Genomic DNA, 891,601 nt, shown 5'->3' on the forward strand with positions numbered 1-891,601 from the left:
GATTTGGAAGCAATACTTATTGTATTCATAGGAATGGAGCGAAACATGGTGGTTTATGTTTGTTGTTTAAACCCATAAAAATGAATAAACGTACAGGTATGCTTCTGAACACTTGAATCTGTCCCTCAGTTTGCCTCAGCTACTATGACCAGTTCAGGGACTGTGAAAGTTTTAACTGAAAGCTGCTAGAACATACTGTATTACATTTTAATGTTCTAACCTGCACAGATATTGACAAAAATATGGAAATAAACCAAATTTATAAACTATGAAAAATTACAATTACAGAAAGCCAGTTATTAGAAACTGAGTTAAAGAATTGATCTCACTGACTAAATAGAAAATAAAATTCAGCAAAAGCCAGTAGAGAATTATATCACTTGCATGCTGATGGAACCTGAGACTACTTAAGATACGTTCAATAAACAAATCCATATCACACTAAGCAAAGAAGGTACAAATGTAGATTTGAATTCAGTGGACCATTAACCATTCTTAGTAGAAATCATGGTATAATTTTATTTAGTTGATCTTAGAAATAACATTCGGCTGATTGTGAAAACATTTACTTTTTTGGTTATTCGAAAATATTGGGCGATTCAATAATCTATCACGATAGGGTGAGATTAACTCACTCTTCAGAATGGCTCATCGTCCTTTATGTACTGCTACTTAACCAAGCAAGATATAACAGTGTCTCCTGTACAAATCAAAATTAATGTTATCTATTTTTTAGATTTAGAACCTAGCATTGAAATTTATCTTAAAATATAATGTTTAGTTCAATTCATACATGCCAGTTTTATTTGTTTAATTTACACAATTTAAAGTTTATTGACCCATAAATAATTCTTCAATATTGTGAACCATTGCTGAAACATTATTTACATAGCTCCACCATGCAAACAGAGCTTTAGTATCAAAAATTAAACATTTCACTATAAATGTATGAATATTTAACAAACTCCTGCCTAAACCAAACTGATGTTAAACAATGATGTTCTAACAAAGTTATTTGTCTATTCTAAACAAATGCCTTCCAATTCAGGAATATAAAAATAGTCAAAATCTTAATTTTACAATATATACATTAATTGCACTGTTAAATTATGAACACAGGAAACTGTAAAATACATTATCAATCTGTTATTATCTTAATTACTGCTCATATTATATTTGAAACTTGAGATACTGTTTCGAATATCGAGGATTCTTACGTTTTCATAATTTTTTTAGTTTAAGCAAATTCAGTGACATTTTATTAATTTCGAAAGCAGGATTAGCTCATATCACTTTAGTTTTTACAAACTGTAGATTAAGATTTTATTAAGTAAAATTTGCCTGAGATTCACTCCCATGAAGATAAACTAGTCAATCTGATAAGCAGTGTAATGTCCAGCACAGAATCAGATAATTGTTGCTTGGTATCAAAATGCTTAGGTTACATTAAACATATAAATTAAAGAAAATGCAAAAATCATATTATTTGCACGTAACATTAAATGGGCAATTGTTACCATCTATGGTCATATTCCCTCAGAGAGTAATAGTCTCTATGAAGTTTCATGCCATTAATAGGATTTTTCTTTTTGAAGAGACACATTAAATTGGACAGCTTGTTTTTGCCAGAAGCTTGAATTGATTGGAAAATTTTTGGAAAATTTATTCCTTTTATAAAATATTGCATTTCTCTCTTCAAAACAGAAACTTTTGAAATTAGGCCAGGATCTATATAAAATCCTAACTCTTCATACTGCCCATCTCTGTGTGGAAAGCTGTGTGGAAAGTTTCCATCATCCCTATAGCCATGTTAACAGAGTTGATGAGAATAAGAATCCAATAAAATCCAAAGTACAGATTTGTATAGATGAGAAGAGAAGAGAAGAGAATTTTTTTAGTCGCCAAGTGCAATTGGACACACAAGGAATTTGTCTTGGTGCATATGCCTGGTGTACATAAAAGAAAAGATACATTCATCAAGAATCATAAGGTACAATACAATGATAGTCATAGGGTACAAATAAGCAATCAGGAAACAATATAAATCGAAGAATACAAGCAACAAAGTTACAATCATAAGTGGAAGGAGATGGGTGATGGGAACAATGAAAAGATTAATAGTAGTGCAGACTTAGTAAATAGTTTGACAATGCTGAGGGAATTATTTGTTTAGCAGAGTGATGGTGTTCCGGAAAAAACTCATCTCTGATTTAGTATCCTTATGGATATTTATACAAGGAAGACTGTCCTGAGCCTGGCATTCATATACTCTTCAAATAATCAGAGGGACAATTTATAATGTTTATTTCCCTGATACTCAAGTTCTATGCAAACCAGATAGTTCTAAACAAGCTAATTAATATCAAAGGTGTTTTTTTAATGTAGTCTTAAACTGCTTTCAAAGCCTTGACAAAGAACACGAACAATTTTTTCCATGTTACAGACTTTGCTGACATTCTTTAGATACAAAAGATTTGAAACACAGTGTAGGCATAAAGTTTATAGACAGTACATTTTAGGAAATTATACAGTTTTTGCCTTTGTGCACTTTCCTTTTTTCAGATTTTGTTATCTGTCTAAATTGAGTAGTTGGAAGTTCAGCACTTGGACTAGAAACAAAATCTGCAGAGCAGCGATATCTCACAGATCTCGGCTGTGGAATGGGTTGTCCTAAGAAATATCCTTCCTCTTCAGAATCTGAAGATGATGAAGATGAGCACCAAGCTTCTTCGTCCTCACCCAAAAATCCAAAAAACTGATTTCTTGGTTTCCCCATTGCATAGTCAGGTGCAATATGATTATATTGGCTGAAAAAAGTGGGAGTAAATGCCTGAACTGCCTGAGGATTTTTATTCTGAATAAATGCATCATAATCCTGAGGGGAATAAAAATTAAGCCTTTCTTTTTGAAAAGGTTTTCTTTCTGCAACCAGATGAAGTGCATTGTCAGATCGAGACTTTCTGCTCTTTCGATGATGTTTTTTTCCAGGGTCTTCAAACTGATAAACACGTCTGTGAGTCCTTTCACTCATAGGAGGTTGATGAATATCAAGAGTGCCATAGTTTCCATTATCAATGACATCATCTGAAAATTTTACTTGCTGAGGCCTAGTCTGTGATTTGGATTTTCTCAGTAATGGCGCATGCATTGACTTTTCTTTTGGCAGTGTCTCAGCCTGACATAATTCAGAATTTACACTTTTCAAAGACTCAGTGCTTCTGTGAAGCATTGATGAATTCAAAGTTCCCATGTTGCTCATTTTCTCACAATCATCCACCTCTAGCTCCTGGTAGGTTTCAAAGGAGTACAGAGAAGGTTTTGGTTTGATTTCATCAATTGAAGCACCTAAAAATGAAAAGAAAAAAGTAATTTTGGTTGGAAAATTTATTTCATCCAGTTAAATTCTAAAAATGTAATTTACAGTAAGTTTATATTTAAAAGCTACACTTGGATTTTGAATGTGGAATGTGTGAATTGTCTATTCAAATTTTCCTTCATTAAACACAGTGCAAGGAGAACAAAACAACAGTATAATTTCTGAATTATTTCAGTCACAACTAACTTGGTGATACAATCAACTGCATGCATATTTCAGAATAAAATGAGTTGCCTTTCCTAGTATCTATAGCTATATTGTCAGCAAAATTGACAATAAAATTTGAAAAACCTTGATTATTAGTGATATTTGAAATTGTTGGTTTCAAAGCAGGTCTCTAAAGGAAACTGCACCTCTTTCAACATAGGCATGATTTCTTTTTCCTCTATCTGGTATTGACTATCACTGGGATTCAGTTGCTTATCCCCTCCCTGACAGCCTGAACCAACAATGAAGACCAAGAGCCTCCAAGTAGCAGAACTGATATAACAAAGGACACTGTCCACTTTCTTGACAGTATAGGTCAGGGGTGTCAAACTCAAGGCCTGGGGGCCAGATCTGGCCCACGGGGCCACCCTGGAAACAGTGAAGGACTGGCCCACTGTGCCTCTTGTCAGTAAAAACGGAGGCGGCCCTCCCAAGTTCCACTTTCACTGGCAGAGGGTTGCAGGAGGCCGTTGCAGCCGAAAAAGGAGCTCAGGAGCCCATTTTCATTGGCAGAGCGCTTAAGTGCCCTGACACAAGTGATGCCAAGCTGGCCATGCTCACCATGGCCACCTCTACCCCAGCCCCTTGAGGTCAAAAAAAACCCCCCTGATGTGGCCTTCAATGAAATCGAGTTTGATAGCCCTGATATAGGTTTAAAAAAAATCTTCCAGATAACTGCACAAAATGTTACTCTTGGATTCTGACCATCTGAGTTCCAGTTCAAAGCAATTATATCCATAAATTGTCAAGCTAAAAATGTTCATTGATCTAATCATACATAAGGGGTTCAAGAGGGAAGCTTCTACTCCATTACCATCTTACTCTGACCCCTGTTGGAGAACATTAACAAATTTTGTTAATTTATGTAATTATTTATCAAATTTCTATACTGCCCAAGTGACAGGTAGTTCTTACTGACAACCACAATTGGGACAACCACATCATTAAGTGATGCAAATAATCAGATTTCCTCCATTGATTTTGTCATAAGCCGGAGAAGGCTGCAAATGATCACATGACCCCAGGATGCTGCAACCATAGTAAATACATGCTGGTTGCCAAGTGCTCAAATTTTAATCAAAAATGCCAGGACACTGCAATGGTTGTTAAATGCAAGGACTGGGTGTAAGTTACTTTTTTTTTTACCAAGAACTTGTACAAGTTGATAAATAAGCAAAAGATAAATTCATAAGCACTTAAATTCCATTATAAAATACTTGAGACCCTGAACAGGCTTTCAAAAGCAAGTAAAAGTTAATATGTAAACCCAGAACACTAGTAAGATTCAAGCTTTATGGTATGAAAATTAATTATATATATTAATTATATATGTATCAGAAATGCTTAGTGAATGAACCATAAATCATAGTTTTTAGCTGCTTTACCTGTGATGTTAGATAAAGCAAGGAAATCCATTGAGTCTCGAACACACTGCTCTTGTTTCAGATTTGATAAACATTCCAATGAATCATTATACCTTTGCTTTTGGTTATGTTTGTATCTTGTGTCATGTTCCATGTCTAATTCTTTGATTTTCCTACTACTAACAGGTCCTGGGTGGCTACCATATGCAGAATCACCCAGGCCATTTTGGGATTGTGCCCAATACATATTTGCCTGGTATTTTTTACTTGCTAGGCTTTGATTATTTTTCTTCAATTCTGATCTCCCTTTAGTCACATTTTCACAAATCCACTGATCATTTGATCTAGCATTGGCTTCCACTGGCTGTTGAAATAGATTTTTATCAACAAATTTGAGGAGCAGCTGAGTCATATAATCTTCATGCTCAGCCCATTCTTCTGGATTATCAGCCATTTCATATCCCCTTACTTTCCAGAGTTCTTTGTCAACAAAGTTTACATCTTGTCTTGAAAGACTTAAGTCATCCAGCTTCCACGGAAGAGTATCATCCGCTGTGCTTGAAAGACCAGGAAATTTGTAATTCATTGCTGGAGACAACAGGAGAGATTGTCTGCACTGATCTGCTGATCGACTGCTTTTTCCCATACGAATGCTTCTTCTGGAGTCTCTCAAGCGGGCAGACTGGAAAGCAGAATCAGAAGAATCTGAAGCATGAACATCCTCTCTCAGACTGCATGATTTAGAACAAAAAATCTGTCCTTGCTTGGGAAGAAAAGGGCAACCAAGTAGTGAAACTTTGCAATGAGCACAAGAAAAGCAAGCTTCTGTAGCATGCCAGTGTTGTCCATCATAAGTCATTTGAGCATGATCAACCCCTGTTAACACACATTAATATGTTATTTAATTTTATTTATTTATTTATTTATTCAAATTTGTATACCGCCCTATCTCCCGAAGGACTCATTTAGTTAATATGTTATTTACTGAGACTTGAGAGTGAGTTTATTTACATTATACTGGTGCAAAAAAATTGTAAACTAAACTGCATGCCATGGCATAAAGCTCTATTTCCATTATGAATAAGTAAAGCAGTCTAGATAGATATTCATCTATCGTTTTGTTTTTAAAATACAGTAAAATAAATAAAGGATTAATGTTTAGCCTTAGGTAACTAATATCCAGAAAGAACTAGATAAAAGACACTTTAATAAATAGTTCTGAGCATAGACATGAACCAGAATAGTATATTAGTCAAATTACATTAACATAGCATGGCTAAAAAAAGACTCCAATTAGAATGGAATTAATTAATTTTGATTTATTCATTCATTCAATTTGTATAGCTAACCATCTATCTTGACTATACTATCCACAATAATTAAAAACAACAGCAAGAATAATAAAAAATATAAGAAACTATACCACCATACTAAAATGTCTATTAAAACAATTTGCTGATAGTCTGCATTTACAGAATTAGTGTTATTTTCCTTGAAGTTTTTGTTGAAGTATGATAATGTTGGCATCAACAGGAAACAACTCAGTGAGCCTGAAATGATGTTCTCATCTGGATAATATTTTTAAAATAATAGGCATAATCCTAAGGACCTCAGGTTCTACAAATAAGCTAAAAGCCAATTATCAATTGAGTCAAGACAGCCATTCAAAAGGAGGTAATTTAACTAGTTCATCAGGTTGAAAACATGATTTTGTAACTTACTAATAAAAAAAATTGCCAGTCAAGATGTAAACTTACCTATATGTTCCCCACAAGTCTCACAATATTCTGCATAAAGAGACTCAAAGCAGCTACAGCAGAATGGGTGTCCATCCTTCATAATATACCTCTGTCCTCCAAGGACGGTTTCACACTCAAGGCAACAGAAGTGTTTCATGTGCCAATGACGACCTTCTGCTTCTGTACATTCATCTGCAAAAATGATCTAGGGTAGGTGGGGAGGAAATAATTTAGGTTTTAGGAGTTTCTCTTATTTCTCACTCTTGGGGGGGATAATGACTTATCCTTAAACAATAAAACAGTGGAGATAAAAGAGATTACTAGTCCTCAATTTACGGCCAGTTGCTTAGTGACCAATCAACATTACAACCTATCTGAAAAGGGGTTTTGCAACCTGTCTCCAAAGTTCCAACGGTCAGAATTCCTCCATGGTCACATTACTGCACTTTAGGTACTCCTACTGTATGCAACATCTTATGGTCATGTGACTATTTTACAAATGGTTTTGCCAAAAATGGCATTTAATTCCGGGTTTTGGTCATAATGTGTCATACTGAATAATGGGTTTACTTAATGACCACAGTGTTTGCTTAATGACCATGGCATTTGTTTTATGGCCGCTGTATTCACATATTCACTTAACCACTTCAAACAATTTGCAAAACCAGGTTGGTCACATGATGACCCATTTTACAACTGTTATGACTTACAATAATTACAGTCATAATTCAAGGATTATCTGTGTAAATAAGGTATTTAGTTCAGAGATTCCAAAGGATGTTTAAAATATTTCCTTTGTTGAAAATAACTTAATGAAAATTAATAAGTAGAATATATTAACAATACAGTTGATCACTAGGGTACCACGTCTACATCTTCGTCTACTTACTGATATTCTACCATTTTTAACTCTTTCCTCTTTATTTTCTTTTTTTTTTAAATAAAAATAAAGGGGAAAGGGGCAAAACTCACACATAAGACTATCTGCCATATACAACCCAACAGTATTCTTGCAAGTAACATTTCTTCAATTTATTACTTTTACTAGAAAGCAATGCATAACAAAGTATGTGAAGTTTAGTTTTTAAGTGATATGGGGAATCATTTTGTCCCAAAGAATATGTGTGATGATATCAGATGATAAGTTATATCCAAATGCACCCACATTTGTTCCTTCTAAACTACTTAGTAATTGAAGCAGCATTGGGAACCTGTGGACAAGACTTCCCTTTGAGCAGCAGCAATTTTTGGTGCAGGTAGCAATTAGGAAACAAATGCTGACAAGGTATGTTAAAAGAGAGAAATAATTATGTCACATTCCTTCAATAGTATAAATGGTTTTCCAATCACCCAATAGTAAAGATAATGGCCAATGAATGAATATCAAGAACTATGGTCAATTAAAAAAAAATACTCCCTTTTTACAACTCTGTAGTCCCTAATCAGGGTAGAATATGGGTGACTGAATGGAGCTCAGTGTTTACTGGCTGGATGCCCTTTCTGCCACCCATGTGGAGTTCGCAGCAGATATTTTTCCTTTGTGCTCTAAGAGAGAAACATCTGTCACTACCTAGAATTGAATTCTCAACCTTCTGAGTGGGAGGTGAGAGTCTTCACCACTGGCCACCAGGCCAGTCATAGTCAGTACAATATAAATTATATGTTATATTAGGTTCAGTGCATATTGCTAAGAATTATTAGAATTGGGTTTCATAAGAGAAGAATTAGAAAGACAGTTTGGTCTAGTAATTAAGACACAGAGTTAGAAAGCAGGAGACCGTGAATTCAAGTCTCGCCTTGGCTATTAAAGCCAGCTGAGTAACCTTGGGCCTGTCACTCACTCTCAGCCAAAGTCGTTGTTATTGTGCAGAAAAAGGAGGAGGATGTGTTGGATGTGTTCACCATATTGAGTTATTTGTAATAATAATAAAACCGGGATATAAAATAAGTAAAAATACATTATTTTGATTATTTAAATATCTTGAAGCATAACTTCTATGCAGAGATAAATCCAAATATTGGATATGCTCCTAATCCACGTATTTTACTTGAAAAACAGTTTCCTGTTTGAGCTAAAACTTGTGTTTGGTTTACTTTTAATGTACCAACTTATTTTAGTATCAAAGTATACTCCCACAACTTGGTTAACCATTTTCCATTGAAGGGTTCAGACATTTCCAATAAGAAACAGATAATATCCTTGCAGCAATTATCATAAAAATCTACATATAGTTTGAGGAGATAAATAGTTTGGTAGTTTAATAAGAATAGTTTAGGCTAAAATAAATCTTAAGGTTTTAAGAATTGTTTCATTCTGAATCCTTTTACAGAATTGTTGAGTTGTACAGCATTAAAGCGTAATGCCAAATATAAGAAACAAATGACCATTAGATCTGCTCATTAGATTTCCACTAATTTTTTGAAGATAAACTATCCTTTTTAGCATCAAAACTAAAATAAAGGATCAAACATATTATTTTCTCTGAGTATAATGTTCTGAGTAAATTTAATGATGATCTATTACAATTCCTATTATTGCATTGTGTATGCAATATTATGTATGCAATATTGTGTATTCTAATTTTGCATCCATTTCATTATACAATCTTTGACTTGTTAAGGGCATGAGTCTTCAAGAAAATTCTGTAAATAAAACCCAACAAATGTTCCAACTATTATAAAATTTGCAAATTCAGTCAAATCTCCCACTATTCCCACATTTCTGCAATTAGATGCCAATATTTCTGAAGGCCATAGAAGAAAAAATTGAAGATCACACTCAGAAGTGCCTGGGTAAATAAATGCTATAACTTCAATTCCATCTTAAGGTTCAAGAGAATGTAAGATTTACCTCATCGCATGCTGAACATCGTGGCTTCAGCAGTTCAGCATGGTGTCTACCACAATGAATTTTTCCATCTTGGAAGAAATAGATTAGGTCAACAAGAAGTTCATTGCATGTAAAACATACAAAACAGAATGGGTGCCAGCATGCTCCAGGCCCAGCTCTTGAAGCAAATACTGCAACTTCACCTCCATTTATTTTTGTACCACACTGGAAATAAAAACAGGGGTTTATGTATTTTTTTTCCATGTATCCATCTCGATAAACCTACACACATGCATTTTAATTTTCATACATATATAACTTATCAGAACAGTGGGACCTCACTTCTGTGAGGAAAGGACAAACCAGGACACTAAAGGAGCACATGCCACTACTATTATATGATCTTCCTTGATACAAAGTTACTGACTCATATTAACTGTCAGTAACATAATTTCTTAGACACTTCCTTTGAGCATTCTATTGTGTTAAGTATGCATACACACTTATACTGATTCATCAACATCCTCTAATCAAATCTTTATTATCCCCATGATTTACCTTGCTATTTATCAGATTTATCTTGATCAATATTTTATACATATTGTTATATCGGAAAGCACAAAATAGGTATTATAAGCCAACAAATGCCGTTTGATCAGTTTTCAACCTAAAAGGCTTGAACTCATGTTTTATTTAAATGTGTTTTATTCCATGTTCACCAGTACCTGAATTTCACAGAATTACAGAATTCTAATAGCAATGTTACCTGTTCACAAAGTGCATATATTATTGCTCTAGGGAGTAATTTGACTGCGCCTCGCCCCAGTGCTTCTTTCTTACGTTGTGCACTAAATATTTGAAGTTCTTTCTTCTCTTCTTCACTTAAAGACTGGCAGTATCGCATCTTCAACAAAAGCCAATAACATATTTAGAATCTATACAAGTTCTATTTGGAATTCACATGCATAAATACATATACCTGTTTGGAAACTAAAAGATTTGTGTCAGATTTAGAATTGCATACACAGCTAATTTTCTTATACTTTCACCACTATGTAATAATCTGTCTCAACAATTGGAGCTGCTACAATGAAATGAAGTGTTATTGCTATCTATGCATTTCTACCCTGGATACTATTTTGAAGATTAAGGTTTTTCCGCATTTACTAATTTATGGATATAAGATAAATTTCTATAGCATACAAGTATAGAGTTTTTTGTTGCCAAAAAAAGGGTAATATGTCCCTCTGTCTCATCCTAGCAGAGCAAATATGATTAACTATACCTACCTCATTGTCATGGGGTGGTAACTGATAGAGAAGCTGCTTAATTCGATATTTTTCTCCAGGACTGTTAACATATGGGACCTTCTCCTCTGACAGGCAAGCAAAGTAAAGCTGAACCTAAATTAGAAGCCAGACACATGTCTCATTCATGCACTTTCTTGTAAGAATTCTTCATTTGCTATTTTATTTTTTTATTTGTAGGGTATGCTAGGTCTGTTTTACTTTTTTCTTTGCATCTTTAGAAGAATTCCTTTTTTTTAGAAATAAGAAATAAGCTAACTTACCAGAACTAAATTACCCAAGATTACTAGCATTCAGCTGTTGAATTGCTTCCCTGGAATGCAATTTTCAGTGGCAATTACAGCTGCCATAAATTATGCACAATTCACTTCCACTTCCTTCAAATTAGTTAGCAGGTCTGTTAAAATTCCACACACACTGCATTTTATCACACAACATTATAAAGCTATCCAGAAAACAACTGATACATCAACAAGTCTGACTTGTTCTCTAAACTCTATAGGATCTCCTGTACTTTCTTTCTTTTAAATTCATTCATTCCATTTAAACTTCAGAGTTACTAAATAAAACCATATTTGCCACAAAATACAAGCAGAAAAGCTATTGCTACTTGTGGTTAAAATAAACTCTTATTCTCTATTCCATGCCCAAAAAGTATTGAAAAAGAAAATGTTTCAAAGAAAATGTTGTTTTCCATTTGCCTTATTGTTCTTTAAATTATGAAAGGAATAATAGGAAAGTTATTTTTAAAGTTATACAAATAAAATGTTTTTAATAAATATTGTTTGGCTCCAAGTATTATTTTACTTGGAGGACTACACTAAGTTATCTGTGTCAGTACTGCTCTAACTTTAATGCACAAAGTAAACTGGTAAGTAGGCAGATAATTACATTTAAATGAAAGAAAAATGTGACATTATTCACAGCATTTCAAACAAATAGGGCATTCATAAAATGCACAGTACAAAACAAACATACATTCCAAAGAAAAAATACTTCAGGTGTCTCAAGTAAATAATTCTATATGCATGCTGCATCTTACATGTGATACTAAGAAATTGACTTCTTCTGTTAAGCCATATTAATGCTAGCTTGAATATTATTTTTTATTTTAATGTTTAGGGCAAAGTTCTAACAGAAAAGAGTAAGTGGAACCCTTGTGTCAGCTGTCCAGCTAGAAAATCCAAAAAGAGAACCCTGGGACATTGTGCTTCCCAAAAGTAAAACTTTATTGAATACACATTGGCACAGAAGAAGCGAAACTTAGCTCTAATTTTCCCACGCAGAATCCCACATAATTAAACTTGCTTTTCCCTTTGGCCATCCCCCCTCAGTTCATTGTGTTGTCCAATTAAATCCTTCTTTTATTATGGGAAAAGTCCAGATAGTTCAAGCCCTCTTCACATGCTGACATCTGCAAAAGAAAAATGCATCTGGAATACATAAGCATGAAAATCACTGTACAAGATTTTCTCTCACATTGGTTGTTTTGGGTATTTGGAATGAAATCACTTTACTAATTGCTCTGACATTCCTAGCCACTACCCACTTGGCATCCAATGCTGGGAAGCCTTTCTACAGCTCAAGTTACTGTAACTTTCCTTGGTGGTGTCTAGGTACAGTATGTCTTTAATTTCATAGTGCTCTTCTCCCTTTATGAGGAATGGAGCTGGAAGGGATCCTGACTTGTCTTAGCCCAGAGATACAGAAGGGCTTCAATAGGCTAGAATGAAATACTGGATGCACCTGCCTAAGAGTGTTTGGCATCCGTAGCTTACTGTTACCAGATTGATAATCTGCACAATGGGGAAGAGAGCCTCTGGTGGCTCAGACTGCTAAGACAGTCTGTTATTAACACAGCTGCTTGCAATTACTGCAGGTTCAAGTCCCACCAGGCCCAAGGTTGACTCAGCCTTCCATCCTTTCTAAGGTAGGTAAAATGAGGACCCAGATTGTTGGGGGCAACAAGTTGACTTTGTATATAATATACAAATGGATGAAGACTATTGCTTAACATAGTGTAAGCCACCCTGAGTCTTCAGAGAAGGGTGGGATATAAATGCAAATAAAAAAATATATATATTTAGGACCCAGCTTCTTACAGGGATGTCTGAGATTTAAATACTTTGTGGAACTGGTACACTGTATCTCCCACCTTAAACTTTTTTTGAAAGACTCTCTTTAGATCTGCTTATATTTTCTGGGCCTCCCTTGCTTTTTCTAGTGCCTTACGCACTATAGCCCATGTGCCTCTGAAAGAGTCCATCCATTCCACTAGTGTCACGGAGAATAGGGTCCCTTGGGAAAACTTTCATAGCCACCATTTGACCCCCGTAGCCACCTTAAAAGGAGTAAACCCAGTGCTGCTATGCACCGAGTTGTTGTAAGCCATTTTGGCAAATGGCAGCAGTTCCACCCAATTAGTCTGCTGATAGTTTACATAGCATCTCAGGTATTGTACTACCATTGAGTTATCTCGTTCTGCTGCCCCATTAGTACTAGAATGAAAGGCGGAGCTAAGCCCTTGGGATGAACCTATTAGCTTTAAAAACTCCCATCAGAACTTAGCAGTGAAACGTATCCCTCGGTCTGAGATAACTTTTTTTTTTAATTTATTTTTATAAATTTTTAACGTTACAAACAAAAAAAGAAAATACATTTTCCACCCTTGTGCTATACATAAAAAAAAAAAGAAGGAAGATTTGGGTCTTCGGATATATCCTCATGATTGCCAAAATCCACGTTCTCGAGGTACAGGTACCAAAGCGTCCAATGTTCCAAGCGCATAGTCCACAAATGGTTTCCAAGTCTTCCAGAAAATATCTTCTTTATACACACCACTTCTAATTTTAATATCACATGTCATTTTATCATTTAAAGCTAATTTCCACATTTCAGAATTCCACTCTTCTATTCTAAAAATCACATCTAGTTTCCAATATCTAGCTATTATAATTCTACCTATTATAATCATAATTCTAATCAATTCTTCATATTTTGTTAATTCTATTTCCTTAATTACCAACAATAATATAGTTTCCACTCTCAATGTTATTACTTTCCCCATCATTTCAAATATCATTTTCTCAATTGTTGCCAAAACTTTTAACCTTATCACATTTATACCACATATGTTCATAAGTCCCCAATTCCATCTCACATCTCCAACATTTTTACTAATTTTTTATCCATTTGTGACAATCTTACTGGAGTCAAATACCATTTCAAACAACTTTATAATTATGCTCTTTAATCCTTATAGATAAGGTTCTCATAATTCTACTATTCCAATTCACATTCCAATCTGACTCTGGTATTTCAATATTAAGATCTTTTTCCCAATTTGTCCTCATCACTCTTTGTAATTTTTCATCAGAGTTTATAATCTTATAAACCCTGCTAACGAGTCCCTTTAGCCCAATTTCATCTTTCATAATCCGAGATACTAAATATTCAAATTCAGTTTCACATCTATTTATCGAATAGTTTTCCCTTAATTTTTTTGTCCATTTTTCTATCTGTATTTTTTCAAACCATCTTAACCCTATTTTTTCAATAATTTCTTTATTCCTCCTTTCATTTTCTAAAACTTTTAACCAATCTCTAATAGTTTCTATATTTTCATCTTTAATCACTTCATTACGTCTTATATTATTTTTAATCGGCCAATTTCCAATTGTCTTCCCCAAAAAGATTATATCCGGAATTAAAATTTTAACAAATTTATTCCACATTTTACTTAATCCCTTTAACCAATCACTTCTAATTACACATTTTGAGTTTGCTTTATCTAAAAACCACCTTGATCCAAATTTCTCTATATCCCTTAACTCTAAGTCTCTCCAATTATTATCTTCACCTTTAAGTATTTTTACCACTATCCGGATACCATATGCACAGTAATAATTAAATAATTTGCGGATTCCTAATCCACCTTCCTTTTGATTTTGATACCACATTTTCTTCACTAATCTAGGTCTTTTCCCACCATTGCAAAATTTGTCCATTTTTTTCTGATATCCTTCAATATCTTTCTCTGTCAAATTTAACGGTAGCATCTCGAATAAAAAGTTAAACTTGGGCAGCAACATCATCTTACACATTGCAATTCTACCAAACCAAGACAACTTTAACATTTTATATTTATGATGACTTCCGGTTTGGCACCGTAGGTGATGGCGGTGATCTTTATGATCACCAACCTCTGGATTATGTGGAATCGCTAGGACAGCTTAAATCTGCTGTCCAGCGGTTCGGAAAACCCCCTCTTCGGGAGAAGGAGAAGGTGGTGAGCTGAGGGCAGAGGTTGAATTTCCCTAAAGCCCCTGAGAAAAAAGGGGTTTGAAGGGTTAAGTTCCCTCCAGTAACCCGAAGTGCTCCAGATCCGAGGATTCTTCTGCTTTGGCGGAACCAATCACCACGACCAAATGCCGAGATTTATTTTGGACAATAAAGAATTATACCGGACAGAACGAAAGTGGGAGAACTTTATGCAAGTAGCCAAGCTGATTCCCCGTTACTTTGTAACAAGCTTGAAAACAGCAAGAAAATTGTTAACAAGCTAACGAGTGGAAAGCGAAAGTGATACTTTCAGCGTTTGCCGTCTGCAGTTGGTAATTTGCATGTTACTTGCTGCTTTAACTCTTTAACTCTTTGCTGCCTGCTGATAGAATCTAGGGGAGATTTTTAAATACTGCTTTAAAAGACTGTGTTTCTCAGAGATTAAGAAGATTTAAAGTGAATATTAAGTTGGAAATAAATAAATATATAATTTTATAGAAGATGGCAGCCAAACAATTAAAGTCTACTGTAACAAAGAGCTCTGGAACTTTATCAGCTGGTGCCTCTCCAGCTCATACAGCAGAGACTAGAACATTGAATTTAGAGGCTTTACAAGAGAACTTAAAAGGCTTTATAGAAGAAAAATTTAAAGTAATAACTGATGAGATGTCTGAAATGAAAGAGCAGATATCAGAAATTCAAGTGGGAAATAAAGAAGTTAAAGAAGGATTTGTAATGGCAGTACAAAGTTTGGCAACGAATGTGATTTTATTAGAAGAGGAGGTTGAAGAAATTAAGCAACATAATTTAAAATTAGAAAATAAAATGGATGAATTTCAAAGTAAAATGGAAAAAACAGAGGATGAAATAGTTTTGATACAATATAGAAATATGGAATTTGCTCTTAGAATCCGAGGTTTGAAAGAAAATAAGGAAGAGAATTTAAGGGAAATTTTTTCTGAAGTATTTGCTGAGATATTAGCAGCTCGTCCAGCAGATGTGGCTTATCAAATTGATAAAATATATCGTGTGAATTCTTGGATAGCAAGGCAAAAAAAGTTGCCAAGGGATGTTGTTATTGTGGGAGTAAAATGGCTTTTGCTAGTACGTGCAGGAATGCATGTAAAGTCGGTTAGACCTTCTGCCTACATGGCAGAAAAGATAGCTTTGTGCAAAACAACTTCTTGATAAAGCCTGCGGTTTAGGTTAAGACACGTAGCATATAATGAATGTTTCAAAATAGAATGTACTGTTCCGTGACTTCCTTGTTCTGTATCATGAGCTGCCACCTGGCAGGAAATGTTGCGATGCCATTGTTCCTTGTATTTCCTTGTGCTATACTGTCTCAATAAAAGAGTGACTGGAGCTTCGGCTCGGGGCACTCATCCCGAGGAAACCATGAGTGTCGGGTCTTAATGAACACCTACATCCCACATTTGGTGACCCCGACGTGATATCTTCTAAAGGAATCCTTTGGTAAGTATACGTCCGTCTACTCCCAGGGTTTTGCCAGGCATTGGACTAGCGCTTCAGTAGTTTATTGCAGGTCAATTCTACTTCTACAGAACCATGGGAGGGGATTTCTCTAAAGCTCAGTTAGAGCACGTAAAAGAAATAAGGGAAATCGTCAGACGAAACTATTTTCAATTCAATGCACAAGGGAAAGTTTTGCAAGTTTCAAAATCAGAAATAAGGGAACTCTTGAAATACATCTGGGAACATATGCCAAGTTATCCTGAAGGAGGTAGTGTAAGGGTCGATACATGGAAAAAGGTTGGCGATTATCTCCATCGTCATCCTAGGGCACCAGCACCAATTTTAGGGACGTGGCGCTCGGTCATGGAAGCTATTCAGACGCATTCACATCCGTTGCTGTCTGTTCTTACCCATCCTCCAGATAAGCCACCACCATATATCTATCCTCCGTTACCACTAGAAAACGAGACATCTGCATCGGCCTCCGTAAATTTAATTAATCATGGGTCTGTCCCTACCATTACTCCATCGGCTCCGACGACTATCACCCCAACTCCGTTGGTTGCCTGTCCTACTAAAAGTGCGGTGGAGGAGGCAGTTTTAGCAGGCTTATCCGCTGGACAAATTTCAACGGATGATCTGGTGGAGACTCCTGTCTCTGCCTATCCAGTTACTATAGAGCATGACCCGCAATTAAATCCTATTCAGGTCTGGAAACCCTTGCCTTTGGTAGCTTTAAAGGAAATTACTAGAGCTGCTAAGGAATATGGGGTTCGAAGCAAGTACACTATTGCTCTTTTAGAAGCTTTAGGCTATGGTCAGCGCCTCATCCCCTAAGATTGGAAAGCTTTAATGCAGATGATTATGACTCCTGGACAATACATGGTCTTTGATTATCAGTATAGACAGTATGCTATTGCTAGAGCAACACCACAAGTAATCCCTGATCAACTTTATGGATCAGGAAATTTTAGCACAGTTGAACAACAGCGAGATAACTTACCGGATGCCGCTTTTCAGATTTTGGTAGGGATTATTCTGTCAGCATTGCAGAAAGTTGAAGATAAAGGGTCTCAAGGCAAGAGCTTTACATCTATTCGCCAAGGAAATGGAGAATCTTACCGACAGTTTATCGATAAATTGAAAGTGGCCGTAGATCGCCAAATTGAGAATGAGTTGGCAGCTGAGGAAGTCCTAAAGAAATTGGCAGTCGAAAATGCAAACACTGATTGCAAAAAGGTACTTCAAAGTTTGTTGAGTACAGGACCGAAAGAGTTGGCGCAAATGATTGAGGCTTGTGAGGCAGTAGGTAGTACAGCCTTTCAAATGGATGCTTTGGCAGTGGCAGTGAGTGGAGGACGACCGAAGGTTGGCAATTGTTACAATTGTGGCAAACCAGGTCATTTTAAGGCAGAATGTCGTGCTCCAGGAGGAGGTCAACATAAAGGAAGAAACGGGGGTGTTAACAAGCCAAAGTCTTTGTGTCCTAAATGCAAGAAGGGATATCACTGGGCAAATCAGTGCCGGCAACAAGCAACTAGCCAAGGAAAAAACTAATTGAAGGGGAGGGAAGGCCCCCATTTAATCCCAATAGGGAACCTTCACTAATGGAACAACATATTTGGGATCGAAAAGTTGCCACAAAAGGCTCAGCGGGGTTAGATTTGCCTCGTCTATTAATTTGCAATTTCCTGGCATGGTTGAATTAGCGGATACAGAATTAAAGAATTAAAAGGTCCTCTACCACCAAACACTGTAGGTTTTGTTTTACCATGCTCATCAGCAGGCAAAAGAGGGATTTTTGTTATTCCGGGAGTTATTGACAGTGATTACCTAGGTACCATCAAACTTCAGTTATATTCTAATTCACCAGTCAATCTGCAGAAAGGGGAAAAGGTTGCGCAATTAGTATTGCTTCCATATGTTCAGCAGGAAGCCGAAGACAAGGTCCGAGGAGAAGGGGGTTTTGGCTCTACGGATATCTGTATGGAGCCACCCACTGGTTTTGTTACATCGGTGCTTGCTTTAGCTAAACGATTGGAACTAGGAAAGCCTTTGATTACTTTCCAGGTTAATGGTCGTCCCATATCAGGTTTGATCGATACAGGGGCGGATGTCTCGGTTATCAGAACTGGTGAATGGCCTAGGGAATGGCCGTTAGAAGATACTCCAGCAGTTAGAGGGGTTGGAGGTCTGCAAGTCACGAAGGTTAGTAAAAATTGGTTAGTTGTTCGGGCTTCTGACTCTTCCCCTCCGGCTCATATTAAACCGGTGGTAATGCCCTTACATGTTAATTTGTGGGGACGAGATTTGATCACACAGTTAGGAGGGAAGATCGTGTTTTCTGAAATAAACAAGGATGATTAATTTACTGAAATTACAGCTTACCACTACTGAGCCAGTTTGGACGGATCAATGGCCATTACCAAAGTTTAAGTTAGAACAATTACACCTATTAGTTCAAGAACAGCTGCAGGCAGGGCATTTGGAACCTAGTAATAGTCCTTATAATAGTCCAGTTTTTGTAATCAAGAAGAAATCGGGGAAATTTAGATTTTTACATGACTTACGTAACATTAATGCAATTATTTTGCCTATGGGGCCGCTTCAATGCGGTCTTCCCAATCCAAATTTGATTCCGCAAGACTGGGATCTTATGGTAATTGATTTGAAGGATGCCTTTTTTACCATTCCGCTTCATCCGGATGATTGTAAACTTTTTGCTTTCACAATTCCAGCTATTAATAATGAGGAGCCTAGTGTTAGATATCAGTGGAAAGTGTTGCCCCAGGGTATGTTGAACAGTCCGACAATGTGTCAGATGGTGGTGCAATGGGCTTTACAGCCATATCGAGATTTGCACCCAGCTTGGAAAATATATCATTATATGGATGACATCTTGATTGCCGCTCCCGGGGCGGCGGGGACAGTGCAACAGACACTTGGTGAACTACAATCCATTCTTGCTAAAAAAGGTCTTCTGATTAGTCCAGAGAAAATCCAAATACAATTACCTATCAATTATCTAGGTACCAAAATGAGTGCTGCATTTATCACTCCGCAGCCGGTATATTTTACCTTACCCAAACAATTCACTTATGTGGACTTGCAAAAGTGGTTAGGAAATATAAATTGGGTCCGGCCTTACTTGGGTTTAACCACCACTGAGTTAGGGCCTTTATTTTCTGCTTTAAAGCAAGGGAAGGCACCTAGTGACATCATTACATTGTCGCCAGATCAATTAGCAGTGGTTGCTTTAGTGGAACAGCGTTTAACGCAACGCTGGACGGATAGATGTTCAGCGAACATTCCTTTTGCCTATCTTATCCTTCCTGGTCGTTTAGGAACAGGAGTCATAATTCAGGAGAATAGTAAAGCTAAACTTATAGAGTGGATTCATTTACGTCATACTCCAGCAAAATCTATAACCACCCCAGCTCAAAATTACTTTGCCTTAATACAAAAAGGCCGTCATCGGTGTCTCTCTCTGACAGGCACCGAACCAATCAAAATTTATGTTCCTATGAATTTGCAACTTTGGCAGCAGATCAGTATGGAAAATGAACCTCTACAATTAGTTTTGGGGGACTGGCCAGGGGAATTTTCTTGCCACCCCCCGGCTGACCCTCGTTTGGCCATATTTCAAAATGTGGAAATTACAATTAAGCCTTCCATGTCGCGGTCTCCTTTGCCTGCCTTAACAATATTTGCGGATGGTGGGAAGACCTATGGTGCCTGTGCCTGGCAAACGGCGCAGGGCCAATGGACAACACATATTACCCCGCCTCAAACGTCACCCCAGCGAGCAGAATTAGCTGCTGCCATTTTAGCCTTTCAATTGCACCCTCACGTACCTTTCAATTTGATTGTGGATAGTTTGTATGTATATAATTTGCTTATTTCTTTACCCTGGGCTTACCTGTCTCTGGGTATAGACACTGTTCTTTACGGGTTGTTTTTGACCCTACAGCAATTGCTGGAAAAGCGAGCACACAGTTATTATGTGGCTCATATCCGCAGTCATCAGCCTTTCCCTGGTTTGCTGACCGAGGGAAACAATAGGACTGACTCTGCTACACAGGTAATGACTGTCCTTACCCCTTGGGAGAGTCATGATTATTTTCATCAGAATGCCAAGGCGCTCAGCAAACAATTTAACATCACTCTTCCAGAGGCCACGGCTATTGTACAACAGTGCACCTCGTGTGCGCAGCTTGGCCCTAGTCCTCAATTGGGAGAGGGGGTCAACCCGCGTGGTCTTCATCGCAATGAGCTATGGCAAATGGATGTTACCTTTTATCCTCCTTTTGCCCCATGGAAATATCTTCATGTGTCTATTGATACCTTTTCTGGTTTTCTTTTTGCTTCCCCGCAGCGGGGAGAAGCAACGAAACATGTCATCAATCATTGCATGCGATCTTTTTCTGTGGCGGGTGCTCCGTCGCAATTAAAAACTGATAATGGCCCGGCTTACACCAGTCAGGCTTTTGCTCAATTTTGCTCTAAATGGGGTATTCGGCATGTTTTTGGCATTCCTTACAATTCGACTGGCCAAGCCATTGTTGAACGGGCCAATGGCACCTTAAAACGTATGCTCGATAAAATTGGGAAAACAGAAAGGGGAAGTGGGGGTTTACCCGCACTGCAAAATCAGCTTAATTTGGCCCTCTACACTTTAAATTTTTTAAATCTTGGAATTTCCCCTTCTGCTTCAGTGTAGTGTCACGGCAGAGAGATTTTTTTCTTCTTCCCCTACAGCTATAAAAGAAGAAGTCTTGGTTCGAGTGAGACGATTGCCCGATCGACAGTGGTCCGGTCCCTATCGTTTGATTACTTGGGGTCGCGGATACGCTGCTGTCCAAACTCCAGATGGCGTGGCATGGGTCCCTGCTCGTTGTGTTCGTCCTTATCATCCCAGCTTACAGCAAAAGGGTCGATCGAGCGGGGGACCTGGGGTGGAGCCAGAACAACTTCTTAAAGGATCTCCACCTCACAGTAAAGAGTCTTAAGTTGGATAATTGCTGGATTTGTATGATGATTCCGCCACAATCTAAAGCGGGTATGCCTGTCTACTCTTTACCTGTAAATGCATCTGGGTGGTCGGATTTATGAGACTCCGAAACTCAACCGCCGTATCTGAATCCCATGGTGTGGTCCGATTGGAATGGTACTGGTTTACTTCTTCCCGCCCTTGAGCTTCATTTGAGTCATTCGGCGTCTCTCTGTATTCAGCGCCTTACGAATGGTACATACTTGGGAGACATGGCTGCCTGCGACAAAGCCGTGCATGCGGACGTCCCAGCAATGACTTGCAACGCCGGTCGCAATGTTTCTGCTACCATAACTTCTGGAGTGAACGCAGGACAATCCTGCAAGAACTTGAACATCATAGGGGACAACGCGGAATGCTGTAATGGCCGTACAAAATGGGCTAATCCTGTGTTAAAACACCATGAATTTGTAGGTAAAATTTGGTTTGAGATGATGTTCAAATGGGAAAAAGAAGGACACAAAATTTTGCCATTGCCTAAAGGGTTGTGGTTAATATGTGGTGACAATGGCTACCAGATGTGGCCATCTCAGTGGTCTGGTACTTGCACAATAGGATACATCATACCGGCAATATCTACGGTAAAAACTTTGCCAAAAACCAGACTCAGAAATCGCCGTAACATCGAAGATTCGCCTTTAACTCTTGGAGGAAGTTTGGCGACACAAATAGCGCGAGGGGCACTTCCACCATTAGGAGTGGCTATGAACTATCGAGACCTACATGCGCTCAACAATTGGACTGTAGCAATGTTTAATCAAACTGTATTAGCTTTAAAGTTGGTAAATCAAGAGCTTGCTGAAGTGCGAAAAGTTGCTTTGCAGAATAGATATGCATTAGATATTATGTTAGCAGCAAAAGGAGGTGTTTGTGCTTTGATTCATTCGCATTGCTGTGTATATGTACATGATAATGAATTGAATATCACTAAGACAATAACTGTTATGGAACAAATGATTAAGGATAATCCCTTGGTAGGGACTGGTTCGGGTGCCGTAGACATATGGGGAGCCATGTGGTCCTGGCTGCCTGATGTGTCCTGGATCCGAGGTTTAATTATGACAGTGATCATGGGTATTATTGCTTTGACCGCATTATGTTGTTGTGTACAATGTTTGCCTTCATTGCTTGCTACTTTTAGACAATGCTTTAAGCCAAACAGACAAGTTGACATTCATATAATAGGAACTGAGGTTTTTGTTGATTCTTCATATCAAACAAAAAAGGAGGAGATGTGGGAGTAAAATGGCTTTTGCTAGTACGTGCAGGAATGCATGTAAAGTCGGTTAGACCTTCTGCCTACATGGCAGAAAAGATAGCTTTGTGCAAAACAACTTCTTGATAAAGCCTGCGGTTTAGGTTAAGACACGTAGCATATAATGAATGTTTCAAAATAGAATGTACTGTTCCGTGACTTCCTTGTTCTGTATCATGAGCTGCCACCTGGCAGGAAATGTTGCGATGCCATTGTTCCTTGTATTTCCTTGTGCTATACTGTCTCAATAAAAGAGTGACTGGAGCTTCGGCTCGGGGCACTCATCCCGAGGAAACCTTGAGTGTCGGGTCTTAATGAACACCTACATCCCACAGTTATTTATTTTACAAACAGAACAGTGAGAAATCAGATTTTGCAAGCTTCATATAAGGGGGAGAAAATTCAGATTGCTGGTCAAGATATTTTGATATTAAAGGAAATTCCACCAAAAATGTTAAGGGCTAGGAAGGAATTTGCCTTCCTGGTGAATGAACTTAAAAAACATCAGATTGAATATAGATGGGATATTCCAACTGGTATAATAGTATATTATGCAGGGAAAGTACATCGTCTCAATACAGTTGGAAAAGCAAGAGAATTTTATGTTGAGGTATTAAAAGTTGGAAGTCTTCCCCCATTGGAAGCTAGAAGAAGGGAGGCTGAAGTGAAGAAAAGAGAAGTGAAGCAGGTACAAGAACAGATTGTGATGGAAGAAGATTTATTACAAGTGTTGGAAATACCTACGACAGGTTTAGATTCAAAAGAACAAAGGCTGACAAGAGCTGCTGTTAAACGCAAGGAACAAGAGATGAAGGCACACCAACAACTGGCAACTACTACAACGGAAACAGTGGGAGGAGCAAGGCCTAAAGTAAAATGTGATCTGCGGCTGGTGTTCCAAAAGTTTCCTTCGGCCGATAATGGCAATTAAATTATTATCTTAGAATGTTAATGGCCTGAATTCACCGCAGAAGAGAAGGAAAGTATTTCATTATTTGAAACAATTTAAAAATGACATTACTTGTTTACAAGAAACACATATTAGATCTTTAGACCAGAAATATTTGATAAACTCAAAACTGGGGGTACATTTTGTTGCCTCCTCTTTGGAAAAAAAAAACGGTTTAGTTATATATATAAAAAAGGATATATCAGCAAAATTAATTTAAGTGGATAAGCAAGGAAGATACATTGCTATTGAACTTTTGTTGGAGGGAAAGAAGGTATTATTAATAGGAGTTTATGCTCCGAATCAACAGCAAGAAAAATTTTTCAAGTTCTTACATAAAAGAATAGTGTTTTGGGATTATAAATCATATATATTAATGGGTGATTGGAATGGTGTGTTGGATACTCAAAAAGATAAAAAAAGTTTAAGGAAGATGTCAAGCAGGGCGAAATTACCAAAGGTTTTTTTTGAAATGATGGAGGACTTGGAATTAAGAGATATTTGGAGAGAACATAATACAGAAGAGAGGGATTTTACCTTCTTTTCTGACAGGCATCAATCATTTTCGAGGATTGATTTTATTTTGATTTCTAATGATTTGTATTCTAGAGTGAAGAAGACTAAGATTTGTTCAAGAACTCTATCTGACCATAGTCCGGTTTGGATTGAAATTGATCGGGAAAAGGAGGCTAGGAGATCATGGAGGTTGAATGAGAATTTGTTTAAATATGAACAAAACGTAAATGAATGTAAAAAGCAAATGAAGGAATTTTTTATTATGAATATGAAAAAAGAAACATCTATAGAGATGATTTGGGACGCTAGCAAGGCCTATATGAGAGGAAATCTTATACAAATGAATATTAAATACAAAAATAAATTGCAGAAAAAGAAAAAGGAATTGGAAGAGGAAATTAAAAAGAAAGAACAGTTATTGATAAATAGCCCAGGAAATAGTAAAATAAAAGAATCAATAAATATACTAAGAGGTCAGTTTAACATGTTGATGGCAGATCAAGTAGCAATTAATTTACAATATGTAAAACATGATACGTTTAATAATGCCAATAAGCCAGGAAGATGGCTTGCCTATTTAATAAGGAAAAAACAGAAATCACGAATGATTGATAAAATAGAATATAGGGGTAAGGAAGTTTATCAAAAGAATTTGATTAAAAAAGCATTTCTAGAGTATTATAGTAAGTTATATACTAGGGATACGATTGATGATACAGAGATAGAAAGATATTTACAACAACAAAATATTTGTGAGCTTACAGAAAATCAAAGAGAAGAACTGAATCAATTAATTACTTCAGAGGAAATTTTGTTAGCAATTAAGCAACTTAAAATTGGTAAAGCACCAGGTACAGATGGCTTAACAGCTATTTATTATAAAAATTTACAAAATGAGATGGTTGAACCACTTAAAGAGTTATTTAATAAAATTCAAATGGGAGGAGATGTTCCTCCTTCATGGAGGACAGCCTTTATTTCGTTAATACCGAAGGAAGAACGAGATGGTATTAAAGCAGAGAATTATAGGCCTATATCACTTTTAAATACTGATTATAAGATATTTGCCAAGATACTTGCTAATAGATTAATGCCAGTGATGAATCAAATAATTCATAATGATCAGTCAGGATTTATTAAGGGTAGGCAGATGAGATATAATGTGAGGCAAATTGTAAATTTACTTGAATATTTGGAACGAAACAACCAAATCTCAGCGGCATTTTTTTTTTGGATGCTGAAAAAGCTTTTGATAGATTGGACTGGCAGTTTCTGTTTAAAGTAATAGAAAAAATGCAATTTGGGGATTATTTTATCCACGCAATTAAGGCAATATATCAGAAGCAAACAGCACAAATAATAGTAAATGGTGGGTTAACAGAAACTTTTAAAATTGGGAAAGGGATGAGACAGGGATGTCCCCTGTCTCATTACTTTTTATTTTAACTTTAGAAATTCTTTTGAATAAAATACGTAGCTCCGATCAAATAAAGGGAATTAGAGTTAAACATCAAGATTACAGATTAAGAGCTTTCGCAGATGATTTGGTTGTTACTGTATCTCAACCAACATACTCAGCTACTGGTTTAAAAGATATAATTGGTCAGTATGGTAAAGTATCTGGATTTAAGGTGAATCAGCAAAAGACAAAGATGATAACTAAAAATATGAATATACAACAAAAAGAAGAGTTAGAAAGAACTACAGGTTTTGAAATCGTTAAAAAGGTTAAATATTTAGAAATATATTACAGCTTCAAACGTCAAATTATATAAAAATAATTATGAGGTATTGTGGCAGAAGGTATGGAAAGAAATGGAGAGTTGGAAGAAGTTACAACTATCCTTGTTGGGAAGAATAGCGGCTATAAAAATGAATGTTTTGCCCAGGTTTCTATTTTATTTCAAATGATACCGTGCTTAAGAATGATATTAAATTACAGGAATGGCAAAAGGGGATTAATAAATTGTATGGATGGGCAAAAAACCAAGAATAAAATTAAAAATAATGCAGGATACAAGGGAAAGGGGGGGTCTTAAAATGCCTAACTTGAAATTGTATTATGAAGCAGTTGTTTTATCATTAATTACTGATTGGATTAATTTAACTGAGGAAAGAGTTTTGAATATAGAAGGTATGGTTTGTTATATGGGTGGCATGCCTATTTATTATATGATAAGAAAGTAGATAAAATATTTAAAAATAATATAATTAGAAATGCATTATTGAGGGTTTGGAGGAAATATCAATATAAATTAGATGGAAAGATTCCAATATGGGCAATCCGAGACACATGATAGAAAATATAAATATATATCAAAAGATGGAGGTAGTTACCTATAAAGAACTTCTTTGTATGGAAAAGGGAATTACAATTAAAATCCAGAGAAAAGATGGGGGAAGAAGGGAAAAATTATACATGGTTCCAATATGGACAATTACAAGCTAGATGGAAATTAGATCAAAAAATAGGTGTTAAGCAAACTGAGGATAATTTGTTAAAACAAATGAGAGATCAAGGCCAACAGCATATTAAGAGGTTGTATAATGTATTAGTAGAAATAGACTCAGAGTCCGAACTAGTTAAGGATTGTATGATTAAGTGGGCACAAAATTTTCAGCAACCAATAATGTTGGAAACTTGGGAAAGAATTTGGGTGAGGAATGTTAAATTTACACAAGCGCAAAATATGAGAGAAAATTTTTATAAGATGTTTTATAGATGGCATTTAGACCCCAAAAAGTTGTCTTGTATGTATCCTAATGTACAGGCTAAATGTTGGAGATGCGATTGTGAAGATGCTACTTATTACCATATATGGTGGACTTGTAAAAAAGTTAAAGCATTTTGGATTAAAGTATGGTGGATTATGCAGAATATTTTGAAAAAGAAGATTAAGTTTACACCGCAGTTCTTTCTACTAGGAATAATTATGGACTGTACAGCTATAGAGACTAAATTGATTTTGAACTTAATAACAGCCGCAAGACTTTTGATTGCTCAGTATTGGAAGAAAGAAGAATTACCTACAATTGAAGAATGGACACTCAAAGTATCAAATCTGGCAGAGATGGCAAAAATCTCCGCTTATTTGAAAGACTATACACTAGAAAAATATATTTTAGAATGGAAAATGTGGATTGATTATATTCAAAATAAGTATCAGATAAAAAAATATCGAATAGCATATGAGTAAATTTAGGAAATATTTTGTATTAGATATATTTCTGAAGGAGAGGGGAATTGAGAGTGTGACTAAGTGTGGTGTGACTAGGGCGTGGCCATGACCGTGGTGGGGTAAGGACCTTTCCTTCACTTCACAGGGCTTATTAATGAAGATTTATGAGAATTTATGCCGTTTGGAATGCACTGTTATGGATGAAAGTTAATAAATCACAAAGTGAAAGTGTTAACAGCCCAGCAGATTGAATTTAAAACTGGTAGGTCATCTGAAACGGCTTGAATTAAGGAGTTTATACAGTGTGGGATGACCGAGCCGGCCGGCAGACATGATAAGTTGGAATAAATTGCTGTGTTTTGTTTTTCCAAAATTAACTATCGTGTTCTGTGTTAAAAAAAAAATTTTTTTTTTCTATTGCTGAGGCTAAGGAGTGAATATTAAGGACTGAATCTGATAATGAGAAGAATTTAATTGAAGAGAAGAGAAACTGACCTTTTGTTGGATTGTTTGGCAGCAAGAGGATTTTACTGGGCGGATAATTTTTTCTTTATTTTTTTTTCTCTTGAGAGCAAATTAATAGCTTGTTTATATTACAGGAAAAAAAGGATTCTGTTTCGAAGTTTAAGTTGGTTTGTCTTCCTTTCTGCTTTGCTGACGTGGAGGAAAAATGGCGCTGATTAATGTTAGCTGTGAGGTTCTGTGTTTCTTTGTGGAGTATCCTTGAACTTGAGAGATAACAGTGCAAATAAGCCGCTTCGTTTCAATTAAAAGACTGCCGTCCTTTGATCTTCACTAAGACCCTCTGTAAAATTGCTTTGGAATCCTAGTTTGGGAAATTTTTTGGTTTTTTTCAAAATGACTCAACAACTTTCAGAAACGCAGCAACTTGCTGCAGCTTTAAATAAAATTGGGGAAAAAATAGCAGGAATATCAGAGCGTATAGATAATATGACATTGAAACTGACATCCGAAATGCAAAATTTGAAGCAAAAGATGAATGAAAACTTTGCAAAACAAAGAGAGGAAATGATAATGATTAAAGATGAAATGGAGCAGATGCATGTACATGAGGCAAAAGTAGATCGGCAAATTGGCAAAATATTTTATAAAAATGAGCAGCAAGATAAGAGAATTTGTCTTTTGGAAGAAGAGATGAGGAAATATAATTTGGTTATCAGAGGAATCTCGGAAGAAAAGGAGGATAAATTGAAACAGCGGGTTCTGAAATGGATTAATGATTTGGATACGCAACTTACGTTCACAATAGCAGACCTGGCAAGTGTTTTTAGAATTGGATATAGAAGGCAAAATGGCTCTAACAGGAATGTGCTTGTCAGGTTCGCAAATCTTGGTGATAAGTTGGAAGTTATGGCCAAGGTGAGAGAGTTGGGAGATGCTTTGAAGTTTGAAGGGAAGACTATTCAAGTCTTCCCGGATATATCAAGAGAAGAAAGGGCATGGAGATTTTTTTTAAAACCAATCACAAAAGTTTTGAGAGATAATGGAATTAAATACAATTGGAGGCCACCACAACAATTGAATTTTTTTTATAAAGGAAGGATGCGTACAATCACCCAAGATATAGATGCATTATTATATTTACGGGAGCTTGGACTGATTGAGATGGAGGATTTAATGGAGATAAAAGATCAAATGCTTAAGATGGGTGGAACATACGCGGAAACATCAATCCCAGAAGAAGAAAAAGGGGCTATTGGAGGGCAAGACTCTAAAGGGTTAAAGAGGAAAGAAATATCACCTGTGTTGGTTGAACAGAAGAAGAGTCGTGAGGATACAGCAGGAGAAGAAGCAGATAAGAGTCTTGGAAAATGCGAAGCTGAATGCGGGAGAGAATCATCGCTATCTTTTTTTTTGAGTGATGAATTTAAATAGACAGCCCAAAAGAAGTGGCCCGGGCATTGGCACGTCCCCTCTCCCCCATTCTCTTTATAGAGGCGAAACCGATGAGGATGTGGGGGAAGAAGATTGTTTGTACTTTATTGTTTGTCTTGGTTTTTTTTTTCTGTTTTCTTATTGTTGTTTATATGTTAAATATAGGTTATATGGTAATTTAATGTCGGGTGGTGGGCACAGAAAGGAAGATGCGGGGATAGGATTAAAAAATTTATATTTTAAATGGGAGTTATAAAAATAATGTCATGGAATGTGAAGGGTACAGGGAATCAGATTAAAAGAAGAAGATTGGAATTTAAGATTAAAAGGGATTTACCAGACATTTTATTTTTACAAGAAACCCATCAGAAATCTGAAGATTCAAATAGAATGTATATAAAAGGTATGCAAATATATGAAAAAGCATTTGGAACTTCAAAAGCTAGAGGAGTTGCAACACTGATATCAGATAGGGTGTACTTTGAAAAACATAAGGTAATTTTGGATGAAGATGGAAGATATGTAATAATTGTTGGAAATCTTAATGAGGAAAAAGTGACACTTGTTAATTTATATTTACCGAATGAAAAACAAAGAGAATTTCTTGAAAAAATAACAAAAATTTTGGAGAATGAAAGTGTAGGGAAAGTAATTGTGGCTGGGGATTTTAATTTAATCAGAGATAAAATAGACAGTACTAATCCCACCCGCTGTGGAGAAGCAAATAAAATGGGGATTTTAAATATGTGGATGCTTCGAAATGGCGTGGTCGATGTGTGGAGAGAGGTTAAAGGAATTGAGAGAGTATACACTTTTTTCTCTAAGATATATAATACATATTCTAGAATTGATTATATTTTTCTTTCTAAAGATTTGTTGAATAATGTGGATAAGGTAGATGTGGGAATTTTTAAAGATTCTGATCATGCAGAAGTTATGGTGGACTTAGATTTTAATTTTGAGAAAAAAAGAAGCTATTGGAGATATGACGAGAAATTGTATAAAAATGAAAAGGATAAAAAATGGATACTTAAAAAACTGGAGGAAAGTTGGAGATTAAATGATAACGGGGAGGTTAAATTTGAAATTGTTTGGGATGCGATGAAAGCGGTGTTTAGAGGGGAGAGTATTAAATTATCAAGTAGGAAATATAAAAATTATAAAATTAAAATGGAAAGAGATAAAAATCAGATTAAAGAATTGGAAAATCAATTTTTGCTTACTAAAGAAAAAAAATTCTTCAGGAGCTTAATATGTTAAGAAATAAAATGATAGAAGAAGATACAGAGTTAGTAAAAAGAAATTTGAGATTTTTAAATAGGAATTTTTTTGAATTTAGTAATAGAAATTCTAAATTATTGGCAAAGATGGCGAAAGATAAAAGAGAGAAGAGAGAAATTGGAGTTTTGATAGATGATAGAGGTATAAGATGTTATAAAAAATTAGAGAAATGTGAAGTGGTTAGAAATTTTTTTCAGAATCTATATTCAAAGAAACCAATTAATCGGGGAAAATTGCAAAGCTATTTAGAAAAGTATGTGGTGAAAATTGATCAAACATATAAGGAATTGATGGAAGAAGATATAACACAAGATGAGATTAATGGAATAATACAAAAATTAAAATTAGGGAAAGCTCCAGGTGAGGATGGATTACCTGTTGAGTTTTATAAAGAATTTAAAGAATTAATAATACCAAGATTGCAAAAATTATTCAATGGAATATTACATGGTGGGAAGTACCTTCGTCATGGAATAGAACGGTGATATCCCTAATTCCTAAACCAGATAAAGATTTAGAAAGGATTGAGTCCTATCGCCCATTTCTTTAATTAATCAGGATGCAAAGATATTTACTGCTATTATAAGTAATAGATTAAATAGATTTATAGATAGATATATAAGTTATAATCAAGTAGGTTTTGTGAAGGGTAGATACATGAGTGATATTGTTAGAAGAGTATTAAATATTATAGATGTAGCTGAATATAATGGTGATAAAATTGGTATAGTATCATTGGATATTTTAAAGCTTTTGATTCTGTACAATGGGAAACTATTAAAGTAATTGTGGAGGCTTTAGGCTTTGGTAATAAGTTTATACTTGTTATTTCAAAATTGTACCAAAAGAGCAGTGCAAGAGTGAAGGTGAATGGGATATTAACTGAAGAGATAAAATTAGAAGCTGGTACGGGACAAGGATGTCCCCTGTCCCCAACATTATTTTTATTGGCTATGGAAATATTGACAAAATGATAGAAAAGATGAAGAATTAGAAGGATATAAGGGTATAAGATAAATTTGTATGGATGATACTTTAATTATTTTGAAAAATGTAGAGAAAGATCTGAAAAAGATATATAAGCATTTGATAGAATTTGAGGAAATGACAGGATTGAAAGTAAATTGGTCAAAGTCAGAATTATTGATGGATAGTAATGGTAATGAGTCTGAGAGTATGCAAGAGCAATTTGGGATAAGGATTAAAAACACATTGAAATATTTGGGTATAGTGTTTTCACTTAAGGTTAAAGAATTGAAAAAACTTAATTATGATGTGGTGATTAATGAAATTGAGAAGAAGATAGATAAATATAAAATTTTAAAGTTGTCTTGGTTTGGTAGAATTGCAATGTGTAAGATGATGTTGCTGCCCAAGTTCAACTTTTTATTCGAGATGCTACCACTAAATTTGACAGAGAAAGATATTGAAGGATATCAGAAAAAACTGGATAAATTTTGTAATGGTGGCAAAAGACCTAGATTAGTGAAGAAAATGTGGTATCAAAATCAAAAGGAAGGTGGATTAGGAATCCCCAAATTATTTAATTATTACTGTGCGTATGGTATCCGGATAGTGGTAAAAATATTTAAAGGTGAAGATAACTATTGGAGAGACTTAGAGTTAAGGGATATAGAAATTTGGATCAAGGTGGTTTTTAGATAAAGCATATTTAAAATGTGTAAGTAGAAGTTATTGGTTAAAGGGATTAAGTAAAATGTGGAATAAATTTGTTAAAATTTTAATTCCGGATATAATCTTTTTGGGGGAGACAATTGGAATTTGGGCGATTAAAAATAATATAAAACGTAATGAAGTGATTAAAGAGGAAAATATAGAAATTATTAGAGATTGGATAAAAGTTATGGAAATGAAAGGAGGAATAAAGAAATTATTGAAAAATTAGGGTTAAGTTGGTTTGAAAAATACAGATAGAAAATGGACAAAAAACTAAGGAAATTTATTCGATAAATAGATGTGAAACTGAATTTGAATATTTAGTATCTCGGATTATGAAAGATGAAATTGGGCTAAAGGGACTCGTTAGTAGGGTTTATAAGATTATAAATTCTGATGAAAAATTACAAAGAGTGATGAGGACAAATTGGGAAAAAGATCTTAATATTGAAATACCAGAGTCAGATTGGAATGTGAATTGGAAGAGTAGAATTATGAGAACTTTATCTATAAGGATTAAAGAGCACAATTATAAAGTTGTTTGGAAATGGTATTTGACTCCAGTAAGATTGTCACAAATGGATAAAAAATTAGTAAAAATGTTGGAGATGTGAGATGGAATTGGGGACTTATGAACATATGTGGTATAATTGTGATAAGGTTAAAAGTTTTGGCAACAATTGGAAAATGATATTTGAAATGATGGGGAAAGTAATAACATTGAGAGTGGAAACTATATTATTGTTGGTAATTAAGGAAATAGAATTAACAAAATATGAAAAAGAATTGATTAGAATTATGATTATAATAGGTAGAATTATAATAGCTAGATATTGGAAACTAGATGTGATTTTTAGAATAGAAGAGTGGAATTCTGAAATGTGGAAATTAGCTTTAAATGATAAAATGACATGTGATATTAAAATTAGAAGTGGTGTGTATAAAGAAGATATTTTCTGGAAGACTTGGAAACCATTTGTGGACTTTGCACTTGCAACATTGGACACTTCGGTACCTGTACCTCGAGAACGTGGATTTTGGCGATCGTGAGGATATATCCGAAGACCCAAATCTTCCTTTTTTTTTTATGTATAGCACAAGGGTGTAATAATGTATTTTCTTTTGTTTGTTTGTTGCAAAAAAAGTAATAATAATAAAAAAAAAAGAAGTGTCTTTACACAACTAATGAAATCCAGCAGCCAATTGTTGTACAGATTTGGCAATCAGAAGTTGAAAATTATCAGGTAACACCAATTCCTGATGCTGTGTAGGTACAGGAACAGGGCGCTCTTCTTGCTGTGCAGGAACTTCTTCTGTAACCAGAATCTGCTCAGAAGATTCAGCACCGGCCGAAGGAGGAGTTGGAGAACCAGCGGGTCCCCACTTGGCAGTTATAGAAATAGCAATAGGACAATCTCGCAAGGAAACCTGGTCCAGAGTAACCCCAGGATCAGGTTCTTCAGGAGGGGGCCTGATTGGAGTAGTAGGCTCTCCTGAGGCACGTGCCTCAGTAGCAAAAGGGTTGCTGGCTTTGTCACAAAGCCTTTGTAATGTTTGATGTCTACACTGTTCATCACATTATAAACATTATGAGATTTGTGCTGAGAATGAGATGCCTTACTATTTGAAGTTTCATGTCGAGGAGTCAAATTTGGAACAGTTCCAGAACTGCCTTCCACCACTGCCTTGCTAGCCACCCTTGCTGTTGACACGTCTGTATCTTTACGGCCATGTTTGACTTGCTCTGAGCCTTAGGCATGGTGCTGCAGACTATTAAAATAAAATACAGTTCCAATAAGGAATATTATACTAAAATCAGGAGGAGAAAACTTTACTGACTGTTTAGCCAGGCAGTAAAATCTATAGATACCTATCAATCTATCGATCTATCGATCAATCGATCTATCGATCTATCTATAATATACATGATTATCTGAGATAGATTAATATCCATTGCTCTATCCTTATTACCACATCATTTCCTCCTCTTTGTCTTTTTATAATTATTATTATCGATAATTAATTAAAGAAATGGATAGAAGAGGGAGAAGGAAGGTGTAGGGTGGAGGGAGGAGTGGATGTAGATAAGAGAAGGAGAGGAAGGTTTGGAAAGTAAAAGAAGGTAGAAGAGGGAAGAGTGTTAAAAAGGGTGGTGGTGACTGGGCGAGCCCGACTAATTGTATATAACTGTACATTGGATGAATTATTTGATATGATTGTAAAAATAAAACTTTTTATAAAAAAAAAAAAACACATTTTATATTTATCTATCTTCTTCTCAATTTCGTTCATCACCACATCATAATTAAGTTTTTTCAATTCTTTAACCTTGAGTGAGAGCACTATACCCAAATATTTCAATGTATTTTTAATCCTTATCCCAAATTGCTCTTGCATATTCTCGCGCTCATTACCATTATTATCCATCAATAATTCTGATTTTGACCAATTTACTTTCAGACCTGTCATTTCCTCAAATTCTTTCAAATGCTTATATATCTTTTTCAGGTCTTTCTCTATATTTTTCAAAATAATTAAAGTATCATCCGCATACAAATTTATCTTATATCCCTTATATCCTTCTAATTCTTCATCTTTTTCTATCATTCCTGTCAGGATTTCCATAGCCAATAAAAATAATGTTGGGGACAAGGGACATCCTTGTCTCGTACCTGCTTCTAATTTTATCTCTTCCGTTAATATTCCATTCACCTTCACTCTTGCACTACTTTTTTGATACAATTTTGAAATAACATGTATAAACTTGTTACCAAAGCCTAAAGCCTCCACAATTACTTTAATAGCTTCCCATTGTAATGGAATCAAAAGCTTTAAAAATGTCCAATGATACTATACCAATTTTATCACCATTATGTTCAGCTACATCTATAATATTTAATACTCTTCTAACAATATCACTCATATATCTGCCCTTCACGAAACCTACTTGGTTGTAACTTATATATCTATCTATAAATCTACTTAATCTATTACTTATAATAGCGGTAAATATCTTTGCATCCTAATTAATTAAAGAAATGGGCCGATAGGACTCAATCCTTTCTAAATCTTTATCTGGCTTAGGAATTAGGGATATCACCGTTCTATTCCATGACGAAGGTACTTCTCCACCATGTAATATTCCATTAAATAATTTTTGCAATCTTGGTATTAATTCTTTAAATTCTTTATAAAACTCAGCAGGTAATCCATCCTCACCTGGAGCTTTCCCTAACTTTATTTTTTGTATAACTCCATTAATCTCATCTTGTGTTATATCTTCTTCCATCAATTCTTTATGTGTTTGATCAATTTTCACCACATATTTTTCTAAATAACTTTGCAATTTTCCCCGATTAACTGGTTTCTTTGAATATAAATTCTGAAAAAAATTTCTAACCACTTCACATTTCTCTAATTTTTTGTAACATCTTATACCTTTATCATCTATCAAAGCTCCAATTTCTCTCTTCTCTCTTTTATTTTTCACCATCTTTGCCAATAACTTAGAGTTTCTGTTACTAAATTCAAAAAAATTCCTATTTAAATATCTCAAATTTCTTTTTACCAACTCTGTATCCTCTTCTATCATTTTATTTCTTAACATATTAAGCTCCTCAAGGATTTTTTTTCTTTAGTAAGCAAAATTGATTTTCCAATTCTTTAATCTGATTTTATCCTTTCCATTTTAATTTTATAATTTTTATATTTCCTACTTGATAATTTAATACTCTCCCCTCTAAACACAGCTTTCATCGCATCCCAAACAATTTCAAATTTAACCTCCCCATTATCATTTAGTCTCCAACTTTCCTCCAATTTTTTAAGTATCCATTTTTTATCCTTTTCATTTTTATACAGTTTCTCCTCATATCTCCAATAACTTCTTTTTTTCTCAAAATTAAAATCTAAATCCACCATAACTTCTGCATGATCAGAATCTTTAAAAATTCCCACATCTACCTTATCCACGTTATTCAGTAAATCTTTAGAAAGAAAAATATAATCAATTCTGGAATATGTATTATATATCTTAGAGAAAAAAGTATATACTCTTTCCATTCCTTTGACCTCTCTCCACACATCCACTACGCCGTTTCGGAGCATCCACATATTTAACATCCCCATTTTATTTGCTCCTCCACAACGAGTGGGGTTAGTACTATCTATTTTATCTCTGATTAAATTAAAATCCCCAGCCACAATTACTTTCCCTACACTTTCATTCTCCAAAATTTTTGTTATTTTTTCAAGAAATTCTCTTTGTTTCTCATTCGGTAAATATAAATTAACAAGTGTCACTTTTTCCTCATTAAGATTACCCACAATTATTACATATCTTCCATCTTCATCCAAAATTACCTGATGTTTTTCAAAATACACCCTATCTGATATCAATGTTGCAACTCCTCTGGCTTTTGAAGTTCCAAATGCTTTTTCATATATTTACATACCTTTTATATACATTCTATTTGAATCTTCAGATTTCTGATGGGTTTCTTGTAAAAATAAAATATCTGGTAAATCTCTTTTAATCTTAAATTCCAATCTTCTTCTTTTAATCTGATTCCCTGTACCCTTCACATTCCATGACATTATTTTTATGACTCCCATTTAAACTGTAAATTTTTCAATCCTATCCCCGCCTCTTCCTTTCTGTGCCCAAAACCCAACATTAAACTCCCAAATAACCAACATTTAGCATAAAGAAAACAATAAAAAAAACAGAAAAAGACAGAAAACAAAACAAACAATAAAAAACAAACAATCTTCTTCCCCCAAATCCTCGTCGGTTTCGCCTCCATAAAGAGAATGGGGGAGAGGGGACGTGCCAATGTCCGGGTCACTTCTTTCGGGCTATCTATTTAAATTCGTCACTCAAGAAAAAAGAAAGTGATGGCTCTCTCCCGCATTCGGCTTCGCATTTTCCAAGACTCTTATCTGCTTCTTCTCCTGCTGTATCCTCACGACTTTTCTTCTGTTCAACCAACACAGGTGATATTTCTTTCCTCTTTAACCCTTTAGGGTCTTGCCCCCCAATAGCCCCTTTTTCTTCTTCTGGGGTTGATGTTTCCACGTGTATTCCACCCATCTGAAGCATTTGATCTTTTATCTCCATTAAATCCTCCTCCTTGATCAGTCCAAGCTCCCGTAAATATAATATTGCATCTATGTCTGGGGTAATTGTACGCATCCTTCCTTTATTAAAAAATTTCAATTGTTGTGGTGGCCTCCAGTTGTGTCTAATTCCATTATCTCTCAAAACCTTTGTAATTGGTTTTTAAAAAAATCTCCATGCCCTTTCTTCTCTTGATATATCCGGGAAGACTTGAATAGTCTTCCCTTCAAACTTCAAAGCATCTCCCATCTCTCTCACCTTGGCCATAACTTCCAGCTTATCACCAAGATTTGCAAACTGACAAGCACATTCCTGTTGGAGCCATTTTGCCTTCTATAGCCAATTCTAAAAACACTTGCCAGATCTGCTATTGTAAACGTAATTTGCGTGTCAAGATCATTAATCCATTTTAAAACCCGCTGTTTCAAATTATCTACCTTTTCTTCTGAATCACGGATAACCAAATTATATTTCCTCATCTCTTCTTCCAAGAGACAAATTCTCTTGTCTTGCTGCTCATTTTTGTAAAATATTTCACCAATTTGCCGATCCACTTTTGCCTCATGTACATGAATCTGCTCAAGTTCATCTTTAATAATTGTCATTTCCACTGTTTGCTTTGCAAAATTTTCATTCATTTCTTGTTTCATTTTTTTCATTTCCAATGTCATTTCCAATGTCATATTATCCATACGCTCCGATAATCCTGCTATTTTTTCCCCAATTTTGTTTAAAGCTGCAACAACTTGCTGCATTTCTGAAGGTTGTTGAGTCATTTTAAAAAGTTTTTTAAAAAGTTTTCAAACTAGTATTTCAAACCACTTTTGCAGAGGGTCTTAATGAAGATCAAGGGACAGCAATTTTTTAATTAGAGCCGAAGCGGCTTATTTTGCACTCGAAAGCTTATCTCCCAACAGCTTGTGACTCATAGTCACTCCACAGAAAGCACAGATAACTTCACAGCTTTTAAACAATAATCAGCGCCATTTTTTCTCCACGTCAGCAAAGGAAAAGAAAGAAAAATGTACTGCTTCATTCCAACTTAAACTTCGGAGAAAAATCCTCTCCTTTATTGTCTGTGATCATAAAAGCACATAAACAAGCTGTTACTTTCCTCTCAGAAAAAATTATCCATCAGAAGACAACGCCCAGTAAAATCCTGCTGCTCCGGTCAAGTTTCCCACACAAAAAATCAATTTAATCTTCAATTAAATTCTTCTCCTTGACAAATTCAGTCTTTAATATTCACACCTTGACCTCAGCAGTAAAGCACAGAACACGATATTTATAATAGGAAAAGCGAAAGACAGCACTCGTGTCTGCCGTGTCTGCCGGCCGGCTGGTCACCCCCACACTGTAAAAACTCCATAATTCAAGCAGTTTCAGATGACCTACCGGTTTTAAATTCAGTCTGCTGGGCTGTTAACACTTTCACTTCACAATTTATTAACTTTCATCCGTATCGGTGCATTCCAAACACATAAATCCTCATAAATCTTCATTAATAAGCCCTATGAAGTGAAGGAAAGGTCCTTACCCCACCACGGTCATGGCCATGCCCCCCTGGTCTGAGATAACTTACTTTGGGCTGAAGGATATGGTATGAAATGTTTTGAGGTCTACAACAGTTCAGATTACAGTGTTCTACCACTCTTGGGAAGCTCCACTATGAAATCCATGGCTATCTCCTCCCACAGCATTGTTGGGCTGTAATAATCCTTCATAGATGCACATACAGGGTAACTCACCACATAAGTTTCTATGTCCTTCATCTTGAGTCTCCAAAACAACCACTTTATGAAATGCAGGGTTTTTATAAACCCAAAATGTCCCACTGGCTTCAAGTCGTGGCTTCTTTGTAGGACCATAATTCTCTGGTTGGCTGGGACATATATTTTGCTCCTCTTCCATGCTAAATCTTGCTTTATCATTAAGTGGTTTTGGAACCACTCATCTCCCACCCAGGGCTTTTTTCAGCTGCTGGGTCAGTGGGTTTTCTCCTAACCAAGGGGGGGTGTTCTTCTGTGGTTGCCTCACAGGAACTGGCACTGCATGTTGGTTGAATGGGATGATAGAGTTAATTATCTCTTCTCTCATGCTCTTATATTGCAGCAGGTGCCAAGAGTGTCGGCTAGAAATGCCTCCCCCCACACCGTAAATAACACAGGATAAAATTGAACCAGCTAAAGTACTGAGCCCACCGGACCTGCTTAGGGGACAGTTTCCCAGGGGTCTTTAGTACTTCTAGATTTTTGTGGCAGGTCCAAACTTCAATGGGATTTTCCTGCCTTTTAAGAACTGCCTCCAGATAAGGAGAGCCTAGCAGACTGCACAAGCCTCCTTCTCCCAGACTGTCCATTGTCTCTAAGTGTTGGACAGTTTCTAAGAAGTATAGGCACAAGGCTGCAGTTTTCCCCTTTTATTCCTCTGCAATAACACTGCTCCCATGGCATCATCACTAGCGTCTGCCTGGATCACCGATGGCTCATCTGGGTTTGGGTGTTTCAAGACTGGCTCAGAGACAAAAAGTCTCTTTAGCTTTTCAAAAGCTGCTTGGCACTCGACAGTCCAGTTCAAGGGCTGACTTGGTCTAGATTTCACCACCTTCCCTATTTTTAATAGGTTTGTGATGGGCAGTGCTATTTGTGCAAAGGTGGGAATGAATTGTCTATAGATGTTCATAAATCCTAGGAAACTCTGCAGCTGTGTTCTGGTCCATGGGGCCTCCCAGGATTGTTTTCACCTTTTCTGGGTCCATCTCTACCCCCCTCTTTGGAGATATGGTATCTTAGGTAGTCTAAGCTGGTCTTGTGAAAGTCACATTTGGACAGTTTTGAGTGTAGCAGGGCTTTTAGCAACTCTTTAGCACAGCTCTTACTGGTTTTACATGTTCTTCCATGGTCTCAGTATAAATTAAAATATCATCAGATCAGATCATCTTGAGATACACCAATATGCCTTTGTATAAGTGTTCATGTAGGACTTTATCAGCTGCATGAACACAGTTGGGTCCCCCTGTAATCCAAATGGCATCACCTGGAATTGGTAGCATCCTAAGAGGCAGTTGAACATGGTCTTCCACTCATCTCCCTCCCTAATCTTCACTCTGTAGTATGCTTCCCTCAAGTCCAGTTTGGTAAATATCTTATGAGGGGTAAATAATCCCTCAAGCCCAGCTTGGTAAATATCTTCCCCTTTGACAAGTAACCCAAGATCAGGGGAAAGGGGTACATTTGCCTCCATGCAAATGGTGTTTATCCCTCTATAATCCACACACATTCTCACACACACATTCTCAGGGACCCGACTTTTTTTTTAAGAGAACAGGAGCTGCCACCCTTGATTTGGCCAACTGGATGAAGCCCCTGGTTAGGTTCTTATTTATAAAGCTCTTCCATTTTCCTGGGCATCATGGAATACATCTCTGGCTTTGGTAGTTTTGCCCCCTGCAGAATTTCAATAGGACAGTCTGTGGGGCGGTAACACATCCAACCTTTTCTCACTAAACACTTCAGCGAGATTACAGTACTCCTTTTGAATAAGCAGCTGTAATGCTTTGCCCTCTGTCAGCCCCTAGCCAGCTTCGCTTTCACTTTCCCAACTGCCAGCTCATCACTGGAACATGATGCTTTCCCTATTTCCTGTTGCTTAACCATTTTCTTTCTCATGCGCCACTTGTTCTCCCAGTCCACTGCTGGGTTCCATTTCTTTAGCCAGGCTAGCCCTAGAATCATGGCCTCAGTCATTCTGGGGCCCACGATAAAAGTGGATAGTCTCCATGTGGTTCTCAAGCATTAAGCTCACTGGCTTTGTCAGGAAGGTCACTGGCACCCCTCCCCCAAAAGGGAACCATTCAGCTGTTCAAATCCCAAAGGTCACTTCAGTTTCCCGAGTCTTAGCCCAACTTCTCCATTCTCAGCAAGCTGATTAGGCACTGGATGCACCCTGAATCTAATAGGCCATGATGGTGCCCTTCATTCCTGAGTAGGGCACTAGTATCTCCACCCTGGCAGTCATTGGAGTGATGGTGTCACTTACCATTAGGTTGTCTTCCTCTTCACTATCACTCTCGTAGAAGACTATGTCTGGTTTGTTGGGGCTCAGTTTCCTCTCCTTCACTGGACCGCAGAGAGACCACAGCAAAACTGCTGTGTTGCCTGCATCTTCTCCTTTGGCTTTGCCGGTGGCTTCTTTGGCTGGGCCAAGGCTCACAATGCAGATGTTGGATGTGGGGTGGGGCAGTCAATCTCTCGGTGGCCTTTCTTCCTGCAGCAGAAACAGACTCTCAAGATTCGGCAGGGCTTCTTCTTGGGGATCTGGGGAGCACCTCCTTTTCCCCCAAGGGTTGCAAGGCACCTCTTGGTTGTCCAGTGGGGGCAATCCTCATGCACAGCATGCTGCTGGTTCTCCATCAGGTCTAGCTCCATGTTGGTGGCCAGTTGGTACAATGCCCAAAGGCCATTAGGTACCCCTCAGGGCAAGCAGTTGTGGTACAGTTCTTGCTCCAGACCAACCTGGAATTGGTAGACCAGTAGAGGCTAAGGCCATCCCCTCAGGCAGACCACCAAGCTGGAAAATTCTTGAATGTATTCTTTGACCAGTCGCTTCCTTTGCCAAATCAAGCAGATCCTGGCCTCTGCTCAGTGGGTTTCCATGGGGTCCTCAAATCTGTATCACATCTCTTGCATAAGGGTGTTCACGTTCATCAGCTCTGGAGTGTCCTAATTGTGAAATGACACCAGCCACTCTGTGTCCTCTCCTTCTAGGGTTAATGTGACAATATTTACATGGGAGGACTTGTGATGGTGTATTGCTCCGTACCACTCCAAATAATTCCACACCTGTGTCAGCCATCAAATTCCTGGGCTGGCCATCAAACTTTGCCTTTAAGGGAGGAGGCTCTCAGTTCTATTGTACCAACACAAAGCCTGATGGTACCTGTGCAGGACCTCCCGTCACCATGACAGGTGGCTGGGCTTGTGCCAGACCTGCCAAAGAGGGGACTGCCTCTACCTCATGCTGTGTGGTACCCACTGCTCCAGATAGGTTCAACATACTGACTGCAATAGAGGAGGGGATGAGGTAACTAGCAGCTTGGCCAAGCCCACTCCAGCCCCCAGCCCCATCGACTTTAGTGAGGTGGAGCTCCAGATCTCCAGCCCACCTAACTTCTCTCTGAGCTGTTCCATTGATCAGTTGCGGGTCGTGATCAGGAACCTCCATCCCATCGGCTCTTCCCACTTGGCGGCTCTCCTGCTTTTCCACTTGCTTCCTTGGATCAACATAACTCTGGGAGGGATCAGTGGATACTTGGTCTCTGCTGCCTTTCCCACGCTGCCTGCCCATGGCTCCTTTTTCTTAGGGCAGAAAGCTTCTGAAACCACCTCTTCACCGTGTATGGGTGGCTGCTCCAACTTTTTGGGTCCCAGTTTAGAATGTGCCCCAATTGGCAGGCTTCCAATCTGCTGTTGGTGCCTCCCAGAGGGGGGCTTCTCTCAACTTCGCCCTGCCATCTGTCTTCTTGTTGGCTGCTGACATCTCATTATCTCAGTTCTTCTGGAAGATTCCAGGTAAGCAGTAGTTTAAAGAGCTGGTTTAATGTCAGCTGTCCAACTAGAGAATCCAAAAAGAGTTTCCCAAAAGTAAAAATTTATTGAATACACTTCATTGGCATACAAGAAGTGAAACCAGCTCTGGTTTTCCTGCGCAGAACCCCACGTACTTAACTTGTTTTTCCCTTTGGCCATCCCTACTCAATTCATTGTGTTGTCCAATTAAATCCACTTCTTTTATTATGGGAACAGTCTGGATAGTTCAAGCACCTGCATTGTATGACCTTGGGCTGATAGCAGGGTCTCACGATCTGCAGAGGCTTGGCATTCCATTCCATTCCCAACATTCCAACCACCCCTTTCCAAACGGTTGTCAAGCTGAGAGCAAAGAAACAACTAGATGAAAGAGCAAATCACTCGACACCTTGGTTTGCCCTGAGTTTGGTCTCATTACCCAACTAAGTATGGGGTTTACTCTCTGTTTATATATACAATAACGTGCCCTGCCAGTTTTGGTAGGAGTGTGGTTTTTCTCTTTGATAAGTATATGCTTTGGTTTGATTGTTTGCCTGGTGTTAATCCCTACTTATTTGGGTGTTCGCTGCTGAAAAGTATGTGTCCTGATCTTTTTCTTTCCTTCTCAGCCTTTTTATTGTCTCTTGAATTGTGTGGAAATATGGTTTATTTATATATATCTACTGATAGTTCATTTGTCTGAATGCCTAGCTTCTAGGAATTCCTTGGATTTAGCTTGGTCTAGGATGCTCATAGTTTCTCAATTGATAAGAAGAGAATATATGTAGCTCAGAGCTGAAAGGTAGAGTTCTTTGATGCTGAGCTTGGTTGTTTGCTTGCTGGCTTTCATTACCCAACCAGGAAACATGATCAGTGTGAGTGAATATGTGGTTTATTCCCTACTTACAATTCAGTACAATAGTTTGCCCACTTTTGATGGGGGTGTGGTTTCCTCCATGATAATTCCTTGATTAGGGTACTGTTTCCTGCTTTACTGTTTGCATGGTGTTAATCTCTACTTATCTGGCTATTAGTTGTTGGGGGAAATTGTGTTATTGTCTTTTGGTTTTCTTCTTAGCTTACTTCAAAGTTTACTTATATTTTTTAATCATGACAATGCTGTCATATAAAACCTAAATAATAAAAACAGATTTTAAGGATATTGCTTTTTTTGTCCACTATTTATATGAAAAAAATGAAGATCAGAAAGGACAAAATTACTTTCTGAATATGCAGTTGAAACATAAGCTGATTAATATTTGCCCATACCTGTTCTGGTCTAAGACCTGGAGGAACCCAGGCGTATTCTTCTAAGGCGCATCCAGAATCATCATCTGATGTTGAACTTAGTTGGAAGCCAGATGTACAATTGCCAACTTTCGGCTCCATTTCTAAAAGACACCAGTCAGTGGGACAGTATCAAGATGTTCAGTTATAGATCATTGATTAAGAGCTTTAAAAAAATACAGTTCAAAAGTTAAATATTGCAATAAAAATATAGCTATTACTTCAAAACACACAGATGTCATACTGTCTCTGCTCGTATACTCGTATTCTACGTTATTTTTTCAAAGTGATAAAATGTTTTTGCAATAATGTGGAGTGTTTTAGTTCTGAAACAGAAGAAAACAGAAGTGAAGTTCTGCATGCTAACCATGCTGTAATGGGTGAAGAAAAAATAAAAATATTTTTGTCATAAAGTGACTATATGCAGATTATACTTTATCACGTAGTATAATTTAGGAAAAATGCTTAATCATTTTTATGTTAATCACGTGAAAATATGAACCAGAACTGCACGCTTCCCATTTGATTTTTTTCCCCTTTACTCTCAATTGTTGATTACAATTTTAATTTAAACCATGGTTTAAGATCCTGGATATCTACTACAAAAACATTTTTTCATACAACAGCAATAATGTGAATATATTAGAGATTAAATTGGTTATATTGAACACCTGAGTATTGGAAACAAAGACTAGAAGAGTGAACACAGGCTACCCTAACAAAGATTTGACAAATTTGGTCACTGATTCAGAAGATGCTTCACCAAGATATGGTATATAAATATTAAGAAATTACAGACCGTGTTGTGACCCAGGTTCCTGGACCCAGACTCCTGGACTCGGATGATTCAGAAAGTGAGGGAGAAGACCTGGCAAGGCCTGCTTCTCTTGGGCCCTCTTCCTCCCTGGCACCCACCCAAAGGGAGGAGGGAGTGGCTGGCAAGGTCTGATTCTCCCGAGCCTTCTGATTTGGCAACGCCCCAAGAACAGTTTTGGAGTGATGCAAGATTGCGCAGACGTGACCAGCGCGCGCAGCAGAGGAAGCGTTGGGACAAAGCCAAAGAATGATGGTCATGCAGTGACATCTGTAGAGACTATAAATAGGAGGCGGGACTTCCTGGTTTTTTGTTTTGGACAAAGCAATGAATTTGCGCGGGCAAACTGTATCAAAGGAGGGAAGAATATATTCGTGAGTAATTCTGGCCTTATCTATAATTTCCTCGTTATCTCCAGAGACTTGGCAGGCCCTTGGGTAGACGTGGCCAGGACATTTATCTATGTAAATAAATTAGAAGAGAAGGCCTTTGACTGACTCTTTGTTGGGAGAATTGGGGGAGGGAAACAGAACATTTTGTCCAAGACCTCGACTAAACCATCTTCCACCAAAGATGGACCAGCAGCAGGTACAGCAGCAGTTACAGCAGCTACAAGTGGCTAATCAACAGCTCCAGCAGGAAGTGGCTCACTTGGCAGGCCAACTTGCTGCCGGGAATGTGCCTGCAGCCCCCCCCCCATCCTCCCACTCCTCCTCCTCATCGCAAGTGCCCGATAACCGTGCCGGATAAGTTTTCTGGGCAGCCTGAGATGTTCCCGACCTTCTTGGGACAGTGCCAGCTCTACATGGCTATGCGGCCAGAGGATTTCCCAGACGACGGGGCTAAGGTGGCCTTCGTGATTAACCTTCTTTCCGGCTCGGCTGCCCGATGGGCCATGCCCCTCTTGCTCCAGGACAGCCCTCTGCTGGCGGACCAACAGCGTTTTTGGCAGCACCTGCGCATCAGGTACGAGGACCCCGTTCAGACGCTGACGGCAACCAGGTGCCTCAAGGGAAACGCCCCCTGCAGGAGTACATCGCCGAATTTCATCTTTTGTGCCAGGACTCTGACTGGAATGATGCAGCGCTGGTGGACGCGTTCCAGGAGGGACTCTCAGAGGAACTGCAAGACGAGCTGGCCCGCGTGGAGGCGCCGCGGACCCTCGACAACTTGGTGCTCCTTTGTCTCCGCCTCGACGCCCGTCTGCAACGGCGACCATCCCGTCGCGCCCCCCGGGACCCGCCGTCGACATCTGCACCCCCGCTTCCTGAGCCACCAGTACCCCGGGTCACCCCATGTTTTGTAACCGCTGCGGAAGAGCCCATGGAATTGGGAGCGGCCAGACCTCGACTGACAGCCCAGGAGCGGAACCAGAGGCGCCAAGGGGGATTGTGCCTGTACTGTGGGGAGCCCGGCCACTTCGCCGCTTCTTGCCCCAGAAAGCGAAGTGGGGCATGCACGCCGGTCCCCGAATCACAGCGTGATCAATCGGGAAACGGAGCAGGCCCGACCTCGGGGAAACCCTAGGTCGGGCACGTACTAAGCCCCCACTGGACGTTGCGGAAGTAGACTCTGGGCCCCCTCGGCATCTGATTCTGGACACACGGATATGGTTGGGGAACCAGTCGGACGGGCTCCAGGCGTATGCGCTGGTGGACTCAGGGGCCACAATAAACTTTATGGACCAGGCCTTTGTGACCCAGGTTGCGGTCCCCGTGGTTCCGGTGGACCCTCCGATGCGGGTAGAGACAATTGATAGACGAGAACTGGTGTTCGGCCCCATTAAATTCGCCACCCAGCCTTTGCGCCTGGCTATTGGGGACCATGAGGAGGCGATCCAGTTTTATGTCACAGTGGACCTTCATTTTCCCTTGGTCCTTGGGTTGGCCTGGCTTCGGACCCATGATCCTCAGGTGGCCTGGTCGTGGAACGCCATCTCTTTCCCGAGTCTGCAGTGCGTCGACCACATCCGCCACACCTGTGCCGGCCAGAACGTCCCCACCGCTGCCATCTCCTTACCTCCTGAGCTGACGGACTTCGCTGACGTGTTCAGCGAGAAGGAGGCGGACCAACTACCCCCGCATCGGCCCTACGATTGCCCCGTGGACCTTCTGCCCAACGCACCACTGCCTGTGGGATGCCTGTATTCCATGTCGGAGCCCGAGTTGGCCGCCCTCAGGGACTTCCTGGACAAAAATCTGGCCCGGTCTTCCGGTCTTCAAAGTCCCCTCTCTCGGCCCCGGTCCTCTTCGTGAAGAAGACAGGGGACTTGCGCCTGTGCTGTGATTACCGCCAGCTAAACGCCATTACAGTGCGGAATCGCTACCCCCTGCCGCTCATTCCGGAGCTGCTGGAGAGGTTGCGGGAGGCCACGATCTTCACCAAGCTCGATCTCCAGGGGGCCTACAACCTGGTGCGGATGTGAGAAGGAGACGAATGGAAGACGGCATTCGGCACCCGATACGGACACTACAAATACACTGTCATGCCATTTGGGTTGACCAACGCTCCTGCTGTTTTCCAGCACTTCCATGAACGACATGTTCCGAGACATGTTGGATCGGTTCGTGGTGATCTACCTGAGCGACATCCTGATTTACTCCCGGTCCAGGGAAAGCCACCTTCGACGCGTCGGTCTGGTTCTGCAACGCCTGCGGGAGCAACAACTCAATGCGAAGCTGGAGAAATGCGTCTTCTTCCGGACTTCCATAGAATTCCTCGGGCATATCATCTCGCCCGAGGGCATAGCCATGGACCCACGCAAAGTAGAAGCTTTGTGTAGCTGGGAAGCCCCTCGTCGGGTGAAGGATGTTCAGCGCCTGCTGGGCTTTGCCAACTACTACCGGACCTTCATCCCGGGCTTCGCCACACTGACGGCTCCACTTACCCAGCTCCTCAGGAAGGAGGTCGTGTTCCGGTGGGGTCCCCCGCAGCAAGAAGCATTCACAGCCCTCAAGAAAGCCTTTGTCATGGAACCCGTCCTGAGGCATCCCGACCCGCTCCGGCCTTTTTGTGGTGGAGACGGACGCGTCCAATGTGGCTCTGGGAGCAGTGCTGCTACAGGCTCCGACAAATGGCGGCACACTTTTTCCCTGCGCTTACTACTCCCGGAAACTCAATCCTTCCGAGCGCAACTACACCAACTGGGAAAAAGAGTTGCTGGCTATCAAGGCTGCATTCGAGGCTTGGCGACACCATCTGGAGGGGGCCCGACATCAGGTGGAGGTCCGAACGGACCATCGGAATCTCGAGCACCTCACCACAGCTCGGAAGCTGAACCAGCAGCAGATCTGCTGGTCGCTGTTTTTCGCCCGGTTCAACTTCCGCGTGACCTACATTCCCAGCGGTCACAACCGGAGGGCGGATGCCCTGTCCCGCAAGCCGGAGTACCTTTGCACCAAGGACCCCCTTCCTCCACGGATGGTGCTGCCGGCAGAAGCCTTGGCCGCAGCACGGGAACCAGTGGACTTGCGGGCCCAGGTGCGAGAGGTGCAGCACCAGGACGCCTTGTCGCAGCAAAGGAGAGCGGAGGTGGGCCCTGCGTCTCCTTGGACCTTGGAGGAGGACTTACTCAAGTTTCAGGGGTGATTATACGTGCCCACAGGACCACTCCGAGCCCTCGTCATGACCCAGTGCCACGACAACCCTGCAGCAGGACATTTTGGGTTCTTCAAGACCCTCCACCTGGTGACACAGATCTTTTGGTGGCCCCGAGTGCGGTATGATGTACATGCCTACGTGACATCCTGCGTACTGTGCCGGCAAGCCAAGGCCGCCACGGGGGCCCCTCCCAGGCTCCTCCAGCCCTTGCCGACACCCGACAGACCCTGGGGGGCGATCTCCATGGACTTCCTGATGGACCTGCCGCCGTCCTCTGAGTTCACCACGGTGCTGGTGGTGGTGGACATGCTCACCAAGATGGCACACTTCATCCCATGCCGCGGACTGCCCACAGCCGCCAAAACGGCCCGTCTCTTTCTGCAGCACATTTTCTGGAACACGGTCTACCGGACAGGGTGGTTTCGGACCGTGGAGTTCAGTTAACAGCTCGCTTCTGGAAGAGCCTGATGGCCGCGTTGGAGGTGCAGGTGTGTCTGTCGTCATTGCACCATCCGGAGACCGACGGGGGTACAGAGAAGGTCATTGGTATCCTGGAACGGTATCTCCGTTGCTTCATCAACCAGCAGCAGGACAACTGGGCCGATTACCTGTCCCTGGCGGAGTTTGCTTTTTAACAACTCTCAGCACACCTCTACTCAGATGACCCCGTTCTTTGCCAATGTGGGGTACCATCCGCGGCTCTTCCCTCTGGCACTACCGGACTCTCCTGTTCCCAAAACGCAGACCTTCCTGACGGAATTGCATGCGTCCAACAGTTGGTACGTCAGCAGCTGGATCGGGCAAAGGAGGACTACAAACGATCCGGCAACCGCTCCCGACGGGCAATGCCCCCGCTGGCGGTCGGAGACTGGGTGTGGCTCTCCACCAAACATCTCCCGTCCGACCGCCCGGTAAGAAGTTGGACCACCGATTCATCGGCCCGTTCCCTGTCGAGGCAGTCATCAACCCGGTAGCCTACCGACTGACCCTGCCACGATCCATGCGGATCCACCCCATCTTTCACCGGTCCCTTCTGGTTCCTGAGGCCACACCAAGTCCCCTTCGGTGCCCAACAGCACCCGTCACTGTCGCCGAGGACGGGTCGGAGGAATACGAAGTCCACAGCGTACGAGACTCCCGCTGGCTGAAGGGTCATTTCCAATATTTGATCGCGTGGAAGGGATATGGGACTGATTTCTCCTGGGTAGATGCCTCCGACGTTCATGCCCCTGACCTGGTGCAGGCCTTCCATGAGCAGAACCCAGCCCGACTGCATCTTGATTGTCAGCCCCGGGGGAAGGGCCCTGCGGTGAGGGATAGTGTTGTGACCCAGGTTCCTGGACTCGGGCTCCTGGACTTGAATGATTCAGAGAGTGAGGAGGAAGAGCTGGCAAGGCCTGATTCCCCTGGGCCCTCTCCCTCCCTGGCACCGAACCAGGAGGAGGAGGAGGGGCTGGCAAGGCCTGATTCCCCCGGGCCTTCTTCTGATTTGGCAACGCCCCAAGAACAATCTTGGCTTGATGCGAGACTGCGCAGACGTGACCGGCGCGCGCAGCAGAGGAGGCGTTAGGACAGGGTCAGAGAATGATTAGTCACGGAGCGACACCCACAGAGACTATAAATAGGAGGCGGAGTTTCCTGGCTTTTTGTCTTGGACAAAGCAATGAATTTGCGCGGGCAAACTGTTTCATGGATAGAAGAATCTGTTTGTGAGTGACTCATGCTTTATCTATAATTTTCTGGTTATCTCCAGGGATTTTGGCAGGCGTGTGGGGAGACGTGTCCAGAACATCTCTGTGCCAGAAGAAATCCAGCCAAGTGTAAATAAACTTGGAGTAGGCCTTTGACTGACTTTTTGTTGGGAGTGGTGGTGGTGGGAAACAGAACAGGTACCGAGCTGCTGATTTTTTCCCCAAACCTGGCTCCAAGCCAACCTCAACTGGAGGAAAGATCTAAGAAGCTGTCAGCAAGGAACCGTGAAACAACCCTGAAAGGTGTGGAAGTTGTTGTTCACTCCCCCAGGCCTGGAGGAGTTGGGAGCTCTGACCACCCCATTCTTTCCTCGGCCCCCATGGTAAAGTTTTCTCTGGGATGGCTGTTAAAGCAGATCTTGCTTAATGTTGGATGTGCGTCTGTTCAAAACTCAAGAAAAAAACACCCCAACTCCATGTTTGTAGAGAAATGTACTTTTACTGAGCATGAACTGATAGCAGCGAAAAGAATGCAAGATCTGAGGCAAAAGGTGGGAAAATTACATATTGAATGTATTCCCAAATCTCCCCCACAAGTATCCTGCCTGAATGTCCAATCCCCAGCTCCCCAAGGTGTCATGTGAGGTGCATCTTCAGATGGCCCCATCTATCTGATATGCCAGAACGGTTGACCTATCAACAAGTCCCTTCAGCTGCGCAGAAGACAATGAGAGTATTCCTTCCTTTTCCTCCTTTTTTGGTCACATCACAAGATATCTCCACCAGCTAGCTTCCCCCACCCAAATACCTAAACAAACACGTTGTAAAAAAAAACCTCACGAGTTTAATCAAACTCCTTGAAGTCATGAGAAGTTTTCTTTTACAACGTGTTTCCCTGGACACAACGACGAGGAACATGATAGTGCTGGAAAGCTAAGATGTGCGTCCCGCTTCTCGCCCACCTGACCTGCCACACCCAAATTGCATCTCTAAAGGGGGTGGGTGGCTAAGTGATAGGCAGGAGCCCTGTCATGCCCTGCGAGGGTGAGGGGAGAAGAAATGGCAAGGAATGCCACATCTTGCGTCTCGCTTCTCCCCCATCCTACCACCCCTCTCAATATAGAGATGGCAGGGAAGGGAAGCAGCAAGGCTGCTATTGCCATTGGGGTGGGGTGGGACGTGTTGGGCCACGAGACACGCTTCTTACCTTTTCAGCACCGTCGTGTTGTTGTTGTGTTCAGGAAAACATGTTGTAAAAGAAAACTTCTTGTGAGTTCAAGGAGTTTGATTGAACTCACGAGGTTTTTTTTTTACGTTTCCCTGGACACAATAGTGAGGAACATGATGGTGCTGGAAAGGTCCACATCCCGCTTCTCACCCACCCAACCTACCACCCCCAAATTTCATCCCTAAAGGGGGGCAGGTGGCTAAGCGAGGGGCACATGGCTCAGTTTGTGTCTGGGTGTTTTATCCTTGAGATGGACAAGCTTCTGCCCTAGTGTATTCTTGGGTTTGAAGTGTGCACATATGTTATGTTGGCTGAAGATCCTCCTGAGCTTTTCCGATATGCCTGCAATGTTCGGAATGACAAGGTTGCTTCGATTATTGTTCTCATCGTCTGTTACAGAGGAGCTCCTGTAGGGTCTTTTTGATTTGATGAAGGCCCACTTGGGATAGCCACACATTCTGAGGCCTTTCTTGATGTATTTATGTTCTTTTTCTTCCCCATCTTTGCTGATAGGCAGTGGTATAAGGTTCTGATGACTCCCATTTTGTGCTCCAGTGGGTGGTGGGAATCAAAATGTAAATACTGATCTGTGTGAGTGGGTTTTAGTAAACTTCAGGGTTAAGGTTTCTGTCTTCCTTAATGTGTACTGCACAGTCCAGGAAGGCTAGGCTATTTTCCTTAACATCTTCCCATGTGAATTTGATGTATCTGTCCAGAGAGTTGATATGTTTGGTCCATGCTTCCAATTCCTGTGTTTTGATCTTGACCTATACCAGTGAGTGGATGGAATTCCTGTGAAAGAATTTAGGGCTTTGGTTTCTACTTCTTCCATGTAGAAATTGGCTATAATGGGGGACACCAGTGAACCCATGATGCAGCCATGTTTTTATATGTAGAAACCTTCATTGTATTTAAAATACATAGTGGTCAAGCAGAGGTTCAGCATGGCACATATGTGGTCTGGGTTGAGGTGGGTTCTGTCACCTAAGGTTTTGTAGCAGTCGTTTTGTAGCAGTCGTTTTTTCACTACCATGACCACTTCAGTAGTTGGAATGCGGGTGAAGAAAGAAGCCACATCGTAAGAAACCATGGTTTCATCCAGGCCCAGTTTTATTTTCTAAACCTTGCTGGTGAAGTCCTGTGAATTGCTGATGTGATGGGTGGTGTTCAGTGGTGGGATTCAAAAATTTCAGCAACCGGTTCGCTGCCTGGTTGCTGGATGGGTGTGGCCATACGGCGTGGCCTATTCAGCCTCCTGCACCATGGCAGGTGGGTCGCTTTTGCCCTCCCCAGGCTCTGGAGGCTTTTCTCAAGCTTCCAGGAGGGTAAAAATGGCCTTCCCTGGGCAGGCCCATTTCCAGACTTCTGATAGGCCTGTTTTTTGCCCTCCCAGAGCATCTGCACATGCCCTGCACTTACCTGGCATCCAAAATGGGACATGTTGTTGTGGCTCGCCAGCAGCCTATGGAGCTGGCAATGGAGTTGGACAGTGAGGAGGCTGGGGAGGAACATGGGCCAGTCCTGGAGTCTGGGGAAGGCCCGGACGAGGGCTCTGCATCGGAGGCAGAGATGGGGCCAGGGCCATCAGGGAGTAATGTGTGGACTCTGGAGCCCCCACAGCAGAGAGGCAGAGGAACAGGAGGAGCCTGTTCCTAATGCACACATGTGCAGAGTTGCCAGAAGGCAAGAGCAGCTAAAGCAAAAGGGATGACTTGGGAACAAGGCCAGGAGATGATTGGCCCCTCCCATAAGGCTTAAAAGAGAAACAAAGGCACTTGGGACTTTTGCAGGAAAGCAACGTTGCTAACTCGGTTTCCAGTCAGCATCTCTTGTTTGTTTCTGACCTCCATGGGGCTTTGCCAAGTAAAGCCTTTGGAAGGGTGTCAAAGAAGATAAAGTTTGGTGATTACCCAGAAGGATTTCTTCGAAGGACTTGTTTTGCAACTAATTGGGACTCAGCTGTTATTCTCAGCTGTTACAATAAAATAGTTTTGGGGGGGACTAATTGTGTATTGGAATGACTCAGTAAGCAATGGAGACTCCTGGGAGGGGTGGAGTGGGGAGGGTCAGTCAGTCTTTGGAACAACTGATTCAGTGACCCAGATTGAAATTAAGTTCCGGTTCACCCGAACCAGTCCAAACCGACTGAATCCCACCCCTGGTGGTGTTGCCAACTAGAGATGCTAATAAGGTGATTAGATGTTTTGCAATGTTGTAGGTGACAAAATTGATGCTGCTGACAATTAGTCTTAGTGGAGTTCCCACTTTGTGGATTTTGGGGAGTCCAACTATGAATGGGGGAGTGGTGCAGTGGCCTAGAGGTGGAGCTCTTACCTCACAATCAGCAGGCTGTGAGTTTGATCCTAGGTAGTGGCAGATATTTCTGGAACAATGAGTAATTATCTGCTGCAAACTGCATTGGCAACAGGAAGGGCATCCGGCCAATAAACATTTAGCTCCATTCAATTCCCCTGACTCCACTCTGATATAAGGGATTATGGGGTGATTAAAAGACCAAAAAAATATGCATAGGGTGACTTCCCCAGGGTAAAGATGGTAATATTGTGGCTTGTTGATGACATTGTCCTTCAGTAGGTGTTGCAAAAAAATCAGTGACCTTTTTCTTGTGACTTTTGCGGGGGTCTCTCTTCAGAGTCTCATATGTAGCAGTGTCCTTCAGAAGATTATTTGCCTTGGCCTTGACCTTGATGGTTATCCTGTGTCCTAAGAAGACTATGCATCTTCCTTTATCAGCTGGTAGGACGGTGATGTTTGGGTCTCTTCCTAGAGATGTCACTTCTCTCCTTTCTTGAATTGTGAGATTAGAAGAAGGTGTTTTGGCAATGGCGAGGGCTACAGATACCTTCATCCTTAATTCTTCTACTTCTGGTTCTGCCAGTTTATTGTTCTCCTATTGTTCATAGGAGAATAAACACATCCTAGATTCAGCAGTCCATCTGCATTTAAAAGACACAGGCCACTGTTTTGAAGACAATGAATTCCATATTTTGGACAGAGAGGATTGCTGGTTTGAAAGGAGGCGCTTCTGGCAGTGATGTCATGCTGTAGCGGGGCAAACGAGTGGGACTCCACTTGTCTAAGCCCGATTTTCTGTTTTGGAGGCTTTTTTTGGCAGGTCTGATCTTGGAGGGATCAGCAAGGTGGTGGGGTTTCTTCAAAGCACAAATGGGAAGCAGTGTGAGCTCCCATTCAGTGAGAAGAATCCTGTGGATATACACGGAAGAAATCTGCTAGAGAATGGCGGATCCAGAGGTGTGACGGCCCGATGATTTGCACAGAGAGAGAACAGTGGAAAGCAGCTTGAAGAAGGAGAGAGAGGAGAATAAAAGTGACAGAAAGGAAAAACTCTCAGGGATAATAAAATGACTTGAGACAAAAGCGGCAGAGTGAGACTCCAAGAGGGAACTTAAGCAGCAAGGCAGCGATGGGAGCAGAGATCGAGAGTTGTTAAAAAGGAAAATAATTTAGTGTGTGACTGGAGCAAACAAGTGGTTTGTGGCTGGATTTCTATACTCCTGGTACTAAAAAGAAACTTTTAACTTTTGAGATTGTTTCCTGGGGGGAAAAAAAAGAAAGTGCTGGTTATGTTGGATGTGTTGGAGGTGACGGATTAGAACGGAGGTGACTGTGCAGTTTTGAATAGAGAAGACATCTTGTAGGACTGAGAGAGAGAGAGAGAGAGAGAGAGGAAGAGAGATAGAAAGTAAAACAGAAAATACTATGAACTCAGATATGGACATATGATATTTGACTACATGAAATTTTCAAGAAATTTTGGTTTCAGTAAAAAAAATAATTGAAGAAAAGATTAAAAAGTCATAAGACTTATATATTAATATATTTATAACTATATCTTACCGAAGTAGTTATAAAGTATTTATAATTATATATTTATACATAGTTACTGAAATATTTGTAATTTATAATTTATAGTTATTTACATTAGCTGATGTTTACTTTTGTATTTCAATACTGATATATATATTTAGTCTTATACACTAACATAATTGCATTTAATTGTAAGATAAATATTGGAGAGTATTGGGACACTAAGTTAGAAATATAATAATTGAATATAAATATAGGTTCCTTTTACATAATACTTATATAACAGGGTAATATATATACAGAATTTTAGTTAAGGCTGAAAATTGTAACTGAATCGTAGAAAAGAAGGAGTATATTTAAGAATTATTTATCATTATCTATTTATCTATTTAATTATTAATAACCATTAATTAAATAATAATTATCTATTAAATAATTAACTGTTAGAAATTGGCATTGAATAAATCAAGGATTATATTAAGAAATTAGTGGGAGAGATTATAACAATTGCATGGAAAGAACTTAGAGTAATTGAAGAGGGATAGAGATTGAAAGAGAGGAATAGAATAGGAAATACGGTTGATTATATGGTACTGTAGAAAAACTTTTTAAAAAGTATTAAAATGACAAGCACAACTACCAGTCATTAAAATAGGAGGGAAAATAACTTCAATAACAGCCTCCCCCTCAGGATCAAAATCTGTGGAAGCCATGTTGGGAGGTGAAAAATTTCATGCTAATGTTAATTTACAAAATATGCAGTCAACCCTACTGGCAATACAGGAAACAATGATAAAAATGCAAGAGGTCATGACAAACAACCATGAAGAGATTAAGAATGATATGGGAGAAGTAAAGAAAGCTAGACAATAAAATTGTTACAATGCAATTTTAAAAATGAAACAAAAATTAAAAGATAAAGTCGGTAGAAGTTAAAACGGAACATATGAAAAAAAATTAAAACATGGCAACAAATAAAATGGTGGCAGAACATAGGGAACTAGAAGAAGCTATAACAAATCTGGAAATGGAAAAATCAATGTCCTACTTCCGTTTTCAAAACGGCTTGGAAAGCAAAGAAGACCTCCCCAAATTAATGGCTGAATTCCTAGCGGACATACTGCAAAAAAGCAAAACAAGAACTGGAAAACAAAATTGACGAAGAATACAGGATTCATATGAACTATGCATGGAGAAGTCCACGTTAAATTTGTGAGGAAAAAAAATAAGAGATGAAGTATACAGTAAAACAAGAGAAGACCCTCTGACATATAAAGGAAAAGAAATTATAGTGTTAAAACAGATTCTGAAACGAATAAGAGAGCAAAGACAAAGCTACCACTTTCTTTCCACACAGTTGCTGAAATACAGAGTGATGTTCCGATGACTCATTCCAGAGGGAATGTTGATAACATGGCAGGAGAAGAAATTCCAGATCGATTCCTTGAAAAAGGCTACGGAATTTTACGATCACTACATAAGCGGGAAAGATGAACAGGATAATAGGGAAAAAGGAGAAAGTAAAAGCCAGGAAGATCAGTTATCAGAGGAAAAAATTACAGAACAAAAAACAAGACAACAGAAGGAAGTAGAGTGTGAGGTGAGAGAAGGAGCCAGAACTAGAGCACAGACCGAGAACAGAGCAAAGAGACCAATGGAAATTAAGATGCTATCATTAAATATAAATGGCATCAACTCATCGAGTAAACAAATATTATCAAGATTACAAAAAGAAAAGATGGATATCATTTGCCTCCAGGAGGTACACATTAGAGAAAAGCACAGTGATCTCATAAAATGTTTGTCCTTCTATATGACTGAGAACAGCAGCTATAATGACAGTGGCTAACATAAACTTAATGATGATAGGGATAATAGTGATGACACTAATAGATAATGAGGGCTGAGCTACATATTTTGGAAAGATTTTGAGTTAGAATATTTTATAATAAATAATAGAAGCAGCTAATGTAATGTGTGTGTTTTTCAGTGCAAACTTAGCACAAAAAAAGGAGAATGTGTGACATACTTTTCAGAACAACTGATTAATAAGGTACTTTTTCATTGGTTTCAAAACCATCCTCTTTTGGCTCCACCCGTCTTTTCATTGTAAGACACACCCTCTTTTGATAGTGCAGACACAGTTCAGAATATTAAATGCTGTCAGTGATCCCAAACAGTTTGCCAAGTCGTGCGCTAGTCATGTTTGAAATTCTTCTTTGGGAGACCCACTTAAGTAAAATAAATACTAATTATATACTCATTTGCATTGTTTTCCTTTGAAATGCAGAACTCAAAAAGTTTAAGCAAAGAATCTTATTTTCTCGAGCCTTCTAAAAATGTTACATTAATTTAAGCTGTAATGCAATTGCATTATTTTAATGTCCTATTTCTGGCTGAACACTTTTGGGATTATCTATTTACATGATTATTTGTTTCCTTAAAAATGACATTTAAAAAAAGTTTTTTTGATCCTCTGAGCAGTAAACTGATATCACTTAATTGCAAGTCAGTATTTCTTAAAGTAAAAAAGTCAGGTCATTTTTTAGGTTGAGCTTGATTTAACTGAATGTGTCTATATATGTGTTTTGAAAACAATATAGATGTTATTTTCTATTACCCCTTTCCAATAGGTATTGCTGAGAATTAAATCTCATTCAGTAAGACTGAAATAAGACTCTGCTTATTTTCAAATAAATACATACTGTAATACAGGGGTGTACTATTTATCAAATGGGGATGTATTCCAATACTATTTCTGCATAAGTAGCTATAAAATTTTGTTTTGTTTTAAAATCTGCTTTTATAAATTTGTACTTTTTATGAATATTCACACACACAGAGAGAGAAACCTTACAATATTGTGCTTTTTTTATTTGAATGACAAGCAAAATGGCAATATTGGAATTCATATCTTGGCTCCTGGTAAAAAATTTGTTGGAGCTATTTACTGATTTTACACTTGGAATATTTAAATGTTTTAATATAATGAAATTAATCATACCTAGTTACATTAATGAGTTTTTCTAGGCACCATTATGTTTGCATCCAATTGTTTATTACTAATTACTAAATTATTAATTGAAAGAAAATATAACCATATTTTACTTTTCTGTTCTTTAGAATAGCAGTAACACTAATTTGTGCCTAATTTTAGGTTATATAACCTAAAGGAGCTTACAAAGAAGCTTATATAGTATATAAGTATATACTCGAGTATAAGCCGACCCGAATATAAGCCGAGGTACCTAATTTTACCACAAAAAACTGGGAAAAACTATTGACTCGAGTATAAGCCTAGGGTGGAAAATGAGGCAGCTACTGGTCAATGTAAAAAATAAAGATAGAGCCAAGTAAAATAACATGAATATTTATTTGAACGAAAAACAATAAAAGTGCAAAAGTGCAAAATGTTCGGCGCTCATTTTTATTATGCAGCGCCCCCTGCTGGACATCTATCAAAAATACAGTATCTTTTAAAAGTACATCGAGACGTAGACTTGAGTATAAGCCGAGGGGGCCGCTTTTCAGCACAAAAAAACGTGCTGAAAAACTCGGCTTATACTCGAGTATATACGGTACATCCTTTCACTGATGAATGAACACTTATTAGGCTTGTAATTGGATTAAAAAGTAATTTGATTTAAGGCATTTAGATATGTAACAGGGTAAATGTCACCTATATTCATTCAACATAAACTATGCAGAAGAAAGCACTCTTGCACAAAAATTAAAGAATAATTCAGTTGTAAAGGAAAGATGTGCCCTTGTTCTCTATTCAACTGCCAAAGTCATAGGTGAAATTAGCTTTCCTTTTGCGATTTCCAGCACTGGGTATGCTGCTCTACAGTCACCTCTGATCAGAATAAAGAGGTCACAATTCATAAGGCCAGTTACATAAACATACTTTCCTATCTCCTGCTGTTTGATTCTATCCTTTCAGAATAAATGGTTTAACAACTTTTTGTTAAAGCATATGTTAACAACAGTGGTGAGTTGCCCCCAATTCGGACCGGTTCACATGAACTGGTAGTAAAACCGGTGGGAGGCTCCGCCCACTTCCATCATCAGGAAGTTTCTGTGCATGCGCACAAGAGTGCACACAAGTGAGCAAAGCAAGCGAAGCGAGCACACGGTCCCATTGCGAACCGGTAGTAAAGGTAAGAAGAACTTACCCCTGGTTAACAAACCTGTGGGGAATATACAATATAAATCACATCTCATTCACTGCAACTATGTCCAAAAAGGTCAGGATTGTAGATTTAAAAAACAGGTGTCTGTGCCATTATTTTAATAGGAATAATTCAAGCCTTTTAAATCTCAAGCAGCATGATTCAACCAAAGTATTACTTATTTGTGGAAGACATGCCTTGCTTATTTAATACAGTTCTATTTGCAAAATAAGTTTCAACTTGGTTTATCCCTAACAAATGTATTCAGGATAGCAGATGAAGAACTCTATTCAAAATTTCACATTTAAAATTAAGAAACTTTTAAATGAATTTCAGCTATATATTCTTATGTTAAAACACTATTAACTAGGACCATTTGACTGCACACTGGGATGGAAATGCACAAAAAACATTATGGCTCAGTAAAAATGAAGCCTGTGAGCTGATTTAGAATAAGAAGCAATAAGTTATTGTCTTTTATTTTGCTTGAAGAAAGCAAAACTTTTAAAAGATTACTTTTGAAATACATGTTTAGAATACATTATTCTAAATATCGATCCTAAACATCAATAACCATATTTTACTCTAATATAAACGTAATTGTGCTTCAGTTATCACCTGTTGATTGTTGGCATGGCTTTGTTGAATGTAGAACATTCAGTTTGCAAAGACTTTGCACAGAAACTATTTCAAAGAAATAGACATCCAAGTATTTTCTATACAAAAACAGTACAACACAAAAATGTTTCATTTACTATACATTAATTCTGGAGAGTTTAACTTCAGATTACTTGGATCTTCAATCCATGGGTAGTATATGATCTTAGTTACTATAAATTTTAGAACACTCAGTCCTGAAAAAACAAAACAATGCACATGTCCTTTGGTTACATTCTAAAATAAATCACTTAAATATAGTATTTCCTAACTCAAGGACTCTCCTTCCTAATTTTTTTCTTAAAAATATTTTTTAGAAGATATTTAAATGATTTAAGACAGGGAGTTGTTTACAGCATGTTTTGTTCAAAGCCCCAGAGCCTGATAAGTGGCACTCACCACTAGACAGGTTTGCTGAATTAAATATTTCCATCTGCCATGTCTACAAGAACAAGGGAAATGCACCTCAATCCAACATAGCAGCAGCAGCAACAATGAAGCCCAGAGTTCACAGCATTCAGAGGAAGGGAACATCAGGAAATTGTCTGCCTGCCCCCACCCACTTCCACAAGGTGGGAAGCAATACCCTACCAAACAGTGGTGGGTTTCAATTTTTTTTACTACTGGTTCTGTGGGCATGGCTTGGTGGGCGTGGCATGGCTTGGTGGGCGTGGCTTGGTGGGCGTGGCAGGGGAAGGATACTGTAAAATCTCCATTCCCTCCCAATCCAGGGGAAGGTTACTGCAAAAGCCCCATTTCCTCCCGATCAACTGGGACTTGGGAGGTAGAGAGAATAGATGGGGGTGGGTTCAGTCAGAATTTTTTCTACTGGTTCTCCGAACTACTGAAAATTTCCGCTATCGGTTCTCCAGAACTGGTCAGAACCTGCTGAAACCCACCACCGCTATAAAACAACATGACCCATCTCTTATCAGATGGTTGCCCACTCTGATAAGTATACACAGGGCAAATTTGATGCTATCACTTGAACTCAGAATGATTTGGTATTGAGAAGCAAAAATGAATGGCTTCCACATTCCATAATGTTCCATACCTACATTACCATTCCATACATTACTTACATTTGGTTAGTCCCCTGAAAGCCTTCCCCTGCCTTTTAATCAACGTTTAACATTGATTTTCAATCACCTTTGCCTCTTTCTTAAAATTTTAAACACTGTTTTTAGGTTTTAATATTTTATTTGTATACTGCCCAGAGCCTGTGAGAGAGATGGACAGTTTCAAAATTTGATAAATTTATCTTTTATCCAAAAGTTGTTCCTAGCTCTAGTTTTCTTAGGACAACTGGCCCTTTCGAGGCTGAAGTCTTCCCCTCAAGCTCCAGTCCGGACTTGTACACTAGACAGAAGCATCCGCATTTTAACTCCAGGGAAGATGGTCAGACTTCCTTGGGAGTGGTAAAGCAGCTCTCTCAGGCCTCCAGGGTTATTCCAGCTCAGCCAGGAAAAAATTGAAACATATTACCCCACCCCCGCCTTGTTGCTTCACCTGGTTTCTGCAAAGGCTCTAGCCCACGGAAGCCACGACTCCGCCTTCCCATGACAGAGCACTTGCTCCTGGGCTCAATCAGCCTCGCGCAAGACTCCTTCCCGAGGGCTCACCTCCCGCTCCTGCGCACTGGCAGCCTCAGAGAGCTGAGCTCTCCTCAGCCCGCGGGGACGCTAGAGAGGCGCGCGCCTGTGAGAAAGAAGACGCAACTCAATCCTTTTACAAGCACAACGGCCACCCGTTCTGCTCCTCCCCGACATGGACCTTTACTAAAAAGAAATCCGCCACCTTCCATATTAACTTCTCTCTGCCTCTTCAGTGCTGATGAAAATGAAGGGTACGGCTGGAAAGCGCCACATCCATCACACGCCTCTCGGGCATTCGCTTTAGGAAGGGACTGCAAGGAAAGGTCAAGAGAAAACTTCGCGCCTTCCTTACAGCCATTGCGGCCCTTGAAAGAATAGGCGCCGAGCCGAACTCTCCCCCCCCCGCCCCCTCGGCCTTTCTGACACTTCCTCGGTGTCTGCCAGCTTCTTGAGGGCCTTTCTTAGTCGGCTACCTTTAACTATGCAGTTCCTCTCCTGTGGAATGGGGCGGGGAACCACTTTTAGTCAAATTTAGAACGAAAGAAAGTATCTCTTATTTTCGGCTCCAGACATAAAAAACAGGCAATCTCCCAAGGACCAAGTCTTAAGAGAGGAGAACCGAGGTTTCTTTCCTCCAAAGTCTAGCAAGTATTTTCTGGAACTGAGGGCAGTTAAAAGAGCAAAAAGGAGATAACGTTTGCACATTGCTATTACCATGTGCACATTAGTTCCCATCACCATTAGTTCCCATCACCACATTAGTGCACATTAGTTCCCATGTGCACATTAGTTCCCATGTGCACATCCCATGTGCACATTAGTTCCCATCACCAATCTCTTTCCACTTATGACTGTATGACTATAACTTGTTGCTGGCAATCCTTATGATTTATATTGATATATTGATCATCAATTGTGTTGTAAATGTTGTACCTTGATGAACGTATCTTTTCTTTTATGTACACTGAGAGCATATGCACCAAGACAAATTCCTTGTGTGTCCAATCACACTTGGCCAATAAAATTCTATTCTATTCTATTCTATTCTATTCTATTCTATTCTATTCTATTCTATTCTATTCTATTCTATTCTATGTGCACATTAATGAATATAATTTCATGAACGTGAACCTACCCCCTAACTCCAGATAGATAGAGAAACCCTCCAGGCTACAAATTAAAGGCTTTGCTACTTACCCTCTAGGCAGTTTCTAATTCCTTAAGCAGTAGGCAACACTACAGACTAATCACAGATGATGCTAATGCCCCATGTTTCAAAGAAATATTAAGTTCAGAAAGATGCAATCATTGGAAATTTTTGGATTCTGGAGAAGAGCAGCCAAAGAATGTGCCAGGAAGTAAGCCAAATAAAGTTAAGCACTACTGCAGAAAAGGCACTGTTCTAAAAACAAGAATTGAAATAACCATAAAGGCATCAATGGAAAAAGGTGCTACAGATTCCGAAAAAGGTGCGTCAGATATACTTGGCTGATACAGTGCTGGAAGCCTCTATCCTCTGCAGTCATACCGTTTTCAATGAAACAGTCAGTACAGTCTGGTACACAGTACTTAATAACATAAGTACTGATTTTGGTGCTATAAATGAATTACAAATTATGAGTATCAATGTATGAATTAAAAAAGATATCTAAGGTATTGTACTGAGGCTTTAAAAGCACTTAAAACATTTCCTAAAAGTTGGATATAAAAATTACCTGAATAAACATTTCCATCTAGCTGAACAACAGACCTCATTGTAAGATTCATGTAGCACACATTTAGCTGTATAAACTCAGTAGAAATAGGTTTCTATGTACTAACAAGAACAAGAAAATAATTCAGACATGCTTGTGTTAAATCAACTTGATGAACTTTCAAAATGGGAAGAAACATGCTTGTTAAGTTCCGGCAATGAAGAGGCAGGAGACGATACAAGTGACAACAGCTCTTTGGTTTATTGTGATCCCAGCAAAAGCCAACAGGCAAAACCCCTGTAAATACTATTTTGGCTGAGGCATCAGCCAATCAGCAACATGCTTGTTCCCGCCCAAAGTTCCCTCCTAAGTTCAAATACATTACACTCCTCCCCTCCCAGAACACATTGTACCACTTTTTTGCATAGAATTTGCATGTTATTTTTCCACGTAGTCATGCAGGTAGACAGGGCATCTCCTAACTCTTTCTGACCTGCGCAATTCATTCTCTGGGAGTGAGTCGAGCTGGTCGGAGGGACTGTTTGTTCCTCCCAGCTCCTCCTCTGGGCCCTCCGGCCCTGGATTATTGGCAGAGTCGTCCCTGCAGTCTTCTGGAGGAGCCGGTTAGCGTCGCTGGACTTCTTCAAACTCAGATAAGTCCTCCGAACGCCTCGGGATTGAGTTAGCTGTTGGTTCAAATATTGGGTAGTCAGGGTCTGGCTGTTTGGTTTCTGGATTGTTTTGTACTCTTTTTCGTAATTGATCTATGTGGCGTCTCCACACTCGGCCGTCCCCCATGTCCACTACATATGATTTTGGTCCTGTTACTCCTGTAATTGTTCCTTTAAGCCACGCTGGGTCTTCACTATAGTTATGTGCCCATACTAGGTCACCTGTTGTCATCGTTCTGGTTTTTTCCTTTATACTTTGGTACCCATCAGGGGAGTATGTTGGGTTTAACCGATCTAATGGGCACCTGAGTTTCCTTCCCATCAATAATTCAGATGGGCTGCGGCCTGTGGTCACACAGGGGGTTCTATGTTGTACCGCCGGAAGGTATCGATTTTGGCTTGCCAATCACCGGGGCTTATTCTAGATAGCGCTTCCTTGGCACTGCAAACGAATCGTTCTGCAAGTCCGTTCATCGCTGGGTGGAACGGCGCCGAGAGGACATGTCGGATGCCCTCTTCTGCTAAGTACCCCTCAAATTGGGTAGCCGTGAATTGCGGGCCATTGTCAGACACTAGAGTATCGGGCAACCCGTGGGTTACAAAGAGATGCCGCAATACTGTGATTACGGCTTCTGCTGTTGTGGTTTTCATGAGCAGAATTTCTAGCCACTTCGAGTAGGCGTCTACCACGATTAAAAAGGTCTGCCCATGGAATGGCCCAGCAAAATCTATATGGATTCTGGACCAAGGACCCTGGGGTTTCTCCCACTCCCTTATGGGGGCTGTTGGGGGTAGTGGCCTAGACTCTTGGCAGGCTTGGCATTTCCCTACCCTGTCGCTAATGTCTCTATCCATTTGTGGCCACCACACATAACTCCTCACTAGGCTTTTCATCCTCACAATTCCCGGGTGGCCCACATGCAACAGTTCCAACACATGCTCTTGTAATTTCTCCGGAATAACCACTCTATCCCCCCATAACAGACAACCCCCTTGAACCGACAGTTCTGAACGTTTTTTTGTAAAGTCCTTGAACCGATCCCCCGGTGCAGTGGGCCATCCCCTCTGCACCCAACTGATTACAGTCCTTATGACAACGTCTTTGTAAGATGCCCTAGTTACTTCCGTAGACGTGACTGGGCCAGAGTCCAGAGAGTCAATTAGTAAGACGGGCATCCCTGGGGTCGGGTCTTCGATAGTCTCTGGTAGGGGGCATCTACTTAGGGCGTCTGCATGTCCTAGAACTTTGCCCGGGCAGTGGGACAATTTGTACGAGTATGCTGCCAGGAAAATGGTCCAACGGGTCAACCTGGGTGATAGTGCAACCGGTGTTGGACGGTCTCCCGCCAGGAGTCTCAATAATGGTCTGTGGTCCGTTACTATTTCGAATTGCCGCCCAAATAAGTATTCGTGGAATTTTTTAACTCCCGAAACTATGGCCAGGGCCTCTCTGTCTAGTTGGCTGCGGACATCATGCGGGAAAAATATGCTATAGGGGCTTCCGACCCGTTCGGTAACCTATGGCTGAGGACAGCCCCTACCCCGTAGGGTGATGCATCACAAACTAATACTAGTGGTAATGTCCCATTGTACTGGATGAGTAGGCTATCGCTGGACAAGAGATTCTTAACGCCCTCGAATGCCCTAGCCTCAACCTTGCCCCACGTCCAAACAGCTTTTTTCGCTAGCAGTTTATGAAACGGTTCGGCTACTGTTGTCTTATTTCGCAAGAAAACAGCATAGAAGTTTACAAGCCCTAAAAATGCCTGTAGCTCAGTCTTATTTTTTTGGGGCGGAGCCTTTCTAATAGCTCGCACTTTGCTCTCAGTGGGGTGGATGACTTCTCTGTCTATCCGGTACCCTAGGAATTCTACAGATTCGACTCCAATCTGGCATTTGTTAAGTTTAACCTTAAGTCCCGCAGACCTGAAAATGCCCAAAACCTTCTGTAGTTTGACCCCTAACTCATCTAAGTTCTCTGCTGATACTAGTACGTCATCAAAATATGGCATGACCCCCGGTAGACCCTGTAGCAGACGTTCCATTAGGTTTTGGAATAACCCGGGGGCTGCACTGACTCCAAACTGGAGTCGAGTGCATTTAAAGGCGCCTCGATGTGTTACGATCGTCTGCGCCTCGGCTGTGCCATTGTCTATTGGTAATTGTTGGTAGGCTTGAGCCAGATCGAGTTTGGCGAAAACCTGTCCTTGTTCTAATGAGTGCAACAGATGTTGCACTACGGGAACGGGGTATGCACTCTTTTGCAAGGCTTTGTTAAGCGTTGCCTTGTAATCAGCGCAAATCCGGACTGATCCGTCCGGTTTGACTGGGGTCACTATTGGTGTCTCCCATTTTGTGTGGTCGACGGGGACTAGTATTCCCTGGTTTACTAGTTTGTCTAGTTCCCTGTCAATCTTGGGCTTAAGGGCGAATGGGACCCTCCTAGCCTTTAACCTAATGGGGGCCACCTGGGGATCCAAATTAAACGAGATGGGGGTCCCCACGTACTTGCCCAGGCAGTCTTGGAAGACGTCCTCGAACTCTTTCAGCAGTTCATCCTTTAGGTTGACTCCGTTACTGTGAACCCCGTTTACTTCCATGCCCAAAGCTCTGAACCAGTCCAGGCCTAGCAAGCTGGGTAGGTTTCCATCTACGATGGTGATCTTGAAATGTCCGTATTTCACTCTGACGGATGTGACTCCTCGGACCGGGATTCGGTTTCCCTGGTAGTCTTACAAAAGCTCCTGGGGTTGCAGCTGGCGTTTCGCGATGTCTGGCAGGTCCCTCGCGAAGGTGTCCCAGGACATAATCGTGATTGATGAGCTGATATCCACCTCCATTTTACACGGCACTCCTTCGATGTGTGTCCTGGTGAATATCTTCTTTTCTAGTCGCGTCGATGCGTGGCCCACTCTTACAGTGGTCTGATTCAACTTTGCGCCTCTTTTGAATGGACCAATCCCTGGCCGTTTCGTTGCTCCAGCGCTCTGCTGATTTGCCGGTTTGAATTTAGGGCGGGAAGGTTGTGGGGCTCGGCAGGCCTGAGCTATGTGCCCTTTCTTTTCACACCGCCGGCAAATTGCGTCCTTGAACCTGCAATTTTGTCATTGGTGTTGGCCTCCGCAGCTCACGCACTCGTCCCGGTCGCCTCTCTCCGGCCTCCCGGTATGGAAAACCTCTTCCTCTTCTTCGCCCTCCGATTTGGCCTGGATTTCCTCGCTGTGGACTGGCGTTGTTTTCGCCCCGGTATTTGGTGTGATCGGCTTTTGTAAGGTTTCCGCCGCTTTGGTGGACAACTCGTGTGCCCTGGCCTCGTCCAGGGCTATTGCTAGGGTCAGGTTGCTTTTGGACAGCAGCCGCCTCTGTAGTCGGATATCCCTGACCCCACAAATGAGTTGTTCTAGTAAAGAGTCCTCCAAGTCTCTGTACTCACAGTAGTTCGCAGCTTTCCTTAACGCGGCCATGTACACACTTATCAATTCACCCTCTCGCTGAACTCTCTGCCTCAGCTCGAAACGCTGAACAAACTTAGATGGCAACGGAGCGTAGTGTGCTCGTAGTGTCGTCTGTAGCGTTTGCCATGGCACCGACTGTACCGGCGTTGGTTCCGACAGCAATTCGGCGGTATCGAAAACTTCTGGTCTGCAGTGGCTCAGGAAGTAAGCGCGCTTCCGATTATCCGAGACTCCTTGCAGTTCATTCGCTTTGAGGAAACACTCAAAACGAGCCATATACAACCTCCATTTCTCCTTGGCTGGGTCAAATGGCGCTGGCGGTGTATAGCTAGACATCGCTATGTATCCGCTCTCGACACTGGCTGGGTTTGAGAGTCTGTTACTCCTTCAGCTCTTTTCCTATTCTTACTGCCTCAACATCCCACCTTCGTCGCCAATGTTAAGTTCGGGCAATGAAGAGGCAGGAGACGATACAAGTGACAACAGCTCTTTGGTTTATTGTGATCCCAGCAAAAGCCAACAGGCAAAACCCCTCTTTAAATACTATTTTGGCTGAGGCATCAGCCAATCAGCAATGTGCTTGTTCCCGCCCAAAGTTCCCTCCTAAGTTCAAATACATTACAATGCTGTTCTCAGTTAAGGAAAGCCCTTTTCCCCAGTGTTTCTTTTTTAGAGTTTTTTTTAAAGCAACAGTGCCTATGTGTCTCCAATAATCAGCATATGATTTCAGTATACTTAGCATGAAACTCTAGGAGAAATGCTAAGATATATTTGTGAATTGCATTATGTTTTGTCTAAATGTTGCAATGTAAATATTCTCTGCTTAAAAAGGAATTAAAAACATTTCAAAGAATATACTTTACAGACTACATACATTCTAATGTATTTAAAAAAACCTTATACTTTGTATTTAAACATCACTAATATTATGGAATATATAAAAATATTTTTTAAAACCTTTTATTTTGTTATTTGGATGGAGATCTCTTTTGTGAGTCAAGGATGTGTGTGAGCTCTAATGCTGTTCTCTTCTATAGAATAAAAGAATATATTTGTAATTTCAAGCCAAGCATTTTTCTTTTAACCCAATTTACCCTACTTTATATTTAAAGTACCACACCTTAAAATCCTAGAATATGATCTGCAAATCTTAATCTGGAGAATATATTCAGAGTAAACATACATTTGTTTACTCATTTCTAAAAATTAGTGAAGTTTGTTCTTGAAATTGTTTTATTTATCAAAATTATTTCCCACCCATCTTGCTGTTCAAGGCAACTCTTGTTTACAGAATAAGTATTACTAGAACAATGATTATATACTGACCTCAAAAAAACTATTACTTCAGATTTCTAGGGAGGGAGTACTGCAGAGAAATCAATGATTATAATTTTGTCACATACCAAAATAAAAAGGGAGGGAACTAACTATAAGCTAACTATATCACATATTTTCTCGATATAGGATAATGAAACTTTGTACTGTATAGGCATGCCAAGACTGAATTTGGCAAAATGTTCAAATGACAGTTTCCAAAGAGGGCATTATTTTGTTTCTTCCAATTTCTAATTCACTATCATTTATTTTAAAAGAAAAGGGATGGACAGAAATATTTTAGTTTAATGAAAAGAAGGACTGGGGAGACATGATAGCAGTGTTCCAATATCTCGGGTTGTCACAAAGAAGAGGGAGTCAAACTATTCTCCAAAGCACCTGATGGTAGAACAAGAAGCAATGGGTGGAAACTAATCAAGGAGAGATGCAACTTAGAACTAAGGAGAAATTTCCTGAAAGTTAGAACAATTAAGCAGTGGAACAACTTGCCTGCAGAAGCTGTAAATGCTCCAACACTGGAAATTTTTAAGAAAATGTTGGATAGCCGTTTGTCTGAAATGGTGTAGGGTTTCCTGCCTGGGCAGGGGGTTGGACTAGAAGACCTCCAAGGTCCCTTCCAACTCTGTTGTTGTTGTTGTTGTTTAGTTATACAAATTACTGAAAAGTACAGCAACAGATATACTGAGAACTGGAAACTAATACATTTTTCCCTATGTTGCAATCTTTTTTCTTGGGTGCATTGGCATCCTTCAGTCTCAGAAGACTATGGTATCATGCCTCTTTTTTTTTTTTTCAAGGTGTTGGACAAAATTTATTTATTTATTTATTTATCTATCTGTCACAACATTATATACAGGAACATATATTGAAAGGAAACAATAGGACAGGAACGGTAGGCACTTTTGTGCACTTATGCATGCCCCTTATAGTTCTCTTAGGAATGGGGTGAGGTCAATGGTAGACAGTTTTTGGTTAAAGCTTTTAGGAGTTGGAGAGGAGACCACTGAGTCAGGTAGTGTATTCCAAGCATTAACAACTCTGTTACTGAAGTCATATTTTCTGCAATCAAGATTGAAGCGGTTGACATTAAGTTTGAATCTGTTGTTTGCTCTTGTATTATTGCTATTGAAGCTGAAGAAGTCTTTAACAGGAAGACCATTGCAATAGATGATTCTGTGTGTTAAACACAGGTCTTGTCGGAGTCGGCGGAGTTCTAAATTCTCTAATCCCAGGATTTCAAGTCTGGTGGAATATGGTATTTTGTTGTTTACAGAGGAGCGGAGAACTCTTCTTGTAAAATATTTTTGGACTCGTTCAATTGTATTAATGTGAGAGATGTGGTATGGGTTCCAGATGATGAGCTATATTCAAGAATGGGTCTGGCAAATGTTTTGAATGCTCTGGTTAGTAGTGTAGAGTTTTTGGAAAAGAAGCTACACAGAATTAGGTTTACAACTCTTAGAGCCTTTTTTGCTATATAGTTGCAGTGGGCTTTGGCACTTAGATCATTTGATATGAAAACTCCAAGGTCCTTGACAGGGTGGGGGTCATCTGTAAGATAATGTCCATTAAGCTTGTACTTAGTGTTTGGGTTCTTTTTTCCAATATGTAAGACAGAGCATTTGCTGGTTGAGATTTGTAGTTGCCAAATTTTAGACCAATTGGATACAAAATCAAGGTCTTTTTGAAGGGTATTACTATTGTTGGTGGTGTTAAATAGTTTGACATCCTCAGCAAAGAGGACACAATAACTTGAAATATGGTCACAGATATCATTTATGTATAGTATGAAGAGCATTGGTCCAAGAACGCTACCTTGAGGAACGCCACTTTTGACAGGGACAGGATTTGATAGAGCATTGCCAATTTTGACCACTTGTTGTCTGACAGGAAAGCAGTTATCCAATTGTGAAGGGGTCCTGGAATGCCGTAGGATTTTAGCTTTAGGAGAAGTTTATCGTGTACTACTGAGTCAAAAGCTTTGCAGAAGTCTATGTAGATTGCATCTACTGCTTTGCCTTGATCAAGATTAGTAGTCCATATGTTTTTGCAGTGGAGAAGTTGTAAGTTACATTATAATTTTTTTCTGAAACCAAATTGTTTATTAGAGAATAGGTTGTTTGTTTCTAGGTGGAGGGTAATGGATTGGTTGATGATAGATTCCATTACTTTGCAGGTGATGCAGCATAGAGAGATTGGTCTATAATTTTCAACTAGGCTGGGATCTCCTTTTTTGAAGATAGGGATGACTGTGGCTAGAGACTAAAGTTTGGGAAGGGAACCAGTCTTTGCCTCAGCCTGCCAAACAAATGTCTCTTCGAATTGGAGCATGGCCTTATCTTTAGCCTCCAAGCTGAATGATCGGAGGTCAAGGTTTCCCAGTTGTTAATGTCCATTTCCAGGGCCTTTAGGTCCCTCTTGCAGATATCCTTATATCGCAGGTGTGATCTCCCTCTGAGGTGCTTTCCCTGCACTAATTCTCCATACAGGAGATCTTTTGGAATCCAACCATCAGCCATTCTCACAACATGCCCAAGCCAGTGTAGTCATTGCTGTTTCAGTAGTGTATACATGCTAGAAATTCCAGCATGTTCCAAGACTGCACTATTTGGAACTCTGTCCTGCCAAGTGATGCCATAAATACATCGGAGACAGCACATATGAAAGGTGTTCAACTTTCTCTCCTGCCGTGCATAAAGGGTCCAAGACTCACTGCAGTACAAGAGTATGCGCAGGACGCAGGCTCTATAGATCGGGATCTTTGTCTGTTCCGTCAGCTTCTTATTAAGCCATACTTTTTTTGTAAGTCTGGAAAATGTGGTAACCGCTTTATCAATACATTTATTCAGCTCAGTATCTAAAGAGAGAGTCTCAGAGATAGTTGAGCCGAGGTACACAAAGTCATGTACTACCTCCAATTTTTTTTTTATTAAAAAAGTTTTACAAACATTTTTACCCAAGTTTTCTCCCTCCACCCCTCACCCTACTCTCCCCCTCCCTCCCTCACCCAAAGCCCCCTCTCCCACCCACCCCAGACTTCCCAGAGCAAAATACAAGATATAAAGCTTAACAATCATAAACTAACATAATCAAACAACCCTAAAAACTTTTATCCCTCCCCTCTTACTTTAACTTCCCCTTTTCCATTAACAAATAGAAAAAAGGAAAAACAAGCTAATACAATTAAACCCTATCCAATCATAAGCTATCTTCAGTCTTTCTTCTCCAGTATATATCTTTCATGGATAGTCTTTCATGTACGTTGAAACTTCCACTGCTTCTCATAAGTTAATTTAATTAATTAATTTAATGTCCAATCTTCAATAAACAATAGTCCATCTTCCAGTATTGTTATAATGAAAGCCCTTCATCCAATAATATATTTGTCTTTCATACATAATAATAAGTTTTATCTATTATTTTATCTATTAAGATTTATCTTATTCTTACCTACTTAACAAATTTTTATCCAAAATATTTTAATTTTTTAATAAATCCCCCATATAAAATCAAATAAAGTTACCACTATCATATCTCTTACATTTAAATTTTCTAGTTCTTCTCATAAATTTTAATTTAGTATCCAATCTTCAATGATAACCAATAATCCATCTTCTAATTTTGCTATTACAAAAGTCCTTCACCCAATAATATATTTATCTGTCATACCTAGTATTAAGTAATCAATATTTCTATTAATATTTATCTAGTTCTTACCTACTTTAACAATTTTTATCCTAAATAGTTTAATTTTTAGCAAATTCACCATTGGATTGAGGAAAGTTTGGGGGTGGGAAACTGCTCCATTCCTTTCTCATTTGCTCCACAAAAGCACATGAGTAGAGTTGCTGGATTGAGGAAAGTTTGGGGGTGGGAAACTGCTCCATTCCTTTCTCATTTGCTCCACAAAAGCACGTGAGTAGAGTTGCTGGATTGAGGAAAGTTTGGGGGTGGGAAACTGCTCCATTCCTTTCTCATTTGCTCCACAAAAGCACGTGAGTAGAGTTGCTGGATTGAGGAAAGTTTGGGGGGTGGGAAACTGCTCCATTCCTTTCTCATTTGCTCCACAAAAGCACGTGAGTAGAGTTGCTGGATTGAGGAAAGTTTGGGGGTGGGAAACTGCTCCATTCCTTTCTCATTTGCTCCTAACGACGCGCGAATCTAATCTAATCACTATAAATCAAAAATAGCAATAATATATGCAGGGTTAGTCCACTTGAGACTGTGGTTTAATTCTATTTCAAAATGACTGGCTTAGTTCAGTGCAATACTTGTTTTGCAGCTATCTTTCGCAGTACTCTTTTAAAATTTGGGTACTGTCCTCTTTGTAAACAAATTAACAGTCTACGTGGACAGATTACCTATCTAGAATCTCTAATCTATGCTCTCCAAGCAGAAATTAGGTTCCCAATTCAGCCATTCCAGCTGCTGTGCCATCAGCCCCCTCTACCACAAAGATCCTGCAGGAGAAGGGCAGCATGGATAACTGTGGGATCTGGCAGGGTGAGAGCTGTGAACCATAAACACAAAGCTTTTACAGTGTCCCAGTATAACAGATATAGTGCCCTTGCTTATCTTAATAGGAACACTAAAGTGACAGATCAAGGTAGTTGTGATACTGATAATTCAAAAAATCAAGGGATTATAGTCCGAGATGAAGAACTTACTTTGGAAAAGTGTGTATCAAGTATTACAGATTGGTCACACAAGAAGAGCACGGTATCCAAAAAGAGAAGCCACCTTCTGACTGGTGATTCAATTGTAAGGGATGTAAATTTAGGAAAGGATATGGAGGTCTTGAAAGAGGTCAGGTGTCTACCTGGTGCTACTGCCAGCAGAGACAAGAGGCGTATTCTTAAGATAGTCAAGAATGCCAGTAAGGATTCTGATGTTGATGCTATTATACATCTTGGCACAAATGATCTGTCCCAAAAGGATGTACTTTCTGTGCAGAATGATTTCCAGAGCTTGGGGTATGAACTTAATAGCATAGGTTGTAGACTTATCTTTTCAGAGGTTTTACCAGTACATAAGGAACAAAAAGGTAAAGGCCAGCGTGTAGTGGAGTTTAATGTGTGGCTAAAGGAGTGGTGTAAAAGGGAAGGCTTTGGTTTTATTAGTCACGATGTCTGCAACTGGTCCAATGAAAAACTGTACAAAAGAGATGGATTGCATCCATCAAAGAAAGGGACTGAGTTATTTAGCAATAAATTCACAGATTTTCTGGATAAACATTTAAACTGAACAGTGGGGACAGAGAATTAATTGATACAGAAAATTTCTGTCCAAAGCAATCCAAAATTAAAAGGGTTATCAGTGCACGTAACATAGATGTCTGTGTGGGTAAGACTATCAGCCCTCCTATCAAGCAAAACCAAGCATTTAATAGTGAGTGCCATACCATGTGCAGTAAACCAACAGGTGGCAAGAAAGTAGGGGCAGTCAGGCACAACACAGGTTATGTAGACAGTAAACACAGGGTCAATCCAAATGGACTCAAATGTCTATACACCAATGCACAGAGTATGAGGAATAAACAGGGTGAATTAGAAATTCGAGTAAATGAGGGCAGATATGATATTGTTGCCATTACGGAAACTTGGTGGGATGAAACTGACAAATGGAACATACAACTAGAGGGATATAAATTATTTAAAAGAAATAGACCAAATAAAAGAGGAGGAGGAGTTGCACTATATATAAGAAATAACTACATCTCTACAGAAATAGAGCACAACAATGATGAAAATCATCTTGAATGTATTTGGGTCAATATAAAAGGGGTGAAAAACGATATTGCCATAGGTCTATACTATAGGCCACCCAACCAAACAGAGGAAGTAGATGAACTTTTTGCTAGTCAGCTAACTAAGGTATGTAGGAAACACATCACAGTAGTAATGGGGGATTTTAACTACCCTGACATCAACTGGGAGACAAACTCTGCACCAAACGGAAGATCCAACAGGTTCCTAACAAACCTAGCAGACAACTTTGTTTCCCAAAAAGTAGAGAAGGCAACAAGGGGATCAGCCTTACTGGACTTAATTCTCACTAACAGAGATGAAATGATAGAAGGTGTAGAAGCTACAGGAACCTTAGGGGCAAATGACCACGCAATATTGGAATTCAACATTAAGCAAACACAAGTAGTAGAACAAAGTCAAACTAGAGTCTTGGACTTTAAGAGAGCTAATTTCAATAAACTTAGAGAGAGCTTGAGAAGGATTCCATGGATAAGAATCCTCAAGGGGAAAACAAGAAGCTTGGGAAATTTTGAAAAGTGAGATTATAAAAGCCCAGTCTAGCACAATACCAATGAAGAAGAAAAATAATAGATCTCAAAAGAAACCAGCATGGATGCATAAAGAACTATCTGACAAATTGAAAGACAAAAAGGACAAATATAAAAAGTGGAAAGAGGGGCAAATAACTAAGGCAGAATATCAGCAAATAGCCCGAGCCTGTAAAGATGAAGTGAGGAAAGCTAAGGCTCACAATGAACAAAGGCTAGCGACAAAAGTAAAAAATAACAAAAAAAAGCTTCTTCCAACATGTTAAAAACAAGAAAAAAGTCAAGGAAACAATTGGACCATTGCTGGCAGAAAGTGGCAAGAAGATGACAAGCAACAGGGAGAAAGCAGATCTACTTAACTCATTTTTTGCATCTGTCTTTACACAAAAGGAAAAAACAATCCAACCTATCAAAAACAGCACCACAAAAAACAGATTAGAAACACAAGTTAAAATAGGGAAGAAAATGGTAAGTGAACACTTGTCTACACTAGACGAGTTCAAATCACCAGGACCGGATGGATTACACCCCAGGGTTCTGAAGGAACTGGCAGACGTGATCTCAGAACCACTGAACTATATCTTTCAAAGATCCTGGAGCACAGGGGAGCTGCCAGAGGACTGGAAAAGAGCTGATGTAGTTCCCATCTTCAAAAAAGGGGAAAAAACAGATCCAGGAAACTACAGACCTATCAGCCTGGCCTCAATACCGGGGAAGATTCTGGAAAAGATAATCAAGCAACGAATCATCGAACACCTAAAAGCAAACAAAGTAATGACCAAAAGCCAACATGGGTTTGTCAAAAACAGATCATGCCAGACTAATCTTATTGCATTCTTTGACAAAGTGACAAAATTAGTAGACGAGAGGAATGCTGTCGATATAATTTACTTGGACTTCAGTAAAGCATTTGATAAAGTAGACCATAACCTACTACTAGATAAAGTAGAAAAATGTGGGTTAGACAGCACCACCACCAGATGGATCCGTAACTGGCTGACCAACCGCACTCAACATGTAGTCCTCAACGGAACTACATCCACATGGAGGGAAGTATGCAGCGGAGTACCCCAAGGCTCTGTTTTAGGCCCAGTACTCTTCAACATCTTCATCAATGACTTGGACGAGGGGATAGATGGGGAACTCATCAAATTTGCAGATGACACCAAGCTGGCAGGAATAGCCAACACTGCAGAAGATAGGCTCAAATTACAGAAAGATCTTGATAGATTTGAACATTGGGCGCTATCTAACAAAATGAAATTCAACAGTGAAAAAAGTAAGGTTCTACATTTAGGCAAAAAAAACAAAATGCACAGGTACCGTATATGTCTATTGCTCAATAGTAGTACCTGTGAGAGGGATCTTGGAGTCCTAGTGGACAACCATTTAGATATGAGCCAGCAGTGTGCAGCAGCTGCTAAAAAAGCCAACACAGTTCTGGGCTGCATAAACAGAAGGATAGAATCAAGATCACGTGAAGTGTTAGTGCCACTTTATAATGCCTTGGTAAGGCCACACTTGGAATACTGCATTCAGTTTTGGTCGCCACGATGTAAAAAAGATGCTGAGACTCTAGAAAGAGTGCAGAGAAGAGCAACAAAGATGATTAGGGGACTGGAGGCTAAAACGTATGAAGAACGATTGCAGGAACTGGGTATGTCTAGTTTAATGAAAAGAAGGACTAGGGGAGACATGATAGCAGTGTTCCAATATCTCAGGGGCTGCCACAGAGAAGTGGGAGTCAGGCTGTTCTCCAAAGCACCTGAGGGTAGACCAAGAAGCAATGGGTGGAAACTGATCAAGGAAAGAAGCAACTTAGAACTAAGGAGAAATTTCCTGACAGTTAGAACAATTAATAAGTGGAACGACTTGCCTGCAGAAGTTGTGAATGCTCCAACACTGGAAATTTTTAAGAAAATGTTGGATAGCCATCTGTCTGAGATGGTGTAGGGTTTCCTGCCTGGGCAGGGGGTTGGACTAGAAGGCCTCCAAGGTCCCTTCCAACTCTGTTGTTGTTGTTATATAAAATCAAATAAAATTACCACAATCATATCTCAAAACTATGCCATCTACTTTTGCTCCATATCTTCCCACTCTTTCCCTTATTTTTTTTATAATCCTTTTTTAATACATATATAAACTAATAACCTCAAATGCCATCTACTTTTAATATAAATAACCCTTTTTTAATACATATATAAACTAATAACCTCAAATACCATCTACTTTTAATATAAACTCTTCTCCATTTAACCCCACAGACACATTTCCCACAGTTAAATTATAAATTTCTTAAAAATACATGAACAAATTAAACTCCCTTTTTATATTAAAAAATTTCCATAATTAACCCTTTCACTTAAAGAAAAAGAGAAAAAAAAAGATCTCTTTCCTTAAATTTAATAGTTAAACAAATTAATCTTTAATCCTTTAACTCCTCTAATTTTATCAATATTTCTCCATATTTACAGGCCCAGCTTTATCTCGTGATTGTTTTACTTCCATCCCCCATTTTTCCCCCTCTACCCCTGCACTCATCTTAGCTTTTAACAACCCAAAATTTCCAGCCTTTAATACCTTAGTGTAGAAATCTCTTGCTTTGGAAACTGTATTAAAACTATACTTTCTTCCTTTATAATTCACTGTTAAACTAGCTGGAACATTCCATCTAAACAATACCTGGTGTTTCTTAAGCTCCTCCACTAAAAAGGCAAATTGCTTTCTACTTCTTAACATTTTAGGAGGGATTTCCTTCATCACTAATACATCTTGATCTAGTATTTGAATTTTGTTTTTATAAAATGCTTGTAAAATTCCATTCCTAACTTTCTTAGTTGTAAAATATACCACAATATCTCTTGGTAGCTGCTTCCGTCTTGCAATCCAGGAATTAACACGATAGATTTTTTCAATGTGAACTTCAAAATCTTCTGCTTTCTCTCCAATTATTTGTGCAAAGGCCTGTGTAAAAATCTTTTTTAAATTCTCCTGTTTATATTCTTTCAGTCCTCTAACCCTCAAGGCATACTCCATTGTTCTATATTGTAATATAACCATCTATTCTTCTGCCTGATCCACCTTGGACTGTACTTCCTCTATTTTGTATTTCAAATTCAAATTGTTTTGTTCCCTCTGGGCCTCTTCTATTTTCTTTTGCAAATCCAAATTAATTTGATTAGTTTCTTCCATCATCTCTTTCATTTGAACTGCATGTTCTGCCAATTTTTGAAGTGTTGCCCACACTTTCTCTTCCAATTCATTATTCCGAGCTTCCACCATATTTTTAAATTCAATTATTTCTTTTTCAATTTCACTAAATTTTTGATCTATTACCGAAGTCTTTCCTCAAAAACTTCTTTTAGAAGAGCTTTTAAATATTCGTTCATGTCTTCTTTCAATTTGTGTATTTGAGCTAAAGAAACTTCAATGTTCTTAGCAACACTTAACTCTGTTTGCTTAGAAGCCATTTCTCCTTAATTTTATTCTACAAAGTCCAAAGGAAAGAAAAACAAAATAAAAAAGGAAAAAATTCAGTAAATCTTCCAATCCCCTCTTTAACAATGTAATTGGATTAAATAACTCCTCTTTGCATTTTCTTGCTGTAAAATCAATGCCAGCGCCATTAGTGAAAGTGTCAGGCTGCCTCTGATTATATTTAGGAAAGAATACACCTTGACTTCATTTGCAAATAAAGAAAAGTACTTTTACTAGATACATCATGACTGCAGCAGTATAAAGTTGGATCTGAGACAAAATATGGCTAACATTCCATATCCCATCGTTAGTCCCTCTTCCCCCCAAGAGGTCAGCAGGTCTGGTCCAATGCCAGCTCCTTCTCGGCCCCTCGTGGTAATCTTCTTCCGCAGGTCTCTGGCTGTAAATCATCTCAGGAATGCAATGTCCGTTGAAAGCCCACGCTCTAACATTCCTGTTGAATTCAAACTATCAATCTCCCCTCCCCTTTATCTCATGTCAGACGACACTCTTAAAGGGCCCTCTCTACTTAAACTGAATCCATGAGCTATTTACATTACACATAAAAACCCCATGAAAACTAACTACTGAATATAAAGAGTACAAAAGGATGTGAGGATTGGAGTGGAGGCTGACAGAAAGCTTCCTTAACTTTCACTTTCATGCCTTGTTACAAAGACACCATTTCCTTTCTTCTTCTCCAATCATACGTTATATCCACAAACTGGGGAGTTAAAATTTGAACTTGCAACTGCCAATATTTCTGGTTTTGCTCCGTCTGCATAGAAATCCATTTATAATCCAAAATTGAACGCAGATGTGGACGCGACGTTTGGCTCTGCACAAGGCAGAGGCACCTCCGGATCCGGAGCTTTTTTCCAGGCTAATGAGGAGTTCCCTCCCTTAAGCCTCCAGGATTATTTCTGGGGCTTTCCGGGGGGCTCAACTTCAGCCCGAAAGCCAGCCCAAGGGGAAGGCATCCAAGCCGCCAGACAGCTGATTTTCGGTGTGTGAGTGGCTTTACGAGATCACGGGGCTAGCAGTCTTCAAAAGACCACCATCAATGATCTGCGGAGCCACCGGAAGTCCGACTACCTCCAATTCTTGTGCAGAGATTGTAATACAGGGAGGTGAATCCATGTCCTGACCCATGACGTGTTTTTTTCAGGCTGATTGTTAGTCCAAAGTCTTGGCAGGCCTTGCTAAAACTGTCCATAAGTTGTTGAAGGTCTTCAGCAGAGTGAGCAGAGATGGCAGCATCATCAGCAAAGAGGAAATCCCATAAGCATTTCAACTGGATTTAGACTTTGCTCTCAATGTAGAGAGATTAAAGAGTTTTTCGTCTGATCTGGTTTCTTGGGTAAACTGAAGAAATCTAGAAACTGTTAAATGCTTCCTATAAGATTAAATTAAAGTGAGACAGACATCTCCACAGGATACTAAGAAGAGTCAATCATGTCTGAAAACCATTGTTATTCTGTGTTGAATCCATTCTGTAAAGGAAAAGAACTGACTCACAAGTCATGGAGAAGGAAGATTAAGTGGCTCCCAAAAGTGATTAGCAGGAAGTATTTGTTTTATCAAGATTCACCTATTTCCTTTTGGCTGTAGTAGTTAAGAATTATATTCATGCCTTATAGAAGAGATATCAAGAAAACAAAAATTTGATGATTTTTATTATATATTTGTGTTGTTTATTTGGGTATGATACTTAGTGAAATTTAATACAATTTAGCAAATCAAAATATTTTTCTAAAGTAATTAATTTTCTTTATTTTAGAAAATTTACATTGCTGCTTACAATGGTACATGACCACTCAAGGCAGCTTACATGTGTATAAAAACACCATATAAAAGAAATAAACATAATAAAAAGAAAAATAATAAAATAACCCCCATCCCCCCACCCCGGTGACAACACACATTCATACTGGGCTTTACTGGGCTTCATCCCACTCTAGGTTCCCCAGACCCTCTGGAAGAACCATGTTTTCAGTGCCTTCCGATAGAGTTTTTAGAGAGGAGGCCAGTCTAATCTCTGGGGGAATGACGTTCCAGAGAGAAAGAGAGCCACCATGGAGAAACCCCTTCTTCTGGATTTATCTAAGGGATGGGACCCACAACATTCCTTGCCTTCCTGGGAGGGTAGATGTGGGTTAGGTAGATGTGACCAGCAAGAGACAGATGTCACCAGCAGATGTCACTTGGTCCCAAGCCATGAAGGGCTTTAAAGGTGACAACCAGCACCCTGAATTGCCAGAAGCAAATCGGCAACCAATGCAGTTCCCGCATACAACCATTTGGGCCGCTGCATTTTGTACCCACTGGAGCTTCTGGATGCTCATCAGAGGCAGCCCCATGTAGAATGTGTTGCAATAGTCAAGACAGGAGTAAGGATTAATTGATCCAGGAAAGGGCATAACTGGGCATAACCCACAGTTACGATCAGGAGTTCCAGAAGAACCCCCAGGTTATGCACAGGGTCTGTTTGCGGCTGTACCACCCCATCCAAAACCAAAGATGGCAATTCTCCATGGGCCAAAGAACACCAAACCCAAAGCCACAGTTCAGTTTCACCAAATTGCTCCCCATCCAGCCACCAACAGCCTCCTAGCACTGCAAGTGGGAGGTCATGGCATCCCTTAACTTACCAGGGACTGTGACATACGGATGAGTATCACCAGCATAGTCCATGGTGATGGATGATCTCACCCAATGGCTTCATGTAGATGTTGAATAGGAACGGAGAGAGTACTGAGCCCTGTGTGACCCCACAAAGCAGTGGGCAAGGGCTGGATCTCTCACCTCCTATTAACACTGATTGAGACCGGCCATAGAGGAAGGAAGTGAACTAGGATAGCACGGGGGGGGGCACTCCCAACCCCCGAAGCTGTTGCAGTGTCAGCCCTGGAGGCCATCTTTTTCTTTGGATCTTCAGGGCTGTCACATTTAATGCTGTGGGAAACTGGGATGCGGGTTGCATTAGTGATGAAGATATCTAGCCATAATAATATTCCTTTCTCTGAGAGTCAAGGACATTCGGCCTGCACCTGGAATGGTGTGACTGGGAGGCATCTCCAGTTGGGACGGTGCATTGATTGGACCATGTGATTGATATGTGGGTGCAGGGGAAGGGACTTGGACTTTCTTTTGGGTGGGGAAAATCTGGAAGCTTTCAGATTCGAGTTTTCCCAGATGTATCAATATGATATCTCTAATAAAATGGACCTTTGAGGAACTTCTAGCCTCAGAGTCTTCTTTCATTGGAGGTGTTACTTGGAACACTAACATTAACCCAAATCTATTTTAAAACTTCAACGATCTCCAGGGTGCTGTTTGGGGTCCTGAGCACTGAGCACCGACCTGACACCAGGCAGCAAGAAGACTCAGGGAAGATAGAGGAGAGCATGGTGATCAAAGAGAGAACCACTGAGACTGGTTTGATGGTCCACAGTGATACCCTCTACTCCTCTTCTAAATCTGTGGTGAAAGCGGCAAAGGCCGCCGAAGCGAAATGCTTCATTGGAATTTTTTTCCAATTTTTTGGGGAAAAATGGCCTGAAAAAAGCCTCAAAAACAGGCTGAAAAAAGCCCTGAAAACCAGCCGAAAAAAGCCTCAAAATGGGCTGAAAAAAGCCTAGAAAACAGGCAGAAAAAAAGCCTTGAAAATGGGGCACGCGGAGGCCAAAAAGTTTTTTTTGTTGATTTCCTCGTCTAAATTTAGGTGTATTTTATATTCAGGTGTATCTTATAGTCTGAAAAATATGGTTTTTAGGACCTTTCCCAATAGTGAAAGTAATTAACCCAGTAACAGTTCAGTTTAACCTTCCACACATACTAGGAAAAGTGCACCCTGTCTTTCACTGCAGTTTGCTAAAGCTGGCGGTCTGGTCGAGATTAAGACCACAGATCTGACCGGCACCTAAACCTATAATGATGCAAGGGGAGACCCATTATGAAGTTAAGAAAGTCCTAGATTCTAGATTGTATAGAGGTTGATTACATTGGAAAGGGTACCCTTTGTCTGAAGCTACTTGGGTTAAAAGCTGGGACGTAAAAGCAGACAGATTAGTGAAACAATTCCATGATAAATTCTCTGATAAACCAAAGTGTCTCCTTTTGGGGGGGAAGAGGTGGTTAGGGAATATTGAATTAACCCCCTATGTTCCTCTCATTGTAGGACACAGTCATCGGTTGAGGTGGGCGGGTTGTCAGCCTTGGAGGCCATCTTTTTCTTTGGATCTTCAGGGCTGCCACACTTAGTGCTGTGGGAAACTAGGAGGGGGGATTGCATGGAGTGGTGGAGATATCTAGCCATAATAACATTCTTTTCTCTGAGAGTCATTCTGCCCTGCACCTGGAGTGGTATGACTGGGAGGCATCTCCAGTTGTAATGGTGCATTGATTGGACCATGTGATAGACATGTGAGTGCAGGGGAAGGGACGTGGACTTTCTTTTTGGTGAGGAAAACCTGGAAGTTTTCAGATTCAGGTTTCCCCATATGTGCCAATATGACATCTCTAATAAAATGGAACTTTGAGGAACTTCTAGCCTCGGAGTCTTCTTTCTTTGGGGGTGTTACTTGGATCCCTGACATCCAGAAGGATATCATGGTATTGAAAGCTACTGATGGTTGATGGTATTGAAAGCTACTGAGAGGTCAAGTAGAGCAAGGATGGATGCACCACCCCAATCCCACTCCTGCCAGAGATCATAAAAAAGCATGACCATTTCTGTCCCATATCCAGGCCTGAATCCTGACTGGTAGAGATCTAGATAATCTGTTTCATCCAGAAACTTCTGAAGCTGCTGTGCAACCACCTTCTCAACAATCTTCCCCAAAAAGGGAAGATTGGAGGCAGGTCAGAAATTATCCAACACGGTGGAATCCAGCGATGGTTCTTGAGAAGAGGGTGGACCACAGCCTCCTTAAAGTGCTGAGGCACTTCCCCATTCCTGTAGGGAAGCATTAATCACCGCCAGAGTCCACCTACCTGTCACCTCCCAGGAAGCTTTCATAAGCCAGGAGGGGTGTGGGTCTCAAACATAGGTGCTTGCATGCATACTCTATAGGATCCTGTCTATTTCCTCAAGAACCACAGGGTGAATCCATTCCCAGATAAAAGGGCAAGAACCTGCAGATGCAACAATGCCAGCTAGGAACGAAGTCGAGTGATTTTGTCTTCCAGAAAATCCTTAAATTCCTCAGCATGCCCCTTCAGGTGGACCTCAATTTCCTCCTTCCCCAGGAGGAGATGGCTCACCTTAAAGAGGGTCGCTGGTTCATTATCTGCAGATGCAATTAGTATAGAGAAGTATTTACACTTTGTCGCACGAATCGCCACAAGGCAGGCCTTAATAGCAGCTTGTTGTGGCTCCAACCGCTGAACCTGGCCTCATGCCCGAAAGTGACTCTTAGAGTGAGGGGGAAGGGCCAGTAAGGCTTACCTCAGGAGCACCGATTCCTTTGGCCCGGCTCCAGGAGCCAGAATTAGGCCAGTCGGAGGACATAATGAGGCCAACATCCCCTGATTCCTCCCTTCCTCAGGCTATGCCTATAGATGCAGCTGATAATCATACCAATCAAGCCTGGACCGATCAGCGCTTCAGAAGATTAGAGAGGCGGCGTCATCAAAGGGAAGGGTGGGGCAGGAGCCCCACCCCACAGGATATATAAGGAGTTTTGGGACAGCTTTCAGTTCTATGGGAAGCAAATTAGCTGAATCGTGTCGAAGTGAGCTGAAGTCTTAATCTGTTTGAACTTTTTGGCAGGGAGCTGCGTTTTCTCGGCCAGGACTGATAAGAGCCGTGTATCCACTGGCTGAAGGCCAGCTCGTTACTCCAGAGTGAGGACGGAGGACATCTTGCTTCCTGTCGCAACTAAAACCATCTTTATACCAAGATGGACCAACGGCAGCTGGAGCTGCTCCTCCAGCAACTCCAAGCTGACAACCAGAGGCTGCAGCAGCAAGTCATGCAACTGACTGCTCAAATGGCTGCCAGGGATGCTGCAGCAGTCCTCCCTTCTCCCTCTCCTCCTACTCCTCGTCACAGGTGCCTGGTGCCTGTGCCTGACAAGTTTTCTGGGCGGACGGAGATGTTCCCAGCCTTCATGGCCCAGTGCCAGATTGTCAGCCTCCGCTTTAATTTAGTGTATTTCTCCTACTAGATTATCTGACTGTTTTATTACCTTGTTAAAAATTTGCTCTACTGAATGTCTTACATGCTTTATGGAGGAGGGGGGAGGTTTTCACTGTTCCCAGTGTCAGCTGACATTGCATGTGTGGGAGAAGCCTTTTTTAAAATAGATGTTTGAATTGTTTTGGCGCGTGAATGTAACGGCAGCTGCTGACTCCACATTCCATCCAGAAGATTGACAGAGGGAGAATATCGGAGGTGAAACTACACGTGCCTGAGGAGGAAGACATTGGACTATTGCTGTATTGACCTCTAGTAGGGGGAGGGTTCAGGAGAGAATATGACTCTGGGGTTTTGATTCACTTCCAGTTCCAGCTTTGCTTTTACTGCATCCAGACTTGTATGATATAAATTACCAATTTCTTCAACATGATGGAGTTGGGTTTTTATTTTCTCAAACACTGATCTGGGGCAGGCTGACATTAAGCTGGAACTCACCCAAAATCAGTCATCCCGGATCACAGCTGAGGGGACTGAATTTTTTTTTTTCCCTTAATGATGTCGGAACACGAATGCGAACCTGATGAGGAGCAGCTGGCAGACATCTTATCCCAGGACTATCACAGAGGAGTTGATAAGGAATCTTTTCTGGGGAGAAAGCCAACCTCAGAAGATGACCTGGAGGAGACAGGAGCAGCCTTGGCAGCCACATCGGACCCTCCCAAATACTCAGGAATTTCTGCAGAGTGGCTGGAGAAACTACAAATAGAGGAAAGATGGGAGAAGGCCAAACTGGATTTTAAAACCTTTCCAGACCTGGGGGAACTACAATCCGGAGTTACTAGATGTAAGCAAAAAAAGAAACTCTCTGCTTGGCAACAGGAGCAGCAAATAAAGGATCAATTACAAATTGCAGAAGCCATCAGACTGTATCGTGAGGCGAGAGAGCGACAGAGAGATCGTGAAAGGTATGAAGACCCCACCCAAAGGCCCTGGGGGGAGAGGGAAGAGGTGGAACCAGAAATTTTGATGGCTACCGGGGGAGCAGCATACAGCAGAGAGTTTCAGGAGGAACGAGAGCCTGAGCTCTGTTCTCCAGGGGCTGCAGATCTGGGTAAGGGTCAAAGGATCCCCCCTGCACAAAAGTTACCTCGCAGAAGGAAAAAACCTAAAATCCCCCCAATTCCCAGGAAGTTTGATGGAGACCCTAAGGAATTAGGCTTATTCCAGGCTATGGTGGACAGCCATATGCAAGAATGGGGTGAAGATTATTTGTCAGAAGCCTCTAGAGTGAGAAGCGTGACTCAAGTCTTGAGTGGTAGGGCGGCTTCCTGGTACGTGACCTTGTACCAAGAGGATTCCCCTCTCCTGAGGAACTACCACCATTTTATGGCAGCCCTGAGAATGAGATTTGAGGACCCCTTGGCAGAGCAAAAGGCCAAGATTCGCATGAGGTCCATCAGACAAGGGAGGAGACCAGTGACTGACTACAACCAAGAGTTCAGTGATCTGGTACCTCTCATGAGAGGGTGGTCGGAAGTGGCTCTTTTGGACTTATACAAAGACGGCCTAAACGGAGATCTATATAAATTGTGTAGAGCCTGAGCATCCCCCACTACCCTGCATGGCTGGTACACCCTGGCAGCAGAAATGGAGATAGACCTAGCCAAGGACCGCCTGCGAAGTGATCGGAGTTGGAGGCAAAACCAAACTCAGTTCCAGAGGGAACCGACCAAAGATTCTGTTGCAGTGGAGAGTGGGAAGAAGAAACCCACGGGCTGTTTCAGATGTGGAAAAGAAGGCCTCCGAGCCGCTGATTGTCATGCGAAGCTACCGCCAAAGGCGACCCCTAGTGGCAAAAAACCAATGGCGCAGGTGGAACCAAAATCGTGAGAGGTCGCAAAGAGGGGAGCGGATGACCTCAAGAACGCTCCTCCCTAAACACAGGAGATCAGTCATTTAAATTGCAAGTATTAAATCTGACTTCTATTTTTTTTTTTTTTAATTTCTCTCATCTACAATCAACACAATGAAATAAAATGGCGTTTACTTGTTGAGAAAGTGAAACTGAATGGAGATTTTATCTTTTTTTTTTTTTTATTCAAAAAGTTTTACAAAAAATTTTTTCCCCCCCCTTTCCCCCCAACCCCTCTCCCTTCACAAACCCCCTACCCCCTCCCCCCCTGGCTTCCCGGAACAAACACAAGGTATAGTTAAAAATAAAACAAACATATGCTAAAAAAATTTTTTCCCAAAACTATTATACCAATTCTCCCTCTCTAACTCTGACTTCCTCCTTACATAACCAAATCCTTCAAAAAATTAACAATAAACAGTAATAAAATATATAAATCAGTAGAACAAATTAATCCTAAAATATTTAAAACCAGCTAAAGCATAAAAATCCAATCCAGTTCAGAGAATATCTCCCTTATAGCTTCTATAACCATATAACCATATAATTTCCCCCCCAAGTCCTTCTTACATAAGATCTTTCAAGAATATTCTATTTAAAATTCAATACAACAGATTATTAAATTTATAAAATTTCAATAGAGAAAATTACAATATTATTTAATTAATTACAATATCTATTCAACTTTAGTCCTTCCTCATCAAAGTCCAGTATATCCAAATATCTAGTCTCTTATAATCACAAATTGCCTTTCGGGGACACTATTTTGTCTATTAATATTTAAAAAAAAACCTTGTTTCAAAAATAATACTTTTGTCTCTTGCCATTTTTTTTGGTGCATTAATCTCTGTCTTTCCTTCATTGCTCCTTTTAAAAAGTCAATCACAATATTTCCTAGTAATTCCTTATGTCCAGAAATCCAAAAATTACTGCCGTATATTCCATCAGTCCAAAAAGAGAACTCTTGGGAAACATTAAGCTTGTGAGTCTTTTCCATTTGAGGAACAATCTCCTGTAGCACAAATTCAGGCAGCTCATCCAAACTATTTAAAGAAAACTTCTTTAAATCACCTTGTTTCTTCACGATCAAATCTTCATATTTATCCACTTTTATTTGTATGTCCTCCATTCCATTTTCCAAATAATTGCACTGGTTAATTTGCTCCAAACTCTCATCCAAAACGTCCCCATTTTTTATCAATTCGTATTTTTGAATAATTAAATACATACTTTCTGTGTAGTCCTGTATAAAGTCACAAATCCATTCTTCTGAAAGAATCTCCATAACAAAATTCCTACTGAGAATCCCCTTGTAAAGTACTTAAACAGCGTAATATAATCCAACAGTCCACAGTCAAACACAATAAGATAAAATCTCCATTCAGTTTCGATTCAACAGCAAAGCTCCCTTTGATGTATCGCTCTGCTTTCAGTTTCTCTAAAACGAAACTGAAGGGGGGGGCGGAAGTCAGAAAATCAAAAATACTTGCAAACCAATAATTGTTCCTCACACTCGTTCCGCCTGCTTTTCGTATCCACAAAAAGAAATCAATTGTTAGCAGAAGTGGACACCTTCCTCTTTTCCTGCTTTTTCAGGAGCATACTGGAGGTGGGGGAGGGGTAAATAAGGGGATTCAACCGTTCAGGGCTTTGTATTACAAAAACAAAGCCCCTAGGAGAATCTACCCAAATCCTCCCCCTTGCTCTGTCTCTCTCTTTCAACCAGAGAGAGAAATGAAGCCGGGATCAGTTGTTAAATCCGGCTTTTACCATATTCAATGCGGAGTGCCATAAATTAGCACCCAACGAGAAAGGTGGCGCCACCCAGAAGCCAATGGAGATTTTATCTTATTGTACTGGACTGTGGATTGTTGGATTATTTTAGTTTGTTTAAGTATTTTATAAGGGGATTTTCAGCAAGAACTTTGCCATGAACTTTTCAGAAGAATGGATTCGTGACTTTATACAGGATTATACAGAAAGAATGTATTTAATTACTCAAAAATACGAATTGGGAAAAAATGGAGGCGTTTTGGATGAGAGTTTGGAGGAAATTAACCAATGTAATCAGGACTTGGAATATGGAATGGAGGAGATAACAAAAGTGGATAAATATGAAGATAGGATCCTGAATAAACAAGTTGATGTAAAGAATCCTTTTTTAAAAAGTTTGGATGAAATGCCTGAATTTGTGCTACAGGAGGCTGTCTCCCGAAATGGAAAAATTCACAGGGTTAATGCTTTCCAAGAGTTCTCTTTTCGGATTGAGGGAATATACGGCAGTAACTCGTGGATTCTTGGACATAAGGAACTATTAGGAAATATTGTGACTGACTTTTCAGAAGGAGTAATGAAGGAAAGACAGAGACTAATGCATCAAAAAAATGGCAAGAGACAAAAGTATCATCCTTGAAAGAATATTGTTTTTTGAAATATTAACAGAAAAAGATATTAGCGTTCCTGAAAGACAATACATGAGGAAGATCTGGAAGAAATGGGTTGATTATATGTTTTATAACTATCATAAAAGACTAGATATTTGGATTTATACTGGATTTTGACGAGGAAGGACTAAAGTTGAATAGATATTGTAATTTCCCTGTATTGAAATTTTATAATCTGTTGTATTGAATTTTAAATAGAATATTCTCGAAAGATCTTATGTAAGAAAGACTTGGGGGGAAAATTATATGGTTATAGAAGCTATAAGGGAGATATTCTCTGAATTGGATTGGATTTTTATGCTTTAGCTGGTTTTAAATACTTTAGGATTAATTTGTTCTATTGATCTATATATTTTATTAATGTTTATTGTTAATTTTTTGAAGGATTTTGGTTATGTAAGGAGGAAGTCAGAGCTAGAGAGGGAAAATTGGTATAATAGTTTTGGGGAAATTTTTTTTTTTTAGCATATGTTTGTTTTATTTTTAACTATACCTTGTGCTTGTTCCGGGAAGTCAGGGGGGGAGGGGGGAGGGGGTTTGTGAAGGGAGAGGGGTTGGGGGGAAAGGGGGGGGAAATTTTTTGTAAAACTTTTTGAATAAAAATAAAAAAAAAGAACGCTCCTCCCATCGAGGAGGAATTTGGGACTCCTACCGGGTCAGATGACAGCGAGCCATCTTCGGAATTGGACGAGGATCTCCTGGTGAGTTGGAAAGGGGGCCCCCTTACCGTTCCAGTGCAATTGCACGTCCCATCCTCAGGAATGCAAGGGGAAATGCTAGCCCTCTTAGACTCTGGGTGTACCCGATGTATCTTAAGCCCCGAGGTGGTGGAGAAAATGGAACTAAGACTAAAAACATTGAGCAGGCCCATAGCCTTCTGCCAGCTAGATGGATCGGTAGCGGGGGGAGGCCCAGCCCACTTTGTGACAGAACCCATAGAGATGACCATAGAAGACCATAAAGAAATCATAAATTTCATAGTGGCCCCAGGGATGGACCAGCCTCTCGTATTGGGTCTCTCGTGGCTCCAAATGGAACCCGAAAATAAACTGGAGAATAGGGGTGGTGCGACTCCGCACAAAGGCACAAAAGAAGGAGAAGATAATTTTAAAAACCCCTGATTCCGATGGCCCTGAGAAACTGGGGGCGATGGTTGAACGGCTAGAGGGGGAGGAAAAAATTCCTAAAGAGTACTGGGACCTACGAGAGGTTTTTAGTGAAAAGGCCTCTGACGTGCTGCCTCCCCATAGGCCCACAAACTGTGCAATAGACATTCTACCAGGGGTGAAACTTCCAAAACCAAAATCTTACCCCATGACCCAGAAAGAATTGAGGGAATTACAGAACTTTATAGATAAAAATTTAGAACGAGGATTCATTCAACTGGCTAGGCCTCGGGTTGCAGCCCCAGTCATGTTCCGGGAAAAGAAGGATGGCACCTTCCGCTTGATAGTTGACTATAGAAACCTGAACTATGTGTGCGTGGAAAATGTATACCCCATGCCTCTTATGAAAGACATGCTCGCCCACTTGGCCAAAGGAAAGTTCTTTACTAAACTGGACTTACGAGAAGCGTATTACAGAGTACACATAAAGGAAGGGGATGAATGGAAAACGGCGTTCAATTGTCCCCTTGGTTGCTTTCAATTCCGAGTCTTACCATTTGGGTTGCAAGGGGCCCCAGCAGTTTTCATGCAGCTAATAAATGAAGTTCTCCATGAACATTTGTTTAAAGGGGTTCTTGTTTATCTTGATGACATACTTATCTACACTGAAACCATGGAAGAGCATGTGAAGCTAGTAAGAGCAGTACTTAAAAAATTACTGGCCGCTGAACTTTATGCAAAATTGTCAAAATGTGAATTCCATCAATCAAAAATCGACTATCTGGGATACCGTATTTCATCTGATGGATTGGAGATGGACCCTGCTAAAGTCCAAGCAGTACTAGAGTGGGCACCTCCTCGCACCTGCAAACAGTTACAGAGCTTTCTGGGTTTTGCTAATTTTTATTGTCAATTCATTCCCTCTTTTGCTGACATTGCCCTGCCAATCACCAATCTCCTCAAAACAAAAGGAAATATTAAACCCAAACCATCCTTACCACTGGAGTGGTCAATGGAGTGTCAGGCCGCTTTTGAGAAGTTGAAGGGATTGTTTGCCGCCGAGCCAGTCCTCAAGCACTCTGACATGGAATCCCCATTCGTGGTTCAAGCAGATGCTAGCGACGTAGCAGTCGGAGCAGTTTTACTCCAAAACAATGCTAAAGATGAGCTACAACCATGTGCTTACACATCTCGTAAACTCACTGAAACAGAGCAGAGATGGGCCATCTGGGAAAAGGAAGCTTTTGCAGTACACTGGGCTCTCCAAACATGGAGACAATTCTTGGAGGGGGCCAAACACCCTTTTGAGGTATGGACTGATCATAAAAACTTAGAAGCCCTAAAAACTCCCAGGAAGCTTTCACCAAAACAAGCTCGATGGGCCCAATACTTTAACCGGTTTAATTTTTCCTTGCGATACATTCCTGGGGGAAAGAACTTCCTCGCGGACGCCCTTTCCCATTTACCTCAATACAACAGTACTCGCAAGGAAGTAGCACGACCTATACTCCCAGTGCAACAGTTAGCAGCCCCGGCAATTACTCGTACCCAAGCTCATACCAATCCAACGTTACCAGACAATCTCACCAATTTGTTCAAGGAAGTCTTAAACAAGGATGACTGGTTCTTAGCCCATTCGGACGAGTGCACTCTTCGTGATGGACTAGCTTGGGTAGGAGCAAAATTGTACGTCCCTGCATCTCTGAGGGAGGTCATACTTCTACGTTGTCATGATGCTAAAATGGCTGGCCATTTTGGATTCGTCAAAACCTTACACCTCCTGAAAAGACAGTTTTGGTGGCCAGGTCTTAAGAAAGACATTGAATCCTATATAGGGAGCTGCCCTGTTTGTGCATCAGCTAAAAGACCACCAGGGAAGCCTCCTGGTTTGCTACAAACAGTAGCCCGGCCAGAAGCCCCATGGAAAGAAATTTCCATGGATTTCATAGTGGAATTACCTGAAAGTGGAGGCAATACAGTAATCTGGGTAGTTACTGACCTGTTCTCCAAACAAGTGCACTTCATCCCATGTTCCAAAATTCCTTCTTCAAAAACTTTGGCAAAACTGTTTGTCCAACACATCTACAGACTCCAAGGGGTTCCTAAATGAATAATCTCAGACCGAGGGGTGCAATTCACTTCTAAGTTTTGGAAAGAATTTCTGCAGCTGATAGGCTCCACCCAAGGCTTAAGCTCCTCCCATCATCCTCAAACTAATGGCGGCTGTGAGCGCTCAAACTCAGTACTAGAACAATACCTACGATGTTAGATTAATTATCAACAAGATAATTGGGCAGACTTACTACCATTTGCGGAAGTAGCTTACAATAATTCTGTTCATAGCAGCACTGGATTCACCCCATTTAAAATTGCCTCAGGTGAAGAATTTGTCCCCATTCCCGAACTCCCTGAACAAAAACCATTGATTCCGTCATTGGCTGAATGGATAGAACAATTGCAAAGTACATGGAAAATTACACGAAAAGCGATTGACGATGCTCATCACACACACAAAAAACAAGCAGAGAACTCCTGAGAAAAAATTCCAAGTAGGAGATAAAGTTTTCTTGTCTACTAAATATTTACAAACAACTCAAAAATCGAAAAAACTTGGACCCAAATATGTGGGCCCATTCCCCATCGTGAAAATCATAAATCCGGTAACGGTCCAACTAGAACTACCTAAGTCTCTCAGAAGAATTCACCCAGTTTTCCACGTTAGTTTGCTCAAGTTTGCTCAACACGGACCAAGTTAGCTTGCTCAACACGGGCCAAGGTGGCTTTCGTTATGAACTTACTGTCCAGCTCAGCTGCCCAATGGGCCATGCCCCTGGTGCTGCAGAACAGCCTCTAGCTGGTGGACTACCAGGGGTTTTGGCAGCAGCTGCGCCTCATGTATGAGGACCCCGTGCGGACCCTAACGGCCATCAGGTGCTTATGGGACCTCCGGCAAGGGAAGCGCCCCCTACCGGACTACATCGCCGAGTTCCACCTGATCTGTCAGGACGCAGATTGGAACGAAGCGGTGCTGGTGGACGCGTTCCAGAGGGGCCTGTCAGAGGAACTCCAGGATGAGCTGGCCCGGGTGGAGGCAATGCGGACCCTCGACGATCTGGTGCCTCTCTGCTTACGTCTTGACGCCCTTCTCCAATGACGCCCATCCCGTCGCCCCCCTCAGGAACCACCGATGACGGCTGTGCTCCCGTGTTTCGTGCCAACCCTGTCTCGGGCCGCCCTGCGCCCTGCGGCCATTGCAGAGGAGCCTATGGAGTTAGGAGCGGCCAGACCTCACCTGAAAGCCCAGGAGCGGAGCCGACAGAGCCAAGTGGGGCTGTGTTTGTACTGTGGGGAGCCCGGCCATTTTGCTGCCGTGTGCCCAGGAAGCGCGATGGGACACGCACACCCATCCCCGAATCCCAACGTGACCAGTCGGGAAATGGGGGCAGGCCCAACCTTGCGGAAACCCTAGGTCAGGCACGTACCAAGCCCCCATCAGTTGTGGTGGAAGTGGACCCTGGGCCCCCTCGGCACCTGATTTTGGACATCGGGGTATGGTTGGGCAGCCGGTCAGAGGGGATCCTGGCACATGCATTGGTGGACTTGGGGGCCACGACAAACTTTATGGACTGGACCTTTGTGGACCTTTTGAGGTCCCCTTGGTACCAGTGGACTCTCCGATGAGCGTCAAAATGATCGACGGAAGGGAACTGGTGGCCGGACCCATCAAATTTGCCATGCAGCCTTTGCGCCTCGTCATTGGGGACCACGAGGAGGCGATCCAGTTTTATGTGGCGACGGACTCCCATTTCCCCTTGATCCTGGGTCTGGCATAGCTGTGGGCTCACGACCTTCAGGTGGCCTGGCCGCGGAACGCCATCTCATTCCCGAGCCTGAAGTGCATCGACCACATCCGCCACACCTGTGCCAGCCAGGATGTCTTCACCCCGGCCGTCTCCGTGCCTCCAGAGCTGACAGACTTCGCCGACGTGTTCAGCGAGAAGGAGAAGGACCGATTACCCCCGCATCGGCCCTACAACTGCCCGGTGGACCTTCTGCCCAACGTCCCCGCAGTCTTCCAACATTTCATGAACGATGTGGTCCGGGACATGTTGGATCGATTCGTGGTGGTTTACCTGTACGACACCCTGATCTACTCCCGGTCCAGGGAAAGCCACCTCCAGCACGTCCGTCGGGTTCTGCAATGCCTGCGGGAGCACCAGCTCTATGCAAAGCTGGAGAAGTGCTTCTTCTTCTGGACTTCCATAGAGTTCCTCGGTCACATCATCTCGCCCGGGGGGATCGCCATGGACCCACGCAAAGTGGAGGCCTTGTGCAGCTGGGAAGCCCCGCATCGGGTGAAGGATGTCCAGCTGCTGCTGGCTTTGCCAATTACTACTGGACCTTCATCCCGGGCTTCGCCACGCTGGTGGCTCCGCTCACCCAGCTCCTCCAGAAGAAAGTCCCGTTCTGGTGGGGTCCCCCGCAGGAGGAGGCGTTCGAGGCCCTCAAGAAGGCCTTCGTCACGGAACCCGTCCTGAGGCACCCCGACCCACACCGGCCATTGGTGGTGGAGACAGATGCGTCCAACATGGCCCTTGGAGCAGTGCTGCTGCAGGACCCGGCGGATGGTGGCACTCTTTTTCCCTGCGCTTACTACTCCCAGAAACTCAATCCTTCCGAGCACAACTACACCATCTGGGAGAAAGAGTTGCTGGCTATCAAGGCCACGTTTGAGGCTTGGCGGCACCACCTGGAGGGGGCCCGACATCAGATGGAGGTCCAAACGGACCATCGGAACCTCGAGCACCTTACCACGGCTCGGAAGTTGAACCAGCAGCAGATCTGGTGGTCGCTGTTTTTCGCCCGGTTCAACTTCCGCGTGAGCTACATCCCCAGCGGTCACAACCGGAGGACGGATGCCCTGTCCCGCAAGCCGGAGTACCTCAGCCCCAAGGACCCTCTTTGTCCACGGATGGTGCTGCCTGCTAAAGCCTTAGCCGATGCATGGGAGCCGGTGGACTTACAGGTCCAGGTGCGACAGGCGCAGTGCCAAGACTCCTGGTCTCAGCAGCGGTGGGCGGAGGTGGGCCCCACATCCCCTCAGACTCTGGAGGAGGACTTGCTTAAGTTCTGGGGGTGAGTGTATGTGCCCACGGGACCGCTCCGAGCCCTCGTCCTTACCCAGTGCCATGACAACCCTGCAGCGGGCCATTTCGGGTTTTTCAAGACCCTCAACCTGGTAACGTGGACCTTCTGGTGGCCCCACGTGTGGCATGACATGCACATGTACGTGACATCCTACGGGACATGCCAGCAAGCCAAGGCTGCCACGGGGGCCCCTCCCAGTCTCCTCCAGCCTCTGCCGACACCCGACAGACCCTGGGGGGCGATCTCCATGTACTTCCTGACAGACCTGCCACCATCTCGGGATTCACCATGGTGCTGGTGGTGGTGCTCACCAAGATGGCACACTTCATCCCATGCTGTGGGCTGCCCACAGCCACCAAGATGGCCCGTCTCTTCCTGCAGCACCTCTTCTACCTCCACAGTCTGCCGGACAGGGTGGTTTTGGACCGCGGAGTTCAGTTCATGGCTCGCTTTTGGAAGAGCCTGATGGCCGCGTTGGAGGTACAGGTGTGCCTGTCATCGTCGTACCATCTGGAGACCGACGGTAGGATGGATAAGGTCATCGGCATCCTGGAACAGTACCTCCGCTGTTTTGTCAACCAGCAGCAGGACAACTGGCAGAGTTACCTGTCCCTGGCAGAGTTCGCCTTTAACAACTCCCAGTACACCTCCACCCAGATGACCCCGTTCTTCGCCAACGTGGGGTAACATCCACGGCTCTTCCCTCTGGCACCACCAGACTTCCCTATTCCCAAGATGCAGGCCTTACTGAAGGAACTGCACGTGGTCCAGCAGTTGGTGCATCGGCAGCTGAATCAGACGAAGGAGGACTACAAACGCTAACCGCTCCCGATGGGCGATACCTCCACTGGCAGTTGGAGACCAGGTGTGGCTCTCCACAATACACCTCCCATCCGACCGCCCGGTGAGAAAGTTGGACCACCGGTTCATCGGCCCGTTCCCCATTGAGGCGGTCATTAACCCGGTGGCCTACCAGCTCACCCTGCCACGATCCATGCGGATCCACCCAGTCTTCCATCAGTCCCTCCTGGTCCCTGAGGCCCTGCTGAGTCCTCTCCTGTGCCCGGCACCACCCATCACCGTCGCCGAGGACGGGACCGAGGAATATAATGTGCATAGTGTTCGAGACTCCTGCTGGCTAAAGGGGCATTTCCAGTACCTGATTGTGTGAAAGGGGTACGGGACTGACTTCTCCTGGGTGGATGCCTCTGACGTCCATGCCCCAGACCTGGTGCGGGCCTTCCACAAGCAGAACCCGGCCCGACTGCATCCCGACTGCATCCCGACTGTTAGCCCCGGGTGAAGGGCCCTGCGGTGAGGGATAGTGTAGTAGCTCCAGCCTCCGAACCTGGCCTCATGCCCGAAAGTGACACTGAGAGTGAGGGGGAAGGGTCGGTAAGGCTTACCTCAGGAGTACCGATTCCTTTGGCCCGGCTCTAGGAGCCAGAACCAGGCCAGTCGGAGGACATAATGAGGCCAACATCCCGATTCCTCCCTTCCTCAGGCTACGCCTACAGATGCAGCTGATAACCATACAAATCAAGCCTGGACCGATCCGTGCTTCAGAAGATTAGAGAGGGAAAGGGCAGGAGGGAAGGGAAGGGTGGGGCAGGAACCCCACCCCACAGGATATATAAAGAGTTTTGGGACTGCTTTCAGTTTTACGGGAAGCAAATTAGCTGAACCGTGTTGAAGTGAGCTGAAGTCTTAATCTGTTAGAACTTTTTGGCAGGCAGCTGCGTTTTCTTGGCCAGGATTGATAAGAGCCATGTATCCACTGGTTGAAGGCCAGCTCGTTACTCCAGAGTGAGGACGGAGACAGAACACAGCTCTTACCAGGACTGAAATCTACTTACCTTCTCTACTGGTTTGGAAGTGCATGCACCTCATACACGCGGGGGTCACATGTGCGCACCGACCCTCTGCTCATGTGCAGAGGGTTAAAAACAGGTTACTTCCTGGTTTTAACCAGGCGGAGCCTTGAATGACAACCGGATGGGTGGGCGGAGCCTTGAGCTGACATCGCTACCAGTTCTCTGAACCACCGGCCGTCATTGCTATCAGCTCATCCAAACTGATCCAAACCGGGAGCATTTCACCCCTGCCTCTTATCCATTTGATTGTTCATTCTGTGTCTTCTGCCAGCTGTGCTCTAGATGTCTCTTCACTTGTTTCCTCTGTATATCACGAAGGGCAGAGAGGCCTACAGATGAGGAGAGGTTGCATGGGTGCAATTCCATCAGACCCTCAGTTACCTTCCTATTCCAAACAATAACTAAGAGCTCTGCTGGACTGCATAGCAGATCTACAGTTATAACCCCCAGTTTCTTCTGGAACCCATCTGGGTCCAGTAGTTGATGGAGGCAGACCAATCTAATAGGTCTTGTCTCCCAGTGTGGGGTACAGCTCTTGAGAAACTCATTGCCACCAGATTGTGAACTGACCATGACAGGGGGGCCAAAAATAAGTCCACCAATTCCAGGTTATATAGGCCCTGCTCTGACAAGAACACAAATCGGGTGTGTGACCACTATTCCTAGTTGGGCCTTGGATAACCCAGGACAGGTCCATGGAAGTCATGGTTTCCATAAAATCTTGGGCTGCCTCTGATTCCAACCCCAGGGATGGTAGTTGAAGTCCCCCAGAATTATAAGCCTGGGGAACTCCACTGCAAGCCCAACAGTGAGGTCCAGGAGCCCAGGCAAAAAAGCTTCCACATAGCAGGGAGGCTGGTACAGCAACAGCAGTCCCACCTGATCTCTTGAGCCCAACCTAAGAAAAAGAGTCTCACAGCCGGGCATTTGTGAAGCCATGCCCCTGGAGGCTGCCAAAGATTGTCTGACAAAAACAGCCACACCTCCCTGGCCCTGAGGACTAGACTGGTGCCATGCTCAATAACCTACTGAGCACATTACTAAGAAGGGAACATCTCCCAATGGGCCTCGCCAGGTCTTGGTTATAGAAGCCAGATCAGCCTTCTCTTCAAGAATCAAATCAGCAATAAGACTAGCCTTATTGCAGGCTGATCTGACATTTAAAAGCAGCACCAGGGACACCACAGATCTGCTGCCCAGGTAAATGAGGTGAGTACAATGAAGCAGAACATGAAACTGGTACTAAACATCAGGGTTGCATTCCCCGTGAATGCCCCCCCGCCTCCCGTATCTCCAATTACCCAACACCACTGAAATAGACCACCCTCCTTTGTCTTCCCTACAAATCATTCCATCTCCTATTGCTCACACTCTTCCTTAAAAAGGGGGTAACTCCTCTAACTGACAAATGGTCAGGGGCAAGGTGAGTGCCCTAGGCACTATAGCACTTGCTCTCAGTGCCCTCAAACTCACACCACCCTTTTCTCACTGCCAGAGGGTCCTCATCCAGCACCCCCTAATCCCCCAACACACTCATAATACATTCACTCAATGAACAAACAACATCATGTCAAGTCGCTCTCACCCACCAAGCAGGGAGCCACTCCTCCTTCCCCAGTTCTTACTCAGGGGACAGGGACCAACACACTCACCTCTCACCCAACTTTCCCCTTCAGCCCCAGAGTTCCCCAAACAGCCTTCCCAGGCCAGATTACAAAACATTCCAAAGAGTACACAAAGTAGTCAGGAGCAGCCAATTTATACTTCAATAAGATGTTACACTTGAATACCATGTTTAATAATTATACATGGAGCTCATATCTATATAGAAACCCTCTTCCCAAATCCCAATTATATATCATTGATTCTCTGTACCAACAGTATGCTCCGGCCCATAGTTGGGTAGACCAGGTTGCCCTGATAGACTGATTTCACTGGAAAAAACACTTTATCTCTCCCCTGATAAGGCCAACAAAGCAAGGAGAGCCCATGGCTTAGAGATTAATACATTTACCTAATATGCAAGTAGCCTCGGGTTGAATCCCAGTAAGGGCATGGCTAGCTGATGAGAGCTAAATAAATTAAAACAGATCTATACTATCCTTTATTTCTTTGTCGATAAAATATAAATTCAACTCTGTACCAACAATTAACAAAAAATTCCGGGAGTATGCATTCGAGAAGGATCTCTCTACAAATATGCATTTTACTTGCCTCTATCAATACTTCTGGATAGGTAGATCAACTGAGGTTTATGTCATAGTGCCACATGATAGTTTAGCATTAAAGCATATATAAGGTACTGGATTTCAAAAAGGATTGGGAAAGCCATGCTAATAAATCCTCTCAGGTTTTTTTTTTTATTTGTCCAATTTATTTAAAGTTCTTTTCCTTTTTATTGCCGAATTTACTCCATTTATATTTATCGATAATGCTTTTATTCTTCCATAATTTATTTGTTAATAGCCTTTGCTGATCTTGTTGTTCTTATCTCCCTTTGATCTTTAACATCTTTTAACCATCTTTTATGATTACAAGAAGCTCATATTAGAAAACAACATAAAAACTTTTGGAATACCCAAAATTGGGAGAAGTATTCACTGCACTGGCAAATCAAAGCAAAAGAGGTATAGTACTATACATTAAAAAGACATTAGAGCCTAAACAAACACTTGTTGACGAAGAAGGGAGGGTTCTTATGGTGGAAGTAACAATGAACTATAAACAAACACTTTCAGTGGCGATATACGCCCCAAATGATAGCCAAGAAGATTTTTATGGGAAATTACACAGGAAAATAATAGAATTTGAATATGAAAATATCTGCATGATGAGTGATTTTAATGCAATAACAGTTGCATTTGATTTGGATTACAAAACTACAAAAATAAATAAGAAGTCCAGGAAAACTCTTCCAAAAGCCTTTTTTACAATGGTGGAGGAATTAAGCATTCAAGACACTTGGAGAGGAAGATATCCGGGGAAAAAAATGCACTTTCTATTCAAAGAGACATATGTCATGGTCTAGAATAGACATGATGTGGATATCAACCAATTTATTTGCTAATATACAAGATATAAATATTGAAGCAAGCACATGGGCAGATCATAATCCGATCACAATTATATGGAAGGGACAAAAGAGAAGATCAAGATGGACATTAAATCAAACAATATTAAATGAAAAAGAGTTTCAACAATTTATGGAGAAAGAATTGGTTTTCTTTTTCAGAGAAAAAGGAAGATACTTCACTACAAAAAGTGTGTGACACAGCGAGACATCCATTCGAGGAGTGGCAATGACTTATTTGGGAAAAAGGAACAAAAAGAAAAGACGAACTCAAAAAAAATTGGAAGAGGAGTATAAGAAATTAGAGATGGAACTGCAGAAAGATACACAAAATAAGAAAATTAAAAAACATGAATTTAATTTAATTAAAAAAAAGAGGATTTGGCACTTAAAACAAAGACTTCTAAGCAAAAAAATTGAAAATGCAAACAAGCCAGGAAGATGGTTGGCATACAAAATGAAAAAGGAGAGAGAAAAAAAGTTATTTAATCAACTAACAGATGAGGAGGGAACTGTATGTTATTGAAATGAAGAAAAGAAAAAATAGTACAGAAATATTATGAGAAACTCTATATACAAGAGACAATATCAGAAGAAAGGATGAAACAATATTTAGAAAAATCTTAACTACCCAAAATACCAGAAGATTATAAAAAGGCATTAGAGAAAAGAATAAAGATGATAGAGCTAACAGAGGGGATTAAAAAACAAAATAATGGGAAAACGCTGGGCCCAGATGGATTGCCAGTAGAGTTATATAAAACACTACAAGATGTAATAAGGAACACAAAGCTGGAAGTATAGGGGCCGTGGTGGCTCAGGCTGTAAGATAGCTTGTTATTAAAACACAGCAGCCTGCAATTACTGCAGGCTCGAATCCCACCAGGCCCAAGGTTGACTCAGCCTTCCATCCTTTATAAGGTAGGTAAAATGAGGATCCAGATTGTTGGGGGGGGGCAATAAGTTGACTTTGTAAATATACAAATAGAATGAGACTATTGCCTTACACACTGTAAGCCGCCCTGAGTCTTCGGAGAAGGGTGGGACATAAATGTAAATAAATAAAATAATGAACTCCTGGTAGAAGCAAAGATACCCAATTCGTGGATGGAGGCATATATTACTCTAATACCAAAAGAAGACACAGACTTGCAACAAATAAAGAACTATAGACCGATCTCCCTCTTAAATGCGGATTATAAGATATTTGCATTAATAATGACTGATAGACTAAAGAGATTGTTAAATGAATTTATACACACAGACCAAAATGGTTTCTTACCTAAGCAACAGATTAGGGACAATATGAGAATAATTTTGGATACTTTGGAATATTATGAAGCACATCCAGAAAAACAAATGGCACTGATGCACAGAAGGCGTTCGATAGTGTGAATTGACAATTTATAGAATAGAATAGAATAGAATTTTTTATTGGCCAAGTGTGATTGGACACACAAGGAATTTGTCTTGGTGCATACGCTCTCAGTGTACATAAAAGAAAAGATACTTTCATCAAGGTACAACATTTACAACACAATTGATGGTCAATATATCAATATAAATCATAAGGATTGCCAGCAACAAGTTATAAGTTATATGATAACAGACTATGGATTTTGGGTGGAGTTTTATAAACATGATTAAAACAATTTATTATAAGCAATCAGCTAAGATGATGGTAAATGAAAATATGATAGAGAAGGTTAATATCATGAAAGGCACAATAAAAACAGTAACAGAGTTGGAAGGGACCTTGAAGGTCATCTAGTCCCAAGGTCACCAACCTTTCGGATTTCAGGGACCACTAAATGTATTTATTTTAAATAATAATTTTTTAAAAATAAATAGTATTAGTGCTATATAAAAAATGCAAATAGTTTTTCTACGGACCACCAAAATTTTCTTACGGACCACCAGTGGTCCATGGACCACCAGTTGGTGACCGCTGATCTAGTCCAATCCCCTGCTGACGCAGGAGACCTGTACTAAAGATTCAAACCACTGAATTGCCGACCTTTCTGATTGACAAGCTCAGTGTCTTAGCCACTGGGCCACCTAGTACAAGGTAGGGTTGCCCTTTTTCCCTGTTATTATTTGTGTTGACATTGGAGGTATTAAACAGAAATATAAGACAAAATGAAGAGATAAGAGGTATCAGAATCAAGAAAGAAGAATATAAACTACAGGCATTTGCAGATGATCTAGTATTTATTTTAAAGGAGCTGCAAGTAGTTGGGCCAAAATTAATAGAACAAATAGAAGAACATGGAGAAGTGGCAGGATTGAAATCAGTAAAGATAAAATTGGTGAAAAATATCACAGAGAAGCAGAAAAGGGAGTTAATGGAAAAACTAGATATTCAGATTTCTAAAAAAGTAAGATATCTAGGAATTCAGTTAACAGCAAGATGCATCATGATTAAGGAAGATAATTATTACAAATTGAAAAGACAAATTGAGATGTATTTGGAGAGATGGAAGAATTTATAATTATCATTAATGGGAAGAATAGCAACAATTAAGATGAATATATTACCAACATAGTTGTTTCTATTTCAAACGATACCGATAAAATTAGAAAAAATATTTTGAGAATCTTAATAAAATAATAATGAAATTTATATGGCAAGGGAAAAAAGCAAGAATTAATATAGAAATATTACAAGATGCAAGACTTAGAGGAGAGTTTGGACTACAAAACTGGAAATTATATTATCAGGCAGCAACATTATCATGGATGAAAGAATGGATTGTATTAAGAAATACAAGGTTATTGACATTGGAGGGTCATGATCTACAACTGGGTTGGCATGCTTTCTTATGGTATAGGAAGAATAAGATACATAGCTATTTTCAAAGACATTATGTAAGAAAATTATCAGTATGGGAGAAAGTTAAAAAAAAAATTATTTAAAAATACCAACATGGCTTTCAATAATGGAATCATTAATACATCCAAATATTATCAATATGGGAAATATTATTAGTTATAAAGCAGTGGTGAAATCCAATTTTTTTTACTACCGGTTCTGTGGGCGTGGTTTGGTAGGTGTGGTGTGGCTTGGTGGGTATGTCAGGGGAAGGATACTGCAATATCTCCATTCCCACCCGACTCCAAGGAAAGGATACTGCAAAATCCCCATTCCCTCCCCACTCCTGGGGGAAGGATACTGCAAAATCTTATTCCCACCCCACTCTGGGGCCAGCCAGAGGTGGTATTTGCTGGTTCTCCAAACTATTCAAAATTTCCGCTACCAGTTCTCTGAACTGCTCAAAATTTCCACTACCGGTTCTCCAGAACCTGTCAGAACCTGCTGGATTTCACCCTGATATAAAGATATTTTATCAGAAAAGGGGGAATTGAAAATGAAGCAAGAATTAGAAGAACAAGGGATTGATATCGTGTGGTATACACAATTGCAAATACAATCGAGATATGAAAAAGAAGCAAAGTTATATGGTTTTAACTTGGAGATGACAGAATTGGATGAGATACTCACAGGAACTGATGAGAGAATGATTAAAAAATTGTATAGTTACTTTCTATTAAATTAGAAGAACAAGTAAAAGAAGCAATAATAGCATGGGCAAAATTTTTTGGATATACAATAGAGCTAGATAAATGGCAGCAACTATGGGAAAGAAATTATAAATTAACAATGGCAACAGCATATAAAGAGAATTTGTATAAAATGTGTTATAGATGGCATATGTCACCAGAAAGTTTGGCAAAAATGTTTAAAGATAAATCAACTAAATGTTGGAAATGTCACCAGACATCGGGATCGTATTATCATATGTGGTGGACATGTGCAGAAGCAACAAACTATTGGACAAGAATTTGGACATGGTTAGAGAAAATGACCTGGCAACATATTGATTTAAACCGGAGCTGTTTTTGTTGGGTATCTTATATGAGAAATATAGTAAAGAAAATGTATATTTGATTATACATTGTATTGTAAATACAAGAATTGTATTTACACAAAATTGGAAAGCGGAAAAAATCTCTACAGAGGACAGGTAATTAAGAAAATATTAGAATGTGCAGAACTGAATAGATTAACACTGAGAATTAAAGGGAAGGAAGAATCAGAGTATTATAACATATGGGGGCAATTTTATCATTGGATAGAAAATGAATATGAACAAAAGTGGTATAAAATTAAATAAATCCAGAAGAAAAATGTTTTAACAGGAGATATATTAAATTGAAATGTAAAAGCAAAGAAATATATATATTAAGAAAATGATAGTGTTAAATATGATGACACAAAAATTTGTGCCCAGATGACACACTAATTGATTAATGATGTAATGTTTGTTTTAAAAGAAAAAATAAAAAACTTTGTATATATAAAAAAGAAATTCTCTCAGTATCCTTCATCATTGTCTGTGAAGTTCATGAACATCCAAAGAACCACTGGTTCCTTACTATTGGGATAAACAATAATGAATTAGATGGTCTTAGTATAAGGCACTTCCTATGTTCAGTTATATATTACAGTACACCCATATTAGTCTAGTTCTAAATACAGAGTTCTTTCATCAACTGATTCTAAATAACTGGTGGACTTTTAAAGGCATGATAATCAGCTAATAGAACCTGCATAACTTTGGTTAAACAAAACTAAATCAGCACCAGCAAATTTTTCTGATTCCATATTATTTAGCAACAATTTTATCCTTTCCTAAATCAAAATCTTATTAGTCAATGATTACTAGCTCAGTTCAGTTATTAAAAATATGTGAGTTAATAAGCATTCTGATCCAGGTATGTGTTTGCCTATCTTTCTGAGCCAGTATCTATAAATGGTGGATGTCCCAGAGATTAGGATTGGGGCTAAATAGTGTACCCACATTCATAGTAATGTATTATGACCAAATGGTTGGGGACAGAGCAATTACAATTTCATTCATAAAATAAAGAACAAATTAATAACAGAATAACAGAGTTGGAAGGGACCTAATAGGTCATCTAGTCCAATCCTCTGCTCAAGCAGGAGACCCTATACAATTTCTGACAAATTGCAGTCCAATCTTTTCTGGAAAGTCTCAAGTGATGAACTTCTCACAACTTCCAAAGACAAACTGTTCCATTGGTTGATTGTTCTCACTGTCAGAAAGTTCATCCTCATTTCTAGGTTGAATCTCTCCTTGATCAGTTTCCATCCATTATTCCTTGTCTGGCCTTCAGGTCAGAGGTGAAATCTACTTACCTTCTTTACCAGTTCGGAAGTGTGTGTGCGAGCGCAGACCTTCTGAGCATGCACAGAAGGTAAAAAACACATTACTTCCTGGTTAAAACCATGAAGTAATGATGCCCGGGTGGGTGAGTGGAGCTTTGCTCTGCCATCGCTACCGGATCGCCTAACTACTGGCCATGACCGCTACTGGATCGCATGATCCGGTCCGATCCAGGAACATTTCATCCGATTCAGGTGCTTTGGAAAACAGCTTGACCCCTTCCTCTCTGTAGCAGCCCCTCAAGTATTGGAAGATGGCTATCAGGTCTCCCCTGGTCCTTCTCTTCACTAGACTAGTCATGTCTAGTTCATGTAACTGTTCTTCAGTTTTAGTCTCCAGTCCCCTAATCATCCTGGTTCCTCTCCTCTGCACTTTTTCTAGAGTCTCAACATCTTTTTTATAGTGTGGTGACCTGCATGCAGTACTCTAGGTGTGGTCTTACTAGGGCTTTATAGAGTGGTATTAGTACCTCATTTGATCTTGATTGTATCCCTCTGTTAATGCAATTTAGGATTGCATTGGCTTTTTTAGCTGCCGCTCCACACTGCTGGCTCATATTTAGCTGATTGTCCACTAAGACTCCAAGATCCCTCTCACATTCACTGCTATTAAGCCTGGTTTCCCACAGTTTATATGTGTGCTTTTGGTTGTTCTTACCTAAGTGTAGGACTTTACTTTTTTCTACATTGAATTTTATTTTGCTAGATAGGGCCCAGTGTTCAAGTCTGTCAAGATCCAGCTGGATCTTGAGCCTATTTTCTAGGGTGTTAGCTATTCCTGCCATGTTAGTATTATCTGCAAATTTGGTGAGTTCCCCTTCTATTCCCTCATCTAAGTCATTTATGAAGATATTGAAGAGTACTGGGCCTAAGACGGAACCTTGTGGCACCCCACTGCTTACTTCTCTCCATGTAGACTTAGACCCGTTAAGAACTTCTCGTTGAGTACGGTTTGTAGCCAGTTGCGAATCCATCTGGTGGTAAAGCTATCTATCCCACTTTTTCTAGAGTCTCAACATCTTTTTTATAGTGTGGTGATGCAGTACTCTAGGTGGGTCCTACTAGGGCTTTATAAAGTGGTATTAGTACCTCATTTGATCTTGATTGTATCCCTCTGTTTAATGCAGTTTAGGATTGCATTGGCTTTTTTAGCTGCCGCTCCACACTGCTGGCTCATATTTAGCTGATTGTCCACTAAGACTCCAAGATCCCTCTCACATTCACTGCTATTAAGCCTGGTTTCCCACAGTTTATATGTGTGCTTTTGGTTGTTCTTACCTAAGTGTAGGACTTTACTTTTTTCTACATTGAATTTTATTTTGCTAGATAGGGCCCAGTGTTCAAGTCTGTCAAGATCCAGCTGGATCTTGAGCCTATTTTCTAGGGTGTTAGCTATTCCTGCCATGTTAGTATTATCTGCAAATTTGGTGAGTTCCCCTTCTATTCCCTCATCTAAGTCATTTATGAAGATATTGAAGAGTACTGGGCCTAAGACGGAACCTTGTGGCACCCCACTGCTTACTTCTCTCCATGTAGACTTAGACCCGTTAAGAACTTCTCGTTGAGTACGGTTTGTAGCCAGTTGCGAATCCATCTGGTGGTAAAGCTATCTATCCCACTTTTTTCTAGCTTACCAAGAAGTAGGTTGTGGTCTACTTTGTTGTATGCCTTGCTGAAGTCTAAGTATATTATTATTCACCCTGTTTGTTCCCCAGACTTTGTGCATTTGTATATAGGCAGTTGAGATCTTTATGCCTGACTCTCGGTATGCTTCCTATGTCTCCTGTTTGGTATTTGAGTTTGTCTTCCTTCCCATCCCTCCTTATTTCATTATTTGCCTTGCTTTCTAGGGGTTTTTGTCTGGAATTAGGTCCTGAAGATCCTATGGACTGGTTACCCTCCCCCCTCAATTTTAGTTTAAAGCCCTCCTGATAAATTGAGCCATTGGTTTTCAAAAACATTCTTCCCAGTCTTTGTGAGGTGCAACCCATCCATTAGTTTTCCAAAAACATTCTTCCCAGTCTTTGCGAGGTGCAACCCATCCCTTGCCCATCTTGGAGGTAGTACAGACCATGGTCCAGGAATCCAAAGGTTTTTTGGTGACACTAATCCTTTAGCCAGTGGTTCACTTCTAGAATTCTTTGTTCTCTTGCCGGATGTTGTGCTTTTATTGGCAGTACAGATGAAAAAACTAAGTCCTTGACTTTCTTGCCTAGTTGATCATAATCATTCAATATTGTTTTTCAAGTCCTTTTTTGTGTCATTTGTACCAACATGTAGTAATAGAAAGGGGTAATAGTCTGTTTGCTTTATTATTTTGGCTAGGTTCTCAGCCACATCTTTGATTTTAGCTCCAGGGAGACAACATACCTCTCTGGATTGACTGTCTGGTCTACAGACAGCAGGTTCTGTTCCCTTGAGAATTGAATCTCCTATCACCAATACTCTCCTTTTTTTTCCCTAAGGAGGTTTGTGGTGTATTTCTATCACATTTGGTGGGGCTACTTTTTTGGGGACATTTGATGATGGGTTCTTCTCTATGTGTCTGCATGTTTTCTTCTAGTGAGAGTCCATGATATCGATTGCTTAGCACCAGTGGGGCTGCTTCAGAGTGTGTTGGTTTGGACAGGGGATTTGTATTAGGTTTGTGTTTTTTTCTATGAGTGACATGTTTCTATATGTCTTTTTCCTCTAAGGGGTCAACTCTTTTAGAAGTTGTTTGGTCAATATTATGTTCAGTTTGGGCATATTCGTTTTGCAAGGTTTGGGGTTTCTCATTTTGCAGGTCGAGTTTCAGAGTGGTTAGATGTGGAAACCTTTAGACCCTTTACTTTTTCTTCTAATAACTTCATTAATTTACATTTGGTACATATGTAATTTGGGTATTCTATGGGCATAAGTAAATACATGGAACATGTTCTGCAGATCACAATAGTATCAGTTTCTTCGTCCATGAGTGGGTTTACAAAAAATTGAGAGTGAAAGTGTAGAGGGTTTTACTATAGATTTTTAAAAGGGAAAAACATCCAATTTGGGATACAGATGTTCTAACAAATTGTTTAAAATTTAAAATTTGGGGGACTCAAGTCTAACAAAAGTTTAAGGTTCTAACATTTAAAGAATGCCTAGTTTAAGGATTTAAAGTTCTACAGTTCAAATTGTCTAGTTTAAAATTTTAAGGGTCTAGCAGATAATTTAGATTGTCCAATTTAAGATTTTTTTAGTGTTGAGTGGGCTTAAGTGTGAAGTTCGTTCTTAGCCTGTACTGCAATGTTCTTTGATTGTCCCTTACTTCTTGTGATCCTTTCCCTCCCTGCTTTCTTGTGGGCTTGATTTATCTCTTACTTCTCTGCCTTTATATGTTCTGTACTTGCTATTGTCTACTTGCCTTTGATTTTCTTTTGCCTTGTATCCTGTGTTATCTTTCTATGCTCCCTTCCTGCTTGCTTTTCTCCTGCCACTATCGGGTATTCAGCTCTCCCTGCTTTTCTCAGTTCCCCCCCCTCGCCTGTTGGTCTCCCATGCTGTTTTGTTCCTGCTCTCAGTCACTGATCCCCTGATCCACTGTGCTGAAATGCTCCAACACCAGCAGCCTCCGGTTGCACCAATGCTCTCCCATTGTTTTCCATGTCCCTCTCAGGATTTGCTTCGTTGTGCTGCCTCTCGCTGCCGGCTCTCCCATCTGCTACATTGCTGCTGCTCATGGTTCCTCAGCCACATGGCTCCTGATTGCTCTGCTTCTCCTAGCAACAGGTCTTGCTCATGGCAAGCTCACCTCTCATCTCCTCTCCACAGCTGGTTCTCCTCCTCCTCCCTCCTCCTCTCTCTCTCTCTCTCTCTCTCCCCGGCTCACCTTTTCTTTCTCTGCCCGTCATTGCTTTGCCCTCAGTGGGCTCGCCTCTCTGCCCCATGGATGGTTTTCCTCTCTGCCCCATGGATGGTTTTCCTCCTGCTCCACAGCTGGGACCCACTCGCTCACTGGCTCGCCTCGTTGTTCTCCGCTGGTATATTTTGCCTCTCTGCTCACCTTGCTTCAATGGGCCTCCGTGCTCTTGAGGAGGCCTCTTGGGTGCAGCTGGGTTTCTCTCAGCAGGCCAAGTTCAATGTGGATCGTTTTCCTCCTATTTCTCCAGTCTTTCCTCTCTTTTTCCTTTCTCCTCTTATTTTTCTTTCTCTATGATTTATTCTATGATTTGTATTTCCCTTTCCACCTCTCCTCCTATCATTTATCTTACTTTAATAGCAACTTTTCTCTTTTAACTCCCTGCGATGTTATGCTTCCTCCGTTGCCATCTTGAATCTTATTAATTAATAATATTAATACTATTTGGCTCTGAGAAATATTGCTATGCATTAGAAAGTGGATTATGATTAACTAGCCTTTCAATATATTTGGTGATGTACAAGTGTTTTCATAGACAAATAATAAGTTCAGTTGACTTGAAGACCCATTCTCTAAGAGAACGTGTAAATATCTGAATGTGGGGATAATCAGCACCTTTGAGACAATATTTCTAATATGTCTTTCCTTTACATTTAAATTAATATTTTCTCCTTCTTTTTAAGAAAATCCTTTTAACTTTGTACATTGCAATGTAAACTGAATGGTATTACATAGAATCAAAATATGCATTATCACTGACAATCAACAGACACCCATTAAGAAATTTTATCCTTTCCCAGTTGTGTGTGGCAGGCCAAGTAAATATTTTTAAGGGTCTTTATTCTATATTCTTTACAGAGGAATAGTTCTATTTTTAATTCAAAAATTAAATTATACAATTATTATATTTATAATAATAATTATTTTATAATAATTATAATTATATAAAATTATACAAAATTTATCTTAATGCTCCCCGCCACTAAAGTATATCCAAGTCATAAGAGCCTCTTTAACAGCTCAAAGATGACAGAACCTTGAAGTACACCTTGTTAAGGTATCTTTATCTAGACTAATCACTTTGCTATCAGACATGAAGCTCCAGGCTAGATGGATCACCAACTATTTCTAGATATTAATCAACTTATATCTTTGTTGACTCGTTTAATCTGCGTGCACGCATAGTCCAGGTGCAATGCATTTATAACAAGATACTTCATAAGAGAATAACAGAATAACAAAGTTGGAAGGGATCTTGGAGGTCTTCTATTCAAACTCCTTCTCAGGCAGGAAACCCTATATCATTTCAGACAAATGATTCTCTAATCTCTTCTTAGAAATTTCCAGAGTAGGCTTACGGTAGTGCCACCTTCTTCGCTGGGCGCCTAATTAAGGCGCTCCACACTGAATTTCGTAAAAGCCGGTGTAACAGCGAAAAACAGCTGTTCGCTGGCTTCAATTTCTCTCCCTGGGAGAAAGGGAGAGGATAGAGCGGCGGGAGAGTGGTAGATCTCCCCAGGGGCTTTGTTTTGTTAAGCAGAGCCCTGGAGGGTTGAGTCCCACTGAAACCCTGCTGAGCTTCCATCTTCAGCGCGCTCCTGCAAAAGCAGGAAAAGAAGAAAATATCCATCTCTGCTTAATCGTTTTTTGTGTGTGGATTTCTACATGCAGACGGAACAAGCACGAGCGAACAACTATTGGATTGCAAGTATTTTTGATTTCCTGACTTCTATCTTTTAAAAAGAGAAACTTTTTTCTTTTTTTTTATTTGAAAAGTTTTACAAAAAGAAATAAGTTTTTCTCCCCCCCTCCTCCCTCCCCCTCCCTCAAAAACCCCCTCCCCCCCAGACTTCCAAGAGCAAACACAAGGTATAGTTCAAAAAACTAACATTCATACATTACATTTTTAAAGTCTAAGACAATTATAATCCTTCTCTTTCACATATCCTGACTTCCTCCTTTAAAGTCAAAAATTACGTCCTTGATTCAAAGGCAGTCTGATATCTCTTAGTCTGATATCTATTTTGAATATAGTCAATCCATTTCTTCCATTCGTTTAAATATTTTTCTTGAGTATTGTCTTTCAAAAAGGCTGAGATTTTGGCCATCTCCGCCAAATTAGAAACTTTCAATATCCATTCTTCTATTGTGGGTAGTTCTTTTTTCTTCCAGTACTGTCCAATCAGTGATCTTGCTGCTGTTATCAAGTTCAATATCAATTTAGTATCAGTTACTGTATAGTCCATCGTAATCCCTAAAAGGAAAAATTGTGGTTGAAACTTAATCTTCTTCTTCAAAATATTCTGCATAATCCACCAAATTTTTATCCAGAAAGACTTAATTTTCTTACAACTCCACCATACATGAAAATATGTAGCATCGTCACAATTGCATTCCAACATTTCGCTTGCATATCTGGATACATACATGATAGTTTCTTAGGATCTAAATGCCATCTATAAAACATCTTATAAAAGTTTTCCCTTAAATTCTGCGCTTGCGTAAATTTAACATTTCTAACCCAAATTCTCTCCCAAGTTTCCAACATTATTGGTTCCAGAATATTCTGCGCCCACTTTATCATACAATCCTTTATGAAGTCCCTTTCAGAATCTATTTCTACCAACACTTTATATGCCCCTGGGTTTGATTTCTAATTTGTTTTACCAAATTTTCTTCATTTTGAATAATACCAATTTTCTGATCTTCTTTCCATCTAGCCTTTAACTGCCCATATTGAAACCACATGTAATTCCTCCCTTCTTCTTTTAATGGATGCAAAGATTTTAATTATAAATTTCCCCTCTCATTATATAAAAGTTCTTTGTAAGTAATCATTTCTTGTTCCTGTTCTATACTAATATTCTCTACTGCGTGCCGGGGACTCGCCCATATAGGAATTTTATAATTTAACTTATAATAATACTTCTTCCAAACATGCAAAAGAGCAATTCTCAACACATGATTCTTAAAAGCTTTGTCTACCTTCTTATCGTATAATAAACATGCATGCCAACCATATAATAAATCATAACCTTCTATATTCAAAATCCTTTCCTCCATTAAGTTAAACCAATCACTTATTACAGAGAGAACAACTGCTTCATAATACAATTTTAAGTTAGGCATTTTTAATCCTCCTCTTTCCCGTGTATCTTGCATTATTTTCATTTTAACTCTTGCTTTTTTGCCTTCCCATATAAATTTATTAATTCCAATCTGTCATTCTTCCAAATTTTTATCTTTCTTAATTATCGGTATCATCTGAAACAAAAACAAGAATTTAGGCAAAACATTCATTTTTATAGCTGCTATTCTCCCCAACAAATATAATTGTAGTTTTTTCCAAGTATTCATTTCTTTCTGAATTTTGTGCCATAACACTTCATAATTATTCTTATACAATTTCACATTTGATGAAGTAAGAAAAACTCCTAAATATTTAACCTTTTTTACAATTTCAAATCCTGTTATTTCCTCTAACTTTTCTTTCTGATTCTTAGTCATGTTTTTTATAATTAGTTTTGTTTTATTTTGATTCACTTTAAACCCTGAGACCTTTCCGTATTGATTAATTAATTCCAACAAATATACACTTGAATTTATAGGATGAGTCAACATGATCACCAAATCATCTGCAAATGCTCTCACTTTATATTCATGTCTTCTAATTCTAATACCCTCTATCTCCCTAAATTCTCTTATCTTATCCAATAAGGGCTCCAAGGACATAACAAACAATAAAGGTGATAAGGGACACCCCTGCCTCATTCCTTTCGCAATTTTAAAACTATCTGTCAAATTACCATTAATTATTATCTGAGCTGTTTGCTCTCCATAAATTGCCCTAAGTATTCTTGTAAAACTATTTCCAAATTGCATTTTATCTGCTAATTTAAATAAAAACTCCCAATGCAATCAATCAAAAGCTTTCTCTGCATCCAAAAAAATAAACGCTGCTGGAATTTGATTTTTCTTTTCCAAATATTCTAATAAATTCACTATCTGCCTGACATTATTCCTAATTTGTTTCCCCTTTATAAATCCTGACTGATAAGTATGAATCCTTTGTTGTACAATTTCCATTAACCTATTTGCCATTATTTTCACAAAAATCTTATAGTCATTATTCAAGAGTGAAATCGGTCTATAATTCCCAGGCTTGGTACAATCCTGATCCTCCTTTGGTATCAATGAAATAAAAGTAGTTCTCCATGATGGGGGCACTCCTCCCCCCATCTGTATCTGATTAAATAACTCCTTAAGTGGACCTACTATCTCATTCTGTAAATTTTTATAGTATATTGCTGTAAGTCCATCTGTACCCGGAGATTTACCTAATTTTAATTGCTTTATTCCCAAAATAATTTCTTCAGACGTTATAGGCCGATTCAACTCTTTCCTTTGTTCATTAGTTAAACCTTTAACCTTATATTCTCTCAAGTAATTATCAATATACATATTCAATATTGTATCTCTAGCATATAAATTTGTATAATATTCCAAGAAAGCTTTTTTAATTTTATCCTGTTGAAATCTCTCTTTACCTTTGTATTCTATTCTTTCTATATTACGTGCTTTCTGTCTTTTCCTTAACATATAAGCCAACCACCTCCCTGATTTATTAGCATTACAAAAAGTATTATGTTTAGCATATTGTATATTTGTTACCACCTGATCTGCCATTAACATATTAAATTGACTCTGTAATATCTTTATCGCATCATTAATTTTTGAATCATGTGGATTATATACCAGTAATTGTTGTTTCCTCTGAATTTCCTCTTTTAAATCCCTACGCTGTTTTTGTAGTTTTCTCCTCTGTCTATTATTAATATATATCAAAATACCTCTCATATAGGCCTTATTAGCGTCCCACACCATTTCTATCGAAGTTTCCTTATTCAAATTATAATCAAAAAATTCTTTCATTTGTTTTTTACATTGATTTACATTATCCTCATATCTAAACAAATTTTCATTTATTCTCCATGATCTTCCTCCTCCTTCATATTGCAACTCCATCCATACCAGACTATGATCAGTTAAACACCTTGGAAATATCTTTGTTTTCTTAACCCTAGAAAGCAAGTCATTGGTAATTAATATAAAATCAATACGTGAAAAAGATTGATGCCTATCCAAAAAATAAGTATAGTCTCTGTCATCAAAATTCTGCATTCTCCAAATATCTCTCAACTCAAAATCTTCCATCAGATCAAAAAAAGATTTAGGCAATTTTGCGTGCGTAGGACTTTTCTTAGAAAGGGTTCTTTTATTTTTTTTAACATCCATTACACCATTCCAATCTCCTAATATAATAAATGTTTTATAGTCCCAAAGAGTCAATTTTTCATGTAACAATTTATAAAAATTTTCTTGTTGTTGATTAGGTGCATATATGCCAATCACAAGTGTCTTTTTTCCTTCTAATATCAATTCAATAGCAATATATCTTCCTTGAGTGTCCGCTTCAATTAATTTAGCTGATATATTTTTCTTCAAATATATAACTATACCATTTTTCTTATTCAAAGCAGAAGAAACAAAACATTTACCTAATTTCGAATTAATCAAATATTTCTGATCTGATAATTTTATATGTGTCTCTTGCAAACATATCACATCATTTTTAAATTGTTTCAAATAATGGAATATTTTTCTTCTTTTCTGTGCTGAATTCAAACCATTAACATTCCATGTCAAAAATTTATTTGCCATCACTGGCCTCTTGAAACTTCTGAGCAATTAGCTGAAGACTCTCACTCTTTGGCTTGGCTCCTCCCACAGCTTCAGTAGTAGAATCCCGTTCCTGTCTTTGAAGTCGTTCCTCTATCTCCTTACGCCTAAATAGCTCCCCTTGTCACTCTTTGTTCTTGAGGTTGTTCTTGAGGTACTGACATCACAGGTGCAGTTTCAGCTTCCCCTCTCTGTTTCTCTTGAAGACTTTTATTCACTGTTTCTACATCCACTTTCAATACATTAAAAAGAAAATCTTTTGCTTTCAACTCAGTATAAATTTGATATCTCCTGCCTTGAAAAAATATTGTTAAACCAATTGGAACCTCCCATCTATATTGAATCTGATGCTTCTTGTGTAAAAAATCTAAAGTCCCTTCTATCCTTTAACATTTTTGCAGGGATCTCTTTCAAAACCAACACCTCCTGTTCTCCTATTTGCAATTTATTTTGGTATGTAGCTTGCAAAATCTGATTTCTTATTGTAGAAGTCAAAAAATAAATTATAGTGTCTTTTTCTGCCTCGCTACCCAAGAATTAACCCTGTATGACCTATCAATTTGAAAATCAACTTTTCGAGGGTCCATTCCTAACATTTCAGCTAGGGCTTCTGATATAACTTTTTAAAGATCTTCTTCCTTCTGATCCTGGAGACCCCTAATTCTCAAAGCCTTCTCCAACGCTCTATATTGCAATACCACCACATGGTCCTCATTTTTGTCCACTTTATTTTGGAGCTCTCCGACTTTATTATCCAAATACTGATTTGTTTGACTAATTACTTCCACTTTATCCTCCATTACTTCCAAATTTTTTGCCAAACCTTGAAAAGCCATCAATAGATCTTCTCTAATTTTTTATTAGTCTCTTTAATTTCCTCCCTAAGTTGATCCTTCACACCATGAATATTATTCATAAGTTCTTTAAATCACTCCTCAGAAATTCTGTTCTGTTCCTTTAACATATCTTCCAAATTTGCTTCAGACCCCTTCTCGTCATGGGAGCTTTAGGTGGTTTAAAAGCCATTTTAATTTAAGTAAAGTCTCTATTTAGAATTGTAAAATGGAAACTTTCACCTTGTTTCCTATGGAGAGCTTCAATTCTGCTTGAAACCACAAAAACGCAATTCACTTTCACTCACAAGCAGTTTCCAATCCACTTTCTCTCAGACGCCATCTTATTCTTCACTGAGTTAAAGTAAAAAAAAGTTATTTCCCTTTAAAAAGGGAGTAGAAGTCAGCTTTCTTCTTACCACCCCAATAATCAATCACTTGTATTTGTCCCCGTCTGCATCCAGTATTCAAAACGGAATCAATCGAGCAGAGGTGGACATCTTCCTCTCGTCCTGCCTAAAGCAGGGTCGAGCCGAGTCTGGAGCAAGGCTGGATTATGCAGGCTCCCCTCCAAGGCTCCACTAAACAAAGCAGAGCCCCTGGGGAGATCTTCTGCTCTCCAACAACTCTTGGCAATTCCCTTTCATCCAAGGAATGCTTTGAAGTTGGCTAACAGCTGGTAAACGCTGTTTCGCCGGCGTTTAATGGAATCTCAGTTCGGGGCGCCCTTAAGGCATCCTCCGAGGAAGACAGAAGCCAACCGGAAGCCTCAAACTTTTTTTCCTTGCTTTAACTGACTGCTTAAAATGGCGTCTGAGAGGAAGCGAAAGTGAAGTGAAGTGAAAGTGAGCAGTATAACTAAGAAGCTTAGAAACGTTACTTGTGGATTGTAACGAATTGCACTCTCCTATGTTTAAAGGGGAAAAGAGAAGTTTTTAAACTTAAATTTTGTGACTTTTAAAAATTGAAATGGCTACTAAACCACCTAAGACTGCTGGCAGAAAGAGATCTGAAGTAGCTTTGGAAGATTTGATTAAAGAGCAAGGGAAAGTGTTTGAAGAGAGGTTTAAGGAGATGTTGTTCCTACCACCTTGAAAGAGGCGGTGGTGAGGCCCCTCTTCAAGAAGCCTTCCCTGGACCCAGCTGTTTTGGGAAACTACTGTCCCGTCTCCAACCTTCACTTCGTGGCAAAGGTTGTTGAGAGTGTGGTGGCACATACCTGGATGAAACGGTCTATCTGGACCCGTTCCAGTCCGGCTTTCGACCTGAGTATAGCACAGAGATGGCTTTGGTCGCATTGGTTGATGATCTCTGGAGGGCTCGGGACAAGGTTATTCCTCTGCCCTGGTCCTTTTAGATCTTTCAGCGGCTTTTGATACCATCAACTATGGTATCCTGCTGCACCGGCTGGGGAGTTTGGGAGTGGGAGGCACCGTTTTTCGGTGGTTCTCCTCTTATCTTTTTTTTTTCTTCTGCGCATGCATGAAAATGGTGGCGTTTTGATCTCCGAGGAATGGTGGGCTAGATGATCCTGAGCCGATGCGGCGCCTGGACCCGCCGCCAGGCAGGCTATGCCCCCCAATTCGATGTGGGAACATCTTGGCGACCGTGTGAGACCTTCGGGCCTTGTGAAAAATCCTTGGTCGCCGAGAACTGAGTCGGGGAGGCAAGCGGCGTGTGGCGCCGTCCATTTTGGGCGTGTGGGGCGGCGTCCCGGCCTGTCCTGTCCCAGCCGTTCCGGCTTGGGGGCCTGAGGGCCGCAACAAAAGGATTTTTGTTTGCTGTCTGGCGGCTTCCTGGCGGTGGCTGTCCATCGGCTTCTTCGGATGACATCTTCCCAGCTGGGCATTTACCTATCGGTGAAGGGGATTTTCCCATAGCCGATAAGGACTTCCATTGCCAGCTGGGACTCTCCAATGGCTGTGGCTGTGACTTCCCAGTGACAGCGATTCCATCTGCGGCATCTTTTGCCGCCCTGTCTATTTTTGGAGTTTTTGGCTTCCCGGACAATTCCTGCCTTGCCTGAGGACATTGGTGGGGAAGATAGAGGTTGGAGCGATCCTCGGGGATGTAATCTGGCTGGACTGTTTCGGAATGCCTATGATGGGGCTGAGTCATATGGAGGGACGGAGTGATAGAGGTGACAGTGGAAATGGAGGGACGAGGGAGATATACTCTGCTGGCTGCGTCAACCCCTATTATGGTCCGTGTCATCCTGGTCCTGTGTGCTTTGAAGTGGTCTGTGACTGTCATCCATCAGACTATTTATTATTTATTTTTATTCGACTATTGCCAGGGCTTTTGCCTTGGAAGACTGACTGTCGAACTTTTTTTCCATCTTGCACCAGGCCCTAAATGGACCTAATGAAACTGAAATAGATTTTATTTATTATCTATATCGATCAGGGTCACCTTTTTCCTTTTTCCTTATGAGATATTCACTTATTGAACTTCTTCGCTTGCGAGATTCCCCCGCCTCGCAAGAGTGGCCCTCCACGTTATCGAGGGCCTGCCTTAATGAAGGGTCTTGGGACCCAGAGAGGTGGCATGCGTCCAAGAAGAATCTTTGGGGGTTTTTAAATAAGTTTTCAATCAAGGGTTTTTTAAAGGAAGGGAGGGTAAGGACGGGTTGGGAGGAAACCCGTCGGGGAGGGTGCCAAGTCCAACGTGTGTTCGTGGCGATAAGGTAACAGGTCCAGGGGTGACAGGGGAGGGTTCCGTTCCAGTTTATCAGGACTGTCTTATTGACATGGTAAGGGGGAGGGGCAGATATGGTGAAAGTGGGGGGCCATATCATGTTTTGGGGTGCGCCCTCGCTATTTAAGAGCGATCGCATGCTCCGGCCCCTCAGACTTTTCCCGTTCCCCGAGTGGCCAGAGTACTCAGGACTTGGGCCTCCGGCTGATGTTATGCAATACAAGGTCCGTGGTGAACAAAGCCTCCTGATTTTAGATCTAATTCAGGAGGGGACCACGGACGTTATGGACATTACGGAGACCTGGTTGGGCACGGAAGAGGGGGTCCCCCTAGTTGAGATGTGCCCACCAGGTTTCTGAGCATTCCATCAGCCGAGGGCCCAAGGTAGGTGTGGGGGGGTGGCGGCCATTATCAAGGAAAGCCTGGAACCGAGGGAGACCACTGTGCCTCAGATAGCTGGTTGTGAATCCCTCTATGTGAAGTGGGGTCGTAGGACTTAGGTGGGCTTGTTGATCACGTACCTGGCTCCTTGCTGCGTGACAACAGCCCTGCCCGAACTGTTGGAGATGCTTGCCGGGTTGGCAGTTGAGACCCCTAGACTGTTGGTCATGGGGGATTTCAATTTGCCATCAGCTGGCGTGGCATCCTCGACGGCTAGGGAGTTCATGGCTTCCATGACGGCCATGGACCTGACTCAATTAGTGGACGGCCCTACTCACATCGGGGGAGGCACACTAGATCTGATTTTTTCTCAGGCCAGTGGTTGAATGATCTGGTATTAAATGATTTAGTCGTTGAGCCTTTGTCATGGTCAGATCATTCTCTTCTTCGTCTGGACTTTTGGACCGCTACTCAACACCGCAGGGAGATGGAACCAATGCGTTGGTTCCGTCCCAGGCGCCTGATGGACCCGGAAAGGTTCCTGATGGAGTTTGGGCCATTTCCTGAGAATCTGGCCTGCGGCACCGCTGAAGAACTAGTCGCGGCCTGGGAACGGGCCACGGCTGGGGCTTTGGACCATGTCGTGCTTTTGCGGCCTCTGACCCGGCACAGGTCTCAACCAGCCCCTTGGTTCTCTGAGGAGCTGAGGGAGATGAAGCGCCGGAAAAGACGCCTAGAGAGTGCCTGGAGGTCCACCCATTCAGAAGCTGACCGATCACGAGTTATGTCATTTATTCAGACCTATCTGGTGGCATTGAGGGAGGCTAAACGTACCTACGTTTCCTCCATTATTGCATCGGCAGATAATCGCCCGGCTGCCCTGTTTCGGGTGACCCGCTCTCTCCTTCAGGTGGAGACGTGGGATGACCCCCTACAGGGTCGTGCCGAGGATTTTAGTGCGTATCTGCACGATAAAATCGCTCAGCTTCGGGACGGGTTGGACCAAAATTGGATAGATCCGGGTGAGACTCCTGAGCCTCGTCTTGTTGAGACTGTTTGGGAGGAGTTTGACCCTGTGACTCCAAAGGAGATGGACAGGTTACTGGGACGGCTGGTTGCCACTACATGTTTACTGGACCCGTGTTCCTCCTGGTTGGTGCTGGCCACACAGGAGGTGACACGGGGCTGGCTCCAGGGGATTATTAATGATTCTTTGTTGGAGGGCACTGTCCCCTCTGCCTTGAAAGAGGCGGTGGTGAGGCCTCTCCTCAAGAAGCCTTCCCTGGACCCGGCCATTTTAGGTAATTATCGTCCTGTCTCCAACCTTCGCTTTGTGGTGAAGGTTGTAGAGAGTGTGGTGGCACGTCAGCTACCCCAGTTCCTGGATGAAACGGTCTATCTAGACCCGTTCCAGTCTGGCTTTCGGCCTGGATACAGCACCGAGACAGCTTTAGTCGTGTTGGTTGATGATCTCTGGTTGGCCTGGGACAGTGGTTATTCCTCTGCCCTGGTCCTGTTAGATCTCTGAGTGGCTTTTGATACCATCGACCATGGAATCTTGCTGCACCGGTTGGAGGGTTTAGGAGTGGGAGACACCGTTCTGCGGTGGTTCTCCTCCTATCTCTGACTGGTCGCAGACGGTGTTGGCAGGGGGGCAGAGATCGACCACGAGGCGCCTCATGTATGGGGTGCCCCAGGGGTCGATTCTCTCACCTCTCCTGTTCAACACCTATATGAAGCCGCTGGGTGAGATCATCAGTGGCTTTGGGATGAGTTACCAACTGTACGCTGACGATACACAGCTGTACTTCTCCACCCCAGGCCACCCCAACGAAGCTGTCGAATTGCTGTCCCAGTGTTTGGAAGCCATACGGGTCTGGATGGGGAGTAACAGGCTCAAGCTCAACCCCTCCAAGACGGAGTGGCTGTGGATGCCGGCATCCCGGTACAGTCAGTTGCAATTGCGGCTGACTGTTGGGGGCGAGTCATTGGCCCCGATGGAGAGGGTGCGCAACCTTGGCGTTCTCCTGGATGATCGGTTGTCTTTTGAAGAACATTTGGCGACCGTCTCCAGGAGAGCTTTTCATCAGGTTCGCCTGATTCGCCAGTTGCGCCCCTTTCTAGACCGGGATTCCTTATGCACAGTCACTCATGCTCTGGTTACTTCTCGCCTGGACTATTGCAATGCTCTCTACATGGGGCTCCCCTTGAAGAGCACCCGGAGGCTTCAGTTAGTCCAGAATGCAGCTGCGCAGGTGATAGAGGGAGCGGTTCGGAGCTCCCATATAACACCTATCCTGCGCAGACTGCACTGGCTGCCTGTTGTCTTTTGGGTGCGCTTCAAGGTGTTGATTACCACCTTCAAAGCGCTCCATGGCTTAGGATCAGGTTATTTATGGGACCGCCTGCTGCCATCTTGTACATCGACCCATGTGCTCTCACAGAGAGGGACTCCTTAGGGTGCCGTCAGCCAAGCAATGTCGGCTGGTAGCCCCCAGGGGAAGGGCCTTCTCTGTCGGGGCTCCCACCCTGTGGAACGAACTTCCCCCTGGACTTCGACAGCTACCTGACCTTTGGACCTTTCACCGCGAACTTAAGACATACTATTCTCTCAAGCTGGACTGGCTTGAATTTTAATTTTTTAGATGATTTTATGGGTTTTAAATTTTAATTAGTTTTATAGGGTTTGAAAGTATTTTAAAATTTGGGCCAAATTTAATAAGTTTTTTAATTATTGTTTTTAGTAATATTGTATGTGTCTTGACTGTTATTTTATTTGGCTGTTAACCGCCCTGAGTCCTTCGGGAGAAAGGCAGTATACAAATTAAATTATTATTATTATTATTATTATTATTATTATTATTATTATTATTATTATTATTATTATTATTATTATTATTATTATTATTATTATTATCTCTCCGACCGGTCGCAGACAGTGTTGGCAGGAGGCCAGAGATTGACCATGAGGCGCCTCATGTGTGGGGTGCCGCAGGGGTCAGTTCTCTCGCCTCTCCTGTTCAACATCTATATGAAGCCGCTGGGTGAGATCATCAGTGGTTTTGGGGTGAGTTACCAACTGTACGCTGATGACACTCAGCTGTACATTTCCACCCCAGGCCACCCCAACGAAGCTGTCGAAGTGCTGTCCCGGTGTCTGTAGGCCGTGCGGGTCTGGATGGGGAGTAACAGGCTCAAGCTCAACCCCTCCAAGACGGAGTGGCTGTGGATGCCGGCATTCTGGTACATCCAGCTGCAGCCACGGCTAACTGTTGGGGGCGAGTCACTGGCCCCGATGGAGAGGGTGTGCAACTTGGGCGTTCTCCTGGATGGGCGGTTGTCCTTTGAAGAACATCTGACGACCATCTCCAGGAGAGCTTTTTATCAGGTACGCCTGATTCGCCAGTTGCGCCCCTTTCTAGACCAGGATTCCCTATGCACAGTCACTCATGCTCTCGTCACTTCTCGCCTGGACTACTGCAATGCTCTCTACATGGGGCTCTCCTTGAAGAGCACCTGGAAGCTTCAGTTGGTCCAGAATGCGGCTGTGCGGGTGATAGAGGGAGCCACTCGTGGCTCCCATATAACACCTCTCCTGCGCAAGCTGCACTGGCTGCCTGTGGTCTTCCGGGTGCACTTCAAGGTGTTGGTTACCATCTTTAAAGCGCTCCATGGCTTGGGACCGAGTTATCTATGGGATCGCCTTCTGCCACTGTTTGCCTCCCACCGACCCATGCGCTCCCATAGGGAGGGCCTCCTCAGGGTGCCGTCAGCCAAACAATGTCAGCTGGCGGCCCCCAGTGGGAGGGCCTTCTCTGTGGGGGCCCCTATCCTCTGGAACGAGCTTCCCCCAGGACTTTGTCAACTTCCTGATCTCCGGACCTTCCATTGCGAGCTGAAGACGTATTTATTCTTCCACGCAGGACTGGCATAGAATTAGTATTATTATTTGTCATTTTAAATGGGGTTTTATGGTTTTATGTATTTTAATTTAGGGGCCAAATTTAAAAAGTTTTTTTTATCAGTGTTTTTATTTGTATTTGTATTGTATCTATTTATTGTTGGTTTTTATCTGGCTGTGTCCTTTGGGAGAAGGGCAGTATAAAAATTAAATAATAATAATAATAATTATAATTATTATTATTGTTGTTGTTATTATTATTATTATTATTATTATTATTATTATTATTATTATTATTATTATTATTATTATTATTATTATTATTATTATTATTATTATTGACAATAATGAGAAAATAAGAGAAGAAATAAAAGAAAATAATAAACAGATAAGAGAAGATATTTTGATGGCTTTTCAAGGTTTGGCAAATAAATTGGAGAGTTTGGAGGAGGAAGTGCAAGAAATAGTCCAATCAAACCAGCAATTAGAAAACAAAATGGGAGGAATGCAAATAAAATTGGATAAAAATGAAGATCACATGGTGGTGATGCAGTACAGAATGATGGAAGGAACTCTGAGAATTAGGGGATTAACAGGAAGAAAAAGGTGAAGATTTAAAAAAAATTCTATCAGAAGCCCTGGCTGAATAAGGTGAAGATTAAAAAAAAATCTATCAGAAGCCCTGGCTGAATTTATTGAACTTGACCCACAAGAGATTGCTTATCAAATTGATAAAATTTATAGAGTTAATTCCTGGATTGCTAGGCAGAAGAAACTTCCTAGAGACATTGTGGTTTACTTTTTGAAAAGGACAGTGAGAAATCAGATTTTGCAAGTTGCATATCAGAAAAAGTTGAGAATAGCAGACCAGGAGCTGAAGATTTTGAAAGAGATTCCTCCCAAGATGCTAAGGGATAGGAAAGACTTTATATTTTTTACACATGAACTTAAAAAATATCAGATTCAATTTAGATGGGAAGTTCCAGTTGTTTTGACAGTGTTTTATCAAGGAAGAAGATATCGTATTGATACTGTACTTAATGCCAAAGATTTTCTTTCTACTGTGCTGAAACTTGAAATAGAAGTAATAGAAAAAACAATTCAAGAGACCCAAATGAGTGTGGAAGCTGAGGTGACCCCAGTGATGTTATCATCTGAGGAACAACCACAAGAACAAAGAGTGACGAGGGGAGCCTTCAAGCGTAAAGAAAAGGAGCTACAAACTCAAAGTAAAGGTCAGGATACTGTCACAGAAGCTGTGGGAGGAGCAAGGCCGTAGATACGGGAGGAGGATCTTCAGCTGATTGTTCAAAAGCTTCAGGAGGCCAGAAATGGCAAATAAAATTCTGACTTGGAATGTTAATGGTTTGAATTCAGCTCAGAAGAGAAGAAAAATATTTCATTATTTGAAACAATTTAGAAATGATGTGATTTGCTTACAAGAAACTCATATTAAATCATCAGATCAGAAATACTTAATAAACTCAAAACTAGGTAAACACTTTGTTGCCTCGGCTGTGGACAAGAAAAATGGTATAGTGGTATATTTGAGAAAAGATATGCCAGCCAAGTTAATAGAGGCAGATACTTATGGAAGATATATTGCCATTGAACTTATATTAGAAACAAAAAAGATTCTTTTGCTTGATATATATATGCACCCAATCAGTAACAAGAAAAATACTACAGAATGTTGCATGATAAGTTGATTCTATGGGATTATAAATCATATATCATATTAGGAGATTGGAATGGAGTAATTGATACACAAAAGGACAAGAGAATTTCCTCTAAAAAGATATCTGCACATGCAAAGCTTCCTAAGTCTTTTTTTGAGATGATAGAAGATTTTGAGTTGAGAGATGTATGGAGATTACGGAACCTGGAGAAAAGAGATTATACTTTTTTTCTGATAGGCATTGATCTTTTTCACATATTGATTTTATATTAATTTCTAATGATTTGCTTTTTAGGGTTAAGAAAATTAAGATATTTTCAAGATGTTTATCTGATCATAGTCCTGTTTGGATGGGATTGCAATATGGAAAAGAAGGCAGAAGAACATGGAGATTAAATGAAAATTTGTTTAGATACCAGGATAATGTAAATCAATATAAAAAGCAGATGAAAGAATTTTTTGATTACAATTTGAATAAGGGAACCTCTATAGAAATGCTTTGGGATGCCAGTAAGGCCTTTATGAGAGGTATATTAATATATATTAATAATAGACAGAGAAATGTTTATGTTCGATGTTTAAAAGCGATCACGTGCTCCGGCCCCCCAGTCCTCACTCGTTCCCCGGATGGTCAAGACCCTCAGAGCTTGGGTCTTAGGCTGATGCTTTGCAATGCCCGGTCCGTGGTTAACAAGGCTCCCCTGATTTGTGATCTTATTCAGAGGGAGTCCGCGGACCTTATGGGCATTACGGAGACCTGGTTGGGCACAGAAGGTGTACCCTGGTCGAACTGTGTCCGGTTTCCGTGCATTCCATCAGCCGAGGACCCAAGGTAGGGGTGGGGGGGTGGCGGTTGTGATTAAAGAAAGTCTGGAGCCGAGGGAGTCCACTGTTCCTCAGATAGCTGGCTGTGAATCCCTCCTTGTAAAGTGGGGCCACCGGAATCAGATGGGGCTGTTGATCACGTACCTGGCTCTTTGCTGCGTGACTACAGCCCTACCTGAACTGCTAGAGGTGCTTGCTGGCGTGGCAGTGGAGATCCCCAGACTACTGGTCTTGGGGGATTTCAACCTGCCATCTGCCGGCTTGTCGATGGTTCAGGAGTTCCAGGCCTCCATGACGGCCTTGGACCTGATTCAAGTAACTGATGGCCCTACACACATTGGGGAGGCTAGACTTGATTTTTATCTCTGGTCAGTGGGTAAATGATCTGGATTTAGGAGATTTAGTGAAAGAACCGGTGTCATGGTCAGATCATTTTCTTCTTCGCCTAGACTTTCAGACCGCCGCTCACCACCGCAGGGAGACGGAGCCAATGCGTTGGTTCCGTCCCAGGCGCCTGATGGACCCGGAGAGGTTCCTGACGGAGCTTGGGCCGCTTCCTGAGGATCTTACCCACGGCACGACTGAAGAACTGGTTGCGGCCTGGGAACGGGCCACGGCTGGGGCTTTGGACCGTGTCGCGCCTTTGTGGCCTCTGACCCGGCGTAGATCTCAATTGGCTCCCTGGTTTTCCGAGGAGCTGAGAGAGATGAAATGCCGGAGAAGACGCCTGGAGAGTGTTTGGAGGTCTAGCCGTTCCGAGGCTGATCGGACACTAGTGAGGTCCTTTACTAGGACCTACCTAGTGGCAATGAGGGAGGCGAAGCGTCTCTACGTTTCCACCCTCATTGCATCGGCAGATAACCGCCCGCCCCTGTCGGTGACCCGTTCCCTCCTCCATCAAGAGTGACGGGATGACCCCTTACAGGGACGAGCTGAGGAGTTTAACGGTTATCTATACAATAAAATCGTTCAGCTTCGGGATAGTTTGGACCAAGATTGCGATGATCCAGCCGGGACGACAGAGACACGTCTTGTTGAGGTTATTTGGGATGAGTTTGATTCTGTGGCTCCCGGGGACATGGACAGGTTGCTGGGGAGGTTACATGCAACTACATGTTTACTGGACCCGTGCCCTTCCTGGTTAGTGCTGGCTGCTCAGGAAGTGACACGAGGCTGGCTCCAGGGGATTATAAATGCTTCTTTGATGGAAGGGTTTTCCCGCGCCTTGAAGGAGGCGGTGGTGAGACCTCTCCTCAAGAAGCCTTCCTGGACCCAGCTATTTTGAGTAATTATCGTCAGTCTCCAACCTTCGCTTTGTGGCGAAGGTTGTTGAGAGGTTGCATGGCAGCTCCCCGGCACCTGGAGGAAACTGTCTATCTGGACCCGTTCCAGTCCGCTTCCGACCGGTTATAGCACGGAGACGGCTTTGGTCGCGTTGGTGGATGACCTCTGGAGGGCCAGGGACAGGTTGCTCCTCTGCCTTGGTCCTATTAGATCTCTCAGCGGCTTTCGATACCATCGACCATGGTATCCTGCTGCGCCGGTTGGAGGATTGGGAGTGGGGGCACCGTTTATCGGTGGTTCTCCTCCTATCTCTCTGACCGGTCGCAGATGGTGTTGACAGGGGGCAGAGGTCGCTCGAGGCGCCTCACTTGTGGGGTGCCTCAGGGTCGATTCTCTCGCCCACCCTGTTCAACATCTATATGAACCGCTGGGTGAGGTCATCAGTGGTTTCGGGTGAGTTATCATCTGTACGCTGATGATACTCAGCTGTACTTTTCCACCCGGACCACCCCAACGAAGCGGTCGAAGTGCTGTCCCGGTGCCTGGAAGCTGTACGGGTCTGGATGGGGAGAAACAGACTCAAGCTCAATCCCTCCAAGACGGAGTGGCTGTGGATGCCGGCATCCCGGTACAGTCAGCTGCATCCGCAGCTGACTGTTGGGGGGGAGGTAGTGGCCCCAAAGGAGGGGGGTCGCAACTTGGGGGTCCTCCTGGGTGGGCGGCTGTCTTTTGATGAACACCTGGCGGCCGTCGCCAGGAGGGCCTTTTACCAGGTTCGCCTGGTTCGCCAGTTGCGTCCCTTCCTTGATCGGGATGCCTTATGCACGGTCACTCACGCTCTGGTTACGTCTAGGCTGGATTATTGCAATGCTCTCTACATGGGGCTGCCCTTGAGGTGCACCCGGAGGCTGCAGCTAGTCCAGAATGCGGCTGCGCGAGTAGTAACGGGAGCCGTTCGTGGCTCCCACGTGACATCGCTGCTCCGTAGCTTGCACTGGCTTCCTGTGGTCTTTCGGGTGCGCTTCAAGATTTTGGTAACTATCTTTAAAGCGCTCCATGGCTTAGGACCCGGGTACTTACGAGACCGCCTGCTGTTACCTTTTGCCTCCCACCGACCGTCACGCCGACAGAGAGGGTCTCTCAGGTGCCGTCCGCCAAACAGTGTCGGCTGGCGGCCCCAGGAGTAGGGCCTTCTCTGTGGGGGCAGTGACGCCTGGAACGAACTTCCCCGGTCTCGTCAAGTGCCCGATCTTGGACCTTCCGTCGTGAGCTCAAAACATATTTATTCATTAAAGCGGGACTGGCATAATTAGTGATGTATTTTAATTGGGTTTTAATATTTTTAACTTTTTAATTTAAATTTTAATAATCGGCCTAGAGCGGGTTTATCCAACCAGCTAGGCCTCGTGGCGCGCCAGTGATGTTCCGGGAAAAAGAAAGATGGCTCTTTCGCCTTATAGTTGACTATAGAAATTTAACGCAGTGAAATATATACCCATGCCACTCATGAAAGATATGTTAGCACATTAGAAGGAAGTTCTTCACCAAATTGGACCTGCGAAGCTACTACAGAGTTCGTATAAAGAGGGGATGAATGGAAAACCGCTTTCAACTGTCCACTAGGATGTTTCCAGTTTCAGTACTGCCTTTTGGAGGGGCGCCTGTAGTTTTATGCAACTGATAAATGAAATACTCCATCAGCATTTGTTCAAAGGGTTCTTGTCTACCTTGACGACATACTTATCTATACAGAAACTATGGAAGAACATATTAAACTAGTAAGAGCAGTTCTCAAAAGTTATTATCTGCAGAACTGTATTGCAAGCTATCCAAATGTGATTTCCATCAAACTAAAATAGACTACTTAGGGTATCGATTTCAGCTGATGGGTTAGAAATGGATCCAGAAAAAGTGAAAGCTGTTTTGGAATGGGCCCCCACGCACACAAACAGCTCAAAGTTTTTAGGATTCGAAATTTCTATCAATTCATCCTCCTTTGCTCAAATTGCTTTACCAATCACCAACCTCTAAAACTAAAGGAGACACTAAACCCAAACCATCATTTCGAATGGACAATGGAATGTCAAGCAGCATTTGAAAAATTGAAACGACTCTTTGCTGGAACCTATTTTAAACACCCTGACATGGATGTTCCTTTGTAATACAAGCAGATGCCAGTGATGTAGCAGTCGGAGCCGTTTTGCTCCAAAACAATCCTGATGGTAAACTACAACCCTGTGCTCACTTCTAAAATTGACTGAAACTGAAAGGCGATGGGCTATTTGGGAAAAGGAAGCATTTGCAGTTCATTGGGCTCTAACATGGAGACATTTCTTAGAAGGTTCAAATCATCCTTTGAAGTTTGGACTGACCACAAAAATCTAGAGGCCCTAAAACTCCTAGAAAACTTTCCTAAACAAGGCTGGGCTCAATATTTTTAACCGCTTTAATTTCACTTACATTACATTCCGGGAGGAAAAACTTAGCAGATGCTCTCTCAGTTGCCCCAATACAATTGCACTCGCCCTGGTTCACCAATACTCTGCAACAGTTGGCAGCTCCAGCATAACTAGAAGCCACCCAAGCTGACCTCACTCCCAGATGAACTAACCAAGTCATTTAAAGAAGCTTTAAACACCGATGACTTACATTCCCATGAATGCACACGTGATGGACTAGCTTGGATTGGAACAAAACTATATGTTCCTCTATCACTCAGAGAAACCATCCTACAACGATGCCATGATGCCAAAATGGCAGGACATTTGGATTTGTAAAACACATCTTCTTAAAAGACAATTTTGGTGGCCAAGTCTTAAAAGACATTCAAGCATATGGCAAGTTGCTATTTTTGCATCAAAAAAAGGCCTCGGAAAACCTCCTGGACTACAAACGGTAGGGCCAGGAACCCCATGGAAAGAAATATCCATGGATTTCATAGTGGAATACCTGAAAGCGCATACTGTTATATGGGTTGTAACTGACCTTTTCTCCAAACAAGTCCATTTTATTCCATGTTCAAAATACCTCCTCAAAGACTCTAGCAAAGTTGTTTGTACAACACATTTATAGACTCACGGAGTTCCTGATCGCATCATTTCAGATCGAGGAGTTCAATTCACTTCTCAATTTTGGAAAGAATTTTACGACTTTGGCTCAAGGATTAAGCTCCCCATCATCCCCAAACTAATGGAAGTTGTGAACGTTCAACTCTGTACTAGAACAATATCATTGTTATTTAACTACCAGCAAGACAATTGGGCAGACCTTACTTTGCTGAAGTTGCCTACAACAACTCAATTCATAGTAGCACGGATTTACTCCTTTAAAATAGCTTCAGGTCAAGATTTTGTTCCTATCTGAACTCCAAAGAAGAAACCACAGTTTCCTCTGTCAGAATGGATAGATCAAATACAAAGCACATGGAAAATGACTCGAAGGCGACGATGCTCACGTGCACATAAAAACAAGCAGATAAAAAAATCCTGAGAACAAATATCAAGTGGGTGATAAAGTTTATCTTCCACAAATATCTTCAAACCACTCAAAAAATCTAAAAAACTTGGACCCAAATATGTGGGACCTTTCCCATAGTAAAATCATCAACCCGTGACTGTACAACTAGATTCCAAAAACACTTAGGAGAATTCACCTGTTTCCATGTGAGCTTGTTAAAACCAGACATATCACTCCGTCACCATACACCCCTCCTATACCAATTCTCATAGAGGAGAACAACATTTTGAAATAAAGAAATAGATTCAAGAAAACATAGAAATAAAATTCAATATCTTAGCTTGGAAACACTTCCTTATCCCAAGCTGAATGGGTGAACAAAGAAGATGTTCTGCTTCAAAAGATAGCACAATTCTATAAAAATATCCTGACAAACCCTAACTTCTTTTTCTTTCTAGGACTGACGTCCTTGTTGCAGGAGGGCAATGTCAGCCTCCACTCCAATCTTCAGATACTTTTGAATGATTATATCAGTAGATAGAATGTGAAATGTTTATGCTGTATTATAAAACTATTATAGGAATCAGATGTATCATACCACCGTACAGGGTAAGGGAAGGAGCCTATTATGAGTGTCCTGACATAACTGTATTAACGGCTGAGGATGAATATTTTTTCTAACTGACACTGCATTCCTAAGATGACTGACAACTAGAGACCTGTGGAAGAAGATTACCACGAGGGGCCGAGAAGGAGTTGGCATTGGACCAGACCAGCCTGACCTCCTGAAGGAGGAGGGACAATTGGGGGATATGATGTGTTAGCCATTTGTTTCTCAGATCCAACTTTATGCTGCTATCAAGACTGTAAATAGTAAAAGTACTTTCTTTAATTCAAATGAAGTCAAGGTGTTTTCTTTCTTAATAATCAGAGTAGCCTGACAGATGGAGATTACGGAACCTGGAGTTATACTTTTTTCTGATAGATCCATATTGATTTTATTAATTTCTAATGATTTGCTTTTTAGGGTTAAGAAAATTAAGATATTTTCAAGATGTTTATCTGATCATAGTCCTGTTTGGATGGGATTGCAATATGGAAAAGAAGGCAGAAGAACATGGAGATTAAATGAAAATTTGTTTAGATACCAGGATAATGTAAATCAATATAAAAAGCAGATGAAAGAATTTTTTGATTACAATTTGAATAAGGGAACCTCTATAGAAATGCTTTGGGATGCCAGTAAGGCCTTTATGAGAGGTATATTAATATATATTAATAATAGACAGAGAAATGTTTATGTTCGATGTTTAAAAGCGATCACGTGCTCCGGCCCCCCAGTCCTCACTCGTTCCCCGGATGGTCAAGACCCTCAGAGCTTGGGTCTTAGGCTGATGCTTTGCAATGCCGGTCCGTGGTTAACAAGGCTCCCTGATTTGTGATCTTATTCAGAGGGAGTCCATGACCATGGGCATTATGGAGACCTGGTTGGGCACAGAAGTGTACCCTGTGAACTGTGCCCTAGGTTTGCATTCCATCAGCCGAGACCCAAGGTAGTGGGGTGGCTTGTGATTAAAGAAAGTCTGGAGCCGAGGGAGTCCACTGTTCCTCAGATAGCTGGCTGTGAATCCTCCTTGTAAAAGTGGGCCACCGGAATCAGATGGGGCTGTTGATCACGCACCTGGCTCCTTGCTGCGTGACTACAGCCCTACCTGAACTGCTAGAGGTGCTTGCTGGCGTAGTGGAGATCCCCAGACTACTGGTCTTGGGGATTTCAACCTGCCATCTGCCGCTTGTCGCCGACGGTGGTTCAGGAGTTCCAGGCCTCCATGACGGCCTTGGACCTGATTCAAGTAACTGATGGCCCTACACACATTGGGGAGGCGCGCTAGACTTGATTTTTATCTCTGGTCAGTGGGTAAATGATCTGGATTTAGGAGATTTAGTGAAAGAACCGTGTCATGGTCAGATCATTTTCTTCTGCCTAGACTTTCAGACCGCTCACCACCGCAGGGAGACGGAGCTAATGCGTTGGTTCCGTCCCAGGCGCCTGATGGACCCGGAGAGGTTCCTGACGGAGCTTGGGCCGCTTCCTGAGGATCTTACCCACGCACGACTGAAGAACTGGTTGCGGCCTGGAACGGCCACGCTGGGGCTTTGGACCGTGTCAGCGCTTTGTGGCCTCTGACCAGCGTGTCTCATTGGCTCCCTGGTTTTCCGAGGCTGAGAGATGAAATGCCGGAGAAGACGCCTGGAGAGTGTTTGGAGGTCAGCCGCCCGAGGCTGATCGGACACTAGTGAGGTCCTTTACTAGGACCTACCTAGTGGCAATGAGGGAGGTTACGTTCCACCCTCATTGCATCGGCAGATAACCGCCGCCTGTTTGTGACCCGCTCCTCCATCAAGAGGACGGGATGACCCTTACAGGACGAGCTGAGGAGTTTAACGGTTATCTATACAATAAAATCGTTCAGCTGGGGATAGTTTGGACCAAGATTGCGATGATCCAGCCGGGACGACAGAGACACGCCTTGTTGAGGTTATTTGGGATGAGTTTGATTCTGTGGCTCCGGGGACATGGACAGGTTGCTGGGAGGTTACATGCAACTACATGTTTACTGGACCCGTGCCCTTCCTGGTTAGTGCTGGCTGCTCAGGAAGTGACACGAGGCTGGCTCAGGGATTATAAATGCTTCTTTGATGGAAGGGTTTTCCGCCGCCTTGAAGGAGGCGGTGGTGAGACCTCTCCTCAAGCCTTCCTGGACCCAGCTATTTTGAGTAATTATCGTCCAGTCTCCAACCTTCGCTGTGGCGAAGGTTGTTGAGAGTGTGGTTGCATGGCAGCTCCCCGGCACCTGGAGGAAACTGTCTATCTGGACCCGTTCAGTCCGGCTTCCGACCGGTTATAGCACGGAGACGGCTTTGGTCGCGTTGGTGGATGACCTCTGGAGGCCAGGACAGGGGTTGCTCCTCTGCCTTGGTCCTATTAGATCTCTCAGCGGCTTTGATACCATCGACCATGGTATCCTGCTGCGCCGGTTGGAGGATTGGGAGTGGGGCACCGTTTATCGGTGGTTCTCCTCCTATCTCTCTGACCGGGTCGCAGATGGTGTTGACAGGGGGCAGAGGTCAGGCGCTCACTTGTGGGTGCCTCAGGGTCGATTCTCGACCCTGTTCAACATCTATATGAAGCCGCTGGGTGAGGTCATCAGTGGTTTCGGGTGAGTTATCATCTGTACGCTGATGATACTCAGCTGTACTTTCCACCCGGACCACCCCAACGAAGCGGTCAAGTGCTGTCCCGGTGCCTGGAAGCTGTAATGGTCTGGATGGGGAGAAACAGACTCAAGCTCAATCCTCCAAGACGGAGTGGCTGTGGATGCCGGCATCCGTATAGTCAGCTGCATCCGCAGCTGACTGTTGGGGCGCAGTTAGTGGCCCCAAAGGAGGCGGTTCGCAATTTGGGTGTCCTCCTGGACGGACGGCTGTCTTTGATGAACACCTGGCGGCCGTCGCCAGGAGGGCCTTTACCAGGTTCGCCTGGTTCGCCAGTTGCGCCCCTTCCTTGATCGGGATGCCTTATGCACGGTCACTCACGCTCTGGTTACGTCTAGGCTGGATTATTGCAATGCTCTCTACATGGGGCTGCCTCTTGAGGTGCACCCGGAGGCTGCAGCTAGTCCAGAATGCAGCTATAGTAGTAAGGGAGCTCAGGGCTCATGTATCCTGCTAGCTTGCACTGGCTTCCTGTGGTCTTTTCGGGTGCGCTTCAAGATTTTGTAACTATCTTTAAAGCTCCATGGCTTAGGACCCGGTACTTACGAGACCGCCTGCTGTTACCTTTTGCCTCCCATGAGCCGCACACAGAGAGGGTCTCTCAGTGCCGTCGCCAAACAGTGTCGGCTGGCGGCCCCAGGAGTAGGGCCTTCTCTGTGGGGCAGTGACGCCTGGAACGAACTTCCCCCGGTCTGCGTCAAGTGCCCGATCTTGGACCTTCCGTCGAGCTCAAAACATATTTATTCATTAAAGCGGGACTGGCATAATTAGTGATGTATTTTAATTGGGTTTTTAATATTTTTTAACTTTTTAATTTAAATTTTAATAATCGGCCTTTAAAATTTGCTCTTTTTAATTGTTGTTTTAAACTGTATATATCTTTGTTTTTACTTTGGCTGTACACCGCCCTGAGTCCTTCGGGAGAAGGGCGGTATAAAAATTTAATAAAATAAAATAAATAAATAAATAAATAAATAAACAACAAAGACAGCGTAGGTATCTAGAAGAGGAAATCTATAAGAAACAACAATTATTAATACATAATCCACATGATAAAAAACTTAAGGATTCAATAAAGATATTACAGAGTCAATTTAATATGATAATGGCTGACCAAGTGGCAACAAATATACAATATGCCAAACACAATACCTTTTGTAATGCAAATAGACCTGGTAGGTGGTTAGCATATACTTTAAGGAAAAAACAAAAACAACATACTATAGAAAAAAATAGAATATAAAGGTAAAGAGAGATATCAACAGGATATAATTAAGAAAGCTTTCTTAGAATATTATACAAATTTATATGCTAAAGATAAAATATTGAATATGGATATTGATAATTATTTGAAAGAATATAAGGTAAAAAATTTAACTCTAGAACAAAGGGAAGAAATGAATCGGCCTATAACTTCTGAAGAAATTATTTTGATAATTAAACAATTAAAAATGGGAAAGACTCCTGGTACAGATGGGCTTACAGTAAGTTATTATAGGAATTTACAGGATGAGATGTTAGGTCCACTTAAGGAATTATTTAATCAGATACAATTAGGAGGGGGAATTCCCCCTTCATGGAGAACCACTTTTATCTCATTGATACCAAAAGAAGAACAGGATTGTTCCAAACCTGGGAATTATAAGCCGATTTCACTTTTAAATAATAATTATAAGTTTTTTGTTAAAATAACAGCTAACAGATTAATGTTAGTTTTACAATGAAGAATTCATACTGATCAATCTGGATTCATAAAAGGGAGACAGATGAGGAATAATGAAAATTGTTAATTTATTGGAATATTTAGAAAAGAAAAAATTTATTCCAGCAGTATTTATCTTTCTCGATGCAGAGAAAGCTTTTGATCGATTGCACTGGGATTTTTTATTTAAATTAATAGAAAAAATGCAATTTGGAGATGGTTTTGTAAGAATAATTAGTGCAATTTATGGAGAGCAAGCAGCCCAGATAATAATTAATGGTAGTTTAACAGAACCTTTTAAGATTGCGAAAGGAACAAGACAGGGATGTCCTTTATCACCATTATTGTTTATTTTGACTCTGGTGCCATTATTGGATAAAATACAAGAAGCAAAGGAGATAGAGGGAATCAAAGTTAGACAACATGAATATAAAGTGAGAGCCTTTGCAGATGACTTGGTGATTACTTTAACAAACCCTATAAATTCAAGTATATCTCTGTTGGAAATAATTGATCGATATGGAAAGGTTTCAGGGTTTAAGGTAAATCAGAATAAAGCAAAAGTGATAATAAAAAATATGACCAGACAACAGAAAGAAAAATTAGAGGAAATAACAGGATTTGAAATTGTAAAAAAAGTTAAATATTTAGGGGTTTATATTACATCATCAAATGTGAAATTGTATAAGAATAATTATGCGGTTTTATGGCAAAAAGTTCAAAAGGAGTTGATTGTTTGGAAAAAATTGCAATTATCGTTGCTGGGGAGAATAGCTGCTATCAAAATGAATGTTTTACTTAGATTTTTATTCCTCTTTCAGATGATACCAATAATTAAGAAAGATAAGAATTTGAAGGAATGGCAGACTGGAATTAATAAATTTATATGGGAAGGTAAAAAAGCAAAGGTTAAAATGAAAATAATTCAAGATTCCCGGGAAAGGGGAGGTTTAAAAATGCCTAATTTTAAATTATACTATGAAACAGCTGCTTTCTCTGTAATAAGTGATTGGTTTAATTTAATGGAGGAAAGAATCCTCCATTATATATAGAATATAGAAGGTTATTACTTGCTATATGGATGGCATGCATATTTAATTTATGATAAAAAGGTGGATAAGGCTTTTAAGAATCATGTGTTAAGAATTTCTCTCTTGCGTGTCTGGAAGAAATATTTTTATAAATTAAATTACAAGGTTCCTATGTGGGCAAGTCCTAGACATACAATAGAGAATATAAATTTAAAACAGAATCAGGAAATGATTACATATAAAGATCTTTTATATACTGAAAGAGGTAGTTTGCAATTAAAATCTTTGCACGTATTAAAAGAAGAAGGGAAAAATTATACTTGGTTTCAATACGTGCTATGTGCTAGATGGAAGGAAGATCAGAAAATTGGTATAGTCCAGAATGAGGAAAATTTGGTAAAGCAAATTAGAAATCAATCTCAGGAGCTTATAAAGAGTTTGTATAATGTGTTACTTGAAATTGATTCTGAAAGGGTCTTGGTAAAAGACTGTATGATAAAGTGGGCACAAAATTTTCAGGAGCCAATATTATTGGATACTTGGGAAAATATTTGGGTTAGAAATGTTAAATTTACGCAGGCACAGAATTTAAGGGAAAATTTTTATAAAATGTTTTATAGATGGCATTTAGATCCTAAGAAACTATCGTGTATGTATCCAGATATGCAAGCAAAATGTTGGAGATGTAATTGTGATGACGCTACATATTTCCATATTTGGTGGACTTGTAAGAATATTAAGGCTTTTTGGATAAAAATTTGGTGGATTTTACAAAATGTTCTGAAAAAGAAGATAAAGTTCCTGCTGCAATTTTTTCTGCTGGGAATTATTACAGACTCTACAGTAATTGAGACTAAACTGATTTTAAATCTAATAACAGCAGCAAGATTACTGATAGGACAGTATTGGAAGAAAAAAGAAGTACCCACAATAGAAGAATGGATATTGAAAGTTGCCAATTTGGCTGAGGTGGCAAAAATCTCAGTCTTTTTAAAAGACAATACACAAGAAAGATATTTAAACGAATGGAAAAAATGGACTGACTATATTCAAAGCAGATATCAGACTGCCTTTGAATGATTAGGATGTATTATTTCTGATTGTTTTGGGGGAGGTTAGGATTTGATGAGAATTGTAGGAGTATAATTGAGTTAGGAGGGAAATGTTTTTAGCATATGTTTGTTTTATTTTTAACTATAACTTGTGTTTGTTCTGGGAAGTTGGGGGAGGGGGGTTTGTGAAGAGAGGGGGGAGGGGGGAGAGGGGAAAAAAAACTTTGTAAAACTTTTTCAATTAAAAAAAAAAGAAATTTCCAGAGTTGGAGCACCCATAACTTCAGGCAAGCCATTGCACAAATTAATTGTTCTCAGGTGTGTCAAACTCACATCATCACAGTATCACCACGTGATGTATCATGAATTTTTCCCCTTTGCTAAACTGGGTGTGGATGTGGCCATCACATGACACATCCATTCCACGGCCTATGAGTTTGACACCCCTGTTCTAACTGTCAGAAAGTTTCTTCTTATTTCTAGGTTGCTTCTCTCCTTGATTAGGTTCCATCCATTGCTTCTTGTCCTGCCTTCAGGTGCTTTAAGTTGACTCTCTTTTCTTTGTGGCAACTCCTTAGATATTGGAATACTGCTACCATGTCACCCCTAGTTCTTCTTTTCATTAAACTAGACATACCCAATTACAGCAACTGTTCTTTAAATGTTTTAGCTTTCAGTCTAAAGCTAATCATGCTTTGTTGCTCTGTACTCTTTCTAGAGTCTCAACATCTTTTTTATATTGTGGTGACCAAAACTGTATGCAGAAGTATTAGTTGAGTTACTAATGTAATGGAGCCTGCCCATTCCATTCGTAACCTGAGGATTCATGGGACTGAATCTCATACCTTGGAAGAGATCACTCCCTTCTTTTGCCCATGCATTTGCTAATCGTATGTGAAGCTCATGAGGTATTTCAGGGTGGGGAAGGCCATGGTGGGGGCTACTGATGGAACAGGCTATCTCTAAGACACCCAAACCTCAAAATTTTTTTTTTTTTTGTCTTGTGAAGATCTAGCAAGCAGTCTCCTCTCCAGTCTGTTGCGGGCTGAAATGGAGCCTCCGGGGGCAGATCCAGCCTTCCAAGATTCCGTTCAGCCCATTGCAGCTCCATGGTCCTCAGAAGCTCCATTTTGGCCTGCAATGGGCCAGGCAAGGCCTCTGGATAGATGAACAGGGCTTCTGAGGGGTGATTTCAGCCAGCAACATGCAGGACAAATGTTGCCGAGCCTCTGCGGTTGTTCGTAAGGGCGAACAACTGCTGTGAAACTGAAAGCTGCATAGTTTTGGGCCTTATTCAGAAATGCTAGGGGGCGCTGATTACATAACTTTGAACATTCACTAAGGGAGTGCTCGTAATCCAGGAATTTCCTGTATTCCAAATGTGGTCTTACCAAGGCATTATAGAGTAGTATTACCACTTCATGTGATCATGATTCTATCCCTCTGTTAATGCAGTCTAAAAGTCTTGACTTTTTTTGGCAGCTGCAGCACACTGCTGGCTCAAATTTAAATGATTGTCCACCAGGTCAAGTTAATGTCCTAGGGATATTATCACTAGGGGATCCAAAAAAGTAGTTATCCCTACTTGTGATCAGAGGTCAGCCATACTAATGTTTTCAGTAATATCTTAAATGCTTTGATTAGGAGAAATACCATAATGTTCTTTGGAAAAGATGGTGAAAACATGGCCAGCAAAAAAACCGAAACAAAACAAAATCAAATTCACACAAATGTTAATAATGGAAACTATATTTCAGATTAACATCTCAAAAAGCAGTATTGTAGAACAAAACTTTATAAGCAGGGAATACGATAAGTTTCTTAATCTCATGCACTAGAATTTCTCAACTCAAAGGACTAACTGAGATGATCAGATTGGTGAAGGCTAGAGTACAAAGTTATTTTATTAAGCCTCATGTCTCAGTAGGTAGCAACACCAGTGAAACTTGTGTGTGCATAAAAGCTATGCAACGGCAGGCCTGGTTTCTATGCAACAGAAAAAACTATAATAGCAATATGAAGAAAGCAACCAGCCATAAGGCATGGGTTATTACTACACTAGGGGCTGCAGTGGCTCATGTGGCTGGAATGCTGTCAGAAAACCATTGATAAGCCAACGGCTCAGCAGTTCAAAATCTAAGAGTGTGAGCCACGTGATGGAATGAGCTCTCATAAATTTGTCCAGGTCCTGCCAACCTAGCAGTTCGAAAGCATGCTAATACAAGTAGATAAATAGGTACCTCTTCAGTTGGAAAATAACAGGGACATGAAAGAAGCCTTCTCAGGTGTCCCCTGGGCAACAGTGACGTCCTTTGCTAATCCTTTCAACCTGGAAGTGCCTTGGTAGGTGCTTCCAACACAAATGTAGTATTACTACACTGTTAGGAAGAAAATGGCATGACTGTATACCCATTGTCACTATGAGTCTAGCTTCTGTTTCTCACAGTTTTTCTTTTCTTATGGTTTTTTTCAAGGGTGGCTTCCAAATTTTTTTACTACCGGTTCTGTGGGCATGGCTTGTTTGGTGGGCGTGGCTTGGTGATCAAGTGACTGTGGGTGTGGCTTGGTCATGTGACTGGGTGGGTGTGGCTTGGTGGTCATGTGACTGGGTGGCCGTGGCTTAGTCATGTGACTGTTCAAAAACTTAGACTCACATCAAGAGTTAGAGTTAAATTTTGTCTCCTTGCCTCAAAGGCCTTAACGAGATACAGTTTCCCTGTCTATTTACTTACTACTACTGAACATCCAAAATATACTATTTAATCCTATGTATATATATGCCATATGTGTACATACATATTACATAGTATAGAGGGTATATAGGTACACAAAAAGATATATTATCTACTATATATACTGTATGTGTATGTACACACAAACATACATACAGCTCTTTTAAAACTATACACATTCAACCTCACTTACTACATTTGAAAAAACACACCCAGAGGCTTCCAGTGACGTCACCCTCCTGTTGGGTGCTCTAACAGAGCACTCCGTGTTAGAAGATTGTAAAAGTCAGTGAAACAGAAAATAAATCACTGTTCACTGAGCTTAGCATAATCTCTGGGTGAAAGAGGTTATCAGAATTGTGGAAGAGTGGCAGGTCTGACAGGGGGTTTGCTCTCAAGAGCTATTTATGACCCCACCATTCCACTCCTTCCAACTTCAGCACGCCCTGTTTTTATCAGGAAAAGGAGAATCTCTGCTCTAGAGGACTTATTAAATTGATTGATATTCCAAGCAGGCGGAATTTCTGCGTTGATCTTTGATGCAGAATCAACAGTACCGACTCCCTTTTGAAACTTGAAACCTTTCTTTGTCTTTGATTAATTGACTTTTAAAATGGCGTCTAAGTGAAAGTAAAAATTTTAAACGATGAAGCAGCGTTATTTGTGGATTGTTACAAACGGAGTTTTTTATACTGAAAGGAGGGAAGGAGAGTTATTAAGTTTGAATTCCTGATTCTTTTGAAGACAGAATGGCAGCTAAACCTTTAAAGCCTTCTGGAAGAAGGAGCTGAACCAAGTCTTGAGGAAATATTGAAAGAACAATTAAAACTTTCTGAAGATAGGCAGAAAGAGATGATGGAGAATTTTAATGCAAAAATAAGAGAAGATATTCTTATGGCAGTTCAAGGACTGAGTAAAAAAATTGAAGGATTGGAAGTGGAAATGCAACAGATCTCTCAATCAAATAAGCATTTAGAAGACGAAATGAAAGGTGTTCAGAAAAAAGTGGATCAAAATGAAGATCAGGTTGTGATATTACAATATAAACTTATGGAAGGAGCTCTTAGAATTCGTGGTATGCGAGAAGAGCGTGGAGAAGATTTAAGAAAATTATATCAGAAGCATTGGCTGAATTTATTGAAGTGGACCCCAAGAGGTAGCTTACCAAATTGATAAAATATATAGAGTTAATTCTTGGATTGCAAGACAGAGAAAGCTTCCTCGGACATTGTGGTTTATTTTGTGAAAAGGACTATGAGAAATCAAATTTGCAAGTTTCATATCAGACAACTTTAAAAATTGGAGAACAGGAGTTGAAGGTGTTGAAAGAGATTCCTTCAAAGATGTTAAGAGACAGGAAGGAATTTGCTTTTTTTACACAAGAACTTAAAAAACATCAGATTCAATTCAGATGGGAGGTGCCAGTTGGACTGACACTATTCTATCAAGGAAGGAGATATAGAATTGACACTGTTTTAAAGGCAAAGGATTTTCTTTCTACAGTTTTGAAAGTCGAAATAGAAGTGATAGAAAAACTTCAAGAGACTCAAGAAGGCGTGGTGACCCAAGAGCCTTTATTGCTGCCAGTATTAGAGGAATCACAAGAGCAAAGGGTGACAAGAGGAGCCCTTAAGCGTAAAGAAGAGCAACAGTCTCAAAGTAAAAGTCAGGATCCCATTATGGAAGCTGTGGGAGGAGCTAGACGGAAGATACCGGAGGAGGAGCTTTCGTTGTCTGCTTCAAAGCTTCAGGAGGCCAGTAATGGCAAATAGAATCTTGTCATGGAATGTTAATGGCTTGAATTCAGCTCAGAAAAGAAGGAAAATATTTCACTACTTGAAACAATTTAAAAATGATGTGATTTGTTTGCAAGAGACACATATAAAATTATCAGACCAAAAATATTTAATTAATTCAAAATTGGGTAACCATTTTGTTGCATCAGCTTTGGAAAAGAAGCATGGAATTGTTGTATATATCAGGAAGGATATACCAGCTAAGTTAATTGAGGCAGATATTCAAGGAAGATTTATTGCTATTGAACTGGTGATAGATGCAAAAGACTTTGTTGATAGGTATTTATGCACCTAATCAGCAACAAGAAAAGTTTTACAAAATGTTACATGAGAGGTTGACCCTCTGGGATTATAGTTCGTTTATTTTATTAGGAGACTGGAATGGAGTAATTGATACAAGAAGGATAAGAGAACCTCCTCCAAGAAGATACCTATACATGCAAAATTACCAAAATCCTTTTTGAAATGATGGAAGACTTTGAGTTTAGAGATATATGGAGGTTACGGAATCCAGATGAGAGAGATTTTACTTTTTTCTGATAGGCATCAATCTTTTCACGCATTGATTTTATTTTAATTTCTAATGACTTGCTTTCTAGGGTGAAGAAAACGAAGATATTTCCGAGGTGTTTAACTGACCATAGCCCAGTATGGATGGAATTATTACAAGGGAAAAAAGGTGGTAGAACATGGAGGTTGAATGAAAATCTGTTTAGATATGAGGATAATGTAACTTATTGTAAGAAACAGTTAAAAGAATTTTTTGATTTTAATATGTACAAAGGGACACCTATAGGAACTGTGTGGGAGGCGAGCAAAGCGTTTATTAGAGGGATATTGATTTACTTGGACAACAGGCAAAGGAATAATAAACAAAGGCAGCGTAGATATTTGGAAGAAGAAATTCAAGGAAGCAACAGTTATTAATTCAAAACCCACAAGATCATAAACTTAAAGAGGCTATAAAAATATTACAGAGTCAATTTAATATGTTAATGGCAGACCAGGTGGCAACGAATATACAATATGCTAAACATAATACCTTTTGTAATGCAAATAAACCTGGGAGATGGTTGGCATATAATTTAAGGAAGAAACAGAAAGCACGTGTCATACAAAAAATAGAATATAAAGGTAAAGAGATATACCAACAGGATAAAATTAAAAAGGCATTCTCAGAATTTTATACTGCACTATATGCAAAAGACAAAATATTGAATAGGGACATTTATGATTATTTGAAAGATTATAAGGTTAATATTCTAACATTAGAACAGAGGAGGAGCTGAACCGGCCGATAGCTACTGGAGAAATAGTGGAGGCAATTAAACAATTAAAATGGGAAAACCCTGGTACAGATGGTCTTACAGCAACTTATTATAAAAACACAGGATGAAATATTAGGCCCACTTAAAGAATTATTTAATCAGATACAATTAGGAGTGGAATACCCCGTCATGGAAAACATCTTTTATTTCACTGATACCAAAGAGGAGCAAGATTGCTCTAAACCTGGTAACTATAGGCCGATTTCACTTTTAAATAATGATTATAAGATTTTGTAAAATAATAGCAAATAGATTAATGTTAGTTTTACAACAAAGAATTCATACTGATCAATCTGGTTTTATAAAAGGGAGGCAGATGAGGAATAATGTTAGACAGATTATTAATATATTGGAATATTTGGAAAAGAAGAATACTTCAGCAGCACTTATTTTTTGGATGCAGAGAAAGCCTTTGATCGATTGCATTGGGATTTTTATTTAAATTAATAGAGAAATGCAATTTGGAGACTGTTTTATTAGAATAATTAAAGCGATTTATGGAGAGCAAACAGCACAGATTATAGTAAATGGTAGTTTGACAGAAGTTATTAAGATTATGAAGGAACAAGACAGGGATGTCCCTTATCACCATTATTGTTTGTTTTGACTCTGGAACCATTATTAGATAAAATACAGAATTAATGAAAATAGAGGGAATTAAGATTAGACAATATGAGTACAAAGTTAGAGCTTTTGCAGATGATGTAGTGGTTACGTTAACAATCCTATAAATTCAAGTAGATTTTGTTGGAAGTAATTGATAAATATGGAAAGGTATCAGGATTTAAAATAAATCAGAATAAAACAAAAGTGATAATTAAAAATATGTCTATACAACAGAAACAAAACTAGAGGAAATGACAGGATTTGAGGTAGTAAAAAGGTTAAATATTTAGGGTCTATATTAGCTCATCGAACAAGAAACTTTATAAGAATAATTATGACTTGCTATGGCAAAAAGTTCAGAATGATATGAGTGGCTGGAAGAAATTGCAGTTATCCCTATTGGGAAGGATTGCGGCTATTAAAATGAATGTGTTACCTAGATTTTTGTTTCTGTTCCAGATGATACCAATAATTAAAAAGGATAAAAATTTGGCAGATTGGCAGATTGGGATTAATAAATTTATATGGCAGGGTAAAAGGCGAGGTTAAAATGAAAATAATACAGGACTCACGGGAAAGAGGTGGTTTAAGAATGCCTAACTTTAAACTATATTATGAAGCAGTAACCCTTTCAGTAATAAGTGACTGGTTTAACTTAACAGAGGAAAGAATTTTGAATATAGAAGGTTATGACTTGTTATATGGAAGGCATGCGTACTTATTTTATGAAAAAAGTGGATAGGGCTTTTAAGAATCATGTGTTGAGAAGTGCTCTTTTGTGGTCTGGAAAAATATTCCTATAAATTAGATACAAGATTCCTATATGGGCGAGCCCTAGACATGCAATAGAGAATATAAATATAGAACAGAAACAGGAAATGATTACATATAAAGAACTTTTGTATGCTGAAGGAGGTAGATTGCAATTAAAATCATTACAGGTATTAAATGAAGAAGGGAGGAATTATACTTGGTTTCAATATGGGCAAATAAGTGCTAGATGGAAAGAAGATCAAAAAATTGGTATAATGCAAAGGGAGGAAAATTTAATAAAGCAAATTAGAAATCAGACCCAGGAGCATATAAAGAGATTGTATAATGTGTTGCTTGAGATAGATTCGAAAAGGATTTGGTAAAGGATTGTATGATAAAATGGGCACAGAATATTCAGGAACCAATAATGTTGGAAACATGGGAGAAAATCTGGGTTAGAAATGTTAAGTTTACACAAGCACAGAATTTAAGGAAAATTTTTATAAGATGTTTTATAGATGGCACTTAGATCCCAAAAAATTATCATGTATGTATCCTAATATCCAAGCGAAATGTTGGAGATGTGATTGTGATGATGCTACATATTTTCATATTTGGTGGACTTGCAAGAAAATTAAGGTCTTTTGGATAAGAATTTGGTGGATTATTCAAAATGTACTGAAGAAGAAGATAAAGTTCCTGCCACAATTTTTCCTTTTGGGAATTATAACGGATTGTACAGGGATTGAGACTAAATTGATTTTGAACTTAATAACAGCAGCAAGACTATTGATTGGACAATACTGGAAGAAGAAGAGATACCTACAATAGAAGAATGGATATTGAAAGTTATTAATTTGGCTGAGATGGCTAAAATCTCAGCGTTTTAAAAGACAATACGCAGGAAAGATATTTAATTGAATGGAAAAATGGATTGATTATTTACAAAACAGATATCAGATTAAGAAATATCAGATTGCCTTTGAATAATTAGAAAGTTATTTTATGTAATGGGGAGGGGTTGGGAGGCAAAAGCTTTGGATGTGGTTGTTTGGATTGGAAGGAAAATTTTATTCTATGTTTGGTTTATGTATAACTTTACCTTGTGATTGACCCGGGAAGCCGGGGGGTGGGGGAGGGAGGGGGGTGTTTTGTTTTTGTTTTTTGTTTTTTTGGGAGGGAGGGGGAAAAAAGGGGGGAAAATGTTTTTGTTTTTTTATAAAACTCTTTCAATTAAAAAAAAAAAAAAAAAAAAAGAAAAAACACACCCAGAGTCCACTTTCTGCCACACATTTAATTGTAACTTCTGTAAATTTAGAACATTACACATGCCTTCAGATATTCTTCCCTAGCTTGCACATGACTGTTAGAGCTAGGAGAGGTCATGGATTGAATAAAATGTGGTGAAACTCACTTAACAATGCTCTTGCTTAGCAACCAAAATTTTGGGCTCAATTGTGGTCATAAGTCAAGGACTATCTCTGCTTTCCTCTGAATGACAGCCTTGTCCTAGTAAACTCCTTTTCCTTTCTGGCAATTTTCCTGTCTGTTAGAGGCACCAAAACAATCCAGATGATATAAAGTTTCCTGCTGGAGCAGGGTGTTGGACTAGATGGCCTCCAAGGTCTCTTCCAGCCCTAGATTGCTGTCCTGTTTCAAAGCGTCTTCTGAAACCATGTCTAGTGCCAGGGTTTTTGGTTCTTCCTTCCTTCCTCTTCTTTCTCTCTCTCTCTCCCTTCCTTCCAGCAAAACCCACCACTTTGCTCCCAAAGTGGTCTAGGGCAGATGTCTCCAACCTTGGCAACTTTTAGACTTGTGGACTTCAACTCCCAGAGTTCCTCAGCCAGCAAAGCTCCCAGAGTTCCTCAGCCAGCAAAGCAAAGCTGGCTAAGGAACTCTGGGAGTTGAAGTCCACAAGTTTCCAAAGTTGGAGAGCCCTGCTCTAGGGGAACAATCCATGTTGCTAAAACAACCAACCAACCCACGTTGCATCTGTTTTAGGGGAGAAGGTTCAATTCATCGCTCAGTTTGAAATGAAATGAAATGCTCCAGGCTTTTTTTTTGCATGAAGGAGGAACACGGAGCAAATGAAAATAAAGAGCCTGGAGCCTCTGACAGATGTTGAAGCGGCCATCTCCAGTGCTGGGTATGCCTCTTATTTTCTTTTCTTTTTTTTTAAAGTTTTATTTCCATTTTCCAACAACATATTCAATGTACAGTCTCTTATTCAACATTAATCATTAACTTTCATTTGTTACTTATTCGGGCCTGCTCAGCTACCACTTCCTTCCTTAACACAACCTTTCCTCTTCCCTTCTCTACCTTCTTCTACTTTCTCCATCCTTCCTCTCCTTCACTTTTCTACTTCCTCTCCTCCTTCCCCACTCCTCTCTTCCACCCTTTCTAACCCTCTCTCTTTCCCCTTTCTTCTTCCTCTCCTTTCCCCCTCTTCTACCTCTCTCTTTTCCTACCTTTCTTCCTTCACTCTCTCTACTCCTCTCTCCCTTTTCATTCCCTTCTGAAATGGCAGCTGAGCAGCCCCGATTTCATTTCAAATTGTTCAAATTATTTAAATTATAAATGATTTTTCTTCTGCGCATGCGCGAGTATGGCGGCGTCTTGATTCTCGTGGAGACAGCAGGCTGGGTTTCCTAGGCTGTGAAGCCGCGTGGGGCTGACCGCTGAGCTGCCTGAGCCTTCCGCAGCAAGGAGCCTCGTACCTGGCTCCTTGCTGCGTGACTACAGCCCTACCTGAGCTACTGGAGGTGCTTGCTGGCGTGGCGGTTGAGATTCCCAGACTTTTGGTCTTCGGAGATTTCAACTTGCCATCGGCCGGCTTGTCATCAACAGTGGTTCTGGAGTTCCAGGCCTCCATGACGGCCTTGGACCTGATTCAAGTAACTGATGGCCCTACACACATTTATTTATTATTTATTTATTTATTTGATTTTTATATCGCCCTTCTCCCGAAGGACTCAGGGCGGTGTACAGGCAGAATAAAATGAACAATACAAAATACAATTAAAACGGAATTTAAAAAACTTATTCAAATTGGCCTGAAAATTTAAAAAATTTACCAAACGCTAAAACCCCATTTAAAATTAATATAAATTTAAACATTTAAAATTCAATTTAAGCCAGCCCCGCGCGAATGAAAAGATGTGTCTTCAGTTCGCGGCGGAAAGTCCGAAGGTCAGGTATTTGGCGTAAACCTGGGGGAAGCTCGTTCCAGAGTGTGGGAGCCCCCATAGAGAAGGCCCTTCCCCTGGGGGCCGCCAGCCGACATTGTTTGGCGGACGGCACCCTGAGAAGTCCCTCTCTGTGAGAGCGTACGGGTCGGTGGGAGGCATGTGGTAACAGCAGGCGGTCCCGTAAGTACCCAGGCCCTAAGCCATGGAGCGCTTTAAAGGTCGTAACCAACACCTTACGGGGGAGGCGCGCTAGACTTGATTTTTATCTCTGGTCAGTGGGTAAATGATCTGGAATTAGGAGATATAGTGAAAGAACCATTGTCATGGTCAGATCATTTTCTCCTTCGCCTAGACTTTCGAACCGCTGCTCACCACCGCAGGGAGACGGAGCCGATGCGTTGGTTCCGTCCCAGGCGCCTGATGGACCTGGAGAGGTTTCTGACGGAGCTTGGGCCGTTTCCTGAGGATCTTACCCACGGCACGACTGAAGAACTGGTTGCGGCTTGGGAACGGGCCGCGGCTGGGGCTTTGGACTGTGTCGTGCCTTTGCGGCCTCTGACCCGGCGTAGATCTCAATTGGCTCCCTGGTTTTCCGGGGAGCTGAGAGAGATGAAACGCCGGAGAAGACGCCTAGAGAGTGTTTGGAGGTCCAGCCGTTCCGAGGCTGATCGGACACTAGTGAGGTCCTTTACTAGGACCTACCTAGTGGCAATGAGGAGGCGGCGCTCACGTTTCCACCCTCATTGCGTCGGCAGATAACCGCCCGGCCGCCCTGTTTCGGGTGACCCGTTCCCTCCTTCAACAGGAGGGACGGGATGACCCCCTGCATTGACGAGCCGAGGAGTTTAACGGTTATCTATACGATAAAATCGTTCAGCTTCGTGATGGCTTGGACCATGATTGTGATGATTCAGCCGAGGTGGCAGAGACTCGTCTTGTTGAGGTTATTTGGGATGAGTTTGATTCTGTGGCTCTCGAGGACGTGGACAGGTTGCTGGGGAGGTTGCATGCGAATACGTGTTTACTGGACCCGTGTCCTTCCTGGTTACTACTGGCTGCTCAGGAAGTGACACGAGGCTGGTTCCAGGGGATTATAAATGCTTCTTTGGTTGAAGGGGTTTCCCCCACTCCCTTGAAGGAGGCGGTGGTGAGACCTCTCCTGAAGAAGCCTTCCCTGGACCCAGCTATTTTGGGAAATTATCGTCCAGTCTCCAACCTTCGCTTTTTAGCGAAGGTTGTAGAGAGTGTGGTTGCATGGCAGCTTCCCCGGCACCTGGAAGAAGCTGTATATCTAGACCCGTTCCAGTCCGGCTTCCGACCCGGTTACAGCACGGAGATGGCTTTGGTCGCGTTGGTGGATGACCTCTGGAGGGCCAGGGACAGGGGTTGTTCCTCTGCCTTGGTCCTATTAGATCTCTCAGCGGCTTTCGATACCATCGACCATGGTATCCTGCTGCGCCGGTTGGAGGGATTGGGAGTGGGAGGCACCGTTTATCGGTGGTTCTCCTCCTATCTCTCTGACCGGTCGCAGACGGTGTTGACAGGGGGGCAGAGGTCGTCCTTGAGGGGCCTCACTTGTGGGGTACCTCAGGGGTCGATTCTCTCGCCTACCCGGTTCAACATCTATATGAAGCCGCTGGGCAAGGTCATCAGTGGTTTCGGGGTGAGTTATCATCTGTATGCTGATGACACTCAGCTGTACTTTTCCACCCCAGACCACCCCAACGAAGCGGTCGAAGTGCTGTCCCGGTGCCTGGAAGCCGTACGGGTCTGGATGGGGAGAAACAGACTCAAGCTCAATCCCTCCAAGATGGAGTGGCTGTGGATTCCGGCACCCCGGTACAGTCAGCTGCACCCGCAGCTGACTGTTGGGGGCAAGTTAGTTAAATTGGAGTTTTAGTGATTTTAAATTTTTAAATTTTTTAAATTATCGGCCGTTTATTAATAGTTTCTTTTAATTTCTTTTAACTGTATATATTCTGTATTTTATTCCGGCTGTACACCGCCCTGAGTCCTTCGGGAGAAGGGCGGTATAAAAATCTAATAAAATAAATAAAATAAAATAAATAAATAAATAAATATTCTATCATTCCGGCGGCCGATGGTGAGGTTTTGGACCTTGTCGGATCCTCGGCCGCCGAGAACAAGGCTGGAGTCCTGATTGTGCAGCGGACGGCGACGGCCATTTTGGGGGGTGCATAACGGCGCTCTCTGAAGACGGCCTGCCCGATTGCTGCTTCTTGCTGCGAATGACACCGGCGGCTGGAACTTTTAGCCGCATTTGACATCAGCGGCTTGGACATCGGCCCGGACATTGGCTTGGACATCGGTGGCTCTGGCGGCCCTGGCACGTGGTAAATCACTATGACTGGACTACTCACCGCGAATGACATCGGCGGGACTACCAACTACTATTTGTGAACGACATCGGTGGCCTTTCTTCTGCCACGTCTGGCATTAAGGCCTTGGATCCTGGCGGACTCTGGCTGACGGAATTTTCCCGCTATATTTGGCATCGGCGGCATTGTGGACAGAATTTTCATCAGTCCGAGGTATTTGAATTCCAAATCCCGGTCGTTCCATTGGCCTGGTTCTTATTATGATCAGGCTCGCTCTAGATGGTGATTTCCCTGCAGCGGCGCACCGGACCCTAATCTCATCAGCGGTCTACGGACAGCCCGATCCCCGATGAATATAACTGGTCTGTGGATTCCCCTTCGTTTGTTTCGGACTTGTCGGTTTCGGCTGATCCTTTTGATCTCCCAGCCTTTATGGGTCTTGTGGCCATTTTGTGGTATGGGTCAGCAGTACCGGCCTGGTCTGGCCTGTTCCCCAGGCCGCAATTATCATCAGCGGCTGAAATGGTGGGGCCTGACTTTGGCTGTGTTAGTCACCTGCTGTTTCCCTATCTGGACTTTCAGCTATGGCTCGACCCTGGTCGCAACTTTTATCTGCGACGCAATAACATCAACGACAAGCTCAAGTAATAATAACATCCAGAACAACGATGTGTTAGGGATTAAGCAGACAGTGGGGTCGGTTTTATTACAACTGAAATTCTTATGCCGGCTAGGGATGCCCCTTTCTTCTGCTGTTATTCCAATCTCCCATGAGTTACTCGTCTCTCGAACTCTTACGACTGCGAGGTTCCCCCGCCTCGCAGTAATGGCCCTCCGTACTATCGAGGGCCTACCTTAATGAAGGGTCTTGGGACCCAGAGAGGTGGCATGCATCGAAGAAGAATCTTTGGGGTTTTTTTAATAGGTTTTTAAATAGGGTTTTTTTTAAGGGAGGGAGGGAAGAGACGGGTAGGGGGAGAAACCCGTCTGGGAGGGTATGTCCAGTCCTAGCGCCTGCTCACGGCATTACTCTACCTGGTCCGAAGGCGGGGGGAGGGGGGTGTTTATAGCATAGAGTGTCATTCCATCTGTACAGTAAGTGGGAGGGGCACATATGGCGGAGGCGAGGGGCCGCATCATTCCCTGGGAGCACGTGTTCGCTGTTTAAAAGCGATCACATGCTCCGGCCCCTCAGTCCTTACTCGTTCCCCGGATGGCCAAGACCCTCAGAGCCCTCCTTGTGAAGTGGGGCCATAGGAATCAGATGGGTTTGTTGATCGCGTACCTGGCTCCTTGCTGCGTGACTACAGCCCTACCTGAGCTGCTGGAGGTGCTTGCCAGAGTGGCGGTTCAGATTCCCAGACTTTTGGTCATGGGTGATTTCAACTTTCCATCGGCCGGCTTGTCATCAACGGCAGTCCAGGAGTTCCAGGCTTCCATGACGGCTTTGGACGGATCAAGTCCAGTGCACCTCCCCCAATGTGTTTAGGGCCATCAGTTACTTGAATCAGTTCAAGTAACTGATGGCCCTAAACACATTGGGGGAGGTGCACTGGACTTGATTTATATCTCTGGAGAGTGGGTAAATGATCTGGAATTAGGAGATTTAGTGTCGGAACCTGTGTCATGGTCAGATCATTTTCTCCTTCGCCTGGACTTTCGCACCACCGCTCACCACCGCAGGGAGACGGAACCAATGCGTTGGTTCCGTCCCAGGTGCCTGATGGACCCTGAGAGGTTCCTGATGGAGCTTGGGCCGTTTCCTGAGGATCTTGCCCACGGCAAGGGTGAAGAACTAGTTGCGGCCTGGGAACAGGCCGCGGCTCAGGCTTTGGACTGTGTCGTGCCTTTGCGGCCTCTGACCCGGCGTAGATCTCAATTGGCTCCTTGGTTTTCTGAGGAGCTGAGAGAGATGAAACGCCGGAGAAGATGCCTAGAGAGTACCTGGAGGTCTAGCCGTTCCGAGGCTGATCGGACACTAGTTAGGTCCTTTTCTAAGACCTACCTAGTGGCACTAAGGGAGGCGAAACGTTCTTACGTTTCCACCCTCATTGCGTCGGCAGATAACCGCCCAGCCGCCCTGTTTCGGGTGACCAGCTCTCTCCTCCATCACGAGGGGCGGTGTCGTGTCCCACTCCTCCTCTGACGGCCGGGTCAGGGAAATCCGAATCAGGCGTGCCTCTGCAGCTCTGCCAAAGTCCTAGCAAAGTTCTCAAGGCCGGCAGGAGACCAGAAAGTGATTTCAGCAAGGTAAGGTAGACTTTGCCTGACTCAGAGAATGCCAGAAAGCAGATCCTTTATGTAGGCCATGGGGTGTGGCTCCATGACTCAGCACTTATCCAGGCCTGCCCCTCCCTTCCTTCTGTTGACGCCACCTATCAATTCTCCTGAAGCGAGGGTCACTCCAGTCTGCAGCTGTTGGTAATTGACCTTCCTCAGGCTCACATGCTGTGGGGAAGGGGGAGGGGTCTAGTTGCTCCGTTTGCCTGGGAATGGAGCCAGGGCTGTGGGCTGGAGGCGCTTCTTCTTCCTCAGCCTGTCTGGGCATGGAGCCAGGGCTGGGGCCGGGAGGCATGCTAGGACATTCCTCAGCGTTCGGAAGCAGATAAGAAGGCCCCGGCTGCGGGGAAAGCGGACGAGGCACAACATTATCCCTCACCGCAGGGCCCTTCCCCCGGGGCTGATGATCGGGATGCGGTCGTGCCGGGTTCCGCTCGTGGAAGGCCCGCACCAGGTCCGGGGCGTGGACGTCGGAGGCGTCGACCCAGGTGAACTCGGTCCCGTACCCCTGCCACGCAACCAGGTATTGGAAGCGCCCCTTCAGCCAGCGGGAGTCGCGTATGCTGTGCACCTCATGCTCCTCCGCCCCGTCCTTGTCGATGGTGCCGGGCAGCGCTGGGCGCCGGAGGGGACATGGCGGGGCCCCAGGGACCAGCAAGGACTGGTGGAAGACGGGATGTTTCCGCATGGAACGCGGCAGGGTCAGCCGGTAGGCCACCGGATTGATGACCACCTCGACGGGGAACGGACCAATGAACCGGTGGTCCAGTTTCCTCATCGGCCGGTCGGATGGGAGATGCTTTGTGGAGAGCCACACGCGGTCTCTGACCGCCAGCGGGGGTGTTGCCCGTCGGGAACAATCGGCGACCCGCTTGTAGTCCTCCTTCGCCCAATTCAGCTGCCGACGCACCATCTGCTGGACTGCGTGCAACTCGAAGAGAAAGGACTGCGTCTCGGGAACCATGGAGTCCGGGGGTGCCAGAGGGAAGAGCCACGGATGGTACCCCAAGTTGGCCAGGAACGGAGTGGTCTGGGTGGAGGTGTGTTGGAAGTTGTTGAAGGCGAACTCCGCCAGGGACAGGTACTCAGCCCAGTTGTCCTGCTGCTGGTTCACGAAGCACCGGAGGTACTGCTCTAGGACGCCGATGACCTTCTCCGTCCCACCGTCGGTCTCCGGATGGTGCGCTGACGACAGGCACACCTGCACCTCTAATGCAGCCATCAGGCTCTTCCAAAAGCGAGCTGTGAACTGCGCCCCACGGTCCGACACCACCCTGTCCGGCAGACCGTGGAGGCGGAAGACGTGCTGCAACAAGAGACGGGCCGTTTTGGTGGCGGTGGGCAGCCCACAGCACGGGATGAAGTGTGCCATCTTGGTGAGCATGTCCACCACCAGCAGCACCGTGGTGAACCCCGAGGACGGCGGCAGGTCCATTAGGAAGTCCATAGAAATTGTCCCCCAGGGTCTGTCAGGAGTCGGCAAGGGCTGGAGGAGACCGGGAGGGGCCCCCATGGCGGCCTTGGCTTGCTGGCATGGCACGCAGGACATCACGTAGGCATGGACGTCATGCCACACCCGGGGCCACCAGAAGGTCCACGTCACCAGGTTGAGAGTCTTAAAAAATCCAAAATGGCCTGTGGCAGGGTTGTCGTGGCACTGGGCCAGGACGAGGGACCGGAGTGGTCCCGTGGGCACATACAACCGCCCCTGGAACTTGAGCACGCTGTCTTCCAATGTCCACGGAGACATGGGGCCCGCCTCTGCTTGCCGCTGCTGAGACCAGGCGTCTTGGTGCTGCGCCTCTCGCACCCGGGCCCGTAAGTCCACTGGTTCCCGGACGGCGGCCAAAGCTTCCGCCGGCAGTACTGTCCATAGAGGAAGAGGGTCTTGGGCGCTCAGGTACTCCGGCTTACAGGATAGGGTGTCCGCCCTCCGGTTGTGGCCACTGGGGATATAGGTTACGCGGAAGTTGAACCGGGCAAAGAACAACCACCGGATCTGCTGCTGGTTCAACTTCCGAGCCGTGGTGAGGTGTTCGAGGTTCCGATGGTCCGTTCGGACCTCCACCTGATGCCGGGCCCCCTCCAGGTGGTGCCGCCACGCCTCAAACATGGCCTTGATAGCCAGCAACTCCTTTTCCCAGATGGTATAGTTGCGCTCGGAAGGGTTGAGCTTCCGCGAGTAGTACGCACAGGGAAAAAGAGTGCCGCCATCCGCCGGGGCCTGTAGCAGCATTGCTCCGAGGGTGACGTTGGAGGCGTCCATCTCCACCACGAAAGGCCGGTGCGGGTCGGGATGTCGCAGGATGGGCTCCGTAACGAAAGCCTTCTTGAGAGCTGTGAAGGCTTCCTCCTGCGGGGGACCCCATCAGAACGGGACCTTCTTCTGGGGGAGCTGGGGGAGCGGAGTCGTCAGTGTGGCGAAGCCCGGGATGAAGGTCCGATAGTAATTGGCAAAGCCCAGCAGCCGCTGGACATCCTTCACCCGACGCGGGGCTTGCCAGCTGCTCAGGGCCTCCACCTTGCGCGGGTCCATGGCGATCCCCTCGGGTGAGATGATGTGCCCGAGGAACTCGATGGACGTCCGGAGGAAAAAGCACTTCTCCAGCTTGGCGTAGAGCTGGTGCTCCCGCAGGCGCTGCAGGACCAGGCGGAGGTGCTGGAGGTGACTTTCCCTGGACCGGGAGTAGACCAGGATGTCGTTCAGGTAGATCACCACGAACCGATCCAACATGTCCTGGAACACATCGTTCATAAAATGTTGGAAGACAGCGGGGGCGTTGGTCAGCCCGAACGGCATGACCGTGTACTCATAGTGTCCGTACCGGGTGCCGAACGCCGTCTTCCACTCGTCCCCTTCACGCATCCGCACCAGGTTGTAGGCCCCCCAGAGATCGAGCTTGGTAAAGATGGAGGCCTCCCGCAGCCGGTCCATCAGCTCCGGGATGAGCGGCAAGGGGTAGCGATTCCGCACCGTGATGGTGTTCAGCCAGCGGTAGTCGCAACACAGGCGCAAGTCCCCCGTCTTCTTTTTCACGAAGAGGACCGGGGCCGACAGAGGGGACTTGGAAGGCCGGATGAACCCTCGGGCCAGATTTTTGTCCAGAAAGTCCCTGAGGGCGGCCAACTCAGGCTCGGACATGGAATAAAAGCATCCCGTTGGCAACGGGGCGCCAGGCTGCAGGTCCACGGGGCAGTCGTAGGGCCGGTGCGGGGGCAAGCGGTCCGCCTCCTTTTCGCTGAAGACGTCAGCGAAGTCCTGCAGCTCAGGGGGCACGGCGACGGCCGGGGTGAAGACGTCCTGGCCGGCGCAGGTGTGGCGGATGTGGTCGACGCACTGCAGGCTGGGGAACGAGATGGCGTTCCGCAACCAGGACACCTGAGGGTCGTGAGTCTGCAGCCAGGCCAGTCTGAGGATCACCGGGAAGTGGAGGTCCGACGTCACGTAGAAGGGAATCGTCTCCTCGTGGTCCCCAATGGTGAGGCGCAAGGGCTGCGTGGCGAAGTTAATGGGTCCGGCCACCAGCTCCCTCCCATCGATGGTCTCGACGCTCATCGGAGGGTCCACCGGTACCAAGGGGACCCCAAAATGGTCCACGAAGGCCCGGTCCATAAAGTTCGTGGTGGCCCCAGAGTCCACCAGCACGTGTGCCGGGATCCCCTCCGGCCGGTCACACACCCACACCCGGGTGTCCAAAATCAGGTGCCAAGAGGGCCCGGGGTCCACGTCGGCCGTGTCTGGTGGGGGCTTGGTCTATGCCCGGCCTAAGGTTTTCCCTAGGCCGGGCCTGCCCCGTTTCCCGACTGGGAAACTGGGACGGGCGCACGTGCTCCGCCGCGCTTCCTGGGGCATGCGCCGGCAAAATGGCCAGGCTCCCCACAGTACAAACACAGCCCCCCTTGGTGCCTCCGGCTCCGCTCCTGGGCTGTCAGACGAGGCCTGGCCGCTCCTAACTCCATGGGCTCCTCGGTGGCGGTCACGAAGTACGGGGCAGCCCGGGACGGGGTTGGCACAGGTCGAGGGAGTGCGATGGTCTTTGACGATTGCTGGCGGCGATGGGACGGGCGTTGCTGGAGACGGGTGTCGAGGCGCAGGCAGAGGGGCACCAGGTCAACGAGGGTCCGTGGCGCCTCCACCTGAGCCAGCTTGTCCTGGAGCTCTTCTGAAAGGCCCCTCTGGAACGCGTCCGCCAGTGCTGTGTCGTCCCAGTCCGAATCGTGGCACAGCAACCGGAATTCCGTGATGTACTCCCGGAGGGGGCACGGTGCTTGTTGGATCTCTCCTAGGCGCTGGGCGGCCGTCTGGGCCCGCACGGGGTCCTCGTACATTAGGCGCAGTTGCCCCCAGAACCTGATAGTCCGCCAGCAAGGGGCTGTCCCTGAGCACCAAAGGCGTGGCCCACTGAGCAGCCTGGCCAGACAACAGTTTCATCACGAAGGCCACCCTGGCCCGGTCATCTGGAAAGTCCCCCGGCCGCATTACCATGTAGGTCTGGCACTGGGCCATGAAGGCCGGGAACATCTCCATCCGTCCTGAGAACTTCTCCGGCACCGGTACCGGGCTGTGGCGCTGAGGAAGAGGAGGAGGAGGTTGGACTGCTGGGGCATTCCCAGCAGCCAGCTGAGCAGTCAGCTGGGTGACTTGCTGTTGCAGTTGCTGGTTATCTGCTTGTAGCTGCTGCACAATCTGCGCCAGCTGTTGCTGATCCATCTTGTGGTGTAGATGTGTGGGAGTCAGGCAACATGTCATGTCCCACTCCTCCGCTGACAGCCGGGTCAGGGAAATCCGAATCAGGCGTGCCTCTGCAGCTCTGCCAAAGTCCTAGCAAAGTTCTCAAGGCCGGCAGGAGACCAGAAAGTGATTTCAGCAAGAGAAGGTAGACTTTGCCTGACTCAGAGAATGCCAGAAAGCAGATCCTTTATATAGGCCATGGGGTGTGGCTCCATGACTCAGCACTTATCCAGGCCTGCCCCTCCCTTCCTTCTGTTGACACCGCCTATCAATTCTCCTGAAGCGAGGATCACTTCAGTCTGCAGCTGTTGGTAATTGACCTTCCTCAGGCTAAACATGCTGTGGGGGAGGGGGAGGGGTCTAGTTGCTCCGTTTGCCTGGGCATGGAGCCAGGGCTGGGGGCTGGAGGCGCTTCTTCTTCCTCAGCCTGTCTGGGCATGGAGCCAGGGCTGGGGCCGGGAGGCATGCTAGGACATTCCTCAGCGTTCGGAAGCAGATAAGAAGGCCCCGGCTGCGGGGAAAGCGGACGAGGCACAACAGGCGGGATGACCCCTTGCAGAGACATGCTGAGGAGTTTAACGGTTATCTATACAATAAAATCGTTCAGCTTCGGGATAGTTTAGACCAAAATTGCGATGATCCAAGTGAGATGACAGAGACGCGTCTTGTTGAGGTTGTTTGGGATGATTTTGATTCTGTGGCTCTTGAGGACGTGGACAGGTTACTGGGGAGGTTACATGCAACTACATGTTTACTGGACCCGTGCCCCTCCTGGTTGGTGCTGGCCACACAGGAGGTGACACGAGGCTGGCTCCGGGGAATTATAAATGCTTCATTGTTGGAAGGGGTTTTCCCCGCTGCCTTATTTATTTATTTATTTATTTATTTGATTTTTATTGAAAGAGGCGGTGGTGAGACCCCTCCTCAAGAAGCCTTCCCTGGACCCAGCTATTTTGGGAAATTATCATCCAGTCTCTAACCTTCGCTTTGTGACGAAGGTTGTAGAGAGTGTGGTGGCATGGCAGCTTCCCCGGTACCTGGATGAAGCTGTCTATCTAGACCCGTTCCAGTCCGGCTTCCGGTCCGGACATAGTACGGAGACAGCTTTGGTCATGTTGGTGGATGACCTGTGGAGGGCCAGGGATAGGGGTTGTTCCTCTCCCCTGGTCCTATTAGATCTCTCAGTGGCTTTTGATACCATCGACCATGGTATCTTGCTGTACCGGTTGGAGAGTTTGGGAGTGGGAGGCACTGTTTATCAGTGGTTCTCCTCCTATCTCTCTGACCGGTCGCAGATGGTGTTGACAGGGGGGGCAGAGATCAACCGCGAGGCACCTTACTTGTGGGGTGCCTCAGGGGTCGATTCTCTCGCCTCTCCTGTTCAACATCTATATGAAGCCGCTGGGCGAGGTCATCAGGGGCTTTGGGGTGAGTTACCATCTATATGCTGATGACACGCAGCTGTACTTTTCCACCCCGGGCCACCCCAATGAAGCTGTCGAAGTGCTGTCCCGGTGCCTGGAAGCCGTACGGGTCTGGATGGGGAGAAACAGGCTCAAGCTCAATCCCTCCAAGACGGAGTGCCTGGGGATGCCGGCACCCCGGTACAGTCAGCTGCAACCGCGGCTGACTGTTGGGGGCGAGTCATTGGCCCCAATGGAAAGGGTGCACAACTTGGGTGTTCTCCTGGATGGACGGCTGTCGTTTGAAGATCATCTGGCGGCCGTCTCCAGGAGAGCTTTTTACCAGGTGCGCTTGGTCCACCAGTTGCGCCCCTTCCTTGACCGGGATGCCTTATGCACGGTCACTCATGCTCTTGTCACCTCGTTTGGATTATTGCAATGCTCTCTACATGGGGCTTCCCTTGAAGTGCACCCAGAGGCTTCAGCTAGTTCAGAATGCAGCTGCGCGGGTGATTGAGGGAGCCACATGTTGCTCCCATGTCTGCACTGCGCAGTCTGCACTGGCTCCCTGTGGTCTTTCGGGTGCGCTTTAAGGTTTTGGTTACCACCTTTAAAGCGCTCCATGGCTTAGGGCCAGGGTACTTATGGGACTGCCTGCTGTTACCTTACGCCTCCCACCGACCCGTACGCTCACACAGAGAGGGTCTTCTCAGGGTGCCGTCCGCCAAGCAATGTCGGCTGGCGGCCCCCAGGGGAAGGGCCTTCTCTGTCGGAGCTCCTACCCTTTGGAACGAACTTCCCCCTGGCTTGCGCCAATTACCTGACCTTCGGACCTTTCACCGTGAGCTGAAAACGCATTTATTTATTCAAGCGGGACTGGCTTAAATTTTTAATTCCTAAATAATTTTAATCCGGGCTACTATTTATGAATTTTAAGGGTTTTAAATTTGTTTTAATTTTCAGCCATTTATAGAATATGCTTGTTTTAAGTTTTTGTTTTAATTGTATATTGTATTGTTTTATAATTTGGCTGTACACCGCCCCGAGTCCTTCAGGAGAAGGGCAGTATAAAAATCTAAATAATAAATAAATTCTGGCGGCAATTGCGGTACTGGTGGCACTAGAACGTGCGGCATTCCATCAGACTACGGAGCGGCAGGAGTCCCTCCCCCAGGATGGAGAAATGCCGAGTTTCCGAGGGCCACTATTCCACCTTAGTGGCCGGCAACTGAGGAAGATATTATGGTACCAGCTGCCGGGGGGGAGACCACTAGATTTGGTCAGACCCCTGGACCCCTTGTTTGTTTCCTGGATCATCTGGACTTGGCCGGTTTTAGGTTCATTTGGACTTGAGCGGAACAGTCAACTCGGTTGGACTAGAAGCTGGTTAACATCTATGCCGGCTTGGGTTTTACATTTTCGCTGTCGTAAACTATTATTCTTTCATGAGATACTCATCCACCGAACTATTACGGCTGCGAGGTTCCCCCGCCTCGCAGGAATGGCCCTCTAGGTTATCAAGAGCTTACCTCAACGAAGGGTCTTGGGACCCAGAGAGGTGGCATGCAGCTAAGAAGAGTTTCTGGGGATTTTTAAATAGGTTTTTAAATAGATCTTCTCTACGCATGCGCGGAAATGGCGGCGACCTGAGAATCATGCAGACGGTGGGGCGGCATTTTTTCTAGCCGCGATGCCACGGGGCGGTTTTCCAAGCTATCTGGGCCCGCCGCCCCACAGATCATCTTTCCGGCAGTCGAAACGAGATCTTTGGGTCTTGTTAGACCCTCGGCTGCCGGGAATGGGGCTGGAGAGGCGGATGAGCGGCGGACGGTTGCCGGCGGCCATTTTGGCTGGGCGCCCGCGGAAACGAGCCGGCTTGCAGTTCCGTGGTCGCTCGGACATCAGCGACCAGTTGGGGGGTGCGATATGCTGGCCAGCGGCGGTATCTTACAGCGGCAGTGATACCATCAGCGGCTGGGATACCAGTAGCGGCACTGATACCATTGGCGGCAACGGTAGATGGCGCCGGCCATTTTGGAGGGGCGCGGAGCGGCGCTCGTTAGGAATGGCTGGGCTGGATCGTGGTTTGCTGCTGCCGGCCGCACTTGTCATCGGCGGCTGGATGTTCTGCCGCTTTATCCTTCAGTGGCATGACTCAGCAGCATGGTTTCTACGATTCCACCCATCTATTGGTAGAGGGCGGCGTCCATTCCGGTGGGGTATGGAATGGTATGGATTGTCGCCTGGTACCATTGGAAACATCTGGGATCATTTGTCTGCGTTATGGCCGCACTTATCATCAGCGGCTGGCGGCTGGATTGTTTGCCGGACTATTTTCAGCGGCACCAGAGACATTGGACACAGGTAGCTTGGACATTTTGGAATTTAGAATTTTAGCTGACTCTTATATATACCATCTTTTGACATCTGCGGCTGAAAACTGTTTTCCTGTCCCCGGTATTTATTTATTTATTTATGGCATCAATCTTGGATGGCCTTGGACCTGATCATGGGCGGCACCAGTGGGCAAAAACTTTTGCTGTATCCATTATGGGCAGTTCTGAATGGCGGAATCCATCAGCCAAACCTCCATCTTATTTATTGCCCTTACCGGGCATTTGGCCCTGGTTTGTGACTGTCCTGACTTTGTCCACAGGCTACGATAACATCAAGTGGCTAGGGAACACCTTTTTTCCCCACTGTTATTTAATCTTTTAGCATGAAATATTCGTCCGCTGACCTTCTCCGACTGCGAGGTTCCCCCGCCTCGCAGGAATGGCCCTCTGGGTTATCGAGGGCCGGCCTTAACGAGGGGTCTTGGGACCCGGAGAGGTGGCATGCAAGGAAGAAGAATCTGTGGGGTTTTTTAAACAAGGGTTTTTTAAGGGGGGGGAGGGATTCGACGGGTGGGGGTGAGAACCCGTCGGGGAGGGATCCAGCCCCTGTGCTAGTTCGCGACACCATTCCATCTTGTCTGAAGGCAGGGGGGGAGGACGTTCCAGGTTTAGAGGATGTTCGATCTGTACGGTAAGTGGGAGAGGCAGATATGGCGGGGGAGGGCGTGCGAGTTGTGGGAGCACGCGTTCGATGTCTGAAAGCGATCGCGTGCTCCGGCCTCAGTCCCTACCGTTCCTCGGTGGCCATGATCCTCAGAGCTTGGATCTTGGCTGATGTTATGTAATGCCCGGTCCGTGGCTAATAAAGCTCCCTGATCTGCGATCTTATTCAGGGGAGTCCATGACCTTATGGGTATTACGGAGACCTGGTTGGGCCGGAGGGGTGCCTGTCGAGTTGTGCCCTCCAGGTTTCCGAGCATTTCATCAGCCGAGGCCCAAGGTAGGGTGGGGGTGGCGGTTGTTATTAAGGAAGATCTAGAGCCGAGGCCACTGTTCCTCAGATTGCCGGCTGTGAATCCCTCTATGTGAGGTGGGGCCATAGGAATCAGTTGGGCTTGTTGATCGCGTACCTGGCTCCTTGCTGCGTGACCACAGCCCTGCCCGAGCTGTTGGAGGTACTGGCTGCTGTGGCGGTTGAGACCCCCAGACTTATAGTCATGAGGGATTTCAACTTGCCATCAGTTGGCTTGTCATCGATGGCAGCTCGGGAGTTCCAGGCTTCCATGATGGCCTTGGACCTGATTCGAGTAAATGATGGCCCTACGCACATGGGGGGAGGCATGCTGGATCTGATTTATATCTCTGGACAGTGGTTAAATGATCTGGTATTAGACGATTTAGTAACAGAACCAATGTCATGGTCGGATCATTTTCTCCTTCGCCTAGACTTCCGAACCGCCATTCACCACCGCAGGGAGACGGAACCTATACGGTGGTTCCGTCCCAGGCGCCTGATGGACCCTGAGAGGTTCCAGACGGAGCTTGGGCCATTCCCTGAGGATCTGGCCCACGGCACGACTGAGGAACTGGTCGTGGCCTGGGAGCAGGCCGCGCCGGGCCCTGGACCGTCGCGCCTTTGCGGCCTCTGACCCGCGAGATCTCGTCCGGCCCTTGGTTCTCCGAGGCTGAGGGAGATGAAACGCCGGAGAAGACGCCTAGAGAGCACCTGGAGGTCCAGTCGCTCCGAGCTGATCGGACACTAGTTAGGACCTATTCTAGGACCTACCTAGTGGCAATGAGGGAAGCGAGGCTCCTCGCCCACCCTCATTGCGTCGGCAGATAACCGCCCGGCCGCCCTGTTTCGGGTGACCCGCTCTCTCCTACATCAGGAGGTGCGGGATGACCCTTTGCAGGGACGAGCCGAGGAGTTTAGTGGTTATCTATACGATAAAATCGCTCAGCTGAGGGACGGTCTGGACCGAATTTGGGATGATCCAAGCGAGGGAGAGGAGGCACGTCTTGTTGAGCACATTTGGGATGAGTTTGACCCTGTAGCTCCCGAGGACGTGGACAGGTTGTTGGGGAGGCTTCACGGCACGACATGTTTACTGGACCCGTGTCCTTCCTGGCTGGTACTGGCCACTCAGGAGGTGACACGAGGCTGGCTCCAGAGGATTATCAACGCTTCTTTGTTGGATGGGGTTTTCCCTGCCGCCTTGAAAGAGGCGGTGGTGAGACCCCTCCTTAAGAAGCCCTCTTTGGACCCAGCTATTTTGGGTAATTATCGTCCGGTCTCCAACCTTCGCTTTGTTGCGAAGGTTGTAGAGAGTGCCGTGGCGCGACAGCTCCCCCAGCACCTGGATGAAGATGTCTATCTAGACCCGTTCCAGTCCGGCTTCCGACCCGGATACAGCACGGAGACAGCTTTGGTCGCATTGGTGGATGATCTCTGGAGGGCCAGGGACAGGGGACATTCCTCTGCCCTGGTCCTATTAGACCTCTCAGCGGCGTTCGATACCATCGATCATGGTATCTTGCTGCGCCCGGTTGGGGGATTGGGAGTGGGAGGCACCGTATATCGGTGGTTCTCCTCCTATCTCTCTGACCGTCGCAGACGGTGTTGACAGGGGGCAGAGGTCGACCGCGAGGGGCCTCACTTGTGGGGTCCCACAGGGTCGATTCTCTCGCCTGCTGTTCAACATCTACATGAAGCCGTTGGGTGAGATCATCAGTGGTTTCGGTGAGATACCAGCAGTACGCTGATGACACCCAGCTGTATTTTCCACCCGGACCACCCCAATGAAGTTGTCAAGTGCTGTCCCGGTGTTTGGAAGCTGTACGGGTCTGGATGGGGAGAAACAGTCTCAAGCTTAATCCTCCAAGACGGAGTGGCTGTGGATGCCGGCACCCGATTCAGTCAGCTGCAGCCGCAGCTGGCTGTTGGAGGCGAGTTACTGGCCCCAAAGGATAGGGTGCGCAACTTGGGTGTCCTCCTGGATGATCGGCTGTCGCTTGAAGACCATTTGACGGCCGTCTCCAGGAGGGCCTTCCACCAGGTTCGCCTGGTTCGCAGTTGCGCCTTCCTTGATCGGGATGCCTTATGCACAGTCACTCATGCGCTCGTTACCTCTCGCTTGGATTACTGTAATGCTCTCTACATGGGGCTTCCCTTGAAGTGCACCCAGAGGCTTCAGCTAGTTCAGAATGCAGCTGCGCGGGTGATTGAGGGAGCCACACGTTGCTCCCATGTCTGCACTGCGCAGTCTGCACTGGCTCCCTGTGGTCTTTCGGGTGCGCTTTAAGGTTTTGGTTACCACCTTTAAAGCGCTCCATGGCTTAGGGCCAGGGTACTTATGGGACTGCCTGCTGTTACCTTACGCCTCCCACCGACCCGTACGCTCACACAGAGAGGGTCTTCTCAGGGTGCCGTCCGCCAAGCAATGTCGGCTGGCGGCCCCCAGGGGAAGGGCCTTCTCTGTCGGAGCTCCTACCCTTTGGAACGAACTTCCCCCTGGCTTGCGCCAATTACCTGACCTTCGGACCTTTCACCGTGAGCTGAAAACGCATTTATTTATTCAAGCGGGACTGGCTTAAATTTTTAATTCCTAAATAATTTTAATCCGGGCTACTATTTATGAATTTTAAGGGTTTTAAATTTGTTTTCCCATCTGCCATTCCACAAGATTCTTATCTTTCTTAATTATTGGTATCATCTGAAAGAGGAATAAAAATCTAGGTAAAACATTCATTTTAATAGCAGCTATTCTCCCCAGCAATGATAATTGCATTTTTTTCCAAACAATCAATTCCTTCTGAACTTTTTGCCATAAAACTTCATAGTTATTGTTATATAATTTCACATTTGATGATGTAATATAAACCCCTAAATATTTAACCTTCTTTACAATTTCAAATCCTGTTATTTCCTCTAATTTTTCTTTCTGTTGTCTGGCCATATTTTTTATTATCACTTTTGTCTTTTCTGATTTACCTTAAACCCTGAAACCTTCCATATCGATCAATTATTTCCAACAAAGATATACTAGAATTTATAGATCTTCTACGCATGCGCCGGAAATGGCGGCGACCTGAGAATCATGCAGACGGTGGGGCGGCGTTTTTTCTAGCCGCGATGCCACGGGGCGGTTTTCCAAGCTATCTGGGCCCGCCGCCCCACAGATCATCTTTCCGGCAGTCGAAACGAGATCTTTGGGTCTTGTTAGACCCTCGGCTGCCGGGAATGGGGCTGGAGAGGCGGATGAGCGGCGGACGGTTGCCGGCGGCCATTTTGGCTGGGCGCCCGCGGAAACGAGCCGGCTTGCAGTTCCGTGGTCGCTCGGACATCAGCGACCAGTTGGGGGGTGCGATATGCTGGCCAGCGGCGGTATCTTACAGCGGCAGTGATACCATCAGCGGCTGGGATACCAGTAGCGGCACTGATACCATTGGTGGCAACGGTAGATGGCGCCGGCCATTTTGGAGGGGCGCGGAGCGGCGCTCGTTAGGAATGGCCGGGCTGGATCGTGGTTTGCTGCTGCCGGCCGCACTTGTCATCGGCGGCTGGATGTTCTGCCGCTTTATCCTTCAGTGGCATGACTCAGCAGCATGGTTTCCACGATTCCACCCATCTATTGGTAGAGGGCGGCGTCCATTCCGGTGGGGTATGGAATGGTATGGATTGTCGCCTGGTACCATTGGAAACATCTGGGATCATTTGTCTGTGTTATGGCCGCACTTATCATCAGCGGCTGGCGGCTGGATTGTTTGCCGGACTATTTTCAGCGGCACCAGAGACATTGGACACAGGTAGCTTGGACATTTTGGAATTTAGAATTTTAGCTGACTCTTATATATACCATCTTTTGACATCTGCGGCTGAAAACTGTTTTCCTGTCCCCGGTATTTATTTATGGCATCAATCTTGGACGGCCTTGGACCTGATCATGGGCGGCACCAGCGGGCAAAAACTTTTGCTGTATCCATTATGGGCAGTTCTGAATGGCGGAATCCATCAGCCAAACCTCCATCTTATTTATTGCCCTTACCGGGCATTTGGCCCTGGTTTGTGACTGCCCTGACTTTGTCCACAGGCTACGATAACATCAAGTGGCTAGGGAACACCTTTTTTTCCCCACTGTTATTTAATCTTTTAGCATGAAATATTCGTCCGCTGACCTTCTCCGACTGCGAGGTTCCCCCGCCTCGCAGGAATGGCCCTCTGGGTTATCGAGGGCCGGCCTTAACGAGGGGTCTTGGGACCCGGAGAGGTGGCATGCGAGGAAGAAGAATCTGTGGGGTTTTTTAAATCGTTTTTTAAACAAGGGTTTTTTAAGGGGGGGGAGGGATTCGACGGGTGGGGGTGAGAACCCGTCGGGGAGGGATCCAGCCCCTGTGCTAGTTCGCGACACCATTCCATCTTGTCTGAAGGCAGGGGGGGAGGACGTTCCAGGTTTAGAGGGATGTTCGATCTGTACGGTAAGTGGGAGAGGCAGATATGGCGGGGGGGAGGGGCCGTACCGAGTTGTGGGAGCACGCGTTCGATGTCTGAAAGCGATCGCGTGCTCCGGCCCCTCAGTCCCTACCCGTTCCTCGGGTGGCCATGATCCTCAGAGCTTGGATCTTCGGCTGATGTTATGTAATGCCCGGTCCGTGGCTAATAAAGCTCCCCTGATCTGCGATCTTATTCAGGGGGAGTCCGCGGACCTTATGGGTATTACGGAGACCTGGTTGGGCCCGGAGGGGGGGGTGCCCCTTGTTGAGTTGTGCCCTCCAGGTTTCCGAGCATTTCATCAGCCGAGGGCCCAAGGTAGGGGTGGGGGGGTGGCGGTTGTTATTAAGGAAGATCTAGAGCCGAGGGAGGCCACTGTTCCTCAGATTGCCGGCTGTGAATCCCTCTATGTGAGGTGGGGCCATAGGAATCAGTTGGGCTTGTTGATCGCGTACCTGGCTCCTTGCTGCGTGACCACAGCCCTGCCCGAGCTGTTGGAGGTACTGGCTGCTGTGGCGGTTGAGACCCCCAGACTTATAGTCATGAGGGATTTCAACTTGCCATCAGTTGGCTTGTCATCGATGGCAGCTCGGGAGTTCCAGGCTTCCATGATGGCCTTGGACCTGATTCGAGTAAATGATGGCCCTACGCACATGGGGAGGCATGCTGGATCTGATTTATATCTCTGGACAGTGGTTAAATGATCTGGTATTAGATGATTTAGTAACAGAACCAATGTCATGGTCGGATCATTTCTCCTTCGCCTAGACTTCCGAACCGCCATTCACCACCGCGGGAGGCGGAACCTATCGGTGGTTCCGTCCCAGGCGCCTGATGGACCCTGAGAGGTTCCAGACGGAGCTTGGGCCATTCCTGAGGATCTGGCCCACGGCACGACTGAGGAACTGGTCGTGGCCTGGGAGCAGGCGGCGGCTGGGGCTGGACCGTGTCGCGCCTTTGCGGCCTCTGACCCGGCGTAGATCTCGTCCGGCCCCTTGGTTCTCCGAGGGGCTGAGGGAGATGAAACGCCGGAGAAGGCGCCTAGAGCACCTGGAGGTCCAGTCGCTCCGAGCTGATCGGACACTAGTTAGGACCTATTCTAGGACCTACCTAGTGGCAATGAGGAAGCGAGGCGTTCCTCGCCTCCACCCTCATTGCGTCGGCAGATAACCGCCCGGCCGCCCTGTTTGGTGACCCGCTCTCTCCTACATCAGGAGGTGCGGGATGACCCTTGCAGGGACGAGCCGAGGAGTTTAGTGGTTATCTATCGATAAAATCGCTCAGCTGAGGGACGGTCTGGACCGAATTTGGGATGATCAAGCGAGGGAGAGGAGGCACGTCTTGTTGAGTCCATTTGGGATGAGTTTGACCCTGTGGCTCCGAGGGGCGTGGACAGGTTGTTGGGGAGGCTTCACGGCACGACATGTTTACTGGACCCGTGCCCTTCCTGGCTGGTACTGGCCACTCAGGAGGTGACACGAGGCTGGCTCAGAGGATTATCAACGCTTCTTTGTTGGAAGGGTTTTCCTGCCGCCTTGAAAGAGGCGGTGGTGAGACCCTCCTTAAGAAGCCCTCTTTGGACCCAGCTATTTTGGGTAATTATCGTCCGGTCTCCAACCTTCGCTTTGTTGCGAAGGTTGTAGAGAGTGCCGTGGCGCGACAGCTCCCCCAGCACCTGGATGAAGATGTCTATCTAGACCCGTTCCAGTCCGGCTTCCGACCCGGATACAGCACGGAGACAGCTTTGGTCGCATTGGTGGATGATCTCTGGAGGGCCAGGGACAGGGGACATTCCTCTGCCCTGGTCCTATTAGACCTCTCAGCGGCGTTCGATACCATCGATCATGGTATCTTGCTGCGCCGGTTGGGGGGATTGGGAGTGGGAGGCACCGTATATCGGTGGTTCTCCTCCTATCTCTCTGACCGATGCAGACGGTGTTGACAGGGGGCAGAGGTCGACCGCGAGGGGCCTCACTTGTGGGGTCCCACAGGGTCGATTCTCTCGCCCTGCTGTTCAACATCTACATGAAGCCGTTGGGTGAGATCATCAGTGGTTTGGGGTGAGATACCAGCAGTACGCTGATGACACCCAGCTGTACTTTTCCACCCGGACCACCCCAATGAAGTTGTTGAAGTGCTGTCCCGGTGTTTGGAAGCTGTACGGGTCTGGATGGGGAGAAACAGGCTCAAGCTTAATCCTCCAAGGCGGAGTGGCTGTGGATGCCGGCACCCGATTCAGTCAGCTGCAGCCGCAGCTGGCTGTTGAGGCAGTTACTGGCCCCAAAGGATAGGGTGCGCAACTTGGGTGTCCTCCTGGATGATCGGCTGTCGTTTGAAGACCATTTGACGGCCGTCTCCAGGAGGGCCTTCCACCAGGTTCGCCTGGTTCGGCAGTTGCGCCCCTTCCTTGATCGGGATGCCTTATGCACAGTCACTCATGCGCTCGTTACCTCTCGCTTGGATTACTGTAATGCTCTCTACATGGGGCTCCCCTTGAAGTGCACTCGGAGGCTTCAGTTAGTCCAGAATGCAGCTGCGCGGGTTATAGAGGGAGCTACGCGTAGCTCCCATGTAACACCGCTCCTGCGCAGTCTGCACTGGCTGCCTGTGGCCTTCCGCGTGCACTTTAAGGTGTTGGTTATGACCTTTAAATCGCTCCATGGCTTAGGACCTGGGTACTTACGGGACCGCCTGCTGTTACCACATGCCTCCCACCGACCCGTACGCTCCCATAGAGAGGGACTTCTCCGGGTGCCGTCCGCCAAACAATGTCGGAGGGATTTAGCCCCTGTGCTTGTTCGCGGCATTTTACCATCTGGTCCGAAGGCAGAGGGGGATGGGTTCGTTCCAGGAGTGGAGAATCGTTCCATCTGTACGGTAAGTGGGAGAGGCAGATATGGCGGAAGCGGGGGGCCATATCAAGTGTTGGGAGCACGTGCTCGGTGTCTCAAAACGATCACGTGCTCCGGTCCCTCAGTCTTCACCCGTTCCCCGGGGGGCCATGGTCCTCAGAGCCTTGGTCTCCGGTTGATGTTATGTAATGCCCGGTCCGTGGTCAATAAGGCCCCCCTGATTGGTGATCTTATTCAGGGGGAAGCCGCGGACCTTATGGGCATTACGGAGACCTGGTTGGGCCGGAGGGGTTCCCCTTGTGGAGCTATGCCCACCAGGTTTCCGAGCATTTCATCAGCCGAGCCCAAGGTAGGGGTGGGGGGTAGCGGTTGTCATTAGAGAAAGTCTAGAGCCGAGGCCACTGTTCCTCAGATTGCGGTTGTGAATCCCTCTTTGTGAGGTGGGGCCATCGTGATCAGATGGGCTTGTTGATCACGTACCTGGCTCCTTGCTGCGTGACCACAGCCCTACCCGAGCTGTTGGAGGTACTCGCCGGGTGGCGGTGGAGACCCCAGACTGATAGTCATGGGGACTTTAACCTGCCATCGACGGGCTTGTCATCGACAGCGGCTCGGGAGTTCAGGCTTCCATGACGGCCTTGGACCTGATCCAGGTAATTGATGGCCCCACGCACACAGGGGTGGCACACTGGACCTGATTTATATCTCTGGTCAGTGGCGAAATGATCTGGTATTAGACAACTTAGAAACAGAACCGGTGTCATGGTCAGATCATTTCTCCTTCGCCTAGACTTTCGGACCGCTATCCACCACTGCAGGAGGCGGAGCCAATCGTTGGTTCCGTCCCAGGCGCCTGATGGACCGGAGAGGTTCCTGGCGGAGCTTGGGCCATTTCCTGAGGACCTGGCCCACGGCACGGCTGAAGAGCTAGTTGCGGCCTGGGAACGGGCCGCGGCTGAGCTTTGGACCGTGTCGTGCCCTTGCGACCTCTGACCCGGTGAGGCCTCGCCCGGCCCCTTGGTTCTCCGAGGCTGAGAGAGATGAAACGCTGGAGAAGACGCCAGAGAGTGTCTGGAGGTCCAGCCGCTCAGAAGCTGACCGAACACTAGTTAGATCCTATTCTAGGACCTACCTAGTGGCAATGAGGAGGCGGGCGCCCTATGCTTCCACCCTCATTGCGTCGGCAGATAACGCCCGGCCGCCCTGTTTGGTGACCGCTCCCTCCTTCATCAGGAGGTGCGGGATGACCCGTTGCAGGGCCGTGCCGAGGAGTTTAGTGGTTATCTATCGACAAAATCGTTCAGCCCGGACGGCTTGGACCGAAATTGGGATGATCCAGGTGGGAGGCGGAGTCGCGTCTTGTGGAGGTTATTTGGGATGAGTTTGACCCTGTGACTCTCGAGGGCGTGGACAGGTTGCTGGGGAGGCTGCATACTACGACATGTTTACTGGACCCGTGCCCTTCCTGGCTGGTGCTGGCCTCCCGGGAAGTGACACGAGGCTGGCTCAGGGGATTACCAGCTTCTTTGTTGGAGGAGTTTTCCTGCTGCCTTGAAGGAGGCAGTGGTGAGACCCTCCTCAAGAAGCCTTCCTGGACCCAGCTATTTTAGGTAATTACCGTCGGTCTCCAACCTTCGCTTCACTGCGAAGGTTGTAGAGAGTGCTGTGGCACGGCAGCTACCCCAGTACCTGGATGAAGCTGTCTATCTAGACCCGTTCCAGTCCGGTTTCCAACCCGGATACAGCACGGAGACAGCTTTGGTCGCGTTGGTGGATGATCTCTGGGGGCCAGAGACAAGGGTTATTCCTCTGCCCTGGTCCTATTAGACCTCTCAGCGGCTTTCGATACCATTGACCATGGTATCCTGCTGCGCTGGTTGGAGGGGTTGGGAGTGGGAGGCACCGTTTATCGGTGGTTCTCCTCCTATCTCTCCGACGTCGCAGACGGTGTTGACAGGGGGCAGAGGTGCCGCGAGACACCTCACTTGTGGGGTGCCGCGGGATTCTCTCACCCTCCTGTTCAACATCTATATGAAACCGTTGGGTGAGATCATCAGTGGCTTTGGGGTGAGATATCAACTGTACGCTGATGATACTTAGCTGTACTTTTCACCCCGGCCACCCCAACGGGTTGTCAAGTGCTGTCCCGGTGTTTGGAGGCCGTCTGGTCTGGATGGGGAGGAACAGGCTCAAGCTCAATCCCTCCAAGGCGGAGTGGCTGTGGATGCGGCACCCGATACAGTCAGCTGCAGCCGCAGCTGACTGTTGGGGGGTGTTATTACCCCAAAGGAGGAGTGCAGCTTGGGTGTTCTCCTGGATGCACGGCTGTCGTTTGAAGATCATTTGGCGGCCGTCTCCAGGAGAGCCATCCACCAGGTTCGCCTGGTGCGCCAGTTGCGCCTTCCTTGATCGGGATGCCCTATGCACAGTCACTCACGCTCTGGTTACCTCCGCCTGGATTATTGCAATGCTCTCTACATGGGGCTCCCTTGAGATGCACTCGGAGGCTTCAGTTGGTCCAGAATGCAGCTGCGGGTGATAGAGAGTCACGCGTAGCTCACATGTGACACCTCTCCTGCGCAGACTGCACTGGCTTCCTGTTGCCTTCGGGTGCATTTCAAGGTCTTGGTAACCACCTTTAAAGCGCTCCATGGCTTGGGACCTGGGTACTTACGGGACCGCCTTCTGTTACCTCATGCCTCCCACCGACCCGCACGCTCCCACAGAGGGCCTTCTCAGGGTGCCGTCCGCCAGACAATGTCGGCTGGCGGCCCCAGGAAGATCCTTCTCTGTGGGGGCTACTCTTTGGAACGAACTCCCCTGGTTTACGTCAAATTTCTGACCTTGGACTTTTAGCATGAACTGAAAACATATTTGTTTGTTCGCCTTTCTTAAATTGTTTAATTGTAAATTTTAAATTTTCTCTCTAGTTTTAATTGGGGTTTTTAGATTCATAATTCTTAATTATTTCAGCCATACTGTATAATAAGTTTTTTAATTGTATTTTAACTGTATATTGTTCTTTTTTATCCTGGCTGTACACCGCCCTGAGTCCTTCGGGAGAAGGGCGGTTTATAAATCCAATAAATAATAATAATAATAATAATAATAATAATAATAATAATAATAATAAATAAATAAATAAATAAATAAATAAAATTTCTATTTTTTAATTACATATCTTAAGCCTTATGGGAGGGGCCAATCAACTCTTGGCCCTACGCCCGAGTCGTCCTCTTTGCTTTAGCTGCTCTTGCCTTCTGGCAGCTCTTTTCATGCATGCATTAGGAACAGGCTCCTCCTGTTCCTTTGCCTCACTACTGTCAGCCTCGGGAGGCTCACTCCCCGATGGCACTGGCCCCACCTCTGCTTCCGATGCAGAGCCTTCCCCAGCCTCCAGGACTGGCCCATGTTCTTCCTCAGCCTCATTGCTCTCTGACTCCGTTGCCAGCTTCACAGGCTGCTGGCAGACCACAACAGTTTCCATCCCAAGTCAGCTGCAACTGCTACCTCCCATCTGCCACAAGCATCACCTTCCCAACAGGTCCAGGCAGTGGCAGGCGGGGTGGGGGTGGGGGGCTCAGGGCCCTAGGAAAGTGCAGGCTTTCTGTATGGGACTTAAAGGAGTCTGACTAAAATGCAGTGCTCTGAAAGACTTTCTCTCCCAGGCAAGAATCAGCAGGGGACAGAAGCAGCAGCTGCTGACCCAGAGAGCACATGATGGAGCCCTCCACGTGTTCTCCGGCAACCTATTTGCTCTACCCTGCTCTTGCTGGGAGAGAGAGAGAGTTTTTTGCAGCACTGCGCTTTGGGGACCCATCCGGAAAGCCTGGCACAGAGAAACAGCTAGGTTGAAAGCCGGTACTTTCATCTCCCATGAAGAACCGCTCCTTGGCCCCAGCCATGTGTTTTCAAGCTCAGGCTGCTTGGAATGAAAAGCTATTGCATGAAAACGCATGGCTGGGGCTGAGGTGCAGTTCCTCATGGGTGCTGACTTGCCTTCCCTTCTACCACCAGCCATGGGAGGAAGAAGATAAGGTCACGAGCCCGGTGGGGATGCGGGGAGCCGGGGCAAGCTAGGCCACAGGCAGCATGGCCTGGAATGGAGCCGGGCTGGGCCATGGCAGCTTAGCCAGCCACGCAAGCCCAGCAGAGATGGTGGGAAGGGCTACAGCAAGTGATGGGGCTAGCGCAACTTGCATGCTTACCTGTAGACAGGAAGAGGCAGCTCAGTTGGGGCACAGGGCAGGCACCACATGGGAAGGCAGCTTAGGCAGGCAAGCCGCAGAGAAGACTGTGCGCATGCGCAAGTGCCACACAGTGTGCTCTGCCATCCAGGAGGTGAGGAGTGACTGGGTGAGGCAAGCGGGTGGGGTGAATGAGCAGCGAGCGGGTGACCAGTTTGGGGGTGTGGCCAGTCAGCCATCTTTACTGGTTCGGCGACCAATGGCAAATTATCGCTATCAGATTGCCCAAACCGGTGCGAACCGATAGGAACTCACCACTGGTTTTTTTACCCAGACACTCATGACATTAATATATTTACCATAGATGTTGTTTTTACCTATTTATTTACAATTTCAGCAGAATCTCAGTTTGGTTGCATGAATGGAAGCTTTTCTTTTGTAGAGATTCACTCTGAATGGTTCTATGCTGACTATACAAAGAGGTCAGGATCTTCCTCTCTTATGTAGAAATTATGATGAATACAACAAAGATGTGAGAGAAGCTACATGACTTTGAGATTGTGGGGGTGGGAGGGATAAGATCAGTGGTGGGATTCTGCCGGTTCTAGGCGGTTCGGCCGAACCGTTTGTTAAATTGCTGGTTCGCCCCGCCCCTTGCCCCTCCCCTCCCCACCATTACTTACCGCCGTCTGTCGGCTGCGTGGCGCTTGGATCGGCTGGGCAGCGAGGCCACCGATAGAAGCAGCCCTCCATCCAAGCGTCTCTCTAGCCAGCGATTAAAGCGCCTCGCTGGCCACGTGGCCAGCGAGGCGCTTTAATCGCTGGCTAGAGAGCTGCTTGAATGCAGGCAGGCTTCGGTCGGTGGGGGCTTTAATCGCGTGGCACTTGGATTAGGCGGGGACTGGGGTGCATGGATCCGATCCGTGGCGCTCGCGTGTGGGCAGCCTGCTTGGCCAAAGCGCTTTTGCCAAAAAAGGACCAGAGATTGTCTCTCTTATAAGGGATGGCCAAAGCTCTGCTTACGGTCTCTCCCTCCCCCCCACCTCTTGTTTTCACACTTCACTCTCTCTCCCCCCCCACCTCCTCCTACGCTCGCGCCTCCCCCTCCCACTTCGGCTGCCTCCGTCTCCTCACACCCACCCTGCACCTTGCACCTTCCACACACTCCTGGCTTTGCAGTGAAGGGCAGCGAGCGGAAGAGAACCGCCATTTTTTCATTGCGGGGAGGGTGGGGGAAGGACTTTCATTGCGGATGGGGTGAGGATGGATGGATGGATGTCGAGGAAAGCTTGAGATGGCGGGAAGCGGGCGGGGGGAGGGGGCGGGCACGTGCACGGGTGGAGACCCGGCGAAAACCCTGTACATGCGTTTGGGCCGGTGCTCCACCCCTTCTTCTCCCCTCCACCTCTCCCCTTCCTAGGTTTGTTGTTGAAAGTGCATGCGCCCTGCGTGTGCCGTTGGCCCAGCCGCTGAATAAACAATTGGGCTGGACCGCAGCTTGGGATGAAGGAAGGATAGGGGCCCACATGGAACAGCGAGCGCCGATTGGCTGAACGTTACAAGTGGGCGGGGGGGGGGCAAGGAGGAGGGGGAGGAAAAGAGCGAGGAAGGATGCGGGACGCTGGGCACTCGAGACTCCACAGGGAAGACGGCAGGCTGTCCAAAGAGACGGGGAGTTTTTCCTGAGGGGTCCGGACCCTCTCTCGGGCTTCTAGGGCTGAGGGGAGATGGCAAAGCCTCTTTAGAAGCATCTACGCGCTTGAATGTAATGTGGGGGGAAAGCCAGCTGGGTGGCCCAAAGCGGCGGATAGGCTGCCGCGGACTTGGAAGGGACCATCTTTTCTGCAAAGCGCAGAGGACGCTCAGATGAAAAAGAGGAGGTGGAGCGCCCACTTGAAAAGCGCTGGGAAGCTGCGGAGATCGAGAGGGACGACCGCTTTTCAGGGCAGAACCTGGCGGTGTCCACGAACCTGGAGGCTTCCCCCTCCCCACAAAGGATGCTTAAATCTCCCGTTTCTTTCTCTCTTAGCGCTCTATATGAATCCGCAAGGAAATCCAAGATACTTTCAAAATGATTGATTAAATTGCCCGATCATTTAGTTAGTGATATTTCCTAAAGGAAGGAGGAGGGGGTGAACGTATTGAAATTGCATAAGCTGATGCGTCTTTACTTGGAAACGAATTCAGGGAGGACTGGTCCTAATATAGCCTCCATATTTACTCCCATAGTCATCAGAATTGTTAGCGGAAGGTACTCAGAACACCTGAATAAGGGTTGTCCAATCAGGTATACTTAAGGCCCTTAAATTAAGGAGGTAATACTTTACAGAGAATTGCCTTGGGCCACTCTGGACAAACTAGAATGATTCAATATGTGAAATAATCAGGTAGAGTAATACTGATTCAAGTCATTATTTATTCCATTATTTTGCTTTATCACCACCTTCCATTTACAAACAATTAAGAAAAAAAATACATTATAGAGAGAAATTGGTGGGTGCAGAAATGGATATTACCCAGTGGTGGGATTCAGCCAGTTCGCACCACTTCGGGAGAACTGGTTCTTAGTAGTTTGGTGAACTGGTTGTTGGAAGAAATCATTAGGGCAGAGAACCGGTTGTTAAATTATTTGAATCCCATCACTGATATTATCCCAAAGCTTACCAGTGTGCACAAAAACCTCTGAGTCCCAAAACATGTGCAGGCCATAAGGTGGAAGAAAATTGCTGCACAGGAGCCATGTTTTTGTGCCTTTTTGACCCGAATATTGCTGGATTGGACTGCATTTCCTGGTCTGAATCCAGTAGGAAATTGAGTATTGCAAGAGAAATTAGCTTGGGAGAAAGAAATTCAAATTTGAAAATACTGATTTGCAAAAGATTCTTCACCCTCACTGGATTTATGTCTGAGTAAAAATGATTGTCAAACTGACAGAAACACAAATGTACATAGGAAAGGAGGGGAAAGAGAGATTAAAGAGAGAAAGAGAGAAAGGGGGAGAAAGAGATGGAGAGAAAGAGGGAGGGAGAATGGATTTGTTCTGGTAATTGGTTTAACAAGCATGGCACTGAAAAAGTGACTTATGACCGTTTTTCACACTTACGAACATTGTAGCAAACTGTCATTAGGGCAAAGAAGCTATGTTACATGACCACCTGGCCTCGCCCACCCGGTCACATGAAGCACTGCAATTGTGACATGAGTGACATGGTTATTAAAAATGCTGCAACAGGCATAAATGATGACCAGTTGTAAGTGTGAGGACTGGTCAAAAGTGTGAGAACCTGTCAGAAATCACTTTTTTAAGTCCTCTGGGTAGTCCCTATGTGCATCTGCCCAGTACACTCTCCTAACCTCCTCTCCCCCCTCCAGGAGGACCCTTAGGTTTCTCAGGGAATTTATCATGAAATTGCTTGACTAGAGCATTCACATCCCATCTTTTCACTCAAATAGCTTCAGACAACGGGTACCCCTTCCAGTGGACTAAATATTGTAAGCGACCCCTGTATAGTCTAGAGTCAAGGATTTTTTAAATTTCGTAATGGGTCTCCCCCTGGGTTACCAAAGGAGTGGGGGATCAGCTGGTAAGGGTCTCAAGCTAGATCCCCTAGCTGGTTTCAATAAGCTACTGTGAAACACTGGGTGCACTTTCCCTAATATTCGAGGGAGGCTTGTCTAACTTGATATGTTCCTCCATACTTTCGCTGTATATAAGAATATTGTTCAAGTAGACAACAACCCCGTTAGATAGGTGGCTATGCAGGGTTTCATTGATTAGCTGCATGAAGACTGCCGGGGGCCTCTGGAGTCCAAAGGGCATGACCCAGAACTGGAAACTGCCCAGGGGGCAGTTGAAAGCAGTTTTCCTTTTTTTTTTAAATTGAAAAAGTTTTTACAAAAATTTTTGCCCCCCTTTTTCCCCTCCCCCCTCCATCCCCTCCCCCTCCCTCCAAAACCCCCCCTCCCCCCGACTTCCCAGAACAAACACAAGGTATAGTTCCAAAAAAAAAAAAAAATCATTCGCTAAATTTTTCCTAACACAAATTATAATCCTCCCCTTCTTCTCAAATCCTAACTTCCCCCATACAAATCAGAGATAAATACATCCTAATCATTCAAAGGCAAACTGATATCTCTTAATCTGATATCTATTTTGCATATATTCAGTCCATTTTTTCCATTCAATTAGAAATTTTTCTTGTGTCTTTCAAAAAGGCTAAGATTTTAGCCATCTCAGCCAAATTAGCAACTTTCAATATCCATTCCTCTATTGTAGGTAACTCTTTTTTCTTCCAGTATTGTCCTATCAATAGTCTTGCCGCTGTTATTAAGTTTAAAATCAGCTTAGTCTCAATTACTGTACAGTCCGTAATAATTCCCAATAAGAAAAATTGTGGTAGGAACTTTATCTTCTTTTTCAGAACATTTTGTATAATCCACCAGATCCTTATCCAAAAAGCCTTAATCTTCTTACAAGTCCACCCAATATGAAAATATGTAGCATCATCACAATTGCATCTCCAACATTTCACTTGCATATCTGGATACATACATGATAATTTCTTAGGGTCTAAGTGCCACCTATAAAACATTTTGTAAAAATTTTTCCTTAAGTTCTGTGCTTGCGTAAATTTAACATTTCTAACCCAAATTTTTTCCCAAGTTTCCAAAAATATTGGTTCTTGAATATTTTGTGCCCATTTTATCATACAATCCTTTATTAAATCCCTTTCAGAATCTATTTCTATCAACATATTATACAATCTCTTTATATGCGCCTGGGTTTGATTTCTAATTTGTTTTACCAAGTTTTCTTCATTCTGCATGATACCAATTTTCTGATCTTCTTTCCACCTAGCTCGTAATTGCCCGTATTGAAACCAACTATAATTTATCCCTTCTTCTTTTAGTGTATGCAAGGATTTTAATTGTAAATTACCTCTCTCAAAATATAAAAGATCTTTATAAGTAATCATTTCCTGTTTATGTTCTATATTTATATTCTCTACTGCATGCCTGGGGTTTGCCCAAATAGGAATTTTATAATTTAACTTGTAATAATATTTCTTCAGACATGCAAAAGAGCACATCTTAACACGTGGTTCTTAAAGGCTCTATCCACTTTTTTATCATACAATAAATATGCATGCCATCCATATAATAAATCATAACCTTCTATATTCAAAATCCTTTTCTCCGTTAAATTAAACCAATCACTTATTACAGAAAGAACAGCTGGTTCATAATATAATTTAAAGTTAGGCATTTTTAAACCTCCTCTTTCCCTTATGTCTTGAATTAGTTTCATTTTAACTCTCGCTTTTTTACCTTCCCATATAAATTTATTAATTCCAATCTGCCATTCTTCCAAATTTTTATCTTTCTTAATTATTGGTATCATCTGAAACAAAAATAAAAATCTAGGTAAAACATTCATTTTAATGGCTGCTATTCTCCCCAGTAGTGATAATTGTAATTTTTTCCAACTGAGCATTTCCTTCTGGACTTTTTGCCATAATACCTCAAAGTTATTCTTATACAATTTCACATTTGATGAAGTAATATAAACCCCTAGGTATTTAACCTTTTTTACAATTTCAAATCCTGTTGTTTCCTCTAATTTTTCTTTCTGTTGTCTAGTCATATTTTTTGTTATCACTTTTGTTTTATTCTAATTTACTTTAAACCCTGAGACTTTTCTATATTGATCAATTATTTCCAACAAACATACACTTGAATTTATAGGATTTGACAAAATAATCACCAAATCATCTGCAATTGCTCTCACTTTATACTCATGTTGTCTAATTTTAATTCCCTCTATCTCCTTTACCTCTCTTATTTTATCCAGTAGTGGCTCTAAAGTTAAAATAAACAATAATGGTGATAAAGGACACCCCTGTCTTGTTCCTTTCGCAATCTTAAAAACTTCTGTCAAACTACCATTAACTATTATCTGGGCTGTTTGCTCTCCATAAATCGTTTTAATTATTCTCATAAAACAATCTCCAAAGTACATTTTGTCTATTAATTTAAATAAAAATTCCCAATGCAATCGATCAAAGGCTTTCTCTGCATCCAAAAAAATAAATGCTGCTGAAGTCTGATTTTTCTTTTCTAAGTATTCCAATAAATTTACAATCTGTCTAACATTATTCCTCATCTGCCTCCCCTTTATAAATCCCGACTGATCAGTATGAATTCTTTGTTGCAGAACTAGCATTAATCTATTAGCTATTATTTTAGCAAAAATCTTGCTAAGACTATTGATTGCACAATATTGGAAGAAAGAAGACTTACCTACAATTGGAGAATGGATTAGTAAAGTATCAAATTTAGCAGAAATGACAAAAATTTCTGCTTACTTGAAAGACTGTACACAAGAAAAATATATTTTGGAATGGAGAAAGTGGATCGATTATATTCAAAATAAGTATCAGATTAAAAAATATCAATTAGTTTTTGAGTGAAATTAGGAATTGCTATGTATTAGAGTTTAAGAAAGAAGGGAATTGATAGTGTGATGGTGTGAAATGGAATATGTTTTATGTTATATTTTAGATTATGTTTGTTAGTTACAATACCCTGTATTCTGTTCTGGGAAGTCTCGGGGGGGGAGGGGGAAATGGGGGGGAAGGGGAAGATTATAAATTGATTGATTGCCATTGTACAGGAATAACGGTAGAATTAAATAAGTTGGAATGGTGTAAAGTCGGGACTGCTCGGTAACCACTCCCGAAGGGAAAGGGTAAGGAAAGAGGAGTAAAGAAGGAAGAAAGTAGGTAGGCAGGTAGGTAGGTAGGAAAGAAGGGAGGGAGAAGAAAGGATAGGAGGAGAAGGAGGAGAAGATAGAGGGTTAGAAAGGATGGTAGTGAGAAGTGGGAAAGAGGAGGGGAAGTAGGAAAGTGAGGAGAAGGATGGTGGGGAAAGTAGAAGAAGGATGAGAAGGGTAGAAATGTTTAAGTGAGGGAGTGGCGGTTGAGCAGGCCTGATTGAGCATAATTTGAGTATAGGATCGATTGTGGATAAGTGATTGTATTGTACACTGGTCAAATTGTGGGAATTATTATGGAAAATAAAAAAATTTGCCCGGAAAAAAAAATCTTATAATCATTATTCAAAAGTGAAATCGGCTTATAATTCCCAGGTTTGGAACAATCCTGTTCTTCTTTTGGTATCAATGAGATAAAAGTAGTTCTCCATGATGGGGGTATTCCCCCTCCTAATTGTATCTGATTAAATAATTCCTTAAGTGGACCTACTATCTCATTCTGTAAATTTTTATAATAAATTGCTGTAAGTCCATCCGTTTTTTCCCATTATTAATTGCTTTATTGTTAAAATAATTTCCTCAGAAGTTATAGGCCGATTTAATTCTTCCCTTTGTTCTAAGGTTAAACCTTTAACCTTATACTCTTTCAAATATTTATCAATATCCATGTTCAAGATTGTGTCTTTAGCATATAAATTTGTATAATTTTCTAAGACAGCTTTTTAAATTTTATCCTGTTGGTATCTCTCTTTACCTTTATATTCTATTTTTTTCTATAATACGTGCTTTTTGTTTTTTCCTTAACATATATGCTAACCACCTACCAGGTCTATTTGCATTACAAAAAGTATTATGTTAGCATACTGTATATTTGTTGCTACCTGGTCTGCCATTTTCATATTAAATTGACTCTGTAATATCTTTATTGCATCTTTAAGTTTTTGATCATGTGGACTATGTATTAATAATTGTTGTTTCTTTTGAATTTCCTCTTCTAAATACCTACACTGTTTTTATTGTTTACTCCTCTGTTTATTATTTATATATATTAAAACACCTCTCATAAAGGCCTTACTCGCGTCCCAAACCATTTCTATCGGTGTTCCCCCATTCAAATTATCGTCAAAAAATTCTTTCATTTGTTTTTTACATTGATTTACATTATCTTCATATCTAAACAAATTTTCATTTATTCTCCATGTTTTTCTGCCACCTTTTTCTTGTTGCAATTCCAACCATACTGGACTATGGTCAGATAAGCACCTTGGGAATATCTTTGTTTTCTTCACCCTAGAAAGCAAATCATTAGTAGTTAATATAAAGTCAATACGCGAAAAAGATTGATGCCTATCAGAAAAAAAAGTATAATCTCTATCTTCAAGATTCTGCATTCTCCATACATCTCTCAGCTCAAAATCTTCCATCATTTCAAAAAAAGATTTGGGCAGCTTTGCATGTGTAGGAATCTTTTTAGAGAGAATTCTCTTATCTTTTCGGGTGTCTATTACACCATTCCAATCCCCTAATATAATAAACGATTTATAATCCCCAAGAGTCAGTTTATCATGCAACGTTCTATAGAATTTTTCTTGTTGTTGGTTAGGTGCATATATACCAATCAAGAGTGTCTTTTTTCCTTCTAATACAAGTTAAATAGCAATATATCTCCCTTGGGTATCTGCTTCAATTAATTTAGCTGGTGTATCTTTTCTCAAATATTATTATTATTATTATTATTATTATTATTATTATTATTATTATTATTATTATTATTATTATTATTATTATTATTATTATTATTATTATTATTATTTATTATATTTGTATACCGCCCATCTCCCGAAAGACTCAGGGCGGTTCACAGCCAAAAAACAACAGAAAACATATAATACATATAAACAGCTAAAAGAATAGACAGTTAAATTCAATTGATGCCCTAAAACTTTTAAATACAAATTTAAAACCTCAATTAAACCCCTTTTTTAAAAATCCCAATTTAAAAACTACGTTCAAGCTAGTCCTGCTCTTCGAAACAGCAACGTCTTCAGCTCGCGGCGGAAGGACCTGAGATCGGGGAGTTGACGAAGCCCCAGAGGGAGCTCGTTCCAGAGGGTAGGGGCCCCCACAGAGAAGGCCCTCCCCCTAGAGGTCGCCAGCCGACATTGTTTAGCTGACGGTATCCGGAGGAGGCCCTCTCTGTGAGAGCACACTGGTCGGTGAGAGGTTAATGGTGGCAGTAGGCGGTCCCGTAAATATCCCGGCCCTAGGCCATGGAGCGTTTTAAAGGTGATAACAAGTACCTTGAAGTGAACCCGGAAGACCACCGGGAGCCAGTGCAGACTACGCAGGAGGGGTGTTACATGGGAGCCACAAGGTGCTCCTTCTATCACCCACGCAGCCGCATTCTGGACCAGTTGGAGTCTCCGGGTACCCTTCAAGGGGAGCCCCATGTAGAGAGCATTACAGTAGTCCAGGCGGGATGTAACAAGGGCATGAGCGACCGTGCATAAGGAAGCCCGATCCAGAAAGGGGCGTAACTGGCGTATCAGGCAAACCTGATGAAAAGCTCCCCTGATGACAGCTATCATATGATCTTCTAAAGACAGCCGTGCATCCAGGAGGACGCCCAGATTATGAGCCCTTTCCGTGGGGGCCAATAGTTCGCCCCCAATGGTCAGTGATGGAATTAGCTGACTGTACCGGGCCGCCGGCATCCACAGCCACTCGGTCTTGGTGGGATTTAGTCTGAGTCTGTTCCTCCCCATCCAAACCCGTACGGCCCCCAGGCACTGGGACATCACTTCAACAGCCTCGTTGGGGTGGTTAGGGGTGGAAATATAGAGCTGGGTATCATCAGCGTATAGATGACAACTCACCCCAAAACCACGGATGATCTCACCCAGCGGCTTCATATAGATGTTGAACAGAAGAGGCGAGAGAACCAACCCTTGCGGCACCCCACATAAGAGGCGCCTTGGGGTCGATCTCTGTCCCCCCGTCAACACCGTCTGCGACCGGTCGGAGAGGTAGGAGGAGAACCACCGATGAACAGTGCCCCTCACTCCAAGTCCCTCGAGTCGGCGCAGCAGGATACCATGATCGATGGTATCAAAAGCCGCTGAGAGATCTAATAGGACCAAGACAGAGGAACAACCTCTGTCCCGAGCCCTCAAGAGATCATCAACTAGTGCGACCAAGGCTGTTTCCGTGCTGTGACCAGGCCGGAAACCGGACTGGAATGGATCAAGATAGACAGTTTCATCCAGGTACTGGGGCAACTGTCGTGCAACCACACTCTCAACAACCTTTGCCACAAAGGACGATAATTTGCTAAACTAGCTGGGTCAAGGGAAGGCTTCTTGAGGAGGGGCCTCACCACCGCCTCTTTCAAGGCGGCAGGGAAAACACCCTCCATCAAAGAAGCGTTCACAATTTTCTGGAGCCAGCCTCGTGTCACCTCCCGGGTGGCCAAAACCAACCAGGAGGGACACGGGTCCAATAAACATGTGGTCGCATTCAATCTCCCCATTAACCTGTCCATGTCTTCAGGAGCCACAGGATCAAACTCATCCCAGATAATAACATCAAGACTTGCCTCCTCCACCCCGTCTGGATCCACCCAGTCTGTGTCCAACCCTTCCCGAATTTGAGCGATTTTATCAAACAGATATTGTCCAAATTCCTCAGCTCGACCCTTTAAGGGATCCTCTACCGCTCCCTGATGGAGGAGCGAGCGGGTCACCCTAAACAGGGCGGCTGGGCGGTTATCTGCTGATGCAATGAGGTTGGAAAAATACTCCCGTTTTGCCAGCCTCATCACCACTAGATAGGTCTGAATTTGAGACCTAACTAGTGTCCGGTCAGATTCGGAGCGGCTGGCCCTCCAGATACTATATATACCACTATATAGTATATACCACTATATAGTGGTATATATACCACTATACCATTTTTCTTATGCAAAGCTGATACAATTAGGTAAACAAAATATTTACCTAATTTTGAGTTTATTAGATATTTTTCATCTGATAGTTTAATATGTGTCTCTTGTAAGCAGATCACATCATTTTTAAATTGTCTCAAATAATGAAATACTTTTCTTCTTTTCTGCACTGAATTCAAACTATTGACATTCCAAGTCAGGAATTTATTTGCCATCACTGGCCTCACTAAGCTTTTGAGCAATCAGCTGAAGATCCTCACTCCCCCTTGTTTTCGGCCTCGCTCCTCCCACTGCTTCTGTAGTAGAATCCTGACTTTTACTTTGAAGTTGGTCTTCCTTTTCTTTACGCTTAATAGCCGCCCTTGTCATCTTTGTTCCTGTGGCTGTTCTTGAGACAATAACATCAAAGAGGCCAAATCGGCTTCCACACTCATTTGCCCCTCTTGTGGGCTTTTATCTGTTCCCTCTGAGTCAACTTTCAGCACATTGAAAAGAAAATCTTTCGCTTTCAACACAGTTTCGATATGATATCTCCTTCCTTGAAAAAACACTGTGAGACCAACTGGAATCTCCCATCTAAATTGAATCTGACGTTTCTTGAGCTCTTGTGGAAAAAATATAAACTCTTTCCTATCTTTTAACATCTTAGGGGGAATCTCTTTCAGAACCATCACCTCTTGTTCTCCTATTTGCAACTTTTTCTGATACGTGGCTTGCAGAATTTGATTTCTCATTGTTCTTGTCAAGAAATAAACCACAATGTCTCTTGGCAAATTTTTTTGTCTATCAATCCATGAATTAACCCTATATACTTTGTCAATTTGAAAAGTAACCTCTTGTGGGTCACATCCTAGCATTTCAGCCAAAGCTTCTGATAGAATTTTCTTAAGGTCCTCATCCTTTACTTCCTGCAAGCCTCTAATTCTCAAAGCCCCCTCCATCGCCCTATATTGTAACTCCACCTGATCTTCATTTTTATCCACTTTTATTTGCAATTGTCCCATTTCCTTTTCCAAATGCTGATTAGATTTCTTCTACTTTCTCTTCCAAAACCTCCAAATTCTTTTCCAAGCCTTGAAAAGCCATCAAAATATCATCTCTTATTTTTTATTATTCTCTTTCATTTCCTCTCTAGTCAGTTCAATATGGTTCATAACTTCTTTAAACCTTTCTTCAAATATTTTTGTCTGTTCTTTAAACATATCTTCCATACCCACTTCAGATCCCCTTCTTGTTGTATGTTTAGGTGGCTTAGAGGCCATTTCAAGTTCCAAGTTAAAATTTAGTTATAAAGTCAGAATCAAAGATATAAATTAAAAGAAAGAAAAACTTTTTCTATCTTCTATCTTCCTTTCAATATAGGAGAGCCTCTGCTTTGTTGTAATCCACAAATACATTCTCCACTTGATTACACAAACAACTTCCGACTTTCACTTCCTCTCAGATGCCATTTTCAGCAATCTTAATTAAGACGATAGAAAGTTTCTTTTTTTAAAGGGTAGAAGTCAGGTTCAATACTTGCAATCCCAATGATAGATCACTTGTGTTTGTTCCGTCTGCATCCAGAAATCCAAGAAAAAAATCACTTGAGCAGAGATGGTCACTTTCTTCTTTTCCTGCTGCTGCAGGAGAGCGCTGGGTTTGGAGCTCAGCAGAATTATGCGGGTGTCAGGCTGCCTCTGATTATATCTAGGAAAGAAATACACCTTGACTTCATTTGCAAATAAAGAAAAGTACTTTTACTAGATACATTGGGATAGCAGCTGCATTTAGTGGTGGAAAGTTGAATCTGAGACAAAATATGGCTAACAATCTGTATCACTCTATTCCTCCCTCTCCTTTCCCAAAAGGTCATCAGGTCTGGTCCAATGCCAGCTCCTTCCCGGGGTCCCGGGGTAATCTTCTACCGCAGGCCTCTGGTTGTCAATCATATCAGGAATGCAATGTCCATTAGAGTCCGCGCCAAACATTCCTGTTGAATTCAAAATAGCAATCTCCCCTCCCACCTTTAATCATGTCAGACCGACACTCTTAAAGGGCTCTCTCTACTTAACTTGAATCCAATAGCTATGTACATTAGAAATACAATCCCATGCTATCTATAACTAGATATAAGGAGCACAAAGAGATACGAAAGTTGGAGTGGAGGCTGACATTCGGCCCTCCTGCAACAAGGACGTCAGTCCTAGAAAGAAAAAGAAAAGTTAGGGTTTGTCAGGATATTTTTTATAGAATTGAGCTATTTTTCCTGAAGCACGAACATCTTCCTTGTTCACCCATTCGGCCTGGGATAAAGGGAAGTGCTTCCAAGCAATAAGATATTGAATCTTATTTCTATGTTTTCTGGAATCCAAAATTTCTTTTACTTCAAAATGTTGTTCGCCCTCAATGAGAATTGGTATAGGAGGGGGTACATGATCAGCACGGAAAGTGGATGTGTGTTCTGGTTTCAACAAACTGACATGGAACACAGGATGAATTCTTCTAAGAGTTTTTGGCAATTCTAGTTGTACAGTCACGGGGTTGATGATTTTCACTATGGGGAAAAGTCCCACATACTTAGGTCCTAGTTTTTAGATTTTTGAGTGGTTTGTAAATATTTGGTGGAGAGATAAACCTTATCACCAACTTGGTATTTGTTCTCAGAGGATCTTTTTTTATCTGCTTGTTTCTTGTGTGCATGGTGAGAGTCATCGATCGCCTTGCGAGTCATTTTCCATGTGCTTTGTATTTGATCTATCCATTCTGATAAGGAGGAAACCGTGGTTTTCTCCTTGGGAAGTTCTGAAATGGGGACAAAATCTTGGCCTGAAGCTATTTTAAAAGGAGTAAATCCTGTGCTACTATGAATAGAGTTATTGTAAGCGACTTCAGCAAAAGGTAGTAGGTCTGCCCAATTCTCTTGTTGATAGTTAATGTAGCAACGTAAATATTGTTCCAGTACCGAGTTCGAGCGTTCGCAACTTCCATTAGTCTGAGGATGATGGGAGGAGCTTAATCCTTGGGTGGAGCCAATCAATCATAAAAACTCTTTCCAAAATTGAGAAGTGAATTGAACTCCGCGATCTGAGATGATGCGGTCAGGCATGCCGTGTAGTCTATAAATGTGTTGCACAAACAACTTCGCCAGAGTCTTTGAGGAGGATATCTTTGAACATGGAATAAAATGAACTTGTTTGGAGAATAGGTCTGTCACTACCCAAATCACAGTATTGCCAGCACTTTCGGGTAGCTCTACTATGAAATCCATGGATATTTCTTTCCATGGAGCTCCTGGTCGGGCTACTGTTTGAAGTAGTCCAGGAGGTTTTCCTGGAGGCCTTTTAGATGATGCGCAAATAGGGCAACTTGAGATATATGATTGAACATCTTTTTTCAGACTTGGCCACCAAAATTGTCTTTTAAGAAGATGTAGGGTTTTTACAAATCCAAAATGTCCTGCCATTTTGGCATCATGGCACCGTTGTAGGATGGTTTCTCTAAGTGACAAAGGAACATACAGTTTCAGTCCTATCCAAGCTAGGCCATCACGGAGTGTGCATTCATGCGAATGCGTCAAGAACCAGTCATCAGTTTTCAAAGCTTCCTTAAACAAGTTAGTTAGTTCATCTGGTGGGGATGACTCGGTCTTGGTATGGCTTCGGGTTATAGCTGGAGCTGCTAATTGTCGAATGGGAAGTATTGGCTGAACCACCTCGGAGCGAGTACCATTGTATTGGGGCAAACGTGAAAGAGCATCTGCCAAAAAATTTTTTCCTCCCGGAATGTAATGTAAAGAGAAGTTAAAACGATTAAAATATTGCGCCCACCGGGCTTGTTTGGGAGAAAGTCTTCTAGGCGTTTTTAGCGCTTCTAAATTTTTGTGATCAGTCCAAACTTCAAAAGGATGATTAGAACCCTCTAGGAATTGTCTCCATGTGCGAAGAGCCCAGTGGACAGCGAATGCTTCCTTTTCCCAAATAGCCCATCGTCTTTCCGTTTCAGTTAATTTTCGAGAAGTGAAAGCACAAGGTTGTAGTTTACCATCGGAATTGTTTTGGAGTAAAACGGCGCCGACTGCTACATCACTTGCATCAGCTTGTATCACAAAAGGAACATCCATGTCTGGGTGTTTTAAGATAGGTTCAGCGGCAAACAATCTTTTTAATTTCTCAAACGCTGCTTGACATTCCATTGTCCATTCAAGAGGTAATGATGGTTTGGGTTTTGTATCTCCTTTAGTTTTTAAGAGGTTGGTGATAGGCAAAGCAATTTGAGCAAAGGAAGGGATGAATTGGCGATAAAAGTTTGCAAATCCCAGGAAACTTTGCAACTGTTTGCGTGTGCGTGGGGGGCCCCATTCTAAGACAGCTTTCACTTTCTCTGGGTCCATTTCTAGTCCATCAGCCGATATGCGATACCCTAAGTAGTCTATTTTAGTTTGATGGAAATCACATTTGGATAGTTTGCAATAAAGTTCTGCAGATAATAACTTTTTAAGAACTGCTCTTACTAGTTTAATACGTTCTTCCATTGTTTCTGTATAGATAAGTATTTTTTTTTGTTTACATTTATACCCCGCCCTTCTCCGAAGACTCAGGGCGGCTTACAATGTATAAGGCAATAGTCTCATTCTATTTGTATATTTTTTTACAAAGTCAACTTATTGCCCCCCCAACAATCTGGGTCCTCATTTTACCTACCTTATAAAGGGTGGAAGGCTGAGTCAACCTTGGGCCGGGCTCGAACCTGCAGTAATTGCAGGCTCTGTGTTCTAATAACAGGCTTCTCTACTGCCTGAGCTATCCCGGCTCATCATCAAGGTAGACTAGAACTCCTTTAAACAAATGTTTAAACAAATGTTTAAACAAACAAACAAATGTTGATGGAGTATTTCATTTATCAGTTGCATGAAAACTGCGGGCACTCCCTGCAGTCCAAATGGTAAAACTCGAAACTGGAAACACCCTAGGAGGCAATTGAAAGCGGTTTTCCATTCATCCCCCTCCTTTATATGAACTCTGTAGTAAGCCTCTCGTAGGTCTAATTTGGTGAAAAATTTTCCTTTTGCTAGATGTGTTAACATATCTTTCATGAGCGGCATGGGGTATACGTTTTCGGTGCACACTGCGTTAAGATTTCTATAGTCAACTATAAGACGAAAAGAGCCATCTTTCTTTTCTCGGAACATCACTGGTGCAGCCACACGAGGCCTAGCCGGTTGGATAAACCCCCGCTCTAGGTTTTTGTCTATGAATTTACGTAGCTCCCCCAATTCCTTTTGGGTCATGGGGTAAGCTTTTGGTTTTGGAAGCTTTACCCCTGGAAGGATGTCTATTGCACAGTCAATAGGCCTATGGGGAGGTAGAACATCTGATGCTTTCTCACTAAAGACTTCTCGCAAGTCCCAATATTCCTTAGGTATCCTCTCCTCCCCTTCTATCCGTTCGATCATTGCCCCCATTGTATCTTGGAACATGGCCACGGTAGATCCCTCCTTGGTTTCCCGTTTCTCCCCTCTTAGTGTCCTAGAACGGAAACGTAAAACTCCCGTCCTCCAGTTGATATGGCTGTTCCACTTCCGTAGCCACGACAAACCTAGCAACAGGGGTTGGTCCATCCCGGGGGCTACTGTAAAGTTTAGGATCTCTCGATGGTCTCCCATTATCATTTCTATGGGTTCTGTTACGAAATGGGCGGGTCCTCCCCCTGCAACAGAGCCATCCAATTGAGCAAAGGCTATGGGCCTACTTAGGGTTCTCAGTTTTAGTTCCATTTTCTCTACTAGTTCGGGACTGATCATGCACCTGGTACACCCCGAGTCTAGTAGTGCTAACATTTCCCCCTTATTACCCGAAGAGGGTACATGCAGTTTGACTGGAATGTCCAAAGGCCCCCGTGTCCAACTCACCAGAAGATCTTCGTCGGATTCTGATGTGGTTTTGCTGTCATCAGTTTCGGTCGAAGCTTCGCACTCCTCCCTGATGAGCGTGGCCTTCTTCCACTTTTGCCGGCTTTCGCGCCTTCGCAGCTGGTTTCACTGGTTCCTTTTCACCACCAGAGGTCGCCCTAGGTACCAGCTTCACCCGACAGTCGGCTGCTCGGTGTCCTTCCTTTCCACATCTGTAGCATGCAGTCGATCGTTGTCTCCCACCCTCCGATCTAGGGACGTCCTTGGAAGTGCCTCCAGGAGAATGGGCAGGGTACGGTCTTCCAGTGCGCTGTCTTCTGCCACGGTCTTTTACTAGTTCGATTTCCATCTCCGCTGCCAGGGTGTACCAGCCATACAATGTGGTTGGAGAGGCTCGTGCCCGGCACAGTTCATAGAGATCTCCATTCAGACCATCTTTGTAAATGTCCACAAGTGTCACTTCCGACCATCCTCTCATCAAGGGAACTAAATCACTGAACTCCTGACTATAATCAGCCACCGGTCTCCTCCCTTGCCTGATAGTTTTCATTCGGCCTTTGGCCTTCTGCTCTGCCAAAGGGTCCTCGAACCTCCTCCTCAGTGCAGTGATAAAATGCTCGTAGTTTTGCAATAGGGGGGAGTGGTTGGTATATAGCGACACAAACCATGCAGCTGCTCTTCCTGTCAAGTTGTGAGCCACAGCTCTAACTTGTGCCGCCTGTGACCAATAATCTTCCCCCCAGTCTATCATGTGGTCATTCACTATCACCAGGAACAGTTCCAGCTCCTTAGCATTTCCATCAAATTTCTCTGATATGGGGGGAATTTTTGGCTTTTTCCTTCCCCTGCGCAGCCTTGCTTGATCAGCAGGTGGCGTGCGACCCCCATCCAATTCAGCTGCCTCTGGGAAGAGGGTTTCCGGCTCTGGGCCTTCAGAAATCTCTCCACCCTGGGAATCTCCTCCAGCTGGCCCCTTTGTATTATCTTCCTCCTCTTCTCCCTCCCACCTGGAGGACTGAATAGGGGATTCATACCTTTGGCGAGCTGCTTGCCTTACTTTCACTTCACGGAAAAGGCGCAATGCCTCCTCCAACTGGAGCTTGTCCCTTATGTCTTGTTCTGATTCCGAAAGTCTTTCTTTCTCCTTTTTTTTTCTTTTTGTTACTCCAGACGGAAGCTCTTCGGTGTTTGGTTTCCACCCTTTCTCTTCCAGCTTTAATTGCTCTATCCACCGAGCTCTGCAGTCTTCCAGCTCAGGGTTAAAAGTGTCAGCAAAATTGTCAGCAAAATTGTCAGCAAAATTGCAAAAATGCAATTTTAATTCTCAATCTTAATATGATATTGCTATTTGTGTTATACTGTGTTTTAAAGTGCTCCCAAAAAATTTATGTTGTCAAATTTTTCAACTTTCAATTTCCAAACATTAGGGGTGTACAAAAGTTGTGACATGCCTTGAGGTTTGTAAATATATTTTGGTTACTTTAATATAATTTAGATGTGCTTGGTAAATAACTACATAAATATAATTGTCAGGCTGCCTCTGATTATATCTAGGAAAGAAATACACCTTGACTTCATTTGCAAATAAAGAAAAGTACTTTTACTAGATACATCGGGATAGCAGCTGCGTTTAGCGGTGGAAAGTTGAATCTGAGACAAAATATGGCTAACAATCTGTATCACTCTATTCCTCCCTCCCCTTTCCCAAAAGGTCATCAGGTCTGGTCCAATGCCAGCTCCTTCCCGGGGTCCCGGGGTAATCTTCCGCAGGCCTCTGGTTGTCAATCATATCAGGAATGCAATGTCCGTTAGAGTCCGCGCCAAACATTCCTGTTGAATTCAAAATAGCAATCTCACCTCCCACCTTTAATTATGTCAGACCGACACTCTTAAAGGGCTCTCTCTACTTAACTTGAATCCAATAGCTATGTACATTAGAAATACAATCCCATGCTATCTATAACTAGATATAAGGAGCACAAAGAGATATGAAGGTTGGAGTGGAGGCTGACGGCGGGACTCAACCCTCCGAGGCTTCATTTTCAAAAAGCAAAGCCTCTGGGGAGTTCTACCGCTTTTCCGCTGCTCTTTCCTTTCCCTTTCACCCAGGGAACGTACTTCAAGCCGGTGAACAGCTGATTTTCACTGTTTTCGCCGGCTTTTACGAAGCCTCAGTACGAGGCGCCTTTTCAGGCATCCAGCGAAGAGAGCGGCGCCACCGGAACGAAAGCAGTTTTCCATTCGTCCCCTTCATGTATGCGGACCCGGTAATAGGCTTCTCTTAAATCCAACTTGGTGAAAACTTTGCCTCTCGCCAGGTGGTTTAGTAAGTCCTTCATTAGCGGTAATGGGTAGGTGTTTTGTATGCAAACTGAGTTGATATTTCAAAAATCAACACATAATCTCAAAGACCCATCTTGCTTCTCTTTAAACAAAACAGGTGGCCACTGTTGATTTTGCAGGCTCGATGAAACCTCTGGCTAGGTTGGCGTCAATGTACCTCCTTAACTCAGTAATTTCAGCAGGTATCATTGAGTACATTCTGGGTTTTGGTAGTTTAGCTCCAGGCATTAACTCGATGGCACAGTCAGTGGGCCGATGGGGGCGGGAAGGAGGTTACATTCTTCTTCACTAAAGGCTTCTGCTAAATCCACATATGCCTTAGGAATGGAGGTGAGTCTGATCCAGTGGCTGCTGGCTCCCCTGGTGGTTTTCATGGATCGGTTGTTCCTTTGGAGGGGGGACATGGGCCAAGGGGCTGACATCCAATATGACTTTTCGGAACCCATCTTCCCACTTGATTGTGGGGCCCCATTTGTCCAGCCAGGCCAGGCCTAGTATAATGAATTCTGACATCTTTGGAATTACTATGAATCTTATAAGTTCATGATGCTTTCCAATTTCTAGGCCAATCAGTTCTGTAATTTGGGTGGCTTGGACTCCGCCAATTAACGTTCCATCCACTTGATGGAATTTAATCGGGTGTTTTAAGGTTAGTGTTTTGATACCTAGTTGGTTCACAATTGACATCCCAATTAGAAATGTGGTAGATATGTGGTACAGCCGGTATCTATAATGCCTGGCAACTCCCTCCACTCCCCTCTCAGTGGAATTACTAAGTTCACTTTGATAGAAAAGGGGGGAATGGGTGCATTCACCATCGGGTCATCTTCTCTGCTAGGGTTGTCGGGAAGGGCTTCAGCAGATGGAGGTCCTTCACTCTCTTTAGTGGGGAGGGGAATGTCCACAGCTTGTTTTGCAAATTGGCTGGTGTCTGGGTTCCTTCTTGGAGGCTTTTTTCCTCAGGCAGTGGTTGCTGGACACTGTTGTGGGATGGGCGCTGGAGCCAGGCAGTCAGAAGCTCGGTGTCCCATTTGGCAGCACCGGTAGCATTTCATAACTCTTGTTGGTTGAGGGGGGGGAGATTACTGCAGGCTGTGAGAGGGGCCGTCTGGCCAATGGTCCTCGGGCTTCTTGATTAATTGCCCCTTTGAAATAGTGGAGGAGTATGCAATCTGGCCAATGCCCGAGGCTTCCTGCTACTCGTCTAAAGTTCCATACAAAGTCTTTTAAGGGTTTGTTACTTTGTTTCATTGTTTTAATGGTGGCTTCACTGTCTGTGATACGATCCTGGTCTTCAAATCTGGCCCTGAGCAGTGCAATATATCCTGCAATGTCATTCAATTCTGCAACATGTTCATTGTGGAGCTGGGCAATCCACTCAGAGGCCTCTCCTTCATTCATTCCATCAGAGATAGCTGTTATTAAGTCTTGTTCCGATTGGTATTGATCTCCAAATTGATCTACGTGAGCCCAGACTCTGCTAAGGAAGTAAGCTAGTTTGTGCAGTGTGCAATTAAAAGTTGCTCTGAAGTGAGGGGGGGATTGGTCGGGGGGGTGAGGGGGTCGCTGCTTGGCTGCAGGCAGTTGGGAAGGAATTTGTGGCACAGCTGCTGCAGGTTGTTGGACAGGCCCCTGCTGAGGGGGAGGAGCTGGCAATGCCAGAGTTGTTTGCTGGGCTGCAGAGGGGGGGGGTAGAATCCCAGCCGGCTGCTGGATCAAACCCCCTTGTGCTGCTGGGATCGATGGGCCATACAGAAGCCAGGGAGATCCCTGGAATATGTGAGCAGAGGAAGCTGACTGCCATGGCACTGGACCCATCCTTGTCCGGGGTAGAATCCCCAGCCTGGGGGGATGGAATTAGCAGGGGGGGAGCACAATGGGCGGCAGGCAGAAGGGCTCCGTAAGGGGCAGTTGCATTCCCCAAGACAGCTGCGTTGGATGCATCCCAGCTGTGTAACTTCCCTGCTGCGCTTGGGTGCTGATCAGATCGTTTATGGGCTTGTCAGAAAGGGCTTGAGCCCCCCTAATTTCCCCCTCGGTACGAGGGAGAAAGGTGAATATCAGCTGGGCTAAATTCCACTTTTTTTGAGGGGGGTGGGATGGAGGTACCACTTCCCACTCCCAAATGTTCAAAACTCTCTGGGAGCCCTGTTAGGCACTGGGATCTCATGGGGGGTGGGAGACTCCATTCCCTTGAATCCCCAGATCCCACAGCTTGTCCTGCTCTCCACTGGGCTTGGAAAGTAGGGGGTGGTGACTTCGCTAGGCAGGGATTGGCACGCTCCTCCAGAGATCTCATCTCTTGTCCCCTTTCAGGCATCGGGTCAGACTGGCAACTTTTCCAGGAATCCGATTCCTTGGGCCATGCTCCAAAATCTTGAGCCAGTCCTGCAGCCTCGAGGCCATGTACCACTTCTTCTGACAGAGAGAATCTGGTGTTGATAAGTCCCTGAACGTTCGTGCCCACTGCCCTGTCCGGGACTTCTCCCTTCCATCTTCGCTGAGTCTTTGCACCACCCAAGGCTTTTTGTGGATGCTGGGGCCCCACTTGGGGTGCCGCCATGTTCTAAAGGAGATTCAGATTAATGTCAGCATTCCAGAAAACCCTTCTTGCAGAAAAGACTCCGAAGCAAAACATCTTTCAAAGTTCTTTTACTAACATAGGTAATCTGGCACAGTTGGTTGAAATCCAAATCTGGGGATCCAGGTTCCTCCATTGAATTGCATGAAATCTTCTGTCTTTGTTGGTGGGAAGGTGGAGTACCATAGGACATGAAGGATGCAAATATTGTCAAACTGTACAAGAACAAAGATAACAAGAGTTACTGTAACAACTACCGTGGCATCTCTCTTCTTAGTGTCATAGGGAAGCTGCTCGCCCATGTCATACTGAAGAGGCTCCAGGTGCTTGCAGAGAGAGCCTATCCAGAATCACAGTGTGGATTTCAAGCCAACAGGTCCACTACTAACATGGTATTTTCCCCTAGATAGCTGCAGGAGAAATGCAGGGAACAAAGGCAGTCACTTTTCGTAGCCTTCATGGATCTTACGAAGGCTTTTGACTTAGTAGGGACGGCTTTTATAAAATTCTCTCCAGGATTGGATGTCTACCTCAGTTCCTTAACTTCATTAGGTCTTTTCATGAGGAAATGAAAGGCACTGTAGGTTTTGACAGCTTAACATCAAGTTTCCTTTGACATTCAAAGTGGAGCGAAGCAGGGCTATGTCTTTGCACCAACTTTATTTGGGATCTTTTTTGCTGTCATGCTGAAACATGCTTTTGGAACTGCAACAGAGGGTATCTATCTCCAGACTAGATCAGATGGAAAACTCTTTAATCTTCCTTCCCTCATGCTGGCCACTCACTGTCCGTTTCTCCATTGCAGTGCAGTGCCATGGAGCTTGCCCCAGCCCACCCACCAACACCTAAATGCCCTCGCTTCCCCCAAGCATTTATTTGCCTGATTTCCAGCTCTGTCATGTTTCTCAGTTGCATTTCTCTGTTGCATTTCTTCATTGGGTTTCTCACCATTGTGTGCAGGGAAATAAAAGTTTGTGGGACTAAAAAAAGTTCAATCAATCAATTCCAACTTCTCGCAAAAAAAAAGATGATCTCGTGAAGTTGGAATTGATTGATTGAACTTTTTTTTTAGTCCCTGCACATGACGGAGAGGAACCCAGCAGAGAAATGCAATGGACCTGGAAATCAGGTAGGCAAAGAAATGCTCGGGGGAAGTAAGTAAGAGATTAAAGAATGTCTTGTTATTTGTAGAATTCACAGTTATCATTACACACACAAGTATCCTGAATGACATTTAATGCTTTTACCAATTATGGCACTACTAGATGAAAGATAGCCTACTTTCATTGATTCATGTTTGAGTACTCTCTCCTTTAAATTACCTTTCCAATTAATTACCTATCGAATTGCCCTTGAAAACACAAAATGTGACTACTGGAATATTGTATGGAAGAACATGTCAATATTGCATCCACTTCCCTGAATTTCAACTCACTTCCAGCTCAAAATTATCCATATAAATCACATTAGCATTTCATGAATTGAGATCACAGAACCTGTATGTGCTCTTACTCTACGTTCTAAACTGAGTCCTAGCATCAATATTTAAGACCTGTCTCTCAGTATGATCATAGGATGAATTACAGGTAAATGCTGATCAGCGCTCAGCATTTCCAGAGGCAGCTTTAAATTATGAATACCTTTCCAGAAAAATATAACAGAAACTTACAGTATGTTGCTATTATTCTGGCTTTAATCAAGGATTGTTATATTATCCTTACTGTCAGGGTTCCAAATAACACCCCCAACAAAATAAAACTCCAAGGCAGGCATTTCCTCAAAGTTCCATTTTATTAGAGATGTCATATTGGCACATCTGGGAAAACCCAAATCTGAAAGTCTCCCAGGTTTTCCCCACCCAAAGGAAAGTCAGAGTACCTTCCCTTGCACCCACATGTCCATCACATGGTCCAATCAGCTCATCATCCTAACTGGAGTTGTTTCCCAGTCACGCCTCTCCAGATGCAGGCTGAACATTTTTGATTCCCAGTGAAAGAATGTTGTTATGGCTAGTCAACTCACCCCGTCACCAATCAACCCCCCCTCCCAGTTCCCATAGCATGGCCATCCACCAAGTGTGGCAGCCCTGAAGATCCAAAGAAAAAGATGGCCTCCAGGGCTGACAGGCTGCCTCCCCTTAGTCAATGAGTGTGTCCTGAAATGAGATGAATGTAGGAGGTTAGTCCAGGCAATCTCTAGCTACCTCTCTACATTCCTCAGGAGGACCCTTTGGCCTATTAGGGAATTGTTTCACTAGGCTATCTGCCTTCACATCCCAGCTTTTAACCCAGGTACTGTCAGACAAAAGGTATAATTTCCAATAGACCAAATACTGCAACCGAACCCTATGCAATTTAGAGTCCAAAATTTTCTTAATTTCATAATGGGTTTCTCCTTGCACTACCATTGGTTTAGGTGCTGGGCGATGTTGTGCTCTGTCTTGAACTAACAGCAGGCTTCAGTTGGAAGACTGGATGCACTTTCCCTAATAGGTGTGGGAGGCTAAATTGAACAGTTACTGGGTTAATCACTTTCACTATTGGAAATGGCCCTAAGAACTTAGGTCCTAGCTTTTTGCTGGGCAATTTCAACCTAATGTATTTTGTGGACAGGTAAACTCGATCTCCCATGTGAAAGGTTGAAGAGCGGCATTTATCTACTTGTTTTTTGTATGCTTCTGCTGCCTCTACTACAAGAAAACACTTTCTTGGTGTTTTCCCAACCCTTCTTGAGTGACTCCATCCATTTGGCTAGAGTCATGGAGTAGGGTGGTTCTCTTGGCAGCTTAGTAATGGGAACAAATTCCATGCCACTTGTGACTTGAAAGGAAGTTAGTCTGGTGCTGCTATTCACTGCGTTGTCGTAAGCCACTTCTGAGAAAGGCAGATCTACCCAATTTTCTTGTTGGTAATCCACATAACATCTTATGTACTGCTCTACCACGGTGTTCGTATGTTCCGCAGCTCCATTTGTGCTTGGATGAAAAGTCGAGCTGAGTCCCTGAATTGACCTGATGAACAGAAATTCTCTCCAGAATTTAGCAGTGATTTGAATGCCTCTGTCTGAGATTACCCGGTGGGGCACTCCGTGCAGCCGGTAGATCTGCTTGATAAACATCTTAGCCAGTTTCCTGGCCAAGGGCAATCCGGAGCAGGCAGTAAAGTGGGCTTGTTTAGAGAATAAGTCAATCGCAGTCCAGATGACTTGTGTTCCCCCCACTCTCTGGGAGCTTGACTATAAAGTCCATAGTGATCTCCTCCCAGGGCCAGCAGGGGTTGGCTACTTGTTGGAGAAAACCAGGTTTTTTTCCTGGCCTCATCTTCATGGTGGTGTAGGTAGCACAAGTTTTTACATAGTCCTCCACATCAGCTTTCATTTTCAGCCACCAGAACTGCCTCCAGGCTAAGTGGAGGGTTTTTAGGAAGCTGAAGTGATTGGCCAGTCAGGAGTTGTGGCTGCACTGTAAGACCTGCAGCCTCAAGCGGGTGGGGACATTTAGTTGGATCCCTTCCAAGCCTCTCTCATGGTTAAAACCATTGATCAGCTGGGAGCGCAGCCTTTAGAGCAGCTGTCAGTTGTCCCATTTGGGGGTCATTTTGGTATTTGGTTTGGCCCCTGGTGATGACTTGCACCACTTGTTGAGAAGGGGGGATGATCGCATGGATGATTTCCTCCCTCCTACTATCGAATTGTGGCTTTCTGGATAGTGCATCTGCTAGCAGGTTTTCCCCACCAGACGTATTTTAGCTCAAAGTTAAACCATTTGAAGTACTGTGCCCAGCGGACTTGCTTAGGAGAGAGCTTTGGGGGGGGGTGTCTTTAGGGCCTCAAGGTTTTTGTGATCAGTCCAAACCTTGAAAGGCATGTTGCTCCCTTCTAAGAAGTGCCTCCAGAAGAGCAGAGCCCAGCACACTGAGTACACCTCCTTTTCCCATATTGCCCACAGTCTTTCTGTGTTGCTGAATTTTTTGGACACATACATGCAGGACAAAAGCCAACCCTGGGGGTCCTTTTGCAGAGCTAAGTAGCTGGCATTGGCTTGGATGATGAATTGTCGCTCAGGATCAGGGTGTTGTGTCTTGCCCGCTCTCACCGCAGCCGGAGTCTGCTTATCTGCTTCTGAACGCTGAAGAATGTCCTCCCGGCCCCAGCCCTGGCTCTATGCCCAGACAGGCTGAGGAGGGGGCATCTCCCGGCCCCAGCCCTGGCTCCATGCCCAAGCAGGCTGCAGAGGAGGGAGCAACCCCCGGCCCCAGCCCTGGCTCCATGCCCAGGCAAACGGAGCAACTAGACCCCTCCCCCTCCTCCACAGCATGTGAGCCTGAGGAAAGTTTATTTCCAACAGCTGCTGATTGGAGTGACCCTCGCATCAGAAGACTGGATAGGCGGAGGCAACAGAAGGAAGGGAGGGGCAGGCCTTAATGAGTGCTGAGTCATGGAGCCACACCCCATGGCCTATATAAAGGATCTGCTTTCTGGCAGTCTCTGAGTCAGGCAAAGTCGAACTTATCTTGCTGAAGTCACTTTCTGGTCTCCTGCCTGCTCTGAGGACTTTGCTAGGACTTTGGGCAGAGCTGCAGAGGCAAGCCTGATTCGGATTTCCCTGACCCGGCCGTCAGCGGAGGAGTGGGACACGACACAGGGTGCTGGAGAATTGGCTCCTCAGTGAAGAGTCTTTTTAATTTTAATTTCTCGAATGATTTTTGGCACTTTAGTGACCAGACCAGCAGTTGGATTGGACTCGGTTTCATGGGGGGGAGGTTTTTTCAGTAGCTCCATTAGGGCTAGGGCTACTTCTGCAAATGCTGGAATAAATTGCTTATAAACATTTGCGAACCCTAGGAAACTCTGGAGTTGCTTGTGGTTGCATAGGGGTTGCCAGTACAGCACTGCTTTCACTTTCCCTGGATCCATCTTGATCCCCTCACTTGACACTCAGTAACCCAGGTAGTCTAGGGAAGTCTTATGGAACTCACATTTAGAAAGCTTTGAATAAAGCTTCATGGCAAGGAATTTTTCCATTACTTGCCACATTAATTTAACATGTTCTTCCAGTGTCTCATTGAATATTATAATATTCTATTCTATTCTATTCTATTCTATTCTATATTATAATAAATATAATATAATATTATACATAATATATTATATATTGAAATATATATATTATATTATATTATATTATATTATATTATATTATATTATATTATATTATATTATATTATATTATATTATATTATATTATATTATATTACAATAGAAAAAATGTCTACTATTGACCTCACCCCATTCCTAAGAGGACTATAAGGGGTGTGCATAAGAGCACAAAAGTGCCTACCGTTCCTGTCCTAATGTTTCCTTTCATTGTATCAGTTGTATCATTGTATCATGATTGTATCATGATTGTATCATGATATAGTTGTTGCATACTTTTGCTCATATATATGTTTGTGTGATGTGTTGTTGTTTTATGTTGAGGTTTGTGTATACTGTTGTGACAAAATAAAAAAAATGAGAATGTAATTCAGGTAAACTAGAACACCCTTGTACAGATGTTCATGCAGCACCTCATTGATTAGCTGCATGAATACGGCAGGGGCTCCCTGGAGCCCAAATGGCATGACTTTAAAGTGGAACTGCCCAGTGGGCAGTTGACTGTGGTCTTCCATTCATACTCTTCCATAATCCGTATCCAGTAGTAGGCTTCTCTTAGGTCCAGCTTGATGAACCCCTTGCTCTTCACTAAGTGACTTAACATATCTTCCATTAAAGGAAAGGAGTAGGTGTTCTCCATGCACATAGCATTAATTCCATGAAAATCCATGCAAAGCATCATCCCCTCTGTCCTTTCTCTCTGAACAGCATGGGGGCCACCACTTTGGATTTGGTGGGTTGAATGAAGCCCCTAGTTAAATTGATGTATTTTCTCAATGCAGTCATTTCTTTGGAATACATTTTGGGCTTTGGCAACTTGGCTCCTGGTACAAACTCAATCGCGCAATCAGTAGTGTGGTGGTGGTGGGAGCAAGTTGCAGTCCTGTTCACTAAAGGTGGCTGTCAAATCCCGATATTCCTTGGGCACCTGGGGACAGCCGGGGAGCCCATCTGTGGTGGCTGCAGTATTTTTCAGCCAGCTGGCACTGCCAGGGGTTGATGTCGGTATTTTTTCAGCAGAACTGGCGGCAGTGAGCCAATGCTTATTCTTAGCTTTTGGTAGCCATCTTCCCATGTTATGACTGGGCCCCACTTGTCTAACCAAACGAGATCTAGTATGATCGATTCAGTCATTTTGGAGGCTACTACGAAATGTATGAGCTCCTGGTGGCATCCCAACTCCAGTCTAATGAGCTCCATGACTAAAGGGGCTAGGGCTCTGGTTATTAGTGTCCCATTGACCTGTTTGAACTGTATGCGGTGCATCAGAGGCTTCTTGCTTATCCCTAGCTGTTGGACAACTAGGAGGCTAATTAGACACCTGGTGTAGTCAGTGTCTATTACGACCTCTATGTCCCCCTGGGCCCCAGTTCTTGGCACTATTATTTGGAACTTATGGTGAAGGAGCAGATGGCTGCACTTACCATCGGATCCGCTTCCCCACTGCTCTCACTGGCAGAGCCAGAGGGGGTTCAGAAGCTGGAGTTTCCTCCCCTCCAGCAGAAAGGGGAGAAATCTCAGTGGGTTGTCTGGTGATCCTTCCCTTGTCTGGTGGCTTCCTTGGGGATTTCCTTCCCCACGGTGTGGATGGAGTTCAGAGTTGATGGACTGGGGCTGGAGCTGGAGCCAGGCACTCAGATGCTCGGTGGCCTTGCTGGCCATATCAGAAGCACTTGATCGTTCTGGTGGTGCCCGTTGCGGTGCTTCAGCCAGCTTCGCAGGAGCTTGGCAACCTCTTTGCAGGTTTCCCTAGGGTAAGTTTCTGGTGTAGGTGGATCTCATGGCTACAGCCATCTGGTACCATCTGTGTGGTCTGGAACCCCACTGCAACCACAAGCTTGCCTGAGGTCCTGGTCTACTGCCTCTTTAAAGTAGTAGACAAAAAGGTGTTCAAGCCAGTTTCTCAATTTCCTGGCCAGCTTTCAGAATTCCCAGGTGAGTTCTTTTGGTGGGGTCGCCCACTTGCTTCAGGGCTTTGATTTGAGCTTCGGCTTCTTTTCTGTGGGCCATATCTTCAAATTGGACTCAGAGCAGTGGCACGAACTTGGGGCTCCTTCACTGTGTAATTGGAGTATCCACTCCACCACTTCTCCATCATGTTGTCAGTAATTGCCAACACTGTCCTGATCAGTTTGGTATTGGTCCCCAATACAATGGTCAATGTAGGACCAAATCTGGTTCAGGAAATAGGCCAGCTTCCCTGGGGTTCCATCAAATGTCACTCTGAACCGTGGGGGGAGGGGTGGTGGCAGTGTAGCCTGTGGGGCCAGTATAGGTTGTGGAACCAAGGCTGGCATCCACTGGTACTGCACCAACCCTTGGCCAGGATAGAAGGGAGGCAGTCTGATGGTCAACTGGCTGGGGGGCAGGATCTTGGGTCTTGGCAGCCCCAATGGTTCTCCCTACAATCCTGGGCTGGATTGGTCTAGCGGCACTTGCAGCTGCGTGGCACCAACTCCTGCAGAAACTGTCATCCCAGTGGATCGGGTCTGACGAGGGAGGCTAAGGCACGATCTGCTTTGTACCAAGTGAAACAAAGCTGACACTCCATTCTGGATGGTAGCGGCTCCCAGGCCTGGGAAGGTGAACTTGGGCTGAACCAGATCCCAGTTGGGTTAGCAACTTGGAGGAGACTGGGCGATGGTGCCCATGCTGAGTTGGTCAAACCGCTCTAGAAGACCTGCTAGCAGCTGGCCCATAATGGCGGCAGGAGACCCCATTCCCTGGAATCACTGGGCTCAGGAGGTCTTGCCACTCTCCATTCGAAGACCTGTACATGCTCCACTCTTCCTGTTGCAATCTGAGATTCCTGAAGCATCGCCATGATTGCCAACACTTAAGGAAGTGTGGCTCCTGTGGCTTCACCTCATAGGGAAGGATCCAGCTGAGCGATCTGCCAGGGTGCCCGCTCTTTGGCCTGGGCGCCTTGCTGGCGCTCAGCCTCCATGGCCTCCACTTCTGCTACCATGCTCTCCAAAAGGGAGTAGATGGTCTCGAGGATGATCTCTGAATTAGTCCCCGTAGCTCCTCCCATAGTTGGTTTCTTTTCCTCCATCTTCCCTGAGTCTTTGTCTCCCGGCAATTGGGCCAGCACCTGGGGCTCAGGACCCTGGACAGCACCCCATGGGGCAGGGAGCTTGGTTGAGTTTTTAATGTCAGGGTTCCAAGTAATACCTCCAACGAAGTAAGACTCCAAGGCAGGCATTTCTTCAAAGTTCCATTTTATTAGAGACATCATATTAGCACATCTGAAAGTCTCCTGGGTTTTTCCCACCCAAAGGAAAGTCAGAATCCTTTGCCATGCACCCACATGGTCCAATCAGGTCACCATCCTAACCTGAGTTTTTTCCCAGTCACACCTCTCCAGGTGCAGGCTGAACATCCTTGATTCCTAGTGAAAGAATGTTGATATGGCTATACAACAAACCCCGTCACCATCCAACCCCCTCCCAGTTCCCACAGCAGGCTCAACCACCAAGTGTGGCAGCCCTGAAGATCCAAAGAAAAAGATGGCCTCCAGGGCTGGCACTTAGTAATCTTTTGCTATGCTATGTTTCAATAGTTTTATTTTTGCTATACTTTCTAATTTTATTGTAATACTGTACTTGTTTTATAGTCTGCTGATTAGAAATTATTGCTATTTTAACTGGTCACCTTCCCTCCCCGTGTTTTATTTACTTTATTTGAATAACATATAAAAATAAAATTTCAACCAAAGTGATAAGAGCGGTGGGAACTTTTGAGGAGGATTGTTTGCTTGCAAGCTGTTTGATCTTGACAACCAAAGAAGGTGGATTATAATAAAACTTAAAATTGGAATAATGACAACCCAGAAAATACAAAATGGTGCAGGAAATAATTGAAATGATTATCATTAAAAATGAAAACAAATGAAATGATTAAAATGCTGCATGGAAAACCCAAATCTGATTAACTAGAAACTCTGTTGGAACACACCCAAGAAACTATGAATAAGAAGCAAGAGAGTGATATTGAAGATAAAGACAAAGAAATTGACTATGAAAAATTAAATGATCTTTCACCTTTTTTCCCTTGTAATAATTCCATCCATACTGGGCTATGGTCAGTTAAACACCTCGGAAATATCTTTGTTTTCTTCACCCTAGAAAGCAAGTCATTAGAAATTAAAATAAAATCAATACGTGAAAAAGATTGATGCCTATCAGAAAAAAAAGGTGGTAGAACATGGAGGTTGAATGAAAATCTGTTTAGATATGAGGATAATGTAACTTATTGTAAGAAACAGTTGAAAGAATTTTTTGATTTTAATATGAATAAAGGGACACCTATAGGAACTGTGTGGGAGGCGAGCAAAGCGTTTATTAGAGGGATATTGATTTACTTGGACAATAGGTAAAGGAATAATAAACAAAGGCAGCGTAGGTACTTGGAAGAAGAAATTCAAAGGAAGCAACAGTTATTAATTCAAAACCCACAAGATCACAAACTTAAAGAGGCTATAAAAATATTACAGAGTCAATTTAATATGTTAATGGCAGACCAGGTGGCAACGAATATACAATATGCTAAACATAATACCTTTTGTAATGCAAATAAACCTGGGAGATGGTTGGCATATAACTTAAGGAAGAAACAGAAAGCACGTGTCATACAAAAAATAGAATATAAAGGTAAAGAGATATATCAACAGGATAAAATTAAAAAGGCATTCTCAGAATTTTATACTGCACTATATGCAAAAGACAAAATATTGAATAGGGACATTTATGATTATTTGAAAGATTATAAGGTTAATATTCTAACATTAGAACAGAGGAGGAGCTGAATCGGCCGATAGCTACTGGAGAAATAGTGGAGGCAATTAAACAATTAAAATGGGAAAACCCTGGTACAGATGGTCTTACAGCAACTTATTATAAAAAACACAGGATGAAATATTAGGCCCACTTAAAGAATTATTTAATCAGATACAATTAGGGTGGGAATACCCCGTCATGGAAAACATCTTTTATTTCACTGATACCAAAGAGGAGCAAGATTGCTCTAAACCTGGTAACTACAGGCCGATTTCACTTTTAAATAATGATTATAAGATTTTGTAAAATAATAGCAAATAGATTAATGTTAGTTTTACAACAAAGAATTCATACTGATCAATCTGGTTTTATAAAAGGGAGGCAGATGAGGAATAATGTTAGACAGATTATTAATATATTGGAATATTTGGAAAGAAGAATACTTCAGCGCACTTATTTTTTGGATGCAGAGAAAGCCTTTGATCGATTGCATTGGGATTTTTATTTAAATTAATAGAAAATGCAATTTGGAGACTGTTTTATTAGAATAATTAAAGCGATTTATGGAGAGCAAACAGCACAGATTATAATAAATGGTAGTTTGACAGAAGTTATTAAGATTGCGAAAGGAACAAGACAGGGATGTCCCTTATCACCATTATTGTTTGTTTTGACTCTGGAACCATTATTAGATAAAATACGAGAATTAATGAAAATAGAGGGAATTAAGATTAGACAATATGAGTATAAAGTTAGAGCTTTTGCAGATGATGTAGTGGTTACGTTAACGAATCCTATAAATTCAAGTAGATTTTTGTTGGAAGTAATTGATAAATATGGAAAGGTATCAGGATTTAAAATAAATCAGAATAAAACAAAAGTGATAATTAAAAATATGTCTATACAACAGAAACAAAAACTAGAGGAAATGACAGGATTTGAGGTAGTAAAAAAGGTTAAATATTTAGGGTCTATATTAGCTCATCGAACAAGAAACTTTATAAGAATAATTATGACTTGCTATGGCAAAAAGTTCAGAATGATATGAGTGTCTGGAAGAAATTGCAGTTATCCCTATTGGGAAGGATTGCGGCTATTAAAATGAATGTGTTACCTAGATTTTTGTTTCTGTTCCAGATGATACCAATAATTAAAAAGGATAAAAATTTGGAAGATTGGCAGATTGGGATTAATAAATTTATATGGCAGGGTAAAAGGCGAGGTTAAAATGAAAATAATACAGGACTCACGGGAAAGAGGTGGTTTAAGAATGCCTAACTTTAAATTATATTATGAAGCAGTAGCCCTTTCAGTAATAAGTGACTGGTTTAACTTAACAGAGGAAAGAATTTTGAATATAGAAGGTTATGACTTGTTATATGGATGGCATGCGTACTTATTTTATGAAAAAGTGGATAGGGCTTTTAAGAATCATGTGTTGAGAAGTGCTCTTTTGTGGGTCTGGAAAAAATATTCCTATAAATTATAATACAAGATTCCTATATGGGCGAGCCCTAGACATGCAATAGAGAATATAAATATAGAACAGAAACAGGAAATGATTACTTATAAAGAACTTTTGTATGCTGAAGGAGGTAGATTGCAATTAAAATCATTACAGGTATTAAATGAAGAAGGGAGGAATTATACTTGGTTTCAATATGGGCAAATAAGTGCTAGATGGAAAGAAGATCAAAAAATTGGTATAATGCAAAGGGAGGAAAATTTAATGAAGCAAATTAGAAATCAGACCCAGGAGCATATAAAGAGATTGTATAATGTGTTGCTTGAAATAGATTCAGAAAAGGATTTGGTAAAGGATTGTATGATAAAATGGGCACAGAATATTCAGGAACCAATAATGTTCTTTTATAAAAAGTTTTATTTTTACAATCATATCAAATAATTCATCCAATGTACAGTTATATACAATTAGTCGGGCTTGCCCAGTCACCCCCCCCCCTTTTTAACACTCTTCCCTCTTCTACCTTCTTCTACTTTCCAGACCTTCCTCTCCTTCTCTTATCTACATCCTCTCCTCCCTCCACCCTACACCTTCCTTCTCCCTCTTCTACCCCTCTTCCTTCCTCTTCTCCTCTTTCCTACCTCCTACTCTCTCTTTTCTCCCTCCCCACCGTTCTAAAATGGTAACTGGGCAGACCCGACCCTGCATTAATTATATTTATACATCTTCAATAATCCCTGTACATTAACCATCACTCCATCTCTACCAACCCCCAATTCCCTCCCCTTACCCCCACCCCCACCCGACTTCCCAGAACAAAATGCAGGGTATCAAAACTAACAATCATAATCCAAAATAATTCCTAAATTATAATCTCTAGTCACACCACACTTAGTCACACTCTCAATTCCTCTCCTTCAAAATATATCTAATACAAAATATTTCCTAAATTTACTCGTATGCTATTCGATATTTTTTATCTGATACTTATTTTGAATATAATCAATCCACATTTTCCATTCTAAAATATATTTTCTAGTGTATAGTCTTTCAAGTAAGCGGAGATTTTGCCATCTCTGCCAGATTTGATACTTTGAGTGTCCATTCTTCAATTGTAGGTAATTCTTCTTTCTTCCAATACTGAGCAATCAAAAGTCTTATGCTGTTATTAAGTTCAAAATCAATTTAGTCTCTATAGCTGTACAGTCCATAATTATTCCTAGTAGAAAGAACTATGGAGTAAACTTAATCTTCTTTTTCAAAATATTCTGCATGATCCACCATACTTTAATCCAAAATGCTTTAACTTTTTTACAAGTCCACCATATATGGTAATAAGTGGCATCTTCACAATCGCATCTCCAACATTTAGCCTGTACATTAGGATACATACATGACAACTTTTGGGGTCTAAATGCCATCTATAAAACATCTTATAAAATTTTCTCTCATATTTTGCGCTTGTGTAAATTTAACATTCCTCACCCAAATTCTTTCCCAAGTTTCCAACATTATTGGTTGCTGAAAATTTTGTGCCCACTTAATCATACAATCCTTAACTAGTTCGGACTCTGAGTCTATTTCTACTAATACATTATACAACCTCTTAATATGCTGTTGGCCTTGATCTCTCATTTGTTTTAACAAATTATCCTCAGTTTGCTTAACACCTATTTTTTGATCTAATTTCCATCTAGCTTGTAATTGTCCATATTGGAACCATGTATAATTTTTCCCTTCTTCCCCCATCTTTTCTCTGGATTTTAATTGTAATTCCCCCTTTTCCATACAAAGAAGTTCTTTATAGGTAACTACCTCCATCTTTTGATATATATTTATATTTTCTATCATGTGTCTCGGATTGCCCATATTGGAATCTTTCCATCTAATTTATATTGATATTTCCTCCAAACCCTCAATAATGCATTTCTAATTATATTATTTTTAAATATTTTATCTACTTTCTTATCATATAATAAATAGGCGTGCCACCCATATAACAAACCATAACCTTCTATATTCAAAACTCTTTCCTCAGTTAAATTAATCCAATCAGTAATTAATGATAAAACAACTGCTTCATAATACAATTTCAAGTTAGGCATTTTAAGACCCCCCCTTTCCCTTGTATCCTGCATTATTTTTAATTTTATTCTTGGTTTTTTGCCCATCCATACAAAATTATTAACCCCCTTTTGCCATTCCTGTAATTTGATATCATTCTTAAGCACCGGTATCATTTGAAATAAAAATAGAAACCTGGGCAAAACATTCATTTTTATAGCCGCTATTCTTCCCAACAAGGATAGTTGTAACTTCTTCCAACTCTCCATTTCTTTCCATACCTTCTGCCACAATACCTCATAATTATTTTTATATAATTTGACGTTTGAGGCTGTAATATATATTCCTAAATATTTAACCTTTTTAACGATTTCAAAACCTGTAGTTCTTTCTAACTCTTCTTTTTGTTGTATATTCATATTTTTAGTTATCATCTTTGTCTTTTGCTGATTCACCTTAAATCCAGATACTTTACCATACTGACCAATTATATCTTTTAAACCAGTAGCTGAGTATGTTGGTTGAGATACAGTAACAACCAAATCATCTGCGAAAGCTCTTAATCTGTAATCTTGATGTTTAACTCTAATTCCCTTTATTTGATCGGAGCTACGTATTTTATTCAAAAGAATTTCTAAAGTTAAAATAAAAAGTAATGGAGACAGGGGACATCCCTGTCTCGTCCCTTTCCCAATTTTAAAAGTTTCTGTTAACCCACCATTTACTATTATTTGTGCTGTTTGCTTCTGATATATTGCCTTAATTGCGTGGATAAAATAATCCCCAAATTGCATTTTTTCTATTACTTTAAACAGAAACTGCCAGTCCAATCTATCAAAAGCTTTTTCAAAAGCCGCTGAGATTTGGTTGTTTCGTTCCAAATATTCAAGTAAATTTACAATTTGCCTCACATTATATCTCATCTGCCTACCCTTAATAAATCCTGACTGATCATTATGAATTATTTGATTCATCACTGGCATTAATCTATTAGCAAGTATCTTGGCAAATATCTTATAATCAGTATTTAAAAGTGATATAGGCCTATAATTCTCTGCTTTAATACCATCTCGATCTTCCTTCGGTATTAACGAAATAAAGGCTGTCCTCCATGAAGGGGGAACATCTCCTCCCATTTGAATTTTATTAAATAACTCTTTAAGTGGTTCAACCATCTCATTTTGTAAATTTTTATAATAAATAGCTGTTAAGCCATCTGTACCTGGTGCTTTACCAATTTTAAGTTGCTTAATTGCTAACAAAATTTCCTCTGAAGTAATTAATTGATTCAGTTATTCTCTTTGATTTTCTGTAAGCTCACAAAGACTTCCGGTTTGGCACCGTAGGTGATGGCGGTGATCTTTATGATCACCAACCTCTGGATTATGTGGAATCGCTAGGACAGCTTAAATCTGCTGTCCAGCGGTTCGGAAAACCCCCTCTTCGGGAGAAGGAGAAGGTGGTGAGCTGAGGGCAGAGGTTGAATTTCCCTAAAGCCCCTGAGAAAAAAGGGGTTTGAAGGGTTAAGTTCCCTCCAGTAACCCGAAGTGCTCCAGATCCGAGGATTCTTCTGCTTTGGCGGAACCAATCACCACGACCAAACGCCGAGATTTATTTTGGACAATAAAGGATTATACCGGACAGAACGAAAGTGGGAGAACTTTATGCAAGTAGCCAAGCCGATTCCCCGTTACTTTGTAACAAGCTTGAAAACAGCAAGAAAATGGAGGCGAATTGTTAACAAGCTAACGAGTGGAAAGCGAAAGTGATACTTTCAGCGTTTGCCGTCTGCAGTTGGTAATTTGCATGTTACTTGCTGCTTTAACTCTTTAACTCTTTGCTGCCTGCTGATAGAATCTAGGGGAGATTTTTTTTTTTTTTTATTAAAAAAGTTTTACAACAATTAAATTTTTCCCCCTCCCCCCCTCCCTCCTAAACCCCCCTCCCCCCCCCGGACTTCCCGGAGCAAACACAAGGTATAGTTCCTTAAACAAAACAGTCATACATTAAACTTTTTAAAATCTAACACAATTATAATCTTTCTCTCTCACATAACCTGACTTCTTCCATTAAAATCAAAAATAACATCCTTCATTCAAAAGCAATCCGAAATTTCTTAATCCGATATCTATTTTGAATATAATCAATCCAGTTCTTCCATTCATTTAAATATTTTTCTTGAGTACTGTCTTTCAAGAAGGCTGAGATTTTAATATCTCAGCCAAATTGGAAACTTTCAATATCCATTCTTCTATTGTGGGTAATTCTTTTTTCTTCCAATATTTTTAAATACTGCTTTAAAAGACTGTGTTTCTCAGAGATTAAGAAGATTTAAAGTGAATATTAAGTTGGAAATAAATAAATAAATAATTTTATAGAAGATGGCAGCCAAACAATTAAAGTCTACTGTAACAAAGAGCTCTGGAACTTTATCAGCTGGTGCCTCTCCAGCTCATACAGCAGAGACTAGAACATTGAATTTAGAGGCTTTACAAGAGAACTTAAAAGGCTTTATAGAAGAAAAATTTAAAGTAATAACTGATGAGATGACTGAAATGAAAGAGCAGATATCAGAAATTCAAGTGGAAATAAAGTTAAAGAAGGATTTGTAATGGCAGTACTAAGTTTGGCAACGAATGTGATTTTATTAGAAGAGGAGGTTGAAGAAATTAAGCAACATAATTTAAAATTAGAAAATAAAATGGATGAATTTCAAAGTAAAATGGAAAAACAGAGGATGAAATAGTTTTGATACAATATAGAAATATGGAATTTGCTCTTAGAATTCGAGGTTTGAAAGAAAATAAGGAAGAGAATTTAAGGAAATTTTTCTGAAGTATTTGCTGAGATATTAGCAGCTCGTCCAGCAGATGTGGCTTATCAAATTGATAAAATATATCGTGTGAATTCTTGGATAGCAAGGCAAAAAGTTGCCAAGGGATGTTGTTATTTATTTTACAAACAGAACAGTGAGAAATCAGATTTTGCAAGCTTCATATAAGGGGGAGAAGATTCAGATTGCTGGTCAAGATATTTTGATATTAAAGGAAATTCCACCAAAAATGTTAAGGGCTAGGAAGGAATTTGCCTTCCTGGTGAATGAACTTAAAAAACATCAGATTGAATATAGATGGGATATTCCAACTGGTATAATAGTATATTATGCAGGGAAAGTACATCGTCTCAATACAGTTGGAAAAGCAAGAGAATTTTATGTTGAGGTATTAAAAGTTGGAAGTCTTCCCCCATTGGAAGCTAGAAGAAGGGAGGCTGAAGTGAAGGAAGAGAAGTGAAGCAGGTACAAGAACAGATTGTGATGGAAGAAGATTTATTACAAGTGTTGGAAATACCTACGACGGGTTTAGATTCAAAAGAACAAAGGCTGACAAGAGCTGCTGCTAAACGCAAGGAACAAGAGATGAAGGCACAACAACAACTGGCAACTACTACAACGGAAACAGTGGAGGAGCAAGGCCTAAAGTAAAATGTGATCTGCTTGGTGTTCCAAAAGTTTCCTTTGGCCGATAATGGCAATTAAACTATTATCTTGGAATGTTAATGGCCTGAATTCACCGCAGAAGAGAAGGAAAGTATTTCATTATTTGAAACAATTTAAAAATGACATTACCTGTTTACAAGAAACACATATTAGATCTTTAGACCAGAAATATTTGATAAACTCAAAACTGGGAGTACATTTTGTTGCCTCCTCTTTGGAAAAAAAAAATGGTTTAGTTATATATATAAAAAAGGATATATCAGCAAAATTAATTGAGGTGGATAAGCAAGGAAGATACATTGCTATTGAACTTTTGTTGGAGGGAAAGAAGGTATTATTAATAGGAGTTTATGCTCCGAATCAACAACAAGAAATTTTTTTCAAGTTTTTACATAAAAGAATAGTGTTTTGGGATTATAAATCATATATATTAATGGGTGATTGGAATGGTGTGTTGGATACTCAAAAAGATAAAAAAGTTTAAGGAAGACGTCAAGCGAAATTACCAAAGGTTTTTTGAAATGATGGAGGACTTGGAATTAAGAGATATTTGGAGAGAACATACAGAAGAGAGGATTTTACCTTCTTTTCTGACAGGCATCAATCATTTTCGAGGATTGATTTTATTTTGATTTGTGATTTGTATTCTAGAGTGAAGAAGACTAAGATTTGTTCAAGAACTCTATCTGATCATAGTCCGTTTGGATTGAAATTGATCGGGAAAAGGAGGCTAGGAGATCATGGAGGTTGAATGAGAATTTGTTTAAATATGAACAAAACGTAAATGAATGTAAAAAGCAAATGAAGAAATTTTTTATTATGAATATCAAAAAAGAAACATCTATAGAGATGATTTGGGACTAGCAAGGCCTATATGAGAGGAAATCTTATACAAATGAATATTAAATACAAAATAAATTGCAGAAAAGAAAAGGAATTGGAAGAGGAAATTAAAAGAAAGAACAGTTATTGATAAATAGTCCAGGAAATAGTAAAATAAAAGAATCAATAAATATATTAAGAGGTCAGTTTAACATGTTGATGGCAGATCAAGTAGCAATTAATTTACAATATGTAAAACATGATACGTTTAATAATGCCAATAAGCCAGGAAGATGGCTTGCCTATTTAATAAGGAAAACAGAAATCACGAATGATTGATAAAATAGAATATAGGGTAAGGAAGTTTATCAAAGAATTTGATTAAAAAGCATTTCTAGAGTATTATAGTAAGTTATATACTAGGGATACGATTGATGATACAGAGATAGAAAGATATTTAATTGAATGGAAAAATGGATTGATTATCTACAAAATAGATATCAGATTAAGAAATATCAGATTGCCTTTGAATAATTAGAAAGTTATTTTATGTAACAGGGCAAATCAGGAGAATAAAGGATTTTAAGATGAAAAAAGAAAGAGAAAAGAAAATGGCATAAAAGAAGATGGGAGTAGTGGATGAAAGAAGAAACATGTTCTGTAGATTTAGAATTATAATTGAATTGAAATAAGATTTATAAGTATAAATTAATTTTAGCAAGTTCAATATATGAGATTGTAATACTTTGAATATTTTTAATGGTAATAACAGAATTTAGCTAAAGCATCTGAAATTATAGAATGTTTTTAATGGTAATTATGGAACTCACATAAAGCATTTGAAATTATATTATGAAGATTAATTTAGTTTTTTGAGTATGGCTTACTATGAAGAGATATAAACAAAGATATACATTTGAAAAAGCAACAGAAAATTGGGTTTATTTAAAAAAATGGGAAATGAGAAATAGAAATGAATGATTTTAATGTTATGTTTATGTTTATGTTTATTCAATTTCTATACCGCCCTTCTCCCAAAGGACTCAGGGCAGTTTACAGCCAAGTAAGAACAGCAAATACAAAAATTAAAACAGATTTAAAAGAATAAATTTAAATGGGATGAATATACTAAAAACTGTTAAAATCCCCATTAAAACTATTAGGCCAGTCCTGCACGATGGAATAAAAGAGTTTTCAACTCACGCCAGAAGGCCCGAAGGTCAGGGAATTGGCGTATCCCTGGGGGTAGCTCGTTCCAGACAGCTGGAGCCCCCACAGAGAAGGTCCTCCCCCTGGGGGTCGCCAGTCGACATTGTCTGGCCGACGGCACCCTGAGGAGACCCTCTCTATGGGAGCGCACTGGTCGATGGGAGGCCACCGGTAGCAGAAGGACATAAGTAACCTGGTCCTAAGCCATGGAGCACTTTAAAGGTGAGAACCAACACCTTGAATTGCACCTGGAAGGCAACCGGAAGCCAGTGCAGCCTGCGCAGGTTAGGTGTTATATGGGAGCTTCAAGTCACTCCCTCAATCACCCACACGGCTGCATTCTGGACCAGCTGGAGCCTCTGGGTACTCTTCAAGGGGAGCCCCATATAGAGAGTGTTGCAGTAATCCAGACGGGAAGTGACGAGGGCGTGAGTGACTGTGCATAGGGAATCCCGGTCCAAGAAGGGACGTAACTGGCGTATCAGGCGTACCTGATAAAAAGGTCCTCTGGCGACGGCTGTCATATGTTTTTCTAATGACAGCCGTGCATCCAGAAGGACGCCTAGATTACGAACCTTCTCCATGGGGGCCAAAGATTCACCCCCCACAGTCAGCGATGGCCTCAGCTGATTTAACTGGGATGCCGGCATCCACAGCCACTCGGTCTTGGCTGGATTGAGCTGGAGCCTGTTTTTCCCCATCCAGACCCGTACGGCCTCCAGGCACCTGGACATCACTTCGACGGCTTCACTGGGGTGGAAATGTACAGCTGCGTATCATCAGTGTACAGATGACACCTCACCCCAAAACCACGGATGATCTCACCCAGCGGCTTCATATAGATGTTGAACAAGAGGGGCGAGAGAACTGTCCCCTGTGGCACCCCACATAAGAGGCGCCTCGCGGCCGATCTCTGCCCCCCCTGCCAACACCGTCTGCGATCGGTCAGAGAGGAAGGAGGAGAACCACCGAAAAACGGTGCTCCCCCACTCCTAACCCCTCCAGCCGTCGCAGCAGGATACCATGGTCGATGGTATCATAAGCTGCTGAGAGATCTAACAGGACCAGGGCAGAGGTACAACACATCCTGGGCCCTCCGGAGATCATCAACCAGCGCGACCAACACCGTCTCTGTGCTGTACCCAGGCCGGAAACCGGACTGGCACAGGCCTAGATAGACAGTTTCATCCAGGTATCGAGGGAGCTGATCCGCCACCACACTCTCAACAACCTTCGCCACAAAGTGAAGGTTGGAGACTGGACGATAATTTGCTAAAACAGTTGGGTCCAGGGAAGGCTTCTTGAGGAGGGGCCTCACCACCGCCTCTTTCAGGACGGTAGGGAAGACACCCTCCATCAAAGAAGCATTCACAATTCTCTGGAGCCAACCTCGTGTAACCTCCTGTGTGGCCAGCACCAACCAGGAGGGACACGGGTCCAATAAACATGTGGTTGCGTTCAGCCTCCTCAGTATCCTGTCCATGTCCTCAGGAACCACAGTGTCAAACCCATCCCAGACAACATCTCCAAGATCTGCCTCCATCATCCCGTCTGGATCCACCAAAACTGCATCCAGCCCATCCCGGATCTGAGCGACTTTATTATGCAGATATTTTCCAAAGTCCTCAGCCCGTCCCTGCAAGGGATCCTTCCTAGATCCCTGAACAAGAAGGGAGCGGGTCACCTTGAACAGGGCGGCTGGGCAATTATCTGCCGATGCAATGAGAGTGGCGAAATACTCACGTTTTGCCGTTCTTATCGCCACATTAGATAGGTCTGAATATAGGACCTAATTAGTGTTTGATCAGATTCAGAGCGGCTGGTCCTCCAGGTGCTCTCTAGGCGTCTTTTCCGGCGTTTCATCTCTCTCAGCCCCTCGGAATACCAAGGGGCTGGTCGAGGTCGATGGTGGGTCAGAGGCCGCAAAGGCATGACATGGTCTAAGGCCCCCGCCGCCACCTGTTCCCAGGCGGCAACAAGTTCCTCAGCCGAGCTGTGAGCTAGGTCTCAGGAAATGGCCCAAGCTCCGTCAGAAACCTCTCTGGGTCCATCAGGCGCCTGGGACGGAACCAACGAGTCGGTTCCATCTCCCTGCGGTGTGGGTTGGCGGTTCGAAAATCCAGCTGAAGGAGAGAATGATCCAACCATGACAAAGGTTGAATCACTAAATCCCCTAATTCAAGATCATTTAGCCACTGTCCAGAGACAAAAATCAAGTCCAGCGTGTTTCCCCCTGTGTGCGTGGGACCATCAACTACTTGGGTCAGGTCCAAGTCCATCATGGAAGCCATGAACTCCCGGGCTGCAACAGATGCTTCACCGGTCAATGGCAGGTTGAAATCCCCCATGACCATAAGTCTGGGGGTATCAATCGCCACCCCGGCTATCACCTCCAACAGCTCGGGCAGGGCAGCTGTCACACCGCAAGGAGCCAGGTACGTGAGCAGAAAACCCACCTGTATCCCATGACCCCACTTCACACAGAGGGATTCATAGCCAGCTATCTGTGGTACAGTGACCTCCCTCAGTCTCAGAACCACATTAATAACAATTGCCACCCCTCCACCCCTACCCTGAGCCCTCAGCTGATGAAATGCACGGAAGCCTGGTGGGCACATTTCGACAAGGGGTGCCCCCCCTTCAGTGCCCAACCAGGTTTCCGAAATGCCCATCAAGTCCGTACCCTCCTCTTGGATAAGGTTGAAAATGAGGGGGGCTTTATTCACAATGGCATTGCCCAACATCAGCCAAAGGTCCAGACTCTGAGGATCCCGGCCACTCGGGGAACGGGCGAAGTAAGAGGGATTGGAGTGCAGGATCGTTCGCAGATAACGCTCCCGCACTCCCCAAACATGATATGGTCCCCCACTTCCGCCATATCTGCCCCTCCCACCTACAGTGCTGATAGCAAAGCCCTCCTGTAACTGAGCACTCACCTTAATCATCACCCCCGGACCTGCAGTATCTAACCTGCAAGCCTTAGCAGGATCTGGCCCTATCCCTCCCCTAATCCCTGGTGGGTCTCCCCCTAAACCCATCTTCACCCTCCCTTCCCTTAAAAACCCCTTAAAAAACGAATTAAAAAACCCCCAAAGTTGCTTCTTCGCCGCATGCCACCTCTCGAGATTCCAAAATCAGTCATCGAGGTAGGCCCTCGATAGCGTGGAGGGCCACATCTGCGAGAGGGGGGAATCTCGCAGACTAAGAAGATCAGCTGCCGAGTACATGAGTCTTGTGAAGAGTGGTAGGTAGTCCCTTCCCAGCCAGTTCAACTAGTACATAATTAAATAACCCACAGATCTCCAGCTGGGTTGTAAGCGAATAGATGGGAGCCGCTAAACCCCCCCATATCCTCAGAAATCGGTGCCGCACAGAGCAACGCCGCCAATAGTACCTCATGAGGCTCTGTAGGATTATATAGATGGTCCCAAACCCTCCAACCGGCGCAGCAGGATACCATGGTCGATGGTATCAAAAGCCGCTGAGAGGTCTAATAGGACCAAGACAAAGGAATAACCCTTATCCCTGGCCCTCCAGATATCATCCACCAACGCGACCAAAGCCGTCTCCGTACTGTATCCGGGTCGGAAGCCGGACTGGAACGGGTTTAGATAGACGGTTTCATCCAGGTACTGGGGTATTTGACGTGCCACCACACTCTCTACAACCTTCGCCGTAAAATGAAGGTTGGAGACTGGACGGTAATTTCCTAAAACAGCTGGGACAAGGGAAGGCTTCTTGAGGAGAGGTCTCACCACCGCCTCTTTCAAGGCAGCGGGAAAGACTCCCTCCCGCAAAGAAGCATTTGTAATCCCCCGGAGCCAGCCTCGTGTCACCTCCTGCGTGGCCAGCACCAACCAGGAGGGGCACGGGTCCAGTAAACATGTGGTGGCATTCAACCTTCCCAGCAACCTGTCCATGTCCTCGGGAGTCACAAGGTCAAAACTATCCCAAACAGTCTCAACAAGACAAGTCTCGAAACTCTCGCCCGGATCTACCCAATTTTGATCCAATCCATCCCGAAGCTGAACGATTTTATCGTATAGATAACCGTTAAACTCCTCGGCATGACCTTGTAATGGGTCCTCCTGCCCCTCCTGTTGAAGGAGAGAACGGGTAACCCAAAACAGGGCGGCCGGGCGGTTATCTGCCGACGCAATGAGGGAGGAAACATAAGAACGCTTCGCATCCCTCAATGCCACTAGGTAGGTCCTACTATAGGACCTAACTAGTGTCCGGTCAGCCTCAGAACGGCTGGATCTCCAACCACTCTCTAGGCGTCTTCTCCGGCGTTTCATCTCCCTCAGCTCCTTGGAGAACCAAGGAGCTGGTTGAGATCTGCGCCGGGTCAGAGGCCGCAAAGGCATGACACGGTCCAAAGCTCCAGCCACAGCCTGTTCCTAGGCCGCGACTAGTTCTTCAGTCATTCTTGGGAAACGGCCCAAGCTCCGTCAGGAACCTCTCTGGGTCCATCAGGCACCTGGGACGGAACCAATGCCACCTAATTGCCACCTATGTCTCTGATGCTGTTTTCCAAACATCATTATTTACGATTTAGATTTACTAATGATTATGGAGTTATCCTGGCAATAGGAGCTGAATCTTCTTAATAGCCTACATAATCCTACTAGTGAATATAACAATAAAATCATATCATCAGCATAAAGAAGGTTAAAGGCAGGTTAAGATGTAAAAGGGAACAAAATTGAAATGTTAGTAAATAATGTACACTATTGGAAGAAAATAATAAGTATTGAATTGTGAACAAAAACTCTAAGAAAATAACAGGTGGAAGGTTGCATTAATTGATTGTAAGATATAAATGGAATAAGATGAAGACAATATCCCTCGCATCCTGGACATAAAACTGTTTCAATTCCTACCCTCAAAATGACACTATAGAGCTATGCACACCAGAACAACTAGACACAAGAACAGTTTTTTCCCAAAGGCCATCACTCTGCTAAACAAATAATTCCATCAACACTGTCAAACTATTTACTGAATCTGCACTACTATTAATCTTCTCATAGTTCCCATCACCAATCTCTTTCCACTTATGACTGTATGACTGTAACTTTGTTGCTGGCAATCCTTATGTTTTATATTGATATACTGACCATCAATTGTGTTGTAAATGTTGTACCTTGATGAATGTATCTTTTCTTTTATGTACACTGAGAGCATATGCACCAAGACAAATTCCTTGTGTGTCCAATCACACTTGGCCAATAAAAAATTCTATTCTATTCTATTCTATTCTATTCTATTCTATTCTATTCTATTCTATTCTATTCTATTCTATTCTATTCTATATCCAAAATATAGGAGGGGAGGTTTGAGAAATATGCATAATAAATGAGGAAATTGGGGTTGTCTGGACACCAGAATGGAGAGAGATAAGAAGAAGGAGAGAGATGAAAAGGGAGAAGGAGGGAGAGAGAAAGAAGAAAGGGAGGAGGAGAGGAAGAAAGGTAGGGGAAATGAGAGTAGGAGAGAAGGTTAGATAGGGAGGAAGTAGGGAGAAGGGAGAGAAAGGAAGTAGAGAAAGAGTAGGAGAGGAGATAAGAAAGTAGGTAAGATGAAAGGAGGGAGGGAAAGGAGTGAGAAGGAGAAGAAAGGATTGCTGTGAAAAGGAAAAGAGGAAATGGAAGAAAGGCAACCCCAAATATATTTGAATATATTAGAATAAAAATTGAAATAATCAAAAGAAAAAAAAGAATGAAAGAGAATGAACACTAATAAAAATGGAGAAATTAGAACTTGAGGACGAAAGAAGATGTGATTTAATGAAATGAGCAAGGAAATATTAGGAAATGAATAAAAATTAAGAAAAAAGAACGTATTGGCAAAAATTGTAACTAAATAAAATATATTTGAATATATTGAATTGTATACGATATGGCCAATACTCCGTTCATAAATCATGTGTGTTTATGTGTGTGTGGGGAAACTAAAAAATCAATAAAAACTTTTCTAAAAAAAAGAAACACAGAAGCCAATCTGAACAGCAACAACTTGGCTGGCAACTGAGCCCCTGCCAAGCGGAAGAGCAGCTGAGGGGGACCTCAATGATTAAATGCTTCTGATGTGGCCAACAAGGACACCAAGCAGTATAGAGCCTGGCTCCAGCTTCTGTCTCACAAGCAAAATCCTCAGAGTCAACCAAGCTGAAAAAAAACTCAAAAAGCTATGGAGAGGGAAAAATTTGCCCTCTAAGTCATTGAGGTCCCTCCTCCCTTCAGTGGGGAAGAGGGAATGATCTGATGGTCAGTGAAACCATATGTCCATTTGCCATCCAGTTGAAGCTAGTGGTACCTAAGACAGGGTCACAGGGGGAAGTAGAAGCAATCATAGACACAGGCTGTATCAATAGTCTGATCAGTCTGCCCACAGTCCTGAAGCTAGGAATCAAGATGAAGCCCCTAGCCATCCCCATATGCTTTGAACAAGTTGATGGGGGACCACTTGCCACGCTCCTCACCGAACCCATAAAATTAGAGATGGCTCCGCACTGGGAGTTGATCTGCTTCATAGCGGTGCCAAAAATGACAGAAGCAGCGATTCTAAGCCTGGCATGGCTGGACAAGTGGGACCCCACCATCTCGGAAGGCAGCTACAGGAAGCTGACGCTAGGAATCGGTCCTGTCCTCCCTCCCAATATGGCTGGGGAAGGAGCTATCCACAGACTGAACAGCACTAAGTGAAGCAAAAGAGCTGCAGCTGCTTCACAACTGTACCAGACACTCCCCAGATCCCCAAGGAATACTGGGACTTGGCTGGGGCATTTAGTGAGGAGGATTGCAACATGCTAACCCCCCACTGCCCCACAGACTGTGCCATAGAAATTGTACAAGGAGCCAAAGTACCCTAGCCAAAGATGTACTCCCTGACCCCCATTGGCATGAGAAAACTGTCAACCCCAACCTAGCCCAGGGATTCATATAGCCAGCTAAGTCCAAAGTGGCCACCCTCTTTAAAGAGAAAAAAGATGGGTTGATGAGGCTCTGTGTTGATTTTAGAGGAATTAACGCCATATGTGTGGAGAATACGTACCCACTTCCACTCACGAAAGACATGCTTTCATGGAGGAGATGGGATTATAGATTTACAATTACAGACAAAAAATCAGGAAAAGGCATACAGTTGGAAATGGATAAGGCTGATTGTCTAAGATTCTATGAAAAAGGAGAGAATCTATCAGAAAAAAAATTGCTGAAATACTAGCGGAAGTCATGAAAGAGAGTGCAGAAAAGATAATAAAAGGGATAGATGAAATCTACAGAGTGCATATAAGATATGCAATGAGAAATAATTTACCCAGAGAACTACATGTCAGATTCACCAAAAAAACGTTGAGAACAGAGATTTAGCAACTTATGAGGAACATGACGATAAAATATAAAGGTAGAGAGATAGCGGTGTTGAAACAAGTTCCAAGAAGGGTGAGAGACTTAAGAAAAGAATACCAATTCTTGACAAAACATTTGATTAAAAAAGGAGTGGGTTTCAGATGGTTGGTACCAGAAAGAATTTTGGTGAATCTACAAGAACAAAGACACAGATTGGATACAGTACAAAAGGCAGAACTATTTTATCAGCAATACATAGAACCCTTGCAGTCTTCATGCAACTGATAAAGGACATGAGCACCTGTATAAAGGAATCCTCATCTACCTAGATGACATTCTTATTTTCACTGAGACCCTAGAGGAGCTCATCGTATTGGTGCGCCAAGTGTTGAAAAAACTCCTCGCTGCCAAACTATATGTGAAGCTGTCAAAATGCGAATTCCACAAGACTAGCTTAGACTACCTGGGCTACTGAGTGTCAAGCAAGGGCATAGAAATGGACCTGGCTAAAGCAGTCCTAGACTGGCAACCCCCTCACACATGAAAACAGCTTCTTGGGATTTACTAACTTCTATAGCCAATTCATTCCCTCCTTCACTGAAATTGCCCTACTCATCACAGAGGTTTTAAAGACTGGGGGCGGAGGCTCAACAACCACAGCTGAGCCAACCCCCCAAATTGGATTCTGGAATGCCAGTGGCCATTCAAGGTGCTGAAAAGGCTAATTGCCAAAGAGCCAATCCTCAGTCACCCTAATACAGAACAGACCTTCATAGTCCAAGCCAACGCTAGCGATGTGGCCATTGCAGCAGCTCTCCTTCAAAGGAGAGTAACATTAATGGTAACTTGCAACCCTAAACATACACCTCTAAAAAACTGACAGAGACAGAAAGAAGATGGGTGGTGTGAGAGAAGGAGGTTTATGCGGTCCAATGGGCCCTACTGACATGGAGACACTTTCTTGAGGGCAGCCACATGCTGCTCAAAGTGTGGACTGACCACAAGAACCCAGAGGTACTCAAAACCCCACGAAAACTCTCACCAAAACAAGTTTGGTGAATACAGTATTTAAAAGAGTTCAATTTCAAGCTGAAGTACATCCCGTGTGGAAAAAAACCCTCCTGGTAGATACTCTGTCATGCAAGCCACAGTACAATAGTAAATGCAAAGTGGTGGTCCATGCTATGATTCCCCCCACCCAACTTGCCTTGCAAACCATAACCAGGGAACAGGCTAAATGATGAAGGACTGCAGATGGGGTGAGGGAAGATGACCCAAAAATTAAGGGAAGAACTGCCAGCCACCCCATGAGTGTAGAGACAACAAAGAAGCACTGATCCTGAAAGATGGACTAGCCTGAAAAGGCTCCAAATTGTATTTGCCCAATAGCCTGCGACTTCAAGTACTCCAGAAGAGTCATAATTCCAAGCGGCTGCAGAAGAAGTTGTGCAGCGGCATGACAGGTGTAGGGGCATGGGAGGCTTGGCTGTGGCGCTCCTAAGGTAGTGGATGCAGGGAGTGTGGGGCAGCTCCTCCCTCATCCCCACCCTAGCTTGATTTTCAAGCCTATGCTTCACCCCATCTCGTAAACTAGGCGGTGGGTGGGGCTTAACAAGAGCTTATTTTTGGAGTAGGGCTTATTTTAGGCGCAGGTGTGAAAATCAGGCTAAGGCTTGTTTTTGGGGTAGGTAGTATTTTCAGGGAATATATATAGTACTGAGTCTATTTTCCCAACCTCATAAATTTATTAAAGAACACAGAAAACCTCTCTCCCACATTTTACAGTAGTAGAATTTCCATTATTAGGTTTTTAGCAGCTTACATGACGGAAGGTCCAAGACAGTCCTAACTGATCATTATAATAATAGTTGGGCATTACATCTTAAGTAGTTGTAACTTTATCACTTTAATAAATTTAATTGTTAATTAATTGTTAATTACTCACAACTAGCTGAAGCTAAAAGGATGTAGTAAGTACAGTAAAGCAGAAACTAATCATTCTGTAAACTGTAGTTACAAATAACAATACTTGCTATTTATACTGAAGGAGCTAAATTTTAATTAAAATATTCACCAAATTCCAGGCCTTAACTTTTCAACCAGCACTTTAGCATCCAGCTGATTCTGCCTGACTCCTCCGTCCAGGAAGATTAATTTCAATAACAAAGTCAGACAGAACTAATTGTTATTCCCAAAGAAGCCAAGATCCATAAACCAATCTCAAACTCAGGCTTCAGATTTCTGCTGAGAATCTTAGCATTTGAGCCAGGCTTTTGAGTTCTTAGACTGTTTCTTCCAACAAATGATCATTAGCAATAAGCGAATGGTCTGAAATATTTTAATTTTTTTTTTCATCTCTCTCCTTCTTCTTATCTCTCTCCATTCTGGTGTCCAGACAACCCCAATTTCCTCATTTATTATGCATATTTGCTCGGTATGCAAATTGCAAGGGGTCTAACAGCGGATCCGTGATGGTTTTCAGGTAGGAAAGCACTAGCCTTTCAAAGGTTTTCATGACTACAGATGTTAAAGCAACTGGTTTGTAGTCATTCAGTTCCTTGATGGTGGGCTTCTTCGGCACTGGGATGATGGTAGAGCGTTTGAAGCAAGAAGGAACATAACACATCTCTAGTGATTTATTGAAAATATGGGTGAAGATGGGGGCCAATTGGTCAGCACAGACTTTTAAGCAAGAAGGAGTTATCTTGTCTGGGCCTGGAGCTTTTCCTGGCTTTTGTCTGTGAAATAGGTCCTGCACTTCCTTTTCTGTGATCACTAGGGGTTGTGAACCCAATGAAATGGGGTCAGTTGTAGGAGGCTTGGCTGTTGTTGGTGTGTCTGAGATGGGGGTTGTGGAGATAGGTGGCTGTAGTTTCCTTTCAAACCTGCAGTAAAACTCATTCAGGTCATCTGCCAGTTGTTGATTACCTTCAGCCTGGGAAGGAGGTTTGCCATAGCTGGTGATATTTTTAAGAGTTTTCCACATGTTTGCTGGTTCATTTGCTGAAAACTGATTCTTTAGCTTTTCAGAGTAGCTTCTTTTTGCTGCTCTTATCTCCCTTGTTAGTGCATTTCTGGCCTGATTGTACAGCATTTTATCACCTTTTCTGTAGGCTTCCTCTTTGGAATGTCGTAGCTGCTTAAGTTTAGGTGTAAACCAAGGTTTGTTGTTACTGTGTATTCGCAAGTTCCTTGTAGGTACACATAGGTCTTCACAGAAGCTGACATATGATGTTACAGTATCTGTGAGTTCATCCAGGTCTGCAGAGGTATCTTTAAAAATATTCCAATCAGTGCAGTCAAAACATGCCTGTAGCTTTAATTCTGATTCCTCCATCCAGGTTTTCACTGATTTAATTACTGGTTTTATGGCTTTAAGTCTTTGCCTGTAAGCAGGTACAAGGTGAATCATGCAATGATCAGAGTGTCCTACAGCTGCAAGTGGTAAAGACCGATAGGCATATTTTAGTGTTGTGTAGCAGTGGTCTAGAGTATTCTTGCCTCTGGTGGGACAATTGACATGCTGAAAGTATTTTGGTAGTTCTTTCCTTAAGTTTGCCTTGTTTAGATCTCCCAAAACAATGGCCAGTGAATCAGGGTGTTTGGCTTCAGCCTCCATGATTTGGTCAGCTAGAGTTCGTAATGCCTTGTTTACACAGGCTTGTGGTGGGACATAAACAGCAATTAGAAGAAATGAGGAAAATTCACGAGGCGAATAGTAAGGTTTGCAGTTGATAATTAGAGTCTCTAAATTGTTGTCACAGAATTTGTAAATTATGTTAAAATCTTGACATCAGGTTGAATTAATATATATGCATAAGCCTCCTCCTTTCTTTTTACCAGATGTTTCTGGAATCCTGTCTGATGGTTCAATTTGAAATCCTGGAATGTTCAGGCTGCTATTTTCAATTGATTCATTTAACCAGGTTTCAGAGAAGCATAGGACTGCTGAATTGCGAAAATCAGAATAGTATTTGTTTAAGAGGAGTATTTCATCCATCTTATTTGCAAGTGAGCGTATATTTGTTAGGAAAATTGAAGGCAGAGGAGTTTTAATGCGACTTCTTAATCTGTTTAAGATCCCAGATCGTTTATCTCTTTTCCTTCGTTTCCGTCGTTTGGTTTTTTTAGTAATCCATGGCTCCGTGGGAATTGCCTCCTCCTGTGTTAGAATCTCCTCCGTGTTTGTAAAGACAGGCGGGGGTGAGATTAAAGAAAGCTGCTCCTTAAAGAAATGTTCCTTAATTTTTAGCAGATGGTCTCGTGAGTAGGAAATCCGTAGTGAGTCACAGAGAACAATTAGAAATAAAGAAACAATTAGAGAGCATTTCACCGAGGCAGCCTTCGTCGGCGCCATCTCTTTGGTAGCCTCCCCACTCCAAGCGACCATTTGGGTTTCTCCGTCTTTTCTTCAAGCTGTAATTTAGCCAACCATTCCAAAGCGTCCCAGCTGGTTTGTGTCTTAGGGAGAGTGGAACCAGCAGCTCCTATATCTTCCTGTTGCTGCCTTTGTCAGACATCCTTTTCTCAGCCCCCACAGTGTATTTCTGGGATGGCTGTAGTTTGTGAGAGCTTGCTTAATGTCAGGTGTGCCTCCTTTCAATACTCAAGAAACAAAAACCCCAACTCCGTTGTTTGTGGAGATAGGTACTTTTATTGAGTATGAACTGAAAGCAAACAAAATGAAAGCAAGCTCTGAGGTATTTGGCGTGAAAATTACATATAAGAAATATCCCCGAAGCCCTCCTCCCTTTGGTCTGGTCAGCCTTGTCCAATCCCCATTCCCTTAGAGGGGCACGTGGTGTGCATCTTCAGATGGTCCCATCTCTCTGGTATGTTCAGGCCGTTAACCTTGACTGTTATCAGCCCGCCTTCCAACTGCTGAGCAAGTTTGAAGAAAGCCCTCTAATTCACTCCTTTACACAGTATCTTCTCCAGCAATCTCCCACCCCCATTACCCTGACAGTCTTAGCAAGCAGAGCAGTAATGCATAAATCAGGTGGCAGACTACCCAGAATAACAAAGTAATAAAGTTGTAGGGAGCGGAGGCTGACAGATGGAGTGTTTCCTGAAGGCAAAGGAGCTCTGGGATATTGTTGTTAATCCACCCCAGGCTTTTGCAGCTGCAGAGCAGAGGCAGCATGATAAAGCAATGGCTTATATCATCTTAAATTTAGAAGATTAACAGTTTCTCAATGTAGCTGATTTAAAGACTGCAGGAGGTCTGGCTGAAGTTGAGAAGTGTGCATGTGAGTGTGTCAGCATGCAATATTGTACAATTATCCAGAAAATTACACAGAGCCCATTTGCAACCAGGAGGATCTGTGGAACAGCATTAAAACTTTATTTGTGAAGTTAGAACTGCATGGAATGAATAGTCCTGAATCTCAGAAAGTGCTATTGGTTTAAACAGTCTGGATGAAATATGAGACATTGTTTCTGCAGTATTTGAAAGTAAACCAGAACAGGAGTTGCGTTTGGAAAACCTTAAAGCTTGTTTGATTACCGAGGAGAACAAGTGCCATTTTAGAAAAAGCCATGGGGAGAAATTCCTGAGGTAGGGCCCAAGGGGCAGAGGGAAGAGCAACGGAAAATTCCACAGACTGTATGTCTGCAAAGAGAAATGTAGAGCAGAAGAGATCAGATTACAGCCCAGCAAAGACTTTCTAAGCAGAAAGCTCAGCAACAGAGGCAGTGCTTCATTTGTCGTGAACAAACACATCTAAAGAAGAACTGTTTGCAAAGGAAAAACTATTTGCAAGGAAGAAATTATTTGCAAAACAGAACCTATTTATAAGGAAGAAAATTAGCTGATGAACAAGTTGCTGTGGCAAAAGTCAGCTATTGCAATAGCAGAGACAAATGGTTGATAGACAGTGGGGCAAGTCAAACAATTGATAATAATTCTAAATTGTTTTACAGGATGGATCCAGCTGCTGGAGATGCAGTAGCCTTGGCAACTGGCCAGAAGGCTAAAGTCATTGGAAGAGGTAGTGTGCAAATTCCATATCTGGAAAAAAGGTTTAATGATATATTATGTGTGCCTGAAATGGACCATAATTTGCTGAGTGTCTCTAGTTTAGACAAGCAAGGATTTGAGGTCACATTTGCAAATGGGAGGTGTCTCATAAAGCAAAATGGGAATGTATGTGTGCAAGGCATAAAAGAGGATAATCTTCAAAGGAAAGCTATTTAAGAGCTGAAGTTAAGATTTATTACTTGCAAATTCTTGCTAGACCTCCTACTTTGTTCTGTCTGTGTTGAGTTCTCTTTAGAAATAAATCTTGGCACAGAGATGGTCGCGGCTTCTCGTTCTGTATAAACAGAAGCACCCTGGGCACGGAGCTTCATCAGGCTAAAGGGGAGCTCTCACCCTTCGATCCCCTGGTTAAATTCCAGGGGCTCCCGGGGAGCTCTACCCAAAACCTGACCACTCTTCCCTCCCCCTTCACCCGGGGGAGAGAATTCCAAACCGTTTGACAGCCCATTTACGCTGTCAGGGACGGTTTGACGAAACCCAGGGCAGACGATCCCAAAGGAACGTCCACGAAGTCTGCGTTGCCAAACCGGAAGCCCGGTTTTAACTTTTAACTTGAGTGGATTTAAAATGGCGTTTGCAATATACAAAGGAAAGTGAAACTATAAAAGGACAAAGGAAGAACATAACAAGCTACTTTTTTAAATGGAATGAACAAGAATTGTTAATGATTTTTTTCTCTTTTTACCTTTTTCTTTATCACAATGTTTAAGAAGAAAAGTTTATTGATTTTTTTTCTCTTTTTGGTAGATTTTACAGTTTATGAATGGCTCTTAAGCAAACAGAACTAACTATTAAAATCTTGCAAACTTCTTCATTTCAAATATGGAATTTTTTTAAAAAAAATTTTTATAGGAACTTTTGGAGGCTTATCTTTTTTTAATAAGTTTTTAAACAAGAGATTTTTACACTAATATATTAAAGATTGGAAATTCTTTATTGTTAGATGTTAAGCTGATTGGTGAGCAGATGGTGGAAAATGTGTAAGAAAATGTGTAAGGAAATGTGTAAGATAGAAGACAAGGGGAAGGAGAATGCTTAAGATGTGATTTTGATGGTATTTTCTTTTTTAAATATATATATATATAGGGTTTAATTTTTACAAATGATTTGATATATGTGAGGTATAAAGGAATGGGAAGATGGAATATTGTTTAACCTTTGGAGGACAGATAGAAAAATTTATGGATGTAATGTTGGTATTTGGTTAAATAGAATTTAATTGTTATGATTGATATATTTTGGATATAAGTTATAATTTTAATAATGTTATTTGATAGATGTAAGGTAAATTGAAGAAATATTAATATTTGCAATGTTATTTGATTTATGTAAGTGATATTTTTGGAGATTGAAAATGTGTAAGGAAATGTGTAAGATAGAAGACAAGGGGGGAGAATGCTTAAGATGTGATTTTGATGGTTTGTTTTTTTTAATATATATATATATAGGGTTTAATTTTTACAACTGACTTATTTTGGGTATAAGGTGTTACTATTTGATATATGTGAGGTATAAAGGAATGGGAAGATGGAATATTGTTTAACCTTTGGAGGACAGATAGAAAAATTTATGGATGTAATGTTGGTATTTGGTTAAATAGAATTTAATTGTTATAATTGATATATTTTGGATATAAGTTATAATTTTAATAATGTTATTTGACAAATGTAAGGTAAATTGAAGAAATATTAATATTAGCAATGTTATTTGATTTATGTAAGTGATATTTTTGGAGATTGAAAATGTGTAAGGAAATGTGTAAGATAGAAGACAAGGGGGGAGAATGCTTAAGATGTGATTTTGATGGTTTGTTTTTTTTAATATATATATATATAGGGTTTAATTTTTACAACTGACTTATTTTGGGTATAAGGTGTTACTATTTGATATATGTGAGGTATAAAGGAATGGGAAGATGGAATATTGTTTAACCTTTGGAGGACAGATAGAAAAATTTATGGATGTAATGTTGGTATTTGGTTAAATAGAATTTAATTGTTATAATTGATATATTTTGGATATAAGTTATAATTTTAATAATGTTATTTGACAAATGTAAGGTAAATTGAAGAAATATTAATATTAGCAATGTTATTTGATTTATGTAATTAAAGATATGAGAAGATAGAATATTGTTTATTTTTGGAGATTGAAAATGTATAGAAATGTAAGATAGAAGACAAGGGGGGAGAATGCTTAAGATGTGATTTTGATGGTTTGTTTTTTTTAATATATATATATATAGGGTTTAATTTTTACAACTGACTTATTTTGGGTATAAGGTGTTACTATTTGATATATGTGAGGTATAAAGGAATGGGAAGATGGAATATTGTATAACCTTTGGAGGATAGATAGAAAAATTTATGGATGTAATGTTGGTATTTGGTTAAATAGAATTTAATTGTTATAATTGATATATTTTGGATATAAGTTATAATTTTAATAATGTTATTTGACAAATGTAAGGTAAATTGAAGAAATATTAATATTAGCAATGTTATTTGATTTATGTAATTAAAGATATGAGAAGATAGAATATTGTTTATTTTTGGAGATTGGATAAAAATTTAAGCTGGAAATATGAATTATATTTGGGACACTGTTTAAGGAAGAAAGGTATATTATAGAAGAATTTCTGATGAATACTGGAAGATGGAATATCGTTTTGATCTTGATCGATGAAGATTGGATATTAAAAACTATAAGATTCTGAAGACTTCAGGAGTGGAATGGATTGATATATATTTGGTGTTAATTGATGAAGATTGGATATTAAAAACTATGTATTTTATTGATGAACTGGAAATACTAATTTAATTGGAAGATTCTGAAGATTTTAGGAGTGGAATGGACTGATATATAATGGACTGGAAGAAGAATGTAATTTTTTGTTTCTGGAAGGGGAGTTAAGGTCTTAGAGAGAGGAGTGACTATGGATTTGACTTATGTTGTATTTTAATTTATGATTGTTAATTTTATACCCTGTACTTTGTTCTGGGAAATCTCTGGGAGGGAGGGAGGGAAGGGGGGGGAGATGAAGGATCAATGTAAAGGAATGATTGAAGATATGTAATTAAGAAATAGAAATAATTTGAAATGAAAGCGGAGCTGCTCAGCTGCCATTTCAGAAGGGAATGGAAAGGGAGAGGAGTGAGTGAAGGAAGAAAGTAGGTAGGAAAGAGAGAGGTAGAAAAGGGGAAAAGGAGAGGAAGAAGAAAGGGGAAAGAGAGAGGGTTAGAAAGGGTGGAAGAGAAGAGTAGGGAAGGAGGAGAGGATGTAGAAAAGCAAAGGAGAGGAAGGATGAAGAAAGTAAAAGAAAGTAGAGAAGGGAGGAGGAAAGGTTTGTTAAGGAAGGAAGTGGTAGCTGGGCAGGTCCGAATAAGTAACAAATGAAAGTTAATGACTAATGTTGAATAAGAGACTGTATATTGAATAGGTTGTTGGAAAATGAAAATAAAATTTTTTACAAAAAAAAAAAAAGAGGATAATCTTTATGTGTTGCAGGGACAAAAGTTCAATGTGCACAAACATTTGGAAATGTGCAACGCCATTGTAAGGTTCAGTTATTAATATGTCTAAGCTCATAACTGCCAATCAAGAGACTTAAACAGAGGCTTGAGTAAAATAGAATTTAATTCTGATCAGATTCAAATGGTTAGTCGTTCCAAACACATAGATACATGCTAGGAAGGAATACGAATACATGAGAGAAAGCAATGTCCTCTTATACCCAAAAAGTCATAAATCCTCAACTCTGGCATCTGCGTATTCTGGAATCTGGTTTGTGTATCTTCCATAGTAAAAGTCAGTGAATGTAATCTAACTCTAGATTTACATACTTCTGCAGTGTTGTCTTTTCCCCCTTTTGTCTTCTTAAATTACCACTTGATTTCCTGGAGGATGACATACACGTTCTCAGCCAGAGTGGGGTGGGGAGAGATCAAATGATGGACTCTGACAATTGCCAGAGACTGTCATTGGGATGAGGTTTCAATAACAATTCAGGAATTTAGTCAGTGTGACCTCAATAACCATCCATGATGGCATATTTATGTTCTAACCACAAAAGGGCACAATATATATGTCAGTGTTATACAAACAAGAGACCATGCAGGTATACAAGACATCAAATATCATTAGCAAGTTTTCTACTAATCCTAATTCTAGTTTTTCAGTATATATGCTCCCTTCACCATGATTCATGTGATCATCTCTTGCACAGAAAGCTTGGCCATGCCAGCTTCAAAGTTTTGTAAAGGATGGACCAGTTTACAGAAGGATTAAATTTAAAGGGATGTAAGGTATATTTGGATTGTGCAGTATGCACATCCTCAAAGTCCAAGGCATTCCCAGTAAGCACAAGGCAAATAACAAGAGCTCTAGAGCTGGTACATGCAGATTTGGTGGGGCCAATGCAAGCCAGTTTGGGAGGAGTAAAGTATGCCCTGATTATTGTAGATGACTACAGCAAGTTTGGATTCTGCTATTTACTAAAGAGTAAAATAGAGGTGCTACAGAAATTTAAGCAATGGGTAAACTTTGTAGAAAGGAGATATAAACAATTGGTATGTCAGCTGCAGACTGACAGAGGTTCAGAATTCATGTCAGCAAGTTTTCAACAATGGTTGGGACAGTTAGATATAAAACACAGACACACAAATCCATATACAACAGCTGAGAATGGTGTTGCTGAGAGGTGGAGTGGAGACTTACAAACCATGAAGGACTCACTGTTGGAGGACTCTGGTCTGAGTAGGTCACATTGGGATGAAGCCATATTGACTGCTAATTATTTAATTAACAGGCTGTGGAGTTTATCAATTAATGATTCTCCTTATGCAGTATTATATGGGAGAAAACCATCTCTGGCATATTTAAGGGTTTTTGGAAGTAATGTGTGGGTGCATATTCCAAAAGCAATTAGAAGAAAGGGACAACCAAGGGCTAAGAAAGCTCAGGTTTATGAGCCTGGTTCAAAAGGCCATCGCTTTAGCTATGGGAGCAAAAAAATAGTGATTTCCAGGTCTGCTAGCTTTGTAGAGCAAAACTGGAACAGAATTGATGTAAATTTATGGAATGATCCACTTAGTGACAATGATTCACTTAGTGGCAGTAACTCACTTAGTGATGGTAACTCACAGTGACATTTCAGCGTTCAGGGAGAAGCTGAAAAAGATATGAAGCAAGAGAGGGTTGAAGCAAAGTAGCAGTCAATGCCACACAGGTCATAGTGATGGAACAAGGGGATTCCACCTGACAGGTATTCTGCTAGTAAAGTTAAGGTGTGTAATGTATGGTATGAGCCAAAGAACTATAAGGAAGTATTGGCATTACCTAAAATTGAACAAATAAAATGGAATGAAGCTGTGGACAAGGAATTAAAATCCATAGGTGAACATAGCGTGAACCCATCTATGACAGGGTAGCAAAGCCATAGGATGCAAATGGGTGTACAAGAAGAAAACATTACCCAATAATGCTGGGTATAATATAAAGCAAAGTTAGTGGCACAAGGTTTTTCACAGATGAAAAATGTGCACTATGATGAAGTATTCGCACCAACTGTAAAGAGTGAAAGCATAAGGCTGGCACTAGCGTTTGCAGCGGCACATGGCCATAAAATCTGGCATTTTGACATAACCACTGCATTTCTCAATACAGAATTAGAGGAAGAAATTTATTTATTTATTTATTTATTTATTTATTTATCAAATTTTTATACCGCCCTTCTCCCGAAGGACTCAGGGCGGTGTACAGCCTAAATAAAACACAATATATATACAATTAAAATCCCAATTTAAAATAAAGCGTATTACAAAAAGGCCAATGTATAAAAATTTAAATTTAAAATTTAAAAAATTTAAAACCCCACCACAATAAAACCCAATTTAAAATGTTAAAAAACCATTATGCCAGTCCAGCTTGAATAAATAAGTATGTTTTTAGCTCACGGCGAAAGGTCCAAAGATCAGGCACTTGGCGTAGGCCAGGGGGAAGTTCATTCCAGAGCGTCGCTGCTCCAACAGAGAAGGCCCTACTCCTGGGGGCCGCCAGCCGACATTGTTTGGCGGACGGCACCCTGAGGAGACCTTCTCTGTGAGAGCGTACCGGTCGGTGGGAGGCATAAGGTAACAGCAGGCGGTCCCGTAAGTACCCGGGTCCTAAGCCATGGAGCGCTTTAAAGGTGGTAACCAAAATCTTGAAGCGCACCCGAAAGACCACAGGAAGCCAGTGCAGACTGCGGAGCAGTGATGTTACATGGGAGCCACGAGCGGCTCCCGTTACTACTCGCGCAGCCGCATTCTGGACTAACTGTAGCCTCCGGGTGCACCTCAAGGGCAGCCCCATGTAGAGAGCATTGCAATAATCCAACCGAGACGTAACCAGAGCGTGAGTGACTGTGCATAAGGCATCCCGGTCAAGGAAGGGCCGCAACTGGCGAACCAAGCGAACTTGGTAAAAGGCCCTCCTGGAGACGGCTGCCAGATGTTCATCAAAGGACAGCCGTCCATCCAAGAGGACGCCCAAGTTGCGAACCACCTCCTTTGGGGCCGCTAACTCGCCCCCAACAGTGTACCGGGGTGCCGGCATCCACAGCCACTCCGTCTTGGAGGGATTGAGCCTGAGTCTGTTTCTCCCCATCCAGACCCGTACGGCTTCCAGACACCGGGACAGCACTTCGATAGCTTCATTGGGGTGGTCCGGGGTGGAAAAGTACAGCTGAGTGTCGTCAGCGTACAGATGATAACTCACCCCGAAACCACTGATGACCTCGCCCAGCGGCTTCATATAGATGTTGAACAGGGTAGGCGAGAGAATCGACCCCTGAGGCACCCCACAAGTGAGGCGCCTCGCGGACGACCTCTGCCCCCGTCAACACCGTCTGCGACTGGTCAGAGAGATAGGAGGAGAACCACCGATAGATGGTGCCTCCCACTCCCAATCCCTCCAACCGGCACAGCAGGATACCATGGTCGATGGTATCAAAAGCCGCTGAGAGATCTAATAGGACCAAGGCAGAGGAACAACCCCTGTCCCTGGCCGTCCAGAGGTCATCCACCAACGCGACCAAAGCCATCTCCGTGCTGTAACCGGGTCGGAAGCCGGACTGGAACGGGTCTAGATAGACAGCTTCATCCAGGTGCCGAGGGAGCTGCCATGCAACCACACTCTCTATAACCTTCACCACAAAGCGAAGGTTGGAGACTGGCCGGTAATTCCCCAAAATAGCTGGGTCCAGGGAAGGCTTCTTAAGGAGGGGTCTCACCACCGCCTCTTTCAAGGCGGCGGGGAAAACCCCTTCCACCAAAGAAGCATTTATAATCCCCTGGAGCCAGCCTCGCGTCACTTCCTGAGCAGCCAGCACTAACCAGGAAGGGCACGGATCCAGTAAACATGTAGTTGCATGTAACCTCCCCAGCAACCTGTCCACGTCCTCGGGAGCCACAGAATCAAACTCATCCCAAATAACCTCAACAAGACGCGTCTCCGTCATCTCGGTTGGATCATCGCAATCTTGGTCCAAACTATCCCGAAGCTGAACGATTTTATCGTATAGATAACCGTTAAACTCCTCAGCACGTCCTTGCAAAGGGTCATCCCGAACCTCCTGATGAAGGAGGGAACGGGTCACCCGAAACAAGGCGGCTGGGCGGTTATCTGCCGATGCAATGAGGGTGGAAACGTAAGAATGTTTCGCCTCCCCCATTGCGACTAGGTAGGTCTTAGTAAAAGACCTCACTAGTGTCCGATCAGCCTCGGAACGGCTAGACCTCCAAGTGTTCTCTAGGCGTCTTCTCCGGCGTTTCATCTCTCTCAGCTCCTCGGAAAACCAGGGAGCCAATTGAGATCTACGCCGGGTCAGAGGCCGCAAAGGCCCGTTCCAGGCCGCAACTAGTTCTTCAGTCGTGCCGTGGGCCAGATCCTCAGGGAACGGCCCAAGCTCCGTCCGGAACCTCTCCGGGTCCATCAGGCACCTGGGACGGAACCAACACATTGGCTCCGTCTCCCTGCGGTGGTGGGCAGCGGTTCGAAAGTCTAGGCGAAGGAGAAAATGATCTGACCATGACACCGGTTCCGTCACTATATCTCCTAATTCCAGATCATTAACCCACTGACCTGAGATAAAAATCAAGTCTAGTGCGCCTCCCCCAATGTGTGTAGGGCCATCAGTTACTTGAATCAGGTCCAAGGCCGTCATGGAGGCCTGGAACTCCTGAACCACCGTTGATGACAAGCCGCCTGATGGCAAGTTGAAATCCCCCAAGACCAAAAGTCTGGGAGTCTCAACCGCCACCCCAGCAAGCACCCAGCAAGCTCAGGTAGGGCTGTAGTCACGCAGCAAGGAGCCAGGTACGTGATCAACAGACCCATCTGATTCCGATGGCCCCACTTCACAAGGAGGGATTCACAACCAGCTATCTGAGGTACAGTGGACTCCCTCGCCTCCAGACTCTCTTTAATCACAGCCGCCACCCCCTCACCCCTACCTTGGCCCTTGGCTGATGGAATGCGCGGAAACCCAGAGGGCACAGTTCAACCAGGGGTACACCCCCCTCTGTGCCCAACCAGGTCTCCGTAATGCCCATAAAGTCCGCAGACTCCCTCTGAATAAGATCACAAATCAGGGGAGCCTTATTAACCACGGACCGGGCATTGCAAAGCATCAGCCTCAGACCCAAGCTCTGGGGATCCAGACCATCCGGGGAACGAGTAAGGACTGAGGGGCCGGAGCACGTGATCGCCTTTAAACATCGAACACGTGTTCCCGAAGAACGATACGGCCCCTTGCCTCTGCCATATCTGCCTCTCCCACTTACCGTACAGATGGCATGACACTCTCTACTCTGAACACTCCTCTCCCTCCCTGTCTTCGGACCAACTAAAGTAATGCCATGAACGCGCTCTGGGACTGGACATACCCTCCCCGACGGGTTTCCCCAAGCACCCGCCCTTACCCTCCCTACCCTTAAAAGTTCCCTATTTAAAAATCCCCAAAGGCTCTTTTTAGCCGCATGCCACCGCATTCCAAAATCCGTCGTCAAGGTAGGCCTTCGATAACGTAGAGGGCCATGTCCGCGAGAGGGGGGAATCTCACAGACTGAGAAGTTGCCTCCTTAGATACATCTCGGAAATATATGGAGATGGACAAATCCATCCAAATATATGGAGATGGACAAATATATGGAGATGGACAAATCCAGTCCCAAACCAGTCTTTACGATGGTAATGCAGATATAATATTTACATGTTTCAAGCACTAGAGTATGAAAGTAAAAAGCCTAACTCGGTGTATAAATTGTAAAAGGCCATTTATGGGCTGAAGCTGTCAGCCAGGAATTGGAATGTATGTTTAGAAGGGTCTTGTATTGAAGGGTCTTGGGTTCAAGAGTTGCAAGGCTGATGGTTGCATATATACTGGAAAGTTAAAAGGTGGGGATTGTCAACTATTAGCATTTGTGGATGATCTTTGCTTCATTGCAAAGGATGTAGCACAGATTTCTTTTTTGAGAACATTTTTTATTTTTTACACACAAGCAACAACATACAATGTATCTTTCCTGAACAAAATATCAGCCAGGTACATATTTACATCCAGTTCAGTTTTTTCCAACACCTCTTATATGCTTTTATCAATATATTTTCCTTCCCCTTTTTTTCCCTATTTGCATTTCTCTTAAAAAAATCTAATCTAACCCTCCATCCCCAATTTTAATCTTTAGCCACACTTTCCCCCCCTTTTTCTTTTCCCATTTATGTTAAAACCCTATATTCCCATTTACTAATTTCTTTCTTTTCAATTTCCATAGCTTCAGCATCATTCATCTCTTTACATTTCAATGACAATTTTAAAATTGTTATTCATAATCTTATTAAGAAAATAAGAAAAACCAGCAGGCATTTCCATCATTTCAAGGCCTTTATTTCAATTCCCTTCTTTTTTTCTTAAAATTCCTTGCTCTCTTTGCTTGTCCTATTTTCCTTTCCCCCCATTTTTTTGTTTCTCTCTATTAGTCCCTATGTAGTCCTTTGACTTTGTATTTTTTCCCTTCTCTTCTTTCTTCCCTTGTTCCTTCCTTCCCATCTTGTTCTTCCCCCCCACTTCTTGTTTTCAGTACTTTTTCATTTACTTTCATCAGCTTCTTTGTGCTATTTCTCTTTTTATTTTTCCCCTTTCTGGAGGTTCTTCCGCCTCTCTCCCCTTAAACTCTTTCAAAATTACATAATCACTTAATAGTTCATCATCAGTATTTTTTTCTTCCTCTTCCAACGCCCTTTCTTGCTTCATGGATTCTTTGTTTGCTGTCAGTTCTGGAGCAGCTCGTGTCTTCTGGATCCTGTTTTCCATACGGTCTTGTGATTATTTCTTTTATTTCTTGCTTAAAAGTCATATGCATTTTTTTCATCATTTCAATTATTCCCTGTGCCATTATTTGGAGTTGTAGTTCTTATTATCAGTCAAACAGTTTATTGACAAAATTCTCCCTTTCGGTTCTCACCAGCCTTATCACTGCCGTAGAAAAGTTTTCCACAATAAATGTTAGTCCACGTAATTTTCTCTTCTGCCTGAGGATGTCACTTTCCAATCCACAGTTCTAATCCACAATTAGCGAAGGTATCCATTTTGTTTCCTTTACTTAGAGCCATGCCTTGTTTTGCTTTAACTTTTTATTTTTCCAATTATTCCCATTTAAAATCTGTATCCCAATTTACTTAGTTCAAATTCATTGAGGAAAAAGAAAATCAGAGATATTCCACCACATTGCGGTTTTAAATCCTCCATTTTTTCCTTTTTGTAGTCTGTAACTAATTTTAAAAGTTTCCCAATTTTTCAAATTTTCCAGCTTTGATTAGGGGGCTCCCTTATTTTTTCTCTTTTGTTTGAGGGGTCTCTACTTCAATTTTAAAAGTCAAATTTCTCTTGAGTCTTTGGGTACTGCTTCCGTTTCTTTTGTTTTAGTATGTTTACAGTCCTTCTTAATTTAGCCGCTGTTCCACCGCCAATTTTTTTTTTGCAAATGTCAAGTTTAGAGTGTTTTTTTGTGAGTTGGTATTCACAAAAATATTCACAAAAATATTTCATCCAATTCACCACTCCTTCTCAGTAACTTGGTCTGGTTGCCCCAGCTTAGTGATGGCTGCCATAGCCATGTCCCCGCCATTGAGTTGAAGAGATTTCCTCCAAACCTTTGAGGAACTTGCCAGTTCCTCTCAGTTGGCCGGGGTGCCTCCTCTTCTTCACCGTCCCTACAGGACAGCTCTGGTCCGAAGACCCCTCAAACGGCGGTTCGTCAGCCCGAGGATTTGCAAAGCTTGGCGGAGCTCACTTTTCCCCATCTGTCTCGCTGCGACGCTTCTAGTGATTTTCATAATAGTTTGGGTGAGGAGGAAAGTGAAGCCTGTTATAACTGTCACAGTGGTCCAGGCCAGAAATAGCTTGTGCAGTAAGCATCCTGAGTCACTTTACTGCTGCACCAACACAATTGCATTAGATGGGTGTAAAAAGGATTCTCAGGTATTTGAAGGGAACTGTGAATTTGGGTCTTCAAATACAGGTCTCTGAAGAATTAAAATTGAAATGTTGGCTTCCGATGGTGATGTCATACCGTGGCGGTTCAGAAGGACAGAGCTCTGTCCTCTGTGCCAGATCGGGGGCCGTAAGAGGCAAAGTTTTGTCCTGGAAGAACATACAATAGAAGGAGGAAGTCTCAGAGGCAGCAAGGAAAGGTGCGGTTTCCAGCTGCGCTAGGAAGAGAACCTCCAACCCGACGTGAAAGAAGTTTGCCTTAATGGCAGACCTGGAGGTGTGACACAGCGGCCAAAGAGAAAAGGGAAGCGAGGAGAGAAGACAGTATAGCAGGCATAACGTGAGCAGTGGATTTAGTCGAGCTTGGAAGACCGGCGAAAAAGCAACTGGAGGATCGATTAAAGATTACTGAGTGAGTCTTCAATAGAGAAAGACTATTCTGAACAATTGACAGCATTCTGACATTGGGAGCAGTCGAGTGAGCAGAAGAGAACAGTAAACAGTTAAAAAGTGAAAGGAGTGGAGTTTCACTCCTTGTGATAAATAAGGAACTGTAAATAAAGAACTGTATTTCAAAATTCAGAAACTTGTGCTCCAACGGAGAAACGAAAAGCTTACAGTTGAGAAGGAAAGATTGAGAGAGTGACTGTCCAGACAGAGAGAGACTGACATTGTAAGATGGAAGCTGATGCAACAGCGAAAATAACGGGATTAAAAATATTCAAACATTCACATACCCCCTTCCTTTTTTTTCTCTTTCCAATTTTTATAGCTAAACATTCTCCCACTTTATACGTTTATAATATTATTTAGTACTCTTAGATTTGGCTATAGATTATAAATTTAGTTTTTAGAAATATATATATTTAACCACTCTGACAAAAATATATCTATTTAAGAAACTTAGCTAATAGACAATATAGAGTTGTGGTGATAGCTATATAAATACTTAATCACATTTTTTTGGTACCCAATACCAACTGTATGGATTGTATTTATTAACTTTATTAACTATCAACTAGATTAATAACTTGATTTTCTCAATTAAGATTAATGAGTATTTATTGTATTTATTCTATCTATTGTATTTATTGTACCTAATATCCAATATTTAACATTTATTATTTTTATTATCTTTACTATTTTTATTATCAAATACTACTTATTGATACATAATAGTAAAATTGATATTGATTTATAGAGCTAGAACTATATTGATTAAAAGGGAATTAGTTTAATTCATAGGAAAGTATAATCAATACAAGTATCAATACAAACTAGATTAATACAATTGGATGGTAATTTGGGAGACTATATCTAAAATCCTAGGTAAACAGCATAAAATTATAAGACAAATGACCACTATTACAATCCTGAAAACTGGAAAGAAGGCCACTCCCAATACCGACTGCTTCTCCATTGAACCAAAGATTAATTGAAGGAATGTTAACCATTGAAAAATCGAACGCCATTCCAAATATGCAGGCAATGCAAGCTACCCTGATGACAATACAAGAAACAATGGTAAAACTCCAGGAAAATATGACAAAAAATTATGGAGAAATTAAGATTTAAAATTAGAAATGGGAGAGATGAAGACAGAGTTATACAAATTGGACGATAGAATGGGCGCAATTCAAGAAGTGATCCAGAAAAATGAGGAGAGAATAAAAACTATTGAAAATAGAACAGAGCAAACTGAGAAAAATCTAGAAATGGTAGATCGGAAAATGTCAGGGATGAATAAGGAATTAGGAGAATCATTGATACATTTGGAGATGGATTGGGCTTCCTTTTTTCTGAGGTTCCAAAATGTCATGGAGACAAAAGAAGAGGATCTAGGGATACTGATGGCAGGCTTAATTGCAGATGCACTGCAAAGGGACAAGCGAGAGATTATAAATGAATTGGATGATGTATACAGGGTCTATACGAGTTATGCTAGACGCCACAAACTCCCTAGGAAAGTTCACTTAAGATTCGCCCGCAAGAAAGTGAGAGATATGGTATACAAGATCACAAGAGAGGAACCGATGACGTACAAAGGAAAAGAAATTATTACACTGAAACAAATCCCTAGGAAGGTCCACGAACAATGCAAAGATTACCATTTTTTAGCGACCCAATTAAATAAAAGGAATATACGGTTCTGATGGATTACCCCGGAGGGAATGTAAGTCTCCTGGAATGATAAAAAAAAATTAAAGTTGATAGTATGGAGAAAGCTCAAGAACTGTATGACCAGCTAGCTGGTTCAGAGGTAGAATATAATAGTAGGGAGGAATTGGAATTGGCCAGCCAAGATGAACAGTGGCAGGAGATACAAAAGAAAGACCAAGAGGATAAAAGTAAGGAGGAGAAAGATAATCGAGGAGAAGAGGGAGTAAGAACAAGAATCCAAAGAAAGCAACAAGTGACACAAAATTAAGAGTGGAAGAGGAACTGAAATTTATATCATTAAATGTGAATGGTTTAAATTCACCATCCAAAAGAAGACATGCATGTTCTAAATTAGTTAAACAACAAGTAGATATTGTGTACCTCCAGGAGATGCACATCCAAAAACAAGATGAAAAATATTTACAATATAACAAATTGGGGAAACTATCCAACATTGGCAGAAGAAAAAAAAAAGAGGGGTGGCGGTATATATCAAAGGGGATAATAGCTAAACAAATATATAAATAGTAATGGGTCAAAAAATATTTTGCTAGTTGTGATATATGCGCCCAATAAGAATCAGGTGGACTTTTATAAAAATGTGTATGATAAGATAATAGAGATAGGGAATGACAATGTTTGTTTGTTTGGTGATTATAATGCAATAGTGGACATTAAAAAGATTATGTAAATAACCAAAAAACAAAAATAAAAAGGAATACCTTACTCAAAGTTTTTTTTGAAATGGCAGAAGAATTAAATCTATTAGACACCTGGAGATTTCATAACCCAGAAGAGACAAAATTTACTTTCTATTCTAACCCCCATAGATCCTGGCCGAGAATTGATGTGGCCTGGATTTATGGAGATTTAATTAAAGATGTTGAAACTGTAGAGATTATGCCAAATACCTGGGCCGATCATAATCCTCTCAAAATAATATGGAAAGGGCAAAAAAGAAAGGCAGATGGACATTGAATCCACACATTTAAAAAAAAAAAGAATATATTCAAAAGATTCTAGGCTTCCAGTGACGTCACCACTCCTGTTGGGCGCTCGAACAGGGCGCTCCGCATTAGAAGATCGTAAAAGTCAGTGAAAAAGCAGAAATCAACTGTTCACTGGCCTTAGCATACCCCTTGGGCAAAAAGGGGGGGTGCAGAGCTGCGGGGGAGTGGTAGATCTCCCCAGGGGCTTTGCTCTTAAGAGCAAAATTCCTTGGTTTGAGATACCACCGAGCCTCGCTGTACTCCGGCTTCAAACGCGCTCCTGTTTTTTCTGCTCAAAAGGACTTGTCAAATGGATTGATTTTTTTAAGCAGACGGGGAAAATCACAAGTGCTCGATCTTTGAAGTAGAAACAGCACGCAAGTATCCTGACTTCCCCTTTTGAAATTGGAAACCCTTCTTTGTCTCTGCTTAATTGACTCTTTAAAATAGCATCTGAAAGCGAAAGTGTGAATTTCTCAGTCTAACAAAGTAGCACTATTTTGTGGATTGTTATAAACAGAGCTCTCCTATATTGAAGGGAGCAAACAAAAGTTTTTAAGTTTAAATTCTTTATTTGAATAAAGAATTTATTGAAGAGTGAAATGGCTGCTAAGCCATCAAAACCCTCTGGGAGGAGAGGATCTGAAGCAAATCTTGAGGATATACTTAAAGAACAATTAAAACTCTCTGAAGAGAGGCAAAAGGAGATTATGAAAAACTTAATGGTGAAATAAGGGAACAAATGAAGGATAATAATGAAAAAATAAGAGAAAATATTATGTTGGCTTTTCAATGTTTGTCTAAAAAAGTGGAGGGAATGGAAGAAGAGATGCAACAGATCTCTCAGTCAAATAAGCACTTAGAAGATAAAATGGAAGGTATTCAGACAAAAGTGGATGAAAATAAAGATCAGGTTGTGATATTGCAGTATAAGCTTATGGAAGGAGCTCTAAGAATTCGCGGTTTGCAGGAACAGAGAAGAGAGGACCTAAGAAAAATCGTATCAGAAGCACTGGTTGAATTTATTGAAGTGGAACCGCAAGAGGTAGCTTATCATTTTTTTAAAAAAAATTTATTTGCATTTATATCCCGCCCTTCTCCGAAGACTCAGGGCGGTTTACACTATGTTAAGCAATAGTCTTCATCCATTTGTATATTATATACAAAGTCAACTTATTGCCCCCAACAATCTGGGTCCTCATTTTACCTACTTTATAAAGGATGGAAGGCTGAGTCAACCTTGGGCCTGGTGGAACTTGAACCTGCAGTAATTGCAAGCAGCTGTGTTAATAACAGACTGTCTTAGCAGTCTGAGCCACCAGAGGCCTTTTGATAAATTGATAAAATATATAGAGTTAATTCTTGGATCGCAAGACAGAGAAAGCTACTTCAGGACATTGTGGTTTATTTTGTGAAAAGAACTGTGAGAAATCAGATTTTGCAAGTTGTATACAGAAAATTTTGAAAATTGGAGAACAGGAGTTGAAGGTCCTGAAAGAGATTCCTTCCAAGATGTTAAGAGACAGGAAGGAGTTTGTCTTTTTTACACAAGAACTTAAAAAACACCAGACTCAATTTAGATGGGAGGTGCCAGTTGGTCTGACAGTATTTTATCAAGGAAGGAGATACCGAATTAACACTGTGTTAAAGGCAAAGGATTTTCTCTCTAGTCTTGAAAGTTGAAATAGAAGTGGTAGAAAAACTTCAAGAGATTCAAGAGGGCATGGTGAGCCACAAGAGCAAAGGGTGACAAGAGGAGCCCTTAAGTGTAAAGAAGAGCAACAGCTTCAAAGTAAAAGGCAGGACCCCAGAATAGAAGCTGTGGGAGGAGCTAGATGGAAGATACTGGAGGAGGATCTTCTGCTGTCTGCTTCAAAGCTTCAGGAGGCCAGTAATGGCAAATAGAATTTTGTCATGGAATGTTAATAGCTTGAATTCAGCTCAGAAAAGGAGGAAAATATTTCACTATTTGAAAAAATTTAAAAATGATGTGATTTGCCTGCAAGAGACACATATCAAATTATTAGACCAAAAATACTTAATAAACTCAAAATTAGGCAAACATTTTGTTGCATCAGCTTTGGATAAAAAGAAAAATGGTATTGTTGTATAAATCAGGAAGGATATACCAGCTAAGCTAATTGAGGCAGATACTCAAGAAGATTTATTGCTATTGAACTGGTGATAGATGCAAAAAAGATATTACTGATAGGTATTTATGCACCTAATCAGTAACAAGAAAAGTTTTATAAAATGCTACACGAGAGGTTGACCCTCTGGGATTACAGTTCGTTTATTTTATTAGGCGATTGGAATGGAGTAATTGATACAAGAAATGATAAGAGAACCTATTCTAAGAAGATACTTATACATGCAAAACCACCAAAACCCTTTTTTGAAATGATGGAAGACTTTGAGTTTAGAGATATATGGAGGTTACGGAATCCAGATGAGAGAGATTTTACTTTTTTCCCCGATAGGCATCAATCTTTTTCACGTATTGACTTTATCTTAATTTCTAATGACTTGCTTTCTAGAGTGAAGAAAATGAAGATATTTCCGAGGTGTTTAACTGACCATAGCCCAGTTTGGATGGAATTACTACAAGGAAAAAAAGATGGTAGAACATGGAGGCTAAATGAAAATTTGTTTAGATATGGGATAATGTAAATCAATGTAAGAAACAGATGAAGGAATTTTTTGATTTTAATATGGACAAGGGGACACTAATAGGAACTGTGTGGGAGGCAAGTAAAGCCTTTATGAGAGGTATATTGATATATTTGGACAATAGGCAGAGGAATAATAAACAAAGGCAGCGTAGGTACTTGGAAGAAGAAATTCAAAAGAAACAACAATTATTAATACAAAACCCACAGGACCAGAAACTTAAGGAGACTATAAGGATATTACAGAGTCAATTTAATATTTTAATGGCAGACCAGGTGGCAACAAATATACAATATGCTAAACATAATACCTTTTGTAATGCAAATAAACCTGGGAGGTGGCTGGCATATAACTTAAGGAAAAAAACGAAAGCACGTGTCATAGAAAAAAATAGAATATAAAGGTAAAGAGATATATCAACAGGACAAAATTAAAAAGCCTCAGAATTTTATACTACTTTATATGCGAAAGATAAAATATTGAATAGAGACATTTATGATCACAGGGTTAATACTCTAACATTAGAACAAAGGGAAGAGTTGAATCGGCTGATAGCTACTGGAGAAATAGTGGAGGCAATTAAACAATTAAAAATGGGAAAAAAACCCGGTACAGATGGACTTACAGCAAGTTATTATAAAAAATTACAGGGTGAAATACTATACCCACTTAAAGAATTATTATTATTTTTTTTATTCAAAAAGTTTTACAGAAAATTTTTTTCCCCCCTTTCCCCCCAACCCCCCTCCCTTCACTAATACCCTCCCCCCTCCCCCCTGGCTTCCCGGAACAAGCACAAGGTATAGTTAAAAATAAAACAAACATATGCTAAGAAAATTTTCTCCCAAAACTATTATACCAATTTTCCTTCTCTAGCTCTGACTTCCTCCTAACATAACCAAAATCCTTCAAAAAAAATAAAAAATAAAAATAAAAATTAAGAATTAACAATAGTAAAATATATAAATCAATAGAACAAATTAATCCTAAAGTATTTAAAACCAACTAAAGCATAAAAATCCAATCCAATTCAAAAAATATGTCCCTTATAACTTCTATAACCATATAATTTTTCCCCCCATGTCTTTCTTACATAAGATCTTTTGAAAATATTCTATTTAAAATTTAGTGAAACACCTTATAAAATTTCAATACAGAAAATTACAATATCTATTCAACTTTAGTCCTTCCTCATCAAAATCCAGTATAGATCCAAATATCTAGTCTTTTATGATAGATATAAAACATATAATCAACCCATTTCTTCCAGATTCCTCACAAATTGTCTTTCCGGGACACTAATATTTTTGTCTATTAATATTTTAAAAAAACCTTGTTTCAAGAATAATACTTTTGTCTCTTGCCATTTTTTTTGGTGCATTAATCTCTGTCTTTCCTTCGTTACTCCTTTTAAAAAGTCAATCACAATATTTCCTAGTAATTCCTTATGTCCAAGAATCCAAAAATTACTGCCGTATATTCCATCAGTCCAAAAAAAGAACTCTTGGGAAACATTAAGCTTGTGAGTCTTTTCCATTTGAGAGACAATCTTCTGTAGCACAAATTCAGGCAGTTCATCCAAACTATTTAAAGAAAACTTCTTTACATCACCTTGTTTCTTCACGATCAAATCTTCATATTTATCCACTTTTATTTGTATCTCCTGCATTCCATTTTCCGAATGATTGCACTGGTTAATTTGCTCCAAGCTCTCATCCAAAACGTCCCCATTTTTTATCAATTCGTATTTTTGAATAATTAAATACATACTTTCTGTGTAGTCCTGTATAAAGTCACAAATCCATTCTTCTGAAAGAACCTCCATGACAAAGTTCCTGCTGAGAATCCCCTTGTAAAGTACTTAAACAACGTAATATAATCCAACAGTCCACAGTCAAACACAATAAGATAAAATCTCCATTCAGTTTCGATTCAACAGCAAAGCTCCCTTTGATGTATCGCTCTGCTTTCAGTTTCTCTAAAACGAAACTGAAGGGGGGGCGGAAATTTCTCTTTTTTTTTTAAAAAAAGGTAGAAGTCAGAAAATCAAAAATACTTGCAAACCAATAATTGTTCACTCACGCTTTTTCCGCCTGCTTTTAGTAACCACAAAAAGAAATCAATTGCTAGCAGAAGTGGACACCTTCCTCTTTTCCTGCTTTTTCAGGAGCGCAGTGAATACTGGAGGTTGGGGGAGGGGTTCAAGGGGATTCGACCTTTCAGGACTTTGCATTACAAAAACAAAGCCCCTAGGGGAATCTACCACAATTCCCCCCCCTTGCTCTTTCTTTCTCTTTCAACCAGAAATTTACCATATTCAATGCGGAGTGCCATAAATTAGCACCCAGCGAGAAAGGTGGCGCCACCCAGAAGCCCCACTTAAAGAATTATTTAATCAGATACAAGTAGGAGGGGGAATACCCCCATCGTGGAAAACATCTTTTATTTCATTGATACCGAAAGAGGAACAAGATTGCTCTAAACCCGGGAATTATAGGCTGATCTCACTTTTAAACAATGATTATAAGATTTTTGTTAAAATAATAGCAAATAGATTAATATTAGTTTTACAACAAAGAATTCATACTGATCAATCTGGTTTTATAAAAGGGAGGCAGATGAGGAATAATGTTATACAGATTGTTAATATATTGGAATATTTGGAAAAGAAGAATACTTCAGCAGCACTTATTTTTTTGGATGCGGAGAAAGCCTTTGATCGAATGCATTGGGATTTTTTATTTAAATTAATAGAGAAAATGCAATTTGGAGATTGCTTTGTTAGAATAATTAAGGCGATTTATGGAGAGCAAACAGCTCAGATTATAATAAATGGTAGTTTGACGGAAGTTATTAAGATTGCGAAAGGAACAAGACAGGGATGTCCTTTATCACCACTATTGTTTGTTTTAACTCTGGAACCATTATTGGATAAAATACGAGAGTTAAAAAAGATAGAGGGAATTAAAATTAGACAATATGAGTATAAAGTTAGAGCTTTTGCAGACGACTTAGTGGTTACTTTAGCAAATCCTACAAATTCAAGTATATCTTTGTTGGAAACAATTGATAAATACAGAAAGGTATCAGGATTTAAAATAAATCAGAATAAAACAAAAGTATGTCTAAACAACAGAAACAAAAATTAGAGGAGATAACAGGATTTGAGGTGGTAAAAAAGTTAAATATTTAGGGGTTTATATTAGCTCATCGAACAGGAAACTTTGTAAGAATAATTATGAGTTGCTATGGCAAAAAGTTCAGAAAGACATGAATGCCTGGAAAAAACTGCAGCTATCGCTATTGGGGAGGATAGCGGCTATTAAAATGAATGTGTTACCTAGATTTTTGTTTCTGTTCCAGATGATACCAATAATCAAGAAAGATAAAAATTTGGAGGAATGGCAGATCGGGATTAATAAATTTATATGGCAAGGTAAAAAGGTGAGGGTTAAAATGAAAATAATTCAGGACTCACGGGAAAGAGGAGGCCTAAAAATGCCTAATTTTAAACTATATTATGAAGCAGTAGCCCTTTCAGTAATAAGTGACTGGTTTAATTTAACGGAGGAAAGAATTTTGAATATAGGAGGTTATGACTTACTATATGGATGGCATGCGTATTTATTTTATGGGAAAAAAGTGGATAGGGCTTTTAAGAATCATGTGTTGAAAAGTGCTCTTTTGCATGTCTGGAAAAAATATTCCTATAAACTAGACTATAAGATTCCTCTATTGCAGACATGCAATAGAGAATATAAATATGGAACAGAATCAGGAAATGATTACATATAAAGATCTTTTGTATACTGAAAGAGGTAATTTTCAATTAAAATCGCTGCACGTACTAAAAGAAGAAGGGAAAAATTATACTTGGTTTCAATATGAGCAACTACGTGCTAGATGGAAGGAAGATCAGAAAATTGGTATAGAGCAGAACGAGGGAAATTTGGTAAAGTAAATTAGAAATCAGTCTTAGGAGCATATAAAGAGATTGTATAATGTGTTACTTGAAATAGATTCTGAAAGGGACTTGGTAAAGGACTGTATGATAAAGTGGGCACAAAATTTTCAGGAGCCAATATTATTGGAAACTTGGGAAAAAATTTGGGTTAGAAATGTTAAATTTATGCAGGCACAGAATTTGAGGGAAAATTTTTATAAAATGTTTTATAGATGGCATTTAGATCCTAAGAAATTATCGCGTATGTATCCAGATATGCAAGCAAAATGTTGGAGATGTAATTGTGATGATGCTACATATTTTCATATTTGGTGGACTTGTAAGGATATAAAGGCCTTTTGGATAAAAATTTGGTGGATTTTACAAAATGTTTTGAAAAAGAAGATAAAGTTCTTGCCGCAATTTTTTTTGTTGAGAATTATTACGGACTGTACAGTAATTGAGACTAAATTGATTTTAAATCTAATAACAGCAGCAAGATTACTAATAGGACAGTACTGGAAGAAAAAAGAAGTACCTACAATAGAAGAATGGATATTGAAAGTTGCTGAGATGGCAAAAATATCAGCCTTTTTGAAAGACAATACGCAAGAAAGATACTAAAAGGAATGAAAAAAATGGATTGACTATATTTATTTATTTATTTATTTAATTAAACTTTTATACCGCCCTTCTCCCGAAGGACTCAGGGCGGTGTACAGCCTACATTAAAACAATTTATATACACACTAAAATAACAATTAAAAAAACTTATTCCATAAAGGCCAAAATTAAAACCGTCCAATTGACCATAAAATACCCAATAAAATACAATTAAAATTTAAAATTTAAGAATTTAAAAAATTTAGCATTTAAAAATCAGGCCAGTCCCGCTTGGATAAATAAATAAGTTTTCAGTTCCCGGCGAAAGGTCCGAAGGTCAGGCAATTGGCGTAAACTGGGGGGAAGTTCATTCCAGAAAGTAGGTGCTCCCACAGAGAAGACCCTTCCCCTGGGGGCTGCCAGCCGACACTGCTTGGCGGACGGCACCCTGAGAAGACCCTCTCTGTGAGAGCGCACGGGTCAGTGGGAGGCATGTGGTAACAGCAGGCGGTCCCGTAAGTACCCGGGCCCTAAGCCATGGAGCGCTTTGAAGGTGATAACCAAAACCTTGAAGCGCACCCGGAAGACCACAGGTAGCCAGTGCAGACTGCGCAGGAGTGGTGTTACCCAGGAGCAACGTGGTGCTCCCTCAATCACCCGCGCAGCTGCATTCTGGACTAGCTGAAGTCTCCGAGTGCACTTCAGGGGTAGCCCCATGTAGAGAGCATTGCAATAATCCAGGCGAGAAGTGACGAGAGCATGAGTGACCGTGCATAAGACATCCCGGTCAAGAAAGGGGCGCAACTGGCGGACCAGGCGAACCTGGTAAAAAGCTGTCCTGGAGACGGCCGCCAAATGATCTTCAAACGACAGCCATCCATCCAGGAGAACGCCCAAGTTGCGCACCCTATTCAAAGCATCTATTCAAAGTAGATATCAGATTAAGAGTTATCAGACTGCCTTTGAATGATTATGATGTATTATTTTTGATTGTTTTCGGGGGAAGTTAGGAATTGATGATTGTAGGGGTATAATTAAGTTGGGACGAAAATTTTTTAGCATATGTTTGTTTTATTTTTAGCTATACCATGTGCTCGTTCCGGGAAGTTGGGGGGGAGAGGGGTTGTGAAGGGAGGGGGGAGGGGAGGGGGGGAAGGGAAAAAAATTCTGTAACACTTTTTGAATAAAAAAATATTTTTTTGGATTAAAATACAGATTCTAAAATAATTGGATTCTAAAATACAGATTCTAAAATAATTGGAGTTATGTTTTAGAGACAACAAAAAACACCACATCTCATTACAAAATCTCTGGGACACTACGAAAGCATATTTAAGGGGGATTACAATAGCATATATTGCAAAAAAAAAATAAAGATAAGTGGAGAGAACATAACATTTTGTTGGAGGAAATTAAAAAAATTAGAAAATCAAGTACAAACAGATCCCAGGGATGAACAAATTAAAAACAAAATGGCCTTAGTCAAGCATAAATTGAGTATTTTGGACCAAAAAGAATTGGCAAGAAACATAAAATTTTCAAAACAAAATTACTTTGAACAGGCAAATAAGCCTGGGAGGTGGCTGGCTTATCAATTAAAAAAGGAGAGAGAGAAAAGAATAATACACCAACTACAAAATGAAAATGGAATTGTGGAAAGTAATATGGAGAAGAAAAAAGAAATCACACAAGAATTCTTTGAGAGGCTTTATAGACAGGAAGAGACAGATCAATGGAAAATAAGTGATTATTTGAAGGAAGGAACTGGGTTTTCATTGAGGGAAGAAGCAAGGGAAATATTGAATAACGAAATAACATTATTAGAAATTAAAGAAGCAATTCGGAAACAAAAAAGTAATAAGGCCCCAGGGTTGCCAGGGGAAATTTATAAACACTTAGGAGACACGATAGAATTATTATTATTGGAAGTATGTAATGAAGCCCTGAGGGAAGCAAAGTCACCAGAATCATGGAAGGAGGCATATATTACCTTGATCCCCAAAGAAAGCACAGATAACAAACAAATCAAGAATTATAGACCAATCTCACTCTTAAATTTGGATTACAAAATATTTATGAACATTATGGCGGAACGGATAAAAAAATACTAAATGATAAGATACACACAGACCAAAATGGATTCCTTCCTATGAGACAAATTAGAAACAATACCAGAACAGTAATTAATATATTGGAATATTATGAGGCGCATTCAGAAAGACAAGTAACCCTTGTCTTCCTGAATGCACAAAAAACCTTGGGAAATTGGGAATTTATGATTCAACAAATTAAAGCTATGAAATTCTGAGATAAATTTGAAAAGATGATTGAATCGATCTATTCCATGCAAAAAGCAAGGGTAATAATAAATGGGGAGACTACAAATTTATTTAAGATAATGAAAGGAGTTAGGCAGGGCTGTCCTCTCTCACTTCTGCTCTTTATCCTGACCTTTGAGATATTATTACAGAGAATTAGACAGAAAATGGAATTAAAAGGAACCAAAATTAAACAGGAAGAATTTAAAGTGCAGGTATTGGCAGATGATATGGTATTTGCTATAGGAGACCCACTGGAATCTGGACCGATACTACTGCAAGAGATAGAGAAATATGGGGGGATCGCAGGCCTTAAAATTAACAAAGAAAAAACTAAAATGTTACTTAAGAATTTAACAGAAAAACAGAAAGGAGAACTTGAGGAAAGAATGGGAAATATTTAGGTATTTGGTTAAGAGCAAGATGTTCAGCATTAAAAAAGGATAATTATACAAAATTAACACAACAAATAGGGAAAGATTTGGAAAGATGGGGAAAATTACAGTTGTCACTATTAGGGAAAATTTGCTGCAATTAAAATGAATATTTTGCCAAAATCACTTTATTCCAAACGATTCATATAAAGCTAGGGAAGAATTTCTTTAAAGAGTTAAACAAAATGATTATGAAGTTCGTATGGGCAGGAAAAAAGGCAAGGATAAAATTAACTTCACTTCCAAGATAGAAGAAGCAGAGGTAGCTTTGGGCTACCTGCGTGGGAAACCTATTACAAAGCAGCAAGTTTGGTTTGGGTTAGGGAATGGATTAATTTAAAGAACAGGAGAATTTTAACACTGGAAGGACACAATTTTCAGATGGGGTGGCATGCCTTCATATGGAATACCAGGAATAAGAATCTTCATATTTTCATAGACATACACTGCGAGATTCACCGATACAGACTTGAGAGGGAATTAGGAAGAAGCATTATTTCAAAATACCAGGCTGGTTATCCACTATGGAGGCAATGACCTACTGCAACACGTTAGATATTGGTAAAATGGTAAAATACAATGAAATTTTGGACAATGGAGGAAGATTAAAATCAAACCAAGAATTAAAGGAACAGAGAATAATCATAGATTGGTGGTTGTATCTTCAATTGTAATCTAGATACAAAAAAGATATAGAGGAATTTGGAATTGAACCGAAATTAAAACAATTAGATAAATTATTAACAAGCCTGGAAGAGAAATTATTATCTAAAATATATAATTTTATATATTTATAATTTTATATATTATATACTTAGATAATTTTATTATCTAAAATATATAATTATCTATTAAATTTTTATTTAGAAGAAGAAATTGTAAAGGGATCAATGATAGCATGGGCTAAAAATATTGGGCACAACATTGAGTTAGAAGATTGGGAAAAAACTTGGGAAAAAAACTATACTTAGGACCGGGATACCTACGGGACCGGGATACCTACGGGACTGTCTACTGCCATCGTTTATCTCCCAACGACCGGTGCGTTCTCACAGAGAGGGACTCCTTAGGGTGCCGTCAGCCAAGCAATGTCGACTGGCGGCCCCCAGGGGGAGGGCCTTCTCTGTGGGAGCTCCTACCCTTTGGAACGAACTTTCCCCTGGACTTCGACAATTACCTGACCTCAGGACCTTTTGCCGCGAACTTAAAACTTATTTATTCCGTCTTGCTGGACTGGCTTGAATTTTTAAAATTTTAAATTGATTTTATGGGTTTTTAAATTTCTGTTAATTTTATAGGGAGATATTTTATTTAAATGTGGCCAATTTAATAAGTTTTTTAAGGGTTGTTCTTAGTATTGTATGTGTAGTTTTTGTATTTTATTTTGGCTGTGCACCGCCCTGAGTCCTTCGGGAGAAGGGCGGTATACAAATTAAAATATTCATTCATTATTCATTCATATTCATACATTAACAAAATCTGCCGCATTTAAAGAAAACCAATATAAAATGTTCTATCGGTGCCATTTAGCCTCAACAAGACTCGCAAAAATGTACCCTAACCTAAAACCTAATTGCTGGAAATGCAAATAAATACAAGGTACCTACTTCCATATATGGTGGCTTTGCCCAGAAGTAAAAATTTTTGGATTAAAATACAAAAATGGCTAAAAGAAATCACACACAGTAATATAGAATTGAAACCTAAACTATTTCTTCTGGAGATTATAAAAGGAAATTACCCTAAAAGGATTAAATATTTGATTATTCACATAACCATAGCAGCAAGAATCGTACTCGCACAAGCCTGGAAAATGTCCACTATACCAACAGACTGTGCAATAATTCGGAAAATTTTCAAATGTGCAGAAATGGACAAGCTTACTTTAGAATTTAGAATAAGGAAGACTCGGAATACTATTTAACTTGGGAAAATTGGTATCAATAGATACAAGTTAAAAATAAGGAATGTTTAGAATAAAATAAGATACAAAATGTGTTTAAATATGTTGATTAAGTAGGAATATGTAGGAATAGATGTACAAAGTTAAAAATTATATACTGTCAGAATGACATTGAATTGTATAATTATTACGGATGTACTTTTGTTATAGATATATTTTAACTTGTATTTTAGGATTTTAAATACTAATAAAGGTTTTTTTAAAAATTGAAATGTTATGTTGATAGTGATTATGCAAAAACCAGAAAGTCCAATTCTGGGATTGTGGTATTGTTTGGAGGAGCTTTAATTGGTTGGCAGTTCTGAAAGCAAACAACTGTCGCCATTTCTACTGCAGAGGCAGAATTTATTGCTTTGTCTGAACTCTGTTCAGAGGTAACCTGGTATGTACAGCTGTTACAGGATTTAAATGTAAAGGTAAATGAAGCTGTAAGGGAGTATGAAGATAATGCTGCCTGCATTAAAATGGCAGCAGGTGATAAGAGTAAAGAATAAAAGCAAGCATGTGGATATTAAACATTGTAATGTCAGGGAAGCCATCAAATGTAAATTGATTAGCTTGCTTCACTGTTCTTCAAAGGACAATTTGGCAGACATAATGACCAAGCCATTAGGTGGAATGCACTCTGGGAAAAATATTAAGTTAATTGGATTTATGTCTCTTCCAGTCATAAAGGGAAGAGTGTCAGATTATCCATGAACCAGCAGAGACATGGTAACAAGGTCAGCCAATGAATAGGCATAGCAACTAAATCAGCCAATGAGCGCTGAAACAGTTTGGAGGCTGGACGTGGCTCAGCTCTGTGCTGTGCTGAGAAACGAAACTGAAACCAGTCTGGACTTGCATCTCTGCTATACTGCTGCCTGTGTGTTTTGCTTGTAACTGCTACTACGTTGAAGAAGAATCTACATTGGTAAAGTACATTCATCTTCATGTATTATTATGTATATAAAGAAGTTAATGAAAACTGCTGAATCAGTTTACCTATGTGTTTTCGGATTTGATTTCTACTGCAAACTCTGACAGACCCTTAAACTGGGAAGACGTGGTAATGGGAAGGCTGGAAAATTTTTACTTAAAAAACTTATCCTGCTTTTATAATTGAATAACAATTGAAATTACAATCAAAATAATTAAAATTAGACTGACTAGTGACAACATTGAAATTTAAGTTGAGAGCACTACCTGCTGATGAAAGGAAAATATGCAAGTCTGGGAATACTTATATGAAGGATTGTATCTACTGGGTTATATCTAACTACCCCACAACTACTGAAGACTCAAATATGAGAACAAGGAATTTATTTAATTAAAGTGCCCCTGAATCAGGGGTGAAATTTGATTGGATTGGACTGGCTCAGGTGAACCGGTAGGGACGATTTGAATCAGTTTGCCAAACCACTAAAAATCACCCCTGGTTGGCCCCACCCCACCAGCCCGCCTGGTTGCTGCTCACCTCTTCTGGCCGCTCGCTCGGACCTTCTGGCCACTCGATATTCCACAGAATTCAGTGTTAAATGCAGCAGAGAGAATCCAAACTTTTCTTCCTCCATTCACAGTGGAGCTAATGAAGCCTATCCCTTTTAAGGTACTTCGACTCCTGGGAGGGAGGGGGCCAGGATGGGGACCATAAAGGGAGCAGCAACTCCACTGTGAATCGAGGGAGAAAAATTCAGCTTCTCTCTGCCACAGCATTCAGTATGAGCCCTTCTCGGGCTCATACAGATATTTTTTCCTACCAGGTTCTATGGGTGTGGCTTTGTGGGGGGGTGTCATGTGACTGAGTGGGCATGGCTGTGACATCGAGTCACAGGACCTCCCCACCAAGCCACACCCACAGAACCAGTAAGGAAAAAAATTGAATGTCACCACTGCCCTGAATGCTATTGTCAGACATGCCTCCTTTCGAAACTCAAGAAAGAAAAACCCCAACTCCATCGTTTGTAGAGAAAGGTATCTTTTACTGAGAATGAACTGAATGCAACAAAGTAAAGCAAGTTCTGAATAATAGGCGTGTCTTACACATACATGTCCCCACATACATCCCACCTCCCTCCAAAGGTCAGACAGTTTGAGTCCAATCCACTTCTCCCTAAAGCGTCACGTGGAGGTCATCTTCAGATGATGTCATTTCTCTGCTATGCACGAATCATTGGCTGCGAGGGTTATCAGCCCGCTTCTTAGATTTTGAATTCATCAGTTTTGATTCTGGATTAGCCTCCCCACCACCTATGGCAGCTGAAGCAGCTGACCCATAATTAAAGATACAGTACCCCTTTCCATTTCCTAGCATTAAAGACAGCAATAAAACAATTAACTGAGCAATAAAACAATAAAAGCAGCATGCGGAGGCTGACAGTTCTACTAAAAGAATGAACCTGTAAAGGGGACGTAAAGAGGCTTTTGATAACTCCTGGGACTATTTAAACAGAACTGATTGATTTCCTATGGGATACAAAGAACTGTGATCAGTGTATTTCTTCTTTTTTTTGAAATTTTTTTTCCACATGGACAACACACAATATATCTTTTTTGAACAAAATATCAGCCAGGTACATAGTCACATCCAATTCAATTTCCCCCAACTTCTTTTTTATGTTTTTATCAATATATTTTCCTTCCCCTTTTTTAATTTCCCTTTTTGCAGTTTTCATCAATAATTCTAATCTAACCCTCCATCCCAAATTTAAATTTTTAGTCAAATCTATCCCTTCCCCCGCCTTGTCTTTTCCTATTTATGTTAAACCTATATATTCCCATTTACTAATTTCCTTTTTTTCAATCTCCATAACATCAGCATCAATCATCTCTTTATTTTTCAATAAATATTTTAAAGTTATTATTCTTAATCTTATAGAAAAAAAGAAAAAACACTCATTTCCATTATTTCAACTAAAAAACCCTAGTATTTCTATCTCATTAATGTTTGAATCTTAATCTTAAAGTTCCTTGCTTTCTACTAGTTTCTTTCCTTTCACTCTCCATAACATCAGCATCAATCATTTTAAATTTCAATAAAACATTTAGAATAGAATAGAATAGAATTTTATTGGCCAAGTGTGATTGGACACACAAGGAATTTGTCTCGGTGCATATGCTCTCAGTGTACATAAAAGAAAAGATACGTTCATCAAGGTACAACATTTACCACACAATTGATGATCAATATATCAATATAAATCATAAGGCTTGCCAGCAACAAGTTATAGTCATACAGTCATAAGTGGAAAGAGATTGGTGATGGGAACTATGAAACGATTAATAGTAGTGCAGATTCAGTAAATAGTCTGACAGTGTTGAGGGAATTATTTGTTTAGCAGAGTGATGGCCTTCGGGAAAAAACTGTTCTTGTGTCTAGTTGTTCTGGTGTGCAGTGCTCTATAGCGTCGTTTTGAGGGTAGGAGTTGAAACAGTTTATGTCCAGGATGCGAGGGATCTGCAAATATTTTCACGGCCCTCTTCTTGATTCGTGCAGTATACAGGTCCTCAATGGAAGGCAAGTTGGTAGCAATTATTTTTTCTGCAGTTCTAATTATCCTCTGAAGTCTGTGTTTTTCTTGTTGGGTTGCAGAACCGAACCAGACAGTTATAGAGGTGCAAATGACAGACAGAATTTTAAAATTGTTACTCTTAATCTTATAAAGAAGGTAAAGAAACAAGCGAACATTTCCATTATTTTAAAAAATCAATTATATATATATTCCCATCTCATTAATATTTTAGTTTTAATCTTAAAATTCCTTGTTTTCTTTGCTTGTCTTATATTTCTATCCATTCTCCTTTTTCCCTCTTCCCCCATTTTTATTTCTCTCTTTTGATTCTTGTATAATCCTTTAACTTTGTGTTTTTGCATCCTAGATTCTTTATTTGCTGTCAGTTCTGGAGTAGCTCCTGTTTTTTCTCGATCTAGTTTTCAGTCCAGTCTTGTGGTTGTTTCTTTTAATTCCTACTTAAAAATCATATGCATATCTTGAAATCATAATCATTTCAATTATTCTCTGTATCCTTTTTAGAGTTGCAATTCTTGTTCTTATCACAGTCAAACAATCTATTGACCAAATCCTCCCTTTCAGTTCTCACTAGTCTTATCACCGTTCTAGGAAGATTTTCAACAATGGCTATTGATCCTTGTAATTTTCTGTTCCGCTTTTAGATATCACTTTAAAATCCACAGTTCTAATCCACAATTTACAAAAGCATCCATTTTGTTTCCTTAGAGCCACACCTTGTTTTGTTTTAACTTTTTATTTTTTCCAATTAGTTCCGTTTAAAATCTGTGTTCAAATTTACTTAATTCCAGTATACAGAGGAAAAAGAAAATCAGAGATATTCCACCGCGTTGCAGTTTTAAATTCTCCACTTTTTCCTTTTTGTAATCTATAACCAGTTTTAAAAGTTCCAATTGTCCAAATTTCCAACTTTAATTAGTTTTCTCTTTTTTGTTTGAGGGGTCTCTAGTTCAATTTTAAAAGTCAAATTTCTCTCAAATCTTTGGGTCTTTGGGTATTGCTTCTGTTCCTTTTATTTTGTTGTGTTTACAATCCTTTTCAATTTAGCCACTATTCAATCGCCGAAATTATTTTTTTGCAGATATCAAATTTAAAGTGCTTTTTTTGTAGTTGGTATTCACTCACCCGGTTCCAATAGTTCATCCAATTCACTATTCCTTCTTCACTCCTGCACAAACTTGTGTGGTCGTCCCGACTTTTTGGCAGCTTGTAATGGCAACGACTAGCACGTAAATGCGAAAGGAACCTTTACCTTTACCTTTAATGGCTGCCTCTCCTCATCACTGGGTCGAAGGCGAAATGCTGGTGCTGCAGGGAATTTGCAACTTCCCTGTTCACTCCAGCCAGTGCATTCTTTCTTCGCTGTCCCTGCAGAACAGCTATGGTCTGTTGCAGACCTCCATTTTGATGGGAATTTCGACACTCACCCCAGAGTTCCCGGGGTTTGCGTCATCTCATTGCGATGTTCAGCTTAGGGACGGTCTGGACCAAAATTGTGGCGATTCAGACGGGGTATCTGAGGGCGGTCTTGGTGATGTTGTTTGGGATGAGTTTGACCCTGTGACTCCCGAGGACATGGACAGGTTGCTGGGTAGATTGAATGCCACCACGTGTTTACTGGACCCGTGCCCCTCCTGGCTGGTGCTGGCCACTCAGGAGGTGACACGAGGCTGGCTCCAGGGGATTACGAGTGCTTCCTTGTTGGAGGGAGTCTTTCCGGCCGCCTTGAAAGAGGCGGTGGTGAGGCCCCTCCTCAAGAAGCCTTCCTGACCCGCTGTTTAAGGTAATTATCGTCGGTCTCCAACCCGCCGCGGCGAAGGTTGTAGAGAGTATGGTGGCATATCAGTTTCTGCACCTGGAGGAAACTGTCTATCTGGACCCGTTCCAGTCCGGCTTCCGACCGGTTACAGCACTGAGACAGCTTTGGTCGCGTTGGTGGATGATCTCTGGAGGGCCAGGGATAGGGGTTATTCTCTGCCCTGGTCCTATTAGACCTCTCAGCGGCTTTTGATACCATCGACCATGGTATCCTGCTGCGCCGGTTGGAGGATTGGGAGTGGGAGGCACCGTTTATCGGTGGTTCTCCTCCTATCTCTCCAACCGTCGCAGACGGTGTTGACGGGGCAGAGGTGACCCCGCGGGCGCCTCACTTGTGGTGCCGCAGGGTCGATTCTCGCCTTCTGTTCAACATCTATATGAAGCCGCTGGGTGAGATCATCAGTGGCTTCGGTGTGAGGTACCAGCTGTACGCTGATGACACCCAGCTGTACTTTTCCACACCGGACCACCCCAATGAAGCTATCGAAGTGCTGTCCCGGTGTTTGGAAGCCGTATGGGTCTGGATGGGGAGAAACAGGCTCAAGCTCAATCCCTCCAAGACGGAGTGGCTGTGGATGCCGGCATCCCGGTACAGTCAGCCGAGTCCGCGGCTGACTGTCGGGAGCGAGTCATTGGCCCCGATGGAGAGGGTGCGCAATTTGGGCGTTCTCCTGGATGCACGGCTGTCTTTTGAAGACCATTTGACGGCCGTCTCCAGGAGAGCTTTCCACCAGGTTTGCCTGGTGCGCCAGTTGCGCCCCTTTCTAGACCGAGATGCCTTGTGTACAGTCACTCACGCCCTTGTGACGTCTCGTCTGGACTACTGCAATGCTCTCTACATGGGGCTCCCCTTGAGGGGCATCCGGAGGCTACAGTTAGTCCAGAATGCAGCTGCGTGGGTGATAGAGGGAGCCCCTTGTGGCTCCCGAGTGACACCTATCCTGCGCAGGCTGCACTGGCTACCTGTGGCCTTCCGGGTGCGCTTCAAGGTTTTGGTGAACGTCTTTAAAGCGCTCCATGGCATAGGGCCGGGTTACTTACGGGACCGCCTGCTGCTACCGAATACCTCTCACCGACCCGTGCGCTCTCACAGAGAGGGACTCCTCAGGGTGCCGTCGGCGACAGTGTCGCCTGGCGACACCAGGGAAGGGCCTTCTCTGTGGGGGCTCCGCCTCTGGAACGAACTCCCCAGGACTTCGTCAACTTCCGGACCTCAACCTTTCGCGAGCTCAAAACTTACTTATTTATCTGCGCTGGACTGGGTTAGTTTTTTAAGTTATGGGTTTTTAATGGGTTTTATCTCCAAATTTTAATTGTGGCCAATTTAAATAAGTTTTTTACTAGTATTTTAATTGTATTTATAATGTATTGTGCATTTTTTACTTGGCTGTGAACCGCCCTGAGTCCTTCGGGAGAAGGGCGGTATACAAATTTAAATAATAAATAAATAAATAAATAAATAAATAAATAAATAAATGTTGGCCACGCCTCCCTGATCAGTGTACTTCTTGAAGGGCACTTTTAGGTCTGAATAAATGGTTTTTGGACTACTGGCAAAAGTGGGATTTTCTTTTAAAAACAAAATAAGATGCTTCATAAGGAAGAAATGAATAGAACTTTGAAGGAGATGGCGTTAATTTTCCAAAGCACAAAGAACATCATGGAGAAATGATCCAAGAAGACTATGGAAAAATTGAAAAATGCTATACAAGGGATGAGTAAAGATCTAGATGCTCAGAAAAAGAAGGAGCTAACAGAAGTAATGGAGGAAAAGATAGAACTGAAGAATCAGCAAATAAAAGAAGACAAGGACGAGATAATAATAAAAATAACAGTGATTGATGAATTAAAACAGGGGGAAAATATTTTAAGAGAGTTGAAATGAGAATTGGAAATACAGGAAGATGCTCTTGAACAGGAGATAGGGGTTTGGGCAAATACTTTAGAAGCTAGGCAGTGGAAGAGGGTAAAAATGGGAGTAATACTTAGATCATATAGTCAAAAAGTAGATAAAGACAGAGATAAAGATTCAAGAGGCAAGTCAAAAAAAGCACTGCAACTAAAGTATTGAAGCGGGGAAGAGATGATGGTTAGAAAGGAAAGAGTTTCTCTTTTTTTTTGATGTTTTGATTTGCTTTTCTTTTTCTCTTTCTTTCCCTTCTTTTTTAGAATGGTAGCATGACTAGAAGTTAGGTAGAAATAAGAATCTGTATTACTATCAGATTTATATAGATTTGTGATTGTAAAGAATATGATTAAAATAATTTTGTATGTCTAATATTGGAATTAGTATTAGAATTGTGTATTGAATCATTGAATAATGAAATAATGAATGATTGTTGTTGTTAGTTGTGAATTGTGTCTGACCCATTGCGATGCCATGGACAATGTTCCTCCAGGCCTTCCTGTTCTCTACCATCCTCTGGAGTCCATTTAAGCTCATGCCTACTGCTTCAGTGACTCTATCCAGCCACCTCATTCGCGGTCGTCCCCTACTTCTTTTGCCCTCAGTCTTTCCCAGCATTAGGTTCTTCTCCAGTGAGTCCTTCCTTTTCATTAGATGGCCAAAGTATTTGAGTTTTATCTTCAGGATCTGGCCTTCTAAAGAGCAGTCAGGGTTGATCTCCTCTAGGACTGATCGCAATTGCAGTCCAAGGGATTCGCAGGAGCCTTCTCCAGCACCAGAGTTCAAAGGCCTCAATTCTTTGGCACTCAGCCTTTCTTATGGCCCAACTTTCACAGCCATACATTGCAACTGGGAAAACCATAGCCTTGACTATATGCACTTTTGTTGGCAGGGTGATGTCTCTTATTTTTAGAATGCTGTCTAGAGTTGCCATAGCTTTCCAGGAGCAAGCGCCTTTTAATTTCTTGGCTGCAGTCCCCATCTTGGCTGCAGTCCCCATCTGTGGTAATCTTGGAGCCCAGAAAATAAAATCTGTCACTACCTCCATTTCTTCCCCATCTGTTTGCCACAAATTGAGAGGACCGGATACCATGATCTTAGTTTTCTTAATATTGAGTTTCAAGCCAACTTTTGCACTCTCCTTCTTGACCCACATCAAGAGGCTCTTTAGTTCCTCTTCACTTTCTGCCATTAGAGTGGTATCGTCTGCATATCTGAGGTTGCTGATACTTCTGGCAATCTTAATTCCAACTTTTGATTCGTCTAGCCCCGCCTTTCTCATGATGTGCTCTGCATTTAAGTTAAATAGGCAGGGTGACAGTATACAGTATACAGCCTTGCTGGAGTCATTTCCCAATTTTGAACCAATCAGTGGTTCCGTAACAAGTTCTCACTGTTGCTTCTTGACCCATATATAGGTTTCTCAAGAGACAAATGAGATGGTCTGGTACACCCATCTCTTTAAGAACTTGCCACAATTTGTTGTGATTCACACAATCAAAGGCTTTAGCATAGTGTCAGCCTCTGCTCACCAATTTTCACTGCTAATTGTGTATTTATATTTTGGTAGATTGTTTAGATTGTTACCTTGTCTAGTGTTAAGTAATTCAATGTTTTATGCTGTAACATTGCCTTACATGATAATGGGGTGAGGGCCCTTTAAGATCGTCAGCTGACAATTACTGGAAAGGAGAAGGAAGGGATTCAAAATCAGCATGATGACCAGAGGCGCGGAATTATCAACGTACACTGCATTCCAGGCATTCCAAGCAGAAGTAGATCATCGGAAGGGGTTTACCATGTGGCCCATGAGGGAATTGGCATTGGCCCAGAACTGTCTGACCTTTGGGGGGAGGAGGGACTAATGAAGGGATATGTGCTGTCCACCATATTTTGCTTCAGTTTCAGCTTTTCTATGTTTGCATTCAGATGTATTTAGTAAAAGTACTTTTCAAATGAAGTCAAGGTGTTTCTTTCCTAAGTATTAATCGGAGGCAGTCTGACATTAAGCTGAAATTGCACAACATGTCAGTCAATCCGGACTCTATCCAGCCACCTCATTCTCGGTCATCCCCTTCTTCCCAGAAAACTATAGCCAAAACAAGCTCGGTGGGCCCAATACTTTAACTGTTTTAATTTTTCCTTGCAATACATTCCTGGAGGGAAGAACTGCTCAAGGAAGCCTTAAACAAGGACGACTGGTTCTTGGCCCATTCGCATGAGTGCACTCTTCGCGATGGACTGGCTTGGGTGGGGGCAAAAATATATGTCCCTGCATCTCTGAGAGAGGCCATACTTCAACGTTGCCACGATGCTAACATGGCGGGGCATTTTGGGTTCGTGAAAACATTACATCTCTTGAAAAGACAATTCTGGTGGCCAGTACTTAAAAAGGACATTGAATCTTATATAAAAAGTTGCACTGTCTGTGCAGCAGCAAAGAGACCACCAGGGAAGCCTCCTGGGTTGCTTCAAATGGTAGCCCAGCCATTAGCCCATCTTTCCTCAGCTACTTGCAAAGCTTCCTCAGACAGCCATTTTGCTTTCTTGCGTTTTTCTTTGGGATGGTTTTAGTTGCTACCTCTTGTACAATGTTGTGAACCTCCGTCCATAGTTCTTCAGGCACTCTATCAGACCTAATTCCTTAAATCTATTTGTCATCTCTACTGTATATTCATCAGGGATATGATTCAGATCATATCTCAGTGGCCTAGTGCTTTTCTCTACTTTCTTTAGGACTAAATATTGCAATGAGCTCATGACCTGAGCCACAGTCAGCTCCTGGTCTTATTTTTACTTACTGTATAGAGCAGTGATGGTTAACCTTTTTGCCATTGCGGGGGGGGGGGAGTATTGCGCACCCACATGCCCACATCCATAATTCTATGCACCCCATCCTGTGCATGCGTGACCTCCCCTTCCCCCCGGCACTGGATGGCCCTGTAGGCCCATTTTTCTTTCTCACCTGGCTCCAGAGCCTCTCTATGAGTCTGGGGAGGGCAAAAACTGCCTCCCACCCCCCAGGCCCTACGGAGGCGCAAAACTTCCGGTTGGACAGGAAGTGACTTTTTTGCAGTCCCTAGCCTCCAGAGACTCCTAGAGAGGCCATTCCAACTCTTATTCTGAATTCTATTCTACAAACCAGCATACAATGTGGAATACACATTGAAAAGTATGCACTAGGGCCTGCAGGTGCAAGTGCACAGCAAACAATTGGGTGTATTTCCCAATTGTTCCATTAATTTGCGCTCTCTTTCCCTCCCACTTTTGGGAACGTGACTTTAAGGTACAAATCCCTTGTACATTTATTTGCAGAATCGGGTAGCAACCGCCTATCCATACAAGCAAGCAGTTGGTCCTCACGCTATCCACGTGGAGACTATTCTAACCTTAGTGAACTGAGAGGACAGCGACTAGCATCAAAGGAAGGTTTTCTATAACTCTCAAGAGCGATCCGTGCAGCTGCCAGAATCTTACCCGGTGCCTTTGGGCTCCGTACTCGGTGCACGCAATCCTATGGCCTCTATTGCTGCATCATATAAATAAAAAGCAATGAAGTTTCTTCATGGACGAGAGCCGCATCGAGCTTTTCCACCCGCCACCGAAAAGAGAAAATAAGGAGGAGTCAGGCAGAAAGGACCGTACCACAATCAAAAACTATAGCAAATTAGACGATTGGAGCGGCCGATTAAGTTGCAGGAGACAAGTCATTACAGATTCACTGTGGCCAATAACCGGGGTAGAAAAAGAGAAGAGCGTAGCGTCTCTCCTTCGCGTTTCACTAGTGGTACCAAGCAATTATTTCCCCGACACCCGTCCCAATGGGCCGAGCCTGCTGAGAGAAAGCGTAAACGTATGCGCAGACTCTTGTTTCGAGAGAAAGTGTGCGAAACCCGGATTAAGGGGAAGAAACAGCAAGGAAGTTCCCGTCTTGGGCAACCGGATGATGTGGCTGGGAGGTGGGGCTGTTTTTTTCTACTTCGCTGGATCGGAGCGCGAAACACGCAAAGACCTGCGCCGCTTCCTTAAGTAAGTATTTATTTACTAGATTTGGCTTCTACCTTTTCATCCGGAGTTCAAGGCGGCAGATTTAGGACTCATTTTTCTTTACAACAACCATCCTACGGGGTAGACTGTGCTTTGAGAGAGTCCCGGTGTATTGCGTCGCCTGCCAGAAAAAGACTTTCGGCAGCAGTTCTGTGATTGGGCGGGCAGCCAGATATATAATTCTTGCTAGTGGATGGCAATTTAATTAAACATCATACTGAGATTTTTTTAAAAAAAACTGCATTTTCTTTACAGTTTGGCATAACGTGAAAAATAGCATAAAATTAAGTAAATAATATTGAGAATGGACGTAAACCCTGGGAAGTGATCTCTTTTGTTTTTGTTTATTTATTTATATTTATTTTATTTTGTCACAACAATATATGTAGGTATCATACAAAAAGATTATATAGTAAATAAACACATATATGGGAAATATAAGGAGGTATAAGCATATATATAGGAAGAAGAAAAGAAAAACAATAGGACAGGAACGGTAGGCACGTTTGTGCGCTTATGCACGCCCCTTATGATCCTCTTAGGAATGGAGAAAGTTTTTGGATAAAACTTTTAGGATTATGGGAAGAGACCACAGAATCAGGTAAAGTATTCCAAGCACTGATGATTCTGTTACAGAAGTCATATTTTCTGCAATCTAGATTAAAGCGGTTGACATTAAGTTTAAATCTATTAGTTGCTCTAGTATTATTGCAATTAAAACTGAAGTAGTCTTTAACAGGAAGGACATTACAATAGATGATTCTGTGAGTTAAGCTTAGGTCTTGTCGAAGGCGACGGAGTTCCAAGTTTTCTAAGCCTAGGATTTCAAGTCTGGTGGGATAGGGTATTTTATTGTTTTCAGAGGAATGGAGAACTCTTCTTGTAAAATATTTCTGGACACGTTCAATTGTATTGATGTCAGAGATGTGGTGAGGATTCCAAACTGGCGAGCTGTATTCTAGAATTGGTCTAGCAAATGTTTTATATGCTCTGGTTAGTAGTGTGGTGTTTTTGGAAAAGAAGCTACGCAAAATTAGGTTTACAACTCTTAGAGCTTTTTTTGCTATGTAGTTGCAGTGGGCTTTGGCACTTAGATCATTTGACATGAAAACTCCAAGGTCTTTGACGGGATGGGGGTCGTTTGTAAGGTAATGTCCATCTAGTATGTATTTAGTTTTTGGGTTCTTTTTTCCTATATGTACTGAGCATTTACTGGTTGAAATTTGGAGCTGCCAATTTTTAGACCAAGCGGATAGATGATCAAGGTCGTTTTGAATGTCTTTCCACCTTCTCTCCGCCCAGTGCCTACTTGTTGCATTAAGACTGGCTTTTAAGAAGTTTCCTAAAGCCCCTGTTTCTCTTTAAAATAATTTCTCGGCTTTGTCCCCCACACAAACATGCACAAGAAGTTGGTGGGGTTATATTCTAGAGATGTGATTAGTGATAAAGATATAGATAGATATTTACAGGACCACGGTATTTTAGAAATTACAGTAGATCAAAGGGAAGAGTTGAATCAATTAATTTCTTCAGAGGAAATAGTGTTTGCAATTAAGCAGCTTAAAGCGAATAAAGCACCAGGTACAGATGGCTTGACAACTACTTATTATAAAAATTTACAAAATGAGATGATTGTACCACTTAAGGAGTTATTTAACAGAATACAAAGGGGAGGAGAAGCTCCTCCTTCATGGAGGACAGCTTTTATCTCATTAATACCTAAAGAAGATCGAGATGGTGTTAAACCAGAGAATTATAGGCCAATATCGCTTTTAAATACTGATTATAAGATATTTGCTAAGATACTAGCGAATAGATTGATGCCACTGATGAATCAATTAATTCATAATGACCAATCAGGATTTATTAAGGGGAGACAGATGAGATATAATATGAGACAAATTGTAAATTTACTTGAATATTTGGAAGGAAACAGCCAGGTTTCAGCAGCATTCCTCTTTTTGGATGCCGAAAAAGCTTTTGATAGATTGGATTGGCAGTTTTTGTTTAAAGTAATAGAAAAAATGCAATTTGGGGGCTTCTGGGTGGCGCCACCCTTCTCGTTGGGTGCTAATTTATGGCACTCCGCATTGAATATGGTAAAAGCCGGATTTAACAACTGATCCCGGCTTCATTTCTCTCTCTGGTTGAAAGAGAGAGACAGAGCAAGGGGGAGGATTTGGGTAGATTCTCCTAGGGGCTTTGTTTTTGTAATACAAAGCCCTGAACGGTTGAATCCCCTTATTTACCCCTCCCCCACCTCCAGTATTCTCTGCGCTCCTGAAAAAGCAGGAAAAGAGGAAGGTGTCCACTTCTGCTAACAATTGATTTCTTTTTGTGGATACGAAAAGCAGGCGGAACGAGTGTGAGGAACAATTATTGGTTTGCAAGTATTTTTGATTTTCTGACTTCCGCCCCCCCCTTCAGTTTCGTTTTAGAGAAACTGAAAGCAGAGCGATACATCAAAGGGAGCTTTGCTGTTGAATCGAAACTGAATGGAGATTTTATCTTATTGTGTTTGACTGTGGACTGTTGGATTATATTACGCTGTTTAAGTACTTTACAAGGGGATTCTCAGCAGGAATTTTGTTATGGAGGTTCTTTCAGAAGAATGGATTCGTGACTTTATACAGGACTACACAGAAAGTATGTATTTAATTATTCAAAAATACGAACTGATAAAAAATGGGGACGTTTTGGATGAGAGTTTGGAGCAAATTAACCAGTGCAATTATTCGGAAAATGGAATGGAGGACATACAAATAAAAGTGGATAAATATGAAGATTTGATCGTGAAGAAACAAGGTGATTTAAAGAAGTTTTCTTTAAATAGTTTGGATGAGCTGCCTGAATTTGTGCTACAGGAGATTGTTCCTCAAATGGAAAAGACTCACAAGCTTAATGTTTCCCAAGAGTTCTCTTTTTGGACTGATGGAATATACGGCAGTAATTTTTGGATTTCTGGACATAAGGAATTACTAGGAAATATTGTGATTGACTTTTTAAAAGGAGCAACGAAGGAAAGACAGAGATTAATGCACCAAAAAAAATGGCAAGAGACAAAAGTATTATTTTTGAAACAAGGTTTTTTTAAAATATTAATAGACAAAAATATTAGTGTCCCCGAAAGGCAATTCGTGATTATAAGAGACTAGATATTTGGATATACTGGACTTTGATGAGGAAGGACTAAAGTTGAATAGATATTGTAATTAATTAAATAATATTGTAATTTTCTCTATTGAAATTTTATAAATTTTATAATCTGTTGTATTGAATTTTAAATAGAATATTCTTGAAAGATCTTATGTAAGAAGGACTTGGGGGGGAAATTATATGGTTATATGGTTATAGAACCTATAAGGGAGATATTCTCTGAACTGGATTGGATTTTTATGCTTTAGCTGGTTTTAAATATTTTAGGATTAATTTGTTCTACTGATTTACATATTTTATTACTGTTTATTGTTAATTTTTTGAAGAATTTGGTTATGTAAGGAGGAAGTCAGAGTTAGAGAGGGAGAATTGGTATAATAGTTTTTGGAAAAAAAAATTTTTTAGCATATGTTTGTTTTATTTTTAACTATACCTTGTGTTTGTTCCGGGAAGCCAGGGGGGGAGGGGGGAGGGGGTTTGTGAAGGGAGAGGGGTTGGGGGGAAAGGGGGAAAAAATTTTTTTTGTAAAACTTTTTGAATAAAAAAAAAATGCAATTTGGGGATTATTTTATTCAAGCAATTAAGGCTATATATCAAAAGCAAACAGCTCAAATAATAGTAAATGGTGGATTAACAGAATCTTTCAAGATTGAGAAAGGGACTAGACAAGGATGTCCCTTGTCACCATTATTATTCATTCTAACTTTGGAAATATTATTGAGTAAGATACGTGGTTTAGATCGAATAAAAGGAATTAGAATTAAAAATCAAGATTATAAATTAAGAGCGTTTGCAGATGATTTGGTTGTTTCTTTATCTCAACCAATACATTCAGCTGTATATTTGATGGAGACAATTGATCAGTATAGTAAGGTATCTGGGTTTAAAGTGAATCAACAGAAGACAAAATGATAATTAAAAATATGAATACACATCAGAGGAAGAATTAGAAAGAATAACTGGATATGAAGTAGTTAAAAAGGTTAAATACTTAGGAGTATACATTACAGCATCGAATGTAAAATTATATAAAAACAATTATGAGGTATTGTGGGGAAAAGTAATTAAAGAAATGGAGAAATGGAAGAAGTTACAATTATCATTGTTGGGAAGAGTGGCAGCTATAAAATGAATGTTTTGCCTAGATTTTTATTTTTGTTTCAAATGATTCCAATTTTGAAGAAAGATGCAAATTTACAAGAATGGCAAAAGGATTAATAAATTTGTATGGAAGGGTAAAACCGAGGATAAAGTTAAAAATAATGCAAGACGTTAGGAAAGAGGGGTTTAAAATCCCTAACTTGAAATTGTACTATGATGCAGTTGTTTTAACTTTAATTTCTGATTGGATTAATTTAACAGAGGAAAGGATTTTGAATATAGAAGGTTATGGTTTGTTATATGGATGGCACGCATATGTAATATATGACAAGAAAATTGATAAGACATTTAAGAATAATATGGTCAGAAGTGCGTTGTTGAGGATTTGGAAAAAATATCAATATAAGTTAGATGGAAAGATACCAATATGGGCCATCCCCAGACATATGATAGAGAATATAAATATATTACAAAAAATGGAAGTTATCACAAAGAGCTTTTGACTATGGAAAAAGGGGAATTACAGTTGAAATCTAGGGAGAAATTGAGGGATGAAGGAAGAAATTATACATGGTTCCAGTATGGACAATTGCAATCTAGATGGAAAATAGATCAGAAAATTGGTATAAGGCAAAGTGATGATAATCTGGTAAAACAAATAAAAGATCAAGGTCAACAGCATATAAAGAGATTATATAATGTATTGGTTGAAATTGATTCAGAAATGGAGTTGGTTAAAGATTGTATGGTAAAATGGGCACAAAATTTTCAACAACCTATAATGTTAGAAACATGGGAAAAATTTGGGTGAGGAATGTTAAATTCACAAGCACAAAATTTAAGAGAAAATTTTATAAAATGTTTTATAGATGGCATTTAGATCCTAAAAAACTGTCATGTATGTATCCAAATGTGAAAGCAAAATGTTGGAGATGTGATTGTGAGGATGCTACCTATTATCATATATGGTGGACTTGCAAAAAAGTTAAAGCCTTTTGGATTAAAATATGGTGGATTATGCAGAACATTTTGAAAAAGAAGATCAAGTTTGTTCCACAGTTCTTTTATTAGGAATAATCTCAGATTGCACTGTTATAGAGACAAAACTGATTCTGAATTTAATAACTGCTGCAAGATTATTGATTGCACAATATTGGAAGAAAGAAGACTTACCTACAATTGGAGAATGGATTAGTAAAGTATCAAATTTAGCAGAAATGGCAAAAATTTCTGCCTACTTGAAAGACTGTACACAAGAAAAATATATTTTGGAATGGAGGAAGTGGATTGATTATATTCAAAATAAGTATCAGATTAAAAAATATCAATTAGTTTTTGAGTGAAGTTAGGAATTATTATGTATTAGTTTAAGTGATAGTGTGATGGTGTGAAATGGAATATGTTTTATGTTATATTTTAGATTATGTTTGTTAGTTACAATACCCTGTATTCTGTTCTGGGAAGTCTCGGGGGGGGGGGAAGGAGGCGGGGAAGGGGAAGACTATAAATTGATTGGTTGCCATTGTACAGGAATAATGGTAGAATTAAACAAGTTGGAATGGTGTAATGTCGGGACTGCTCGGCAAACACTCCCGAAGGGAAAGGGTAAGGAAAGAGGAGTAAAGAAGGAAGAAAGTAGGTAGGTAGGTGGGTAGGGAGGAAAGAAGGGAGGGAGAAGAAAGGATAGGAGGAGGAGAAGAAGGAGAAGATAGAGGGTTAGAAAGGATGGTAGTGAGAAGTGGGAAAGAGGAGGGGAAGTAGGAAAGCGAGGAGAAGGTGGTGGGGGAAGTTTAAGAGGGATGAGAAGGGAAGAAAGGATTAAAGGGGGGAGTGGCAGTCGAGCAGCCCTGATTGAGTATAATTTGAGTATAGGACTGATTGTTGGATAAGTGATTGTATTGTACACTGGTCAAATTGTGGGAATTATTATGGAAAAAAAAAAGTTGGTGGGGTTTTTTTTTGGGAGGGGGTATTGTAGATTAATAGGTTATATGCATTTAACTTTTTATGATAGCAGCTCTGCCCACTAAACAGTTTTGCTATAGTGTATCCTGCTATGTTTGGAAAGTAAATGCTATTGGATGAATATAAATTGTAGTTGAGGCTTAACTACAAGTTAAGTAACAGGGTCACTTAAAGTAACAGGGTAATAAGTATTACCTTGTAATATGATTACCTTGTGCAGGTAATCATCCATTTACAACAGTTCATATCGTGACTTCAAAGTTACAACGGGACTAAAAAAAAGTGACTTATGACCATTTTTCACACTTAGACTGTTGCAGTGTCCACATGGTTATGTGATCAGCTTTTGCAAACTTCTGACAAGCAAAAGTCAATGGGGAAGCCAGATTCACTTAACAACTGTGTTACTAACTTAACAACTACAATGATTCATTTAACAAGTGTGGAAGAAAGGTTGTAAAATGGGGCGAAACTCACTTAACAAATGTCTCACTTAGCAATATAAATTTTGGGCTCAATTTTGTTGTAAATAGAGGACTACCTGTATTTGTTATCATTTATTTGGCAGGAGAATATGTGTGATGGATGATTGAATGTTTTGAAAAGAAGCTGCTAAAATAATTCAAAACTTGTAAGGACATAGTAATCAAATACTGCATTATAACCAGTACTATGGAAAAACTTGTAAAAACAAAGTACAAATGAAACATGCATTACAGCCTTGGGATTAGTGTATAATCTTGGATTATTAAAAAAGAGTGCTTAAAAGCAACTTCATTTGCATTTGTCAGGAATCAAAAATGACCAATTCCATAACACCTTCTACCTATGTACGTTCCCTTGGCTACGGAATGATGAGACAACTGGCAGATTTCATTGATCCACAAGAAGGATGGAAGAAATTAGCTGCTGATATAACTGATTTATCTGGTGCAAAACGATACAACCAAATGCAAATAAGGTAAGATATGGAAACCAAAGGGGAAGCATTGTTACAGATTTATTTATGTTTTTAATAAATTTATATAGCCACCTAACCCCTTGATTCTAGCAAGAGTTAGCTTGCAACTTGCTAAATAATGTGGTCATTGAAAACGAAGGCGGTAGAACTAGTGGATGCTCAAACATGCTCACTGTGAGTGATTGGTAGTTGGAGTGAGGGACGAAAAAAATTGTCAGAACAGCTGCTGTTGGGACATAGCTAAGGTGAGGGAGTAAAAATCAACCTTTGAGATAGACCCTGTCTGAGTTTTCTCCTGCTTGTATATCTAGACTAGAGATGTGAGAAGCTGTATTGGATCACATTGATATTATATTCCCTGTAGGTTTTTATTGAAAGATTGACTGTCCAAAATAAGACTTAGTTATCTACAGTTTGGGGTTGTCGTAACAGGGATTGCAACTTTATTTTAAGAATGGCACTTTGATGCTGAATCTTTCTTTAATATCTGATTTTTGCTATATTTGTTACATATATCACTCTGTTTCTGAAAACAATCTTGGAAATTAACTTTATAGTTTGATTCATTTTATTTTGTTTTATACCATTCATTTCTGTGCTAGGTATAATCCTGTTCTCATTGTTACTGGACTCAGCTGTTATATAAATTATTTAAGACAGTATGTATCCTAGTACTTTATAGCTGGCAAAATAGTTAATGTTTAGCTCAGGCTTGGACTAAAAACTTAATAGCAAAAGTGCAACTAAAATGGTTATAACATGTCACATTTTTTTATAAATAATAGCTAATTCTTTAACATATGTATATACCTTAAAGGCGATTTGAAGCATTAAAACAAGTAGGAAAAAGTCCCACCTGTGAATTACTTTATGATTGGGGAACATTAAATTGTACAGTAAGTGATTTGATGGACCTCCTCATCAGAAATCAGTTCTTGACACCAGCAAGTCTTTTGATTCCAGGTAATTTTGATCTACACTTTATCTTTCAAACGAGCATTTTGTTTTCTTGAAAATGTTGATTTCATACAATTAAAATATAATGGAACATGTTTTGTTCTGGCTTATTGCTAATATAAAACTTAGCCATTGTCATTTTTAAACCATGGTTAAACTGTAGTGAACCAAACATTATTAGCAATCCTTTCCTGAAATGTCTATAGAGAGTACACCTAAATCACTATCCTCTTACAAGATGACCTAGAACAGTGATGGCGAATCTTTTAGACACCGAGTGCCCAAACTGCAACTCAAAACCCACTTCTTTATCATAAAGTGCCAACACGGTAATTTAACCTGAATACTGAGGTTTTACTACCTAAAATAAACAAGACAGAATTCACCTAATTGTTCTAAGAAAAATGTGATAAATGCAATTTTAAGCCCCTTCATTTTTGTTCTGCTTTTGAAATATTACGTTTAGCAACAATAAAAAAGAACTTTTGTAATATCATTTCTCTCTTACCCTCCTGCTCTTCCGCCTCCCTCCCTTTCTCTTTCTCTCTTTCCCTCCCTTTCTCCCTTTCTCTCTCTCTCTTTCCTCCTCTCTTCCTCCCACTCCCTCTCCCTCCCTCCCTCCCTCCCCCCCCCTCTCTCTTTCCCTCTCCACTCTCCCCCCAGGGGGGAAGGAATCCCTGAACTGGTGCTGGGTGGTGGGAATCTGACGCTCAGGAGCAGTGTGCTGATGATCAGTTGATCGGCAGAGAGCTGAACACCAGCTGGCTAGCGGGGAGGCATAACACCAGCAGCTTTGCAAGAAAACCAACTGACATCCAGGAGGCGAGAGTGAGCTGACAACAAGGCAGGGTTGCACTGTGGCTCTGCGTTGTAATGGGCTCCAGGAGGAGGGGACCCTGTCTCCCCCATTATGAAGCACATTCAGTTTTACTGTGCTGCGCAAGGCACTGTGAGAGCAGCGGACAGGCCATGGAGGCAGCAACAGCAAATATACCGCTATAAAGGTGGAATCCTGTTTTGTGCAAAGGCAAGTGCAGGGGTGCTTTGCTCCCGCACTAAGGCCATCGCCACAACAGGGCAACAGCTCTTTCAACCACTGCTGTGACAGGGAGCTGCAGCAGAAGGATGAAAGAGCAGCATGTGACTCTGGAGCTACCGGTTGCTGACACCTGCCCCAAGCATTTCTTTTCCTACCTGATTTCCAACTCTGTCGGGGTTCTCTGTTACATTTCTCGCCATCGTGTTCAGGAAAAAAAAAGTTTGTGTGACTAAAAAAAAGTTCACTCAATTCCAACTTCCTGAGATCTTTTTCTTTCACGAGAAGTTGGAATTGATTGAGTGAATTTTTTTTTAGTCCCACAAACTTGTTTCCCTGCAAATGACAGAGAAACGCAATGGGATGATGGCCCTTGTGCCCACAGAGGGCTCTGAGTGCCACCTCTGGCACGAGTGCCATAGGTTCACCACCACTGACCTAGAACATGATTTGACAGTGGAAGATAAACCCTGATTAGCCTTCTTCGTGTGAACCACAAGGTCTCACAGATTTTATCAATTACGCATATTTGTAGTCAAAAATTCTTGGCTAGCATAATTGAATGCTTTTGACTACAAAGTGAGGCTACTTTATACTAAGTATACTAAATTTACTAAGAATACAATTAAAATTTACATTTTTAAAAAAATAATTGTTTATTAAGTTTACTGATAGGTTATGCTGCTGAATTAATAGATGATTTTTAAATGGAATGGATAGAATTTTCCGGACTTTAATTTTTTTCCATCTGGATTTAAAGACACTCACATAGTTAGGAAAATAAAATAGTTTTTTATGTATGTGAAAAGGCTAGTATTTTTCTGTTTTATACTATATATTAAAAATCCCTTTTATTCAGTGGGGTAGAACTGATGGCAAAATTTGCAAGTTTACATTTGAGGAATCTTTCAGATTATGAGAGACATATGAAAAATTGTGGTTGTGAAGGGCATCATTCACAATTTAACTAGCCCCAAGTTTTCATACCATTCTAGGTGACTCACATTATAACTTTATGTTAGCCCCATAGTATGCTTAAGAGAGTGATTAGTCAAGCATAATTAATTCCTTACACCTTTTTTAAAATGTTCTAGGATGAATGCATTTCCTGACATCTATAATTTTATTTAATGGCAGATTCTGTAATCATGCTGAAAATATGAGCCTGTCTCTATCTTTACCAGAAACTGTACTTCTACCTAAAAAAGGACCTTTTGTAGAAGGCAAGAAAATACCACCTGAATGTTTACCCTTGGATCCAAATGAAAGTCACCTAACATCAAATAGTTGTGATCTGAGTTCAGAGAACAGCAGTCACCTTAATGATACAGGTAGACAGTTATCCTTTCCAAATTTTAACTCATCTCTTACTCTACCCTTGCTAGCCCATTCCAGTATAGGGGTTGGTTTCAGATGATGACAAGCTGGTAGATATATACAAACTTACAGCTCTTGACAACATGAAACAAGGGTGTTTCTTTCTAGGAGGATTCTGGATATTATGCCTTCACACTGTAATATTATCAATCAGCAGTCAGGGCACCTGGCTATGAAGACAGATCTGCTCAATTGCCTGTGGTCTGCATAACAAACCATCTTGCCCCTGAAAATGCTTTTGGCCAAAAGGCTGGCTAGGTACAAGAACCTGGTGTGAAGAATCCAATGTCCACATAGGAATTGAGGAGAGGCAAAACTCTTTTATTTCTGTACAGAAGCAGACGAGGATGCCTCTGGAGTTTACATTCAAGGAGCACCCCAGTAATCGGGCACAGTTATTTTTATACAATTTGCTATAGGAAACAAAAGTAAGAGAATTGCTTATTGGTTACAAAGTTGTATGACAGTCATACATGTGTACAAAGCAAAACTATCCCACAATACTCCATTAATTATTTAATTCTATATCGTTATCATACAAGCTGACTACCTCTGGGTGTGATTATTTTTTTTACTAAACTATGAATTATTTATCTCCAGGCCCTTATCTAAACACCCCTAACCACTGTTAAGCTAAATACTAGGTACCCTTTTTTAAATCCAGTAACAGGTTTGCTTGCAAGTGTCAAAGACACAACCTGTTAGACTATATAGGAAACATTTGGAGTACATAGGAGATATTTGGACTATAGGAGCTTATGGACTGTTTGTGGTGGACATCCTACCCCCACCCCCGCTCTTGCTATCAGATGTTATGAAATGTTACTTCTAGCAGTCAAAGGCACAAATGAAGTAATGGCTCTGGCTAAAGTTAATTTAAAAGTTTACAAAAGCCTCTAATTATTTATTAGTAACCTAATAAACAACAAAATCTTTAAGCTGGAAAGATATCATACCTAAGAACAAAGGAAATTTTCACTAATCCTACAATGTCAGCCTTAGTTGCTTGCAAAACGTCAAGAAATCTATTGTCTAGACCACACTAACTAAACCTTGAAGTCCAACAGATACCATCCTTGAAAATCTATATCAGTATATTAAATTGTGTATGCCGAACCTCATTCAGGTATTTGATTCCAATCATTGTCTAGAAACTTTAATTTGATTCACTTTGTTGTACATTGATCACTGCTTGGTTGGATTATTGTAATGCACTATATGATAGGCTTCCTTTGGAGATGAGGTCACTATAATAGTTATTGGAAATAACTATTCTGAGCCCTATTAATAATGTTATTATATTTAGATTGCTATATGGCACAGCACTGGGATATGTGATTTACAATATGTAAATAAATTAATGTAGAGTTTGGATTATAAGATTTCCATGCTTAAAATGGTTTTGTAATTTGCATTCAACCTTGTTCTTCCTGACCCCCGGCTTCTGCCCAGGATTGAAAAACTTCTTGTTTTATGAGCTGAAAAGTATCACAAATAACTTTGATGACCAAACTGTGTCAGCCGGTGGCAACAAGATTGGCGAAGGAGGCTTTGGAGTGGTTTTCAAAGGGTGCATCAATGGCCAAACAGTGGCAGTGAAAAAACTTACAGCTGTAAGTTTTCAATTATTTTGCTATATACTTTGTTGCCTATTTAATTTAAAGAATTATGTAATAAAAGGAGACCAGAAAATCATGCACTAATAACAATGTTATGCTACCTTTCACACTACATTTATAGTATCTAATAGAAGAATTAGAGCAAGAGCAAACTTCTTTAACAAGTCAAGCAGGAAAATTATTTCAAATAATTATGCTTCAGAAATTTTTGTGTTACTAACAGATTTTAATAATTCTGTGTAGAAAATATTACTTATGACAAAATTCTTCAATTTACTGTTCTACAAACATTTTGAGCTTAACAAAATAAAGCTGGCACAAATAGAAATTCAGGAATTTACTGGTTCTGAGAGCATAATTAATTTGTTTTGTTCACACCATGTTGAAATATAACAATGGATATTTAAATCAGCCACAATTAACAGAACTCACATAAGATGCTGAATCATAAAACATTTTTAGAAGTCCCTCATTTGCTAGAGTGGTTCCCTTTGATTTCCTATTTAAACCAGATATCATGGATAATAGGTCACGTTTCTGGCCAATATAGGATATGAATCCAGATAATTGCAGTTTATTTATTTTCTCTTAGGTAATGAAATCAAGGCATAGCATGTGTGAACCAACCATAATAGGGCTCTGCAAAAATAAGTATGTATCTTTTCTATCAACCACATGTACATTTATTTTTATTTTATTGTAGTTGGCTGATATAAGTATCGAAGAGCTGAAAAAACAATTTGAGCAAGAATTAAAGATTATGGCAAAGTAAGTAAGTGTTGTTAAAATATTGTTGCAATATATATCTGCAATAAATTGCTAGTTTTTTAAAAAATTGGTTAGTACTAAACTTGAAATCTTAGAAAATATGTAGAAATATTAGATATTTCTTCTAGTTGCAAATTGTAAAAATTAAGGTGCATTAGAAACTAGGGAAATAATTATTGATAATATTATTGCATACAAGTAGCTTAGGAAAATGTTGATATAGCACTCAAAATAATTAAGTTGTAATTTTAAAATTCCTTTTTAATTTCCATGTACTTTAATATCACTATGTGTATAACTATACACATAGAATGACCATCTCTTTTGGGAAAAGGACTAGGATTGTGCAGGGCCATAGCTTTTAAAATTTTTAGAATTTTTTAAAAATTAAACATAAGGTAGCTGAAGGAAACTTCAGTTTCAATTCTAACGTGAGAAGAAATTTCTATAGAAATGAACATGATTTGTGCTCATGACTTCTTCGGAAGTCATCTATTTTGCTGATGTTCCTTTGCAAAAATATATTTACCAATTATTTTTACATACAAATTTTTGATGTTTAGGTAGCTTTCTTTGAATAATTACTAGGATCTATTCTGAATATATAAACTAAAAAGTAGTTTCCACTAATTGCAATAAAATGTACTCTTTTTAAACCTTTGAAGTTTCATGGAATTTTTTAGGTCATTCATGTGTTAAAATAAATATTTGTTTTTTATTTTATATATACAAATATCCTTGAGATTCTAATTTTTAGGTTTTTAAAAAAATACCATATTACTTTGTATCTAGTTAGATCAGTTATTGCCCTAACTCAGGCCACATAGGACAGGTGGCATTCATATCTTTACAATTTTCATACAAGATTTTAAAATAAATTGCTCTCAAAATTGGGAGGCCCTACGTAGAAGCAGGATTATTCAGCTTTTATTTCTCCCCTACAAATCTGATAAACTAATATTGGTGGGTACCGGTAGATTTGAAAACTTAAGTTTCATGTCTAATTTGGTATTCATTAATCAAAATATTGACTATCAGATTATTGGAAAAGAATATTTTCAGGTTATCCATAGAAATTAACACACAATATTTTGTGTAGAAAATATGAGATGGGTCACTGTAGACATAGAATCAGTTTCTATGCTATATAGTCAATTTACAGTCAAAGCTAGAAGTAGCTTAAATCCCTTATGTTTTTCAGAATGGTACATATTGAAAAACAGAAAAGCCCCAACAATATAAAACTATACTTTTGTCTACAGGTGCCAACATGAGAACTTAGTAGAATTGCTTGGTTTCTCAAATGACTTTGATCAGCCTTGCTTAGTATATGATTATATGCCTAAAGGCTCCTTGCTTGATAGATTAGCTTGCCTGGTAAGTGCTTTCTTTAATATTCAGGTCTAAAGGTATGAAACTTGACCATTCATGCAGAATCATGCTTTTTAAATATTTAACTTTTTAAAACTTAACAATGAAAAGCAGAAATCATATGGCTTATTAAGATTGCTTTTCTAGTACATTGTCAGCTATTTCTCGATTAATTATTTTGAAGAAAAACTTGTTTAATATTATGACATTTCTCTACATAAGATTAATTCCTGTTTGAATTCCTAATAAATGTTTTATGAATCAGTTCAAGATTTCAGAAAAATCTGTAGTCTTTGCAGATATAATGTTAAACTATTACTCTTCATTTAGTACAGCTAGAAGGAATATATCAGATATTTTACTATCTTTAAAAATAATTAGAGGTTGCTATGCTTGAATAGGAGCAAAATGTTCTCAGCTTAAAGTATAGTATCTGCTGGTAAAAAATGGTTCATAATCCACGGTGAATTTAGCTTTTATTTTTCAAATTAAAAAATGCTTATTTATGTTAAGGCATAAACTTTTTTTTTTAATTCAAAAAGTGTTACAGAAAATTTTTCCCCCCTTTCTCCCACCTCCCCTCCTCCATCCCTTAACAACCCCCCTCTCCCCCCCGACTTCCCGGAACGAGCACAAGGTATAGTTAAAAATAAAACAAACATATGCTAAAAAAATTTTCGTCCCAACTTAATTATACCCCTACAATCATCAATTCCTAACTTCCCCCGAAAACAATAAAAAATAATACATCATAATCATTCAAAAACAGTCTGATAACTCTTAGTCTGATATCTACTTTGAATATAGTCAATCCATTTTTTCCATTCCTTTAAGTATCTTTCTTGCGTATTATCTTTCAAAAAGGCTGATATCTTCGCCATCTCAGCCAAATTGGCAACTTTCAATATCCATTCTTCTATTGTAGGTACTTCTTTTTTCTTCCAGTATTGTCCTATTAGTAATCTTGCTGCTGTTATTAAATTTAAAATCAATTTAGTCTCAATTACTGTACAGTCCGTAATAATTCCCAACAAAAAAAATTGCGGCAGGAACTTTATCTTCTTTTTCAAAACCTTTTGTAAAATCCACCAAATTTTTATCCAAAAGGCCTTTATATCCTTACAAGTCCACCAAATATGAAAATATGTAGCATCATCACAATTACATCTCCAACATTTTGCTTGCATATCTGGGTACATACACGATAATTTCTTAGAATCTAAGTGCCATCTATAAAACATTTTATAAAAATTTTCCCTCAGATTCTGCGCCTGCGTGAATTTAACATTTCTAACCCAAATTTTTTCCCAAGTTTCCAATAATATTGGCTCCTGAAAATTTTGTGCCCACTTTATCATACAGTCCTTTACCAAGTCCCTTTCAGAATCTATTTCAAGTAACACATTATACAATCTCTTTATATGCTCCTGAGACTGATTTCTAATTTGCTTTACCAAATTTCCCTCGTTCTGCTCTATACCAATTTTCTGATCTTCCTTCCATCTAGCACGTAGTTGCTCATATTGAAACCAAGTATAATTTTTCCCTTCTTCTTTTAGTATGTGCAGCGATTTTAATTGCAAATTATCTCTTTCAATATACAAAAGATCTTTATACGTAATCATTTCCTGATTCTGTTCTATATTTATATTCTCTATTGTATGTCTAGGACTTGCCCATATAGGAACCTTATAATTTAGTTTGTAAAAGTATTTTTTCCAAACACGCAGAAGAGCAATTCTTAACACATGATTTTTAAAGGCCTTATCCACTTTTTTGTCATAAATTAAATATGCATGCCATCCATATAGCAAGTCATAACCTTCTCTATTCAAAATTCTTTCCTCCGTTAAATTAAACCAATCACTTATTGCAGAGAGAGCAGCTGCTTCATAGTATAATTTAAAATTGGGCATTTTTAAACCTCCCCTTTCCCGGGAATCTTGAATTATTTTCATTTTAACCCTAGCTTTTTTACCTTCCCATATAAATTTATTAATTCCCTTCTGCCATTCCTCAAGATTCTTATCTTTCTTAATTATTGGTATCATCTGAAAGAAGAATAAAAATCTAGGTAAAACATTCAGTTTAATAGCAGCTATTCTCCCCAACAGGGATAATTGCAATTTTTTCCAAACAATCAACTCCTTCTGAACTTTTTGCCATAAAACTTCATAGTTATTCTTATACAGTTTCACATTTGAAGATGTAATATAGACCCCTAAGTATTTAACCTTCTTTACAATTTCAAATCCAGTTATTTCCTCTAGTTTTTCTTTCTGTTGTCTGGCCATATTTTTTATTATCACTTTTGTCTTTTTCTGATTTACCTTAAACCCTGAAACCTTCCCATATTGATCAATTATTTCCAACAAAGATTTACTAGAGTTTATAGGGTTTGTTAAGGTAATCACCAGGTCATCTGCAAAAGCTCTCAGCTTATATTCATGTTGTCTAACTCTAATTCCCTCTATCTCCTTTACTTCTCGTATTTTATCCAATAATGGTTCTAGAGTTAAAATAAACAATAATGGTGATAAAGGACATCCCTGTCTTGTCCCTTTCGCAATCTTAAAAGGTTCTGTTAAGCTACCATTAATTATAATCTGTGCTGTTTGCTCTCCATAAATTGCCCTAATTATTCTTAAAACCATCTCCAAATTGCATCTTTTCTATTAGTTTAAATAAAAAATCCCAATGCAATCGATCAAAAGCTTTCTCTGCATCAAGAAAAATAAATGCTGCTGGAATAAAATTTTCTTTTCTAAATACTCCAGTAAATTAACAATCTGCCTAACATTATTCCTCATCTGTCTCCCTTTTATAAATCCAGATTGATCATTATGAATTCTTCGCTGCAAAATCAACATTAATCTATTAGCTATTATTTTAACAAAAATCTTATAATCATTATTTAAAAGCGAGATTGGCCTATAGTTCCCAGGTTTGGAACAAACCTGTTCCTCTTTTGGTATCAATGAAATAAAAGAGGTTCTCCATGAGGGGGGAATTCCCCCTCCTAATTGTATCTGATTAAATAATTCCTTAAGTGGACCTAACATCTCATCCTGTAAATTCCTATAATAACTAACTGTAAGCCCATCCGTACCAGGAGTTTTCCCCATTTTTAATTGTTTAATTACCAAAATAATTTCTTCAGAAGTTATAGGCCGATTCAGTTCATCCAATTTTTAACCTTATATTCCTTCAAATAATTATCAATATCCCTGTTCAATATATTATCTTTAAGATATAAATTTGTATAATATTCTAAAAAAGCTTTTTTAATTTTATCCTGTTGGTATCTCTCTTTACCTTTATATTCTATTTTTTCTATAGTACGTTGTTTTTGTCTTTTCCTTAAGGTATATGCTAACTACCTACCAGGTCTATTTGCATTACAAAAAGTATTATGTTTGGCATATTGTATATTTGTTGCCACCTGATCAGCTATTATCATATTAAATTGATTCTGTAATAACTTTATTGCATCTTTAAGTTTTTGATCATGTGGGTTATGTATTAATAATTGTTGCTTCTTATAAATTTCCTCTTCTAGATACCTACACTGTCTTTGTTGCTTATTTCTCTGTCTATTATTAATATATATTAATACACCTCTCATAAAAGCTTTACTGGCGTCCCAAACCATTTCTATCGATGTTTCGTTATTCAAATTATGATCAAAAAATTCTTTCATCTGCTTTTTACATTGATTTACATTATCCTGATATCTAAACAAATTTTCATTTAATCTCCAAGTTCTTCTACCTTCTTTTCCATATTGCAATTCCATCCAAACAGGACTATGATCAGACAAACATCTTGGAAATATCTTAGTTTTCTTCACCTTAAAAAGCAAATCATTAGAAATTAAAATAAAATCAATACGTGAGAAGGATTGATGCCTATCAGAGAAAAAAGTATAGTCTCTTTCCTCCAAATTCCGCAGTCTCCATACATCTCTCAACTCAAAATCTTCTATCATGTCAAAAAAGGATTTAGGCAGCTTTGCATGTGCAGGTATCTTCTTAGAAAAAGTTCTCTTGTCCTTTCGTGTATCTATTACTCCATTCCAATCTCCCAATATAATACACGATTTATAATCCCATAGAATCAATTTATCATACAACAGTCTATAAAATTTTTCTTGTTGCTGATTAGGTGCATATATAGCAAACAAAAGGGTCTTTTTTATTTCTATTGTAAGTTCAATAGCAATATATCTTCCGTGAATATCTGCCTCTATTAACTTGGCTGGTATATCTTTTCTCAAATAAACCACTATGCCATGTTTTTTGTCCAAAGCAGAGGCAATAAAATGTTTACCTAACTTTGAGTTTATTAAGTACTTTTGATCTGATAGTTTAATATGCGTTTCTTGTAAGCAAATTACATCATTTCTAAATTGTTTCAAATAATGAAATATTTTTCTTCTCTTCTGAGCTGAATTCAAACCATTGACATTCCAAGTCAAGATTTTATTTGCCATTACTGGCCTGCTGAAGCTTTTGAGCGATCAGCTGAAGATCGTCCTCCCGTATCTTCGGCCGTGCTCCTCCCACCGCTTCTGTAGCAGAATCCTGAATTTTACTTTGAGTTTGTTGCTCCTTTTCTTTACGCTTAAGAGCTCCCCTCGTCAGTCTTTGTTCTTGTGGTTGTTCCTCAGATGGTAACATCACTGGAATCACCTCAGCTTCCACACCCATTTGAGTCTCTTGAATTCTTTTCTCTATTATTTCTACTTCAAGTTTCAGCGCGGTGGAAAGAAAATCTTTGGCCTTAAGCACTGTATCAATACGATATCTCCTTCCTTGATAATACACTGTCAAACCAACTGGAACCTCCCATCTAAATTGAATCTGGTATTTCTTAAGTTCTTGTGTAAAAAATGTAAAGTCCTTTCTATCCCTTAACATCTTGGGAGGAATCTCTTTCAAAACCTTCAGCTCCTGTTCTCCTATTTTCATGTTTTTCTGAAATGCAACTTGCAAAATTTGATTTCTCACTGTTCTTTTCAAAAAATAAACCACAATGTCTCTTTAATACTTTAACAATTTAACTTTAATAAAGAGTTCTGCTCTTTATTTAGTGTTATTGAAATTAGTGAGAAAGGTACATATCTTAGCCATATTATTCCTGTAATACTAAAGTATATTTTATTGTTTTTCATAAAGTAGACTTTTTAATGTATTTCCAAATTTTCTTTTACTGGATATAAAATACAGGTAGTCCTCGACTTACAACAGTTTGTTTAGCAACTGTTCAAAATTACAGTGGCACTGAAAAAAATGACATGACCATTTTCCACAGTTATGACCATTCCAGCAACACCATGGTCATGTTATCAAAATTCAGATGGTTGGCAACTGGTTCATATTTATGATCGTAGCTGTGTCCCAAGATCATGTGATCAATTTTTGTGACCTTCTGACAAGCAAAGTCAATGGGAAAACCAAATTCATTTACAACTGAGGCAAGAAAGGTTGTAAAATGGGGAAAATTAACTTAACAAATATCTCACTTATCAACATAAACTTTGGGCTTAGTTGTAGTTGTAACTTGAGGACTACCTGTATTGTAATTCATAAATTCTGTAGTCAAAAAGTTCATTATAACATAACCAGTTTTCTTTGACTAGTGACTACTAATCCTGCTAATACTAATTGAACAAATTAAGGATAAACTTTAAAGATTGGAAGTTTATAATATATAATTATATTATCTATTATAAGAATTAATTATATAATTTATATAATATATAAAAATGAGATAGAAATATACTTCTTTTCCAAATTGTCAAATATGATCTTTCAATTCATAGAATCACTGACATAAAAAAATAAGATTCAAATTTATAAGCTGCAGCTCATCTTAAAAACAAATAGCAGAAGTTATTGTAGCTTTAATCGGTCAGCGCTGCTTGTTCTTGGGAATGGAATGCTCTCAACTTTGTTTTTCTTCTTTTGTTAGTCTAATTTTATTGAATAAACTACTGTAAATGATCCCAATAAAGTGCTGAGATTTTTCTACTCTCCCTGTTTATAAAGGACAACTCTTCACCAATACCATGGGAAACAAGATGCAACATTGCGTACGGAACATCAAATGGAATCTCCTTCTTGCATGAAAATAACCACATTCATCGAGATATTAAAAGGTAGAACCTGTAAAATTAATTTCTGTGAAAAGCATTCTAAAGGGTGGCAATAGAATAAAAAGGCTGTAAGATTTACCCCTTTCCTTTGAGTTCCTTGTGAAATGAATTCCAGAAAGGTTCTCACCATTTGGATTTAACCAGTTGTTATTTCTGTTTGATATATTGCCTCTCTTTCAGGGAGAGGGCAAAAAATAACTTTTAGTTTACTATTTTTTTCCCCAGTGCAAATATCTTACTAACAGAAACATTTGTACCAAAACTTTCTGACTTTGGGCTTGCAAGGGCATCGGTAAGATTTACACACACTATTCTAACAGATAGAATAGTTGGGACAGCAGCTTATATGGCTCCAGAGGCATTAAGAGGGGAGATTACTCCTAAATCGGATATTTTCAGTTTTGGCGTGGTAAGTTGCTATTTTTTAAAATAAGTCAGTAAATGAGGGTTGTTTTCCCTTTCTGTTCCCTAAGCTATCTTGCCTAATGAAAAATTATTGTTAGCTTACAAACTGTATCTTGTTTTCCAACTTTGGGATGGTCAGTTTAGCACAACTAAATTTAACTCCAGGTTTCCTGTAATGCCAGTGTCTCAGTTGTTGTTGAATTGCTCTGCTTTTGAAGACAGACTTCATTTTTCTTCACTAAGAAAGTCATGAATGGGATTTAGTGGGAATTGCCCATTATTATATCTCAAGACAGAGTTTTTTCTAAGAAGCTGACTTCTAGTAGTCAGAGGGGATGCAGTAGTCCAATAATATCTATTTCTTTTTCAGGCAGGTATCAAATATTTACTTATTTAAATATTTGTTCATTGTGAGAAGGCTTCAAATCCCCTTCCATGAAATGTAGAATTTGAAAAAGTTTCTGATGTAATCCTGGGTCTATTGATAGCCATACAGAGATTTTGAAAATGCAGTTTATTCATATATTCAGTAGTACACTTTTGATCAGTAGTTATAAACTAAGTCTTTATAGAATTGTATCAAAGCTCACTCACTTTGTTGTTAAGGTAATTGAGTGTCCCTCAATGAAATAAAATAGTAACTTTTTTACATTGATTGTTGTACAGTGATATTTGATGAAAACCTGTGACATCTATTTCACTTAATTATTTTCACCTATTTCCAGGTATTACTCGAAATAATAACTGGGCTTAGTCCTATGGATGAAAATCGGGATCCCCAGTTACTGGTATGTTTATATATGTAGTTTCATGTGTCAATTTCAGTGCTATGCCAGCTTTAAGTTCAGCATCTTTGGAGGGCACAAGGCTAAGAAAAGCTGGTCTACTATTTCAGTGGGTTCAGCAGATTCTGGTAGAAGGTAACATTTGCCAAATTCACATATTGCCCTAAGTTGTATTATGATTTGTTTGTGGCTTATCTAACAAGGTGTTTTTTTTTGCATTTATATCCCGCCCTTCTCCGAAGACTCAGGGCGGCTTACACTATGTTAGCAATAGTCTTCATTCATTTGCATATTATATACAATGTCATATTGCCCCCAACAATCTGGGTCCTCCTTATAAAGGATGGAAGGCTGAGTCAACCTTGGGCCTGGTGGGACTCGAGCCTGCAGTAATTGCAAGCAGCTGTGTTTAATAACAGACTGTCTTATCAGCCTGAGCCACCAGCGGCCCAAAGTTGTAGTTAAAACAGGGATTCAGAGTGATCATTGAAGTGAACATCAAATATTTGTAATGTCAATATTGGGAAATTAAAAAAAACACCTTTGCCCTTATGGTGATTTATTTTAAAGTTAGATCCATGAAGGTATAAGAACCAGTGTGATAGTGTGTTTCTGTTGATTCTTTGATTCTTCGGCAATGCCAAAAGACTTGTCATAGAATAAAGCAGTTTCTTGATTCCTTTTGGAAACTGAAGAAAGAATTACCTGAATACGAATCAAGGAAACTGTAGGCATTATCTTAATTGGAGATAATAATTTCTTATCAATAAAAATTATGAAGATATTAAGTAGTTGGAAACTAATCAAAGAGAGAAGCAATTTGGAATTAAGGAGAAACTTCCTAACAGTGAGGACAATTAACCAGTGGAACAGCTTGCCTTCAGAAATTGTGGGCACTTTATCTCTAAAGGTTTTTAAGAAGAGTCTAGACAGTCACTTATCTAAATTGGTATAGGTTCTCTTGCTTGAGCAGGGGGCTGGAATAGAAGACCTCCAAGGTCCCTTCCAGCTTATTCTATTCTAAGTAAGATAAAAATATGCAAGTTCAGATAAGCAAATGCTTAATGTGATTGAAATATAATTGTCCATTTAACTTAAAAATATTCCTTCAGAAGATGGGATCCTGTAATATTGTAAAAAATAGGATAGAAAAAGTTTTATCAGGATCTAAGCAAAACGTAACATGGAAATCTGAAAACTTTGTTAATTATTTATTTATTTGTATTCTATAATATAGGGGTTCCTACTCCTTTAGCCTCATAGGGTAGGGGCACTCAACAGCCCTTCTTGGAATGAATGTACAAGATGACCTACAGATAGAATGATACAAACATATGACCTCTCCCATTGTCCCATCCTACCACATAATCCCAGCTTGCTTTATTCCGTTTAATCATAAAAACAATCTGTTTTTCTTCCTTCCTTATGGAATTCTTACATTATTAAGTAATATTATTTTAATACTTTACTGCTCCATTCAGCTGTCCATCAAAGAGGAAATTGAAGATGAAGAAAAAACTATTGAAGATTATGTTGATAAAAACATCAGCAATTGGAACATCACCTCAATTGAACATATGTATTCAATTGCTTCCCCATGTCTGCATGAGAAGAAGAACCGGAGGCCAGATATTGAAAGGGTACCAATTTTAAATATGGTGATCACACACACGCACACGTATGCCATGTTTTCCCCAAAATAAGACCCTGTCTTATATATTTTTTGGGGGGGCAGGGTGTCGTCCACTGACTCACCTCACTTGTGTGCATTCCTGGCCTGAAAACTGTCAGAGTGAAAACTGTCAGAGGCCTTCATGAACTTCTTCTGTGGCTCACAAAGCTTTCCTGAAGGCCTCTGCAGCCGATAATAGAGCTCTGGATCAAGGTAGAGGCCTTCAGGAAAGCCTTGCCAGCTGCAGAAGAAATGGGCCGCTGACAAGACAGGTGTTGGTTGTGCGAGGCCTGGCTGCAGTGGTCCGAAGGTAAGTAGTAGGGCACTCCATCCCACCCATCCCCACCCAAACTTAATTTTTACCTGTGTACCCTGGAGTGTGTGGGATCTTAATTAGGGCTTATTTTGGGGGTAGGGCTCATATTGGGCGCACGTGTAAAAATCAAGCTAGGACTTTCAGAGGTCATATTTATGGGGAAACATGCTATCGGGGTGATATTCACTTACCTTTGCTACTTGTTCACAAATGTGAGCGTGCGTGCCACCTCCATGCATTCACAGGACCTTCCACACATGCACAGAGCATCAAAAATGGGATGTGATGACGTTTGGGCGGGTGGCTGGAGCCTTCCACCACTGCTACCAGTTCGCCTGAACCGGATAGAACTGGCTAAATACGAGGCGTGGCCAGCATCGCAGCCGAGACGGTCGCAAACTCCGATGTCTTCAGGGTTTGCGCCGATATCCCCCCTGCCCAGGGGGTCTGTCCGAACTTTGAATTGGACCATAGCTGCCTCGAAGGGGCAGCGAAGAGTGGGGGAGCTGCCGGAATGAACAGGGAGATGGCAAACTCCCCATAGCTCTGGACCTTTTTCCCCAACCTAGCGGGGAGGAATGCAGCGCCATAGTCCATCATGGCAGCTGCACCAAAGCCGCGGCGGCTACAAGAGCAGGCAGGAGGAAGAAGCATCAAGAAACAAATTGTTGAAGTCGGGTGAGTGATGATCTCATGAAGAAAAAATAAGAATTTAAAATAGGCACAAGCCTTGCACCAATATTCCCCTGCCCAGGGGAGAACTTGTAGATTGGAGGCTAATTGAATAACAAGTGAAAGTGAAAGTCAATTTGGAGAATACACATTCGGGAAGTGAAAGAGAGAAGATAGCGCTTGGAATGGAAGCAGAGCCCCATTTAAATAAAGAAAAGGAAAATAAATTTTTTCCAGCTAAACAATGCTTTGGAGATTATTGGAAGTCTTAACGGCTTATATTGGAAACTAAAGAAATAGGAGAAAAAAGTAAAAGAAGCTATTGAACTGTTTTTTATGCGAATATCTCAAATCCCTCTGTGTCAGCCTCCACTCCAATCTTCATATCTCTTTGTATTCCTTATATTCAGTTGTTAGATAGCATGGGATTTTATTTCTAATGTAAATAGCTCTTGGATTCAATTTAAGTAGAGAGGGCCCTTTAAGAGTGTCGGTCTGACATAATTAAGGGGGGGAGGGGAGATTAATGTTTTGAATTCAACAGGAATGTTTGAGCCCGAACTCTAACAGACATTGCATTCCTGATATGATTGACAGCTTGCGGAAGAAGATTACCACGGGACCCCGGGAAGGAGCTGGCATTGGACCAGACCTGATGACCTCTTGGGGAAGAGGAGGGAGAAATAGGAGGGTTATAGATTGTTAGCCATATTTTGTCTCAGATTCAACTTAATACTGCTGCAATCCAGATGTACCTAGTAAAAGTACTTTTCTTTATTTTCAAATGAAGTCAAGTGTATTGTTTCCTAGATATAATCAGAGGCAGCCTGACATTAAGTTGAATCTCACAGCATGTCGACCAACCAGGATTTTAACCAAAATACCGAGGGGGTTGACAGGAAAAATTTGATGGGAAGCCAGCCAGCTGCTGAACTGGGGGAGGCGACCGGAGGTATTTCTTCTGTCAGTTTTAACCCTGAGCTGGAGAAATTGCAACTGGAAGAAGAGAGGAGGCTACCAGACTTCAAAGAACCTCCCTCTGGAGTAACTACAAGGAGAAAGGGGAAACCACGCAGTTTTTCCGAGTGAATGGAGGAGCAGAAAATCAGAGACAGCCTCCAGTTGGAAGAGGCATTGCGTCTTTTTCGTGAAGTGAAAGTAAGGCAAGCTGCTCACCAAAGGTATGAATCCCCTATTCAGTCCTCCAGGTGGGAGGGAGAAGAGGAGGAAGAAATTACAAAGGGGCCTGCTGGAGGAGTTTCCCAGGGCATGGAGATTTCGGAAGGCCCAGAGCCAGAAAACCCCTTCCCAGAGGCAGCTGAATTGGATGGAGGGCGCATGCCACCTGCTGACCAAGTGAGGCTGCGCAGGAGAAGGAAAAAGCCAAAAATCCCCCCCATATCAGAGAAATTCGATGGAAATGCCAAGGAGCTAGGACTGTTCCTGGCGATAGTGAATAACCACATGATAGACTGGGGGGAAGATTATTGGTCACAGGCAGCACAAGTTAGAGCTGTGACCCAAAACCTAACAGGAAGAGCAGCTGCATGGTTTGTGTCACTATATACCAACCACTCCCCCTTACTGCAAAACTATGAGCATTTTATGACTGCACTGAGGAGGAGGTTCGAGGACCCCCTGGCGGAGCAGAAGGCCAAAGGCCGGATGAAAACCATCAGGCAAGGGAGGAGACCGGTGGCGGATTACAACCAGGAGTTCAGTGATCTGGTTCCCCTGATGAGAGGATGGTCGGAGGTGACCCTTGTGGACATTTACAAAGATGGTCTGAATGGAAATCTCTATGAATTGTGCCGGGCACGGGCCTCTCCAACTACGTTGTACGGCTGGTACACCCTGGCAGCGGAGATGGAAATCGAGCTAGTGAAGGATCGTGGCAGAAGAGAGCACAATGGAAGGCCATACCCTGCCCATGCCCCTAGAGGCCTCCCTAAGGACGCTCTTACGTCAGAGAGTGGGAGGCAACACTTGACTGCGTGCTACAGATGTGGAAAAGAAGGCCACCGAGCAGCCGACTGTTGGGTGAAGCTGGTGCCTAAGTCGACCCCTGGTGGTGAAAAGGAATCAGTGAAACCAGCTACTAAGGTGCGAAAGCCAGCAAAGGTGGGAGAAGGCGCCGCCAAGAAGGCCACTCCCATCAGGGAGGAGCGTGAAACACTGACCGAATCCGATGACAGCAAAACCACGTCAGAGTCCGTTGAAGATCTTCTGGTGAGTTGGACACGGGGTCCCTTGATCATCCCGGTCAACCTGCACGTCCCCTCTTCGGGTAATAAGGGGGAAATGCTAGCGCTTCTAGACTCTGGGTGTACTAGGTGCATGATCAGTCCCGAAGTAGTAGAGAAAATGGAACTAAAACTGAGAACACTACGTAGGCCCATAGCCTTTGCCCAGTTGGATGGTTCTGTGGCAGGGGGAGGACCCGCCCATTTTGTAACAGAACCCATAGAAATGATAATGGGAGACCATCGAGAGATCCTAAACTTCATAGTAGCCCCAGGGATGGACCAACCCCTGTTGCTAGGGTTGTCATGGCTGCGGAAGTGGAACCCCCATATTAACTGGAAGACAGGAGTCTTACGTTTTCGCTCTAGGACACAAAAGGGGGAGAAAAGAGAAACCAAGGAGGGATCTACCGTGTCCATGTCCCATGACGTGATGGGGGCAATGATCGAGCGGATAGAAGGGGAGGAGAGGATACCTAAGGAATACTGGGACTTGTGAGAAGTCTTTAGTGAGAAAGCATCAGATGTTCTACCTCCCCATAGGCCTACTGACTGTGCAATAGACATACTTCCAGGGGTAAAGCTTCCAAAACCAAAAGCTTATCCCATGACCCAAAAAGAATTGGGGGAGTTACCTAAATTCATAGACAAAAACTTAGAGCGGGGGTTTATCCAACCGGCTAGGCCTCGTGTGGCCGCACCAGTGATGTTCCGAGAAAAGAAAGATGGCTCTTTTCGTCTTATTGTTGACTATAGAAACCTTAACGCGGTGTGCGCTGAAAACGTATACCCCATGCTGCTCATGAAAGATATGTTAGCGCATCTAGCGAAAGGAAAGTTTTTCACCAAATTGGACCTACGAGAGGCTTACTACAGAGTTCGTATAAAGGAGGGGGATGAATGGAAAACCGCTTTCAACTGTCCGCTAGGGTGTTTCCAGTTTCGAGTACTGCTGTTTGGACTGCAGGGGGCGCCCGGAGTTTTCATGCAACTGATAAATGAAATACTCCATCACATTTGTTTAAAGGGGTTCTTGTCTACCTTGACGACATACTTATCTATACAGAAACAATGGAAGAACATATTAAACTAGTAAGAGCTGTTCTCAAAAAGTTATTGTCTGCAGAACTGTATTGCAAGCTATCCAAATGTGATTTCCATCAAACAAAAATAGACTACTTAGGGTACCGCATATCAGCAGATGGATTAGAAATGGACCCAGAGAAAGTGAAAGCTGTCTTGGAATGGGCCCCCCCACGCACACGCAAACAGCTACAAAGTTTTTTGGGGTTTGCAAACTTTTATCGTCAATTCATCCCCTCTTTTGCTCAAATTGCTTTGCCAATCACCAACCTCTTAAAAACTAAAGGAAATACAAAACCCAAACCATCATTACCTCTCGAATGGACAATGGAATGTCAAGCAGCGTTTGAAAAATTAAAACGACTATTTGCCGCTGAACCTATTTTAAAACACCCCGACATGGATGTTCCTTTTGTGATACAAGCAGATGCTAGTGATGTGGCAGTCGGAGCCGTTTTACTCCAAAACAATTCTGATGGTAAACTACAACCCTGTGCTTTCACTTCTCGAAAATTGACTGAAACTGAAAGACGGTGGGCTATTTGGGAAAAAGAAGCATTTGCAGTTCATTGGGCTCTTCACACATGGAGACAATTCTTAGAATGTTCTAATCATCCTTTTGAAGTTTGGACTGATCACAAAAATTTAGAAGCGCTTAAAACTCCTAGAAAACTTTCACCTAAACAAGTCCGTTGGGCTCAATATTTTAACCGCTTTAATTTCAGCTTACATTACATTCCTGAAGGGAAAAACTTTTTGGCAGATGCTTTTCACGTTTGCCCCAATACAATGGTACACGTTCCGAGGTGGTTCGCCCAATACTTCCCATTCAACAGTTAGCAGCTCCAGCTATAACTCGAAGCCATACCAAAATCGAGTCATCATTGCCACATGAACTAACTAAATTGTTTAAGGAAGCTTTGAACTCCGATGCCTGGTTCTTGACGCATTCGCATGAATGCACGCTCCGGAATGGACTAGCTTGGATTGGAACGAAACTATATGTTCCTCTATCACTCAGAGAAACCATCCTACAACGATGCCATGATACCAAAATGGCAGGACATTTTGGATTTGTGAAAACCTTGCATCTTCTTAAAAGACAATTTTGGTGGCCAAGTCTTAAAAAGGACATTCAATCGTATATCTCAATTTGCTCTGTTTGCGCATCATCTAAAAGGCCTCCAGGAAAACCTCCTGGACTACTTCAAACAGTAGCCCGGCCAGGAGCTCCATGGAAAGAAATATCCATGGATTTCATAGTGGAGCTACCCGAAAGTGCAGGCAATACTGTAATCTGGGTAGTCACAGACCTTTTCTCCAAACAAGTCCATTTTATTCCATGTTCAAAAATACCCTCCTCAAAGACTCTGGCAAAGTTATTTGTACAACACATTTATAGACTCCACGGAGTTCCTGAATGCATCATCTCAGATCGAGGAGTTCAATTCACTTCTCAAATTTTGGAAAGAATTTTTGTGACTGATTGGCTCCGCCCAAGGATTAAGCTCCTCCCATCATCCCCAGACTAATGGAAGCTGTAAACGCTCGAACTCCGTACTAGAGCAATATTTACGTTGTTACATTAACTATGAACAAGACAATTGGGCAGACCTACTACCTTTTGCTGAAGTCGCCTACAATAACTCAATTCATAGTAGCACGGGATTTACTCCTTTTAAAATAACTTCAGGCCAAGATTTTGTTCCCATTTCGGAACTTCCAAAGGAAAAAACCACGGTTTCCTCCTTGTCAGAATGGATAGATCAAATACAGAGCACATGGAAAATTACTCGCAAGGCGATCGATGACGCTCACCGTGCACATAAAAAACAAGCAGATAAAAAAAGATCCCCTGAAAACAAATACCAAGTTGGAAATAGAGTTTATCTCTCCACCAAATATTTACAAACCACTCAAAAATCTAAAAAACTGGGACCTAAATATGTGGGGCCTTTCCCCATAGTGAAAATCATCAACCCCGTGACTGTACAGCTAGAATTACCAAAAACACTTAGAAGAATTCACCCCGTTTTCCATGTAAGCTTGCTGAAACCAGAACACACGTCTAGTTTCCGTGCGAACCATACACCCCCTCCTATACCAATTCTCATAGAGGGCGAACAACATTTTGAAGTAAAAGAAATCTTGGATTCAAGAAAATATAGAAATAAAATTCAATATCTCATTGCTTGGAAGCACTTCCCTTTGTCCCAAGCTGAATGGGTGAACAAAGAAGATGTTCGTGCTTCAGAAAAGATAGCTCAATTCTATAAAAAATATCCTGACAAACCCTAACTTTTCTCTTTTTCTTTCTAGGACTGACGTCCTTGTTGCAGGAGGGCCGAATGTCAGCCTCCACTCCAATCTTCATATCTCTTTGTATTCCTTATATTCAGTTGTTAGATAGCATGGGATTTTATTTCTAATGTAAATAGCTCTTGGATTCAATTTAAGTAGAGAGGGCCCTTTAAGAGTGTCGGTCTGACATAATTAAGGGGGGGAGGGGAGATTAATGTTTTGAATTCAACAGGAATGTTTGAGCCCGAACTCTAACGGACATTGTATTCCTGATATGATTGACAGCCAGAGACCTGCGGAAGAAGATTACCATGGGACCCCAAGAAGGAGCTGGCATTGGACCAGACCTGATGACCTCTTGGGGAAGAGGAGGGAGAAATAGGAGGGTTATAGATTGTTAGCCATATTTTGTCTCAGATTCAACTTAATACTGCTGCAATCCAGATGTACCTAGTAAAAGTACTTTTCTTTATTTTCAAATGAAGTCAAGGTGTATTCCTTCCTTGATAGGCAGCCTGACACTCTGTTTCAAGGCAGCCTGACACTCTGTTTCAAATTTATGGAATATTAAAGATATCAACAGGACATAAGAATCTGGAAGATAAATAAATACAATTAAGGAAAAATCTTGGAAAATTGACCTCCATGAGAACATGGAGATCAAAGGAACTTTGTCACCAAAATGGCTACTTATTGTTTGTGAGTAATAACTGTTTCAAAAGGAGACACCTAGAGGCAGAGGAAGACAGCTAGAGGATTGGTGTTGCTGGGACTACACAACAGCTTTAGAAGGGAGTTTCAGATGGCGTGTCTTTGAACTATAGAAATTGAATTCCCTATTTAAACAAGAACCCAGAGGCAAAGAAAGTATGCAAGAATGGAATAGCAGATTATTCCCCATGGAGAAAGTTCTCTGGTGTGGGCATACGACATTTTTTTGAAAGGAACTTATGGCTGCCTTTATAATTAGAGGCAGAGGAAAATAGCAAGAGTCAAATAGCTTTCTTGTGACTATTCCCATGAGGATTGATGTCGTTGGGACCACACAAGAGTTTTAGAAGAGATTTCTAGATGGTTTGTCTTTGGATTATTGATTTAAGTGGAGAATTCCTTACTTAAGAAGAACTCAGAGGCAAAGAAAGAAAGTAAGAATGGAATAGTGGACTATTCCCACAGAGAAGGCACTGCTGATGTAGACACAACATTTTTTTTGAAAGGAACTAATGGCTGCTTTTAGAGTTATGTTAAGAAATTTATTTTAGAAAATGTTAATATCTATATTAAAATATGAGTGACAACTATGATAAAAATAATTGAGGTTTTGGGAAATGGAGGGAAAAATACTAAATTGGGATAAGAGAGAAATGAGTATTATTATACTGAGGAAAAAATTCTCTTTTTTTATTCTTACAAATAAGTAAGGTAATGATTGGATTTGATAAAACTTCTAAGGAAACAGTTAATATTTTGAGGGAATAACAAGGGGAAATAATTAGTGACTACCCTTGCAAATGTTAAATTTTTTGTTTGATATTAAAATGGATTAGATGGAAAACTTTAAATATATGTTATTGATTTAGAGGCAGAGGAAGACAAAGGGAAGAATGAAATTGTCTATGTGATTTCTGGACAGTTTTAAGAAAAAGATTTTAGATAGGATGACCTCTGATTAGTAATGTAGATATAAATAATAATAATAATAATAATAATAATAATAATAATAATAATAATAATAATAATAATAATAATAATAATAATAATAATATTTTAATTTGTATACCGCCCTTCTCCCGAAGGACTCAGGGCGGTGAACAGGCAGATAAAATATAAATACACAAAGTAATTAAAAACATCCCTTAAAAAACTAATTCAAATGCCCAAAAATGTTAAAAAACGTACTCCCCCGTAAAATAACAAAATTTTAAAAACCCATCCAATAAAAATAAAAATCAGGCTAGTCCAGCCATACGAAATAAATAAGTTTTAAGTTCATGAAAGGTCCTAAGGTCAGGTAATTGTCAAGTCCGAGGGAAGTTCGTCCCACAGGGTCGGAGCTCCCACAGAGAAGGCCCTCCCCCTGGGGGCCGCCAGTCGACACTGTTTGGCTGACGGCACCCTGAGGAGTCCCTCTCTGTGGGAGCGTACCGGACGATGGGAGATAGAAGCCGGCAGTAGGCGGTCCCGTAGATAGCCCGGTCCTAAGCCATGGAGCGCTTTAAAGGTGGTAACCAATACCTTGAAGCGCACCCGGAAAACAACAGGTAGCCAGTGCAGTCTGCGCAGGATAGGTGTTATGTGGGAGCTCCGAGACGCTCCCTCGATAACTCGCGCAGCCGCGTTCTGAACTAGCTGAAGTCTCCGGGTGCTCTTCAAGGGGAGCCCCATGTAGAGAGCATTGCAGTAGTCCAGGCGAGCGGTAACGAGAGCATGAGTGACTGTGCATAAGGCATCCCGGTCCAGAAAGGGCGGATCAGGCGAACCTGATAAAATGCTCTCCTGGAGACGGTTGCCAAATGGTCTTCAAAGGACAACCGACCATCCAGGAGCACGCCCAAGTTGCGTACCTTCTCCATCGGGGCCAATGATTCACCCCCGACAGACAGCCGCATCTGCAGCTGACTGTACCGAGGTGCCGGCATCCACAGCCACTCCGTCTTGGAGGGATTAAGTTTGAGCCTGTTCCTCCCCATCCAGACCCGTACGGCTTCCAGACACCGGGACAGCACTTCGACAGCTTCACTGGGGTGGCCCGGGGTGGAAAAGTACAGCTGGGTGTCATCAGCGTACAGTTGGTATCTCACCCCAAAGCCACTGATGATCTCACCCAGCGGCTTCATATTGATGTTGAACAGGAGGGGTGAGAGAATCGACCCCTGCGGCACCCCACACATGAGGCACCTTGGAGTCGATCTCTGCCCCCCTGTCAACACCGTCTGCGTCCGATCAGAGAGGTAGGAGGATAAACGGTGCTTCCCACTCCCAACCCCTCCAACCGGCGCAGCAGGATACCATGGTCGATGGTATCAAAAGCCGCTGAGAGGTCTAATAGGACCAGGGCAGAGGAGTAACCCCTATCCCTGGCCCTCCAGAGATCATCCACCAGTGCGACCAAAGCTGTCTCCATACTGTATCCGGGCCGGAAGCCGGACTGGAACGGGTCTAGATAGACATTTATAGATATAAAGCTGAGAGTGGTAAAATTTTAAAACGTAAATAGAATTTATTAATGAAGTTGAAGGGAATTAAGCACGGGGACTAGACTTCATTTAAATATTTTCCTTAATGGGTTGAATTTGATTTATTTCTATAATCAGATTGTGTGCAAACAACTGAATTTAAAGGAGGAGGAGAAAAATACATTGTATTAGACTATAACTTAGGTGAAACTTGATATGTTTAAAGTTGTACCTGACCAATAATTTGTTCACAATGATTCTTTTTTATTATGCTTGTAAAAAAAATAAAAAAAAATAGGCAAAAAAAAAAAGAACTGGCTAAATACCACCACTGCACCGTATATGTATGTGTGTATGTGTGTGTGTGTGTGTGTGTGTGTGTATGTATGTATGTATGTATGTATGTATGTATGTATGTGTAGGTCTTGGTGTATTCGGGTCTTTTCCCGTGTAATGTTGAGAGTATCTTGGCGACGTTTTGATGAAGTCTCACTCGTCATCTTCAGGGTGGTGTTTACGGCTTCGTGCTTGTGCGAGCAAAGTGTGGTTGCGGCTGCCATCTCTCTATAAATACTAGTGGGGAGGTGGGGAGTGTTGGCTTTGTTGCTGTAAGTGGGTAGGTTGGCTGTGTGGTTGCATCTTGATTGGTAGGTGGAGTGGATATTTGCAGATTAGTCAGCTGTTTTGTAGTATCCTGTGGGTGTGGTCCTAGTTGTGTGTCCATTAGTCTTCTGTGTTGTAATGACCTGGGTAATCGGCTGTGTGGAAACGTCCTGAGTTCTGGGAATGTGACCTCCTGTAATGGTAATGGGCTGCGTGGAAACGTCCTGAGTTCTGGGAATGTGACCTCCTGAGTCTTGTGCTGTAACATCCTGGGTGGTTAGTTGTGTTGTAACGTCCTGAGCTTTGGTGTTGTGGCCTCTTGAGTTCTGTGATGTAATGTCCTGAGCAGATGGCTGTGATGCAGCATCCCGGGTTTTGGTTTGGCTCCGAGTTTGAGGTCTTGTCATGTGTTCATGGCGTGTGTCAGTTTGCTTTGTGTGGGGATCGGAGGGGGGCGCAGCAGCCAGTTGTGCCAGCGTGGTCTGGCTTCTGGTTGGTGGTTGTATTTTGTCTGTGGGCTGGGTTTGGGTTTGAATCTGGTGAGGATGATTGGTGGTGGTGTCGTGTGTTTTCCTGGGTCTGATGTCAATTTTCGTGGCTGGGACTCGTTTGTTGTCTAGGGGTAGTTTCCAGATGTCTGGTAGGCGGGAGGTATCGTCACGTTTGTTCATGTTGTGGGGGTGTTTCTCTATTTCGATGGCTTCCATAATTATTCTCTTGTTGTAGTGTTCAGTTTTGGAGATTAATTTGGTTCCTTCAAAATCAATTTCATGTCCTGTGGTTTTAAGGTGCTGGAAAAGGGAGGAGGTTTTTTCTTCTTTTCTGACTGCGTTCTTGTGTTCTGCGATGCATGCATTTATTATCCTATTAGTTTGGCCAATTTATGTGGCCAAATTTTGCATGGTATTTCATAGACTCCTTGGTTTTCTACCTGGATCTTGTCTTTGGGGTTTCTTAAGATGTGTCAGACGTGCCTCCTTTCAAAACTTAAGAAAGAAAACCCCAACTCCATTGTTTGTAGAGAAAGGTATCTTTTAACTAAGAATGAACTGAATGCAACGAAGTAAAGCAAGTTCTGAATAGTAGGCATATCTTACATATACATGTCTCCACATAAATCCCATCTCCCTCTAGAGGTCAGACAGTTGGGTCCAATCCATTTCTCCCTCAAGCGTCACGTGGAGGTCATCTTCAGATGATGTCATTTCTCTGCTATGCACGAACTGTTGGCTGCAAGGGTTATCAGCCCACTCCTGAGGTTTTGAATTCATCAGTTTTGATTCTGGATTCGTCTCCTCCCCCCTCCACCTATGGCAGCCAAAGCAGCGGGGCCATAATTAAAGATACAGTACCCCTTTCCAATGCCTAGCACTAAAGTCAGCAATAAACCAATTAACTGAGCAATAAAACAATAAAAGCAGCATGCGAAGGCTGACATGATGTTGGCTGTTTTTTGGTCTGTGCAGAAGGCTGTCTTGATATTGTGTTTGTGGAGAATTTTGCTGATTTTATCTGTGGTGTAAGGGAGGAGGGTGATGCCGTTGTCTTGTTCTGTGTCTTGGTTCTTGGGCGGTGTCTCCCTTTGGATTAGGTTGGTAATTGTGTTTCTTTGGAATCCGCTTGAGATTAATATGTTTGTGAGAGTGTGTAATTCAGTTTTCAGGTACTCTTTGTCGGCTAGGCGTTTGGTTCTGGAGATGAGAATCTTGGCTATGGAGTTGATCTGTGCAGGGTGGTGATGTGATTGTGCGTTTAAGTAGCAGCTGGTGTGTGTTTTTTTCTGGTAGATGGTATGTCCTAGGGAGCCGTTGGTTTTTTTGTAAATTAGGACGTCCAGAAAGGGGAGTTGGTTGTTAGCTTCTATTTCCATAATCAATTGTATTTTGGGGTGTAGACTGTTGAGATGTGTGAGGAAGTTGTCCAGTTTTTTCTTTCCATGTGGCCAAATTACGAAAGTGTCATCTACGTATCTAAGCCAGAGTTTGGGCTTGTGTTCAGATTTATCTAAAGCGTTGGTTTCAAAGTATTCCATATATAGGTTTGCGATGATGGGTGAGAGGGGTGATCCCATGGGTGCTTCTTCTGTTTGTATCTTTGTCCATTATGGATGAAGTATGTGTTGGTTAGGCAGTGGTTGGTCAAATCTAGGATGTGTTTGGGTGGCTTGTATTTGTTTTGGATAGCTGTCAAGGCTTCTTTAATAGGCACTTGTATGAAGAGGGTTATGACTTCGAAGAAGTTCCTGAAGGCCTCCAATAATGAAAAAGAAGCCGGGGGCGACAATGGGATCACCCCTCTCACCCATCATCGCAAACTTTTCCAGCACCTTAAAACCACAGGACATGAAATTGATTTTGAAGGAATCAAATTAATCTCCAAAACTGAACACTACAACAAGAGAATAATTATGGAAGCCATCGAAATAGAGAAACACCCCCACAACATGAACAGACGTGACGATACCTCCCGCCTACCAGACATCTGGAAATTAGCCCTAGTCAATAAACAAGTCCCAGCCACGAAAATTGACATCGGACCCAGGATAACACACGACACCACCACCAATCATCCTCACCAGATTCAAACCCAAACCCAGCCCACAGACAAAATACAACCACCAACCAGAAGCCAGACCACGCTGGCACAACCAGCTGCTACGCCCCCCTCCGATCCCCACACAAAGCAAACTGACACACGCCATGAACACATGACAAGACCTCAAATTCGGAGCCAAACCAAAACCTGGGATGCTGCATCACAGCCATCTGCTCAGGACATTACATCACAGAACTCAAGAGGCCACAACACCAAAGCTCAGGACGTTACAACACAACCAACCACCCAGGATGTTACAGCACAAGACTCAGAAGGTTACATTCCCAGAACTCAGGACGTTTCCACGCAGCCCATTACCATTACAGGAGGTCACATTCCCAGAACTCAGGACATTTCCACACAGCCGATTACCCAGGTCGTTACAACACAGAAGACTAATGGGCACACAACTAGGACCACACCCACACAGGATGCTACGAAACAGGTGACTAATCTGCAAAGATCCATTCCACCTACCAATCAAGCTGCAACCACACAGCCAACCTACCCGCTTACAGCAACAAAACCAACACTCCCCACCTCCCCACCAGTATTTATAGAGAGATGGCAGCTCCGATCACGCTTTGCTCGCACAAGCATGAAGCCGAAAGCATCAGCCTGATGATGATGAGTGAGACCTCATTGAAACGTCGCCAAGATACTCTCAACCTTACACGGGAAAAGACCCGAATATGCCAAGACCTACATATCTATACCTGTGAAAACCTACGAACATACACACACACACACACACATATTCTGCTCAAAAACACTTAAACAACATAATGTAACTGTCGTGTCCCACTCCCACTCACTCCGATGAATGAGTCAAGGAAGTCTGTAACAAACTTGGCAACGAAGCCTCTGCAGCTTGCCAAGTTCCTTCGAGGTTTATCAGGGCAGGCAGGAGTCCAAGTTGTGACTTCAGCGATAGGGTCCGGTATCAGCAAACTAGAGAAGACTTTGCTTGACTCAAGGTTGGAATGCCAAAAGCAGGTCCTTTATATAGGCTGTGGGGTGTGGCTCCATGACTCAGCATTTATCCAGGCCTGCCCCACCCTTCCTTCTGCTGGCGTCGCCTCTCAGATCTCCGGAAGCGAGGGTCTACCCACCCTGAATTGTCTTCAGCTGGATCTGCTGTCACCATCTGGGAAAGGGAGGAGTCAGAGGGAGTAGGCCCGGGTAATTCCACCACCTGGCTGGCTTCCTGCTCTGAAGGCTGAGCCAAAGGAACACACGCTGTATGAGTGAGGTTTATTGGGCTTCTCCTTTTATTCCTTGAATCCTCTCCAGGCATGGGGCCAGAGCCGGGGGCTGGAGTCATGACAGGCTGTTCATCTTCATTATCAGACTCGGAGTCTGATAAAAGGCCCAGTTGGAGACGGGAGAGGCCTGGCTGAGGAGAGGAGGGAGGACGAGTCACAACAGTAACTCCAAGTCAATCACACTTCCGTGAAATCAAACTATCCACTTAGGTAGCAACACTGATTGACAATCAATTCCACTTGCTGTTGTGCACATGGAATAGACAACAGGTGGAAAGCATAGGCAGTTAGCAAGACGTCCCCAATAAAGGAGTGGTTCTCCAGGTGGTGACCACAGACCACTTCTCAGTTCCTATGCTTTCTGGCTCATGGTTTGGCCACTTTTGAATGCTGGCAGTGCTGTCACTCTAGTGGTTTGGCATTTGCCAGAGAACACCAAGATTGGCAACGCCTCTGCAGCTTGCCAAGTTCCTTCGAGGTTTATCAGGGCAGGCAGGAGTCCAAGTTGTGACTTCAGCGATAGGGTCCGTATCAGCAAACTAGAGAAGACTTTGCTTGACTCAAGGTTGGAATGCCAAAAGCAGGTCCTTTATATAGGCTGTGGGGTGTGGCTCCATGACTCAGCATTTATCCAGGCCTGCCCCACCCTTCCTTCTGCTGGCGTCGCCTCTCAGATCTCCGGAAGCGAGGGTCTACCCACCCTGAATTGTCTTCAGCTGGATCTGCTGTCACCATCTGGGAAAGGGAGGAGTCAGAGGGAGTAGGCCCGGGTAATTCCACCACCTGGCTGGCTTCCTGCTCTGAAGGCTGAGCCAAAGGAACACACGCTGTATGAGTGAGGTTTATTGGGCTTCTCCTTTTATTCCTTGAATCCTCTCCAGGCATGGGGCCAGAGCCGGGGGCTGGAGTCATGACAGGCTGTTCATCTTCATTATCAGACTCGGAGTCTGATAAAAGGCCCAGTTGGAGACGGGAGAGGCCTGGCTGAGGAGAGGAGGGAGGACGAGTCACAACAGTAACTCCAAGTCAATCACACTTCCGTGAAATCAAACTATCCACTTAGGTAGCAACACTGATTGACAATCAATTCCACTTGCTGTTGTGCACATGGAATAGACAACAGGTGGAAAGCATAGGCAGTTAGCAAGACGTCCCCAATAAAGGAGTGGTTCTCCAGGTGGTGACCACAGACCACTTCTCAGTTCCTATGCTTTCTGGCTCATGGTTTGGCCACTTTTGAATGCTGGCAGTGCTGTCACTCTAGTGGTTTGGCATTTGCCAGAGAACACCAAGATTGGCAACTTCGCCACTGGCGCCCTGTGCTCTTCACAGATGAAAGCAGGTTCACACTGAGCACATGTGACAGACGTGACAGGGTCTGGAGACGCCGTGGAGAACGTTCTGGTACCTGCAACATACTCCAGCATGACCGGTTTGGCAGTGGGTCAGTAATGATAGAGGGAGCCCCTCGTGGCTCCCATGTGACACCTCTCCTGCGCAGACTGCACTGGCTGCCTGTGGCCTTCCGGGTGCGCTTCAAGGTTTTGGTAACCACCTTTAAAGCTCTCCATGGCATAGGGCCGGGTTACTTACGGGACCGCCTGCTGCGACCGAATACCTCTCACCGACCCGTGCGCTCTCACAGAGAGGGACTCCTCAGGGTGCCGTCAGCTAGGCAGTGCCGTCTGGCGACACCCAGGGGAAGGGCCTTCTCTGTGGGGGCTCCCACCCTCTGGAATGAACTCCCCCCAGGACTTCATCAACTCCCGGACCTCCGAACCTTCCGCCGCGAGCTTAAAACACATCTATTTACTTGTGCAGGACTGGAGTAGATTTTAAATTTTATATTGGTTTTTTATTGGTTTTAATGGGTTTTATTATGGATATGGTTTTTTAATATAATCGGGCTATGTAGAATAAGTTTTTTAATTGTTATTTTATCCTGTATTTATATGTATTTTTATTTGCCTGTGAACCGCCCTGAGTCCCTAGGGAGATAGGGCGGTATATAAATATGATAAATAAATAAATAAATAAATAAATATATGGTGTGGGGTGGCATTTCTTTAGGGGGCCGCACAGCCCTCCATGTGCTCGCCAGAAGTAGCCTGACTGCTATTAGGTACCGGGATGAGATCCTCAGACCCCTTGTGAGACCATATGCTGGTGCGGTTGGCCCTGGGTTCCTCCTAATGCAAGACAATGCTAGACTTCATGTGGCTGAAGTGTGTCAGCAGTTCCTGCAAGACAAAGGCATTGATGCTATGGACTGGCCCGCCCGTTCCCCAGACCTGAATCCAATTGAGCACATCTGGGGCATCATGTCTTGCTCAATCCATCAATGCCACGTTGCACCACAGACTGTCCAGGAGTTGGGGGATGCTTTAGTCCAGGTATGGGAGGAGATCCCTCAGGAGACCATCCGCCACCTCATCAGGAGCATGCCCAGGCGTTGTAGGGAGGTCATACAGGCACGTGGAGGCCACACGCACTACTGAGCCTCATTTTGACTTGTTTTAAGGACATTACATCAAAGTTGGATCAGCCTGTAGTGTTGTTTTTCCACTTTAATTTTGAGTGTAACTCCAAATCCAGACCTCCATGGGTTGTTCAATTTGATTTCCATTGATAATTTTTGTGTGATTGTGTTGTCAGCACATTCAACTACTGTACATTGTGTTGTTTAAGTGTTCCCTTTATTTTTTGAGCAGTGTACATTGTGTTGTTTAAGTGTTCCCTTTATTTTTTTTGAACAGCTTATATATGTATGGTATGTATATATGTATGTAGGTATGTCTATGTATATATGTATACACACACAAATTTGCCAGCTTGAATTTTATATTTTATATTTCTTCTGTTTCAGGTCAAAGAACATTTAAAAGAAATGTTGATTAAATAAGGTCAGTTCTGTATCTTAACTTGGTGTTTAAAGAAACCTGTTTTTATATCCTGACTTGAATATTTGTGTTTCTTTATGAGGAATGCTATTCAGTGTTTTTTAAATCAACAAAATAAGGTTTGTGCCCTTCATAAATTCTTTTATTCATCTGTTCATAAATTAGGGTCTATTCTAACCCTAACCCTATTCATAAATATAGTGATAAAAATGTATTCAGTAATACCAGAATAAAATCTGCAATAAAGATCATATAATCTTTTTAAAATCATATATGCTTCTATCTTCTAAACATAATTTATTTTCAAAAACAGTCTCTCTTCTAGTATGCTTGTTTTCCCTTAGCAAATTTCTTAAACTGAGGATATCCTAAATTAATGTCACCTTTAGAGTTTTATTCTTGTTAAGAGAATAATACTATAATCTTATGTAACTTTGTTTCTGATTGCTAAGAATGAAAAAAATGATGAGGCTAGAGAAGCTATCAATATTGGAAGATTTCCTATGAATGGATAGCTGGGAGGAAACTCTCTTTATTTGCTTCATTTTAACCTAGCAAAAGTTTCATTATAAATTGGATTCTAAAGTAGGAGAGAACTTCGTTATTTATGGATTATCTCAAACTTTATTAAAAGGATTTATTAAACCTTTATTAAAGGTTTATTATAAGGATAACTCAAGGATTATTATCCTCACCATTTGAAATAAGTAAAGGTTAAGAAAACATGGCTCTGAAGTGAGAAAATTGGGAAAGGAAAGTTCCAAGTATTTGATGCTGGGGTCTATTTTGAAGAAAAAGCTCTAGTTCTGAGAAGTCTCAAATTGTACAGGTCTTAGAAGAATTTAATTTTTCTTATGAATTAAGAATTTGGGCAGAAAGGATATCTTCTTCCAATATCTATAAGCGTACCACATCAAAAAATCTTGTATTTATAGATTTCACATGATTAATATTGAATATATTAATGCAGCGATCAGGTATTTTTTTCCTCATTCACATCCTTAAGTACTCATCTATTTAATTATTTAACAGTATTTATAATGATCACACAATTCAGCTTATCTTCCTTCCTATACCACATTATGCATTTTTAAAGTATACAATTGAAAGCACCTTTTCAGTCACTAATTCATCAGTTTATTGGTGAAGTCGCATGCACTGTTATTAGGAAATAAACTGAATGTCAACTCGCAAAGAATCCCTGACCTGCTCTCAAGTAGCCATAGGCAAGGGGGATGGGGAGGCTCCTATTTATTTAGGGCATTAGTCGGAACCCTGACACTGTAATGAATTCAAAACTGCTTATTTTCAGGTAGACGAGTATTTTTGCTTTACAAGGCAATCTTTATTTGCTTTGGATCAGTTACTACACTTCCCTTTGTTCCAGTTGATGCTGTTTTTGAATAATTATTATGGGCAAAAATCCCTAAAATATTAGGTATGTTATTAGAAAAATAAACAACCCTGTCACTATTATGAAGTAACAATTGACTTTACTGTCATTGAAACTGTAGTGTTGCATTCCACAGCATATACTGTGAAAAACTGCAGAAATAATGGCAGTTTGGTTTCTACAGAAATATGTAGTTTTATAAATTAACTGAAAATCTATTTTATCACCAAACATGTTTAAAATTAAGGATAGCATCAGTGCTAATTCACAAATAATTGTTCATTCAAATTAAACCTTATTTATTACTCAGATTACTGAATTTATTGATATACATTTTCTATAAGGACAAGGAGAGAAAAGAAATTGAAATTTAAAATTAACAATTTCTAGAAACATATAATTTACACATTTCTCACATTCATTGCATATAAAATGCTTATTTAATAAATATAAAACCTGCATATTTACAGGGAAGCAAAAGCCAATGGATGTAAGTTTCAGCGTTCCAGAAAACCCCTCCTGCAGAAAAGACTCCAAAGCCAACATCTTTCAAAGTTCTTTTACTAGCATAGGTAAACTGGCACAGTTGGATGAGCCGAAACTGGGGATTTGGGTTCCTCCGTCAGTGATACAAACTCCAAAATCTCCACCCTAATGACCCCTCTGCCGGTCACATGCTCCAACTCTCAATCGTCGAAGCATCACTCTGGCCACTCCTTCTCCAGATGCGAGCCCAGCCTGACCTTGACCGGCAGGAAAAATGTTGTTATGTCTAATAGCCCCTTGTACCCTCACCCCCCTCTCCTACTTTCCCACACCAGAGAAAGTGGCAGCGTGTGGAAGCCTTCGGCCTAGTATGGCTTCCAAAGCTGACAGGCGTCCCCCCCTGCAGAAGAAAACACATCCTAGGAAACAAAACAGACAAAAAACAAAAGATGGGGTTAACGCCCAGTATATACCCTTCTAATCCCCTTGTCCCCCACCCCCAGGAGGACCTTTAGGTTTCTCAGGGAATTTATCATGAAATTGCTTGATCAGAGCATCAGCATTTACATCCCAGCTTTTTACCCAAGTAGCTTCAGACAATGGGTACCCTTTCCAGTGGACCAAATATTGTAAGCGACCTCTGTATAGTCTAGAGTCAAGGATCTTCTTAATTTTGTAGTGGGTCTCCCCCTGGATTATCAAAGGAGGGGGGGAGCAGCTGGTAAGGGTCTCAGGCTAGAACCCCTAGCTGGAGACCACTTAGAAACCTAGCTGGTTTCAATAAGCTACGGTGAAACACTGGGTGTACTTTCCCTAATATTCGAGGTACGCTAAATTGGACAGTCACCGGGTTAATTACCTTTACTATGGGGAAAGGACCTATAAATTTGGGACCAAATTTTTTGCTAGGCAATCTTAGTCTTAAGTATTTAGTAGACAAATACACTTTATCCCACACCTGGAAAGGGGGTTGAAGGGATCGGTGTTTGTTGGCTTGGGCTTTATATTTTTCTGCCGCTTCAGCCAAAGCTTTTTTAGTTTCCTCCCACCCCTGGTTTAATGAATTTATCCAATCCGTCAGGGACACGGAAGTGGGAGGTTCTATGGGAAGCTCGGACATCGGCACAAAATCCATGCCTGTGGTTAGCCGAAAAGGAGTTAATCCCGTGCTACTGTGTACTGCATTATTATATGCCACTTCTGCAAATGGTAACAGCTCTGCCCAGTTCTCTTGCTGGTAGTTTACATAACACCTAATATACTGTTCTACCATCGCATTCAATTTTTCTGCAGCTCCATTAGTGGCCGGATGAAAGGTGGTGCTAAGTCCCTGGGATGACCCAATGGACCGCAGGAACTCCCTCCAGAACTTAGCAGTAAACTGGACTCCGCGGTCTGATATTATCCTCTTTGGAACTCCATGTAGTCTGTAAATATGCTTCATGAATAGTTTCGCCAATTTCCTCGCCGAAGGTAACCCGTTGCAGGCGGTGAAGTGGGCTTGTTTGGAAAACAAATCAACGACCAACCAAATCACTCTAGTCCCTCCGCTGATAGGGAGCTCCACAATGAAATCCATAGCAATCTCTTCCAAGGCCTCGTGGGTTTGGCCATGGTTTGGAGAAGTCCAGGGGCTTTCCCTGGTCTGGATTTCCTGGTGGCGCAGCTCCTTACATAGTCCTCTATATCTGATTTCATTTTTGGTCACCAGAATTGTCTCCTAGTAACATGGAGGGTTTTCAAAAACCCAAGTGACCTCCAAGCTGAGAGTCATGATCCTTTGCAGTACCGTGAGTCACATATTGGCTGGTACATAAATCTTAGTGCACTTCCAAGCCAGGCCTTCTCTTAGGTTTAAGTTAGTTAGGTTCTCTTTGAACTGGGCATCTGTTGTGAGGGCTGATTTCAGGTCTGTCAACAACTTGCCCTCTGGGTTGTTGGAACCACGGCATGGTTGCAGTTGAGTATGAGCTTTGCTTGCTGGTTGGGTTTTGAAGATCATAGCATGAACTATTTCCTCTCGCCAGCTGTCAAATTGGGGCTTTCTCGATAGGGCGTTAGCTAGTAGGTTCTGTCCCCCTGGGATGTATTTGAGGTTGAAGTTAAACCGCTTGAAGTACTGAGCTCATCGAATCTCTTTAGGGAAAGCTTTCGAGGAGTCTTTAGGGCCTCAAGGTTCTTGTGGTCTGTCCACACTTCGAATGGTTCTTTTGCCCCCTCCAGGAAATGTCTCCAGGACAGGAGAGCCCATCGTACTGCAAAAGCTTATTTTTCCCCAAACTGCCCACCTGCATTCTGTGTCCGTCAATTTTTTCGAGACGTAAGCGCAGGGCATTAGTTCGTTTTGGGCATTCATTTGCATTAGAACGGCAGCTACCGCCACATCACTTGTGTCTGCCTGGACTACAAATGGTTTATTTGGGTCTGGGTGCTGGAGAATCGGTTCCATTGCAAATAGGCATTTTAGCTGTTCAAAGGATTTTTGACAGTCCACTGTCCAAGGGAGGGGTTGGCTAGGTTTCGGCTTGGCAGGAGGCGGACCAGTCTTTAGCAATTCTGTCAAAGGGAAAGCAACCTCTGTGAAGGAAGGGATGAATTGCCTGTAAAAGTTTGCAAATCCCAGGAAACTTTGAAGCTGTTTATGTGTGCGTGGGGGTTGCCAGTCTAGTACTGCCTTCACTTTTCCTGGGTCCATTTTGATCCCCTGGTTTGACACCCGGTAGCCCAGGTAGTCTAAAGACTCTTTATGGAATTTGGATTTTGATAGCTTCACGTTTAGTTTAGCGGCTAGGAGTTTTTTCAGTACTTGTCTAACAAACTTGATATGCTTTTCTATACTTTCACGGTATATAAGAATATCGTTCAAGTAGACAAGAACCCCGTTATATAGGTGGCTATGCAGGGTTTCATTGATTAGCTGCATGAAAACTGCCGAGGCCCCCTGGAGTCCAAAGGGCATTACCTGGAACTGGAAACTGCCCAGGGGGCAGTTGAAAGCCGTTTTCCACTCGTCTCTTTCACATATGCGGACCTGGTAATAGGCCTCCCTTAAATCCAACTTGGTGAAAATCTTGCCTTTCGCTAGGTGGTTCAGTAAGTTGTTCATTAGTGGTAATGGGTAGGTGTTTCGTATGCAAACAGTGTTAATATTATGACGATCCACACACGATCTTAAAGATCCGTCTTTCTTTTGTTTAAACAAAACGGGGGCGGCCACTGGGGATTTTGCAGGCTCGATGAACCGTCTGGCTAGGTTTGTGTCGATGTACTTCCTTAAGTCAGTCATTTCAGCAGGTGTCGTTGAGTACATTCTGGGTTTCTGTAGTTTAGCTCCAGGTTGTAACTCAATAGCACAATCAGTAGCCCGGTGGGGGGGAAGGAGATTACATTCCTTTTTGCTGAAGCTTCTGCTAAATCCGCATATGGCTTAGGAATGCGGGGTTCACCTGGAAGTGAGTCTGATCCAGAGGCTGCTGGCTCCCCCTGGTGGTTTTCATGGATCATTTTTTTCCCAGGAGGGGGAGCAGGTGGCAAGGCCTCACCATCTAAGATGATTTTCCGGAACCCATCTTCCCATTTAATTGTAGGAGTTCATTTGTCCAGCCAGAACAAACTAGTATAATAGATTCTGACATCTTTGGAATTCCTATGAATCTTATAAGTTCATGATGCTTTCCAATTTCTAGGCCAATTTGTTCTGTAATTTGGGTGGCTGGGACTCCGCCAATTAGTGTTCCATCCACTTGGTAGAATTTAATAGGGTGTTTTAAGGTTAGTGTTTGATTCCTAAGTTGTTCACAATACATTCCAATGAGACATCTGGTACATTCCAATGAGACATCTGGTACAGACAGTATCTATAATGGCTGGCAATTCCCTCCGCTCCCCCAGCAGTGGAATTACTAAGTTCACTTTGATAGAAAAGCAGGGAATGGATGCACTCGCCATCGGGTCATCCTCTCCTCTAGGGTCGTTGGGAGGGGATTCCACAGACAGAGGTCCTTTGCCGTCTTCAGTGGGTAGGGGAACATCCATGGCTTGTCTGGCAAATTGACTGGTGTCTGGGTTTTTCCTTGGGGTTTTTTTCCCTTGGGTGGCGGTGTCTGGACGCTGTTGTGGGACAGGCGCTGGAGCCAGGCATTCTGAAGCACAATGACCATTTGGCCGCAACAGTAGCATGTATTAATCTAGTTCGTTGTGGCAGTGGGGAGATTATTGCAGGTCTTGAGAGGGGCCGTCTGGCAAATGCTCCTTAGGGAGGCTTCTCGGCTGGTATTGGGGGCTGGGGGTGGATTTCTCTGTCCAGAGCTAGGGGCATGTTGTACCAGTCTTGCAGCTATTCAGGCACGCCCCGAATTCCACAGGCTTTTCTGACTTCTTGATTGATAGCCTCTTTGAAATAGTGGAGGAGTATGCGGTCTGGCCAATGTCTGAGGTTTCCTGCTACTCGTCTAAAGTCCCATACAAAGTCTTTTAAGGGTTTGTTACCTTGTTTCATTGTTTTAATGGTGGCTTCACTGTCTGCAATACGGTCTGCGTCTTCAAATCTGGCTCCGAGTAGAGCAACAAACCCTGCGATGTCATTTAATTCAAGTACGCGTTCATTGTGGAACTGGGCAATCCCTTCAGAAGCGTCTCCTTCATTCATTCCATCAGACATAGCAGTTATTAAGTCCTGTTCTGATTCGTATTGATCACCAAATTGATTCACATGAGCCCAGTCTCTGCTGAGGAAGTAAGCTAGTTTGTGTGATGTGCCATCAAAAGTTGCTCTGAAGCAAGGGGGGGTTGGTCAGGAGAGGTGCGGGGGGTGGCGGCTCAGCTCCCAGCAGTTGGGGAAGAATTAGAGGCATAGCTGCTGCGGGTTGCTGGAAAGGCCCCTGTTGATGGGGAAGGGCTGTCGACGCCGGAGTTGCTTGCTGGGCTGCAGAGGGGGGGTGGAATTCCGGCCGGCTGCTGGATCAAACCCCCTTGTGCTGCTTGGATCGATAAGCCATACAGGGGCCAGGGAGATCCATGGAAGATAGGAGCAGAAGAAGCTGGCTGCCACTGGCATTGGATCAGTGGTGGGATTCATTTTTTTTAACAACTGGTTCTGTGGGCGTGGCTTATTTTGGAGTGTGGCTACCTGGTCATGTGAGCGGGTGGGCGTGGCTGGCTGGTCATGTGACCAGGTGGCCATGGCTATGGGTATAGAAACTACTCAGAGGGCTAAAAAAAGTCATTTCTGACCTATCCTCGCACTTTTGACCGATCCTCACACTTATGACCATCCTCAAATTAATGCCCATTGCAGCATTTTTAGCAACCATTTCACAACTGCTTCTCTTCACCACGGTTTCAAGATAGGGCGCAAAATGTAAAATGTGAGGACAGTCGTAGCTGTGAAGACCGGTCAAAAGTGAGAGGACAGGTAAAAAATAACTTTTTCAGCCCTCTGAGTAGTCCCTATGCACAAAATGCTGCAAAGAGGCATAAACGATGACCGGTCATAAGTGTGAGGACTGGTCAAGTGTGAGAACCTGTCAGAAATCACTTTTTTCAGCCCTCTGGATAGTCCCTATGTGCAAGGGACTACTTAGAGGACTGAAAAAGTTATTTTTGACCTGTCCTTGCACTTTTGACCAATCCTCGCACTTACAACTGTCCTCACATTTTATGTTTTGCACCCTATCTTGTAACCGTAGTGAAGAGAAGCAGTTGTGAAATGAGTGACACGGTTAAGAATGCTGCAACAGGCATAAATGTGAAGATGGTCATAAATGCGAGGTCTGTTCAAGTGTCAGAACACTTTTTAATTAATTGTTTTAAACGATTTTTTTTTATTCAAAAAGTTTTACAGAAAATTTCCCCCCCTTTCCCCCCCTCCCCCTCCTTTACAACCCCTCCCCGACTTCCCGGAACGAGCACATGGTATAGCTAAAAATAAAACAAACATATGCTAAAAAATTTTCGTCCCAACTTAATTATACCCCTACAATCATCAATTCCTAACTTCCCCCGAAAACAATCAAAAATAATACATCATAATCATTCAAAAACAGTCTGATAACTTAGTCTGATATCTACTTTGAATATAGTCAATCCATTTTTCCCATTCCTTTAAGTATCTTTCTTGTGTATTGTCTTTCAAAAAGGCTGATATCTTCGCCATCTCAGCCAAATTGGCAACTTTCAATATCCATTCTTCTATTGTAGGTACTTCTTTTTTCTTCCAATATTGTCCTATTAGTAATCTTGCTGCTGTTATTAGATTTAAAATCAATTTAGTCTCAATTACTGTACAGTCCATAATAATTCCCAACAAAAAAAATTGCGGCAGGAACTTTATCTTCTTTTTCAAAACATTTTGTAAAATCCACCAAATTTTTATCCAAAAGGCCTTTATATCCTTACAAGTCCACCAAATATGAAAATATGTAAAATATGTTTTTAATTGTTTAATTACCAAAATAATTTCTTCAGAAGTTATAAGCCGATTCAGTTCATCCGTTTGTTCTAAAGTTAAATTTTTAACCTTATATTCCTTCGAATAATTATCAATATCTCTGTTCAATATATTATCTTTTTTAAGATATAAATTTGTATAATATTCTAAAAAAGCTTTTTTAATTTTATCCTGTTGGTATCTCTCTTTACCTTTATATTCTATTTTTTCTATAGTACGTTATTTTTGTCTTTTCCTTAAGGTATATGCTAATCACCTACCAGGTCTATTTGCATTACAAAAAGTATTATGTTTGGCATATTGTATATTTGTTGCCACCTGATCAGCTATTATCATATTAAATTGATTCTGTAATAACTTTATTGCATCTTTAAGTTTTTGATCATGCGGGTTATGTATTAATAATTGTTGCTTCTTATAAATTTCCTCTTCTAGATACCTATGCTGTCTTTGTTGCTTATTTCTCTGTCTATTATTAATATATATTAATACACCTCTCATAAAAGCTTTACTGGCATCCCAAACCATTTCTATCGCTGTTTCGTTATTCAAATTATGATCAAAAAATTCTTTCATCTGCTTTTTACATTGATTTACATTATCCTGATATCTAAACAAATTTTCATTTAATCTCCAAGTTCTTCTACCTTCTTTTCCATATTGCAATTCCATCCAAACAGGACTATGATCAGACAAACATCTTAGAAATATCTTAGTTTTCTTCACCTTAAAAAGCAAATCATTAGAAATTAAAATAAAATCAATACGTGAGAAGGATTGATGCCTATCAGAGAAAAAAGTATAGTCTCTTTCCTCCAAATTCCGCAGTCTCCATACATCTCTCAACTCAAAATCTTCTATCATGTCAAAAAAGGATTTAGGCAGCTTTGCATGTGCAGGTATATTCTTAGAAAAAGTTATCTTGTCTTTTCATGTATCTATTACTCCATTCCATTCTCCCAATATAATACACGATTTACAATCCCATAGAATCAACTTATCATACAACATTCTATAAAAATTTTCTTGTTGCTGAAGGGTCTTTTTTGTTTCTATTGTAAGTTCAATAGCAATATATCTTCCGTGAATATCTGCCTCTATTAACTTGGCTGGAATATCTTTTCTCAAATAAACCACTATGCCATGTTTTTTGTCCAAAGCAGAGGCAATAAAATGTTTACCTAACTTTGAGTTTATTAAGTACTTTTGATCTGATAGTTTAATATGCGTTTCTTGTAAGCAAATTACATCATTTCTAAATTGTTTCAAATAATGAAATATTTTTCTTCTCTTCTGAGCTGAATTCAAACCATTGACATTCCAGGTCAAGATTTTATTTGCCATTACTGGCCTGCTGAAGCTTTTGAGCGATCAGCTGAAGATCGTCCTCCCGTATCTTCGGCCGTGCTCCTCCCACCGCTTCTGTAGCAGAATCCTGAATTTTACTTTGAGTTTGTTGCTCCTTTTCTTTACGCTTAAGGGCTCCCCTCGTCAGTCTTTGTTCTTGTGGTTGTTCCTCAGATGGTAACATCACTGGAATCACCTCAGTTTCCACACCCATTTGAGTCTCTTGAATTCTTTTTTCTATTATTTCTACTTCAAAATTTAAATTTTTTTTTAAATCTTCCCCTTTCTCCTCATTCAAGCCCCTAATTCTCAGAGCTCCTTCCATCATTCTATACTGCATCACCACCACTTGATCTTCATTTTTGTCCAATTTAATTTGCATTCCCCCCATTCTATTTTCTATTTGCTGATTTGACTGAGCAATTTCTTGCACCTCCTCCTCCACCACCTCCAGTCGTTTTGCGAAACCTTGGAAAGCCATCAAAATATCTTCTCTTATTTTTTTATTATTCTCTTTTATTTCTTCTCTTATTTTCTCATTATTATCCATCATCTCCTTAAACTTTTCTTCAAAAACTTTCCCTTGTTCTTTAATCAAATCTTCTAAAGCTGGTTCAGAACCCCTTCTACCCCCAGTCTTAGGTGGTTTAGTAGCTATTTCAGTTTTTAAGATTCACAAAATATAAGTCTAGAAACTTCTCTTTTTCCCTTTAAGTATAGGAGAGCTCACTTCACTTCATTAGAATCCATAACATTTCTTAGCTTCTTAGTTACACAGGCTGTTTAGAATTCCATTCTTCACTTTCACTCCCTTTCAGGCGCCATCTTAAAGAGTCAGTTGAAACAAAGAAATTTTTTTTTCTCTTTTTAAAAGGGTAGAAGTCAGGAAATCAAAAATACTTGCAATCCAGTAGTTGTTCACTCGTGCTCATTCCGTGTGCTTATAGAAATCCATAAAGATAAGACAATTAGCAGAGATGGACACTTTCTTCTTTTCCTGCTTTTGCAGGCGCGCACTGAAAGTCGGAGCTTGGCAGGATTATTTATGGGACTCGACCCTCAGGGCTCTGCTTAATAAAAAACAAAGCCCCTGGGGAGGTCTACCACACCCCCGCAGCTCTTATCTTTCCCTTTCATCCAGGGAAAAAGATTAAAGCCAGCGTTTTCCTGGCTTTTATGAAGTTCAGTACGGAGCTCCTTAATTAGGAACTCAGCGAAGAAGGTGGCGCCACCGGAAGCCCTGTTTTAAATGATTTTTTAAGGGGAGTTTTAAGGGGAATTTTAAGGGGAGGGTGGGAAATGATGGGTTTGGGTTGGGGGGTGGGAGGGGAAACCCGTCGGGGAGGGAGCCAGTCCTTGCGATACTTTATTAGGTTCGGAGGTGAAGGGGGAGCCTCATTTTCCAATTCTAGAGGGTTGTTCCACCAGCACGGTAAGTGGGAGGGGCGGATATGGCGGAAGCGGGGGGCCGTAACATGTTCAGGGGGTGCGCACTCGCTGTTTAAGAGCGATAGCGTGCTCCGGCCCCTCAGACTTTTCCCTTGTTTCAAGTGGTCAGTATCCCCAGGGCTTGGACCTTCGGCTGATGTTATGCAATGCAAGGTCCGTAGTGAACAAAGCTCCCCTGATTTATGATCTTATACGGGGGGGGCTGCGGACCTTATGGGCATTTTGGAGACTTGGTTGGGCACTGAAGGAGGGGTTCCCCTTGTAGATATGTGCCCACCGGGTTTCCGAGCATTTCATCAGCCAAGGGCCCAAGGTAGGGGTGGAGGGGTGGCGGTTGTTATTAAGGAGAGTCTAGAGCCAAGGGAGGCCACTGTACCTCAGATAGCCGGTTGTAAATCCCTTTACGTGAAGTGGAGGCGTAGGATGCAGGTGGGCTTGTTGATCACGTACCTGGCTCCTTGCTGCGTGACAACAGCCCTGCCTGAGCTGCTTGAGGTGATAGCCGGGATGGCGGTTGATACCCCTAGGCTCATGGTCATGGGGGACTTCAACTTGCCATCGGCCGGCGTGTCGTCAACGGCAGCCTGGGAGTTCATGGCCTCCATGACGGCCATGGACCTGACCCAACTAGTTGACGGCCCCACCCACGTTGGGGGAAGCACACTGGATCTGATTTTTGTCTCTGGACAGTGGCTGAATGATCTTGAAGTAGGAGAATTAGTCATCAAACCTTTGTCATGGTCAGATCATTCTCTCCTTCATCTGGACTTTCGGACCGCCACTCAACACCGCGGGGAGACGGGGCCAATGCGTTGGTTCCGTCCCAGGCGACTGATGGACCCGGATAGGTTCCTGATGGAGCTTGGGCCGCTCCCTGGTGATCTGGCCCATGGCTTGGCCGAGGAGCTTGTCGCAACCTGGGAACGGGCCGCAGCAGGTGCTTTGGACCATGTCGTGCCTTTGCGGCCTCTGACCTGGCATAGGTCTCAACCGGCTCCCTGGTTTTCCGAGGAGCTGAGGGAGATGAAACGCCGGAAAAGACGCCTAGAGAGTGTTTGGAGGGCCAGCCATTCTGAAGCTGACCGAACACTAGTTAGGTCTTATATTCAGACCTACCTAGTGGCATTGAGGGAGGCCAAGCGGGCCTATGTTTCTACCCTCATTGCGTCGGCAGATAACCGCCCGGCCTCCCTGTTTAGGGTGACTCGCTTTCTCCTTCATCAGGAGGTGCGCGATGATCCCTTACAGGGTTGTGCTGAGGATTTTAGTAAGTATCTGTACAATAAAATTGCTCAGCTCCGGGATGGTTTGGACCAAAATTGGGTAGTTTCAGGCAAGGTGACGGAGGCTAGTCTTGTTGAGACCATCTGGGAGGAGTTTGATCCTGTGGCTCCTGAGGACATGGACAGGTTGCTGGGGCGGCTGAATGCCACCACATTTATTGGATCCTTGTCCCTCCTGGTTGGTGCTGGCCACTCAGGAGGTTACACGAGGCTGGCTCCAGGAAATTGTTAACGCTTCCTTGAGGGAGGGTGTTGTTCCCACCGCCTTGAAAGAGGCGGTGGTGAGGCCCCTCCTCAAGAAGCCCTCCCTGGACCCAGCTGTTTTGGGAAATTACTGTCCAGTCTCCAACCTTTGCTTTGTGGCGAAGGTTGTTGAGAGTGTGGTGGCACATCAGTTACCCCAGTACCTGGATGAATCTGTCTATCTAGACCCGTTCCAGTCCGGTTTCTGACCCAGGTACAGCACGGAGACGGCTTTGGTCGCGTTGGTGGATGACCTCTGGAGGGCTCGGGACGGGTTATTCCTCTGCCCTGGTCTAGACCGACCTATTGCGACTGCGAGGTTCCCCCGCCTCACAGGAATGGCCCTCTAGGTTATCGAGAGCCTACCTTAACGAAGGGCCTTGGGACCCAGAGAGCTGGCATGCGACCAAGAAGAATTTCTGGGGATTTTTAAATAGGTTTTTAAAGAGGGGTCTTTTAAGGGGAAGGAGGGATACGACGGGTGGGGGGATTAACCCGTCGGGGAGGGGTTTAGCCCCTGTGCTTGTTCGCGGGACTACGCCATCTGGTCCGAAGGCAGAGGGGGATGGGTTCATTCCAGGAGTAGAGAGTTGTTTAATCTGTACGGTAAGTGGGAGAGGCAGATATGGCGGAAGCAGGGGACCATATCAAGTTTTGGGAGCACGTGTTCGCTGTCTCAAAGCGATCACGTGCTCCGGCCCCTCAGTCTTCACCCGTTCCCCGGGCGGTCATGGTCCTCAGAGCCTGGGTCTCCGGTTGATGTTATGTAATGCTCGGTCCGTGGTCAATAAGGCTCCCCTGATGTGCGATCTTATTCAGGGGGAAGCCGCGGACCTTATGGGCATTACGAAGACCTGGTTGGGTCCGGAGGGGGGGGTTCCCCTTGTGGAGTTATGCCCGCCAGGTTTCCGTGCATTTCATCATCTGAGAGCCCAAGGTAGGGGTGGGGGGGTAGCGGTTGTTATAAGGGAAAGTCTAGAACTGAGGGAGGCCACTGTACCTCAGATTGCCGGTTGTGAATCCCTCTTTGTGAAGTGGGGCCATCCGAATCAGCTGGGCTTGTTGATCACGTACCTGGCTCCTTGCTGCGTGACTACAGCCCTACCCGAGTTGTTGGAGGTGCTCGCCGGGGTGGCGGTTGAGACCCCCAGGCTTATAGTCATGGGGGACTTTAACCTGCCATCGACGGGCCTGTCATCGACGGCGGCTCGGGAGTTCCAGGCTTCCATGATGGCCATGGACCTGATTCAAGTAATTGATGGCCATACGCACACAGGGGGAGGCACACTGGACTTAATTTATATCTCTGGACAGTGGTTAAATGAACTGAAATTAGATAAGTTAGAAACAGAACCGGTGTCATGGTCAGATCATTTTCTCCTTCGCCTAGATTTTCGGACCGCTATCCACCACTGCAGGGAGATGGAACCAATGCGTTGGTTCCGTCCCAGGCACCTGATGGACCCGGAGAGGTTCCTGATGGAGCTTGGGCCGTTTCCTGAGGACCTGGCCCACGGCACGGCTGAAGAACTAGTTGCGGCCTGGGAAAAGGCTGTGGCTGGAGCTTTGGACTGTGTCGTGCCCTTGCGGCTTCTGACCCAGCGCAGATCTCGGCCGGCCCCTTGGTTCTCCGAGGGGCTGAGGGAGATGAAACGCCGGAGAAGACGCCTAGAGAGTGTTTGGAGGTCCAGCCGTCCCGAAGCTGACCGAACACTAGTTAGGTCTTACTCTAGGACCTACCTAGTGGCAATGAGGGAGGCGAAGCGTTTCTACGCTTCCACCCACATTGCGTCGGCAGATAACCGCCTGGCCGCCCTGTTTCGGGTGACCTGCTCCCTCCTGCATCAGGAGGTGCGGGATGACCCGTTGCAGGGACGTGCCGAGGAGTTTAGTGGTTATCTATACGACAAAATCGTTCAGCTCCGGGATGGCTTGGACCGAAATTGGGATGATCCAGGTGAGAGGGCGGAGATGTGTCTTGCGGAGATTGTTTGGGATGAGTTTGACCCTGTGGCTCCCGAGGACGTGGACAGGTTGCTGGGGAGGCTGCATACCACGACATGTTTACTGGACCTGTGCCCTTCCTGGCTGGTGCTGGCCTCCCGGGAAGTGACACGAGGCTGGCTCCAGGGGATTATCAACGCTTTTTTGTTGGAGGGGGTTTTCCCTGCCGCCTTGAAGGAGGCGGTGGTGAGACCCCTTGTTCTGTTTCCCTTCCCCCAATACTCCCAGCAAAGAGTCAGTCAGAGGCCTCTTTTCTGATTTATTTACATATATATAAATGTCCTGGCTACGTCTACCCACGGGCCTGCCAAGTTTCTGGAGATAACAAGGAAATTACAGATAAGGCCAGAATTACTCACGAATATATTCTTCCCTCCGTTGATACAGATTGCCCGCGCAAATTCATTACTTTGTCTGAGACAAAAAACCAGGAAGTCCCGCCTCCTATTTATAGTCTCTGCAGACGTCACTGCATGACAATTATGACTTGGCTTTGTCCCAACTCTTCCGCTGCTGCGCACGCCGGTCACGGCTTCGTAATCTTGCATCACTCCAAAACTGTTCTTGGGGCGTTGCCAAATCAGAAGGAGGCTCCAGAGAATCAGGCTTTGCCGGCCCCTCCTCCTCCCTTTGAGTGGGTGCCAGGGAGGGAAAGGGCTCATGAGAAGCAGGGCTGGCCAGGTCTTCTCCCTCACTTTCTGAATCATCCGAGTCCAGGAGTCCGGGTCCAGGAACTTGGGTCACAACACTATCCCTCACCGCAGGGCCCTTCCCCCGGGGCTGACGATCGGGATGTGGTCGGGCTGGGTTCTGCTCATGGAAGGCCTGCACCAGGTCAAGGGCATGAACGTCGGAGGCATCTACCCAGGAGAAATCAGTCCCATATCCCTTCCACGCGATCAAATATTGGAAACGACCCTTCAGCCAGCGGGAGTCTCATACGCTGTGGACTTCGTATTCCTCCGATCCGTCCTCGGCGACAGTGACGGGTGCTGTTGGGCACCGAAGGGGACTCGGTGTGGCCTCAGGAACCAGAAGGGACCGGTGAAAAACGGGGTGGATCCGCATGGATCGTGGCAGGGTCAGTCGGTAGGCTACCGGGTTGATGACTGCCTCGACAGGGAACGGGCCGATGAATCGGTGGTCCAACTTCTTTACCGGGCGGTCGGACGGGAGGTGTTTGGTGGAGAGCCACACCCGGTCTCCAACTGCCAGCGGGGGCGTTGCCCGGCGGGAGCGGTCGGCGGACCGTTTGTAGTCCTCCTTTGCCCGATTCAGCTGCTGACGTACCAACTGTTGGACCGCATGCAATTCTGTCAGGAAGGTCTGCGTTTCGGGAACAGGTGAGTCCGGTGGTGCCAGAGGGAAGAGCCGCAGATGGTACCCCACATTGGCAAAGAACGGGGTCATCTGAGTAGAGGTGTGCTGAGAGTTGTTAAAAGCAAACTCCGCCAGGGACAGGTAGTCGGCCCAGTTGTCCTGTTGCTGGCTGATGAAGCAACGAAGATACTGTTCCAGTATACCAATGACCTTCTCTGTACCCCCGTCGGTCTCCGGATGGTGCGATGACGAAAGACACACCTGCACCTCCAACGCGGCCATCAGGCTCTTCCAGAAGCTGGCTGTGAACTGAACTCCGCGGTCCGAAACCACCCTGTCCGGTAGACCATGGAGGCGGAAGATGTGCTGCAGAAAGAGACGGGCCGTTTTTGGGCAGTCCGCGGCATGGGATGAAGTGTGCCATCTTGGTGAGCATGTCCACCACCACCAGCACCGTGGTGAACCCAGAGGACGGCGGCAGGTCTGTCAGGAAGTCCATAGAGATCGTCCCCCAGGGTCTGTCGGGTGTCGGCAAGGGTTGGAGGAGCCCGGGAGGGGCCCCCGTGGCGGTCTTGGCTTGCCGGCACAGTACGCAGGATGTCACGTAGGCATGTATATCATGCCGCACTCGGGGCCACCAAAAGGTCCGTGTCACCAGGTGGAGGGTCTTGAAGAACCCAAAATGTCCTGCTGCAGGGTTGTCGTGGCACTGGGTCATGACGAGGGCTCGGAGTGGTCCTGTGGGCACATATAATCGCCCCCGAAAGTTGAGTAAGTCCTCCAAGGTCCAAGGAGACGTGGGGCCCACCTCCGCTCTCCTTTGCTGCGACCAGGCGTCCTGGCGCTGCGCCTCTCGCACCTGGGCCCGCAAATCCACTGGCTCCCGTGCTGCGGCCAAGGCTTCTGCCGGCAGCACTATCCGTGGAGGAAGGGGGTCCTTGGCGCAGAGGTACTCTGGCTTGCGGGACAGGGCATCCGCCCTCTGGTTGTGACCGCTGGGAATGTAGGTCACGCGGAAGTTGAACCGGGCAAAAAACAACGACCACCGGATCTGCCGCTGGTTCAACTTCCGAGCTGTGGTGAGGTGCTTGAGATTCCGATGGTCCGTTCGGACCTCCAACTGATGTCGGGCCCCCTCCAGATGGTGTCACCAAGCCTCGAATGCAGCCTTGATAGCCAGCAACTCTTTTTCCCAGATAGTGTAGTTGCGCTCGGAAGGATTGAGTTTCCGGGAGTAGTAAGCGCAGGGAAAAAGTGTGCCGCCATTCGTCGGAGCCTGTAGCAGCACCGCTCCCAGAGCCACATTGGACGCGTCCGTTTCCACCACAAAAGGCCGGAGCGGGTCGGGATGCCTCAGGACGGGTTCCGTGACGAAGGCTTTCTTGAGGGCTGTGAATGCTTCTTGCTGCGGGGGACCCCACCGGAACGCAACCTTCTTCCTGAGGAGCTGGGTAAGTGGAGCCGTCAGTGTGGCGAAGCCCGGGATGAAGGTCCGGTAGTAGTTGGCGAAGCCCAGCAGGCGCTGAACATCCTTCACCCGACGAGGGGCTTCCCAGCTACACAAAGCTTCTACTTTACATGGGTCCATGGCTATGCCCTCAGGCAAGATGATATGCCCGAGGAATTCTATGGAAGTCCGGAAGAAGACGCATTTCTCCAGCTTCGCATTGAGTTGTTGCTCCCGCAAGCGTTGCAGCACCAGACCGACGTGTCGAAGGTGGCTTTCCCTGGACCGGGAGTAAATCAGGATGTCGTTCAGATAGATAACCACGAACCGATCCAACATGTCTCGGAACACGTCGTTCATGAAGTGCTGGAAAACGGCGGGGGCGTTGGTCAACCCAAATGGCATGACAGTGTATTCGTAGTGTCCGTATCGGGTGCCGAATGCCGTCTTCCATTCGTCTCCTTCTCGCATCCGCACCAGGTTGTAGGCCCCCCGGAGATCGAGCTTGGTGAAGATCGTGGCCTCCCGCAACCTCTCCAGTAGCTCCGGGATGGCGGCAGGTCTGTCAGGAAGTCCATAGAGATCGCCCCAGGGTCTGTCGGGTGTCGGCAAGGGTTGGAGGAGCCGGGAGGGGCCCCGTGGCGGTCTTGGCTTGCCGGCACAGTACGCAGGATGTCACGTAGGCATGTATATCATGCCGCACTGGGCCACCAAAAGGTCCGTGTCACCAGGTGGAGGGTCTTGAAGAACCCAAAATGTCCTGCTGCAGGGTTGTCGTGGCACTGGGTCATGACGAGGGCTCGGAGTGGTCCTGTGGGCACATATAATCGCCCCCGAAAGTTGAGTAAGTCCTCCAAGGTCCAAGGAGACGTGGGGCCCACCTCCGCTCTCCTTTGCTGCGACCAGGCGTCCTGGCGCTGCGCCTCTCGCACCTGGGCCCGCAAATCCACTGGCTCCCGTGCTGCGGCCAAGGCTTCTGCCGGCAGCACTATCCGTGGAGGAAGGGGGTCCTTGGCGCAGAGGTACTCTGGCTTGCGGGACAGGGCATCCGCCCTCTGGTTGTGACCGCTGGGAATGTAGGTCACGCGGAAGTTGAACCGGGCAAAAAACAACGACCACCGGATCTGCCGCTGGTTCAACTTCCGAGCTGTGGTGAGGTGCTTGAGATTCCGATGGTCCGTTCGGACCTCCAACTGATGTCGGGCCCCCTCCAGATGGTGTCACCAAGCCTCGAATGCAGCCTTGATAGCCAGCAACTCTTTTTCCCAGATAGTGTAGTTGCGCTCGGAAGGATTGAGTTTCCGGGAGTAGTAAGCGCAGGGAAAAAGTGTGCCGCCATTCGTCGGAGCCTGTAGCAGCACCGCTCCCAGAGCCACATTGGACGCGTCCGTTTCCACCACAAAAGGCCGGAGCGGGTCGGGATGCCTCAGGACGGGTTCCGTGACGAAGGCTTTCTTGAGGGCTGTGAATGCTTCTTGCTGCGGGGGACCCCACCGGAACGCAACCTTCTTCCTGAGGAGCTGGGTAAGTGGAGCCGTCAGTGTGGCGAAGCCCGGGATGAAGGTCCGGTAGTAGTTGGCGAAGCCCAGCAGGCGCTGAACATCCTTCACCCGACGAGGGGCTTCCCAGCTACACAAAGCTTCTACTTTACATGGGTCCATGGCTATGCCCTCAGGCAAGATGATATGCCCGAGGAATTCTATGGAAGTCCGGAAAAAGACGCATTTCTCAGCCGCATTGAGTTGTTGCTCCAAGCGTTGCAGCACCAGACCGACGTGTCGAAGGTGGCTTTCCTGGACCGGAGTAAATCAGGATGTCGTTCAGATAGATAACCACGAACCGATCCAACATGTCTCGGAACACGTCGTTCATGAAGTGCTGGAAAAGCGGCGGGGCGTTGGTCAACCCAAATGGCATGACAGTGTATTCGTAGTGTCCGTATCGGTGCGAATGCCGTCTTCCATTCGTCTCCTTCTCGCATCCGCACCAGGTTGTAGGCCCCGGAGATCGAGCTTGGTGAAGATCGTGGCCTCCGCAACCTCTCCAGTAGCTCCGGGATGAGCGGCGGGGGTAGCGATTCCGCACCGTAATGGCGTTTAGCCAGCGGTAATCACAGCATAGGCGCAAGTCCCTGTCTTCTTCTTCATGAAGAGGACTGGGGCCGAGAGGGACTTTGAAGGCGGATGAACCCTCGGGCCAGGTTTTTGTCCAGGAAGTCCCTGAGGCGGCCAACTCGGGCTCCGACATGGAATACAGGCGTCCCACAGGCAGTGGTGCGTTGGGCAGAAGGTCCACGGGCAATCGTGGGGCCGATGCGGGGTAGTCGGTCCGCCTCCTTCTCGCTGAACACGCCGGGCGAAGTCCGTCAGCTCAGGAGGCAAGGTGATGGCAGCGGTGGGGACGTTCTGGCCGGCACAGGTGTGGCGGATGTGATCAACGCACTGCAGACTCGGGAAAGAGATGGCGTTCCGCGACCAGGCCACCTGAGGATCGTGGGTCCGAACCAGGCCAACCCAAGGACCAAGGGAAAATGAAGGTCCGCCGTGACATAAAACTGGATCGCCTCCTCATGGTCCCCAATAGCCAGGCGCAAAGGCTGGGTGGCAAATTTAATGGGGCCGGACACCAGTTCTCGTCCATCAATTGTCTCTACCCGCATCGGAGGGTCCACCGGAACCACGGGGACCGCAAACTGGGTCACAAAGGCCTGGTCCATAAAGTTTGTTGTGGCCCCTAAGTCCACCAGCTCATGCGCCTGGAGCCCGTCCGACTGGTTCCCCAACCATATCCGTGTGTCCAGGATCAGATGCCGAGGGGGCCCAGAGTCTACTTCCGCAATGTCCAGTGGGGGCTTAGTACGTGCCCGACCTAGGGTTTCCCCGAGGTCGGGCCTGCTCCTTTTCCCGATTGGTCACGCTGTGATTCGGGGACCGGCGTGCGTGCCCCACTTCGCTTTCTGGGGCAAGAAGCAGCGAAGTGGCCGGGCTCCCCACAGTACAGGCACAATCCCCCTTGGCGCCTCCGGTTCCGCTCCTGGGCTGTCAGGCGAGGTCTGGCCACTCCCAACTCCATGGGCTCTTCCGCAGCGGTTATAAAACGTGGGGCGACCCTGGGTGCTGGTGGTGCAGGAAGTGGGGGTGCAGATGTTGACGGCGGGTCCCGGGGGGTGCGACGGGACGGTCGCCGTTGCAGATGGGCATCGAGGCCGAGACAAAGGGGCACCAAGTTGTCGAGGGTCCGCGGCGCCTCCACGCGGGCCAGCTCGCCTTGCAATTCCTCTGAGAGTCCCTCCTGGAACGCGTCCACCAGCGCTGCATCATTCCAGTCAGAGTCCTGGCACAAAAGACGAAATTCGGCGATGTACTCCTGCAGGGGGCGTTTCCCTTGACGGAGTTCCTTAAGGCGCCTGGTTGCTGTCAGCATTCGAACGGGGTCCTCATACATGGTGCGCAGGTGGTGCCAAAAACGCTGTTGGTCCTCCAGCAGGGGGCTGTCCTGGAGCAAGAGGGGCGTGGCCCATCGAGCAGCCGAGCCGGAAAGAAGGTTAATCACGAAGGCCACCTTAGCCCGGTCGTCTGGGAAATCCTCTGGCCTTATAGCCATGTAGAGCTGGCACTGTCCCAAGAAGGTCGGGAACATCTCAGGCTGCCCAGAAAACTTATCCGGCACAGTTATTGGGCACTTGCGACGAGGAGGAGGAGTGGGAGGATGGGGGGGGGCTGCAGGCACATTCCTGGCAGCAAGTTGGCCTGCCAAGTGAGCCACTTGCTGCTGGAGCTGTTGATTAGCCGCTTGTAGCTGCTCTAACTGCTGCTGTACCTGCTGCTGGTCCATCTTTGGTGGAAGATGTTTTAGTCAGGTCTTGGACAAAATGTTCTGTTTCCCTTCCCCCAATACTCCCAGCAAAGAGTCAGTCAGAGGCCTCTTTTCTGATTTATTTACATATATAAATGTCCTGGCTACGTCTACCCACGGGCCTGCCAAGTTTCTGGAGATAACAAGGAAATTACAGATAAGGCCAGAATTACTCACGAATATATTCTTCCCTCCGTTGATACAGATTGCCCTCGCAAATTCATTGCTTTGTCCAAGACAAAAAACCAGGAAGTCCCGCCTCCTATTTATAGTCTCTGCAGATGTCACTGCATGACAATTATGACTTGGCTTTGTCCCAACTCTTCCGCTGCTGCGCACGCCGGTCACGTCTTCGTAATCTTGCATCACTCCAAAACTGTTCTTGGGGCGTTGCCAAATCAGAAGGAGGCTCCAGGGAATCAGGCTTTGCCGGCCCCTCCTCCTCCCTTTGAGTGGGTGCCAGGGAGGGAAAGGGCTCACGAGAAGCAGGGCTGGCCAGGTCTTCTCCCTCACTTTCTGAATCATCCGAGTCCAGGAGTCCGGGTCCAGGAACTTGGGTCACAACACCACTCCTCAAGAAGCCTTCCTTGGATCCAGCTATTTTAGGTAATTACCATCCGGTCTCCAACCTTCGCTTTATTGCAAAGGTTGTAGAGAGTGCCGTGGCACGGCAGCTACCCCAGTACCTGGATGAAGCTGTCTATCTAGACCCGTTCCAGTCTGGCTTCCGACCCGGATACAGCACGGAGACAGCTTTGGTCGCGTTGGTGGATGATCTCTGGAGGGCCAGAGACAGGGGTTATTCCTCTGCCCTGGTCCTGTTAGATCTCTCAGCGGCTTTTGATACCATCAACCATGGTATCCTGCTGCGCCGGTTGGGGGGGTTGGGAGTGGGAGGCACCGTTTATCGGTGGCTCTCCTCCTATCTCTCCGACCGGTCGCAGACGGTGTTGACAGGGGAGCAGAGGTCGACCGCGAGGCACCTTACTTGTGGGGTGCCACAGGGGTTGATTCTTTCGCCCCTCCTGTTCAACATTTATATGAAGCCGTTGGGTGAGATCATCAGTGGCTTCGGGGTGAGATACCAACTGTAGGCTGTTGATACTCAGCTGTACTTTTCCACCCCAACGAAGCTGTTGAGGTGCTGTCCCGGTGTTTGGAGGCCGTACGGGTCTGGATGGGGAGAAACAGGCTCAAGCTCAATCCCTCCAAAAGCGAGTGGCTGTGGATGCCGGCACCCCGATACAGTCAGCTGCAGCTGCAGCTGACTGTTGGGGGCGAGTTATTGGCCCCAAAGGAGGGAGTGCGCAACTTGGGTGTTCTCCTGGATGCACGGCTGTCGCTGGAAGATCATTTGGCGGCCGTCTCCAGGAGAGCCTTTCACCAGGTTCGCCTGGTTCGCCAGTTGCGCCCTTTCCTTGATCGGGATGCCCTATGCACAGTCACTCATGCTCTCGTTACCTCTCGCCTGGATTATTGCAATGCTCTCTACATGGGGCTCCCCTTGAGATGCACTCGGAGGCTTCAGTTGGTCCAGAATGCAGCTGCGCGGGTGATAGAGGGAGCTCCACGTAGCTCCCATGTAACACCTCTCCTGCGCAGACTGCACTGGCTACCTGTTGCCTTTCGGGTGCATTTCAAGGTTCTGGTTACCACCTTTAAAGCGCTCCATGGCTTGGGGCCTGGGTACTTATGGGACCGCCTGCTGTTACCTCATGCCTCCCACCGACCCGTATGCTCACACAGAGAGGGACTTCTCAGGGTGCCGTCCGCCAAACAATGTTGGCTGGCGGCCCCCAGGGGAAGATCCTTCTCTGTGGGGGCTCCTACTCTCTGGAATGAACTTCCCCCCGGTTTACGCCAAATATCTGACCTTCGGACCTTTCGCCGCGAACTGAAAACATATTTGTTTGTTCGCGTGGGGCTTTCTTAAATTGGGTAGATTTTAAATTTAACTGTTTTTAGTTTTAAATTGGGGTCTTTTAGATTATATATTTTAATTTATCGGCCTAACTGTATAATAAGTTTTTTAATCTATTTTTAATTGTACATTGTTTATTTTTATCTTGGCTGTACACCGCCCTGAGTCCTTCGGGAGAAGGGCGGTCTAGAAATCTAATAAAATAATAAATAATAATAATAATGGTTTGGACCAAAATTGGGTAGTTTCAGGCAAGGTGACGGAGGTTAGTCTTGTTGAGACCATCTGGGAGGAGTTTGATCCTGTGGCTCCTGAGGACATGGACAGATTGCTGGGGCGGCTGAATGCCACCACATTTATTGGACCCTTGTCCCTCCTGGTTGGTGCTGGCCACTCAGGAGGTTACACGAGGCTGGCTCCAGGAAATTGTTAACGCTTCCTTGAGGGAGGGTGTTGTTCCCACCGCCTTGAAAGAGGCGGTGGTGAGGCCCCTCCTCAAGAAGCCCTCCCTGGACCCAGCTGTTTTGGGAAATTACTGTCCAGTCTCCAACCTTTGCTTTGTGGCGAAGGTTGTTGAGAGTGTGGTGGCACATCAGTTACCCCAGTACCTGGATGAATCTGTCTATCTAGACCCGTTCCAGTCCGGTTTCCGACCCAGGTACAGCACGGAAACAGCTTTGGTCGCGTTGGTGGATGACCTCTGGAGGGCTCGGGACGGGTTATTCTTCTGCCCTGGTCCTCCTAGATCTCTCAGCGGCTTTTGATACCATCGACCATGGTATCCTGCTGTGACGGTTGGGAGTTTAAGAGTGGGAGGCACCGTTTTTCGGTGGTTCTCGTCCTACCTCTCTGACCGATCACAGACGGTGTTGGCAGGGGGGCAGAGATTGACCGCAAGGCGCCTCCTGTGTGGGGTGCCACAGGGGTCGGTTCTCTCGCCTCTCCTGTTCAACATCTATATGAAGCCGCTGGGTGAGGTCATCAGTGGTTTTGGGGTGAGTTATCAACTGTACGCTGATGACACCCAGCTGTACATTTCCACCCCTGACCACCCCAATGAAGCTGTCGAAGTGTTGTCTCGGTGTCTGGAGGCCGTGCAGGTCTGGAGGGGAGAAAGAGGCTCAAGCTCAACCCCTCCAAGACTGAGTGGCTGTGGATGCCGGCATCCCGATACAGTCAGCTGCAACCGCTGCTGACTGTTGGGGGCGAATCATTGGCTCCAATGGAGAGGGTGCGCAACTAGGCGTTCTCCTGGATGGACGGTTGTCTTTCGAAGATCATTTGGCGACCGTCTCCAGGAGAGCTTTTTACCAGGTACGCCTGGTTCGCCAGTTGCGCCCCTTTCTAGACCGGGATTCCCTATGCACGGTCACTCATGCCCTCGTCACTTCTCGCCTGGACTACTGCAATGCTCTCTACATGGGGCTTCCCTTGAGGAGCACCCAGAGGCTCCAGTTGGTCCAGAATGCAGCTGCGCGGGTGATAGAGGGAACCACTCATGGCTCTCACCTCTCCTGCGCAAGCTGCACTGGCTGCCTGTGGTCTTCTGGGTGCACTTCAAGGTGCTGGTTATCACCTTTAAAGCGCTCCATGGCATAGGACCCGGATATCTTCGGGACCGCCTTCTGTTACCATATGCCTCCCACCGACCGGTGCGCTCCCATAGAGAGGGTCTCCTCAGGGTGCCGTCAGCCAAACAATGTAGGCTGGCGACCTCCAGGGGGAGAGCCTTCTCTTTGGGGGCACCTACCCTCTGGAATGAGCTTCCCCCTGGACTCCGTCAACTTCCTGACTTCCAGACCTTTCGCCGCGAGCTGAAGACCTATTTATTCTTCCGAGCAGGACTGGCATAAAATGGGTTTTTAAATTGGATTTTAAATGGGGTTTTATACTATGTGTTTTATAATTTTAAATTATTAGCCACATCGAATAAGTTTTTTAATTGGGTTTTATTGTATTGTACTGTATTATATTTTATCTGGCTGTTAACCGCCCTGAGTCCTTCGGGAGAAGGGCGGTATAAAAATTAAAATATTATTATTATTATTATTATTATAACATTTTTTCACATGAGATCAAGGTCGGACTGCTGGCACCTGGAGGGGAGTGTACGAAGTTTGGTGAGAGCTGAGACGGGATTGATTGGGCCATGTGATGTGAATGTCATTCGACAGGGCAGGGTGTGAGTTTTAGTGTGGGTGGGGGAAACGCAGGATTTCAGATTCAGGTTTTCCCCAGACGTGCCAATATGACTTCTCTAATAAAATCTTATTTTGATGGACTTTGTCTCAGAGTTCTGAATTGCAATGAGGAATTAATTGGAACTAGCGTATTTTTTGGAGTGTAAGATGCATTCTCCCCCCCCCCAAAAAAAGTGGGTGGAAGTGTCTGCGTATTATAAAGTGAATATTTCTGAAGCCCCGCCCACCTGCTGGCCCCCACCCTTCGGCCGTTTTCGACCTCCACGCATCGTGTTTTCGGCCCCCGCACACCCTGACAGCTGACTGTTGGGCTTGCCGCCCAAGCTCCTCCATACTTGATCCAGCCAGGTTGGATCCTAGCCCAGCCTACATTCCATTTTCCAGGGCAAGGGAGCATGTCGATTCAAAGTGGGACCACAGCTTCATTTCACTCAACCCTGAGTGGACCAAGATTCAGCCTTCCCCCTCGAATCAGATCCGTCGGCACAGCAGCCCAGCAGGGTACAGTGCCTGGCCAACACCCTTGACCCCTGGGGCACTCAAGCCTGGGCAACTGGGTAGGAACAATGGGGTTACAGATGCCCCTTTCACCAGCACATACACCCCGGACTGCTGCCAGTCAACCACATCTCTCCGGGATGGGCCTTCTACCCAGGCCAGGGGTCAATTCAATGCCAGCAGTTGCTGGCTCCAACCCAACCACTGGTTCTGCCACCCACAGTGGCATTGCCCACAGCTGTCCCACCACCGTTCCTGGCTACCTTCAACAGCACCCCTAGGAACCTAGCTTACTTTCTAAACCGCATCTGGGCCCACATCGATCGTTATGGAGCTCAATACTGATGAGACCAGGAGATGATCTTGGCCATTGCATAGTCATATTGGCACATCTGGGGAAAACCCGAATCTGAAATTCCGCATTTCCCCCCACCCGTATAAAAATCTGATGTCATCCATGTTCATGTAATTTAGGGCTGAACAAAGTTTTGTGATTAGGAGCTATAGGTTTTCTTCAAATTATTTTTTGGGGGTATTGGGGATAGAGTATATTACACAAGTTTATGGGATTCAAATGGAGAAGTCAAAGGTAGCTTACTTAAAAGTTTTGTACACCTTTGTTTTTTTCACAACAAACAAATCAGAAATAGCATTATGGGCTGTGATTTATCAATACATTTTGAAAATGTGGAGGTGAGGATCCTCTAATACAGAAAAAGATTGGAGACCATGAGTTGCCCACCCAATATAAGTCAAGATATGTAAATCTGACTGGAGTAGTTTTTAGTCATCCATGTTTCAATGTTGGTCTTCGTTTAATCGTAAAACTTAGCTCAGCCCTAAATTATATGAACATGGATGACATCAGATTTTTATATGCTTAAGTTTTTTTTCCTGCATCTCTTAATGTATTACATGAAACAAAATTTGAGAATGGTATTCTCAAATATAACTTTGTTGAAATATCCTACTATTGTCTGAATTGTTTAATAATTTGATACCATATACTGAAAATGTTATCTCACAGTGATGTGAAGTAGTAGCTTAATATTCCTGGGCAAATGTTTGCGGCACATGGTAGTAAGTATTTTTATTCTCTTCAAAAGCCATTTGGATTCAGTAATAAATCTACTGAATATTGTTTCAAACTCTTCCTCTTTTTGTAAAAAAGAGACATCATCTGCGAAGATCTTTATCTCAGGGGTCTGTCAAGAAGTATAGTGTCTGGAATTGCAGTCTTACCTTTCTAATGATTTGTATCCACAGTTGTCTTTCTGCAATTTCTAGAAGAGGACTCTTGCAGCTAGAATAAAGCATCCTTTCTCGTATACTGCACACATAACCAGGCATAGAGTAGATAAAAACTGCAAAATATTTCAAGTAGTGATTTTTTTATTCCATTTTTTTTAACAAAAAATACAAGTTTTAACAAAACTTGTAAATATCTACCACAAGATTAGGAAATGCTAAGTAGCTAAACTCAAAACAGGTGGCACACAAAATCTTTTTCAAGGACTTTCTCTTTTTTCCTTTTCCTTTTCCATCTTGTAATGAATGACTCAGGGTGGCTTCCAGCATTAAAATATTAAAATCCTAACAAATAAATATCTTAGAAATTGAAATCCCAATCAAGATAAAATATAGGTAAAAGATGGGGATGAGTTTTTTGAGGCCTACAATTTGACTGGGACTAAATGAAGCTGTAGATATGGCAAAATGAAACCTGTATGGAGCAAAATATATACAGGTAGCCTGCGACAGTGCAATTTGTGAAATCTGGGCGGGTTCAGGACTCCAGCAAGTGGCAGGGCCATGCCTGCTCATGAGAGAGGCTGGAGATCAGCAGTGAAAGGGAGAGGCTGACTCAGTGCTTCTCCATTTGGTGGACAAGGGCTCTGGCACCCAAGGCCACATAGGAGGCGAGTGTGGGCAGCATGGGGCTCTCAGGTGTGGCACCAAAGGAGCATGTTGCAGCGTCTCTGTGGTCATTTGTAAGTAGAATGACCACTGTGATGCTCCAAAATACGTAACTTTTGGCGGGGATGTTGTAACTTCAAATGGTTGCTAAGTGAACTGTCGTAATTCAAGGATTACCTGTACAGAATTTGGGCTGGAAGCTCAAACGATATTTCACAGCAGGAGTAGAAACGCACATCAATCTTGCTGGCATCTTCTGAAGAGTCTTTACCTTGGGTGTGCTTAATAGCTATGTACTTCTATTGTTGTACTTCTGAGTTAAGGAAGGGGATCATGTGGCTATCATGTAGGCCAGGAAAAGACATAGTTTCTTATTCTTTGATCTTTTTCCTAAGCCAGGGGTGGGGAATGATGGCCCTTTTTTGACTTGTGGACTTAAAACTCCTGGGACTTCAATTCTGGGAGTTGAAGTCCACAAGTCAGAAAGGGGCCATGGTTCCCCATCTCTGTCCTAAGCAGTAAGCTGCAGGACAGTGCAGGTTGCTGTTATCAGAGAATACAATTCATCTGTTACACAGGTGCTTGGTAGTTATGGCCCCGTTCACTGAAAAAATTAAGTACATTTTGTAGCTATGCAAAGTACTGGCTCAAAAATCTAGCCAAAAAACTTCTAATCACTCAGTTGTCCATCTACATGATTGCCTGAAGTATGTACTTACCTATGGATTCTAAATAGTCTCCTTCATGTGAGTGTTTGTAGAGGAAGAAATGGTATCGTGCAGAATTCTTAGGAACTCTTCTTGGCAAGTCCTTTAAGCTGGAAGTGTACTGGCCAGGACAATAATTTCGTTGTTCATATCGATTTGCTGTGAACATATGTAATACTAATGATTATAAAAAAGTATCAGGGGTGTTCAGTCTTGGAAATGCTGGCTGGGGAATTCTGGGAGTTGAGATCTACAAGTTTTAAAGTTGCCAATGTTGAATACCCCTACAATATATTCTTGTTGAATGAAATTTAAAATAATAAAATGTGAGGAGTGGGAATTCAAACTTTCATTCTGCTGACAAAAGAGGGTGGTTGGATCCAAGGGAAGGTTTAAAGTAGAATGAAGCATGGACATTTTTTGTTGATTTTTTCCCATCTCTATTGTGTTTTCCCTCATGTTTGGAAGATTCTAAGCCATCAGAAACAGATTTTGATGTTAAGCTATGCAGATATTAACTTTTACTTAAAAAAAAACAACACTCTCTAATGAATCAAATACTCTTGGTATTGGCTACAATACTTAATTGTAATTGTTATTTTAATGACAGAATAACAGAGTTGGAAGGAACTTTAGAGGTCTTCTAGTCCAACCCCCTGCTCAGGCAGGAAACCCTTTATCATTCCAGACAAGTAGCTGTCCTGTCTTTCCTTAAAAGTCTCCAGTGATGAAGCACCCACAAGTTCTGAATGCAACCCATTCCATTGATTAATTTTTTTCACTGTTAGAAAATTTCTCCTTAGTTCCAAATTGCTTCTCGCCTTGATAATTTCCATCCATTGTTTTTTGTCTTGCCTTCTGGTGCTTTGAAAAACATGTTGAGCCCTATTTTTTGTGGCAGCCCCTCCCTCAAATATTGGAACACAGTTATGTCACCTCTATTCTTCATTTTCATTAGACTAGACTAGGGGTATCAAACTTGATTTCATTGAGGGTCGCATGAGGGTTGTGTTTGACCTCAGGGGGCCAGGATGGGCGTGGCCAGCTTGACGTCACTTGTGTCGGGGCACCTGTGTTGACCCAAGCACTCTGTCAGCGAAAACAGGCTCCCAAGCGCCATTTTTGCCTACATTGGCTTTCTGCAATCCTCTGCCAGAGAAAGCTCCATTTTTGCTGGCAGAGGCACTGTGGGTTGGTCCTTCGCTGTTTCCAGGTCAGCCCCATGGTCTGGATCCGGTCCATGGACCTTGAGTTTAACACCCCTGGACTAGACATACCCAATTCCTACAACCATTCTTATGTTTTAGTCTCTAGCTTCTAATCATCTTTGATGCACTACTTCCAGAGCCTCAACATTTTTTTATGATTAATACATACTTAAATAATAAGACTTAAGGGGGATTTGTTTTTTTTCATTAGAGTACAATGTCTGTGTTATTTTAATAACAGAATAACAGAGTTGGATTCTGTGTTGATCTTATAATTCAATATGCAATGCTGATAAATGTATTCTGTTTAAGGAATTAATTTATCTTACCAACTGTACATAGTTAAGCTCTTTGTTTTTCAATTTTTCTAGTGCCTGAAGGGCATCCCAAGCTACTGGAAATGCAACTCCTTGCAAAGTCTGATGTTTAGTATCAACACTGACTTCAGTTTGTACCTGGAACACAAAATTTAAAACAGATTCAAGAAAGGCAATTGTGTAATGCATATTTGTGCTTCATCCAAAGCACTAGATTTTTAATTTTAAATGTTGAATTTTAAAAATCTTTATTTTAATTTTCCCTTTTATTAGTGTATATATAAGACAAGAAATTACAATCCTCAATTATAGTCATGATTTTGAATGATATGTTCCTTCTATGTTTAAAAGAATCCTCATAATTTAAAAAAAAACAGTCACCAGTTTAGATTGCAGAAGAAGAAGGGGGGCTTGCTTCTATTCAAAGAACATTTGGTCAGAAATAAATCTTACTTAATGGAAGGAAACACAAAGAGTTCAACGGTTAAGAAAAAATATTTCAGGCTGTAGGAAATTTGACATCCAGGCTTTGTGTTAATCCTCCAAAAAGAGTTTGGCTTCCAAACCAAAATGCAGTACCTCACTAATCTTGATTTATCGAAGTTCTTCTTCAGCTGTTGTCAGAGGAGCTGGGGAAGACTGAGTCATCAAATATTTCTGATAACCATTTAATGAAACATCATCCTGAACAACACAGAGCCATCAGTTTTGCATGACTGGTAATTTCAAATTGCAACATTTTATTCTGAAGCAGTTTAGTTCAGAATCATACTGCTTTACAGTTAAAGATTCAGTCCTACAGCCCTTACGACAATGTTTCCAGACCACCGAATTCAGAAATGCTCCAGCCTCAGAGGAGCAAGTATCTTACATTCTCTCTGTTTCAGAATACAAAAATAGCTTTACTAACATTTGACATTTAAAAGGCAATGTGGCAAGAAAGGAAAATAAGGAAAACTCAAATTGCCCTGAGATAAAACAAACCAAGGTCTAGAAAACTTAGAACTCTGCCGCCTTCGACATGACCTGAGTTTAACTCATAGAATCGTCCGTTACAATGTCCTTCCTGTTGAAGACTACTTCAGCTTCAATTGCAACAATACAAGAGCACACAATAGATTTAAACTTAATGTTAACCGCTCCAATCTTGATTGCAGAAAATATGACTTCAGTAACAGAATTGTTAATGCTTGGAACATACTACCTGACTCTGTGGTCTCTTCCCAAAATCCCAAAAGCTTTAACCAAAATCTGTCTACTATTGACCTCATCCCATTCCTAAGAAGTCTGTAAGGGGCGTGCATAAGAGCACAAATGTGCCTACCGTTCCTGTCCTATTGCTTCCTTTCATTATATCCAATTAATATAGTTATTACATACTTATGCTTATATATATGCTTATATATTGTATAATTATTTCATGCATATGCTTATATAAACTGTTGTGACAAAATAAAAAAAGAAACAAACAACAAAATTAGTCTCTTCTTCTGCGCATGCACATTATGGCGGCGTCTTGAGCTTTGTGGAGATGGCGGCTGGAAGTCCTTGGGCCGCAATGCCGTTCTGCTGGCCGCCTGGCTGCTTGGCCTCCGGCTCCTGGCTTATGATCTCTCCAGCCGCCGAGAGCGAGGTCTTTGAACCTCATTGGGCTCTCGGCTGCTGAGTACGGAGCCGGAGTTCTCAAACGAGCAGCGGATGGCGGCAGCCATGTTGGGGGGTGCAAGGAGACGCCCCGGCCTGACTCAGCTGTTTTTCGGCCGTTTTTGTCCGCAGATAACATCAAAGGCTGTGTGTGTGTGCCGAACACCGACGGAGAACATCGACAGCTGTGTGCTGTGCACTGGGTGTTGGGCCGCAGGTAACATCGGTTGCTGGGATGGTACCCTCATGGGCATGAACATCGCCCCCCCCCCATAGGCCTGAACATCGTTCCCCACTGCTGACTTTTTGCCATGGCCTGCCAAAATGCCGCAATTATCATCAGCGGCTTGCCTCTTTTTGGGTTGCTCTTTCCATCAGCGACTGAGAGGCGGCCTGGCCTGGACATTTTCAACAGCGGCACAGCGGCACGCTGGCGCCATATTTGGGCCTAGCAGTATAATCTGGCGGCTTAGTGGCGGCGGCATGGACGGCATTGACGGCATCGGCGGTATAAATGTCATTCCAATTACCGTACTGCACGGGTCTTTGTCCCGTGACGGTGCGTTGCCGGGAATCCGAGGGAGACCTTTTTATTCCGGCTGCCGACTTTTTCATCTTAGCAGCCGAGGGAACAACCGAGGGAATATTACTATACCAACTTCCGAGAGGGAGGCCATTGGATTTGGACCGGACCTCCGGATCCCTTGGTTGTTCTGGACCCTTTGGATCTCGGGTTGTTTCTTCTGGTTTCACGGACTTCTACGGACTATGACCCATACGGTTGATTATTTAATGTTGGGGCTTGGCGAACTATTGGTACGACTGGAACATCTCCGCTGGCTAGGGACGGACACTTTTCTGCTGTTTTATCGATTATTTCTCCATGAGATACTCGTCTGCCGAACTATTACGACTGCGAGGTTCCCCCGCCTCGCAGGAATGGCCCTCCAAGTTATCGAGGGCTTACCTTAACGTAGGGTCTTGGGACCCAGAGAGATGGCATGCGGCCAAGAAGAATTTGTGGGGATTTTTAAATAGATTTTTAAATAAGGGTTTTTTAAGGGGGGGGGAGGGATATGACGGGTGGGGGAGAGAACCCATCGGGGAGGGATCCAGCCCCTGTGTTTGTTCGCGGCATCATGACATCTGGTCTGAAGGCAGGGGGGGAGGGTTCTGTTCCAGGATTAGAGGGCTGTTCAATCTGTACGGTAAGTGGGAGAGGCAGATATGGCGGGGGGGCGGCGTATCGAGTGTTGGGAGCACGTGCTCGATGTTTGAAAGCGATCACGTGCTCCGGCCCCTCAGTCCCTTCCCGTTCCTCGGGCGGCCATTATCCTCAGAGCTTGGATCTTCGGTTGATGTTATGTAATGCCCGGTCCGTGGTTAATAAAGCTCCCCTGATTTGCGATCTTATTCAGGGGGAGTCCGCGGACCTTATGGGCATTACGGAGACTTGGTTGGATCCAGAGGGAGGGGTTCCCCTTGTTGAGCTGTGCCCTCCGGGTTTCCGAGCATTTCATCAACCGAGGGCCCAAGGTAGGGGTGTGGGGGGTGGCGGTTGTCATTAAGGAGATCTAGAGCCGAGGGAGGCCACTGTTCCTCAGATTGCCGGCTGTGAATCCCTCTATGTGAGGTGGGGCCATAGTAATCAGTTGGGCTTGTTGATCGCGTACCTGGCTCTTTGCTGCGTGACCACAGCCCTGCCCGAGCTGTTGGAGCTACTTGCCGGTGTGGCGGTTGAGACCCCCAGACTTATAGTCATGGGGGATTTCAACCTGCCATCAGCTGGCTTGTCATCGACTGCAGCTCGGGAGTTCCAGGCTTCCATGACGGCCTTGGACCTGATTCGAGTAAATGATGGCCCTACGCACATGGGAGGAGGCACGCTGGATCTAATTTATATCTCTGGACAGTGGTTAAATGATCTGGAATTAGATGATTTAGTAACAGAACCGATGTCATGGTCAGATCATTTTCTCCTTCGCCTAGACTTCCGAACCGCCACCCACCATCGCAGGGAGACGGAACCTATACATTGGTTCCGTCCCAGGCGCCTGATGGACCCTGAGAGGTTCCTGACGGAGCTTGGGCCATTCCCTGAGGATCTGGCCCACGGCTCGACTGAGGAACTAGTTGTGGCCTGGGAACAGGCCGCGGCTGGGGCCTTGGACCGTGTCGTGCCTTTGCGGCCTCTGACCCGGCGTAGGTCTCGTCCGGCCCCTTGGTTTTCCGAGGGGCTGAGGGAGATGCCGGAGAAGACGCCTAGAGAGTACTTGGAGGTCTAGTCGTTCCGAAGCTGATTGGACACTAGTTAGGTCCTATTCTAGGACCTACCTAGTGGCAATGAGGGAGGTGAGGCGTTCCTACGCTTCCACCCTCATTGCGTCGGCAGATAACCGCCCGGCCGCCCTGTTTCGGGTGACCCGCTCCCTCCTTCATCAGGAGGTGCGGGATGACCCTTTGCAGGGACGTGCCGAGGAGTTTAGTGGTTATCTATACGATAAAATTGCTCAGCTCCGGGATGGTCTGGACCGAAATTGGGATGATCCAAGCGAGAGAGAGGAGGCACGTCTTGTTGAGTCCATTTGGGATGAGTTTGACCCTGTGGCTCCCAAGGACGTGGACAGGTTGTTGGGGAGGCTCCACGCCACCACATGTTTACTGGACCCGTGTCCTTCCTGGCTGGTACTGGCCACTCAGGAGGTGACACGAGGCTGGCTCCAGAGGATTATCAACGCTTCTTTGTTGGAAGGGGTTTTCCCTGCCGCCTTGAAAGAGGCGGTGGTGAGACCCCTCCTCAAGAAGCCCTCCCTGGACCCAGCTATTTTGGGTAATTATCGTCTGGTCTCCAACCTTCGCTTTGTTGCGAAGGTTGTAGAGAGTGCTGTGGCGCGGCAGCTACCCCAATACCTGGATGAAGATGTCTATCTAGACCCGTTCCAGTCCGGCTTCCGACCCGGATACAGCACGGAGACAGCTTTGGTCGCATTGGTGGATGATCTCTGGAGGGCCAGGGACAGGGGTTACTCCTCTGCCCTGGTCCTATTAGACCTCTCAGCGGCTTTTGATACCATCGACCATGGTATCTTGCTGCGCCGGTTGGGGGGATTGGGAGTGGGAGGCACCGTGTATCGGTGGTTCTCCTCCTATCTCTCCGATCGGTCGCAGACGGTGTTGACAGGGGGGCAGAGGTCGGGCCGCGGTGCCTCACTTGTGGGGTGCCGCAGGGGTCGATCCTCTCGCCCCTTCTGTTCAACATCTATATGAAGCCGTTGGGTGAGATCATCAGTGGCTTTGGGGTGAGATACCAGCTGTACGCTGATGATACTCAGCTGTACTTTTCCACCCCGGGCCACCCCAACGAAGCTGTTGAAGTGCTGTCCCGGTGTCTGGAAGCCGTACGGGTCTGGATGGGGAGGAACAGTTCAAGCTTAATCCCTCCAAGACGGAGTGGCTGTGGATGCCGGCACCCCGATTCAGTCAGCTGCAGCCGCAGCTGACTGTTGGAGGCGAGTTATTGGCCCCAAAGGAGGGAGTGCGCAACTTGGGTGTTCTCCTGGATGAACGGCTGTCGCTGGAAGATCATTTGACGGCCGTCTCCAGGAGGGCCTTCCACCAGGTTCGCCAGTTGCGCCCCTTCCTTGATCGGGATGCCTTGTGCACAGTCACTCATGTGCTCATTACCTCTCGCTTGGATTATTGTAATGCTCTCTACATGGGGCTCCCCTTGAGGTCCACCCGGAGGCTTCAGTTAGTCCAGAATGCAGCTGCGCGGGTGATAGAGGGAGCTTCGCGTAGCTCCCATGTAACACTGCTCCTGCGCAGACTGCACTGGCTACCTGTGGCCTTTCGGGTGCACTTTAAGGTTTTGGTCACTACCTTTAAAGCGCTCCATGGCTTAGGGCCTGGGTACTTACAGGACCGCCTGCTGTTACCTCATGCATCCCACCGACCCGTACGCTCTCACAGAGAGGGACTTCTCAGGGTGCCGTCCACCAAGCAATGTCGGCTGGCGGCCCCCAGGGGAAGATCCTTCTCTATGGGGGCTTCCACCCTCTGGAACGAACTTCCCCCGGGTTTACGCCAAATACCTGACCTTCGGACCTTCCGCCGCGAATTGAAAACACATCTATTTATTCGCGCGGGGCTGGCTTAAATTTTATTGGTTTTAAATTTTCTATTATTAATTTTAAGGGTTTTTTTAGTTTTATATATTTTAAAGTTTTTAGGCCAATTATCTAATAAGTTTTTTAATCTGTATTTTAATTGTATATTGTACCGTTTGTTTTACCTTGGCTGTACACCGCCCCGAGTCCTTCGGGAGAAGGGCGGTATAAAAATCGAATAAATAATAATAATAAAAATAATAAAAAATACTCCCCAAACAAAAATATTTCAACCACTTTAAGTTTCCCTGTTCCTCCCGAAAATATCAAATTAACACATGAAAATACAACTGATTTCTTCTTATATTATCACAAACAAATGGCTAAGTTAGTATCTATAGAATACATATCTTGTTTGTTCCAAATACTTCATCTTTAATATGTCCACCTCCAAATTCTTTCTTTAAAGTTGCCCGAGTAGCTGCATATAACCTTTTTTGACAAACCTGGTTGGTCGTAAAAGGGATAAATTTGGATTTTTAAAAATTGAATTAAATGAAAATTAAATGCTAAAACTACTTTTCATATAGATTTACAATTCTTCCATCCTTCTATTCTTATAGAAATGTTTAATTTTGAAAATCTTTATTTTAGTTTTCCCTTTTATTAGTGTAAATATGATAAATGTACAAAATTATTGGAAACTATTATAATAGGAAGAACCATAATAGTAAAATGTTAAGTTGAGCTAGGTGCAAACATGAACAATTAAATTACTGATTTCTTTATTAAAAAGTATAATTTATCATTTATAAAACAACATTATTGACGTTATCAAGAAGGATGAGAAGGGAAGAAAGGATTAAAGGGGGGAGTGGCAGTCGAGCAGCCCTGACTGAGTATAATTTGAGTATAGGACTGATTGTTGGATAAGTGATTGTATTGTACACTGGTCAAATTGTGGGAATTATTATGGAAAAATAAAAATTTTTTGCAAAAAAAAACATTATTGACGTTATCTTACTCCCAACAAAAGTTTAAAATTTGGGTACAATATCCATTACTTCCTACAGTAAATACATTATTCATTAAAATAGACAGGCAATATGGTTCAATATTCTTTACTGATCTTGCTGGAAATTATAATGCAAAATGTCTGGAACACTAACAATCCCAGATGGAAAATTTCATATTTTCATACTTGAAAATGGGAGGGAGATGCTGCCTAGGAAACGGTCAGATAAGAGATAGCTTAACCCACAGCTGCATAATGGACAAAGAAAGAGGCTAATAAGAGACCCCCTTCCAGTTCTCAGACTGTAAGAGAGACAGCAGCAGATTTATACTTTCAGATTTGCAAGATTCTATTAACGTAACCTTAGGATAAAGTAGAATTAGCTCATCTGTCTGGTCTACCTGGGAGGGCTGAAAGTCGCTCATAGGTCAGATGGAAGGGCTCCTCATAATGTAAGAATAAGAATCATTGTTCTTCACAAATTGATGAATTATTAAGATACAGAATTCATTAGCACTTCCTATATTGAAAACAGCAATTATTAAGTTATTCAGAATTAAAGTCCAAAACATCTGGAGGCATATCAGAATGCCAGGCCTAGTAAAACAAATATTATAACAAATTCACATGAACAGAGGTGCATTTATTTCTGTTTCAATTGGTGCTATCCTTTCCAATGGGTCCCTGTTAGCCAAGAAAGATGATTTAATGGTTAGAAGGTAGAAGACACGCACATGGATCTGTGAAGTATGGGAATAACCAAATAATAATTAGCAGTAAAAGATGTATTTAAAAGAGTTTAATGTATGGTTTGTCGTCATCAATTTAATTCTGTTACATTCAGGTGAATGATCTGGTGACCATGCAATAAAGATCCATTCATATCCTTGGGGATTCTGAGAATCTAATCTATACAGGAGATAACATGGTTGTCTATCTTCCAGCAGAGCAAGAATAAAGGAATCATAATCCTTTTCCCAGATTGAACCAGGTTGCTTAGCACATCCCACAACAAGCTGCTCTGTAAAAATATGTTAAACATGAATGACAAACTATTAATTATACCAACATTTACATTAAATAAACATATTTATGTTTCTCAGAAGACTACTTAAAAGATCTACTATAGAGTTGGCATCTATCATTCCCAACATATCCAAAAGGCATCAGGCCAGGAAAAGTATTCAGGAGTCATGCTGAATTCATTAAAACCAAAATATGCTATTAAGAATTCCTTACAAAAGGCAATTAAGGTAGATACGAGACTTTAATTTCTAGCCCTTTTTGAAATGGGACAATAATACAATAGAAAATATTTAAGAGAATGTATAGTTCAGATTTATGGCTATATTGGAATGAAACGCTATTAACTTAGCCATGACTTACAATTAGCCTAACTGACTATTCAACCAACTGCACCATGAACTACTTATACACCTTAAATTAAAATATTGTTGGTTATCATATGAACAGCTATTTTATTGCCTTGGAACTAAAAACTACAGAAGACACTGGGACTATGATTTTTATTAATTACTAACGAACAATATAATTAATTATATTGTTATGCAGTCTTTATTACTTTATAAGTAACTGAGGACAACGAACATAAATAATTCCCCTTCCTCATCCTATTTTCACTACAACAATCACCCTGTGAAATGGGTTCAGCTGAGAGAAAATAACTGGCCCGAAACACCTAGTCTGTCTAGGGCACAACTAGAAGTCACAGCTTCCTGATTTTTAGGCTACTACTTTAATCATTACAGCAAACTAGCTCTTCTTTTTCTGGTTCTGACCTCCTCCTGTTATCTCTCTTTGTAGATAACAATTCACTTAATATTAAAATAAGATGCAAGTTTCTAAATCTGTAATCTAGATTGGAAAGTTAAAAAATGCAGTGGAAAATTTAAAAGCTGTTGCTAAAACAGCAACATAGATCAGTAATTTTCAAAGTAGTTCAAGATATAGAATCTGCTAATTAAAAAAAAATAATCCCAGAATTCTTGATCCAAAGGTAAAGCTCTAGTGACAGAAGATTAGTTCTGTTCAAGACCCTTCCTCCCTTTTTTTGCCCTTAGCCTTTCATGAAATCTCTTGTGAAATTTACTGTTCTATAGAACAGGGGTCCCCAACCCCTGGGCTGTTGCCCAGATCTGGGCTGTGCAAGTGGTGGGTGCTTATGTGTGCACTATTCCACTTGAGTGAGTAGTGGACACAAGGACACTCCCGTGCGCACAGCTCCACTTGCATGAATGGTGGGTGCTTGTGCATGAAGCTCCATTTGTGCTAACAGCAGGTGCTTGCGCAAATGGAGCTGTATGTACTTACATGCACATCTGCTGTTTGCATGGAAATTGGAAAAGTTTGGGGCTGCTGCTGTGGAACATAGTTTGAAAAATCCTGATGCAAATCTGTCACTAGTGATAGAGTCATAGGGTTCAAAGGGAATTTAGAAGTCTTCTAGTCCACCTTTCCTCAGCTGGATCTTATCACCAGAAGTCAAGCCTGACTTAAGCAAAAAATCACCTAGGACATAGGCAATTTCTATTGACAAACACTGCCTTGTTCCAAGGACTCAGAAACAATACATTCATCTAAGCAACACTGTGAGAAAGTATCAGAAAGAAAATGATACATACCATTTTCAATAACTATTTTTAAAACCCTGTATTGGCCATTCCTAGCTCTGGCAAATGTTTCTTTCACTTCTTCACTAGCTGAAAGAAAGACAAAATAAAGAAAAAGAACAATGGATCAAAAGAAAAAAAGAAAAAGAACAAACGGGAATTTGTTTTGGTTCATACCTAACCATTTAGCAATAGCACTTAGACTTATATACCACTTCACAGTGTTTTTACAGCCCTCTCTGAGTGGTTTACAGGGTCAGCATATTGCCCCCAACAATCTGGGTCCTCATTTTACCCACTTCAGAAGGATGGAAGGCTGAGTCAACCTTGAGCCTGATGAGATTTGAACTGTCAAATTGCAGGCAGCCAGCAATCAACAGAAGTAGCCTGCAGTCTAACCACTGCACCACTGTGGCTCTTCATCAGTTTTTACTATCTCAGTTATGACTGAAACATATTTTCACATGACCAGCACTGTTAGATATTAAATACTACAAATGATGTCCTATTCACATCATAAATACAAAATAAAAAACTAGCATAATCAGAAATTTCATTTTATGTTGTATAATTTACCTGTACATGTAATAAATCAAATCCACAAAGTAAATAACGTTTAAGTATGCTGCATATGCCTTCAGCTGCTGGCATTGACAATAAGTCAACATAGCAAGAGAAAACAAATTTTCCTACAGAAATTAGCATAGAAAGAGTCACATAAATGCTAAATTACAATCAGGGCAATCCCATATAGTTTCTACAGGCACATGAAAAGCAATAGCAGAAACAATTTTAGAAAGCAGCTGGAGCCTGAATAAAAGTCTGGAAAAAAATCTCCTTTTCTTCAAGAAAGACAAAAAAGCAGAGAAAATAATTTATTTTTCTGGGAAGCCGATTAAAAGTCCCAAATCATTATTCAGTTTCCAGAAGTTGCCTTATACACTGTAAGCCGCCCTGAGTCTTCGGAGAAGGGCGGGATATAAATGTAAACAACAAAAAAAAAAGTTGTCAATTGTAGACAGCAAAAATTGTTGAAAGAACTTTGGTTTGCAGTTTTCTTTGCTTATCTATTTATCCGTCTGGTACATCATCCCTACTCCTCATAGCTAAAACACATTCGCCAGATGAGAGTGACAAAATGCATATTTAGAAAAATGAGGGTTTGTCAACCCTCATTTTTCTATTCTGGTTGGAATTTTCAATCTATATATATAAAAGTGAAAACCACTCATGCCGTAATCACGAAATCTCCAGAACCGTAAAGCCTACAAACCTGAAATTTGCCACACATGTTCCTCTTGGCTTCTAGGTGCTCACTAAGAAAGGATTTTTCAAAATGACCATTAGAGCATTAGTATTTCCTATATTATTATAACACGCTCTGATGCTAATTAGTTAAGACATTCTACTCCCCCTCCCAACTTGAAAATAACAGGAGAGAACGGGATAGCATAGGACAGGCTTCTATGGGGCAAGGCTGAGGGAGAGAAGGGGGTAGGATAGGACAGGCTTCTGTGAAGCAAGGCTGAGGGAGAGAAGGGGATAGGATAGATGTTTTTGTGGGGCAAGGCTGAGGGAGAGAAAGGGAGAGGAGAGGCCTAACTAATTTTCAAGCTGTAAGTGTCGATTTATCAAGCACAATCACATAGTTTCGTAGCACAGCACAGGTCTTCAGCTAGTTTATACATATTATCAATTAATTTAATGGATTTCTTTTTTTCCATTATGGTCTTTCTATTTCTTTCTCATATAAGAAGAAACTTTACTAAATTCCTGCCATTGGCCTTGTCAATCTAACTGCTTTACCAGCTGTTAACTATTGTTATTGAAATTAACCCATTTTCCAATGTATGCTCACATATTGGTTATAAACCAGGGCTCTCCAAAGTAGTCCATTGGGGTGGTTGGGACTATTCAAGGGGTAAATATTTGTAAGTAGTATTATTAAAGTAGTATTTGTTACATTATTTTCATGTAATAAATGTTTGGGGTCGATGAATAATCAAAAACTGCATGAAGAGGGGGATGAGCTGAAGGGTTTTGGGACCACACCCTTAATTGACTACACCGACTAGACTCATAAGATCCTGTAATTATGACTGGCTAGCTAATGTTTCAGCCTCTCGCCAGCTATTAGGATTTCAGCAAGGTTTCTTTCCCATTGCAGGGCAATCGGATGGTAAATCCCGGACCTGAGTTTGTTTCGAATTTGCTCACATAAGAGAAAAAATGAGGGTAAAGTTAGTATTTGCCATATAAGGCGGTGTAGTCAAATGCAAGTCCGCGAGACTTGAACTAAGCTCCGTCCAAAACAATCTCCGTCATATGTTTCCAGCACTAATCGTTTGGCTCGGAAGCTTCAGCTCGTCCGCAAGCAGGTGCGACTCCCAAGAGACCAGCGCAATCCGCCGCCTCCACTCTTTCCCCTCCCCCTCTCAACCCCCTTCGCGTCACCTGGGGGCAATTAAAATACGAGTTTCTCTACAAGCTCGTCGCTACACGGTGTTTTGTGGGTTTGCTATGATACAGTAACAAAATCCTTTTTGGACGGACTTTGGAACGACTCAACCACTTTATGGCTTCAATAGCCAGTGAGAAGAACTGAGAAAAGAGGGAATATTGAAAGCCTATCAGCAAGTCTCCGCTTCCCTTGTCCGGAATTAAGTTGCTCACCTAGACCTCCCTTCCTCAATCCACAACTGAGCAGTAATACAAAGCACTTTGCATATATTCAGAGGCATCCATCGCTTTCTTCTAAAAGCATAGGCGTAAATTCCACAGACGTGAACCGCAAGTCTGCGTATTGGGCGAATGAATTAAAGCCAGAAGTTGCTCTCCCCCACCCCCAAGTGGCTCTAGACCCCTCCCCCCTCTGGTGCACAAGGGGAGGGGTAGTGGTGTCTCTCAATGCCCCAACGGGAAATCCAAAAACAAATAAATAAAAGGAGGAAATCCGAAACTACAGATTGCCCCGAAAGATACTGTACTGTACTATACCTTGGATGCCAGTCTGGTAGGACATGACTTCAGCAATAGCAACTATACGCACTTGCAACTCTGGGCAGCGGGCAAAGGTAAGAGACAACACCAAGACCCCAGACCCGTGCGGGACGCTCACGTGACGCTTTGCCACCACTCAGCCACTCGCCCGCCTTCGCTCAGCCGGCAGCTCCTTCCGGCTAGAATTGCACGGGGAGCCACGAGGAGCGCCGCCCTTCTCTGCCACTACACTGCATCCCAATGCCGCTCCCTGGGAAAAAAGGGGAGGTCCGAGACTCGTCTTGCAACATTTCTTATAAGTTAGCGGGCGATCTCGGACGTGCTGAGGTTGAAGTCAACCCTACTAGCTTTGATTCATGTTATTCCCAAAATGTCTTCGAAGAATTGCACCAGAGTCTGGTTTTCAAGGTAATCCTAGTCTAGAACAGTTTGCTCCCTCTTAATTACAACTGTATGTCAACTGAAAAGAAAAAAAATATCCATAGAGACATAAGAATGATAAACTTAGTTTATGGTCTTGTCCTTGTATGTGACCTGGCCATATTAAACATCTAAAAACGTAACAAAAAATAATCCTATGAACACTGCTTGAAAGCAAAAAACTTCGAATTCAGCCCCAAAATCTTCCTTTTACAATAATCAATTGGCTAGTTCTTAAGGTCTCACCGGACTGTGTTTTTATTGTTACAAAAGACTTCATTTTTTAACATAACTAGGAGCATCTGAATGGCACCAAGACTTATTATTTACCTAAATACTGTATAATGTTGACTAGGTCCAAACACTAACCCCCAATCACTTTGAGGGACTTGCTTCCAGGAAAATTTGAAAGATTGCAGTCCTAACAATTTGTATGAAATAGCCTGAGTCAGTTATATATTCACTTATAAAATAATCTTACCCAGTTAATAATACTGCAGTCATAAGATTTACTCACAGATATAGCTTTCAAAATTGTATACTAAAAAAGGTAAAGAAGCCCTCAAGTGGAACATAAGGGTTGGAAGAAATGTCCATCTGGGTTCAGTTTCAAGTGGGGAGAAAGACACTGGAAACATGGAGACTGCTTGGAAAGATGGTTTAGTGGTGGACAGGACCACATGGGGTTTTTGGGTCCTGGGCAAAATGAGTACATGGGTGAGAGAGAGATTTATACCCTCTGTTGGGCTTTGAACTTGCTTCCTGTTCCTGTGGCAATAAATGTATCCTGATTGGCTGTCAGACTCCCATGCTTGGTTGAATCTTGCTGGGTGATGTAATCTTCCCAGGTGTCATGTGATGAGATGGGTAGAGGGCTAATCTTTGAGGGTGAAGATCTTTTGTGTTGTAGATAAGCTGGCCCAGCCTTTTGTCTTGTAAATAACCGAAGTATCTGCTGGGGGCAGGGAGCTGGGGCTGAGTTTCTGTCTTAAGATTTCTATTTCTCTTTTAAGGGAAATATTCTGCCTTTTTAATATTTCCTAGAATATTTCATTTTTCTAGGATAGGGATGGGTGCTAACTTTCTACATAAGGTTGTTTGCCATTAAACTTTTTTTGAGAGGTTGAATACATATGCATAGAAGTGAGATGAGTAAATATAAAAGGTAAAGGTTCCCCTCGTACATATGTGCTAGTCGTTCCTGACTCTGGAGGGCGGCGCTCATCTCCGTTTCAAAGCTGAAGAGCCAGCGCTGTCCGAAGATGTCTCCGTGGTCATGTGGCCGGCATGACTCAATGCCAAAGGCGCACGGAATGCTGTTACCTTCCCACCAAAGGTGGTCCCTATTTTTTTACTTGCATTTTTTATGTGCTTTCGAACTGCTAGGTTGGCAGAAGCTGGGACAAGTAACGGCTTGTCGATCTTTCGATTGACAAGCTCAGCGTCTCTTACCCACTAAGCCACTGAATATAATATAATAATAATAATAATAATAATAATAATAATATAAGTTTTTAAACATCATTTAACTGAACCACTGTCATTCCAATTTATTTGGAAGAAAAGCTAATTAATTTCTAAGAGAATGGTTTCTAAACAAACATTCATAGTATTGCAACCTGAAAATGAATGTTTCTGAAATAAAATGTTTTAATTTTAGAGGGGAAAAAAAATCTATGTTGGATTGGAATGTAATAAATATAACTATCCCGCTATTATTCCAAAATTTAAGTTTTACAAGACACAATAAATACTGTTTTGTTTACGTAGAATCATTCAACAGTACGAACATTAATTCTTGCTTTCCTGCTGTATAGCAGTCACCTGTATTTTTGTAGCCCAGATATAGCATATAAGAAAATAAGAAAAACAAATTTAAACTTAGCCATTAAAAAAAATGAAAAGTACTAGCGGATGCCAAATTACCGAAATCATGGACAGAGGCATATATTAATTCCAAAGGAGGAAACCGACCACCAGCAAATTAAAAACTATAGGCCAGTGATGGTGAACCTTTTTCTCGTTGCGTGCTGGAAGTCTGTGAGTGCGCGCGTGTGCCAGCTGTCATCTTTGGAAGCCATACTAGGCTGAAGACTTCCACACGCTGCCACTTTCTCCTGTGTGGGAAAGTGGGGGTGGTGGTACAAGGGACTATTAGACATAATAACATTCTTCCTGCTGGTCAAGGTCAGGCTGAGCTCTCATCTGGAGAAGGAGTGGCCAGAGTGATGTCTCGAGATGGGATGGTTGAAGATTGGAGCATGTGATTGGCAGAGGGGTCATGAGGGTGGGGATTTTGGAGTTTGTATTACTGAGGGAGGAACCCGGATCCCCAGATTCGGATTTCCACCAACTGTGCCAGATTACCTATGCTAGTAAAAGAACTTTGAAAGATGTTTGCTTCGGAGTCTTTTCTGCAAGAAGGGTTTTCTGGAACGCTGACACCAGCAACCATAATGCAACGTGAACACCCCCCCCATGCGCATATGCATACGACCCCCCTTCCCTGCACATGCACCCCCGGCATATGCACTCCCCCCCCCGCATTGGGCCTGGAACATTGTTAGTGCAAGGCAGGGCTGTTTGGCCCAACCAATTCTTGCTGTGTCTGTTCGCAGTGGGCTTTCTGATGAACTGGCGAGGCTGCGCAGTTACCGCAGCAGCTTGTAAAGCTCGGGCTGAGCCTGTGGGCTGCCAGATCCGGAGGTGGCAGCAGCTCCTTCCTGTCACTCAGCCCTTGCTTTGGGGTGACTTTTTCCACATTCAGGTCTGAAGGGTAGTGGACTCTTCCACTTTGCATGTGCTCAAAGGCAGTCTGCAGTCCCCTGGATCCTGTCTCCCCACCCAAGCGGGCTTCTGGCATAGTGCCAGAACTCCGAGGGGAGGGAGGGAAGCCCCGGCCTTCTGCTCCTGCCGCCACCACCACCTCGCCCCTGGCAACAGTGGTTCTCATGCTGCTATTTCCCTGGCAGCTCCAGGGGCAGGGCAGAGAGTGCGGTGGAAGGCTGTGGGGGCAGGCCGTTTGTGCCGGCTAAGAGGCAGAGGCTGCTCCTGGAGCAGCCAGGAGAAGGAGAAGCTGCTGGCGGGGAGGTGAGCTACCCCAGTAGGAGAGGGTTCCACCAACTTTTGCTAGCATGAACGGTCATGATCCTATGCTCTCTCTCTCCCCCCCCCATTTTTCCTTCCGAAAAATCAATTCAGCAAATAAGCACCCCAGTCCCGATCTCTCCTAAGAGATTCAGATTCATCAGGTATTGGTTTCAGTTTAATCTCAAAAGATTTCAGGGCATGGAAAAGGAGAAACTCTGACCGCCCTTCTGCTCCTTCCCCGGTAGAAGTGGCTGCTGAGCACAGGGTGTGTGTGTATGTATGTGTGTCCTTGGGACACAGAGAAGCCAGTTAGGTTAGGTTTGGATCGTGGGATGGGGCGGTGCTAAAAAGTTAACCCTTCCCCCCACCCCACCCCTCTCTTCCTTCCGAAAAATCAATTTGGCAAATAAGCACCCCAGTCCCGATCTCTCCTAAGAGATTCAGATTCATCAGGTATTGGTTTCAGTTTAATCTCAAAAGATTTCAGGGCATGGAAAAGGAGAAACTCTGACCGCCCTTCTGCTCCTTCCCCGGTAGAAGTGGCTGCTGAGCACAGGGTGTGTGTGTATGTATGTGTGTCCTTGGGACACAGAGAAGCCAGTTAGGTTAGGTTTGGATCGTGGGATGGGGCGGTGCTAAAAAGTTAACCCTTCCCCCCACCCCACCCCTCTCTTCCTTCCGAAAAATCAATTTGGCAAATAAGCACCCCAGTCCCGATCTCTCCTGAGAGATTCAGATTCATCAGGTATCAGTTTTAGTTTAGTCTCAAAAGATTTCAGGGCATGAAAAAGGAGAAACTCTGGCCGCCCTTCTGCTCCTTTCCCGGTAGAAGTGGCTGCTGAGCACAGGGTGTGTGTGTGTGTGTGTGTGTCCCCTTGGGATGTGGAGAAGCCAGTTGGGTTTGGATCGAGGGATTGGGGGGGTGCTGAAAAGTTAACCCTTGACTCTGCAGAACCCCCTACCCACCCATCAGCTGGATGGGGTTGCTGAAAGTAGAGGCGCCTGTAAAATAACGTGCGTTCATGTCTGAAGGATACTCAGGAGAGATCGGGACCGGGGTGATTATTTGCTGAATTGATTTTTCGGAAGGAAAAAAGAGAGGGGGGAGGGAGAGAGAGAGATTCAGATTCTTCAGGTATCAGTTTCAGTTTAGTCTCAAAAGATTTCAGGACATGGAAAAGAAGAAACTCCAGCCGCACTTCTGCTCTTTCCCCAGTGAAGGTCACATGTGAAGGTCAGCTGATTGTCACATGCGCATGTGCACCAGTAACCAGAAAACTAGCTGGCTGATGCGTATGCGAGCATCAGAAACCCGGAAGAGGAATGGGAAATGCTGCGTGTTCCAGGTGAAATGGCTCTGTATGCCACTTCTGGCATGTGTGCCATAGGTTCGCCATCACGGCTATAGGCCCATCTCATTATTGAATGCTCACTATAAAATATTTGCTAGTATAATTGTAGACAGGTTAAAAAAAATATTAAATGAAATCACCCAGACCAAAATGAATTTCTGCAAAAAAGGCAGCTGAGAAATAATACTAGAATGATTATGAACTTTCTGGAATTTTATGAAACTCACTCAGAGAAACAAGTAGTATTGATTTTTTTAGATTCGCAAAAAGCATTTGATGATTTAAATTGGTAGTTTCTTATTCAACGGTTAAAATTTATGAATTTCGGCGGAAAATTTGTGGGGATGATAAGTGCAAACTATTCCATTCAAACACCAAAAATGTTACTAAATGGGGAAATAACAGAAAAAAATCAATATAGTGAAAGGTGTAAGACAGATGCCCCCGTCACCTCTACTATTTATTTTATCTTTAGAAGTACTATTAACAAATATTAGACAAGAACAAAAAATAAAAGGCCTAAAAATAAAAAAAGAAGAATATAAAATTTAGGCATTTGCAGATGACCTAGTATTTATTGTAGAGGAGCATTTAGAAACAGGAACCAAATTAGTATGAGAAATAGAGAAATTTGGTAAGGTGGCAGGACTTAAAATAAAGAAAAGACAAAGATAATAACCAAAAATCTTACCAATAGCCAAAAAATGGAATTAGAGAGGGTACTGGAAATACAGATAACCAAGAAAGTTAAATATCTGGGAATTTGGCTGATGGCAAAACGTTCATCAATTAAAGAGGATAATTACAATAAACTACTCCAACAAGTAAAAAAAGATTTGGATAATTGGGGAAAATTACAACTATCCTTAATTGGAAGAATAGCCACAGTCAAAAGGAATATATTACCAAAAATTTATTTCTATTTCAAACAATACCAATAAAATTAGGAAAGAAATTTTTTGAAGAGTTAAATAAAGTAACAAGAAAATTTGTTTGGCTAGGGAAAAACCCCTGAATAAAATTAAAACTATTACAAGACAGCAGAAACGAGTGGATTTGGACGCCCTGATTGAAAACTATATTAATATGCAGTGGCAGTGACGTGGATAAAGGACTGGATAAATCTAAAAATTTAAAAACTCACACAGCCACAAAAAGCTGAAAAACCAACTTTCACACTTTACACACACACAACACAATACAACACAACTGACACACACACACACACACACAAAATGCCACATACAGCTTTGTGAGATTTTGTGTGTTTGTGTAGTTAGAGTGAAACACTACAGAAACACACCAAATCTCAGAAAGCTGCACAAATATTTTATTTTATTTATATTTTTTAGATCAAGGGTCTCCAACCTTAGTAACTTTAAGGTTTGTGGACTTCAACTCCCAGAGTTCCTCAGCCAGCAAAGCAGAGCAGAGCAGAGCAGAGCAGGCTGAGGAACTCTTGGAGTTGAAGACCACAAGCCTTAAAGTTACTAAGGTTGGAGACCCGTTTTAGATAAAAGCAGCTAAATTTAAAACTTCCTTAACTTTAAATTGCTGTCTAAAAAACCCCAACTCCTTAAAAAAACCAATTAACTATTTTTTAATAGTTCACTTACCCAATTGGAGGCAGGCAGATTGAGTTGCTCACCAAGGAGATGGACTGCAGGCAGGCAGATTCAGTTGCTAGCTGATGCAACTGATGTAAAGCATGGGCTTTCCCAGCCGGAAAGGAGCAGTATAAGATAAGTGCTTCATCGCAGCCCAGAATCCAGAAAAAGGAGGTTTTCTACATGTTTTTTAAGGTTCTGGTGATGAGGAACTCAGCTGAGATCGCCAGAGGAGCCTTTTAAAACCTTTTTTTACAACCTCTCTGCCAAAGAGATTGTTAAAAAAAAACTTTTAAAGGGTTCTGATGATCCCAGCTGAGCTGCACGATCATCAGTCTTTTTTTTTTAACTTTTAAAAGCATTTTTTTGGCTGAAGAAAAGTAAAAAAAAAACCTGTGATGATTGTGCGGCTCAGCAGGGGTGGGGGTGGGAGGAATTTTTGCTACTGGTTCTCCAAACCACCAGCCGCCATCGCTACCGGATCAAACGATCTGGTCCGAACCAGGAGCATTTCACCCCTGGTACAACTATTTCTTGAGATTCAAAATGGAAGAAAAAATAGTCAAAGAAACTATGATAAGTTGGGCAAAGAATTTTGGGTATACTATTGAATTAGAATATTGGGAAAATTGTGGGAAGAAAATTATAAACTAACAATGTCAGCAACATATAAAGAAAATTTATATAAAATGTTTTATCATTGGCATTTACTCCCAGCAAGATTGGCGAAAATGTTCCAAAATAGATCAGCGGACTGATGGAAATGCAAGCATAACCAAAGTACATTTTTTCATATGTGTTGGACATGTCCGGAAGCCAAGAAATATTGGACTAAAATAAGAAGCTGGTTAGAGGAAAAAAAGAGGAGAAACAGAACCCCAAAACCCAAAACTAATCACATGAAATAGGTTTACATACACAGTAGAGTGAACCACAAATCAGCCAGACACATTTTAGTCTAAAGTGTTTATGAGCCAAGCTAATCTAACTTGTATAAAAAGAATAAAAGCAAGAAGTTTATAATTAAAATAATCCTTAAGGGCACTGATGATCACTGATGAACATATTGTTGTATATCTTAAGATCTTTCTGTGCTGAAAGAACTCCTTGGTTTGTTATGAGAAATGTGTTAAAAATTCTTGCATTCAGGCCACTTAAGCTATTAATATTCCTCTATATTATTAATATGTCTATTATTCTTGCCTTATGTACTGCTTACATAAACCTAATTTCCGTTCTCTTTTCCTGACTCATATTACAATCTGTAGCCACATTTTGTCTCTTAGATCTTTGCCAATATTTGCACATCTCTGCAGAAGTATTGTAAAAACCTATTTCCTTACTTAGACTCCAATGAAGATTTGCCACCTCTCATCTCTTCTATCAGGGTTTTGATGCCTCTGCAGCTGAGAGGACTTCAAAGGTTGTCTTTCATTTTTTAGTAAATCTCCTCAAAGAGAAAAAGCTTCATCTTTTAAACTTCTTCCTTTAATTCCTGACTGGGGGATTCTGGGAATTGAACTCCATACATCTTAAAGTTTGACATCCTCGATCTATACAATTCAACCACAAAATTTAAAGCAAATGTACTGGGGCTAAAGTAAAATGTAACATTCATAGAATGCAATAGCAATTGAAGTGATGTGACAGAAGACAAGAAGTCACACCAACTTCTTCAAGCTTATTTCTTTACCTCCTCCTCCATATTCCCCTGAATGTGACGATAGTGTTTTATAAGCAATGTGGCTTGTCCCAAAGCAACTTGAACTATCCAGCTACCTAAGCTGCAGTGAAGGATGCTTATCCCAAGACTAGCTGGGGGATTATATTCTATTGATTGATTGAAGACTAGCTGGGAATGAGATTCTATTGCTTCTAACTATCACTTTAGATGGCTTCTGTAATGATGAAGACAGTAGAATTAAATGCATGAACAAAAAATAAATAAAATTAAGCAATTTAACTCTTTTCAGCTCCTGGGGGCTTGAGTTCCCAGTTTGATGCCTGGGAAAACCTAGCTTGGTACCTAGCAAGCACAGCTGATTTTTAAACATATTATATAGGAAGCTGGCCAACTACAAATATACCAGCCTCCAGTGTTGTTTTTATTTCCATAAATACCTCTGAATTCTGTGTGAGTCTTGTGTATTTTTAGAAAACAAAAATGGCAAGTGACTGCAGACCAGCACTTTCTTTGAATAGAATAGAATATAATCATAAGGAATTTGTCTTGGTACATATGCTCTCAGTGTACATAAAAGAAAAGATACCTTCATCAAGGTATATTTACAACACAATTGATGGTCATAGGGTACAAATTTAACACTTAATGATACAACACTTAATGATAATCATAGGGTACAAATAAGCAATGAGGAACAATCAGTATCAATATAAATCATAAGGATTAACAGCAACAAAGTTACAGTCTGTTGTGGCTCTGCCCCCCCGAGCCTGTCCTCATGGAGCAGGATGACTGAGAGTGAGGGGGAGGAGCCGACAAGGCCTCCCTCTCCAGGACCCTCCTCTCTGGCTTTGACCCAGGTTCCAGCTGCAGGCCAGGAGGAGGAGGAACTGACAAGGCCTCCCTCTCCCGGACTCTCCTCCTCCTCCCTGGCAAAGCCCTAAGCTCCAGCTGCTGAGGATCAATCCTGGATCGACTCGAGGCAGCGACGAAGAGATAAGCATGGGCAGCAGAGGAAGAGCTGTGGCAGGCTCAGAGTGCTAGGTCACGGAGCCACACCCCACAGGAGATAAAAGTGAGTGGAACTGCCATTGGGCTTCATGATGGACAAAAACTACCCAGCGTGTGTTGTAGCTCAGTCGCTCAGGAGTTAAAGGCCTTTCTTTCCTGTAAGCTTGGCAACAGGACTTGTACACGAGTGCTTTTATCTCTGTCCGAGATAAAGACTTCAGAACTTGGCAGGCCTCTGCACGGTCGCTGCCAAGTCTTGTGCTTCCTACAGAAGAATCAGGTCTGTGTCAATAAAAGGACTGTGAAACTCGCGTTTCTCCATGAAGTGGGAGGGGGACAGAACATAGTCACAGTCATAAGTGGAAAGAGATTGGTGATGGGAACGATGAGAAGATTAATAGTAGTGCAGATTTAGTAAATAGATTGACAGTGTTGAGGGAATTATTTGTTTAGCAGTGTGATGGCCTTCGGGAAAAAACTGTTCTGGTGTTTAGTTGTTCTGGTGTGCAGTGCTCTATAGCGTCATTTTGAGGGTAGGAGTTGAAACAGTTTATGTCCAGGATGTGAGGGATCTGTAAATATTTTCACAGCCCTCTTCTTGATTCGTGCAGTATACAGGTCCTCAATGGAAGGCAGGTTGGTAGCAATTATTTTTTCTGCAGTTCTAATTATCCTCTGAAGTCTGTGTCTTTCTTGTTGGGTTGCAGAACCAAACCAGACAGTTATAGAGGTGCAAATGACAGACTCAATAATTCCTCTGTAGAACTGGATCAGTAGCTCCTTGGGCAGTTTGAGCTTTCTGAGTTGGCGCAGAAACAGTCTTTGTTGTCCTTTTTTGATGATGTTTTTGATGTTAGCTGTCCATTTTAGATCTTGCAATATGGTAGAACCTAGAAATTTGAAGGTTTCTACTGTTGATACTGTGTTGTCTAGTATTGTGAGAGGTATGGAAGGGTTTCTCCTAAAGTCTACCACCATTTCTACGGTTCTGAGTGTATTCAGTTCCAGATTGTTTCGGTCGCACTACAAGGCTAGTCGTTCAACCTCTCGTCTATATACGGATTCGTCATTGTCTCGAATGAGACCAATCACTGTTGTGTCATTTGCGAACTTCAGTTGTTTAACAGATGGATCGTTGGCGATGCAGTCATTGGTATACAGAGAGAAGAGAAGTGGGGAGAGCACACAGCCTTGGGGGGGGGGAGCCCTGTGCTAATTGTACAGGTATTTGATGTGATCCTGCTTAGCTTCACCTGCTGCTTCCTGTTTGTTAGGAATTGCCTTTTGATTTGGCAATTTAAACCAGGAAGATGAAAGTCTACAAAGTACTACATTGATTATTAAATTTTATGAATAATGTTATTTAATTTTATCTCAGCAGTGTACAGCATGTTGCTTCAGAACATAGTTTAATCTTGATTTTTTTACTTAAGGGTTAAAATTACTTTTTCCTTACATTTTTAAATGATATAAATAGAAGCAGAGAACTGGTCTGGTCTTGTAGAAGGTATCCTTATAATCAGTGACTCATCTTAAAGCTTGGCAATGGGTTAAGAGATTGTAGGTTTCAGGAACTGACTAATAGCCAACAGCCTATTGAAGTTGAACTTTTTTTTTTTAAATAGTCAAAGGGATGATGGTAGAAACAAAAGCTTTGGGGAGAGATCCTCTCTCTCTCAAAGTCATCCTGTGGCATTATTGTTTTACAATGTATAAGGTGTTAACCCGTTGAGATACTCCAGAGAAGAACACAAACATAACCACTAACCTTGTCTTCATTGTAGTATTACATTAACAGCATATTTTAAGACTCAAAGTACTGTATTTTTTTCCTCCGTTCCTTTTACTCTCCTTTTACTCTCTGGAAACTAGGGAAGGTCCCTTCTGAGATGCTTCAAATGCCTCTCCTGCCTCTCCTTCTGCAAACTCAGAAATCTTTTACATATCAGTTATCTAGTCTGCAACTCTTCCTCCTGTCTCCCAAGGTCATTCCCATAAACATTACAAAGGTAACTCCTCATTGGCAGATTTCTATTAATAATTATGATAACCTCCTAGTTTGTTCAGATTTGAGGTTGTTGGCAATTCTGCCTAGGACTTCTCCATTCAGTTGAGCTTTAGGAAAATAGATTCTGTGCATAAAATTAATATAAGCATATTAAAGATCACATTGTCTAAATTGTGCACCTGATTTATAATGGATTGTGAAATTTTCATAAATGACTTAGATGAGGGAATAGAAGAACTCATCAAATTTGCAGATGACATTAAAGTGGCAGGAATAGCCAACACGCCAGAAGATAAGCTCAGGATCTAAAAACGTCTTTATAAATGTGAACAATGAGGCCTGTCCAACAAAAGGAATTTTAATGTAGAGAAAAGCAAAGTTTTACATGTAGGCAGGAAGAAATCAAAGGTATATGTACAGATTAGGTGAGACCTGGCTCAAAAACAGTAACTGTGAGAAGGATCTTGGAGTCCTACTGGATGATCACTTGAATATGAGCCAGCACTGTGCAGCAGCATCCAAAAAAGCTAATACAGGCCTGGCTTGTATAAACAGAGGCATAGAATCAAGATCACAAGGACTTAGAGAGAAAGAAGAAATAAAACAGAAGATACTATGAACTCAGACATGGACATATAATATTTGTCTAAGAAAGCTTTTAGGAAACTTTGGATTTAGTAAAGAATTAATTGAGGAAAAGATTAAAGAGTAACAATTTAAAAATATTTTTTAAAAAGGGGGAAAGGTATACTGAAATATTTATATATTAATATATCTATATATATTCACTGAAATATTTATAATTATATATTTATATACATTTACTGGAATATTTATAGATTTATACCTATATATTTACTGAAACATTTACAACATATTAACCTTTGCCTACCTTAATTATATATATTTAGATCTGCATATTTATATTTTTATGTAAAAGAGACATTACATGGACTTGAATTAGAATTACACATAAGCTAAAATAATAGATTTTAAAATCCTTTCTCTTTGAATTGATAACATGGAGAATTGGGAGCATGAGTATGAGGAATTAAGGGAGATGTTTCAAGAAGTGTTTAAGGGAAATAAAGAAGTGGAGGACTGGTTAGAATGCAAAAAAAAGAAAGGAAAAAAGTAAGAGTGAGAAGCAAGAATACAATTGGAAAGAAAATAATTGACGATAAAAATATAGGTGATTACACTGGGATTGATAAGTGGCAGAATGAAAATGGATAGGGGGGAATATCTCTCAAAAAAGAAGAGAAGAGAAGGAAATAGGAAAAGATTGAGGATGAAAATTAAAAGAGTAATAAACTTAAAAATTAGAGATAGGCAGGAAAGAAGATACCATAAAAAGAAAAAGAAGAAAATAAGAGTATGGGAGAAAGGGAAGAAAATATTAAGAAATGGAATTTTGGAAAGACTGAAAGAAAATGGTTAAAAGGGGAAGAAAAATGGAGAGCAGAAAGGAAATTAAAACATTAATATGTTCATTTAAGGGAATGATATTAGTAGTAGAACCTATATGCAAGAAGTAAATTAGAAGAAATATATAGATTATTGTAAAAAAATAATTAATTGAAATTAAGATATAAAATTGAAATGTTAGTAAATGATGTAAGTAAGGATGAAATGAAATGTATGTAAGAAGCAAAAAAAAGAAGAAATATATTGTTTAATGTAAAATAGATCAGCAGATGTAATGTGAAAGAGAATTGTTTATATGGGAAAATAATTGAAATTGAGATACGGTGAAGAGAAAGTACTGTTTTTATAATTGATATATTGTTGCTTGGGGATTTATAGATTGTAGAGAGACATCTGTTGGTGGTAAAGAAGTGTGTTTTAAAGATTGAAAAAACAAAGGAATTAATTGAAATTAAGATACAAAATTGAAATGTTAGTAAATGATGTAAGTAAGGATGAAATGAAATATATGCAAGAAGCAAAAAGAAGTAGTATATTGTTTAATGTAAAATAGATCAGCAGATGCAATGTGAAAGATAGAATGGTTTATATATGAAAATAATTGAAAGTGAGATATAAAATTGAAATGCTAATGAAAGAGAAAAACAATCATTGAAGTGGGAATAAGAAATTAGGAATTAAAGAAAAAAGGTGGAAGATTAACTTAGTTAAAAGGTTTTAAAGTAAAAATGGAATAAGTTGAAATACATTGTTAATGTGATGGGAATTTTGAGAAATACATTCAATAAATGGAGGAAAAATCAAGGTTGCCTGGACACCATAGTGAAAAATACTGAATTGAAAATGAAAACAGCAATAGAGAGAGATGGAAGAAGGAGTAGGGAGATGGAAGGAAGGGAGAAGGAGAGAGAGAAATAGAAGAAAGGGAAGAGGGGAGGAAGAAAGGGAGCAGAAATAAGAGTAGGAGAGAAGGTTAGATAGGGAGGGAGAAAGGAGGATGGGGAGAAAGGAGGGGAAGTAGAGAAGGAGTAGGAGAGGAGGGAAGAAGAAAGTAGGAAGGATAAAAGAAGGGGGGAGGAAAGAGAAGAAAGATTATTGTAAAATAAAAAAAGATGAAATGGAAGAAAGGCAACCCCGAACATGTTTAAATGTATCAGGATAAAGAATGAATATCAATAAATAAATAAATTAAATAGAATATATATGATTAAAAATGGAAAAATTAGAACTTGAGGGCAAAAGAAGATGTTTATATAAATAAGCATAGAAATATTAAGATATGATTAAAAAATATGGGAAAAGATTATTTTGGCAGAAATTGTAACTAGGTAAAATGTATTTGGATATGACAAGTTGTATAAGGTATGATATGGCCAATACTCTGTTCATAAAATATGTCGGTGTGTGTGGGGAAAAAAAAATCAATAAAACTTGATTAAAAAAAAAACCCATATCCAAAACTATAGTACGATTATCTTGCTGTTAAATGCCGATTATAACAGTAGTGACCAACTGGTGTCTGTGGACCACTGGTGGTCCACCAGAAAATTTTGGTGGTCCGCAGAATTTGCATTTTTTATATTGCACTAAATACTATTTATCTTTTTTAAAAAATCATATTAGTGGTCAGTGGTATTTAAAATTATGAATTTGGTGGTCCCTGAGGTCCGAAAGGTTGGTGACCCTGGATTATAAAATTCTGCCAACAATAATGGTAGAAAGACAAAAAAAATTAAACAAAATTATTCATTTGGACCAAAATGGGTTTTTACCCAAATGATAAATAAAAAACAATACAAGAATTATAATGAATATATTAGAGTATTATGAGGCCCACCCTGAAAAACAACTAGGACTAATACTGGTGGATGCACAGAAGGCGTTTGACAACCTAAATTGGCAGCTTCTAATTACTCAACTAACTATGAAATTTGGTGAAAATTTATAGAAATGATTTGGCAATTTATTCAAATCAAACAGCAAAAATTATGGTAAATGGAGACCTAACAGAAAAAGTTAATATAAATAAAGGGGTCAGGCAAGGATGTCCATTATCTCCCCTCCTATTTATTCTTTCATTAGAAGTTTTATTGACTCAGGTAAGGGGGAATAAGGAAATAAAAAGGTTAAAAATTAGAAGAGTATAAAACACAGGCCTTTGCAGACAATATGGCCTTTATAATAGAGGAACCTCTGGAAATGGGAGAATCGCTATTGCAGGAAATAGAGAAATTTGGTATAGTTGCTGGCTTAAAAATAAATAAAAACAAAATGAAGATAATTTCCAAAAGGAAGGTCAAAATAAGAAATTAGAGGAGAAATTAGGAATTCAAGTAGTGAAAAAAGCAAAATATCTGGGCATTTGGCTAACAGCAAGAACATCTTCAGTAAAGGAAGACAACTACTTAAAATTATTGCAACAAATTCAAAAAGACTTAAGAGAGATGGGCGAAATTACAAATATTGATTGGAAGAATTGCTACCATAAAGTTGAATAACCTACCAAAAATTCTGTATTTATTTCGAATGGTACCCATTAAATTAGGCAAAAACTTCTTTGAAAAATTGAATAAAATAATTCTTAAATTTATATGGTTGGGAAAAAAAGCCCAGAATTAAACTAAAACTATTTCAAGATTCTAGAATTAAAGGTGGCTTTGGCCTCCCGGATTGGGAACTCTACTATCAGGCAGCAACAATATCATGGCTCAAAGAGTGGATAAATTTAAAAAATGGAAGAATACTAACGATTGAGGGACACAACTTACAGAGGGATTGGCATACCTTTATCTGGGAGGGAAAGAACAAAGCCCATAAGTACTTCCAGAGACATCAGGTGAGAGAAGCCCTGTTAGAAATCTGGATGAAAATAAAAAAGAATTTCTATACAAAAGTTCCCAGATGGGTATCAATGATAGAAGCCTTGGTCTACCCCAATTTGATTGACCTAAACAAAATAGTAACCTATAAATAGTTGTCAGATGGACAAGGGAATTTGAAATCTAAACAAAAATTATTAGAACAAGGAATTAAAATAGATTGGTGGCCTATTTACAGATACAAACAAGATACAAAAAAGATTTAGAACTATATGGATCCCAAAATGAACAAAAATCCCAAAATGAAAAATAATAATAATAATAATAATAATAATAATAATAATAATAATAATAATAATAATAATAATAATAATAATATTTTTATTTATAGACCGCCCTTCTCCCAAAGGACTCAGGGCGGTGTACAGCCACAAATAAAATACAGAAAGAAAACAACAATACAAAACTAAAAACAACCCTTTAAAAAACCTATTTAATTTGGCTACTTATAGATAAAAATATTCCCTCTAAAATTTACTAAAAAATTTAAAACCCATAAATCAATTTAATAATATAAAATTTAAGCGAGTCCAGCGAGACGAAATAAGTAGGTTTTAAGTTCGCGGCGGAAGGTCCTAAGGTCAGGTATTTGTCGGAGTCCAGGGGGAAGCTCGTTCCATAGAGTAGGAGCCCCCACAGAGAAGGCCCTCCCCCTGGGGGCCGCCAGCCGACATTGCTTGGCTGACGGCACCCTGAGGAGCCCCTCTCTGTGAGAGCGCACCGGTCGTTGGGAGATAGACATTGGCAGTAGACGGTCCCGTAAGTATCCCGGTCCTAAGCCATGAAGCGCTTTAAAGGTAGTAACTAACACCTTGAAGCGCACCCGGAAGACAACAGGCAGCCAGTGCAGTCTGCGCAGGATAGCTGTTACATGGGAGCTCCGAACTGCTCCCTCAATAACCCGCGCAGTCGCATTCTGGACTAGCTGGAGTCTCCGGGTGCTCTTCAAGGGGAGCCCCATGTAGAGAGCATTGCAATAGTCCAGACGAGAGGTAACGAGAGCATGAGTGACCATGCATAGGGCATCCCGGTCCAGGAAGGGGCGCAACTGGCGGATCAGGCGAACCTGATAGAAAGCTCTCCTGGAGACGGCTGTCAAATGGTCTTCGAAAGACAGCCGCCCATCCAGGAGCACGCCCAAGTTGCGCACCCTCTCCATCGGAGCCAATGACTCGCCCCCAACAGACAGCCGCGGCTGCAGCTGACTGTACCGGGGTGCCGGCATCCACAGCCACTCCGTCTTGGAGGGATTAAGTTTGAACCTGTCCCTCCCCATCCAGATCCGTACGGCCTCCAGACACCGGGACAGTACTTCGATAGCTTTGTTGGGGAGGCCTGGGGTGGAAAAGTACAGCTGTGTGTCATCAGCGTACAGTTGGTATCTCACCCCAAAACCACTGATGATCTCACCCAGTGGCTTCATGTAGATGTTGAACAGGAGAGGCGAGAGAATCGACCCCTGCGGCACCCCACACATGAGGCGCCTCGGAGTCGATCTCTGCCCCCCTGTCAACACCATCTGCGTCTGGTCAGAGAGGTAGGAGGAGAACCACCGATAAACGGTGCCTCCCACTCCCAACCCCTCTAACCGGCGCAGCAAGATACCATGGTCGATGGTATCAAAAGCTGCTGAGAGGTCTAATAGGACCAGGGCAGAGGAGTAACCCTTATCCCTGGCCCTCCAGAGATCATCCACCAACGCGACCAAAGCCGTCTCCATACTGTATCCGGGCCGGAAGCCGGACTGGAACGGGTCTAGATAGACGGTTTCATCCAGGTACTGGGGTAGCTGACGTGCCACCACACTCTCTACAACCTTCGCCGTAAAGCGAAGGTTGGAGACCGGACGATAATTACCTAAAACAGCCGGGTCCAGGGAAGGCTTCTTGAGGAGAGGTCTCACCACCGCCTCTTTCTTTCTTTCTTTTTTTTTTAATTGAAAAAGTTTTACAACAACAATTAAAATTTTCCCCCTCCCCCCCTCCTTCCAAAACCCCCCTCCCCCCCCGGACTTCCCGGAGCAAACACAAGGTATAGTTCCTTAAACAAAACAGTCATACATTAAATTTTTAAAATCTAACACAATTATAATCTTTCTCTCTCATATAACCTGACTTCTTCCATTAAAATCAAAAATAACATCCTTCATTCAAAAGCAATCCGAAATTTCTTAATCTGATATCTATTTTGAATATAGTCAATCCAGTTCTTCCATTCATTTAAATATTTTTCTTGAGTACTGTCTTTCAAGAAGGCTGAGATTTTAGCCATCTCAGCCAAATTGGAAACTTTCAATATCCATTCTTCTATTGTGGGTAATTCTTTTTTCTTCCAATATTGTCCAATCAACAGTCTTGCTGCTGTTATTAAGTTCAAAATCAACTTAGTCTCAATCACTGTACAGTCCGTTGTTATTCCCAAAAGGAAAAATTGCGGTAGGAACTTTATCTTCTTCTTCAGAACATTCTGCATAATCCACCAGATTCTTATCCAGAAAGACTTAATTTTCTTACAAGTCCACCATACATGAAAATATGTAGCATCATCACAATTACATCTCCAACATTTCGCTTGCATATCTGGATACATACATGATAATTTCTTAGGATCTAAATGCCATCTATAAAACATCTTATAAAAATTTTCCTTAAATTCTGCGCTTGCGTAAATTTAACATTTCTAACCAAATTTTTTCCCATGTTTCCAACATTATTGGTTCTTGAATATTCTGTGCCCATTTTATCATACAATCCTTTATTAAATCTCTTTCAGAATCTATTTCTATCAACACAGTATACAATCTCTTTATATGCCCCTGAGTTTGATTTCTAATTTGTTTAACCAGATTTTCTTCATTTTGAATGATACCAATTTTCTGATCTTCTTTCCATCTAGCCTTTAACTGTCCATATTGAAACCAAGTATAATTCCTCCCTTCTTCTTTTAATGTATCCAAAGATTTTAGTTGTAAATTTCCCTCTCATTGTATAAAAGATCTTTATAAGTAATCATTTCTTGTTCCTGTTCTATATTTATATTCTCTACTGCGTGCCGAGGACATACCCATATAGGAATTTTGTAATTTAACTTATAATAATATTTTTTCCAGACACGCAGAAGAGAAATTCTCAACACATGATTCTTAAAAGCTTTATCTACTTTCTTATCATACAATAAATATGCATGCCAACCATATAATAAATCATAACCTTCTATATTCAAAATCCTTTCCTCCGTCAAATTAAACCAATCACTTATTACCGAAAGAACAACTGCTTCATAATACAGTTTTAAATTAGGCATTTTTAATCCTCCTCTTTCCCATGTATCTTGCATTATTTTCATTTTGACTCTCACTTTTTTCCCTTCCCATATAAATTTATTAATTCCAATCTGCCATTCATCCAAATTTTATCTTTCTTAATTATTGGTATCATCTGAAACAAGAACAAGAATTTAGGCAAAACATTCATTTTATAGCTGCTATTCTCCTAACAAAGATAATTGTAATTTTTCCAAGTATTCATTTCCTTCTGAATTTTTTCCATAACACATCATAATTATTCTTATACAATTTCCATTTGATGAAGTAAGAAAGACTCCTAAATATTTAACCTTTTTTACAATTTCAAATCCTGTTATTTCCTCTAGTTTTTCTTTCTGGTTCTTAATCATATTTTTGGTTAACACTTTTGTTTTATTTTGATTCACTTTAAACCCTGAGACCCTTCCATATTGATTAATTACTTCCAACAAATATACACTCGAATTTATAGGCTGAGTCAACATAACAACCAAATCATCTGCAAATGCTCTGACTTTATATTCATATCTTCTAATTCTAATACCCTCTATCTCCCTTAACTCTCTTATCTTATCCAATAAAGGTTCCAAAGATAAAATAAACAATAAAGGTGATAAAGGACACCCTGCCTTGTTCCTTTCGCAATTTTAAAACTATCTGTCAAACTACCATTAATTATTATCTGAGCTGTTTGCTCTCCATAAATTGCCCTAAGTATTCGTATAAAACCATTTCCAAATTGCATTTTGTCTGTTAATTTAAATAAAATTCCCAATGCAAACGATCAAAAGCTTTCTCTGCATCCAAGAATATAAACGCTGCGGAATCTGATTTTCTTTTCCAAATATTCCAATAAATTCACTATCTGCCTAACATTATTCCTCATTTGTCTCCCTTTTATAAAACCAGACTGGTCAGTGTGAATCCTTTGTTGTACAATTTCCATTAACCTATTTGCCATTATTTTTGCAAAATCTTATAATCATTATTCAAGAGTGAAATCGGTCTATAATTCCCAGGCTTAGTACAATCCTGATCCTCTTTTGGTATCAATGAAATAAAAGTAGTCCTCCATGATGGTGGTACTCCTCCTCCCATCAATATCTGATTAAATAACTCCATAAATGGACCAACTATCTCATCCTGTAACTTTTTATAATATATTGCTGTAAGTCCATCTGTGCCTGGGGATTTCCTATTTTAATTGCTTTATTACCCAAATAATTTCCTCAGAAGTTATAGGCCGATTCAACTCTTCCCTTTGTTCATTAGTTAAACCTTTAACCTTATATTCTTTCAAATATTTATCAATATCCATATTCAATATTGTATCTCTGGCATATAAATTTGTATAATATTCCAAGAAAGCTTTTTTAATTTTATCCTGTTGAAATCGCACTTTACCCTTGTATTCAATTCCTTCAATAGTACGTGCTTTCTGTCTTTTCCTTAACATATAAGCCAACCACCTCCTGATTTATTGGCATTACAAAAAGTATTATGTTTAGCATATTGTATATTGGTTGCCACCTGATCTGCCATTAACATATTAAATTGACTCTGTAATATCTTTATCGCCTCAGTAGTTTTTAAATCATGTGGATTATATACCAATAATTGTTGTTTCCTCTGAATTTCCTCTTCTAAATCCCTACGCTGTTTTGTAGTTTTCTCCTCTGTCTACTATTAATATATATCAAATTTTCTCTCATAAAGGCCTTGCTCGCGTCCCACACCATTTCTATCAAGTTCCTTTCCCAAATTATAATCAAAAAATTCTTTCATTTGTTTTTTACATTGATTTACATTATCCTCATATCTAAACAAATTTTCATTTATTCTCCATGATCTTCTTCCACCTTCATATTGCAACTCCATCCATACCGGACTATGATCAGTTAAACACCTTGGAAATATCTTTGTTTTCCTAACCCTAGAAAGCAAGTCATTGGTAATTAATATAAAATCAATACGTGAAAAAGATTGATGCCTATCCGAAAAATAAGTATAATCTCTATCATCAAAATTCTGCCTTCTCCATATATCTTTCAACTCAAAATCTTCCATCAAATCAAAAAAAGATTTAGGCAATTTTGCATGCATAGGAATTTTCTTAGAAAGAGTTCTTTTATCTTTTCTAATGTCCATTACACCATTCCAATCCCTAATATAATAAATGTTTTATAGTCCCAAAAGTCAATTGTTCATGTAACAGTTTATAAAAATTTTCTTGTTGTTGATTAGGTGCATATATGCCAATCACAAGTGTCTTTTTTCCTTCTAAAATCAATTCAATAGCAATATATCTTCCTTGAATGTCCGTTTCAATTAATTTACTTGATATATTTTTCTTCAAATATATAACTATACCATTTTTCTTATTCGAGCAGAAGAAACAAAATGTTTACCTAATTTGAATTAATCAAATATTTCTGATCTGATAATTTTATATGTGTCTCTTGCAAACATATCACATCATTTTAAATTGTTTCAAATAATGGAATATTTTTCTTCTTTTCTGTGCTGAATTTAAACCATTAACATTCCATGTCAAAAATTTATTTGCCATCACTGGCCTCTTGAAGCTTCTGAGCAATTAGCTGAAGACCCTCACTCTTGACTTGGCTCCTCCCACAGCTTCAGTAGTAGAATCCGTTCCTGTCTTTGAAGTCGTTCCTCCATCTCCTTACGCCTAGTAGCTCCCCTTGTCACTCTTTGTTCTTGAGATTGTTCTTGAAGTACTGATATCACAGGTGCAGTTTCAGCTTCCCCACTCTGTTTCTCTTGAAGACTTTTATCCACTGTTTCTACATCCACTTTCAATACGTTAAAAAGAAAATCTTTTGCTTTCAATTCAGTATCAATTCGATATCTCCTGCCTTGAAAAAATACTGTTAAACCAATTGGAACCTCCCATCTATATTGAATCTGATGCTTCTTAAGCTCTTGTGTAAAAAACCTAAAATCCCTTCTATCCTTTAACATTTTAGCAGGGATCTCTTTCAAAACCAACACCTCCTGTTCTGCTATTTGCAATTTCTTTTGGTATGTAGCTTGCAAAATCTGATTTCTTATTGTAGAAGTTAAAAAATAAATTACAATATCTCTTGGGAGCTTTTTCTGCCTCGCTACCCAAGAATTAACCCTATACGCCTTATCAATTTGAAAATCAACTTTTCGAGGGTCCATACCTAACATTTCAGCTAAGGCTTCTGATATAACTTTTTAAAGATCTTCTTCCTTCCGGTCTTGAAGACCCCTAATTCTCAAAGCCTTCTCCAACGCTCTATATTGCAATACCACCACATGATCCTCATTTTTATCCACTTTATTTTGGATCTCTCCAACTTTATTATCCAAATACTGATTTGCTTGACTAATTACTTCCACTTTATCCTCCATTACTTCCAAATTTTTTGCCAAACCTTGAAAAACCATCAATAAATCTTCTCTAATTTTATTATTAGTCTCTTTAATTTCTTCCCTAAGTTGATCCTTCACACCATGAATATTATTCATAATTTCTTTAAATCGCTCTTCAGAAACTCTGTTCTGTTCCTTTAATATATCTTCTAAATTAGTTTCAGACCCCCTTCTCGTCATGGGAGCTTTTGGTGGCTTAGAAGCCATTTTATTTTAAGTAAAGTCTCTAATTAGAATTATAAAATCTCAAAGTCTCAAAAAGTTTCCAATTAAAGTTGTAAAATAAAAACTTTCACCTTGCCTCCTATGAAAAGCTTCTATTCAGCTAAAATCCACAAAGACGAACTTCGCTTTCTCTCACAAGCAGCCTCCAATCCACTTCCTCTCAGACGCCATTTCTTCCTTCACTAAGTTCAAGTGAGAAAAAGTTTTCCCCCTTTTTAAAAAGAAGTAGAAGTCAGCTCTCTTCTTGTTTCCCCAGTAATCGATCACTTGTATTTGTCCCGTCTGCTTTTAGTTATTCAAAACGGAATCAATTGAGCAGAAGTGGGCGTTTTCCTCTTGTCCTGCCTAATTAGCAGGATCGAGCCGAGTCTGGAGTATGGCTGGGTTAGGCAGGCACCCCTCCGAGACTCTGCATAAGAAAGCAGAGCCCCTGGGGCAATCTTCTGCTATCCAGCCGCTCTTGCTAATCTCTTTCACCCAGAGAAAAGCTTTGAAGCTGGCTAACAGCTGTTCTCCGCTGTTTCACCAGCTTTTACAGAATCTCAGTTCGGGACGCCATTCCAGACGTCCTCCGGGGAAAACGAAACCACTGGAAGTCCTCCACCGCCTCTTTCAAGGCAGCGGGAAAGATCCCCTCCCGCAGAGAAGCATTAATAATCCCCTGGAGCCAGCCTCGTGTCACCTCCTGTGTGGCCAGCACCAACCAGGAGGGGCACGGGTCCAGTAAACATGTGGTGGCATTCAGTCTTCCCAGCAACCTGTCCATGTCCTAGGGAGTCACAGGGTCAAAATCATCCCAAACCACCTCAACAAGACGGGTCTCAGAACTCTCGTCTGGATCTACCCAATTTTGATCCAATCCGTCCCGAAGCTGAACGATTTTATCATATAGATAACCGTTAAACTCCTCGGCACGCCCTTGTAGGGGGTCCTCCCGCTCCTCCTGTTGAAGGAGAGAACGGGTCACCCGAAACAGGGCGGCCGAGCGGTTATCTGCCAACGCAATGAGGGAGGAAACGTAGGAACGTTTTGCATCCCTCAGTGCCACTAGGTAGGTCCTGCTATAGGACCTAACTAGTGTCCGGTCAGCCTCAGAACAGCTGGATCTCCAGACACTCTCTAGGCGTCTTCTCCGGCGTTTCATCTCCCTCAGCTCCTCGAAGAACCAAGGAGCTGGTTGAGATCGACGCCGGGTCAGAGGCCGCAAAGGCACAACACAGTCCAAAGCTCCAGCCGCGGCCTGTTCCCAGGCCGCGACTAGCTCTTCAGTCGTGCCGTGGGCCAGGTTCTCGGGAAACGGCCCAAGCTCCGTCAGGAACCTCTCAGGGTCCATCAGGCGCCTGGGATGGAACCAACACATTGGTTCTGTCTCCCTGCGGCGGTGGGTAGCGGTCTGAAAGTCCAGACGAAGGAGAAAATGATCTGACCATGACAAAGGCTCAACAAGTAAATCATTTAAAATCAGATCATTCAACCACTGGCCAGAGATAAAAACCAAGTCTAGGGTGCCACCCCCAATGTGAGTAGGGCCATCAATTAATTGAGTCAGGTCCATGGCCGTCATGGAAGCCATGAACTCCCGAGCGATCGAGGATGCCGCGCCAGTTGATGGCAAGTTGAAATCCCCCATGACCAACAGTCTAGGGGTTTCAACTGCCAACCCGGCCAACAACTCCAACAGCTCGGGCAGGGCTGTTGTCACGCAGCAAGGAGCCAGGTACGTGATCAACAAGCCCACCTGAGTCCTACGACCCCACTTCACATAGAGGGTTTCACACCCAGCTATCTGAGGCACAGTGGTGTCCCTCGGTTCCAGACTCTCCCTAATAATAACCGCCACCCCGCCACCCCTACCTTGGGGTGATGGAATGCTTGGAAACCTGATGGGCACATCTCTACTAAGGGAACCCCCCCTTCAGTGCCCAACCAGGTTTCCGTAATGCCCATAACGTCTGTGGTCCCTTCCTGAATTAGATCTGAAATCAGGGAGGCTTTATTAACCACGGACCTTGCATTGCATAACATCAGCCGAAGGCCCAAGTCCCGGGTACTCTGGCCACTCGGGGAATGGGAAAATTCTGGGGGGCCGGAGCACGCGATCGCTCTTAAATAGCGAGGGCGTACCCCCAAAACCTGATGTGCCCCCCCCTTCCACCATATCTGCCTCTCCCACATACCGTATTGATAACAGAGCCCTGATAAACTGGAACGAGGCCCTCCCCCGCCACCCTTGGACCTAATAAATTACCGCCGCGAATACTAGCTGGACTCGCCTTCCCCCCCTGACGGGTTTCCCACCCTCCCCACCTCCCCCACCCCGTCAATTTCCACCCTCCCCTTAAAATTCCCATTAAAACTCCCCTTAAAAAAACGGTTAAAACAGTTAATTAAAAATCCCCTAAGTCTCCTATTTTTGGCATGCCACCTCTCGGGGTTCCAAAACCCATCTTCAAGATGGGACCTCAATAGTGTGGGGGGCCAAACCCGCGAGAGAGGGGAATCTCACAGGGCAAGAAGGTCAGCTGCTGTGAATGTCCGCATAGTAAGAGTTCGGCAAGCAGGCCCATCCTGGACCAGTCAAGATGGTAACTGACAATACCAGCAATTCCGGGTGAGCCACAGTTGAGGAATAGTTCTTAGGCGGTAGATGGATAACACCGCCATGATTCAGTCAGTTCACCAACCCCTCATTATACAGTCCCGAGGGGTGGTTTAAAGAGGAAGGGGGAGGCCGTCACACCGCCAGGCCAGGGGCATCCACTAGGCCAGGCTGCTCAACCGCCAAGCCATCTCTCTCCCAAAGTCCGGGGGGGAAGCAGGATCTTAGAAAGGTCCCCCCCACAGGCGGCCCATAAACGTCCTCTAGATGGTAAAGATGATAAAGAGGGGGGCGTCCACCAGGCCCGTGGACAGCCTCCAAGGTGACACAAAGAAGGCGTCCATCGGGCCTATTTGCAACCTCTAAGCTAGGCCACCCAACCAGCCCGGCCGCTAGGCCGCTGGAATAGGCCGCTGGGATAGGCCACTCGCCCGCTGGGCCTGCTGGGCCATACTACCGGCTCCGGCCCCCAGGCCAGTTCGCCGGGACCAGCCGCCCACCGTCGGGCCAGGCCGTCGCCGCCGCCGCTGATGATACTGCCGCTGGGGGGAGAGAGCTCCAGGGCTCCTCCCAAAGCAACGCCGAGCCGGCCACTACCGCTACTGAAAGCCCGGCCGCCGCCGCCACTGGCGGAAAAGACCAGGCCAAGCCGCCACCACCGCCGATGATCTGCCGTTGGGGGGAGAGAGCTCCGGGGCTCCTCCCTAAGCCACGTGAAGCCCGGCCCCGCCACCGCTGCCGAAAAGTCCAAAGAATCCCGGCCGCGGCCGCCGCCACTGAAAAAGGCCGGGCCATCGCCGTTGGGGGGAGAGCGCTCCGGGGCTCCTCCTGAAGCGACCCGGAGCCGCCCATCCTCAATCCGCCCATCCTCCGACTGTCCACACTGCCCTCTACCCGGGCGGGGGGTCCAAGCTCTCAAAAAGACCCCCCCCAGCCCGGTCGGGTCCAAAAGAGGCCCGTCACCGCATCTCCCGTTCAGTGGCGCGGCGCCATCTTGGACATATTATATGGGTAAAATATTAAGAGGGACCAAGGGGATAATAATTACCAAAATGTACAATTGTCTCCTCAAATTTAAAATGGAGGAGGAAATGGTAAAAGAAAAAAATGATAATTTGGGCGAAAAATTTTGGATATAATATAGAAATAGAGCATTGGGGAAAAGTATGGGGAACAAATTATAAAACGACATTGTCAGCCGCCTATAAAGAGAATATCTATAAAATGTTCTATAGGTGGCATTTACCCCCAGCGAGATTGGCCAAGATGTTCCCAAACAACCCACCACACTGTTGAAAATGTAACCATCAACAAGGGACATACTACTACATGTGGTGGACATGTCCCAAAGCCAGAGACTAATGGTTAAAAATTAGAAAGTGGTTGGAGGAAATGACCGAGCAAAAAATTGACATGAAACCAGAACTATTTCTTCTGGGGAGTATAAAAGAAAAAATGAGTAAAGATATTCAATATCTCATGCTTCACATAATCACCACCGCCAGGATTTCATTTGCCCAAAATTGGAAACAACAACATGCTCCATCAAACACAATGATTATAAAAAAAGGTGCAGAATCAGATATGTTAGATAGAGAAGAAACAATTTATTACGAAACATGGAATAGGTGGTATAATTGGCTGGAAAAGAAATCTAAAATTAATGTATAGTGATTGTTAAGAGAAGATATAGTGAAAATGCAATATTAAATGTGTAGTATATAAGGTATTGATTATATGAATAAGTATGTAACAAACAAAATGCATATGTATAAAATTGGCGGAAGGATAAAATGGATATTACTGAAGATGCCGGTATTGGAAAGCTGTAAAAGTGTAATTAAGATTTTAAAGATGTAAATATTGAATAAAAATATTTTTTTTTTAAAAAGAATCAAGATCACGTGAAGTACTAGTACCACTTTATAAAACCCTAGTAAGACCACACCTGGAATACTGCAACCAATTTTGGTCACTATGCTACAAAAAAAAGAGTCCTTGGAAAAAGTTCAGAGAAGAGCAACTGTAAGGTCTTGCCTTTCTAATCATCCCAAGAAAGCAGGACTCTTGAAACTGCAGTTGTTCCCAAAGGAGCTTTTATTGAAAGATTTGTGATAACAAGAGATCTAGGCAAGATACCGGTTTGGGCGGACTGGTATTTCCGATCAGCTGGGTGATGATCAGATGTGATTTATATTAGCTAGCATTGTCAGATTTCCTGCTTTCTAGCTAATCTAAATCATGTGGCACAGCAAATTTCCCCCCTCACTGCTCTACTTACCTTTGCAGGAAGGCTTCAAAATGTTCCTTTTTTAGTGCTGCACATGCACACCTCAGGTGCGCATGTGTGCGTGAAGCGCACGTTTGGTAGCAGACTCACAGAACTGGTAGCAGATTTTAGAGGATTTCACCACTGATCTGGTTTATGTGAGGGTAACTCAGCATTAACCTAGCATTACTAACATAGCATTAGAGCATGGCCACTCTGAAAGGGGTAAAACCTGTGCTAGCATGAATTACATTATTATCGGCTACTTCTGCAAAAGGCGGTAATTCGGTCCAGTTGTCCTGCTGATAATTAATGAAACAGTGCAGGTACCATTCCAGAACTGAGTTCGTTCGTTCTGTGACCCCATTTGTTTGCAGATAATGGCTACAACTAAGTCCCTGCTCGGTCCCAGGTAGATTCAAAAAAGCTTTCCAGAACTTTAATGTGAATTGGACCTCTGTCCAAAATAATACATTGTTGGGCCCCATGCAGGCGGTAAATGTGGACCAAAAAGAGTTTAGCCAAGGGTTTTAGCCATAGGGATCTTTTGGCATGGGATGAAATGAACCTGTTTTGAGAAAAGATCTGTGACAACCCAGATCACTGTGTTTCCAGAACTCTTGGGCAATTCAACAATGAAATCCATGGAGATCTCTCTCCATAGTGTTGACAGGTCGGCCACCAGCTGCAGTAGACTGGGGTTTTTTCCCTGCCTGCGTTTAGCAGTTGCACAAATGGGGCAACTTGCTATATAACATTCTATGTCCTTTTTTAATGACGGCCACTGGAATTGCTGTTTCAGTAAATGTAATGTTTTTACAAAATCAAAGTTACCAGCTAATTTGGAGTCTTGACAAGCTTGCATAGTTCTCAGCCTTTCCCTAGCTGGGACATACAACTTATTTCCCACCCAAACTAACCCCTCTTTTATTATGCAAGTATGTTTATTGGCACTAAACCACTCATCAATTTCTAAGGCTTTTTTGAAATCTGTGGTGGTGGCATTGTCTAAGGTGGAGGGGTTGTTCTTCACCTGAGAGTGTCTGATGATCTTAGCTGTTAATTGGGAGGTAGGGATTATGGGCTTAATTTCTTCTGCCTTGACACTGTTATATTGCAGTAATCTGGAAAAGGCATCTGCCAAAAAGTTTTTCCCTCCCGGTAAATACTTCAAAGTGAAACTAAAGCGTTGGAAGTATTGTGCCCACCAGACTTGTTTTGGAGACATTTTCTGTGGTGTTTTGAATGCTTCCAGGTTCTTGTGGTTGATCCATACTTGGAAAGGTATTTTACTTCCTTCCAAGAAATGTCTCCAAGTTAGGAGTGCCCACCTAACTGCAAAAGCCTCCTTTTCCCATATTGCCCATTTCTGTTCAGTTTCAGTTAACTTCCTAGAGGTGTATCCACATGGTTGCAATTTGCCTTCTTAATTCTCTTGGAGTATAACAGCACCGACTGCCACATTGCTGGCACTGGTCTGGATTATAAATGGTTTCTCCAGGTCTGGGTATTTTAATACAAGTTCAGTGAAAAGAGTTTTTTCAGTTTTTCAAATGCCGCTTGACAGTCCATAGTTCAATTCATTGGTTGGCTAGGTTTCGGTTTATCTACCCCCTTGGTTTTTAACAGATTTGTAATCAGCAATGCTATTTGGGCAAAAGAGGGGATAAACTGCCTGTAAAAGTTAGTGAACCCCAGGAAGCTCTGCAATTGTTTGCAAGTATTTGGGGGGGGGGGTTTCCTACTTGAGGATTGCTCTGACTTTTGCGGGGTCCATTTCCACCCCCTGATGAAAGATTCTGTACCCTAGGTAATCTATCTTATCTTGGTGAAAATCACATTTGGAGACTTTGGCAAACAACTGCCTTTAATTTCTTCAAAACATCCTGCACCAATTTAACATGTTGAGTCTTTGTTTCAGTATAAATCAATATAAAGTATCATCAAGATAAACCAAAACTCCCTTATACAAGTGCTCATGCAGCACCTAATTAATTAGCTGCATGAAAATGGCGGGAGCCCCTTGGAGTCCGAATGGCAAAACCTTGAACTGAAAACATCCTAGCGGACAATTCGACACTGTTTTCCATTCATCTCCTTCTTGGATCCTGATCCGGTAATAAAACTCCCACAAGTCTAGTTTAGAAATATTTCTTTCCTTCCCCAAATGGGCCAACATGTCCTTTATTAAGGGTAGGGGATAACAATTTTCCTTGCAAAGAGCATTTAAATTCCTATAATCCACACATAAATGTAATGAGCCATCCTTCTTCTTCTGGAACAGTACGGGGGCGGCCAACTTGGATCTTGCCAGTTCAATGAACCCACACTTGAGATTTTTGTCTATGAATTGCCACATTTCATTCAGTTCCCAGGGAGTCATAGTGTAAATTTTGGCTTAGGTAGTTTGGACCCTGGTAAAATCTCGATGGCACAATCCGTAGACCTATGGGGAGGAGGTTCATCTAAGACCACTTTGTTGAAAACATCCATCATGAATAGACAAGTCGACTGGTGGACGTATCTCCAAATTAGATCAAAATATTTAGAAGACTCTAAGACTAAGCAGATACAATTGGAACAAAACGAATTGGATAAAATAATATATGGAAAGGACCAAAAACTAATTAGTAAAACATACAATTTCTTGTTATGGTATAAAATGGAAGAGGAAATAGTGAAAGATACCATGATTAAATGGGCAAGAAATTTTAACCATACAATGGAACTAGAGAAGTGGGAAAAGATGTGGAAAAAAAACATGAAACTGACAATATCGACAGCATACAAGGAAAACCAGATGAAAATGTTCCATAGATGGCACCTTCCACCAGCTAGAATAGCAAAGATGTTTCCCAACAACTCACCAAAGTGTTGGAAATGTAAGAGCAACTACGGAACATATTATCATCTCTGGTGGACCTGCCCAGTGGCAAAACAATTCTGGGCCAAAATCAAAAAGTGGTTACAGGAAATAATACAGGAACCTGTTCTGTTTCCCTCCCCCTAATACTCCCAGCAAAGAGTCAGTCAGAGGCCTTCTTTTCTCCTTTTATTTACATAGATACATGTCCTGTCCACGTCTACCCACGGGCCTGCCAAGTTTCTGGAGATAACGAGGAAATTATAGATAAGGCCAGAATTACTCACGAATAGATTCTTCCCTCCATTGAGACAGTTAGCTCGCGCCAATTCATTGCTTTGTCCAAGACAAAAAACCAGGAAGTCCCGCCTCCTATTTATAGTCTCTGCAGATGTCACTGCATGACAATTATGACTTGGCTTTGTCCCAACTCTTCCGCTGCTGCGCACGCCGGTCACGTCTACGTAATCTTGCATCACTCCAAAACTGTTCTTGGGCGCTACAATCAGAAGAAGGCTCCAGAGAATCAGGCTTTGCCGGCCCCTCCTCCTCCCTTTGAGTGGGTGCCAGGGAGGGAAAGGGCTCAAGAGAAGCAGGGCTGGCCAGGTCTTCTCCCTCACTTTCTGAATCATCCGAGTCCAGGAGTCCGGGTCCAGGAACCTGGGTCACAACACTATCCCTCACCGCAGGGCCCTTCCCCCGGGGCTGACGATCGGGATGCGGTCGGGCTGGGTTCTGCTCATGGAAGGCCTGCACCAGGTCAGGGCATGAGCGTCGGAGGCATCTACCCAGGAGAAATCAGTCCCGTATCCCTTCCACGCGATCAAAATATTGGAAGCGACCCTTCAGCCAGCGGGAGTCTCGTACGCTGTGGACTTCGTATTCCTCCGACCCGTCCTCGGCGACAGTGACGGGTGCTATTGGGCACCGAAGGGGACTCGGTGTGGCCTCAGGAACCAGAAGGGACCGGTGAAAAACGGGGTGGATCCGTATGGATCGTGGCAGGGTCAGTCGGTAGGCTACCGGGTTGATGACTGCCTCGACAGGGAACGGGCCGATGAATCGGTGGTCCAACTTCTTTACCGGTCGGTCGGACGGGAGGTATTTGGTGGAGAGCCACACCCGGTCTCCAACTGCCAGCGGGGGCGTTGCCCGTCGGGAGCGGTCGGCGGACCGTTTGTAGTCCTCCTTTGCCCGATTCAGCTGCTGACGTACCAACTGTTGGACCGCATGCAATTCCGTCAGGAAGGTCTGCGTTTTGGGAACAGGAGAGTCCGGTGGTGCCAGAGGGAAGAGCCGCGGATGGTACCCCACATTGGCAAAGAACGGGGTCATCTGAGTAGAGGTGTGCTGAGAGTTGTTAAAAGCAAACTCCGCCAGGGACAGGTAGTCGGCCCAGTTGTCCTGTTGCTGGTTGATGAAGCAACGGAGATACTGTTCCAGTATACCGATGACCTTCTCTGTACCCCCGTCGGTCTCCGGATGGTGCGATGACGACAGACACCTGCACCTCCAACGCGCCATCAGGCTCTTCCAGAAGCGGGCTGTGAACTGAACTCATGGTCCGAAACCACCCTGTCCGGTAGAGCATGGAGGCGGAAGATGTGCTGCAGAAAGAGGCGGGCCGTTTTTGCGGCTGTGGGCAGTCCGCGGCATGGGATGAAGTGTGCCATCTTGGTGAGCATGTCCACCACCACCAGCACCGTGGTGAACCCAGAGGACAGCGGCAGGTCTGTCAGGAAGTCCATAGAGATCGCCCCCCAGGGTCTGTCGGGTGTCGGCAAGGGCTGGAGGAGCCGGGAGGGGCCCCGTGGCGGTCTTGGCTTGCCGGCACGGCAATGCAGGATGTCACGTAGGCATGTATATCATGCCGCACTGGGCCACCAAAGGACCGTGTCACCAGGTGGAGGGTCTTGAAGAACCCAAAATGTCCTGCTGCAGGGTTGTCGTGGCACTGGGTCATGACGAGGGCTCGGAGTGGTCCTGTGGGCACATATAATCGCCCCCGAAACTTGAGTAAGTCCTCCTCCAAGGTCCAAGGAGGCGTGGGGCCCACCTCCGCTCTCCTTTGCTGCGACCAGGCGTCCTGGCGCTGCGCCTCGCACCTGGGCCCGCAAGTCCACTGGCTCCCGTGCTGCGGCCAAGGCTTCTGCCGGCAGCACTGTCCGTGGAGGAAGGGGTCCTTGGCGCAGAGGTACTCTGGCTTGGGACAGGGCATCCGCCCTCCGGTTGTGACCGCTGGGAATGTAGGTCACGCGGAAGTTGAACCGGGCAAAAAACAACGACCACCGCTGGTTCAACTTCCGAGCTGTGGTGAGGTGCTCGAGATTCCGATGGTCCGTTCGGACCTCCACCTGATGTCGGGCCCCCTCCAGATGGTGTCGCCAAGCCTCGAATGCAGCCTTGATAGCCAGCAACTCTTTTTCCCAGATAGTGTAGTTGCGCTCGGAAGGATTGAGTTTCCGGGAGTAGTAAGCGCAGGAAAAGTGTGCCGCCATTCGCCGGAGCCTGTAGCAGCACCGCTCCCAGAGCCACATTGGACGCGCCCTGCTTTCCACCACAAAAGGCCGGAGCGGGTCAGGATGCCTCAGGACGGGTTCCGTGACGAAGGCTTTCTTGAGGGCTGTGAATGCTTCTTGCTGCGGGGGACCCCACCGGAACGCAACCTTCTTCCTGAGGAGCTGGGTAAGTGGAGCTGTCAGTGTGGCGAAGCCCGGGATGAAGGTCCGGTAGTAGTTGGCGAAGCCCAGCAGGCGCTGAACATCCTTCACCCGACGAGGGGCTTCCCAGCTACACAAAGCTTCTACTTTACATGGGTCCATGGCTATGCCCTTGGGCGAGATGATATGCCCGAGGAATTCTATGGAAGTCCGGAAGAAGACGCATTTCTCCAGCTTCGCATTGAGTTGTTGCTCCCGCAAGCGTTGCAGAACCAGACCGACGTGTCGAAGGTGGCTTTCCCTGGACCGGGAGTAAATCAGGATGTCGTCAGGTAGATAACCATGAACCGATCCAACATGTCTCGGAACACGTCGTTCATGAAGTGCTGGAAAACAGCGGGAGCGTTGGTCAACCCAAATGGCATGACAGTGTATTCGTAGTGTCCGTATCGGGTGCCGAATGCCGTCTTCCATTCGTCTCCTTCTCGCATCCGCACCAGGTTGTAGGTCCCCGGAGATCGAGCTTGGTGAAGATCGTGGCCTCCCGCAACCTCTCCAGTAGCTCCGGGATGAGTGGCAGGGGGTAGCGATTCCACACCATAATGGCGTTTAGCCGGCGGTAATCACAGCATAGGCGCAAGTCCCCTGTCTTCTTCTTCACGAAGAGGACCGGGGCCGAGAGAGGGGACTTTGAAGGCCGGATGAACCCTTGGGCCAGGTTTTTGTCCAGGAAGTCCCTGAGGGCGGCCAACTCGGGCTCTGACATGGAATACAGGCGTCCCACAGGCAGTGGTGCGTTGGGCAGAAGGTCCACGGGGCAATCGTAGGGCCGATGCGGGGGTAGTCGGTCCGCCTCCTTCTCGCTGAACACGTCGGCGAAGTCCGTCAGCTCAGGAGGCAAGGTGATGGCAGCGGTGGGGCGTTCTGGCGGCACAGGTGTGGCGGATGTGATCGACGCACTGCAGACTCGGGAAAGAGATGGCGTTCGCGACCAGGCCACCTGAGGATCGTGGGTCCGGCCAGGCCAACCAAGGACCAAGGAAAATGAAGGTCCGCCGTGACATAAAACTGGATCGCCTCCTCATGGTCCCCAATAGCCAGGCGCAAAGGCTGGGTGGCAATTTAATGGGGCGGACACCAGTTCTCGTCCATCAATTGTCTCTACCGCATCGGAGGTCCACGGAACCACGGGACCGCAAACTGGGTCACAAAGGCCTGGTCCATAAAGTTTGTTGTGGCCCTGAGTCCACCAGCGCATGCGCCTGGAGCCCGTCCGACTGGTTCCCCAACCATATCCGTGTGTCCAGAATCAGATGCCGAGGGGCCCAGAGTCTACTTCCATAGCGTCCAGTGGGGCTTAGTATGCGTGCCCGACCTAGGGTTTCCCAGTCGGGCCTGCTCCATTCGATTGGTCACGCTGTGATTCGGGGACGGCGTCGTGCCCGCCGCTTTCTGGGGCAAGAAGCGGCGAAGTGGCCGGGCTCCCACAGTACAGGCACAATCCCCTTGGCGCCTCGGTTCCGCTCCTGGGCTGTCAGGCGAGGTCTGGCGCTCCCAACTCCATGGGCTCTTCCGCAGCGGTTACAAAGCGTGGGGCGACCCTGGGTGCTGGTGGTGCAGGAAGTGGGGTGCAGATGTCGACGGAGGGTCCCGGGGGTGCGACGGGACGGTCGCCGCCCGTTGCAGACGGGCATCGAGGCGGAGACAAAGGGCACCAAGTTGTCGAGGGTCTGGCGCCTCCACGCGGGCCAGCTCGTCTTGCAATTCCTCTGAGAGTCCCTCCTGGACGCGTCCACCAGCGCTGCATCATTCCAGTCAGAGTCCTGGCACAAAAGCGAAATTCGTGATGTACTCCTGCAGGCGTTTCCCTTGACGGAGTTCCTTAAGGCGCCTGGTTGCCGCCAGCATTCGAACGGGTCCTCATACATGGTGCGAGGTGCTGCCAAAAACGCTGTTGGTCCGCCAGCAGGGGGCTGTCCTGGAGCAAGAGAGGCGTGGCCCATCGAGCAGCCGAGCCGGAAAGAAGGTTAATCACAAAGGCCACCTTAGCCCGGTCGTCTGGGAAATCCTCTGGCCTCATAGCCATGTAGAGCTGGCATTGTCCCAAGAAGGTCGGGAACATCTCAGGCTGCCCAGAAAACTTATCCGCACGGTTATCGGGCACTGCGATGAGGAGGAGGTGGGAGGATGGGGGCTGCAGGCACATTCCTGGCAGCAAGTTGGCCTGCCAAGTGAGCCACTTGCTGCTGGAGCTGTTGATTAGCCGCTTGTAGCTGCTCTAACTGCTGCTGTACCTGCTGCTGGTCCATCTTTGGTGGAAGATGTTTTAGTCAGGTCTTGGACAAAATGTTCTGTTTCCCTCCCCCTAATACTCCCAGCAAAGAGTCAGTCAGAGGCCTTCTTTTCTCCTTTTATTTACATAGATACATGTCCTGGCCACGTCTACCCACGGGCCTGCCAAGTTTCTGGAGATAACGAGGAAATTATAGATAAGGCCAGAATTACTCACGAATAGATTCTTCCCTCCATTGAGACAGTTAGCTCGCGCCAATTCATTGCTTTGTCCAAGACAAAAAACCAGGAAGTCCCGCCTCCTATTTATAGTCTCTGCAGATGTCACTGCATGACAATTATGACTTGGCTTTGTCCCAACTCTTCCGCTGCTGCGCACGCCGGTCACGTCTACGTAATCTTGCATCACTCCAAAACTGTTCTTGGGGCGTTGCCAAATCAGAAGGAGGCTCCAGAGAATCAGGCTTTGCCGGCCCCTCCTCCTCCCTTTGAGTGGGTGCCAGGGAGGGAAAGGGCTCAAGAGAAGCAGGGCTGGCCAGGTCTTCTCCCTCACTTTCTGAATCATCCGAGTCCAGGAGTCCGGGTCCAGGAACCTGGGTCACAACAGAACCAATAAAAGGAAAGCCAGAACAATTTTTATTAGGGATCTCGACAGAAAATCATACAAACGATATGCAATATTTAATACTCCATATACTTACAGCAGCACGCATAGCTTACGCTCAAAACTGGAAAAAAGAAAACCCACCAACAAAGGAAGAATTAATAAAAAAAATACTAGAATGTGCTGAGATGGACAAACTTACAAAAGAAATTAAGAAGAAAGAAGAAACAGATTACTATAAGATCTGGTGCAAATGGTACGAATGGTTAGAAAATAGGCAAGATAAGAAAATTGAACAACAAAGTAAAATGTAGATGAAATAAAGAACACCAGATGAATAAGAGTAAAATAAGTATAAATAATAGGAATGGACCGCCTTAAAATAGCTGATAAATAGTGATACGTATATGTTAATGTTGTATGTCTTGTCTTTTGTCTTTAATGTGTATAAAATAAAAAACTTTATTAAAAAAAAAAAGAAAACATCCATCAAATCCCAGTATTCCCTGGAGACGCCCGGTGGGAATCCATTCACTGCTGCCGCAGCTACCTTCTCTTTTTTTTATATATATATAAAAAATTTATTTCCATTTTCCAACATCTTGTTTATGTACAATCTGTTATCCATCATTAATCATTAATTTTTATTTATTGCTGATTCGGGCCTGCCAGATTGCACTTCCTTTCTTCACAACCTCCCTCTACCCTCTACTACTTTCCCCTTCCTTCATCTCCTTCACTTTACTACTTCCTCTCCTCCTTCTCCACTCCTCCCTTCTTCCACCCTTTCTAACTTTCTTATTCCCCTCCTCCTTCTCAACTCTTTCCTACTTACTTTCTTCCCTCCTTCTACTCCTCTCTCCCTTTCTTTCTGAAATGGCAGTCGGGTAGCCCCAATATCATTTCAAATTTTAATTTCATATCTTCAATCATTATTGTACATTAATAACCAATCCATGTATCATTTCCCCATCCCCTCCTCCTTCCCCTTCCCCCCACCCCCCAGACTTCCCAGAGCAAATACCGGGTATTATGACCAAAAATCACAAGCTAAAATATACTCCCAAACTTCTCTAAAACTTTAAATCCCCTCACAATAAAAAAAAAGAGATAAGAAAGAATAATTAAAAAAAAAAGAAAAGGAACAATACCAATACAATCTTCCCTTCACATATTATTTCTTCTTACAGTCCATTTTTAAAATTAGTCCATCTTCTCAAATTCAAATTTTCTCCACTTGTATATTCCTTCAAATTTCATAAGTCCATTTCTTAAATTACAGTCCATCTTCTCGAGCTCAAATTTTCATCACTTATATATTTCTTCAATTGTCATAAAATTTAATGTCCAATCTTCCAATATTACTCCATCAGTCAAATATCATTACGAATAAAGTCTCTCAGATACAATATTTCCAACTTAACTTCATAACTTTTGCTGTCTATAAACTTATATCCAAAGTGTATCAATTAAAACGAATAATCATTTAATTTACATCCACAATATAACAGTAAACAATTAACATCATTACATTCACAACATTATCTAAATTCATAAATTTTACTTTCCACCCTTCACAATTAAATAGTATCATCCCATAGGTTTATACCTTACAAATAACAAATAACAAAAATCCTATAACTTATATCCTAAACAAATCAATTCTAGAACATCTTAAACATTCCTCCCCTCTCTTATTCTATTTTCCATCATCTCCAAACCAGTTAACTTAGCATCTAACAACAAAGGATTCCCACTCTTTAAAACATTAATATAGAAATGCTTTCATAACTGTACTAAGAAAATACTTTCTACCTCTAAAATTCACTGACAAACCCATCGGAACTTCCCATCTAAAATATATCTGATGTTTCTTAAACTCATCCACTAAAAAAGCAAATTCTATTCTCTATCTTAAAATTTTAGGAGGAATTTCCTTCATCATTTTTATATCTTGTCCCAATATTTGAAATTTATTTTTATAAAAGGCTTGCAAGATTTCATACCTAACCTTTTTAGTTGTAAAATAAATAACCACAACCCTCGGTAATCTATTTTGTCTTGCCCACCAAGAATTAACACAATAAATTCTTTCAATATTAATCTCAAAGTCCTCTGGCTCCACACCCTTTATCTGAGCAAAAGCTTGCGTAAAAATCTCTTTTAAATTTTCCTTCCCACTTTCCTGCAACGCCCTCACCCTTATGGCATATTCCATTAATCTATATTGTAATATTACTCTTTCTTCATCTGCCCTATCTACCTTTGCCTGTATATCTTCCATCTTATTATCTAAGTTCCAATTGTTTTGATTCTTTTGAATTTCCTCTATTTTCCTTTGCAACTCTAAATTAACTTTATTAAGTTCTTCCAAACTATCCTCCATCTGAATACAAGACCTTAATATTTGCGAAATTGCATCCCTTACCATTTTCATTTCCCTCTTCTGCTCTTCCACCACTTCCTTAAAATCCAACATCTCTTTCTCTATTTCATCAAATTTTTAATCTATTTCTGAAAAACGAGTCTCCAGAAACTCCTGTAAAAAATTTCTTAATTCCTCTTTGATGTCTTCTTTTAATTTTAATATCTGAACTGAAGAAATTTCAAAATTTTCAGTGGCTTTGGTACTATTTGCTTAAAAACCATTTTTTAAAATATATAACCTACCCAGTAAGAGAGAAGAAAAAGGGGTTAAAAAGGAAAGATTCAAAAAGCTTTTCTTCTAGATCACTACAATCCCAAAGAAGAAGAAGAAATATAAATCATAAAATTCTCAATTCTTCCATTTAGTCAGTATCTTCTTGTATATCTCCTAGTTCCACACTAGCTGTTAATAAACATTTCCTTAACTTTCGTTTCCAATACACAAATCGCCATTTGCTTGCATTCCACAAAATGCCATTTGGTTTCTTCTCTCCTATCTTCACAACAAATGTATCCTCTATTAGGGGCTTGCAGGCTTCTTGCAAACAAATGCTAGAACTCCAGTTTCTGCTCTGTCCGCGTTACAATCCATCACAAATCCATTTCTGTGTTTTTTTCTGCCAAAAGGCAGATGCCCTCCGAGTCCGGAGCTTCTTTCAGGCTTTAGAAGGAGCACTCTCCTCAAGCACTCCAGAAACTTTTCTGGGGCTTCTCCGGGTGGATTAACTTCAGCCCGAATGCTCATCTCTCCCTCTTTGCCTGAGGGGGAGATTTTCAAGCTGCCGAACAGCTGATTGATGCTGTCCTGGCAGCTCTACAGACTACGGGGTTAATGGTCTAAAAAAGACCGCCATCAACGAAGCGGAGCCAAACCGGAAGCCCCGCAGCTACCTTCTCACTCTGCAGTATTTCAGTCTGGTGGGGTTTCTTCCAGTCCATCATTGTCATAAAGATCTCCCATCTCCTGCTTCCAACCAGGTCAGTGGCTCCCACAAGTGAGGGTGACATCCTTGGTCTTGCTGCCCCAGCCTTTCTTCTTCCCAACACCGATGGACCACCTCAGTTGGCAAGCAGTGCTTGAGGCAATGTTCTCCTCAACCCAGGCATTGAGGGCCTCAATTGAGATTTGGGGGGGTGGGGTTCTCTCCCATTCTTCAGCCTCTTCATGATCACTGCCCTGGGCAGACATGATGTGCATGGTCCCCATGGTAGGGCTGTTACCTCTCCGGGCTACCAGTTTGCAGTTCTTGCCTAATGTAAGGTCTTGCCTCTCCAATCTTCCCAAGAAAGCAGGACTCTTAAAACTGCAGTTGTTCCAAAAGGAGCTTTAATTGAAAGGTTTGTGATACAAGAGATCTAGGCAAGAACTAAAGCTTCTCACTTAAAACCAGCTTTCTAAAGCAATGCTAACCAAACCACTCCCACACTACATCATTGCAGGGAAACAGAAACTTCATATAGAGATTAACACAGTAATGCAAGAAATAGAAATAGAAACTTTATATACAGATCACTCCATTCCTCCACTCCTTCCTCCCACCAAAATCCCAGTGTCCCTGTAGAAATATATGGGACCTGACAGCAACTAAGATGATCAAAGGCCTGGAGAATAAAACATGAAGAACACCTGCAGGTTTTGTGTTTGGCTAGTTTAAAGAAAATAAGAATTAGGAATGACATGATAGCAGTTTTCCAGTATTTGAGGGGCTGCCACAAAAAAGAGGGGGTCAAATTATTCTACAAAGCACCAGAGGGCAGGACAAGAAACAATGTTTGGAAATTAACCAAAGAGAGAAGCTACCTGGAATTAAGGAGAAACTTCCTATCAGTGAGGACAATTAACCAGTGGAATAGTTTGCCTTCAGAAATCGGGGGTGCTCCATTACTGGAGGTTTTTAAGTAGAAACTAGACAGCCACTTATGTGAAATAGTATAGGTTCTCCTGCTTGAGCAGAGGGTGGGACTAGAAGACTTCCAAAGTCCCTTTCTATTATGTTCTGCTCCGGTCTGCTCTGCTCCATTCTATTCTAAATTACTATTTGGCTTTGGGGTCCTTACCTTTTTTAAAAATTGAGTTTCAGTTTATTAATTCCTATTCAGTTCATTTTTAAGGGTATCAAGGGCATCCACTTCTATTCTTAGATTAGACAAAAGGAAGGAAGATCTGAATGCTATTTATATACCTGCAGCACCTGAGACTGAATCCCTGAAATAACTTCACTGTGGTTTTATATAAATACTACATACAGAATGAAAGTAGATTTCTGCACTGTTAGACCCTATATCATTAGGTATATGCACATATGTAAAGATGGGAAGGTTTATATTGTTTATCTTGATAACATACAAGGTATACTCTATTATATCTAGAGACACTTGATGGCAAATGGGCAGCATATACATTTAATAAATAAATGAACATATAATTATCTTTCATATTAAATGATACTGCTAAAAGTTTAGCTCTGTTCTGATCAGGCCAAAATTGCTTGAAAGAAACCATGCAGCCCCTGTTCTGCTTGTTATTTTATTATTATGCTCCATGAGCTTAAGACTGCTGCACCTGTGCTTCTCTCTGCATGATCTGAACAGTAGAAAACAAAGTTTGTGTTGCACGGCAAGTTATATATACAGTTCATGCTAGCAGTCAAACAGAGGTTGCCAGGCAACACGGAAACCAGAGCTAGCATGTTATCTTACTCCCAAGAATGTGCACTTCTATTCCTGAATAAAGCTGATGCAAATTCAGAAACTGGTTGCTTTAATGATTTGTTTTGCTTTCCCTCTATTATTTACCCTTTTGAATTAGTATCATGCATATTCAGTTGTGAGCCTGCAAATGGCTGATTTAAATTTCTCTGCATTAATTGCAGATGCAATCAATTCTAATTCTAAATAATTCTACCTCATTAGAGTATTTTTAATGTATTGAGATAATGTAATTATAATTGCTTCAGAGAAGACATGAAAATTGTTCCAATCTGCTGGAGAAGTAATATCACAATACAATGATGTCAAGCAAATAATGCAAATTACAGAATGTGTCATCATCATGGCTTAAACAGATTACCTATAACTCCAAACTTTAAAAAAGTTTTTTCCCTTCAGCCATATTTTAGACAATGTTGGTTTCATGTACTGAATATAATCTGTTTTAAAGATGGTATCACTCTTGCCTATGGGAAGTTGATAGACATAGGCATATGCTGCTTTTATGGCAATAGAAAATCTACAGAATTTTCAATTAGTTTTAGTTAAACTGCTTATGGGATTATAGAATTAAGTTCTCTCATAAGAAATCTTAATGCAATTAATTAAAAAAATAAAAATTTGATTTAACAATGGAAGACTGGGAACATTCCATCCTGTGCATACAGTACATGATATAGCATTTTTAAAATGTATATATATATATATCTGTTGCACAGAAGGGATGGAGTGATGGTTTAAACCCTTGCATGACTGTAAGCAAAATGTTGTAACTAAGATCAAAGACCCCTGTCCAACAGCAACAGCAAAGGTATTTATTACCAAAAACATGTGGTTTCTTCAAGATCTTTCGATTATGAAGCACACACCAGGTTCCACTAACTTCTGAAGCCTGAAGAAAGAGGACTTTTAAGGTCTTCCAAAAGGCCAATTGTGTTGGGTCCATCTTATCTTCAGGAGAGACAGTTTATAAAGCAGGGGCTATAACAGAGAAAACTTGTTTCTTAGGTCCATAAGATGATATGGAACATGTCCACTTTGCTAGAATCTGATTAGTAAAGGTAAAGGTTCCCCTCACACTTACGTGCTAGTCGTTGCTGACTCTAGGGGACGGTGCTCATCTCCGTTTCAAAGCCGAAGAGCCAGCGCTGTCCAAAGACGTCTCTGTGGTCATGTGGCCGGCATGACTCAACGCCAAAGGCGCACGGAACGCTGTTACCTTCCCACCAAAGGTGGTCCCTATTTTTTCTATTTGCATTTTTATGTGCTTTCGAAACTGCTAGGTTGGCAGAAGCTGGGACTAGTAATGGGAGCTCACCCTGTTACACGGCAGCACTAGGGATTCGAACCGCCGAACTGCTGACCTTTCGATTGACAAGCTCAGCTGTCTTAGCCCCTGAGCCACCGCGTCCCTCTGATTGGATCTGATTGGACAGGCATAAACAACCAGAAACAGGCAGTACCTCAAATATACTGCCCAATGCCAGGCATGGCTTTATAGACAACACCTTGAATTATATCTGGAAACCTGGTTGGAAGTCAGTGCAGCTCATGTACCAAAAGTATTTTATGATGCATCTAAAACTCACTGCTGTTGGCTGTTGCATTCTGGAGCAGCAATAGATTCTGAACACTACTCAATGGGAACCCCATGTACATCATATTGCAATAGTCCAACTGAGAAGTGACTAAGGCTTAAGCTTTCCAATTCAGAAACAGGAGCAACTGGTGCACAAAAGAAATTCTGCAAATGTGCTCTTGGTCATGGCTGCCATCAGCTCCTCGAGCAGGAGTTATTACTCTAGAAAAGACCCAGGGGTGAAATCTAAAAATTTTCACTACTGGTTCTGTGGGTGTAGCTTAATTGGTGGGTGTGGCTTGGTGACTGGGTGGGCGTGGCTTGGTGGTCAGGTGACTGGTGGGCGTGGCCAAGTCGACATCACTTCTTTGCTTTTTTTGAACTACAAAAAAGATATACCAATTATTTCATGTAATCAATACTTAAATAATAAACAAGGTACACAAAACAGTAAGAGGTACACAAATACTTATAGAAGAGCAATAAAAGTGTTGTCTTCAACGATGCTTCTTGCACCAAGGATAATAACGACCTGCAAGGAGATATAACATGACAGACAAATTTAGCCATTTAATACATAAATAAGAATAACAGAGGTACACAAAACAGTAAAAAAACAATAAAAGAGGTACTTAAATATTTACATAAAACCGTTAGTCATCTTTAGCTTTGAGATGTTTTCACATAGCTATTTCAGTGGCACTCTCCTCACTTTTTTCTTGCATTTGATGCACAGATCATTGGCTGAGCGATGGTGTTCTCTGAACCATTTCTTCGCTGCAGGAATAGGGTTAATCCAGTAACGCTGATGGTCATGAAGTTGGATAGATTGGAAATGGCTAGGCGACTTCTGCTTTCTGAACATATCAGGTTCATTTTAGAAAAAAACCTTTCCGCTTCTGCAGAACTCACTGCAATTGTTCTGACAATATCTTTTGCTTTTTTGATACTGTCAGGAATTGTATACCTCTTCGAATCTTTCAAGACATTCTCCACAAAATCTCTGTAGTCATTGATGTCAATTTTGTAGTTGAAAATGTCACTAAATGTGCACAATTGTTCTTCAGGTGCTGCCCATGGAACGACTATTTCCTCAAAATCCCAGTACTCTGGCACCAAAAACTGTAGAAACTGTAGTTTATTTGTGGTGTCTTGCACTTGGTTCCCAGTTTTTAAATGCTCACAGTCCATCAGTCGTTTCTGCAAATTTTTGATGATACTTTGTAAAAGTCTTTCTCGATGAAGACCAACAAATCGATCATTTTCTATGAATTTTATATTCCTGAAAGTTTCTGAGGTAATTAGTCCTTCAACTTTTCTTTCGTATGGGCCCTTTCCCTTTGTTAGCAGTTCAAATGCCTTTATTGATCGTCTCACCAGTTTTTCAGCTTTTATTATGTCTGTATTGCGTGCTTGCAATGCAGTTGAAAGAAGTGAAATTTCTTCAAAAATGTCTATCATCACACCAAATCATTTAAGAAATGTTTATTTTCCAGATAGGCAGCCATACCCCAAGTATTTTGCATTAACATGAAAATATTGATGAGCACAGGATAAGCACGCCACACAGCTATGGTTGCCCTTAAACTACAGGCAGCCCATCTTGGGCCAAAAACCCGACCAATCCTTATGATGTTAATTTCAAGTTCTTCAAATATTTCATCAAGTTCAATTCGGTTTTTATTCGATTGCTGGAAAATGGAGCATATCTTATCAATAAAAATTTTTAAATGATTTACTTGCTTTATTTACTTTATGGCATCATCTAAAACAAGTTGGAAGTGATGGTTCAAGCAGTGCCATATGATGATGTTTGGAAACTCTTTGGCTATTCTGGTGCTCACTCCCGATTTTCTCCCAAGCATAACACTGGCATCATCAGAGCAGAACGGTATTAAGTTTTTTTTATAGGTAGTCCCGGGTAAATCCAACCTTATGTAAACTTTCAAAAACTGCAGAACATACTGTCTCTGCATCTTGTTTCTTCAATTCAACCAGCTCGACAAAAATTGTTGGTGGGTCCTCCGAGTCATCAACTTTTAAGAACACTATCAGAACTGGTTTGCAGGATACTGTTGTGGCTTCTGTTGAGGCTTCATCAAAGATCAGACATATTTTCAGATTGTGCAATGATGCTGAAAAACATTTGGGTTTTAATTTCGTTTGCAATGCACTCAACTATTTTGACAACTGTTGGTCTTGAATGCAACTCTACTCCCCAGATCTACTCCATTTTCAGTTTGTAATTCTATCAATTCCTCTATGCTTGAAATTGGTCTGCATGCTTTTGCCAGGCTGTAAACAGTTTTGAACATTTTAGAAGTGGTGGCAAATTGCATTTCAGAAATTTTGTCCATTGCTTTTGTTATGGCTTCCTGCTCAGCTTGTTTGACGTTGTCTCTACAAATGGTGTGCGATTTTGATGCAAAATGTTATTTCATTTTCTTCTGTAGAGACGCCTGGTGCACTTCCTTGTTTTTCCCAGCTGGCTCAATCTTGAAAAGCTTCCACTCTTTGCTTACATGAATACCGCTCTCCATTGTGAAGCCATGTTTCACACAGTATTTACAACCTAGTTTCTTGTTTGAAACCCGTCATACTTCTCTTGGAAGTAGCTGTACTGTTACATGGTCCAGCAGTCTGGAAGAATGCTTCTGATTTCAGGTGCGGCGGGTGACTCTATACTTGATTTATTGTTTTCTCCATTTTCAGGTGGTGACGCTTGTGGCGCTGGGGATGGTTCTTGTTCCACTTCTGCTGGTGGTTGTTCAAGTTTTGGTTTCTTGCCCTAGAAACCCGTCAAAGTCTGTTGCCTTTTCATCCTTCTGTTAAAGGCAGCAGCTATTGCAAAAACAAAAAAAGGAGCTTTGTTAGCTGATGACACACAATGTAAACACACAAAAGCCACAAAAAGCCCAAAAAAGAACTTTTACACTTTACACACACACAAAACACAACACAACACACTCAACCACAATGTAAAAGCAGCTGTGCTTGACCCAAAATGGCCCCTACAAGCAGGAACCGCACACAGCCACAAAAAGCCCCAAAAAACAATGTTTACACTTTACACACACAACACAACGCAACACAACAGATTCACCCACAACGTAAAAGCAGGTGTGCTTGACCCAAAATGGCCCCTGCAACAAGCAGAAACCACACACAGCCACAAAAAGCCCAAAAAAACAATGTTTACACTTTACACACACAACACAACGCAACACAACAGATTCACCCACAACGTAAAAGCAATTGTGCTTGACCCAAAATAGCCCCTGCAACAAGCAGGAACTGCACACAGCCACAAAAAGCCCAAAAAACAACTTTTACACTTTACACACACACAACACAACGCAACACAACAGACTCATCCACAACGTAAAAGCAGCTGTGCTTGATCCAAAATGGCCCCTGCAACAAGCAGGAACTGCACACAGCCACAAAAAAACCAAAAAACAACTTTTACATTTTACACACACAAAATGCCACATACAGCTTTGTGAGATTTTGTGTGTTTTTGTAGTTAGAGTGAAACAATACAGAAACACACCAAATCTCAGAAAGCTGCACAAATATTTATTTTATTTTTTATTTTTTAATTTTAGATAAAAGCAGCTAAATTTAAAACTTCCTAAACTATAAATGAAAAAGAAACATCTAAAAAAAACCCCAATTAACTATTTTTTTTAAGCTCCTCAAAAAATAAAAAAACTTACCCAGTTGAAGGGACAGGGCAGGCAGATTCAGTTGCTAGCAGGTGCAATTGATTGCAGGGATTGCAACAAGTGAAGGAAGGCAGGCATTGCAACCAGTAGCTTGGGATTCGGTCCGAAGAGCGAAGGTAAGCAAGCTGGCGGCTGGGGGGAAAGGTGGGTGGTTAGCCAGGCCAGGCAGGCAAGCACGGGGACCCGAGGACTGGGGGGGGTAGCACATGGCCCGCAAATGATCACCGGCAACTGTGCGAACTACGCGAGCCCGGGGATTGGGGGTGTGTGGCACACTAGGCCGCAACTGGCGATCCTTACCTTTTTCAGCGAGTAGCAGCCAGCGAGGCATTCAAGGTGAGGTAAGGCAAGGTCCAAGTGCCCAGGTGTTGGTGAACTTCTGAGTGAAGTAGCTGGGCTGCATAGAAAGGGGAACTTATATAGGCTGGGGGTGGGGTGGGCAGGCCGGAAGTGCTGAGTGGTGGGAAAAAAAACTGGCAGAAGTGGAAGCACCAAGTGACGGGAAAGAGCCAGAAAGAAGCAACAAACAGGCAAGCAGGCGACCGAGTGATTTTGGGGGGTGGATGAGCAGGGTGAGGCAGGGCCAGGGATTTTTGCTACTGGTTCAGCAAACCAGCCACCGCCATCGCTACTGGATCAGCTGATTCGGTCCGAACCGGGAGCATTTCACCCCTGAAAAGACCCCAAATTATATACCAACTTTATCTGGGGAAATAGCATACTGTCCAGAATTAACAATGGAAGCTTCCACATTTGTCAGGAAATGTCGTGTCCCACTCCTCCGCTGATGGCCGGGTCAGGGAAATCCGAATCAGGCTTGCCTCTGCAGCTCTGCCCAAAGTCCTAGCAAAGTCCTCAGAGCAGGCAGGAGACCAGAAAGTGACTTCAGCAAGATAAGTTCGACTTTGCCTGACTCAGAGACTGCCAGAAAGCAGATCCTTTATATAGGCCATGGGGTGTGGCTCCATGACTCAGCACTCATTAAGGCCTGCCTCTCCCTTCCTTCTGTTGCCTCCGCCTATCCAGTCTTCTGATGCAAGGGTCACTCCAATCAGCAGCTGTTGGAAATAAACTTTCCTCAGGCTCACGTGCTGTGGAGGAGCTTTTTGTGCCATTGCATGCACGAACTGCAGCATCACCACAAGCTTCATACTGGCACAGCTAGCATCCTGCCACTCGTGGCTGCATCGGTATGTCGAACCTCGCAGCAGTGCTGCCGTTCATGTGTGCAATGGCACAAGCCTTGCAGAGTCCTGCTCCATGAGGTGGCAGCAGCACAACAAGTCTCACAAAGACTCATTTCTGACATTTCTGGCAGGTGGGGTGGGGGAGAAGTGAGATGTATGGAGCGAGATGTGGCTATCCTTGCCGTCTCTTCTTCCCCCCATGCCGGGCATGGCAGGGCTCCTGCCCCTCGCTTAGCCACCCGCCCCCTTTAGGGATTCAATTTGGGGATGGCAGGTGGGGTGGGAGAGAAGTGAGACATTCATCTTACCTTTCCAGCTTCGTCTCGTTCCTCGCCGTTGTATCCAGTAAAAAAACTCTTCTCGTAAGTTCAATCAAACTTCTCGAACTCACAAGGTTGTTTTTAGAATGTGTATCCTTGGACACAATGACAAGGAACATGACGGAGCTGCAACTCTCCAGTAAAACACGCATCTCACATGGTGCGCAATTTGGGGGTGGCAGATGGGGCGGGGCAGGCAGCAAGACGTGCATCTTTCTGGAGACTGGCAGCTCTGACGCATCTCTCGGCCAGTCTGTGCAGGGAAATATCTTGCACAGTAAAGAAAAACTTCTCATGAGTGTGAGCAATTAACAACTTCTCAAACTTGGCTAAGAGACACGATGGAGCTACCAGTCTGTGGTAAAATGTGCGTCTTGTGGTTGGGCACAATTTGAGGGTGGCGGGTGGGGTGAGGGATGGGGCGGGCCACAAGACATAAACCCTGGCTGGAAGCTACTGGAAGCAGAGAAGAGGCCGGTCAGGCCAGCCACCTGCTGCCGTGTCTTCTGGCAGCGAGGCCAGAGAGGCAGCAAAGGATGAAGGGAGCCACAACCCCACATTGAGCTGGAACCATAGAGTGGGAAGCGCACTCCCAGAGCGGCTGCTGCCAGAAGACTCTCTGCTCCGGCTCCTGGAAGACTCAGCAACAGGCGTCTGGCCCTACCGCTCAGTCACTGAGTGGCATTCTGCCAGGACGGGGGGGGGAATTGTCTGCTGGGTGGGCACTATGGCAAGAGGTGCCAGGCGGCTGCTCTCTTGCAAGTGGGGTGGGAGTTTGTAGGCAAGGGTGATGGATGAATGGATAGATGGATGGAGGCAGGCGAGCACCAAGAACCCTGGGGAGAGATAGAACAGAGGCAGCTCCTGATCAGCTCAGCTGATCCACGGGTCACAATTAAGGGGCCCAGCTGCCATTAGCTGACTGGGGAAGGGAAGGGCTGCCTCCTGTGCTGGACATGCCCACCCCTTCACTAGGGCTTGTTTTTGGGGGCGGGAGTATATTTACACCCACCCCAAAAATCAGGCTTGGCCTTATTTTCAGGATATGTCATATTTTCGGGGAAACACGATATTTCCCTGAAGTTGTACCTAAGGCTAAGCTCTCCCCTGCTCTCAACACTGACTGGAGCTAATCTTGGTGAAGAAAGAGAACCAGCAAAGAAAATGCTCCATTCCAACCCTCCTGAGGCAGTCCAGGTTCATGGTATCAAAAGTTGCTAAGAGATCAAGGAGAGCAAGGACAGAGACATTAACAGAGACTCGACAGAAATTTCAAAGTTTCAGGGTATTTTCTCTCCCCATGGCAGGGAAAAGACATAAGTGTCTCATTATAAAAATCTAATGAGAAAGTACAGGTAGTCCTCAATTTACATCCACAATTGAGCCCAAACTTTATATTGCTAAGTGAAACTAAATTAAGTGCTAAGTTAAGTGAGTTTTGCCCCACTTTATGACTTTTCTTACTATAGTTGTTAAGTGAATCACTGCAGTTGTTAAGTTAGTAACATGGTTGTTAAGTGAATCTGGTTTCCCTATTGGCTTTGCTTGTCAGAAGGTCACAAAAACTGATCACATGACCCTGGGAAACTGCAATCATCAATAGTAGATAAGTATTATCAATCTCTCCTTCCCTCAGCCACAGCTGTATAACTTTGAATAACTGAAGATGCCAAGTATTCCATAGTTATTGGTTGGTTCAGATAAAAGCAGAAAGATAGCAAGAATAACATGCCCCCACCCGGTCCCCGCTCACCACTCCCTCACCACTTCCGCCAGTTGCTCACCCCTTCCACCCACTTGATGCTCCTCCCACCCACCCACTATATATGTTGCCTTCGCCACACGCTAATCACCTCGCCAGTCGCCTTGCCGACCTCAGCTCAGCTAATCAAAGGTAAACAATGCATCCCACCAGCTCACCCTTTGCCTTGGTTCAGGAGCCCCAGGGACATGCCAATCCCCAAGGTCCTGGAGCCACCACCCGCCTCAGCCGGATCAGGCAATGTGCCATTCCCCGGCTACGGCCTTTTCCCGAAGCTGCCGCCCCGGAGCCCCTGCCCACTTGCCTCAGCCGGGTTGGGGAATGCGCAATTCCCCGGCTATGGCCTTTTCCCGAAGCTGCCGCCCGCTCTCCCTTAAATGATGCATCGCCTCATTTCCCCTCCTTCAGAGGCAACAGTGCTTAATCTCCCTGCTTCCTTCCCCATGACCGCCTCTTTCATTGTCCCGTGGCTGCGACCTTACCTTCCTCCTGCGGCTGGCTGTCAGGGAAGGCAAGCCAGGGCTGAGAGCCGTTGTCGCAGCTGGGCACCCCACCAGCTCGCATCTCGTCCCCCTTGTCACAAGATACCTGCAGCCGCTCTGTGATTTTTTCGGTGCAGCTGGAGTCCAGGCATTGAATAACTGCTTCTTGCAGCAAAAATTATCAAACTCTGGCTCCCACCGCTTCTCCAATGCGCCACCACCCAGTTCTATGAACCAGCCGCATGGGCACACCCCATTGCCTGCTGCAGCTGCAGTGGTGGGACTTGCCGAGGCAAGTCTGAGCAGAGCAGTGCAGCAGGCAATGGGATGCACGTGCATGGCTGGCGCTTAGAACAGGGCAGCGGCACATTGGAGAAGTGGAGCGGAGCCAGAGGTCAGTAAGTTTTGCTGCAAGAAGCCTGCAGCCACCATGCTTTATTCAGTGTGGCTTGACTCATCAGAGGAAGGTAAGGTCATGACCGCAGGATGACAAAAGAGGTGGTTGTGAGGCAGGAAGCAGGGAGATAAAGGACCAGGGCCTCTGAAGGAGGGGAAATGGGGCAATTCACTTAATTATATAACATTAAAACCATTCATTTCTAATTCTCGATTCCCATTATTATTTTTTTAAATAAACCCAATTTTCCATTGCTTTTTCAGATGTATATTTGTTTATATCTCTTCATAGTAATCCATAGTCAAAAATTTAGTTAATCTTAATAATTTCAAATGCTTTAAGTGAGTTCCATAGTTACCATTAAAAATATTCTATAATTTCAGATGCTTTAGCTAAATTCCATTATTACCATTAAAAACATTTAAAGTATTAGAATCTCATATATTGAACTTGCTAAAATTTATTTATATTTATAAATTTTATTTCAATTCAATTATAATTCTAAATCTATAGATTTCCCTTTTCATCAACTATTTTCTTATTTATGTCTCTTTTTTCCCCTCTTCCTCCTAAAATCATTTATTCTCTTGGTTTGCCCTGTATTTCTATCTGCTCTCCTGCTTCCCCATTCCATCTGTCTTATTTTTTTTGTTTTATTTATTTTGTCATAACATTATATACAAGCACATATATTGAAAGGAAACAATAGGACAGGAACGGTAGGCACTTTTGTGCACTTATGCACGCCTCTTACTGTCCTCTTAGGAAAGGGGTGAGGTCAATGGTTGACAGTTTTTGGTTAAAGCTTTTGGGAGTTTGAGAAAAGACCACACAGTCAGGTAGTGTATTCCAAGCATTAACAACTCTGTTACAAAAGTCATATTTTCTGCAATCAAGATTGAAGCAGTTAACATTAAGTTTGAATCTATTGTTTGCTCTTGTATTATTGCGATTGAAGCTGAAGTAGTCTTTTAACAGGAAGGAAATTGCAATAGGTGAGTCTGTGTGTTAAACACAGGTCTTGTCGGAGTCGGCGGAGTTCTAGGTTTTCTAATCCCAGGATTTCAAGTCTGGTGGAATAAGGTATTTTGTTGTTTACAGAGGAGCGGAGAACTCTTCTTGTAAAATATTTCTGGACTCGTTCAATTGTATTTATGTCAGAGATGTGGTATGGGTTCCAGACAGGTGAGCTGTATTCAAGAATGGGTCTGGCAAATGTTTTGAATGCTCTGGTTAGTAGTGTAGAGTTTCTGAAAAAGAAGCTACGCAGAATTAGGTTTACAACTCTTGGAGCCTTTTTTGCAACTCCAAGGTCATCTGTAAGGTAATGTCCATTAAGCTTGTACTTAGTGTTTGTGTTCTTTTTTCCAATATGTAAGACTGAGCATTTGCTGGTTGAGATTTGGAGTTGCCAAGTTTTAGACCAATCAGATACAAAGTCAAGGTCTTTTTGAAGGGTAGTAGTATTGTTGGTGGTGTTAAATAGTTTGACATCGTCAGCAAAGAGAACACAATAGCTTGAGATATGGTCACAGAGATCATTTATGTATAGTATGAAGAGTGTTGGTCCAAGAATGCTGCCTTGAGGAACGCCACTTTTGACAGGGACAGGATTTGATAGAGCATTGCCAATTTTGACTACTTGTTGTCTGTTTTCCCACTGTTAATCCCAGTATAATCATTTAAGTTTTTTATATTCTTTACCTTCCCCCTTCTTTTTCTTCTTGTCTCTTTCCACCCTATTTTTCTCTACTCTCCTAATTTGCCCTGTATTTCCATCTGCTCTCCTCCTTCCCCTTTTCCATCTTCCTTATTTTCCCACTGTTAATCCCAGTGTAATCATTTGAGTTTTTTATATTATTCTCTTCCCCCTTCTTTCTTTCCTTGTCTCTTTTCACCCTCTCTATTTTTATAACTGTTAATCCCAATGTAATCTTTTAAATTTGTCTTTGTTTCTAGTCTTATTTCTTTTCTCCCAAATCTCTTTTTTTCATAGTTACTCCCACATAATTATTTGATTTTTCACAGTCAATATCTTTGTCTTTGTCTTCAATATCACTCTCTTGCTTCTCCTTCATAATTTCTGTATCCTCTTGGGTGTATTCCAACACAGTTTCTAGTTCATCAGATTTAGGTTTTCCATGCAACATTGTAATCATTTCATTTGTTTCAATTTTTAAAGATGTATGCATACTTTTAATCATTTCAATTAATTCCTGTGCTATTTTGTATTTTCTGGGTTGTCGTTATTTCAATTTTAAGTTTTATTATACTCCACCTTCTTTGGTTATCAAAATCAAACAGCTTGCAAGCACACAAATCCTCCTCAAAAGTTCCCATAGCTCTTATCACTTTGAAAGACTTTTTTTTCCAAAATACAAGTTAAGTGTTGTAATTATTTTTTCCGCCTGAAGATGTCTCTCTCCAATCCACAATTCCAATCAACAAGCTAAGAAGATATCCATTTTATTTATTAAATCCACGTTACCAATATTTACCATTTTATCTTTTTCTTAATTTTTTTGTTCCCCAAAATTCAGTTTAAAATCCGATTCCAAGTCCAATTTAAAAAGGGAAAAGAAAAAAAAAAGCTTCTGTTACAGGGCTTTATTTTTATAATTCCCTCTATTCTTCCTTCAATGATCAAAAAAGCATTTTAAAGTTTTTTCCAATCCTCTCCATATCTATTATGGGTTTTTTCTTCTAATATTTTGATTGTCTCCACGTATTATAATTCAAAAATCAAAGTTCCATTTCAAGCTTTAAAGCTTTAAACTTCTGCTTTTTTTTCTTCCTTCATTCACATTCCCCCACGCCAATTAGCTGCTGTTTCCACACCGGGACATCTTTTACCAATTTAAAAGTATTTTTTTTTACCTGTGATCTGGCAATCACTCATCAGTACTCCATCCAAATCACCACTCCTGCTCAAAAACTTGGTCCAGATGCCCCAGCTTAATGGCGGCCGCTATGGCCTCCGCCCCTGCCGCTGAGTCGAAGAGTTTCCTCTGACTTCCGAGAACTTGCCGGTTCCTCTTGGTCATCTGAGGTGCCTCTTTTTCTTCTCTGTCCCTACAGGACAGATCCAGTCCGAAGACCCCTCGACGGCGGTTTGTCAGCCTGGGATTTCACAAGGCTCATCAGAGGTTGCTTATTCCCTGACTATCTCACCACGACGCTTCTGGTTGAATCAGCCAGTTAGGTTAATTGGCAGGCTCTCCAGGCACTCCTCCCTGTCTTTATCCACCACCTGTAGATATGGTCTTGGTTCCCATGAGAAAGTTCTGTGCTTTGTCTAGCAATGTATTTCATCCTCCTTTCCCCTCCCCCCTTTGTGTGGCAACTAAGGAATAGAAAAATGGCTTCTGTCAGGTTTGATTTGAAGTTGACAGTCGGCTCTCCCCTAGTGACTGAGGAATACTTGCAAAATATCAAATATAGATAGGTTAATTTCCTACTACCTCCACTCCCACCACCAGGTGGTACCTTTGGCTTCTGGGAATATTTTTCATGGAATTTCCTGACTAACATCTTTGCTCTAACATCTCTGCTCTAACATCCCTACTCTTCACCCAGGTGGCTTCTGACAGTGGGTAACTCTTCCACTACAGTAAGTATTGTAATTTTCCCTTAGAAAGTCTCGAGTCTAGGTGTCATGGCCCCGTCGGAGCCTGGGCCTGAGGAGGACGACGAGACAGAGCCAGTGCCGACAGAGGAGGATGGCGCGGCCTCGCTGGCCCCATAGTAACAACTGGAGCAGGACGAGGCAGTCCTGGGTCCCTCAGGCCTTGGAAGGGTTTCTAGTGAGAGACAAGGCGCAGGATGACCAAGCAAGAGGGGAGGAGAGGGAAAGAGTAGGCAGTGGAGCAGAGGAGCTCCGGAGCAGAACAATTGCTTCCTGATCCTCGAGCACGGAGAATGGAGGAGACTGGATCAGTGCAGGGTGAACAGATAAATGTTCTCCACCCCTTGTCAAAAGGCTCATCTGGGGAATAACATTTAAAGAGCTGCTGTGGGGAGGAGCACTTGTTGGGAACAAGTGTTGCATTTATCCAGCCACACTTGCAGTTACCGACATCTTGCTACTTTGCCTAGCCTTGTTTTGCCTGGGTTCGACTTGCCTAGCTTTGCCTGGACTGGTCATGGGCAAGTGCTCAGCGACACAGCTCTGCTTCAGGTTGTGCTGCAGCCCCAGCAAACACCCATTTGAATTTACTGCTTAAACTAAAGAACAATTGTTACCCTGGGTCCCTAGTCCCATTAATTAAAGTATACAAAGCTAAGGTTACCCCTATGCTCTTGTACGGAGCAGAAGTTTGGGGTCTATATTCAGCCACAGTCCCAGCATTTGAGACGTATTTTGGGTGTAGATCCAAGAACATCTGCTGCAGCAGTTAGAGCTGAACTGGGAATTCATACAATTCATGCACTATCCAAAATTTTATTTATTTATTTATTTATTTATTTATTTATTTATTTATTTATTTATTTATTTATTTATTTTGTCACAGAGTATATATAAGCATAAGCATGAAACAACTATACAATATATAAGCATATATATAAGTATGAGTATGTAATAACTATATTAATTGGATATAACGAAAGGAAACAATAAGACAGGAACGGTAGGCACACTTGTGCTTTTATGCACGCCCCTTACAGACCTCTTAGGAATGGGGTGAGGTTAACAGTAGACAGTTTTTGATTGAAGCTTTGGGGATTTGGGGACAGGACTACAGAGTCAGGTAGTGTATACCAAGTATTAACAACTCTGTTACAGAAGTCATATTTTCTGCAATCAAGATTGGAGCGGTTAACATTAAGCTTAAATCTATTGTGTGCTCGTGTATTGTTGCAATTGAAGCTGAAGTAGTCTTCGACAGGAAGGACATTGTAGTAGAGGATTCTATGAGTTAAACTCAGGTCATGTCAAAGGCAGCGTAGTTCTAAATTTTCTAAACCCAGGATTTCAAGTCTGGTGGCATAAGGTATTTTGTTGTATTCAGAGGAGTGGAGAACTGTTCTTGTAAAATATTTCTGGACATGTTCAATTGTATTGATGTCTGAAATGTGGTATGGGTTCCAGACAGTCGAGCTGTATTCAAGAATTGGTATAGCAAATGTTTTATAAGCTCTGGTTAGCAGTGTAGTGTTTTTGGAGAAGAAGCTACGTAAGATTAGGTTTACAACTCTTAAAGCCTTTTTTGCAATGTAGTTGCAGTGGGCTTTGGCACTTAGATCATTTGATATGAAAACTCCAAGGTCTTTAACAGGGTGGGGGTCATCTGTAAGGTAATGTCCATCAAGCTTGTACTTAGTGTTTGGGTTCTTTTTTCCAATATGTAAGACTGAACATTTGCTGGTAGAGATTTGGAGTTGCCAAGTTTTAGACCATTCAGATACAAAGTCAAGTTCTTTTTAAAGGGTAGCTGTATTGTTGGTGGTGTTAAATAGTTTGACATCATCAGCAAAGAGAACACAATTACTTGTAATTTGGTCACAGAGATCATTAATGTATAATATGAAAAGTGTTGGTCCAAGAACGCTGCCTTTGGGAACACCACTTTTGACAGGAACAGGATTTGATATAGCATTTCCAATTTTGACCACTTGTTGTCTGTTTGACAGGAAAGCTGTTATCCAATTGTGGAGGGGTCCTGAGATGCTGTAGGATTTTAGTTTTAGGAGAAGTTTATCATGTACTACTGAGTCGAAGGCTTTTCAGAAGTCTATGTAGATTGCATCTATTGCTTTGCCCTGATCAAGATCAGAGCATATAACTACTGGTGCAAAATCAATGAAATGGAGACTTATAGACTCCCCAAGTTATGTCTACTAGAGCAAATAAAATTACAATCACAAATCTCCTGGATCACCTAACAAATTTTGTAAGAAGCTGTGGCCTTCCTGTCTCTTGCATAACAGGAGAACAATTTAAAAAAAGAGCTGCCCAAAGAATTAAGGATATAGAAGCACAAAATGATATAGCTATCCTTAGTAAGGTGAGTAACTTGAAATGGCTGAACAAATATAAACGTACTTTTCAAGAAGACAGCTATTTCAAGTTACAACTGTCAAACATCTTAGGGAGATATTAACGCGAGCAAGATTCGAGCAGCTTGACCCAATGGTCAGACATGGAAGATTCCATTCTATACAATGAGTGTCTCTGCATTTGCGGAGTGGCAGAGGTAGAAGATCTGGCTCACATCTTATTTGACTTGTATAAGGGGATGAGAGATAGGTACCTTGGTCTATATACCAAACGAATTACCCATTGGGATCCCCATATCAAAACAACTTACTTTATGTGTGGCCACAACCTGAAAATACCATTTAACACAGTACAGTACTTAAACAAAATGGTTCAATTGAGATCTGCAAACGGGGACTGATTGGGGTAGATTGTAAGGGTGACACCAAAATATATTTTTATGTCATTTTATTCTATTTTATATATTTATATATCAAATTATATTGTATCTTATCCTATAACTATTATATTTTACCCTACTCTTATTTTGTTTGAATAAGATTTTATTGGTGATATGTGTTTGTACCTTGTGCTTTGATAACTGGTCCGCATTTACAGCCATTTGCAGCTTTCCACTGTAATTTATGAATTTTTGACTAGCCTACAGGCTAATCAAAGCTATCATTTTATTTGTTTTTTTAATAAGTTTTTTATTTATAACACAACAAACACAAAACACATAACAGACATTCCCTTTTTACAACTGTTTCATAGCGGTGATCTAACATTTACATTTTCTCCCAATTTCCTTTATAATATTTATATTCTTCTTGTCCCATTATCCCTTATTACTCTATAATTCCTATCACTTATAATATTAAATTTATAAATTTTATACACTATCTTACATACATCTTGCACTTATTGTTTCTCCCCTTTCATCACTATTCATTTTTCCTATTCTCCAGCTACTTGTACCATTTATTCCGTATTACATAATATTCTGTATCTTCCTTTTCTTTCATTTCTTTTGTTAGTTTGTCCATTTCGGCACAATTTAAGATTTTCTTTATCAGTTCTTCCTCTGTTGGTGAATTTCCTTTTTTCCAATTTTGTGCGTATGAAATTCTTGCGGCTGTTATCAAAAGCTATCATTTTAAACTGTATTTTATCCCAATTTCATTTTAAATTGTATTTTATCCAATTCCATTTTAAATTGTTTTTACCAGATTTTAGTAATAATTTGTGTCTGGAACTCTGCACTTTGATATGGCCCAAGGGCTAATCAATAAAGTAACTCTACTCTGTTAAAACTTAATTTGAAGTTCCAATGGCTCCTCCCCATGGTCATGTGGCTGCATTTTGGGTGCTCAATAACTGGCCCATATTTACAGCCATTTGCAGATTTCCATTGTAATTTATGATTTTTTTTGCTGGAAACCAGTGTTTATTTTTTGTTTCTGGCAAAAAACATCCGGAGATAACAATGGGTTCACTTTACAACCATGTTTGCTTTTTGACCAGCATTCACTTAAGGATCACAAGCTTCCTAACAAACAGGAAGCAACAGGTAAAGCTAAGCGGAATCACTTCAGATACCTTTACAATTAGCACAGGGCCCCCCCCCAAGGCTGTGTGCTCTCCCCACTTCTCTTCTCTCTCTATACCAATGATTGCATCTCCAACGATCCATCTGTTAAACTACTGAAGTTCGCAGATGACACAACAGTGATTGGTCTCATTCGAGACAATGATGAATCCGCATATAGACGTGAGGTCGAACGACTAGCCTTGTGGTGCGACCGTAACAATCTGGAACTGAACACACTCAAAACTGTAGAAATGATGGTAGACTTTAGAAGAAACCCTTCCATTACTTCCACCTCTCACAATACTTAACAACACAGTATCAACAGTAGAAACCTTCAAATTTCTAGGTTCTATCATATCGCAAGATCTAAAATGGGCAGCTAACATCAAAAACATCATCAAAAAAGGACAACAAAGACTGTTTCTGCGCCAACTCAGAAAGCTCAAACTGCCCAAGGAGCTACTGATCCAGTTCTACAGAGGAATTATTGAGTCTGTCGTTTTTACCTCTATAACTGTCTGGTTCAGTTCTGCAACCCAACAAGAAAGATATAGACTTCAGAGGATAATTAGAACTGCAGAAAAAATAATTGCTACCAACCTGCCTTCCACTGAGGACCTGTATACTGCACGAATCAAGAAGAGGGCTGTGAAAATATTTACAGATCCCTCACATCCTGGACATAAACTGTTTCAACTCCTACCCTCAAAATAACACTATAGAGCATTGCACATCAGAACAACTAGACACAAGAACAGTTTTTTCCCGAAGGCCATCACTCTGCTAAACAAATAATTCCCTCAACACTGTCAAACTATTTACTAAATCTACACTACTATTAATCTTCTCATCCTTTTCATCACCAATCTCTTTCCACTTATGACTGTAACTTTTTGTTGCTATCATTAAGGGTTAAATTGCAACCTATGACCATTATTTGTGTTGTAAATGTTGTACCTTTGATGAAGGTATTTTTTTTTCTTTTTCTTTTATGTACACTGAGAGCATATGCACCAAAAAAAATTCCTTGTGTGTCCAATCACACTTGGCCAATAAATTCTATTCTAAATTCTATTCTAAAAAACATCCGGAGAGAACAAGGGTTCACTTTACAACCATGTTTGCTTTTCGACCAGCATTCACTTAAGGACTGCTGCAAAAAAGGGTTACAAAATTTATGACTGTACAACTTCTGACTGTTGTTGTGGGCTCACACTTGTAAGTCAAGGAATACCTTTATATAAAACATTTTACACTTTGCCACCCATTACCATAGAGATGAAGGCAGATATTCACATATGTTTTTTTTTTAATTTACATTTATATCCCGCCCTTCTCCGAAGACTCAGGGCGGCTTACAGTGTGTAAGGCAATAGTCTCATTCTATTTGTATATTTACAAACTCAACTTATTGCCCCCCCAACAATCTGGGTCCTCATTTTACCTACCTTATAAAGGACGGAAGGCTGAGTCAACCTTGGACCTGGTGGGATTCGAGCCTGCAGTAATTGCAGGCTGCTGTGTTTTAATAACAGGCTATCTTACAGCCTGAGCCACCACGGCCACACATCAGTGTTTCTCAAACTTGGCAGCTTGAAAATGTGTGGCCTTCAACTCAAAGCTGGCTGTGAAATTCTGGGAGTTGAAGTCTACACATCTTCAAGTTGCCAAAGTTGAGAATACTGACATGTGGTGTCAAAAATATTGAAGACATGGGAACACTCTGGTCATCAATCAGAGGGGAGAGGGGGCTGCTCAGCAGCTGCAGTCATTTTCTGCTTTCTTCTGGATTTAATCAGTTGCACAGTCATAACAGGAGCAGCCCACCATAGCAAACCTGTCTCCATGCTGTCCTAGAATCTTGTCATTTTTTTTCTTTGAAATTTATTTTGATTTTAGTGCCCAAAGAGGCAATCTACAATTTAGTCTGAAGAGAAGACCACTCTCTTCCTGATGCAGGGTCCTGACTGACCATGAGAGAAGGGAAGGCAGCAGAGCCATAACAGAAAGCCAGATACCCTTCCAGTAATGACTGAGACACTTGAAATGTGGCCAGTCAAGGCTAGGAAACATGCCATAAACACAGAATGGAACTGCTTAACAGCAAATCTTGCGGTAAAGTTGTTTGGTGCCTAAGTATAGGGTGGGAAACTCTATACTTTGTAATGGAGAAAGGTCTAAAATTCACAACCTCGCTTATTTAAGAAGCTCCCAGCGATATTGCGCGGAAAGATGATATACATTGTCTTACCTCCTAGACTCTCCTGTGATTGAAGGACGACTATTATTCCAGGGATTGTTTCTTGCCTGAAAATTCAATGTGGAAATGATGCGTGGGTTTTCCGAGATTGGTAGGTGCAAAAGTTCAAAATAAACAATTTGGCTTGCAGCAGGAGAAAAGCGACCTTGGAAAATCTGTACCTGTGGTTTGCACGCTTAGATCAGTTCTTTGACTATGGACCAGTCCCGAGATCAGTTACTGTATTTCTCTCCTCCCTTGGACACCAACATAGTAGCTCCTTCTTCCTCCCCACAATTAGTTACTTGCATCGAGGCCCGAAAGGAGTAGCATTTGCCTTTGGGAGCTATTGATGCCACCCGTAAAGCGGCCTTGGCGCAGCTGCTATTCGTTGTTCCCCTCGTGGAGAAAAAAGCGCGGCCGGCCCCGGAAGATGCAAGCAGGGGACACCCGCTAAGGTCACTCATGCCACTCTGCAGCTTAGAAAAGAGCGTGAGCTACTCAAGGGTTAGTGTTAAATTCAGAAATGGTGAGAACAGCTTTCTGCGTCGCGGTAAAGTCTTGCCGGGTACAAACGGCAAGGAAGATCCGTTTCAGTCAGAAAACAAAACGCGTTTGACTGCTCGGGAAGGGTGAGTAAAAATCGCTTCCTCCTCCTCCTCTCCTCCTCCAGCAGCAGCCCCAGCCGGGCGTTTTGGACTTGATCGATTTCCCGTCGTGACTTAGCTTTTCTTTATTTAGCATTTAAAAGGCAGCACTAGTTCAGAGTGCCGGGGAGTTGCGTCTTCTAAGCCGGGTAAGAGGTTTGGGCCCAGCGTGACTAGCCAGTGCTGAGAGGAAGGCGCTATCCACATGCTCGAGTCTGAATTGTAAGGCTGATAGCTGTTGCCTAGTGGAATTAATTCCGGGAATATATAAACCGGGAGGTAGTTGACGAGGCTTTATTTCCTTAGTTTCCGAACAAATGGTCACTGACTTTGACTAGTCCGGGTTTGCCCTGGACAAAGGAAAAATGCGGTGGTAGGACACGTGTAGATAGACAGAGGGTGGATCTTATTCCTCCTTGCATCGTTTTCGAAGACCCGTTGTTTTGGCCTTGTGGAGAGCAGTTATGCCTTTTATCTTTACTAACCTACTTTGTTATATAAGGAAATTGAATTCCTCGAGATTGGAGCTAGAAATAAATGCGTGGGAAAATACTTAATCCTTTCCGCGTTTCTTTGGTTCCTATTCTCTTTTTTAAAGTTATTCAAATTAAGAGCCTCAGACAGAAAGCTTACAGTGTATCTTCACCTTCCAGTCCATTATCATCTCAGCTGTTTATGTGCTCCCTGCGAAGGAATGGCACTTGTCGCCTTTGTTTTTGTTGGCACCTTATTCTTAACTCTGCATTACCCAGAATTAACACTAGGCCACCAGACAAAGATGTGGTAAATTCTTTTTACCTTATCTTTCACTTTTCCTCCTTTTTTTTTCTTGGTAATAGAAGGTTTGGATTTTTAATGAACAATTTTTCTGTTTCATTTGAAAATGCTTTTGTAGGAATGTTTGCATAGGTGTAATGAATTCCAACAGTTTTGTGTGGGGTTCTGTATAGGAGTAGAGTTGCAATAGGAAGCGAATTATATTTATAAAGCTTAAGAAGCTGCCTTGGATTTCCCTGTTTAAATTCGACATTAGAAGTTATGTTAATTACTCATCTGCAAAGGTATAATATTGTTCTACTTTACACTTTTTAAAGTTCCACCCAGTAAAGAGCATAAAGCACATTATTTAAAAGTCGTATATTGTTCATATTCTGCCTCATTATAATGGGGCTTATCATTTTGAGGAATTACAGTACTTAATTTAAATGGGTGAAAAGATTCATATTAGTAATATGAGTAAAAGTGTCAAGTAGGGTTTTCCTGCTATTTAGTATTGATATTTGAAAACTTTTCCTCTTTTAATGATTTAGTTCTTTCTGGCATTAATAGAAACACTGTGTGAAGTAATTCTGTTGCACTAAAATAAACGTTATCCATAATAATGATAAAACTTCTTTAACACAAGCCTTCAGATGAGTTGTGGTGCTCAAACCAAGCATAGAAGGTGGTCTTGTGAAAATTCCACTTACTTAGCTTCTGAAAGCTGTGATGGCTCTTATTTTAATATATATTTCTAAATTTTAAACAAGAAGATTAAAAACCAACACACCCACAAATATAAAGAAAAAAGATTAAAGAAAAAGGTGCGAGGAAGAAGAAAAAGAGTAATGAAAGAGAAAAACGATATTAAAAAATTGCTTCCAATATTCTTCACAACAGACATAGGTACAAATATATTTTAATCTCTCTAAAGTTATATTACTCTTTCTATAACTTATCTAACCATCAAAAAAATATATAAATCACAAGTTCATTTTTTTCATTTTTACACTAAAAGTCCATTAGACACTTCCAGTCACCAGTAAATGTAGAGATTTCTCTAATAAAAGATGTCAACTGATCCATTTCAGAAAATTTGTCAACTTCACCCACCATTTCTCCATAGTGAGATAGTATCAAATCTTTCTACTTCTATGCATATAATAATCTCATAATGTAACAAACTGCTGTAGATCTATTTCAGAAACCTTATGGTTCCATTCCATTTTAAAGTAATTTCTTCAAGGTGATAAATTGTCCATATGTTTTTCAAATATGTTCCCACAATGGCAAATTTCAGTTGCAAAGATTTATAAAGAGCTATGTTTCCCAAGTGGCACTTATCACTAAATAAATATTTGCCTAAAACATTCAGACATTTAAATCTTATACTTACATATATTGCAACTCTGACACAATTACACTGTATAATTACTGTTTGAATTGTCAGAAAAAAATGGTATTTTCCTTAAAACTTGTAATAATTTATTAAATTAATTAATTTTAAAAATTGGTACATTTATTGATACTTTTTCTGGAAAAGGGATTGAGAATCATTGTTTTTGTCTTTTTATAAATACAATGTCATTTATAAAATGACACTATATTATAGAGTATATGCTTTAGATGGAAAACACAATTTGCTTTTTTCTAAATCTTATTGAAATTCATATTTCCCAAAATATATTGGCAATTACATCAGTGTCTTAGTAATACATGAAGGGAAATATTTGGAATTTCATTGACCTTAGGATGCCCAAAGTCAGTTTATAAATAAACACCACTCTTAGTCCCTCTTTTAATTCCAAGCATGACATAAGCATTCTGACATTGGATCTCTAAAAGAAATCTTTACCAGCCCAGATATCTCACCTTCCTTACCTATAATAACAAATACATTTTTATATTTCCTGCCGTCAGATATACTAGTAACAGTGACCAATGTAAACAATTTTAAACCTGGACCAGAAAATTCTGCAGAAGGAGTTACCAGTGGCTACTCATAAGACTGGATCACCAGGTGTATATCAAATTATTAGATCTTTCAGCGGCTTTTTTTTTCTTTTTTTCTTTTTTTCCATAAAAAAGTTTTATTTTTACAATTATGTCAAACAACTCATTCAATGTACAGTTATATACAATTAGTCGGGCCTGCCCAGTCACCACCCCCCTTTTTAACACTCTTCACTCTTCTACCTTCTTTTACTTTCCAGACCTTCCTCTCCTTCTCTTACCTACATCCTCTCCTCCCTCCACCCTACACCTTCCTTCTCCCTCTTCTACCCCTCTTCCTTCCTCTTCTCCTCTTTCCTACCTCACCACCGTTCTAAAATGGTAACTGGGCAGACCCGACCCTACACTAATTATATTTATACATCTTCAATAATCCCTGTACATTAACCATCACTCCATCTCTAGCCTCAACCCCCCAATTCCCCCACCCCTTACCCCCCACCCCGACTTCCCAGAACAAAATGCAGGGTATCAAAACTAACAATCATAATCTAAAATAATTCCTAAATTATAATCTCTAGTCTCTCCACACTTAATCACACTCTCAATTCCCCTCTCCTTCAGAAATATATCTAATACAAAATATTTCCTAAATTTACTCATATGCTATTCGGTATTTTTTTATCTGATACTTATTTTGAATATAATCAATCCACATTTTCCATTCTAAAATATATTTTTCTTGTGTATAGTCTTTCAAGTAAGCAGATATTTTTGCCATTTCTGCCAGATTTGATACTTTAAGTGTCCATTCTTCAATTGTAGGTAATTCTTCTTTCTTCCAATATTGAGCAATCAAAAGTCTTGCGGCTGTTATTAAGTTCAAAATCAATTTAGTCTCTATAGCTGTACAATCCATAATTATTCCTAGTAAAAAGAACTGCGGGGTAAACTTAATCTTCTTTTTCAAAATATTCTGCATGATCCACCATACTTCAATCCAAAATGCTTTAACTTTTTTACAAGTCCACCATATATGGTAATAAGTGGCATCTTCACAATCGCATCTCCAACATTTAGCCTGTACATTAGGATACATACATGACAATTTTTTGGGGTCTAAATGCCATCTATAAAACATCTTATAAAAATTTTCTCTCATATTTTGCGCTTGTGTAAATTTAACATTCCTCACCCAAATTCTTTCCCAAGTTTCCAACATTATTGGTTGCTGAAAATTTTGTGCCCACTTAATCATACAATCCTTAACCAATTCAGTCTCTGAGTCTATTTCTACTAATACATTATACAACCTCTTAATATGCTGTTGGCCTTGATCTCTCATTTGTTTTAATAAATTATCCTCAATTTGCTTAACACCTATTTTTTGATCTAATTTCCATCTAGCTTGTAATTGTCCATATTGGAACCATGTATAATTTTTCCCTTCTTCCCCCATCTTTTCTCTAGATTTTAATTGTAATTCCCCCTTTTCCATACAAAGAAGTTCTTTATAGGTAACTACCTCCATCTTTTGATATATATTTATATTTTCTATCATGTGTCTCGGGATTGCCCATATTGGAATCTTTCCATCTAATTTATATTGATATTTCCTCCAATCCCTCAATAATGCATTTCTAATTATATTATTTTTAAATATTTTATCTACTTTCTTATCATATAATAAATAGGCATGCCACCCATATAACAAACCATAACCTTCTATATTCAAAACTCTTTCCTCAGTTAAATTAATCCAATCAGTAATTAATGATAAGACAACTGCTTCATAATACAATTTTAAGTTAGGCATTTTAAGACCCCCCCTTTCCCTTGTATCCTGCATTATTTTTAATTTTATTCTTGGTTTTTTGCCCATCCATACAAATTTATTAATCCCCTTTTGCCATTCCTGTAATTTAATATCATTCTTAAGCACCGGTATCATTTGAAACAAAGATAAAAACCTGGGCAAAACATTCATTTTTATAGCCGCTATTCTTCCCAACAAAGATAGTTGTAACTCAGGGGTGTCCAAAGTTTTTTGAGTGAGGGCCAAATACAGAAAAATAAGCAAAGGCCCGGGCCACGGGGGGGGGGGGATTTTTTGTACCAGTTCTGTGGGCGTGGCTTATTTTGGGGTGTGGCTTGGTGGTCATGTGACTGGTGGGCGTGGCTAACTCCTCATGTGACTGAGTGGATGTGGCTATGGGCATAGAAACTACTCAGAGGGCTAAAAAAATAATTTTGACCAGTCCTCACACTTATGACCATCCTCACATTTATGCCCATTGCAGCATTTTTAACAACCATATCACTCATTTCACAACTGCTTCTCTTCACCACGGTTACAAGATAGGGTGCAAAATGTAAAGATAGTTGTAGGTGTGAGGACCAGTCAAAAGTGTGAGGACAGGTCAAAAATAACTTTTTCAGCCCTCTGAGTAGTCTTTATGCACAAAATGCTGCAACAGGCATAAATGATGACCGGTCATAAGTGTGAGGACTGGTCAAAAGTGCGATATAGTTTTTGTCTGGAGACATTCTGCACACTTCCCCCCACCAACGCTGTTCGGCCCCTCGCCGCCCTCACCTGTTTCTCGATGCCAGTCTTCTTCTTTTCCGCCAGGGGAGTCCCAGCTGCTTTCTATCAGTCTGCAGGGTGCAAAACTGTCACGCTGGGAGATCCTGCAGCATGCAAAGAAGCCCCCAAGGGTCCCTCGGTTTGGGCACAAGTTTGGGAGCAGAGCCCCCAAAGGGCTTTGAAGCTACTCCGAGGGGCAGCTGGGGCCCATGTACAGAGTGCACACAATAGCCTCAAGCCACAAGAGTTTTGCAGCCAGCCAGTCCTTCTCAGAGGCAGACAAAATGAAACAGAAACAAGCCAAGCGGGTGAGAGACGCCTTCAAAGGCAAACAAACAAAAAAACTTCCCTTTTGGGAAGAGGCAGCGCTGTGCTAGGAAGGCCGGCTGTTCTCCCCCTCCGAGGGCCTTGTGGGTCAGCCAGGAGGCTTTGGCCCCTTGGAGGAACGACCCTGGCAATGCCCCATGGAGCACAGGGGCCACCAGCCGGCCAAGCTGCCTTGGGCCCAAAAGACTCTTTGCGAGGAAGGGCTTCATCCCCCTTGGGCATCCCGGCATCCCAGGATGTTGCCATCTTCCCCAGCTGTGGCAACACTGTGGGGGGTGGGGTGGGGTGGGGTGGGTCTCTTCGGCTCTCTCCCAGAGCCTCCTTGGTCACTCAGCTTCCCGGACAAGGCCCCAACTCAGCTGCGCCCCCCCTCACCAGGCGTCGAGGGATTCCCACCAACTGAGCTGCATCGCCGGGGGAGGGGGGGGAGGCGGTGGCTGGAGAGGGACAACCCGCCTTCGCCGCCCCCCACCCAGAGGTTCTCCGGGGAGCAGAAGCGTCCCGTTCCCGCCGGGACCCTCGGCAGCCCCGGCAGCGGGGCCCACTCAGCAGCTCAACCCTCCCATCCTCCTCCGCTCCGCTCCCCCGCCCGTCCAGCCCTGCTCTGCCGACCCGCCCGGAGAGCCTACCTGCGCGGCGCCGCGAGCCGAGGGCGCCCGGAGCAGCGCCGGAAGCTCTGCCGCCCGCCCGCCTCCTCCTCTGTCTGGTGGGCCGGGCTGGAGCCGTGGGCGTCCCGGGCACCCCCTACAGCCCAGTGGCGGAATGGCCGGCCCGCAGCCCCGGGTGGGCGGGGGTAGCCTCAGCGGAGCCTCCCCACATCTGCAACCGGGCGAGCGGCAGCGTTGCCATCTTCCCCAGCTGTGGCAACACCGCGGGGGGCGGGGTGGGGTGGGGTGGGTCTCTTCGGCTCTCTCCCAGAGCCTCCTTGGTCACTCAGCTTCCCGGACAAGCCCCCAACTCAGCTCGCCCCCTCACCAGGCGCCGAGGCATTCCCACCAACTGAGCTGCATCGCTGGGGGAGGGGGGGAGGCGGTGGCTGGAGAGGGACAACCCGCCTTCGCCGCCCCGCACCCAGAGGTTCTCCGGGGAGCAGAAGCGTCCCGTTCCCGCCGGGGCCCTCGGCTGCCCCCGCAGCCGGGGCCACTCAGCAGCTCAACCCTCCCATCCTCCTCCGCTCCGCTCCCCCGCCCGTCCAGCCCTGCTCTGCCGACCCGCCCGGAGAGCCTACCTGCGCGGCACCGCGAGCCGAGGGCGCCCGGAGCAGCGGCGGAAGCTCTGCCGCCCGCCCGCCTCCTCCTCTGTCTGGTGGGCCGGGCTGGAGCCGTGGGCGTCCCGGGCACCCCCTACAGCCCAGTGGCGGAATGGCCGGCCCGCAGCCCCGGGTGGGCGGGGGTAGCCTCAGCGGAGCCTCCCCACATCTGCAACCGGGCGAGCGGCAGCGTTGCCATCTTCCCCAGCTGTGGCAACACCGCGGGGGGCGGGGTGGGGTGGGGTGGGTCTCTTCGGCTCTCTCCCAGAGCCTCCTTGGTCACTCAGCTTCCCGGACAAGCCCCCAACTCAGCTGCGCCCCCCCTTACCAGGCATTCCCACCAACTGAGCTGCATCGCCGGGGGAGGGGGGGAGGCGGTGGCTGGAGAGGGACAACCCGCCTTCGCCGCCCCCCACCCAGAGGTTCTCCGGGGAGCAGAAAGCCTACCTGCGCGGCGCCGCGAGCCGAGGGCGCCCGGAGCAGCGCCGGAAGCTCTGCCGCCCGCCCGCCTCCTCCTCTGTCTGGTGGGCCGGGCTGGAGCCGTGGGCGTCCCGGGCGCCCCCTACAGCCCAGTGGCGAAATGGCCGGCCCGCAGCCCCGGGTGGGCGGGGGTAGCCTCAGCGGAGCCTCCCCGCATCTGCAACCAGGCGAGCGACGGCTTCCTTGGGGACCAGGACGGGGGCCGCACCCCACTGTCCACCGAGAATTTGCTGCGGGCCAATAAAAACTGACCCGCGGGCCGCAGTTGGCCCGCGGGCCGTAGTTTGGACACCCCTGTTGTAACTTCTTCCAACTCTCCATTTCTTTCCATACCTTCTGCCACAATACCTCATAATTATTTTTGTATAATTTAACATTTGAAGCTGTAATATATATTCCTAAATATTTAACCTTTTTAACAATTTCAAAACCTGTAGTTCTTTCTAACTCTTCTTTTTGTTGTATATTCATATTTTTAGTTATCATCTTTGTCTTTTGCTGATTCACCTTAAATCCAGATACTTTGCCATACTGACCAATTATATCTTTTAAACCAGTAGCTGAGTATATTGGTTGAGATACAGTAACAACCAGCTCATCTGCAAAAGCTCTTAATCTGTAATCTTGATGTTTAACTCTAATTCCCTTTATTCGATCGGAACCACGTATTTTATTCAGAAGAATTTCTAAAGTTAAAATAAAAAGTAATGGGGACAAGGAACATCCCTGTCTCGTCTCTTTCCCAATTTTAAAAGTTTCTGTTAACCCACCATTTACTATTATTTGTGCTGTTTGCTTCTGATATATTGCTTTAATTGCATGGATAAAATAATCCCCAAATTGCATTTTTTCTATTACTTTAAACAAAAACTGCCAATCCAATCTATCAAAAGCTTTTTCAGCATCCCAAAAAAGGAGTGCCGCTGAGACTTGGTTGTTTCTTTCCAAATATTCAAGTAAATTTACGATTTGCCTCACATTATATCTCATCTGCCTACCCTTAATAAATCCTGACTGATCATTATGAATTATTTGATTCATCACTGGCATTAATCTATTAGCAAGTATCTTGGTAAATATCTTGTAATCAGTATTTAAAAGTGATATAGGCCTATAATTCTCTGCTTTAATACCATCTTGATCTTCCTTCAGTATTAACGAAATAAAGGCTGTCCTCCATGAAGGGGGAACATCTCCTCCCATTTGAATTTTATTAAATAACTCTTTAAGTGGTTCAACCATCTCATTTTGTAAATTTTTATAATAAACAGCTGTTAAACCATCTGTACCTGGTGCTTTACCGATTTTAAGTTGCTTAATTGCTAACAAAATTTCCTCTGAAGTAATTAATTGATTCAGTTCTTCTCTTTGGTTTTCTGTAAGCTCACAAATATTTTGTTGTTGTAAATATCTTTCTATCTCTGTATCATCAATCATATCCCTAGAATATAACTTACTATAATACTCTAAAAATGCTTTTTTAATCAAGTTCTTTTGATAAACTTCCTTACCCCTATATTTTATTTTATCAATCGTTCGTGATTTCTGTTTTTTCCTTATTAAATAGGCAAGCCATCTTCCTGGCTTATTGGCATTATTAAACGTATTATGTTTTACATATTGTAAATTAATTGCTACTTGATCTGCCATCAACATATTAAACTGACCTCTTAATATATTTATTGATTCTTTTATTTTACTATTTCCTGGGCTATTTATCAATAATTGTTCTTTCTTTTTAATTTCCTCTTCCAGTTCCTTTTTCTTTTTCTGCAATTTATTTTTGTATTTAATATTCATTTGTATAAGATTTCCTCTCATATAAGCCTTGCTGGCGTCCCAAATCATCTCTATAGATGTCTCTTTTTTCATATTCATAATAAAAAATTCTTTCATTTGCTTTTTACATTCATTTACATTTTGTTCCTATTTAAACAAATTCTCATTTAACCTCCATGATCTCCTAGCCTCCTTTTCCCGATCAAATTCAATCCAAACCGGACTATGATCAGATAGAGTTCTTGAACAAATCTTAGTCTTCTTCACTCTAGAATACAAATCATTAGTAATCAAAATAAAATCAATCCTCGAAAATGATTGGTGCCTGTCAGAAAAGAAGGTAAAATCCCTCTCTTCTGTATTATGTTCTCTCCAAATATCTCTTAATTCCAAGTCGTCCATCATTTCAAAAAAAGCCTTTGGTAATTTCGCCCGGCTTGATATCTTCCTTAAACTTTTTTTGTCTTTTTCAGTATCCAACACACCATTCCAATCACCCATTAATATATATGATTTATAATCCCAAAATACTATTCTTTTATGTAAAAACTTGAAAAAATTTTCTTGTTGTTGATTTGGAGCATAAACTCCTATTAATGTCTTCTTTCCCTCCAACAAAAGTTCAATAGCAATGTATCTTCCTTGCTTATCCACCTCAATTAATTTTGCTGATATATCCTTCTTTATATATATAACTAAACTATTTTTTTTTCCAAAGAGGAGGCAACAAAATGTACTCCCAGTTTTGAATTTATCAAATATTTCTGGTCTAAAGATCTAATATGTGTTTCTTGGAAACAGGTAATGTCATTTTTAAATTGTTTCAAATAGTGAAATACTTTCCTTCTCTTCTGCGGTGAATTCAAACCATTAACATTCCAAGATAATAGTTTAATTGCCATTATCGGCCAAAGGAAACTTTTGGAACACTAGCCGCAGATCACATTTTGCTTTAGGCCTTGCTCCTCCCACTGTTTCCATTTTAGTAGTTGCCAGTTGTTGTTGTGCCTTCATCTCTTGTTCCTTGCGTTTAGCAGCAGCTCTTGTCAGCCTTTGTTCTTTTGAGTCTGAACCCGTCGTAGGTATTTCCAACACTTGTAATAAATCTTCCATCACAATCTGTTCTTGTACCTGCTTCACTTCTCTTTCCTTCACTTCACTCTCCCTTCTTCTAGCTTCCAATGGAGGAAGACTTCCAACTTTTAATGCCTCAACATAAAATTCTCTTGCTTTTCCAACTGTATTGAGACGTGTACTTTCCCTGCATAATATACTATTATACCAGTTGGAATATCCCATCTATATTCAATCTGATGTTTTTTAAATTCATTCACCAGGAAGGCAAATTCCTTCCTAGCCCTTAACATTTTAGGTGGAATTTCCTTTAATATTAAAATATCTTGACCAGAAACCTGAATCTTCTCCCCCTTATATGAGGCTTGCAAAATCTGATTTCTCACTGTTCTATTTGTAAAATAAATAACAACATCCCTTGGCAACTTTTTTTGCCTTGCTATCCAAGAATTCACATGATATATTTTATCAATTTGATAAGCCACATCTGCTGGACGAGCTGCTAATATCTCAGCAAATACTTCAGAAAAAATTTCCCTTAAATTCTCTTCTTTATTCTCTTTCAAACCACGGATTCTTAGAGCAAATTCCATATTTCTATATTGTATCAAAACTATTTCATCATCTGTTTTTTTCATTTTACTTTGAAATTCAGCCATTTTATTTTCTAATTTTGAATTATGTTGCTTAATTTCTTCAACTTCCTCTTCTAATAAAATCACATTTGTTGCCAAACTTTGTACTGCAATTACAAATCCTTCCTTAACTTCTTTATTTCCCACTTGAATTTCTAATATCTGTTCTTTCATTTCAGGCATCTCATCAGTTATTACTTTAAATTTTTCTTGCATAAAGTCTTTTAAGTTCTCTTGTAATGCCTCTAAGTTCAATGTTCTAGTCTCTGCTGTATGAGCTGGAGAGGCACCAGCTGATGAAATTCCAGAGCCCTTTGTTACAGTAGACTTTAATTGTTTGGCTGCCATCTTCTATAAAATTATTTATTTATTTCCAACTTAATATTCACTTTAAATCTTCTTAACCTCTGAGAAACACAGTCTTTTAAAGCAATATTTAAAAATCTCCCCTAGATTCTATCAGCAGGCAGCAAAGAGTTAAAGAAGCAAATAACATGCAATTTACCAGCAGCAGATGGCAAACACTAAAAGTATCACTTTCGCTTTCCACTCGTTAACTTGTTAACAATTCGCCTCCATTTTCTTGCTGTTTTCAAGCTTGTTACAAAGTAACGGGGAATTGGCTTAGCTACTTGCATAAAGTTCTCCCACTTTCGTTCTGTCCGGTATAATCCTTTATTGTCCAAAATAAATCTCGGTGTTTGGTCGTGGTGATTGGTTCCGTCAAAGCAGAAAAATCCTCGGATCTGGAGCACTTCGGGTTGCTGGAGGGAACTTAACGCTTCAAACCCTTTTTTTCTCAGGGGCTTTAGGGAAATTCAACCTTTGCCCTCAGCTCACCATCTCTTCTTCTCCCGAAGAGAGGGTTTTTCGAACCGCTGGACAGCAGATTTAAGCTGTCCTAGCAATTCCACATAATCCAGAGGTTGGTGATCGTAAAGATCACTGCCATCACCTACGGTGCCAAACAGGAAGTCGATCTTTCAGCGGCTTTTGATACCATCGACCATGGTATCTTGCTGCGGCGGCTGGATGGGCTGGGAGTGGGGGGCACCATTTTTCGGTGGTTCTCCTCCTTCCTCTGACCGGTCGCAGACGGTGTTGGCAGGGGGGCAGAGATCGACCATGAGGCGCCTTTTGTGTGGGGTGCCCCAGAGGTCGGTTCTCTCGCCTCTACTGTTCAACATCTATATGAAGCCGCTGGGTGAGATCATCCGTGGTTTTGGGGTGCGGTGTCATCTGTACGCTGATGATACGCAGCTGTATCCCTAACCACCCCAGCGAAGCCGTTGAGGTGATGTCCCGTTGTCTGGAGTCTGTGCCGGTCTGGATGGGGAAAAACAGGCTCTGACTCAACCCCGCCAAGACTGAGTGGCTGTGGATGCCGGCGTCCCAGTATAATCAGCTGAGGCCATCGCTGCCTGTGGGGGACGAGTCATTGGCCCCACAGAGAAGGTCCGCAATCTGGGCATCCTTCTGGATACACGACTATCATTGGAAGAGCATTTGACGGCCGTCGCCAGAGGAGCTTTTTATCAGGTCCACCTGATACGCCAGTTGCGTCCCTTCTTACACTGGGATTCCTTGTGCACAGTCACTCACGCCCTCGTCACTTCCCATCTGGACTACTGCAACGCTCTCTACATGGGGCTTCCCTTGAAGAGCACCCGAAGACTCCAATTGGTTCAAAATGCGGCCGTGCAGGTGATAGAGGGAGCGACTCGCTGCTCCCATATAACACCTCTCCTGCGCAGGCTGCACTGGCTTCCGGTGGTCTTTTGGGTGCAATTCAAGGTGTTAGTTACCACCTTTAAAGCGCTCCATGGCATAGGACCGGGTTACTTACGGAACCGCCTGCTGCTACCGGCGACCTCCCATCGACCAGTGCGCTCCCATAGGGAGGGTCTCCTCAGCGTGCCGTCGGCCAGTCAATGTCGGCTGGCGGCACCCAGGGGGAGGGCCTTGTCTGTGGGGGCACCAACCTTCTGGAACAAGCTACCACCAGGTATCCGCCAACTCCCTGATCTTCGGACCATTCAATGCGAGCTGAAAACATTTCTGTTTCATCGTGCAGGACTGGCTTAATGGGGTTTTAATAATGGGTTTTATTGGTTTTAAGTCTTCAACCAACTCTAAATTTTCCTTTTAAACTGGTTTTAAAAATTGTACTAATTGTTTTTATTTTATTTTATTTCCTTTTGCATTTATATCCCGCCCTTCTCCGAAGACTCAGGGCGGCTTACACTGTGTTAAGCAATAGTCTTAATCCATTTGTATATTATATACAAAGTCAACTTATTGGCCCCAACAGTCTGGGTCCTCATTTTACCTACCTTATAAAGGACGGAAGGCTGAGTCAACCTTGGGCCTGGTGGGGCTTGAACCTGCAGTAATTGCAAGCAGCTGCTGTTAATAACAGACTGTCTTAGCAGTCTGAGCCACCAGAGGCCCTTTGGCTGTAAACCGCCCTGTAAACTGCCCTGGGAGAAGGGCGGTATAGAAATTGAAACAATAAATAAAATAAATAAATAAATAAATTGTACAAATAAGAATATTAGCTAACCGTTAACATAATTAATAGCAATCAAATTTGATGGAACTTGTCTTTCATTATAGAGATTTTCGAAAAGATTTTATTAACAATAAGAAATGGAATGATTCTGTTATCTTAGTTCTCAGTATTAATTTGAAAATGAAACTCGGCAAAAATCAAACACTATCTTGCGAAACAAATACTGCTTGTTTCATAGTAACACATAGCACTTCACACTTCACATAGCCACAAAAAGCTCAAAAACCAACTTTCACACTTTACACACACACACCACAACACAACACACCACAACTGACTCACACACAATGTAAAAGCAGCTGCACTTCACACTTCACACAGCCACAAAAAACTCCAAAGCCAACTTTCACACTTTACACACACAAAACACACACACACACATACAATATGCCATATACAGCTTTCTGAGATTTTGTGTGTTTGTGTAGTTAGAGTGAAACACTACAGAAACACACCAAATCTCAGAAAGCTGCACAAATATTTTATTTTATTTTTTTATTTTATTTTATTTATTTATTTTTATTTTATTATTTTATTTTATTTTATTTTATTTTATTTATTTTATTATTTTATTTTATTTTTATTTTATTTTATTTTATTTTATTTTATTTTATTTTATTTTATTTTATTTTATTATTTTATTTTATTTTATTTTATTTTATTTTATTTTATTTTATTTTATTTTAGACTTCAAATCCCAGAGTTCCTCAGCCAGCAAAGCCAGCCAGTTGATCACCGAGGAAATAGATTAGCTGAGCGATTGATTCTGTCTGGCTGAAACTGAAACTGCTTTCGGGCTGGAAAGAGAGCCATGCGTTCATCAGTAATCAGGTAAGTGACTTAGAATCTCTACTCTTACTTGTAGAAAACATGTTTTCTACAAGTAAGAGTACAAGTAAGGTTCTGCTGTTTTTTACTTTTAAAGGCCTGTTTCGGCTGAAGCAAAACTGGCTTTTAAAAGTAAAAAAAAAAACCCTCTGCTGATGGTGCGGCTCAGCAGAGGCGGGGGGCGGGGCCCCGGGATTTTTGCTACCGGTCCTCCGAACCAGCAGCCGCCATCACTACCAGATCGGGCGATCCCATCCGATCCGGGAGCATTTCACCCCTGCTCATATCGATTGTGCTTAAATTTGGACACATTTGATGCAGAAGAGAAATAATGATACAGTGGCATTATGAATGAAAACTGTCTACATTTTATGTTTTTATGTGCTTTTATGCTATTAATCCAAACACTGGTTTTTTTATACGCAAGTATATAGATTAGGTAGGTCTTTGTGAAATATTTTTTTCTTTAGAATTTCTAATTTCTTTTATCTAACATATGAAAATATACATTTATAAAGTGGTTTCATTCAATCCTACTATCTTGGATTTGTCAACAGTGTGTTTAATAAATCACCTTTTGGGGAAAAATCTGGTGGAAACAAATAGCTGCTCCTGAGAGGCCTGCTAAAGGAAAAAGATTTGGAGGAAAGAGAAAGAAATTAATGTAGTTTTCTAAGTTTAAGAATATAACAGAATATTCCCAAACTTTGTTTTTGTGTGCAGGGATTGAAGCATTTAAGAATGGAAAAAGACTTCCGCTACTATTTCCAGCATCCGTGGTCTCGCTTAATTGTGGCCTACCTAGTGATCTTCTTTAATTTTCTAATATTTGCTGAAGATCCAGTATCCCACAGCCAAAAAGAAGCAAATGTCATTGTTGTTGGAAACTGCTTTTCCTTCATTGCAAATAAATACCCTGACGGAGGTGGTTGGAACTTTTTAAAAGTGACTTTGTGGCTACTTGCCATTCTCACAGGACTCATAGCTGGCAAGTTTCTCTTCCACCAGCGTCTATTTGGTAAGTCCCAAAATGTGTTAAAAGCATTTTGGTAATGTTGCTATTTAACACCTTTATGTTTAAATAAAAATGCAACAGAGTCCTTGCCAAGTCTCAGTGTAATATACTGCACTATAGTACAGCATTTATCTGCTTGGATTATATAAATAATATCTAATTAGTAATATCCAGTTTTTCTACCTATATTCACAGTGTATTAAAGAAATTTTTTGTGTTGTTATCTACCATCTAAATTCTGTCTTGTGATTGGTGATAATCTGATTCCCAAATGTATGGCATTCCCTCGAAATGGGACAACTCACCACGGCCAACATTTTGCGGCCATCTTGCCATGGACATCTTATCATGGCCAACCTGATGCAGTCATCTCGCTGCTGCCATGTCACCACAGCCAACTTGCCATGATTCAACTTGCTGTGGCCAGCTCACCATGGGACAACTTGCTGTGGGACAGTTCCATGCAGTATAACTCAATGCAATAAATATTATCCACCTCTGTTTCTTCAACATTATTTCCATTGACAAAAATGGAAGTAATGTAGAAGAAACAGTGGTGGATAACAGTTATTGTGTCAAGTTATCCCACATGGATTATCCCACTGAGAGTTGGCCATGTCCTATGGTCCTATGGTCTTGCAGTGAGTTGGCCTTAGCAACATGGCCGCATTGAGATGATGTGCTGTCCCATTCACTCACTCACTCTCACACACACAGAGATATAACTGGTTTATTGAGTTTATTAATATTCCCCTGCAATGCCCTTCACCAAAACTCAGAACTGTCACAATTAAGTCCAGCCATGAGCAGGCCAAAATTTGTCCACAGAGCAATGGCCCAATAGTTCACAAAGCAATTGAAAGTTGCTCAAACAAAATAACTCCACCAAACAAACTTAAATAGAATAGAATAGAATAGAATTTTTATTGGCCAAGTGTGATTGGACACACAAGGAATTTGTCTTGGTGCATACACTCTCAGTGTACATAAAAGAAAAGATACGTTCATCAAGGTACAACATTTACAACACAATTTACAACATTTACAAAACAATCCACACACAAGAGAGCTCACAATGAAAAAAAAATCCAGTCTCCAAAGCATGAATCAATTCCAAACGTGTCAATCCAGAATGAAGCAGGAAACGTGATGACCAAAAACACACAGCTGAAAACACTCATGTTCCCAGCAATGCCTCCATCTGTCTGGTATGGTAAATAGCTTTCCAGTGCAGCCCATCAACACGGGCAGGACATTCTTGTCTCAAGCAGTTTGGTTGACCTCCGCTGCTCCTGCCTTTTCTCTGCCCTATGCGTTTTCAGATCAGGTGCAGAAAGCAGTTCCTCCTCCTCTTTGCTGCTGGTCTGCCATTGCAAGCTTTCCCAGCTGAAGCCTTCTCCAAACCTCTTCCAGATGGCTGTTCAAAGCCATCAATCAACTTAGTTCTTGACATGCCAGGAATGGGCTCATCCTCCCCTGAACTGACAGGAGAAGGAATCTGGGGAGTCATCCAAGGGAGACATCACAGTATCCCTTCTGGCATGCCCCGTCCTCCTGGAGTGCATCCGGGCCACATTTCTGCAGGAACCAGCGAATCAGTTGCTTCTTGAAAAAGCACTTTTGGGACAACCAGAGGTTTCATCTTCCAAGCTTTTAGACTCCTGCTGGAGCATCATCAAGGAATTTCTCTCTCACAGAATGTGAGAAGCAATTTTTAAAAATTGCAATTTTTACCCATGTGAACCCATAACAACCAAGCTTCTAGATATAACACTTGAGCAAAGCATTCCAAATAACCAGCATGTCTTTGATTCTATTTGATTTGATTTCTATTTGGTTATTACCTCTAAAATCTAAAATCTGATAATGTCAGAATCCGCTTGGTTGAAGTCTTTAAATGTTTGGCATTATACCATATATCTGATCTCAAACCAGCTGCTGCTTGTGAATGCTCATCAATTTCCAGTTTCCAGTTATTGAAACTTGGCTTGAAAATGAATTTTGGCATGGTATTTGACTAATGATACAAACTCCTTTCTAAAAATAATTTTTTAAATATAGATTCCTTTCAGAAGCTTGTCATTTTTGGGGGGAAATGAAAACTATACTAATTGTTTTGTTACTGAATGTTGTGGGCAGATTCCTATTGTCTATTGATTTCTATATCTCTGAAATTAGCCCCATATTTTAAAACTAAATTCTAAAATGAAAGGTACTGCATCATGTTCATTGTATCAAAATGAATGTGGGAGGGTTAATTTTCTAATTGTCTATCCTGTTAAAATATGCTAATACACATCTGTTCTGATATGGTCAGGTTTAATATGGTTTAGACTTCAAAATGTGAAAATGCATTTTGAGAACTGGTGCCGTTGCAGTTTTTAGATACCTGATTACTAAACCACATTGCTGATAAACTATTATGAGATCAGTTACAACATACACCTGATGTGCATGGAGTGGGGGTTATTTTATTATTAGAGCTTTGGTGGTGCAGTGCTTAGAATGCAGTACTTCAGGCTACTGCTGCTGACTGCTAGCAGTTTGGCAATTCAAATCTCAAATAAATAAATAATGCTGGTAGGGAAACAAGAATGAACTAATTGTATCTATCTACCTATCTATCTATCTATCTATCTATCTATCTATCTATCTATCTATCTATCTATCTATATCTGTATATATATAAAAGTGAAATACCACTCACGCATCATCACAAAATCTCTATAACTGAAATTTGCCACGTATGTTCCTCTCAGCTTCTAGGTGCTCACTAATATAAGGATTTTTTAAAATGACAATTAGAGCATTATGATTTCCTATATTATTATTAACATGCTCTGATGCTAAAGAGTTCTATTCCCCCTCCCAACCTGAAAAGAAATCTGTTCCAAATGCAAACAGAAGCAGAGGAAAGGAGTTTCAGTTTCAGTTTTACTTTCACAACAGCAAGCAGGGGATAGGATAGGGTAGGCTTCTATGAGGCAAGCCTGAGAGAGAGAAGGGGGCTAGGATAGGATAGGGGAGGCTTCTGTGGGGCAAGGCTGAGGGAGAGAAGGGGATAGTTTAGGGGAGACTTCTGTGGGGCAAGGCTGAGGGAGAGAAGGGGATAGGATAGGAAAGGATTCTGTGGGGCAAAGCTGAGGACAGAAGGGGAGAGGAGAGGCTGATCGTAACTACTCATTAATTTTCAAGCTTTAAGTGTCGATTTATCAAGCCCGATTACATAGTTTCATAGTGGAGCACAGGTATTCAGCTAGTAACTATATAACCATAATTATAAATACTAGATGGAATTTATTCCAAGGTTGATTACTCTGTTATAACCTTCCTGTCATTTTTAAGAGAACACCAAAAATCATACTCTATGATGGAGTGGTCATTGAATTCTTGTAGAGCTTTACAATTATCAGTAACTTTCTCTTTACATTCATGTTGTCAGGGTTCCAACCGATGCCCTAATTAAATCATGAGCCTCAAGCCAAGCTTCAAAAGAAATCCAGTTATTTATTAAGAGCTTCATGTCGACACGGACCAAATGAAGCCAAATCTGACCTCACTTAACTGACCTCACTTTGACCTTGGTTCTGACCCTGTTTTCCTCTCCCACCCATGGTGTGTCAGTCACATTCCCCAACAAAGCAATTTTGTGGGTTGTAGAAGTAACTCCCTCTGGCCACTATGAATCTCCGTGGTGATGACCTTGACATTGCCGGCTGGAATGTGCTTTGTCTTAACTGAAATGCAAGTTCCTCGATGCAGCTGGGAGGCTTAATTCCCCATACCCCTGTCTATGGCAACTCGAGAGCAGGTCAGGAATGCTTCACAAGTTGACAGTCGGCTTCCCTCACTTCCTGAAGGCGACCTGTGCAAAGCAAAAACAGTTTGTGTACAGGTATAGATTTTAGGGGTTGTCTTGGTTATCTACAGGTATAGATTTTGGTTGTCTTCATGGAATTTAGCTATGAGGTGATCAGCTTGGATGTTTCTGCTCTTTACCCAAGATGCCCCTGATAAGGGTTAGCCCTTCCACTTGATTAGCTGTTGGAGCTCTCTCCTGTGCCACCTCGAGTCGAGGATGCGTTACACCTGATAATGGGTTTGGCCCCCTATGACCACTGGGTTTGCGGGCTCATGGGGTAGTAGTCTCAGAGTTGACCCGACCACGGGTTTTAAGAGGCTGCTATGGAATACCGGGTATATCCTCCCTAGCAGTCGGGACAATTTTAATTACACCATGACTGGTTTGATAATCTTCACTATGGGGAATGACCCCATGAATCTAGGTCCCAGCTTCTTGCTTGGGAGTTTTAACCTCAAGTATTTTGTGGAGAGGTAGACCTTTTCCCCCATCTGGAATGGCCATTGTGGTCATTGTTTGTCTGCCTGTTTCTTATAGGACTGCGCCACTTTAGTGAGCGCTTTCTTGACATTTTCCCATGCTGCTTTTAGCATGGACAGCCAGACTGTCAAGCTGACTGAAGGGGGATCCTTGGGTATTCTGGCATTGGGACGAAGTCCATGCCGCTCACTACTTTGAACAGAGTTAGTCCCGTGCTACTTTGAACAGCATTATTGTATGCGACCTCAGCGAAAGGCAGGAGGTCCACCCAATTGGACTGCTGATAGTTCACATAACACCTTAGGTACTGCTCTACCATGGCATTCAAATGTTCTGAATCCCCCCATGGTTGGTAGCTGAATGAAAAGCTGAGCTAAGGCACTGGGATGACCCAATGGATCGCAGAAACTCCCTCCAGAACGTAGCTGTGAACTGGACCCCTCGGTCTGAGATTATCCTTTGTGGTACTCCATGCAGGTGGTAGATGTGCTTCAGGCTAGCTGGTGGGTTTAGGATAGTCCACTGCAGCGTATGAAGTGTGTCTGCTTGGATGTCGTGTCCCACTCCTCCTCTGATGGCTGAGTTGGGGAAGTCCGTATCAAGCGTGCCTCTGCAGCTCTGCCAAAGTCCTATCAGAGTCCTCAGGGCAGGCAGGAATCCAAGGTGTGACTTCAGCAATCCAGATTAGACTTTGCCGGACTCAGAGAATGCCAGAAAGCAGATCCTTTATATAGGCCATGGGGTGTGGCTCCATGACTCAGCACTTATCCAGGCCTGCCCCTCCCTTCCTTTTGCTAACGTCGCCTCGCCATTCTCCGGAAGCGTGGATCTATCCATTGCATCATTTTGTCTCTAGCTGTTGGTAATCCCAGCTCGTGGCTGGCTTCAGGTGCACATGCTATCGGAGGGAGGTTTGTTTGTTCGGTTTGTCCGGGCATGGTGCCAGGGCTGGGGGCTGGAGGCATGCCAGGACATTCTTCTGTACTATCAGCGTCCAGCAGGAGATAAGAGGGGCCCGGCTGCGGCGGGGGGAGCGAGCGAGGCACAACATTGGAGAATTTATTTATTTATTTATTTATTTATTAATCATATTTATATACCGCCCTATCTCCCAAGGGACTCAGGGCGGTTTACAGGCACTAAAAACAGATAAATAGAATATAAATACAATATAAAACATTTAAAAAACTTATTCTAAAGCCCGTCCAATTAAAAATAGAAATAAAACCCAATTTAAAACCCAAAATTTAAAATCTAGCTCAGTCCTGCACAATTAAATAAGTATGTTTTAAGCCCGCGGCGGAAGGTCCGAAGGTCCGAAAGCTGACGAAGTCCGGGGGGTAGATCGTTCCAGAGGGTGGGAGCCCCCACAGAGAAGGCCCTTCCCCTGGGCGTCACCAGACGACATTGCCTCGCTGACGGCACCCTGAGGAGACCCTCTCTGTGAGAGCGCACGGGACGGTGGGAGGTATTCGGTCGCAGTAGGCGGTCCCGTAAATAACCCGGCCCAATGCCATGGAGCGCTTTAAAGGTGGTCACCAAAACCTTGAAGCGCACCCGGAAGGCCACAGGAAGCCAGTGCAGTCTGCGCAGGATAGGTGTCATATGGGAGCCACGAGGGGCTCCATCTATCACCCGCGCAGCTGCATTCTGGACTAACTGTAGCCTCCGGATGCCCCTCAAGGGGAGCCCCATGTAGAGAGCATTGCAGTAATCCAGGCGAGACGTCACGAGTGCGTGAGTAACCGTGGATAGGGCATCCCGGTCCAGAAAGGGGCACAACTGGCGTACCAGGCGAACCTGGTAGAACGCTCTCCTGGAGACGGCCGTCAAATGCTCTTCTAGAGACAGCCGTTCATCCAGGAGGACGCCTAAGTTGCGGACCCTCTCCATCGGGGCCAATTACTCGCCGCCGATGTTCAGCCGCGGATTTAGCTGACTGTACTGGGATGCCGGCATCCACAGCCACTCTGTCTTGGCGGGATTGAGCTTGAGCCTGTTTCTCCCCATCCAGACCCGTATGGCCTCCAGACACCGGGACAGCACTTCGATAGCTTCGTTGGGGTGGTTCGGTGAATCAAATCAATCACAGTGTTCCCCCTGCTCTTTAGCAACTGCACTATAATCGTCCATTGCAATTTCCTCCCATTGGCTCTGTTACCGGTTGCAGGAGTCTGGGGGGCTTTCCTGGTCACTTTTTCATAATGGCGCAAATAGTGCAACTATCCACATCTTTCTTTATGCCAGGCCACCAGAATTGCCTCCGTGCTAAGTGTAAAGTTTTTAGGAATGCAAAGTGGCCCACCAATTTAACATGGTGGTTCCTCTGGAGGATAAAGGTGCGTAGGGACTCTAGGACATAGAGTTTCATACCCTTCCATGCTACCCTTTTTGTCAAGATATGTTGATTGTCATGGAAGCAGGGGTCTGCTTGCAGTTCAGTTTTGAGTTTCATGGCTAGATTGTTTGCGGGTCGGTCTTGTGGGTTGTGGCATTGTCGTCTGGTTGTCACTTGGGTTGCTGTTTGGGTAGGAGGATGATGGCATCTACTACCTCCTCCCATTCATATTTGTACTGGGGCCTGTGGGAGAGGACATCAATTAGGAAATTCCTCCCTCCTGGGATGTGCTTTAGCACGAAATTGAATTGGTTGAAGTGTTGAGCCTAGTGGACTTGTTTGGGCAATAGTTTCTGTGGGGTCCTAAGGGTCTCCAGATTTTTCTAGTCATTCCAGACTCCAGTTTCTCCCCACTCCCCCATTTCCAGCAGGTTAGCAGTGCCCATCTTACTGCGGCCCATTGCCTCTCTGTGTTAGTGAATTTGTGGGAGGTGTAGGTGCAGGGCTGTAATTTTCCTTGGTTATTTCTTTGGAGTAGTACTGCTTCCACTGCCATGTCGCTGGTGTCTGCTTGGATGCAAAGGGTTGTTCGGAGTCAGGATGTTTCCACACCGGTTCCTTTAAAAAAGTTCTTTCAGTAGTTTGAATGCCTTTTGGCAGGTTAGGTCCCACTTTAGGGGGCAGGGCTTCATCCATGGGCCCCCTGTCTTTAGAAGGTCTGTCATGGGTTTGGCAATCTTCGTGAAGGAAGGGATGAATTGCCTGTAAAAATTTGTGAATCCTAGGAAACTTTGTAGCTGTCTGTGGGTGCGAGGGGGCTGCCAGCCTAGAATGGCTTGTACTTTGGCTGGGTCTATCTCTATGCCCTCATTTGACACTCGGTAGCCCAGGTAGTCTAGCCATGCGTGGTGAAATTCGCATTTTGACAGCTTGACGTACAGGTTTGCCGCCAAAAGTTTTTCCAGTACTTGGCAGACTAGGGGTATGTGGTCCTCCATGGTTTCAGTGTAGATGAGGATGTCGTCTAGGTAGACAGGACCCCCTTATAGATGTGCTCATGCAGCACCTCATTTATTAACTGCATGAACAATGGTTGGGCCCACTGCAGTCCGAAAGGCATTACTTTGAATTGGAAGCTTCCTAGGAGGCAGTTGAATGCTGTTTTCTATTCATCTCCCTCCCTGATGCATACTACCGTATGCTTCTCTGAGGTCTAATTTGGTAAAGACTTTTCCCTTGGCTAAGTGAGATAGCATGTTCTTCATGAGAGAGAGTGGGTATAGGTTGTTTACACACACACAGTTTATACCACTAAAGCTAACACATAATCTCATAGTTCCATCTTTTTTTTTTCTTTAAATAGGACTTGGGCTGTGACCCATGACTTGGCTGGTTTGATGAATGCTTGGTTTTTGTCAATGTATTTGCACATTACTTGCATTTCCTGGGGTGTCATGGCGTACAATTTGGCTTTTGGTAGTTTTGCCCTGGGGATGATTTCAATGGCACAGTCAAGGTCTTTGGTATTCTTTGGTTTTCTCAGAGGTGGCTGCCAATTGTTCTGATGGGGCCTTTGGGAGGGATTTCCTATGTGGGTGATGCTTCTATTTGCTGATGTGGAGGGGGTTGGGGTCCTCTTGCTATCCTCAGCCTCTGGGTGCCCCGATGCCACCAGATTGTTGGGCCACACTTCTCTAGCCAAGAGAGCTCCAGTATGACTGTGTCTGTAATTTTGGGGGCTATTACAAATTGAATTGCTTCCTGATGGTGTGCTAGCTCTAGCCTCACTGGTTCGGTCAGGTGGGTGGCGTAGGCTCCCTCCAATAGGCACCCATTGACGGGTGAGCCAGTCTTTTCGCTCTAATCCCCAGTTACAGGACTGCGGTTAGGTTAATGTGAGGTGTACTGGGAGGATGAAGGGGTGGATGATGATGATGATGATGATGATGAAACCTACAATCATAAAGTCACCTCCAAACCACCCATCACCCATAACAATCAACCAGCCATCCCAGTGTTCAATCAAGCACCCATCACCCTACCACCCATTCAACCAACCATCTTACCAGCCATCCAAACAGCCATTCAACCAACAATCCAACCAGCCATCCAAGCAGCCATCCAAACAGCCATCCAAGCAGCCATCCAATCAGCCACCCAACCAGCCACCCAACCAGCCATCCAAACAACCATCCATCCAAACAACCAAACTACCATCCAACCATCTATGCAACCATCTATTGTACACAACCCCCAACCTACTAACATCCAAAACTAGGTATGCACGCCCCTTACCTCTTCAACACCAATCACTTCAGATCTCAAATGTAAATTGATAAATGCAAGAAGCATAGTCAACAAATTACCTGAACTTATCCTCTTATTAAACAGTGGCACATTCGATATCATTTTTGTTTGTGAAACATGGCTGAACTCATCCCTTCCTGACTCCATTATCTCAAACAAAGAATATCAAGTTCATCGATCAGATCGTGAAAACCGAAGAGGTGGTGGAGTGGCTATCTTTTACAAAAAGTCACTGAATCTAAAAAATATCCAAGTAGCACATAAACTCTCTCTTCCTGAAACTATTGTACGCGACCTATCACTTGACACTACTCTTCAATTCTTACTATGCTACAGAGCCCCGACTATGACATTACCCATGCAAATATGCTAACCTCAATGCTAACATGGGCTACCTCTTGCCCATATCCTCTCATCTTCCTGGGTGACCTAAATCTACCTCTCATTAACTGGACAACTAATGAATGTTCAACTGACCCAATCCATACTACACTATACAACGCTGTTACAAACCTAGGTCTTGAACAACTTGTAACTAACAATACAAGACTCAACAACTGCCTTGATCTCATCTTCTGCAACAATTCAAACTCAATTTACGGACTAGAAATTAAAGAACCTTTTTCCAACAGTGACCACTGCATGATTGATTTTCGTCTCAATATACGTCCATACTTAAATCGTCATAACAACAGTACTCCCAACTACAACTTCAAAAAAGCCAATTACGACCTTATAAACAACGATCTTTCATTTCTGGACTGGCAAAATTTGTTTGCAACCTGCATATCCGCTGAAGACCACTATAGAGTCTTCCTACTTGAAATCAATAGAGTCATTAAACTATATGTACCACAAATGACTACCATGATCAAGAAAAACAAACTACCCATATCAATAAAAAAGCTTCAATCAAAAAAAATCCCTCAGGAAAAGAAACAAAAAAGGCTATGTTACAAATTTCAAAAACCGCTACAGAAACATATGCAACCAAATAAAAACTGAATGCACAAATTACCACACCAAGCAAGAAGAGAATCTTCTGCGCACAAATTCCAATCGTGCCTTTTATAATTTTGTTAACAATAAACTTAATGACTCTAGATCCATCCCACCACTAAAAGATTCTAACAACAAAGAATGCAATGACGAAACAGTTAAAGCAAACCTCTTCAACATTTTCTTTGGCTCAGTTTTTGTTAACTCCAATAACACATATCCGACTTTCCACAAACGTACCAGCAATGATTATGATGATTTAACTCATATAGATTTCACAGAAGACAACGTTGGAAAAGCTCTTCACAACTTAAAACCATCGCTATATATTGGACCCGATGGACTGTGTGCATACTTCTTAAAAAAACTTTCCATTAATATAGCAGAACCCCTAAGTATTATCTTTGAAAAAGCTTTCACTACCAGTTCTCTTACCAAACTTTGGTCACTAGCCACAGTCATCCCTATCTTCAAAAAAGGAGACCCCAGCTTAGTCGAAAACTACAGACCGATCTCCCTTTGCTGTGTCACCTGCAAAATCATGGAATCTATCATCAACCAATCCATTACCTCATACTTAGAAACAAACAACCTACTCTCCAACAAACAATTTGGTTTCAGAAAAAAATTATCATGTAACTTACAACTTCTGCACTGCAAAAACATATGGTCTTCAAATCTTGATCAAGGCAAATCAATAGGTGCAATCTACATAGACTTCTGCAAAGCTTTCAACTCAGTAGTACACGATAAACTTCTCCTAAAACTAATATCCTATGGCATCTCAGGACCCCTCCACAAATGGATATCTGCTTTTCTGTCTAACAGACAACAAGTGGTCAAAATTGGCAATGCTCTATCAAATCCTGTTCCTGTCAAGAGTGGCGTTCCTCAAGGCATCGTTCTTGGACCAACACTCTTTATACTATACATTAATGATCTTTGTGACCATATCTCAAGTAATTGTGTTCTCTTTGCTGATGATGTCAAACTCTTTAACATCACAGACAATACTTCTATTATTCAAAACGACCTTGATCATCTAACTGCTTGGTCTAAAAATTGGCAGCTCCAAATTTCAACCAGCAAATGCTCAGTCTTACATATAGGAAAAAAGAACCCCAAAACTAAATACATACTAGATGGACATTACCTTACAGACGACCCCCATCCCGTTAAAGACCTTGGAGTTTTCATGTCAAATGATCTAAGTGCCAAAGCCCACTGCAATTACATAGCAAAAAAAGCTCTAAGAGTTGTAAACCTAATCTTGCGTAGTTTCTTTTCCAAAAACACCACACTATTAACCAGAGCATATAAAACATTTGCTAGACCAATTCTAGAATACAGCTTGCCTGTTTGGAACCCTCACCACATCTCTGACATCAATACAATTGAATGTGTCCAGAAATATTTTACAAGAAGAGCTCTCCATTCCTCTGAAAACAATAGAATACCCTATCCCACCAGACTTGAAATCCTAGGCTTAGAAAACTTGGAACTCCATCGCCTTCGACAAGACCTAAGCTTAACTCACAGAATCATCTATTGTAATGTCCTTCCGGTTAAAGACTACTTCAGCTTTAATTGCAATAATACTAGAGCAACTAATAGATTTAAACTTAATGTCAACCGCTTTAATCTAGATTGCAGAAAATATGACTTCTGTAACAGAATCATCAGTGCTTGGAATACTTTACCTGACTCTGTGGTCTCTTCCCATAATCCTAAAAGCTTTATCCAAAAACTTTCTACTATTGACCTCACCCCATTCCTAAGAGGACCATAAGGGGCGTGCATAAGCGCACAAACGTGCCTACCGTTCCTGTCCTATTGTTTTTCTTTTCTTCTTTCTATATATATGCTTATACCTCCTTATATTTACCCATATATGTTTATATACTATATAATCTTTTGTATGATTCCTACATATATTGTTGTGACAAAATAAATAAAATAAATAAATAAATAAATAAAATGATGATGATGATTAATTAAATTTCTATACCACCCTTCTCCCGAAGGACTCAAGGCGGTTTACAGCCAACATAAAACAGTATTTATAAATAAAATTAAAAGACAATATAAAAATCTAATTCAAATTGGCTAGCACCTATTAAAATTATTCAAAGAACAATAATAAAACCCCACTTAAAACAGTAGTACATTAGGCCAACCCTGTGCGATGAAATAAAAAAGTCTTGAGCTCGCGTCGGAAGGTCCGGAGGTCGGGGAGTAATTGTAACCCAGAGGAAGCTTATTCCAGAGGGTAGGTGCCCCCACAGAGAAGGCTTTCCCCCTGGGGATCGCCAGCCAGCATTGTTTGGCTGATGGCACCCTGAGGAGACCCTCCCTGTGGGAGCGCACAGGTCGGTGGAAGGCTATCGGTGGCAGCAGGCGGTCCCGTAAATAGCCCAGTCCTGTGCCATGGAGTGCTTTAAAGGTGGTTACCAACACCTTGAATTACACCCGGAAGACCACCGGCAACCAGTGCAGCCTACGCAGGAGGGGTGTTATATGGGAGCCACAAGTAGCTCCCTCTATCACTCGTGCAGCCGCATTCTGGACCAGTTGGAGCCTCCGGGTGCCCTTCAAGGGGAGCCCCATGTAGAGACAGTAGTCCAGGTGGGAAGTGACGAGGGCATGAGTGACCGTGCATAAGTAATCCCTCTGGTGGCTCAACAGGCTAATGCAGTCTGTTATTAACAGCAGCAGCTTGCAATTACTGCAGGTTCAAGTCCCACCAGGCCCAAGGTTGACTCAGCCTTCCATCCTTTATAAGGTAGGTAAAATGAGGACCCAGATTGTTGGGGGCAATAAATTGACTTTGTGTCAGCCTGCCCCAGATCAGTGTTTGAGAAAATAAAAACCCAACTTCATCATGTTGAAGAATTTGGTAATCTTTATCATACAAGTCTGGATGCGGTGAAAAGCAAAGCTGGAACTGGAAGTAAATCAAAACCCCAGAGTCATATTCTCTCCTGAACCCTCCCCCTACTAGAGGTCATACAGTAATAGTCCAATGTCTTCTTTCTCCTCAGCCACGTGTAGTTTCACTTCCGATATTCTCCCTCTGTCAATCTTCTGAATGGAATGTGGAATCAGCAGCTGCCGTTACATTCACGCGCCAACACAATTCAAACCTCTGGTTTTGAAAATGGCATTTCCCCTCTCCCCCACATACAATGTCAGCCGACGCTGGGAACAGTGAAAACCTCCCCCCCTTTTCCATAAAGCATGTAAGACAATCAGTAGAGCAAACTTTTAACAAGGTAATAAAATAGTCAGATAATCTAGTAGGAGAAATACACTAAATTAAAGCGGAGGCTGACACTTTGTATATAATATACAAATGGATGAAGACTATCGCTTGACATAGTGTAAGCCGCCCTGAGTCTTCAGAGAAGGGCGGGATATAAATGCAAATAAATAAATAAATAAATAAATAAATAAATAAATAAATAAATAAATAAATAAATAAATAAATAAATAAATAAATAAATAAATAAATAAATAAATAAATAAATAAATATCCCGGTCTATGAAGGGGCGCAATTGGCGTATCAGGCGCACCTGATAAAAAGCTCCCCTGGCGATGGCTGTCATGTGTTCTTCTAACGACAGCTGAGCATCTAGGAGAATGCCCAAGTTGCGGACCCTCTCCATAGGGGCCAATGTCTTGGCTCCAACAGTCAGTGATGGAACCAGCTGACTGTACCTGGACGTTGGCATCCACAGCCACTCCGTCTTGGAGGGATTGAGTCGGAGCCCGTTTCTCCTCATCCAAACCTGCACGGCCTCCAGACACTGGGACATCACGTCAACAGCCTCGTTGTGGTGGTCAGGGGTGGAAATATACAGCTGAGTATCATCAGCGTACTGATGATATTGCACCCCAAAACCACGGATGATCTCACCCAGTGGCTTCATATAGATGTTGAACAGGAGAGGCGAGAGTACCGACCCCTGTGGCACCCCACATGTGAGGCGCCTCGCGGCCGACCTCTGCCCCCCTGCCAACACCGTCTGTGACCGGTCAGAGAGAGATAGGAGGAGAACCACCAAAAAACGGTGCCCCCCACTCCCAATCTCTCCAGCCGTCGCAGCAGGATACCATGGTCGATGGTATCAAAAGCCACTGAGAGATCTAACAGGACCAGGACAGAGGAACAACCCCCTATCCTGAGCCCTCCAGAGATCATCTACCAACGCGACCAAAGCCGTCTCCGTGCTGTACCCAGGCGAATGTTGGAGACAGGACGGTAATTCGATAAAAGAGCTGGATCCAGGGAAGGCTTCTTGAGAAGGGGCCTCACCACCGCCTCTTTCAAGGCGGATGGTAAGACACCCTCCCTCAAAGAAGCGTTGACAATTCCCTGAAGCCAGTCTCGTGTAACCTCCTGTGTGGCCAGTACCAACCAGGAGGGACACTGGTCCAATAAACATGTGGTCGCCTTCAGCCTCCCTAGTATCCTGTCCATGTCCTCGGGAGTCACAGAATCAAACTCATCCCAGATAACATCATCAAGAACAGCCTCCGTTATCCCACCTGAATCTACCCCATCAGAGTCCAGCCCATCCCGAATCTGAGCGATTTTATCGTGCAGATATTGTCCAAAATCCTCAGCACGCCCCTGCAAGGGGTCCTCCCGCGCTCCCTGATAAAGTAGGGAGCGGGTCACTCTAAACAGGGCGGCTGGGCGATTATCTGCCGATGCAATAAGAGTGGAAAAATACTCACATTTTGCCACTCTTATCGCCACTAGATAGGTCTGAATATGAGACCTAACTAGTGTTCGATCAGATTCAGAACGGCTGGCCCTCCAATCACTCTCTAGGCATCTTTTCTGGTGCTTCATCTCTCTCAGCTCCTTGGAATACCAAGGCGCTGGTTGAGATCGGCACCGGGTCAGAGGCCGCAAAGGCACAATTCGGTCCAAAGCCCCCGTCGCCGACCTTTCCCAGGCGGCGACTAGTTCTTCCGCCGAGCCCTGAGCTAGGTCCTCAGGAAGTGGCCCAACCTCCGTCAGAAACCTCTCCGGGTCCATCAGGTGCCTGGGACGGAACCAATGAATCGATTCCGTCTCCCTGTGGTGTGGGTTGGCGGTTCTGAAGTCGAGTCGAAGGAACGAATGATCTGACCATGACAGGGGGTTGATAACTAAGTCCCCTAATTCTAAATCATTCTGCCACTGTCCCAAGACAAAAATCAGATCCAGAGTGTTTCCCCCGTTGTGAGTGGGACCATTAACTAACTGGGTCAGGTCCAAGGCCGTCATGGAAGCCATGAACTCCCGAGCCGCCTCCGATGATTCGCCAACCGACGGCAAGTTGAAATCCCCCATAACCATAAGTCTGGGGGTATCAACTGCTGTCCCGGCTATCACCTCCAGCAGCTCGGGCAGGGCTGCTGCCACGCAGCAAGGAGCCAAGTACGTGACCAGCAAGCCCACCTTCATCCCCTGACCCCACTTCACAAAGAGAGACTCGCATCCGGCTATCTGCGGCACAGTGACTTCCCTCGGTTCCAGATCTTCTTTGATGATAACCGCCACCCCCCACCCCTGCCTTGGGCCCTCGGCTGATGAAATGCACGGAAGCCTGGTGGGCACATTTCAACAAGCCCCCCCCCGTGCCCAACCAGGTCTCTGAAATGTCCATTAGGTCCGCACCCCCTGTTGTGTCTTGCCCGCCCTCAGAGCAGCCGGGGCCTTCTTATCTGCTCCCGAACACTGAGGAATGTATGCCTCCCGGCCCAAGTCCTGGCTCCATGCCCACACAAACTGCAGAAGAAGGAGCATCTCCCTGCCCCAGCCCTGACTCCATGCCCAGGCAAACGGAGCAGCTAGACCCCTCCCCCTCCTCCACAGCAGGTGAGCCTGAGGAGGGTTTACTCCCAACAACAGCTGATTGGAGTGACCCTCGCATCAGAAGATTGGATAGGCGGAGGCAACAGAAGGAAGGAGGCAGGCCTTAATGAGTGCTGAGTCATGGAGCCACACCCCATGGCCTATATAAAGGATCTACTTTCTGGCAGTCTCTGAGTCAGGCAAAAGTCGAACTTATCTTGCTGAAGTCACTTACTGGTCTCCTGCCTGCTCTGAGGACTTTGCTAGGACTTTGGGCAGAGCTGCGAGGCAAGCCTGATTCGGATTTCCCTGACCCAGCCGTCAGCGGAGGAGTGGGACACGACACCCCCCTCCTGTATAAGATCACAAATGAGGGGGGCTTTATTCAACACGGACCTGGCATTACACAACATCAGCCAAAGGTCCAGGCTCTGAGGATTCCCACTATACCGGGTAAGAGAAAAGTCCGAGGACCCGGAGTGTGCGACCGCTCGCAAACAGTTCACTTACCATTGGATCGTTTTCACCTTCGTCCTCACTGTCATAGGGATCCGGCGATTGGTCGTCATTGGTTGGAGTTTCTCCTCCTTCAGCTATGTGGGGAGGGACCTCTATAGCCTGGAGGACTTTTTAGGGTGTGTCAGTGGCACACCTGGGGCCTCATTCAGGTCGCACCCTGGGTGGTAGCTCTGGTTTGGTTTTCGGAGCTGGGGTTGCGCATGTAGATGGTTGTCCTCTGTCCTTGATACCTAGTTGCTTTCTCATGTTGTTGGCGCACAATCCGCTGTCAACTTTTATGGCTACTTGGAATCACTCAGATAGTCAGTTTGGAATGTCCTGATAGGTGGGATCTATTCCCTGATAGATCGGAGAATTTGCTTGTCCAGTCTTGTTCTGAAAAATGAACTAATAGCTGCTCCAGCAAAGGGGGGTAACTTCCCCATGACTCTCCTGAATTTACGGATGTGTTCCTTAATGGGTCGCCATCTCTGTTTTAGGTTTCAAAGTTCATCCTCCACATTCTGATTCTCCTTCACCTCCTCAAATTTGGCTTTTAACTCTTGTAGGAAGTCATTGACGTATTGCAGCTGGGGGGCTCTCCTCTTATGGAGGGCTGCTAGCAATTCCTGTGCTTCTCCCTCTAGCTCCCCAGCGATGGTATTCACTATGGCTCTGTGCAATGGGTAAAGGTGTCAGTAACACTCTAGGTGGACTCTAGCAGAGTCAAGGAATAGAGCCAGTTGATCTCAGTCCCCATTGAATTTCCCCCTGAATCGGAGCAGTTTGTTCAGCACTGCTCCTCCCTCATCATGTTGGCCCCTGTATGCCTGTGCTTGATTTGTTTGGTGGTCTCCCTCGGCTCTAGTTCGTAGAGAGGGGGGTTGCCATAGGCAAGGGAATGGGGAATCGAGACTCGCAGCTTCATTGAGGAAATTGCCCTTCAGTCAAACTGAAGCACATTTCAGCCGGTAATGTCACGGCCATCTCCAGGGAGTGGCTGAAGGGAGTGACTTCTACAACCCGCGAAATTGCTTCATTTGGGAATGTGACTGATGATACACCTTGGGGGGAGGGGGAAACAGGGTCAGAGCCAAGGCTCAAATTAAGTGAGGTCAGAGTTGGCTTTACTTGGTCCATGCTGATGTTCACTCCTAATAAACAATTGGATTTCTTTTGGCTTGAGGCTCATGGTTTAATTAGGACTTTGGTCAGAATCCTGACAGTTGACACTATTGCAATATGGAGACAAGACATAAAATGAATATTCATAAGCTTGGGAATGTAACCTTTGACATACAACCATTCACTTAGTGAGTTTTTGAAGGTACAACACTGCAAAAATTGATATATGTCTAGTTCTCACATTTTCAACAATTGCAGCATCTCCATGCCCATGTCATCAGAATTTAGACACTTGGCCACAGGTATGTATTTACAGCAATTGCAGTGTGCCTGGATCATGTGATTGTTATTTGCAGCAATCCAGATAGTAAGGTGGTGTCAGACCTGTCCCAAATTGATCCCTTAGGAAAGAAAGGCCCTTGATTCCACTTTGTTAAAGCAAAGGGATCTTTTACTAAAGGTGTTGGTTCCAGTAAAATGAAGCCAGCTTTGAGAATTCTCATGCTCACTAGATACAAAAAAAGGTGTAGATTTGCCCATGCCCACCCTTCCCCCCGTGACCAGTCCATTTCTAGCCAACTGGAGCTTGCCAAGGTGTTTTGAGAACTCTGAGATATTGGGTGGTAATTCTCAGGGTTCCTGGCCATAGGATGTTGGTATAAACAGGATCTGGCTGCTCTGGTCTTTCTCACCTGTCATTCCCCCGTCCTGATTTCCTATCACATACACATAAAACTTTATTGCTATTTATCCTTCCCCCTTTTTCCCCCTTCTTTCATCCTTCCCCCTACCTTCTTTCCTCTTCCAACTTTTGATGGCAGGATGCCTTTGAGGTGCCAAGCCGAATCAGGCAGAACTGACATTCTGCACCCCTTGACAGAGACATCCTGCAAAAGAAGAAAATGAAGAGGGGAGGGAGAGATACACAAAACTTCCCTTATTAGCAAAATAGTTCAGTACAGCTTACCTGGGTATCAGTCATGGAATTTTTTTTCTTAATATAAATATATTATGTTAATATAAATGTTATTGAATTTTAACTATTAAACAATTTTCATTCAACTCTTGTGCATGACTGTGACTATTTACATATCATCCTAGTAGTGTTCTCCTATACTCTATATAATTTTACTAAATTATATTAAATCTAATTAGAATTACTAAATCTTATTAATTCTACTGTTATTTCCCCCTTTTTCCTATTTTTGACCCAATTATACCATTTCTCCCACATTACATAAAAATCTGAATCTATCCGTCCTTTCAGTTCAAGTGTCATTTTGTCCATTTTGGCGCAATCCATTATTTTTCTAATTATTAACTCTTCAGGGGGTGTATTTGAGCTTCTGCAACATTGCACAAATGCCAATCTTGCCGCCATTGTCGTATGTAAAATAATATATGTTGTTCTTTCACATTTTATTTTCATCATTCCTAGAAGAAACAGCTCTGGTGTGTATTCTATCTGGAAGCCTGTTATTTCCTGTATCCAACTATGTATTTTCATCCAGTATTTTTTTTGTTTCGGAGCATGACCACCATGTATGAAAGAAGGTACCTTGCTTTTGTCCACATTTCCAACAATTGGGGTTTAAATTTGGATATATTTTTGCCAATCTAGAAGGTGCCAAATTCCAACAGTAAAACATTTTATATTGATTTTCTTTGTATTTTGACGATCTGGTTAGTTTATAATTTTTGTTACAAATTGTTTCCCAATTCTCTAATTCAATATTATGCCCAATATTTCTAGCCCAGGCTATCATAGCTCCTTTTACTATGTCTTCAACTCTGTCGAATTCTAATAAATAATTATTAATTTTGGTTATTAATTTTTCATCCGGACCAGTCAATATTTTGTCTAATTGTTTTGGTAGAATTTCAATACCGTATTCATCTTTATCTTTTATATATTTTGATTTTAATTGTAAGGCCACCAGTCTATATTTATTCCCTGTTCTTCCAATTCTTGCCTATTTTTTAGATTCCCCTGGTTATCTAGAATTTCACTGTATTTTGCCATTTTGCTTTGATTCAGAGTATTGGGATGGATCATTGCTTCAATCGTCAAAACCCAATTAGGGATTATAATGTTTTTTCTTAATTTCTTGCCATGTTTGCATTAGAGCTTCTCGTATTTTATGTTGTAAGAAATATGAATGAGATTTGTTCTCTCTGTCCCATAGGAAGGCATGCCACCCTTTTTAAAAATCATGTTCTTTCAACATGAGTAATTTTTTATTTCTCAAATTGATCCATTCTTTAATCCAAACTAAGGTTGCTGCCTGATAATCTGGGAGCCCTAAGCCACCTCTGCTTCTACTGTCCTGAAGGTCTGATAGTTTTATTGTTGCTTTTTTCTTTGCCTATATAAATTTTGTTGTAATTTGATTCAATTCTGTGAAAAAATTCGTATCTAATTTTATGGGAATGGTTTGAAAAAATATATAGCAGTTTCGGAAGAATATTCATTTTAATTGTTGCAATCCGACCCAGTATGGATAGATTTAATGCCCCCCATCTTTCCAAATCAATTTTAATTTGTTGCATAAGCTTTACGTAATTGTCTTCTTTAACTGACATCTCGCTGTCAGCCAAATTCCTAGTTATTTATTTTTTCTCACATTCTGTAGTCCCAATTTTTCTTCTAACTCCCTTTCTTATTGTTTTGTTACATTTTTAACTATCATTTTTGTTTTTGTCTTATTAATTTTAAGACCTGCTACCTCCCGATATTTTTCTATTTCCTGTATTAATATGGGTCCTGTTTCCTTTGGGTCTTCCAAAAAGAATACCAGATCATCTGCAAATGCCATTAATTTATATTCTTCCATTCTAATTTTAGTTCCCCAATCTCTGAATTTGCTCTAATCTTCATCAATAGCAACTCTAAGGTCCAAATAAAAAGCAGAGGTGACAGTGGGCATCCCTGGCGGACTCCTTTCCTTATTTCAAATGTTGTTGTAATTTCTACATTTATTATTATGTTTGCTTTTGGAGATAAATAAATTGCTTCAATCATTTGTTCAAATTTGTCACCAAATTTCATTTCTCTAATATGTCTAATCATATATTTCCAATTTAAATTGTCAAATGCTTTCTGCGCATCCAGAAAAACAAGGGCAATTTGTTTCTCTGGATGCACCTCATAATACTCTAATATATTCAGTACTATTCTTGTATTATCTCTAATTTGTCTAGAAGGGAGAAAGCCATTTTGGTCATAATGAATAATCTCATTCAGTATTCCTTTAATCCTTCCTGCTATGATAGCTATAAAGAACTTGTAATCTGCGTTTAAGAGTGAAATTGGCCTGTAATTTTGAATTTGATTTGGATTGGTACCTTCTTTCATAATCACTGTGATATATGCTTCTCTCCATGAAACAGGCATTTTTGCTTCCAGTAGGACCTCATTGTACAGTTCTAAAAGAATAGGTTATAATAGTTCCCCCATGTTTTTGTAAAATTCTCCTGGTAAACGATCTGGTCACAGGGTCTTATTATTTTTTTGTCTTTGAATCGCTTCTTTTAATTCTGTCGGTGTTATTTCCTTATTTAGCAGCATTCTCTTATCTTCCTCTAACATGGGCAGCTTTTTCTCTTTTAAATAGCCGTTAATTTTTTCTGTCTTAGTTTCCTCCTGATCATATAAATTCTCAAAGTATTTTAATGCAATCCTTTTAATTTCTTCTTTATTTTGTAAATCTCCAACCTCATCCTGCAGTTGGTATATTATTCTACGTTCCTTTTCTTTTCTTAATTTGTACGATAACCACCTCCCTGGTTTGATTGCATTCTCAAATTGGTATTGTTTCACCTATTTAATATTTTTAATGTGTTCTGTTTGTTCTATTAGATTTAATCTATGTTTTACTAATGTTAATTCTTCAGTTAGTTGTACATCACCTGGCCTTATTTGAATTTTTTTTCTAGCTGTTCTAATTCTTTCATTAATATGTTTTGCTGTTTCCATTTTTCCTTATTTCTTTTTGCCATTTATGCAACAGTTAGCCCTCTTAAATATGCTTTTATTGTGTCTCATAAGTTCTGCAAAGAAGTATGTTATTTATCTCAAGAAATAGGGTCAATTCCTGGTTAATCTTTTGTATGTATTCCTTCTCTTGTAGTATCTGTGGATTTAAGGGCCACTTCTAATTTTCTTTCCATATTATTCTTTCCATATTATTCTTAAGGGGTTATGATCTGCCCAAATGTTTTGGAGAATCTCTATATTTTCTACTTCTTTACTTAATTCTCTGTTTGTCTATATCATGTCTATTCTTGAGAAGGACTTATGCAGGTTGGAATAAAAAGTAATTTTTTTCTCTTTGGGATTTAACATTCACCACACATCAATCAAATTTGGTTCTTCCACCATATCAAAAAAGGTTTTCGGTAATACATTCCTTTCCCCCCCTTTTTTTCTTCTCACTAATATAATCCTTTTTTGTATCTATTATCCCATTATAATCCCCCACTATGCATATATTTTTATAACCTGTTTCAATAATTTTTCCATGTGTTTTTTTGTGGAATTCTCTCTGGTTTTTATTGGGAGCATATACATTAACTAATAACATTTTAACTTCCCTTATTATTAATCCCAATAATAATACTCTTCCCTTCAGATATTCATATATTACATTTGTTTTTATTTCTTTTCTAACATATACCACACCCCTCTCTTTTTTCTCTCTGCCAGTGCTGCATATAAATTCCCCAATTTATTATATTCCAAATATTTCTAGTCCTGTTTTTTAATATGCGCCTCTTTATTCAATCCGTTTACATTTATTGACAGTAAATTAGTTTCTTTCTCTGTTTTCTTAATTGTCTGCTGGTCTCTGGTTTTGGTTTGCTCTTGTAATTTTTTGTGATCTGGTAATGGCACGCCTTTCTTCATTTTGATTCCCTTTCTTTCTTGGCTCCTTCTTCCACATCTTTGTCCCCAGATTCTTGTCTCTGTTCTTCTAAGCTAGGCGTTTCCAATCTCTCTTTTCTGCTCAAATCTTCCTCCATCCCCATCAGTTGGTCTTAAATTTCCTGGGTTTTAACTAGATCATCGATTTTAATTCATTTGCCCTGCCACATTATCGACATTCCCTCTGGAATGATCCACCAAAATAATATTTTCCTTCTGTTCAGTAAAGATGCTAAGAACCGGTAATCCTTCCTTTGTTCTCGAATCCACCTGGGGACTTGCTTCAGTGTTATAATTTCTCTTTCATGGTACATCATCAGTTCATCTCTCGTAATTTTATAGATAGTATCTTGAACATTTTTGCGTGCAAATCTGATGTGTACTTCCCTGGGTAGATTTGCATAATTTATTATTATTATTATTATTATTATTATTAATAATAATAATAATAATAATATCATCATTATTAATAATATTATTAATTATTAATTAATAATAATTAATAATATTATAGTATAGTATTATAGTAATAGTAATAATAGTAATAATAATACATTATTAATAATAATGTCATCATCTCCTGAAGTTTCATCATAGTTTCCTGTATCATTACAAGAGTAGACTGCATCAATTGGGAAGTCAAACTGGGGCTTGATTTTTCTGTGGACAGCATTCTTTCTATTGTTCTTTGGGTTGATGGAGAAGCCATTGCCACTGTTGGGTTTGATACCACTTTTTTCCCTGTTCTCAGTGTTGTGGTGGTGATACTTGTCATTTTTAGAATGACAAGTTGCTTTAACATCTGTTTTAGACCAGTTGCTTTAACATCTGTAGTCATGAAAACCTTTGAAAGGCTAGTGCTTTCCTACTTGAAAACCATCACGGATCTGCTGTTAGACCCCTTGCAATTTGCATACCGAGCAAATAGATCAACAGATGAGGCTGTTAATATGGCTCTGCACTACATCCTACAAACATCTTGAGTCTCCAAAGACCTATGCAAGGGTCCTTTTTGTAGACTTTAGTTCAGCATTCAATACCATTATTCCAGACATTCTTCTAACTAAGCTAAACCAGCTACAGGTACCGGATCAGACTTGTAAGTGGATCACAAGCTTCCTAACAAACAGGAAGCAGCAGGTGAAGCTAAGCAAGATCACATCAAATACCTGTACAATTAGCACAGGGGCCCCCCAAGGCTGTGTGCTCTCCCCACTTCTCTTCTCTCTGTATACCAATGACTGCATCTCCAACGATCCATCTGTTAAGCTACTGAAGTTCGCAGATGACACAACAGTGATTGGTCTCATTCGAGACAATGACGAATCCGCATATAGACGAGAGGTCGAACGACTAGCCTTGTGGTGCAACCAAAACAATCTGGAACTGAACACACTCAAAACCGTAAAAATGGTGGTAGACTTTAGGAGAAACCCTTCCATACTTCCACCTCTCACAATACTAGACAACACAGTATCAACAGTAGAAACCTTCAAATTTCTAGGTTCTATCATATCGCAAGATCTAAAATTTATTTATTTATTTATTTATTTAATTAGATTTTTATACCACCCTTCTCCCAAGGTACTCAAGGCGGTTTACAGCCAGATAAAACAAACAACAAGATAAATACAAGATAAAATACTATTTAAAAAACTTATTCAATTTGGCTCTAATTAAGATAAATTTAAAACAATAAAACCCATTAAAAATTAAAACTATATAAAATCTAAAATCCTATGCCAGTCCTGCACGAATGAACAAATATCTTAAAATGGACAGCTAACATCAAAAACATCATTAAAAAAGGACAACAAAGAATGTTCTTTCTGCGCCAACTCAGTAAGCTCAAACTGCCCAAGGAGCTGCTGATTGAGTTCTACAGAGGAATTATTGAGTCTGTCATTTGCACCTCTATAACTGTCTGGTTCGGTTCTGCAACCCAACAAGAAAAACACAGACTTCAGAGGATAATTAGAACTGCAGAAAAAATAATTGCTACCAACCTGCCTTCCATTGAGGACCTGTATACTGCACGAATCAAGGAGAGGGCCGTGAAAATATTTACAGACCCCTCGCATCCTGGACATAAACTGTTTCAACTCCTACCCTCAAAACGACGCTATAGAGCACTGCACACCAGAACAACTAGACACAAGAACAGTTTTTTCCCGAAGGCCATCACATCAACAAATAATTCCATCAACACTGTCAAACTATGTACTGAATCTGCACTACTATTAATCGTCTCATAGTTCCCATCACCAATCTCTTTCCACTTATGACTGTATGACTATAACTTGTTGCTGGCAATCCTTATGATTTATATTGATATATTGACCATCAATTGTGTTGTAAATGTTGTACCTTGATGAACGTATCTTTTCTTTTATGTACACTGAGAGCACATGCACCAAGATAAATTCCTTGTGTGTCCAATCACACTTGGCCAATAAAATTCTATTTTTTAGAATTTTATTTTGTTGTCATAAAATTCTATAAATCTTTTCCCAGATTACCATCCAATGTTTTTATTGCTAATAGTATTTTCTTTTATCCCTCTAAGTTAATTTTCCTATAATTATGTTCTTTTTTTCTTATGTCTAATGTTGGTTTGATCACTTTTATATTACCGTATATACTCGAGTATAAGCCGAGTTTTTCAGCACGTTTTTTGTGCTGAAAAACGTCCCCTTGGCTTATACTCGGGTCTATACGGCTTATACTCGAGTTTTTTTTTTTAAGCCCCTCGGCTTATATTCGAGTATATACGGCTTATACTCGAGTTTTTTTTTTTTTCTTTTTTTCACATTTTACCGGACGGCGCGGGGAAGCCCTGCCGGTGCAGTGAGAGGGCGGGGCGGGGGAGCCGCCAGCCTTCTCAGCTCAGGGAGGAGGTTTCAACCGGTAGGTGCCTCATTTCCCACCCTCGGCTTATACTCGAGTCCCCAGTTTACCCCAGTTTTTGGGGTAAAATTGGGGACCTCGGCTTATACTCGGATCGGCTTATATTCGAGTATATACGGTATTTTTAACTTTCTCAATATCTTTACCTATCTTTACCTATCAATATTGTAGTGTTTGCTTCTTTCACGTTTTGCTGATTCTAGGTTCTAAGTTTCAGTTCTTACTATCGTTATTATCGTTAGCTACCTACCCACAGCTTATAAACATTTATAACTATAAGTCAATTATAACAGCATACAATGCAATACAGTATAAGTATGAATCATTCTAAACAGATCTATGGTTACCAGTCGAATAAATTTAGTTGGTTAAATTAACTTAAATATCCTATTTTCTAATAAATATTAATTAGATTGTTTTGAAGGTATTATATTTAACATAGAATTATTTATAATTACCTTACATTACTACCTATATCAATATTTCATTATATGCTGTACTTTACCACAAAGATTACAGTTACAATATCAGAACATCACTGTCAGAAAATATCCTATTACCAGAATGTTGATCACAGACTATAGTGTAACAATATAACAGTCTATTTGCTATTTCACTCGAAAGTTGCCCTCTATTTTAACTTTTAAAGTTTCCCAATGCTCTGTTATATCTGGATTTCTCAGTTTTTACAGTTTTTTTCCTTTCTTCTGTTCACCCTTTCACCCTCTTCTCACTAACCCTTTCAAATGTCTTTAACTTTGTAACAGCTATTTGATTCCGGGTCGTTTCTGCCATTCCACTTCCACTTTTTCACTATATATTCCAATTTTCTTCTACCAGACACCGTTCTCAGTTTGTTTATTCACAATTCCATCAAATCTTCTACTCCTCCAGATTCCTTTCCTTGTCTCTTGTACTTTCCCTGGTTGCCCGATCTCCTTCCACCTTTGATCGTCTTTCACCAACCCCTTTTTCCCTTGTCAATTTTTGAAGTATAGGTTCTTCTTTTTTCCCCTTTCTTTCTCTTTCTCCATTATTTTACACTTGCTCGCCCTCACTCCCCCTTTTACAATCAGCTTTCGGTCTTCCTTTCTATTTTACCTGATTCCTCTCTCGGTAGTTACTTTCACTTAGTCACAGCTCATCTCTTTAAGTTGCCCCTAGTTTCCTGCTGGAGCTCTCTTGTATTTTGCCAAATATTCTGTTTTTACTCACATTGACAGTTCCAACTGCTATGCATCTGGGAGTCTCTCACCAGTAAAAATGGGCACAGTCTGCTGAGTATGTTTGCTCTTCCAATTCTATTGTGCGCTGTCACAGCCTCGGGTCGGCCATGTCAAAATGAGACGACAAACACATTCGCGGGTTTCCCTCGTTCCAGTGGGTGGTTGCACACCACCTCACTGACTCCTGGGCTTCCCCTCGCTTTGTGTAGCTCTCCAAGCTTTCAACATGGCTTCGAAGGGTCCCCAAGCATGAAATAAACAGAGTCAAAGAACGGAGCTCATTCTTTTCCCTCTGCATTGCCCTGACAGCATCATCAGAAGTCCAGTCATGGAATTTTTTAAGCAGTTTGGGGAGTTTAGTATGTTGGGAGTCGACCCATTCAGTTTCTTTTTTTTATAGATATATATATATATATATTGTAACAAACAAACATAAAATCATCTTCAATCCAATTACAATGTGTCGGTGAGGTGGTTCAAACTGTACATCCTTTGTACAGTTTGAACATAAAAATATCTTTAGTTCATCTAATTTTACCTTACCTCCATGTGGGTATATATCCAAATATCTTATTCAATTAATCTTTTAATTAACCAATGGCTACAACATTCCGTTTTCTCATTTCATGTAAATTTCCCAAAATTATATTTTATCTAATAACATCATTCATCCCATCATCCTAAGTCAGCTTAATTCAATTGTTTCTCTTAATAATGACCTTCTCAACTCTTTTCTAACTTATCTTTCCTTCTAACCATTGATAAAATAAATCCCATATCTTATAATATTGCTTATCTTCCTGTTCTCTAATTTCAAATGTCAATTTACTCATTTCTGCACATTCCATTATTTTCCTTATAATTTTATCTTGCAAAGGTAGTTTCGCATTTTTCCAATTTTTGGCAAACACAATCCTAGCTGCTGTTGTAACATTCACCATCAAATATCTCAATTCTCTACTGTATGTTTCAGATATAATCCCCAATAAAAATCCTCTGGCTTAAAATGTATGTGTTTTTTAATCATTTTTTCCCACCATGTCTGTATTTAGTTCAATATCTTTTAGCTTCAACGCATGTCCACCACATATGCTAATATGATCCAGGTGTCTGATGGCACTTCCAGCATTTTTCGGATTTGTCCTTGAACATTCTGGCAATTCTTTTTGGGGATAGATGCCACCTGTAAAACATCTTATACAAATTCTCTTTATATGCCGTAGACATTGTCATTTTATAATTATGTGTCCATAATTTTTGCCATGCCTCTAAATCAATCCCATGTCCAAAATTCTTCCCCCAAACAATCATCATCTCTTTAACTTGTTCTTCTTCTAATTTAATCTCTAGTGAATATCTATACAATTTTCTATTTAAATTGTCATCAGCACCTGTTAAAATCTTATCAAAACTAGTCAAATTATTATAAAAGCCTTCTGTTTTGGAATCTTTATTATACCTGGAGTGTATTTGCAAATAAGAAAACCAATTCATTTTTATGCCTTCTGTTTCTAATTCCTGCTTAGATTTTAATTCACCCTTTTCATTTAACAATTCTTTATATCTAACAATTTGTTCCTTTCTAAATATTATTGAGTATGAGAATGCCTCAATAGTTGATACCCAGACTGGTATTTTTAAGAAATGACTTTTCTTAATCCTCTCCCACTTTAATAACAAAGTGTCTCTTACAAAATGTCTTCTAAAATAACCCTGTATTTTGGCTTGCCCATGCCATAAGAAAGTATGCCATCCCAATAGCAAGTCGTGACCTTCCAAAGTCAGTATTCTATTATTCCTTAAAGTTATCCATTCCTTGATCCACATTAAATTTGCAGCTTGATAGTATAATTCCCAGTTGGGTAGTCCAAAACCCCCTCTTGTTATCACATCTTGTAATAGCTTTAATTTTATCCTTGCTTTTTTATTTTGCCAAACATATTTCAAGATTATTTTATTCAATACCTCAAAATATCCTTTCCCCAATCTAATTGGGATTGTCTGGAATAAATATAATATACTGGGTAATATATTCATCTTCATCGTTGATATTCTTCCAATCAAGGATAAATGCAAATTCTCCCATTTAGCCAAATCTAACACAATCTGCTGTTTGAGTTTATTATAATTATTCTCTTTCAATGTGCTACATCTTACAGTCAGAAAGATCCCCAAATATTTAACTTTATTTGTGATCTGCATTTCTGATTTTTCTGCTAGGTCAGCGTTTTGCTTCATTAACATATTTTTTGTTAAAATCTTCATTTTATCTTTATTTATTTTCAAACCTGCTACTTTTCCAAATTCTCCTATTTTATCTATCAAAATTGTTATTGATGCTAATGGATCCTCAATGATAAAAACCAGATCATCAGCAAATGCTTGTAATTTATATTCTTCCTTTTGAATTTTCATGCCTTTTATTTCTCTTTCCTCTCTAATATTTTTGTTTAAAACTTCCAGTGTTAATACAAACAGCAGAGGTGATAGCAGGCAACCTTTTCTTGTTCCTTTTTTAATTTGAATGGATTCTGTCAATTCGCCATTCATCATTACTTTGGCTGATTGTTTATGGTATATAGCTTCTATTGCCTTAATAAACTTTTCACCGAAACCCATCTGTTCCAGTTGTAAAAGCATAAATCGCCAATTAACGTTATCAAAAGCTTTTTGTGCATCAAGGAAAATCAACGCCATCTGTTTTTCTGGGTGGGCCTCATAGTATTCTAGGATATCCAGTATTATCCTCATATTATTTTTAATATGTCTTTTGGGCAGAAATCCATTTTGATCAGAATGTATAAATTCACTCAATTATCTTTTCAATCTTTCTGCCAGTATTAAAGCAAAAATTTTATAATCTGAATTTAACTAGGCTATGGTTCTATAGGTTTTAATTTGTTGTAAATCCGTGCCGTCTTTCGGAATAAGTGTAATATATGCCTCTGTCCATGTCTCGGGTATTTTCTTCTTTGACATCACTTCATTCATGACCTTCAATAATGGAAGACTCAGTTGTTCTTGAAATGTCATATAGTATTCAGCTGGCAATCTGTCTGGCCTGACACTTTCCCATTTTTTTGTTTTTTAAGTGCTTGCATTAGTTCCATCATTGTTATATTTCCTTCCAAGATCGTTTTAGTATCTTTAGAGATCTGAGATAAATTTGCTCTCTGTAGATAGTGTTTAATGCTTCCCTCATCGATACTCTCCTGTTCATATAATTCTCTATAATAATTTTGCACAATTTCTTTCTTCTCTTCATTCCCATATTTAATCTGACCTTAATTATCCACTAATTGTAATATTCTCCAAGATTCTTTCTCTTTTTTCAATTTGTATGCTATCTATCTACCTGGTTTATTAGCATTTTCAAAATAATTCTGTTTCGTCCCTCTAATTTTTTGTGCTAATTCCTCTTTTTCAATCAAAGACATTTTATGCTTAATTAGATCCATTTTCATTTTAATATCTTTTCCCCCTGGAGATTTTTGTAAGTCTTGTTCTAACTTTTTGTGGCTACTTTCTAATATCTTGAGGGCTTGTCTTTTTTTAAAATTTATTTTCTTTACATAGTCTATCATCAAGCCTCTTGCGTAGACCTTTATTGTGTCCTAACGATTTTGAGCTGATGTATCCTCCTTTTTATTTTCCTTAAAGAAAAAAGCTAATTCCTTCTTCATTTTTGTACAAATTCTTTATCTTTTAAAGCCATAGTATTTAAAGTCCATCTAGATCTTCTCCTTTGTTCTTTCCATATCATTGTCATGGGGCTGTCGTCTGCCCAGGTTGGTTTCTATGTCAATCTTTTCTATATTAAGGGTCAGTTCCATTGTCATCCATATCATGTCTGTTCTGGACCAAGATAAATGTCTATTTGAGTAAAAAGTATATTGTCTATTTTCCTGGTTTCTTTCTCTCCATGCATCTTTTAAGTTCCTTTCCTCTACCATTTTAACAAAAGGATTTTGGAAGGATCTTTCTACTTTGCTTCGTTGCTTTTTGTGTTCTATGTTTTGCATTAATTACACCATTAAAATCGCTCAACATGCATATATTCTCATAGTCCAGTTCAACAATTTTCCGATGTAGTTTCCTGTAGAAGTCTTCTTGATTGTCATTCAGAGCATATATTGCTACTAAAAGTATTTTCATGTTGTTATATGTAATTTCCAACATCAAGATTCTGCCATTCTCATCTGAATGTATTAGCTTTGCCTTGATCGTATCTCTTACATATAACACTATTCCTTTTTTCTTGCATTGTGGTAGTGAGGTAAATAATTTCCCCAATTTTGGCTGTATTAATAATTGTTCATGTTGTTTTTTAATGTGTACTTCCTACAAACAGATTATATCCAACTTTAATTTCTCTAATTTATAAAACGTTTTCCTTCTCTTAATAGCTGAATTAGTCCATTTATGTTTATTGTTATCCATTTTCTCTCTTCCATTTTCATACTTTGTAGTTAGAGTTTATCGCTCTTGTCGATCTTAGTTTGTGTTGTGATTTAACCTCTACCTTACACCTACCGCACCTTCTTTTTCAATCATTGCCAATAGCTCTGACTCCTGAAGTTCAATCAATGTGACTTCTCCACTTATGTCCATTTCTTTTTCTTTAATATATTCTGCATAAAATTCTTTGGCTTTGTCTACTGAATCAATTCTATGTTTTTGTTGTTGCCATGTAAACACCAGACCCTCTGGCACCAGCCATTTATAATTAACACCTTTCTGTAGTAAAACTTTGGTCAAAAAATGGTACTCTCTTCTTATCTCTCTCTCACTCTTCTTGGGACTTGCTTCAAAACTACAATTTCTTTGTCTTTATATTTCAATGTTTTATCTCTTGCAATTTGCAATATTTGTGCTTTAATTGATTTTTTGGTGAATCTTATGTGTACTTCTCTTGGGAGATTCTGTCTTGTTGCATATCTGATATGCACTCTAAAGATCTCGTCAACGCCATCAATCATCTTTTCCTTACTAATTTCTAAAGCTTCAGCCAAGGTTTCTACCATTTTGTCTGCCAAGTTCTGTCCCTTCTCCTCCTCTATATTCTTGAATCTAAGAAAAAATTCTGCTCTGTCTATCTCCCAGCCCAATGATCCACCTTTATTTCTTTCAACCTCCTCCAATCTACTGTCAATATTTCTAATTTTTTTATCTCCTTGCTCCTCTCTTTCCCCAACTTTTTGGAGTCTGTCCTCATAATTTCTCATCATTTGTTGTATATCTTCGACCTTTGCATCCATTTTCTGTGTTCTTTCTTTGTTTTGTTCAGCTTCCTCTTGAAGCTTTTGGATTTACTGCCAAATAATCTGTAAGCAGATCTCTTTATCTTTATCCTTCTCTTTTTCCTGTTGAAGCATTGATAGCATTGTCCTTTGTCCTCCTGATGGTGACAAGGATGGCGTGGATGTGGCCAATCCATAACTTGTTCCTTTTCTACTCATTGTGGGATATAGAAAAAAAAGAGCAAAAATCAAAATAATACCCACAGGACACAGGGGAAAGATAGAAGCAAAAAGAAAAAAAAACCTGAAGAAAAAAGGTGCACATACGCACCTTTTCTACGTATGTGCAGAGCCTTCTGCGCATATGAAGAGGGTAAAAAAAACCCTGGGTGGGTGGGCTGAGCCTCCTGCGGCCGGCCCTATTGGCTTGCGTGAGCCGGATTGATCTGGACAGTTCTCCGTATTGGTGAAGACAGCAGCCAGAGTTGGTAATCGTCTTCCGTTCAGATTGGTGGACTGAGTCTGACAAAGTTGTTAGGTCCCGCCTCTGTTGCCGGGGGATCCAGCTTTTGACTCAGTCCATCAGTCTGGACTGACACGTCTAGAGTTGCTCCTAATTCTAACTGCTATTTTCACCAATTAATGACTGCTCTAGTTTTGATTTTGGACTGTATCTGGACTAATCTTTTGGATTTGTGACTGTTTCATTGGACTTGTGAGTTGTGTTTTGATTTCTTGTGAGAAGTCCACGCAGGCTGCAGCTTTGGCTTGACCTGGGCTGGGGCCCTGCGGTTTCCAGGAAAGCTCGTTATTCTTAATTTCCTGTGCGAAGAGCTTTTCCTTTTGTTCCCTTGCTGTTATTGACCTGTCAGGGACTGGTGGTGGAGTCTAGCGTTCCCAGGGTTGCTGCGGGCGGGCGGAGGAGTTTCGCACTCCCACGGCCGGAAGGAAGCTGCTTCAGCTTCCTTCCGGCTCCTTTTTTTGCAACTTGACAGCTACTTTGACAGCTAAAAAAAGACTCCTTTTTTTGCAACTTGACAGCTACTTTGATTGATGGTGGCAGAGTGGCCCAGTGGCTTTTTGCAGAGCTAGTTTGTGCTCCCTCTCAGTTTTCTGGCGTTGCCCTTCGCTGGCAACACTTCCCTCCTTCTTCAGTGGCCAAGATCGCTCGAAATTGGCCGGCTAAGCCGGCACCATTTGCCTTGGAGCTTCGCGCTCCTTTTGCTGTCACTGCAGCCGCCATTTTCAAATGGCTGCCATTTTCGCGCCCTTTTCTTTACTGCGGCTGAGCCAATTTGACAGGAGCGCCGAGCTCCAACCTTCAGTCGGCTTTTCCCTCTGACAATTTGGCTGCAATCTCTCTGGCCTGCCAATTGCCTTCTACACTATTGTGGCGGCACCCTTTCAATACTTGGCTGAATTTAATGCTACTTTGGGCTTGTGAAGTGCCTAGGGCTGACTGCCTGCTTATAGGAGCGCTGAGCTCCATCCTATTCAAGCATAAGCAAGGATAATTTCCTGCTTGCTATTTAAGGCTGCTTCTGTTCAAGGCTTCACCTGAATCTTTTTTTACTGGTCATTAACAGGATTCCCTGCCCTTTTTGGCCAACTTACATCATAGAGTGAGGTTTTATACCAAACATGCCCAAAGCCTTAAGTAAGTCTCAGAGGGCTGATGAATCTGACTTTTCCAGAAGGGATGAGTCATGTGTACAAGAGCGTGACCCATCGCAGGTGCCAACTGACCGTGCACACAGCATTTCCACTAGTACACCACGGCCACATATATCCAGCTCAAGGGCTGTCAGCAGACATGAAAAGTGGCATGATATCACCCTGTGCAAAATCTGTGACAAGGCAGAAGCTAAGTCCTCTGCTGTTGTGCCTTGCCTGCCCCCCTCTTCGCAGTCAGGCCCCTCCCATCTCCTGCTATCTCAGCCAGAGACTGATAGTGCAGAAGAATGGCCTGACATGCCTCCAGCCCCCAGTCCTGGCACCATGCCCAGACAGACTGAGCAAGACGAATGGCCTGGCATGCCTCCAGCCCCCAGTCCTGGCACCATGACCGGACAGACAGAGCAAATAAACCTCCCCCCCACAGCGTGTGAGCATGATGAGCATGAAGCCAGTCACGAGCTAGAATTGCCGGCAGCTGGGCAGGCAGACGAAGGGTGGACAGATCCATGCTTCCGGAGAATGAAGAGGCGACGTCAGCAAAAGGAAGGGAGGGGCAGGCCTGGATAAGTGCTGAATCATGAAGCCACACCCCATGGCCAATATAAAGGATCTGCTTTCTGGCATTCTTTGAGTCAGGCAAAGTCTAATCTGGTTGCTGAAGTCACGCCTGCCCTGAGAACTCTGACAGGACTTTGGCAAAGCTGCAGAGGTTTCGTGGCCAGGCTTGATACAGACTTTCCAGACCCGGCCGTCAGAGGAGGAGTGGGATACGACATCTGCTCATGTTCGTTCCACCAAAGAAAGTCACGCTCCAACTGGTCCCCCCAGCACCATTTCTATTGATCAGGTGTCATTGTGTTATGACCCAGGTTCCTGTACCCGGTCTCCTGGACTCGGATGATTCAGAAAGTGAGGGAGAAGACCTGGCAAGCCCTGCTTCTCTTGGGCCCTCTCCCTCCCTGGCACCCACTCAAAGGGAGGAGGAGGGGCCGGTAAGGCCTGATTCTCCCAAGCCTTCTTCTGATTTGGCAACGCACCAAGAACAGTTTTGGAGTGATGCAAGACTGCTCAGATGTGACCGGCACGCGCAGCAGAGAAAGCGTTGGGACAAAGCCAAGGAATGATGGTCATGCAGTGACATCTGCAGAGACTATAAATAGGAGGCGGGACTTCCTGGTTTTTTGTCTTGGACAAAGCAATGAATTTGCGCGGGCAAACTGTATCAATGGAGGGAAGAATATATTTGTGAGTAATTCTGGCCTTATCTATAATTTCCTCGTTATCTCCAGAAACTTGGCAGGCCCATGGGTAGATGTGGCCAGGACAATTATCTATGTAAATAAAGTAGAAGAGAAGGTCTTTGACTGACTCTTTGTTGGGTGTATTGGGGGAGGGAAACAGAACATTTTGTCCAAGACCTCGACTAAACCATCTTCCACCAAAGATGGACCAGCATCAGGTACAGCAGCAGTTACAGCAGCTACAAGCGGCTAATCAACAGCTCCAGCAGCAAGTGGCTCACTTGGCAGGCCAACTTGCTGCCGGGAATGTGCCTGCAGCTCCCCCCCCATCCTCCCACTCCTCCTCCTCATCGCAAGTGCCCGATAACCATGCCAGATAAGTTTTCTGGGCAGCCTGAGATGTTCCCAACCTTCTTGGGACAGTGCCAGCTCTACATGTCGTGCCTTTGGGGCCTCTGACCTGGCGTAGATCTCAATTGGCTCCTTGGTTTTCTGAGGAGCTGAGAGAGATGAAACGCCGGAGAAGACGCCTAGAGAGTACCTGGAGGTCTAGCCGTTCCGAGGCTGATTGGACACTAGTGAGATCTTTTACTAAGACCTACCTAGTGGCAATGAGGGAGGCGAAGCGTTCTTAGATTTCCACCCTCATTGCATCAGCAGATAACCGCCCGGCCGCCCTGTTCCGGGTGACTTGTTCCCTCCTTCATCAGGAGGGACAGGATGACCCCTTACAGGGACGTGCTGAGGAGTTTAACGGTTATCTATACGCTAAAATCGTTCAGCTTCGGGATAGTTTAGACCAAAATTGCGATGATCCAGGTGGGATGGCAGAGGCACGTCTTGTTGAGGTTGTTTGGGATGAGTTTGAGACTGTGGCTCTCGAGGACGTGGACAGGTTACTGGGGAGGCTGCATACGACCACATGTTTACTGGACCCGTGTCCTTCCTGGCTGGTGCTTGCTACTCAGGAAGTGACACAAGGCTGGCTCCGGGGAATTATAAATGCTTCATTGTTGGAAGGGGTTTTCCCCGCTGCCTTGAAAGAGGCGGTGGTGAGACCCCTCCTCAAGAAGCCTTCCCTGGACCCAGCTATTTTGGGAAATTATCGTCCAGTCTCCAACCTTCGCTTTGTGGCGAAGGTTGTAGAGAGTGTGGTTGCATGTCAGCTTCCCCGGTACCTGGATGAAGCCATCTATCTAGACCCGTTCCAGTCCGGCTTCCGGTCCGGGCACAGTACGGAGACAGCTTTGGTCGCGTTGGTGGATGACCTCTGGAGGGCCAGGGATAGGGGTGGTTCCTCTGCCCTGCTCCTATTAGATCTCTCAGCGGCTTTTGATACCATCGACCATGGTATCTTGCTGCACCGGTTGGAGGGGTTGGGAGTGGGAGGCACCGTTTATCGGTGGTTCTCCTCCTATCTCTCCGACCGGTCGCAGACGGTGTTGACAGGGGGGCAGAGGTCGACCGCGAGGCGCCTTACTTGTGGGGTGCCTCAGGGGTCGATTCTCTCGCCCCTCCTGTTCAACATCTACATGAAGCCACTGGGTGAGGTCATCAGTGGTTTCGGGGTAAGTTATCATCTGTACGCTGATGATACGCAGCTGTACTTTTCCACCCCGGGCCACCCCAACGAAGCTGTCGAAGTGCTGTCTAAAAGCCGTACGGATCTGGATGGGGAGAAACAGACTCAAGCTCAATCCCTCCAAGACGGAGTGGCTGTGGATGCCGGCACCCCGGTACAGTCAGCTGCAGCCGCAGCTGGCTGTGGGGGGCGAGTTATTGGCCCCAACGAAGAGGGTGCGCAATTTGGGTGTCCTCTTGGATGGGCGGCTGTTGTTTGACGATCATTTGGCGGCCGTCTCCAAGAGGGCCTTCCACCAAGTATGCTTGGTGCGCCAGTTGCGCCCCTTCCTTGACCGGGATGCCTTATGCACGGTCACTCATGCCCTTGTCACTTCCCGCCTGGACTACTGCAATGCTCTCTACATGGGGCTGCCCTTGAGGTGCACCCGGAGGCTGCAGCTAGTCCAGAATGCAGTTATGCGGGTAATAGTGGGAGCAACGCGTTGCTCCCATGTAACACCAATCCTGCGCAGTTTGCACTGGCTTCCTGTAGTCTTCCGGGTGCGCTTCAAGATTTTGGTTACCATCTTTAAAGCGCTCCATGGCTTAGGACCCAGGTACTTACGGGACCGCCTGCTGTTACCTTTTGCCTCCCACCGACCCGTACGCTCACACAGAGAGGGCCTTCTCAGGGTGCCGTCCACCAAGCAATGTCGGTTGGCGGCCCCCAGGGGAAGGGCCTTCTCTGTTGGAGCTCCTACGCTTTGGAATGAACTTCCCCCTGGTTTACGTCAAGTGCCTGATCTTTGGACTTTTCGCCTTGAGCTGAAAATGCACCTATTCATTCAAGCGGGACTGGATTAAAATTTTTATTGGGGTTATTTATATTTTAAGATTTTAAATTGTTTTAAATTTCCGGCCACAATATAATATGTTTTCTTTTAATTTCTTTTAATCTGTATATACTATATTTTTACTTGGCCTGAGTCCTTCGGGAGAAGAGCGGTATAAAAATCGAAATAAATAAATAAATAAATACATGGCTATGCGGCCAGAGGATTTCCCAGACGACCGGGCTAAGGTGGCCTTCGTGATTAAACTTCTTTCCGGCTCGGCTGCCTGATGGGCCAAGCCCCTCTTGCTCCAGGACAGCCCCCTGCTGGCGGACCAACAGCGTTTTTGGCAGCACCTGCACATCATGTACAAGGACCCCGTTCTGACGCTGACGGCAACCAGGCGCCTTAAGGAACTCCGTCAAGGGAAACGCCCCCTGCAGGAGGACATTGCCGAATTTCATCTTTTGTGCCAGGACTCTGACTGGAATGATGCAGCGCTGGTGGACGCGTTCCAGGAGGAACTCTCAGAGGAACTGCAAGACGAGCTGGCCCGGGTGGAGGCGCCGCGGACCCTCGACAACTTGGTGCCCCTTTGTCTCCGCCTCGATGCCCGTCTGCAACGGCGAGCGTCCCGTCGCGCCCCACGGGACCCGCCATCGACATCTGCACCCCCACTTCCTGCGCCACCAGCACCCCGGGTCGTCCCAAGTTTTGTAACCGCTGCGGAAGAGCCCATGGAGTTGGGAGCGGCCAGACCTCGCCTGACAGCCCAGGAGCGGAACCAGAGGCGCCAAGGGGGATTGTGCCTGTACTGTGGGAGCCCGGCCACTTCGCCGCTTCTTGCCCCAGAAAGCGAAGTGGGGCACGCACGCCGGTCCCCGAATCACAGCGTGACCAATCGGGAAACGGAGCAGGCCCGACCTCGGGGAAACCCTAGGTCGGGCACGTACTAAGCCCCACTGGACGTTGCGGAAGTAGACTCTGGGCCCCCTCGGCATCTGATTCTGGACACACGGATATGGTTGGGGAACCAGTCGGACAGGCTCCAGGCGCATGCGCTGGTGGACTCAGGGGCCACAACAAACTTTATGGATCAGGCCTTTGTGACCCAGTTTGCGGTCCCCGTGGTTCCGGTGGACCCTCCGATGCGGGTAGAGACAATTGATGGGCGAGAACTGGTGTCCGGCCCCATTAAATTTGCCACCCAGCCTTTGCACCTGGCTATTGGGGACCATGAGGAGGCGATCCAGTTTTATGTCACGGCGGACCTTCATTTTCCCGTGGTCCTTGGGTTGGCCTGGCTTCGGACCCACGATCCTCAGGTGGCCTGGTCGCGGAACGCCATCTCTTTCCCGAGTCTGCAGTGCGTTGATCACATCCGCCACACCTGTGCCGGCCAGAATGTCCCCACCGCTGCCATCACTTTGCCTCCTGAGCTGACGGACTTCGCCGACGTGTTCAGCGAGAAGGAGATGGACCGACTACCCCCGCATCGGCCCTACGATTGCCCCGTGGACCTTCTGCCCAACGCACCACTGCCTGCGGGACAGTGTCGGAGCCCGAGTTGGCCGCCCTCAGGGACTTCCTGAACAAAAATCTGGCCCGAGGGTTCATCCGGCCTTCAAAGTCCCCTCTCTCGGCCCCGGTTCTCTTTGTGAAGAAGAAGAAAGGGGACTTGCGCCTGTGCTGTGATTACCGCCGGCTAAACGCCATTACGGTGCGGAATCGCTACCCCCTGCCGCTCATCCCAGAGCTGCTGGAGAGGTTGCGGGAGGCCACGATCTTCACCAAGCTCGATCTCCGGGGGGCCTACAACCTGGTGCGGATGCGAGAAGGAGACGAATGGAAGACGGCATTCAGCACCTGATACGGACACTACGAATACACTGACATGCCATTTGGGTTGACCAACGCTCCCGCCGTTTTCCAGCACTTCATGAATGACGTGTTCCGAGACATGTTGGATCGGTTCGTGGTGATCTACCTGATCGACATCCTGATTTACTCCCCGTCCAGGGAAAGCCACCTTCGACACGTTGGTCTGGTTCTGCAACGCTTGCAGGAGCAACAACTCAATGCGAAGCTGGAGAAATGCGTCTTCTTCCGGACTTCCATAGAATTCCTCGGGCATATCATCTCGCCCGAGGGCATAGCCATGGACCCACGCAAAGTAGAAGCTTTGTGTAGCTGGGAAGCCCCTTGTTGGGTGAAGGATGTTCAGCGCCTGCTGGGCTTCGCCAACTACTACCGGACCTTCATCCCGGGCTTTGCCACACTGACGGCTCCAGTTACCCAGCTCCTCAGGAAGAAGGTCGCGTTCCGGTGGGGTCCCCCGCAGCAAGAAGCATTCACAGCCCTCAAGAAAGCCTTAATCACGGAACCCGTCCTGAGGCATCCCGACCCGCTCCGGCCTTTTGTGGTGGAGACAGACACGTCCAATGTGGCTCTGGGAGCGGTGCTGCTACAGGCTCCGACAAATGGCGGCACACTTTTTCCCTGCGCTTACTACTCCCGGAAACTCAATCCTTCCGAGCGGAACTACACCATCTGGAAAAAAGAGTTGCTGGCTATCAAGGCTGCATTCGAGGCTTGGTGACACCATCTGGAGGGGGCCCGACATCAGGTGGAGGTCCGAACGGACCATCGGAATCTCGAACACCTCACCACAGCTCGGAAGTTGAACCAGCGGCCGATCCGGTGGTCGTTTTTTGCCCGGTTCAACTTCCGCGTGATCTACATTCCCAGCGGTCACAACCGGAGGGCGGATGCCCTGTCCCGCAAGCCAGAGTACCTCTGCCCCAAGGACCCCCTTCCTCCACAGACGGTGCTGCCGTCAGAAGCCTTGGCCGCAGCACGGGAACCAGTGGACTTGCGGGCCCAGGTGCGAGAGGCGCAGCATCAGGACGCCTGGTCGCAGCAAAGGAGAGCGGAGGTAGGCCCCGCGTCTCCTTGGACCTTGGAGGAGGACTTACTCAAGTTTTGGGGGCGATTATATTTGCCCACAGGACCACTCCGAGCCCTAGTCATGACCCAGTGCCACGACAACCCTGCAGCAGGACATTTTGGGTTCTTCAAAACCTTCCACCTGGTGACACGGACCTTTTGGTGGCCCCTAGTGCGGCATGATGTACATGCCTATGTGACATCCTGCGTACCGTGCCGGCAAGCCAAGGCCGCCACGGGGGCCCTCCCGGGCTCTTCCATCCCTTGCCGACACCCGACAGACCCTGGGGGGCGATCTCCATGGACTTCCTGACGGACCTGCCGCCGTCCTCTGGGTTCACCACAGTGCTGGTGGTGGTGGACATGCTCACCAAGATGGCACACTTCATCCCATGCCGCGGACTGCCCACAGCCGCAAAAACGGCCTGTCTCTTTCTGCAGCACATCTTCCGCCTCCACGGTCTACCGGACAGGGTGGTTTCAGACCGTGGAGTTCAGTTAACAGCTCGCTTCTGGAACAGCCTGATGGCCACGTTGGAGGTGCAGGTGTGTCTGTCGTCATCGCACCATCCGGAGACTGACGGTGGTACAGAGAAGGTCATCGGTATCCTGGAACAATATCTCCGTTGCTTCATCAACCAGCAACAGAACAACTGGGCTGATTACCTGTCCCTGGCGGAGTTTGCTTTTAACAACTCTCAGCACACCTCTACTCAGATGACCCCGCCAATGTGAATGACATTCTTTGCCAATGTGGGGTACCATCCGCGGCTCTTCCCTCTGGCACCACCGGACTCTCCTGTTCCCGAAACGCAGACCTTCCTGACGGAATTGCATGCGGTCCAACAGTTGGTACGTCAGCAGCTGGATCGGGCAAAGGATGACTACAAACGGTCCGCCGACCGCTCCCGATGAGCAACGCCCCCGCTGGCGGTCGGAGACCGGGTGTGGCTCTCCACCAAACACCTCCCATCCGACCGCCCGGTAAAGAAGTTGGACCACCGATTCATCGGCCCATTCCCTGTCGAGGCAGTCATCAACCTGGTAGCCTACCGACTGACCCTGCCACGATCCATGCGGATCCACCCTGTCTTTCACCGGTCCCTTCTGGTTCCTGAGGCCACACCGAGTCCCCTTCGGTGCCAAACAGCACCCGTCACTGTCGCCGAGGACGGGTCGGAGGAATACGAAGTTCACAGCGTACGAGACTCCCGCTGGCTGAAGGGTCGTTTCTAATATTTGATCGCGTGGAAGGGATACAGGAATGGGATAAAGGAATTATCTTTTGCACATGCGCGAAAATGGAGGTTTGGTGATTCTCCGAGGAATGGTGGGGCAAGAGATCCTGTGCTAATGCGGTGCCCGGATCTGCCGCCGGGCCGGTTCTGCCCCCGACTCGAAGTTAGAACACCTCGGCGATCGAATGAGGCCTTCGGGCCTCGGGAAAAGTCTCTGGTCGCCGAGTATTGAGTCGGGAGGAGAACAGCGTGTGGCGGCGTGCATTTTGGGCGCGTGGGGGTGGCAACTCGGCCTCGGCACCTCGGCACCTCGGCCTAGTCAATTCTGGCTGGAATAGCCGAGGGCCGCAAAGAAAGGTCTGTTTGCTGGTTGCTGGCTGGGTGGCTTCCTGGCGACGGCAGTCTATCTATCTGGCTGCCTTCGTCGGCGCATGGGGGCGGCGTTCGATCTGCCCTGCCCCAGCGTCCCGGCCTGCTCTGGCGTCCCGGCCTGGCCTGTTCCAGCTTGCCCTCTTTTGGCTTGATGTTTCGGCCTGGACCCCGTTTGCTGTCAGGCGGCTTCCTGGCGGCTTCCTGGCGGCGGCGGCTGCCCATTGGTCTTTTAGGATTGTCATCTTCTCAGCTGAGATTTACCTATCGGTGAGGGGGTTTCTCCCACAGCCGATAAGGTTTTCCATCGCCAGCTGGGATTCCCCAATGGTGGCAACTATGACTTTCCAGCAACGGTGGTCTCTTCTGCGGCCTTTTCTGCCGCCCTGGCCGTTCTCTGTTGATCTTTGGAACTTTTGGCTGCCCGGACAATTCCAGCCTTGCTTGAGGATGCTGGTGGGGAAGATAAAAGTGGATGCGATCCTCGGGGCTGAAAACTGGTTGGACTGTTCCGGAAGACCTAAGATGGGGCTGTGCCATGTGGAGGGACAGAGTGATGGAGGCAACAACGGAACTGAAGGGACGAGGAAGATATATTCAGCGTGCTGCGCCAACCCCTACTGTGGTCCGTGTCATCTTGGTCCTGTGTGCTTTGAAGTGGTCTGTGATTGTCATCTATCAGACTATTTATTGTTATTTCGACTATTGCCAGGACTTTGCCTGGATGACCGATTGTCGAATCTTTTTTCCGTCTTGCACCAGGCCCTAAATGGACCCAATTAAGCTGAAATAATTTTTATTTATTTACCATCTTCATTGATCAGTATCAAATGCCACCTTTTAACCTCCTTTTTCTATGAGATATTCACCTTTCGAACTTTTTCGCTTGCGAGATTCCCCCGCCTCGCAACAATGGCCCTCCATGTTATCGAGGGCCTACCTTAATGAAGGGTCTTGGGACCCAGAGAGGTGGCATGCGGCCAAGAAGAACCTTTGGGGATTTTTAAATAGATTTTTAAATAAGGGTTTTTTAAGGCGGGGGAGGGATATGACGGGTGGGGGAGAAAACCCGTCGGGGAGGGAGCCAGTCCCCGGGCTTGTTCGCGGCATTACGACATCTGGTCTGAAGGCAGAGGGGGAGGGGTTCGTTTCAGGATTAGAGGGTCGTTCAATTTGTACGGTAAGTGGGAGAGGCAGATATGGCGGAGGGGGGGCGTATCGAGTGTTGGGAGCACGTGCTCGCTGTTTGAAAGCGATCACGTGCTCTGGCCCCTCAGTCCCTACCCATTCCTCAGGCGGCCATGATCCTCAGAGCCTGGGTTTTCGATTGATGTTATGTAATGCCCGGTCAGTGGTTAATAAAGCTCCCCTGATTTGTGATCTTATTCAGGGGGAGTCCGCGGACCTTATGGGCATTACGGAGACCTGGTTGGGCCCAGAGGGGGGGGTCCCCCTTGTCGAGTTGTACCCTCTAGGTTTCCGAGCATTTCATCAACCGAGGGCCCAAGGCAGGGGTGGGGTGGTGGTGGTTGTTATTAGGGAAGATTTAGAGCCTAGGGAGGCCACTGTTCCTCAGATTGCCGGTTGTGAATCCCTCTTTGTGAGGTGGGGTCATAGGAATCAGTTGGGCTTGTTGATCACGTACCTGGCTCCTTGCTGCGTGACTACAGCCCTACCCTAGTTGCTGGAGGTACTTGCTGGGGTGGCAGTTGAGACCCCCAGACTTATAGTCATGGGGGATTTCAACTTGCCATCGACCGGCTTATCATCGACTGCAGCTCGGGAGTTCCAGGCTTCCATGACGGCCTTGGACCTGATTCAAGTAAATGATGGCCCTACGCACATGGGGGGAGGCATGCTGGACCTACTTTATATCTCTGGACAGTGGTTAAATGATCTGGAATTAGATGATATAGTAACAGAACCGATGTCATGGTCAGATCATTTCCTCCTTCGCCTGGACTTTCGAACCGCCACCCACCACCGCAGGGAGACGGAGCCAATACGTTGGTTCCGTCCCAGGCGCCTGATGGACCCCGAAAGGTTCCTGAAGGAGCTTGGGCCATTTCCTGAGGATCTGGCCCACGGCACGGCTGAAGAACTAGTTGCGGCCTGGGAACAGGCCGCGGCTGGGGCTTTGGACCGTGTCGTGCCTTTGCGGCCTCTGACCCGGCGCAGATCTTGTCCGGCCCCTTAATTCTCCGAGGGGCTGAGGGAGATGAAACGCCGGAGAAGACGCCTAGAGAGTACTTGGAGGTCCAGTCGTTCCGAAGCTGATCGGACACTAGTTAGGTCCTATTCTAGGACCTATCTAGTGGCAATGAGGGAGGCGAGGCATTCCTACGCTTCCACCCTCATTGCGTCGGCAGATAACCGCCCGGCCACCCTGTTTCGGGTGACCCGCTCTCTCCTTCATCGGGAGGTGCGGGATGACCCTTTGCAGGGACATGCCGAGGAGTTTAGTGGTTATCTATACGATAAAATCGCTCAGCTTCGGGATGGTCTGGACATAAATTGGGATGATCCAAGCGAGAGGGAGAAGGCACGTCTTGTTGAGTCTGTTTGGGATGAGTTTGACCCTGTGGCTCCCAAGGACGTGGACAGGTTGTTGGAGAGGCTCCACGCCACCACATGTTTACTGGACCCGTGTCCTTCCTGGCTGGTACTGGCCACTCAGGAGGTGACATGAGGCTGGCTCCAGGGGATTATCAACGCTTCTTTGTTGGAAGGGGTTTTCCCTGCCGCCTTGAAAGAGGCGGTGGTGAGACCCCTCCTCAAGAAGCCCTCCCTGGACCCAGCTATTTTGGGTAATTATCGTCCGGTCTCCAACCTTCGCTTCGTTGCGAAGGTTGTAGAGAGTGCTGTGGCGCGGCAGCTACCCCAATACCTGGATGAAGCTGTCTTTCTAGACCCGTTCCAGTCCGGCTTCCGACCCGGATACAGCACGGAGACAGCTTTGGTCGCGTTGGTGGATGATCTCTGGAGGGCCAGGGACAGAGGTTACTCCTCTGCCCTGGTCCTATTAGACCTCTCAGCGGCTTTTGATACCATCGACCATGGTATCTTTCTGCGCTGGCTGGGGGGATTGGGAGTGGGAGGCACCGTTTATCGGTGGTTCTCCTCCTATCTCTCCGACCGGTCGCAGACGGTGTTGACAGGGGGGCAGAGGTCGGCCGCGAGGTGCCTCACTTGTGGGGTGCCACAGGGGTCGATTCTCTCGCCCCTTCTGTTCAAAATCTATATGAAGCCGCTGGGTGAGATCATCAATGTCTTTGGGGTGAGATACCAACTGTACGCTGACAATACTCAGCTGTACTTTTCCACCCCAGGCCAACCCAACGAAGTTTTTGAAGTACTGTCCCGGTGTTTGGAAGCCGTACGGGTCTGGATGGGGAGGAACAGTTCAAGCTTAATCCCTCCAAGACGGAGTGGCTGTGGATGCCGGCACCCCGATTCAGTCAGCTGCAGCCGCAGCTGTCTGTTGGAGGCGAATTATTGGCCCCAAAGGATAGGGTGCGCAACTTGGGTGTTCTCCTGGATGAACGGCTGTCGTTTGAAGATCATTTGACGGCCGTCTCCAGGAGGGCCTTTCACCAGGTTCGCCTGGTTCGTCAGTTGCGCCCCTTCCTTGATCGGGATGCCTTGTGCACAGTCACTCATGCGCTCGTTACCTCCCGCTTGGATTATTGTAATGCTCTCTACATGGGGCTCCCCTTGAGGTGCACCCGGAGGCTTCAGTTAGTCCAGAATGCAGCTGCGCGGGTGATAGAGGGAGCTTCACGTAGCTCCCACGTAACATCAATCCTGCGCAGACTGCACTGGCTACCTGTGGTCTTCTGGGTGCACTTTAAGGTTTTGGTTACTACCTTTAAAGCGCTCCATGGCTTAGGGCCTGGGTACTTACGGGACCGCCTGCTTTTACCTCATGCCTCCCACCGACCCGTACGCTCACACAGAGAGGGACTTCTCAGGGTGCCGTCCGCCAAGCAGTGTCGGCTGGTGGCTCCCAGGGAAGATCCTTCTCTGTGGGGGCTCCTACCCTCTGGAACGAACTTCCCCCGGGCTTACGCCAAATACCTGACCATCAGACCTTCCGCCGCGAATTAAAAACACATTTATTTATTCGCGCGGGGCTGGCTTAAATTTTATTGGTTTTAAATTTTTATTATTAATTTTTAGTGGGTTTTAGTTTTTATGTTCCAAAGTTTTAGGCTAATTATGTAATAAGTTTTTTAATTCGTATTTTAATTGTATATTACATTGTCTTTTTACCTTGGCTGTACACCGCCCTGAGTCCTTCGGGAGAAGGGCGGTATAAAAATTGAATAAATAAATAAATAAAAATAAATAAATACGGGACTGATTTCTCCTGGGTAGATGCCTCCGACGTTCATGCCCCTGACCTGGTGCAGCCCTTCCATGAGCAGAACCCAGCCCGACCGCATCCCGATCGTCAGCCCCTGGGGAAGGGCCCTGCGGTGAGGGATAGTGTTGTGACCTAGTGTTCTGTTTCCCTTCCCCCAATACTCCCAGCAAAGAGTCCGCCAGAAGCCTTCCTTTTTTCCTTTTATTTACATAGATAGATGTCCTGACTACGTCTACCCACGGGCCTGCCAAGTTTCTGGAGATAATGAGGAAATTATAGATGAGGCCAGAATTACTCACGAATATATTCTTCCCTCCATTGAAACAGTTAGCTCGCGCCAATTCATTACTTTGTCCAAGACAAAAAACCAGGAAGTCCCGCCTCCTATTTATAGTCTCTGCAGATGTCACTGCATGACAATCATGACTTGGCTTCCTCCCAACGCTGTTTCTGCTGCGCGCGTCGGTCACGCCTCCGCAGCCTCGCATCACTCCAAAACTGTTCTTGGGGCGTTGCCAAATCAGAAGAAGGCTCCAGAGAATCAGGCCTTGCCGGCCCCTCCTCCTCCCTTTGAGTGGGTGCCAGGAGGAGGGCTCAAGAAGCAGGGCTTGCCAGGTCTTCTCCTCATTTTCTGAATCATCCGAGTCCAGAGTCTGGGTCCAGGAACCTGGGTCACAACACCCAGGTTCCTGGACCCAGACTCCTGACTCGGATGATTCAGAAAGTGAGGAGAAGACCTGGCAAGCCCTGCTCTCTGGGCCTCTCCTCCTGGCACCCACTCAAAGGGAGGAGGAGGGGCTGGCAAGGCCTGATTCTCTGGAGCCTTCTTCTGATTTGGCAACGCCCCAAGAACAGTTTTGGAGTGATGCAAGACTGCGCAGATGTGACCGGCACGCGCAGTAGAGGAAGCGTTGGGACAAAGCCAAGGAATGATGGTCATGCAGTGACATCTGCAGAGACTATAAATAGGAGGCGGGACTTCTTGGTTTTTTGTCTTGGACAAAGCAATGAATTTGCGCGGGCAAACTGTATCAATGGAGGGAAGAATATATTCGTGAGTAATTCTGGCCTTATCTATAATTTCCTCGTTATCTCCAGAAACTTGGCAGGCCCATGGGTAGACGTGGCCAGGACGTTTATCTGTGTAAATAAAGTAGAAGAAAAGGTCTTTGACTGACTCTTTGTTGGGAGTATTGGGGGAGGGAACCAGAACACATTGCCATTGCCTATATCAATGTGGCTGTGGATGCCGGCATCCCGGTACAGTCAGCTGAGTCCGCGGCTGACTGTCGGGAGCGAGTCATTGGCCCCGATGGAGAGGGTGCGCAATTTGGGTGTTCTCCTGGATGCACGGCTGTCTTTTGAAGATCATTTGACGGCCGTCTCCAGGAGAGCTTTCCACCAGGTTCGCCTGGTGCGCCAGTTGCACCCCTTTCTAGACCGGGATGCCTTGTGCACAGTCACTCACGCCCTTGTGACGTCTCGTCTGGACTACTGCAATGCTCTCTACATGGGGCTCCCCTTGAAGGGCATCCGGAGGCTGCAGTTGGTCCAGAATGCAGCTCTTGCGGGTGATAGAGGGAGCCTCGTGGCTCCCAGTGACACCTATCCTGCAGGCTGCACTGGCTACCTGTGGCCTTCGGGTGCGCTTCAAGGTGTTGGTGAGCGTCTTTAAAGCGCTCCATGGCATAGGGCCGGGTTACTTACGGGACCGCCTGCTGCTACTGAATACCTCTCACCGACCCGTGCGCTCTCACAGAGGGACTCCTCAGGGTGCCGTCGGTAGCGACAGTGTCGTCTGGCGACACCCAGGGAAGGGCCTTCTCTGTGGGGGCTCCGCCTCTGGAACGAACTCCCCAGGACTTCGTCAACTTCCGGACCTCCGAACCTTTCGCCGCGAGCTCAAAACTTACTTATTTATCTGCGCTGGACTGGGTTAGTTTTCTTAAGTTATGGGTTTTTAATGGGTTTTATCTTTAAATTTTAATTGTGGCCAATTCAAATAAGTTTTTTATTAGTATTTTAATTGTATCTACAATGTATTCATTTTTTACTTGGCTGTGAACCGCCCTGAGTCCTTCGGGAGAAGGGCGGTATACAAATGTAAATAATAAATAAATAAATAAATAAATATCTACTGCTAATCTCTGGGGTGGAGCCTCAAACTTGCCTTCTGAGCAGCTGGCTTGAGGTGACACTCTGGTGGAACCAGTGGCAGTGCAGCAGGATCCTGCTCCAGTGCCTCTTGGTGTTCACTAAACTGGAGGGGTCAGTCCTCCCTTCTCTGGCGATCTACAGGCTTTTATTGCCCAGGCCATTCAACAAGGGATTCAAGCAGACCTTCGTCGTTCCTCCAGAGCAGCTTCCAACCATTCTGTAGTTTCCTGCTGCCATCTTGACCAGGAGGAGGATGATTCTCACTTCTATGATGATCCAGCTTCACCGGATCATTCTATTATTACTGAGCCTTCTATGTTGGAGGAGATTGAGCACTGTGAGTTGGACCTCTCCGACGATGAGGGCCTGGCACCTGACCAGCCTGCGTTTTCGGGCTTTTTTCCACCTAATTTATTTAAATCCATGCTCTTCAAAGCCATCAAGGTGACTTAGCTTCATACACCAGCGGGCGAGATCTCATCTACTCCATCTCAGGGGCCCGCAGCCTCTCCTTTTTCCGAGCCTGATCGGGCTGTGGACACTATCCCGGCACCTCATTTTTTCATGGATATTGTTAAGAGACAGTGATCAACACCAACCGCAGCTCCGCTCCCTTCGTTGGCAGACCGATGCCACTTCAGTGTGGCTCCTGATTTGGCTTCCTTGTTGCAATCACCTGCGGTGGTTGTTGCCTCTTTTGCAAGTTCTGCTATCCCTGGACAGACTGAGGAGGCTTTGCAACCTGATGACAGGCGTACGGATCAGGTGTTACAAAGGACACACCAAGTGGCCGCTTGGGCCATTCGATCTACGGCCACTGCTTCCTTTTTTAATCGGGCCACTTTACTCTGGCTCAAGGAGTTACAACAGAAGTTGCTTCCTGATGATACCAGGATCCAACAGGACCTCAACAAGGTCGTGGCAGCTGTACGGTTCTTGGCGGATACCACTTTACATTCCGCCAGATTTGCCTCTTGAGCAATGACATCAGCTGTTGTGGCTCGCTGCATGATCTAGTTACGTAATTGACAGGCGGATGCCCGCCGTAAGTGGTGCCTGGTATGTACGCCCTTTGGTGGGGACAAGTTGTTTGGTGATGGTCTGGAGCCACTGCTAATCAAAACCAAGGATCAAAGAAAGATCTTACCTATGACCCAGCGTCGAGGGGAGTCCCAATTCCTTCCCTTTTCCCATTGCCCTTCCATTCGGGGGTCTGACTGGGGGGCTGGGTCTTCCCGTTTTCAGGGGTCATATGGTTCCAGGCTACAGGGTTCGCAGGATAGGTCGTTCCATGGTAGACCATATATGAGTAAATGGCTCTTTCGAGGGGTAGGAAGCCATTCTATCCGCCGCCGCCGTTAATTGCCTTGTAGTTCTCCCATTGATGGCAGATTGGTTCTTTATGCCAACCATTGGGATGAAACTACATCTGACTGCTGGGTCAGGGATACGGTTAGATCTGGTCTATCCCTGGAATTTGTTTCTCCACCCCCACAATTCTTCATTCGCTGCCCAGTGTCTCATGACACAAATGAGAAGGTCCTCATAGATGCTGCGATGCAACACCTTCTACTCATAAATGCTATTCAGGAGGTGCCAGAGGATCAACACGGGCTAGGGTTTTATTCTCCTCTATTTCTTGTTCCAAAATCCTCGGGGGGTGGAAACCTGTTCTTGACCTCAAACGTTTGAACCAATACATAGTCTATAGGAAGTTCAAAATGCAGTCTTTGCCATCTATTCTAGATGGCGTCAGGAAGGGAGACTTCCTCACTTCAATAGATATTACTGTGGCGTATTTACACGTCCCTATTCTCCCCGCTCATAGGCAGTTTTTGTGGTTTTTCTATGCAGGGGTGCATTACCAGTATATGGCCTTGCCCTTTGGGCTGTCCTCGGCCCTGAGATGTTTTACTAAAAATTCTAGCTTCATTAGTGGCTTCTCTCAAGTCCCATGCAATTCGCCTCCAGTGTTATCTGGATGACATCCTTATTTTGTCTACCTCAGTTCAGGGGGCTCTTCGGGATTTGCAGGCAACCCTGCAGTGTTTGGTGGATCACGGGTTCACTGTCAATAGAGAGAAGAGTCAATTGACTCCAGTTACTCGTATCCTTCATTTAGGGGCAGTGATTGACTCGGTTGAAGGCAGGAGCGTCAGGATAGTTTGCAGGAACTTGCCTGTAAGGTACAATAAGAGCATAAGGTTTCTCTATTCCTACTCTCGCAACACCTAGGGAAAATTATTTCCACCATTGCCATCACCCCTTGGGTCCGACTGCACGCTAGGGACCTTCAATGGTTTCTTTTGCCATTCCAGAAGGCAGACAGAGGGTCTTCAGCCAAGGTCCGTGTTCCCCAGGACGTCCTCAGGTCTCTCAACTGGTGGCGGTCACCGGCATTGACCAATGGGGTTCTTTTTCACACTCCTCAATGCTTGGTAGTAACAACAGATGCCAGTCTCTCTGGTTGGGGAGCCCACTTCAGGTCGGAATTGGCTCAGGGCACGTAGACTGCCCAAGATCTATGACACAATATTAATTGGCTGGAGCTTTGAGCCGTGTATCTAGCCCTCCGTCGCGTTCAGGGAGCAGTCTCGGGCGAGCACATTCTAATGTTCACAGACAACATTGCCACAAAGGCGCACATAAATCACCAAGGGGGCACCAGATCCCGATCCTTGATGCAGGAGGCCATGAGATTGGGTCTTTGGGTGGAGTGCCATCTTCAGTCATTAGCAGCAGAAAATATTTCCAGGACTGCCAATGTGCAGGCGGACTGGTTGAGTCACCAAACGGTTGATCCCTCGGAGTGGCGCCTTAATCCAACGCTTTTCCAGGCCCTGACAAAGTGTTTCGGCATTCCAAAAATGGACTTCTTTGTGACCCAAACGCTCAACTTCCACGTTTTTACACATGATTTTCATCTCCTCCAGCAGAGGGCGGCTATGCCATCCACAGCCCATGGCCGACGGGCCTTCTTTATGCCTTTCCTCCATTCCTCTTCTGGCGAAGGTGGTACGCAAGGTTGTGGACGAGCAAACGTCATCCTTCTGGCACCTCATTGGCCACAGAGGTATTGGTTCGCCGATCTAGTCTCACTGTCAGTAGCCCAACCCTGGTGGATACCTCCGACTGTCAATTCCCTCAGCCAGGGGGCAGTGGTCCACCCGGATCCCCACTGGATTCAACTGACCACCTGGCGGTTGAGCGGCACTCCTTGAGATGGGACAATATCTCACTGGGCGCCATCCGGACTATTCAGGCTTCTCATAGACCTTCCACTCAACGGATTTATTCTGCCACTTGGCAGGCTTTTTGCTCTTGGAGCAACCGTATTGGACTCCTACCTCTTCAGGCTTCGGTGTCTCATGTTGTGAACTTCTTGCAGGACGGTTTGGAATGGGGGCTTTCCCCTAATACACTATGGAGGCAGGTGGCGGCGCTCTCTACTGTGTTACCTGCAAAGAATTATCTATCCTTGTCTCAGGAGCTGGTCATTCAGTGCATTTTGAGAGGGGCCACTAACCTGTGCCCTCCTGTACTGCATCGGTACCCCACTTGGAACCTTTCAATTGTTTTGAATTTGCTCACGGGACCGCCTTATAAGACATTGCGGGAGGCCAGTTTACGATTATTGTCTTGCAAGGTTGCCTTTTTGGTTGCAATCACATCTGCTCGGAGAATTTCGGAGTTGGCGGCTCTTTCTATCCAGAGCGATCTTTGTGTATTTCATGTGGACCGTGTAGTCCTGTGTCTAGACCCGTCCTTTGTGCCCAAGCTTAATACCTCTTTTTACAGAATGCAGGAGGTGGTGTTACCTGATTTCTGCCCCTGTCTGACGCACCCATCTGAACATCATTGGCACACTCTGGATGGCCGACAGGCACTGCATATCTATCTGAAGCAGACTGCTGACATTTGCAGGACGGAGTTGTTGTTTGTCTCCTTTATTCCCTTTTCATTAGGTACCAAGGTGACGTCTTCGACCATTGGCAGGTGGATGTGGCAGACAATTGCTAAGGCCTCATCCAAGGCCCAACCATGTGACAGCTCATTTGACCTGTAGTGTGGCGACTTCAGCAGCTTGGGCAATGCAGGCATCATTGCAGGAAATCTGCAGGGCGGCTGCATGGACTAATCCTTCGTCCTTTGTCAGACATTACAAACTGGACAATTTCTTCAGAGGCGGCTTTTGGTCATAGGGTCCTGCAGCAAGTTATTATCAGAGGGGGGCCATCAGATCAGCCAGGGACCCACCCGTAGTTGGGACATGTGGGGCTTTGGTATCTCCCACTCTGGCTACTGTCTTCACCAATACGGAGAAGGGGCGTTGGCACTTACCTGAGATGCTTTCTCGTTCAGTGAAGACAGCAGCCAGCCCCACCCTTCCTTTGTCTGGTCTGTCTACTTACCTTTCTCCTACTTACCTTCCTCTTTCGACGTGTCGAGTCTGCTTCTTCGTCTTCACCAAAAGCTGGATCCCCCGGCAACAGAGGCGGGACCTAACAACTTTGTCAGACTCAGTCCACCAATCTGAACGGAGGAAGATTACCCACTCTGGCTGCTGTCTTCACTGAATGAGAAAGCGTGTCTCAGGTAAGTACCAACACCCCATTTCACTGCTGGTGTAAACCATGTGCTACTGTGCACTGAGTTATTGTAGGAGAAGACCTCTGTGAAACAGAGGAGGTCCGTACAATTGTACTGTTGGTTATTAATATAGTATCTGAGGTACTGCTCCAGGATGCCATTGGTCCATTCACAGCCCCCATTAGGAGCCCCTGAATGGTCCCTAAACGTTTTAGGAACTTCTGCCGAGAGGGGGCGTGGCCAACGCCGCTGCGGGACAGCAATTCCCCGGGTCTCTGGAGGAAAGCCGATATCCCAGCCATTTTGGGGGTCCTTTTTGGACCAGAACTGTCCCGGAGAGACAGTGAAGAAGGGTAGCATGGATCGGCGTGAAGTGGCAAATTCCCTGGAGCGCCGACATTTAGCCTCCAACTTGGCAACTAGGAAGACAGCCATTAGAGCTGTCACAAGTTGGGGCGGCCACACCGAAAGAATGGAGCAGGAGAGGTGATTGAACGGAGTATTCTTATTGAAAAGTGTTTTGCCAACATTTGGATAAGAAGAAAACTTATTTAACTTTAAAGGACGCTTTCAATTGGAACTTAGCTAAATTGGCATGTGGGAGAAACAAAGAAAAGTAAAAGTAAAACGGAACTTTGCAATTGAAACCCTAAAAAGAACTTTCCATCTGATTTTCAGTTTGGTTAATTTGGTGTTACAAAAGATTACTAAAAGAAACAGAAAATTGAAGGAAACAAAAGAATTAAGAACGGAAACAATAAGTTTGCTGATTAAAAAGGGACATTTTGTTATGGAAATACTTGTGATTCGGCAAAAGCTAAGTGGCAAGAGACATTTTGTTGTGGAAGTAATTGTGAACTGGAAAGACATCTGCTGGAGGAAAGAAAAAACCATTCAGATCAGCGTGGACAAATTGGAAAGAATTTTGTTTTTACAGCTGGTGCGAGATTGTAGCAGAAAAAAAAGAGAAGTGGGATTGATAAAGACTTAAAGTGTAAGTGTTTTTTTGTTTTTGTTTTTAAAACACATTGAAATTGGACTCTTCCAGGAGTAAAAAAGAAAAGAGATATATGGACTGGAATTTGGATTAGGTTATAATTCAAAAATTTTCTCTACTTGTATGAGAACATGGAAAACTGGGAAGAATTGTGGGAGATGCTTTTATTTGTTTATTTATTTATTTATTTGTTTGTTTCAATTTCTATACCGCCCTTCTCCCGAAGGACTCAAGGCGGTTTACAGCCAATTTAAAACAACATGAATATACACAAAGAATTAAAACATAGTTAAAAACTAATTTTGATGATCTTAGAGTTTGTAAGACATATGGCTGGAAAAGAAATCAGTGAGGAGAATACAGATAATCATATTGGGATTGATAGTGAAAAAATGAAAAAAGAAACTTAAAAAAAGGGGGGGAAAGTGAGAAAGAAAAATTGAAAAGGAAAGTTAGAAAGATGGGAAAATTAAGGAAAAAAATTGATGATTACACTGGGATTAGCAGTGAAAAATTAAAGAGAAGGGGAGAAAATGGAGAAATATTGAAATATCAAAAGAGTAAAAAGGAAGAAAGGGAAAAAAAATATTAAGAGAGGGGATCTGGGAGAGGCTTAAAGAAAATGTTTAGGAGTAGAGGAAAAATATAAAAGAAAAGAAAGTAATATAGAGCTAGAACCACTGTCTCTTTTTTATTTGTTTATGTTGGAGAATATATGGAAAGAGAAAAAAGTAAGTTGCTGATTAAGGGAAAAAAATCAAATATATGATAGAATGGAAACCTCAGCAGAGGAAATTTGGAATGATATGGTTTATAAATGAAGAAGATGGGAAATGAAGATGTAAAAGGAAATAAAATTGAAATGTTAGTAAATGATGTATACTGCTAGAAGAAAATAATAAGTATTGAATTTTAAATAGAATTTTAAACAGGGACGCGCTGAGGATTTTGTTCAGTATCTGTCTGATAAAATCGCTCAGATTCAGGATGGCTTGGACACTGATTGGATAGATCCAGGTGGGATGGCGGAGACGAGTCTTGAGAATGTTATCTGGGCTGAGTTTGATCCTGTGACTCCTGATGACATGGACAGGTTGTTCAGTAGGTTGAATTCCACCACTTGTTTATTGGACCCGTGTCCTTCCTGGATGGTACTGTCCACACGGGAGGTTACACGAGGCTGGCTCCAGGGAGTTACCAACGCTTCTTTGTTGGAGGGTGTTTTCCCCGCCGCTTTGAAAGAGGCGGTGGTGAGGCCCCTCCTCAAGAAGCCCTCCCTGGACTCGGCTGTTTTAGCGAACTACCGTCCAGTCTCCAACCTTCGCTTCTTGGCGAAGGTTGTTGAGAGTGTGGTGGCATATCAGCTTCCTCAACACCTGGAGGAAACTGTTCATCTGGACCCATTCCAGTCCGGTTTCAGACCCGGATACAGCACCGAGACGGCTTTAGTCGCGTTGGTGGATGACCTCTGGAGAGCCTGGGACAGGGGTTGTTCCTCTGTCCTGGTTCTATTAGATCTCTCGGCGGCTTTTGATACCATCGACCATGGTATCTTGCTACAACGGTTGGAGGGATTGGGGGTGGGAGGCACCGTTTATCAGTGGTTCTCCTCCTATCACAGACGGTGTTGGCAAGGGGGGCAGAGGTCGACCCCAAAGCGCCTCACTTGTGGGGTGCCTCATATGAAGCCGCTGGGTGAGGTTATCCGTGGTTTCGGGGTGGATTATCATCTGTACGCTGATGATACTTAGCTGTACATTTCCACCCCGAACCACCCCAATGAAGCCGTTGAGGTGATGGGCCGTGCGGGTCTGGATGGGGAGGAACAGGCTCCGACTCAACCCTTCCAAGACAGAGTGGCTGTGGGTTCCAGCGTCCTGGTACAGTCAGCTTACACCATCGCTGACTGTGGGGGAGGAAGTACTGACCCCCAGGGAGGGAGTGCACAACTTAGGCGTTCTCTTGGACGATCGGCTGTCCTTAGAGGATCATTTGACAGCCGTCGCCAGGGGAGCATTTTATCAGGTTCACCTGATTCGCCACTTGCGCCCCTTCCTTGACCGGAACGCCTTACGCACGGTCACTCACGCCCTTGTCACTTCCCGCCTGGACAATTGCAATGCTCTCTACATGGGACTCCCCTTGAAGAGCACCCAGAGGCGCCAGTTAGTCCAGAATGCGGCCGTGCGGGTGATAGAGGGAGCACCGCGTTGCTCCCATATAACACCCATCCTGCGCGGTCTACACTGGCTTCCGGGTGCAATTCAAGGTTTTGGTTACCATCTTTAAAGTGCTCCATGGCTTAGGACCGGGATACCTTCGAGACCGCCTTCTGCCGCCGATTGCCTCCCAACGACCCGTGTCCTCCCACAGGGTGCCGTCGACCAAACAATGTAGGTTGGCGACCCCCAGGGGGAGGGTCTTCTCTGTGGCGGCACCAGCCCTGTGGAACGAGCTTCCTCCGGGATTACGACAACTCCCCGACCTCCGGACCTTCAGACGTGAACTGAAGACTTTATTATTTCAGTGCGCTGGACTAGCCTAAGAATAAAATGTTTTAGCTAAATTTTAATGGGTTTTTAACTTGCTTTTACTATTTTTAGTGATTTGGCTATGTTAATATTTAGTTTTAATTGGGTTTTTAATGCTTATTTATTATATTGTCTTTTAATATGCCTGTGAACCGCCCTGAGTCCTACAGGAGATGGTGCAGTATAAAAGTATGATTAATAAATAAATAAATAAATGTTAAGATAAGAGGTGGAAAGTTGTACCAACTGACTGTATGATATAACTGAAATAAGATGAAGACAATGCTAAGATCTAAAATATAGGAGATGAGGTTTGGAAAATAGGTATAATAAATGAGAGAACTGGGGATGTCTGAACATTAGATATTGAAAGATACAGCAATGGAGAGAGGTAGGAGGAAAGAGAAAGTTGGAAGGGAAAAGGAGGGTGTGAGAAAGAAGGAAGGGAAGAGGAGAGGTGGAAAGGGAAGGGAAGTTAGTGTAGGAGAGAAGGTTAGATAGAGAGGAAGTAGGGTGGAGGAGGAGAAGGGAAAGGGAAGTAGAAAAGGAGGAGGAGAAGAGTGGAAGAAAGTAGGTAACAAAGGAGGGAGGAAGAAGAGCGTGAGGAGAGGAAGGAGACGAAGAGATTACTGTGAAAAGGAAGGGAGGAAAGACAACCCCGAAAATATTTTAAATATAAAAATTAAAATAGTTAAATACAAAAAAAAGAATGAAAGGGTATGAATATGAATAATAATACAGAAATTAGACAATGAAGGGTGAAAATAGATGTAAATCAATAAAATATGCAAAGAAATATTAGGAAAGGAATAAAAAACTATGGGGAGAAAAAGAGACAATTTGTGGCTAAAATTGTGATTAAGAAAATTTTATTTGAATATTTTGAATTGTTTATGATAAGAAAATGTAAATACTTTTAAATGTAATAAATGGTTGTGTGGACGGGGGGGAAATTAAAAAACAATAAAAACTTGTATATATATAAAAAAGGAACTTCTGCCAAAGCTGCGAAGTGAATTGGTCTCTGCGATCTGAGATTATTCTTTCTGGAGCACCGTGCAACCAATAGACATGCTGCACAAATAGTTTAGCCAAAGTGCATGCTGAGGAGATTTTTTTTTTTATTGAAAAAGTTTTACAAAGTTTTAACAAATATTCCCCCTCCTTCCCCCCTCCCCCTAACTCCCCTCTCTCCCCCCCCTCCCCCCACCCCCCAAGATTTTCCAGAGCAAAATACAGGGTATAGTAAACTTCTAACAATCATAAACTAAACTTATGCTAACAATCCAGAAACACTCATCCCTCCATAAAACCTTAATTTCCTTTACACTTTGTTCATTCAAAAGCTATTTGATATTTCTTAGTCTGATATTTATTTTAGATATAGTTATTCCTAACCACCCCAACGAAGCTGTTGAAGTGTTATCCCAGTGTCTGGAGGCCGTGCGGGTCTGGATGGGGAAAAACAGGCTCAAACTCAACCCCTCCAAGATGGAGTGGCTGTGGATGCCGGCATCCCGATACAGTCAGCTGCAGCTGCAGCTGACTGTTGGGGGCGAGTCATTGGCCCCGATGGAAAGGGTGTGCAATTTAGGCGTTCTCCTGGATGGACGGTTGTCCTTCGAAGAACACCTGACAACCGTCTCCAGGAGGGCTTTCTATCAGGTACGCCTGATTTGCCAGTTGCGCCCCTTTCTAGACCGGGATGCCTTATGCACAGTCACTCATGCCCTCGTCACTTCTCACCTGGACTACTGCAATGCTCTCTACATGGGGCTCCCCTTGAAGAGCACCCGGAGGCTCCAGTTGGTCCAGAATGCAGCTGCGCAGGTGATAGAGGGAGCCACTCGTGGCTCCCATATAACACCTCTCCTGCGCAAGCTGCACTGGCTGCCTGTGGTCTTCCGGGTGCACTTCAAGGTGTTGGTTACCACCTTTAAAGCGCTCCATGGCTTAGGACCAGGTTATTTACGGGACCGCCTACTGCTACCGTTTGCCTCCCACCGACTCATGCGCTCCCATAGGGAGGGCCTCCTCAGGGTGCCGTCAGCCAAACAATGTCGGTTGGCGGCCCCCAGGGGAAGGGCCTTCTCTGTGGGGGCTCCCACCCTCTGGAATGAGCTTCCCCCAGGACTTCGACAACTTCCTGACCTCCGGACCTTCCGCCGCGAGCTGAAGACATATTTATTCTTCCGCGCAGGACTGGCATAATTATTATAATTATTACTATTATTAATTTTAATGGGGTTTTTATGGTTTTAATGTATTTTAATTATGGGCCAAATTTAATAGGTTTTTTAATATTGGTTTTAATTGTATTGTATCTATTTATTGTTGGTTTTATCTGGCTGTAAACCGCCCTGAGTCCTTCGGGAGAAGGGCAGTATAGAAATTAAATAATAATAATAATAATAATAATAATAATAATAATAATAATAATAATAATTATTATTATTATTATTATTATTATTATTATTATTATTATTATTATTCCATCTTCTCCATTCCACTATGTATTTCTCTTGTGAACAGACTTTCAAATATGCTGAAATTCTTGCCATTTCCACCAGGTTAGCAACTTTTAATATCCATTCATCAATCGTAGGCAAATGTTCCTTCTTCCAAAACTGCGCTACCATTAGTCTGGCTGCTTTTAGCGATCAAAATTCAAGTACTGTATAGTCTCATTCTATACAAATAGAAAGGGACCATTGCCTTATACATTGTAAGCCGCCTGAGTCTTCGGAGAAGGGCGGGGTATAAATGTAAACAAAAAAATATATATTAGGAAATACTGTATACCTTATAGTCCGTATTTGTATATCCATCAGATAAACATCATCCTTTTAGTTTATTTAAATCTAACATTTAACTCCAATTCATTCCCATATTAACATTGTATTCTAAACATTTTCTAAACAATCTCGACATATGTAATTCCAACATTTAAATTAATAAGCATTTTCTAAATCCCTAACTAGTTACTTTTCTTAACAATAAAATTCCAGTTATATCTCTCACTCTTAATCAAATAATACTAAAGTTACATCTCCAACTTATATCCAAAATAAGTCAATTATTAACAATTAAACTGTATGTAAACCAATAACATCATCACAATCACATCTCAAACCTTTAAATTATTATTTAACTTTCTTCTTTTATTATATTCGAAAAAGAAGAATTTTTTTTTCCTTTCCCATAGACAGAAACACCCTTTTATTTAGAAGCTATACGAATATCTCCTTATTCTTTTAATTCCCCTATTTTCTGCAATAATTCTCCTGTTAAGCTATAATATGCCAAATGGCAATGAGAAATAATAATAACAAAAAAAAGAAAATGAAAAAATTCAGTAAATCAACTCCTCTTGAACACTATAATAAAAATAAATCAGTTCTTGTTACTTAGTCTCTTCTTATATACTTTCTGTAGCTTCAAGACCAACTGCTTTAACAAGCACTTTCTTAACATTCACTTTCAAAAAAGCAAAACACCATTTCCTTTCTTCATCTTCGATCTTTCCAACAAGGTATCCTCTGTTTAGGGAATTAGAATTTCCTTACAAATAACTGCCAGTACTCCTGTTTTGGTTCCATCTGTGTTAAAAATCCATTCACGCGATTTTAAAGTTTCAGTTCATTGTAAATCCAGCAGCACAGAGACACTGAGAGTGATAATAGCTTTAACGAGGAGTTAACTTTCACTTTCACGCCCTGTTACAGTGAAAGCGCCATCTTTATTCTTCTTACATTAATTCTGAAGGAAACTTTGTAGAAACAAAATTACAATTTGATACTTGCAATTACAGTTGCCAGAACTCCTATTTTCGCTCTGTCTGCATTGAAATCATCTTGAAACAAGTATGAATAGAATAGAATAGAATAGAATAGAATAGAATAGAATAGAATAGAATAGAATTTTTTATTGGCCAAGTGTGATTGGACACACAAGGAATTTGTCTTGGTGCATATGCTCTCAGTGTACATAAAAGAAAAGATACCTTCATCAAGGTACAACATTTACAACACAATTGATGGTCAATATATCAATATAAATCATAAGGATTGCCAGCAACAAGTTATAGTCATACAGTCATAAGTGGAAAGAGATTGGTGATGGGAACTATGAGACGATTAATAGTAGTGCAGATTCAGTACATAGTTTGACAGTGTTGATGGAATTGTTTAGCAGAGTGATGGCCTTCGGGAAAAAACTGTTCTTGCGTCTAGTTGTTCTGGTGTGCAGTGCTCTATAGCGTCGTTTTGAGGGTAGGAGTTGAAACAGTTTATGTCCAGGATGCGAGGGATCTGTAAATATTTTCACGGCCCTCTTCTTGATTCGTGCAGTAGACAGGTCCTCAATGGAAGGCAGGTTGGTAGCAATTATTTTTTCTGCAGTTCTAATTATCCTCTGAAATCTGTGTTTTTCTTGTTGGGTTGTGTTTTTCTTGTTGGGTTGTAAGTTGAGGACTACCTGTAATCATTAAATGAAAGAGTTTCTCCTTGAATACACTGATTTCCATAGATGAGTATTAAGAATCGATTAAAAAAATCACTGTTTCACCAGAATTATGTTAATTTTTCTCTGAAAAAATCTTCTAACAAAGGTATATACAGTATAACACAGAAGTTCTTACTTCTTTCACCCCCTCATATTTTGTAAATATTTAAGTATATCTTTTCATGTGACAACACTGAAGAAATGACACTTGGCTGCAATGTAAAGTAATGAGTATACAGCTCGTATAACAGTATAAATGTACTGTCCCCTCAAAATTACACAACACACAGGCATTAATGTCTGGTGGCAACAAAAGTGAGTATGCCCCTAAGTGATAATGTCCAAATGGGGCCCAAAGTGTCAATATTTTGTGTGGCCACCATTATTTTCCAGCACTGCCTTAACCCATAGAGTTCATCAGGCATCCCAAAGCCTCTGCGCACCGTGTTTTTGCGAAAAACAGAACGTGCGGGGGAGGGCATTGGGAGTCCAAAAATGGCTGCATCTGGTGTATAAGACGCAACAACATTTCCACCCTCTTTTTGGAGGTGGGGGGAAAGTGCTTCTTATACTCCGAAAAGTATGGTAAGTTTATCTTGGTCTCATCGGTCCACAGGACATGGTTCCAGAAATCCATGTCCTTAGTCTACTTGTCTGCAGCAAACCATTTGCAGGCTTTCTTGTGCATCATCTTTAGAAGAGGCTTCCTTCTGGGACAACAGCCCTGCAGATCAATTTGATGCAGTGTTTGGTCTGAGCACTGACAGGCTGATCCCCCACCCCTTCAACCTCTGCAGCAATGCTGACAGCACTCATACATCTATTTCTCAAAGCCAACCTCTGGATATGACACTGAGCATGGGCACTCAACTTCTTTGGTCGACCATGGCGAGGCCTGTTCTGAGCGGAATCTATACTGTCAAACCACTGTACGGTCTTGGCCACCATGCTGCAGCTCAGTTTCAGGGTCTTGGTAATCTTTTTATAGCCTAGGCGCATGATGGCGAACCTATGGAGCACATGCCAGAAGTGGCAAGCAGAGACATCTCTCCAGGCATGCGGAGCCATTGCCTGTTGCTCTTCCGGGATCTGGCATGCTGGCCAGCTGGTCTTCACACATGTGGGAGTGCCAGAAACTGAAAGAGCAGCTGCCTGGTGTGCATGCGCATGCCAGGGAAATGATCTTCTGGTTTCTGGCATTCATATGTGCGCTGGCCACCTGGTCTGGTTTCTGGCACACATGAATGTGCAAAGACCAGCTCATGTGCCCAAAGACATGGAGAAGGGATACTGTGGTCACTTCCTAGGGGAGACAGCTGTTGGCCAGAACGGGCAGGCCAGGGCTTCCCTCCCTCCCTGCCTGAGCAGGCTTCTTGTGCAGCCCCAGCCCTCCAGCCTGTGGCACCAAAACTTGTCCGTGGTCCGGAGCACCTGGCCAACTCGGGTGCCCCAGAAGAGTAGCAGCAGCAGCGGCCAGGCAAGGGGCAGGAGCGACCTGATGGCTGGAAGTGAGGGGGTAGCGGTGTTTCTCTTCCAGCGTCCAAGCTGAAAGTAGCAGTGTGAGAACTGCCCTCGCCCCCGGCCAGTCGGTAGCTCCGGTCCCTCACTCTGCCGCTGCTGCTCTCCTGAGGTGGCAGGGTTGCGCAAGAGCTGAGTCTGTGCTGGAGGAACATGTGTCTGGCGCCAGGGTAAGAGGCGCGATCGCTGGGAAGCGGGTGCGCTCCCGTGGCAGAAGGGCCGGGGGGGGGAGGGCTACGCTGCCTTGGGTTTTTTTGCCAAGAAATTTTTTATTTTTTATAAAGCATAAAAGAAATCATTTTGAACAGGATATCACTCAGGTACATCATTAAACAAATTTCAAATTTCATCCCCCATTACATTAAATCCAATATATTTTCTTCTCCCTCTTAAAATTATTTTTATTTGCACATGTCTATCACCAAATTCTAGTCCATCCCCCCATTCTGAAATCAATATTTAGATCAAGTCTAGTCCCCATAGTTTAAACCCCTTCTATCCTCCTTTATTAATTTGGTCTCATAAAAACAATTGTTATTACATAGCCCAGTACCCAAAAAAAATAGCAACAAGAAAAAAAGAAAACAAATACAAAAAGGAAACAACATAAAATTTCTCTTACATACTGTTTCAGTTTCAATTTCATATTTAACTTATTTCTCTTAATTCCCCAAAACATCAAAGGTAATCATTCTATTAATTATCTCTTAAATTATTAAATTTCACAACTCTCAACTTGTTCTATATCACTTTTAAATCAAAAATCAACCATCTAAAAATTAAAAGGGGTAAATACTTCTTATTTCTCCAATAATTTCCCTCATGTATTTAACTACTCCCTTGGAAATTTTATCACAAATTATTTCAATTACATCCATATTCTGAGAAGCAAAAGAAAATAAAACCTTATTTCCTCAACATAGATTCCTTAACACTCATTTCCCTCTTTCCCCATTATTTTCTATAATCATTTCCTCCATTCCTCAAAACAAAATTAATAATATTGACAGTTAGAACAATCAATAAGTGGAACAACTTGCCTGTAGAAGTTGTGAATGCTCCAACACTGGAGATTTTAAAGAAAATATTGGATAGCCATTTGCCTGAAATGATGTAAGGTTTCCTGCGTGGGCAGGGGGTTGGACGAGAAGACTTCCAAGGTCCCTTCCAACTGTTATTATGTTATGTTAATTATTCTGTAATTATCACTTGTATTCTTTCTTAAATGACACAATTCTCTGCTTAATTCTTTAATATATTTAAATCTGAGGTCAGCCATCCAAAATCTTGCTTAAAGCTGTTGTGCAATCACACCAACATATCCATCTTCTTGGGAATACTTCTGAAATCACGAATACTATTCCATTCTTGTATTTCTTCCTCTGCCTCTAGATAGCCTCTTTATATAGTTGCATTCATAAATAACAAAGTGCCCACTTTATTTCTATCATGCTTAACAATTACATTTCTGCTTAGTTCTTTGATATATTTAAATCTGAGGTCAGCCGTCCAAAATCCTTTCTAGAAGCTGTCGTGCAATCACACCAACATATCCATCTTCCTAGGAATAGTTCTGAAATCACAAAAACCATTCCGTTCTTATATTTCTTCCTCTGTCTCTAGAAGTCCTTTTGATACAGTTGCAATTCACAAATAACAAAGTGGCCATTTTATTTCTATTGTGCTTAAAAAATAGTTAAAGTTCTTGTGTCATTTTTTCCTCTGCCTTTAGGTATCTTTAATTTATAATACAGTCTCCATTTTGTTTGTGTGATACTAGACCATGCCTTTCCTTTGTCTCTGCTTGTTTCCCTTTTTCCAAATCTTATTCCAATTTAATAATTTCTTTATGTTTCTTTTAGTCCCAAATTACAGAGGATAGAGGGATTTAAGGTGTTCCATTAAAGTCGATGTAGTATTCCTTTAGCTCCTTTCTCTTTTTTCTTCTCTTATGTATACCTTAAATAGTATCAAAGCTTCCAAAAATCTCAAAACAATGATTTAATTAAAACAAACTTATTTTCCTTTTTAGTTGGAGCTCTAAACTTCAATTCCAAGCTCCATTGTCAAAGTTCAAGTGTATTTAATTTTTTTATTTGCATTTATAGCCGCCTTCTCCGAAGACTCAGGACGGCTTACACTATGTTAAGCAATAGTCTTCATCCATTTTGTATATTATATACAAAGTCAACTTATTGCCCCCAACAATCTGGGTCCTCATTTTACCTACCTTATAAAAGGATGGAAGGCTGAGTCAACCTTGGGCCTGATAGGACTTGAACCTGCAGTAATTGCAAGCAGCTGTGTTAATAGCAGACTGTCTTAGCAATCTGAGCCACCAGAGGCTTAGAAAGGAACTTATTTTCCTTATTCAATTGGGGCTCTAAGCTCCAAACCCACAATTACAGTCCAAGTATCTTTTTTCACTTTCACTTAAGATTAACCACTGTTTCAATGTTTCTTTTAAACTTGTATTTATTTCTCAGTCTCCTGGCATTCTCAAACAGTCATTCCCTTTTACTTAATTAGGGCTCTAGACTTCAATTCCAAGCCCTCTCTTTCAGAATTTAGGTATCCTTTAAATTATTTCCTTCTGTTTTTACTTTTCATTCAATTTAGCTGCTAGTTCAATGTTTCTTCAATGCTTGTGGCTATTTTTATGCAATGTTTCTTCATGGGTTGATCAACTCACCTGACTTCAATATTCTGTTCTAAAATTGTGCTTTATCCTCCTGAACTTATGGCCATCCCGACTTTGAAGCAGCTGTTGATGGCAGCTGCTGTTCTTCCCTGCTGGGTTGGGGGAAAAGAGCTGGAACTGCAGGGAGTTTGCAGCCTCCCCGTTCGCTCCAGCGGCTCCCCCATTCTTCGCTGCCTCTACGGGGCAGCTATGGTCCAAGACGGACCCCCATATCGGGTGGGATTTCGGTGCTCATTCTCGGTGGTGGGCTGTGGGGCCACTTCATTAACACTCTTCCGGTTTCCAGTGTGTGCATGCATACCACCCAGCTGGCTTTTGTATGTGCATGCATGCCAGAAACCAGAAGACCAAATGGCCAGAGCCGGAAACCGGCTTGTCTTCTGATTTCCAGCACACGGGCGCATGTGCGCGCACACATGCTCCTGTTTCGGCACGCGGTGCTGAAAATGTTCACCAGCACTGGCATAGGTCATCTTTATGTAGAGCAACAATTCAATTTTATGTAGAGCAATAATTCATTTTTCAGTTTAGACATTAATAGCTGTGTGTTGTGTTATTTTGGGGGGACAACACATTTACACTGTTAAACAAGCTGTATATTCACTACTTTACATTGTAGCCAAGTCTAATTTCTTCAGTGTTGTCACATGAAAAGATATACTTAAATATTTACAAAATGTGAGGAGGTGTACTCACTTCTGTGATATACTGTATCTAGTGGTTGATGTTAATGAGTGGACACAAGTACACAATTTGTCTTAAAGAATATAGAATATAAAACAAACTCAAGGAAAGTTAGTATTTATATTTGTAGTAGAGCTTTTAAAATAGTGCTACGTAAAGTCATTATCTTTACATGCAATTGACCCAGGAAAGTCTTCCAAAGAGTTACGCTGAATCTTTGACAAGAAGCATGGTTGGGCATCTAAACTTCTAATATGGGCTTAAAAAGTTCCCAAGGAAGTGTTTTATTGATTTCCTTTTAACACAGAATGGGATAGCAAAATCACTGTTGTCAAAATCACCTGTAAACACCATCTCACACTGAATACAAAAGCAGCTTTTATACCAGTTCCGTGTTCACTGATCTATCACATACAAATGTCAAACCCATTGGGATTTCTTAAGATTATATTTCAGTAGGTATAACTCATATGTGAAAGAACATGAAGAGATAAGTAAAATAAATTTGGTGGTTTGGAATTTTCATCCTCTTCCTCCTTTCTTTACTAATTTAACAGAACAGAAGAAAGGGACAAAAAAATAAAAGGAAAAAGAGAAATATGTAGTAACAGAAACTGTGTGTGTCAGTGATGGGTTGCCCTGGTTCGGACTGGTTTGCAAACTGGTAGTAAAACTGGCAGGAGGCTCCGCCTACTGACCCGAACATCATCAGGAAGCTTCTGCGCATACGTGCACGTGGTCCTGTTGCAAACTGGTAGTAAAGGTAAGCAGAACCCACCCCTGGTGCGTGCGTGTACTCTACACACACACACAAACACATATGTACATATATAAAAAAGAGTTTCAATATCCAAGAATTCAATCCCAGCTATGTGAATATCTTCAAGGCAAATTTTCAAATTGAACAGCAAGTGAAGGCTTTTTTTGACTTTATTTAATAAAATTGAACAAAGAAAAAGAAAACAAAACAAAAAACTGTGCAATTTATCAATTACATATATGAAATTTCCCTCAGGGTTATTTTTATTTTAGAAGACAACAAAATATAAGCAGACAACCAGGCATATAATAAAATTAAGTCAAGAAATAAAAATTAAAGTTAATATAATAGATTTTTTTTAAAAAAATTTTAAAGAAAGAAAATAAGATGCCTACAAAACCCTAACAAATATTAATAAATTACAATACTAAAGGTTAAATTCAAACTAAAGGCTAGCATATATGCTAAACTTATAGTCTTTGGTTATAGTATTATATTATGATCACATACAAAATAAATAAAAATTATTTAATGATACAGAAACTGTATTTTTGTAAATATTTTAAAATATATGCCAGAGAAGAATATATTGCTTAATGCTTTGATTAGTAGAAAATATAGTGTTTTTCAGAATGCATAAATTACACATTTACAAAAGATTATCCTTAATGTTTGGAAAATTATCATTTTTCCAATTTCTTAATGATTCTTTCAGCCATGTTTGCATGTCCAGTAAAACCATAGTTCCTTATAGACAGTCCAATTCTAAAGTTTTGGTATATAATTTAACACAATTACCATATTTAATTAAAAGCCAATGTACAATTCTATTAAATGAAACCACCTTAATCTAAAGTCCTTCAATAATGTTTTTAAGGATATGTAGCCATTGATGGAGCATTATAATCAAAAATTCTAATTCTTTAATACAAGTTTGATATATCCCAGTAATATCAAATGTATACATTTTCTTGAGGCTTTGATAATGATATGTTTATAGGTTTATCTTCTGTTATGGATCCCATCAAATATGATAACAAGTTTGAAATAAGGGGGGGAGAACTATCCACACTGCTGTACTCTCTGCCAGCTGTAACTTCTGAATGCTCTTTAAAGGTAGTCCCATGTAAAGTGCATTACAATAGTCCAGCCATGAGATGACTAGGGACTGAATTACTGAGCGAAGGGTGGTTCGGGAAAGGCCACAACTGGCACACAACCCAAAGTTGTACAAATGCTCTCCTAGCCGCGACTGCCACCTGTTCCTTGAACTGCAGTTGTGAGTCCGGGAGAAATTCAAAGTTACAGACCAGTTCCTTCTGAGGCAGTGCCACCCCATCCAGAGTCAAAATTGACAGTCCCAAATCCCAGAGCCCTGTGTACCCAAAGCCATTCGATCTTACCAGAGTTCAGTCAAAGCCTTTGTCCCCCTTCCAGGCCCCCACAGACTCCAGGCACCGCAAAATGGCAGCCACAGCATCACTTGATCACCAAGAGTACAAATATAGAGTTGGGTGTCATCAGCATACAATATATATCTCAACTTATGGTGACCGATGATCGCACCCAGCCCTAAGCCCTGCGGTACACCACAGAATAGTGGCCAAGGGCTGGACCTCTAATTTGCTATAAATACCAATTGGGACCTGCAACAGAGAAAGGAGCCAAACCAGTGCAGAACTGCGCTACCTAGCCCCAGTCCCTGCAGCCGGCTCAAAAGGATACCATGGCAGATGGCATCAAAAGCTGCTGAAAGGTCAAGGAGATCAGGGATGATTATATCACCCATATCTCGCTCTGGCCAGAGATCATCAACAAGCATGATTAATACTGTTTCCATCCGATAACCAGGCCTGAATCCTGACTGTAAGGGGTCCAGATAATCCATTTTATCCAGGACCCTCTGCAGCTGCCAGGTCACCACCTTTTCCACAACCTTCCCTAAGAATGGGAGGTTGGAAACTGGATGAAAATTGTCCAGGCAGGTGGGATCCAGTGATGGCTTTTTAAGGAGGAACAAACCAAGGCTTGCTTTAAGTAAAAGACATCCCAAAATGTCCCCTCCCTTCAGTGATGTCTGGACACACCCACTAGACACCATCCTGGAGACTTCCATAATCCAGGAGGGACAAGGATCTAACTGATAGGTGGTGGCACTGACAGCATCAATGGCCCTGTCCTCTGCATTGGGGCCAAACAAATCAAATCATTCCCAGATAACAGGACAAAATCTACCCCCGCCCCCCGAGTATCTCACATGGACTTTCCATGTATGGAGTCCAACTGGGAATGAATCTGAGCCACTTTGTCCATCAGGTGCTGAACAAACTCCTCTGCAAAAGGTTGCCCAAACCGCCTTACCTAGGAGGGAATCGGCAACCCGAAACAGGGCCTCTGGGCGGCACTTTGAGAACACAATAAGAGTAGAGAAATACTGCTGTTTTGCTGCTCTTAACACCATAAAGTAGGCCTTAATAGCGGCTCTAAATTATGTCTGGTGGGAGTCATCCCTTGTCTTTCTCTAGCAGCACTCTAGGCCCTTTTCTGTAGCTCCTCTGTAAACCATGGGGAAGGTTGGGAGCGATGACTCAAGAGAGGCCACATGGGCGCAATCCTGTCCAAAGTCGCAGCTGCCCTTAAATTCCAGGCCACTGCCATAGCTTCAGCAGGACTGTACAGCAACATTTCCAGGATATCCCCTAGTTCCCTCTGGAACCCTTCAGGTTCCTGGGGGTGGAACCTCAAGGACACCAAGGTGTGCTCTAACTATGACAAGGGGGGTAAACTTACATCCCCCACCAAATCATGTTGCTGTTGCTCCGACAAAAGGATAAACACTGGTGTGTAGTCGCTGTCCTGAGTCAGGCCAGTTACAATCTGATATAGGCCCATGGTCACCATGGTGGCCATGAACTCCTGGGCTTCTTTTGAGGCCTCATCCAGGGATGGCAGAATGAAGTCCCCCCACAATCATAAATCTGAGAAAATCCACCACCAGCCCCGAGACGGCCTCCAACTTTGATGGTAATTAAAATTACCATCCCAACTTCCGCCTAAATTTTCTAATAAACTGCTTACCTGCTCCCTCTGGGAAAGTATGACCTGGGAATTCTACAGTGTCTCTAGAACTGTGATTTACAGTTATCAGCTGAGGTCAGTTTCAAAGTTTTGTCTTTCTTGTTGTCATTTTAATAAATGCAAGATGTTGACAAGAATTATAATCAAGAGTCCATTATCAAGCTTTTTTTTTTTTTTTAAATGGCTTTTAAGCAAATAGTGCCAAAAGTCATTAAAAACTTTGAAATTTCTTCAGCTCAGATTCAAAAATTAAAAGAAGAAATTAAAAAGAAATTCTTAAAAGAAATTAAGAAATTCTTTACAGGAGTTTTTGGAGAGTCATTTTTTAGAAATAGATCAAAAATTTGATGAAATAGAGAAAGAGATGTTGGATTTTAAGGAAGTGGTGGAAGAGCAGAAGAGGGAAATGAAAATGGTAAAGGATGCAATTGCGCAAATATTAAGCTCTTGTATTCAGATGAAGGATGATCTGGCAGAAATTAATAAAGCTAATTTAGAAATGCAAAGGAAAATAGAGGAAATTCAAAAAAATCAAAACAATTGGAATTTAGATAATAAGATGGAAGATATACAGGCAAAGGTAGATAGGGCAGATGAAGAAAGAGTAATATTACAATATAGATTAATGGAATATGCTATAAGGGTGAGGGGTTTGAAGCAAAATAGGAAGGAAAATTTAAAAGAGATTTTTACGCAAGCCTTTGCTCAGATAAAGGGTGTGGAGCCGGAAGATTTTGAGATTAATATTGAAAGAATTTATCGTGTTAATTCTTGGTGGGCAAGACAAAATAGAGTACCGAGGGATGTGGTTATTTATTTTACATCTAAAAAGGTTAGGTATGAAATTTTGCAAGCCTTTTATAAAAATAAATTTCAAATATTGGGGCAAGATATAAAAATGATGAAGGAAATTCCTCCTAAAATGTTAAGAAAGAGAAGAGAATTTGCTTTCTTAGTAGATGAGTGTAAGAAACATCAGATATATTTTAGATGGGAAGTTCCAATGGGTTTGTCAGTGAATTTTAGAGGTAGAAAGTACTTTCTTAATTCAGTTATGAAAGCGAGACATTTTTATATTAATGTTTTAAAGAGTGGGAATCCTTTGTTGTTAGATGCTAAGTTAATTGGTTTGGAAATGATGGAAAATAGAATGGGAGAGGGGAGGAATGTTTAAGATGTGAATATGATGATTATGGTTAATTTTTGGAATTGATTTGTTTAGGATATAAATTATAGGATTTTTGTTATTTGCTATTCGTATGGTATAAATCTATGGGATGATATTATTCAATTGTGAAGGATTGAAAGTGAAATTTATGAATTTAGATAATGTGGATGTAATGATTTTAATTGCTTACTGTTATATTGTGGATGAATACTATATTTGAGAGATTTTATTTGAAATGATATTTGATTGGTGGAGTAGTATTGGAAGATTGGATATTAAATCTTATGACAATTGAAGAAATATATACCGTATATACTCGAGTATAAGCCGAGTTTTTCAGCACGTTTTTTGTGCTGAAAAGCGGCCCCCTCGGCTTATACTCGAGTCTACGTCTCGATGTACTTTTAAAAGATACTGTATTTTTGATAGATGTCCAGCAGGGGGCGCTGCATAATAAAAATGAGCGCCGAACATTTTGCACTTTTCCACTTTTATTGTTTTTCGTTCAAATAAATATTCATGTTATTTTACTTGGCTCTATCTTTATTTTTTACATTGACCAGTAGCTGCCTCATTTCCCACCCTAGGCTTATACTCGAGTCAATAGTTTTTCCCAGTTTTTTGTGGTAAAATTAGGTACCTCGGCTTATATTCGGGTTGGCTTATACTCGAGTATAAGCCGAGTTTTTCAGCACGCTTTTGTGCTGAAAAGCGGCCCCCTCGGCTTATACTCGAGTCTACGTCTCGATGTACTTTTAAAAGATACTGTATTTTTGATAGATGTCCAGCAGGGGGCGCTGCATAATAAAAATGAGCGCCGAACATTTTGCACTTTTCCACTTTTATTGTTTTTCGTTCAAATAAATATTCATGTTATTTTACTTGGCTCTATCTTTATTTTTTACATTGACCAGTAGCTGCCTCATTTCCCACCCTAGGCTTATACTCGAGTCAATAGTTTTTCCCAGTTTTTTGTGGTAAAATTAGGTACCTCGGCTTATATTCGGGTTGGCTTATACTCGAGTATATACGGGTAAGTGATGAAAATTTGAATTTGAGAAGCTGGATTGTAAACTAAGAAATGGACTTATGAAATTTGAAGGAATATACAAGTGGCTGAAAAAAAATTGAACTTTAGAAGATGGACTAATTTTTAAAATGGACTGTAAGAAGAACGGACATTAAATGTTATGGCAATTGAAGAAATATATAAGTGATAAAAATTTGAGTTTGAGAAGATGGACAGTAATTTGAGAAATGGACTTATGAAATTTGAAGGAATATACAAGTGGAAAAAAAAATTGAATTTGAGAAGATGGATTAATTTTAAAATTGGACTGTAAGAAGAAGTAATATGTGAAGTTGGTATTGCTTCTCTTCTTTTCCTTTTTTTTATTATTCTTTCCTATCTTTTTATTTTTATTGTAAGGGGATCTAAAGTTTTAAATTTTTAAAGGTGGGAGGATATGTATATTTTGTATACGTTAGTTTGTGATTGTTGGTCATAATACCCGGTATTTGCTCTGGGAAGTCTGGGGGAGAAGGGGAGAGGGGGAAAAATGATACATGGATTGATTATTAATGTACAGTAATTTTTGAAGATATGAAATTAAAATTTTTTAAATGATATTGGGGATGCTCGACTGCCATTTCAGGAAGAAAAGGAGAGAGGAGTAGAAGGAGGGAAGAAAGTAGGTAGGAATGAGTAGAGAAGGAGGAGGGGAATAAGAAGGTTAGATAGGGTGGAAGAAGGGAGGATTGGAGAAGGAGGAGAGGAAGTAGTAAAGTGAAGGAGATGAGGATGGATGGGAAAGTAGTAGAGGGTAGAGAGGGTGGTTGTGAAGAAAGGAAGTGGCAATCGGGCAGGCCTGAATCAGTAATAAATAAAAATTAATGATTAATGATGGATAATAGTTTGTACATAAATATGATGTTGGAAAATGGAAATAAAAATTATTTATTTAAAAAAAAAGAATTATAATCAAGAGTGATTGCATTTCCTAAGTCCAGATAGTTTGAGCTTACATTATTCATTTTTTTAAAAATGATCATGTAACAGTTTTAGATAAGTATGCATTCTGTAAGCACTTACACAATCAACCTTTTATCATTTAGATATATAAGAAGAAAGAAGAACCACTAGAATTTTTTTTTCTATCTCCCATTCTTCCTGAATTTGGCTTTCTGTGCTAGCTATGAAAGATTAGATCTTTCAAGATAATAAAATCTGCAACAATGGGTTTGAATCTCTCAAGAATATGATTAAAAAATGACATTTGGGAGAAAATTCTATTTTTTCTGCTTTTTTTTTTTTAATTCAAAAAGTTTTACAAAATTTCCCCCCCTTTCCCCCCTCCCCTCCCCCTCCCTTCAGAACCCCCCTCCCCCCCGACTTCCCGGAACGAGCACAAGGTATAGTTAAAAATAAAACAAACATATGCTAAAAAAATTTCATCCCAACTTAATTATACCCCTAGAATCATCAATTCCTAACTTCCCCCGAAAACAATCAAAAATAATACATCATAATCATTCAAAAACAGTCTGGTAACTCTTAGTCTGATATCTACGTTGAATATAGTCAATCCATTTTTTCCATTCCTTTAAGTATCTTTCTTGCGTATTGTCTTTCAAAAAGACTGATATCTTCGCCATCTCAGCCAAATTGGCAACCTTCAATATCCATTCTTCTATTGTAGGTACTTCTTTTTTCTTCCAATATTGTCCTATTAGTAATCTTGCTGCTGTTATTAGATTTAAAATCAATTTAGTCTCAATTACTGTACAATCCGTAATAATTCCCAACAGAAAAAATTGCGGCAGGAACTTTATCTTCTTTTTCAAAACATTTTGTAAAATCCACCAAATTTTTATCCAAAAGGCCTTTATATCCTTACAAGTCCACCAAATGTGAAAATATGTAGCATCATCACAATTACATCTCCAACATTTTGCTTGCATATCTGGATACATACATGATAATTTCTTAGGATCTAAATAATAAATAAATAAGGATCTAAATAAATAAATAAAACTTTATAAAAATTTTCCCTCAGATTCTGTGCCTGCGTGAATTTAACATTTCTAACCCAAATTTTTTCCCAAGTTTCCAATAATATTGGCTCCTGAAAATTTTGTGCCCACTTTATCATACAGTCCTTTACCAAGTCCCTTTCAGAATCTATTTCAAGTAACACCTTATACAATCTCTTTATATGCTCCTGAGGCTGATTTCTAATTTGCTTTACCAAATTTCCCTCGTTCTGCTCTATACCAGTTTTCTGATCTTCCTTCCATCTAGCACGTAATTGCTCATATTGAAACCAAGTATAATTTTTCCCTTCTTCTTTTAGTACGTGCAGAGATTTTAATTGCAAATTACCTCTTTCAGTATACAAAAGATCTTTATATGTAATCATTTCCTGTTTCTGTTCTATATTTATATTCTCTATTAAATGTCTAGGACTTGCCTATATAGGAACCTTATAATTTAGTTTATAAGAGTATTTTTTCCAAACACGCAGAAGAGCAGTTCTTAGCACATGATTTTTAAAGGCCTTATCCACTTTTTTGTCATAAATTAAATATGCATGCCATCCATATAACAAGTCATAACCTTCTATATTCAAAATTCTTTCCTCCGTTAAATTAAACCAATCACTTATTGCAGAGAGAGCAGCTGCTTCATAGTATAATTTAAAATTGGGCATTTTTAAACCTCCCCTTTCCCGAGAATCTTGAATTATTTTCATTTTAACCCTAGCTTTTTTACCTTCCCATATAAATTTGTTAATTCCCTTCTGCCATTCCTCAAGATTCTTATCTTTCTTAATTATTGGTATCATCTGAAAGAGGAATAAAAATCTAGGTAAAACATTCATTTTAATAGCAGCAATTCTCCCCAGCAAAGATAATTGCAATTTTTTCCAAACAATCAACTCCTTCTGAACTTTTTGCCATAAAACCTCATAGTTATTCTTATACAATTTCACATTTGACGATGTAATATAAACCCCTAAGTATTTAACCTTCTTTACAATTTCAAATCCTGTTATTTCCTCTAGTTTTTCTTTCTGTTGTCTGGCCATATTTTTTATTATCACTTTTGTCTTTTTCTGATTTACCTTAAACCCTGAAACCTTCCCATATTGATCAATTATTTCCAACAAAGATTTACTAGAATTTATAGGGTTTGTTAAAGTAATCACCAGGTCATCTGCAAAAGCTCTTAGCTTATATTCATGTTGTCTAACTCTAATTCCCTCTATCTCCTTTACTTCTCATATTTTATCCAATAATGGTTCTAGAGTTAAAATAAACAATAATGGTGATAAAGGACATCCCTGTCTTGTTCCTTTCGCAATCTTAAAAGGTTCTGTTAAGCTACCATTGATTATAATCTGTGCTGTTTGCTCTCCATAAATTGCCCTAATTATTCTTGTAAAACCATCTCCAAATTGCATCTTTTCTATTAATTTAAATAAAAAATCCCAATGCAATCGATCAAAAGCTTTCTCTGCATCGAGAAAAATAAATGCTGCTGGAATAAAATTTTTCTTTTCTAAATACTCCAGTAAATTAACAATCTGCCTAACATTATTCCTCATCTGTCTCCCTTTTATAAATCCAGATTGATCATTATGAATTCTTCGCTGCAAAATCAACATTAATCTATTAGCTATTATTTTAACAAAAATCTTATAATCATTATTTAAAAGTGAGATTGGCCTATAGTTTCCAGGTTTAGAACAATCCTGTTCCTCTTTTGGTATCAATGAAATAAAAGAGGTTCTCCATGAGGGGGGAATTCCCCCTCCTAATTGTATCTGATTAAATAATTCCTTAAGTGGACCTAACATCTCATCCTGTAAATTCCTATAATAACTAACTGTGAGCCCATCCGTACCAGGAGTTTTCCCCATTTTTAATTGTTTAATTACCAAAATAATTTCTTCAGAGGTTATAGGCCGATTCAGTTCATCCATTTGTTCTAAAGTTAAATTTTTAACCTTATATTCCTTCAAATAATTATCAATATTCCTGTTCAATATATTATCTTTAAGATATAAATTTGTATAATATTCTAAAAAAGCTTTTTTAATTTTATCCTGTTGATATCTCTCTTTGCCTTTATATTCTATTTTTTCTATAGTACGTTGTTTTTGTTTTTTCCTTAAGGTGTATGCTAACCACCTACCAGGTCTATTTGCATTACAAAAAGTATTATGTTTGGCATACTGTATATTTGTTGCCACCTGATCAGCCATTATCATATTAAATTGATTCTGTAATAACTTTATTGCATCTTTAAGTTTTTGATCATGCGGGTTATGTATTAATAATTGTTGCTTCTTATAAATTTCCTCTTCTAGACACCTACGCTGTCTTTGTTGCTTATTTCTCTGTCTATTATTAATATATATAAATACACCTCTCATAAAAGCTTTACTGGCGTCCCAAACCATTTCTTTCGATGTTTCGTTATTCAAATTATAATCAAAAAATTCTTTCATCTGCTTTTTACATTGATTTACATTATCCTGATATCTAAACAAATTTTCATTTAATCTCCAAGTTCTTCTACCTTCTTTTCCATATTGCAATTCCACCCAAACAGGACTATGGTCAGACAAACATCTTGGAAATATCTTAGTTTTCTTCACCATAAAAAGCAAATCATTAGAAATTAAAATAAAATCAATACGTGAGAAGGATTGATGCCTATCAGAGAAAAAAGTATAGTCTCTTTCCTCCAAATTTCATACATCTCTCAACTTGAAATCTTCTATCATGTCAAAAAAGGATTTAGGCAGCTTTGCATGTGCAGGTATCTTCTTAGAAAAAATTATCTTGTCCTTTCGTGTATCTATTACTCCATTCCAATCTCCCAATATAATACACGATTTATAATCCCATAGAATCAACTTATCATACAACATTCTATAAAAATTTTCTTGTTGCTGATTGGGTGCATATATACCAAACAAAAGGGTCCTTTTTGTTTCTATTGTAAGTTCAATAGCAATATATCTTCCGTGAATATCTGCCTCTATTAACTTGGCTGGTATATCTTTTCTCAAATAAACCACTATGCCATGTTTTTTCTCCAAAGCTGAAGCAACAAAATTTTTACCTAACTTTAAGTTTATTAAGTACTTTTGATCTGATAGTTTAATATGCGTTTCTTGTAAGCAAATCACATCATTTTTAAATTGTTTCAAATAATGAAATATTTTTCTTCTCTTCTGAGCTGAATTCAAACCATTGACATTCCAGGTCAAGATTTTATTTGCCATTACTGGCCTGCTGAAGCTTTTGAGCGATCAGCTGAAGATTGTCCTCCCGTGTCTTCGGCCGTGCTCCTCCCACCGCTTCTGTAGCAGAATCCTGAACTTTACTTTGAGTTTGTTGCTCCTTTTCTTTACGCTTAAGGACTCCCCTCGCCAGTCTTTGTTCTTGTGGTTGTTCCTCAGATGGTAACATCACTGGAATCACCTCAGCTTCCACACCCATTTGAGTCTCTTGAATTCTTTTTTCTATTATTTCTACTTCAAGTTTCAGCACGGTAGAAAGAAAATCTTTGGCCTTAAGCACTGTATCAATACGATATCTCCTTCCTTGATAATACACTGTCAAACCAATTGGAACCTCCCATCTAAATTGAATCTGATATTTCTTAAGTTCTTGTGTAAAAAATGTAAAGTCCTTTCTATCCCTTAACATCTTGGGAGGAATCTCTTTCAAAACCTTCAGCTCCTGTTCTCCTATTTTCAAGTTTTTCTGAAACGCAACTTGCAAAATTTGATTTCTCACTGTTCTTTTCAAAAAATAAACCACAATGTCTCTAGGAAGTTTCTTCTGCCTAGCAATCCAGGAATTAACTCTATAAATTTTGTCAATTTGATAAGCAACCTCTTGTGGATCAAGTTCAATAAGTTCAGCCAGAGCTTCTGATAATTTTTTTTTTAAATCTTCCCCTTTCTCCTCATTCAAGCCCCTAATTCTCAGAGCTCCTTCCATCATTCTATACTGCATCACCACCACTTGATCTTCATTTTTGTCCAATTTGATTTGCATTCCCCCCATTCTATTTTCTATTTGCTGATTTGACTGAGCAATTTCTTGCACCTCCTCCTCCACCACCTCCAGTCTTTTTGCCAAACCTTGGAAAGCCATCAAAATATCTTCTCTTATTTTTTTATTATTCTCTTTTATTTCTTCTCTTATTTTCTCATTATTATCCATAATCTCCTTAAACCTTTCTTCAAACACTTTCCCTTGCTCTTTAATCAAATCTTCTAAAGCTGGTTCAGAACCCCTTCTACCCCCAGTCTTTGGTGGTTTAGTAGCCATTTCAGTTTGTTTTTTTTAAAATTCACAAAATAAAAATCTAGAGACTTCTCTTTTCCCCTTTAAGTATAGGAGAGCTCCCTTCACTTCATTAAAATCCACACATAACGTTTCTTAGCTTCTTAGTTACACAGGCTGTTTACAATTCCATTCTTCACTTTCACTTCCTTTCAGGCGCCATCTTAAACAGTCAGTTAAAACAAAGGAAAAAAAGTTTCTCTTTTTAAAAGGGTAGAAGTCAGGAAATCAAAAATACTTGCAATCCAGTAGTTGTTCACTCATGCTTATTCCGTCTGCTTATAGAAATCCATAAAGATAAGACAATTAGCAGAGATGGACACTTTCTTCTTTTCCTGCTGTTGCAGGAGCGCACTGAAGTCGGAGCTTGTGGCAGGGTGATTTATGGGACTCGACCCTCAGGGCTCTGTTTAATAAAAAACAAAGCCCCTGGGGAGGTCTACCACACCCCCGCAGCTCTTATCTTTTCCCTTTCATCCAGGGAAAGAGATCAAAGCCGGCTTTTTCTGGCTTTTACGATGTTCAATACGGAGCCCCTTAATTAGGAACTCAGCAAAGAACGTGGCGCCACCGGAAGCCTTATTTTTTTTTCCTGCTTTTTGATGTGCTACTTGAATAATTTTTTGAATACTCTGCTAGTGAGGGTTGGAGAATTCCTTCATTCCACAATTCAAAGCACCTTTAGCAAACACAAGATATCTGTCCATAATTATTACTCCATACTGAATCTTCAAGCTTCTAAAGATTCTCACAATTATTATAGTGGAAGTTAACAGGAATTATTCTGTGTAATATTGAGATACTTCAAGTAGTTAAAATCTGGAATGGACTGTATTAGAATGAAAATCCACACATCAATTCTATGGTGTCTACCTTTGTTTTTATTCCACGTCAAAAAGCAGAATTTAGATGGTTATAGCAGTCACTTCAGTTACACCTGCTGTGAAGACTCAGCTGGCTGGGGGATGATAGCTGATGAGGATCACCAGCTAGAACACTTCAACATAGAAACATTGACATGCAGGCAGGAACACTAATTAAAGGGGGAATATCAACACTTCTTAATCATTGTATCAATGTTCAGACTTCTGGACTTTGTGCATAGTGAGAATAGCCCTTGCATAGAACCACCATAGATTATTGCCTGTTACAATGCTATTGTAATGTTACAATGCAGTATATTGCAATTCCAAACCTTGTGAGAATTGGGATTTCAGTTATGGGAGAGAACCTCAACCTACCCGTTTATTCCTTAATCTCTGGGTTTGTCTGAAAGTCAGTTACAGATCTAAAATGAATCTTTTTCACTTTATGCTAATACAATAGCAGTACATTTTTGGCAATGAAATAGAATCTTTGCTTTCATTTGGTTCCTGAACCAGGTATTCACCATTTCTAGCCTTCTGGGTTTATGTTCTAGCTTTGTCTTAAATTTTGATACATTGTCCAAGGTTGAGGTTTTGCTGAGCTTCTTGCTGGTTAGTTTATCTTTTCTCTGGTTAGTTTATCTTTTCTCTTGAGATCAGCTACCCAACGTTTTCTTTTTGATAATCTTAATGCATCTCAATTTTGGGTGAGTTTCCCGAAGGTATCTTATAGGAGTTGAAGAATCTGTTGCTAGGATTAATTCCAATCTATTTTGTATGAATGTTGCTTTGAGACAATATACATTGTCTCAATGTATATTGTATACAATACAATGTATACAATTTTCATGTCTCTTTCTCAGTGTAGTATTAATGTAATATCACTTTCTCCACTGGGGGATTATTAGATTGTGTATAGTGGTGGCCTGCTGCTGGTTCAGACCGGTTTAGGCAAACCGGTAGTTCTGACCAGCAGCTGGCCCCACCCACTTGCCCTGGCACTATCACATCTTATATCACCGGTTTTTCAATGCTGCACGCATGTGCTCACATTTTCGGTTCCAGATGAACCAGTTGTTACAACCGGCAGCAGACCACCACTGATTGTGTATGTGATAGTTATGCATCTAGCTTAATCAGAAGAAAACTAGAGTTACAAATATGCAAGAATATTCTAATTTTTTTGACAGATTCAATTGGACATATTGTATCAAAATATTACATTATTCTTAGGAAACTTTTTCTACTGAAACATTTTATTTCTTAGATCTTCTATAGTTCTATATTTTATATCAGCAATTTCCATTTTTTGGGTGCCAGGGATCAGTTCTGTGGAAGGCATTTTTTTTGCGGACCAGGGGTGTGTGGTTTCACATACTGTCTGAATCCCACACGTACACAGATGGGGCTTCACTTGCTTGTGCGGCCTGATTCCTGGTGGGACTCTGACTGGTAGGGCTGTGGAGGGGGGTAGGGAATCCCTGTTTTACATAATTCCTTAAAACAACAGTTTTCTGTTATGTCTGATGCTAGTTTATCCCATGTATTATATCAGTTCTGTTAGTTTGTATTCTGTTATATTGCAATTTAACTTGGTTACATTGGTACATTATGGGAAACTTGTTAACAAATGGGTTAGTTATGCCTTTTCAAGAATTGCAGTACTATAGATAAACAAAATAGATGCTCAGCTTGCAAATAGTGTTTCTCCTGTAACATCTAATGTTTTACCTTTTGATTAGGAACCATAAAGCAGACCATCTTTTATGTGCAATTTCATAAAGTGTAGTTAGCTATATCAACAAGATTAATATAAGATTAAGATTGCAGCCAAGGTAAAGCTAATTGCCAGAATTGGCTATTTATTATAATTAAAAAATAATTTAGTTTCAAAAACATAACTCTAGTAAAATATATAAAAGTGCCTTTTACATTCCATCTTATCTATAATTCATAGATTATGCATAGTTTGCATGACTCTATATTCTTTCTCTATTGTCTATATAAGTATGATTAAAAATGTTAGCTTAACTAGTAAATTCTCCCTTACCTTGTTTGAAAATGATAGAATCCTGTGTCACAAATGGCTCTGAGTCCCAAACCATCTTTTAAAATTCCCATTAATCTTGACTCTTGTCTCATTAATGTTAATAATTCAGAGACAATCCTCAATGTGTAAGAAAGCACTGATAAAGGGGTAGGAATGAAAGCTACCCTCTGAACTCCTCCCTTTCACAGAATGAGGCTAAGCTGCTTCTTTTCTGTTTCTGTGAACTTGTATAATAACATTTTGTTTGTTGCTGTTTTTTTAAAATCTGTGGAACTGATTGCTGTCTAAATGGCAGCTGTTTTTTAGGGAATAAATTTAGCTCTGTAAATATTGATCTGATATTTGTATATATTGCTTCCTCATTTCAAGCAATGAAGCAGCTCCCTCAGATCTTAAACCTCTACTATTTTCTCCACTTCTAGGAAACAAAGCAATAAAATGTGTGCATAGAAAGGCATGGGTATGTTGGTTTTACATCGGGGTGAAATGCTCCCGGTTTGCACCGGCTCGCCCGATTAGGTAGCGATGGCAGCTGCTGGTTCGGAGGACCAGTAGGAAAAAACCCTGGCCCAGCCCCCCTGCCTCTGCTGAGCCGCACCATCAGCAGAGGTTGTTTTTTTTACTTTTAAAAGTTTTTCTTCAGCCAAAAACATGCCTTTAGAAGTAAAAAAAAACAAAACACCTCTGATGATCGCGGGGCTGAGTAGAGATCATCAGAACACTTTAAAAGTTTTTTTTAAAAAAACCTCTTCAGCCAAAGGGGAAAAAAGGAAAAAGTGGGGGGGGGCTTTAAAAGGCTCCTCTGGCCATCCCAGCTGAGTTCCTCATCACCAGAACCTTAAAAAACATGTTTTCTACATGTTAAAACAATTATTTTAAGAGGTTCTGGGCTGCTATGAGGGAACTTCAGCTATGAGGGAACTAAAGTCAGAGGAGCTGACTTTAAAACTTTTTTTTCTCTGGCGATCCCAGAGGAGTTTCCTGATCCTAGCAGGCTTTTAAACTCACTTTTTAACAGCCCCCACTTACAAGAGCCCCCACCCATGCCCACCCAATGCACCCTCCTCACTTACCTATAATTACTGCATACTGCTCCTTTCGGGCTGGCAACACTATGCTTACTTCAGCTACTGATTACAGTCTGCTTTGACTTCCTGCTTTGCTGAATGAGGAACTCTGGGATTTGAAGTCCACAAACCAAAAGCTACTAAAGTTGGAGACCCCCTGATCTAAAAAAATAAATAAAAATAATAAAATAAAATATTTGTGCAGCTTTCTGAAATTTGGTGTGTTTCTGTAGTGTTTCACTCTAACTACACAAACACACAAAAGCTCACAAAGCTGTATGTGGCATTTTGTGTGTGTGTGAGTCAGTTGTGTTGTGTGTGTGTAAAGTGTGAAGGTGTGAGGTTCCTGCTTGTTGCAGGGGCCATTTTGTGTGAAGTGCAGCTGCTTATACATTGTGTGTGAGTCAGTTGTGTTGTGTTGTGTTGTGTGTATGTAAAGTGTGAAAGTTGGTTTTTGGTATCTCTTATAGTTTTGTATACTTTATTATTTTTATTATTTATTGTTATTGGCCACGCCCACCCAGTCATCTGACCACCAAGCCATGCCCACCAATTAAGCCACGCCCACAGAACCTGTAGGGAAAATTTTTAGATTTCACCCCTGTTTTAGATTTCACCCCTGTTTTATATTGGGGGCTTTCCAATATTCCAACACTGCCTGATCCTACCAATAAAAAAAATGTTTTGTTATTTTGCCTTTTCCTCCTTCACAAATTTTCAATGCTAGAAAGAAAAAGTGCTGAAAACATTTACAAATGGAAAGGTTTTGACTGGTTCCTCTGAATGAAGCATAGCAATTAAAGAGGGGGGTGTCTCCTTTTGAAATATCTTAGTCCTAGCTGAATGTTATAAGAGGGGTGCCTTAAAAAAGAATGGAAGTCTTGACAAACGTACCTAATGTTTGTTGTTAATTCTTCTTTTCATATATGCTGCCCATCCAGACTCACATTTTGACATAGTTTTTGGGAAACATGGCATCTTTCAAATAAATAGATTTGACACAAGAACCTCTGCTTGCTAAACTTAATTAAAGGAGATAGAAGTGGATGGTTTAGTATTCTGCTCTTTGTTGTCACTCTTTCTTTCACATTGCAAGAAAGCTTTCCATGTTGTACTTCCAGTAATACAGTTTCAAAAAGCAAATGCTTTGTTAGGATCTGCATTTAATTTTTTTAATGATCTGCTTGAATACATGTGCACAGTTTCTCAGCGATATACATTGGAAAACCTTTAGAAATGGAAATCAATTAAAGAAAACCTCTCAGGTCATCACTGTATTACATTGTTGCCTGAAATTAACTATGAGCTGTGCCAAACTGACACTTTCACCTGAAATTAACTATGAGCTGTGCCAAACTGACACTTTCACATGAGACCAGAATGACGTATTGATCATGTGTGTTTACTGTTTTCCATAAGATAATCATAACTATTAAACCATGGAAGCTGATAGGAAACAGAAATGCTGCTACTTCCTCTGTGTTGCAATAAAACAAATGTTTGATGAGGAAATGTTGACATCAATGAAAAAATGTTGAAATTATCTTTGTAATTAAACGATGTTGCAGACAATTACTTTGTTCCCATTTTTCATATAATGGGCTGGGGTGATGGCCCGCATGCCCACAGAGAGGGCTCTGAGTGCCACCTTTGGCACGCGTGCCATAGGTTCACCACCACTGTCTTAAGCCAATACACATCTTATGGCACGCTTTATGTTACCCCTCATTAAAAGGCATCTGTAAATCAAGGTCGACTCATAGTGATTACATTGATGAACCATGTAGTTTTTTGGCTGCAGTACAGGTTGTCCTGGACTTACAACCATTCCTTTAGTGACAGTTCAAAGTTACAATGGCATTGAAAAAAGAAATTTATGCCAATCCTCACACTTTATAACTATCCCCAAGGTCACATGAGCAAAATTCAGGTGCTTGACACCAGGGTATATTTATTACAGTTGCACTGTTTTGGACCTTCCCAGCAGACTTCCAACAAGCAAAGTCAATGGGCAATGCTGGATTTGTTTAATGACCATGTGATTCATTTAATAACTAGTGATTTACACAAAAAATTGTGTAAAATCAGACAATGCAAACTTAACAACTGCCTTGCTTAGCAATTGAAATTTTGGTCCCAATTGTGATTATAAGTGAGGAATACCCATATAGCGGTGGCTTGCTGTAGTCTTCTTCTTAGCACTTAGACTTATATTCTGCTCTATAGTGCTGTACAGTCCTCTCTAAGCAGTTTACAGTGTCATCATATTGTCCCCAACAATCTGAGTTGTTATTTTACCAATCTCAGAGAGATGGAAAGCTGAGTCAACCTTGAGCCGGTGAGAATTGAACTGCTGGCAGTCAGCAGAATTAGCCTGCAATGTAACCACTACACTACCATGGGTCATTAGTTTAAAACATAGTTCTGATGTTTCTGAAATAATATTTTAGTAGTAACCTGTCCTAACCCTTCAAGTCAAAGGTGTTGGCCAAGTGCCCATATGCTTCTATGACCTTATAGGGGACAGATGAATAGATTTCCAAACAAATAATTGTGGTGCAACATCCCATTTTTTTCTCTGCTTCATTGCGTAAAAACAACCTTTGTGGTCTTTGTGGGACTAACAGCATGGCATTTTGTGGCATATATATAAAATATGCCCCTAAATTTATTAGTTATTTTTTTCAGGTAAAATGTTGATATATTTAGTAATATTTAAAAGTCATACATAGAATAAGTAAGAAGTGTTTAGAAGAAAATGGCAACCAGTTCAAAAATGTCATGTAATTTATATCCTTTTCTAAAGGGTCTAACTTTGGTACATAGTATATATACTGTATATACACAAACATGCACACACACATAAATATATAACAAAAATAAGGTGGATGAGAAGCCTGCACTTATATTCCCATGTGCCACTTTATGAAGCATAGATTTCTGATTGCAATGAGGCTATAAATGGGATAAGATGCTCTCAACCTGCTGCCTAAAGTGTGACAGCCAAATAATAGCGCCAGGACACTAATCACTTCATCTTATTGCTGCATGTACAAATCTAGCCTTAGTCCTACTACAGTCAAATCCTCATTGAAATTCAGTCATTCAATCATGTAATAATTGCTTTGATCGTTTCAAACAGTAACTTTCAAGAATCAAAATACTTGAACGAGAACTTTCAACATTAACAAATTAAACTGATAAATGATTCTATACTACATACTATATTTTCCTTGTCTTGCATCCTTAGAAAGATTTCCCATTTTGCAGAACTGTCCTCTCATTAGCCAAATTGTCCTGGACATTGTCTCATAAATAGTTTAAGGGTATTAATAGTATTAATATATTAGTACTATTAATAGTAGTATACTATTAATATACTATTAATAGTATTAATATATATTTTTTATAGGTTCTTCTAGATCAAATACATCAGAAGCCTTGAAGGCAAATCATACTGTGTGTCAGATCTGTGTATCTGCCATTCTTCGTGGAAGAAGGGGGGGATTTGGAGTGTCACATTTAGTTCTTTTCCTAAGTATCCAATTTCTTGCCTGATCCTCTTTGTATAAACTTTACCCTGATTTATAACCATTGCCTGATGCCAGGAATCCCTGAAAAAATCTCACACCTCGGAAAAAGGGGGGAACGAGTGGATTGTAAAATGACTTTGAGAAACTCTTTGTATCTGTTTCTCAGAGAGGCTGATGGAATTTGTGTTCACACCTGCAGATTGGCTGGTATCCACATTGGAAGGTGGGCAGGGGTTCCTAATTTCCTTTATCCTGAACTGCATGCCCTGAGGGACCCCAGAGCCTGCTTTGAGTTTTGGCTTGCTTTCCTCCCTTTCAATAAAATATTCCTTTTGAAATACAAAGTTCTCAAGAGTTTGTACTTTCTTGGAAGGGAAGGAGAAGCTGGCCCTTAAAGCGTGTGAAGAAAAAATAAATGTTGGAGAAGCAGCCTTCCATGTGCAGTCTAATATAGCCTTCCACCTTGAATTGTAATATAAGCCAAATAATATTAAACTGTTGGGTGTTTCTGCACCTGAAATGGAAGCTGTACTGTTCAAATTTCTGCTTCAGATAATAATAATACTTTTGTCCAATCGGCTTTCTAGTATAATACATCAACAGGTCCATCAAAAAGTACTGAATGTGGAAAAATAAGATGTAGAGGAAAAGGACTTCTGAAGAAAGTCTTGCTCAGTGGGAGCCATTTAAAAACAACATTTTTTGTAAAAGAGCTATTTTCTAGGGAATGTTGCATGGATGAAACATGGATTTGACTCATAACTTTCCAAGCCACATTACAAGGGGCAGAGAAGTTTAAGTATTTATTTATTTATTTATTTATTTATTTATTTATTTATTTATTTATTTATTTATTTATTTATTTATTTATTTATTTATTTTGTGAATCATTCATGGAGCTAAAGCTGAACCTTGGCATATTTACAAAATCTGTACCATTCTCTGTCTTTTCTAGAATAGTAGGAAGTTCTTTGAGAAACCTGAATACATTTTTAATATCTTATCTTTGCAGGTCAGCTACTTCGGTTGAAAATGTTTCGAGAGGATCATGGGTCTTGGATGACAATGTTTTTCAGCACCATACTTTTTCTCTTCATCTTTTCTCATATCTACAATCTATGTCTTCTTATGGCAGGTGACATGAGGTAGGCTGTAGCTTTCTGATATTCCTTTTGTTAATTATAACTCATTGATTAGAATTTTATAAATAGATAAATATGTAAGTTTTATAAAAGGGAACTAATGAAATCATATCCTTCCAAGTATAAAATACTTAATAACTATAGAAGAAAAATTCCAACCACTACTGATGATTTTAAATATCTGTTAATAGCTGGAGCAGTGAAGAATTGGATAATAAGTAAGAACACACAGTTATAGCTAATTGGTTAAAGAAAGCCGGGCACTGCATGAGGGAATCTGAGCTGTAATTGGTTGCTATGAGAGTAAAGGGGGGAGTTTCCTTGTTTCCTGTCTTTTTTCCTCTGTGTGCCTTGTGTGCTCTCTGTGATTTAACTCATGATGTTCCTGCTGTGTTGATTTACCTGTCGATGATCCTTTTTTGCTTATCTTATTTACTGTAAATATATTTATTTATATAAAACCACTGGCTCATGTCAGTGTCTCTGACTCCATTTGGACACTGGCTACACAATTCCCTGACAGGTTATGGGCCCTGAAGAGCCAGTAGTATTTTTCTGAGGTAAAAGTTTCTTTGTGAGCCTGAGGAAGGTTGAGGACTGTTGGCCTATAAAGACAGCATAATGTTATCCCTTACAGGAATTGGAAAAGGATTTCCGGTAGCTCGTCTTAATGAGACAACTTATCTCTCTCATTTATCATTTTTATTTTATTATATAAAATACAAAGAAGAAAAGAAAATAGGAAATTAAGGGAGGGAAATGGAGTGGAGAAAAGGAATCATGGCTAACTGAACACACACCCAGAGACAGATCTCCAAAGGATTTTTCCCTGGGGTGTGGCTGTTCTGCCTTCTAACTGAAGGAACTGGCATCCGATCAGCTTTTATGATCTATCCAGCCAGGATGTGTCAAAGAACTTTCCCTCGGAACTCTTCAATACAGCTGTAAATTGGCAGATGGTTTCTGGGGTTGAAATCTGAAGCTATCTGCATGCCAAAAGCTGGGAGGGCAGGGGCTGCAATCTGTTCGGTATTGAAAGCCGTAGTTTTGAAATTCACCTTTCAAACAGACAGTAAGTTATGCTTTTCTCTTCTTAATCATCTTCAACAACTATTATTCTTCCTTAAATCAACTTAAAAGAGGCTCTTTCTAGCAACAGCCTGCTATACCTTTTTGAAGACTCACACCATTTTAGGGATCTCTTTTTGTCTCAAAGAAGAAGGAAGAAGGCTGTTAAAGCAAGCCAAATAAGGAAGTATGCTGAGAAAAAAAGAAAAAGCTGATGGAGAAAGATGAAGATTGAAAGCTGTGATTTTAGTTTACTATTGTAGCAACTGGTAGTTTACTTTTCTTAGCTGTGGATGGCTAAAATCTTCTGATTCTGATTAAAAGAGGAAGCCAAAATGGTGGAGCAAAGTATTAGAGATACATTTGAAAGGTCTCTAAGTAAAATATACCAATTTGTTGACCAGCTGTTCTCTGATGATAAAAAATCTTCTCATATTACTTCTGAGATGCAAACATTTGAAAAATGTTACCAAACTGCTGAGGCAACTTCACAAGTAGCTGAAAATGCAGAGGGGTTTATTACAGTTTTGGAAGAACTGGATATTAACTTTAACTACTATGGTTCAAATGTAAACCTTTCAAAACAACTGAAAGAAGAGCATTGAGGAAAAAAAACAAATTTGGGACTTTTTCTTTAAGGACATTAACAAGGTTGAGGATCTCGTGATAAAAAAAAATAGAATAGAATAGAATAGAATAGAATAGAATAGAATAGAATAGGATAGAATAGAATAGAATAGAGGTTTTTATTGGCCAAGTGTGATTGGACACACAAGGAATTTGTCTTGGTGCATATGCTCTCAGTGTACATAAAAAGACAAGGTACAACATTCTCCGTTATGGTGGAGACAGCAGTCAGAGTGAGCGGGTGGAGCTCCTCTGTTCAGATTGGATAACTGAGTCTGTTGAAGCTGAAAGTCCCGCCCCTTGCTGCTGGGAACCCCAGATTTTGACTCAGTTGTTCAGCCTGGACGGTTGCGTTGTGGATTTCTCCCTGCCTGACTTGCAGGATACATACTTGTGATCTCCCTGCCTGACTTGCAGGATACATACTTGTGATCTCCCTGCCTGACTTGCAGGATACATACTTGTGAGTAACATTTTTCTTAATTTTTCTCCACTGGCTGCAGAAGTGATTATTACTTCTGCTTCAATCCTGTTGAGCTGCAGGCGTTCCAGGATATTTTTGGTGGGGTTTTTAGCGCCTCCGAAGCCAGCAGGGATTGGATGAGTGGAGTTATTCACTCCCAGTATCGTTGGGGCAGCTTCTAGCACTGCCGAGGGCTTGCTGGGCGGTATAGAAATTGTTTGGATTAGTTTGCCGCCCGGCTTTAATTATGATCGCTGAGGAATTTGGTTTCCGCTCCCACAGGGTAGCCTGCAATTTACCCAGCCCTCCGTCTCCTATTTCGTGCGATCTGATTTTTCCCGCCCAAAACAGTTTAAATGGATCGCTTATTGCAGCTGCGGAAGGAGACGCTTAGAGCTTAGTGCTCACTCCGCCCCTCCCCTATCCAAACTCCGGCGGCCATTTTGAGCACATTTGGAGTGAGTCTTCAGAAGATTAGTCCTGAAGTTTACATTAGGCGGAGTTAGGGGCTAATTTGGGTGTGGAGCTTTGTGCTCTCATTATTTCAGCTGCAGTTCTCCTCCAGTTTGGACTTTAATAGTCAGTTTCTCCCTCTCTCTATTGGCGGCCGCCATTTTGAGCACATTTGGAGTGAGTCTTCAGAAGATTAGTCCTGAAGTTTACATTAGGCGGAGTTAGGGGCTAATTTGGGTGTGGAGCTTTGTGCTCTCATTATTTCAGCTGCAGTTCTCCTCCAGTTTGGACTTTAATAGTCAGTTTCTCCCTCTCTCTATTGGCGGCCGCCATTTTGAATTTTTTTAAAAAAAGAGGAGAAGTGATTCTTTGGCCTTATTGAGGTCTAGAAACTTAATATTTCATCATGCCTAAGGCCTTGGCAAAATCCAACAAACACCAGGGGTCTCCATTGCCGGAGGAGCAAGGTCCATCAGGAGGGGTCTCTCCCAAGGCCCCTATTGCAAAGTGCAGCCGTGCTTCCAAGCAGAAAACCAAGGCCCCACCTACTTCAGGCCGCAGTAAGTCGTCTAAAGCATCTCTGAGGGATGATAAGAGAATATGTAGTAGGGCAGTCTCTAATTTACCCTCTTCTTCAATGGCCAATCCAGAACCCAGTACTTCTGCTGGGTCTCTTATTCGAGAGGGTATTATTTCTACCTCTCCTGGTCAAGCTTCCTTACAATGTTGCCTAGTGGATATTCCTACAGACGCATTATGGGGGGGATCCCTTCCTCCAGTTTCTCATACAGTTGATGCACCAGTTATTGAGTCTCCTGAGGAGTTTTCTCAGATAGTTCCTTCTACTGCAACCCACGTTGTTGGTCAGGGGGCAGAGCCTCTTTTGCCTGTTTCGCCACATATTCAGGCAATCATTGAACAGACGATTCAAAGGACCCTTTTATCGGGCATGCAGATATCTGAGAGGGCTTCCTTGTCCCATTCAAGGCTATCAGTGAGGGAGGAGGATCCTGAAGAGGAGGAAATGCAGTCACAGCTGGGTACAGTCTCGCCTACCCACTCAGTAACTAGCCATCCCTCTCTTTTGGAGGGATTAGAAAGGGGATACCCTGACCTGTCTGAAGATGAAGGGTTATTACCTGACCAGCCGGCATTTACTGGTCTTTTTCCTCCTAGTCTTTTTAAGTCCTTGCTTTTCAAGGCAAAGAATGTGGCTCAATTGAGTTCTTCCTCGGATCAACCTGTGGCATCATCCTCCAAGGGTGCATCTGACATTCTTTTTTCTGAACCTGACCGAGTTCCGGATTCTATTCCAGCACCCCCACTTTTCATGGATGTAATCAAATGCCAGTGGACAGCCCCTGGTTCTTCTACGGTTCCTTCCTCAGCAGACAAACGTTTCTTCAATGTGGATCCCAAATTAGCTTCAGCTCTACAGACACCCACTGTAGATGGTCCAGTTGCAGCTCTGGCATCTTCCTCATCCATTCCGGGCCAGCCTGAAGAGAACCTTCGTCCAGAGGATAGACGGGCGGAGCAAGTCCTGCAGAGAGCTCATCTAGGTGCAGCTTGGGCAATCCGGTCGGCTTCTTCAGCATCTTTCTTTAATAGGTCCACCTTGTTGTGGCTCAGACAATTACAGGATAAACTTCCAGCAGAGGATACTCGTATCCACCAGGATCTGAATAAGATAATTGCAGCTGTTCAATTTTCGGATGCCACTTTACATGCCATACGCTTTGTTTCCAAATCCATGGCTTCAGCTTTGACGGCTCGACGCTTACTCTGGCTTAGACATTGGCAGGCGGATGCCCGCCACAAATGGAGGCTGGCATCGGCTCCTTCGCAGGGGAGCTACTTTTGGTGCTGCGTTGGACCCTCTATTGGTCGAGACTAAAGACAAAAGAAAGATATTACCTTCAGTCTATCGCAGAGGAAGCCAGATTTACTCCTTTCTCGTCAATCTTCCTGTCGAGGTTCTGAATGGGGGGCTGGTTCTTCCAAGTTCCAGGGGTCCTGGGCTCCTAGACAAAGAGGAGGTCATGATAGAGTTTCACGGGGTAGGCCCTTTCCTTCCAAGCGGCCCTTTCGTGGAGGAGGAAGTCGTCCATTCCGGCGTCATCGATAGGTGCATTGCTAGTCCTCCCATAGGGGGCAGGTTAGCCCATTTTGCGGATCAATGGGAGTTCACTACTTCTGATAATTGGGTTAAGAATACAATTCGATACGGTTTGTCTCTGGAATTTATTTCCTTTCCAAAAGATTTTTTCATTCGCTGTCCGGTATCTAGGAACAGGGATAAACGGGTCCATATGGCGGCAGCAGTTAAGCATTTAATGGAGATTAGGGCTATTCAACCAGTTCCCGTAAGGCAAAGGGGACATGGGTTTTATTCTCTTTTGTTCCTAGTTCCCAAATCTTCGGGGGGCTGGAGGCCCATTTTAGACCTCAAGAGACTAAATCGTTTTATTGTTTATCATAAGTTTAAAATGCACTCTCTTCGTTCGATTCTAGATGGCGTTCGGAAGGGCGACTTCCTCACTTCCATAGACCTCACTGAAGCTTATCTTCATATCCCTATTTTCCCGGATCATAGGAAGTTTCTCGGTTTTGTTATAAGGGGTTCACTATCAATATAGGGCACTGCCCTTTGGGTTGTCTTCTGCCCGAGGGTTTTCACCAAGATCTTGGCTGCTATGGCAGCTCATCTTAGGTCCATACCTATTCGACTTTATTGTTATTTGGATGATATTTTAATTTTATCATCGTCAGAGTCAATGGCCAGAAGGATTTACAGATTGTAGTTCAGACTCTTTCTTTACATGGCTTCTCTATTAATATAGAGAAAAGTCATTTGACCCCCTCAACCTGTTTACTTCACTTAGGAGCAAATATTGATTCCATATTAGGTAGAGTCTCTTTATCTCAGGAGAGACAGAGTAGTTTAAGATCTTTAGCTGGTTCTTTAATAAAGGAAAGCAGAGTTTCCTTGCTGTCATTATCCCAACTCCTGGGAAAGATGATTTCAACCATTTCCATCGTTCCATGGGCGAGATTTCATACTAGAGACCTCCAGTGGTTCCTGTTGCCATTGCAAAGAGCGGGCACAGGCAATTCCACTTCCAAAGTCCTACTGCCCAAGGAGGTTCTTCTGGTGGTTGTCATCGGCGATTTCCAAGGGATCTCCTTTGCACGAGCCTCATCGTTTGGTGGTAACTACGGATGCCAGTCTTTTCGGTTGGGGTGCACACCTCAAATCGCTGCTGGCTCAAGGGAGCTGGTCCATCACTGAACGCCGTTTTCCTATCAACCGGCTAGAGCTACGGGCTATTTATCTAGCTCTTTGTTTTTTCCAGAACCATCTATCAGGCAAGCATGTACTGGTGCTCACGGACAATATCACAGCCAAGGCTCATGTCAACCGACAAGGGGGCACCAGATCCAAGTCCTTGATGAAGGAAGCAAGGACCCTATTCCTGTGGGCAGAACGGAATCTTCTGTCCTTGACTGCAGAACACATCTCAGGGGTGTCCAATATTCAGGCAGACTGGCTCAGTCGTCAAGTCATCGACCAGGCGGAGTGGCGTCTGCATCCAGATCTGTTCAACGACCTCTCACGTCGATTTGGCACTCCAGTGGTGGACATGTTCGCAACACGGCAGAACACGCAGCTTCCTCGTTTCTTTGCCAGGTTTCCAGATCATCTTGCAGAGAGTCGATGCTCTTCGCAGTCCATGGCCAGAGGGGTTACTCTACGCGTTCCCGCCTCTCTCAATCATCCCGAGAGTGGTCCGTCAGATTCTGGAGGAACAGGCAGAGGTCATCTTAATCGCCCCTCACTGGCCTCGGAAGTCTTGGTTCGCAGATCTCAAGTCGCTGTCAGTGGCTCCCCCCTGGAGGATTCCTCCCAGCAGAGTGTCGTTATCTCAAAGGGCTCTGATTCATCCAGATCCTCTATGGCTCCAGTTGACCGCCTGGCGCTTGAGCGGGGCGCCATGAGAAGAGACAATATGTCTGCCAGGCTTATCCGGACTATGTTAGCGTCCCAGAGGCCTTCCACTGAGCGCATTTACTCAGCCTCTTGGCGGGCTTTTTGTTCCTGGTGTCAAAGGGCGGGGGTTTCTCCACTCCGGGTTTCCATTTTGCATATATTGGAATTTTTGCAGGAAGGGTTAGACAAGGGGTTAGCTCCCAACACACTTCGTAGACAGGTAGCAGCTATTTCCACGGTTTTATCCTGTGATCCACTGACTTCCTTGTCTCAACATCCTTCTATCAGGAGGTTTTCAAAGGGCCAAGATTTATGTCCTCCCGTGGTCCACAGATATCCCACTTGGGATCTTTCGCTGGTCCTAAATTCCCTAACAGGGCCTCCTTATGAGCCATTGAGGTCTACCTCTCTGAGGCTATTAACTTGTAAGGTTGCCTTTTTGGTGGCTATCACCTCTGCCAGAAGGATTTCAGAATTAGCTGCCCTCTCTGTCCGCAGTGATCTTTGTGTTTTCCATCCGGATCGAGTAGTGCTCCGTTTGGATCCTTCATTCATTCCTAAAGTAAATTCAGTTTTCCATCGCATGCAGGAACTTAATTTGCCTAATTTTTGCCCTCACCCAGTCCACGGGTTAGAGTGCCGTTGGCATACTTTAGATGTTCGAAGAGCTTTGAGAATTTACATTAAGAGAACAGCAGAGTTAAGGAGAACAGAGTCCTTGTTTGTGTCTTTCCTTCCTGTTTCTTTAGGGCGTAAAGTGACATCGTCCACTATAGGCAGATGGATTAGGCATACGATAGCTAAGGCTTACGAGATGAGATCCCTGCCTAGGCCCCCGCGTTTAACAGCGCATTCCACTCGCAGTGCAGCTACCTCAGCGGCCTGGTCTACTGAGGCATCCTTGCCAGAGATATGCAGGGCAGCCACCTGGTCGTCGCCCTCTCCGTTTATTAGACACTACAGAGTGGACTACAGAGTGCTTCGGCTGAAGCTGCCTTTGGCCGTAGGGTGCTGCAGCAGGTACTTGTATCTGAGGTTGAATCTGTCCAGACCGATCCCTCCCGTAGTTAGGGACACTAGGCTTTGGTATGTCCCACTCTGACTGCTGTCTCCACCATAACGGAGAAGGGGCGTTGGTACTTACCTGAGACGCACCTTCTAGTTCAGTGGAGACAGCAGTCAGCCCCTCCCTATTTCGGTCTGGATCCTCTTTTGTTTGTTTGTTTTGGATACTAAAATTTGTTTCTCTATTTTCCACGACGCATTGAGTCTGGTTTTTCTCGCCTTCATCAAAATCTGGGGTTCCCAGCAGCAAGGGGCGGGACTTTCAGCTTCAACAGACTCAGTTATCCAATCTGAACAGAGGAGCTCCACCCGCTCACTCTGACTGCTGTCTCCACTGAACTAGAAGGTGCGTCTCAGGTAAGTACCAACGCCCCTTTACAACACAAATGATGGTCAATATATCAATATAAATCATAAGGATTGCCAGCAACGAAGTTACAGTCATAAAGTCATAAGTGGAAAGAGATTGGTGATGGGAACGATGAGAAGATTAATAGTAGTGCAGATTTAGTAAATAGTTTGACAGTGTTGAGGGAATTATTTGTTTAGCAGAGTGATGGCCTTTGGGGAAAAAACTGTTCTTGTGTCTAGTTGTTCTGGTGTGCAGTGCTCTATAGCGTCATTTTGAGGGTAGGAGTTGAAACAGTTTATGTCCTGGATGTGAGGGATCTGTAAATATTTTCATGGCCCTCTTCTTGATTCATGCAGTACAGGTCCTCAATGGAAGGCAGGTTGGTAGCAATTATTTTTTCTGCAGTTCTAATTATCCTCTGAAGTCTGTGTCTTTCTTGTTGGGTTGCAGAGCCGAACCAGACAGTTATAGAGGTGCAAATGACAGACTCAATAATTCCTCTGTAGAACTGAATCAGCAGCTCCTTGGGCAGTTTGAGCTTACTGAGTTGGCGCAGAAAGAACAGTCTTTGTTGTCCTTTTTTGATTATGTTTTTGATGTTAGCTGTCCATTTTAGATTTTGCGATATGATAGAACCTAGAAATTTAAAGGTTTCTACTGTTGATACTGTATTGTTAAGTATTGTGAGAGGTGGAAGTATGGAAGGGTTTCTCCTAAAGTCTACCATCATTTCTACAGTTTTGAGTGTGTTCAGTTCCAGATTGTTACGGTCACACCACAAGGCTAGTCATTCGACCTCACGTCTATATGCGGATTCGTCATTGTCTCGAATGAGACCAATCACTGTTGTGTCATCTGTGAACTTCAGTAGTTTAACAGATGGATCATTGGAGATGTAGTCATTGGTATACAGAGAGAAGAGAAGTGGGGAGAGCACACAGCCCGGGGGGCCCTGTGCTAATTGTACAGGTATTTGATGTGATCTTGCTTAGCTTCATCTGCTGCTTCCTGTTTGTTAGGAAGCTTGTGATCCACTTACAAGTCTGTTCTGGTACCTGTAGCTGGTTTAGCTTAGTTAGAAGAGTGTCTGGAATGATGGTATTGAATACTGAACTAAAGTCTACAAAGAGGACCCTTGCATAGGTCTTTGGAGACTCAAGATGTTGTAGGATGTAGTGCAGAGCCATATTAACAGCATCATCTGTTGATCTATTTGCTCGGTATGCAAATTACAAGGGGTCTAACAGCGGATCCGTGATGGAAAGTCCTATAAGTCTTTGAGAAAACCTCCGGAGAAGAAAAAGATTTTACTCCATGAAGGTGAGCTGTAAGGAGTGACTTAAACTTAACAAGTTAACTGGAATCAGGATGCATTTTTCTCTGGTTGATATGTGCAACTGAAAGAAAGGTTTAACTCAAAATTCAAAAATGTATTTGTTTACATGTACATATACATGTACACATACACACACACACACACACATTGCTTAAGTAATTCTTAAAGTAGGCAATTATATATTTCAAAATATATTGAAAATGTATTTGAGAGTACCTGTATTAAGAGATCTCAAATAGTTATCTCAAAATGTATTTGAAAGTACCTGTATTAAGAGAAATTTAAAGAAAATGATATACCAGTTTAAATTCAAGTAAATGAGGGCAGATATGATATTGTTGCCATTATGGAAAATTGGTGGGATGAAACCCACAAATGCAACATACAGCTAGAGGGATATAAATTATTTAAAAGTAATAGACCAAATAAAAGAGGAGGTGGAGTTGCACTATATATAAGAAATAGCGACATCTCTACAGAAATAGAGCACAACAATGATGAAAATTATCTTGAATGCATTTGGGTCAATATAAAAGGTGGGGGGGAAATGATATTGCCATAGGTCTGTACTATAGGCCACCCAGCCAAACAGAGGAGGTAGATGAACTTTTTGCTAGTCAGCTAACAAAGATATGTGGGAAGCACATCACAGTAGTAATGGGGGATTTTAACTACCCTGACATCAACTGGGAAACAAACTCTGCACCAAGTGGAAGATCCAACAGGTTCCTAACAAACCTTTATTTATTTTTATTTATTTATTTTATTTCTCACAACAGTATATATAAGCATAAGCATGAAAATAACTATATAATATATAAGCATATATATGAGCATAAGTATGTGATAACTATATTAATTGGATAATTAATTAATTAATTAATTGGATAATGAGAGGAAACAATAGGACAGGAACGGTAGGCACATTTGTGCTCTTATGCATGCCCCTTATAGATCTCTTAGGAATGGGGTGAGGTCAATAGTAGAGAGTTTTTGGTTAAAGCTTTGGGGATTTTGAGAAGAGACCACAGAGTCAGGTAGTGTGTTCCAAGGACTAATAACTCTGTTACAGAAGTCATATTTTCTGCAATCAAGATTGAAACAGTTAACATTGAGTTTAAATCTATTGTTTGCTCTTATATTGTTATGATTGAAGCTGAAGTAGTCTTCAACAGGAAGGACATTGCAATAGATGATTCTATGAGTTAAACACAGGTCCTGTCGAAGGTGGCGGAGTTCTAAGTTTTCTAAATTCAAGATTTCAAGTCTGGTGGCATAAGGTATTTTATTGTATTCAGAGGAGTGGAGAACTCTTCTTGTAAAATATTTCTGGACATGTTCAATTGTATTGATGTCTGAAATGTGGTATGGGTTCCAGAAAGGCGAGCTGTATTCAAGAATTGGTCTAGCAAATGTTTTATAAGCTCTGGTTAGCAGTGTAGTGTTTCTGGAGAAGAAGCTACGTAAGATTAGGTTTACAACTCTTAAAGCCTTTTTTGCGATGTAGTTGCAGTGACCTAGCAGACAACTTTGTTTCCCAAAAAGTAGAGAAGGCAACAAGGGGATTAGCGATATTGGACTTAATTCTCACTAACAGAGATGAAATGATAGAAGGTGTTGAAGCTACAGGAACTTTGGGGGCAAGTGATCATGCAATATTGGAATTCAACATTAAGCAAATACAAGTAGTAGAACAAAGTCAAACTAGAGTCTTGGACTTTAAGAGAGCTAATTTCAATAAACTTAGAGAGAGCTTGAGAAGGATTCCATGGATGAGAATCCTCAAGGGGAAAACAACTCAAGAAGCTTGGGAAATTTTGAAAAATGAGATTATAAAAGCACAGTCTAGCATAATACCAGTGAAGAAGAAAAATAATAGATCTCAAAAGAAACCAGCATGGATGCACAGAGAACTATCTGACAAATTGAAAGACAAAAAGGACAAGTATAAAAAGTGGAAAGAGGGGCAAATAACTAAGGCAGAATATCAGCAAATAGTCCGAGCCTGTAAAGATGAAGTGAGGAAAGCTAAGGCTCACAATGAACAAAGGCTAGCGACAAAAGTAAAAAATAACAAAAAAAGCTTCTTCAACATATTAAAAACAAGAAAAAAGTCAAGGAAACAATTGGTCCATTGCTGGAAGAAAGTGACAAGAAGATGACAAGCAACAGGGAGAAAGCAGATCTACTTAACTCATTTTTTGCCTTTTGCATTTTCTGTCTTTACACAAAAGGAAAAAACAATCCAACCTATTCAAAAACAGCACCACAAAAAACAGATTAGGAACACAGGTTAAAATAGGGGAAAAAATGGTAAGTGAACGCCTGTCTACCCTAGATGAGTTCAAATCACCAGGACCGGATGGATCACACCCCAAGGTTCTGAAGGAACTGGCAGACAAGATCTCAGAACCACTGAACTATATCTTTCAAAGATCCTGGAGCACAGGGGAGCTGCCAGAGGACTGGAAAAGAGCTGATGTAGTTCCCATCTTCAAAAAAGGAAAAAAAAAACAGATCCAGGAAACTACAGACCTATCAGCCTAACCTCAATACTGGGGAAGATTCTGGAAAGATAATCAAGCAACGAATCACCGAACAAGAATTGGAAGTCAATGCCCCCTTTTCTTTCTTTTTCTCTTTCCCTTTGTATGAGACAAATTATCTCTCATGGAGCCTAAAGATGAAGATTTTTCTGTGGAGGAAGGATTTGTGGTGAGTTGTAAGCATTCCTCCAGAAGATCTCAATAAAGAGGGGCAAAGAGAAAATAATTTTCTGCTTTGGAAGATACTTGGAAGATTGTGTTTGGAAGAGAATACATGTGCTTGGGCTTACATCTGCTAGAGAATGCTGGCTGGCCTTATGCAGAATTTATATAAGGGAGACTGGAAACAGCAAAGTTATTCTCACCAGAAAACTTTATAGAGCAAGGGTTACAGTCTGGAGAAAGTTTGTCAGATCACATTCAGTTTATGAGGAAAACCTTTGTTGTGTTAGATGAGCGAGGAATTGTGTTTTCAGAAGCACACAAAGTGTATATTATATTAAGCTCCCTTAATGATACATGGGACATGTTAATAACAAGCCTGGAGTCCATGGACGAGTGTGATTCAATTATGAGCTATGTGACTGGGAGGCTTTTGGAAGAAGAATAGAAACAATTGGAAAAAAACATTCCATCCAGGGGAAACAAAAGTAATTTACACCTCCGTCAGAAAGGAACTGTTTTCAAGAGAAATAACAAGATGGGAGATAAAGTTTGTGTAGTAAAATGCTGCTTTGCATGTATATCCACTTTGCATATCTAGAGAAACTGTCCAGCAAGAATATTAAAAGATACAAGCAGGAAAGAGAAAGCACAACAATGGAAGAAAGAAGACACACAGATTTCTGTGGTGAAGGCAAACAACAAAGTCACTAAAAACATTTGGTTGTTGGACAGTGGGGCAAGTGAGCATATTGTAAATAACCCAAAACATTTTTCTAGTCTAGCAGGGGTGAGTTCTACTTATCTTGCTACTGGTTCGCAATGGCTGCGTGCGCTCGCTTCGCTCGTGTGGGACCTCTGTGCATGCGCAGAGCATCCATGATGATGTCCGGGTGGGTGGGCGGAGCCTCCTGCTGCTATTACTACTGGTTCACAAGATCTGGACTGAACCGGTAGCAACCCACCACTGTAGTCTAGGACTACATTCCCCCACATGTATAGGCCTTTCACACCCACATCCAGCCTGTTACAGTTGGCTGCATTGGGGCAGGAATGAGACCCTGTTCAGTGGAGCCCACTGCCACTTGGGCGGGGAGGACAAGAAGAACGGTGAGGCTTTGCACCAGCTGGCAGGGAGCAGGTCAGGTGGGGCTGGTTGTGGAGGGGGCAATTATTAGGTGGCTGCCACCGCCAGCAGCTTAAATGCCCCAACTGACGCTGCAGTTCGCCATGCCAGGAGAGAAATGAGAGGCCCTTTTATCCCACAGAGCCTGTGCTGCTTGAGTGGTGAGAACGAGAAGAAAAACGGCTACTCAGTTGGCTCCCCCTCCCACTGCTGCCAGCAGTTTGAATGCCCCAACTAAAGCAGGGATCACTTGCTCTCATACATACACACACACACACTTTGGAGAGACCCCCCCCATCTGTCTCATGGCGGCAGTTGCAGCGCTTCAATGCCTGGCTGGCAGACCACTTAGGTAAGCCATGCTGGGCAAGGGAGTCAGCTCCGCACCCCCCGCCTTGCCTCATATTCCACCACCACCCCGCCATGCTGCTCAGGTGGCTTCTGTTGCCCGTGCTGCTGTCAGCAGAAAAAGAAACTGGAAAAAGGAACTGAAAGCAAAGCAAAAGATATTTCATGAAAATATTTTAATAATGTGCATTAATATTAGAACTATATAATAGATAATTATTTTGTATGTAGTGTAGAAGTTAAATATGTATAAAAATATGCTAACGGTGAAATGCTAGAATTAAATAACAGGTGATTAGATAATGGAAGAATATATCTTAATTTAAACATGTGTATTAATAGTAGAATTTCAAGGATGAGAAATATGAACAGAGATATGAGGAAAAATTAAGTTTTTAATTGGAAAATTAGAATCTGAATGATAGTATTATCAAATAAGCATAAAAACATGTTAGAATTAAATAAAGGGTGATTAGAAAATGAAAGAATATATTGTAAGAAAAATATGTGTGGTAATAGTAGGGAACAGAAAAGAAATTTTATTATCATGTCTGAATATTATAGTGAAAGGTGGGGAAAAAAAGGTAAAAATAGAGATAGAAATAAGAAGGGATATTTATTTTTATTGAAATAAGAATATGATATTTATTTTTATTGAAATGTATAAACTCAGATATCACACCATTCACATATCGCTATGTATAAATAATATAAAATTTAAAAAATGTAAACCAAAGAGTCTTTTTTCCAGGGTTTATTGTCTTTGGGGGTTAGATTCTAGGTAAAAAAAAGAATCACCTCACCTAGTTCCAACCACCGTTCATCTGCATCGCTCCAGCACATTCTTTGTTTCATTAGCTGCCCCAGCTTCATGGCAGCCATAATGGCTACTTCTCCTTTTTGTCGTTGGATGGGATGGTCCAGCTGGAGAGCTGCCACTCTCTGCAACTTTCACGGTTCCCCTCCTTTCTTTGTCACCCCTACAGGGTGACTTTAGCCTCTTGGGGGGCCCTCCAACAAGGAGGATTCAGCACAAATTCACAGAGCCCCGCTCCTTGCATCGGATCTTGCTGTGACGTCAAACCAGAAATCCGATTGAAATTGAGTTTGACACCCCTGATTTAGAATGCCATTACTGCTCAGCAAAATTGCTGCCCAACTTTCTTTAGAAGTATTCTCCAGATTTTGTATTATTCAAGTTTTGATAGTCACTATGGCCAACCCTTAATAAAAGTAGTTTGAAGGAATGAAATCAGATACTTGATTCTTTCAGCTATTTTTATTGAGATGGAATCTGCTTCTGTCTTCTGTTTTTATCATATTTTGTAGACCAGAAAAATTTCAATATACTAGACATAGTACAGAGACATTTTAAAGATGAAATATTCTTATTTGCATAGAACAGGAATGGGCAATTTTTTAAAATCATCTTAATCAGAAATAATCTAATGGAAATCATGCTCTGGATGGGACCAGAGTCAAAAGTAAGTAGGGAGACCATTCTGTCTGGCTCTTCTCTTCTTTATTTTCCAAATGAGAAGAAGTGATTATCACTTCCACCACTTTGATTACATTTTGTTTTCTATTTTTTTGTATATTTGTAATTTTGTTTTTATTGTGTGAACTTTACAGGGTCAATATGAAGTTGGCAAATTCAAAGTTAATGTTAAGAAAATAGATTTTCTTTTGAGTGTGATTCTATTTACATTTTTCTCTTTGCCGCCAAAGATCAATGTTTCCACCATTTGCTTTGTGTAAACAGATGTGTTTTCTTTTCCTTTTCCTTTTAATCTGATGCAGTGAAAATAAGCATGCCATTTTTGCAATGATAAAATTGATTGGATTACTGTTGGAAGAAATTTCCCTGGTTCATTCCCAGCTGAGAAGCAGTCACCAATGCTGAGAAGAAATAGACACTGAAGCCAGCTGCCAGAAAAGAGATCCTTTAATCCAGGAAGGCAAGAAAAGTAGTGACACAGGTCGAGCGTTCCTGGCTTGCAGCAAACTTGGAAGTGTGACTCTGAGCCTTTTATGCTTTATTTCCCTTTAAAGCTCCTACAGCTTGATGGTTTTTGATGTGTTTCTGATTGCCCTGGGTTTTGTTTTCCTCGGTTAATCTTGGTCCCAGGTCTTTTGTTTTTCCTGTCCTAGGAATTAATCCTGTCAGGGAGGCAGGAAAAAGGGAGTTTCGGTTTACCTTGGAGAGTTTATTTTTAGCCTGATTCCCCTTATCTTAATGGCTCTACTTAAGTGTTCCTTTCAGCTGGTGCTTCTGCCTGGGGTTTTCTTAAAGGGAGAACGTCTGGCTTGAGTCTCCTGGCACTGTTTTCTGTGGTTTCTGGTGCTGTGAGGTTTGTGGCACTGTAAATTTTGGGGTATACTTCCCACATTACAAAGCTTAACCAGTATTCCATGGCATATTTAGTGTTAAGGTGGTCTGAAGATCCATTGCTGGAATGCAAGACTTTATTTGCTATATTAAAAAGGAAGCAACCCATCAGGTGGAACAAATACCCTATTAGATTCTAACTTTACAAAGTTGTCAAATCAAGCTTTGACACTTCATAGGTTATCTGTTAGAAATCTTGTGCTTCTTTTAATCAGTGAATGAAAAAGCTTCTTTTTCTCCTCAACATTTTCCTTAAAAAATCTTACAACACATTCCTAGGGAGGTAACAAATTACTAGCTGTGCCTATCAAGAGATTACAGGAGACTAAAAATGTTCAACCCAATTAAAACAGTGGGAGCTCTTAATGAGAATAGCTATTTAAATGTGCCATATTTCTTTGCTTTTTCTTCTTGTTCGGGGTTTCCCTTATTATCTGAAAGGTATATTCATGCACAAAAACACTATTAAAAGACATCTGGAGAAATTTTATTTTCTTAAACAACTTAAACAATGTGATCACACATTGTTAGGATGTTTGTTTGCATATCTAACTGAAGGGTGCAGAAGGGTTCAGTTACCAACGAGAGCAGCCACTGCCTCGCTTGTGCCTTCTCATCCATGCTGCCAGGTGTCTCTCTTTCCACCAAAGCCGTGCAACCTTTTCTTCCAATTATAGCTATGCCTTGGCAGTCACAGCCATGTGTTGTGGCTCCAGCCCCGCCCCCCCAGGCTTGGCCCCCTGCCAGAGAGTGACTCAGAGAGTAAGGGGGAAGGGCCATCAGGGCTCCCTTCTGCAGGGCCGGCTTCTCTGGCTCAGCTCCAGGAGCCAGAGGCAGGCCAGGTGGAAGAGGTGACAAGGCCTCTGTCTCCTGTATCTCCCCCCGCCCAGGAAACGCTTCCAGACCCAGCTGAGGACAATCAGTCCTGGTTAGATCCCAGGTTTCATAGACAAGAGAAGCGGGAACAACAGAAGCAGGGGTGGGACAGGCCTAGAAAGTGCTGAGTCACGGAGCCACACCCCACAGGGTATAAAAGCAGGAGGGGCTGCTATAGTACTTCGTGATGAACAAATCAAACTGCCTGGAGAGAACTTGAGCTGAAGTGCTGTTTATTTCTGACTTCCTGGTTGACACGCCGGCATCAAGAAAGATAACAGAAAAACCTTGGCAGACGCTCGCTGGGTTGCTGCCAGAGCTGATAGCTGCCATGGACTAAATTGCCAGCTAATTGAGTCATTTCTCGTGTCTCCCGGACTGAGGTGGGGGGACAGAACACCATGGGAGCCCAGCACTGTGGTTCCTCTTGCTCCAACCAGCAGCTTGTGCTCACATCAAGGAGCCGGCGGCCAGTTGGGAGGAGGACAAGTATGGGCGCAAGGTGATGCTCCACTTCCAGGCCAGTTGTGCAGGGACCTGAGAGCCACGCGGGGATGGCTCACCTTAAATAACTATGGCAGAGCCTTGCAGCTTTTATCTGCCAGCTGGCCTCTGAGTAAGGCCCCTCTTCCTCCACTCCCTTTCCAGCAGTGTACTGTTTTTCCAAACACCCAGGCCAGGCCAGGCAGCAATTCCCAATCCACTTACGTTTATCTAAAAATATCCAAAGCTAACCAACAACCACCCAAAAACCCAAAGCAAAAGAAAAGGGAATTAAAAAAGAATAAGAAAAAGAAAAAAGAAAAAAGCCAAATCGAGACAAAAAATAAAAATTCACCAGTTACAAACTTCCAAAATTTCAAGGTTTCAAAGTATCCAATCACTCAGTATAGGTAAAAAATATATAAAGTATCTTCTCCAAAAAAAAAAAATTGCAAAAAGAGAAAAGAGAGAAAAAGGGGGAAAAAAATCCAAAAGTAAAAATAAAAATTATACCAATCGCACACACACACACACACACACACACATACACACAGAAAAAAAGAGGAATTCCGGTGGCGCCCCTTTCTTTGTCGGGCGCTGAAACAAGGTGCTTCGTGCTGAAACTTCATAAAAGCCGGTGAAACAGCGAAAATCAGCTGTTCGCCGGCTTCAAGCTCTCTCCTTGGGAGAAAGGGAGAGTACAGAGCGGCAGGAGAGTGGTAGATCTCCCCAGGGGCTTGGCTTTGTGAAGTGGAGCCCTGGAGGGTTGAGTCCCACTGAACTATATGGATGGCATACATATTTAATCTATGACAAAAAAGTGGATAAGGCTTTTTAAAAATCACATGTTAAGAACTGCTCTCTTGAGTGTCTGGAAAAAATACTCTTACAAACTAAATTATAAGGTTCCTATGTGGGCAAGTCCCAGACATACAATAGAGAATATAAATATAGAACAGAAACAGGAAATGATTACATATAAAGATCTTTTGTATACTGAAAGAGGTAGTTTGCAATTAAAATCTCTGCACGTATTAAAAGAAGAAGGGAAAAATTATACTTATGTTTTTAATTAATAAATTATATGTGTGTATTTATATTTTATCTGCCTGTTCACCGTCCTGAGTCCTTCGGGAGAAGGGCGGTATACAAATTAAAATATTATTATTATTATTATTATACTTGGTTTCAATATGGGCAATTACGTGCTAGATGGAAGGAAGATCAGAAAATTGGTATAGTGCAGAATGAGGAAAATTTGGTAAAGCAAATTAGAAACCAGTCTCAGGAGCATATAAAGAGATTGTATAATGTGTTACTTGAAATAGATTCTGAAAGGGATCTGGTAAAGGACTGTATGATAAAGTGGGCTCAAAATTTTCAGGAGCCTATATTGTTGGAAACTTGGAAAAAAGTTTGGGTTAGAAATGTTAAATTTACGCAGGCACAGAATTTAAGGGAAAATTTTTACAAAATGTTTTATAGATGGCATTTAGATCCTAAGAAACTATCGTGTATGTATCCAGATATGCAAGCAAAATGTTGGAGATGTAATTGTGACGATGCTACATAATTCCGTCGGGAATTAAAAACTCATTTCATTTATTTGTTCAAGCGGGACTGGACTGATTTTTAAATTTTTAAATTTTTTAATCTTTTGTAATTTTATATGGGGTATTTTAGGTTGGTCAATCTGACGGTTTTAATTCGGCCACTATTGAATAGGTATTTTAAATTGATATTTTTAACTTTGTATATTTACTGTTTTTTATCCTGGCTGTACACCGCCCTGAGTCCTTCGGGAGAAGGGCGGTATAAAAATTTAAATAAATAAATAAATATTTTCATATTTGGTGGACTTGCAAGAACATTAAGGCTTTTTGGATAAGAATTTGGTGGATTATACAAAATGTTTTGAAAAAGAAGATAAAGTTCCTACCGCAATTTTTTTTACTGGGAATTATCACAGACTGTACAGTAATTGAGACTAAATTGATTTTAAATTTAGTAGCAGCAGCAAGACTACTGGTAGGACAGTATTGGAAGAAAAAAGAACTACCTACAATAGAAGAATGTATATTGAAAGTTGCTAATATGGCTGAGATGGCAAAAATCTCAGCCTTTTTGAAAGATAATACACAAGAAATACTTAAATGAATGGAAAAAATGGATTGACTATATCCGAAATAGATATCAGACTAAGAGATATCAGACTGCCTTTGAATGATTAAGATGTATTATTTTTGATTGCTATGGGGGAGGTTAGGATTTGATGAGAATTGCAGGAGTTAACAGAGTTAGGAGGGAAAATTTTTAGCATATGCTTGTTTTATTTTTAACTATACCTTGTGTTTGTTCCGGGAAGTTGGGGGCGAGGGGGTTTTGGAGGGAGGGGGAGGGGGGTAGAGGGGGGAGGGGGGAAATGGGGGGGGAAAGCTTTTTTTTTGTAAAAACTTTTTCAATAAAAAAAAAGAAAAAAATAAAAAAATAAAAAAATATTTTAATCCAGAAGGAAAAAGCCACGAGAAAAAAAAAAAAAGACCAAATATCACTATTCCAAAGTCTTTTGACAGGAGAAGGAGAGAAAAAAGCAAAAAGCAGAACAAGCAGCTTAATCCAGATAGTTTTCAAAAACTTTCATTCTTCTTTTTCTCCTCCTCCTGTTACAAAATCACAGGACCACTTCTTATCAGAAGCTTCTTGCCATTTTCCAAAACAATGTTCAAGGTCTCTCTGTTTTCTTCCTCTATACAATACTCCTGTTTAATTTCTCTATCGCCATTAGATGGCAGTGCCGCTTATTTAAAAGTCTTTCTTCTTTTTTCCGCTTTAAGCTTTCAAAGGCGAAATTTAAATTTTAAATAACAATTCCTAACGATTCATTAGCCATACAAAGTCTCTCTGTCCAATCTGCTTTCAATCCATTAAATTTGCTTTGAATTTACTGTGATTAATCTTTAATTAGTTTTTATTTCTGGCTTCTGCCCTTCCACCACTGTTCTGGAAGTGGGGAGGTAGTCTTATTTCTCTGCCTCCCCTCTCCTCTTTGCCATAACTTTTCAAAAATCTTTTTAAAGTTTGAGAGATGAAAATTTTCAAGACTTTAGTTTCTCACCCAGATGGTCGCCTTGCTCTCTTTCCTCCTTCCATGTGGCCACTCCGGCTTTTGACAGCTCCTAATGTCTGTCTTCCTCCTCTGCTGGGTCAAAAGCAAATATCGATGCTCCAGGGAATTTGCGTCTTCCCTGTTCACACCAGCCTGTGCCCCCGTTCTTCGCTGTCTCTGCAGGACAGCTATGACCCCCTGGGGAGTCCCCTAAATCAGCGTTCTTCAGGAGCCCCTGAATCCACACTGTGCCGCCTTTGCTGGCCACACCCCTCCCCAGGCAGCAATTCCCATGGAGGTGCCCTGATCGAGGAGGCTCAGGTTGTATCCCACGGCTTACATAAACCACTCCCGCCCCTTTCAAAATGGCCACCTGGCACTTCCCTCAGGTGCCCAGAGCCGGTGAGCGGCTTTTCCAAGAACTGGGGGAGGGGAGGCAGGTGCACTGGTGGAGGCAGGCTTTGGTTGCTTGTTCTGCTGAGACCCCGAATGACTGGCCTTGGCTGCACTTCACAGATGCTCTGTCTGCTGGGGAACCGAAGCGGCGAAACACTACCTTCTGCTGGCCTTGAGTCCCCGGGCAGAGCTGTAGGAAGAAGGGCTTGCTTTGGCCCTAGGCTGCGCCAGTGTGGAGACAACAGTGATGGCATGAAGGGAAGCCATGCGACTGGAGGCCTGGCTGCTGCAGCCTGCGAAAAAATCACCATCTTCACCATCAGCGCAATTGTCATGATGGGACTGCTCACCCTGGTGCAAGCCCTAGAGGTGGGTGAGGCAGGGGAGTGGGCATCAGCCTGGGGAACAGAACAAGTGAAGGGACTGCGAAAGGACGCACTTGGGATGCAGCTGCTTCCCAAGCGCTTCCTGCTGCTGACAATTGGGGTGGGGGGGGGCAAGTACTAACAGCGCAGCTCCTCACATTGTGGCTGCTGCAATGAATATGAAAAGCCCAGCCAATATTATGAGCATGGTTAACATCTCCAGCCTAATGAGTTTGCTCTGAAAACCTAAAGCAAAAACTTAAATGCAATATTAAAAAGAAGAATAGAAAAGAGGTTTGCTGTGTATTGTTTAATGGACTGCTAAATTGACAAAATGGACTGCTAAATTGGCCATGTCCACCAGTGGTGGGTTTCAAAAATTTTTACTACCAGTTCTGTGGACATGGCTTAGTGGGCATGGCATGGCTTGGTGGGCATGGCTTGGTGGGTGTTTCAAGGGAAGGATACTGTAAAATCTCCATTCCCTTCCCAATCCAAGGGAAGGTTACTGCAAAATCCCCATTTCCTCCCAATCAGCTGGGATCTGGGAGACAGAGAATAGATGGGGGCACAGTCCGGTCAGAATTTTTACTACCAATTCTCCGAACTACTCAAAATTTCCGCTAATGGTTCTCAGAACTGGTCAGAATCTGCTGAAACCCACCTCTGATGTCCACCCAGTCACATGATGACCTGGCCACATCTACCCAGTCACATGATGACTTAGCATGCCCACCCAGCTTATCCGATCCCCCAACAGACTGAGGGATCGTGAATTTAACCCCTGTTTACAAAATATGAGGAACCCTGAGCTATACACTACTTCTTTTGAAGTAGTGAAGTTACTTTAATGTTTTTCTAGTTTGAAAACTTTTTTTGGAAAACTCTTTAAATTGATGGAATACTCTCATTGTTCTTTCCTCTCCTCCTTTGTAATGCCTTTGTGAAAGGAATTATTTTATAGTCTTTAAATTAATTTTCTTCTTACGATGCTAAACATGAAATATAATGGAAAATCCCAGCAGTTTTCAAGAATCTGGATCCGGTATTGGGCAGCAGTGATTCTAGAATCTATTCAATGAATACACATACACATGTATGAGCATACACAGACACAGAGTAATTTTACAAATGTGGAGCTGTTTAATCTCATGAATTAGTTTTTAAGTTTCTGTAAATACAGAATTGAGAGCCAATTTAATGTAGAAGTTAAGGCATCAGATGAGAAACAAGAAGACTTCGAGTTCTAGTCCCAATTTATGCACAAAATTAGCCAAGTGACTTTGGCTGAACACTTTCAGCTCTAGGAAGGCAGCAATGGCAAATCACTTCTGAAAAGCTTATCAAGAACACTGCAGGGACTTGTCCAAACAGCGTCCAAGAATCAGACATGATTCAACAGAAAGGGAAAAAAAGAATGAAAAAAGTACAATGGCTTAGGGCCTGGGTACTTACGGGACCGCCTGCTGTTACCTCATGCCTCCCACCGACCCGTACGTTCACACAGAGAGGGACTTCTCAGGGTGCCGTCCGCCAAGCAATGTCGGCTGGCGGCCCCCCCCCCTGTGGGGGCTCCTACTCTCCGGAACGAACTTCCCCCTGGCTTGCGCCAATTGCCCGACCTTCGGACCTTCTGCCGCGAGCTGAAGACGTATTTATTTACTCATGCGGGGTTGGCTTAAATTTTAAATTTTAAATTTTTGGATGTATTTTAATGGGTTTTAAATTTTAATATGTTTTAAATTTTGGCCAATTGTCAGGCCTGGAAACCATACTAAAAAAGCTTCTGAGCATGTCCAAGATGGCGCCGCCCTGCTGATCGGGGGAGCGGCGGTGGGCCTTTTCGGGCCTTGTCCGGTTCTGGGGGGGGCCTTGATGACATCTTAGGCCCCCGCCCTGATGGAAGAACATCCAGTCACCCGGAGGAGGGGTGACTTGGTGCAGGACGACTTCGGGGGGCGTTGGGAGGAGCCCCGGAGCGTCCTTGCTGCAGCGGTGATCCTGGCGGCTTGCCGGGCGGCCGCGGCTTGCCGAGTTGCCGCCGGCCTTTTTGGTGTTCTGGCGGCGGCGGCGGCGACGGCGACAGGGGGTCTCTGATATTCAGGGCCCCCCTTGGACCCCGCCTGTGGGAGGAAGCAGTGGCGGCCCTGGCAGCTTGCCGGGCGGCTTGCTGGGCGGCTTGCTGGGCGGCCTGCGGCTTGCCGAGCTGCCGCCGGCCTTTTTGGCGTTCTGGCGGCGGCGGCGGCGGCAGGGGCCTCTGACACCTTGGGCCCCCTTAGATCCCCGCCCTGATGGAGGAGGCTTCAGTCGTTCAGGAAGATGGGTGACGGGTGACTTCGGGGGCGAGGGGAGGAGCCCTGGAGGAGTTGCGCCCAGTGGAGATCTGGAGGGCCTACCGGGCCCCCGTCGGCCTTGTTGGCTTTCTGGCGGCGGTGGTGGCCTGGCTTTTCTTCGTTTGGCGCTGGCGTCGGTGGAGCCCCGGGACTGCTGGCAGGATTTGGCGACTGGCGTCCCTTCCTAGATGGTGGGGATGTCGGTGGCCCCATGCGGCGGCGATGGGATGCTTTCGGCGGCAATGGCCGGGCGGAGGTGGCCGGTGGCGGCGGCCTGCCTCGGTGTTTCAAGGCGGCGGACGGCCCGTTTAACATATTTACCATCGGTCCCCCCCCCTTCTTCCTTAGTCCACCCCTGACTATTTATAGGGGGTGGTGAACTGACTGAGTGAGCGGTTTTGTCCTCTACCCCACAAGGATCACTATTGACTGTTTCCCATCAGGACTGACTGACAGACTGGTTGTGGTCACTGTATCATCTGTTACCATCTTGACCGGCCCAGGATGGGCCTCCTGCCGGACTTTCTTTGTGATGCGAACGTTTACGGCGGCTGACCTTCTTGCCCTGCGAGATGCCCCTCTCGGGTTTGGCCTCCATACTATCGAGGCCCACCTTGAGGCCGGGCTTTGGAGCCCGGAGAGGTGGCATGCTAAAAATAGGAGGCTTAGGGGCTTTTTAATTAGCTGTTTTAAGAGATTTTTTAAGGGGAGTTTTAATGGGGATTTTAAGGGTTGGGAGGGGGGGAGGGATTCGACGGGTAGGGGAGAGAACCCGTTGGGAGGGATCCAGCCCCTGTGCTTGTTCGCGACACTATTACATCTGGTCCGAAGGCAGGGGAGGTTCTGTTCCAGGACAAAGGGTTGTTCAATCTGTACGGTAAGTGGGAGAGGCAGATATGGCGGAGGGGAGGGCCGTGTCAGTGTTGGGAGCACATGCTCGATGTTTGGCGATCACGTGCTCCGGCCCCTCAGTCCCTACCCGTTCCTCAGGCGGCCATGATCCTCAGAGCCTGGATCTTGGTTGATGTTATGTAATGCCGGTCCGTGGCTAATAAAGCCCCTGATTTGTGATCTTATTCAGGGGAGTCCGCGGACCTTATGGGCATTACGGAGACCTGGTTGGGTCCGGAGGGGGTTCCCCTCGTTGAGCTGTGCCTCCAGGTTTCGAGCATTTCATCAGCCGAGGGCCCAAGGTGGGGGGGTGGCGGTTGTCATTAAGGAAGATCTAGAGCCGAGGGAGGCCACTGTTCCTCAGATTGCCGGTTGTGAATCCCTCTATGTGAGGTGGGGCTATAGGAATCAGTTGGGCTTGTTGATCGCGTACCTGGCTCCTTGCTGCGTGATCACAGCCCTGCCCGAGCTGTTGGAGGTGCTTGCCTCCGTGGCGGTTGAGACCCCCAGACTTATAGTCATGGGGGATTTCAACTTGCCATCGGCTGGCTTGTTATCGACTGCAGCTCGGGAGTTCCAGGCTTCCATGACGGCCTTGGACCTGATTCGGGTAAATGATGGCCCCATGCACATGGGGGGAGGCATACTGGACCTGATTTATATCTCTGGACAGTGGTTAAATGATTTGGAATTAGATGACTTAGTAACCGAACCGATGTCATGGTCCGATCATTTCCTCCTTCGACTAGACTTCCGAACCGCCATCCACCATCGCAGGGAGACGGAACCTATACGGTGGTTCTGTCCCAGGCGCCTGATGGACCCCGAGAGGTTCCTGACGGAGCTTGGGCCATTCCCTGAGGATCTGGCCCACGGCACGACTGAGGAACTAGTTGCGGCCTGGGAGTGGGCCGTGGCTGGGACCTTGGACCGTGTCGTGCCTTTGCGACCTCTGACCCAGCGCAGATCTCGTTTGGCCCCTTGGTTCTCCGAGGGGCTGAGGGAGATGAAACGCCGGAGAAGACGTCTAGAGAGCACCTGGAGGTCCAGCCGTTCCGAAGCTGATCGGACACTAGTTAGGTCCTATTCTAGGACCTACCTAGTGGCAATGAGGGAGGTGAGGCGCTCATATACCTCCACCCTCATTGCGTCGGCAGATAACCACCCGGCCGCCCTGTTTCGGGTGACCCGCTCCCTCCTTCATCAGGAGGTGCGGGATGACCCGTTGCAGGGACGTGCTGAGGAGTTTAGTGGTTATCTATACGATAAAATTGCTCAGCTCCGGGATGGTCTGGACCGAAATTGGGATGATCCAGGCGAGGGAGAGGAGACACGTCTTGTTGAGTCCATTTGGGATGAGTTTGACCCTGTGGCTCCCGAGGACGTGGACAGGCTGTTGGGGAGGCTTCACGCCACCACATGTTTACTGGACCCGTGTCCTTCCTGGCTGGTACTGGCCACTCAGGAGGTGACACGAGGCTGGCTCCAGGAGATTATCAACGCTTCTTTGTTGGAAGGGGTTTTCCCTGCCGCCTTGAAAGAGACGGTGGTGAGACCCCTCCTCAAGAAGCCCTCCCTGGACCCAGCTATTTTGGGTAATTATCGTCCAGTCTCCAACCTTCGCTTTGTTGCGAAGGTTGTAGAGAGTGCTGTGGCGCGACAGCTACCCCAATACCTGGATGAAGCCGTCTATCTAGACCCGTTCCAGTCCGGCTTCCGACCCGGGTACAGCACGGAGACAGCTTTGGTCGCATTGGTGGATGATCTCTGGAGGGACAGGGACAGGGGTTATTCCTCTGCCCTGGTCCTATTAGACCTCTCAGCGGCTTTTGATACCATTGACCATGGTATCCTGCTGCGCCGGTTGGGGGGATTGGGAGTGGGAGGCACCGTATATCGGTGGTTCTCCTCCTATCTCTCTGACCGGTCGCAGACGATGTTGACAGGGGGGCAGAGGTCGACCGCGAGGGACCTCACTTGTGGGGTGCCGCGGGGTGATTCTCTCGCCTTCTGTTCAACATCTATATGAAGCCGTTGGGTGAGATCATCAGTGGCTTTGGGGTGAGATACCAGCTGTACGCTGATGACACCCAGCTGTACTTCTCCACCCCAGGCCACCCCAATGAAGCTGTTGAAGTGCTGTCCCGGTGCTTGGAAGCCGTACGGGTCTGGATGGGGAGAAACAGGCTCAAGCTTAATCCCTCCAAGACGGAGTGGCTGTGGATGCCGGCACCCCGATTCAGTCAGCTGCAGCCGCGGCTGACTGTTGGAGGCGAGTTATTGGCCCCAAAGGATAGGGTGCGCAACTTAGGTGTCCTCCTGGATGAACGGCTGTCGTTTGAAGATCATTTGACGGCCGTCTCCAGGGGGGCCTTCCACCAGGTTCGCCTGGTTCGGCAGTTGCACCCCTTCCTTGATCGGGATGCCTTGTGCACGGTCACTCATGCGCTCGTTACCTCTCGCCTGGATTATTGTAATGCTCTCTACATGGGGCTCCCCTTGAAGTGCACTCGGAGGCTTCAGTTAGTCCAGAATGCAGCTGCGTGGGTGATAGAGGGAGCTCCGCGTAGCTCCCATATAACACCTGCGCAGACTGCACTGGCTGCCTGTGGCCTTTCGAGTGCGCTTTAAGGTGCTGGTTACGACCTTTAAAGCGCTCCATGGCTTAGGGCCTGGGTACATACGGGACCGCCTGCTGTTACCACATGCCTCCCACCGACCCGTACGCTCTCACAGAGAGGGACTTCTCAGGGTGCCGTCCGCCAAGCAATGTCGGCTGGCGGCCCCCAGGGGAAGGTCCTTCTCTGTGGGGGCTCCCACACTCTGGAACGAACTTCCCCCGGGTTTACGCCAAATACCTGACCTTCGGACATTCCGTCGCGAACTGAAGACGCATCTTTTTATTTGCGCGGGGCTGTCTTAAATTGAATTTTATCTTTTATCAATTTTTAAACGGGGTTTTTAGTATGGAAATTTTTTAATTTTAGGCTAATTTAAATAAGTTTTTTAAATGGTATTTTAATCTGTATATTGTATTGTTTTATCTTGCCTGTACACCGCCCTGAGTCCTTCGGGAGAAGGGCGGTAGAAAAATCAAATAAATAAATAAATAAATAAATAAATACTAGACTTTAGGGTTCCAGACGCTGCCACATTTTTCCCCTGAGGGGAAGAAGGGGGGCTGAGGGGTATGGTAACATTCTTCAAGCGGTCAAGGTCGGATGGTGTTCACATCTGCAGGAAGAGTGGCAAGAAGATATTCGAATGAACTGGGAGAACGTGGGACCATGTGACCATCAAAGGGGTCAGGGGGGTGGGACTCTTGGGGTTTATATAACTGGGAAAAGAATCCGGAAATTCAGTTTTGGAATTTCACTCATCATGTGCCAGTTTCCTCATGCTAGTAAAGAACTCTGAAAAACAATGGCTTCTGAGTTTTTTTTATGCAGAAGAGGTTTTTCTGAAACCTTGACATTATTCCAAAACTCCTAACTTTCTTTTGCTAACGGTACCCTCTCCTCCGCTCAGAGGGGGCCCGTTAGGGGGGTGCTGGGCCCCAGCCTCCGCAACCTCCACAGCGGTGCAAAGACCCAGCAAAGATGGAAGAGCAGCAAGCTGAAAGCGTAGAAGTAGCACAGAAGCTTGAATCTAACGATTTAGTTGAAATCACCTACTTCCCATCGGAAGATATGACTCAAAAACCCGAAGTGGTAGAGCCTGTTTGTCAGCTTGGAGCATGGCCCAAAGACTCCGATTCATGGGTAAGCTGTCGTTCGGGAGAAAACATTTCCCCGGGGCGGAATGGAGAGCCCCCTCCCTCTTCTCAACCTCACTGGATGACAGTAAAACCTGGAGAATCGGGAGAGTCACTGGATTGGGACCTGAGAAACCCCCTGAAATCCCAGTCCCTATTAGACCTCCCTGAGACTTTTGAGCGTTTGGAAGTGAGGCCTCGTATAAGCTCAGCCCACCCACTTTGAGAGCCTTTAGCTCAGCCTAAATTCACCTTCCCTCCCACCAGAGAGGGAGAAATTACTGAAGCTCAAAACCATTCCGATGAACGCAGGAGGACCTCCCTTCCCTCCTTCAGACGGCAGGGAGTTCAGGCAGCACCAGGGACTTGGGGGGAATCGCAACTCCCCCCTCCAATTGACTTTTCCTGCCAACAGAGGCCTACGCTGCCTCCAGCTGCTTCTATTCCTCCCGGTTGGGCATTTTATCCTGGACAAGGGTGGATCCAATACCAATGGCAACCAGCCAGTTCAGCACCTTTCTTTCCTGGGGCCCCAGGCTGATTTTTGCCTCGTCAACTGAAGCATTTCAAGGACTTCCTTCTCAGCAGCCAGGGGGAATTCCACCCCCCTTCTGTCAGCCTGCCCCAGATCAGTGTTTGAGAAAATAAAAACCCAACTTCATCATGTTGAAGAATTTGGTAATTTATATCATACAAGTCTGGATGCAGTGGAAGCAAAGCTGGAACTGGAAGTAAATCAAAACCCCAGAGTCATATTCTCTCCTGAACCCTCCCCCTACTAGAGGTCATACAGTAATAGTCCAATGTCTTCTTTCTCCTCAGCCACGTGTAGTTTCACTTCCGATATTCTCCCTCTGTCAATCTTCTGAATGGAATGTGGAATCAGCAGCTGCCGTTTCATTCACGCGCCAACACAATTCAAACCTCTGGTTTTGAAAATGGCATTTCCCCTCTCCCCCACATACAATGTCAGCCGACGCTGGGAACAGTGAAAACCTCCCCCCCTTCTCCATAAAGCATGTAAGACAATCAGTAGAGCAAACTTTTAACAAGGTAATAAAATAGTCAGATAATCTAGTAGGAGAAATACAGTAAATTAAAGCGGAGGCTGACACCTTCACAACTCAGCAACCAGCCACAACAGCAACGGCCGTCCCTCAAATCCCTCTTCAACCACAAGCAGGCCAGCTAAACCCACCTGCACCCCCTCACCCAGCCCCTCCCCCTTTCAAACCAAATTTTGATGGGAATCCACACCACCTGGCTTACTTTCTCAGCAGAATTGAGGCTTACGTTGAACAATATAGACATCAATACCCATCAGAAAGAAGCCTAATCAACGCCATCTCGGATGGTATGAACGTGGGGCTAGCCTCAGAATGGATAGCTCAACTACACAATGAACGTGCACCAGAACTAAACGATGTTCACGGATTTATGGCACTGCTTCGCAACCGGTTTCAAGATGATGACCAATTGCAGAATGTGAAACCACCTTAAAAACGATGAAGCAAGGTAACAAGCCTCTAAAACAATTTGTATGGGATTTCAGAAGGGTTGCTGGCAATCTTAGACATTGGCCAGATCGAGTGCTCCTCCACTACTTCAAAGAAGCCATTGATCAAAATATCAGAAAAGCCTGCTCCACCAGAGGAATCCCAGAACAACTAAATGACTGGTACAACGTGTCCATCGCTCTGGACAGAGAATTCAACCCCCTCCAAAGCCAATCACCAACTACAACTCCACAACAACCACCTACAAGACCCTCCCTCTTAAGACCAACCACACCCTCCACCTTTCAGCCTTCAACAATAATCAAATGCTACCGTTGTGGAAAACTAGGACATCGGGCGTCAGTTTGCCTAGCCCCAACACCCCTCCCACAGTATCGCCCACCAACTGCTACCCGACCACGCAAACCCCCTCGAAAGAATCCGAATAACAGTCGCTTTGCGAGACAAGCCATAGACCTCCCTACTGACCTTCCGTCATCTGATTCACCTCCTGACGACTCAAACCAAGCAGAAAACGACCCAATGGTGAGTCCACCCATTCCTCCATTTACTATCAAAGTAAACTTAGTAATTCCAGAGGGAGGGGCCAAAAAAGATTTAGAGGCTATTGTGGACACAGGATGCACCAGATGCCTAATTTCAACCTCTACAGTCGCCCAACTCCGTATAAAAACATTTCCCTTGAAACACCCAATTAAATTCCACCAAGTAGATGGAACCTTGATTGGTGTGTTCCAGCGACCCAAATCACACAACTGGTTCGCTTAGAAATTGGAGCCCATCATGAACTTATAAGATTCATAGTAATTCCAAAGATGTCAGAATCCATCATCCTGGGTTTAGCTTGGTTGGACAAATGGGAACTCACAATCAAATGGGAGGATGGATTCAGGAAAATTATATGGATTTCAGACCCTTAGACCCAATTCCCCCTACCGAAAAAAACCTTATCCAAAATGACCACCAGAGGGAACCAACAACCACCATATCCAATCCATCTCCTAGTGAACCAGCATCCCTAAAGCATACATGGATTTATCAGACGTTTTTAGTGAGGATGAATGTAACTTCTTACCCCCCCACCGACAAACTGATTGCGCAATTGAATTGCACCCAGGGGCAAAATTACCAAAACCCAAAATGTATTCAATGACACCTGCCGAAATGTCTGAACTAAGAAAATACATTGACACTAACCTAGCCAGAGGGTTCATTGAACCAGCAAAATCACCTGTAGCTGCGCCTGTGCTATTTAAACAAAAGAAAGATGGTTCGCTTAGATTGTGTATTGACTTCAAAAATATCAATGCAATTTGCATACAAAACACATACCCTTTACCACTTATGCACGATTTGTTGAACCACTTATCAAAAGGCAAAATTTTCACCAGATTGGATTTAAGGGAAGCCTATTACCGTGTCCGCATCAAGGAAGGTGATGAATGGAAAACAGCTTTCAACTGCCCCTTGGGCAGTTTCCAATACCGTGTCATGCCTTTTGGCCTCCAAGGGGCTCCAGCTGTTTTTATGCAACTAATTAATGAAACCCTGCACCCCCATCTCTTCAATGGGGTTCTTTTTTTTTTTTTTTTTTTTTTTATTGAAAGAGTTTTAAAAAAAACAAAAACATTTTCCCCCTTTTTTCCCCCTCCCTCCCAAAAAAAAAAAAAAACAAAACATCCCCCTCCCTCCCCCACCCCCGGCTTCCCGGGTCAATCACAAGGTAAAGTCCAATCCAAATAACCACATCCAAATCTTTTCGTCTCCCAACCCCCTCCCCATTACATAAAATAACTTTCTAATTATTCAAAGGCAATCTGATATTTCTTAATCTGATATCTGTTTTGTAAATAATCAATCCATTTTTTCCATTCAATTAAATATCTGTTGCTCTTCTTTACGCTTAAGGGCTCCTCTTGTCACCCTTTGCTCTTGTGGTTCCTCTAATACTGGCAGCAATAAAGGCTCTTGGGTCACCACGCCTTCTTGAGTCTCTTGAAGTTTTTCTATCACTTCTATTTCGACTTTCAAAACTGTAGAAAGAAAATCCTTTGCCTTTAAAACCGTGTCAATTCTATATCTCCTTCCTTGATAGAATAGTGTCAGTCCAACTGGCACCTCCCATCTGAATTGAATCTGATGTTTTTTAAGTTCTTGTGTAAAAAAAGCAAATTGCTTCCTGTCTCTTAACATCTTTGAAGGAATCTCTTTCAACACCTTCAACTCCTGTTCTCCAATTTTTAAAGTTGTCTGATATGAAACTTGCAGAATTTGATTTCTCATAGTCCTTTTCACAAAATAAACCACAATGTCCCGAGGAAGCTTTCTCTGTCTTGCAATCCAAGAATTAACTCTATATATTTTATCAATTTGGTAAGCTACCTCTTGGGGTCCGCTTCAATAAATTCAGCCAATGCTTCTGATATAATTTTCTTAAGTCTTCTCACGCTCTTCTCGCATACCACAATTCTAAGAGCTCCTTCCATAAGTTTATATTGTAATATCACAACCTGATCTTCATTTTGATCCACTTTTTTCTGAACACCTTTCATTTCATCTTCTAAATACTTATTTGACTGAGAGATCTGTTGCATTTCCACTTCCAATCCTTCAATTTTTTAACTCAGTCCTTGAACTGCCATAAGAATATCTTCTCTTATTTTTGCATTAAAATTCTCCATCATCTCTTTTGCCTATCTTCAGAAAGTTTTAATTGTTCTTTCAATATTTCCTCAAGACTTGGTTCAGATCCCTTCTTCCAGAAGGCTTTAAAGGTTTAGCTGCCATTCTGTCTTCAAAAGAATCAGGAATTCAAACTTAATAACTCTCCTTCCCTCCTTTCAGTATAAAAACTCCGTTTGTAACAATCCACAAGTAACGCTGCTTCATCGTACTAAAAATTTTACTTTCACTTTTAGTCGCCATTTTAAAAGTCAATTAATCAAAGACAAAGAAAGGTTTCAAATTTCAAAAAGGGAGTCGGTACTTGCCGTGCTGATTCTACATCAAAGTTCGAACGCTTGTGAAATTCCCGTCTGCTTGGAATATCAATCAATTTAATAAGTTCTCTAGAGCAGAAGCAACATTCCTCTCCTTTTCCCTGATAAAAACAGGGGCGTGCTGAAGTTGGAAGGAGTGGAATTCGGTGGGGTCATAAATCCAGGAAAATTCGCTCTTAAGAGCAAACCCCCTGTCAGACCTGCCACTCTTCCACAATTCTGATAATCTCTTTCACCCAGAGATTATGCTAAGCTCAGTGAACAGTGATTTATTTTCTGTTTCACTGACTTTTACAATCTTCTAACACGGAGTGCTCTGTTTGAGCACCCAGCAGGAGGGTGACGTCACTGGAGCCTCCCTCTCTTCAATGGGGTTCTTGTCTACTTAGATGATATTCTTATCTACACAAACAATATTGAAGAACACATCAAATTGGTCAGACAAGTCCTTAAAAAGCTCCTAGCGGCCAAGCTATATGTCAAACTTTCCAAATGCGAATTCCATAAGGAATCCCTAGACTACCTAGGTTACCGGATATCAAACAAAGGTATCGAAATGGACCCAGGAAAAGTAAAAGCGGTGTTGGATTGGCAACCGCCACGCACACGTAAGCAACTTCAAAGTTTCTTGGGATTCGCGAATTTTTACTGCAAATTCATTCCTTCTTTCGCAGAAGTAGCTCTACCATTAACAGAATTGTTAAAAACTGGGCCATTACCCGCCAAACCCAAACTTACCCAACCCCTACCTTGGACAATGGACTGCCAAAGTTCCTTTGAACACCTGAAACGCCTATTCTCGATGGAACCAATTCTTCAACACCCGGATCCAAATAAACCTTTTGTGGTCCAAGCTTTTGCAAGTGATGTAGCAGTAGCCACTGTCTTATTACAACGGAATACCGACAACAATCTAATGCCCTGCGCGTACGTGTCTAAAAAACTGACGGACACTGAACGCAGATGGACAGTTTGGGAAAAGGAAGCCTTTGCAGTGTGCTGGGCACTCCTCTCCTGGAGACACTTCCTTGAAGGAGGAAAAGAACCATTCGAGGTGTGGACCGACCACAAAAACCTCGAATACTTAAAAACCCCTCGAAAGCTTTCTCCCAAACAAGTTCGATGGGCTCAGTTTTTCAAACGATTCCATTTCTCCCTCAAATACATCCCCGGCGACCAAAATCTACTGGCTGACGCCCTATCTAGGAAACCACAATTTGACAGCCAACGCGAAGAGGTAATACATGCGATGATTCCCAATAGCGAACCGGCCAGCCAGGCACTTACTCGACCGCGATCACGCCGTACTACTAACATCCCACCAAATAAACTACTAGCGGAATTAAAATCAGCACTCACTGACGATGCTTGGTTTAAAGAAAACTTGCCAGACCTCATGTTAAGGGATGGGATACCCTGGAAGGGAACCAAGATTTATGTACCTGTCGCTATGCGGCTGCCTATACTACAGAGAAGCCACGACTCTCGCCTAGGAGGTCACTTTGGATTTTTAAAGACTCTCCACTTGACTAGAAGACAATTCTGGTGGCCAAAAATGAAATCAGATGTCGAAGACTATGTCCGGAGCTGTGCTACCTGCACTACCATGAAGTCCAGACCAGGGAAACCCCCTGGACTCCTACAACCCGTAGCCGAACCTACCAGACCCTAGGAAGAGATTGCCATGGATTTTATTGTTGAACTCCCATCTAGTGGGGGAATACAGTGATATGGACCGTAGGGACTTGTTCTCTAAACAGGCCCATTTCACTGCGTGCAGCGGATTGCCATCGTCGAGAAAATTAGCAAAGCTCTTCGTCAAACACATCTACAGACTGCATGGAGTTCCTAAAAGGATAATATCCAACAGGGGTGTTCAATTCACAGCCATGTTCTGGAGGGAGTTCCTACGGTCCATTGGGTCGTCTCAAGGACTTAGTTCTGGGTTCCATCCGGAGACCAATGGAGCGGCTGAAAAATTGAACTCGATGGTGGAACAATACATACGGTGTTATGTAAATTACCAACAAGAAAACTGGTCAGATTTGTTACCATTTGCAGAAGTCGCATATAATAATGCTGTACACAGCAGCACGGGGTTAACCCCTTTTCAAGTAACCACCGGCATGGACTTCGTTTCAATGCCTGAACTCCCTGTGCAACCCCCCACTTCCGTTTCCCTAACGGACTGGATGAATTCGTTGAAAAAAGGTTGGGAAAATACAAAAAAGGCCTTAGCTGTAACAGCTCGGAATTACAAAGCCCAAGCTGACAAACACCGTTCCCTTCAACCCCCTTTTCGCATTGGAGATAAAGTCTTTTTATCTACTAAGTATCTGAGGTTGAGAATACCCAGCAGAAAATTCGGTCCAAAATATTTGGGTCCTTTCCCCATTGTAAAAATTATTAATCCCATTACCGTCCAACTCAAGCTCCCTCGAATGTTGGGGAAAATACACCCGGTATTCCATACCAGCTTATTAAAACCTGCTAGACAGTCTGGTCTGAGACCTCAACCTGCCGCTCCCCCATTACCCTTGATAATCCAAGGTGAAACCCACTATGAAATCAAGAAAATCCTTGACTCTAGACTATACAGAGGTCAATTACAATATTTAGTCCACTGGAAGGAATATCCATTATCTGAATCTACTTGGGTCAAAAGTTGGAAAGTAAATGCGGACAATTTGATTAAACAATTTCACGACACTTTCCCTGACAAACCTAAAAAACCTCTTGGAGAGGGGATGGGGGGTAGAAGGGAAGTGTGGACCACTGACACTCTTCTTTATCAACTCTTTGTTTTCTTTCCTGGAATATAGCTTCTTTTCCAAGGGGGGACGCCTGTCAGGCCTGGAAACCATATTAGACTTTAGGGTTCCAGACACTGCCACATTTTTCCCCTGAGGGGAAGAAGGGGGGCTGAGGGGTATGGTAACATTCTTCAAGCGGTCAAGGTCGGATGGTGTTCACATCTGCAGGAAGAGTGGCAAGAAGATATTCGAATGAACTGGGAGAACGTGGGACCATGTGACCATCAAAGGGGTCAGGGGGGTGGGATTCTTGGGGTTTATATAACTGGGAAAAGAATCCGGAAATTCAGTTTTGGAATTTCACTCATCATGTGCCAGTTTCCTCATGCTAGTAAAGAACTCTGAAAGACAATGGTTTCTGAGTTTTCTTTATGCAGAAGAGGTTTTTCTGGAACCTTGACATTATTCCAAAACTCCTAACTTTCTTTTGCTAACGGTACCCTCTCCTCCGCTCAGAGGGGGCCCGTTAGGTGGGTGCTGGGCCCCAGCTTCTGAGGTTTTTTTATGCAGAAGAGGTTTTTCTGGAACCTTGACACCAATTTTATAATAAGTTTTTTAATTGTTTATTTTAATTGTATTTTGTTACTGTTTTTATTTTGGCTGTACACCGCCCTGAGTCCTTCGGGAGAAGGGCGGTATAAAAATCTAATAAATAATAATAATAAAATAATAATAATCTTGCCTATTGTTATAGAGTTGGATAAGTCAGTTGGATAAGTCAGTTGGATTTTTCTTCCCCTATTTTATTTATTTATTTTGTCAAACATAACAATATATATAAGTATAAGCATGAAATAACCACACAAATTGAATACAACCAAAGGGAACATTAGGACAGGAACAGTAGGCACGCTGGTGCTCTTATGCACGCCCCTTACAGACCTCTTAGGAATGGGGTGAGGTCAACAGTAGACAGTCTTTGGTTAAGGTTTTGGGGATTTTGGGATGAGACCACGGAGTCAGGTAGTGCATTCCAGGCATTAACAACTCTGTTACTGAAGTATTAAGAGTAGACCTATTAACTATTAACTATTAAGCATAGAAGTAAGTGAAAATGAATACTAAAATATCTATAAGATAGGTTGCAGATCTGGACTTCCCGTAATTAAACCTTTGCCTCGGGTAGCTGATTGCAGGTTGGATTTCACTGTGGAAACCACAATACTGCTTGCCTACCTGACTCCTAACTTGTTGCTTTTTTATACAACTTTTATTGTCTGTTGCTCTCTTCTAGGGTAAGATTTATATTAGAGTACAAGAGTGTTTTACTCTCTTCTGGCTCAGAATGGTTTCTAAGACTAAATAGGTAGTGTCTGAAAAGTCAGGCTTTTGGAAGTGCTGCTGAAGTAGGCCGTGGATAAAAAGGGAGTCTGAAAATTATTTAGCTTTTTATGGTAGAGGCTGTAACTGTTGCAGAGATGGCAAAGGAAGTAAGGTTACAACTAAGTCTTGATTAGTGCAGATAATGGTTGCATTATTTGAATTCACTCTATCTGAAGTGATATTTGAATGGAAAATATGATAATTGGTTCCACCTTATTGGAAATAGGCAATGAAAACATTTGAACAATCTTTATATGCATGTTAATGAAATATGGTAAAGCATAACAAAAAATAACTCCCTTTTTATGACCCTGTAATCCCTTAATTCAGGGTAGAGTCGGGGCAACTAGATGGAGCTAAGCATTTACTGGCCAGATGGCCTTTCTGAGGAGAGTTTGCAACATATATTTTTTCTTTGCACCCTAGGAGAGAAACATCTGCTGCTACCTAGGATGAACTCTCAATCTTCTGAGTGGGAGGCAAGTGTCTTCACCACTAAGCTGCCTAAACTTTTAATTTAAATGTATTGTTAAAAGACACAGTGCAGTTATAGAACTGCAAAAATGCAAAATAAAAACAAAACAATACAAATCCTTTTAAATTTTATTCCTAAAAATATGAAAACATCATTATTGTCTCAATCATCTTGTAGATGTTTGCAAATCACAAAAAAGGGAAGCAACTTTGCCTTTTTGCCCTGCTTCTTTAATAATACTGTGCACCATTGATTTAGGCATTCCAACATCTTGTTCTATTTTAGTGTTGCTATGACCATATTCATATTGCTCAATTGCCTCAAATTTTTGCTTTAATGTAATAATGAGTTTTTTTTATTATTTTTAGCTTGATAGAACCTTTCCCTGATAGAACATTTGTTATTTTTAGCTTGATAGAACCTTTCCCTGATAGAACATTTGTTTTCTTCATTTGCACACACTGAGATTACCAGTGTCTAAAAACCTCAACCAAAAATTATGGATGCTCTAGCTTCACATTAACTAATTTTTAGGTTGCATTAAATTTGACCTGATATCTATTTGCAATTTGCAACAAATTGAATTTGCATTATTCAAATTCACATTAAACACATTTAATATCTCCTAGTTACCTCTTGAGTGCAGATGATTTTAAGGATTTAATTACTAGATTTCAAGTCAGTGCTAAATTGTCTTGGGGCCTTCATTCCCAAAATCATAGATAGATGGTTGGCTGCAAAGGCTTTCTATTCCAGATTCAGCAACTCTTTCTGCTTCTTGGAGACATCTGGCGTGGTCCTGAAGCAATGGCATGCTGCAAGACTTTGAATGAATAAAACAAGCTACATATAGAATAAACATTATAAGACACCACTTTAAGGAAGACTGTAAATTAGCTCAGAGGTAGTATTTTTATTCTTCTGTCTTTTGGAAGTTGCTGCATCCAGTGTACACTCCGATCCACACTCAACGCAGAAGCCGCTGATTCCTGATTGGCTGACACAAAGCCAGCAGGACTATATAAGGAGATGTCAAACGTACTGACAGTCACTGCTCCTGTTAGCTGAGCAGCTGCGCTAGCTGTCAAACTAGTGAACATATTAGCAGTTTACTGTTAAACAATAAAACCTGTTAGCCTATGCCAAAAAGTCTCGACTTAAAACGTCTCACCTTCCAGGGACATAACAGCTGGCAACGAGGATGGGATATCTATTCCAACCTGAGGTGCAGAGACGAGAGCTGACAAAAAGAGCGTTCACTACGAGAGCTGAAGCCACTGTCAGTGATGAAAAGTCACCCGATGCTTCCTGAACAAAGTACTGAGTCCCCCATCTGTGGAGAGTGACAGCCTTGCCCATTTTTGCCGCTTTTAAACCCACAGAAGAATCCTGGAATACCTACCTAGAGAAGTTTCAATGCTTCCTAATGGCACATTAATATGCCAGGATTTCTAACGATAGAAAAAAAGCCTACTTTCTATTATACTGTGGAAATGAGGTGTTCGAAACAGCAAATAATTTACTGGCCCTCAGAAGTTGCATACCATACCTTGGGATCTAATTTCAGAGAGTTTGAGGAACCATTACCCCCCCCCCCCGGTCCTCTGTGATAGCCAGAAGACATGCCTTCTATCACAGAAATCAAAAAGAGGAGGAAACTATAAACCAATATATTTCCTCCCTCAGGGCAGATGCTCTTTATTGTGAATTCGAACACCTAGACAATGCTTTAAGAGACCAGCTTGTATGTGGCATCAGACACCTAAGGTTACAATGCCACCTATTGACTAAAACTGTACTTCCACTACAATTGGCTTTAGATCAGGGATCACCAACCTTTTGGACTTCAGGGACCACTAAATTCATAATTTTAAATTTCTCGGACCACTGATTTTGTGGGTTTGGGGATGAAACCACAGAGTCAGGTAGTGCATTCCAGGCATTGACCACTCTGTTGCTGAAGTCATATTTTCTGCAATCAAGTTTGGTGTGGTTTCAATATTCCATCCAAATCACCACTCCTGCTCAAAAACTTGGTCCAGCTGCCTCAGCTTAATGATGGCTGCCATAGCCCCCGCGCCTGCCGCTGAGTTGCCAGTTCCTCTCAGTCGTCCGAGGTGCCTTCCTTTCTTCACCGTCCCTACAGGACAGTTCTGGTCTGAAGAGCCCTCAAATGGCGGTTTGTCAGCCCGGGAATTCGCAGAGCTCGGCGGAGCTCACTTTTCCCTGTCCGTCTTGCCACGATGCTTCCGGTTGAATCCAAGTCTGTATACTTTCATGTGGAAAATTTAGTTCTAGCCTGACTACTGCATCCAGCACCCTTTCGTAAAAGAACCAATCACTTCAAATCAAATGGAGTCAAGGGTCTTTCTTTCCTAAGGGGGTGATCTGGCAGGGGCAGGCCTGACAGCAGTATTATTATATAGAAATACTTCCTCACATTTAACAGCTTTCATTTTATCTAAGTGACATTACAAGTAGCTAGATGTTATTGTCTACATTATATAGCTTTCTTTTCACAACCGATGACTGTTCCCAGTTTGGTGAAGAACAAAATAATTGAAAGAAAGTAACTAAAGCATAGAAATTGCATATAGGGGTTGTGTGTGCACATTTGTCTGTGAATAGATATATAAAATATTAATTCTACCATTTGTATGTGTGAGCCTGTATTGTTATTTTTTTGTTTAAAGAAAATGCAGTGTCCACATCTTGCCGAATACTACCAAGCTAAAAAATGCACTGGAATAATTTTAGGCCAGGTATGCTGTCCAATACTTAGTATTCAGATAGCTCTGTAACATTCTGGGGAGGGGTTGGGATGAATTTACTATCTGGGACCCAGTTGAGATTGTCTGAGCTTGGAAGCTAACAGGGCCAGCCTGGATAGTACTTCTGTATGATATTATCTGGGAATTCCAGAGCCAGAAAATTTAAAAAGTTCCCAGACCATTATAGTGGAAAACCATTTCTGTAGCGATTCCAAGAAAACTGTATGGACAGATTCATAAAGTCTTCTGGAGTGAAGCTTAGATTGAAGGAGGTTTTAGTTTCTATCTTAGCAACAAATCTTTTAAAATAAGGGGTAGACTTTAACAACACAACAAGTATATAAATAGAATGATATTTATACCCTTTATATTATCAAAAAAGAAACCAACCTTTCTTAAAGTCCCTTTATTGTTCAAAAGTGTATGTTGTGAAAGCACCTGCAGTTTAAGAAGGATATTCAAGTTCAGGGAAATATCTGAAAATGTAACGTTATCCACAGAGGTGTTTAACATTTGTCAACTCACATAGTGCTGGGGCAGCCAAATAACCCTCTATTTTATAGGAATTAGAATGAAGGCTTTGCAGCTCGCATTTCCTCCTTCCTTCCCAAGAGACTTCACTAGGCAAAACATGAGATTTATCAAACGGCTTCTGGCCATAGCTAGCAGGGGTGCTACAAATGAGGTAGATTAGCACAATTGGCTAATGGCTACAAAAAAAAAGGGCAAATATGTGCTTTGTAGATTTATTAATGGCATTAATTTAGGAGATATTTAATTAAAAGGAAAATTTTCTGTTTAAGAATATTTTTATGTATGCTATTGGTTCTGTGGAAAGATGCATTTTGACTAAAAATCTGCTATCTGGAAGGGTTAAGATGAGGCGCAAATCATTTTTGTCAACTGAAAAACACTTCTTTTGGCAGCTGAATTTACCTGCCAGTAAAGAAAAAATATGCCAATATGAGGAATGCCAAAAAGAGTGGCAGGACATGATAGGAGATGTTCTATACCATCTCCATATCCCCAAACCCAGCCAAATTAAAAAGATAGCCACAATGCCAACCCAAAGTTATATACATATGCTATGGGTATTCATAATTTTCAGTACAGTGACTCTGATTATACAATATTACAAATTACAAATTAGCTAGTCACATTTTATTTTATGACATTATGAGAATCAGGTTGGTTAATTAAGCTCAGTATGAAGTGGGAATCCTTCAAATTCAAATATCTGGTTCAAATAACAATGTATCCATGCAAACTCAGTTATGCAATTCAAGTTATTCTAAAATCATGTTCTTTCTATCCCATCCTTTTTTTGAACAAGGTGGGGTTAGGTATCTGCTCAGATTTGCCAGATTCATCAACAGATTCATCAAAAAAGGCTCTGCGCATGCGCTAGTATGGCGTTTTGCTAGGAGAATCGGAGCCGGTGTTGGATGATTTTCTGAGGATGGCAGCCTCTGGGTGACTTGCCGAGCTGCTTTTACCCCCCCGGCCTGTTGGATCATCTTCTCGGCGGCCGCAGGAGAGGTTTCATGACCTTCTCGGGTTCGCGGCTGCTGAGAACGGGGGCCAAGGGAAAGCGGCGAATGGCGAAAGGCGGCCATTTCCGGGGTGCATGGTGAGGCCGTGGGCATGGCCGCGGTTCTGGCCCGCTGTTTATCTTCAGCTTCAGCTTTGGCCCGCCTTGTCCATCAGCGCTTTACTGCGCACAGCGGGGCCACGGCGGGCTGTGAGGTACTCCATCTGCATCCTGCGTCCTGTGGTCCATCGGCGTGAGGCGAGGCAAGGCCGCGGCGGGAGGTGAGGCCCAAGACAAGGCCTTGAGGCCTTGAGGCGTGGCCGCGGCCTATCCTTTCCTTTCCAATGGCGCTCTCCATCGGCGCTTTCCATCTGCGCTCTCCATCGGTATTCTGCCCCCCCGCCGACTTTTGAACGTTGAAGGGGTGAAGGATTGTTCCCGGCCTGCAGTTGCCTTTTCTGCCTGGATTTTTCATCATGATGTTCTGATTTTGCCCCCTGCCACATTGGGATCTGTGGTATTTTACAACTTGTGGGCCCCTTTGGGGAGATTTCTGGCCAGGCCTGCCCCTTCAAATGGCCTGGTCCTGGGGATTGATCAGGCCTTGGACAGGATATGGCCTTTTGGAGTCAGTAGCTGGCTGTGGACAGGCCTTTGGCCTGGAGCAGCTTGCTCTCGGTTGGCGGAGGGGGCGATATGGCAGGCTTCGGAGGAGTCCGGAGAAGTCCTGGCCTATTTTGGCTTGTTTCTTCCGAATTAATGCAATATCATCTGCACTTATACGGCCTTTTGAGATTCTTAGGCCGTGAGTGGTTCTCGGTGACTACTGCGGAAGAGGCGATGAGAACTGGTTTGAGATCTGCCAGGGGACCCATCCGGTAATTAATGACGGGCATCGATTGCGGGGACGGTAACGCCACTCACCTTATACCCAATGGATTTTTGGACTGGATTATGGACAGATTGGCAGTATTTCCTTGATTTATTAAGATCTTTTACAAGGACCTTATTTATGGATTATTTGCCATGGATGCTATCTGTCTATTTCCTTTTGTTGTACCATCTTTGTCATCATGTTCCAGCCCCTATGTGTCTCATTTGACAATTGGACATCCATTGGAGGATCCATCATTTATTAATGTTCTGCCAACCTGGGATTTTATCATCTTTCGCCAATTCTCATTTTTTCTATGCGTTACTCTGCACATGAACTCTTGCACCTGCGAGGTGCCCCTGCCTCGCAGGAATGGCCTGCTTCGTTACCGAGGGCCAGCCTCAATGACGGGTCTTGGGACCCACAGAGGTGGCATGCGTCAAGAAAGAGCCTTTGGGGATTTTTAGAGAGGGAACTTTTAAGGGGAGGGAGGGTTAGGGCGGGTGCTGGGGGGAACCCGTCGGGGGGGGCAGTTCCTGCATGTGCTCGCGGCAGTTATTTAATAGGTTCGAAGGTTATGGGGGAGGATTGCGTTCCTTTTAGTGAGGGTGGTCCTATTTGTACGGTAAGTGGGAGGGGCAGATATGGCGGAAGTGAGGGCTCGTATCGTTTTCTGGGGGCGCGTGCTCGATGTTTGAAGGTGATCACGTGCCCCGATCCCTCAGACTTTTCCCGTTAGCCGGATGGTCAAGACCCCCAGAGCCTAGGCCTTCGGTTGATGTTGTGCAACGCACGGTCTGTGATCAATAAGGCCCCCCTAATTTGTGATCTTATTCAGGGGGGTGCCGCGGACCTTATGGGCGTTACGGAAACCTGGTTGGGCACAGAAGGGGGCGTGCCCCTTGTTGAAATGTGCCCACTGGGTTTCTGAGCATTTCATCGACCGAGGGCCCAAGGTAGGGGTGGGGGGTTGGCAGTTGTTATTAAAGAAAGTCTAGAGCCGAAGGAGACCACTGTGCCTCAGATTGCCGGCTGTGAATCCCTCTTTGTGAGGTGGGGTCATAGGTGTCAGATGGGCTTGCTGGTCACGTACCTGGCTCCTTGCTGCGTGACAGCAGCCCTGCCCGAGCTCCTGGAGGTGCTTGCTGGAGTGGCAGTTGAGACTCCCAGACTTATGGTCATGGGGGACTTTAACTTCCCACCGGCCGGCATATCATCGACAGTAGCTCGGGAGTTCATGGCTTCCATGACGGCCTTGGATCTGACTCAAGTAGTTGATGGCCCTACTCACATTGGGAGAGGCATGCTGGATCTGATTTTTATCTCTGGACAGTGGTTGAAGGATCTGGACTTGAGAGATTTAGTCACTGAACCTTTGTCATGGTCAGATCACTCTCTCCTTCATCTGGACTTTCGGACCGCCACTCAACACTGCAGGGAGACGGAACCAATACGATGGTTCCGTCCCAGGCGCCTGATGGACCCGGAGAGGTTCCGGACGGAGCTTGGGCCGTTTCCTGAGGGTCTGGCTCACGGCTCGGCTGAAGAACTAGTTGCGGCTTGGGAACTTGCCGTGGCTGGGGCTCTAGACCGTGTCGTGCCTTTGCGGCCTCTGATCCGGCGCAGGTCTCAACCAGCCCCTTGGTTCTCCGAGGGGCTGAGGGAGATGAAACGCCAGAGAAGATGCCTAGAGAGTTCCTGGAGGTCCAGTCGTTCGGAGGCTGATCGAACATTAGTTAGGTCATATAATACGACCTACCTAGTGGCACTGAGGGAAGCGAGACGTTGCTACGTCTCCTCCCTCATTGCGTCGGCAGATAACCACCCGGCCGCCCTGTTTCGGGTGACTCGCTCTCTCCTTCAACAGGGGGAGCGGGATGACCCATTGCAGGGATGTGCCGAGGAGTTTAGTGGTTATCTATACGATAAAATCGTTCAGCTTTGGGAGGGCTTGGATCAAAATTGGGTGGATCCAGGGGAGAGGTCGGAGAGCTGTCTTGTTGAGACTGTTTGGGATGAGTTTGACCCTGTAGCTCCCGAGGACATGGACAGGTTATTGGGGAGGTTGAATGCCACCACATGTTTACTGGACCCATGCCCCTCCTGGTTGGTGCTGGCCACACAGGAAGTGACACGAGGCTGGCTCCAGGGAATTACGAATGCTTCTTTGTTGGAGGGGGTCTTCCCTGCCGCCTTGAAAGAGGCGGTGGTGAGACCTCTCCTTAAGAAGCCTTCCCTGGACCCAGCTGTTTTAGGTAATTATCGTCCGGTCTCCAACCTTCGCTTTGTGGCGAAGGTTGTAGAGAGTGTGGTGGCACGTCAATTACCCCAGTACCTGGATGAAACTGTCTATCTAGACCCGTTTCAGTCTGGCTTTCGGCCCGGATACAGCACGGAGACGGCTTTGGTCGCGTTGGTTGATGATCTCTGGAGGGCCAGGGATAGGGGTTATTCCTTTGTCTTGGTCCTATTAGACCTCTCAGCGGCTTTTGATACCATCGACCATGGTATCCTGCTGCACCAGTTGGAGGGATTGGGAGTGGGAGGCACTGTTTATCGGTGGTTTTCCTCCTATTTCTCTGATCGGTCGCAGACGGTGTTGACGGGAGGGCAGAGGTCGACCCCAAAGCACCTCATTTGTGGGGTGCCTCAGGGGTCGATTCTCTCGCCCCTCCTGTTCAACATCTATATGAAGCCGCTGGGTGAGATCATCAGTGGTTTTGGTGTGAGTTACCAACTGTACGCTGATGATACTCAGCTGTACTTCTCCACACCGGGCCACCCCAACGAAGCTGTCGAAGTGCTGTCCCGGTGTCTGGAGGCCGTACGGGTCTGGATGGGGAGAAACAGGCTCAAGCTCAATCCCTCCAAGACAGAGTGGCTGTGGATGCCGGCACCCCGGTACAGTCAGCTGCAATTTCGGCTGACTGTTGGGGGCGAATCATTGGCCCCAATGGAAGGGGTGCGCAACTTGGGTGTTCTCCTGGATGGACGGCTGTCCTTTGAAGATCATTTGACGGCCGTCTCCAGGAGAGCTTTTTACCAGGTTCGCCTGGTTCGCCAGTTGCGCTCCTTCCTGGACCGGGATGCCCTATGCATGGTCACTCATGCTCTCGTGACATCTCGCCTGGATTACTGCAATGCTCTCTACATGGGGCTTTCCTTGAGGAGCACCCGGAGGCTCCAGTTAGTCCAGAATGCAGCTGTGCGGGTGATAGAGGGAGCCCCTCGTGGCTCCCATGTGACATCACTCCTGCGCAGACTGCACTGGCTGCCTGTGGCCTTCCGGGTGCGCTTCAAGGTTTTGGTAACTATCTTCAAAGCGCTCCATGGCTTAGGGCCAGGCTACTTACGGGACCGTCTGCTGCCACCGATTGCCTCCCACCGACCCGTGCGCTCTCATAGGGAGGGGCTCCTTAGGGTGCCGTCTGCCAGGCAGTGCCGACTGGTGACACCCAGGGGAAGGGCCTTCTCTGTGGGGGCTCCCACCCTCTGGAATGAACTTCCCCCAGGACTCCACCAACTTCCTGACCTTCGAACCTTCCGCCGCGAGCTTAAAAGACATCTATTTATTTGTGCAGGACTGGGCTAGAATTTTAATTCTAAATTTAGTTTTAATGGGGTTTTATCATTTTAATTGTAATTTTAAATTTTGGCTTATTTAAATAAGTTTTTTAATTAGTATTTTATCTTGTATTATATTTGTATTTTTATCGGGCTGTAAACCGCCCTGAGTCCTTCGGGAGATAGGGCGGTATAAAAATTTGATTAAATAAATAAATAAATTAAATAAACAATTTGTAAATATGTAAACTGAGAATTATAGAGAACTAGCTGAATACCCGTGCTACGAAACTATATGATTGGGCTTGATAAATCAATACTTACAGCTTGAAAATTAATGAGTAGTTATGATCAGCCTCTTCTCTCCCTGTCAGCCTCCACTTTAATTAAGTGTATTTCTCCTACTAGGCAGTTTTACTGTTTTATTACTTCGTTAAAGGTTTGCTTCTTATTGAATGTCTTACATGATTTATGGAGGAGGGGGGAGGTTTGTACTGTTGCTAGCGTTCGGCTGACATTGCATGTGTGGAGAAGGAAGATAGTCTTTTAAACAGTTTTCAAACAGACATTTGAATTGATTTGGTGCGTGAATGTAACGGGAGTTGCCTGCTTCACATTCCATCCAGAAGATTGACAGAGGGAGAATATCGGAAGTGAAACTACACGTGGCCAAGGAGGAAGACGACATTGGATTATAACTGTTTGAACTCTAGTGGGGGGAGGGCTCAGGAGAGGATATGTCGTTTGTGGTTTTAGTATACTTTCAGTTCTGGCTTAGATTCCATTGCATTCTGACGTGTTTAGTAAAAATTACCAATTTCTTTAAAATGAAGGAGTTGGGTCTTTATTTTCTTAAACATTGATCTGAGGCAAGCTGACATTAAGCCAGAACTCAAAAAAATCAGTCATCCAGGATCACAACCGAAGGGACTGAAAACTTTTTCTTAACGATGTCGGAGCATGAATGCGGAGCTGATGATGAGCAGCTGGCAGACATCTCATCCCAGGACTATTCCAGAGGAGCTGATAAGGAATCTTTTCTGGGGAGAAAGCCAACCCCAGAAGACGAGCTGGAGGAGATGGGAGCAGTCTTGGCAGCCACATTGGGCCCTCCCAAGTATTCAGGAATTTCTGCAGAGTGGCTGGAGAAACTACAAATAGAGGAGAGACGGGAGAAGGCCAAACTGGATTTTGGAAAACTTTCAGGTCCGGGGGAACTACTGTACAATCTGGAGTTACTAGATGTAAGCAAAAAAAGAAACTCTCTGATTGGCAACATGAACAGTTATTTATTTATCTATTTATTTATTTATTTATTTATTTATTTATTTATTTATTTATTTATTTATTTATTTATTTATTTATTTATTTATCAAACTTCTATACCGCCCTTCTCCCGAAGGACTCAGGGCGGTGTACAGCCTTCATTTAAAACAATTAATATACATATTAAAATAACCATTAAAAAACTTATTCAATAAAAGGCCAAATTAAAACCGTCGATTGACCATAAAAATACCCAATAAAATTACCATTAAAAGTTTAAAATTTAAATTTAGAATTTAAAAAGTCAGGCCAGTCCTGCTTGTATAAATAAATAAGTTTTCAGTTCCCGGCGGAAGGTCCAAGGTCAGGCAATTGGCGTAAACCGGGGAAGTTCGTTCCAGAGTAGGTGCTCCCACAGAAGGACCTTCCCTGGGGCCGCCAGCCGACACTGCTTGGCGGACGGCACCTGAGAAGACCCTCTCTGTGAGGCGTACGGGTCGGTGGGAGGCATGTGGTAACAGCAGGCGGTCCCGTAAGTACCCGGGCCCTAAGCCATGGAGCGCTTTGAAGGTGGTAACCAAAACCTTGAAGCGCACCCGGAAGACCACAGGTAGCCAGTGCAGACTGCGCAGGAGTGGTGTTACCCGGGAGCAATGCAGTGCTCCCTCAATCACCCGCGCAGCTGCATTCTGGACTAACTGCAGTCTCCGGGTACACTTCAAAGGTAGCCCCATGTAGAGAGCATTGCAATAATCCAGTCGAGAAGTGACGAGAGCATGAGTGACCGTGCATAAGGCATCCCGGTCAAGAAAGGGGCGCAACTGGCGGACCAGGCGGACCTGGTAAAAAGCTCTCCTGGAGACGGCCGTCAAGTGATCTTCAAACGACAGCCGTTCATCCAGGAGAACGCCCAAGTTGTGCACCCTTTTCGTTGGGGCCAGTGACTTGCCCCCAACAGTCAGCCGCGGTTGCAGCTGACTGTACCGGGATGCCGGCATCCACAGCCACTCCGTCTTGGATGGATTGAGTCTGAGTCTGTTTCTCCCCATCCAGACCCGTACGGCCTCCAAACAATGGGACAGCACTTCGACAGCTTCGCTGGGGTGGCCTGGGGTGGAAAAGTACAGCTGAGTATCATCAGCGTACAGATGATAACTCACCCCAAAGCCACTGATGACCTCGCCCAACGGCTTCATATAGATGTTGAACAGGAGAGGCGAGAGAATCGACCCCTGCGGCACCCCACAAGTGAGGCGCCTTGCGGCCGATCTCTGCCCCCCTGTCAACACCGTCTGCGACCGGTCGGAGAGGTAGGAGGAGAACCACCGATAAACGGTGCCTCCACTCCCAACCCCCAACCGGCGCAGCAGGATACCATGGTCGATGGTATCAAAAGCCGATGAGAGATCCAACAGGACCAGGGCAGAGGAGCAACCCCTATCCCTGGCCCTCCAGAGGTCATCCACCAACGCGACCAAAGCTGTCTCCGTGCTATACCCGGGCCGGAAGCCGGACTGGAACGGGTCTAGATAGACAGCTTCCTCCAGGTACTGAGGGAACTGCCGTGCCACCCCCCTCTCTCCAACCTTCCCCACAAAGCGAAGGTTGGAGACTGGACGATAATTACCCAAAATAGCTGGGTCCAGGGAAGGCTTCTTGAGGAGGGGTCTCACCACCGCCTCTTTCAAGGCAGCGGGAAAGACCCCCTCCATCAAAGAAGCATTTATAATACCCCGGAGCCAGCCTCGTGTCACATCCTGAGTGGCCAGCACCAGCCAGGAGGGGCACGGGTCCAGTAAACATGTAGTGGCATGCAACCTCCCCAGCAACCTGTCCATGTCCTCGGGAGCCACAGAATCAAACTCATCCCAAACCACATCAACAAGACGAGCCTCAGTCATCTCATCTGGATCATCGCAATCTTGGTCCAAGCTATCCCGAAGCTGAGCGATTTTATCGTATAGATAACCACTAAACTCCTCGGCACGTCCCTGTAAGGGGTCATCCCGTCCCCCCTGGTGAAGAAGGGAACGGGTCACCCGAAACAGGGCGGCCGGGCGGTTATCTGCCGACGCAATGAGGGAGGAGGCGTAAGAACGCCTCGCCACCCTCAGTGCCACTAGGTAGGTCTTTGAAAAAGACCTAACTAGTGTCCGATCAGCTTCGGAGCGGCTGGACCTCCAGGTGCTCTCTAGGCGTCTTCTCCGGCGTTTCATCTCTCTCAGCTCCTCAGAGAACCAAGGAGCTAATCGAGATCTGCGCCGGGTCAGAGGCCGCAAAGGCACGACACGGTCCAAAGCCCCAGCCGCGGCCTGTTCCCAGGCCGCGACTAGTTCTTCAGTCGTGCCGTGGGTAAGATCCTCAGGGAACGGCCCAAGCTCCGTCTGGAACCTCTCAGGGTCCATCAGGCGCCTGGGACGGAACCAACGCATTGGGTCCGGCCTCCTGCAGTGGTGAGTAGCGGTCTGAAAGTCTAGGCGGAGGAGAAAATGATCTGACCATGACACCGGTATTGTCACTAAATCTCTTACTACCAGATCATTAAACCACTGTCCAGAGATATAAATCAGATCCAGCGCGGATCCCCCCGTGTGAGTAGGGCCATCAGTTACTTGAATCAGGTCCAAGGCCGTCATGGAAGCCTGGAACTCCTGAACCACTGTTGATGACAAGCCAGCCGATGGCAGATTGAAATCACCCATGACCAAAAGTCTGGGGATCTCAACAGCCACCCCGGCAAGCACCTCCAGTAGCTCAGGCAGGGCTGTAGTCACGTAGCAAGGAGCCAGGTACGCGATCAACAAGCCCATCTGATTCTTATGGCCCCACTTCACAAGAAGGGATTCACAGCCGGCTATCTGAGGAACAGTGGTCTCTCTCGGCTCTAGACCCTCTCTCATTACAACCGCCACCCCTCCATCCCTACCCTGGGCCCTTGGTTGATGGAATGCTCGGAAACCTGGCGGGCACAGTTCAACTAGGGGCACCCCCCCTTCTGCACCCAACCAGGTCTCCGTATTAAGGATGAGTTACAAATCGCAGAAGCGATTAGACTGTATTGTGAGGTGACAGAGTGACAGAGAAGCCGTGAAAGGTATGAGGTCCCCACCCAAAAGCCCTGGAGGGAGGGGGAAGAAGTGGAAACAGAAATTTTGACAGCCACCAGGGGAGCAGCATACAACAGAGAAATTCTGGAGAAACAAGAGCTTGAGCTGTGTTCTCCAGGGGCTGCAGATTTTGATAGAGGCCAGGGGACCCCTGCTGCACAAATGTTTTTTTTTTTGTTTACATTTATACCCCGCCCTTCTCCGAAGACTCAGGGCGGCTTACAATGTATAAGGCAATAGTCTCATTCTATTTGTATATTTTTTACAAAGTCAACTTATTGCCCCCCCAACAATCTGGGTCCTCATTTTACCTACCTTATAAAGGGTGGAAGGCTGAGTCAACCTTGGGCCGGGCTCGAACCTGCAGTAATTGCAGGCTTTGTGTTCTAATAACAGGCTTCTCTATTGCCTGAGCTATCCCGGCCCCTGTTGCCTCGCAGAAGGAAAAAACCTAAAATTCCCCCAATTCCTAGGAAGTTTGATGGAGACCCTAAGGAATTAGGGTTATTCCAGGCTATGGTGGACAGCCACATGCAAGAATGGGATGAAGATTATCTGTTCGAAGCCTCTAAAGTGAGAAGCGTGACCCAAGTCATGAGTGGAAGGGCGGCTTCCTGGTACGTGTCCTTGTACCAAGAGAATTCCCCTCTCTTGAGGAATTATCACCACTTTATGGCAGCCCTGAGAATGAGGTTTGAGGACCCCTTGGCAGAGCAGAAGGCCAAGATTTGTATTAGGTCCATCAGACAAGGGAGGGGACAAGTGGCTGACTACAACCAAGAGTTCAGCGATCTGGTACCTGTTCTGTTTCCCTCTCCCAATACTTCCAACAAAGAGTCAGTCAAAGGCCTCCTTTTCAAATTTATTTACACAAATGGCTGGATTAGGCTGGATTCCTCTGACACAGAGATGTTCTGGCCATGTCTACCCACGTGCCTGCCAAGTCTCTGGAGATAACTAGGAAATTATAGATAAGGCCAGAGTTACTTACGAATACATTCTTCCCTCCATTGAAACAGTTTGTCCGCGCAAATTCACTGCTTTGTCCAAGACAAAAAGCCAGGAAGTTCCGCCTCCTGCTTTATAGTCCCTGTGGGTGTCACTCCGTGACTCATCATTCTTTGACTTTGTTCCAACGCCTCCTCTGCTGCGCGCGCCGGTCACGTCTGCCAGTCTTGCATCAAGCCAAGATTGTTCTTGGGGCATTGCCAAATCAGAAGAAGGCCCGGGGGAATCAGACCTTGCCAGCCCCTCCTCCTCCTCCTGGGTGGGTGCCAGGGAGGGAGAGGGCCCAGGGGAAGCAGGACTTACCAGTTCCTCCTCACTTTCTGAATCAAACTCCTCCAGGAGTCCGAGTCCGGGAACCTGGGTCACAACAGTACCTCTCATGAGAGGGTGGTCAGAATTGGCTCTTTTGGACATATATAAAGACGACTTAAACGGGGATTTATATAAGTTGTGCAGAGCCCGATCGTTCCCAACTACCCTGCATGGCTGGTACACCCTGGCAGCAGAAATGGAGATTGATCTAGCTAAGGACCGCTTGCGAAGTGATCGCGCTTAGAAGCAGACCCCAACTCAGTTCCAGAGAGGATCGCCCAAGGATTTTGCCGCAGTGGAAGGTGGGAAGAGGAAAACCATGGGCTGTTTCAGATGTGAAAAGGAAGGCCACCGAGTGGCTGATTGTCAAGCAAAGCTGGCACCAAAGACGACCCCTATTGGCAGAAAAGCAACGGTGCAGGCGGAAACTAAAACGCGAGAGGTCGCAAAGATGGGAGCAGATGTCGCCAAGAATGCTCCTCCCATCGAGGAGAAACTAGGGACTCGGTTCAGATGACAGCGAGCCATCTTTGGAATCAGACGAGGATCTCCTGGTGAGTTGGAAAGGGGCCCCCCTTACCGTTTCAGTGAAACTGTGCGCCTCATCCTCAGGAATGAAGGGGGAAATGCTAGCCCTCTTAGACTCAGGGTGTACCCGATGTATCATCAGCCCCGAGGTGGTGGAGAAAATGGAACTAAAGCTAAAAACGTTGAGCAGGCCCATAGCCTTTTGCCAGCTAGATGAGTTGGTGGTGGGGGGAGGCCCAGCCCACTTTGTGACAGAATACTTAGAGATGACCATAGAAGACCACCGAGAAATCATAAACTTCATAGTGGCCCCAGGGATGGACCAGCCTCTTGTACTGGGTCTCTCGTGGCTCCGAAAATGGAACCCAAAAATAAATTGGAGAACAGGGATGTTGTGACTCTGCACAAAGGCACAAAAGAATGAGAAGATAACTTTAAAAACCCCTGACCCTGATCCCCCTGAGATACTGGGGTTGATGTTTGAACGGCTAGAGGGGGAGGAAAAAATTCTTAAAGAGTACTGGGACCCACGAAAGGTTTTTAGTGAAAAGCCCTTGGACATGCTACCTCCCCATAGGCCCACAGACTGTGCAATAGACATTCTACCAGGGGTGAAACTCCCGAAACCAAAATCTTACCCCATGACCCAGAAGGAAGAATGGGAGAATTACGAAACTTTATAGATAAAAATTTGGAGTGAGGATTCATTCAACCGGCTAGGGCCTGGGTTGCAGCCCCAGTCATGTTCCGGGAAAAGAAAGACGGCACTTATCGTTTAATAGTGGATTATAGGAACCTGAACTGCGTGTGCATGGAAAATGTATACCCCATGCCTCTTATGAAAGACATGCTCGCCCACTTGGCCAAAGGAAAGTTTTTCACCAAACTGGACTTACGGTACACGTATTACCGAGTGCATATAAAAGAAGGGGATGAATGGAAAACGGCGTTCAATTGTCCCCTTGGTTGCTTTCAATTCCGAGTCCTACCATTTGGGTTGCAAGGGGCCCCAGCAGTTTTCATGCAGCTAATAAATGAAGTTCTCCATGAATATTTATTTAAAGGGATTCTTGTTTATCTTGATGACATACTTATCTACACAGAGACCATGGAGGAGCACGTGGAGCTAGTAAGAGAAGTACTCAAAAAATTACTGGCCACTGAGCTTTATGCAAAATTGTCTAAATGTGAATTCCATCAAACATAAATCGATTATCTGGGATACCGTATTTCCCCTGACAATTTGGAGATGGACCCTGCCAAAGTCCAGGCAGTACTGGAGTGGGCACCCCGTCGCACCTGCAGTTACAAAGCTTCCTGGGTTTTGCTAACTTCTATCGCCAGTTCATTCCCTCGTTTGCTGACATTGCCCTACCAATCACCAATCTCCTCAAAACAAATGGGAATATTAAACCCAAACCTTCCTTACCACTGGAGTGGTCAATGGAGTGTCAGGCCGCTTTTGAAAAGTTGAAGCGATTGTTTGCCGCCGAGCCGGTCCTCAAGCACCCTGACATGGAGTCCCCATTCATGGTTCAAGCAGATGCTAGCAATGTAGCAGTCGGAGCAGTTTTACTCCAAACCAGTGCTAAAGGTGAGCTTCAACCGTGCATGTACACATTTTGTAAGCTCACTGAAAAAGAGCAGAGATGGGCCATTTGGGAGAAAGAAGCTTTTGCAGTGCACTGGGCTCTCCAAACATGGAGACAATTCTTGGAGGGGGACAAACACCCTTTCGAGGTATGGACTGATCATAAAAAGTTAGAAGCCCTAAAAACTCCCAGAAAACTATCGCCAAAACAAGCTCGATGGCCCCAATACTTTAACCTTTTTAATTTTTCCTTGCGATACATTCCTGGGGGAAAGAACTTTCTGGCGGATGCCCTTTCCCGTTTGCCTCAGTACAACAGTACTCGCAAGGTAGTAGCACGCTCTATACTCCCAGTTCAACAACTAGCTGCCCCGGCTATTTATTTATTTATTTATTTATTTATTAATTACATTTTTATACCGCCCTTCTCCCGAAGGACTCAGGGCGGTGTACAGCCAGAAGTAAAAACATAAAATATATACAATTAAAACCACAGTTAAAACATAGCAGAATTATAAAGGCTGATAATTAAAATTAAAATTTTAAAATTTAAAATATTAACAAAACCCCAAAATTAAAATTCCACACTATTATGCCAGTCCCGCTTGAAGGAATAAATGTGTTTTAAGCTCACGACGGAAGGTCCGTGTCAAGGTTCCAGAAAAACCTCTTCTGCATAAAGAAAAACCCAGAAGCCATTGTCTTCAAGAGATCTTTACTAGCATGAGGAAACTGGCACACGATGAGTGAAATTCCAAAACTGAATTTCCGGATTCTTTTCCCAGTTATACAAACCCCAAGAGTCCCACCCCCCTGACCCCTTTGATGGTCACATGGTCCCACGTTCTCCCAGTTCATTCGAATATCTTCTTGCCACTCTTCCTGCAGATGTGAACACCATCCGACCTTGACCGCTTGAAGAATGTTACCATACCCCTCAGCCCCCCTTCTTCCCCTCAGGGGAAAAATGTGGCAGCGTCTGGAACCCTAAAGTCTAATATGGTTTCCAGGCCTGACAGGCGTCCCCCCTTGGAAAAGAAGCTATATTCCAGGAAAGAAAACAAAGAGTTGATAAAGAAGAGTGTCAGTGGTCCACACTTCCCTTCTACCCCCCATCCCCTCTCCAAGAGGTTTTTTAGGTTTGTCAGGGAAAGTGTCGTGAAATTGTTTAATCAAATTGTCCGCATTTACTTTCCAACTTTTGACCCAAGTAGATTCAGATAATGGATATTCCTTCCAGTGGACTAAATATTGTAATTGACCTCTGTATAGTCTAGAGTCAAGGATTTTCTTGATTTCATAGTGGGTTTCACCTTGGATTATCAAGGGTGGTGGGGGAGCGGCAGGTTGAGGTCTCAGACCAGACTGTCTAGCAGGTTTTAATAAGCTGGTATGGAATACCGGGTGTATTTTCCCCAACATTCGAGGGAGCTTGAGTTGACGGTAACGGATTAATAATTTTACAATGGGGAAAGGACCCAAAAATTTTGGACCGAATTTTCTGCTGGGTATTCTCAACCTCAGATACTTAGTAGATAAAAAGACTTTATCTCCAATGCGAAAAGGGGGTTGAAGGGAACGGTGTTTGTCAGCTTGGGCTTTGTAGTTCCGAGCTGTCACAGCTAAGGCCTTTTTTGTATTCTCCCAACCTTTTTTCAACGAATTCATCCAGTCCGTTAGGGAAACGGAAGTGGGGGGTGGCACAGGGAGTTCAGGCATTGGAACGAAGTCCATGCCGGTGGTTACTTGAAAAGGGGTTAACCCCGTGCTGCTGTGTACAGCATTATTATATGTGACTTCTGCAAATGGTAACAAATCTGACCAGTTTTCTTGTTGGTAATTTACATAACACCGTATGTATTGTTCTACCATCAAGTTTAATTTTTCAGCCGCTCCATTGGTCTGCGGATGGAACCCAGAACTAAGTCCTTGAGACGACCCAATGGACCATAGGAACTCCCTCCAGAACGTGGCTGTGAATTGAACACCCCTGTCGGATATTATCCTTTTAGGAACTCCATGCAGTCTGTAGATGTGTTTGACGAAGAGCTTTGCTAATTTTCTCGCCGATGGCAATCCACTGCACGCAGTGAAGTGGGCCTGTTTAGAGAACAAGTCTATTACGGTCCATATTACTGTATTTCCTCCACTAGGTGGGAGTTCAACAATAAAATCCATGGCAATTTCTTCCCAGGGTCTGGTGGGTTCGGCTACGGGTTGTAGGAGTCCCGGGGGTTTCCCTGGTCTGGACTTCATGGTGGCGCAGGTAGCACAGCTCCGGACATAGTCTTCGACATCTGATTTCATTTTTGGCCACCAGAATTGTCTTCTAGCCACGTGGAGAGTCTTTAAAAATCCAAAGTGACCTCCTAGGCGAGAGTCGTGGCTTCTCTGTAGTATAGGCAGCCACATAACGACGGGTACATAAATCTTGGTTCCTTTCCAGGGTATCCCATCCCTTAAGGTGAGGTGTGGCAAGTTCTCTTTAAACCAAGCATCGTCAGTGAGTGCTGATTTTAATTCCGCTAGTAGTTTATTTGGTGGGATGTTAGTAGTATGGCGTGATCGCGGTCGAGTAATTGCTTGGCTGGCCGTTCACTATCGGGAATCATCGCATGTATTACCTCTTCGCGTTGGCTGTCAAATTGTGGTTTCCTAGATAGGGCGTCAGCCAGTAGATTTTGGTCGCCGGGGATGTAGTTGAGGGTGAAATGGAACCATTTGAAAAACTGAGCCCATCGAACTTGTTTGGGAGAAAGCTTTCGAGGGGTTTTTAAGTATTCGAGGTTTTTGTGGTCTGTCCACACCTCGAATGGTTCTTTTCCCCCTTCAAGGAAGTGTCTCCAGGAGAGGAGTGCCCAGCGTACTGCAAAGGCTTCCTTTTCCCAAACTGCCCATCTGCGTTCAGTGTCTGTCAGTTTTTTAGACACGTACGCGCAGGGCATTAGATTGTTGTCGGTATTCCGTTGTAATAAGACAGCGGCTATTGCTACATCACTTGCATCAGCTTGGACCACAAAAGGTTTATTTGGATCCGGGTGTTGAAGAATTGGTTCCATGGAGAATAGGCGTTTCAGGTGTTCAAAGGAACGTTGGCAGTCCATTGTCCAAGGTAGGGGTTGGGTAGGTTTGGGTTTGGCGGGTAATGGCCCAGTTTTTAGCAATTCTGTTAATGGTAGAGCTACTTCTGCGAAAGAAGGAATGAATTTGCGGTAAAAATTCGCGAATCCCAAGAAACTTTGAAGTTGTTTACGTGTGCGTGGCGGTTGCCAATCCAACACTGCTTTTACTTTTCCTGGGTCCATTTCGATACCTTTGTTTGATATTCGGTAACCTAAGTAGTCTAGGGATTCCTTATGGAATTCGCATTTGGAAAGTTTGACATATAGCTTGGCCGCTAGGAGCTTTTTAAGGACTTGTCTGACCAATTTGATGTGTTCTTCGATATTGTTTGTGTAGATAAGAATATCATCTAAGTAGACAAGAACTCCATTGTAGAGGTGGGGATGCAGGGTTTCATTAATTAGTTGCATAAAAACAGCTGATGCTCCTTGGAGGCCAAAAGGCATGACACGGTATTGGAAACTGCCCAAGGGGCAGTTGAAAGCCGTTTTCCATTCATCACCTTCCTTGATGTGGACCCGGTAATAGGCTTCCCTTAAATCCAATCTGGTAAAAATTTTGCTTTTTGATAAGTGGTTCAACAAATCCTGCATAAGTGATAAAGGGTATGTGTTTTGTATGCAAATTGCATTGATATTTTTGAAGTCAATACACAATCTAAGTGAACCATCTTTCTTTTGTTTAAATAGCACAGGCGCAGCTACAGGTGATTTTGCTGGTTCAATGAACCCTCTGGCTAGGTTAGTGTCAATGTATGTTCTTAGTTCAGACATTTCGGCTGGGGTCATTGAATACATTTTGGGTTTTGGTAATTTTGCCCCCGGGTGCAATTCAATTGCGCAATCAGTTTGTCGGTGGGGGGGTAACAGGTTACATTCATCCTCGCTAAAAACTTCTGATAAATCCATGTATGCTTTAGGGATGCGTGGTTCATTAGGAGATGGATTGGATATGGTGGTTGTTGGTTCCCTCTGGTGGTCATTTTGGATAAGGGTTTTTTTTTCAATAGGGGGAATTGGGTCTAAGGGTTTGAAAGTCCATATAATTTTCCTGAATCCATCCTCCCATTTGATTGTGGGTTCCAAAACTGAATTTCCAGATTCTTTTCCCCAGTTATACAAACCCCAAGAGTCCCACCCCCCTGACCCCTTTGATGGTCACATGGTCCCACGTTCTCCCAGTTCATTCTAATATCTTCTTGCCACTCTTCCTGCAGATGTGAACACCATCCGACCTTGACCGTCTGAAGAATGTTACCATACCCCTCAGCCCCCCTTCTTCCCCTCAGGGGAAAAATGTGGCAGCGTCTGGAAACCTAAAGTCTAATATGGTTTCCAGGCCTGACAGTCCGAAGATCAGGCACTTGTCGTAGGCCAGGGGGAAGTTCGTTCCAGAGTGTCGCCTCCCCCACAGAGAAGGCCCTACTCCTGGGGGCCGCCAGCCGACACTGTTTGGCGGACGGCACCCTGAGGAGACCCTCTCTGTGAGAGCATACGGGTCGGTGCGAGGCAAGGGTAACAGCAGGCGATCTCGTAAGTACCCGGGTCCTAAGCCATGGAGCGCTTTAAAGGTGGTAACCAAAATCTTGAAGCGCACCCGAAATACCACAGGAAGCCAGTGTAGACTGCGCAGGAGTGGTGTTACATGGGAGCCACGAACGGCTCTCGTTACCACTCGTGCAGCCTCATTCTGGACTAACTGTAGTCTCCGGGTGCACCTCAAGGGCAGCCCCATGTAGAGAGCATTGCAATAATCCAACCGAGACGTAACCAGAGCGTGAGTGACTGTGCATAAGGCATCTTGGTCAAGGAAGGGACGCAACTGGCGGACCAAGCGAACTTGGTAAAAAGCCCTCCTGGAGACGGCCGCCAGATGTTCATCAAAAGACAGCCGTCCATCCAGGAGGACACCCAAGTTGCGAACCACCTCCTTTGGGGCCACTAACTGCTTCAACAGTCAGCTGCGGATGCAGCTGACTGTACCGGGGTGCCGGCATCCACAGCCACTCCGTCTTGGAGGGATTGAGCTTGAGTCTGTTTCTCCCCATCCAGACCCGTACAGCTTCCAAACACCGGGACAGCACTTCGACCGCTTCGTTGGGGTGGTCCGGGGTGGAAAAGTACAGCTGAGTATCATCAGCGTACAGATGATAACTCACCCCGAAACCACTGATGACCTCACCCAGCAGCTTCATATAGATGTTGAACAAGGTGGGCGAGAGAATCGACCCCTGAGGCACCCCACAAGTGAGGCGCCTCGAGGACGACCTCTGCCCCCCTGTCAACACCGTCTGCGACCGGTCAGAGAGATAGGAGGAGAACCACCGATAAACGGTGCCCCCCACTCCTAATCCCTCCAACCGGCGCAGCAGAATACCATGGTCGATGGTATCAAAAGCCGCTGAGAGATCTAATAGGACCAAGGCAGAGGAGCAACTCCTGTCCCTGGCCCTCCAGAGGTCATCCACCAACGCGACCAAAGCCGTCTCCGTGCTATAACCAGGTCGGAAGCCGGACTGGAACGGGTCTAGATAGACTGCTTCCTCCAGGTGCCGAGGGAGCTGCCATGCAACCACACTCTCTACAACCTTCACCACAAAGCGAAGGTTGGAGACTGGATGATAATTTCCCAAAATAGCTGGGTCCAGGGAAGGCTTCTTGAGGAGAGGTCTCACCACCGCCTCTTTTAAGGCGGCGGGGAAAACCCCTTCCACCAAAGAAGCCTTTATAATCCCCTGGAGCCAGCCTTGTGTCACTTCCTGAGCAGCCAGCACTAACCAGGGAGGACACGGGTCCAGTAAACATGTAGTTGCATGTAACCTCCCCAGCAACCTGTCCACGTCCTCGAGAGCCACAGAATCAAACTCATCCCAAATAGCCTCAACAAGACGCATCTCTGTCATCCCGGTTGGATCATCGCAATCTTGGTCCAAACTATCCTGAAGTTGAACGATTTTATCGTATAGATAACCGTTAAACTCCTCAGCTCGTCCCTCTAAGGGGTCATCCCATCCCTCTTGATGAAGGAGGGAACGGGTCACCCGAAACAAGGTGGCCAGGCAGTTATCTGCCGACGCAATGAGGGTGGAAACGTAGGAACATTTCGCCTCCCTCATTGCCACTAGGTAGGTCTTAGTAAAAGACCTCACTAATGTCCGATCAACCTTGGAACGGCTAGACCTCCAAATACTTTCTAGGCGTCTTCTCCGGCGTTTCATCTCTCTCAGCTCCTCGGAAAACCAGGGAGCCAATTGAGATCTACGCTGGGTCAGAGGTCGCAAAGGCGCGACAAGGTCCAAAGCCCCAGCCGCGGCCCGTTCCCAGCCCGCAACCAGTTCTTCAGTCGTGCCGTGGGTAAGATCCTCAGGAAGCGGCCCAAGCTCCGTCAGGAACCTCTCCGGGTCCATCAGGCGCCTGGGACGGAACCAACGCATTGGCTCCGTCTCCCTGCGGTGGTGAGCAGCGGTTCGAAAGTCCAGACGAAGAAGAAAATGATCTGACCATGACACTGGTATCTTCACTATATCTCCTAAAACCAGATCATTAACCCACTGACCAGAGATAAAAATCAAATCTAGCGCGCCTCCCCCGATGTGTGTAGGGCCATCAGTTACTTGAATCAGGTCCAAGGCCTTAGCCAAGCACAAAGCCAAGCACATATCGATGCGGCGTTACCAGAAGATCTCACCAACAATCTCTCAGAAGATTTCACCCAGTTTTCCACGTTAGCTTGATCAAACCTGAACACACATCCCCCCCTTAGGGCTAATCCTATTACGGCCCCTGTACCAATCCTCATAGAAGGGGAAGAACATTTTGAAGTTAAGAAAATCCTAGACTCTAGAAAATATAGAAATAAAATCCAATATTTAATAGCTTGGAAACACTTTCCTCTATCACAAGCAGAATGGGTTAACAAAGAAGATATTCGTGCCCCCAAAAAGCTAGCACAATTTTATAACAAATATCCTGATAAACCCTAACATTTCTCTTTTCTTTTCCAGGACTAACATCCTTTTTTTGAAGGAGGGCCGAATGTCAGCCTCCGCTTTAATTAAGTGTATTTTTCCTACTAGGCAGTTTTACTGTTTTATTACTTCATTAAACGTTTGCTTCTTACTGAATGTCTTACATGATTTATGGAGGAGGGGGGAGGTTTGTACTGTTGCTAGCGTTCGGCTGACATTGCATGTGTGGAGGAGGAAGATAGTCTTTTAAACAGTTTTCAAACAGACATTTGAATTGATTTGGCGCGTGAATGTAACAGGAGTTGCCTGCTTCACATTCCATCCAGAAGATTGACAGAGGGAGAATATCAGAAGTGAAACTACACGTGGCCAAGGAGGAAGATGACATTGGATTATAACTGTTTGAACTCTAGTGGGGGGAGGGCTCAGGAGAGGATATGTCGTTTGTGGTTTTAGTATACTTTCAGTTCTGGCTTAGATTCCATTGCATTCTGACGTGTTTAGTAAAAATTACCAATTTCTTTAAAATGAAGGAGTTGGGTCTTTATTTTCTTAAACATTGATCTGAGGCAAGCTGACACCCCCCTTCTCCCCCTCAGCCTTCCCCCACAGAAGCCTATACTATACTATACTATCCCACTTGTCTCCATCAGCCTTGCCCCACAGAAACGTCTCCTATCCTATCCCCTTCTCTCCCTCAACCTTGCCCCACAGGAGCCTCCCCTATTCTATCCCCTTCTCTCCCTCAGGCTGGCCCCACAGAAGCCTCCCCTATCCTATCCCCTGCTTGCTGCTGTGAAAGTAAAACTGAAACTCTTCCCCTCTGCTTGTGTTTCGTATTTGGAACATATTTCTTTTCAGGTGGGGAGGGGGAGTAGAACTCCTTAGCATCTGAGGGCTATTTGGAAAGTGAAACAGTATTTGCTATTGTGGGCAAGAAGGAAACAAGAAGGAGCCTGGCCATGGCTTAGCTCAACTGTTCTGTAGTAAAGCTGCTTGCTGCTGTGAAAGTAAAAGTGAAACTGAAACTCCACTCCTGCTTGTGTTTTGCATATGGTTCTGGAGATTTTGTGATGATGCATGAGTGGTATTTCACTTATATATAGAGAGAGAGTAATACATTTATCAGATTTATTAAAAGACCTTTTGTCTACTTCGTGTTAGTGGTTAGACCTAAATGATTTCGCCTAAGGCTACTTTTTTTGCTACCTGTGGATTAGCTGAATATCCATCTGTGTGAGTGTGTGTATATCCCATGTGCACTTCACCTAAAAGACACATAGTGCTTTGCTTGCACCATTTTCACTTTGTGCATCCTTTGCAGGCATCTCTGCTTGTTTGCTTTACTTAATTTTAAAAATATCCATTCTTCCCAAAACAGCAACTAGAATAAACATAGGCTTCATTTATTTAAATTTAAAGTCATATGTTTAATCTGACATAAATTTCATAATGGAAGTGGATTTTTTTTTATTCAGTGGCTACAGTCAGTACAAAATATATTTTGATATTTGATAGAGTATTTGATATTTGATAGAGTTCAAAATTAATTACTATGCCAATATCTGCCTATTAATTATTTGAAATGTTTCTTTGATCAAGGATGTTTCAGTTTGTCTATAATTACAATGCTTAGAATGTCTTTTGAGGACAATTTCCAGTGTGGGGGATTGCTGTGGCCAGAATTAGTCATTTTTATTTTTCACTTTTGCATTTATCAATTTCCTTGCACTTTGAATGCTCCTTATTCCCAATCTAAAAATGCCCCTGTGTTTTGTTTCCTCATGGTATCTTCTCTTGGGATTTATTGAAGTACCAGGGAAGCTGAAGACTTTTGGAGACCTGATGAGACAATGAAAGAGAGGAAATTCATATACAATCTTGTAGCTAAAGTTATGTGCAAAACTCTTGCCCCACCTGATACTTTTGTTGAAATGTGGTTCTTATTTGAAAAAAAAAATTCCAAAGCACCTTCCTTAAGCAAACTGAATCAGAGTAGAAAAACAATAATGCAGAATATATTTTTAACCCAGCACTGAAATAAAATAGTAGTGCGGATCAGTTGGACAAGGTCAAATCCAGCACAAACTTCTGAAATTCTCCCTGAACCATGATTCAGGAATTAATGCATCATGCTGTATTCTAAGTTCATATTGTATTATTTCTGATGGTGAAGCTTCCTTTTGTTGGGCTGTGTTAGTCCTATTCCTCCACATCTATTTGTATTCTTTGTTTTTTTGACCATAGATACAATATATTGTGTACAAATATATTTGTATCTTACAAAATATGCAATGCACCATTTCCTTAAACTGCTTAAGAAACACCCTTCAGTTATAAAACAAACATGTACAACTGACACACAACTGACTCTCTATATGCCTCATCTTCAGTCTCCATGGAGATACAGTTCTACCAATGGTAGTCCTTCTGTTAGAATAAAATAGCCAGAATTGTTCTTCCAAAGGCAGGGCTGGATTAGTACAATAGTAGGCAGCTCTTGCCACTGGTTGTATGCAAATGCTGAGACTTCCCCCCCCAACCCAACTGTACCACCTGCAGTACAGTGGCTGAAAATTAGTTGCACCATTCCCATTATTTAAAGTGAAGAATATTTAAAAGACTGATAACAATCCTCCCAATGTAAAAATAGTATGATGTAATAGTAATAGCATGATGTAAAGTAATTATATTAGCTTTTTAATTTCTGTAATGTATCCTTTAATAGTTCTATGAATAACTGAAGAAAATATACAGGTAAATTATTCTTTGTTTACAATAATAAACTATTAGCAAATGAACTATTATCAGACTCTCAAACCCAAGAAAGACGTGTTGAGATTTTTCTCAGCAGTTTTCTTTATTGTTCCTAACCTATAGGCAGCAATCTTGCCAAACTAAAGCAAACAATTCTTCTGCAAGGTCCCAGGAGTGGCCAAGAATGGGTTGAATCATCTGTTTCCTGTTGAGACTGAGCTGTCTGTTTCTTTTAAGCCATGCCCCGTCCTCCTCCTTCCTGCCCCAGTTTCGGCTCGGTCTTAATCTGAACACATTTCAAAGTATTCCTGGTCACTTCTGATTTTCAGGATTGTGAGAATTCTATTTTATTCCTTTTTTCTTCTAATTGTATTCTAATTGACTGTCAGAGGTGGCGGTTAGCTTTTATAGCAGTGGCTGGCCACCGAGGGTTTAGCGATTGGCTTTTAAGATAAGAGCTGTGCAACTGCGGACTCGCAGTTGCCAGCAGCCGATTGCTAGGAGCAAGAAACAGGCGGAATCATCGGATTTCTCTCCTTTAAGACATTATCGCTCTGGATTGAGGTAGAGGGGAGAGCAAAGGCAGCACGATGCATCAGAGGCGTCCTTAACAGCTGCACAATTGGAGTCCCTGCCTAGCTTCGGCTAGGCACACTCATTCCCCAGGCCTCAGGAGCCATAATTGAGCAGATTGCTCACTTCACACCTGGTAAAGACTCTTGCCTTCTCTGATTGACAACGGAGTCGGGTGAGTCATTAAGGACCCTATTTCCTCACTGAAGTGAGAAGGAATCCTTGCCTAGTTTCGGCTAGGCATACTCAGTGACTGAGACCTCAGGAGAGGCATGGAATCCCTGCCCAGCGGCTGCTGGGCAAACCCAGGAGCTACAGCCTCAGTGGAGGCCATTGGAGTCCCTGCCTAGTCTCGGCTAGCACACTCATATTGCCCCTGCTAACTTGGTAAGCTTTAAGTCCCTGCCTAGTCTAGTCTAGGTATACTGATTGCAGGAGGCTTTTGGGCTACAGGAGTCTGCAAGCAAATTGTAACGGCTGCATTTTTCAAATTGCAAAATGGCAGAAAGAGCTGTTAGGCATAAAGCCAAGAAGCAACGTTCCAGTAATTTGAACTTGGAGGCAAAGGTTGCAACTCTCTAGGAGGCCACTCCCCAAGCTGGGGCCCAGGGGAAGCAACAACATTCCAAAGCTTGTGAAAAGGATGCCAGCAGGAGACATAAAGCTCTGGAAAAACAGTTTCACAGAGCAGAAATGGATCAGTCCCAACAAACCCCTAATAGGGCTGAACAGGGAACTCTCCGCCCCTGTTCTGCTGAGGGGTTGCTGACTCATTAGCCTGTAATTGCTCAGCCTTTGTCACCAGAGGGAGCAAGTGAGACTTCCTTTAACTTGTCTTCTAATACTAATACTCCCTTTGTGCAAGGTTCTGTTTTTTATCCAGCTTCTGCTTCTGCTGCTACACCACAGCCTTCCACATCTAGAAGAGAGGTGTCAGCAACATTTACATTGACTACAGCTGGCCTGAGACAAAGTCTACTTCTAATTTAGAAGGTAAACTTCTAATTCACCTGCTGATCTCAAATTGCTCATTACGCAGTCTCTCAAACAATTGAAGACAAATTGTGAAGTATTTCCAGACCTGTAGCCCCTCAAGTGGAGGCTTCCACTAGTCTCCCTCAAGGAGAGCGTTTGACAAGGGACCAGTCCTACTGGCAGGAGTCCCAATCGCAGGACGAATTTTCTGATGGCGAGGATTCACTCATACAAGAAGGGAGTCAAGGAGAAGTGGATTTGTCAGAGGATGATGGGTTAACACCTGATGTGCTGGCTTTCTCTGGCCTTTCCTTCTAGCCATGTTTAAATCTATCCTACACAAGGCATGGGTGATGGCAGGGATGGGATTAGACCCCTCTCTCAGCTCACTGGGACCTACAAATCCCAGTGACCACCTTTTCTCCAAGCCGGCCACTGTACAAGAGGATGTTCCAGCTCCACAGTTGTTCATTGATGTAGTGCAACAACAGTGGGCACAACCAAGCAGTCTTGACTGTCAGTTTTACCATTTAGCACCAGCATTGGAGGATCAACTGCTTTTGCTCAAGGTCAATTCACCAGTGGCATTGCTTGTCTCTCCCTCATTAGTATTTGGTGATATAGCAGAGGGACTGAAACCAGAGGATAAGAAGGTGGAATTTACATTGTGCAAGGCACACCAATCCTCAGCCTGTGCGATTAGGGCCGCATCTGCAGCCTCATCTTTTAATCACTCTTCCTTACTATGGTCATAGCAGATGCAACAGATGGTTCCACCCAGTGAAACCAGGCTCCACCAGGACCTAAATAAATTAATTACCGCTACACAGTTTTTGGTGGATGCAACATTGTCCGCAGCTAAATATACTTCTAGATCTCTGGCTTCCTCCATAACATCAAGGAGGATGCTTTGGCTCCGCAATTGGCAAGTGGATGCCAGGTTCAAATGGTGGCTGGCTTTGGCCTCTTGTACAGCGGGCACCCTCTTTGGGGAGGCTCTGGATCCTGTCCTGATAGAAAATAAGGACAAGAGAAAGGTCTGCCATCCTCTCTTAAGAAAGGGGAGAGGGGCACTACTTCATATTATTGCAGGTCTTCATATCGGCCTGATTCCAGTCCTTCTTTTCAACAGTCTCAATGCTTTTTTCCGCAGCGTACAAATGGATAGGGCAGGGTTTCGCACCCAGCCCAAACAGAACCCCCAGAACAAACGGCCCTTTCAAGCGGCAGGAGGTCACGCCTTTCGTAGACCATGATGAGTGCATGCCCAGCGCACCCATTGGCAGCTGGTTGGTTCTTTTTGCACTCCAATGGGAGATGATCACGAGCGACCTCTGGGTCCTCAATACAGTGAGGCTCGGCCTCAGTTTGGACTTTCTCTCCATTCCTTCAAAACACTTTGTAAGTTGCCCAGTACCCTGAAGCAGCGAAAAGGAAAGTTTCCTGACAACCGCCATCCAGCACTGGAGATCCAGGCAATCAGTGCAGTTCCGGAGTGCCAGAGAGGTCGGGGATTTTATTCCACCCTTTTCATGGTTCCAAAGTCTTCAGGGGGATGGAGAGCAATTCTAAATCTAAAAAAAAAAAAAATCATTCCTGGTCTACAAAAGGTTCAAAATGAATTTCCTAGCCACCATCCTAGAGGGGATTCAGGAGGGTGACTTCCTGGCATCAATAGATCTTACAGGGGCATACCTCCATGTGCTAATCCTCCCAGCACACCGTCAGTATCTCCAATTTTGCTTTAAGCAGTCTCACTACCAATACAGGGCCTTGCCCTTTGGACTAGCATCAGCGCCCCGAGCCTTCACCAAGGTTCTGGTGGCATTGGTGGCTTACCTTCGATCATTTCCAATTCGTCTACAATGTTACTTGGATGGCATTCTTGTGCAAGCGTCCTCCTTCAAGGAGACCAGGGAGGCGTTGCAGACAACAATCACCATTTTATGGCAGCACGGTTTCTCCGTGAACTTTCCAAAGAGTCAGCTGGTTATGGCCATGAGACTCTTACACTTGGGGATGGAAATTGACACCAGGCTGGGACAGGTCTTCCTCTCCCAGGACCGCAAAGACAACGTGACTTCCCTGCTCCGACTGGTAAGATCAGAGCATTGGGTTCCCATTGCCTTACTGGCATGACTATTGGGGATGTTTGTGTTGTGCATCTCAATAGTGCCTTGGTTCCTGCTTACATACCAATGGTCAGGCAACAGCAGCTCTCAGGCCAAGGTATGTGTTCCCCCAGAGGTGTTGCACTCACTCGAGTGGTGGATGTCTCCAGTGCTGGACAAGGGCTGTCTCTTCAGGGAGGCCAGCCGCATCATGATAACATCAGATGCCAGCCTCTTTGGCTGGGAGGCTCACCTACAGGGCCTCATGGCTCAGGACCTCTGGACCTGACCCACAACATCAATTGGCTGGAGCTTCGAGCAGCAAATCTTGCCCTTTGCCACTTCAAGACATGGGTACAGCACCAACACATTCTCATCCTTACGGAAAATGTCACGGCCAAGGCGCACATAAACCGCCAAGGAGGCATTCACTCCAGGAGCCTCATGAGGGAAGCAGAGCTCCTGGGGAGGTGGGCAGAAAAGCATTTGCTATCCCTCAAAGTGGAGCATATCACAGGGAAGAAAAACACTCAGGCCGATTGTCTCAGCCAGTCCACAATAGACAATGCAGAATGGAGGTTACACCCCACTCTCCTTCAGGAACTGACAACCAGATTCAGTCAGCCTGTAGTGGACCTGTTTGCCTCCCAACAAAATGCTCAGTTTCCTCGATATTTCACCAGGGTCCCATCACAGTGGGTGGAGGAGACCAGTGCCTTATGCAGCCCTTGGCCCAGCGGCCTGCTCTATGCCTTCCCACCCTTCCCACTAATTCCAGGAGTCATCTGGAAGGTGATTCAAGAGCGGGTGGAATTCGTTCTAATTGCCCCCCACTGGGCCAGGCACCTGTGGTTTGCAGACCTAGTGGGCCTCTCAGTTTCTCGGCCCTAGAGGATCCCTCCGGAGAGAGTATCCCTCAGCCAAGGTGCCTTGCAACATCTGGAGCCTCAGTGGCTCAACTTAACTATATGGAACTTGAGCGGGGACTCCTGAGGAAGCATGGGTTTTCTTCCAGGGTCATTGGAACCATCCAGTCCTCACACAGATCTTCTATGAATTGTATTTATGATTCAACATGGGCAACCTTGACCCCACCTCATCTATGATAACGCTTTTTAGATTTTTTGCAGGTTGGGTTGGATAAAGGTCTGTCCCACAACATGCTCCGCAGGCAGATTGCAGCGCTGTCCATGGTCTTACGATGTGGGAAGAGGTCATCATTGGCTCATGACCCTATTTTTAGACGATTTATTAAGGGAGCAGCTAACCTTTGACCTCCAGTTGTCCATAGATACCTCACATGGGATTTATCTAGAATTCTTCAGGCCCTGACATCGGCTCCTTTTGAACCTATTGTCAAGGTTCCAGAAAAACCTCTTCTGCATAAAGAAAACTCAGAAGCCATTGTCTTTCAGAGTTCTTTACTAGCATGAGGAAACTGGCACACAATGAGTGAAATTCCAAAACTGAACTTCCGGATTCTTTTCCCAGTTATACAAACCCCAAGAGTCCCACCCCCCTGACCCCTTTGCTGGTCACATGGTCCCACGTTCTCCCAGTTCATTCGAATATCTTCTCGCCACTCTTCCTGCAGATGTGAACACCATCCGACCTTGACCGCCTGAAGAATGTTACCATATCCCTCAGCCCCCCTTCTTCCCCTCAGGGGAAAAATGTGGCAGCGTCTGGAAACCTAAAGTCTAGTATGGTTTCCAGGCCTGACACCTATATGAACTGTGAGCTTGCATTCATTAACATTTAAGGTGGCGTTTTTGGTAGCTATCACCTCCGCCAGATGCAGTTCTGAACTGGCAGCTCTTTCAGTCTGTCAGGATTTGTGCATATTCCATCCTAACAGGGTAGTCCTCCGGATGGATCCCTCCTTCATCCCTAAGGTGAACTCCAGGTTCCATAGGGCCCAGGAGGATATTTTCCCTGATTTCTGCCTAGGACCTTCCCATGTTCTGGAGCGAAGATAGCACACCTTAGATGTTCAGAGGGCTCTAAAAATTTATATTAAAATAACATCCCAGTGTCGTCGGATGGAGTCATTTTTGTGTCTTTCCATCCCTCATCTACAGGTGCCAAGGTGGCCCCATCTACCATAGGCCATTGGCTGCGGGCTTGCATTGGTTTAGGCCTTGCCAACCCCAAGGGCGATTATGGCCCATTCCACATGTAGTGCTGCCACATCTGCAGCATGGGCTACACAGGCCTCCATTGAGGACATCTGCAGAGGCGTCACTTGGGCTTCCCCTTCACCCTTTATTCGTCATTACAAGACTGATGCCTATGCCTCGGCTGAGGCATCATTTGGGCAAAGAGTATTAAAACATGTACATGGGGAGGTTACAGACTCTGGCCAAGTGGCTTCCCACCCATGAATAGGGGGAGGCTTTGGTAAGTCCCATTCTTGGCCACTCCTGGGACCTTGCAGGAGAATGGGCATTGGTCCTACCGTGATACATCCTTTCTCTGCGTCATCCCAGGAGTGGCCAAGCCCCACCCTGCTTTTCACTTGGCCTGTGATCTAGGAATTAATGCTTGCATTGTTTGAGTTGTCTTTACAGCTACGTCCTTGCCGAAACTGGGGCAGGAAGGAGGAGGACGGGACATGGCTCGAAAGAAACAGACAGCTCGGTTTCAACAGGAAACAGATGATTCAACCCATTCTTGGCCACTCCTGGGACAACACAGAAAAAGGGCATATCACGGTAGAACCAACGCCCATTTGCACCATACATATATTTTGAAAATTACTAGGGAGGCATCATTTTAACTCTCTTCATCTCACCAAACTATCTAAACTTTGCTGTCTTGCTCCTCTGCAATGCACTTCCTCCTTCCTGGGAATCCGGACTACGTTCCATCACATCGGCTTTGTTTTAATAAATGCTGCTAATATAGTTGGTTTCAGCAACTGAGAATTGCCATAGCAGAAACAGTACCTATGATGAAATGTAAGTAACTTCAAGCCCAGACCATAAAAGAATAAAAAGATGCTAGAATGCAAGCAAGCAAGAAAGAACTTCTGCTGTTCCTACTTTGTGAATCAAAGAATCTAGAAAATCCTTCAGAGGATACACTAGGTTAGGAAGGATGAGTAAAAACAGAAATAGCAAACATTGATAAGGATTTATTGAAAGAACCAAAATCCATAATGATTGCTTTTTCCCAGATGAAAGATTAGAGGTTATGCCAGAATACCTGATTTAATATAAAGATCCTGAGTCATAGATGAAGGACTGTGTACAGTCCTTCCTTTTCTATGCACGCAGACATCCAACACAGTAAAGAAATTTTATTACTCACCGTTTCCTATTTTAAAATGATATATTTTTTCAACATTAAATTATATCGCAGAGACAGCTAAGTTTTGTCTTTAACATTCACCTTTATTAAAAGGAGGTGCAAACTCCCAGATGTTTTGATATGATAGGATTAATCCTGAAAGATAGGAAAAAATAAGGCTAACCTAGGGCAGGCAAGCATGTTAGAGAGTGAATTTACATTAATAAAAAGACAAGAGCAAGGAAAAGAATAACTAATATAATGTTTAATTGCTGTAGAAGGATACATCTGGGAAGCAATATTTTTGGTTGTTGCAGGGGTTTTATCTGAATTAAAACTGCAGGAGTAGTTTGTTTATTTATTTATTTTAGGCCACCTATGAGATTTTAACTAGCATGCTTTCAATACTGAAACTGAGAGCCAGTATCTAATTCATTTTCCCTGTTGAAAAGTACAAGTACAGGTAGTCCTTGACTTCACTTAGTGACTGTTCAAAGTTACAATGGCACTGAAAAAAGGGACTTAGGACCATTTTTCACACTTATGACCATTGCAGCATCCCCATGATCATGTGATTTACATTTGGATGCTTGACAACTGGTCCATATTTATGATGGTTGCAGTGTCCCAGGGTCATATGATCATCTTTTGTGATGTTTTGACAAGCCAAGTCAGTGGGGAAACCAGATTTACTTAATAACCGGGTTATTAATTTAACAACAGCAGTGATTCACTTAACAAATGTGGAAAGAAAAGTCATAAAATGGGGCAAAACTCACTTACCAAATTTCTCACTTATCAACATAAATTCTAGGCTCAATTGTGGTCATAAATCGAGGGATACCTGTATAAGCAAATATCCAGCAATTGTTATGGATATTTAGATTCTCTGATTGTGGTGTCAAAATATAAATTAATAAGATTCCATGCTAAATCAACTGGATCCTTTTCACCAACAATAGATCCCACTGCTCAAATCAGAATTAGTTTCATAAATACAATACAGGTATTTCCAAGTGGTTATGCTTCTGTGTTATATTCGGTGCCAATTTGAGTCATTTCTCAAGTCAAGTTAGTACTAAATTAATTAATATTAGTATCAAAAAATTATATCATTCAGTTAGGTATTGTCAGCTAAATTGCATAAAACTACTTGCTAAAAGTCATCATGGCCCTGGTTTTATAATACAACTGATTGTGTTTGCTGCTAAAATTTACCAGTTGATCCAGTATTAGTTGATGACAGTTCCAACTTCTTCTATGAAGGACAGTTCTTGAGGGTTTTTTTTAAAGAAATTGTTAATGAAAATGTCATTTAAAATTTATTTACACTATTTGTATGCTGCTGTACTGATGAAGAGTAATTCATAACAAAACTACAGCAAACAAACAAACAAAGAAACAAAACATTCAGCAATTCTTCAACTCCCACCAGCCTATCATCACAAATGAGATTTGGAAAGGTGAACTCCAGACCATCTGGAGAGTCTTTCCCTGCCACATTCTGTATATCTTAAATCTAAAAGTGAGATTTAAGAGCAGCTTGTTAATACTAAACAGGAATCCAGCTGGTCAGTGATAGCAGAGGAATGGAATATGGAATAGTGCTATGCAATATTTATTTATTTATTTATTTATTTTATTTGATTTTTATACCGCCCTTCTCCCGAAGGACTCAGGGCGGTGTACAGCCAAGTAAAAATCACAATATAAACATTAAAAGAAATTAAAACAAAACATATTATAAGGTGGCCAAATTTAAAACAATTTAAAACATTAAAATATAAATAACCCCAATAAAATTTTAGGCCAGTCCTGCTTGAGTAAATAGGTGCGTTTTCAGCTCACGGCGAAGAGTCCGAAGATCAGGTAACAGCAGGCGGTCCCGTAAGTACCCGGGTCCTAAGCCATGGAGTGCTTTAAAGATGGTAACCAAAATCTTAAAGCGCACCTGAAAGACCATAGGGAGCTAGTGCAAACTGTGCAGGAGTGGTGTTACATGGGAACAACGAGTTGCTCCCACTATTACCCGCGCAGCTGCGTTCTGGACTAGCTGCAGCCTCCGGGTGCACTTCAAGGGCAGCCCCATGTAGAGAGCATTGCAATAATCCAAGCGGGAGGTGACAAGGGCATGAGTGACCGTGCATAAGGCATCCCGGTCAAGGAAGGGGCGCAATTGGCACACCAAGCGTACTTGGTGGAAGGCCCACTTGGAGACGGCCGCCAAATGATCGTCAAACGACAGCCGCCCATCCAAGAGGACACCCAAGTTGCGCACCCTCTCCGTTGGGGCCAGTAACTTGCCCCCCACAGCCAGCTGCGGCTGCAGCTGACTGTATCGGGGTGCCGGCATCCACAGCCACTCCGTCTTGGAGGGATTGAGCTTGAGTCTGTTCCTCCCCATCCAGACCCGTACGGCTTCCAGACACCGGGACAGCTCTTCGACAGCTTCGTTGGGGTGGTCCGGGGTGGAAAAGTACAGCTGCATATCATCAGCGTACAGATGATAACTCACCCCGAAACCACTGATGACCTCGCCCAGCGGCTTCATGTAGATGTTGAACAGGAGGGGCGAGAGAATCGATCCCTGAGGCACCCCACAAGTAAGGTGCCTCGTGGTCGACCTCTGCCCCCCTGTCAACACCGTCTGTGACCGGTCGGAGAGATAGGAGGAGAACCACCGATAAACAGTGCCTCCCACTCCCAGACTCTCCAACCGGTGCAGCAGGATACCATGGTTGATGGTATTGAAAGCCGTTGAGAGATCTAATAGGACCAGGGCAGAGGAACAACCCCTGTCCCTGGCCCTCCAGAGGTCATCCACCAACGCGACCAAAGCTGTCTCCGTACTGTGACCGGACTGGAAGCCGGACTGGAACGGGTCTAGATAGACGGCTTCATCCAAGTACTGGGGAAGCTGCCATGCAACCACACTCTCTACAACCTTCGCCACAAAGCGAAGGTTGGAGACTGGACGATAATTTCCCAAAATAGCTGGGTCCAGGGAAGGCTTCTTGAGGAGGGGTCTCACCACCGCCTCTTTCAAGGCAGCGGGGAAAACCCCGTCCAACAATGAAGCATTTATAATTCCCTGGAGCCAGCCTCGTGTCACTTCCTGAGTAGCCAGCACCAGCCAGGAAGGATACGGGTCCAGTAAACATGTGGTTGCATGTAACCTTCCCAGCAGCCTGTCCACGTCCTCGAGAGTCACAGTCTCAAACTCATCCCAAACAACCTCAACAAGACGTGCCTCCGCCATCCCACTTGGATCATCGCAATTTTGGTCTAAACTATCCCGAAGCTGAACGATTTTATCGTATAGATAACCATTAAACTCCTCAGCACGTCCCTGTAGAGGGTCATCCCGCCCCTCCTGGTGAAGGAGGGAGCGAGTCACCCAGAACAGTGCGGCCGGGCGGTTATCTGCCGATGCAATGAGGGTGGAAACGTAGGAACGTTTCGCCTCCCTCATCGCCACTAGGTAGGTCTTAGTGAAAGACCTCACTAGTGTCCGATCAGCCTCGGAAAGGCTAGACCTCCAGGTGCTCTCTAGGCGTCTTCTCCGGCATTTCATCTCCCTCAGCTCCTCAGAAAACCAAGGAGCTAATTGAGATCTACGCTAGGTCAGAGGCTGCAAAGGCACGACACGGTCCAAAGCCCCAGCCGTGGCCCGTTCCCAGGCCGCAACTAGTTCTTCAGTCGTGCCGTGGGCCAGATCCTCAGGGAACGGCCCAAGCTCCATCCGGAACCTCTCAGGGTCCACCAGGCGCCTGGGACGGAACCAACGCATTGGCTCCATCTCCCTGCGGTGGTGAGCGGCGGTCCGAAAGTCTAGGCAAAGGAGAAAATGATCTGACCATGACACCAGTTTCGTCACTAAATCTCCTAATTCCAGGTCATTAATCCACTGTCCAGAGATAAAAATCAAGTCTAGTGTGCCTCCCCCCGTGTGTGTAGGGCCATCAATTACTTGAATCAGGTCCATGGCCATCATGGAAGCCAGGAACTCCTGAGCTACCGTTGATGACAAGCCGGCCGATGGCAAGTTGAAATCCCCCATGACCAAAAATCTGGGAATCTCAACTGCCACCCCGGCAAGCACCTCCAGCAGCTCAGGTAGGGCTGTAGTCATGCAGCAAGGAGCCAGGTACGCGATCAACAGACCCATCTGATTCCTATGGCTCCATTTCACAAGGAGGGATTCACAACCAGTTATCTGAGACACAGTGGACTCCCTCGGCTCTAGGCTTTCCTTAATCACAACCGCCACCCCCCCACCCCTACCTTGGGCCCTCGGCTGATGAAATGCCCGGAAGCCTGGTGGGCACAGTTCAACCGGGGAACATCCCCCTCTGTGCCCAACCAGGTCTCCGTAATGCCCGTAAAATCCGCAGACTCCCTCTGGATAAGATCATGAATCAAGGGAGCCTTATTAACCACGGAATGGGCATTGCACAGCATCAGCCGAAGACCCAAGCTCTGAGGATCCTGACCATCCGGGGAACGAGTGAGGACTGAGGGGCCAGAGCACGTGATTGCTTTAAGACATCGAGCACGTGCTCCCAGAGAACGATACGACCCCTTGCCTCCGCCATGTCTGCCTCTCCCACTTACCGTACAGATGGAATAACACACTCTGCTCTGAACATCCCCCTCCCCCCCGTCTTCGAACCCGATGAAATAGTGTCATGAGCATGCACTGGGACTGGCAATCCCCTCCCCCCCTTTAAACCCCCCCCCGATGGGTTACTCCCATTACCCGACCTTACCCTCCCACCCCTTAAAAATTCCCTATTTAAAAAACCCTACAGGTTCTTTTTTTTTCGCATGCCATCTCTGTGGGTCCCAAAACCCGTCATAGAGGCCGGCCCTCGGTAGTGTGGAGGGCCATTTCTGCGAGGCGGGGGCACCTTGCAGTTGCAAGAGTTCATAAGAAGAGTAGCGTATCGCAATAGAAGATAAGATCGGCGAAAAGGGGTCCAACTCCGAGTGGCAAGAGTGATGACAAAATTAGTGATGGTATCAAAATGCTGCTAATCCTAAATAAAGGCAGGCCTGAAGTGATGACACATAATAGTAATCCAGAATGCTGATAATCCCAAATAAGGGCAGACAAAGAGTAGAAACCACAAAACAGTCCAGATGGTAGTCTGTCGGAAGTCTGAACCAGACATCCTGGAATAAGAAGTGGGGGGGGCTCCAGTGATAAGCAATGTCGGCCTCTGTTGAATCTACTGCATCTTCCAAAAGGCCCAAAGGACCAGCAACGGCCAAGAATCCCAACAAGGCCAGAAGAGGCGTAGCAGATGTTAAACCGTCCAAAGGGGGTCTCCAAGCAGATGAATCCATAACACCTCCATCGCCTTCCCGCTGTCCTCCAACCACCACCACCTCCAAACTAAGTCAGAAAGCACAATCCAGGAGTCCCTTCAACTCCAGCACCCCCTAGTGCATCCTCACCTGGTTCGGAGGCCCGGACTCTCCAAACCTCTCCTTCCGAGAGGCCAAGCCTATCCCGCAGGTTGAACCTCTCCGAGAGGCTGGAGGATAGGAAGGACTCCATGATCACAATCTGGCAGCAAGGAAAAGCCACAAGCAACTTGGCAGGAGATAGATGGAGCGTCTCAATCGCTGTCACTATCGTCCAGGTCGGGGTAAAAATCCAGGCCCGAACGGCACAGCACAGCCAGGACGACAAGATGTAAAAATCAGGAGGCAAACCAACCATGAAATGCCAAGACCCGACGCCAACTGTAGGAGCCAGCTGAAGAGTCAGCCGAAAAAACGGCCGGAGAAACGCCAAGTCATCGCCCCACTCCCAGGCCCGAAAAAACATGGCCACCGGAACTTCACCGTCTGCTTACCCGGCCCCGTTCTCAGCAGCCGTGGGCTCAAAAGTGTCTGAAAACCTCTCCCACAGCTGCCGATCAGATGACAACCCAGGCCGGGGGCAGCAGGCGGCTAGACGGGCGGCTTGAACATTACCATCCTCGGAGGGCCCCGCAAACGCCAAAGCCGAATCTTCAGCGCTGCGCCATCTTGCGCATGCGCAGAACCAAAAAAAATATAGAGTAATATTCCAAAAAAGTGTTTTGAAATGTACAGGAGCCTGAATATAGGAATGTCTCCAGAACCTTAAATAGCCATGTCCTTTTCTGGGATAATGGGGAAAGATGCAGATACTTTAAGATGTTGGACCAGTGGTGAGTTGCTCCCAATTCGCTCCGGTTCTGGAGAGCTGGTAGTAAAAATCTGCTGGCGTTTGGAGAACCGGTAGTAATGGCTGGCTGGCCACGGCCCTGAACCGGTTCCCCGATCATCAGAGGTTTTTTGGTTTTTTTTTACTTTTAAAAGCATCTTTTCTTGAGCCAAAGAGGTTTTTTTTACAACCTCTTCAGCTGAAGAGGTGGTTTGTTTTTAAAAGTAAAAAAAATTCCCTCTGATGATCACGCGTCTGAGCAGGGATCATCAGAACCCTTTAAAAGTTTTTTTTTAACAACCTCTTCGGCCGAAGAGGTTGTTAAAACAAAAGGTTTTAAAAGGCTCCTCTGGCAATCCCAGCTGAGTTAAGAGCTTCTGGGCTGTGATTAAGCAACTTCAGCTGGGATCATCAGAGGAGCCTTTTAAAATCTTTTTTTCCTCTGGCCCACCCAATCCCCCCTCCTCACTTACCTAATTATTTACTGCTCCTTTCGGGCTCGCTTTCCTTCAGCTTCTGCAATCAGTTGCATCAGCTAGCAACTGAATCTGCCTGCCTGCAATCCATGTCCTCAGTGCCTTTGCTGGCTGAGGAACTCTGGGACTTGAAGTCCACAAACCTTAAAGTTACTGAGGTTGGAGACACCTGATCTAAAAAATACAAATAAGATAAAATAATAAAATAAAATATTTGTGCAGCTTTCTGAGATTTGGTGTGTTTCTGTAGTGTTTCACTCCAACTACACAAACACACAAAATCTCACAAAGCTGTATGTGGCATTTTGTATGTGTGTGTGAGTTAGTTGTGTTGTGTTGTGTGTGTGTAAAGTGTGAAAGTTGGTTTTTGAGCTTTTTGTGGCTGTGTGAGGTTCCTGCAGGGGTCCTTTTGGGTGAAGTGCAGCTGCTTTTGCATTGTGTGTGAATCAGTTGTGTTGTGTTGTGTTGTGTGTGTGTAAAGTGTGAAACTTGGTTTTTGAGCTTTTTGTGGCTGTGTGAGTTTCCTGCTGTTGCAGGGGCCATTTTGGGTGAAGTGCAGCTGCTTTTACATTGTGTGTGAGTCTGTTGTGTTGTGTTGTGTTGTGTGTGTGTGTCTTTGCAAGGACTAGGAGACAGCTCCTCTGTTTCCAAAGAGGAGGCGGCAAAGCTCTGTCTGTCCCCCGGGAGAAATCGTCCTGTCTCTGCAGCATTGATCATGTGACTGAGTGGGCATGGCCAACTTATTTATTTATTTATTTATTTATTTATTTATTTATTTATTTATTTATTTATTTATTTATTTATTTATTTATTTATTTATTTTTCGCATTTTTATACCGCCCTATCTCCCTAGGGACTCAGGGTGGTTCACAGCCAGATAAAATATACATATAAATACAAAATAAAACATCAATTAAAAAACTTATTACATAAGGCCGAATAATTAAAAATAGCAATACAAATAATAAAACCCCATTAAAACCAAATTCAAAATTTAAAATTCTAGTCCAGTCCTGCACAGATAAATAGATGTGTCTTAAGCTCGCAGCAAAAGGTTCGAAGGTCAGGAAGTTGGCGGAGTCCTGGGGGAAGTTCGTTCCAGAGGGTGGGAGCCCCCACAGAGAAGGCCCTTCCCCTGGGTGTCGCCAGTCGGCACTGCCTGGCTGACGGCACCCTGAGGAGTCCCTCTCTGTGAGAGCGCACGGGTCGGTGAGAGGCATTCGGTAGCAGCAGACGGTCCCGTAAGTAACCCGGCCCTATGCCATGGAGCACTTTGAAGATAGTTACCAAAACCTTGAAGCACACCCGGAAGGCCACAGGTAGCCAGTGCAGTCTGCACAGGAGAGGTGTCACATGGGAGCCACAAGGGGCTCCCTCTATCACCCGCGCAGCCGCATTCTGAATCAACTGGAGCCTCTAGGTGCTCCTCAAGGGGAGCCCCATGTAGAGAGCATTGCAGTAATCCAGACGAGACGTCACGAGAGTGTGAGTGACCGTGCATAGGGCATCCCGGTCTAGAAAGGGGTGCAACTGGCGAACCAGGCGGACCTGGTAAAAAGCTCTCCTGGAGACGGCCATCAAATGATCTTCAAAGGACAGCCGTCCATCCAGGAGAACGCCCAAGTTGCGCACCCTCTCCATTGGGGCCAATGACTCACCCCCAACAGTCAGCCGTGGCTGTAGCTGACTGTACCGGGATGCCGGCATCCACAGCCACTCTGTCTTGGAGGGATTGAGCTTGAGCCTGTTTCTCCCCATCCAGACCCATACGGCTTCCAGGCACCGGGACAGCACTTCGATAGCTTCGTTGGGGTGGCCTGGTGTGGAGAAGTACAGCTGAGTATCATCAGCGTACAGCTGGTACCTCACACCGAAGCCACTGATGATCTCACTCACAAGGTGAGATCAAGCCCCACCTTGCCTTGAATGACTTCAAGTTGGCCTTGCCCACTCAGTCACATGACCACCAAGCCACGCCCACCAAATAAGCCACGCCCACAGAACCAGTAGTAAAAAAATTTGGAACCCACCCCTGTGTTGGACATATACTTTGCTATAATCAGGCTTCTGCATATCCAAAGTATGTTTTGGAGTTTGAATCTGAATGCTGTACAGCTCTGTTACAGAGTTCCCTGTGCATCTCCTTGAACTCATTCACAAAAGACAGACTATAAATGCAATGAAAAAAGAAAACAAATATCTAAGCTGCAGAGCAAAAGTACAGTTGCTGCTGATAGTTGGAATATTTCTGTCCTTTCCTAGGGAAAGCTGAGCCTGATTATATATTAATTTTCTGTAAATGATTAACAATATATACGTTTGTATTTACAGGCCATACATTGTTACAGACTTCATGGGCATCAGGAATGAAAGTTTTATGAAAGTAGCAGCAGTGGGGACCTGGATGGGAGACTTTGTCACAGCTTGGATGGTAAGAGTTTTTGTAAAAACCAAGCCAAAAAGTTGAACAGAAATGCAGTTGGTAGTTGAAATCCAAAATAACAAGAAAGTCTCAAAAGCATAACTCAAATCAAATAGGCTCCACAATAACATAGCATGATCGAAAACAATTGTATATGGTTGTGCCTTGCAAACTGAATAGTTTAGGTGCTCAATGGATCTCTTGGTATCAGTCCTGGCTAACAATATTGAGGCTTGTTTCGTATTAGTTGTAAAGTTGAATAATAAAGTAAATAGTGTTTTACTGAGTAGAAAGAACAGTAGAAATAGATGAAAGCAGTGGTGAAATCCAATTTTTTTTACTACCTGTTCTGTGGACGTCGCTTGATGGGCGTGGTATGGTGTGGTGTGGCTTGGTGGGCATGGCAGGGGAAGGATACTGCAAACTCTCCATTCCTACCCCACTACTGGGGGAAGGATATTGCAAAATCTCCATTCCCACCCCACTCTGGGGCCAGCCAGAGGTGGTATTTGCTGGTTCTCTGAACTACTCAAAATTTCTGCTACCGGTTCTCCAGAACCTGCTGGATTTCACCCATGGTGGAGACTACAGTTTAATTTTTTCTATACAAGCTTATTGGATTTTTAAAAGTAAAAACATATACAAAAAAACATATGCAAAAAATAAATAAATTGAAAAAAAGTAAAAAGTCAGGCAGAAAGCAAGATTAGATCCCTCCCCCCATTCTTGCTACTTTTCTGCTGGTGTCATTATAATATAGTAATAAAAAAATAAAAGTGTATCGAACAATAAGAAAAACCCAAGCTTCCTTTTTTAAAAACTTTTTTGTTTTCCTGGGTCCTTAATCTTTCCTCTTTTTTAAAAAATAAAAAGTTTTTATTTTTTCACAACAAAAAAACCACTCTCATCAAACAATTACAATGTGCTGAAGGAGTGTTTACATATCTTCTTGTGCAATCTCAAAATAAACATCTCTTTCATACATCTATCTTATATTGTCTTTTCTAACATATCTTTCCTTCTAACTAGTGGTAAAATAAATCCCATATTTTATAATATTGCTTATCTTCTTGATCTCTAATTTCAAATGTCAATTTACTCATCTCTGCACATTCCATCATCTTCCTAATTATTTTGTCTTGCAAAGGTAGTTTCTCATTTTTCCAACTTTTAGCAAACACAATCCTGGCTGCTGTAATAATATTCACAATCAAATATTTTAGATCTCTAGTATATATCTCAGGAATAATTCCCAACAGAAAGACTTCTGGCTTAAAGTCTATGTGTTTTTTAATCATTTTCTCCAACCACGTATGTATTTTAGTCCAATATCTTTTCGTTTCAACGCATGTCCACCACATATGGTAATATGATCCAGGTATCTGATGACACTTCCAGCATTTTTCAGATTTATCCTTAAACATTCTGGCAATTCTTGTCAGGGGTAGATGCCACCTGTAAAACATCTTATACAAATTCTCTTTATATGTTGCAGATATTGTCATTTTATAATTATACATCCATAATTTCTGCCAGGCTTCTAGATCTATCCCATGGCCAAAATTCTTCCCCCAAGCAATCATTGCCTCTTTTACTTGTTCTCCCAATTTTTCCTTTAGTAAATATCCATACAATTTCCTAATCAAATTGTCATCAGAACCTGTTAAAATCTTATCAGAATTAGTTATATTATTATAAAAGCCTTCTTTTTTAACATCTTTATCATATCTGGATTGTATTTGCAAGTAAGAAAACCAATTCATTGTTATACCCTCTTCCTCTAGTTCTGATTTGGATTTAATTCACCCTTTTCATTCAACAATTCATTATACCTAACAATATGTTCCTTTCTAAATGTTATTGAATATGAGAATGCCTCAATAGATGATACCAAATTAGAATTTTCAAAAAATGACTTTTCTTTATCTTCTTCCCAACGCTTCTCTAATTAAATGTCTTCTAAAATATCCCTGTGTTTTAGCTTGTCCATACCATAGGAAAGCATGCCATCCCAACAACAAATCATGTCCTTCCAGAGTCAATATTCTATTGTTTCTCAAAGTTATCCATTCTTTAATCCACATCAAATTTGCTGCCTGGTAATACAGTTCCCAGTTAGGTAGCCCAAAACCGCCTCTCATTCTCTTATCTTGTAATAGTTTTAATTTTATCCTGGTTTTTCTCCCTTGCCAAATACATTTCAACATTATTTTATTCAGTTCCAGAAAATATCCTCTACTCAATTTGATTGGAATAGTTTGAAACAAATTACAAAATTCTAGGTAGTATATTCATCTTAATTGTTGATATTCTTCTAAGCAATGAGAGTTGTACATGTTCCCATTTAGCTAAATCTGTCACAATCTGGTGTTTGAGTTTACCATAATTGTTTTCTTTCAATGTACTGCACCTTGCAGTCAGATGTATCCCCAAATTTTTAACTTTATTTGTAACCTGCATCTTTGAACATTCTGCCAGCTCAATTTTTTGCTTCATTAACATATTTTTTGTCAAAATTTTCATTTTGTCCTTATTAATTTTCAAGCCTGCCACTTTCCCGAATTCACCAATTCTTTCTATCAGGCAATTCATAGATTCTAAGGGGTCTTCAATAATAAAAACCAAATCATCAACAAAAGCTTGGAGTTTATATTCTTCCCTCTGAATTTTCAAACCTTTTATCTGCCTTTCCTCTCTAATATTTCTATTTAATACTCTCAGAGTCAACACATACAGCAGCGGTGACAATGGGCAACCTTGTCTTGGGCCTTTTTCAATTTGAATCGCCTCAGCCAATTCTTCATTTATCATAATCTTAGCTGATTTTTTATGGTATATGGTTTCTATTGCTTTAATAAACAGTTCCCCAAAACCTATTTGTTTCAATTGTAGGAAGATAAAACGCCAATTGACATTATCAAAAGCTTTTTGTGCATCCAAAAAGATCAAAGCCATCTGTTTTTCGGGATGGGCTTCATAGTACTCTAGGGTATCCAACACTATTCTCATTTTGTTTTTAATATGCCTTTTTAGGCAGAAATCCATTTTGATCAGAATGTATAAACTCATTCAGATATCGTTTCAATCATTCTGCTAATATTAAAGCAAAAATTTTATAATCCGAATTTAACAGGGATATGGGTCTATAATTTTTTACTTGTTTTAAGTCGGAATCCTCTTTAGGGATAAGAGTAATATAGACCTCTGTCCAGGTCTTAGGTATTTTCCCCTTTTGCATCACTTCATTCATAACCTCTAATAGTGGAGGGCCCAATTGTTCTTGGAAAGTCAAGTAATATTCAACTGGAAGCCCATCTGGACCTCGTGCTTTACCACTATTTTGTTTTTTAAGCGCTTGCATTAGTTCCATCATTGTTATGTTTCCCTCCAACATCATTTTCATACCTTCAGGAATCTGGGGTAAATTTGCTTTATATAAATAGTGTTTCACGTTTTCCTCATCAATTTCATCTTTTCCATATAATTGCGTGTAAAAATTCAGAACCACTTTTTTCTTCTCATCATTCATAAATTGAATCTGGCCTTTATCGTCTTCTAGGTGTACTATTCTACGATTTTCTTTCTCTTTTTTTAAGTTTATAGGCTAGCCATCTACCTGGTTTATTAGCATTTTCAAAATAGTTCTGTTTTGCCCCTTTGATTTTTTATGCTAACTCTTCCTTTTCAATCAAGGCCATTTTATGTTTAATTAAATCCATTCTCATTTTAATATCTTTTCTTTCTGGAAATCTTTGTAATTCTTTTTCCCATTTCCTGTAATCATTTTCTAGTATTCTAAAAGTTTGTTTTTTCTTACGATTCCTTTTCCCTACATAGTCTATCATCAAACCTCTTACATAAACTTTCATTGTATCCCAACGGTTTTGAATTGAGGTGTCTTCCTTTTTATTTTCTTTAAAGAAAAATGTCAGTTCCTTCTCTATTCTTTGTACAAGTTCTTTATCTTTTAAAATCATAGTATTTAAAGTCCATCTAGATCTTTTCCTTTGGTCTTTCCATATCAACATCATAGGGTTATGGTCTGCCCAGGTCTTAGCTTCTATATCAATTTTCCTTATATTGAGACTGATTTCTGTTGTCATCCATATCATATCTATTCTGGACCATGACAAATGTCTATTTGAATAAAAAGTGTATTATCTATTCTCTTGATTCCTTTCTCTCCGCACATCCTTTAAATTAATTTCCTCTACCATTTTAAAGAAAGATTTCGGGAGGGTTCTATTTTGCCTGGTTGTTTTTTGTGTTTTAAAGTCCAATTTTACATCAACTACACCATTAAAATCACCAAGGATACAAATGTTTTCATAGTCCAATTCAACAATCTTCATATACAGTTTTTTATAAAACTCTTCTTAATTTTCATTAGGTGCATATATTGCTATTAAAAGTATTTTTGTATTATCATCTGTTATTTCCAACATCAAGATTCTTCCATTCTCATCTGAGTATATTAAATTTGCCCTAAGTGTCTCTTTTATATATATGGCTATGCCTCTTTTCTTGCATTGTGGTAGTGAGGTGAATACTTTGCCTAATTTGTGTTGTATTAATAATTGTCCATGCTGTTTTTTAATATGTACTTCCTGCAAACATATTATATCCAATTTCAATTTTTCTAATTTGTAAAACGTTTTCCTCCTCTTAATAGCTGAATATAATCCATTTATATTTATTGATATCCATTTTCTCTCTTCCGTTTCTATACTTTATATTTAGGATTTATCGCTCTCATAGATCTAGGTTCTCGATGTGGCTTAACTTCAACCTCACCACCCACAGCACCTCCTTCCTTTGCGAGCAAGGCTAATAACTCTGACTCCTGTAATTCAATCAAGGAAACTTCGGCACTTGTATCTCCTCTCTCTTTAAAAAATTCTGCATAAAATCCTTGGTTTTATCTATTGTGTCTATTCTGTATTTTTGCTGTTGCCATGTAAACAGTAGGCCGTCTGGTGCCAACCATCTGTAATTCATGCTCTTCTGCAGTAATATCTTAGACAGAAATTGATATTCTCTTCTCAATTCTCTCACCCTTCTTGGGACTTGTTTCAATACAATAATTTCTTTGCCTTTGTATTTCAATGTTTTATCTCTTGTTGCTTATAAAAATTTGTGCTTTAGTTGATTTTTTAGTAAATCTTATATGAACTTCTCTAGGAAGATTATTTCTTGTTGCGTATCTTGTGTGTAGTCTGAAAATCTCATCAATGCGATCAAGTGCCTTTTCCTTGCTAATTTCTAACAATTCAGCCAAAATTCCAGCCATTTTGTTTGCCAAATTCTCACCTTTCACTTCCTCTATATTTTGAAATCTGAGAAAAAATTCTGCTCTATCAATCTCCCAGCCTAAAGCAACACTTTTGTCTTTTTCCAGTCTACTATCAATATTTTGAATTTTTTTTATCTCTTTGTTCCTCTCTCCTCTACTTTTTGGAGTCTGTCCTCATAGTGTTTCAACATCTGATCAATTTTTTCATCTGTTTTTTCATTTCTTAGTTTTTTAATCCCCGCTAAAATAAGCTGAAGAGAAGCCTATTTGTCCCTCTCTTTTTCCTTTTCCTGAATAAGCAATGATTGTATTGTTCTTTGAAATCCTGATGATGAAGAGGAAGGGACTGGAATCGGTGTGCCATGTGTTGCTCCTTTTCTGCTCCTTTTTTATATATAGAAATGCAAATACTAAAAATTTGTAATCAAAGTCAGCAACATAAAAAAAAAAATTCCTTCAGACTCTTCTGTGTCTTAATCCAAATTATGTTTCCCACGGGGTAAAAAAAAACTAATAAGAAAATAAGAAAACAAATATGCAAAAATTTAAGAAAAAACCGAGAGTGAAAATATTGAGGCGAGCAGAAAGTAAGAAAGTAATAGAAGGGAGGGTAAAAAAAGAAATGTTTTCTTTTTTTTCTTTTTTATTAGGAGCTCTCTTTAAGCTCTTTCCACAATTACATTAAAAAAAAAGAAAAAACAGAAGAGACTTTTTCCCTTGCCTTCTTCCCTTCTGTTACAGGCTTTTTCCATTGAGAGTGTATAATAGAACACCTGAATAAATAATCCTCACTATTCTCTCTCAGTATCTCAAAAAGCAACACTGTATCTCAAGGTTAGAGCCCTAGGAAAATAACGTAACAGTGTAGTAATTCTCTTGCAACAGTAAGAGTTCAAATTATATATATATATATATATATATATATATATATATATATATATATATATATATATGTAGGTCTTTGGTTGTTCGGATTTTCTCCCGTGTAAAATAGGAAGTGTCTTGGTGACGTTTCGACGAAGTCTGATTCGTCATCTAAAGGCTGGTGTTTACTGCTTCGTGCTTCTAGGAGCAATGTGTGATCGCAGCTTTTCCTTTCTTTTAACTGCTTGTCGTGTCCCCCTCCCCCTCCGACGATCGGGTCTGGGAAGTCTGTATTAAGCGTGGCCACGAAGCCTCTGTAGCTTTGCCAAATTCCTTTCTGATTTCTCAGGGCAGGTAGGAATCCAAGGTGTGACTTCAGCAAACCAGATGAGACTTTGCTTGACTCAAATTGCTTGACTCAATCTGGTCTTTTATATAGGCCATGGGGTGTGGCTCCATGACTCAGCACTTATCCAGGCCTGCCCCTCCCTTCCTTCTGCTGACGTCGCCTCTCAATTTTCCGGAAGCGGGGATCCATCCACTGTAAATTCCCTTCCTCCAGATCTGCTGCCGGCAATTCTAACACGTGGCTGGCTTCGTGCTCACACGCTGTAGGAGTGAGGTTTGTTTGTTCATTCCTGACATTCTGTCCAGGCATGGTGCCAGGGCTGGGGGCTGGAGGCATGCCAGGCCATTCCGCTTCATTATCAGTCTCTAAATCTGATAGCAGGCCCGACAGGAGATGGGAGGGGCCTGGCTGAGGAGAGGAGGGAGGACGAGGCACAACACTATCCCTCACCGCAGGGCCCTTTCCCCAGGGCTGATGATCGGGATGCGGTCGGGCCGGGTTCTGCTCATGGAAGGCCTGCACCAGTTCCGGGGCATGGACATTGGAGGCATTGACCCAGGTGAACTCAGTCCCGTACCCCTTCTACGCAATCAGGTATTGGAAGCGCCCCTCCAGCCAGCGGGAGTTGCGTACGCTGTGCACCTCATATTCCTCTGCCTCGTCGATGGTGCCGGGTGCTGGACGGGACACGGCGGGGCCTCAGGGACCAGCAAGGACTGGTGGAAGACGGGATGGATCTGCATGGATTGCAGCACGGTCAGCCGGTAGGCCACCGGATTGATGACCGCCTCGACGGGGAATGGACCGATGAACCGGTGGTCCAGCTTCTTCGCCGGCCGGTCGGACAGGAGATGCTTTGTGGAGAGCCACACACTGTCTCCGACCGCCAGTGGGGGTGTTGCCCATCGGGAGCAGTCGGTGACCCGCTTGTAGTCCTCCTTCGCCAGATTCAGCTGCCGACACACCATCTGCTGGACCGTGTGCAACTCGGAGAGGAAGGTCTGCGTCTTGGGAACCGGGGAGTCTGGGGGAGCCAGAGGGAAGAGCTGCGGATGGTACCCCATGTTGGCCAGGAACAGGGTCGTCTGTGTGGAGGTGTGCTGGGAGTTGTTAAAAGCAAACTCTGCCACGGACTGGTACTCGGCCCAGTTGTGGTGCTGTTGGTTCACGAAGCACCGGAGGTACTCCTCGAGGACGCCAGTGACCTTCTCCGTCCTGCCGTCAGTTTCCGGATGGTGCACCGACGACAGGCACACCTGCACCTCCAACGCGGCCATCAGGCTCTTCCAAAAATGAGCCGTGAACTGCGCCCCACGGTCTGACACCACCCTGTTGGGCAGACCGTGGAGGCGGAAGATGTGCTGCAGGAAGAGACGGACTGTCTTGGCAGTGGTGGGCAGCCCGCGGCACAGGATGAAGTGCACCATCTTGGTGAGCATGTCCACCACCACCAGCACCGTGGTGAACCCCAAGGACGGTGGCAGGTCTGTCAGGAAGTCCATGGAAATCGCCCCCCAGGGTCTGTCAGGAGTCGGCAAGGGCTGGAGGAGACCGGAAGGTGCCCCCGTGGCGGCCTTGGCTTGCCGGCACGGCATGCAGGATGTCACATAGGCATGGACGTCATGCCACACGCGGGGCCACCAGAAGATCCGTGTCACCAGGTTGAGCGTCTTGGAGAACCCGAAATGGCCCGCGGCAGGGTTGTCGTGGCACTGGGCCAGGACGAGGGCCCGGAGCGGTCCCGTGGGTACGTACAACCGCCCCCGGAACTTGAGCACGTCCTCCTCCAACGTCCACGGAGACATGGGGCCCGCCTCCGCTCGCTGCTGCTGAGACTAGGCATCTTGGCGCTGCCCCTCTCGCACCCAGGCCCATAAGTCCACTGGTTCCCGGGCGGTGGCCAAGGCTTCCGCCGGCAGCACTGTGCGTGGAGGAAGAGGGTCCTGGGCGCTCAGGTATTCCGGCTTATGGGACAGGGCATCCACCCTCCGGTTGTGGCTGCTGGGGATGTACGCTACACGGAAGGTGAACCGGGCAAAGAACAGTGACCACCGGATCTGCTGCTGGTTCAACTTCTGAGCCGTGGTGAGGTGCTCAAGGTTCCGATGGTCCGTTCGGACCTCTACCTGATGCCAGGCGCCCTCCAGGTGGTGCCGCCACACCTCAAACGCAGCCTTGATAGCCAGCAACTCCTTTTCCCAGATGGTGTATTTGCGCTCGGAAGGATTGAGTTTCCGCGAATAGTAAGTGCACAGAAAAAGAGTGCCACCATCCGCCAGGGCCTGTAGCAGCACCACTCCGAGGGCGACGTTGGAAGCGTCCGTCTCCACCACGAAAGGCCGGTGCAGGTCGGGATGTCTCAGGATGGGCTCCGTGACGAAGGCCTTCTTGAGAGCCATGAAGGCCTCCTGCTGCGGGGGACCCCACCGGAACGGGACTTTCTTTTGGAGGAGCTGGTTAAGCGGAGCCATCAGCGTGGCGAAGCCCGGGATGAAGGTCCGGTAGTAATTGGCGAAGCCCAGCAGCCGCTGGACATCCTTCACCCGACGCGGGGCTTCCCAGCTGCACAGGGCCTCCACCTTGTGCGGGTCCATGGCGATCCCCTCGGCCGAGAGGATGTGCCCGAGGAACTCGATGGACGTCTGGAGGAAGAAGCACTTCTCCAGTTTGGCATTGAGCTGGTGCTCCCACAGGCGCTGCAGGACCAGTCGGAGGTGCTGGAGGTGACTTTCCCTGGACTGGGAGTAAATCACGATGTCGTTCAGGTAGATCATCACGAACCGATCCAACATGTCCCGGAATACGTCGTTCATAAAGTGTTGGAAGACGGCGGGGGTGTTGGTCAGCCCGAACGGCATGACCGTGTACTCGTAGTGTCCGTACCAGGTGCCGAACACCGTCTTCCACCCTTCATGCATCCGCACTAGGTTGTAGGCCCCCCCCCGGAGATCGAACTTGGTGAAGACTGAGGTCTCCCGCAGCCTGTCCATCACTCCGGGATAAGCGGCAGGGGGTAGCGATTCTGCACCGTGATGGTGTTCAGCTGGCGGTAGTTGCAGCACAGGCCCAAGTCCCCCGTCTTCTTTTTCACGAAGAGGACCGGAGCCGACAGAGGGGACTTGGAAGGCCGGATGAACCCTCGGGCCAAGTTTTTGTCCAGGAAGTCCCTGAGGGTGGCCAACTTGGGCTCGGACATGGAGTACAGGCATCCTGTCGGCAGCAGGGTGCCAGGCTGCAGGTCCATGGGGTAGGGGCAAGCGGTCCACCTCTTTCTCGCTGAAGACATCGCCGAAGTTCCGCAGCTCAGGAGGCACGGCGATGGCCAGGGTGAAGACGTCCTGGCCGGCACAGATGTGGCGGATGTGGTCAAGGCAAGGCAGGCTCGGGAACAAGATGGCGTTCCGCGACCAGGCCACCTGAGGGTCGTGAGTCCGAAGCCAGGCCAGTCCGAGGATCACCGGGAAGTGGAGGTCTGCCGTCACGTAGAAGAAAATCGCCTCCTCGTGGTCCCCAATGGTGAGGTGCAAGGGCTGCGTGGCGAAGTTAATGGGTCCGGCCATCAGCTCCCTCCTGTCGATGGTCTTGATGCTCATCAAAGGGTCCACCGGTACCAAGGGGACCCCGAAATGGTCCATGAAGGCCCGGTCCATAAAGTTCGTGGTGGCCCCCGAGTCCACCAGTGCGTGTGCCAGGATCCCTCCGGCCGGTCACCCAACCACACCCGGGTGTCCAAAATCAGGTGCCGAGGGTGCCCAGGATCGATGTCGGCAACGTCTGGCAGGGGCTTGGTCCGTGCACGTCCTAAGGTTTTCCCGAGGCCGGGCCTGCCCCATTTCCCGACTGGCCAGGCTGGGATTCGGGGATGGGCGCACGTGCTCCGCCGCGCTTCCTGGGGCATGCGGCGGTGAAATGGCCGGGCTCTCCGCAGTACAAACACAACCCCCCTTAGCGCCTCCGGCTCCGGTCCTGGGCCGTCAGGCGAGGCCTGGCCGCTCCTAACTCCATGGGCTCCTCTGCAGTGGCCACGAAGCGCGGGGCCGCCCGGGACGGGGTCAGCATGGGTCGGGGGAGCACGGCTGTCGTTGACGGTTGCTGGCGGCGACGGGACAGGCGTTGTTGGAGACGGGTGTTGAGATGCAGGCAGAGGGGCACCAGGTCAACGAGGGTCCGCGGAGCCTCCACCCGGGCCAGCTCATCCTGGAGCTCCTCCGAAAGGCCCCTCTGGAACGCATCCGCCAGTGCCGTGTCGTTCCAGTCCGAATCGTGGCACAGCAACCGGAATTCAGCGATGTACTCCCAAAGGGGGCGCGGCCCTTGTTGGATCTCCGCTAAGCACCGGGCGGCCGTCAGGGCCCACACGGGGTCCTCATACATGAAGCGCAGTTGCCCCCAGAACCCCTGGTAGTCCGCCAGCAAGGGGCTGTCCCGGAGCACTAAGGGCGTGGCCCACTGAGCGGCCTGGCCAGACAACAGGTTCATGATGAAGGCCACCCTGGCCCGGTCATCAAAAAAGTCCCCCGGCCGTATCGCCATGTAGGTCTGGCACTGGGCCATGAAGGCCGGGAACATCTCTATCCGCCCAGAGAACTTCTCCCGCACCGGTACCGGGCTGTGGCGCTGAGGAGGAGGAGGAGGAGGAGGAGGAAGAGGAGATTGGACTGCTGGGGCATTCCCAGCAGCCAGTTGAGCAGTCAGCTGGGCGACTTGCTGTTGCAGCAGCTGGTTGTCTGCTTGTAGCTGCTGCACAATCTGCTCCAGCTGCTGCTGATCCATCTGGGTGTAGATGGTGATGTGTGGGAGTCAAGCAATATGTCGTGTCCCACTCCCCCTCCGACGACCGGGTCTGGGAAGTCTGTATCAAGCGTGGCCACGAAGCCTCTGCAGCTTTGCCAAATTCCTTTCAGATTTCTCAGGCAGGCAGGAATCCAAGGTGTGACTTCAGCAAACCAGATGAGACTTTGCTTGACTCAAGGAATGCCAAAAAGCAGATCCTTTATATAGGCCATGGGGTGTGGCTCCATGACTCAGCACTTATCCAGGCCTGCCCCTCCCTTCCTTCTGCTGACGTGGCCTCTCAATTCTCCGGAAGCGGGGATCCGTCCACTGTAAATTCCCTTCCTCCGGATCTGCTGCCGGCAATTCTAACACGTGGCTGGCTTCGTGCTCACACGCTGTAGGAGTGAGGTTTGTTTGTTCATTCCTGACATTCTGTCCAGGCATGGTGCCAGGGCTGGGGGCTGGAGGCATGCCAGGCCGTTCCCCTTCATTATCAGTCTCTGAATCTGATAGCAGGCCCGGCAGGAGATAGGAGGGGCTCGGCTGAGGAGAGGAGGGAGGACGAGGCACAACACTGCTAGTGGGGGTTGGAACTGATTTGTTGGGAGCTTGGCCGTGTTCTGATAGGGTGGAGGTGTGTTCTGATTGGTTGGGGGGTTTGGCTGTGCTCTGATTGGATGGTGGGGATGGCTGTGCTCTGATTGGATGGGGGGGTGTTCTGTTTGGGTGGGTGGGGGCTTGGTTGTGTTCAGGTTAGTCTGAGTTATTTATTTATTTATTTATTTTATTCGATTTTTATACCGCCCTTCTCCCGAAGGACTCAGGGCGGTGTACAGCCAAGTAAAAATCCACAATATACACTTTAAAACAAGACTAAAACAAAACATATTACAAGATGGCCAAAATTTAAAACAATTTAAATAAAATATAAATATAACTAAAATATAAATAACCCCAGTTAAAATTTAATAAAACTTCTAAGCCAGTCCCGCTTGAATAAATAGGTGCGTTTTCAGCTCACGGCGAAAAGTCCGAAGATCAGGCACTTGACGTAAACCAGGGGGAAGTTTGTTCCAAAGCATAGGAGCTCCAACAGAGAAGGCCCTACCCCTGGGGACCGCCAGCCGACATTGTTTGGCGGACGGCACCCTGAGAAGGCCCTCTCTGTGTGAGCGTACAGGTCGGTGGGAGGCATAGGGTAACAGCAGGCGGTCCTGTAAGTACCCGGGCCCTAAGCCATGGAGCGCTTTAAAGGTGGTAACCAAAATCTTAAAGCGCACCCGAAAGACCACAGGAAGCCAGTGCAGACTGCTTGGATGGGGGCTTGGTTGTGCTCAGATTAGTCTGAGTTGCAGGTGGATTTGAGTTGGTGAGCTGCATTGCTGTTGTTTGGCTTCACGTTTGTGGTCGTGCTACATCTTCATGGTGGGTGTCAGTCTGCTGCATGTATGGATTGGAGGGGTTTGAAATGGCTTGAAATGACTGACACCCACCATGAAGATGTAGCACGACCACGAACGCGAAGCCAAACAACAGCAAATCAGTTCAAACCCCCACTAGCAGTTAAAAGGAAGGAACAGCTGCGATCACACATTGCTCCTAGAAGCACGAAGCAGTAAACACCAGCCTGAAAATGATGAATGAAATGTCTCCAAGACACTTCCAATTTTACACGGGAGAAAACCTGAACAACCAAAGACCTACATACAAACACCCGTGAAAACCTCAGAAAACAAATATATATATGTATGTATGTATGTATGTATGTATGTATGTATGTACGTATGTATATTAAAAAAACCAGTAGATGGCAGTCCTTTGCCTCTCCCTTCTCCTCTCAACTCCTCCTTCACCCTCGTAAAAAAAAGAAAAGAAAAAAAAGGATCTCTCAGAAAGGATTGAAATAAAGTAAAAAAGTAAAAAAGATTTTTCCTTCACCAAATCCAAAATGGAGACTCTCCAAAAAAAAATCCCCCCCCAAAAAAATTTCAACATTTAAAAAGGATCAAAACATTTTTAATCCGCCAGTCAAATATTATTATTTTTAACTATTTTTCCTTCTTTCAAGTCTTAGGACGGACAGTGAGGTCTAAAAAACGGACCATTGTGGCAGAAAAACATCGGCTGCAAGTCCGGAGTTCAAACTTGCATGCTGTTTCGCCGCAACGCCAACTCTGCCCCCTCCCCCCCAATCTTTCCTCTTAAGTGGCACTCCATAGTTACAGTCAGCATTACAATCAACCTCTCAATAGTTAGCATTATCATCACCATCTGGTTCATATTACTTTTACCTTTTATTTTGTTAAAACCACCAATTATCTGTACACTTTAATAGTAAGCAAAAATAATTCCCATGAAGCTCTGATTCATTTAACTTAATTCTAATTTGTTCAAAAACACTTTCATTAAAAAAACCTTTCAAAATAACTGTTCATTTATCCATTTTAAACTTTCTTACATTGACTCTTTATTAAGCTTCTAACCAATTTTTTCAAATCTTTAAAATCTTTTGTTTCTTTCTTCCTTTGCAATAAATTAATAATAATTCACCAAGTGAAATTTTCTTATCCTGCCACTGACAAAATCTCTCTTCAGTTTCAATTAGTTATACCCAAAAATGGTTAAGAATTGAGAACCTTATGTTCATATAAGTTGTATTACAGATGTGATTGAAAACCTTTGACTTCTAAGCGCTAGGAAGATGTTTAGTTTGCTATCAATCCTCACTGGAAGCAATAAATTAAAATCCAGAATATTTTGAGAGCCTGTGGGAAACTTCTATATTCTGCAGGGATTTGCACAGGTAGCTGCCAAGAGTCAACACTGAATTGAAAGCACTGAAACAACAACAGGTATTTCAACATTAACAGTATTAAAAGCCTTCTTATACCTGTATTTGATTGTGTGAATACCAAAATGTTATGTTGCCTCTTATACTTTGTTAGAAGAAAGTTTTAAATCACATACAATGAATAACAAGCCTCTGATTGAAACTAGAGCTGGAAGGTATGAACAAGGTATTGGAGAGAGGACAGATTGGGAGAAATTAATAAACTCTGGACAAGATCAGGCAATGGTGGGCCTTAAGCAAAGAATTCTTGTCAGAGAATTACAAACACAATGTACCCAGATGTCACTTGGAGTTCAATTGGGGCACAGCAGATTTAATTTTAAACCAGGATTCCATCTTACCCAACTTACAAATAACAAAATTTGGAAGACCTTTTCAATATTTTACCATCAATAATGTTGGATAACAAATACCACAAAATCTTTTATGCCAGAAGACTTTGTCCCTTGAAAGCTGGGGGCACTGAGTCCTAGGACTATATGCCGTGTTGTACTTTAATTTTAACCAAGAGATTCCCAAATGAGTTATTAACATGTATTTTTAGCCCTGTAACATGTCTTCATGTCCTACAGTATAAAATAATTTTGTACTGTATACTGGTTCTTTTGGCAGATAAAGATCCCAGAATGACTCTTGCTGTTGCAAGTTTACAATTGTAACCAATCAAACTCATGTGATATTAAAAAGCAAAGTAGATTATGCGAGACTATTCATTTTTTTATCACTGTACTTTGCATTATATACTTTGTTTAATGAAATCTGGGTCAGTGGCCCATAATAAAATCTGACAATCTTGATTACATTATGGATGGTGTTTCTAGTAAGAAGGCATATCATTGAGTTTACTAGATACTTAAACAGCCTAATTGTATTTTTAAATCAAAGCTTAGAATTTATAAATTAATAATATATGCTAGATTTCTTAAAGTTATATCCCCCTCCAGGAGTTAAAGGTGACATGAATGCACCCCTTCTTACAATGTTTCTCGCTATCTAATGCATAGGTTGGGCTGAAGCAAGATGAATTCATAGACACACAAAGATTTTCACAGGTGACAGAACACTTGCATTTGGCTCTTTTCATATACATATTTGCATGACAATTACCCATGGTTAATGTATTACTTCGTTTTCTTAGAACTGGAAAGGCCATGGATCGCAGTCATGTACAAAATATATTTATTTTATGAAAATCATTCCCAAAAAGTCTAAAAAGGATACTTTTTGTGATTTCTGATTCACAGACATCAACTACATGACATTTTATGTTTATATTTTGCACTGTAATTAAATTTAAAGTAGCCAGATATGTCTGGCTATATTGTATATGGATATCTTGTTAAGGGACTCAGTGGCTCAGTGGCTAAGACACTGAGCTTGTCGATCAAAAGGTCAGCAGTTCAGTGGTTTGAATCTCTAGTGCTGGGTAACGGGGTGAGCTCCCGTTAATTGTCCCAGCTTCCGCCAACCTAGAAGTTCGAAAGCACGTAAAAAATGCAAATAGAAAAATAGGGACCACCTTTGGTGGGAAGGCAAAAGCATTCTGTGCGCCTTTGAATAGAATAGAATAGAATAGAATTTATTGGCCAAGTGTGATTGGACACACAAGGAATTTGTCTTGGTGCATATGCTCTCAGTGTACATAAAAGAAAAGATACGTTCATTAAGGTACAACATTTACAACACAATTGATGATCAATATATCAATATAAATCATAAGGATTGCCAGCAACAAGTTATAGTCATACAGTCATAAGTAGAAAGAGATTGGTGATGGGAACTATGAAACGATTAATAGTAGTGCAGATTCAGTAAATAGTCTGACAGTGTTGAGGGAATTATTTGTTTAGCAGAGTGATGGCCTTCGGGAAAAAACTGTTCTTGTGTCTAGTTGTTCTGGTGTGCAGTGCTCTATAGCGTCGTTTGAGGGTAGGAGTTGAAACAGTTTATGTCCAGGATGCGAGGGATCTGCAAATATTTTCATGGCCCTCTTCTTGATTCGTGTTTGGCATTTAGTCATGCTGGCCACATGACCATGGAGACATCTTCAGACAGCGCTGGCTCTTCGGCTTTGAAATAGAGTCGTGAACAACTAGCACATATGTGCGAGTAGAATCTTTACTTTTACCTTTATTTTGTTAACCTCTGCACAATTCCTGATAGAATGGAATCACTTTACATACTGAAGAACAAAGTGGTCCATTGTGTAACCATTCTCACTTGCTGTCCTTCTAGTGAACCCTTCAGAACTGATCCTCAGTCAGCCTGGCCATTAGCATGGATCCATTTTTATAAGAAAATGAGAAAGTTTTATAGGATATACTTTTGGAAATTATTCATTTTGACAGTATAGCTTCACTTCGAGGATTTTAAAGAATTTCAGTTTATCTTCTAAAACGCTTCTTATGTAATATAAATTACTTAAAGTGGTGAAACATCTGAAATGTAAGGTCATTGCATTGGGAAAAGCTGGTATAGAATATTTATATATATGAATATGCTGAACATACATTGGTGATGATTGGTTGTATTTAACTTACGTCCAGTCAGTCCTGCAGTCAGCTGGATGAATCATGAAAGAGCCATGGTGGCACAGTGGTTAGAATGCAGTACTGCAGGCTACTTCTACTGACTGCTATCTACCTGCAATTCGGCAGTTCAAATCTCCCCAGGTTTAATAATAATAATAATAATAATAATAATAATAATAATAATAATAATAATAATAATAATAATAATAATAATAATAATAATAATGTTTTAATTTGTATACTGCCCTTCTCCCGAAGGACTCAGGCTGGTGAACAGGCAGATAAAATACAGACATACACAATAGTTAAAACAACCCTTAAAAAACTGATTTAAATTTGCCCAAAAATTAAAATAGCATACACCCCCATAAAATTACAAAAATTTAAAAACCCATCAAATTCAACTAAAATTTAGAAATAAAAATCAAGCTAGTCCAGCCATACGAAATAAATAGGTTTTAAGTTCGTGGCGGAAGGTCCTAAGGTCAGGTAGTTGTCAAAGCCCGAGGGGAAGTTCGTTCCACAGGGTCGGAGCCCCCACAGAGAAGGCCCTCCCCCTGGGGGCCGCCAGTCGACACTGTTTGGCTGACGGCACCCTGAGGAGTCCCTCTCTGTGGGAACGCACCGGACGATGGGAGATAGAGGCCGGCAGTAGACGGTCCCGTAAATAGCCCGGTCCTAAACCATGGAGCGCTTTAAAGGTGGTAACCAATACCTTGAAGCGCACCCGGAAAATAACAGGTAGCCAGTGCAGTCTGCGCAGGATAGGTGTTACGTGGGAGCTCCGAACCGCTCCCTCAATAACCCGCGCAGCCGCGTTCTGGACTAGCTGAAGTCTCCGGGTGCTCTTCAAGGGGAGCCCCATGTAGAGAGCATTGCAGTAGTCCAGGCGAGAGGTAACGAGAGCATAGTGACCGTGCATAAGGCATCCCGGTCCAGGAAGGGACGCAACTGGCGGATCAGGCGAACCTGATAAAAAGCTCTCCTGGAGACGGTCGCCAAATGGTCTTCAAAGGACAACCGACCATCCAGGAGCACGCCCAAGTTGTGTACCTTCTCCATCAGGGCCAATGACTCACCCCTGACAGACAGCCGCATCTGCAGCTGACTGTACCGAGGTGCCGGCATCCACAGCCACTCCGTCTTGGAGGGATTAAGTTTGAGCCTGTTCCTCCCCATCCAGACTCGTACGGCTTCCAAACACCGGGACAGCACTTCGACAGCTTCACTGGGGTGACACGGGGTGGAAAAGTACAGCTGAGTGTCATCAGCGTACAGTTGGTATCTCACCCCAAAGCCACTGATGATCTCACCCAGCGGCTTCATATAGATGTTGAACAGGAGGGGTGAGAGAATCGACCCCTGCGGCACCCCACACATGAGGCACCTTGGAGTCGATCTCTGCCCCCCTGTCAACACCGTCTGCGTCCGGTCAGAGAGGTAGGAGGAGAACCACCGATAAACGGTGCCTCCCACTCCCAACCCCTCCAACCGGCGCAGCAGGATACCATGGTCGATGGTATCAAAAGCCGCTGAGAGGTCTAATAGGACCAAGGCAGAGGAGTAACCCCTGTCCCTGTCCCTCCAGAGATCATCCACCAGTGCGACCAAAGCTGTCTCCGTACTGTATCCGGGCCGGAAGCCGGACTGGAACGGGTCTAGATAGACAGCTTCATCCAGGTACTGGGGTAGCTGACATGCCACCGCACTCTCTACAACCTTCGCTGTAAAGCGAAGATTGGAGACTGGCCGGTAGTTCCCTAAAACAGCTGGGTCCAGGGAAGGCTTCTTGAGGAGGGGTCTCACCACCGCCTCTTTCCCGCAAAGAAGCATTTGTAATCCCCCGGAGCCAGCCTCGTGTCACCTCCTGAGTAGCTAGTACTAACCAGGAGGGGCACGGATCCAGTAAACATGTGGTGGCATTCAGCCTACCCAGCAACCTGTCCATGTCCTCGGGAGTCACAGGATCAAAATCATCCCAAACCACCTCAACAAGACGGGTCTCTGAACCCTTGCCTGGATCTACCCAATTTTGATCCAATTCGTCCCGAAGCTGAACGATTTTATCATATAGATAACCGTTAAACTCCTCGGCACGCCCTTGTAGGGGGTCCTCCCGTCCCTCCTGTTGAAGGAGAGAGCGGGTCACCTGAAACAGGGCGTCCGGGCGGTTATCTGCTGACGCAATGAGGGAGGAAATGTAGGAACGCTTCGCATCCCTCAGTGCCACTAGGTAGGTCCTGCTATAGGACCTAACTAGTGTCCGGTCAGCCTCAGAACGGCTGGATCTCCAGACACTCTCTAGGCATCTTCTCCGGCGTTTCATCTCCCTCAGCTCCTCGGAGAACCAAGGAGCTGGTTGAGACCGATGCCGGGTCAGAGGCCGCAAAGGCACGACACGGTCCAAAGCTCCAGCCGCGGCCTGTTCCCAGGCCGCAACCAGTTCTTCAGTCGTGTCGTGGGCCAGGTGCTCGGGAAATGGCCCAAGCTCCGTCAGGAACCTCTCCGGGTCCATCAGGCGCTTGGGACGGAACCAACGCATTGGTTCCGTCTCCCTGCAGTGGTGGGTAGCGGTCAGAAAGTCTAAACGAAGGAGAAAATGATCTGACCATGACAAAGGTTCGACAACTAAATCATTTAAAACCAGATCATTCAACCACTGGCCAGAGATAAAAATCAAGTCTAGGGTGCCTCCCCCAACGTGAGTAGGGCCGTCAATTAATTGAATCAGGTCCATGGCCATGGAATCAGGTCATGGAAGCCATGAACTCCTGAGCCGCCGAGGATGCCACGCCGGTTGATGGCAAATTGAAATCTCCCATGACCAACAGTCTAGGGGTTTCAACTGCCAACAACTCCAACAGCTCAGGTAGGGCTGTTGTCACGCAGCAAGGAGCCAGGTACGTGATCAGCAAGCCCACCTGAGTCCTATGACCCCACTTCACGTAGAGGGATTCACACCCAGCTATCTGAGGCACAGTGGTCTCCCTCGGCTCAAGACTCTCCTTAATAATAACCGCCACCCGCCACCCCTACCCTGGGCCCTCAGCTGATGGAATGCTCGGAAATCTGGTGGGCACATCTCCACTAGGGGAACCCCCCCTTCGGTACCCAACCAGGTCTCCGTAATGCCCATAACGTCCGTGGTCCCTTCCTGAATAAGATCTGAGATCAGGGGGGCTTTATTAACCACGGACCTGGCATTACATAACATCAGCCGAAGGCCCAAGTCCCGAGTACTCTGGCCACTCGGGTCATGGGAAAATCCTGGGGGGCCAGAGCACGCAATCGCTTGTAAACAGCGAGAGCGAACCCCTGAAACCTGATGTGCCCCCCCTTCCGTCATATCTGCCTCTCCCACTTACCGTATTAATAGCTCGGCCCTGACAAACTGGAACGACACCTCTCTCCACAACCTTCGGACCTATTAAGTTACTGCCGCGAACACATGGTGGACCTAGCTCCCTCTCTGACGGGTTTCCCCGTCAGGGAGGTTTAAGATTGACTCAGCCTTCCATCCTTTAGATGTTGGTAAAATGAGGATCCAGATTATTTGGGGCAATAGGCTGACTCTGTAAACTGCTTAGAGTGGGCTATAAAGCATTGTGAAGTGGTATATAAGTCTAAGTGCTATTGCTATCATGTATTTAGATTGATCTGTTCAATCTATTACAAAAGAATTCAAAGTTAGGAATTCTATGATCTACATGAGGATTGCTATTTCCTTATGGAAAAGCACAGATATTTGTAGAGATTATTGCAGAAATTTAACTGCAATAATGTTAACTCATGATGTTGAAGAACCAATCTCTTGAAGCATTTCATCACTACAGGTGTTAATGCAATAGGTCTGTAGTCATTCAGGCAGTTGATTGCTGTTTTCTTCAGGACTGGGATGATAGTGGCTGCTTTCAAGCATGATGGAACACTGGCTGTTTGCAAGGAGATGTTAAAGATCCTTGTCAGGACCTCTGCTAGTTGGTCGGCACAAGTCTTTACCACTATCCCCAGCACCCCATCTGGACTTTGAACCCCAACAAACCCTGAGCTTTGCTGGGGTTCACGGCCTTCAATACAGCTCTCACTTGGTATTCATACAAAGTGAGTGGCTCGTCGTTGGAGGGCTGGCAGGCTGGGGCTACAAGGTCAGGTCTTTTCACCTCATAGCGGGTGAAGAAAGTGTTCAGCTCCTCTACCAACGAGGCATCAGAGTTGACTGTCTTCATCAAATTGCCCTTGTAGTTAGTTAGGTGCTGCAATCCCTGCCATACTTGCTTTGGATTGTTGTTTGCTACATGGTTCTCTACCTTTTATTTATATTGTTGTTTTGCCATCTTAATGCCTCTTGATAGGTTTTCCCTCACCTCTTTGTATTTATTACTGTCCCCTGCCTTAAAGGCGGAATCCCGTGCTCTCAGGAGCGTCCGTACCTCTGCAGTCATCCAGGGTTTACAATTCCCATAGACTCTGATGCACTTGTCCACTGTTACTTTGTCTGTGCACACTTTGATGTAAGAGGGTACGGCATGGGGGTATTCATGCAGATCTGGATGTTCGAATATGCTCTATTCAGTGATTTCAAAACTGTCCTGCAGCTGACTGAGAGCGCCCTCTGGCCAGATTTTCACAGTTTTCATGACTGGCTTAGTTCTTTACCTAAGAGATTTTCTTTTCCATACTTTGGGCATAACAGCAGTGAAAGATGGTCGGATGTACCCGGGGGAGTGGGGAGGGGGATTACTCTGTAAGCCTCTTTCAAGTTACAGTACATACTGTCTAAAGTTCTTCCCTTCAGGAACTGCACATATTGCACAAACTTAGGGAGAACTGTCTTTAGACAAGCTTGGATAAAGTCCCCAGCGTGGAGATCCTGGAAGCCTCATCATGCAGCTTGGTATGTTGTGGGACTGCTGAAAGTCGCTGGTAATCCTGGATTGACTTGTGAATCCGATGTTTAACAGCTCTGCGTGGGTGTAGGCAAGTTTTGCCTCTCGCACTTCACTGTGCACACACATCCATACACACATTATTCCAAACACCACATACCAATACCGGGAGCTTGGGGTAGCTGTGTGTGAATGCACTGCCATCTTGGGGAAAAAATCCACTCCTCACCCACTGCTTTGGAGGGTTCTTCAGGGCTCAGTACTCTCTCTGCTTCTGTTCAACATTTATATGAAGCCGCTGGGTGAGATCATCTGCCACCATGGACTGAGGTATCACCAATATGCTGATGATACTCAGCTGTATGCCTTGGCCTATGACATGAGTTAAGTGATACCATGTCCTTCCTGTTACAGTGCCTAGAGGCTGTTAAGGACTGGATGGGGAGCAACAGGTTGAAACCCTCTCAAGACTGAGAGGCTCTGGGTTTGGGGTTCATTGGCTCAGGGAGAATTGCCACCTTTGGTCTTGGATGGGGTGGCACTACCCCAAACAGACCCTGTGCATAATCTGAGGATTCTCCTGGACTCACAACTCCTGCTCGAAAAGCAGGTGGTGATCATGGTCAGGAGGGCCTTTGTGCAACTGCGGGTTGTGCACCAGTTAAAACCTTTCATGGACCAACAATCACTACTCACAGTCACTCATGCCCTAGTCACTTCCTGTCTTGACTATTGCAACGCGCTCTACAACGGACTGCCCTTGAAGATCATCTGGAAGTTCCAGTTGGTACAAAATGCAGTGGCCCACATGATTTTGTTCATACCCCAGTGTGCACATGTATCACCTCTCCTTGCAGGAGCTGCATCAGCTGCAGATTTGCTTCTGGATGCAATTCAAGGTGCTAATTGTCACCTTTAAAGCCCTTCATGGCTTTGGACCAGGTTATCTGAGGGACCATTTCTTGCCGGTCACATCTACCCAACCTATCAGAGCAGGGAGGCAGGGAATGCTCTGGGTACCATCCCCTAGGATTGTTGTGACCCAGGCCCAAGTAGGTAGTAAGAAACTCAGTCCATGAAAAAACAAACAAACTTTATTTGAACAGCTGAGAATTACTTCATTCCCAGCATCGTTCAACTCAAATTAAAACAAATGCTTCCCAACACAAATTCCTCATTTCTATCGCAAACCTTGGTCCAATTAGGCAAACTGCCAAAGGCCTTTCTTGGCAAACATTCACAAGTCACAAAAATAAAGGCAAGACATAGACGAAGCAGAAGATGAAGCTACCAACACTGTTTTCCAGCAAAGCTCAAACGCCGGTGCTGGTCTGTTTTAAGTCTTATGGGAGGGGTGAATCATTGCTTGGCCCTACTCCCGAGTTGTCCTCTCTGCTTAAGCTGCTTTTACTTTCTGGCAGCTCTTCTCATGCATGCATTAGGAACAGGCTCCTCCTGTTCCTCTGCCTCACTACTATCAGTTTCTGGAGGATCTGGAGTCCGCACCTCACTTCCTGATAGCCCTGGCCTCACCTCAGCCTCATCACTGTCCGACTCCATTGCCAACTCTGTAAGCTGCTGATAGACCACAACAAGCATACTCTTGGTGGGACCCAGAAGAAGAGCCTTCTCCATGGTGGCTCCCTCTCTCTGGATCATCATTCCCCCAGAGATTAGAATGTCCCCCACTCTAACACTCTTCTGGAAGGTGCTGAAGACCTGGTTCTGCCAGCGGGCCTGAGGAACCCAGAGTGGGAGGGAGCCTATTAAATGGCTTGTGTGATCTGCTGTAGCCAGGGGAAATGATTTTATTTTATGATATTAATTTATTTGATTCTTTTTAATTAGTTTTATTGTTTTAAATGAAGTTTTATATTCTGTAAGCCGCCTTGAGTTGCCATGTGTGAATAGGCAGCAATATATATTAAATAAATAAATGGCGATGCTTCAAAAGTTGTAATTGTGAAAAATGGTCCTAAGCCCCTTTTTTTAGTGCTGTTGTAACTCTGAACAGTCACTAAATGAACTGTTGTAAGTCAAGGACTACCTGTATAGTAGCTAACAGTTATTGCAATGTGTCCAGATCTTCCAATTAATTAATTTAATTCCTGTTTAAAAAAAGGATTATGACTATCTGGAACATGGAAGCTATATTATTCAGTCAGAATTATTGTGGTCGGATGGGGGGCGTGGCCAGTGTTGCGGTGGTAAGGCGTGGATTCCGGAGCTCCGGGAAAACGCTGATATCCCAGCCGATCAGGTGATCCCCAGTGGATCATAGCTGTCCTGTAGAGACAGTGAAGAACAGAGGCGCAGGCTGGTGCAAACAGGGAAGTTGCAAATTCGCTGGAGTGCTGGCATCAACCTCCGACCCAGCAGCATGGGAAGGCAGCCATTAGGAGCTGTCAAAAGCTGGGGCAGCAACACAGTAGGAGAAAAGAAAAGAGAGTGAGGCAACCATCTGGGTGAGAAACTGAAGTCTTGGAAACAAGATTCCTTTTATATTTTGATCTCCCGAACTTTAAAAAAGTGTTTTTGAAAGTTATGGCAAAGAGGAGAGGGTAGGCAGAGGAATAAGACTACCTCCCCACTTTCGGAATAGCGGTGAAAAAGCAGAAGCCATTAATAAAGACTAATTACAGAAAATTGAAAAAGCAATTTAATGAATTGAAAGCAGATTGGACAAAGAGATCTTGCATGGCTAATGAATTGTTTTTGAAAAATTAGAATTTTGGAGTTGGAAGCATAAAGTGGAAAGAAGAAAAGCTTATTGGTATATTTAAAAGGATTTTAAATAAACGGTAGTGCCATCTAGTGGTGACTGAGAAAATTAAATAGGCATACTGAACAGGAGAAGATGAAAGCAGAATGACCTTGGACGATATTTTGGAAAATGGCAAGAAGCTTTTGATAAGAAGTGGTCGTGTGATTCTGTAACAGGAGGAGGGGAAAAAGAAGAACGAAAGTTTCTGTAAACCATTTGGATTGAGCTGCCTGTTTTTTCCCCTTTTCCTCTCATTTGAGAAATTGATAAGTGTCAGAAGACTTTGGAATAGTGATATTTTGTTTTCTTCTCTTTTTTTCTTTTTGGCTTTTTCCTCCTGGATTAATTTTTTTTTGTGATTGGTATAGTTTATATTTTTTCTTTGGGATCTTTTTTTTCCCCCTTTTTCCATTTTTGTAATTTTTCTTGGGAGAAGATTTTTTACACTTTTTCTACTTATATTGAGTGATTGGATAACTTGAAACTTTTTAATTCATGCATTTTTATTTTTGTCTTGATTTGGCTTTTTCCTTTTTCAGTCTTCTTTGGCTTTTTGGATGGTTGTTGGTTGGCTTTGGATATCTTGTTTTTGCTTGGATTTAGACGTTCTACCTTTTTTTCTTAAAATGGATTAAATATAAGTGGATTAAGGTATTTATTTATTTATTTATTTATTTATTTAATCATATTTATATACCGCCCTATCTCCCGAAGGACTCAGGGCGGTTTACAGGCACTTAAAAACACATAAATACAGTATAAAACAATTAAAAAACTTATTCTAATAGCCCGTTAATTAAAATATAAAAATAAAACCCAATTAAAACCCATAAATTTAAAATCTAGCTCAGTCCTGCACAATTAAATAAGTATGTTTTAAGCTTCAGGTATCAAGGACCTGAAGAGCTCGATGGTTTTGGGAGCCGATTTGTAATTCAAATTTGTAATTTAAACAAAGAAATAGTTGAAATTTGAGAATTGATCTATTTGGATTATAAATTGGGTGGTGTGATTTGAAGAGACAAGATGGACAAGGGGAAGAAAGCAACACAATACCTATCATCACCATCAATATCTACCCAAGACAACAGAAACTACATTACAGCAAGAGAAAATTAATATGGATTTAAAAAAACATGTTACAGAACATACATGAAGATCTTAAGAAAAGATTAGAAAAAATGGAGGGAGAATTGAGAGAAGTTAAAGAGATAATAAGAAAAAATGAACGATTGCAACTAATGGAAGAAAAATCAGAGGCAACGGAGAAAAAAGTTGAAGAGATGGACTTACAACCACTGATAAAATCAGGAAAAAACAATTATAACTCTCAAAATGGATAAAGCTGACTACTACTTAAGATTCCAAAATATTGAGGAGGAAAAGGGAGAAAAACTACGAGAGAAAATTGCAGACATATTAGCAGTAGTGATGGAAGAAAGTAAGGAAATAATTTTAAATGGAATTGGTGAGATATATAGAGTGCATACAAGATATGCGATGAGAAATAATCTACCCAGAAAAATTCATGTCAGATTCAGTAAGAAAACTTTGAGAACAGAGATACTGCAAATGATGAGAAATGCAACAATAAAGCAAAAAGGGAGAGAAGGGGTAGCATTGAAACAAGTCCCAAGAAGAATGAGAGACCTGAGAAAAGAATACCAATTTCTCACAAAATGTTTGATAAAAAGAGGGAAAAATTTCAGATGGCTGATCCCAGAAAGAATATTGGTGAACTGGCAAGAGCAAAGATACAGATTAGACTCAATAGAAAAAGCAGAGCTATTTTATGAATAACACATAGGTCTTCAAGAACAAGAGAGATTGAGGGATGAAAGGGGAGATGGACAACAGGAGGAAAGGAAAGAGCAGTCAAGGGAGATGACTAAAGAACAAGAAGAGAGAGTAGTAAGAGAAGGAGCAAGAGCAAAAGAAATTGGAGAACAAAGAGAGATAAGAGTGACTATATCAACAGCACAAGTAAATAAATAAGAAATGGAGGAAGAAATTAAAGTAATATCTTTGAATATAAACGGATTAAATTCAGCAATAAAAAGAAGGAAGAATAAATTAGAGAAGCTAAAATTAGAATTTTTATGCTTACAAGAAGTTAATATTAGAAAACAACATAAAAAATTTCTGGAGCAAACAAAATTGGGGAGATTGTATGCAACATTGGTCTCTCAAAGTAAAAGAGGAATGGTCTTTTATATCAAACAGACAATTCAATCCAAAAAAATATTTGAAGATGAGGAGAAAAGAGTGTTAATGGTAGAAATTGTAATGAACTATAAAAAAACATTACTTGTGGGAATATATGCTCCGAATGAAAATCAAGAAGAATTTTATGCAAAATTACATAGAAAAATACTAGAATATGAATTTGAAGATATTTGTATAATGGGAGACTATAATGCAATAGTGGATAATAAACTGGATTATAAATCTACAAAAATGAATAAAAAACCAAGGAAGATACTTCCGAAAAAATTTCACACAATGGTAGATGGCTTAAGTCTACAAGATGCTTGGAGAAAGAGAAATTTACAGGAAAAGAAGTAAATATTTTATTCAAATAGGCATATGTCATGGTCAAGAATAGATATGATGTGGATGTCTACAGATTTAATATCTAAAATAGATAAGATTGATATAGAGGCAAATATATGGGCAGACCACAATCCGATAATGATGGCATGGAAAGGCCAAAGAAAAAGAAGGAGATGGACATTAAATCAAAGCTTATTAAATGAGAAAGACTTTATACAATATGTGGAAAAAGAATTGACATTTTTCTTCAAAGAGAATAGAAAAGAAGACACATCATGCAAAATGTATGGGATACTAGTAAAGCATATATAAGAGGTTTGGCAATGACTTGTGCAGGGAAAAGAAATAAACAGAATAAACAAACACAAAGGAAAATAGAGGAGGAATATTAGAGAAAGACTTGCAAAAAAATTCCACAAGATAAAAAAATTAAAAACCTAATGGACTTGAAAAAACATAATTTGAACTTAATTGAAAATGAAGATTTGGCAAGGAAAATAAAATCAACAAAACAAAACTTTTTTTGAAAATGCAAATAAACCAGGACATAAATAAACCTGGAATATAAAAGGAAAAAGAAAAGAAATTGATAACTCAATTATTAGACCAAGATGGAAAGGTATGTTATTGAAATGAGGAAAAGAAAAAAACTGAGGAATATTACAAGAAATTATACTAACGAGCAGATACCAGAAGTGAAAATAGAACAATATTTGGAAAAATCAATGATTCCTAAAATACCAGAAGAATTTTAAAAGCACTAGAAGAAAGAATATCAATGGTGGAATTGATAGAGGGGATTAAAAGACAAAAAAATGGGAAAACCCTGGAACCAGATGGATTACCAGTAGAACTTTATAAAGAATTCCAGTGCTGCTGGAAGCACTGCTGGAAGAGCCTCCGAGGCCGCTGAGGCTCCTGAGGAACTTTGCCGCCGGGGACACCTCCGAGCTGCTGTTTCAACACTGGAACTGCCTCCGCCACCGCCTGCTGCCTCCTTAACAACCGAAGCCCCTGAAGCTGCCGCCAAGCGCTGCCAAGGGCTGAGCAAGTGCCAAGTGCTGCCGCTGCCCTGCTGAAGTGTCCTAGGCTGCAGAAGTCCGCCACTGGGACTGCCGCCACTGCAGGAGACACCTCTGGGACCGCCAAAGCTTCTGAAGCCACCACCGAGCACCGCCCCCGCTGCTGAGCGCCCCCACCGAGCAAGAGAACGTCTAATTCAGGATTTCCCTCCGCTGAAGCCGAAGCCGAAGCCCTACTCTACTCTGCCGAAGCTGGAGAGTGCCGAGGAGACTCCAGTCTCCCAACTTAGATCCGCTTTAAATTTCCCACCACTGAGACCATGCCAAGAAGAGCAGCTAAAGTGACTTGGAACCTTCACACCAATTGCTAAACCGGTGAGTCACCACCCCACCTTCGGCCCTAACCTCTCAACCACCTCCATCCACCCTTCAATCACTCTACTTGTCTTCTCTACCTTTGAGAGAGAAAGATAAAGAGACTCATCTTCATCCTCCAACCTCCATCTTACATCCTTTATCCATCCTCCATCTATCCATCCTTCATTTTCCCAACACTGCCATCTTGTGGAAAAGAGAGAAAGATTCTAAAATCTTACCTTACCATCTATTAACAATAGTCTAATTACAGTTAGACTGTAAATTAACTGTAAAATACAAACAGAACATCAATCATGCCAAGCAGAAATTCCAACAAAAATACAAAATGCTCTCGATCAATAGATGCCACTGCAAATAATGACCAATATGAATCAAAAATATGTCATAATTATAATAATCCTATAACTGATAATACACAAACCTTGGATACAACTATAAAATCTCATCAAAATATCATTGATTCCATTCAAGCTAACTTAGAAAAAACTATCACTAACTCCATTCTAACAAACCTAGAAAAAACTATCATTAACACCATTCAAACAAATTTAGAAAAAAGATTACTAGCATATTTTGATACATGTTTCACAAATCTTGAAAAAAAAATTACAGCACAAATAAATGGAAACGCAACTGATCAAAAACATTTCCCAATCCAACAAACATTGCCTTCTACACAAACTAAACCACAAACATCTATCAATCAACCAAACAACGTAGCAAGATACCATTGAGAGAGAACAAAAGCGTCAAAATGCTATATTATTTGGACTAGATATTACAAGTGAACCAGATATTGATAAAATACGTAACATCATTTCAAATTACAAATTATCAACCTTCAATCCTAGTGAAATAACTGAAGTCTCCAGAGATGGACCCGAATTCAAATACATGGTTCAGTGGCGCCTAAATTCTGTAGTCATATGCAAAAATGAAACCAGCAAAAGAAATTTCATCTATACTATAAACACAATTGCCAGAAACAATCTCAGCCTCAACAAACTCAGAGCTATCCTTCCTACAACGTATTAGATCCATGAACTTCATTCAGAGCTCAAACGATGGCAAGAAGAAGGTGAAACCAGCCTTTACATTGATTACCATGCTGACTGCATAAAAAGAAAATCCTACAATCAAATAGCCATCACTCAACCACACTTCAATCAAAACATCCAACAATCCATCAATCAAGGCATCCATCCATCTGACAATCGAAACATCCATCCACCCGTTCAATCAACTGTCAATCAACCAACTAACCTCCAACCACCCGTACAAAACCTCCAACCATCCAATGATCAACCACTCATTGCTCAACCAACCTTCCTTCAACCACGTGTTGCACATAACCCTCAATCAACTATCAATCAAAACTAGGTATGCACGCCCCTTATCTCTTCTACACCAAACACTGCAGGTCTCAAATGTAAATTAATAAATACAAGAAGTATTGTAAACAAATTATCTGAATTTATCCTATTGTTAAACAATGGTACATTTGATATTATAATTGTTTGTGAAACATGGCTGAACTCATCCCTCCCTGACTCCATTATTTCAAACAAAGAGTATCAAGTAGTATCAAACAAAGTAGTATCAGACAAAGTAGTATCAAACAAAGAGTATCAAGTATCAGACGTGATCTCAGAACCACTGAACTATATCTTTCAAAGATCCTGGAGCACAGGGGAACTGCCAGAGGACTGGGAAAGAGCTGATGTAGTTCCCATCTTCAAAAAAGGAAAAAAAATAGATCCAGGAAACTACAGACCTATCAGCCTGACCTCAATACCGGGGAAGATTCTGGAAAAGATAATCAAGCAACGAATCACCGAACACCTAGAAGCAAACAAAGTAATAACCAAAAGCCAACATGGGTTTGTCAAAAACAGATCATGCCAGACTAATCTTATTGCATTCTTTGACAAAATGACAAAATTAGTAGACCAGAAGAATGCTGTCGATATAATTAATTTGGACTTCAGTAAAGCATTTGATAAAGTAGACCATAACATACTACTAGATAAAGTAGAAAAATGTTAGACAGCACCATCACCAGATGGATTCGTAACTGGCTGACCAACCGCACTCAACGTGTAGTCCTCAACGGAACTACATCCACATGGAGGGACGTATGCAGTGGAGTACCCCAAGGCTCTGTTTTAGGCCCAGTACTCTTCAACATCTTCATCAATGACTTGGACGAGGGGATAGATGGGGAACTCATCAAATTTGCAGATGACACCAAGCTGGCAGGAATAGCCAACACTCCAGAAGATAGGCTCAAGTTACAGAAGGATCTTGACAGACTTGAACATTGGGCGCTATCTAACAAAATGAAATTCAACAGTGAAAAAAGTAAGGTTGTACATTTAGGCAAAAAAAACCAAAATGCACCGTATATGTGGTACCTTGCTCAATAGTAGTACCTGTGAGAGGGATCTTGGAATCCTAGTGGATAACCATTTAGATATGAGCCAGCAGTGTGCAGCAGCTGCTAAAAAAGCCAACACAGTTCTGGGCTGCATAAACAGAGGGATAGAATCAAGATCACGTGAAGTGTTAGTGCCACTTTATAATGCCTTGGTAAGGCCACACTTGGAATATTGCATCCAGTTTTGGTCGCCACAATGTAAAAAAGATGTTGAGACTCTAGAAAGAGTGCAGAGAAGAGCAACAAAGATGATTAGGGGACTGGAGGCTAAAACATATGAAGAATGGTTGCAGGAACTGGGTATGTCTAGTTTAATAAAAAGAAGGACTAGGGGAGACATGATAGCAGTGTTCCAATATCTCAGGGGTTGCCACAAAGAAGAGGGAGTCGGGCTGTTCTCCAAAGCACCTGAGGGTAGAACAAGAAGCAATGGGTGGAAACTGATCAAAGAAAGAAGCAACTTAGAACTAAGGAGAAATTTCCTGACAGTTAGAACAATTAATAAGTGGAACGACTTGCCTGCAGAAGTTGTGAATGCTCCAACACTGGAAATTTTTAAGAAAATGTTGGATAACGATCTGACTGAGATGGTGTAGGGTTTCCTGCCTGGGCCTCCAAGGTCCCTTCCAACTCTGTTGTTATATTATATTATATTAAGTTTTTCGATCAGATCGTGAAAACCGCAGAGGTGGTGGAGTGGCTATCTTTTACAAAAAATCACTGAACCTAAAAAATATTCACGTTGCACATAAACTTTCTCTTCCTGAAACTATTGTATGCGACCTGTCCATTAACACCACACTTCGATTCTTACTATGCTACAGAGCCCCTGACTACGACATCGCTCACGCAAATATGTTAACCACACTGCTAACTTGCCCATATCCTCTCATCTTCCTGGGTGACCTAAATCTACCTTTTATTAACTGGATAACAAATGAATGTACGACTGAACCAATCCGTACTACAGTATAAACGCCGTTACAGACCTAGGTCTTGAACAACTAGTAACTAACAATACAAGACTCAACAACTGCCTTGACCTCATCTTTTGCAATAACACAAACTCAATTTATGGACTATAAATAAAAGAACCCTTTTCCAACAGTGACCACTGCATGATAGGCTTTTGTCTCAATATACACCCTCACATAATAATAATAATCATAATCATAGTCATAATAATAATACTCCTAACTACAATTTCAAAAAAGCCAACTATGACCTTATAAACAGCGACCGCTCATCTCTTGCCTGGCAAAATCTATTCTCAACCTGTATCACTGTCGAATACCACTATAATTTTCCTACTTGAAATCAATAGAATCATCAAACTATACGTACCACAAATCACCACCAAAATAATAATAAAAAAAAAAACAAATAAGGGGCGTGCATAAGAGCACAAAAGTGCCTACCGTTCCTGTCCTATTGTTCCCTTCATCATATCAAATTGATATAGTTGATGCATATTTTTTTTTACATATATGTATATATTTTCTTCAAAATATGTTGTTTTATGTATGACAATTGTTTGTGTATACTGTTGTGACAAAAAGAAATAAAAAAAAATTACCCATATCAATAAAAAAGCTTCAATCCAAAAAAAAATCCCTCTGGAGAAGAAACAAAAAGGGCTATGTAGCAAACTTCAAAAACCGCTACAGAAATATTTGCAACCAAATAAAAACTGAATGCACCATTTACCACACAAAGCAAGAAGAAGACCTTCTGCGCACAAATTCCAATCGTGCTTTTTATAATTTTGTGAACAATAAACTTAAAGAATCAAGATCCATCCCACCACTAAAAGACTCTAATGGCAAAGAATGTACTGATGAAACAGTTAAAGCAAACCTCTTTAACACATTCTTTGGCTCAGTCTTTGTTAACAGTGATGGCACATATCCGACATTCCCCAATCGTACCAACAATGAGTACAACGACTTAACACATACAGACTTCACAGAAGATAATATTGAAAAAGCTCTTCGCAAACTGAAACCATCTTTGTCTATTGGACCTGATGGACTATGTGCATACTTCTTAAAAAAACTTTCCACTAATATAGCAGAACCCCTAAGAATAATCTTTGATAAAGCTTTCACGACTGGTTCCCTTCCCAAACTTTGGTCTCTAGCCACAGTCATCTCTATCTCCAAAAAAGGAGATCCCAGCCTAGTTGAAAATTACAGACCAATGCTGCGTCACCTGCAAAGTAATGGAATCTATCATCAACCAATCCATCACCCTCCACCTAGAAACAAACAACCTACTCTGTAATAAACAATTTGGTTTCAGAAAAAAATTATCATGTAACTTACAACTTCTCCATTGCAAAAACATATGGACTACAAATCTTGATCAAGGCAAAACAATAGATGCAATCTACATAGACTTCTCCAAAGCTTTTGACTCAATAGTACATGACAAACTTCTCCTAAAACTAAAATCCTATGGCATTTCAGGACTTCTTCACAATTGGATAAATGCCTTCCTATCAAACAGACAACAAGTGGTCAAAATTGGCAACGCTCTATCAAATCCTGTTCCTGTCAAAAGTGGCGTTCCTCAAGGCAGCGTTCTTGGACCAATGCTCTTCATACTATACATAAATGATCTCTGTGACCATATCTTAAGTTATTGTGTTCTCTTCACTGATGACGTCAAACTATTCAATACCACTAACAATACTTCTACCCTTCAAAATGACCTTGACTTTGTTTCCGATTGGTCTAAAACTTGGCAACTTCAAATATCAACCAGCAAATAGCGTCGTTTTGAGGGTAGGAGTTGAAACAGTTTATGTCCTGGATGTGAGGAATCTGTAAATATTTTCACGGCCCTCTTCTTGATTCGTGCAGTAGACAGGTCCTCAATGGAAGGCAGGTTGGTAGCAATTATTTTTTCTGCAGTTCTAATTATCCTCTGAAGTCTGTGTCTTTCTTGTTGGGTTGCAGAACCGAACCAGACAGTTATAGAGGTGCAAATGACAGACTCAATAATTCCTCTGTAGAACTGAGTCAGCAGCTCCTTGGGCAGTTTGAGCTTACTGAGTTGGCACAGAAAGAACATTCTTTGTTGTCCTTTGTTGTCCTTTTTTGATGATGTTTTTGATGTTAGCTGTCCATTTTAGATCTTGCGATATGATAGAACCTCGAAATTTGAAGGTTTCTACTGTTGTAGTATCAACTGTGTTGTCTAGTATTGTGAGAGGTGGAAGTATGGAAGGGTTTCTCCTAAAGTCTACCACCATTTCTACGGTTTTGAGTGTGTTCAGTTCCAGATTGTTTTGGTTGCACCACAAGGCTAGTCGTTCGACCTCTTGTCTACATGTGGATTTATCATTGTCTCGAATGAGACCGATCACTGTTGTGTCATCTGCAAACTTCAGTAGTTTAACAGATGGATCGTTGGAGATGCAGTCATTGGTATACAGAGAGAAGAGAAGTGGGGAGAGCACACAGCCTTGGGGGGCCCCTGTGCTAATTGTACAGGTATTTGATGTGATCTTGCTTAGCTTCACTTGCTGCTTCCTGTTTGTTAGGAAGCTGGTGATCCACTTACAAGTCTGTTCCGGTACCTGTAGCTGGTTTAGCTTGGTTAGAAGAGTGTCTGGAATGATGGTATTGAATGCTGAACTAAAGTCTACAAAGAGGACCCTTGCATAGGTCTTTGGAGACTCAAGATGTTGTAAGATGTAGTGCAGAGCCATATTAACATCATCATCTGTTGATCTATTTGCTCGGTATGCAAATTTCAAGGGGTTTAACAGCGGATCCGTGATGGTTTTCAAGTAGGAAAGCACTAGCCTTTCAAAGGTTTTCATGACTACAGATGTTAAAGCAACTGGCCTGTATTCATTCAGTTCCTTGATGGTGGGCTTCTTCGGCACTGGGATGATGGTAGAGCATTTGAAGCAAGAAGGAACATAGCACATCTCTAGTGATTTATTGAAAATATGGGTAAAGATGGGGGCCAATTGGTCAGCACAGACTTTTAAGCAAGAAGGAGTTATCTTATCTCGGCCTGGAGCTTTTCCTGGCTTTTGTCTGTGAAATAGGTCCTGCACTTCCTTTTCTGTGATCACTAGGGGTTGTGAACCCAATGAAATGGGGTCAGTTGTAGGAGGCTTGGCTGTTGTTGGTGTGTCTGAGATGGGGGTTGTGGAGATAGGTGGCTGTAGTTTCCTTTCAAACCTGCAGTAAAACTCATTCAGGTCATCTGCCAGTTGTTGATTTTTTATTTATTTATTTATTTATTTATTTATTTATTTATTTATTTATTTATTTATTTATTTATTTATCAAACTTCTATACCGCCCTTCTCCCGAAGGACTCAGGGCGGTGTACAGCCTTCATTTAAAACAATTAATATACATATTAAAATAACAATTAAAAAACTTATTCAATAAAGGCCAAATTAAAACCGTCGATTGACCATAAAATACCCAATAAAATTACCATTAAAGTTTAAAATTTAAACTTAAAATTTAAAAATCAGGCCAGTCCCGCTTGTATAAATAAATAAGTTTTGAGTTCCGGAGGAAGGTCCGAAGGTCAGGCAATTGGCGTAAACCGGGGAAGTTCGTTCCAGAGTAGGTGCTCCCACAGAGAAGGACCTTCCCCTGGGGGCCACCAGCCGACACGGCTTGGCGGACGGCACCCTGAGAAGACCCTCTCTGTGAGAGCGTACGGGTCGGTGGGAGGCATGTGGAAATAGCAGGCGGTCCCGTAAGTACCCGGGCCCTAAGCCATGGAGCGCTTTGAAGGTGGTAACCAAAACCTTGGAGCGCACCCCGCAGACCACAGGTAGCCAGAGCACTCTGCGCAGGAGTGGGGTTACCGGGAGCCCCGCGGTGCTCCCTCAATCACCCGCGCAGCTGCATTCTGGACTAACTGCAGTCTCCGGGTACACTTCAGGGGTAGCCCCATGTAGAGAGCATTGCAATAATCCAGTCGAGAAGTGACGAGAGCGTGAGTGACCGTGCATAAGGCATCCCGGTCAAGAAAGGGGCGCAACTGGCGGACCAGGCGGACCTGGTAAAAAGCTCTCCTGGAGACGGCCGTCAAGTGATCTTCAAACGACAGCCGTTCATCCAGGAGAACGCCCAAGTTGCGCACCCTTTCCGTTGGGGCCAGTGACTCGCCCCCAACAGTCAGCCGCGGTTGCAGCTGACTGTACCGGGATGCCGGCATCCACAGCCACTCCGTCTTGGATGGATTGAGTCTGAGTCTGTTTCTCCCCATCCAGACCCGTACGGCCTCCAAACAACGGGACAGCACTTCGACAGCTTCGCTGGGGTGGCCTGGGGTGGAAAAGTACAGCTGGGTATCATCAGCGTACAGATGATAACTCACCCCAAAGCCACTGATGACCTCGCCCAACGGCTTCATGTAGATGTTGAACAGGAGAGGCGAGAAAATCGACCCCTGCGGCACCCCACAAGTGAGGCGCCTTGCGGCCGATCTCTGCCCCCCTGTCAACACTGTCTGCGACCGGTCGGAGAGGTAGGAGGAAAACCACCGATAAACGGTGCCTCCCACTCCCAACCCCCCCAACCGGCGCAGCAGGATACCATGGTCGATGGTATCAAAAGCCGATGAGAGATCCAACAGGACCAGGGCAGAGGAACAACCCCTATCCCTGGCCCTCCAGAGGTCATCCACCAACGCGACCAAAGCTGTCTCCGTGCTATACCCGGGCCGGAAGCCAGACTGGAACGGGTCTAGATAGACAGCTTCCTCCAGGTACTGAGGTAACTGCCGTGCCACCACACTCTCTACAACCTTTGCCACAAAGCGAAGGTTGGAGACTGGACGATAATTACCCAAAATAGCTGGGTCCAGGGAAGGCTTCTTGAGGAGGGGTCTCACCACCGCCTCTTTCAAGGCGGCGGGAAAGACCCCCTCCATCAAAGAAGCATTTATAATACCCCGGAGCCAACCTCGTGTCACATCCTGAGTGGCCAGCACCAGCCAGGAGGGGCACGGGTCCAGTAAACATGTAATTATATATCCAATTATATTGGATACATAGGAATATTATACATATTTTTATATTATACATATTTATTATATATATATATCATAAATATTATACATATTTGCAAATACATAGCAAAAAAGGCTCTGAGTTGTAAACCTAATCTTGCGTAGCTTCTTTTCCAAAAACACTACACTACTAACCAGAGCATATAAAACATTTGCTAGACCAATTCTAGAATACAGCTCACCTGTTTGGAACCCTCACCATATCTCTGACATCAATACAATTGAACGTGTCCAGAAATATTTTACAAGAAGAGTTCTCCATTCCTCTGTAAACAACAGAATACCTTATCCCACTAGACTTGAAATCCCGGGCTTGGAAAACTTGGAACTCCGTCACCTTCGACAAGACCTAAGTTTAACTCATAGAATCATCTATTGTAATGTCCTTCCTGTCAAAGACTACTTCAGCTTTAATTGCAATAATACAAGAGCAACCAATAGATTTAAACTTAATAGTTTATTTATTTATTTATTTATTTATTTATTTATTTATTTATTTATTTATTTATTTATTTAATAAATTTTTATACTGCCCTTCTCCCGAAGGACTCAGGGCGGTGTACAGCCAAAAAGATAAACACTCAGTATATATACAATTAAAACAGAAATTTAAAACAAAGCATATTACAAAAAAAGGCCGACATTAAAAATTTAAAAAATTTTAAAATTTAAAAACCCTAACAAAATAAAACCCCAATTAAAATTAATAAAAACTATTAAGCCAGTCCCGCTTGAATAAATAAGTATGTTTTTAGCTCACGGCGAAAGGTCCGAAGATCAGGCACTTGGCGTAGGCCAGGGGGAAGCTCGTTCCAGAGCGTAGGAGCTCCAACAGAGAAGGCCCTGCCCCTGGGGGCCGCCAGCCGACATTGTTTGGCAGACGGCACCCTGAGAAGATCCTCTCTGTGTGAGCGTACGGGTCGGTGGGAGGCAAAAGGTAACAGCAGGCGGTCCCGTAAGTACCCGGGTCCTAAGCCATGGAGCGCTTTAAAGGTGGTAACCAAAATCTTGAAGCACACCTGAAAGACTACAGGAAGCCAGTGCAGACTGCGTAGCAGTGGTGTTACGTGGGAGCAACGAGTGGCTCCCATTACTACTCGTGCAGCCACATTCTGGACTAACTGCAGCCTCCGGGTGTACCTCAAGGGCAGCCCCATGTAGAGAGCATTGCAATAATCCAAACGAGAAGTGACCAGAGCGTGAGTGACCGTGCATAAGGCATCCCGGTCAAGGAAGGGACACAACTGGCGAACCAAGCGTACTTGGTAGAAGGCCCTCCTGGAGACGGCCGCCAGGTGTTCATCAAAGGACAGCCGTCCATCCAGGAGGACGCCCAAGTTGCGTACCCCCTCCCTTGGGTCCAGTAACTTGCCCCCAACAGCCAGCCGCGGTTGCAGCTGACTGTACCGGGGTGCCGGCATCCACAGCCACTCCATCTTGGAGGGATTGAGCCTGAGTCTGCTTCTCCCCATCCAGACCCGTACGGCTTCCAGGCACCGGGACAGCACTTCGACCGCTTCGTTGGGGTGGTCCGGGGTGGAAAAGTACAGCTGAGTATCATCAGCGTACAGATGGTAACTCACCCCAAAACCACTGATGACCTCCCCCAGCAGCTTCATATAGATGTTGAACAGGGTAGGCGAGAGAATCGACCCCTGAGGCACCCCACAAGTAAGGCGCCTCGCGGACAACCTCTGCCCCCCTGTCAACACCGTCTGCGACCGGTCAGAGAGATAGGAGGAGAACGGTGCCTCCCACTCCCAATCTCTCCAACCGGTGCAGCAGGATACCATGGTCGATGGTATCAAAAGCCGCTGAGAGATCTAATAGGACCAGGGCAGAGGAGCAACCCCTATCCCTGGCCCTCCAGAGGTCATCCACCAACGCGACCAAAGCCGTCTCCGTACTATAACCGGGTTGGAAGCCGGACTGGAACGGGTCTAGATAGACAGCTTCATCCAGGTACTGGGGAAGCTGCCATGCAACCACACTCTCTACAACCTTCGCCACAAAGCGAAGGTTGGAGACTGGACGATAATTCCCCAAAATTGCTGGGTCCAGGGAAGGCTTCTTGAGGAGGGGTCTCACCACCGCCTCTTTCAAGGCGGCGGGGAAAACCCCTTCCACCAAAGAAGCATTTATAATCCCCCGGAGCCAGCCTCGTGTCATTTCCTGAGTAGCCAGTACTAACCAGGAGGGACACGGGTCCAGTAAACATGTAGTTGCATGCAACCTCCCCAGCAACCTGTCCACGTCCTCGAGAGCCACAGAATCAAACTCATCCCAAACAACCTCAACAAGACGCGTCTCCGTCATCTCGGTTGGATCATCGCAATTTTGGTCCAAAGTATCCCGAAGCTGAACGATTTTATCATATAGATAACGGTTAAACTCCTCAGCACGTCCTTGCAAAGGGTCATCCCGTCCCTCCTGATGAAGGAGGGCAGGTCATGGCTCAAGGTGGCCGGGCGGTTATCTGCCGATGCAATGAGGGTGGAAACGTAAGAACGTTTCGCCTCCCTCATTGCCACTAGGTAGGTCTTAGTAAAAGACCTCACTAGTGTCCGATCAGCCTCGGAATGGCTAGACCTCCAAGTTATTTATTTATTTATTTATTTATTTATTTTTCACATTTATATACCGCCCTATCTCCCTAGGGACTCAGGGCGGTTCACAGGCAAGTAAAAAGTACATATAAATACAGACTAAAATAACAATTAAAAAACTTATTCTACATAGCCGAATTATTAAAAAACAATATAAATAATAAAACCCATTAAAACCAGTAAATTTAAAATCTAATCCAGTCCTGCGCAGATGAATAAGTGTGTTTTAAGCTCGCGACGGAAGGTTCGGAGGTCCGGAAGTTGACGAAGTCCTGGAGGGAGTTCGTTCCAGAGGGTGGGAGCCCCCACAGAGAAGGCCCTTCCCCTGGGTGTCGCCAGACGGCACTGCCTAGCTGACAGCACCCTGAGGAGTCCCTCTCTGTGAGAGCGCACGGGTCGGTGAGAGGTATTCGGTAGCAGGAGGCGGTCCCGTAAGTAGCCCGGCCCTATGCCATGGAGCGCTTTAAAGATGGTTACCAAAACCTTGAAGCGCACCCGGAAGGCCACAGGTAGCCAGTGCAGTCTGCGCAGGATAGGTGTCACACGGGAGCCACGAGGGGCTCCCTCTATCACCCGCGCAGCCGCATTCTGGACTAACTGGAGCCTCCGGATGCCCCTCAAGGGGAGCCCCATGTAGAAAGCATTGCAGTAATCCAGACGAGACGTCACGAGGGTGTGAGTGACCGTGCATAAGGCATCCCGGTCTAGAAAGGGGCGCAACTGGCGCACCAGGCGAACCTGGTGGAAAGCTCTCCTGGAGATGGCCGTCAAATGTTCCTCAAAAGACAGCCGTTCATCCAGGAGGACACCCAAGTTGCGCACCCTCTCCATCAGGGCCAATGACTCGCCCCCAACAGTCAGCCGTGGACTCAGCTGACTGTACCGGGATGCCGGCATCCACAGCCACTCTGTCTTGGAGGGATTGAGCTTGAGCCTGTTTCTCCCCATCCAGACCCGTACGGCTTCCAAACACCGGGACAGCACTTCGATAGCTTCGTTGGGGTGGCCCGGTGTGGAAAAGTACAGCTGGGTGTCATCAGCGTACAGCTGGTACTTCACACCGAAGCCACTGATGATCTCACCCAGCAGCTTCATATAGATGTTGAACAGAAGGGGCGAGAGAATCGACCCCTGAGGCACCCCACAAGTGAGGCGCCTCGGGGTCGACCTCTGCCCCCCTGTCAACACCGTCTGCGACCGGTCGGAGAGATAGGAGGAGAACAACAACCGATAAACGGTGCCTCCCACTCCCAATCCCTCCAACCGGCGCAGCAGGATACCATGGTCGATGGTATCAAAAGCCGCTGAGAGGTCTAATAGGACCAGGGCAGAGGAACAACCCCTATCCCTGGCCCTCCAGAGATCATCCACCAACACAACCAAAGCCGTCTCAGTGCTGTAACCGGGCCGGAAACCGGACTGGAACGGGTCTAGATAGACAGTTTCATCCAGGTGCAGGGGAAACTGATATGCCACCATACTCTCTACAACCTTCGCCGCGAAGTGAAGGTTGGAGACCGGATGATAATTACCTAAAACAGCCGGATCCAGGGAAGGCTTCTTGAGGAGGGGCCTCACCACCGCCTCTTTCAAGGCAGCCGGAAAGACTCCCTCCAACAAGGAAGCGCTCGTAATCGCCTGGAGCCAGCCTTGTGTCACCTCCTGAGTGGCCAGCACCAACCAGGAGGGGCACGGGTGGCATTCAACCTACCCAACAACCTGTCCATGTCCTCGGGAGCCACAGGGTCAAACTCATCCCAGACAATATCACCAAGACCACCCTCAGACGACCCATCTGAATCGCCGCAATTTTGGTCCAGACCGTCCCGAAGCTGAACGATTTTATCGTATAGATAACGGTTAAACTCCTCAGCACGTCCCTGCAACGGGTCATCCCGCTCCCCCTGGTGAAGGAGGGAATGGGTCACCCGAAACAGGGCGGCTGGGCGGTTATCTGCCGACGCAATGAGGGAAGTGCTCTCTAGGCGTCTTCTCCGGCATTTCATCTCTCTCAGCTCCTCGGAAAACCAGTTTCTATATAAAGTCACAGAACAAAGAGTTTTCCTATCCTGCATGTGATATAAAGAACATTTGGGTTTCAATCTAAAATGAAATCATCCCATAATGACCCTTGCTGTTTTTAAGATAAAACATGTATTTGAGTTTCTTTTTTTTATTTATTTATTTTTATAATTTTTTAACGTTACAAACAAAAAAAGAAAATACATTTTCCACCCTTGTGCTATACATAAAAAAAAAGGAAGATTTGGGTCTTCGGATATATCCTCATTATTGCCAAAATCCACGTTCTCGAGGTACAGGTACCGAAGCGTCCAATGTTCCAAGCGCATAGTCCACAAATGGTTTCCAAGTCTTCCAGAAAATATCTTCTTTATACACACCACTTCTAATTTTAATATCACATGTCATTTTATCATTTAAAGCTAATTTCCACATTTCAGAATTCCACTCTTCTATTCTAAAAATCACATCTAGTTTCCAATATCTAGCTATTATAATTCTACCTATTATAATCATAATTCTAATCAATTCTTTTTCATATTTTGTTAATTCTATTTCCTTAATTACCAACAATAATATAGTTTCCACTCTCAATGTTATTACTTTCCCCATCATTTCAAATATCATTTTCTCCAATTGCTGCCAAAACTTTTTAACCTTATCACATTTATACCACACAATAAGTCCCCAATTCCATACCATACCATATCTCCAACATTTTTTACTAATTTTTTTATCCATTTGTGACAATCTTACTGGAGTCAAATACCATTTCCAAACAACTTTGTAATTATGCTCTTTAATCCTTATAGATAAAGTCCTCATAATTCTCCTATTCCAATTCACATTCCAATCTGACTCTGGTATTTCAATATTAAGATCTTTTTCCCAATTTATCCTCATCACTCTTTGTAGTTTTTCATCAGAGTTTATAATCTTATAAACCCTGCTAACGAGTCCCTTTAGCCCAATTTCATCTTTCATAATCCGAGATACTAAATGTTCAAATTCAGTTTCACATCTATTTATCGAATAGTTTTCCCTTAATTTTTTTGTCTATTTTTCTATCTGTATTTTTTTAAACCAACTTAACCCTAATTTTTCAATAATTTCTTTGTTCCTCCTTTCATTTTCTAAAACTTTTAACCAATCTCTAATAGTTTCTATATTTTCATCTTTAATCACTTCATTACGTCTTATATTATTTTTAATCGGCCAATTTCCAATTGTCTTCCCCAAAAAGATTACATCCGGGATTAAAATTTTAACAAATTTATTCCACATTTTACTTAATCCCTTTAACCAATAACTTCTAATTACACATTTTGAGTTTGCTTTATCTAAAAACCACCTTGATCCAAATTTCTCTATATCCCTTAACTCTAAGTCTCTCCAATGATTATCTTCACCTTTAAGTATTTTTACCACTATCCGGATACCATATGCACAGTAATAATTAAATAATTAAATAATTTGGGGATTCCTAATCCACCTTCCTTTTGATTTTGATACCACATTTTCTTCACTAATCTAGGTCTTTTTCCACCATTGCAAAATTTGTCCAATTTTTTCTGATATCCTTCAATATCTTTCTCTGTCAAATTTAACAGTAGCATCTCGAATAAAAAGTTAAACTTGGGCAGCAACATCATCTTACACATTGCAATTCTACCAAACCAAGACAACTTTAACATTTTATATTTATCTATCTTCTTCTCAATTTCATTCATCACCACATCATAATTAAGTTTTTTCAATTCTGTAACCTTGAGTGAGAGCACTATACCCACATATTTCAATGTATTTTTAATCCTTATCCCAAATTGCTCTTGCATATTCTCGCGCTCATTACCATTATTATCCATCAATAATTCTGATTTTGACCAATTTACTTTCAGACCTGTCATTTCCTCAAATTCTTTCAAATGCTTATATATCTTTTTCAGGTCTTTCTCTATATTTTTCAAAATAATTAAAGTATCATCCGCATACAAATTTATCTTATATCCCTTATATCCTTCTAATTCTTCATCTTTTTCTATCATTCTTGTCAGGATTTCCATAGCCAATAAAAATAATGTTGGGGACAAGGGACATCCTTGTCTCGTACCTGCTTCTAATTTTATCTCTTCCGTTAATATTCCATTCACCTTCACTCTTGCACTACTTTTTTGATACAATTTTGAAATAACATGTATAAACTTGTTACCAAAGCCTAAAGCCTACACAATTACTTTAATAGCTTCCCATTGTATGGAATCAAAAGCTTTAAAAATATCCAATGATACTATACCAATTTTATCACCATTATGTTCAGCTACATCTATAATATTTAATACTCTTCTAACAATATCACTCATATATCTGCCTTTCACGAAACCTACTTGGTTGTAACTTATATATCTATCTATAAATCTACTTAATCTATTACCTATAATAGCGGTAAATATCTTTGCATCCTGATTAATTAAAGAAATGGGCCGATAGGACTCAATCCTTTCTAAATCTTTATCTGGCTTAGGAATTAGGGATATCACCATTCTATTCCATGACGAAGGTACTTCTCCACCATGTAATATTCCATTAAATAATTTCTGCAATCTTGGTATTATTAATTCTTTAAATTCTTTATAAAACTCAGCAGGTAATCCATCCTCACCTGGAGCTTTCCCTAACTTTATGTTTTGTATAACTCCATTAATCTCATCTTGTGTTATATCTTCTTCCATCAATTCTTTACATGTTTGATCAATTTTCACCACATATTTTTCTAAATAACTTTGCAATTTTCCCCGATTGACTGGTTTCTTTGAATATAGATTCTGAAAAAAATTTCTAACCACTTCACATTTCTCTAATTTTTTGTAACATCTTATACCTTTATCATCTATCAAAGCTCCAATTTTTCTGTTCTCTCTTTTATTTTTCGCCATCTTTGCCAATAACTTAGAGTTTCTGTTACTGAATTTTAAAAATTCCTATTTAAATATCTCAAATTCCTTTTTACCAACTCTGTATCCTCTTCTATCATGTTATTTTTTAACATATTAAGCTCCTCAAGGATTTTTTTTCTTTAGTAAGCAAAAATTGATTTTCCAATTCTTTAATCTGATTTTTATCCCTTTCCATTTTAATTTTATAATTTTTATATTTCCTACTTGATAATTTAATACTCTCCCCTCTAAACACCGCTTTCATCGCATCCCAAACAATTTCAAATTTAACCTCCCCATTATCATTTAGTCTCCAACTTTCCTCCAATTTTTTAAGTATCCATTTTTTATCCTTTTCATTTTTGTACAGTTTCTCCTCATATCTCCAATAACTTCTTTTTTTCTCAAAATTAAAATCTAAATCCACCATAACTTCTGCATGATCAGAATCTTTAAAAATTCCCACATCTACCTTATCCACGTTATTCAGCAAATCTTTAGAAAGACAAATATAATCAATTCTGGAATATGTATTATATATCTTAGAGAAAAAAGTATATACTCTTTCAATTCCTTTGACCTCTCTCCACACATCCACTACGCCGTTTCGGAGCATCCACGTATTTAAAATCCCCATTTTATTTGCTCCTCCACAACGAGTGAGGTTAGTACTATCTATTTTATCTCTGATTAAATTAAAATCCCCAGCCACAATTACTTTCCCTACACTTTTATTCTCCAAAATTTTTGTTATTTTTTCAAGAAATTCTTTGTTTCTCATTCGGTAAATATAAATTAACAAGTGTCACTTTTTCCTCATTAAGATTACCCACAATTATTACATATCTTCCATCCTCATCCAAAATTACCTGATGTTTTTCAAAATACACCCTATCTGATATCAATGTTGCAACTCCTCTGGCTTTTGAAGTTCCAAATGCTTTTTCATATATTTGCATACCTTTTATATACATTCTGTTTGAATCTTCAGATTTCTGATGGGTTTCTTGTAAAAATAAAATATCTGGTAAATCTCTTTTAATCTTAAATTCCAATCTTCTTCTTTTAATCTGATTCCCTGTACCCTTCACATTCCATGACATTATTTTTATGACTCCCATTTAAACTGTAAATTTTTCAATCCTATCCCCGCCTCTTCCTTTCTGTGCCCAAAACCCAACATTAAACTCCCATATAACCAACATTTAGCATAAAGAAAACAATAAAAAAAAACAGAAAAAGACAGAAAACAAAACAAACAATAGAGAACAAACAATCTTCTTCCCCCACATCCTCGTCGGTTTCGCCTCTATAAAGAGAATGGGGGAGAGAGGACGTGCCAATGTCCGGGTCACTTCTTTCGGGCTATCTATTTAAATTCATCACTCAAGAAAAAAGAAAGTGATGGCTCTCTCCCGCATTCGGCTTCGCATTTTCCAAGACTCTTACCTGCTTCTTCTCCTGTGTATCCTCACGACTTTTCTTCTGTTCAACCAACACAGGTGATATTTCTTTCCTCTTTAACCCTTTAGGGTCTTGCCCCCCAGTAGCCCCTTTTTCTTCTTCTGGGGTTGATGTTTCCACGTGTATGCACCGATACGGATGAAAGTTAATAAATCGTGAAGTGAAAGTGTTAACAGCCCAGCAGACTGAATTTAAAACCGGTAGGTCATCTGAAACTGCTTGAATTATGGAGTTTTTACAGCGTGGGGGTGACCAGCCGGCCGGCAGACACGATTAAAGTGCTGTCTTTCGCTTTTGCGATTATAAATATCGTGTTCTGTGCTTTACTGCTGAGGTCAAGGTGTGAATATTAAAGACTGAATTTGTTAAGGAAAAGAATTTAATTGAAGATTAAATTGATTTTTTGTGTGGGAAACTTGACCGGAGCAGCAGGATTTTACTGGGCGTTGTCTTCTGATGGATAATTTTTTTTGAGAGGAAAGTAACAGCTTGTTTATGTGCTTTTATGATCACAGACAATAAAGGAGAGGATTTTTCTCTGAAGTTTAAGTTGAAATGAAACAGTAAATTTTTCTTTCTTTTTCCTTTGCTGACGTGGAGAAAAAATGGCGCTGATTATTGTTTAAAAGCTGTGAAGTTATCTGTGCTCTCTGTGGAGTGACTATGAGTCACAAGCTGTTGAGAGATAAGCTTTCGAGTGCAAAATAAGCCGCTTCGGCTCCAATTAAAAAATTGCTGTCCCTTGATCTTCATTAAGACCCTCTGCAAAAGTGGTTTGAAATACTAGTTTGAAAACTTTTTAAAAACTTTTTAAAATGACTCAACAACCTTCAGAAATGCAGCAAGTTGCTGCAGCTTTAAACAAAATTGGGGAAAAAATAGCAGGATTATCGGAGCGTATGGATAATATGACATTGGAAATGACATTGGAAATGAAAAAAATGAAACAAGAAATGAATGAAAATTTTGCAAAGCAAACAGTGGAAATGACAATTATTAAAGATGAACTTGAGCAGATTCATGTACATGAGGCAAAAGTGGATCGGCAAATTGGTGAAATATTTTACAAAAATGAGCAGCAAGACAAGAGAATTTGTCTCCTGGAAGAAGAGATGAGGAAATATAATTTGGTTATCCGAGGGATTCCAGAAGAAAAGGTAGATAATTTGAAACAGCGGGTTTTAAAATGGATTAATGATCTCGACACGCAAATTACGTTTACAATAGCAGATCTGGCAAGTGTTTTTAGAATTGGCTATAGAAGGCAAAATGGCTCCAACAGGAATGTGCTTGTCAGGTTTGCAAATCTTGGTGATAAGCTGGAAGTTATGGCCAAGGTGAGAGAGATGGGAGATGCTTTGAAGTTTGAAGGGAAGACTATTCAAGTCTTCCCGGATATATCAAGAGAAGAAAGGGCATGGAGATTTTTTTTAAAACCAATTACAAAGGTTTTGAGAGATAATGGAATTAGATATAACTGGAGGCCACCACAACAATTGAAATTTTTTTATAAAGGAAGGATGCGTACAATTACCCCAGACATAGATGCAATATTATATTTACGGGAGCTTGGACTGATTAAGGAGGAAGATTTAATGGAGATAAAAGATCAAATGCTTAAGATGGGTGGAATACACATTTATTTGAGTTTCTGCAATGTGTCTGTTATAGTTGCCAGAGCTTTCAAGTGATTGATTCCTATGCAATTCATATCCATTAGGTACTGCTATCACAATGCAATCCTTTGCAATAATGGAGTTATATTAACTGTGGATTGTAATTATATGGGATACCTATCTCCAAGATTAATAATAATGATGTACTGAACTATTCACTGACAAGTAAAAGTATTTCATGCTTATGCTTATATATACTGTTGTGACAAATAAATAAATATAAATATAAAATAAGTAGAAGTAAATTAAAGAATGGAAAGAAAGTGAGATCAACTTTCCTAAGCTAAGTATGGCTTGTCTATAATACATATAGAAATAATGTCCATATGTGTATGTTCACAGTTGAATGGAGAAGACACTCCCCCCCACATTCCTGCAACTTCTTCAGGGAATGATCAGTTAAACACACAGTGTTGACTATCATTTCCACCAGCCCAGGACAATGAATATTTACTATATTTTGCGCACAGATGTACTATTTTGAGGATCTTGTGATGGATTATAATTCAAGTTAAAATAATAAAATGAAGTAAATAAATAATGTAGTTACAGACTTTTAAAAGTATAAGTAATAAATGCTTTGTCTACTAGTGAAATAATTTCAAGCTTTGAAACAAAGTGTAAAAAAGGCAGGTTATTACATGGCATATAAAAGGCATATAATGTTGGGGCTATCCTGGGTGCCACAAAAAACAAGGCTCTCTCCTGCATTTTTAAATTTGAGGACACTTAAATGGTTGATTGTTTAGAACTCCTCAGGAGGTGCTGAATTTTACTGTCTGCCTATATCTAAAAGAGAAAGCATGTTCACCCAATCAAGTTTTCATTTGTTGAATGTTTCTGGCTATGGAAAATCAAGGAAAGCCTGATTGCAGATTTTAATACTGGAGCATTTCCAATTGAAGAGACACTTCAGAGATATCAGGCTCTTAACAATAAGAGCCTATAAAATTCTAGGCAATATGTTCATCTTTATCAAAAATTATACTTGGTTCCAATACGGGCAATTACGTGCTAAATGGAAGGAAGATCAGAAAATTGGTATAGTCCAGAATGAGGAAAATTTGGTAAAGCAAATTAGAAGTCAATCTCAGGAGCATATAAAGAGATTGTATAATGTGTTACTTTAAATAGATTCTGAAAGGGATTTGGTAAAGGACTTTATGATAAAGTGGGCACAAAATTTTCAGGAGCCAATATTATTGGAAACTTGGGGAAAAAATTGGGTTAGAAATGTCAAATTTACGCAGGCAAAGAATTTGAGGGAAAATTTTTATAAAATGTTTTATAGATGGCATTTAGATCCTAAGAAATTATTATATATGTATCCAAATATGCAAGCAAAGTGTTGGAGATGTAATTGTGATGACGCTACATATTTTCATATTTGGTGGACTTACAAGAATATTAAGGCTTTTTGGATAAAAATTTGGTGGATTCTACAAAATGTTCTGAAAAAGAAGATAAAGTTCCTGCCCCAATTTTTTCTGCTGGGAATTATTAGGGACTGTACTGTAATTGAGACTAAACTGATTTTAAATCTAATAACAGCAGCAAGATTACTGATAGGACAGTATTGGAAGAAAAAAGAAGTACCTACAATAGGAGAATGGATATTGAAAGTTGCCAATTTGGCTGAGATGGCAAAAATCTCAGCCTTTTTGAAAGACAATACGCAAGAAAGATATTTAAATGAATGGAAAAAATGGATTGACTATATTCAAAACAGATATCAGACTAAGAGTTATCAGACTGCCTTTAAATGATTAGGATGTATTATTTTTGATTGTTTTGGGGGAGGTTAGAAATTGATGAGAATTGTAGGAATATAATTGACTTAGGAGGGAAAAATTTATAGCATATGTTTGTTTTATTTTTAACTACACCTTGTGTTCTGGGAAGTGGGGGAGGAGGGGTTGTGAAGGGAGGGGAGAGGAGTTAGGGGGGAGGTGGAAAACGGGGGGGAAAGTTTTGTAAAACTTTTTCAATAAAAAAAAAGAGCCTTAAATATCATAACTAAAACCTTGAAATCCAGGAATCTATTGGTATAACCATTCTTTTAGAATTGGTATTATATGCCCTAGAAAGAATATTCTGAATTAGATGCAATTTCTGAATGGAATTTAAGGACAGGTGCAAGTCATGTAAATCAAGTTTTAGGAACTGAAATAAAAAGTGACTAGAGCATGGGCTGCTGTGAATAGGCCATCACTCCAGATGGCTGGAGTGGATTTATCTGGCCAAATTCACACTCCAGTGAATTCACCAGTGTAACTTCTTTCTCACACAATACTGCTTTAGATCTTTTTCTCTATTAGCTATGTTGAAATCAGAGAGAATTATTGCAGTGGAACTGTATGCCAGTCTTCTGCTGACTGGTTAAAAATACAACCAAATATAAAAAGAAAACCCCAAACAAAACCCATTTAAGTGGATAAAGAAAGCAGCTAGCATTCTGGTTCAAATGAAAAGGCAACTTTGATTATAGAATAGAATAGAATAGAATTTTTTATTGGCGAAGTGTGATTGGACACACAAGGAATTTGTCTTGGTGCATATGCTCTCAGTGTACATAAAAGAAAAGATACCTTCATCAAGGTACAACATTTACAACACAAATGATGGTCAATATATCAATATAAATCATAAGGATTACCAGCAACAAAGTTACAGTCATACAGTCATAAGTGGAAAGAGATTGGTGATGGGAACGATGAGAAGATTAATAGTAGTGCAGATTTAGTAAATAGTTTGACAGTGTTGATGGAATTATTTATTTAGCAGAGTGATGGCCTTCGGGAAAAAACTGTTCTTGTGTCTAGTTGTTCTGGTGTGCAGTGCTCTATAGCGTCGTTTTGAGGGTAGGAGTTGATACAGTTTATGTCCAGGATGTGAGGGATCTGTAAATATTTTCACAGCCCTCTTCTTCTTCTTTTTTTTAATAAAAAAGTTTTATTTTAACATTCATATCCAATAACATATTTAGTGTACCATCATATACAATTAATCGGACCTGCCCGGTCACCACCCCCTTCCTTCAACTCTCTTCCTTTCTCTACCTTCTTTTACTTTCCACGACCATCCTCCCCTTCTCTTATCTACATCCTATCCTCCTTCCTCCCTACTCCTTTCTTCTCCCTCTTCTATCCCTCTTCCTTCCTTTCCTCTTCCTCCTCTTCTCTTTCCTACCTCCTTCTCTCTTCTACTTCCTTCTTTCCCATCATTCTGAAATGGTAGCCAGGCAGCTCCGATCTTACATTAATTATACATCTTCAATCATCTTTGTACATTAACTATCAATCCACTTTCTACCCTCATCCCCTCCCCTTCCTCCCCCTTCCTCCCCCCACCCCCTGGGACTTTCCAGAACCGAATACAGGGTATAAAACTAACAACAAAAATTAAAATATAACACAAATCATAATCCATAGTCACTCCTTAAAACCTCAACTCCCCTTCCAGAAACAAAGAAAATACATTTCTTCCAATCCATTATATATCAGACCATTCCACTCCTAGAGTTCTCAGAAATTTCCGATTGAGTTAGTGTTTGTTCTTGAATAAAGTACATAGTTTTTAATATCCAACCTTCATCAATCAATACCAAAACAACGTTCCATCTTTCAATATTCACCAAGGGTTCTTCTAAAATGTCTTTCTTCCTTAAGCAGTCTCTCAAGAATAGTTCATATTTCCAACTTAATTTCTTAAATTTTTCTGACCAACCTTCAAGGGTAAACAATAATCCATCTTTTCATATATTTGATATCGATTATATACATCAAATAATATTACAAATATCCAATATATCAATTGTAATAATTAAAATCTTCACTTTACCTTGCTTATATCAAATAACATTATTAAAATTACACCTATAACTTATCCAAAATATATCTATTATAACAATTAAATTCTAGTTAGCCATATAACAACATTACATCCATCTCTTAAATATAATATTTAATCCAAATTCCTAAATTTTACTATCTATCCTCCAAAGTTAAACAATATTCCATCTTCCTATTCCTTTATACCTTAAATATATCAAATAGTACCCCTAAAATTACACATTTATATCCAGAATAAATCATTTACAAAAATTAACCATAATCATATATAATAGAATTAAACATTCTCCCTCCCCTTCTTCTGTCTTACACATTTTCCACCATCTATTCACCATTCAACTTAACATCTATTGATAAAGGGTTCCCAATCTTTAATACATTAGTGTAGAAATCTCGTGCTTTAAAACTGTATTGAGAAAATACTTTCTTCCTTTATAATTCACTGTTAAACCAGCTGGAATCTCCCATCTAAAATATATCTGATGTTTCTTAAGCTCATCCACTAAAAAGGCAAATTCTTTTCTCTTTCTTAACATTTTAGGAGGAATTTCCTTCATCATTATTATATCTTGTCCTAATATTTGAAATTTATTTTTATAAAATGCTTGCAAAATTCCATACCTAATCTTCTTATTTGTAAAATAAATAACCACGTCTCGGTAAACACTTCTGCCTTGCCAACCAAGAATTAACACGATAAATTTTTTCAATATTAACTTCAAAATCTTCTGGTTCCATCTATCTGAGCAAAGGCCTGAATAAAAATCTCTTTCAAAGTTTCCTCTTTACATTCTCTTAAACCCCTTACCCTTATAGCATATTCCATTAATTTATATTGTAATATAACCCTTTCTTAATCTGCCCTATCTACCTTAATCTGAATATCATCTATTTTATTTTCTAAATTCAAATTAATTTGAACTTCATCTATTTTCCTTTGCAAATCTAAATTAATTTGGTTAAGTTCATCCAGTCTTTCTTCTGTCTGAATACTAGATAACAATAATGGGGTAATTGATTCCTTTAATTTTTTCATCTCCCTCCTCTGCTCTTCCACCATATCTTTAAAATCCAGTATTTCTTTCTCCATTTCATTAAATTTTTGATCTATTTCTGAAAAATGAGCCTCCATAAGCTCCTGTAAAAAATTCCTTAGACTTTCTTTAATATCTTCTTTTAATTTTCGTATCTGAAGCCCTCTTCTTGATTCGTGCAGTATACAGGTCCTCAATGGAAGGCAGGTTGGTAGCAATTATTTTTTCTGCAGTTCTAATTATCCTCTGAAGTCTGTGTCTTTCTTGTTGGGTTGCAGAACCAAACTAGACAGTTATAGAGGTGCAAATGACAGACTCAATAATTCCTCTGTAGAACTGGATCAGCAGCTCCTTTGGCAGTTTGAGCTTTCTAAGTTGGCACAGAAAGACCATTCTTTGTTGTCCTTTTTTGATGATGTTTTTGATGTTAGCTGTCCATTTTAGATCTTGCGATATGATAGAACCCAGAAATTTGAAGGTTTCTACTGTTGATACTGTGTTGTCTAGTATTGTGAGAGGTGGAAGTATGGAAGGGTTTCTCCTAAAGTCTACCACCATTTCTACGGTTTAGAGTGTGTTCAGTTCCAGATTGTTTTGGTTGCACCACAAGGCTAGTCGTTCGACCTCTTTTTTATTTATTTATTTCATTTTGTCACATTAGTATACACAAACATCAACATAAGAAAATCAACACATTATAAAAGAAAAAAATATATATAAGCAAAATCATGCAACAACCATGTTAATTTGTTATAACGAAAGGGAACAATAGGACAGGAACGGTAGGCACATTTGTGCTCTTATGCACACCCCTTATTGTCCTCTTAGGAATGGGATGAGGTCAATAGTAGACAGTTTTTGGTTGAAGATTTTGGGATTTTGAGTAGAGAATATAAAGTCTGGTAATGAGTTCCAAGCGTTAACAACTCTGTTACAGAAGTCATATTTTCTGCAATCAAGTTAGAAGCGTTTGACATTAAGTTTGAATCTATTGTTTGCTCTTGTATTATTGCGATTGAAGCTGAAGTAGTCTTTTACAGGAAAGATATTGCAATAGATGATTCTGTGTGTTAAACACAGGTCATGTCGAAGTCGGCGGAGTTCTCAGTTTTCTAATCCCAGGATTTCAAGTCTGGTGGCATAAGGTATTTTGTTGTTTTCGGAGGAGCGAAAATATCTTGTCTATATGCGGATTCGTCATTGTCTCGAATGAGACCAATCACTGTTGTGTCATCTGCGAACTTCAGTAGTTTAACAGATGGATTGTTGGAGATGCAGTCATTGGTATACAGAGAGAAGAGAAGTGACGAAGAAGAAGAGAAGTCATTATAAGAATGACCTCTCTCTTGATGTTTGAAGTAGGCAGAGGTGAACAATTTCACAAACAGTTGCAAGTTGCTATATTAAGAGGACAACAAAATACTGTGATTGTTTTGCTGGCTAGTGCATGCAGGGGTGAAATGCTCCCAGTTCGCACCAGCTCGTTCGATTAGGTAGCGATAGCAGGTGCGGGTTCGGAGGACCAGTAGCAAAAATCCCTGGCCCCGCCCCCCTTCTTCTGCTGAGCCGCACCATCAGCAGAGGTTTTTTTTTTACTTTTAAAAGTTTTTCTTCAGCCGAAACATGCCTTTAAAAGTAAAAAAAACCAAAAAAACCCCGATGATCACGGGGCTGAGCAGAGATCATCAAAACCCTTTAAATGTTTTTTTTAAAAAAACCCTTTTCAGCCAAAGGGAAAAAAAAAACAAGAAAAAAACCGAGGTTTTAAAAGCCTCCTCTGGCAATCTCAGAGGAGTTTCCTGATCCTCACAGGCTTTTAAACTCACTTTTTAACACCCCTCACTTACAAGAGCCCCCACCCATGCCCAGCCAATTCCCCCTCCTCACTTACCTATAGTTACTGTTCTTTCGGGCTGGAAACGCCATGCTTTCTTCAGCTACTGAAGGAAAAAAAAGCTCGCTTTGACTTCCTGCTGTGCTGGCTGAGGAACTCTGGGATTTGAAGTCCACAATAAACTAAAATAAAATAAAATAATAAAATAAAATATTTGTGCAGCTTTCTGAGATTTGGTGTGTTTCTGTAGTGTTTCACTCTAACTACACAAACACACAAAATCTCAGAAAGCTGTATGTGGCATTTTGTGTGTGTGTGTGTGTGTGTGTGTGTGTGTGTAAAGTGTGAAAGTTGGTTTTTGAGCTTTTTGTGGCTGTGTGAAGTGTGAAGTGCAGCTGCTTTTACATTGTGTGTGAGTCAGTTGTGTTGTGTTGTGTGTGTAAAGTGTGAAAGTTGGTTTTTGATACCTCTTATTGTTTTTTATACTTTGTTTATTATTTTTATTTATTGTTATTGACACGCCCACCAGTCATCTGACCACCAAGCCACACCCACCAATTAAGCCACGCCCACAGAATTGGTAGGGAAAATTTTTAGATTTCACCCCGAGTGCATGCCTACCAAGATGAAGGGGGAGTTCTCCACCAACTCAAAATTTTATTGAACAAATTTAAATACATTCAGTTTAAATTATGATCAAAGTTACTATTTTTCCAATTGTTTTTCTCTGAGATATAATTGAATTTTCAACAACATGTAATGTAGTACAGTGGATAGCTAACTACTCTGCTGTACTTCAGTGGTGGAAATTAAACTGCAAAGCATGAAATGAGAATGAAATAGGTAGGATATATTAGTAAATTGGTCAGCACAAGCAGTGCTACTCAGGGATGTCACAAATGACCTCATTAGAGGCAGGAAGTTGCTATTCATGGAAGCAAATTCTGGCTCGCTTTCTCCCTTCCTCCTCTCTTTCTAAAGGGATTTCTATTAAAGTAATAATTTTAATAAATCAACACGTTGCATCAGTTAAGGATGGAAATCTGACTATATGTTATCTTGCTTCTACGTTTACTGCAGCACTTTTTAATTACTTGCATACCTTCGTATGCTTTCTATTGTCTTGATGTATGCAGAAGCCCAAGAGAGTTTCTATATATTAAAGGTTCATACAGCTTCTCCCTACTTTTTGCCTTCCAGCTGTGTGGATTGTTATTGCTGTCATTCCATAAATCAACATTGGAAGAGTATCCTTTTGGGGAAGATTAGATCAATAGAAATGCTATTTATTTAGGAATTAAAGGCATGTCTTCATTGTTTGATCATTTAGTAATCTTCTGAATTTTCCCTGATTCTATTACACATATTCAATATCTGCTTCGTTTTCTATATAGAGAATCTTGCCTGCCTTCATATTTTATCTTTAACACAACAGGATACCAAAGGATAGTATAGTCTCCCATGGACAGTATTTCCATTTGGTTTCAAGCTATATATTGACCAAACTGAGCAGGCAGTTTCCACATGTGCTAAACAATGGAAGGATATTTTAACGTCTGCAGGGCTGTGTGCAACCCCTAGAACCTTTTTTTGTTGTTCCATCCATTCAGAATTCTCAGAGACTGCCTGGAGAGTTGTTGCTATTTTCTTGGCAAGGTTTTTCAGAAGTGGTTTGCCCACTTCTTTTCCTTGGTGGTGAGAAAAAATGACTGGGCCAAGGTCACCCAGCTGGCTTTATGCCTAAAGCAGGACTCCCAGTTTCTAGCCTGAAACCTTACACCAAACTGGTACTCAGAACCTCTTTTAAATGCTGCTAAGCTGTGTTAATATGTAAAGAGAAAATTATTAAATATATGGAGATTATTATAGGTTGTCATATTAATTGTTAGATAGTAACCATATTTAGAACAAATTTAATTTCTACCCTGGATCATCTACTTTTAAGAGTATGTCCTCAATATAGTCATAGACCAAGTACAGTCCTTACCTTACCTTAGTGTCAACTTTCTAAATGAAACTGGTTTTGAACTTTTTGTTTTTCCTTCTGACATTGTACTCACCATCATCTAAATCGGGTTCCTAACTTATGGGCTTCAGCCCACTACTGGGCCATAGTCTAATCGCCACAGGGTGCCTGAGTGGCCGGCCAGTGCATGTACATCTGCACACGGGCACGGGCCCACTTGCACCATGAACATCATGGATCATCATAGCCCAACTCACACAAGTAGTATTGTGGTGGTCACGACTCCACTCATGCAAGCATTGTTGCGGGTGGTCGCAGTACCACTTGTACAAGCCTCTTCATGGGTGCTTGCAGCCCCAATCACATGAGCATCATCATGGGTGAGTGCCACCCCAATCATGTGAGCCTCATTGCAGGCACTTGTGGCTCCACTTGCATGAGACTTGTCATGGGTGTTTTGTTTTGTTTTTTTGTTTACATTTATACCCCGCCCTTCTCCGAAGACTCAGGGCGGCTTACAGTGTATAAGGCAATAGTCTCATTCTATTTGTATATTTTTACAAAGTCAACTTATTGCCCCCCCCAACAATCTGGGTCCTCATTTTACCTACCTTATAAAGGATGGAAGGCTGAGTCAACCTTGGGCCGGGCTCGAACCTGCAGTAATTGCAGGCTCTGTGTTCTTAATAACAGGCTTTACCAGCCTGAGCTAAACCGGCCCATTTGCGGCCTCACTCACATGAGCCTCATCACAGTCACTCATGGTTTCTCTGACATGAGCCTTGTTGTGGCCACTTGTGGCTCCACTCATGTGAGCATCATCATAAGTGCTCGTATGCATGTACACATGTGCACATGGCCCTGCCCCTCCCACAAAATCATCCCCTCTTTCCTCCCTCCCTCTTGCACACTGGGCTGCCAACCTGGAAAACTTGGGGAACTCTGATCTAAATTAATCCTCTGGACTTCCTAAAATCCAATTCCTAAAATCATCGTGGATTATATTCATATGTGATGATAGTCTAGGTTTATATTTAAAAATGTTTAAGATAAGTTGGAATATATTTTAAAAGCAACCATTATCTCTCTCCTCCCCAGAGAGCTGACTGAGTAAAAATCCCTAAAAAATTATTCTCTGATTCCTAATATATTTGAACTATATTCTTGCCAACTAAGAACAATGATAACTTAAGTCCATTGTAAGTATAGGCAATGGCACCTTGGAGGTTGGGGGTTACAATTTTCAGTGAAAGTACTGTTCCTATGTCTTCAAAGAAAAACAAGAAAGTCTAGTTGCTTCTTGAAAAAGCACCTTTGGGACAACCATGACCTGGATGAGAATCTCCATAGACATTTAGCAATACTGTTCCTATTATGTCTGCATTGATATTTCTTATATGTACCAAACGGACATCACAAAACTTCTGCCATCTCACTGTTGTTTATGCACATAAACATAATTATCCATGAGGACCCTACTGTTGGCAAGTATCAAATTAGATAAACTGCTCTAGGGCTTTTCAGAATTATTTATTCTACAAAGCATGTACCTCTTTGTAAAGAAGATGAAAATCAATAGGGAAGAGGAAAACCATTCTGGGGTAAGAAATTCCTAACAGAAAAGTATTCACAGAATGCATCCTAACCAGAGGTGAAATGCTCCTGGTTTGGACTGGATCACCTGATTCGGTAGCAATGGCGGCAGGTGGTTCGGAGAACAGGTAGCAAAAATCCCTGCCCCCCCCCATGCCCAGCTGAGCCGCGCGATCATCAGAGGTTTTTGTTTTTTTTACTTTTAAAAACATTTTTTCTTTGGCCAAAAAACATTCTTTTAAAAGTAAAAAAAAAGCCTCTGATGATTGCTGGGATCATTAGAGCCTTTTGAAACATTTTTTCTATAACCTCTTCAGTTGAAGAGGTTGTAGAAAAAATGCTTTTAAAAGGCTGCTCTGACGATCTCAGCTGAGTTGAGCTGATCGTCAGAGGCTTTTTTTTCTTTTAAAAGCAAAAAAAAAACTTTTAAAAGAAAAGCCTCTGATGATCAGGCAACTCAGCTGGGATCGTCAGAGGACTCTTTTAAAAGCATTTTTTCTACAACCTCTTCGTCCAAAGAGGTTGTAGAAAAAATGCTTTTAAAAGTTAAAAAAAAACAGTTGGCCACCCCCACACAGTCACATTCCCCCCCCCCAAGCAACACCCACAGAACTGGTAGTAACAAATCTTACATTTCACTACTGATCCCAACCAATAACATTTCATGTAGGCAGACAAGGATCTTTTCCATTATTCCTGAAATTGTTGTATATTCCTCGTTCATAATATTTAAAGCTCTGCTATATTGCTTGCTAATATGAACTGGACACAAAAACAGACCAGAAACTAGACAAGTTCTATTAAACAAGTAAAACCATATTATAATTAGTGATCTGTGATTAAGATTTTATCTGCAACATAAGCCAACACATGTTTACAGATGCTACTTAAAGGCTGTCTTCATAGTATTTCTTCCAAACTTGTAGTAACTATAGCATTTGTCAGTTCTCTCTTTGCCAGCAATGTGGGCAAGGCATGGATGGTTCAGTAAAGTCAGAGGCTTCCTAGAGACAGTGTTCTCTGAATTAGCTTTTTGAATTAGTATGTCTACTAAACTTCTGAATTTCTGCTGTTTGCTGCTTCCTAAATTTTGCTCAATGGGGAAAAAAAACTAAAATAGTTTTTTAAATAAATAGTTTATGAAGTTCTTGACAATTTAATTCATACAGTAATATTGTCCATAATTGTAATGAGCCTTCTGTATTAGTGCTACACCATTGTCCACATTTTTAAAGAGGAACAAACTGCATTTCCTGGAAGATACTGAGAACTGTACCAAAGAAGAAAAGCTCTGAAAGCAAAAAAAGCAGTGCATTAATTGTGGGATGCTAACACATGAAATCTTTTCCATCCCAGAACCTGCAAGCAGTTTGAAGTGGATTGTCAAGCCTGAATTCAATTGGGGTGTGGGATTGTTTGTATTCTTGAATATTCTGACATGAATTCAGTTTGACACAGTTTGGAGCTGAAGGAAGATGGAGCTTTCAGTCACAACATCATAGTTAGAAGATGAGGCAGGCACATTCCAATGGCTGGTTGACTGGAGGAGGAGGAGAGAAGTTGCCAAGCAACCAGCTCCCATCTTGGTTGGACAATGTGACAGTTTGTTTTGGAAACTTGAGAAAACTGAAATTTACATTGGGGTGAAAACCTGAGAATTTCAGTACTGGTGTATCTAAATAAATTTGTTCTTTGAGGAAAAGCAATGCCTCGGAGTTCGATTTGTAATGGGTGCATTACTTGGAGCCTGACATTAAGTCAGTACTGTGAAAATTCTTTGCTCCAGCTGGAGGTACATTCTGGGGTCCTGAGCCCCGGCTGTTCCCTGGTCAGCCCAGGTAGCAGGAAGACTCAGGGAAGACAGAGAACAGGAGAGGACTGGACAGTAGTGATAGGGGCTGCCAGAATGAACGGCAGGCCCCCACGAATGCCCAACTGCCTGCTAGATCGAAGGCAGAGGACGCCTGGCCGAGACGCATGCCACCAGTGTCCAGCGATTGAATCCCAGCTGGGAAGAGCCCAGGCTGAGAGGAGGGAGATATCCAGCTCCACGGTTCATCCCAGGGATCAGCGGGAAACATACCAAAGGCATTACTGAGGGATTGGATGGCTGACACCAACTGAGGAAGAGAGTGATGCTCATCAGCCCTGGGTTGAGGCTGCCAGATCCCCTGAGGCCTGCCTATGATCAGGACCTGAGAATCCTCCTGAGGGACCTCAGCGGGATGAGCCATGGCTGCCAAAGGCTGCAGCAGAGTCCGTTGGGGAGTCAAGGAGAAGATTGCCACTCCAGCTGGCGGAGCCGAGACAGCCCGGCGGGAACTGCAGCATGGGTACCAGTTGGTTCAGCTGGCCATGGGTCTTCGTCCCTCTCCTGCCGCAGCTGCTGCGGCCATCCCAGCTCTTCTTCTGGTAAATTGCCCCACCGCATAATGAAACCCTGAGGCCAAAGCACCGGCTCAGCTGATGGTTTCCCCTGTGGCCGGAAGAAGCCCCCGTCCCACCTGTAGGAAGATTCAGCCAAGGCCGCTGAAACCCCAACCTGCTGAACCTGGACAAGATGGGCCCAAAAAGGCAGGAAATGGGGTTGGGGCCGATACCTCCTCACCTGCCACTCTTCCCCATTGGCCTGTCACACTGTTGCAGATCAAGTGCCAGCCTCTGGAGTGCTGGCTAGGTAGGGGGTCCCTCCCCTTGCTGAGTGAAGTGAGGAAAGTTCTGGAGCCACCCAGTGAGTGGGAGGATCATTGCTCCCTCTCCCCAGCCCCCCTCTGAGGGGCTGGGAACCTCCTAAATGGGAGCTCCACCTAGCGAAGGTTGGATCCAGATGGGAGGGGTCCCCATCTCAACAGAGCCCTGCCTCCCACACTGGTCCCTTCGCCTGCCTAGAAGCCAACAAAAAAGACACCTGCTCAGTTGACTGCCCACCACTAAAATTGCCATAGAGGAGCGGGCATGGCCTTCATGACCAACTGAGGAACCACAGCCAGCTAAGGAACTGAAAGAAACTCCCTGCATCACACTAGAGGCAAAACTTCCCAACTCAACCATGCAGAGGAGAAGGCCACGCAAAAGGAGGGAAAGAGGAAAATTCACTCGCCAAGCAGTGGAGGTATTCACTCCCCCAGCTGACAGAGAGCGTGAGAACCAGTGACCTATGACAGTGACGATGAGGGCAAGGACGACCCAATGGTGAATGAACCCATCCACTCCTTGGCTATAAAAGCAAAGATAATAGCTCCAAAGACCTGGGCCCAGGAGGGGCTAAAGGTCATTATCGACACAGGCTGTACCCACTGCTTGATTAACTTGCCCACTGTCATAAAGTTGGGGATCTGGATGAAGAAAATAACCTAACCAATACAGTTCAAACAGGTGGATGGGACGCTAATTGGAGGGGGCCCTGCCACACTCCTCATTGAGCCCATTAAGCTGGAAATGGGTCAACACAGAGAGCACCTCCAGTTCATCGTGGTGTCAAAAATGAGAGTTGGTGATCCTAGGTGATCCACTTGTCCAGCCTAGGATCCTAGGTGATCCTAGGCTGGACAAGTGGGCCCCTACCGTCATGTGGAGGGATAGCTATCGATAGGTGAAATTAGGAATAGGATCTCACCTGCCATGTCCAACATCCGGAGAGGAGATCACTCAACCATGGGATGATGCCAAACAGGAGAAAAGAGCCTCTGCCACCTTGCAACTGCTCCCCAGCACCCTCCAAGTGCCCAGAGAATACTGGAACATAGCAGAGGCATTCAGCAAGGAGGATGCCAATATGCTGCCCCCTCACTTTCCCACTGCCTGCGCAATCGAGTTCATGCCAGGGACTAAACTACCCAAGCCAAAGATGTACTCCATGACCCCAAAGGAGATGAAGGAGCTGAGGAAATCCATAGATGCCAGTCTTGCCCATGGATTCATCTAGCCGGTGAAGTCCAAGGGGGCAGGCACGGTCCTCTTTAAAGAAAAGAAGGACAGGTTGATGAGACTTTGCATGGATTTCCAGGTAATCAACACCATATGCGTGGAGAACACCTACCCACTTCCTCTTATGAAGGACATGTTGGCCCACCTGGCAAAGGGGAAGGTGTTCACCAACTGGATTAGAGGCGTACTACCGAGTGCGAATCAAAGAAAGAGACAAGTGGAAAATTGCCTTCAACTGCCCCCTCAGTAGCTTCCAGTTCAGAGTGATGCCGTTTGGTCTGCAGAGAGCACTCGCCATCTTCATGCAGCTGATAAACAAGGAGCTATATGACCACCTGAATGAAGGGGTCCTGTGTACCTGAATAACATTCTCATCTTCACCGAAACCCTACAGGAACACATGAAGCTGGTGCGCCTCCCATGACAGCCAATCTGACCCTGGGTGAACCAGTTGTTAAATTTCTACCCTTTGCCAAAAGGCTGTTTCCGAGGGTGCTTGTCTACACATTGGTCTCACAACTGTTTCAGCCTCCTGGACGAGGCTGCTTTAAGAGGCAAGGTTTCTGAAGAATAAGGAGGAGGGGTAGAATAGAATAGAATAGAATAGAATAGAATAGAATAGAATAGAATAGAATAGAATAGAATAGAATAGAATAACAGAGTTGGAAGGGACCTAGGAGGTCTTCTAGTCCAACTCCCTGCTTAGGCAGGAAACCCTATACCACTTCTGACAAATGGTTATCCACTCACTTCTTAAAAACTTCCAATGTTGGAACATTTACAACTTCTGGAGGCAAGTTTTTCCACCGATTAATTGTTCTAACTGTCAGGAATTTTCTCCTTAGTTCTAGGTTGCTTCTCTCCTTGATTAGTTTCCATCCATTGCTTCTTGTCCTTCCCTCAGGTGCTTTAGAGAATAGCTTACCATAGGTTATCAAAGAGACAAGGAGTTGATGCTCCTGAGAGCTCATGTGGGAAGATGAAGAATTGGGGTGAACTGGAGGGAGGGATTTCTCCCCTCCCTGTGGAGCTGCATGCAGGAGGTGTTGGTCAGTCTGCGGGGAAAAGTGAGAGGGGTGAGGAATTAAGTTGGCAGCACGATCAAAGTTGGGCTCAATGTAGGAGAGACCGTGGAGTTAGTTTGGCCAGGCAAATTATTACCACCACCCCAATCAAAGTGGATCCTGGGCACTGCGCTGCAATTGAGAAATGGAAAATGGAGCAGCAGGAACAAGGGAAGGAGGAGGAGCAGGGAGAAGAAAGAGGGAAAGTGCCCTTCTCCTGTCCTTGTGCTGGCCGCTCCGTTGCCTGTTTCTCCATTGCAGCACAGTGTAGTGCCCAGGATCCACTTTGATAGTGGGGGTAGGTGGGTAATTTAACAACTGGTTCACTCAAATCAGTGCGAACTGGCTGAATCCTACCAGTGCTTCCCCCTCTCCCTCTCCTCCCTCTCTCCCCATCCTTAAAACCAGACCAATCCAATCAGCCATTTCTTTCTCCCTGATCAGTAGTCTCAATCCATGAATACCATTCAGTTGGTGCTTGCCTGTACTATTGCCAGGTTTGGAACAACAATTTTCTTACCCTTACTCCAGACAAAAAAGAAATGAAATAGATTATTAACATTCCTCTTTCCTTTCCTTATTTCTCTCCCCCCACCCAATTATTTGTTTCTAATTGGGGAAAGTGGAGGAATTTATAATATAAGGCATCTAGCACTTTATTCCTCCTGCAATAGAAATCATATAGAAAGCTGTGAAGATGGCCTATCAGTTGGGCAACCAAGTATGTTTTCCAACTTCTCTAATCATGGAAGAGAATATTTGTCGCTCAGGAGTAAAATGAGGGGTCTTTGGTTGTTTTCTTGCAGCTGTTTCATTACCAAACTAGGTAACATCATTAGTGCTACAGAAAACAACCAAGCTCAGAGAGGACCAAGAACCCTATAGTTCTCTAGTCATGTTATAGGCTGCAGCAGTGAAGTATTAGGGAGTGGACATTTAAGTTTTAAAAACATTTTTTAGGATGCAGGAACTGTAGGTTCCTATAAGGTGTCAAACTCGATTTCATTGAGGGCTGCATCAGGTTGATGTTTGACTTTGGAGGGCCAAGGGGTTGGGGCTTGGCTGGGGGAGGGGTCATAGCCATGGTGGGTATGGCTGGGGGCATGGCCATGGTGGGCATTTGACACAGGCTCAAGATGCATTTTTTTCCCTTTGCATTCAAATTAGCTATTCCAGACAAAGGGAGATTTACTTTGTGTCACAAATAGTCTCAATTCCGTAATGTAGATATTAAAGACAAGTAGAGTCCCCAGCTGCTATGTGGCTTGACTCTTTTGTAAAGGAGCACAGCATAAATGAACTGACAATTTCTCCAGATGTCTGTCCAACAATCTATCAATCTTTGTTACTACCTCTGACACAGCCCTAGGGGAGGAATTAATATTAGTAATAATTTACAAAATTGATATAGCACTCAATTCTCAATGACCCTGGGTGGCTCACAACAATAAAAAAAATTACAATTAAATCAATCACAGATAAAAGAGTAAAATAAAAGATGACAAACTCAGTGATATGAGGGGGCTCATTCTGTCTCATCAAAGACCTGGGTGAAGAGCCAGATGTTTTTGGCTCTTCTGAACAACAACCATCCAGATCTTGGAGGGTACCTAATTCTAGTTGGCAGATTCTGCTAAAGAAAATGGGAAGAAGGTGCTGCCTACTGCAGCACTCTGCCAGCCAAAAATGGGCCATGCATGAGGCTGCGTACAGTCCGTTGCAGGTCCATTTTCGGCGGGCAGGGTGCTCTGGAGGCTGAAAACGGGCCACAGGAGGGGCACGCATGGTCCCCATGCAGCCTATTTAGCCAACAGAGGCACTGCAGGCAGGTCCTTTGATATTTCCAGGCCAGCCCCGCAGGCCAGATCTAAGCACCCCGTGGGCCTTGAGTTTGACACCCCTGCTATAAAGGCATTTGCCAGCCTTTCTCCTTTACCAGGATAATCAGTATCTTTTTTTCCCCTATTTCATTCAAAAAAAAAAAATTCTAAGCAGCCTGGTACTTTTCAGATTGGAAGAGGGTAAAAATATACTAAGTCAAGCCAGCATTCTCTTTAAAAGACCTACTATATTGCTGTCTTGACTTCAATACATTTATTACTACTACTGCTACATAAAGGAACTGCTAAGCAGCTGAAACTCAGTGACTTGAAGCCAGAGTTTTCTCCATGGGAAAATGGAACAGCCATAGAATCTGCAGAGCTCCACCACTGCCAAATAATCAATCGTGCTGCTGCTAGCAAAAAATAAATTAGTTCAGCTGTCAAATGTAACTGATCTCCTAGGGTACGATAGGCTAGAACTATAGAGTCCTCATGCAGAAATGTCCATAGATTGGCTGAAGGAATTATAATACTATTGCATAAATGTTAAGTTCGGGCAATAACGAGGCAGGAGACCACATGAGTGACAACAGCTCTTTAGTTTATTGTGACCCAGCAAAAGACCAACAGCAAAAACCCCTCTTTAAATACTATTTTGGCTGAGGCATCAGCCAATCAGCAACGTGCTTGTTCCCGCCCAAACTTCCCTCCTAAAGTTTAAATACATAACACTCTTCCCCTCCCAGAACGCATTGAGCCACTTTTTTGCATGGAATTTGCATGCTATTTTTCCACGTAGTCACGCAGGTAGACAGGGTGTCTCCTAACTCTTTCTGACCTGCGCAATTCATTCTCTGGGAGTGAGTCGAGCTGGTCGGAGGGACTGTTTGTTCCTCCCAGCTCCTCCTCTGGGCCCTCCGGCCCTGGATTATTTGCAGTCGTCCCTGCAGTCTTCAGGAGGAACCGGTTGGCGTCGCTGGACTTCTTCGAGTTCAGCTAAGTCCTCCAATCGCCGCGGGTTTAAGTTAGCTGTTGGTTCAAATATTGGGTAGTCAGGGTCTGGTTGCGCGGTTTCTGGTTTGTTTTGTACCCTTCTACGTAGTTGATCTATGTGGCGCCTCCATACTCTGCCATCCCCCAGGTCCACTATATATGATTTTGGGCCAGTTACTCCAGTGATTGTTCCTTTAAGCCATGCTGGGCCTTCACTATAGTTATGTGCCCACACTAAATCACCGCTTGTCATTTCCCTGGTTTTTCGTGGATGCCTTGGTACCTGTCAGGGGAATATGTTGGGTTTAATTGATCTAAGTTCGATTAAGATTCAATCTAAGACCTTAGTTTCCGACCCATTAATAGTTCGGATGGGCTGCGCCCTATGGCTACACAGGGGGTCCTGTGTTGTACCGGTAGAAAGGTATCGATTTTGGCTTGCCAATCACCGGGGGTGATTCTAGATAGCGCTTCCTTGGCACTCCGAATGAATCGTTCTGCAAGTCCGTTCGTTGCCGGGTGGAAAGGCGCCGAGAGGACATATCGGATGCCCTCTTCCACTAAGTACCCTTCGAATTGGGTAGCCGTGAATTGCGGGCCGTTGTCGAACACCAGGGTGTCCGGCAACCCGTGTGTTACAAAAAGGTGCCGCAACGTTGTAATTACAGCTTCGGCTGTTGTGGATTTCATGAGCAGAATTTCTAACCACTTTGAAAACGCGTCTACCACGATTAAAAAGGTTTGCCCATGGAATGGCCCGGCAAAATCTATGTGGATCCTGGACCAAGGACCCTGGGGTTTCTCCCACTCTCTTATGGGGGCTGTTGGGGGTAGTGGCCTTGACTCTTCGCAGGCCTGGGATTTTCCTACCCTATCGCTAATATCTTTATACATTTGTGGCCACCACACATAACTCCTCGCCAGGCTTTTCATCCTGACAATTCCCGGGTGCCCCACATGTAACAGTTTCAACACATTTTCTCGCAGTTTCTCTGGAATAACCACTCTATCCCCCCATAACAGACAACCCCCTTGAACCGACAGCTCCGATCATTTTTTTGTAAAGTCCTTGAAGCGATCTCCCGGTGTATTGGGCCATCCCCTCTGTACCCAACCGATTACAGTCCTTATAATAATGTCTCTGTATGATGCCCTAGTCACTTCCTTAGAAGTGACCGGGCCGGAGTCTAGAGAGTCAATTAGTAGGATGGGTGTCCCTGGGGTCGGATCTTCGATCGTCTCTGGTAAGGGACATCTACTCAAAGCGTCTGCGTGTCCTAAGTCCTTTCCTGGACGATGGGACAATTTGTACGAGTACGCTGCCAGGAAGATAGTCCAACGGGTCATTCTGGGTGATAATGCAACTGGAGTTGGGCGGTCCCCCACCAGAAGTCCCAATAGTGGTCTGTGGTCTGTTACTATTTCGAATTGTCGCCCAAATAGGTATTCGTGGAATTTTTTAACTCCCGAAACTATGGCCAGGGCCTCTCTATCTAGCTGGCTGTAGTTTCTTTCTGCTGCTGACATTGTACAGGAAAAATATGCGATGGGGGCTTCCAATTCATTCGGTAACCTATGGCTGAGGACAACCTATGGCTGAGGGTGACGCATCGCAGACTAGCACTAGTGGCAATGTCCCATTGGATTGGATTAGCAGGCTATCACTGGACAATAGGTTCTTAACACCCTCGAATGCCCTAGCCTCAGCCTTGCCCCACGACCAAACAGTCTTTTTTGCTAATAGCTTGTGCAGCGGCTCTGCTACTGTTGCCTTATTTCGCAAGAAAACCGCGTAGAAATTCACAAGCCCCAAAAATGCCTGTAACTCAGCCTTATTTTTGGGAGCCGGAGCCTTCCTGATGGCTCGCACTTTGCTCTCCGTGGGGTGGATTCCTTCTCTGTCTATTTGGTAACCCAAGAATTCTACGGATTCAACTCCTATCTGGCATTTGTTGAGCTTGACCTTAAGCCCAGCAGACCTGAAAATGCCCAAGACTTTCTGTAGTTTGGCCCCTAACTCAACTAGGTTCTCTGCTGAAACCAGTACGTCGTCAAAATATGGCACAACCCCCGGTATTCCCTGTAATAGACGTTCCATTAGATTTTGGAACAAACCTGGGGCTACGCTGACTCCAAACTGGAGTCGAGTGCATTTGAATGCGCCTCAATGCGTTACGATCGTTTGCGCCTCGGCTGTGTCATCGTCTACGGGCAGTTGTTGGTAGGCTTGGGCCAGATCGAGTTTGGCGAAGACCTGCCCTTGTCCCAATGAGTGCAACAGATGTTGCACTACAGGAACGGGGTATGCGCTCTTTTGCAATGCTTTGTTAAGCGTTGCCTTGTAGTCAGCGCAAATCTGGACCGATCCGTCCGGCTTGACTGGAGTTATAATTGGTGTCTCCCATTTGGCATGGTCGACGGGGACTAGTATTCCCTGGTTTACTAGTTTGTCTAACTCCCGGTCAATCTTGGGCTTAAGGGCGAAGGGGACCCTCCTAGCCTTTAACCTAATGGGAGCCACCTGGGGATCTAAGTTAAACGAAATAGGGGTCCCCACGTACTTGCCCAGGCAGTCCTGGAAGACGTCCTCGAACTCTTTCAGCAGTTCGTCCTTTAGGGTGACTCCGTTTCTGTGAACCCCGGTCACTTCCATCCCCAGGGCTCTGAACCAGTCCAGGCCTAGCAAGCTTGGACGGTCTCCATCTATGATGGTGATCGGTAGAGTTTTCTTAAAATTTCCGTATCTCACTTTGACAGACGTGACTCCTTGAACAGGGATCTGGTTTCCCTGGTAGTCTTGCACTCTCAGCTTTTGGGTTTTCAGTTGGCGTCTCGCGACCTCTGGCAGGTTCCTCGCGACGGTGTCCCAGGACATGATCGTGATCGACGATCTGGTGTCCACCTCCATCTTACATGGCACTCCTTCGATGTGCGTTTGTGTCAATATCTTCTTTTCGATTCGCGTTGATGCATGACCCACTCGTACAGTTGTTTGGTTCAATTTCGCGCCTCTTTTGGAAGAGCCAATCCCTGGCCGTTTTGTCGGTCCAGCGCTCTGCTGATTGGCCGGTTTGAATTTTAGGCGGGACGGTTGAGGGGCTCGACAGGCCTGTGCGATGTGCCCTTTCTTTTTGCACCGCCGGCAAATTGCGTCCTTGAATCTGCAATTTTGTCGTTGGTGTTGGCCTCCGCAGCTCACGCACTCGTCCCGGTCGCCTCTCCCTGCCTGTCCGGTATGGAAGACCTCTTCTTCTTCCTCTTCCTCGGGTTCGGCCTCGACGACTTCGTTGTGGACTGGCATTGCTTTCGTGCCGGTGTTTGGTGTGTTCGGTTTCTGTAGGGTTTCCGCCGCTTTGGTGGACATCTCGTGTGCCCTTGCCTCGTCCAGGGCCAGGGCCAGAGTTAGGTTGCTTTTGGACAGCAACCTCCTCTGTAAACGAATGTCCCGGACCCCGCAAATGAGTTGTTCCAGTAGGGAGTCATCCAAATCCCGGTACTCACAGTGGTTTGCGGCTTTCCTTAACGCGGCCATGTACATGCTTATCGATTCGCCCTCTCGCTGAACTCGCTGTCTTAGCTCGAAACGCTGAACAAACTTCGATGGCACCGGAGCGTAGTGTGCCTTCAGTGTTGTCTGCAGCGTTTGCCATGGCACCAACTGTACCGGCGTTGGTTCTGACAGCGATTTGGCGGTATCGAAAACTTCCGGTCCGCAGTGACTTAGGAAGTAAGCTCGCTTCCGATTGTCCGAGACTCCCTGTAGTTCGTTTGCTTCGAGGAAACACTCGAAACGAGCCATGTACAACCCCCATTTCTCTTTGGCCGGGTCAAATGGCGCTGGCGGTGTATAGCTGGACATGGCTATGTGACCGCTTCCTGATACTGGCTGGGTTTTCCGAATCCGTGCTCCTTCAGCTCTTTTCCTGGTCTCGCTGCCTCAATATCCCACCTTCGTCGGCAATGTTAAGTTCGGGCAATAATGAGGCAGGAGACCACACAAGTGACAACAGCTCTTTAGTTTATTGTGACCTAGCAAAAGACCAACAGCAAAAACCCCTCTTTAAATACTATTTTGGCTGAGGCATCAGCCAATCAGCAACGTGCTTGTTCCCGCCCAAACTTCCCTCCTAAAGTTTAAATACATAACAATAAATATATTGTAAAAAATGAAAAAATACATCCTGAAATGCCTATTTCAGTTTATTGTGAGTTCCAAGTAAAATTCCATAGAGAATCAACAGACCTGAATGAAACAAGATATTGATTATTTATTTCCTTTTTATCCTGCTGCTGAAATCCTTGTATAAAACTCAGTCTCATAAATAACATGCATATTTACACACTGACATGCACACACAAAGTGCAGTAAGTTCTCTTTAGGAATCTGCCACCCAACTATGGACATCTTCATGCTTAAATAATGGGATAGAGAAGTTGTGGATCTTTGGACAGATCATGGCAGATGTCACAAATATTGATATTTTTACAGCTTTGTTTCCCAAATGTCCTTTATTCTCTAAAAAGTTGACCAAACTATAGATTCCAGACTTTAGGAAACAAATTATCCTTAGTTCAGAACTAAGCTGAACATATTTATTAAAGATCAAAAAGAAATAAATTCAGAATTTGTCAATTTTAAAATAATGCAAAATGCAGAAATTGGCTTATTAAAACTTGTTATGAATCTCATTTGTTCAGAAGTTTTTAATATTAGCAAGTCAACTTGAAGGTCTGTAAGGCTGATCAGTGTGATAAAGATTTTGTGAATAAATGTATTTCTGCAAAATAACTGCTAGAAGCACAGAACTAGGTGATTCATTTATATACCATACTTTTATAGAGTGGGAATCAGTTTTGATATTGAATAATGCAGACATTATTGAAAACATGTAGTATGAAAAAACATCCATGAGAGGAACATGAAGGTTTCCCAACTTAGTTAAATATACATTTCCATTGAAGAGACAGTTTGCACATCTTGTTGCAAGAAGAAAAAGTTGTAACTAAGGGAAAGTGGTAATTCAGAATTAGATATGGAAAACAAAAAGCACAGGTTATACATTTCCTGTTATTACATATAATTTAAGGCTACTCATAAATGATTGGGAACGAGCCAGGGCATTTGGAATTAGAAGTGATAGAGGTATTTTAGAATACGTTAATCACAAGGCATTTCTTTTCATATTAACTTTTGTAATCTGAAAGTAATACCCTTGATTAATAAGTATATAAAAACCTTTGGATTGTTATCTAACAGTCTATCTTTAACTAATATGTTTTTGCTTGCCATGCTTTGAACATTTTTAAAAAGATTTATTCTATTTTGCTTTAACTCCTTTCAATCAGATTTTAAGAGCTCTCTTTCATTTTGATTGATTATTAAACATTTTAATTGGAAATATACTTATTTTTTAAAATAATGCTTGATATCAGACATTAAATTCCAGTCCGGCTTCCGATCCGGTTATAGCACGGAGACGGCTTTGGTAGCGTTGGTGGATGACCTCTGGAGGGCCAGGGACAGGGGTTGTTCCTCTGCCTTGGTCCTATTAGATCTCTCAGCGGCTTTCGATACCATCGACCATGGTATCCTGCTGCGCCGGTTGGAGGGATTGGGAGTGGGAGGCACCGTTTATTGGTGGTTCTCCTCCTATCTCTCTGACCGGTCGCAGATGGTGTTGACAGGGGGGCAGAGGTCGTCCTCGAGGCGCCTCACTTGTGGGGTGCCTCAGGGGTCGATTCTCTCGCCTACCCTGTTCAACATCTATATGAAACCGCTGGGTGAGGTCATCAGTGGGTTCGGGGTGAGTTATCATCTGTACGCTGATGATACTCAGCCGTACTTTTCCACCCCGGACCACCCCAACGAAGCGGTCGAAGTGCTGTCCCAGTGCCTGGAAGCTGTACGGGTCTGGATGGGGAGAAACAGACTCAAGCTCAATCCCTCCAAGACGGAGTGGCTGTGGATGCCGGCATCCCGGTACAGTCAGCTGCATCCGCAGCTGACTGTTGGGGGCGAGTTAGTGGCCCCAAAGGAGGTGGTTCGCAACTTGGGCGTCCTCCTGGATGGACGGCTGTCTTTTGATGAACACCTGGCGGCCGTCTCCAGGAGGGCCTTTTACCAAGTTCGCTTGGTTCGCCAGTTGCGTCCCTTCCTTGATCAAGATGCCTTATGCACGGTCACTCACGCTCTGGTTACGTCTAGGCTGGATTATTGCAATGCTCTTTACATGGGGCTGCCCTTGAGGTGCACCCGGAGGCTGCAGTTAGTCCAGAATGCGGCTGCGCGAGTAGTAACGGGAGCCGCTCGTGGCTCCCATGTGACATCGCTGCTCCGTAGCCTGCACTGGCTTCCTGTGGTCTTTCGGGTGCGCTTCAAGATTTTGGTTACCAGCTTTAAAGCGCTCCATGGCTTAGGACCCGGGTACTTACGAGACCGCCTGCTGTTACCTTTTGCCTCCCACCGACCCGTACGCTCTCACAGAGAGGGTCTCCTCAGGGTGCCGTCCGCCAAACAGTGTCGGCTGGCGGCCCCCAGGAGTAGGGCCTTCTCTGTGGGGGCAGTGATGCTCTGGAATGAACTTCCCCCTGGCCTGCATCAAGTGCCTGATCTTCGGACCTTCCGTCGTGAGCTCAAAACATATTAAAGCGGGACTGGCATAATTAGCGATGAATTTTAATTGGGTTTTCTTAATATTTTAATATTTTAAATCTAAATTTTTAATTATCAGCCTTTATAATTTGTTTTTTTAAATGTTGTTTTAACTGTATATATTTTGTTTTTATTTTGGCTGTACACCACCCTGAGTCCTTCGGGAGAAGGGCGGTATAAAAATTTAATAAATAAAATAAATAAAATAAAATAAATAAATACTTCTTATTAAAACATTCTCTCTCTCTTTTCTGTTTGTTTGTAAACTTCAATAGGGAGAAATTGGAACATATAGGGCAACAATTATTGAACCCAAGTGGCTCAAATGGACTCTTACTCATGGGAATGAACTCACCTAAAGGAAAGAAATTTGAGGAAGTTATGGCTGCTTCATCACCACCCCCATTGTGCTGCCACAATCAGTTGCAGTCATATGATCCTCATTTCCAAAGCTCCCTGACAGCTTCTTAGAAGTCAATGGAAAATCCAGTAGGAACTGTAAAGTTGGTTGTGATTGCCAATACTTCTATTTTATTTTTATTTATTTATTTATTTGTCACAACAGTACATAAAAGCATAAACATGAAATAACTATATGATATATAAGCATATATATAAGCATAAGCATGAAATAACTATATGAATTGGATACAATCAAAGGGAACATTAGGACAGGAACGGTAGGCACGCTGCTGCTCTTATGCACGCCCCTTACAGACCTCTTAGGAATGGGGTGAGGTCAAAAGTAGATAGTCTTTGGTTAAAGCTTTGGGGATTTTGGGAAGAGTCAGGTAGTGCATTCCAGGCATTAACAACTCTGTTACTGAAGTTATATTTTCTGCAATCAAGATTGGAATGGTTCAAATTAAGCTTAAATCTATTGTGTGCTCGTGTATTGTTGCGATTGAAGCTGAAGTAGTCTTCAACAGGAAGGGGGACATCGCTATTGACGGGGACATCGCTATTGACAGGAGCAGGATTTGATAGGGCAGGATTTGATAGGGCACTGCCTATTTTGACCACTTGTTGTCTGTTTGACAGGAATGCTGTTATCCAATTATGGAGGGGTCCGGAGATGCCGTAGGATTTTAGTTTTAGAAGAAGTTTGTCATGTACCACTGAGTCAAAAGCTTTAGAGAAGTCTATGTAAATTGCATCTATTGCTTTGCTTTGATCAAGATTTGTAGTTCATATGTTTTTGCAATGGAGAAGTTGTAAATTACATGATAAATTTTTTTTGAAACCAAATTGTTTATTAGAGAGTAGGTTGTTTGTTTCTAGGTGGAGGGTGATGGATTGGTTGATTTCATTACTTTGCAGGTGACGCAGCATAAAGAAATTGGTCTGTAATTTTCAACTAGGCTGGGGTCTCCTTTTTTGAAGACAGGGATGACCATGGCTAGTGACCATAGTTTGGGAAGGGAGCTGGTCGTGAAAGATTTTTCAAAGATTAGGCTTAGGGGTTCTGCTATATTAGTGGAAATCTTTTTTAAGAAGTATGCACATAGACCATCAGGTCCAATAGATAGAGATGGTTTCAGTTTGCGAAGGGCCTTTTCAACATTATCTTCTGTGAAATCTATTTGTGTTAGGTCGTTGTAATCATTGGTGGTACGACTGGGGAATGTTGGGGATGAGCCATTGCTGTTAACAAAGACTGAGCTGAAGAACGTGTTAAAGAGGTTTGCTTTAACTGTTTCATCATTATATTCTTTACCATTAGATCCTTTTAGTGGTGGGATGGATCTCGAATCTTTAAGTTTGTTGTTCACAAAATTATAGAAAGCCCGATTGGATTTTGTATGCAGAAGGTCTTCTTCTTGTTTGATGTGGTAATTGGTGCATTCAGTCTTTATTTGGTTGCATATACTTTTGTAGCCGTTTCTGAAGTTGGCTACATAGCCAGTTTTGTTTTTTCGCAAGAGGGATTTTTTTTTTTGGATTGGAGCTTTTTTATTGATATGGGTAATTTGTTTTTTCTGATTTTTGTGGTGGTTTGTGGTATGTATAGTTTAATGACTCTATTGACTTCAAGTAGGAAAACTCTATAGTGGTCTTCAGCAGTGATACAGTTAGAGAATAGATTTTGCCAGTCAAGAGATGAGAGGTCGGTGTTTATAAGATTATAGTTGGCTTTTTTGAAATTGTAGTTTGGAATACTATTATTATGACGATTTTTGTAAGGGCGTCTATCATGCTGTGGTCACTGTTGGAAAAGGGTTCTTTTATTTGTAGTCCATAAATTGAGTTTGCGTTGTTGCAGAAGATGAGGTCAAGGTAGTTGTTGAGTCTTGAATTATTAGTTACTAATTGATCAAGACCTAGATTTATAACGGCATTGTACAGGATAGTATGGATGGGTTCAGTTGTACATTCGTTTGTTATCCAGTTAATAAGAGGTAGGTTGAGGTCATCCAGGAAGATGAGAGGATAAGGGCAAGAGGTAGCTTGGTTAACATGTTCGCATGTGCGATGCCGTAGTCGGGGCTCTGTAGCATAGCAAGAAGAGAAGTGTGATATTAAGGGACAGTTCGCATACAATAGTTTCAGGAAGAGCTAGTTTATGTGCAACTTGAATATTTTTTAGATTCAGTGACTTTTTGTAAAAGATAGCCACTCCACCTCCTCTGTGGGTTTTGCGATCGGACCGGAAGACTTGATACTCTCTGTCTGAAATAATGGAGTCAGGGAGGAATGAGTTCAGCCATGTTTCGCATACAAATATAATGTCAAATGTACCAGTATTTAACAAGAGGAGAAATTCAGGCATTTTGTTTACAATGCTTCTTGCATTTATCAGTTTGCATTTAAGATCTGCAGTGGTTGGTATAGAGGAAATAAGGGGCGTTCATACCTAGTTTTGGATGACAGTTGGTTGGAAGTTCTGTACGACGGATGGTTGGAAGTTCTGTACAACAGATGGTTGGATGTTTTGGGTGATGGGGGGTTGGATGTTGGGTAATTGACTGTAGGTTTTTCTTTTTATGCAGTCAGCACAGTAGTCAATGTATAGGTTGGTTTCGCCTTCATCTTGCCATTGTTTGAGTTCTGTGCGGAGTTCACGGGAGCGGATCCGTTGCAGAAATGATAGATCAGGCCATGATCTAAGTTTGTTGTGGCTGGGTTTGGTTCTGGCAATTGAGTTTATAGCATGAATGAACTTTCGTTTGCCGGTCTCATTTATGCAGATGACTCTACAGAATTTGGGCACCACTGAGCCATCACTGGTTTTGTATTCTGGTCCATCTCTGGAGACTTCAATTATTTTGTCAGGGGAGAAGGTGGGTGAATTCTAATTTTTAATGATGTACGAACTTTAATGATATCTGGTTCACTGGTGTTATCTAATCCAAATAATATATTTGACCTTTTTGTTCTCTTTTACTAGTATGGCTACGTTGTTTGGTTGGTTGGCAGATATTTGTGGTTTAAGTTGTGGATTAGGTAATGTTTGTTGGATTGGGAAAAGATTTTGATCTGATGAGTTTCCAGTATTTTGTGCTGTAATTTTTTTTCAAGATTTGTGAAACGTGGTTCTAAACATGCTAGTATTCTTTTTTCTAAGCTTGCCTCAATGGAGTCAATGATAGTTTGTTGTGACTTTATAGTTGATTCCATGGTATAGACCTTATCAGACACGGAAATTAGGTAGTCGAATTTTGGAAAACAAGATGGACATAAATGGATAAATGTAGGATCTGATTGTAGGAAATTGTCTATTGATTTCTTTATTTTCAGGCAGGAGTGGTGGGCATAATTGGTGCATAGTCGGCATTTCTTGAATTCATCACTTCCGTTTATGGATTCATTACATTTATAGCATATTTTGATTCATTTGGGTCATTGTTTGTAGTGACAACTTTTGTTTGAGGGTGTTTGGCAGGTCTGTTAGAATTTTTGCCTGGCATGGTCAATGTTCCATAAGTATTTTACAAAAGTAATTTGTCAATATCAATAGTGAAATAGTAATTAGCAAGTAATTATTCAGATAAGAAATTAATGTCAATAGTACATCAATTTAACATAGAACAGTAAATAATGTCAATTTACTTAACTATTGAGTTGCTAATAATTAATTAGTTATATTATTGGATATTCAGCTATTCAGTGCTAATTAATTAATGACTAATGATAATTGATATTTTATAATTAATAAATGATAGTAGTGATAATTAATGATTAATAATATTAGAGTTGACCGTTTCTTAATGGAATATAGTTGTATGACAAAAATAGCTAGGCAATTATGGATAAGTAGGAAATAGCTATCAATTAATTATACCGATAACAATGAAAGTATGGGGTGTTTCTGTCTTCAGAGGAAAGGGCAGCAGTAGTGTTAGTTTGAAAAGCAGCAGAGATTGTTATTTGAGCACCAGCAGCTCCGTTCTAAAAGTTAGTGGCTTCCAAATGCCTTTCGCTTGACTCCTTTGTTTAGAAGACAAGCAGCAGCCTGTTTCCTGTAGTCTTCCGGTTGGAGGGTTTTTAGAATGGTGGTTGATTCAGATCCAGTCCAGTTTAAAATGGTGGAGGGATGTTCAAAGCATGGTAACAAGGAAAAATAAAAACCCAGCTTTGAATCTTGAGCTGGAATTATATCTGGGCTGCTATATTCACTCCTAAAAACTGGCTTGCTTGGTGCTGGTAAGTCTCCACTTGGCGTGGTCATATAGCTCTCAATTTAATTTAAATCCCCTCTTCTGCAAGAGCGAAGATGGCAGTTGTGGTATTTTCAAATCTTCCTGCTCTTTTTAACTTTCGCTTCTTCTTCTTCACTTCGTCCTCTTTCTCTCTCTTTTTTCTTTCTTTCTATTTCATAAGGGGATTATAATCACTCCGTCTCTCTCCCTCTCTCCCTCACTCGCCTCAACTTTAAAAAGTATATCTTGGTGGCTCATTGGATTGGAGCAAGGCGGCCGTCTTTCTCCTCTCTCTCTCTCTCTCTCTCTCTCTCTCTCTCTCTCTCTCTCTCACTCTCAGCCCCTTTGCTCTCTCTGCGCTTGCTCTGTGTGGGGGCTTTCCACGCTCTCTCTCTCTATCTTTTAAAACTTTCTTTCTTTTGTGATTTTGTGTTTTTTTGCAGCCTGGAGAGTAGCGGCGACGGCAGTGAGGTGGCGTGGTGGCAGCAGGGGAAGGGGGACTTTACTACCGGATGATCCTTACCTCCACTTCCCCGATGTTTTCAGTTCTTTTTTTTCTTTAAAAGGTGCTTGGGTGAAAAATATGGGTGAAAAATATGTCTTTTTGCAAGCAGCTTCAAACAGAATCCACAACACAGTGGCTTTCTCACAACATGGCTGAGGAATGGCTACTCACTGTGCTCCATGCCGGTCGCCATCTTGTGAGGCCATTCCTTGCAATACTCCTTGCAAATACTCCTTGCAATCTTCCCAGTGCTTGCGGGAACCTTGCAGAAGGAATGGAAAAGCTGTCAGGGAAGGTTGCAAGTTGTTCAGTTAAATCTTTCCTATCTGTTCACCATCCCACAGTACCTCTGTGCTCACACTACACTGACATTTGCACAACCACTGTTTTTTTCTTCTACCCAGTGCAGCAACTAACCTGCCTGTTGGTCTTGTATTTGGAAGCAGGAAAGGAAGGAAGTGGGGAAAGAAGACAAGAGGGAGAAAAACAAATCAGGAAGTCAGCATCCAAAGGTATCAACTCTGCAACAAGTGGAAGATCAAACAGATTCCTAACCAATCTAGTTGACAACTTTGTCATCTGAAAGGTAGAGAAGGGAACTAGAAGAAAACTATACTGAACCTAATTCTTAGTAATAGAGAAGAAGTGATAAAGAGAGGAAGTTGCCGGAATCTTGGGTGAAAGTGACCACATCATACTGGAATTCAATATTATGCATACACAAGCAATAGAAAATAATCCAACCAGTGTTTTAAATTTTAAAAGAGCTGATTTTAACAAATTCAGAGAGAGCCTAAGAAAGATTACATGGATGAAAATCCTAAAGGGGAAAACAATTCAAGAAGCATGGGAAACACTGAAAATGTGATCATAAAACCCCAGTCCAGCACAATACCACTGAGAAAGAAAAACAAGAAATCCAAGAAGAAACCAACATGGTTGCACAAAGCTCTCTCTAATAAACTGAAATAAAAAAAGGACAAGTACAAAAAATGGAAAGAGGGACATAGAACTAAGACAGAGTATCAACAGATAGCCAGAACCTGCAAAGATGAAGTCAGGAAAGCAAAGGCTCAGAATGAACAAAAATTTGCACAAAAGTCAAAGATAATAATAAAAAAGTTTATTTCAACATATTAATAACAAGAAAAAGCCAAGGAAACAGTAGGTCCACTAAAGAGAGAAGATGGCAAGGAAGTAAAAGGCAGTAGAGAGAAAGCAGAGCTGCTTAATTCATTCTTTGCACCAGTCTTCATGCAAAAAGAAACTATAGCCCAACCTACCAAAAAACTACCATAAAAGACAGACTAAAAATAAAAATAAAAATAAGCAAGAAAATGGTAAGAGAACATCTTGTCTGACCTTGATGAATGTAATCACCGGGACCTGACAGATTACATTCCAGAGTTCTGAAGGAGCTGGCAGATTGTACCATACCTTTCAAAAATCCTGGAGCACTGGAGAAATACCTGAGGATTAGAAAAGGGCTGATCTGGTTCCCATCTTCAAGAAAGGGGAAAAATACAGACCCAGGACACTACAGGTCAATCAGCCTAAAATCAATACCTGAGAAGATCCTGGAAAAAATCATCAAAAATACAGATCTGTAAACATCTAGAAATAAATAACGTTATAACTAACCAGCACAGATTTATTAAAAACAGATAATGCCAAACCAATCTTATTTCATTCTTTGATAAAGTCATTAAATTAGTAGACCAGCGAAATGCTGAGGATATAGTATACTTAGAGTTCAGTAAGGCATTTGACAAAGCATAACTACTTGGTAAACTAGAAAAATGTGGAATAGACAACATCACCTCCACATGGATTTGTAGCTGACTGACAAACTACTCAACGAGTAGTCTTTAATGGTAGTACATCTACATGGAGGAAAGTAAGCAGTGAGGTACCACAAGGTTCCGTCTTAGTCCCAGTACTTTTTAATATCTTCATAAATGACTTACAAGAGGAATAGAAGGGGAATTTATCAAATTTGCAGATACTAAGCTGGCAGGAATAGCCAACACCCCAGAAGACAAGCTCAGGATCCAAAAATATCTCTCTTTTTTAAGTTTTTTATTTTATTTTAATACAAACAATTCATCTTCCATTAAACCGTGTGTCGTCTTTGTACAGACGCAAATTGCAGTAGCAATTAAAAATTACAATCATATTCATTACATTAATATTAATTCTCTTTTATCTTAATTCTAATATACTTAAGATACATAATCATAATAACAATCATCATCTTAACATATTTAATTCTATCTTAACTTATATTTTACTAATCTTCTTTTTTTTACCTTTCATATTTATTCTGACCATCAATAAAATAAGTCCCATATCATATAATATTCAGTTTGTTCCTTCTCTTTGATCAAGTGTTAATCTTTCATTTCTGCACATTCTAATATTTTTCTGATCACATTCCCATCTGTCGGAATCTCTTTACTTTTCCAATTTTGTGCAAATACAATTCTAGCTGGAGTTAATACATAGATAATTGATAATTGATAATAATGGACACAACTGAGCATGTCCAGAAATATTTTACAAGAAGAGTTCTCCACTCCTCTGATTACAACAAAATACCTTATGCCACCAGACTTGAAATCCTGGGTTTAGAAAATTTAGAACTACTCCTCCTTCGACATGACCTGAGTTTAACTCATAGAATCATTTGTTACAATGTCCTTCCTGTTGAAGACTACTTCAGCTTCAATCGCAACAATACACGAGCACACAATAGATTTAAGCTTAATGTGAATCGCTCCAATTTTGATTGCAGAAAATATGACTTCAGTAACAGAGTTGTTAATATCTGGAATGTACTACCAGACTCTGTGGTCTCTTCCCCAAATCCCCAAAGCTTTAACCAGAAACTATCTACTATTGACCTCACCCCATTCCTAAGAGGTCTGTAAGGGGCGTGCCATACCTTTCACAAGTGTACCTACCATTCCTGTCCTAATGTTCCCTTTAATTGTATCCAATTCGTATAGTTATTACATACTTATGCTTATATATATGCTTATATATCGTATAGTTATTTCATGCTTATGCTTATATATACTGTTGTAATAAATAAATAAATAAATAAATAAATAAATATTAAAAATTAAATAGAAATTCTCTTTGCTATAAATTTCAGGTAGAATCCCCAATAGAAATATTTCAGGTTTTAAGTCAATATGCTGTTGTGTCATCTTTTCCAGCCACATATGTATTTTTGTCCAATATTTTTGGCTTCTACACATGTCCACCACATATGATAGTATGATCCAAGTATCTGATGATACTTCCAACATTAAGCTGATTTGTCTTTAAACGAATCCTTGCCAACCTCGCCGGTGCAAAATGCCATCTATAAAACATCTTATACAGATTTTCTTTATATGCTGTTGACATTGTTAATTTATAGTTTCTATCCTACAATTTCTGCCATTTATCTAATTCTATTGTAAAACCAAAATTTTTCGCCCATGCCATCATTGTCTCCTTCACTTGTCCCTCCTCCAATTTAATGCCCAATAAATAGCTGTATAGTTTTTTTATCAGTCTGTCTTCTGTTCCTGTTAATATCTTATCCAATTTCTGACAAATTTTTACAAAAGCCATATAATTTAGCATATTTTTTCATATCTAGACTGTATTTGCATTTGTGAATACCAAGCCATATCGATCTCTTGTTCACTCAGTCCTTGTTTAGTTTTGATCTCACCCTTTTCATTCAGAATGTCTTTGTGTCTTCCAATATTTTCCATATTAATAATATTCGGATGTATAAGTGCTTCCAATGTCGAAAGCCAAACTGGTATTTTCAAATAGTGCTGTTCTCTCCCATCCTAACAGTAAAGCATTTCTTATATAATGTCTTTGAAAGTAGCCATGTATCTTACTTTCCCCATACCATAAGAAAGCATGCTAACCCAATTGCAAATCATGTTCCTCCAAAGTCAATAATCTTGTATTTCTTAATACAATCCATTCTTATATCCATGTTAACACCGCACCCTGATAATATAACTCCCAATTTGGTAATCCAAAACCTCCTCTAATTCTTGTATCTTGTAGCATTTTTAAGTTAATTCTTGCTTTTTCCCTTGCCAAATATATTTTAGTATTAGTTTATTGAGATCCTCAAAATATTTTTTTTCCAATTTTATCGGAATTGTTTGACAAATACAGCAGTCTGGGCAATATATTCATTTTAATTGTTGCTATTCTTCCCATTAATGATAGTTGTTAGTTTTTCCATTTTTCCAAATCTATCTTAATTTGTTGCATCAGTTTATAATAATCTTCCTTAATCATTACACATCTTAATTCAATCCCTAAATATTTTACTTTTTTAGTAATCTGAATATCTAATTTCTTCATTGTTTTCTGTTTTATCTGTTATATTTTTCACTAGAATCTTAGTTTTTTCTCTGTTTATTTTCAATCCTGCCACTTCACCATACTCTTCTATTTTTTTTATTAGCTTAGGCCCTGTTTCTTGAGGATCTTCTAAAATAAAAACTAGGTCATCTGCAAATGCCTGTAATTGTATTTTTCTTTTTTTTTATTTCCATACCTTTTATCTCTGTGTCTTGTCTAATATTTCTATTTAATACTTCCACTGTCAATATAAATAATAATAATGGTGACAAGGAGCATCCTTGTCTTGTTCCCTTCTTAATATTAACCTTTTCAGTCATATCACCATTTACCATCACCTTTGCGGTTTGTTGATAATATATAGCTTTGGTCATCTTAATAAATCTCTCCCCAGAGTCCATGTTTTTAAATTGTGGTAGCATAAATTGCCAGCTCATGTTGTCAAACGCCTTCTGCGCATCTAGGAAAATCAACGCCATTTGTTTCTCTGGATGTGCTTCATAGTACTTCAAGGTATTCAAAATTATTCTCATATTGTCTTTAATTTGTCTCTTAGGTAAAAAACCATTTTGGTCTGGATGCATAAATTGATTTAAAAATCTCTTTAGCCTTTCTGCGATTATTGAAGCAAATATTTTATAATCCGCATTCAATAGGATATCGGTCTATAATTTTTTATCCGTTACAGGTCTGTGTCAGCCTCCGCTCACCAATCTTCACTGCTAATTGTGTATTTTATATTTTAGTAGATTGTTTAGATTGTTAACTTGTCTAGTGTTAAGTAATTCAATGTTTTATGCTGTATCTATGGCTCCCTAGGACATACCATCTACCAGAAGAAAACACACACAAACCGCTATCTGCACGCACTCTCACACCATCACCCAGCACAGATCAACTCCGTAGCCAAGACACTCATCTCCAGAACAAAATGCTTAGCTGACGAACAACACCTAAAAACTGAACTACACACTCTCACTAATGTACTAACATCCAATGGATTCCAAAGAAATAAGATTACCAAACTAATCCATAAAGAAACCCCCACTAAAATCCAAGACAGAGAACAAGAAAACGGCAAAAGCTTCCTGCCATATATAAAAGGCACCACAGACAGAATCAGCAAGATCCTCCACAAACACAACATCAAGACAGCATTCTGCACAAACCAAAAAATATCCACCATCCTAAGAAAACCCAAAGACAAAATTGAGTTAGAAAACCAAGGAGTATATGAAATCCCATGCACCGCCTGCAGCACCACAAACATCAAACAAATCAACAGAAGAATAAGTGCATGCATTGAAGAACATAAGTACTCAGTCAGAAAAGAGGAACCAACTTCTTCCCTGGTCCAACACCTTAAAGCCACAGGACATAAAATTGACTTTAAAAACACCAGAACTATGGCCAAAACTGAACATTTTAACAACAGAATAATCAGAGAAGCCATCTAGATAGAAAAACGCCCACACAGCTAGAATAAACGAGATGATACCTCCCGCCTACCAGCCATTTGGAAATCCGCCCTTATCGACAAACGAGTCCCTAACATGAAGAATGACGCAAGACCCACACTCACGAGTGCCACACAGCATGTCACCACCACACATCCACGCAGAAAGCAGACTCAAACCCACACTGATGATGAAGCACGACCACGGACCAGAAGCCAGACCGCAGCTGCATCATTAACCATTCCAAACCCTTCCAATCCATACATGCAGCAGACTGACACCCACCATGAAGATGTAGCACAACCATGAACGGGAAGCCAAACAACAGCAATGCAGCTCACCAACTCAAATCCCCCTGCAACTCAGACTAACCTGAACACAACCAAGCCCCCCAAACAGAACACATCCCTATCCAATCAGAGCACAGCCAACCCCACCATCCAATCAGAGCACAGCCAAACCCCCAACCAATCAGTTCAAACCCCCACTAGCAGTTAAAAGGAAGAAACAGCTGCGATCACACATTGCTTCTAGAAGCACAAAGCCAAGACACTTCCAATTTTACATGGGAGAAAACCCGAATAACCAAAGACCTACATAGAAACACCCGCGAAAACCTCAGAACAAACATACATACATACATACATACATACATACATACATACATACATACATATATATATATATATATATATATATAATTTTTGCAAAATGATTCTCCCATTGTCAGCTTGCCTCCGATCAATGTTTAGGAAAATAAAAACCCAACTTCATCAGTTTGAAGAGATTGGTAATTTTTACTAAGCATTTACTAAGTCAGATTGCAAGGAAAGCAAAGCCAGAACTGAAAGTAATTATCACTGTACAAAAGTATTTCCTCTCTTGAACCCTCCTCCCTCCAGAGTTCAAACAGTCATAGTCCAATGTCCTCTTTCTCCTTGGCCATGTGTTGTTTCACTTCCGATGTTCTCCCTCTGTCAATCTTCTGGATGGAATGCGAAGCAGGCAACTCCCGTTACATTATGCGCCAAATCAGTTCAAATGTCTTTTTGAAAGACTATCTCCTCCTCCACCTGAAATGACAGCCGAATGCTGGCAACAGCATAAACTTTCCACCCTCCCTCATAAATCAAGTAAGACATTCAGTAAGAAGAAAACCTTTTACGAAGTAATAAAACAGTAAAACACTCCAATAGGTAAATATACACTTAAAATAAAAGCGGAGGCTGACACCCATGACGGAAAGAGAGAACGTCCAATCTTGATTGCAGAAAATATGACTTCAGTAACAGAGTTGTTAATGCTTGGAATACACTACCTGACTCTGTGGTCTCTTCCCAAAATCCCCAAAGCTTCAACCAAAAGCTATCTACCATTGACCTCACCCCATTCCTGAGAGGTCTGTAAGGGGCGTGCATAAGAGCACAATCGTGCCTACCGTTCCTGTCCTATTGTTACATACTCACACTCATATATATGCTTATATATTGTATAATTATTTCATGCTTAGGCTTATATATACTGTGTGACAAAATAAATAAATAAAAATAAAATAAAAAAACATCTGATAGCTCCGAATACATGGTTTAAATACATTTTCAAACAATCAACAATCAACAGGGCAATTAAAATGCCCCCACTTATCATTGTTTCTCAGACGTTACATAACATTTTGGCTTATTCAGCGTCATCTTTCTCCTCCAGAAAGTCCCCTGGGGAATATACTTCCCTTATGCCCTTTACCAAAACAATTAAGTGAAACATGGTTTCTTCCTATTCTTAATTTCTTTTGGGTCAGCCTGGCCCAACTCAAAGGGTACAAACATCATTTTATGGCTTGTTTCCTCAGAACAGGCATCATACATATTTCCCCTCGTTAAGTGTCTTATATGGCTAAAATAACTCAGGTTAACTTAGGTCATAGGAAGAGTACAATATGGAGTTACTTAGGCTATAAAATTTACAGGAATAATTCCATTTCTCACAATCCTCCCTTTCCCTTTTGGTAGGGTTTATTCCTGTAATTCACCCTGTATGTTTTGTAACATAATACATACTTCTTGTCTACTTAATCTCTTTCCTGGTTCTTCATTTCCCTTCTTCTTTGGTTTAGTCACTCGATAACAGTGCTTATAATTACAGCATATAGGTGCACACTTGATACAAATACAGGAGATAAGACATATGATTACAATGATAATGATGCCTACAAACAGGTCCTTTAACCATGCAAACTAGGCAACCAGGAGGTTAACAGCTCCCATATTCCTTTAAAGGCTGTATTATCAGTTACATATGTTAAATGTGTAGAGATATTATGTAAAGCTTTCATTTTAGAACTCAATAAATTTTATTTAGACTCAATAAATTGAGATCTATCTGCTATTTCGAAACAAAACATACCTAACCCTATAAACCACAAAAGTAAACCATCCTTTAGGCAGGTATAACACCTGTCCTGTAGCATCCATCTCTTCCACTTCAGAACAGGTAAACACATGCTCAGTAGGTACAGGAACTTATATCATCTTTTCCAGTGTCTTTTCAGACTGTCTATAAACCACACAATCATAAGCTGGTAATATATTCTTCACTTCAATCACTAACTTCTTCTGGTTAGTCCATTTACTGTATTAGGCTTTTGTTGACTTCCAAACATGGTAACTACTTGTGATAAATTATAATTATTAGGTTCTATGGTGTTCTTTGCTTCCTCAAATAGGGATTCCCAGGAACTGGTACCCCTACAAAACATGTAGACATTATTTATTTATTTATTTATTTATTTATTAAACTTTTATACCACCCTTCTCCCGAAGGACTCAGGGCGGTGTACAGCCAAGATAAAAAGCAATAAGTATACAAAGTTAAAAATCAATTTAAAATACCTATTCAATAGTGGCCGAATTAAAACCGTCAAATTGACCAACCTAAAATACCCCATATAAAATTACAGAAGATTTAAAAATTAAAAATTTAGAAATTTAAAAAATCTAAAAAATCAGTCCAGTCCCGCTTGAATGAATAAATGAGTTTTTAATTCCCGACGAAAGGTCCGAAGGTCAGATATTTGGCGCAAACCGGGGGGAAGGTCGTTCCAGAGAGTAGGTGCTCCAACAGAGAAGGCCCTTCCCCTGGGGGCCGCCAGCCGGCATTGCTTGGCGGACGGCACCCTGAGAAGACCCTCTCTGTGAGAGCGTACGGGTCGATGGGAGGCATAAGGTAACAGCAGGCGGTCCCGTAAGTATCCGGGCCCTAAGCCATGGAGCGCTTTAAAGGTGGTAACCAGAACCTTGAAGCGCACCCGAAAGACCACAGGTAGCCAGTGCAGACTGCGCAGGAGTGGTGTTACCCGGAAGCAACGTGGTGCTCCCTCAATCACCCGCGCAGCTGCATTCTGGACTAGCTGAAGTCTCCGGGTGCACCTCAGGGGTAGCCCCATGTAGAGAGCATTGCAATAATCCAGGCGAGAAGTGACGAGAGCATGGGTGACTGTGCATAAGGCATCCCGGTCCAGAAAGGGGCGCAACTGGCGAACCAGGCGGACCTGGTAAAAAGCTCTCCTGGAGACGGCCACCACATGGTCTTCAAACGACAGCCGTCCATCCAGGAGAACGCCCAAGTTGCGCACCCTTTCCATCGGGGCCAATGACTCACCCCCAACAGTCAGCTGCGGTTGCAGCCGACTGTACCGAGATGCCAGCATCCACAGCCACTCCGTCTTGGATGGATTGAGTCTGAGTCTGTTTCTCCCCATCCAGACCCGTACGGCCTCCAGACAACGGGACAGCACTTCGACAGCTTCGCTGGGGTGGCCTGGGGTGCAGAAGTACAGCTGAGTATCATCAGCGTACAGATGATAGCTCACCCCAAAGCCACTGATGACCTCGCCCAACGGCTTCATGTAGATGTTGAACAGGAGAGGCGAGAGAATCGACCCCTGCGGCACCCCACAAGTGAGGTGCCTCGCGGTCGATCTCTGCCCTCCTGTCAACACCGTCTGCGACCGGTCAGAGAGGTAGGAGGAGAACCACCGATAAACGGTGCCTCCCACTCCCAACCCCTCCAACCGGCGCAGCAAGATACCATGGTCGATGGTATCAAAAGCCGATGAGAGATCTAACAGGACCAAGGCAGAGGAGCAACCCCTGTCCCTGGCCCTCCAGAGGTCATCCACCAACGCGACCAAAGCTGTCTCCGTGCTATGCCCGGGCCGGAAGCCGGACTGGAACGGGTCTAGATAGACAGCTTCCTCCAGGTACTGAGGAAACTGCCATGCCACCACACTCTCTACAACCTTCGCGATAAAGCGAAGGTTGGAGACTGGACGGTAATTACCCAAAATAGCTGGGTCCAGGGAAGGCTTCTTGAGGAGGGGTCTCACCACCGCCTCTTTCATTATATCAGAGACAGTAGTCTTTCCTTTGACACAAAAGGATGAACTATTGAGAGCTGCCTTTATTAGGTCCAGGAAAACATTTCCTTCCTTTTTAATAGGTTCTCTCACGTGTTTAGTATATCTCGTTGGTGTTTTGAGATATCCAACAGTACATCTACCCTTCCATACAAAGGGTAATTTAGCTAGTGCTATAATACCACATAAAAACATAAGCTTGGAGGGAGCTTTCAACTCAATATGGCAAAAATAACCCCTCTTCTAAAATTCAAAACATTTTATAAGAAGGTGTATAATTACATGTGTAATTCCGCTTTTTCTAAGTATTATTGTAATTTATTTTCTTAAATTTTCTCTTGATCATATAATTTTTCATAGTAATTTTGGATTATTTTCTTTTTGTCTTCATTTCTATAATAAAGAGTCCCTTCATCAATCTAATAATTGATGAATCAGTTTTTCCCTTTTCCATTTTAGAGTTGGTATGCCAACCATCTACCTGTCTTATTTGCATTTTAAAAAGTTTTGTTTAGAGCTTTTGATTTTTTGTGATAGTTCTTCTTTGTCTAGTAGATTCAACTTATGTTTTTTTAGTTCCATTTGATTTTTATATTCTTTTTTTGTGCCTCTCTTTGTAATTCCATCTCTAATCTCTTGTATTCTTCTTCTAATTTCTTTTGTGTTTGTCTCTTCTTTTCATTTCTTTTTCCCAAATACATTATAGCTAATCCTCTGATATATGCCTTTGCAGTATCCCATACATTTTGTAATGAAGTATCTTCTTTTCTATTTTCTTTTCTTCTTTTTAATGATTTTTATTAAGCAATTTTCTTCATTTTATCTCACTATTTTCATCTTTACAGCACTTTGGTATCTGTATATCTCATATGTAGCCATTGAGGTGATGGGCCGGTGTCTTGAGGCCGTGCGGGTCTGGATGGGGAGGAACAGGCGCTTCCAAGACCCTTCCAAGACAGAGTGGCTGAGGGTTCTGGCGTCCCGGTACAGTCAGCTTACACCATCGCTGACTGGGGGGGGGAAGTACTGACCCCCAGGGGAGGAGTGCGCAACTTAGGCGTTCTCCTGGACGATCGGCTGTCTTTAGAAAAACATTTGACAGCCGTCGCCAGGGGAGCATTTTATCAGGTTCACCTGATTCACCAGTTGCGCCCCTTCCTTGACCGGGATGCCTTACGCACGGTCACTCGTGCCCTCGTCACTTCCCGCCTGGACTATTGCAATGCTCGCTACATGGGGCTACCCTTGAAGAGCACCAGGAGGCTCCAGTTAGTCCAGAATGCGGCTGCGCGGGTGATAGAGGGAGCACCACGTTGCTCCCACATAACACCCATCCTGCGCGGTCTACACTGGCTGCCGGTAGCCTTCCGGGTGCAATTCAAGGTTCTGGTCACCATCTTTAAAGCGCTCCATGGCTTAGGACCGGGATATCTACGAGACCGCCTTCTGCCGCCAATAGCTTCCCAACGACCGGTGCGCTCCCACAGAGCGGGCCTCCTCCGGGTGCCATCGACCAAGCAATGTAGGTTGGCGATCCCCAGGGAGAGGGCCTTCTCTGTGGCAGCACCGGCCCTGTGGAACGAGCTTCCTCCAGGGTTACGGCAACTCCCTGACCTCCGGACCTTCAGGCGTGAACTGAAGACTTTATTATTTCAGCGAGCTGGACTAGCCTAAGAATAAAATATTTTTAGTTAATTTTAATGGGTTTTAACCGGTTTTCACCGTTTTAGTGATTTGGCTATTATAATATTTTGTTTTAATTGGGTTTTAAATTGCTTATTTATTATTGTTGTATTTTTAATATGCCTGTGAACCGCCCTGAGTCCTACGGGAGATAGTGCGGTATAAAAGTATAAAAATAAATAAATAAATAAATAAAATGTATATACAGGTTATTTTCATTTTTCTTATATACATATCTATTCCTTTGTAACTATTGACTAAAGAGTAGCAGCCTACATTAATCTATACACTGTGTGCTTGTTATAGTTACATAAATATATATATTACATTTTTATCACATCTTATCTTAATTTAGCATCCTTAAACTTTGCTTCTATTCTCTAACCAATTGTACCATACATTCCAAATCAGATAATATTCAGTTTCTCCTCTTTCTTTTATTTCCATTGTCAGCCTATCCATCTTAGCACATTCTAGCACATTCCTTATCACCATTCCATCAAAGGGTATACTTTCATTTTTCCAATTTTGTACGTAAACAATTCTGGCCACTGCTATTATATGTAGCATTATATAGTATAAGTTCCTATTAATATACTTAATAAAAATAACTCCGGTTTTCCATCTGTTATTTAGTAATATCCTCTAGCCACTTTCTTATCTTTATCCAATATTTCTTTGCTTCTGAGCATGTCCACCACATGTGGTAGTATGATCCTTGCAGTAGTGGGTTTCAAATCCTGTCACTACTGGTTCACTCATGGGCATGCGCATGCTCACACTCTTCTGTGATGCTTCTGCACATGCACAGAGACTTCCGGGTGGGTAGGTGGAGCCTCTTGCTGCTGCTGCTACCAGTTCGCTTGATCCGGGGTGAACCGATAGCAACCCATCACTGGTTCCTTTTTTCTGTTTACATCTCTAACATTCTGCTGGTCTATTTGGGAACATTTTTGCTAATCTTGCTGAGGGCAAATGCCAAGGGTAAATTTTTTATATAAATTTTCTTTGTATGCCACGACATTTTCAGTTTATAATTTTTTCCCCAGTTTTTTCCAATTCTCTAATTTTATGGTATAGCTGAATTTTTTTTGCCCAGATTATCATAGTTTCTTTAACTGTTTCTTCTTCCATTTTGAATCTCAATAAATAATTATATTTTTTAATCATTTTTTCCTCCATCCCCTGTAGTATTTTATCCAGCTCTTGTTGTTCCCTATAGAAACCATACTTTTCTATGTCTTTTTTGTATCTCAACTGGATTTGCAAGTAAGGCCACCAATCTATGTCAGTTCCCTGTTTTTTTAATTCTTGATTCGTTTTTAATTTTCCTTGGTCATCTAATATGTCTTTGTCTCTTACTGTTTTGGCTAAATCCAACACATTTGGATATATTTGGATCCCGTGAACTTCGTTCAGAGCTCAAACGACGACTAGAAGAAAGAGAAAGCAACCTTTACATTGACTACCATGCAAACTGCATAAAAAGAAAATCCTTCAATCAAAACCCCATCACCCAATCTCACTCCAATCAAAACATTCAACCATCCACCAAACAAGGCATCCATCCATCTATAAATCAAAACACCCATTCACCCGTTGATCAACCCCCAAATCCTCAACAACCCATTCAAAAACCCCAATCATCCAACGATCAACCACTCACTACTCAATCAACTTACCATCTACCACCTGTTACAAAAACTAATCAAAAATAGGTATGCACGCCCCTTACGTCCAATACACTTAATTCTACAGATCTCAAATGTAAATTATTAAATGCAAGAAGTATTGTAAACAAATTACCTGAATTTATCCTCTTATTAAACAATGGTACATTTGATATCATATTTGTATGTGAAACATGGCTAAACTCATCCTTTACTGACTCCATTATTTCAAACAAAGAATACCAAGTTCTTCGATCAGATCATGATCACCGCAGAGGTGGTGGAGTAGCTATTTTTTACAAAAAATCACTGAACTTAAAAAATATTCAAGTTGCACATAAACTCTCTCTACCTGAAACTATTGTATGTGACCTATCCACCAATACCACACTAAGATTCATATTATGCTACAGAGCCCCTGACTACGACATCACTCATGCAAATACGTTAACCTCACTACTAACATGGGCTACCTCTTGCCCATATCCTCTCATCTTTCTGGGAGACCTAAATCTACCTTCTATAAACTGGATAACAAATGAATGTTCAACTGAACCAATCCATACTACACTATACAACGCAGTTACAAACCTTGGCCTTGAACAACTAGTAACTAACAATACTAGACTCATGAACTGCCTCGACCTCATCTTTTGCAATAACTCAAATTCAATTTATGGACTACAAGTAAGAGAACCCTTTTCCAACAGTGACCACTGCATGATAGACTTTTATCTAAACATACTTCCTCGCATAAATCGTCTCAACAATAGTACTCCAAACTACAATTTTAAAAAAGCCAACTATGACCTTATAAACAATGATCTCTCATTTCTTGACTGGCAAAATCTATTCTCAACCTGTACCACTGCAGAAGACCACTATAAAGTATTCCTACTCAAAATCAATAAAATCATCAAACTATACGTTCCACAATTCATCACCAAAATCAAAAGGAAAAGCAAATTTCCCATATCAATAAAAAAGTTGCAATCCAAAAAAAAATCCCTCTGGAAAAAAAAACAAAAAGGGTTATGTAGCAAACTTCAAAAACCGCTACAAAAATATTTGCAACAAAATAAAAACAGAATGTAACACTTACCACACTAAACAAGAAGAAGACCTTCTACGCACCAATTCCAGTCGTGCTTTTTATAATTTTGTTAATAATAAACTTAAAGAAACAAGATCCATTCCACTACTAAAAGGACCTAACGGCAAAGAATGTACTTACGAAACAGTTAAAGCAAACCTTTTTAACACATTTTTTGGCTCAGTCTTTGTAAACAGTGATGGCTCACATCCAACATTCCTCAATCGTATCAAAAATGTTAACAACGACTTAACTCAAACAGACACAACAGATGATAACAACGACCTATCACATATAGACTTCACAGAAGATAATGTTGAAAAAGCCCTTCGCAACTTGAAACCATGATTATCTATTGGACCAGATGGACTATGTGCATACTTTTTAAAAAAACTTTCAATTAATATAGCTGAACCCCTAAGCATAATCTTCAATATAGCCTTCAAAACTAGTTCCCTTCCAAAACTCTGGTCTCTAGCCACAGTCATCCCTATCTTCAAAAAAGGAGATCCAAGCCTTGTTGAAAATTACAGACCTATCTCTCTATGTTGTGTCTCTTGCAAAGTAATGGAATCCATCATAAACCAATCCATTACACTCCATCTCGAAACAAACAACCTTTTCTCTAATAAACAATTTGGTTTCAGAAAAAAATTGTCTTGTAACCTACAACTGCTCCACTGCAAAAACATATGGACTGCCAACCTTGATCAAGCAGAAACAATAGATGCAATCTACATAGACTTCTGCAAAGCTTTTGATTCAGTAGTATATGATAAACTACTCCTCAAACTAAAATCCTACGGCATTTTGGGACCTCTTCACAATTGGATAAATGCCTTCCTGTCAAATAGACAACGAGCGGTCAAAATTGGCAACACTATCTCAAATCCTGTTCCTGTCAAAAGTGGCGTTCCCCAAGGTAGTGTTCTTGGATCAACACTCTTCATACTATACATAAATTATCTCTGTGACCTCATCTCAAGTTATTGTGTTCTCTTTGCTGATGATGTCAAACTATTTAATACCACTAATAATACTTCTACCCTTCAAGAAGATCTCGACTTAATTTCTGATTGGTCTAAAACTTGGCAATTCCAAATCTCAACCAGCAAATGCTCAGTCTTACATATTGGAAAAAAGAACCCTAACATCAAGTACAAACTTAATGGACATTACCTAACTGACGACCCCCACCATGTCAAAGATCTTGGAGTTCTCATATCAAATGACCTTAATGCCAAAGCCCACTGCAACTACATAGCAAAAAAGGCCCTAAGAGTTGTAAACCTAATTCTACGCAGCTTCTTTTCTAAAAACTTTACACTACTAACCAGAGCATACAAAACATTTGCCAGACCTATTCTTGAATACAGCTTATCCGTCTGGAACCCATACCTCATCTCTGACATAAATACAATAGAACGAGTCCAGAAATATTTCACTAGAAGAGTTCTTCACTCCTCCGAAAACAACAAAATACCTTATACCAACAGACTTGAAATCCTGGGATTAGAAAACTTACAACTCCATCGACTCCGACATGACCTGTGTTTAACACACAAAATCATCTATAGCAATATCCTTCCTATAAAAGACTACTTCAGCTTCAATCGCAATATTACAAGAGCAAAAAATAGATTCAAGCTAAATGTCAACCGCTTCAACTTGATTGCAGAAAATATGACTTCTGTAACAGAGTTGTTAATGCTTGGAACTCACTACCTGACTCCATAGTCTCTACTCAAAATCCCAAAATCTTCAACCAAAAACTGTCTACTATTGACCTCACCCCATTCCTAAGAGGACTATAAGTGCCTACTGTTCCTGTCCTATTGTTCCCTTCATTATATCAAATTAATATTATCGATGCATATTTTTACTTATATATTTCCTTCAATACATGTTGTTTTATCTATGACAATTGTTTGTGTATACTGTTGTGACAAAATAAAATAAAAATATATAAAAAAAATATAAGGGCTTTCATAATTGATAGCCAGTATTTTATTGTTGTGGTTCTTCTTTATTTTCTCGCATATTAGTAAAAGATGCCTTTTTGAGTAATCAAAAGTAATTTGATGCCTTTGAAAATAATAATAATAATAATAATAATAATAATAATAATAATAATAATAATAATAATAATAATAATAATAATAATAATAATAATAATAGAGGAAGGGACCTTGGAGGTCTTTTAAAAATTTCCAGTGTTGGAGCATTCACAACTTCTGCAGGAAAGTTGTTCCACTTATTAATTGTTCTGTCAGGAAATTTCTCCTTAGTTCTAAGTTGCTTCTCTCCTTGATTAGTTTCCACCCATTGCTTCTTGTTCTACCTGCAGGTGCTTTGGAGAATAGTTTGACTCCCTCTTTTTTGTGGCAATCCCTGAGATATTGGAACACTGCTATCATGTCTCCCCTAGTCCTTCTTTTCATTAAACTAGACCAGGGGTCTGCAACCTTAAACACTCAAAGAGCCATTTGGACCCATTTCCCACAGAAAAGAAAACACCAGGAGCCACAAAACCCTTCCCATGTCTGACTATTTCTTGAGCAGCCACAAAACTAGAATATGTAGTTGAATTAAATGTTCTGTTTTCTTCTGAAACTTTTCTTTTCTTGGATTTATCTATGGTTGGCCTACTGGGGGTTGAAAAACTCAATAAATCGTGTGCCAGCAGGTGTCACACATTGGCAGTTGTGATGCGTATTTTGAGTGACAGGGAGCTGCAGCAGAGGGGTGGCTCCAGAACTGCAGGTTGCTGACCTCTGAACTAGACATACTCAGTTCCTGCAACCCTATCTGTTATATAAGACAGCTCTGCCAGGTTCTGTATTTGGTCAGGGCTGACGATGCCTTCACAGGCTGAGTCTGCATGCTCAGGGGGAGGGTGCCATTGGTCGGGGGAGGGTGCACGCTCAGGGGGAGGGTGCCAAAAACAACCCAGCTAATTACAAGTGGGAGATGACTGGAGGGACCTATTACATGCGCAATGGCCAAATTGATTAATGGCATATAAAGGCAGAGATCTCTTCAATGGTAGGTTAATATTCTGACGATGTCAGCAGATGGCTGATGAAAGTTTAGTAGAATAAAATTTTAATTATTTCAGTTCTGGAGCTCGCAGAATGTCTGTTTTTTATTTTACATATATACACATACATATACATATACATATACATATATAAAGTTCTATATAATCAGTTTTATAGTTTCCAAAGATTTCTCACTTAAAAACACTTTTTTAAAAATACTCAGTCCAGTTTTCTAAGTATAGTCCTTCAACAAGTCCTTTAATTAACTTCCTGTCCCAATAATGGCATGTAATGGCACATAAGCTTTTCTCGCTGCTTTCTTCCAGAGGCAGAAAGAAGAAAAACAATTATTTATTTATTTATTTTATTTATTTAGGCAGGAAAAATCAAAGATATAATACAGATTAGGCAAGGCTGGCTCAAAAACAGTAACTATGAGAGGGACCTTGGAGTTCTAGTGGATGATCACCTAAATATGAGCCAGCAGAACATTGCTACACAGTAAAAGATGCTTATTGGTCTTTACCACGACCAGCTGTAGGACACTCTGATCATTGCATGATTCACCTTGTATCTGCTTACAGGCAAAGACTTAAAACCACAAAACCAACAATTAAATCAGTGAAGACCTGAATGGAGGAGGCAAAATTAAAGCTACAGGCCTGCTTTGACTGCACTGATTGGAATATTTTTGAAGATACCTTTGCAGACCTGGATGAAGTCACAGATACTGTAACATCATATGTCAGCTTCTGTGAAGACCTATGTGTACCGACAAGGAGCTTGCGAATATACAGTAACAACAAACCTTGGTTCACACCTAAACTTAAGCAGCTACGTCATTCCAAAGAGGAAGCCTACAGAAAAGGTGATAAAATGCTGTACAATCAGACCAGAAATATACTAACAAGGGAGATCAGAGCAGCAAAAAAGAAGCTACTCTGAAAAGCTAAAGAATCAGTTTTCGGCAAATGAACCAGCAAACATGTGGAAAACTCTTAAAAATATCACCGGCTATGGCAAACCTCCTTCCCAGGCTGAAGGTAATCAACAACTGGCAGATGACCTGAATGAGTTTTACTGCAGGTTTGAAAGGAAACTACAGCCACCTATCTCCACAACCCCCATCTCAGACACCCCAACAACAGCCAAGCCTCCTACAACTGACCCCATCCCATTGGGTTCACAACCCCTAGTGATCACAGAAAAGGAAGTGCAAGACCTATTTCAAAGGCAAAAGCCAGGAAAAGCTCCAGGCCCAGACAAGATAACTCCTTGCTTAAAAGTCTGTGCTGACCAATTGGCCCCCATCTTCACCCGTATCTTCAATAAATCGCTAGAGATGTGTTATTTTCCTTCTTGCTTCAACGCTCCACTATCATCCCCGTGCCAAAGAAGCCCACCATCAAAGAACTGAACCAGACCAGTTGCTCTAACATCTGTAGTTATGAAAACCTTTGAAAGGCTAGTGCTTTCCTACTTGAAAACCATCACGGATCTGCTGTTAGACCCCCTGCAATTTGCATACCGAGCAAATAGATCAACAGATGATGCTGTTAATTTTTTTTTTTTAATTTTTTTATTATTTTTTTTTGCAACAAACAAACAAAAAGAAAATACATTATTACACCCTTGTGCTATACATAAAAGGAAGATTTGGGTCTTCGGATATATCCTCATGATTGCCAAAATCCACGTTCTCGAGGTACAGGTACTGAAGCGTCCAATGTTCCAAGCGCAAAGTCCACAAATGGTTTCCAAGTCTTCCAGAAAATATCTTCTCTATACACACCACTTCTAATTTTAATATCACATGTCATTTTATCATTTAAAGCTAATTTCCACATTTCAGAATTCCACTCTTCTATTCTAAAAATCACATCTAGTTTCCAATATCTAGCTATTATAATTCTACCTATTATAATCATAATTCTAATCAATTCTTTTTCATATTTTGTTAATTCTATTTCCTTAATTACCAACAATAATATAGTTTCCACTCTCAATGTTATTACTTTCCCCATCATTTCAAATATCATTTTCTCCAATTGTTGCCAAAACTTTTAACCTTATCACAATTATACCACATATGTTCATAAGTCCCCAATTCCATCTCACATCTCCAACATTTTTACTAGTTTTTTATCCATTTGTGACAATCTTACTGAGTCAAATACCATTTCAAACAACTTTATAATTGTGCTCTTTAATCCTTATAGATAAAGTTCTCATAATTCTACTCTTCCAATTCACATTCCAATCTGATTCTGGTATTTCAATATTAAGATCTTTTTCCCAATTTGTCCTCATCACTCTTTGTAATTTTTCATCAGAATTTATAATCTTATAAACCCTACTAACGAGTCCCTTTAGCCCAATTTCATCTTTCATAATCCGAGATACTAAATATTCAAATTCAGTTTCACATCTATTTATCGAATAATTTTCCTTTAGTTTTTTGTCCATTTTCTATCTGTATTTTTCAAACCAACTTAACCCTAATTTTCAATAATTTCTTTATTCCTCCTTTCATTTCCCATAACTTTTATCCAATCTTTAATAATTTCTATATTTTCCTCTTTAATCACTTCATTACGTTTTATATTATTTTTAATCGCCAAATTCAGTTGTCTCCCCAAAAGATTATATCCGAATTAAAATTTTAACAAATTTGTTCCACATTTTACTTAATCCCTTTAACCAATAACTTCTACTTACACATTTTAAATTTGCTTTATCTAAAACCACCTTGATCCAAATTTCTATATCCCTTAACTCTAAATCTCTCCAATAATTATCTTCACCTTTAAGTATTTTTACCACTATCCGGATACCATACGCACAGTAATAATTAAATAATTTGGGGATTCCTAATCCGCCTTCCTTTTGATTTTGATACCACATTTTCTTCACTAATCTGGGTCTTTTGCCACCATTGCAAAATTTATCCAGTTTTTTCTGATATCCTTCAATATCTTTCTCTGTCAGATTTAGTGGTAGCATCTCGAATAAAAAGTTGAACTTGGGCAGCAACATCATCTTACACATTGCAATTCTACCAAACCAAGACAACTTTAAAATTTTATATTTATCTATCTTCTTCTCAATTTCATTAATCACCACATCATAATTAAGTTTTTTCAATTCTTTAACCTTAAGTGAAAGCACTATACCCAAATATTTCAATGTGTTTTTAATCCTTATCCCAAATTGCTCTTGCATATTCTCAGACTCATTACCATTACTTTTATCCAATCTTTAATAATTTCTATATTTTCCTCTTTAATCACTTCATTACGTTTTATATTATTTTTAATCGCCAAATTCAGTTGTCTCCCCAAAAGATTATATCCGAATTAAAATTTTAACAAATTTGTTCCACATTTTACTTAATCCCTTTAACCAATAACTTCTACTTACACATTTTAAATTTGCTTTATCTAAAACCACCTTGATCCAAATTTCTATATCCCTTAACTCTAAATCTCTCCAATAATTATCTTCACCTTTAAGTATTTTTACCACTATCCGGATACCATACGCACAGTAATAATTAAATAATTTGGGGATTCCTAATCCGCCTTCCTTTTGATTTTGATACCACATTTTCTTCACTAATCTGGGTCTTTTGCCACCATTGCAAAATTTATCCAGTTTTTTCTGATATCCTTCAATATCTTTCTCTGTCAGATTTAGTGGTAGCATCTCGAATAAAAAGTTGAACTTGGGCAGCAACATCATCTTACACATTGCAATTCTACCAAACCAAGACAACTTTAAAATTTTATATTTATCTATCTTCTTCTCAATTTCATTAATCACCACATCATAATTAAGTTTTTTCAATTCTTTAACCTTAAGTGAAAGCACTATACCCAAATATTTCAATGTGTTTTAATCCTTATCCCAAATTGCTCTTGCATATTCTCAGACTCATTACCATTACTATCCATCAATAATTCTGACTTTGACCAATTTACTTTCAATCCTGTCATTTCTTCAAATTCTATCAAATGCTTATATATCTTTTCAAATCTTTCTCTACATTTTCAAAATAATTAAAGTATCATCCGCATACAAATTTATCTTATACCCTTATATCCTTCTAATTCTTCATCTTTTCTATCATTTTGTCAATATTTCCATAGCCAATAAAAATAATGTTGGGGACAGGGACATCCTTGTCTCGTACCAGCTTCTAATTTTATCTCTTCAGTTAATATTCCATTCACCTTCACTCTTGCACTGCTCTTTTGGTACAATTTTGAAATAACATGTATAAACTTATTACCAAAGCCTAAAGCCTCCACAATTACTTTAATTGTTTCCCATTGTACAGAATCAAAAGCTTTAAAAATATCCAATGATACTATACCAATTTTATCACCATTATATTCAGCTACATCTATAATATTTAATACTCTTCTAACAATATCACTCATGTATCTACCCTTCACAAAGCCTACTTGATTATAACTTATATATCTATCTATAAATCTATTTAATCTATTACTTATAATAGCAGTAAATATCTTTGCATCCTGATTAATTAAAGAAATGGGCCGATAGGACTCAATCCTTTCTAAATCTTTATCTGGTTTAGGAATTAGGGATATCACCGTTCTATTCCATGACGAAGGTACTTCCGCACCATGTAATATTCCATTGAATAATTTTTGCAGTCTTGGTATTATTAATTCTTTAAATTCTTTATAAAACTCAACAGGTAATCCATCCTCACCTGGAGCTTTCCTAATTTTAATTTTGTATTATTCCATTAATCTCATCTTGTGTTATATCTTCTTCCATCAATTCCTTATATGTTTGATCAATTTTCACCACATACTTTTCTAAATAGCTTTGCAATTTTCCCGATTAATTGGTTTCTTTGAATATAGATTCTGAAAAAGTTTCTAACCACTTCACATTTCTCTAATTTTTATAACATCTTATACCTCTATCATCTATCAAAACTCCAATTTCTCTCTTCTCTCTTTTATCTTTCGCCATCTTTGCCAATAATTTAGAATTTCTATTACTAAATTCAAAAATTCCTATTTAAAATCTCAAATTTCTTTTACTAACTCTGTATCTTCTTCTATCATTTTATTTCTTAACATATTAAGCTCCTGAAGAATTTTTTTTCTTTAGTAAGCAAAATTGATTTTCCAATTCTTTAATCTGATTTTATCTCTTTCCATTTTAATTTTTATAATTTTTATATTTCCTACTTGATAATTTAATACTCCCCTCTAAAGACCGCTTTCATCGCATCCCAAACAATTTCAAATTTAACCTCCCCGTTATCATTTAATCTCCAACTTTCCTCCAATTTTTTAAGTATCCATTTTTTATCCTTTTCATTTTTATACAATTTCTCGTCATATCTCCAATAGCTTCTTTTTCTCAAAATTAAAATCTAAGTCCACCATAACTTCTGCATGATCAGAATCTTTAAAATTCCACATCTACCTTATCCACATTATTCAACAAATCTTTAGAAAGAAAAATATAATCAATTCTAGAATATGTATTATATATCTTAGAAAAAAAAGTGTATACTCTCTCAATTCCTTTAACCTCTCTCCACACATCAACCACGCCGTTTCGAAGCATCCACATATTTAAAATCCCCATTTTATTTGCTCCTCCACAGCGGGTGGGATTAGTACTGTCTATTTTATCTCTGATTAAATTAAAATCCCCAGCCACAATTACTTTCCTACACTTTCATTCTCCAAAATTTTTGTTATTTTTCAAGAAATTCTCTTTGTTTTCATTCGGTAAATATAAATTAACAAGTGTCACTTTTTCCTCATTAAGATTTCCAACAATTATTACATATCTTCCATCTTCATCCAAAATTACCTTATGTTTTCAAAGTACACCCTATCTGATATCAGTGTTGCAACTCCTCTAGCTTTTGAAGTTCCAAATGCTTTTCATATATTTGCATACCTTTTATATACATTCTATTTGAATCTTCAGATTTCTGATGGGTTTCTTGTAAAAATAAAATGTCTGGTAAATCCTTTTAATCTTAAGCTCCAATCTTCTTCTTTAATCTGATTCCTGTACCCTTCACATTCCATGACATTATTTTATAACTCCCATTTAAAATATAATTTTTAATCCTATCCCGCATCTTCCTTTCTGTGCCCCCACCACCCGACATTAAACTACCATATAAACAACAATAAGAAAACAGAAAAAAACAAAACAAAACAACAATAAAATACAAACAATCTTCTTCCCCACATCCTCATCGGTTTCGCCTCTATAAAGAGAATGGGGAGAGGGGCGTGCCAATGCCGCACTTCTTTCGGGCTGTCTATTTAAATTCATCACTCAAAAAAAGATAGCGATGACCGCATTCAGCTTCATATTTTCCAAGACTCTTATCTGCTTCTTCTCCTACTGTATCCTCACGACTCTTCTTCTGTTCAACCAACACAGGTGATATTTCTTTCCTCTTTAACCCTTTAGGGACTTGCCCTCCAATAGCCCCTTTTTCTTCTTCTGAGATTGATGTTTCCACGTATGTTCCACCCATCTGAAGCATTTGATCTTTTATCTCCATTAAATCCTCCATCTCAATCAGTCCAAGCTCCGTAAATATAATAATGCATCTATATCTGGGGTGATTGTACGCATCCTTCCTTTATAAAAAATTTCAATTGTTGTGGTGGCCTCCAATTGTATTTAATTCCATTATCTCTCAAAACTTTTGTAATTGGTTTTAAAAAAAATCTCCATGCCCTTTCTTCTCTTGATATATCCGGGAAGACTTGAATAGTCTTCCCTTCAAACTTCAAAGCATCTCCCAACTCTCTTAATTTGGCCATAACTTCCAACTTATCACCAAGATTTGCGAACCTGACAAGCACATTCCTGTTAGAACCATTTTGCCTTCTATATCCAATTCTAAAAACGCTTGCCAGGTCTGCTATTGTGAACGTAAGTTGCGTATCCAAATCATTAATCCATTTCAAAACCCGCTGTTTCAATTTATCTTCCCTTTCTTCCGAGATTCCTCTAATAACAAAATTATATTTCCTCATCTCTTCTTCCAAAAGACAAATTCTCTTATCTTGCTGCTCATTTTTATAAAATATTTTGCCAATTTGCCGATCTACTTTTGCCTCATGCACATGCAGCTGCTCCATTTCATCTTTAATCATTGTCATTTCCTCTTTTTGTTTAGCAAAGTTATCATTCATATCTTGCTTTAAATTTTGCACTTCGGATGTCAGTTTAAATGTCAAATTATCTATACGCTCTGATAGTGCTGCTATTTTTTCCCCAATTTTATTTAAAGCTGCAGCAATTTGCTGCGTTTCTGAAAGTTGTTGAGTCATTTGAAAAAGAAAAAAAAAAAACCAAAAAATTTCTCAAACTGGGATTCCAATTTTTCAAAGAGTCTTAGTGAAGATCAAAGGACAGCAGTCAAACCAATTTTACAGAGGGTCTTGATGAAGATCAAGGGACGACAATCTTTTAATTGAAGCTTATCAGTAACTTATGAGTCATATTCACTCCACAAAGAAACACAATTACCTCACAGCTTAATCAGCGCCATTTTCTCCACGTCGGCAGAGAAAAAAAAAAAAAACAAACCAGCTTGAACTTCAAAACAAAGTCCTTTTTTTGTTTTCTGTAATATAAACAAGCTATTAATTTCCTCTCAAAAGAAAAATAATTAAAAAAAAATTATCCACCTAATAAAAGCTTCTTCAGCCAGTCAGCCAGTCAGTCCAGCACAAAAGATCGATCTCTTCAATTAAAATTCTTCTCATTAGCAAATTCAGTCTTTGATATTCCTTAGCCTCAGCATTTAACACAGAACACGATAATTATAATAAGGAAAGCAAAAGACAGCAGTTTATTCCAAACTCATTGTATCTGCCAGTTCGGTCATCCCACGCAGTAAAAACTCCTTAATTCAAGCAGTTTCAGATGACCTACCAGTTTTAAATTCAGTCTGCTGGGCTATTAACACTTCCACTTCATGATTTATTAACTTTCATCCATAACGGTGCATTCCAAACAGCATTAATCCTCATAAATCTTCATTATTAAGCCCTGTGAAGTGAAGGAAAGGTCCTTACCCCACCACGGTCATGGCCACGCCCCCAGATGATGCTGTTAATATGGCTCTGCACTACATCCTACAACATCTTGAAATCTCCAAATTCCTACGCAAGGGTCCTCTTTGTAGACTTTAGTTCTGCATTCAGCACCATCATTCCAGACATTCTTCTAACTAAGCTAAACCAGATAGCAGTACCTGAAAACACTTGTAAATGGATCACAAGCTTCCTAACAAACAGGAAGCAGCAGGTGAAGCTAAACAGGATCACATCAAATACCTGTACAATTAGCACAGGGCTTTCCCCCCCCCCCAAGGCTGTGTGCTCTCCCCACTTCTCTCTGTATACCAATGACTGCATCTCCAATCTGTTAAACAACTGAAGTTCACAGATGACACAACAGTGATCGGTCTCATTCGAGACAATGACGAATCTGCATATAGACGAGAGTTGAATGACTAGCCTCATGGTGCGACCGAAACAATCTGGAACTGAACACACTCAAAACTGTAGAAATGCTGTTTCTGTCTTTAGGAGAAACCCTTCCATACTTCCACCTCTCACAGTACTAGACAACATAGTATCAACAGTAGAAACCTTCAAATTTCTAGGTTCTATCATATCACAAGATCTAAAATGGACAGCTAACATCAAAAACATCATCAAAAAAGGACAACAAAGAATGGTCTTTCTGTGCCAACTCAGAAAGCTCAAACTGCCCAAGGAGCTGCTTGTCGTGTCCCACTCCACCGCTGACGGCCGGGTCAGGGAAATCCGAATCAGGCGTGCCTCTGCAGCTCTGCCAAAGTCCTAGCAAAGTCCTCAGGGGAGGCAGAAGACCAGAAAGTGACTTCAGCAAGATATGTTTAGACTTTGCCTGACTCAGAGAATGCCAGAAAGCAGATCCTTTATATAGGCCATGGGGTGTGGCTCCATGACTCAGCACTTATCCAGGCCTGCCCCTCCCTTCCTTCTGTTGCCTCCGCCTATCAAGTCTTCTGACGCGAGGGTCACTCCAGTCGGCAGCTGTTGGCAATTGACCTCCCTCAGGCTCACATGCTGTGGAGGAGGGGGAGAGGTCTAGTTGCTCCGTTTGCCTGGGCATGGAGCCAGAGCTGGGGGCTGGAGGTATTTCATCCTCTTCAGCCTGTCTGGGCATGGAGCCAGGGCTGGGGCCGGGAGGCATACTAGGACATTCCTCCGTGTTCGGAAGCAGATAAGAAGGCCCCGGCTGTGGTGAGATCGGGCGAGACACAACACTGCTGATCCAGTTCTACAGAGAAATTATTGAGTCTGTCATTTTCACCTCTATAACTGTCTGGTTTGGTTCTGCAACCCAACAAGAAAGACACAGACTTCAGAGGATAATTAGAACTGCAGAAAAAATAATTGCTACCAACCTGCCTTCCATTGAGGACCTGTATACTGCACGAATCAAGAAGAGGGCTGTAAAAATATTTACAGATCCCTCACATCCTGGACATAAACTGTTTCAACTCCTACCCTCAAAATGACGCTATAGAGCACTGCACACCAGAACAACTAGACACAAGAACAGTTTTTTCCCGAAGGCTATCACTCTGCTGAACAAATATTTCCCTCAACACTGTCAAACTATTTACTAAATCTGCACTGCTATTAATCTTCTCATCGTTCCCATCACCAATCTCTTTCCACTTATGACTGTATGACTAACTTTGTTGCTGGTAATCCTTATGATTTATATTGATATTGATTGTTCCTGATTGCTTATTTGTACCCTATGATTATCATTGTGTTGTATCATTAAGTGTTAAATTGTACCCTATGACCATCATTTGTGTTGTAAATGTTGTACCTTGATGAAGGTATCTTTTCTTTTTTGTACACTGAGAGCATATGCACCAAGACAAATTCCTTGTGTTTCCACACTTGGCCAATAAAAATTCTATTCTATTCTATTCTATTCTATTCTATTCTATTCTATTCTATTTAGTGTGCAGCAACTTCCAAAAAAACTAACACAATCCTGGGTTGTATAAACAGAGGCATTTGATCACATGAAGTATTAGTACTGCTTTATAAAACCCTAGTTTATTTTATTTATTTATTTTATTTTATTTTTCATATTTTTATACCGCCCTATCTCCCTAGGGACTCAGGGCGGTTCACAACCAGATAAAAATATACATATAAATACAAATAAGTTGACTTTGTAAAAATATACAAATAGAATGAGACTATTGCCTTATACACTGTAAGCCGCCCTGAGTCTTCGGAGAAGGGCGGGGTATAAATGTAAACAAAAAAAATAAAAATAAAAAATAAAAAAAAACATCCATTAAAAAACTTATTATAATTGGCTGAATAATTAAAATGATAATAAAATAATAAAATCCCCAATTAAAACCAATTCAAATTTAAAAACTAGTCCAGTCCTGCGCAAATAAATAGATGCGTCTTAAGCTCCCGGTGAAAGGTTCGGAGGTCGGGAAGATTGCAAAGTCCTGGGGGAAGCTTGTTCCAGAGGGTGGGGGCCCCCACAGAGAAGGCCCTTCCCCTGGGAGTCGCCAGCCGGCACTGTCTGGCCGACGGCACCCCGAGGAGTCCCTCTCTGTGAGAGCGCACGGGTCGGTGAGAGGTATTCGGTAGCAGCAGACGGTCCCGTAAGTATCCCGGCCCTATGCCATGGAGTGCTTTGAAGATAGTCACCAAAACCTTGAAGCGCACCCGGAAAACCACAGGTAGCCAGTGCAGTCTGCGCAGGAGAGGTGTCATATGGGAGCCACAAGGGGCTCCCTCTATCACCCGCGCAGCCGCATTCTGAACTAACTGGAGCCTCCAGGTGCTCCTCAAGGGGAGCCCCATGTAGAGAGCATTGCAGTAATCCAGATGAGACGTCAAGAGGGCGTGAGTGACCATGCATAGGGCATCCCGGTCTAGAAAGGGGCACAACTGGCGAACCAGGCGGATCTGGTAAAAAGCTCTCCTGGAGACGGCCGCCAAATGATTTTCAAAGGACAGCCGTTCATCCAGGAGAACGCCCAAGTTGCGCACCCTCTCCATCGGGGCCAATGACTCGCCCCCAACAGTCAGCCGCGGCTGCAGCTGACTGTACCGTAAGTTTACATCTGGAATACTGTAACCAAATTTGGTCACCACACTACAAAAAAGATGTTTAAAATGTTCAGAGAAGAGCAGCTAAGATGATCAAAGGCCTGGAGACTAAAACATATGAAGAATGGTTACAGGATTTGGGTTTGGCTAGTCTAGGGAAAAAAGGAACTAGGGGTGACATGATAGCAGTATTTCAATATTTCAGAGGCTGCCACGAAGAAAAGGGGATCAAATTATTCTCGAAAGCATCAGAAGGCAGGACAAGAAACAATGGTTGGAAACTAATCAACCTGGAATTAAGGAGAAACTTCCTAATAGTGAGAACAATTAACCAGTGGAACAACTTGCCTTCAGAAATTGTGGGTGCTTCATCTCTACAGGTTTTTAGGAAGAGACTGGACAGCCACTTGTCTGAAATGGTATAGGGCCATGATGGCAAACCTATGGCACACGTGCCACAGGTGGCAGACAGAGCCCTCTCTGAGGGCAGACCAGCCATCGCCCCAGCCCAGCTCCACCATGCATGCATGCCTCCCGCTGGCCAGCTGGTCTTCAGGTCTCTGCTGCGCATGCACTGAGGGTGGGGTGCATGTTTGTGAGCGCTCACATTGCATTTTGGGGGTTCATACATGCAAGCCCCTCTGTGCCCTATTTTGGGCCTGGAGGCCTCCTGCACCAACCTGGAAGCCAAAACAGGCCACTGGGAGGGGTGTGGGGGGGGGCAAGGTGCATGTGCAGGGATGTGTGCGCATGCATGGGAACATGCACACATGCACAGGGCCAGGATGCATGCATGGGGGGGGGCCTTGCATTGCATTTTGGGGGTTTGGGCACCCGCGTGTGCATTCTTGCATATGCGCCTTGGGCACTCGGCACCAAAAAAGTTAACCATCACTGGTATAGGTCTCCTGCTTGAACAGAGGGCTGGATTAGTAGACCTCCAAGGTCCTTTCAAGCTCTGTTCTATTCTAAGAAATGGTTTGATGGTGATTTCCATGAGTTATGCTTTGATTTTAAAAGGGTATAAAAAAGATGACCCGCAATTTCAGTAAACAGTAGGAATACCTAATGCAAAGTAATTTTTGTGTTATTTGATGGACATCATCATTTCAGATATTTAAACAAACAATGGAAAATTATTATCACTACCATCTATTTGGGGAGGGAGTGTCAATGATAGACCTCCTTTCCCTGGTTTATTTGAAGGATTGCCTCTTCCCAGATGAATGTACCCGTCCTGTGAATTTTGTGAACTGTACTACTCAGCTATATATCCTATGTTGTATAGTTAAAATTAATGTAGATTGTTGCTGTTTTAATAAAATGTGGTTTCATGTTTTTATTTGTAATTACAATTTATATTATTACAGACAGTTTAATTGAATAGGAGTACAGTTTATTGGTCGGTAGTGTGTGTCACGTTTCGTAGTTGGCAGCCCTTGGACAGATCACTTGTGGCTGGCCATTTTGGGGCTGACTGTGAATTTTGTTACCTACCGTATGTTTCTATTTAGTTTTAGTTTTCATAATTTTCTTTTCTTTTTTTTTTTTAAATAATTTTTATTAAGCTTTTTACCCTTAAAAACAAAATGAAGAAAACACACACACACACAAAAATACACATTATAAAACACAGCACGAACATAGCATTACATATTTTACAGCTCGTCGTATCAGCAATGTTATATATTCTCTGTTTTTTTACTCAATCCTATACATACTTATATTTACATTCTATTATTCTATTTACCAATCCAATAATTTACATTTCCTAATTCCAACTCAGTCAGATTAACAATCCAATTTATAATTTATAATTTTGATTTCTTTTTTCCAACCAATCATACAATTTATTCCACACTTTGTAGTAATCCGACTCTTTTCTTCCCTTGATTTCTAACGTCATCCTGTCCATTTCTGCACATCGTAAAATTTTTTGGATAATTATTTCCTCTCCTGGTAAATTATTTTCTTTCCATACATGTGCTACAGCGATCCTTGCTGCCGTTAATAAATGAAGGATTAGATAATACCAGTGATATTTCTAAAGTTAAAAACATCATTAAAATTTACATTTCAACCACCCTCTCCCCTGACAATATAACCGAAGTCTCCAGAGATGGTCCTGAATACAAAAACAGTGATGGCTCAGTGGCACCTAAATTCTGTAGCATCATCTGCATAAATGAGATCAGCAAACGAAAGTTCATTTATGCCATAAACAAAATTGCCAGAACAAACCTCAGCCTCAACAAACTTAGAGCAAGACCTGATTTATCATTTCTGCAATGTATTCGTTCCCGTGAACTTCACACAGAACTCAAACGAAGGCAAGACGAAGGAGAAACCAACCTTTACTTTGACTACCGTGCTGACTGCATAAAAAGAAAGACCTACAGTCAATTGGGCAACATTCAACACCCCATCAATCAAAGCATCGAACCATCCGTCGCACTGAACTTCCAATCATCCGTCGTACAAAACCCTCAACCAGCTGTCGCTCAGACAACCGTCTCTCAACCAACTAACATCCATTCATCCTTCTTACGGAACCCTCAAACATCCATTGTTCAACCATCCACTGCTCAACCAATCGTTGTTCAACCAACCAACCTCCAACTGCATATTGAACAGAACTTCCAACCATCTGTGGATCAGAACCTCCAACCAATTATCATCAATAACTAGGTATGCACGCCCCTTATTTCCTCTTCACCTAATGCTGCAGATCTTAAATGCAAATTGATAAACGCAAGAAGCATTGTAAACAAATTGCCTGAATTTATACTCATGTTAAACAATGGTACATTTGATATTATATTTGTATGTGAAACATGGCTGAACTCATCCATCCCTGACTCCATTATTTCAGACAAAGAGTACCATGTTTTTAGATCAGATTGTGAAACCCGCAGATGAGGTGGAGTAGCTATCTTTTATAAAAAGTCACTGAATCTAAAAAATGTTCAAGTTGCACATAAACTTGCTATCCCTGAAACTATTGTATGCGACCTGTCCTTTAACACCACACTTCAATTCCTACTATGCTACAGAGCCCCTGACTACGACATTGCACATGCGAACATGTTAACCTCACTACTAACTTGGGCTACTTTTTGCCCATATCGTCTCATCTTTCTGGGTGACCTCAATCTACCTCATATTAACTGGATAACAAACGAATGTACAACCGAACCCATCCATACTACACTATACAACGCTGTCACAAATCTAGGTCTTGAACAACTAGTAACTAACAATACAAGAATCAACAACTGCCTTGACCTCATCTTCTGCAACAACACAAACTCAATTTATGGACTACAAATAAAAACAGTGACCACAGCATGATAGACTTTTGTCTCAATATACACTCTTACAAAAATTGTCATAATAATAGTATTCCAAACTACAATTTCAAAAAAGCCAACTATGACCTTATAAACACCTACCTCTCATCTCTTGACTGGCAAAATCTATTCTCATCATGTATCACTGCTGAAGACCACTACAGAGTTTTCCTACTTGAAGTCAATAGAGTCATTAAACTATAAATATCACAAACCATCACAAAAATCAAGAAAAACAAATTGCCCATATCTATAAAAAAGCTTCAATCCAAAAAATCCCTTTGGAGAAAAAACAAAAAGGGACATGTAGCTAATTTCAAAAACCGATACAGAGATATATGCAACCAAATAAAAATTGAACAACAAACTTAATGACTCGAGATCCATCCCACCACTAAAAGAATCTAACGGCAAAGAAAATAATGATGAAACAGTTAAAGCAAACCTCTTTAACACATTCTTTGGCTCAGTCTTTGTTAACACTAATGGCTCATACCCAACATTCCCCAACCGCACCAACAACGACCTAACACATATAGATTTTACTGAAGAAAATGTTGAAAAAGCTCTTCGCAAATTGAAACCATCCTTATCTATTGGACCTGATGGACTATCAGGTTGCCTCCAATCAATGTTTAAGAAAATAAAGACCCAACTCCATCAGTTTGAAGAGATTGGTAATTTTTACTAAACACATCAGATTGCAATGAAGGCTAAGCCAGAACTGAAAGTAATTATCACTGTACAAAGTATTTCCTCTCCTGAACCCTCCTCCCTCCAGAGTTCAAGCCGTCATAGTCCAATGTCCTCTTCCTCCTTGGCCACGTGTTGTTTCACTTCCAGTGTTCTCCCTCTGTCAATCTTCTGGATGGAATGCAAAGCAGGCAACTTCCGTTACATTCACGTGCCAAATCAATTCAAACATCTGTTTGAAAGACTATCTTGGGTAGTCTACCCAATCTACCCAATCTACCCAATCTAATTGGGTAGATTCAGGTGAGATGACGGAGACAAGTCTTGTTGAGACCATCTGGGATGAGTTTGATACTGTGGCTCCCGAGGACATGGACAGGTTGCTGGGAAGGCTGAATGCCACCACATGGTTACTAGACCTGTGCCCCTCCTGGTTGGTGCTGGCCACACAGGAGGTGACACAAGGCTGGCTCCAGGGGACTATTAACGCTTCTTTGATGGAGGGTGTTGTTCCTACCGCCTTGAAAGAGGCGGTGGTGCGGCCCCTCCTCATGAAGCCCTCCCTGGACCCAGCTGTTTTGGGAAATTACTGTCCCGTCTCCAACCTTCGCTTTGTGGCGAAGGTTGTTGAGAGTGTGGTGGCACGTCAGTTACCCCGGTACCTGGGTGAATCTGTCTATCTGGACCCTTTCCAGTCCAGCTTCCAGCCTGGGTACAGCACAGAGACGGCTTTGGTCGCGTTGGTTGATGATCTCTGGAGGGCTTGGGACAGAGGTTATTCCTCTGCCCTGGTCCTTTTAGATCTTTCAGCGGCTTTTGATACCATCGACCATGGTACCCTGCTGCATCGGCTGGGGAGTTTAGGAGTGGGAGGCACCGTTTTTCGGTGGTTCTCCTCCTATCTCTCCGACCGGTCACAGATGGTGTTGGCAGGGGGGCAGAGATCAACCGCAAGGCGCCTCATGTGTGGGGTGTGGCAGGGGTCGGTTCTCTTGCCTCTCCTGTTCAACATCTATATGAAGCCGCTGGGTGAGATCATCAGTGGTTTTGGGGTGAGGTACCAGCTGTACGCTGATGACACTCAGCTGTATATTTCCACCACTAACCACCCCAACAAAGCTGTCGAAGTGTTGTCCCAGTGTCTGGAGGCCTTGTGCGGGTCTGGATGGGGAGAAACAGGCTCAAACTCAACCCCTTCACGACGGAGTGGCTGTGGATGCCGGCATCCCGATACAGTCAGCTGCAGCGAGAAAAACGGTGTCCCCCACTCCCAATCCCCCCAGCCGACGCAGCAGGATACCATGATCGATGGTATCAAAAGCCGCTGAAAGGTCTAATAGGACCAGGACAGAGGAACAACCCCTATCCCGAGCCCTCCAGAGTTCATCAACCAACGTGACCAAAGCTGTCTCCATGCTGTACCCCGGCCGGAAGCCGGACTGGAACGGGTCAAGATAGACAGTTTCCTCCAGGTACCGGGGAAGCTGTCTTGCCACCACACTCTCAACAACCTTCGCCACAAAGCGAAGGTTGGAGACAGGACGGTAATTCGATAAAATAGCAGGATCCAGGGAAGGCTTCTTGAGGAGGGGCCTCACCACTGCCTCTTTCAAGGTGGATGGGAAGACACCCTCCATCAAGGAAGCATTAACAATTCCCTGTAGCCAGCCTTGTGTAACCTCCTGTGTGGCCAGTACCAGCCAGGAGGGACATGGGTCCAATAAATATGTGGTCACATTCAGCCTCCCCAGTATCCTGTCCATGTCCTCAGGAGTCACAGAGTTGAACTCATCCCAGATAACATCATCAAGAACAGCCTCCGTCATCCCACCCAAATCTACCCAATCAGAGTCCAAACCATCCTGAATCTGAGCAATTTTATCGTGCAGATATTGGCCAAAATCCTCAGCACGACCCTGCAAGGGGTCCTCCCGAGCTCCCTGATGAAGTAGGGAGTGGGTCACCCTAAACAGGGCGGCTGGGTGATTATCTGCCGATGCAATAAGAGCGGAAAAATACTACCGTTTTGCCACTCTTATTGCCACTAGATAGGTCTGAATATGAGACCTAACTAGTGTTCGATCGGATTCAGAGTGGCTGGCCCTCCAATCACTCTCTAGGCGTCTTTTCCGGTGCTTCATCTCTCTCAGCTCCTTAGAATACCAAGGAGCTAGTCGAGATCGACGCCGGGTCAGAGGCCGCAAAGGCACGACTCGGTCCAGAGCCCCTGTCGCCGCCCTTTCCCAGGCGGCGACTAGTTCTTCCACCAAGCCGTGAGCTAGGTCCTCAGGAAGTGGCCCAAGCTCCGTCAGAAACCTCTCCGGGTCCATCAGGCACCTGGGACGGAACCAACAAATCGGCTCCATCTCCCTGCGGTGTGGGTTGGCGGTTCTGAAGTCAAGTCAAAGGAGAGAATGATCTGACCATGACAAGGGGTTAATGATTAAGTCCCCTAATTCTAGATCATTCAGCCACTGCCCAGAGACAAAAATCAGGTCCAGAGTGTTTCACCCGTTGTGAGTGGGACCATTAACTAACTGGGTCAGGTCCAAGGCCGTCATGGAAGCCATGAATTCCTGAGCCGCCGCTGATGTTTCACCAACTGACGGCAGGTTGAAATCCCCCATAACCATAAGTCTGGGGGTATCAACCGTTGTCTTGGCTATCACCTCCAGCAACTCTGGCAGGGCTGGTGTCACGCAGCAAGGAGCCAGGTATGTGATCAGTAAGCCCACCTGCAGCCCCTGACCCCACTTCACAAGGAAAGACTCACATCCGGCTATCTGCGGCACAGTGACCTCCCTTGGTTCCAGATCTTCCTTGATAATAACCGCCACCCCCCACCCCTACCTTGGGCCCTCGGCTGATGAAATGCACGGAAGCCCATTGGGCACATTTCAACAAGGGGCACCCCCCTCTGTGCCCAACCAGGTCTCCGAAATGCCCATCAGGTCCGCACCCCCCTCCTGTATAAGATCACAAATAAAGGGGGCCTTATTCACCACGGACCTGGCATTACATAGCATCAGCCGAAGGTTCAGGCTCTTAGGATTCCAGCTACCCGGGGTATGGGAAAAGTCAGAGGGAGCGGAGTGCGTGACCGCTCGCAAACAGTGGGCACGCACTCCCCGAACATAATGTGGGCCCCCGCTTCCGCCATATCTGCCCCTCCCAATTACTGTACCGATAGAGTAACCCTCATAGAATCGAGCTCCAGCCTCTTCCTTCACCCCCGAACCTATAACCTCTATACCGTGAGCTCTTGCAGGGCCAGGCCATATCCCCGATGGGTTTCCACCACAACCCATCTTAACACTCCCTCCCCTTAAAAACCCATTAAAAGACGATGTTGAAAAATTCCTAAGGCTCTTCTTTGCCGCATGCATTATATATCCTGTGGGGTGGGGCTCCTGCCCCACCCTTCCTTTTCATGATGCCACTTCTCTAATCTTCTGAAGCGCGGGTCAAGCCAAGCTTGATTATTATTATCAGCTGGGTCTGAAGGCGTAGCCTGGGGAAGGGAGGAATCGGGATGACGCCCTCATTACATCCTCCGACTGGTCTGGTTCTGGCCCCTGGAGCCGAGCCAAAGGAATCGGTGCTCCCGAGGTAAGCCTTACCGGCCCTTCCCCCTCATTCTCGGAGTCACTTTCGGGCATGGGGCCAGGTTCGGGGGCTGGAGTCACAACAAGTGCACTGCAAAAGCTTCTTTCTCCCAGATGGCCCATCTCTACTCTGTTTCAGTGAGCTTATGAGATGTATACGTGCACGGTTGAAGCTCACCTTTAGCATTGGTTTGAAGTAAAACTGCTCCGACTGCTACATCATTAGCATCTGCTTGAACCACGAATGGGGACTCCATGTCAGGGTGCTTGAGGACCAGCTCGGCGGCAAACAATCGCTTCAACTTTTCAAAAGCGGCCTGACACTCCTTTGACCACTCCAATGGTAAGGAAGGTTTGGGCTTAGTAGTCCCTTTTGTTTTGAGGAGATTGGTGATTGGCAGGGCAATGTCAGCAAACGAGGGAATGAACTGGTGATAGAAGTTAACAAAACCCAGGAAACTTTGTAACTGTTTGCGGGTTTGAGGGGGTGCCCACTCTAGTACTGCCTGGACTTTTGCAGAGTCCATCTCCAAGCCATCAGAGGAAATACAGTATCCCAGGTAATTGATTTTCGTTTTATGAAATTCACGCTTAGACAATTTTGCATAAAGTTCTGCGGCCAGTAACTTTTTGAGAACTGCTCTTACTAGCTTCACATGCTCCTCCATGGTCTCCGTGTAGATAAGTATGTCATCAAGATAAACAAGGACCCCTTTAAACAAATGTTCATGGAGCACTTCATTTATTTGTTGCGTGAAAACTACTGGTGCCCCTTGCAATCCAAATGGAATTGGAAGCAACCAAGGGGACAATTGAATGCCGTTTCCCATTCATCCCCTTCTTTTATGCACACTCTGTAATACACTTCCCGTAAGTCCAGTTTGGTGAAGAACTTTCCTTTGGCCAAGTGGGCAAGCGTAACCTTCATAAGAGGCATGGGGTATACATTCTCCACGCACACACAATTTAAATTTCTATAATCGACAATTAAGCGATAAGTACCATCTTTCTTTTCTCGGAACATGACTGGTGCTGCAACCTGAGGCCTGGCTGGTTGAATGAATCCTCACTCCAAATTTTTATCTATAAAGTTTTGCAATTCTCCCAATTCTTTCTGGGTCATGGGGTAAGATTTTGGTTTCAGGAGTTTCACCCCTGGAAGGATCTCTATAGCACAGTCTATGGCCTTATGGGAAGGTAACACGTCAGAGGCCTTTTCATTAAAAACCTCTCGTAGCTCCCAATACTCTTTACGAATTTTTTCCTCCTCCTCCAGCCGTTCCAACATCGACCCTAGCATCTCAGCGGGTTCAGAGTCGGGTTTTTGAGGTTATCTTCTCCTTCTTTTGCACCCTTGAGCGGAGTCGCAACACTCCTGTTCTCCAATTTATCCTTCGGTTCCATTTCCGGAGCCACGAAAGACCCAGTACTAGTGGCTGGTCCATTCCTGGTGCCACAATAAAGTTTATGTTTTCTCGGTGGTCTCTTATGGTCATCTCTATGGGTTCTGTCACAAAGTGGGCTGGACCTCCCCCCGCCACTGACTTATCTAGCTGGCAAAATGGTATGGGCCTGCTCAATGTTTTAAGCTTTAGTTCCATTTTCTCCACCACCTTGGGGCTGATGATACATAGGGTACACCTAGAGTCTAAGAGGGCTAGCATTTCCCCCTTCATTCCCGAGGATGGGACACACAGTTTCACTGGAATGGTAAGGGGGGCCCTTTTCCAACTCACCAGGAGATCCTCATCTGATTCGGAAGATGTCTTGCTGTCATCTGGGTCGGAAGGAGTTCCTAGTTCCTCCTCGGTGGGAGGAGCGTTTTTGGCGACATCCGCTCCCCTCTTTGTGACGTCTCGCATCTTAGTTTCTGCCTGCACCATTGTTTTTCTGCCACTAGGGGTTGTCTTTGGCGCCAGCTTTGCCCGACAATCAGCCGCTCGGTGGCCTTCCTTTCCACATCTGAAACAGCCCGTGCTTTTCTTCTTCCCACTTTCAGCTGCTGCAAAATCCTTGGGTGGTCCTCTCTGGAACTGAGTTGGGGTCTGCTTCCAAGCGCGATCATTTCGCAGGCAGTCCTTGGCTAAATCGATCTCCATTTCTGCTGCCAGAGGGTACCAGCCATGCAGGGTAGTTGGGGACACTCAGGCTCTGCACAACTTATATAAATCCCTGTTTAAGCAATCTTTATATATGTCCAAAAGAGCCACTTCCGACCACCCTCTCATGAGAGGTACCAGATCACTGAACTCTTGGTTGTAGTCAGCCACTGGTCTCCTCCCTTGTCTGATGGACCTCACGCGGATCTTGGCCTTCTGCTCTGCCAAGGGGTCTTCAAATCTCATTCTCAGGGCTGCCATGAAGTGGTGGTAGTTCCTCAGGAGAGGGGAATTCTCATGGTACAAGGACACATACCAGGAAGCCGCCCTTCCACTTAAGACTTGGATCACGCTTCTCACTTTAGAGGCTTCTGACAGATAATCTTCACCCCACTCCTGCATGTGACTGTCCACCATGGCCTGGAATAACCCTAGTTCCTTAGGGTTCCCATCAAACTTCCCGGGGATTGAGTGAATTTTTGGCTTTTGCCTTCTGTGGGGCAACATTTGTCCAGTAGGGGTCCCTCGGCCTCTATCAAAGTCTGCAACCCCTGGAGAACGCAGCTCAGGCTCTCATTTCTCCAGAATTTCTCCACTGTCTGCCTCTCCCCCAGTGGCTGCCAAAATTTCTCCTTCCACTTCTTCCCCCTCCCTCCAGGGATTCTGGGTGGGGATCTCATACCTTTCACGGTCTGCCTGTCACTCTATCATCTCACGATATAGTCTGATGGCTTCGGCGATTTGTAACTCATCCTTAATTAGCTATTCACGCTGCCAGTCTGAGAGTTTCTTTTTCTGCTTACGTCTTGTAACTCCGGATTGTAGCTCCCCCGGGTCTGGAAGTTTTCCAAAATCCAATTTGGCCTTCTCCCGTCTCTCCTCTATTTGTAGTTTCTCCAGCCACTCTGCAAAAAATCCTGAATACTTGGGAGGGCACAATGTGGCTGCCAAGCCTGCTCCCATCTCCTCCGGCTCAACTTCTGGGGTTGGCTTCTTTCCCAGAAAATCTTTTTTTTTCAGTCCCCTCGGAATTTTCCTGGTTGACTGACATATTGAGTTCTGGCTTAATGTCAGGTTGCCTCTGATCAATGTTTAAGAAAATAAAGACCCAACTCCATCAGTTTGAAGAGATTGGTAATTTTTACTAAGCATGTCAGATTGCAATGAAAGCTAAGCCAGAACTGAAAGTAATTATCACTGTACAAAGTATTTCCTCTCTTGAACCCTCCTCCCTCCAGAATTTAAGCTGTCATAGTCCAATGTCCTCTTCCTCCTTGGCCACGTGTTGTTTCACTTCCAATGTTCTCCCTCTGTCAATCTTCTGGATGGAATGCAAAGCAGGCAACTCCCGTTACATTCACGTGCCAAATCAGTTCAAACGTCTGTTTGAAAGACTATCTCCTCCTACACCTGAAATGACAGCCGAATGCTAGCAACAGTATAAACCTCCCCCGTCCCTCATAAATCAAGTAAGACATTCAGCAAGAAGAAAACCCTTAACGAAGTAATAAAACAGTAAAACACTCCAATAGGTAAATATACACTTAATATAAAAGCGGAGGCTGACATACTTCTTAAAAAAGCTTTCCACTAATATAGCAGAACCCCAAGCATAATCTTTGGAAAAGCCTTTACGACCAGTTCCCTTCCCAAACTTTGGTCACTAGCCACGGTCACCACTGTCTTCAAAAAAGGAGACCCCAGCTTAGTTGAAAATTACAGACCAATCTCTCTATGCTGCGTCACCTGTAAAGTTATGGAATCTATCATCAACCAATCCATTATCCTCCACCTAGAAACAAAAAATCTACTCTCTAATAAACAATTTGGTTTCAGAAAAAATTATCATGTAACTTACAACTTCTTCACTGCAAAAACATGGACTACAAATCTTGATAAAGGCAAAACAATAGATGCAATTTACATAGACTTCTGTAAAGCTTTTGACTCAGTGGTACATGACAAACTTCTCCTAAAACTAAAATCGTACGGCATCTTCGGACCCCTCCACAATTGGATAACAGCGTTCCTGTCAAACAGACAAGTGGTCAAAATAGGCAGTGCCCTATCAAAGCCTGTTCCTGTCATTAGTGGTGTTCCCGACTTCCTGTGGCTCCGCTGGTCATTGAGGATGGTCTTTTTAGACCGCCAGTCCTGGATCACGTAGAGCCGCTAAGACAGTGATAATCAGCTGTCTAGCAGCTTGGAAACCTTTCCCCCAGGTGAAGAGGGAAAGGTGAACAATCAGGTGGAGGTAGAGCTCCCCCAAAAACACCAGGAATGATCCTGCAGGCTTGAAGGGGAGAGCTCCCTTGGGAACCCAAAGAGCTCCGGATCCAGGATGCCTCTGTCTTTTTTGGCAGAGTAAAATGCCGCAACCACATCTGCGATCAATATTGAGTTTTAATGGATTTTTGATTTAACCAGACAGAGCAATGTCAGGAGGCAAGGTAGATGTAAGTACCAGACCTCAACCCTGTGTGTGGATTCCGTTTGAGAAGAAAGGAAATGGCGTCTTAGTATAATGGGCGTGAAAGTGAAAGTCAAAGAGGTGTTTATTAACACTTACAGTTTATAACTTTGGTTAAACTTGCTGGATTTTACGTTTATCTGAAGAAACTATAAAGTGAAAGCTGGAAGGATTATACAACTAACTTATTTAACTTAAATACTGTGTTTACGAGAAGACTTTGACCTTGTTCCAAATTATAAAATTAAAGTAAGATGGCTTCTGTACAAATAGAGCCTGATGTTTTCAAGTTGGAGCGCCGTTAGTTCAACTACATAAATTAGAAGAGGAGCTGAAGGAATTTTTGAAGGCTGAAATTTCTGTTTGGGATAAAAAAATTAAGGAAATTGAGGAGAAAATATTGAAAATTAAAGACTTTGTTGCAGCTGAGGACGAAGAGATAAGAGAGAAGTGGTGGCAGCATTTAAGACTTTGGTTGAATATACAAAACAATTGGATGAAAAAGGTGGAAGAGATGGATCAAATTAATTTGAACTTAAAAAGCAAAATAGAGGAGCTTCAGACCAAGACGGAGAATATAAAGAAGTTGGATGATAGAGTTGAAGAAATTAATCAAGTTAATTTGGACTTAAAAATTAAAATAGAGGTGCTCCAGATCAAGGCGGAGAGAGCAGAAGGAGAGCAGGTTGTATTGTAATACAGAGTTATGGAATTTGTATTGAGAGTAAGAGGTTTGAAAGAAAATAAACGAGAGGACTTAAAAAAGATTTTTGCAGAGGCTTTTGCACAGCTGATTGGACAGAAACCAGTGGACTTTGAAATCCAAATTGAAAAAAATTACCGTGTTAATTCACGGGTTGCAAAGCAGAGACATTTGCCAAGAGATGTAGTAATTTATTTTACATCTAGAAAGGTTAGGAATGAAATTTCACAAGTTTCTAAGTAGAAAGAAGTTATGGATTGTATGATAAATGGGGTGTAAATTGTTTAGAAATTTATGGTATGGGGAATATGGGGAAGAATATGAGGTAAATGTTAAATTTATATAAGGAAAGATGATGTTTATTATTATGTATGATAGATATATAAATATGATGGATTGTAAGGTATACTGAGGAATAATTTTTGATATTGCAACACTGGAAGATGGGATACTGTTTATTACAGAAGATTGGACTTTAAACTTAATGGACTTAGATGAGAAGGTAGAATTATCAGCATATTTGAAAAATTATATTTGAAAGATATATATAATGGAGATTGAAATAACAAGATACTAAATACTAATTGTATTAGTATTAATATTTTCCTTTTTCTTCTTTTTTTAAGGAAAAGGGGAGTTGAGGTTCAAGAAGAGGGATGGGAGTTTATGTTAATTAGCATATTTTAGTTTATGATTGTTAGATACGATGACCCAAAATTCTTCTCAAAATCCCCAAAGCTTTAACCAAAAACTGTCTACTATTGACCTCACCCCATTCCTAAGAGGTCTGTAAGGGGCATGCATAAGAGCACAAATGTGCCTACCATTCCTGTCCTATTGTTTCCTTTCATTATATCCAATTAATATAGTTATTACATACTTATGCTTATATATATGCTTATATATTATATAGTTATTTTCATGCTTATGCTTATATATACTGTTGTGACAAAATAAATAAATAAATAAATAAAATATTGCAAAGATTTATCCATTTTTGAACTAATTATTCTCAATAGATAAAATTCAGGTTTGAATTCCATTTTTAGGTGGGTAATTCCCTCTAGCCAATTTTTGATTTTTTGCCAAATTTTTTTTATCTTGGGGCACATCCACCACATATGGTAGTATGTGCCTAGTTTATACCCACATCTCCAACAATTTGGTGGTAAATTTGGGAACATTTTGGCCAGTCTCACTGGTGCCAGATGCCATCTGTGGAACATTTTATACAAATTTTCTTTATAGGCTACTTGTGCCTTGTCCTCCTCAGCCGGGCCCCTCCCGTCTCCTCCTGGGTCTGTTATCAGACTCCGAGTCTGATAATGAAGATGAATGGCCTGTCATGCCTCCAGCCCCCGGCCCTGGCCCCATGCCTGGAGAGGAGTCAAGGAGTGAAAACAGAAACCCAATACAGCTCACTCATACAGTGTATGTTCCGTCGACGCAGCCGTCAGAGCAGGAAGTCAGCCAAGTGGTGCAATTACCCGGACCTGCTCCCTCTGACCCCTCCCTTTCCCAGATGCCGACAGTAGAGACAGCTGAAGACAATTCAGAGTGGGAGGATCCTCCCTTCCTGAGATCTGAGAGGCGACACCAGCAGAAGGAAGGGTGGGGCAGGCCTGGATAAATGCTGAGTCATGGAGCCACACCCCACAGCCTATATAAAGGACCTGCTTTTGGCATTCCAACCTTGAGTCAAGCAAAGTCTCATCTAGTTTGCTGAAGTCACAACTTGGACTCCTGCCTGCCCTGAGAAACCTCGAAGGCATTTGGCAAAGCTGCAGAGGCTTCGTTGCCACACTTGATACGGACTTCATTGACCCAGTCGTCGGAGGGGGAGGGGGAGACGACACTACTGCCATTGTTAATTTATAATTTCTATCCCACAATCTGTCCCATTTTTCTAATTCTATATTATGCCCGAAGTTTTTTGCCCAACAGATCATCGTTTCTTTTATTGTTTCATTTTCCATTTTGTATTTTAAGAGGAAATTATAAATTTTGGTAGTCAGTTTTCATAATTTTCATGCTGTCTGTTTTGTTCTGGCTAATTAACCTTTTGAATAACTAAGCCTTTTGTTTTGGCCTTTTGCAGATGGGGTTTGGCTTGATTTTGTTCCTTGGGTCTCATCTTCCATATCATTGTTCCAATGACAAACACATATATATTATTTTTGTGAATGTTCTTGATTCTATTGGGCACCAAGGAAGTAATAAGCAATTTATTTATGGTTCTGACTACCCATATTCTCCCAAAACTAGCATCACATAAAAACAGTCATGATATGGGAGTTGATGATTGAAGGCTTACAATCTGGAAGGTAGGTTAACAAAGGCTATACCAGTGTAATTCAGTGACATTGTCTTATTATACCACAGGGTTACAGTAGTTAAAACTGGCTTGGTTGCTCAATATTTAAATAATGTAGGAACCTCCAACCTTTTTGGGAAGATGGGCATGTAGAAAGCAGAGATTATTCTATAGATCACTGTTTCTCAAATTGGCTGCTTTCAGATGTGTGGATTCCTCACACATTTGAAAACTACCAAGGTTAAGAAACATTTATATAGATGCTTCCAAGATGAATGTTCTAGTATGAAAAGAATTTACCAGAATACCACATACCATCCTTTCCTCCACTAGGATACTCTTTGTTATTCCTTCCTTTCTTAGCATATAGGCATGCTTCCAGAGCTTTGGGCTGCAGCAACCTGCCACTTTTATTATCTAAGATACAGAACCTTAAACTGAGATACATTTTGGAAATAAAAATTATGCTAGGAACTTTATTATCGTTTGTAACATCACAGCATTCTATCATTTTTAATTGATTTTTTTTCTAAATGTGAAAAATCAGAGCAGATCCTGATGCACATCAAAGGCAGAGTCTGACTGCACATTAGAGAGTTATAGCATGAGAAAAATGGTCTTCTAGAATGCTTTAAAGTTATATTTGCAACCACAGTTCTAATGGTCAATAATCCCATATTAATGTTTCCCCCATCCCCCCAACTGATGCTATTTGTAAAGATAATTCATAGATTCTGTGAATCTGGAAAAAGCATTACAGTTCTCTTTCTCAGGGCTGGTTCTCAGTAAATGTTGGGTTTTTACTGCAACACTTAATTGACGCACCTTACTCCACTGTGAGATATCTATCTATCTATCTATCTATCTATCTATCTATCTATCTATCTATCTATCTATCTATCTATCTATCTATCTATCTATCTATCTATCTATCTATTTATCTCCCCACCTGGATAGCACTGGATCTTAGCATTGGACATCATTTAGTATATTTGAATTAACATACAATTCTTTGCAGATTATTTCTGCATTTTGTTCTGTTCCCCCACCTTCTGCCCATATGGTTTGGTTGTAATCAGTATTTATCAATGTATTAAAATACATCTGATCACCAGGGATAACAGATTACAAAACAGATGGAAGTGGGTGTTTTGACTGAATAGGTTTGTGTGACTAAGCTTTAAAGCTTGACAAAGGCCAGGCATATGTGACAGATAGAATATTATTGTAATATTTTACTTCTTCCCCCACAAAGTATCTACTAGACCCGTGATGGTGAACCTATGGCATGCATGCCACAGGTGGCATGTGTAGGCCTCTCTGCCGGCACATGAGCACTCGCCCCAGCTGAACTCTGTGCACGCGCCTCCTGCCAGCCACCTGATTTTTGGGTCTCTGCAGCGCTGTTGTTTAATCAAAATGCAGTTAAAACACTATACATTGAGAATATAACTATACTAGCTGGATACTCACGCTGCACTACAAAACTATGTGATCGGGCTTGAAATATTGACACTTACAGCTTGAAAATTAATGATTGGTTACGATAAGCCTCTCCTCTCCCCTTCTCTCCCTCAGCCTTGCCCACAGAACCCTATCCTATCCTGTCCCCTTCCCTCCCTCAGCCTAGCTCCACAGAAGACTCCCCTATCCTATCCCCTTCTCTCCCTCAGGCTTGCTCCACAGAAGCATCCCCTATCCTATCACCTTCTTTCCCTCAGACTTGCCCCACAGAAGCCTCTCCTATCCCATTCCCTTCTCTCCCTCAGGCTTGCCCCACAGAAGCTTCTCCTATTCTATCCCCTGATTGCTGCTGTGAAAGTAAAATTGAAACTGAAACTCCTCTCCTCTGCTTGTGTTTTGCATTTGGAACATATTTCTTTTCAGGTGGGGAGGAGGAGTAGAACTCTTTAGCATCAAAGGGCTGTTTGGAAAGTAAAACAGTATTTGCTGTGTAAGCAAGAAGGAGACAAAAAGGAGCCTGGTCGTGGCTTAGCTCAAGTGTTCTGTATTAAAGCTCTGAAAGTAAAACTGAAAGTGAAACTCCTCTCCTCAGCTTGTGTTTTGCATTTGGAACAGATTTTTTTTCAGGTGGGGAAGGGGAATAGAACTCCTTAGCATCACAGCATGTTAATCATAATATAGAAAATACTAATGCTCTGATGGTCATTTCAAAAAATCCTTTCTTAGTGAGCACCTAGAAGCCAAGAGGAACATATGTGGCAAATTTCAAGTTTGTAGCCTTTACAGTTCTGGAGATTTCGTGATTACGGCATAAGTGGTTTTCACTTTTATATATATAGATACATCCAACAGGAACAAGAAGTGTCTCACAGGAGCTCCACCAACCTGCCCGGACGTCTCTGTGCATGTGCAAAAGTGTTACGCACGAGCACGCCCATGCCCACAAGCAAACTGCTATGCAGTCCTTCTAGCTAATGGGAGAATTTCTGGAAGGTCAAACAATAGATCATTCTTTTTGTTTACCATGAAATGTAAATTGACAGGAAAGCAGAAATGTTGTCTTTATTACCTTTTCACCATGCAAAATCAAATAAAAAAGTGGGGAGGGATAGCTGCTTTTACTTTCCTATTTAAAGGTTTTGTGCTTGTTAGGATGATCAACATTTGCTCAAAAAACTTGTGTATATAAGTATATAAATGTATATAAAATTTTGTATTCTACTCTTAACATGTTTTCTATAATGTGTTAACAAACGTTGGTCAAAAAAATGAAATGTGTCTGATGTTTGCTTTGCAAGGTGAAAAAAAGTTGAGGCTTCTTAGGAAGACAGATGGATTTAAGATATGGAGGATCCACTGTTTCATCAAAATACACCTTCCTTTTCAAAACTGTTCTAAGTATAGAGTGGAAGGATTAAGTGTTTAAAATAATTAGTTTCAGTTGCATTTTAGTGTATTCAAAGAATCACTAAAAGAGTATACAACAATTTAGTCTGCTTCATGAGCGGTTAGAAAATGTAAAGTCTTAGACTCCAATTGTATTATGTTGCATGAAATCTAAGTGCTTTCCTCCCTTCTCTCTCTATTGCCAAAAATGTTGTCAGAGTTTTTAAGAAGTTCACCAATATTATATATTTATATAAATATATAATTTATATATTATATATTTTGTATTTATATTGTATACTTATATAAAATTTGCACCTGCAAAGGCCACTTTGAGCAATAGCTGAAGCCTTGTTATTCATGGGTCTTGCACTACTGTATATCTTATGTATGTGTGCACCCTGACCACTTCTTGTCCTTCATCATTATATGGGGAATGAAAGAAGGATATAAAAGGGTATTTCGCTAATCATTGGTGGGGTTGAGCTGTCATGCTGACCTGGGCTTTGTCATAGTTTGCACAGAAACTTCTTTGCAGAATTGAAACGATAACACTGTCCCAAGGGCAAATGGTAGGATACTTAGGATGCATACGAAAGAGAACTAAATGTGACAAATCCAACCCCCCCACTTCTTCCATGAGGAAGGCAGATACACAGATCTGACAGTAATACACACTTCATTTGAATTTCTGAGAAGGTATGTATACTCTTAACATAGAGTACAACTTTCCTTTGTACCGTTTCAGTTCAGGGGTGAAATCCAGCAGGTTCTAACAGGTTCTGGAGAACCGGTAGCGGAAATTTTGAGTACCGGCAAATACCACCTCTGGCCTGCCCCAGAGTGGGGTGGGAATGGAGATTTTGCAATATCTTTCCCCCAGGACGAGAGGGAATGAAGATTTTATAGTATCTTTCCCCTGGAGTGGGATGGGAATGGAGATTTTGCAATATCCTTCCCCTGCCACACCCACTGAACCGGTAGGGAAAAAATTTGGATTTCACCCTTGTTTCAGTTGCTATATTCCAATCCTAAAAATCATCCTGCCAAATGTCCATTGTACCTGTTAAGTTATGTTTGGGTCTTCCTATACCAGAAGTTTTAAGTTCATCTTGTTGATTTTCTGTATGATGAATATTGCAAGTTGTGAACTGCTATAAGATTGCCATGTCATTCAGACCAACAATTCTGCTTGTTGTAATCAATCATCATTATCAATCATCATCATCAATGTATACATGAATGTGTGTGATTTTTTTTCTCTTGAAAGTATGATGGACATCTCAGGATAATAAAATAAGCATTCATCTAACTTATAATTATTTATTATTGTGGTTTGGACAACTTCGATTAATCTAAGCTAAAAATGAACCCTTCTGTTTTGAAGGGGATCAGTGGGAAGGCACAAATGCTTGGCTGCTGCTCATTCTCATTCCAATGAAACATGAATTAGGCCTACATTTAAATGCAAGTGAGTAATCCAGTAAATAACTTTAATTAATAGATACATATATATTATATATATAATATATATATATTATATATATTATATATAATGTATAATATATTATATATACAGTATTATATAATATATAATATATTATATAACAGTAATATACTTCCTAATTATTAATTGATATAAAATTACATTAAGAGACTAGTACCTCCTTTCAGAAAGCCATTAAGTATGAGAATCCATTTACAGCAAAAATGGACAGCCACTTTTCTACTACCTGTGTAATCATCAAAATTATGACAAATCAAGGCGTGAACTATCTCACTTTGCATGTAATGAGTCTATCTCATATATTAGTTTCACCTTTTAAGTTCCATTACTGAAATAAATGAACTTTTGCACAATCTTCTAATTTTTTGAGTTTCAACTGTACAAGTATTTTTTCCTCTGTTACTGACAGATAAGTGATTTGACCAATCTACCTTGTGTGAGGTATTTATCAGATATGATTAGAAGGGATTAGTTGATCAACAATCTGGTTTCTCAGCTTCTATTTTGTAAACTAAAAAGTCATATAAAATCCAGATGCTCATTAAGATGTTTTTGAACAAGCTTGCTTAGCTGTGTCAGTCACATTATATTTATTTATTTATTTATTTATTTATTTATTTATTTATTTATTTATTTATTTATTTATTTATTTATTTATTTATTAAATTTTTATACCGCCCTTCTCCCGAAGGACTCAGGGCGGTTTACAGCCATAATAAAAACAACAGCAAAATACACATAAAAACATGATTAAAAAACTTATTATACAAATGGCCGAATTAAAACAATTAAAAATAAAACCCCAATTTATAAAATATTAAAACGTTAAAACTAATTAAAATCCTATTAAAATCCTATGCCAGTCCTGCGCGAACAAACAAATAGGTCTTCAACTCTCGGCGGAAAGTCCGAAAGTCCGGCAATTGTCGAAGTCCAGGGGGAAGTTCGTTCCAAAGGGTGGGAGCCCCCACAGAGAAGGCCCTCCCCCTGGGGGCCGCCAGCCGAGATTCCTTGGCGGACGGCACCCTAAGGAGTCCCTCTCTGTGCGAGCGTACAGGTTGGTGGGAGGTATTCGGTAACAGCAGGTGGTCCCGTAAGTACCCTGGCCCTAAGCCATGGAGCGCTTTAAAGATGGTCACCAACACCTTGAAGTGCACCCGAAAGACCACAGGTAGCCAGTGCAGACTGCGCAGGAGAGGTGTTACATGGGAGTAACGTGTGGCTCCCACTATCACCCGCGCAGCTGCGTTCTGAACCAACTGGAGCCTCCGGGTACTCTTCAAGGGGAGCCCCATGTAGAGAGCATTACAGTAGTCCAAACGAGAGGTAACCAGAGCATGAGTGACCGTGCATAAGGCATCCCGGTCGAGGAAGGGGCGCAACTGGCTAACCAGGCGAACCTGGTAGAAAGCCCTCCTGGCGACGGTCGTCAAATGATCTTCGAAAGACAACCGTCCATCCAGGAGGACGCCCAAGTTGCGCACCCTTTCCACTGGGGCCAATGATTCGCCCCCAACAGTCAGCCACGGTTGCAGCTGACTGTACCGGGATGCCGGTATCCACAGCCACTCCGTCTTGGAGGGATTGAGTTTGAGCCTGTTTCTCCCCATCCAGACCCGTACAGCTTCCAGACACCGGGACAGCACTTCGACGGCTTTGTTGGGATGGCCTGGGGTGGAAAAGTACAGCTGCATGTCGTCAACGTACAGTTGGTACCTCACCCCAAAGCCATTGATGATCTCACAATAGTAAATTTATAATTTACTATTATAAGTTACAGAGTTTAGTGTACTAGTATGGTGGAGAGGCCACCCCAAGTACTGCCATGCCACCTCTTTATGGTAAATAGGGGCATCCCAGCAGTGGTGGGATTCAAATTTTTTAACAACCGGTTCTGTGGGCGTGGCTTATTTTGGGTTGTGGCTAGCTGATCATGTGACTGGGTGGGCGTGGCTGGCTGGTCATGTGATCAGGTGGGAATGGCTGGCTGATCATGTGACTGGGTGGGTGTGGCTATCTGGTCATGTGACCGGCTATGGGCATAGAAACTACTCAGAGGGCTAAAAAAAGTCATTTCTGACCAGTCCTCGCACTTTTGACTGGTCCTCACACTTATGACCATCCTCAAATTAATGCCCATTGCAGCATTTTTAGCAACCATGTCACTCATTTCACAACTGCTTCTCTTCACTACGGTTACAAGATAGGGCGCAAAATGTAAAATGTGAGGACAGTCGTAGGTGTGAGGACCGGTCAAAAGTGTGAGGACAATTTTAGGAGGGAAAATTTTTAGCATATGTTTGTTTTATTTTTAACTATACCTTGTGTTTGTTCCGGGAAGTCAGGGGAGGGAGGGGTTTTTGAAGGAGGGGAGGGAGGGTAGGTGGGGAGGGGGGAAAGGGGGGGAAAAGTTTTTTTTTGTAAAAACTTTTTCAATAAAACTTTCTCACACTTTTGACCAGTCCCCACACTTATGACCAGTCATCATTTATGCCTGTTGCAGCATTTTTAATAACCATGTCACTCATGTCACAACTGCGACCCTTCATGTGACCGGGTGGGTGTGGCCAGGTGGTCATGTAACATAGCTTCTTTGCCCTAATGACAGTTTGCTGCAATGTTCGTAAGTGTGAAAAATGGTCATGTCATTTTTTCAGTGCCATGCTTGTTAAACCAATTACCAGAACAAATCCATTCTCCCTCCCTCTTTCTCTCCATCTCTTTCTCTCCTTAATCTCTTTCTCTCTCCCTCTTTCTCTCCTTCTTCTTTCTCCCCCCCTTCTCTCAATCTTTCTCTCCTTAATCTTTCTCCCTCCTTCTCTTTCTCCCCTTCTATCCTTCATCTCTTTCTCTCCTTCTTCTTTCTTTCCATCTTTCTCTCCTTAATCTCTCCTTCTCCCTCTCTCTCTTTCTCTCCATCTTTCTCCCCTTTCTTCTTCATCTTTCTCCTTCTATCCTTCATCTCTTTCTCCATCTTTCTCTCTTAATCTCTCCCTTTCTCTCCCTCTCTCTCTTTCTCTCCATCTTTCTCCCCCTTTCTCTTCTTCATCTTTCTCCCCTTCTATCCTTCATCTCTCTTTCTCTCCATCTTTCTCTCTTTAATCTCTCCCTTTCTCTCCCTCTCTCTCTCCATCTTTCTCCCCTTTCTCTTCTTCATCTTTCTCCCCTTCTATCCTTCATCTCTCTTTCTCTCCATCTTTCTCTCTTTAATCTCCTCCTCTCTCTTTCTCTCCATCTTTCTCCCCCTTTCTCTTCTTCATCTTTCTCCCCTTCTATCCTTTATCTCTCTTTCTCTCCATCTTTCTCTCTTTAATCTCTCCTCCCTCCCTCTCTTTCTCTCCATCTTTCTCCCCCTCTCTCTCCTTCATCTTTCTCCCCCCTCTCTCTCTCCATTTCTCTCTCCTTAATTTCTTCTTCTCCCTCCCTCTCTTTCTCTCCATCTTTCTCCCCCTTTCTCTTCTTCATCTTTCTCCCCCTTCTATCCTTCATCTCTCTTTCTCTCCATCATTTTCTGCCCCCCACTTTCTCTCCATCACTCTTTCTCTAGATGGGGTAGGGTAGGCTGGTGCTGCATGAGTGGGAGGCGGCCGCAGGACAGTCCTGCTGGCTGGGCAGCAGGCCGAGGCGATTGACAGACGTTTTGCTGCCCAGCCGATCCAAGCTCCTCGCTGGCCATGTGGCCAGTGAGGCGCTTTAATCGCTGGCTAGAGAAACGCTCGGATGCAGGCAGGCTTTGGTTGGTGGCCATGTGGTGCTTGGATCGGGTGGGCAGCGGCTTGTGGCTGCTGCCCGCCTCCTCCAAAAGTGACGCTTCTGGTCCCACCTGGAGGCGTTGATCTTGCTTCCTGCTGGATACCTTGGCACTGAAAAGGGGCCCTCGACGTGCTGTCAAAGGACGGGGAAGTCGCTTTGCAGTTGCGCGTGCCTCTTTTCAGACGCAGAGGCCGTGCATGGGGGGAGTTTTCCTCTACTATTGAAAGGCGCCTCTGCTCTTTCCTTCCTTCCTTCCTTCGCTCGCCCCTCTCTCCCTCCCTTCCGCCACATCCACCCAGAGTATTTAGTTTAGTTCTTTAACAACCACCACATAATTAGAATTTGGATTTCCATTAATTTTCCTTGGGCCTGCCTGCAACCATTTGAAAATAACATTGGTAATTAACGTGATACATCACTAATTTTGCCAAGCGCTCGCTTAGGGTGCCTGCGTCTTTGCTAGTCTCCGCTTTGCTGATTGGAATGGAGGAAACAGGGAGGGAGATACTGGCCCTCTCGGGGCAAAGAAGGCGGCACAAGGGTGCTGAACGATCTCCTTTCGATTAGCTCTTCTCCTCAGCCCAATCCTATCCAGGCTTATTGCAAAGCGTATAGGGTTCCTGGGATTCTCTATTGCAGGTTTCCTCGGGAGCAAGTTGTCCAGTTAGAAGTCTTCCTTTCTAGGAGAAAAGTGTGGCTCTGCAGCCCTCCTTTCTCAGATTTACCCCCCCCTCCCCGGCATACACACAAACACACAAACACACAAACACACACGTCTTGCCTTTCTCTTCTCTTCCTCCCCCTGGCTTTCTCACATCATGTGGTCTTGCCAAGGCAAATAAAACTTTCTTTCCAGTAAATTTAACTATTAAAAATATTTATCGGTAGCAGATTTACGTTTGTTGTGTCTCCAGTCTTGGGGCATATTGGTAGACTATTAAGACTAATTAGCATCCTTTTATTCATGCAGATTTACTAAGTTGATTGCAATATAACTCATCCCTAAAAGCTCGCTCCCTCCCCTCCACGTTTTGTGCTGCAGTGCTGAAGGCAAAGCCCCCGCGTCTCTTGCCAAAACAGCTCACGTTAGCCGGGGCTTTTGCTAAATAAACTTTAAAAATGGGAAGCAATAACCATTTGAGTTATTGCGATACACTAAAAAGGAAATATTACCTCAGGATTGGCATGGCCAGCAAGGAGCTTGAATCAGCTGACTAGCAAGAGGCTTGGATGGAGGCAGACTTCAGTCGGCAGCTGCGTGGCCAGCGAGGTGCGTGGATGGGGGTAGGTCACGGCTGGCAGCCGGGCGGGCGCAGGTCAACCACCTTTCCCACTCCGCTTCCTCAGGGGCAGCACTCAGCTGTACTTGCCTTCTGCTGCTGGAGCAGTCGGGGCAGTCCAAGGTGGGCAGTCCGAGATGGGGAACAGAGTGGTAGGCGGCTGAGCCAGACATTTAACAAGCGGTTCGGGTGTGTTCCCAGGGGGGAGGAGAGTGCGAGCCAGCAATTTTACAAATGGTGCCGCAACACCAGTAAGTAATGGTGGGGAGGGGAGGGGCAAGGGGCGGGGCGAACCGGCAATTTAACAAATGGTTCGGCCGAACCGTCTAGAACCGGCAGAATCCCACCACTGCATCCCAGGGAGAGATGAGCAAAAAATGCCAGGAATGTATGCCAAGAGTATATAAGCCCAGGATCATCCCAGATCAACTCAGCCACCCATGAAAAGCAGCCAAAAAATTATTTGGGCAACAGCAATTTAAGCAGATGCTAGAAGAAAATGATCACTTTAGTGACAGCTAATGCATCATTTTACACTGTGCAAGAGAATGCAATAGAAAACCTTTCTTGTATTTTACAAGAAAACTACATAGATAGTATAAAGTGATTGGCAATATAGTGATGATGAGTCCCTCAGGCAGATAGGACTCAATGTATACTGAAAACCGGGTGGGAATATTTTGGACTAGTTATGGTATTTATAATATGGTTAGATTAAATTTTTGAAATGTCTAGTTACTGATGTTGCCATGTAGGAAAATAAATTTGAAACTACAAAAACTAAATTCAGTGAAAATATGAAAAGTAAGAAGAAACTGCAACTCAGTGAACAGTGAAATTATAAATTAAACATTGGTATTATAGGCATCAGCTAATTGAAATAGATTGGAATTGGACATCTTCAGTCAGAAGAATGTACTGTTACCAAGCGGGACATGAAAAACAAAGAAGGAACAGCATTAGTCTCATAGTCAGGAAAGACGTAACAAGAACAGTATTTGGCTACAAGACTTGAATAATAGATTTCTCAGATAAACTTTTAATACAACAATTAACCAAGTTTATGGTCTAATCATTGAAAAAGAGAAGATTGAGATTGATCAGTTTTATTACCGGTATTAAGTATTAATAATAATAATAATAATAATAATAATAATAATTAATTATTATTATTAATTAACTAATTAATTAATATTAAGTATTAAGTTCAATTTGAAGTCAACAGAACATGCAAGCAAGATGTGCTATCTGTGGTTGGAGACTAGAATCCCAAACTTACAAATACCAACAAGGAAAATGTAGTTGGACTGTATTCTCATGGTGCTGTCAGAGCCTAAGTCTAAGGAGGAAGAGGTCAAGACGGACCTAGGGCTGACGGAGGAACGACCAGAGGAGCAGGATGAAGCAGTACTTCGGGCATGGGAAGGATCGCCAGCGAGGGAGAGCATGTGCAGGAGGACCAGATGAAAGGGGAGGACAGTGGAGGCAGCAGAGCAGAGGTGCTCTGGAGCTCTGGTGATGAGCAATTACCTCCCCCCCCCCGATCCCCGAGCATGGAGAATGGAGAGGAGGCAGGATCAGCGCAGAGCAATGCAACAATGCTGGAGGAGGGCACCCTGCGCCTCTTCACAAGGCTCACCTGGGGAATGAGATTTAAAGAGACACTGTTGGGAGAGGTGTTTGTTGGGAACAAGTGTTTCCGTCTCATGTACTGTTACTGACATCTGGATATTTTGCTGTGCTTGTCTTGTTTGCCTTATTTGCCGTGCTGGCCTGGCCTGGCTATGTGCGAGTTTGCAATGACATAGTTATACTCCAGGTGGTGCTGCAGTCCCAGGGAACTCTTCCTGTGACAAGGACTCTCTGCAAACAAATTCCTTGAACTGTGGTTGCTCTCAGAACTGTGCTCCTTCCAACTAATAGCAGCCAGAACCTATTGGGGGTGTGTGTTTAGAGGTTGGCTCCTGCATTTGCAGTGAACAGTGGGACTTTTGAGGGAAAGTTGGAACAATAAAGTGGAGTTAAATCTTCATTCTGGCTGTGTTGTTTCCATGCCCAGCCCTGGGTCATCACATGTATGATATAAGAAACTGAATGCAGGGGCATTATCAGATGAAGTACGCAGAAATCAAATTGACTATATTACTGGTATCAGGAGGTGGAAAAGCTCATGACCAGGAGCTAAAAATGGGGTGGGGTGGGGAAATCATAAATAGCTTGTGTGAAGTTTGAAGTTAAGCTAAAATGAAAGCAGAAAGAAAACCAGTTTCCCCAATATAAACTCTTAAGTTCTCATTTGAGGCACAAATGCTAATTATCATCCTTTAGATACATTGTGGAAAAATATAGTACTTGGAAGAAATAGAGTATTATACTGGGAGAAATTGAAGGGAAGAGAAGAGGATGACCAGCAGCAAAGTTGATGGACTCAATTGTACACTTGAACCCAGTTGGAAACAGGTTATTATGAAGAAAATCAATCAATATGATCACTAAATGGCCATACTGAATTTATGACACATAATCAGTCAATCAAGTATGGGATACGTAGATGTAATGGCTTGCCTTAGCTAGTCCCTCAGGAAAGCATGACTCTTGATCAAGTAGTTATAAAAAGGAACTTTTACTGAGAAAAAGTGATTGCAGAGAAGTCAGACAGAATCTGAACTTCCCGTGCAAAGTGTTAAGCTATTTTTCTCAATTCAAACCCCACCCTTCTTTGCTAGTCCAATGGTAGCCAATATAGTGCTGCAAAGGTATTTTGAGAAGTCCGAGTGTTGGCTTGATAGCAATTCATTCCCAGGGTGCAGCGACCTTGGTGTCAGACTAGAACCGGCTGGGAGAAAGTCCATCTTTCTTCAAGATGTTCCCCTCCCTAAATCCCATGTGGTTACAGCAAAAACTAAAGCATGCAGAGATAGCCTCCTCCCTCCCTCCTCCATCAGAATGGCAACATCCCAGAAGAGGATTTGACATTCTGCCTTCCCAAAAGAAAGAGGCTTATATCTACAGCAAATAATATAATAAACAGGAGAGAACAGAAGAGCATTTAGTCTCATTTAGGTTTATCAGGATATTGGTTGTGAAACCGTTTGCTTAATCTAATTAATTCATTCATTTTGGGTGGCTGGAAAATCTTTCCATACCACCAGGTATTGGAGGGTCCCTCAATGTTTATGGGAGTCTAAAATTTCCTTAACTTCAAAATGTTGTTCACCTTTCACCATAAATGGTTCAGGATCAGGGTGAGGAACTAGCATCAAGGGAGCGAAAAACTCAGGTTTCAATGAACTACAATGAAAGATGGGCTGGATCTTACAAAGGAATTTGGGTAGATCTAACTCTACTGTAACAGGATTAATGATGTGTTTGATCAGGAAAGGCCCTATAAACCTGGGTCACAACTTCTTAGAAGGTTGCAATGACTGCAGGTAGTGTGTGGAAAGGTATATCCAATCCCCCATGTTAATCTTCTTTGGTTCAGTTATTTTCTTGCTGCTTGATATTTATAAGCCTTGCTGGCTTCAGTAAGTGCCTTACGTACAACCGGCCACATTTTTTTGTAATTGGCCATTCCAAACTTTCAGTGAGGGAATCACTGGTGGGTAATTTGGGCATAGTCTTGAAGTCCTGACCGGTTGCAACTAGGAAAGGGGTGAAACCAGTACTTCTATGTACAGAATAGTTGTAAACCACTGCTGCAAGTTGTCTTGTTGATAGTTGATGAAGCACCTAACATACTCTTCCAGAACTGAGTTCGCTCATTCACATCTCCCACACATTTGCAGATGGTGACTAGAACTAAGTCCCTGGTTAGTACCTAATAAGTCCAAAAAGGCCTTCTAGAACTTAGAGGTAAATTGAACCCCTTTATCTGGTCTGATACATTGAGAATAGAATTTATTTATTTATTTTTTTATTTATTTATTTATTTATTTTATTTATTTATTTATTTATTTATTTATTTATTTATTTATTTATTTATTTATTTATTTATTTATTTATTTATTTATTTATTTATTTATTCAATTTATATACCGCCCTTCTCCTGAAGGACTCAGGGTGGTTCACAGCCAAATAAAAAACAGAGTTACAAAAATTAAAAACAATTTCAAAATCCAAATTCAATTAAAAGCCGAAACGAATAAAACAGTGATAAGATCATAATAAAACCCACATTTAAAATACGTTAGGCCAGCCCTGCACAATAAAACAAGAAGGTCTTTAACTCACGTCGGAAGGTCCGGAGGTCAGGGAGTTGGCGTATCTCCGGAGGCAGCTCGTTCCAGAGGGCAGGAGCCCCCACGGAGAAGGCCCTCCCCCCTGAGCGTCGCCAGTTGACATTGTTTGACTGACGGTACCCTGAGGAGGCCCTCCCTATGGGAGTGCACAGGTCGCTGGGAGGCTATTGGTGGCAGCAGGCGGTTCCGTAAATAACCCGGTCCTATGCCATGGAGCGCTTTAAAGATGGTAACCAACACTTTGAATTGCACCCGGAAGACCACCAGAAGCCAGTGCAGCTTGCGCAGGAGAGGTGTTACATGGGAGCTTCGAGTCACTCCCTCTATTACCCGCGCAGCCGCATTCTGGACCAGTTGGAGCCTCCGGGTGCTCTTCAAGGGGAGCCCCATGTAGAGAGCGTTACAGTAATCCAGGCAGGAAGTGACGAGGGCGTGAGTGACCATGCATAGGGAATCCTGGTCTAGGAAGGGATGCAACTGGCGTATCAGGCGAACCTGATGAAAAGCTCCCCTGGCGATGGCCGTTATATGATCTTCTAAAGACAGCCGTACATCCAGGAGGACGCCTAAGTTGCGAACACTCTCCATAGGGGCCAACGACTCACCCCCAACAGTCAGCGATGGTATCAGCTGGCTGTACCAGGATGCCGGCATCCACAGCCACTCGGTCTTGGAGGGGTTGAGTCGAAGCAAGTTCTTCCCCATCCAGACCCGCATGGCCTCCAGACACCGGGACATCACTTCAACGGAATTGTTGGGGTGGGTCAGGGTGGAAATGTGCAGCTGAGTATCATCAGCGTACAGATGACATTGCACCCCAAAACCACGGATGATCTCACCTAGCGGCTTCATGTAGATGTTGAACAGGAGTGGCGAGAGAACTGACCCTTGTGGCACCCCACACATGAGGCGCCTCGCGGCTGATCTCTGATCTCTATAGAATAGAATAGAATAGAATAGAATAGAATAGAATAGAATAGAATAGAAATTATTGGCCAAGTGTGATTGGACACACAAGGAATTTGTTTTGGTGCATATGCTCTCAGTGTACATAAAAGAAAAGAAAAAGAAAAAGAAAGAAAAAAAAATACCTTCATCAAAGGTACAACATTTACAACACAAATGATGGTCATAGGTTGCAATTTAACCCTTAGTAATAGCAACAAAAAGTTACAGTCATACAGTTATAAGTGAAAAGAGATTGGTGATGAAAAGGATGAGAAGATTAATAGTAGTGTAGATTTAGTAAATAGTTTGACAGTGTTGAGGGAATTATTTGTTTAGCAGAGTGATGGCCTTCGGGAAAAAACTGTTCTTGTGTCTAGTTGTTCTGGTGTGCAGTGCTCTATAGCGTCGTTTTGAGGGTAGGAGTTGAAACAGTTTATTTTGAGACTGTTGCTCTTCTTTACGCTTAAGAGCTCCTCTTGTCACCCTTTGCTCTTGTGGTTCCTCTAATGCTGGCAGCAATAAAGGCTCTTGGATCACCACGCCTTCTTGAATCTCTTGAAGTTTTTCTATCACTTCTGTTTCAACTTTCAAAACTGTAGAAAGAAAATCCTTTGCCTTTAAAACAGTGTCAATTCTATATCTCCTTCCTTGATAAAATACTGTCAGTCCAACTGGCACCTCCCATCTGAATTGAATCTGATGTTTTTTAAGTTCTTGTGTAAAAAAAACAAATTCCTTCCTATCTCTTAACATCTTGGAAGGAATCTCTTTCAACACCTTCAGCTCCTGTTCTCCAATTTTTAAAGTTGTCTGATATGAAACTTGCAGAATCTGATTTCTCATAGTCCTTTTCACAAAATAAACCACAATGTCCCGAGGAAGCTTTCTCTGTCTTGCAATCCAGGAATTAACTCTATATATTTTATCAATTTGGTAAGCTACCTCTTGGGGTTCCACTTCAATAAATTCAGCCAATGCTTCTGATATAATTTTTCTTAAGTCTTCTCCTCGCTGTTCTTGATACCACGAATTCTAAGAGCTCCTTCCATAAGTTTATATTGTAATATCACAACCTGATCTTCATTTTGATCCACTTTTTTCTGAACACCTTGCATTTTATCTTCTAAATGCTTATTTGACTGAGAGATCTGTTGCATTTCCTCTTCCAATCCCTCAATTTTTTTACTCAGTCCTTGAACTGCCATGAGAATATCTTCTCTTATTTTTGCATTAAAATTCTCCATCATCTCTTTTTGCCTATCTTCAGAAAGTTTTAATTGTTCTTTCAATATATCCTCAAGACTTGGTTCAGATCCCCTTCTTCCAGAAGGCTTTAAAGGTTTAGCTGCCATTCTGTCTTCAAAAAGATCAGGAATTTAAACTTAACAACTTTCCTTTACTCCATTCAGTATAAGAGAACTCCGTTTGTAACAATCCACAAATAACGCTACTTTGTTGTACTAAAAAATTTTACTTTCACTTTCAGACGCCATTTTAGAAGTCAATTAATCAGAGACAAAGAAAGGTTTCAGGTTTCAAAAAGGGAGTCGGTACTTGCCGTGTTGCTTCTACATCAAAGATCGAACGCTTGTGAAATTCCCGTCTGCTTAGAAAATCAATCAATTTAATAAGTCCTTTTGAGCAGAAGCGACTCTCCTACTCCTTTTTCCTGATAAAAAACAGGAGCGCGTTTGAAGTTGGAGATAGTGGAATTCGGTGGGATCATAAATCCAGGAAAATTCGCTCTTAAGAGCAAACCCCCTGTCTAGATCTACCACTTTTCCACAGCTCTGCACACCCCTTTATGCCCAAAGGGTATGCTAAGGTCACTGACTTTTACAATCTTCTAACGCGGAGTGCCCTGTTAGAGCAGGAGCGGTGACGTCACTGGAGCCCGAGTTGAAACAGTTTATGTCCAGGATGTGAGGGATCTGTAAATATTTTCACGGCCCTCTTCTTGATTCGTGCAGTATACAGGTCCTCAATGGAAGGCAGGTTGGTAGCAATTATTTTTTCTGCAGTTCTAATTATCCTCTGAAGTCTGTGTCTTTCTTGTTGGGTTGCAGAGCCGAACCAGACAGTTATAGAGGTGCAAATGACAGACTCAATAGTTCCTCTGTAGAACTGGATCAGCAGCTCCTTGGGCAGTTTGAGCTTTCTGAGTTGGCACAGAAAGACCATTCTTTGTTGTCCTTTTTTGATGATGTTTTTGATGTTAACTGTCCATTTTAGATCTCGTGATATGATAGAACCTAGAAATTTGAAGGTTTCTACTGTTGATACTATGTTGTCAAGTATTGTGAGAGGTGGAGGTATGGAAGGGTTTCTCCTAAAGTCTACCACAATTTCTACAGTTTTGAGTGTGTTCAGTTCCAGATTGTTACCATCGCACCACAAGGCTAGTCGTTCTACCTCACGTCTATATGCGGATTCATCATTGTCTCGAATGAGACCAATCACTGTTGTGTCCTCTGTGAACTTCAGTAGTTTAACAGATGGATCATTGGAGATGCAGTCATTGGTATACAGAGAGAAGAGAAGTGGGGAGAGCACACAGCCTTGGGGGGCCCCTGTGCTAATTGTACAGGTATCTGAAATGATCCCGCTTAGCTTTACCTGCTGGTTCCTGTTTGTTAGGAAGCTTGTGATCCATTTACAAGTCTGTTCAGGTTAGAAGAGTGTCTGGAATGATGGTATTGAATACTGAACTAAAGTCTACAAAGAGGACTCTTACATAGGTCTTTGGAGATTCAAGATGTTGTAAGATGTAGTGCAGAGCCATATTAACAGCATCATCTGTTGATCTATTTGCTTGGTATGCAAATTGCAAGGGGTCTAACAGCAGATCCGTGATGGTTTTCAAGTAGGAAAGCACTAGCCTTTCAAAGGCTTTCAAAGGCTTTCAAAGAGGTGCACCATGTAGCTAGTAAATGTTATGAAAAAACAATTTAGTGAGTCCCCACGCTGTGGCTATATTTTGGCATGGGACAAAATGTACTTGCTTTGAAAATAAATCTGTCACCACCCAGATTACTGTATTCCCCGCAATTTTGGGGAGTTCTACGATAAAATCCATAGAGATCTTTCCAGGATGCTGGCTGCTTGGCCAAAATCTGACAGTTCCAGTGTTTCACCTTGTCTCTGCTTAGCAGATGCACACACAGGGCAACTGGACACATAGCTCTCAATGTCTTTTTTGAGGGAGGACCACCAGAATTGTCTTTTTATTAAGTATAATGTCTTTATGAATCTGAAATGTCCTGCCACTTTCGAATCATGACATGTCTTCATAATCAGGAGTCTTTAACTAGCTGGCACATAAACTTTTGTTCCCACCCAGGTCATTCCATCATGGATGGAGCAGATATTACTGTGGTTGCAAAATCACTCATCATCTGTTAGCACCTTTTTTAGGGAAGAGACCATATTGCTGCTGACTGGTAGCTTTTCTCAGCTGCGCTCTGGTGGTTACTTGGGCTGCCAATTGACAAGTTGGGGTCACTGGTTTGATTATTTCTGCTTTGGACCAATTGTATTGAGACATTCATGATAGGGCATTAGCCGTGATAGGGCATTACTATTGGGAGGTAGCACAAAGTAAAATCAAACCACTTAAAGTGTTGCACCCAACATGCTTGCTTAGGAGAGAGCTTGTGAGGGGTCTTCAGTGCTTCCATGTTTTTGTGATCAGTCCATACATGGAAAGGGATTTTATTCCCTTCTAAGAAGTTTCTCCACGAGACAACTGCCCATCTTACAGTGTAAGCCTCCTTCTCCTATATGGCCCAGCATTGCTTGGCTTCAGATAGTTTCTTTAAGGTGTAAGCACACAGTTGTAACTGTCTGTTCTCATTTTTCTGCATTAACATTGCCCCTACCATGACATCACTGGCATCAGCTTGTAAGATGAATGGTTTGTCAGGGTCTAGATGTTTCAGCACCAGCTTGGCAGTGAAGAGCTGCTTTAAGTTTTTCAAACATGACTTGACATTCCATCAACCATTTCAAAGGCTGGCTGGGTTTAGGTTTGTCTCCCCATCTCATCTTCTGAAGATTTGTGGTGGGAAAGGTTATTTGGACAAACGATGGGATGAATTGTCTGTAAAAGTTTGCAAATCCTAGGAAGCTTTGTAACTGCTTCCTAATGTGGAGTGGAGCCCACTCTAACATGACTCAGACCGTTTTGGGATCCATTTTGATCCCCTGATGGGAGATTCAGTAGACCAGGCAATCTATCTTGTCCTGATGGAATTCACACTTGGAAAATTTGGCATAGAGTTTAGTGGTACTTAAGTTTCCTAAGGACCACTCTGATCAATTTCACGTGTTCTGCTTTGGTCTTGGTGTAAATTAAAATATCATCTAAATACACCAGCACTGCTTTATATAGGTATTCATGCAGTACCTCATTAATGAGTTGCATGAAGAATCGGTATTGCTTTTTGCATTCCAAAGGGAAGTACTTTAGACTGGAAACAATCTAGCAGGAAGTTTGGAAGGAAGTTTTCCATTCACCCCCCTCTCTAATTCTAATGCAGTTACAAGCTTCTCTCAAGTACAGCTTAGTGAAAAATTTCAATGAATAAGCATAATTCCTCCAATTCTCCAGGGGTCATTGAGTATAGTTTCAGTTTTGGTAGCTTTGCTCCAAGCACAATTTCAATGGCATAGTCCATGGGTTGGTGGGGGGAAGTTCATCTGACCCCTTTTCACTAGACACATCCCTCAGATCTCTCTTCCTTGAGAATGGTGGGAACTGTTTTTCCCTGCATCATCATGCCAAGCTCACAGTGGGGATAGGGATTTGTTGGGATTTCCCTTTGGTTTAGAAGCTGGCTGCCTGTTTTGAATTTTAGGAATCCCCCTCCTTCAGTTCACATAAGGATTGCACTTTTTCAGCCAGGCCAGCTGTCAGGATTCCAAGTAATGCATCCACCCAAAGCAGAACTCCAAGATGGGTATATTCCTCAAAGAACATTTTTACTGGACACACCATATTGGCACAGCTAGTAAAGGTTCATGCAGTTCACCCCATTAAAATAGCTAGTATTCCTTCTCAAGGTCATATTGTCCAATGAAGGTAGCTGGGGGGCTGCTTGGTTACTCCTCTGCCATCTCCTTGGATGATCTGGGTTCCCACAAGTTTGTTTTGATGGGCAGCCAGTCTATCTGCTTCCCCCCTCCCTTAACTGACAACTACGAGGCAGGAGAAAATGGCTTCAGCCAGGTCAGCTTCAGAGTTGACAGTTGGACCTTCCCCCTTAACTGAAGAGAAGCTCCTGGAAAATTAAAAAATAGAAAATCCATTAGCTTTATATCATCTGCACCTCCCTCCCCCCAGAGATCCCTTGGGCTTTTGGGGGTATTTCTCATGAATTTTTTTTATTGAAAAAGTTTTACAAGATTTTAACGAATATCCCCCCACCTTCCCCCCTCCCCCTACTTACCCCCACCCCTCAACCCCCCCTCAACCCCCCTGAGACTTCCCAGAGCAAAATACAGGGTGTAATAAACTTCTAACAATCATAAACTAAACTTATGCTAACTGTCCATAAACTCTCATCCCTCCATAGAACCTTAATTTCCATTATACTTTGTTCATTCAAAAACTATTTGATATTTCTTAGTCTGATATTTATTTTGAATATAGTCAATCCATCTTCTCCATTCCACTATGTATTTCTCTTGTGAACAGACTTTCAAATATGCTGAAATTCTTGCCATTTCCGCCAGATTAGCAACTTTTAATATCCATTCATCAATTGTAGGCAAATATTCCTTCTTCCAGTATTGCGCTACCAATAGTGGCTGCTTTTAGCAATCAAAAATCCATTAGGAAATATACCTTATAGTCCATATTTGTATGTCCATCAGATAAACATCATCCTTTTAATTTGTTTAAATCTAACATTTAAATCCAGTTCATTCCCATATTCCCAACATTGTATTCTAAACATTTTCTAAACAATCTCGACATATATAATTCCAACATTTAAGTTAATAAGCATTTTCTAAATCCTTAACCAGTTACTTTTCTTAACAATAAAATTCCAGTTATATCTCTCCCTCTTAATTAATCAACTAACGTTACTAAAGTTACATCTCCAACTTATATCCAAAATAAATCAATTAACAATTAAACCGTATATAAACAAATAACATCATCACAATCACATCTCCAACCTTTAAATTATTATTTTAACTTTCTTCTTTTATTATATTAAAAAAAATTTTTTTCCCTTTCCTATAAAAAGAAACACCCTTTTATTTAGAAGCTATGAAATTTAAAAGCCTCTGATGATCAGGCAACTCAGCTGGGATCACCAGAACCTTTTAAAAGCATTTTTTAACAGCCTCTTCGGCCGAAGAGGTTGTAGAAAAAATGCTTTTAAAGGGTTCTGACGATCCCAGCTGAGTTGCCTGATCACCAGAACCCTTTAAAAGCATTTTTTCTACAACCTCTTCAGCCAAAGAGTTGAGAAAAATGCTTTTAAAAGGTTCAGACAATCCCAGCTGAGCAGCGCAATCATCAGAGGCTTTTTTTTACTTTTAAAAGCATTTTTTCAGCCGAAGAAAAAATTCTTTTAAAAGTAAAAAAAAACAAAAAACTTTGATGATCTTGCAGCTCAGCAGGGCATGCGGGGGGGGGGATTTTTGCTACCAGTTCTCCGAACCACCTGCCGCCATTGCTACCGGATCGGGCAATCTGGTCCGAACCGGGAGCATTTCACCCCTGCTTGAGGGTTTTCCTGGCCACTTTTTCATTGGGGCACATGTTGTACAGCTTTTGACATAGCTCTTAATGCTTTAATGATAAAGCTCTTCATCTTGGGCCACTAAAATTGTCTCCTTGCCAGGTGCAGGGTTTTTAGAAACCTGGTGTCTTGCTTGTTTTGCATCATGGCTTCTTCGAAGTACTTGGAGGCGAAGGTTGTTTGGGACATAAAGTTTACAGCAGGGGTGTCAAACTCAAGGCCCACGTGCCAGATCTGGCCCATGGGGTGCTTAGATTTGGCCCATGGGAAATATCAAATATCAAAGGATTGGCCCGTGGTTCCTCTGCCAACTAAAATGGGTTGTGGGGGAGCTGCACATATCTTTAATCTCTACATTATGGAATTGAGACTATTGTGCCAGAAAGTAAATTTCCCCTTTGTCTGGAATAGCTGTTTTGAATGCAAAGGGAAAAAAATTCATCTTGAGCCAGTGTCAAACATCTACGATGGCCATGTCCACAATGGCCATGCCCATCCCGACCACACCCACCCCTGCCCCCACCCTGCCCCACCCTCTGGTTCTCTGAGGTCAAACACAACCCTGATGCGGCCCCCAATGAAATTGAGTTTGACACTCCTGGTTTAGAGCTTTTTCAGGCTAGTCCATCCCTAAGTGTCAGCAGTTCTTTGTTGTCCTGGTACCATGGGTTGGCTGGTAGCTCGGTTTGTAGCTTTCATGTCAGACCCCCACCCTCTTTGGCTCTGTGTCTTTGTGCCTGTTGTCTGGTGGTGGCTTGCATTGTTTTGGGGCAAAAGGGGGAGGCATCATGGCATGGACGACTTCCTCACACTTGCTGTTGTATTGTGCCATTTGTCTTTAGGCATCTACCAAAAGGTGCCCAGCCCTCGAATGCATTTTAAAGTGAAAATGAATTGGTTGAAGTACTGCACCCACTGAACCTGCTTAGGTGAAAGTTTCCACGGGGTCTTAAGCATCTCCAGATTTTTGTGGTCAGCCCATACTTCAAAAGTCACTTGCTTTCCTCAAGGAAGTGTCACCATATAAGCAGGGCCCAGAAGACTGTATATACTTCCTTCTCCATAATGCCCACCTTCTCTCTAGCATGTCTTTCATTAGGGGGAGCAGATACATATTTTCCACACAGACCATATTTATTCCTCTAAAATTTATGCATAGTCTCATGGTACCATCTTTTTTTTTCTTTGAACAGCACTGGTGCAGCCACTCAGCTTATCAAATACATAGAGGTACCCATCTGAAACAAACTTTTATCTTCCTCTCTTGCTTGCTACAGTTACATCCATCTCTCAGGCAAAAGTCTTCTTATGAGCAGTAACACAACAACAAGTGCTTATTGTCCTCAACGAATGCAACATACAGTATTTCATTGGCTTTACATGTCAGTGTTGGGGTAATGGTTTGACTTACATGGAATGATGGAGACTGACTGAAGACCGGAAGAAAAATCCTTTGTAGGTGTGGATAATTAGGAGGGAATCTGGGGTCTTAAGTTCTCCTGAAGTACTATTGTAGCTGTTTAGATGCAGCGTTTATTCAGGAAACAGGTTTTAAATGTAAAAGGGAGGCAAATCAAAACCAGAGCAATCTAAATGCCCCATGCAAAAAAAAAAGGTGCTACAAAGGAATTTTCTTTCGGTCTTCAAACAGCCTCCCTCATTGCATGTAGCTCAAACTATTCCATAGGAACCTCAATTTGCATATCTTGATATCAAGATATGTGGACAAAATGAGAACTTTGAGGGGAGGGATAAAACAGCCCCCCTTTTCAGATGAAGAAAATAATCAAATAAACTAATATTTTGCTCCCCACCCCCACCCCATCCCACACCTAATCTGGCTGCTGCTCCCCCTCACCCCGCATAGCACAATTTTAGGTAAGGAAATATGACATAGTCAAGGCTGGCCATGATGGTCGTAAGTCAAGGATTGCCATCAAATTGGAAAACAGTACAGGTAATCATCAATTTACGACCATATTATATAGTGACCGTTCAAAATTGCAATGCCATTGTTGACCATTTTGCACACTTATGGCCATTGCAGGTCCCAATGGTCACGTGATTTACAGTTGGATGCATAGCAATTGACTCACATTTATGACTGTCGCAGCGTTCTGGGGTCACGTGACATCATCTCCCTTTTGCAACCGTCTGACAAGCAAACTCACTGGCGGAGCCAGCTTCGCTTAACCATCGTCTGACTGACTTGAACAACAATCCACTTAACAGTGGTGGTAAGAAAGCTCGTAAAATGAGTCAAAGCTCACTGAACAGCTGTCTCTCTTAGCAACAGAGATTCAGGGAAGCCAGATTCACTTAGCAACTGTGTGACTGACTTGGCGACCATTCAAGTTACAACATCACTGAAAAAAGGGACTTATGACTGCTTTTCACACTTAATGACCATTGCAGCATCCCCATGATCAGGTGATCCAAATTTGGATGCTTGACAACTGACTCTTACTTATGACTGTCTCAGTGTCCCAGAGTCATGTGATCCCCTTTTGCGACCTGACCAATGAAGTCCATGGGGAAGCTGGATTCACTTGACGACAATGTGACTTACTTAAGAGCTGCAACTACTCCCGTAACAACAGTGGCAAGAAAGGTCATAAAGTGGGTGAAAGATCAGTGAACAGCTGTTTTGCTTAGAAATGGAGATGCAAGGCTTAATGGTGGACATACAGTAAGTCGAGGGGTACCCTTTCCCTTCCCTTATGAGTGTGTCAATCACTGGTAATCCGGCAGGCCTTTGCTCTCAAATTCTCAGTCTGGTCCACAGGGATTGACATCCACACTGTTGGAGGATAGATTGAGTAAGATGCGTTGAAACTCGCTTGCTTAGCAACCAAAATTCTGGGCTCAATTGTTGTCGTAAGTAGAGGACTACCTCTGCTTTCCTCTGCATGGCAACCTTGCCTAGTAAATTCCTTACCTTTTCTGGGAATTTTCCTCTCTTTTAGAGGCACCAAAATAACCCAGATGACATAAGGTCTCCTGCTGGAGCAGGGGGTCAGATTAGATGATCTCTGATGTTGCTTCCAGCTCTGGATTGCTGTGCTGTTTCAAAGCATCCTCTGAAGCTGCGTCTAGTGCCAGGGTTTATGGTCCTTCCTTCCTCTCCTTTTTTCTTCCCTCCCTCCCTCCATATCTCTTTTTTTTTTTTTTTTCCCCAGTCTCAGTATCTCTTCTCCCTTCTCATTACAATGTTTAAAAAAAAAAAAATTTCCAGCTGGCCTCAGCAATAAACAACAGACAGTGAGACTTGTAACACTTTCGTTTTCAACTGTGTAGCTCATTAAAGAACGATCGCCATTTTCACTTTGAAGTCAGATCCAAAACTTAAAAAAAAAATAACAGGGAATTGATTGATTACTTGCTTTTATAATTAGAGCTCTCCTGTTTCTGTTCAGTCCGGTATTATCTTCTTTAAGTTAAAATTGGTCCCGGCTAATATTACGTATAAACCTTTTAAGTCTTTTTTTTTTTTAAATCAGTCTCAATATCTCGATCTCTTCTCCCTTCTCATTACAATGTTTAAAAAAAATTTCCAGCTGGCCTTCAGCAATAAACAGCAAACAGAGAATTGTAACACTTTCGTTTTCAACTGCGTAGCTCATTAAAGAACGATCGCCATTTTCACTTTGAAGTCAAATCCAAAACTTAAAAAAAAAAAATAACAGGGAATTGATTGATTACTTGCTTTTATAATTAGAGCTCTCCTGTTTCTGTTCAGTCCGGTATTATCTTCTTTAAGTTAAAATTGGTCCCGGAAGTTGGTCGCAGCAATTAGGTCTGCCGGAGCAGGAAAAAAGCCTCAGATCTGGAGCACTTTGAAGTTCTGAGGGGGCTTAACCCTTCGAGCCCCCTGGTATCTTCCAGGAGCTCTAGGGAAGCTCTACCTCTGCTTCTTTTTGCTCACCACCGCTTCTTCTCCCGAAGAGGGGGGTTTCCGAACTGCTGGACAGCTGATTGTCGCTGTCTTAGCAGTCCAACATGATCCAGAGGTTGGTGACCAGAAAGATCACCTCCATTGCCAACGGAGCCAACCAGGAAGTCCCTCCCTCCATATCTCATTCACTTTCCTTTCCCTTCCCTCCCTCCCTCTCCTTCCTTCCTTCCTTCCTTTCTATTTTTTCTCTTTCTTTCTCCCTTCCCTCCCTCTTTGGATGAAGCCGGCTTACTTATCACTCCCCCATCCCCACTCTTCCCTTCCTGTTCTGTTATCAGGGAGGCACAATCAGGTACAGGGGAGCTTCCACCCCCTCCCCTTCCTTCTCCTAACAAGTGCCTGATGCTGCACACCTCTCCCAAACCCCTCAGCCCTGCGATTGATCCACCATGGCTTCTGGCTGCAGGATTTGAGTTTGGTTAATCTAAAGAAAAGAAGAATGAGGGGTGACATGATAGCAGAATTTCAGTATTAATTTAATGCAAAAGGTAATTTTTTCCTTTATGAGATGTATCTCTATAATGGCTATCTCTGCTTAAGCCAATTTAGCTATAAATGATCTGACACTGATGTGATGATAAAATTTAAAATAAATGCTTGAGCAATGAGATAAAAAGACTGCTGCTTGATAAGATACATGGGAGCTTTCTATCTTTTTCTGGTTCCAGGTAATATCTCCTTGAAAGCCATTCTTTGAAAGCACACAGTTGAAATAACGTATCATTCAATCTCAATTGTATCCTTCTAATATGTATTTTTCTTCTTGTGCCATATCCGTCATCAGACATTGGCGATCATGTTGGTGATCCTATTTTTATCAACAGCCGCACGAAAAAGTACTGTTGAGTTTTGTCCAAACCAGTCCTTTAGATTTTGAAGCCATGATGTGGCTTATGTAATATCTAGCCTAATAATGTATAATAAGTGGTTTTCAGAAAGTGCCTTGGAGACAAGACTTTGAAAATTGAATAAACTTCAAGTAGCAATAAACTCATTTCCTGCAATTCAGTATATTCCTGGAAGTAGGACACAACTCACCAGCTGCACCTTCAATGCGAAGTCATAGTTTTGCTTGCTGATACAGATTAACATGGACTTTACTGTACAACCATATCATCTTCATATTATTTCAATTTAATATAATGACAGACCACATTGGTTATATTATTTGAAATATTAAGTCTTTGATGATCCAGAAATAAAATGCCTTCAGTGTAGTTATAGAACTAGGAATAGGAATAGGAACAGGGATGAAATGCTCTCGGTTCGGACTGGATCAGACGATCCGGTAGTGATGGTGGTGGGTGGTTCGGAGAACTGATACCAAAAATCCCAGCCTCCCTGCCCATGCCCACCCAATGCCCGGCCGCCCGCTTCCTCACTTCTTTTAAAAAATACTTTTAAAAGGTAAAAAAAAGGGGTCTGATATTACACTGGATCGTGCAATCATCAGAGCCTTTTTTTTTACTTTTAAAAGCATTTTTTAACAATCTATTTGGCTGAATAAGTTGTAAAAATGCTTTTAAAAGGTTAAAAAAGGCTCTGATGATCACAGCTGAGCTGCCTGATTGTCAGAGCCTTTTTTTACTTTTAAAAATGCTTTTAAAAGGTAAAGAAAAGGCTCTGATCCCAGCTGAACTGCCTGATCATCAGAGCCTTTTTTTTACTTTTAAAAGGATTTTTTTACAACTTATTCGTCCGAATACATTGTAAAAAATGCCTTTAAAAGTAAAAAAAAAAGATTATGTGCCACAGCTGATCTCTCTCACACACCCCGCGCGCTGTTCTACTTACCCCATGCCTCCTTTGGCGTGCACTGCATGCACGTACACACCTTGCATTTGCACGCAGCCAGCAAACTGGTAGTAAACTGGTTCAGATTTCACCACTGAATAGGAGTAGTATTATTTCAGGCTTTCTAAGTTATGTTTTTTTGTTTTGTTTTGTTTCATTTTCTGTATTTTTATCTTATACAGGTAGTCCTAGACTTACAACACTTCATTTAGTGACCAAAGTTACAAAGGCACTTTTAAAAGTGAGAAATGTGTTCTCACATTTATAACCATAGTATCATCATCATGGTCATATGATCAAAATTCAGAGGCTTGGCATTTGACTCATATTAATGACAATTACAGTGTCCCAGGGTCATATGATCCTCTTTTGTGACCTTCTGACAAGCAAAGTCAATGGGGAAGTCAGATTCACTTAACAACAGTTTGATTAATTTAACAGCTACAGTAATTCACTTAACATCTGTGGCAAGAAGGGTCATAAAATGAAGAAAGCTCACTTAACAAATGTTTCACTTAGCAACAGAAATTTTGGGCTCAACTGTGATCATAAGTCGAGGACTACGTGTAATGAATCTTAATAAAATTTATAAAAGATTTTTAAAAAGTTTCAGTTTAGAAGCATCTTGGATAATTCAACTGTTTTGAAAAAAAATGGATCCATAAGCCTTTCTTCATGGAATGCATGGAAATTAAGCAGTTTATCTTTGGTTAGTACTTTGCTGGTCCACAGTCACAGAGTACCAGAGCTAGCCTAGTATACTGTAAAGGTAAAAAGAAAATCTTGAAAGAAGGTGGTGCTGTCACTTCCATATTGATAGCAAGAAAACTACACAAAGGTATCTGAGTAATCACCACCAACAATCAAAACTGCATTTATCCTTTATAGGCGCAGCAGCTGGCTGAACACATTTAGACTTTTTAAATGAAGCCATTAACCTCTGTGAAAAATAGGTTGAACTCTTGAATTAAAAATCAAAAGCGATTCTCAACCTAAACCTGACTTTTCTCTTGCGTAAAATTCAGGATCATATAGAAACAAAACAAGCATTATCTGGTGATTGGTTCTATCTGGTTCAGGCAAACCAGTAGGGACAACTGCGGGATGCCCCGCCCACCCACACGGATGTCATGACATCTCATTTTTCCACATTTTTGAGGCTCTGCATATGTGCAGAAGGTCTTGCGAATGCGCAGAAGATGGGCAAGCGTGCACACATTTGCGAACCGGTAGGGAAGGTAAGCGAATACCACCCCTGGTATATTTGTCTATAAAAATATATCAAGTTTTCTAAGATCAAATTCTATTCATCTAAGAAGAAAGAAAAAGTAGAAATGATTGATTAGCTATTCAGTTTTTTCTGTCCTCTCATTTTTGTGCAATAATGTCTATTTTAATTTTATTAAAGTCCTAAGAATATAAGGAATTTTCTTTTATAATTCTTTCATCCAGAACACTAAGAAAAACTATTTGGTTAATATTTAAAATTATTTTAAAAATAATTGTTATCAAAGAAGTCCTAATATTTACATTCTTTTCTGTTCTCTTAATTATTGCCATTTTTAACGGAATGGTTTTAGGATTTCACAAGACCTGAGGTTTGTTGTTCTAATGAGGTGACTTCCAAGTTCTTATGTAATTTTTTTAGTTCTTCTATTCAATCATGTCTGATTCTTGAAGATTGTTTGGATGAGTCTCTGCAATCTTCTTGGCACAGTTTTTCAGAACTGATTTGCCATTGCCTTCTTCCTGGGGTTGAGAGAAAGTGACTGACCCAAGATGCCCCAACTAGCTTTGTGCCTAAGGTAGGACTAGAATTCACAATCTCCCAGTTTCTAGCATAATGCTTAACTATTACACCAAACTGGTTATCCATATATATGATATTTAATATAGTATCTTTAATTGTTTAACTATTTAATTATTACAGTATTAAGAATTTTCAACTATTCTTTTAGCATATTTAGTATTGCTTCGCAGCAATCCAATTTCTTAACATTTTTTCTTGCAATTCTGAAAGATCCATTCATCACAGAGTTTGCCATAAATATCTCTTCTCAGTCTGTTCCAAGTGCTGCTTTCTTGTACAATACTAATTTATTCTATCTTTAATGTAGGTAATATGCACAATGATCACTTATAGGCTGTATGGAGGATATGTTTATTAAAGATTGTAGGAATGGAAACAGCAGGTCTCTGAATGGCAGTCATTAGGAAATAGAACGAGGCATTGCCCTCATTCTAATAATGCCGCCTTCGACAGGACCTGTGTTTAACTCATAGAATCATCTATTGTAATGTCCTTCCTGTTGAAGACTACTTCAACTTCAATCATAACAATACAAGAGCAAACAATAGATTTAAACTCATTGTTAACCGTTTCAATCTTGATTGTAGAAAATATGACTTCTGTAACAAAGTTATTAGTGCTTGGAGCACACTACCTGACTCTGTGTGGTCTCTTCTCAAAATCCCCAAAGCTTTAACCAAAAATTTTCTACTATTGACCTCACCCCATTTCTAAGAGGTCTATAAGGGGCGTGCATAAGAGCACAAACATGCCTACTGTTCCTGTCCTGTTGTTTCCTTTCATTATATCCAATTAATATAGTTATCACATACTTATGCTCATATATATGCTTATATATTATATAGTTACTTTCATGCTTATGCTTATATATACTGTTGTGACAAATAAAATAAATAAATAAAATAAAAAATAATAACTCTTTGCGAGAATCCTATGAGCATGTAATTGATTAAAGTGAGAAACAAACTGCTGGGCAGATTTTGGTCTATTCCAGCAGGGTTCTTCCGGATGCTTTTTAGAAGGACAGTGAGAAATAAATATGTATCATATTTCATATAGCACTCATAATACCAGACAATGATTCTAGTACATTGGAGGGATAAATCATTTTATGTTAATCCATCCAGTAGGCTGCATTCATAGAATTCAGATTGATAATGTAGGTATTTTTAATCCAGCTAAATTGAAACAATTTCACACAAGATACTTCATCCACTGTTAAATCCAATCTGATCTCAAATAGCATCATGAAACTTGGAACCCCCATATTAGGTAACAGCTAACTTTCAAACTTTAAAAGGTTTCACCACAGTTGCAAGCAAAATGGCTGATTCCTTTGTTCTCCCTGTGCTCAAACCTGTGGGAGATACAATAGCTAACCAACAGTCTCCTTGTAAAGAGCAGCAATCCAGAGCATATGTGACCAATCTCCCAACCTCTCCTTAGGCAGAGAAGTTCCAAAAACTGGTTATCTTTGCTTTCTGAGGAAAAACATGGAGTTATCTTCAGTTCTCCATGCTTCCTCAGGAAGTTGGCAGAGAAATCCTTCCCAGATATAAAAAGCTTGCCAAAACTGGGTTTACTATCCCATCTTTAGAATAATGATAGGGGGGAAGGTATAATTCCTTGGTTGTACTAGTAATTACCTTAATCAGAGAGTTGTTGCTTCTTTTGGACTGCTGTAAAGCATATTTATGAATCACCCACAGATTAGAATTTAGACAGCATTGTTTTGAAATAGCAATGCTCTCTAAGCACCCTCCCTTTTTACTGGGTGCACCCAACTGGTCATTTGGCAGGTTGAAAAACTGTAAACAAGTAACTTGGGGTGTTTTAGGAAGAATCAAGCAAAATAAACTGAGAAAAAAAATATCTTCTAAAGTATTAGCTTTAGCTGGAACAGTTTATGACACTTTGCACAAGATTACAGAAGAAGAATTATTCATTTAGTGTGCATGAGAATATGAATTTATCTAAGTTGGCCTTTTAAACTGATACAGTAATTGAAATTTACTTGTCTTTTGAAATTCATTTTTTAATTTTGTAATGTAACTGATGGTGAACTAATTCACTATTTTCAGACCAGCCAAGTCGAGTGAAGATAAGAACATCTGGGAGGCTAGAATGTATAAGGAAGAATGGGAGAACCATTTTAGTAAATTGTTTGCTCTCCATCTCTCTTCAGTTAATTCTCCAATTAATTAAATTAAATTAAAACTTTATGATGCTACACCCTAGCTCTTTAAAAGAAATTGAATATTTTAATATTTGATTCTGGTGTTGCATTAGGCAAAAGCCCCTGGAGAAGATTATATCCTTGGTGGTTTATTAAATGCGATGTCTCCCTTGGACAATTGCTCTGACTCTTCCTCAGAGGATGGCTCGAGGGAGGATGAGTTCATTGCTGGCACCTCAGGAACGGGTTAATTAATGACTGAACTGCCAGCAGAAAGAGATTTACAGGCTTCAGCTGGGGACAGCTTGCAGGTTGTGAAGAGGAAGGGGAAGAGCTGCCTTCCATGGTGGACCTCAGAGCACACAGGGCAGAGAAAAGACAACAGCAAGGGAGATCTGCCAGATTACTTGGGAGAAGGCCCCACCTGTCTTGATGGGCTGCACTGGAAAGCTATTTATTACGGCAGGCAGAGGGAGGCATTGCTGGGAACAACATGTTTGGTTTATGGCTGAGTGGGTTTGCTTCCTGCCTTGCCAAGTGAGCTCTTGTGGATGTACTTCAGTTTTGCCTTGTGGATTTAAATTTGTTTAGGGGACTTATTTGTTGGAGTAGCTTTCCATTTGTTTTATGGACTATTGGCCATTGCCCTATGAACTAATCTTGGCCTGCTTGTGGCTGGATTTGTTTGGGACAGTTCTGAGGCTGGGTAAAGGGAACTGCTGGGGACATCAATAAAACTCTATAAACTACACTTACGTGTTTGTGGGTAAATGGGCTATCACATTAAAACTAATATTGTCTGGTAGAAGCCTATTTTGGCTAAACTATTTAATAACATTAATGAACCATAGACCAATTAGTCTGATTGACATCACAGCTACAATTTATGCAAAACAACTCGTTAATAAATTTGGGAACTAGGTCATAAACAGTGGTGGGTTTCAATTTTTTTTACTACCGGTTCTGTGGGTGTGGCTTGGTGGGCGTGGCATGGATTGGTGGGTGTGGCTTGGTGGGCGTGGCAGGGGAAGGATACTATAAAATCTCCATTCCCACCCCATTCCAGGGGAAGAATACAGTAAAATCTCCATTCCCTCCCCACTCCAGGGGAAGGTTACTGCACAATCCCCATTTCCTCCCAATCAGCTGGGACTTGGGAGGCAGAGAATAGATGGGGGCAGGGCCAGTCAGAATTTTTACTACCGGTTCTCTGAATTACTCAAAATTTCTGCTATCGGTTCTCCAGAACTGGTCAGAACCTGCTGAAACCCACCTCTGGTCATAAACAATGTACTTGCAGAGTACCAGGCAGAATTTAATGCAGGATATTTAACAACTGATCATGGTATTGGCTCTTCTGTTAAGTAAATATGCAAACACCCCCCGAGGAAACAGTATGTTGCCTGAGTGAATTGTCATGCAGTTTTTGATTCCATCTATAGAAAACTATGGATTGGGACTTCCGGGGTGCAGAAAGATGGGACTCCGCTCTTTTTGCCTGATTTTTTTTGTCTGGAGATCGGCAATGGTAAAGTTGAACCCTGTAGAGGTCAGCAAAAGAAAAAGGAACACTTGGAGATGACGGGGTGAAGGGCGATCCCCCGCCGCGGAGGGTGGATTCCCTGAAATCCAACACAGAAGAGACAAGCTGCTCCTTCGGCTAAGTCCAGAGGTGTGACCGCCTGAGCAAATGGAAGTGAAAGAGTGATAAACAGCAGGAAGTATCGGCAGTAAAAAATTAAGCAGAAGTGGATACCGTACTACTTCTCTAAGCTGAGGAAATCTACCAAGAAATGATTGAGTGACTGAGTGAGCTCCAAAAGTGTGAAAAGCAGTGCTTAGGCGGTGAGAGCGGAAGAGGGGAAAAAAAAAGGAAACAGAAAGAGACTGAGAGTGAAATAATTTATGTTTTGTGAATGGTGATCTGAAAGACTGCCATGCTTAAAAACTGGGAGATTTGTAGTAATAGAGACAATCGTGTGGGATTTATACTGAGAACAGAGGAACAACAGAGTGTTCTTGGACAGGAGAGAGAGAGAGAGAGAGAGAGAGAGAGAGAGAGGAAGAAGCTATGGAGAAGGGACAGTGAGTGTGCAATTTATTGACAGCAACCATTTCCCATCTCGAAGAACGCTAAGTAGCAGTGAACTTAGAAAGCATAAAGCATAAAGACTGTCAAACTATCTACTAAGCCTACATCAAAAGGAGAAAACAACAACAACAACAACAACAACAACAACAACTGATTACTAGGGTGATAATTCTGGAGTGGGATCTAATTATAACCAATTGACAATCTTTTATATTTTTTATATATTGATATATTTCTATACCTTTTATTGAATAGATTCTAATATATTAATTATTTCCCTCCTCTCTCTGTTTATATACCTATATTTAATTATAAGATACTTTCTCTCCTATAGATTTATAAGTTGATTATAGAATTGGTCTTGCTTCTTTGTTTATTATATTTATAGTAATATTCTGCTAAGTTGGATTGATTTAAGATATTAATTTAGGATTAATTTAGGATAGTAATAAATAGTGCTGTATAGAATAGTTGATTGGTATAATAATAAGTGGATACTAAACAGATTTTACATTTGATTAGATTATGTTTGCATTCCATCTAGTATATAGAGTATAGAGCTTGGGGTATGAACTTAATAGCATAGGTTGTAGGCTTATCTTTTCAGAGGTTTTACCAGTACATAAGGAACAAAAAGGTAAAGGCCAGCGTGTAGTGGAGTTTAATGTGTGGCTAAAGGAGTGGTGTAAAAGGGAAGGCTTTGGTTTTATTAGTCACGATGTCTGCAACTGGTCCAATGAAAAACTGTACAAAAGAGATGGATTGCATCCATCAAAGAAAGGGACTGAGTTACTTAGCAATAAATTCACAGATTTTCTGGATAAACATTTAAAATGAACAGTGGAGACGGAGAATTTTTTTTTTTTATTGAAAGAGTTTTAAAAAACAAAAACATTTTCCCCCCTTTTTTCCCCCTCCCTCCCCAAAAAAAAACAAAAAAAAACCCTCCCCCCCTCCCCCCCCCGGCTTCCCGGGTCAATCACAAGGTATTGTTATACATAAACCAAGCATAGAATAAAATTTTCCCTTCCAATCCAAATAACCACATCCAAAGCTTTTCATCTCCCAACCCCCTCCCCATTACATAAAATAACTTTCTAATTATTCAAAGGCAATCTGATATTTCTTAATCTGATATCTGTTTTGTAGATAATCAATCCATTTTTTCCATTCAATTAAATATTTTTCCTGCGTATTGTCTTTTAAAAACGCTGAGATTTTAGCCATCTCAGCCAAATTAATAACTTTCAATATCCATTCTTCTATTGTAGGTATCTCTTCTTTCTTCCAGTATTGTCCAATCAACAGTCTTGCTGCTGTTATTAAATTCAGAATCAATTTAGTCTCAATCCCTGTACAATCCGTTATAATTCCCAAAAGGAAAAATTGTGGCAGGAACTTTATCTTCTTCTTCAGTACATTTTGAATAATCCACCAAATTCTTATCCAAAAGACCTTAATTTTCTTGCAAGTCCACCAAATATGAAAATATGTAGCATCATCACAATCACACCTCCAACATTTCGCTTGGATATTAGGATACATACATGATAATTTTTTGGGATCTAAGTGCCATCTATAAAACATCTTATAAAAATTTTCCCTTAAATTCTGTGCTTGTGTAAACTTAACATTTCTAACCCAAATTTTCTCCCATGTTTCCAACATTATTGGTTCCTGAATATTCTGTGCCCATTTTATCATACAATCCTTTACCAAATCCTTTTCCGAATCTATTTCAAGCAACACATTATACAATCTCTTTATATGCTCCTGGGTCTGATTTCTAATTTGCTTTATTAAATTTTCCTCCCTTTGCATTATACCAATTTTTTGATCTTCTTTCCATCTAGCACTTATTTGCCCATATTGAAACCAAGTATAATTCCTCCCTTCTTCATTTAATACCTGTAATGATTTTAATTGCAATCTACCTCCTTCAACATACAAAAGTTCTTTATAAGTAATCATTTCCTGTTTCTGTTCTATATTTATATTCTCTATTGCATGCCTAGGGCTCGCCCATATAGGAATCTTGTATTCTAATTTATAGGAATATTTTTTCCAGACCCGCAAAAGAGCACTTCTCAACACATGATTCTTAAAAGCCCTATCCACTTTTTTTTCATAAAATAAGTACGCATGCCATCCATATAACAAGTCATAACCTTCTATATTCAAAATTCTTTCCTCTGTTAAGTTAAACCAGTCACTTATTACTGAAAGGGCTACTGCTTCATAATATAATTTAAAGTTAAACCACCTCTGTCCCGTGAGTCCTGTATTATTTTCATTTTAACCCTCACCTTTTTACCCTGCCATATAAATTTGTTAATCCCAATCTTGAATTTATAGGATTCGTTAACGTAACCACTACATCATCTGCAAAAGCTCTAACTTTATACTCATATTGTCTAATCTTAATTCCCTCTATTTTCATTAATTCTCGTATTTTATCTAATAATGGTTCCAGAGTCAAAACAAACAATAATGGTGATAAGGGACATCCCTGTCTCGTTCCTTTCGCAATCTTAATAACTTCTGTCAAGCTACCATTTACTATAATCTGTGCTGTTTGCTCTCCATAAATCGCTTTAATTATTCTAATAAAACAGTCTCCAAATTGCATTTTCTCTATTAATTTAAATAAAAAATCCCAATGCAATCGATCAAAGGCTTTCTCTGCATCCAAAAAAATAAGTGCCGCTGAAGTATTCTTCTTTTCCAAATATTAGATTAGAATTTTTTATTAGATTAGAATTTTTTATTGGCCAAGTGTGATTGGACACACAAGGAATTTGTCTTGGTGCATATGCTCTCAGTGTACATAAAAGAAAAGATACGTTCATCAAGGTACAACATTTACAACACAATTGATGATCAATATATCAATATAAATCATAAGGATTGCCAGCAACAAGTTATAGTCATACAGTCATAAGTGGAAAGAGATTGGTGATGGGAACTATGAAACGATTAATAGTAGTGCAGATTCAGTAAATAGTCTGACAGTGTTGAGGGAATTATTTGTTTAGCAGAGTGATGGCCTTCGGGAAAAAACTGTTCTTGTGTCTAGTTGTTCTGGTGTGCAGTGCTCTATAGCGTCGTTTTGAGGGTAGGAGTTGAAACAGTTTATGTCCAGGATGCGAGGGATCTGCAAATATTTTCACGGCTCTCTTCTTGATTCGTGCAGTATACAGGTCCTCAATGGAAGGCAAGTTGGTAGCAATTATTTTTCTGCAGTTCTAATTATCCTCTGAAGTCTGTGTTTTCTTGTTGGGTTGCAGAACCGAACCAGACAGTTATAGAGGTGCAAATGACAGACTCAATAATTCCTCTGTAGAACTGGATCAGCAGCTCCTTGGGCAGTTTGAGCTTACTGAGTTGGCGCAGAAAGAACATTCTTTGTTGTCCTTTTTTAATGATGTTTTTGATGTTAGCTGTCCATTTGAGATCTTGCGATATGATAGAACCCAGAAATTTGAAGGTTTCTACTGTTGATACTGTGTTGTCAAGTATTGTGAGAGGTGGAAGTATGGAAGGTTTTTCCTAAAATCTACCACCATTTCTACGGTTTTGAGTGTGTTCAGTTCCAGATTGTTTTGGTTGCACCACAAGGCTAGTCGTTCGACCTCTCGTCTATATGCGGATTCGTCATTGTCTCGAATGAGACCAATCACTGTTGTGTCATCTGCGAACTTCAGTAGCTTAACAAATGGATCATTGGAGATGCAGTCATTGGTATACAGAGAGAAGAGAAGTGGGGAGAGCACACAGCCTTGGGGGGCCCCTGTGCTAATTGTACAGGAATTTGATGTGATCTTGCTTAGCTTCACCTGCTGCTTCCTGTTTGTTAGGAAGCTTGTGATCCACTTACAAGTCTGTTCCGGTACCTGTAGCTGGTTTAGCTTAGTTAGAAGAATGTCTGGAATGATGGTATTGAATGCTGAACTAAAGTCTACAAAAAGGACCCTTGCATAGGTCTTTGGAGACTCAAGATGTTGTAGGATGTAGTGCAGAGCCATATTAACAGCATCATCTGTTGATCTATTTGCTCGGTATGCAAATTGCAAGGGTCTAAAAGCGGATTCGTGATGGTTTTCAGGTAGGAAAGCACTAGCCTTTCAAAGGTTTTCATGACTACAGATGTTAGAGCAACTGGTCTGTAGTCATTCAGTTCCTTGATGGTGGGCTTCTTGGCACTGGGATGATGGTAGAGCGTTTGAAGCAAGAAGGAACATAGCACATCTCTAGTGATTTATTGAAAATATGGGTGAAGATGGGGCCAATTGGTCAGCACAGACTTTTAAGCAAGAAGGAGTTATCTTGTCTGGGCCTGGCGCTTTTCCTGGCTTTTGTCTGTGAAATAGGTCCTGCACTTCCTTTTCTGTGATCACTAGGGGTTGTGAACCCAATGAAATGGGGTCAGTTGTAGGAGGCTTGGCTGTTGTTGCTGTGTCTGAAATGGGGGTTGTGGAGATAGGTGGCTGTAGTTTCCTTTCAAACCTGCAGTAAAACTCATTCAGGTCATCTGCCAGTTGTTGATTACCTTCAGCCTGGGAAGGAGGTTTGCCATAGCCGGTGATATTTTTAAGAGTTTTCCACATGTTTGCTGGTTCATTTGCTGAAAATTGATTCTTTAGCTTTTCAGAGTAGCTTCTTTTTGCTGCTCTTATCTCCCTTGTTAGTGCATTTCTGGCCTGATTGTACAGCATTTTATCACCTTTTCTGTAGGTTTCCTCTTTGGAATGTCGTAGCTGCTTAAGTTTAGGTGTAAACCAAGGTTTGTTATTACTGTGTATTCGCAAGTTCCTTGTAGGTACACATAGGTCTTCACAGAAGCTGACATATGATGTTACAGTATCTGTGAGTTCATCCAGGTCTGCAGAGGTATCTTTAAAAATATTCCAATCAGTGCAGTCAAAACATGCCTTTAGCTTTAATTCTGATTCCTCCGTCCAGGTTTTCACTGATTTAATTATTGGTTTTATGGCTTTAAGTCTTTGCCTATAAGCAGGTACAAGGTGAATCATGCAATGATATATTCCAATATATTAATAATCTGTCTGACATTATTCCTCATCTGCCTCCCTTTTATAAAACCAGATTGATCAGTATGAATCCTTTGTTGTAAAACTAACATTAATCTATTTGCTATTATTTTTACAAAAATCTTATAATCATTATTTAAAAGTGAAATCGGCCTGTAGTTACCAGGTTTAGAGCAGTCTTGCTCCTCTTTTGGTATCAGTGAAATAAAAGATGTTTTCCATGACGGGGGTATTCCCACTCCTAATTGTATCTGATTAAATAATTCTTTAAGTGGGCCTAATATTTCATCCTGTGTTTTTTTATAATAAGTTGCTGTAAGACCATCAGTACCAGGGTTTTCCCATTTTAATTGTTTAATTGCCTCCACTATTTCTCCAGTAGCTATCGGCCGATTCAACTCCTCCTCTGTTCTAATGTTAGAATATTAACCTTATAATCTTTCAAATAATCATAAATGTCCCTATTCAATATTTTGTCTTTTGCATATAGTGCAGTATAAAATTCTGAGAATGCCTTTTAATTTTATCCTGTTGGTATATCTCTTTACCTTTATATTCTATTTTTGTATGACACGTGCTTTCTGTTTCTTCCTTAAATTATATGCCAACCATCTCCCAGGTTTATTTGCATTACAAAAGGTATTATGTTTAGCATATTGTATATTCGTTGCCACCTGGTCTGCCATTAACATATTAAATTGACTCTGTAATATTTTTATAGCCTCTTTAAGTTTGTGATCTTGTGGGTTTTGAATTAATAACTGTTGCTTCCTTTGAATTTCTTCTTCCAAATACCTACGCTGCCTTTGTTTATTGTTCCTTTGCCTGTTGTCCAAGTAAATCAATATCCCTCTAATAAACGCTTTGCTCGCCTCCCACACAGTTCCTATAGGTGTCCCTTTGTACATATTAAAATCAAAAAATTATTTTAACTGTTTCTTACAATAAGTTACATTATCCTCATATCTAAACAGATTTTCATTCAACCTCCATGTTCTACCACCTTTTTTCCCTTGTAATAATTCCATCCATACTGGGCTATGGTCAGTTAAACACCTCGGAAATATCTTCGTTTTCTTCACCCTAGAAAGCAAGTCATTAGAAATTAAAATAAAATCAATACGTGAAAAAGATTGATGCCTATCAGAAAAAAAAGTAAAATCTCTCTCATCTGGATTCCGTAACCTCCATATATCTCTAAACTCAAAGTCTTCCATCATTTCAAAAAAGGATTTTGGTAATTTTGCATGTATAGGTATCTTCTTGGAGGAGGTTCTCTTATCCTTCTTGTATCAATTACTCCATTCCAGTCTCCTAATAAAATAAACGAACTATAATCCCAGAGGTCAACCTCTCATGTAACATTTTGTAAAACTTTTCTTGTTGCTGATTAGGTGCATAAATACCTATCAGCAAAGTCTTTTTTGCATCTATCACCAGTTCAATAGCAATAAATCTTCCTTGAATATCTGCCTCAATTAACTTAGCTGGTATATCCTTCCTGATATATACAACAATTCCATGCTTCTTTTCCAAAGCTGATGCAACAAAATGGTTACCCAATTTTGAATTAATTAAATATTTTTGGTCTGATAATTTTATATGTGTCTCTTGCAAACAAATCACATCATTTTTAAATTGTTTCAAGTAGTGAAATATTTTCCTTCTTTTCTGAGCTGAATTCAAGCCATTAACATTCCATGACAAGATTCTATTTGCCATTACTGGCCTCCTGAAGCTCTGAAGCAGACAACGGAAGCTCCTCCTCCGGTATCTTCCATCTAGCTCCTCCCACAGCTTCCATACTGGGATCCTGACTTTTACTTTGAGACTGTTGCTCTTCTTTACGCTTAAGGGCTCCTCTTGTCACCCTTTGCTCTTGTGGTTCCTCTAATACTGGCAGCAATAAAGACTCTTGGATCACCACGCCTTCTTGAGTCTCTTGAAGTTTTTCTATCACTTCTATTTCGACTTTCAAAACTGTAGAAAGAAAATCCTTTGCCTTTAAAACAGTGTCAATTCTATATCTCCTTCCTTGATAGAATACTGTCAGTCCAACTGGCACCTCCCATCTAAATTGAATCTGATGTTTTTTAAGTTCTTGTGTAAAAAAAGCAAATTCCTTCCTGTCTCTTAACATCTTTGAAGGAATCTCTTTCAACACCTTCAACTCCTGTTCTCCAATTTTTAAAGTTGTCTGATATGAAACTTGCAGAATCTGATTTCTCATAGTCCTTTTCACAAAATAAACCACAATGTCCCGAGGAAGCTTTCTCTGTCTTGCAATCCAGGAATTAACTCTATAGATTTTATCAATTTGGTAAGCTACCTCTTGGGGTTCCACTTCAATAAATTCAGCCAATGCTTCAGATATAATTTTTCTTAAGTCTTCTCCTCGCTCTTCTTGCATACCACGAATTCTAAGAGCTCCTTCCATAAGTTTATATTGTAATATCACAACCTGATCTTCATTTTGATCCACTTTTTTCTGAACACCTTTCATTTTGTCTTCTAAATGCTTATTTGACTGAGAGATCTGTTCCATTTCCACTTCCAATCGGTCAATCTTTTTACTCAGTCCTTGAACTGCCATGAGAATATCTTCTCTTATTTTTGCATTAAAATTCTCCATCATCTCTTTTTGCCTATCTTCAGAAAGTTTTAATTGTTCTTTCAATATTTCCTCAAGACTTGGTTCAGATCCCCTTCTTCCAGAAGGCTTTAAAGGTTTAGCTGCCATTCTGTCTTCAAAAGAATCAGGAATTCAAACTTAATAACTCTCCTTCCCTCCTTTCAGTATAAAAAAACTCCGTTTGTAACAATCCACAAATAACGCTGCTTCATCGTACTAAAATTTTACTTTCACTTTCAGACGCCATTTTAAAAGTCAATTAATCAAAGACAAAGAAAGGTTTCAAGTTTCAAAAGGGAGTTGGTACTTGCCGTGCTGATTCTTCATCAAAGATCGAGCGCTTGTGAAATTCCGTCTGCTTAGAATATCAATCAATTTAATAAGTCCTTTAGAGCAGAGCGACATTCCCTCCTTTTCCTGATAAAAACAGGAGCGTGCTGAAGTTGGAGGGAGTGGAATTCGGTGGGGTCATAAATCCAGGAAAATTCGCTCTTGAGAGCAAACCCCCTGTCAGACCTGCCACTCTTCCACAACTCTGATAACCTCTTTCACCCAGAGATTATGCTAAGCTCAGTGAACAGTGATTTTTTTTCTGTTTCACTGAGTTTTACAATCTTCTAACACGGAGTGCTCTGTTAGAGCACCCAGCAGGAGGATGACGTCACTGGAGCCTCTGGAGACGGAGAATTAACTGATACAGAAAATTTCTGTCCCCAGCAATCGAAAACTAAAAGGGTTATCAGTGCATGTAACATCGATGTCTGTATGGGTAAGACTATCAGCCCTGCTATCAAGCAAAACCAAGCATTTAACAGTGAGTGCCATACCATGTGCACTAAACCAACAGGTGGAAAGAAAGTAGGGGCAGCCAGGCACAACACAGGTTATGTAGACAGTAAACACAAGGTCAAACCAAATGGACTCAAATGTCTATACACCAATGCACAGAGTATGAGGAATAAACAGGGTGAATTAGAAATTCAAGTAAATGAGGGCAGATATGATATTGTTGCCATTACGGAAACTTGGTGGGATAAAACTGACAAATGGAACATACAGCTAGAGGGATATAAATTATATAAAAGAAATAGACCAAATAAAAGAGGAGGTGGAGTTGCACTATATATAAGAAATAACTACATCTCTACAGAAATAGAGCACAACATGATGAAAATCATCTTGAATGTATTTGGGTCAATATAAAAGGGGTGAAAAACGATATTGCCATAGGTCTATACTATAGGCCACCCAACCAAACAGAGGAAGTAGATGAACTTTTTGCTAGTCAGCTAACTAAGGTATGTAGGGAGCACATCACAGTAGTAATGGGGGATTTTAACTACCCTGACACCAACTGGGAAACAAACTCTGCACCAAGTGGAAGATCCAACAGGTTCCTAACAAACCTAGCAGACAACTTTGTTTCCCAAAAAATAGAGACAGCAACAAGGAGATCAGCCATACTGGACTTAATTCTCACTAACAGAGATGAAATGATAGAAGGTATTGAAGCTACAGGAACCTTGGGGGCAAATGACTACGCAATATTGGAATTCGACATTAAGCAAATACAAGTAGTAGAACAAAGTCAAACTAGAGTCTTGGACTTTAAGAGAGCTAATTTGTCTAAATTACAAATATCAATGATTGGTAGAATCTCAGCGATTAAAATGAACATACTACCCAGATTGTTATATCTGCTTCAAACTATACCGATTAAACTAAAGAAAATTTTCTTTGAACAATTAAATAAAATCACATCAAAATTTATTTGGTCAGGAAAGAAACCCCGTATAAAACTCAAAATATTGCAAGATAGCAGAAGTAGACGTGGCTTTAGTTTCCCAAATTGAGAACTTTACTATCAGGCCGCAACGCTAACATGGCTTAAAGAATGGATTCAACAAAAAATAAACGAGTATTAACGATAGAAGGCCATGATCTCCAGATTGGTTAGCACAGTTTTCTCTGGGATGGGAAGAATAAATACCACACATATTTTCAGACACCTATTAAGAAATGTCCTTTTACAAGTTTGGGAGAAAATTAAGAAAGACCATTATACAAAAGTCCCAATATGGCTATCAACCATGGAAGCAATATTACACCCAAATACCATGGATTTGAGCAAAATGATAAGATATGCAGAGCTACTCAACGAAAAAGGGGAATTAAAATCAATTCAAAATTTGAAACAACAAGGATTAAACATGGAATGGTGGCCATATCTACAAATAAAAACCAGATTTAAGAAAGATCAGGAGCAATATGGTATATACAGAGAACAATTGGATATAGATAAAATTCTATTAGGGTTGGGGAAAAAATGATTACCAAAATTTATAATTTCCTATTAAAATACAAAATGGAAGATGAAACAGTAAAAGAAACGATGATCTGTTGGGCAAAAAACTTGGGGCATAATATAGAATTAGAAAAATGGGACAGATTGTGGGATAGAAATTATAAATTAACAATGGCAGTAGCCTATAAAGAAAATTGGTATAAAATGTTTCACAGATGGCATCTGGCACCAGCGAGACTGGCCAAAATGTTCCCAAATTTACCACCAAATTGTTAGAGATGTGGGTATAAGCTAGGCACATACTACCATATGTGGTGGATGTGCCCCAAGATAAAAAATTTTTGACAAAAAATCCAAAATTGGCTAGAGGGAAATTACCCAACTAAAATGGAATTTAAACCAGAATTTTATCTTTTGGGAATAATTAGTTCAAAAATGGATACATCTTTGGAATATCTAATACTTCATTTATTAATGGCAGCAAGGATCGCTATAGCACATGTATGGAAACAAAATAATGTTCCAGGAGAGGAAATAATAATCCAAAAAATTTTACGGTGTGCAGAAATGGATAGGATGACATTAGAAATTAAGGAAAAGGAGAGTCAGAATATTACAAAGTGTGGAATAAGTTATATGATTGGTTGGAAAAAAGAAATCAAAATTATAAATTGGATTGTTAATCTAACTAAATTAAAATTAGGAAATGTAAATTATTGGATTGTTAAATAGAAACCAATGTCAATATAAGTATGTATAGGATTGAGTAAAAAAGAACAGAGAATATATATCACTGCCGATACGACAAGCTGTAAAATATGTAACGCTATGTTTGTTATGTGTTTTTAATATGTTTTTGGTTTTTTTGTTGTGTTTTTTCTTCATTTTGTTTTTAAGGGTAAAAAGCTTAATAAATTTTTTTTTTAAAAAAAGAAAAAAGATAACTATGGATTAAACTACAGAAGTTGAATTTGAGTAGAGGGTCATAGCTCTCTATACATCATAGCTCTCTATACAAATACTAAAATTCACATTTGGTTTGTTCCAATAGGCATTCCTCTCTCATTCCCATTCCTCTGACAAATAACAAGAGTTTTAAAGGATTGAAACAATGATATATGCTAGCATCTTTACTTTTTAATCTATTTATTAATGATGTACCAGCCCTGAATGGTGAAAATTTTTTCCAGTAAAGGCCAAAAATAGGAACCTATCTGTATTATTTTATGTAGATGATTTATTGCTTATAGCCTATATTGCATATAGGCTTGTGCAGACAGTTAAGAGAGTTGAATAGCTATTGTTCTTTAAATTGTCTAAGTGTGAATGCAATTTGGGGAGAAAAGAAAAAGGCACAGAGACAGTTAGGGAACATGGTATATAGAACAAGTTGTCTCTTATAGATACGTGCACATTTTTTTAATACTTCAAGTAGTTGGCATTATCATTATCGGGCCCAAAAAAAAAAAAAAAAAGCTGAGAAAATCATTTCAGCTTGATTCATATAAAATTGAATATCTAATGAATTCAGGCAAGAAGACAATGCTAGGGAAATTAGCAAGCTTTGCATAGACTGCTGCTAAACGGAGAGAATATTTTATCAACAGTTCATGTTTTCCAATATTCTACTTGCTGTTATAATACTGTATTAATGTTTTTATCCACAGTTCAATCTATTTTATTAATGTTTGGCCACTTTTGTGCAGGTTCTAACTGTCCTATACTCCTTAGTAACCACATTTCAGGCATTTGGCAACCAGGACACGTTTACAATCATTTTCAGCATCCCACAGTGATATGACTTAAATTTACAAATTTTCCTAATTTCTGAAGTTTTTTTTATTTTTTATTTTCTTATATACATATTGTAAATGTAAAATCTCTTGTTCATACATAATCATACATATTTTTTTAAAGAAATTTATTCCTGTTTGGGGTTGCTCTTCTACCCTCTCTTCCTCTTCATTTCACAACAAACCTTCTTCTCTTTTCCTTCCCTCCCTCCTCACCTTTCCTACCTTCTTCCTCCTCCTCTCCTTCCTCCTTCCCCTTCCTCTCCCCTCCTCCTCTCTTCTTTCCTTCCTATCTTTCCTTCTCCCCTACTCTTCTCCCCTATCCTATCCTTCTCTCCTACCCCTTCCTTCCATCCCTCTCTCTCCCTCACCTCCTCTATCTTACCCTCTGTTCCTTTCTTCTTTCTTCTTTGTTGTGTAATATTTCCCTTGTTTGGTAACTGAGCAACTCCAATTTTCTAATATTGTATATTTCTTTTCAGTTTCTTTTCCATTTTAACCCAAGCTATCATTTCGTAATTGTACATGTATATTTATAATCTTCCTTCCTTCCCTCCCCCAACCCCCTTTTCTTTTTACTCTGGCGACATCTGGATTTCTATGTCTTTTTTGTCCTTTCCCTCATATACTTTTCCATAATTGACATTGTTTATTCATCTGTCATCTTTTATTCGTATCTCTTTTCTAATGATATATAGAATCTTTCCCATGTCTTGAAGTACACTGATTCCTCTTTATCTTTTATTCTCAAGGTTAATCTATTCATTTCTGCACAATCTAAAATCTTCCTTATTACCTCACCTCCTGATGGGATATTTTCCATCTTCCAATTTTGCGCAAATACAATTCTTGCTGCTGTTATGACATGTATAATTAAATATATTTCTTCTTTGCTATATCTTTCTGGCAAAACACTGAATAAGAAAATCTCTGGCTTTAATTCTATAGATTTTTGTAGCATTTCCTTTAACCATGTCTGTATTCTAAACCAATAGTTTTTTGCTTCTGTACATGTCCACCACATATGATAATATGATCCCGGCAAATGTGAGCATTTCCAACATTTAGCTGATTTTAAACATTTTTGCTAGCCTTTCTGGTGGGATGTGCCATCTATAAAACATTTTATATAAATTTTCTTTGTATGCAGTTGTCATTATCAGTTTATAATTCCTTTCCCATACTTGTTGCCATTTCTCTAATTCTGTTGTATAACGAAAATTTTTCACCCATGTTATCATTGTCTCTTTTGCTTCTTTATCTTCTAATCTAACTTGCAATAAGTAATTGTATAATCTCTTAATCATTTTTTCATCCTTTCCTGTCAGCATTTTATCCAATTCTGATTCCCCCAAATTAAAACCAAATTGTTTCAAGTCTACACTGGGAGCATATGCACCAAGACAAATTCCTTGTGTGTCCAATCACACTTGGCCAATAAAAAATTCTATTCTATTCTATTCTATTGATTGTATCTGCAATCTTGTGTACCAATCAATCTCAAGCCCTTGTTTTTCTAAGTCTTGCTGCTATTTTAACTCTCCCTTCTCAGTTAGGGCCTCTGGTGGCTCAGACTGTTAAGACAGTCTGTTATTAACAGCAGCTGCTTGCAATTACTGCAGGTTCAAGTCCCACCAGGCCCAAGGTTGACTCAACCTTCCATCCTTTATAAGGTAGGTAAAATGAGGACCCAGATTGTTGGGGGCAATAAGTTGACTTTGTATATAATATACAAATGGATGAAGACTATTGCTTGACATAGTGTAAGCCGCTCTGAGTCTTCAGAGAAGGGCGGGATATAAATGCAAATTAAAAAAATCTTTATAACATACAATATTGTTCATATTAATTATTCGGATGTGTCAGCGCTTCCATAGTTGAAAACCACATTGGTATTTCCATATAATGTTTTTCTTTCACTTTCTCCCATGCTGTTAACAAGCCATTCCTTACACAATGTCTGAAAATATCCATGTATCCTATTTGTTCCATACCGTAAGAAGGCGTGCCATCCTAGTTGCAAGTCATGTCCTTCCAGAGTCAGTAGTCTCATATTTCTCAGTAAAATCCATTCTTTAACCCATGATAACACTGCCACTTGATAATAAAGTTCCTAGTTTGGTAAACCGAATCCTCCTCTCATCTTAGAATCTTGAAGCATTTTAATATTAATTCTTGCTTTTTTTCCTTGCCATATATATTTCCACATCATTTTATTCAAGCTTTCAAAGTATTTCTTCTCCAATTTTATCGGGATTGTTTGAAAGAAGAACAAAATTGTAATGTATTTGAATTTTAGGAGGGAAAGTTGGGCAGGAAAATGCACGTTGCTGATTGGCTGATACCTCAGCCAAATTACTATTTAAAGAGGGGTTTTGCCTGTTGTTGCTTGCTGGGATCACAATAAATCAAAGAGCTGTTGTCACTTGTATCGTCTCCTGCCTCTTCATTGCCCGAACTTAACATTGGCAACGAGGGTGGGATATTGAAGGCAGTGAGACTAGGAAAAGAGCTGAAGGAGCAACTTAGTTTCAAACCCAGCCAGTCATCCAGAGCGGATACATAGCGATGTCGAGCTATACGCCGCCAGCACCATTCGACCCAGCCAAGGAGAAATGGGGGTCGTACATGGCTCGTTTCGAGTGTTTCCTTGAAGCTAACGAACTGCAAGGAATATTGGATAATCGGAAGCGCGCTTACTTCCTGAGCCACTGTGGGCTAGAAGTCTTCGATACCGCTGAATTGCTGTCGGAACCAACGCCGGTACAGTCGGTATGATGGCAAACGCTACAGACGACGCTACGAGCACACTACGCGCCGGTGCTGTCGAAGTTTGTACAACGGTTCGAGTTAAGGCAAAGAGTTCAGCGAGAGGGCGAATTGATAAGCGTGTACATGGCCGCATTAAGGAAAGCCACAACCCACTGTGAGTATAGAGACACTTTATTAGAACAACTCATTTGTGGGGTCAGGGACATCCGACTACAGAGGAGGCTGCTGTCGAAAAGCAACCTAACCCTGGCAATAGCCCTGGATGAGGCCAGGGCACACGAGATGTCCACCAAAGCAGTGGAAACCTTACAAAAGCCGAACACGCCAAATGCCACGGCGAAAGCAACGCCAGTCCACAGCGAAGAAATCCAGGCCGACATTGCCACTAGTACTAGTTTGTGATGAGTCACCCTACGGGGTAGGGGCTGTCCTCAGCCACAGGTTACCGAATGGGTCAGAAGCCCCTATCACATATTTTTCCCGCACGATGTCCGCAGCGGAAAGGAACTACAGCCAATTAGACCGGGAAGCCCTTGCTATAGTCTCTGGGGTTAAAAAATTCCACGAGTATCTGTTTGGGCGGCAATTTTAAATAGTCACAGACCACAGACCTTTATTGGGACTCTTGGCGGGGGACGGTCCAACACCGGTTGCGTTATTACCCAGAATGACCCGTTGGACTATTTTCCTGGCAGCATATTCGTACAAACTGTCTCACCAACCAGGCAAGGATTTGGGACACGCAGATGCTTTAAGTAGATGCCCGTTGCCAGAGACTATTGAAGACCTGACCCCAGGGACGCCTGTCTTGTTAATTGACTCTTTGGACTCTGGCCCAGTCACATCTACGGAAGTGACTAGGGCATCTTACAAAGACATTATTATAAGAACTGTAATCGCTGGGTGCAGAGGGGATGGCCCGCTGCACATGGGGGATCGTTTCAAAGAGTTTACAAAAAAGCGTTCGGAACTGTCGATACAAGGGGGTTGTCTGTTATGGGGGGAGAGAGTGGTTATTCCAGAGAAATTACGAGGGCATGTGTTGGAGCTATTGCATGTGGGCCACCCAGGGATTGTGAGGATGAAAAGCCTAGTGAGAAGTTATGTGTGGTGGCCACAAATGGATAAAGACATTAGCGATCGGGTGGGGAAAGGCCAAGCATGCCAAGAATCAAGGCCACTACCCCCAACAGCCCCCATAAGGGAATGGGAGAAACCCCAGGGTCCTTGGTCCAGGATCCACATAGATTTTGCTGGGCCGTTCCATGGGCAGACCTTCTTAATTGTGGTAGATGCCTACTCAAAGTGGTTAGAAATATTACCCATGAAAACCACAACAGCGGAAGCTGTAATCACAGTTCTGAGGCATCTATTTGTGACACACAGGTTGCCCAACACCATAGTGTCCGATAACGGCCCACAATTCACGGCCACCCAGTTTGAGGGGTACTTGGCAGGAGAGGGCATCCGACATGTCCTCTCGGCACCTGTTGTGACCCAGGTTCCTGGACCCGGACTCCTGGACTCGGATGATTCAGAAAGTGAGGGAGAAGACCTGGCAAGCCCTGCTTCTCTTGAGCCCTTTCCCTCCCTGGCACCCACTCAAAGGGAGGAGGAGGGGCCGGCAAGACCTGATTCTCTGGAGCCTTCTTCTGATTTGGCAACGCCCCAAGAACAGTTTTGGAGTGATGCAAGACTGCGCAGGCGTGACTGGCGCGCGCAGCAGAAGCATCGTTGGGATAAAGCCAAGTCATAATTGTCATGCAGTGACATCTGCAGAGACTATAAATAGGAGGCGGGACTTCCTGGTTTTTTGTCTTGGGCAAAGCAATGAATTTGCGCGGGAAAACTGTATCAATGGAGGGAAGAATATATTCATGAGTAATTCTGGTCTTATCTATAATTTCCTCGTTATCTCCAGAAACTTGGCAGGCCCGTGGGTAGACGTAGCCAAGACATCTATTTATGTAAATAAAAGGAGAAAAGAAGGCCTCTGACTGACTCTTTGCTGGGAGTATTGGAGGGAGGGAAACAGAACATTTTGTCCAAGACCCCGACTAAACCATTTTCCACCAAAGATGGACCAGCAGCAGGTAGAGCAGCAGTTACAGCAGCTACAAGCAGCTAATCAACAGCTCCAGCAGCAAGTGGCTCACTTGGCAGGCCAACTTGCTGCTGGGAATGTGCCTGCAGCCCCCCCCCATCCTCCCACTCCTCCTCCTCGTTGCAAGTGCCCGATAACCATGCTGGATAAGTTTTCTGGGCAGCCTGAGATGTTCCCGACCTTCTTGGGACAGTGCCAGCTCTACATGGCTATGAGGCCAGAGGATTCCCCAGACGACCGGGCTAAGGTGGCCTTCGTGATTAACCTTCTTTCCGGCTCGGCTGCTCGATGGGCCACGCCCCTCTTGCTCCAGGACAGCCCCCTGCTGGCGGACCAACAGCGTTTTTGGCAGCACCTGCGCACCATGTACGAGGACCGTGTTCGAATGCTGATGGCAACCAGGTGCCTTAAGGAACTCCGTCAAGGGAAACGCCCCCTGCAGGAGTACATCGCTGAATTTCGTCTTTTATGCCAGGACTCTGACTGGAATGATGCAGCGCTGGTGGACGCGTTCCAGGAGGGACTCTCAGAGGAATTGCAAGACGAGCTGGCCCGGGTGGAGGCGCTGCGGACCCTCGACAACTTGGTGCCCCTTTGTCTCCGCCTCGATGCCCGTCTGCAATGGCGACCGTCCCATTGCACCCCCCGGGACCCGCCGTCGACATCTGCACCCCCACTTCCTGCACCACCAGCACCCCGGGTCGCCCCACATTTTGTAACCGCTGCGGAAGAGCCCATGGAGTTGGGAGCGGCCAGACCTCGCCTGATAGCCCAGGAGCAGAACCGGAGGCGCCAAGGGGGCTTGTGCCTGTACTGTGGGGAGTCCGGCCACTTCGCCGCTTCTTGCCCCAGAAAGCGAAGTGGGCCATGCACGCCGGTCCCCGAATCACAGCGTGACCAATCGGGAAACAGAGCAGGCCCGACCTCGGGGAAACCCTAGGTTGGGCACATACTAAGCCCCCACTGGGCATTGCGGAAGTAGACTCTGGGCCCCCTTGGCATCTGATTCTGGACACACGGATATGGTTGGGGAACCAGTCGGACGGGCTCCAGGCGCATGCGCTGGTGGACTCAGGGGCCACAACAAACTTTATGGACCAGGCCTTTGTGACCCAGTTTGTGGTCCCCGTGGTTCCAGTGGACCCTCCGATGCGGGTAGAGACAATTGATGGACGAGAACTGGTGTCCGGCCCCATTAAATTTGCCACCCAGCCTTTGCGCCTGGCTATCGGGGACCATGAGGAGGCGATCCAGTTTTATGTCATGGCGGACCTTCATTTTCCCTTGGTCCTTGGGTTGGCCTGGCTTCGGACCCACGATCCTCAGGTGGCCTGGTCGCGGAACGCCATCTCTTTCCCGTGTCTGCAGTGTGTCGATCACATCCGCCACACCTGTGCCGGCCAGAACGTCCCCACCGCTGCCATCACCTTGCCTCCTGAGCTGATGGACTTCTCCAACGTGTTCAGCGAGAAGGAGGCGGACCGACTACCCCCGCATCGGCCCTTCTGCCCAACGCACCACTGCCTGTGGGACGCCTGTATTCCATGTCGGAGCCCGAGTTGGCTGCCCTCAGGGACTTCCTGGACATAAATCTGGCCCGAGGGTTCATCCGGCCTTCAAAGTCCCCTCTCTCGGCCCCGGTCCTCTTCGTGAAGAAGAAGACAGGGGACTTGCACCTATGCTGTGATTACCGCCGGCTAAACGCCATTACGGTGCGGAATCGCTACCCCCTGCCGCTCATCCCGGAGCTGCTGGAGAGGTTGCGGGAGGCCACGATCTTCACCAAGCTCGATCTCCGGGGGGCCTACAACCTGGTGCGGATGCGAGAAGGAGACGAATGGAAGACGGCATTCGGCACCCGATACGGACACTACGAATACACTGTCATGCTATTTGGGTTGACCAACGCTCCCGCCGTTTTCCAGCACTTCATGAACGACGTGTTCCGAGACATGTTGGATCGGTTCGTGGTTATCTACCTGAACAACATCCTGATTTACTCCCGGTCCAGGGAAAGCCACCTTCGACACGTCGGTCTGGTTCTGCAATGCTTGCGGGAACAACAACTCAATGCGAAGCTGGAGAAATGCGTCTTCTTCCGGACTTCCATAGAATTCCTCGGGCATATCATCTTGCCCGAGGGCATAGCCATGGACCCATGCAAAGTAGAAGCTTTGTGTAGCTGAGAAGCCCCTCGTCGGGTGAAGGATGTTCAGCGCCTGCTGGGCTTCGCCAACTACTACCGGACCTTCATCCTGGGCTTTGCCACACTGACGGCTCCACTTACCCAGCTCCTCAGGAAGAAGGTTGCGTTCTGGTGGGGTCCCCCGCAGCAAGAAGCATTCACCGCCCTCAAGAAAGCCTTCGTCACGGAACCCGTCCTGAGGCATCCCGACCCACTCCGGCCTTTTGTGGTGGAAGCAGACGCATCCAATGTGGCTCTGGGAGCGGTGCCTCTACAGGCTCCGATGAATGGCGGCACACTTTTTCTTTGCGCTTACTACTCCCGGAAACTCAATCCTTCCGAGCGCAACTACACCATGTGGGAAAAAGAGTTGCTGGCTATCAAGGCTGCATTCGAGGCTTGGCGACACCATCTGGAGGGGGCCCAACATCAGGTGGAGGTCCGAACGGACCATCGGAATCTCGAGCACCTCACCACAGCTCAGAAGTTGAACCAGCGGCAGATCCGGTGGTCGTTGTTTTTTGCCCGGTTCAAGTTCCGTGTGACCTACATTCCCAGCGGTCACAACCGGAGGGCGGATGCCCTGTCCCGCAAGCCAGAGTACCTCTGCGCCAAAGACCCCCTTCCTCCACGGACAGTGCTGCCGGCAGAAGCCTTGGCCACAGCACGGGAACCAGTGGACTTGCGGGCCCAGGTGCGAGAGGCGCAGCACCAGGACGCCTGGTCACAGCAAAGGAGAGCGGAGGTGGGCCCCACGTCTCCTTGGACCTTGGAGGAGGACTTACTCAAATTTCGGGGGCGATTATATGTGCCCACAGGACCACTCCGAGCCCTCGTCATGACCCAGTGCCACGACAACCCTGCAGCAGGACATTTTGGGTTCTTCAAGACCCTCCACCTGGTGACACGGACCTTTTGGTGGCCCCGAGTGTGGCATGATGTACATGCCTACGTGACATCCTGCGTACCGTGCCGGCAAGCCAAGGCCACCACGGGGGCCCCTCCCGGGCTCCTCCAGCCCTTGTCGACACCCAACAGACCCTGGGGGGCGATCTCCATGGACTTCCTGATGGACCTGCCTCCGTCCTCTGGGTTCACCACGGTGCTGGTGGTGGTGGACATGCTCACTAAGATGGCACACTTCGTCCCATGCCGCGGACTGCCCACAGCCGCAAAAACGGCCCGTCTTTTTCTGCAGCACATCTTCCGCCTCCATGGTCTACCGGATAGGGTGGTTTCGGACCGCAGAGTTCAGTTCACAGCTCGCTTCTGGAAGAGCCTGATGGCCATGTTGGAGGTGCAGGTGTGTCTGTCGTCATCGCACCATCCGGAGACTGACGGGGGTACAGAGAAGGTCATCGGTATCCTGGAACAGTATCTCCGTTGCTTCATCAACCAGCAACAGGACAACTGGGCCGATTACCTGTCCCTGGTGGAGTTTGCTTTTAACAACTCTCAGCACACCTCTACTCAGATGACCCCGTTCTTTGCCAATGTGGGGTACCATCCGCGGCTCTTCCCTCTGGCACCACCGGATTTTCCTGTTCCCGAAACGCAGACCTTCCTGACGGAATTGCATGAGGTCCAACAGTTGGTAATGTCAGCAGCTGGATCGGGCAAAGGAGGACTACAAACGATCCGCCGACCGTTCCCGACGGGCAACGCCCCCGCTGGCAGTTGGAGACCGGGTGTGGCTCTCCACCAAACACCTCCCATCCGACTGCCCGGTAAAGAAGTTGGACCACCGATTCATCGGCCCGTTCCCTGTCGAGGCAGTCATCAACCCGGTAGCCTACCGACTGACCCTGCCACGATCCATGCGGATCCACCCCATCTTTCACTGGTCCCTTCTGGTTCCTGAGGCCACACCGAGTCCCCTTCGGTGCCCAACAACACCCGTCACTGTCGCCGAGGATGGGTCGGAGGAATACGAAGTCCACAGTGTACGAGAATCCCGCTGGCTGAAGGGTCGTTTCCAATATTTGATCGCGTGGAAGGGATATGGGACTGATTTCTCCTGGGTAGATGCCTCCGACGTTCATGCCCCTGACCTGGTGCAGACCTTCCATGAGCAGAACCCAGCCCGACCGCATCCCGATCATCAGCCCCGGGGGAAGGGCCCTGCAGTGAGGGATAGTGTTGTGACCCAGGTTCCTGGACCCGGACTCCTGGACTCGGATGATTCAGAAAGTGAGGGAGAAGACCTGGCAAGCCCTGCTTCTCTTGAGCCCTTTCCCTCCCTGGCACCCACTCAAAGGGAGGAGGAGGGGCCGGCAAGACCTGATTCTCTGGAGCCTTCTTCTGATTTGGCAACGCCCCAAGAACAGTTTTGGAGTGATGCAAGACTGTGCAGGCGTGACCGGCGCGCGCAGCAGAAGCAGCGTTGGGATAAAGCCAAGTCATAATTGTCATGCAGTGACATCTGCAGAGACTATAAATAGGAGGCGGGACTTCCTGGTTTTTTGTCTTGGGCAAAGCAATGAATTTGCGCGGGAAAACTGTATCAATGGAGGGAAGAATATATTCGTGAGTAATTCTGGCCTTATCTATAATTTCCTCGTTATCTCCAGAAACTTGGCAGGCCCGTGGGTAGACGTAGCCAAGACATCTATTTATGTAAATAAAAGGAGAAAAGAAGGCCTCTGACTGACTCTTTGCTGGGAGTATTGGGGGGAGGGAAACAGAACAGCACCTTTCCACCCAGCGACGAACGGACTTGCAGAACGTTTCGTACACAGTGCCAAGGAAGCGCTATCTAGAATTAGCCCAGGAGATTGGCAATCCAAAATTGATACCTTCCTGGCAGTCCAACATAGAACTCTCTGTGTGACCACCGGCCGCAGCCCATCGGAGTTATTAATGGGAAGAAGACTCCAGTGCCCCGTAGATCGGTTAAACCCTACATACTCCCCTGATGGGTACCAAAGCACAAAGGGAAAAACCAGAACAATGGCAACAGGTGACCCGGTATGGGCACATAACTGTAGTGAGGGACCAGCGTGGCTAAAGGGAACCATTTTAGGAGTGACGGGCCCAAAGTCATACTTAGTGGACATGGGGGATGGCCGAGTGTGGAGACGCCACATAGATCAAGTATGAAAAAGAATACAAGATGATCCAGAAACCAAACAGCCAGACCCTGACTACCAAACATTTGAACCAACAGCTAACTCAACCCCGAGGCGATCGGAGGACTTAGCTGTGTCTGAAGAAGTCCAGTGACGCCAACCGGCTCCTCCAGAGGACAGCAGGGACGACTCTGCCAATAATCCAGGGCCGGAGGGCCCAGAGGAGGAGCCGGGAGGAACAAACAGTCCCTCCGACCAGCTCGACTCACTCCCAGGGAATGAATTGCGCAGGTCAGAAAGAGTTAGGAGACGCCCTGTCTACTTGCGTGACTACGTGGAAAAATAACATGCAAATGCTATGCATAAATTATGTAAATATGGTAAAATGTGTTCTGGAAGGGGAGGAGTGTAATGTATTTGAATTTTAGGAGGGAAAGTTGGGCAGGAAAATGCACGTTGCTGATTGGCTGATGCCTCAGCCAAATTACTATTTAAAGAGGGGTTTTGCCTGTTGTTGCTTGCTGGGATCACAATAAATCAAAGAGCTGTTGTCACTTGTATCGTCTCCTGCCTCTTCATTGCCCGAACTTAACAAAAATCCTTGGCAATATATTCATTTTAATTAGTGCTATTTTTCCCATTAACGATAATTGCAGGTTTTTCCATTTTTCCAAGTCTATTTCAATTTGCTTTCTCAGTTTATAATAGTTGTCTTCCTTCGCTGTGATACATCTTAAAGTTAGTTGAATGCCCAAATATCTCACTTTCTTCACTATTTGAATATCTAAATTCTGCATCAACTGTCTCTTTTGTTTTTCTCTCATATTTTTTACTATAATTTTAGTTTTATCTTTATTTATTTTCAATTCAGCTACTTCTCCATATTCCTCTATTTGTTGATTTAATTTTAAGCCCATTTCTACTGGTTCTTCCATGATAAATACTAAATCATCCGCAAATGCTTATAACTTATATTCTTCTCTTTTAATTTTCATTCCTTTTATTTCTTTGTCTTGTCTTATTTTCCTGTTTAAAACTTCTAATGTCAAAATGAATAACAATGGAGATAATGGACATCCTTGTCTCGTTCCCTTTCTAATGTCTACTTTTTCTGTCATTTCACCATTTATTATTACCTTTGCCGATTGATCTTTATATATGGTCTTAACCATGTTTATAAATCTATCCACAAAGTCCATCTTTTGTAATTGTGTAATCATAAATTGCCAATTCACATTATCAAATGCCTTCTGCGCATCTAAAAATAGTAATGCTGTTTGTTTTTCTGAATGTACTTTATAGTATTCCAATATGTCCAATATAATTCGTATATTATCTCTAATTTGTCTTTTAGGTAAAAAACCATTTTGATCTGAATGTATAAATTCATTCAATAACCTCTTCAGTCTTTCTGCCATAATTGATGCAAATATTTTATAGTCTGCATTTAATATGAAATTGGTCTATAATTCTTTATTTGTTGCAAATCTGATTCCTCTTTTGGTATAAGAATGCTTCCATCCATGACTTTGGAGCCTTGGCTTCTATTAGTAAATCATTAGGGCTGGGCAAGATGGTGGAGGCTAGTCTTGATGTTTCCATCTGGGATGAGTTCAATTCTGTGACTCCTGAGGACATGGACAGAATATTGCGGGGGCTGAGTGCGACCACATGTTTATTGGACCCGTGTCCCTTCTGGTTGGTGCTGGCCACCCGGGAGGTTACACCCTGGCTATTCCCTGGCTTCAGGGAATTGTTAATGCTTCTTTGATGGAGGGTGTTTTCCCTTCCGCCTTGAAAGAGGCGGTGGTGAGGCCCCTCCTCAAGAAGCCTTCCCTGGATCCAGCCATTTTATCTAATTATCATCCTGTCTCCAACCTTCGCTTCATGGCGAAGGTTGTTGAGAGTGTGGTCGCACGACTGTTCCCTCAGTACCTGGAGGAAACTGTCTATCTAGACCCGTTCCAGTCCGGCTTCCGGCCCGGTTACAGCACAGAGACGGCCTTGGTCGCGTTGGTTGATGATCTCTGGAGGGCTCGGAACAGGGGTTGTTCCTCTGTCCTAGTCCTATTTGATCTCTCGGTGGCTTTCGATACCATCGACCATGGTATCCTGCTGCAATGGCTCGGGGGATGGGAGTGGGTGGCACCATTTATCAGTGGTTCTCCTCCTATCTTTCCGACCGGTCGCAGACGGTGTTGGCAGGAGGGCAGAGGTCGACGCCAAGGCACCTCCTATGCGGGGTGCCACAGGGGTCGGTCCTCTCGCCTCTTCTGTTCAACATCTATATGAAGCCGCTGGGTGAGATCATCCGTGGCTTTGGGGTGGGATGTCATCTGTACGCTGATGACACCCAGCTGTACATATCCACCCCAGGCCACCCCGACGAGGCCGTTGACGTCATGTCCCGGTGTCTGGAAGCCGTATGGATCTGGATGGGGAGGAACAGACTTCTACTCAATCCCTCGAAGACCGAGTGGCTGTGGATGCCAGCTTCCCGGTACAGCCAGCTTACTCCATTGCTGACTGTTGGGGGCGAGTCGTTGGCCCCCACAGAGAGGGTACGCAACTTAGGCGTCCTCCTGGATGCACCGCTGTCTCTTGAAGATCATTTGACGGCCGTCGCCAGGGGGGCTTTTTATCAGGTTCGCCTGATCCACCAGTTGCATCCCTTTCTGGACCGGGTTTCTCTGCGCACAGTCACCCATGCCCTCATTACATCTCACCTGGACTACTGCAATGCTCTCTACATGGGGCTCCCCTTGAAGAGCACCCGGAAGCTCCAACTGGTCCAGAATGCAGCCGCGCGGGTGATAGAGGGAGCACCTCATGGCTCCCATATAACACCTCTCCTGCACGGGCTGCACTGGCTTCCGATGGTCTTTCGGGTGCAATTCAAGGTGTTGGTTACCACCTTTAAAGTGCTCCATGGCTTAGGACTGGGCTATTTACGGGACCGCCTACTGCCACAAACAGCCTCCCACCGACCTGTGCGCTCCCACAGGGAGGGCCTCCTTGGGTTGCCTTCGGTGAAACAATGTCGACTGGCGACCCCCAGGGGTAGGGCCTTCTCTGTGGGGGCTCCTGCCATCTGGAACGAGCTGCCTCCGGGGCTTCACCAACTCCCCTTTGGACCTTCCACCGTGAGCTGAAGACTCTTTTATTCCATCGAGCTGGGCTAGCCTCATTAAGTAATTTTAAATGGGGTTTTAGTTTTTTGTATTAGTTAGTTTTTTAATATTTTTGGCCACTATTTATATAAATTTTTAGTCTGTTTTTAATGTGTATTTATTGTATTTTTTAAATTGGCTGTTAACCGTCCTGAGTCCTTCGGGAGAAGGGCGGTATACAAATGCAATAAATAGATAAATAAATTAATTAAATACTTGTAATATCTTATCGCTTAATACAATTAAATTGCAATTCTTTATATAATTCTACTGGTATTCCATCTTGTCCTGAAGTTTTTCCATTCTTCTGTCTTTTAATCCCTTCTATCAGTTCCATCATTGATATTCTTTCTTCTAGCGCTTTTTAAAATTTTTCTGGTATTTTAGGGATCATTGATTTTTCCAAATATTGTTCTATTTTCCCTTATGGTATCTGCTTTTATTGATATAATAACTTGTAGTATTCCTCAATTATTATTTTCTTTTACTCATTTCTATGGCATATCTTTCCATCTTGATCTAGTAGTTGAGTAACCAATTTCTTTTCTTTTTCTTTTTTCATTTTATATGCCAACCATCTTCCTGGTTTATATGCGTTTTCAAAAAAAAATTTCTTTGTTAATTTTATTTTCCTTGCTAAATCTTCACTTTCAATTACCGTATATACTCGAGTATAAGCCGAGTTTTTCAGCACGTTTTTTGTGCTGAAAAGCGGCCCCTCGGCTTATACTCGAGTCTACCCTTGCAGAGTTAGCTGTAGTCCCGGCTCCCCTTGTTGCAGCCCGCCATGTGAGCTGAGTTGCCCCCCCCTCGAGCCCGCAGCAGCACAGCCCCTGTTAATTCAGCAGATTGAGGAAGGGAAAAGTAAAAAATTAAAACGTGCTATATTACAGGTATTTTTATTTTACATGATAGTTGTGTTGCCCATACGTACTGTCCACTGCCTAATGTACTGACTACCTAAGTAATATGCCCCCCCTTCCTGGTTGAACGGATCTCCTGCCGACCCAGGGAGAGGGTTTTTTGCCCTCGGGAACAGCTGGGCCGGCAGGACAAGCCCAAATGCTGCCGGCATGCTTTGCCAGCTCGGCCGGCTCGTTTTGGGGCGGCGGCTGGCCTCCGGCGTTTTCTTCCGCCGCTTTTTGATGGCGGCGGCGGCGGTGGTCGGCGGACGGGGCGGGGGGCAGAGGGGGCGTTCGACATTTTCGCCCCCCTCTCACTCGTCCTCCTCTTGCCCGCGGTGGGGGCAGAGGGGGCGTTTGTCACTCTCGCCCTCCTCTCGCCCCTTGGCATTTGTCACTCTCGCCCTCCTCTCACTCGTCCTCCTCTCGCCTCAGAGGCGGAGGGGCGTTGTCACCTCGCCTCCTCGCCTTGGCGTTGTCACTCTCGCCTCCTCACTCGTCCTCCTCTCGCCTCAGAGGCGGAGGGGCGTTGTCACTCGCCTCCTCTCGCCCCTTGGCGTTGTCACTCGCCTCCTCTCGCCTCCTCTCGCGGTGGGGGCGGAGGCGTTGTCACTCGCCTCCTCTCACTCGCCTCCTCCTCTCGCCTCGGAGGCGGAGGCGTTGTCACCTCGCCTCCTCTCGCCCCTTGGCGTTTGTCACTCTCACCCTCCTCTCGCGGTGGGGGCGGAGGGGGCGTTTGTCACTCTCGCCCTCCTCTCACTTGTCCTCCTCTCGCCTCGGAGGCGGAGGCGTTGTCACTCGCCTCCTCTCGCCCCTTGGCGTTTGACACACTCGCCTCCTCTCACTCGCCTCTTCGCCTTTGGAAAAGATAGCTTGCCGGTCCACGGGTCTCTTTGGACAGCTTTCTGGGGGTGATGGTTTCCTGATGGCAGTTGACGTCGTAATAATTTTTTTTTCCTGTTAGAAATGGATCCCAATATTGGTACCGGTACTTCTAATCCTGGACCATCAAAACAAAAACGCAGGTCATACGAAGCTGCTTTCAAACTTAAAGTTGTGTCAAGAGCAGAAGAAAGCAATAACAGTATTGCAAGTAGGGAATTTTGTGTTGACGAAAAACAAGTAAGGGAGTGGCGGAAAATGAAAGCTGACTTGGAAAAGCTCGACGTGGTTTAACGAGTTCATATGGGGCTCTAGAGACTGAATTGCATAAATGGGTTATGGAGTGTCGTCAAAATGGTTACTGTGTAACACGTATGGGAATTCGCTTACATGCCCTTCAAATTGCTAAAGAAGAAAAATTTAAAGTACCAGGCACTGAAAAATTTGTTGCATCAGCAGGATGGTGTACCCGCTTCATGAATAGGTTTGGCCTATGTTTGCGGCAAAGAACAAAGATTGCACAGAAGCTGCCAAAAGACCTTGATGAAAAAGTGATGTCATTCCATTCATTCATCATAAAACAAAGAAGGATCCATAACTATGACCTTCAAGATATTGGAAATATGGATGAAACGCCTATGACCTTTGATCTTCCAAGCAACAGAAACGTGGCAAGTTTGGGAGACAAAACAATTTTACTAAGAACCACAGGAAATGAAAAAAACCATTTCACAGTCATTCTGTCATGTTTGGCTAATGGAACCAAGCTGAGGCCTGTTATTATTTTTAAAAGAAAGACCTTGCCTAAAAAGGTAAAATTCCCGCCACGAATTACAGTGCGTGCACATGTTAAAGGCTGGATGGATGAAGATGGAACAAAAAAATGGCTGGAAGAAATTTGGAACGGACGACCAGGAGCAGCCTTAAAGAAAAAACCATCACTGTTAGTTTGGGATATGTTCAGAGCCCACACATCTGATGACATAAAAAAATTGGCAAAGTCATCTCAAGTCACTTTGGCCGTTATTCCAGGTGGGCTTACATCTGTATTGCAGCCCCTAGATGTCAGTTTAAATAAACCTTTCAAGGACCGTGTGCGAAGGATGTGGCATGAATGGATGACATCTGGTCAAGCTCGTCTGACAAAAGTTGGAAATCTGAGAAAGCCAGACATAGAACTAATAGCACAGTGGGTTCGTGATGCATGGGAAGATATTCCAGAGGACATGGTGCAACGTGCCTTCAAGAAATGTGGCATTAGTAATGCTATGGATGGCAGTGAAGACAGCGCATTGTATGAGAGTGACAGCAGTGATGATGACGACTGTGAACTCAGTGATGACGACAACGTATATGCGGATAACATCACAGAAGCTGAAGTAGCTGAAGCTCTGTTTGGACAAACAGATGATGAGGAGGAGAACTCCAGTTTTGAGGGATTTTAGCTCTCGTTAGCTTGGTTGCTGTTACTTTTAAAGATACTGTATTTTTGATACCATATTCTTTTTGGGGACCCCCTTTTGCACTTTTATTGTTTTTCGTTCAAATAAATATTCATGTTATTTTACTTGGCTCTATCTTTATTTTTTACATTGACCAGTAGCTGCCTCATTTCCCACCCTAGGCTTATACTTGAGTCAATAGTTTTTCCCAGTTTTTTGTGGTAAAATTAGGTACCTCGGCTTATATTCGGGTCGGCTTATACTCGAGTATATACGGGTATATTCAATTTGTGTTTTTTCAAGTCCATTAAGTTTTTAATTTTTTTCTCTTGTGGATTGTTTTGCAACTCTTTCTCTAATTTCTTATATTCCTCCTCTATTTTCCTTTGTGTTTGTTTGTTCTGTTTGTTTCTTTTCCCTGCATAAGTCATTACCAATCCTCCTATATATGCTTTACTAGTATCCCATACATTTTGCAATGATGTATCTTCCTTTCTATTCACTTTGAAAAAAAAGTCAATTCTTTTTCCATATATTGTATAAAATCTTTTTCATTTAATAAGCCTTGATTTAATGTCCATCTCATTCTTTTTCTTTGGCCTTTCCATACCATCATTATCAGATTGTGGTCTGCCCATATATTTGCCTCTATATCAATCTTATCTATCTTAGATATTAAATCTGTGGACATCCTCACCATATCTATTCTTGACCATGACATGTGCCTATTTGAATAAAATGTATACTGCTTTTTTTAAAAAGTTCTCTTTCTCCAGGCATCTTATAAACTTAATTCATCTACCATTGTATGAAATGTTTTCGGAAGTTTTTTCCTTAGCTTTTTATTTATTTTAGTAGATTTATAGTCTAATTCATTGTCTACTATTGCATTATAGTCTCTTATTATACAGTATTTCATATTTTATTTATTTATTTTATTTTATTTATTTTATTCAATTTTTATACCGCCCTTCTCCCGAAGGACTCAGGGCAGTGTACAGCCAGCTAAAAATCAACAATATACACTTTAAAACAGAACTAAAACAAAACATATTACAAAATGGCCAGAATTTAAAACAGTTTAAAATACTAAAATATAAATAACCCCAGTTAAAATTAGAAAAACTTCTAAGCCAGTCCCGCTTGAATAAATAGGTGCGTTTTCAGCTCACGGTGAAAAGTCCGAAGATCAGGCACTTGATGTAAACCAGGGGGAAGTTCATTCTAAAGCATAGGAGCTACATTACTACAAATGCATATCTAACAATTAAATTACGAAATATTTAATAAACTATCCTTAGTCAATTAACATATCTAAAAATAATATTCCTAACATCATTTTTCTTCTTCATTCTTTATACATTTACACTCCATTTAACATACAATTTAATTCTCTCTATTCTTAATAATTACAATCTTGCTTTGATCCCGCAGCATTTGAATCATATAAATCCAACATTTTCAAAATCTTACTTATATTCCCACCACTATATGTTACAAAACTATCACCATATTTCATCAAATACCATTACTACAGTTACATACCCAAAATTTAAAGTATTAAACATTTAACTTATATTCAATTAATTTACCTAAAACTAATATTCCTAAAATCCTTTCTCTTCTTCATTCCCTAAACATTTTATACTCCTTTTAATATACAATTTATTTCTTTTCTCTATTCTTAATAGTTACAATCTTGCTTTGATCCTCCCCCACAACCTTCTGTAATTCTGCTGCCAGCATTAAAGTCTCAGTTTCAAATTGTGTTTGCTTTACTTCCTCCCCTTCTTTAACCATTCCCACCTCTCCTTCCTTCTTACTTTCTAACAATGGTAAACATCCAGCCTTCAATACTTTAATATAGAAATTTCTTGCTTTAAAAACTGTATTAAGATAATATTTCATTCCCTTATAATTTACTGTTATTCCAGCTGGTACATTCCATCTATACTGTATCTGAAGATTTCTAAGCTGGTCCACCAAAAATGTGTATTCTTTTCTATTTCTTAACATTTTAAAAGGAATTTCCTTCAATACCAATACCTTTTGTCCCAATATTTCAATTCCATTTTTATAAGAAACTTGTGAAATTTCATTCCTACTCTTCCTAGATGTAAAATAAATTATTATATCTCTTGGTAAATGCCTCTGCTTTGCTACCCATGAATTAACATGATAAATTTTTTCAATTTAAATTTCAATATCCACTGGGCTCTGTACCATCAGCTGTGCGAAGGCCTCTGCAAAAATCTTCTTTAGAGCCTCTCGTTTATATTCTTTCAAACCTCTTACTCTTAATGCATATTCCATAGCTGTATTGCAATAAAAGCTGTTCATCCTCTGCTCTTTCCGCCTTGATCTGGAGCTCCTCTATTTTGTTTTTAAAATCCAAATTTAATTGATTAATTTCTTCAAATCTATCATCCAACTGCTTTATATCCTCCACCTTGATATGAAATTCCTCTATTTTATTTTTTAAGTTCAAATTAGCTTGATCAATCCCTTTCACTTTTCCCTCCAATTTTGTTATGTATTCAGCCACAGCTTTAATTGCTGTCACCAGATCTTTTCTTATATCTTCATTCTCATTTCAACAGTGTCTTTTATTTGCAATATTTTGTCCTCAATTTCTTTAATTTTTTTTATCCCGAGCCAACATTTGAGCCTTGAGAAATTCCTTCAACTCATCTTGTAATTTATAATTACAAGATCTTGTAATTTTCTTCTGCGCATGTGCGTAATGGCGGTGGTGTTTTGATCTCCGTGAAGACAGCGGCTGGTGTTTCCCAGCCGAGATGCCATTTGGCCGCTCGCCGGGCTGCACAGACTTCGGCCCCAGGTTGGTCATCATGCCAGCAGCCGAGAGCAAGGTCTTTGGACCTCGGTGGTCTCTCGGCTGCTGAGTTCGGGGCCGGGGCCGGAGTCTTGGGTGAGCAGCGGATGGCGGTGGCCATTTTGGGGCTGGGGTTGCCGTCCCGGACTGGCTTTTGTGATCCCCGGCCGTGAGCAAATGCTGGCAGCAGTGTGGTGGGCCGTTCGGGCCGGAGTTTTGGAGGGCTTGAAGATCGGCCGTTTCTCCCCCCCAGCTGACTTTTTGGGTATGTTTAGTCTCGGTCGCGACTTCCATCAGCGGCAGGATCTTTGAACCGCATTTTTTACCAACGGAGGGACAGCGGATGGCGGCGGCCATTTCGGGGTGGGGCAGTTGTCCCGGACGGGCCTTAGTTCAATCCCCTGGCCGCTTACAAGGTTGGCGGCAGTGTGGTGGGCCGCTCGGGCCTGAATTTCGGAGGGCCCGAAGATCGGCCGTTTCTCCCCCCTCCCAGCTGACTTTTTGGTCAGGCCTGGCCTTCGCTGAAATGTTCCTCAGCGGCATGATTTTGTGCCGCATTTTTCATCAGCGGCACATTGGCGGAGCGTCCTTGATTTCTATCTGTGGCATGCTGGAGCATGAATCTAACATGGATCCAGCGCTATTAATGGCGGCCATTGGAACGGCGGCGACTTTGACGGCATTTGCGGTACTGGCGGTACTGGAGCGTGCGATATTCCACCTGACCACTGAGCTGCAGGAGCCCCTTTTCCAGGATGGAGTAAAGCCGGGTTTCCGAGGACCACTATTCCATCTTAGTGGTCGGCAACCGAGGAGGATATTATTGTACCAACTGTTGGGGGGGAGGCCATTAGATTTGGCCGGACCCCTGGACCCCTTGGTTGTCTCCTGGATCATCTGGACTTGGCCGGTTTTGGGTTCATCTGGACTTGGGCGGAACAGACAACTCGGTTGGTCTAGAAGCCGTTTAAAATCTATCCTGGCTTGGGATGTACACTTTTGCTGTCGTAAACTGTTATTCTTTCATGAGATATTCATCCACCGATCTATTACGACTGCGAGGTTCCCCTGCCTCGCAGGAATGGCCCTCTAGGTTATCGAGAGCTTACCTTAACGAAGGGTCTTGGGACCCAGAGAGGTGGCATGCAGCCAAGAAGAATTTTTGGGGGTTTTTAAATAGGTTTTTAAAGAGGGGTCTTTTAAGGGGAGGGAGGGATACGATGGGTGGGGGGAATAACCCGTCGGGGAGGGATTTAGCCCCCGTGCTTGTTCGCGGCACTATACCATCTGGTCCGAAGGCAGAGGGGGATGGGTTCGTTCCAGGAGTAGAGAATTGTTCAATCTGTACGGTAAGTGGGAGTGGCAGATATGGCAGAAGCGGGGGGCCATATCAAGTGTTGGGAGCACGTGCTCGCTGTCTTAAAGTGATCACGCGCTCCGGCCCCTCAGTCTTTACCCGTTCCCCGGGCAGTCATGGTCCTCAGAGCCTTGGTCTCCGGTTGATGTTATGTAATGCTCGGTCCGTGGTTAATAAGGCCCCCCTGATTGGTGATCTTATTCAGGGGGAAGCCGCGGACCTTATGGGCATTACGGAGACCTGGTTGGGTCCGGAGGGAGGAGTTCCCCTTGTGGAGTTATGCCCGCCAGGTTTCCGAGCATTTCATCAGCCGAGAGTCCAAGGTAGGGGTGGGGTGGGGTAGCGGTTGTTATTAGGGAAAGTCTAGAGCCGAGGGAGGCCACTGTACCTCAGATTGCCGGTTGTGAATCCCTCTTTGTGAAGTGGGGCCATCGGAATCAGCTGGGCTTGTTGATCACGTACCTGGCTCCTTGCTGCGTGACTACAGCCCTACCTGAGTTGTTGGAGGTGCTCGCCGGGGTGGCGGTTGAGACCCCCAGACTTATAGTCATGGGGGACTTTAACCTGCCATCGACGGGCTTGTCATCGACAACGGCTCGGGAGTTCCAGGCTTCCATGATGGCCTTGGACCTGATTCAAGTAATTGATGGCCCCACGCACACAGGGGGTGGCACACTGGACTTAATTTATATCTCTGGTCAGTGGCTAAATGATCTGGAATTAGATAAGTTAGAAACAGAACCTGTGTCATGGTCAGATCATTTTCTCCTTCGCCTAGATTTTCGGACTGCTACCCACCACTGCAGGGAGATGGAGCCAATGTGTTGGTTCCGTCCCAGGCGCCTGATGGACCCGGAGAGGTTCCTGATGGAGCTTGGGCCGTTTCCTGAGGACCTGGCCCATGGCACGGCTGAAGAGCTAGTTGCGGCCTGGGAACGGGCCGCGGCTGGAGCTTTGGACCGTGTCGTGCCCTTGCGGCCTCTGACCCGGCGTAGATCTCGACTGGCCCCTTGGTTCTCTGAGGGGCTGAGGGAGATGAAACGCTGGAGAAGACGCCTAGAGAGTGTCTGGAGGTCCAGCCATTCCGAAGCTGACCGAACACTAGTTAGGTCCTATTCTAGGACCTACCTAGTGGCAATGAGGGAGGCGAGGCGTTCCTACGCTTCCACCCTCATTGCGTCAGCAGATAACCACCCGGCCGCCCTGTTTCGGGTGGCCCGCTCCCTCCTCCATCAGGAGGTGCGGGAGGACCCGTTGCAGGGCCATGCCGAGGAGTTTAGTGGTTATCTATACGACAAAATCGTTCAGCTCCGGGATGGCTTGGACCGAAATTGGGATGATCCAGGTGAGAGGGCGGAGTCGCGTCTTGTGGATGTTGTTTGGGATGAGTTTGATCCTGTGACTCTCGAGGACGTGGACAGGTTGCTGGGGAGGCTGCACACTACGACATGTTTACTGGACCCGTGCCCTTCCTGGTTGGTGCTGGCCTCCCGGGAAGTGACACGAGGCTGGCTCCAGGGGATTACCAACGCTTCTTTGTTGGAGGGAGTTTTCCCTGCTGCCTTGAAGGAGGCGGTGGTGAGACCCCTCCTCAAGAAGCCTTCTCTGGACCCAGCTATTTTAGGTAACTACCGTCCGGTCTCCAACCTTCGCTTTATTGCGAAGGTTGTAGAGAGTGCTGTGGCACGGCAGCTACCCCAGTACCTGGATGAAGCTGTCTATCTAGACCCGTTCCAGTCTGGCTTCCGACCCGGGTACAGCACGGAGACAGTTTTGGTCGCGTTGGTGGATGATCTCTGGAGGGCCAGAGACAGGGGTCATTCCTCTGCCCTGGTCCTATTAGATCTCTCAGCGGCTTTCGATACCATCGACCATGGTAGCCTGCGGCGCCGGTTGGGGGGGTTGGGAGTGAGAGGCACCATTTATTGGTGGTTCTCCTCCTATCTCTCCGATCGGTCGCAGACGGTGTTGACAGGGGGGCAGAGGTCGACCGCGAGGCACCTCACCTGTGGGGTGCCACAGGGGTCGATTCTCTCACCCCTCCTGTTCAACATCTATATGAAGCCGCTGGGTGAGATCATCAGTGGCTTCAGGGTGAGATATCAGCTGTATGCTGATGATACTCAGCTGTACTTTTCCACCCCAGGCCACCCCAACGAAGCTGTCGGAGTGCTGTCCTGGTGTTTAGAAGCTGTACGGGTCTGGATGGGGAGGAACAGGCTCAAGCTCAATCCCTCCAGGACGGAGTGGCTGTGGATGCCGGCACCCCGATACAGTCAGCTGCAGCCGCAGCTGACTGTTGGGGGTGAGTTATTGGCCCCAATGGAGGGAGTGCGCAACTTGGGTGTTCTCCTGGATTCACAGCTGTCGTTTGAAGATCATTTGGCGGCCGTCTCCAGGAGAGCCTTTCACCAGGTTCGCCTGGTTCGCCAGTTGCGCCCCTTCCTTGATCGGGATGCCCTATGCACAGTCACTCATGCTCTTGTTACCTCCCGCCTGGATTATTGCAATGCTCTCTACATGGGGCTCCCCTTGAGATGCACTTGGAGGCTTCAGTTGGTCCAGAATGCAGCTGCGCGGGTGATAGAGGGAGTCTCACGTAGCTCCCATGTGACACCTCTCCTGCGCAGATTGCACTGGCTTCCTGTTGCCTTTCGGGTGCATTTCAAGGTTTTGGTTACCATCTTTAAAGCGCTCCATGGCTTGGGGCCTGGGTACTTACGGGACCGCCTGCTGTTACCTCATGCCTCCCACCGACCCGTACGCTCGCACAGAGAGGGCCTTCTCAGGGTGCCGTCCACCAGACAATGTTGGCTGGTGGCCCCCAGGGGAAGATCCTTCTCTGTGGGGGCTCCTACTCTTTGGAATGAACTTCCCCCTGGTTTACGTCAAATACCTGACCTTCGGACTTTTCGCCGCGAACTGAAAACATATCTGTTTGTTCACGCGGGGCTTTCTTAAATTGTCTAGATTTTAAATTTTAAATTTCATTTAGTTTTAATTTGGGGTCTTTTAGATTTTTAACTATTTTAATTTCGGCCACACTGTATAATAAGTTTTTTAATTTACTTTTAACTGTACATTGTTTCTTTTTTACCTTGGCTGTACACCACCCTGAGTCCTTCGGGAGAAGGGCGGTTTATAAATCTAATAAAATAAAATAAATAAATAATAAATAATAAAGTTGGGCTAACGAAGCTTCAGCTTCCTTAAAAACTTTCACAGAAGCCATTTTACTTTTGTTTTATATTCAACCAAAGTCAAATCTTTTATTAAATCAATTATAAATCTTCCCAGTTCCATTTTATTTCTCCACATAAAAATCAAATCCAGCAAATAGCAAAGTTCTAGGCAAAACAATATTAAAAAACAACTTTTTAACTTTCGCTTTCTTCACTTATAGTTTCCACTTAAAAGGAAGGGGAAAAAAGAGAAATAATCTTGTTTCTTCTCCTCTTGAATTATAAAAAAAAATAAAAAAATATTCAAATCCTTATTCCTTTAACACATAATCTCTTCAATTAACATCAATGCCGACAACTAACAGGCATTTCCTTAACTTTCGCTTTCAATCCACAAACGCCATTTTCTTTTCTTTGTCTCTATTTTTTCAAACTAAAGCCTCTAATTAGGGAGTTTCAATTAATACATACTTGTTTTCGTTCCGCCTGCTTTAAAATCCAATCATTGATCTCTATCGATGGCAGGAGTGGACGCTGCTTTTAGCTCTGCTCATTAGAACAGAGGCACCTCCAGATCCGGAGCTTGTTTTGGGCTTTTGAAGGAGCTTCACCCTCAAGCCTCCAGAATTATTTCTGGGGCTTTCTGGGGGGGCTCAACTTCAGCCCGAATGCTCTCCTTCCCCTCTTTGCCCAACGGGAAGATTTCAAGCCACCAGACAGCTGATCTGCACTGTCTGGACAGCTCTACGAGACTGCGGGGCTGGGGTTCTAAAAAAAGACCGCCATCAGGGCAGCGGAGCCACCAGAAGTAATATTTCCTTTTTTAATTGCCAAATTTAGTCCATTTATATCCAGAGATATTACTTTAATTTCTTCCTCCATTTCTTATTTATTTACTTGTGCTGTCGATCTAGTCATTGTTATCTCTCTTTGTTCTTTGATGTCTTTTGCTCTTTTTCCCTCCCTTATCACTCTTTCTTCTTGTTCTTTAGTTATTTCTTTTGACTGCTCTTTCTTTTCGGCCTGTTGTCAATCTCCTTTGTCATCCCTCAATTTTTCTTGTTCTTGAATATCTATATTGTTTATAGAATAACTCTGCTTTTTCTATTGAGTCTAGTCTGTGTCTTTGTTTTTGCCAGTTCACCAATATTCCTTTTGGAATCAGCCATCTGAAATTTATCCCTCTTTTTATCTAACACTTTGTAAGAAATTGATATTCTCTTCTTAGGTCTCTCACTCTTCTTGGAATTTGTTTCAGTGCCACCACTTCTCTCACTTTGTGTTTTATCATTGTGTTTCTTATCATTTGTAATATCTCTGTTCTCAATGTTTTTTTTTGTAAATCTAACATGAATTTCTCTGGGCAAATTATTTCTCATTGCATATCTTGTGTATACGCTGTATGTCTCATCAATTCCATTTAAAATTATTTCTTTACTTTCTTCCATTACTACTGCTAATATTTCTGCAATCTTCTCTAGTAGGTTTTCTCCCTTTTCCTCCTCAATATTTTGGAATCTTAGATAATAATCAACTTTATCTGCTTCAAGGGATATAATTGTTTTTTTCTTGATTTCTGTCAATGGTTGAATCTATAGTTCATCTCTTCAATTTTTTTCTCCGTTGCCTCTGATTTTTTCCCCATTAACTGCAATCATTGTTCATTTTTTCCTATCATCTCTTTAACTTCTTTCAATTCTCCTTCCATTTTTTTCATCCTTCCTTCCATTTTTTCCGTTCTTCCATCCACCTTGTCTATTCTTGATTTAAGGTCTTCATGTATATTCTGTAACATGTTTTTTTATCTCCATGTTAGTTTTCTCTTGCTGTGATGTGGTTTCTGTCATCTTTGTAGATATTGATGGTGATGATAAGTGTTGTGTTGCTTTCTTCACCTTTTCCATATTGTCTCTTCAGATCACACCACCCAGTTTATAATCCAAATAGTCCAATTCTCCGATTTCAGCTATTTTTTTGTTCAGATTCCAAACTAAAATTCCAAATCCATTCTCCAAATCACCAATCTCTTCAGGTTTTTTTTTAAGTTCAGGAGGTGAAAAATTAAAAAGAATTTTGTTCCCAAGACTTCTGTTCTCACCCAGATGATTGCCTTTCTTTTTCCTTTCCTTCCTCCGTGTGGCTACTCTGGCTTTTGGCAGCTCCTATGGCTGCCTTCCTTCGCTGTCGGGTCGGAGGCTATGCAGGCACTCCAGGGGGTTTGCGATTCCCTTGTTTGCGCCCGCCTGCACCTCCGTTGTTCACTGTCCCTACAGGACAGCTATGACCCCTGGGGGTCCCCTCAGACAGCTGGGATTCGGCTTTTTTCCAGAGCTCTGGAATTTGCCATTCTACCACGATGCAGGCCACACTCCCTTCGTCAATGTACAAATTTTCCTGAAAATCAGTTTTAACTTCTGGGGTTTGGCAAAAATGCCCAAGAACGAAGTGGGTATGCTTAACAACACTGCTGTTTGCTGAACAAAGAGGTCTTAAAAATTGGGTCTGGTCTCATGATGAGCCACTTTATAATCATCACAAGTTATGACCATAATGGGCATATCATGGTCATAAGTCAAGGACTAACTGTATATATATTTGCTCATCTCAAGTATTCAAACAGCTGTTGTCAGATCCCTATCATGATACTGCCATTTCTGGGGGCTGGATCATTTATTTACTTATTACCCTCTTCCTGTTTCCTACATCCCTTAGTTTATAACTCCAGCTCTGACACTTATTTGCCCTGTGCTTTGATTTACCTTTCTTTCTTTCTTTCTTTCTTTCTTTCTTTCTTTCTTTCTTTCTTTCTTTCTTTCTTTTTTTCTTTCTTTCTTTCTTTCTTTCTTTAATTTTGTCATAACAATATACACAAGCATAACACAAAAGATTATATAATATATAAACATATATATGAAGAGAAACAAGGTAGTATAAGCATATATATATATAGGGGAAGAAACAATAGGACAGGAACGGTAGGCACATTTGTGCTCTTATGCACGCCCCTTAGAGTCCTCTTAGGAATGTGGTGAGGTCAACAGTGGATAGATTTTTAATAAAACTTTTGGGGTTATGAGAAGAGACCACAAAGTCAGGTAATGCATTCCAAGCATAGATAATTCTATTACAAAAATCGTGTTTTCTGCAATCTAAACTGGTGCGGTTGACATTAAGTTTAAATCTGTTGGTAGCTCTTGTGTTATTGTAGTTGAAACTGAAGTAGTCATTGGCAGGAAGGACATTATAATGGATGATTCTATGAGCTAGACCCAGGTCCTGTCGAAGGTGACGAAGTTCCAAGTTTTGTAGACCCAGGATATCAAGTCTGGTGGAATAAGGTGTTTTATTGATTACGGAGGAGTGGAGAATTCTTCTCGTAAAATACCTTTGGACACGCTCAACTGTATTGATATCAGATATATGGTATGGGTTCCAGACAGGCGAGCAGTAATCAAGAATTGGCCTAGCAAAAGTTTTATATGCTCTGGTCAATAGCGTGGTGTTTTTGGAAAAGAAGCTACGTAGAATTAAGTTAACAACTTTTAGAGCCTTTTTTGCTATATAGTTGCAGTGGGCTTTGGCACTTAGATCGTTAGATATAAAAACTCCAAGGTCTTTGACTGAGTGGGGGGTCATCTGTGAGGTAATGTCCATCAAGCATGTACTTAGTGATTGGGTTCTTTCTTCCAATATGTAGGACTGAGCATTTGCTGGTTGAGATTCGTAGTTGCCAAATTTTAGACCAAGCAGTTAGATGATCAAGATCTTTTTGAATTGTAGAGGTATTGTCAGTGGTGTTAAAAAGTTTAACATCATCAGCAAAGAGAACACAGTCACTTGAGATGTGATCACAAAGATCATTTATGAATACTATAAAGAGAGTTGGTCCAAGAACGCTACCTTGAGGAAGACCACTCTTGACAGGAACAGGATTTGATATAGCACTACCAACCTTAACCACTTGTTGTCTGTTCGTCAGAAAAGCAGATATCCAATTGTGTAAGGGTCCTGAAGTGCCATAGGATTTTAATTTTAGGAGAAGCTTATCATGTACTACAGAGTCAAAAGCTTTACAGAAGTCTATGTATATTGCATCTATTGTTTTACCTAGATCAAAATTTTATTTTATTTTTATTTTTATTTTATTTAAATTTTTATACCGCCCTTCTCCCGAAGGACTCAGGGCGGTGTACAGCCAAAGATAAAAACAGCAAGTATACAAAGTTAAAATATCAATTTAAAATACCTATTCCATAATGGCCGAATTAAAACCGTCAAATTGACCTAACCTAAAATACCCCATATAAAATTACAAAGAATTAAAACTTTAAAATTTAGAATTTAAAAAATCAGTCCAATCCCGCTTGAATAAATAAATGAGTTTTTAATTCCCGGCGAAAGGCCCGAAGGTCAGATATTTGGCGCAAACTGGGGGGAAGGTCGTTCCAGAGTGTAGGTGCTCCAACAGAGAAGGCCCTCCCCCTGGGGGCCGCCAGCCGGCATTGCTTGGCGGACGGCACCCTGAGGAGACCCTCTCTGTGAGAGCGTACGGGCCGATGGGAGGCATAAGGTAACAGCAGGCGGTCCCGTAAGTACCGCTTTGTAGTCCATAGGTTTTTAAAGTGGAGAAGTTGTAAATTGCATGATAATTTTTTTCTGAAGCCAAATTGTTTATTTGAGAGTAAGTTGTGTAATTCTAAGTGCAAGGTAATGGATTGGTTGATGATGGATTCCATTACTTTGCAGGTGACGCAGCATAGGGAGATTGGTCTGTAATTTTCAACTAAGCTGGGGTCGCCTTTTTTGAAAATTGGAATGACTGTGGCTAGTGACCAGAGATTGGGAAGGGAACTGGTTGTGAAAGTTTTATTAAAGATTATACTTAGGGATTCTGCTAAATTATTAGAAAGTTTTTTTAAGAAGTAGGCACAAAGTCCATCGGGTCCAATGGATAGAGATGGTTTCAAGTTGCGAAGAGCTTTTCCAACATTATCTTCAGTAAAATCTATATTTGTTAAGTTGTCATACTCATTTCTTGTACGATTTGGGAATGTCGGATATGTGTCATCACTGTTGACAAAAACTGAGCCAAAGAATTTGTTAAAGAGGTTTGCTTTAGTTGTTTCGTTATTGTATTCTTTGCTGTTAGAATCTTTTAGTGGTGGGATGGATCTAGAGTCTTTAAGCTTATTGTTAACAAAATTATAGAAGGCACGACTGGAATTTGTGCGCAGAAGATCCTCTTCTTGCTTGGTGTGGTAATTTGTGCATTCAGTTTTTATTTGGTTGCATATAGTTCTGTAGCGATTTTTAAAATTTGCTACTTAGCCCTTTTTGTTTCTTTTCCAGAGGGATTTTTTTTTAGATTGAAGCTTTTTTATTGATATGGATAGTTTGCTTTTCCTGATCTTGGTGCTAGTTTGTGGTACGTATAGTTTGATGACTCTATTGATTTTAAGTAGGAAAACTCTATAGTGGTCTTCAGCAGTTATACAGGTTGAGAACAGATTTTGCCAGTCCAGAGATGAAAGATCATTGTTTATAAGGTCATAGTTGGCTTTTTTGAAGTTGTAGTTAGGAATGCTATTGATATGACGATTTAAGTCATGACGTATATTAAGACGAAAGTCAATCATGCAGTGATCACTGTTGGAAAAGGGTTCTTTTATTTGTAGTCCATAAATGGTATTGGTGTTGTTGCAGAAGATGAAGTCAAGGCAGTTGTTGAGTCTTGTACTGTTAGTTACAAGTTGTTCAAGACCTAGGTTTGTAACAGCGTTGTATATTGTAGTATGGATTGGATCAGTTGTACATTCATTTGTTGTCCAGTTAATGAGAGGTAAATTTAGGTCACCCAGGAAAATGAGGGGATATGGGCAAGAGGTAGCCCATGTTAGTAGTGAGGTTAAAATATTAGCATGAGTAATGTCGTAGTCAGGGGCTCTGTAGCATAGTATGAATCGAAGTATGGTGTTAGATGATAGGTCGCATACAATAGTTTCAGAAAGAGAAAGTTTTTGTGCAACTTGAATGTTTTTTAGATTCAGTGACTTTTTGTAAAAAATAGCCACTCCATCACCTCTTCGGTTTTCACGATCTGATCGGTGAACTTGATATTCTTTGTTTGAAATGATGGAGTCAGGAAGGGATGAGATTAGCCATGTTTCACAAATAAATATAATATCAAATGTACCACTGTTTAGCAGGAGGATAAGTTCAGGTAATTTGTTAACAATACTTCTTGCATTCATCAGTTTACATTTAAAATCTGTAGAGAGTGGTGTTAAAGAGGTAAGGGGCGTGCATACCTAGTTTTGAATATTAGTTGGTTGAGGGATATGTATAACTGGTGGTTGTATAGGAGGTTGGATGGGTGGATGGATGTTTTGGGTGGTGAGTGTTTGGATGTTGGGTATTTGACTGTTGATATGGTTGGTTGGTTGGATGAATGGTTGAAAGGCTGGTTGGATGGTTGTTTGGAAGGTTGGTTGGATGGATGTTCGGATGGCTGGCTGGATGGTTTGTTGGATAGCTGTTCGGATGGCTGGTTGAATGGTTTGTTGGATGGCTGATTGGATGGCAGTTTCGATGGATGGTTGGGTGATGGGTACTTGATTGAACATTGGGATGGCTGGTTGGAAGTTTTGGGTGATGGGCGGTTTGGTGGTGAGTTTTTGATTGTAGGATTTATTTTTTATGCAATTGGCAATATATAGGTTTGATTCACCATTGTCTTGTCTTCGTTTAAGTTCAGTGCGGAGTTCACGAGAACGTATCCGCTGCAAGAAAGATAGATCAGGGCATGATCTAAGTTTACTGTAGGCAGGGTTTGTTTTAGCAAGTGAGTTGATGGTATGTATGAACTTGTGTTTGCTGTTCTCGTTTATGCAGATGACTCTGCAGAATCTTGGTGCTATTGATCCGTCACTGTTTTTATATTCTGGTCCATCTCTGGAGACTGCAATTATTTCATTTGGGGAGATGGATGATGAATTATAATTTCCAATTATGTTGTGAATTTTGGTGATATCAGGTTCGTTTGTGTTTTCTAGTCCAAATAATATTGCATTATTTATTTTTTGTCCTCTCTCCATGGCATCTCTAATTAGTTGGTCAGTAGTTATTTGTTGTTTAGGTTGAGTTGAAGGATGAGTATTATGTAATGTTAGATGAGTTGGGAAGAGATTTAGATCAGTTGAGTATTCATCTTTTTGTGTTGTAAATTGTTTTACCAGATTTGTGAAACTTTGTTCAATAACTGTGAGGATTTTTTTTCTAAGCTTTGTTCAATAGCTAGTATTCTTTTTTCTAGATTTTGTTCAATAGCTAGAATTTTTTTTCTAAGTTTTGTTCAATAGCTGCTATTATTCTTGTTTCTAAGTTTTTATCAGCGTCAATGGATGATCTGTTGGATTTTTTGGCTGGCATAGTGATTTTTTTAAATTTATTATGTAATTGGTACTGAAGAAGTATATTTCTTATTTCTTTTATTTTATTTCTCACTCGTTTCAATATCTTTCTCTTAATCAGTCTTCCTCAACTGCTATCTCTCACTCTTTCACTTTCACCTGGCAATCCACTATGTTAACGGTGGAGATTTGGCGGAAAATTTAAAAAGATGAACCTGGGCAGTTAAAGTCCTTTAGGCTTGGGATGATGGAGGCAGGTAGGGTGCAGCTGGGGTGGTGCCAATCCTACCCAACAACTCACCCGGTCCTGAGCAACTGAGTCTCTCGGATGTGGCTCTGGTGGTGGTGTCTGCTATGGTGGTGACAGGCCTGTGGTCAGGCCTCTGAGAGTGGCAGTTACAAGATGGCAGTAGTAATGTTACCATACGCCTCCCACCGACCCGTATGCTCCCACAGAGAGGGACTTCTCAGGGTGCCGTCCGCCAAACAATGTCGGCTGGCGGCCCCCAGGGGAAGGGCCTTCTCTGTGGGGGCTCCCACACTCTGGAACGAGCTTCCCCCGGGTTTACGCCAAATACCTGACCTTCGGACATTTCGTCGCGAACTCAAGACTCATCTTTTTATCCGCGCGGGGCTGGCTTAAATCGGGATTTTAATGTTAAATTTATTAATTTTAAACGGGGTTTTAGTATGGTAAATTTTAATCACTGGGCTAATTTAAATAAGTTTTTTAAATCGTATTTTAAATCTGTATATTGTATTGTCGGTTTTTTATTATGCCTGTACACCGCCCTGAGTCCTTCGGGAGAAGGGCAGTATAAAAATCAAATCAAATAAATAAATAAATAAATAAATAAATGGCAGTTGATCGGTAGTTGCCGGTGGTTATAGAGGAGCGGTACGCTGGAATTATCACTCACGGAATATATCCTCAGGATCCTCAGGACTTCGTCAAAGTGGGGATACCTGTTAGTCCTGGTAGTGAGGGATATTTAAGCAATAATTGTCATTTGACCTTTGGACTCAGAGGAGCTTCTCTCTTTTTCTGTTGCTCTCGTGCTCACCCTGTTACCTGTTCTAACCCAGCCTTCGCAGAAGCAAGAAACAGACTCCTCACAAAGAAACAACCCTTTTTATTTACACCTTGTGAATTAACAGCATTCACCCACAAAGTCCAGGCAAAAGTCCTGCAATAGGGCTTATCAGCTTGTTATAATAATTGCAAGGCCATGAGCTCCCAGCTGAAAGGCTGCAAATTAAGTCAGTTCAAATAAAGAAACCTCAGTTCTGGCAAGGCAATCTTTGTCACACGGAACACAATGAGCAAAATTTCCAGGAATGTGAATGGTTGTCTGCTACCGCCACCACTCCCCTTTCCTTCTATTTATTCCCCAGCCAGGGAGGGGTCATTTAGCATCCACATCTGTTTTGCTTCCCGAATTGACTCCTTGTCCTCCATTGTTCACCTCTCCTATCTGCACTACGTATACGTGCATCTGGAACAGGCCCCAGCTGTTCTTCCTCCTCACTCATCTCTGACTCCAAACGCAGCTGCCTCTCTGGTGGCTGAGAAATGCTGGATGGTCCTGGCTCTATCTCTGTGTCTGATGCTCAGGATCAGAGCCTTCCCCAGGCTCCAGAACTGGTCCACGTTCTTCCTCAACCTCCTCATTATCTGAGTCTGTCACCAGCTCCACTGGCAGCTGGCAGGCCACAACACTATCCCTCACCGCAGGGCCCTTCCCCCAAGTACGATGATCCAGGTGTGGCCGTGATGAGAATTGGTCATGGAAGGCCTACACCAGAGTAGGAGCATGCATGGAAATCACATCCTCCCATGTGAAGTCCTCTGGCCCATAACCCTTCCACTCAATCAGGTCTGGAACTGTCCTTTCAGCCATCGAGAGTCTTGAATGCTGCTGATCTCGTACTCGGACAGCCTGTCTCTGTCATGTGGTTCTGGCAGGGGATGGTGTGGCCGGTGGAGAGGACAGGGTGGCCATTCTGGAACAAGGAGGAATCTATGAAAGACTGGATGGAGTGTGCATGGTAATGCCAGGTGATAGTGACTGGGTTGATGACTGCTTCAATGGGGAAAGGGCCAAGGTACCAGTGGTTTAACTTCTTGACCAGCCAGTCTGGCAGAAGGTGCCTGTGGACAACCATACCCAATCCCCCACAACCAATGCTGGCGTCCCTTGCCGAGACCAGTCCATGACTTTCTTGTAATCAGCTTTGGCTTTATCAAGGTACCATTGCACCAATTGATGGACAGCCTGTAACTTGGCCAGATAGCCGTTCGCTGCTGGAACCAGTGAGTTGACTTGCATGAGGGGAAAGAACTGAGGATGATACCCTACATTGGCCAAGAAAGGTGTCATCTGCATGTAGATCTGCTGTGAGTTGTTAAATGCAAACTCCGCAACTGCCCAATAATCTGCCCAATTATCCTGCTTCTGGTTCAAAAAGCAGTGCAGGTATTGCTCCAGGATCCCAATCACTTTCTCTCTCCTACCATCGGTTTCTGAATGATGCACTGATGATGGGCAGATTTTCATGTCCAAAGACATCATCAGCCCTTTCTAAAACTGGGCTGTAAATTGAGCCCCTTTGTCCAAAATTATTCTATCAGGTAGGCTGTGCAGCCAGAAGACATGTTGAATGAACATGCAGGTGGTGGCGTGGGCTGTTGGTAAGCCACAACAGGGAATAAAATGTGCCTTCTTCATCAGCATGTCTAGCACCATGGACACCATCGTAAATCCAGAAGACGGAGGCAAATTCATCAAGGAGTCCATGGAGATTACACCCCAGGGTCTCTCAGGTGTCGCAATGGTTGGAGAAGTCCTTGGGGCTCCTGTCACTAATTTGGCCTGCCGGCACCATACAAAAATGTGACATAGGCTTGGATGTCATGTCATAATCAGGGCCACCAGAAGGTATGGGAAACCAGGTTTCCCCCGCTGCAGGATTGGTGTGGCATTGCGAGAGAATAAATCTCCAGAATGGCCCCACTGGCACATATAGCCTGTCTCAATACCTCAAGAGTTCCTCAGTGAATGTCCATGGAGAGGTGGGCCTCACCTCTTCCTGCCATTGCTTCACCCAAGCATCGTGCCACTGTGCCCCCCATACTTGAGCTCCTAAGTCCACTGGCTCCCAAACATTGGAGAAGGACTCTATGAGCAGAACCATCCTGGGCAGGAGCTGGTCTTCGGTGTGGGAGTACTCCGGTTTCCATGAGAGCACATCCACCCTTTGGCTGCAATCTCTCGGGATGTAGGTGATGCAGAAATTGAACCTGGCAAAGACGAGGGACCACCAAATCTGGTGTTTGTTCAATTTCCAGGCAGTCTGCAGGTTTTGGTGGTCCATCCAGACTTCAAGTTGATGCCAGGCCCACTCCAAATGATGTCTCCATGCCTCAAATGCTACCTTAATGGCCAGTAATGTCAGGCCTGCTTCCATTCAAAACCTAAGAAAGAAACTCACCAACTCCATTGAAGTAGAGAAGAGGTACTTTTACTGAGTTTGAAATGATAGCAGTGAAAGAAAAGCAAGATCTGAGTCAAAAGGAGCGAAAATTATATAGTAAAAGTTTCCCCAAATCCCTCCCCGCAGGGACCCAGGCTGCATAGTGTAATGTGGGGCACATCTTCAGGTGTTTCATCCATCTGGAGTTCCAGGATGGTTGACCTTGACTGAAGGTAAACAATTCCATTCAGCAGCGCAGTAATTCATGAGAGCAAACCTCTGTTTTTATTCACATGGGCCATCTTCACACAAACCCCAATGCCATGTCCCCTTTCCTGTTACTATGGCAGCCAATAGCAAGCAAGCATCAAAGGGAAAACCCATGCTGGAGGTCTGGCTGACAGGCACTGTCAGGGAAGCAAAGCCCAGGATAAATGTCCGATAGTAGTTGGCAAACCCAAGGAGTTGCTGGACATCCTTAACTTGCTGAGGAGGTTGCCAACTGTGCAGGGACTCAATCTTGCTCGGCTCCATAGCAATGCCCTCAAAAGAAATGTGTTCCACGAAATCGATGGTCGATTGAAAAAATTGGCATTTCTCCAGTTTAGCATACAAGCAGTTTTCCTGGAGCCATTGCAAGCCCAGGCATAGGTGCTTTTGGTGGCTCTCCCATGCAGGAGAGTGGATCAGGATGTCGTTCAGGTAGATTATGACAAATTGATCCAACAGGTCCCTGAATATGTCATTCATAAAATGGTGGAAGATCATGATATACTTGAAGTATCCATACCTGGTGTGAAACATGGTATTCCATTCATCACTGAGCTGGATCTGAACTAGATTGTATGTTCCCCTCAAGTCCAGTTTTCTGAAAATGGTGGCCTCTTGGAGCTGTTCCAACAGTTCAGAAATGAGGGGCAGAGGGTACCGATCGCACACGGTGATGCTGTTCAATTTGCGATAGTTGCAACAGAGCCTCAAGCCTCCGGTCTTCTTCTTCACAAACACCGGTGTAGACACTGGCGACGACAAGGACCAGATAAAACCCCAAGCCAGGTTTTTGTCTCAAAATGCAAATAACTCAGGGTGAGACATGGAGTACAAACACCTCACTGGGAGCAGTGCATCCAGAAGCAAGTCTATGGGGCATTCGTATGGCCGGTGTGGGGGCAAGTGGTCTGTCTTTTGCTCACTGAAGATGTCTGCAAAGTCAGCCAGGTCAGAAGGCAGGGATACCCCAGGTGGACTCAGCAACTTGCCTGCACAGACTTGGCGAGTGTGGTCCATGCATTGCAAACTCAGGAAGGTGACTAAGTTCTGGGGCCAGTATATTTGTGGATCGTGCATCCAGAGCCAAGCTAAGACCAAGATCATGGGGAAATGCAGAACAGAGGTGATGTAAAACAGGATTGCTTCTTCATGAGAGCTGATGGCCAGGTGCAAGGGTTGTGTGGCAGCCTTAATTGGCCCAGACAGAAGCACCCGGTGATCAATGGTCTCCGCAAGCAGAGGTGGGTCCATCAGGCAGTGAGGAACATCACATTTGGCCATAAACACTGCATCTATAAAATTCGTGGTGGCCCTGGAGTTAACCAGGGCATGTACTGGAACCCTGTGTGGACTACCGGATAGGAACACTTGTGCTGCCAGGATCAAGTGCTAAGGGGCCCCAGGGGCAACGTCTAATGGGTGTGGTTCTGTGCTGGTGAGCGCCTGACCCAGTGTATCCACTCCTTTGGGTATCAGCCATCTAAACTTTATTCTTTTTTTAATTAAATTTTTAATAAAAAATTTAATCAGGAACTGATACTCTCTTCTCAAATCTCTAACTCTTCTTGGTATTTGTTTTAACACTACTATTTCTCTACCGTTGTATTTAAGGATTATTCTTACTCTCTGTAAAATCTCTGTTTTTATTGCTTTCTTGGTAAATCTAACATGCACCTCTCTGGGTAGATTATTTCTCATTGTGTATCTAGTATGTGCTCTAATTATTTCATCAATGTCATTCAAATTTTTTTCCTTGGTTTCCTTCATCGCTTCTGCCAACAAATTGCCATTATCTCTGCTAAATTTTCACCTTTTTCTTCTTCCATGTTCTGAAATCTCAAATAATAATCTGCTCAATCCATTTCTAAGGAGATAATTGCCTTCTCTGTATTTCTGTCTGCTGCTGTTAATCTATAATCCAGCTCTCCCACTCTTTTTTCTGTTAATTTGGCTTTTTCTTCTACTTTTTCCATTCTTTGCTCATTTTTCTCCATAATCGCCTTGAACATTTTTAAATTTCCCTTCTACTTTCTCCATTCTCTCATTTAATTTGCCTATTCTTTCCTTCAAGTCTTCATGAAGAGCTTTAATTCTAATTGTGTAGCATTGGTTTTTTCTTGTTGTGCCATAGAATTTAATATTCTCTGACCAGCAGGGCTAAAAGTTGCAGAGGATGATACTGAGGACAATGATGATGTTTTTATAGTCACTTTTATATTAGTTGTTATTCCCCAATTTAAAAATTAAAATATCCAGTCTGGTTTTCTGACTTTACTCTTCAAACAGCTCTTTCTAAGCCAGTTTTTAGTTTCTTAAATTCTTTTGGCTCCTCTGACCTTCCTCACCACTGTTCTTCCAGTGGTGAAGGAAAAAACCAATTCCACCTCTTCCTTTTAAGCCACCCTCTCTTCTCTATTCTTCTAAGGAAGTTCTTCTTAACAAAAGTTTCAAAAGTAATTTCAAAGGAATAAAATTCTCACCCAGACCGATCACACATTCTTCCGCCTCCATGCTCTTGCTGTGACTGCCCCAGCTTCATAGCGACTCGCAATGGCCACCTTCTCAGTTGTCGATTTAGGGTTGAAATTAAGATGGACATTGAATCAAACAATTCTAAATGAAAAAGAATTTTTACAGCATATGGAAAAGGAGTTGGTTTTCTTTTTTAAAGAGAATAGAAAAGAAGAAACTTCATTACAAAATGTATGGGACCCAGACAAAGCATATATCAGAGGATTGGCAATAACATATGTGGGAAAGAGAAATTAAAAAAAAGGCAAGTTCAAAAAAAACACAAAACTAGAGTAGGAGTATAAGAAGTGAGAAATGGAATTGCAAAAAGATCCACAAAAAGCCCCCCATAAGAAATCAAATGGACTTGAAAAAACATAAATTGAATCTAATAAAAAAGGAGGACTTAGCTCAAAAAATTAAGAGGTCTAGACATTTAAAAAAAAAAACACAAATAAACCAGGAAGATGTTTGGCATATAGATTGAAAAAAGAGAAGGAAAAAAGTTAATCTATCAATTAATAGATGATGAAGGGACTGTACGTTACTGAAATAATGAGAAAAAGAAAAGGATTGATGATTACTATGAAAAATTATACAAACAAGAGACAATGTCAGAGGAAGAAATAAAACAATACTTAGAAAAAGGTGATTTACCTATTATACCAGAAACATTTAAAAAGGCACTAGAAGAAAGGATAACAATGATGGAATTGAGTGAAGCAAATAAAAGACAAAAGAACGGTAAAACACCAGGCTCAAATGGATTAATAGCAGAGTTATATAAAAAGTTACAAGAAGTTATAAGTAATACAATGTTGGAAGTATTTAATGGATTATTGCTAGAGGCGAAAATGCCAGCTTCATGGATGGAAGCATATAATACTCTCATTCCAAAAGAAGACTCAGACCTGCAACAAATAAAAAATTACAGGCCGATTTCTTTATTAAATGCAGATTATAAGCTATTTACTTCAATAATGGCAGAAAGATTAGAGATTTTTAAATGAATTTATACATACTGATCAAAATAGTTTTTTACCAATATGAGAATAATTTTGAATACATTGAAATATTATGAAGCACATCCAGAGAAACAAATGGCATTGATATTTCTTGATGCACAGAAGGCATTTGATAATGTGAACTGGCAATTTATGTTGATGCAATTAAAAGTTATGGATTTTGGGGAAGAGATTTACTAATATGATTAAGATGATACATTACAAACAATCAGCAAAGGTGATAGTAAATGGAGATATGATGGAAAGGTACAAGACAGGGATATCCTTTATCCCCACCATTAGTTGTACTGACACTGGAAGTATTGGATAGAAATATAAGGCAGGATAAAGAGATAAAAGGTATGGAAATTAAAAAGGAGGAATATAAATTACAGGCATTTGCAGACAATTTGATGTAGAAGATCCACAAGAAACAGGGCCAAAACTATTAGAAAGAATAGAAGAATATGGTGAGGTAGCAAGATTGAAAATTAATAAAGAGAAAGCTAAGATATTAATGAAAAACATTACAGTGAAGCAGAAAAGGGAGTTAATGAAGAAGTTAGATATTCAGATTACAAAGAAAGTAAGATATTTAGGGATTCAACTAACAGCAAAATGTGTTACGATTAAGGAAGATAATTATAAGCTAATAAAACAAATTGACACAGATTTGGAGAGATGGAAAAATTTGCAATTATCACTAATAGGAAGAATAGCAATGATTAAGATGAACTTACTACCAAGGTTATTGTTTTTATTTCAAACAATTCTAATAAAATTGGAGAAAAAATATTTTGAAAATTTGAGCAAAATAATAGTATATGGCAGGAGAAGAAGGTGAGAATCAACTTAATCAACTTAAATCAACTTAAAACTGAGATGTGAGAACCAGAGGAAGGTTTGGTCTACCAAATTGGGAATTATACTACCAGGCAGCAGTGTTAACATCTCTATCTCTATCTCCTACCCTCAAAACGACGCTATAGAGCACTGCTGTCAGCCTGCCCCAGATCAGTGTTTGAGAAAATAAAAACCCAACTTCATCATGTTGAAGAATTTGGTAATTTATATCATACAAGTCTGGATGCGGTGGAAGCAAAGCTGGAACTGGAAGTAAATCAAAACCTCAGAGTCATATTCTCTCCTGAACCCTCCCCCTACTAGAGGTCATACAGTAATAGTCCAATGTCTTCTTTCTCCTCAGCCACGTGTAGTTTCACTTCCGATATTCTCCCTCTGTCAATCTTCTGAATGGAATGTGGAATCAGCAGCTGCCATTTCATTCATGCGCCAACACAATTCAAACCTCTGGTTTTGAAAATGGCATTTCCCCTCTCCCCCACATACAATGTCAGCCGACGTTGGGAACAGTGAAAACCTCCCCCCCTTCTCCATAAAGCATGTAAGACAATCAGTAGAGCAAACTTTTAACAAGGTAATAAAATAGTCAGATAATCTAGTAGGAGAAATACACTAAATTAAAGTGGAGGCTGACAACTGCACACCAAAACAACTAGACACAAGAACAGTTTTTTCCCGAAGGCCATCACACTGCTAAACAAATAATTCCCTCAACACTGTCAAACTATTTACTAAATCTGCACTACATTAATCTTCTCATCATTTCCATCATTTGTGTTGTAAATGTTGTACCTCAATGAAGGTATCTTTTCTTTTATGTACACTGAGAGCGTATGCACCAAGACAAATTCCTTGTGTGTCCAATCACACTTGGCCAATAAAAATTCTATTCTATTCTATTCTATTCTATTCTATTCTATTCTATTCTATTCTATTCTATTCTATTCTATTCTATTCTATTCTATCTCTATCTCTATCTCTATTTATTTTATTTATTTATTTATTTATTTATTATTTATTTATTTATTTTGTCACAACATTATATATAAGCATCACATAAGAAGATTATATAGTATATAAACATATATATGAGGTAATATAAGGAAGTATAAGTATAAGTATATATATATATAAGAAGAAAAAAAGAAAAGAAAGAAAGAAGCAAACAATAGGACAGGAATGGTAGGCAGTTTGTGCTCTTATGCACGCCCCTTATAATCCTTTTAGGAATGGGGTGAGGTCAATAGTAGAAAGTTTTTGGTTAAAGCTTTTAATCTCTATCTCTATATCTATCTATCTATCTATCTATCTATCTATCTATCTATCTATCTATCTATCTATCTATCTATCTATCTATCTATCTATCTATCTATCTAGCCAGCCAGCCAGCCAGCCAGCCAGCCAGCTAAGCTAGCTAGTTCCAGATCTTTTTCTGTAATGTTGTCTGTTGATGGATCTTTCATAGGGTCCACAGAATAGAAAACTAAAGAAAACCCTCTGTAAATGCATTGTCATGCCTGTGGAAATTTTTAAAAAATAATAAGGACTTTCAGTGTCTGGATGGGGAAGATCAGATTTTAAATGAATTCAAAGACAATGTATTTGATTCTGTGGTCTTAATAGATCCAACTTTGAAATGATTGTACTTCCCCTGTTAGAGACAGCTCACAACTTTGAGGTCCTCTTGAATTCACAACTACTGTTTGATCAGCTCATGGCAGCTGCCAGCTGGAGGGCTTTCATACAGTTATACCTCCAGCTCCTATTTTGGCCATTTCTCAGTTAGGAGGCCTGACTTTCAATCATTGTGACTTACTTGCCTCCTGCATGACTGCACTTTGAAAAATACAACTGGATAGTGATAGATACATACCGGTAGTTGAGTGTATTGGTTGCCAGTTGGCTTCTAGGTGCGATTCCAGGTTACCTTGAAAGGCCTTTTTTGTTCCGGATCATGTTATCTCTGTCAGTCTGATCAGTTTGAATAGGGACACTCCTAGATCCATTCTATAAGAAATGATTGCATGACCAAACCTTGGAAGCAAGCTTTTGGGTCGCTGCTCTCATCCTTGGGAATTCCCTCCCCATAGAGATCCAGTCTGCTCCTTTCCTGCTATATTTCAGGGGAACAGTTAAAGTTCAGTTATTCCATCTAGTTCAGGAGGAAGGCAGAAATCTGGTAGAGTCATATGTTTGCATATTTTACTGTTTATTGCTTTGATGTTGAACTATTTATTTATGTTATGATTGGGTTTATTTATTTATTTTGTTTATTGTATTATCTTAATTGTTAGCTGGCAAGAGTTTCTGTGGATGACAGCATATAATTAAATAAAGAGATATGCTTTATACAACTTGTAGTTTTCTCTCAAGTGGTGCTACATTCAAAAATTGAACCCTTAGTGTATAATGCATGTCTCAACTTTCTTTTAGTGGTTGCTTTTCATATTTGTGGAATTCTTCTCTATGCATGCTAATAGACAATTTTGCCTTCCTTGTTTAACCAATGATGGAAGTAGGGTAGGGGAGAGAGAGAGAGAGAGAGAGAGAGAGAGAGAGAGAGAGATGCAATGTCATGTATTCTAGACCAAGAATAAGTACATGGCTTTTTCTGTACACATATGTACGTAAGGATTTTTTTTCTATACCCCTCAAGCATAATGCAGATTTTTTTTTCTACTTAAACTGAACTACATAGTTTATCTCTCTGTCTCTTCACTTCAGGTGACCGATATGATGCTTCAGGACAAGCCTTACCCTGACTGGGGAAAATCTGCCAGGGCTTTTTGGAAAAAGGGGAACATTAGGATCATTTTATTCTGGTAGGAAAATAACACTTCTCATTAAAAATATTGATAATCTACATTTCTTGCAATCAACCATGAAGGAATTGTTTCCTTAAAAAAAATATAATTGTACCTTGTCCTTTAAAACAAAATACCAAACTGTACCATCTGCCTATAATAAAGGATATTAAAGATAATAAATTCACTGACTTTCGAATTAGTAGTTGACTAACACTACGGTTCTCTCAAATATTGCTGAAGCAGAAATTACAGAAACTAAGAAAGGCAGCTTTAATAACCCAGTTGTTATAACTAAGGAGCCAAGGTGATGTTGGAGAGGATCTTATTTGGTAACTGATTCCACAACTGACTGTACATTGCTTACCTCCAAACCTCCTCCAATGGCATCTTTCAGGGAATAGGTCCATTAAGCATGCTGTCTCTGCCAGCACATTATATGCAGGCAGATTCTACTTGGAACAGATGATATCACGGACAGTCATTTTCACAGGAGTTATTGCTATTATCTTGAATTACACCTGAAAACAAATAAACAATACAGCTTCTGTAATTATATAATAACATTGGAATACTTCTGTTAGTACAAACCAGAACAACTAGACACAAGAACAGTTTTTTCCCGAAGGAAAACAATGCTCTGCTAAACACTCTGCCACTCTGCTAAACAAATAATTCCCTCAACACTGTCTAACTATTTACTAAATCTGCACTACTATTAATCTTCTCATCGTTCCCATCACCAATCTCTTTCCACTTATGACTGTAACTTTGTTGCTGGTAACACTTATATTGATATATTGACCATCATTTGTGTTGTAAATGTTGTACCTTGATGAAGGTATCTTTTCTTTTACGTACACTGAGAGCATATGCACCAAGACAAATTCCTTGTGTGTCCAATCACACTTGGCCAATAAAAATTCTATTCTATTCTATTCTATTCTATTCTATTCTATTCTATTCTATTCTATTCTATTCTATTCCATTCCACTCCACTCCACTCCACTCCACTCCACTCCACTCCACTCTACTCTACTCTACTCTACTCTACTCTACTCTATTCTACCCAAGCATTTGGGGTAGGTTGTTCTTTAAGGATGTAGAGCCAATCATAGTAGTTCTTACTGACTATGAGAACTGGTTATAATTGTTGCACCAAGCAGAAGTGGTCAAAGGCTTTTGGGGCCACCTCTTCTATTTGCTGGTCCAGCAGGAGCTAGAAGTGGTTGACCAAAACAGGCTGAATTATGTTTGTACAAAAGAAAAGTCTATTGACTAATTCAACACACACAATTTGTAGGGAATCACTACTAGCATAGTCTGTATTTTCTTAAACATTCCCATCATAAAGTTTGAGGTGTAGTTGCAGATCCATATGCAGGGAAATTATCCCCATACCGTCTCCTTTCTACCAGAGGGGGAAATAGCTTTTTAAAAACATTGATAAGAGGAAGGTAAGCATAGAAGACCAATTATGGCTCTTTCATCTCTCTTGCAGTCTCCAATTAACTAACTTGAATCCCCAGATATCTGGAGTGCAAGCCCATGATTAGTCTTCTCTGCTTCAGAACAACAAATATCTTTGAAAGATAGATAGAATAATGTTCAGTTGGAATTGTTGCATAATACTAATTTTTATTTTAACTGTGTTTAAAATCTGATATGATGTTCTTCTTACAAGCTCAGAGATGTTTCTGCAGTGGAGAATTTCTTTACAGCTTCTAAAAAGAGGAAATCAGTATCATCTTATAGCCTGCCAGAGCTACAATGCAAAATCATTTAAGTTGCTATCTTAGATTTGAGCTCAGCCATAAAATGCCAAAGGGAACAGAAGCACCTATTGCATTCTATTCAAAGACACTGTCATCAGCGGAAAGAAATTATGGACAGTTAGATAAGAAAGCGTTGGCCGTGGTAGCGAGGGTCAAGCATTTCCATGAATATTTGTATGGAAGGGACTTTGATTTGGTCACCGATCATAAACCATTACTTGGAATTATTGCGGGGGACCGTCCAACACCAAACACATTATTTCCACGGATGACAAGGTGGACAATTTTCCTAGTGGCTTATAACTACAGATTAATACACCGACCGGGCAAGGACATTGGACATGCAGACTCCCTCAACCGCTGCCCCCTCCTGGACTTAGTAGAAGACCCTGCAACAGTCACACCCATCTTACTCATCGATGACTTTGCAGCCAGCCCAGTTACAGTAATGGAAATAGGCAAAAGACAAAGTCCTCTCAAGGGTTTTGAACTGGGTGTGGAGGGGGTGGCCAGAGGAACCTTTGGGGGGGGGGAGGAATTCAAAATGTTTGTAAACAAAAAATGGGAATTGTTGGCACAGAAGGGGTGCCTATTGTGGGGAGACAGGGTAGTAATTCCACAAAAGCTAAGGGAACAGATGTTAGAGGCGCTGCATGTGGGTCACCCCGGGATAGTGCGAATGAAAGCTCTGGCTAGGAGTTATGTGTGGTGACCCAACATGGATGGGGACATTACTGAGTGGGTGGCAACGTGCACCCCCTGTAAGGAGTCTAGGCCAGCACCAACCACCTCATAAGAGAGTGGGACAAACCAAGGGGACCATGGTCGAGATTGCACATAGATTTAGCGGGACCAGTCCAAGGCCAAACATTCTTGATCATTGTAGATGCATACTCAAAATGGTTAGAGGTCAATTTGATGCCAAACATAATGGCTGAGGCAGTAATCAAGATGTTGAGAAAGGTATTTTCCACCTATGGGTTACCCGATGTCCTGGTCTCAGACAATGGGGCACAATTTACCACCAGACAGTTTGAGGTTTTTTTAGCAGAACAAGGCATACAGCATGCATTGGTCATGCCATACAATCCAGCTAGTAATGGGCAGGCCAAACAAATGGTTAGACTGACCAAAGAAACATTAGCAAGAATGGGCCCTGGTGACTGGCAAGCCAAAATAGACAAATTTCTATTAATGCAACATATAACCCCTAGTGTGACCATGAATAGGAGTCCAGCTGAGTTACTCATGGGAAGAAAGCTAAGATCCCTGTTAGACATACTGCACCCCAATTATAGCACAGACACACCATCAATTCTACCAGTAAAGTCAGGAACTTCCAGGTAGGGGATCTAGTATATGCTCACAATTATGCAGGGACCCCTGTCTGGTTAAAGGCAAAAATAATTAATATTAAGGGTCCCAAGTCATACCAGGTAGAACTAGAGGATGGAAAAGTTTGGAGAAGGCACATAGACCAACTCCAGGGACGAATAGGGAACTCGAGCCTAAGACAGTTCAAAAATAACCAGCTCCAAACCGAACATGAAACAACCATAGGAATAGACACTGCCCTGCCTTGAGCAGGATACAAAACAAACATAGATTGCAGCCTATACTACCCAGACACAGGGGACCTACTCTCAAGCCTGAGGGAAACAGTACACCCACCTGTGGGGCCAAGCATCCAGCAACGAGACTCTGGGGAGTAAGCCAGACTGGGTCTGCCACACCTACAGAAAGTTTCCAGGTGGTTCCATGCCAGGGAGCGGCAACAGGTCTGACTACCCAGGCTGCTGCCGCTAACTCAAATGAACCAACAGGTCAGGTAGGAACCATCAACGCCCCGCCTACTTATGTGACTACGTGTTGAAGACCTTGATGATTGGGTAAGACTATTCCAGACGGGAAGGTGATATCTATATAAATAGCAAGTGAAGCCAGGATGTAGGCTTCACTCAGGTCTGAGTTTAGCCGACATTTGCATGCCTACAGCTGATTGGTGGATTCAAATGAGGCCCGTGCTGATTGGTGGATTCAAATGGTGGGAAAAGTAAAGCATTGTCAGTGGCTGAATGGTGGAACAGATCCCTTTAAAAGGGAGTGCTGCCAGCTAAGTCTTTGCAGAAGTTACTGACTTGAAATAAAGAGCTGAACTTACTTCCTGTCATCCTGCCTCTTCATTGATTCCCACAACCTGACATCTGGCTCACCCACTATGTCAAGAATAACATGTATTATTTGGAGGCAGTAGTTCATACAAATAAACTGTTTAATTACAGAAGAATGGATTTTTTTTTCTACAGCAGAAAAAATATCCTGCATATCCTATTCAGTTAAATATTTAATAAATTACTTTCTCTTATATTTCATTGTCCCTAAACTAAAAATCTGCTGTAAGTGATGTAAGATTGGAGATTAAGAACCCATAAAGTGTATTGACTGAAATACTGTAAGCTACATTCTATGAATGCAACATATAACCCCTAGTGTGACCATGAATAGGAGTCCAGCTGAGTTACTCATGGGAAGAAAGCTAAGATCCCTGTTAGACATACTGCACCCCAATTATAGCACAGACACACCATCAATTCTACCAGTAAAGTCAGGAACTTCCAGGTAGGGGATCTAGTATATGCTCACAATTATGCAGGGACCCCTGTCTGGTTAAAGGCAAAAATAATTAATATTAAGGGTCCCAAGTCATACCAGGTAGAACTAGAGGATGGAAAAGTTTGGAGAAGGCACATAGACCAACTCCAGGGACGAATAGGGAACTCGAGCCTAAGACAGTTCAAAAATAACCAGCTCCAAACCGAACATGAAACAACCATAGGAATAGACACTGCCCTGCCTTGAGCAGGATACAAAACAAACATAGATTGCAGCCTATACTACCCAGACACAGGGGACCTACTCTCAAGCCTGAGGCAGTAATCAAGATGTTGAGAAAGGTATTTTCCACCTATGGGTTACCCGATGTCCTGGTCTCAGACAATGGGGCACAATTTACCACCAGACAGTTTGAGGTTTTTTTAGCAGAACAAGGCATACAGCATGCATTGGTCATGCCATACAATCCAGCTAGTAATGGGCAGGCCAAACAAATGGTTAGACTGACCAAAGAAACATTAGCAAGAATGGGCCCTGGTGACTGGCAAGCCAAAATAGACAAATTTCTATTAATGCAACATATAACCCCTAGTGTGACCATGAATAGGAGTCCAGCTGAGTTACTCATGGGAAGAAAGCTAAGATCCCTGTTAGACATACTGCACCCCAATTATAGCACAGACACACCATCAATTCTACCAGTAAAGTCAGGAACTTCCAGGTAGGGGATCTAGTATATGCTCACAATTATGCAGGGACCCCTGTCTGGTTAAAGGCAAAAATAATTAATATTAAGGGTCCCAAGTCATACCAGGTAGAACTAGAGGATGGAAAAGTTTGGAGAAGGCACATAGACCAACTCCAGGGACGAATAGGGAACTCGAGCCTAAGACAGTTCAAAAATAACCAGCTCCAAACCGAACATGAAACAACCATAGGAATAGACACTGCCCTGCCTTGAGCAGGATACAAAACAAACATAGATTGCAGCCTATACTACCCAGACACAGGGGACCTACTCTCAAGCCTGAGGGAAACAGTACACCCACCTGTGGGGCCAAGCATCCAGCAACGAGACTCTGGGGAGTAAGCCAGACTGGGTCTGCCACACCTACAGAAAGTTTCCAGGTGGTTCCATGCCAGGGAGCGGCAACAGGTCTGACTACCCAGGCTGCTGCCGCTAACTCAAATGAACCAACAGGTCAGGTAGGAACCATCAACGCCCCGCCTACTTATGTGACTACGTGTTGAAGACCTTGATGATTGGGTAAGACTATTCCAGAGGGGAAGGGTGATATCTATATAAATAGCAAGTGAAGCCAGGGATGTAGGCTTCACTCAGGTCTGGGTTTAGCCGGACATTTGCATGCCTACAGCTGATTGGTGGATTCAAATGAGGCCCGGCGCTGATTGGTGGATTCAAACGATGGGAAAAGTAAAGCATTGTCAGTGGCTGAATGGTGGAACAGATCCCTTTAAAAGGGAGTGCTGCCAGCTAAGTCTTTGCAGAAGTTACTGACTTGAAATAAAGAGCTGAACTTACTTCCTGTCATCCTGCCTCTTCATTGATTCCCACAACCTGACATCTGGCTCACCCACTATGTCAAGAATAACATGTATTATTTGGAGGCAGTAGTTCATACAAATAAACTGTTTAATTACAGAAGAATGGATTTTTTTTTCTACAGCAGAAAAAATATCCTGCATATCCTATTCAGTTAAATATTTAATAAATTACTTTCTCTTATATTTCATTGTCCCTAAACTAAAAATCTGCTGTAAGTGATGTAAGATTGGAGATTAAGAACCCATAAAGTGTATTGACTGAAATACTGTAAGCTACATTCTATGAATTTAAGCACATTCTTTGTACTCAGCTATTTCATACAGACTTTTATAAAACTATATATGTATAAACTGTATTTAACACAAGTTCACCCCGAGATGAAGATTCTAAGGCCTTTCACAACCTGTTGAATTCCAGTTCTTTTCATCAGTACACAGCATGGCCAAAACAATTAAATTGCAATATAATATTTGAAAGGACCCTTGCAAATGTTTTATTGACATGAAATAGTTACACAATGGTTCACTTAGAACAAATACAGATTTTTTTTCTAAAAGTGGATAAGTAAAAAAAAGACTTTTGCTATATCTGAACACAACAGCTATCACTTGAAAAGAGAAAATGCTTCCCCCCGCCCAATCCAATTCACCACTCTTAGTTTGAACAATTTAGTTGTGAAGACCCAATTAAAAATATGCCGTAAAACAGAAAGCTATGGCAGCCAATATTCTAAATCCTCAAGTCACATATTTGCTATGTGCTTGGAAGATCTTGCTTTTAATACTTTTTGGCAAATATAATTTAATTGAGTACAGATTGAATCCTGTGGTTGAATATTTAAAGAAGAGCAAAATGTATTCAAAGGCAGTAGATTACATAATGCTTTATATGTCAGCATTCCAGAAAACCCTCCTTGCAGAAAACACTCCAAAGCAAACATCTTTCAAAGTTCTTTTACTAGCATAAGTAATCTGGCACAGTTGGTGGAAATTTGAATCTGGGGATCCAGGTTCCTCCCTCAGTAATATAAACTCCAAAATCCCCACCCTCATGACCCCTCTGCCGATCACATGCTCCAATCTTTTTTTTAAAATTTCATTTTGTCACAACAGTATACACAAACATTGACATAATTTTTTTTTTATAAAAGATATATATATATATATATATATATATATATATATATATATATATATATATATATATATATATGTATATATATATTTGTTTTCTGAGGTTTTCGCGGGTGTTTGTATGTAGGTCTTTGGTTATTCGGGTTTTCTCCCGCGTAAAATTGGAAGTGTCTTGGCGATGTTTTGACGAAGTCTCATTCGTCATCTTCAGGCTTCAGCTTCGTGCTCCCAGAAGCAGCCAGATGAGCGATGGCGTCAGACATGCTCCATAGATATGTTTTCTGAGGTTTTTGCGGGTGTTTGTATGTAGATCTTTGGTTATTCGGGTTTTCTCCCACGTAAAATTGGAAGTGTCTTGGCGACATTTCGACCAAGTCTCATTCGTCATCTTCAGGCTTCAGCTTCGTGCCGAACGTATATATATATATAAAAGTATGCAACAGCTATATTAATTTGATATAGTGAAGGGAACAATTGGACAGGAACGGTAGGCACTTTTGTGCTCTTATGCACGCCCTTTATAGTCCTCTTAGGAATGGGGTGAGGTCAATAGTAGACAGTTTTTGGTTGAAGATTTTGGGATTTTGAGTAGAAACTATGGAGTCAGGTAATGAGTTCCAAGCGTTAACAACTCTGTTACAGAAGTCATATTTTCTGCAATCAAGATTGAAGCAGTTGACATTAAGTTTGAATCTATTGTTTGCTCTTGTATTATTGCGATTGAAGCTGAAGTAGTCTTTTACAGGAAGGATATTGCAATAGATGATTTTGTGTGTTAAACACAGATCATGTCAAAGTTGGCGGAGTTATAAGTTTTCTAATCCCAGGATTTCAAGCCTGGTGGTATAAGGTATTTTGTTGTTTTTGGAGGAGCAAAGAACTCTTCTAGTAAAATATTTCTGGACACATTCGATTGTATTAATGTCAGAGATTTGGTATGAGCTGTATTCAAGAATAGGTCTGGCAAATGTTTTGTATGCTCTAGTAGTATAGAGTTTTTGGAAAAGAAGCTGCATAAAATTAGGTTTACAACTCTTAGAGCCTTTTTTGCTATGTAGTTGCAGTGGGCTTTGGCATTTAGGTCATTAGATATGAAAACTCCAAGATCTTTGACAGGGTGGGGGTTGTCAGTAAGGTAATGACCATCAAGCTTGTACTTGTTGATAGGGTTTTTTTTCCAATATGTAAGTCTGAGCATTTGCTGGTTGAGATTTGGAGTTGCCAAGTTTTAGACCAATCGGAAACAAAGTCAAGGTCTTCTTGAAGGGTAGAAGTATTGTTAGTGGTATTAAATAGTTTGACATCGTCAGCAAAGAGAACACAATAACTTGAGATAAGGTCACAGAGATCATTTATGTATAGTATGAAGAGCATTGGTCCAAGAACACTACCTTGGGGAACACCACTTTTGACAGGAACAGGATTTGATAGAGTGTTGCCAATTTTGACCACTTGTTGTCTGTTTGACAGGAAGGCATTTATCCAATTGTGAAGAGGTCCTGAAATGCCATAGGATTTTAGTTTGAGGAGAAGTTTATCATGTACTACTGAGTCAAAAGCTTTGCAGAAGTCTATGTAGATTGCATCTATTGCTTTTCCTTGATCAAGGTTGGTAGTCCATATGTTTTTGCAGTGGAGAAGTTGTAAGTTACAAGACAATTTTTTTCTGAAACCAAATTGTTTATTAGAGAGAAGGTTGTTTGTTTCAAGGTGAAGTGTAATGGATTGGTTTATGATAGATTCCATTACTTTGCATGAGACACAACATAGAGAGATAGGTCTGTAATTTTCAACTAGGCTGGGATCTCCTTTTTTGAAGATAGGGATGACTGTGGCTAAAGACCAGAGTTTTGGAAGGGAACTAGTCGTGAAGGCTTTATTAAAGATTATGCTTAGGGGTTCAGCTATATTGATTGAAAGTTTTTTTAAGAAGTATGCACATAGCCCATCAGGACCAATAGATAAGGTTGGTTTTTGAATGGCTTTTTCAACATTATCTTCTGTGAAGTCTATATGTGTTAAGTCGTTAACATTTTTGGTACAATTGAGGAATGTCGGATATGAGCCATCGCTGTTTACAAAGACTGAGCCGAAGAATGTGTTAAAGAGGTTTGCTTTAACTGTTTCGTCAGTACATTCTTTGCCGTTAGGTTCTTTTAGTGGTGGAATGGATCTTGTTTCTTTAAGTTTATTGTTCACAAAATTATAGAAAGCACGATTGGAATTAGTGCGTAGAAGGTCTTCTTCTTCCTTGGTGTGGTAAATGTTACATTCTGTTTTTATTTGGTTGCAAATATTTCTGTAGCGGTTTTTGAAGTTTGCTACATAACCCTTCTTCAACCGTCCCATCTCAAGACATCACTCTGGTCACTCCTTCTCCAGATGCGAGCTCAGCCTGACCTTGACTGGCAGGAAGAATGTTGTTATGTCTAATAATCCCTTGTACCACCTCCCCTCCCCTACTTTCCCACACAGGAGAAAGTGGCAGCATGTGGAAGCCTTCAGCCTAGTATGGCTTCCAAAATTGACAGGTGTCCCCCCCTGCAGAAGAAAACACACCCTGGAAAACAAAACAGACAAAAAATGTAAAAGAAGGGGTTAAAAGAGGGGGTACACACTCTCCTAACCCCCTCTCCCCTCTCCTGGAGGACCCTTAGGTTTAGTCTAGAGTCTAGAGTCTAGAGTCAAGGATTTTTTAAATGTTGTAACGGGTCTAGATTACCAAAGGAGTGGGGGAGCAGCTGGTAAGGGCCTCAAGCTAGATCCCTTACCCCCTCTTTTAACCCCTTCTTTTACATTTTTTGTCTGTTTTGTTTTCCAGGGTGTGTTTTCTTCTGCAGGGGGGGACACCTGTCAATTTTGGAAGCCATACTAAGCTGAAGGCTTCCACATGCTGCCACTTTCTCCTGTGAAGCCACTGTGAAACACTGGGTGCATTTTCTCTAATATTCGAGGGAGGCTAAGTTGGACAGTCACCGGGTTAATTATCTTTACTATAGGGAAAGGACCTATAAATTTGGGACCAATTTTTTTGCTAGGCAACCTCAATCTTAGGTATTTAGTTGACAAATACACTCTATCTCCTACCTGGAAAGGGGGTTGAAGAGATCAGTGTTTGTCAGTTTGGGCTTTATATTTTTCTGCCGATTCAGCCAAAGCTTTCTTAGTGTCCTCCCACCCTTTTTTCAATGAATTCATCCATTCCATCAGGGACATGGAAGTGGGAGGTTCTATAGGGAGCTCTGGCATCGGCACAAAATCCATGCCCATGGTTATTTGAAAAGGAGTAAACCCCCTGCTACTGTGTACTGGATTATTATATGCCACTACTGCAAACGGTAACAACTCCACCCAGTTCTCTTGCTGGTAGTTTACATAATACCTAATGTATTGTTCCACCATTGCATTCAATTTTTCAGCAGCTCCGTTGGTGGCTGGATGGAAGGCGGAGCTAAGTCCCTGGGATGACCCAATAGACCGAAGGAACTCCCTCCAGAACTTAGCAGTAAACTGGACTCCACAATCTGATATTATTCTCCCTGGAACTCCATGTAGTCTGTAAATGTGCCTCACAGACAATTTCACCAATTTCCTTTTTTTTTTTGCCGAAGTTAACCCGCTGCAGGCGGTGAAGTGAGCCCGTTTGGAAAATAAATCAATGACCATCCCAATCACTCTATTCCTTCCACTGACAGGGAGCTCAACGATGAAATCCATAACAATCTCTTCCCAGGGATTTGTGTGTTTGGCCACAGTTTGGAGAAGCCCAGGGGCCTTTCCTGGTCCGGGTTTCATGGTGACGCAGGTGGCACAGCTCTTTACATTTCCTGGTCCGGGTTTACAGCTCTTTACATTTCCTGGTCCAGGTTTCATGGTGGCGCAGGTGGCACAGCTCTTTACACAGCTCTATATCTGCTTTCATCTTTGGCCACCAGAATTGTCTTCTAGTCAAATGGAGGGTTTTCAAAAACCTCCAAGCCGAGGGTCATGACTTTTCTGCAGAACCGTGAGTTGCATACTGGCTGGTACATAAATCTTACTCCCCTTCCAAGCCAGTCCTTCTCTTAGGGTCAAATTTGTTAGATTATCTTTGAGCCAGACATCTGCTGTGAGGGCTGATTTTAGCTCTGTCAACAACCTGCCCTTTGGGAGGTTGGAACCACGGTGTGGCTGGACCCGAGCATGAGCTTGGCCTGCTGCTTGGGTTTCAGAGATCATAGTGTGAGCTATTTCCTCCCACCAGCTGTCAAACTGGGGCTTTCTTGATAGGGCATCCGCCAGTAGGTTTTCCCCTCTGGGATGTATTTGAGGTTGAAATTAAACCTCTTGAAGTACTGAGCCCATTGAACCTGCTTAGGGGAAAACTTTCGAGGGGTTTTTAGAGCCTTAAGGTTCTTGTGGTCTGTCCACACTTCGAACGGTTCTTTCACCCCCTCTAGGAAGTGTCGCCAGGATAGGAGAGCCCATCGTATGGCAAAAGCTTCTTTTTCCGAGACCGCCCACCTGCGTTCTGTGTCCGTCAATTTTTTTGAGATGTAAGCATAGGGCATTAGTTTGTTTTGGGCATTCTTTTGCATTAGAACAGCTGTTACCACCAGATCACTCGCATCTGCCTGGACCACAAATGGTTTATTTGGGTCTGGGTGCTGGAGAATCGGTTCCATTGTGAATAGGTGTTTTAGCTGTTCAAAGGATTTCTGACAGCTCATCGTCCAAGGTAGGGGCTGGCTAGGGTTTGGCTTGCCAGGAGATGGACCCGTCTTTAGCAATTCTGTCAAGGGGAGAAAAACCGCCACAAAAGAAGGGATGAATTGGCGGTTAAAGTTCACAAATCCCAGGAAACTTTGAAGCTGTTTATGTGTGCGTGGGGGTTGCCAGTCTAGCACTGCCTTTACCTTCTCTGAGTCCATTTTGATCCCCTGGTTTGACACCCAGTAGCCCAGGTAGTCCAAGGACTCCTTATGGAACTCGCATTTTGACAGCTTCACATATAGTTTGGCAGCTAGGAGTTTTTTCAAAACTTGTCTAACTAATTTGATATGCTTTTCCATACTTTTGCTGTATATAAGAATATCGTCAAGTAGATAAGAACCCTCTTATATAGGTGGCTATGGAGGGTTTCATTGATTAGCAGCATGAAGACTGCCGGGGGGCCCTGGAGTCCCAAGGGCATGACCTGGAACTGGAAACGGCCCAGGGGGCAGTTGAAAGCAGTTTTCCATTTATTCCCTTCACGTATGCGGACCCGTTAATAGGCTTCTATTAAATTCAACTTGGTGAAAACCTTGCCTCTCAGCAGGTGGTTTAATAAATCCTTCATTAGTTGTAATAGGTAGGTGTTTTGTATGCAAACAGTGTTGATATTACGAAAATCAACACATAATCTCAAAGACCCATCTTTCTTCTCTTTAAATAACACGAGGGCGGCCACTGGTGATTTTGCAGGCTCGATGAACCCTCTGGCTAGGTTGGTGTTGATGTACCTCCTTAACTCAGTCATTTCAGCAGGGGTCATTGAGTACTTTCTGGGTTTTGGTAGTTTAGCTCCAGGCACTAACTCGATGGCACAGTCAGTGGGCCGATGGGGGGGGAAAGGAAGTTACATTCCTCTTTGCTAAAGGCTTCTGCCAAATCAGCATATGCCTTAGGAACGTGCAGTTCACCTGGAGGTGAGTCTGATCCAGTGGCTGCTGGCTCCCCCTGGTGGTTTTTGTGGATCTCGGGAGGGGGATTGTTTCTCGGGAGGGGGGACATGGGCCAAGGGGCTGACATCCAGTATGATTTTTCGGAACCCATCTTCCCACTTGATTGTGGGCGCCCATTTGTCCATCCAGGCCAGGCCTAGTATAATAGATTCTGACATCTTTGGAATTACTATGAATCTTATAAATTCATGATGTTTTCCAATTTCTAGGCCAATCAGTTCTGTAATTTGGGTGGCTGGGACTCTGCCAATTAATGTTCCATCCACTTGGTGGAATTTAATCGGGTGTTTTAAGTCTAGTGTTTTGATGCCTAATTGGTTCACAATTGACATCCCAATTAGATATCTGGTACAGCTGTCTATAATGTCTGGCAACTCCCTCCACTCCCCCCTCAGTAGAATTACTAAGTTCACTTTGATAGAAAAGGGGGGAATGGGTGCACTCACCATCGGGTCATCTTCTCCGCTAGGGTCGTCGGGAGGGGCTTCAGCAGACGGAGATTCCTTGCTCTCTTCAGTGGGGAGGGGAACGCCCACGGCTTGTCTTGCAAATTGACTGGTGTCCAGGTTTCTTCTTGGAGGCTTTTTTCCTCGGGCAGTGGTGGCTGGACACTGTTGTGGGACAGGCGCTGGAGCCAGGCAGTCAGAAGGCCGGTGTCCCATTTAGCTCCACCGGTAGCATTTTATAACTCGTGTTGGTTGAGGGGGGAGATTACTGCAGGCCGTGAGAGGGGCCATCTTGCCAATGGTCCTCATTGTGGCTTTTCGGCTGGTAGTTGGGGTTGGGGTGGATTTCTCTGTCCAGAGCTATGGACATGTTGTACCAGTCTTGTAGCCGTTCAGGCACGCCCCAGATCCCACAGGCTTTTTTGAGTTCTTGATTGATTGCCTCTTTGAAATAGTGGAGTCGTATGCAGTCTGGCCAATGCCCGAGGTTTCCTGCTACTTGTCTAAAGTCCCATACAAAGTCTTTTAAGGGTTTGTTACCTTGTTTTATCATTTTAGTGGTGGCTTCACTGTCTGCAATATGATTCTGGTCTTCAAATCTGGTCCTGAGCAATGCAACAAACCCTGCGATGTCCTTCAATTCTGCAACATATTCATTGTGGAGCTGGGCAATCCACTCAGAAGCTTCTCCATCAGAAATAGCCGTTATTAAGTCCCATTCTGATTCGTATTGATCTCCAAATTAATCTATGTGAGCCCAGACTCTGCTGAGGAGGTAAGTCAGTTTGTGCGGTGTGCCATCAAAAGTTGCTCTGAAGCGAGGGGGGGCTGGTTGGGGGGGCTGGGGAGGAGGGAGCAGCTGCTCGGCTGCAGGAAGTTGGAGAGGGATTTGAGGCCCAGCCACTGCGGGTTGCTGGATGGGCCCCTGCTGAGAGGGAGGGGCTGGCGATGCCCAAGTTGCTTGCTGGGCTGCAGAGTGGGGTGGAATCCCAGCCGGCTGCTGGATCAAACCCCCTTGTGCTGCTGGGATCGATGAGCCATACAGAGGCCAGGGAGATCCGTGGAAAATATGAGCAGAGGAAGCTGGCTGCCACTGGCATTGGATCCATCCTTGTCCGGGGTAGAATCCCCAGCCTGGAGGAATGGAATTAGCAGGGGGGGGAGCACAATGGGTGGCCGGCATAAGGGCCTGTAAGGGGCAGTTGCATTCCCCAAGACATCTGCGTTGGATGCATCCCAGCTGTGTAACTTCCCTGCTGCGCTTGGGCGCTGATGTGGTAGTTTATGGGTTTGTCAGAAAGGGCTTGAGCCCCCCTAATTTCCCCCTCTTTGCGAGGGGGAAAGGTGAATATCAGCTGGGCTAAGTTCCACTTTGCTTGAGGGGGGGTGGGAGGGAGGTACATACTTCCCACTTCCCAATGTTCAAAACTCTCCAGGAGCCCTGTTAGGAGAATCCATTCCCTTGAATCCCCACATCCCACAGCTTTTCCTGCTCTCCACTGGGATTCGAAGGTTGGGGGTGGTGACTTCACTAGGCAGGGACTAGCACGCTCCTCTGGATATCTCGCCTCTGGTCCCCACTTCTTCTGACAGAGAGAATCTGTCAATAAGTCCCTGAGCAACTGTGTCCACTGCCCCCTCCGGGACTTCTCCCTTCCCTTCCATCTTTGCTGAGTCTTTGCACCACCCAAGGCTTTTGATGGGTGCTGGGCCTGATGGCCCCACTTGGTGCCGCTATGCTCTAAAGAGAGATTCGGATTAATGTCAGCATTCCAGAAAACCCTCCTTGCAGAAAAGACTCCAAAGCAAATATCTTTCAAAGTACTTTTACTAGCATAGGTAAACTGGAACAGTTGGTGGAAATCTGAATCTGGGGATCCGGGTTCCTCCCTCAGTAATACAAACTCCAAAATCCCCACCCTCATGACCCCTCTGCCGATCACATGCTCCAATATTCAACCGTCCCATCTAGAGACATCACTCCGGCCACTCCTCCTCCAGATGCAGCTCAGCCTGACCTTGACTGGTAGGAAGAATATTGTTATGTCTAATAATCCCTTGTACCACCCCCCTCCCCTACTTTTCCACACAGGAGAAAGTGGCAGCATGTGAAAACCTTCGGCCTAGTATGGCTTCCAAAGCTGACATATTTATACAAGATGTTTTGCTTTCATAAGCTTGTCTTAGTATGTAATTTCTTATTTAAAGGCATAATTTTGTATAAAGTATAATGCAAATCCAGTTTTACGAGCTTAATTAAGCAGTGTCATGAGCAGACAGTTAAACCAACACTGAGGCGATCCCAGATTGATGCTGGACATCATTAATTGGTTAAAAGCAAGGGGAAATATTTAGAAATGCCCTTTTAAAATTTAGTAGGCAGTATTGCTCCTTCATAAAATAGTAGTTTAATTATAATTTCTGATATGCCACAAAGAAAAAATTATTAAATGATTGAATAATGATACCTGATAGGCTTTACTTAGATCTCTTAGCAGTGGCATCTAATCAATTTTGTTGACCTCAGAGTTAAGCTAATCAGAATTGGCTTTATTTATTTATTTATTTATTTTATTAGATTTTTATACCGCCCTTCTCCCGAAGGACTCAGGGCGGTGTACAGCCAAAATAAAAACAGTAACAAAATACAATTAAAATAAACAATTAAAAAACTTATTATAAAATTGGCCAAAATTTAAAACATATTAAAATTTAAAACCCTTTAAAATACTAAAATCTAAATAACCCCAGTTAAAATTAATAAACTTCTAAGCCAGTCCCGCTTGAATAAATAGGTGCGTTTTCAGCTCACGGCGAAAAGTCCGAAGATCAGGCACTTGACGTAAGCCAGGGGGAAGTTCATTCCAAAGCGTAGGAGCTCCAACAGAGAAGGCCCTACCCCTGGGGGCCGCCAGCCAACATTGTCTGGCGGACGGCACCCTGAGAAGGCCCTCTCTGTGTGAGCGTACGGGTCGGTGGGAGGCATAGAGTAACAGCAGGTGGTCCCGTAAGTACCTGGGCCCTAAGCCATGGAGCGCTTTAAAGATGGTAACCAGAATCTTAAAGCGCACCCAAAAGACCACAGGAAGCCAGTGCAAACTGCGCAGGATTGGTGTTACATGGGAGCAACGAGTTGCTCCCACTATTACCCGCGCAGCTGCCTCCGGGTGCACTTCAAGGGCAGCCCCATGTAGACAGCATTGCAATAATCCAAATGGGAAGTGACCAAAGCATGAGTGACCGTGCATAAGGCATCCCGGTCAAGGAAGGGGTGCAACTGGCGAACCAAGCGGACTTGGTAAAAAGCCCTCTTGGAGACGGCCGCCAAATGATCGTCAAACGACAGCCGCCCATCCAAGAGGACACCCAAGTTGCGTACCCTTTCCATTGGGGCCAATAACTCGCCCCCCACAGTCAGCCGCGGCTGCAGCTGACTGTACTGGGGTGCCGGCATCCACAGCCACTCCGTCTTGGAGGGATTGAGCTTGAGTCTGTTTCTCCCCATCCAGACCTGTACAGCTTCCAGACACCAGGACAGCACTTCGACAGCTTCGTTGGGGTGGTCCGGGGTGGAGAAGTACAGCTGCGTGTCGTCAGCGTACAGATGGTAACTCACCCTGAAACCACTAATGACCTCACCCAGCGGCTTCATGTAGATGTTGAACAGGAGGGGTGAGAGAATCGACCCCTGAGGCACCCCACAAGTAAGGCGCCTTGCGGTCGACCTCTGTCCCCCTGTCAACACCGTCTGCGACCGGTCGGAGAGATAGGAGGAGAACCACCGATAAACGGTGCCTCCCACTCCCAAGCTCCCCAACCGGTGCAGCAAGATACCATGGTCGATGGTATCGAAAGCCGCTGAGAGATCTAATAGGACCAGGGCAGAGGAACAACCCCTATCCCTGGCCCTCCAGAGGTCATCTACCAACGCGACCAAAGCTGTCTCCGTACTATGTCCGGACCGCAAGCTGGACTGGAACGGGTCTAGATAGACAGCTTCATCCAGGTACTGGGGAAGCTGCCATGCAACCATACTCTCTACAACCTTCGCCACAAAGTGAAGGTTGGAGACTGGATGATAATTTCCCAAAATAGCTGGGTCCAGGGAAGGCTTCTTGAGGAGGGGTCTCACCACCGCCTCTTTCAAGGCAGCGGGGAAAACCCCTTCCAACAATGAAGCATTTATAATTCCCTGGAGCCAGCCTCGCATCACTTCCTGAGTAGCCAGCACCAGCCAGGAAGGACACGGGTCCAGTAAACATGTGGTTGCATGTAACCTCCCCAGCAACCTATCCACTTTAATAATATTTGGATAGGAGATCATCAGGAAAACAGGGAGTTTTATGCTAGAGTGGGAAATCAAAACAAGTTTTTGAAGAAAATAGCACTAGCACTAGGATTTATATGGCACTTCACAGTTACAGATCTCTCTAAGCAATTTACAGAATCAGCATATTGCCCCCCAAATCTGGCTCCTCATTTTACCAACCTTGGAACAACCTTTGGTTTTATTGCTGTGCACTGAGAGGGAATTAGTGATCTAACTAATTTAGACCACTAATTTAATTCTAGGAGTCTATGATTCTATAATTAGGAATTGAACTTAGAATCAGAAATCTTGACTCAGACCATTCTTTTTGGTGAGATGATGGATGTCATGTGAAACACCATATATGGTATAATGCAATATCACTACCTCTCTGCTCTGAAAACTAGAAGTAGGCCATATATATCATTCTGATAGTTTCTAAATGTTACTTCATAGAACCAATTAGCATCAGTGAATAAAGTTACTGCACTGCATATATTAATCTAAATCTGAGGTTCACGAATTGATTTCCTGGCATAGTTTTTAAGGTCTATACAGTAATATCTGGCTATCCATACTTGAAGTGTGAAAGAGGAATGAAACTGGTGATATGGTAGCCTGATTATTAATGCTGCGGAATAGAACGAATGATTGCTGATTCAGAATGTTTATTACCTTGATCCAGAAATCAGCCCTCTCTTTTCCTGTGTGGTAGCCAGTATTTCCAGATTTCGAATAGGACAATCAAGATGTTACTGGTTATATTATATCCTTTCCAGAGGTTATCTTCGCTACAGGTTCGGAAATGTGAGCATGCATGCGCTTGCTACACTCGTGTGCGCCTCTTCTGCACATGCGCATGCACAGATGGTCAAAAATGGGACATAATGACATCCCAGTGGGTGAGCGGAGCCTCCTGACACCAGCCCTACTGGTTCGCATGATCTGGATAGATCCAGCTGGATTTCATCACTGATCCTTTCCTTCTAAAAGAGAATTGGACACAGTTTTTCTGACTAATGGACAATTGCAGCCTTTTCCAGTTGATAACATTGATAACTTCAACCAAGAAAAGGCACAGTGTCTTTCATATGATTTTTTATAAATTTGGATGGAAAGTGATATAAGCTCCATAATTCTAAATATTTTCATGGTATTGATTGCATTAAAGAAGAAGGAAGAAATATCACTCGCTGGTGCTGGATCTATATATTTTGTGCTGATGAATCATATTTGTTTGCTTGCAGCATACAGTGAACTATAAGACATGGATTATATAGCACAGTTGCTGAGCAAAATAAAAATAAGAATAAGCACCACATTATTTAGTATGTTGACTGAACAAGGCTTTCATATATAGTGACAATATGCTTGCTTAAGGGAAGATTAATATATAGCTTGAATTAGTATGTAGCTTGAATGGATGTAGCAATTGCAGTTTGTTAATGGTAATCTACAGTGTAACATGTTGTGCAAACACCTACAAATAAATATGAAATTCAGATGTTCAACTAGTTTGGTCTATGTGAAACTGATCTTTATACAGTTTCAAAATAAAAACTGTTAATTAAATGTATTTTTCAATATAACTGAAAGATTAGTTTTCATTGACTTATTTCTCTGAGAATAGCTGAAAGATTAGATCTCATCGGTTTACCTTTCTGAAATTTTTTAGCAAATATAAATATTTAAATTACCTCTGCAAATGATAGGTATCCAAGTGGCTTCACATGGCCAGTTTCTTCAACTTGTAGGAATCTAAAGTCATCAGTCTTGTTCAGAATTCCACTGAAAAGTTAAATGTTATTGACTATCTTCAGCAGTGGTTCTATCTCTGTTTGTCACTTATAAAATTAAAGATGTGGACTAAAACTAACTGTGGACTAAATAACAAATTACTCATGTACTACTTCCAAGTTAAAATAAAATAGAAGAAGAAAGCCAACCAGTTTCTATGTTAAGATTTTTGACCATGTACCTACCATTTTCAAAGAGAACACCAGAATCTTCTTTGAAATTCTGAATCTCAATGATAGGAAACAAGAATGACTATGGAATAAAATTAAAGAAGTTGGTACTGTAATAAATGAGACTGAGACTGCCAAAGCTCAGAAACAAGAAAGAAAACTGGATGTAAAAACAATGGAAATTGTCAAAAAGAGAAGAGGTGCCAAATATCCCAAGAACAGACTTGAAAGAAAAAAATATCAGAAAGGGGTCAAAAGAGGCAAGAAGCAGTATTATAATGATATCAGTGTAAAGACATTGAAGATGGAAATAGATACGGAAAAACAAGGAAGATTTTCCAAATAGAAGACTTCATAAAGAGATTCCAACCTCAAATTGGTATTTAAAAAGATGCCACTCTTCTGATATAATCTGATTCAAAACAGATAGGAGCATACTTAATTTCCTCTAAGTAGAGATGCCAATATCCAAGATATCTTAGAAGATATTGCCTATTTATCAGAACCTCTAGTATTAAAAGATGAAGTTAGATAAGCACTCCGGGCATTGCTTAATCCAAAACTACAGAAATTAATGAAAAACCTACAGAAATATGGAAAGCAACAGAATAATCTGTAAAGGTTTTAACCAAAACTGTTGCACAATGGGCAAAAGTTTGGAAGAAGTCAATTTATATATTATTACCAAAGGAAGGAGATTTCATAGAATGTGCAAATTATTATACAATATTCTTAATTTCACAGGCTAGCAAAGTAAAACTTAGATTTATCCAACACAGATTAGAACTCTACATATAAAAAAAGTTGTCAAATATTCAAGCTGACTTTAGAAAAAGAGCAAATTACCTTATTGCTGATGTCATGCAGGATAATTCAGAATATCATAGAATACTAGAAAGAAGTCAATAGGTACTTCATTAATTATTAAAAAAACTCCAGTTGTATAAATTATATGGAGCTATAGAATGTTCTTAGAAAAATCAGAATCCCAGAACATTTCATTATCCTTATGTGAAACCTATAGTATGTACAGAACAGAATGCCACAATTTGGATAGAACATGGTGAAACAGACTGGTTCATCAAGACATATCCTCTCCCCTTATTTATTCAATCTATATGCTGAATACATATTGAGGAAGGCTGGATTAGAAGAGCATGAATATTATCTTAAAATTGTAGGATGAAACACCAATAATCTGCACTATGCTAAAGATGCTACTCCAAAAGCTGAAAATGCAAATCATCTTCAAGCTTTAGTAATGAAAATCAAGGAGCACACTGAAAACATGGAATTAATATTAAATTTAAAGAAGACCAAACTAATATAAACCAATGTTAGAATAGATGGTGAAGACATAAAAGTAATGAATATTTTCTATCTTTTAGGACAGGGGTAGTCAACCTTTTTATACCTACCGCCCACTTTTGTATCTCTGTTAGTAGTAAAATATTCTAACCGCCCACCGGTTCCATGGTAATGCGCCGTGTATCATCGTCTGTGCATGCCTCTCGCACATTGTGGATTGAGTTTGGGCTGGGGGCGCTGGCTACCAGCTCTGCTTGTCTGTTACAGCTGGGTGGTGTGGGATGTATGTGTTTGTATGGTTTTATTGCTTTTAATGTTGTAAGCCACCCAGACTCATCTCACAAGTTAAGCAGCAAACAAATATAAATAAATAAATAATAAATAAATTCAGAAGTCTCAGTCTAGGTACAAATGAAGTAAGTTCAAATTATTATGTTTTGGACACGTTATATAAAAACCTAGCTATTTTGAAAAGTCTACAAGGTCAAAGGAAAGAAAAGAAAAGAAAAGAAGAGGATGACAACAGTAGAATGTATACACTCAGCATACAGTAGTGATGGGTAGGGGACCGAACAACCCAGACAAAATTTATCTATGTGGCCACTAGAATAAAAAATAAACTTTGCAAATTTCCTCCATAAAATGGAAGTAAAATTAAACATGATTATCATAGATTAGAAAAATTTGCTAAAAATTAATACAATTTTTTAAAAAATGTAGTTACAAATCTAGGAAACAGAAATCAAATGTAGAAAAATAGGATAAAGTATAGTTGACTTAGTAATAGTAATTTATGAAAATGTTCTTGGTACAGTAGTTGATTAGAAGCTGAATATGAATTAGTATGACATGGCTGCAAAAAAGGCAAATAGAATATTATATTGTATAAATTATAGAAGTATTTTTTTCTTCTTTATTCAGTATTGGTAAAAACTCATCTTAAATACTATGTATAATTCGGAGCACCACACTTGAAAGATTCAGAAAAAGTATAGCAAGTTTGGAAAAGAGCAGCAAAGATGATCATGATACTAAAAATTAAACTTGTGAAGAGGATTGAAAAGTTGTCTGCTTTTCACATTGAGAAGACTGGAGAATGGTTGTGGATATGATTGCTTATTCAAGCATGTAGAACAGAGGTGTCATACTCAAGGCCCATGGGCTGGATCTGGCCTGCAAGGTGGTTAGATCCAGCCTGCGGGGCCACCCTGGAAACAGTGAAGGATCGGCCCATGGCGCCTTTGCCCAGTCCAAGCCAACTGGGCACTGATCTGTAACCTGGTGGTATCTATCTGGCTGGAGCGCGGTTAGCCTTAGATCCACAGCACCGCCTCAGCCCTGGCCATGTGCACAGGAGGTGGCAAGGGCACCTGGGAACTGAGTTCTGAATGCTTCCCTTTCATCCAGGGACACCAGGCCCTGTATGTGCTTGCCACATCCTGTGTACATGCCCAGGGAGTGCCTGAGGCAGTGCCATGGATCTAAGTCTGGCCACAGTCTGACCCGGATGGCCACCACCAGGTTACAGATCAGTGCTGTGGTCGCACCAGCATCTCCATGCCCTGCTTGCCAGCCTTTCACTGGGACCGCCCTGCCCCCATGTCGGAAAGTCACACTGCCAATCTTTCCTCGTCCCTCCCAGAGCACTCTCCTTCCTTCCTTCCTTCCTTTCCCTCCCTTCCTCTTTTCTCCTTCCTTCCTTCCTTCCTTCCTTCCTTCCTTCCTTCCTTCCTTCCTTCCTTCCTTCCTTCCTGCCTTCCTTCCTCCCCTTATTCCTTCCCTGCTCACTCTCCTTTTTTTTAAAGCTGCCAGATACTCCAGATAGAGGCTTCTCATTTTGATACCTCCTCTCTATCATTGTCTCTGCATCTGATGGGCCTCTGTGTGGCTATCAGCTCAATTCTCCCAGACCTGTGCGCGCGTGTGTGTGTGTGTGTGTGTGTGTGTGTGTGTGTGTGCACACGCGGGGGTCTCTCCCCTTGCAGTGCCATGCTGTGACATCAGGGAGTAAAAGAATGGGAGAAGAGAAGCTGGTATGGGAGCTGCTTGAAGTCGTCCACAGGGCTGGGGCTGGGAGCTGGGGCGGGCAGGGCAGGATGCAATTGGTGGCAGGTTGGGGGGATGTGCAGTCCACAGTAACTTTTTTAAAAAAATATAAACATTCCATCTTCCATTCAACAGTGTGTTGTCTGGGTACAAATATCTCTGTGCAATAACCATCAAAATTTATAAGAGTAAATGATTTACATTGATTCTCTGCTCTTAAGTAACATAATAATGTTCATTTTTCCCTCTTTACATGTCTTCTGATAAGAATATAATAATAATATTAAACATAATAGTCATAATAGTCATAATAATAACAGTCATATTGTTTACATCTCTATCTTAAAACATTTTTTATATTTCACTAATCTCCTTCTTTTGTTTCTAACTTCCATTTTCATTCTCTAACCATCGATAAAACAATTCCCATGTGATATAATATTCAGTTTGTTCTTTCTCTTTAATTGCAAGCGTTAATCTATTCATTTCTGCACATTCTAATATTTTCCTAATCATAGTCTCATCAGTCGGGATCTCTTCACTTTCCAGTTTTGTGCAAATACTATTCTAGCTGCAGTTAATACGTGAATAATTAAATTCCCTTTACTGTAAGTTTCAGGTAAAATCCCCAACAAAAATATTTCTGGTTTTAAATCAATGTGCTGTTTTATCATCTTTTCCAGCCATGTATGTATTTTTGTCCAGTATTTTTTTGCTTCTACACATGTCCACCACATATGATAATAAGACCCAGGTATCTGGTGGCATTTCCAACATTTATCTGACTTATCTTTAAACATCTTTGCCAAACTCGCTGGTGCGATGTGCCTTCTGTAAAGCATGTTATACAAATTTTCTTTATATGTGGTTGACATTGTTAATTTGTAGTTCCTGTTCCAGAGTTTCTGCCATTTATCTAATTCTATTGTGTAACCAAAATTTTTTGCCCATGCTATCATTGTTTCCTTCACTTGTTCGTCTTCCAGTTTGATGCCCAATAAATAGCCAGGGCCCCCTTGCAGCCCCGTGCCCTGAACAGAGTAAGTTTGCAATGGCAGGCTACAAACTTACAAAAGCTGTTTTTGGAAGTGCTCTTTTCTTTTTCTCACCTATTAGCACGTCAATGGTGTGTGCTGAAGGTATTGTGGACTGCACATCCTCCCCCAACCTGCCAATTACATCATGCCCTTCCCCCCCACAGCTCCCATCCCCAACCCCATGGAAGACTGCGAGAGACTCCCATCCCAGCTTATCTTCTCCCATTCTTTTCTTCCCCAATGTCACAGCATGGTGCTGCAAGGGGAGAGACCCTCGTGTGTGCATGCACACACACACAAACACATTTGCGGGTCTGGGAGAGTTGAACTGAAAGCTACACAGAGGCTTGTCAGGTGCAGAGGGAGGAACCATCAAAATGGAAAGCCTCTGTCTGGAGCCTCTGGCAGCTTTAAAAAGAAAAAAGAAAGGGAAGGAAGGAGGGGAGGAAAGAAGTATGATAGGAAGGAAGGAAGGAAGGAAGGAAGGAAGGAAGGAAGGAAGGAAGGAAGGAAGGAAGGAAGGGATTAATAGAGTTGGAAGTCATCTAGTCCAACCCCCCCACCTAGTCAGGAGATCCTACACCATTTCTGACAAATCGCAGTCCAATCACTTCTTGAAAGGCTCAGGGGATGAAGCTCCTACAACTTCCAAAGGCAAGCTTTTCCATTGGTTGATTGTTCTCACTGTCAGAAAATTTCTCCTTATTTCTAGATTGAATCTCTCCTTGATCACTTTCTATCCATTATTTATTGTCTGGCCTTTAGGTGCCTTGGAAAACAGTTTGACCCCTTCCTCTCTGTGGCAGCCCTTCAAATATTGGAACACTGCTATCATGTCTCCCCTGGTCCTTCTCTTCACTAGACTAGCCATGCCCAGTTCCTGTAACTGTTCTTCACATGTTTCAGTCTCCAGTCCCCTAATCATCCTGGTTGCTCTTCTCTGCACTTTTTCTAGAGTCTCAACATATTTTTATAGTATGGTTACCCAAACTGGATGCAGTATTCTAGATGTGGTCTTACTAAGCCTTCCTTCCTTCCTTCCTTCCTTCCTTCCTTCCTTCCTTCCTTCCGAAGGAAGGAGAGGCAACTTGGCTGGCGATGCCCCAGTTCAAAGGAGAAAGCACATAAAAAACAGAGGAGCTGTGATCAACTATCACAGTACAGCCACAGCTAAATGCAAACATGGGATAAACTGAGCCTGGTTTGTTCTCAGTCTTTTAAGTGGCCACAAAACTACTAGCAAAAGTATTTGATCACAGCAAGGAGGCATTGAGAAATGTTTCCCCTTTTACATTTGAGCAGGAAAGGAGAAAGGGAAAGAGGAAAGACAAAGAAAAAAGAAGGAAGGAGAGGAAGAGAGCAAGGAAGGAAAAAGAAGGAAAAGAGGGGAAGAAAGAAAGGAGAATGAAGATGGAAGGAAAAAGAATAAGAAGGAAGGAAGGAAGGAAGGAAGGAAGGAAGGAAGGAAGGAAGGAAGGAAGGAAGGAAATTATAATGAAAGGGAGGGAGGGTCTGAGGAAAGTCCTGCCTTAGCACTTGGTCATCAATAGCCCTAATGACTTTTTGCCATCCCTTTGTCCACTCTTCTTGACATGTCCCAGCCTACTTGCATGGAGGAGTGGGCCTCCCTCTGATCCACACACTTTGCCCTCCTGAACACAAACCATGAGCAACCTGGCCAAGGAAACTGAGCACAGCAGCAGCAGCAGCCTCGAAGAGGAGGTAAACAAGCTGGGTAGCCCCTTGGTGAAGGCTGAACAGGGCTGGACACTTGCCCTCCAATGCCCAGGGCTCCAGGCAGCCTGAACCACCATCCGGGAATCTTCCACGTGGCCTGAGAGGGATGGCAAGGCTCCTCTGGTTGACAAGGGTTTGGCATTTGCCCTGGTCTCGCCTGCCTCTGCTGGAGACAATGGATTCCCCCAGCCCCACCTGGGCCACCACAGGTGCCCCCAGCCATGAGCCGTGTCAAACTGGCCATGCCCACCCCAGCCTCTCCCATCTGAGCCACACCCACTTATCCCCCCCAAGGTCAACCATAAGCCTGATGCGACCCTCAATGAAATCGAGTATACTGTAGAAGGCTATGATAAAGGTCAGAATCTATTCTGTAATTAGAGGCACCTGTTTGAGCAGAAACTGGCATCCAACTTGAATTTTAACTCATGCCAGACCAGAAGCTAGATTCCAGTCATTTAAATAGATTTATGAGAAAGTTTGGATTGGTATGATCTCAATTTGTATTCTGGAATATTACATATTCCTATCCAGCTCCTATTCTGGAAATGATTTGCCCTGATCTCTGGAATTTGAGAGTTTGAAATGCAATGTAATTCTTGACTTCTTCACAATACCAACTTTGTACTTCTATTAATGAATTCATAGAAGAACTTTTTAAAATCACAACAGAAAAACACGCTGTGATCAATGTCTGCTTTAGCAAGTTTACTTGTGCTTTGCATCCCCTGTTACCTAACAAAGGGTATCTCGGACAGTTACTTAACTATAGTCCTTTTCCCCCCCAAAAAATACAAAAAATCAATGTTGGATTTTTTTTCTCCAGTGGGAGAAACTTCTGATGGCCAGCAATAACTTCCTTTGTAACTGAAATGAAATAATGAGAACACTATGCTCATTCCTCCTCCCCTGCCCAAATGTTATTGTATGTTGTTGCACCACAATTGACAAAACAGGAAAATATACAATAGATCAAATTAAACAGTCAGTAAATTACAGTATGTTAACAGCACGATGCACAAAGCCAGATGCCACAGTTGCTTTCAGCAATGGAAAGCAATCCCTGAGTAGTTTAAATCCTCTCCAATTTAGCATGGATAGGTAAAATTTGCTTTGGGGTTGGTAATAATGAGACACTGAGTTTGCCTGTAGACAGCAGCATCTTGCTGCTTACTCATGAGGTATTTGCTCCAGGATGCAGGATTCTCAAATTGAGATATTTTATTCTGATTTTTTGGAGCCTGGTTCTGAGACCCTGATTTCACACACACAAAGAAGTTGCCATTTTAAATTTCAGAATAACTTGAGGTACAGTGGTTAAGAATGGAAACTGGAGAAGACCCTTGGTGCATGTGAAATACTAATTTTCATTCCATATTAAAAGAGGATTACAACTCATAAAATTAAAACCCACTATCTCCTAACAAGTTAAGTTAGTGATAGGTAAGTTGACCTCATATAATACATACAATAGTATATTATATGGGGAACACTGGATGATATTGTTTCAATAGGGCATCCATATACTATAGGTCATATAGGTCAAAGAAAATGATTTGGTGATGGGACAGGCTATTGCTTGTCTACTTGATCTTTGCTTTTCCTGCTGATTAAATCCCTGTTTAAGGATAGTTGTTAATGCTTCCAAGAACATAGGGCAGTTTCTTATATGACTTAAAGAGACAGTTAAAGATTTCAGTGGCCCTCATTTAACATGGTAGACTTCTTTTGACAACAATCAGAAATATCATATTTTTTAATTAGATAATTGGGAAAATGGTGGTGCCATAGCACTTGATGCACTTGGATTAAATTGATTTTCTGGATTCAATTCATTTGGAGTTTCATTAGAATATAAGACTGAGATTGCTTTGGTTTCCTTCATGGTTAACCTTATACCAGAAACTAGATGGGGCAGTGCAGCTCTACTAGTTCACTTGCAGTGTCTTTTGCTATTGTTAACCACATAATTTTTACATAACTACTTTGGACCTTGGGGACACTTTCGCAGAGATTCCAGTCTTTTTTATTGGTCCTATCCAGCAGCTGATGCTAGGAGACTACTGTTCAATATTCAGATCAGTGATTCTCAACCTTGGCAACTTTAAGCGTGCTGACTGGGGAATTCTGGGAGTTGAGTCCACATATCTTAAAATTGCTAACGTTGAAAAATGCTGACTTAGACAATTGATCCTTGGGCTATCTAAGGTACCATATTTACCATATTGCACGAAACAACTGAAGGAGCTCATTTGGAACAATAGAGTTTGATGTCAACAGTATTCTGATAACACTCAGTTATCTTGCTTCCTAACATCTAAGAAAGTAATCAGTATCTTCACTCTGTAATGGACTGGATTAGAGAGGATAAACTGAAATTAAATCCAGGCTAGTAGAAGTGACAAGGTAAGAAAAATATACCTTGGAATTGAGGTGAAGCTTACTGTATATGGGTTTGCACACTTCCAAAAAAAGAAGGTTTCACAGTTTAGGAGTGCTCTCTGTTTCCCAGCTGGATTGCCAAAGGGTGGCAAAAACATCATTGCTGAGTTACAGGTAGGACCCAATTGTTGGTCAAACTTAGTGACACTTATCTATACTAAGTTTCAACTTGAGCTAAATATTTCTTGATTACCAACAAAAATGGCTCAATGCTCCTGTGTTGTTATTTTTAAAAATGTGTTTTGGAACTCTGTATAAATAAATTTGTTACAAATTTGTCCTTAACAAGTTAGACAAAATCTCATAAAAACTACCGTCTGCTTTATGACTTTGAATCGTGGTCAAACTCAGCAAGGAAGGGGATTGCTGTGTTTTTATTTAGTTAACTTGTTAAAAACTCCCAGTTCATTTTACAGCATCTCTATGTCTGAAAGTATTTTGATTCTTCAAAATACAGGACACTATGGGATGTGTATAAATGAGAAGCAATGTAGATATATTTTAGAAAAGAAATAAACTAATGGTCTGATTCAATAGGAGGCACCTTCTATATATACTGTATGTAGGATATATACATGCAACAGTTTATGTTATTGTTTTAATTTTAAAAATATTTTTGAAGAATGCAACTCTGATTTTAGTATACTATTAGAATGGCTAGTTGCACCATATCTCATAACAAGTTAGTACATGGAGTTTAGTATAATTATTTTTTTAAAGTTTGAGAAGAATTATTCTTTTGGTCTTGCTTTAAAGGCATTTCTGTTTCAGGCAAGTCATGTGACTGCTGGTAGACATAAATGGTTTCTTTTTCTACAGTTTAATTCCTTTGATAGTTTGCTTCAGCAAAGCAGATGGTGCTATTTCAACTATTTCTCTTTGTGACTAGAACTGATAAACCACCTTACTGTATGTATGCAAGAAGTTTTATAAAACTATTGTACATTGAAACAATACAAAGACAACCTTATCCAATCTGGGTTGGTCACCAGGATTTGAGATTTTGTCTTCTGAGCTTTTGGACTCTGGCTGAAGCCCATCTTCAGGGAACTTCAGTCTAGGCTAGATAGATGTTCCCTGAAGGTGGACTCCAGCATGAGTCTGAAAGCTTGAAAGACAAAATCTCTGGTCTAGGTGACCAACCCAGTTTGGATCCTGCAACATTATCCTGGGACACATATATTCCCCTTCATTCATGAGACAACCTTATATTCTGGGAACGGGCGGCGGTGGGGGCCTTAGATCGAGTCGTGCCTTTGCGGCCTCTGACCCGGCGCCGATCTCGACTATCCCCTTGGTACTCCGAGGGGCTGAGAGAGATGAAGCGCCGGAAAAGACGCCTAGAGAGTAGTTGGAGTGCCAGCTGCTCCGAATCTGATCAAACACTAGCTAGGTCTCATATTCAGACCTATCTAGTGGCGATAAGAGCAGCGAATGTGAATATTTCGCCGCCCTTATTGCATCAGCAGATAATCGCCCAGCCGCCCTGTTTAGGGTGACCCGCTCCCTTCTTGTACAGGGAGCTGGGGAGGACCCCTTGCAGGGATGTGCTGAGGACTTTGGATGTTATCTGCATGATAAAATCGCTCAGATCCGGGACGGGCTGGACGCAGTATGGGTAGATCCGGACGGGCAGACGGAGGCAGATCTTGGAGATATCATCTGGGATGAGTTTGACACTGTGGCTCCTGAGGACATGGACAGGATACTGAGATGGCTGAACGCAACCACATGTTTATTGGACCTGTGTCCCTCCTGGTTGGCACTGGCCACGCAGGAGGTTACACAAGATTGGCTCTGGGGAATCGTGAACGCTTCTTTGAGGGAGGGTGTTTTCCCCGCTGCCTTGAAAGAGGCGGTGGTGAGGCCCCTTCTCAAGAAGCCTTCCCTGGACCCAACTGTTTTGGCAAACTACCATCTGGTCTCCAAACTTCGCTTTGTGGCGAAGGTTTTTGAGAGTGTGGTGGCACACCAGCTTCCTCGGTACCTGGATGAAACTGTCTATCTGGACCCATTCCAGTCTGGTTTCCGGCCTGGTTACAGCACGGAGACGGCGTTGGTCGCGTTGGTGGATGATCTCTGGAGGGCCCGGGACAGGGGTTATTCCTCTGCCCTGGTCCTATTAGATCTCTCAGCGGCTTTTGATACCATCGACCATGGTATCCTGCTGCGACGGCTGGAGGGGTTAGGAGTGGGGGGCACCATTTTTCGGTGGTTCTCCTCCTTCCTCTCTGACCGGACACAGACGGTGTTGACGGGGGGGGGGCAGAGATCGACCACGAGGCACCTCCTGTGTGGAGTGCCGCAGGGGTCGGTTCTCTCGCCTCTCCTGTTCAACATCTATATGAAGCCTTTGGGTGAGATCATCCATGGTTTTGGGGTGAGTTGTCATCTGTATGCTGATGATACAGAGCTGTATATCTCCACACCTGACCACCACAACGAAGCCGTTGAAGTGATGTCCCAGTGCCTGGAGGCCGTGTGGGTCTGGATGGGGAGAAACAGGCTCCAACTCAACCCGTCCAAGACTGAGTGGCTGTGGATGCCGGCATCCCGGTATAATCAGTTGATTCCATCGCTGACCATGGGGGGCGAGTTGCTGGCCCCCACAGGGAAGGTCCACAATCTTGGCATCCTCCTGGATACATGGCTGTCATTAGAAGACCATATGACGGCCGTCGCCAGAGGGGCTTTTTATCAGGTTCGCTGTTGTGTCTCGCTCGCTCCCCCTGCCGCAGCCGGGCCCCTCTTATCTCCTGCCAGACGCTGATAGTTCGGAAGAATGTCCTTGCATGCCTCCAGCCCCCGGCCCTGGCACCATGCCCAGACAGGCCAAACAAACAAACCTCCCTCCGATAGCATGTGCGCCTGAAGCCAGCCACGAGCTGAGATTACCAACAGCTGGAGACGAAACGATGCAATGGATAGACCCACGCTTCCGGAGAATGGAGAGGCGACATCACCAAAAGGAAGGGAGGGGCAGGCCTGGATAAGTGCTGAGTCATGGAGCCACACCCCATGGCCTATATAAAGGATCTGCTTTCTGGCATTCTCTGAGTCAGGCAAAGTCTAACTTGAATTGCTGAAGTCACTTCCTGGTCTCCTGCCTGCCTTGAGAACTCTGATAGGACTTTGGCAGAGCTGCAGGGGCACGCTTGATACGGACTTCCCCAACCCGTCCGTCAGCGGAGGAGTGGGACACGACATTCGCCTGATACGCCAGTTGCATTCCTTCCTGGACCGGGATGCCCTGTGCACAGTCACTCATGCCCTCGTTACTTCCCATCTGGACTACTGCAATGCTCTCTACATGGGGCTCCCCTTAAAGGGTACCCGGAGGCTTCAGCTGGTCCAGAATGCGGCCGCACGGGTGATAGTGGGAGCGGCTCGAGGCTCCCATATAACACCTATCCTGTGCAGGCTGCACTGGCTTCCGGTGATCTTCCGGGTACAATTTAAGGTGCTAGTGACCGTCTTTAAAGCGCTCCATGGCTTAGGACCAGGATACTTACGGGACCGCCTGCTGCCACCGGTGGCCTCCCATCGACCAGTGCACTCCCATAGAGAGGGTCTCCTCAGGGTGCCGTCGGCTAGACAATGTTGGCTGGCGACCCCCAGGGGGAGGGCCTTCTCTGTGGGGGCCCCAGCCCTTTGCAACGAACTACCTCTAACGTTGCGCCAATTCTCTGACCTCCAAACCTTCCAGCGTGAGCTGAAGATTCTTTTATTTCATTGAGCAGGATTAGCCTAATAGTTTTTTAATAGTTTTAATTAGTTTTTAATGGGATTTAGCAAATTTTTACAGTTCGACCAATTTAAAATTAGTTTTTTAAAATTGTTCTTAACTTTTGTATTGTTGTTTTTTACTTGGCTGTAAACCGCCCTGAGTCCTTCGGGAGAAGGGCGGTAAAAAGTCGAAATAATAAATAAATAATAATAAATAAATTCAAATTATATCAAAGCAGGAAAGCATATTGAATGATAAAATATGTTCAGTATTTTCTTGAGTGCTGTCTAGGAGGATCAAAGGTAGAAAAACAGGATGAAAGAGGTCTGGTTTCAGAAAATGAAACCTAAATATAGCACAAATATGTGATGTGTTGATGATCATCTGTAATAACACCTGCCTTAATTGAAACTAGATTTTTGCAGTGTGCTGGACCAGGCTATGAAGAGGCTTTAGAAACTGCAATTGATCCAGAATGCAGCAGTCAAAATATTGGTGGGTGGGACCTGTTAGGGTTGACCTGTTTATGAATTTGTTTCAAAGGTACTTCAGAGTGCCAAAGATTATATATAAAAACCTTTAAAAACGTAAAAGGTTTTATGTCCAAAATGTCTTACGGCTCATCACTTCCAATTTAAATCACCTGAAGATGGTAGAGAGATTTTTCTATATGTTCATTTCCTATGCAAGAGTTATCCTGTCATCCAACCATAGTTACGGCAATATAAAGAGCCTGTCATTATATCACCTTAGAAATGGCTGGGTGACACTATAAGTCATGAGGGGGGAAATAGCTTATGTCAAAAACACAAGCTGAAAACACTTGCCATAAACATAAAAATACAGTATAGTGTAATTTGTTGTTACACTTTAAGATAATCTATATCTCTGAGAGACTGACTACTTGAAATAGGTTGGGAGTATAAATAGAATAGATAAATCTACTAAGTACCATCAAACAACAACAGAAACCTCAGTAAAGCAGATGTTTTGTTCCTACTACTATTCTGTATGTCACAGCTGAAAGAAAGTCTTCATTGTTCATGGAGATAATTTTTTATTTTATTTTTTTTTATTTTTTTTACATTTATACCCCGCCCTTCTCCGAAGACTCAGGGCGGCTTACAGTGTATAAGGCAATAGTCTCATTCTATTTGTATATTTTTACAAAGTCAACTTATTGCCCCCCCAACAATCTGGGTCCTCATTTTACCTACCTTATAAAGGATGGAAGGCTGAGTCAACCTTGGGCCGGGCTTGAACCTGCAGTAATTGCAGGCTTTGTGTTCTTAATAACAGGCTTTACCAGCCTGAGCTATTCCGGCCCCTCCCTAAAAGAGGAAAAATGCTTTTCAATAGCACCATATAAACTTTTTAGTACTTTTAGTAAATTTTGTCTCTCTATCTTTTTTCTTTTGTTACATTATGTAAGTATTGTGACATTAGTGTTGATCAGTGCCTCCCTGATATTGCATAAACACCAAAATAACTGAATATAGTTTATGTTTAATAAAGAGATCTCTATATAATAACTACAGAAGAATGAGGTTAGATTATATTGATTCTGGAGTTTATATGAAATTTATATGAAATAATTTGAATAGCCCCTTCCACTTATTGATCAGCCAGAGGTTGGATGTTGGTACTAGGATGGTCATACACATCTATCATTCCTTTCTTCCTTCCTTGCTTCCTGCCTGCCTGCCTGCATTGTAATCCATCATCTCAGTTTCTTGAAAAGCTTTTTAGTGAAGAGAATGTGTATGAATATATTTTAGAAATTGCATAGCAATAGCATATAGTCTTATATACAGCTTCACAATGCTTTACAGCCCTCTCTTAGCAGTTTACAGTGTTAGCATATTGCCCCAACAATCTTTTCTCAGCTCTTATAAGGCATTCCAGAAATTATTTATTTATTATTTATTTATTTTATTTAATTTTTATACCGCCCTTCTCCCGAAGGACTCAGGGCGGTGTACAGGCAAAAATAAAACAATACAATATACAGATTAAAATACCATTTAAAAAACTTATTTAAATTAGCCTAAGATTAAAAAATTTCCATACTAAAAACCCCATTTAAAATTAATAAAATTTCCCCTTAAAACTAATTTAAGCCAGCCCCGCGCGGATAAAAAGATGTGTTTTTAGTTCGCGACGAAATGTCCGAAGGTCAGGTATTTGACGTAAACCCGGGGGAAGCTCATTCCAGAGTGTGGGCGCCCCCACAGAGAAGGCCCTTCCCCTGGGGGCCGCCAGCCGGCATTGTTTGGCGGACGGCACCCTGAGAAGTCCCTCTCTATGGGAGCGTACGGGTCGGTGGGAGGCGTGTGGTAGCAGCAGGCGGTCCCGTAAGTACCCAGGTCCTAAGCCATGGAGCGCTTTAAAGGTCATAACCAACACCTTAAAGTGCACTCGGAAAGCCACAGGCAGCCAGTGCAGCCTGCGCAGGATCGGTGTTACATGGGAGCTATGTGTAGCTCCCTCTATAACCCGCGCAGCTGCATTCTGGACTAACTGAAGCCTCCGAGCACACTTCAAGGGGAGCCCCATGTAGAGAGCATTACAGTAATCCAAGCGAGAGGTAACGACAACATATTTTGACTGAATTTTGAAAATATACATTTTGTTTTAATCCATACACAATTTCAATTAGTGTTCAGGTCAATAAGTGATAAAACATTTATAGAATCAATCATTTTGGGTTAAGGAATGCACCAACTGCAGACTTATGAATGGAATGGAAATAATGCCTGAAGCTTGTCCAAAACAGGGGAAGTCTCAATGGAACAATTAAATATGTATGAATAGTGTTTGTCATGAAGTTCAAACGTATCACCTGAGGCTTATATTTTAAGTTTTAAGTTATTCACTGCTTTTCTCTGTGCAAAGGCACAGAGATGGTCAAAAAAATACTGTGTAGAATTGTGCCCACTGTGTGGTATATATGTATATATGTTTGTATGTATTACTATATAATTTTTTTTTGTGTGTGTGTGTGTATGTATATGTATACAGGGGTGAAATGTAAAATTTGTTACTACCGGTTCTGTGGGCATGGCTTGGTGGGAAGGTAATGTGACTGGTGGGCATGGCCCACTTTTTTTTTTAACTTTTAAAAGCATTTAAAAGAGGTTGTAGAAAAAATGCTTTTAAGAGCCTCTGATTATCAGGCAACTCAGCTGGGATCACCAGAGGAGCCTTTTAAAAGCTTTTAAAGGATTCTGACAATCCCAGCTGAGTTGCCTGATCACCAGAACCTTTTAAAAGCATTTTTACAGCCTCTTTGGCTGAAGAGATTGTAGAAAAAATGCTTTTAAAGGGTTCTGATGATCCCAGATGAGCCACGTGATCATCAGATTTACTTTTAAAAAAACCTCTGATGATCGCATGGCTCAGCTGGGCATGGGGGGGCCCAGGGATTTTTGCTACCAGTTCTCTGAACCACCCACCGTCATCACTACCGGATCAGGTGATCCAGTCGAAACCGAGAGCATTTCACCCCCGATATAATGCGTGTGTGTGTGTGTGTGTGTATATATATACTATATTCATCAGCACTATTTTAGCAACAGATTTAAAAGATGTATAATTTACCATGCAGTTATCCATTAATATATGTCATGATAGAATTTGAAATAAAGTATATACATTGACTTGAAATAGGTAGGTAGGTAGGTCGGTAATACATGTGTATGTCATTAAGTCTTGTTACAAAAATAAAAAAGAATGTATTTCAGGGTTGAAAAGAGAGGTTCTTGATGCTCTCTGAATTTGCTTATTTCCTTTCATTGATGATGTTATCTAGTTTTGATAATAAAACATCTACAACCAAGCTCAGTGAGCACCCTCAATAATTTGTAAAATATTTTTCAATTTATAAAACTTTCCTACAAGAGAATTTCTTACAGTAAATTTCAAAACCTTCATATACAAATATATTTTTATAAAATTTTATACAAACAAGAGGGGCTATTGTTTCAAGTTCATTTTGCCCCTTAACTTTCCAGAATCAGTGTTCTAGTCTCCCTTTGTTTTCCAAAGTTTTTTTTTCTTTTTAATTCTTAAACTTCAATCAATCAGAATAGCGCTAGAAGGGACCTTGGAAGTCTTCCAGTCCAACCCCCTGCTCAAGCAGGAGACCCTATACCATTTCAGACCCAGTGACTGTCTAGTCCCTTTTTAAAAACCTCCAGTGATGAAGCACTTACAACTTCTAACGGCAAGATGTTCCATTGGTTAACTGTCTTAACTGTTAGGAAGTTTCTCCTTAGTTCCAGGTTGCTTCTCTCCTTGAGTAGTTTCCTGCCTACACATGCTTTGGTAAATAAGTTGAAATAAGTTTTTTCTTCTGCGAGGTAACATTTGTGCAGCAGAAGTCCCCTGGCCTCTATCAAAATCTGCAGCCCCTGGAGAACGCAGCTCAGGCTCTTGTTCCTCCAGAATATCTCTGCTGTATGCTGCATCTGTGGCCATCAAAATTTCTGTTTCCACTTCTTCCCCCTCCCTCCATGGCTTTTGGGTGGGGACCTCATACCTTTCACGATCTCTCTGTTGCTCTATCACCTCACGATACAGTCTGACGGCTTCTGCGATTTGTAATTCATCCTTAATTAGTTGTTCATGTTGCCAAGCAGAGGGTTTCTTTTTCTGCTTACGTCTAGTAACTCCGGATTGTAGTTCCCCCGGGTCTGGAAGCTTTCCAAAATCCAGTTTGGCCTTCTCCCGTCTCTCCTCTATTTGTAGTTTCTCCAGCCACTCTGCAGAAATTCCTGAGTATTTGGGAGGGGCCGATGTGGCTTCCAAGGCTGCTCCTGTCTCCTCCAGCTCATCTTCTGGGGTTGGCTTTCTCCCCGGAAAAGATTCTTTATCAACTCCTCTGGGATAGTCTTGGGATGAGATGTTTGCCAGCTGCTCATCATCAGCTTCGCATTCATGCTCCGACATCATTAAGGGAAAAAAAAGTTTTCAGTCCCCTCGGTTGTGATCCAGGATGACTGATTTTTTGGTGAGTTCTGGCTTATTGTCAACCAGCCTCAGATCAGTGCTTAAGAAAATAAAGACTCAACTTTAAAGCGCTCCATGACTTACGGGACCGCCTGCTGTTACCTGATGTCTCCCACCGACCCGTACGCTCACACAGAGAGGGCCTGCTCAGGGTGCCGTTTGCCAAACAATGTCGGCTGGCGGCCCCCAGGGGTAGGGCCTTCTCTGTTGGAGCTCCTACGCTTTGGAACGAACTTCCCCCTGGTTTACGTCAAGTACCTGATCTTCAGACTTTTCGCCGTGAGCTGAAAACGCACCTATTTATTCAAGCGGGACTGGCTTAAAAGTCTTAAAAGTTTTATTAAATTTTTAATTGGGGCTATTTATAATTTTATGATCTTAAATTGTTTTAATTTCGGCCATTTGTAATATGCTTGTTTTAGTTTTGTTTTTAATGTGTATATTGTGGGTTTTTAATATTTGGCTGTACACCGCCCTGAGTCCTTCGGGAGAAGGGCGGTATAAACATCTAATAAAATAAAATAATAAAATAACTCCATCATTTTGAAGAAATTGGTAATTTATACTAAGCAAGTCTGAATGCTGTACAGGCAAAGCCAGAACTGGAAGTAAATCAAAACCACAGAGTCATATCCTCTCCTGAACCCTCCCCCTACTAGAGGTCATAAAGTAATAATCCAATGTCGTCTTCCTCCTTGGCCACATGTAGTTTCACTTCCGATATTCTCCTCTGTCAATATTCTGGATGGAATGTGACGCAAACAGCTGCCGTTACATTCACACGCCAAAACAGTTCCAACGTCTGTTTAAAAAGGCTATCTCCCTCCCTCACACATGCAATGTCAGCCGAACGCTGGGAACAGTAAAAACCTCCCACCTCCTCCATTAATCATGTAAGACACTCAGTAGAGCAAACTTTTAACAAGGTAATAAAACAGTAAAACAGTCTAGTAAGAGAAATACATTTAATTAAAGCAGAGGCTGACATTCCTCCTCTTTGTGGCAGCCTCTCAAATACTTCATGTCACCCCTACGCCTTCTTTTCTCCAGGCTACCAAAACCCAAATCCTGAAACTATTCTTCATATGTTTTAGTGTCCAGGTCTTTAATCATCTTAGTTGCTCTTCTTTGCACTTTTTCCAAAATCTCAACATTTTTTTTTATAGTGTGTTAACAAAAACTGGATGCAATATTCCAGATGTGATCTTACTAAGGCTTTATAAAGTGATACTAATACTTCTCATGATTTTGATTCTATGCCTCTGTTTATACAACCAAGGATTGTACTAGCTTTTTTGGGCCAGGTTAGGCCTAATCTGTACTTATACCTTTGGTTTTTCCTATGTAAATGTAAAACCTTGCTTTTCTCTGCATTAAATTTCACGTTGTTGGATATGTCCCATTTTTCAAGTCCAACAAGACTTTTGGATCATGAGCTTGTCTTCTGGGTTGTTGGTTATTCCTGACAGTTTAGTGCCATCTCCAAATTTGATGAGTGCCCCTTCTATTCCCTCATCTAAGTCATTTAAGAAGATATTGAAGAGTACTGGGCCTAAGATGGAACTTTATGGTGCCCCACTGCTTATTTCCCTCCATGTAGACATAGTACCATTAAGGTCTACTTGTTGAGTATGGTTTATCAACCAGTTACAAATCCAACTGGTGGTGATGCTGTCTATCCCACATTTTTCTAGCTTACCAAGAAGTGGGTTGTGGTCTACTTTGTTGAATGCCTTGCTGAAGTCTAAGTATACCATGTTCACAGCATCTCACTGGTCTACTAATTTAGTCACTTTGTCAAAGAATGAAATAAGATTGATTTGGGATTATCTGTTTTTAACAAACCCATGCTGACTTTTAGTTACAACTTTATTTGTTTCTAGATGTTCACAGATTTGTTTTTTGATCATTTTTTCCAGTATCTTCCTGGGTACTGATGGTAGGCTGTTTGGTCTGTAGTTTCCTGGCTCTGTTTTGTTTTTTTTTAAGATGGGAACCATATCAGCTCTTTTCCAATCCTCAGGTAATTCCATGGTGTTTCAGGTTTTTTGAAACATAGGGTGCAATGGTTCTGAGATAAAATCTGCAAGCTCCTTCAGAACTCTGGGATGTAATCTGTCAGGTCCCGGTGATTTATAGTTGTCAAGCTCAGATAGCTGATCTCTAATTATTTTCTTGCTTATTTTAATTTTTATTTCCAGTCTGTCTTTTATGGTTAGGTTTTTGGTAGGTTGGGCTATAGTTTTTTTTAATTAAAAAGTTTTTTATTTTCCATAATAATTCCCACAATTTGACCAGTGTACAGTACAATCACTTATCCAACAATCGATCCTATACTCAAATTATGCTCAGTCGGGCCTGCTCGGTTGCCACTCCCTTCCTTAATCCTTTCTACCCTTCTCATCCTTCTTCTACTTTCCCCACCATCCTCCTCCTCACTTTCCTACTTCCCCTCCTCCTTCCCACTTCTCACTTCCATTCCTTCTAACCCTCTATCTTCCCCTCCTTCTTCTCCTCCTATCCTTTCTTCCCCCTCCCTTCTTTCCTACCTACCTACCTGCCTACCTACTTTCTTCCTTCTTTACTCCTCTTTCCTTACCCTTTCCCTTCCGGAGTGGTTACCGAGCAGCCCCAACTTTACACCATTCCAACTTATTTAATTCTACCATTATTTCTGTACAATGGCAATCAATCAATTTATAATCTTCCCCCTTCCCCTCCATTTCCCCTCCCTCCCCCCTCCCCGAGACTTCCCAGAACAGAATACAGGGTATAGTAACTAACAAACATAATCTAAAATATAACATAAAACATAATCCGTTTCACACCATCACACTATCAATTACCTTCTTTCTTAAACTCTAATACATAGCAAATCCTAACTTCACTCAAGAACTAATTGGTATTTTTTAATCTGATACTTATTTGGAATATAATCGATCCACTATCTCCATTCCAAAATATATTTTTCTTTTTTTATTTATTTTTTTATTTTTAATTTGCATTTATATCCCGCCCTTCTCCTAAGACTCAGGGCGGCTTACACTATGTTAGCAATAGTCTTCATTCTATTTGTGTATTTATATACAAAGTCAACTTACTGCCCCCAACAATCTGGGTCCTCATTTTACCTACCTTATAAAAGATGGAAGGCTGAGTCAACCTTGGGCCTGGTGGGACTAGAACCTGCAGTAATTGCAGGCAGCTGCTGTTAATAACAGGCTGCATTAGCATCCTGAGCCACAGAGGCCCAGTTTTTTTTTCTTGTGTGTAGTCTTTCAAGTAGGCAGAAATTTTTGCCATTCTGCTAAATTTGATACTTTACTTTACTTTATTCTCCAATTGTAGGTAAGTCTTCTTTCTTCCAATATTGTGCAATCATAATCTTGCAGCAGTTATTAAATTCAAAATCAGTTTTGTCTCTATAACAGTGCAATCTAGAATTATTCCTAATAAAAAGAACTGTGGAACAAACTTGATCTTCTTTTTCAAAATGTTCTGCATAATCCACCATATTTTAATCCAAAAAGCTTTAACTTTTTTGCAAGTTCACCATATATTGTGCATAAGTAGCATCCTCACAATCACATCTCCAACATTTTGCTTTCACATTTGGATACATACACAACAGTTTTTTTGGATCTAAATGCCATCTATAAAAATTTTATAAAAAATTTTTCTTAAATTTTGTGCTTGCGTAAATTTAACATTCCTCACCCAAATTTTTCCCCATGTTTCTAACATTATAGGTTGTTGAAAATTTTGTGCCCATCTTACCATACAATCTTTAACCAACTCCATTTCTGAATCAATTTCTACCAATACGTTATATAATCTCTTTATATGCTGTTGACCTTGATCTTTTATTTGTTTTACCAAGTTATCATCACTTTGCCTAATACCAATTTTCTGATCTATTTTCGATCTAGATTGCAATTGTCCATACTGGAACCACGTATAGTTTCTCCCTTCATCCCTCAATTTCTCCCTAGATTTTAATTGTAATTCCCCCTTTTCCATAATCAAAAGCTCTTTGTAAGTAATAACCTCCATTTTTTGTAATATATTTATATTCTCTATCATATGTCTGGGCATAGCCCATATTGATATCTTACCATCTAACTTATATTGATATTTTTTTCCAAACCCTCAACAAAGCACTTCTGACCATATTATTCTTAAATATCTTATCAATTTTCTTGTCATATAATACATATGCATGCCAACCATATAACAAACCATAACCTTCTATATTCAAAACTCTTTCCTCTGTTAAATTAATCCAATCAGAAATTAAAGATAAAGCAAATGCATCATAATGCAATTTCAAATTAGGCATTTTTAAACCCCCTCTTTCCCTAATGTCTTGCATTATTTTTAACTTTATTCTCGGTTTTTTACCCTTCTATACAAAATTACTAATCCCTTTTTGCCATTCTTGTAAATTTGCATCTTTCTTCAATATTGGAATCATTTGAAACAAAAATAAAAATCTAGGCAAAACATTCATTTTTATAGCTGCCACTCTTCCCAACAATGATAATTATAACTTCTTCCAATTCTCCATTTCTTTAATTACTTTCCCCACAATACCTCATAGTTATTTTTATATAACTTTACATTCAATGCTGTAATATATATTCCTAGGTATTTATTTATTTTATTTATTTATTTATTTATTCGATTTTTATACCGCCCTTCTCCCAAAGGACTCAGGGCGGTGTACAGCCAAGTAAAAATTCACTATATACACATTAAAAGAGATTAAAAAGAACATATTATAATGTGGCCAAAAATTTAAAACAATTTAAAACCTTAAAATATAAATAACCCCAATAAAATTTTAATCCAAATTAAAAATTTTAATTTTAATTTTAAAATTTTAATTTGACCTTTTTAACTACTTCATATCCAGTTATTCTTTCTAGTACTTCTTTCTGATGTGTATTCATATTTTTAATTATCATTTTTGTCTTCTGTTGATTCACTTTAAACCCAGATACCTTACTATACTGATCAATTTTCTCCTTTAGATATACAGCTGAATGTATTGGTTGAGATAAAGTAACAACCAGGTCATCTGCAAACGCTCTTAACTTATAATCTTGATTTTTAATTCTAATTCCTTTTATTCGATCTAAACCACGTATATTGCTCAATAATATTTCCATAGTTAAAATGAATAATAACGGTGACAAGGGACATCCTTGTCTAGTCCCTTTCTCAATCTTGAAGGATTCTGTTAATCCACCATTTACTATTATTTGAGCTGTTTGCTTTCGATATATAGCCTTAATTGCTTGAATAAAATAAAATAATCTCCAAATTGCATTTTTTCTATTACTTTAAACAAAAACTGCCAATCCAATCTATCAAAAGCTTTTTCCGCATCCAAAAAGAAGAGTGCTGCTGAGACCTGGCTGTTTCTTTCTAAATATTCAAGTAAATTTACAATTTGTCTCATATTATATCTCATCTGCCTCCCCTTAATAAATCCTGTTTGATCATGGCATCAATCTATTCACTAATATCTTAGCAAATATCTTATAATCAATATTTAAAAGCGATATTGGCCTATAATTATCTGGTTTAACACCATCGCAATCTTCTTTAGATATTAATGAAATAAAAGCTGTCCTCCATGAGGGAGGAACTTCTCCTCCCCTTTGTATTCTGTTAAATAACTCCTTAAGTGGTTCAATCATCTCATTTTGTAAATAATAAGTAGTTGTCAAACCATCTGTACCTGGTGCTTTATTCACTTTAAGCTGCTTAATTGCAAACACTATTTCCTCTGAAGTAATTAATTGGTTCAGCTCTTCCCTTTGATCTGCTGTAATTTCTAATTTGTAATTTCTGGTCTTGTAAATATCTATCTATATCTTTATCATTAATCACATCTCTAGCATATAACTTAGTATAATATTCTAAAAAGGCTTTTTTAATCAAGTTTTGCTGATATACTTCCTTACCTTTATATTCTATTTTATCAATTATATGTCGTTTCTGTTTCTTTCTTAATAAATATGCTAACCACCTTCCAGGTTTATTAACATTATTAAACAAATTATGCTTTTCATATTGTAAATTAGTTGCCACCTGATCTGCCATTAACATATTAAATTGACCTCTTAATATATTTATTGACTCTTTTATTTTACTATCTCCTGGGTTACATACCAATAACTGCTCCTTCCTTTTAATTTCCTCTTCTAATTCCTTTCGCTTTTTCTACAATCTATTTCCATATTTATTATTCATATCCAATAAAATTCCCCTCATATAAACCTTGCTAGCATCCCAAACTATCTTTATAGGTGTCCCTTTATCCATATTCAAAGAAAAAAAATCCTTCATTTGAGTTTTACATTCATTTACATTTTGTTCATATTTAAATAAATTCTCATTCATCCACCATGATCTCCTGGCCTCCTTTTCCTGATCTAGCTCAATCCAAACCGGGCTGTGATCAGACAAAGTTCTAGAACAAATTTTAGTCTTTTTCACTCTGAAAAACAAATCATTAGTAATAAAAATAAAATCGATCCTAGAAAATGATTGATGTCTATCAGAAAAAAAAGTAAAATCTCTCTCTTTTTCATTACGTTCTCACCATACATCTCTCAGTTCTAAATCTTCCATCAAATCAAAGAAGGCCTTTGGCAATTTAACACGATTGGAAATATTTCTAAGACTTCTTTTATCTTTCTGGATATCCATCACTCCATTCCAATCACCCATTAATATGTGAGTTTTATAGTTCCAAGATGTTATTCTTTTAATTAAAAACTTATAAAAATTTTCTGGTTGATTTGGCGCATAAACTCCTATTAAAAGTATCTTTCTCCCCTCCAATAAAAGTTCGATGCGATATATCTTCCTTGATTATCCACCTCAATTAATGTTGCAGATAAATTACTCTTTATATAAACAACTAGTCCATTCTTCTTTTCTGTAGCAGATGCAACAAAATGTGTTCCCAAGTTTGAATTTATCAAATATTTCTGGTCTAATGTTCTAATATGTGTTTCTTGTAAACATGCAATGTCATTTTTAAATTGCTTCAAATAATGAAATATCTTTCTTCTCTTTTGTGGTGAGTTTAATCCATTGACATTCCATGATAAAAGTCTAATTGCCATTATCGGCGATCGGAAACTTTTGAAGCACCAGCCGCAAATCATATCTTTCTTTGGGCCTTGCTCCTCCCACTGTTTCTGTCTTGGTAGTAGCAGATTGAGCCTGTTGAGCCTTTTCTTCTTGTTCCTTGCGTTTGACAGCCACTCTTGTCATCCTTGGCTCTTTTGGAATCTCTGATCCCGTTTTAGATACATCCAACACTTGTAAAAGGTCCTCTTCCATTACTATCATTACTTTTTCTTTAATTTCACCTTCCTTTCTCCTACCATCCAGAGATGGTGGACTTCCAGCTTTGAGCACATAAGCATAAAACTCTCGTGCTTTACCGACTGTATTAAGACAATGTGCTTTCCCTTCATAGTAAACTATTATACCAGTTGGGATGTCCCATCTGTACTCAGTCTGACATTTTTTAAGTTCGTTCACCAAAAAGGCAAATTCCTTCCTACCTCTCAACATTTTTGGGGGAATTTCCTTTAGTATTAAAATATCTTGACCAGCCGCTTGAATCTTGTCTCCTTTAAAAGAAGCTTGTAAAATCTCATTTCTCACTGTTCTAGTAATATAATAAATGACAATGTCTCTCGGAAGATTTCTTTGTCTTGCTATCCAGGAATTCACATGATAAATTTTGCCAATATGAAAAGCCACATCTACTGGACGAATTGCCAGAATCTCCGCAAAGGCCTCAGAAAAAATTTGCTTCAAATTCTCTTGTCTATTCTCTTTTAGGCCCCGTATTCGTAAAGCAAATTCCATGGCTCTATATTGTACCAAAACAATTTCATCATCTGCTTTATCCATTTTACTTTGAGCTTCCTCAATCTTATTGTCCAATTTTAAATTAACTTTCCTTATTTCTTCTACTTCCTGCTCCAATAAAACCACATTTGAGGCAAACCCTGTACAGCTGACACCAAACCTTCCTTGACTTCTTTATTTCCAATTTGAATTTCTAACATCTGTTTTTCATCTCTGACATTTCTTCTGTAATTAATTTAAACTTATCTTCTGAGAGGTTTGCAAATTCATAGCATCATTAAGGGATTCTCTCGTAAAATCTTTCAAATTATCCTGAAGTGCTTCCAAATTTAGTGATTTTGTATCTGCTGTATGTTTTTTTTTTTTTTGTTTACATTTATACCCCGCCCTTCTCCGAAGACTCAGGGCGGCTTACAATGTATAGGGCAATAGTCTCATTCTATTTGTATATATTTACAAAGTCAACTTATTGCCCCCCCAACAATCTGGGTCCTCATTTTACCTACCTTATAAAGGATGGAAGGCTGAGTCAACCTTGGGCCGGGCTCGAACCTGCAGTAATTGCAGGCTTTGTGTTCTTAATAACAGGCCTTACCAGGCAGAGCTAAACCGGTATGTGCTGGAGAAACTCCCGGTGTAGATGTTCCTGGGGTTTTTGTTACAGTTGTCTTTAATTGTTTTGCTGCCATCTCTTAAAGTTTCTCTTTAACTTAATGTTACTTATAAATCTTCTAAGTCTTTTAAAGAAACAGTCTCAATGTCTCTTCCCCCTTCTCGTTACAATGTTTTAAAAAGTCTCCAGCAATTCTTCAGCAATACACAGCAAGCAGTGAGAATTATAACACTTTCATTTTCAACTCGTTAGCTTGTTAAAGAACAACCGCTATTTTCGCTTTGAAGTCAGCTCCAAAACTTAAAAAAAAATAACAGGGAATTGATTTAATTACTTGCTTTTGTAGTTAGAGTTCTCCCGTTTCAGTTCAGTCCGGTATTTTCTTCTTTAAGCTAAGCGTTGGTCGTGGCAATTAGGTCTGCCGAAGCAGGAAAAAAGCCTCGGATCTGGAGCGCTTTGAAGTTCTGAGGGGGCTTAACCCTTCGAGCCCCCTGGTGTCTTCCAGGAGTTCTAGGGAAGCTCTACCTCTGCCATTTCGCTCACCTCCTCTTCTTTGCCCAAAGACGGGGAATTTCGAACCGCTGGGCAGCTGATTGTCACTGTCCTAGCGGTCCAACACGATCCAGAGGTTGGTGATCAAAAAGATCACCTCCATTGCCAATGGAGCCAACTGGAAGTCGGACTATAGTTTCTTTTTGTGTGAAGACAAAAGAATGGATGCAAAGAATGAGTTCAGAGCTCTGCTTTCTCTCTACTGCCTGTTACTTCCTTGCCATCTTAAGTGGACCTACTGTTGTTGTTTTTTACTTTTTTCTTCTTATTTATATGTTGAAAGAAACTTTTTTAAAAATTATCTTTGACTTTTGTTGATTTTTGTTTGGTTTCATCTTTGCAGATTAGCTTTCTTGATCTCATCTTTGCAGATTTGAGCTATATGCTGATATTCTGCCTTAGTTATGTGGCCCTCTTTCCACTTTTTGTACTTGTTCTTTTTGTCTTTCAGTTTATCAGAGAGATCTTTGTGCAAACACGATGATTTCTTCTTGAATTTCTTGTTTTTCTTTTTCAGTGGTATTGTGATGGATGGGGCTTATATGATCATATTTTACAGAGTTTCCCATGCTTCTTGAGTTGTTTTCCTCTTTAAAATTTTCATCCATGGAATTTTTCTTAGACTCTTTCTTGAGTCTGTTAAAATCAGCTCTTTTAAAATTTAAAACACTGGCTATATTATGCTTTATTGCTTGTGTTTGCATTATATCGAATTCCAATATGACATGGTCACTATTGCCAAAGTTCTGGCAATTTCAACTCCCTCTATCACTTCTCTATTATTAAGAATTAGGTCTAGTATAGCTTTTCCTCTAGTTCCCTCCTCTACCTTTTGGATGACAAAGTCGTCACCTAGGTTGGTTAGGGATCTGTTTGAGCTCCCATTTGCTGCAGAGTTTGTCTCCCAGTTGATAGCAGGGTAGTTAAAGTCTTCCATTACTACTGTGGTATATTTCCTACATACATTTGTTAGTTGTTTAGCAAAAAGTTCATCTATTTCTTCTGCTTGGTTGGGTGGCCTGTAGTATATGCCTATAGCAATGTCATTCTTTTTTCCTTTTATATTGGCCTATGTGGATTCTGGAAGGTTTTCTTCCTTGGTTTTGTTGATTTCTGTAGAGATGTAGTGATCTTCTATATATAATGCAACTCCACCTCCTCTTGTGTTAGGTCTGTTTTTTTGAATAGTTTGTATCCTTCTATCAGTACATTTCAGACCTGAGTTTCATCCCATCATGTTTCTATAATGGCAACTATATCATATTTACCTTCATGTACTAATACTTCAAATTCATTCTGTTTGTTCCCTAAACTTTGAGCATTCTGGTATAGGCATTTGAGTCCTTTATGGATCTCAGATATGTTTCTTATATCTCCTACTTTGTATCTGGGTTTTCCATCCTTTCCATCACTCTCGACTTCATTATGTTTTCCCTCTTCTTCTTCCTCTTCCTCTTCCTCTTCCTCTTCCTCCTCCTCCTCCTCCTCCTCCTCCTCCTCCTCCTCCTCCTCCTCCTCCTCCTCCTCCTCCTCCTCCTCCTCCTCCTCCTCCTCCTCCTCCTCCTCCTCCTCCTCTTCTTCTTCTTCTTCTTCTTCTTCTTCTTCTTCTTCTTCTTCTTCTTCTTCTTCTTCTTCTTCTTCTTCTTCTTCTTCTTCTTCTTCTTCCTGTTCACTCCCTACCTCCTTATATGTCCCTACCCACCTACTCAATTTTATTTTAAAGCCTTTCTAATAAGATGAGCCAGTTGTTTTCTGAATATATTCTTTCCAGTTCTTGTGAGGTTCACTCCATCCCTTGCCAGTAGTCCTTCATGTAGGTAATGTAGACCATGGTCTAGGAAACCAAAGTTCTGTTGACATAACCAGTTTTAAAGCCAGTAATTTGTTTCTAAAATCCTTTGTTCCCTCATTGGATATTGGCCTCTTGAGCTCCTAATTCATTATCTTTCTTCCCTAACTGTTCATAATCTCTTGTTATTGTTTTTAGATTCATTATTGTGTCATTGATCCCTGCATGTAGGAGAAGAAAGGGGTAATAATCTGAGGGGTTGATTATTTTAGTAAGTTTCTTGGTTACACTTTTGATTTTTGCTCCAGGGAGACTATATAACTCCCTAGATTGTCTATTTTGTCTGGAGACTATAGTTTCTGTTCCCCAAAGAATTAAATCTCCTATCATCAATATTTGCCTTTTTTCCCTAGGGAACTCTGGTATACTATTCTTCCTATCACAGGAATGCTGGGTTGTGCCTCCTTTTTAGAAACAATTGATGACTGCTCTTTTATAGGTGTCTGCGTCAACTCACAAAGCATCCCTGGCCTGCTCTCCACAAAAATCTGGAGGCCCTTAGGACCCCTTAAAACTATCACCCAAACAAGTCTGCTGGGCCCAATACTTCAACTGATTCAATTTTGTGCTAAAACGCATCCCAGGGGGGTGGAATTTCCTAGCTGATGCCTTCTCCCACATGTCCCAGTACAAATGCGAATGGGAGGAGGTAGTAGACACCATCATCCCCCCTACCCAAGCAGCTACCTAAGTGACCACCAGACGACAATGCCACGACCATGGATTTGACAAGAAGCGTCTCGGCAAGACAGTCGGGGAATAGCGTGAAACCCTGGGCTGACGAACCGATGCCGAGGGGTCTTTGGACCAGATCCATCCTGTAAGGATGGGGAAGAGAGAGAGGCATCTCAGAAGACCAAGATGAATTGGTAAGTTCCTCAGAGGTCAGAGAAAACTCTTTGACTTGGGGATGGGGGAGGTGGCCATAGCGGCCATCATTAAGCTGGGGCAACTGGACCAAGATTTTGAGCAGGAGCAGTGATTTGGACAGAATATTGAAGCCAGGTGAGTGAATACCAACTCACAAGAAAAAGAAACTAATTTTAATTTGAAAAGGTATCCTGGCGGTGAAACAGTGGCTAAATTGAGTGAAGAACGTGAATACAGCAAGTACAAAAAGAAATGGAAATACTAACTCTAAAGCCCAAAAGGAAATTTGGCTTTTTGGAATTTAATTTGTGATACCCAAAACAGAAGGAAGAAAAAAAACCCCACCCTTAAATAGATTTGGAGAGGCTCAAAAATTTTCAGAACGTCTTTTGGATTATAAAAGGAAGAGTCGGGTGAATTATTATTTATTTATTTATTTATTTTATTTGATTTTTATACCGCCCTTCTCCCGAAGGACTCAGGGCGGTGTACAGGCATAATAAAAAAACCGGCAATACAATATACAAATTTAAAATACGATTTAAAAAACTTATTTAAATTAGCCCAATAATTAAAATTTACCCTACTAAAACCCCATTTAAAATTAATAAATTTAAGATTAAAATCCCAATTTAAGCCAGCCCCGCGCGGATAAAAAGGTGAGTCTTGAGTTCGCGACGAAATGTCCGAAGGTCAGGTATTTGGCGTAAACCCGGGGGAAGCTCGTTCCAGAGTGTGGGAGCCCCCACAGAGAAGGCCCTTCCCCTGGGGGCCACCAGCCGACATTGTTTGGCGGATGGCACCCTGAGAAGTCCCTCTCTGTGGGAGCGTACGGGTCGGTGGGAGGCGTATGGTAACAGCAGGCGGTCCCGTAAGTACCCAGGTCCTAAGCCATGGAGCGCTTTAAAGGTCATAATCAACACCTTAAAGTGCACCCGGAAGGCCACAGGCAGCCAGTGCAGTCTGCGCAGGAGCGGTGTTACATGGGAGCTACGTGTAGCTCCCTCTATCACCCGCGCAGCTGCATTCTGGACTAACTGAAGCCTCCGAGCGCACTTCAGGGGAGCCCCATGTGAGAGCATTACAGTAATCCAAGCGAGAGGTAGCAGGCGCATGAGTGACTGTGCATAAGGCATCCCGATCAAGGAAGGGGCGCAACTGCCGAACCAGGCGAACCTGGTGGAAGGCCCTCCTGGAGACGGCCGTCAAATGGTCTTCAAACGACAGCCGATCATCCAGAAGGACACCCAAGTTGCGCACCCTATCCTTTGGGGCCAATAACTCGCCACCAACAGCCAGCCGCGGCTGCAGCTGACTGAATCGGGGTGCCGGCATCCACAGCCACTCCGTCTTGGAGGGATTAAGCTTGAGCCTGTTTCTCCCCATCCAGACCCGTACAGCCTCCAAACACCGGGACAGCACTTCAACAACTTCATTGGGGTGGTCCGGGGTGGAAAAGTACAGCTGAGTGTCGTCAGCGTACTGCTGGTATCTCACCCCGAAACCACTGATGATCTCACCCAACGGCTTCATGTAGATGTTGAACAGCAGGGGCGAGAGAATCGACCCCTGAGGGACCCCACAAGTGAGGCCCCTCGCGGTTGACCTCTGCCCCCCTGTCAACACCGTCTGCGACGGTCGGAGAGATAGGAGGAGAACCACCGATGTCGGTGCCTCCCACTCCCAATCCCCCAACGGGCGCAGCAGGATACCATGATCGATGGTATCGAACGCCGCTGAGAGGTCTAATAGGACCAGGGCAGAGGAATATCCCCTGTCCCTGGCCCTCCAGAGATCATCCACCAATGCGACCAAAGCTGTCTCCGTGCTGTATCCGGGTCGGAAGCCGGACTGGAACGGGTCTAGATAGACATCTTCATCCAGGTGTTGGGGCAGCTGTCGCGCCACGGCACTCTCTACAACCTTCGCAACAAAGCGAAGGTTGGAGACTGACGATAATTAGCCAAAATAGCTGGGTCCAAAGAGGGCTTCTTAAGGAGGGTCTCACCACCGCCTCTTTCAAGGCGGCAGGAAAACCCCATCCAACAAAGAAGCGTTGATAATCCTCTGGAGCCAGCCTCATGTCACCGCCTGAGTGGCCAGTACCAGCCAGGAAGGGCACGGGTCCAGTAAACATGTCGTGCCGTGAAGCCTCCCCAACAACCTGTCCACGTCCTCGGAAGCCACAGGGTCAAACTCATCCCAAATGTGCTCAACAAGACGTGCCTCCTCTCCCTCGCTTGGATCATCCCAAATTCGGTCCAGACCGTCCCTCAGCTGAGCGATTTTATCGTATAGATAACCACTAAACTCCTCGGCTCGTCCCTGCAACGGGTCATCCCGCACCTCCTGATGTAGGAGAGAGCGGGTCACCCGAAACAGGGTGGCCGGGCGGTTATCTGCCGGCGCAATGAGGGTGGAGGCGTAGGAGCGCCTCGCTTCCCTCATTGCCACTAGGTAGGTCCTAGTATAGGTCCTAACTAGTGTCCGATCAGCTTCGGAGCGACTGGACCTCCAGGTGCTCTCTAGGCGTCTTCTCCGGCGTTTCATCTCCCTCAGCCCCTCGGAGAACCAAGGGGCCGGACGAGATCTACGCCGGGTCAGAGGCCGCAAAGGCGCGACACGATCCAGGGCCCCGGCCGCGGCCTGCTCCCAGGCCACGACCAGTTCCTCAGTCGTGCCGTGGGCCAGATCCTCAGGGAATGGCCCAAGCTCCGTCTGGAACCTCTCAGGGTCCATCAGGCGCCTGGGACGGAACCACCGTATAGGTTCCGTCTCCCTGCGGTGGTGAATAGCGGTTCGGAAGTCTAGGCGAAGGAGAAAATGATCCGACCATGACATTGGTTCTGTTACTAAATCATCTAATACCAGATCATTTAACCACTGTCCAGAGATATAAATCAGATCTAGCATGCCTCCCCCTGTGTGCGTAGGGCCATCATTTACTCGAATCAGGTCCAAGGCCGTCATGGAAGCCTGGAACTCCCGAGCTGCCGTCGATGACAGGCCAACCGATGGCAAGTTGAAATCCCCCATAACTATAAGTTTGGGGGTCTCAACCGCCACAGCAGCCAGTACCTCCAACAGCTCGGGCAGGGCTGTGGTCACGCAGCAAGGAGCCAGGTACGCGATCACCAAGCCCAACTGATTCCTATAGCCCCAGCGCACACAGAGGGATTCGCAGCCAGCAATCTGAGGAACAGTGGTCTCCCTCGGCTCTAGATCTTCCTTAATAACAACCGCCACCCCCCCACCCCTACCTTGGACTCTCGGCTGATGAAATGCTCGGAAGCCTGGAGGGCACATCTCAACAAGGGGGACCCCCCCCTCAGGGCCCAACCAGGTCTCCGTAATGCCCATGAGGTCCATGGACCCCCTGAATAAGGTCACAAATCAGGGGAGCCTTATTAACCACGGACCGGGCATTACATAACATCAGCCGAAGGTCCAAGCTCTGAGGATCATGGCCACCCGAGGAACGGGTAGGGACTGAGGGGCCGGAGCACGTGATCGCTCTCAGACATCGAGCACGTGCCCCCATAACTCGATACGGCCCCTCCCCCCCGCCATATCTGCCTCTCCCACTTACCGTACAGATCGAACAACCCTCGAAACCTGGAACGTCCTCCCCCCCTGCCTTCAGACAAGGTGGCGTAATGTCGCGAACTAGCACAGGGGCTGGATCCCTCCCCGACGGGTCCTCCCCCCCACCCGTCAAATCCCTCCCCCCCCTTAAAAAACCCTTATTTAAAAAACTATTTAAAAAACCCCACAAATTCTTCTTAGCCGCATGCCACCTCTCTGGGTCCCAAGACCCTTCGTTAAGGTAAGCCCTCGATAGCTTGGAGGGCCATTCCTGGCAGGCGGGGAACCTCATGATCGTAGTAGATCGGCAAATGAATATCTCATGAAGAGATAGGCCCAAAAGTCGTGGCAAAATGTCCATCCTTAGCCGTCAAGATGTACACCGTCCATGCCTCCACCCCTAAGTCGGCAGATTATCCTCTGGACCCAATATGGCCCCACATGCCGCTCTGCTGCTGTAAAAAACTGTCCAAGCCAACCACCTCTCCGTCGCTGATGGAAAAAAAATAGCTCAAAGAGAGGTGAACCGCTGATGACGGTTGCGGAATGTTGGCAGGCCATAACAAAAGTCAGAGTAGGGGAGAAAGCGATGTTCCAGTCCATGACCATGAAGGGGGGGAGGGGGGGAGGGGGCGCTGTTCATGCCCATACGAGTCCCGTCCCAGCACCAAAACTTAATAGCACTAAAACCTAGTGAAACTTCTCTTGACTTTCCCCTTTCCCCATTAAATTGGATTTGGACTGGACTTTAAAAGGCATAGATTTGGACACAGACTTTAAATTGAACTTTTGGAGAGAAAAAAAGAGAAGTAAAATGTGGTTTTAAAAAACAAAATGGATACTTTTGTAGATTATGGATTGGAATTGTGGATTGGAGAGAGACACCCTCAGGAGGAAGGGAAAATTACAATGACTAACATATGTTGTGGAAATTTTTTTTTCTTTAAAGCGATAAGACCCGTGTGAACTTTGGGGGAGGATTTGTGTGCCTGCAAGCTGTTTGACTTTGATAACTAAGGAAGGTGAATTACAACCCAGAAAATATAGAATGGCGCAGGAAATAATGGAAATGATGAAAAGGATGCATATGACTTTTAAATGGGAAATAAAAGAAATAATTACAAAACCTTATAGACAACTGAAACCAGATGAGCTGGGAACTCTGGAACGAGCTTCCCCCGGGTTTACGCCAAATACCTGACCTTCGGACTTTCCTCCGCGAACTGAAGACACACCTTTTCATCCGCGCGGGGCTGGCTTGAATTGAATTTTAATGTCAAATTTTTATTAATTTTAAATGGGGTTTTTAAATGCATGGTAAATTTTAAATTTTCAGGCTAATTTAAATAAGTTTTTTAAATCGCATTTTAAATTGTATTTTGTATTGTTTGTTTTATTTTGCCCTGAGTCCTTCAGGAGAAGGGCGGTATAAAAATCAAATAAATAATAATAATAATAATAATAACTGTGCTGAAATCTATTCAAGAAAACAGGGAAACCATGAAGAAGAAGCAAGAGAGCGTTATGGAAGATGTAGAAAAAAAATACTAATTATGAAATTTTAAATGATTGTGTAGGGAGTAATGATGAAAAAATAATGAAAAAAATAAGAAGGGTGGAAAGAGACAAAGGGAGAAAGAAGGGGGAAGAGAAAAAAGCACAAAAAAACTTAAAAGATTACACTGGGATTGACAGTGGCAAAAGAAGAATAATTAAAAGGGAAATAAGGAGAGCACTGGGAAAAACATTGCAAACTAGGAGGGCAGATAAAAATAGAAGAAAGAGACAAGGAGGAAAAAAGAGGGGAGATAAAAAAATACAAAGTTAAAGGATTAACAGTGAGAAGACAAGAATGAGGGAAAGGAGGAGGAGGAGAGTGGATGGAAATACAGGACAAGCAAAGAGAGTAAAGGATTTTAAGAGAAAAAAGGAGAAAGAGAGAAAAGAAGAAAATTAAAAAATAGCTGAAAATATATTAAATGTTTTAAATATTAATAATGGAATTTGAAAGCACAAAAAATAGCTGATAATATATTAAATGGCTTAAATGTTAATAACGGAATTTGAAACTACAAAAAGTCTTTAATTGTAACTATGGAATTTACTTAAAGCATTAGAAATGATACTATGAAGATAAATTGAGTTTTCTTTTTTCTTTTTTTGACTATGGTTATTGAATTGCAAATATTTGAATGACTGATGTTTGATAAGTAATATATATAAAAGATTACAATTACAAATATTAATTGGGATAAAAGTTTAATTTAAAGGGAGTAAGGAGAGGGGGAAAGAGAAAAGTTGATAAATGATTAGAATTTAGGGCAAAGGGTAAGATACAACATAAATAAAAGAAGGAAAATAAAAATGAGAAAAAATATATTAATGTAAGCATATAAAATGTGTTGGAAGAGAACTAAAATTGTATGAATTTGAAACCTGGCCAATATTCTGTTCAGAAAAAATGCAGTGTATGTTGATTTATATGTTAAAAAAATAAAAAACTTTTTACGAAGACAATGCCATGACCAACAAAATTGACCCGTGAGCGATCTAACCATGAAACTCAAAACCAAACTGCTAGCAGACCCCTGATTCCATGACAATTGGTTTTCCTCTTTAGGTTCATATATAGAGTCATTTTTTAAAAGCTGTTTATTCTCTATTGTGTTCAGTTTGGGTGTATTGTTTTCTTCTTTTGTTCATATACGGGGTCATTTTTTAATTTTTTCTTCTAGCTGGCAAAAAAACAAAACTGGCTATGTAGCTAATTTTAAAAACTAATATAAAACCTTATGCCACCAAATAAGCGCGAGCTCAAGACCTTCTTTTTTCACCAAGCGAGGCTGGCCTGATTGATTTTAATATTGTGGGTTTTTAGTGGGCTTTTAACAGGGGTTTTTATCTTTTGTAATTTTCTTATTTAAATATTTTTAATCATACAGCATTTAAAGCTGTCTATCTAGACCCGTTCCAGTCTGGCTTCCGGCCCGGTCATAGTACGGAGACAGCTTTGGTCGCGTTGGTGGATGACCTCTGGAGGGCCAGGGATAGGGGTTGCTCCTCTGCCCTGGTCCTATTAGATCTCTCAGCGGCTTTTGATACCATCGACCATGGTATCTTGCTGCACCGGTTGGAGAGTTTGGGAGTGGGAGGCACCGTTTATCAGTGGTTCTCCTCCTATCTTTCCGACCGGTCGCAGATGGTGTTGACAGGGGGACAGAGATCGACTGCGAGGCGCCTTACTTGTGGGGTGCCTCAGGGGTTGATTCTCTCGCCCCTTCTGTTCAACATCTACATGAAGCCGCTGGGTGAGGTCATTAGTGGTTTCGGGGTGAGTTATCATCTGTACGCTGATGATACGCAGCTGTACTTTTCCACCCCGGATCACCCCAACGAAGCTGTCGAAGTGCTGTCCCGGTGTCTGGAAGCAGTACGGGTCTGGATGGGGAGAAACAGACTCAAACTCAATCCCTCCAAGACGGAGTGGCTGTGGATGCCGGCACCCCGGTACAGCCAGCTGCAGCCGCAGCTGACTGTTGGGGGGGCGAGTTATTGGCCCCAATGGAAAGGGTGCGCAACTTGGGTGTCCTCTTGGATGGGCGGCTGTTGTTTGACGATCATTTGGCGGCCGTCTCCAGGAGGGCCTTTCACCAAGTCCGCTTGGTTCGCCAGTTGCGCCCCTTCCTTGACCGGGATGCCTTATGCACGGTCACTCATGCTCTTGTCACTTCCCGTTTGGATTATTGCAATGCTCTCTACATGGGGCTGCCCTTGAAGTACACCCGGAGGCTGCAGCTAGTCCAGAATGCAGCTGCACAGGTAATAGTGGGAGCAACTCGTTGCTCCCATGTAACACCAATCCTGCGCAGCCTGCACTGGCTTCCTGTGGTCTTTCGGGTGCACTTTAAGATTTTGGTTACCACCTTTAAAGCGCTCCATGGCTTAGGGCCCGGGTACTTACGGGACCGCCTGCTGTTACCTTATGTCTCCCACCGACCTGTACGGTCACACAGAGAGGGCCTTCTCAGGGTGCCATCCGCCAAACAATGTCGGCTGGCGGCCCTCAGGGGTAGGGCCTTCTCTGTTGGAGCTCCTACGCTTTGGAACGAACTTCCCCCTGGTTTACGTCAAGTGCCTGATCTTCGGACTTTTCGCCATGAGCTGAAAACGCACCTATTTATTCAAGCGGGACTGGCTTAAAAGTTTTATTAAATTTTTAATTGGGGCTATTTATGAATTTTAGGGTTTTAAATTGTTTTAAATTTTGGCCATTCCTTTAATATGCTTGGTTTTAGTTTAGTTTTAATGTGTATATTGTGGGTTTTTTACTTTTTGGCTGTACACCGCCCTGAGTCCTTCGGGAGAAGGGCGGTATAAAAATCTAATAAAATAAAATAAATAATAAATAAAATAAATTAGATTTTTAAACTTGGTACTGTATTTTAAAAATTTTTGGATTATTGTTGTCTTATCTGCTGTACACCACCCTGAGTCTTTGGAGAAGGGCGGTATAAAAATGTGAATAAATAAATAAATAAATAAATAAATAAATAAATAAATAAAAGCAGAATGTATCAATTATCACTGCAAACAGGAGGAAGAGCTATTACACATGAAATCCACCCAAGCCTTTTATAATTTCATAAATGCCAAACTTAAAGACTCAAAAACTATCCCCCCACAAAAAATAGGAGTTTCCTACTCAAAGTCAATAGAGTCATTAAACTCTACGTACCACAAACCATCACCAAAATCAGGAAAAACAAATTACCCATATCAATAAAAAAGCTTCAATTCAAAAAAAAAAATCCCTTTGGAAAAAACCCAAAAAGGGACATGTAGCTAATTTCAAAAACCGCTACAGAGATATATGCAGCTAAATAAAAATTGAATGCACCAATTACCACACCAAGCAAGAAGAAGACCTTCTGCGCACAAATTCCAATCATGCTTTTTATAATTTTGTGAACAACAAACTTAATGACTCGAGATCCATCCCACCGCTAAAAAAATCAAACGGCAAAGAAAATAATGATGAAACAGTTAAAGCAAACCTCTTTAATACATTCTTCGGCTCAGTCTTTGTTAACAGTAATGGCTCATACCTGACATTCCCCAACCGCACCAACAACAACCTAACACAAATAGATTTCACTGAAGAAAATGTTAAAAAAGCTCTTCACAAACTGAAACCATCCCTATCTATAGGACCTGATGGACTATGTGCATACTTCTTAAAAAAGTTTTCCTCTAATATAGCAGAACCCCTAAGCATAATCTTTGGAAAAGCCTTCACAACCAGTTCCCTTCCCAAACTTTGGTCACTAGCCACGGTCATCCCTGTCTTCAAAAAAGGAGACCCCAGCTTAGTTTAAAATTACAGACCTATCTCTCTATGCTGTGTCACCTGTAAAGTTATGGAATCTATCATCAACCAATCCATTACCCTCCACCTAGAAACAAACAATCTACTCTCTAATAAACAATTTGGTTTCAGAAAAAAACTATCAGTAACTTACAACTTCTTCATTGCAAAAACATATGGATTACAAATCTTGATCAAGCAAAACAATAGATGCAATTTACATAGACATCTGTAAAGCTTTTGTCTCAGTGATACATGACAAACTTCTCCTAAAACTAAAATCCTACGGCATCTCCTGACCCCTCCACAACTGGATAACAGCGTTCCTGTCAAACAGACAACAAGTAGTCAAAATAGGCAGTGCCCTATCAAATCCTGTTCCTGTCAATAGCGGCGTTTCCCAAGGCAATGTTCTTGGACTAACACTCTTTATATTATACATTAATGATCTCTGTGACCATATTAAAAGTAATTGTGTTCTCTTCGCTGATGATGTCAAAATATTTAACACTACCAACAATACAGCTACCTTTCAAAAAGACCTTGACTTTGTGTCAGAATGCTCAAAAACTTAGCAACTCCAAATCTCAACCAGCAAATGCTCTGTCTTACACATTGGAAAAAAGAATCTAAACATGAAATACAAACTTAATATAATATAATATAATATAATATAATATAATATAATATAATATAGTATAGTATAGTATAGTATAGTATAGTATAGTATAGTATAGTATAGTATAGTATAGTATAGTATAGTATAGTATAGTATAGTATAGTATAGTATAGTATAGTATAGTATAATATAATATAATATAATATAATATAATATAATATAATATAATATAATATAATATAATATAACAACAGAGTTGGAAGGGACCTTGGAGGCCTTCTAGTCCAACCCCCTGCCCAGGCAGGAAACCCTACACTATCTCAGTCAGATGGTTATCCAACATTTTCTTAAAAATTTCCAGTGTTGGAGCATTCACAACTTCTGCAGGCAAGTCGTTCCACTTATTAATTGTTCTAACTGTCAGGAAATTTCTCCTTAGTTCTAAGTTGCTTCTTTCCTTGATCAGTTTCCACCAATTGCTTCTTGTTCTACCCTCAGGTGCTTTGGAGAACAGCCCAACTCCCTCTTCTTTGTGGCAACCCCTGAGATATTGGAACACTGTTATCATGTCTCCCCTAGTCCTTCTTTTTATTAAACTAGACATACCGAGTTCCTGCAACCGTTCTTCATATGTTTTAGCCTCCAGTCCCCTAATCATCTTTGTTGCTCTTCTCTGCACTCTTTCTAGAGTCTCAACATCTTTTTTACATCGTGGCGACCAAAACTGGATGCAATATTCCAACTGTGGCCTTACCAAGGATGGACATTTTACTTGATGGACATTACCTTATAGATGACCCCCACCCTGTTAAAGACCTTGGAGTTTTCATATCCAATGATCTAAGTGCCAAAGCCCACTGCAACTACATCGCAAAAAAGGCTTTAAGAGTTGTAAACCTAATCTTACATAGCTTCTTCTCCAGAAACACTACACTGCTAACCAGAGCTTATAAAACATTTGCTAGACCAATTCTTGAATACAGCTCGCCTGTCTGGAACCCATACCACATTTCAGACATCAATACAATTGAACGTGTCCAGAAATATTTTACAAGAAGAGTTCTCCACTCCTCTGAATACAACAAAATACCTTATGCCACCAGACTTGAAATCTTGAATTTAGAAAACTTAGAACTCCGCCACTTTTGACAGGACCTGCGTTTAACTCATAGAATCATCTATTGCAATGTCCTTCCTGTTGAAGACTACTTCAGCTTCAATCATAACAATACAAGAGCAAACAATAGATTTAAACTCAATGTTAACCGTTTCAATCTTGATTGCAGAAAATATGACTTCTGTAACAGAGTTACTAGTGCTTGGAACACACTACCTGACTCTGTGGTCTCTTATCAAAATCCCCAAAGCTTTAACCAAAACCTCTCTACTATTGACCTCACCCCATTCCTAAGAGGTCTGTAAGGGGCGTGCATAAGAGCACAAACATGTCTACCGTTCCTGTCCTATTGTTTCCTTTCATTATATCCAATTAATATAGTTATCACATACTTATGCTCATATATATGCTTATATCTTATATAGTTATTTTCATGCTTATGCTTATATATACTGTTGTGACAAATTTAAAAAAAAGGGCCTAACGGAGAAGATTGTAATGATGAAGCCATTATGGCCAACCTCTTCAACACATTTTTCAGTTCAGTCTTTGTTAACAGCAATGGTGTGTACCCATCATTTCCTAATTGTACCACAGCTAATTGCAATGATCTGCTACACATTGATTTTACAGAAGATGACGTTGAAAGGGCACTATGCAACCTAAAGCCATCTCTATCTATTGGCTCTAATGGATTAGGTGTGTACTTCCTGAGAAAGCTTTCCACTGCCATAGCTGAATCTCTAAGCACTATTTATGAGGTATCTTTCAAAACCAGCTCCCTGCCCAAGCTATGGTCATTAGCCATGGTCATTCCTATCTTCAAAAAGATTTTCACCCCAGTCTAGGTGAAAATTATTGACCAAACTCACTGTGTTGTGTCACCTGTAAAGTTATGGAGTCAATCATAAGCCAATCTATCACCCTCCACTTAGAGACAAACAACCTGTTCTCTAACAAGCAATTTGGTTTCAGGAAAAATTTGTCCTGTAATCTGCAACTCCAGAGTAAAGCAATAGATGCAATTTACATAGACTTCTGCAAAGCCTTTGATCCAGTGGTACACAACAAACTACTGTTAAAACTAAGCTCGTATGGCATTTCTGGATTTCTGCACAAGACAAACAAGCAACAAGTAGTCAAAATAGGGAACGGCTAATCAAACCCAGCACCAGTTAACAGCGATGTCCCCCAAGACAGCATTTTAGGACCCACACTCTTTCTGCTTTACATAAATGACCTTTGCGATCATATTATAAGCAGCTGCATCCTCTTTGCTGATGACTTAAAACTATTTAACACCACTGACAATACTGCTGCCCTACAAAGTGACCCTGACTATGTGTCAGAATGGTCGAACAATTGGCAACTCCAAATCTCAACTAACAAATGCTCTGTCTTACACATTGGCAACAAAAATCAGAACACCAAATACAAGCTGGGCAGATACAACCTTGTAGACAACCCTCACTCTGTCAAGGACCTAGGAGTACTCATCTCAAATGATTTAAGCCCCAGAGCTCACTGTAACAGCATTGCCAAAAAGGCATTAAGAGTTTTTAACCTAATTTTGCAAAGCTTCTTCTCTGGTAACACTGTACTGCTAACTAGGGCATACAAAACCTTTGCCAGACCAATCCTCGAATACAGCTCATCTGAATCCCTTATGTTACCAGGCTCAAAATTTTGGGCCTGGACAACCTGGAACTATGCTGCCTATGGTCTGACCTAAGCATAGTACACAAAATTGTCTGCTACAAAGTCCTACCTGTCAACGACTACTTCAGCTTCAACCGCAATAATACATGGGCAAACAATAGATACAAACTCAAAGTAAACCATTCCAAACTCGATTGCAAGAAATACAACTTCAGCAATAGAGTGGTCAATGCCTGGAATGCTCTACCTGATTCAATTGTTACTTCCTCAAACCCCCATAGCTTCAACCTTAAACTGACTTCCATGGACCTCACACCATTCCTAAGAGGTCTGTAAGGGGGTGTGCATAAGTGCACCAGCATGCCTACGATCCTTGTCCTACTGTCTTCATTTACTTGTACTCATTTCATGTGCTCATGTCCATGTTTATACTTATACTTGTTATCTCATACACATTTGACAAACTAAAATAGATAAAATAGATCAATAAATAATAGACAATGAAGAGAACAATAAATGAAGCAATGTTGTCACTCCATACATTGCAGAAATATCAGAAAAGCTCAGGAGGATCTTCAGCCAATGTAACATACATGCACATTTCAAACCCCAAAATACACTAAGGCAGAAGCTTGTCCACTCCAAAGATAAAACATCCAGATACAAACTGAGCAGCGTCATATATGCAGTACAATGCAGTGAGCTATGTCCAGATCTGTACATTAGGGAAGCAAAACAACCACTTTATAAATGCATTGTCAGCTTTGGAAGCCATACTAGGCTGAAGGCTTCCACACGCTGCCACTTTCTCCTGTGTGGGAAAGTAGGTGAGGAGGTGGTGGTACAAGGGATTATTAGACATAACAACATTCTTCCTGCCGGTCAAGGTCAGGCTGGGCTCGCATCTGGAGAAGGAGTGGCCGGAGTGATGTCTCTAGATGGGACGTTTGAAGATTGGAGCATGTGATCGGCAGAGGGGTCATGAGGGTGAGGATTTTGGGGTTTGTATTACTGAGGGAGGAACCCGGATCCCCAGATTTGGATTTCCACCAACTGTGCCAGCTTACCTATGATAGTAAAAAAACTTTGAAAGATGTTTGCTTCGGAGCCTTTTCTGCAAGGAGGGTTTTCGGAAACACTGACATTAATCTGCACACAGACACACACACACACTCCACATCTTTCACAGTGTTCCCTCTTGGTTACTTATTATTTTAATCAGAAGGGATTTATAACTGAGTAATTAACATTTCATGATAGAATTGTTTTTTTGATGTGCCTCATTAATTATCTAATTTAGGTATTTTTTTATGTCAAAACTTACTGTATTTAAAGCAAAGCACAATTTAATAATTATGAAGAAGATCTTATAAATTAAATTAAATATTATTAAGGACCAAGACAAAATTCACATCAGGGTTGTGGCCTGGGTACCCTGAGAGGAGGCATGGGCACCCTGGCCATGTCCCCCTCTCAGCGGGAGAGGGGGGCATGGCCAGGGTGGGCATGGCCAGTTCAACATCACTCGTGTCAGGAGTGCCTGTGGTGGCCTGAGTGCTCTGCCAGTGAAAATGGAGCTTAGGAGGACTGTGTGCAGCCCTCCCAAGCTCTGTTTTCACTGCTGGAGGGTTGTAGGAGGCTGTGGCAGCTGAAAAAAGCTCCATTTTTGGTGGCAGAGGCACTGCTGGCTGGTCCTTGGCTATTTCCAGTTTTAGCAGTGTATTTGGATCCCATAAAGAAATAATCCATTTGGAACAGACTGAAATGACTCTATCCAATAGATGACTAAAATAGTCTTTACAATGACCTTGTAAATGTTCCTCTGGCCAATACTTTCCTAGGAAAGATGGGGTCATCTTGAACAGGGCTTCTGAATAGTTATTAGTGCTAAAGATTATTTTTAAGACCCATATACAGTTGGATTCATTCTTTATTTTTCTCCAACAATCCTCTAGGCATTTCTTCTGTCACTCTGCCTCCCAGAGTTCCTCTGAAAATGTGGGAGACAGTGGTGGGTTTCAAATTTTTTTACTACCGGTTCTGTGGGTGGGTATGGCATGGCATGGTGGGCATGGCTTCATGGGTGTGGCAGGGGAAGGATACTGTAAAATCTCCATTCCCCCCCTACTCCAAGAGAAGGATGCTGCAAAATCCCCATTTCCTCCCTATCAGCTGAGAATAGATGGGGGCAGGGCCAGTCAGAGGTGGTATTTATCGGTTCTCTGAACTACTGAAAATTTCTGCTACAGGTTCTCCAGAACTGGTCAGAATCTGCTGAAAACTACCTCTGGTGGGAGTCTCTGAGATCTATGGGCACAGACAATATGCACAGGAAGGATCAGATCCATGACCATAGCTTCCCCCTCATTTGAGGAGCAGTGAACACTTAGTAGAACCATATAACATAGGCTTGGGAATGGCCATATATTCCTTTGACATCCAGAAGGGTCCATCAGCTATCTTGAGTAGACTGATTAACTTGATCTTTTCTCCAAAGTAACAGAGACTAATAACAAAGGTTTGAGGTTAACATACACAACTCCAGACCTCTATTGCCCTGCAGGGGAATAAATCAGGTCTAATGTGAATCAGCCCCACAATAATCTGGAGTGCTCTATAGTTGCCATGAGGGTCATGAACTCACAATCTAGCCCTAAAGCTGTATCTAAGAGAAAATTGATTAAAGATCCCAATACCATCAGTGTAGGAAATTACACCACCAAATCAACAATGCATCTTAAGCAAGGGAGCTCTGATGTAGCAGAGAGGCTTCTACAATAAAAACAGTTCTGTCTGATCCCTAGAGCCCAGCCTTATTAACAGAGTTTCATAAGTGGTTATCTGGAGCAGCATCTCTGAAAATTATCAGAGTGTCCCTGATTATTATAGTCACACTTTAACCCATGTAGACACATTTCAACTTTGGCCATCCAGATTGCAATATATATGAATTGTTCTTCTCATCCACTAGGACCATGGAACACAAACTAGTCTTACATTCAATAATAACAACAAAACCTCAATCTTTTTCACGTATTGATTTTATATTAACCTCTAATGATTTGCTTTCTAGGGTAAAAAAAATTAAGATATTTGCAAGATGTTTATCTGATCATAGCCCAGTTTAGATGGAATTGCAGTATGAAAAAGAAGGCAGAAGAACATGGAGATTAAATGAAAATTTGTTTAGATATTAGGATAATGTAAATCAATGTAAAAAGCAGATGAAAGCATTTTTAAATTATACTTTGAATAAGGAAACATCGATAGAAATGGTTTGGGATGCCGGTAAAGCTTTTATGAGAGGTGTATTAATATATATTAACAATAGACAAAGAAATAAGCAACAAAGACAGCGTAAGTATCTAGAAGAGCAAATTTATAAGAAACAACACTTATTAATACATAATCTGCATGATCAAAAACTTAAAGATGCAATAAAGTTATTACAGAGTCAATTTAATAAGATAATGGCTGACCAGATGGCAACAAATATACAATATGCCAAACATAATACTTACTGTAATGCAAATAAACCGGGTAGGTGGTTAGCATATATTTTAAGGAAAAAACAAAAACAACGTACTATAGAAAAAATAGAATATAAAGGTAAAGAGAGATATCAACAGGATAAAATTAAAAATGCTTTCTTAGAATACTATACAAATTTATACACTAAAGATAATATATTGAATATGGATATCGATAATTATTTGAAAGATTATAAGGTTAAAAGTTTAACTTTAGAATAAAGGGAAGAATTAAATTGGCCTATAACTTCTGAAGAAATTATTTTGGTAATTAAACAATTAAAAATGGGGAAAACTTCTGGTACGGATGGGCTTACAGTAAATTATTATAAGAATTTACAGGATGAAATGTTAGGTCCACTTAAGGAATTATTTAATCAGATACAATTAGGAGGGGGAATTCCCCCTTCATGGAGAACTTCTTTTATTTCATTGATACCAAAAGAGGAACAGGATTGTTCTAAACCTGGGAATTATAGGCCAATTTCACTTTTAAATAATGATTATAAGATTTTTGTTAAAATAATAGCAAATGGATTAATGTTAGTTTTACAACGAAGAATTCATACTGATCAGTCTGGATTTATAAAAGGGAGACAGATGAGGAATAATGTTAGGCAGATTGTAAATTTATTGGAATATTTAGAAAAGAAAAATTTTATTCCAGCAGCATTTATTTTTTTGGATGCAGAGAAAGCTTTTGATTGATTGCATTGGGATTTTTTATTTAAATTAATAGATAAAATGCAATTTGGAGATGGTTTTGTAAGAATAATTAGAGCAATTTATGGAGAGCAAACAGCCCAGATAATGGTAATTTAACAGAAGCTTTTAAAATTGCGAAAGGGATGTCCTTTATCACCATTATTGTTTATTTTAACTCTGGAGCCATTATTGGATAAAATACGAAAATCAAAGGAGACAGAAGGAATTAAAGTTAGACAACATGAATATAAACTGAGAGCTTTTGCAGATGACTTGGTGATTACTTTAACAAATCCCATAAACTCAAGTTTATCTCTGTTGGAAATAATTGATCGATATGGAAAGGTTTCAGGGTTTAAGGTAAATCAGAATAAAACAAAAGTGATAATAAAAAATATGACAAGACAACAGAAAAAAAAATTAGAGGAAATAACAGGATTTGAAATTGTAAAAAAGGTTAAATATTTAGGGATTTATATTACACCATCAAATGTGAAATTATACAAAAATAATTATGAGGTGTTATGGCAAAAAGTTCAGAAGGAGTTGATTCTTTGGAAAAAAATTGCAATTATCGCTGCTGAGGAGAATAGCTGCTATCAAAATGAATGTTTTACCTAGATTTTTATTCCTCTTTCAGATGATACCAATAATTAAGAAAGATAAAAATTTGGAGGAATGGCAGACTGGAATTAATAAATTTATATGGGAAGGTAAAAAAGTGAGGGTTAAAATGAAAATAATTCAAGATTCCCAGGAAAGGGGAGGTTTAAAAATGCCCAATTTTAAATTATACTATGAAACAGCTGCTCTCTCTGCAATAAGTGATTGGTTTAATCTAACGGAGGAAAGAATCCTGAATATAGAAGTTTATGACTTGCTATATGGATGGCATGCATATTTAATTTATGATAAAAACGTGGACAAGGCTTTTAAAAATCATGTGTTAAGAATTGCTCTCTTGCGTGTTTGGAAAAAATACTCTTATAAACTAAATTATAAGGTTCCTATGTGGGCGAGTCCCAGGCATAAAGTAGAGAATATAAATATAGAACAGAATCAGGAAATGATTACATATAAAGATCTTTTGTATACTGAAAGAGGTAATTTGCAATTAAAATTTCTGCACGTATTAAAAAAAGAAGGGAAAAATTATACTTGGTTTCAATATGGGCAACTACGTGTTAGATGGAAGGAAGATCAGAAAATTGGTATAGTGCAGAATGAGGAAAATTTGGTAAAGCAAATTAGAAATCGGTCTCAGGAGCATATAAAGAGATTGTATAATGTGTTATTTGAAATAGATTCTGAAAGGGATTTGGTAAAGGACTGTATGATAAAGTGGGCACAAAATTTTCAGGAGCCAATATTATTGGAAACTTGGGAAAAAATTTGGGTTAGAAATGTTAAATTTACGCAGGCACAGAATTTAAGGGAAATTTTTTATAAAATGTTTTATAGATGGCATTTAGATCCTAAGAAATTGTCGTGTATGTATCCAGATACGCAAGCAAAATGTTGGAGATGTAATTGTGATGATTTTCATATTTGGTGGACTTGCAATTGATGATTTTCAAATTTGGTGGAACATTAAGGCTTTTTGGATAAGAATTTGGTGGATTATACAAAATGTTTTGAAAAAGAAGATAAAGTTCCTGCCGCAAATTTTTTTACTGGGAATTATCACGGACTGTACAGTAATTGAGACTAAATTGATTTTAAATCTAATAACAGCGGCAAGATTATTGATAGGACAGCACTGGAAGAAAAAAGAATTACCTACAATAGAAGAATGGATATTGAAAGGTACCAATTTGGCTGAGATGGCAAAAATCTCAGCCTTTTTGAAAGACAATACGCAAGAAAGATACTTAAATGACTGGAAAAAATGGATTGACTATATTCAAAACAGATATCAGATGAAGAGATATCAGACTGCCTTTGAATGATTAGGATGTATTATTTCTGATTGCATTGGGGGAGGTTAGGATTTGATGAGAAATGCAGGAGTATAATTGAGTTAGGAAGGAAAATTTTTAGCATGTTTGTTTTATTTTTAACTATACTTTGTGTTTGTTCCAGGAAGTCGGGGGGGGAGAGGGGAGGGGTTTTTTTGAAGGGTGGGGTGAGGGGGGAAAGGGGGGGAAGTTTTTTTTTTGTAAAAACCTTTTCAATAAAAAAAAAAAAATAACAACAAAACCCTGGGAAAATGACAGTTTCATGACTTGACAGTAGACCTGAACACAATGAATACAAAAGGCCAAGAGTAAGACCATTTACCCCAACAGTAGGTCACCTGCATTTCCCATCATATTACTTCCTGGTAATATAATAATGTTAAGCCTCACCCCTCAACCTTCAACAAACCATTTCCTGCAATGTGACCTGCCTGCTCCATGTTGCCTTTCATAGTAGTCAAAGTTAGGAAATAGAAATCTTAGAATATACTTTAATGAGATTAGTTGTTGTAATAGAAAATTAAAAGCCAATCTGAGCCCTCGCTACTTGAACCTCCACTCTTTATTACTTTATTACTCTGGAGTCTGTCTTCTGATTTATGCATTTACTGCTCTGCTTGCTACGGTTGTCATGGTAACAGGGTGGGGGGAGAGATACTGTGTAAAAGAGTGAATTAGAGGGCTTTCTTCAAACTTTGGAAGGTGGGCTGATAAAAGTCAAGGCTAACAGCCCAAACATACCAGAAAGATGGGACCATCTGAAGATGCACACCACATGCCCCTCTAAGGGAACAGGGATTGGACAAGGCTGACCGGACCAAAGGGGGGGAGGGCTTCGGGGATATTTCTTATATGTAATTTCTGCACCAAATGCCTCAGAACTTGCTTTCAGTTTGTTTGCTTTCAGTTCATGCTCAGTAAAAATATCTATCTCTACAAACAATGGAGTTGGGGTTTTTCTTTCTTGAGTATTGAAAGGAGGCACATCTGATATTAAGCAAGCTCTCACAACTACAGCCATCCTGGAAAAACACCATGGGGGCTGAGAAAAGGATGTCTGACCAAGGCAGCAACCAGGAAGATATGGGAGCTGCTGGATCCACTCTCCCTCAGACACAATCCAGCTGGGAAGCTTTGGAATGGTTGGCTAAATTACAGCTTGAAGAAAAGATGGAGAATCCCAAAAGGTTGCTTGGAGTGGGGAGGCTACCGGAGCTGGGGGAGACCTCCGCCCGGAGTAACAACTACCAGACGCCAAGCGGGAGTGCTTGCTGGCAGGAAGAACAGAAGGAAGACTTTCTGATCGCCCAAGTGGTACAGCTACTGAGAGAGGCTTGTGAGAGTCGAAGAGCTTGTGAAAGGTTTGACAAGCCCAGGGATTGTCTTTCAGGGGAGGAGATGAATGTGCCCAGGGGGGAGCTGAAGCTTCTACTTGCTTAGAAGAAACAGCTGGAGCCTGGGAAGATGCAGCCCAGACCCCAGGGACTCTAGCATCTGCTGCAATCCAGCCCCCCCCCCCTTGCTGGGCAGGCATTGCCACAAAGGCAGAAAAAGCTCCAAATCCCCTTGCTACCTGGAAAATATGGAGGGGATCCAAAAGGACTGGGATTTTTCCTAACACAAGTATGGAACCACATGCAAGATGGGGGAGAGGACTTTCCTTCAGATGCAGCACATGTGAAGTGCGTTACCAGAGCCCTAGAGGGGGTGGCGGATGAGTGGATGGTGGGACTCCACAATGAAAATTCCCCATTGCTGAGAAATTATGACCAGTTTATGGCAGCCCTCAGAGCACATTTTGGCTGAGCGAAGGTGAGAATCAGGATGAAGTCCATCCATCAAGGGCAGAGATCGATGGCAGAGTACACCCAGGAGTTCCACAAACTGGTGCATTACATGAGAGGGTGGTCAGAAGTAGCTCTGCTGGAAAACTATAAGGATGGCCTCAATGAGGATGTCAACAAGCTTACGTGGGGCTCCGCGGGATCTGCAGAGCTGGTATGTACTGGTTGATGACATTGAGATTGATTTGGCCAGAGATTGCTACCGTGGTGGTCGCATCTGGAGCAAGATCCCCTCGTCGCCCTACAAGGGAGCTCCGAAAGGCGCTGGAGTACCCGCCAGCTCGAAGCCAAAGCCCACCGCATGTTTCAGATGTGGAAAGGAAGAGCACTGTGCAGCTGAATGCTTTGCTAAGCTTGCACCCAAGATGACCCCTGATGGAAGGAAGCCAACAAACCGCCCACCAAAGGCCATGAGGTCACCCTAAAAGGAGTGGAAGTCATTGAGTTTGCTCCCCCGAACCAGGGTGAGCTGGGAACTCTGACCGGCACTGATGACAGCGAATCCGAAACTGATTCCGACGAGGACTTCCTGGTAAGTCTGAGGCGGGGGACCCTTGATCATCCCAGTAGAACTACAAGTCCCTTTTACCAGGGCCCATGGGATTCTGGATTCAGGGTGCACAAGATGTGTCTGCAGCCCAGTGATCATAGAAAAGATGGGCCTGAGACTAAGATCATTGAACAGACCCATCTCATTCTGCCAGTTAGATGGGTCAATAGCAGGGGGGGCCCACCCATTTTGTAACTGAACCAATAGAGATGAGCATGGGAGATCTCCGAGAGACCCTGAGCTGAATGACCCCTCCTGCTTGGACTGCCATGGCTGCAAAAATGGAACCCATGAATGAATTGGAGGATGGGCGTGGTGTGCATTTGCTCTAACCAGCATAGCATAGAGAGGGAGAGCCCCTATTGTGTGGCCAAAGCGGCGAGCAAAGTGGCTGCAGCTGCAAAAGAGCACCTGGAAGGGGAGGAAAGAATCCCCAAAGAATACTGGGACCTTTGGGAGGTGTTTAGTGAGAAGGTATCAGATGTGCTGCCTCTCCATAGGCCTACAGACTGTAGTGTAGAAATCCTTCTGGGGGTAAAGCTTCCTAAGCCAAAGATCTACCCTATGACCCCCACCCCCCGGGAGCTGGAGGAACTATGGAACTTTATTGATAAAAACCTAAAACGCGGCTTCATCCAACTGGCTAGGCTGCAAGTAGCTGTCCCGGTGATGTTCCAGGAAAAGAAGGATGGGTCTTTTTGTCTGATGGTGGACTATAAAAATTTAAATGACATATGCGTGGAAAATGTTTACCTACTACCCCTCATGAAAGACATGCTAGCCCATCTGTCCAAAGGGAAGATTTTTACTAAGTTGGACTTGTGGGAGGCTTATTATAGAGTGTGGATTAAGGAAGGAGATGAATGGAAAACTGCCTTCAACTGCCCCCTGGGTTTTTTCCAGTTCTGAGTGCTCCCTTTTGGACTACAAGGGTCCCCTGCAGTATTCATGCAGCTAATCAATGAAGTACTGCATGAGCACCTGTTCAAAGGGGTTCTGTCTACCTTGATGACACTCTTATTTACACAGAGGCCATAGACAAACACGTGAAACTAATGAGAGCGGTCCTGAAAAAACTTAGGACGCTGAACTGTATGCTAAGTTGTCCAAATGTGATTTCCACCAGACCAAAATTGACTATTTGGGGTACCGCATATCACCGGAGGGACTAGAAATGGGTCCAGAGAAAGTCCGGGTGATACTGGAATGGGCACCTCCGCGTACCCGCAAACAATTACTAAGTTTCTTGGCTTTTGCTAACTTCTATCGACAATTCATCCCCTCGTTTGCAAAGATTGCCTTACCGATTACAAACCTTCTGAAAACAAAAAGAGAGGCAAAGCCAAAACCGTCCCGGCCTCTCGAATGGACTATGGAATGTCAGGCAGCTTTTGAAAAGCTGAAATGTCTGTTTGCTGGTCCTTAAATACCCGGGCATGGGGGCCCCGTTTGTTGTTCAGGTGGACACCAGTGATGTAGCCATCGGAGTGGTTTTACTTCAAGCCAATGCTGAAGGGAAGTTGCAACTCTGTGCATATACCTCCCGGAAATTGTCGGCCATCTGGTAGAAGGAGGCTTTTGCTGTTCGCTGGGCACTGTTAACATGGAGGCAGTTTCTGGAAGGGGCCAAGCACCCTTTTGAAGTGTAGACTGATCACAAAAATTTAGAGGCCCTAAAAACACCCCAAAAGCTGTCATCTAAGCAAGTCCGCTGGGCCCAACACTTTAATCGCTTTAATTTCTCTTTATGCTACCTCCCTGGAGGAAAGAATTTTCTGGCAAATGCTCTCTCGAGATTACTTCAATGCAATAGTGCTCGGACGGAAGTGATTCGTCCCATTGTTCCTGCGAATCAGCTGGCAGCCCCAGCAGTCACCCGAAGCCAAGCAAAAACAAACCAGCAATTTGACTGAGCAACTAAAAGAAGCATTAAAAGTGGATGATTGGTTTTTAGCCCACTCAAATGAGTGCACCATTCGGGAAAGTCTCACCTGGGTGGGTGCGAAACTGTATGTCCTTGCCAGCCTGAGAGAAGCAATTTTGCAACATAGTCATGACACTAAAATTGCTGGACATTTCGGATTTGTAAAAACATTGCACCTATTGAAATGACAATTCTGGTGGTCAGCTTTGAAGAAAAACGTAGAAGCCTATGTGGCGAGCTGTCCTGTGTGTGCAGCAGCCAAGAAACCTCCGGGAAAGCCCCTTGGCTTACTTCAGAGTGTGGCCAGACTGGGAACCCCATGGAGGGAAATATCCATGGATTTTATTGTTGAGTTGCCTGAGAGTACAGTTATTTGGGTGGTTATTGATTTGTTCTCCAAACAAGTGCATTTTATACCATGTCCCAAAATCCCCTCGGCAAAAACCCTGGCTAAACTGTTTGTCCAACATGTGTATAGGTTACATGGGGTTCCAGAGCAAATAATCTCACCACGTGCTCCTCTAAGGGAACGGGGATTGGACAAGGCTGACCGGACCAAAGGGGGGAGGGCTTCGGGGATATTTCTTATACGTAGTTTCCGCACCAAATACCTCAGAGCTTGCTTTCATTTTGTTTGCTTTCAGTTCATGCTCAGTAAAAGTACTTATCTCTACAAACAATGGAGTTGGGGTTTTTCTTTGAGTATTGAAAGGAGGCACACCTGACACTATGCCTAATACAATCAAGAAAGAGTTGTTTGCTTGCTCTGTCTATTTTCCCAGGACTCAAAAATCTTTTCTGTAGCAGGTTAGCATTCTCATTCCCTTTTTCTGAATCAAACCAACATTCCATTATTGGAAAACAAAGAGCCTGGACTGAATATCTATGGTTCTAGCTAGCAGCTACTGCCCAAACTCAGTGTTAGTCAAAACAGATTTTCCATTAAATTTGAGTGAGTGAGTGAGACTCCTTCCCACTCAGCTGTCTGGGCTTCACCTATATCAGTCATTAAACATTTATTCAATTCCTTGAAAAAGAAAAGGTAACACAGTTGTTAAAACATGTTACCTAGAGGGACAGCCCTGGTTTCAGAGCTGCTATTGAGGCTGCACCCATTCATTCCACTGTGCACTTTACATGTTTACAGTGTGGTACAAAGGAATGTGAATGGTAAATCATGACTGCATAAAATGGTGTTCGATATTAATGCACAATATTTTCCCAAGGAAGTAATAGGCTATAATGTATCAATTTTATTATTGCAAATTTTAATGTTTTTAATTGGCTGATGAATCAGCATTGATTAATTGATGGGGATGGCTTGAAGGACATACTTGTTCAGCTTCTAAAGCTGTTTCAGTTGTGGAATGCTTATACATTTGGAAGAAAAAAAATTAAAAAGTTTATTTCTTTCAATAAATAAATAAAAATCAATAAAATGAAACAGTCTGAATCTTCCACTCAAAAGTTTCATTTTAATTGCAGTTTTGTTATATGAAATTATATGTATTTAAATTAATTGGCTATAAACATGCAAAATAGCTTTACTAGTTCCTCTGTTGTGACCCAGAGTTCACCTCCAGAGTGTAGGGGCCAATATGTGAATATTTTTTCTTTTTTTGTATTGCAGGAGACATGGGTGTTTTATGAAACAAAGTTGATGGACTAAGCATATGTTCAAAATTCTCCAATGAAACCTACTGCCAAATTGTTCAATCCTGCCTCTCCTTCAAATTGGAAAATCTAAACCAATTTCCACTTTTATACCTTCCCATCTAAATGGAAAAGAGAGATGTTGTTTAGATGTCCAAATAACAAAAGGAATCTGGTAGCAGATTAAGAAATTTAATTAAAAACATGAGTTTTCATGAGCTGTAATTCACTCTATCAAGTGCATGAAACAGCTCAATTGATATAAAATTTAAAATGGATTCAGGGAATTTCCAAGAGATGCCTGGGAGAACCTTTTATGCAAACATAAAAACAGAACAACAAAACGTAACTGATGGCTATCAGTTTGACTCATTAAAGTGCAGTGAAATTAGTTCACAAGTTAACAGCCAAACCAGCAAATATTGATGGTAAGACAAACAGCCAAACCAGCAAATATTGATGGTAAGACAAACCAACACAACAACCATATGTATTTAAAATAACACCTTGGACATGACCAAGTGTCAATATACCCATTATTAAAAATGAAGCAAGTTTTCTATTAGAAACTGACAAGACTTATTTATTTATCACATTAATCGACTCCTAAACTATACAAGAAAACTAATGAAAAAATAGAATTAAAATTAACCAAACTGAACTACAACCAAACTAACAGAGAATCAAGGCCAAACAAGTTCAAAGAGGTCCATCTTCACAAGCACAAGTTAGCACTATACTAACTAAATCCTGTTTAATTATGTGTATTTTCCCCAGTCTAGCATATCCACTGCTTAATTTTACAAGTGATAAATCACTTCATCCCTTGCTTCAAAATAAAATTTAAACATCCTTTTCCAATATATATGAACATAATATTTACACTGAGCAGTCCACAGAGAAATTCTTCCTGACATTAAACAGCAACAGTACAGATTTTTCTTTCTTTCTTTCTTGTGGTCATAAATCCAAGCTAGCAACCAAAAACATCAAACACAGATGTTACAACCAAACCCCTTATAATGTAGACACAAATATTAGCAATATAAAATTATGCACTGTACAGGAAGATAAAATATAAAATATATTCAATTTAAAAAAGTTTTGTGTTGTTCATCAGCAGAGATACTTGTCTTGCATAATGTTATGACTTCTAAAATTCAGACTCAATCACATCCGTGTTACTATTTTTAAATAGAAGTGTCAAATATCAATCAAACATTCTTCTAGGATATATGATTAGTAAGAAAATTATAAATCAATATTTCATATCCCCATAGCAATCACAGAAGAATAAGATAAATTGAAAATCAACAGCAGCTTCCCAACATGAACAAAAATAATTCCCATAGGATAAGCCTTTGAAATACCAATTTAAGCAGTAGGCTAACAGAAGAGAATTAAATTTAGAAAAAAAATAGAAAAAAGTGATTGCTATATATTAAATGTTTGACATGGTGGTGTTATTATGGACTCAGTTAAAAGATTCACTCTATTTTCTATTGCAACATCTATTAATTATAGTTTCATTTGTTTTAGTATGTAAATTTAAAAACCTCTACTAGTAACAAGATGGGGATTCTCCAGATTTTTAGAGAATATTTTCAGTTTATTACTGAACATAAAAGATGTTGTGACTGATTTTGTACTGATGAATTTCCAGCAATGTTACACCCTCATACATACATACATACATACATACATACAAATACATACATACATGCATACATACATACATACATATATGAATGTAATTACATATTTTGTGAACAGTGTGCTGACTGGGTCAAATCTTTTTTAAACAACCTTAACAATAATTTAAACAATTTTTGTTTAAACAACTTCAACAATGCTATTCATAATTCTTATCATTTTTCCCATTAATTCATTTAAACATAGATAACATTTCTTTGTGCTATGTATTTGTTATCCCCTACTAAATTACTAATATGTAATATTTTAAGAATTATTCATTATCCCACCATAACTTCAATATTCCAAATGTGTAGGATTACTAATAAAGCCAAAGATTAATAATATTTAATCAATCCTGGGAGTATATCTCAAAATCCCCACTATTTCTAATCCTTAATATTTTAAATTCACAATATACTTTAACACACAATTAATGTTAATAATACAATTAAATTACCTAATCCTAAATTTCCATATACTAAGCTTAACTTATTTTTAGTTATAATAAATTGTATTACCTATTACTATATATACTATTTTCCCTATTTGTATTTTCCCATTTTATTAATATATTTTCTCATTATCCATAATCTCTCAACCTTTTTAAATAAATAAATTTATTTATTTAAATTTATTGAATTTATTGACTTTTTAGTCAGCCTTTTATCTCTCTCTCTTGGAATCTTGTAGCTCTTTTTGATATTTTTGTGCCTATTGAACATTCCCTTCTGGATACCCTTTGTCTCTTTCTGCTGTATTATTTGAACACCCATCAAAAAGACTTCCTTTTTTAAAGAAAGAAGTTTTTTTTTAAATCTATCTTTTTTTGAAGAGACATTTCTCTTTTCTCTCTGTTCTATTATAAACTTATTAATTAATCTACTTATTAATCCTTTCTCTTCTTTATTTTTAGCTTCTTGTGTCTCATTTTGTTTTTCCCTTCCACTGCTTCTAATTTCTCATCAATTTCTTGGATATCATGTTCCTCTTTTCCCCACTATTGTTGAGTGACTTCTATATTCATTTCTGTGTTTTTAAACAATTCCTTTGTCTCCTTATTGTTCTTTATAGTTTCACGCACATTTTTTAGCATCAAAAATATTTCTTCTTATGCCTCTATTACCCCTGTAAATCCATTTTATAACAATTTAATAAAACTATTCAGTATATTTCTATAGTTCCAACATTTCAATATTTAAAACTCCTGCTTAATAAAATTTCATCAGTCTCATAATTATATCTCCAACCCCTCTAAATTTATGATCTTTAAAATTCTTTAGTATTTTATAGCCTTATAGTTTTCCAATCATATATCTTCCCAATTGTTCAAATTTTAAAGTCTTATTTAACTTTTCTCTTTTCTTCTGTCACCTTTCTTCTTTAGTCTCGTAGAATGTTCTGTTGAATAACATTAATAGTCCAAATCCAAGGTAATCCACTAGATTACTCCAAACTTTCAGATCCATAATCCAATAGCCAATTTTAATAAAGTTTAGTTATTTGCAAGTTAGTTCCTTTTAGAAATCTTCAGAAAGGAAAAAAAAAATATTAAATATTCTCAGATTATCCAAGTCATCTTCTAACATAAAATCAAAGTTAGGTCATCTTCCAGATGTTATTACTTCTATTCTGTGTATTAGACTTAGTGTGTATTGAATTCACTTTCACTTTCACTATAGTGCTGTAGTATTTCTCTTCTTCCAGTAGATGGCTCTCTTATTCCCAAATCCAACGTTAAACAGTCTGTCAAAAACAGCTCATTATCAGATAATTCCAGGGGGTTTAGAAATACAAATAAACAAGACAGTTTCTCCCGAAAATCACCTTTCAAATTGTTTAAACTTTTTTCAAGCTTTCTATGTTTTAAAACTTCTCTTGGGCTTCTTTTGCCTCTTGATTTTCAGGGTTTTTTTCTCCTCTCTGTGTATTTGATCACTACTTTCTTAGGCTTGGAAGTTATCTTTTAAAATTCTTGTACTTAAATCAGGTCTTTAAAGGACGGAAATTATCTCATTCATTTTCAATGCTCTGCCCACAAACCACTCCAGCACAAATCTTATGGTCCCGGTTGTCCCAGCTTGTGACTGCCAAAAATGGCCGTCACACCTGCTGTCATTTGGGAGATCCTGCTTTGGACCTAATGAGGAAATTGCAGGTTCCTCGTGGTCAGTCAAGCACCTCTCCTTCCTTCACTGCCCTTACAAGGCGGCTGTGACCCTGTTGGATCTCCCAACAGCGGTTACCAGCTGGATTTCACAAGGCTTGGTGGAGCCCACTATTTTCCAGCTGTTCTCACCACGACGTCAACTGGAAGTTCTTACACCATCCTTTTGTAGAAGTTATAATATCACAATCCTAAATGATCAGAGCTTTTAGCACATATAAGCTCTATACAGTAAAAAAAATGAAGAATAAGCATATATGCAAACTGCAGTAGTCACACTCTCTGAAATGAACCCATAAACAGTGCTGCTCCCGGTATCCCCATGTGTTCAGCTGTTGAAAAAAATAAAAATCTGAAAAAGGGTTGTAAATGTATTAGGCAAGAACCTACTCATAACACCAGCTACAATCAAAACCTGCCTTATGACATGATGGCAGTATGTTGAATATTGTTTTATCTTATTATTCTTTTTTGTTTTTGATTCTTGAAAATATTAGAAAAATATTCTAAAAATATGGATATGCATACTTCTGCTTCTTCAGCATATGTCAACTTTTATAGAATCAGGTACATTGATATGCCCGATACAATGAGTATCGGGCATAACTGGAAATACAAAAGAATGGTTTCAGTACTTTATCTTTCTATGCTCACTCACAGAAAAGAAAGAAGGAATTGAGAGTAAAAAAAGTGCCTGGGAACAGTATGAGAACTCCAGTTGGAAACCACAGCAAATATTGATTTGCTTACTTGCAATTTATGCATCTGCCTATGCATTTATCTTCCCTATAATAACACATGTGCATAGACATCCAGAATTATTGTATAAGTTTTCACTGTCTGAAATATTTCTAAAGCATATTTGGAACAGAGATTCACAGCTAATGTGCAAGGAGAGCCTAAAGCAAGCAATTTAGTGGTTGTGTGTGGCAAAACAATATGAATTGCCTTCCTAAATAATTGTGGGTTTCATTTGTTAATATATGCCTTACTGTAAGTAGTTGCTATTTAATGAATATGTTTATAGTTCACTAATATTGTGGAGAAAGTAATATAACTATAATTTAAGCTTTTATATCTGCTATTTAAGATTTGAGCTGGTTAAGGCTAGGACAGTATTTTCACAGTCTGCCAGTTATAATTGACATTCTAGTTGTGAGTAAGAACAAAGATAACAGTCAGAAACTGAGTAGAAGTGGACATAGAGAGAGAGAGAGAGTATGAACATACACATACTTCAGGTCATATCAATGAACACACCCACAATGATCCATATGCACACTTTCACAAGCAAGCAAAGGGACCTCTCATTGTTTTGAATGTTTGCAGATCAAACATGGATAACTCTATCAAATCTATGACATGTTAAAGATCTTGACAGTACTTAAGAATCTACCTTCTCTGAATGCAAAAAGCTGATAGACCCATTCCAACATTCCAACATTCCTTTCCAATGAATTCAAAGATTTATAATCACTATCCCATTCTTAGATAGACACCCCAGAGTCATACATTTGTGACTCATGAAGAATAAATCCACATGCAAACTTCCTCAATATAATTGTGTGTCCCATATGCTCCAAGTGGTATTGGACAGGTCTGGGGTGGGAGAGAAAGGGAAGGAAAAGGTCTCTACAGTATTCTTCTAGTCACTATTGCTAACTTCCACTCATTGCTCAGTTTTCTGACAGGCTGTTTGGAATTTATTTGTAGCAGCAGCAAATTTCATCAATGATAGTTTGGGGACCTGCCTAGGAATGGTAGAGTTGTAACCCAGCACATATAGAACTAATCTAGTTGTAGAAGATTGATTTACAAGAATGTCCATGCAATGGTATTTTTAGTATAACAAAGAAAATGATGTTGTTATTTTCAAATTGTTTTGGAGATAGCTATTAAGAAATTAGTAATTAGTAATCCTAATTGAATTTTGAATTTTTCTTTTTAGGACAGTTTTATTTACTTTGACCTCAGTGGTTGTGCTGATCATCACAACAGACTGGATAAGCTGGGACAAGTTGAATCGTGGATTTCTGCCAAGCGATGAAGTTTCGAGAGCTTTTCTGGCTTCCTTCATCTTAGTTTTTGACCTTCTTATTGTCATGCAGGTGTGTTATTCCAGTATTCCTTCCACAGAGTGCTTAAGTGGCTAGAAATCTTCCTATTTTGATATATTCTTTTCATATAAGCTCTTGTAGATTTTACAAATGGAGTTGTTCTACTCAAAATAGCATGGAGAAATTGCCTCCCAGCAATTTACCTCCTTGCAGCAAGCAGCAAGAAAAGCAGTCCATTTCAGCTTCAGCACAGCCTAATTAGTACAAGCTGATTGTCTGTTGGATCAGCCTCCCAACTCTCAGTGTTTCAGGCTGCAGAGATTGCCATTGCCTATTGCTGCGTGGGCCTCTGCTGCTTGCTGCAAGGAGGTAAATTGCTGGGAGCAGATTTTGTTTTTCTTGTGCTAATCAAGCTATGCTGAAAACACATGAGAAGGTTTTCCTTGAAAAATCTCACTTGTGAATTTGCAATAAATATTTTAGCAAAGTAAGGTTGTTTCACATGTATCACACAAAAAATTAAAAACTTGTATTGGTAGGCAGTTTTATTCTCTTTACACCAAGAATTTCTCCACTTATAATCAGTTTCTTTCTACCAACTACTGTTTCCAAGGAGATGGATTCTTAAAAATGATCTCATTTTTGCTTTTTTGAGACTTACTGCTAAACTAAGACTACACAATCCTGCACACATTGCTCTGATAACAAAGATGCCTTCTTGATAGCTCTTTTCTACTATTTGATCTTTTTCTTTGGTTACAAATGAATTAAAGGGTCTATTAAATCAGAGTTTATTTATTTTTAATAGTTCTACTTTCTTTTTTTTCTGGCTACATTTCCAAATTTGGTTTAGTTTCATGATAATCTTTTAATAGCTGTTAAATGTCATGAAACTGTTAACAGTGACATTTTTTCAGGGAAACACCGAATATTCTACCATTTTGCATATAAATTAACATAGCAACATGTAGACTTTCATTGATTTACCATATTTTTCAGAGTATAAGACGCACCTTTCCCCCCCTAAAAGGAGGTGAAAATTTAGTTGTGTCTTATACATTGAATGTAGCCCCACCCACTCACTGGCTCCCACCCTGTGGCCTCTGCCTCCCAGCAATTTACCTCCTTGCAGCAAGCAGCAAGAAAAGCAGTCCATTTCAGCTTCAGCACAGCCTAATTAGCACAAGCTGATTGTCTGTTGGATCAGCCTCCCAACTCTCAGTGTTTCAGGCTGCAGAGATTGCCATTGCCTATTGCTGCATGGGCCTCTGCTGCTTGCTGCAAGGAGGTAAATTGCTGGGAGCAGATTTTGTTTTTCTTGTGCTAATCAAGCTATGCTGAAAACAAAAATTAAAATAAAGCATGCTATTTGCTGTTTGCTGTAATGAGGCAAACTTGCTGGGAGGCAACAGCAGTGGCAGAGGCAGATTTTTTTTTCTTGTTTTCTTCACCAAAAAAGGTAGGTGCATCTTATAGTCTGGAGCATATTGTACTCTGAAAAATATGGTAATTTCTATATTATTATTGATAGTCTTGCTATGCAAGCTTACTTTACAAGCCTTACTTTACAAACTATGGGGTCAGTTCATCAGTTTTAATGTCTTTTTTGTTTAAATAATCAGATTACATCAAAATTTAAACATCTTTTGTACAAATTCAGACAAAGTGTTAGCGTTGAATTGTGTCAGCATTGTACTCCTAATTGCACAAATGAATGATTTTAACAGAAATATTATATACTAATGTAGGAGATTATGCTTAGTGGTGTTTGAAAAATGAGCCAATTAACTTTAAAGGGAAGGCAAGTGGTTGCAACAGTAATAGAAACTCTAACATAATTATAACTCCAAGATTTTGCCATTTCATAAAAATCCTGGTTCCTTAGAGCACTACTGACTTAACCCCAGTGGTGGGATTCAAATAATTTAACAACCAGTTCTCTGCCCTAATGATTTCTTCCAACAAGCAGTTCACCAAACTGTTTAGAAAGTTAATAACCGGTTCTCCTGAAGTGGTGCGAACTGGCTGAATCCCACCACTGCTTAACCCATATATATAAAAGGATGTATGTATGTATGTTCCAGCATAACTCTTGAAATTGCCTCGAGCATTTTCAGTCAAACTTGGTACACAGACAATATACTCCCTGGAAACCAATACTGTGGGGGTAAGATACCCCTAACACCCCTCGGGGTATGTGTTCTGTTAAGATACAGCCTGTTGTGCCTTAAAATGGATTCTACTGTACTGCTTTAAAATGGATTCTACTGTACAGCACAGTGGAGTTGCCATGGAAACGGCGCACCCTGCCAGCCCCACCACAGCTGGCCAGGGGTCACGAGAGGAGAAGGAGGGGGAGGAAGAGGAGGGCTGCCAGAGCCTTAGTGCAGGAGTGAAGCGGCTCTATACTTGCCTTCGTGCCACATTTGTGCTCAAGGCAGCCTTCACCTCCTACCACTTCAGGCTGGAGCTTGTGCCAACTGTGCTCGGCTGAAGAGCTGTGGGGGGGGGGAGGACATGGCAAAGCAATGGCCAGAGCCTTAGTGCAGGAGCAAAGTGACCCTGTACTTGCCTTCATGCCAAATTTGTGCTCAAGGCAGCCCTCCCACTGCTTCGGGATCAGAGCTGTAAGCTGTGTCTTGTTGCTAGGGGCAAGTAGGTCAAGATCACATTGTCTCTCCGTGTCGTAATGGGCTCCAGGAGGAGGAGGGGGCCCCATTTTCCCCATTGTGAAGCATGCTAAAGTTCATTGTGCTGCATAAGGCACTGAGAGAGTGCCTCATAGCCTGCCCAATGCCTCATATAAGAATCAGAGAGGGGGAGAGAGAGGGGAGAGAGAGGAGAGAGACATGCAGATACAGAGGGAGAGATAGAGATATACAGAGGGAGAGAGAGGGGAGAGAGAGAGAACACACACAGAGATACAGAGAGAGGGGAGATGGGGAGAGAGACAGAGATACAGAGGAGTGAGAGATAGAGGGAGAGACAGAGAGAGATACAGAGGGATGGCAGAGAGACACACAGAGAGACGGGGAGAGAGGGGAGATAGAGACACAGAGAGAGAGAGATACAGAGAGGGGGAGAGAGACACATACACACAGAGAGAGACGGAGAGATAGAGAGGGGATACACACATACATACACACACACAGAGAGATACAGAGAGGGGGGAGATAGGAGGAGAGAGAGACAGAGATACAGAAAGCAGGCAGAGAGAGACACACATAGAGACAGGAGAGAAAGGGGAAGAGAGGTACAGAGAGAGATACGGGGGGAGACACACACAGAGAGAGAGATACACAAGAGGGAGAGAGATAGGAAGGGGGAGAGAGACAGACACACAGAGAGAGATACAGAGGAGGAGAGAGGTGGGAGAGAGACAGAGAGATACAGAAAGAGGGGGAGATAGGGGAAGAGACAGACACACACAGAGAGATACAAAGGGGGAGACAAGGGGAGAGAGGAGGATACAGAGAGGGGGGAGAGAGGGGGGAGAGAGAGAAGAGAGAGAGAGATATACACACAGAGAGGTGGGAGGTGGGATAAATAAATACCCGTGCAACACCGGGTTATCAGCTAGTTTCCAATAAGCTACCAGTTCTGCCTCTTCCCAAATCATTTGTGGTTTGATTTTTTACCATCTGGATGAACATATGGAGTGATGATATATACTCTGAACATTATTCAGCTTAGAGAAAGAAGAACGCTTAGGCCTACCTGCGACAATCAGTGGCAGCCAAAAAATAAGGATATTGTCAGAGTGATTCACAAATGATAGTGAGGATATTTAGCATGAGAGCATCATTCAGCATTATCTGAAGCTGCATGAGGATCATCCCCTAGCATTCAACATACATGAATGTCCTTTCTTGAGGATTTAAAGTCCTTTTATTTTGAATACACCAGCTTTCCCAACTGGTTTCATAGTGTATACGTTGGATCTCTTCCATAATTTAATTATCAATAATTTTGTTGATCTTGGATTATCAAACTTAGTCCTGTGTATCCGAAGGGCAGGACATACAGTAATGAAAAATATTTCAGATGGTGAGTCATCCTGTTATTGTCTAAGACAGGGGTGTCAAATTCCTCTGAATCTGACCCACGAGGTGGTTAGATCCGGCCTACAGAGCTGCCCTGGAAGCAGGGAAGAACTGGCCCGCAGTGCCTCAGCCTGGCCCAGGCCAACTGGGTGCTGATTTACAACCTGCTGGCAGCCATCCGGGATGGAACATGACCAATCTTAGATTGGTGGGGCTGTGCTGGAGCCCGCAAGGGGCGGCCCAAGCCCTGCCCCCTGTTCTTTTACACAGGGGGTGGGGCCAAAGTGGCAGTGGAGCACCATGGGTCAGATCTAAGGTCGGGCTCAGGAAACAACACCCACCATGTCCTAGGTTCACTGCTTGTTTGCATGCACCAGCCTTATTGTTTGAGGGCAGCAATGACAATTGGCCTGCAAGCCCGCCCCAGAGACAGTAAGGGACTGGCCGCCCCTGCTGGATGCTCCCCATGGAGAGGGCACAGGAGGTCGTGAGACTGCGGGGGCAAATGGTGTCAGACAGCAGCCCACCAGCTGAGGGGCTCGCAACATGCACAGTGCAGGTGGGTCTGAGGCAGGGGTGAAATCTAAAAATTTTCCCTACCAGTTCTGTGGGCGTGGCTTAATTGGTGGGCATGGCTTGGTGGTCAGATGACTGAGTGGGCATGGCCAATAACAATAAATAATAAAAATAATAAAGTATAAAAAACAATAAGAGGTATCAAAAACCAACTTTCACACTTTACACACACACAACACAACACAACACAACTGACTCACACACAATGTAAAAGCAGCTGCACTTCACACTTCACACTTCACACAGCCACAAAAAGCTCAAAAATCAACTTTCACACTTTACACACACACAACTCACACACACTCTCACAAAATGCCATATACAGCTTTCTGAGATTTTGTGTGTTTGTGTAGTTAGAGTGAAACACTACAGAAACACCCCAAATCTCAGAAAGCTGCACAAATATTTAATTTAATTTAATTATTTTATTTTATTTATATTTTTTAGATCAGGGGTCTCCAACCTTAATAACTTTAAGTTTGTGGACTTCAACTCCCAGAGTTCCTCAGCCAGCAAAGCAAAGCAAAGCAAAGCAAAGCAAAGCAAAGCAAAGCAAAGCAAAGCAAAGCAAAGCAAAGCAAAGCAAAGCAAAGCAAAGCTGGCTGAGGAACTCTGGGAGTTGAAGTCCACAAGCCTTAAAGTTACTAAGGTTGGAGACCCATGTTTTAGATAAAAGCAGCTAAATTTAAAACTTCCTTAACATTAAATTGCTGTCTAAAAAAACCCCAACTCCTTAAAAAAAACCAATTAACTATTTTTTAAAACTCCCCCCCATTTACTTACCCAATTGGAGGCAGGCAGATTTAGTTGCTCACCGAGGAGATGGATTGCAGGCAGACAGATTCAGTTCCTAGCTGATGCAACTGATTGCAGCAGCCGAAGCAAAGCAAGGCTTAGCGAGCCTGAAACAAGCAGCAATTAGGTAAGTGAGGACTGGGTGATTGGGTGGGCATGGGTGGGGGCTGTTGTAAGAGCTTGTAGACAACATGTTTTTTAGAGGTTCTGGTGATCAGGCAACTCAGCTGGGATTGCCAGAGGAGCCTTTTAAAAGCTTTTTTTTACAACCTCTTCAGCCAAAGAGGTTGTTAAAAAAAAACTTTTAAAGGGTTCTGATGATCCCAGCTGAGCCACGCGATCATCAAAGGCTTTTTTTTTACTTTTAAAAGCATTTTTTCAGCTGAAGAAAAAATACTTTTAAAAGTAAAAAAACCCCAAAAACCTCTGATGATGGCACGGCTCAGCAGGGGCAGGGGGCGGGGCCAGGGATTTTTGCTACTGGTTCTTCGAACCACTTGCCACCATCGCTACCGGATTGGGTGATCCAGTCCGAACTGGGAGCATTTCACCCCTGCTATGTATGTTCAAGAAGATCATTGACATTAGAATGGAACATTGAAATATTGAATAACTACTTTAAAATAATCAAGTACATTAATATTAGGATTATATAAATTTGATTAATGTAGTAATTGACTGTTTGTCAATTTGTATTAATATGAGCCATATTCAGAGACCACACTGTTCTTGTATTGATGTTGATATATGTTTAAAAATAAAAACCCAAGAAACCTTGGAAAAAAAACATTTGAGCATGCAAGAAGGGACAGAAAAGGAGAAAGGGAAAGAGGAAAGACAAAAAGAAGAAAAGATGGGAAGAGAGCAAGAAAGGAAAAATAAGGAAAGAGGGGGAGGAAGAAGAAATTAGAATGAAGAAGGAAGGAAGATGAAGAGGGAGGGAGGGAGGAGAGAGGGAAGGAAGGAAGGAAGGAAGGAAGGAAGGAAGGAAGGAAGGAAGGAAGGAAGGAAGGAGATTATAATGAGAGTGAGGGAGGGTCTCAGGGAAGTCCTGCCTTAGCACTTGGCCACCATAGTTGCCCCCCCATGTCATGCCCACCATGCCCATGCCTACCATGGCCACACCCATCTTGACCACACCCACCATGACCACACCTCTGCCATGCCCCATGAGCTCCCCCAAACATAACCCTGATGCAGCCCTCAGTGAAATCAAATCTGACACCCCGATCTAAGACATGCTAAAGTGGTATAAAATGCAATTGGATTATCATTTAGATGTTTATGTCTTCTTTTCTGTTACAACATTCATAATGCTATGTTCCTATAGTAAAGGGAATATTAAAGTAAAGTAAAGGGAATCCATTTATCTCTTCCCAGGGTTGAGACGGATCTGCCAGTTGCTGGAGTAGCCCGAGGGGTCTGCCTAGCCTCATCTTCATCACCGCACAAGTGGCACAGCTCCTTACATAGTCCTCAACATCTCTTTTCATCCTTGGCCACCAGAATTGTCACCTGGCCATGTGCAGGGTCTTCAAGTAGCTGAAATGCCCAGCTTGTTTGGAGTCTTGACTCTGTTGAAGGACCTGGAGCCACAAATTGTAGGGCACATACAACTTAGATCTCTTCCAGCCTAGTCTATCCTTGAGAATTAGTATTCTCAGGTTGTCCTTGTGCCACGGGTCAGCTGGCAGCTTGTCTTTCAGCTTTGGAATAATCCCCCTTGTCTGTGGCTCTCCTTAAAGTGGCCTGGCCCTGGGGCTAATGCTTGTGATGCCAGGTGAGGAGTGGGTATCACTGCGTGACCCACCTCTTCCCGCTTACTGCGGTATTGCGGCTTACGTGACAAAGCATTAACTAAGAGGTTCTTCCCCCCCCCCCCGCCCCGGGATGTATTTCAGTTCAAAATCGAATCATTTGAAGTATTGCATCCACTGCTTTGGGGAGAGTTTGCAGAGTGTCTGTAATGCCACTAGGTTTTTGTGATCAATCCATACTTCGAACAGCATGGAACCACATTCGAGGAAGTGTCTCCAGGTCAGTAGGGTCCATCGGACTGCATAAGCTTCCTTCTCCCACACTGCCCACCTCCTTTTTTTTTTGTATATATTTTTCATTTTGTGTACAAACAAACATACAGTACATCATCAATCATTCAGTATATCATCTAGGTGTTTCTTCTGAGTCTTCTTACTCCTCCTATCTTCATCATTTCTTGATTTTTCCCCAATCTTTTTTTTAAAATAATTTTTATTAAAGTTTTTTTTAAAAAAACCAAAAAGAAATATTAACACTTTCTTCTTTTCAACAGTTTCATGTCAGTAATAAATACTTATACATTTTCTCTCTCTTATCCCTAGTGTATTTTTTATAGGCCAAGCCAGCCACAACACACGCTGTAATTCCCTCTGGGCTGCATTAGTCCTGCTGGCTGGCATTGAGGGTAGTCTTTGTTAGGAAATTGTTATTTGTCTAACTAGTTGGCCAGGCAATATATGAACCAACTATGTATGTTTGCAGTAAGAAAGGTATTATATTGCTTTAAGACTGTGCTGCATCATCATGCATCCTGATTGGCTGAGCTCTGTAGCCAATGTAAATAAGGAAATAAGGAAATAAGGAATAAGGAAAGCTAAATGATGGCTTGGAGAGACTCTACAGCATTGTTACCTGCTGATATGCTGCAACTGTATATTTGAGCTCTATGCATGATCATGGCTTGATCATGGCTATTTACTGATTCTTCAATATTTACTGACTGTTATGTACTGAACTGTGTTCCTAAAGAAGATCTGGTTTGTTGTGCAAGCCTACGTTTGGTAAGAAGACTTGGTATTTGTAATATCCCTGGACTGGCTTTATACGTGTATGACCTGGATTGTTTTGGACTATGATTTTGTTTTTCCCTAAAAGTAAAGTAATATCAAACCCCAGTTTGTCTGTGTAGTAACTGTTACTGTCCACAACCAGTCTCAGTTGTTTTCATGTAGGGTACTCTGCTCAATAGTCCACAACCTTGGTTGTGAGCCCAGATTACCCTTAACAGTCTTCTTCTCAGATCCTTGGCAGGCTCTGGTGTGGCCTTGGGCAGCAGTGGCTCATCCCTCTAGGTGTCGTGTCCCACTCCTCCGCTGACGGTCGGGTCAGGGAAATCTGAATCATATCTCTGCAGCTCTGCCAAAGTCCTAGCAAAGTCCTCAGGGCAGGCAGGAGGCAAGATATGTTTAGACTTTGCCTGACTCAGAGAATGCCAGGAAGCAGATCCTTTTTTTTTTTTAATTGAAAAAGTTTTTTAAAAACAAAGACATTTTCCCCCCCTTTTTCCCCCCTCCCTCCCAGAAAACCCCCTTCCCCCCTCCCTTCCCTCCCCCCCCCAGCTTCCCGGGTCAATCACAAGGTATTGTTATACATAAACCAAACATAGAATAAAATTTTCCCTTCCAATCCAATTAACCTCATCCAAAGCTTTTCATCTCCCAACCCCCTCCCCATTACATAAAATAACTTCCTAATTATTCAAAGGCAATCTGATATTTCTTAATCTGATATCTGTTTTGTAGATAATCAATCCATTTTTTCCATTCAATTAAATATCTTTCCTGCGTATTGTCTTTTAAAAAAGCTGAGATTTTAGCCATCTCAGCCAAATTAATGACTTTCAGTATCCATTCTTCTATTGTAGGTACCTCTTCTTTCTTCCAGTATTGTCCAATCAACAGTCTTGCTGCTGTTATTAAATTCAGAATCAGTTTAGTCTCAATCCCTGTACAATCCGTTATAATTCCCAAAAGGAAAAATTGTGGCAGGAACTTTATCTTCTTCTTCAGTACATTTTGAATAATCCACCAAATTCTTATCCAAAAGGCCTTAATTTTCTTGCAAGTCCACCAAATATGAAAATATGTAGCGTCATCACAATCACACCTCCAACATTTCGCTTGGATATTAGGATACATACATGATAATTTTTTGGGATCTAAGTGCCATCTATAAAACATCTTATAAAAATTTTCCTTAAATTCTGTGCTTGTGTAAACTTAACATTTCTAACCCAGATTTTCTCCCATGTTTCCAACATTATTGGTTCCTGAATATTCTGTGCCCATTTTATCATACAGTCCTTTACCAAATCCTTTTCGAATCTATTTCAAGCAACACATTATACAATCTCTTTATATGCTCCTGGGTCTGATTTCTAATTTGCTTTATTAAATTTTCCTCCTTTGCATTATACCAATTTTTGATCTTCTTTCCATCTAGCACTTATTTGCCCATATTGAAACCAAGTATAATTCCTCCCTTCTTCATTTAATACCTGTAATGATTTTAATTGCAATCTACCTCCTTCAGCATACAAAAGTTCTTTATAAGTAATCATTTCCTGTTTCTGTTCTATATTTATATTCTCTATTGCATGTCTGGGGCTCGCCCATATAGGAATCTTGTAATCTAATTTATAAGAATATTTTTCCAGACCATAAAGAGCACTTCTCAACACATGATTCTTAAAAGCCCTATCCACTTTTTTCATAAAATAAATCGCATGCCATCCATATAACAAGCCCTACCCTTCTATATTCAAAATTCTTTCCTCCGTTAAATTAAACCAGTCACTTATTACTGAAAGGGCTACTGCTTCATAATATAGTTTAAAATTAGGCATTTTTAAGCCACCTCTTTCCCGTGAGTCCTGTATTATTTTCATTTTAACCCTCGCCTTTTTACCCTGCCATATAAATTTATTAATCCCAATCTGCCAATCTTCCAAATTTTTATCCTTTTTAATTATTGGTATCATCTGGAACAGAAACAAAAATCTAGGTAACACATTCATTTTAATAGCCGCAATCCTTCCCAATAGCGACAACTGCAATTTTTTCCAGACACTCATATCATTCTGAACTTTTTGCCATAGCAAGTCATAATTATTCTTATAAAGTTTCTTGTTCAATGAGCTAATATAAACACCCTAAGTATTTAACCTATTTAACAGAGGGCGATCTGGCTGCGACATCTGTCACCCCATTGATCGCCAGGGTTGATTCGGCTGATCTGGCTGGCTAGGCGGGTGTCCCCTTCCTCCCTCACCGCTCCATGTGCGTCCCTCCCGAAGCTGCGTGCTCGGTGGAAGAGGACGACCTTCCCAGATAGAAGGAGTGTACCGATCTTCGGTCAAGGGTATACGATAGCTGCGCTCCCCTGCTAGAACCTCCAAACAAGCTCCAGAAAGCAGATCCTTTATATAGGCCATGGAGTGTGGCTCCATGACTCAGCACTTATCCAGGCCTGCCCCTCCCTTCCTTCTGTTGCCTCCGCCTATCAAGTCTTCTGACGCGAGGGTCACTCCAGTCGGCAGCTGTTGGCAATAGACCTCCCTCAGGCTCACATGCTGTGGAGGAGGGGGAGGGGTATAGTTGCTCCGTTTGCCTGGGCATGGAGCCAGAGCTGGGGCCGGAGGCATACTAGAACATTCCTCCATGTTCGGAAGCAGATAAGAAGGCCCCGGCTGTGGTGAGATTGGGCGAGACACAACACTAGGGTACCTCAGAAGGATCCCCAGGTCTCAATCATGGGCTGGTCTCAGGGGATTGTGTGGCCCTAACTCACCCAGAGCTGATGGGCACCACTCTCCTCCTCAGGTGATGATGGCTATTGATCCCCTCGGTGACACCTCTGGTAGGTTTCCTGCCAATCCCCGGGACAAACCATGGAGCTGGACATTTTCCTCCTTTTGGCCTGGGCTTTCCCCCTCTGACCTCCAGTCACTGGGCTCTGGCCATGCATGTATCGGCAAGGCATCCTCTGCCACCAACTCATCTGGCTGCCAGGCATTTGTGTGGATCTGCTGCTGATTCAGGCATCCCCCATCACCGGTTGTCCGGTTCTTTCCCTTCCTTCATCTTCCCTAAGTCTTCCTGCTCCCTGGGCTGACCAGGAAGCAGCCGGGGCTCAGTATCCCGGAATGTAGGTCCGGTTGGAGCCAAGTATTTTTGAGTACTGACTTAATGTCAGGTTCCAAGTAATGCACTCATTACAAATTGAACTCAGAGGCATTGCATTTCCTCAAAGAACAAATTTATTTAGATACTTCATCTTGGCACTACTGGTGGAAAGCCAGTACTGAAGTTTCCCACACTTTCTATCCCAATATAAGTAATTCTCAATTTTTCAAAAAAACCTATCACATTGTCCAACCAAAATGAGAGCTGGTTGCTTGGCAACTTCTCTCCTCCGGTCAACCAGCTGTTGGAATGTACTTGACTCATTGGCTAGCTATGTTGCTTTAGCTGAAGGCTCTATCCTCCTCAGCTCTCCCCCCTTCAGCTCCAAACTGTGTCAAACTGAATTCATGTCAGAGTACCCAAGGATACAAACAATCCCACACCCCAACCAAATCCAGGCTTGACAAAGTCATTGCAATAAGAGGCTACCATTGAGTTCAGGTCTCGTCATCTGACTGCTCACTTGTTGTTGTGTCTGCGTCCCCCGAGCCGGGCCCCCTGCCAGAAAGTGACTCGGAAAGTGAGGGGGAAGGGCCATCAGGACTTACCTCGGGAGCACCAGCTTCCATGGCTCAGCTCCAGGAACCAGAGGCAGGCCAGATGGAGGAGATAACGAGGCCTCCGTCCCCTGACTCTTTCCCCCCCAGGCCATCCCTCCAGACCCGGCTGATGGCAATCAGGCCTGGCTGGACCCTAGGTTTCGTAGGCAGGAGAGGCGGGAACAACAGAAGCAAGGGTGGGGCAGGCCTAGGAAGTGCTGAGTCATGGAGCCACACACCACAGGATATAAAAGCAGCAAGGGCTGCTATACCACTTTGTGGCAAGCAAATCAACTGCTTAACTAGAGCTGAAGTACTGTTTGTTCCTGGTTGACTCATCGGCATCAAGAGAGATAACAGAGACACTTGGCATACGCTCGCTAGTTTGCTGCCAGAAGCTGATAGTTGCCGGCTAATTAAGTCATCGCTCGGACTGAGGTGAGGGGGACAGAACACTTGTTTTCTTGCAATCTGTTGGTTAACTTCATCCCTCTCTGTCCTATATTGTCACAGTGGCAATCTATGCAGGGATCCAGTAGATTACATTGGAAGTATCTCCTCCCTCTAAGTGATCTTTGCAATACATGATTTGTCCTCATATGGTAGTCTCTGGCGGTATGTGATGCCCACTTGCAGATCTCAGAACCTGCATTCTACTGCTTCTGAAATGTTTTTGATGTATGGCAGAGTGTACCACAATGTTAGTCTTGTACCTTCTTTTTTCCTTTCTATCCCCTGCATGTTGTACAGGCATCTTGTAATAAATCTGTAACAAAACCCATTCTGCCTGAATTGTTTACGTAAGTACCTGCTCCCCAGTTGTTTAACTTGCTGGATACTACAATGGGTTCTCACCTTGGCATATAGTGTTCTGAAACAACTTTTTTTTGTGTGACAGTGGATGCTTGCTGTTGAAACTCAAAATGTGTGGAATCTTGGTGACCTTGTGATAAATCATGGATTCTAGGCTGAGAATACTCTTGCGAACAGCAATGCTGGATCATCAGTCTGGATAAGTTACAAAAGATAAAGGGGCAGGATTATGGAGTCCTTTCTAAAGGTTATTGCTAGGAAGTAAGAGATGGAATGGTAAATGATCAGATGAGAAGAATATATTAACATATATTAACATAACTTCAGTAGACTGATCCAACACTTCAGCTGGAATTGCCAGTTCATCCCTCTCT

General features: G+C 42.3%; 4 protein-coding genes and 1 long non-coding RNA gene across 6 annotated transcripts; 2 read left to right on the forward strand and 3 right to left on the reverse strand.

Moving 5' to 3' along the window:
* Positions 1 to 5,554: 5,554 nt before the first annotated feature.
* On the reverse strand, positions 5,555 to 61,963 carry PRICKLE1 (prickle planar cell polarity protein 1). The gene is made up of 7 exons (XM_058190125.1): positions 61,877 to 61,963; positions 44,339 to 44,460; positions 10,806 to 10,919; positions 10,283 to 10,420; positions 9,538 to 9,741; positions 6,705 to 6,891; positions 5,555 to 5,710 (listed from the first exon to the last, which is right to left on the reverse strand). Exons 1-7 carry the CDS (start codon positions 61,926 to 61,928, stop codon positions 5,688 to 5,690), a joined length of 840 nt encoding a protein of 279 aa, XP_058046108.1. The 5' UTR covers positions 61,929 to 61,963; the 3' UTR covers positions 5,555 to 5,687.
* Positions 61,964 to 264,826: 202,863 nt separating this feature from the next.
* TWF1 (twinfilin actin binding protein 1) lies at positions 264,827 to 349,160 on the reverse strand. Its single transcript, XM_058190149.1, is given in 10 exon segments — positions 264,827 to 264,935; positions 333,018 to 333,139; positions 334,412 to 334,516; positions 334,519 to 334,558; positions 335,937 to 336,062; positions 336,483 to 336,615; positions 342,092 to 342,184; positions 343,536 to 343,710; positions 345,332 to 345,409; positions 348,317 to 349,160. Coding segments are annotated over 10 exon segments (960 nt in total). The 5' UTR covers positions 348,342 to 349,160; the 3' UTR covers positions 264,827 to 264,872.
* IRAK4 (interleukin 1 receptor associated kinase 4) lies at positions 265,236 to 295,380 on the forward strand. The gene is given in 13 exon segments (XM_058190133.1): positions 265,236 to 265,378; positions 272,410 to 272,579; positions 273,397 to 273,542; positions 275,710 to 275,721; positions 275,724 to 275,903; positions 277,402 to 277,562; positions 278,272 to 278,336; positions 279,599 to 279,713; positions 285,758 to 285,867; positions 286,090 to 286,273; positions 286,995 to 287,057; positions 288,536 to 288,694; positions 295,360 to 295,380. Coding segments are annotated over 12 exon segments (1,362 nt in total). The 5' UTR covers positions 265,236 to 265,378; positions 272,410 to 272,418; the 3' UTR covers positions 295,366 to 295,380.
* A 34,184-nt stretch (positions 349,161 to 383,344) lies between the features above and the next one.
* On the reverse strand, positions 383,345 to 408,890 carry LOC131201882 (uncharacterized). Of its 2 annotated transcripts, XR_009156022.1 has the most exons (6): positions 408,448 to 408,890; positions 394,781 to 394,877; positions 394,472 to 394,612; positions 391,397 to 393,593; positions 390,258 to 391,284; positions 383,345 to 384,026 (listed from the first exon to the last, which is right to left on the reverse strand). It is a non-coding gene; the product is annotated as an uncharacterized LOC131201882 (long non-coding RNA). The 2 variants fall into 2 exon arrangements; XR_009156023.1 differs by lacking the exon at positions 394,781 to 394,877.
* A 61-nt stretch (positions 408,891 to 408,951) lies between these two features.
* TMEM117 (transmembrane protein 117) lies at positions 408,952 to 885,591 on the forward strand. Its single transcript, XM_058190221.1, has 7 exons — positions 408,952 to 409,067; positions 424,049 to 424,343; positions 510,912 to 511,044; positions 590,654 to 590,753; positions 799,347 to 799,444; positions 878,351 to 878,510; positions 885,254 to 885,591. Exons 2-7 carry the CDS (start codon positions 424,067 to 424,069, stop codon positions 885,257 to 885,259), a joined length of 774 nt encoding a protein of 257 aa, XP_058046204.1. The 5' UTR covers positions 408,952 to 409,067; positions 424,049 to 424,066; the 3' UTR covers positions 885,260 to 885,591.
* The last annotated feature ends 6,010 nt before the right edge of the window (positions 885,592 to 891,601 follow it).

The sequence above is a fragment of the Ahaetulla prasina genome, chromosome 7 (assembly GCF_028640845.1).
Source record: "Ahaetulla prasina isolate Xishuangbanna chromosome 7, ASM2864084v1, whole genome shotgun sequence".
Classification (NCBI taxonomy): domain Eukaryota; kingdom Metazoa; phylum Chordata; class Lepidosauria; order Squamata; family Colubridae; genus Ahaetulla; species Ahaetulla prasina.

Bases quoted from the DNA above. Each gene is read 5' to 3' on its own strand.
- PRICKLE1 (XM_058190125.1), bottom strand. From the start codon at position 61,928: ATGGGAAGGCGGAGTCGTGGCTTCCGTGGGCTAGAGCCTTTGCAGAAA. The intron at 44,461-61,876 runs GTGAAGCAACAA...GGTGTCTTTTAG, and splicing joins AGAGCCTTTGCAGAAACCAG to AAATGGAGCCGAAAGTTGGC. The intron at 5,711-6,704 runs GTAAGTTTACAT...TTTCTTCCCAAG, and splicing joins GACTTGTGGGGAACATATAG to CAAGGACAGATTTTTTGTTC.
- TMEM117 (XM_058190221.1), top strand. From the start codon at position 424,067: ATGGAAAAAGACTTCCGCTACTATTTCCAGCATCCGTGGTCTCGCTTA. The intron at 424,344-510,911 runs GTAAGTCCCAAA...TTATCTTTGCAG, and splicing joins CTTCCACCAGCGTCTATTTG to GTCAGCTACTTCGGTTGAAA. The intron at 511,045-590,653 runs GTAGGCTGTAGC...TTGTATTTACAG, and splicing joins CTTATGGCAGGTGACATGAG to GCCATACATTGTTACAGACT.